This window comes from Pan paniscus, chromosome 15, assembly GCF_029289425.2.
Source record: "Pan paniscus chromosome 15, NHGRI_mPanPan1-v2.0_pri, whole genome shotgun sequence".
Lineage (NCBI taxonomy): Eukaryota > Metazoa > Chordata > Mammalia > Primates > Hominidae > Pan > Pan paniscus.
This window is the reverse complement of record NC_073264.2, coordinates 9,329,882-10,483,314: the sequence shown is the minus strand read 5'-3', so window position 1 is coordinate 10,483,314 and position 1,153,433 is coordinate 9,329,882. Positions and strand designations below refer to the sequence as shown.

The 1,153,433-nt window shown below is 25.3% G+C and overlaps 1 pseudogene; it reads left to right on the top strand.

The window, feature by feature from the left end:
- Positions 1-1,150,925: 1,150,925 nt before the first annotated feature.
- LOC129393823 (double homeobox protein 4C-like) lies at positions 1,150,926-1,152,870 on the top strand (annotated as a pseudogene).
- Positions 1,152,871-1,153,433: the final 563 nt, after the last annotated feature.

Genomic DNA, 1,153,433 nt, shown 5'->3' with positions numbered 1-1,153,433 from the left:
GTATGAACATGTAAATATTTACACAGAATCTGTATGAACATGTAAATATTTACACAGATTCTGTACGAACATGTAGTTATCCACACAGAATGTCTATGAACATGTAAATATCTACTCAGAATCTGTACAAACGTAAATATTTACACTGAATCTGTATAAACATGTAAATATTTACACAGAATCTGTATAAACATGTAAATATTTACACTGAATCCGAATAAACATGTAAATATTTACACAGAATCTGTATAAACATGAAAATATTTACACAGAATCTGTATAAACTTGTAAATATTTACACAGAATCTGTATAAACATGAAAGTACTTACACATAAACTGTTTAAACATGTAAATATCTACACAGAATTTGTATGAACATGTAAATATTTACACAGAATGTGTATAAACATGTAAATATTTACACAGAATCTGTAAAAAGCAGTAAATATTTGCACAGAATATTTAAAAACATGTAAATATTTACACAGAATCTGTATGAACATGGAAATATTTATACAGAATCTGTATGAACATGTAAATATTTACACCGATTGTGTATGAACAAGTAAATATTTACACAGAATCTGTATGAACATGTAATTATTTACACAGAATCTGTATAAACATGTAAATATTTACACACAATCTTTATAAACATGTAAATATTTACACAGAATCTGTATTAACATGTAAATATTTACACAGAATCTGTATAAACATGTAAATATTTACACAGAATCTGTATAAACATGTAAGGATTTACACAGATTCTGTACGAACATGTAGATATCCACACAGAATGTCTATGAACATGTAAATATTTACACAGAATCTGTACAAACGTAAATATTTACACAGAATCCGTATAAACATGTAAATATTTACACAGAATCTGTATAAATATGAAAATATTTACACAGAATCTTTATAAACTTGTAAATATTTACACAGAATCTGTATAAACATGTAAGTAATTACACAGAATCTGTTTAAATATGTAAATATTTACACAGAATGTGTATGAACATGTAACTATTTACACAGAATGTGTATAAACATGTAAATATTTACACAGAATCTGTAAAAACCAGTAAATATTTACACAGAATCTTTAAAAACCTGTAAATATTTACACAGAATCTGTATGAACATGTAAATATTTACAAAGAATCTGTATGAATATGTAAATATTTACACAGAATCTGTATGAATATGTAAATAATTACACAGAATCTGTATGAACATGAAATTATTTACAAATAATCTGTATGAACATGTATATATTTACACAGAATTTGTATAAACATGTAAATATTTACACAGAATCTGTATAAACATATAAATATTTACAAAGAATCTTTAAAACATGTAAATATTTACACAGAATCTGAAAAAACCTGTAAATATTTACACAGAATCTTGAAAAACCAGTAAATATTAACACAAAATCTGTATAAAGCCATAAATTTTTACACAGAATCAATTTAAACCCCTAAATATTTACACAGAATCTGTATATACCTGTAAATATTTACACAGATCTCTACAAACATGTAAATATTTACACAGAATATTTATAAACATGTAAATATTTACACAGAATCTGTATAAAGTTGTAAATATTTACAAAGAATCTGTATAAATATGTAAATATTTACACAGGATCTGTATAAACATGTAAATATTTACACAGAATCTGTATAAACATATAAATATTTACACAGAATCTGTATAAACATGTAAATATTTACACAGAATCCGAATCAACATGTAAATATTTACACAGAATATGTATGAACATGTAAATATTTACACAGAATGCGTATAAACATGTAAATGTTTACACAGAATCTGTATAAACATGTAAATATTTACACAGAATCTGTACGAACATGTAGATATCCACACAGAATGTCTATGAACATGTAAATATTTACACAGAATCTGTACAAACGTAAGTATTTACACAGAATCTGTATAAACATGTAAATGTTTACACAGAATATGTATAAACATGTAAATATTTGCACAGAATATGTACGAACATGTAAATATTTACACAGAATTTCTATGAACATGTAAATATTAACACAGAATCTGTACAAACGTAAATATTTAGACAGAATCTGTAAAAACATGTAAAGATTTACACAGAATCTGTATGAACATGTAAATATTTACATAGAATCTGTATGAATATGTAAATATTTACACAGAATCTGTATGAACATATAAATATTTACACGGTATCTGTATGAACATGTAAATATTTACAAAGAATTTGTATATACAGGTAAATATTTACACAGAAACTGTATAAACATGTAAATATTTACAAAGAATCTTTATAAAAATGTAAATATTTACACAGAATCTGAATAAAGATGTAAATATTTACAAAGAATCTGTATAAACATGTAAAGATTTACACAGAATCTTTATAAACATGTAAATAATTACACAGAATCTGTATAAACATGTAAATATTTAAACAGAATCTGTATAAACATGTAAATATTTACGCAGAATCTGGACGAACATGTAAATACTTACACAGAATTTCTATGAACAAGTAAATATTTACACAGAATCTGTACAAACGTAAATATTTAGGCAGAATCTGTATAAACATGTAAATATTTACACAGAATTTCTATGAACATGTAAATATTTACAGAGAGTCTGAATGAACATGTAAATATTTACACAGAATCTGTATGAACATGTAAATATTTACACAGAATCTGTATGAACATGTAAATATTTACACAGAATCTGTACGAACATGTAAATATTTACACAGAATTTGTATAAACACGTAAATATTTACACAGAATCTGTGTAAACATGTAAATATTTAGAAAGAATCTTTATAAACATGTAAATATTTACACAGAATCTGAATAATGATGTAAATATTCACAAAGAATCTGTATAAACATGTAAAGATTTACACAGAATCTGTATAAACAAGTAAATATTTACACAGAATCAGTATCAACATGTCAATATTTACACAGAATCTGTAAAAACATATAAATATTTACACAGAATTTCTATGAACATGTAAATATTTAAACAGAATCTGTATCAACATGTAAATATTTACACAGAATCTGTATCAACATGTCAATATTTACACTGAATCTGTATCAAAATGTAAATATTGACACAGAAACTGTATCAACATGTACATATTTACACAAAATTTGTATAAACATGTAAATATTTACACAGAATCCGTATAAACCTGCAAATATTTACACTCAATCTTTATAAACATGTAAATATTAACCACAATCTTTATAAACATGTAAATATTTACACACAATCTGCATAAACATGTAAATATTTACACAGAATATGTATGAACATGTAAATATTTACACAGAACATTTATGAACATGTAAATATTTACACAGAACCTGTATGAACATGTAAATATTTACACAGAATCTGTATGAACATGTAAATATTTATACAGAATCTGTATGAATATGTAAATATTTACACAGAATCTGTATGAACATGAAAATATTTACAAAGAATCTGTATGAACATGCAAATATTTACACAGAATTTGTATAAACATGTAAATATTTACACAGAATCTGTATAAACATGTAAATATTTACAAATTATCTTTATAAACATGTAAATATTTACACAGAATCTGAATAAAGATGTAGAAATTTACAAAGAATCTGTATATACATGTAAAGATTTACACAGAATCTGTATAAACATGTATATATTTACACAGAATCTGTATAAACATGAGAATTTTTACACAGAACCTTTTAAAACGTAAATTTTTACACAGAATCTGTACAAACGTAAATATTTAGACAGAATCTGTATAAAAATGTAGATATTTACAAAAAATCCCAATGAACATGTAAATGTTTACACAGAATCAGTATGAACATGTAAATATTTACACAGAATGTGTATGAACATGTAAATATTTACACAGTATCTGTATGAACATGTAAATATTTACACAGAATCTGTATGAACATGTAAATATTTACACAGATTCGGTACGAACATGTAGTTATCCACACAGAATGTCTATGAACATGTAAATATCTACTCAGAATTTGTACAAACGTAAATATTTACACTGAATCTGTATAAACATGTAAATATTTACACAGAATCTGTATAAACATGTAAATATTTACACTGAATCGGAATAAACATGTAAATATTTACACAGAATCTGTATAAACATGAAAATATTTACACAGAATCTGTATAAACATGTAAATATTTACACAGAATCTGTATAAACATGAAAGTACTTACACAGAAACTGTTTAAACATGTAAATATCTACACAGAATTTGTATGAACATGTAAATATTTACACAGAATGTGTATAAACATGTAAATATTTACACAGAATCTATAAAAAGCAGTAAATATTTACACAGAATATTTAAAAACATGTAAATATTTACACAGAATCTGTATGAACATGGAAATATTTATACAGAATCTGTATGAACATGAAAATATTTACACCGATTGTGTATGAACAAGTAAATATTTACACAGAATCTTTATGAACATGTAATTATTTGCACAGAATCTGTATAAACATGTAAATATTTACACACAATCTTTATAAACATGTAAATATTTACACAGAATCTGTATTAACATGTAAATATTTACACAGAATCTGTATAAACATGTAAATATTTACACAGAATCTGTATAAACATGTAAGGATTTACACAGATTCTGTACGAACATGTAGATATCCACACAGAATGTCTATGAACATGTAAATATTTACACAGAATCTGTACAAACGTAAATATTTACACAGAATCCGTATAAACATGTAAATATTTACACAGAATCTGTATAAATATGAAAATATTTACAAGGAATCTGTATAGACTTGTAAATATTTACACAGAATCTGTATAAACATGTAAGTAATTACACAGAATCTGTTTAAATATGTAAATATTTACACAGAATGTGTATGAACATGTAAATATTTACACAGAATGTGTATAAACATGTAAATATTTACACAGAATCTGTAAAAACCAGTAAATATATACACAGAATCTTTAAAAACCTGTAAATATTTACACAGAATCTGTATGAACATGTAAATATTTACAAAGAATCTGTATGAATATGTAAATATTTACACAGAATCTGTATGAATATGTAAATAATTACACAGAATCTGTATGAACATGAAATTATTTACAAATAATCTGTATGAACATGTATATATTTACACAGAATTTGTATAAACATGTAAATATTTACACAGAATCTGTATAAACATATAAATATTTACAAAGAATCTTTATAAACATGTAAATATTTACACAGAATCTGAATAAAGATGTAAATATTTACAAAGAATCTGTATATACATGTAAAGATTTACACTGAATATGTATAAACATGTAAATATTTACACAGAATCTGTATAAACAAGTAAATATTTACACAGAATCTCTATGAACATGTAAATATTTACACAGAATCTGTATCAACATGTCAATATTTACAAAGAATCTGTATCAAAATGTAAAGATTTACAAAGAATCTGTATCAACATGTACATATGTACACAAAATCTGTATAAACATGTAAATATTTACACAGAATCTGTATCAACATGTCAATATTTACACAGAATCTGTATAAACATGTAAGTATTTACACAGAATCTGTATAAACATGTAAATATTTACACAGAATGTATATAAACATGTAAATATTTACACAGAATGTGTAAAAACATGTAAATATTTACACAGAATCTGTAAAAACCTGTAAATATTTACACAGAATCTTTAAAAACCTGTAAATATTTACACAGAATCTGTATGATGCTGTTAATTTTTACACAGAATCTATATAAACCCCTAAATATTTCCACAGAATCTGTATACAACTGTAAATATTTACAAAGAATCTCTATAAACATGTAAATATTTACAGAGAATCTTTATAAACATGCAAATATTTACACGGAATCTGTATGAAGTTGTAAATATTTACACAGAATCAGTATAAACATGTAAATATGTACACAGAATCTGTATAAACATGTAAATATTTACACAGAATCTGTATAAACATGTAAATATTTACGCATAATCTGTATAAACATGTAAATATTTACGCAGAATCAGTATAAAGAGGTAAATATTTACACACAATCTGTATAAACCTGTAAATATTTACACATAATCTGTATAAACATGTACATATGTACACAGAAAGTGTATGAACATGTAAATATTTACACAGGATGTGTATAAACATGTAAATGTTTACACATAATCTGTATAAACATGTAAATATTTACACAGAATCTGCACGAACATGTAAATATTTACACAGAATTTCTATGAACAGGTAAATATTTACACAGAACCTGTACAAACGTAAATATTTAGACAGAATCTGTATAAACATGTAAATATTTACACTGAATTTCTATGAACATGTAAATATTTACACAGAGTCTGTGTGAACATGAAAATATTTACACAGAATCTGTATGAACATGTAAATATTTACACAGAATCTGTATGAACATGTTAATATTTACACAGAATCTGTATGAACATGTAAATATTTACACAGAATCTGTATGAACATGTAAATATTTACACAGAATCTGTATGAACATGTAAATATTTACACAGAATCTGTATGAACATGTAAATATTTACACAGAATCGGTACGAACATGTAAATATTTACAGAGAATTTGTATAAACATGTAGATATTTACACAGAATCTGTATAAACATGTAAATATTTAGAAAGAATCTTTATAAACATGTAAATATTTACACAGAATCTGAATAATGATGTAAATATTTACAAAGAATCTGCATAAACATGTAAATATTTACAGAGAATCTGTATAAACATGTAAATATTTACACAGAATGTGTATGAACATGTAAATATTTACACAGGATGTGTATAAACATGTAAATGTTTACACAGAATCTGTATAAACATGTAAATATTTACACAGAATCTGTACGAACATGTAAATATTTACACAGAATTTCCATGAACAGGTAAATATTTACAAAGAATCTGTTCAAACGTAAATATTTACACAGAATCTGTACAAACGTAAATATTTAGGCAGAATCTGTATAAACATGAAAATATTTACACAGAATTTCTATGAACATGTAAATATTTACAGAGAGTCTGAATGAACATGTAAATATTTACACAGAATCTGTATGAACATGTAAATATTTACACAGAATCTGTATGAACATGTAAATATTTACACAGAATCTGTACGAACATGTAAATATTTACACAGAATTTGTATAAACACGTAAATATTTACACAAAATCTGTGTAAACATGTAAATATTTAGAAAGAATCTTTATAAACATGTAAATATTTACACAGAATCTGAATAATGATGTAAATATTCACAAAGAATCTGTATAAACATGTAAAGATTTACACAGAATCTGTATAAACAAGTAAATATTTACACAGAATCAGTATCAACATGTGAATATTTTCACAGAATCTGTAAAAACATATAAATATTTACACAGTATTTCTATGAACATGTAAATATTTAAACAGAATCTGTATCAACATGTAAATATTTACACAGAATCTGTATCAACATGTCAATATTTACACTGAATCTGTATCAAAATGTAAATATTTACACAGAAACTGTATCAACATGTACATATTTACACAAAATTTGTATAAACATGTAAATATTCACACAGAATCCGTATAAACATGTAAATATTTACACACAATCTTTATAAACATGTAAATATTAAGCACAATCTTTATAAACATGTAAATATTTACACACAATCTGCATAAACATGTAAATATTTACACAGAATCTGTATGAACATGTAAATATTTACACAGAATCTGTATGAACATGTAAATATTTACACAGATTGTGTACGAACATGTAGTTATCCACACAGAATGTCTATGAACATGTAAATATCTACCCAGAATCTGTACAAACGTAAATATTTACACTGAATCTGTATAAACATGTAAATATTTACACAGAATCTGTATAAACATGTAAATATTTACACTGAATCTGAATAAACATGTAAATATTTACACAGAATCTGTATAAACATGAAAATATTTACACAGAATCTGTATAAACTTGTAAATATTTACACAGAATCTGTATAAACATGAAAGTACTTACACAGAAACTGTTTAAACATGTAAATATCTACACAGAATTTGTATGAACATGTAAATATTTACACAGAATGTGTATAAACATGTAAATATTTACACAGAATCTGTAAAAAGCAGTAAATATTTACACAGAATATTTAAAAACATGTAAATATTTACACAGAATCTGTATGAACATGGAAATATTTATACAGAATCTGTATGAACATGTAAATATTTACACCGATTGTGTATGAACAAGGAAATATTTACACAGAATCTGTATGAACATGTAATTATTTACACAGAATCTGTATAAACATGTAAATATTTACACACAATCTTTATAAACATGTAAATATTTACACAGAATCTGTATTAACATGTAAATATTTACACAGAATCTGTATAAACATGTAAATATTTACACAGAATCTGTATAAACATGTAAGGATTTACACAGATTCTGTACGAACATGTAGATATCCACACAGAATGTCTATGAACATGTAAATATTTACACAGAATCTGTACAAACGTAAATATTTACACAGAATCCGTATAAACATGTAAATATTTACACAGAATCTGTATAAATATGAAAATATTTACACAGAATCTGTATAAACTTGTAAATATTTACACAGAATCTGTATAAACATGTAAGTAATTACACAGAATCTGTTTAAATATGTAAATATTTACACAGAATGTGTATGAACATGTAACTATTTACACAGAATGTGTATAAACATGTAAATATTTACACAGAATCTGTAAAAACCAGTAAATATTTACACAGAATCTTTAAAAACCTGTAAATATTTACACAGAATCTGTATGAACATGTAAATATTTACAAAGAATCTGTATGAATATGTAAATATTTACACAGAATCTGTATGAATATGTAAATAATTACACAGAATCTGTATGAACATGAAATTATTTACAAATAATCTGTATGAACATGTATATATTTACACAGAATTTGTATAAACATGTAAATATTTACACAGAATCTGTATAAACATATAAATATTTACAAAGAATCTTTAAAACATGTAAATATTTACACAGAATCTGAAAAAACCTGTAAATATTTACACAGAATCTTGAAAAACCAGTAAATATTAACACAGAATCTGTATAAAGCCGTAAATTTTTACACAGAATCAATTTAAACCCCTAAATATTTACACAGAATCTGTATATACCTGTAAATATTTACACAGATCTCTACAAACATGTAAATATTTACACAGAATATTTATAAACATGTAAATATTTACACAGAATCTGTATAAAGTTGTAAATATTTACAAAGAATCTGTATAAATATGTAAATATTTACACAGGATCTGTATAAACATGTAAATATTTACACAGTATCTGTATAAACATATAAATATTTACACAGAATCTGTATAAACATGTAAATATTTACACAGAATCCGAATCAACATGTAAATATTTACACAGAATATGTATGAACATGTAAATATTTACACAGAATGCGTATAAACATGTAAATGTTTACACAGAATCTGTATAAACATGTAAATATTTACACAGAATCTGTACGAACATGTAGATATCCACACAGAATGTCTATGAACATGTAAATATTTACACAGAATCTGTACAAACGTAAGTATTTACACAGAATCTGTATAAACATGTAAATGTTTACACAGAATATGTATAAACATGTAAATATTTGCACAGAATATGTACGAACATGTAAATATTTACACAGAATTTCTATGAACATGTAAATATTAACACAGAATCTGTACAAACGTAAATATTTAGACAGAATCTGTAAAAACATGTAAAGATTTACACAGAATCTGTATGAACATGTAAATATTTACATAGAATCTGTATGAATATGTAAATATTTACACAGAATCTGTATGAACATATAAATATTTACACGGTATCTGTATGAACATGTAAATATTTACAAAGAATTTGTATATACAGGTAAATATTTACACAGAAACTGTATAAACATGTAAATATTTACAAAGAATCTTTATAAAAATGTAAATATTTACACAGAATCTGAATAAAGATGTAAATATTTACACAGAATCTGTATGAACATGTAAATATTTACACAGAATCTGTATGAACATGTAAATATTTACACAGAATCTGTACGAACATGTAAATATTTACACAGAATTTGTATAAACACGTAAATATTTACACAAAATCTGTGTAAACATGTAAATATTTAGAAAGAATCTTTATAAACATGTAAATATTTACACAGAATCTGAATAATGATGTAAATATTCACAAAGAATCTGTATAAACATGTAAAGATTTACACAGAATCTGTATAAACAAGTAAATATTTACACAGAATCAGTATCAACATGTGAATATTTTCACAGAATCTGTAAAAACATATAAATATTTACACAGTATTTCTATGAACATGTAAATATTTAAACAGAATCTGTATCAACATGTAAATATTTACACAGAATCTGTATCAACATGTCAATATTTACACTGAATCTGTATCAAAATGTAAATATTTACACAGAAACTGTATCAACATGTACATATTTACACAAAATTTGTATAAACATGTAAATATTCACACAGAATCCGTATAAACATGTAAATATTTACACACAATCTTTATAAACATGTAAATATTAAGCACAATCTTTATAAACATGTAAATATTTACACACAATCTGCATAAACATGTAAATATTTACACAGAATCTGTATGAACATGTAAATATTTACACAGAATCTGTATGAACATGTAAATATTTACACAGATTGTGTACGAACATGTAGTTATCCACACAGAATGTCTATGAACATGTAAATATCTACCCAGAATCTGTACAAACGTAAATATTTACACTGAATCTGTATAAACATGTAAATATTTACACAGAATCTGTATAAACATGTAAATATTTACACTGAATCTGAATAAACATGTAAATATTTACACAGAATCTGTATAAACATGAAAATATTTACACAGAATCTGTATAAACTTGTAAATATTTACACAGAATCTGTATAAACATGAAAGTACTTTCACAGAAACTGTTTAAACATGTAAATATCTACACAGAATTTGTATGAACATGTAAATATTTACACAGAATGTGTATAAACATGTAAATATTTACACAGAATCTGTAAAAAGCAGTAAATATTTACACAGAATATTTAAAAACATGTAAATATTTACACAGAATCTGTATGAACATGGAAATATTTATAGAGAATCTGTATGAACATGTAAATATTTACACCGATTGTGTATGAACAAGGAAATATTTACACAGAATCTGTATGAACATGTAATTATTTACACAGAATCTGTATAAACATGTAAATATTTACACACAATCTTTATAAACATGTAAATATTTACACAGAATCTGTATTAACATGTAAATATTTACACAGAATCTGTATAAACATGTAAATATTTACACAGAATCTGTATAAACATGTAAGGATTTACACAGATTCTGTACGAACATGTAGATATCCACACAGAATGTCTATGAACATGTAAATATTTACACAGAATCTGTACAAACGTAAATATTTACACAGAATCCGTATAAACATGTAAATATTTACACAGAATCTGTATAAATATGAAAATATTTACACAGAATCTGTATAAACTTGTAAATATTTACACAGAATCTGTATAAACATGTAAGTAATTACACAGAATCTGTTTAAATATGTAAATATTTACACAGAATGTGTATGAACATGTAACTATTTACACAGAATGTGTATAAACATGTAAATATTTACACAGAATCTGTAAAAACCAGTAAATATTTACACAGAATCTTTAAAAACCTGTAAATATTTACACAGAATCTGTATGAACATGTAAATATTTACAAAGAATCTGTATGAATATGTAAATATTTACACAGAATCTGTATGAATATGTAAATAATTACACAGAATCTGTATGAACATGAAATTATTTACAAATAATCTGTATGAACATGTATATATTTACACAGAATTTGTATAAACATGTAAATATTTACACAGAATCTGTATAAACATATAAATATTTACAAAGAATCTTTAAAACATGTAAATATTTACACAGAATCTGAAAAAACCTGTAAATATTTACACAGAATCTTGAAAAACCAGTAAATATTAACACAGAATCTGTATAAAGCCGTAAATTTTTACACAGAATCAATTTAAACCCCTAAATATTTACACAGAATCTGTATATACCTGTAAATATTTACACAGATCTCTACAAACATGTAAATATTTACACAGAATATTTATAAACATGTAAATATTTACACAGAATCTGTATAAAGTTGTAAATATTTACAAAGAATCTGTATAAATATGTAAATATTTACACAGGATCTGTATAAACATGTAAATATTTACACAGAATCTGTATAAACATATAAATATTTACACAGAATCTGTATAAACATGTAAATATTTACACAGAATCCGAATCAACATGTAAATATTTACACAGAATATGTATGAACATGTAAATATTTACACAGAATGCGTATAAACATGTAAATGTTTACACAGAATGCGTATAAACATGTAAATGTTTACACAGAATCTGTATAAACATGTAAATATTTACACAGAATCTGTACGAACATGTAGATATCCACACAGAATGTCTATGAACATGTAAATATTTACACAGAATCTGTACAAACGTAAGTATTTACACAGAATCTGTATAAACATGTAAATGTTTACACAGAATATGTATAAACATGTAAATATTTGCACAGAATATGTACGAACATGTAAATATTTACACAGAATTTCTATGAACATGTAAATATTAACACAGAATCTGTACAAACGTAAATATTTAGACAGAATCTGTAAAAACATGTAAAGATTTACACAGAATCTGTATGAACATGTAAATATTTACATAGAATCTGTATGAATATGTAAATATTTACACAGAATCTGTATGAACATATAAATATTTACACGGTATCTGTATGAACATGTAAATATTTACAAAGAATTTGTATATACAGGTAAATATTTACACAGAAACTGTATAAACATGTAAATATTTACAAAGAATCTTTATAAAAATGTAAATATTTACACAGAATCTGAATAAAGATGTAAATATTTACAAAGAATCTGTATAAACATGTAAAGGTTTACACAGAATCTTTATAAACATGTAAATATTTACACAGAATCTGTATAAACATGTAAATATTTACACAGAATCTGTATAAACATGTAAATATTTACACAGAATCTGGACGAACATGTAAATACTTACACAGAATTTCTATGAACAAGTAAATATTTACACAGAATCTGTACAAACGTAAATATTTAGGCAGAATCTGTATAAACATGTAAATATTTACACAGAATTTCTATGAACATGTAAATATTTACAGAGAGTTTGAATGAACATGTAAATATTGACACAGAATCTGTATGAACATGTAAATATTTACACAGAATCTGTACGAACATGTAAATATTTACACAGAATTTGTATAAACACGTAAATATTTACACAGAATCTGTGTAAACATGTAAATATTTAGAAAGAATCTTTATAAACATGTAAATATTTACACAGAATCTGAATAATGTAAATATTCACAAAGAATCTGTATAAACATGTAAAGATTTACACAGAATCTGTATAAACAAGTAAATATTTACACAGAATCAGTATCAACATGTCAATATTTACACAGAATCTGTAAAAACATATAAATATTTACACAGAATTTCTATGAACATGTAAATATTTAAACAGAATCTGTATCAACATGTAAATATTTACACAGAATCTGTATCAACATGTCAATATTTACACTGAATCTGTATCAAAATGTAAATATTTACACAGAAACTGTATCAACATGTACATATTTACACAAAATTTGTATAAACATGTAAATATTTACACAGAATCCGTATAAACCTGCAAATATTTACACACAATCTTTATAAACATGTAAATATTAACCACAATCTTTATAAACATGTAAATATTTACACACAATCTGCATAAACATGTAAATATTTACACAGAATATGTATGAACATGTAAATATTTACACAGAACATTTATGAACATGTAAATATTTACACAGAACCTGTATGAACATGTAAATATTTACACAGAATCTGTATGAACATGTAAATATTTATACAGAATCTGTATGAATATGTAAATATTTACACAGAATCTGTATGAACATGAAAATATTTACAAAGAATCTGTATGAACATGTAAATATTTACACAGAATTTGTATAAACATGTAAATATTTACACAGAATCTGTATAAACATGTAAATATTTACAAATTATCTTTATAAACATGTAAATATTTACACAGAATCTGAATAAAGATGTAGAAATTTACAAAGAATCTGTATATACATGTAAAGATTTACACAGAATCTGTATAAACATGTAAATATTTACACAGAATCTGTATAAACATGAGAATTTTTACACAGAACCTTTTAAAACGTAAATTTTTACACAGAATCTGTACAAACGTAAATATTTAGACAGAATCTGTATAAAAATGTAGATATTTACAAAAAATCCCAATGAACATGTAAATGTTTACACAGAATCAGTATGAACATGTAAATATTTACACAGAATGTGTATGAACATGTAAATATTTACACAGTATCTGTATGAACATGTAAATATTTACACAGAATCTGTATGAACATGTAAATATTTACACAGATTCGGTACGAACATGTAGTTATCCACACAGAATGTCTATGAACATGTAAATATCTACTCAGAATCTGTACAAACGTAAATATTTACACTGAATCTGTATAAACATGTAAATATTTACACAGAATCTGTATAAACATGTAAATATTTACACTGAATCGGAATAAACATGTAAATATTTACACAGAATCTGTATAAACATGAAAATATTTACACAGAATCTGTATAAACATGTAAATATTTACACAGAATCTGTATAAACATGAAAGTACTTACACAGAAACTGTTTAAACATGTAAATATCTACACAGAATTTGTATGAACATGTAAATATTTACACAGAATGTGTATAAACATGTAAATATTTACACAGAATCTGTAAAAAGCAGTAAATATTTACACAGAATATTTAAAAACATGTAAATATTTACACAGAATCTGTATGAACATGGAAATATTTATACAGAATCTGTATGAACATGAAAATATTTACACCGATTGTGTATGAACAAGTAAATATTTACACAGAATCTTTATGAACATGTAATTATTTGCACAGAATCTGTATAAACATGTAAATATTTACACACAATCTTTATAAACATGTAAATATTTACACAGAATCTGTATTAACATGTAAATATTTACACAGAATCTGTATAAACATGTAAATATTTACACAGAATCTGTATAAACATGTAAGGATTTACACAGATTCTGTACGAACATGTAGATATCCACACAGAATGTCTATGAACATGTAAATATTTACACAGAATCTGTACAAACGTAAATATTTACACAGAATCCGTATAAACATGTAAATATTTACACAGAATCTGTATAAATATGAAAATATTTACAAGGAATCTGTATAGACTTGTAAATATTTACACAGAATCTGTATAAACATGTAAGTAATTACACAGAATCTGTTTAAATATGTAAATATTTACACAGAATGTGTATGAACATGTAAATATTTACACAGAATGTGTATAAACATGTAAATATTTACACAGAATCTGTAAAAACCAGTAAATATTTACACAGAATCTTTAAAAACCTGTAAATATTTACACAGAATCTGTATGAACATGTAAATATTTACAAAGAATCTGTATGAATATGTAAATATTTACACAGAATCTGTATGAATATGTAAATAATTACACAGAATCTGTATGAACATGAAATTATTTACAAATAATCTGTATGAACATGTATATATTTACACAGAATTTGTATAAACATGTAAATATTTACACAGAATCTGTATAAACATATAAATATTTACAAAGAATCTTTATAAACATGTAAATATTTACACAGAATCTGAATAAAGATGTAAATATTTACAAAGAATCTGTATATACATGTAAAGATTTACACTGAATATGTATAAACATGTAAATATTTACACAGAATCTGTATAAACATGTAAATATTTACACAGAATCTCTATGAACATGTAAATATTTACACAGAATCTGTATCAACATGTCAATATTTACAAAGAATCTGTATCAAAATGTAAAGATTTACAAAGAATCTGTATCAACATGTACATATGTACACAAAATCTGTATAAACATGTAAATATTTACACAGAATCTGTATCAACATGTCAATATTTACACAGAATCTGTATAAACATGTAAGTATTTACACAGAATCTGTATAAACATGTAAATATTTACACAGAATGTATATAAACATGTAAATATTTACACAGAATGTGTAAAAACCTGTAAATATTTACACAGAATCTGTAAAAACCTGTAAATATTTACACAGAATCTTTAAAAACCTGTAAATATTTACACAGAATCTGTATGATGCTGTTAATTTTTACACAGAATCTATATAAACCCCTAAATATTTCCACAGAATCTGTATACAACTGTAAATATTTACAAAGAATCTCTATAAACATGTAAATATTTACAGAGAATCTTTATAAACATGCAAATATTTACACAGAATCTGTATGAAGTTGTAAATATTTACACAGAATCAGTATAAACATGTAAATATGTACACAGAATCTGTATAAACATGTAAATATTTACACAGAATCTGTATAAACATGTAAATATTTACGCATAATCTGTATAAACATGTAAATATTTACGCAGAATCAGTATAAAGAGGTAAATATTTACACACAATCTGTATAAACCTGTAAATATTTACACATAATCTGTATAAACATGTACATATGTACACAGAATGTGTATGAACATGTAAATATTTACACAGGATGTGTATAAACATGTAAATGTTTACACATAATCTGTATAAACATGTAAATATTTACACAGAATCTGCACGAACATGTAAATATTTACACAGAATTTCTATGAACAGGTAAATATTTACACAGAACCTGTACAAACGTAAATATTTAGACAGAATCTGTATAAACATGTAAATATTTACACTGAATTTCTATGAACATGTAAATATTTACACAGAGTCTGTGTGAGCATGAAAATATTTACACAGAATCTGTATGAACATGTAAATATTTACACAGAATCTGTGTGAACATGTTAATATTTACACAGAATCTGTATGAACATATAAATATTTACACAGAATCTGTATGAACATGTAAATATTTACACAGAATCTGTATGAACATGTAAATATTTACACAGAATCGGTACGAACATGTAAATATTTACAGAGAATTTGTATAAACATGTAGATATTTACACAGAATCTGTATAAACATGTAAATATTTAGAAAGAATCTTTATAAACATGTAAATATTTACACAGAATCTGAATAATGATGTAAATATTTACAAAGAATCTGTATAAACATGTAAATATATACACAGAATCTGTATAAACATGTAAATATTTACACAGAATGTGTATGAACATGTAAATATTTACACAGGATGTGTATAAACATGTAAATGTTTACACAGAATCTGTATAAACATGTAAATATTTACACAGAATCTGTACGAACATGTAAATATTTACACAGAATTTCCATGAACAGGTAAATATTTACAAAGAATCTGTTCAAACGTAAATATTTACACAGAATCTGTACAAACGTAAATATTTAGGCAGAATCTGTATAAACATGAAAATATTTACACAGAATTTCTATGAACATGTAAATATTTACAGAGAGTCTGAATGAACATGTAAATATTTACACAGAATCTGTACGAACATGTAAATATTTACACAGAATTTGTATAAACATGTAAATATTTACACTGAATCCGAATAAACATGTAAATATTTACACAGAATCTGTATAAACATGAAAATATTTACACAGAATCTGTATAAACTTGTAAATATTTACACAGAATCTGTATAAACATGAAAGTACTTACACAGAAACTGTTTAAACATGTAAATATCTACACAGAATTTGTATGAACATGTAAATATTTACACAGAATGTGTATAAACATGTAAATATTTACACAGAATCTGTATGAACATGGAAATATTTATACAGAATCTGTATGAACATGTAAATATTTACACCGATTGTGTATGAACAAGTAAATATTTACACAGAATCTGTATGAACATGTAATTATTTACAGAGAATCTGTATAAACATGTAAATATTTACACACAATCTTTATAAACATGTAAATATTTACACAGAATCTGTATTAACATGTAAATATTTACACAGAATCTGTATAAACATGTAAATATTTACACAGAATCTGTATAAACATGTAAGGATTTACACAGATTCTGTACGAACATGTAGATATCCACACAGAATGTCTATGAACATGTAAATATTTACACAGAATCTGTACAAACGTAAATATTTACACAGAATCCGTATAAACATGTAAATATTTACACAGAATCTGTATAAATATGAAAATATTTACACAGAATCTGTATAAACTTGTAAATATTTACACAGAATCTGTATAAACATGTAAGTAATTACACAGAATCTGTTTAAATATGTAAATATTTACATAGAATGTGTATGAATATGTAACTATTTACACAGAATGTGTATAAACATGTAAATATTTACACAGAATCTGTAAAAACCAGTAAATATTTACACAGAATCTTTAAAAACCTGTAAATATTTACACAGAATCTGTATGAACATGTAAATATTTACAAAGAATCTGTATGAATATGTAAATATTTACACAGAATCTGTATGAATATGTAAATAATTACACAGAATCTGTATGAACATGAAATTATTTACAAATAATCTGTATGAACATGTATATATTTACACAGAATTTGTATAAACATGTAAATATTTACACAGAATCTGTATAAACATATAAATATTTACAAAGAATCTTTAAAACATGTAAATATTTACACAGAATCTGAAAAAACCTGTAAATATTTACACAGAATCTTGAAAAACCAGTAAATATTAACACAGAATCTGTATAAAGCCGTAAATTTTTACAAAGAATCAATTTAAACCCCTAAATATTTACACAGAATCTGTATATACCTGTAAATATTTACACAGATCTCTACAAACATGTAAATATTTACACAGAATATTTATAAACATGTAAATATTTACACAGAATCTGTATAAAGTTGTAAATATTTACAAAGAATCTGTATAAATATGTAAATATTTACACAGGATCTGTATAAACATGTAAATATTTACACAGAATCTGTATAAACATATAAATATTTACACAGAATCTGTATAAACATGTAAATATTTACACAGAATCCGAATCAACATGTAAATATTTACACAGAATATGTATGAACATGTAAATATTTACACAGAATGCGTATAAACATGTAAATGTTTACACAGAATCTGTATAAACATGTAAATATTTACTCAGAATCTGTACGAACATGTAGATATCCACACAGAATGTCTATGAACATGTAAATATTTACACAGAATCTGTACAAACGTAAGTATTTACACAGAATCTGTATAAACATGTAAATGTTTACACAGAATATGTATAAACATGTAAATATTTGCACAGAATATGTACGAACATGTAAATATTTACACAGAATTTCTATGAACATGTAAATATTAACACAGAATCTGTACAAACGTAAATATTTAGACAGAATCTGTAAAAACATGTAAAGATTTACACAGAATCTGTATGAACATGTAAATATTTACATAGAATCTGTATGAATATGTAAATATTTACACAGAATCTGTATGAACATACAAATATTTACACGGTATCTGTATGAACATGTAAATATTTACAAAGAATTTGTATATACAGGTAAATATTTACACAGAAACTGTATAAACATGTAAATATTTACCAAGAATCTTTATAAAAATGTAAATATTTACACAGAATCTGAATAAAGATGTAAATATTTACAAAGAATCTGTATAAACATGTAAAGATTTACACAGAATCTTTATAAACATGTAAATATTTACACAAAATCTGTATAAACATGTAAATATTTAAACAGAATCTGTATAAACATGTAAATATTTACACAGAATCTGGACGAACATGTAAATACTTACACAGAATTTCTATGAACAAGTAAATATTTACACAGAATCTGTACAAACGTAAATATTTAGGCAGAATCTGTATAAACATGTAAATATTTACACAGAATTTCTATGAACATGTAAATATTTACAGAGAGTTTGAATGAACATGTAAATATTTACACAGAATCTGTATGAACATGTAAATATTTACACAGAATCTGTATGAACATGTAAATATTTACACAGAATCTGTATGAACATGTAAATATTTACACAGAATTTGTATAAACACGTAAATATTTACACAGAATCTGTGTAAACATGTAAATATTTAGAAAGAATCTTTATAAACATGTAAATATTTACACAGAATCTGAATAATGATGTAAATATTCACAAAGAATCTGTATAAACATGTAAAGATTTACACAGAATCTGTATAAACAAGTAAATATTTACACAGAATCAGTATCAACATGTCAATATTTACACAGAATCTGTAAAAACATATAAATATTTACACAGAATTTCTATGAACATGTAAATATTTAAACAGAATCTGTATCAACATGTAAATATTTACACAGAATCTGTATCAACATGTCAATATTTACACTGAATCTGTATCAAAATGTAAATATTTACACAGAAACTGTATCAACATGTACATATTTACACAAAATTTGTATAAACATGTAAATATTTACACAGAATCCATATAAACCTGCAAATATTTACACACAATCTTTATAAACATGTAAATATTAACCACAATCTTTATAAACATGTAAATATTTACACACAATCTGCATAAACATGTAAATATTTACACAGAATATGTATGAACATGTAAATATTTACACAGAACATTTATGAACATGTAAATATTTACACAGAACCTGTATGAACATGTAAATATTTACACAGAATCTGTATGAACATGTAAATATTTATACAGAATCTGTATGAATATGTAAATATTTACACAGAATCTGTATGAACATGAAAATATTTACAAAGAATCTGTATGAACATGTAAATATTTACACAGAATTTGTATAAACATGTAAATATTTACACAGAATCTGTATAAACATGTAAATATTTACAAATTATCTTTATAAACATGTAAATATTTACACAGAATCTGAATAAAGATGTAGAAATTTACAAAGAATCTGTATATACATGTAAAGATTTACACAGAATCTGTATAAACATGTATATATTTACACAGAATCTGTATAAACATGAGAATTTTTACACAGAACCTTTTAAAACGTAAATTTTTACACAGAATCTGTACAAACGTAAATATTTAGACAGAATCTGTATAAAAATGTAGATATTTACAAAAAATCCCAATGAACATGTAAATGTTTACAAAGAATCAGTATGAACATGTAAATATTTACACAGGATGTGTATGAACATGTAAATATTTACACAGTATCTGTATGAACATGTAAATATTTACACAGAATCTGTATGAACATGTAAATATTTACACAGATTCGGTACGAACATGTAGTTATCCACACAGAATGTCTATGAACATGTAAATATCTACTCAGAATCTGTACAAACGTAAATATTTACACTGAATCTGTATAAACATGTAAATATTTACACAGAATCTGTATAAACATGTAAATATTTACACTGAATCGGAATAAACATGTAAATATTTACACAGAATCTGTATGAACATGAAAATATTTACACAGAATCTGTATAAACATGTAAATATTTACACTGAATCGGAATAAACATGTAAATATTTACACAGAATCTGTATAAACATGTAAATATTTACACAGAATCTGTAAAAAGCAGTAAATATTTACACAGAATATTTAAAAACATGTAAATATTTACACAGAATCTGTATGAACATGGAAATATTCATACAGAATCTGTATGAACATGTATATATTTACACCGATTGTGTATGAACAAGTAAATATTTACACAGAATCTGTATGAACATGTAATTATTTACACAGAATCTGTATAAACATGTAAATATTTACACACAATCTTTATAAACATGTAAATATTTACACAGAATCTGTATTAACATGTAAATATTTACAAAGAATCTGTATAAACATGTAAATATTTACACAGAATCTGTATAAACATGTAAGGATTTACACAGATTCTGTACGAACATGTAGATATCCACACAGAATGTCTATGAACATGTAAATATTTACACAGAATCTGTACAAACGTAAATATTTACACAGAATCCGTATAAACATGTAAATATTTACACAGAATCTGTATAAATATGAAAATATTTACACAGAATCTGTATAAACTTGTAAATATTTACACAGAATCTGTATAAACATGTAAGTAATTACACAGAATCTGTTTAAATATGTAAATATTTACACAGAATGTGTATGAACATGTAACTATTTACACAGAATGTGTATAAACATGTAAATATTTACACAGAATCTGTAAAAACCAGTAAATATTTACACAGAATCTTTAAAAACCTGTAAATATTTACACAGAATCTGTATGAACATGTAAATATTTACAAAGAATCTGTATGAATATGTAAATATTTACACAGAATCTGTATGAATATGTAAATAATTACACAGAATCTGTATGAACATGAAATTATTTACAAATAATCTGTATGAACATGTATATATTTACACAGAATTTGTATAAACATGTAAATATTTACACAGAATCTGTATAAACATATAAATATTTACAAAGAATCTTTATAAACATGTAAATATTTACACAGAATCTGAATAAAGATGTAAATATTTACAAAGAATCTGTATATACATGTAAAGACTTACACTGAATCTGTATAAACATGTAAATATTTACACAGAATCTGTATAAACATGAGAATTTTTACACAGAACCTTTTAAAACGTAAATTTTTACACAGAATCTGTACAAACGTAAATATTTAGACAGAATCTGTATAAAAATGTAGATATTTACAAAAAATCCCAATGAACATGTAAATGTTTACACAGAATCAGTATGAACATGTAAATATTTACACAGAATGTGTATGAACATGTAAATATTTACACAGTATCTGTATGAACATGTAAATATTTACACAGAATCTGTATGAACATGTAAATATTTACACAGATTCGGTACGAACATGTAGTTATCCACACAGAATGTCTATGAACATGTAAATATCTACTCAGAATCTGTACAAACGTAAATATTTACACTGAATCTGTATAAACATGTAAATATTTACACAGAATCTGTATAAACATGTAAATATTTACACTGAATCGGAATAAACATGTAAATATTTACACAGAATCTGTATAAACACGAAAATATTTACACAGAATCTGTATAAACATGTAAATATTTACACAGAATCTGTATAAACATGAAAGTACTTACACAGAAACTGTTTAAACATGTAAATATCTACACAGAATTTGTATGAACATGTAAATATTTACACAGAATGTGTATAAACATGTAAATATTTACACAGAATCTGTAAAAAGCAGTAAATATTTACACAGAATATTTAAAAACATGTAAATATTTACACAGAATCTGTATGAACATGGAAATATTTATACAGAATCTGTATGAACATGAAAATATTTACACCGATTGTGTATGAACAAGTAAATATTTACACAGAATCTTTATGAACATGTAATTATTTGCACAGAATCTGTATAAACATGTAAATATTTACACACAATCTTTATAAACATGTAAATATTTACACAGAATCTGTATTAACATGTAAATATTTACACAGAATCTGTATAAACATGTAAATATTTACACAGAATCTGTATAAACATGTAAGGATTTACACAGATTCTGTACGAACATGTAGATATCCACACAGAATGTCTATGAACATGTAAATATTTACACAGAATCTGTACAAACGTAAATATTTACACAGAATCCGTATAAACATGTAAATATTTACACAGAATCTGTATAAATATGAAAATATTTACAAGGAATCTGTATAGACTTGTAAATATTTACACAGAATCTGTATAAACATGTAAGTAATTACACAGAATCTGTTTAAATATGTAAATATTTACACAGAATGTGTATGAACATGTAAATATTTACACAGAATGTGTATAAACATGTAAATATTTACACAGAATCTGTAAAAACCAGTAAATATTTACACAGAATCTTTAAAAACCTGTAAATATTTACACAGAATCTGTATGAACATGTAAATATTTACAAAGAATCTGTATGAATATGTAAATATTTACACAGAATCTGTATGAATATGTAAATAATTACACAGAATCTGTATGAACATGAAATTATTTACAAATAATCTGTATGAACATGTATATATTTACACAGAATTTGTATAAACATGTAAATATTTACACAGAATCTGTATAAACATATAAATATTTACAAAGAATCTTTATAAACATGTAAATATTTACACAGAATCTGAATAAAGATGTAAATATTTACAAAGAATCTGTATATACATGTAAAGATTTACACTGAATATGTATAAACATGTAAATATTTACACAGAATCTGTATAAACATGTAAATATTTACACAGAATCTCTATGAACATGTAAATATTTACACAGAATCTGTATCAACATGTCAATATTTACAAAGAATCTGTATCAAAATGTAAAGATTTACAAAGAATCTGTATCAACATGTACATATGTACACAAAATCTGTATAAACATGTAAATATTTACACAGAATCTGTATCAACATGTCAATATTTACACAGAATCTGTATAAACATGTAAGTATTTACACAGAATCTGTATAAACATGTAAATATTTACACAGAATGTATATAAACATGTAAATATTTACACAGAATGTGTAAAAACCTGTAAATATTTACACAGAATCTGTAAAAACCTGTAAATATTTACACAGAATCTTTAAAAACCTGTAAATATTTACACAGAATCTGTATGATGCTGTTAATTTTTACACAGAATCTATATAAACCCCTAAATATTTCCACAGAATCTGTATACAACTGTAAATATTTACAAAGAATCTCTATAAACATGTAAATATTTACAGAGAATCTTTATAAACATGCAAATATTTACACAGAATCTGTATGAAGTTGTAAATATTTACACAGAATCAGTATAAACATGTAAATATGTACACAGAATCTGTATAAACATGTAAATATTTACACAGAATCTGTATAAACATGTAAATATTTACGCATAATCTGTATAAACATGTAAATATTTACGCAGAATCAGTATAAAGAGGTAAATATTTACACACAATCTGTATAAACCTGTAAATATTTACACATAATCTGTATAAACATGTACATATGTACACAGAATGTGTATGAACATGTAAATATTTACACAGGATGTGTATAAACATGTAAATGTTTACACATAATCTGTATAAACATGTAAATATTTACACAGAATCTGCACGAACATGTAAATATTTACACAGAATTTCTATGAACAGGTAAATATTTACACAGAACCTGTACAAACGTAAATATTTAGACAGAATCTGTATAAACATGTAAATATTTACACTGAATTTCTATGAACATGTAAATATTTACACAGAGTCTGTGTGAACATGAAAATATTTACACAGAATCTGTATGAACATGTAAATATTTACACAGAATCTGTGTGAACATGTTAATATTTACACAGAATCTGTATGAACATATAAATATTTACACAGAATCTGTATGAACATGTAAATATTTACACAGAATCTGTATGAACATGTAAATATTTACACAGAATCGGTACGAACATGTAAATATTTACAGAGAATTTGTATAAACATGTAGATATTTACACAGAATCTGTATAAACATGTAAATATTTAGAAAGAATCTTTATAAACATGTAAATATTTACACAGAATCTGAATAATGATGTAAATATTTACACAGAATGTGTATGAACATGTAAATATTTACACAGGATGTGTATAAACATGTAAATGTTTACACAGAATCTGTATAAACATGTAAATATTTACACAGAATCTGTACGAACATGTAAATATTTACACAGAATTTCCATGAACAGGTAAATATTTACAAAGAATCTGTTCAAACGTAAATATTTACACAGAATCTGTACAAACGTAAATATTTAGGCAGAATCTGTATAAACATGAAAATATTTACACAGAATTTCTATGAACATGTAAATATTTACAGAGAGTCTGAATGAACATGTAAATATTTACACAGAATCTGTACGAACATGTAAATATTTACACAGAATTTGTATAAACATGTAAATATTTACACTGAATCCGAATAAACATGTAAATATTTACACAGAATCTGTATAAACATGAAAATATTTACACAGAATCTGTATAAACTTGTAAATATTTACACAGAATCTGTATAAACATGAAAGTACTTACACAGAAACTGTTTAAACATGTAAATATCTACACAGAATTTGTATGAACATGTAAATATTTACACAGAATGTGTATAAACATGTAAATATTTACACAGAATCTGTATGAACATGGAAATATTTATACAGAATCTGTATGAACATGTAAATATTTACACCGATTGTGTATGAACAAGTAAATATTTACACAGAATCTGTATGAACATGTAATTATTTACAGAGAATCTGTATAAACATGTAAATATTTACACACAATCTTTATAAACATGTAAATATTTACACAGAATCTGTATTAACATGTAAATATTTACACAGAATCTGTATAAACATGTAAATATTTACACAGAATCTGTATAAACATGTAAGGATTTACACAGATTCTGTACGAACATGTAGATATCCACACAGAATGTCTATGAACATGTAAATATTTACACAGAATCTGTACAAACGTAAATATTTACACAGAATCCGTATAAACATGTAAATATTTACACAGAATCTGTATAAATATGAAAATATTTACACAGAATCTGTATAAACTTGTAAATATTTACACAGAATCTGTATAAACATGTAAGTAATTACACAGAATCTGTTTAAATATGTAAATATTTACATAGAATGTGTATGAATATGTAACTATTTACACAGAATGTGTATAAACATGTAAATATTTACACAGAATCTGTAAAAACCAGTAAATATTTACACAGAATCTTTAAAAACCTGTAAATATTTACACAGAATCTGTATGAACATGTAAATATTTACAAAGAATCTGTATGAATATGTAAATATTTACACAGAATCTGTATGAATATGTAAATAATTACACAGAATCTGTATGAACATGAAATTATTTACAAATAATCTGTATGAACATGTATATATTTACACAGAATTTGTATAAACATGTAAATATTTACACAGAATCTGTATAAACATATAAATATTTACAAAGAATCTTTAAAACATGTAAATATTTACACAGAATCTGAAAAAACCTGTAAATATTTACACAGAATCTTGAAAAACCAGTAAATATTAACACAGAATCTGTATAAAGCCGTAAATTTTTACAAAGAATCAATTTAAACCCCTAAATATTTACACAGAATCTGTATATACCTGTAAATATTTACACAGATCTCTACAAACATGTAAATATTTACACAGAATATTTATAAACATGTAAATATTTACACAGAATCTGTATAAAGTTGTAAATATTTACAAAGAATCTGTATAAATATGTAAATATTTACACAGGATCTGTATAAACATGTAAATATTTACACAGAATCTGTATAAACATATAAATATTTACACAGAATCTGTATAAACATGTAAATATTTACACAGAATCCGAATCAACATGTAAATATTTACACAGAATATGTATGAACATGTAAATATTTACACAGAATGCGTATAAACATGTAAATGTTTACACAGAATCTGTATAAACATGTAAATATTTACTCAGAATCTGTACGAACATGTAGATATCCACACAGAATGTCTATGAACATGTAAATATTTACACAGAATCTGTACAAACGTAAGTATTTACACAGAATCTGTATAAACATGTAAATGTTTACACAGAATATGTATAAACATGTAAATATTTGCACAGAATATGTACGAACATGTAAATATTTACACAGAATTTCTATGAACATGTAAATATTAACACAGAATCTGTACAAACGTAAATATTTAGACAGAATCTGTAAAAACATGTAAAGATTTACACAGAATCTGTATGAACATGTAAATATTTACATAGAATCTGTATGAATATGTAAATATTTACACAGAATCTGTATGAACATACAAATATTTACACGGTATCTGTATGAACATGTAAATATTTACAAAGAATTTGTATATACAGGTAAATATTTACACAGAAACTGTATAAACATGTAAATATTTACCAAGAATCTTTATAAAAATGTAAATATTTACACAGAATCTGAATAAAGATGTAAATATTTACAAAGAATCTGTATAAACATGTAAAGATTTACACAGAATCTTTATAAACATGTAAATATTTACACAAAATCTGTATAAACATGTAAATATTTAAACAGAATCTGTATAAACATGTAAATATTTACACAGAATCTGGACGAACATGTAAATACTTACACAGAATTTCTATGAACAAGTAAATATTTACACAGAATCTGTACAAACGTAAATATTTAGGCAGAATCTGTATAAACATGTAAATATTTACACAGAATTTCTATGAACATGTAAATATTTACAGAGAGTTTGAATGAACATGTAAATATTTACACAGAATCTGTATGAACATGTAAATATTTACACAGAATCTGTATGAACATGTAAATATTTACACAGAATCTGTATGAACATGTAAATATTTACACAGAATTTGTATAAACACGTAAATATTTACACAGAATCTGTGTAAACATGTAAATATTTAGAAAGAATCTTTATAAACATGTAAATATTTACACAGAATCTGAATAATGATGTAAATATTCACAAAGAATCTGTATAAACATGTAAAGATTTACACAGAATCTGTATAAACAAGTAAATATTTACACAGAATCAGTATCAACATGTCAATATTTACACAGAATCTGTAAAAACATATAAATATTTACACAGAATTTCTATGAACATGTAAATATTTAAACAGAATCTGTATCAACATGTAAATATTTACACAGAATCTGTATCAACATGTCAATATTTACACTGAATCTGTATCAAAATGTAAATATTTACACAGAAACTGTATCAACATGTACATATTTACACAAAATTTGTATAAACATGTAAATATTTACACAGAATCCATATAAACCTGCAAATATTTACACACAATCTTTATAAACATGTAAATATTAACCACAATCTTTATAAACATGTAAATATTTACACACAATCTGCATAAACATGTAAATATTTACACAGAATATGTATGAACATGTAAATATTTACACAGAACATTTATGAACATGTAAATATTTACACAGAACCTGTATGAACATGTAAATATTTACACAGAATCTGTATGAACATGTAAATATTTATACAGAATCTGTATGAATATGTAAATATTTACACAGAATCTGTATGAACATGAAAATATTTACAAAGAAACTGTATGAACATGTAAATATTTACACAGAATTTGTATAAACATGTAAATATTTACACAGAATCTGTATAAACATGTAAATATTTACAAATTATCTTTATAAACATGTAAATATTTACACAGAATCTGAATAAAGATGTAGAAATTTACAAAGAATCTGTATATACATGTAAAGATTTACACAGAATCTGTATAAACATGTATATATTTACACAGAATCTGTATAAACATGAGAATTTTTACACAGAACCTTTTAAAACGTAAATTTTTACACAGAATCTGTACAAACGTAAATATTTAGACAGAATCTGTATAAAAATGTAGATATTTACAGAAAATCCCAATGAACATGTAAATGTTTACACAGAATCAGTATGAACATGTAAATATTTACACAGGATGTGTATGAACATGTAAATATTTACACAGTATCTGTATGAACATGTAAATATTTACACAGAATCTGTATGAACATGTAAATATTTACACAGATTCGGTACGAACATGTAGTTATCCACACAGAATGTCTATGAACATGTAAATATCTACTCAGAATCTGTACAAACGTAAATATTTACACTGAATCTGTATAAACATGTAAATATTTACACAGAATCTGTATAAACATGTAAATATTTACACTGAATCGGAATAAACATGTAAATATTTACACAGAATCTGTATGAACATGAAAATATTTACACAGAATCTGTATAAACATGTAAATATTTACACTGAATCGGAATAAACATGTAAATATTTACACAGAATCTGTATAAACATGTAAATATTTACACAGAATCTGTAAAAAGCAGTAAATATTTACACAGAATATTTAAAAACATGTAAATATTTACACAGAATCTGTATGAACATGGAAATATTCATACAGAATCTGTATGAACATGTATATATTTACACCGATTGTGTATGAACAAGTAAATATTTACACAGAATCTGTATGAACATGTAATTATTTACACAGAATCTGTATAAACATGTAAATATTTACACACAATCTTTATAAACATGTAAATATTTACACAGAATCTGTATTAACATGTAAATATTTACAAAGAATCTGTATAAACATGTAAATATTTACACAGAATCTGTATAAACATGTAAGGATTTACACAGATTCTGTACGAACATGTAGATATCCACACAGAATGTCTATGAACATGTAAATATTTACACAGAATCTGTACAAACGTAAATATTTACACAGAATCCGTATAAACATGTAAATATTTACACAGAATCTGTATAAATATGAAAATATTTACACAGAATCTGTATAAACTTGTAAATATTTACACAGAATCTGTATAAACATGTAAGTAATTACACAGAATCTGTTTAAATATGTAAATATTTACACAGAATGTGTATGAACATGTAACTATTTACACAGAATGTGTATAAACATGTAAATATTTACACAGAATCTGTAAAAACCAGTAAATATTTACACAGAATCTTTAAAAACCTGTAAATATTTACACAGAATCTGTATGAACATGTAAATATTTACAAAGAATCTGTATGAATATGTAAATATTTACACAGAATCTGTATGAATATGTAAATAATTACACAGAATCTGTATGAACATGAAATTATTTACAAATAATCTGTATGAACATGTATATATTTACACAGAATTTGTATAAACATGTAAATATTTACACAGAATCTGTATAAACATATAAATATTTACAAAGAATCTTTATAAACATGTAAATATTTACACAGAATCTGAATAAAGATGTAAATATTTACAAAGAATCTGTATATACATGTAAAGACTTACACTGAATCTGTATAAACATGTAAATATTTACACAGAATCTGTATAAACATGAGAATTTTTACACAGAACCTTTTAAAACGTAAATTTTTACACAGAATCTGTACAAACGTAAATATTTAGACAGAATCTGTATAAAAATGTAGATATTTACAAAAAATCCCAATGAACATGTAAATGTTTACACAGAATCAGTATGAACATGTAAATATTTACACAGAATGTGTATGAACATGTAAATATTTACACAGTATCTGTATGAACATGTAAATATTTACACAGAATCTGTATGAACATGTAAATATTTACACAGATTCGGTACGAACATGTAGTTATCCACACAGAATGTCTATGAACATGTAAATATCTACTCAGAATCTGTACAAACGTAAATATTTACACTGAATCTGTATAAACATGTAAATATTTACACAGAATCTGTATAAACATGTAAATATTTACACTGAATCGGAATAAACATGTAAATATTTACACAGAATCTGTATAAACACGAAAATATTTACACAGAATCTGTATAAACATGTAAATATTTACACAGAATCTGTATAAACATGAAAGTAGTTACACAGAAACTGTTTAAACATGTAAATATCTACACAGAATTTGTATGAACATGTAAATATTTACACAGAATGTGTATAAACATGTAAATATTTACACAGAATCTGTAAAAAGCAGTAAATATTTACACAGAATATTTAAAAACATGTAAATATTTACACAGAATCTGTATGAACATGGAAATATTTATACAGAATCTGTATGAACATGAAAATATTTACACCGATTGTGTATGAACAAGTAAATATTTACACAGAATCTTTATGAACATGTAATTATTTGCACAGAATCTGTATAAACATGTAAATATTTACACACAATCTTTATAAACATGTAAATATTTACACAGAATCTGTATTAACATGTAAATATTTACACAGAATCTGTATAAACATGTAAATATTTACACAGAATCTGTATAAACATGTAAGGATTTACACAGATTCTGTACGAACATGTAGATATCCACACAGAATGTCTATGAACATGTAAATATTTACACAGAATCTGTACAAACGTAAATATTTACACAGAATCCGTATAAACATGTAAATATTTACACAGAATCTGTATAAATATGAAAATATTTACAAGGAATCTGTATAGACTTGTAAATATTTACACAGAATCTGTATAAACATGTAAGTAATTACACAGAATCTGTTTAAATATGTAAATATTTACACAGAATGTGTATGAACATGTAAATATTTACACAGAATGTGTATAAACATGTAAATATTTACACAGAATCTGTAAAAACCAGTAAATATTTACACAGAATCTTTAAAAACCTGTAAATATTTACACAGAATCTGTATGAACATGTAAATATTTACAAAGAATCTGTATGAATATGTAAATATTTACACAGAATCTGTATGAATATGTAAATAATTACACAGAATCTGTATGAACATGAAATTATTTACAAATAATCTGTATGAACATGTATATATTTACACAGAATTTGTATAAACATGTAAATATTTACACAGAATCTGTATAAACATATAAATATTTACAAAGAATCTTTATAAACATGTAAATATTTACACAGAATCTGAATAAAGATGTAAATATTTACAAAGAATCTGTATATACATGTAAAGATTTACACTGAATATGTATAAACATGTAAATATTTACACAGAATCTGTATAAACATGTAAATATTTACACAGAATCTCTATGAACATGTAAATATTTACACAGAATCTGTATCAACATGTCAATATTTACAAAGAATCTGTATCAAAATGTAAAGATTTACAAAGAATCTGTATCAACATGTACATATGTACACAAAATCTGTATAAACATGTAAATATTTACACAGAATCTGTATCAACATGTCAATATTTACACAGAATCTGTATAAACATGTAAGTATTTACACAGAATCTGTATAAACATGTAAATATTTACACAGAATGTATATAAACATGTAAATATTTACACAGAATGTGTAAAAACCTGTAAATATTTACACAGAATCTGTAAAAACCTGTAAATATTTACACAGAATCTTTAAAAACCTGTAAATATTTACACAGAATCTGTATGATGCTGTTAATTTTTACACAGAATCTATATAAACCCCTAAATATTTCCACAGAATCTGTATACAACTGTAAATATTTACAAAGAATCTCTATAAACATGTAAATATTTACAGAGAATCTTTATAAACATGCAAATATTTACACAGAATCTGTATGAAGTTGTAAATATTTACACAGAATCAGTATAAACATGTAAATATGTACACAGAATCTGTATAAACATGTAAATATTTACACAGAATCTGTATAAACATGTAAATATTTACGCATAATCTGTATAAACATGTAAATATTTACGCAGAATCAGTATAAAGAGGTAAATATTTACACACAATCTGTATAAACCTGTAAATATTTACACATAATCTGTATAAACATGTACATATGTACACAGAATGTGTATGAACATGTAAATATTTACACAGGATGTGTATAAACATGTAAATGTTTACACATAATCTGTATAAACATGTAAATATTTACACAGAATCTGCACGAACATGTAAATATTTACACAGAATTTCTATGAACAGGTAAATATTTACACAGAACCTGTACAAACGTAAATATTTAGACAGAATCTGTATAAACATGTAAATATTTACACTGAATTTCTATGAACATGTAAATATTTACACAGAGTCTGTGTGAACATGAAAATATTTACACAGAATCTGTATGAACATGTAAATATTTACACAGAATCTGTGTGAACATGTTAATATTTACACAGAATCTGTATGAACATATAAATATTTACACAGAATCTGTATGAACATGTAAATATTTACACAGAATCTGTATGAACATGTAAATATTTACACAGAATCGGTACGAACATGTAAATATTTACAGAGAATTTGTATAAACATGTAGATATTTACACAGAATCTGTATAAACATGTAAATATTTAGAAAGAATCTTTATAAACATGTAAATATTTACACAGAATCTGAATAATGATGTAAATATTTACAAAGAATCTGTATAAACATGTAAATATATACACAGAATCTGTATAAACATGTAAATATTTACACAGAATGTGTATGAACATGTAAATATTTACACAGGATGTGTATAAACATGTAAATGTTTACACAGAATCTGTATAAACATGTAAATATTTACACAGAATCTGTACGAACATGTAAATATTTACACAGAATTTCCATGAACAGGTAAATATTTACAAAGAATCTGTTCAAACGTAAATATTTACACAGAATCTGTACAAACGTAAATATTTAGGCAGAATCTGTATAAACATGAAAATATTTACACAGAATTTCTATGAACATGTAAATATTTACAGAGAGTCTGAATGAACATGTAAATATTTACACAGAATCTGTACGAACATGTAAATATTTACACAGAATTTGTATAAACATGTAAATATTTACACTGAATCCGAATAAACATGTAAATATTTACACAGAATCTGTATAAACATGAAAATATTTACACAGAATCTGTATAAACTTGTAAATATTTACACAGAATCTGTATAAACATGAAAGTACTTACACAGAAACTGTTTAAACATGTAAATATCTACACAGAATTTGTATGAACATGTAAATATTTACACAGAATGTGTATAAACATGTAAATATTTACACAGAATCTGTATGAACATGGAAATATTTATACAGAATCTGTATGAACATGTAAATATTTACACCGATTGTGTATGAACAAGTAAATATTTACACAGAATCTGTATGAACATGTAATTATTTACAGAGAATCTGTATAAACATGTAAATATTTACACACAATCTTTATAAACATGTAAATATTTACACAGAATCTGTATTAACATGTAAATATTTACACAGAATCTGTATAAACATGTAAATATTTACACAGAATCTGTATAAACATGTAAGGATTTACACAGATTCTGTACGAACATGTAGATATCCACACAGAATGTCTATGAACATGTAAATATTTACACAGAATCTGTACAAACGTAAATATTTACACAGAATCCGTATAAACATGTAAATATTTACACAGAATCTGTATAAATATGAAAATATTTACACAGAATCTGTATAAACTTGTAAATATTTACACAGAATCTGTATAAACATGTAAGTAATTACACAGAATCTGTTTAAATATGTAAATATTTACATAGAATGTGTATGAATATGTAACTATTTACACAGAATGTGTATAAACATGTAAATATTTACACAGAATCTGTAAAAACCAGTAAATATTTACACAGAATCTTTAAAAACCTGTAAATATTTACACAGAATCTGTATGAACATGTAAATATTTACAAAGAATCTGTATGAATATGTAAATATTTACACAGAATCTGTATGAATATGTAAATAATTACACAGAATCTGTATGAACATGAAATTATTTACAAATAATCTGTATGAACATGTATATATTTACACAGAATTTGTATAAACATGTAAATATTTACACAGAATCTGTATAAACATATAAATATTTACAAAGAATCTTTAAAACATGTAAATATTTACACAGAATCTGAAAAAACCTGTAAATATTTACACAGAATCTTGAAAAACCAGTAAATATTAACACAGAATCTGTATAAAGCCGTAAATTTTTACAAAGAATCAATTTAAACCCCTAAATATTTACACAGAATCTGTATATACCTGTAAATATTTACACAGATCTCTACAAACATGTAAATATTTACACAGAATATTTATAAACATGTAAATATTTACACAGAATCTGTATAAAGTTGTAAATATTTACAAAGAATCTGTATAAATATGTAAATATTTACACAGGATCTGTATAAACATGTAAATATTTACACAGAATCTGTATAAACATATAAATATTTACACAGAATCTGTATAAACATGTAAATATTTACACAGAATCCGAATCAACATGTAAATATTTACACAGAATATGTATGAACATGTAAATATTTACACAGAATGCGTATAAACATGTAAATGTTTACACAGAATCTGTATAAACATGTAAATATTTACTCAGAATCTGTACGAACATGTAGATATCCACACAGAATGTCTATGAACATGTAAATATTTACACAGAATCTGTACAAACGTAAGTATTTACACAGAATCTGTATAAACATGTAAATGTTTACACAGAATATGTATAAACATGTAAATATTTGCACAGAATATGTACGAACATGTAAATATTTACACAGAATTTCTATGAACATGTAAATATTAACACAGAATCTGTACAAACGTAAATATTTAGACAGAATCTGTAAAAACATGTAAAGATTTACACAGAATCTGTATGAACATGTAAATATTTACATAGAATCTGTATGAATATGTAAATATTTACACAGAATCTGTATGAACATACAAATATTTACACGGTATCTGTATGAACATGTAAATATTTACAAAGAATTTGTATATACAGGTAAATATTTACACAGAAACTGTATAAACATGTAAATATTTACCAAGAATCTTTATAAAAATGTAAATATTTACACAGAATCTGAATAAAGATGTAAATATTTACAAAGAATCTGTATAAACATGTAAAGATTTACACAGAATCTTTATAAACATGTAAATATTTACACAAAATCTGTATAAACATGTAAATATTTAAACAGAATCTGTATAAACATGTAAATATTTACACAGAATCTGGACGAACATGTAAATACTTACACAGAATTTCTATGAACAAGTAAATATTTACACAGAATCTGTACAAACGTAAATATTTAGGCAGAATCTGTATAAACATGTAAATATTTACACAGAATTTCTATGAACATGTAAATATTTACAGAGAGTTTGAATGAACATGTAAATATTTACACAGAATCTGTATGAACATGTAAATATTTACACAGAATCTGTATGAACATGTAAATATTTACACAGAATCTGTATGAACATGTAAATATTTACACAGAATTTGTATAAACACGTAAATATTTACACAGAATCTGTGTAAACATGTAAATATTTAGAAAGAATCTTTATAAACATGTAAATATTTACACAGAATCTGAATAATGATGTAAATATTCACAAAGAATCTGTATAAACATGTAAAGATTTACACAGAATCTGTATAAACAAGTAAATATTTACACAGAATCAGTATCAACATGTCAATATTTACACAGAATCTGTAAAAACATATAAATATTTACACAGAATTTCTATGAACATGTAAATATTTAAACAGAATCTGTATCAACATGTAAATATTTACACAGAATCTGTATCAACATGTCAATATTTACACTGAATCTGTATCAAAATGTAAATATTTACACAGAAACTGTATCAACATGTACATATTTACACAAAATTTGTATAAACATGTAAATATTTACACAGAATCCATATAAACCTGCAAATATTTACACACAATCTTTATAAACATGTAAATATTAACCACAATCTTTATAAACATGTAAATATTTACACACAATCTGCATAAACATGTAAATATTTACACAGAATATGTATGAACATGTAAATATTTACACAGAACATTTATGAACATGTAAATATTTACACAGAACCTGTATGAACATGTAAATATTTACACAGAATCTGTATGAACATGTAAATATTTATACAGAATCTGTATGAATATGTAAATATTTACACAGAATCTGTATGAACATGAAAATATTTACAAAGAATCTGTATGAACATGCAAATATTTACACAGAATTTGTATAAACATGTAAATATTTACACAGAATCTGTATAAACATGTAAATATTTACAAATTATCTTTATAAACATGTAAATATTTACACAGAATCTGAATAAAGATGTAGAAATTTACAAAGAATCTGTATATACATGTAAAGATTTACACAGAATCTGTATAAACATGTATATATTTACACAGAATCTGTATAAACATGAGAATTTTTACACAGAACCTTTTAAAACGTAAATTTTTACACAGAATCTGTACAAACGTAAATATTTAGACAGAATCTGTATAAAAATGTAGATATTTACAAACAATCCCAATGAACATGTAAATGTTTACACAGAATCAGTATGAACATGTAAATATTTACACAGGATGTGTATGAACATGTAAATATTTACACAGTATCTGTATGAACATGTAAATATTTACACAGAATCTGTATGAACATGTAAATATTTACACAGATTCGGTACGAACATGTAGTTATCCACACAGAATGTCTATGAACATGTAAATATCTACTCAGAATCTGTACAAACGTAAATATTTACACTGAATCTGTATAAACATGTAAATATTTACACAGAATCTGTATAAACATGTAAATATTTACACTGAATCGGAATAAACATGTAAATATTTACACAGAATCTGTATAAACATGAAAATATTTACACAGAATCTGTATAAACATGTAAATATTTACACTGAATCGGAATAAACATGTAAATATTTACACAGAATCTGTATAAACATGTAAATATTTACACAGAATCTGTAAAAAGCAGTAAATATTTACACAGAATATTTAAAAACATGTAAATATTTACACAGAATCTGTATGAACATGGAAATATTCATACAGAATCTGTATGAACATGTATATATTTACACCGATTGTGTATGAACAAGTAAATATTTACACAGAATCTGTATGAACATGTAATTATTTACACAGAATCTGTATAAACATGTAAATATTTACACACAATCTTTATAAACATGTAAATATTTACACAGAATCTGTATTAACATGTAAATATTTACAAAGAATCTGTATAAACATGTAAATATTTACACAGAATCTGTATAAACATGTAAGGATTTACACAGATTCTGTACGAACATGTAGATATCCACACAGAATGTCTATGAACATGTAAATATTTACACAGAATCTGTACAAACGTAAATATTTACACAGAATCCGTATAAACATGTAAATATTTACACAGAATCTGTATAAATATGAAAATATTTACACAGAATCTGTATAAACTTGTAAATATTTACACAGAATCTGTATAAACATGTAAGTAATTACACAGAATCTGTTTAAATATGTAAATATTTACACAGAATGTGTATGAACATGTAACTATTTACACAGAATGTGTATAAACATGTAAATATTTACACAGAATCTGTAAAAACCAGTAAATATTTACACAGAATCTTTAAAAACCTGTAAATATTTACACAGAATCTGTATGAACATGTAAATATTTACAAAGAATCTGTATGAATATGTAAATATTTACACAGAATCTGTATGAATATGTAAATAATTACACAGAATCTGTATGAACATGAAATTATTTACAAATAATCTGTATGAACATGTATATATTTACACAGAATTTGTATAAACATGTAAATATTTACACAGAATCTGTATAAACATATAAATATTTACAAAGAATCTTTATAAACATGTAAATATTTACACAGAATCTGAATAAAGATGTAAATATTTACAAAGAATCTGTATATACATGTAAAGACTTACACTGAATCTGTATAAACATGTAAATATTTACACAGAATCTGTATAAACATGTAAATATTTACACAGAATCTCTATGAACATGTAAATATTTACACAGAATCTGTATCAACATGTCAATATTTACAAAGAATCTGTATCAAAATGTAAATATTTACAAAGAATCTGTATCAACATGTACATATGTACACAAAATCTGTATAAACATGTAAATATTTACACAGAATCTGTATCAACATGTCAATATTTACACAGAATCTGTATAAACATGTAAGTATTTACACAGAATCCGTATAAACATGTAAATATTTACACAGAATGTATATAAACATGTAAATATTTACACAGAATGTGTAAAAACATGTAAATATTTACACAGAATCTGTAAAAACCTGTAAATATTTACACAGAATCTTTAAAAACCTGTAAATATTTACACAGAATCTGTATAATGCTGTTAATTTTTACACAGAATCTATATAAACCCCTAAATATTTCCACAGAATCTGTATACAACTGTAAATATTTACAAAGAATCTCTATAAACATGTAAATATTTACAGAGAATCTTTATAAACATGCAAATATTTACACGGAATCTGTATGAAGTTGTAAATATTTACACAGAATCAGTATAAACATGTAAATATGTACACAGAATCTGTATAAACATGTAAATATTTACACAGAATCTGTATAAACATGTAAATATTTACGCATAATCTGTATAAACATGTAAATATTTACGCAGAATCAGTATAAAGAGGTAAATATTTACACACAATCTGTATAAACCTGTAAATATTTACACATAATCTGTATAAACATGTACATATGTACACAGAATGTGTATGAACATGTAAATATTTACACAGGATGTGTATAAACATGTAAATGTTTACACATAATCTGTATAAACATGTAAATATTTACACAGAATCTGCACGAACATGTAAATATTTACACAGAATTTCTATGAACAGGTAAATATTTACACAGAACCTGTACAAACGTAAATATTTAGACAGAATCTGTATAAATATGTAAATATTTACACTGAATTTCTATGAACATGTAAATATTTACACAGAGTCTGTGTGAACATGAAAATATTTACACAGAATCTGTATGAACATGTAAATATTTACACAGAATCTGTATGAACATGTTAATATTTACACAGAATCTGTATGAACATGTAAATATTTACACAGAATCTGTATGAACATGTAAATATTTACACAGAATCTGTATGAACATGTAAATATTTACACAGAATCTGTATGAACATGTAAATATTTACACAGAATCGGTACGAACATGTAAATATTTACACAGAATTTGTATAAACATGTAAATATTTACACAGAATCTGTATAAACATGTAAATATTTAGAAAGAATCTTTATAAACATGTAAATATTTACACAGAATCTGAATAATGATGTAAATATTTACACAGAATCTGTATAAACATGTAAATATTTACACAGAATGTGTATGAACATGTAAATATTTACACAGGATGTGTATAAACATGTAAATGTTTCCACAGAATCTGTATAAACATGTAAATATTTACACAGAATCTGTACGAACATGTAAATATTTACACAGAATTTCCATGAACAGGTAAATATTTACAAAGAATCAGTTCAAACGTAAATATTTACACAGAATCTGTATAAACATGTAAATATTTACACAGAATTTCTATGAACATGTAAATATTTACACAGAGTCTGTATGAACATGTAAATATTTACACAGAATCTGTATGAACATGTAAATATTTACACAGAATCTGTATGAACATGTATATATTTACACAGAATCTGTATGAACATGTAAATATTTACACAGAATCTGTTGGAACATGTAAATATTTACACAGAATCTGTATGAACAGGTAAATATTTACACAGAATCTGTACGAACATGTTAATATTTACACAGAATCTGTATAAACATGTAAATATTTACACAGAATCTGTATAAACATGTAAATATTTAGAAAGAATCTTTATAAACATGTAAATATTTACACAGAATCTGAATAATGATGTAAATGTTTACAAAGAATCTGTATAAACATGTAAAGATTTACACAGAATCTGTATAAACAAGTAAATATTTACACAGAATCTGTATCAACATGTCAATATTTACACAGAATCTGTATAAACATATAAATATTTACACAGAATCTCTATGAACATGTAAATATTTACACAGAATCTGTATAAACATGTAAATATTTACACAGAATCTGTACGAACATGTAGATATCCACACAGAATGTCTATGAACATGTAAATATTTACACAGAATCTGTACAAACGTAAATATTTACACAGAGTCTGTATAAATATGTAAATGTTTACACAGAATATGTATAAACATGTAAATATTTACACAGAATCTGAATAATGATGTAAATATTTACAAAGAATCTGTATAAACATGAAAAGATTTACACAGAATCCGTATAAACAAGTAAATATTTACACAGAATCTGTATCAACATGTCAATATTTACACAGAATCTGTATAAACATATAAATATTTACACAGAATCTCTATGAACATGTAAATATTTACACAGAATCTGTATAAACATGTAAATATTTACACAGAATCTGTACGAACATGTAGATATCCACACAGAATGTCTATGAACATGTAAATATTTACACAGAATCTGTACAAACGTAAATATTTACACAGAGTCTGTATAAATATGTAAATGTTTACACAGAATATGTATAAACATGTAAATATTTGCACAGAATATGTACGAACATGTAAATATTTACACAGAATTTCTATGAACCTGTAAATATTTACACATAATCTGTACAAACGTAAATATTTAGACAGAAGCTGTAAAAACATGTAAAGATTTACACAGAATCTGTATGAACATGGAAATATTTACACAGAATCTGTATGAACATGTAAATATTTACACAGTATCTGTATGAACATGTAAATATTTACACAGAATCTGTTTGAACATGTAAATATTTACAAAGAATTTGTATATACAGGTAAATATTTACACAGAATCTGTATAAACATGTAAATATTTACAAAGAATCTTTATAAATATGTAAATATTTACACAGAATCTGAAAAAAGACGTAAATATTTACAAAGAATCTGTATAAACATGTAAAGATTTACACAGAATCTTTATAAACATGTAAATATTTACACAGAATCTGTATGAACACGTAAATATTTACACAGAATCTGTATAAACATGTAAATATTTACACAGAATCTGAAGGAACATGTAAATATTTACACAGAATTTCTATGAAGAGGTAAATATTTACACAGAATCTGTACAAACGTCAATATTTAGACAGAATCTTTATAAACATGTAAATATTTACACAAAATTTCTATGAACATGTAAATATTTACACAGAGTCTGTATGAACATGTAAATATTTACACAGAATCTGTATGAACATGTAAATATTTACACAGAATCTGTATGAACATGTAAATATTTACACAGAATTTGTACGAACATGTAAATATTTACACAGAATCTGTATGAACATGTAAATATTTACACAGAATCTGTACGAACAAGTAAATATTTACACAGAATTTGTATAAACATGTAAATATTTAGAAACAATCTTTATAAACATGTAAATATTTACACAGAATCTGAATAATGATGTAAATATTCACAAAGAATCTGTATAAACATGTAAAGATTTACACAGAATCTGTATACACAAGTAAATATTTACACAGAATCAGTATCAACATGTCAATATTTACACAGAATCTGTATAAACATATAAATATTTACACAGAATTTCTATGAACATGTAAATATTTACACAGAATCTGTATAAACATGTAAATATTTACACAGAATGTGTATAAACATGTAAATATTTACACAGAATGTGTAAAAACATGTAAATATTTACACAGAATCTGTAAAAACCAGTAAATATTTACACAGAATCTTTAAAAACCTGTAAATATTTACACACAATCTGTATAATGCTGTTAATTTTTACATAGAATCTATATAAACCCCTAAATATTTACACAGAATCTGTATAAACATGTAAATATTTACACAGAATCTGTATAAACATATAAGTATTTACGCATAAACTGTATAAACATGTAAATATTTACACAGAATCAGTATAAAGAGGTAAATATTAACACAGAATCTCTATAAACCTGTAAATATTTACACGGAATCTGTAAAAAGCTGTAAATATTTACACAGAATCTGTTTAAACATGTAAATATTTACACCGAATCTATATAAACATGTAATTATTTACACAGAATCTGTATAAACATGTAAATATTTACACAGAATCTGTATAAACGTGAAAATATTTACACAGAATCTGTATAAACATGTAAATATTTACACAGAATCTGTATAAACATGTAAGTATTTGCACAGAATCTGTAAAAACATGTAAATATTTACTCAGAATCTGGATAAACATGTAAATATTTACACAGAATATGTAGAAACATGTAAATATTAACACAGAATGTGTATAAACATGTGAATATTTACACAGAATCTGTAAAAACCAGTAAATATTTACACAGAATCTTTAAAAAGCTGTAAATATTTACACAGAATCTGTATAATGCTGTTAATTTTTACACAGAATCTATATAAACCCCTAAATTTTTACACAGAATCTGTATATACCTGTAAATATTTACACAGAATCTCTATAAACATGTAAATATTTACAGAGAATCTTTAAAAACATGCAAATATTTACAGAGAATCTGTATAAAGTTGTAAATATTTACACATAATCAGTATAAACATGTAAATATTTACACAGAATCTTTATATACATGTAAATATTTACAGAGAATCTGAATAGAGTTGTAAATATTTACACAAAATCAGTATAAACATGTAAATATTTACACAGAATCTGTATAAACATGTAAATATTTACACAGAATCTGTGTAAACATGTAAATATTTACACAGAATCTGTATAAACTTGTAAATATTTACACAGAATGTGTATGAACATGTAAATATTTACACAGGATGTGTATAAACATGTAAATGTTTACACAGAATCTGTATAAACATGTAAATATTTACACAGAATATGTACGAACATGTAAATATTTACACAGAATTTCTATGAACAGGTAAATATTTACACAGAATCTGTTCAAACGTAAATATTTACACAGAATCTGTATAAACATGTAAATATTTACACAGAATTTCTATGAAAATGTAAATATTTACACAGAGTCTGTATGAACATGTAAATATTTACACAGAATCTGTATGAACATGTAAATATTTACACAGAATCTGTATGAACATGTAAATATTTACACAGAATCTGTATGAACATGTAAATATTTACACAGAATCTGTAGGAACATGTAAATATTTACACAGAATCTCTATGAACTGGTAAATATTTACACAGAATGTGTACGAATATGTTAATATTTACACAGAATCTGTTAAAAATGTAAATATTTACACAGAATCTGTATAAACATGTAAATATTTAGAAAGAATCTTTATAAACATGTAAATATTTACACAGAATCTGAATAATGATGTAAATATTTACAAAGTATCTGTATAAACATGTAAAGATTTACACAGAATCTGTATCAACATGTCAATATTTACACAGAATCTGTATCAAAATGTATATATTTACACAGAAACTGTATCAACATGTACATATTTACACAAAATCTGTATATACATTTTAATATTTAGGCAGAATCTATATAAACTTGTAAATATTTATGCATAATCTGTATAAACATGTAAATATTTACACAGAATCTGTATAAAGATGTAAATGTTTACAAAGAATCTGTATAAACATGTAAATATTTATACAGAATCTCTATGAACATGTATATATTTACACTGAATCTGCATAAACATGTAAATATTTACGCAGAGTGTGTATGAACATGTAAATAATTACACAGAATGTGTATAAACATGTAAATGTTTACACAGAATCTGTATAAACATGTAAATATTTACACAGAATCTGTACGAACATGTAGGTATCCACACAGAATGTCTATGAACATGTAAATATTTACTCAGAATCTGTACAAACGTAAATATTTACACAGAATCTCTATAAAGATGTAAATATTTACACAGAATCTGTATAAACATGTAAATATTTACACAGAAACTGTGTAAACATGTAAATATTTACACAGAATCTGAAAAAACCTGTAAATATTTACACAGAATCTTGAAAAACCAGTAAATATTAACACAGAATCTGTATAAAGCCGTAAATTTTTACACAGAATCAATTTGAACCCCTAAATATTTACACAGAATCTGTATATACCTGTAAATATTTACACAGATCTCTACAAACATGTAAATATTTACACAGAATATTTATAAACATGTAAATATTTACACAGAATCTGTATAAAGTTGTAAATATTTACAAAGAATCTGTATAAATATGTAAATATTTACACAGGATCTGTATAAACATGTAAATATTTACACAGAATCTGTATAAACATATAAATATTTACACAGAATCCGTATAAACATGTAAATATTTACACAGAATCCGAATCAACATGTAAATATTTACACAGAATATGTATGAACATGTAAATATTTACACAGAATGCGTATAAACATGTAAATGTTTACACAGAATCTGTATAAACATGTAAATATTTACACAGAATCTGTACGAACATGTAGATATCCACACAGAATGTCTATGAACATGTAAATATTTACACAGAATCTGTACAAACGTAAATATTTACACAGAATCTGTATAAACATGTAAATGTTTACACAGAATATGTATAAACATGTAAATATTTGCACAGAATATGTACGAACATGTAAATATTTACACAGAATTTCTATGAACATGTAAATATTTACACAGAATCTGTACAAACGTAAATATTTAGACAGAATCTGTAAAAACATGTAAAGATTTACACAGAATCTGTATGAACATGTAAATATTTACATAGAATCTGTATGAATATGTAAATATTTACACAGAATCTGTATGAACATGTAAATATTTACACAGTATCTGTATGAACATGTAAATATTTACAAAGAATTTGTATATACAGGTAAATATTTACACAGAAACTGTATAAACATGTAAATATTTACAAAGAATCTTTATAAACATGTAAATATTTACACAGAATCTGAATAAAGATGTAAATATTTACAAAGAATCTGTATAAACATGTAAAGATTTACACAGAATCTTTATAAACATGTAAATATTTACACAGAATCTGTATAAACATGTAAATATTTAAACAGAATCTGTATAAACATGTAAATATTTACACAGAATCTGGACGAACATGTAAATACTTACACAGAATTTCTATGAACAAGTAAATATTTACACAGAATCTGTACAAACGTAAATATTTAGGCAGAATCTGTATAAACATGTAAATATTTACACAGAATTTCTATGAACATGTAAATATTTACAGAGAGTCTGAATGAACATGTAAATATTTACACAGAATCTGTATGAACATGTAAATATTTACACAGAATCTGTATGAACATGTAAATATTTACACAGAATCTGTACGAACATGTAAATATTTACACAGAATTTGTATAAACACGTAAATATTTACACAGAATCTGTGTAAACATGTAAATATTTAGAAAGAATCTTTATAAACATGTAAATATTTACACAGAATCTGAATAATGATGTAAATATTCACAAAGAATCTGTATAAACATGTAAAGATTTACACAGAATCTGTATAAACAAGTAAATATTTACACAGAATCAGTATCAACATGTCAATATTTACACAGAATCTGTAAAAACATATAAATATTTACACAGAATTTCTATGAACATGTAAATATTTAAACAGAATCTGTATCAACATGTAAATATTTACACAGAATCTGTATCAACATGTCAATATTTACACTGAATCTGTATCAAAATGTAAATATTGACACAGAAACTGTATCAACATGTACATATTTACACAAAATTTGTATAAACATGTAAATATTTACACAGAATCCGTATAAACCTGTAAATATTTACACACAATCTTTATAAACATGTAAATATTAACCACAATCTTTATAAACATGTAAATATTTACACACAATCTGCATAAACATGTAAATATTTACACAGAATATGTATGAACATGTAAATATTTACACAGAACATTTATGAACATGTAAATATTTACACAGAACCTGTATGAACATGTAAATATTTACACTGAATCTGTATGAACATGTAAATATTTATACAGAATCTGTATGAATATGTAAATATTTACACAGAATCTGTATGAACATGAAAATATTTACAAAGAATCTGTATGAACATGTAAATATTTACACAGAATTTGTATAAACATTTAAATATTTACACAGAATCTGTATAAACATGTAAATATTTACAAATTATCTTTATAAACATGTAAATATTTACACAGAATCTGAATAAAGATGTAGAAATTTACAAAGAATCTGTATATACATGTAAAGATTTACACAGAATCTGTATAAACATGTAAATATTTACACAGAATCTGTATAAACATGAGAATATTTACACAGAACCTTTTAAAACATGTAAATTTTTACACAGAATCTGTACAAACGTAAATATTTCGACAGAATCTGTATGAAAATGTAGATATTTACAAAAAATCCCTATGAACATGTAAATGTTTACACAGAATCAGTATGAACATGTAAATATTTACACAGAATGTGTATGAACATGTAAATATTTACACAGTATCTGTATGAACATGTAAATACTTACACAGAATCTGTATGAACATGTAAATATTTACACAGATTCGGTACGAACATATAGTTATCCACACAGAATGTCTATGAACATGTAAATATCTACTCAGAATCTGTACAAACGTAAACATTTACACTGAATCTGTATAAACATGTAAATATTTACACAGAATCTGTATAAACATGTAAATATTTACACTGAATCGGAATAAACATGTAAATATTTACACAGAATCTGTATAAACATGAAAATATTTACACAGAATCTGTATAAACATGTAAATATTTACACAGAATCTGTATAAACATGAAAGTACTTACACAGAAACTGTTTAAACATGTAAATATCTACACAGAATTTGTATGAACATGTAAATATTTACACAGAATCTGTAAAAAGCAGTAAATATTTACACAGAATATTTAAAAACATGTAAATATTTACACAGAATCTGTATGAACATGGAAATATTTATACAGAATCTGTATGAACATGTAAATATTTACACCGATTGTGTATGAACAAGTAAATATTTACACAGAATCTTTATGAACATGTAATTATTTGCACAGAATCTGTATAAACATGTAAATATTTACACACAATCTTTATAAACATGTAAATATTTACACAGAATCTGTATTAACATGTAAATATTTACACAGAATCTGTATAAACATGTAAATATTTACACAGAATCTGTATAAACATGTAAGGATTTACACAGATTCTGTACGAACATGTAGATATCCACACAGAATGTCTATGAACATGTAAATATTTACACAGAATCTGTACAAACGTAAATATTTACACAGAATCCGTATAAACATGTAAATATTTACACAGAATCTGTATAAATATGAAAATATTTACAAGGAATCTGTATAAACTTGTAAATATTTACACAGAATCTGTATAAACATGTAAGTAATTACACAGAATCTGTTTAAATATGTAAATATTTACACAGAATGTATATGAACATGTAAATATTTACACAGAATGTGTATAAACATGTAAATATTTACACAGAATCTGTAAAAACCAGTAAATATTTACACAGAATCTTTAAAAACCTGTAAATATTTACACAGAATCTGTATGAACATGTAAATATTTACACAGAATCTGCATGAATATGTAAATATTTACACAGAATCTGTATGAATATGTAAATAATTACACAGAATCTGTATGAACATGAATATATTTACAAATAATCTGTATGAACATGTATATATTTACACAGAATTTGTATAAACATGTAAATATTTACAAAGAATCTGTATAAACATATAAATATTTACAAAGAATCTTTATAAACATGTAAATATTTACACAGAATCTGAATAAAGATGTAAATATTTACAAAGAATATGTATATACATGTAAAGATTTACACTGAATCTGTATAAACATGTAAATATTTACACAGAATCTGTATAAACATGTAAATATTTACACAGAATCTCTATGAACATGTATATATTTACACAGAATCTGTATCAACATGTCAAAATTTACAAAGAATCTGTGTCAAAATGTAAAGATTTACAAAGAATCTGTATCAACATATACATATGTACACAAAATCTGTATAAACCTGTAAATATTTACACAGAATCTGTATCAACATGTCAATATTTACACAGAATCTGAATAAACATGTAAGTATTTACACAGAATCTGTATAAACATGTAAATATTTACACAGAATGTATATAAACATGTAAATATTTACAAAGAATGTGTAAAAACATGTAAATATTTACACAGAATCTGTAAAAACCTGTAAATATTTACACAGAATCTGTATAATGCTGTTAATTTTTACACAGAATCTATATAAACCCCTAAATATTTCCACAGAATCTGTATACACCTGTAAATATTTACAAAGAATCTCTATAAACATGTAAATATTTACAGAGAATCTTTATAAACATGCAAATATTTACACGGAATCTGTATGAAGTTGTAAATATTTACACAGAATCAGTATAAACATGTAAATATGTACACAGAATCTGTATAAACATGTAAATATTTACACAGAATCTGTATAAACATGTAAATATTTACGCATAATCTGTATAAACATGTAAATATTTACGCAGAATCAGTATCAAGAGGTAAATATTTACACACAATCTGTATAAACCTGTAAATATTTACACATAATCTGTATAAACATGTAAATATTTACACAGAATCTGCACGAACATGTAAATATTTACACAGAATTTCTATGAACAGGTAAATATTTACACAGAACCTGTACAAACGTAAATATTTAGACAGAAACTGTATAAACATGTAAATATTTACACTGAATTTCTATGAACATGTAAATATTTACACAGAGTCTGTGTGAACATGAAAATATTTACACAGAATCTGTATGAACATGTAAATATTTACACAGAATCTGTATGAACATGTTAATATTTACACAGAATCTGTATGAACATGTAAATATTTACACAGAATCTGTATGAACATGTAAATATTTACACAGAATCTGTATGAACATGTAAATATTTACACAGAATCAGTATGAACATGTAAATATTTACACAGAATCGGTACGAACATGTAAATATTTACACAGAATTTGTATAAACATGTAAATATTTACACAGAATCTGTATAAACATGTAAATATTTAGAAAGAATCTTTATAAACATGTAAATATTTACACAGAATCTGAATAATGATGTAAATATTTACACAGAATCTGTATAAACATGTAAATATTTACACAGAATCTGTACGAACATGTAAATATTTACACAGAATTTCCATGAACAGGTAAATATTTACAAAGAATCAGTTCAAACGTAAATATTTACACAGAATCTGTATAAACATGTAAATATTTACACAGAATTTCTATGAACATGTAAATATTTACACAGAGTCTGTATGAACATGTAAATATTTACACAGAATCTGTATGAACATGTAAATATTTACACAGAATCTGTATGAACATGTATATATTTACACAGAATCTGTATGAACATGTAAATATTTACACAGAATCTGTTGGAACATGTAAATATTTACACAGAATCTGTATGAACAGGTAAATATTTACACAGAATCTGTACGAACATGTTAATATTTACACAGAATCTGTATAAACATGTAAATATTTACACAGAATCTGTATAAACATGTAAATATTTAGAAAGAATCTTTATAAACATGTAAATATTTACACAGAATCTGAATAATGATGTAAAGGTTTACAAAGAATCTGTATAAACATGTAAAGATTTACACAGAATCTGTATAAACAAGTAAATATTTACACAGAATCTGTATCAACATGTCAATATTTACACAGAATCTGTATAAACATATAAATATTTACACAGAATCTCTATGAACATGTAAATATTTACACAGAATCTGTATAAACATGTAAATATTTACACAGAATCTGTACGAACATGTAGATATCCACACAGAATGTCTATGAACATGTAAATATTTACACAGAATCTGTACAAACGTAAATATTTACACAGAGTCTGTATAAATATGTAAATGTTTACACAGAATATGTATAAACATGTAAATATTTACACAGAATCTGAATAATGATGTAAATATTTACAAAGAATCTGTATAAACATGTAAAGATTTACACAGAATCCGTATAAACAAGTAAATATTTACACAGAATCTGTATCAACATGTCAATATTTACACAGAATCTGTATAAACATATAAATATTTACACAGAATCTCTATGAACATGTAAATATTTACACAGAATCTGTATAAACATGTAAATATTTACACAGAATCTGTACGAACATGTAGATATCCACACAGAATGTCTATGAACATGTAAATATTTACACAGAATCTGTACAAACGTAAATATTTACACAGAGTCTGTATAAATATGTAAATGTTTACACAGAATATGTATAAACATGTAAATATTTGCACAGAATATGTACGAACATGTAAATATTTACACAGAATTTCTATGAACCTGTAAATATTTACACATAATCTGTACAAACGTAAATATTTAGACAGAAGCTGTAAAAACATGAAAAGATTTACACAGAATCTGTATGAACATGGAAATATTTACACAGAATCTGTATGAACATGTAAATATTTACACAGTATCTGTATGAACATGTAAATATTTACACAGAATCTGTTTGAACATGTAAATATTTACAAAGAATTTGTATATACAGGTAAATATTTACACAGAATCTGTATAAACATGTAAATATTTACAAAGAATCTTTATAAACATGTAAATATTTACACAGAATCTGAAAAAAGACGTAAATATTTACAAAGAATCTGTATAAACATGTAAAGATTTACACAGAATCTTTATAAACATGTAAATATTTACACAGAATCTGTATGAACACGTAAATATTTACACAGAATCTGTATAAACATGTAAACATTTACACAGAATCTGAAGGAACATGTAAATATTTACACAGAATTTCTATGAAGAGGTAAATATTTACACAGAATCTGTACAAACGTAAATATTTAGACAGAATCTTTAGAAACATGTAAATATTTACACAAAATTTCTATGAACATGTAAATATTTACACAGAGTCTGTATGAACATGTAAATATTTACACAGAATCTGTATGAACATGTAAATATTTACACAGAATCTGTATGAACATGTAAATATTTACACAGAATCTGTACGAACATGTAAATATTTACACAGAATCTGTATGAACATGTAAATATTTACACAGAATCTGTACGAACAAGTAAATATTTACACAGAATTTGTATAAACATGTAAATATTTAGAAACAATCTTTATAAACATGTAAATATTTACACAGAATCTGAATAATGATGTAAATATTCACAAAGAATCTGTATAAACATGTAAAGGTTTACACAGAGTCTGTATACACAAGTAAATATTTACACAGAATCAGTATCAACATTTCAATATTTACACAGAATCTGTATAAACATATAAATATTTACACAGAATTTCTATGAACATGTAAATATTTACACAGAATCTGTATAAACATGTAAATATTTACACAGAATGTGTATAAACATGTAAATATTTACACAGAATGTGTAAAAACATGTAAAGATTTACACAGAATCTGTAAAAACCAGTAAATATTTACACAGAATCTTTAAAAACCTGTAAATACTTACACACAATCTGTATAATGCTGTTAATTTTTACATAGAATCTATATAAACCCCTAAATATTTACACAGAATCTGTATAAACATGTAAATATTTACACAGAATCTGTATAAACATATAGGTATTTACGCATAAACTGTATAAACATGTAAATATTTACACAGAATCAGTATAAAGAGGTAAATATTAACACAGAATCTCTATAAACCTGTAAATATTTACACGGAATCTGTAAAAAGCTGTAAATATTTACACAGAATCTGTTTAAACATGTAAATATTTACACCGAATCTATATAAACATGTAATTATTTACACAGAATCTGTATAAACATGTAAATATTTACACAGAATCTGTATAAACGTGAAAATATTTACACAGAATCTGTATAAACATGTAAATATTTACACAGAATCTGTATAAACATGTAAGTATTTGCACAGAATCTGTAAAAACATGTAAATATTTACTCAGAATCTGGATAAACATGTAAATATTTACACAGAATATGTAGAAACATGTAAATATTAACACAGAATGTGTATAAACATGTGAATATTTACACAGAATCTGTAAAAACCAGTAAATATTTACACAGAATCTTTAAAAAGCTGTAAATATTTACACAGAATCTGTATAATGCTGTTAATTTTTACACAGAATCTATATAAACCCCTAAATTTTTACACAGAATCTGTATATACCTGTAAATATTTACACAGAATCTCTATAAACATGTAAATATTTACAGAGAATCTTTAAAAACATGCAAATATTTACACAGAATCTGTATAAAGTTGTAAATATTTACACATAATCAGTATAAACATGTAAATATTTACACAGAATCTTTATATACATGTAAATATTTACAGAGAATCTGAATAGAGTTGTAAATATTTACACAAAATCAGTATAAACATGTAAATATTTACACAGAATCTGTATAAACATGTAAATATTTACACAGAATCTGTGTAAACATGTAAATATTTACACAGAATCTGTATAAACTTGTAAATATTTACACAGAATGTGTATGAACATGTAAATATTTACACAGGATGTGTATAAACATGTAAATGTTTACACAGAATCTGTATAAACATGTAAATATTTACACAGAATATGTACGAACATGTAAATATTTACACAGAATTTCTATGAACAGGTATATATTTACACAGAATCTGTTCAAACGTAAATATTTACACAGAATCTGTATAAACATGTAAATATTTACACAGAATTTCTATGAAAATGTAAATATTTACACAGAGTCTGTATGAACATGTAAATATTTACACAGAATCTGTATGAACATGTAAATATTTACACAGAATCTGTATGAACATGTAAATATTTACACAGAATCTGTATGAACATGTAAATATTTACACAGAATCTGTAGGAACATGTAAATATTTACACAGAATCTCTATGAACAGGTAAATATTTACACAGAATGTGTACGAATATGTTAATATTTACACAGAATCTGTTAAAAATGTAAATATTTACACAGAATCTGTATAAACATGTAAATATTTAGAAAGAATCTTTATAAACATGTAAATATTTACACAGAATCTGAATAATGATGTAAATATTTACAAAGAATCTGTATAAACATGTAAAGATTTACACAGAATCTGTATCAACATGTCAATATTTACACAGAATCTGTATCAAAATGTATATATTTACACAGAAACTGTATCAACATGTACATATTTACACAAAATCTGTATATACATTTTAATATTTAGGCAGAATCTATATAAACTTGTAAATATTTATGCATAATCTGTATAAACATGTAAATATTTACACAGAATCTGTATAAAGATGTAAATGTTTACAAAGAATCTGTATAAACATGTAAATATTTATACAGAATCTCTATGAACATGTATATATTTACACTGAATCTGCATAAACATGTAAATATTTACGCAGAGTGTGTATGAACATGTAAATAATTACACAGAATGTGTATAAACATGTAAATGTTTACACAGAATCTGTATAAACATGTAAATATTTACACAGAATCTGTACGAACATGTAGGTATCCACACAGAATGTCTATGAACATGTAAATATTTACTCAGAATCTGTACAAACGTAAATATTTACACAGAATCTCTATAAAGATGTAAATATTTACACAGAATCTGTATAAACATGTAAATATTTACACAGAAACTGTGTAAACATGTAAATATTTACACAGAATCTGAAAAAACCTGTAAATATTTACACAGAATCTTGAAAAACCAGTAAATATTAACACAGAATCTGTATAAAGCCGTAAATTTTTACACAGAATCAATTTAAACCCCTAAATATTTACACAGAATCTGTATATACCTGTAAATATTTACACAGATCTCTACAAACATGTAAATATTTACACAGAATATTTATAAACATGTAAATATTTACACAGAATCTGTATAAAGTTGTAAATATTTACAAAGAATCTGTATAAATATGTAAATATTTACACAGGATCTGTATAAACATGTAAATATTTACACAGAATCTGTATAAACATATAAATATTTACACAGAATCTGTATAAACATGTAAATATTTACACAGAATCCGAATCAACATGTAAATATTTACACAGAATATGTATGAACATGTAAATATTTACACAGAATGCGTATAAACATGTAAATGTTTACACAGAATATGTATAAACATGTAAATATTTGCACAGAATATGTACGAACATGTAAATATTTACACAGAATTTCTATGAACATGTAAATATTTACACAGAATCTGTACAAACGTAAATATTTAGACAGAATCTGTAAAAACATGTAAAGATTTACACAGAATCTGTCTGAACATGTAAATATTTACATAGAATCTGTATGAATATGTAAATATTTACACAGAATCTGTATGAACATGTAAATATTTACACAGTATCTGTATGAACATGTAAATATTTACAAAGAATTTGTATATACAGGTAAATATTTACACAGAAACTGTATAAACATGTAAATATTTACAAAGAATCTTTATAAACATGTAAATATTTACACAGAATCTGAATAAAGATGTAAATATTTACAAAGAATCTGTATAAACATGTAAAGATTTACACAGAATCTTTATAAACATGTAAATATTTACACAGAATCTGTATAAACATGTAAATATTTAAACAGAATCTGTATAAACATGTAAATATTTACACAGAATCTGGACGAACATGTAAATACTTACACAGAATTTCTATGAACAAGTAAATATTTACACAGAATCTGTACAAACGTAAATATTTAGGCAGAATCTGTATAAACATGTAAATATTTACACAGAATTTCTATGAACATGTAAATATTTACAGAGAGTCTGAATGAACATGTAAATATTTACACAGAATCTGTATGAACATGTAAATATTTACACAGAATCTGTATGAACATGTAAATATTTACACAGAATCTGTACGAACATGTAAATATTTACACAGAATTTGTATAAACACGTAAATATTTACACAGAATCTGTGTAAACATGTAAATATTTAGAAAGAATCTTTATAAACATGTAAATATTTACACAGAATCTGAATAATGATGTAAATATTCACAAAGAATCTGTATAAACATGTAAAGATTTACACAGAATCTGTATAAACAAGTAAATATTTACACAGAATCAGTATCAACATGTCAATATTTACACAGAATCTGTAAAAACATATAAATATTTACACAGAATTTCTATGAACATGTAAATATTTAAACAGAATCTGTATCAACATGTAAATATTTACACAGAATCTGTATCAACATGTCAATATTTACACTGAATCTGTATCAAAATGTAAATATTGACACAGAAACTGTATCAACATGTACATATTTACACAAAATTTGTATAAACATGTAAATATTTACACAGAATCCGTATAAACCTGTAAATATTTACACACAATCTTTATAAACATGTAAATATTAACCACAATCTTTATAAACATGTAAATATTTACACACAATCTGCATAAACATGTAAATATTTACACAGAATATGTATGAACATGTAAATATTTACACAGAACATTTATGAACATGTATATATTTACACAGAACCTGTATGAACATGTAAATATTTACACTGAATCTGTATGAACATGTAAATATTTAAACAGAATCTGTATGAATATGTAAATATTTACACAGAATCTGTATGAACATGAAAATATTTACAAAGAATCTGTATGAACATGTAAATATTTACACAGAATTTGTATAAACATGTAAATATTTACACAGAATCTGTATAAACATGTAAATATTTACAAATTATCTTTATAAACATGTAAATATTTACACAGAATCTGAATAAAGATGTAGAAATTTACAAAGAATCTGTATATACATGTAAAGATTTACACAGAATCTGTATAAACATGTAAATATTTACACAGAATCTGTATAAACATGAGAATATTTACACAGAACCTTTTAAAACATGTAAATTTTTACACAGAATCTGTACAAACGTAAATATTTCGACAGAATCTGTATAAAAATGTAGATATTTACAAAAAATCCCTATGAACATGTAAATGTTTACACAGAATCAGTATGAACATGTAAATATTTACACAGAATGTGTATGAACATGTAAATATTTACACAGTATCTGTATGAACATGTAAATATTTACACAGAATCTGTATGAACATGTAAATATTTACACAGATTCGGTACGAACATATAGTTATCCACACAGAATGTCTATGAACATGTAAATATCTACTCAGAATCTGTACAAACGTAAATATTTACACTGAATCTGTATAAACATGTAAATATTTACACAGAATCTGTATAAACATGTAAATATTTACACTGAATCGGAATAAACATGTAAATATTTACACAGAATCTGTATAAACATGAAAATATTTACACAGAATCTGTATAAACATGTAAATATTTACACAGAATCTGTATAAACATGAAAGTACTTACACAGAAACTGTTTAAACATGTAAATATCTACACAGAATTTGTATGAACATGTAAATATTTACACAGAATGTGTATAAACATGTAAATATTTACACAGAATCTGTAAAAAGCAGTAAATATTTACACAGAATATTTAAAAACATGTAAATATTTACACAGAATCTGTATGAACATGGAAATATTTATACAGAATCTGTATGAACATGTAAATATTTACACCGATTGTGTATGAACAAGTAAATATTTACACAGAATCTTTATGAACATGTAATTATTTGCACAGAATCTGTATAAACATGTAAATATTTACACACAATCTTTATAAACATGTAAATATTTACACAGAATCTGTATTAACATGTAAATATTTACACAGAATCTGTATAAACATGTAAATATTTACACAGAATCTGTATAAACATGTAAGGATTTACACAGATTCTATACGAACATGTAGATATCCACACAGAATGTCTATGAACATGTAAATATTTACACAGAATCTGTACAAACGTAAATATTTACACAGAATCCGTATAAACATGTAAATATTTACACAGAATCTGTATAAATATGAAAATATTTACAAGGAATCTGTATAAACTTGTAAATATTTACACAGAATCTGTATAAACATGTAAGTAATTACACAGAATCTGTTTAAATATGTAAATATTTACACAGAATGTGTATGAACATGTAAATATTTACACAGAATGTGTATAAACATGTAAATATTTACACAGAATCTGTAAAAACCAGTAAATATTTACACAGAATCTTTAAAAACCTGTAAATATTTACACAGAATCTGTATGAACATGTAAATATTTACACAGAATCTGTATGAATATGTAAATATTTACACAGAATCTGTATGAATATGTAAATAATTACACAGAATCTGTATGAACATGAATATATTTACAAATAATCTGTATGAACATGTATATATTTACACAGAATTTGTATAAACATGTAAATATTTACACAGAATCTGTATAAACATATAAATATTTACAAAGAATCTTTATAAACATGTAAATATTTACACAGAATCTGAATAAAGATGTAAATATTTACAAAGAATATGTATATACATGTAAAGATTTACACTGAATCTGTATAAACATGTAAATATTTACACAGAATCTGTATAAACATGTAAATATTTACACAGAATCTCTATGAACATGTATATATTTACAAAGAATCTGTATCAACATGTCAAAATTTACAAAGAATCTGTATCAAAATGTAAAGATTTACAAAGAATCTGTATCAACATATACATATGTACACAAAATCTGTATAAACCTGTAAATATTTACACAGAATCTGTATCAACATGTCAATATTTACACAGAATCTGAATAAACATGTAAGTATTTACACAGAATCTGTATAAACATGTAAATATTTACACAGAATGTATATAAACATGTAAATATTTACAAAGAATGTGTAAAAACATGTAAATATTTACACAGAATCTGTAAAAACCTGTAAATATTTACACAGAATCTGTATAATGCTGTTAATTTTTACACAGAATCTATATAAACCCCTAAATATTTCCACAGAATCTGTATACACCTGTAAATATTTACAAAGAATCTCTATAAACATGTAAATATTTACAGAGAATCTTTATAAACATGCAAATATTTACACGGAATCTGTATGAAGTTGTAAATATTTACACAGAATCAGTATAAACATGTAAATATGTACACAGAATCTGTATAAACATGTAAATATTTACACAGAATCTGTATAAACATGTAAATATTTACGCATAATCTGTATAAACATGTAAATATTTACGCAGAATCAGTATAAAGAGGTAAATATTTACACACAATCTGTATAAACCTGTAAATATTTACACATAATCTGTATAAACATGTAAATATTTACACAGAATCTGCACGAACATGTAAATATTTACACAGAATTTCTATAAACAGGTTAATATTTACACAGAACCTGTACAAACGTAAATATTTAGACAGAATCTGTATAAACATGTAAATATTTACACTGAATTTCTATGAACATGTAAATATTTACACAGAGTCTGTGTGAACATGAAAATATTTACACAGAATCTGTATGAACATGTAAATATTTACACAGAATCTGTATGAACATGTTAATATTTACACAGAATCTGTATGAACATGTAAATATTTACACAGAATCTGTATTAACATGTAAATATTTACACAGAATCTGTATGAACATGTAAATATTTACACAGAATCTGTATGAACATGTAAATATTTACACAGAATCAGTACGAACATGTAAATATTTACACAGAATTTGTATAAACATGTAAATATTTACACAGAATCTGTATAAACATGTAAATATTTAGAAAGAATCTTTATAAACATGTAAATATTTACATAGAATCTGAATAATGATGTAAATATTTACAAAGAATCTGTATAAACATGTAAAGATTTACACAGAATCTGTATAAACAAGTAAATATTTACACAGAATCTGTATTAACATATCAATATTTACACAGAATCTGTATAAACATGTAAATATTTACACAGAATCTGTACGAACATTTAAATATTTACACAGAATTTCCATGAACAGGTAAATATTTACACAGAATCTGTACAAACGTAAATATTTAGACAGAATCTGTATAAACATGTAAATATTTACACAGAATTTCTATGAACATGTAAATATTTACACAGAGTCTGTATGAACATGTAAATATTTACACAGAATCTGTATGAACATGTAAATATTTACACAGAATCTGTATGAACATGTAAATATTTACACAGAATCTGTACGAACATGTAAATATTTACACAGAATTTGTATAAACACGTAAATATTTACACAGAATCTGTATAAACATGTAAATATTTAGAAAGAATCTTTACATACATGTAAATATTTACACAGAATCTGAATAATGGTGTAAATATTTACACAGAATCTGTATCAACATGTCAATATTTACACAGAATCTGTATAAACATATAAATATTTACACAGAATCTCTATGAACATGTAAATATTTACACAGAATCTGTATAAACATGTAAATATTTACACAGTATCTGTATCAACATGTAAATATTTACACAGAATCTGTATCAAAATGTAAATATTTACACAGAAACTGTATCAACATGTACATATTTACACAAAATTTGTATAAACATGTAAATATTTACACAGAATCCGTATAAACATGTAAATATTTACACACAATCTTTATAAACATGTAAATATTAACCACAATCTTTATAAACATGTAAATATTTACACACAATCTTTATAAACATGTAAATATTAACCACAACCCTTATAAACATGTAAATATTTACACAGAATCTGTATAAACATGCAAATATTTACACAGAATCAGAAAAATCCTGTAAATATTTACACAGAATCTGAATAAAGATGTAAATATTTACAAAGAATCTGTATATACATGTAAACATTTACACAGAATCTGTATAAACATGTAAATATTTACACAGAATTTCTATGAACATGTAAATATTTTCACAGAGTCTGTATGAACATGTAAATATTTACACAGAATCTGTATGAACATGTAAATATTTACACAGAATCTGTATGAACAGGTAAATATTTACACAGTATCTGTACGATCATGTTAATATTTACACAGAATTTGTATAAACATGTAAATATTAACACAGAATCTGTATAAACATGTAAATATTTAGAAAGAATCTTTATAAACATGTAAATATTTACACAGAATCTGAATAATGATGTAAATATTTACAAAGAATCTGTATAAACGTGTAAAGATTTACATAGAATCTGTATAAACAAGTAAATATTTACACAGAATCTGTATCAACATGTCAATACTTACACAGAATCTGCATAAACATATAAATATTTACACAGAATCTCTATGAACATGTAAATATTTACACAGAATCTGTATAAACATGTAAATATTTACACAGAATGTGTATCAACATGTCAATATTTACACAGAATCTGTATCAAAATGTAAATATTTACACAGGAACTGTATCAACATGTACATATTTACAAAAAATCTGTATAAACATTTAAATATTTACACAGAATCCGTATAAACCTGTAAATATTTACACACAATCTTTATAAACATGTAAATATTAACCACAATCTTTCTAAACATGTAAATATTGACACACAATCTGCATAAACATGTAAATATTTACACAGAATCTGTAAAAACATGTAAGTATTTACACAGAATCTGAAAAAACCTGTAAATATTTACACAGAATCTTTAAAAACCTGTAAATATTTACACAGAATCTGTATAAACGGGTAAATGTTTACTCGGAATCTATATAAACCCCTAAATATTTACACAGAATCTGTATAAACCTGTAAATATTTACACAGAATCCGTATAAACATGTAAATATTCACAGAGAATCTGTATAAACATGAAAATATTTACGGATAATCTGTATAAACATTTAAATATTTACACAGAATCAGTATAAAGATGTAAATATTTACACAGAATCTGTATAAACCTGTAAATATTTACACGGAATCTGTATAAAAATGTAAATATTTACACAGAATCTATATAAACTTGTAAATATTTATGCATAATTTGTATAAACATGTAAATATTTACACAGAATCTGTATAAAGATGTAAATGTTTACAAAGAATCTGTATAAACATGTAAATATTTATACAGAATCTCTATGAACATGTATATATTTAAACTGAATCTGCATAAACATGTAAATATTTACGCAGAGTGTGTATGAACATGTAAATAATTACACAGAATGTGTATAAACATGTAAATGTTTACACAGAATCTGTATAAACATGTAAATATTTACACAGAATCTGTACGAACATGTAGATATCCACACAGAATGTCTATGAACATGTAAATATTTACTCAGAATATGTACAAACGTAAATATTTACACAGAATCTGAATAAAGATGTAGAAATTTACAAAGAATCTGTATATACATGTAAAGATTTACACAGAAACTGTGTAAACATGTAAATATTTACACAGAATCTGTATAAACATGAGAATATTTACACAGAACATTTTAAAACATGTAAATTTTTACACAGAATCTGTACAAACGTAAATATTTCGACAGAATCTGTATAAAAATGTAGATATTTACAAAAAATCCCTATGAACATGTAAATGTTTACACAGAATAAGTATGCACATGTAAATATTTACACAGAATGTGTATGAACATGTAAATATTTACACAGTATCTGTATGAACATGTAAATATTTACACAGAATCTGTATGAACATGTAAATATTTACACAGATTCGGTACGAACATGTAGTTATCCACACAGAATGTCTATGAACATGTAAATATCTACTCAGAATCTGTACAAACGTAAATATTTACACTGAATCTGTATAAACATGTAAATATTTACACAGAATCTGTATAAACATGTAAATATTTACACTGAATCGGAATAAACATGTAAATATTTACACAGAATCTGTATAAACATGAAAATATTTACACAGAATCTTTATAAACATGTAAATATTTACACAGAATCTGTATAAACATGAAAGTACTTACACAGAAACTGTTTAAACATGTAAATATCTACACAGAATTTGTATGAACATGTAAATATTTACACAGAATGTGTATAAACATGTAAATATTTACACAGAATCTGTAAAAAGCAGTAAATATTTACACAGAATATTTAAAAACATGTAAATATTTACACAGAATCTGTATGAACATGGAAATATTCATACAGAATCTGTATGAACATGTAAATATTTACACCGATTGTGTATGAACAAGTAAATATTTACACAGAATCTTTATGAACATGTAATTATTTGCACAGAATCTGTATAAACATGTAAATATTTACACACAATCTTTATAAACATGTAAATATTTACACAGAATTTGTATTAACATGTAAATATTTACACAGAATCTGTATAAACATGTAAATATTTACACAGAATCTGTATAAACATGTAAGGATTTACACAGATTCTGTACGAACATGTAGATATCCACACAGAATGTCTATGAACATGTAAATATTTACACAGAATCTGTACAAACGTAAATATTTACACAGAATCCGTATAAACATGTAAATATTTACACAGAATCTGTTTAAATATGTAAATATTTACACAGAATGTGTATGAATATGTAAATATTTACACAGAATGTGTATAAACATGTAAATATTTACACAGAATCTGTAAAAACCAGTAAATATTTACACAGAATCTTTAAAAACCTGTAAATATTTACACAGAATCTGTATGAACATGTAAATATTTACACAGAATCTGTATGAATATGTAAATATTTACACAGAATCTGTATGAATATGTAAATAATTACACAGAATCTGTATGAACATGAATATATTTACAAATAATCTGTATGAACATGTATATATTTACACAGAATTTGTATAAACATGTAAATATTTACACAGAATCTGTATAAACATATAAATATTTACAAAGAATCTTTATAAACATGTAAATATTTACACAGAATCTGAATAAAGATGTAAATATTTACAAAGAATATGTATATACATGTAAAGATTTACACTGAATCTGTATAAACATGTAAATATTTACACAGAATCTGTATAAACATGTAAATATTTACACAGAATCTCTATGATCATGTATATATTTACACAGAATCTGTATCAACATGTCAAAATTTACAAAGAATCTGTATCAAAATGTAAAGATTTACAAAGAATCTGTATCAACATGTACATATGTACACAAAATCTGTATAAACCTGTAAATATTTACACAGAATCTGTATCAACATGTCAATATTTACACAGAATCTGTATAAACATGTAAGTATTTACACAGAACCTGTATAAACATGTAAATATTTACACAGAATGTATATAAACATGTAAATATTTACACAGAATGTGTAAAAACATGTAAATATTTACACAGAATCTGTAAAAACCTGTAAATATTTACACAGAATCTTTAAAAACCTGTAAATATTTACAGAGAATCTGTATAATGCTGTTAATTTTTACACAGAATCTATAGAAACCCCTAAATATTTCCACAGAATCTGTATACACCTGTAAATATTTACAAAGAATCTCTATAAACATGTAAATATTTACAGAGAATCTTTATAAACATGCAAATATTTACACGGAATCTGTATGAAGTTGTAAATATTTACACAGAATCAGTATAAACATGTAAATATGTACACAGAATCTGTATAAACATGTAAATATTTACACAGAATCTGTATAAACATGTAAATATTTACACATAATCTGTATAAACATGTAAATATTTACGCAGTATCAGTATAAAGAGGTAAATATTTACACACAATCTGTATAAACCTGTAAATATTTACACATAATCTGTATAAACATGTACATATGTACGCAGAATGTGTATGAACATGTAAATATTTACACAGGATGTGTATAAACATGTAAATGTTTACACATAATCTGTATAAACATGTAAATATTTACACAGAATCTGCACGAACATGTAAATATTTACACAGAATTTCTATGAACAGGTAAATATTTACACAGAACCTGTACAAACGTAAATATTTAGACAGAATCTGTATAAACATGTAAATATTTACACTGAATATCTATGAACATGTAAATATTTACACAGAGTCTGTGTGAACATGAAAATATTTACACAGAATCTGTATGAACATGTAAATATTTACACAGAATCTGTATGAACATATTAATATTTACACAGAATCTGTATGAACATGTAAATATTTACACAGAATCTGTATGAACATGTAAATATTTACACAGAATCTGTATGAAAATGTAAATATTTACACAGAATCTGTATGAACATATAAATATTTACACAGAATCGGTACGAACATGTAAATATTTACACAGAATTTGTATAAACATGTAAATATTTACACAGAATCTGTATAAACATGTAAATATTTAGAAAGAATCTTTATAAACATGTAAATATTTATATAGAATCTGAATAATGATGTAACTATTTACAAAGAATCTGTATAAACATGTAAAGATTTACACAGAATCTGTATAAACATGTAAATATTTACACAGAATCTGTACGAACATTTAAATATTTACACAGAATTTCTATGAACAGGTAAATATTTACACAGAATCTGTACAAACGTAAATATTTAGACAGAATCTGTATAAACATGTAAATATTTACACAGAATTTCTATGAACATGTAAATATTTACACAGAGTCTGTATGAACATGTAAATATTTACACAGAATCTGTATGAACATGTAAATATTTACACAGAATCTGTATGAACATGAAATATTTACACAGAATCTGTACGAACATGTAAATATTTACACAGAATTTGTATAAACACGTAAATATTTACACAGAATCTGTATAAACATGTAAATATTTAGAAAGAATCTTTATAAACATGTAAATATTTACACAGAATCTGAATAATGGTGTAAATATTTACACAGAATCTGTATGAACATGTAAATATTTACACAGAATCTGTATGAACAGGTAAATATTTACACAGTATCTGTACGATCATGTTAATATTTACACAGAATTTGTATAAACATGTAAATATTAACACAGAATCTGTATAAACATGTAAATATTTAGAAAGAATCTTTATAAACATGTAAATATTTACACAGAATCTGAATAATGATGTAAATATTTACAAAGAATCTGTATAAACATGTAAAGATTTACATAGAATCTGTATAAACAAGTAAATATTTACACAGAATCTGTATCAACATGTCAATACTTACACAGAATCTGCATAAACATATAAATATTTACACAGAATCTCTATGAACATGTAAATATTTACACAGAATCTGTATAAACATGTAAATATTTACACAGAATCTGTATCAACATGTCAATATTTACACAGAATCTGTATCAAAATGTAAATATTTACACAAAAACTGTATCAACATGTACATATTTACAAAAAATCTGTAAAAACATTTAAATATTTACACAGAATCCGTATAAACATGTAAATATTTACACACAATCTTTATAAACATGTAAATATTAACCACAATCTTTCTAAACATGTAAATATTGACACACAATCTGCATAAACATGTAAATATTTACAGAGAATCTGTAAAAACATGTAAATATTTACACAGAATCTGAAAAAACCTGTAAATATTTACACAGAATCTTTAAAAACCTGTAAATATTTACACAGAATCTGTATAAACGGGTAAATGTTTACTCGGAGTCTATATAAACCCCTAAATATTTACACAGAATCTGTATAAACCTGTAAATATTTACACAGAATCCGTATAAACATGTAAATATTCACAGAGAATCTGTATAAACATGAAAATATTTACGGATAATCTGTATAAACATTTAAATATTTAAACAGAATCAGTATAAAGATGTAAATATTTACACAGAATCTGTATAAACCTGTAAATATTTACACGGAATCTGTATAAAAATGTAAATATTTACACAGAATCTATATAAACTTGTAAATATTTATGCATAATCTGTATAAACATGTAAATATTTACACAGAATCTGTATAAAGATGTAAATGTTTACAAAGAATCTGTATAAACATGTAAATATTTATACAGAATCTCTATGAACATGTATATATTTAAACTGAATCTGCATGAACATGTAAATATTTACGCAGAGTGTGTATGAACATGTAAATAATTACACAGAATGTGTATAAACATGTAAATGTTTACACAGAATCTGTATAAACATGTAAATATTTACACAGAATCTGTACGAACATGTAGATATCCACAAAGAATGTCTATGAACATGTAAATATTTACTCAGAATATGTACAAACGTAAATATTTACACAGAATCTGTATAAAGATGTAAATATTTACACAGAATCTGTATAAACATGTAAATATTTACACAGAAACTGTGTAAACATGTAAATATTTACACAGAATCTGAAAAAACCTGTAAATATTTACACAGAATCTTTAAAAACCTGTAAATATTTACACAGAATCTGTATAAAGCCGCAAATTTTTACACAGAATCAATTTAATCACCTAAATATTTACACAGAATCTGTATATACCTGTAAATATTTACACAGATCTCTACAAACCTGAATATTTACACAGAATCTTTATAAACATGTAAATATTTACACAGAATCTGTATAAAGTTGTAAATATTTACAAAGAATCTGTATAAACATGTAAATATTTACACAGAATCTGTATAAACATGTAAATATTTTCACAGAATCTGTATAAACATATAAATATTTACACAGAATCTGTATAAACATGTAAATATTTACACAGAATCCGTATCAACATGTAAATATTTACACAGAATATGTATGAACATGTAAATATTTACACAGAATGCGTATAAACATGTAAATGTTTACACAGAATCTGTATAAACATGTAAATATTTACACAGAATATGTACGAACATGTAGATATCCACACAGAATGTCTATGAACATGTAAATATTTACACAGAATCTGTACAAACGTAAATATTTACACAGAGTCTGTATAAATATGTAAATGTTTACACAGAATATGTATAAACATGTAAATATTTGCACAGAATATGTACGAACATGTAAATATTTACACAGAATTTCTATGAACATGTAAATATTTACACATAATCTGTACAAACGTAAATATTTAGACAGAATCTGTAAAAACATGTAAAGATTTACACAGAATCTGTATGAACATGTAAATATTTACACAGAATCTGTATGAATATGTAAATATTTACACAGAATCTGTATGAACATGTAAATATTTACACAGTATCTGTATGAACATGTAAATATTTACACAGAATCTGTATGAACATGTAAATATTTACAAAGAATTTGTATATACAGGTAAATATTTACACAGAATCTGTAGAAACATGTAAATATTTACAAAGAATCTTTATAAACAAGTAAATATTTACACAGAATCTGAAAAAAGATGTAAATATTTACAAGGAATCTGTATAAACATGTAAAGATTTACACAGAATCTTTATAAACATGTAAATATTTACACAGAATCTGTATGAACATGTAAATATTTACACAGAATCTGTATAAACATGTAAATATTTACACAGAATCTGTACAAACATGTAAATATTTACACAGAATTTCTATGAACAGGTAAATATTTACACAGAATCTGTACAAACGTAAATATTTAGACAGAATCTGTATAAACATGTAAATATTTACACAGAATTTCTATGAACATGTAAATATTTACACAGAGTCTCTATGAACATGTAAATATTTACACAGAATCTGTATGAACATGTAAATATTTACACAGAATCTGTATGAACATGTGAATATTTACACAGAATCTGTACGAACATGTAAATATTTACACAGAATTTGTATAAACATGTAAATATTTACACAGAATCTGTATAAACATGTAAATGTTTAGAAACAATCTTTATAAACATGTAAATATTTACACAGAATCTGAATAATGATGTAAATATTCACAAAGAATCTGTATAAACATGTAAAGATTTACACAGAATCTGTATAAACAAGTAAATATTTACACAGAATCAGTATCAACATGTTAATATTTACACAGAATCTGTATAAACATATAAATATTTACCCAGAATTTCTATGAACATGTAAATATTTACGCAGAATCTGTATAAACATGTAAATATTTACACAGAATGTGTATAAACATGTAAATATTTACACAGAATGTGTAAAAACATGTAAATATTTACACAGAATCTGTAAAAACCAGTAAATATTTACACAGAATCTTTAAAAACCTGTAAATATTTACACACAATCTGTATAATGCTGTTAATTTTTACACAGAATCTATATAAACCCCTAAATATTTACACAGAATCTGTATAAACATGTAAATATTTACACAGAATCCGTATAAACATATAAATATTTACGCGTAATCTGTATAAACATGTAAATATTTACACAGAATCAGTATAAAGAGGTAAATATTAACACAGAATCTGTATAAAACTGTAAATATTGACACGGAATCTGTAAAAACCTGTAAATATTTACACAGAATCTATATAAACATGTAAATATTTACACAGAAACTGTGTAAACATGTAAATATTTACACAGAATCTGAAAAAACCTGTAAATATTTACACAGAATTTTTAAAAACCTGTAAATATTTACACAGAATCTGTATAAAGCCGTAAATTTTTACACAGAATCAATTTAAACCCCTAAATATTTACACAGAATCTCTATATACCTGTAAATATTTACACAGATATCTACAAACATGTAAATATTTACACAGAATCTTTATAAACATGTAAATATTTACACAGAATCTGTATATAGTTGTAAATATTTACAAAGAATCTGTATAAATATATAAATATTTACAAAGAATCTGTATAAATGTGTAAATATTTACACAGAATCTGTATAAACATGTAAATATTTACACAGAATCTGTATAAACATATAAATATTTACACAGAATCTGTATAAACATGTAAATATTTACACAGAATCCGTATCAACATGTAAATATTTACACAGAATATGTATGAACATGTAAATATTTACACAGAATGCGTATAAACATGTAAATGTTTACACAGAATCTGTATAAACATGTAAATATTTACAAAGAATCTGTACGAACACGTAGATATCCACACAGAATGTCTATAAACATGTAAATATTTACACAGAATTTGTACAAACGTAAATATTTACACAGAGTCTGTATAAACATGTAAATGTTTACACAGAATATGTATAAACATGTAAATATTTGCACAGAATATGTACGAACATGTAAATATTTACACAGAATTTCTATGAACATGTAAATATTTACACAGAATATGTACAAACGTAAATATTTAGACAGAATCTGTAAAAACATGAAAAGAGTTACACAGAATCTGTATGAACATGTAAGTATTTACACAGAATCTGTATGAATATGTAAATATTTACACAGAATCTGTATGAACATGTAAATATTTACACAGTATCTGTATGAACATGTAAATATTTACACAGAATCTGTATGAACATGTAAATATTTACAAAGAATTTGCATATACAGGTAAATATTTACACAGAATCTGTATAAACATGTAAATATTTACAAAGAATCTTTATAAACATGTAAATATTTACACAGAATCTGAATAAAGATGTAAATATTTACAAAGAATCTGTATAAACATGTAAAGATTTACACAGAATCTTTATAAACATGTAAATATTTTCACAGAATCTGTATCAACATGACAATATTTACACAGAATCTGTATAAACATGTAAATATTTACACAGAATCTGTACGAACATGTAAATATTTACACAGAATTTCTATGAACAGGTAAATATTTACACAGAATCTGTACAAACGTAAATATTTAGACAGAATCTGTATAAACGTGTAAATATTTACACAGAATTTCTATGAACATGTAAATATTTACACAGAGTCTGTATGAACATGTAAATATTTACACAGAATCTGTATCAACATGTAAATATTTACACAGAATCTGTATGAACATGTAAATATTTACACAGAATCTGTACGAACATGTAAATATTTACACAGAATTTGTATAAACACGTAAATATTTACACAGAATCTGTATAAACATGTAAATATTTAGAAAGAATCTTTATAAACATGTAAATATTTACACAGAATCTGAATAATGGTGTAAATATTCACAAAGAATCCGTATAAACATGTAAATATTTACACACAATCTTTATAAACATGTAAATATTAACCACAATTTTTATAAACATGTAAATATTTACTCACAATCTGCATAAACATGTAAATATTTACACAGAATCTGTATAAACATGCAAATATTTACATAGAATCTGAAAAATCCTGTAAATATTTACACAGAATCTGAATAAAGATGTAAATATTTACAAAGAATCTGTATATACATGTAAAGATTTACACAGAATCTGTATAAACATGTAAATATTTACACAGAATTTCTATGAACATGTAAATATTTTCACACAGTCTGTATGAACATGTAAATATTTACACAGAATCTGTATGAACATGTAAATATTTACACAGAATCTGTATGAACAGGTAAATATTTACACAGAATCTGTACGATCATGTTAATATTTACACAGAATTTGTATAAACATGTAAATATTTACACAGAATCTGTATAAACATGTAAATATTTAGAAAGAATCTTTATAAACATGTAAATATTTACACAGAATCTGAATAATGATGTAAATATTTACAAAGAATCTGTATAAACATGTAAAGATTTACATAGAAACTGTATAAACAAGTAAATATTTACACAGAATCTGTATCAACATGGCAATATTTACACAGAATCTACATAAACATATAAATATTTACACAGAATCTCTATGAACATGTAAATATTTACACAGAATCTGTATAAACATGTAAATATTTACACAGAATCTGTATCAACATGTCAATATTTAAACAGAATCTGTATCAAAATGTAAATATTTACACAGAAACTGTATCAACATGTACATATTTACAAAAAATCTGTATAAACATTTAAATATTTACACAGAATCCGTATAAACATGTAAATATTTACACACAATCTTTATAAACATGTAAATATTAACCACAATCTTTCTAAACATGTAAATATTGACACACAATCTGCATAAACATGTAAATATTTACACAGAATCTGTAAAAACATGTAAATATTTACACAGAATCTGAAAAAACCTGCAAATATTTACACAGAATCTTTAAAAACCTGTAAATATTTACACAGAATCTGTATAAACGGGTAAATGTTTCCTCGGAATCTATATAAACCCCTAAATATTTACACAGAATCTGTATAAACCTGTAAATATTTACACAGAATCCGTATAAACATGTAAATATTCACAGAGAATCTGTATAAACATGTAAATATTTACGGATAATCTGTATAAACATTTAAATATTTACACAGAATCAGTATAAAGATGTAGATATTTACACAGAATCTGTATAAACCTGTAAATATTTACACGGAATCTGTATAAACATGTAAATATTTACACAGAATCTATATAAACTTGTAAATATTTATGCATAATCTGTATAAACATGTAAATATTTACACAGAACCTGTATAAAGATGTAAATGTTTACAAAGAATCTGTATAAACATGTAAATATTTATACAGAATCTCTATGAACATGTATATATTTAAACTGAATCTGCATCAACATGTAAATATTTACGCAGAGTGTGTATGAACATGTAAATAATTACACAGAATGTGTATAAACATGTAAATGTTTACACAGAATCTGTATAAACGTGTAAATATTTACACAGAATCTCTACGAACATGTAGATATCCACACAGAATGTCTATGAACATGTAAATATTTACTCAGAATCTGTACAAACGTAAATATTTACACAGAATCTGTATAAAGATGTAAATATTTACACAGAATCTGTATAAACATGTAAATATTTACACAGAAACTGCGTAAACATGTAAATATTTACACAGAATCTGAAAAAACCTGTAAATATTTACACAGAATCTTTAAAAACCTGTAAATATTTACACAGAATCTGTATAAAGCTGTAAATTTTTACACAGAATCAATTTAAACCCCTAAATATTTACACAGAATCTGTATATACCTGTAAATATTTACACAGATCTCTACAAACTTGTGAATATTTACACAGAATCTTTATAAACATGTAAATATTTACACAGAATCTGAATAAAGTTGTAAATATTTACAAAGAATCTGTATAAACATGTAAATATTTACAAAGAATCTGTATAAACATGTAAATATTTTCACAGAATCTGTATAAGCATATAAATATTTACACAGAATCTGTATAAACATGTAAATATTTACACATAATCCGTATCAACATGTAAATATTTACACAGAATATGTATGAACATGTAAATATTTACACAGAATGCGTATAAACATGTAAATGTTTACACAGAATCTGTATAAACATGTAAATATTTACACAGAATCTGTACGAACATGTAGATATCCACACAGAATGTCTATGAACATGTAAATATTTACACAGAATCTGTACAAACGTAAATATTTACACAGAGTCTGTATAAATATGTAAATGTTTACACAGAATATGTATAAACATGTAAATATTTGCACAGAATATGTACGAACATGTAAATATTTACACAGAATTTCTATGAACATGTAAATATTTACACATAATCTGTACAAACGTAAATATTTAGACAGAATCTGTAAAAACATGTAAAGATTTACACAGAATCTGTATGAACATGTAAATATTTACACAGAATCTGTATGAATATGTAAATATTTACACAGAATCTGTATGAACATGTAAATATTTACACAGTATCTGTATGAACATGTAAATATTTACACAGAATCTGTATGAACATGTAAATATTTACAAAGAATTTGTATATACAGGTAAATATTTACACAGAATCTGTAGAAACATGTAAATATTTACAAAGAATCTTTATAAACAAGTAAATATTTACACAGAATCTGAAAAAAGATGTAAATATTTACAAGGAATCTGTATAAACATGTAAAGATTTACACAGAATCTTTATAAACATGTAAATATTTACACAGAATCTGTATGAACATGTAAATATTTACACAGAATCTGTATAAACATGTAAATATTTACACAGAATCTGTACAAACATGTAAATATTTACACAGAATTTCTATGAACAGGTAAATATTTACACAGAATCTGTACAAACGTAAATATTTAGACAGAATCTGTATAAACATGTAAATATTTACACAGAATTTCTATGAACATGTAAATATTTACACAGAGTCTCTATGAACATGTAAATATTTACACAGAATCTGTATGAACATGTAAATATTTACACAGAATCTGTATGAACATGTGAATATTTACACAGAATCTGTACGAACATGTAAATATTTACACAGAATTTGTATAAACATGTAAATATTTACACAGAATCTGTATAAACATGTAAATATTTAGAAACAATCTTTATAAACATGTAAATATTTACACAGAATCTGAATAATGATGTAAATATTCACAAAGAATCTGTATAAACATGTAAAGATTCACACAGAATCTGTATAAACAAGTAAATATTTACACAGAATCAGTATCAACATGTTAATATTTACACAGAATCTGTATAAACATATAAATATTTACCCAGAATTTCTATGAACATGTAAATATTTACACAGAATCTGTATAAACATGTAAATATTTACACAGAATGTGTATAAACATGTAAATATTTACACAGAATGTGTAAAAACATGTAAATATTTACACAGAATCTGTAAAAACCAGTAAATATTTACACAGAATCTTAAAAAACCTGTAAATATTTACACACAATCTGTATAATGCTGTTAATTTTTACACAGAATCTATATAAACCCCTAAATATTTACACAGAATCTGTATAAACACATAAATATTTACACGGAATCCGTATAAACATATAAATATTTACGCATAATCTGTATAAACATGTAAATATTTACACAGAATCAGTATAAAGAGGTAAATATTAACACAGAATCTGTATAAACCTGTAAATATTTACACGGAATCTGTAAAAACCTGTAAATATTTACAAAGAATCTGTATAAACATGTAAATATTTACACAGAATCTGTATCAACATGTAATTATTTACACAGAATCTCTATAAACATGTATATATTTACACAGAATCTATATAAACATGTAAATATTTACACAGAATCTGTATAAACATGTAAATATTTACACAGAATCTCTATAAACGTTTAAATATTTACACAGAATCTGTATAAACATGTAAATATTTACACAGAATCTGCATAAACATGTAAGTATTTGCAAAGAATCTGTAAAAACATGTAAATATTTACTCAGAATCTGGATAAACATATAAATATTTACACAGAATATGTAGAAACATGTAAATATTAACACAATGTGTATAAACATGTGAATATTTACACAGAATCTGTAAAAACCTGTAAATATTTACACAGAATCTGTATAATGCTGTTAATTTTTACACAGAATCTATACAAACCCCTAAATTTTTACGCAGAATCTGTATATACCTGTAAATATTTACACAGAATCTCTATAAACATGTAAATATTTACAGAGAATCTATATAAACATGCAAATATTTACACAGAATCTGTATAAAGTTGTAAATATTTACACAGAATCAGTAATAACATGTAAATATTTACATAGAATCTTTAAAAACATGTAAATATTTACAGAGAATCTGAATAGAGTTGTAAATATTTACACAAAATCAGTGTAAACATGTAAATATTTACACAGAATCTGTATAAACATGTAAATATTTACACAGAATCTGTGTAAACATGTAAATATTTACACAGAATCTGTATAAACATGTAAATATTTACACAGAATCTGTATGAATATGTAAATATTTACACAGAATCTGTATGAATATGTAAATAATTACACAGAATCTGTATGAACATGAATATATTTACAAATAATCTGTATGAACATGTATATATTTACACAGAATTTGTATAAACATGTAAATATTTACACAGAATCTGTATAAACATATAAATATTTACAAAGGATCTTTATAAACATGTAAATATTTACACAGAATCTGAATAAAGATGTAAATATTTACAAAGAATATGTATATACATGTAAAGATTTACACTGAATCTGTATAAACATGTAAATATTTACACAGAATATGTATAAACATGTAAATATTTACACAGAATCTCTATGAACATGTATATATTTACACAGAATCTGTATCAACATGTCAAAATTTACAAAGAATCTGTATCAAAATGTAAAGATTTACAAAGAATCTGTATCAACATGTACATATGTACACAAAATCTGTATAAACCTGTAAATATTTACACGGAATCTGTAAAAACCTGTAAATATTTACACAGAATCTGTATAAATATGTAAATATTTACACAGAATCAGTATAAACATGTAAATATTTACACAGAATCTCGATAAAAATGTAAATATTTACACAGAATCTGTATAAACATGTAAATATTTACACAGAATCTGTACAAACGTAAATATTTACACAGAATCTGTATAAAGTTGTAAATATTTACAAAGAATCTGTATAAATATGTAAATATTTACACAAAATCTGTATAAACATGTAAATATTTACACAGAATCTCAATAAACATGTAAATATTTACACAGAGTCTTTATAAACATGTAAATATTTACACAGAATCTGTATAAACATGTAAATATTTACCCAGAATGTGTATGAACATGTAAATATTTACACAGAATCTGTGTAAACATGTAAATGTTTACACAGAATCTGTATAAACATGTAAATATTTACACAGAATCTGTACGAACATGTAAATATTTACACAGTATTTCTATGAACACGTTAATATTTACCCAGAAACTGTACAAACGAAAACATTTAGACAGAATCTGTATAAATATGTAAATATTAACACAGAATCTCTATGAACAAGTAAATATTTACACAGAATCTGTATGAACATATAAATATTTACACAGAATCTGTATGAACATGTAAATATTTACAAAGATTGTGTATGAACATGTAAATATTTACACAGAATCTGTATGAACATGTAAATATTTACACAGAATCTGTATGAACATGTAAATATTTACAGAGAATCTGTATGAACATGTAAATATTTACACAGAATCTGTATAAACATGTAAATATTTACACAGAATCTGTATAAACATGTAAATATTTACACAGATTCTGTACGAACATGTAGATATCGACACAGAATGTCTATGAACATGTAAATATTTACACTGAATCTGTACAAACGTAAAAATTTACACAGAATCTGTATAAACATGTAAATATTTACAAAGAATCTGTATAAACATGAAAATATTTACACAGAATCGGTATAAACATGTAAATATTTACACAGAATCTGTATAAACATGAAAATATTTACACAGAATCTGTATAAACTTGTAAATATTTACACAGAATCTGTATAAACATGTAAGTATTTACACAGAATCTGTTTAAACATGTAAATATTTACACAGAATGTGTATAAACATGTAAATATTAACACACAATCTCTACTTACATGTAAATATATGCAAAGAATCTGTATACACATGTAAATATTTACACAGAATCAGTATAAACATGTAAATATTTACACAGAATCAGTATAAACATGTAAATATTTACACAGAGTGTGTATAAACATGTCAATATTTACACAGAATCTATATAAACATGAAAATATTTACACAGAATCTGTATAAACATGTCAATATTTACACAGAATCTATATAAACATGTCAATATTTACACAGAATCTGTATAAACATGTCAATATTAACACAGTATCTGTATTAACATGTCAATATTTACACAGAATCTATATAAACATGTAAATATTTACACAGAATCTGTATAAACATGTAAATATTTACACAGAATCTGTAAAAACCGGTAAATATTTAAAAAGTTTCTTAAAAAACCTGTAAATATTTACACAGAATCTGTATAAACATGTAAATATTTACACAGAATCTATATAAACCCCTAAATATTTACTGAGAATCTGAATAAACCTGTAAATATTTACACACAATCTGTATAAATATGTAAATATTTACACAGAATCTGTATAAAGATGTAAATATTTACAAAAAATCTGTATAAACATGAAAATATTTACACAGAATCTGTATAAAAATGTCAATATTTACCCAGAATCTGTATAAACATGTCAATACTTACACAGAATCTGTATAAACATGTCAATATTAACAGAGTATCTGTATAAACATGTCAATATTTCCACAGAATCTGTATAAACATGTCAATATTTAAACAGAATCTGTAAAAACCTGTAAATATTTAAAAAGATTCTTTAAAAACCTGTAAATATTTACACAGAATCTGTATAAACATGTAAATATTTACACAGAATCTGTATAAACCCTAAATATTTACTTGGAATCTGTATAAACCTGTAAATATTTACACACAATCTGTATAAACATGTAAATATTTACACAGAATCTCTATAAACATGTAAATATTTACACAGAATCTGTATAAACATGTAAATATTTACACATAATATGTATGAACATGTAAATATTTACACAGAATCTGTATGAACTTGTAAATATTTACACAGAATCTGTATGAACATGTAAACATAGACACAGAATCTGTATGAACATGTAAATATTTACACAGAATCTGTATGAACATGTTAATATTTACACAGAATCTGTATGAACATGTAAATATTTACACAGAATCTGTATGAACATGTAAATATTGACACAGAATCTGTATAAACATGTAAATATTTACACAGAATCTGTATATACATGTGAATATTTACACAGAATCTTTATAAACATGAAAATATTTACACAGAATCTGTATAAACATGTCAATATTTACACAGAATCTGTATAAACATGTCAATATTTACGCAGAATCTGTATAAACATATACATATTAACACAGAATCTGTATAAACATGTCATCATTTACACAGAATCTGTATAAACCTGTCGATATTTACACAGAATCTTTATAAACATGTCCATATTAACACAGAATCTGTACAAACATGTAAATTTTTCCACAGAATATGTATGAACATGTAAATTTTTACACAGAATCTGTATACACATGTAGATATTTACACAGAATCTGTATAAACATGTAAATATTTACACACAATCTTTATAAACATGTAAATATTTACACAGTATCTCTGTAAACATGTAAATATTTACACAGAATCTAAGAAAACCTGTAAATATTTACACAGAATCTTTAAAAAACTGTAAATATTTACACAGAATCTGTTTAAACATGTAAATATTTACACAGAATCTGTATAAACATGTAAATATTTACACAGAATCTGTATAAAGATGTAAATGTTTACAAAGAATCTGTATAAACCTGAAAATATTTACACAGAATGTGTATAAACATGTAAATATTTGCTCAGAATCTTTATAAACATGTAAATATTTACACAGAATGTGAATGAACATGTAAATATTTACAGAGACTCTGTATAAACATTTAAATGTTTACACAGAATCCGTATAAACATGTAAATATTTACACAGAATCTGTACGAACATGTAGATATCCACACAGAATGTCTATGAACATGTAAATATTTACACAGAATCTGTACAAACGTAAATATTTACACAGAATCTGTATAAACATGTAAATATTAACACAGAATCTCTATGAACATGTAAATATTTACACAGAATCTGTATGAACATGTAAATATTTACACAGAATCTGTATGAACATGAAAATATTTACACAGATTGTGTAAGTACATGTAAATATTTACACAGAATGTGTATAAACATGTAAATGTTTACACAGAATCTGTATAAACATGTAAATATTTACACAGAATCTGTACGAACATGTAGATATCCACACAGAATGTCTATGAACACGTAAATATTTACACAGAATCTGTACAAACGTAAATATTTACACAGAATCTGTATAAACATGTAAATATTTACACAGAATCTCTATGAACATGTAAATATTTACACAGAATCTGTATGAACATGTAAATATTTACACAGAATCTGTATGAACATGAAAATATTTAGACAGATTGTGTAAGTACATGTAAATATTTACACAGAATGTGTATAAACATGTAAATGTTTACACAGAATCTGTATAAACATGTAAATATTTACACAGAATCTGTACAAACATGTAGATATCCACACAGAATGTCTTTGAATATATAAATATTTACACAGTATCTGTACAAACGTAAACATTCACACAGAATCTGTATAAAGATGTAAATATTTACACAGAATCTGTATAAACATGTAAATATTTACAGAGAATCTGAAAAAACCTGTAAATATTTACAGAGAATCTTCAAAAACCCGAAAATATTTACACAGAATCTGTAAAAACCCGTTAATTTTTACACAGAATCTATATAAACCCCTAAATATTTACACAGAATCTGTATATACCATTAAATATTCACCCTGAATCTCTATAAACCTGTAAATATTTACACAGAATCTGTATAAATATGTAAATATTTACAGAGAACGTGTATGAACATGTAAATATTTACACAGAATGTGTATAAACATGTATATGTTTACACAGAATCTGTATAAACATGTATATGTTTACACAGAATCTGTATAAACATGTAAATATTTGCACAGAATCTGTATAACCATATAAATATTTACACAGAATCTGTATAAACATGTAAATATTTACACAGAATCTGTATAAACATGTAAATATTTACACAGAATATGTATGAACATGTAAATATTTACACAGAATGTGTATAAACATGTAAATGTTTACACAGAATCTGTATATACATGTAAATATTTACACAGTATCTGTACGAACATGTAAATATTTACACAGAATTTCTATGAACATGTAAATATTTACACAGAATTTGTACAAACGTAAATATTTAGACAGAATCTGTAAAAACATGTAAATATTTACCCAGAATCTCTATGAACATGTAAATATTGACACAGTATCTGTATGAACATGTAAATATTTACACAGAATCTGTATAAACATGTAAATATTTACACAGAATCTGTGTAAACATGTAAATATTTAAACAGAATCTGTATGAAAATGTAAATATTTACACAGAATCTGTATCAGCATATATATATTTACGCAAAATCTGTATAAACATGTAAATATTTACACAGAATCTGTATAAACCTGTAAATATTTACACACAATGTTTATAAACATGTAAATATTTACACAGGATCTTTATAAACATGAAAATATTTACACAGAATCTGTATAAACATGTAAATATTTACACAGAATCTGTATAAACATGTAAATATTTACACAAAATCTGAAAAAACCTGTAAATATTTACACAGAATGTTTAAAAACCTGTAAATATTTACACAGAATCTGTATAAACTGGTAAATATTTACTCAGAATCTATATAAACCCCTAAATATTTACACAGAATCTTTATAAACCTGTAAATATTTACACGGAATCTGTATAAACATTTAAATATTTACACAGAATCTGTATAAACATGTAAATATTTACGAATAATCTGTATAAACATGTAAATATTTACACAGATTCTGCACGAACATGTAGATATCCACACAGAATATCTATGAACATGTAATTATTTACACAGAACCTATACAAAAGTAAATATTTACACAGAATCTGTATAAACATGTAAATATTTACACAGAATCTGTATAAACTTGTAAATATTTACACAGAATCTGTATAAACATGTAAATATTTACACAGAATCTCTATAAACATGTAAATAGTTCCACAGAATCTGTATAAACATGTAAATATTTACACAGTATCTGTAAAAACATGAAAATATTTACACAGAATCTGTATAAACATGTAAATATTTACACAGAATCTGTATAAACATGTAAGTATTTACACAGAATCTGTATAAATATGTAAATATTTACGCAGAATGTGTATAAACATGTAAATATTTACACAGAATCTGTAAAAACCAGTAAATATTTACACAGAATCTGTATAAACATGTAAATATTTACACAGAATATTTATAAACTTGAAAATATTTATACAGAATCTGTATAAACATGTCAATATTTACACAGAATCTGTATAAACATGTCAATATTTACGCAGAATCTGTATAAACATGTACATGTTAACACAGAATCTGTATAAACATGTCATCATTTACACAGAATCTGTATAAACATGTCGAGATTTACACAGAATCTTTTAAACATGTCCATATTAACACAGAATCTGTATAAACATGTAAATATTTACACAGAATCTGTATAAACATGAAAATATTTACACAGAATCTGTATAAACATGTGAATATTTACACAGAATCTGTATAAACATGTAAGTATTTACACAGAATCTGTATAAACATGTAAATATTTACACAGAATGTGTATAAACATGTAAATATTTACACAGAATGTGTATAAACATGTAAATATTTACACAGAACCTGTAAAAACCAGTAAATATTTACACAGAATCTTTAAAAACCTGTAAATATTTACACAGAATCTGTATAATGCTGTTAATTTTTACACAGAATCTATATAAACTCCTAAATATTTACACAGAATCTGTATATACCTGTAAATATTTACACAGAATCTCTATAAACATGTAAAGATTTACAGAGAATCTTTATAAACATGCAAATATTTACACAGAATCTGTATAAAGTTGTAAATATTTACACAGAATCAGTATAAACATGTAAATATTTACACAGAATCTTTATTAACATGTAAATATTTACAGAGAATCTGTATAGAGTTGTAAATATTTACTCAGAATCAGTATAAACATGTAAATATTTACACAGAAACTGTATAAACATGTAAATATTTACACAGAATCTGTGTAAACATGTAAATATTTAAACAGAATCTGTATGAAAATGTAAATATTTACACAGAATCTGTATCAACATATATATATTTACGCAAAATCTGTATAAACATGTAAATATTTACACAGAATCTGTATAAACCTGTAAATATTTACACACAATGTTTATAAACATGTAAATATTTACACAGGATCTTTATAAACATGTAAATATTTACACAGAATCTGTATAAACATGTAAATATTTACACAGAATCTGTATAAACATGTAAATATTTACACAAAATCTGAAAAAACCTGTAAATATTTACACAGAATTTTTAAAAACCTGTAAATATTTACACAGAATCTGTATAAACTGGTAAATATTTACTCCTAATCTATATAAACCCCTAAATATTTACACAGAATCTTTATAAACCTGTAAATATTTACACGGAATCTGAATAAACATTTAAATATTTACACAGAATCTGTATAAACATGTAAATATTTACGCATAATCTGTATAAACATGTAAATATTTACACAGATTCTGCACGAACATGTAGATATCCACACAGAATGTCTATGAACATGTAATTATTTACAGAGAACCTGTACAAAAGTAAATATTTACACAGAATCTGTATAAACATGTAAATATTTACACAGAATCTGTTTAAACATGTAAATATTTACACAGAATGTGTATAAACATGTAAATATTAACACACAATCTCTACTTACATGTAAATATATGCAAAGAATCTGTATACACATGTAAATATTTACACAGAATCAGTATAAACATGTAAATATTTACACAGAATCAGTATAAACATGTAAATATTTACACAGAGTGTGTATAAACATGTCAATATTTACACAGAATCTATATAAACATGAAAATATTTACACAGAATCTGTATAAACATGTCAATATTTACACAGAATCTATATAAACATGTCAATATTTACACAGAATCTGTATAAACATGTCAATATTAACACAGTATCTGTATTAACATGTCAATATTTACACAGAATCTATATAAACATGTAAATATTTACACAGAATCTGTATAAACATGTAAATATTTACACAGAATCTGTAAAAACCGGTAAATATTTAAAAAGTTTCTTAAAAAACCTGTAAATATTTACACAGAATCTGTATAAACATGTAAATATTTACACAGAATCTATATAAACCCCTAAATATTTACTGAGAATCTGTATAAACCTGTATATATTTACACACAATCTGTATAAATATGTAAATATTTACACAGAATCTGTATAAAGATGTAAATATTTACAAAAAATCTGTATAAACATGAAAATATTTACACAGAATCTGTATAAAAATGTCAATATTTACCCAGAATCTGTATAAACATGTCAATACTTACACAGAATCTGTATAAACATGTCAATATTAACAGAGTATCTGTATAAACATGTCAATATTTCCACAGAATCTGTATAAACATGTCAATATTTAAACAGAATCTGTAAAAACCTGTAAATATTTAAAAAGATTCTTTAAAAACCTGTAAATATTTACACAGAATCTGTATAAACATGTAAATATTTACACAGAATCTGTATAAACCCTAAATATTTACTCGGAATCTGTATAAACCTGTAAATATTTACACACAATCTGTATAAACATGTAAATATTTACACAGAATCTCTATAAACATGTAAATATTTACACAGAATCTGTATAAACATGTAAATATTTACACATAATATGTATGAACATGTAAATATTTACACAGAATCTGTATGAACTTGTAAATATTTACACAGAATCTGTATGAACATGTAAACATAGACACAGAATCTGTATGAACATGTAAATATTTACACAGAATCTGTATGAACATGTTAATATTTACACAGAATCTGTATGAACATGTAAATATTTACACAGAATCTGTATGAACATGTAAATATTGACACAGAATCTGTATAAACATGTAAATATTTACACAGAATCTGTATATACATGTGAATATTTACACAGAATCTTTATAAACATGAAAATATTTACACACAATCTGTATAAACATGTCAATATTTACACAGAATCTGTATAAACATGTCAATATTTACGCAGAATCTGTATAAAAATATACATGTTAACACAGAATCTGTATAAACATGTCATCATTTACACAAAATCTGTATAAACCTGTCGATATTTACACAGAATCTTTATAAACATGTCCATATTAACACAGAATCTGTACAAACATGTAAATTTTTCCACAGAATATGTATGAACATGTAAATTTTTACACAGAATCTGTATACACATGTAGATATTTACACAGAATCTGTATAAACATGTAAATATTTACACACAATCTTTATAAACATGTAAATATTTACACAGTATCTCTGTAAACATGTAAATATTTACACAGAATCTAAGAAAACCTGTAAATATTTACACAGAATCTTTAAAAAACTGTAAATATTTACACAGAATCTGTATAAACATGTAAATATTTACACAGAATCTGTATAAACATGTAAATATTTACACAGAATCTGTATAAAGATGTAAATGTTTACAAAGAATCTGTATAAACCTGAAAATATTTACACAGAATGTGTATAAACATGTAAATATTTGCTCAGAGTCTTTATAAACATGTAAATATTTACACAGAATGTGAATGAACATGTAAATATTTACAGAGACTCTGTATAAACATTTAAATGTTTACACAGAATCCGTATAAACATGTAAATATTTACACAGAATCTGTACGAACATGTAGATATCCACACAGAATGTCTATGAACATGTAAATATTTACACAGAATCTGTACAAACGTAAATATTTACACAGAATCTGTATAAACATGTAAATATTAACACAGAATCTCTATGAACATGTAAATATTTACACAGAATCTGTATGAACATGTAAATATTTACACAGAATCTGTATGAACATGAAAATATTTACACAGATTGTGTAAGTACATGTAAATATTTACACAGAATGTGTATAAACATGTAAATGTTTACACAGAATCTGTATAAACATGTAAATATTTACACAGAATCTGTACGAACATGTAGATATCCACACAGAATGTCTATGAACACGTAAATATTTACACAGAATCTGTACAAACGTAAATATTTACACAGAATCTGTATAAACATGTAAATATTTACACAGAATCTCTATGAACATGTAAATATTTACACAGAATCTGTATGAACATGTAAATATTTACACAGAATCTGTATGAACATGAAAATATTTAGACAGATTGTGTAAGTACATGTAAATATTTACACAGAATGTGTATAAACATGTAAATGTTTACACAGAATCTGTATAAACATGTAAATATTTACACAGAATCTGTACAAACATGTAGATATCCACACAGAATGTCTTTCAATATGTAAATATTTACACAGTATCTGTACAAACCTAAACATTCACACAGAATCTGTATAAAGATGTAAATATTTACACAGAATCTGTATAAACATGTAAATATTTACAGAGAATCTGAAAAAACCTGTAAATATTTACAGAGAATCTTCAAAAACCCGAAAATATTTACACAGAATCTGTAAAAACCCGCTAATTTTTACACAGAATCTATATAAACCCCTAAATATTTACACAGAATCTGTATATACCATTAAATATTCACCCTGAATCTCTATAAACCTGTAAATATTTACACAGAATCTGTATAAATATGTAAATATTTACAGAGAACGTGTATGAACATGTAAATATTTACACAGAATGTGTATAAACATGTATATGTTTACACAGAATCTGTATAAACATGTATATGTTTACACAGAATCTGTATAAACATGTAAATATTTGCACAGAATCTGTATAACCATATAAATATTTACACAGAATCTGTATAAACATGTAAATATTTACACAGAATCTGTATAAACATGTAAATATTTACACAGAATATGTATGAACATGTAAATATTTACACAGAATGTGTATAAACATGTAAATGTTTACACAGAATCTGTATATACATGTAAATATTTACACAGTATCTGTACGAACATGTAAATATTTACACAGAATTTCTATGAACATGTAAATATTTACACAGAATTTGTACAAACGTAAATATTTAGACAGAATCTGTAAAAACATGTAAATATTTACCCAGAATCTCTATGAACATGTAAATATTGACACAGAATCTGTATGAACATGTAAATATTTACACAGAATCTGTATAAACATGTAAATATTTACACAGAATCTGTGTAAACATGTAAATATTTAAACAGAATCTGTATGAAAATGTAAATATTTACACAGAATCTGTATCAACATATATATATTTACGCAAAATCTGTATAAACATGTAAATATTTACACAGAATCTGTATAAACCTGTAAATATTTACACACAATGTTTATAAACATGTAAATATTTACACAGGATCTTTATAAACATGAAAATATTTACACAGAATCTGTATAAACATGTAAGTATTTACACAGAATCTGTATAAATATGTAAATATTTACGCAGAATGTGTATAAACATGTAAATATTTACACAGAATCTGTAAAAACCAGTAAATATTTACACAGAATCTGTATAAACATGTAAATATTTACACAGAATATTTATAAACTTGAAAATATTTATACAGAATCTGTATAAACATGTCAATATTTACACAGAATCTGTATAAACATGTCAATATTTACGCAGAATCTGTATAAACATGTACATGTTAACACAGAATCTGTATAAACATGTCATCATTTACACAGAATCTGTATAAACATGTCGAGATTTACACAGAATCTTTTAAACATGTCCATATTAACACAGAATCTGTATAAACATGTAAATATTTACACAGAATCTGTATAAACATGAAAATATTTACACAGAATCTGTATAAACATGTGAATATTTACACAGAATCTGTATAAACATGTAAGTATTTACACAGAATCTGTATAAACATGTAAATATTTACACCGAATGTGTATAAACATGTAAATATTTACACAGAATGTGTATAAACATGTAAATATTTACACAGAACCTGTAAAAACCAGTATATATTTACACAGAATCTTTAAAAACCTGTAAATATTTACACAGAATCTGTATAATGCTGTTAATTTTTACACAGAATCTATATAAACCCCTAAATATTTACACAGAATCTGTATATACCTGTAAATATTTACACAGAATCTCTATAAACATGTAAAGATTTACAGAGAATCTTTATAAACATGCAAATATTTACACAGAATCTGTATAAAGTTGTAAATATTTACACAGAATCAGTATAAACATGTAAATATTTACACAGAATCTTTATTAACATGTAAATATTTACAGAGAATCTATATAGAGTTGTAAATATTTACTCAGAATCAGTATAAACTTGTAAATATTTACACAGAATCTGTATAAACATGTAAATATTTACACAGAATCTGTGTAAACATGTAAATATTTAAACAGAATCTGTATGAAAATGTAAATATTTACACAGAATCTGTATCAACATATATATATTTACGCAAAATCTGTATAAACATGTAAATATTTACACAGAATCTGTATAAACCTGTAAATATTTACACACAATGTTTATAAACATGTAAATATTTACACAGGATCTTTATAAACATGTAAATATTTACACAGAATCTGTATAAACATGTAAATATTTACACAGAATCTGTATAAACATGTAAATATTTACACAAAATCTGAAAAAACCTGTAAATATTTACACAGAATGTTTAAAAACCTGTAAATATTTACACAGAATCTGTATAAACTGGTAAATATTTACTCAGAATCTATATAAACCCCTAAATATTTACACAGAATCTTTATAAACCTGTAAATATTTACACGGAATCTGAATAAACATTTAAATATTTACACAGAATCTGTATAAACATGTAAATATTTACGCATAATCTGTATAAACATGTAAATATTTACACAGATTCTGCACGAACATGTAGATATCCACACAGAATGTCTATGAACATGTAATTATTTACACAGAACCTGTACAAAAGTAAATATTTACACAGAATCTGTATAAACATGTAAATATTTACACAGAATCTGTATAAACTTGTAAATATTTACACAGAATCTGTATAAACATGTAAATATTTACACAGAATCTCTATAAACATGTAAATAGTTCCACAGAATCTGTATAAACATGTAAATATTTACACAGTATCTGTAAAAACATGAAAATATTTACACAGAATCTGTATAAACATGTAAATATTTACACAGAATCTGTATAAACATGTAAGTATTTACCCAGAATCTGTATAAATATGTAAATATTTACGCAGAATGTGTATAAACATGTAAATATTTACACAGAATCTGTAAAAACCAGTAAATATTTACACAGAATCTGTATAAACATGTAAATATTTACACAGAATATTTATAAACTTGAAAATATTTATACAGAATCTGTATAAACAGGTCAATATTTACACAGAATCTGTATAAACATGTCAATATTTACGCAGAATCTGTATAAACATTTACATGTTAACACAGAATCTGTATAAACATGTCATCATTTACACAGAATCTGTATAAACATGTCGAGATTTACACAGAATCTTTTAAACATGTCCATATTAACACAGAATCTGTATAAACATGTAAATATTTACACAGAATCTGTATAAACATGAAAATATTTACACAGAATCTGTATAAACATGTGAATATTCACACAGAATCTGTATAAACATGTAAGTATTTACACAGAATCTGTATAAACATGGAAATATTTACACAGAATGTGTATAAACATGTAAATATTTACACAGAATTTGTATAAACATGTAAATATTTACACAGAATCTGTAAAAACCAGTAAATATTTACACAGAATTTTTAAAAACCTGTAAATATTTACACAGAATCTGTATAATGCTGTTAATTTTTACACAGAATCTATATAAACCCCTAAATATTTACACAGAATCTGTATATACCTGTAAATATTTACACAGAATTTCTATAAACATGTAAATATTTACAGAGAATCTTTATAAACATGCAAATATTTACACAGAATCTGTATAAAGTTGTAAATATTTACAAAGAATCAGTATAAACATGTAAATATTTACACAGAATCTTTATAAACATGTAAATATTTACAGAGAATCTGTATAGAGTTGTAAATATTTACACAGAATCAGTATAAACATGTAAATATTTACACAGAATCTGTATAAACATGTAAATATTAACACAGAATGTGTATAAACATGTGAATATTTACACAGAATCTGTAAAAACCGGTAAATATTTACACAGAATCTTTAAAAACCTGTAAATATTTACACAGAATCTGTATAATGCTGTTAATTTTTACACAGAATCTATATAAACCCCTAAATATTTACACAGAATCTGTATATACCTGTAAATATTTACACAGAATCTCTATAAACATGTAAATATTTACAGAGAATCTTTATAAACATGCAAATATTTACACAGAATGTGTATAAAATTGTAAATATTTTCACAGAATCAGTATAAACATGTAAATATTTACACAGAATCTTTATAAACATGTAAATATTTACAGAGAATCTGAATAGAGTTGTAAATATTTACACAAAATCAGTAAAAACATGCAAATATTTACACAGAATCTGTATAAACATGTAAATATTTACACAGAATCTGTATAAACATGTAAATATTTAGAAAGAATCTTTATAAACATGTAAGTATTTACACAGAATCTGAATAATGATGTAAATATTTACAAAGAATCTGTATAAACATGTAAAGATTTACACAGAATCTGTATAAACAAGTAAATATTTACACAGAATCAGTATCAACATGTCAATATTTACACAGAATCTGTATAAACATATAAATATTTACACAGAATCTCTATGAACATGTAAATATTTACACAGAATCTGTATAAACATGTAAATATTTACACAGAATCTGTATCAACATGTCAATATTTACACAGAATCTGTATCAAAATGTAAATATTTACACAGAAACTGTATCAACATGTACATATTTACAAAAAATCTGTATAAACATTGAAATATTTACACAGAATCCGTATAAACATGTAAATATTTACACACAATCATTATAAACATGTAAATATTAACCACAATCTCTCTAAACATGTAAATATTGACACACAATCTGCATAAACATGTAAATATTTACACAGAATCTGTATAAACATGTAAATATTTACACAGAATCTGAAAAAACCTGTAAATATTTACACAGAATCTTTAAAAACCTGTAAATATTTACACAGAATCTGTATAAACGGGTAAATGTTTACTCGGAATCTATATAAACCTCTAAATATTTACACAGAATCTGTATAAACATGTAAATATTCACAGAGAATCTGTATAAACATGTAAATATTTACGCATAATCTGTATAAACATTTAAATATTTACACCGAATCAGTATAAAGATGTAAATATTTACACAGAATCTATATAAACCTGTAAATATTTACACGGAATCTGTATAAACATGTAAATATTTACACAGAATCTATATAAACTTGTAAATATTTATGCATAATCTGTATAAACATGTAAATATTTACACAGAATCTGTATAAAGATGTAAATGTTTACAAAGAGTCTGTATAAACATGTAAATATTTATACCGAATCTCTATGAACATGTATATATTTACAATGAATCTGCATAAACATGTAAATATTTACGCACAGTGTGTATGAACATGTAAAGAATTACACAGAATCTGTATAAACATGTCAATATTTACACAGAATTTGTACGAACATTTAGATATCCACACAGAATGTCTATGAACATGTAAATATTTACTCAGAATCTGTACAAACGTAAATATTTACACAGAATCTGTGTAAACATGTAAATATTTACACAGAATCTGAAAAAACCTGTAAATATTTACACACAATCTGTATAAAGCCGTAAATTTTTACACAGAATCAATTTAAACCCCTAAATATTTACGCAGAATCTGTATATACCTGTTAATATTTACACAGATCTCTACAAACATTTAAATATTTACACAGAATCTTTATAAAGATGTAAATATTTATGCATAATCTTTATAAACATTTAAATATTTACACAGAATCTGTATAAAGATGTAAATGTTTACAAAGAATCTCTATAAACATGTAAATATTTACACAGAATCTGTATCAACATGTAAATATTTACACAGAATATGTATGAACATGTAAATATTTACACAGAATCTGTATGAACTTGTAAATATTTACACAGAATCTGTATGAACATGTAAATGTAGACACAGAATCTGTATGAGCATGTAAATATTTACACAGAATCTGTATGAACATGTTAATATTTACACAGAATCTGTATGAACATATAAATATTTACACAGAATCTGTATGAACATGTAAATATTGACACAGAATCTGTATAAACATGTAAATATTTACACAGAATCTGTACAAACGTAAATATTTACACAGAATCAGTATAAAGTTGTAAATATTTATAAAGAATCTGTATAAATATGTAAATATTTACACAAAATCTGTATAAACATGTAAATATTTACACAGAATCTCTATAAACATGTAAATATTTACACAGAATCTTTATAAACATGTAAAGATTTACACAGAATCTGTATAAACATGTAAATATTTACACAGTATGTGTATGAACATGTAAATGTTTACACAGAATGTGTATAAACATGTAAATATTTACACAGAATCTGTACGAACATGTAAATATTTACACAGAATCTGTATGAACATGTTAATATTTACACAGTATCTGTATGAACATGTAAATATTTACAGAGAATCTGTATGAACATGTAAATATTGACACAGAATCTGTATATACATGTAAATATTTACACAGAATCTGTATATACATGTAAATATTTACACAGAATCTGCATAAACATGAAAATATTTACACAGAGTCTGTATAAACATGTCAATATTTACACAGAATCTATATAAACATGTCAATCTTTACACAGAATCTGTATAAACATGTCAATATAAACACAGTATCTGTATAAACATGTCAATATTTACACAGAATCTATATAAACATGTCAATATTTACACAGAATCTGAATAAACATGTAAATATTTACACAGAATCTGTATAAACATGTAAATATTTACACAGAATCTGTAAAAACCTGTAAATATTTAAAAACATTCTTTAAAAACCTGTAAATATTTACAAAGAATCTGTATAAACATGAAAATATTTACACAGAATCTATATAAACCACTAAGTATTTACTCAGAATCTGTATAAACCTGTAAATATTTACACACAATCTGTATAAACATGTAAATATTTACATAGAATCTGTATAAAGATGTAAATATTTACAAAGAATCTGTATAAAGATGTAAATGTCTACACAGAATCTGTATAAAGATGTAAATATTTACAAAGAATCTTTATAAACATGTAAATATTTACACAGAATCTGTATAAACATGTAAATATTTACACAGAATATGTATGAACATGTAAATATTTACACAGAATCTGTATGAACTTGTAAATAATTACACAGAATCTGTATGAACATGTAAATATAGACACAGAATCTGTATGAACATGTAAATATTTACACAGAATCTGTATGAACATGTTAATATTTACACAGAATCTGTATGAACATGGAAATATTTACACAGAATCTGTATGAACATGTAAATAATGACACAGAATCTGTAGAAACACGTAAATATTTACACAGAATCTGTATATACATGTGAATATTTACACAGAATCTTTATAAACATGAAAATATTTACACAGTATCTCTATAAACATGTCAATATTTACACAGAATCTGTATAAACATGTCAATATTTACGCAGAATCTGTATAAACATGTACATATTAACTCAGAATCTGTATAAACATGTCATCATTTACACAGAATCTGTATAAACATGTAAATATTTACAAAATATCTTTGTAAACATGTGAATATTTACAAATTATCTTTGTAAACATGTAAATATTTACACAGAATCTGAATAAAGATGTAAATATTTACAAAGAATCTGTATATACATGTAAAGATTTACACAGAATCTGTATAAACATGTAAATATTTACACAGAATCTGTATAAACATGTAAATATTTACAAAGTATCTTTGTAAACATTTGAATATTTACAAATTATCTTTGTAAACATGTAAATATTTACACAGAATCTGAATAAAGATATAAATATTTACAAAGAATCTGTATATACATGTAAAGATTTACACAGAATCTGTATAAACATGTAAATATTTACACAGAATCTGTATAAACATGTAAATATTTACACAGAATCTGTATAAACATATAAATTTTTACACAGAATCTCTATGAACATGTAAATATTTACACAGATTCTGTATAAACATGGAAATATTTACAGAGAATCTGTATAAACATGTAAATATTTACACAGAATCTGAATCAACATGTCAATATTTACACAGAATCTGTATCAAAATATAATTATTTACAAAGAATCTGTATCAACATGTACATATTTACACAAAATCTGTATAAAATTGTAAATATTTTCACAGACTCTGTATAAACATGTAAATATTTACACACAATCTTTTTAAACATGTAAATATTTACACACAATCTTTATAAACATGTAAATATTTACACAGAATCTGTATAAATATGTAAATATTTCCACAGAATCTGTATAAACATGTAAATATTTACACAGAATCTGTATAAACATGAAAATATTTACACAGAATCTTTAAAAACATGTAAATATTTACACAGAATCTGTACAAACGTAAATATTTAGACAGAATCTGTATAAAAATGTCAATATTTACACAGAATCCCTATGAACATGTAAATGTTTTCACAGAATCAGTATGAACATGTAAATATTTACACAGAATGTGTGTGAACATGTAAATATTTACACAGTATCTGTATGAACATGTAAATATTTACACAGAATCTGTATGAACATGTAAATATTTACACAGAATCTGTATAAACATGTAAATATTTACACAGAATCTGTGTAAACATGTAAATATTTACACAGAATCTGAGAAAACCTGTAAATATTTACACATAATCTTTAAAAACCTGTAAATATTTACACAGAATGTGTATAAACATGTAAATATTTACTCAGAATCTATATAAACCCCTAAATATTTACACAGAATCTGTATAAACATGTAAATATTGACACAGAATCTGTACAAACATGTAAATATTTACGCATAATCTGTATAAACATGTAAATATTTACACAGAATCAGTATAAAGAGGTAAATATTTACACAGAATCTGTATAAACCTGTAAATATTTACACGGAATCTGTAAAAACCTGTAAATATTTACATAGAATCTGTATAAATATGTAAATATTTACACAGAATCAGTATAAACATGTAAATATTTACACAGAATCTCCATAAAAATGTAAATATTTACACAGAATCTGTATAAACATGTAAATATTTAAACAGAATGTGTACAAACGTAAATATTTACACAGAATCTGTATAAAGTTGTAAATATTTACAAAGAATCTGTATGAATATGTAAATATTTACACAAAATCTGTATAAACATGTAAATATTTACACAGAATCTCTATAAACATGTAAATATTTACACAGTATCTTTATAAACATGTAAATATTTACACAGAATCTGAATGAACATGTTAATATTTACACAGAATCTGTATGAACATGTAAATATTTACACAGAATCTGTATGAACATGTAAATATTGACACAGAATCTGTATGAACATGTAAATATTTACACAGAATCTGTATATACATGTGATTATTTACACAGAATCTTTATAAACATGAAAATATTTACACAGAATCTGTATAAACAGGTCAATATTTACACAGAATCTGTATAAATATGTCAATATTTACGCAGAATCTGTATAAACATGTACATATTAACACAGAATCTGTATAAACATGTCATCATTTACACAGAATCTGTATAAACATGTAGATATTTACAAAGTATCTTTGTAAACATGTAAATATTTACAAATTATCTTTGTAAACATGTAAATATTTACACAGAATCTGAATAAAGATGTAAATATTTACAAAGAATCTGTATATACATGTAAAGATTTACACAGAATCTGTATAAACATGTAAATATTTACACAGAATCTGTATAAACATGTAAATATTTACACAGAATCTGTATAAACATATAAATTTTTACACAGAATCTCTAAGACCATGTAAATATTTACACAGAATCTGTATAAACATGGAAATATTTACAGAGAATCTGTATAAACATGTAAATATTTACACAGAATCTGTATCAACATGTCAATATTTACACAGAATCTGTATCAAAATGTAATTATTTACAAAGAATCTGTATCAACATGTACATATTTACACAAAATCTGTATAAACATGTAAATATTTACACAGAATCTGTATAAACATGTAAATTTTTACACACAATCTTTATAAACATGTAAATATTTACACACAATCTTTATAAACATGTAAATATTTACACAGAATCTGTATAAACATGTAAATATTTCCACAGAATCTGTATAAACATGTATATATTTACACATAATCTGTATAAACATGAAAACATTTACACAGAATCTTTAAAAACATGTAAATATTTACACAGAATCTATACAAACGTAAATATTTAGACAGAATCTGTATAAAAATGTCAATATTTACACAGAATCCCTATGAACATGTAAATGTTTACACAGAATCAGTATGAACATGTAAATATTTACACAGAATGTGTATGAACATGTAAATATTTACACAGTATCTGTATGAACATGTAAATATTTACACAGAATCTGTATGAACATGTAAATATTTGCACAGAATCTGTATAAACATGTAAATATTTACACAGAATCTGCGTAAACATGTAAATATTTACACAGAATCTGAGAAAACCTGTAAATATTTACACAGAATCTTTAAAAACCTGTAAATATTTACACAGAATGTGTATAAACATGTAAATATTTACTCAGAATCTATATAAACCCCTAAATATTTACACAGAATCTGTATAAACATGTAAATATTTACACAGAATCTTTATAAACATGTAAATATTTACGCATAATCTGTATAAACATGTAAATATTTACACAGAATCAGTATAAAGAGGTAAATATTTACACAGAATCTGCATAAACCTGTAAATATTTACACGGAATCTGTAAAAACCTGTAAATATTTACACAGAATCTGTATAAATATGTAAATATTTACACAGAATCTGTATAAACATGTAAATATTTACACAGAATCTGTACAAATGTAAATATTTACACAGAATCTGTGTAAAGTTGTAAATATTTACAAAGAATCTGTATAAATATGTAAATATTTACACAAAATCTGTATAAACATGTAAATATTTACACAGAATCTCTATAAAAATGTAAATATTTACACAGAATCTTTATATACATGTAAATATTTACAAAGAATCTGTATAAACATGTAAATATTTACACAGAATGTGTATGAACATGTAAATATTTACACAGAATGTGTATAAACATGTAAATGTTTACACAGAATCTGTATACACATGTAAATATTTACACAGAATCTGTACGAACATGTAAATATTTACACAGTATTTCTATGAACATATAAATATTTACCCAGAAACTGTACAAACGTAAACATTTAGACAGAATCTGTATAAACATGTAAATATTTACACAGAATCTCTATGAACAAGTAAATATTTACACAGAATCTGTATGAACATGTAAATATTTACACAGAATCTGTATGAACATGTGAATATTTACACAGATTGTGTATGAACATGTAAATATTTACACAGAATCTGTATGAACATGGAAATATTTACACAGAATCTGTATGAACATGTAAATATTTACACAGAATCTGTATGAACATGTAAATATTTACACAGAAACTGTATAAACATGTAAATATTTACACAGAATCTGTATAAACATGTAAATATTTACACAGATTTTGTACGAACATGTAGATATCCACACAGAATGTCTATGAACATGTAAATATTTACACTGAATCTGTACAAACGTAAATATTTACACAGAATCTGTATAAACATGTAAATATTTACACAGAATCTGTATAAACATGAAAATATTTACACAGAATCGGTATAAACATGTAAATATTTAAACAGAATCTGTACAAACGTAAATATTTACACAGAATCTGTATAAAGTTGTAAATATTTACAAAGAATCTGTATGAATATGTAAATATTTACACAAAATCTGTATAAACATGTAAATATTTACACAGAATCTCTATAAACATGTAAATATTTACACAGAATCTTTATAAACATGTAAATATTTACACAGAATCTGTATGAACATGTTAATATTTACACAGAATCTGTATGAACATGTAAATATTTACACAGAATCTGTATGAACATGTAAATATTGACACAGAATCTGTATAAACATGTAAATATTTACACAGAATCTGTATATACATGTGATTATTTACACAGAATCTTTATAAACATGAAAATATTTACACAGAATCTGTATAAACAGGTCAATATTTACACAGAATCTGTATAAATATGTCAATATTTACGCAGAATCTGTATAAACATGTACATATTAACACAGAATCTGTATAAACATGTCATCATTTACACAGAATCTGTATAAACATGTAGATATTTACAAAGTATCTTTGTAAACATGTAAATATTTACAAATTATCTTTGTAAACATGTAAATATTTACACAGAATCTGAATAAAGATGTAAATATTTACAAAGAATCTGTATATACATGTAAAGATTTACACAGAATCTGTATAAACATGTAAATATTTACACAGAATCTGTATAAACATGTAAATGTTTACAAAGTATCTTTGTAAACATGTGAATATTTACAAATTATCTTTGTAAACATGTAAATATTTACACAGAATCTGAATAAAGATATAAATATTTACAAAGAATCTGTATATACATGTAAAGATTTACACAGAATCTGTATAAACATGTAAATATTTACACAGAATCTGTATAAACATGTAAATATTTACACAGAATCTGTATAAACATATAAATTTTTACACAGAATCTCTATGAACATGTAAATATTTACACAGAATCTGTATAAACATGGAAATATTTACAGAGAATCTGTATAAACATGTAAATATTTACACAGAATCTGAATCAACATGTCAATATTTACACAGAATCTGTATCAAAATATAATTATTTACAAAGAATCTGTATCAACATGTACATATTTACACAAAATCTGTATAAAATTGTAAATATTTTCACAGACTCTGTATAAACATGTAAATATTTACACACAATCTTTTTAAACATGTAAATATTTACACACAATCTTTATAAACATGTAAATATTTACACAGAATCTGTATAAATATGTAAATATTTCCACAGAATCTGTATAAACATGTAAATATTTACACAGAATCTGTATAAACATGAAAATATTTACACAGAATCTTTAAAAACATGTAAATATTTACACAGAATCTGTACAAACGTAAATATTTAGACAGAATCTGTATAAAAATGTCAATATTTACACAGAATCCCTATGAACATGTAAATGTTTTCACAGAATCAGTATGAACATGTAAATATTTACACAGAATGTGTGTGAACATGTAAATATTTACACAGTATCTGTATGAACATGTAAATATTTACACAGAATCTGTATGAACATGTAAATATTTACACAGAATCTGTATAAACATGTAAATATTTACACAGAATCTGTGTAAACATGTAAATATTTACACAGAATCTGAGAAAACCTGTAAATATTTACACATAATCTTTAAAAACCTGTAAATATTTACACAGAATGTGTATAAACATGTAAATATTTACTCAGAATCTATATAAACCCCTAAATATTTACACAGAATCTGTATAAACATGTAAATATTGACACAGAATCTGTACAAACATGTAAATATTTACGCATAATCTGTATAAACATGTAAATATTTACACAGAATCAGTATAAAGAGGTAAATATTTACACAGAATCTGTATAAACCTGTAAATATTTACACGGAATCTGTAAAAACCTGTAAATATTTACATAGAATCTGTATAAATATGTAAATATTTACACAGAATCAGTATAAACATGTAAATATTTACACAGAATCTCCATAAAAATGTAAATATTTACACAGAATCTGTATAAACATGTAAATATTTAAACAGAATCTGTACAAACGTAAATATTTACACAGAATCTGTATAAAGTTGTAAATATTTACAAAGAATCTGTATGAATATGTAAATATTTACACAAAATCTGTATAAACATGTAAATATTTACACAGAATCTCTATAAACATGTAAATATTTACACAGTATCTTTATAAACATGTAAATATTTACACAGAATCTGTATGAACATGTTAATATTTACACAGAATCTGTATGAACATGTAAATATTTACACAGAATCTGTATGAACATGTAAATATTGACACAGAATCTGTATGAACATGTAAATATTTACACAGAATCTGTATATACATGTGATTATTTACACAGAATCTTTATAAACATGAAAATATTTACACAGAATCTGTATAAACAGGTCAATATTTACACAGAATCTGTATAAATATGTCAATATTTACGCAGAATCTGTATAAACATGTACATATTAACACAGAATCTGTATAAACATGTCATCATTTACACAGAATCTGTATAAACATGTAGATATTTACAAAGTATCTTTGTAAACATGTAAATATTTACAAATTATCTTTGTAAACATGTAAATATTTACACAGAATCTGAATAAAGATGTAAATATTTACAAAGAATCTGTATATACATGTAAAGATTTACACAGAATCTGTATAAACATGTAAATATTTACACAGAATCTGTATAAACATGTAAATATTTACCCAGAATCTGTATAAACATATAAATTTTTACACAGAATCTCTAAGAACATGTAAATATTTACACAGAATCTGTATAAACATGGAAATATTTACAGAGAATCTGTATAAACATGTAAATATTTACACAGAATCTGTATCAACATGTCAATATTTACACAGAATCTGTATCAAAATGTAATTATTTACAAAGAATCTGTATCAACATGTACATATTTACACAAAATCTGTATAAACATGTAAATATTTACACAGAATCTGTATAAACATGTAAATTTTTACACACAATCTTTATAAACATGTAAATATTTACACACAATCTTTATAAACATGTAAATATTTACACAGAATCTGTATAAACATGTAAATATTTCCACAGAATCTGTATAAACATGTATATATTTACACATAATCTGTATAAACATGAAAACATTTACACAGAATCTTTAAAAACATGTAAATATTTACACAGAATCTATACAAACGTAAATATTTAGACAGAATCTGTATAAAAATGTCAATATTTACACAGAATCCCTATGAACATGTAAATGTTTACACAGAATCAGTATGAACATGTAAATATTTACACAGAATGTGTATGAACATGTAAATATTTACACAGTATCTGTATGAACATGTAAATATTTACACAAAATCTGTATGAACATGTAAATATTTGCACAGAATCTGTATAAACATGTAAATATTTACACAGAATCTGCGTAAACATGTAAATATTTACACAGAATCTGAGAAAACCTGTAAATATTTACACAGAATCTTTAAAAACCTGTAAATATTTACACAGAATGTGTATAAACATGTAAATATTTACTCAGAATCTATATAAACCCCTAAATATTTACACAGAATCTGTATAAACATGTAAATATTTACACAGAATCTTTATAAACATGTAAATATTTACGCATAATCTGTATAAACATGTAAATATTTACACAGAATCAGTATAAAGAGGTAAATATTTACACAGAATCTGCATAAACCTGTAAATATTTACACGGAATCTGTAAAAACCTGTAAATATTTACACAGAATCTGTATAAATATGTAAATATTTACACAGAATCTGTATAAACATGTAAATATTTACACAGAATCTGTACAAATGTAAATATTTACACAGAATCTGTATAAAGTTGTAAATATTTACAAAGAATCTGTATAAATATGTAAATATTTACACAAAATCTGTATAAACATGTAAATATTTACACAGAATCTCTATAAAAATGTAAATATTTACACAGAATCTTTATATACATGTAAATATTTACAAAGAATCTGTATAAACATGTAAATATTTACACAGAATGTGTATGAACATGTAAATATTTACACAGAATGTGTATAAACATGTAAATGTTTACACAGAATCTGTATACACATGTAAATATTTACACAGAATCTGTACGAACATGTAAATATTTACACAGTATTTCTATGAACATATAAATATTTACCCAGAAACTGTACAAACGTAAACATTTAGACAGAATCTGTATAAACATGTAAATATTTACACAGAATTTCTATGAACAAGTAAATATTTACACAGAATCTGTATGAACATGTAAATATTTACACAGAATCTGTATGAACATGTGAATATTTACACAGATTGTGTATGAACATGTAAATATTTACACAGAATCTGTATGAACATGGAAATATTTACACAGAATCTGTATGAACATGTAAATATTTACACAGAATCTGTATGAACATGTAAATATTTACACAGAAACTGTATAAACATGTAAATATTTACACAGAATCTGTATAAACATGTAAATATTTACACAGATTTTGTACGAACATGTAGATATCCACACAGAATGTCTATGAACATGTAAATATTTACACTGAATCTGTACAAACGTAAATATTTACACAGAATCTGTATAAACATGTAAATATTTACACAGAATGTGTATAAACATGAAAATATTTACACAGAATCGGTATAAACATGTAAATATTTACACAGAATCTGTATAAACATGAAAATATTTACATAGAATCTGTATAAACTTGTAAATATTTACACAGAATCTGTATAAACAAGTAAATATTTACACAGAATCTGTATAAACATGTAAATATTTACACAGATTTTGTACGAACATGTAGATATCCACACAGAATGTCTATGAACATGTAAATATTTACACAGAATCTGTATAAACTTGTAAATATTTACACAGAATCTGTATAAACATGTAAGTATTTACACAGAATCTGTATAAACATGAAAACATTTACACAGAATCGGTATAAACATGAATATATTTACACAGAATCTGTATAAACATGTCAATATTTACACAGTATCTGTATAAACATGTCAATATTTACACAGAATCTATATAAACATGTAAATATTTACACAGAATCTGTATAAACATGTAAATATTGACACAGAATCTGTAAAAACCTGTAAATATTTAAAAAGTTTCTTTAAAAACCTGTAAATATTTACACAGAATATGTATAAACATGTTAATATTTACACAGAATCTATATAAACCCTAAATATTTACTCAGAATCTGTATAAACCTGTAAATATTTACACACAATCTGTATAAACATGTAAATATTTACACAGAATCTCTATAAACATGTAAATATTTACACAGAATCTGTATAAACATGTAAATATTTACACAGAATATGTATGAACATGTAAATATTTACACAGAATCTGTATGAACTTGTAAATATTTACACAGAATCTGTATGAACATGTAAATATAGACACAGAATCTGTATGAACATGTAAATACTTACACAGAATCTGTATGAACATGTTAATATTTACACAGAATCTGTATGAACATGTAAATATTTACACAGAATCTGTATGAACATGTAAATATTGACACAGAATCTGTATAAACATGTAAATATTTACACAGAATCTGTATATACATGTGAATATTTACACAGAATCTTTATAAACATGAAAATATTTACACAGAATCTGTATAAACATGTCAATATTTACACAGAATCTGTATAAACATGTCAATATTTACGCAGAATCCGTATAAACATGTACATATTAACACAGAATCTGTATAAACTTGTCATCATTTACACAGAATCTGTATAAACATGTCGATATTTACACAGAATCTTTATAAACATGTCCATATTAACACAGAATCTGTACAAACATGTAAATTTTTCCACAGAGTCTGTATGAACATGTAAATTTTTACACAGAATCTGTATACACATGTAGATATTTACACAGAATCTGTATAAAGATGTAAATATTTACACACAATCTTTATAAACATATAAATATTTACACAGAATCTCTGTAAACATGTAAATATTTACACAGAATCTAAGAAAACCTGTATATATTTACACAGAATCTTTAAAAACCTGTAAATATTTACACAGGATCTGTATAAACATGTAAATATTTACACAGAATCTGTATAAACATGTAAATATTTATACAGAATCTGTATAAAGATGTAAATGTTTACAAAGAATCTGTATAAACATGAAAATATTTACACAGAATCTGTATAAACATGTAAATATTTGCACAGAATCTGTATTAACATGTAAATATTTACACAGAATGTGAATGAACATGTAAATATTTACAGAGAATCTGTATAAACATGAAAATGTTTACACACAATCAGTATAAACATGTAAATATTTACACAGAATCTCTACGAACATGTAGATATCCACACAGAATGTCTATGAACATGTAAATATTTACACAGAATCTGTACAAATGTAAATATTTACACAGAATCTATATGAACATGTAAATATTTACACAGAATCTATATAAACATGTAAATATTTACACAGAATTTGAAAAAACCTGTAAATATTTACACAGAATCTTTAAAAACTTGTAAATATTTACACAGAATCTGTAAAAGGCCGTTAATTTTTACACAGAATCTATATAAACCCCTAAATATTTACACAGAATCAGTATATACCTGTAAATATTCACACAGAATCTCTATAAACATGTAAATATTTACACAGAATCTGTATAAATATGTAAATATTTACACAGAATGTGTATGAACATGTAAATATTTACACAGAATCTGTATGAACATGTAAATATTTACACAGAATCTGTATGAACATGTAAATATTTACACAGAATCTATATGAACATGTAAATATTTACACAGAATCTGTATAAACATGTAAATATTTACACAGAATCTGTATAAACATGTAAATATTTACACAGATTCTGTACGAATATGTAGATATCCACACAGAATGTCTATGAACATGTAAATATTTACACAGAATCTGTAAAAACCAGTAAATATTTACACAGAATCTTTAAAAACCTGTAAATATTTACACAGAATCTGTATAAAGCCGTAAATTTTTACACAGAATCTATATAAACCCCTAAATATTTACACAGAATCTGTATATGCCTGTAAATATTTACACAGAATCTCTATAAACATGTATATATTTACACAGAATCTTTATAAACATGTAAATTTTTACACAGAATCTGTGTAAAGTTGTAAATATTTACAAAGAATCTGTATAAATATGTAAATATTTACACAGAATCTGTATAAACATGTAAATATTTACACAGAATCTCTATAAAATTGTAAATATTTACACAGAATCTGTATAAACATGTAAATATTTACACAGAATCTGTATAAACATGTAAATATTTACACAGAATGTGTATGAACATGTAAATATTTACACAGAATATGTATAAACATGTAAATGTTTACACAGAATCAGTATAAAGATGTAAATATTTACACAGAATCAGTACGAACATGTAAATATTTACACAGAATTTCTATGAACATGGAAATATTTACACAGAAACTGTAGAAACGTAAACATTTAGACCGAATCTGTATAAATATGTAAATATTTACACAGAATCTCTATGAACAAGTAAATATTTACACAGAATCTGTATAAACATGTAAGTATTTACACAGAATCTGTTTAAACATGTAAATATTTACACAGAATGTGTATAAACATGTAAATATTAACACACAATCTCTACTTACATCTAAATATATGCAAAGAATCTGTATACACATGTAAATATTTACACAGAATCAGTATAAACATGTAAATATTTACACAGATTCAGTATAAACCTGTGAATATTTACACAGAGTGTGTATAAACATGTAAATATTTACACAGAATCTGTATAAACATGAAAATATTAACACAGAGTCTGTATAAACATGTCAATATTTACACAGAATCTGTATAAACATGTCAATACTTACAAAAAATCTGTATAAACATGAAAATATTTACACAGAATCTGTATAAACATGTCAATATTTACACAGAATCTGTATAAACATGTCAATACTTACACAGAATCTGTATAAACATGTCAATATTAACAGAGTATCTGAATAAACATGTCAATATTTCCACAGAATCTGTATAAACATGTAAATATTTACACAGAAACTGTAAAAACCTGTAAATATTTAAAAAGATTCTTTAAAAACCTGTAAATATTTACACAGAATCTGTATAAACATGTAAATATTTACACAGAATCTATGTAAACCCCTAAATATTTACTGAGAATCTGTATAAACCTGTAAATATTTACACACAATCTGTATAAACATGTAAATATTTACACAGAATCTGTATAAACATGTAAATATTTAGAAAGAATCTTTATAAACATGTAAATATTTACACAGAATCTGAGAAAACCTGTAAATATTTACACAGAATTTTTAAAAACCTGTAAATATTTACACAGAATGTGTATAAACATGTAAATATTTACTCAGAATCTATATAAACCCCTAAATATTTACACAGAATCTGTATAAACATGTAAATATTTACACAGAATCTGTATAAACATGTAAAAATTTACGCATAATCTGTATAAACATGTAAATATTTATACAGAAATAGTATAAAGAGGTAAATATTTACACAGAATATGTATAAATCTGTAAAGATTTACACGGAATCTGTAAAAACCTGTAAATATTTACACAGAATATGTATAAATATGTATATATTTACACAGAATCAGTATAAACATGTAAATATTTACACAGAATCTCCATAAAAATGTAAATATTTACACAGAATCTGTATAAACATGTAAATATTTACACAGAATCTGTACAAACGTAAATATTTACACAGAATCTGTATATAGTTGTAAATATTTACAAAGAATCTGTATAAATATGTAAATATTTACACAAAATCTGTATAAACATGTAAATATTTACACAGAATCTCTATGAACATGTAAATATTTACACAGAATCTGTATAAACATGTAAATATTTACCCAGAATCTGTATAAACATGTAAATATTTACACAGATTCTGTACGAACATGTAGATATCCACACAGAATGTCTATGAACATGTAAATATTTACAAAGAATCTGTACAAACGTAAATATTTACACAGAATCTGTATAAACATGTACATATTTACACAGAATCTGTATAAACATGAAAATATTTACACAGAATCGGTATAAACATGTAAATATTTACACAGAATCTGTATAAACATGAAAATATTTACACAGAATCTGTATAAACATGTAAGTATTTACACAGAATCTGTTTAAACATGTAAATATTTACACAGAATGTGTATAAACATGTAAATATTAACACACAATCTCTACTTACATGTAAATATATGCAAAGAATCTGTATACACATGTAAATATTTACACAGAATCAGTATAAACATGTAAATATTTACACAGAATCAGTATAAACCTGTGAATATTTACACAGAGTGTGTATAAACATGTAAATATTTACACAGAATCTGTATAAACATGAAAATATTAACACAGAGTCTGTATTAAAATGTCAATATTTACACAGAATCTGTATAAACATGTCAATACTTACAAAAAATCTGTATAAACATGAAAATATTTACACAGAATCTGTATAAACATGTCAATATTTACACAGAATCTGTATAAACATGTCAATACTTACACAGAATCTGTATAAACATGTCAATATTAACAGAGTATCTGAATAAACATGTCAATATTTCCACAGAATCTGTATAAACATGTAAATATTTACACAGAAACTGTAAAAACCTGTAAATATTTAAAAAGATTCTTTAAAAACCTGTAAATATTTACACAGAATCTGTATAAACATGTAAATATTTACACAGAATCTATGTAAACCCCTAAATATTTACTGAGAATCTGTATAAACCTGTAAATATTTACACACAATCTGTATAAACATGTAAATATTTACACAGAATCTGTATAAAGATGTAAATATTTACAAAGAATCTGTATAAAGATGTAAATATTTACACAGAATCTGTATAAAGATGTAAATGTTTACAAAGAATCTCTATAAACATGAAAATATTTACACAGAATCTGTATAAGCATGTAAATATTTACACAGAATAGGTATAAACATGTAAATATTTACACAGAATCTGTTTAAACATTTAAATATTTACACAGAATGTGTATGAACATGTAAATATTTACGCAGAATGTGTATGAACATGTAAATATTTACACAGTATCTGAATGAACATGTAAATATTTACACATAATCTGTATGAACATGTAAATGTTTACCCAGAATCTGTATAAACATGTAAATATTTACACAGAATCTGAGAAAACCTGTAAATATTTACACAGAATCTTTAAAAACCGGTAAATATTTACACAGAATGTGTATAAACATGTAAATATTTACTCAGAATCTATATAAACCCCTAAATATTTACACAGAATCTGCATAAACATGTAAATATTTACACAGAATCTGCATAAACATGTAAATATTTACGCATAATCTGTATAAACATGTAAATCTTTACACAGAATCAGTATAAAGAGGTAAATATTTACACAGAATCTGTATAAACCTGTAAATAGTTACACGGAATCTGTAAAAACCTGTAAATATTTACACAGAATCTGTATAAATATGTAAATATTTACACAGAATCAGTATAAACATGTAAATATTTACACAGAAATTCCATAAAAATGTAAATATTTACACAGAATCTGTATAAACATGTAAATATTTACACAGAATCTGTACAAACGTAAATATTTACACAGAATCTTTATAAACATGTAAATATTTACACAGAATCTGTATAGACGTAAATATTTACACAGAATGTGTATGAACATGTAAATATTTACAGAGAATGTGTATAAACATGTAAATGTTTACACAGAATGTGTATAAACATGTAAATATTTACACAGAATCTGTACGAACATGTAAATATTTACACAGAATCTGTATGAACATGTTAATATTTACACAGAATCTGTATGAACATGTAAATATTTACACAGAATCTGTATGAACATGTAAATATTGACACAGAATCTGTATAAACATGTAAATATTTACACAGAATCTGTATATACATGTGAATATTTACACAGAATCTTTATAAACATGAAAATATTTACACAGAATCTGTATAAACATGTCAATATTTACACAGAATCTGTATAAACATGTCAATATTTACGCAGAATCTGTATAAACATGTACATATTAACACAGAATCTGTATAAACATCACATCATTTACACAGAATCTGTATAAACATGTAAATATTTAAAAAGTATCTTTGTAAACATGTAAATATTTACAAATTATCTTTGTAAACATGTAAATATTTACAAAAAATCTGAATAAAGATGTAAATATTTACAAAGAATCTGTATATACATGTAAAGATTTACAGAGAATCTGTATAAACATGGAAATATTTACAGAGAATCTGTATAAACATGTAAATATTTACACATAATCTGTATAAACATGTAAATATTTCCAAAGAATCTTTATAAACATGTATATATTTACACAGAATCTGAATAAACATGAAAATATTTACACAGAATCTTTAAAAACATGTAAATATTTACACAGAATCTGTACAAACGTAAATATTTAGACAGAATCTGTATAAAAATGTCAATATTTACACAGAATCCCTATGAACATGTAAATGTTTACACAGAATCAGTATGAACATGTAAATATTTACACAGAATGTGTATGAACATGTAAATATTTACACAGTATCTGTATGAACATGTAAATATTTACACAGAATCTGTATGAACATGTAAATATTTACACAGAATCTGTATAAACATGTAAATATTTACACAGAATCTTTGTAAACATGTAAATATTTACACAGAATCTGAGAAAACCCGTAAATATTTACACAGAATCTTTAAAAACCTGTAAATATTTACACAGAATGTGTATAAACATGTAAATATTTACTCAGAATCTATATAAACCCCTAAATATTTACACAGAATCTGTATAAACATGTAAATGTTTACACAGAATCTGTATAAACTTATAAATATTTACGCATAATCTGTATAAACCTGTAAATATTTACAGAGAATCAGTATAAAGAGGTAAATATTTACACAGAATCTGTATAAACCTGTAAATATTTACACGGAATCTGTAAAAACCTGTAAATATTTACACAGAATCTGTATAAACATGTAAATATTTACACAGAATCTGTACAAACGTAAATATTTACACAGAATCTGTATAAAGTTGTAAATATTTACAAAGAATCTGTATAAATATGTAAATATTTACACAAAATCTGTATAAACATGTAAATATTTACACAGAATCTCTATAAACATGTAAATATTTACACAGAATCTTTATAAACATGTAAATATTTACACAGAATCTGTAAAAACATGTAAATATTTACACAGAATGTGTATGAACATGTAAATATTTACACAGAATCTGTATAAACATGTAAATGTTTACACAGAATCTGTATAAACATGTAAATGTTTACACAGAATCTGTATAAACATGTAAATATTTACACAGAATGTGTACGAACAAGTAAATATTTACACAGTATTTCTATGAACACGTTAATATTTACCCAAAAACTGTACAAACGTAAACATTTAGACAGAATCTGTATAAATATGTAAATATTAACACAGAATCTCTATGAACAAGTAAATATTTACACAGAATCTGTATGAACGTGTAAATATTTACACAGAATCTGTATGAACATGTAAATATTTACACAGATTGTGTATGAACATGTAAATATTTACACAGAATCTGTATGAACATGTAAATATTTACAGAGAATCTGTATGAACATGTAAATATTAACACAGAATCTGTATAAACATGTAAATATTTACACAGAATCTGTATAAACATGTAAATATTTACACAGATTCTGTACGAACATGTAGATATCGACACAGAATGTCTATGAACATGTAAATATTTACACTGAATCTGTACAAACGTAAATATTTACACAGAATCTGTATAAACATGTAAATATTTACACAGAATCTGTATAAACATGAAAATATTTACACAGAATCGGTATAAACATGTAAATATTAACACAGAAACTGTATAAACATGTAAGTATTTACACAGAATCTGTTTAAACATGTAAATATTTACACAGAATGTGTATAAACATGTAAATATTAACACACAATCTCTACTTACATGTAAATATATGCAAAGAATCTGTATAAACATGTAAATATTTACACAGAATCAGTATAAACATGTAAATATTTACACAGAATCAGTATAAACATGTAAATATTTACACAGAATCAGTATAAACATGTAAATATTTACACAGAGTGTGTATAAAGATGTCAATATTTACACAGAATCTGTATAAACATGAAAATATTTACACAGAATCTGTATAAACATGTCAATATTTACACAGAATCTATATAAACATGTCAATATTTACACAGAATCTGTATAAACATGTCAATATTAACACAGTATCTGTATTAACATGTCAATATTTACACAGAATCTATATAAACATGTAAATATTTACACACAATCTGTATAAACATGTAAATATTTACACAGAATCTGTAAAAACCTGTAAATATTTAAAAAGGTTCTTAAAAAACCTGTAAATATTTACACAGAATCTGTATAAACATGTAAATATTTACACAGAATCTATATAAACCCCTAAATATTTACTGAGAATCTGTATAAACCTGTAAATATTTACACACAATCTGTATAAATATGTAAATATTTACACAGAATCTGTATAAAGATGTAATTATTTACAAAAAATCTGTATAAACATGAAAATATTTACACAGAATCTGTATAAACATTTCAATATTTACCCAGAATCTGTATTAACATGTCAATACTTACACAGAATCTGTATAAACATGTCAATATTAACAGAGTATCTGTATAAACATGTCAATATTTCCACAGAATCTGTATAAACATGTAAATATTTAAACAGAATCTGTAAAAACCTGTAAATATTTAAAAAGATTCTTTAAAAACCTGTAAATATTTACACAGAATCTGTATAAACATGTAAATATTTACACACAATCTGTATAAACCCTAAATATTTACTCAGAATCTGTATAAACCTGTAAATATTTACACACAATCTGTATAAACATGTAAATATTTACACAGAATCTCTATCAACATGTAAATATTTACACAGAATCTGTATAAACATGTAAATATTTACACAGAATATGTATGAACATGTAAATATTTACACAGAATCTGTATGAACTTGTAAATATTAACACAGAATCTGTATGAACATGTAAATATAGACACAGAATCTGTATGAACATGTAAATATTTACACAGAATCTGTATGAACATGTTAATATTTACACAGAATCTGTATGAACATGTAAATATTTACACAGAATCTGTATGAACATGTAAATATTTACACAGAATCTGTATGAACATGTAAATATTGACACAGAATCTGTATAAACATGTAAATATTTACACAGAATCTGTATATACATGTGAATATTTACACAGAATCTTTATAAACATGAAAATATTTACACAGAATCTGTATAAACATGTCAATATTTACACAGAATCTGTATAAACATGTCAATATTTACGCAGAATCTGTATAAACATTTACATATTAACACAGAATCTGTATGAACATGTCATCATTTACACAGAATCTGTATAAACATGTCAATATTTACACAGAATCTTTATAAACATGTCCATATTAACACAGAATCTGTACAAACATGTAAATTTTTCCACAGAATCTGTATGAACATGTAAATTTTTACACAAAATCTGTATACACATGTCGATATTTACACAGAATCTGTATAAACATGTAAATATTTACACACAATCTTTATAAACATGTAAATACTTACACAAAATCTCTGTAAACATGTAAATATTTACACAGAATCTAAGAAAACCTGTAAATATTTACACAGAATCTTTAAAAACCTGTAAATATTTACACAAAATCTGTATAAAAATGTAAATATTTACACAGAATCTGTATAAACATGTAAATATTTACACAGAATCTGTATAAAGATGTAAATGTTTACAAAGAATCTGTATAAACATGAAAATATTTACAGAGAATCTGTATACACATGTAAATATTTGCACAGAATTTTTATAAACAAGTAAATATTTACACAGAATGTGAATGAACATGTAAATATTTACAGAGAATCTGTATAAACATGTAAATGTTTACACAGAATCTGTATAAACATGTAAATATTTACACAGAATCTGAACGAACATGTAGATATCCACACAGAATGTCTATGAACATGTAAATATTTACACAGAATCTGTACAAACGTAAATATTTACACAGAATCTGTATGAACATGTAAATATTTACAGAGAATCTCTATGAACATGTAAATATTTACACAGAATCTGTATGAACATGTAAATATTTACACAGAATCTGTATGAACATGAAAATATTTGCACAGATTGTGTAAGTACATGTAAATATTTACACAGAATGTGTATAAACATGTAAATGTTTACACAGAATCTGTATAAACATGTAAATATTTACACAGAATCTGTACGAACATGTAGATATCCACACAGAATGTCTATGAACACGTAAATATTTACACAGAATCTGTACAAACGTAAATATTTATACAGAATCTGTATAAACATGTAAATATTTACACAGAATCTCTATGAACATGTAAATATTTACACAGAATCTGTATGAACATGTAAATATTTACACAGAATCTGTATGAACATGAAAATATTTAGACAGATTGTGTAAGTACATGTAAATATTTACACAGAATGTGTATAAACCTGTAAATGTTTACACAGAATCTGTATAAACATGTAAATATTTACACAGAATCTGTACGAACATGTAGATATCCACACAGAATGTCTTTGAATATGTAAATATTTACACAGTATCTGTACAAACGTAAATATTCACACAGAATCTGTATAAAGATGTATATATTTACGCAGAATCTGTATAAACATGTAAATATTTACAAAGAATCTGAAAAAACCTGTAAATATTTACAGAGAATCTTTAAAAACCCGTAAATATTTACACAGAATCTGTAAAAACCCGTTAATTTTAACACAGAATCTATATAAACCCCTAAATATTTACACAGAATCTGTATATACCAGTAAATATTCACCCTGAATCTCTATAAACATGTAAATATTTACACAGAATCTGTATAAATATGTAAATATCTACACAGAACGTGTATGAACATGTAAATATTTACACAGAATGTGTATAAACATGTATATGTTTACACAGAATCTGTATAAACATGTAAATATTTACACAGAATCTGCATAAACATGTAAATATTTACACAGAATATGTATGAACATGTAAATATTTACACAGAATGTGTATAAACATGTAAATGTTTACACAGAATCTGTATATACATGTAAATATTTACACAGAATCTGTACAAACATGTAAATATTTACACAGAATTTCTATGAACTTGTAAATATTTACACACAATTTGTACAAACGTAAATATTTAGACAGAATCTGTAAAAACATGTAAATATTTACCCAGAATCTCTATGAACATGTAAATATTGACACAGAATCTGTATGAACATGTAAATATTTACACAGAATCTGTATAAACATGTAAATATTTACACAGAATCTGTGTAAACATGTAAATATTTAAACAGAATCTGTATGAAAATGTAAATATTTACACAGAATCTGTATCAACATATATATATTTACGCAAAATCTGTATAAACATGTAAATATTTACACAGAATCTGTATAAACCTGTAAATATTTACACACAATGTTTATAAACATGTAAATATTTACACAGGATCTTTATAAACATGTAAATATTTACACAGAATCTGTATAAACATGTAAATATTTACACAGAATCTGTGTAAACATGTAAATATTTACACAGAATCAGAGAAAACCTGTAAATATTTACACAGAATCTTTAAAAACCTGTAAATATTTAGACAGAATGTGTATAAACATGTAAATATTTACTCAGAATCTATATAAACCCCTTAATATTTACACAGAATCTGTATAAACATGTAAATATTTACACAGAATCTGTATAAACATGTAAATATTTACACAAAATCTGAAAAAACCTGTAAATATTTACACAGAATCTTTAACAACCTGTAAATATTTACACAGAATCTGTATAAACTGGTAAATATTTACTCAGAATCTATATAAACCCCTCAATATTTACACAGAATCTGTATAAACCTGTAAATATTTACAGGGAATCCGTATAAACATTTAAATATTTACACAGAATCTGTATAAACATGTAAATATTTACGCATAATCTGTATAAACATGTAAATATTTACACAGATTCTGCACGAACATGTAGATATCCAGACAGAATGTCTAGGAACATGTAATTATTTACACAGAACCTGTACAAAAGTAAATATTTACACAGAGTCTGTATAAACATGTAAATATTTACACGGAATCTGTATAAACTTGTAAATATTTACACAGAATCTGTATAAACATGTAAATATTTACACAGAATCTCTATAAACATGTAAATAGTTCCACAGAATCTGTATAAACATGTAAATATTTACACAGAATCTGTATAAACATGTAAATATTTACACAGAATCTGTAAAAACCTGTAAATATTTAAAAAGATTCTTAAAAAACCTGTAAATATTTACACAGAATCTGTATAAACATGTAAATATTTACACAGAATCTATATAAACCCCTAAATATTTACTGAGAATCTGTATAAACCTGTAAATATTTACACACAATCTGTATAAATATGTAAATATTTACACACAATCTGTATAAAGATGTAAATATTTACAAAAAATCCGTATAAACATGAAAATATTTACACAGAATCTGTATAAACATGTCAATATTTACACAGAATCTGTATAAACATGTCAATACTTACACAGAATCTGTATAAACATGTCAATATTAACAGAGTATCTGAATAAACATGTCAATATTTCCACAGAATCTGTATAAACATGTAAATATTTACAAAGAATCTGTAAAAACCTGTAAATATTTAAAAAGATTCTTTAAAAACCTGTAAATATTTACACAGAATCTGTATAAACATGTAAATATTTTCACAGAATCTATATAAACACCTAAATATTTACTCAGAATCTGTATAAACCTGTAAATATTTACACACAATCTGTATAAATATGTAAATATTTACACAGAATCTGTATAAAGATGTAAATATTTACAAAGAATCTGTATAAAGATGTAAATGTTTACACAGAATCTGTATAAAGATGTAAATGTTTACAAAGAATCTCTATAAACATGTAAATATTTACACAGAATCTGTATAAGCATGTAAATATTTACACAGAATATGTATAAACATGTAAATATTTACACAGAATCTGTTTAAACATTTAAATATTTACACAGAATGTGTATGAACATGTAAATATTTACACAGAATGTGTATGAACATGTAAATATTTACACAGTATCTGTATGAACATGTAAATATTTACACAGATTGTGTATGAACATGTAAATATTTACACAGAATCTGTATGAACATGTAAATATTTACAGAGAATCTGTATGAACATGTAAATATTAACACAGAATCTGTATAAACATGTAAATATTTACACAGAATCTGTATAAACATGTAAATATTTACACAGATTCTGTACGAACATGTAGATATCGACACAGAATGTCTATGAACATGTAAATATTTACACTGAATCTGTACAAACGTAAATATTTACACAGAATCTGTATAAACATGTAAATATTTACACAGAATCTGTATAAACATGAAAATATTTACACAGAATCGGTATAAACATGTAAATATTAACACAGAAACTGTATAAACATGTAAGTATTTACACAGAATCTGTTTAAACATGTAAATATTTACACAGAATGTGTATAAACATGTAAATATTAACACACAATCTCTACTTACATGTAAATATATGCAAAGAATCTGTATAAACATGTAAATATTTACACAGAATCAGTATAAACATGTAAATATTTACACAGAATCAGTATAAACATGTAAATATTTACACAGAATCAGTATAAACATGTAAATATTTACACAGAGTGTGTATAAAGATGTCAATATTTACACAGAATCTGTATAAACATGAAAATATTTACACAGAATCTGTATAAACATGTCAATATTTACACAGAATCTATATAAACATGTCAATATTTACACAGAATCTGTATAAACATGTCAATATTAACACAGTATCTGTATTAACATGTCAATATTTACACAGAATCTATATAAACATGTAAATATTTACACACAATCTGTATAAACATGTAAATATTTACACAGAATCTGTAAAAACCTGTAAATATTTAAAAAGGTTCTTAAAAAACCTGTAAATATTTACACAGAATCTGTATAAACATGTAAATATTTACACAGAATCTATATAAACCCCTAAATATTTACTGAGAATCTGTATAAACCTGTAAATATTTACACACAATCTGTATAAATATGTAAATATTTACACAGAATCTGTATAAAGATGTAATTATTTACAAAAAATCTGTATAAACATGAAAATATTTACACAGAATCTGTATAAACATTTCAATATTTACCCAGAATCTGTATTAACATGTCAATACTTACACAGAATCTGTATAAACATGTCAATATTAACAGAGTATCTGTATAAACATGTCAATATTTCCACAGAATCTGTATAAACATGTAAATATTTAAACAGAATCTGTAAAAACCTGTAAATATTTAAAAAGATTCTTTAAAAACCTGTAAATATTTACACAGAATCTGTATAAACATGTAAATATTTACACACAATCTGTATAAACCCTAAATATTTACTCAGAATCTGTATAAACCTGTAAATATTTACACACAATCTGTATAAACATGTAAATATTTACACAGAATCTCTATCAACATGTAAATATTTACACAGAATCTGTATAAACATGTAAATATTTACACAGAATATGTATGAACATGTAAATATTTACACAGAATCTGTATGAACTTGTAAATATTAACACAGAATCTGTATGAACATGTAAATATAGACACAGAATCTGTATGAACATGTAAATATTTACACAGAATCTGTATGAACATGTTAATATTTACACAGAATCTGTATGAACATGTAAATATTTACACAGAATCTGTATGAACATGTAAATATTTACACAGAATCTGTATGAACATGTAAATATTGACACAGAATCTGTATAAACATGTAAATATTTACACAGAATCTGTATATACATGTGAATATTTACACAGAATCTTTATAAACATGAAAATATTTACACAGAATCTGTATAAACATGTCAATATTTACACAGAATCTGTATAAACATGTCAATATTTACGCAGAATCTGTATAAACATTTACATATTAACACAGAATCTGTATGAACATGTCATCATTTACACAGAATCTGTATAAACATGTCAATATTTACACAGAATCTTTATAAACATGTCCATATTAACACAGAATCTGTACAAACATGTAAATTTTTCCACAGAATCTGTATGAACATGTAAATTTTTACACAAAATCTGTATACACATGTAGATATTTACACAGAATCTGTATAAACATGTAAATATTTACACACAATCTTTATAAACATGTAAATACTTACACAAAATCTCTGTAAACATGTAAATATTTACACAGAATCTAAGAAAACCTGTAAATATTTACACAGAATCTTTAAAAACCTGTAAATATTTACACAAAATCTGTATAAAAATGTAAATATTTACACAGAATCTGTATAAACATGTAAATATTTACACAGAATCTGTATAAAGATGTAAATGTTTACAAAGAATCTGTATAAACATGAAAATATTTACAGAGAATCTGTATACACATGTAAATATTTGCACAGAATTTTTATAAACAAGTAAATATTTACACAGAATGTGAATGAACATGTAAATATTTACAGAGAATCTGTATAAACATGTAAATGTTTACACAGAATCTGTATAAACATGTAAATATTTACACAGAATCTGAACGAACATGTAGATATCCACACAGAATGTCTATGAACATGTAAATATTTACACAGAATCTGTACAAACGTAAATATTTACACAGAATCTGTATGAACATGTAAATATTTACAGAGAATCTCTATGAACATGTAAATATTTACACAGAATCTGTATGAACATGTAAATATTTACACAGAATCTGTATGAACATGAAAATATTTGCACAGATTGTGTAAGTACATGTAAATATTTACACAGAATGTGTATAAACATGTAAATGTTTACACAGAATCTGTATAAACATGTAAATATTTACACAGAATCTGTACGAACATGTAGATATCCACACAGAATGTCTATGAACACGTAAATATTTACACAGAATCTGTACAAACGTAAATATTTATACAGAATCTGTATAAACATGTAAATATTTACACAGAATCTCTATGAACATGTAAATATTTACACAGAATCTGTATGAACATGTAAATATTTACACAGAATCTGTATGAACATGAAAATATTTAGACAGATTGTGTAAGTACATGTAAATATTTACACAGAATGTGTATAAACCTGTAAATGTTTACACAGAATCTGTATAAACATGTAAATATTTACACAGAATCTGTACGAACATGTAGATATCCACACAGAATGTCTTTGAATATGTAAATATTTACACAGTATCTGTACAAACGTAAATATTCACACAGAATCTGTATAAAGATGTATATATTTACGCAGAATCTGTATAAACATGTAAATATTTACAAAGAATCTGAAAAAACCTGTAAATATTTACAGAGAATCTTTAAAAACCCGTAAATATTTACACAGAATCTGTAAAAACCCGTTAATTTTAACACAGAATCTATATAAACCCCTAAATATTTACACAGAATCTGTATATACCAGTAAATATTCACCCTGAATCTCTATAAACATGTAAATATTTACACAGAATCTGTATAAATATGTAAATATCTACACAGAACGTGTATGAACATGTAAATATTTACACAGAATGTGTATAAACATGTATATGTTTACACAGAATCTGTATAAACATGTAAATATTTACACAGAATCTGCATAAACATGTAAATATTTACACAGAATATGTATGAACATGTAAATATTTACACAGAATGTGTATAAACATGTAAATGTTTACACAGAATCTGTATATACATGTAAATATTTACACAGAATCTGTACAAACATGTAAATATTTACACAGAATTTCTATGAACTTGTAAATATTTACACACAATTTGTACAAACGTAAATATTTAGACAGAATCTGTAAAAACATGTAAATATTTACCCAGAATCTCTATGAACATGTAAATATTGACACAGAATCTGTATGAACATGTAAATATTTACACAGAATCTGTATAAACATGTAAATATTTACACAGAATCTGTGTAAACATGTAAATATTTAAACAGAATCTGTATGAAAATGTAAATATTTACACAGAATCTGTATCAACATATATATATTTACGCAAAATCTGTATAAACATGTAAATATTTACACAGAATCTGTATAAACCTGTAAATATTTACACACAATGTTTATAAACATGTAAATATTTACACAGGATCTTTATAAACATGTAAATATTTACACAGAATCTGTATAAACATGTAAATATTTACACAGAATCTGTGTAAACATGTAAATATTTACACAGAATCAGAGAAAACCTGTAAATATTTACACAGAATCTTTAAAAACCTGTAAATATTTAGACAGAATGTGTATAAACATGTAAATATTTACTCAGAATCTATATAAACCCCTTAATATTTACACAGAATCTGTATAAACATGTAAATATTTACACAGAATCTGTATAAACATGTAAATATTTACACAAAATCTGAAAAAACCTGTAAATATTTACACAGAATCTTTAACAACCTGTAAATATTTACACAGAATCTGTATAAACTGGTAAATATTTACTCAGAATCTATATAAACCCCTCAATATTTACACAGAATCTGTATAAACCTGTAAATATTTACAGGGAATCCGTATAAACATTTAAATATTTACACAGAATCTGTATAAACATGTAAATATTTACGCATAATCTGTATAAACATGTAAATATTTACACAGATTCTGCACGAACATGTAGATATCCAGACAGAATGTCTAGGAACATGTAATTATTTACACAGAACCTGTACAAAAGTAAATATTTACACAGAGTCTGTATAAACATGTAAATATTTACACGGAATCTGTATAAACTTGTAAATATTTACACAGAATCTGTATAAACATGTAAATATTTACACAGAATCTCTATAAACATGTAAATAGTTCCACAGAATCTGTATAAACATGTAAATATTTACACAGAATCTGTATAAACATGTAAATATTTACACAGAATCTGTAAAAACCTGTAAATATTTAAAAAGATTCTTAAAAAACCTGTAAATATTTACACAGAATCTGTATAAACATGTAAATATTTACACAGAATCTATATAAACCCCTAAATATTTACTGAGAATCTGTATAAACCTGTAAATATTTACACACAATCTGTATAAATATGTAAATATTTACACACAATCTGTATAAAGATGTAAATATTTACAAAAAATCCGTATAAACATGAAAATATTTACACAGAATCTGTATAAACATGTCAATATTTACACAGAATCTGTATAAACATGTCAATACTTACACAGAATCTGTATAAACATGTCAATATTAACAGAGTATCTGAATAAACATGTCAATATTTCCACAGAATCTGTATAAACATGTAAATATTTACAAAGAATCTGTAAAAACCTGTAAATATTTAAAAAGATTCTTTAAAAACCTGTAAATATTTACACAGAATCTGTATAAACATGTAAATATTTTCACAGAATCTATATAAACACCTAAATATTTACTCAGAATCTGTATAAACCTGTAAATATTTACACACAATCTGTATAAATATGTAAATATTTACACAGAATCTGTATAAAGATGTAAATATTTACAAAGAATCTGTATAAAGATGTAAATGTTTACACAGAATCTGTATAAAGATGTAAATGTTTACAAAGAATCTCTATAAACATGTAAATATTTACACAGAATCTGTATAAGCATGTAAATATTTACACAGAATATGTATAAACATGTAAATATTTACACAGAATCTGTTTAAACATTTAAATATTTACACAGAATGTGTATGAACATGTAAATATTTACACAGAATGTGTATGAACATGTAAATATTTACACAGTATCTGTATGAACATGTAAATATTTACACAGATTGTGTATGAACATGTAAATATTTACACAGAATCTGTATGAACATGTAAATATTTACAGAGAATCTGTATGAACATGTAAATATTAACACAGAATCTGTATAAACATGTAAATATTTACACAGAATCTGTATAAACATGTAAATATTTACACAGATTCTGTACGAACATGTAGATATCGACACAGAATGTCTATGAACATGTAAATATTTACACTGAATCTGTACAAACGTAAATATTTACACAGAATCTGTATAAACATGTAAATATTTACACAGAATCTGTATAAACATGAAAATATTTACACAGAATCGGTATAAACATGTAAATATTAACACAGAAACTGTATAAACATGTAAGTATTTACACAGAATCTGTTTAAACATGTAAATATTTACACAGAATGTGTATAAACATGTAAATATTAACACACAATCTCTACTTACATGTAAATATATGCAAAGAATCTGTATAAACATGTAAATATTTACACAGAATCAGTATAAACATGTAAATATTTACACAGAATCAGTATAAACATGTAAATATTTACACAGAATCAGTATAAACATGTAAATATTTACACAGAGTGTGTATAAAGATGTCAATATTTACACAGAATCTGTATAAACATGAAAATATTTACACAGAATCTGTATAAACATGTCAATATTTACACAGAATCTATATAAACATGTCAATATTTACACAGAATCTGTATAAACATGTCAATATTAACACAGTATCTGTATTAACATGTCAATATTTACACAGAATCTATATAAACATGTAAATATTTACACACAATCTGTATAAACATGTAAATATTTACACAGAATCTGTAAAAACCTGTAAATATTTAAAAAGGTTCTTAAAAAACCTGTAAATATTTACACAGAATCTGTATAAACATGTAAATATTTACACAGAATCTATATAAACCCCTAAATATTTACTGAGAATCTGTATAAACCTGTAAATATTTACACACAATCTGTATAAATATGTAAATATTTACACAGAATCTGTATAAAGATGTAATTATTTACAAAAAATCTGTATAAACATGAAAATATTTACACAGAATCTGTATAAACATTTCAATATTTACCCAGAATCTGTATTAACATGTCAATACTTACACAGAATCTGTATAAACATGTCAATATTAACAGAGTATCTGTATAAACATGTCAATATTTCCACAGAATCTGTATAAACATGTAAATATTTAAACAGAATCTGTAAAAACCTGTAAATATTTAAAAAGATTCTTTAAAAACCTGTAAATATTTACACAGAATCTGTATAAACATGTAAATATTTACACACAATCTGTATAAACCCTAAATATTTACTCAGAATCTGTATAAACCTGTAAATATTTACACACAATCTGTATAAACATGTAAATATTTACACAGAATCTCTATCAACATGTAAATATTTACACAGAATCTGTATAAACATGTAAATATTTACACAGAATATGTATGAACATGTAAATATTTACACAGAATCTGTATGAACTTGTAAATATTAACACAGAATCTGTATGAACATGTAAATATAGACACAGAATCTGTATGAACATGTAAATATTTACACAGAATCTGTATGAACATGTTAATATTTACACAGAATCTGTATGAACATGTAAATATTTACACAGAATCTGTATGAACATGTAAATATTTACACAGAATCTGTATGAACATGTAAATATTGACACAGAATCTGTATAAACATGTAAATATTTACACAGAATCTGTATATACATGTGAATATTTACACAGAATCTTTATAAACATGAAAATATTTACACAGAATCTGTATAAACATGTCAATATTTACACAGAATCTGTATAAACATGTCAATATTTACGCAGAATCTGTATAAACATTTACATATTAACACAGAATCTGTATGAACATGTCATCATTTACACAGAATCTGTATAAACATGTCAATATTTACACAGAATCTTTATAAACATGTCCATATTAACACAGAATCTGTACAAACATGTAAATTTTTCCACAGAATCTGTATGAACATGTAAATTTTTACACAAAATCTGTATACACATGTAGATATTTACACAGAATCTGTATAAACATGTAAATATTTACACACAATCTTTATAAACATGTAAATACTTACACAAAATCTCTGTAAACATGTAAATATTTACACAGAATCTAAGAAAACCTGTAAATATTTACACAGAATCTTTAAAAACCTGTAAATATTTACACAAAATCTGTATAAAAATGTAAATATTTACACAGAATCTGTATAAACATGTAAATATTTACACAGAATCTGTATAAAGATGTAAATGTTTACAAAGAATCTGTATAAACATGAAAATATTTACAGAGAATCTGTATACACATGTAAATATTTGCACAGAATTTTTATAAACAAGTAAATATTTACACAGAATGTGAATGAACATGTAAATATTTACAGAGAATCTGTATAAACATGTAAATGTTTACACAGAATCTGTATAAACATGTAAATATTTACACAGAATCTGAACGAACATGTAGATATCCACACAGAATGTCTATGAACATGTAAATATTTACACAGAATCTGTACAAACGTAAATATTTACACAGAATCTGTATGAACATGTAAATATTTACAGAGAATCTCTATGAACATGTAAATATTTACACAGAATCTGTATGAACATGTAAATATTTACACAGAATCTGTATGAACATGAAAATATTTGCACAGATTGTGTAAGTACATGTAAATATTTACACAGAATGTGTATAAACATGTAAATGTTTACACAGAATCTGTATAAACATGTAAATATTTACACAGAATCTGTACGAACATGTAGATATCCACACAGAATGTCTATGAACACGTAAATATTTACACAGAATCTGTACAAACGTAAATATTTATACAGAATCTGTATAAACATGTAAATATTTACACAGAATCTCTATGAACATGTAAATATTTACACAGAATCTGTATGAACATGTAAATATTTACACAGAATCTGTATGAACATGAAAATATTTAGACAGATTGTGTAAGTACATGTAAATATTTACACAGAATGTGTATAAACCTGTAAATGTTTACACAGAATCTGTATAAACATGTAAATATTTACACAGAATCTGTACGAACATGTAGATATCCACACAGAATGTCTTTGAATATGTAAATATTTACACAGTATCTGTACAAACGTAAATATTCACACAGAATCTGTATAAAGATGTATATATTTACGCAGAATCTGTATAAACATGTAAATATTTACAAAGAATCTGAAAAAACCTGTAAATATTTACAGAGAATCTTTAAAAACCCGTAAATATTTACACAGAATCTGTAAAAACCCGTTAATTTTAACACAGAATCTATATAAACCCCTAAATATTTACACAGAATCTGTATATACCAGTAAATATTCACCCTGAATCTCTATAAACATGTAAATATTTACACAGAATCTGTATAAATATGTAAATATCTACACAGAACGTGTATGAACATGTAAATATTTACACAGAATGTGTATAAACATGTATATGTTTACACAGAATCTGTATAAACATGTAAATATTTACACAGAATCTGCATAAACATGTAAATATTTACACAGAATATGTATGAACATGTAAATATTTACACAGAATGTGTATAAACATGTAAATGTTTACACAGAATCTGTATATACATGTAAATATTTACACAGAATCTGTACAAACATGTAAATATTTACACAGAATTTCTATGAACTTGTAAATATTTACACACAATTTGTACAAACGTAAATATTTAGACAGAATCTGTAAAAACATGTAAATATTTACCCAGAATCTCTATGAACATGTAAATATTGACACAGAATCTGTATGAACATGTAAATATTTACACAGAATCTGTATAAACATGTAAATATTTACACAGAATCTGTGTAAACATGTAAATATTTAAACAGAATCTGTATGAAAATGTAAATATTTACACAGAATCTGTATCAACATATATATATTTACGCAAAATCTGTATAAACATGTAAATATTTACACAGAATCTGTATAAACCTGTAAATATTTACACACAATGTTTATAAACATGTAAATATTTACACAGGATCTTTATAAACATGTAAATATTTACACAGAATCTGTATAAACATGTAAATATTTACACAGAATCTGTGTAAACATGTAAATATTTACACAGAATCAGAGAAAACCTGTAAATATTTACACAGAATCTTTAAAAACCTGTAAATATTTAGACAGAATGTGTATAAACATGTAAATATTTACTCAGAATCTATATAAACCCCTTAATATTTACACAGAATCTGTATAAACATGTAAATATTTACACAGAATCTGTATAAACATGTAAATATTTACACAAAATCTGAAAAAACCTGTAAATATTTACACAGAATCTTTAACAACCTGTAAATATTTACACAGAATCTGTATAAACTGGTAAATATTTACTCAGAATCTATATAAACCCCTCAATATTTACACAGAATCTGTATAAACCTGTAAATATTTACAGGGAATCCGTATAAACATTTAAATATTTACACAGAATCTGTATAAACATGTAAATATTTACGCATAATCTGTATAAACATGTAAATATTTACACAGATTCTGCACGAACATGTAGATATCCAGACAGAATGTCTATGAACATGTAATTATTTACACAGAACCTGTACAAAAGTAAATATTTACACAGAGTCTGTATAAACATGTAAATATTTACACGGAATCTGTATAAACTTGTAAATATTTACACAGAATCTGTATAAACATGTAAATATTTACACAGAATCTCTATAAACATGTAAATAGTTCCACAGAATCTGTATAAACATGTAAATATTTACACAGAATCTGTATAAACATGTAAATATTTACACAGAATCTGTAAAAACCTGTAAATATTTAAAAAGATTCTTAAAAAACCTGTAAATATTTACACAGAATCTGTATAAACATGTAAATATTTACACAGAATCTATATAAACCCCTAAATATTTACTGAGAATCTGTATAAACCTGTAAATATTTACACACAATCTGTATAAATATGTAAATATTTACACACAATCTGTATAAAGATGTAAATATTTACAAAAAATCCGTATAAACATGAAAATATTTACACAGAATCTGTATAAACATGTCAATATTTACACAGAATCTGTATAAACATGTCAATACTTACACAGAATCTGTATAAACATGTCAATATTAACAGAGTATCTGAATAAACATGTCAATATTTCCACAGAATCTGTATAAACATGTAAATATTTACAAAGAATCTGTAAAAACCTGTAAATATTTAAAAAGATTCTTTAAAAACCTGTAAATATTTACACAGAATCTGTATAAACATGTAAATATTTTCACAGAATCTATATAAACACCTAAATATTTACTCAGAATCTGTATAAACCTGTAAATATTTACACACAATCTGTATAAATATGTAAATATTTACACAGAATCTGTATAAAGATGTAAATATTTACAAAGAATCTGTATAAAGATGTAAATGTTTACACAGAATCTGTATAAAGATGTAAATGTTTACAAAGAATCTCTATAAACATGTAAATATTTACACAGAATCTGTATAAGCATGTAAATATTTACACAGAATATGTATAAACATGTAAATATTTACACAGAATCTGTTTAAACATTTAAATATTTACACAGAATGTGTATGAACATGTAAATATTTACACAGAATGTGTATGAACATGTAAATATTTACACAGTATCTGTATGAACATGTAAATATTTACACAGAATCTGTATGAACATGTAAATGTTTACACAGAATCTGTATAAACATGTAAATATTTACACAGAATCTGTGTAAACATGTAAATATTTACACAGAATCAGAGAAAACCTGTAAATATTTACACAGAATCTTTAAAAACCTGTAAATATTTAGACAGAATGTGTATAAACATGTAAATATTTACTCAGAATCTATATAAACCCCTAAATATTTACACAGAATCTGTATAAACATGTAAATATTTACACAGAATCTGCATAAACATGTAAATATTTACGCATAATCTGTATAAACATGTAAATCTTTACACAGAATCAGTATAAAGAGGTAAATATTTACACAGAATCTGTATAAACCTGTAAATATTTACACGGAATCTGTAAAAACCTGTAAATATTTAGACAGAATCTGTATAAATATGTAAATATTTACACAGAATCAGTATAAACATGTAAATATTTACACAGAAATTCCATAAAAATGTAAATATTTACACAGAATCTGTATAAACATGTAAATATTTACACAGAATCTGTACAAACGTAAATATTTACACAGAATCATTATAAACATGTAAGTATTTACACAGAATCTGTATAAACATGTAAATATTTACACAGAATGTGTATGAACATGTAAATATTTACAGAGAATGTGTATAAACATGTAAATGTTTACACAGAATGTGTATAAACATGTAAATATTTACACAGAATCTGTACGAACATGTAAATATTTACACAGAATCTGTATGAACGTGTTAATATTTACACAGAATCTGTATGAACATGTAAATATTTACACAGAATCTGTATGAACATGTAAATATTGACACAGAATCTGTATAAACATGTAAATATTTACACAGAATCTGTATATACATGTGAATATTTACACAGAGTCTTTATAAACATGAAAATATTTACACAGAATCTGTATAAACATGTCAATATTTACACAGAATCTGTATAAACATGTCAATATTTACGCAGAATCTGTATAAACATGTACATATTAACACAGAATCTGTATAAACATCTCATCATTCACAGAATCTGTATAAACATGTAAATATTTACACAGAATCTGTGTAAACATGTAAATATTTACACAGAATCTGAGAAATCCTGTAAATATTTACACAGAATCTTTAAAAACCTGTAAATATTTACACAGAATGTGTACAAACATGTAAATATTTACTCAGAATCTATATAAACCCCTAAATATTTACACAGAATCTGTATAAACATGTAAATATTTACACAGAATCTGTATAAACATGTAAATATTTACGCATAATCTGTATAAACATGTAAATATTTACACAGAATCAGTATAAAGAGGTAAATATTTACACAAAATCTGTATAAACCTGTAAATATGTACACGGAATCTGTAAAAACCTGTAAATATTTACACAGAATCTGTATAAATATGTAAATATTTACACAGAATCAGTATAAACGTAAATATTTACACAGAATCTCGATAAAAATGTAAATATTTACACAGAATCTGTATAAACATGTAAATATTTACACAGAATCTGTACAAACGTAAATATTTACACAGAATCTGTATAAAGTTGTAAATATTTACAAAGAATCTGTATAAATATGTAAATATTTACACAAAATCTGTATAAACATGTAAATATTTACACAGAATCTCTATAAACATGTAAATATTTACACAGAATCTTTATATACATGTAAATATTTACACAGAATCTGTATAAACATGTAAATATTTACACAGAATGTGTATGAACATGTAAATATTTACACAGAATCTGTGTAAACATGTAAATGTTTACACAGAATCTGTATAAACATGTAAATATTTACACAGAATCTGTACGAACATGTAAATATTTACACAGTATTTCTATGAACACGTTAATATTTACCCAAAAACTGTACAAACGTAAACATTTAGACAGAATCTGTATAAATATGTAAATATTAACACAGAATCTCTATGAACAAGTAAATATTTACACAGAATCTGTATGAAAATGTAAATATTTACACAGAATCTGTATGAACATGTAAATATTTACACAGATTGTGTATGAACATATAAATATTTACACAGAATCTGTATGAACATGTAAATATTTACACAGAATCTGTATGAACATGTAAATATTTACAGAGAATCTGTATGAACATGTAAATATTTACACAGAATCTGTATAAACATGTAAATATTTACACAGAATCTGTATAAACATGTAAATATTTACACAGATTCTGTACGAACATGTAGATATCGACACAGAATGTCTATGAACATGTAGATATTTACACTGAATGTGTACAAACGTAAATATTTACACAGAATCTGTATAAACATGTAAATATTTACAAAGAATCTGTATAAACATGAAAATATTTACACAGAATCTGTATAAACATGTAAATATTTACACAGAATCTGTATAAACATGAAAATATTTACACAGAATCTGTATAAACTTGTAAATATTTACACAGAATCTGTATAAACATGTAAGTATTTACACAGAATCTGTTTAAACATGTAAATATTTACACAGAATGTGTATAAACATGTAAATATTAACACACAATCTCTATTTACATGTAAATATATGCAAAGAATCTGTATAAACATGTAAATATTTACACAGAATCAGTATAAACATGTAAATATTTACACAGAATCAGTATAAACATGTAAATATTTACACAGAATCAGTATAAACATGTAAATATTTACACAGAGTGTGTATAAAGATGTCAATATTTACACAGAATCTGTATAAACATGAAAATATTTACACAGAATCTGTATAAACATGTCAATATTTACACAGAATCTATATAAACATGTCAATATTTACACAGAATCTGTATAAACATGTCAATATTAACACAGTATCTGTATTAACATGTCAATATTTACACAGAATCTATATAAACATGTAAATATTTACACACAATCTGTATAAACATGTAAATATTTACACAGAATCTGTAAAAACCTGTAAATATTTAAAAAGGTTCTTAAAAAACCTGTAAATATTTACACAGAATCTGTATAAACATGTAAATATTTACACAGAATCTATATAAACCCCTAAATATTTACTGAGAATCTGTATAAACCTGTAAATATTTACACACAATCTGTATAAATATGTAAATATTTACACAGAATCTGTATAAAGATGTAATTATTTACAAAAAATCTGTATAAACATGAAAATATTTACACAGAATCTGTATAAACATTTCAATATTTACCCAGAATCTGTATTAACATGTCAATACTTACACAGAATCTGTATAAACATGTCAATATTAACAGAGTATCTGTATAAACATGTCAATATTTCCACAGAATCTGTATAAACATGTAAATATTTAAACAGAATCTGTAAAAACCTGTAAATATTTAAAAAGATTCTTTAAAAACCTGTAAATATTTACACAGAATCTGTATAAACATGTAAATATTTACACACAATCTGTATAAACCCTAAATATTTACTCAGAATCTGTATAAACCTGTAAATATTTACACACAATCTGTATAAACATGTAAATATTTACACAGAATCTCTATCAACATGTAAATATTTACACAGAATCTGTATAAACATGTAAATATTTACACAGAATATGTATGAACATGTAAATATTTACACAGAATCTGTATGAACTTGTAAATATTAACACAGAATCTGTATGAACATGTAAATATAGACACAGAATCTGTATGAACATGTAAATATTTACACAGAATCTGTATGAACATGTTAATATTTACACAGAATCTGTATGAACATGTAAATATTTACACAGAATCTGTATGAACATGTAAATATTTACACAGAATCTGTATGAACATGTAAATATTGACACAGAATCTGTATAAACATGTAAATATTTACACAGAATCTGTATATACATGTGAATATTTACACAGAATCTTTATAAACATGAAAATATTTACACAGAATCTGTATAAACATGTCAATATTTACACAGAATCTGTATAAACATGTCAATATTTACGCAGAATCTGTATAAACATTTACATATTAACACAGAATCTGTATGAACATGTCATCATTTACACAGAATCTGTATAAACATGTCAATATTTACACAGAATCTTTATAAACATGTCCATATTAACACAGAATCTGTACAAACATGTAAATTTTTCCACAGAATCTGTATGAACATGTAAATTTTTACACAAAATCTGTATACACATGTAGATATTTACACAGAATCTGTATAAACATGTAAATATTTACACACAATCTTTATAAACATGTAAATACTTACACAAAATCTCTGTAAACATGTAAATATTTACACAGAATCTAAGAAAACCTGTAAATATTTACACAGAATCTTTAAAAACCTGTAAATATTTACACAAAATCTGTATAAAAATGTAAATATTTACACAGAATCTGTATAAACATGTAAATATTTACACAGAATCTGTATAAAGATGTAAATGTTTACAAAGAATCTGTATAAACATGAAAATATTTACAGAGAATCTGTATACACATGTAAATATTTGCACAGAATTTTTATAAACAAGTAAATATTTACACAGAATGTGAATGAACATGTAAATATTTACAGAGAATCTGTATAAACATGTAAATGTTTACACAGAATCTGTATAAACATGTAAATATTTACACAGAATCTGAACGAACATGTAGATATCCACACAGAATGTCTATGAACATGTAAATATTTACACAGAATCTGTACAAACGTAAATATTTACACAGAATCTGTATGAACATGTAAATATTTACAGAGAATCTCTATGAACATGTAAATATTTACACAGAATCTGTATGAACATGTAAATATTTACACAGAATCTGTATGAACATGAAAATATTTGCACAGATTGTGTAAGTACATGTAAATATTTACACAGAATGTGTATAAACATGTAAATGTTTACACAGAATCTGTATAAACATGTAAATATTTACACAGAATCTGTACGAACATGTAGATATCCACACAGAATGTCTATGAACACGTAAATATTTACACAGAATCTGTACAAACGTAAATATTTATACAGAATCTGTATAAACATGTAAATATTTACACAGAATCTCTATGAACATGTAAATATTTACACAGAATCTGTATGAACATGTAAATATTTACACAGAATCTGTATGAACATGAAAATATTTAGACAGATTGTGTAAGTACATGTAAATATTTACACAGAATGTGTATAAACCTGTAAATGTTTACACAGAATCTGTATAAACATGTAAATATTTACACAGAATCTGTACGAACATGTAGATATCCACACAGAATGTCTTTGAATATGTAAATATTTACACAGTATCTGTACAAACGTAAATATTCACACAGAATCTGTATAAAGATGTATATATTTACGCAGAATCTGTATAAACATGTAAATATTTACAAAGAATCTGAAAAAACCTGTAAATATTTACAGAGAATCTTTAAAAACCCGTAAATATTTACACAGAATCTGTAAAAACCCGTTAATTTTAACACAGAATCTATATAAACCCCTAAATATTTACACAGAATCTGTATATACCAGTAAATATTCACCCTGAATCTCTATAAACATGTAAATATTTACACAGAATCTGTATAAATATGTAAATATCTACACAGAACGTGTATGAACATGTAAATATTTACACAGAATGTGTATAAACATGTATATGTTTACACAGAATCTGTATAAACATGTAAATATTTACACAGAATCTGCATAAACATGTAAATATTTACACAGAATATGTATGAACATGTAAATATTTACACAGAATGTGTATAAACATGTAAATGTTTACACAGAATCTGTATATACATGTAAATATTTACACAGAATCTGTACAAACATGTAAATATTTACACAGAATTTCTATGAACTTGTAAATATTTACACACAATTTGTACAAACGTAAATATTTAGACAGAATCTGTAAAAACATGTAAATATTTACCCAGAATCTCTATGAACATGTAAATATTGACACAGAATCTGTATGAACATGTAAATATTTACACAGAATCTGTATAAACATGTAAATATTTACACAGAATCTGTGTAAACATGTAAATATTTAAACAGAATCTGTATGAAAATGTAAATATTTACACAGAATCTGTATCAACATATATATATTTACGCAAAATCTGTATAAACATGTAAATATTTACACAGAATCTGTATAAACCTGTAAATATTTACACACAATGTTTATAAACATGTAAATATTTACACAGGATCTTTATAAACATGTAAATATTTACACAGAATCTGTATAAACATGTAAATATTTACACAGAATCTGTGTAAACATGTAAATATTTACACAGAATCAGAGAAAACCTGTAAATATTTACACAGAATCTTTAAAAACCTGTAAATATTTAGACAGAATGTGTATAAACATGTAAATATTTACTCAGAATCTATATAAACCCCTTAATATTTACACAGAATCTGTATAAACATGTAAATATTTACACAGAATCTGTATAAACATGTAAATATTTACACAAAATCTGAAAAAACCTGTAAATATTTACACAGAATCTTTAACAACCTGTAAATATTTACACAGAATCTGTATAAACTGGTAAATATTTACTCAGAATCTATATAAACCCCTCAATATTTACACAGAATCTGTATAAACCTGTAAATATTTACAGGGAATCCGTATAAACATTTAAATATTTACACAGAATCTGTATAAACATGTAAATATTTACGCATAATCTGTATAAACATGTAAATATTTACACAGATTCTGCACGAACATGTAGATATCCAGACAGAATGTCTATGAACATGTAATTATTTACACAGAACCTGTACAAAAGTAAATATTTACACAGAGTCTGTATAAACATGTAAATATTTACACGGAATCTGTATAAACTTGTAAATATTTACACAGAATCTGTATAAACATGTAAATATTTACACAGAATCTCTATAAACATGTAAATAGTTCCACAGAATCTGTATAAACATGTAAATATTTACACAGAATCTGTATAAACATGTAAATATTTACACAGAATCTGTAAAAACCTGTAAATATTTAAAAAGATTCTTAAAAAACCTGTAAATATTTACACAGAATCTGTATAAACATGTAAATATTTACACAGAATCTATATAAACCCCTAAATATTTACTGAGAATCTGTATAAACCTGTAAATATTTACACACAATCTGTATAAATATGTAAATATTTACACACAATCTGTATAAAGATGTAAATATTTACAAAAAATCCGTATAAACATGAAAATATTTACACAGAATCTGTATAAACATGTCAATATTTACACAGAATCTGTATAAACATGTCAATACTTACACAGAATCTGTATAAACATGTCAATATTAACAGAGTATCTGAATAAACATGTCAATATTTCCACAGAATCTGTATAAACATGTAAATATTTACAAAGAATCTGTAAAAACCTGTAAATATTTAAAAAGATTCTTTAAAAACCTGTAAATATTTACACAGAATCTGTATAAACATGTAAATATTTTCACAGAATCTATATAAACACCTAAATATTTACTCAGAATCTGTATAAACCTGTAAATATTTACACACAATCTGTATAAATATGTAAATATTTACACAGAATCTGTATAAAGATGTAAATATTTACAAAGAATCTGTATAAAGATGTAAATGTTTACACAGAATCTGTATAAAGATGTAAATGTTTACAAAGAATCTCTATAAACATGTAAATATTTACACAGAATCTGTATAAGCATGTAAATATTTACACAGAATATGTATAAACATGTAAATATTTACACAGAATCTGTTTAAACATTTAAATATTTACACAGAATGTGTATGAACATGTAAATATTTACACAGAATGTGTATGAACATGTAAATATTTACACAGTATCTGTATGAACATGTAAATATTTACACAGAATCTGTATGAACATGTAAATGTTTACACAGAATCTGTATAAACATGTAAATATTTACACAGAATCTGTGTAAACATGTAAATATTTACACAGAATCAGAGAAAACCTGTAAATATTTACACAGAATCTTTAAAAACCTGTAAATATTTAGACAGAATGTGTATAAACATGTAAATATTTACTCAGAATCTATATAAACCCCTAAATATTTACACAGAATCTGTATAAACATGTAAATATTTACACAGAATCTGCATAAACATGTAAATATTTACGCATAATCTGTATAAACATGTAAATCTTTACACAGAATCAGTATAAAGAGGTAAATATTTACACAGAATCTGTATAAACCTGTAAATATTTACACGGAATCTGTAAAAACCTGTAAATATTTAGACAGAATCTGTATAAATATGTAAATATTTACACAGAATCAGTATAAACATGTAAATATTTACACAGAAATTCCATAAAAATGTAAATATTTACACAGAATCTGTATAAACATGTAAATATTTACACAGAATCTGTACAAACGTAAATATTTACACAGAATCATTATAAACATGTAAGTATTTACACAGAATCTGTATAAACATGTAAATATTTACACAGAATGTGTATGAACATGTAAATATTTACAGAGAATGTGTATAAACATGTAAATGTTTACACAGAATGTGTATAAACATGTAAATATTTACACAGAATCTGTACGAACATGTAAATATTTACACAGAATCTGTATGAACGTGTTAATATTTACACAGAATCTGTATGAACATGTAAATATTTACACAGAATCTGTATGAACATGTAAATATTGACACAGAATCTGTATAAACATGTAAATATTTACACAGAATCTGTATATACATGTGAATATTTACACAGAGTCTTTATAAACATGAAAATATTTACACAGAATCTGTATAAACATGTCAATATTTACACAGAATCTGTATAAACATGTCAATATTTACGCAGAATCTGTATAAACATGTACATATTAACACAGAATCTGTATAAACATCTCATCATTCACAGAATCTGTATAAACATGTAAATATTTACACAGAATCTGTGTAAACATGTAAATATTTACACAGAATCTGAGAAATCCTGTAAATATTTACACAGAATCTTTAAAAACCTGTAAATATTTACACAGAATGTGTACAAACATGTAAATATTTACTCAGAATCTATATAAACCCCTAAATATTTACACAGAATCTGTATAAACATGTAAATATTTACACAGAATCTGTATAAACATGTAAATATTTACGCATAATCTGTATAAACATGTAAATATTTACACAGAATCAGTATAAAGAGGTAAATATTTACACAAAATCTGTATAAACCTGTAAATATGTACACGGAATCTGTAAAAACCTGTAAATATTTACACAGAATCTGTATAAATATGTAAATATTTACACAGAATCAGTATAAACGTAAATATTTACACAGAATCTCGATAAAAATGTAAATATTTACACAGAATCTGTATAAACATGTAAATATTTACACAGAATCTGTACAAACGTAAATATTTACACAGAATCTGTATAAAGTTGTAAATATTTACAAAGAATCTGTATAAATATGTAAATATTTACACAAAATCTGTATAAACATGTAAATATTTACACAGAATCTCTATAAACATGTAAATATTTACACAGAATCTTTATATACATGTAAATATTTACACAGAATCTGTATAAACATGTAAATATTTACACAGAATGTGTATGAACATGTAAATATTTACACAGAATCTGTGTAAACATGTAAATGTTTACACAGAATCTGTATAAACATGTAAATATTTACACAGAATCTGTACGAACATGTAAATATTTACACAGTATTTCTATGAACACGTTAATATTTACCCAAAAACTGTACAAACGTAAACATTTAGACAGAATCTGTATAAATATGTAAATATTAACACAGAATCTCTATGAACAAGTAAATATTTACACAGAATCTGTATGAAAATGTAAATATTTACACAGAATCTGTATGAACATGTAAATATTTACACAGATTGTGTATGAACATATAAATATTTACACAGAATCTGTATGAACATGTAAATATTTACACAGAATCTGTATGAACATGTAAATATTTACAGAGAATCTGTATGAACATGTAAATATTTACACAGAATCTGTATAAACATGTAAATATTTACACAGAATCTGTATAAACATGTAAATATTTACACAGATTCTGTACGAACATGTAGATATCGACACAGAATGTCTATGAACATGTAGATATTTACACTGAATGTGTACAAACGTAAATATTTACACAGAATCTGTATAAACATGTAAATATTTACAAAGAATCTGTATAAACATGAAAATATTTACACAGAATCTGTATAAACATGTAAATATTTACACAGAATCTGTATAAACATGAAAATATTTACACAGAATCTGTATAAACTTGTAAATATTTACACAGAATCTGTATAAACATGTAAGTATTTACACAGAATCTGTTTAAACATGTAAATATTTACACAGAATGTGTATAAACATGTAAATATTAACACACAATCTCTATTTACATGTAAATATATGCAAAGAATCTGTATAAACATGTAAATATTTACACAGAATCAGTATAAACATGTAAATATTTACACAGAATCAGTATAAACATGTAAATATTTACACAGAGTGTGTATAAACATGTCAATATTTACACAGAATCTGTATAAACATGAAAATATTTACACAGAATCTGTATAAACATGTCAATATTTACACAGAATCTATATAAACATGTCAATATTTACACAGAATCCGTATAAACATGTCAATATTAACACAGTATCTGTATTAACATGTCAATATTTACACAGAACCTATATAAACATGTAAATATTTACACAGAATCTGTATAAACATGTAAATATTTACACAGAATCTGTAAAAACCTGTAAATATTTAAAAAGGTTTTTAAAAAACCTGTAAATATTTACACAGAATCTGTATAAACATGTAAATATTTACACAGAATCTATATAAACCCCTAAATATTTACTGAGAATCTGTATAAACCTGTAAATATTTACACACAATCTGTATAAATATGTAAATATTTACACAGAATCTGTATAAAGATGTAAATATTTACAAAAAATCTGTATAAACATGAAAATATTTACACAGAATCTGTATAAAAATGACAATATTTACCCAGAATCTGAATAAACATGTCAATACTTATACAGATTCTGTATAAACATGTCAATATTAACAGAGTATCTGTATAAACATGTCAATATTTCCACAGAATCTGTATAAACATGTAAATATTTAAACAGAATCTGTAAAAACCTGTAAATATTTAAAAAGATTCTTTAAAAACCTGTAAATATTTACACAGAATCTGTATAAACATGTAAATATTTACACAGAATCTGTATGAACCCTAAATATTTACTCAGAATCTGTATAAACCTGTAAATATTTACACACAATCTGTATAAACATGTAAATATTTACACAGAATCTCTATAAACATGTAAATATTTACACAGAATCTGTATAAACATGTAAATATTTACACATAATATGTATGAACATGTAAATATTTACACAGAATGTGTATGAACTTGTAAATATTTACACAGAATCTGTATGAACATGTAAATATAGACACAGAATCTGTATGAACATGTAAATATTTACACAGAATCTGTATGAACATGTTAATATTTACACAGAATCTGTATGAACATGTAAATATTTACACAGAATCTGTATGAACATGTAAATATTGACACAGAATCTGTATAAACATGTAAATATTTACACAGAATCTGTATATACATGTGAATATGTACACAGAATCTTTATAAACATGAAAATATTTACACAGAATCTGTATAAACATGTCAATATTTACACAGAATCTGTATAAACATGTCAATATTTACGCAGAATCTGTATAAACATATACATATTAACACAGAATCTGTATAAACATGTCATCATTTACACAGAATCGGTATAAACCTGTCGATATTTACACAGAATCTTTATAAACATGTCCATATTAACACAGAATCTGTACAAACATGTAAATTTTTCCACAGAATATGTATGAACATGTAAATTTTTACACAGAATCTGTATACACATGTAGATATTTACACAGAATCTGTATAAACATGTAAATATTTACACACAATCTTTATAAACATGTAAATATTTACACAGTATCTCTGTAAACATGTAAGTATTTACACAGTATCTAAGAAAACCTGTAAATATTTACACAGAATCTTTAAACAACTGTAAATATTTACACAGAATCTGTATAAACATGTAAATATTTACACAGAATCTGTATAAACATGTAAATATTTAGACAGAATCTGTATAAAGATGTAAATGTTTACAAAGAATCTGTATAAACATGAAAATATTTACACAGAATCTGTATAAACATGTAAATATTTGCTCAGAATCTTTATAAACATGTAAATATTTACACAGAATGTGAATGAACATGTAAATATTTACAGAGAATCTGTATAAACATGTAAATGTTTACACAGAATCCGTATAAACATGTAAATATTTACACAGAATCTGTACGAACATGTAGATATCCACACAGAATGTCTATGAACATGTAAATATTTACACAGAATCTGTACAAACGTAAATATTTACACAGAATCTGTATAAACATGTAAATATTTACACAGAATCTCTATGAACATGTAAATATTTACACAGAATCTGTATGAACATGTAAATATTTACACAGAATCTGTATGAACATGAAAATATTTACACAGATTGTGTAAGTACATGTAAATATTTACACAGAATGTGTATAAACATGTAAATGTTTACACAGAATCTGTATAAACATGTAAATATTTACACAGAATCTGTACGAACATGTAGATATCCACACAGAATGTCTATGAACACGTAAATATTTACACCGAATCTGTACAAACGTAAATATTTACACAGAATCTGTATAAACATGTAAATATTTACACAGAATCTCTATGAACATGTAAATATTTACACAGAATCTGTATGAACATGTAAATATTTACACAGAATCTGTATGAACATGAAAATATTTAGAAAGATTGTGTAAGTACATGTAAATATTTACACAGAATGTGTATAAACATGTAAATGTTTACACAGAATCTGTATAAACATGTAAATATTTACACAGAATCTGTACAAACATGTAGATATCCACACAGAATGTCTTTGAATATGTAAATATTTACACAGTATCTGTACAAACGTAAATATTCACACAGAATCTGTATAACGATGTAAATATTTACACAGAATCTGTATAAACATGTAAATATTTACAAAGAATCTGAAAAAACCTGTAAATATTTACAGAGAATCTTTAAAAACCCGTAAATATTTACACAGAATCTGTAAAAACCTGTTAATTTTTACACAGAATCTATATAAACCCCTAAATATTTACACAGAATCTGTATATACCAGTAAATATTCACCCTGAATCTCTATAAACATGTAAATATTTACACAGAATCTGTATAAATATGTAAATATTTACAGAGAACGTGTATGAACATGTAAATATTTACACAGAATGTGTATAAACATGTATATGTTTACACAGAATCTGTATAAACATGTATATGTTTACACAGAATCTGTATAAACATTTAAATATTTGCACAGAATCTGTATAACCATATAAATATTTACACAGAATCTGTATCAACATGTAAATATTTACACAGAATCTGTATAAACATGTAAATATTTACACAGAATATATATGAACATGTAAATATTTACACAGAATGTGTATAAACATGTAAATGTTTACACAGAATCTGTATATACATGTAAATATTTACACAGAATCTGTACGAACATGTAAATATTTACACAGAATTTCTATGAACATGTAAATATTTACACAGAATTTGTACAAACGTAAATATTTAGACAGAATCTGTAAAAACATGTAAATATTTACCCAGAATCTGTATGAACATGTAAATATTGACACAGAATCTGTATGAACATGTAAATATTTACACAGAATCTGTATAAACATGTAAATATTTACACAGAATCTGTGTAAACATGTAAATATTTAAACAGAATCTGTATGAAAATGTAAATATTTACACAGAATCTGTATCAACATATATATATTTACGCAAAATCTTTATAAACATGTAAATATTTACACAGAATCTGTATAAACCTGTAAATATTTACACACAATGTTTATAAACATGTAAATATTTACGCAGGATCTTTATAAACATGTAAATATTTACACAGAATCTGTATAAACATGTAAATATTTACACAGAATCTGTATAAACATGTAAATATTTACACAAAATCTGAAAAAACCTGTAAATATTTACACAGAATGTTTAAAAACCTGTAAATATTTACACAGAATCTGTATAAACTGGTAAATATTTACTCAGAATCAATATAAACCCCTAAATATTTACACAGAAACTTTATAAACCTGTAAATATTTACACGGAATCTGTATAAACATTTAAATATTTACACAGAATCTGTATAAACATGTAAATATTTACGCATAATCTGTATAAACATGTAAATATTTACACAGATTCTGCACGAACATGTAGATATCCACACAGAATGTCTATGAACATGTAATTATTTACACAGAACCTGTACAAAAGTAAATATTTACACAGAATCTGTATAAACATGTAAATATTTACACAGAATCTGTATAAACTTGTAAATATTTACACTTAATCTGTATAAACATGTAAATATTTACACAGAATCTCTATAAACATGTAAATAGTTCCACAGAATCTGTATAAACATGTAAATATTTACACAGTATCTGTAAAAACATGAAAATATTTACACAGAATCTGTATAAACATGTAAATATTTACACAGAATCTGTATAAACATGTAAGTATTTACACAGAATCTGTATAAATATGTAAATATTTACGCAGAATGTGTATAAACATGTAAATATTTACACAGAATCTGTAAAAACCAGTAAATATTTACACAGAATCTGTATAAACATGTAAATATTTACACAGAATATTTATAAACTTGAAAATATTTATACAGAATCTGTATAAACATGTCAATATTTACACAGAATCTGTATAAACATGTCAATATTTACGCAGAATCTGTATAAACATGTACATGTTAACACAGAATCTGTATAAACATGTAAATATTTACACAGAATCTGTATAAACATGAAAATATTTACACAGAATCTGTATAAATATGTGAATATTTACACAGAATCTGTATAAACATGTAATTATTTACACAGAATCTGTATAAACATGTAAATATTTACACAGAATGTGTATAAACATGTAAATATTTACACAGAATCTGTAAAAACCAGTAAATATTTACACAGAATCTTTAAAAACCTGTAAATATTTACACAGAATCTGTATAATGCTGTTAATTTTTACACAGAATCAATATAAACCCCTAAATATTTACACAGAATCTGTATATACCTGTAAATATTTACACAGAATCTCTATAAACATGTAAATATTTAGAGATAATCTTTATAAACATGCAAATATTTACACAGAATCTGTATAGAGTTGTAAATATTTACACAGAATCAGTATAAACATGTAAATATTTACACAGAATCTGTATAAACATGTAAATATTTACACAGAATCTGTATAAAGATGTAAATGTTTACAAAAAATCTGTATAAACATGAAAATATTTACACAGAATCTGTATAAACATTTAAATATTTACACAGAATCTGTATAAACATGGAAATATTTACACAGAATGTGTATGAACATGTAAATATTAACACAGAATGTGTATAAACATGTAAATGTTTACACAGAATCTGTATAAACATGTAAATATTTACACACAATCGCTATGAACATGTAAATATTTACACAGAATCTGTATGAACATGTAAATATTTACACAGAATCTCTATAAACATGTAAATATTTACACAGAATCTTTATAAAATTGTAAACATTTACACAGAATCTGCATAAAGTTGTAAATATTTACAAAGAATCTGTATAAATATGTAAATGTTTACAAAGAATCTGTATAAACATGAAAATATTTACACAGAATCTGTATAAAGATGTAAATATTTGCACAGAATCTGCATAAACATGTAAATATTTACACAGAATGTGAATAAACATGTAAATATTTACACAGAATGTGTATAAACATGTAAATGTTTACACAGAATCTCTATAAACATGTAAATATTTACACAGAATCTGTACGAACATGTAGATATCCACACAGAATGTCTATGAACATGTAAATATTTACACAGAATCTGTAGAAACGTAAATATTTACACAGAATCTGTATGAACATGTAAATATTTACACAGAATCTGTAAAAACATGTAAATATTTACACAGATTGTGTAAGTACATGTAAATATTTACACAGAATGTGTATAAACACGTAAATGTTTACACAGAATCTGTATAAACATGTAAATATATTCACAGAACCTGTACGAACATGTAGATATCCACACAGAATGTCTTTGAACATGTAAATATTTACACAGAATCTGTACAAACGTAAATATTCACACAGAATCTGTATAAAGATGTAAATATTTACACAGAATCTGTATAAACATGTAAATATTGACACAGAATCTGAAAAAACCTGTAAATATTTACACAGAATCTTTAAAAACCTGTAAATATTTACACAGAATCTGTAAAAGGCCGTTAATTTTTACACAGAATCTATATAAACCCCTAAATATTTACACAGAATCAGTATATACCTGTAAATATTCGCACAGAATCTCTATAAACATGTAAATATTTACACAGAATCTGTATAAATAAGTAAATATTTACACAGAATGTGTATGAACATGTAAATATTTACACAGAATGTGTATAAACATGTAAATGTTTACACAGAATGTGTATAAACATGTAAATGTTTACACAGAATCTGTATAAACTTGTAAATATTTGTACAGAATCTGTATAAACATATAAATATTTACACAGAGTCTGTATAAACATGTAAATATTTAAACAGGATCTGTATAAACATGTAAATATTTACACAGATTCTGTACGAACATGTAGATATCCACACAGAATGTCTATGAACATGTAAATATTTACACAGAATCTGTAAAAACCAGTAAATATTTACACAGAATCTTTAAAAACCTGTAAATATTTACACAGAATCTGTATAAAGCCGTAATTTTTTACACAGAATCTATATAAACCCCTAAATATTTACACAGAATCTGTATATGCCTGTAAATATTTACACAGAATCTCTATAAACATGTATATATTTACACAGAATCTTTATAAACATGTAAATATTTACACAGAATCTGTGTAAAGTTGTAAATATTTACAAAGAATCTGTATAAATATGTAAATATTTACACAGAATCTGTATAAACATGTAAATATTTACAAAGAATCTCTATAAACTTGTAAATATTTACACAGAATGTGTATAAACATGTAAATATTTACACAGAATCTGTATAAACATGTAAATATTTACACAGAATGTGTATGAACATGTAAATATTTACACAGAATGTGTATAAACATGTAAATGTTTACACAGAATCTGTATAAACATGTAAATATTTACACAGAATCTGTACGAACATGTAAATATTTACACAGAATTTCTATGAACAGGTAAATATTTACACAGAATCTGTTCAAACGTAAATATTTACACAGAATCTGTATAAACATGTAAATATTTACACAGAATTTCTATGAACATGTAAATATTTACACAGAGTCTGTATGAACATGTAAATATTTACACAGAATCTGTAAGAAGATGTTAATATTTACACGGAATTTGAATAAACCTGTAAATATTTACACGGAATCTGTATAAACATGTAAATATTTAGAAAGAAATTTATAAACATGTAAATATTTTCACAGAATCTGAATAATGATGTAAATATTTACAAAGAATCTGTATAAACATGTAAATATTTACACAGAATCTGTATAAACATGTAAATATTTACACAGAATCTGTATCAACATGTCAATATTTACACAGAATCTGTATCAAAATGTAAATATTTACACAGAAACTGTATCAACATGTACATATTTACACAAAATCTGTATAAACATTTAAATATTTACACAGAAACCGTATAAACATGTAAATATTTACACACAATCTTTATAAACATGTAAATATTAACCACAATCTTTCTAAACATGTAAATATTTACACACAATCTGCATAAACATATAAATATTTACACAGAATCTGTATAAACATGTAAATATTTACACAGAATGTGTATAAACATGTAAATATTAACACAGAATGTGTATAAACATGTGAATATTTACACAGAATCTGTAAAAACCGGTAAATATTTACACAGAATCTTTAAAAACCTGTAAATATTTACACAGAATCTGTATAATGCTGTTAATTTTTACACAGAATCTATATAAACCCCTAAATATTTACACAGAATCTGTATATACCTGTAAATATTTACACAGAATCTCTATAAACATGTAAATATTTACAGAGAATCTTTATAAACATGCAAATATTTACACAGAATCTGTATAAAATTGTAAATATTTACACAGAATCAGTATAAACATGTAAATATTTACACAGAATCTTTATAAACATGTAAATATTTACAGAGACTCAGAATAGAGTTGTAAATATTTACACAAAATCAGTAAAAACATGTATATATTTACACAGAATCTGTATAAACATGTAAATATTTACACAGAATCTGTATAAACATGTAAATATTTACGCATAATCTGTATAAACATGTAAATATTTACACAGATTCTGCACGAACATGTAGATATCCACACAGAATGTCTATGAACATGTAATTATTTACACAGAACCTGTACAAAAGTAAATATTTACACAGAATCTGTATAAACATGTAAATATTTACACAGAATCTGTATAAACTTGTAAATATTTACACTTAATCTGTATAAACATGTAAATATTTACACAGAATCTCTATAAACATGTAAATAGTTCCACAGAATCTGTATAAACATGTAAATATTTACACAGTATCTGTAAAAACATGAAAATATTTACACAGAATCTGTATAAACATGTAAATATTTACACAGAATCTGTATAAACATGTAAGTATTTACACAGAATCTGTATAAATATGTAAATATTTACGCAGAATGTGTATAAACATGTAAATATTTACACAGAATCTGTAAAAACCAGTAAATATTTACACAGAATCTGTATAAACATGTAAATATTTACACAGAATATTTATAAACTTGAAAATATTTATACAGAATCTGTATAAACATGTCAATATTTACACAGAATCTGTATAAACATGTCAATATTTACGCAGAATCTGTATAAACATGTACATGTTAACACAGAATCTGTATAAACATGTAAATATTTACACAGAATCTGTATAAACATGAAAATATTTACACAGAATCTGTATAAACATGTGAATATTTACACAGAATCTGTATAAACATGTAATTATTTACACAGAATCTGTATAAACATGTAAATATTTACACAGAATGTGTATAAACATGTAAATATTTACACAGAATGTGTATAAACATGTAAATATTTACACAGAATCTGTAAAAACCAGTAAATATTTACACAGAATCTTTAAAAACCTGTAAATATTTACACAGAATCTGTATAATGCTGTTAATTTTTACACAGAATCTATATAAACCCCTAAATATTTACACAGAATCTGTATATACCTGTAAATATTTACACAGAATCTCTATAAACATGTAAATATTTACAGAGAATCTTTATAAACATGCAAATATTTACACAGAATCTGTATAGAGTTGTAAATATTTACACAGAATCAGTATAAACATGTAAATATTTACACAGAATCTGTATAAACATGTAAATATTTACACAGAATCTGTATAAAGATGTAAATGTTTACAAAAAATCTGTATAAACATGAAAATATTTACACAGAATCTGTATAAACATTTAAATATTTACACAGAATCTGTATAAACATGGAAATATTTACACAGAATGTGTATGAACATGTAAATATTTACACAGAATGTGTATAAACATGTAAATGTTTACACAGAATCTGTATAAACATGTAAATATTTACACACAATCGCTATGAACATGTAAATATTTACACAGAATCTGTATGAACATGTAAATATTTACACAGAATCTCTATAAACATGTAAATATTTACACAGAATCTTTATAAAATTGTAAACATTTACACAGAATCTGTATAAAGTTGTAAATATTTACAAAGAATCTGTATAAATATGTAAATGTTTACAAAGAATCTGTATAAACATGAAAAGATTTACACAGAATCTGTATAAAGATGTAAATATTTGCACAGAATCTGCATAAACATGTAAATATTTACACAGAATGTGAATAAACATGTAAATATTTACACAGAATGTGTATAAACATGTAAATGTTTACACAGAATCTGTATAAACATGTAAATATTTACACAGAATCTGTACGAACATGTAGATATCCACACAGAATGTCTATGAACATGTAAATATTTACACAGAATCTGTAGAAACGTAAATATTTACACAGAATCTGTATAAACATGTAAATATTTACACAGAATCTCTATGAACATGTAAATATTTACACAGCATCTGTATGAACATGTAAATATTTACACAGAATCTGTAAAAACATGTAAATATTTACACAGATTGTGTAAGTACATGTAAATATTTACACAGAATGTGTATAAACACGTAAATGTTTACACAGAATCTGTATAAACATGTAAATATATTCACAGAACCTGTACGAACATGTAGATATCCACAAAGAATGTCTTTGAACATGTAAATATTTACACAGAATCTGTACAAACGTAAATATTCACACAGAATCTGTATAAAGATGTAAATATTTACTCAGAATCTGTATAAACATGTAAATATTGACACAGAATCTGAAAAAACCTGTAAATATTTACACAGAATCTTTAAAAACCTGTAAATATTTACACAGAATCTGTAAAAGGCCGTTAATTTTTACACAGAATCTATATAAACCCCTAAATATTTACACAGAATCAGTATATACCTGTAAATATTCGCACAGAATCTCTATAAACATGTAAATATTTACACAGAATCTGTATAAATAAGTAAATATTTACACAGAATGTGTATGAACATGTAAATATTTACACAGAATGTGTATAAACATGTAAATGTTTACACAGAATGTGTATAAACATGTAAATGTTTACACAGAATGTGTATAAACATGTAAATGTTTGCACAGAATCTGTATAAACTTGTAAATATTTGTACAGAATCTGTATAAACATATAAATATTTACACAGAGTCTGTATAAACATGTAAATATTTAAACAGGATCTGTATAAACATGTAAATATTTACACAGATTCTGTACGAACATGTAGATATCCACACAGAATGTCTATGAACATGTAAATATTTACACAGAATCTGTAAAAACCAGTAAATATTTACACAGAATCTTTAAAAACCTGTAAATATTTACACAGAATCTGTATAAAGCCGTAATTTTTTACACAGAATCTATATAAACCCCTAAATATTTACACAGAATCTGTATATGCCTGTAAATATTTACACAGAATCTCTATAAACATGTATATATTTACACAGAATCTTTATAAACATGTAAATATTTACACAGAATCTGTGTAAAGTTGTAAATATTTACAAAGAATCTGTATAAATATGTAAATATTTACACAGAATCTGTATAAACATGTAAATATTTACAAAGAATCTCTATAAACTTGTAAATATTTACACAGAATGTGTATAAACATGTAAATATTTACACAGAATCTGTATAAACATGTAAATATTTACACAGAATGTGTATGAACATGTAAATATTTACACAGAATGTGTATAAACATGTAAATGTTTACACAGAATCTGTACAAACATGTAAATATTTACACAGAATCTGTACGAACATGTAAATATTTACACAGAATTTCTATGAACAGGTAAATATTTACACAGAATCTGTTCAAACGTAAATATTTACACAGAATCTGTATAAACATGTAAATATTTACACAGAATTTCTATGAACATGTAAATATTTACACAGAGTCTGTATGAACATGTAAATATTTACACAGAATCTGTAAGAACATGTTAATATTTACACGGAATTTGAATAAACCTGTAAATATTTACACGGAATCTGTATAAACATGTAAATATTTAGAAAGAAATTTATAAACATGTAAATATTTTCACAGAATCTGAATAATGATGTAAATATTTACAAAGAATCTGTATAAACATGTAAATATTTACACAGAATCTGTATAAACATGTAAATATTTACACAGAATCTGTATCAACATGTCAATATTTACACAGAATCTGTATCAAAATGTAAATATTTACACAGAAACTGTATCAACATGTACATATTTTCACAAAATCTGTATAAACATTTAAATATTTACACAGAAACCGTATAAACATGTAAATATTTACACACAATCTTTATAAACATGTAAATATTAACCACAATCTTTCTAAACATGTAAATATTTACACACAATCTGCATAAACATATAAATATTTACACAGAATCTGTATAAACATGTAAATATTTACACAGAATGTGTATAAACATGTAAATATTAACACAGAATGTGTATAAACATGTGAATATTTACACAGAATCTGTAAAAACCGGTAAATATTTACACAGAATCTTTAAAAACCTGTAAATATTTACACAGAATCTGTATAATGCTGTTAATTTTTACACAGAATCTATATAAACCCCTAAATATTTACACAGAATCTGTATATACCTGTAAATATTTACACAGAATCTCTATAAACATGTAAATATTTACAGAGAATCTTTATAAACATGCAAATATTTACACAGAATCTGTATAAAATTGTAAATATTTACACAGAATCAGTATAAACATGTAAATATTTACACAGAATCTTTATAAACATGTAAATATTTACAGAGAATCGGAATAGAGTTGTAAATATTTACACAAAATCAGTAAAAACATGTATATATTTACACAGAATCTGTATAAACATGTAAATATTTACACAGAATCTGTATAAACATGTAAATATTTAGAAAGAATCTTTATAAACATGTAAATATTTACAGAGAATCTGAATAATGATGTAAATATTTACAAAGAATCTCTATAAACATGTAAAGATTTACACAGAATCTGTATAAACAAGTAAATATTTACACAGAATCTGTATCAACATGTCAATATTTACACAGAATCTGTATAAACATATAAATATTTACACAGAATCTCTATGAACATGTAAATATTTACACAGAATCTGTATAAACATGTAAATATTTACACAGAATCTGTATAAACATGTAAATATTTACACAGAATCTGAAAAAACCTGTAAATATTTACACAGAATCTTTAAAAACCTGTAAATATTTACACAGAATCTGTATAAACGGGTAAATGTTTACTCGGAATCTATATAAACCCCTAAATATTTACACAGAATCTGTATAAACATGTAAATATTCACAGAGAATCTGTATAAACATGTATATATTTACGCATAATCTGTATAAACATTTAAATATTTACACCGAATCAGTATAAAGATGTAAATATTTACACAGAATCTATATAAACCTGTAAATATTTACACGGAATCTGTATAAATATGTAAATATTTACACAGAATCTATATAAACTTGTAAATATTTATGCATAATCTGTATAAACATGTAAATATTTACACAGAATCTGTATAAAGATGTAAATGTTTACAAAGAGTCTGTATAAACATGTAAATATTTATACCGAATCTCTATGAACATGTATATATTTACAATGAATCTGCATAAACATGTAAATATTTACGCACAGTGTGTATGAACATGTAAAGAATTACACAGAATGTGTATAAACATGTAAATGTTTACACAGAATCTGTATAAACATGTCAATATTTACACAGAATTTGTACGAACATTTAGATATCCACACAGAATGTCTATGAACATGTAAATATTTACTCAGAATCTGTACAAACGTAAATATTTACACAGAATCTGTATAAACATGTAAATATTTACACAGAATCTGTGTAAACATGTAAATATTTACACAGAATCTGAAAAAAGCTGTAAGTATTTACACACAATCTGTATAAAGCCGTAAATTTTTACACAGAATCAATTTAAACCCCTAAATATTTACACAGAATCTGTATATACCTGTTAATATTTACACAGATCTCTACAAACATTTAAATATTTACACAGAATCTTTATAAAGATGTAAATATTTACGTATAATCTTTATAAACATTTAAATATTTACACAGAATCTGTATAAAGATGTAAATGTTTACAAAGAATCTCTATAAACATGTAAATATTTACACAGAATCTGTATAAACATGTAAATATTTACACAGAATATGTATGAACATGTAAATATTTACACAGAATCTGTATGAACTTGTAAATATTTACACAGAATCTGTATGAACATGTAAATGTAGACACAGAATCTGTATGAACATGTAAATATTTACACAGAATCTGTATGAACATGTTAATATTTACACAGAATCTGTATGAACATATAAATATTTACACAGAATCTGTATGAACATGTAAATATTGACACAGAATCTGTATAAACCTGTAAATAATTACACAGAATCTGTTCAAACGTAAATATTTACACAGAATCTGTATAAAGTTGTAAATATTTATAAAGAATCTGTATAAATATGTAAATATTTACACAAAATCTGTATAAACATGTAAATATTTACACATAATGTGTATAAACATGTAAATGTTTACACAGAATGTGTATAAACATGTAAATATTTACACAGAATCTGTACGAACATGTAAATATTTACACAGAATGTGTATGAACATGTTAATATTTACACAGAATCTGTATGAACATGTAAATATTTACAGAGAATTTGTATGAACATGTAAATATTGACACAGAATCTGTATAAACATGAAAATATTTACACAGAGTCTGTATAAACATGTCAATATTTACACAGAATCTATATAAACATGTCAATATTTACACAGAATCTGTATAAACATGTCAATATTAACACAGTATCTGTATAAACATGTCAATATTTACACAGAATCTATATAAACATGTCAATATTTACACAGAATCTGTATAAACATGTAAATATTTACACAGAATCTGTATAAACATGTAAATATTTACACAGAATCTGTAAAAACCTGTAAATATTTGAAAACATTCTTTAAAAACCTGTAAATATTTACAAAGAATCTGTATAAACATGAAAATATTTACACAGAATCTATATAAACCACTAAATATTTACTCAGAATCTGTATAAAGCTGTAAATATTTACACACAATCTGTACAAACATGTAAATATTTACATAGAATCTGTATAAAGATGTAAATATTTACAAAGAATCTGTATGAACTTGTAAATAATTACACAGAATCTGTATGAACATGTAAATATAGACACAGAATCTGTATGAACATGTAAATATTTACACAGAATCTGTATGAACTTGTAAATAATTACACAGAATCTGTATGAACATGTAAATATAGACACAGAATCTGTATGAACATGTAAATATTTACACAGAATCTGTATAAACATGAAAATATTTACACAGAATCTTTAAAAACATGTAAATATTTACACAGAATCTGTACAAACGTAAATATTTAGACAGAATCTGTATAAAAATGTCAATATTTACACAGAATCCCTATGAACATGTAAATGTTTTCACAGAATCAGTATGAACATGTAAATATTTACACAGAATGTGTGTGAACATGTAAATATTTACACAGTATCTGTATGAACATGTAAATATTTACACAGAATCTGTATGAACATGTAAAAATTTACACAGAATCTGTATAAACATGTAAATATTTACACAGAATCTGTGTAAACATGTAAATATTTACACAGAATCTGAGAAAACCTGTAAATATTTACACAGAATCTTTAAAAACCTGTAAATATTTACACAGAATATGTATAAATATGTAAATATTTACTCAGAATCTATATAAATCCCTAAATATTTACACAGAATCTGTATAAACATGTAAATATTTACACAGAATCTGTACAAACATGTAAATATTTACGCATAATCTGTATAAACATGTAAATATTTACACAGAATCAGTATAAAGAGGTAAATATTTACACAGAATCTGTATAAACCTGTAAATATTTACACGGAATCTGTAAAAACCTGTAAATATTTACATAGAATCTGTATAAATATGTAAATATTTACACAGAATCTGTATATACATGTGATTATTTACACAGAATCTTTATAAACATGAAAATATTTACACAGAATCTGTATAAACAGGTCAATATTTACACAGAATCTGTATAAACATGTCAATATTTACGCAGAATCTGTATAAACATGTACATATTAACACAGAATCTGTATAAACATGTCATCATTTACACAGAATCTGTATAAACATGTAGATATTTACAAAGTATCCTTGTAAACATGTAAATATTTACAAATTATCTTTGTAAACATGTAAATATTTACACAGAATCTGAATAAAGATGTAAATATTTACAAAGAATCTGTATATACATGTAAAGATTTACACAGAATCTGTATAAACATGTAAATATTTACACAGAATCTGTATAAACATGTAAATATTTACACAGAATCTGTATAAACATATAAATTTTTACACAGAATCTCTAAGAACATGTAAATATTTACACAGAATCTGTATAAACATGGAAATATTTACAGAGAATCTGTATAAACATGTAAATATTTACACAGAATCTGTATCAACATGTCAATATTTACACAGAATCTGTATCAAAATGTAATTATTTACAAAGAATCTGTATCAACATGTACATATTTACACCAAATCTGTATAAACATGTAAATATTTACACAGAATCTGTATAAACATGTAAATATTTACACACAATCTTTATAAACATGTAAATATTTACACACAATCTTTATAAACATGTAAATATTTACACAGAATCTGTATAAACATGTAAATATTTCCACAGAATCTGTATAAACATGTAAATATTTACACAGAATCTGTATAAACATGAAAACATTTACACAGAATCTTTAAAAACATGTAAATATTTACACAGAATCTGTACAAACGTAAATATTTAGACAGAATCTGTATAAAAATGTCAATATTTACACAGAATCCCTATGAACATGTAAATGTTTACACAGAATCAGTATGAACATGTAAATATTTACACAGAATGTGTATGAACATGTAAATATTTACACAGTATCTGTATGAACATGTAAATGTTTACACAAAATCTGTATGAACATGTAAATATTTACACAGAATCTGTATAAACATGTAAATATTTACACAGAATCTGCGTAAACATGTAAATATTTACACAGAATCTGAGAAAATCTGTAAATATTTACACAGAATCTTTGAAAACCTGTAAATATTTACACAGAATGTGTATAAACATGTAAATATTTCCTCAGAATCTATATAAACCCCGAAATATTTAAACAGAATCTGTATAAACATGTAAATATTTACACAGAATCTTTATAAACATGTAAATATTTACGCATAATCTGTATAAACATGTAAATATTTACACAGAATCAGTATAAAGAGGTAAATATTTACACAGAATCTGCATAAACCTGTAAATATTTACACGGAATCTGTAAAAACCTGTAAATATTTACACAGAATCTGTGTAAATATGTAAATATTTACACAGAATCTGTATAAACATGTAAATATTTACACAGAATCTGTACAAACGTAAATATTTACACAGAATCTGTATAAAGTTGTAAATATTTACAAAGAATCTGTATAAATATGTAAATATTTACACAAAATCTGTATAAACATGTAAATATTTACACAGAATCTCTATAAAAATGTAAATATTTACACAGAATCTTTATATACATGTAAATATTTACAAAGAATCTGTATAAACATGTAAATATTTACACAGAATGTGTATGAACATGTAAATATTCACACAGAATGTGTATAAACATGTAAATGTTTACACAGAATCTGTATACACATGTAAATATTTACACAGAATCTGTACGAACATGTAAATACTTACACAGTATTTCTATGAACATATAAATATTTACCCAGAAACTGTACAAACGTAAACATTTAGACAGAATCTGTATAAACATGTAAATATTTACACAGAATCTGTACGAACATGTAGATATCCACACAGAATGTCTATGAACAAGTAAATATTTACACAGAAACTGTACAAATGTAAATATTTACACAGAATCTGTATAAACATGTAAATTTTTACACAGAATCTCTATGAACATGTAAATATTTACACAGAATCTGTATGAACATGTAAATATTAACACAGAATCTCTATGAACATGTAAATATTTACACAGAATCTGTATGAACATGAAAATATTTACACAGATTGTGTAAGTATATGTAAATATTTACACAGAATGTGTATAAACATGTAAATGTTTACACAGAATCTGTATAAACATGTAAATATTTACACAGAATCTGTACGAACATGTAGATATCCACACAGAATGTCTATGAACACGTAAATATTTACACAGAATCTGTACAAACGTAAATATTTACACAGAATCTGTATAAACATGTAAATATTGACACAGAATCTCTATGAACTTGTAAATATTTACACAGAATCTGTATGAACATGTAAATATTTACACAGAATCTGTATGAACATGAAAATATTTACACAGATTTTGTAAGTACATGTAAATATTTACACAGAATGTGTATAAACATGTAAATGTTTACACAGAATCTGTATAAAGATGTAAATATTTACACAGAATCTGTATAAACATGTAAATATTTACACAGAATCTGAAAAAACCTGTAAATATTTACACAGAATCTTTAAAAACCCGTAAATATTTACACAGAATCTGTAAAAACCCGTTAATTTTTACACAGAATCTATATAAACCCCTAAATATTTACACAGAATCTGTATATACCTGTAAATATTCACCCTGAATCTCTATAAACATGTAAATATTTACACAGAATCTGTATAAATATGTAAATATTTACACAGAACGTGTATGAACATGTAAATATTTACACAGATTGTGTAAGTACATGTAAATATTTACACAGAATGTGTATAAACATGTAAATATTTACGCATAATCTGTATAAACATGTAAATATTTACACAGATTCTGCCCGAACATGTAGATATCCACACAGAATGTCTATGAACATGTAATTATTTACACAGAACCTGTAGAAAAGTAAATATTTACACAGAATCTGTATAAACATGTAAATATTTACACAGAATCTGTATAAACATGTAAATATTTACACAGAATCTCTATAAACATGTAAATAGTTCCACAGAATCTGTATAAACATGTAAATATTTACACAGTATCTGTAAGAACATGAAAATATTTACACAGAATCTGTATACACATGTAAATATTTACACAGAATCTGTATAAACATGTAAGTATTTACACAGAATCTGTATAAACATGTAAATATTTACACAGAATGTGTATGAACATGTAAATATTTACGCAGAATGTGTATAAACATGTAAATATTTACACAGAATCTGTAAAAACCAGTAAATGTTTACACAGAATCTGTATAAACATGTCAATATTTACACAGAATCTGTATAAACATGTCAATATTTACGCACAATCTGTATAAACATGTACATATTAACACAGAATCTGTATAAACATGTCATCATTTACACAGAATCTGTATAAACATGTCGAGATTTACACAGAATCTTTATAAACATGTCCATATTAACACAGAATCTGTATAAACATGTAAATATTTACACAGAATCTGTAAAAACCAATAAATATTTACACAGAATCTTTAAAAACCTGTAAATATTTACACAGAATCTGTATAATGCTGTTAATTTTTACACAGAATTTATATAAACCCCTAAATGTTTACACAGAATCTGTATATACCTGTAAATATTTACACAGAATCTCTATAAACATGTAAATATTTACAGAGAATCTTTATAAACATGCAAATATTTACACAGAATCTGTATAAAGTTGTAAATATTTACACAGAATCAGTATAAACATGTAAATATTTACACAGAATCTGTATAAACATGTAAATATTTACACAGAATCTGTATAAAGATGTAAATGATTACAAAAAATCTGTATAAACATGAAAATATTTACACAGAATCTGTATAAACATTTAAATATTTACACAGAATCTGTATAAACATGCAAATATTTACACAGAATGTGTATGAACATGTAAATATTTACACAGAATGTGTATAAACATGTAAATGTTTACACAGAATCTGTATAAACACGTAAATATTTACACACAATCGCTATGAACATGTAAATATTTACACAGAATCTGTATGAACATGTAAATATTTACACAGAATCTCTATCAACATGTAAATATTTACACAGAATCTGTATAAACATGTAAATATTTACACAGATTCTGTACGAACATGTAGATATCCACACAGAATGTCTATGAACATGTAAATATTTACACAGAATCTGTACAAACGTAAATATTTACACAGAATCTGTATAAACATGTAAATATTTACACAGAATCTGTATAAACATGTAAATATTTACACAGAATCGGTATAAACATGTAAATATTTACACAGAATCTGTATAAACATGAAAATATTTACACAGAATCTTTATAAACTTGTAAATATTTACACAGAATCTGTATAAACATGTAAGTATTTACACAGAATCTGTTTAAACATGAAAATATTTACACAGAATGTGTATGAACATGTAAATATTTACACAGAATGTGTATAAACATGCAAATATTTACACAGAATCTGTAAAAACCAGTAAATATTTACACAGAATCTTTAAAAACCTGTAAATATTTACACGGAATCTGTATAAAGCCATAAATTTTTACACAGAATCTATATAAACCCCTAAATATTTAAACAGAATCTGTATATGCCAGTAAATATTTACACAGAATCTCTATAAACATGTAAATATTTACACAGAATCTTTATAAAATTGTAAATATTTACACAGAATCTGTATAAAGTTGTAAATATTTACAAAGAATCTGTATAAATATGTAAATGTTTACAAAGAATCTGTATAAACATGAAAATATTTACACAGAATCTTTATAAACATGTAAATATTTGCACAGAATCCGCATAAACAGGTAAATATTTACACAGAATGTGAATGAACATGTAAATATTTACACAGAATGTGTATAAACATGTAAATGTTTACACAGAATCTGTATAAACATGTAAATATTTACACAGAATCTGTACGAACATGTAGATATCCACACAGAATGTCTATGAACATGTAAATATTTACACAGAATCTGTACAAACGTAAATATTTACACAGAATCTGTATAAACATGTAAATATTTACACAGAATCTATATGAACGTGTAAATATTTACACAGAATCTGTATAAACATGTAAATATTTACACAGAATTTGAAAAAACCTGTAAATATTTACACAGAATCTTTAAAAACTTGTAAATATTTACACAGAATCTGTAAAAGGCCGTTAATTTTTACACAGAATCTATATAAACCCCTAAATATTTACACAGAATCAGTATATACCTGTAAATATTCACACAGAATCTCTATAAACATGTAAATATTTTCACAGAATCTGTATAAATATGTAAATATTTACACAGAATGTGTATGAACATGTAAATATTTACACAGAATCTGTATGAACATGGAAATATTTACACAGAATCTGTATGAACATGTAAATATTTACACAGAATCTGTATGAACATGTAAATATTTACACAGAATCTGTATAAACATGTAAATATTTACACAGAATCTGTATAAACATGTAAATATTTACACAGATTCTGTACGAACATGTAGATATCCACACAGAATGTCTATGAACATGTAAATATTTACACAGAATCTGTAAAAACCAGTAAATATTTACACAGAATCTTTAAAAACCTGTAAATATTTACACAGAATCTGTATAAAGCCGTAAATTTTTACACAGATTCTATATAAACCCCTAAATATTTACACAGAATCTGTGTATGCCTGTAAATATTTACACAGAATCTCTATAAACATGTATATATTTACACAGAATCTTTATAAACATGTAAATTTTTACACAGAATCTGTGTAAAGTTGTAAATATTTACAAAGAATCTGTATAAATATGTAAATATTTACACAGAATCTGTATAAACATGTAAATATTTACACAGAATCTGTATAAACATGTAAATATTTACACAGAATGTGTATGAACATGTAAATATTTACACAGAATATGTATAAACATGTAAATGTTTACACAGAATCAGTATAAACATGTAAATATTTACACAGAATCAGTACGAACATGTAAATATTTACACAGAATTTCTATGAACATGTAAATATTTACACAGAAACTGTAGAAACGTAAACATTTAGACCGAATCTGTATAAATATGTAAATATTTACACAGAATCTCTATGAACAAGTAAATATTTACACAGAATCTGTATGAACATGTAAATATTTACACAGAATCTGTATTAACATGTAAATATTTACACAGAATCTGTATGGACATGTAAATATTTACACAGAATCTGTATGAACATGTAAATATTTACACAGAATCTGTATGGACATGTAAATATTTACACACAATCTTTATAAACATGTAAATATTTACACAGAATCTCTGTAAACATGTAAATATTTACACAGAATCTAAGAAAACCTGTAAATATTTACACAGAATCTTTAAAAACCTGTAAATATTTACACAGGATCTGTATAAACATGTAAATATTTACACAGAATCTGTATAAACATGTAAATATTTACACAGAATCTGTATAAAGATGTAAATGTTTACAAAGAATCTGTATGAACATGAAAATATTTACACAGAATCTGTATAAACATGTAAATATTTGCACAGAATCTGTATAAACATGTAAATATTTACACAGAATGTGATGGAACATGTAAATATTTACAGAGAATCTGTATAAACATGAAAATGTTTACACAGAATCTGTATAAACATGTAAATATTTACACAGAATCTCTACAAACATGTAGATATCCACACAGAATGTCTTTGAACATGTAAATATTTACACAGAATCTGTACAAATGTAAATATTTACACAGAATCTGTATAAACATGTAAATATTTACACAGAATCTCTATGAACATGTAAATATTTACACAGAATCTGTATGAACATGTAAATATTTACACAGAATCTGTATGAACATGAAAATATTTACACAGATTGTGTAAGTGCATGTAAATATTTACACAGAATCTGTATAAACATGTAAATGTTTACACAGAATCTGTACGAACATGTAGATATCCACACAGAATGTCTATGAACACGTAAATATTTACACAGAATCTGTACAAACGTAAATATTTACACAGAATCTGTATAAACATGTAAATATTTACACAGAATCTCTATGAACTTGTAAATATTTACACAGAATCTGTATGAACATGTAAATATTTACACAGAATCTGTATGAACATGAAAATATTTACACAGATTGTGTAAGTACATGTAAATATTTATACAGAATGTGTATAAACATGTAAATGTTTACACAGAATCTGTATAAACATGTAAATATTTACACAGAATCTGTACAAACGTAAATATTCACACAGAATCTGTATAAAGATGTAAATATTTACACAGAATCTGAAAAAACCTGTAAATATTTACACAGAATCTTTAAAAACCCGTAAATATTTACACAGAATCTGTAAAAACCCGTTAATTTTTACACAGAATCTATATAAACCCCTAAATATTTACAAAGAATCTGTATATACCTGTAAATATTCACCCTGAATCTCTATAAACATGTAAATATTTACACAGAATCTGTATAAATATGTAAATATTTACACAGAACGTGTATGAACATGTAAATATTTACACAGATTGTGTAAGTACATGTAAATATTTACACAGAATGTGTATAAACATGTAAATATTTACGCATAATCTGTATAAACATGTAAATTTTTACACAGATTCTGCACGAACATGTAGATATCCACACAGAATGTCTATGAACTTGTAATTATTTACACAGAACCTGTACAAAAGTAAATATTTACACAGAATCTGTATAAACATGTAAATATTTACACAGAATCTGTACAAACATGTAAATATTTACACAGAATCTGTATAAACATGTAAATATTTACACAGAATCTCTATAAACATGTAAATAGTTCCACAGAATCTGTATAAACATGTAAATATTTACACAGTATCTGTAAAAACATGAAAATATTTACACAGAATCTGTATAAACATGTAAATATTTACACAGAATCTGTATAAACATGTAAGTATTTACACAGAATCTGTATAATCATGTAAATATTTACACAGAATGTGTATGAACATGTAAATATTTACGCAGAATGTGTATAAACATGTAAATATTTACACAGAATCTGTAAAAACCAGTAAATATTTACACAGAATCTGTATAAACATGTCAATATTTACACAGAATCTGTATATACATGTCAATATTTACGCACAATCTGTATAAACATGTACATATTAACACAGAATCTGTATAAACATGTCATCATTTACACAGAATCTGTATAAACATGTCGAGATTTACACAGAATCTTTATAAACATGTCCATATTAACACAGAATCTGTATAAACATGTAAATATTTACACAGAATCTGTAAAAACCAATAAATATTTACACAGAATCTTTAAAACCTGTAAATATTTACACAAAATCTGTATAATGCTGTTAATTTTTACACAGAATCTATATAAACCCCTGAATATTTACACAGAATATGTATATACCTGTAAATATTTACACAGAATCTCTATAAACATGTAAACATTTACAGAGAATCTTTATAAACATGCAAATATTTACACAGAATCTGTATAAAGTTGTAAATATTTACACAGAATCAGTATAAACATGTAAATATTTACACAGAATCTCTATAAACTTGTAAATATTTACACAGAATGTGTATGAACATGTAAATATTTACACAGAATATGTATAAACATGTAAATGTTTCCACAGAATCAGTATAAACATGTAAATATTTACACAGAATCAGTACGAACATGTAAATATTTACACAGAATTTCTATGAACATGTAAATATTTACACAGAAACTGTACAAACGTAAACATTTAGACCGAATCTGTATAAATATGTAAATATTTACACAGAATCTCTATGAACAAGTAAATATTTACACAGAATCTGTATGAACATGTAAATATTTACACAGAATCTGTATTAACATGTAAATATCTACACAGAATCTGTATGAACATGTAAATATTTACACAGAATCTGTATGAAAATGTAAATATTTACACAGAATCTGTATGGACATGTAAATATTTACACAGAATCTGTATGAACATGTAAATATTTACACAGAATCTGTATATGTAAATATTTACACAGAATCTGTATGAACATGAAAATATTTACAAAGAATCTGTATGAACATGTAAATATTTATACAGAATTTGTATAAACATGTAAATATTTATACAGAATCTGTATAAACATGTTAATATTTACAAAGTATCTTTGTAAACATGTAAATATTTACACAAAATCTGAATAAAGATGTAAATATTTACAAAGAATCTGTATATACATGTAAAGATTTACACAGAATCTGTATAAACATGTAAATATTTACACAGAATCTGTATAAACATGTAAATATTTACACAGAATCTGTATAAACATATAAATTTTTACACAGAATCTCAATGAACAAGTAAATATTTACACAGAATCTGTATAAACATGTAAATATTTACACACAATCTTTATAAACATGTAAATATTTACACACAATCTTTATAAACACGTAAATATTTACACAGAATCTGTATAAACATGTAAATATTTCCACAGAATCTGTATAAACATGTAAATATTTACACAGAATCTGTATAAACATGAAAATATTTACACAGAATCTTTAAAAACATGTAAATATTTACAAAGAATCTGTACAAACGTAAATATTTAGACAGAATCTGTATAAAAATGTAAATATTTACACAGAATCCCTATGAACATGTAAATGTTTACACAGCATCAGTATGAACATGTAAATATTTACACAGAATCTGAGAAAACCTGTAAATATTTACACAGAATCTTTAAAAACCTGTAAATATTTACACAGAATGTGTATAAACATGTAAATATTTACACAGAATCTGTATAAACATGTAAATATTTACGCATAATCTGTATAAACATGTAAATATTTACACAGAATCAGTATAAAGAGGTAAATATTTACACAGAATCTGTATAAACCTGTAAATATTTACACGGAATCTGTAAAAACCTGTAAATATTTACACAGAATCTGTATAAATATGTAAATATTTACACAGAATCAGTATAAACATGTAAATATTTACACAGAATCTCCATACAAATGTAAATATTTACAGAGAATCTGTATAAACATGTAAATATTTACACACAATCTGTACAAACGTAAATATTTACACAGAATCTGTATAAAGTTGTAAATATTTACAAAGAATCTGTATAAATATGTAAATACTTACACAGAATCTGTATAAATATGTAAATACTTACACAGAATCTGTATAAACATGTAAATATTTACACAGAATCTCTATAAACTTGTAAATATTTACACAGAATCTGTATAAACATGTAAATATTTACACAGAATCTTTATGAACATGTAAATATTTACACAGAATGTGTATGAACATGTAAATATTTACACAGAATGTGTATAAAGATGTAAATGTTTACACAGAATCTGTATAAACATGTAAATATTTACACAGAATCTGTATGAACATGTAAATATTTAAACAGAATTTCTATGAACATGTAAATATTTACACAGAAACTGTACAAACGTAAACATTTAGACAGAATCTGTATAAACATGTAAATATTTACACAGAATCTCTATGAACAAGTAAATATTTACACAGAATCTGTATGAACATGTAAATATTTACACAGAATCTGTATTAACATGTAAATATTTACACAGAATCTGTATGAACATATAAATATTTACACAGAATCTGTATGAACATGTAAATGTTTACACAGAATCTGAATGAACATGTAAATATTTACACAGAATCTGTATATGTAAATATTTACACAGAATCTGTATGAACATGAAAATATTTACAAAGAATCTGCATGAACATGTAAATATTTACACAGAATTTGTATAAACATGTAAATATTTACACAGAATCTCTATAAACATGTTAATACTTACAAAGTATCTTTGTAAATATGTAAATATTTACACAGAACCTGAATAAAGATGTAAATATTTACAAAGAATCTGTATATACATGTAAAGATTTACACAGAATCTGTATAAACATGTAAATATTTACACTGAATCTGTATAAACATGTGAATATTTACACAGAATCTGTATAAACATATAAATTTTTACACAGAATCTCTATGAACATTTAAATATTTACACAGAATCTGTATAAACATGGAAATATTTACAGAGAATCTGTATAAACATGTAAATATTTACACAGAATCTGTATCAACATGTCAATATTTACACAGAATGTGTATCAAAATCTAATTATTTACAAAGAATCTGTATCAACATGTACATATTTACACAAAATCTGTATAAACATGTAAATATTTACACAGAATCTGTATAAACATGGAAATATTTACAGAGAATCTGTATAAACATGTAAATATTTACACAGAATCTGTATCAACATGTCAATATTTACACAGAATGTCTATCAAAATCTAATTATTTACAAAGAATCTGTATCAACATGTACATATTTACACAAAATCTTTATAAACATGTAAATATTTACGCAGAATCTGTATAAACATGTAAATATTTACACACAATCTTTGTAAACATGTAAATATTTACCCACAATCTTTATAAACACGTAAATATTTACACAGAATCTGTATAAACATGAAAATATTCACACAGAATCTGTATAAACATGTAAATATTTACACACAATCTTTATAAACATGTAAATATTTCCACAGAATCTGTATAAACATGTAAATATTTACAAAGAATCTGTATAAACATGAAAATATTTACACAGAATCTTTAAAAACATGTAAATATTTACAAAGAATCTGTACAAACGTAAATATTTAGACAGAATCTGTATAAAAATGTAAATATTTACACAGAATCCCTATGAACATGTAAATGTTTACACAGAATCAGTATGAACATGTAAATATTTACACAGAATCTGAGAAAACCTGTAAATATTTACACAGAATCTTTAAAAACTTGTAAATATTTACACAGAATGTGTATAAACATGTAAATATTTACTCAGAATCTATATAAACCCCTAAATATTTACACAGAATCTGTATAAACATGTAAATATTTACACAGAATCTGTATAAACATGTAAATATTTACGCATAATCTGTATAAACATGTAAATATTTACACAGAATCAGTATAAAGAGGTAAATATTTACACAGAATCTGTATAAACCTGTAAATATTTACACGGAATCTGTTAAAACCTGTAAATATTTACACAGAATCTGTATAAATATGTAAATATTAACACAGAATCAGTATAAACATGTTAATATTTACACAGAATCTCCATAGAAATGTAAATATTTACACAGAATCTGTATAAACATGTAAATATTTACACAGAATATATACAAACGTAAATATTTACACAGAATCTGTATAAAGTTCTAAATATTTACAAAGAATCTGTATAAATATGAAAATATTTACACAGAATCTGTATAAACATTTAAATATTTACACAGAATCTGTATAAACATGAAAATATTTACACAGAATCTGTATAAACATGTAAATATTTACACAGAATCTGTATAAACATGTAAATATTTACGCATAATCTGTATAAACATGTAAATATTTCCACAGATTCTGTACGAACATGTAGATATCCACACAGAATGTCTATGAACATGTAATTATTTACACAGAACCTGTAAAAACGTAAATATTTACACAGAATCTCTATAAACATGTAAATATTTACACAGAATCTGTATAAACATGTAAATAGTTCTACAGAATCTGTATAAACATGTAAATATTTACACAGAATCTGTAAAAACATGAAAATATTTACACAGAATCTGTATAAACATGTAAATATTTACACAGAATCTGTATAAACATGTAAGTATTTACACAGAATCTGTATAAACATGTAAATATTTACACAGAATGTGTATGAACATGTAAATATTTACGCAGAGTGTGTATAAACATGTAAATATTTACACAGAATCTACAAAATCCAGTAAATATTTACACAGAATCCTTAAAAACCTGTAAATATTTACACAGAATCTCTATAAAGCCGTTAATTTTTACACAGAATCTATATAAACCCCTAAATATTTACACAGAATCTTTATAAACATGAAAATATTTACACAGAATCTGTATAAACATGTCAATATTTACACAGAATCTGTATAAAAATGTCAATATTTACGCAGAATCTGTATAAACATGTACATATTAACACAGAATCTGTATAAACATGTCATCATTTACACAGAATCTGTATAAACATGTCGATATTTACACAGAATCTTTATAAACATGTCCATATTAACACAGAATCTGTACAAACATGTAAATATTTCCACAGAATCTGTATGAACATGTAAATTTTTACACAGAATCTGTATACACATGTAGATATTTACACAGAATCTGTGTAAAAATGTAAATATTTACACACAATCTTTATAAACATGTAAATATTTACACAGAATCTCTGTAAACATGTAAATATTTACACACAATCTAAGAAAACCTGTAAATATTTACACAGAATCTTTAAAAACCTGAAAATATTTACACAGAATGTGTATAAACATGTAAATATTCACACAGAATCTGTATAAACATGTAAATATTTACACCGAATATGTATAAAGATGTAAATGTTTACAAAGAATCTGTATAAACATGAAAATATTTACACAGAATCTTTAAAAACCTGTAAATATTTACACAGAATCTGTATAAACATGTAAATATTTACACAGAATGTGAATGAACATGTAAATATTTACTCAGAATCTGTATAAACATGTATATATTTACACAGAATATGTACGAACATGTAGATATCCATACAGAATATCTATGAACACGTAAATATTTACACAGAATCTGTACAAACGTAAATATTTACACAGAATCTGTATAAACATGTAAATATTTACACAGAATCTCTATGAACATGTAAATATTTACACAGAATCTGTATGAACATGTAAATATTTACAAAGAATCTGTATGAACATGTAAATATTTACACAGATTGTGTAAGTACATGTAAATATTTACACAGAATGTGTATAAACATGTAAATGTTTACACAGAATCTGTATAAACATGTAAATATTTACACAGAATCTATACGAACATGTAGATATCCACACAGAATGTCTTTGAACATGTAAATATTTACACAGAATCTGTACAAACGTAAATATTCACACAGAATCTGTATAAAGATGTAAATATTTACACAGAATCTTTAAAAACCTGTAAATATTTACACAGAATCTGAAAAAACCCGTTAATTTTTACACAGAATCTCTATAAACCCCTAAATATTTACACAGAATCTGTATATACCTGTAAATATTCACCCTGAATCTCTATAAACATGTAAATACTTACACAGAATCTGTATAAATATGTAAATATTTACACAGAATGTGTATGAACATGTAAATATTTACACAGAATGTGTATGAACATGTAAATGTTTACAAAGAATCTGTATAAACATGTAAATATTTGCACAGAATATGTATAAACATGTAAATATTTACACAGAATCTGTATAAACATGTAAATATTTACACAGAATCTGTATAAACATGTAAATATTTACACAGAATATGTATGAACATGTAAATATTTACACAGAATGTGTATAAACATGTAAATGTTTACACAGAATCTGTATAAACATGTAAATATTTACACAGAATCTGTACGAACATGTAAATATTTACACAGAAGTTCTATAAACATGTAAATATTTACACAGAATTTGTGCAAACGTAAATATTTTGACAGAATCTGTAAAAACATGTAAATATTTACCCAGAATCTCTATGAACATGTAAATATTTACACAGAATCTCTATGAACATGTAAATATTTACACAGAATCTATATAAACATGTAAATATTTACACATAATCTGTCTAAACATGTAAATATTTACACAGAATCTGTATAAAGATGTAAATGTTTACAAATTATATGTATAAACATGTAAATATTTATACAGAATCTCTATGAACATGTATATATTTACACTGAATCTGCATAAACATGTAAATATTTACACAGAATGTGTATGAACATGTAAATAATTACAGAGAATGTGTATAAACATGTAAATGTTTACACAGAATCTGTATAAACATGTAAATATTTACACAGAATCTGTACGAACATGTAGATATCCACACAGAATGTCTATGAACATGTAAATATTTACACAGAATCTGTACAAACGTAAATATTTACACAGAATCTGTATAAAGATGTAAATATTTACACAGAATCTGTATAAACATGTAAATATTTACACAGAAACTGTGTAAACATGTAAATATTTACACAGAAACTGTGTAAACATGTAAATATTTACACAGAATCTGAAAAAACCTGTAAATATTTACACAGAATATTTAAAAACCTGTAAATATTTACACAGAGTCTGTAGAAAGCCGTAAATTTTTACACAGAATCTACGTAAACCCCTAATTATTTACACAGAATCTGTATATACCTGTTAATATTTACACAGAATCTCTATAAACATGTAAATATTTACACAGAATTTGTATAAACCTGTAAATATTTACACAGAATCTGTACAAAGCCGTAAATTTTTACACAGAATCTATGTAAACCCCTAAATATTTACACAGAATCTGTATATGCCTGTAAATATTTACACAGAATCTCTATATACATGTAAATATTTACACAGAATCTTTATAAACATGTAAATATTTACACAGAATCTGTATAAAGTTGTAAATATTTACAAAGGATCTGTAAAAACATGTAAATATTTACACAGAATCGGTATAAACATGTAAATATTTACACAGAATCTCCATAAACTTGTAAATATTTACACAGAATCTGTATAAACATGTAAATATTTACACAGAATCTGTATAAACATGTAAATATTTACACAGAATGTGTATGAACATGTAAATATTTACACAGAATGTGTAAAAACATGTAAATGTTTACACAGAATGTGTATAAACATGTAAATATTTACACAGAATCTGTATATGCCTGTAAATATTTACACAAAATTTCTATGAACATGTAAATATTTACACAGAAACCGTACAAACGTAAATATTTAGACAGAATCTGTATAAACATGTAAATATTTACACAGAATCTCTATGAACAAGTAAATATTTACACAGAATCTGTATGAACATGTAAATATTTACACAGAATCTGTATGAACATGTAAATATTTACACAGAATCTGTATGAACATGTAAATATTTACACAGAATCTGTATGAACATGTAAATATTTACACAGAAACTTATGAACATGTAAATATTTACACAGAATCTGTATGAACATGTAAATATTTACACAGAATGTGTATGAATATGTAAATATTTACACAGAATCTGTATGAACATGAAAATATTTACAAAGTATCACTATGAACATGTAAATATTTACACAGAATTTGTATAAACATGTAAATATTTACACAGAATCTGTATAAACATGTAAATGTTTACAAGGAATATGTATAAACATGTAAATATTTAAAAGAATCTCTATGAACATGTATATATTTACACTGAATCTGCATAAACATGTAAATATTTACAAAGAATGTGTATGAACATGTAAATACTTACAGAGAATGTGTATAAACATGTAAATGTTTACACAGAATCTGCATAAACATGTAAATATTTACACAGAATCTGTACGAACATGTAGTTATCCACACAGAATGTCTATGAACATGTAAATATTTACACAGAATCTGTACAAACGTAAATATTTACACAGAATCTGTATAAAGATGTAAATATTTACACAGAATCTGTATAAACATATAAATATTTACACAGAAACTGTGTAAACATGTAAATATTTACACAGCATCTGAAAAAACCTGTAAATATTTACACAGAATATTTAAAAACCTGTAAATATTTACACAGAGTCTGTATAAAGCCGTAAATTTTTACACAGAATCTACATAAACCCCTAAATGTTTACACAAAATCTGTATAAACATGTAAATATTTACACAGAATCTGTATAAACATGTAAATATTTACACAGAATCTGTATGAACATGTAAATATGTACACAGAATGTGTAAAAACATGTAAATGTTTACACAGAATGTGTATAAACATGTAAATATTTACACAGAATCTGTACGAACATGTAAATATTTACACAGAATTTCTATGAACATGTAAATATTTACACAGAAACTGTACAAACGTAAATATTTAGACAGAATCTGTATAAACATGTAAATATTTACACAGAATCTCTATGAACAAGTAAATATTTACACAGAATCTGTATGAACATGTAAATATTTACACAGAATCTGTATGAACATGTAAATATTTACACAGAAAATGTATGAACATGTAAATATTTACACAGAATCTGTATGAACATGTAAATATTTACACAGAATCTGTATGAATATGTAAATATTTACACAGAATCTGTATAAACTTGTATATATTTACACAGAATCTGTATAAACATGTAAATATTTACACAGAATCTGTATAAACATGTAAATATTTACACAGAATGTGTATGAACATGTAAATATTTACACAGAATGTGTAAAAACATGTAAATGTTTACACAGAATGTGTATAAACATGTAAATATTTACACAGAATCTGTACGAACATGTAAATATTTACACAGAATTTCTATGAACATGTAAATATTTACACAGAAACTGTACAAGCGTAAATATTTAGACAGAATCTTTATAAACATGTAAATATTTACACAGAATCAGTACGAACATGTAGATATCCACAAAGAATGTCTATGAACATGTAAATATTTACTCAGAATCTGTACAAACGTAAATATTTACACAGAATCTGTATAAAGATGTAAATATTTACACAGAATCCGTATAAACATGTAAATATTTACACAGAAACTGTGTAAACATGTAAATATTTACACAGAATCTGAAAAAACTTGTAAATATTTACACAGAATCTTTAAAAACCTGTAAATTCTTACACAGAATCTGTATAAAGCCATAAATTTTTACACAGAATCAATTTAAACCCCTAAATATTTACACAGAATCTGTATATACCTTTAAATATTTACACAGATCTCTATAAACATGTAAATATTTACACAGAATCTTTATAAACATGTAAATATTTACACAGAATCTGTATAAAGTTGTAAATATTTACAAAGAATCTGTATAAATATGTAAATATTTACACAGAATCTGTATAAACATGTAAATATTTACACAGAATCTCTATAAACTTGTAAATATTTACACAGAATCTGTATAAACATGTAAATATTTACACAGAATCCGTATAAACATGTAAATATTTACACAGAATGTGTATGAACATGTAAATATTTACACAGAATGTGTATAAACATGTAAACGTTTACACAGATTGTGTATAAACATGTAAATATTTACACAGAATCTCTACGAATATGTAAATATTTACACAGAATTTCTATGAACATGTAAATATTTACACAGAAACTGTACAAACGTAAATATTTAGACAGAATCTGTATAAACATGTAAATATTTACACAGAATCTCTATGAACAAGTAAATATTTACACAGAATCTGTATGAACATGTAAATATTTGCACAGAATCTGTACGAACATGAAAATATTTACACAGAATTTCCATGAACATGTAAATATTTACACAGAATCTGTACAAAAGTAAATATTTAGACAGAATCTGTATAAACATGTAAATATTTACACAGAATCTGTATTAACATGTAAATATTTACACAGAATATTTAGGAACATGTAAATATTTACACAGAATCTGTACAAACGTAAATATTTATACAGAATCTGTATAAAGATGTAAATATTTACACAGAATCTGTATAAACATGTAAATATTTACACAGAATCTGAAAAAACCTGTAAATATTTACACAGAATCTTTAAAAACCTGTAAATATTTACACAGAGTCTGTATAAAGCCGTAAATTTTTACACAGAATCTACATAACCCCCTAAATATTTACACAGAATGTGTATAAACCTGTAAATATTTACACAGAACCTGTGAAAATCCGTAAATTTTTACACAGAATCTATATAAACCCCTAAATATTTACACAGAATCTGTATATGACTGTAAATATTTACACAGAATCTCTATAAACATGTAAATATTTACACAGAATCTTTATAAACATGTAAATATATACACAGAATGTGTAAAAACATGTAAATGTTTACACAGAATGTGTATAAACATGTAAATATTTACACAGAATCTGTACGAACATGTAAATATTAACACAGAATTTCTATGAACATGTAAATATTTACAAAGAAACTGTACAAACGTAAATATTTAGACAGAATCTGTATAAACATGTAAATATTTACACAGAATCTCTATGAACAAGTAAATATTTACACAGAATCTGTATGAACATGTAAATATTTACACAGAATCTGTATGAACATGTAAATATTTACACAGAATCTGTATGAACATGTAAATATTTACACAGAATCTGTATGAACATGTAAATATTTACACAGAAACTGTATGAACATGTAAATATTTACACAGAATCAGTATGAACATGTAAATATTTACACAGAATCTGTATGAACATGTAAATATTTACACAGATTCTTTACGATCATGTAGATATCCACCCAGAATGTCTATGAACATGTAAATATCTACTCAGAATCTGTACAAACGTAAATATTTACACTGAATCCGTATAAACATGTAAATATTTACACAGAATTTGTATAAACATGTAAATATTTACACAGAATCTGTATAAACATGTAAATATTTACACAGAATCGGAATAAACATGTAAATATTTTCACAGAATCTGTATAAACATGAAAATATTTACACAGAATCTGTATAAACTTGTAAATATTTACAAAGAATCTGTATAAACATGTAAGTATTTACACAGAATCTGTTTAAACATGTAAATATTTACACAGAATCTGTATAAACATGTAAATATTTACACAGAATGTGTATGAACATGTAAATATTTACACAGAATGTGTATAAACATGTAAATGTTTACACAGAATTTGTATAAACATGTAAATATTTACACAGAATCTGTACGAACATGTAGATATCCACACAGAATGTCTATGAACATGTAAATATTTACACAGAATCTGTACAAACGTAAATATTTACACAGAATCTGTATAAACATGTAAATATTTACACAGAATCTCTATGAACATGTAAATATTTACACAGAATCTTTGTGAACATGTAAATATTTACACAGAATCTGTATGAACATGTAAATATTTACACAGTATCTGTATGAACATGTAAATATTTACACAGAACCTGAAGAATCCTGTAAATATTTACACAGAATCTTTAAAAACCTGTAAATATTTACACAGTATGTGTATAAACATGTAAATATTTACTCAGAATCTATATAAACCCCTAAATATTTACACAGAATCTGTATAAACATGTAAATGTTTACACAGAATCTGTATAAACATGTAAATATTTAGAAAGAATCTTTATAAACATGTAAATATTTACACAGAATCTGAATAATGATGTAAATATTTACAAAGAATCTGTATAAACATGTAAAGATTTACACAGAATCTGTATAAACAAGTAAATATTTACACAGAATCTGTATCAACATGTCGATATTTACACAGAATCTGTATAAACATATAAATATTTACACAGAATCTCTATGAACATGTAAATATTTACACAGAATCTGTATAAACATGTAAATATTTACACAGAATCTGAATCAACATGTCAATATTTACAGAGAATCTGTATCAAAATGTAAATATTTACACAGAAACTGTATCAACATGTACATATTTACACAAAATCTGTATAAATATGTAAATATTTACACAGAATCCGTATAAACATGTAAATATTTACACACAATCTTTACAAAAATGTAAATATTAACCACAATCCTTATAAACATGTAAATATGTACACACAATCTGCATAAACATGTAAATATTTACACAGAATCTGTATAAACATGTAAATATTTACACAGAATGTGAAAAAAACTGTAAATATTTACACAGAATCTTTAAAAACCTGTAAATATTTACACAGAATATGTATAAACCGGTAAATGTTTACTCGGAATCTATATAAACCCCTAAATATTTACACAGGATCTGTATAAACCTGTAAATATTTACACAGAATCCGTATAAACATGTAAATATTTACAGAGAATCTGTATAAACATGTTAATATTTACGCATAATCTGTATAAACATTTAAATATTTACACAGAATCAGTATAAAGATGTAAATATTTACACAGAATCTGTATAAACCTGTAAATATTTACACGGAATCTGTATAAACATGTAAATATTTACACAGAATCTATATAAACATGTAAATATTTACACATAATCTGTATAAACATGTAAATATTTACACAGAATCTGTAAAAAGATGTAAATGTTTACAAAGAATATGTATAAACATGTAAATATTTATACAGAATCTCTATGAACATGTATATATTTACACTGAATCTGCATAAACGTAAATATTTACAAAGAATGTGTATGAACATGTAAATAATTACAGAGAATGTGTATAAACATGTAAATGTTTACACAGAATCTGTATAAACATGTAAATATTTACACAGAATCTGTACGAATATGTAGATATCCACACAGAATGTCTATGAACATGTAAATATTTACACAGAATCTGTACAAACGTAGATATTTACACAGAATGGGTATAAAGATGTAAATATTTACACAGAATATGTCTAAACATGAGAATATTTACACAGAATCTGTATAAACATGAGAATATTTACACAGAACCTTTAAAAACATGTAAATATTTACACAGAATCTGTACAAAATAAATATTTAGACAGAATCTGTATAAACATGTAAATATTTACACAGAATCTGTATTAACATGTAAATATTTACACAGAATCTGTATGAACATGTAAATATTTACACAGAATCTGTATGAACATGTAAATATTTACACAGAATCTGTATGAACATGTAAATATTTACAAAGAATTTGTATATACAGGTAAATATTTACACAGAATCTGTATAAACATGTAAATATTTACAAAGAATCTTTATAAACAGGTAAATATTTACATAGAATCTGAATAAAGATGTAAATATTTACAAAGAATCTGTTTAAACATGTAAAGATTTACACAGAATCTTTATAAACATGTAAATATTTACACAGTATCTGTATACACATGTAAATATTTACACAGAATCTGTATAAACATAGAAATATTTACACAGAATCTCTATGAACATGTAAATATTTACACAGAATCTGTATAAACACGTAAGTATTTACACAGAATCTGTATAAACCTGTAAATATTACACACAATCTTTATAAACATGTAAATATTTTCACAGAATCTTTATAAACATGTAAATATTTACACAGAATCTGTATCAACATGTAAATATTTACACAGAATCTGTATCAACATGTAAATATTTACACAGAATCTGAAAAAACCTGTAAATATTTACACAGAATTTTTAAAAACCTGTAAATATTTACACAGAATCTGTATAATCCGGTAAATATTTACTCAGAATCTATATAAACCCCTAAATATTTGCACAGAATCTGTATAAACCTGTAAATATTTACACGGAATCCGTATATACATTTAAATATTTACACAGAATCTGTATAAACATGTAAATATTTACGCATAATCTGTATAAACATGTAAATATTTACACAGATTCTGTACGAACATGTAGATATCCACACAGAATGTTTATGAACATGTAAATATTTACACAGAATCTGTACAAACGTAAATATTTACACAGAATCTGTATAAACATGTAAATATTTACACAGAATCAGTATAAACATGTAAATATTTACACAGAATCTGTATAAACATGTAAATAGTTCCACAGAATCTGTATAAACATGTAAATATTTACACAGAATCTGTAAAAACATGAAAATATTTACACAGAATCTGTACAAACACGTAAATATTTACACAGAATCTGTAAAAACATGTAAGTATTTACACAGAATCTGTATAAACATGTAAGTACTTACACAGAATGAGTATGAACATGTAAATATTTACACAGAATGTGTATGAACATGTAAATATTTACACAGAATCTGTAAAAACCAGTAAATATTTACACAGAATATTTAAAAACCTGTAAATATTTACACAGAATCTCTATAAAGCCGTAAATTTTTACACAGAATCTATATAAACCCCTAAATATTTACACAGAATCTGTATATACCTGTAAATATTTACACAGAATCTGTATGAACATGTAAATATTTACACAGAATCTGTATGAACATGTAAATATTTACACAGAATCTGTATGAACCTGTAAATATTTACACAGAATCTGTATGAACATGTAAACATTTACACAGAAACTGTACAAACGTAAATATTTAGACAGAATCTGTATAAACATGTAAATATTTACACAGAATCTCTATGAACAAGTAAATATTTACACAGAATCTGTATGAACATGTAAATATTTACACAGAATCTGTATGAACATGTAAATATTTACACAGAATCTGTATGAACATGTAAATATTTACACAGAATCTGTATGAACATGTAAATATTTACACAGAATCTGTAAAAACCAGTAAATATTTACACAGAATCTTTAAAAACCTGTAAATATTTACACAGAATCTGCAAAAGCCGTAAATTTTACACAGAATCTATATAAACCCCTAAATATTTACACAGAATCTCTATAAACTTGTAAATATTTACACAGAATCTCTATAAACATGTAAATATTTACACAGAATCTGTATAAACATGTAAATATTTACACAGAATCTGTATAAACATGTAAATATTTAAACAGAATCTGTATAAAGATGTAAATGTTTACAAAGAATCTGTATAAACATGAAAATATTTACACAGAATCTGTATAAACATGTAAATATTTACACAGAATCTGTATAAACATGTAAATATTTACACAGAATCTGTATAAACATGTAAATATTTACACAGATTCTGTACGAACATGTAGATATCCACACAGAATGTCTATGAACATGTAAATATTTACACAAAATCTGTACAAACGTAAATATTTACAAAGAATCTGTATAAACATGTAAATATTTACACAGAATCTGTATAAACATGCAAATATTTACACAGAATCTGTATAAACTTGTAAATATTTACACAGAATCTGTATAAACATGTAAGTATTTACACAGAATCTATTTAAACATTGAAATATTTACACAGAATGTGTATGAACATGTAAATATTTACACAGAATGTGTATAAACATGTAAATATTTACACAGAATCTGTAAAAACCAGTAATTATTTACACAGAATCTTTAAAAACCTGTAAATATTTACACAGAGTCTGTATAAAGCCGTAAATTTTTACACAGAATCTACATAAACCCCTAAATATTTACACAGAATCTGTATATACCTGTAAATATTAACACAGAATCTCTATAAACATGTAAATATTTACACAGAATGTGTACAAACCTGTAAATATTTATTCAGAATCTGTATAAAGCCGTAAATTTTTAAACAGAATCTATATAAACCCCTAAATATTTACACAGAATCTGTATATGCCTGTAAATATTTACACAGAATCTCTATAAACATGTAAATATTTACACAGAATCTTTATAAACATGTAAATATTTACACAGAATCTGTATAAAGTTGTAAATATTTACAAAGAATCTGTAAAAATATGTAAATATTTACACAGAATCTGTATAAACATGTAAATATTTACACAGAATCTCTATAAACTTGTAAATATTTACACAGAATCTGTATAAACATGTAAATATTTACACAGAATCTGTATAAACATGTAAATATTTACACAGAATGTGTATGAACATGTAAATATTTGCACAGAATCTCTATGAACAAGTAAATATTTACACAGAATCTGTATGAACATGTAAATATTTACACAGAATGTGTATAAACATGTAAATGTTTACACAGAATGTGTATAAACATGTAAATATTTACACAGAATCTCTACGAACATGTAAATATTTACACAGAATTTCTATGAACATGTAAATATTTACACAGAAACTGTACAAACGTAAATATTTACACAGAATCTGTATAAACATGTAAATATTTACACAGAATCTCTTTGAACAAGTAAATATTTACACAGAATCTGTATGAACATGTAAATATTTACACAGAATCTGTATGAACATGTAAATATTTACACAGAACCTGTATGAACATGTAAATATATACACAGAATCGGTATGAACATGTAAATATTTACACAGAATCTGTATGAATATGTAAATATTTACACAGAATCTGTATGAACATGAAAATATTTACAAAGAATCTGCATGAACATGTAAATATTTACACACAATTTGAATAAACATGTAAATATTTACACAGAATCTGTATAAACATGTAAATATTTACAAAGAATCTTTATAAACATGTAAATATTTACACAGAATCTGAATAAAGATGTAGAAATTTACAAAGAATCTGTATATACATGTAAAGATTTACACAGAATCTGTATAAACATGTAAATATTTACAGAGAATCTGTATAAACATGTAAATATTTACACAGAATCTGTATAAACATGAGAATATTTACACAGAACCTTTAAAAACATGTAAATATTTACACAGAATCTGTACAAACGTAAATATTTAGACAGAATCTGTATAAAAATGTAAATATTTACAAAGAATCCCTATGAACATGTAAATGTTTACACAGAATCAGTATGAACATGTAAATATTTACACAGAATCTGTATAAACATGTAAATATTTACACACAATCTTTATAAACATGTAAATAATAACTCAGAATCTGTATAAACATGTAAATATTTACACAGAATCTGTATAAACATGTAAATATTTACACAGAATCTGTATAAACATGTATATATTTACACATTTTCTGTACGAACATGTAGATATCCCCACAAAATGTCTGTGAACATGTAAATATTTACACAGAATCTGTACAAACGTAAATATTTACACAGAATCTGTATAAACATGTAAATGTTTACACAGAATCTGTATAAACATGTAAATATTTACACAGAATCCGTATAAACATGTAAATATTTACACAGAATCTGTATAAACATGAAAATATTTACACAGAATCTGTATAAATTTGTAAATATTTACACAGAATCTGTATAAACATGTAAGTATTTACACAGAATCTGTTTAAGTATATAAATATTTAAAGAGAATGTGTATGAACATGTAAATATTTACACAGAATGTGTATAAACATGTAAATATTTACACAGAATCTATAAAAACCAGTAAATATTTACACAGAATCTTTAAAACCTGTAAATATTTACACAGAATTTGTATGAACATGTAAATATTTACACAGAATCTGTATGAACATGTAAATATTTACACAGAATGTGTATAAACATGTAAATATTTACACAGAATCTGTATAAACATGTAAATATTTACACAGATTCTGTACGAACATGTAGATATCCACACAGAATGTCTATGAACATGTAAATATTTACACAAAATCTGTACAAACGTAAATATTTACACAGAATCTGTATAAACCTGTAAATATTTACACAGAATCTGTATAAACATGAAAATATTTACACAGAATCTGTATAAACTTGTAAATATTTACACAGAATCTGTATAAACATGTAAGTATTTACACAGAATCTGTTTAAAGATTGAAATATTTACACAGAATGTGTATAAACATGTAAATATTTACACAGAATGTGTATAAACATGTAAATATTTACACAGAATCTGTAAAAACCAGTAAATATTTACACAGAAACTTTAAAAACCTGTAAATATTTACACATAGTCTGTATAAAGCCGTAAATTTTTACACAGAATCTACATCAACCCCTAAATATTTACACAGAATCTGTTTATACCTGTAAATATTTACACAGAATCTCTAAAAACATGTAAATATTTACACAGAATCTGAATAAAGATGTAAATATTTACACAGAATCTGTATATACATATAAATATTTACACAGAATCTCTATGAACATGTAAATATTTACACAGAATCAGTATAAACATTTAAACATTTACACAGAATCTGTATAAACATGTAAATATTTACACAGCATCTGTATATACATATAAATATTTACACAGAATCTCTATGAACATGTAAATATTTACACAGAATCTGTATAAACATGTAAATATTTACAGAGAATCTGTATAAACATGTAAATATTTACACAGAATCTGTATCAACATGTCAATATATACACAGAATGTGTATCAAAATGTAAATATTTACAAAGAATCTGTATCAACATGTACATATGTACACAAAATCTGTATAAACATGTAAATATTTACACAGAATCTGTATAAAATGTAAATATTTACACACAATCTGTATAAACATGTAAATATTTACACAGAATCTCCATAAAAATGTAAATATTTACATAGAATCTGAATAAACATGTAAATATTTACACAGAATCTGTATAAACATGTAAATATTTACACAGAATCTGTATAAACATGTAAATATTTACACAGAATCTGTATAAAGATGAAAATATTTACACAGAATCTGTATAAACATGTAAATATTTACACAGAATCTTTATAAACATGTAAGTATTTACACAGAATCTGTATAAACATGTAAATATTTACACAGAATGTGTATAAACATGTAAATATTTACACAGAACGTGTAATAAAATGTAAATATTTACACAGAATCTGTAAAAACCAGTAAATATTTACACAGAATCTATAAAAACCTGTCAATATTTACACAGAATCTGTATAATGCTATTAATTTTTACACAGAATCTATATAAACCCCTAAATATTTACACAGAATCTGTATATACCTGTATATATTTACACAGAATCTCTATAAACATGTAAATATTTACAGAGAATCTTTATAAACATGCAAATATTTACACAGAATCTGTATAAAGTTGTAAATATTTACACAGAATCAGTATAAACATGTAAATATGTACACAGAATCTGTATAAACATGTAAATATTTACACAGAATCTGTATAAACATGTAAATATTTATGCATAATCTGTATAAACATGTAAATATTTACACCGAATCAGTATAAAGAGGTAAATATTTACACAGAATGTGTATAAACCTGTAAATATTTACACGAAATCTGTAAAAACCTGTAAATATTTACACAGAATCTATATAAACATGTAAATATTTACACAGAATCAGTATTAACATGTAAGTATTTACACAGAATCTCCATAAAAATGTAAATATTTACACAGAATCTGTATAAACATGTAAATATTTACACAGAATCTGTAGAAACGTAAATATTTACACAGAATCTGTATAAACATGTAAATATTTACACAGAATCTGTATAAACATGTAAATATTTAAACAGAAACTGTATAAACATGTAAATATTTACACAGAATCTGTATAAACATATAAATATTTACACAGAATCTGTATAAACATGAAAATATTTACACAGAATGTGTATAAACATGTAAATATGTACACAGAATCTGTATAAACAAGTAAGAATTTACACAGAATCTGTATAAAGATGTAAATATTTTCACAGAATGTGTATAAACATGTAAATATTTACACAGAATGTGTATAAACTTGTAAATATTTACACAGAATCTGTAAAAACAAGTAAATATTTACACAGAATCTTTAAAAACCTGTAAATATTTACACAGAATCAGTATAATGCTGTTAATTTTTACACAGAATCTGTATAAACCCCTAAATATTTACACAGAATGTGTATATACCGGTAAATATTTACACAGAATCTCTATAAACATGTAAATATTTACAGAGAATCTTTATAAACATGCAAATATTTACACAGAATCTGTATAAGGTTGTAAATATTTACACAGAATCAGTATAGACATGTAAATATTTACACCGAATCTTTATACACATGTAAATATTTACAGAGTATCTGTATAGAGTAGTAAATATTTACACAGAATCAGTATAAACATGTAAATATTTACCCAGAATCTGTATAAACATGTAAATATTTACACAGAATCTGTATAAACATGTAAATATGTACACAGAATCTGTATGAACATGTAAATATTTACAGAGAATCTGTATAAACATGTAAATATTTACACAGAATCTCTATGAACATGTAAATATTTACACAGAATCTGTATAAACATGTAAATATTTACAGAGAATCTGTATAAACATGTAAATATTTACACAGAATCTGTATCAACATGTCAATATTTAAACAGAATGTGTATCAAAATGTAAATATTTACAAAGAATCTGTATCAACATGTACATATCTACACAAAATCTGTATAAACATGTAAATATTTACACAGAATCTGTATAAAATGTAAATGTTTACACACAATCTGTATAAACGTGTAAATATTTACACAGAATCTCCATAAAAATGTAAATATTTACATAGAATCTGAATAAACATGTAAATATTTACACAGAATCTGTATAAACATGTAAATATTTACACAGATTCTGTATAAACATGTAAATATTTACACAGAATCTGTATAAAGAGGAAAATATTTACACAGAATCTGTATAAACATGTAAATATTTACACAGAATCTGAATAAACATGTAAGTATTTACACAGAATCTGTATAAACATGTAAATATTTACACAGAATGTGTATAAACATGTAAATATTTACACAGAATGTGTAATAAAATGTAAATATTTACACAGAATCTGTAAAAACCAGTAAATATTTACACAGAATCTATAAAAACCTGTCAATATTTACACAGAATCTGTATAATGCTGTTAATTTTTACACAGAATCTATATAAACCCCTAAATATTTACACAGAATCTGTATATACCTGTATATATTTACACAGAATCTCTATAAACATGTAAATATTTACAGAGAATCTTTATAAACATGCAAATATTTACACAGAATCTGTATAAAGTTGTAAATATTTACACAGAATCAGTATAAACATGTAAATATATAGACAGAATCTGTATAAACATGTAAATATTTACACAGAATCTGTATAAACATGTAAATATTTATGCATAATCTGTATGAACATGTAGATATTTACACCGAATCAGTATAAAGAGGTAAATATTTACACAGAATCTGTATAAACCTGTAAATATTTACACGGAATCTGTAAAAACCTGTAAATATTTACACAGAATCTATATAAACATGTAAATATTTACACAGAATCAGTATAAACATGTAAGTATTTACACAGAATCTGCATAAAAATGTAAATATTTACACAGAATCTGTATAAACATGTAAATATTTACACAGAATCTGTAGAAACGTAAATATTTACACAGAATCTGTATAAACATGTAAATATTTACACAGAATCTGTATAAACATGTAAATATTTAAACAGAAACTGTATAAACATGTAAATATTTACACAGAATCTGTATAAACATATAAATATTTACACAGAATCTGTATAAACATGAAAATATTTACACAGAATGTGTATAAACATGTAAATATGTACACAGAATCTGTATAAACAAGTAAGAATTTACACAGAATCTGTATAAAGATGTAAATATTTTCACAGAATGTGTATAAACATGTAAATCTTTACACAGAATGTGTATAAACTGGTAAATATTTACACAGAATCTGTAAAAACAAGTAAATATTTACACAGAATCTTTAAAAACCTGTATATATTTACACAGAATCAGTATAATGCTGTTAATTTTTACACAGAATCTGTATAAACCCCTAAATATTTACACAGAATCTGTATATACCTGTAAATATTTACACAGAATCTCTATAAACATGTAAATATTTAGAGATAATCTTTATAAACATGCAAATATTTACACAGAATCTGTATAAGGTTGTAAATATTTACACAGAATCAGTATAGACATGTAAATATTTACACCGAATCTTTATAAACATGTAAATATTTACAGAGTATCTGTATAGAGTAGTAAATATTTACACAGAATCAGCATAAACATGTAAATATTTACCCAGAATCTGTATAAACTTGTAAATATTTACACAGAATCTGTATAAACATGTAAATATTTACACAGAATCTGTATAAACATGTAAATATGTACTCAGAATGTGTATGAACATGTAAATATTTACACAGGATGTGTATAAACATGTAAATGTTTACACAGAATCTGTATAAATATGTAAATATTTACACAGAATCTGTACGAACATGTAAATATTTACACAGAATTTCTATGAACAGGTAAATATTTACACAGAATCTGAACAAACGTAAATATTTAGACAGAATCAGTATAAACAAGTAAATATTTACACAGAATTTCTATGAACATGTAAATATTTACACAGAGTATGTATGAAGATGAAAATATTTACACAGAATCTGTATGAACATGTAAATATTTACACAGAATCTGTATGAACACGTACATATTTACGCAGAATCTGTATGAACATGTAAATATTTACACAGAATCTGTATGAACATGTAAATATTTACACAGAATCTGTATGAACATGTAAATATTTACACAGAATCGGTACAAACATGTAAATATTTACACAGAATTTGTATAAACATGTAAATATTAACACAGAATCTGTATAAACATGTAAATATTTAGAAAGAATCTTTATAAACATGTAAATATTTACACAGAATATGAATAATGATGTAAATATTTACAAAGAATCTGTATCAACATGTCAATATTTACACAGAATCTGTATAAACATATAAATATTTACACAGAATCTCTATGAACATGTAAATATTTACACAGAATCTGTATAAACATGTAAATATTTTTGCAGAATCTGTATCAACATGTCAATATTGACACAGAATCTGTATCAAAATGTATATATTTACACGGAAACTCTATCAACATGTACATATTTACACAAAATCTGTATAAACATGTAAATATTTACACAGAATCCGTATAAACATGTAAATATTAACACACAATCTTTATAAACATGTAAATATTAACCACAATCTCTATAAACATGCAAATATTTACACACAATCGGCATAAACATGTAAATATTTACACAGAATCTGTATAAACATGTAAATATTTACAGAGAAACTGTATAAACATGTAAATATTTACACAGAATCTGTATAAACATGTAAATAGTTCCACAGAATTTGTATAAACCTGTAAATATTTACACAGAATCTGTATAAACCGGTAAATGTTTACTCGGAATCTATATAAACCCGTAAATATTTACACAGAATCTGTATAAACCTGTAAATATTTACACAGAATCTGTACGAACATGTACATATCCACAAAGAATGTCTATGAACATGTAAATATTTACTCAGAATCTGTACAAACGTAAATATTTACACAGAATCTGTATAAAGATGTAAATATTTACACAGAATCTGTATAAACAAGTAAATATTTACACAGAAACTGTGTAAACATGTAAATATTTACACAGAATCTGAAAAAACCTGTAAATATTTACACAGAATCTTCAAAAACCTGTAAATATTTACACAGAATCTGTATAAAGCCGTAAATTTTTAGACAGAATCAATTTAAACCCCTAAATATTTACACAGAATCTGTATATACCTGTAAATATTTACACAGATCTCTATAAACATGTAAATATTTACACAGAATCTTTATAAACATGTAAATATTTACACAGAATCTGTATAAAGCTGTAAATATTTACACAGAATCTGTATAAATATGTAAATATTTACAGAGAATCTGTATAAACATGTAAATATTTACACAGAATCTGTATAAACATGTAAATATTTACACAGAATCTGTATAAACATGTAAATATTTACACAGAATACGTATCAACATGTAAATATTCACACAGAATGTGTATGAACATGTAAATATTTACACAGAATGCGTATAAACATGTAAATGTTTACACAGAATCTGTATAAACATGTAAATATTTACACAGAATCTGTACGAACATGTAGATATCCACACAGAATGTCGATGAACATGTAAATATTTACACAGAATCTGTACAAACGTAAATATTTAGACAGAATCTGTATAAACATGTAAATATTTACACAGAATCTCTATGAACAAGTAAATATTTACACAGAATTTGTATGAACACGCAAATATTTTCACAGAATCTGTAGGAACATGTAAATGTTTACATAGTATCTGTACAAACGTAAATATTTAGACAGAATCTGTATAAACATGTAAATATTTAAACAGAATCTCTATGAATATGTAAATATTTACACAGAATCTGTATGAACATGTAAATATTTACACAGAATCTGTATGAACATGTAAATATTTACACAGAATCTGTATTAAGGCGTTTATTTTTACACAGAATCTATATAAACCCCGAAATATTTACACAGAATATTTAAAAACCTGTAAATATTTACACAGAATCTGTATAAACCGGTAAATATTTACTCAGAATCTATATAAACCCCTAAATATTTACACAGAATCTCAATAAACCTGTAAATATTTAAACAGTATCCGTATAAACATGTAAATATTTATAAAGAATCTGTATAAACATGTAAATATTTACGAATAATCTGTGTAAACATATAAATATTTACACAGAATCTGTATAACCCCGTAAATATTTACACGGAATCTGTAAAAACCTGTAAATATTTACACAGAATCTCTATAAAGCCGTTAATTTTTACACAGAGTCTATATAAACCCATAAATATTTACGCAGAATCTGTATATACCTGTAAATATTTACACAGAAATTCTATCAACATGTAAATATTTACACCGAATCTTTATAAACATGTAAATATTTACATAGAATCTGTATAAAGTTGTAAATATTTACAAAGAATCTGTATAAATATGTAAATATTTACACAGAATCTGTATAAACATATAAATATTTACACAGAACCTGTATAAACATGTAAATATTTACACAGAATCTGTATAAACATGTAAATATTTACACAGAATCTGCATAAACATGTAAATTTTTACACAGAATGTGTATGAACATGTAAATATTTACACAGAATGTGTATAAACATGTAAATGTTTACATAGAATCTGTATAAATATGTAAATATTTACACAGAATCTTTGCGAACATGTAAATATTTACACAGAATTTGTACAAACGTAAATATTTAGACAGAATGTGTATAAACATATAAAGGTTTACCCAGAATCTCTATGAACATGTAAATATTTACACAGAATCTTTAAAAACCTGTAAATATTGACACAGAATCTGTGTAATCCGGTAAATATTTACTCAGAATCTATATAAACCCCTAAATATTTACACAGAATCTGTATAAACCTGTAAATATTTACACGGAATCCGTATAAACATGTAAATATTTACACAGAATCTGTATAAACATGTAAATATTTACACAGAATCTTTATAAACATGTAAATAGTTCCACAGAATCTGTATAAACATGTAAATATTTACACAGAATCTGTAATAACATGAAAATATTTACACAGAATCTGTATAAACATGTAAATATTTACAAAGAATCTGTATAAACGTGTAAGTATTTACACAGAATCTGTATAAACAAGTAAGTACTTACACAGAATGTGTATGAACATGTAAATATTTACACAGAATGTGTGTAAACATGTAAATATTTAAAAGAATCAGTAAAAACCAGTAAATATTTACACAGAATCTTTAAAAACCTGTAAATATTTCCACAGAAATATTTACACAGAATATTAATTATTACACAGAATCAATATAAACCCCTAAATATTAACACAGAATCTGTGTATACCTCTAAATATTTACACAGAATCTCTATAAACATGTAAATATTTACACAGAATCTGTATGAACATGTAAATATTTAAACAGAATGTGTATGAACATGTAAATATTTACTCAGAATGTGTATAAACATGTAAATGATTACATAGAATATGTATATACATGTAAGTATTTTCACAGAATCTGTACAAACATGTAAATACTTACACAGAATTTCTATGAACATGTAAATATTTACACTTAATCTGTAGAAACGTAAATATTTAGACAGAATCTACATAAACATGTAAATATTTACACAGAATCTGTATGAACATGTAAATATTTACACAGAATCAGTATAAACATGTATTTACACAGAATGTGTATGAACATGTAAATATTTACACAGAATGTGTAGAAACATGTAAATATTTACACAGAATCTGTAAAAACCAGTAAATATTTACACAGAATCTTTAAAAACCTGTAAATATTTACACAGAATCTCTATAAAGCCCTTAATTTTTACACAGAATCTATATAAACCCCTAAATATTTACACAGAATCTGTATATACCTGTAAATATTTACACAGAATCTCTATAAACATGTAAATATTTACACAGAATCTTTATAAACATGTAAATATTTACATAGAACCTGTATAAACTTGTAAATATTTACAAAGAAACTGTATAAATATGTAAATATTTACACAGAACCTGTATAAACATGTAAATATTTACACAGAATCGGTATAAACATGTAAATATTTACACAGAAGCAGTTTAAACATATAAATATTTACAGAGAATCTGTATAAACTTGTAAATATATACACAGAATCTGTATAAACATGTAAGTATTTACACAGAATCTGTATAAACATGTAAATATTTACACAGAATGTGTGTGAACATGTAAATATTTACACAGAATTTGTATAAACTTGTAAATATTTACACAGAATTTGTAAAAACCAGTAAATATTTACACAGAATCCTTAAAAGCCTCTAAAGATTTACACAGAATCTGTTTAAAGCCATAAATTTTTACACAGAATCTATATAAACCCCTAAATATTTACACAGAATCTGTATATACCTGTAAATATTTACACAGAATGTGTATAAACATGTAAATATTTACACAGAATCTTTATAAACTTGTAAATATTTACACAGAATCTGTATAAAGTTGTCAATATTTACAAAGAATCTGTATAAATATGTAAATATTTACATAGAATCTGTATAAACATGTAAATATTTACACAGTATCTGTAAAAACCAGAAAATATTTACACAGAATTTTTAAAAACCTCTAAAGATTTACACAGAATCTGTATAAAGCTGTAAATTTTTACACAGAATCTATATAAACCCCTAAATATTTACACAGAATCTGTATATACCTGTAAATATTTACACAGAATCTCTATAAACATGTAAATATTTACACAGAATCTTTATAAACATGTAAATATTTACACAGAATCAGTATAAAGTTGTAAATATTTACAAAGACTGTGTATAAATATGTAAATATTTACATAGAATCTGTATAAACATGTAAATATTTACACAGAATCTGTATAAACATGTAAATATTTACACAGAATGTGTATGAACATGTAAATATTCACACAGAATGTGTATAAACATGTAAATGTTTACACAGAATCTGTATAAACATGTAAATATTTACACAGAATCTGTAGGAACATGTAAATATTTACACAAAATTTCTATGGACATGTAAATATTTTCACAGAATCAGTACAAACGTAAATATTTAGACAGAATCTGTATAAACATGTAAATATTTACACAGAATCTCTATGAACAAGTAAATATTTACACAGAATCTGTATGGACATGTAAATATTTACACAGAGTCTGTATAAACATGTAATTATTTACAGAGAATCTGTATAAACATGTAAATATTTACATAGAATGTGTATGAACATGTAAATATTTACACAGAATGTGTATCAACATGTAAATGTTTACACAGAATCTGTATGAACATGTAAATATTTACACAGAATCTGTATGAACATGTAAATATTTACACAGAATATAAACATATAAATATTTACACAGAATCTGTATAAACATGTAAATATTTACACAGAATCTCTATGAACAAATAAATATTTACACAGAGTCTGTATGAACATGTAAATATTTACACAGAATATGTATGAACATGTAAATATTTACACAGAATCTGTATGAACATGTAAATATTTACACAGAATCTGTATGAACATGTAAATATTTACACAGAGTCAGTATGAACATGTAAATATTTACACAGAATCTGTATGAACATGTAAATATTTACACAGATTCTGTATGAACATGTAAATATTTACACAGAATCTGTAGGAACATGTAAATATTTACGCAGAATTTCTATGAACATGTAAATATTTACACAGAATCTGTATGAACATGTAAATATTTACACAGAATCTGTATAAACATGTATTTACACAGAATGTGTATGAACATGTAAATATTTACACAGAATGTGTAGAAACATGTAAATATTTACACAGAATCTGTAAAAACCAGTAAATATTTACACAGAATCTTTAAAAACCTGTAAATATTTACACAGAATCTCTATAAAGCCCTTAATTTTTACACAGAATCTATATAAACCCCTAAATATTGACACAGAATCTGTATATACCTGTAAATATTTACACAGAATCTCTATAAACATGTAAATATTTACACAGAATCTTTATAAACATGTAAATATTTACATAGAACCTGTATAAACTTGTAAATATTTACAAAGAAACTGTATAAATATGTAAATATTTACACAGAACCTGTATAAACATGTAAATATTTACACAGAATCGGTATAAACATGTAAATATTTACACAGAAGCAGTTTAAACATATAAATATTTACAGAGAATCTGTATAAACTTGTAAATATATACACAGAATCTGTATAAACATGTAAGTATTTACACAGAATCTGTATAAACATGTAAATATTTACACAGAATGTGTGTGAACATGTAAATACTTACACAGAATTTGTATAAACATGTAAATATTTACACAGAATTTGTAAAAACCAGTAAATATTTACACAGAATCCTTAAAAACCTCTAAAGATTTACACAGAATCTGTTTAAAGCCGTAAATTTTTACACAGAATCTATATAAACCCCTAAATATTTACACAGAATCTGTATATACCTGTAAATATTTACACAGAATGTCTATAAACATGTAAATATTTACACAGAATCTTTATAAACTTGTAAAAATTTACACAGAATCTGTATAAAGTTGTCAATGTTTACAAAGAATCTGTATAAATATGTAAGTATTTACATAGAATCTGTATAAACATGTAAATATTTACACAGAATCTGTAAAAACCAGTAAATATTTACACAGAATTTTTAAAAACCTCTAAAGATTTACACAGAATCTGTATAAAGCTGTAAATTTTTACACAGAATCTATATAAACCTCTAAATATTTACACAGAATCTGTATATACCTGTAAATATTTACACAGAATCTCTATAAACATGTAAATATTTACACAGAATCTTTATAAACATGTAAATATTTACACAGAATCTGTATAAAGTTGTAAATATTTACAAAGACTGTGTATAAATATGTAAATATTTACATAGAATCTGTATAAACATGTAAATATTTACACAGAATCTGTATAAACATGTAAATATTTACACAGAATGTGTATGAACATGTAAATATTTACACAGAATGTGTATGAACATGTAAATGTTTACACAGAATCTGTATAAACATGTAAATATTTACACAGAATCTGTATAGACATGTAAATATTTACACAGAATCTGTAGGAACTTGTAAATATTTACACAAAATTTCTATGGACATGTAAATATTTTCACAGAATCAGTACAAACGTAAATATTTAGGCAGAATCTGTATAAACATGTAAATATTTACACAGAATCTCTATGAACAAGTAAATATTTACACAGAATCTGTATGAACATGTAATTATTTACACAGAATCTGTATGAACATGTAAATATTTACACAGAATCTCTATAAACATGTAAATATTTACACAGAATCTGTATAAACATGTAAATATTTACACAGAATGTGTATGAACATGTAAATATTTACACAGAATGTGTATCAACATGTAAATGTTTACACAGAATCTGCATGAACATGTATTTACACAGAATGTGTATGAACATGTAAATATTTACACAGAATGTGTAGAAACATGTAAATATTTACACAGAATTTGTATGAACATGTAAATATTTACACAGAATCTGTATAAACATGTATTTACACAGAATGTGTATGAACATGTAAATATTTACACAGAATGTGTAGAAATATGTAAATATTTACACAGAATCTGTAAAAACCAGTAAATATTTACACAGAATCTTTAAAAACCTGTAAATATTTACACAGAATCTCTATAAAGCCCTTAATTTTTACACAGAATCTATATAAACCCCTAAATATTTACACAGAATCTGTATATAGCTGTAAATATTTACACAGAATCTCTATAAACATGTAAATATTTACACAGAATCTTTATAAACATGTAAATATTTACATAGAACCTCTATAAACTTGTAAATATTTACAAAGAAACTGTATAAATATGTAAATATTTACACAGAACCTGTATAAACATGTAAATATTTACACAGAATCGGTATAAACATGTAAATATTTACAGAGAAGCAGTTTAAACATATAAATATTTACAGAGAATCTGTATAAACTTGTAAATATATACACAGAATCTGTATAAACATGTAAGTATTTACACAGAATCTGTATAAACATGTAAATATTTACACAGAATGTGTGTGAACATGTAAATATTTACACAGAATTTGTATAAACATGTAAATATTTACACAGAATTTGTAAAAACCAGTAAATATTTACACAGAATCCTTAAAAGCCTCTAAAGATTTACACAGAATCTGTTTAAAGCCATAAATTTTTACACAGAATCTATATAAACCCCTAAATATTTACACAGAATCTGTATATACCTGTAAATATTTACACAGAATGTGTATAAACATGTAAATATTTACACAGAATCTTTATAAACTTGTAAATATTTACACAGAATCTGTATAAAGTTGTCAATATTTACAAAGAATCTGTATAAATATGTAAATATTTACATAGAATCTGTATAAACATGTAAATATTTACACAGAATCTGTAAAAACCAGTAAATATTTACACAGAATTTTTAAAAACCTCTAAAGATTTACACAGAATCTGTATAAAGCTGTAAATTTTTACACAGAATCTATATAAACCCCTAAATATTTACACAGAATCTGTATATACCTGTAAATATTTACACAGAATCTCTATAAACATGTAAATATTTACACAGAATCTTTATAAACATGTAAATATTTACACAGTATCTGTATAAAGTTGTAAATATTTACAAAGACTGTGTATAAATATGTAAATATTTACATAGAATTTGTATAAACATGTAAATATTTACACAGAATCTGTATAAACATGTAAATATTTACACAGAATGTGTATGAACATGTAAATATTTACACAGAATGTGTATAAACATGTAAATGTTTACACAGAATCTGTATAAACATGTAAATATTTACACAGAATCTGTATAAACATGTAAATATTTACACAGAATCTGTATAAACATGTAAATATTTACACAAAATTTCTATGGACATGTAAATATTTTCACAGAATCAGTACAAACGTAAATATTTAGACAGAATCTGTATAAACATGTAAATATTTACACAGAATCTCTATGAACAAGTAAATATTTACACAGAATCTGTATGAACATGTAAATATTTACACAGAATCTGTATGGACATGTATATATTTACACAGAATCTGTATAAATATGTAAATATTTACACAGAATCTGTATAAACATGTAAATATTTACACAGAATGTGTATGAACATGTAAATATTTACAAAGAATGTGTCTCAACATGTAAATGTTTACACAGAATCTGTATGAACATGTAAATATTTACACAGAATATGTAGGAACATGTAAATATTTACACAGAGTCAGTATGAACATGTAAATATTTACACAGAATCTGTATGAACATGTAAATATTTACACAGAATCTGTATAAACATGTAAATATTTACACAGAATATAAACATATAAATATTTACACAGAATCTTTATAAACATGTAAATATTTACACAGAATCTCTATAAACATGTCAATATTTACACAGAATGTGTATAAACATGTAAATATTTACACAGAATGTGTACAAACATGTAAATGTTTACACAGAATCTGTATGAACATGTAAATATTTACACAGAATCAGTACAAACGTAAATATTGAGATAGAATCTGTATAAACATGTAAATATTTACACAGAATCTCTATGAACAAATAAATATTTACACAGAGTCTGTATGAACATGTAAATATTTACACAGAATATGTATGAACATGTAAATATTTACACAGAATCTGTATGAACATGTAAATATTTACACAGAATCTGTATGAACATGTAAATATTTACACAGAGTCAGTATGAACATGTAAATATTTACACAGAATCTGTATGAACATGTAAATATTTACACAGATTCTGTATGAACATGTAAATATTTACACAGAATCTGTAGGAACATGTAAATATTTACGCAGAATTTCTATTAACATGTAAATATTTACACAGAATCTGTATGAACATGTAAATATTTACACAGAATCTGTATAAAGATGTATTTACACAGAATGTGTATGAACATGTAAATATTTACACAGAATGTGTAGAAACATGTAAATATTTACACATAATCTGTAAAAACCAGTAAATATTTACACAGAATCTTCAAAAACCTGTAAATATTTACACAGAATCTCTATAAAGCCCTTAATTTTTACACAGAATCTATATAAACCCCTAAATATTTACACAGAATCTGTATATACCTGTAAATATTTACACAGAATCTCTATAAACATGTAAATATTTACACAGAATCTTTATAAACATGTAAATATTTACATAGAACCTGTATAAACTTGTAAATATTTACAAAGAAACTGTATAAATATGTAAATATTTACACAGAACCTGTATAAACATGTAAATATTTACACAGAATCGGTATAAACATGTAAATATTTACACAGAAGCAGTTTAAACATATAAATATTTACAGAGAATCTGTATAAACTTGTAAATATATACACAGAATCTGTATAAACATGTAAGTATTTACACAGAATCTGTATAAACATGTAAATATTTACACAGAATGCGTGTGAACATGTAAATATTTACACAGAATTTGTATAAACATGTAAATATTTACACAGAATTTGTAAAAACCAGTAAATATTTACACAGAATCCATAAAAAACCTCTAAAGATTTACACAGAATCTGTTTAAAGCCGTAAATTTTTACACAGAATCTATATAAACCCCTAAATATTTACACAGAATCTGTATATACCTGTAAATATTTACACAGAATGTCTATAAACATGTAAATATTTACACAGAATCTTTATAAACTTGTAAAAATTTACACAGAATCTGTGTAAAGTTGTCAATATTTACAAAGAATCTGTATAAATATGTAAATATTTACATAGAATCTGTATAAACATGTAAATATTTACACAGAATCTGTAAAAACCAGTAAATATTTACACAGAATTTTTAAAAACCTCTAAAGATTTACACAGAATCTGTATAAAGCTGTAAATTTTTACACAGAATCTATATAAACCCCTAAATATATACACAGAATCTATATATACCTGTAAATATTTACACAGAATCTCTATAAACATGTAAATATTTACGCAGAATCTTTATAAACATGTAAATATTTACACAGAATCTGTATAAAGTTGTAAATATTTACAAAGACTGTGTATAAATATGTAAATATTTACATAGAATCTGTATAAACATGTAAATATTTACACAGAATCTGTATAAACATGTAAATATTTACACAGAATGTGTATGAACATGTAAATATTTACACAGAATGTGTATGAACATGTAAATGTTTACACAGAATCTGTATAAACATGTAAATATTTACACAGAATCTGTATAAACATGTAAATATTTACACAAAATTTCTATGGACATGTAAATATTTTCACAGAATCAGTACAAACGTAAATATTTAGGCAGAATCTGTATAAACATGTAAATATTTACACAGAATCTCTATGAACAAGTAAATATTTACACAGAATCTGTATGAACATGTAAATATTTACACAGAATCTGTATGGACATGTAAATATTTACACAGAATCTGTATAAACATGTAAATATTTACACAGAATGTGTATAAACATGTAAATATTTACACAGAATGTGTATAAACATGTAAATGTTTACACAGAATCTGTATGAACATGTAAATATTTACACAGAATCTGTAGGAACATGTAAATATTTACACAGAATTTCTATGAACATGTAAATATTTACACAGAATCAGTACAAACGTAAATATTGAGATAGAATCTGTATAAACATGTAAATATTTACACAGAATCTCTATGAACAAATAAATATTTACACAGAGTCTGTATGAACATGTAAATATTTACACAGAATATGTATGAACATGTAAATATTTACAAAGAATCTGTATGAACATGTAAATATTTACACAGAATCTGTATGAACATGTAAATATTTACACAGAGTCAGTATGAACATGTAAATATTTACACAGAATCTGTATGAACATGTAAATATTTACACAAATTCCGTATGAACATGTAAATATTTACACAGAATCTGTAGGAACATGTAAATATTTACGCAGAATTTCTATGAACATGTAAATATTTACACAGAATCTGTATGAACATGTAAATATTTACACAGAATCTGTATAAACATGTATTTACACAGAATGTGTATGAACATGTAAATATTTACACAGAATGTGTAGAAACATGTAAATATTTACACAGAATCTGTAAAAACCAGTAAATATTTACACAGAATCTTTAAAAACCTGTAAATATTTACACAGAATCTCTATAAAGCCCTTAATTTTTACACAGAATCTATATAAACCCCTAAATATTTACACAGAATCTGTATATACCTGTAAATATTTACACAGAATCTCTATAAACATGTAAATATTTACACAGAAACTTTATAAACATGTAAATATTTACATAGAACCTGTATAAACTTGTAAATATTTACAAAGAAACTGTATAAATATGTAAATATTTACACAGAACCTGTATAAACATGTAAATATTTACACAGAATCGGTATAAACATGTAAATATTTACACAGAAGCAGTTTAAACATATAAATATTTACAGAGAATCTGTATAAACTTGTAAATATATACACAGAATCTGTATAAACATGTAAGTATTTACACAGAATCTGTATAAACATGTAAATATTTACACAGAATGCGTGTGAACATGTAAATATTTACACAGAATTTGTATAAACATGTAAATATTTACACAGAATTTGTAAAAACCAGTAAATATTTACACACAATCCTTAAAAACCTCTAAAGATTTACACAGAATCTGTTTAAAGCCGTAAATTTTTACACAGAATCTATATAAACCCCTAAATATTTACACAGAATCTGTATATACCTGTAAATATTTACACAGAATGTCTATAAACATGTAAATATTTACACAGAATCTTTATAAACTTGTAAAAATTTACACAGAATCTGTATAAAGTTGTCAATATTTACAAAGAATCTGTATAAATATGTAAATATTTACATAGAATCTGTATAAACATGTAAATATTTACACAGAATCTGTAAAAACCACTAAATATTTACACAGAATTTTTAAAAACCTCTAAAGATTTACACAGAATCTGTATAAAGCTGTAAATTTTTACACAGAATCTATATAAACCCCTAAATATTTACACAGAATCTGTATATACCTGTAAATATTTACACAGAATCTCTATAAACATGTAAATATTTACACAGAATCTTTATAAACATGTAAATATTTACACAGAATCTGTATAAAGTTGTAAATATTTACAAAGACTGTGTATAAATATGTAAATATTTACATAGAATCTGTATAAACATGTAAATATTTACACAGAATCTGTATAAACATGTAAATATTTACACAGAATGTGTATGAACATGTAAATATTTACACAGAATGTGTATGAACATGTAAATGTTTACACAGAATCTGTATAAACATGTAAATATTTACACAGAATCTGTATAAACATGTAAATATTTACACAGAATCTGTAGGAACTTGTAAATATTTACACAAAATTTCTATGGACATGTAAATATTTTCACAGAATCAGTACAAACGTAAATATTTAGGCAGAATCTGTATAAACATGTAAATATTTACACAGAATCTCTATGAACAAGTAAATATTTACACAGAATCTGTATGAACATGTAAATATTTACACAGAATCTGTATGGACATGTAAATATTTACACAGAATCTGTATAAACATGTAAATATTTACACAGAATCTGTATAAACATGTAAATATTTACACAGAATGTGTATGAACATGTAAATATTTACACAGAATGTGTATCAACATGTAAATGTTTACACAGAATCTGTATGAACATGTATTTACACAGAATGTGTATGAACATGTAAATATTTACACAGAATGTGTAGAAACATGTAAATATTTACACAGAATCTGTAAAAACCAGTAAATATTTACACAGAATCTTTAAAAACCTGTAAATATTTACACAGAATCTCTATAAAGCCCTTAATTTTTACACAGAATCTATATAAACCCCTAAATATTTACACAGAATCTGTATATACCTGTAAATATTTACACAGAATCTCTATAAACATGTAAATATTTACACAGAATCTTTATAAACATGTAAATATTTACATAGAACCTGTATAAACTTGTAAATATTTACAAAGAAACTGTATAAATATGTAAATATTTACACAGAACCTGTATAAACATGTAAATATTTACACAGAATCGGTATAAACATGTAAATATTTACACAGAAGCAGTTTAAACATATAAATATTTACAGAGAATCTGTATAAACTTGTAAATATATACACAGAATCTGTATAAACATGTAAGTATTTACACAGAATCTGTATAAACATGTAAATATTTACACAGAATGTGTGTGAACATGTAAATATTTACACAGAATCTGTATAAACATGTAAATATTTACACAGAATATAAACATATAAATATTTACACAGAATCTTTATAAACATGTAAATATTTACACAGAATCTCTATAAACATGTCAATATTTACACAGAATGTGTATAAACATGTAAATATTTACACAGAATGTGTATAAACATGTAAATGTTTACACAGAATCTGTATGAACATGTAAATATTTACACAGAATCAGTACAAACGTAAATATTGAGATAGAATCTGTATAAACATGTAAATATTTACACAGAATCTCTATGAACAAATAAATATTTACACAGAGTCTGTATGAACATGTAAATATTTACACAGAATATGTATGTACATGTAAATATTTACACAGAATCTGTATGAACATGTAAATATTTACACAGAATCTGTATGAACATGTAAATATTTACACAGAGTCAGTATGAACATGTAAATATTTACACAGAATCTGTATGAACATGTAAATATTTACACAGATTCTGTATGAACATGTAAATATTTACACAGAATCTGTAGGAACATGTAAATATTTACGCAGAATTTCTATGAACATGTAAATATTTACACAGAATCTGTATGAACATGTAAATATTTACACAGAATCTGTATAAACATGTATTTACACAGAATGTGTATGAACATGTAAATATTTACACAGAATGTGTAGAAACATGTAAATATTTACACAGAATCTGTAAAAACCAGTAAATATTTACACAGAATCTTCAAAAACCTGTAAATATTTACACAGAATCTCTATAAAGCCCTTAATTTTTACACAGAATCTATATAAACCCCTAAATATTTACACAGTATCTGTATATACCTGTAAATATTTACACAGAATCTCTATAAACATGTAAATATTTAAACAGAATCTTTATAAACATGTAAATATTTACATAGAACCTGTATAAACTTGTAAATATTTACAAAGAAACTGTATAAATATGTAAATATTTACACAGAACCTGTATAAACATGTAAATATTTACACAGAATCGGTATAAACATGTAAATATTTACACAGAAGCAGTTTAAACATATAAATATTTACAGAGAATCTGTATAAACTTGTAAATATATACACAGAATCTGTATAAACATGTAAGTATTTACACAGAATCTGTATAAACATGTAAATATTTACACAGAATTTGTATAAACATGTAAATATTTACACAGAATTTGTAAAAACCAGTAAATATTTACACAGAATCCATAAAAAACCTCTAAAGATTTACACAGAATCTGTTTAAAGCCGTAAATTTTTACAAAGAATCTATATAAACCCCTAAATATTTACACAGAATCTGTATATACCTGTAAATGTTTACACAGAATGTCTATAAACATGTAAATATTTACACAGAATCTTTATAAACTTGTAAAAATTTACACAGAATCTGTATAAAGTTGTCAATATTTACAAAGAATCTGTATAAATATGTAAATATTTACATAGAATCTGTATAAACATGTAAATATTTACACAGAATCTGTAAAAACCAGTAAATATTTACACAGAATTTTTAAAAACCTCTAAAGATTTACACAGAATCTGTATAAAGCTGTAAATTTTTACACAGAATCTATATAAACCCCTAAATATTTACACAGAATCTATATATACCTGTAAATATTTACACAGAATCTCTATAAACATGTAAATATTTACACAGAATCTTTATAAACATGTAAATATTTACACAGAATCTGTATAAAGTTGTAAATATTTACAAAGACTGTGTATAAATATGTAAATATTTACATAGAATCTGTATAAACATGTAAATATTTACACAGAATCTGTATAAACATGTAAATATTTACACAGAATGTGTATGAACATGTAAATATTTACACAGAATGTGTATGAACATGTAAATGTTTACACTGAATCTGTATGAACATGTAAATGTTTACACAGAATCTGTATAAACATGTAAATATTTACACAGAATCTGTAGGAACATGTAAATATTTACACAAAATTTCTATGGACATGTAAATATTTTCACAGAATCAGTACAAACGTAAATATTTAGGCAGAATCTGTATAAACATGTAAATATTTACACAGAATCTCTATGAACAAGTAAATATTTACACAGAATCTGTATGAGCATGTAAATATTTACACAGAATCTGTATGGACATGTAAATATTTACACAGAATCTGTATAAACATGTAAATATTTACACAGAATCTGTATAAACATGTAAATATTTACACAGAATGTGTATAAACATGTAAATATTTACACAGAATGTGTATAAACATGTAAATGTTTACACAGAATCTGTATGAACATGTAAATATTTACACAGAATCTGTAGGAACATGTAAATATTTACACAGAATTTCTATGAACATGTAAATATTTACACAGAATCAGTACAAACGTAAATATTGAGATAGAATCTGTATAAACATGTAAATATTTACACAGAATCTCTATGAACAAATAAATATTTACACAGAGTCTGTATGAACATGTAAATATTTACACAGAATATGTATGAACATGTAAATATTTACACAGAATCTGTATGAACATGTAAATATTTACACAGAGTCAGTATGAACATGTAAATATTTACACAGAATCTGTATGAACATGTAAATATTTACACAGATTCTGTATGAACATGTAAATATTTACACAGAATCTGTAGGAACATGTAAATATTTACGTAGAATTTCTATGAACATGTAAATATTTACACAGAATCTGTATGAACATGTAAATATTTACACAGAATCTGTATAAACATGTATTTACACAGAATGTGTATGAACATGTAAATATTTACACAGAATGTGTAGAAACATGTAAATATTTACACAGAATCTGTAAAAACCAGTAAATATTTACACAGAATCTTTAAAAACCTGTAAATATTTACACAGAATCTCTATAAAGCCCTTAATTTTTACACAGAATCTATATAAACCCCTAAATATTTACACAGAATCTGTATATACCTGTAAATATTTACACAGAATCTCTATAAACATGTAAATATTTACACAGAATCTTTATAAACATGTAAATATTTACATAGAACCTGTATAAACTTGTAAATATTTACAAAGAAACTGTATAAATATGTAAATATTTACACAGAACCTGTATAAACATGTAAATATTTACACAGAATCGGTATAAACATGTAAATATTTACACAGAAGCAGTTTAAACATATAAATATTTACAGAGAATCTGTATAAACTTGTAAATATATACACAGAATCTGTATAAACATGTAAGTATTTACACAGAATCTGTATAAACATGTAAATATTTACACAGAATGTGTGTGAACATGTAAATATTTACACAGAATTTGTATAAACATGTAAATATTTACACAGAATTTGTAAAAACCAGTAAATATTTACACAGAATCCTTAAAAAGCTCTAAAGATTTACACAGAATCTGTTTAAAGCCGTAAATTTTTACACAGAATCTATATAAACCCCTAAATATTTACACAGAATCTGTATATACCTGTAAATATTTACACAGAATGTCTGTAAACATGTAAATATTTACACAGAATCTTTATAAACATGTAAATATTTACACAGAATCTGTATAAAGTTGTAAATATTTACAAAGACTGTGTATAAATATGTAAATATTTACATAGAATCTGTATAAACATGTAAATATTTACACAGAATCTGTATAAACATGTAAATATTTACACAGAATGTGTATGAACATGTAAATATTTACACAGAATGTGTATGAACATGTAAATGTTTACACAGAATCTGTATGAACATGTAAATGTTTACACAGAATCTGTATAAACATGTAAATATTTACACAGAATCTGTAGGAACATGTAAATATTTACACAAAATTTCTATGGACATGTAAATATTTTCACAGAATCAGTACAAACGTAAATATTTAGGCAGAATCTGTATAAACATGTAAATATTTACACAGAATCTCTATGAACAAGTAAATATTTACACAGAATCTGTATGAGCATGTAAATATTTACACAGAATCTGTATGGACATGTAAATATTTACACAGAATCTGTATAAACATGTAAATATTTACACAGAATCTGTATAAACATGTAAATATTTACACAGAATGTGTATAAACATGTAAATATTTACACAGAATGTGTATAAACATGTAAATGTTTACACAGAATCTGTATGAACATGTAAATATTTACACAGAATCTGTAGGAACATGTAAATATTTACACAGAATTTCTATGAACATGTAAATATTTACACAGAATCAGTACAAACGTAAATATTGAGATAGAATCTGTATAAACATGTAAATATTTACACAGAATCTCTATGAACAAATAAATATTTACACAGAGTCTGTATGAACATGTAAATATTTACACAGAATATGTATGAACATGTAAATATTTACACAGAATCTGTATGAACATGTAAATATTTACACAGAGTCAGTATGAACATGTAAATATTTACACAGAATCTGTATGAACATGTAAATATTTACACAGATTCTGTATGAACATGTAAATATTTACACAGAATCTGTAGGAACATGTAAATATTTACGTAGAATTTCTATGAACATGTAAATATTTACACAGAATCTGTATGAACATGTAAATATTTACACAGAATCTGTATAAACATGTATTTACATAGAATGTGTATGAACATGTAAATATTTACACAGAATGTGTAGAAACATGTAAATATTTACACAGAATCTGTAAAAACCAGTAAATATTTACACAGAATCTTTAAAAACCTGTAAATATTTACACAGAATCTCTATAAAGCCCTTAATTTTTACACAGAATCTATATAAACCCCTAAATATTTACACAGAATCTGTATATACCTGTAAATATTTACACAGAATCTCTATAAACATGTAAATATTTACACAGAATCTTTATAAACATGTAAATATTTACATAGAACCTGTATAAACTTGTAAATATTTACAAAGAAACTGTATAAATATGTAAATATTTACACAGAACCTGTATAAACATGTAAATATTTACACAGAATCGGTATAAACATGTAAATATTTACACAGAAGCAGTTTAAACATATAAATATTTACAGAGAATCTGTATAAACTTGTAAATATATACACAGAATCTGTATAAACATGTAAGTATTTACACAGAATCTGTATAAACATGTAAATATTTACACAGAATGTGTGTGAACATGTAAATATTTACACAGAATTTGTATAAACATGTAAATATTTACACAGAATTTGTAAAAACCAGTAAATATTTACACAGAATCCTTAAAAAGCTCTAAAGATTTACACAGAATCTGTTTAAAGCCGTAAATTTTTACACAGAATCTATATAAACCCCTAAATATTTACACAGAATCTGTATATACCTGTAAATATTTACACAGAATGTCTGTAAACATGTAAATATTTACACAGAATCTTTATAAACTTGTAAAAATTTACACAGAATCTGTATAAAGTTGTCAATATTTACAAAGAATCTGTATAAATATGTAAATATTTACATAGAATCTGTATAAACATGTAAATATTTACACAGAATCTGTAAAAACCAGTAAATATTTACACAGAATTTTTAAAAACCTCTAAAGATTTACACAGAATCTGTATAAAGCTGTAAATTTTTACACAGAATCTATATAAACCCCTAAATATTTACACAGAATCTGTATATACCTGTAAATATTTACACAGAATCTCTATAAACATGTAAATATTTACACAGAATCTTTATAAACATGTAAATATTTACACAGAATCTGTATAAATTTGTAAATATTTACAAAGACTGTGTATAAATATGTAAATATTTACATAGAATCTGTATAAACATGTAAATATTTACACAGAATCTGTATAAACATGTAAATATTTACACAGAATGTGTATGAACATGTAAATATTTACACAGAATGTGTATGAACATGTAAATGTTTACACAGAATCTGTATAAACATGTAAATATTTACACAGAATCTGTAGGAACATGTAAATATTTACACAAAATTTCTATGGACATGTAAATATTTTCACAGAATCAGTACAAACGTAAATATTTAGGCAGAATCTGTATAAACATGTAAATATTTACACAGAATATAAACATATAAATATTTACACAGAATCTTTATAAACATGTAAATATTTACACAGAATCTCTATAAACATGTCAATATTTACACAGAATGTGTATAAACATGTAAATATTTACACAGATTCTGTATGAACATGTAAATATTTACACAGAATCTGTATAAAGACGTAAATATTTACACAGAATCTGTATAAACATGTAAATAGTTCCACAGAATCCATATAAACATGTAAATACTTACCCAGAATGTGTATAAACATGTAAATATTTACAAAGAATCTGTAAAAACCAGCAAATATTTACACAGAATCTTTAAAAACCTGTAAATATTTACACAGAATCTGTATAAAGCTGTTAATTTTTACACAGAATCTATATAAACCCCTAAATATTTACACAAAATTTGTATATACCTGTAAATATTTACACAGAATCTCTATAAACATGTAAATATTTACACAGAATCTTTATAAACATTTAAATATTTACATAGAATCTGTATAAAGTTGTAAATATTTACAAAGTATCTGTATAATTATGTAAATATTTACACTATATCTGTATAAACTTGTAAATATTTACACAGAATCTGTATAAACATGTAAGTATTTACACAGAATCTGTATAAACATGTAAAGATTTACACAGAATCTGTATGAACATGTAAATATTTACACAGAATCTGTATGAACATGTAAATATTTACACAGAATGTGTATAAACATGTAAATGTTTACACAGAATCTGTATAAACATGTAAATATTTACACACAATCTGTACGAACTTGTAAATATTTACACAGAATTTCTATGAACATGTAAATATTTACACAGAATCTGTACAAACGTAAATATTTAGACAGAATCTGTATCAACATGTAAATATTTACACAGAATCTCTATGAACAAGTAAATATTTACACAGAGTCTGTATGAAAATGTAAATATTTACACAGAATCTGTATAAACATGTAAATAGTTACACAGAATCTGTATCAACATGTAAATATTTACACAGAATCTGTATGAACATGTAAATATTTACACAGAATCTGCATAAACATGTAAATAGTTACACAGAATCTGTATAAACATGTAAATATTTACACAGAAACTGTATAAACATGAAAATATTTACACAGAATCTGTATAAACATGTAAGTATTTACACATAATCTTTATAAACATGTAAATATTTACACACAATCTTTATCAACATTTAAATATTTACACACAGTCTGTATAAACATGTAAATGTTTACACAGAATCTGTAAAAACCAGTAAATATTTACACAGAATCTTTAAAAACCTGTAAATATTTACACAGAATCTGTATAAAGCGGTAAATATTTTCTCAGAATCTATATAAACACCTAAATATTTACACAGAATCTGTATAAACCTGTAAATATTTACACAGAATCTGTATAAATATGTAAATATTTACACAGAATCTGTATAAATATGTACATATTTACACAGAATCTGTATAAACATGTACATATTTACACAGAATCGGTATAAACATGTAAATATTTACACAGAATCAGTATAAACATGAAAATATTTACACAGAATCTGTATAAACTTGTGAATATTTACATAGAATCTGTATAAACATGAAAGTATTTACACAGAATCTGTATAAACATGTAAATATTTACACAGAATGTGTATGAACATGTAAATATTTACACAGTATGTGTATAAACATCTAAATATTTACACAGAATCTGTAAAAACCAGTAAATATTTACACAGAATCTTTAAAAACCTCTAAAGATTTACACAGAATCTGTATAAACCCGTAAATTTTTACACAGAATCTATAAAAAGCCCTAAATTTTTACACAGAATCTGTATATACCTGTAAATATTTACACAGAATCTCTATAAACATGTAAATATTTACACAGAATCTTTATAAACATGTAAATATTTACACAGAATCTGTATAAAGTTGTAAATATTTACAAAGAGTCTGTATAAATATGTAAATGTTTACACAGAATCTGTATAAACATGTAAATATTTACACAGAATCTGTATAAACATATAGATATTTACACCGAATCTCTATAAACATGTAAATATTTACACAGAATCTGTATAAACATGTTTATATTTACACAGAATGTGTATGAACATGTAAATATGTACACAGAATGTGTATAAATATGTAAATGTTTACACAGAATCTGTATGAACATGTAAATATTTACACAGAATCTGTAGGAACATGTAAATATTTACACAGAATTTCTATGAACATGTAAATATTTACACAGAATCTGTACAAACGTAAATATTTAGACAGAATCTGTATCAACATGTAAATATTTACACAGAATCTCTATGAACAAGTAAATATTTACACAGAGTCTGTATGAAAATGTAAATATTTACACAGAATCTGTATGAACATGTAAATATTTACACAGAATATGTATGAACATGTAAATATTTACACAGAATCGGTATGAACATGTAAATATTTACATAGAGTCAGTATGAACATGTAAATATTGACACATAATCTGTATAAACATGTAAATAGTTACACAGAATCTGTATAAACATGTAAATATTTACACAGAATCTGTATAAACATGAAAATATTTACACAGAATCTGTATAAACATGTAATTATTTACACATAATCTTTATAAACATGTAAATATTTACACACAATCTTTATAAACATGTAAATATTTACAGACAGTCTGTATAAACTTGTAAATGTTTACACAGAATCTGTAAAAACAGTAAATATTTACACAGAATCTTTAAAAACCTGTAAATATTTACACAGAATCTGCATAAACCGGTAAATATTTATTCAGAATCTACATAAACCCCTACTTATTTACACAGAATCTGTATAAACCTGTAAATATTTACACAGAATCTGTATAAACATGTAAATATTTACACAGAATCTCTATAAACATGTACATATTTACACAGAATCGGTATAAACATGTAAATATTTACACTGAATCTGTATAAACTTGTTAATATTTACACAGAATCTGTATAAACATGAAAGTATTCACCCAGAATCTGTATAAACATGTAAATATTTACACAGAATGTGTATGAACATGTAAATATTTACACAGAATGTGTATAAACATGTAAATATTTACACAGAATCTGTAGAAACCAGTAGATATTTACACAGAATCTTTAAAAACCTCTGAAGATTTACACAGAATCTGTAGAAACCCGTCAATTTTTACACAGAATCTGTATAAACCGGTAAATATTTTCTCAGAATCTATATAAACCCCTAATTATTTACACAGAATCTGTATAAACCTGTAAATATTTACACAGAATCTGTATAAACATGAAAGTATTCACCCAGAATCTGTATAAACATGTAAATATTTACACAGAATGTGTATAAACATGTAAATGTTTACACAGAATCTGTATGAACATGTAAATATTTACACAGAATCTGTAGGAACATGTAAATATTTACACAGAATTTCTATGAACATGTAAATATTTACACAGAATCTGTACAAACGTAAATATTTAGACAGAATCTGTATCAACATGTAAATATTTACACAGAATCTCTATGAACAAGTAAATATTTACACAGAGTCTGTATGAACATGTAAATATTTACACAGAATCTGTATGAACATGTAAATATTTACACAGAATCTGTATGAACATGTAAATATTTACACAGAATCTGTATGAACATGTAAATATTTACACAGAGTCAGTATGAACATGTAAATATTTACACAAAATCTGTATAAACATGTAAATAGTTACACAGAATCTGTATAAACATGTAAATATTTACACAGAATCTGTATAAACATGAAAATATTTACACAGAATCTGTATAAACATGTAATTATTTACACATAATCTTTATAAACATGTAAATATTTACACACAATCTTTACAAACATGTAAATATTTACACACAGTCTGTATAAACGTGTAAATGTTTACACAGAATCTGTAAAAACCAGTAAATATTTACACAGAACCTTTAAAAACCTGTAAATATTAACACAGAATCTGTATAAACTGGTAAATATTTTCTCAGAATCTATATAAACCCCTAATTATTTACACAGAATCTGTAGAAACCTGTAAATATTTACACAGAATCTGTATAAACATGTAAATATTTACACAGAAACTGTATAAACATGTACATATTTACACAGAATCGGTATAAACATGTAAATATTTACACAGAATCAGTATAAACATGAAAATATTTACTCTGAATCTGTATAAACTTGTTAATATTTACACAAAATCTGTATAAACATTTAAATATTTACACAGAATCTGTATAAACATGTAAATATTTACACACAATCTTATAAACATGTAAATATTTACACAGAATGTGTATAAACATGTAAATATTTACACAGAATCTGTATAAAGACGTAAATATTTACACAGAATCTGTATAAACAAGTAAATATTTCCACAGAATCCGTATAAAAATGTAAATGTTTACACACAATCTGTATAAACATGTAAATATTTACACAGAATGTGTATGAACATGTAAATACTTACCCGGAATGTGTATAAACATGTAAATATTTACACAGAATCTGTAAAAACCAGCAAATATTTCCACAGAATCTTTAAAAACCTGTGAATATTTACACAGAATCTGTATAAAGCTGGTAATTTTTACACAGAATCTATATAAACCCCTAAATATTTACACAGAAGCTGTATATACCTGTAAATATTTACACAGAATCTCTGTAAACTTGTAAATATTTACACACAATCTGTATGAACATGTAAATATTTACACAGAATCTGTATAAACATGTAAATAGTTACACAGAATCTGTATAAACATGTAAATATTTACACAGAATCTGTATAAACATGAAAATATTTACACAGAATCTGTATAAACATGTAAGTATTTACACATTATCTTTGTAAGCATGTAAATATTTACACACAATCTTTAAACATGTAAATATTTACACACAGTCTGTATAAACATGTAAATGTTTACACAGAATCTGTAAAAACCAGTAAATATTTACACAGAATCTTTAAAAACCTGTAAATATTTACACAGAATCTATATAAACCGGTAAATATTTTTTCAGAATCTATATAAACACCTAAATATTTACACAGAATCTGTATAAACCTGTAAATATTTACACAGAATCTGTATAAATATGTAAATATTTACACAGAATCTGTATAAACACGTAAATATTTACACAGAATCTGTATAAACATGTAAATAGTTCCAAAGAATCTGTATAAACATGTAAATATTTACACAGAATGTGTATGAACATGTAAATATTTACACAGAGTGTGTATAAACATGTAAATATTTACACAGAATCTGTAAAAACCAGTAAATCTTTACACAGAATCTTTAAAAACCTCTAAAGGTTTACACAGAATCTGTATAAACCCGTAAATTTTTACACAAAATCTATATAAAGCCCTAAATATTTACACAGAATCTGTATATACCTGTAAATATTTACACAAAATTTCTATAAACATGTAAATATTTACAGAGAATCTTTATAAACATGTAAATATTTACACAGAATCTGTATAAAGTCGTAAATATTTAAAAGAATCTGTATAAATATGGAAATATTTACATAGAATCTGTATAAACATGTAAATATTTACACAGAATCTGTATAAACATATAAATATTTACACAGAATCTCTATAAACATGTAAATATTTACACAGAATCTGTAAAAACCAGTAAATATTTTCACAGAATCTTTAAAAACCTGTAAATATTTACTAAGAATCTGTATAAAACTGTAAATTTTTACACAGAATTTATATAAACCCCTAAATATTTACACAGAATCTGTATATACCCATAAATATTTACACAGAATCTGTATAAACCTGAAATATTTACACAGAATCTGTATAAACATGTATATATTTACACAGAATATGTATGAACATGTAAATATTTACACAGAATGTGTATAAACATGTAAATGTTTACACAGAATCTGTATGAACATGTAAATATTTACACAGAATCTGTAGGAACATGTAAATATTTACACATAATTTCTATGAACATGTAAATATTTACACAGAATCTGTACAAACGTAAATATTTAGACAGAATCTGTATCAACATGTAAATATTTACACAGAATCTCTATGAACAAGTAAATATTTACACAGAGTCTGTATGAACATGTAAATATTTACGCAGAATCTGTATGAACATGTAAATATTTACACAGAATCTGTATGAACATGTAAATACACAGAATCTGTATGAACATGTAAATATTTACACAGAGTCAGTAAGAACATGTAAATATTTACACAAAATCTGTATAAACATGTAAATAGTTACACAGAATCTGTATAAACATGTAAATATTTACACACAATCTTATAAACATGTAAATATTTACACAGGATCTGTATGAACATGTAAATATTTACACAGAATCTGTATAAAGACGTAAATATTTACACAGAATCTGTATAAACATGTAAAGAGTTCCACAGAATCCCTATAAACATGTAAATATTTACACACAATCTGTATAAACATGTAAATATTTACACAGAATGTGTATCAACATGTAAATACTTACCTGGAATGTGTATAAACATGTAAATATTTACACAGAATCTGTAAAAACCAGCAAATATTTACACAGAATCTTTAAAAACCTGTAAATATTTACACAGAATCTGTATAAAGCTGTTAATTTTTACACAGAACCTATATAAACCCCTAAATATTTACACAGAATCTGTATATACCTGTAAATATTTACACAGAATCTCTATAAGCATGTAAATATTTACACAGAATCTTTATAAACATGTAAATATCTACATAGAATCTGTATAAAGTTGTAAATATTTACAAAGTATCTGTATAATTATGTAAATATTTACACTGTATCCGTATAAACTTGTAAATATTTACACAGAAACTGTATAAACATGTAAGTATTTACACAGAATCTGTATAAACATGTAAATATTTACACAGAATCTGTATGAACATGTAAATATTTACACAGAATCTGTATGAACATGTAAATATTTACACAGAATGTGTATTAACATGTAAATGTTTACACAGAATCTGTATAAACATGTAAATATTTACACAGAATCTGTACGAACATGTAAATATTTACACAGAATTTCTATGAACATGTAAATATTTACACAGAATCTGCACAAACGTAAATATTTAGACAGAATCTGTATAAACATGTAAATATTTACACAGAATCTCTATGAACATGTAAATATTTACACTGAATCTGTATGAACATGTAAATATTTACACAGAATCTGTAAGAACATGTAAATATTTACACAGAATCTGTATAAACATGTAAATATTTACACAGAATCTGTATAAACATGAAAATAGTTACAAAGAATCTTTATAAACATGTAAATATTTACCCAGAATCTGTATGAACATGTAAATATTTACAAAGCATCTGTATAAACATGTAAATATTTACACAGAATCTGTACAAACATGTAAATATTTACGCATAATCTTTATAAACATTTAAATATTTACACAGAATCAGTATAAAGATGTAAATATTTACACAGAATCTGTATAAATCTGTAAATATTTACACGGAATCTGTAAAAACCTGAAAATATTTACACAGAATACGTATAAATATGTAAATATTTACACAGAATCAGTATAAACATGTAAATATTTACACAGAATCTCCATAAAATTGTAAATATTTACTCAGAATCTGTATAAACATGTAACTATTTACACAGAACCTGTATAAACATGTAAATATTTACACAGAATCTGTATAAACATGAAAATATTTACAAAGAATCTTTATAAACATGTAAATATCTACACAGAATCTGTATAAAGATGTAAATATTTACCAAGCATCTGTGTAAACATGTAAATATTTACACAGAATCTGTACAAACAGGTAAATATTTATGCATAATCTTTATAAACATTTAAGTATTTATACAGAATCAGTATAAGGATGTAAATATTTACACAGAATCTGTATAAATCTGTAAATATTTACACGGAATCTGTAAAAACCTGAAAATATTTACACAGAATACGTATAAATATGTAAATATTTACACAGAATCAGTATAAACATGTAAATATTTACACAGAATCTCCATAAAATAGTAAATATTTACACAGAATCTGTATAAACATGTAAATATTTACACAGAATCTGTATGGACATGTAAATATTTACACAGTATATGTAGGAACATGTAAATATTTACACAGAATTTCTATGAACATGTAAATATTTACACAGTATCTGTACAAACGTAAATATTTAGACAGAATCTGTATAAACATGTAAATATTTACACAGAATCTCTATGAACAAGTTAATATTTACACACTATCTGTATGAACATGTAAATATTTACACAGAATCTGTATGAACATATAAATATTTACACAAAATCTGTATAGACATGTAAATATTTACACAGAATCTGTATAAACATGTAAATATTTACACACAATCTCATAAACATGTAAATATTTACACAGGATCTGTATGAACATGTAAATATTTACACAGAATCTGTATAAAGACGCAAAAATTTACACAGAATCTGTATAAACATGTAAAGAGTTCCACAGAATCCGTATAAACATGTAAATATTTACACACAATCTGTATAAACATGTAAATATTTACACAGAATGTGTATCAACATGTAAATACTTACCCGGAATGTGTATAAACATGTAAATATTTACACAGAATCTGTAAAAACCAGCAAATATTTACACAGAATCTTTAAAAACCTGTAAATATTTACACAGAATCTGTATAAAGCTGTTAATTTCTACACAGAATCTATATAAACCCCTAAATATTTGCACAGAATCTGTATATACCTGTAAATATTTACACAGAATCTCTATAAACATGTAAATATTTACACAGAATCTTTATAAACATGTAAATATTTACATAGAATCTGTATAAAGTTGTAAATATTTACAAAGTATCTGTATAATTATGTAAATATTTACACTGTATCTGTATAAACTTATAAATATTTACACAGAATCTGTATAAACATGTAAGTATTTACACAGAATCTGTATAAACATGTAAATATTTACACAGAATCTGTATGAACATGTAAATATTTACACAGAATCTGTATGAACATGTAAATATTTACACAGAATGTGTATTAACATGTAAATGTTTACACAGAATCTGTATAAACATGTAAATATTTACACAGAATCTGTACGAACATGTAAATATTTACACAGAATTTCTATGAACATGTAAATATTTACACAGAATCTGCACAAACGTAAATATTTAGACAGAATCTGTATAAACATGTAAATATTTACACAGAATCTCTATGAACATGTAAATATTTACACTGAATCTGTATGAACATGTAAATATTTACACAGAATCTCTATGAACATGTAAATATTTACACAGAATCTGTATAAACATGTAAATATTTACACAGAATCTGTATAAACATGAAAATAGTTACAAAGAATCTTTATAAACTTGTAAATATTTACCCAGAATCTGTATGAACATGTAAATATTTACAAAGCATCTGTATAAACATGTAAATATTTACACAGAATCTGTACAAACATGTAAATATTTACGCATAATCTTTATAAACATTTAAATATTTACACAGAATCAGTATAAAGACGTAAATATTTACACAGAATCTGTATAAATCTGTAAATATTTACACGGAATCTGTAAAAACCTGAAAATATTTACACAGAATACGTATAAATATGTAAATATTTACACAGAATCAGTATAAACATGTAAATATTTACACAGAATCTCCATAAAATTGTAAATATTTACTCAGAATCTGTATAAACATGTAACTATTTACACAGAACCTGTATAAACATGTAAATATTTACACAGAATCTGTATAAACATGAAAATATTTACAAAGAATCTTTATAAACATGTAAATATCTACACAGTATCTGTATAAAGATGTAAATATTTACCAAGCATCTGTGTAAACATGTAAATATTTACACAGAATCTGTACAAACATGTAAATATTTATGCATAATCTTTATAAACATTTAAGTATTTATACAGAATCAGTATAAGGATGTAAATATTTACACAGAATCTGTATAAATCTGTAAATATTTACACGGAATCTGTAAAAACCTGAAAATATTTACACAGAATACGTATAAATATGTAAATATTTACACAGAATCAGTATAAACATGTAAATATTTACACAGAATCTCCATAAAATTGTAAATATTTACACAGAATCTGTATAAACATGTAAATATTTACACAGAATCTGTATGGACATGTAAATATTTACACAGTATATGTAGGAACATGTAAATATTTACACAGAATTTCTATGAACATGTAAATATTTACACAGTATCTGTACAAACGTAAATATTTAGACAGAATCTGTATAAACATGTAAATATTTACACAGAATCTCTATGAACAAGTTAATATTTACACACTATCTGTATGAACATGTAAATATTTACACAGAATCTGTATGAACATATAAATATTTACACAAAATCTGTATAGACATGTAAATATTTACACAGAATCTGTATAAACATGTAAATATTTACACACAATCTCATAAACATGTAAATATTTACACAGGATCTGTATGAACATGTAAATATTTACACAGAATCTGTATAAAGACGCAAAAATTTACACAGAATCTGTATAAACATGTAAAGAGTTCCACAGAATCCGTATAAACATGTAAATATTTACACACAATCTGTATAAACATGTAAATATTTACACAGAATGTGTATCAACATGTAAATACTTACCCGGAATGTGTATAAACATGTAAATATTTACACAGAATCTGTAAAAACCAGCAAATATTTACACAGAATCTTTAAAAACCTGTAAATATTTACACAGAATCTGTATAAAGCTGTTAATTTCTACACAGAATCTATATAAACCCCTAAATATTTGCACAGAATCTGTATATACCTGTAAATATTTACACAGAATCTCTATAAACATGTAAATATTTACACAGAATCTTTATAAACATGTAAATATTTACATAGAATCTGTATAAAGTTGTAAATATTTACAAAGTATCTGTATAATTATGTAAATATTTACACTGTATCTGTATAAACTTATAAATATTTACACAGAATCTGTATAAACATGTAAGTATTTACACAGAATCTGTATAAACATGTAAATATTTACACAGAATCTGTATGAACATGTAAATATTTACACAGAATCTGTATGAACATGTAAATATTTACACAGAATGTGTATAAACATGTAAATGTTTACACAGAATCTGTATAAACATGTAAATATTTACACAGAATCTGTACGAACATGTAAATATTTACACAGAATCGGTATAAACATGTAAATATTTACACAGAATCAGTATAAACATGAAAATATTTACAAAGGATCTGTATAAACTTGTGAATATTTACACAGAATCTCTATGAACTTGTAAATATTTACACAGAATCTGTATGAACATGTAAATATTTACACAGAATCTGTATGAACATGTAAATATTTACACAGAATCCGTATAAACATGTAAATAGTTACACAGAATCTGTATAAACATGTAAATATTTACACAGAATCTGTATAAACATGAAAATATTTACACAAAATCTGTATAAACATGTAAGTATTTACACATAATCTTTATAAACATGTAAATATTTACACACAATCTTTATAAACATGTAAATATTTACACACAGTCTGTATAAACATGTAAATGTTTACACAGAATCTGTAAAAACAAGTAAATATTTACACAGAATCTTTAAAAACCTCTAAATATTTACACAGAATCTGTATAAACCGGTAAATATTTTCTCAGAATCTATATAAACACCTAAATATTTACACAGAATCAGTATAAACCTGTAAATATTTACACAGAATCTGTATAAATATGTAAATATTTACACAGAATCTGTATAAACATGTACATATTTACACAGAATCGGTATAAACATGTAAATATTTACACAGAATCAGTATAAACATGAAAATATTTACAAAGGATCTGTATAAACTTGTGAATATTTACACAGAATCTGTATAAACATGAAAGTATTTACACAGAATATGTTTAAACATGTAAATATTTACACAGAATGTGTATGAACATGTAAATATTTACACAGAATCTGTATGAACATGTAAATATTTACACAGAATCTGTATAAACATGTAAATATTTACACAGAATCTGTATAAACATGAAAATATTTACAAAGAATCTTTATAAACATGTAAATATTTACACAGAATCTGTATAAAGATGTAAATATTTACAAAGCATCTGTATAAACATGTAAATATTTACACAGAATCTGTACAAACATGTAAATATTTACGCATACTCTTTATAAACATTTAAATATTTATACAGAATCAGTATAAAGATGTAAATATTTACACAGAATCTGTATAAATCTGTAAATATTTACACGGAATCTGTAAAAATCTGAAAATATTTACACAGAATATGTATAAATATGTAAATATTTACACAGAATCAGTATAAACATGTAAATATTTACACAGAATCTGTATGAACATGTAAATATTTACACAGAATCTGTATGAACATGTAAATATTTACACAGAATCTGTATAAACATGTAAATATTTACACAGAATCTGTATAAACATGAAAATATTTACAAAGAATCTTTATAAACATGTAAATATCTACACAGAATCTGTATAAAGATGTAAATATTTACCAAGCATCTGTGTAAACATGTAAATATTTACACAGAATCTGTACAAACATGTAAATATTTATGCATAATCTTTATAAACATTTAAATATTTATACAGAATCAGTATAAGGATGTAAATATTTACACAGAATCTGTATAAATCTGTAAATATTTACACGGAATCTGTAAAAACCTGAAAATATTTACACAGAATACGTATAAATATGTAAATATTTACACAGAATCAGTATAAACATGTAAATATTTACACAGAATCTCCATAAAATTGTAAATATTTACACAGAATCTGTATAAACATGTAAATATTTACACAGAATCTGTATGGACATGTAAATATTTACACAGTATATGTAGGAACATGTAAATATTTACACAGAATTTCTATGAACATGTAAATATTTACACAGAATCTTTATAAACATGTAAATATCTACATAGAATCTGTATAAAGTTGTAAATATTTACAAAGTATCTGTATAATTATGTAAATATTTACACTGTATCTGTATAAACTTGTAAATATTTACACAGAAACTGTATAAACATGTAAGTATTTACACAGAATCTGTATAAACATGTAAATATTTACACAGAATCTCCATAAAATTGTAAATATTTACTCAGAATCTGTATAAACATGTAACTATTTACACAGAACCTGTATAAACATTTAAATATTTACACAGAATCTGTATAAACATGAAAATATTTACAAAGAATCTTTATAAACATGTAAATATCTACACAGAATCTGTATAAAGATGTAAATATTTACCAAGCATCTGTGTAAACATGTAAATATTTACACAGAATCTGTACAAACATGTAAATATTTATGCATAATCTTTATAAACATTTAAGTATTTATACAGAATCAGTATAAGGATGTAAATATTTACACAGAATCTGTATAAATCTGTAAATATTTACACGGAATCTGTAAAAACCTGAAAATATTTACACAGAATACGTATAAATATGTAAATATTTACACAGAATCAGTATAAACATGTAAATATTTACACAGAATCTCCATAAAATTGTAAATATTTACACAGAATCTGTATAAACATGTAAATATTTACACAGAATCTGTATGGACATGTAAATATTTACACAGTATATGTAGGAACATGTAAATATTTACACAGAATTTCTATGAACATGTAAATATTTACACAGAATCTGTACAAACGTAAATATTTAGACAGAATCTGTATAAACATGTAAATATTTACACAGAATCTCTATGAACAAGTTCATATTTACACACAATCTGTATGAACATGTAAATATTTACACAGAAGCTGTATGAACATGTAAATATTTACACAAAATCTGTATAAACATGTAAATATTTACACAGAATCTGTATAAACATGTAAATATTTACACACAATCTTATAAACATGTAAATATTTACACAGGATCTGTATGAACATGTAAATATTTACACAGAATCTGTATAAAGACGTAAATATTTACACAGAATCTGTATAAACATGTAAAGAGTTCCACAGAATCCGTATAAACATGTAAATATTTACACACAATCTGTATAAACATGTAAATATTTACACAGAATGTGTATCAACATGTAAATACTTACCCGGAATGTGTATAAACATGTAAATATTTACACAGAATCTGTAAAAACCAGCAAATATTTACACAGAATCTTTAAAAACCTGTAAATATTTACACAGAATCTGTATAAAGCTGTTAATTTTTACACAGAACCTATATAAACCCCTAAATATTTACACAGAATCTGTATGTACCTATAAATATTTACACAGAATCTCTATAAACATGTAAATATTTACACAGAATCTTTATAAACCTGTAAATATCTACATAGAATCTGTATAAAGTTGTAAATATTTACAAAGTATCTGTATAATTATGTAAATATATACACTGTATCTGTATAAACTTGTAAATATTTACACAGAATCTGTATAAACATGTAAGTATTTACACAGAATCTGTATAAACATGTAAATATTTACACAGAATCTGTATGAACATGTAAATATTTACACAGAATCTGTATGAACATGTAAATATTTACACAGAATGTGTATAAACATGTAAATGTTTACACAGAATCTGTATAAACTTGTAAATATTTACACAGAATCTGTACGAACATGTAAATATTTACACAGAATTTCTATGAACATGTAAATATTTACACAGAATCTGCACAAACGTAAATATTTAGACAGAATCTGTATAAACATGTAAATATTTACACAGAATCTCTATGAACATGTAAATATTTACACTGAATCTATATGAACTTGTAAATATTTACACAGAATCTGTATGAACATGTAAATATTTACACAGAATCTGTATAAACATGTAAATATTTACACAGAATCTCTATAAACATGAAAATATTTACAAAGAATCTTTATAAACATGTAAATATTTACCCAGAATCTGTATAAAGATGTAAATATTTACAAAGCATCTGTATAAACATGTAAATGTTTACACAGAATCTGTACAAACATGTAAATATTTACGCATAATCTTTATAAACATTTAAATATTTATACAGAATCAGTATAAAGATGTAAATATTTACACAGAATCTGTATAAATCTGTAAATATTTACACGGAATCTGTAAAAACCTGAAAATATTTACACAGAATACGTATAAATATGTAAATATTTACACAGAATCAGTATAATCATGTAAATATTTACACAGAATCTCCATAAAATTGTAAATATTTACTCAGAATCTGTATAAACATGTAACTATTTACACAGAATCTGTACAAACGTAAATATTTACACAGAATCTGTATAAATATGTAAATATTTACACAGAATCTGTATAAACATGTAAATATTTACACAGAATCTGTATAAACATGTACATATTTACACAGAATCGGTATAAACATGTAAATATTTACACAGAAGCAGTTTAAACATATAAATATTTACACAGAATCTGTATAAACTTGTAAATATTTACACAGAATCTGTATAAACATGTAAATATTTACACAGAGTCTGTATAAACATGTAAGTATTTACACAGAATCTGTATAAACATGTAAATATTTACACAGAATGTGTATGAACATGTAAATATTTACACAGAATGTGTATAAACATGTAAATGTTTACACAGAATCTGTATGAACATGTAAATATTTACACAGATCCTGTAGTAACATGTAAATATTTACACAGAATTTCTATGAACATGTAAATATTTACACAGTATCTGTACAAACGTAAATATTTAGACAGAATCTGTTTAAACATGTAAATATTTACACAGAATCTCTATGAACAAGTTAATATTTACACACTATCTGTATGAACATGTAAATATTTACACAGAATCTGTATGAACATATAAATATTTACACAAAATCTGTATAGACATGTAAATATTTACACAGAATCTGTATAAACATGTAAATATTTACACACAATCTCATAAACATGTAAATATTTACACAGGATCTGTATGAACATGTAAATATTTACACAGAATCTGTATAAAGACGTAAAAATTTACACAGAATCTGTATAAACATGTAAAGAGTTCCACAGAATCCGTATAAACATGTAAATATTTACACACAATCTGTATAAACATGTAAATATTTACACAGAATGTGTATCAACATGTAAATACTTACCCGGAATGTGTATAAACATGTAAATATTTACACAGAATCTGTAAAAACCAGCAAATATTTACACAGAATCTTTAAAAACTTGTAAATATTTACACAGAATCTGTATAAAGCTGTTAATTTCTACACAGAATCTATATAAACCCCTAAATATTTGCACAGAATCTGTATATACCTGTAAATATTTACACAGAATCTCTATAAACATGTAAATATTTACACAGAATCTTTATAAACATGTAAATATTTACATAGAATCTGTATAAAGTTGTAAATATTTACAAATTATCTGTATAATTATGTAAATATTTACACTGTATCTGTATAAACTTATAAATATTTACACAGAATCTGTATAAACATGTAAGTATTTACACAGAATCTGTATAAACATGTAAATATTTACACAGAATCTGTATGAACATGTAAATATTTACACAGAATCTGTATGAACATGTAAATATTTACACAGAATGTGTATAAACATGTAAATGTTTACACAGAATCTGTATAAACATGTAAATATTTACACAGAATGTGTATGAACATGTAAATATTTACACAGAATGTGTATAAACATGTAAATGTTTACACAGAATCTGTATGAACATGTAAATATTTACACAGAACCTGTAGGAACATGTAAATATTTACACAGAATTTCTATGAACATGTAAATATTTACACAGTATCTGTACAAACGTAAATATTTAGACAGAATCTGTATAAACATGTAAATATTTACACAGAATCTCTATGAACAAGTTAATATTTACACACTATCTGTATGAATATGTAAATATTTACACAGAATCTGTATGAACATATAAATATTTACACAAAATCTGTATAGACATGTAAATATTTACACAGAATCTGTATAAACATGTAAATATTTACACACAATCTCATAAACATGTAAATATTTACACAGGATCTGTATGAACATGTAAATATTTACACAGAATCTGTATAAAGACGTAAAAATTTACACAGAATCTGTATAAACATGTAAAGAGTTCCACAGAATCCGTATAAACATGTAAATATTTACACACAATCTGTATAAACATGTAAATATTTACACAGAATGTGTATCAACATGTAAATACTTACCCGGAATGTGTATAAACATGTAAATATTTACACAGAATCTGTAAAAACCAGCAAATATTTACACAGAATCTTTAAAAACTTGTAAATATTTACACAGAATCTGTATAAAGCTGTTAATTTCTACACAGAATCTATATAAACCCCTAAATATTTGCACAGAATCTGTATATACCTGTAAATATTTACACAGAATCTCTATAAACATGTAAATATTTACACAGAATCTTTATAAACATGTAAATATTTACATAGAATCTGTATAAAGTTGTAAATATTTACAAAGTATCTGTATAATTATGTAAATATTTACACTGTATCTGTATAAACTTATAAATATTTACAAAGAATCTGTATAAACATGTAAGTATTTACACAGAATCTGTATAAACATGTAAATATTTACACAGAATCTGTATAAAGTTGTAAATATTTACAAACAATCTATATAAATATGTAAATGTTTACACAGAATCTGTATAAACATGTAAATATTCACACAGAATCTGTAAAAACATATAAATATTTACACAGAATCTGTTTAAACATGTAAATATTTACACAGAATCTGTATAAACATGTATATATTTACACAGAATCGGTATAAACATGTAAATATTTACACAGAATCAGTACAAACGTAAATATTTAGACAGAATCTGTATAAACATGTAAATATTTTCACAGAATCTCTATGAACTTGCAAATATTTACACAGAATCTGTATGAACATGTAAATATTTACACAGAATCTGTATGAACATGTAAATATTTACACAGAATCCGTATAAACATGTAAATAGTTACACAGAATCTGTATAAACATGTAAATATTTACACAGAATCTGTATAAACATGAAAATATTTACACAAAATCTGTATAAACAGGTAAGTATTTACACATAATCTTTATAAACATGTAAATATTTACACACAATCTTTATAAACATGTAAATATTTACACACAGTCTGTATAAACATGTAAATGTTTACACAGAATCTGTAAAAACAAGTAAATATTTACACAGAATCTTTAAAAACCTCTAAATATTTACACAGAATCTGTATAAACCGGTAAATATTTTCTCAGAATCTATATAAACACCTAAATATTTACACAGAATCAGTATAAACCTGTAAATATTTACACAGAATCTGTATAAATATGTAAATATTTACACAGAATCTGTATAAACTTGTACATATTTACACAGAATCGGTATAAACATGTAAATATTTACACAGAATCAGTATAAACATGAAAATATTTACAAAGAATCTGTATAAACTTGTGAATATTTACACAGAATCTCTATAAACATGAAAGTATTTACACAGAATATGTTTAAACATGTAAATATTTACACAGAATGTGTATGAACATGTAAATATTTACTCAGAATGTGCATAAACATGTAGATATTTACACAGAATCTGTAAAAACCAGTAAATATTTACACAGAATCTTTGAAAACCTCTAAAGATTTACACAGAATCTGTATAAACCCGTAAATTTTTACACAGAATCTATATAAAGCCCTAAATATTTACACAGAAGCTGTATATACCTGTAAATATTTACACAGAATCTCTATAAACATGTAAATGTTTACACAGAATCTTTATAAACATGTAAATATTTACACAGAATCTGTATAAAGTTGTAAATATTTACAAACAATCTATATAAATATGTAAATGTTTACACAGAATCTGTATAAACATGTAAATATTCACACAGAATCTGTAAAAACATATAAATATTTACACAGAATCTGTTTAAACATGTAAATATTTACACAGAATCTGTATAAACATGTATATATTTACACAGAATGTGTATGAACATGTAAATATTTACACAGAATGTGTATAAACATGTAAATGTTTACACAGAATCTGTATGAACATGTAAATATTTACACAGAGTCTGTAGGAACATGTAAATATTTACACAGAATTTCTATGAACATGTAAATATTTACACAGAATCTGTACAAACGTAAATATTTAGACAGAATCTGTATCAACATGTAAATATTTACACAGAAACTCTATGAACAAGTAAATATTTACACAGAATCTGTATGAACATGTAAATATTTACACAGAATCTGTATGAACATGTAAATATTTACACAGAATCTGTATGAACATGTAAATATTTACACAGAATCTGTATGAACATGTAAATATTTACACAGAGTCAGTATGAACACGTAAATATTTACACAAAATCTGTATAAACATGTAAATAGTTACACAGAATCTGTATAAACATGTAAATATTTACACAGAATCTGTATAAACATGAAAATATTTACACAGAATCTGTATAAACATGTAATTATTTACACACAATCTTTATAAACATGTAAATATTTACACACAATTTTTATAAACATGTAAATATTTACACACAGTCTGTATAAACGTGTAAATGTTTACACAGAATCTGTAAAAACCAGTAAATATTTGCACAGAATCTTTAAAAACCTGTAAATATTTACACAGAATCTGTATAAACCGGGAAATATTTTCTCAGAATCTATATAAACCCCTAAATATTTACACAGAATCTGTATAAACCTGTAAATATTTACACAGAATCTGTATAAACATGTAAATATTTACACAGAATCTCTATAAACATGTACATATTTACACAGAATCGGTATAAACATGTAAATATTTACACAGAATCAGTATAAACATGAAAATATTTACACTGAATCTGTATAAACTTGTAAATATTTACACAGAATCTGTATAAACATGAAAGTATTCACCCAGAATCTGTATAAACATGTAAATATTTAAACAGAATGTGTATGAACATGTAAATATTTACACAGAATGTGTATAAACATGTAAATATTTACACAGAATCTGTAAAAACCAGTAAATATTTACACAGAATCTTTAAAAACCTCTAAAGATTTACACAGAATCTGTAGAAACCCGTAAATTTTTACACAGAATCTATATAAAGCCCTAAATATTTACACAGAATCTGTATATACCTGTAAATATTTACACAGAATCTCTACAAACATGTAAATATTTACACAGAAGCTTTATAAACATGTAAATATTTACACAGAATCTGTATAAATTTGTAAATATTTACAAAGAATCTGTATAATTATGTAAATATTTACACAGTATCTGTATAAACTTGTACATATTTACAGAGAATCTGTATAAACATGTAAGTATTTACACAGAATCTGTATAAACATGTAAATATTTACACAGAACCTGTAAGATCATGTATATATTTACACAGAATCTGTATGAACATGTAAATATTTACACAGAATGTGTATAAACATGTAAATGTTTACACAGAGTCTGTATAAACATGTAAATATTTACACAGAATCTGTACGAACATGTAAATATTTACACAGAATTTCTATGAACATGTGAATATTTACACAGAATCTGTACAAACGTAAATATTTAGACAGAATCTGTATAAACATGTAAATATTTACACAGAATCTCTATGAACAAGTTAATATTTACACACAATGTGTATGAACATGTAAATATTTACACAGAATCTGTATGAACATGTAAATATTTACACAAAATCTGTATAAACATGTAAATATTTACACAGAATCTGTATAAACATGTAAATATTTACACACAATCTCATAAACATGTAAATATTTACACAGGATCTGTATGAACATGTAAATATTTACACAGAATCTGTATAAAGACGTAAATATTTACACAGAATCTGTATAAACATGTAAAGAGTTCCACAGAATCCGTATAAACATGTAAATATTTACACACAATCTGTATAAACATGTAAATATTTACACAGAATGTGTATCAACATGTAAATACTTACCCGGAATGTGTATAAACATGTAAATATTTACACAGAATCTGTAAAAACCAGCAAATATTTACACAGAATCTTTAAAAACTTGTAAATATTTACACAGAATCTGTATAAAGCTGTTAATTTCTACACAGAATCTATATAAACCCCTAAATATTTGCACAGAATCTGTATATACCTGTAAATATTTACACAGAATCTCTATAAACATGTAAATATTTACACAGAATCTTTATAAACATGTAAATATTTACATAGAATCTGTATAAAGTTGTAAATATTTACAAAGTATCTGTATAATTATGTAAATATTTACACTGTATCTGTATAAACTTATAAATATTTACACAGAATCTGTATAAACATGTAAGTATTTACACAGAATCTGTATAAACATGTAAATATTTACACAGAATCTGTATGAACATGTAAATATTTACACAGAATCTGTATGAACATTTATATATTTACACAGAATGTGTATAAACATGTAAATGTTTACACAGAGTCTGTATAAACATGTAAATATTTACACAGAATCTGTACGAACATGTAAATATTTACACAGAATTTCTATGAACATGTAAATATTTCCACAGAATCTGTACAAACGTAAATATTTAGACAGAATCTGTATAAACATGTAAATATTTTCACAGAATCTCTATGAACTTGTAAATATTTACACAGAATCTGTATGAACGTGTAAATATTTACACAGAATCTGTATGAACATGTAAATATTTACACAGAATCCGTATAAACATGTAAATAGTTACACAGAATCTGTATAAACATGTAAATATTTACACAGAATCTGTATAAACATGAAAATATTTACACAAAATCTGTATAAACATGTAAGTATTTACACATAATCTTTATAAACATGTAAATATTTACACACAATCTTTATAAACATGTAAATATTTACACACAGTCTGTATAAACATGTAAATGTTTACACAGAATCTGTAAAAACAAGTAAATGTTTACACAGAATCTTTAAAAACCTCTAAATATTTACACAGAATCTGTATAAACCGGTAAATATTTTCTCAGAATCTATATAAACACCTAAATATTTACACAGAATCAGTATAAACCTGTAAATATTTACACAGAATCTGTATAAATATGTAAATATTTATACAGAATCTGTATAAACATGTACATATTTACACAGAATCGGTATAAACATGTAAATATTTACACAGAATCAGTATAAACATGAAAATATTTACAAAGAATCTGTATAAACTTGTGAATATTTACACAGAATCTGTATAAACATGAAAGTATTTACACAGAATATGTTTAAACATGTAAATATTTACACAGAATGTGTATGAACATGTAAATATTTACTCAGAATGTGTATAAACATGTAGATATTTACACAGAATCTGTAAAAACCAGTAAATATTTACACAGAACCTTTGAAAACCTCTAAAGATTTACACAGAATCTGTATAAACCCGTAAATTTTTACACAGAATCTATATAAAGCCCTAAATATTTACACAGAAGCTGTATATTCCTGTAAATATTTACACAGAATCTCTATAAACTTGTAAATGTTTACACAGAATCTTTATAAACATGTAAATATTTACACAGAATCTGTATAAAGTTGTAAATATTTACAAACAATCTATATAAATATGTAAATGTTTACACAGAATCTGTATAAACATGTAAATATTCACACAGAATCTGTAAAAACATATCAATATTTACACAGAATCTGTTTAAACATGTAAATATTTACACAGAATCTGTATAAACATGTATATATTTACACAGAATGTGTATGAACATGTAAATATTTACACAGAATGTGTATAAACATGTAAATGTTTACACAGAATCTGTATGAACATGTAAATATATACACAGAGTCTGTAGGAACATGTAAATATTTACACAGAATTTCTATGAACATGTAAATATTTACACAGAATCTGTACAAAAGTAAATATTTAGACAGAATCTGTATCAACATGTAAATATTTACACAGAAACTCTATGAACAAGTAAATATTTACACAGAATCTGTATGAACATGTAAATATTTACACAGAATCTGTATGAACATGTAAATATTTACACAGAATCTGTATGAACATGTAAATATTTACACAGAATCTGTATGAACATGTAAATATTTACACAGAGTCAGTATGAACATGTAAATATTTACACAAAATCTGTATAAACATGTAAATAGTTACACAGAATCTGTATAAACATGTAAATATTTACCCAGAATCTGTATAAACATGAAAATATTTACACAGAATCTGTATAAACATGTAATTATTTACACATAATCTTTATAAACATGTAAATATTTACACACAATTTTTATAAACATGTAAATATTTACACACAGTCTGTATAAACGTGTAAATGTTTACACAGAATCTGTAAAAACCAGTAAATATTTACACAGAATCTTTAAAAACCTTTAAATATTAACACAGAATCTGTATAAACCGGGAAATATTTTCTCAGAATCTATATAAACCCCTAAATATTTACACAGAATCTGTATAAACCTGTAAATATTTACACAGAATCTGTATAAACATGTAAATATTTACACAGAATCTCTATAAACATGTACATATTTACACAGAATCGGTATAAACATGTAAATATTTACACAGAATCAGTATAAACATGAAAATATTTACACTGAATCTGTATAAACTAGTAAATATTTACACAGAATCTGTATAAACATGAAAGTATTCACCCAGAATCTGTATAAACATGTAAATATTTAAACAGAATGTGTATGAACATGTAAATATTTACACAGAATGTGTATAAACATGTAAATATTTACACAGAATCTGTAAAAACCAGTAAATATTTACACAGAATCTTTAAAAACCTCTGAAGATTTACACAGAATCTGTAGAAACCCGTAAATTTTTACACAGAATCTATATAAAGCCCTAAATATTTACACAGAATCTGTATATACCTGTAAATATTTACACAGAATCTCTACAAACATGTAAATATTTACACAGAAGCTTTATAAACATGTAAATATTTACACAGAATCTGCATAAATTTGTAAATATTTACAAAGAATCTGTATAATTATGTAAATATTTACACAGTATCTGTATAAACTTGTACATATTTACAGAGAATCTGTATAAACATGTAAGTATTTACACAGAATCTGTATAAACATGTAAATATTTACACAGAACCTGTAAGAACATGTATATATTTACACAGAATCTGTATGAACATGTAAATATTTACACAGAATGTGTATAAACATGTAAATGTTTACACAGAGTCTGTATAAACATGTAAATATTTACACAGAATCTGTACGAACATGTAAATATTTACACAGAATTTCTATGAACATGTGAATATTTACACAGAATCTGTACAAACGTAAATATTTAGACAGAATCTGTATAAACATGTAAATATTTACACAGAATCTCTATGAACAAGTTAATATTTACACACAATCTGTATGAACATGTAAATATTTACACAGAATCTGTATGAACATGTAAATATTTACACAAAATCTGTATAAACATGTAAATATTTACACAGAATCTGTATAAACATGTAAATATTTACTCACAATCTTATAAACATGTAAATATTTACACAGAATCTGTATGAACATGTAAATATTTACACAGAATCTGTATAAAGACGTAAATATTTACACAGAATCTGTATGAACATGTAAATAGTTCCACAGAATCCGTATAAAAATGGAAATATTTACACACAATCTGTATAAACATGTAAATATTTACACAGAATGTGTATGAACATGTAAATACTTACCCGGAATGTGTATAAACATGTAAATATTTACACAGAATCTGTAAAAACCAGCAAATATTTACACAGAATCTTTAAAAACCTGTGAATATTTACACAGAATCTGTATAAAGCTGTTAATTTTTACACAGAATCTATATAAATCCTTAAATATTTACACAGAATCTGTATATACCTGTAAATATTTACACAGAATCTGTATAAACATGTAAATATTTACACAGAATCTGTATAAACATGTAAATATTTACACAGACTGTGTATGAACATGTAAATATTTACACAGAATGTGTATAAACATGTAAATGTTTACACAGAGTCTGTATGAACATGTAAATATTTACACAGAATCTGTACGAACATGTAAATATTTACACAGAATTTCTATGAACATGTAAATATTTACACAGAATCTGTACAAACGTAAATATTTAGACAGAATCTGTATAAACATGTAAATATTTACACAGAATCTCTATGAACAAGTTAATATTTACACACAATCTGTATGAACATGTACACAGAATCTTTAAAAACCTCTAAAGATTTACACAGAATCTGTATAAAGCCGTAAATTTTTACACAGAACCTATATAAACCCCTAAATATTTACACAGAATCTGTATATACCTGTAAATATTTACACAGAATGTCTATAAACATGTAAATATTTACACAGAATCTTTATAAACATGTAAATATTTACACAGAATCTGTATAAAGTTGTCAAGATTTACAAAGAATCTGCATAAATATGTAAATATTTACATAGAATCTGTATAAACATGTAAATATTTACACAGAATCTGTAAAAACCAGTAAATATTTACAAAGAATTTTTAAAAACCTCTAAAGATTTACACAGAATCTGTATAAAGCCGTAAATTTTTACACAGAATCTCTATAAACCCTTAAATATTTACACAGAATCTGTATATACCTGTAAATATTTACACAGAATCTCTATAAACATGTAAATATTTACACAGAATCTTTATAAACATGTAAATATTTACACAGAATCTGTATAAAGTTGTAAATATTTACAAAGAATGTGTATAAATATGTAAATATTTACATAGAATCTGTATAAACATGTAAATATTTACACAGAATCTGTATAAACATATAAATATTTACACAGAATCTGTATAAACATGTAAATATTTACACAGAATCTGTATAAACATGTAAATATTTACACAGAATGTGTATGAACATGTAAATATTTACACAGAATGTGTATAAACATGTAAATGTTTACACAGAATCTGTATGAACATGTAAATATTTACACAGAATATGTAGGAACATGTAAATATTTACACAGAATTTCTATGAACATGTAAATATTTACACAAAATCAGTACAAACGTAAATATTTAGACAGAATGTGTATAAACATGTAAATATTTACACAGAATCTCTATGAACAAGTAAATATTTACACAGAATCTGTATGAACATGTAAATATTTACACAGAATCTGTATGGACATGTAAATATTTACACAGAATTTGTATAAACATGAAAATATTTAAACAGAATCTGTATAAACATGTAAATATTTACACAGAATGTATATGAACATGTAAATATTTACACAGAATCTGTAGGAAAATGTAAATATTTACACAGAGTCAGTATGAACATGTAAATATTTACACAGAATCTGTATGAACATGTAAATATTTACACAGAATGTGTATAAACTTGTAAACATTTACACAGAATATAAACATATAAATATTTACACAGAATCTTTATAAACATGTAAATATTTACACAGAATCTGTATCAACATGTAAATGTTTACAGAGAATCTGTATGAACATGTAAATATTTACACAGAATCTGTAGGAACATGTAAATATTTACACAGAGTCAGTATGAACATGTAAATATTTACACAGAATCTGTATGAACATGTAAATATTTACACAGAATCTGTATAAACATGTAAATATTTACACAGAATGTAAACATATAAATATTTACACACAATCTTTATAAACATGTAAATATTTACACAGAATATGTATATACATGTCAATATTTACACAGAATCTGTATAAACATGTAAATATTTACACAGAATGTGTATGAACATGTAAATATTTACACAGAATGCGTATAAACATGTAAATATTTACACAGAATCTGTAAAAACCAGTAAATATTTACACAGAATCTTTAACAACCTCTAAAAATTTACACAGAATCTGTAGAAACCCGTAAATTTTTACACAGAATCTATATAAAGCCCTAAATATTTACACAGAATCTGTATATACCTGTAAATATTTACACAGAATCTCTATAAACATGTAAATATTTACACAGAATCTTTATAAACATGTAAATATTTACACAGAATCTGTATAAAGTTGTAAATATTTACAAAGAATCTGTATAAATATGTAAATATTTACATAGAATCTGTATTAACATGTAAATATTTACACAAAATGTGTATAAATATATAAATATTTACACAGAATCTGTATAAACATGTAAATATTTACACAGAATCTGTGTAAACATGTAAACATTTACACAGAATGTGTATGAACATGTAAATATTTACACAGAATGTGTATAAACATGTAAATGTTTACACAGAATCTGTACGAACATGTAAATATTTACACAGAATTTCTATGAACATGTAAATATTTACACAGAATCTGTACAAACATAAATATTTAGACAGAATCTGTATAAACATGTAAATATTTACACAGAATCTGTATGAACAAGTTAATATTTACACACAATCTGTATGAACATGTAAATATTTACACAGAATCTGTATGAACATATAAATATTTACACAAAATCTGTATAAACATGTAAATATTTACACAGAATCTGTATAAACATGTAAATATTTACACACAATCTTATAAACATGTAAATATTTACACAGGATCTTTATGAACATGTAAATATTTACACAGAATCTGTATAAAGACGTAAATATTTACACAGAATCTGTATAAACATGTAAAGAGTTCCACAGAATCCGTATAAACATGTAAATATTTACACACAATCTGTATAAACATGTAAATATTTACACAGAATGTGTATCAACATGTAAATACTTACCCGGAATGTGTATAAACATGTAAATATTTACACAGAATCTGTAAAAATCAGCAAATATTTACACAGAATCTTTAAAAACCTGTAAATATTTACACAGAATCTGTATAAAGCTGTTAATTTCTACACAGAATCTATATAAACCCCTAAATATTTACACAGAATCTGTATATACCTGTAAATATTTACACAGAATCTCTATAAACATGTAAATATTTACACAGAATCTGTATCAACATGTAAATATTTACACAGAATATGAAAAAACCTGTAAATATTTACACAGAATCTTTAAACACCTGTAAATATTTACACAGAATCTGTATAATCCGGTAAATATTTACTCAGAATCTATATAAACCCCTAAATATTTACACAGAATCTGTATAACCCTGTAAATATTTACACGGAATCTGTATAAACATGTAAATATTTACACAGAATCTGTATAAACATGTAAATATTTACGCATAATCTGTATAAACATGTAAATATTTACACAGATTCTGTACGAACATGTAGATATCCACACAGAATGTCTATGAACATGTAAATATTTACACAGAATTTGTACAAACGTAAATATTTACATTGAATCCGTATAAACATGTAAATATTTACAGAGAATCTGTATAAACATGTAAATATTTACGCTTAATCTGTATAAACATTTAAATACTTACACAGAATCAGTATAAAGATATAAATATTTACACAGAATCTGTATCAACCTGTAAATATTTACACGGAATCTGTATAAACATGTAAATATTTACACAGAATCTATATAAACATGTAAATATTTACGCATAATCTGTATAAACATGTAAATATTTACACAGAGTCTGTATAAAGATGTATATGTTTACAAAGAATCTGTATAAACATGTAAATATTTATACAGAATCTCTATGAACATGTATATATTTACACTGAATCTGCATAAACATGTAAATATTTACGCAGAATGTGTATGAACATGTAAATAATTACACAGAATGTGTATAAATATGTAAATGTTTACACAGAATCTGTATAAACATGTAAATATTTACACAGAATCTGTATAAACATGTAAATAGTTCCACAGAATCTGTATAAACATGTAAATATTTACACAGAATCTGTAAAAACATGAAAATATTTACACTGAATCTGTATAAACAAGTAAATATTAACACAAAATCTGCATAAACATGTAAGTATTTACACAGAATCTGTATAAACATGTATGTACTTACACAGAATGTGTATGAACATGTAAATATTTACACAGAATGTATATGAACATGTAAATATTTACACTGAATCTGTATAAACATGTAAATATTTACAAAGAATCTTTATGAACATGTAAATATTTACACAGAATCTGAATAAAGATGTAAATATTTACAAATAATCTGTATAAACATGTAAAGATTTACACAGAATCTGTATGAATATGTAAATATTTACACAGTATCTGTATGAACATGTAAATATTTACACAGAATCCGTGTCAACATGTAAATATTTACACAGAATGTGTATGAACATGCAAATATTTACAGAGAATGTGTATAAACATGTAAATGTTTACACAGAATCTGTATAAACATGTAAATATTTACACAGAATCTGTACGAACACGTAGATATCCACACACAATGTCTATGAACATGTAAATATTTACACAGAATCTGTATATACCTGTAAATATTTACACAGAATGTCTATAAACATGTAAATATTTACACAGAATCTTTATAAACATGTAAATATTTACACAGAATCTGTATAAAGTTGTCAAGATTTACAAAGAATCTGTATAAATATGTAAATATTTACATAGAATCTGTATAAACATGTAAATATTTACACAGAATCTGTAAAAACCAGTAAATATTTACACAGAATTTTTAAAAACCTCTAAAGTTTTACACAGAATCTGTATAAAGCCGTAAATTTTTACACAGAATCTCTATAAACCCCTAAATATTTACACAGAATCTGTATATACCTGTAAATATTTACACAGAATCTCTATAAACATGTAAATATTTACACAGAATATTTATAAACATGTAAATATTTACACAGAATCTGTATAAAGTTGTAAATATTTACAAAAAATGTGTATAAATATGTAAATATTTACATAGAATCTGTATAAACATGTAAATATTTACACAGAATCTGTATAAACATACAAATATTTACACAGAATCTGTATAAACATGTAAATATTTACACAGAATCTGTATAAACATGTAAATATTTACACAGAATGTGTATGAACATGTATATATTTACACAGAATGTATTTAAACATGTAAATGTTTACACAGAATCTGTATGAACATGTAAATATTTACACAGAATATGTAGGAACATGTAAATATTTACACAGAATTTCTATGAACATGTAAATATTTAAACAAAATCAGTACAAACGTAAATATTTAGACAGAATGTGTATAAACATGTAAATATTTACACAGAATCTCTATGAACAAGTAAATATTTACACAGAATCTGTATGAACATGTAAATATTTACACAGAATCTGTATGGACATGTAAATATTTACACAGAATTTGTATAAAGATGAAAATATTTACACAGAATCTGTATAAACATGTAAATATTTACACAGAATGTGTATGAACATGTAAATATTTACACAGAATCTGTAGGAAAATGTAAATATTTACACAGAGTCAGTATGAACATGTAAATATTTACACAGAATCTGTATGAACATGTAAATATTTACACAGAATGTGTATAAACATGTAAACATTTACACAGAATATAAACATATAAATATTTACACAGAATCTTTATAAACATGTAAATATTTACACAGAATCTGTAGGAATATGTAAATATTTACACAGAGTCAGTATGAACATGTAAATATTTACACAGAATCTGTATGAACATGTAAATATTTACACAGGATCTGTATAAACATGTAAATATTTACACAGAATGTAAACATATAAATATTTACACAGAATCTTTATAAACATGTAAATATTTACACAGAATCTGTATAAACATGTCAATATTTACACAGAATCTGTATAAACATGTAAATATTTACACAGAATGTGTATGAACATGTAAATATTTACACAGAATGTGTATAAACATGTAAATATTTACACAGAATCTGTAAAAACCAGTAAATATTTACACAGAATCTTTAACAACCTCTAAAGATTTACACAGAATCTGTAGAAACCCGTAAATTTTTACACAGAATCTATATAAAGCCCTAAATATTTACACAGAATCTGTATATACCTGTAAATATTTACACAGAATCTCTATAAACATGTAAATATTTACACAGAATCTTTATAAACATGTAAATATTTACACAGAATCTGTATAAAGTTGTAAATATTTACAAAGAATCTGTATAAATATGTAAATATTTACATAGAATCTGTATTAACATGTAAATATTTACACAGAATGTGTATAAATATATAAATATTTACACAGAATCTGTATAAACATGTAAATATTTACACAGAATCTGTGTAAACATGTAAATATTTACACAGAATGTGTATGAACATGTAAATATTCACACAGAATGTGTATAAACATGTAAATGTTTACACAGAATCTGTATGAACATGTAAATATTTACACAGAATCTGTACGAACATGTAAATATTTACACAGAATTTCTATGAACATGTAAATATTTACACAGAATCTGTACAAACGTAAATATTTAGACAGAATCTGTATAAACATGTAAATATTTACACAGAATCTGTATGAACAAGTTAATATTTACACACAATCTGTATGAACATGTAAATATTTACACAGAATCTGTATGAACATATAAATATTTACACAAAATCTGTATAAACATGTAAATATTTACACAGAATCTGTATAAACATGTAAATATTTACACACAATCTTATAAACATGTAAATATTTACACAGGATCTGTATGAACATGTAAATATTTACACAGAATCTGTATAAAGACGTAAATATTTACACAGAATCTGTATAAACATGTAAAGAGTTCCACAGAATCCGTATAAACATGTAAATATTTACACACAATCTGTATAAACATGTAAATATTTACACAGAATGTGTATCAACATGTAAATACTTACCCGGAATGTGTATAAACATGTAAATATTTACAAAGAATCTGTAAAAATCAGCAAATATTTACACAGAATCTTTAAAAACCTGTAAATATTTACACAGAATCTGTATAAAGCTGTTAATTTCTACACAGAATCTATATAAACCCCTAAATATTTGCACAGAATCTGTATATACCTGTAAATATTTACACAGAATCTCTATAAACATGTAAATATTTACACAGAATCTGTATCAACATGTAAATATTTACACAGAATATGAAAAAACCTGTAAATATTTACACAGAATCTTTAAACACCTGTAAATATTTACACAGAATCTGTATAATCCGGTAAATATTTACTCAGAATCTATATAAACCCCTAAATATTTACACAGAATCTGTATAACCCTGTAAATATTTACACGGAATCTGTATAAACATGTAAATATTTACACAGAATCTGTATAAACATGTAAATATTTACGCATAATCTGTATAAACATGTAAATATTTACAGAGATTCTGTACGAACATGTAGATATCCACACAGAATGTCTATGAACATGTAAATATTTACACAGAATCTGTACAAACGTAAATATTTACATTGAATCCGTATAAACATGTAAATATTTACAGAGAATCTGTATAAACATGTAAATATTTACGCTTAATCTGTATAAACATTTAAATACTTACACAGAATCAGTATAAAGATGTAAATATTTACACAGAATCTGTATCAACCTGTAAATATTTACACGGAATCTGTATAAACATGTAAATATTTACACAGAATCTATATAAACATGTAAATATTTACGCATAATCTGTATGAACATGTAAATATTTACACAGAATCCGTATCAACATGTAAATATTTACACAGAATGTGTATGAACATGTAAATATTTACAGAGAATGTGTATAAACATGTAAATGTTTACACAGAATCTTTATAAACATGTAAATATTTACACAGAATCTGTATGAACATGTAAATATTTACACAGAATCTGTATGAACATGTAAATATTTACACAGAATCTGTATGAACATGTAAATATTTACACAGAATCTGTATGAACATGTAAATATTTACACAGGGTCAGTATGAACATGTGAATATTTACACAAAATCTGTATAAACATGTAAATAGTTACACAGAATCTGTATAAACATGTAAATATTTACACAGAATCTGTATAAAGTTGTCAGCATTTTCAGAGAATCTGTATAAATATGTAAATATTTACATAGAATCTGTATAAACATGTAAATATTTACACAGAATCTGTAAAAACCAGTAAATATTTACACAGAATTTTTAAAAACCTCTAAAGATTTACACAGAATCTGTATAAAGCCGTAAATTTTTACACAGAATCTGTATAAACCCCTAAATATTTACACAGAATCTGTATATACCTGTAAATATATACACAGAATCTCTATAAACATATAAATATTTACACAGTATCTTTATAAACATGTAAATATTTACATAGAATCTGTATAAAGTTGTAAATATTTACAAAGTATCTGTATAATTATGTAAATATTTACACAGTATCTGTATAAACCTGTAAATATTTACACAGAATCTGTATAAACATGTAAGTATTTACACAGAATCTGTATAAACATGTAAATATTTACACAGAATCTGTATGAACATGTATATATTTACACAGAATCTGAATGAACATGTAAATATTTACACAGAATGTGTGTAAACATGTATATGTTTACACAGAGTCTGTATGAACATGTAAATATTTACACAGAATCTGTACGAACATGTAAATATTTACACAGAATTTCTATGAACGTAAATACTTACACAGAATCTGTACAAACGTAAATATTTAGACAGAATCTGTATAAACATGTAAATATTTACACAGAATCTCTATGAACAAGTTAATATTTACACACAATCTGTATGAACATGTAAATATTTGCACAGAATCTTTATGAACATGTAAATATTTACAAAAAATCTGTATAAACATGTAAATATTTACACAGAATCTGTATGAACATGTAAATATTTACACAGAATCTGTATAAAGACGTAAATATTTACACAGAATCTGTATAAACATGTAAATAGTTCCACAGAATCCGTATAAAAATGTAAATATTTACACACAATCTGTATAAACATGTAAATATTTACACAGAATCTGTATGAACATGTAAATATTTACACAGAATCTGTATAAACATGTAAATATTTACACAGAATCTGTATAAACATGAAAATATTTACAAAAAATCTTTATAAACATGTAAACATCTACACAGAATCTGTATAAAGATGTAAATATTTACCAAGCATCTGTGTAAACATGTAAATATTTACACAGAATCTGTACAAACATGTAAATATTTACACATAATCTTTATAAACATTTAAATATTTATACAGAATCAGTATAAGGATGTAAATATTTACAGAGAATCTGTATAAATCTGTAAATATTTACACGGAATCTGTAAAAACCTGAAAATATTTACACAGAATACGTATAAATATGTAAATATTTACACAGAATCAGTATAAACATGTAAATATTTACACAGAATCTCCATAAAATTGTAAATATTTACACAGAATCTGTATAAACATGTAAATATTTACACAGAATCTGTATGGACATGTAAATATTTACACAGAATCTGTACGAACATGTAAATATTTACACAGAATTTCTATGAACATGTAAATATTTACACAGAATGTGTACAAACGTAAATATTTAGACAGAATCTGTATAAACATGTAAATATTTTCACAGAATCTCTATGAACATGTAGATATTTACGCAGAATCTGTATGAACATGTAAATATTTACACAGAATCTGTATGAACATGTAAATATTTACACAGAATCTGTATAAACATGTAAATAGTTACACAGAATCTGTATAAACATGTAAATACTTACACAGAATCTGTATAAACATGAAAATATTTACACAGAATCTGTATAAACATGTAAGTATTTACACATAATCTTTATAAACATGTAAATATTTACACACAATCTTTATAAACATGTAAATATTTACAGACAGTCTGTATAAACATGTAAATGTTTACACAGAATCTGTAAAAACCAGTAAATATTTACACAGAATCTTTAAAAACCTGTAAATATTTACACAGAATCTGTATAAACCGGTAAATATTTTCTCAGAATCTATATAAACACCTAAATATTTACACAGAATCTGTATAAACCTCTAAATATTTACACAGAATCTGTATAAATATGTAAATATTTACACAGAATCTGTATAAAAATGTACATATTTACACAGAATCGGTATAAACATGTAAATATTTACACAGAATCAGTATAAACATGAAAATATTTACACAGAATCTGTATAAACTTGTGAATATTTACACAGAATCTGTATAAACATGAAAGTATTTACACAGAATCTGTATAAACATTTAAATATTTACACAGAATGTGTATGAACATGTAAATATTTACTCAGAATGTGTATAAACATGTAAATATTTACACAGAATCTGTAAAAACCAGTAAATATTTACACAGAATCTTTAAAAACCTCTAAAGATTTACACAGAATCTGTATAAACCCGTAAATTTTTACACAGAATCAATATAAAGCCCTAAATATTTACACAGAATCTGTATATACCTGTAAATATTTACACAGAATCTCTATAAACATGTAAATATTTACACAGAATCTTTCTAAACATGTAAATATTTACACTGAATCTGTATAAAGTTGTAAATATTTACAAAGAATCTGTATAAATATGTAAATGTTTACACAGAATCTGTATAAACATGTAAATATTTACACAGAATCTGTATAAACATATAAATATTTACACAGAATCTGTATAAACATGTAAATATTTACACAGAATCTGTATAAACATGTATATATTTACACAGAATGTGTATGAACATGTAAATATTTACACAGAATGTGTATAAACATGTAAATGTTTACACAGAATCTGTATGAACATGTAAATATTTACACAGAATCTGTAGGAACATGTAAATATTTACACAGAATTTCTATGAACATGTAAATATTTACACAGAATCTGTACAAACGTAAATATTTACAGAGAATCTGTATCAACATGTAAATATTTACACAGAATTTCTAAGAACAAGTAAATATTTACACAGAGTCTGTATGAACATGTAACTATTTACACAGAATCTGTATGAACATGTAAATATTTACACAGAATCTGTATGAACATGTAAATATTTACACAGAATCTGTATGAACATGTACATATTTACACAGGGTCAGTATGAACATGTAAATATTTACACAAAATCTGTATAAACATGTAAATAGTTACACAGAATCTGTATAAACATGTAAATATTTACACAGAATCTGTATAAAGTTGTCAGCATTTTCAGAGAATCTGTATAAATATGTAAATATTTACATAGAATCTGTATAAACATGTAAATATTTACACAGAATCTGAATAAAGATGTAAATATTTACAAATAATCTGTATAAACATGTAAAGATTTACACAGAATCTGTATGAATATGTAAATATTTACACAGTATCTGTATGAACATGTAAATATTTACACAGAATCCGTATCAACATGTAAATATTTACACAGAATGTGTATGAACATGCAAATATTTACAGAGAATGTGTATAAACATGTAAATGTTTACACAGAATCTGTATAAACATGTAAATATTTACACAGAATCTGTACGAACACGTAGATATCCACACACAATGTCTATGAACATGTAAATATTTACACAGAATCTGTATATACCTGTAAATATTTACACAGAATGTCTATAAACATGTAAATATTTACACAGAATCTTTATAAACATGTAAATATTTACACAGAATCTGTATAAAGTTGGCAAGATTTACAAAGAATCTGTATAAATATGTAAATATTTACATAGAATCTGTATAAACATGTAAATATTTACACAGAATCTGTAAAAACCAGTAAATATTTACACAGAATTTTTAAAAACCTCTAAAGTTTTACACAGAATCTGTATAAAGCCGTAAATTTTTACACAGAATCTCTATAAACCCCTAAATATTTACACAGAATCTGTATATACCTGTAAATATTTACACAGAATCTCTATAAACATGTAAATATTTACACAGAATATTTATAAACATGTAAATATTTACACAGAATCTGTATAAAGTTGTAAATATTTACAAAAAATGTGTATAAATATGTAAATATTTACATAGAATCTGTATAAACATGTAAATATTTACACAGAATCTGTATAAACATACAAATATTTACACAGAATCTGTATAAACATGTAAATATTTACACAGAATCTGTATAAACATGTAAATATTTACACAGAATGTGTATGAACATGTATATATTTACACAGAATGTGTTTAAACATGTAAATGTTTACACAGAATCTGTATGAACATGTAAATATTTACACAGAATATGTAGGAACATGTAAATATTTACACAGAATTTCTATGAACATGTAAATATTTAAACAAAATCAGTACAAACGTAAATATTTAGACAGAATGTGTATAAACATGTAAATATTTACACAGAATCTCTATGAACAAGTAAATATTTACACAGAATCTGTATGAACATGTAAATATTTACACAGAATCTGTATGGACATGTAAATATTTACACAGAATTTGTATAAAGATGAAAATATTTACACAGAATCTGTATAAACATGTAAATATTTACACAGAATGTGTATGAACATGTAAATATTTACACAGAATCTGTAGGAAAATGTAAATATTTACACAGAGTCAGTATGAACATGTAAATATTTACACAGAATCTGTATGAACATGTAAATATTTACACAGAATGTGTATAAACATGTAAACATTTACACAGAATATAAACATATAAATATTTACACAGAATCTTTATAAACATGTAAATATTTACACAGAATCTGTAGGAACATGTAAATATTTACACAGAGTCAGTATGAACATGTAAATATTTACACAGAATCTGTATGAACATGTAAATATTTACACAGGATCTGTATAAACATGTAAATATTTACACAGAATGTAAACATATAAATATTTACACAGAATCTTTATAAACATGTAAATATTTACACAGAATCTGTATAAACATGTCAATATTTACACAGAATCTGTATAAACATGTAAATATTTACACAGAATGTGTATGAACATGTAAATATTTACACAGAATGTGTATAAACATGTAAATATTTACACAGAATCTGTAAAAACCAGTAAATATTTACACAGAATCTTTAACAACCTCTAAAGATTTACACAGAATCTGTAGAAACCCGTAAATTTTTACACAGAATCTATATAAAGCCCTAAATATTTACACAGAATCTGTATATACCTGTAAATATTTACACAGAATCTCTATAAACATGTAAATATTTACACAGAATCTTTATAAACATGTAAATATTTACACAGAATCTGTATAAAGTTGTAAATATTTACAAAGAATCTGTATAAATATGTAAATATTTACATAGAATCTGTATTAACATGTAAATATTTACACAGAATGTGTATAAATATATAAATATTTACACAGAATCTGTATAAACATGTAAATATTTACACAGAATCTGTGTAAACATGTAAATATTTACACAGAATGTGTATGAACATGTAAATATTCACACAGAATGTGTATAAACATGTAAATGTTTACACAGAATCTGTATGAACATGTAAATATTTACACAGAATCTGTACGAACATGTAAATATTTACACAGAATTTCTATGAACATGTAAATATTTACACAGAATCTGTACAAACGTAAATATTTAGACAGAATCTGTATAAACATGTAAATATTTACACAGAATCTGTATGAACAAGTTAATATTTACACACAATCTGTATGAACATGTAAATAATTACACAGAATCTGTATGAACATATAAATATTTACACAAAATCTGTATAAACATGTAAATATTTACACAGAATCTGTATAAACATGTAAATATTTACACACAATCTTATAAACATGTAAATATTTACACAGGATCTGTATGAACATGTAAATATTTACACAGAATCTGTATAAAGACGTAAATATTTACACAGAATCTGTATAAACATGTAAAGAGTTCCACAGAATCCGTATAAACATGTAAATATTTACACACAATCTGTATAAACATGTAAATATTTACACAGAATGTGTATCAACATGTAAATACTTACCCGGAATGTGTATAAACATGTAAATATTTACAAAGAATCTGTAAAAATCAGCAAATATTTACACAGAATCTTTAAAAACCTGTAAATATTTACACAGAATCTGTATAAAGCTGTTAATTTCTACACAGAATCTATATAAACCCCTAAATATTTGCACAGAATCTGTATATACCTGTAAATATTTACACAGAATCTCTATAAACATGTAAATATTTACACAGAATCTGTATCAACATGTAAATATTTACACAGAATATGAAAAAACCTGTAAATATTTACACAGAATCTTTAAACACCTGTAAATATTTACACAGAATCTGTATAATCCGGTAAATATTTACTCAGAATCTATATAAACCCCTAAATATTTACACAGAATCTGTATAACCCTGTAAATATTTACACGGAATCTGTATAAACATGTAAATATTTACACAGAATCTGTATAAACATGTAAATATTTACGCATAATCTGTATAAACATGTAAATATTTACAGAGATTCTGTACGAACATGTAGATATCCACACAGAATGTCTATGAACATGTAAATATTTACACAGAATCTGTACAAACGTAAATATTTACATTGAATCCGTATAAACATGTAAATATTTACAGAGAATCTGTATAAACATGTAAATATTTACGCTTAATCTGTATAAACATTTAAATACTTACACAGAATCAGTATAAAGATGTAAATATTTACACAGAATCTGTATCAACCTGTAAATATTTACACGGAATCTGTATAAACATGTAAATATTTACACAGAATCTATATAAACATGTAAATATTTACGCATAATCTGTATGAACATGTAAATATTTACACAGAATCCGTATCAACATGTAAATATTTACACAGAATGTGTATGAACATGTAAATATTTACAGAGAATGTGTATAAACATGTAAATGTTTACACAGAATCTTTATAAACATGTAAATATTTACACAGAATCTGTATGAACATGTAAATATTTACACAGAATCTGTATGAACATGTAAATATTTACACAGAATCTGTATGAACATGTAAATATTTACACAGAATCTGTATGAACATGTAAATATTTACACAGGGTCAGTATGAACATGTGAATATTTACACAAAATCTGTATAAACATGTAAATAGTTACACAGAATCTGTATAAACATGTAAATATTTACACAGAATCTGTATAAAGTTGTCAGCATTTTCAGAGAATCTGTATAAATATGTAAATATTTACATAGAATCTGTATAAACATGTAAATATTTACACAGAATCTGTAAAAACCAGTAAATATTTACACAGAATTTTTAAAAACCTCTAAAGATTTACACAGAATCTGTATAAAGCCGTAAATTTTTACACAGAATCTGTATAAACCCCTAAATATTTACACAGAATCTGTATATACCTGTAAATATATACACAGAATCTCTATAAACATATAAATATTTACACAGTATCTTTATAAACATGTAAATATTTACATAGAATCTGTATAAAGTTGTAAATATTTACAAAGTATCTGTATAATTATGTAAATATTTACACAGTATCTGTATAAACCTGTAAATATTTACACAGAATCTGTATAAACATGTAAGTATTTACACAGAATCTGTATAAACATGTAAATATTTACACAGAATCTGTATGAACATGTATATATTTACACAGAATCTGAATGAACATGTAAATATTTACACAGAATGTGTGTAAACATGTATATGTTTACACAGAGTCTGTATGAACATGTAAATATTTACACAGAATCTGTACGAACATGTAAATATTTACACAGAATTTCTATGAACGTAAATACTTACACAGAATCTGTACAAACGTAAATATTTAGACAGAATCTGTATAAACATGTAAATATTTACACAGAATCTCTATGAACAAGTTAATATTTACACACAATCTGTATGAACATGTAAATATTTGCACAGAATCTTTATGAACATGTAAATATTTACAAAAAATCTGTATAAACATGTAAATATTTACACAGAATCTGTATGAACATGTAAATATTTACACAGAATCTGTATAAAGACGTAAATATTTACACAGAATCTGTATAAACATGTAAATAGTTCCACAGAATCCGTATAAAAATGTAAATATTTACACACAATCTGTATAAACATGTAAATATTTACACAGAATCTGTATGAACATGTAAATATTTACACAGAATCTGTATAAACATGTAAATATTTACACAGAATCTGTATAAACATGAAAATATTTACAAAAAATCTTTATAAACATGTAAACATCTACACAGAATCTGTATAAAGATGTAAATATTTACCAAGCATCTGTGTAAACATGTAAATATTTACACAGAATCTGTACAAACATGTAAATATTTACGCATAATCTTTATAAACATTTAAATATTTATACAGAATCAGTATAAGGATGTAAATATTTACAGAGAATCTGTATAAATCTGTAAATATTTACACGGAATCTGTAAAAACCTGAAAATATTTACACAGAATACGTATAAATATGTAAATATTTACACAGAATCAGTATAAACATGTAAATATTTACACAGAATCTCCATAAAATTGTAAATATTTACACAGAATCTGTATAAACATGTAAATATTTACACAGAATCTGTATGGACATGTAAATATTTACACAGAATCTGTACGAACATGTAAATATTTACACAGAATTTCTATGAACATGTAAATATTTACACAGAATGTGTACAAACGTAAATATTTAGACAGAATCTGTATAAACATGTAAATATTTTCACAGAATCTCTATGAACATGTAGATATTTACACAGAATCTGTATGAACATGTAAATATTTACACAGAATCTGTATGAACATGTAAATATTTACACAGAATCTGTATAAACATGTAAATAGTTACACAGAATCTGTATAAACATGTAAATACTTACACAGAATCTGTATAAACATGAAAATATTTACACAGAATCTGTATAAACATGTAAGTATTTACACATAATCTTTATAAACATGTAAATATTTACACACAATCTTTATAAACATGTAAATATTTACAGACAGTCTGTATAAACATGTAAATGTTTACACAGAATCTGTAAAAACCAGTAAATATTTACACAGAATCTTTAAAAACCTGTAAATATTTACACAGAATCTGTATAAACCGGTAAATATTTTCTCAGAATCTATATAAACACCTAAATATTTACACAGAATCTGTATAAACCTCTAAATATTTACACAGAATCTGTATAAATATGTAAATATTTACACAGAATCTGTATAAAAATGTACATATTTACACAGAATCGGTATAAACATGTAAATCTTTACACAGAATCAGTATAAACATGAAAATATTTACACAGAATCTGTATAAACTTGTGAATATTTACACAGAATCTGTATAAACATGAAAGTATTTACACAGAATCTGTATAAACATTTAAATATTTACACAGAATGTGTATGAACATGTAAATATTTACTCAGAATGTGTATAAACATGTAAATATTTACACAGAATCTGTAAAAACCAGTAAATATTTACACAGAATCTTTAAAAACCTCTAAAGATTTACACAGAATCTGTATAAACCCGTAAATTTTTACACAGAATCAATATAAAGCCCTAAATATTTACACAGAATCTGTATATACCTGTAAATATTTACACAGAATCTCTATAAACATGTAAATATTTACACAGAATCTTTCTAAACATGTAAATATTTACACTGAATCTGTATAAAGTTGTAAATATTTACAAAGAATCTGTATAAATATGTAAATGTTTACACAGAATCTGTATAAACATGTAAATATTTACACAGAATCTGTATAAACATATAAATATTTACACAGAATCTGTATAAACATGTAAATATTTACACAGAATCTGTATAAACATGTATATATTTACACAGAATGTGTATGAACATGTAAATATTTACACAGAATGTGTATAAACATGTAAATGTTTACACAGAATCTGTATGAACATGTAAATATTTACACAGAATCTGTAGGAACATGTAAATATTTACACAGAATTTCTATGAACATGTAAATATTTACACAGAATCTGTACAAACGTAAATATTTACAGAGAATCTGTATCAACATGTAAATATTTACACAGAATTTCTAAGAACAAGTAAATATTTACACAGAGTCTGTATGAACATGTAACTATTTACACAGAATCTGTATGAACATGTAAATATTTACACAGAATCTGTATGAACATGTAAATATTTACACAGAATCTGTATGAACATGTACATATTTACACAGGGTCAGTATGAACATGTAAATATTTACACAAAATCTGTATAAACATGTAAATAGTTACACAGAATCTGTATAAACATGTAAATATTTACACAGAATCTGTATAAAGTTGTCAGCATTTTCAGAGAATCTGTATAAATATGTAAATATTTACATAGAATCTGTATAAACATGTAAATATTTACACAGAATCTGTAAAAACCAGTAAATATTTACACAGAATTTTTAAAAACCTCTAAAGATTTACACAGAATCTGTATAAAGCCGTAAATTTTTACACAGAATCTGTATAAACCCCTAAATATTTACACAGAATCTGTATATACCTGTAAATATATACACAGAATCTCTATAAACATATAAATATTTACACAGTATCTTTATAAACATGTAAATATTTACATAGAATCTGTATAAAGTTGTAAATATTTACAAAGTATCTGTATAATTATGTAAATATTTACACAGTATCTGTATAAACCTGTAAATATTTACACAGAATCTGTATGAACATGTATATATTTACACAGAATCTGAATGAACATGTAAATATTTACACAGAATGTGTGTAAACATGTATATGTTTACACAGAGTCTGTATGAACATGTAAATATTTACACAGAATCTGTACGAACATGTAAATATTTACACAGAATTTCTATGAACGTAAATATTTACACAGAATCTGTACAAACGTAAATATTTAGACAGAATCTGTATAAACATGTAAATATTTACACAGAATCTCTATGAACAAGTTAATATTTACACACAATCTGTATGAACATGTAAATATTTACACAGAATCTTTATGAACATGTAAATATTTACAAAAAATCTTTATAAACATGTAAATATTTACACAGAATCTGTATAAACATGTAAATATTTACACACAATCTTATAAACATGTAAATATTTACACAGAATCTGTATGAACATGTAAATATTTACACAGAATCTGTATAAAGACGTAAATATTTACACAGAATCTGTATAAACATGTAAATAGTTCCACAGAATCCGTATAAAAATGTAAATATTTACACACAATCTGTATAAACATGTAAATATTTACACAGAATGTGTATGAACATGTAAATACTTACCCGGAATGTGTATAAACATGTAAATATTTACACAGAATCTGTAAAAACCAGCAAATATTTACACAGAATCTTTAAAAACCTGTAAATATTTACACAGAATCTCTATAAACATGTAAATATTTACACAGAATCTTTCTAAACATGTAAATATTTACACTGAATCTGTATAAAGTTGTAAATATTTACAAAGAATCTGTATAAATATGTAAATGTTTACACAGAATCTGTATAAACATGTAAATATTTACACAGAATCTGTATAAACATATAAATATTTACACAGAATCTGTATAAACATGTAAATATTTACACAGAATCTGTATAAACATGTATATATTTACACAGAATGTGTATGAACATGTAAATATTTACACAGAATGTGTATAAACATGTAAATGTTTACACAGAATCTGTATGAACATGTAAATATTTACACAGAATCTGTAGGAACATGTAAATATTTACACAGAATTTCTATGAACATGTAAATATTTACACAGAATCTGTACAAACGTAAATATTTACAGAGAATCTGTATCAACATGTAAATATTTACACAGAATTTCTAAGAACAAGTAAATATTTACACAGAGTCTGTATGAACATGTAACTATTTACACAGAATCTGTATGAACATGTAAATATTTACACAGAATCTGTATGAACATGTAAATATTTACACAGAATCTGTATGAACATGTACATATTTACACAGGGTCAGTATGAACATGTAAATATTTACACAAAATCTGTATAAACATGTAAATAGTTACACAGAATCTGTATAAACATGTAAATATTTACACAGAATCTGTATAAAGTTGTCAGCATTTTCAGAGAATCTGTATAAATATGTAAATATTTACATATAATCTGTATAAACATGTAAATATTTACACAGAATCTGTAAAAACCAGTAAATATTTACACAGAATTTTTAAAAACCTCTAAAGATTTACACAGAATCTGTATAAAGCCGTAAATTTTTACACAGAATCTGTATAAACCCCTAAATATTTACACAGAATCTGTATATACCTGTAAATATATACACAGAATCTCTATAAACATATAAATATTTACACAGTATCTTTATAAACATGTAAATATTTACATAGAATCTGTATAAAGTTGTAAATATTTACAAAGTATCTGTATAATTATGTAAATATTTACACAGTATCTGTATAAACCTGTAAATATTTACACAGAATCTGTATGAACATGTATATATTTACACAGAATCTGAATGAACATGTAAATATTTACACAGAATGTGTGTAAACATGTATATGTTTACACAGAGTCTGTATGAACATGTAAATATTTACACAGAATCTGTACGAACATGTAAATATTTACACAGAATTTCTATGAACGTAAATATTTACACAGAATCTGTACAAACGTAAATATTTAGACAGAATCTGTATAAACATGTAAATATTTACACAGAATCTCTATGAACAAGTTAATATTTACACACAATCTGTATGAACATGTAAATATTTACACAGAATCTTTATGAACATGTAAATATTTACAAAAAATCTTTATAAACATGTAAATATTTACACAGAATCTGTATAAACATGTAAATATTTACACACAATCTTATAAACATGTAAATATTTACACAGAATCTGTATGAACATGTAAATATTTACACAGAAACTGTATAAAGACGTAAATATTTACACAGAATCTGTATAAACATGTAAATAGTTCCACAGAATCCGTATAAAAATGTAAATATTTACACACAATCTGTATAAACATGTAAATATTTACACAGAATGTGTATGAACATGTAAATACTTACCCGGAATGTGTATAAACATGTAAATATTTACACAGAATCTGTAAAAACCAGCAAATATTTACACAGAATCTTTAAAAACCTGTGAATATTTACACAGAATCTGTATAAAGCTGTTAATTTTTACACAGAATCTATATAAACCCCTAAATATTTACACAGAATCTGTATATACCTGTAAATATTTACACAGAATCTCTATAAACATGTAAATATTTACACAGAATCTTTATAAACATGTAAATATTTACATAGAATCTGTATAAAGTTGTAAATATTTACAAAGTATCTGTATAATTATGTAAATATTTACACTGTATATGTATAAACTTGTAAATATTTACACAGAATCTGTATAAACATGTAAGTATTTACACAGAATCTGTATAAACATGTAAATATTTACACAGAATCTGTATGAACATGTAAATATTTACACAGAATCTGTATGAACTTGTAAATATTTACACAGAATGTGTATAAACATGTAAATGTTTACACAGAATCTGTATAAACCTGTAAATATTTACACAGAATCTGTACGAACATGTAAATATTTACACAGAATTTCCATGAACATGTAAATATTTACACAGAATCTGTACAAACGTAAATATTTAGACAGAATCTGTATAAACATGTAAATATTTACACAGAATCTCTATGAACATGTAAATATTTACACAGAATCTGTATGAACATGTAAATATTTACACAGAATCTGTAAGAACATGTAAATATTTGCACAGAATCTGTATAAACATGTAAATATTTACACAGAATCTGTATAAACATGAAAATATTTACAAAGAATCTTTATAAACATGTAAATATCTACACAGAATCTGTATAAAGATGTAAATATTTACCAAGCATCTGTGTAAACATGTAAATATTTACACAGAATCTGTACAAACATGTAAATATTTACGCATAATCTTTATAAACATTTAAATATTTATACAGAATCAGTATAAAGATGTAAATATTTACACAGAATCTGTATAAATCTGTAAATATTTACACGGAATCTGTAAAAACCTGAAAATATTTACACAGAATACGTATAAATATGTAAATATTTACACAGAATCAGTATAAACATGTAAATATTTACACAGAATCTGTATGAACATGTAAATATTTACACAGAATCTGTATGAACATGTAAATATTTACACAGAATCTGTATGAACATGTAAATATTTACACAGAATCTGTATGAACATGTAAATATTTACACAGGGTCAGTATGAACATGTGAATATTTACACAAAATCTGTATAAACATGTAAATAGTTACACAGAATCTGTATAAACATGTAAATATTTACACAGAATCTGTATAAAGTTGTCAGCATTTTCAGAGAATCTGTATAAATATGTAAATATTTACATAGAATCTGTATAAACATGTAAATATTTACACAGAATCTGTAAAAACCAGTAAATATTTACACAGAATTTTTAAAAACCTCTAAAGATTTACACAGAATCTGTATAAAGCCGTAAATTTTTACACAGAATCTGTATAAACCCCTAAATATTTACACAGAATCTGTATATACCTGTAAATATATACACAGAATCTCTATAAACATATAAATATTTACACAGTATCTTTATAAACATGTAAATATTTACATAGAATCTGTATAAAGCTGTAAATATTTACAAAGTATCTGTATAATTATGTAAATATTTACACAGTATCTGTATAAACCTGTAAATATTTACACAGAATCTGTATAAACATGTAAGTATTTACACAGAATCTGTATAAACATGTAAATATTTACACAGAATCTGTATGAACATGTATATATTTACACAGAATCTGAATGAACATGTAAATATTTACACAGAATGTGTGTAAACATGTATATGTTTACACAGAGTCTGTATGAACATGTAAATCTTTACACAGAATCTGTACGAACATGTAAATATTTACACAGAATTTCTATGAACGTAAATACTTACACAGAATCTGTACAAACGTAAATATTTAGACAGAATCTGTATAAACATGTAAATATTTACACAGAATCTCTATGAACAAGTTAATATTTACACACAATCTGTATGAACATGTAAATATTTGCACAGAATCTTTATGAACATGTAAATATTTACAAAAAATCTGTATAAACATGTAAATATTTACACAGAATCTGTATGAACATGTAAATATTTACACAGAATCTGTATAAAGACGTAAATATTTACACAGAATCTGTATAAACATGTAAATAGTTCCACAGAATCCGTATAAAAATGTAAATATTTACACACAATCTGTATAAACATGTAAAAATTTACACAGAATCTGTATGAACATGTAAATATTTACACAGAATCTGTATAAACATGTAAATATTTACACAGAATCTGTATAAACATGAAAATATTTACAAAAAATCTTTATAAACATGTAAACATCTACACAGAATCTGTATAAAGATGTAAATATTTACCAAGCATCTGTGTAAACATGTAAATGTTTACACAGAATCTGTACAAACATGTAAATATTTACGCATAATCTTTATAAACATTTAAATATTTATACAGAATCAGTATAAGGATGTAAATATTTACAGAGAATCTGTATAAATCTGTAAATATTTACACGGAATCTGTAAAAACCTGAAAATATTTACACAGAATACGTATAAATATGTAAATATTTACACAGAATCAGTATAAACATGTAAATATTTACACAGAATCTCCATAAAATTGTAAATATTTACACAGAATCTGTATAAACATGTAAATATTTACACAGAATCTGTATGGACATGTAAATATTTACACAGAATCTGTACGAACATGTAAATATTTACACAGAATTTCTATGAACATGTAAATATTTACACAGAATGTGTACAAACGTAAATATTTAGACAGAATCTGTATAAACATGTAAATATTTTCACAGAATCTCTATGAACATGTAAATATTTACACAGAATCTGTATGAACATGTAAATATTTACACAGAATCTGTATGAACATGTAAATATTTACACAGAATCTGTATAAACATGTAAATAGTTACACAGAATCTGTATAAACATGTAAATACTTACACAGAATCTGTATAAACATGAAAATATTTACACAGAATCTGTATAAACATGTAAGTATTTACACATAATCTTTATAAACATGTAAATATTTACACACAATCTTTATAAACATGTAAATATTTACAGACAGTCTGTATAAACATGTAAATGTTTACACAGAATCTGTAAAAACCAGTAAATATTTACACAGAATCTTTAAAAACCTGTAAATATTTACACAGAATCTGTATAAACCGGTAAATATTTTCTCAGAATCTATATAAACACCTAAATATTTACACAGAATCTGTATAAACCTCTAAATATTTACACAGAATCTGTATAAATATGTAAATATTTACACAGAATCTGTATAAACATGTACATATTTACACAGAATCGGTATAAACATGTAAATATTTACACAGAATCAGTATAAACATGAAAATATTTACAAAGAATCTGTATAAACTTGTGAATATTTACACAGAATCTGTATAAACATGAAAGTATTTACACAGAATCTGTTTAAACATGTAAATATTTACACAGAATGTGTATGAACATGTAAATATTTACTCAGAATGTGTATAAACATGTAGATATTTACACAGAATCTGTAAAAACCAGTAAATATTTACACAGAATCTTTGAAAACCTCTAAAGATTTACACAGAATCTGTAGAAACCCGTAAATTTTTACACAGAATCTATATAAAGCCCTAAATATTTACACAGAAGCTGTATATACCTGTAAATATTTACACAGAATCTCTATAAACATGTAAATGTTTACACAGAATCTTTATAAACATGTAAATATTTACACAGAATCTGTATAAAGTTGTAAATATTTACAAACAATCTGTATAAATATGTAAATGTTTACACAGAATCTGTATAAGCATGTAAATATTTACACAGAATCTGTATAAACATATAAATATTTACACAGAATCTGTTAAAACATGTAAATATTTACACAGAATCTGTATAAACATGTATATATTTACACAGAATGTGTATGAACATGTAAATATTTACACAGAATGTGTATAAACATGTAAATGTTTACACAGAATCTGTATGAACATGCAAATATTTACACAGAGTCTGTAGGAACATGTAAATATTTACACAGAATTTCTATGAACATGTAAATATTTACACAGAATCTGTACAAACGTAAATATTTAGACAGAATCTGTATCAACATGTAAATATTTACACAGAATCTCTATGAACAAGTAAATATTTACACAGAATCTGTATGAACATGTAAATATTTACACAGAATCTGTATGAACATGTAAATATTTACACAGAATCTGTATGAACATGTAATTATTTACACAGAATCTGTATGAACATGTAAATATTTACACAGAGTCAGTATGAACATGTAAATATTTACACAAAATCTGTATAAACATGTAAATAGTTACACAGAATCTGTATAAACATGTAAATATTTACACAGAATCTGTATAAACATGAAATTATTTACACAGAATCTGTATAAACATGTAATTATTTACACATAATCTTTATAAACATGTAAATATTTACACACAATTCTTATGAACATGTAAATATTTACACACAGTCTGTATAAACGTGTAAATGTTTACACAGAATCTGTAAAAACCACTAAATATTTACACAGAATCTTTAAAAACCTGTAAATATTTACGCAGAATCTGTATAAACCGGGAAATATTTTCTCAGAATCTATATAAACCCCTAAATATTTACAAAGAATCTGTATAAACCTGTAAATATTTACAGAGAATCTGTATAAACATGTAAATATTTACACAGAATCTCTATAAACATGTACATATTTACACAGAATCGGAATAAACATGTAAATATTTACACAGAATCAGTATAAACATGAAAATATTTACACTGAATCTGTATAAACTTGTAAATATTTACACAGAATCTGTATAAACATGAAAGTATTCACCCAGAATCTGTATAAACATATAAATATTTACACAAAATGTGTATGATCATGTAAATATTTACACAGAATGTGTATGAACATGTAAATATTTACACAGAATCTGTAAAAACTAGTAAATATTAACACAGAATCTTTAGAAACCTCTAAAGATTTACACAGAATCTGTAGAAACCCGTAAATTTTTACACAGAATCTATATAAAGCCCTAAATATTTACACAGAATCTGTATATACCTGTAAATATTTACACAGAATCTCTACAAACATGTAAATATTTACACAGAATCTGTATAAACATGTAAATATTTACACAGAATCTGTATAAACATGTACATATTTACACAGAATCGGTATAAACATGTAAATATTTAAACAGAAGCAGTTTAAACATATAAATATTTACACAGAATCTGTATAAACACGTAAATATTTACACAGAATCTGTATAAACATGTAAGTATTTACACAGAATCTGTATAAACATGTAAATATTTACACAGAATGTGTATGAACATGGAAATATTTACACAGAATGTGTATAAACATGTAAATGCTTACACAGAATCTGTATGAACATGTAAATATTTACACAGAATCTGTAGGAACATGTAAATATTTACACAGAATTTCTATGAACATGTAAATATTTACACAAAATCTGTACAAACGTAAATATTTAGACAGAATCTGTATCAACATGTAAATATTTACACAGAATCTCTATGAACAAGTAAATATTTACACAGAGTCTGTATGAGCATGTAAATATTTACACAGAATCTGTATGAACATGTAAATATTTACACAGAATCTGTATTAACATGTAAATATTTACACAGAATCTGTATGAACATGAAAATATTTACACAGAATCAGTGGGAACATGTAAATATTTACACAGTATGTGTATAAACATGTAAATATTTACACAGAATCTGTATAAACATGTAAATATTTACACATAATCTGTACCAACATGTCATTATTTACACAGAATCTGTATCAAAATGTAAATATTTACAAAGAATCTGTATCAACATGTACATATTTACACAAAATCTGTATAAACATGTAAATATTTACACAGAATCTGTATAAACATGTAAATATTTACACACAATCTTTATAAACATGTAAATATTTACACAGAATCTGTATAAACATGTAAATATTTACACAGAATCTGTATAAAGACGTAAATATTTACACAGAATCAGTATAAACATGTAAACAGTTCCACAGAATCCGTATAAACATGTAAATATTTACACACAATCTGTATAAACATGTAAATATTTACACAGAATGTGTATGAACATGTAAATACTTACCCAGAATGTGTATAAACATGTAAATATTTACACAGAATCTCTATGAACATGTAAATATTTACACAGAATCTGTATGAACATGTAAATATTTACACAGAATCTGTAAGAACATGTAAATATTTGCACAGAATCTGTATAAACATGTAAATATTTACACAGAATCTGTATAAACATGAAAATATTTACAAAGAATCTTTATAAACATGTAAATATCTACACAGAATCTGTATAAAGATGTAAATATTTACCAAGCATCTGTGTAAACATGTAAATATTTACACAGAATCTGTACAAACATGTAAATATTTACGCATAATCTTTATAAACATTTAAATATTTATACAGAATCAGTATAAAGATGTAAATATTTACACAGAATCTGTATAAATCTGTAAATATTTACACGGAATCTGTAAAAACCTGAAAATATTTACACAGAATACGTATAAATATGTAAATATTTACACAGAATCAGTATAAACATGTAAATATTTACACAGAATCTGTATGAACATGTAAATATTTACACAGAATCTGTATGAACATGTAAATATTTACACAGAATCTGTATGAACATGTAAATATTTACACAGAATCTGTATGAACATGTAAATATTTACACAGGGTCAGTATGAACATGTGAATATTTACACAAAATCTGTATAAACATGTAAATAGTTACACAGAATCTGTATAAACATGTAAATATTTACACAGAATCTGTATAAAGTTGTCAGCATTTTCAGAGAATCTGTATAAATATGTAAATATTTACATAGAATCTGTATAAACATGTAAATATTTACACAGAATCTGTAAAAACCAGTAAATATTTACACAGAATTTTTAAAAACCTCTAAAGATTTACACAGAATCTGTATAAAGCCGTAAATTTTTACACAGAATCTGTATAAACCCCTAAATATTTACACAGAATCTGTATATACCTGTAAATATATACACAGAATCTCTATAAACATATAAATATTTACACAGTATCTTTATAAACATGTAAATATTTACATAGAATCTGTATAAAGCTGTAAATATTTACAAAGTATCTGTATAAACCTGTAAATATTTACACAGAATCTGTATAAACATGTAAGTATTTACACAGAATCTGTATAAACATGTAAATATTTACACAGAATCTGTATGAACATGTATATATTTACACAGAATCTGAATGAACATGTAAATATTTACACAGAATGTGTGTAAACATGTATATGTTTACACAGAGTCTGTATGAACATGTAAATCTTTACACAGAATCTGTACGAACATGTAAATATTTACACAGAATTTCTATGAACGTAAATACTTACACAGAATCTGTACAAACGTAAATATTTAGACAGAATCTGTATAAACATGTAAATATTTACACAGAATCTCTATGAACAAGTTAATATTTACACACAATCTGTATGAACATGTAAATATTTGCACAGAATCTTTATGAACATGTAAATATTTACAAAAAATCTGTATAAACATGTAAATATTTACACAGAATCTGTATGAACATGTAAATATTTACACAGAATCTGTATAAAGACGTAAATATTTACACAGAATCTGTATAAACATGTAAATAGTTCCACAGAATCCGTATAAAAATGTAAATATTTACACACAATCTGTATAAACATGTAAAAATTTACACAGAATCTGTATGAACATGTAAATATTTACACAGAATCTGTATAAACATGTAAATATTTACACAGAATCTGTATAAACATGAAAATATTTACAAAAAATCTTTATAAACATGTAAACATCTACACAGAATCTGTATAAAGATGTAAATATTTACCAAGCATCTGTGTAAACATGTAAATATTTACACAGAATCTGTACAAACATGTAAATATTTACGCATAATCTTTATAAACATTTAAATATTTATACAGAATCAGTATAAGGATGTAAATATTTACAGAGAATCTGTATAAATCTGTAAATATTTACACGGAATCTGTAAAAACCTGAAAATATTTACACAGAATACGTATAAATATGTAAATATTTACACAGAATCAGTATAAACATGTAAATATTTACACAGAATCTCCATAAAATTGTAAATATTTACACAGAATCTGTATAAACATGTAAATATTTACACAGAATCTGTATGGACATGTAAATATTTACACAGAATCTGTACGAACATGTAAATATTTACACAGAATTTCTATGAACATGTAAATATTTACACAGAATGTGTACAAACGTAAATATTTAGACAGAATCTGTATAAACATGTAAATATTTTCACAGAATCTCTATGAACATGTAAATATTTACACAGAATCTGTATGAACATGTAAATATTTACACAGAATCTGTATGAACATGTAAATATTTACACAGAATCTGTATAAACATGTAAATAGTTACACAGAATCTGTATAAACATGTAAATACTTACACAGAATCTGTATAAACATGAAAATATTTACACAGAATCTGTATAAACATGTAAGTATTTACACATAATCTTTATAAACATGTAAATATTTACACACAATCTTTATAAACATGTAAATATTTACAGACAGTCTGTATAAACATGTAAATGTTTACACAGAATCTGTAAAAACCAGTAAATATTTACACAGAATCTTTAAAAACCTGTAAATATTTACACAGAATCTGTATAAACCGGTAAATATTTTCTCAGAATCTATATAAACACCTAAATATTTACACAGAATCTGTATAAACCTCTAAATATTTACACAGAATCTGTATAAATATGTAAATATTTACACAGAATCTGTATAAACATGTACATATTTACACAGAATCGGTATAAACATGTAAATATTTACACAGAATCAGTATAAACATGAAAATATTTACAAAGAATCTGTATAAACTTGTGAATATTTACACAGAATCTGTATAAACATGAAAGTATTTACACAGAATCTGTTTAAACATGTAAATATTTACACAGAATGTGTATGAACATGTAAATATTTACTCAGAATGTGTATAAACATGTAGATATTTACACAGAATCTGTAAAAACCAGTAAATATTTACACAGAATCTTTGAAAACCTCTAAAGATTTACACAGAATCTGTAGAAACCCGTAAATTTTTACACAGAATCTATATAAAGCCCTAAATATTTACACAGAAGCTGTATATACCTGTAAATATTTACACAGAATCTCTATAAACATGTAAATGTTTACACAGAATCTTTATAAACATGTAAATATTTACACAGAATCTGTATAAAGTTGTAAATATTTACAAACAATCTGTATAAATATGTAAATGTTTACACAGAATCTGTATAAGCATGTAAATATTTACACAGAATCTGTATAAACATATAAATATTTACACAGAATCTGTTAAAACATGTAAATATTTACACAGAATCTGTATAAACATGTATATATTTACACAGAATGTGTATGAACATGTAAATATTTACACAGAATGTGTATAAACATGTAAATGTTTACACAGAATCTGTATGAACATGCAAATATTTACACAGAGTCTGTAGGAACATGTAAATATTTACACAGAATTTCTATGAACATGTAAATATTTACACAGAATCTGTACAAACGTAAATATTTAGACAGAATCTGTATCAACATGTAAATATTTACACAGAATCTCTATGAACAAGTAAATATTTACACAGAATCTGTATGAACATGTAAATATTTACACAGAATCTGTATGAACATGTAAATATTTACACAGAATCTGTATGAACATGTAATTATTTACACAGAATCTGTATGAACATGTAAATATTTACACAGAGTCAGTATGAACATGTAAATATTTACACAAAATCTGTATAAACATGTAAATAGTTACACAGAATCTGTATAAACATGTAAATATTTACACAGAATCTGTATAAACATGAAATTATTTACACAGAATCTGTATAAACATGTAATTATTTACACATAATCTTTATAAACATGTAAATATTTACACACAATTCTTATGAACATGTAAATATTTACACACAGTCTGTATAAACGTGTAAATGTTTACACAGAATCTGTAAAAACCACTAAATATTTACACAGAATCTTTAAAAACCTGTAAATATTTACGCAGAATCTGTATAAACCGGGAAATATTTTCTCAGAATCTATATAAACCCCTAAATATTTACAAAGAATCTGTATAAACCTGTAAATATTTACAGAGAATCTGTATAAACATGTAAATATTTACACAGAATCTCTATAAACATGTACATATTTACACAGAATCGGAATAAACATGTAAATATTTACACAGAATCAGTATAAACATGAAAATATTTACACTGAATCTGTATAAACTTGTAAATATTTACACAGAATCTGTATAAACATGAAAGTATTCACCCAGAATCTGTATAAACATATAAATATTTACACAAAATGTGTATGATCATGTAAATATTTACACAGAATGTGTATGAACATGTAAATATTTACACAGAATCTGTAAAAACTAGTAAATATTAACACAGAATCTTTAGAAACCTCTAAAGATTTACACAGAATCTGTAGAAACCCGTAAATTTTTACACAGAATCTATATAAAGCCCTAAATATTTACACAGAATCTGTATATACCTGTAAATATTTACACAGAATCTCTACAAACATGTAAATATTTACACAGAATCTGTATAAACATGTAAATATTTACACAGAATCTGTATAAACATGTACATATTTACACAGAATCGGTATAAACATGTAAATATTTAAACAGAAGCAGTTTAAACATATAAATATTTACACAGAATCTGTATAAACACGTAAATATTTACACAGAATCTGTATAAACATGTAAGTATTTACACAGAATCTGTATAAACATGTAAATATTTACACAGAATGTGTATGAACATGGAAATATTTACACAGAATGTGTATAAACATGTAAATGCTTACACAGAATCTGTATGAACATGTAAATATTTACACAGAATCTGTAGGAACATGTAAATATTTACACAGAATTTCTATGAACATGTAAATATTTACACAAAATCTGTACAAACGTAAATATTTAGACAGAATCTGTATCAACATGTAAATATTTACACAGAATCTCTATGAACAAGTAAATATTTACACAGAGTCTGTATGAGCATGTAAATATTTACACAGAATCTGTATGAACATGTAAATATTTACACAGAATCTGTATTAACATGTAAATATTTACACAGAATCTGTATGAACATGAAAATATTTACACAGAATCAGTGGGAACATGTAAATATTTACACAGTATGTGTATAAACATGTAAATATTTACACAGAATCTGTATAAACATGTAAATATTTACACATAATCTGTACCAACATGTCATTATTTACACAGAATCTGTATCAAAATGTAAATATTTACAAAGAATCTGTATCAACATGTACATATTTACACAAAATCTGTATAAACATGTAAATATTTACACAGAATCTGTATAAACATGTAAATATTTACACACAATCTTTATAAACATGTAAATATTTACACAGAATCTGTATAAACATGTAAATATTTACACAGAATCTGTATAAAGACGTAAATATTTACACAGAATCAGTATAAACATGTAAACACTTCCACAGAATCCGTATAAACATGTAAATATTTACACACAATCTGTATAAACATGTAAATATTTACACAGAATGTGTATGAACATGTAAATACTTACCCAGAATGTGTATAAACATGTAAATATTTACACAGAATCTGTAAAAACCAGCAAATATTTACACAGAATCTTTAAAAACCTGTAAATATTTACACAGAATCTGTATAAAGCTGTTAATTTTTACACAGAATCTATATAAACCCTTAAATATTTACACAGAATCTGCATATACCTGTAAATATTTACACAGAATCTCTAAAAACCTGTAAATATTTACACAGAATCTTTATAAACATGTAAATATTTACATAGAATCTGTATAAAGTTGTAAATATTTACAAAGTATCTGTATAATTATGTAAATATTTACACTGTATCTGTATAAACTTGTAAATATTTACACAGAATCTGTATAAACATGTAAGTATTTACACAGAATCTGTATAAACATGTAAATATTTACACAGAATCTGTATGAACATGTAAATATTTACACAGAATCTGTATGAACATGTAAATATTTACACAGAGTGTGTATAAACATGTAAATGTTTACACAGAATCTGTATAAACATGTAAATATTTACACAGAATCTGTACGAACATGTAAATATTTACACAGAATTTCTATGAACATGTAAATATTTACACAGAATGTGTACAAACGTAAATATTTAGACAGAATCTGTATAAACATGTAAATATTTTCACAGAATCTCTATGAACATGTAAATATTTTCACAGAATCTGTATGAACATGTAAATATTTACACAGAATCTGTATGAACATGTAAATATTTACACAGAATCTGTATAAACATGTAAATATTTACACAGAATCTGTATAAACATGAAAATATTTACACAGAATCTGTATAAACATGTAAGTATTTACACATAATCTTTATAAACATGTAAATATTTACACACAATCTTTATAAACATGTAAATATTTACACACAGTCTGTATAAACATGTAAATGTTTACACAGAATCTGTAAAAACCAGTAAATATTTACACAGAATCTTTAAAAACCTGTAAAAATTTACACAGAATCTGTATAAACCGGTAAATATTTTCTCAGAATCTATATAAACACCTAAATATTTACACAGAATCTGTATAAACCTGTAAATATTTACACAGAATCTGTATAAATATGTAAATATTTACACAGAATCTGTATAAACATGTACATATTTACACAGAATCGGTATAAACATGTAAATATTTACACAGAATCAGTATAAACATGAAAATATTTACACAGAATCTGTATAAACTTGTGAATATTTACACAGAATCTGTATAAACATGAAAGTATTTACGCAGAATCTGTATAAACATGTAAATATTTACACAGAATGTGTATGAACATGTAAATATTTACACAGAATGTGTATAAACATGTAAATATTTACACAGAATCTGTAAAAACCAGTAAATATTTACACAGAATCTTTAAAAACCTCTAAAGATTTACACAGAATCTGTATCAACCTCTAAATTTTTACACAGAATCTATATAAACCTATAAATATTTACACAGAATCTCTATAAACATGTAAATATTTACACAGAATCTCTATAAACATGTAAATATTTACACAGAATCTGTATAAAGTTGTAAATATTTACAAAGAATCTGTATAAATATGTAAATGTTTACACAGAATCTGTATAAACATGTAAATATTTACACAGAATCTGTATAAACATATAAATATTTACACAGAATCTGTATAAACATGTAAATATTTACACAGAATCTGTATAAACATGTATATATTTACACAGAATGTGTAAGAACATGTAAATATTTACACAGAATGTGTATAAACATGGAAATGTTTACACAGAATCTCTATGAACATGTAAATATTTACACAGAATCTGTAGGAACATGTAAATATTTACACAGAATTTCTATGAATATGTAAATATTTACACAGAATCTGTATAAACACGTAAATATTTACACAGAATCTGTATAAACATGTAAGTATTTACACAGAATCTGTATAAACATGTAAATATTTACACAGAATCTGTATAAACATGTAAGTATTTACACAGAATGTGTATAAACATGTAAATGTTTACACAGAATCTGTATGAACATGTAAATATTTACACAGAATCTGTAGGAACATGTAAATATTTACACAGAATTTCTGTGAACATGTAAATATTTACACAGAATCTGTACAAACGTAAATATTTAGACAGAGTCTGTATCAACATGTAAATATTTACACAGAATCTCTATGAACAAGTAAATATTTACACAGAGTCTGTATGAACATGTAAATATTTACACAGAATCTGTATGAACATGTAAATATTTACACAGAATCTGTATTAACATGTAAATATTTACAAAGAATCTGTATGAACATGAAAATATTTACACAGAATCAGTGGGAACATGTAAATATTTACACAGTATGTGTATAAACATGTAAATATTTACACAGAGTCTGTATAAACATGTAAATATTTACACATAATCTGTATCAACATGTCAATATTTACACAGAATCTGTATCAAAATGTAAATATTTACGAAGAATCTGTATCAACATGTACATATTTACACAAAATCTGTATAAACATGTAAATATTTACACAGAATCTGTATAAACATGTAAATATTTACACACAATCTTTACAAACATGTAAATATTTACACAGAATCTGTATAAACATGTAAATATTTACACAGAATCTGTATAAAGACGTAAATATTTACACAGAATCTGTATAAACATGTAAATAGTTCCACAGAATCCGTATAAACATGTAAATATTTACACACAATCTGTATAAACATGTAAATATTTACACAGAATGTGTATGAACATGTAAATACTTACCCAGAATGTGTATAAACATGTAAATATATACACAGAATCTGTAAAAACCAGCAAATATTTACACAGAATCTTTAAAAACCTGTAAATATTTACACAGAATCTGTATAAAGCTGTTAATTTTTACACAGAATCTATATAATCCTCTAAATGTTTACCCAGAATCTGTATATACCTGTAAATATTTACACAGAATCTCTATAAACATGTAAATATTTACACAGAATCTTTATAAACATGTAAATATTTACATAGAATCTGTACAAAGTTGTAAATATTTACAAAGTATCTCTATAATTATGTAAATATTTACACTGTATCTGTATAAACTTGTAAATATTTACACAGAATCTGTATAAACATGTAAGTATTTACACAGAATCTGTATAAACATGTAAATATTTACACAGAATCTGTACGAATATGTAGATATCCACACAGAATGTCTATGTACATGTAAATATTTACACAGAATCTGTACAAACGTAAATATTTACACAGAATCTGTATAAACATGTAAATATTTACACAGAATCTGTATAAACATGTAAATGTTTACACAGAATCTGTATAAACATGAAAATATTTACACAGAATCTGTACGAACATGTAAATATTTACACAGAATTTCTATGAACATGTAAATATTTACACAGAATCTGTACAAACGTAAATATTTAGACAGAATCTGTATAAACATGTAAATATTTACACAGAATCCCTGTGAACATGTAAATATTTACACAGAATCTGTATGAACATGTAAATATTTACACAGAGTCTGTATGAACATGTAAATATTTACACAGAATCTGTAAAAACATGTAAATATTTACACAGAATCTGTATAAACATGAAAATATTTACAAAGAATCTTTATAAACATGTAAATATTTACACAGAATCTGTATAAAGATGTAAATATTTACAAAGCATCTGTATAAACATGTAAATATTTACACAGAATCTGTACAAACATGTAAATATTTACGCATAATCTTTATAAACATTTAAATATTTATACAGAATCAGTATAAAGATGTAAATATTTACACAGAATCTGTATAAATCTGTAAATATTTACACGGAATCTGTAAAAACCTGAAAATATTTACACAGAATACGTATAAATATGTAAATATTTACACAGAATCAGTATAAACATGTAAATATTTACACAGAATATCCATAAAATTGTAAATATTTACACAGAATCTGTATAAACATGTAACTATTTACACAGAATCTGTACAAACGTAAATATTTACACAGAATCTGTATAAACATGTAAATATTTACACAGAATCTGTATAAACATGTAAATATTTACACAGAATCTGTATAAACATGTACATATTTACACAGAATCGGTATAAACATGTAAATATTTAAACAGAAGCAGTTTAAACATATAAATATTTACACAGAATCTGTATAAACACGTAAATATTTACACAGAATCTGTATAAACATGTAAGTATTTACACAGAATCTGTATAAACATGTAAATATTTACACAGAATGTGTATGAACATGTAAATATTTACACAGAATGTGTATAAACATGTTAATGCTTACACAGAATCTGTATGAACATGTAAATATTTACACAGAATCTGTAGGAACATGTAAATATTTACACAGAATTTCTATGAACATGTAAATATTTACACAAAATCTGTACAAACGTAAATATTTAGACACAATCTGTATCAACATGTAAATATTTTCACAGAATCTCTATGAACAAGTAAATATTTACACAGAGTCTGTATGAGCATGTAAATATTTACACAGAATCTCTATGAACATGTAAATATTTACACAGAATCTGTATGAACATGTAAATATTTACACAGAATCTGTATGAACATGTAAATATTTACACAGAATCTGTATAAACATGTAAATATTTACACAGAATCTGTATAAACATGAAAATATTTACAAAGAATCTTTATAAACATGTAAATATTTACACAGAATCTGTATAAAGATGTAAATATTTACAAAGCATCTGTATAAACATATAAATATTTACACAGAATCTGTACAAACATGTAAATATTTACGCATAATCTTTATAAACATTTAAATATTTATAAAGAATCAGTATAAACCTGTAAATATTTACACAGAATCTGTATAAATATGTAAATATTTACACAGAATCTGTATAAACATGTACATATTTACACAGAATCGGTATAAACATGTAAATATTTACACAGAATCAGTATAAACATGAAAATATTTACAAAGAATCTGTATAAACTTGTGAATATTTATACAGAATCTCTATAAACATGAAAGTATTTACACAGAATCTGTTTAAACATGTAAATATTTACACAGAATGTGTATGAACATGTAAATATTTACTCAGAATGTGTATAAACATGTAGATATTTACACAGAATCTGTAAAAACCAGTAAATATTTACACAGAATCTTTGAAAACCTCTAAAGATTTACACAGAATCTGTAGAAACCCGTAAATTTTTACACAGAATCTATATAAAGCCCTAAATATTTACACAGAAGCTGTATATACCTGTAAATATTTACACAGAATCTCTATAAACATGTAAATGTTTACACAGAATCTTTATAAACATGTAAATATTTACACAGAATCTGTATAAAGTTGTAAATATTTACAAACAATCTGTATAAATATGTAAATGTTTACACAGAATCTGTATAAACATGTAAATATTTACACAGAATCTGTATAAACATATGAATATTTACACAGAATCTGTTTAAACATGTAAATATTTACACAGAATCTGTATAAACATGTATATATTTACACAGAATGTGTATGAACATGTAAATATTTACACAGAATGTGTATAAACATGTAAATGTTTACACAGAATCTGTATGAACATGCAAATATTTACACAGAGTCTGCAGGAACATGTAAATATTTACACAGAATTTCTATGAACATGTAAATATTTACACAGAATCTGTACAAACGTAAATATTTAGACAGAATCTGTATCAACATGTAAATATTTACACAGAATCTCTATGAACAAGTAAATATTTACACAGAATCTGTATGAACATGTAAATATTTACACAGAATCTGTATGAACATGTAAATATTTACACAGAATCTGTATGAACATGTAATTATTTACACAGAATCTGTATGAACATGTAAATATTTACACAGAGTCAGTATGAACATGTAAATATTTACACAAAATCTGTATAAACATGTAAATAGTTACACAGAATCTGTATAAACATGTAAATATTTACACAGAATCTGTATAAACATGAAAATATTTACACAGAATCTGTATAAACATGTAATTATTTACACATAATCTTTATAAACATGTAAATATTTACACACAATTTTTATAAACATGTAAATATTTACACAGTCTGTATAAACGTGTAACTGTTTACACAGAATCTGTAAAAACCAGTAAATATTTACACAGAATCTTTAAAAACCTGTAAATATTTACGCAGAATCTGTATAAACCGTGAAATATTTTCTCAGAATCTATATAAACCCCTAAATATTTACACAGAATCTGTATAAACCTGTAAATATTTACACAGAATCTGTATAAACATGTAAATATTTACACAGAATCTCTATAAACATGTACATATTTACACAGAATCGGTATAAACATGTAAATATTTACACAGAATCAGTATAAACATGAAAATATTTACACTGAATCTGTATAAACTTGTAAATATTTACACAGAATCTGTATAAACATGAAAGTATTCACCCAGAATCTGTATAAACATGTAAATATTTACACAGAATCTGTATAAACATGTAAATATTTAGAAAGAATCTTTATAAACATGTAAATATTTACACAGAATCTGAATAATGATGTAAATATTTACACAGAATCTGTATCAACATGTCAATATTTACACAGAATCTGTATAAACATATAAATATTTACACAGAATCTCTATGAACATGTAAATATTTACACAGAATCTGTATAAACATGTAAATATTTATGCAGAATCTGTATCAACATGTCAATATTGACACAGAATCTGTATCAAAATGTAAATATTTACACAGAAACTGTATCAACATGTACATATTTACACAAAATCTGTATAAACATGTAAATATTTACACAGAATCCGCATAAACATGTAAATATTTACACACAATCTTTATAAACATGTAAATATTAACCACAATGTTTATAAATATGTAAATATTTACACACAATCTGCATAAACATGTAAATATTTACACAAAATCTGTATAAACATGTAAATATTTACAGAGAAACTGTATAAACATGTAAATATTTACACAGAATCTGTATAAACATGTAAATAGTTCCACAGAATCTGTATAGACCTGTAAATATTTACACAGAATCTGTATAAACCGGTAAATGTTTACTCGGAATCTATATAAACCCCTAATTATTTACAAAGAATCTGTGTAAACCTGTAAATATTTACACGGAATCTGTATAAACATGTAAATATTTACAGAGAACCTATATGAACATGTAAATATTTACGCATAAACTGTATAAACATGTAAATATTTACACAGAATCTGTATAAAGATGTAAATGTTTACAAAGAATCTGTATAAACATGTAAATATTTATACAGAATCTCTATGAACATGTATATATTTACACTGAATCTGCATAAACATGTAAATATTTACGCAGAATGTGTATGAACATGTAAATAATTACACAGAATGTGTATAAACATGTAAATGTTTACACAGAATCTGTATAAACATGTAAATATTTACACAGAATCTGTACGAACATGTAGATATCCACACAGAATGTCTATGAACATGTAAATATTTACACAGAGTCTGTAGGAACATGTAAATATTTTCACAGAATTTCTATGAACATGTAAATATTTACACAGAATCTGTACAAACGTAAATATTTAGACAGAATCTGTATCAACATGTAAATATTTACACAGAATCTCTATGAACAAGTAAATATTTACACAGAATCTGTAAACATGTAAATATTTACACAGAATCTGTATGAACATGTAAATATTTACACAGAATCTGTATGAACATGTAAATATTTACACAGAATCTGTATGAACATGTAAATATTTACACAGAGTCAGTATGAACAGGTAAATATTTACACAAAATCTGTATAAACATGTAAATAGTTACACAGAATCTGTATAAACATGTAATTATTTACACAGAATCTGTATAAACATGAAAATATTTACACAGAATCTGTATAAACATGTAATTATTTACACATAATCTTTATAAACATGTAAATATTTACACACAATTCTTATGAACATGTAAATATTTACACACAGTCTGTATAAACGTGTAAATGTTTACACAGAATCTGTAAAAACCACTAAATATTTACACAGAATCTTTAAAAACCTGTAAATATTTACGCAGAATCTGTTTAAACCGGGAAATATTTTCTCAGAATCTATATAAACCCCTAAATATTTACAAAGAATCTGTATAAACCTGTAAATATTTACAGAGAATCTGTATAAACATGTAAATATTTACACAGAATCTCTATAAACATGTACATATTTACACAGAATCGGAATAAACATGTAAATATTTACACAGAATCAGTATAAACATGAAAATATTTACACTGAATCTGTATAAACTTGTAAATATTTACACAGAATCTGTATAAACATGAAAGTATTCACCCAGAATCTGTATAAACATATAAATATTTACACAGAATGTGTATGAACATGTAAATATTTACACAGAATGTGTATAAACATGTAAATATTTACACAGAATCTGTAAAAACTAGTAAATATTAACACAGAATCTTTAGAAACCTCTAAAGATTTACACAAAATCTGTAGAAACCCGTAAATTTTTACACAGAATCTATATAAAGCCCTAAATATTTACACAGAATCTGTATATACCTGTAAATATTTACACAGAATCTCTACAAACATGTAAATATTTACACAGAAGCTTTATAAACATGTAAATATTTACACAGAATATGTATAAATTTGTAAATATTTACAAAGAATCTGTATAATCATGTAAATATTTACACAGTATCTGTATAAACTTGTACATATTTACACAGAATCTGTATAAACATGTAAGTATTTACACAGAATCTGTATAAACATGTAAATATTTACACAGAACCTGTATGAACATGTATATATTTACACAGAATCTGTATGAACATGTAAATATTTACACAGAATGTGTATAAACATGTAAATGTTTACACAGAGTCTGTATAAACATGTAAATATTTACACAGAATCTGTACGAACATGTAAATATTTGCACAGAATTTCTATGAACATGTAAATATTTACACAGAATCTGTACAAACGTAAATATTTAGACAGAATCTGTATAAACATGTAAATATTTTCACAGAATCTCTATGAACAAGTTAATATTTACACACAATCTGTATGAACATGTAAATATTTACACAGAATCTCTATGAACATGTAAATATTTACACAAAATCTGTATAAACATGTAAATATTTACACAGAATCTGTATAAACATGTAAATATTTACACACAATCTTATAAACATGTAAATATTTACACAGAATCTGTATGAACATGTGAATATTTACACAGAATCTGTATAAAGACGTAAATATTTACACAGAATCTGTATGAACATGTAAATAGTTCCACAGAATCCGTATAAAAATGGAAATATTTACACACAATCTGTATAAACATGTAAATATTTACACAGAATGTGTATGAACATGTAAATACTCACCCGGAATGTGTATAAACATGTAAATATTTACACAGAATCTGTAAAAACCAGCAAATATTTACACAGAATCTTTAAAAACCTGTGAATATTTACACAGAATCTGTATAAAGCTGTTAATTTTTACACAGAATCTATATAAACCCCTAAATATTTACACAGAATCTGTATATACCTGTAAATATTTACACAGAATCTCTATAAACATGTAAATATTTACACAGTATCTTTATAAACATGTAAATATTTACATAGAATCTGTATAAAGTTGTAAATATTTACAAAGTATCTGTATAATTATGTAAATATTTACACAGAATGTGTATAAACATGTAAATATTTACACAGAATCTGTATAAACATATAAGTATTTACACAGAATCTGTATAAACATGTAAATATTTACACAGGATCTGTATGAACATGTATATATTTACACCGAATATGTATCAATATGTAAATATTTACACAGAACGTGTATAAACATGTAAATGTTTACACAGAGTCTCTATAAACATGTAAATATTTACACAGAATCTGTACGAACAAGTAAATATTAAAACAGAATTTCTATGAACATGTAAATATTTACACAGAATCTGTATATACCTGTAAATATTTACACAGAATGTCTATAAACATGTAAATATTTACACAGAATCTTTATAAACATGTAAATATTTACACAGAATCTGTATAAAGTTGTCAATATTTACAAAGAATCTGTATAAATATGTAAATATTTACATAGAATCTGTATAAACATGTAAATATTTACACAGAATCTGTGAAAACCAGTAAATATTTACACAGAATTTTTAAAAACCTCTAAAGATTTACACAGAATCTGTATAAAGCCGTAAATTTTTACACAGAATCTCTATAAACCCCTAAATATTTACACAGAATCTGTATATACCTGTAAATATTTACACAGAATCTCTATAAACATGTAAATATTTACACAGAATCTTTATAAACATGTAAATATTTACACAAAATCTCTATAAAGTTGTAAATATTTACAAAGAATGTGTATAAATATGTAAATATTTACATGGAATCCGTATAAACATGTAAATATTTACACAGAATCTGTATAAACATATAAATATTTACACAGAATCTGTATAAACATGTAAATATTTACACAGAACCTGTATAAACATGTAAATATTTACACAGAATGTGTATGAACATGTAAATATTTACACAGAATGTGTATAAACATGTAAATGTTTACACAGAATCTGTATGAACATGTAAATATTTACAAAGAATATGTAGGAACATGTAAATATTTACACAGAATTTCTATGAACATGTAAATATTTACACGGAATCTGTAAAAACCTGAAAATATTTACACAGAATACGTATAAATATGTAAATATTTACACAGAATCAGTATAAACATGTAAATATTTACACAGAATCTCCATAAAATTGTAAATATTTACACAGAATCTGTATGGACATGTAAATATTTACACAGAATCTGTATAAACATGTAAATATTTACACAGAATCTGTATAAACATGTAAATATTTACACAGAATGTGTATGAACATGTAAATATTTACACAGAATGTGTATCAACATGTAAATGTTTACACAGAATCTGTATGAACATGTAAATATTTACACAGAATCTGTAGGAACATGTAAATACTTACACAGAGTCAGTATGAACATGTAAATATTTACACAGAATCTGTATGAACATGTAAATATTTACACAGAATCTGTACAAACATGTAAATATTTACACAGAATATAAACATATAAATATTTACACAGAATCTTTATAAACATGTAAATATTTACACAGAATCTGTATAAACATGTCAATATTTACACAGAATCTGTATAAACATGTAAATATTTACACAGAATGTGTATGAACATGTAAATATTTACACAGAATGTGTATAAACATGTAAATATTTACACAGAATTTGTAAAAACAAGTAAATATTTACACAGAATCTTTAAAAACCTCTAAAGATTTACACAGAATCTGTAGAAACCCGTAAATTTTTACACAGAATCTATATAAAGCCCTAAATATTTACACAGAATCTGTATATACCTGTAAATATTTACACAGAATCTCTATAAACATGTAAATATTTACACAGAATCTTTATAAACATGTAAATATTTACACAGAATCTGTATAAAGTTGTAAATATTTACAAAGAATCTGTATAAATATGTAAATATTTTCATAGAATCTGTATTAACATGTAAATATTTACACAGAATCTGTATAAACATATAAATATTTACACAGAATCTGTATAAACATGTAAATATTTACACAGAATCTCCATAAAATTGTAAATATTTACACAGAATCTGTATAAACATGTAACTATTTACACAGAATCTGTACAAACGTAAATATTTACACAGAATCTGTATAAACATGTAAATATTTACACAGAATCTGTATGAATATGTAAATATTTACACAGAATGTGTATGAACATGTAAATATTTACACAGAATGTGTATAAACATGTAAATGTTTACACAGAATCTGTATGAACATGTAAATATTTACACAGAATCTGTACGAACATGTAAATATTTACACAGAATTTCTATGAACATGTAAATATTTACACAGAATCTGTACAAACGTAAATATTTAGACAGAATCTGTATAAACATGTAAATATTTACACAGAATCTCTATGAACAAGTTAATATTTACACACAATCTGTATGAACATGTAAATATTTACACAGAATCTGTATGAACATGTAAATATTTACACACAATCTTATAAACATGTAAATATTTACACAGGATCTGAATGAACATGTAAATATTTACACAGAATCTGTATAAAGACGTAAATATTTACACAGAATCTGTATAAACATGAAAATATTTACAAAGAATATTTATAAACATGTAAATATTTACACAGAATCTGTATAAAGATATAAATATTAACAAAGCATCTGTATAAACATGTAAATATTTACACGGAATCTGTAAAAACCTGAAAATATTTACACAGAATACGTATAAATATGTAAATATTTACACAGAATCAGTATAAACATGTAAATATTTACACAGAATCTCCATAAAATTGTAAATATTCACACAGAATCTGTATAAACATGTAACTATTTACACAGAATCTGTACAAACGTAAATATTTACACAGAATCTGTATAAACATGTAAATATTTACACAGAATCTGTATAAACATGTAAATATTTACACAGAATCTGTATAAACATGTACATATTTACACAGAACCGGTATAAACATGTAAATATTTACACAGACGCAGTTTAAACATATAAATATTTACACAGAATCTGTATAAAGTTGTAAATATTTACACAGAATCTGTATAAACATGTAAGTATTTGCACAGAATCTGTATAAACATGTAAATATTTACACAGAATGTGTATGAACATGTAAATATTTACACAGAATGTGTATAAACATGCAAATGTTTACACAGAATCTGTATGAACATGTAAATATTTACACAGAATCTGTAGGAACATGTAAATATTTACACAGAATTTCTATGAACATGTAAATATTTACACAGAATCTGTACAAACGTAAATATTTAGACAGAGTCTGTATCAACATGTAAATATTTACACAGAATCTCTATGAACAAGTAAATATTTACACAGAGTCTGTATGAACATGTAAATATTTACACAGAATCTGTATGAACATGTAAATATTTACACAGAATCTGTATGAACACGAAAATATTCACACAGAATCAGTGGGAACATGTAAATATTTACACAGTATGTGTATAAACATGTAAATATTTACACAGAATCTGTATAAGCATGTAAATATTTACACATAATCTGTATCAACATGTCAATATTTACACAGAATCTGTATCAAAATGTAAATATTTACAAAGAATCTGTATCAACATGTACATATTTACACAAAATCTGTATAAACATGTAAATATTTACACAGAATCTGTATAAACATGTAAATATTTACACACAATCTTTATAAACATGTAAATATTTACACAGAATCTGTATAAACATGTAAATATTTAAACAGAATCTGTATAAAGACGTAAATATTTACACAGAATCTGTATAAACATGTAAATAGTTCCACAGAATCCGTATAAACATGTAAATATTTACACACAATCTGTATAAACATGTAAATATTTACACAGAATGTGTATGAACATGTAAATACTTACCAAGAATGTGTATAAACATGCAAATATTTACACAGAATCTGTAAAAACCAGCAAATATTTACACAGAATCTTTAAAAACCTGTAAATATTTACACAGAATCTGTATAAAGCTGTTAATTTTTACACAGAATCTATATAAACCCCTAAATATTTACCCAGAATCTGTATATACCTGTAAATATTTACACAGAATCTCTATAAACATGTAAATATTTACACAGAATCTTTATAAACATGTAAATATTTACATAGAATCTGTACAAAGTTGTAAATATTTACAAAGTATCTCTATAATTATGTAAATATTTACACTGTATCTGTATAAACTTGTAAATATTTACACAGAATCTGTATAAACATGTAAGTATTTACACAGAATCTGTATAAACATGTAAATATTTACACAGAATCTGTATGAACATGTAAATATTTACACAGAATCTCTATGAACATGTAAATATTTACACAGAATGTGTATAAACATGTAAATGTTTACACAGAATCTGTATAAACATGTAAATATTTACACAGAATCTGTACGAACATGTAAATATTTACACAGAATTTCTATGAACATGTAAATATTTACACAGAATCTGTACAAACGTAAATATTTAGACAGAATCTGTATAAACATGTTAATATTTACACAGAATCTGTATGAACATGTAAATATTTACACAGAATCTGTATGAACATGTAAATATTTACACAGAATCTGTATGAACATGTAAATATTTACACAGAATCTGTATAAACATGTAAATATTTACACAGAATCTGTATAAACATGAAAATATTTACAAAGAATCTTTATAAACATGTAAATATTTACACAGAATCTGTATAAAGATGTAAATATTTACAAAGCATCTGTATAAACATGTAAATATTTACACAGAATCTGTACAAACATGTAAATATTTACGCATAATCTTTATAAACATTTACATATTCATACAGAATCACTATAAAGATGTAAATATTTACACAGAATCTGTATAAATCTGTAAATATTTACACGGAATCTGTAAAAACCTGAAAATATTTACACAGAATACGTATAAATATGTAAATATTTGCACAGAATCAGTATAAACATGTAAATATTTACACAGAATCTCCATAAAATTGTAAATATTTACACAGAATCTGTATAAACATGTAACTATTTACACAGAATCTGTACAAACGTAAATATTTACACAGAATCTGTATAAACATGTAAATATTTACACAGAATCTGTATAAACATGTAAATATTTACACAGAATCTGTATAAACATGTACATATTTAGACAGAATCGGTATAAACATGTAAATATTTAAACAGAAGCAGTTTAAACATATAAATATTTACACAGAATCTGTATAAACACGTAAATATTTACACAGAATCTGTATAAACATGTAAGTATTTACACAGAATCTGTATAAACATGTAAATATTTACACAGAATGTGTATGAACATGGAAATATTTACACAGAATGTGTATAAACATGTAAATGCTTACACAGAATCTGTATGAACATGTAAATATTTACACAGAATCTGTAGGAACATGTAAATATTTACACAGAATTTCTATGAACATGTAAATATTTACACAAAATCTGTACAAACGTAAATATTTAGACAGAATCTGTATCAACATGTAAATATTTACACAGAATCTCTATGAACAAGTAAATATTTACACGGAGTCTGTATGAACATGTAAATATTTACACAGAATCTGTATGAACATGTAAATATTTACACAGAATATGTATTAACATGTAAATATTTACACAGAATCTGTATGAACATGAAAATATTTACACATAATCTGTATCAACATGTCAATATTTACACAGAATCTGTATCAAAATGTAAATATTTGCAAAGAATCTGTATCAACATGTACATATTTACACAAAATCTGTATAAACATGTAAATATTTACACAGAATCTGTATAAACATGTAAATATTTACACACAATCTTTATAAACATGTAAATATTTACACAGAATCTGTATAAACATGTAAATATTTACACAGAATCTGTATAAAGACGTAAATATTTACACAGAATCAGTATAAACATGTAAATAGTTCCACAGAATCCGTATAAACATGTAAATATTTACACACAATCTGTATAAACATGTAAATATTTACACAGAATGTGTATGAACATGTAAATACTTACCCAGAATGTGTATAAACATGTAAATATTTACAAAGAATCTGTAAAAACCAGCAAATATTTACACAGAATCTTTAAAAACCTGTAAATATTTACACAGAATCTGTATAAAGCTGTTAATTTTTACACAGAATCTATATAAACCCTTAAATATTTACACAGAATCTGCATATACCTGTAAATATTTACACAGAATCTCTAAAAACATGTAAATATTTACACAGAATCTTTATAAACATGTAAATATTTACATAGAATCTGTATAAAGTTGTAAATATTTACAAAGTATCTGTATAATTATGTAAATATTTACACTGTATCTGTATAAACTTGTAAATATTTACACAGAATCTGTATAAACATGTAAGTATTTACACAGAATCTGTATAAACATGTAAATATTTACACAGAATCTGTATGAACATGTAAATATTTACACAGAATCTGTATGAACATGTAAATATTTACACAGAATGTGTATAAACATGTAAATGTTTACACAGAATCTGTATAAACATGTAAATATTTACACAGAATCTGTATAAAGACGTAAATATTTACACAGAATCTGTATAAACATGTAAATAGTTCCACAGAATCCGTATAAACATGTAAATATTTACACACAATCTGTATAAACATGTAAATATTTACACAGAATGTGTATGAACATGTAAATACTTACCAAGAATGTGTATAAACATGCAAATATTTACACAGAATCTGTAAAAACCAGCAAATATTTACACAGAATCTTTAAAAACCTGTAAATATTTACACAGAATCTGTATAAAGCTGTTAATTTTTACACAGAATCTATATAAACCCCTAAATATTTACCCAGAATCTGTATATACCTGTAAATATTTACACAGAATCTCTATAAACATGTAAATATTTACACAGAATCTTTATAAACATGTAAATATTTACATAGAATCTGTACAAAGTTGTAAATATTTACAAAGTATCTCTATAATTATGTAAATATTTACACTGTATCTGTATAAACTTGTAAATATTTACACAGAATCTGTATAAACATGTAAGTATTTACACAGAATCTGTATAAACATGTAAATATTTACACAGAATCTGTATGAACATGTAAATATTTACACAGAATCTCTATGAACATGTAAATATTTACACAGAATGTGTATAAACATGTAAATGTTTACACAGAATCTGTATAAACATGTAAATATTTACACAGAATCTGTACGAACATGTAAATATTTACACAGAATTTCTATGAACATGTAAATATTTACACAGAATCTGTACAAACGTAAATATTTAGACAGAATCTGTATAAACATGTTAATATTTACACAGAATCTGTATGAACATGTAAATATTTACACAGAATCTGTATGAACATGTAAATATTTACACAGAATCTGTATGAACATGTAAATATTTACACAGAATCTGTATAAACATGTAAATATTTACACAGAATCTGTATAAACATGAAAATATTTACAAAGAATCTTTATAAACATGTAAATATTTACACAGAATCTGTATAAAGATGTAAATATTTACAAAGCATCTGTATAAACATGTAAATATTTACACAGAATCTGTACAAACATGTAAATATTTACGCATAATCTTTATAAACATTTACATATTCATACAGAATCACTATAAAGATGTAAATATTTACACAGAATCTGTATAAATCTGTAAATATTTACACGGAATCTGTAAAAACCTGAAAATATTTACACAGAATACGTATAAATATGTAAATATTTGCACAGAATCAGTATAAACATGTAAATATTTACACAGAATCTCCATAAAATTGTAAATATTTACACAGAATCTGTATAAACATGTAACTATTTACACAGAATCTGTACAAACGTAAATATTTACACAGAATCTGTATAAACATGTAAATATTTACACAGAATCTGTATAAACATGTAAATATTTACACAGAATCTGTATAAACATGTACATATTTAGACAGAATCGGTATAAACATGTAAATATTTAAACAGAAGCAGTTTAAACATATAAATATTTACACAGAATCTGTATAAACACGTAAATATTTACACAGAATCTGTATAAACATGTAAGTATTTACACAGAATCTGTATAAACATGTAAATATTTACACAGAATGTGTATGAACATGGAAATATTTACACAGAATGTGTATAAACATGTAAATGCTTACACAGAATCTGTATGAACATGTAAATATTTACACAGAATCTGTAGGAACATGTAAATATTTACACAGAATTTCTATGAACATGTAAATATTTACACAAAATCTGTACAAACGTAAATATTTAGACAGAATCTGTATCAACATGTAAATATTTACACAGAATCTCTATGAACAAGTAAATATTTACACGGAGTCTGTATGAACATGTAAATATTTACACAGAATCTGTATGAACATGTAAATATTTACACAGAATATGTATTAACATGTAAATATTTACACAGAATCTGTATGAACATGAAAATATTTACACATAATCTGTATCAACATGTCAATATTTACACAGAATCTGTATCAAAATGTAAATATTTGCAAAGAATCTGTATCAACATGTACATATTTACACAAAATCTGTATAAACATGTAAATATTTACACAGAATCTGTATAAACATGTAAATATTTACACACAATCTTTATAAACATGTAAATATTTACACAGAATCTGTATAAACATGTAAATATTTACACAGAATCTGTATAAAGACGTAAATATTTACACAGAATCAGTATAAACATGTAAATAGTTCCACAGAATCCGTATAAACATGTAAATATTTACACACAATCTGTATAAACATGTAAATATTTACACAGAATGTGTATGAACATGTAAATACTTACCCAGAATGTGTATAAACATGTAAATATTTACAAAGAATCTGTAAAAACCAGCAAATATTTACACAGAATCTTTAAAAACCTGTAAATATTTACACAGAATCTGTATAAAGCTGTTAATTTTTACACAGAATCTATATAAACCCTTAAATATTTACACAGAATCTGCATATACCTGTAAATATTTACACAGAATCTCTAAAAACATGTAAATATTTACACAGAATCTTTATAAACATGTAAATATTTACATAGAATCTGTATAAAGTTGTAAATATTTACAAAGTATCTGTATAATTATGTAAATATTTACACTGTATCTGTATAAACTTGTAAATATTTACACAGAATCTGTATAAACATGTAAGTATTTACACAGAATCTGTATAAACATGTAAATATTTACACAGAATCTGTATGAACATGTAAATATTTACACAGAATCTGTATGAACATGTAAATATTTACACAGAATGTGTATAAACATGTAAATGTTTACACAGAATCTGTATAAACATGTAAATATTTACACAGAATCTGTATAAAGACGTAAATATTTACACAGAATCTGTATAAACATGTAAATAGTTCCACAGAATCCGTATAAACATGTAAATATTTACACACAATCTGTATAAACATGTAAATATTTACACAGAATGTGTATGAACATGTAAATACTTACCAAGAATGTGTATAAACATGCAAATATTTACACAGAATCTGTAAAAACCAGCAAATATTTACACAGAATCTTTAAAAACCTGTAAATATTTACACAGAATCTGTATAAAGCTGTTAATTTTTACACAGAATCTATATAAACCCCTAAATATTTACCCAGAATCTGTATATACCTGTAAATATTTACACAGAATCTCTATAAACATGTAAATATTTACACAGAATCTTTATAAACATGTAAATATTTACATAGAATCTGTACAAAGTTGTAAATATTTACAAAGTATCTCTATAATTGTGTAAATATTTACACTGTATCTGTATAAACTTGTAAATATTTACACAGAATCTGTATAAACATGTAAGTATTTACACAGAATCTGTATAAACATGTAAATATTTACACAGAATCTGTATGAACATGTAAATATTTACACAGAATCTCTATGAACATGTAAATATTTACACAGAATGTGTATAAACATGTAAATGTTTACACAGAATCTGTATAAACATGTAAATATTTACACAGAATCTGTACGAACATGTAAATATTTACACAGAATTTCTATGAACATGTAAATATTTACACCGAATCTGTACAAACGTAAATATTTAGACAGAATCTGTATAAACATGTTAATATTTACACAGAATCTCTATGAACATGTAAATATTTACACAGAATCTGTATGAACATGTAAATATTTACACAGAATCTGTATGAACATGTAAATATTTACACAGAATCTGTATAAACATGTAAATATTTACACAGAATCTGTATAAACATGAAAATATTTACAAAGAATCTTTATAAACATGTAAATATTTACACAGAATCTGTATAAAGATGTAAATATTTACAAAGCATCTGTATAAACATGTAAATATTTACACAGAATCTGTACAAACATGTAAATATTTACGCATAATCTTTATAAACATTTACATATTCATACAGAATCACTATAAAGATGTAAATATTTACACAGAATCTGTATAAATCTGTAAATATTTACACGGAATCTGTAAAAACCTGAAAATATTTACACAGAATACGTATAAATATGTAAATATTTGCACAGAATCAGTATAAACATGTAAATATTTACACAGAATCTCCATAAAATTGTAAATATTTACACAGAATCTGTATAAACATGTAACTATTTACACAGAATCTGTACAAACGTAAATATTTACACAGAATCTGTATAAACATGTAAATATTTACACAGAATCTGTATAAACATCTAAATATTTACACAGAATCTGTATAAACATGTACATATTTAGACAGAATCGGTATAAACATGTAAATATTTAAACAGAAGCAGTTTAAACATATAAATATTTACACAGAATCTGTATAAACACGTAAATATTTACACAGAATCTGTATAAACATGTAAATATTTACACAGAATGTGTATGAACATGGAAATATTTACACAGAATGTGTATAAACATGTAAATGCTTACACAGAATCTGTATGAACATGTAAATATTTACACAGAATCTGTAGGAACATGTAAATATTTACACAGAATTTCTATGAACATGTAAATATTTACACAAAATCTGTACAAACGTAAATATTTAGACAGAATCTGTATCAACATGTAAATAATTACACAGAATCTCTATGAACAAGTAAATATTTACACGGAGTCTGTATGAACATGTAAATATTTACACAGAATCTGTATGAACATGTAAATATTTACACAGAATCTGTATTAACATGTAAATATTTACACAGAATCTGTATGAACATGAAAATATTTACACAGAATCAGTGGGAACATGTAAATATTTACACAGTATGTGTATAAACATGTAAATATTTACACAGAATCTGTATAAACATGTAAATATTTACACATAATCTGTATCAACATGTCAATATTTACACAGAATCTGTATCAAAATGTAAATATTTGCAAAGAATCTGTATCAACATGTACATATTTACACAAAATCTGTATAAACATGTAAATATTTACACAGAATCTGTATAAACATGTAAATATTTACACACAATCTTTATAAACATGTAAATATTTACACAGAATCTGTATAAACATGTAAATATTTACACAGAATCTGTATAAAGACGTAAATATTTACACAGAATCAGTATAAACATGTAAACAGTTCCACAGAATCCGTATAAACATGTAAATATTTACACACAATCTGTATAAACATGTAAATATTTACACAGAATGTGTATGAACATGTAAATACTTACCCAGAATGTGTATAAACATGTAAATATTTACACAGAATCTGTAAAAACCAGCAAATATTTACACAGAATCTTTAAAAACCTGTAAATATTTACACAGAATCTGTATAAAGCTGTTAATTTTTACACAGAATCTATATAAACCCTTAAATATTTACACAGAATCTGCATATACCTGTAAATATTTACACAGAATCACTAAAAACATGTAAATATTTACACAGAATCTTTATAAACATGTAAATATTTACATAGAATCTGTATAAAGTTGTAAATATTTACAAAGTATCTGTATAATTATGTAAATATTTACACTGTATCTGTATAAACTTGTAAATATTTACACAGAATCTGTATAAACATGTAAGTATTTACACAGAATCTGTATAAACATGAAAATATTTACACAGAATCTGTATGAACATGTAAATATTTACACAGAATCTGTATAAACATGTACATATTTACACAGAATCGGTATAAACATGTAAATATTTAAACAGAAGCAGTTTAAACATATAAATATTTACACAGAATCTGTATAAACACGTAAATATTTACACAGAATCTGTATAAACATGTAAGTATTTACACAGAATCTCTGTAAACATGTAAATATTTACACAGAATGTGTATGAACATGTAAATATTTACACAGAATGTGTATAAACATGTAAATGCTTACACAGAATCTGTATGAACATGTAAATATTTACACAGAATCTGTAGGAACATGTAAATATTTACACAGAATTTCTATGAACATGTAAATATTTACACAAAATCTGTACAAACGTAAATATTTAGACAGAATCTGTATCAACATGTAAATATTTACACAGAATCTCTATGAACAAGTAAATATTTACACGGAGTCTGTATGAACATGTAAATATTTACACAGAATCTGTATGAACATGTAAATATTTACACAGAATCTGTATTAACATGTAAATATTTACACAGAATCTGTATGAACATGAAAATATTTACACAGAATCAGTGGGAACATGTAAATATTTACACAGTATGTGTATAAACATGTAAATATTTACACAGAATCTGTATAAACATGTAAACATTTACACATAATCTGTATCAACATGTCAATATTTACACAGAATCTGTATCTAAATGTAAATATTTACAAAGAATCTGTATCAACATGTACATATTTACACAAAATCTGTATAAACATGTAAATATTTACACAGAATCTGTATAAACATGTAAATATTTACACACAATCTTTATAAACATGTAAATATTTACACAGAATCTGTATAAACATGTAAATATTTACACAGAATCTGTATAAAGACGTAAATATTTACACAGAATCAGTATAAACATGTAAACAGTTCCACAGAATCCGTATAAACATGTAAATATTTACACACAATCTGTATAAACATGTAAATATTTACACAGAATGTGTATGAACATGTAAATACTTACCCAGAATGTGTATAAACATGTAAATATTTACACAGAATCTGTAAAAACCAGCAAATATTTACACAGAATCTTTAAAAACCTGTAAATATTTACACAGAATCTGTATAAAGCTGTTACTTTTTACACAGAATCTATATAAACCCTTAAATATTTACACAGAATCTGCATATACCTGTAAATATTTACACAGAATCTCTAAAAACATGTAAATATTTACACAGAATCTTTATAAACATGTAAATATTTACATAGAATCTGTATAAAGTTGTAAATATTTACAAAGTATCTGTATAATTATGTAAATATTTACACTGTATCTGTATAAACTTGTAAATATTTACACAGAATCTGTATAAACATGTAAGTATTTACACAGAATCTGTATAAACATGTAAATATTTACACAGAATCTGTATGAACATGTAAATATTTACACAGAATCTGTATGAACATGTAAATATTTACACAGAATGTGTATAAACATGTAAATGTTTACACAGAATCTGTATAAACATGTAAATATTTACACAGAATCTGTACGAACATGTAAATATTTACACAGAATTTCTATGAACATGTAAATATTTACACAGAATCTGTACAAACGTAAATATTTAGACAGAATCTGTATAAACATGTAAATATTTTCACAGAATCTCTATGAACATGTAAATATTTTCACAGAATCTGTATGAACATGTAAATATTTTCACAGAATCTGTATGAACATGTAAATATTTACACAGAATCTGTATGAACATGTAAATATTTACACAGTATCTGTATAAACATGTAAATAGTTACACAGAATCTGTATAAACATGTAAATATTTACACAGAATCTGTATAAACATGAAAATATTTACACACAATCTGTATAAACATGTAAGTATTTACACATAATCTTTATAAACATGTAAATATTTACACACAATCTTTATAAACATGTAAATATTTACACACAGTCTGTATAAACATGTAAATGTTTACACATAATCTGTATAAACATGTAAATATTTACACAGAATCTGTATAAAGACGTAAATATTTACACAGAATCTGTATAAACATGTAAATAGTTCCACAGAATCCGTATAAACATGTAAATATTTACACACAATCTGTATAAACATGTAAATATTTACACAGAATGTGTATGAACATGTAAATACTTACCAAGAATGTGTATAAACAAGCAAATATTTACACAGAATCTGTAAAAACCAGCAAATATTTACACAGAATCTTTAAAAACCTGTAAATATTTACACAGAATCTGTATAAAGCTGTTAATTTTTACACAGAATCTATATAAACCCCTAAATATTTACCCAGAATCTGTATATACCTGTAAATATTTACACAGAATCTCTATAAACATGTAAATATTTACACAGAATCTTTATAAACATGTAAATATTTACATAGAATCTGTACAAAGTTGTAAATATTTACAAAGTATCTCTATAATTATGTAAATATTTACACTGTATCTGTATAAACTTGTAAATATTTACACAGAATCTGTATAAACATGTAAGTATTTACACAGAATCTGTATAAACATGTAAATATTTACACAGAATCTGTATGAACATGTAAATATTTACACAGAATCTCTATGAACATGTAAATATTTACACAGAATGTGTATAAACATGTAAATGTTTACACAGAATCTGTATAAACATGTAAATATTTACACAGAATCTGTACGAACATGGAAATATTTACACAGAATTTCTATGAACATGTAAATATTTACACAGAATCTGTACAAACGTAAATATTTAGACAGAATCTGTATAAACATGTTAATATTTACACAGAATCTCTATGAACATGTAAATATTTACACAGAATCTGTATGAACATGTAAATATTTACACAGAATCTGTATGAACATGTAAATATTTACACAGAATCTGTATAAACATGTAAATATTTACACAGAATCTGTATAAACATGAAAATATTTACAAAGAATCTTTATAAACATGTAAATATTTACACAGAATCTGTATAAAGATGTAAATATTTACAAAGCATCTGTATAAACATGTAAATATTTACACAGAATCTGTACAAACATGTAAATATTTATGCATAATCTTTATAAACATTTACATATTCATACAGAATCACTATAAAGATGTAAATATTTACACAGAATCTGTATAAATCTGTAAATATTTACACGGAATCTGTAAAAACCTGAAAATATTTACACAGAATACGTATAAATATGTAAATATTTGCACAGAATCAGTATAAACATGTAAATATTTACACAGAATCTCCATAAAATTGTAAATATTTACACAGAATCTGTATAAACATGTAACTATTTACACAGAATCTGTACAAACGTAAATATTTACACAGAATCTGTATAAACATGTAAATATTTACACAGAATCTGTATAAACATGTAAATATTTACACAGAATCTGTATAAACATGTACATATTTAGACAGAATCGGTATAAACATGTAAATATTTAAACAGAAGCAGTTTAAACATATAAATATTTACACAGAATCTGTATAAACACGTAAATATTTACACAGAATCTGTATAAACATGTAAGTATTTACACAGAATCTGTATAAACATGTAAATATTTACACAGAATGTGTATGAACATGGAAATATTTACACAGAATGTGTATAAACATGTAAATGCTTACACAGAATCTGTATGAACATGTAAATATTTACACAGAATCTGTAGGAACATGTAAATATTTACACAGAATTTCTATGAACATGTAAATATTTACACAAAATCTGTACAAACGTAAATATTTAGACAGAATCTGTATCAACATGTAAATATTTACACAGAATCTCTATGAACAAGTAAATATTTACACGGAGTCTGTATGAACATGTAAATATTTACACAGAATCTGTATGAACATGTAAATATTTACACAGAATCTGTATTAACATGTAAATATTTACACAGAATCTGTATGAACATGAAAATATTTACACAGAATCAGTGGGAACATGTAAATATTTACACAGTATGTGTATAAACATGTAAATATTTACACAGAATCTGTATCAAAATGTAAATATTTGCAAAGAATCTGTATCAACATGTACATATTTACACAAAATCTGTATAAACATGTAAATATTTACACAGAATCTGTATAAACATGTAAATATTTACACACAATCTTAATAAACATGTAAATATTTACACAGAATCTGTATAAACATGTAAATATTTACACAGAATCTGTATAAAGACGTAAATATTTACACAGAATCAGTATAAACATGTAAACAGTTCCACAGAATCCGTATAAACATGTAAATATTTACACACAATCTGTATAAACATGTAAATATTTACACAGAATGTGTATGAACATGTAAATACTTACCCAGAATGTGTATAAACATGTAAATATTTACACAGAATCTGTAAAAACCAGCAAATATTTACACAGAATCTTTAAAAACCTGTAAATATTTACACAGAATCTGTATAAAGCTGTTAATTTTTACACAGAATCTATATAAACCCTTAAATATTTACACAGAATCTGCATATACCTGTAAATATTTACACAGAATCTCTAAAAACATGTAAATATTTACACAGAATCTTTATAAACATGTAAATATTTACATAGAATCTGTATAAAGTTGTAAATATTTACAAAGTATCTGTATAATTATGTAAATATTTACACTGTATCTGTATAAACTTGTAAATATTTACACAGAATCTGTATAAACATGTAAGTATTTACACAGAATCTGTATAAACATGAAAATATTTACACAGAATCTGTATAAACATGTACATATTTACACAGAATCGGTATAAACATGTAAATATTTAAACAGAAGCAGTTTAAACATATAAATATTTATACAGAATCTGTATAAACACGTAAATATTTACACAGAATCTGTACAAACATGTAAGTATTTACACAGAATCTCTGTAAACATGTAAATATTTACACAGAATGTGTATGAACATGTAAATATTTACACAGAATGTGTATAAACATGTAAATGCTTACACAGAATCTGTATGAACATGTAAATATTTACACAGAATCTGTAGGAACATGTAAATATTTACACAGAATTTCTATGAACATGTAAATATTTACACAAAATCTGTACAAACGTAAATATTTAGACAGAATCTGTATCAACATGTAAATATTTACACAGAATCTCTATGAACAAGTAAATATTTACACGGAGTCTGTATGAACATGTAAATATTTACACAGAATCTGTATGAACATGTAAATATTTACACAGAATCTGTATTAACATGTAAATATTTACACAGAATCTGTATGAACATGAAAATATTTACACAGAATCAGTGGGAACATGTAAATATTTACACAGTATGTGTATAAACATGTAAATATTTACACAGAATCTGTATAAACATGTAAATATTTACACATAATCTGTATCAACATGTCAATATTTACACAGAATCTGTATCAAAATGTAAATATTTACAAAGAATCTGTATCAACATGTACATATTTACACAAAATCTGTATAAACATGTAAATATTTACACAGAATCTGTATAAACATGTAAATATTTACACACAATCTTTATAAACATGTAAATATTTACACAGAATCTGTATAAACATGTAAATATTTACACAGAATCTGTATAAAGACGTAAATATTTACACAGAATCAGTATAAACATGTAAACAGTTCCACAGAATCCGTATAAACATGTAAATATTTACACACAATCTGTATAAACATGTAAATATTTACACAGAATGTGTATGAACATGTAAATACTTACCCAGAATGTGTATAAACATGTAAATATTTACACAGAATCTGTAAAAACCAGCAAATATTTACACAGAATCTTTAAAAACCTGTAAATATTTACACAGAATCTGTATAAAGCTGTTACTTTTTACACAGAATCTATATAAACCCTTAAATATTTACACAGAATCTGCATATACCTGTAAATATTTACACAGTATCTCTAAAAACATGTAAATATTTACACAGAATCTTTATAAACATGTAAATATTTACATAGAATCTGTATAAAGTTGTAAATATTTACAAATTATCTGTATAATTATGTAAATATTTACACTGTATCTGTATAAACTTGTAAATATTTACACAGAATCTGTATAAACATGTAAGTATTTACACAGAATCTGTATAAACATGTAAATATTTACACAGAATCTGTATGAACATGTAAATATTTACACAGAATCTGTATGAACATGTAAATATTTACACAGAATGTGTATAAACATGTAAATGTTTACACAGAATCTGTATAAACATGTAAATATTTACACAGAATCTGTACGAACATGTAAATATTTACACAGAATTTCTATGAACATGTAAATATTTACACAGAATCTGTACAAACGTAAATATTTAGACAGAATCTGTATAAACATGTAAATATTTTCACAGAATCTCTATGAACATGTAAATATTTTCACAGAATCTGTATGAACATGTAAATATTTACACAGAATCTGTATGAACATGTAAATATTTACACAGTATCTGTATAAACATGTAAATAGTTACACAGAATCTGTATAAACATGTAAATATTTACACAGAATCTGTATAAACATGAAAATATTTACACACAATCGGTATAAACATGTAAGTATTTACACAGAATCTGTATAAACATGTAAATATTTACACAGAATCTGTATAAACATGTAAATATTTACACAGAATCTGTATAAACATGTACATATTTAGACAGAATCGGTATAAACATGTAAATATTTAAACAGAAGCAGTTTAAACATATAAATATTTACACAGAATCTGTATAAACACGTAAATATTTACACAGAATCTGTATAAACATGTAAGTATTTACACAGAATCTGTATAAACATGTAAATATTTACACAGAATGTGTATGAACATGGAAATATTTACACAGAATGTGTATAAACATGTAAATGCTTACACAGAATCTGTATGAACATGTAAATATTTACACAGAATCTGTAGGAACATGTAAATATTTACACAGAATTTCTATGAACATGTAAATATTTACACAAAATCTGTACAAACGTAAATATTTAGACAGAATCTGTATCAACATGTAAATATTTACACAGAATCTCTATGAACAAGTAAATATTTACACGGAGTCTGTATGAACATGTAAATATTTACACAGAATCTGTATGAACATGTAAATATTTACACAGAATCTGTATTAACATGTAAATATTTACACAGAATCTGTATGAACATGAAAATATTTACACAGAATCAGTGGGAACATGTAAATATTTACACAGTATGTGTATAAACATGTAAATATTTACACAGAATCTGTATCAAAATGTAAATATTTGCAAAGAATCTGTATCAACATGTACATATTTACACAAAATCTGTATAAACATGTAAATATTTACACAGAATCTGTATAAACATGTAAATATTTACACACAATCTTAATAAACATGTAAATATTTACACAGAATCTGTATAAACATGTAAATATTTACACAGAATCTGTATAAAGACGTAAATATTTACACAGAATCAGTATAAACATGTAAACAGTTCCACAGAATCCGTATAAACATGTAAATATTTACACACAATCTGTATAAACATGTAAATATTTACACAGAATGTGTATGAACATGTAAATACTTACCCAGAATGTGTATAAACATGTAAATATTTACACAGAATCTGTAAAAACCAGCAAATATTTACACAGAATCTTTAAAAACCTGTAAATATTTACACAGAATCTGTATAAAGCTGTTAATTTTTACACAGAATCTATATAAACCCTTAAATATTTACACAGAATCTGCATATACCTGTAAATATTTACACAGAATCTCTAAAAACATGTAAATATTTACACAGAATCTTTATAAACATGTAAATATTTACATAGAATCTGTATAAAGTTGTAAATATTTACAAAGTATCTGTATAATTATGTAAATATTTACACTGTATCTGTATAAACTTGTAAATATTTACACAGAATCTGTATAAACATGTAAGTATTTACACAGAATCTGTATAAACATGAAAATATTTACACAGAATCTGTATAAACATGTACATATTTACACAGAATCGGTATAAACATGTAAATATTTAAACAGAAGCAGTTTAAACATATAAATATTTATACAGAATCTGTATAAACACGTAAATATTTACACAGAATCTGTACAAACATGTAAGTATTTACACAGAATCTCTGTAAACATGTAAATATTTACACAGAATGTGTATGAACATGTAAATATTTACACAGAATGTGTATAAACATGTAAATGCTTACACAGAATCTGTATGAACATGTAAATATTTACACAGAATCTGTAGGAACATGTAAATATTTACACAGAATTTCTATGAACATGTAAATATTTACACAAAATCTGTACAAACGTAAATATTTAGACAGAATCTGTATCAACATGTAAATATTTACACAGAATCTCTATGAACAAGTAAATATTTACACGGAGTCTGTATGAACATGTAAATATTTACACAGAATCTGTATGAACATGTAAATATTTACACAGAATCTGTATTAACATGTAAATATTTACACAGAATCTGTATGAACATGAAAATATTTACACAGAATCAGTGGGAACATGTAAATATTTACACAGTATGTGTATAAACATGTAAATATTTACACAGAATCTGTATAAACATGTAAATATTTACACATAATCTGTATCAACATGTCAATATTTACACAGAATCTGTATCAAAATGTAAATATTTACAAAGAATCTGTATCAACATGTACATATTTACACAAAATCTGTATAAACATGTAAATATTTACACAGAATCTGTATAAACATGTAAATATTTACACACAATCTTTATAAACATGTAAATATTTACACAGAATCTGTATAAACATGTAAATATTTACACAGAATCTGTATAAAGACGTAAATATTTACACAGAATCAGTATAAACATGTAAACAGTTCCACAGAATCCGTATAAACATGTAAATATTTACACACAATCTGTATAAACATGTAAATATTTACACAGAATGTGTATGAACATGTAAATACTTACCCAGAATGTGTATAAACATGTAAATATTTACACAGAATCTGTAAAAACCAGCAAATATTTACACAGAATCTTTAAAAACCTGTAAATATTTACACAGAATCTGTATAAAGCTGTTACTTTTTACACAGAATCTATATAAACCCTTAAATATTTACACAGAATCTGCATATACCTGTAAATATTTACACAGTATCTCTAAAAACATGTAAATATTTACACAGAATCTTTATAAACATGTAAATATTTACATAGAATCTGTATAAAGTTGTAAATATTTACAAATTATCTGTATAATTATGTAAATATTTACACTGTATCTGTATAAACTTGTAAATATTTACACAGAATCTGTATAAACATGTAAGTATTTACACAGAATCTGTATAAACATGTAAATATTTACACAGAATCTGTATGAACATGTAAATATTTACACAGAATCTGTATGAACATGTAAATATTTACACAGAATGTGTATAAACATGTAAATGTTTACACAGAATCTGTATAAACATGTAAATATTTACACAGAATCTGTACGAACATGTAAATATTTACACAGAATTTCTATGAACATGTAAATATTTACACAGAATCTGTACAAACGTAAATATTTAGACAGAATCTGTATAAACATGTAAATATTTTCACAGAATCTCTATGAACATGTAAATATTTTCACAGAATCTGTATGAACATGTAAATATTTACACAGAATCTGTATGAACATGTAAATATTTACACAGTATCTGTATAAACATGTAAATAGTTACACAGAATCTGTATAAACATGTAAATATTTACACAGAATCTGTATAAACATGAAAATATTTACACACAATCGGTATAAACATGTAAGTATTTACACAGAATCTGTATAAACATGTAAATATTTACACAGAATCTGTATAAACATGTAAATATTTACACAGAATCTGTATAAACATGTACATATTTAGACAGAATCGGTATAAACATGTAAATATTTAAACAGAAGCAGTTTAAACATATAAATATTTACACAGAATCTGTATAAACACGTAAATATTTACACAGAATCTGTATAAACATGTAAGTATTTACACAGAATCTGTATAAACATGTAAATATTTACACAGAATGTGTATGAACATGGAAATATTTACACAGAATGTGTATAAACATGTAAATGCTTACACAGAATCTGTATGAACATGTAAATATTTACACAGAATCTGTAGGAACATGTAAATATTTACACAGAATTTCTATGAACATGTAAATATTTACACAAAATCTGTACAAACGTAAATATTTAGACAGAATCTGTATCAACATGTAAATATTTACACAGAATCTCTATGAACAAGTAAATATTTACACGGAGTCTGTATGAACATGTAAATATTTACACAGAATCTGTATGAACATGTAAATATTTACACAGAATCTGTATTAACATGTAAATATTTACACAGAATCTGTATGAACATGAAAATATTTACACAGAATCAGTGGGAACATGTAAATATTTACACAGTATGTGTATAAACATGTAAATATTTACACAGAATCTGTATCAAAATGTAAATATTTGCAAAGAATCTGTATCAACATGTACATATTTACACAAAATCTGTATAAACATGTAAATATTTACACAGAATCTGTATAAACATGTAAATATTTACACACAATCTTAATAAACATGTAAATATTTACACAGAATCTGTATAAACATGTAAATATTTACACAGAATCTGTATAAAGACGTAAATATTTACACAGAATCAGTATAAACATGTAAACAGTTCCACAGAATCCGTATAAACATGTAAATATTTACACACAATCTGTATAAACATGTAAATATTTACACAGAATGTGTATGAACATGTAAATACTTACCCAGAATGTGTATAAACATGTAAATATTTACACAGAATCTGTAAAAACCAGCAAATATTTACACAGAATCTTTAAAAACCTGTAAATATTTACACAGAATCTGTATAAAGCTGTTAATTTTTACACAGAATCTATATAAACCCTTAAATATTTACACAGAATCTGCATATACCTGTAAATATTTACACAGAATCTCTAAAAACATGTAAATATTTACACAGAATCTTTATAAACATGTAAATATTTACATAGAATCTGTATAAAGTTGTAAATATTTACAAAGTATCTGTATAATTATGTAAATATTTACACTGTATCTGTATAAACTTGTAAATATTTACACAGAATCTGTATAAACATGTAAGTATTTACACAGAATCTGTATAAACATGAAAATATTTACACAGAATCTGTATAAACATGTACATATTTACACAGAATCGGTATAAACATGTAAATATTTAAACAGAAGCAGTTTAAACATATAAATATTTATACAGAATCTGTATAAACACGTAAATATTTACACAGAATCTGTATAAACATGTAAGTATTTACACAGAATCTCTGTAAACATGTAAATATTTACACAGAATGTGTATGAACATGTAAATATTTACACAGAATGTGTATAAACATGTAAATGCTTACACAGAATCTGTATGAACATGTAAATATTTACACAGAATCTGTAGGAACATGTAAATATTTACACAGAATTTCTATGAACATGTAAATATTTACACAAAATCTGTACAAACGTAAATATTTAGACAGAATCTGTATCAACATGTAAATATTTACACAGAATCTCTATGAACAAGTAAATATTTACACGGAGTCTGTATGAACATGTAAATATTTACACAGAATCTGTATGAACATGTAAATATTTACACAGAATCTGTATTAACATGTAAATATTTACACAGAATCTGTATGAACATGAAAATATTTACACAGAATCAGTGGGAACATGTAAATATTTACACAGTATGTGTATAAACATGTAAATATTTACACAGAATCTGTATAAACATGTAAATATTTACACATAATCTGTATCAACATGTCAATATTTACACAGAATCTGTATCAAAATGTAAATATTTACAAAGAATCTGTATCAACATGTACATATTTACACAAAATCTGTATAAACATGTAAATATTTACACAGAATCTGTATAAACATGTAAATATTTACACACAATCTTTATAAACATGTAAATATTTACACAGAATCTGTATAAACATGTAAATATTTACACAGAATCTGTATAAAGACGTAAATATTTACACAGAATCAGTATAAACATGTAAACAGTTCCACAGAATCCGTATAAACATGTAAATATTTACACACAATCTGTATAAACATGTAAATATTTACACAGAATGTGTATGAACATGTAAATACTTACCCAGAATGTGTATAAACATGTAAATATTTACACAGAATCTGTAAAAACCAGCAAATATTTACACAGAATCTTTAAAAACCTGTAAATATTTACACAGAATCTGTATAAAGCTGTTACTTTTTACACAGAATCTATATAAACCCTTAAATATTTACACAGAATCTGCATATACCTGTAAATATTTACACAGTATCTCTAAAAACATGTAAATATTTACACAGAATCTTTATAAACATGTAAATATTTACATAGAATCTGTATAAAGTTGTAAATATTTACAAATTATCTGTATAATTATGTAAATATTTACACTGTATCTGTATAAACTTGTAAATATTTACACAGAATCTGTATAAACATGTAAGTATTTACACAGAATCTGTATAAACATGTAAATATTTACACAGAATCTGTATGAACATGTAAATATTTACACAGAATCTGTATGAACATGTAAATATTTACACAGAATGTGTATAAACATGTAAATGTTTACACAGAATCTGTATAAACATGTAAATATTTACACAGAATCTGTACGAACATGTAAATATTTACACAGAATTTCTATGAACATGTAAATATTTACACAGAATCTGTACAAACGTAAATATTTAGACAGAATCTGTATAAACATGTAAATATTTTCACAGAATCTCTATGAACATGTAAATATTTTCACAGAATCTGTATGAACATGTAAATATTTACACAGAATCTGTATGAACATGTAAATATTTACACAGTATCTGTATAAACATGTAAATAGTTACACAGAATCTGTATAAACATGTAAATATTTACACAGAATCTGTATAAACATGAAAATATTTACACACAATCGGTATAAACATGTAAGTATTTACACAGAATCTGTATAAACATGTAAATATTTACACACAATCTTTATAAACATGTAAATATTTACACACAGTCTGTATAAACATGTAAATGTTTACACAGAATCTGTATAAACATGTAAATATTTACACAGAATCTGTATAAAGACGTAAATATTTACACAGAATCTGTCTAAACATGTAAATAGTTCCACAGAATCCGTATAAACATGTAAATATTTACACACAATCTGTATAAACATGTAAATATTTACACAGAATGTGTATGAACATGTAAATACTTACCAAGAATGTGTATAAACATGCAAATATTTACACAGAATCTGTAAAAACCAGCAAATATTTACACAGAATCTTTAAAAACCTGTAAATATTTACACAGAATCTGTATAAAGCTGTTAATTTTTACACAGAATCTATATAAACCCCTAAATATTTACCCAGAATCTGTATATACCTGTAAATATTTACACAGAATCTCTATAAACATGTAAATATTTACACAGAATCTTTATAAACATGTAAATATTTACATAGAATCTGTACAAAGTTGTAAATATTTACAAAGTATCTCTATAATTATGTAAATATTTACACTGTATCTGTATAAACTTGTAAATATTTACACAGAATCTGTATAAACATGTAAGTATTTACACAGAATCTGTATAAACATGTAAATATTTACACAGAATCTGTATGAACATGTAAATATTTACACAGAATCTCTATGAACATGTAAATATTTACACAGAATGTGTATAAACATGTAAATGTTTACACAGAATCTGTATAAACATGTAAATATTTACACAGAATCTGTACGAACATGTAAATATTTACACAGAATTTCTATGAACATGTAAATATTTACACCGAATCTGTACAAACGTAAATATTTAGACAGAATCTGTATAAACATGTTAATATTTACACAGAATCTCTATGAACATGTAAATATTTACACAGAATCTGTATGAACATGTAAATATTTACACAGAATCTGTATGAACATGTAAATATTTACACAGAATCTGTATCAACATGTCAATATTTACACAGAATCTGTATAAACATGAAAATATTTACAAAGAATCTTTATAAACATGTAAATATTTACACAGAATCTGTATAAAGATGTAAATATTTACAAAGCATCTGTATAAACATGTAAATATTTACACAGAATCTGTACAAACATGTAAATATTTACGCATAATCTTTATAAACATTTACATATTCATACAGAATCACTATAAAGATGTAAATATTTACACAGAATCTGTATAAATCTGTAAATATTTACACGGAATCTGTAAAAACCTGAAAATATTTACACAGAATACGTATAAATATGTAAATATTTGCACAGAATCAGTATAAACATGTAAATATTTACACAGAATCTCCATAAAATTGTAAATATTTACACAGAATCTGTATAAACATGTAACTATTTACACAGAATCTGTACAAACGTAAATATTTACACAGAATCTGTATAAACATGTAAATATTTACACAGAATCTGTATAAACATCTAAATATTTACACAGAATCTGTATAAACATGTACATATTTAGACAGAATCGGTATAAACATGTAAATATTTAAACAGAAGCAGTTTAAACATATAAATATTTACACAGAATCTGTATAAACACGTAAATATTTACACAGAATCTGTATAAACATGTAAATATTTACACAGAATGTGTATGAACATGGAAATATTTACACAGAATGTGTATAAACATGTAAATGCTTACACAGAATCTGTATGAACATGTAAATATTTACACAGAATCTGTAGGAACATGTAAATATTTACACAGAATTTCTATGAACATGTAAATATTTACACAAAATCTGTACAAACGTAAATATTTAGACAGAATCTGTATCAACATGTAAATAATTACACAGAATCTCTATGAACAAGTAAATATTTACACGGAGTCTGTATGAACATGTAAATATTTACACAGAATCTGTATGAACATGTAAATATTTACACAGAATCTGTATTAACATGTAAATATTTACACAGAATCTGTATGAACATGAAAATATTTACACAGAATCAGTGGGAACATGTAAATATTTACACAGTATGTGTATAAACATGTAAATATTTACACAGAATCTGTATAAACATGTAAATATTTACACATAATCTGTATCAACATGTCAATATTTACACAGAATCTGTATCAAAATGTAAATATTTGCAAAGAATCTGTATCAACATGTACATATTTACACAAAATCTGTATAAACATGTAAATATTTACACAGAATCTGTATAAACATGTAAATATTTACACACAATCTTTATAAACATGTAAATATTTACACAGAATCTGTATAAACATGTAAATATTTACACAGAATCTGTATAAAGACGTAAATATTTACACAGAATCAGTATAAACATGTAAACAGTTCCACAGAATCCGTATAAACATGTAAATATTTACACACAATCTGTATAAACATGTAAATATTTACACAGAATGTGTATGAACATGTAAATACTTACCCAGAATGTGTATAAACATGTAAATATTTACACAGAATCTGTAAAAACCAGCAAATATTTACACAGAATCTTTAAAAACCTGTAAATATTTACACAGAATCTGTATAAAGCTGTTAATTTTTACACAGAATCTATATAAACCCTTAAATATTTACACAGAATCTGCATATACCTGTAAATATTTACACAGAATCACTAAAAACATGTAAATATTTACACAGAATCTTTATAAACATGTAAATATTTACATAGAATCTGTATAAAGTTGTAAATATTTACAAAGTATCTGTATAATTATGTAAATATTTACACTGTATCTGTATAAACTTGTAAATATTTACACAGAATCTGTATAAACATGTAAGTATTTACACAGAATCTGTATAAACATGAAAATATTTACACAGAATCTGTATGAACATGTAAATATTTACACAGAATCTGTATAAACATGTACATATTTACACAGAATCGGTATAAACATGTAAATATTTAAACAGAAGCAGTTTAAACATATAAATATTTACACAGAATCTGTATAAACACGTAAATATTTACACAGAATCTGTATAAACATGTAAGTATTTACACAGAATCTCTGTAAACATGTAAATATTTACACAGAATGTGTATGAACATGTAAATATTTACACAGAATGTGTATAAACATGTAAATGCTTACACAGAATCTGTATGAACATGTAAATATTTACACAGAATCTGTAGGAACATGTAAATATTTACACAGAATTTCTATGAACATGTAAATATTTACACAAAATCTGTACAAACGTAAATATTTAGACAGAATCTGTATCAACATGTAAATATTTACACAGAATCTCTATGAACAAGTAAATATTTACACGGAGTCTGTATGAACATGTAAATATTTACACAGAATCTGTATGAACATGTAAATATTTACACAGAATCTGTATTAACATGTAAATATTTACACAGAATCTGTATGAACATGAAAATATTTACACAGAATCAGTGGGAACATGTAAATATTTACACAGTATGTGTATAAACATGTAAATATTTACACAGAATCTGTATAAACATGTAAACATTTACACATAATCTGTATCAACATGTCAATATTTACACAGAATCTGTATCTAAATGTAAATATTTACAAAGAATCTGTATCAACATGTACATATTTACACAAAATCTGTATAAACATGTAAATATTTACACAGAATCTGTATAAACATGTAAATATTTACACACAATCTTTATAAACATGTAAATATTTACACAGAATCTGTATAAACATGTAAATATTTACACAGAATCTGTATAAAGACGTAAATATTTACACAGAATCAGTATAAACATGTAAACAGTTCCACAGAATCCGTATAAACATGTAAATATTTACACACAATCTGTATAAACATGTAAATATTTACACAGAATGTGTATGAACATGTAAATACTTACCCAGAATGTGTATAAACATGTAAATATTTACACAGAATCTGTAAAAACCAGCAAATATTTACACAGAATCTTTAAAAACCTGTAAATATTTACACAGAATCTGTATAAAGCTGTTACTTTTTACACAGAATCTATATAAACCCTTAAATATTTACACAGAATCTGCATATACCTGTAAATATTTACACAGAATCTCTAAAAACATGTAAATATTTACACAGAATCTTTATAAACATGTAAATATTTACATAGAATCTGTATAAAGTTGTAAATATTTACAAAGTATCTGTATAATTATGTAAATATTTACACTGTATCTGTATAAACTTGTAAATATTTACACAGAATCTGTATAAACATGTAAGTATTTACACAGAATCTGTATAAACATGTAAATATTTACACAGAATCTGTATGAACATGTAAATATTTACACAGAATCTGTATGAACATGTAAATATTTACACAGAATGTGTATAAACATGTAAATGTTTACACAGAATCTGTATAAACATGTAAATATTTACACAGAATCTGTACGAACATGTAAATATTTACACAGAATTTCTATGAACATGTAAATATTTACACAGAATCTGTACAAACGTAAATATTTAGACAGAATCTGTATAAACATGTAAATATTTTCACAGAATCTCTATGAACATGTAAATATTTTCACAGAATCTGTATGAACATGTAAATATTTTCACAGAATCTGTATGAACATGTAAATATTTACACAGAATCTGTATGAACATGTAAATATTTACACAGTATCTGTATAAACATGTAAATAGTTACACAGAATCTGTATAAACATGTAAATATTTACACAGAATCTGTATAAACATGAAAATATTTACACACAATCTGTATAAACATGTAAGTATTTACACATAATCTTTATAAACATGTAAATATTTACACACAATCTTTATAAACATGTAAATATTTACACACAGTCTGTATAAACATGTAAATGTTTACACATAATCTGTATAAACATGTAAATATTTACACAGAATCTGTATAAAGACGTAAATATTTACACAGAATCTGTATAAACATGTAAATAGTTCCACAGAATCCGTATAAACATGTAAATATTTACACACAATCTGTATAAACATGTAAATATTTACACAGAATGTGTATGAACATGTAAATACTTACCAAGAATGTGTATAAACAAGCAAATATTTACACAGAATCTGTAAAAACCAGCAAATATTTACACAGAATCTTTAAAAACCTGTAAATATTTACACAGAATCTGTATAAAGCTGTTAATTTTTACACAGAATCTATATAAACCCCTAAATATTTACCCAGAATCTGTATATACCTGTAAATATTTACACAGAATCTCTATAAACATGTAAATATTTACACAGAATCTTTATAAACATGTAAATATTTACATAGAATCTGTACAAAGTTGTAAATATTTACAAAGTATCTCTATAATTATGTAAATATTTACACTGTATCTGTATAAACTTGTAAATATTTACACAGAATCTGTATAAACATGTAAGTATTTACACAGAATCTGTATAAACATGTAAATATTTACACAGAATCTGTATGAACATGTAAATATTTACACAGAATCTCTATGAACATGTAAATATTTACACAGAATGTGTATAAACATGTAAATGTTTACACAGAATCTGTATAAACATGTAAATATTTACACAGAATCTGTACGAACATGGAAATATTTACACAGAATTTCTATGAACATGTAAATATTTACACAGAATCTGTACAAACGTAAATATTTAGACAGAATCTGTATAAACATGTTAATATTTACACAGAATCTCTATGAACATGTAAATATTTACACAGAATCTGTATGAACATGTAAATATTTACACAGAATCTGTATGAACATGTAAATATTTACACAGAATCTGTATAAACATGTAAATATTTACACAGAATCTGTATAAACATGAAAATATTTACAAAGAATCTTTATAAACATGTAAATATTTACACAGAATCTGTATAAAGATGTAAATATTTACAAAGCATCTGTATAAACATGTAAATATTTACACAGAATCTGTACAAACATGTAAATATTTATGCATAATCTTTATAAACATTTACATATTCATACAGAATCACTATAAAGATGTAAATATTTACACAGAATCTGTATAAATCTGTAAATATTTACACGGAATCTGTAAAAACCTGAAAATATTTACACAGAATACGTATAAATATGTAAATATTTGCACAGAATCAGTATAAACATGTAAATATTTACACAGAATCTCCATAAAATTGTAAATATTTACACAGAATCTGTATAAACATGTAACTATTTACACAGAATCTGTACAAACGTAAATATTTACACAGAATCTGTATAAACATGTAAATATTTACACAGAATCTGTATAAACATGTAAATATTTACACAGAATCTGTATAAACATGTACATATTTAGACAGAATCGGTATAAACATGTAAATATTTAAACAGAAGCAGTTTAAACATATAAATATTTACACAGAATCTGTATAAACACGTAAATATTTACACAGAATCTGTATAAACATGTAAGTATTTACACAGAATCTGTATAAACATGTAAATATTTACACAGAATGTGTATGAACATGGAAATATTTACACAGAATGTGTATAAACATGTAAATGCTTACACAGAATCTGTATGAACATGTAAATATTTACACAGAATCTGTAGGAACATGTAAATATTTACACAGAATTTCTATGAACATGTAAATATTTACACAAAATCTGTACAAACGTAAATATTTAGACAGAATCTGTATCAACATGTAAATATTTACACAGAATCTCTATGAACAAGTAAATATTTACACGGAGTCTGTATGAACATGTAAATATTTACACAGAATCTGTATGAACATGTAAATATTTACACAGAATCTGTATTAACATGTAAATATTTACACAGAATCTGTATGAACATGAAAATATTTACACAGAATCAGTGGGAACATGTAAATATTTACACAGTATGTGTATAAACATGTAAATATTTACACAGAATCTGTATCAAAATGTAAATATTTGCAAAGAATCTGTATCAACATGTACATATTTACACAAAATCTGTATAAACATGTAAATATTTACACAGAATCTGTATAAACATGTAAATATTTACACACAATCTTAATAAACATGTAAATATTTACACAGAATCTGTATAAACATGTAAATATTTACACAGAATCTGTATAAAGACGTAAATATTTACACAGAATCAGTATAAACATGTAAACAGTTCCACAGAATCCGTATAAACATGTAAATATTTACACACAATCTGTATAAACATGTAAATATTTACACAGAATGTGTATGAACATGTAAATACTTACCCAGAATGTGTATAAACATGTAAATATTTACACAGAATCTGTAAAAACCAGCAAATATTTACACAGAATCTTTAAAAACCTGTAAATATTTACACAGAATCTGTATAAAGCTGTTAATTTTTACACAGAATCTATATAAACCCTTAAATATTTACACAGAATCTGCATATACCTGTAAATATTTACACAGAATCTCTAAAAACATGTAAATATTTACACAGAATCTTTATAAACATGTAAATATTTACATAGAATCTGTATAAAGTTGTAAATATTTACAAAGTATCTGTATAATTATGTAAATATTTACACTGTATCTGTATAAACTTGTAAATATTTACACAGAATCTGTATAAACATGTAAGTATTTACACAGAATCTGTATAAACATGAAAATATTTACACAGAATCTGTATAAACATGTACATATTTACACAGAATCGGTATAAACATGTAAATATTTAAACAGAAGCAGTTTAAACATATAAATATTTATACAGAATCTGTATAAACACGTAAATATTTACACAGAATCTGTACAAACATGTAAGTATTTACACAGAATCTCTGTAAACATGTAAATATTTACACAGAATGTGTATGAACATGTAAATATTTACACAGAATGTGTATAAACATGTAAATGCTTACACAGAATCTGTATGAACATGTAAATATTTACACAGAATCTGTAGGAACATGTAAATATTTACACAGAATTTCTATGAACATGTAAATATTTACACAAAATCTGTACAAACGTAAATATTTAGACAGAATCTGTATCAACATGTAAATATTTACACAGAATCTCTATGAACAAGTAAATATTTACACGGAGTCTGTATGAACATGTAAATATTTACACAGAATCTGTATGAACATGTAAATATTTACACAGAATCTGTATTAACATGTAAATATTTACACAGAATCTGTATGAACATGAAAATATTTACACAGAATCAGTGGGAACATGTAAATATTTACACAGTATGTGTATAAACATGTAAATATTTACACAGAATCTGTATAAACATGTAAATATTTACACATAATCTGTATCAACATGTCAATATTTACACAGAATCTGTATCAAAATGTAAATATTTACAAAGAATCTGTATCAACATGTACATATTTACACAAAATCTGTATAAACATGTAAATATTTACACAGAATCTGTATAAACATGTAAATATTTACACACAATCTTTATAAACATGTAAATATTTACACAGAATCTGTATAAACATGTAAATATTTACACAGAATCTGTATAAAGACGTAAATATTTACACAGAATCAGTATAAACATGTAAACAGTTCCACAGAATCCGTATAAACATGTAAATATTTACACACAATCTGTATAAACATGTAAATATTTACACAGAATGTGTATGAACATGTAAATACTTACCCAGAATGTGTATAAACATGTAAATATTTACACAGAATCTGTAAAAACCAGCAAATATTTACACAGAATCTTTAAAAACCTGTAAATATTTACACAGAATCTGTATAAAGCTGTTACTTTTTACACAGAATCTATATAAACCCTTAAATATTTACACAGAATCTGCATATACCTGTAAATATTTACACAGTATCTCTAAAAACATGTAAATATTTACACAGAATCTTTATAAACATGTAAATATTTACATAGAATCTGTATAAAGTTGTAAATATTTACAAATTATCTGTATAATTATGTAAATATTTACACTGTATCTGTATAAACTTGTAAATATTTACACAGAATCTGTATAAACATGTAAGTATTTACACAGAATCTGTATAAACATGTAAATATTTACACAGAATCTGTATGAACATGTAAATATTTACACAGAATCTGTATGAACATGTAAATATTTACACAGAATGTGTATAAACATGTAAATGTTTACACAGAATCTGTATAAACATGTAAATATTTACACAGAATCTGTACGAACATGTAAATATTTACACAGAATTTCTATGAACATGTAAATATTTACACAGAATCTGTACAAACGTAAATATTTAGACAGAATCTGTATAAACATGTAAATATTTTCACAGAATCTCTATGAACATGTAAATATTTTCACAGAATCTGTATGAACATGTAAATATTTACACAGAATCTGTATGAACATGTAAATATTTACACAGTATCTGTATAAACATGTAAATAGTTACACAGAATCTGTATAAACATGTAAATATTTACACAGAATCTGTATAAACATGAAAATATTTACACACAATCGGTATAAACATGTAAGTATTTACACAGAATCTGTATAAACATGTAAATATTTACACAGAATCTGTATAAACATGTAAATATTTACACAGAATCTGTATAAACATGTACATATTTAGACAGAATCGGTATAAACATGTAAATATTTAAACAGAAGCAGTTTAAACATATAAATATTTACACAGAATCTGTATAAACACGTAAATATTTACACAGAATCTGTATAAACATGTAAGTATTTACACAGAATCTGTATAAACATGTAAATATTTACACAGAATGTGTATGAACATGGAAATATTTACACAGAATGTGTATAAACATGTAAATGCTTACACAGAATCTGTATGAACATGTAAATATTTACACAGAATCTGTAGGAACATGTAAATATTTACACAGAATTTCTATGAACATGTAAATATTTACACAAAATCTGTACAAACGTAAATATTTAGACAGAATCTGTATCAACATGTAAATATTTACACAGAATCTCTATGAACAAGTAAATATTTACACGGAGTCTGTATGAACATGTAAATATTTACACAGAATCTGTATGAACATGTAAATATTTACACAGAATCTGTATTAACATGTAAATATTTACACAGAATCTGTATGAACATGAAAATATTTACACAGAATCAGTGGGAACATGTAAATATTTACACAGTATGTGTATAAACATGTAAATATTTACACAGAATCTGTATCAAAATGTAAATATTTGCAAAGAATCTGTATCAACATGTACATATTTACACAAAATCTGTATAAACATGTAAATATTTACACAGAATCTGTATAAACATGTAAATATTTACACACAATCTTAATAAACATGTAAATATTTACACAGAATCTGTATAAACATGTAAATATTTACACAGAATCTGTATAAAGACGTAAATATTTACACAGAATCAGTATAAACATGTAAACAGTTCCACAGAATCCGTATAAACATGTAAATATTTACACACAATCTGTATAAACATGTAAATATTTACACAGAATGTGTATGAACATGTAAATACTTACCCAGAATGTGTATAAACATGTAAATATTTACACAGAATCTGTAAAAACCAGCAAATATTTACACAGAATCTTTAAAAACCTGTAAATATTTACACAGAATCTGTATAAAGCTGTTAATTTTTACACAGAATCTATATAAACCCTTAAATATTTACACAGAATCTGCATATACCTGTAAATATTTACACAGAATCTCTAAAAACATGTAAATATTTACACAGAATCTTTATAAACATGTAAATATTTACATAGAATCTGTATAAAGTTGTAAATATTTACAAAGTATCTGTATAATTATGTAAATATTTACACTGTATCTGTATAAACTTGTAAATATTTACACAGAATCTGTATAAACATGTAAGTATTTACACAGAATCTGTATAAACATGAAAATATTTACACAGAATCTGTATAAACATGTACATATTTACACAGAATCGGTATAAACATGTAAATATTTAAACAGAAGCAGTTTAAACATATAAATATTTATACAGAATCTGTATAAACACGTAAATATTTACACAGAATCTGTACAAACATGTAAGTATTTACACAGAATCTCTGTAAACATGTAAATATTTACACAGAATGTGTATGAACATGTAAATATTTACACAGAATGTGTATAAACATGTAAATGCTTACACAGAATCTGTATGAACATGTAAATATTTACACAGAATCTGTAGGAACATGTAAATATTTACACAGAATTTCTATGAACATGTAAATATTTACACAAAATCTGTACAAACGTAAATATTTAGACAGAATCTGTATCAACATGTAAATATTTACACAGAATCTCTATAAACAAGTAAATATTTACACGGAGTCTGTATGAACATGTAAATATTTACACAGAATCTGTATGAACATGTAAATATTTACACAGAATCTGTATTAACATGTAAATATTTACACAGAATCTGTATGAACATGAAAATATTTACACAGAATCAGTGGGAACATGTAAATATTTACACAGTATGTGTATAAACATGTAAATATTTACACAGAATCTGTATAAACATGTAAATATTTACACATAATCTGTATCAACATGTCAATATTTACACAGAATCTGTATCAAAATGTAAATATTTACAAAGAATCTGTATCAACATGTACATATTTACACAAAATCTGTATAAACATGTAAATATTTACACAGAATCTGTATAAACATGTAAATATTTACACACAATCTTTATAAACATGTAAATATTTACACAGAATCTGTATAAACATGTAAATATTTACACAGAATCTGTATAAAGACGTAAATATTTACACAGAATCAGTATAAACATGTAAACAGTTCCACAGAATCCGTAAACATGTAAATATTTACACACAATCTGTATAAACATGTAAATATTTACACAGAATGTGTATGAACATGTAAATACTTACCCAGAATGTGTATAAACATGTAAATATTTACACAGAATCTGTAAAAACCAGCAAATATTTACACAGAATCTTTAAAAACCTGTAAATATTTACACAGAATCTGTATAAAGCTGTTACTTTTTACACAGAATCTATATAAACCCTTAAATATTTACACAGAATCTGCATATACCTGTAAATATTTACACAGTATCTCTAAAAACATGTAAATATTTACACAGAATCTTTATAAACATGTAAATATTTACATAGAATCTGTATAAAGTTGTAAATATTTACAAATTATCTGTATAATTATGTAAATATTTACACTGTATCTGTATAAACTTGTAAATATTTACACAGAATCTGTATAAACATGTAAGTATTTACACAGAATCTGTATAAACATGTAAATATTTACACAGAATCTGTATGAACATGTAAATATTTACACAGAATCTGTATGAACATGTAAATATTTACACAGAATGTGTATAAACATGTAAATGTTTACACAGAATCTGTATAAACATGTAAATATTTACACAGAATCTGTACGAACATGTAAATATTTACACAGAATTTCTATGAACATGTAAATATTTACACAGAATCTGTACAAACGTAAATATTTAGACAGAATCTGTATAAACATGTAAATATTTTCACAGAATCTCTATGAACATGTAAATATTTTCACAGAATCTGTATGAACATGTAAATATTTACACAGAATCTGTATGAACATGTAAATATTTACACAGTATCTGTATAAACATGTAAATAGTTACACAGAATCTGTATAAACATGTAAATATTTACACAGAATCTGTATAAACATGAAAATATTTACACACAATCGGTATAAACATGTAAGTATTTACACAGAATCTGTATAAACATGTAAATATTTACACAGAATCTGTATAAACATGTAAATATTTACACAGAATCTGTATAAACATGTACATATTTAGACAGAATCGGTATAAACATGTAAATATTTAAACAGAAGCAGTTTAAACATATAAATATTTACACAGAATCTGTATAAACACGTAAATATTTACACAGAATCTGTATAAACATGTAAGTATTTACACAGAATCTGTATAAACATGTAAATATTTACACAGAATGTGTATGAACATGGAAATATTTACACAGAATGTGTATAAACATGTAAATGCTTACACAGAATCTGTATGAACATGTAAATATTTACACAGAATCTGTAGGAACATGTAAATATTTACACAGAATTTCTATGAACATGTAAATATTTACACAAAATCTGTACAAACGTAAATATTTAGACAGAATCTGTATCAACATGTAAATATTTACACAGAATCTCTATGAACAAGTAAATATTTACACGGAGTCTGTATGAACATGTAAATATTTACACAGAATCTGTATGAACATGTAAATATTTACACAGAATCTGTATTAACATGTAAATATTTACACAGAATCTGTATGAACATGAAAATATTTACACAGAATCAGTGGGAACATGTAAATATTTACACAGTATGTGTATAAACATGTAAATATTTACACAGAATCTGTATCAAAATGTAAATATTTGCAAAGAATCTGTATCAACATGTACATATTTACACAAAATCTGTATAAACATGTAAATATTTACACAGAATCTGTATAAACATGTAAATATTTACACACAATCTTAATAAACATGTAAATATTTACACAGAATCTGTATAAACATGTAAATATTTACACAGAATCTGTATAAAGACGTAAATATTTACACAGAATCAGTATAAACATGTAAACAGTTCCACAGAATCCGTATAAACATGTAAATATTTACACACAATCTGTATAAACATGTAAATATTTACACAGAATGTGTATGAACATGTAAATACTTACCCAGAATGTGTATAAACATGTAAATATTTACACAGAATCTGTAAAAACCAGCAAATATTTACACAGAATCTTTAAAAACCTGTAAATATTTACACAGAATCTGTATAAAGCTGTTAATTTTTACACAGAATCTATATAAACCCTTAAATATTTACACAGAATCTGCATATACCTGTAAATATTTACACAGAATCTCTAAAAACATGTAAATATTTACACAGAATCTTTATAAACATGTAAATATTTACATAGAATCTGTATAAAGTTGTAAATATTTACAAAGTATCTGTATAATTATGTAAATATTTACACTGTATCTGTATAAACTTGTAAATATTTACACAGAATCTGTATAAACATGTAAGTATTTACACAGAATCTGTATAAACATGAAAATATTTACACAGAATCTGTATAAACATGTACATATTTACACAGAATCGGTATAAACATGTAAATATTTAAACAGAAGCAGTTTAAACATATAAATATTTATACAGAATCTGTATAAACACGTAAATATTTACACAGAATCTGTATAAACATGTAAGTATTTACACAGAATCTCTGTAAACATGTAAATATTTACACAGAATGTGTATGAACATGTAAATATTTACACAGAATGTGTATAAACATGTAAATGCTTACACAGAATCTGTATGAACATGTAAATATTTACACAGAATCTGTAGGAACATGTAAATATTTACACAGAATTTCTATGAACATGTAAATATTTACACAAAATCTGTACAAACGTAAATATTTAGACAGAATCTGTATCAACATGTAAATATTTACACAGAATCTCTATGAACAAGTAAATATTTACACGGAGTCTGTATGAACATGTAAATATTTACACAGAATCTGTATGAACATGTAAATATTTACACAGAATCTGTATTAACATGTAAATATTTACACAGAATCTGTATGAACATGAAAATATTTACACAGAATCAGTGGGAACATGTAAATATTTACACAGTATGTGTATAAACATGTAAATATTTACACAGAATCTGTATAAACATGTAAATATTTACACATAATCTGTATCAACATGTCAATATTTACACAGAATCTGTATCAAAATGTAAATATTTACAAAGAATCTGTATCAACATGTACATATTTACACAAAATCTGTATAAACATGTAAATATTTACACAGAATCTGTATAAACATGTAAATATTTACACACAATCTTTATAAACATGTAAATATTTACACAGAATCTGTATAAACATGTAAATATTTACACAGAATCTGTATAAAGACGTAAATATTTACACAGAATCAGTATAAACATGTAAACAGTTCCACAGAATCCGTATAAACATGTAAATATTTACACACAATCTGTATAAACATGTAAATATTTACACAGAATGTGTATGAACATGTAAATACTTACCCAGAATGTGTATAAACATGTAAATATTTACACAGAATCTGTAAAAACCAGCAAATATTTACACAGAATCTTTAAAAACCTGTAAATATTTACACAGAATCTGTATAAAGCTGTTACTTTTTACACAGAATCTATATAAACCCTTAAATATTTACACAGAATCTGCATATACCTGTAAATATTTACACAGTATCTCTAAAAACATGTAAATATTTACACAGAATCTTTATAAACATGTAAATATTTACATAGAATCTGTATAAAGTTGTAAATATTTACAAATTATCTGTATAATTATGTAAATATTTACACTGTATCTGTATAAACTTGTAAATATTTACACAGAATCTGTATAAACATGTAAGTATTTACACAGAATCTGTATAAACATGTAAATATTTACACAGAATCTGTATGAACATGTAAATATTTACACAGAATCTGTATGAACATGTAAATATTTACACAGAATGTGTATAAACATGTAAATGTTTACACAGAATCTGTATAAACATGTAAATATTTACACAGAATCTGTACGAACATGTAAATATTTACACAGAATTTCTATGAACATGTAAATATTTACACAGAATCTGTACTAACGTAAATATTTAGACAGAATCTGTATAAACATGTAAATATTTTCACAGAATCTCTATGAACATGTAAATATTTTCACAGAATCTGTATGAACATGTAAATATTTACACAGAATCTGTATGAACATGTAAATATTTACACAGTATCTGTATAAACATGTAAATAGTTACACAGAATCTGTATAAACATGTAAATATTTACACAGAATCTGTATAAACATGAAAATATTTACACACAATCGGTATAAACATGTAAGTATTTACACAGAATCTGTATAAACATGTAAATATTTACACACAATCTTTATAAACATGTAAATATTTACACACAGTCTGTATAAACATGTAAATGTTTACACAGAATCTGTATAAACATGTAAATATTTACACAGAATCTGTATAAAGACGTAAATATTTACACAGAATCTGTCTAAACATGTAAATAGTTCCACAGAATCCGTATAAACATGTAAATATTTACACACAATCTGTATAAACATGTAAATATTTACACAGAATGTGTATGAACATGTAAATACTTACCAAGAATGTGTATAAACATGCAAATATTTACACAGAATCTGTAAAAACCAGCAAATATTTACACAGAATCTTTAAAAACCTGTAAATATTTACACAGAATCTGTATAAAGCTGTTAATTTTTACACAGAATCTATATAAACCCCTAAATATTTACCCAGAATCTGTATATACCTGTAAATATTTACACAGAATCTCTATAAACATGTAAATATTTACACAGAATCTTTATAAACATGTAAATATTTACATAGAATCTGTACAAAGTTGTAAATATTTACAAAGTATCTCTATAATTATGTAAATATTTACACTGTATCTGTATAAACTTGTAAATATTTACACAGAATCTGTATAAACATGTAAGTATTTACACAGAATCTGTATAAACATGTAAATATTTACACAGAATCTGTATGAACATGTAAATATTTACACAGAATCTCTATGAACATGTAAATATTTACACAGAATGTGTATAAACATGTAAATGTTTACACAGAATCTGTATAAACATGTAAATATTTACACAGAATCTGTACGAACATGTAAATATTTACACAGAATTTCTATGAACATGTAAATATTTACACAGAATCTGTACAAACGTAAATATTTAGACAGAATCTGTATAAACATGTTAATATTTACACAGAATCTCTATGAACATGTAAATATTTACACAGAATCTGTATGAACATGTAAATATTTACACAGAATCTGTATGAACATGTAAATATTTACACAGAATCTGTATCAACATGTCAATATTTACACAGAATCTGTATAAACATGAAAATATTTACAAAGAATCTTTATAAACATGTAAATATTTACACAGAATCTGTATAAAGATGTAAATATTTACAAAGCATCTGTATAAACATGTAAATATTTACACAGAATCTGTACAAACATGTAAATATTTACGCATAATCTTTATAAACATTTACATATTCATACAGAATCACTATAAAGATGTAAATATTTACACAGAATCTGTAGAAATCTGTAAATATTTACACGGAATCTGTAAAAACCTGAAAATATTTACACAGAATACGTATAAATATGTAAATATTTGCACAGAATCAGTATAAACATGTAAATATTTACACAGAATCTCCATAAAATTGTAAATATTTACACAGAATCTGTATAAACATGTAACTATTTACACAGAATCTGTACAAACGTAAATATTTACACAGAATCTGTATAAACATGTAAATATTTACACAGAATCTGTATAAACATGTAAATATTTACACAGAATCTGTATAAACATGTACATATTTAGACAGAATCAGTATAAACATGTATATATTTAAACAGAAGCAGTTTAAACATATAAATATTTACACAGAATCTGTATAAACACGTAAATATTTACACAGAATCTGTATAAACATGTAAGTATTTACACAGAATCTGTATAAACATGTAAATATTTACACAGAATGTGTATGAACATGGAAATATTTACACAGAATGTGTATAAACATGTAAATGCTTACACAGAATCTGTATGAACATGTAAATATTTACACAGAATCTGTAGGAACATGTAAATATTTACACAGAATTTCTATGAACATGTAAATATTTACACAAAATCTGTACAAACGTAAATATTTAGACAGAATCTGTATCAACATGTAAATATTTACACAGAATCTCTATGAACAAGTAAATATTTACACGGAGTCTGTATGAACATGTAAATATTTACACAGAATCTGTATGAACATGTAAATATTTACACAGAATCTGTATTAACATGTAAATATTTACACAGAATCTGTATGAACATGAAAATATTTACACAGAATCAGTGGGAACATGTAAATATTTACACAGTATGTGTATAAACATGTAAATATTTACACAGAATCTGTATAAACATGTAAATATTTACACATAATCTGTATCAACATGTCAATATTTACACAGAATCTGTATCAAAATGTAAATATTTGCAAAGAATCTGTATCAACATGTACATATTTACACAAAATCTGTATAAACATGTAAATATTTACACAGAATCTGTATAAACATGTAAATATTTACACACAATCTTTATAAACATGTAAATATTTACACAGAATCTGTATAAACATGTAAATATTTACACAGAATCTGTATAAAGACGTAAATATTTACACAGAATCAGTATAAACATGTAAACAGTTCCACAGAATCCGTATAAACATGTAAATATTTACACACAATCTGTATAAACATGTAAATATTTACACAGAATGTGTATGAACATGTAAATACTTACCCAGAATGTGTATAAACATGTAAATATTTACACAGAATCTGTAAAAACCAGCAAATATTTACACAGAATCTTTAAAAACCTGTAAATATTTACACAGAATCTGCATAAAGCTGTTAATTTTTACACAGAATCTATATAAACCCTTAAATATTTACACAGAATCTGCATATACCTGTAAATATTTACACAGAATCTCTAAAAACATGTAAATATTTACACAGAATCTTTATAAACATGTAAATATTTACATAGAATCTGTATAAAGTTGTAAATATTTACAAAGTATCTGTATAATTATGTAAATATTTACACTGTATCTGTATAAACTTGTAAATATTTACACAGAATCTGTATAAACATGTAAGTATTTACACAGAATCTGTATAAACATGAAAATATTTACACAGAATCTGTATGAACATGTAAATATTTACACAGAATCTGTATAAACATGTACATATTTACACAGAATCGGTATAAACATGTAAATATTTAAACAGAAGCAGTTTAAACATATAAATATTTACACAGAATCTGTATAAACACGTAAATATTTACACAGAATCTGTATAAACATGTAAGTATTTACACAGAATCTCTGTAAACATGTAAATATTTACACAGAATGTGTATGAACATGTAAATATTTACACAGAATGTGTATAAACATGTAAATGCTTACACAGAATCTGTATGAACATGTAAATATTTACACAGAATCTGTAGGAACATGTAAATATTTACACAGAATTTCTATGAACATGTAAATATTTACACAAAATCTGTACAAACGTAAATATTTAGACAGAATCTGTATCAACATGTAAATATTTACATAGAATCTCTATGAACAAGTAAATATTTACACGGAGTCTGTATGAACATGAAAATATTTACACAGAATCAGTGGGAACATGTAAATATTTACACAGTATGTGTATAAACATGTAAATATTTACACAGAATCTGTATAAACATGTAAATATTTACACATAATATGTATCAACATGTCAATATTTACACAGAATCTGTATCAAAATGTAAATATTTACAAAGAATCTGTATCAACATGTACATATTTACACAAAATCTGTATAAACATGTAAATATTTACACAGAATCTGTATAAACATGTAATTATTTACACAGAATCTGTATAAACATGAAAATATTTACACAGAATCTGTATAAACATGTAATTATTTACACATAATCTTTATAAACATGTAAATATTTACACACAATTCTTATGAACATGTAAATATTTACACACAGTCTGTATAAACGTGTAAATGTTTACACAGAATCTGTAAAAACCACTAAATATTTACACAGAATCTTTAAAAACCTGTAAATATTTACGCAGAATCTGTTTAAACCGGGAAATATTTTCTCAGAATCTATATAAACCCCTAAATATTTACAAAGAATCTGTATAAACCTGTAAATATTTACAGAGAATCTGTATAAACATGTAAATATTTACACAGAATCTCTATAAACATGTACATATTTACACAGAATCGGAATAAACATGTAAATATTTACACAGAATCAGTATAAACATGAAAATATTTACACTGAATCTGTATAAACTTGTAAATATTTACACAGAATCTGTATAAACATGAAAGTATTCACCCAGAATCTGTATAAACATATAAATATTTACACAGAATGTGTATGAACATGTAAATATTTACACAGAATGTGTATAAACATGTAAATATTTACACAGAATCTGTAAAAACTAGTAAATATTAACACAGAATCTTTAGAAACCTCTAAAGATTTACACAGAATCTGTAGAAACCCGTAAATTTTTACACAGAATCTATATAAAGCCCTAAATATTTACACAGAATCCGTATATACCTGTAAATATTTACACAGAATCTCTACAAACATGTAAAAATTTACACAGAAGCTTTATAAACATGTAAATATTTACACAGAATATGTATAAATTTGTAAATATTTACAAAGAATCTGTATAATCATGTAAATATTTACACAGTATCTGTATAAACTTGTACATATTTACACAGAATCTGTATAAACATGTAAGTATTTACACAGAATCTGTATAAACATGTAAATATTTACACAGAACCTGTATGAACATGTATATATTTACACAGAATCTGTATGAACATGTAAATATTTACACAGAATGTGTATAAACATGTAAATGTTTACACAGAGTCTGTATAAACATGTAAATATTTACACAGAATCTGTACGAACATGTAAATATTTGCACAGAATTTCTATGAACATGTAAATATTTACACAGAATCTGTACAAACGTAAATATTTAGACAGAATCTGTATAAACATGTAAATATTTTCACAGAATCTCTATGAACAAGTTAATATTTACACACAATCTGTATGAACATGTAAATATTTACACAGAATCTCTATGAACATGTAAATATTTACACAAAATCTGTATAAACATGTAAATATTTACACAGAATCTGTATAAACATGTAAATATTTACACACAATCTTATAAACATGTAAATATTTACACAGAATCTGTATGAACATGTGAATATTTACACAGAATCTGTATAAAGACGTAAATATTTACACAGAATCTGTATGAACATGTAAATAGTTCCACAGAATCCGTATAAAAATGGAAATATTTACACACAATCTGTATAAACATGTAAATATTTACACAGAATGTGTATGAACATGTAAATACTCACCCGGAATGTGTATAAACATGTAAATATTTACACAGAATCTGTAAAAACCAGCAAATATTTACACAGAATCTTTAAAAACCTGTGAATATTTACACAGAATCTGTATAAAGCTGTTAATTTTTACACAGAATCTATATAAACCCCTAAATATTTACACAGAATCTGTATATACCTGTAAATATTTACACAGAATCTCTATAAACATGTAAATATTTACACAGTATCTTTATAAACCTGTAAATATTTACATAGAATCTGTATAAAGTTGTAAATATTTACAAAGTATCTGTATAATTATGTAAATATTTACACAGAATGTGTATAAACATGTAAATATTTACACAGAATCTGTATAAACATATAAGTATTTACACAGAATCTGTATAAACATGTAAATATTTACACAGGATCTGTATGAACATGTATATATTTACACCGAATATGTATGAACATGTAAATATTTACACAGAACGTGTATAAACATGTAAATGTTTACACAGAGTCTGTATAAACATGTAAATATTTACACAGAATCTGTACGAACCAGTAAATATTAAAACAGAATTTCTATGAACATGTAAATATTTACACAGAATCTGTATATACCTGTAAATATTTACACAGAATGTCTATAAACATGTAAATATTTACACAGAATCTTTATAAACATGTAAATATTTACACAGAATCTGTATAAAGTTGTCAATATTTACAAAGAATCTGTATAAATATGTAAATATTTACATAGAATCTGTATAAACATGTAAATATTTACACAGAATCTGTGAAAACCAGTAAATATTTACACAGAATTTTTAAAAACCTCTAAAGATTTACACAGAATCTGTATAAAGCCGTAAATTTTTACACAGAATCTCTATAAACCCCTAAATATTTACACAGAATCTGTATATACCTGTAAATATTTACACAGAATCACTATAAACATGTAAATATTTACACAGAATCTTTATAAACATGTAAATATTTACACAGAATCTCTATAAAGTTGTAAATATTTACAAAGAATGTGTATAAATATGTAAATATTTACATAGAATCTGTATAAACATGTAAATATTTACACAGAATCTGTATAAACATATAAATATTTACACAGAATCTGTATAAACATGTAAATATTTACACAGAATCTGTATAAACATGTAAATATTTACACAGAATGTGTATGAACATGTAAATATTTACACAGAATGTGTATAAACATGTAAATGTTTACACAGAATCTGTATGAACATGTAAATATTTACACAGAATATGTAGGAACATGTAAATATTTACACAGAATTTCTATGAACATGTAAATATTTACACGGAATCTGTAAAAACCTGAAAATATTTACACAGAATACGTATAAATATGTAAATATTTACACAGAATCAGTATAAACATGTAAATATTTACACAGAATCTCCATAAAATTGTAAATATTTACACAGAATCTGTATGGACATGTAAATATTTACACAGAATCTGTATAAACATGTAAATATTTACACAGAATCTGTATAAACATGTAAATATTTACACAGAATGTGTATGAACATGTAAATATTTACACAGAATGTGTATCAACATGTAAATGTTTACACAGAATCTGTATGAACATGTAAATATTTACACAGAATCTGTAGGAACATGTAAATACTTACACAGAGTCAGTATGAACATGTAAATATTTACACAGAATCTGTATGAACATGTAAATATTTACACAGAATCTGTACAAACATGTAAATATTTACACAGAATATAAACATATAAATATTTACACAGAATCTTTATAAACATGTAAATATTTACACAGAATCTGTATAAACATGTCAATATTTACACAGAATCTGTATAAACATGTAAATATTTACACAGAATGTGTATGAACATGTAAATATTTACACAGAATGTGTATAAACATGTAAATATTTACACAGAATTTGTAAAAACAAGTAAATATTTACACAGAATCTTTAAAAACCTCTAAAGATTTACACAGAATCTGTAGAAACCCGTAAATTTTTACACAGAATCTATATAAAGCCCTAAATATTTACACAGAATCTGTATATACCTGTAAATATTTACACAGAATCTCTATAAACATGTAAATATTTACACAGAATCTTTATAAACATGTAAATATTTACACAGAATCTGTATAAAGTTGTAAATATTTACAAAGAATCTGTATAAATATGTAAATATTTTCATAGAATCTGTATTAACATGTAAATATTTACACAGAATCTGTATAAACATATAAATATTTACACAGAATCTGTATAAACATGTAAATATTTACACAGAATCTCCATAAAATTGTAAATATTTACACAGAATCTGTATAAACATGTAACTATTTACACAGAATCTGTACAAACGTAAATATTTAGACAGAATCTGTATAAACATGTAAATATTTACACAGAATCTCTATGAACAAGTTAATATTTACACACAATCTGTATGAACATGTAAATATTTACACAGAATCTGTATGAACATGTAAATATTTACACACAATCTTATAAACATGTAAATATTTACACAGGATCTGTATGAACATGTAAATATTTACACAGAATCTGTATAAAGACGTAAATATTTACACAGAATCTGTATAAACATGAAAATATTTACAAAGAATATTTATAAACATGCAAATATTTACACAGAATCTGTATAAAGATGTAAATATTAACAAAGCATCTGTATAAACATGTAAATATTTACACAGAATCTGTACAAACATGTAAATATTTACGCATAATCTTTATAAACATTTAAATATTTATACAGAATCAGTATAAAGATGTAAATATTTACAAAGAATCTGTATAAATCTGTAAATATTTACACGGAATCTGTAAAAACCTGAAAATATTTACACAGAATACGTATAAATATGTAAATATTTACACAGAATCAGTATAAACATGTAAATATTTACACAGAATCTCCATAAAATTGTAAATATTCACACAGAATCTGTATAAACATGTAACTATTTACACAGAATCTGTACAAACGTAAATATTTACACAGAATCTGTATAAACATGTAAATATTTACACAGAATCTGTATAAACATGTAAATATTTACACAGAATCTGTATAAACATGTACATATTTACACAGAACCGGTATAAACATGTAAATATTTACACAGACGCAGTTTAAACATATAAATATTTACACAGAATCTGTATAAAGTTGTAAATATTTACACAGAATCTGTATAAACATGTAAGTATTTGCACAGAATCTGTATAAACATGTAAATATTTACACAGAATGTGTATGAACATGTAAATATTTACACAGAATGTGTATAAACATGCAAATGTTTACACAGAATCTGTATGAACATGTAAATATTTACACAGAATCTGTAGGAACATGTAAATATTTACACAGAATTTCTATGAACATGTAAATATTTACACAGAATCTGTACAAACGTAAATATTTAGACAGAGTCTGTATCAACATGTAAATATTTACACAGAATCTCTATGAACAAGTAAATATTTACACAGAGTCTGTATGAACATGTAAATATTTACACAGAATCTGTATGAACATGTAAATATTTACACAGAATCTGTATGAACACGAAAATATTTACACAGAATCAGTGGGAACATGTAAATATTTACACAGTATGTGTATAAACATGTAAATATTTACACAGAATCTGTATAAACATGTAAATATTTACACATAATCTGTATCAACATGTCAATATTTACACAGAATCTGTATCAAAATGTAAATATTTACAAAGAATCTGTATCAACATGTACATATTTACACAAAATCTGTATAAACATGTAAATATTTACACAGAATCTGTATAAACATGTAAATATTTACACACAATCTTTATAAACATGTAAATATTTACACAGAATCTGTATAAACATGTAAATATTTACACAGAATCTGTATAAAGACGTAAATATTTACACAGAATCTGTATAAACATGTAAATAGTTCCACAGAATCCGTATAAACATGTAAATATTTACACACAATCTGTATAAACATGTAAATATTTACACAGAATGTGTATGAACATGTAAATACTTACCAAGAATCTGTATAAACATGCAAATATTTACACAGAATCTGTAAAAACCAGCAAATATTTACACAGAATCTTTAAAAACCTGTAAATATTTACACAGAATCTGTATAAAGCTGTTAATTTTTACACAGAATCTATATAAACCCCTAAATATTTACCCAGAATCTGTATATACCTGTAAATATTTACACAGAATCTCTATAAACATGTAAATATTTACACAGAATCTTTATAAACATGTAAATATTTACATAGAATCTGTACAAAGTTGTAAATATTTACAAAGTATCTCTATAATTATGTAAATATTTACACTGTATCTGTATAAACTTGTAAATATTTACACAGAATCTGTATAAACATGTAAGTATTTACACAGAATCTGTATAAACATGTAAATATTTACACAGAATCTGTATGAACATGTAAATATTTACACAGAATCTCTATGAACATGTAAATATTTACACAGAATGTGTATAAACATGTAAATGTTTACACAGAATCTGTATAAACATGTAAATATTTACACAGAATCTGTACGAACATGTAAATATTTACACAGAATTTCTATGAACATGTAAATATTTACACAGAATCTGTACAAACGTAAATATTTAGACAGAATCTGTATAAACATGTTAATATTTACACAGAATCTGTATGAACATGTAAATATTTACACAGAATCTGTATGAACATGTAAATATTTACACAGAATCTGTATGAACATGTAAATATTTACACAGAATCTGTATAAACATGTAAATATTTACACAGAATCTGTATAAACATGAAAATATTTACAAAGAATCTTTATAAACATGTAAATATTTACACAGAATCTGTATAAAGATGTAAATATTTACAAAGCATCTGTATAAACATGTAAATATTTACACAGAATCTGTACAAACATGTAAATATTTACGCATAATCTTTATAAACATTTACATATTCATACAGAATCAGTATAAAGATGTAAATATTTACACAGAATCTGTATAAATCTGTAAATATTTACACGGAATCTGTAAAAACCTGAAAATATTTACACAGAATACGTATAAATATGTAAATATTTGCACAGAATCAGTATAAACATGTAAATATTTACACAGAATCTCCATAAAATTGTAAATATTTACACAGAATCTGTATAAACATGTAACTATTTACACAGAATCTGTACAAACGTAAATATTTACACAGAATCTGTATAAACATGTAAATATTTACACAGAATCTGTATAAACATGTAAATATTTACACAGAATCTGTATAAACATGTACATATTTAGACAGAATCGGTATAAACATGTAAATATTTAAACAGAAGCAGTTTAAACATATAAATATTTACACAGAATCTGTATAAACACGTAAATATTTACACAGAATCTGTATAAACATGTAAGTATTTACACAGAATCTGTATAAACATGTAAATATTTACACAGAATGTGTATGAACATGGAAATATTTACACAGAATGTGTATAAACATGTAAATGCTTACACAGAATCTGTATGAACATGTAAATATTTACACAGAATCTGTAGGAACATGTAAATATTTACACAGAATTTCTATGAACATGTAAATATTTACACAAAATCTGTACAAACGTAAATATTTAGACAGAATCTGTATCAACATGTAAATATTTACACAGAATCTCTATGAACAAGTAAATATTTACACGGAGTCTGTATGAACATGTAAATATTTACACAGAATCTGTATGAACATGTAAATATTTACACAGAATCTGTATTAACATGTAAATATTTACACAGAATCTGTATGAACATGAAAATATTTACACAGAATCAGTGGGAACATGTAAATATTTACACAGTATGTGTATAAACATGTAAATATTTACACAGAATCTGTATAAACATGTAAATATTTACACATAATCTGTATCAACATGTCAATATTTACACAGAATCTGTATCAAAATGTAAATATTTGCAAAGAATCTGTATCAACATGTACATATTTACACAAAATCTGTATAAACATGTAAATATTTACACAGAATCTGTATAAACATGTAAATATTTACACACAATCTTTATAAACATGTAAATATTTACACAGAATCTGTATAAACATGTAAATATTTACACAGAATCTGTATAAAGACGTAAATATTTACACAGAATCAGTATAAACATGTAAACACTTCCACAGAATCCGTATAAACATGTAAATATTTACACACAATCTGTATAAACATGTAAATATTTACACAGAATGTGTATGAACATGTAAATACTTACCCAGAATGTGTATAAACATGTAAATATTTACACAGAATCTGTAAAAACCAGCAAATATTTACACAGAATCTTTAAAAACCTGTAAATATTTACACAGAATCTGTATAAAGCTGTTAATTTTTACACAGAATCTATATAAACCCTTAAATATTTACACAGAATCTGCATATACCTGTAAATATTTACACAGAATCTCTAAAAACATGTAAATATTTACACAGAATCTTTATAAACATGTAAATATTTACATAGAATCTGTATAAAGTTGTAAATATTTACAAAGTATCTGTATAATTATGTAAATATTTACACTGTATCTGTATAAACTTGTAAATATTTACACAGAATCTGTATAAACATGTAAGTATTTACACAGAATGTGTATAAACATGTAAATATTTACACAGAATCTGTATGAACATGTAAATATTTACACAGAATCTGTATGAACATGTAAATATTTACACAGAATGTGTATAAACATGTAAATGTTTACACAGAATCTGTATAAACATGTAAATATTTACACAGAATCTGTATAAACATGTACATATTTAGACAGAATCGGTATAAACATGTGAATATTTAAACAGAAGCAGTTTAAACATATAAATATTTACACAGAATCTGTATAAACATGTAAATATTTACACAGAATCTGTATAAACATGTAAGTATTTACACAGAATCTGTATAAACATGTAAATATTTACACAGAATGTGTATGAACATGGAAATATTTACACAGAATGTGTATAAACATGTAAATGCTTACACAGAATCTGTATGAACATGTAAATATTTACACAGAATCTGTAGGAACATGTAAATATTTACACAGAATTTCTATGAACATGTAAATATTTACACAAAATCTGTACAAACGTAAATATTTAGACAGAATCTGTATCAACATGTAAATATTTACACAGAATCTCTATGAACAAGTAAATATTTACACGGAGTCTGTATGAACATGTAAATATTTACACAGAATCTGTATGAACATGTAAATATTTACACAGAATCTGTATTAACATGTAAATATTTACACAGAATCTGTATGAACATGAAAATATTTACACAGAATCAGTGGGAACATGTAAATATTTACACAGTATGTGTATAAACATGTAAATATTTACACAGAATCTGTATCAAAATGTAAATATTTGCAAAGAATCTGTATCAACATGTACATATTTACACAAAATCTGTATAAACATGTAAATATTTACACAGAATCTGTATAAACATGTAAATATTTACACACAATCTTTATAAACATGTAAATATTTACACAGAATCTGTATAAACATGTAAATATTTACACAGAATCTGTATAAAGACGTAAATATTTACACAGAATCAGTATAAACATGTAAACAGTTCCACAGAATCCGTATAAACATGTAAATATTTACACACAATCTGTATAAACATGTAAATATTTACACAGAATGTGTATGAACATGTAAATACTTACCCAGAATGTGTATAAACATGTAAATATTTACACAGAATCTGTAAAAACCAGCAAATATTTACACAGAATCTTTAAAAACCTGTAAATATTTACACAGAATCTGTATAAAGCTGTTAATTTTTACACAGAATCTATATAAACCCTTAAATATTTACACAGAATCTGCATATACCTGTAAATATTTACACAGAATCTCTAAAAACATGTAAATATTTACACAGAATCTTTATAAACATGTAAATATTTACATAGAATCTGTATAAAGTTGTAAATATTTACAAAGTATCTGTATAATTATGTAAATATTTACACTGTATCTGTATAAACTTGTAAATATTTACACAGAATCTGTATAAACATGTAAGTATTTACACAGAATCTGTATAAACATGAAAATATTTACACAGAATCTATATGAACATGTAAATATTTACACAGAATCTGTATAAACATGTACATATTTACACAGAATCGGTATAAACATGTAAATATTTAAACAGAAGCAGTTTAAACATATAAATATTTACACAGAATCTGTATAAACACGTAAATATTTACACAGAATCTGTATAAACATGTAAGTATTTACACAGAATCTCTGTAAACATGTAAATATTTACACAGAATGTGTATGAACATGTAAATATTTACACAGAATGTGTATAAACATGTAAATGCTTACACAGAATCTGTATGAACATGTAAATATTTACACAGAATCTGTAGGAACATGTAAATGTTTACACAGAATTTCTATGAACATGTAAATATTTACACAAAATCTGTACAAACGTAAATATTTAGACAGAATCTGTATCAACATGTAAATATTTACACAGAATCTCTATGAACAAGTAAATATTTACACGGAGTCTGTATGAACATGTAAATATTTACACAGAATCTGTATTAACATGTAAATATTTACACAGAATCTGTATGAACATGAAAATATTTACACAGAATCAGTGGGAACATGTAAATATTTACACAGTATGTGTATAAACATGTAAATATTTACACAGAATCTGTATAAACATGTAAATATTTACACATAATCTGTATCAACATGTCAATATTTACACAGAATCTGTATCAAAATGTAAATATTTACAAAGAATCTGTATCAACATGTACATATTTACACAAAATCTGTATAAACATGTAAATATTTACACAGAATCTGTATAAACATGTAAATATTTACACACAATCTTTATAAACATGTAAATATTTACACAGAATCTGTATAAACATGTAAATATTTACACAGAATCTGTATAAAGACGTAAATATTTACCCAGAATCAGTATAAACATGTAAACAGTTCCACAGAATCCGTATAAACATGTAAATATTTACACACAATCTGTATAAACATGTAAATATTTACACAGAATGTGTATGAACATGTAAATACTTACCCAGAATGTGTATAAACATGTAAATATTTACACAGAATCTGTAAAAACCAGCAAATATTTACACAGAATCTTTAAAAACCTGTAAATATTTACACAGAATCTGTATAAAGCTGTTACTTTTTACACAGAATCTATATAAACCCTTAAATATTTACACAGAATCTGCATATACCTGTAAATATTTACACAGTATCTCTAAAAACATGTAAATATTTACACAGAATCTTTATAAACATGTAAATATTTACATAGAATCTGTATAAAGTTGTAAATATTTACAAAGTATCTGTATAATTATGTAAATATTTACACTGTATCTGTATAAACTTGTAAATATTTACACAGAATCTGTATAAACATGTAAGTATTTACACAGAATCTGTATAAACATGTAAATATTTACACAGAATCTGTATGAACATGTAAATATTTACACAGAATCTGTATGAACATGTAAATATTTACACAGAATGTGTATAAACATGTAAATGTTTACACAGAATCTGTATAAACATGTAAATATTTACACAGAATCTGTACGAACATGTAAATATTTACACAGAATTTCTATGAACATGTAAATATTTACACAGAATCTGTACAAACGTAAATATTTAGACAGAATCTGTATAAACATGTAAATATTTTCACAGAATCTCTATGAACATGTAAATATTTTCACAGAATCTGTATGAACATGTAAATATTTACACAGAATCTGTATGAACATGTAAATATTTACACAGTATCTGTATAAACATGTAAATAGTTACACAGAATCTGTATAAACATGTAAATATTTACACAGAATCTGTATAAACATGAAAATATTTACACAGAATCTGTATAAACATGTAAGTATTTACACATAATCTTTATAAACATGTAAATATTTACACACAATCTTTATAAACATGTAAGTATTTACACATAATCTTTATAAACATGTAAATATTTACACACAATCTTTATAAACATGTAAATATTTACACAGAATCTGTATAAAGACGTAAATATTTACACAGAATCTGTATAAACATGTAAATAGTTCCACAGAATCCGTATAAACATGTAAATATTTACACACAATCTGTATAAACATGTAAATATTTACACAGAATGTGTATGAACATGTAAATACTTACCAAGAATGTGTATAAACATGCAAATATTTACACAGAATCTGTAAAAACCAGCAAATATTTACACAGAATCTTTAAAAACCTGTAAATATTTACACAGAATCTGTATAAAGCTGTTAATTTTTACACAGAATCTATATAAACCCCTAAATATTTACCCAGAATCTGTATATACCTGTAAATATTTACACAGAATCTCTATAAACATGTAAATATTTACACAGAATCTTTATAAACATGTAAATATTTACATAGAATCTGTACAAAGTTGTAAATATTTACAAAGTATCTCTATAATTATGTAAATATTTACACTGTATCTGTATAAACTTGTAAATATTTACACAGAATCTGTATAAACATGTAAGTATTTACACAGAATCTGTATAAACATGTAAATATTTACACAGAATCTGTATGAACATGTAAATATTTACACAGAATCTCTATGAACATGTAAATATTTACACAGAATGTGTATAAACATGTAAATGTTTACACAGAATCTGTATAAACATGTAAATATTTACACAGAATCTGTACGAACATGTAAATATTTACACAGAATTTCTATGAACATGTAAATATTTACACAGAATCTGTACAAACGTAAATATTTAGACAGAATCTGTATAAACATGTTACTATTTACACAGAATCTCTATGAACATGTAAATATTTACACAGAATCTGTATGAACATGTAAATATTTACACAGAATCTGTATGAACATGTAAATATTTACACAGAATCTGTATAAACATGTAAATATTTACACAGAATCTGTACAAACATGAAAATATTTACAAAGAATCTTTATAAACATGTAAATATTTACACAGAATCTGTATAAAGATGTAAATATTTACAAAGCATCTGTATAAACATGTAAATATTTACACAGAATCTGTACAAACATGTAAATATTTACGCATAATCTTTATAAACATTTACATATTCATACAGAATCACTATAAAGATGTAAATATTTACACAGAATCTGTATAAATCTGTAAATATTTACACGGAATCTGTAAAAACCTGAAAATATTTACACAGAATACGTATAAATATGTAAATATTTGCACAGAATCAGTATAAACATGTAAATATTTACACAGAATCTCCATAAAATTGTAAATATTTACACAGAATCTGTATAAACATGTAACTATTTACACAGAATCTGTACAAACGTAAATATTTACACAGAATCTGTATAAACATGTAAATATTTACACAGAATCTGTATAAACATGTAAATATTTACACAGAATCTGTATAAACATGTACATATTTAGACAGAATCGGTATAAACATGTAAATATTTAAACAGAAGCAGTTTAAACATATAAATATTTACACAGAATCTGTATAAACACGTAAATATTTACACAGAATCTGTATAAACATGTAAGTATTTACACAGAATCTGTATAAACATGTAAATATTTACACAGAATGTGTATGAACATGGAAATATTTACACAGAATGTGTATAAACATGTAAATGCTTACACAGAATCTGTATGAACATGTAAATATTTACACAGAATCTGTAGGAACATGTAAATATTTACACAGAATTTCTATGAACATGTAAATATTTACACAAAATCTGTACAAACGTAAATATTTAGACAGAATCTGTATCAACATGTAAATATTTACACAGAATCTCTATGAACAAGTAAATATTTACACGGAGTCTGTATGAACATGTAAATATTTACACAGAATCTGTATGAACATGTAAATATTTACACAGAATCTGTATTAACATGTAAATATTTACACAGAATCTGTATGAACATGAAAATATTTACACAGAATCAGTGGGAACATGTAAATATTTACACAGTATGTGTATAAACATGTAAATATTTACACAGAATCTGTATAAACATGTAAATATTTACACATAATCTGTATCAACATGTCAATATTTACACAGAATCTGTATCAAAATGTAAATATTTGCAAAGAATCTGTATCAACATGTACATACTTACACAAAATCTGTATAAACATGTAAATATTTACACAGAATCTGTATAAACATGTAAATATTTACACACAATCTTTATAAACATGTAAATATTTACACAGAATCTGTATAAACATGTAAATATTTACACAGAATCTGTATAAAGACGTAAATATTTACACAGAATCAGTATAAACATGTAAACAGTTCCACAGAATCCGTATAAACATGTAAATATTTACACACAATCTGTATAAACATGTAAATATTTACACAGAATGTGTATGAACATGTAAATACTTACCCAGAATGTGTATAAACATGTAAATATTTACACAGAATCTGTAAAAACCAGCAAATATTTACACAGAATCTTTAAAAACCTGTAAATATTTACACAGAATCTGTATAAAGCTGTTAATTTTTACACAGAATCTATATAAACCCTTAAATATTTACACAGAATCTGCATATACCTGTAAATATTTACACAGAATCACTAAAAACATGTAAATATTTACACAGAATCTTTATAAACATGTAAATATTTACATAGAATCTGTATAAAGTTGTAAATATTTACAAAGTATCTGTATAATTATGTAAATATTTACACTGTATCTGTATAAACTTGTAAATATTTACACAGAATCTGTATAAACATGTAAGTATTTACACAGAATCTGTATAAACATGAAAATATTTACACAGAATCTGTATGAACATGTAAATATTTACACAGAATCTGTATAAACATGTACATATTTACACAGAATCGGTATAAACATGTAAATATTTAAACAGAAGCAGTTAAAACATATAAATATTTACACAGAATCTGTATAAACACGTAAATATTTACACAGAATCTGTATAAACATGTAAGTATTTACACAGAATGTCTGTAAACATGTAAATATTTACACAGAATGTGTATGAACATGTAAATATTTACACAGAATGTGTATAAACATGTAAATGCTTACACAGAATCTGTATGAACATGTAAATATTTACACAGAATCTGTAGGAACATGTAAATATTTACACAGAATTTCTATGAACATGTAAATATTTACACAAAATCTGTACAAACGTAAATATTTAGACAGAATCTGTATCAACATGTAAATATTTACACAGAATCTCTATGAACAAGTAAATATTTACACGGAGTCTGTATGAACATGTAAATATTTACACAGAATCTGTATGAACATGTAAATATTTACACAGAATCTGTATTAACATGTAAATATTTACACAGAATCTGTATGAACATGAAAATATTTACACAGAATCAGTGGGAACATGTAAATATTTACACAGTATGTGTATAAACATGTAAATATTTACACAGAATCTGTATAAACATGTAAATATTTACACATAATCTGTATCAACATGTCAATATTTACACAGAATCTGTATCAAAATGTAAATATTTACAAAGAATCTGTATCAACATGTACATATTTACACAAAATCTGTATAAACATGTAAATATTTACAAAGTATCTGTATAAACATGTAAATATTTACACTGTATCTGTATAAACATGTAAATATTTACACAGAATCTGTATAAACATGTAAATATTTACACAGAATCTGTATAAAGACGTAAATATTTACACAGAATCAGTATAAACATGTAAACAGTTCCACAGAATCCGTATAAACATGTAAATATTTACACACAATCTGTATAAACATGTAAATATTTACACAGAATGTGTATGAACATGTAAATACTTACCCAGAATGTGTATAAACATGTAAATATTTACACAGAATCTGTAAAAACCAGCAAATATTTACACAGAATCTTTAAAAACCTGTAAATATTTACAGAGAATCTGTATAAAGCTGTTACTTTTTACACAGAATCTATATAAACCCTTAAATATTTACACAGAATCTGCATATACCTGTAAATATTTACACAGAATCTCTAAAAACATGTAAATATTTACACAGAATCTTTATAAACATGTAAATATTTACATAGAATCTGTATAAAGTTGTAAATATTTACAAAGTATCTGTATAATTATGTAAATATTTACACTGTATCTGTATAAACTTGTAAATATTTACACAGAATCTGTATAAACATGTAAATATTTACACAGAATCTGTATAAAGACGTAAATATTTACACAGAATCAGTATAAACATGTAAACAGTTCCACAGAATCCGTATAAACATGTAAATATTTACACACAATCTGTATAAACATGTAAATATTTACACAGAATGTGTATGAACATGTAAATACTTACCCAGAATGTGTATAAACATGTAAATATTTACACAGAATCTGTAAAAACCAGCAAATATTTACACAGAATCTTTAAAAACCTGTAAATATTTACACAGAATCTGTATAAAGCTGTTACTTTTTACACAGAATCTATATAAACCCTTAAATATTTACACAGAATCTGCATATACCTGTAAATATTTACACAGAATCTCTAAAAACATGTAAATATTTACACAGAATCTTTATAAACATGTAAATATTTACATAGAATCTGTATAAAGTTGTAAATATTTACAAAGTATCTGTATAATTATGTAAATATTTACACTGTATCTGTATAAACTTGTAAATATTTACACAGAATCTGTATAAACATGTAAGTATTTACACAGAATCTGTATAAACATGTAAATATTTACACAGAATCTGTATGAACATGTAAATATTTACACAGAATCTGTATGAACATGTAAATATTTACACAGAATGTGTATAAACATGTAAATGTTTACACAGAATCTGTATAAACATGTAAATATTTACACAGAATCTGTACGAACATGTAAATATTTACACAGAATTTCTATGAACATGTAAATATTTACACAGAATCTGTACAAACGTAAATATTTAGACAGAATCTGTATAAACATGTAAATATTTTCACAGAATCTCTATGAACATGTAAATATTTTCACAGAATCTGTATGAACATGTAAATATTTACACAGAATCTGTATGAACATGTAAATATTTACACAGTATCTGTATAAACATGTAAATAGTTACACAGAATCTGTATAAACATGTAAATATTTACACAGAATCTGTATGAACATGAAAATATTTACACAGAATCTGTATAAACATGTAAGTATTTACACATAATCTTTATAAACATGTAAATATTTACACACAATCTTTATAAACATGTAAATATTTACACACAATCTGTATAAACATGTAAATGTTTACACAGAATCTGTATAAACATGTAAATATTTACACAGAATATGTATAAAGACGTAAATATTTACACAGAATCTGTATAAACATGTAAATAGTTCCACAGAATCCGTATAAACATGTAAATATGTACACACAATCTGTATAAACATGTAAATATTTACACAGAATCTGTAAAAACCAGCAAATATTTACACAGAATCTTTAAAAACCTGTAAATATTTACACAGAATCTGTATAAAGCTGTTAATTTTTACACAGAATCTATATAAACCCCTAAATATTTACCCAGAATCTGTATATACCTGTAAATATTTACACAGAATCTCTATAAACATGTAAATATTTACACAGAATCTTTATGAACATGTAAATATTTACATAGAATCTGTACAAAGTTGTAAATATTTACAAAGTATCTCTATAATTATGTAAATATTTACACTGTATCTGTATAAACTTGTAAATATTTACACAGAATCTGTATAAACATGTAAGTATTTACACAGAATCTGTATAAACATGTAAATATTTACACAGAATCTGTATGAACATGTAAATATTTACACAGAATCTCTATGAACATGTAAATATTTACACAGAATGTGTATAAACATGTAAATGTTTACACAGAATCTGTATAAACATGTAAATATTTACACAGAATCTGTACGAACATGTAAATATTTACACAGAATTTCTATGAACATGTAAATATTTACACAGAATCTGTACAAACGTAAATATTTAGACAGAATCTGTATAAACATGTTAATATTTACACAGAATCTCTATGAACATGTAAATATTTACACAGAATCTGTATGAACATGTAAATATTTACACAGAATCTGTATGAACATGTAAATATTTACACAGAATCTGTATAAACATGTAAATATTTACACAGCATCTGTATAAACATGAAAATATTTACAAAGAATCTTTATAAACATGTAAATATTTACACAGAATCTGTATAAAGATGTAAATATTTACAAAGCATCTGTATAAACATGTAAATATTTACACAGAATCTGTACAAACATGTAAATATTTACGCATAATCTTTATAAACATTTACATATTCATACAGAATCACTATAAAGATGTAAATATTTACACAGAATCTGTATAAATCTGTAAATATTTACACGGAATCTGTAAAAACCTGAAAATATTTACACAGAATACGTATAAATATGTAAATATTTGCACAGAATCAGTATAAACATGTAAATATTTACACAGAATCTCCATAAAATTGTAAATATTTACACAGAATCTGTATAAACATGTAACTATTTACACAGAATCTGTACAAACGTAAATATTTACACAGAATCTGTATAAACATGTAAATATTTACACAGAATCTGTATAAACATGTAAATATTTACACAGAATCTGTATAAACATGTACATATTTAGACAGAATCGGTATAAACATGTAAATATTTAAACAGAAGCAGTTTAAACATATAAATATTTACACAGAATCTGTATAAACACGTAAATATTTACACAGAATCTGTATAAACATGTAAGTATTTACACAGAATCTGTATAAACATGTAAATATTTACACAGAATGTGTATGAACATGGAAATATTTACACAGAATGTGTATAAACATGTAAATGCTTACACAGAATCTGTATGAACATGTAAATATTTACACAGAATCTGTAGGAACATGTAAATATTTACACAGAATTTCTATGAACATGTAAATATTTACACAAAATCTGTACAAACGTAAATATTTAGACAGAATCTGTATCAACATGTAAATATTTACACAGAATCTCTATGAACAAGTAAATATTTACACGGAGTCTGTATGAACATGTAAATATTTACACAGAATCTGTATGAACATGTAAATATTTACACAGAATCTGTATTAACATGTAAATATTTACACAGAATCTGTATGAACATGAAAATATTTACACAGAATCAGTGGGAACATGTAAATATTTACACAGTATGTGTATAAACATGTAAATATTTACACAGAATCTGTATAAACATGTAAATATTTACACATAATCTGTATCAACATGTCAATATTTACACAGAATCTGTATCAAAATGTAAATATTTGCAAAGAATCTGTATCAACATGTACATATTTACACAAAATCTGTATAAACATGTAAATATTTACACAGAATCTGTATAAACATGTAAATATTTACACACAATCTTTATAAACATGTAAATATTTACACAGAATCTGTATAAACATGTAAATATTTACACAGAATCTGTATAAAGACGTAAATATTTACACAGAATCAGTATAAACATGTAAACAGTTCCACAGAATCCGTATAAACATGTAAATATTTACACACAATCTGTATAAACATGTAAATATTTACACAGAATGTGTATGAACATGTAAATACTTACCCAGAATGTGTATAAACATGTAAATATTTACACAGAATCTGTAAAAACCAGCAAATATTTACACAGAATCTTTAAAAACCTGTAAATATTTACACAGAACCTGTATAAAGCTGTTAATTTTTACACAGAATCTATATAAACCCTTAAATATTTACACAGAATCTGCATATACCTGTAAATATTTACACAGAATCTCTAAAAACATGTAAATATTTACACAGAATCTTTATAAACATGTAAATATTTACATAGAATCTGTATAAAGTTGTAAATATTTACAAAGTATCTGTATAATTATGTAAATATTTACACTGTATCTGTATAAACTTGTAAATATTTACACAGAATCTGTATAAACATGTAAGTATTTACACAGAATCTGTATAAACATGAAAATATTTACACAGAATCTGTATGAACATGTAAATATTTACACAGAATCTGTATAAACATGTACATATTTACACAGAATCGGTATAAACATGTAAATATTTAAACAGAAGCAGTTTAAACATATAAATATTTACACAGAATCTGTATAAACACGTAAATATTTACACAGAATCTGTATAAACATGTAAGTATTTACACAGAATCTCTGTAAACATGTAAATATTTACACAGAATGTGTATGAACATGTAAATATTTACACAGAATGTGTATAAACATGTAAATGCTTACACAGAATCTGTATGAACATGTAAATATTTACACAGAATCTGTAGGAACATGTAAATATTTACACAGAATTTCTATGAACATGTAAATATTTACACAAAATCTGTACAAACGTAAATATTTAGACAGAATCTGTATCAACATGTAAATATTTACACAGAATCTCTATGAACAAGTAAATATTTACACGGAGTCTGTATGAACATGGAAATATTTACACAGAATCTGTATGAACATGTAAATATTTACACAGAATCTATATTAACATGTAAATATTTACACAGAATCTGTATGAACATGAAAATATTTACACAGAATCAGTGGGAACATGTAAATATTTACACAGTATGTGTATAAACATGTAAATATTTACACAGAATCTGTATAAACGTGTAAATATTTACACATAATCTGTATCAACATGTCAATATTTACACAGAATCTGTATCAAAATGTAAATATTTACAAAGAATCTGTATCAACATGTACATATTTACACAAAATCTGTATAAACATGTAAATATTTACACAGAATCTGTATAAACATGTAAATATTTACACACAATCTTTATAAACATGTAAATATTTACACAGAATCTGTATAAACATGTAAATATTTACACAGAATCTGTATAAAGACGTAAATATTTACACAGAATCAGTATAAACATGTAAAGAGTTCCACAGAATCCGTATAAACATGTAAATATTTACACACAATCTGTATAAACATGTAAATATTTACACAGAATGTGTATGAACATGTAAATACTTACCCAGAATGTGTATAAACATGTAAATATTTACACAGAATCTGTAAAAACCAGCAAATATTTACACAGAATCTTTAAAAACCTGTAAATATTTACACAGAATCTGTATAAAGCTGTTACTTTTTACACAGAATCTATATAAACCCTTAAATATTTACACAGAATCTGCATATACCTGTAAATATTTACACAGAATCTCTAAAAACATGTAAATATTTACACAGAATCTTTATAAACATGTAAATATTTACATAGAATATGTATAAAGTTGTAAATATTTACAAAGTATCTGTATAATTATGTAAATACTTACACTGTATCTGTATAAACTTGTAAATATTTACACAGAATCTGTATAAACATGTAAGTATTTACACAGAATCTGTATAAACATGTAAATATTTACACAGAATCTGTATGAACATGTAAATATTTACACAGAATCTGTATGAACATGTAAATATTTACACAGAATGTGTATAAACATGTAAATGTTTACACAGAATCTGTATAAACATGTAAATATTTACACAGAATCTGTACGAACATGTAAATATTTACACAGAATTTCTATGAACATGTAAATATTTACACAGAATCTGTACAAACGTAAATATTTAGACAGAATCTGTATAAACATGTAAATATTTTCACAGAATCTCTATGAACATGTAAATATTTTCACAGAATCTGTATGAACATGTAAATATTTACACAGAATCTGTATGAACATGTAAATATTTACACAGTATCTGTATAAACATGTAAATAGTTACACAGAATCTGTATAAACATGTAAATATTTACACAGAATCTGTATAAACATGAAAATATTTACACAGAATCTGTATAAACATGTAAGTATTTACCCATAATCTTTATAAACATGTAAATATTTACACACAATCTTTATAAACATGTAAATATTTACACACAGTCTGTATAAACATGTAAATGTTTACACAGAATCTGTATAAACATGTAAATATTTACACAGAATCTGTATAAAGACGTAAATATTTACACAGAATCTGTATAAACATGTAAATAGTTCCACAGAATCCGTATAAACATGTAAATATTTACACACAATCTGTATAAACATGTAAATATTTACACAGAATGTGTATGAACATGTAAATACTTACCAAGAATGTGTATAAACATGCAAATATTTACACAGAATCTGTAAAAACCAGCAAATATTTACACAGAATCTTTAAAAACCTGTAAATATTTACACAGAATCTGTATAAAGCTGTTAATTTTTACACAGAATCTATATAAACCCCTAAATATTTACCCAGAATCTGTATATACCTGTAAATATTTACACAGAATCTCTATAAACATGTAAATATTTACACAGAATCTTTATAAACATGTAAATATTTACATAGAATCTGTACAAAGTTGTAAATATTTACAAAGTATCTCTATAATTATGTAAATATTTACACTGTATCTGTATAAACTTGTAAATATTTACACAGAATCTGTATAAACATGTAAGTATTTACACAGAATCTGTATAAACATGTAAATATTTACACAGAATCTGTATGAACATGTAAATATTTACACAGAATCTCTATGAACATGTAAATATTTACACAGAATGTGTATAAACATGTAAATGTTTACACAGAATCTGTATAAACATGTAAATATTTACACAGAATCTGTACGAACATGTAAATATTTACACAGAATTTCTATGAACATGTAAATATTTACACAGAATCTGTACAAACGTAAATATTTAGACAGAATCTGTATAAACATGTTAATATTTACACAGAATCTCTATGAACATGTAAATATTTACACAGAATCTGTATGAACATGTAAATATTTACACAGAATCTGTATGAACATGTAAATATTTACACAGAATCTGTATAAACATGTAAATATTTACACAGAATCTGTATAAACATGAAAATATTTACACAGAATCTGTATAAACATGTACATATTTAGACAGAATCGGTATAAACATGTAAATATTTAAACAGAAGCAGTTTAAACATATAAATATTTACACAGAATCTGTATAAACACGTAAATATTTACACAGAATCTGTATAAACATGTAAGTATTTACACAGAATCTGTATAAACATGTAAATATTTACACAGAATGTGTATGAACATGGAAATATTTACACAGAATGTGTATAAACATGTAAATGCTTACACAGAATCTGTATGAACATGTAAATATTTACACAGAATCTGTAGGAACATGTAAATATTTACACAGAATTTCTATGAACATGTAAATATTTACACAAAATCTGTACAAACGTAAATATTTAGACAGAATCTGTATCAACATGTAAATATTTACACAGAATCTCTATGAACAAGTAAATATTTACACGGAGTCTGTATGAACATGTAAATATTTACACAGAATCTGTATGAACATGTAAATATTTACACAGAATCTGTATTAACATGTAAATATTTACACAGAATCTGTATGAACATGAAAATATTTACACAGAATCAGTGGGAACATGTAAATATTTACACAGTATGTGTATAAACATGTAAATATTTACACAGAATCTGTATAAACATGTAAATATTTACACATAATCTGTATCAACATGTCAATATTTACACAGAATCTGTATCAAAATGTAAATATTTGCAAAGAATCTGTATCAACATGTACATATTTACACAAAATCTGTATAAACATGTAAATATTTACACAGAATCTGTATAAACATGTAAATATTTACACACAATCTTTATAAACATGTAAATATTTACACAGAATCTGTATAAACATGTAAATATTTACACAGAATCTGTATAAAGACGTAAATATTTACACAGAATCAGTATAAACATGTAAACAGTTCCACAGAATCCGTATAAACATGTAAATATTTACACACAATCTGTATAAACATGTAAATATTTACACAGAATGTGTATGAACATGTAAATACTTACCCAGAATGTGTATAAACATGTAAATATTTACACAGAATCTGTAAAAACCAGCAAATATTTACACAGAATCTTTAAAAACCTGTAAATATTTACACAGAACCTGTATAAAGCTGTTAATTTTTACACAGAATCTATATAAACCCTTAAATATTTACACAGAATCTGCATATACCTGTAAATATTTACACAGAATCTCTAAAAACATGTAAATATTTACACAGAATCTTTATAAACATGTAAATATTTACATAGAATCTGTATAAAGTTGTAAATATTTACAAAGTATCTGTATAATTATGTAAATATTTACACTGTATCTGTATAAACTTGTAAATATTTACACAGAATCTGTATAAACATGTAAGTATTTACACAGAATCTGTATAAACATGAAAATATTTACACAGAATCTGTATGAACATGTAAATATTTACACAGAATCTGTATAAACATGTACATATTTACACAGAATCGGTATAAACATGTAAATATTTAAACAGAAGCAGTTTAAACATATAAATATTTACACAGAATCTGTATAAACACGTAAATATTTACACAGAATCTGTATAAACATGTAAGTATTTACACAGAATCTCTGTAAACATGTAAATATTTACACAGAATGTGTATGAACATGTAAATATTTACACAGAATGTGTATAAACATGTAAATGCTTACACAGAATCTGTATGAACATGTAAATATTTACACAGAATCTGTAGGAACATGTAAATATTTACACAGAATTTCTATGAACATGTAAATATTTACACAAAATCTGTACAAACGTAAATATTTAGACAGAATCTGTATCAACATGTAAATATTTACACAGAATCTCTATGAACAAGTAAATATTTACACGGAGTCTGTATGAACATGGAAATATTTACACAGAATCTGTATGAACATGTAAATATTTACACAGAATCTATATTAACATGTAAATATTTACACAGAATCTGTATGAACATGAAAATATTTACACAGAATCAGTGGGAACATGTAAATATTTACACAGTATGTGTATAAACATGTAAATATTTACACAGAATCTGTATAAACGTGTAAATATTTACACATAATCTGTATCAACATGTCAATATTTACACAGAATCTGTATCAAAATGTAAATATTTACAAAGAATCTGTATCAACATGTACATATTTACACAAAATCTGTATAAACATGTAAATATTTACACAGAATCTGTATAAACATGTAAATATTTACACACAATCTTTATAAACATGTAAATATTTACACAGAATCTGTATAAACATGTAAATATTTACACAGAATCTGTATAAAGACGTAAATATTTACACAGAATCAGTATAAACATGTAAAGAGTTCCACAGAATCCGTATAAACATGTAAATATTTACACACAATCTGTATAAACATGTAAATATTTACACAGAATGTGTATGAACATGTAAATACTTACCCAGAATGTGTATAAACATGTAAATATTTACACAGAATCTGTAAAAACCAGCAAATATTTACACAGAATCTTTAAAAACCTGTAAATATTTACACAGAATCTGTATAAAGCTGTTACTTTTTACACAGAATCTATATAAACCCTTAAATATTTACACAGAATCTGCATATACCTGTAAATATTTACACAGAATCTCTAAAAACATGTAAATATTTACACAGAATCTTTATAAACATGTAAATATTTACATAGAATATGTATAAAGTTGTAAATATTTACAAAGTATCTGTATAATTATGTAAATACTTACACTGTATCTGTATAAACTTGTAAATATTTACACAGAATCTGTATAAACATGTAAGTATTTACACAGAATCTGTATAAACATGTAAATATTTACACAGAATCTGTATGAACATGTAAATATTTACACAGAATCTGTATGAACATGTAAATATTTACACAGAATGTGTATAAACATGTAAATGTTTACACAGAATCTGTATAAACATGTAAATATTTACACAGAATCTGTACGAACATGTAAATATTTACACAGAATTTCTATGAACATGTAAATATTTACACAGAATCTGTACAAACGTAAATATTTAGACAGAATCTGTATAAACATGTAAATATTTTCACAGAATCTCTATGAACATGTAAATATTTTCACAGAATCTGTATGAACATGTAAATATTTACACAGAATCTGTATGAACATGTAAATATTTACACAGTATCTGTATAAACATGTAAATAGTTACACAGAATCTGTATAAACATGTAAATATTTACACAGAATCTGTATAAACATGAAAATATTTACACAGAATCTGTATAAACATGTAAGTATTTACCCATAATCTTTATAAACATGTAAATATTTACACACAATCTTTATAAACATGTAAATATTTACACACAGTCTGTATAAACATGTAAATGTTTACACAGAATCTGTATAAACATGTAAATATTTACACAGAATCTGTATAAAGACGTAAATATTTACACAGAATCTGTATAAACATGTAAATAGTTCCACAGAATCCGTATAAACATGTAAATATTTACACACAATCTGTATAAACATGTAAATATTTACACAGAATGTGTATGAACATGTAAATACTTACCAAGAATGTGTATAAACATGCAAATATTTACACAGAATCTGTAAAAACCAGCAAATATTTACACAGAATCTTTAAAAACCTGTAAATATTTACACAGAATCTGTATAAAGCTGTTAATTTTTACACAGAATCTATATAAACCCCTAAATATTTACCCAGAATCTGTATATACCTGTAAATATTTACACAGAATCTCTATAAACATGTAAATATTTACACAGAATCTTTATAAACATGTAAATATTTACATAGAATCTGTACAAAGTTGTAAATATTTACAAAGTATCTCTATAATTATGTAAATATTTACACTGTATCTGTATAAACTTGTAAATATTTACACAGAATCTGTATAAACATGTAAGTATTTACACAGAATCTGTATAAACATGTAAATATTTACACAGAATCTGTATGAACATGTAAATATTTACACAGAATCTCTATGAACATGTAAATATTTACACAGAATGTGTATCAACATGTAAATGTTTACACAGAATCTGTATAAACATGTAAATATTTACACAGAATCTGTACGAACATGTAAATATTTACACAGAATTTCTATGAACATGTAAATATTTACACAGAATCTGTACAAACGTAAATATTTAGACAGAATCTGTATAAACATGTTAATATTTACACAGAATCTCTATGAACATGTAAATATTTACACAGAATCTGTATGAACATGTAAATATTTACACAGAATCTGTATGAACATGTAAATATTTACACAGAATCTGTATAAACATGTAAATATTTACACAGAATCTGTATAAACATGAAAATATTTACAAAGAATCTTTATAAACATGTAAATATTTACACAGAATCTGTATAAAGATGTAAATATTTACAAAGCATCTGTATAAACATGTAAATATTTACACAGAATCTGTACAAACAAGTAAATATTTACGCATAATCTTTATAAACATTTACATATTCATACAGAATCACTATAAAGATGTAAATATTTACACAGAATCTGTATAAATCTGTAAATATTTACACGGAATCTGTAAAAACCTGAAAATATTTACACAGAATACGTATAAATATGTAAATATTTGCACAGAATCAGTATAAACATGTAAATATTTACACAGAATCTCCATAAAATTGTAAATATTTACACAGAATCTGTATAAACATGTAACTATTTACACAGAATCTGTACAAACGTAAATATTTACACAGAATCTGTATAAACATGTAAATATTTACACAGAATCTGTATAAACATGTAAATATTTACACAGAATCTGTATAAACATGTACATATTTAGACAGAATCGGTATAAACATGTAAATATTTAAACAGAAGCAGTTTAAACATATAAATATTTACACAGAATCTGTATAAACACGTAAATATTTACACAGAATCTGTATAAACATGTAAGTATTTACACAGAATCTGTATAAACATGTAAATATTTACACAGAATGTGTATGAACATGGAAATATTTACACAGAATGTGTATAAACATGTAAATGCTTACACAGAATCTGTATGAACATGTAAATATTTACACAGAATCTGTAGGAACATGTAAATATTTACACAGAATTTCTATGAACATGTAAATATTTACACAAAATCTGTACAAACGTAAATATTTAGACAGAATCTGTATCAACATGTAAATATTTACACAGAATCTCTATGAACAAGTAAATATTTACACGGAGTCTGTATGAGCATGTAAATATTTACACAGAATCTGTATGAACATGTAAATATTTACACAGAATCTGTATTAACATGTAAATATTTACACAGAATCTGTATGAACATGAAAATATTTACACAGAATCAGTGGCAACATGTAAATATTTACACAGTATGTGTATAAACATGTAAATATTTACACAGAATCTGTATAAACATGTAAATATTTACACATAATCTGTATCAACATGTCAATATTTACACAGAATCTGTATCAAAATGTAAATATTTGCAAAGAATCTGTATCAACATGTACATATTTACACAAAATCTGTATAAACATGTAAATATTTACACAAAATCTGTATAAACATGTAAATATTTACACACAATCTTTATAAACATGTAAATATTTACACAGAATCTGTATAAACATGTAAATATTTACACAGAATCTGTATAAAGACGTAAATATTTACACAGAATCAGTATAAACATGTAAACAGTTCCACAGAATCCGTATAAACATGTAAATATTTACACACAATCTGTATAAACATGTAAATATTTACACAGAATGTGTATGAACATGTAAATACTTACCCAGAATGTGTATAAACATGTAAATATTTACACAGAATCTGTAAAAACCAGCAAATATTTACACAGAATCTTTAAAAACCTGTAAATATTTACACAGAATCTGTATAAAGCTGTTAATTTTTACACAGAATCTATATAAACCCTTAAATATTTACACAGAATCTGCATATACCTGTAAATATTTACACAGAATCTCTAAAAACATGTAAATATTTACACAGAATCTTTATAAACATGTAAATATTTACATAGAATCTGTATAAAGTTGTAAATATTTACAAAGTATCTGTATAGTTATGTAAATATTTACACTGTATCTGTATAAACTTGTAAATATTTACACAGAATCTGTATAAACATGTAAGTATTTACACAGAATCTGTATAAACATGAAAATATTTACACAGAATCTGTATGAACATGTAAATATTTACACAGAATCTGTATAAACATGTACATATTTACACAGAATCGGTATAAACATGTAAATATTTAAACAGAAGCAGTTTAAACATATAAATATTTACACAGAATCTGTATAAACACGTAAATATTTACACAGAATCTGTATAAACATGTAAGTATTTACACAGAATCTCTGTAAACATGTAAATATTTACACAGAATGTGTATGAACATGTAAATATTTACACAGAATGTGTATAAACATGTAAATGCTTACACAGAATCTGTATGAACATGTAAATATTTACACAGAATCTGTAGGAACATGTAAATATTTACACAGAATTTCTATGAACATGTAAATATTTACACAAAATCTGTACAAACGTAAATATTTAGACAGAATCTGTATCAACATGTAAATATTTACACAGAATCTCTATGAACAAGTAAATATTTACACGGAGTCTGTATGAACATGTAAATATTTACACAGAATCTGTATGAACATGTAAATATTTACACAGAATCTGTATTAACATGTAAATATTTACACAGAATCTGTATGAACATGAAAATATTTACACAGAATCAGTGGGAACATGTAAATATTTACACAGTATGTGTATAAACATGTAAATATTTACACAGAATCTGTATAAACATGTAAATATTTACACATAATCTGTATCAACATGTCAATATTTACACAGAATCTGTATCAAAATGTAAATATTTACAAAGTATCTGTATCAACATGTACATATTTACACAAAATCTGTATAAACATGTAAATATTTACACAGAATCTGTATAAACATGTAAATATTTACACACAATCTTTATAAACATGTAAATATTTACACAGAATCTGTATAAACATGTAAATATTTACACAGAATCTGTATAAAGACGTAAATATTTACACAGAATCAGTATAAACATGTAAACAGTTCCACAGAATCCGTATAAACATGTAAATATTTACACACAATCTGTATAAACATGTAAATATTTACACAGAAAGTGTATGAACATGTAAATACTTACCCAGAATGTGTATAAACATGTAAATATTTACACAGAATCTGTAAAAACCAGCAAATATTTACACAGAATGTTTAAAAACCTGTAAATATTTACACAGAATCTGTATAAAGCTGTTAATTTTTACACAGAATCTATATAAACCCTTAAATATTTACACAGAATCTGCATATACCTGTAAATATTTACACAGAATCTCTAAAAACATGTAAATATTTACACAGAATCTTTATAAACATGTAAATATTTACATAGAATCTGTATAAAGTTGTAAATATTTACAAAGTATCTGTATAATTATGTAAATATTTACACTGTATCTGTATAAACTTGTAAATATTTACACAGAATCTGTATAAACATGTAAGTATTTACACAGAATCTGTATAAACATGTAAATATTTACACAGAATCTGTATGAACATGTAAATATTTACACAGAATCTGTATGAACATGTAAATATTTACACAGAATGTGTATAAACATGTAAATGTTTACACAGAATCTGTATAAACATGTAAATATTTACACAGAATCTGTACGAATATGTAAATATTTACACAGAATTTCTATGAACATGTAAATATTTACACAGAATCTGTACAAACGTAAATATTTAGACAGAATCTGTATAAACATGTAAATATTTTCACAGAATCTCTATGAACATGTAAATATTTTCACAGAATCTGTATGAACATGTAAATATTTACACAGAATCTGTATGAACATGTAAATATTTACACAGTATCTGTATAAACATGTAAATAGTTACACAGAATCTGTATAAACATGTAAATATTTACACAGAATCTGTATAAACATGAAAATATTTACACAGAATCTGTATAAACATGTAAGTATTTACACATAATCTTTATAAACATGTAAATATTTACACACAATCTTTATAAACATGTAAATATTTACACACAGTCTGTATAAACATGTAAATGTTTACACAGAATCTGTAAAAACCAGTAAATATTTACACAGAATCTTTAAAAACCTGTAAAAATTTACACAGAATCTGTATAAACCGGTAAATATTTTCTCAGAATCTATATAAACACCTAAATATTTACAAAGAATCTGTATAAACCTGTAAATATTTACACAGAATCTGTATAAATATGTAAATATTTACACAGAATCTGTATAAACATGTACATATTTACACAGAATCGGTATAAACATGTAAATATTTACACAGAATCAGTATAAACATGAAAATATTTACACAGAATCTGTATAAACTTGTGAATATTTACACAGAATCTTTTAAACATGAAAGTATTTACGCAGAATCTGTATAAACATGTAAATATTTACACAGAATGTGTATGAACATGTAAATATTTACACAGAATGTGTATAAACATGTAAATATTTACACAGAATCTGTAAAAACCAGTAAATATTTACACAGAATCTTTAAAAACCTCTAAAGATTTACACAGAATCTGTATCAACCTGTAAATTTTTACACAGAATCTATATAAAGCCCTAAATATTTACACAGAATCTGTATAAACCTATAAATATTTACACAGAATCTCTATAAACATGTAAATATTTACACAGAATCTTTATAAACATGTAAATATTTACACAGAATCTGTATAAAGTTGTAAATATTTACAAAGAATCTGTATAAATATGTAAATGTTTACACAGAATCTGTATAAACATGTAAATATTTACACAGAATCTGTATAAACATATAAATATTTACACAGAATCTGTATAAACATGTAAATATTTACACAGAATCTGTATAAACATGTATATATTTACACAGAATGTGTATGAACATGTAAATATTTACACAGAATGTGTATAAACATGGAAATGTTTACACAGAATCTGTATGAACTTGTAAATATTTACACAGAATCTGTAGGAACATGTAAATATTTACACAGAATTTTTATGAATATGTAAATATTTACACAGAATCTGTATGAGCATGTAAATATTTACACAGAATCTCTATGAACATGTAAATATTTACACAGACTCTGTATGAACATGTAAATATTTACACAGAATCTGTATGAACATGTAAATATTTACACAGAATCTGTATAAACATGTAAATATTTACACAGAATCTGTATAAACATGAAAATATTTACAAAGAATCTTTATAAACATGTAAATATTTACACAGAATCTGTATAAAGATGTAAATATTTACAAAGCATCATAATAAACATGTAAATATTTACACAGTATCTGTACAAACATGTAAATATTTATGCATAATCTTTATAAACATTTAAATATTTATACAGAATCAGTGTAAAGATGTAAATATTTACACAGAATCTGTATAAATCTGTAAATATTTACACGGAATCTGTAAAAACCTGAAAATATTTACACAGAATACGTATAAATATGTAAATATTTACACAGAATCAGTATAAACATGTAAATATTTACAAAGAATCTCCATAAAATTGTAAATATTTACACAGAATCTGTATAAACATGTAACTATTTACCCAGAATCTGTATAAACATGAAAATATTTACACAGAATCTGTATAAACATGTACATATTTACACAGAATCGGTATAAACATGTAAATATTTAAACAGAAGCAGTTTAAACGTATAAATATTTACACAGAATCTGTATAAACATGTAAATATTTACACAGAATGTGTATGAACATGTAAATATTTACACAGAATGTGTATAAACATGTAAATGCTTACACAGAATCTGTATGAACATGTAAATATTTACACATAATCTGTAGGAACATGTAAATATTTACACAGAATTTCTATGAACATGTAAATATTTACTCAAAATCTGTACAAACGTAAATATTTAGACAGAATCTGTATCAACATGTAAATATTTAAACAGAATCTCTATGAACAAGTAAATATTTACACAGAGTCTGTATGAGCATGTAAATATTTACACAGATTCTGTATGAACATGTAAATATTTACACAGAATCTGTATTAACATGTAAATATTTACACAGAATCTGTATGAACATGAAAATATTTACACAGAATCAGTGGGAACATGTAAATATTTACACAGTATGTGTATAAACATGTAAATATTTACACAGAATCTGTATAAACATGTAAATATTTACACATAATCTGTATCAACATGTCAATATTTACACAGAATCTGTATCAAAATGTAAATATTTACAAAGAATCTGTATCAACATGTACATATTTACACAAAATCTGTATAAACATGTAAATATTTACACAGAATCTGTATAAACATGTAAATATTTACACACAATATTTATAAACATGTAAATATTTACACAGAATCTGTATAAACATGTAAATATTTACACAGAATCTGTATAAAGACGTAAATATTTACACAGAATCAGTATAAACATGTAAACAGTTCCACAGAATCCGTATAAACATGTAAATATTTACACACAATCTGTATAAACATGTAAATATTTACACAGAATGTGTATGAACATGTAAATACTTACCCAGAATGTGTACAAACATGTAAATATTTACACAGAATCTGTAAAAACCAGCAAATATTTACACAGAATCTTTAAAAACCTGTAAATATTTACACAGAATCTGTATAAAGCTGTTAATTTTTACACAGAATCTATATAAACCCTTAAATATTTATACAGAATCTGCATATACCTGTAAATATTTACACAGAATCTCTAAAAACATGTAAATATTTACACAGAATCTTTATAAACATGTAAATATTTACATAGAATCTGTAAAAAGTTGTAAATATTTACAAAGTATCTGTAAAATTATGTAAATATTTACACTGTATCTGTATAAACTTGTAAATATTTACACAGAATCTGTATAAACACGTAAGTATTTATACAGAATCTGTATAAACATGTAAATATTTACACAGAATCTGTATGAACATGTAAATATTTACACAGAATCTGTATGAACATGTAAATATTTACACAGAATGTGTATAAACATGTAAATGTTTAAACAGATTCTGTATAAACATGTAAATATTTACACAGAATCTGTACGAACATGTAAATATTTACACAGAATTTCTATGAACATGTAAATATTTACACAGAATCTGTACAAACGTAAATATTTAGACAGAATCTGTATAAACATGTAAATATTTTCACAGAATCTCTATGAACATGTAAATATTTACACAGAATCTGTATGAACATGTAAATATTTACACAGAATCTGTATGAACATGTAAATATTTACACAGTATCTGTATAAACATGTAAATAGTTACACAGAATCTGTATAAACATGTAAATATTTACACAGAATCTGTATAAACATGAAAATATTTACACAGAATCTGTATAAACATGTAAGTATTTACACATAATCTTTATAAACATGTAAATATTTACACACAATCTTTATAAACATGTAAATATTTACACACAGTCTGTATAAACATGTAAATGTTTACACAGAATCTGTAAAAACCAGTAAATATTTACACAGAATCTTTAAAAACCTGTAAAAATTTACACAGAATCTATACAAACCGGTAAATATTTTCTCAGAATCTATATAAACACCTAAATATTTACACAGAATCTGTATAAACCTGTAAATATTTACACAGAATCTGTATAAATATGTAAATATTTACACAGAATCTGTATAAACATGTACATATTTACACAGAATCAGTATAAACATGTAAATATTTACACAGAATCAGTATAAACATGAAAATATTTACACAGAATCTGTATAAACTTGTGAATATTGACACAGAATCTGTATAAACATGAAAGTATTTACGCAGAATCTGTATAAACATGTAAATATTTACACAGAATGTGTATGAACATGTAAATATTTACACAGAATGTGTATAAACATGTAAATATTTACACAGAATCTGTAAAAACCAGTAAATATTTACACAGAATCTTTAAAAACCTCTAAAGGTTTACACAGAATCTGTATCAACCCTTAAATTTTTACACAGAATCTATATAAAGCCCTAAATATTTACACAGAACCTGTATATACCTATAAATATTTACACAGAATCTCTATAAACATGTAAATATTTACACAGAATCTTTATAAACATGTAAATATTTACACAGAATCTGTATAAAGTTGTAAATATTTACAAAGAATCTGTATAAATATGTAAATGTTTACACAGAATCTGTATAAACATGTAAATATTTACACAGAATCTGTATAAACATATAAATATTTACACAGAATCTGTATAAACATGTAAATATTTACACAGAATCTGTATAAACATGTATATATTTACACAGAATGTGTATGAACATGTAAATATTTACACAGAATGTGTATAAACATGGAAATGTTTACACAGAATCTGTATGAACTTGTAAATATTTACACAGAATCTGTAGGAACATGTAAATATTTACACAGAATTTTTATGAATATGTAAATATTTACACAGAATCTGTATGAGCATGTAAATATTTACACAGAATCTCTATGAACATGTAAATATTTACACAGACTCTGTATGAACATGTAAATATTTACACAGAATCTGTATGAACATGTAAATATTTACACAGAATCTGTATAAACATGTAAATATTTACACAGAATCTGTATAAACATGAAAATATTTACAAAGAATCTTTATAAACATGTAAATATTTACACAGAATCTGTATAAAGATGTAAATATTTACAAAGCATCATAATAAACATGTAAATATTTACACAGTATCTGTACAAACATGTAAATATTTATGCATAATCTTTATAAACATTTAAATATTTATACAGAATCAGTGTAAAGATGTAAATATTTACACAGAATCTGTATAAATCTGTAAATATTTACACGGAATCTGTAAAAACCTGAAAATATTTACACAGAATACGTATAAATATGTAAATATTTACACAGAATCAGTATAAACATGTAAATATTTACAAAGAATCTCCATAAAATTGTAAATATTTACACAGAATCTGTATAAACATGTAACTATTTACCCAGAATCTGTATAAACATGAAAATATTTACACAGAATCTGTATAAACATGTACATATTTACACAGAATCGGTATAAACATGTAAATATTTAAACAGAAGCAGTTTAAACGTATAAATATTTACACAGAATCTGTATAAACATGTAAATATTTACACAGAATGTGTATGAACATGTAAATATTTACACAGAATGTGTATAAACATGTAAATGCTTACACAGAATCTGTATGAACATGTAAATATTTACACATAATCTGTAGGAACATGTAAATATTTACACAGAATTTCTATGAACATGTAAATATTTACTCAAAATCTGTACAAACGTAAATATTTAGACAGAATCTGTATCAACATGTAAATATTTAAACAGAATCTCTATGAACAAGTAAATATTTACACAGAGTCTGTATGAGCATGTAAATATTTACACAGATTCTGTATGAACATGTAAATATTTACACAGAATCTGTATTAACATGTAAATATTTACACAGAATCTGTATGAACATGAAAATATTTACACAGAATCAGTGGGAACATGTAAATATTTACACAGTATGTGTATAAACATGTAAATATTTACACAGAATCTGTATAAACATGTAAATATTTACACATAATCTGTATCAACATGTCAATATTTACACAGAATCTGTATCAAAATGTAAATATTTACAAAGAATCTGTATCAACATGTACATATTTACACAAAATCTGTATAAACATGTAAATATTTACACAGAATCTGTATAAACATGTAAATATTTACACACAATATTTATAAACATGTAAATATTTACACAGAATCTGTATAAACATGTAAATATTTACACAGAATCTGTATAAAGACGTAAATATTTACACAGAATCAGTATAAACATGTAAACAGTTCCACAGAATCCGTATAAACATGTAAATATTTACACACAATCTGTATAAACATGTAAATATTTACACAGAATGTGTATGAACATGTAAATACTTACCCAGAATGTGTACAAACATGTAAATATTTACACAGAATCTGTAAAAACCAGCAAATATTTACACAGAATCTTTAAAAACCTGTAAATATTTACACAGAATCTGTATAAAGCTGTTAATTTTTACACAGAATCTATATAAACCCTTAAATATTTATACAGAATCTGCATATACCTGTAAATATTTACACAGAATCTCTAAAAACATGTAAATATTTACACAGAATCTTTATAAACATGTAAATATTTACATAGAATCTGTAAAAAGTTGTAAATATTTACAAAGTATCTGTAAAATTATGTAAATATTTACACTGTATCTGTATAAACTTGTAAATATTTACACAGAATCTGTATAAACACGTAAGTATTTATACAGAATCTGTATAAACATGTAAATATTTACACAGAATCTGTATGAACATGTAAATATTTACACAGAATCTGTATGAACATGTAAATATTTACACAGAATGTGTATAAACATGTAAATGTTTAAACAGATTCTGTATAAACATGTAAATATTTACACAGAATCTGTACGAACATGTAAATATTTACACAGAATTTCTATGAACATGTAAATATTTACACAGAATCTGTACAAACGTAAATATTTAGACAGAATCTGTATAAACATGTAAATATTTTCACAGAATCTCTATGAACATGTAAATATTTACACAGAATCTGTATGAACATGTAAATATTTACACAGAATCTGTATGAACATGTAAATATTTACACAGTATCTGTATAAACATGTAAATAGTTACACAGAATCTGTATAAACATGTAAATATTTACACAGAATCTGTATAAACATGAAAATATTTACACAGAATCTGTATAAACATGTAAGTATTTACACATAATCTTTATAAACATGTAAATATTTACACACAATCTTTATAAACATGTAAATATTTACACACAGTCTGTATAAACATGTAAATGTTTACACAGAATCTGTAAAAACCAGTAAATATTTACACAGAATCTTTAAAAACCTGTAAAAATTTACACAGAATCTATACAAACCGGTAAATATTTTCTCAGAATCTATATAAACACCTAAATATTTACACAGAATCTGTATAAACCTGTAAATATTTACACAGAATCTGTATAAATATGTAAATATTTACACAGAATCTGTATAAACATGTACATATTTACACAGAATCAGTATAAACATGTAAATATTTACACAGAATCAGTATAAACATGAAAATATTTACACAGAATCTGTATAAACTTGTGAATATTGACACAGAATCTGTATAAACATGAAAGTATTTACGCAGAATCTGTATAAACATGTAAATATTTACACAGAATGTGTATGAACATGTAAATATTTACACAGAATGTGTATAAACATGTAAATATTTACACAGAATCTGTAAAAACCAGTAAATATTTACACAGAATCTTTAAAAACCTCTAAAGGTTTACACAGAATCTGTATCAACCCTTAAATTTTTACACAGAATCTATATAAAGCCCTAAATATTTACACAGAACCTGTATATACCTATAAATATTTACACAGAATCTCTATAAACATGTAAATATTTACACAGAATCTTTATAAACATGTAAATATTTACACAGAATCTGTATAAAGTTGTAAATCTTTACAAAGAATCTGTATAAATATGTAAATGTTTACACAGAATCTGTTTAAACATGTAAATATTTATACAGAATCTGTATAAACATATAAATATTTACACAGAATCTGTATAAACACGTAAATATTTACACAGAATCTGTATAAACATGTAAGTATTTACACAGAATCTCTATAAACATGTAAATATTTATACAGCATCTGTATAAACATATAAATATTTACACAGAATCTGTATAAACACGTAAATATTTACACAGAATCTGTATAAACATGTAAGTATTTACACAGAATCTGTATAAACATGTAAATATTTACACAGAATGTGTATGAACATGTAAATATTTACACAGAATGTGTATAAACATGTAAATGTTTACACAGAATCTGTATGAACATGTAAATATTTACACAGAATCTGTAAAAACCAGCAAATATTTACACAGAATCTTTAAAAACCAGTAAATATTTACACAGAATCTGTATAAAGCTGTTAATTTTTACACAGAATCTATATAAACCCCTAAATATTTACACAGAATCTGTATATACCTGTAAATATTTACACAGAATCTCTATAAACATGTAAATATTTACACAGAATCTTTATAAACATGTAAATATTTACATAGAATCTGTATAAAGTTGTAAATATTTTAAAGGTATCTCTATAATTATGTAAATATTTACACTGTATCTGTATAAACTTGTAAATATTTACACAGAATCTGTATGAACATATAAATATTTACGCAGAATCTGTATGAACTTGTAAATATTTACACAGAATGTGTATAAACATGTAAATGTTTACACAGAATCTGTATAAACATGTAAATATTTACAGAGAATCTGTACGAACATGTAAATATTTACACAGAATTTCTATGAACATGTAAATATTTACTCAGAATCTGTACAAACGTAAATATTTAGACAGAATCTGCATAAACATGTAAATATTTTCACAGAATCTCTATGAACATGTAAATATTTACACAGAATCTGTATAAACATGTAGTTACACAGAATGTGTATAAACATGTAAATATTTACACAGAATCTGTATAAACATGAAAATATTTACACAGAATCTGTATAAACATGTATTTACACATAATCTTTATAAACATGTAAATATTTACACACAATCTTTATAAACATGTAAATATTTACACACAGTCTGTATAAACATGTAAATGTTTACACAGAATCTGTAAAAACCAGTAAATATTTACACAGAATCTTTAAAAACCTGTAAAAATTTACACAGAATCTGTACAAACCGGTAAATATTTTCTCAGAATCTATATAAACACCTAAATATTTACACAGAATCTGTATATACCTGTAAATATTTACACAGAATCTGTATATATATGTAAATATTTACACAGAATCTGTATAAACATGTACATATTTACACAGAATCGGGATAAACATGTAAATATTTACACAGAATCAGTATAAACATGAAAATATTTACACAGAATCTGTATAAACTTGTGAATATTTACACAGAATCTGATAAACATGAAAGTATTTACGCAGAATCTGTATAAACATGTAAATATTTACACAGAATATGTATAAACATGTAAATATTTACACAGAATGTGTATAAACATGTAAATATTTATACAGAATCTGTAAAAACCAGTAAATATTTACACAGAATCTTTAAAAACCTCTAAAGATTTACACAGAATCTGTATCAACCCGTAAATTTTTACACAGAATCTATATAAAGCCCTAAATATTTACACAGAATCTGTATATACCTATAAATATTTACACAGAATCTCTATAAACATGTAAATATTTACACAGAATCTTTATAAACATGTAAATATTTACACAGAATCTGTATAAAGTTGTAAATCTTTACAAAGAATCTGTATAAATATGTAAATGTTTACACAGAATCTGTATAAACATGTAAATATTTATACAGAATCTGTATAAACATATAAATATTTACACAGAATCTGTATAAACACGTAAATATTTACACAGAATCTGTATAAACATGTAAGTATTTACACAGAATCTGTAAAAACATGTAAATATTTACACAGAATGTGTATGAACATGTAAATATTTACACAGAATGTGTATAAACATGTAAATGTTTACACAGAATCTGTATGAACATGTAAATATTTACACAGAATCTGTAAAAACCAGCAAATATTTACACAGAATCTTTAAAAACCTGTAAATATTTACACAGAATCTGTATAAAGCTGTTAATTTTTACACAGAATCTATATAAACCCCTAAATATTTACACAGAATCTGTATATACCTGTAAATATTTACACAGAATCTCTATAAACATGTAAATATTTACACAGAATCTTTATAAACATGTAAATATTTACATAGAATCTGTATAAAGTTGTAAATATTTTCAAAGTATCTCTATAATTATGTAAATATTTACACTGTATCTGTATAAACTTGTAAATATTTACACAGAATCTGTATGAACATGTAAATATTTACACAGAATCTGTATGAACTTGTAAATATTTACACAGAATGTGTATAAACATGTAAATGTTTACACAGAATCTGTATAAACATGTAAATATTTACAGAGAATCTGTACGAACATGTAAATATTTACACAGAATTTCTATGAACATGTAAATATTTACTCAGAATCTCTACAAACGTAAATATTTAGACAGAATCTGCATAAACATGTAAATATTTTCACAGAATCTCTATGAACATGTAAATATTTACAGATAATCTGTATGAACATGTAAATATTTACACAGAATCTATATAAACATGTAAATAGTTACACAGAATGTGTATAAACATGTAAATATTTACACAGAATCTGTATAAACATGAAAATATTTACACAGAATCTGTATAAACATGTATTTACACATAATCTTTATAAACATGTAAATATTTACACACAATCTTTATAAACATGTAAATATTTACACACAGTCTGTATAAACATGTAAATGTTTACACAGAATCTGTAAAAACCAGTAAATATTTCCACAGAATCTTTAAAAACCTGTAAATATTTACACAGAATATGTATAAACCGGTAAATATTTTCTCAGAATCTACATAAACACCTAAATATTTACACAGAATCTGTATAAACCTGTAAATATTTACACAGAATCTGTATAAATATGTAAATATTTACACTGAATCTGTAAACATGTACATATTTACACAGAATCGGTATAAACATGTAAATATTTACACAGAATCAGTATAAACATGAAAATATTTACACAGAATCTGTATAAACTTGTGAATATTTACACAGAATCTGTATAAACATGAAAGTATTTACACAGAATCTGTATAAACATGTAAATATTTACACAGAATGTGTATGAACATGTAAATATTTACACAGAATGTGTATAAACATGTAAATATTTACACAGAATCTGTATAAACCAGTAAATATTTACACAGAATCTTTAAAAACCTCTAAAGATTTACACAGAATCTGTATAAACCCGTAAATTTTTACACAGAATCTATATAAAGCCCTAAATATTTACACAGAATCTGTATATACCTATAAATATTTACACAGAATCTCTATAAACATGTAAATATTTACACAGAATCTTTATAAACATGTAAATATTTACACAGAATCTGTATAAAGTAGTAAATATTTGAAAGAATCTGTATAAATATGTGAATGTTTACACAGAATCTGAATAAACAAGTAAATATTTACACAGAATCTGTATAAACATATAACTATTTACACAGAATCTGTGTAAACATGTAAATATTTACACAGAATCTGTATAAACATGTATATATTTACACAGAATGTGTATGAACATGTAAATATTTACACAGAATGTGTATAAACATGTAAATGTTTACACAGAATCTGTATGAACATGAAAATATTTACACAGAATCTGTAGGAACATGTAAATATTTACACAGAATCTGTATAAACATGTAAATATTTAAGCATAATCTCTATAAACTTGTAAATATTTACACAGAATCAGTATAAAGAGGTAAACATTTACACAGAATCTGTATAAACCTGTAAATATTTCCGTGGAATCTGTAAATACCTGTAAATATTTACAAAGAATCTGTATAAATATGTAAATATTTACACAGAATCAGTATAAACATGTAAATATTTACACAGAATCTCTGTAAACTTGTAAATATTTACACAGAATCTCTATAAACATGAAAATATTTACACAGAATTTGTATAAACATGTAAATATTTACACAGAATCTGTATAAACATGTAAATATTTACACAGAATGTGTATGAACATGTAAATATTTACACAGAATGTGTATAAACATGTAAATGTTTTCACAGAATCTGTATAAACATGTAAATATTTACCCAGAATCTGTACGAATATGTAGATATCCACACAGAATGTCTATGAACATGTAAATATTTACACAGAATCTGTACAAACGTAAATATTTACACAGAATCTGTATAAACATGTAAATATTTACACAGAATCTGTATAAACATGTAAATATTTACACAGAATCTGTATAAACATGAAAATATTTACACAGAATCTGTACGAACATGTAAATATTTACACAGAATTTCTATGAACATGTAAATATTTACACAGAATCTGTACAAACGTAAATATTTAGACAGAATCTGTATAAACATGTAAATATTTACACAGAATCCCTATGAACATGTAAATATTTACACAGAATCTGTATGAACATGTAAATATTTACACAGAGTCTGTATGAACATGTAAATATTTACACAGAATCTGTAAAAACATGTAAATATTTACACAGAATCTGTATAAACATGAAAATATTTACAAAGAATCTTTATAAACATGTAAATATTTACACAGAATCTGTATAAAGATGTAAATATTTACAAAGCATCTGTATAAACATGTAAATATTTACACATAATCTGTACAAACATGTAAATATTTACGCATAATCTTTATAAACATTTAAATATTTATACAGAATCAGTATAAAGATGTAAATATTTACACAGAATCTGTATAAATCTGTAAATATTTACACGGAATCTGTAAAAACCTGAAAATATTTACACAGAATACGTATAAATATGTAAATATTTACACAGAATCAGTATAAACATGTAAATATTTACACAGAATCTCCATAAAATTGTAAATATTTACACAGAATCTGTACAAACATGTAACTATTTACACAGAATCTGTACAAACGTAAATATTTACACAGAATCTGTATAAACATGTAAATATTTACACAGAATCTGTATAAACATGTAAATATTTACACAGAATCTGTATAAACATGTACATATTTACACAGAATCGGTATAAACATGTAAATATTTAAACAGAAGCAGTTTAAACATATAAATATTTACACAGAATCTGTATAAACACGTAAATATTTACACAGAATCTGTATAAACATGTAAGTATTTACACAGAATCTGTATAAACATGTAAATATTTACACAGAATGTGTATGAACATGTAAATATTTACACAGAATGTGTATAAACATGTTAATGCTTACACAGAATCTGTATGAACATGTAAATATTTACACAGAATCTGTAGGAACATGTAAATATTTACACAGAATTTCTATGAACATGTAAATATTTACACAAAATCTGTACAAACGTAAATATTTAGACACAATCTGTATCAACATGTAAATATTTTCACAGAATCTCTATGAACAAGTAAATATTTACACAGAGTCTGTATGAGCATGTAAATATTTACACAGAATCTGTATGAACATGTAAATATTTACACAGAATCTGTATTAACATGTAAATATTTACACAGAATCTGTATGAACATGAAAATATTTACACAGAATCAGTGGGAACATGTAAATATTTACACAGTATGTGTATAAACATGTAAATATTTACACAGAATCTGTATAAACATTAAATATTTACACATAATCTGTATCAACATGTCATTATTTACACAGAATCTGTATCAAAATGTAAATATTTACAAAGAATCTGTATCAACATGTACATATTTACACAAAATCTGTATAAACATGTAAATATTTACACAGAATCTGTATAAACATGTAAATATTTACACACAATCTTTATAAACATGTAAATATTTACACAGAATCTGTATAAACATGTAAATATTTACACAGAATCTGTATAAAGACGTAAATATTTACACAGAATCAGTATAAACATGTAAACAGTTCCACAGAATCCGTATAAACATGTAAATATTTACACACAATCTGTATAAACATGTAAATATTTACACAGAATGTGTATGAACATGTAAATACTTACCCAGAATGTGTATAAACATGTAAATATTTACACAGAATCTGTAAAAACCAGCAAATATTTACACAGAATCTTTAAAAACCTGTAAATATTTACACAGAATCTGTATAAAGCTGTTAATTTTTACACAGAATCTATATAAACCCTTAAATATTTACACAGAATCTGCATATACCTGTAAATATTTACACAGAATCTCTAAAAACATGTAAATATTTACACAGAATCTTTATAAACATGTAAATATTTACATAGAATCTGTATAAAGTTGTAAATATTTACAAAGTATCTGTAAAATTATGTAAATATTTACACTGTATCTGTATAAACTTGTAAATATTTACACAGAATCTGTATAAACATGTAAGTATTTACACAGAATCTGTATAAACATGTAAATATTTACACAGAATCTGTATGAACATGTAAATATTTACACAGAATCTGTATGAACATGTAAATATTTACACAGAATGTGTATAAACATGTAAATGTTTACACAGAATCTTTATAAACATGTAAATATTTACACAGAATCTGTACGAACATGTAAATATTTACACAGAATTTCTATGAACATGTAAATATTTACACAGAATCTGTACAAACGTAAATATTTAGACAGAATCTGTATAAACATGTAAATATTTTCACAGAATCTCTATGAACATGTAAATATTTACACAGAATCTGTATGAACATGTAAATATTTACACAGAATCTGTATGAACATGTAAATATTTACACAGTATCTGTATAAGCATGTAAATAGTTACACAGAATCTGTATAAACATGTAAATATTTACACAGAATCTGTATAAACATGAAAATATTTACGCAGAATCTGTATAAACATGTAAGTATTTACACATAATCTTTATAAACATGTAAATATTTACACACAATCTTTATAAACATGTAAATATTTACACACAGTCTGTATAAACATGTAAATGTTTACACAGAATCTGTAAAAACCAGTAAATATTTACACAGAATCTTTAAAAACCTGTAAAAATTTACACAGAATCTGTACAAACCGGTAAATATTTTCTCAGAATCTATATAAACACCTAAATATTTACACAGAATCTGTATAAACCTGTAAATATTTACACAGAATCTGTATAAATATGTAAATATTTACACAGAATCTGTATAAACATGTACATATTTACACAGAATCGGTATAAACATGTAAATATTTACACAGAATCAGTATAAACATGAAAATATTTACACAGAATCTGTATAAACTTGTGAATATTTACACAGAATCTGTATAAACATGAAAGTATTTACGCAGAATCTGTATAAACATGTAAATATTTACACAGAATGTGTATGAACATGGAAATATTTACACAGAATGTGTATAAACATGTAAATATTTACACAGAATCTGTAAAAACCAGTAAATATTTACACAGAATCTTTAAAAACCTCTAAAGGTTTACACAGAATCTGTATCAACCCGTAAATATTTACACAGAATCTATATAAAGCCCTAAATATTTACACAGAATCTGTATATACCTATAAATATTTACACAGAATCTCTATAAACATGTAAATATTTACACAGAATCTTTATAAACATGTAAATATTTACACAGAATCTGTATAAAGTTGTAAATCTTTACAAAGAATCTGTATAAATATGTAAATGTTTACACAGAATCTGTATAAACATGTAAATATTTATACAGAATCTGTATAAACATATAAATATTTACACAGAATCTGTATAAACACGTAAATATTTACACAGAATCTGTATAAACATGTAAGTATTTACACAGAATCTGTATAAACATGTAAATAATTACACAGAATGTGTATGAACATGTAAATATTTACACAGAATGTGTATAAACATGTAAATGTTTACACAGAATCTGTATGAACATGTAAATATTTACACAGAATCTGTAAAAACCAGCAAATATTTACACAGAATCTTTAAAAACCTGTAAATATTTACACAGAATCTGTATAAAGCTGTTAATTTTTACACAGAATCTATATAAACCCCTAAATATTTACACAGAATCTGTATATAACTGTAAATATTTACACAGAATCTCTGTAAACATGTAAATATTTACACAGAATCTTTATAAACATGTAAATATTTACATAGAATCTGTATAAAGTTGTAAATATTTTCAAAGTATCTCTATAATTATGTAAATATTTACACTGTATCTGTATAAACTTGTAAATATTTACACAGAATCTGTATGAACATGTAAATATTTACACAGAATCTATATGAACTTGTAAATATTTACACAGAATGTGTATAAACATGTAAATGTTTACACACAATCTGTATAAACATGTAAATATTTACAGAGAATCTGTACGAACATGTAAATATTTACAAAGAATTTCTATGAACATGTAAATATTTACACAGAATTTCTATGAACATGTAAATATTTACACAGAATCTGTACAAACGTAAATATTTAGACAGAATCTGCATAAACATGTAAATATTTTCACAGAATCTCTATGAACATGTAAATATTTACAGAGAATCTGTATGAACATGTAAATATTTACACAGAATCTGTATAAACATGTAAATAGTTACACAGAATGTGTATAAACATGTAAATATTTACACAGAATCTGTATAAACATGAAAATATTTACACAGAATCTGTATAAACATGTATTTACACATAATCTTTATAAACATGTAAATATTTACACACAATCTTTATAAACATGTAAATATTTACACACAGTCTGTATAAACATGTAAATGTTTACACAGAATCTGTAAAAACCAGTAAATATTTACACAGAATCTTTAAAAACCTGTAAATATTTACACAGAATATGTATAAACCGGTAAATATTTTCTCAGAATCTATATAAACACCTAAATATTTACACAGAATCTGTATAAACCTGTAAATATTTACACAGAATCTGTATAAATATGTAAATATTTACACTGAATCTGTAAACATGTACATATTTACACAGAATCGGTATAAACATGTAAATATTTACACAGAATCAGTATAAACATGAAAATATTTACACAGAATCTGTATAAACTTGTGAATATTTACACAGAATCTGTATAAACATGAAAGTATTTACACAGAATCTGTATAAACATGTAAATATTTACACAGAATGTGTATGAACATGTAAATATTTACACAGAATGTGTATAAACATGTTAATGCTTACACAGAATCTGTATGAACATGTAAATATTTACACAGAATCTTTAAAAACCTCTAAAGATTTACACAGAATCTGTATAAACCCGTAAATTTTTACACAGAATCTATATAAAGCCCTAAATATTTACACAGAATCTGTATATACCTATAAATATTTACACAGAATCTCTATAAACATGTAAATATTTACACAGAATCTTTATAAACATGTAAATATTTACACAGAATCTGTATAAAGTTGTAAATATTTACAAAGAATCTGTATAATTATGTAAATGTTTACACAGAATCTGAATAAACAAGTAAATATTTACACAGAATCTGTATAAACATATAACTATTTACACAGAATCTGTGTAAACATGTAAATATTTACACAGAATCTGTATAAACATGTATATATTTACACAGAATGTGTATGAACATGTAAATATTTACACAGAATGTGTATAAACACGTAAAAGTTTACACAGAATCTGTATCAACATGAAAATATTTACACAGAATCTGTAGGAACATGTAAATATTTACACAGAATCTGTATAAACATGTAAATATTTAAGCATAATCTCTATAAACATGTAAATATTTACACAGAATCAGTATAAAGAGGTAAACATTTACACAGAATCTGTATAAACCTGTAAATATTTCCGCGGAATCTGTAAATACCTGTAAATATTTACAAAGAATCTGTATAAATATGTAAATATTTACACAGAATCAGTATAAACTTGTAAATATTTACACAGAATCTCTGTAAACTTGTAAATATTTACACAGAATCTCTATAAACATGAAAATATTTACACAGAATTTGTATAAACATGTAAATATTTACACAGAATCTGTATAAACATGTAAATATTTACACAGAATGTGTATGAACATGTAAATATTTACACAGAATGTGTATAAACATGTAAATGTTTTCACAGAATCTGTATAAACATGTAAATATTTACACAGAATCTGTACGAATATGTAGATATCCACACAGAATGTTTATGAACATGTAAATATTTACACAGAATCTGTACAAACGTAAATATTTACACAGAATCTGTATAAACATGTAAATATTTACACAGAATCTGTATAAACATGTAAATATTTACACAGAATATGTACGAAAATGTAAATATTTACACAGAATTTATTGAATATGTAAATATTTACACAGAATCTGTACAAACGTAAATATTTAGACAGAATCTGTATAAACATGTAAATATTTACACAGAATCTCTATGGACATGTAAATATTTACACAGAATCTGTATGAACATGTAAATATTTACACAGAATCTGTATGAACATGTAAATATTTACGCAGAATCTATATGAACATGTAAATATTTACACAGAATCTGTATAAACATGTAAATATTTACAAAGAATCTTTATAAACTTGTAAATATTTACACAGAATCTGAATACAGATGTAAATATTTACAAAGAACCTGTAAACATGTAAAGATTTACACAGAATCTGTATAAACATGTAAATATTTATAAACAATCGGTATAAACATGTAAATATTTACAAAGAATCTGTATAAACATATAAATATTTACACAGGTCTCAATGAACATGTAAATATTTACACAGAATCCATAAAAACATGTAAATATTTACACAGAATCTGTATCAACATGTAAATATTTACACATAATCTGTATGAACATGTAAATATTTACACAGAATCTGTATGGAAATGTAAACATTTACACAAAACCTGTATGAACATGTAAATAATTACACAGAACATGTAGAAACATGTAAATATTGACACACAATCTTTATAAACATGTAAATATTTACACACAATCTTCATAAGCATGTAAGTATTTACAGAGAATCTGTATAAACAGGTAAATATTTACACAGAATCTGTATAAACCGGTAAATATTTACTCTGAATCTATATAAACCCCTAAATATTTACACAGAATCTGAATAAACCTGTAAATATTTAGACAGTATCTGTATAAACATGTAAATATTTACAAAGAATCTGTATAAACATGTAAATATTTAAACAGAATCTGAATAAAGATGTAAATATTTACAAAGTATCTGTACAAACATGTAAAGATTTACACAGAACCTGTATAAACATGTAAATATTTACACAGAATCTGTATAAACATGTAAATATTTACACAGAATCTGTATAAACATATAAATATTTACACAGAATCTCTATGAACATGTAAATATTTACACAGAATCTGTATAAACATGTAAATATTTACACAGAATCTGTATAAACATGTAAATATTTACAGAGAATCTGTATCAACATGTCAATATTTACACAGAATCTGTGTCAAAATGTAAATAATTACACAGAATCTGTTTCAACATGTACATATTTACACAAAATCTGTATAAACATGTAAATATTTACTCAGAATCTGTATAAATATGTAAATATTTACACACAATCTTTATAAACATGTAAATATTTACACACAATCTTTATAAACATGTAAATATTTACACAGAATCTGTATAAACATGTAAATATTTCCACAGAATCTGTATAAACATGTAAATATTTACACAGAATCTGCATAAACATGTAAATACTTCCACAGAATCTGTATAAACATGTAAATATTTACACAGAATCTGTATAAACATGAAAATATTTACACAGAATCTGTATAAACATGTAAATATATACACAGAATGTGTATGAACATGTAAATATTTACACAGAATGTGTATAAACATGTAAATATTTACAAAGAATCTGTAAAAAACAGGAAATATTTACACAGAATCTTTAAAAACCTGTCAATATTTACACAGAATCTGTATAAAGCTGTTAATTTTTACACAGAATATATATAAACCCCTAAATATTTACACAGAATCTGTATATACCTGTAAATATTTACACAGAATTTCTATAAACATGTAAATATTTACACAGAATCTTTATAAACATGTAAATATTTACACAGAATCTGTATAAACATGTAAATATTTACACAGAAACTGTGTAAACATGTAAATATTTACACAGAATCTGAAAAAACCTGTAAATATTTACACAGAATCTTTAAAAACCTGTAAATATTTACACAGAATCTGTATAAAGCCGTAAATATTTACACAGAATCAATTTAAACCCCTAAATATTTACACAGAATCTGTATATACCTGTAAATATTTACACAGATCTCTACAAACATGTGAATATTTACACAGAATCTTTATAAACATGTAAATATTTACACAGAATCTGAATAAAGTTGTAAATATTTACAAAGAATCTGTATAAACATGTAAATATTTACACAGAATCTGTATAAACATGTAAATATTTTCACAGAATCTGTATAAACATATAAATATTTACACAGAATCTGTATAAACATGTAAATATTTACACATAATCCGTATCAACATGTAAATATTTACACAGAATATGTATGAACATGTAAATATTTACACAGAATGCGTATAAACATGTAAATGTTTACACAGAATCAGTATAAACATGTAAATATTTACACAGAATCTGTACGAACATGTAGATATCCACACAGAATGTCTATGAACATGTAAATATTTACACAGAATCTGTTCAAACGTAAATATTTACACAGAGTCTGTATAAACATGTAAATGTTTACACAGAATATGTATAAACATGTAAATATTTGCACAGAATATGTACGAACATGTAAATATTTACACAGAATTTCTATGAACAGGTAAATATTTACACAGAATCTGTACAAACGTAAATATTTAGACAGAATCTGTATAAACATGTAAATATTTACACAGAATTTCCATGAACATGTAAATATTTACACAGAGTCTGTATGAACATGTAAATATTTACACAGAATCTGTATGAACATGTAAATATTTACAGAGAATCTGTATGAACATGTAAATATTTACACAGAATCTGTACGAACATGTAAATATTTACACAGAATTTGTATATACATGTAAATATTTACACAGAATCTGTATAAACATGTAAATATTTAGAAACAATCTTTATAAACATGTAAATATTTACACAGAATCTGAATAATGATGTAAATATTCACAAAGAATCTGTATAAACATGTAAAGATTTACACAGAATCTGCATAAACAAGTAAATATTTACACAGAATCAGTATCAACATGTTAATATTTACACAGAATCTGTATAAACATATAAATATTTACCCAGAATTTCTATGAACATGTAAATATTTACACAGAATCTGTATAAACATGTAAATATTTACACAGAATGTGTATAAACATGTAAATATTTACACAGAATGTGTAAAAACATGTAAATATTTACACAGAATCTGTAAAAACCAGTAAATATTTACACAGAATCTTTAAAAACCTGTAAATATTTACACAGAATCTGTATAATGCTGTTAATTTTTACACAGAATCTTTATAAACCCCTAAATTTTTACACAGAATCTGTATATACCTGTAAATATTTACACAGAATCTCTATAAACATGTAAATATTTACAGAGAATCTTTATAAACATGCAAATATTTACACAGAATCTGTATAAAGTTGTAAATATTTACACAGAATCAGTATAAACATGTAAATATTTACACAGAATCTTTATAAACATGTAAATGTTTACACAGAATATGTATAAACATGTAAATATTTGCACAGAATATGTACGAACATGTAAATATTTACACAGAATTTCTATGAACATGTAAATATTTACACAGAATCTGTACAAACGTAAATATTTAGACAGAATCTGTAAAAACATGAAAAGATTTACACAGAAACTGTATGAACATGTAAATATTTACACAGAATCTGTATGAATATGTAAACATTTACACAGAATCTGTATGAACATGTAAATATTTACACAGTATCTGTATGAACATATAAATATTTACACAGAATCTGAATGAACATGTAAATATTTACAAAGAATTTGTATATACAGGTAAATATTTACACAGAATCTGTATAAACATGTAAATATTTACAAAGAATCTTTATAAACATGTAAATATTTACACAGAATCTGAATAAAGATGTAAATATTTACACACAATCTTTATAAACATGTAAATATTAACCACAATCTTTATAAACATGTAAATATTTACACACAATCTGCATAAACATGTAAATATTTACACAGAATCTGTATAAACAAGTAAATATTTACACAGAATCTGAAAAAACCTGTAAATATTTACTCAGAACCTGAATAAAGATGTAAATATTTACAAAGAATCTGTATATACATGTAAAGATTTACACAGAATCTGTATAAACATGTAAATATTTACACAGAATCTGTATAAACATGTAAATATTTACACAGAATCTGTACGAACATGTAGATATCCACACAGAATGTCTATGAACATGTAAATATTTACACAGAATCTGTACAAACGTAAACATTTACACAGAGTCTGTATAAACATGTAAATGTTTACACAGAATATGTATAAACATGTAAATATTTGCACAGAATATGTACGAACATGTAAATATTTACACAGAATTTCTATGAACATGTAAATATTTACACAGAATCTGTACAAACGTAAATATTTAGACAGAATCTGTAAAAACATGAAAAGATTTACACAGAATCTGTATGAACATGTAAATATTTACACAGAATCTGTATGAATATGTAAATATTTACACAGAATCTGTATGAACATGTAAATATTTACACAGTATCTGTATGAACATGTAAATATTTACACAGAATCTGTATGAACATGTAAATATTTACAAAGAATTTGTATATACAGGTAAATATTTGCACAGAATCTGTATAAGCATGTAAATATTTACAAAGAATCTTTATAAACATGTAAATATTTACACAGAATCTGAATAAAGATGCAAATATTTACAAAGAATCTGTATAAACATGTAAAGATTTACACAGAATTTTATAAACATGTAAATATTTACACAGAATCTGTATAAACATGTAAATATTTACAGAGAATCTGTATAAACATGTAAATATTTACACAGAATCTGTACGAACATGTAAATATTTACACAGAATTTCTATGAACAGGTAAATATTTACACAGAATCTGTACAAACGTAAATATTTAGACAGAATCTGTATAAACATGTAAATATTTACACAGAATTTCTATGAACATGTAAATATTTACACAGAGTCTGTATGAACGTGTAAATATTTACACAGAATCTGTATGAACATGTAAATATTTACACAGAATCTGTATGAACATGTAAATATTTACACAGAATCTGTACGAACATGTAAATATTTACACAGAATTTGTATAAACACGTAAATATTTACACCGAATCTGTATAAACATGTAAATATTTAGAAAGAATCATTATAAACATGTAAATATTTACACAGAATCTGAAAAATGATGTAAATATTCACAAAGAATCTATATAAACATGTAAAGATTTACACAGAATCTGTATAAACAAGTAAATATTTACGCAGAATCAGTATCAACATGTCAATATTTACACAGAATCTGTATAAACATATAAATATTTACACAGAATTTCTATGAACATGTAAATATTTACACAGAATCTGTATAAACATGTAAATATTTAAACAGAATCTGTATCAACATGTCAATATTTACACAGAATCTGTATCAAAATGTTAATATTTACACAGAAACTGTATCAACATGTACATATTTACACAAAATTTGTATAAACATGTAAATATTTACACAGAATACGTATAAACGTGTAAATATTTACACACAATCTTTATAAACATGTAAATATTAACCACAATCTTTATAAACATGAAAATAATTACGCACAATCTGCATAAACATGTAAATATTTACACAGAATCTGTATAAACATGTAAATATTTACACAGAATCTGAAAAAACTTCTAAATATTTACTCAGAATCTGAATAAAGATGTAAATATTTACAAAGAATCTGTATATACATGTAAAGATTTACACAGAATCTGTATAAACATGTAAATATTTACACAGAATCTGTATAAACATGTAAATATTTACACAGAATCTGTATAAACATATAAATATTTACACAGAATCTCTATGAACATGTAAATATTTACACAGAATCTGTATAAACATGTAAATATTTACAGAGAATCTGTATAAACATGTAAATATTTACACAGAATCTGTATCAACATGTCAATATTTACACAGAATCTGTATCAAAATGTAAATATTTACAAAGAATCTGTATCAACATGTACATATTTACAGAAAATCTGTATAAACATGTAAATATTTACACAGAATGTGTATAAACATGTAAATATTTACAAAGAATCTGTATAAACATGTAAATATTTAAACAGAATCTGTATAAAGATGTAAATGTTTACAAAGAATCTGTATAAACATGAAAATGTTTACACAGAATCTGTATAAACATGTAAGTATTGACACAGAATCTGCATAAACATGTAAATATTTACACAGAATGTGTATGAACATGCAAATATTTACACAGAATGTGTATAAACTTGTAAATATTTACACAGAATCTGTATAAACATGTAAATATTTACACAGATTCTCTACGAACATGTAGATATCCACACAGAATGTCTATGAGCATGTAAATATTTACACAGAATCTGTACAAACGTATATATTTACACAGAATCTGTATAAACATGTAAGTATTTACACAGAATCTGTTTAAACATTGAAATATTTACACAGAATCTGTAAAAACCAGTATATATTTACACAGAATATTTGAATCCTGTAAATATTTACACAGAGTCTGTATAAAGCCGTAAATTTTTACACAGAGTCTACATAAACCCCTAAATATTTACACAGAATCTGTATATACCTGTAAATATTTACATAGAATGTGTATAAACATATAAATGTTTACACAGAATGTGTATAAACATGTAAATATTTACACAGAATCTATACGAACATGTAAATATTTACACAGAATTTCTATGAACATGTAAATATTTACACAGAACCTGTACAAACGTGAATATTTAGATAGAATCTGTATAAACATATAAATATTTACACAGAATCTCTATGAACAAGTAAATATTTACTCAGAATCTGTATGAACATGTAAATATTGACACAGAATCCGTATGAACATGTAAATATTTACACAGAATCTGTATGAACATGTAAATATTTACACAGAACCTGTATGAACATGTAAATATTTACACAGAACCTTTATGAACTTGTAAATATTTACACAGAATCTGTATGAACATGTATATATTTACACAGAATCTGTATGAATATGTAAATATTTACACAGAATCTGTATGAACATGAAAATATTTACAAAGAATCTGTATGAACATGTAAATATTTACACAGAATTTGTATAAACATGTAAACATTTACGCAGAATCTGTATAAACATGTAAATATTTACAAAGAATCTTTATAAACATGTAAATATTTACACAGAATCTCAATAAAGATGTAGAAATTTACAAAGAATCTGTACATACATGTAAAGATTTACACAGAATCTGTATAAACATATAAATATTTACACAGAATCTGTATAAACATGTAAATATTTACACAGAATCTGTAAAAACATGAGAATATTTACACAGAACCTTTTAAAACATGTAAATATTTACACAGAATCTGTACAAACGTAAATATTTAGACAGAATATATATAAAAATGTAGATATTTACAAAGAAGCCCTATGAACATGTAAATGTTTACACAGAATCAGTATGAACATGTAAATATTTACACAGAATGTGTATGAACATGTAAATATTTACACAGTATCTGTATGAACATGTAAATATTTACACAGAATCTGTATGAACATGTAAATATTTACACAGATTCTGTACGAACATGTACATATCCACACAGAATGTCTATGAACATGTAAATATCTACTCAGAATCTGTACAAACGTAAATATTTACACTGAATCTGTATAAACATGTAAATATTTACACAGAATCTGTATAAACATGTAAATATTTACACTGAATCGGAATAAACAGGTAAATATTTACACAGAATCTGTATAAACATGAAAATATTTACACAGAATCTCTATGAACATGTAAATATTTACACAGAATCTGTATAAACATGTAAATATTTATAGAGAATCTGTATAAACATGTAAATATTTACACAGAATCTGTATCAACATGTCAATATTTACACAGAATCTGTATCAAAATGTAAATATTTACAAAGAATGTGTATCAACATGGACATATTTACACAAAATCTGTATAAACATGTAAATATTTACACAGAATCTGTATAAACATGTAAATATTTACACAGAATCTGTACGAACATGTAAATATTTACACAGAATTTCTATGAACAGGTAAATATTTACACAGGATCTGTACAGACGTAAATATTTAGACAGAATCTGTATAAACATGTAAATATTTACACAGAATTTCTATGAACATGTAAATATTTACAAAGAGTCTGAATGAACATGTAAATATTTACACAGAATCTGTATGAACACGTAAATATTTACACAGAATCTGTATGAACATGTAAATATTTACACAGAATCTGTACGAACATGTAAATATTTACACAGAATTTGTATAAACACGAAAATATTTACACAGAATCTGTATAAACATGTAAATATTTAGAAAGAATCTTTATAAACATGTAAATATTTACACAGAATCTGAATAATGATGTAAATATTCACAAAGAATCTGTATAAACATGTAAAGATTTACACACAATCTCTATAAACAAGTAAATATTTACACAGAATCAGTATCAACATGTAAATATTTACAAAGAATCTGTATAAACATATAAATATTTACACAGAATTTCTATGAACATGTAAATATTTACACAGAATCTGCATAAACATGTAAATATAAACACAGAATCTGTATCAACATGTCAATATTTACACAGAATCTGTATCAAAATGTAAATATTTACACAGAAACTGTATCAACATGTACATATTTACACAAAATTTGTATAAACATGTAAATATTTACACAGGATCCGTATAAACCTGTAAATATTTACACACAATCTTTATAAACATGTAAATATTAACCACAATCTTTATAAACATGTAAATATTTACACACAATCTGCATAAACATGTAAATATTTACACAGAATCTGTATAAACAAGTAAATATTTACACAGAATCTGAAAAAACCTGTAAATATTTACTCAGAACCTGAATAAAGATGTAAATATTTACAAAGAATCTGTATATACATGTAAAGATTTACACAGAATCTGTATAAACATGTAAATATTTACACAGAATCTGTATAAACATGTAAATATTTACACAGAATCTGTATAAACATATAAATATTTACACAGAATCTCTATGAACATGTAAATATTTACACAGAATCTGTATAAACATGTAAATATTTACAGAGAATCTGTATAAACATGTAAATATTTACACAGAATCTGTATAAACATGTAAATATTTTCACAGAATCTGTATAAACATGAAAATATTTACACAGAATCTGTATAAACATGTAAATATATACACAGAATGTGTATGAACATGTAAATATTTACACAGAATGTGTATAAACATGTAAATATTTACAAAGAATCTGTAAAAAACAGGAAATATTTACACAGAATCTTTAAAAACCTGTCAATATTTACACAGAATCTGTATAAAGCTGTTAATTTTTACACAGAATATATATAAACCCCTAAATATTTACACAGAATCTGTATATACCTGTAAATATTTACACAGAATTTCTATAAACATGTAAATATTTACACAGAATCTTTATAAACATGTAAATATTTACACAGAATCTGTATAAACATGTAAATATTTACACAGAAACTGTGTAAACATGTAAATATTTACACAGAATCTGAAAAAACCTGTAAATATTTACACAGAATCTTTAAAAACCTGTAAATATTTACACAGAATCTGTATAAAGCCGTAAATATTTACACAGAATCAATTTAAACCCCTAAATATTTACACAGAATCTGTATATACCTGTAAATATTTACACAGATCTCTACAAACATGTGAATATTTACACAGAATCTTTATAAACATGTAAATATTTACACAGAATCTGAATAAAGTTGTAAATATTTACAAAGAATCTGTATAAACATGTAAATATTTACACAGAATCTGTATAAACATGTAAATATTTTCACAGAATCTGTATAAACATATAAATATTTACACAGAATCTGTATAAACATGTAAATATTTACACATAATCCGTATCAACATGTAAATATTTACACAGAATATGTATGAACATGTAAATATTTACACAGAATGCGTATAAACATGTAAATGTTTACACAGAATCAGTATAAACATGTAAATATTTACACAGAATCTGTACGAACATGTAGATATCCACACAGAATGTCTATGAACATGTAAATATTTACACAGAATCTGTACAAACGTAAATATTTACACAGAGTCTGTATAAACATGTAAATGTTTACACAGAATATGTATAAACATGTAAATATTTGCACAGAATATGTACGAACATGTAAATATTTACACAGAATTTCTATGAACAGGTAAATATTTACACAGAATCTGTACAAACGTAAATATTTAGACAGAATCTGTATAAACATGTAAATATTTACACAGAATTTCCATGAACATGTAAATATTTACACAGAGTCTGTATGAACATGTAAATATTTACACAGAATCTGTATGAACATGTAAATATTTACAGAGAATCTGTATGAACATGTAAATATTTACACAGAATCTGTACGAACATGTAAATATTTACACAGAATTTGTATATACATGTAAATATTTACACAGAATCTGTATAAACATGTAAATATTTAGAAACAATCTTTATAAACATGTAAATATTTACACAGAATCTGAATAATGATGTAAATATTCACAAAGAATCTGTATAAACATGTAAAGATTTACACAGAATCTGCATAAACAAGTAAATATTTACACAGAATCAGTATCAACATGTTAATATTTACACAGAATCTGTATAAACATATAAATATTTACCCAGAATTTCTATGAACATGTAAATATTTACACAGAATCTGTATAAACATGTAAATATTTACACAGAATGTGTATAAACATGTAAATATTTACACAGAATGTGTAAAAACATGTAAATATTTACACAGAATCTGTAAAAACCAGTAAATATTTACACAGAATCTTTAAAAACCTGTAAATATTTACACAGAATCTGTATAATGCTGTTAATTTTTACACAGAATCTTTATAAACCCCTAAATTTTTACACAGAATCTGTATATACCTGTAAATATTTACACAGAATCTCTATAAACATGTAAATATTTACAGAGAATCTTTATAAACATGCAAATATTTACACAGAATCTGTATAAAGTTGTAAATATTTACACAGAATCAGTATAAACATGTAAATATTTACACAGAATCTTTATAAACATGTAAATGTTTACACAGAATATGTATAAACATGTAAATATTTGCACAGAATATGTACGAACATGTAAATATTTACACAGAATTTCTATGAACATGTAAATATTTACACAGAATCTGTACAAACGTAAATATTTAGACAGAATCTGTAAAAACATGAAAAGATTTACACAGAAACTGTATGAACATGTAAATATTTACACAGAATCTGTATGAATATGTAAACATTTACACAGAATCTGTATGAACATGTAAATATTTACACAGTATCTGTATGAACATATAAATATTTACACAGAATCTGAATGAACATGTAAATATTTACAAAGAATTTGTATATACAGGTAAATATTTACACAGAATCTGTATAAACATGTAAATATTTACAAAGAATCTTTATAAACATGTAAATATTTACACAGAATCTGAATAAAGATGTAAATATTTACACACAATCTTTATAAACATGTAAATATTAACCACAATCTTTATAAACATGTAAATATTTACACACAATCTGCATAAACATGTAAATATTTACACAGAATCTGTATAAACAAGTAAATATTTACACAGAATCTGAAAAAACCTGTAAATATTTACTCAGAACCTGAATAAAGATGTAAATATTTACAAAGAATCTGTATATACATGTAAAGATTTACACAGAATCTGTATAAACATGTAAATATTTACACAGAATCTGTATAAACATGTAAATATTTACACAGAATCTGTACGAACATGTAGATATCCACACAGAATGTCTATGAACATGTAAATATTTACACAGAATCTGTACAAACGTAAACATTTACACAGAGTCTGTATAAACATGTAAATGTTTACACAGAATATGTATAAACATGTAAATATTTGCACAGAATATGTACGAACATGTAAATATTTACACAGAATTTCTATGAACATGTAAATATTTACACAGAATCTGTACAAACGTAAATATTTAGACAGAATCTGTAAAAACATGAAAAGATTTACACAGAATCTGTATGAACATGTAAATATTTACACAGAATCTGTATGAATATGTAAATATTTACACAGAATCTGTATGAACATGTAAATATTTACACAGTATCTGTATGAACATGTAAATATTTACACAGAATCTGTATGAACATGTAAATATTTACAAAGAATTTGTATATACAGGTAAATATTTGCACAGAATCTGTATAAGCATGTAAATATTTACAAAGAATCTTTATAAACATGTAAATATTTACACAGAATCTGAATAAAGATGCAAATATTTACAAAGAATCTGTATAAACATGTAAAGATTTACACAGAATTTTATAAACATGTAAATATTTACACAGAATCTGTATAAACATGTAAATATTTACAGAGAATCTGTATAAACATGTAAATATTTACACAGAATCTGTACGAACATGTAAATATTTACACAGAATTTCTATGAACAGGTAAATATTTACACAGAATCTGTACAAACGTAAATATTTAGACAGAATCTGTATAAACATGTAAATATTTACACAGAATTTCTATGAACATGTAAATATTTACACAGAGTCTGTATGAACGTGTAAATATTTACACAGAATCTGTATGAACATGTAAATATTTACACAGAATCTGTATGAACATGTAAATATTTACACAGAATCTGTACGAACATGTAAATATTTACACAGAATTTGTATAAACACGTAAATATTTACACCGAATCTGTATAAACATGTAAATATTTAGAAAGAATCATTATAAACATGTAAATATTTACACAGAATCTGAAAAATGATGTAAATATTCACAAAGAATCTATATAAACATGTAAAGATTTACACAGAATCTGTATAAACAAGTAAATATTTACGCAGAATCAGTATCAACATGTCAATATTTACACAGAATCTGTATAAACATATAAATATTTACACAGAATTTCTATGAACATGTAAATATTTACACAGAATCTGTATAAACATGTAAATATTTAAACAGAATCTGTATCAACATGTCAATATTTACACAGAATCTGTATCAAAATGTTAATATTTACACAGAAACTGTATCAACATGTACATATTTACACAAAATTTGTATAAACATGTAAATATTTACACAGAATACGTATAAACGTGTAAATATTTACACACAATCTTTATAAACATGTAAATATTAACCACAATCTTTATAAACATGAAAATAATTACGCACAATCTGCATAAACATGTAAATATTTACACAGAATCTGTATAAACATGTAAATATTTACACAGAATCTGAAAAAACTTCTAAATATTTACTCAGAATCTGAATAAAGATGTAAATATTTACAAAGAATCTGTATATACATGTAAAGATTTACACAGAATCTGTATAAACATGTAAATATTTACACAGAATCTGTATAAACATGTAAATATTTACACAGAATCTGTATAAACATATAAATATTTACACAGAATCTCTATGAACATGTAAATATTTACACAGAATCTGTATAAACATGTAAATATTTACAGAGAATCTGTATAAACATGTAAATATTTACACAGAATCTGTATCAACATGTCAATATTTACACAGAATCTGTATCAAAATGTAAATATTTACAAAGAATCTGTATCAACATGTACATATTTACAGAAAATCTGTATAAACATGTAAATATTTACACAGAATGTGTATAAACATGTAAATATTTACAAAGAATCTGTATAAACATGTAAATATTTAAACAGAATCTGTATAAAGATGTAAATGTTTACAAAGAATCTGTATAAACATGAAAATGTTTACACAGAATCTGTATAAACATGTAAGTATTGACACAGAATCCGCATAAACATGTAAATATTTACACAGAATGTGTATGAACATGCAAATATTTACACAGAATGTGTATAAACTTGTAAATATTTACACAGAATCTGTATAAACATGTAAATATTTACACAGATTCTCTACGAACATGTAGATATCCACACAGAATGTCTATGAGCATGTAAATATTTACACAGAATCTGTACAAACGTATATATTTACACAGAATCTGTATAAACATGTAAGTATTTACACAGAATCTGTTTAAACATTGAAATATTTACACAGAATCTGTAAAAACCAGTATATATTTACACAGAATATTTGAATCCTGTAAATATTTACACAGAGTCTGTATAAAGCCGTAAATTTTTACACAGAGTCTACATAAACCCCTAAATATTTACACAGAATCTGTATATACCTGTAAATATTTACATAGAATGTGTATAAACATATAAATGTTTACACAGAATGTGTATAAACATGTAAATATTTACACAGAATCTATACGAACATGTAAATATTTACACAGAATTTCTATGAACATGTAAATATTTACACAGAACCTGTACAAACGTGAATATTTAGATAGAATCTGTATAAACATATAAATATTTACACAGAATCTCTATGAACAAGTAAATATTTACTCAGAATCTGTATGAACATGTAAATATTGACACAGAATCCGTATGAACATGTAAATATTTACACAGAATCTGTATGAACATGTAAATATTTACACAGAACCTGTATGAACATGTAAATATTTACACAGAACCTTTATGAACTTGTAAATATTTACACAGAATCTGTATGAACATGTATATATTTACACAGAATCTGTATGAATATGTAAATATTTACACAGAATCTGTATGAACATGAAAATATTTACAAAGAATCTGTATGAACATGTAAATATTTACACAGAATTTGTATAAACATGTAAACATTTACGCAGAATCTGTATAAACATGTAAATATTTACAAAGAATCTTTATAAACATGTAAATATTTACACAGAATCTCAATAAAGATGTAGAAATTTACAAAGAATCTGTACATACATGTAAAGATTTACACAGAATCTGTATAAACATATAAATATTTACACAGAATCTGTATAAACATGTAAATATTTACACAGAATCTGTAAAAACATGAGAATATTTACACAGAACCTTTTAAAACATGTAAATATTTACACAGAATCTGTACAAACGTAAATATTTAGACAGAATATATATAAAAATGTAGATATTTACAAAGAAGCCCTATGAACATGTAAATGTTTACACAGAATCAGTATGAACATGTAAATATTTACACAGAATGTGTATGAACATGTAAATATTTACACAGTATCTGTATGAACATGTAAATATTTACACAGAATCTGTATGAACATGTAAATATTTACACAGATTCTGTACGAACATGTACATATCCACACAGAATGTCTATGAACATGTAAATATCTACTCAGAATCTGTACAAACGTAAATATTTACACTGAATCTGTATAAACATGTAAATATTTACACAGAATCTGTATAAACATGTAAATATTTACACTGAATCGGAATAAACAGGTAAATATTTACACAGAATCTGTATAAACATGAAAATATTTACACAGAATCTCTATGAACATGTAAATATTTACACAGAATCTGTATAAACATGTAAATATTTATAGAGAATCTGTATAAACATGTAAATATTTACACAGAATCTGTATCAACATGTCAATATTTACACAGAATCTGTATCAAAATGTAAATATTTACAAAGAATGTGTATCAACATGGACATATTTACACAAAATCTGTATAAACATGTAAATATTTACACAGAATCTGTATAAACATGTAAATATTTACACAGAATCTGTACGAACATGTAAATATTTACACAGAATTTCTATGAACAGGTAAATATTTACACAGGATCTGTACAGACGTAAATATTTAGACAGAATCTGTATAAACATGTAAATATTTACACAGAATTTCTATGAACATGTAAATATTTACAAAGAGTCTGAATGAACATGTAAATATTTACACAGAATCTGTATGAACACGTAAATATTTACACAGAATCTGTATGAACATGTAAATATTTACACAGAATCTGTACGAACATGTAAATATTTACACAGAATTTGTATAAACACGAAAATATTTACACAGAATCTGTATAAACATGTAAATATTTAGAAAGAATCTTTATAAACATGTAAATATTTACACAGAATCTGAATAATGATGTAAATATTCACAAAGAATCTGTATAAACATGTAAAGATTTACACACAATCTCTATAAACAAGTAAATATTTACACAGAATCAGTATCAACATGTAAATATTTACAAAGAATCTGTATAAACATATAAATATTTACACAGAATTTCTATGAACATGTAAATATTTACACAGAATCTGCATAAACATGTAAATATAAACACAGAATCTGTATCAACATGTCAATATTTACACAGAATCTGTATCAAAATGTAAATATTTACACAGAAACTGTATCAACATGTACATATTTACACAAAATTTGTATAAACATGTAAATATTTACACAGGATCCGTATAAACCTGTAAATATTTACACACAATCTTTATAAACATGTAAATATTAACCACAATCTTTATAAACATGTAAATATTTACACACAATCTGCATAAACATGTAAATATTTACACAGAATCTGTATAAACAAGTAAATATTTACACAGAATCTGAAAAAACCTGTAAATATTTACTCAGAACCTGAATAAAGATGTAAATATTTACAAAGAATCTGTATATACATGTAAAGATTTACACAGAATCTGTATAAACATGTAAATATTTACACAGAATCTGTATAAACATGTAAATATTTACACAGAATCTGTATAAACATATAAATATTTACACAGAATCTCTATGAACATGTAAATATTTACACAGAATCTGTATAAACATGTAAATATTTACAGAGAATCTGTATAAACATGTAAATATTTACACAGAATCTGTATCAACATGTCAATATTTACACAGAATCTGTATCAAAATGTAAATATTTACAAAGAATCTGTATCAACATGTACATATTTACACAAAATCTGTATAAACATGTAAATATTTACACAGAATGTGTATAAACATGTAAATATTTACAAAGAATCTGTATAAACATGTAAATATTTAAACAGAATCTGTATAAAGATGTAAATGTTTACAAAGAATCTGTATAAACATGAAAATATTTACACAGAATCTGTATAAACATGTAAGTATTGACACAGAATCTGCATAAACATGTAAATATTTACACAGAATGTGTATGAACATGCAAATATTTACACAGAATGTGTATAAACATGTAAATATTTACACAGAATCTGTATAAACATGTAAATATTTACACAGATTCTCTACGAACATGTAGATATCCACACAGAATGTCTATGAGCATGTAAATATTTACACAGAATCTGTACAAACGTATATATTTACACAGAATCTGTATAAACATATAAGTATTTACACAGAATCTGTTTAAACATTGAAATATTTACACAGAATCTGTAAAAACCAGTAAATATTTACACAGAATATTTAAATCCAGTAAATATTTACACAGAGTCTGTATAAAGCCGTAAATTTTTACACAGAGTCTACATAAACCCCTAAATATTTACACAGAATCTGTATATACCTGTAAATATTTACATAGAATGTGTATAAACGTGTAAATGTTTACACAGAATGTGTATAAACATGTAAATATTTACACAGAATCTATACGAACATGTAAATATTTACACAGAATTTCTATGAACATGTAAATATTTACACAGAAACTGTACAAACGTAAATATTTAGACAGAATCTGTATAAACATATAAATATTTACACAGAATCTCTATGAACAAGTAAATATTTACTCAGAATCTGTATAAACATGTAAATATTTACACAGAATCCGAATCAACATGTAAATATTTACACAGAATATGTATGAACATGTAAATATCTACACAGAATGCGTATAAACATGTAAATGTTTACACAGAATCTGTATAAACATGTAAATATTTACACAGAATCTGTACGAACATGTAGATATCCACACAGAATGTCTATGAACATGTAAATATTTACACAGAATATGTACAAACGTAAATATTTACACAGAATCTGTATAAACATGTAAATGTTTACACAGAATATGTATAAACATGTAAATATTTGCACAGAATATGTACGAACATGTAAATATTTACACAGAATTTCTATGAACATGTAAATATTTACACAGAATCTGTACAAACGTAAATATTTAGACAGAATCGGTAAAAACATGTAAAGATTTACACAGAATCTGTATGAACATGTAAATATTTACAAAGAATCTTTATAAACATGTAAATATTTACACAGAATCTGAATAAAGATGTAAATATTTACAAAGAATCTGTATAAACATGTGAATATTTACACAGAATCTTTATAAACATGTAAATATTTACACAGAATCTGTATAAACATGTAAATATTTACACAGAATCTGTATAAACATGTAAATATTTACACAGAATCTGTACGAATATGTAAATATTTACACAGAATTTGTATAAACACGTAAATATTTACACAGAATCTATGTACGCATGTAAATATTTAGAAAGAATCTTTATAAACATGTAAATATTTACACAGAATCTGAATAATGATGTAAATATTCACAAAGAATCTGTATAAACATGTAAAGATTTACACAGAATCTGTATAAACAAGTAAATATTTACACAGAATCAGTATCAACATGTCAATATTTACACAGAATCTGTATAAACATATAAATATTTACACAGAATTTCTATGAACATGTAAATATTTAAACAGAATCTGTATAAACATGTAAATATTTACACAGAATCTGTATCAACATGTCAATATTTACACAGAATCTGTATCAAAATGTAAATGTTTACATAGAATATGTATCAACATGTACATATTTTCACAAAATCTGTATAAACATGTAAATATTTACACAGAATCTGTATAAACATGTAAATATTTACACAGAATCTGTATGAACATGTAAATATTTACACAGAATCTGTATGAACATATAAATATTTACACAGAACCTGTATGAACATGTAAATATTTACACAGAACCTGTATGAACATGTAAATATTTACACAGACTCTGTATGAACATGTAAATATTTACACAGAATCTGTATGAATATGTAAATATTTACACAGAATCTGTATGAACATGAAAATATTTACAAATAATCTGAATGAACATGTAAATATTTACACAGAATTTGTATAAACATGTAAATATTTACACAGAATCTTTATAAACATGTAAATATTTACAAAGAATCTTTATAAACATGTAAATATTTACACAGAATCTGAATAAAGATGTAGAAATTTACAAAGAATGTGTATAAACATGTAAATATTTACACAGAATCTGTATAAACATGTAAATATTTACACAGAATCTGTATAAACTTGAGAATATTTACACAGAACCTTTTAAAACATGTAAATTTTTACACAGAATCTGTACAAACGTAAATATTTAGACAGAATCTGTATAAAAATGTAGATATTTACAAAGAATCCCTATGAACATGTAAATGTTTACACAGAATCAGTATGAACATGTAAATATTTACACAGAATGTGTATGAACATGTAAATATTTACACAGTATCTGTATGAACATGTAAATATTTACACAGAATCTGTATGAACATGTAAATATTTACACAGATTCTGTACGAACATGTAGATATCCACACAGAATGTCTACGAACATGTAAATATCTACTCAGAATCTGTACAAACGTAAATATTTACACTGAATCTGTATAAACATGTAAATATTTACACAGAATCTGTATAAACATGTAAATGTTTACACTGAATCGGAATAAACATGTAAATATTTACACAGAATCTGTATAAACATGAAAATATTTACACAGAATGTGTATAATCTTGTAAAGATTTACACAGAATCTGTATAAACATGAAAGTATTTACACAGAAACTGTTTAAACATGTAAATATTTACACAGAATTTGTATGAACATGTAAATATTTACACAGAATGTGTATAAACATGTAAATATTTACACAGAATCTGTAAAAAGCAGTAAATATTTACACAGAATATTTAAAAACCTGTAAATATTTACACAGAATCTGTAGGAACATGTAAATATTTATACAGAATCTGTATGAACATGTAAATATTTACACCGATTGTGTATGAACATGTAAATATTTACACAGAATCTGTATGAACATGTAAATCTTTACACAGAATCTGTATAAACATGTAAATATTTACACACAATCTTTATAAATATGTAAATATTTACACAGAATCTGTATAAACATGAAAATATTTACACAGAATCTGTATAAAAATGTAAATATTTACACAGAATCTGTATAAACATGTAAATATTTACACAGATTCTGTACGAACATGTAGATATCCACACAGAATATCTATGAACATGTAAATATTTACACAGAATCTGTACAAACGTAAATATTTACACAGAATCTGTATAAACATGTAAAAGTTTACACAGAATCTGTATAAACATGTAAATATTTACACTGAATCCGTATAAACATGTAAATATTTACACAGAATCTGTATAAACATGAAAATATTAACACAGAATCTGTATAAACTTGTAAATATTTACACAGAATCTGTATAAACATGTAAGTATTTACACAGAATCTGTTTAAATATGTAAATATTTACACAGAATGTGTATGAACATGTAAATATTTACACAGAATGTGTATAAACATGTAAATATTTACAAAGAATCTGTAAAAACCAGTAAATATTTACACAGAATCTTTAAAAACCTGTAAATATTTACACAGAATCTGTATAATGCTGTTAACTTTTACACAGAATCTATATAAACCACTAAATATTTCCACATAATCTGTATACACCTGTACATATTTACAAAGAATCTCTATAAACATGTAAATATTTACAGAGAATCTTTATAATCATGCAAATATTTACACGGAATCTGTATGAAGTTGTAAATATTTATACAGAATCAGTATAAACATGTAAATATGTACACAGAATCTGTATAAACATGTAAATATTTACGCATAATCTGTATAAACATGTAAATATTTACGCAGAATCAGTATAAAGAGGTAAATATTTACACACAATCGGTATCAACATGTAAATATTTACACAGAATCTGTACGAACATGTAAATATTTACACAGAATTTTTATGAACAGGTAAATATTTACACAGAATCTGTACAAACGTAAATATTTAGACAGAATCTGTATAAACATGTAAATATTTACACAGAATTTCTATGAACATGTAAATATTTACACAGAGTCTGTATGAACATGTAAATATTTACACAGAATCTGTATGAACATGTAAATATTTACACAGAATCTGTATGAACATGTAAATATTTACACAGAATCTGTACGAACATGTAAATATTTACACAGAATTTGTATAAACACGTAAATATTTACACAGAATATGTATAAACATGTAAATATTTAGAAAGAATCTTTATAAACATGTAAATATTTACACAGAATCTGAAGAATGGTGTAAATATTCACAAAGAATCTGTATAAACATGTAATGATTTACACAGAATCTGTATAAACATGTAAATATTTACACAGAATCTGTATCAACATGTCAATATTTACACAGAATCTGTATAAACATATAAATATTTACACAGAATCTCTATGAACATGTAAAGATTTACACAGAATCTTTATAAACATGTAAATATTTACAAAGAATTTCTATGAACATGTAAATATTTTCACAGAGTCTGTATGAACATGTAAAAATTTACACAGAATCTGTATGAACATGTAAATATTTACACAGAATCTGTATGAACAGGTAAATATTTACACAGAATCTCTACGATCATGTTAATATTTACACAGAATTTGTATAAACATGTAAATATTTACACAGAATCTGTATAAACATGTAAATATTTAGAAAGAATCTCTATAAACATGTAAATATTTACACAGAATCTGAATAATGATGTAAATATTTACAAAGAATCTGTATAAACATGTAAAGATTTACATAGAATCTGTATAAACAAGTAAATATTTACACAGAATCTGTATCAACATGTCAATATTTACACAGAATCTGCATAAACATATAAATATTTACACAGAATCTCTATGAACATGTAAATATTTACACAGAATCTGTATAAACATGTAAATATTTACACAGAATCTGTATCAACATGTCAATATTTACACAGAATCTGTATCAAAATGTAAATATTTACACAGAAACTGTATCAACATGTACAAATTTACAAAAAATCTGTATAAACATTTAAATATTTACACAGAATCCGTATAAACTTGTAAATATTTACACACAATCTTTATAAACATGTAAATATTAACCACAATCTTTCTAAACATGTAAATATTGACACGCAATCTGCATAAACATGTAAATATTTACACAGAATCTGTAAAAACATGTAAATATTTACACAGAATCTGAAAAAACCTGTAAATATTTACACAGAATCTTTAAAAACCTGTAAATATTTACACAGTATCTGTATAAACGGGTAAATATTTCCTCGGAATCTATATAAACCCCTAAATATTTACACAGAATCTGTATAAACCTGTAAATATTTACACAGAATCCGTATAAACATGTAAATATTCACAGAGAATCTGTATTAACATGTAAATATTTACGGATAATCTGTATAAACATTTAAATATTTACACAGAATCAGTATAAAGATGTAAATATTTACACAGAATCTGTATAAAGATGTAAATGTTTACAAAGAATCTGTATAAACTTGTAAATATTTATACAGAATCTCTATGAACATGTATATATTTAAACTGAATCTGCATAAACATGTAAATATTTACGCAGAGTGTGTATGAACATGTAAATAATTACACAGAATGTGTATAAACATGTAAATGTTTACACAGAATCTGTATAAACATGTAAATATTTACACAGAATCTGTACGAACATGTAGATATCCACACAGAATGTCTATGAACATGTAAATATTTACTCAGAATCTGTACAAACGTAAATATTTACACAGAATCTGTATAAAGATGTAAATCTTTACACAGAATCTGTATAAACATGTAAATATTTACACACAATCTTTATAAATATGTAAATATTTACACAGAATCTGTATAAACATGTAAATATTTACACAGAAACTGTGTAAACATGTAAATATTTACACAGAATCTTTAAAAACCTGTAAATACTTACACAGAATCTGTATAAAGCCATAAATTTTTACACAGAATCAATTTAAACCCCTAAATATTTACACAGAATTTGTATATACCTGTAAATATTTACACAGGTCTCAGTAAACATGTAAATATTTACACAGAATCTTTATAAACATGTAAATATTTACACAGAATCTGTATAAAGTTGTAAATATTTACAAAGAATCTGTTTAAATATGTAAATATTTACACAGAATCTGTATAAAAATGTAAATATTTACACAGCATCTGTATAAACATATAAATATTTACACAGAATCTGTATAAACATGTAAATATTTACACAGAATCCGTATCAACATGTAAATATTTACACAGAATGTGTATGAACATGTAAATATTTACACAGAATGCATATAAACATGTAAATGTTTACACAGAATCTGTATAAACATGTAAATATTTACACAGAATCTGTACGTACACGTAGATATCCACACAGAATGTCTATGAACATGTAAATATTTACACAGAATCTGTACAAACGTAAATATTTAGACAGAATCTGTATAAACATGTAAATATTTACAAAGAATCTGTATAAATATGTAAATATTTACACAGAATCACTATAAACATGTAAATATTTACACAGAATCTCTATAAACTTGTAAATATTTACACAGAATCTCAATAAACATGTAAATATTTACACAGAATCTGTATAAACATGTAAATATTTACACAGAATGTGTATGAACATGTAAATATTTACACAGAATCTGTATAAAGATGTAAATGTTTACAAAGAATCTATATAAACATGAAAATCTTTACACAGAATCTGTAAAAACATGTAAATATTTACACAGAATCTGTATAAACATGTAAATATTTACAAAGAATCTGTACGAACATGTAGATATCCACACAGAATGTCTATGAACATGTAAATATTTACACAGAATCTGTACAAACGTAAATATTTACACAGAATCTGTATAAACATGTAAATATTTACACAGAATCTCTATGAACATTTAAATATTTACACAGAATCTGTATGAACATGTAAATATTTACACAGAATCTGTATGAACATGTAAATATTTACACAGAATCTGTATGAACATGTAAATATTTACACAGAATCGGTAAACATGTAAATATTTACACAGAATCTGTATAAACATGTAAATATTTACACAGATTCTGTACGAACATGTAGATATCCACACAGAATGTCTATGAACATGTAAATATTTACACAGAATCGGTACAAACGTAAATATTTACACAGAATATGTATAAACATGTAAATATTTACACAGAATCTGTATAAACATGTAAGTATTTACACAGAATCTGTTTAAATATGTAAATATTTACACAGAATGAGTATGCACATGTAGATATTTACACAGAATGTGTATAAACATGTAAATATTTACACAGAATCTGTAAAAACCAGTAAATATTTACACAGAATCTTTAAAAACCTGTACATATTTACACAGTATCTGTATAAAGCCGTAAATTTTTACACAGAATCTATATAAACCCTGAAATATTTACACAGAATCTGTATATGCCTGTAAATATTTACACAGAATCTCTATAAACATGTAAATATTTACACAGAATCTTTATAAACATGTAAATATTTACACAGAATCTGTATAAAGTTGTAAATATTTACAAGGGATCTGTATAAATATGTAAATATTTACACAGAATCTGTATAAACATGTAAATATTTACACAGAATCTCTATAAACTTGTAAATATTTACACAGAATTTATATGAACATGTAAATATTTACACAGAATCTGTATAAACATGTAAATATTTACACAGAATGTGTATGAACATGTAAATATTTACACAGAATGTGTATAAACATGTAAATATTTACACAGAATGTGTATGAACATGTAAATATTTACACAGAATGTGTATAAACATGTAAATGTTTACACAGAATCTGTATAAACATGTAAATATTTACACTGAATCTGTACGAATATGTAAATATTTACACAGAATTTCTATGAACATGTAAATATTTACACAGAAACTGTACAAACGTAAATATTTAGACAGAATCTGTATAAACATGTAAATATTTCCACAGAATCTCTATGAACAAGTAAATATTTACACAGAATCTGTATGAACATGTGAATATTTACACAGAATATGTATGAACATGTCAATATTTACACAGAACCTGTATGAACATGTAAATATTTGCACAGAATCTGTAAGAACATGTAAATATTTACACAGAATCTGTATGAATAAGTAAATATTTACACAGAATCTGTATGAACATGAAAATATTTATACAGAATCTGTATGAACATGTAAATATTTACACCGATTGTGTATGAACATGGAAATATTTACACAGAATCTGTATGAACATGTAAATATTTACACAGAATCTGAATGAACATGTAAATATTTACACACAATCTTTATAAACATGAAAATATTTACACAGAATCTGTATAAACATCTAAGTATTTACACAGAATCTGTTTAAATGTGTAAATATTTACACAGAATGCGTATGAACATGTAAATATTTACACAGAATGTGCATAAACATGGACATATTTACACAGAATCTGTAAAAACCAGTAAATATTTACACAGAATCTTTAAAAACCTGTAAATATTTACACAGAATCTGTATAAAGCCGTAAATTTTTACACAGAATCTATATAAACCCCTAAATATTTACACAGAATCTGTATATGCCAGTAAATATTTACACAGAATCTCTATAAACATGTATATATTTAAACAGAATCTTTATAAACATGTAAATATTTACACAGAATCTGTATAAAGTTGTAAATATTTACAAAGAATCTGTATAAATATGTAAATATTTACACAGAATCTGTATAAACATGTAAATATTTACACATAATCTCTATAAACTTGTAAATATTTACACAGAATCTGTATAAACATGTAAATATTTACACAGAATCTGTATAAACATGTAAACATTTACACAGAATGTGTATGAACATGTAAATATTTACACAGAATGTGTATGAACATGTAAATGTTTACACACAATCTGTATGAACATGTAAATATTTACACAGAATCCGTATAAACATGTAAATATTTACACAGAATCTGTATAAACATGAAAATGTTTACACAGAATCTGTATAAACTTGTATATATTTACACAGAATCTGTATAAACATGTAAGTATTTACACAGAATCTGTTTAAATATGTAAATATTTACACAGAATGTGTATGAACATGTAAATATTTACACAGAATGTGTATAAACATGTAAATATTTACACAGAATCTGTGAAAACCAGTAAATATTTACACAAAATCTTTAAAAACCTGTAAATATTTACACAGAATCTGTATGAACATGTAAATATTTACACAGAATCTGTATGAATATGTAAATATTTACACAGAATCTGTATGAATATGTAAATATTTACACAGAATCTGTATGAACATGAAAATATTTACAAATTATCTCTATGAACATGTAAATATTTACACAGAATTTGTATAAACATGTAAATATTTACACAGAATCTGTATAAACATACAAATATTTACAAAGAATCTTTATAAACATGTAAATATTTACACAGAATCTGAATAAAGATGTAAATATTTACAAAGAATCTGTATATACATGTAAAGATTTAAACAGAATCTGTATAAACATGTAAATATTTACACTGAATCTGTATAAACATGTAAATATTTACACAGAATCTGTATAAACATGTAAATATTTACAGAGAATCTGTACGAACATGTAAATATTTACACAAAATTTCTATGAACAGGTAAATATTTACACAGAATCTGTAGAAACGTAAATATTTAGACAGAATCTGTATAAACATGTATATATTTACACAGAATTTCTATGAACATGTAAATATTTACAAAGAGTCTGTATGAACATGTAAATATTTACACAGAATCTGTATGAACATGTAAATATTTAGACAGAATCTGTATGAACATGTAAATATTTACACAGAATCTGTATCAACATGTCAATATTTACACAGAATCTGTATCAAAATGTAAATATTTACACAGAAACTGTATCAACATGTACATATTTACACAAAATCAGTATAAACATGTAAATATTTACACAGAATCCGTATAAACCTGTAAATATTTACACACAATCTTTATAAACATGTAAATATTAACCACAATCTTTATAAACATGTAAATATTTACACACAATCTGCATAAACATGTAAATATTTACAAAGAATCTGTATAAACATGTAAATATTTACACAGAATCTGAAAAAAGCTGTAAATATTTACACAGAATCTTTAAAAACCTGTAAATATTTACACAGAATCTGTATAAACCGGTAAATGTTTACTCAGAATCTATATAAACCCCTATATATTTACACAGAATCTGTATAAACCTGTAAATATTTACACAGAATCCGTATAAACATGTAAATATTTACAGAGAATCTGTATCAACATGTAAATATTTACGCATAATCTATATAAACATTTAAATATTTACACAGAATCAGTATAAAGATGTAAATATTTACACAGAATCTGTATAAACCTGTAAATATTTACACGGAATCTGTATAAACATGTAAATATTTACACAGAATCTATGTAAACATGTAAATATTTATGCATAATCTCTATAAACATGTAGATATTTACACAGAATCTGTATAAAGATGTAAATGTATACAAAGAATCTGTATAAACATGTAAATATTTATACAGAATCTCTATGAAAATGTATATATTTACATTGAATCTGCATAAACATGTAAATATTTACACAGAATGTGTATGAACATGTAAATAATTACACAGAATGTGTATAAACATGTAAATGTTTACACAGAATCTGTATAAACATGTAAATATTTACACAGAATCTGTACGAACATGTAGATATCCACACAGAATGTCTATGAACATGTAAATATTTACTCAGAATCTGTAAAAACGTAAATATTTACACAGAATCTGTATAAACACGTAAATATTTACACAGAAACTGAGTAAACATGTAAATATTTACACAGAATCTGAAAAAACTAGTAAATATTTACACAGAATCTTTAAAAACCTGTAAATACTTACAAAGAATCTGTATAAAGTCGTAAATTTTTACACAGAATCAATTTAAACCCCTAAATATTTACACAGAATCTGTATATACCTGTAAATATTTACACAGATCTCTATGAACATGTAAATATTTACACAGAATCTGTATAAACATGTAAATATTTACACAGAATCTGTATAAACATGAAAATATTTACACAGAATCTGTATAAACATGTATATATTTACACAGAATCTGTATAAACATGTAAATATTTACACAGAATCTGTATAAACATGTAAATATTTACACAGAATGTGTATAAACATGTAAATATTTACACAGAATGTGTAAAAACCTGTAAATATTTACACAGAATCTGTAAAAACCTGTAAATATTTACACAGAATCTTTAAAAACCTGTAAATATTTACACAGAATCTGTATAATGCTGTTAATTTTTACAGAGAATCTATATAAACCCCTAAATATTTACACAGAATCTGTATATACCTGTAAATATTTACACAGAATCTCTATAAACATGTAAATATTTACAGAGAATCTTTATAAACATGCAAATATTTACACAGAATCTGTATAAAGTTGGAAATATTTACACAGAATCAGTATAAACATGTAAATATTTACACAGAATCTGTATAAACATGTAAATATTTACACAGAATCTGTATAAACATGTAAATATTTACGAACAATCTGTATAAACATGTAAATATTTACACAGAATCAGTATAAAGAGGTAAATATTTACACAGAATCTGTATAAACCTGTATATATATTTACACGGAATCTGTAAAAACCTGTAAATATTTAAACAGAATCTGCATAAACATGTAAATATTTACACAGAATCTGTGTCAACATGTAAATATTTACACAGAATCTCCATAAAAATGTAAATATTTACACAGAATCTGTACAAACGTAAATATTTACACAGAATCTGTATAAACATGTATATATTTACACAGAATCTATATAAACATGTAAATATTTACACAGAATCTGTATAAACATGTAAATATTTACGCAGAATCTGTATAAACATGTAAATATTTACACAGAATATGTAGAAACATGTAAATATTAACACAGAATGTGAATAAACATGTGAATATTTACACTGAATCTGTAAAAACCAGTAAATATTTACACAGAATCTTTAAAAACCTGTAAATATTTACACATAATCTGTATAATGCTGTTAATTTTTACACAGAATCTCTATAAACCCCTAAATATTTACACAGAATCTGTATATACCTGTAAATATTTACACAGAATCTCTATAAACTTGTAAATATTTACAGAGAATCTTAATAAACATGCAAATATTTACACAGAATCTGTATAAAGTTGTAAATATTTACACAGAATCAGTGTAAACATGTAAATAATTACACAGAATCTTTTTAAACATGTAAATATTTACAGAGAATCTGAATAGAGTTGTAAATATTTACACAAAATCAGTATAAACATGTAAATTTTTACACAGAATCTGTATAAACATGTAAATATTTACACAGAATCTGTATAAACATGTAAATATTTACACAGAATCTGTATAAACATGTAAATACTTACACAGAATGTGTATGAACATGTAAATATTTACACTGGATGTGTATAAACATGTAAATGTTTACACAGAATCTGTATAAACATGTAAATATTTACACAGAATCTGTACGAACATGTAAATATTTACACAGAATTTCTATGAACAGGTAAATATTTACACAGAATCTGTTCAAACGTAAATATTTACACAGAATCTGTATAAACATGTAAATATTTACACAGAATTTCTATGAACATGTAAATATTTACACAGAGTCTGTATGAACATGTAAATATTTACACAGAATCTGTATGAACATGTAAATATTTACACAGAATCTGTATGAACATGTAAATATTTACACAGAATCTGTATGAACATGTAAATATTTACACAGAATCTGTATGAACATGTAAATATTTACACAGAATCTGTATGAACAGGTAAATATTTACACAGAATCTGTAAGAACATGTTAATATTTACACAGAATTTGTATAAACATGTAAATATTTACACAGAATCTGTATAAACATGTAAATATTTAGAAAGAATCTTTATAAACATGTAAATATTTTCACAGAATCTGAATAATGATGTAAATATTTACAAAGTATCTGTATAAACATGTAAATATTTACACAGAATCTGTATAAGCATGTAAATATTTACACAGAATCTGTATCAACATGTCAATTTTTACACAGAATCTGTATCAAAATGTAAATATTTACACAGAAACTGTATCAACATGTACATATTTACACAAAATCTGTATAAACATTTAAATATTTACACAGAATCCGTATAAATATGTAAATATTTACACACAATCTTTATAAACATGTAAATATTAACCACAATCTTTCTAAACATGTAAATATTTACACACAATCTGCATAAACATGTAAATATTTACACAGAATCTGTATAAACATGTAAATATTTACACAGAATCTGTAAAACCAGTAAATATTTACACAGAATCTTTAAAAACCTGTAAATATTTACACAGAATCTGTATAATGCTGTTAATTTTTACACAGAATCTATATAAACCCCTAAATATTTACACAGAATTTGTATATACCTGTAAATATTTACACAGAATCTCTATAAACATGTAAATATTTACAGAGAATCTTTATAAACATGTAAATATTTACGCATAATCTGTATAAACATTTAAATATTTACACAGAATCAGTATAAAGATGTAAATATTTACACAGAATCTGTATAAACCTGTAAATATTTACACGGAATCTGTATAAACATGTAAATAGTTCCACAGAATCTGTATAAACCTGTAAATATTTACACAGAATCTGTATAAACCGGTAAATGTTTACTCGGAATCTATATAAACCCCTAAATATTTACACAGAATCTGTATAAACCTGTAAATATTTACACAGAATCCGTATAAACATGTAAATATTTACAGAGAATCTGTATGAACATGTAAATATTTACACAGAATCTGTATGAATATGTAAATATTTACACAGAATCTGTATGAACATGAAAATATTTACAAAGAATCTGTATGAACGTGTAAATATTTACACAGAATTTGTATAAACATGTAAATATTTACACAGAATCTGTATAAACATGTAAATATTTACAAAGAATCTTTATAAACATGTAAATATTTACACAGAATCTCAATAAAGTTGTAGAAATTTACAAAGAATCTGTATATACATGTAAAGATTTACACAGAATCTGTATAAACATATAAATATTTACACAGAATCTGTGTAAACATGTAAATATTTACACAGAATCTGTATAAACATGAGAATATTTACACAGAACCTTTTAAAACATGTAAATATTTACACAGAATCTGTACAAACGTAAATATTTAGACAGAATCTGTATAAAAATGTAGATATTTACAAAGAATCCCTATGAACATGTAAATGTTTACACAGAATCAGTATGAACATGTAAATATTTACACAGAATGTGTATGAACATGTAGATATTTACACAGTATCTGTATTAACATGTAAATATTTACACAGAATCTGTATGAACATGTAAATATTTACACCGATTCTGTACGAACATGTAGATATCCACACAGAATGTCTATGAACATGTAAATATCTACTCAGAATCTGTACAAACGTAAATATTTACACTGAATCTGTATAAACATGTAAATATTTACACAGAATCTGTATAAACATGTAAATATTTACACTGAATCGGAATAAATATGTAAATATTTACACAGAATCTGTATAAACTTGAAAATATTTACACAGAATCTGAATAAACTTGTAAATATTTGCACAGAATCTGTATAAACATGAAAGTATTTACACAGAATCTGTTTAAACATGTAAATATTTACACAGAATTTGTATGAACATGTAAATATTTACACAGAATGTGTATAAACATGTAAATGTTTACACAGAATCTGTACGAACATGTAGATATCCACACAGAATGTCTATGAACATGTAAATATATACTCAGAATCTGTACAAACGTATATATTTACACAGAATCTGTATAAAGATGTAAATATTTACACAGAATCTGTATAAACATGTAAATATTTACACAGAAACTGTGTAAACATGTAAATATTTACACAGAATCTTTAAAAACCTGTAAATACTTACACAGAATCTGTATAAAGCCATAAATTTTTATACAGAATCAATTTAAACCCCTAAATATTTACACAGAATTTGTATATACCTGTAAATATTTACACAGATCTCAGTAAACATGTAAATATTTACACAGAATCTTTATAAACATGTAAATATTTACACAGAATCTGTATAAAGTTGTAAATATTTACAAAGAATCTGTTTAAATATGTAAATATTTACACAGAATCTGTATAAAAATGTAAATATTTACACAGCATCTGTATAAACATATAAATATTTACACAGAATCTGTATAAACATGTAAATATTTACACAGAATCCGTATCAACATGTAAATATTTACACAGAATGTGTATGAACATGTAAATATTTACACAGAATGCATATAAACATGTAAATGTTTACACAGAATCTGTGAAAACCAGTAAATATTTACACAGAATCTGTATAAACATGTAAATATTTACACAGAATCTGTATAAACATGTAAATATTTACGAACAATCTGTATAAACATGTAAATATTTACACAGAATCAGTATAAAGAGGTAAATATTTACACAGAATTTGTATAAACCTGTATATATATTTACACGGAATCTGTAAAAACCTGTAAATATTTAAACAGAATCTGCATAAACATGTAAATATTTACACAGAATCTGTGTCAACATGTAAATATTTACACAGAATCTCCAAAAAAATGTAAATATTTACACAGAATCTGTACAAACGTAAATATTTACACAGAATCTGTATAAACATGTATATATTTACACAGAATCTATATAAACATGTAAATATTTACACAGAATCTGTATAAACATGTAAATATTTACACAGAATCTGTATAAACATGTAAATATTTACACAGAATATGTAGAAACATGTAAATATTAACACAGAATGTGTATAAACATGTGAATATTTACACTGAATCTGTAAAAACCAGTAAATATTTACACAGAATCTTTAAAAACCTGTAAATATTTACACATAATCTGTATAATGCTGTTAATTTTTACACAGAATCTCTATAAACCCCTAAATATTTACACAGAATCTGTATATACCAGTAAATATTTACACAGAATCTCTATAAACTTGTAAATATTTACAGAGAATCTTAATAAACATGCAAATATTTACACAGAATCTGTATAAAGTTGTAAATATTTACACAGAATCAGTGTAAACATGTAAATATTTACACAGAATCTTTTTAAACATGTAAATATTTACAGAGAATCTGAATAGAGTTGTAAATATTTACACAAAATCAGTATAAACATGTAAATATTTACACAGAATCTGTATAAACATGTAAATATTTACACAGAATCTGTATAAACATGTAAATATTTACACAGAATCTGTATAAACATGTAAATACTTACACAGAATGTGTATGAACATGTAAATATTTACACTGGATGTGTATAAACATGTAAATGTTTACACAGAATCTGTATAAACATGTAAATATTTACACAGAATCTGTACGAACATGTAAATATTTACACAGAATTTCTATGAACAGGTAAATATTTACACAGAATCTGTTCAAACGTAAATATTTACACAGAATCTGTATAAACATGTAAATATTTACACAGAATTTCTATGAACATGTAAATATTTACACAGAGTCTGTATGAACATGTAAATATTTACACAGAATCTGTATGAACATGTAAATATTTACACAGAATCTGTATGAACATGTAAATATTTACACAGAATCTGTATGAACATGTAAATATTTACACAGAATCTGTATGAACATGTAAATATTTACACAGAATCTGTATGAACAGGTAAATATTTACACAGAATCTGTAAGAACATGTTAATATTTACACAGAATTTGTATAAACATGTAAATATTTACACAGAATCTGTATAAACATGTTAATATTTAGAAAGAATCTTTATAAACATGTAAATATTTTCACAGAATCTGAATAATGACGTAAATATTTACAAAGTATCTGTATAAACATGTAAATATTTACACAGAATCTGTATAAACATGTAAATATTTACACAGAATCTGTATCAACATGTCAATTTTTACACAGAATCTGTATCAAAATGTAAATATTTACACAGAAACTGTATCAACATGTACATATTTACACAAAATCTGTATAAACATTTAAATATTTACACAGAATCCGTATAAATATGTAAATATTTACACACAATCTTTATAAACATGTAAATATTAACCACTATCTTTCTAAACATGTAAATATTTACACACAATCTGCATAAACATGTAAATATTTACACAGAATCTGTATGAATATGTAAATATTTACACAGAATCTGTATGAACATGAAAATATTTATACAGAATCTGTATGAACATGTAAATATTTACACCGATTGTGTATGAACATGGAAATATTTACACAGAATCTGTATGAACATGTAAATATTTACACAGAATCTGAATGAACATGTAAATATTTACACACAATCTTTATAAACATGAAAATATTTACACAGAATCTGTATAAACTTGTAAATATTTACACAGAATCTGTATAAACATCTAAGTATTTACACAGAATCTGTTTAAATGTGTAAATATTTACACAGAATGCGTATGAACATGTAAATATTTACACAGAATGTGCATAAACATGGACATATTTACACAGAATCTGTAAAAACCAGTAAATATTTACACAGAATCTTTAAAAACCTGTAAATATTTACACAGAATCTGTATAAAGCCGTAAATTTTTACACAGAATCTATATAAACCCCTAAATATTTACACAGAATCTGTATATGCCAGTAAATATTTACACAGAATCTCTATAAACATGTATATATTTACACAGAATCTTTATAAACATGTAAATATTTACACAGAATCTGTATAAAGTTGTAAATATTTACAAAGAATCTGTATAAATATGTAAATATTTACACAGAATCTGTATAAACATGTAAATATTTACACATAATCTCTATAAACTTGTAAATATTTACACAGAATCTGTATAAACATGTAAATATTTAAACAGAATCTGTATAAACATGTAAACATTTACACAGAATGTGTATGAACATGTAAATATTTACACAGAATGTGTATGAACATGTAAATGTTTACACACAATCTGTATGAACATGTAAATATTTACACAGAATCCGTATAAACATGTAAATATTTACACAGAATCTGTATAAACATGAAAATATTTACACAGAATCTGTATAAACTTGTATATATTTACACAGAATCTGTATAAACATGTAAGTATTTACACAGAATCTGTTTAAATATGTAAATATTTACACAGAATGTGTATGAACATGTAAATATTTACACAGAATGTGTATAAACATGTAAATATTTACACAGAATCTGTGAAAACCAGTAAATATTTACACAAAATCTTTAAAAACCTGTAAATATTTACACAGAATCTGTATGAACATGTAAATATTTACACTGAATCTGTATAAACATGTAAATATTTACACAGAATCTGTATGAACATGAAAATATTTACAAATTATCTCTATGAACATGTAAATATTTACACAGAATTTGTATAAACATGTAAATATTTACACAGAATCTGTATAAACATACAAATATTTACAAAGAATCTTTATAAACATGTAAATATTTACACAGAATCTGAATAAAGATGTAAATATTTACAAAGAATCTGTATATACATGTAAAGATTTACACAGAATCTGTATAAACATGTAAATATTTACACTGAATCTGTATAAACATGTAAATATTTACACAGAATCTGTATAAACATGTAAATATTTACAGAGAATCTGTACGAACATGTAAATATTTACACAAAATTTCTATGAACAGGTAAATATTTACACAGAATCTGTAGAAACGTAAATATTTAGACAGAATCTGTATAAACATATATATATTTACACAGAATTTCTATGAACATGTAAATATTTACAAAGAGTCTGTATGAACATGTAAATATTTACACAGAATCTGTATGAACATGTAAATATTTAGACAGAATCTGTATGAACATGTAAATATTTACACAGAATCTGTATCAACATGTCAATATTTACACAGAATCTGTATCAAAATGTAAATATTTACACAGAAACTGTATCAACATGTACATATTTACACAAAATCAGTATAAACATGTAAATATTTACACAGAATCCGTATAAACCTGTAAATATTTACACACAATCTTTATAAACATGTAAATATTAACCACAATCTTTATAAACATGTAAATATTTACACACAATCTGCATAAACATGTAAATATTTACAAAGAATCTGTATAAACATGTAAATATTTACACAGAATCTGAAAAAAGCTGTAAATATTTACACAGAATCTTTAAAAACCTGTAAATATTTACACAGAATCTGTATAAACCGGTAAATGTTTACTCAGAATCTATATAAACCCCTATATATTTACACAGAATCTGTATAAACCTGTAAATATTTACACAGAATCCGTATAAACATGTAAATATTTACAGAGAATCTGTATAAACATGTAAATATTTACGCATAATCTATATAAACATTTAAATATTTACACAGAATCTGTAAAACCAGTAAATATTTACACAGAATCTTTAAAAACCTGTAAATATTTACACAGAATCTGTATAATGCTGTTAATTTTTACACAGAATCTATATAAACCCCTAAATATTTACACAGAATTTGTATATACCTGTAAATATTTACACAGAATCTCTATAAACATGTAAATATTTACAGAGAATCTTTATAAACATGTAAATATTTACGCATAATCTGTATAAACATTTAAATATTTACACAGAATCAGTATAAAGATGTAAATATTTACACAGAATCTGTATAAACCTGTAAATATTTACACGGAATCTGTATAAACATGTAAATATTTACACAGAATCTATATAAACTTGTAAATATTTATGAATAATCTGTATAAACATGCAAATATTTACACAGAATCTCTATGAACATGTATATATTTACACTGAATCTGCATAAACATGTAAATATTTACGCAGAGTGTGTATGAACATGTAAAGAATTACACAGAATGTGTATAAACATGTAAATGTTTACACAGAATCTGTATAAACATGGAAATATTTACACAGAATGTGTACGAACATGTAGATATCCACACAGAATGTCTATGAACATGTAAATATTTACTCAGAATCTGTACAAACGTAAATATTTACACAGAATCTGTATAAACATGTAAATATTTACACAGAAACTGTGTAAACATGTAAATATTTACACAGAATCTGTAAAAACCTGTAAATATTTACACAGAATCTGTATAAAGCCGTAAATTTTTACACAGAATCAATTTAAACCCCTAAATATTTACACAGAATCTGTATATACCTGTTAATATTTACACAGATCTCTACAAACATGTAAATATTTACACAGAATCTTTATAAACGTAAATATTTACACAGAATCTGTATAAAGTTGTAAATATTTACAAAAATCTGTATAAATATGTAAATATTTACATAGAAACTCTATAAACATGTAAATATTTACACAGAATCCGTATAAACATGTAAATATTTACACAGAATGTGTATGAACATGTAAATATTTACACAGAATGCGTATAAACATGTAAATGTTTACACAGAATCTGTATAAACATGTAAATATTTACACAGAATCTGTACGAACATGTAGATATCCACACAGAATGTCTATGAACATGTAAATATTTACACAGAATCTGTACAAACGTAAATATTTACACAGAGTCTGTATAAACATGTAAATGTTTACACAGAATATGAATAAACATGTAAATATTTGCACAGAATATGTACGAACATGTAAATATTTACACAGAATTTCTATGAACATGTAAATATTTACACAGAATCTGTACAAACGTAAATATTTAGACAGAATCTGTAAAAACATGTAACGATTTACACAGAATCTGTATGAACATGTAAATATTTACACAGAATCTGTATGAATATGTAATTATTTACACAGAATCTGTATGAAAATGTAAATATTTACACAGTATCTGTATGAACATGTAAATATTTACACAGAATCTGTATGAACATGTAAATATTTACAAAGAATTTGTATATACAGGTAAATATTTACACAGAATCTGTATGAACATGTAAATATTTACAAAGAATTTGTATAAACATGTAAATATTTACACAGAATCTGTATAAACATGCAAATATTTACACAGAATCTGTATAAACATGTAAATACTTACACAGAATGTGTATGAACATGTAAATATTTACACTGGATGTGTATAAACATGTAAATGTTTACACAGAATCTGTATAAACATGTAAATATTTACACAGAATCTGTACGAACATGTAAATATTTACACAGAATTTCTATGAACAGGTAAATATTTACACAGAATCTGTTCAAACGTAAATATTTACACAGAATCTGTATAAACATGTAAATATTTACACAGAATTTCTATGAACATGTAAATATTTACACAGAGTCTGTATGAACATGTAAATATTTACACAGAATCTGTATGAACATGTAAATATTTACACAGAATCTGTATGAACATGTAAATATTTACACAGAATCTGTATGAACATGTAAATATTTACACAGAATCTGTATGAACATGTAAATATTTACACAGAATCTGTATGAACAGGTAAATATTTACACAGAATCTGTAAGAACATGTTAATATTTACACAGAATTTGTATAAACATGTAAATATTTACACAGAATCTGTATAAACATGTTAATATTTAGAAAGAATCTTTATAAACATGTAAATATTTTCACAGAATCTGAATAATGACGTAAATATTTACAAAGTATCTGTATAAACATGTAAATATTTACACAGAATCTGTATAAACATGTAAATATTTACACAGAATCTGTATCAACATGTCAATTTTTACACAGAATCTGTATCAAAATGTAAATATTTACACAGAAACTGTATCAACATGTACATATTTACACAAAATCTGTATAAACATTTAAATATTTACACAGAATCCGTATAAATATGTAAATATTTACACACAATCTTTATAAACATGTAAATATTAACCACTATCTTTCTAAACATGTAAATATTTACACACAATCTGCATAAACATGTAAATATTTACACAGAATCTGTATGAATATGTAAATATTTACACAGATTCTGTATGAACATGAAAATATTTATACAGAATCTGTATGAACATGTAAATATTTACACCGATTGTGTATGAACATGGAAATATTTACACAGAATCTGTATGAACATGTAAATATTTACACAGAATCTGAATGAACATGTAAATATTTACACACAATCTTTATAAACATGAAAATATTTACACAGAATCTGTATAAACTTGTAAATATTTACACAGAATCTGAATAAACATCTAAGTATTTACACAGAATCTGTTTAAATGTGTAAATATTTACACAGAATGCGTATGAACATGTAAATATTTACACAGAATGTGCATAAACATGGACATATTTACACAGAATCTGTAAAAACCAGTAAATATTTACACAGAATCTTTAAAAACCTGTAAATATTTACACAGAATCTGTATAAAGCCGTAAATTTTTACACAGAATCTATATAAACCCCTAAATATTTACACAGAATCTGTATATGCCAGTAAAGATTTACACAGAATCTCTATAAACATGTATATATTTACACAGAATCTTTATAAACATGTAAATATTTACACAGAATGTGTATAAAGTTGTAAATATTTACAAAGAATCTGTATAAATATGTAAATATTTACACAGAATCTGTATAAACATGTAAATATTTACACATAATCTCTATAAACTTGTAAATATTTACACAGAATCTGTATAAACATGTAAATATTTACACAGAATCTGTATAAACATGTAAACATTTACACAGAATGTGTATGAACATGTAAATGTTTACACAGAATGTGTATGAACATGTAAATGTTTACACACAATCTGTATGAACATGTAAATATTTACACAGAATCCGAATAAACATGTAAATATTTACACAGAATCTGTATAAACATGAAAATATTTACACAGAATCTGTATAAACTTGTATATATTTACACAGAATCTGTATAAACATGTAAGTATTTACACAGAATCTGTTTAAATATGTAAATATTTACACAGAATGTGTATGAACATGTAAATATTTACACAGAATGTGTATAAACATGTAAATATTTACACAGAATCTGTGAAAACCAGTAAATATTTACACAAAATCTTTAAAAACCTGTAAATATTTACACAGAATCTGTATGAACATGTAAATATTTACACTGAATCTGTATAAACATGTAAATATTTACACAGAATCTGTATGAACATGAAAATATTTACAAATTATCTCTATGAACATGTAAATATTTACACAGAATTTGTATAAACATGTAAATATTTACACAGAATCTGTATAAACATACAAATATTTACAAAGAATCTTTATAAACATGTAAATATTTACACAGAATCTGAATAAAGATGTAAATATTTACAAAGAATCTGTATATACATGTAAAGATTTACACAGAATCTGTATAAACATGTAAATATTTACACTGAATCTGTATAAACATGTAAATATTTACACAGAATCTGTATAAACATGTAAATATTTACAGAGAATCTGTACGAACATGTAAATATTTACACAAAATTTCTATGAACAGGTAAATATTTACACAGAATCTGTAGAAACGTAAATATTTAGACAGAATCTGTATAAACATATATATATTTACACAGAATTTCTATGAACATGTAAATATTTACAAAGAGTCTGTATGAACATGTAAATATTTACACAGAATCTGTATGAACATGTAAATATTTAGACAGAATCTGTATGAACATGTAAATATTTACACAGAATCTGTATCAACATGTCAATATTTACACAGAATCTGTATCAAAATGTAAATATTTACACAGAAACTGTATCAACATGTACATATTTACACAAAATCAGTATAAACATGTAAATATTTACACAGAATCCGTATAAACCTGTAAATATTTACACACAATCTTTATAAACATGTAAATATTAACCACAATCTTTATAAACATGTAAATATTTACACACAATCTGCATAAACATGTAAATATTTACAAAGAATCTGTATAAACATGTAAATATTTACACAGAATCTGAAAAAAGCTGTAAATATTTACACAGAATCTTTAAAAACCTGTAAATATTTACACAGAATCTGTATAAACCGGTAAATGTTTACTCAGAATCTATATAAACCCCTATATATTTACACAGAATCTGTATAAACCTGTAAATATTTACACAGAATCCGTATAAACATGTAAATATTTACAGAGAATCTGTATAAACATGTAAATATTTACGCATAATCTATATAAACATTTAAATATTTACACAGAATCTGTAAAACCAGTAAATATTTACACAGAATCTTTAAAAACCTGTAAATATTTACACAGAATCTGTATAATGCTGTTAATTTTTACACAGAATCTATATAAACCCCTAATATTTACACAGAATTTGTATATACCTGTAAATATTTACACAGAATCTCTATAAACATGTAAATATTTACAGAGAATCTTTATAAACATGTAAATATTTACGCATAATCTGTATAAACATTTAAATATTTACACAGAATCAGTATAAAGATGTAAATATTTACACAGAATCTGTATAAACCTGTAAATATTTACACGGAATCTGTATAAACATGTAAATATTTACACAGAATCTATATAAACTTGTAAATATTTATGAATAATCTGTATAAACATGCAAATATTTACACAGAATCTCTATGAACATGTATATATTTACACTGAATCTGCATAAACATGTAAATATTTACGCAGAGTGTGTATGAACATGTAAAGAATTACACAGAATGTGTATAAACATGTAAATGTTTACACAGAATCTGTATAAACATGGAAATATTTACACAGAATGTGTACGAACATGTAGATATCCACACAGAATGTCTATGAACATGTAAATATTTACTCAGAATCTGTACAAACGTAAATATTTACACAGAATCTGTATAAACATGTAAATATTTACACAGAAACTGTGTAAACATGTAAATATTTACACAGAATCTGAAAAAACCTGTAAATATTTACACAGAATCTGTATAAAGCCGTAAATTTTTACACAGAATCAATTTAAACCCCTAAATATTTACACAGAATCTGTATATACCTGTTAATATTTACACAGATCTCTACAAACATGTAAATATTTACACAGAATCTTTATAAACGTAAATATTTACACAGAATCTGTATAAAGTTGTAAATATTTACAAAAATCTGTATAAATATGTAAATATTTACACAGAAACTCTATAAACATGTAAATATTTACACAGAATCTGTATAAACATATAAATATTTACACAGCATCCGTATAAACATGTAAATATTTACACAGAATCCGTATAAACATGTAAATATTTACACAGAATGTGTATGAACATGTAAATATTTACACAGAATGCGTATAAACATGTAAATGTTTACACAGAATCTGTATAAACATGTAAATATTTACACAGAATCTGTACGAACATGTAGATATCCACACAGAATGTCTATGAACATGTAAATATTTATACAGAATCTGTACAAACGTAAATATTTACACAGAGTCTGTATAAACATGTAAATGTTTACACAGAATATGAATAAACATGTAAATATTTGCACAGAATATGTACGAACATGTAAATATTTACACAGAATTTCTATGAACATGTAAATATTTACACAGAATCTGTACAAACGTAAATATTTAGACAGAATCTGTAAAAACATGTAACGATTTACACAGAATCTGTATGAACATGTAAATATTTACACAGAATCTGTATGAATATGTAATTATTTACACAGAATCTGTATGAAAATGTAAATATTTACACAGTATCTGTATGAACATGTAAATATTTACACAGAATCTGTATGAACATGTAAATATTTACAAAGAATTTGTATATACAGGTAAATATTTACACAGAATCTGTATAAACATGTAAATATTTACAAAGAATCTTTATAAACATGTACATATTTACACAGAATCTGAATAAAGAAGTAAATAATTACAAAGAATCTGTATAAACATGTAAAGATTTACACAGAATCTTTATAAACATGTAAATATTTACACAGAATCTGTATAAACATGTAAATATTTACACAGAATCTGTACGAACATGTAAATATTTACACAGAATTTCTATGAACAGGTAAATATTTACACAGAATCTGTACAAACGTAAATATTTAGACAGAATCTGTATAAACATGTAAATATTTACACAGAATTTCTATGAACATGTAAATATTTACACAGAGTCTGTATGAACATGACAATATTTACACAGAATGTGTATAAACATATAAATATTTACACAGAATCTCTATGAACATGTAAATATTTACACAGAATCTGTATAAACATGTAAATATTTACACAGAATCTGTATCAACATGTCAATATTTACACAGAATCTGTATCAAAATGTAAATATTTACACAGAAACTGTATCAACATGTACATATTTACACAAAATCTGTATAAACATGTAAATATTTACACAGAATCCGTATAAACATGTAAATATTTACACACAATCTTTATAAACATGTAAATATTAACCACAATCTTTATAAACATGTACATATTTACAAACAATCTGCATAAACATGTAAATATTTACACAGAATCTGTATAAACATGTAAAGATTTACACAGAATCTGTATAAACATATAAATATTTACAAAGGATCTGTATAAACATGTAAATATTTACACAGAATCCGTAACAACATGTAAATATTTACACAGAATGTGTATGAACATGTAAATATTTACACAGAATGCGTATACACATGTAAATGTTTACACAGAATCTGTATAAACATGTAAATATTTACACAGAATCTGTATGAACATGTTAATATTTACACAGAATTTGTATAAACATGTAGATATTTACACAGAATCTGTATAAACATGTAAATATTTAGAAAGAATCTTTATAAACATGTAAATATTTACACAGAATCTGAGAAAACCTGTAAATATTTACACAGAATCTTTAAAAACCTGTAAATATTTACACAGAATGTGTATAAACATGTAAATATTTACTCAGAATCTATATAAACCCCTAAATATTTACATAGAATCTGTATAAACATGTAAATATTTACACAGAATCTGTATAAACATGTAAATATTTACGAATAATCTGTATAAACATGTAAATATTTATACAGAATCAGTATAAAGGGGTAAATATTTACACAGAATATGTATAAACCTGTAAAGATTTACACGGAATCTGTAAAAACCTGTAAATATTTACACAGAATCTGTATAAATATGTAAATATTTACACAGAATCAGTATAAACATGTAAATATTTACACAGAATCTCCATAAAAATGTAAATATTTACACAGAATCTGTATAAACATGTAAATATTTACACAGAATCTGTACAAACGTAAATATTTACACAGTATCTGTATAAAGTTGTAAATATTTACAAAGAATCTGTATAAATACGTAAATATTTACACAAAATCTGTATAAACATGTAAATATTTACACAGAACCTCTATAAACATGTAAATATTTACACAGAATCTTTATAAACATGTAAATATTTACACAGAATCTGTATAAACATGTAAATATTTACACAGAATGTGTATGAACATGTAAATATTTACACAGAATCTGTATAAACATGTAAATGTTTACACAGAATCTGTATAAACATGTAAATATTTACACAGAATCTGTACGAACATGTAAACATTTACACAGTATTTCTATGAACATGTTAATATTTACCCAAAAACTGTACAAACGTAAACATTTAAACAGAATCTGTATAAACATGTACATATTTACACAGAATCTGTATGAACCTGTAAATATTTACACAGATTGTGTATGAACATGTAAATATTTACACAGAATCTGTATGAACATGTAAATATTTACACAGAATCTGTATGAACATGTAAATATTGACACAGAATCTGTATAAACATGTAAATATTTACACAGAATCTGTATATACATGTGAATATTTACACAGATTCTTTAAAAACATGAAAATATTTACACAGAATCTGTATAAACATGTCAATATTTACACAGAATCTGTATAAACATGTCAATATTTACGCAGAATCTTTATAAACATGTACATATTAACACAGAATCTGTATAAACATCTCATCATTTACACAGAATCTGTATAAACATGTAAATATTTAAAAAGTATCTTTGTAAACATGTAAATATTTACAAATTATCTTTGTAAACATGTAAATATTTACACAAAATCTGAATAAAGATGTAAATATTTACAAAGAAACTGTATATACATGTAAAGATTTACACAGAATCTGTATAAACATGTAAATATTAACACAGAATCTGTATAAACATGTAAATATTTACACAGAATCTGAATAAACATATAAATTTTTAAACAGAATCTCTAAGAACATGTAAATATTTACACAGAATCTGTATAATCATGGAAATATTTACAGAGAATCTGTATAAACATGTAAATATTTACACAGAATCTGTATAAACATGTAAATATTTCCAAAGAATCTTTATAAACATGTATATATTTACACAGAATCTGAATAAACATGAAAATATTTACACAGAATCTTTAAAAACATGTAAATATTTACACAGAATCTGTACAAACGTAAATATTTAGACAGAATCTGTATAAAAATGTCAATATTTACACAGAATCCCTATGAACATGTAAATGTTTACACAGAATCAGTATGAACATGTAAATATTTACACAGAATGTGTATGAACATGTAAATATTTACACAGTATCTGTATGAACATGTAAATATTTACACAGAATCTGTATGAACATGTAAATATTTACACAGAATCTGTGTAAACATGTAAATATTTACACAGAATCTGAGAAAACCTGTAAATATTTACACAGAATATTTAAAAACCTGTAAATATTTACACAGAATGTGTATAAACATGTAAATATTTACTCACAATCTGTATAAACCCCTAAATATTTACACAGAATCTGTATAAACATGTAAATATTTACACAGAATCTGTATAAACATGTAAATATTTACGCATAATCTGTATAAACATGTAAATATTTACACAGAATCAGTATAAAGAGGTAAATATTTACACAGAATCTGTATAAACCTGTAAATATTTACACGGAATCTGTAAAAACCTGTAAATATTTACACAGAATCTGTATAAATATGTAAATATTTACACAGAATCAGTATAAACATGTAAATACATACACAGAATCTCGATAAAAATGTAAATATTTACACAGAATCTGTATAAACATGTAAATATTTACACAGAATCTGTACAAACGTAAATATTTACACAGAATCTGTATAAAGTTTTAAATATTTACAAAGAATCTGTATAAATATGTAAATATTTACACAAAATCTGTATAAACATGTAAATATTTACACAGAATCTCTATAAACATGTACATATTTACACAGAATCAGTATAAACATGTAAATATTTACACAGAGTGTGTATAAACATGTCAATATTTACACAGAATCTGTATAAACATGAAAATATTTACACAGAATCTGTATAAACATGTCAATATTTACACAGAATCTATATAAACATGTCAATATTTACACAGAATCTGTATAAACATGTCAATATTAACACATTATCTGTATTAACATGTCAATATTTACACAGAATCTATATAAACATGTAAATATTACACAGAATCTGTATAAACATGTAAATATTTACACAGAATCTGTAAAAACCTGTAAATATTTAAAAAGGTTCTTAAAAATCCTGTAAATATTTACACAGAATCTGTATAAACATGTAAATATTTACACAGAATCTATATAAACCCCTAAATATCTACTGAGAATCTGTATAAACCTGTAAATATTTACACACAATCTGTATAAATATGTAAATATTTACACAGAATCTGTATAAAGATGTAAATATTTACACAGAATCTGTATAAAGATGAAAATATTTACAAAAAATCTGTATAAACATGAAAATATTTACACAGAATCTGTATAAACATGTCAATATTTACCCAGAATCTGTATAAACATGTCAATACTTACACAGAATCTGTATAAACATGTCAATATTAACAGAGTATCTGTATAAACATGTCAATATTTCCACAGAATCTGTATAAACATGTAAATATTTAAACAGATTCTGTAAAAACCTGTAAATATTTAAAAAGATGCTTTAAAAACCTGTAAATATTTACACAGAATCTGTATAAACATGTAAATATTTACACAGAATCTGTATAAACCCTAAATATTTACTCAGAATCTGTATAAACCTGTAAATATTTACACACAATCTGTATAAACATGTAAATATTTACACAGAATCTCTATAAACATGTAAATATTTACACAGAATCTGTATAAACATGTAAATATTTACACAGAATATGTATGAACATGTAAATATTTACACAGAATCTGTATGAACTTGTAAATATTTACACAGAATCTGTATGAACATGTAAATATAGACACAGAATCTGTATGAACATGTAAATATTTACACAGAATCTGTATGAACATGTAAATATTTACACAGAATCTGTATGAACATGTAAATATTTACACAGAATCTGTATAAACATGTAAATATTTACACAGAATCTGTGTAAACATGTAAATATTTACACAGAATCTGAGAAAACCTGTAAATATTTACACAGAATCTTTAAAAACCTGTAAATATTTACACAGAATGTGTATAAACATGTAAATATTTACTCACAATCTATATAAACCCCTAAATATTTACACAGAATCTGTATAAACATGTAAATATTTACACAGAATCTGTATAAACATGTAAATATTTACGCATAATCTGTATAAACATGTAAATATTTACACAGAATCAGTATAAAGAGGTAAATATTTACACAGAATCTGTATAAACCTGTAAATATTTACACGGAATCTGTAAAAACCTGTAAATATTTACACAGAATCTGTATAAATATGTAAATATTTACACAGAATCAGTATAAACATGTAAATACATACACAGAATCTCGATAAAAATGTAAATATTTACACAGAATCTGTATAAACATGTAAATATTTACACACAATCTGTACAAACGTAAATATTTACACAGAATCTGTATAAAGTTTTAAATATTTACAAAGAATCTGTATAAATATGTAAATATTTACACAAAATCTGTATAAACATGTAAATATTTACACAGAATCTCTATAAACATGTACATATTTACACAGAATCAGTATAAACATGTAAATATTTACACAGAGTGTGTATAAACATGTCAATATTTACACAGAATCTGTATAAACATGAAAATATTTACACAGAATCTGTATAAACATGTCAATATTTACACAGAATCTATATAAACATGTCAATATTTACACAGAATCTGTATAAACATGTCAATATTAACACAGTATCTGTATTAACATGTCAATATTTACACAGAATCTATATAAACATGTAAATATTACACAGAATCTGTATAAACATGTAAATATTTACACAGAATCTGTAAAAACCTGTAAATATTTAAAAAGGTTCTTAAAAATCCTGTAAATATTTACACAGAATCTGTATAAACATGTAAATATTTACACAGAATCTATATAAACCCCTAAATATCTACTGAGAATCTGTATAAACCTGTAAATATTTACACACAATCTGTATAAATATGTAAATATTTACACAGAATCTGTATAAAGATGTAAATATTTACACAGAATCTGTATAAAGATGAAAATATTTACAAAAAATCTGTATAAACATGAAAATATTTACACAGAATCTGTATAAACATGTCAATATTTACCCAGAATCTGTATAAACATGTCAATACTTACACAGAATCTGTATAAACATGTCAATATTAACAGAGTATCTGTATAAACATGTCAATATTTCCACAGAATCTGTATAAACATGTAAATATTTAAACAGACTCTGTAAAAACCTGTAAATATTTTAAAAGATTCTTTAAAAACCTGTAAATATTTACACAGAATCTGTATAAACATGTAAATATTTACACAGAATCTGTATAAACCCTAAATATTTACTCAGAATCTGTATAAACCTGTAAATATTTACACACAATCTCTATAAACATGTAAATATTTACACAGAATCTCTATAAACATGTAAATATTTACACAGAATCTGTATAAACATGTAAATATTTACACAGAATATGTATGAACATGTAAATATTTACACAGAATCTGTATGAACTTGTAAATATTTACACAGAATCTGTATGAACATGTAAATATAGACACAGAATCTGTATGAACATGTAAATATTTACACAGAATCTGTATGAACATGTAAATATTTACACAGAATCTGTATGAACAGGTAAATATTTACACAGAATCTGTAAGAACATGTTAATATTTACACAGAATTTGTATAAACATGTAAATATTTACACAGAATCTGTATAAACATGTAAATATTTAGAAAGAATCTTTATAAACATGTAAATATTTTCACAGAATCTGAATAATGATGTAAATATTTACAAAGAATCTGTATAAACATGTAAATATTTACACAGAATCTGTATAAACATGTAAATATTTACACAGAATCTGTATCGACATGTCAATATTTACACAGAATCTGTATCAAAATGTAAATATTTACACAGAAACTGTATCAACATGTACATATTTACACAAAATCTGTATAAACATTTAAATATTTACACAGAATCCGTATAAACATGTAAATATTTACACACAATCTTTATAAACATGTAAATATTAACCACAATCTTTCTAAACATGTAAATATTTACACACAGTCTGCATAAACATGTAAATATTTACACAGAATCTGTATAAACATGTAAATATTTACACAGAATCTGAAAAAACCTGTAAATATTTACACAGAATCTGAATAAATATGTAAATATTTACAAAGAATCTGTATATACATGTAAAGATTTACACAGAATCTGTATAAACATGTAAATATTTACTCAGAATCTATATAAACCCCTAAATATTTACACAGAATCTGTATAAACATGTAAATATTTACACAGAATCTGTATAAACATGTAAATATTTACGAATAATCTGTATAAACATGTAAATATTTATACAGAATCAGTATAAAGAGGTAAATATTTACACAGAATAGGTATAAACCTGTAAAGATTTACACGGAATCTGTAAAAACCTGTAAATATTTACACAGAATCTGTATAAATATGTAAATATTTACACAGAATCAGTATAAACATGTAAATATTTACACAGAATCTCCATAAAAATGTAAATATTTACACAGAATCTGTATAAACATGTAAATATTTACACAGAATCTGTACAAACGTAAATATTTACACAGTATCTGTATAAAGTTGTAAATATTTACAAAGAATCTGTATAAATACGTAAATATTTACACAAAATCTGTATAAACATGTAAATATTTACACAGAATCTCTATAAACATGTAAATATTTACACAGAATCTTTATAAACATGTAAATATTTACACAGAATCTGTATAAACATGTAAATATTTACACAGAATGTGTATGAACATGTAAATATTTACACAGAATCTGTATAAACATGTAAATGTTTACACAGAATCTGTATAAACATGTAAATATTTACACAGAATCTGTACGAACATGTAAATATTTACACAGTATTTCTATGAACATGTTAATATTTACCCAAAAACTGTACAAACGTAAACATTTAAACAGAATCTGTATAAAGATGTAAATATTTACACAGAATCTGTATGAACCTGTAAATATTTACACAGATTGTGTATGAACATGTAAATATTTACACAGAATCTGTATGAACATGTAAATATTTACACAGAATCTGTATGAACATGTAAATATTTACACAGAATCTGTATGAACATGTAAATATTTACACAGAATCTGTATGAACATGTAAATATTTACACAGAATCTGTATGAACAGGTAAATATTTACACAGAATCTGTAAGAACATGTTAATATTTACACAGAATTTGTATAAACATGTAAATATTTACACAGAATCTGTATAAACATGTAAATATTTAGAAAGAATCTTTATAAACATGTAAATATTTTCACAGAATCTGAATAATGATGTAAATATTTACAAAGAATCTGTATAAACATGTAAATATTTACACAGAATCTGTATAAACATGTAAATATTTACACAGAAACTGTGTAAACATGTAAATATTTACACAGAATCTGAAAAAACCTGTAAATATTTACACAGAATCTGTATAAAGCCGTAAATTTTTACACAGAATCAATTTAAACCCCTAAATATTTACACAGAATCTGTATATACCTGTTAATGTTTACACAGATCTCTACAAACATGTAAATATTTACACAGAATCTTTATAAACATGTAAATATTTATACAGAATCTGTATAAAGTTGTAAATATTTACAAAGAATCTGTATAAACATGTAAATATTTACACAGAATCTGTACGAACATGTAGATATCCACACAGAATGTCTATGAACATGTAAATATTTACACAGAATCTGTACAAACGTAAATATTTACACAGAGTCTGTATAAACATGTAAATGTTTACACAGAATATGTATAAACATGTAAATATTTGCACAGAATATGTACGAACATGTAAATATTTACACAGAATTTCTATGAACATGTAAATATTTACACAGACTCTGTACAAACGTAAATATTTAGACAGAATCTGTAAAAACATGTAAAGATTTACACAGAATCTGTATGAACATGTAAATATTTACACAGAATCTGTATGAATATGTATTTATTTACACAGAATCTGTATGAACATGTAAATATTTACACAGTATCTGTATGAACATGTAAATATTTACACAGAATTTGTATAAATACGTAAATATTTACACAGAATCTGTATAATCATGTAAATATTTAGAAAGAATCTTTATAAACACGTAAATATTTACACAGAATCTGAATAATGATGTAAATATTCACAAAGAATCTGTATAAACATGTAAAGATTTACACAGAATCTGTATAAACAAGTAAATATTTACACAGAATCTGTATCAACATGACAATATTTACACAGAATCTGTATAAACATATAAATATTTACACAGAATCTCTATGAACATGTAAATATTTACACAGAATCTGTATAAACATGTAAATATTTACACAGAATATGTATCAACATGTCAATATTTACACAGAATCTGTATCAAAATGTAAATATTTACACAGAAACTGTATCAACATGTACACATTTTCACAAAATTTGTGTAAACATGTAAATATTTACACAGAATCCGTATAAATATGTAAATATTTACACACAATCTTTATAAACATGTAAATATTAACCACAATCTTTATAAACATGTACATATTTACACACAATCTGCATAAACATGTAAATATTTACACAGAATCTGTATAAACATGTAAATATTTACACAGAATCTGAAAAAACCTGTAAATATTTACACAGAATCTGAATAAAGATGTAAATATTTACAAAGAATCTGTATATACATGTAAAGATTTACACAGAATCTGTATAAACATATAAATATTTACAAAGAATCTGTATAAACATGTAAATATTTACACAGAATCCGTATCAACATGTAAATATTTACACAGAATGTATATGAACATGTAAATATTTACACAGAATGCGTATAAACATGTAAATGTTTACACAGAATCTGTATAAACATGTAAATATTTACACAGAATCTGTACGAACATGTAGATATCCACACAGAATCTGTATGAACAGGTAAATCTTTACACAGAATCTGTATGAACATGTTAATATTTACACAGAATTTGTATAAACATGTAGATATTTACACAGAATCTGTATAAACATGTAAATATTTAGAAAGAATCTTTATAAACATGTAAATATTTACACAGAATCTGAGAAAACCTGTAAATATTTACACAGAATCTTTAAAAACCTGTAAATATTTACACAGAATCTGTATAAACATGTAAATATTTACTCAGAATCTATATAAACCCCTAAATATTTACACAGAATCTGTATAAACATGTAAATATTTACACAGAATCTGTATAAACATGTAAATATTTACGCATAATCTGTATAAACATGTAAATATTTATACAGAATCAGTATAAAGAGGTAAATATTTACACAGAATATGTATAAACCTGTAAAGATTTACACGGAATCTGTAAAAACCTGTAAATATTTACACAGAATCTGTATAAATATGTAAATATTTACACAGAATCAGTATAAACATGTAAATATTTACACAGAATCTCCATAAAAATGTAAATATTTACACAGAATCTGTATAAACATGTAAATATTTACACAGAATCTGTACAAACGTAAATATTTACACAGAATCTGTATAAAGTTGTAAATATTTACAAAGAATCTGTATAAATATGTAAATATTTACACAAAATCTGTATAAACATGTAAATATTTACACAGAATGTGTATGAACATGTAAATATTTACACAGAATCTGTATAAACATGTAAATGTTTACACAGAATCTGTATAAACATGTAAATATTTACACAGAATCTGTACGAACATGTAAATATTTACACAGTATTTCTATGAACATGTTAATATTTACCCAAAAACTGTACAAACGTAAACATTTAGATAGAATCTGTATAAACATGTAAATATTTACACAGAATCTGTATGAACATGTAAATATTTACACAGATTGTGTATGAACATGTAAATATTTACACAGAATCTGTATGAACTTGTAAATATTTACACAGAAACTCTATGAACATGTAAATATTTACACAGAATCTGTATGAACATGTAAATATTTACACGGAATCTATATAAACATGTATATATTTACACAGATTCTGTACGAACATGTAGATATCCACACAGAATGTCTATGAACATGTAAATATTTACACAGAATCTGTACAAACGTAAATATTTACACAGAATCTGTATAAACATGTAAATATTTACACAGAATCTGTATAAACATGAAAATATTTACACAGAATCGGTATAAACATGTAAATATTTACACAGAATCTGTATAAACATGAAAATATTTACACAGAATCTGTATAAACATGTAAGTATTTACACAGAATCTGTTTAAACATGTAAATATTTACACAGAATGTGTATAAACATGTAAATATTAACACACAATCTCTACTTACATGTAAATATATGCAAAGAATCTGTATACACATGTAAATATTTACACAGAATCAGTATAAACATGTAAATATTTACACAGAATCAGTATAAACATGTGAATATTTACACAGAGTGTGTATAAACATGTAAATATTTACACAGAATCTGTATAAACATGAAAATATTAACACAGAGTCTGTATAAACATGTCAATATTTACACAGAATCTATATAAACATGTCAATATTTACACAGAATCTGTATAAACATGTCAATATTAACACAGTATCTGTATAAACATGTCAATATTTACACAGAATCTATATAAACATGTAAATATTTACACAGAATCTGTATAAACATGTAAATATTTACACAGAATCTGTAAAAACCTGTAAATATTTAAAAAGATACTTAAAAAACCTGTAAATATTTACACAGAATCTGTATAAACATGTAAATATTTAAACAGAATCTATATAAACCCCTATATATTTACTGAGAATCTGTATAAACCTGTAAATATTTACACACAATCTGTATAAATATGTAAATATTTACACAGAATCTGTATAAAGATGTAAATATTTACAAAAAATCTGTATAAACATGAAAATATTTACACAGAATCTGTATAAACATGTCAATATTTACACAGAATCTGTATAAACATATCAATACTTACACAGAATCTGTATAAACATGTGAATATTAACAGAGTATCTGAATAAACATGTCAATATTTCCACAGAATCTGTATAAACATGTAAATATTTACACAGAATCTGTAAAAACCTGTAAATATTTAAAAAGATTCTTTAAAAACCTGTAAATATTTACACAGAATCTGTATAAACATGTAAAGATTTACACAGAATCTATATAAACCCCTAAATATTTACTCAGAATCTGTATAAACCTGTAAATATTTACACACAGTCTGTATAAACATGTAAATATTTACACAGAATCTGTATAAAGATGTAAATATTTACAAAGAATCTGTATAAACATGTAAATATTTACACAGAATCTGTATAAGCATGTAAATATTTACACAGAATATGTATAAACATGTAAATATTTACACAGAATCTGTTTAAACATTTAAATATTTACACAGAATGTGTATGAACATGTAAATATTTACACAGAATGTGTATGAACATGTAAATATTTACACAGTATCTGTATGAACATGTAAATATTTACACAGAATCTGTATGAACATGTAAATGTTTACACAGAATCTGTATAAACATGTAAATATTTACACAGAATCTGTGTAAACGTGTAAATATTTACACAGAATCTGAGAAAACCTGTAAATATTTACACAGAATCTTTAAACACCTGTAAATATTTACACAGAATGTGTATAAACATGTAAATATTTACTCAGAATCTATATAAACCCCTAAATATTTACACAGAATCTGCATAAACATGTAAATATTTACACAGAATCTGCATAAACATGTAAATATTTACGCATAATCTGTATAAACATGTAAATCTTTACACAGAATCAGTATAAAGAGGTAAATATTTACACAGAATCTGTATAAACCTGCAAATATTTACACGGAATCTGTAAAAACCTGTAAATATTTACACAGAATCTGTATAAATATGTAAATATTTACACAGAATCAGTATAAACATGTAAATATTTACACAGAAATTCCATAAAAATGTAAATATTTACACAGAATCTGTATAAACATGTAAATATTTACACAGAATCTGTACAAACGTAAATATTTACACAGAATCTTTATAAACATGTAAATATTTACACAGAATCTGTATAAACATGTAAATATTTACACAGAATGTGTATGAACTTGTAAATATTTACAGAGAATGTGTATAAACATGTAAATGTTTACACAGAATGTGTATAAACATGTAAATATTTACACAGAATCTGTACGAACATGTAAATATTTACACAGAATCTCTATGAACATGTTAATATTTACACAGAATCTGTATGAACATGTAAATATTTACACAGAATCTGTATGAACATGTAAATATTGACACAGAATCTGTATAAACATGTAAATATTTACACAGAATCTGTATATACATGTGAATATTTACACAGATTCTTTAAAAACATGAAAATATTTACACAGAATCTGTATAAACATGTCAATATTTACACAGAATCTGTATAAACATGTCAATATTTACGCAGAATCTGTATAAACATGCACATATTAACACAGAATCTGTATAAACATCTCATCATTTACACAGAATCTGTATAAACATGTAAATATTTAGAAAGTATCTTTGTAAACATGTAAATATTTACAAATTATCTTTGTAAACATGTAAATATTTACACAAAATCTGAATAAAGATGTAAATATTTACAAAGAATCTGTATATACATGTAAAGATTTACACAGAATCTGTACAAACGTAAATATTTAGACAGAATCTGTATAAAAATGTCAATATTTACACAGAATCCCTATGAACATGTAAATGTTTACACAGAATCAGTATGAACATGTAAATATTTACACAGAATGTGTATGAACATGTAAATATTTACACAGTATCTGTATGAACATGTAAATATTTACACAGAATCTGTATGAACATGTAAATATTTACACAGAATCTGTATAAACATGTAAATATTTACACAGAATCTGTGTAAACATGTAAATATTTACACAGAATCTGAGAAAACCTGTAAATATTTACACAGAATCTTTAAAAACCTGTAAATATTTACACAGAATGTGTATAAACATGTAAATATTTACTCACAATCTATATAAACCCCTAAATATTTACACAGAATCTGTATAAACATGTAAATATTTACACAGAATCTGTATAAACATGTAAATATTTACGCATAATCTGTATAAACATGTAAATATTTACTCAGAATCAGTATAAAGAGGTAAATATTTACACAGAATCTGTATAAACCTGTAAATATTTACTCGGAATCTGTAAAAACCTGTAAATATTTACACAGAATCTGTATAAATATGTAAATATTTACACAGAATCAGTATAAACATGTAAATATATACACAGAATCTCGATAAAAATGTAAATATTTACACAGAATCTGTATAAACATGTAAATATTTACACAGAATCTGTACAAACGTAAATATTTACACAGAATCTGTATAAAGTTGTAAATATTTACAAAGAATCTGTATAAATATGTAAATATTTACACAAAATCTGTATAAACATGTAAATATTTACACAGAATCTCTATAAACATGTACATATTTACACAGAATCAGTATAAACATGTAAATATTTACACAGAGTGTGTATAAACATGTCAATATTTACACAGAATCTGTATAAACATGAAAATATTTACACAGAATCTGTATAAACATGTCAATATTTACACAGAATCTATATAAACATGTCAATATTTACACAGAATCTGTATAAACATGTCAATATTAACACAGTATCTGTATTAACATGTCAATATTTACACAGAATCTATATAAACATGTATATATTACACAGAATCTGTATAAACATGTAAATATTTACACAGAATCTGTAAAAACCTGTAAATATTTAAAAAGGTTCTTAAAAATCCTGTAAATATTTACACAGAATCTGTATAAACATGTAAATATTTACAGAGAATCTATATAAACCCCTAAATATTTACTGAGAATCTGTATAAACCTGTAAATATTTACACACAATCTGTATAAATATGTAAATATTTACACAGAATCTGTATAAAGATGTAAATATTTACACAGAATCTGTATAAAGATGAAAATATTTACAAAAAATCTGTATAAACATGAAAATATTAACACAGAATCTGTTTAAACATGTCAATATTTACCCAGAATCTGTACAAACATGTCAATACTTACACAGAATCTGTATAAACATGTCAATATTAACAGAGTATCTGTATAAACATGTCAATATTTCCACAGAATCTGTATAAACATGTAAATATTTAAACAGATTCTGTAAAAACCTGTAAATATTTAAAAAGATTCTTTAAAAACCTGTAAATATTTACACAGAATCTGTATAAACATGTAAATATTTACACAGAATCTGTATAAACCCTAAATATTTACTCAGAATCTGTATAAACCTGTAAATATTTACACACAATCTGTATAAACATGTAAATATTTACACAGAATCTCTATAAACATCTAAATATTTACACAGAATATGTATAAACATGTAAATATTTACACAGAATATGTATGAACATGTAAATATTTACACAGAATCTGTATGAACTTGTAAATATTTACACAGAATCTGTATGAACATGTAAATATAGACACAGAATCTGTATGAGCATGTAAATATTTACACAGAGTCTGTATGAACATGTTAATATTTACACAGAATCTGTATGAACATGTAAATATTTACACAGAATCTGTATGAACATGTAAATATTGACACAGAATCTGTATAAACATGTAAATATTTACACAGAATCTGTATATACATGTGAATATTTACACAGAATCTTTATAAACATGAAAATATTTACACAGTATCTGTATAAACATGTCAATATTTACACAGAATCTGTATAAACATGTCAATATTTACGCAGAATATGTATAAACATATACATATTAACACAGAATCTGTATAAACATGTCATCATTTACAAAGAATCTGTATAAACATGTCGATATTTACACAGAATCTTTATAAACATGTCCATATTAACACAGAATCTGTACAAACATGTAAATTTTTCCACAGAATCTGTATGAACATGTAAATTTTTACACAGAATCTGTATACACATGTAGATATTTACACAGAATCTGTATAAACATGTAAATATTTACACACAATCTTTATAAACATGTAAATATTTACACAGAATCTCTGTAAACATGTAAATATTTACACAGAATCTAAGAAAACCTGTAAATATTTACACAGAATTTTTAAAAACCTGTAAATATTTACACAGAATCTGTATAAACATGTAAATATTTACACAGAATCTGTATAAACATGTAAATATTTACACAGAATCTGTATAAAGATGTAAATGTTTACAAAGAATCTGTATAAACATGAAAATATTTACACAGAATCTGTATAAACATGTAAATATTTGCACAGAATCTTTATAAACATGAAAATATTTACACAGATTGTGTAAGTACATGTAAATATTTACACAGAATGTGTATAAACATGTAAATGTTTACACAGAATCTGTATAAACATGTAAATATTTACACAGAATCTGTACGAACATGTAGATATCCACACAGAATGTCTATGAACACGTAAATATTTACACAGAATCTGTACAAACGTAAATATTTACACAGAATCTGTATAAACATGTAAATATTTACACAGAATCTCTATGAACATGTAAATATTGACACAGAATCTGTATGAACATGTAATTATTTACACAGAATCTGTATAAACATGTAAATATTTACACAGAATCTGTGTAAACATGTAAATATTTAAACAGAATCTGTATGAAAATGTAAATATTTTCACAGAATCTGTATCAACATATATATATTTACGCAAAATCTGTATAAACATGTAAATATTTACACAGAATCTGTATAAACCTGTAAATATTTACACACAATGTTTATAAACATGTAAATATTTACACAGGATCTTTATAAACATGTAAATATTTACACAGAATCTGTATAAACATGTAAATATTTACACAGAATCTGTATAAACATGTAAATATTTACACAAAATCTGAAAAAACCTGTAAATATTTACACAGAAACTTTAAAAACCTGTAAATATTTACACAGAATCTGTATAAACTGGTAAATATTTACTCAGAATCTATATAAACCCCTGAATATTTACACAGTATCTGTATAAACCTGTAAATATTTACACATAATCTGTATAAACATGTAAATATTTACACAGATTCTGCACGAACATGTAGATATCCACACAGAATGTCTATGAACATGTAATTATTTACACAGAACCTGTACAAAAGTAAATATTTACACAGAATCTGTATAAACATGTAAATATTAACACAGAATCTTTATAAACTTGTAAATATTTACACAGAATCTGTATAAACATGTAAATATTTACACAGAATCTCTATAAACATGTAAATAGTTCCACAGAATCTGTATAAACATGTAAATATTTACACAGTATCTGTAAAAACATGAAAATATTTACACAGAATCTGTATAAACATGTAAGTATTTACACAGAATCTGTATAAATATGCAAATATTTACACAGAATGTGTATGAACATGTAAATATTTACGCAGAATGTGTATAAACATGTAAATATTTACACAGAATCTGTAAAAACCAGTAAATATTTACACAGAATCTGTATAAACATGTAAATATTTACACAGAATATTTATAAACTTGAAAATATTTACACAGAATCTGTATAAACATGTCAATATTTACACAGAATCTGTATAAACATGTCAATATTTACGCAGAATCTGTATAAACATGTACATATTAACACAGAATCTGTATAAACATGTCATCATTTACACAGAATCTGTATAAACATGTCGAGATTTACACAGAATCTTTATAAACATGTCCATATTAACACAGAATCTGTATAAACATGTAAGTATTTACACAGAATCTGTATAAACATGAAAATATTTACACAGAATCTGTATAAACATGTAAATATTTACACAGAATCTGTATAAACATGTAAATATTTACACAGAATCTGTATAAACATGTAAGTATTTACACAGAATCTGTATAAACATGTAAATATTTACACAGAATGTGTATAAACATGTAAATATTTACACAGAATGTGTATAAACATGTAAATATTTGCACAGAATCTGTAAAAACCAGTAAATATTTACACAGAATCTCTATAAACATGTAAATATTTACAGAGAATCTTTATAAACATGCAAATATTTACACAGAATCTGTATAAAGTAGTAAATATTTACACAGTATCAGTATAAACATGTAAATATTTACACAGAATCTTTATAAACATGTAAATATTTACAGAGAATCTGTATAGAGTTGTAAATATTTACACAGAATCAGTATAAACATGTAAATATTTACACAGAATCTGTATAAACATGTAAATATTTACACAGAATCTGTATAAAGATGTAAATGTTTACAAAAAATCTGTATAAACATGAAAATATTTACACAGAATCTGTATAAACATTTAAATATTTACACAGAATCTGTGTAAACATGGAAATATTTACACAGAATGCGTATGAACATGTAAATATTTACACAGAATGTGTATAAACATGTAAATGTTTACACAGACTCTGTATAAACATGTAAATATTTACACACAATCTGTATAAACATGTAAATATTTACACAGAATCTCTATAAACATCTAAATATTTACACAGAATATGTATAAACATGTAAATATTTACACAGAATATGTATGAACATGTAAATATTTACACAGAATCTGTATGAACTTGTAAATATTTACACAGAATCTGTATGAACATGTAAATATAGACACAGAATCTGTATGAACATGTAAATATTTACACAGAGTCTGTATGAACATGTTAATATTTACACAGAATCTGTATGAACATGTAAATATTTACACAGAATCTGTATGAACATGTAAATATTGACACAGAATCTGTATAAACATGTAAATATTTACACAGAATCTGTATATACATGTGAATATTTACACAGAATCTTTATAAACATGAAAATATTTACACAGTATCTGTATAAACATGTCAATATTTACACAGAATCTGTATAAACATGTCAATATTTACGCAGAATATGTATAAACATATACATATTAACACAGAATCTGTATAAACATGTCATCATTTACAAAGAATCTGTATAAACATGTCGATATTTACACAGAATCTTTATAAACATGTCCATATTAACACAGAATCTGTACAAACATGTAAATTTTTCCACAGAATCTGTATGAACATGTAAATTTTTACACAGAATCTGTATACACATGTAGATATTTACACAGAATCTGTATAAACATGTAAATATTTACACACAATCTTTATAAACATGTAAATATTTACACAGAATCTCTGTAAACATGTAAATATTTACACAGAATCTAAGAAAACCTGTAAATATTTACACAGAATTTTTAAAAACCTGTAAATATTTACACAGAATCTGTATAAACATGTAAATATTTACACAGAATCTGTATAAACATGTAAATATTTACACAGAATCTGTATAAAGATGTAAATGTTTACAAAGAATCTGTATAAACATGAAAATATTTACACAGAATCTGTATAAACATGTAAATATTTGCACAGAATCTTTATAAACATGAAAATATTTACACAGATTGTGTAAGTACATGTAAATATTTACACAGAATGTGTATAAACATGTAAATGTTTACACAGAATCTGTATAAACATGTAAATATTTACACAGAATCTGTACGAACATGTAGATATCCACACAGAATGTCTATGAACACGTAAATATTTACACAGAATCTGTACAAACGTAAATATTTACACAGAATCTGTATAAACATGTAAATATTTACACAGAATCTCTATGAACATGTAAATATTGACACAGAATCTGTATGAACATGTAATTATTTACACAGAATCTGTATAAACATGTAAATATTTACACAGAATCTGTGTAAACATGTAAATATTTAAACAGAATCTGTATGAAAATGTAAATATTTTCACAGAATCTGTATCAACATATATATATTTACGCAAAATCTGTATAAACATGTAAATATTTACACAGAATCTGTATAAACCTGTAAATATTTACACACAATGTTTATAAACATGTAAATATTTACACAGGATCTTTATAAACATGTAAATATTTACACAGAATCTGTATAAACATGTAAATATTTACACAGAATCTGTATAAACATGTAAATATTTACACAAAATCTGAAAAAACCTGTAAATATTTACACAGAAACTTTAAAAACCTGTAAATATTTACACAGAATCTGTATAAACTGGTAAATATTTACTCAGAATCTATATAAACCCCTGAATATTTACACAGTATCTGTATAAACCTGTAAATATTTACACATAATCTGTATAAACATGTAAATATTTACACAGATTCTGCACGAACATGTAGATATCCACACAGAATGTCTATGAACATGTAATTATTTACACAGAACCTGTACAAAAGTAAATATTTACACAGAATCTGTATAAACATGTAAATATTAACACAGAATCTTTATAAACTTGTAAATATTTACACAGAATCTGTATAAACATGTAAATATTTACACAGAATCTCTATAAACATGTAAATAGTTCCACAGAATCTGTATAAACATGTAAATATTTACACAGTATCTGTAAAAACATGAAAATATTTACACAGAATCTGTATAAACATGTAAGTATTTACACAGAATCTGTATAAATATGCAAATATTTACACAGAATGTGTATGAACATGTAAATATTTACGCAGAATGTGTATAAACATGTAAATATTTACACAGAATCTGTAAAAACCAGTAAATATTTACACAGAATCTGTATAAACATGTAAATATTTACACAGAATATTTATAAACTTGAAAATATTTACACAGAATCTGTATAAACATGTCAATATTTACACAGAATCTGTATAAACATGTCAATATTTACGCAGAATCTGTATAAACATGTACATATTAACACAGAATCTGTATAAACATGTCATCATTTACACAGAATCTGTATAAACATGTCGAGATTTACACAGAATCTTTATAAACATGTCCATATTAACACAGAATCTGTATAAACATGTAAGTATTTACACAGAATCTGTATAAACATGAAAATATTTACACAGAATCTGTATAAACATGTAAATATTTACACAGAATCTGTATAAACATGTAAATATTTACACAGAATCTGTATAAACATGTAAGTATTTACACAGAATCTGTATAAACATGTAAATATTTACACAGAATGTGTATAAACATGTAAATATTTACACAGAATGTGTATAAACATGTAAATATTTGCACAGAATCTGTAAAAACCAGTAAATATTTACACAGAATCTCTATAAACATGTAAATATTTACAGAGAATCTTTATAAAAATGCAAATATTTACACAGAATCTGTATAAAGTAGTAAATATTTACACAGTATCAGTATAAACATGTAAATATTTACACAGAATCTTTATAAACATGTAAATATTTACAGAGAATCTGTATAGAGTTGTAAATATTTACACAGAATCAGTATAAACATGTAAATATTTACACAGAATCTGTATAAACATGTAAATATTTACACAGAATCTGTATAAAGATGTAAATGTTTACAAAAAATCTGTATAAACATGAAAATATTTACACAGAATCTGTATAAACATTTAAATATTTACACAGAATCTGTGTAAACATGGAAATATTTACACAGAATGCGTATGAACATGTAAATATTTACACAGAATGTGTATAAACATGTAAATGTTTACACAGACTCTGTATAAACATGTAAATATTTACACACAATCTGTATAAACATGTAAATATTTACACAGAATCTCTATAAACATCTAAATATTTACACAGAATATGTATAAACATGTAAATATTTACACAGAATATGTATGAACATGTAAATATTTACACAGAATCTGTATGAACTTGTAAATATTTACACAGAATCTGTATGAACATGTAAATATAGACACAGAATCTGTATGAACATGTAAATATTTACACAGAGTCTGTATGAACATGTTAATATTTACACAGAATCTGTATGAACATGTAAATATTTACACAGAATCTGTATGAACATGTAAATATTGACACAGAATCTGTATAAACATGTAAATATTTACACAGAATCTGTATATACATGTGAATATTTACACAGAATCTTTATAAACATGAAAATATTTACACAGTATCTGTATAAACATGTCAATATTTACACAGAATCTGTATAAACATGTCAATATTTACGCAGAATATGTATAAACATATACATATTAACACAGAATCTGTATAAACATGTCATCATTTACAAAGAATCTGTATAAACATGTCGATATTTACACAGAATCTTTATAAACATGTCCATATTAACACAGAATCTGTACAAACATGTAAATTTTTCCACAGAATCTGTATGAACATGTAAATTTTTACACAGAATCTGTATACACATGTAGATATTTACACAGAATCTGTATAAACATGTAAATATTTACACACAATCTTTATAAACATGTAAATATTTACACAGAATCTCTGTAAACATGTAAATATTTACACAGAATCTAAGAAAACCTGTAAATATTTACACAGAATTTTTAAAAACCTGTAAATATTTACACAGAATCTGTATAAACATGTAAATATTTACACAGAATCTGTATAAACATGTAAATATTTACACAGAATCTGTATAAAGATGTAAATGTTTACAAAGAATCTGTATAAACATGAAAATATTTACACAGAATCTGTATAAACATGTAAATATTTGCACAGAATCTTTATAAACATGAAAATATTTACACAGATTGTGTAAGTACATGTAAATATTTACACAGAATGTGTATAAACATGTAAATGTTTACACAGAATCTGTATAAACATGTAAATATTTACACAGAATCTGTACGAACATGTAGATATCCACACAGAATGTCTATGAACACGTAAATATTTACACAGAATCTGTACAAACGTAAATATTTACACAGAATCTGTATAAACATGTAAATATTTACACAGAATCTCTATGAACATGTAAATATTGACACAGAATCTGTATGAACATGTAATTATTTACACAGAATCTGTATAAACATGTAAATATTTACACAGAATCTGTGTAAACATGTAAATATTTAAACAGAATCTGTATGAAAATGTAAATATTTTCACAGAATCTGTATCAACATATATATATTTACGCAAAATCTGTATAAACATGTAAATATTTACACAGAAGCTGTATAAACCTGTAAATATTTACACACAATGTTTATAAACATGTAAATATTTACACAGGATCTTTATAAACATGTAAATATTTACACAGAATCTGTATAAACATGTAAATATTTACACAGAATCTGTATAAACATGTAAATATTTACACAAAATCTGAAAAAACCTGTAAATATTTACACAGAAACTTTAAAAACCTGTAAATATTTACACAGAATCTGTATAAACTGGTAAATATTTACTCAGAATCTATATAAACCCCTGAATATTTACACAGTATCTGTATAAACCTGTAAATATTTACACATAATCTGTATAAACATGTAAATATTTACACAGATTCTGCACGAACATGTAGATATCCACACAGAATGTCTATGAACATGTAATTATTTACACAGAACCTGTACAAAAGTAAATATTTACACAGAATCTGTATAAACATGTAAATATTAACACAGAATCTTTATAAACTTGTAAATATTTACACAGAATCTGTATAAACATGTAAATATTTACACAGAATCTCTATAAACATGTAAATAGTTCCACAGAATCTGTATAAACATGTAAATATTTACACAGTATCTGTAAAAACATGAAAATATTTACACAGAATCTGTATAAACATGTAAGTATTTACACAGAATCTGTATAAATATGCAAATATTTACACAGAATGTGTATGAACATGTAAATATTTACGCAGAATGTGTATAAACATGTAAATATTTACACAGAATCTGTAAAAACCAGTAAATATTTACACAGAATCTGTATAAACATGTAAATATTTACACAGAATATTTATAAACTTGAAAATATTTACACAGAATCTGTATAAACATGTCAATATTTACACAGAATCTGTATAAACATGTCAATATTTACGCAGAATCTGTATAAACATGTACATATTAACACAGAATCTGTATAAACATGTCATCATTTACACAGAATCTGTATAAACATGTCGAGATTTACACAGAATCTTTATAAACATGTCCATATTAACACAGAATCTGTATAAACATGTAAGTATTTACACAGAATCTGTATAAACATGAAAATATTTACACAGAATCTGTATAAACATGTAAATATTTACACAGAATCTGTATAAACATGTAAATATTTACACAGAATCTGTATAAACATGTAAGTATTTACACAGAATCTGTATAAACATGTAAATATTTACACAGAATGTGTATAAACATGTAAATATTTACACAGAATGTGTATAAACATGTAAATATTTGCACAGAATCTGTAAAAACCAGTAAATATTTACACAGAATCTCTATAAACATGTAAATATTTACAGAGAATCTTTATAAACATGCAAATATTTACACAGAATCTGTATAAAGTAGTAAATATTTACACAGTATCAGTATAAACATGTAAATATTTACACAGAATCTTTATAAACATGTAAATATTTACAGAGAATCTGTATAGAGTTGTAAATATTTACACAGAATCAGTATAAACATGTAAATATTTACACAGAATCTGTATAAACATGTAAATATTTACACAGAATCTGTATAAAGATGTAAATGTTTACAAAAAATCTGTATAAACATGAAAATATTTACACAGAATCTGTATAAACATTTAAATATTTACACAGAATCTGTGTAAACATGGAAATATTTACACAGAATGCGTATGAACATGTAAATATTTACACAGAATGTGTATAAACATGTAAATGTTTACACAGACTCTGTATAAACATGTAAATATTTACACACAATCGCTATGAACATGTAAATATTTACACAGAATCTGTATGAACATGTAAATATTTACACAGAATCTCTATAAACATGTAAATATTTACACAGAATCTGTATAAACATGTAAATATTTACACAGATTCTGTACGAACATGTAGATATCCACACAGAATGTCTATGAACATATAAATATTTACACAGAATCAGCACAAACGTAAATATTTACACAGAATCTGTATAAACATGTAAATATTTACACAGAATCTGTATGAACATGTAAATATTTACACAGAATCGGTATAAACATGTAAATATTTACACAGAATCTGTATAAACATGTAAATATTTACACAGAATCTGTATCAACATGTCAATATTTACACAGAATCTGTATCAAAATGTAAATATTTACACAGAAACTGTATCAACATGTACATATTTACACAAAATCTGTATAAACATTTAAATATTTACACAGAATCCGTATAAACATGTAAATATTTACACACAATCTTTATAAACATGTAAATATTAACCACAATCTTTCTAAACATGTAAATATTTACACACAATCTGCATAAACATATAAATATTTACACAGAATCTGTATAAACATGTAAATATTTACACAGAATGTGTATAAACATGTAAATGTTTACACAGAATGTGTATAAACATGTGAATATTTACACAGAATCTGTAAAAACCGGTAAATATTTCCACAGAATCTTTAAAAACCTGTAAATATTTACACAGAATCTGTATAATGCTGTTAATTTTTACACAGAATCTATATAAACCCCTAAATATTTACACAGAATCTGTATATACCTGTAAATATTTACACAGAATCTCTATAAACATGTAAATATTTACAGAGAATCTTTATAAACATGCAAATATTTACACAGAATCTGTATAAAATTGTAAATATTTACATAGAATCAGTATAAACATGTAAATATTTACACAGAATCTTTATAAACATGTAAATATTTACAGAGAATCTGAATAGAGTTGTAAATATTTACACAAAATCAGTAAAAACATGTAAATATTTACACAGAATCTGTATAAACATGTAAATATTTACACAGAATCTGTATAAACATGTAAATATTTAGAAAGAATCTTTATAAACATGTAAATATTTACACAGAATCTGAATAATGATGTAAATATTTACAAAGAATCTGTATAAACATGTAAAGATTTACACAGAATCTGTATAAACAAGTAAATATTTACACAGAATCTGTATCAACATGTCAATATTTACACAGAATATGTATAAACATATATATATTTACACAGAATCTCTATGAACATGTAAATATTTACACAGAATCTGTATAAACATGTAAATATTTACACAGAATCTGTATAAACATGTAAATATTTACACAGAATCTGTATCAACATGTCAATATTTACACAGAATCTGTATCAAAATGTAAATATTCACACAGAAACTGTATCAACATGTACATATTTACAAAAAATCTGTATAAACATTGAAATATTTACACAGAATCCGTATAAACATGTAAATATTTACACCCAATCTTTATAAATATGTAAATATTAACCACAATCTTTCTAAACATGTAAATATTGACACACAATCTGCATAAACATGTAAATATTTACACAGAATCTGTATAAACATGTAAATATTTACACAGAATCTGAAAAAACCTGTAAATATTTACACAGAATCTTTAAAAACCTGTAAATATTTACACAGAATCTGTATAAACGGGTAAATGTTTACTCGGAATCTATATAAACCCCTAAATATTTACACAGAATCTGTATAAACATGTAAATATTCACAGAGAATCTGTATAAACATGTAAATATTTACGCATAATCTGTATAAACATTTAAATATTTACACAGAATCAGTATAAAGATGTAAATATTTACACAGAATCTATATAAACCTGTAAATATTTACACGGAATCTGTATAAACATGTAAATATTTACACAGAATCTATATAAACTTGTAAATATTTATGCATAATCTGTATAAACATGTAAATATTTACACAGAATCTGTATAAAGATGTAAATGTTTACAAAGAGTCTGTATAAACATGTAAATATTTATACAGAATCTCTATGAACATGTATATATTTACAATGAATCTGCATAAACATGTAAATATTTACTCAGAATCTGTACAAACGTAAATATTTACACAGAATCTGTATAAACATGTAAATATTTACACAGAATCTGTGTAAACATGTAAATATTTACACAGAATCTGTGTAAACATGTAAATATTTACACAGAATCTGAAAAAACCTGTAAATATTTACACAGAATCTGTATAAAGCCATAAATTTTTACACAGAATCAATTTAAACCCCTAAATATTTACACAGAATCTGTATATACCTGTAAATATTTACACAGATCTCTACAAACATGTAAATATTTACACAGAATCTTTATAAACATGTAAATATTTACACAGAATCTGTATAAAGTTGTAAGTATTTACAAAGAATCTGTATAAATATGTAAATATTTACACAGAATCTGTATAAACATGTAAATATTTACACAGAATCTGTATAAACATAAAAATATTTACACAGAATCCGTATAAACATGTAAATATTTACACAGAATCCGTACAAACATGTAAATATTTACACAGAATGTGTATGAACATGTAAATAGTTACACAGAATGCGTATAAACATGTAAATGTTTACACAGAATCTGTATAAACATGTAAATATTTACACAGAATCTGTACGAACATGTAGATATCCACACAGAATGTCTATGAACATGTAAATATTTACACAGAATCTGTACAAACGTAAATATTTACACAGAGTCTGTATAAACATGTAAATGTTTACACAGAATATGTATAAACATGTAAATATTTGCACAGAATATGTACGAACATGTAAATATTTACACAGAATTTCTATGAACATGTAAATATTTACACAGAATCTGTACAAACGTAAATATTTAGACAGAATCTGTAAAAACATGTAAAGATTTACACAGAATCTGTATGAACATGTAAATATTTGCAAAGAATCTTTATAAACATGTAAATATTTACACAGAATCTGAATAAAGATGTAAATATTTACAAAGAATCTGTATAAACATGTAAATATTTACACAGAATTTCTATGAACATGTAAATATTTACACAGAGTCTGTATGAACATGTAAATATTTACACAGAATCTGTATGAACATGTAAATATTTACACAGAATCTGCATGAACATGTAAATATTTACACAGAATGTGTATAAACATGTAAATGTTTACACAGAATCTGTACGAACATGTAGATATCCACACAGAATGTCTATGAACATGTAAATATATACTCAGAATCTGTACAAACGTATATATTTACACAGAATCTGTATAAAGATGTAAATATTTACACAGAATCTGTATAAACATGTAAATATTTACACAGAAACTGTGTAAACATGTAAATATTTACACAGAATCTTTAAAAACCTGTAAATACTTACACAGAATCTGTATAAAGCCATAAATTTTTACACAGAATCAATTTAAACCCCTAAATATTTACACAGAATTTGTATATACCTGTAAATATTTACACAGATCTCAGTAAACATGTAAATATTTACACAGAATCTTTATAAACATGTAAATATTTACACAGAATCTGTATAAAGTTGTAAATATTTACAAAGAATCTGTTTAAATATGTAAATATTTACACAGAATCTGTATAAAAATGTAAATATTTACACAGCATCTGTATAAACATATAAATATTTACACAGAATCTGTATAAACATGTAAATATTTACACAGAATCCGTATCAACATGTAAATATTTACACAGAATGTGTATGAACATGTAAATATTTACACAGAATGCATATAAACATGTAAATGTTTACACAGAATCTGTGAAAACCAGTAAATATTTACACAGAATCTGTATAAACATGTAAATATTTACACAGAATCTGTATAAACATGTAAATATTTACGAACAATCTGTATAAACATGTAAATATTTACACAGAATCAGTATAAAGAGGTAAATATTTACACAGAATTTGTATAAACCTGTATATATATTTACACGGAATCTGTAAAAACCTGTAAATATTTAAACAGAATCTGCATAAACATGTAAATATTTACACAGAATCTGTGTCAACATGTAAATATTTACACAGAATCTCCAAAAAAATGTAAATATTTACACAGAATCTGTACAAACGTAAATATTTACACAGAATCTGTATAAACATGTATATATTTACACAGAATCTATATAAACATGTAAATATTTACACAGAATCTGTATAAACATGTAAATATTTACACAGAATCTGTATAAACATGTAAATATTTACACAGAATATGTAGAAACATGTAAATATTAACACAGAATGTGTATAAACATGTGAATATTTACACTGAATCTGTAAAAACCAGTAAATATTTACACAGAATCTTTAAAAACCTGTAAATATTTACACATAATCTGTATAATGCTGTTAATTTTTACACAGAATCTCTATAAACCCCTAAATATTTACACAGAATCTGTATATACCAGTAAATATTTACACAGAATCTCTATAAACTTGTAAATATTTACAGAGAATCTTAATAAACATGCAAATATTTACACAGAATCTGTATAAAGTTGTAAATATTTACACAGAATCAGTGTAAACATGTAAATATTTACACAGAATCTTTTTAAACATGTAAATATTTACAGAGAATCTGAATAGAGTTGTAAATATTTACACAAAATCAGTATAAACATGTAAATATTTACACAGAATCTGTATAAACATGTAAATATTTACACAGAATCTGTATAAACATGTAAATATTTACACAGAATCTGTATAAACATGTAAATACTTACACAGAATGTGTATGAACATGTAAATATTTACACTGGATGTGTATAAACATGTAAATGTTTACACAGAATCTGTATAAACATGTAAATATTTACACAGAATCTGTACGAACATGTAAATATTTACACAGAATTTCTATGAACAGGTAAATATTTACACAGAATCTGTTCAAACGTAAATATTTACACAGAATCTGTATAAACATGTAAATATTTACACAGAATTTCTATGAACATGTAAATATTTACACAGAGTCTGTATGAACATGTAAATATTTACACAGAATCTGTATGAACATGTAAATATTTACACAGAATCTGTATGAACATGTAAATATTTACACAGAATCTGTATGAACATGTAAATATTTACACAGAATCTGTATGAACATGTAAATATTTACACAGAATCTGTATGAACAGGTAAATATTTACACAGAATCTGTAAGAACATGTTAATATTTACACAGAATTTGTATAAACATGTAAATATTTACACAGAATCTGTATAAACATGTTAATATTTAGAAAGAATCTTCATAAACATGTAAATATTTTCACAGAATCTGAATAATGACGTAAATATTTACAAAGTATCTGTATAAACATGTAAATATTTACACAGAATCTGTATAAACATGTAAATATTTACACAGAATCTGTATCAACATGTCAATTTTTACACAGAATCTGTATCAAAATGTAAATATTTACACAGAAACTGTATCAACATGTACATATTTACACAAAATCTGTATAAACATTTAAATATTTACACAGAATCCGTATAAATATGTAAATATTTACACACAATCTTTATAAACATGTAAATATTAACCACTATCTTTCTAAACATGTAAATATTTACACACAATCTGCATAAACATGTAAATATTTACACAGAATCTGTATGAATATGTAAATATTTACACAGAATCTGTATGAACATGAAAATATTTATACAGAATCTGTATGAACATGTAAATATTTACACCGATTGTGTATGAACATGGAAATATTTACACAGAATCTGTATGAACATGTAAATATTTACACAGAATCTGAATGAACATGTAAATATTTACACACAATCTTTATAAACATGAAAATATTTACACAGAATCTGTATAAACTTGTAAATATTTACACAGAATCTGTATAAACATCTAAGTATTTACACAGAATCTGTTTAAATGTGTAAATATTTACACAGAATGCGTATGAACATGTAAATATTTACACAGAATGTGCATAAACATGGACATATTTACACAGAATCTGTAAAAACCAGTAAATATTTACACAGAATCTTTAAAAACCTGTAAATATTTACACAGAATCTGTATAAAGCCGTAAATTTTTACACAGAATCTATATAAACCCCTAAATATTTACACAGAATCTGTATATGCCAGTAAATATTTACACAGAATCTCTATAAACATGTATATATTTACACAGAATCTTTATAAACATGTAAATATTTACACAGAATCTGTATAAAGTTGTAAATATTTACAAAGAATCTGTATAAATATGTAAATATTTACACAGAATCTGTATAAACATGTAAATATTTACACATAATCTCTATAAACTTGTAAATATTTACACAGAATCTGTATAAACATGTAAATATTTAAACAGAATCTGTATAAACATGTAAACATTTACACAGAATGTGTATGAACATGTAAATATTTACACAGAATGTGTATGAACATGTAAATGTTTACACACAATCTGTATGAACATGTAAATATTTACACAGAATCCGTATAAACATGTAAATATTTACACAGAATCTGTATAAACATGAAAATATTTACACAGAATCTGTATAAACTTGTATATATTTACACAGAATCTGTATAAACATGTAAGTATTTACACAGAATCTGTTTAAATATGTAAATATTTACACAGAATGTGTATGAACATGTAAATATTTACACAGAATGTGTATAAACATGTAAATATTTACACAGAATCTGTGAAAACCAGTAAATATTTACACAAAATCTTTAAAAACCTGTAAATATTTACACAGAATCTGTATGAACATGTAAATATTTACACTGAATCTGTATAAACATGTAAATATTTACACAGAATCTGTATGAACATGAAAATATTTACAAATTATCTCTATGAACATGTAAATATTTACACAGAATTTGTATAAACATGTAAATATTTACACAGAATCTGTATAAACATACAAATATTTACAAAGAATCTTTATAAACATGTAAATATTTACACAGAATCTGAATAAAGATGTAAATATTTACAAAGAATCTGTATATACATGTAAAGATTTACACAGAATCTGTATAAACATGTAAATATTTACACTGAATCTGTATAAACATGTAAATATTTACACAGAATCTGTATAAACATGTAAATATTTACAGAGAATCTGTACGAACATGTAAATATTTACACAAAATTTCTATGAACAGGTAAATATTTACACAGAATCTGTAGAAACGTAAATATTTAGACAGAATCTGTATAAACATATATATATTTACACAGAATTTCTATGAACATGTAAATATTTACAAAGAGTCTGTATGAACATGTAAATATTTACACAGAATCTGTATGAACATGTAAATATTTAGACAGAATCTGTATGAACATGTAAATATTTACACAGAATCTGTATCAACATGTCAATATTTACACAGAATCTGTATCAAAATGTAAATATTTACACAGAAACTGTATCAACATGTACATATTTACACAAAATCAGTATAAACATGTAAATATTTACACAGAATCCGTATAAACCTGTAAATATTTACACACAATCTTTATAAACATGTAAATATTAACCACAATCTTTATAAACATGTAAATATTTACACACAATCTGCATAAACATGTAAATATTTACAAAGAATCTGTATAAACATGTAAATATTTACACAGAATCTGAAAAAAGCTGTAAATATTTACACAGAATCTTTAAAAACCTGTAAATATTTACACAGAATCTGTATAAACCGGTAAATGTTTACTCAGAATCTATATAAACCCCTATATATTTACACAGAATCTGTATAAACCTGTAAATATTTACACAGAATCCGTATAAACATGTAAATATTTACAGAGAATCTGTATAAACATGTAAATATTTACGCATAATCTATATAAACATTTAAATATTTACACAGAATCTGTAAAACCAGTAAATATTTACACAGAATCTTTAAAAACCTGTAAATATTTACACAGAATCTGTATAATGCTGTTAATTTTTACACAGAATCTATATAAACCCCTAAATATTTACACAGAATTTGTATATACCTGTAAATATTTACACAGAATCTCTATAAACATGTAAATATTTACAGAGAATCTTTATAAACATGTAAATATTTACGCATAATCTGTATAAACATTTAAATATTTACACAGAATCAGTATAAAGATGTAAATATTTACACAGAATCTGTATAAACCTGTAAATATTTACACGGAATCTGTATAAACATGTAAATATTTACACAGAATCTATATAAACTTGTAAATATTTATGAATAATCTGTATAAACATGCAAATATTTACACAGAATCTCTATGAACATGTATATATTTACACTGAATCTGCATAAACATGTAAATATTTACGCAGAGTGTGTATGAACATGTAAAGAATTACACAGAATGTGTATAAACATGTAAATGTTTACACAGAATCTGTATAAACATGGAAATATTTACACAGAATGTGTACGAACATGTAGATATCCACACAGAATGTCTATGAACATGTAAATATTTACTCAGAATCTGTACAAACGTAAATATTTACACAGAATCTGTATAAACATGTAAATATTTACACAGAAACTGTGTAAACATGTAAATATTTACACAGAATCTGTAAAAACCTGTAAATATTTACACAGAATCTGTATAAAGCCGTAAATTTTTACACAGAATCAATTTAAACCCCTAAATATTTACACAGAATCTGTATATACCTGTTAATATTTACACAGATCTCTACAAACATGTAAATATTTACACAGAATCTTTATAAACGTAAATATTTACACAGAATCTGTATAAAGTTGTAAATATTTACAAAAATCTGTATAAATATGTAAATATTTACATAGAAACTCTATAAACATGTAAATATTTACACAGAATCCGTATAAACATGTAAATATTTACACAGAATGTGTATGAACATGTAAATATTTACACAGAATGCGTATAAACATGTAAATGTTTACACAGAATCTGTATAAACATGTAAATATTTACACAGAATCTGTACGAACATGTAGATATCCACACAGAATGTCTATGAACATGTAAATATTTACACAGAATCTGTACAAACGTAAATAATTACACAGAGTCTGTATAAACATGTAAATGTTTACACAGAATATGAATAAACATGTAAATATTTGCACAGAATATGTACGAACATGTAAATATTTACACAGAATTTCTATGAACATGTAAATATTTACACAGAATCTGTACAAACGTAAATATTTAGACAGAATCTGTAAAAACATGTAACGATTTACACAGAATCTGTATGAACATGTAAATATTTACACAGAATCTGTATGAATATGTAATTATTTACACAGAATCTGTATGAAAATGTAAATATTTACACAGTATCTGTATGAACATGTAAATATTTACACAGAATCTGTATGAACATGTAAATATTTACAAAGAATTTGTATATACAGGTAAATATTTACACAGAATCTGTATGAACATGTAAATATTTACAAAGAATTTGTATAAACATGTAAATATTTACACAGAATCTGTATAAACATGCAAATATTTACACAGAATCTGTATAAACATGTAAATACTTACACAGAATGTGTATGAACATGTAAATATTTACACTGGATGTGTATAAACATGTAAATGTTTACACAGAATCTGTATAAACATGTAAATATTTACACAGAATCTGTACGAACATGTAAATATTTACACAGAATTTCTATGAACAGGTAAATATTTACACAGAATCTGTTCAAACGTAAATATTTACACAGAATCTGTATAAACATGTAAATATTTACACAGAATTTCTATGAACATGTAAATATTTACACAGAGTCTGTATGAACATGTAAATATTTACACAGAATCTGTATGAACATGTAAATATTTACACAGAATCTGTATGAACATGTAAATATTTACACAGAATCTGTATGAACATGTAAATATTTACACAGAATCTGTATGAACATGTAAATATTTACACAGAATCTGTATGAACAGGTAAATATTTACACAGAATCTGTAAGAACATGTTAATATTTACACAGAATTTGTATAAACATGTAAATATTTACACAGAATCTGTATAAACATGTTAATATTTAGAAAGAATCTTTATAAACATGTAAATATTTTCACAGAATCTGAATAATGACGTAAATATTTACAAAGTATCTGTATAAACATGTAAATATTTACACAGAATCTGTATAAACATGTAAATATTTACACAGAATCTGTATCAACATGTCAATTTTTACACAGAATCTGTATCAAAATGTAAATATTTACACAGAAACTGTATCAACATGTACATATTTACACAAAATCTGTATAAACATTTAAATATTTACACAGAATCCGTATAAATATGTAAATATTTACACACAATCTTTATAAACATGTAAATATTAACCACTATCTTTCTAAACATGTAAATATTTACACACAATCTGCATAAACATGTAAATATTTACACAGAATCTGTATGAATATGTAAATATTTACACAGATTCTGTATGAACATGAAAATATTTATACAGAATCTGTATGAACATGTAAATATTTACACCGATTGTGTATGAACATGGAAATATTTACACAGAATCTGTATGAACATGTAAATATTTACACAGAATCTGAATGAACATGTAAATATTTACACACAATCTTTATAAACATGAAAATATTTACACAGAATCTGTATAAACTTGTAAATATTTACACAGAATCTGAATAAACATCTAAGTATTTACACAGAATCTGTTTAAATGTGTAAATATTTACACAGAATGCGTATGAACATGTAAATATTTACACAGAATGTGCATAAACATGGACATATTTACACAGAATCTGTAAAAACCAGTAAATATTTACACAGAATCTTTAAAAACCTGTAAATATTTACACAGAATCTGTATAAAGCCGTAAATTTTTACACAGAATCTATATAAACCCCTAAATATTTACACAGAATCTGTATATGCCAGTAAAGATTTACACAGAATCTCTATAAACATGTATATATTTACACAGAATCTTTATAAACATGTAAATATTTACACAGAATGTGTATAAAGTTGTAAATATTTACAAAGAATCTGTATAAATATGTAAATATTTACACAGAATCTGTATAAACATGTAAATATTTACACATAATCTCTATAAACTTGTAAATATTTACACAGAATCTGTATAAACATGTAAATATTTACACAGAATCTGTATAAACATGTAAACATTTACACAGAATGTGTATGAACATGTAAATGTTTACACAGAATGTGTATGAACATGTAAATGTTTACACACAATCTGTATGAACATGTAAATATTTACACAGAATCCGAATAAACATGTAAATATTTACACAGAATCTGTATAAACATGAAAATATTTACACAGAATCTGTATAAACTTGTATATATTTACACAGAATCTGTATAAACATGTAAGTATTTACACAGAATCTGTTTAAATATGTAAATATTTACACAGAATGTGTATGAACATGTAAATATTTACACAGAATGTGTATAAACATGTAAATATTTACACAGAATCTGTGAAAACCAGTAAATATTTACACAAAATCTTTAAAAACCTGTAAATATTTACACAGAATCTGTATGAACATGTAAATATTTACACTGAATCTGTATAAACATGTAAATATTTACACAGAATCTGTATGAACATGAAAATATTTACAAATTATCTCTATGAACATGTAAATATTTACACAGAATTTGTATAAACATGTAAATATTTACACAGAATCTGTATAAACATACAAATATTTACAAAGAATCTTTATAAACATGTAAATATTTACACAGAATCTGAATAAAGATGTAAATATTTACAAAGAATCTGTATATACATGTAAAGATTTACACAGAATCTGTATAAACATGTAAATATTTACACTGAATCTGTATAAACATGTAAATATTTACACAGAATCTGTATAAACATGTAAATATTTACAGAGAATCTGTACGAACATGTAAATATTTACACAAAATTTCTATGAACAGGTAAATATTTACACAGAATCTGTAGAAACGTAAATATTTAGACAGAATCTGTATAAACATATATATATTTACACAGAATTTCTATGAACATGTAAATATTTACAAAGAGTCTGTATGAACATGTAAATATTTACACAGAATCTGTATGAACATGTAAATATTTAGACAGAATCTGTATGAACATGTAAATATTTACACAGAATCTGTATCAACATGTCAATATTTACACAGAATCTGTATCAAAATGTAAATATTTACACAGAAACTGTATCAACATGTACATATTTACACAAAATCAGTATAAACATGTAAATATTTACACAGAATCCGTATAAACCTGTAAATATTTACACACAATCTTTATAAACATGTAAATATTAACCACAATCTTTATAAACATGTAAATATTTACACACAATCTGCATAAACATGTAAATATTTACAAAGAATCTGTATAAACATGTAAATATTTACACAGAATCTGAAAAAAGCTGTAAATATTTACACAGAATCTTTAAAAACCTGTAAATATTTACACAGAATCTGTATAAACCGGTAAATGTTTACTCAGAATCTATATAAACCCCTATATATTTACACAGAATCTGTATAAACCTGTAAATATTTACACAGAATCCGTATAAACATGTAAATATTTACAGAGAATCTGTATAAACATGTAAATATTTACGCATAATCTATATAAACATTTAAATATTTACACAGAATCTGTAAAACCAGTAAATATTTACACAGAATCTTTAAAAACCTGTAAATATTTACACAGAATCTGTATAATGCTGTTAATTTTTACACAGAATCTATATAAACCCCTAATATTTACACAGAATTTGTATATACCTGTAAATATTTACACAGAATCTCTATAAACATGTAAATATTTACAGAGAATCTTTATAAACATGTAAATATTTACGCATAATCTGTATAAACATTTAAATATTTACACAGAATCAGTATAAAGATGTAAATATTTACACAGAATCTGTATAAACCTGTAAATATTTACACGGAATCTGTATAAACATGTAAATATTTACACAGAATCTATATAAACTTGTAAATATTTATGAATAATCTGTATAAACATGCAAATATTTACACAGAATCTCTATGAACATGTATATATTTACACTGAATCTGCATAAACATGTAAATATTTACGCAGAGTGTGTATGAACATGTAAAGAATTACACAGAATGTGTATAAACATGTAAATGTTTACACAGAATCTGTATAAACATGGAAATATTTACACAGAATGTGTACGAACATGTAGATATCCACACAGAATGTCTATGAACATGTAAATATTTACTCAGAATCTGTACAAACGTAAATATTTACACAGAATCTGTATAAACATGTAAATATTTACACAGAAACTGTGTAAACATGTAAATATTTACACAGAATCTGAAAAAACCTGTAAATATTTACACAGAATCTGTATAAAGCCGTAAATTTTTACACAGAATCAATTTAAACCCCTAAATATTTACACAGAATCTGTATATACCTGTTAATATTTACACAGATCTCTACAAACATGTAAATATTTACACAGAATCTTTATAAACGTAAATATTTACACAGAATCTGTATAAAGTTGTAAATATTTACAAAAATCTGTATAAATATGTAAATATTTACACAGAAACTCTATAAACATGTAAATATTTACACAGAATCTGTATAAACATATAAATATTTACACAGCATCCGTATAAACATGTAAATATTTACACAGAATCCGTATAAACATGTAAATATTTACACAGAATGTGTATGAACATGTAAATATTTACACAGAATGCGTATAAACATGTAAATGTTTACACAGAATCTGTATAAACATGTAAATATTTACACAGAATCTGTACGAACATGTAGATATCCACACAGAATGTCTATGAACATGTAAATATTTATACAGAATCTGTACAAACGTAAATATTTACACAGAGTCTGTATAAACATGTAAATGTTTACACAGAATATGAATAAACATGTAAATATTTGCACAGAATATGTACGAACATGTAAATATTTACACAGAATTTCTATGAACATGTAAATATTTACACAGAATCTGTACAAACGTAAATATTTAGACAGAATCTGTAAAAACATGTAACGATTTACACAGAATCTGTATGAACATGTAAATATTTACACAGAATCTGTATGAATATGTAATTATTTACACAGAATCTGTATGAAAATGTAAATATTTACACAGTATCTGTATGAACATGTAAATATTTACACAGAATCTGTATGAACATGTAAATATTTACAAAGAATTTGTATATACAGGTAAATATTTACACAGAATCTGTATAAACATGTAAATATTTACAAAGAATCTTTATAAACATGTACATATTTACACAGAATCTGAATAAAGAAGTAAATAATTACAAAGAATCTGTATAAACATGTAAAGATTTACACAGAATCTTTATAAACATGTAAATATTTACACAGAATCTGTATAAACATGTAAATATTTACACAGAATCTGTACGAACATGTAAATATTTACACAGAATTTCTATGAACAGGTAAATATTTACACAGAATCTGTACAAACGTAAATATTTAGACAGAATCTGTATAAACATGTAAATATTTACACAGAATTTCTATGAACATGTAAATATTTACACAGAGTCTGTATGAACATGACAATATTTACACAGAATGTGTATAAACATATAAATATTTACACAGAATCTCTATGAACATGTAAATATTTACACAGAATCTGTATAAACATGTAAATATTTACACAGAATCTGTATCAACATGTCAATATTTACACAGAATCTGTATCAAAATGTAAATATTTACACAGAAACTGTATCAACATGTACATATTTACACAAAATCTGTATAAACATGTAAATATTTACACAGAATCCGTATAAACATGTAAATATTTACACACAATCTTTATAAACATGTAAATATTAACCACAATCTTTATAAACATGTACATATTTACAAACAATCTGCATAAACATGTAAATATTTACACAGAATCTGTATAAACATGTAAAGATTTACACAGAATCTGTATAAACATATAAATATTTACAAAGGATCTGTATAAACATGTAAATATTTACACAGAATCCGTAACAACATGTAAATATTTACACAGAATGTGTATGAACATGTAAATATTTACACAGAATGCGTATACACATGTAAATGTTTACACAGAATCTGTATAAACATGTAAATATTTACACAGAATCTGTATGAACATGTTAATATTTACACAGAATTTGTATAAACATGTAGATATTTACACAGAATCTGTATAAACATGTAAATATTTAGAAAGAATCTTTATAAACATGTAAATATTTACACAGAATCTGAGAAAACCTGTAAATATTTACACAGAATCTTTAAAAACCTGTAAATATTTACACAGAATGTGTATAAACATGTAAATATTTACTCAGAATCTATATAAACCCCTAAATATTTACATAGAATCTGTATAAACATGTAAATATTTACACAGAATCTGTATAAACATGTAAATATTTACGAATAATCTGTATAAACATGTAAATATTTATACAGAATCAGTATAAAGGGGTAAATATTTACACAGAATATGTATAAACCTGTAAAGATTTACACGGAATCTGTAAAAACCTGTAAATATTTACACAGAATCTGTATAAATATGTAAATATTTACACAGAATCAGTATAAACATGTAAATATTTACACAGAATCTCCATAAAAATGTAAATATTTACACAGAATCTGTATAAACATGTAAATATTTACACAGAATCTGTACAAACGTAAATATTTACACAGTATCTGTATAAAGTTGTAAATATTTACAAAGAATCTGTATAAATACGTAAATATTTACACAAAATCTGTATAAACATGTAAATATTTACACAGAACCTCTATAAACATGTAAATATTTACACAGAATCTTTATAAACATGTAAATATTTACACAGAATCTGTATAAACATGTAAATATTTACACAGAATGTGTATGAACATGTAAATATTTACACAGAATCTGTATAAACATGTAAATGTTTACACAGAATCTGTATAAACATGTAAATATTTACACAGAATCTGTACGAACATGTAAACATTTACACAGTATTTCTATGAACATGTTAATATTTACCCAAAAACTGTACAAACGTAAACATTTAAACAGAATCTGTATAAACATGTACATATTTACACAGAATCTGTATGAACCTGTAAATATTTACACAGATTGTGTATGAACATGTAAATATTTACACAGAATCTGTATGAACATGTAAATATTTACACAGAATCTGTATGAACATGTAAATATTGACACAGAATCTGTATAAACATGTAAATATTTACACAGAATCTGTATATACATGTGAATATTTACACAGATTCTTTAAAAACATGAAAATATTTACACAGAATCTGTATAAACATGTCAATATTTACACAGAATCTGTATAAACATGTCAATATTTACGCAGAATCTTTATAAACATGTACATATTAACACAGAATCTGTATAAACATCTCATCATTTACACAGAATCTGTATAAACATGTAAATATTTAAAAAGTATCTTTGTAAACATGTAAATATTTACAAATTATCTTTGTAAACATGTAAATATTTACACAAAATCTGAATAAAGATGTAAATATTTACAAAGAAACTGTATATACATGTAAAGATTTACACAGAATCTGTATAAACATGTAAATATTAACACAGAATCTGTATAAACATGTAAATATTTACACAGAATCTGAATAAACATATAAATTTTTAAACAGAATCTCTAAGAACATGTAAATATTTACACAGAATCTGTATAATCATGGAAATATTTACAGAGAATCTGTATAAACATGTAAATATTTACACAGAATCTGTATAAACATGTAAATATTTCCAAAGAATCTTTATAAACATGTATATATTTACACAGAATCTGAATAAACATGAAAATATTTACACAGAATCTTTAAAAACATGTAAATATTTACACAGAATCTGTACAAACGTAAATATTTAGACAGAATCTGTATAAAAATGTCAATATTTACACAGAATCCCTATGAACATGTAAATGTTTACACAGAATCAGTATGAACATGTAAATATTTACACAGAATGTGTATGAACATGTAAATATTTACACAGTATCTGTATGAACATGTAAATATTTACACAGAATCTGTATGAACATGTAAATATTTACACAGAATCTGTGTAAACATGTAAATATTTACACAGAATCTGAGAAAACCTGTAAATATTTACACAGAATATTTAAAAACCTGTAAATATTTACACAGAATGTGTATAAACATGTAAATATTTACTCACAATCTGTATAAACCCCTAAATATTTACACAGAATCTGTATAAACATGTAAATATTTACACAGAATCTGTATAAACATGTAAATATTTACGCATAATCTGTATAAACATGTAAATATTTACACAGAATCAGTATAAAGAGGTAAATATTTACACAGAATCTGTATAAACCTGTAAATATTTACACGGAATCTGTAAAAACCTGTAAATATTTACACAGAATCTGTATAAATATGTAAATATTTACACAGAATCAGTATAAACATGTAAATACATACACAGAATCTCGATAAAAATGTAAATATTTACACAGAATCTGTATAAACATGTAAATATTTACACAGAATCTGTACAAACGTAAATATTTACACAGAATCTGTATAAAGTTTTAAATATTTACAAAGAATCTGTATAAATATGTAAATATTTACACAAAATCTGTATAAACATGTAAATATTTACACAGAATCTCTATAAACATGTACATATTTACACAGAATCAGTATAAACATGTAAATATTTACACAGAGTGTGTATAAACATGTCAATATTTACACAGAATCTGTATAAACATGAAAATATTTACACAGAATCTGTATAAACATGTCAATATTTACACAGAATCTATATAAACATGTCAATATTTACACAGAATCTGTATAAACATGTCAATATTAACACATTATCTGTATTAACATGTCAATATTTACACAGAATCTATATAAACATGTAAATATTACACAGAATCTGTATAAACATGTAAATATTTACACAGAATCTGTAAAAACCTGTAAATATTTAAAAAGGTTCTTAAAAATCCTGTAAATATTTACACAGAATCTGTATAAACATGTAAATATTTACACAGAATCTATATAAACCCCTAAATATCTACTGAGAATCTGTATAAACCTGTAAATATTTACACACAATCTGTATAAATATGTAAATATTTACACAGAATCTGTATAAAGATGTAAATATTTACACAGAATCTGTATAAAGATGAAAATATTTACAAAAAATCTGTATAAACATGAAAATATTTACACAGAATCTGTATAAACATGTCAATATTTACCCAGAATCTGTATAAACATGTCAATACTTACACAGAATCTGTATAAACATGTCAATATTAACAGAGTATCTGTATAAACATGTCAATATTTCCACAGAATCTGTATAAACATGTAAATATTTAAACAGATTCTGTAAAAACCTGTAAATATTTAAAAAGATGCTTTAAAAACCTGTAAATATTTACACAGAATCTGTATAAACATGTAAATATTTACACAGAATCTGTATAAACCCTAAATATTTACTCAGAATCTGTATAAACCTGTAAATATTTACACACAATCTGTATAAACATGTAAATATTTACACAGAATCTCTATAAACATGTAAATATTTACACAGAATCTGTATAAACATGTAAATATTTACACAGAATATGTATGAACATGTAAATATTTACACAGAATCTGTATGAACTTGTAAATATTTACACAGAATCTGTATGAACATGTAAATATAGACACAGAATCTGTATGAACATGTAAATATTTACACAGAATCTGTATGAACATGTAAATATTTACACAGAATCTGTATGAACATGTAAATATTTACACAGAATCTGTATAAACATGTAAATATTTACACAGAATCTGTGTAAACATGTAAATATTTACACAGAATCTGAGAAAACCTGTAAATATTTACACAGAATCTTTAAAAACCTGTAAATATTTACACAGAATGTGTATAAACATGTAAATATTTACTCACAATCTATATAAACCCCTAAATATTTACACAGAATCTGTATAAACATGTAAATATTTACACAGAATCTGTATAAACATGTAAATATTTACGCATAATCTGTATAAACATGTAAATATTTACACAGAATCAGTATAAAGAGGTAAATATTTACACAGAATCTGTATAAACCTGTAAATATTTACACGGAATCTGTAAAAACCTGTAAATATTTACACAGAATCTGTATAAATATGTAAATATTTACACAGAATCAGTATAAACATGTAAATACATACACAGAATCTCGATAAAAATGTAAATATTTACACAGAATCTGTATAAACATGTAAATATTTACACACAATCTGTACAAACGTAAATATTTACACAGAATCTGTATAAAGTTTTAAATATTTACAAAGAATCTGTATAAATATGTAAATATTTACACAAAATCTGTATAAACATGTAAATATTTACACAGAATCTCTATAAACATGTACATATTTACACAGAATCAGTATAAACATGTAAATATTTACACAGAGTGTGTATAAACATGTCAATATTTACACAGAATCTGTATAAACATGAAAATATTTACACAGAATCTGTATAAACATGTCAATATTTACACAGAATCTATATAAACATGTCAATATTTACACAGAATCTGTATAAACATGTCAATATTAACACAGTATCTGTATTAACATGTCAATATTTACACAGAATCTATATAAACATGTAAATATTACACAGAATCTGTATAAACATGTAAATATTTACACAGAATCTGTAAAAACCTGTAAATATTTAAAAAGGTTCTTAAAAATCCTGTAAATATTTACACAGAATCTGTATAAACATGTAAATATTTACACAGAATCTATATAAACCCCTAAATATCTACTGAGAATCTGTATAAACCTGTAAATATTTACACACAATCTGTATAAATATGTAAATATTTACACAGAATCTGTATAAAGATGTAAATATTTACACAGAATCTGTATAAAGATGAAAATATTTACAAAAAATCTGTATAAACATGAAAATATTTACACAGAATCTGTATAAACATGTCAATATTTACCCAGAATCTGTATAAACATGTCAATACTTACACAGAATCTGTATAAACATGTCAATATTAACAGAGTATCTGTATAAACATGTCAATATTTCCACAGAATCTGTATAAACATGTAAATATTTAAACAGACTCTGTAAAAACCTGTAAATATTTTAAAAGATTCTTTAAAAACCTGTAAATATTTACACAGAATCTGTATAAACATGTAAATATTTACACAGAATCTGTATAAACCCTAAATATTTACTCAGAATCTGTATAAACCTGTAAATATTTACACACAATCTGTATAAACATGTAAATATTTACACAGAATCTCTATAAACATGTAAATATTTACACAGAATCTGTATAAACATGTAAATATTTACACAGAATATGTATGAACATGTAAATATTTACACAGAATCTGTATGAACTTGTAAATATTTACACAGAATCTGTATGAACATGTAAATATAGACACAGAATCTGTATGAACATGTAAATATTTACACAGAATCTGTATGAACATGTAAATATTTACACAGAATCTGTATAAACATGTAAATAGTTCCAGAGAATCTTTATAAACATGTAAATATTTACACAGAATCTGTAAAAACATGAAAATATTTCCACAGAATCTGTATAAACATGTAAATATTTACACAGAAACTGTATAAACATGTAAGTATTTACACAGAATCTGTATGAAGATGTAAATATTTACACAGAATCTGTATGAACATCTAAATATTTACAAAGAATTTGTATATACAGGTAAATATTTACACAGAATCTGTATATACATGTAAATATTTACAAAGAATCTTTATAATCATGTAAATATTTACACAGAATCTGAATAAAGATGTAAATATTTACAAAGAATCTGTATAAACCTGTAAAGATTTACACAGAATCATTATAAACATGTAAATATTTACACAGAATCTGTATAAACATGTAAATATTTACACAGAATCTGTATAAACATATGAATATTTACACAGAATCTGTATAAACATGTAAATATTTACACAGAATCTGTATAAACATGTAAATATTTACACAGAATCTGTATGAACATGTAAATATTTACACAGAATGTGTATAAACATGTAAATGTTTACACAGAATCTGTATGAACATGTAAATATTTACACAGAATATGTAGGAACATGTAAATATTTACACAGAATTTCTATGAACATGTAAATATTTACACAAAATCAGTACAAACGTAAATATTTAGACAGAATGTGTATAAACATGTAAATATTTACACAGAATCTCTATGAACAAGTAAATATTTACACAGAATCTGTATGAACATGTAAATATTTTCACAGAATCTGTATGGACATGTAAATATTTACACAGAATTTGTATAAACATGAAAATATTTACACAGAATCTGTATAAACATGTAAATATTTACACAGAATGTGTATGAACATGTAAATATTTACACAGAATCTGTAGGAACATGTAAATATTTACACAGAGTCAGTATGAACATGTAAATATTTACACAGAATCTGTATGAACATGTAAATATTTACACAGAATGTGTATAAACATGTAAATATTTACACAGAATATAAACAAATAAATATTTACACAGAATCTTTATAAACATGTAAATATTTACACAGAATCTGTATCAATATGTAAATATTTTCACAGAATCTGTATGAACATGTAAATATTTACACAGAATCTGTAGGAACATGTAAATATTTACACAGAGTCAGTATGAACATGTAAATATTTACACAGAATCTATATGAACATGTAAATATTTACACAGAATCTGTATAAACATGTAAATATTTACACAGAATATAAACATATAAATATTTACACAGAATCTTTATAAACATGTAAATATTTACACAGAATCTGTATAAACATGTCAATATTTACACAGAATCTGTAGAAACATGTAAATATTTACACAGAATGTGTATGAACATGTAAATATTTACACAGAATGTGTATAAACATGTAAATATTTACACAAAATCAGTACAAACGTAAATATTTAGACAGAATGTGTATAAACATGTAAATATTTACACAGAATCTCTATGAACAAGTAAATATTTACACAGAATCTGTATGAACATGTAAATATTTACACAGAATTTGTATGGACATGTAAATATTTACACAGAATCTCTATAAACATGTAAATATTTACACAGAATCTTTATAAACATGTAAATATTTACACAGAATCTGTATAAAGTTGTAAATATTTACAAAGAATCTGTATAAATATGTAAATATTTACATAGAATCTGAATAAACATGTAAATATTTACACAGAATCTGTATAAACATGTAAATATTTACACAGGATCTGTATAAACATGTAAATATTTACACAGAATCGGTATGAACATGTAAATATTTACACAGAATATGTATAAACATGTAAATATTTACACAGAATCTGTACGAACATGTAAATATTTACACAGAATTTCTATGAACATGTAAATATTTACACAGAATCTGTACAAACGTAAATATTTAGACAGAATCTGTATAAACATGTAAATATTTACACAGAATCTCTATGAACAAGTTAATGTTTACACACAATCTGTATGAACATGTAAATATTTACACAGAATCTGTATGAACATGAAAATATTTACACAAAATCTGTATAAACATGTAAATATTTACACAGAATCTGTATAAACATGTAAATATTTACACACAATCTTATAAACCTGTAAATATTTACACAGAATCTGTATGAACATGTAAATATTTACACAGAATCTGTATAAAGACGTAAATATTTACACAGAATCTGTATAAACATATAAATATTTACACAGAATGTGTATGAACATGTAAATACTTACCCGAAATGTGTATAAACATGTAAATATTTACACAGAATCTGTAAAAACCAGCCAATTTTTACACAGAATCTTTAAAAACCTGTGAATATTTACACAGAATCTGTATAAAGCTGTTAATTTTTACACAGAATCTATATAAATCCCTAAATATTTACACAGAATCTGTATATACCTGTAAATATTTACACAGAATCTCTATAAACATATAAATATTTACACAGTATCTTTATAAACTTGTAGATATTTACATAGAATCTGTATAAAGTTGTAAATATTTACAAAGTGTCTGTATAATTATGTAAATATTTACACAGTATCTGTATAAACCTGTATATATTTACACAGAATCTGTATAAACATGTAAGTATTTACACAGAATCTGTATAAACATGTAAATATTTACACAGAATCTGTATGAACATGTATATATTTACACAGAGTCTGTATGAACATGTAAATATTTACACAGAATGTGTATAAACATGTAAATGTTTACACAGAGTCTGTATGAACATGTAAATATTTACACAGAATCTGAACGAACATGTAAATATTTACACAGAGTTTCTATGAACATGTAAATATTTACACAGAATCTGTACAAACGTAAATATTTAGAGAGAATCTGTATAAACATGTAAATATTTACACAGAATCTCTATGAAGAAGTTAATATTTACACACAATCTGTATGAACATGTAAATATTTACACAGAATCTGTATGAACATGTAAATATTTACAAAAAATCTGTATAAACATGTAAATATTTACACAGAATCTGTATAAACATGTAAATATTTACACACAATCTTATAAACATGTAAATATTTATACAGAATCTGTATGAACATGTAAATATTTACACAGAATCTGTATAAAGACGTATATATTTACACAGAATCTGTATAAACATGTAAATAGTTCTACAGAATCCGTATAAAAATGTAAATATTTACACACAATCTGTATAAACATGTAAATATTTACACAGAATGTGTATGAACATGTAAATACTTACCCGGAATGTGTATAAACATGTAAATATTTACACAGAATCTGTAAAAACCAGCAAATATTTACACAGAATCTTTAAAAACCTGTGAATATTTACACAGAATCTGTATAAAGCTGTTAATTTTTACACAGAATCTATATAAACCCTAAATATTTACACAGAATCTGTATATACCTGTAAATATTTACACAGAATCTCTATAAACATGTAAATATTTACACAGAATCTTTATAAACATGTAAATATTTACATAGAATCTGTATAAAGTTGTAAATATTTACAAAGTATCTGTATAATTATGTAAATATTTACACTGTATCTGTATAAACTTGTAAATATTTACACAGAATCTGTATAAACATGTAAGTATTTACACAGAATCTGTATAAACCTGTAAATATTTACACAGAATCTGTATGAACATGTAAATATTTACACAGAATCTGTATGAACATGTAAATATTTACACAGAATGTGTATAAACATGTAAATGTTTACACAGAATCTGTATAAACCTGTAAATATTTACACAGAATCTGTACGAACATGTAAATATTTACACAGAATTTCCATGAACATGTAAATATTTACACAGAATCTGTACAAACGAAAATATTTAGACAGAATCTGTATAAACATGTAGATATTTACACAGAATCTCTATGAACATGTAAATATTTACACAGAATCTCTATGAACATGTAAATATTTACACAGAATCTGTATGAACATGTAAATATTTACAAAGAATCTGTATAATCATGTAAATATTTACACAGAATCTGTATATACATGAAAATATTTACAAAGAATCTTTATAAACATGTAAATATCTACACAGAATCTGTATAAAGATGTAAATATTTACAAAGCATATGTGTAAACATGTAAATATTTACAGAGAATCTCTACAAACATGTAAATATTTACGCATAATCTTTATAAACATTTAAATATTTATACAGAATCAGTATAAAGATGTAAATATTTACACAGAATCTGTATAAATCTGTAAATATTTACACGGAATCTGTAAAATCCTGAAAATATTTACACAGAATACGTATAAATATGTAAATATTTACACAGAATCAGTATAAACATGTAAATATTTACACAGAATCTCCATAAAATTGTAAATATTTACACAGAATCTGTATAAACATGTAAATATTTACACAGAATCTGTATGGACATGTAAATATTTACACAGTATATGTAGGAACATGTAAATATTTACACAGAATTTCTATGAACATGTAAATATTTACACAGAATCTGTACAAACGTAAATATTTAGACAGAATCTGCATAAACAAGTAAATATTTACACAGAATCTCTATGAACAAGTTAATATTTACACACAATCTGTATGAATATGTAAATATTTACACAGAAGCTGTATGAACATGTAAATATTTACACAAAATCTGTATAAACATGTAAATATTTACACAGAATCTGTATAAACATGTAAATATTTACACACAATCTTATAAACATGTAAATATTTACACACTATCTGTATGAACATGTAAATATTTACACAGAATCTGTATAAAGACGTAAATATTTACACAGAATCTGTATAAACATGTAAAGAGTTCCACAGAATCCGTATAAACATGTAAATATTTACACACAATCTGTATAAACATGTAAATATTTACACAGAATGTGTATCAACATGTAAATACTTACCCGGAATGTGTATAAACATGTAAATAGTTACACAGAATCTGTAAAAACCAGCAAATATTTACACAGAATCTTTAAAAACCTGTAAATATTTACACAGAATCTGTATAAAGCTGTTAATTTTTACACAGAACCTATATAAACCCCTAAATATTTACACAGAATCTGTATATACCTGTAAATATTTACACAGAATCTCTATAAACATGTAAATATTTACACAGAATCTTTATAAACATGTAAATATCTACATAGAATCTGTATAAAGTTGTAAATATTTACAAAGTATCTGAATAATTATGTAAATATTTACACAGTATCTGTATAAACTTGTAAATATTTACACAGAATCTGTATAAACATGTAAGTATTTACACAGAATCTGTATAAACATGTAAATATTTACACAGAATCTGTATGAACATGTATATATTTACACAGAATCTGTATGAACATGTAAATATTTACACATAATGTGTATAAACATGTAAATGTTTACACAGAGTCTGAATAAACATGTAAATATTTACACAGAATCTGTACGAACATGTAAATATATACACAGAATTTCTATGAACATGTACATATTTACACAGAATGTGTATAAACATGTAAATATTTACACAGAATCTGTAAAAACCAGTAAATATTTACACAGAATCTTTAAAAACCTCTAAAGATTTACACAGAATCTGTATAAAGCCGTAAATTTTTACACAGAATCTATATAAACCCCTAAATATTTACACAGAATCTGTATATACCTGTAAATATTTACACAGAATGTCTATGAACATGTAAATATTTACACAGAATCTTTATAAACATGTAAATATTTACACAGAATCTGTATAAAGTTGTCAGCATTTTCAGAGAATCTGTATAAATATGTAAATATTTACATAGAATCTGTATAAACATGTAAATATTTACACAGAATCTGTAAAAACCAGTGAATATTTACACAGAATTTTTAAAAACCTCTAAAGATTTACACAGAATGTGTATAAAGCCGTAAATTTTTACACAGAATCTGTATAAACCCCTAAATATTTACACAGAATCTGTATATACCTGTAAATATATACACAGAATCTCTATAAACATATAAATATTTACACAGTATCTTTATAAACATGTAAATATTTACATAGAATCTGTATAATGTTGTAAATATTTACAAAGTATCTGAATAATTATGTAAATATTTACACAGTATCTGTATAAACTTGTAAATATTTACACAGAATCTTTATAAACATGTAAGTATTTACACAGAATCTGTATAAACATGTAAATATTTACACAGAATCTGTATGAACATGTATATATTTACACAGAATCTGTATGAACATGTAAATATTTACACAGAATGTGTATAAACATGTATATGTTTACACAGAGTCTGTATGAACATGTAAATATTTACACAGAATCTGTACGAACATGTAAATATTTACACAGGATTTCTATGAACGTAAATATTTTCACAGAATATGTACAAACGTAAATATTTAGACAGAATCTGTATAAACATGTAAATATTTACACAGAATCTCTATGAACAAGTTAATATTTACACACAATCTGTATGAACATGTAAATATTTACACAGAATCTGTATGAACATGTAAATATTTACAAAAAATCTGTATAAACATGTAAATATTTACACAGAATCTGTATAAACATGTAAATATTTGCACACAATGTTATAAACATGTAAATATTTACACAGAATCTGTAGGAACATGTAAATATTTACACAGAATCTGTATAAAGACGTAAATATTTACACAGAATCTGTATAAACATGTAAATAGTTCCACAGAATCCGTATAAAAATGTAAATATTTACACACAATCTGTATAAACATGTAAATATTTACACAGAATGTGTATGAACATGTAAATACTTACCCGAAATGTGTATAAACATGTAAATATTTACACAGAATCTGTAAAAACCAGCCAATTTTTACACAGAATCTTTAAAAACCTGTGAATATTTACACAGAATCTGTATAAAGCTGTTAATTTTTACACAGAATCTATATAAATCCCTAAATATTTACACAGAATCTGTATATACCTGTAAATATTTACACAGAATCTCTATAAACATATAAATATTTACACAGTATCTTTATAAACTTGTAGATATTTACATAGAATCTGTATAAAGTTGTAAATATTTACAAAGTGTCTGTATAATTATGTAAATATTTACACAGTATCTGTATAAACCTGTATATATTTACACAGAATCTGTATAAACATGTAAGTATTTACACAGAATCTGTATAAACATGTAAATATTTACACAGAATCTGTATGAACATGTATATATTTACACAGAGTCTGTATGAACATGTAAACATTTACACAGAATGTGTATAAACATGTAAATGTTTACACAGAGTCTGTATGAACATGTAAATATTTACACAGAATCTGAACGAACATGTAAATATTTACACAGAGTTTCTATGAACATGTAAATATTTACACAGAATCTGTAGAAACGTAAATATTTAGACAGAATCTGTATAAACATGTAAATATTTACACAGAATCTCTATGAAGAAGTTAATATTTACACACAATCTGTATGAACATGTAAATATTTACACAGAATCTGTATGAACATGTAAATATTTACAAAAAATCTGTATAAACATGTAAATATTTACACAGAATCTGTATAAACATGTAAATATTTACACACAATCTTATAAACATGTAAATATTTGTACAGAATCTGTATGAACATGTAAATATTTACACAGAATCTGTATAAAGACGTATATATTTACACAGAATCTGTATAAACATGTAAATAGTTCTACAGAATCCGTATAAAAATGTAAATATTTACACACAATCTGTATAAACATGTAAATATTTACACAGAATGTGTATGAACATGTAAATACTTACCCGGAATGTGTATAAACATGTAAATATTTACACAGAATCTGTAAAAACCAGCAAATATTTACACAGAATCTTTAAAAACCTGTGAATATTTACACAGAATCTGTATAAAGCTGTTAAATTTTACACAGAATCTATATAAACCCTAAATATTTACACAGAATCTGTATATACCTGTAAATATTTACACAGAATCTCTATAAACATGTAAATATTTACACAGAATCTTTATAAACATGTAAATATTTACATAGAATCTGTATAAAGTTGTAAATATTTACAAAGTATCTGTATAATTATGTAAATATTTACACTGTATCTGTATAAACTTGTAAATATTTACACAGAATCTGTATAAACATGTAAGTATTTACACAGAATCTGTATAAACCTGTAAATATTTACACAGAATCTGTATGAACATGTAAATATTTACACAGAATCTGTATGAACATGTAAATATTTACACAGAATGTGTATAAACATGTAAATGTTTACACAGAATCTGTATAAACCTGTAAATATTTACACAGAATCTGTACGAACATGTAAATATTTACACAGAATTTCCATGAACATGTAAATATTTACACAGAATCTGTACAAACGTAAATATTTAGACAGAATCTGTATAAACATGTAAATATTTACACAGAATCTCTATGAACATGTAAATATTTACACAGAATCTCTATGAACATGTAAATATTTACACAGAATCTGTATGAACATGTAAATATTTACACAGAATCTGTATAATCATGTAAATATTTACACAGAATCTGTATAAACATGAAAATATTTACAAAGAATCTTTATAAACATGTAAATATCTACACAGAATCTGTATAAAGATGTAAATATTTACAAAGCATATGTGTAAACATGTAAATATTTACACAGAATCTGTACAAACATGTAAATATTTACGCATAATCTTTATAAACATTTAAATATTTATACAGAATCAGTATAAAGATGTAAATATTTACACAGAATCTGTATAAATCTGTAAATATTTACACGGAATCTGTAAAATCCTGAAAATATTTACACAGAATACGTATAAATATGTAAATATTTACACAGAATCAGTATAAACATGTAAATATTTACACAGAATCTCCATAAAATTGTAAATATTTACACAGAATCTGTATAAACATGTAAATATTTACACAGAATCTGTATGGACATGTAAATATTTACACAGTATATGTAGGAACATGTAAATATTTACACAGAATTTGTATGAACATGTAAATATTTACACAGAATCTGTACAAACGTAAATATTTAGACAGAATCTGCATAAACACGTAAATATTTACACAGAATCTCTATGAACAAGTTAATATTTACACACAATCTGTATGAACATGTAAATATTTACACAGAAGATGTATGAACATGTAAATATTTACACAAAATCTGTATAAACATGTAAATATTTACACAGAATCTGTATAAACATGTAAATATTTACACACAATCTTATAAACATGTAAATATTTACACAGGATCTGTATGAACATGTAAATATTTACACAGAATCTGTATAAAGACGTAAATATTTACACAGAATCTGTATAAACATGTAAAGAGTTCCACAGAATCCGTATAAACATGTAAATATTTACACACAATCTGTATAAACATGTAAATATTTACACAGAATGTGTATCAACATGTAAATACTTACCCGGAATGTGTATAAACATGTAAATAGTTACACAGAATCTGTAAAAACCAGCAAATATTTACACAGAATCTTTAAAAACCTGTAAATATTTACACAGAATCTGTATAAAGCTGTTAATTTTTACACAGAACCTATATAAACCCCTAAATATTTACACAGAATCTGTATATACCTGTAAATATTTACACAGAATCTCTATAAACATGTAAATATTTACACAGAATCTTTATAAACATGTAAGTATTTACACAGAATCTGTATAAACCTGTAAATATTTACACAGAATCTGTATGAACATGTAAATATTTACACAGAATCTGTATGAACATGTAAATATTTACACAGAATGTGTATAAACATGTAAATGTTTACACAGAATCTGTATAAACCTGTAAATATTTACACAGAATCTGTACGAACATGTAAATATTTACACAGAATTTCCATGAACATGTAAATATTTACACAGAATCTGTACAAACGTAAATATTTAGACAGAATCTGTATAAACATGTAAATATTTACACAGAATCTCTATGAACATGTAAATATTTACACAGAATCTCTATGAACATGTAAATATTTACACAGAATCTGTATGAACATGTAAATATTTACACAGAATCTGTATAATCATGTAAATATTTACACAGAATCTGTATAAACATGAAAATATTTACAAAGAATCTTTATAAACATGTAAATATCTACACAGAATCTGTATAAAGATGTAAATATTTACAAAGCATATGTGTAAACATGTAAATATTTACACAGAATCTGTACAAACATGTAAATATTTACGCATAATCTTTATAAACATTTAAATATTTATACAGAATCAGTATAAAGATGTAAATATTTACACAGAATCTGTATAAATCTGTAAATATTTACACGGAATCTGTAAAATCCTGAAAATATTTACACAGAATACGTATAAATATGTAAATATTTACACAGAATCAGTATAAACATGTAAATATTTACACAGAATCTCCATAAAATTGTAAATATTTACACAGAATCTGTATAAACATGTAAATATTTACACAGAATCTCTATGGACATGTAAATATTTACACAGTATATGTAGGAACATGTAAATATTTACACAGAATTTGTATGAACATGTAAATATTTACACAGAATCTGTACAAACGTAAATATTTAGACAGAATCTGCATAAACACGTAAATATTTACACAGAATCTCTATGAACAAGTTAATATTTACACACAATCTGTATGAACATGTAAATATTTACACAGAAGATGTATGAACATGTAAATATTTACACAAAATCTGTATAAACATGTAAATATTTACACAGAATCTGTATAAACATGTAAATATTTACACACAATCTTATAAACATGTAAATATTTACACAGGATCTGTATGAACATGTAAATATTTACACAGAATCTGTATAAAGACGTAAATATTTACACAGAATCTGTATAAACATGTAAAGAGTTCCACAGAATCCGTATAAACATGTAAATATTTACACACAATCTGTATAAACATGTAAATATTTACACAGAATGTGTATCAACATGTAAATACTTACCCGGAATGTGTATAAACATGTAAATAGTTACACAGAATCTGTAAAAACCAGCAAATATTTACACAGAATCTTTAAAAACCTGTAAATATTTACACAGAATCTGTATAAAGCTGTTAATTTTTACACAGAACCTATATAAACCCCTAAATATTTACACAGAATCTGTATATACCTGTAAATATTTACACAGAATCTCTATGAACTTGTAAATATTTACACAGAATCTGTACAAACGTAAATATTTACACAGAATCTGTATAAATATGTAAATATTTACACAGAATCTGTATAAACATGTAAATATTTACACAGAATCTGTATAAACATGTACATATTTACACAGAATCGGTATAAACATGTAAATATTTACACAGAAGCAGTTTAAACATGTAAATATTTACACAGAATCTGTATAAACTTGTAAATATTTACACAGAATCTGTATAAACATGTAAGTATTTACACAGAATCTGTATAAACATGTAAATATTTACACAGAATGTGTATGAACATGTAAATATTTGCACAGAATGTGTATAAACATGTAAATATTTACACAGAATCTGTAAAAACCAGTAAATATTTACACAGAATCTTTAAAAACCTCTAAAGATTTACACAGAATCTGTATAAAGCCGTAAATTTTTACACAGAACCTATATAAACCCCTAAATATTTACACAGAATTTGTATATACCTGTAAATATTTACAAAGAATGTCTATAAACATGTAAATATTTACACAGAATCTTTATAAACATGTAAATATTTACAAAGAATCTGTATAAACTAGTCAATATTTACAAAGAATCTGTATAAATATGTAAATATTTACATAGTATCTGTATAAACATGTAAATATTTACACAGAATCTGTAAAAACCAGTAAATATTTACACAGAATTTATAAAAACCTCTAAAGATTTACACAGAATCTGTATAAAGCCGTAAATTTTTACACAGAATCTCTATAAACCCCTAAATATTTACACAGAATCTGTATATACCTGTAAATATTTACACAGAATCTCTATAAACATGTAAATATTTACACACAATCTTTATAAACATGTAAATATTTACACAGAATCTGTATAAAGTTGTAAATATTTACAAAGAATGTGTATAAATATGTAAATATTTACATAGAATCTGTATGAACATGTAAATATTTACACAGAATCTGTATAAACATATGAATATTTACACAGAATCTGTATAAACATGTAAATATTTACACAGAATCTGTATAAACATGTAAATGTTTACACAGTATGTGTATGAACATGTAAATATTTACACAGAATGTGTATAAACATGTAAATGTTTACACAGAATCTGTATGAACATGTAAATATTTACACAGAATATGTAGGAACATGTAAATATTTACACATAATTTCTATGAACATGTAAATATTTACACAAAATCAGTACAAACGTAAATATTTAGACAGAATGTGTATAAACATGTAAATATTTACACAGAATCTCTATGAACAAGTAAATATTTACACAGAATCTGTATGAACATGTAAATATTTACACAGAATCTGTATGGACATGTAAATATTTACACAGAATTTGTATAAACATGAAAATATTTACACAGAATCTGTATAAACATGTAAATATTTACACAGAATGTGTATGAACATGTAAATATTTACACAGAATCTGTAGGAACATGTAAATATTTACACAGAGTCAGTATGAACATGTAAATATTTACACAGAATCTGTATGAACATGTAAATATTTACACAGAATGTGTATAAACATGTAAATATTTACACAGAATATAAACATATAAATATATACACAGAATCTTTATAAACATGTAAATATTTACACAGAATCTGTATCAACATGTAAATGTTTACACAGAATCTGTATGAACATGTAAATATTTACACAGAATCTGTAGGAACATGTAAATATTTACACAGAGTCAGTATGAACATGTAAATATTTACACAGAATCTGTATGAACATGTAAATATTTACACAGAATCTGTATAAACATGTAAATATTTACACAGAATATAAACATATAAATATTTACACAGAATCTTTATAAACATGTAAATATTTACACAGAATGTGTATAAACATGTAAATAGTTACACAGAATCTGTAAAAACCAGTAAATATTTACACAGAATCTTTAAAAACCTCTAAAGGTTTACACAGAATCTGTAGAAACCCGTAAATTTTTACACAGAATCTATATAAAGCCCTAAATATTTACACAGAATCTGTATATACCTGTAAATATTTACACAGAATCTCTATAAACATGTAAATATTTACACAGAATCTTTATAAACATGTAAATATTTTCACAGAATCTGTATAAAGTTGTAAATATTTACAAAGAATCTGTATAAATATGTAAATATTTACATAGAATCTGTATTAACATGTAAATATTTACACAGAATGTGTATAAATATATAAATATTTACACAGAATCTGTATAAACATGTAAGTATTTACACAGAATCTGTATAAACATGTAAATATTTACACAGAATGTGTATGAACATGTAAATATTTACACAGAATGTGTATAAACATGTAAATGTTTACACAGAATCTGTATGAACATGTAAATATTTACACAGAATCTGTACGAACATGTAAATATTTACACAGAATTTCTATGAACATGTAAATATTTACACAGAATCTGAACAAACGTAAATATTTAGACAGAATCTGTATAAACATGTAAATATTTACACTGAATCTGTATGAACATGTAAATATTTACACAGTATCTGTATGAACATGTAAATATTTACACGGAATCTGTATAAACATGTAAATATTTACACAGAATCTGTATAAACATGAAAATATTTACAAAGAATCTTTATAAACATGTACATATTTACACAGAATCTGTATAAAGATGTAAATATTTACAAAGCATCTGTATAAACATGTAAATATTTACACAGAATCTGTACAAACATGTAAATATTTACGCATAATCTTTATAAACATTTAAATATTTATACAGAATCAGTATAAAGATGTAAATATTTACACAGAATCTGTATAAATCTGTAAATATTTACACGGAATCTGTAAAAACCTGAAAATATTTACACAGAATACGTATAAATATGTAAATATTTACACAGAATCAGTATAAACATGTAAATATTTACACAGAATCTCCATAAAATGTAAATATTTACTCACAATCTGTATAAACATGTAACTATTTACACAGAATCTGTACAAACGTAAATATTTACACAGAATCTGTATAAAGTTGTAAATATTTACAAAGAATCTGTATAAATATGTAAATATTTACATAGAATCTGTATTAACATGTAAATATTTACACAGAATGTGTATAAATATATAAATATTTACACAGAATCTGTATAAACATGTAAATATTTACACAGAATCTGTATAAACATGTAAATATTTACACAGAATGTGTATGAACATGTAAATATTTACACAGAATGTGTATAAACATGTAAATGTTTACACAGAATCTGTATGAACATGTAAATATTTACACAGAATCTGTAGGAACATGTAAATATTTACACAGAATTTCTATGAATATGTAAATATTTCACAGAATCTGTACAAACGTAAATATTTAGACAGAATCTGTATAAACATGTAAATATTTACACAGAATCTCTATGAACAAGTTAATATTTACACACAATCTGTATGAACATGTAAATATTTACACAGAATCTGTATGAACATATAAATATTTACACAAAGTCTGTATAGACATGTAAATATTTACACAGAATCTGTATAAACATGTAAATATTTGCACACAATCTTATAAACATGTAAATATTTACACAGGATCTGTATGAACATGTAAATATTTACACAGAATCTGTATAAAGACGTAAATATTTACACAGAATCTGTATAAACATGTAAAGTGTACCACAGAATCCGTATAAACATGTAAATATTTACACACAATCTGTATAAACATGTAAATATTTACACAGAATGTGTATCAACATGTAAATACTTACCCGGAATGTGTATAAACATGTAAATATTTACACAGAATCTGTAAAAACCAGCAAATATTTACACAGAATCTTTAAAAACCTGTAAATATTTACACAGAATCTGTATAAAGCTGTTAATTTTTACTCAGAACCTATATAAACCCCTAAATATTTACACAGAATCTGTATATACCTGTAAATATTTACACAGAATCTCTATAAACATGTAAATATTTACACAGAATCTTTATAAACATGTAAATATCTACATAGAATCTGTATAAAGTTGTAAATATTTACAAAGTATCTGTATAATTATGTATATATTTACACTGTATCTGTATAAACTTGTAAATATTTACACAGAATCTGTATAAACATGTAAGTATTTACACAGAATCTGTATAAACATGTAAATATTTACACAGAATCTGTATGAACATGTAAATATTTACACAGAATCTGTATGAACATGTAAATATTTACACAGAATGTGTATAAACATGTAAATGTTTACACAAAATCTGTATAAACATGTAAATATTTACACAGAATCTGTTACGAACATGTAAATATTTACACAGAATTTCTATGAACATGTAAATTTTTACACAGAATCTGAACAAACGTAAATATTTAGACAGAATCTGTATAAACATGTAAATATTTACACTGAATCTGTATGAACATGTAAATATTTACACAGAATCTGTATGAACATGTAAATATTTACACAGAATCTGTATAAACATGTAAATATTTACACAGAATCTGTATAAACATGAAAATATTTACAAAGAATATTTATAAATATGTAAATATTTACACAGAATCTGTATAAAGATGTAAATATTTACAAAGCATCTGTATAAACATGTAAATATTTACACAGAATCTGTACAAACATGTAAATATTTACGCATAGTCTTTATAAACATTTAAATATTTATACAGAATCAGTATAAAGATGTAAATATTTACACAGAATCTGTATAAATCTGTAAATATTTACACGGAATCTGTAAAAACCTGAAAATATTTACAGAGAATACGTATAAATATGTAAATATTTACACAGAATCAGTATAAACATGTAAATATTTACACAGAATCTCCATAAAATTGTAAGTATTTACTCACAATCTGTATAAACATGTAACTATTTACACAGAATCTGTACAAACGTAAATATTTACACAGAATCTGTATAAATATGTACATATTTACACAGAATCTGTATAAACATGTAAATATTTACACAGAATCTGTATAAAAATGTACATATTTACACAGAATCGGTATAAACAGGTAAATATTTACACAGAAGCAGTTTAAACATATAAATATTTACACAGAATCTGTATAAACTTGTAAATATTTACACAGAATCTGTATAAACATGTAAGTATTTACACAGAATCTGTATAAACATGTAAATATTTACACAGAATGTGTATGAACATGTAAATATTTGCACAGAATGTGTATAAACATGTAAATATTTACACAGAATCTGTAAAAACCAGTAAATATTTACACAGAATCTTTAAAAACCTCTAAAGATTTACACAGAATCTGTATAAAGCCGTAAATTTTTACACAGAACCTATATAAACCCCTAAATATTTACACAGAATCTGTATATACCTGTAAATATTTACAAAGAATGTCTATAAACATGTAAATATTTACACAGAATCTTTATAAACATGTAAATATTTACACAGAATCTGTATAAACTTGTCAATATTTACAAAGAATCTGTATAAATATGTAAATATTTACATAGTATCTGTATAAACATGTAAATATTTACACAGAATCTGTAAAAACCAGTAAATATTTACACAGAATTTATAAAAACCTCTAAAGATTTACACAGAATCTGTATAAAGCCGTAAATTTTTACACAGAATCTCTATAAACCCCTAAATATTTACACAGAATCTGTATATACCTGTAAATATTTACACAGAATCTCTATAAACATGTAAATATTTACACAGAATCTTTATAAACATGTAAATATTTACACAGAATCTGTATAAAGTTGTAAATATTTACAAAGAATGTGTATAAATATGTAAATATTTACATAGAATCTGTATAAACTTGTAAATATTTACACAGAATCTGTATAAACATATGAATATTTACACAGAATCTGTATAAACATGTAAATATTTACACAGAATCTGTATAAACATGTAAATGTTTACACAGAATGTGTATGAACATGTAAATATTTACACAGAATGTGTATAAACATGTAAATGTTTACAAAGAATCTGTATGAACATGTAAATATTTACACAGAATATGTAGGAACATGTAAATATTTACACATAATTTCTATGAACATGTAAATATTTACACAAAATCAGTACAAACGTAAATATTTAGACAGAATGTGTATAAACATGTAAATATTTACACAGAATCTCTATGAACAAGTAAATATTTACACAGAATCTGTATGAACATGTAAATATTTACACAGAATCTGTATGGACATGTAAATATTTACACAGAATTTGTATAAACATGAAAATATTTACACAGAATCTGTATAAACATGTAAATATTTACACAGAATGTGTATGAACATGTAAATATTTACACAGAATCTGTAGGAACATGTAAATATTTACACAGAGTCAGTATGAACATGTAAATATTTACACAGAATCTGTATGAACATGTAAATATTTACACAGAATGTGTATAAACATGTAAATATTTACACAGAATATAAACATATAAATATATACACAGAATCTTTATAAACATGTAAATATTTACACAGAATCTGTATCAACATGTAAATGTTTACACAGAATCTGTATGAACATGTAAATATTTACACAGAATCTGTAGGAACATGTAAATATTTACACAGAGTCAGTATGAACATGTAAATATTTACACAGAATCTGTATGAACATGTAAATATTTACACAGAATCTGTATAAACATGTAAATATTTACACAGAATATAAACATATAAATATTTACAGAGAATCTTTATAAACATGTAAATATTTACACAGAATGTGTATAAACATGTAAATAGTTACACAGAATCTGTAAAAACCAGTAAATATTTACACAGAATCTTTAAAAACCTCTAAAGGTTTACACAGAATCTGTAGAAACCCGTAAATTTTTACACAGAATCTATATAAAGCCCTAAATATTTACACAGAAACTGTATATACCTGTAAATATTTACACAGAATCTCTATAAACATGTAAATATTTACACAGAATCTTTATAAACATGTAAATATTTTCACAGAATCTGTATAAAGTTGTAAATATTTACAAAGAATCTGTATAAATATGTATATATTTACATAGAATCTGTATTAACATGTAAATATTTACACAGAATGTGTATAAATATATAAATATTTACACAGAATCTGTATAAACATGTAAATATTTACACAGAATCTGTATAAACATGTAAATATTTACACAGAATCTGTATGAACATGTAAATATTTACACAGAATGTGTATGAACATGTAAATATTTACACAGAATGTGTATAAACATGTAAATGTTTACACAGAATCTGTATGAACATGTAAATATTTACACAGAATCTGTAGGAACATGTAAATATTTACACAGAATTTCTATGAATATGTAAATATTTACACAGAATCTGTACAAACGTAAATATTTAGACAGAATCTGTATAAACATGTAAATATTTACACAGAATCTCTATGAACAAGTTAATATTTACACACAATCTGTATGAACATGTAAATATTTACACAGAATCTGTATGAACATATAAATATTTACACAAAATCTGTATAGACATGTAAATATTTACACAGAATCTGTATAAACATGTAAATATTTACACACAATCTTATAAACATGTAAATATTTACACAGGATCTGTATGAACATGTAAATATTTACACAGAATCTGTATAAAGACGTAAATATTTACACAGAATCTGTATAAACATGTAAAGTGTACCACAGAATCCGTATAAACATGTAAATATTTACACACAATCTGTATAAACATGTAAATATTTACACAGAATGTGTATCAACATGTAAATACTTACCCGGAATGTGTATAAACATGTAAATAGTTACACAGAATCTGTAAAAACCAGCAAATATTTACACAGAATCTTTAAAAACCTGTAAATATTTACACAGAATCTGTATAAAGCTGTTAATTTTTACTCAGAACCTATATAAACCCCTAAATATTTACACAGAATCTGTATATACCTGTAAATATTTACACAGAATCTCTATAAACATGTAAATATTTACACAGAATCTTTATAAACATGTAAATATCTACATAGAATCTGTATAAAGTTGTAAATATTTACAAAGTATCTGTATAATTATGTAAATATTTACACTGTATCTGTATAAACTTGTAAATATTTACACAGAATCTGTATAAACATGTAAGTATTTACACAGAATCTGTATAAACATGTAAATATTTACACAGAATCTGTATGAACATGTAAATATTTACACAGAATCTGTATGAACATGTAAATATTTACACAGAATGTGTATAAACATGTAAATGTTTACACAAAATCTGTATAAACATGTAAATATTTACACAGAATCTGTACGAACATGTAAATATTTACACAGAATTTCTATGAACATGTAAATTTTTACACAGAATCTGAACAAACGTAAATATTTAGACAGAATCTGTATAAACATGTAAATATTTACACTGAATCTGTATGAACATGTAAATATTTACACAGAATCTGTATGAACATGTAAATATTTACACAGAATCTGTATAAACATGTAAATATTTACACAGAATCTGTATAAACATGAAAATATTTACAAAGAATCTTTATAAATATGTAAATATTTACACAGAATCTGTATAAAGATGTAAATATTTACAAAGCATCTGTATAAACATGTAAATATTTACACAGAATCTGTACAAACATGTAAATATTTACGCATAATCTTTATAAACATTTAAATATTTATACAGAATCAGTATAAAGATGTAAATATTTACACAGAATCTGTATAAATCTGTAAATATTTACACGGAATCTGTAAAAACCTGAAAATATTTACACAGAATACGTATAAATATGTAAATATTTACACAGAATCAGTATAAACATGTAAATATTTACACAGAATCTCCATAAAATTGTAAGTATTTACTCACAATCTGTATAAACATGTAACTATTTACACAGAATCTGTACAAACGTAAATATTTACACAGAATCTGTATAAATATGTACATATTTACACAGAATCTGTATAAACATGTAAATATTTACACAGAATCTGTATAAACATGTACATATTTACACAGAATCGGTATAAACAGGTAAATATTTACACAGAAGCAGTTTAAACATATAAATATTTACACAGAATCTGTATAAACTTGTAAATATTTACACAGAATCTGTATAAACATGTAAGTATTTACACAGAATCTGTATAAACATGTAAATATTTACACAGAATGTGTATGAACATGTAAATATTTGCACAGAATGTGTATAAACATGTAAATATTTACACAGAATCTGTAAAAACCAGTAAATATTTACACAGAATCTTTAAAAACCTCTAAAGATTTACACAGAATCTGTATAAAGCCGTAAATTTTTACACAGAACCTATATAAACCCCTAAATATTTACACAGAATCTGTATATACCTGTAAATATTTACAAAGAATGTCTATAAACATGTAAATATTTACACAGAATCTTTATAAACATGTAAATATTTACACAGAATCTGTATAAACTTGTCAATATTTACAAAGAATCTGTATAAATATGTAAATATTTACATAGTATCTGTATAAACATGTAAATATTTACACAGAATCTGTAAAAACCAGTAAATATTTACACAGAATTTATAAAAACCTCTAAAGATTTACACAGAATCTGTATAAAGCCGTAAATTTTTACACAGAATCTCTATAAACCCCTAAATATTTACACAGAATCTGTATATACCTGTAAATATTTACACAGAATCTCTATAAACATGTAAATATTTACACAGAATCTTTATAAACATGTAAATATTTACACAGAATCTGTATAAAGTTGTAAATATTTACAAAGAATGTGTATAAATATGTAAATATTTACATAGAATCTGTATAAACATGTAAATATTTACACAGAATCTGTATAAACATATGAATATTTACACAGAATCTGTATAAACATGTAAATATTTACACAGAATCTGTATAAACATGTAAATGTTTACACAGAATGTGTATGAACATGTAAATATTTACACAGAATGTGTATAAACATGTAAATGTTTACACAGAATCTGTATGAACATGTAAATATTTACAGAGAATATGTAGGAACATGTAAATATTTACACATAATTTCTATGAACATGTAAATATTTACACAAAATCAGTACAAACGTAAATATTTAGACAGAATGTGTATAAACATGTAAATATTTACACAGAATCTCTATGAACAAGTAAATATTTACACAGAATCTGTATGAACATGTAAATATTTACACAGAATCTGTATGGACATGTAAATATTTACACAGAATTTGTATAAACATGAAAATATTTACACAGAATCTGTATAAACATGTAAATATTTACACAGAATGTGTATGAACATGTAAATATTTACACAGAATCTGTAGGAACATGTAAATATTTACACAGAGTCAGTATGAACATGTAAATATTTACACAGAATCTGTATGAACATGTAAATATTTACACAGAATGTGTATAAACATGTAAATATTTACAAAGAATCTTTATAAACATGTAAATATTTACACAGAATGTGTATGAACATGTAAATATTTACACAGAATGTGTATAAACATGTAAATGTTTACACAGAATCTGTATGAACATGTAAATATTTACACAGAATCTGTAGGAACATGTAAATATTTACACAGAAGTTCTATGAATATGTAAATATTTACACAGAATCTGTACAAACGTAAATATTTAGACAGAATCTGTATAAACATGTAAATATTTACACATAATCTCTATGAACAAGTTAATATTTACACACAATCTGTATGAACATGTAAATATTTACACAGAATCTGTATGAACATATAAATATTTACACAAAATCTGTATAGACATGTAAATATTTACACAGAATCTGTATAAACATGTAAATATTTACACACAATCTTATAAACATGTAAATATTTACACAGGATCTGTATGAACATGTAAATATTTACACAGAATCTGTATAAAGACGTAAATATTTACACAGAATCTGTATAAACATGTAAAGTGTACCACAGAATCCGTATAAACATGTAAATATTTACACACAATCTGTATAAACATGTAAATATTTACACAGAATGTGTATCAACATGTAAATACTTACCCGGAATGTGTATAAACATGTAAATATTTACACAGAATCTGTAAAAACCAGCAAATATTTACACAGAATCTTTAAAAACCTGTAAATATTTACACAGAATCTGTATAAAGCTGTTAATTTTTACTCAGAACCTATATAAACCCCTAAATATTTACACAGAATCTGTATATACCTGTAAATATTTACACAGAATCTCTATAAACATGTAAATATTTACACAGAATCTTTATAAACATGTAAATATCTACATAGAATCTGTATAAAGTTGTAAATATTTACAAAGTATCTGTATAATTATGTAAATATTTACACTGTATCTGTATAAACTTGTAAATATTTACACAGAATCTGTATAAACATGTAAGTATTTACACAGAATCTGTATAAACATGTAAATATTTACACAGAATCTGTATGAACATGTAAATATTTACACAGAATCTGTATGAACATGTAAATATTTACACAGAATGTGTATAAACATGTAAATGTTTACACAAAATCTGTATAAACATGTAAATATTTACACAGAATCTGTACGAACATGTAAATATTTACACAGAATTTCTATGAACATGTAAATTTTTACACAGAATCTGAACAAACATAAATATTTAGACAGAATCTGTATAAACATGTAAATATTTACACTGAATCTGTATGAACATGTAAATATTTACACAGAATCTGTATGAACATGTAAATATTTACACAGAATCTGTATAAACATGTAAATATTTACACAGAATCTGTATAAACATGAAAATATTTACAAAGAATCTTTATAAATATGTAAATATTTACACAGAATCTGTATAAAGATGTAAATATTTACAAAGCATCTGTATAAACATGTAAATATTTACACAGAATCTGTACAAACATGTAAATATTTACGCATAATCTTTATAAACATTTAAATATTTATACAGAATCAGTATAAAGATGTAAATATTTACACAGAATCTGTATAAATCTGTAAATATTTACACGGAATCTGTAAAAACCTGAAAATATTTACACAGAATACGTATAAATATGTAAATATTTACACAGAATCAGTATAAACATGTAAATATTTACACAGAATCTCCATAAAATTGTAAGTATTTACTCACAATCTGTATAAACATGTAACTATTTACACAGAATCTGTACAAACGTAAATATTTACACAGAATCTGTATAAATATGTACATATTTACACAGAATCTGTATAAACATGTAAATATTTACACAGAATCTGTATAAACATGTACATATTTACACAGAATCGGTATAAACAGGTAAATATTTACACAGAAGCAGTTTAAACATATAAATATTTACACAGAATCTGTATAAACTTGTAAATATTTACACAGAATCTGTATAAACATGTAAGTATTTACACAGAATCTGTATAAACATGTAAATATTTACACAGAATGTGTATGAACATGTAAATATTTGCACAGAATGTGTATAAACATGTAAATATTTACACAGAATCTGTAAAAACCAGTAAATATTTACACAGAATCTTTAAAAACCTCTAAAGATTTACACAGAATCTGTATAAAGCCGTAAATTTTTACACAGAACCTATATAAACCCCTAAATATTTACACAGAATCTGTATATACCTGTAAATATTTACAAAGAATGTCTATAAACATGTAAATATTTACACAGAATCTTTATAAACATGTAAATATTTACACAGAATCTGTATAAACTTGTCAATATTTACAAAGAATCTGTATAAATATGTAAATATTTACATAGAATCTGTATAAACATGTAAATATTTACACAGAATCTGTATAAACATATGAATATTTACACAGAATCTGTATAAACATGTAAATATTTACACAGAATCTGTATAAACATGTAAATGTTTACACAGAATGTGTATGAACATGTAAATATTTACACAGAATGTGTATAAACATGTAAATGTTTACACAGAATCTGTATGAACATGTAAATATTTACACATAATATGTAGGAACATGTAAATATTTACACAGAATTTCTATGAACATGTAAATATTTACACAAAATCAGTACAAACGTAAATATTTAGACAGAATGTGTATAAACATGTAAATATTTACACAGAATCTCTATGAACAAGTAAATATTTACACAGAATCTGTATGAACATGTAAATATTTACACAGAATCTGTATGGACATGTAAATATTTACACAGAATTTGTATAAACATGAAAATATTTACACAGAATCTGTATAAACATGTAAATATTTACACAGAATGTGTATGAACATGTAAATATTTACACAGAATCTGTAGGAACATGTAAATATTTACACAGAGTCAGTATGAACATGTAAATATTTACACAGAATCTGTATGAACATGTAAATATTTACACAGAATGTGTATAAACATGTAAATATTTACAAAGAATCTTTATAAACATGTAAATATTTACACAGAATGTGTATGAACATGTAAATATTTACACAGAATGTGTATAAACATGTAAATGTTTACACAGAATCTGTATGAACATGTAAATATTTACACAGAATCTGTAGGAACATGTAAATATTTACACAGAAGTTCTATGAATATGTAAATATTTACACAGAATCTGTACAAACGTAAATATTTAGACAGAATATGTATAAACATGTAAATATTTACACAGAATCTCTATGAACAAGTTAATATTTACACACAATCTGTATGAACATGTAAATATTTACACAGAATCTGTATGAACATATAAATATTTACACAAAATCTGTATAGACATGTAAATATTTACACAGAATCTGTATAAACATGTAAATATTTACACACAATCTTATAAACATGTAAATATTTACACAGGATCTGTATGAACATGTAAATATTTACACAGAATCTGTATAAAGACGTAAATATTTACACAGAATCTGTATAAACATGTAAAGTGTACCACAGAATCCGTATAAACATGTAAATATTTACACACAATCTGTATAAACATGTAAATATTTACACAGAATGTGTATCAACATGTAAATACTTACCCGGAATGTGTATAAACATGTAAATATTTACACAGAATCTGTAAAAACCAGCAAATATTTACACAGAATCTTTAAAAACCTGTAAATATTTACACAGAATCTGTATAAAGCTGTTAATTTTTACTCAGAACCTATATAAACCCCTAAATATTTACACAGAATCTGTATATACCTGTAAATATTTACACAGAATCTCTATAAACATGTAAATATTTACACAGAATCTTTATAAACATGTAAATATCTACATAGAATCTGTATAAAGTTGTAAATATTTACAAAGTATCTGTATAATTATGTAAATATTTACACTGTATCTGTATAAACTTGTAAATATTTACACAGAATCTGTATAAACATGTAAGTATTTACACAGAATCTGTATAAACATGTAAATATTTACACAGAATCTGTATGAACATGTAAATATTTACACAGAATCTGTATGAACATGTAAATATTTACACAGAATGTGTATAAACATGTAAATGTTTACACAAAATCTGTATAAACATGTAAATATTTACACAGAATCTGTACGAACATGTAAATATTTACACAGAATTTCTATGAACATGTAAATTTTTACACAGAATCTGAACAAACGTAAATATTTAGACAGAATTTGTATAAACATGTAAATATTTACACTGAATCTGTATGAACATGTAAATATTTACACAGAATCTGTATGAACATGTAAATATTTACACAGAATCTGTATAAACATGTAAATATTTACACAGAATCTGTATAAACATGAAAATATTTACAAAGAATCTTTATAAATATGTAAATATTTACACAGAATCTGTATAAAGATGTAAATATTTACAAAGCATCTGTATAAACATGTAAATATTTACACAGAATCTGTACAAACATGTAAATATTTACGCATAGTCTTTATAAACATTTAAATATTTATACAGAATCAGTATAAAGATGTAAATATTTACACAGAATCTGTATAAATCTGTAAATATTTACACGGAATCTGTAAAAACCTGAAAATATTTACACAGAATACGTATAAATATGTAAATATTTACACAGAATCAGTATAAACATGTAAATATTTACACAGAATCTCCATAAAATTGTAAGTATTTACTCACAATCTGTATAAACATGTAACTATTTACACAGAATCTGTACAAACGTAAATATTTACACAGAATCTGTATAAATATGTACATATTTACACAGAATCTGTATAAACATGTAAATATTTACACAGAATCTGTATAAACATGTACATATTTACACAGAATCGGTATAAACAGGTAAATATTTACACAGAAGCAGTTTAAACATATAAATATTTACACAGAATCTGTATAAACTTGTAAATATTTACACAGAATCTGTATAAACATGTAAGTATTTACACAGAATCTGTATAAACATGTAAATATTTACACAGAATGTGTATGAACATGTAAATATTTGCACAGAATGTGTATAAACATGTAAATATTTACACAGAATCTGTAAAAACCAGTAAATATTTACACAGAATCTTTAAAAACCTCTAAAGATTTACACAGAATCTGTATAAAGCCGTAAATTTTTACACAGAACCTATATAAACCCCTAAATATTTACACAGAATCTGTATATACCTGTAAATATTTACAAAGAATGTCTATAAACATGTAAATATTTACACAGAATATTTATAAACATGTAAATATTTACACAGAATCTGTATAAACTTGTCAATATTTACAAAGAATCTGTATAAATATGTAAATATTTACATAGTATCTGTATAAACATGTAAATATTTACACAGAATCTGTAAAAACCAGTAAATATTTACACAGAATTTATAAAAACCTCTAAAGATTTACACAGAATCTGTATAAAGCCGTAAATTTTTACACAGAATCTCTATAAACCCCTAAATATTTACACAGAATCTGTATATACCTGTAAATATTTACACAGAATCTCTATAAACATGTAAATATTTACACAGAATCTTTATAAACGTAAATATTTACACAGAATCTGTATAAAGTTGTAAATATTTACAAAGAATGTGTATAAATATGTAAATATTTACATAGAATCTGTATAAACTTGTAAATATTTACACAGAATCTGTATAAACATATGAATATTTACACAGAATCTGTATAAACATGTAAATATTTACACAGAATCTGTATAAACATGTAAATGTTTACACAGAATGTGTATGAACATGTAAATATTTACACAGAATGTGTATAAACATGTAAATGTTTACAAAGAATCTGTATGAACATGTAAATATTTACACAGAATATGTAGGAACATGTAAATATTTACACATAATTTCTATGAACATGTAAATATTTACACAAAATCAGTACAAACGTAAATATTTAGACAGAATGTGTATAAACATGTAAATATTTACACAGAATCTCTATGAACAAGTAAATATTTACACAGAATCTGTATGAACATGTAAATATTTACACAGAATCTGTATGGACATGTAAATATTTACACAGAATTTGTATAAACATGAAAATATTTACACAGAATCTGTATAAACATGTAAATATTTACACAGAATGTGTATGAACATGTAAATATTTACACAGAATCTGTAGGAACATGTAAATATTTACACAGAGTCAGTATGAACATGTAAATATTTACACAGAATCTGTATGAACATGTAAATATTTACACAGAATGTGTATAAACATGTAAATATTTACACAGAATATAAACATATAAATATATACACAGAATCTTTATAAACATGTAAATATTTACACAGAATCTGTATCAACATGTAAATGTTTACACAGAATCTGTATGAACATGTAAATATTTACACAGAATCTGTAGGAACATGTAAATATTTACACAGAGTCAGTATGAACATGTAAATATTTACACAGAATCTGTATGAACATGTAAATATTTACACAGAATCTGTATAAACATGTAAATATTTACACAGAATATAAACATATAAATATTTACACAGAATCTTTATAAACATGTAAATATTTACACAGAATGTGTATAAACATGTAAATAGTTACACAGAATCTGTAAAAACCAGTAAATATTTACACAGAATCTTTAAAAACCCAGAGGTTTACACAGAATCTGTAGAAACCCGTAAATTTTTACACAGAATCTATATAAAGCCCTAAATATTTACACAGAAACTGTATATACCTGTAAATATTTACACAGAATCTCTATAAACATGTAAATATTTACACAGAATCTTTATAAACATGTAAATATTTTCACAGAATCTGTATAAAGTTGTAAATATTTACAAAGAATCTGTATAAATATGTATATATTTACATAGAATCTGTATTAACATGTAAATATTTACACAGAATGTGTATAAATATATAAATATTTACACAGAATCTGTATAAACATGTAAATATTTACACAGAATCTGTATAAACATGTAAATATTTACACAGAATCTGTATGAACATGTAAATATTTACACAGAATGTGTATGAACATGTAAATATTTACACAGAATGTGTATAAACATGTAAATGTTTACACAGAATCTGTATGAACATGTAAATATTTACACAGAATCTGTAGGAACATGTAAATATTTACACAGAATTTCTATGAATATGTAAATATTTACACAGAATCTGTACAAACGTAAATATTTAGACAGAATCTGTATAAACATGTAAATATTTACACAGAATCTCTATGAACAAGTTAATATTTACACACAATCTGTATGAACATGTAAATATTTACACAGAATCTGTATGAACATATAAATATTTACACAAAATCTGTATAGACATGTAAATATTTACACAGAATCTGTATAAACATGTAAATATTTACACACAATCTTATAAACATGTAAATATTTACACAGGATCTGTATGAACATGTAAATATTTACACAGAATCTGTATAAAGACGTAAATATTTACACAGAATCTGTATAAACATGTAAAGTGTACCACAGAATCCGTATAAACATGTAAATATTTACACACAATCTGTATAAACATGTAAATATTTACACAGAATGTGTATCAACATGTAAATACTTACCCGGAATGTGTATAAACATGTAAATATTTACACAGAATCTGTAAAAACCAGCAAATATTTACACAGAATCTTTAAAAACCTGTAAATATTTACACAGAATCTGTATAAAGCTGTTAATTTTTACTCAGAACCTATATAAACCCCTAAATATTTACACAGAATCTGTATATACCTGTAAATATTTACACAGAATCTCTATAAACATGTAAATATTTACACAGAATCTTTATAAACATGTAAATATCTACATAGAATCTGTATAAAGTTGTAAATATTTACAAAGTATCTGTATAATTATGTAAATATTTACACTGTATCTGTATAAACTTGTAAATATTTACACAGAATCTGTATAAACATGTAAGTATTTACACAGAATCTGTATAAACATGTAAATATTTACACAGAATCTGTATGAACATGTAAATATTTACACAGAATCTGTATGAACATGTAAATATTTACACAGAATGTGTATAAACATGTAAATGTTTACACAAAATCTGTATAAACATGTAAATATTTACACAGAATCTGTACGAACATGTAAATATTTACACAGAATTTCTATGAACATGTAAATTTTTACACAGAATCTGAACAAACGTAAATATTTAGACAGAATCTGTATAAACATGTAAATATTTACACTGAATCTGTATGAACATGTAAATATTTACACAGAATCTGTATGAACATGTAAATATTTACACAGAATCTGTATAAACATGTAAATATTTACACAGAATCTGTATAAACATGAAAATATTTACAAAGAATCTTTATAAATATGTAAATATTTACACAGAATCTGTATAAAGATGTAAATATTTACAAAGCATCTGTATGAACATGTAAATATTTACACAGAATCTGTACAAACATGTAAATATTTACGCATAATCTTTATAAACATTTAAATATTTATACAGAATCAGTATAAAGATGTAAATATTTACACAGAATCTGTATAAATCTGTAAATATTTACACGGAATCTGTAAAAACCTGAAAATATTTACACAGAATACGTATAAATATGTAAATATTTACACAGAATCAGTATAAACATGTAAATATTTACACAGAATCTCCATAAAATTGTAAGTATTTACTCACAATCTGTATAAACATGTAACTATTTACACAGAATCTGTACAAACGTAAATATTTACACAGAATCTGTATAAATATGTACATATTTACACAGAATCTGTATAAACATGTAAATATTTACACAGAATCTGTATAAACATGTACATATTTACACAGAATCGGTATAAACAGGTAAATATTTACACAGAAGCAGTTTAAACATATAAATATTTACACAGAATCTGTATAAACTTGTAAATATTTACACAGAATCTGTATAAACATGTAAGTATTTACACAGAATCTGTATAAACATGTAAATATTTACACAGAATGTGTATGAACATGTAAATATTTGCACAGAATGTGTATAAACATGTAAATATTTACACAGAATCTGTAAAAACCAGTAAATATTTACACAGAATCTTTAAAAACCTCTAAAGATTTACACAGAATCTGTATAAAGCCGTAAATTTTTACACAGAACCTATATAAACCCCTAAATATTTACACAGAATCTGTATATACCTGTAAATATTTACAAAGAATGTCTATAAACATGTAAATATTTACACAGAATCTTTATAAACATGTAAATATTTACACAGAATCTGTATAAACTTGTCAATATTTACAAAGAATCTATATAAATATGTAAATATTTACATAGTATCTGTATAAACATGTAAATATTTACACAGAATCTGTAAAAACCAGTAAATATTTACACAGAATTTATAAAAACCTCTAAAGATTTACACAGAATCTGTATAAAGCCGTAAATTTTTACACAGAATCTCTATAAACCCCTAAATATTTACACAGAATCTGTATATACCTGTAAATATTTACACAGAATCTCTATAAACATGTAAATATTTACACAGAATCTTTATAAACATGTAAATATTTACACAGAATCTGTATAAAGTTGTAAATATTTACAAAGAATGTGTATAAATATGTAAATATTTACATAGAATCTGTATAAACTTGTAAATATATACACAGAATCTGTATAAACATATGAATATTTACACAGAATCTGTATAAACATGTAAATATTTACACAGAATCTGTATAAACATGTAAATGTTTACACAGAATGTGTATGAACATGTAAATATTTACACAGAATGTGTATAAACATGTAAATGTTTACAAAGAATCTGTATGAACATGTAAATATTTACACAGAATATGTAGGAACATGTAAATATTTACACATAATTTCTATGAACATGTAAATATTTACACAAAATCAGTACAAACGTAAATATTTAGACAGAATGTGTATAAACATGTAAATATTTACACAGAATCTCTATGAACAAGTAAATATTTACACAGAATCTGTATGAACATGTAAATATTTACACAGAATCTGTATGGACATGTAAATATTTACACAGAATTTGTATAAACATGAAAATATTTACACAGAATCTGTATAAACATGTAAATATTTACACAGAATGTGTATGAACATGTAAATATTTACACAGAATCTGTAGGAACATGTAAATATTTACACAGAGTCAGTATGAACATGTAAATATTTACACAGAATCTGTATGAACATGTAAATATTTACACAGAATGTGTATAAACATGTAAATATTTACACAGAATATAAACATATAAATATATACACAGAATCTTTATAAACATGTAAATATTTACACAGAATCTGTATCAACATGTAAATGTTTACACAGAATCTGTATGAACATGTAAATATTTACACAGAATCTGTAGGAACATGTAAATATTTACACAGAGTCAGTATGAACATGTAAATATTTACACAGAATCTGTATGAACATGTAAATATTTACACAGAATCTGTATAAACATGTAAATATTTACACAGAATATAAACATATAAATATTTACACAGAATCTTTATAAACATGTAAATATTTACACAGAATGTGTATAAACATGTAAATAGTTACACAGAATCTGTAAAAACCAGTAAATATTTACACAGAATCTTTAAAAACCTCTAAAGGTTTACACAGAATCTGTAGAAACCCGTAAATTTTTACACAGAATCTATATAAAGCCCTAAATATTTACACAGAAACTGTATATACCTGTAAATATTTACACAGAATCTCTATAAACATGTAAATATTTACACAGAATCTTTATAAACATGTAAATATTTTCACAGAATCTGTATAAAGTTGTAAATATTTACAAAGAATCTGTATAAATATGTATATATTTACATAGAATCTGTATTAACATGTAAATATTTACACAGAATGTGTATAAATATATAAATATTTACACAGAATCTGTATAAACATGTAAGTATTTACACAGAATCTGTATAAACATGTAAATATTTACACAGAATGTGTATGAACATGTAAATATTTACACAGAATGTGTATAAACATGTAAATGTTAACACAGAATCTGTATGAACATGTAAATATTTACACAGAATCTGTACGAACATGTAAATATTTACACAGAATTTCTATGAACATGTAAATATTTACACAGAATCTGAACAAACGTAAATATTTAGACAGAATCTGTATAAACATGTAAATATTTACACTGAATCTGTATGAACATGTAAATATTTACACAGTATCTGTATGAACATGTAAATATTTACACAGAATCTGTATAAACATGTAAATATTTACACAGAATCTGTATAAACATGAAAATATTTACAAAGAATCTTTATAAACATGTAAATATTTACACAGAATCTGTATAAAGATGTAAATATTTACAAAGCATCTGTATAAACATGTAAATATTTACACAGAATCTGTACAAACATGTAAATATTTACGCATAATCTTTATAAACATTTAAATATTTATACAGAATCAGTATAAAGATGTAAATATTTACACAGAATCTGTATAAATCTGTAAATATTTACACGGAATCTGTAAAAACCTGAAAATATTTACACAGAATACGTATAAATATGTAAATATTTACACAGAATCAGTATAAACATGTAAATATTTACACAGAATCTCCATAAAATTGTAAATATTTACTCACAATCTGTATAAACATGTAACTATTTACACAGAATCTGTACAAACGTAAATATTTACACAGAATCTGTATAAATATGTACATATTTACACAGAATCTGTATAAACATGTAAATATTTACACAGAATCTGTATAAACATGTACATATTTACACAGAATCGGTATAAACAGGTAAATTTTTACACAGAAGCAGTTTAAACATATAAATATTTACACAGAATCTGTATAAACTTGTAAATATTTACACAGAATCTGTATAAACATGTAAGTATTTACACAGAATCTGTATAAACATGTAAATATTTACACAGAATGTGTATGAACATGTAAATATTTACACAGAATGTGTATAAACATGTAAATATTTACACAGAATCTGTAAAAACCAGTAAATATTTACACAGAATCTTTAAAAACCTCTAAAGATTTACACAGAATCTGTATAAAGCCGTAAATTTTTACACAGAACCTATATAAACCCCTAAATATTTACACAGAATCTGTATATACCTGTAAATATTTACAAAGAATGTCTACAAACATGTAAATATTTACACAGAATCTTTATAAACATGTAAATATTTACACAGAATCTGTATAAAGTTGTCAATATTTACAAAGAATCTGTATAAATATGTAAATATTTACATAGAATCTGTATAAACATGTAAATATTTACACAGAATCTGTAAAAACCAGTAAATATTTACACAGAATTTATAAAAACCTCTAAAGATTTACACAGAATCTGTATAAAGCCGTAAATTTTTACACAGAATCTCTATGAACCCCTAAATATTTACACAGAATCTGTATATACCTGTAAATATTTACACAGAATCTCTATAAACATGTAAATATTTACACAGAATCTTTATAAACATGTAAATATTTACACAGAATCTGTATAAAGTTGTAAATATTTACAAAGAATGTGTATAAATATGTAAATATTTACATAGAATCTGTATAAACATGTAAATATTTACACAGAATCTGTATAAACATATGAATATTTACACAGAATCTGTATAAACATGTAAATATTTACACAGAATCTGTATAAACATGTAAATATTTACACAGAATGTGTATGAACATGTAAATATTTACACAGAATGTGTATAAACATGTAAATGTTTACACAGAATCTATATGTACATGTAAATATTTACACAGAATATGTAGGAACATGTAAATATTTACACAGAATTTCTATGAACATGTAAATATTTACACAAAATCAGTACAAACGTAAATATTTAGACAGAATGTGTATAAACATGTAAATATTTACACAGAATCTCTATGAACAAGTAAATATTTACACAGAATCTGTATGAACATGTAAATATTTACACAGAATCTGGAAGGACATGTAAATATTTATACAGAATTTGTATAAACATGAAAATATTTACACAGAATCTGTATAAACATGTAAATATTTACACAGAATGTGTATGAACATGTAAATATTTACACAGAATCTGTAGGAACATGTAAATATTTACACAGAGTCAGTATGAACATGTAAATATTTACACAGAATCTGTATGAACATGTAAATATTTACACAGAATGTGTATAAACATGTAAATATTTACACAGAATATAAACATATCAATATATACACAGAATCTTTATAAACATGTAAATATTTACACAGAATCTGTATCAACATGTAAATGTTTACACAGAATCTGTATGAACATGTAAATATTTACACAGAATCTGTAGGAACATGTAAATATTTACACAGAGTCAGTATGAACATGTAAATATTTACACAGAATCTGTATGAACATGTAAATATTTACACAGAATCTGTATAAACATGTAAATATTTACACAGAATATAAACATATAAATATTTACACAGAATCTTTATAAACATGTAAATATTTACACAGAATGTGTATAAACATGTAAATAGTTACACAGAATCTGTAAAAACCAGTAAATATTTACACAGAATCTTTAAAAACCTCTAAAGGTTTACACAGAATCTGTAGAAACCCGTAAATTTTTACACAGAATCTATATAAAGCCCTAAATATTTACACAGAATCTGTATATACCTGTAAATATTTACACAGAATCTCTATAAACATGTAAATATTTACACAGAATCTTTATAAACATGTAAATATTTTCACAGAATCTGTATAAAGTTGTAAATATTTACAAGGAATCTGTATAAATATGTAAATATTTACATAGAATCTGCATTAACATGTAAATATTTACACAGAATGTGTATAAATATATAAATATTTACACAGAATCTGTATAAACATGTAAGTATTTACACAGAATCTGTATAAACATGTAAATATTAACACAGAATGTGTATGAACATGTAAATATTTACACAGAATGTGTATAAACATGTAAATGTTTACACAGAATCTGTATGAACATGTAAATATTTACACAGAATCTGTACGAACATGTAAATATTTACACAGAATTTCTATGAACATGTAAATATTTACACAGAATCTGAACAAACGTAAATATTTAGACAGAATCTGTATAAACATGTAAATATTTACACTGAATCTGTATGAACATGTAAATATTTACACAGTATCTGCATGAACATGTAAATATTTACACAGAATCTGTATAAACATGTAAATATTTACACAGAATCTGTATAAACATGAAAATATTTACAAAGAATCTTTATAAACATGTAAATATTTACACAGAATCTGTATAAAGATGTAAATATTTACAAAGCATCTGTATAAACATGTAAATATTTACACAGAATCTGTACAAACATGTAAATATTTATGCATAATCTTTATAAACATTTAAATATTTATACAGAATCAGTATAAAGATGTAAATATTTACACAGAATCTGTATAAATCTGTAAATATTTACACGGAATCTGTAAAAACCTGAAAATATTTACACAGAATACGTATAAATATGTAAATATTTACACAGAATCAGTATAAACATGTAAATATTTACACAGAATCTCCATAAAATTGTAAATATTTACTCACAATCTGTATAAACATGTAACTATTTACACAGAATCTGTACAAACGTAAATATTTACACAGAATCTGTATAAATATGTAAATATTTACACAGAATCTGTATAAACATGTAAATATTTACACAGAATCTGTATAAACATGTACATATTTACACAGAATCGGTATAAACAGGTAAATTTTTACACAGAAGCAGTTTAAACATATAAATATTTACACAGAATCTGTATAAACTTGTAAATATTTACACAGAATCTGTATAAACATGTAAGTATTTACACAGAATCTGTATAAACATGTAAATATTTACACAGAATGTGTATGAACATGTAAATATTTACACAGAATGTGTATAAACATGTAAATATTTACACAGAATCTGTAAAAACCAGTAAATATTTACACAGAATCTTTAAAAACCTCTAAAGATTTACACAGAATCTGTATAAAGCCGTAAATTTTTACACAGAACCTATATAAACCCCTAAATATTTACACAGAATCTGTATATACCTGTAAATATTTACAAAGAATGTCTACAAACATGTAAATATTTACACAGAATCTTTATAAACATGTAAATATTTACACAGAATCTGTATAAAGTTGTCAATATTTACAAAGAATCTGTATAAATATGTAAATATTTACATAGAATCTGTATAAACATGTAAATATTTACACAGAATCTGTAAAAACCAGTAAATATTTACACAGAATTTATAAAAACCTCTAAAGATTTACACAGAATCTGTATAAAGCCGTAAATTTTTACACAGAATCTCTATGAACCCCTAAATATTTACACAGAATCTGTATATACCTGTAAATATTTACACAGAATCTCTATAAACATGTAAATATTTACACAGAATCTTTATAAACATGTAAATATTTTCACAGAATCTGTATAAAGTTGTAAATATTTACAAAGAATGTGTATAAATATGTAAATATTTACATAGAATCTGTATAAACATGTAAATATTTACACAGAATCTGTATAAACATATGAATATTTACACAGAATCTGTATAAACATGTAAATATTTACACAGAATCTGTATAAACATGTAAATATTTACACAGAATGTGTATGAACATGTAAATATTTACACAGAATGTGTATAAACATGTAAATGTTTACACAGAATCTGTATGTACATGTAAATATTTACACAGAATATGTAGGAACATGTAAATATTTACACAGAATTTCTATGAACATGTAAATATTAACACAAAATCAGTACAAACGTAAATATTTAGACAGAATGTGTATAAACATGTAAATATTTACACAGAATCTCTATGAACAAGTAAATATTTACACAGAATCTGTATGAACATGTAAATATTTACACAGAATCTGGAAGGACATGTAAATATTTATACAGAATTTGTATAAACATGAAAATATTTACACAGAATCTGTATAAACATGTAAATATTTACACAGAATGTGTATGAACATGTAAATATTTACACAGAATCTGTAGGAACATGTAAATATTTACACAGAGTCAGTATGAACATGTAAATATTTACACAGAATCTGTATGAACATGTAAATATTTACACAGAATGTGTATAAACATGTAAATATTTACACAGAATATAAACATATAAATATATACACAGAATCTTTATAAACATGTAAATATTTACACAGAATCTGTATCAACATGTAAATGTTTACACAGAATCTGTATGAACATGTAAATATTCACACAGAATCTGTAGGAACATGTAAATATTTACACAGAGTCAGTATGAACATGTAAATATTTACACAGAATCTGTATGAACATGTAAATATTTACACAGAATCTGTATAAACATGTAAATATTTACACAGAATATAAACATATAAATATTTACACAGAATCTTTATAAACATGTAAATATTTACACAGAATGTGTATAAACATGTAAATAGTTACACAGAATCTGTAAAAACCAGTAAATATTTACACAGAATCTTTAAAAACCTCTAAAGGTTTACACAGAATCTGTAGAAACCCGTAAATTTTTACACAGAATCTATATAAAGCCCTAAATATTTACACAGAAACTGTATATACCTGTAAATATTTACACAGAATCTCCATAAACATGTAAATATTTACACAGAATCTTTATAAACATGTAAATATTTTCACAGAATCTGTATAAAGTTGTAAATATTTACAAAGAATCTGTATAAATATGTATATATTTACATAGAATCTGTATTAACATGTAAATATTTGCACAGAATGTGTATAAATATATAAATATTTACACAGAATCTGTATAAACATGTAAGTATTTACACAGAATCTGTATAAACATGTAAATATTTACACAGAATGTGTATGAACATGTAAATATTTACACAGAATGTGTATAAACATGTAAATGTTAACACAGAATCTGTATGAACATGTAAATATTTACACAGAATCTGTACGAACATGTAAATATTTACACAGAATTTCTATGAACATGTAAATATTTACACAGAATCTGAACAAACGTAAATATTTAGACAGAATCTGTATAAACATGTAAATATTTACACTGAATCTGTATGAACATGTAAATACTTACACAGTATCTGTATGAACATGTAAATATTTACACAGAATCTGTATAAACATGTAAATATTTACACAGAATCTGTATAAACATGAAAATATTTACAAAGAATCTTTATAAACATGTAAATATTTACACAGAATCTGTATAAAGATGTAAATATTTACAAAGCATCTGTATAAACATGTAAATATTTACACAGAATCTGTACAAACATGTAAATATTTACGCATAATCTTTATAAACATTTAAATATTTATACAGAATCAGTATAAAGATGTAAATATTTACACAGAATCTGTATAAATCTGTAAATATTTACACGGAATCTGTAAAAACCTGAAAATATTTACACAGAATACGTATAAATATGTAAATATTTACACAGAATCAGTATAAACATGTAAATATTTACACAGAATCTCCATAAAATTGTAAATATTTACTCACAATCTGTATAAACATGTAACTATTTACACAGAATCTGTACAAACGTAAATATTTACACAGAATCTGTATAAATATGTAAATATTTACACAGAATCTGTATAATCATGTAAATATTTACACAGAATCTGTATAAACATGTACATATTTACACAGAATCGGTATAAACAGGTAAATTTTTACACAGAAGCAGTTTAAACATATAAATATTTACACAGAATCTGTATAAACTTGTAAATATTTACACAGAATCTGTATAAACATGTAAGTATTTACACAGAATCTGTATAAACATGTAAATATTTACACAGAATGTGTATGAACATGTAAATATTTACACAGAATGTGTATAAACATGTAAATATTTACACAGAATCTGTAAAAACCAGTAAATATTTACACAGAATCTTTAAAAACCTCTAAAGATTTACACAGAATCTGTATAAAGCCGTAAATTTTTACACAGAACCTATATAAACCCCTAAATATTTACACAGAATCTGTATATACCTGTAAATATTTACAAAGAATGTCTACAAACATGTAAATATTTACACAGAATCTTTATAAACATGTAAATATTTACACAGAATCTGTATAAAGTTGTCAATATTTACAAAGAATCTGTATAAATATGTAAATATTTACATAGAATCTGTATAAACATGTAAATATTTACACAGAATCTGTAAAAACCAGTAAATATTTACACAGAATTTATAAAAACCTCTAAAGATTTACACAGAATCTGTATAAAGCCGTAAATTTTTACAAAGAATCTCTATGAACCCCTAAATATTTACACAGAATCTGTATATACCTGTAAATATTTACACAGAATCTCTATAAACATGTAAATATTTACACAGAATCTTTATAAACATGTAAATATTTACACAGAATCTGTATAAAGTTGTAAATATTTACAAAGAATGTGTATAAATATGTAAATATTTACATAGAATCTGTATAAACATGTAAATATTTACACAGAATCTGTATAAACATATGAATATTTACACAGAATCTGTATAAACATGTAAATATTTACACAGAATCTGTATAAACATGTAAATATTTACACAGAATGTGTATGAACATGTAAATATTTACACAGAATGTGTATAAACATGTAAATGTTTACACAGAATCTGTATGAACATGTAAATATTTACACAGAATATGTAGGAACATGTAAATATTTACACAGAATTTCTATGAACATGTAAATATTTACACAAAATCAGTACAAACGTAAATATTTAGACAGAATGTGTATAAACATGTAAATATTTACACAGAATCTCTATGAACAAGTAAATATTTACACAGAATCTGTATGAACATGTAAATATTTACACAGAATCTGGAAGGACATGTAAATATTTATACAGAATTTGTATAAACATGAAAATATTTACACAGAATCTGTATAAACATGTAAATATTTACACAGAATGTGTATGAACATGTAAATATTTACACAGAATCTGTAGGAACATGTAAATATTTACACAGAGTCAGTATGAACATGTAAATATTTACACAGAATCTGTATGAACATGTAAATATTTACACAGAATGTGTATAAACATGTAAATATTTACACAGAATATAAACATATAAATATATACACAGAATCTTTATAAACATGTAAATATTTACACAGAATCTGTATCAACATGTAAATGTTTACACAGAATCTGTATGAACATGTAAATATTTACACAGAATCTGTAGGAACATGTAAATATTTACACAGAGTCAGTATGAACATGTAAATATTTACACAGAATCTGTATGAACATGTAAATATTTACACAGAATCTGTATAAACATGTAAATATTTACACAGAATATAAACATATAAATATTTACACAGAATCTTTATAAACATGTAAATATTTACACAGAATGTGTATAAACATGTAAATAGTTACACAGAATCTGTAAAAACCAGTAAATATTTACACAGAATCTTTAAAAACCTCTAAAGGTTTACACAGAATCTGTAGAAACCCGTAAATTTTTACACAGAATCTATATAAAGCCCTAAATATTTACACAGAATCTGTATATACCTGTAAATATTTACACAGAATCTCTATAAACATGTAAATATTTACACAGAATCTTTATAAACATGTAAATATTTTCACAGAATCTGTATAAAGTTGTAAATATTTACAAAGAATCTGTATAAATATGTAAATATTTACATAGAATCTGTATTAACATGTAAATATTTACACAGAATGTGTATAAATATATAAATATTTACACAGAATCTGTATAAACATGTAAGTATTTACACAGAATCTGTATAAACATGTAAATATTTACACAGAATGTGTATGAACATGTAAATATTTACACAGAATGTGTATAAACATGTAAATGTTTACACAGAATCTGTATGAACATGTAAATATTTACACAGAATCTGTATGAACATGTAAATATTTACACAGAATTTCTATGAACATGTAAATATTTACACAGAATCTGAACAAACGTAAATATTTAGACAGAATATGTATAAACATGTAAATATTTACACTGAATCTGTATGAACATGTAAATATTTACACAGTATCTGTATGAACATGTAAATATTTACACAGAATCTGTATAAACATGTAAATATTTACACAGAATCTGTATAAACATGAAAATATTTACAAAGAATCTTTATAAACATGTAAATATTTACACAGAATCTGTATAAAGATGTAAATATTTACAAAGCATCTGTATAAACATGTAAATATTTACACAGAATCTGTACAAACATGTAAATATTTACGCATAATCTTTATAAACATTTAAATATTTATACAGAATCAGTATAAAGATGTAAATATTTACACAGAATCTGTATAAATCTGTAAATATTTACACGGAATCTGTAAAAACCTGAAAATATTTACACAGAATACGTATAAATATGTAAATATTTACACAGAATCAGTATAAACATGTAAATATTTACACAGAATCTCCATAAAATTGTAAGTATTTACTCACAATCTGTATAAACATGTAACTATTTACACAGAATCTGTACAAACGTAAATATTTACACAGAATCTGTATAAATATGTAAATATTTACACAGAATCTGTATAAACATGTAAATATTTACACAGAATCTGTATAAACATGTACATATTTACACAGAATCGGTATAAACAGGTAAATATTTACACAGAAGCAGTTTAAACATATAAATATTTACACAGAATCTGTATAAACTTGTAAATATTTACACAGAATCTGTATAAACATGTAAGTATTTACACAGAATCTGTATAAACATGTAAATATTTACACAGAATGTGTATGAACATGTAAATATTTACACAGAATGTGTATAAACATGTAAATATTTACACAGAATCTGTAAAAACCAGTAAATATTTACACAGAATCTTTAAAAACCTCTAAAGATTTACACAGAATCTGTATAAAGCCGTAAATTTTTACACAGAACCTATATAAACCCCTAAATATTTACACAGAATCTGTATATACCTGTAAATATTTACAAAGAATGTCTACAAACATGTAAATATTTACACAGAATCTTTATAAACATGTAAATATTTACACAGAATCTGTATAAAGTTGTCAATATTTACAAAGAATCTGTATAAATATGTAAATATTTACATAGAATCTGTATAAACATGTAAATATTTACACAGAATCTGTAAAAACCAGTAAATATTTACACAGAATTTATAAAAACCTCTAAAGATTTACACAGAATCTGTATAAAGCCGTAAATTTTTACACAGAATCTCTATAAACCCCTAAATATTTACACAGAATCTGTATATACCTGTAAATATTTACACAGAATCTCTATAAACATGTAAATATTTACACAGAATCTTTATAAACATGTAAATATTTACACAGAATCTGTATAAAGTTGTAAATATTTACAAAGAATGTGTATAAATATGTAAATATTTACATAGAATCTGTATAAACATGTAAATATTTACACAGAATCTGTATAAACATATGAATATTTACACAGAATCTGTATAAACATGTAAATATTTACACAGAATCTGAATAAACATATAAATATTTACACAGAATGTGTATGAACATGTAAATATTTACACAGAATGTGTATAAACATGTAAATGTTTACACAGAATCTGTATGAACATGTAAATATTTACACAGAATATGTAGGAACATGTAAATATTTACACAGAATTTCTATGAACATGTAAATATTTACACAAAATCAGTACAAACGTAAATATTTAGACAGAATGTGTATAAACATGTAAATATTTACACAGAATCTCTATGAACAAGTAAATATTTACACAGAATCTGTATGAACATGTAAATATTTACACAGAATCTGTATGGACATGTAAATATTTATACAGAATTTGTATAAACATGAAAATATTTACACAGAATCTGTATAAACATGTAAATATTTACACAGAATGTGTATGAACATGTAAATATTTACACAGAATCTGTAGGAACATGTAAATATTTACACAGAGTCAGTATGAATATGTAAATATTTACACAGAATCTGTATGAACATGTAAATATTTACACAGAATGTGTATAAACATGTAAATATTTACACAGAATATAAACATATAAATATATACACAGAATCTTTATAAACATGTAAATATTTACACAGAATCTGTATCAACATGTAAATGTTTACACAGAATCTGTATGAACATGTAAATATTTACACAGAATCTGTAGGAACATGTAAATATTTACACAGAGTCAGTATGAACATGTAAATATTTACACAGAATCTGTATGAACATGTAAATATTTACACAGAATCTGTATAAACATGTAAATATTTACACAGAATATAAACATATAAATATTTACACAGAATCTTTATAAACATGTAAATATTTACACAGAATGTGTATAAATATGTAAATATTTACACAGAATCTGTAAAAACCAGTAAATATTTACACAGAATCTTTAAAAACCTCTAAAGGTTTACACAGAATCTGTAGAAACCCGTAAATTTTTACACAGAATCTATATAATGCCCTAAATATTTACACAGAATCTGTATATACCTGTAAATATTTACACAGAATCTCTATAAACATGTAAATATTTACACAGAATCTTTATAAACATGTAAATATTTACACAGAATCTGTATAAAGTTGTAAATATTTACAAAGAATCTGTATAAATATGTAAATATTTACATAGAATCTGTATTAACATGTAAATATTTACACAGAATGTGTATAAATATATAAATATTTACACAGAATCTGTATAAACATGTAAATATTTACACAGAATCTGTATAAACATGTAAATATTTACACAGAATGTGTATGAACATGTAAATATTTACACAGAATGTGTATAAACATGTAAATGTTTACACAGAATCTGTATGAACATGTAAATATTTACACAGAATCTGTAGGAACATGTAAATATTTACACAGAATTTCTATGAATATGTAAATATTTACACAGAATCTGTACAAACGTAAATATTTAGACAGAATCTGTATAAACATGTAAATATTTACACAGAATCTCTATGAACAAGTTAATATTTACACACAATCTGTATGAACATGTAAATATTTACACAGAATCTGTATGAACATATAAATATTTAGACAGAATCTGTATAGACATGTAAATATTTACACAGAATCTGTATAAACATGTAAATATTTACACACAATCTTATAAACATGTAAATATTTACACAGGATCTGTATGAACATGTAAATATTTACACAGAATCTGTATAAAGACGTAAATATTTACACAGAATCTGTATAAACATGTAAAGTGTACCACAGAATCCGTATAAACATGTAAATATTTACACACAATCTGTATAAACATGTAAATATTTACACAGAATGTGTATCAACATGTAAATACTTACCCGGAATGTGTATAAACATGTAAATATTTACACAGAATCTGTAAAAACCAGCAAATATTTACACAGAATCTTTAAAAACCTGTAAATATTTACACAGAATCTGTATAAAGCTGTTAATTTTTACACAGAACCTATATAAACCCCTAAATATTTACACAGAATCTGTATATACCTGTAAATATTTACACAGAATCTCTATAAACATATAAATATTTACACAGAATCTTTATAAACATGTAAATATCTACATAGAATCTGTATAAAGTTGTAAATATTTACAAAGTATCTATAATTATGTAAATATTTACACTGTATCTGTATAAACTTGTAAATATTTACACAGAATCTGTATAAACATGTAAGTATTTACACAGAATCTGTATAAACATGTAAATATTTACACAGAATCTGTATGAACATGTAAATATTTACACAGAATCTGTATGAACATGTAAATATTTACACAGAATGTGTATAAACATGTAAATGTTTACACAGAATCTGTATAAACATGTAAATATTTACACAGAATCTGTACGAACATGTAAATATTTACACAGAATTTCTATGAACATGTAAATATTTACACAGAATCTGAACAAACGTAAATATTTAGACAGAATCTGTATGAACATGTAAATATTTACACTGAATCTGTATGAACATGTAAATATTTACACAGAATCTGTATGAACATGTAAATATTTACACAGAATCTGTATAAACATGTAAATATTTACAAAGAATCTTTATAAATATGTAAATATTTACACAGAATCTGTATAAAGATGTAAATATTTAAAAAGCATCTGTATAAACATGTAAATATTTACACAGAATCTGTACAAACATGTAAATATTTACGCATAATCTTTATAAACATTTAAATATTTATACAGAATCAGTATAAAGATGTAAATATTTACACAGAATCTGTATAAATCTGTAAATATTTACACGGAATCTGTAAAAACCTGAAAATATTTACACAGAATACGTATAAATATGTAAATATTCACACAGAATCAGTATAAACATGTAAATATTTACACAGAATCTCCATAAAATTGTAAATATTTACTCACAATCTGTATAAACATGTAACTATTTACACAGAATCTGTACAAACGTAAATATTTACACAGAATCTGTATAAATATGTACATATTTACACAGAATCTGTATAAACATGTAAATATTTACACAGAATCTGTATAAACATGTACATATTTACACAGAATCGGTATAAACAGGTAAATATTTACACAGAAGCAGTTTAAACATATAAATATTTACACAGAATCTGTATAAACTTGTAAATATTTACACAGAATCTGTATAAACATGTAAGTATTTACACAGAATCTGTATAAACATGTAAATATTTACACAGAATGTGTATGAACATGTAAATATTTGCACAGAATGTGTATAAACATGTAAATATTTACACAGAATCTGTAAAAACCAGTAAATATTTACACAGAATCTTTAAAAACCTCTAAAGATTTACACAGAATCTGTATAAAGCCGTAAATTTTTACACAGAACCTATATAAACCCCTAAATATTTACACAGAATCTGTATATACCTGTAAATATTTAAAAAGGATGTCTATAAACATGTAAATATTTACACAGAATCTTTATAAACATGTAAATATTTACACAGAATCTGTATAAAGTTGTCAATATTTACAAAGAATCTGTATAAATATGTAAATATTTACATAGAATCTGTATAAACATGTAAATATTTACCCAGAATCTGTAAAAACCAGTAAATATTTACACAGAATTTATAAAAACCTCTAAAGATTTACACAGAATCTGTATAAAGCCGTAAATTTTTACACAGAATCTCTATGAACCCCTAAATATTTACACAGAATCTGTATATACCTGTAAATATTTACACAGAATCTCTATAAACATGTAAATATTTACACAGAATCTTTATAAACATGTAAATATTTACACAGAATCTGTATAAAGTTGTAAATATTTACAAAGAATGTGTATAAATATGTAAATATTTACATAGAATCTGTATAAACATGTAAATATTTACACAGAATCTGTATAAACATATGAATATTTACACAGAATCTGTATAAACATGTAAATATTTACACAGAATCTGTATAAACATGTAAATATTTACACAGAATGTGTATGAACATGTAAATATTTACACAGAATGTGTATAAACATGTAAATGTTTACACAGAATCTGTATGAACATGTAAATATTTACACAGAATATGTAGGAACATGTAAATATTTACACAGAATTTCTATGAACATGTAAATATTTACACAAAATCAGTACAAACGTAAATATTTAGACAGAATGTGTATAAACATGTAAATATTTACACAGAATCTCTATGAACAAGTAAATATTTACACAGAATCTGTATGAACATGTAAATATTTACACAGAATCTGGAAGGACATGTAAATATTTATACAGAATTTGTATAAACATGAAAATATTTACACAGAATCTGTATAAACATGTAAATATTTACACAGAATGTGTATGAACATGTAAATATTTACACAGAATCTGTAGGAACATGTAAATATTTACACAGAGTCAGTATGAACATGTAAATATTTACACAGAATCTGTATGAACATGTAAATATTTACACAGAATGTGTATAAACATGTAAATATTTACACAGAATATAAACATATAAATATATACACAGAATCTTTATAAACATGTAAATATTTACACAGAATCTGTATCAACATGTAAATGTTTACACAGAATCTGTATGAACATGTAAATATTTACACAGAATCTGTAGGAACATGTAAATATTTACACAGAGTCAGTATGAACATGTAAATATTTACACAGAATCTGTATGAACATGTAAATATTTACACAGAATCTGTATAAACATGTAAATATTTACACAGAATATAAACATATAAATATTTACACAGAATCTTTATAAACATGTAAATATTTACACAGAATGTGTATAAACATGTAAATAGTTACACAGAATCTGTAAAAACCAGTAAATATTTACACAGAATCTTTAAAAACCTCTAAAGGTTTACACAGAATCTGTAGAAACCCGTAAATTTTTACACAGAATCTATATAAAGCCCTAAATATTTACACAGAATCTGTATATACCTGTAAATATTTACACAGAATCTCTATAAACATGTAAATATTTACACAGAATCTTTATAAACATGTAAATATTTTCACAGAATCTGTATAAAGTTGTAAATATTTACAAAGAATCTGTATAAATATGTAAATATTTACATAGAATCTGTATTAACATGTAAATATTTACACAGAATGTGTATAAATATATAAATATTTACACAGAATCTGTATAAACATGTAAGTATTTACACAGAATCTGTATAAACATGTAAATATTTACACAGAATGTGTATGAACATGTAAATATTTACACAGAATGTGTATAAACATGTAAATGTTTACACAGAATCTGTATGAACATGTAAATATTTACACAGAATCTGTACGAACATGTAAATATTTACACAGAATTTCTATGAACATGTAAATATTTACACAGAATCTGAACAAACGTAAATATTTAGACAGAATATGTATAAACATGTAAATATTTACACTGAATCTGTATGAACATGTAAATATTTACACAGTATCTGTATGAACATGTAAATATTTACACAGAATCTGTATAAACATGTAAATATTTACACAGAATCTGTATAAACATGAAAATATTTACAAAGAATCTTTATAAACATGTAAATATTTACACAGAATCTGTATAAAGATGTAAATATTTACAAAGCATCTGTATAAACATGTAAATATTTACACAGAATCTGTACAAACATGTAAATATTTACGCATAATCTTTATAAACATTTAAATATTTATACAGAATCAGTATAAAGATGTAAATATTTACACAGAATCTGTATAAATCTGTAAATATTTACACGGAATCTGTAAAAACCTGAAAATATTTACACAGAATACGTATAAATATGTAAATATTTACACAGAATCAGTATAAACATGTAAATATTTACACAGAATCTCCATAAAATTGTAAGTATTTACTCACAATCTGTATAAACATGTAACTATTTACACAGAATCTGTACAAACGTAAATATTTACACAGAATCTGTATAAATATGTAAATATTTACACAGAATCTGTATAAACATGTAAATATTTACACAGAATCTGTATAAACATGTACATATTTACACAGAATCGGTATAAACAGGTAAATATTTACACAGAAGCAGTTTAAACATATAAATATTTACACAGAATCTGTATAAACTTGTAAATATTTACACAGAATCTGTATAAACATGTAAGTATTTACACAGAATCTGTATAAACATGTAAATATTTACACAGAATGTGTATGAACATGTAAATATTTACACAGAATGTGTATAAACATGTAAATATTTATACAGAATCTGTAAAAACCAGTAAATATTTACACAGAATCTTTAAAAACCTCTAAAGATTTACACAGAATCTGTATAAAGCCGTAAATTTTTACACAGAACCTATATAAACCCCTAAATATTTACACAGAATCTGTATATACCTGTAAATATTTACAAAGAATGTCTACAAACATGTAAATATTTACACAGAATCTTTATAAACATGTAAATATTTACACAGAATCTGTATAAAGTTGTCAATATTTACAAAGAATCTGTATAAATATGTAAATATTTACATAGAATCTGTATAAACATGTAAATATTTACACAGAATCTGTAAAAACCAGTAAATATTTACACAGAATTTATAAAAACCTCTAAAGATTTACACAGAATCTGTATAAAGCCGTAAATTTTTACACAGAATCTCTATAAACCCCTAAATATTTACACAGAATCTGTATATACCTGTAAATATTTACACAGAATCTCTATAAACATGTAAATATTTACACAGAATCTTTATAAACATGTAAATATTTACACAGAATCTGTATAAAGTTGTAAATATTTACAAAGAATGTGTATAAATATGTAAATATTTACATAGAATCTGTATAAACATGTAAATATTTACACAGAATCTGTATAAACATATGAATATTTACACAGAATCTGTATAAACATGTAAATATTTACACAGAATCTGAATAAACATATAAATATTTACACAGAATGTGTATGAACATGTAAATATTTACACAGAATGTGTATAAACATGTAAATGTTTACACAGAATCTGTATGAACATGTAAATATTTACACAGAATATGTAGGAACATGTAAATATTTACACAGAATTTCTATGAACATGTAAATATTTACACAAAATCAGTACAAACGTAAATATTTAGACAGAATGTGTATAAACATGTAAATATTTACACAGAATCTCTATGAACAAGTAAATATTTACACAGAATCTGTATGAACATGTAAATATTTACACAGAATCTGTATGGACATGTAAATATTTATACAGAATTTGTATAAACATGAAAATATTTACACAGAATCTGTATAAACATGTAAATATTTACACAGAATGTGTATGAACATGTAAATATTTACACAGAATCTGTAGGAACATGTAAATATTTACACAGAGTCAGTATGAATATGTAAATATTTACACAGAATCTGTATGAACATGTAAATATTTACACAGAATGTGTATAAACATGTAAATATTTACACAGAATATAAACATATAAATATATACACAGAATCTTTATAAACATGTAAATATTTACACAGAATCTGTATCAACATGTAAATGTTTACACAGAATCTGTATGAACATGTAAATATTTACACAGAATCTGTAGGAACATGTAAATATTTACACAGAGTCAGTATGAACATGTAAATATTTACACAGAATCTGTATGAACATGTAAATATTTACACAGAATCTGTATAAACATGTAAATATTTACACAGAATATAAACATATAAATATTTACACAGAATCTTTATAAACATGTAAATATTTACACAGAATGTGTATAAATATGTAAATATTTACACAGAATCTGTAAAAACCAGTAAATATTTACACAGAATCTTTAAAAACCTCTAAAGGTTTACACAGAATCTGTAGAAACCCGTAAATTTTTACACAGAATCTATATAAAGCCCTAAATATTTACACAGAATCTGTATATACCTGTAAATATTTACACAGAATCTCTATAAACATGTAAATATTTACACAGAATCTTTATAAACATGTAAATATTTACACAGAATCTGTATAAAGTTGTAAATATTTACAAAGAATCTGTATAAATATGTAAATATTTACATAGAATCTGTATTAACATGTAAATATTTACACAGAATGTGTATAAATATATAAATATTTACACAGAATCTGTATAAACATGTAAATATTTACACAGAATCTGTATAAACATGTAAATATTTACACAGAATGTGTATGAACATGTAAATATTTACACAGAATGTGTATAAACATGTAAATGTTTACACAGAATCTGTATGAACATGTAAATATTTACACAGAATCTGTAGGAACATGTAAATATTTACACAGAATTTCTATGAATATGTAAATATTTACACAGAATCTGTACAAACGCAAATATTTAGACAGAATCTGTATAAACATGTAAATATTTACACAGAATCTCTATGAACAAGTTAATATTTACACACAATCTGTATGAACATGTAAATATTTACACAGAATCTGTATGAACATATAAATATTTACACAAAATCTGTATAGACATGTAAATATTTACACAGAATCTGTATAAACATGTAAATATTTACACACAATCTTATAAACATGTAAATATTTACACAGGATCTGTATGAACATGTAAATATTTACACAGAATCGGTATAAAGACGTAAATATTTACACAGAATCTGTATAAACATGTAAAGTGTACCACAGAATCCGTATAAACATGTAAATATTTACACACAATCTGTATAAACATGTAAATATTTACACAGAATGTGTATCAACATGTAAATACTTACCCGGAATGTGTATAAACATGTAAATATTTACACAGAATCTGTAAAAACCAGCAAATATTTACACAGAATCTTTAAAAACCTGTAAATATTTACACAGAATCTGTATAAAGCTGTTAATTTTTACACAGAACCTATATAAACCCCTAAATATTTACACAGAATCTGTATATACCTGTAAATATTTACACAGAATCTCTATAAACATGTAAATATTTACACAGAATCTTTATAAACATGTAAATATCTACATAGAATCTGTATAAAGTTGTAAATATTTACAAAGTATCTGTATAATTATGTAAATATTTACACTGTATCTGTATAAACTTGTAAATATTTACACAGAATCTGTATAAACATGTAAGTATTTACACAGAATCTGTATAAACATGTAAATATTTACACAGAATCTGTATGAACATGTAAATATTTACACAGAATCTGTATGAACATGTAAATATTTACACAGAATGTGTATAAACACGTAAATGTTTACACAGAATCTGTATAAACATGTAAATATTTACACAGAATCTGTACGAACATGTAAATATTTACACAGAATTTCTATGAACATGTAAATATTTACACAGAATCTGAACAAACGTAAATATTTAGACAGAATCTGTATGAACATGTAAATATTTACACTGAATCTGTATGAACATGTAAATATTTACACAGAATCTGTATGAACATGTAAATATTTACACAGAATCTGTATAAACATGTAAATATTTACAAAGAATCTTTATAAATATGTAAATATTTACACAGAATCTGTATAAAGATGTAAATATTTAAAAAGCATCTGTATAAACATGTAAATATTTACACAGAATCTGTACAAACATGTAAATATTTACGCATAATCTTTATAAACATTTAAATATTTATACAGAATCAGTATAAAGATGTAAATATTTACACAGAATCTGTATAAATCTGTAAATATTTACACGGAATCTGTAAAAACCTGAAAATATTTACACAGAATACGTATAAATATGTAAATATTTACACAGAATCAGTATAAACATGTAAATATTTACACAGAATCTCCATAAAATTGTAAATATTTACTCACAATCTGTATAAACATGTAACTATTTACACAGAATCTGTACAAACGTAAATATTTACACAGAATCTGTATAAATATGTACATATTTACACAGAATCTGTATAAACATGTAAATATTTACACAGAATCTGTATAAACATGTACATATTTACACAGAATCGGTATAAACAGGTAAATATTTACACAGAAGCAGTTTAAACATATAAATATTTACACAGAATCTGTATAAACTTGTAAATATTTACACAGAATCTGTATAAACATGTAAGTATTTACACAGAATCTGTATAAACATGTAAATATTTACACAGAATGTGTATGAACATGTAAATATTTGCACAGAATGTGTATAAACATGTAAATATTTACACAGAATCTGTAAAAACCAGTAAATATTTACACAGAATCTTTAAAAACCTCTAAAGATTTACACAGAATCTGTATAAAGCCGTAAATTTTTACACAGAACCTATATAAACCCCTAAATATTTACACAGAATCTGTATATACCTGTAAATATTTACAAAGGATGTCTATAAACATGTAAATATTTACACAGAATCTTTATAAACATGTAAATATTTACACAGAATCTGTATAAACTTGTCAATATTTACAAAGAATCTGTATAAATATGTAAATATTTACATAGTATCTGTATAAACATGTAAATATTTACACAGAATCTGTAAAAACCAGTAAATATTTACACAGAATTTATAAAAACCTCTAAAGATTTACACAGAATCTATATAAAGCCGTAAATTTTTACACAGAATCTCTATAAACCCCTAAATATTTACACAGAATCTGTATATACCTGTAAATATTTACACAGAATCTCTATAAACATGTAAATATTTACACAGAATCTTTATAAACATGTAAATATTTACACAGAATCTGTATAAAGTTGTAAATATTTACAAAGTATCTGTATAATTATGTAAATATTTACACTGTATCTGTATAAACTTGTAAATATTTACACAGAATCTGTATAAACATGTAAGTATTTACACAGAATCTGTATAAACATGTAAATATTTACACAGAATCTGTATGAACATGTAAATATTTACACAGAATCTGTATGAACATGTAAATATTTACACAGAATGTGTATAAACATGTAAATGTTTACACAGAATCTGTATAAACATGTAAATATTTACACAGAATCTGTACGAACATGTAAATATTTACACAGAATTTCTAGGAACATGTAAATATTTCCACAGAATCTGTACAAACGTAAATATTTAGACAGAATCTGTATAAACATGTAAATATTTTCACAGAATCTCTATGAACTTGTAAATATTTACACAGAATCTGTATGAAAATGTAAATATTTACACAGAATCTGTATGAACATGTAAATATTTACACAGAATCCGTATAAACATGTAAATAGTTACACAGAATCTGTATAAATATGTAAATATTTACACAGAATCTGTATAAACATGAAAATATTTACACAAAATCTGTATAAACATGTAAGTATTTACACATAATCTTTATAAACATGTAAATATTTACACACAATTTTTATAAACATGTAAATATTTACACACAGTCTGTATAAACATGTAAATGTCTACACAGAATCTGTAAAAACAAGTAAATATTTACACAGAATCTTTAAAAACCTGTAAATATTTACACAGAATCTGTATAAACCGGTAAATATTTTCTCAGAATCTATATAAAAACCTAAATATTTACACAGAATCTGTATAAACCTGTAAATATTTACACAGAATCTGTATAAATATGTAAATATTTACACAGAATCTGTATAAACATGTACATATTTACACAGAATCGGTATAAACATGTAAATATTTACACAGAATCAGTATAAACATGAAAATATTTACAAAGAATCTGTATAAACTTGTGAATATTTACACAGAATCTGTATAAACATGAAAGTATTTACACAGAATCTATTTAAACATGTAAATATTTACACATAATGTGTATGAACATGTAAATATTTACTCAGAATGTGTATAAACATGTAGATATTTACACAGAATCTGTAAAAACCAGTAAATATTTACACAGAATCTTTGAAAACCTCTAAAGATTTACACAGAATCTTTATAAACCCGTAAATTTTTACACAGAATCTATATAAAGCCCTAAATATTTACACAGAAGCTGTATATACCTGTAAATATTTACACAGAATCTCTATAAACATGTAAATGTTTACACAGAATCTTTATGAACATGTAAATATTTACACAGAATCTGTATAAAGTTGTAAATATTTACAAACAATCTGTATAAATATGTAAATGTTTACACAGAATCTGTATAAACATGTAAATATTTACACAGAATCTGTATAAACATATAAATATTTACACAGAATCTGTTTAAACATGTAAATATTTACACAGAATCTGTATAAACATGTATATATTTACACAGAATGTGTATGAACATGTAAATATTTACACAGAATGTGTGTAAACATGTAAATGTTTACACAGAATCTGTATGAACATGTAAATATTTACACAGAGTCTGTAGGAACATGTAAATATTTACACAGAATTTTTATGAACATGTAAATATTTACACAGAATCTGTACAAACGTAAATATTTAGACAGAATCTGTATCAACATGTATATATTTACACAGAATCTCTATGAACAAGTAAATATTTACACAGAATCTGTATGAACATGTAAATATTTACACAGAATCTGTATGAACATGTAAATAATTACACAGAATCTGTATGGACATGTAAATATTTACACAGAAGCTGTATGAACATGTAAATATTTACACAAAATCTGTATAAACATGTAAATATTTACACAGAATCTGTATAAACATGTAAATATTTACACACAATCTTATAAACATGTAAATATTTACCAGGATCTGTATGAACATGTAAATATTTACACAGAATCTGTATAAAGACGTAAATATTTACACAGAATCTGTATAAACATGTAAAGAGTTCCACAGAATCCGTATAAACATGTAAATGTTTACACAGAATCTGTATAAAGACGTAAATATTTACACAGAATCTGTATAAACATGTAAAGAGTTCCACAGAATCTGTATAAACATGTAAATATTTACACAGAATCTGTATAAAGACGTAAATATTTACACAGAATCTGTATAAACATGTAAAGAGTTCCACAGAATCCGTATAAACATGTAAATATTTACACACAATCTGTATAAACATGTAAATATTTACACAGAATGTGTATCAACATGTAAATACTTACCCGGAATGTGTATAAACATGTAAATATTTACACAGAATCTGTAAAAACCAGCAAATATTTACACAGAATCTTTAAAAACCTGTAAATATTTACACAGAATCTGTATAAAGCTGTTAATTTTTACACAGAACCTATATAAACCCCTAAATATTTACACAGAATCTGTATATACCTGTAAATATTTACAAAGAATGTCTATAAACATGTAAATATTTACACAGAATCTTTATAAACATGTAAATATTTACACAGAATCTGTATAAAGTTGTCAATATTTACAAAGAATCTGTATAAATATGTAAATATTTACATAGAATCTGTATAAACATGTAAATATTTACACAGAATCTGTAAAAACCTGTAAATATTTACACAGAATTTATAAAAACCTCTAAAGATTTACACAGAATCTGTATAAAGCCGTAAATTTTTACACAGAATCTCTATAAACCCCTAAATATTTACACAGAATCTGTATATACCTGTAAATATTTACACAGAATCTCTATAAACATGTAAATATTTACACAGAATCTTTATAAACATGTAAATATTTGCACAGAATCCGTATAAAGTTGTAAATATTTACAAAGAATGTGTATAAATATGTAAATATTTACATAGAATCTGTATAAACATGTAAATATTTACACAGAATCTGTATAAACATATGAATATTTACACAGAATCTGTATAAACATGTAAATATTTACACAGAATCTGTATAAACATGTAAATATTTACACAGAATGTGTATGAACATGTAAATATTTACACAGAATGTGTATAAACATGTAAATGTTTACACAGAATCTGTATGAACATGTAAATATTTACACAGAATATGTAGGAACATGTAAATATTTACACAGAATTTCTATGAACATGTAAATATTTACACAAAATCAGTACAAACGTAAATATTTAGACAGAATGTGTATAAACATGTAAACATTTACACAGAATCTCTATGAACAAGTAAATATTTACACAGAATCTGTATGAACATGTAAATATTTACACAGAATCTGTATGGACATGTAAATATTTATACAGAATTTGTATAAACATGAAAATATTTACACAGAATCTGTATAAACATGTAAATATTTACACAGAATGTGTATGAACATGTAAATATTTACACAGAATCTGTAGGAACATGTAAATATTTACACAGACTCAGTATTAACATGTAAATATTTACACAGAATCTGTATGAACATGTAAATATTTACACAGAATGTGTATAAACATGTAAATATTTACACAGAATATAAACATATAAATATATACACAGAATCTTTATAAACATGTAAATATTTACACAGAATCTGTATCAACATGTAAATGTTTACACAGAATCTGTATGAACATGTAAATATTTACACAGAATCTGTAGGAACATGTAAATATTTACACAGAGTCAGTATGAACATGTAAATATTTACACAGAATCAGTATGAACATGTAAATATTTACACAGAATCTGTATAAACATGTAAATATTTACACAGAATATAAACATATAAATATTTACACAGAATCTTTATAAACATGTAAATATTTACACAGAATGTGTATAAACATGTAAATATTTACACAGAATCTGTAAAAACCAGTAAATATTTACACAGAATCTTTAAAAACCTCTAAAGGTTTACACAGAATCTGTAGAAACCCGTAAATTTTTACACAGAATCTATATAAAGCCCTAAATATTTACACAGAATCTGTATATACCTGTAAATATTTACACAGAATCTCTATAAACATGTAAATATTTACACAGAATCTTTATAAACATGTAAATATTTACACAGAATCTGTATAAAGTTGTAAATATTTACAAAGGATCTGTATAAATATGTAAATATTTGCATAGAATCTGTATTAACATGTAAATATTTACACAGAATGTGTATAAATATATAAATATTTACACAGAATCTGTATAAACATGTAAATATTTACACAGAATCTGTATAAACATGTAAATATTTACACAGAATGTGTATGAACATGTAAATATTTACACAGAATGTGTATAAACATGTAAATGTTTACACAGAATCTGTATGAACATGTAAATATTTACACAGAATCTGTAGGAACATGTAAATATTTACACAGAATTTCTATGAATATGTAAATATTTACACAGAATCTGTACAAACGTAAATATTTAGACAGAATCTGTATAAACATGTAAATATTTACACAGAATCTCTATGAACAAGTTAATATTTACACACAATCTGTATGAACATGTAAATATTTACACAGAATCTTTTTGAACATATAAATATTTACACAAAATCTGTATAGACATGTAAATATTTACACAGAATCTGTATAAACATGTAAATATTTACACACAATCTTATAAACATGTAAATATTTACACAGGATCTGTATGAGCATGTAAATATTTACACAGAATCTGTATAAAGACGTAAATATTTACACAGAATCTGTATAAACATGTAAAGTGTTCCACAGAATCCGTATAAACATGTAAATATTTACACACAATCTGTATAAATATGTAAATATTTACACAGAATATGTATCAACATGTAAATACTTACCGGGAATGTGTATAAACATGTAAATATTTACACAGAATCTCCATAAAATTGTAAATATTTACTCAAAATCTCTATAAACATGTATCTATTTACACAGAATCTGTACAAACGTAAATATTTACACAGATTCTGTATAAATATGTAAATATTTATACAGAATCTGTATAAACATGTAAATATTTACACAGAATCTGTATAAACATGTACATATTTACACAGAATCGGTATAAACAGGTAAATATTTACACAGAAGCAGTTTAAACATATAAATATTTACACAGAATCTGTATAAACTTGTAAATATTTACACAGAATCTGTATAAACATGTAAGTATTTGCACAGAATCTGTAAAAACATGTAAATATTTACACAGAATGTGTATGAACATGTAAATATTTACACAGAATCTGTAAAAACCAGTAAATATTTACACAGAATTTTTAAAAACCTCTAAAGATTTACACAGAATCTGTATAAAGCCGTAAATTTTTACACAGAATCTCTATAAACCCCTAAATATTTACACAGAATCTGTATATACCTGTAAATATTTACACAGAATCTCTATAAACATGTAAATATTTACACAGAATCTTTATAAACATGTAAATATTTACACAGAATCTGTATAAAGTTGTAAATATTTTCAAAGAATGTGTATAAATATGTAAATATTTACATAGAATCTGTATAAACATGTAAATATTTACACAGAATCTGTATAAACATATGAATATTTACACAGAATCTGTATAAACATGTAAATATTTACACAGAATCTGTATAAACATGCAAATATTTACACAGAATGTGTATGAACATGTAAATATTTACACAGAATGTGTATAAACATGTAAATGTTTACACAGAATCTGTATGAACATGTAAATATTTACACAGAATATGTAGGAACATGTAAATATTTACACAGATTTTCTATGAACATGTAAATATTTACACAAAATCAGTACAAACGTAAATATTTAGACAGAATGTGTATAAACATGTAAATATTTACACAGAATCTCTATGAACAAGTAAATATTTACACAGCATCTGTATGAACATGTAAATATTTACACAGAATCTGTATGGACTTGTAAATATTTACACAGAATTTGTATAAACATGAAAATATTTACACAGAATCTGTATAAACATGTAAATATTTACACAGAATGTGTATGAACATGTAAATATTTACACAGAATCTGTAGGAACATGTAAATATTTACACAGAGTCAGTATGAACATGTAAATATTTACACAGAATCTGTATGAACATGTAAATATTTACACAGAATGTGTATAAACATGTAAATATTTACACAGAATATAAACATATAAATATATACACAGAATCTTTATAAACATGTAAATATTTACACAGAATCTGTATCAACATGTAAATGTTTACACAGAATCTGTATGAACATGTAAATATTTACACAGAATCTGTAGGAACATGTAAATATTTACACAGAGTCAGTATGAACATGTAAATATTTACACAGAATCTGTATGAACATGTAAATATTTACACAGAATCTGTATAAACATGTAAATATTTACACAGAATATAAACATATAAATATTTACACAGAATCTTTATAAACATGTAAATATTTACACAGAATGTGTATAAACATGCAAATATTTACACAGAATCTGTAAAAACCAGTAAATATTTACACAGAATCTTCAAAAACCTCTAAAGGTTTACACAGAATCTGTAGAAACCCGTATATTTTTACACAGAATCTATATAAAGCCCTAAATATTTACACAGAATCTGTATATACCTCTAAATATTTACACAGAATCTCTATAAACATGTAAATATTTACACAGAATCTTTATAAACATGTAAATATTTACACAGAATCTGTATAAAGTTGTAAATATTTACAAAGGATCTGTATAAATATGTAAATATTTACATAGAATCTGTATTAACATGTAAATATTTACACAGAATGTGTATAAATATATAAATATTTACACATAATCTGTATAAACATGTAAATATTTACACAGAATCTGTATAAACATGTAAATATTTACACAGAATGTGTATGAACATGTAAATATTTACACAGAATGTGTATAAACATGTAAATGTTTACACAGAATCTGTATGAACATGTAAATATTTACACAGAATATGTAGGAACATGTAAATATTTACACAGAATTTCTATGAACATGTAAATATTTACACAAAATCAGTACAAACGTAAATATTTAGACAGAATGTGTATAAACATGTAAACATTTACACAGAATCTCTATGAACAAGTAAATATTTACACAGAATCTGTATGAACATGTAAATATTTACACAGAATCTGTATGGACATGTAAATATTTATACAGAATTTGTATAAACATGAAAATATTTACACAGAATCTGTATAAACATGTAAATATTTACACAGAATGTGTATGAACATGTAAATATTTACACAGAATCTGTAGGAACATGTAAATATTTACACAGAGTCAGTATGAACATGTAAATATTTACACAGAATCTGTATGAACATGTAAATATTTACACAGAATGTGTATAAACATGTAAATATTTACACAGAATATAGACATATAAATATATACACAGAATCTTTATAAACATGTAAATATTTACACAGAATCTGTATCAACATGTAAATGTTTACACAGAATCTGTATGAACATGTAAATATTTACACAGAATCTGTAGGAACATGTAAATATTTACACAGAGTCAGTATGAACATGTAAATATTTACACAGAATCTGTATGAACATGTAAATATTTACACAGAATCTGTATAAACATGTAAATATTTACACAGAATATAAACATATAAATATTTACACAGAATCTTTATAAACATGTAAATATTTACACAGAATGTGTATAAACATGTAAATATTTACACAGAATCTGTAAAAACCAGTAAATATTTACACAGAATCTTTAAAAACCTCTAAAGGTTTACACAGAATCTGTAGAAACCCGTAAATTTTTACACAGAATCTATATAAAGCCCTAAATATTTACACAGAATCTGTATATACCTGTAAATATTTACACAGAATCTCTATAAACATGTAAATATTTACACAGAATCTTTATAAACATGTAAATATTTACACAGAATCTGTATAAAGTTGTAAATATTTACAAAGAATCTGTATAAATATGTAAATATTTACATAGAATCTGTATTAACATGTAAATATTTACACAGAATGTGTATAAATATATAAATATTTACACAGAATCTGTATAAACATGTAAATATTTACACAGAATCTGTATAAACATGTAAATATTTACACAGAATGTGTATGAACATGTAAATATTTACACAGAATGTGTATAAACATGTAAATGTTTACACAGAATCTGTATGAACATGTAAATATTTACACAGAATCTGTAGGAACATGTAAATATTTACACAGAATTTCTATGAATATGTAAATATTTACACAGAATCTGTACAAACGTAAATATTTAGACAGAATCTGTATAAACATGTAAATATTTACACAGAATCTCTATGAACAAGTTAATATTTACACACAATCTGTATGAACATGTAAATATTTACACAGAATCTTTTTGAACATATAAATATTTACACAAAATCTGTATAGACATGTAAATATTTACACAGAATCTGTACAAACATGTAAATATTTACGCATAATCTTTATAAACATTTAAATATTTATACAGAATCAGTATAAAGATGTAAATATTTACACAGAATCTGTATAAATCTGTAAATATTTACACGGAATCTGTAAAAACCTGAAAATATTTACACAGAATACGTATAAATATGTAAATATTTACACAGAATCAGTATAAACATGTAAATATTTACACAGAATCTCCATAAAATTGTAAATATTTACTCACAATCTGTATAAACATGTAACTATTTACACAGAATCTGTACAAACGTAAATATTTACACAGAATCTGTATAAATATGTAAATATTTACACAGAATCTGTATATACATGTAAATATTTACACAGAATCTGTATAAACATGTACATATTTACACAGAATCGGTATAAACAGGTAAATATTTACACAGAAGCAGTTTAAACATATAAATATTTACACAGAATCTGTATAAACTTGTAAATATTTACACAGAATCTGTATAAACATGTAAGTATTTACACAGAATCTGTATAAACATGTAAATATTTACACAGAATGTGTATGAACATGTAAATATTTACACAGAATGTGTATAAACATGTAAATATTTACACAGAATCTGTAAAAACCAGTAAATATTTACACAGAATCTTTAAAAACCTCTAAAGATTTACACAGAATCTGTATAAAGCCGTAAATTTTTACACAGAACCTATATAAACCCCTAAATATTTACACAGAATCTGTATATACCTGTAAATATTTACAAAGAATGTCTATAAACATGTAAATATTTACACAGAATCTTTATAAACATGTAAATATTTACACAGAATCTGTATAAAGTTGTCAATATTTACAAAGAATCTGTATAAATATGTAAATATTTACATAGAATCTGTATAAACATGTAAATATTTACACAGAATCTGTAAAAACCAGTAAATATTTACACAGAATTTATAAAAACCTCTAAAGATTTACACAGAATCTGTATAAAGCCGTAAATTTTTACACAGAATCTCTATAAACCCCTAAATATTTACACAGAATCTGTATATACCTGTAAATATTTACACAGAATCTCTATAAACATGTAAATATTTACACAGAATCTTTATAAACATGTAAATATTTGCACAGAATCCGTATAAAGTTGTAAATATTTACAAAGAATGTGTATAAATATGTAAATATTTACATAGAATCTGTATAAACATGTAAATATTTACACAGAATCTGTATAAACATATGAATATTTACACAGAATCTGTATAAACATGTAAATATTTACACAGAATCTGTATAAACATGTAAATATTTACACAGAATGTGTATGAACATGTAAATATTTACACAGAATGTGTATAAACATGTAAAAGTTTACACAGAATCTGTATGAACATGTAAATATTTACACAGAATATGTAGGAACATGTAAATATTTACACAGAATATAAACATATAAATATTTACACAGAATCTTTATAAACATGTAAATATTTACACAGAATGTGTATAAACATGTAAATATTTACACAGAATCTGTAAAAACCAGTAAATATTTACACAGAATCTTTAAAAACCTCTAAAGATTTACACAGAATCTGTAGAAACCCGTAAATTTTTACACAGAATCTATATAAAGCCCTAAATATTTACACAGAATCTGCATATACCTGTAAATATTTACACAGAATCTCTATAAACATGTAAATATTTACACAGAATCTTTATAAACATGTAAATATTTACACAGAATCTGTATAAAGTTGTAAATATTTACAAAGAATCTGTATAAATATGTTCATACACAGAATGTGTATGAACATGTAAATATTTACACAGAATGTGTATAAACATGTAAATGTTTACACAGAATCTGTATGAACATGTAAATATTTACACAGAATCTGTAGGAACATGTAAATATTTACACAGAATTTCTATGAATATGTAAATATTTACACAGAATCTGTACAAACGTAAATATTTAGACAGAATCTGTATAAACATGTAAATATTTACACAGAATCTCTATGAACAAGTTAATATTTACACACAATCTGTATGAACATGTAAATATTTACACAGAATCTTTTTGAACATATAAATATTTACACAAAATCTGTATAGACATGTAAATATTTACACAGAATCTGTACAAACATGTAAATATTTACGCATAATCTTTATAAACATTTAAATATTTATACAGAATCAGTATAAAGATGTAAATATTTACACAGAATCTGTATAAATCTGTAAATATTTACACGGAATCTGTAAAAACCTGAAAATATTTACACAGAATACGTATAAATATGTAAATATTTACACAGAATCAGTATAAACATGTAAATATTTACACAGAATCTCCATAAAATTGTAAATATTTACTCAGAATCTGTATAAACATGTAACTTTTTACACAGAATCTGTACAAACGTAAATATTTACACAGATTCTGTATAAATATGTAAATATTTATACAGAATCTGTATAAACATGTAAATATTTACACAGAATCTGTATAAAGTTGTAAATATTTACAAAGAATCTGTATAAATATGTTCATACACAGAATGTGTATGAACATGTAAATATTTACACAGAATGTGTATAAACATGTAAATGTTTACACAGAATCTGTATGAACATGTAAATATTTACACAGAATCTGTAGGAACATGTAAATATTTACACAGAATTTCTATGAATATGTAAATATTTACACAGAATCTGTACAAACGTAAATATTTAGACAGAATCTGTATAAACATGTAAATATTTACACAGAATCTCTATGAACAAGTTAATATTTACACACAATCTGTATGAACATGTAAATATTTACACAGAATCTTTTTGAACATATAAATATTTACACAAAATCTGTATAGACATGTAAATATTTACACAGAATCTGTACAAACATGTAAATATTTACGCATAATCTTTATAAACATTTAAATATTTATACAGAATCAGTATAAAGATGTAAATATTTACACAGAATCTGTATAAATCTGTAAATATTTACACGGAATCTGTAAAAACCTGAAAATATTTACACAGAATACGTATAAATATGTAAATATTTACACAGAATCAGTATAAACATGTAAATATTTACACAGAATCTCCATAAAATTGTAAATATTTACTCAGAATCTGTATAAACATGTAACTTTTTACACAGAATCTGTACAAACGTAAATATTTACACAGATTCTGTATAAATATGTAAATATTTATACAGAATCTGTATAAACATGTAAATATTTACACAGAATCTGTATAAACATGTACATATTTACACAGAATCGGTATAAACAGGTAAATATTTACACAGAAGCAGTTTAAACATATAAATATTTACACAGAATCTGTATAAACTTGTAAATATTTACACAGAATCTGTATAAACATGTAAGTATTTACACAGAATCTGTATAAACATGTAAATATTTACACAGAATGTGTATGAACATGTAAATATTAACACAGAATGTGTATGAACATGTAAATATTTACACAGAATCTGTAAAAACCAGTAAATATTTACACAGAATCTTTAAAAACCTCTAAAGATTTACACAGAATCTGTATAAAGCCGTAAATTTTTACACAGAACCTATATAAACCCCTAAATATTTACACAGAATCTGTATATACCTGTAAATATTTACAAAGAATGTCTATAAACATGTAAATATTTACACAGAATCTTTATAAACATGTAAATATTTACACAGAATCTGTATAAAGTTGTCAATATTTACAAAGAATCTGTATAAATATGTAAATATTTACATAGAATCTGTATAAACATGTAAATATTTACACAGAATCTGTAAAAACCAGTAAATTTTTACCCAGAATTTTTAAAAACCTCTAAAGATTTACACAGAATCTGTATAAAGCTGTAAATTTTTACACAGAATCTCTATAAACCCCTAAATATTTACACAGAATCTGTATATACCTGTAAATATTTACACAGAATCTCTATAAACATGTAAATATTTACACAGAATCTTTATAAACATGTAAATATTTACACAGAATCTGTATAAAGTTGTAAATATTTTCAAAGAATGTGTATAAATATGTAAATATTTACATAGAATCTGTATAAACATGTAAATATTTACACAGAATCTGTATAAACATATGAATATTTACACAGAATCTGTATAAACATGTAAATATTTACACAGAATCTGTATAAACATGTAAATATTTACACAGAATGTGTATGAACATGTAAATATTTACACAGAATGTGTATAAACATGTAAATGTTTACACAGAATCTGTATGAACATGTAAATATTTACACAGAATATGTAGGAACATGTAAATATTTACACAGATTTTCTATGAACATGTAAATATTTACACAAAATCAGTACAAACGTAAATATTTAGACAGAATGTGTATAAACATGTAAATATTTACACAGAATCTCTATGAACAAGTAAATATTTACACAGCATCTGTATGAACATGTAAATATTTACACAGAATCTGTATGGACTTGTAAATATTTACACAGAATTTGTATAAACATGAAAATATTTACACAGAATCTGTATAAACATGTAAATATTTACACAGAATGTGTATGAACATGTAAATATTTACACAGAATCTGTAGGAACATGTACATATTTACACAGAGTCAGTATGAACATGTAAATATTTACACAGAATCTGTATGAACATGTAAATATTTACACAGAATGTGTATAAACATGTAAATATTTACACAGAATATAAACATATAAATATATACACAGAATCTTTATAAACATGTAAATATTTACACAGAATCTGTATCAACATGTAAATGTTTACACAGAATCTGTATGAACATGTAAATATTTACACAGAATCTGTAGGAACATGTAAATATTTACACAGAGTCAGTATGAACATGTAAATATTTACACAGAATCTGTATGAACATGTAAATATTTACACAGAATCTGTATAAACATGTAAATATTTACACAGAATATAAACATATAAATATTTACACAGAATCTTTATAAACATGTGAATATTTACACAGAATGTGTATAAACGTGTAAATATTTACACAGAATCTGTAAAAACCAGTAAATATTTACACAGAATCTTCAAAAACCTCTAAAGGTTTACACAGAATCTGTAGAAACCCGTATATTTTTACACAGAATCTATATAAAGCCCTAAATATTTACACAGAATCTGTATATACCTCTAAATATTTACACAGAATCTCTATAAACATGTAAATATTTACACAGAATCTTTATAAACATGTAAATATTTACACAGAATCTTTATAAACATGTAAATATTTACACAGAATCTTTATAAAGTTGTAAATATTTACAAAGGATCTGTATAAATATGTAAATATTTACATAGAATCTGTATTAACATGTAAATATTTACACAGAATGTGTATAAATATATAAATATTTACACAGAATCTGTATAAACATGTAAATATTTACACAGAATCTGTATAAACATGTAAATATTTACACAGAATGTGTATGAACATGTAAATATTTACACAGAATGTGTATAAACATGTAAATGTTTACACAGAATCTGTATGAACATGTAAATATTTACACAGAATATGTAGGAACATGTAAATATTTACACAGAATTTCTATGAACATGTAAATATTTACACAAAATCAGTACAAACGTAAATATTTAGACAGAATGTGTATAAACATGTAAACATTTACACAGAATCTCTATGAACAAGTAAATATTTACACAGAATCTGTATGAACATGTAAATATTTACACAGAATCTGTATGGACATGTAAATATTTACACAGAATTTGTATAAACATGAAAATACTTACACAGAATCTGTATAAACATGTAAATATTTACACAGAATGTGTATGAACATGTAAATATTTACACAGAATCTGTAGGAACATGTAAATATTTACACAGAGTCAGTATGAACATGTAAATATTTACACAGAATCTGTATGAACATGTAAATATTTACACAGAATGTGTATAAACATGTAAATATTTACACAGAATATAAACATATAAATATATACACAGAATCTTTATAAACATGTAAATATTTACACAGAATCTGTATCAACATGTAAATGTTTACACAGAATCTGTATGAACATGTAAATATTTACACAGAATCTGTAGGAACATGTAAATATTTACACAGAGTCAGTATGAACATGTAAATATTTACACAGAATCTGTATGAACATGTAAATATTTACACAGAATCTGTATAAACATGTAAATATTTACACAGAATATAAACATATAAATATTTACACAGAATCTTTATAAACATGTAAATATTTACACAGAATGTGTATAAACATGTAAATATTTACACAGAATCTGTAAAAACCAGTAAATATTTACACAGAATCTTTAAAAACCTCTAAAGGTTTACACAGAATCTGTAGAAACCCGTAAATTTTTACACAGAATCTATATAAAGCCCTAAATATTTACACAGAATCTGTATATACCTGTAAATATTTACACAGAATCTCTATAAACATGTAAATATTTACACAGAATCTTTATAAACATGTAAATATTTACACAGAATCTGTATAAAGTTGTAAATATTTACAAAGAATCTGTATAAATATGTAAATATTTACATAGAATCTGTATTAACATGTAAATATTTACACAGAATGTGTATAAATATATAAATATTTACACAGAATCTGTATAAACATGTAAATATTTACACAGAATCTGTATAAACATGTAAATATTTACACACAATGTGTATGAACATGTAAATATTTACACAGAATGTGTATAAACATGTAAATGTTTACACAGAATCTGTATGAACATGTAAATATTTACACAGAATCTGTAGGAACATGTAAATATTTACACAGAATTTCTATGAATATGTAAATATTTACACAGAATCTGTACAAATGTAAATATTTAGACAGAATCTGTATAAACATGTAAATATTTACACAGAATCTCTATGAACAAGTTAATATTTACACACAATCTGTATGAACATGTAAATATTTACACAGAATCTTTTTGAACATATAAATATTTACGCAAAATCTGTATAGACATGTAAATATTTACACAGAATCTGTACAAACATGTAAATATTTACGCATAATCTTTATAAACATTTAAATATTTATACAGAATCAGTATAAAGATGTAAATATTTACACAGAATCTGTATAAATCTGTAAATATTTACACGGAATCTGTAAAAACCTGAAAATATTTACACAGAATACGTATAAATATGTAAATATTTACACAGAATCAGTATAAACATGTAAATATTTACACAGAATCTCCATAAAATTGTAAATATTTACTCAGAATCTGTATAAACATGTAACTATTTACACAGAATCTGTACAAACGTAAATATTTACACAGATTCTGTATAAATATGTAAATATTTATACAGAATCTGTATAAACATGTAAATATTTACACAGAAACTGTATAAACATGTACATATTTACACAGAATCGGTATAAACAGGTAAATATTTACACAGAAGCAGTTTAAACATATAAATATTTACACAGAATCTGTATAAACTTGTAAATATTTACACAGAATCTGTATAAACATGTAAGTATTTACACAGAATCTGTATAAACATGTAAATATTTACACAGAATGTGTATGAACATGTAAATATTTACACAGAATCTGTAAAAACCAGTAAATATTTACACAGAATCTTTAAAAACCTCTAAAGATTTACACAGAATCTGTATAAAGCCGTAAATTTTTACACAGAACCTATATAAACCCCTAAATATTTACACAGAATCTGTATATACCTGTAAATATTTACAAAGAATGTCTATAAACATGTAAATATTTACACAGAATCTTTATAAACATGTAAATATTTACACAGAATCTGTATAAAGTTGTCAATATTTACAAAGAATCTGTATAAATATGTAAATATTTACATAGAATCTGTATAAACATGTAAATATTTACACAGAATCTGTAAAAACCAGTAAATATTTACACAGAATTTTTAAAAACCTCTAAAGATTTACACAGAATCTGTATAAAGCCGTAAATTTTTACACAGAATCTCTATAAACCCCTAAATATTTACACAGAATCTGTATATACCTGTAAATATTTACACAGAATCTCTATAAACATGTAAATATTTACACAGAATCTTTATAAACATGTAAATATTTACACAGAATCTGTATAAAGTTGTAAATATTTTCAAAGAATGTGTATAAATATGTAAATATTTACATAGAATCTGTATAAACATGTAAATATTTACACAGAATCTGTATAAACATATGAATATTTACACAGAATCTGTATAAACATGTAAATATTTACACAGAATCTGTATAAACATGTAAATATTTACACAGAATGTGTATGAACATGTAAATATTTACACAGAATGTGTATAAACATGTAAATGTTTACACAGAATCTGTATGAACATGTAAATATTTACACAGAATATGTAGGAACATGTAAATATTTCCACAGATTTTCTATGAACATGTAAATATTTACACAAAATCAGTACAAACGTAAATATTTAGACAGAATGTGTATAAACATGTAAATATTTACACAGAATCCCTATGAACAAGTAAATATTTACACAGCATCTGTATGAACATGTAAATATTTACACAGAATCTGTATGGACTTGTAAATATTTACACAGAATTTGTATAAACATGAAAATATTTACACAGAATCTGTATAAACATGTAAATATTTACACAGAATGTGTATGAACATGTAAATATTTACACAGAATCTGTAGGAACATGTAAATATTTACACAGAGTCAGTATGAACATGTAAATATTTACACAGAATCTGTATGAACATGTAAATATTTACACAGAATGTGTATAAACATGTAAATATTTACACAGAATATAAACATATAAATATATACACAGAATCTTTATAAACATGTAAATATTTACACAGAATCTGTATCAACATGTAAATGTTTACACAGAATCTGTATGAACATGTAAATATTTACACAGAATCTGTAGGAACATGTAAATATTTACACAGAGTCAGTATGAACATGTAAATATTTACACAGAATCTGTATGAACATGTAAATATTTACACAGAATCTGTATAAACATGTAAATATTTACACAGAATATAAACATATAAATATTTACACAGAATCTTTATAAACATGTAAATATTTACACAGAATGTGTATAAACATGTAAATATTTACACAGAATCTGTAAAAACCAGTAAATATTTACACAGAATCTTCAAAAACCTCTAAAGGTTTACACAGAATCTGTAGAAACCCGTATATTTTTACACAGAATCTATATAAAGCCCTAAATATTTACACAGAATCTGTATATACCTCTAAATATTTACACAGAATCTCTATAAACATGTAAATATTTACACAGAATCTTTATAAACATGTAAATATTTACACAGAATCTGTATAAAGTTGTAAATATTTACAAAGGATCTGTATAAATATGTAAATATTTACATAGAATCTGTATTAACATGTAAATATTTACACAGAATGTGTATAAATATATAAATATTTACACAGAATCTGTATAAACATGTAAATATTTACACAGAATCTGTATAAACATGTAAATATTTACACAGAATGTGTATGAACATGTAAATATTTACACAGAATGTGTATAAACATGTAAATGTTTACACAGAATCTGTATGAACATGTAAATATTTACACAAAATATATACGAACATGTAAATATTTACACAGAATTTCTATGAACATGTAAATATTTACACAGAATCTGTACAAACGTAAATATTTAGACAGAATCTGTATAAACATGTAAATATTTACACAGAATCTCTATGAACAAGTTAATATTTACACACAATCTGTATGAACATGTAAATATTTACACAGAATCTGTATGAACATATAAATATTTACACAAAATCTGTATAGACATGTAAATATTTACACAGAATCTGTATAAACATGTAAATATTTACACACAATCTTATAAACATGTAAATATTTACACAGGATCTGTATGAACATGTAAATATTTACACAGAATCTGTATAAAGACGTAAATATTTACACAGAATATGTATAAACATGTAAAGAGTTCCACAGAATCCGTATAAACATGTAAATATTTACACACAATCTGTATAAACATGTAAATATTTACACAGAATGTGTATCAACATGTAAATACTTACCCGGAATGTGTATAAACATGTAAATATTTACACAGAATCTGTAAAAACCAGCAAATATTTACACAGAATCTTTAAAAACCTGTAAATATTTACACAGAATCTGTATAAAGCTGTTAATTTCTACACAGAATCTATATAAACCCCTAAATATTTGCACAGAATCTGTATATACCTGTAAATATTTACACAGAATCTCTATAAACATGTAAATATTTACACAGAATCTTTATAAACATGTAAATATTTACATAGGATCTGTATAAAGTTGTAAATATTTACAAAGTATCTGTATAATTATGTAAATATTTACACTGTATCTGTATAAACTTGTAAATATTTACACAGAATCTGTATAAACATGTAAGTATTTACACAGAATCTGTATAAACATGTAGATATTTACACAGAATCTGTATGAACATGTAAATATTTACACAGAATCTGTATGAACACGTAAATATTTACACAGAATGTGTATAAACATGTAAATGTTTACACAGAATCTGTATAAACATGTAAATATTTACACAGAATCTGTACGAACATGTAAATATTTACACAGAATTTCTAGGAACATGTAAATATTTCCACAGAATCTGTACAAACGTAAATATTTATACAGAATCTGTATAAACATGTAAATATTTTCACAGAATCTCTATGAACTTGTAAATATTTACACAGAATCTGCATGAAAATGTAAATATTTACACAGAATCTGTATGAACATGTAAATATTTACACAGAATCCGAACAAACATGTAAATAGTTACACAGAATCTGTATAAATATGTAAATATTTACACAGAATCTGTATAAACATGAAAATATTTACACAAAATCTGTATAAACATGTAAGTATTTACACATAATCTTTATAAACATGTAAATATTTACACACAATCTTTATAAACATGTAAATATTTACACACAGTCTGTATAAACATGTAAATGTCTACACAGAATCTGTAAAAACAAGTAAATATTTACACAGAATCTTTAAAAACCTGTAAATATTTACACAGAATCTGTATAAACCGGTAAATATTTACACAGAATCTGTATAAATATGTAAATATTTACACAGAATCTGTATAAACATGTACATATTTACACAGAATCGGTATAAACATGTAAATATTTACACAGAATCAGTAGAAACATGAAAATATTTACAAAGAATCTGTATAAACTTGTGAATATTTACACAGAAACTGTATAAACATGAAAGTATTTACACAGAATCTGTTTAAACATGTAAATATTTACACAGAATGTGTATGAACATGTAAATATTTACACAGAATGTGTATAAACATGTAGATATTTACACAGAATCTGTAAAAACCAGTAAATATTTACACAGAATCTTTGAAAACCTCTAAAGATTTACACAGAATCTGTATAAACCCGTAAATTTTTACACAGAATCTATATAAAGCCCTAAATATTTACACAGAAGCTGTATATACCTGTAAATATTTACACAGAATCTCTATAAACATGTAAATGTTTACACAGAATCTTTATGAACATGTAAATATTTACACAGAATCTGTATAAAGTTGTAAATATTTACAAACAATCTGTATAAATATGTAAATGTTTACACAGAATCTTTATAAACATGTAAATATTTACACAGAATCTGTATAAACATATAAATATTTACACAGAATCTGTTTAAACATGTAAATATTTACACAGAATCTGTATAAACATGTATATATTTACACAGAATGTGTATGAACATGTAAATATTTACACAGAATGTGTGTAAACATGTAAATGTTTACACAGAATCTGTATGAACATGTAAATATTTACACAGAGTCTGTAGGAACATGTAAATATTTACACAGAATTTTTATGAACATGTAAATATTTACACAGAATCTGTACAAACGTAAATATTTAGACAGAATCTGTATCAACATGTAAATATTTACACAGAATCTCTATGAACAAGTAAATATTTACACAGAATCTGTATGAACATGTAAATATTTACACAGAATCTGTATGAACATGTAAATATTTACACAGAATCTGTATGGACATGTAAATATTTACACAGAAGCTGTATGAACATGTAAATATTTACACAAAATCTGTATAAACATGTAAATATTTACACAGAATCTGTATAAACATGTAAATATTTACACACAATCTTATAAACATGTAAATATTTACACAGGATCTGTATGAACATGTAAATATTTACACAGAATCTGTATAAAGACGTAAATATTTACACAGAATCTGTATAAACATGTAAAGAGTTCCACAGAATCCGTATAAACATGTAAATATTTACACACAATCTGTATAAACATGTAAATATTTACACAGAATGTGTATCAACATGTAAATACATACCCGGAATGTGTATAAACATGTAAATATTTACACAGAATCTGTAAAAACCAGCAAATATTTACACAGAATCTTTAAAAACCTGTAAATATTTACACAGAATCTGTATAAAGCTGTTAATTTTTACACAGAACCTATATAAACCCCTAAATATTTACACAGAATCTGTATATACCTGTAAATATTTACACAGAATCTCTTTAAACATGTAAATATTTACACAGAATCTTTATAAACATGTAAATATCTACATAGAATCTGTATAAAGTTGTAAATATTTACAAAGTATCTGTATAATTATGTAAATATTTACACTGTATCTGTATAAACTTGTAAATATTTACACAGAATCTGTATAAACATGTAAGTATTTACACAGAATCTGTATGAACATGTAAATATTTACACAGAATCTGTATGAACATGTAAATATTTACACAGAATCTGTATGAACATGTAAATGTTTACACAGAATGTGTATAAACATATAAATGTTTACACAGAATCTGTATAAACATGTAAATATTTACACAGAATCTGTACGAACATGTAAATATTTACACAGAATTTCTATGAACATGTAAATATTTACACAGAATCTGAACAAACGTAAATATTTAGACAGAATCTGTATAAACATGTAAATATTTACACTGAATCTGTATGAACATGTAAATATTTACACAGAATCTGTATGAACATGTAAATATTTACACAGAATCTGTATAAACATGTAAATATTTACACAGAATCTGTATAAACATGAAAATATTTACAAAGAATCTTTATAAACGTAAATATTTACACAGAATCTGTGCAAACATGTAAATATTTATGCATAATCTTTATAAACATTTAAATATTTATACAGAATCAGTATAAAGATGTAAATGTTTACACAGAATCTGTATAAATCTGTAAATATTTACACGGAATCTGTAAAAACCTGAAAATATTTACACAGAATACTTATAAATATGTAAATATTTACACAGAATCAGTATAAACATGTAAATATTTACACAGAATCTCCATAAAATTGTAAATATTTACTCACAATCTGTATAAACATGTAACTATTTACACAGAATCTGTAGAAACGTAAATATTTACACAGAATCTGTATAAATATGTAAATATTTACACAGAATCTGTATAAACATGTAAATATTTACACACAATCTTATAAACATGTAAATATTTACACAGGATCTGTATGAACATGTAAATATTTACACAGAATCTGTATAAAGATGTAAATACTTACACAGAATCTGTATAAACATGTAAAGAGTTCCACAGAATCCGTATAAACATGTAAATATTTACACACAATCTGTATAAACATGTAAATATTTACACAGAATGTGTATCAACATGTAAATACATACCCGGAATGTGTATAAACATGTAAATATTTACACAGAATCTGTAAAAACCAGCAAATATTTACACAGAATCTTTAAAAACCTGTAAATATTTACACAGAATCTGTATAAAGCTGTTAATTTTTACGCAGAACTTATATAAACCCCTAAATATTTACACAGAATCTGTATATACCTGTAAATATTTACACAGAATCTCTTTAAACATGTAAATATTTACACAGAATCTTTATAAACATGTAAATATCTACATAGAATCTGTATAAAGTTGTAAATATTTACAAAGTATCTGTATAATTATGTAAATATTTACACTGTATCTGTATAAACTTGTAAATATTTACACAGAATCTGTATAAACATGTAAGTATTTACACAGAATCTGTATGAACATGTAAATATTTACACAGAATCTGTATGAACATGTAAATATTTACACAGAATCTGTATGAACATGTAAATGTTTACACAGAATGTGTATAAACATGTAAATGTTTACACAGAATCTGTATAAACATGTAAATATTTACACAGAATCTGTACGAACATGTAAATATTTACACAGAATTTCTATGAACATGTAAATATTTACACAGAATCTGAACAAACGTAAATATTTAGACAGAATCTGTATAAACATGTAAATATTTACACTGAATCTGTATGAACATGTAAATATTTACACAGAATCTGTATGAACATGTAAATATTTACACAGAATCTGTATAAACATGTAAATATTTACACAGAATCTGTATAAACATGAAAATATTTACAAAGTATCTTTATAAACATGTAAATATTTACACAGAATCTTTGCAAACATGTAAATATTTACGCATAATCTTTATAAACATTTAAATATTTATACAGAATCAGTATAAAGATGTAAATATTTACACAGAATCTGTGTAAATCTGTAAATATTTACACGGAATCTGTAAAAACCTGAAAATATTTACACAGAATACGTATAAATATGTAAATATTTACACAGAATCAGTATAAACATGTAAATATTTACACAGAATCTCCATAAAATTGTAAATATTTACTCACAATCTGTATAAACATGTAACTATTTACACAGAATCTGTACAAACGTAAATATTTACACAGAATCTGTATAAATATGTAAATATTTACACAGAATCTGTATAAACATGTAAATATTTACACAGAATCTGTATAAACATGTACATATTTACACAGAATCGGTATAAACAGGTAAATATTTACACAGAAGCAGTTTAAACATATAAATATTTACACAGAATCTGTATAAACTTGTAAATATTTACACAGAATCTTTAAAAACCTGTAAATATTTACACAGAATCTGTATAAAGCTGTTAATTTCTACACAGAATCTATATAAACCCCTAAATATTTGCACAGAATCTGTATATACCTGTAAATATTTACACAGAATCTCTATAAACATGTAAATATTTACACAGAATCTTTATAAACATGTAGATATTTACATAGAATCTGTATAAAGTTGTAAATATTTACAAAGTATCTGTATACTTATGTAAATATTTACACTGTATCTGTATAAACTTGTAAACATTTACACAGAATCTGTATAAACATGTAAGTATTTACACAGAATCTGTATAAACATGTAAATATTTACACAGAATCTGTATGAACATGTAAATATTTACACAGAATCTGTATGAACATGTAAATATTTACACAGAATGTGTATAAACATGTAAATGTTTACACAGAATCTGTATAAACATGTAAATATTTACACAGAATCTCTACGAACATGTAAATATTTACACAGAATTTCTATGAACATGTAAATATTTCCACAGAAACTGTACAAACGTAAATATTTAGACAGAATCTGTATAAACATGTAAATATTTTCACAGAATCTCTATGAACTTGTAAATATTTACACAGAATCTGTATGAACATGTAAATATTTACACAGAATCTGTATGAACATGTAAATATTTACACAGAATCCGTATAAACATGTAAATAGTTACACAGAATCTGTATAAATATGTAAATATTTACACAGAATCTGTATAAACATGAAAATATTTACACAAAATCTGAATAAACATGTAAATATTTACACATAATCTGTATAATCAGGGAAATATTTACAGAGAATCTGGATAAACATGTAAATATTTACACAGAATCTGTATAAACATGTAAATATTTCCAAAGAATCTTTATAAATATGTACATATTTACACAGAATCTGAATAAACATGAAAATATTTACACAGAATCTTTAAAAACATGTAAATATTTACACAGAATCTGTACAAACGTAAATATTTAGACAGAATCTGTATAAAAATGTCAATATTTACACAGAATCCCTATGAACATGTAAATGTTTACACAGAATCAGTATGAACATGTAAATATTTACACAGAATGTGTATGAACATGTAAATATTTACACAGTATCTGTATGAACATGTAAATATTTACACAGAATCTGTATGAACATGTAAATATTTACACAGAATCTGTATAAACATGTAAATATTTACACAGAATCTGTGTAAACATGTAAATATTTACACAGAATCTGAGAAAACCTGTAAATATTTACACAGAATCTTTAAAAACCTGTAAATATTTACACAGAATGTGTATAAACATGTAAATATTTACTCACAATCTATATAAACCCCTAAATATTTACACAGAATCTGTATAAACATGTAAATATTTACACAGAATCTGTATAAACATGTAAATATTTACGCATAATCTGTATAAACATGTAAATATTTACACAGAATCAGTATAAAGAGGTAAATATTTACACAGAATCTGTATAAACCTGTAAATATTTACTCGGAATCTGTAAAAACCTGTAAATATTTACACAGAATCTGTATAAATATGTAAATATTTACACAGAATCAGTATAAACATGTAAATATATACACAGAATCTCGATAAAAATGTAAATATTTACACAGAATCTGTATAAACATGTAAATATTTACACAGAATCTGTACAAACGTAAATATTTACACAGAATCTGTATAAAGTTGTAAATATTTACGAAGAATCTGTATAAATATGTAAATATTTACACAAAATCTGTATAAACATGTAAATATTTACACAGAATCTCTATAAACATGTACATATTTACACAGAATCAGTATAAACATGTAAATAATTACACAGAGTGTGTATAAACATGTCAATATTTACACAGAATCTGTATAAACATGAAAATATTTACACAGAATCTGTATAAACATGTCAATATTTACACAGAATCTATATAAACATGTCAATATTTACACAGAATCTGTATAAACATGTCAATATTAACACAGTATCTGTATTAACATGTCAATATTTACACAGAATCTATATAAACATGTATATATTACACAGAATCTGTATAAACATGTAAATATTTACACAGAATCTGTAAAAACCTGTAAATATTTAAAAAGGTTCTTAAAAATCCTGTAAATATTTACACAGAATCTGTATAAACATGTAAATATTTACAGAGAATCTATATAAACCCCTAAATATTTACTGAGAATCTGTATAAACCTGTAAATATTTACACACAATCTGTATAAATATGTAAATATTTACACAGAATCTGTATAAAGATGTAAATATTTACACAGAATCTGTATAAAGATGAAAATATTTACAAAAAATCTGTATAAACATGAAAATATTAACACAGAATCTGTTTAAACATGTCAATATTTACCCAGAATCTGTATAAACATGTCAATACTTACACAGAATCTGTATAAACATGTCAATATTAACAGAGTATCTGTATAAACATGTCAATATTTCCACAGAATCTGTATAAACATGTAAATATTTAAACAGATTCTGTAAAAACCTGTAAATATTTAAAAAGATTCTTTAAAAACCTGTAAATATTTACACAGAATCTGTATAAACATGTAAATATTTACACAGAATCTGTATAAACCCTAAATATTTACTCAGAATCTGAATAAACCTGTAAATATTTACACACAATCTGTATAAACATGTAAATATTTACACAGAATCTGTATAAACATCTAAATATTTACACAGAATATGTATAAACATGTAAATATTTACACAGAATATGTATGAACATGTAAATATTTACACAGAATCTGTATGAACTTGTAAATATTTACACAGAATCTGTATGAACATGTAAATATAGACACAGAATCTGTATGAACATGTAAATATTTACACAGAATCTGTATGAACATGTTAATATTTACACAGAATCTGTATGAACATGTAAATATTTACACAGAATCTGTATGAACATGTAAATATTGACACAGAATCTGTATAAACATGTAAATATTTACACAGAATCTGTATATACATGTGAATATTTACACAGAATCTTTATAAACATGAAAATATTTACACAGTATCTGTATAAACATGTCAATATTTACACAGAATCTGTATAAACATGTCAATATTTACGCAGAATCTGTATAAACATATACATATTAACACAGAATCTGTATAAACATGTCATCATTTACAAAGAATCTGTATAAACATGTCGATATTTACACAGAATCTTTATAAACATGTCCATATTAACACAGAATCTGTACAAACATGTAAATTTTTCCACAGAATCTGTATGAACATGTAAATTTTTACACAGAATCTGTATACACATGTAGATATTTACACAGAATCTGTATAAACATGTAAATATTTACACACAATCTTTATAAACATGTAAATATTTACACAGAATCTCTGTAAACATGTAAATATTTACACAGAATCTAAGAAAACCTGTAAATATTTACACAGAATTTTTAAAAACCTGTAAATATTTACACAGAATCTGTATAAACATGTAAATATTTACACAGAATCTGTATAAACATGTAAATATTTACACAGAATCTGTATAAAGATGTAAATGTTTACAAAGAATCTGTATAAACATGAAAATATTTACACAGAATCTGTATAAACATGTAAATATTTGCACAGAATCTTTATAAACATGAAAATATTTACACAGATTGTGTAAGTACATGTAAATATTTACACAGAATGTGTATAAACATGTAAATGTTTACACAGAATCTGTATAAACATGTAAATATTTACACAGAATCTGTACGAACATGTAGATATCCACACAGAATGTCTATGAACACGTAAATATTTACACAGAATCTGTACAAACGTAAATATTTACACAGAATCTGTATAAACATGTAAATATTTACACAGAATCTCTATGAACATGTAAATATTGACACAGAATCTGTATGAACATGTAATTATTTACACAGAATCTGTATAAACATGTAAATATTTACACAGAATCTGTGTAAACATGTAAATATTTAAACAGAATCTGTATGAAAATGTAAATATTTTCACAGAATCTGTATCAACATATATATATTTACGCAAAATCTGTATAAACATGTAAATATTTACACAGAATCTGTATAAACCTGTAAATATTTACACACAATGTTTATAAACATGTAAATATTTACACAGGATCTTTATAAACATGTAAATATTTACACAGAATCTGTATAAACATGTAAATATTTACACAGAATCTGTATAAACATGTAAATATTTACACAAAATCTGAAAAAACCTGTAAATATTTACACAGAAACTTTAAAAACCTGTAAATATTTACACAGAATCTGTATAAACTGGTAAATATTTACTCAGAATCTATATAAACCCCTGAATATTTACACAGTATCTGTATAAACCTGTAAATATTTACACATAATCTGTATAAACATGTAAATATTTACACAGATTCTGCACGAACATGTAGATATCCACACAGAATGTCTATGAACATGTAATTATTTACACAGAACCTGTACAAAAGTAAATATTTACACAGAATCTGTATAAACATGTAAATATTAACACAGAATCTTTATAAACTTGTAAATATTTACACAGAATCTGTATAAACATGTAAATATTTACACAGAATCTCTATAAACATGTAAATAGTTCCACAGAATCTGTATAAACATGTAAATATTTACACAGTATCTGTAAAAACATGAAAATATTTACACAGAATCTGTATAAACATGTAAGTATTTACACAGAATCTGTATAAATATGCAAATATTTACACAGAATGTGTATGAACATGTAAATATTTACGCAGAATGTGTATAAACATGTAAATATTTACACAGAATCTGTAAAAACCAGTAAATATTTACACAGAATCTGTATAAACATGTAAATATTTACACAGAATATTTATAAACTTGAAAATATTTACACAGAATCTGTATAAACATGTCAATATTTACACAGAATCTGTATAAACATGTCAATATTTACGCAGAATCTGTATAAACATGTACATATTAACACAGAATCTGTATAAACATGTCATCATTTACACAGAATCTGTATAAACATGTCGAGATTTACACAGAATCTTTATAAACATGTCCATATTAACACAGAATCTGTATAAACATGTAAGTATTTACACAGAATCTGTATAAACATGAAAATATTTACACAGAATCTGTATAAACATGTAAATATTTACACAGAATCTGTATAAACATGTAAATATTTACACAGAATCTGTATAAACATGTAAGTATTTACACAGAATCTGTATAAACATGTAAATATTTACACAGAATGTGTATAAACATGTAAATATTTACACAGAATGTGTATAAACATGTAAATATTTGCACAGAATCTGTAAAAACCAGTAAATATTTACACAGAATCTCTATAAACATGTAAATATTTACAGAGAATCTTTATAAACATGCAAATATTTACACAGAATCTGTATAAAGTAGTAAATATTTACACAGTATCAGTATAAACATGTAAATATTTACACAGAATCTTTATAAACATGTAAATATTTACAGAGAATCTGTATAGAGTTGTAAATATTTACACAGAATCAGTATAAACATGTAAATATTTACACAGAATCTGTATAAACATGTAAATATTTACACAGAATCTGTATAAAGATGTAAATGTTTACAAAAAATCTGTATAAACATGAAAATATTTACACAGAATCTGTATAAACATTTAAATATTTACACAGAATCTGTGTAAACATGGAAATATTTACACAGAATGCGTATGAACATGTAAATATTTACACAGAATGTGTATAAACATGTAAATGTTTACACAGACTCTGTATAAACATGTAAATATTTACACACAATCGCTATGAACATGTAAATATTTACACAGAATCTGTATGAACATGTAAATATTTACACAGAATCTCTATAAACATGTAAATATTTACACAGAATCTGTATAAACATGTAAATATTTACACAGATTCTGTACGAACATGTAGATATCCACACAGAATGTCTATGAACATATAAATATTTACACAGAATCAGTACAAACGTAAATATTTACACAGAATCTGTATAAACATGTAAATATTTACACAGAATCTGTATGAACATGTAAATATTTACACAGAATCGGTATAAACATGTAAATATTTACACAGAATCTGTATAAACGTGAAAATATTTACACAGAATCTTTATAAACTTGTAAGTATTTACACAGAATCTGTTTAAACATGTAAATATTTACACAGAATGTGTATGAACATGTAAATATTTACACAGAATGTGTATAAACATGTAAATAATTACACAGAATCTGTAAAAACCAGTAAATATTTACACAGAATCTTTAAAAACCTGTAAATATTTACACCGAATCTGTATAAAGCCATAAATTTTCACACAGAATCTATATAAACCCCTAAATATTTAAACAGAATCTGTATATGCCAGTAAATATTTACACAGAATCTCTATAAACATGTAAATATTTACACAGAATCTTTATAAAATTGTAAATATTTACACAGAATCTGTATAAAGTTGTAAATATTTACAAAGAATCTGTATAAATATGTAAATGTTTACAAAGAATCTGTATAAACATGAAAATATTTACACAGAATCTGTATAAAGATGTAAATATTTGCACAGAATCTGCATAAACATGTAAATATTTACACAGAATGTGAATGAACATGTAAATATTTACACAGAATGTGTATAAACATGTAAATGTTTACACAGAATCTGTATAAACATGTAAATATTTACACAGAATCTGTACGAACATGTAGATATCCACACAGAATGTCTATGAACATGTAAATATTTACACAGAATCTGTACAAACGTAAATATTTACACAGAATCTGTATAAACATGTAAATATTTACACAGAATCTCTATGAACATGTAAATATTTACACAGAATCTGTATGAACATGTAAATATTTACACAGAATCTGTAAAACCATGTAAATATTTACACAGATTGTGTAAGTACATGTAAATATTTACACAGAATGTGTATAAACATGTAAATGTTTTCACAGAATCTGTATAAACATGTAAATATTTTCACAGAACCTGTACGAACAGGTAGATATCCACACAGAATGTCTTTGAACATGTAAATATTTACACAGAATCTGTACAAACGTAAATATTCACAAAGAATCTGTATAAAGATGTAAATATTTACACAGAATCTGTATAAACATGTAAATGTTTACACAGAATCTGAAAAAACCTGTAAATATTTACACAGAATCTTTAAAAACCTGTAAATATTTACACAGAATCTGTAAAAGGCCGTTAATTTTTACACAGAATCTATATAAACCCCTAAATATTTACAGAATCAGTATATACCTGTAAATATTCGCACAGAATCTCTATAAACATGTAAATATTTACACAGAATCTGTATAAATATGTAAATATTTTCACAGAATGTGTATGAACATGTAAATATTTACACAGAATGTGTATAAACATGTAAATGTTTACACAGAATGTGTATAAACATGTAAATGTTTACACAGAATCTGTATAAACATGTAAATATTTGTACAGAATCTGTATAAACATATAAATATTTACACAGAATCTGTATAAATATGTAAATATTTAAACAGGATCTGTATAAACATGTAAATATTTACACAGAATGTGAATGAACATGTAAATATTTACACAGAATGTGTATAAACATGTAAATGTTTACACAGAATCTGTATAAACATGTAAATATCTGTGCAGAATCTGTACGAACATGTAAATATTTACACAGAATTTCTATGAATATGTAAATATTTACACAGAATTTGTACAAACGTAAATATTTAGACAGAGTCTGTAAAAACATGTAAGTATTTACCCAGAATCTCTATGAACATGTAAATATTTACACAGAATCTGTATGAACATGTAAATATTTACCCAGAATCTGTATAAACATGTAAATATTTACACAGAATCTGTGTAAACATGTAAATATGTAAACAGAATCTGTATCAAAATGTAAATACTTACACAGAATCTGTATCAACATGTACATATTTACGCAAAATCTGTATAAACATGTAAATATTTACACAGAATCTGTATAAACCTGTAAATATTTACACACAATCTTTATAAACAGGTAAATATTAACACAGAATCTTTATAAACATATAAATATTTACACAGAATCTGAAAAAACCTGTAAATATTTACACAGAATCTTTAAAAACCTGTATATATTTACACAGAATCTGTATAAACCGGTAAATATTTACACAGAATCTATATAAACCCCTAAATATTTACACAGAATCTGTACGAACATGTAGATATCCACACAGAATGTCTTTGAATACGTAAATATTGACACATAATCTGTACAAACGTAAATATTTACACAGAATCTGTATAAACATGCAAATATTTACACAGAATGTGTATGAACATGTAAATGTTTACACAGAATCTGTATAAACATGTAAATATTTACACAGAATCTCTATGAACATGTAAATATTTACACAGAATCTGTATGAACATGTAAATCTTTACACAGAATCTGTATGAACACGTAAATATTTACACAGATTGTGTATGAACATGTAAATATTTACACAGAATCTTTATGAACATGTAAATATTTCCACAGAATCTGTATGAACATGTAAATATTTACACAGAATCTGTATGTACATGTAAATATTTACACAGAATCTGTAGAAACATGTAAATATTTACACAGAATCTGTAGAAACATGTAAATATTTACACAGATTCTGTACGAACATGTAGATATCCACACAGAATGTCTATGAACATGTAAATATTTACACAGAATCTGTAAAAACCAGTAAATATTTACACAGAATCTTTAAAAACCTGTAAATATTTACACAGAATCTGTATAAAGCCGTAAATTTTTTCACAGAATTTATATAAACCCCTAAATATTTACACAGAATCTGTATATGCCTGTAAATATTTACACAGAATCTCTATAAACATGTATATATTTACACAGAATCTTTATAAACATGTAAATATTTATACAGAATATGTGTAAAGTTGTAAATATTTACAAAGAATCTGTATAAATATGTAAATATTTACACAGAATCTGTATAAACATGTAAATATTTACACAGAATCTCTATAAACTTGTAAATATTTACACAGAATGTGTATAAACATGTGAATATTTACACAGAATCTGTACGAACATGTAAATATTTACACAGAATTTCTATGAACAGGTAAATATTTACACAGAATCTGTTCAAACGTAAATATTTACACAGAATCTGTATAAACATGTAAATATTGACACAGAATTTCTATGAACATGTAAATATTTACACAGAGTCTGTATGAACACGTTAATATTTACACAGAATCTGTAAGAACATGTTAATATTTACACGGAATTTGAATAAACATGTAAATATTTACACAGAATCTGCATAAACATGTAAATATTTAGAAAGAATCTTTATAAACATGTAAATATTTTCACAGAATCTGAATAATGATGTAAATATTTACAAAGAATCTGTATAAACATGTAAATATTTACACAGAATCTGTATAAACATGTAAATATTTACACAGAATCTGTATAAACATGTAAATATTTACACAGAATCTGTATCAACATGTCAATATTTACACAGAATCTGTATCAAAATGTAAATATTTACACAGAAACTGTATCAACATGTACATATTTACACAAAATCTGTATAAACATTTAAATATTTACACAGAATCCGTATAAACATGTAAATATTTACACACAATCTTTATAAACATGTAAATATTAACCACAATCTTTCTAAACATGTAAATATTTACACACAATCTGCATAAACATATAAATATTTACACAGAATCTGTATAAACATGTAAATATTTACACAGAATGTGTATAAACATGTAAATGTTTACACAGAATGTGTATAAACATGTGAATATTTACACAGAATCTGTAAAAACCGGTAAATATTTCCACAGAATCTTTAAAAACCTGTAAATATTTACACAGAATCTGTATAATGCTGTTAATTTTTACACAGAATCTATATAAACCCCTAAATATTTACACAGAATCTGTATATACCTGTAAATATTTACACAGAATCTCTATAAACATGTAAATATTTACAGAGAATCTTTATAAACATGCAAATATTTACACAGAATCTGTATAAAATTGTAAATATTTACATAGAATCAGTATAAACATGTAAATATTTACACAGAATCTTTATAAACATGTAAATATTTACAGAGAATCTGAATAGAGTTGTAAATATTTACACAAAATCAGTAAAAACATGTAAATATTTACACAGAATCTGTATAAACATGTAAATATTTACACAGAATCTGTATAAACATGTAAATATTTAGAAAGAATCTTTATAAACATGTAAATATTTACACAGAATCTGAATAATGATGTAAATATTTACAAAGAATCTGTATAAACATGTAAAGATTTACACAGAATCTGTATAAACAAGTAAATATTTACACAGAATCTGTATCAACATGTCAATATTTACACAGAATATGTATAAACATATATATATTTACACAGAATCTCTATGAACATGTGAATATTTACACAGAATCTGTATAAACATGTAAATATTTACACAGAATCTGTATAAACATGTAAATATTTACACAGAATCTGTATCAACATGTCAATATTTACACAGAATCTGTATCAAAATGTAAATATTCACACAGAAACTGTATCAACATGTACATATTTACAAAAAATCTGTATAAACATTGAAATATTTACACAGAATCCGTATAAACATGTAAATATTTACACCCAATCTTTATAAATATGTAAATATTAACCACAATCTTTCTAAACATGTAAATATTGACACACAATCTGCATAAACATGTAAATATTTACACAGAATCTGTATAAACATGTAAATATTTACACAGAATCTGAAAAAACCTGTAAATATTTACACAGAATCTTTAAAAACCTGTAAATATTTACACAGAATCTGTATAAACGGGTAAATGTTTACTCGGAATCTATATAAACCCCTAAATATTTACACAGAATCTGTATAAACATGTAAATATTCACAGAGAATCTGTATAAACATGTAAATATTTACGCATAATCTGTATAAACATTTAAATATTTACACAGAATCAGTATAAAGATGTAAATATTTACACAGAATCTATATAAACCTGTAAATATTTACACGGAATCTGTATAAACATGTAAATATTTACACAGAATCTATATAAACTTGTAAATATTTATGCATAATCTGTATAAACATGTAAATATTTACACAGAATCTGTATAAAGATGTAAATGTTTACAAAGAGTCTGTATAAACATGTAAATATTTATACAGAATCTCTATGAACATGTATATATTTACAATGAATCTGCATAAACATGTAAATATTTACTCAGAATCTGTACAAACGTAAATATTTACACAGAATCTGTATAAACATGTAAATATTTACACAGAATCTGTGTAAACATGTAAATATTTACACAGAATCTGTGTAAACATGTAAATATTTACACAGAATCTGAAAAAACCTGTAAATATTTACACAGAATCTGTATAAAGCCGTAAATTTTTACACAGAATCAATTTAAACCCCTAAATATTTACACAGAATCTGTATATACCTGTAAATATTTACACAGATCTCTACAAACATGTAAATATTTACACAGAATCTTTATAAACATGTAAATATTTACACAGAATCTGTATAAAGTTGTAAGTATTTACAAAGAATCTGTATAAATATGTAAATATTTACACAGAATCTGTATAAACATGTAAATATTTACACAGAATCTGTATAAACATAAAAATATTTACACAGAATCCGTATAAACATGTAAATATTTACACAGAATCCGTACAAACATGTAAATATTTACACAGAATGTGTATGAACATGTAAATAGTTACACAGAATGCGTATAAACATGTAAATGTTTACACAGAATCTGTATAAACATGTAAATATTTACACAGAATCTGTACGAACATGTAGATATCCACACAGAATGTCTATGAACATGTAAATATTTACACAGAATCTGTTCAAACGTAAATATTTACACAGAGTCTGTATAAACATGTAAATGTTTACACAGAATATGTATAAACATGTAAATATTTGCACAGAATATGTACGAACATGTAAATATTTACACAGAATTTCTATGAACATGTAAATATTTACACAGAATCTGTACAAACGTAAATATTTAGACAGAATCTGTAAAAACATGCAAAGATTTACACAGAATCTGCGTGAACATGTAAATATTTACACAGAATCTGTATGAATATGTAAATATTTACACAGAATCTGTATGAACATGTAAATATTTACACAGTATCTGTATGAACATGTAAATATTTACACAGAATCTGTATTAACATGTAAATATTTACAAAGAATTTGTATATACAGGTAAATATTTACACAGAATCTGTATAAACATGTAAATATTTACCAAGAATCTTTATAAACATGTAAATATATACACAGAATCTGAATAAATATGTAAATATTCACGCAGAATCTGTATAAACATGTAAAGATTTACACAGAATCTTTATAAACATGTAAATATTTACACAGAATCTGTATAAACATGTAATTATTTACACAGAATCTGTATAAACATGTAAATATTTACACAGAATCTGTATGAACATGTAAATATTTACACAGAATTTCTATGAACAGGTAAATATTTACACAGAATCTGTACAAACGTAAATATTTGGACAGAATCTGTATAAACATGTAAATATTTACACAGAATTTCTATGAACATGTAAATATTTACACAGATTCTGTATGAACACGTAAATATTTACACAGAATCTGTATGAACATGTAAATATTTAGAAAGAATATTTATAAACACGTAAATATTTATACAGAATCTGAATAATGATGTAAATATTCACAAAGAATCTGTATAAACATGTAAAGATTTACACAGAATCTGTATAAACAAGTAAATATTTACACAGAATCTGTATCAACATGTCAATATTTACACAGAATCTGTATAAACATATAAATATTTACACAGAATCTCTTTGAACATGTAAATATTTACACAGAATCTGTATAAACATGTAAATATTTACACAGAATCTGTATCAACATGTCAATATTTACACAGAATCTGTATCAAAATGTAAATATTTACACAGAAACTGTATCAACATGTACATATTTACACAAAATTTGTATAAACATGTAAATATTTACACAGAATCCGTATAAACATGTAAATATTTACACACAATCTTTATAAACATGTAAATATTTACACACAATCTGCATAAACATGTAAATATTTATACAGAATCTGTATAAACATGTAAATATTTACACAGAATCTGAAAAAACCTGTAAATATTTACACAGAATCTGAATAAAGATGTAAATATTTACAAAGAATCTGTATATACATGTAAAGATTTACACAGAATCTGTATAAACATCCTAATTATTTACACAGAATCTGTATAAACATGTAAATATTTACACAGAATCTGTATAAACATGTAAATATTTACGCATAATCTGTATAAACATGTAAATATTTACACAGAATCTGTATAAACATGTAAATATTTACACACAATCTTTATAAACATGTAAATATTTACACACAATCTTTATAAACATGTAAATATTTACACAGAATCTGTATAAACATGTAAATATTTCCACAGAATCTGTATAAACATGTAAATATTTACACAGAATCTGTATAAACATGAAAATATTTACACAGAATCTTTAAAAACATGTAAATATTTACACAGAATCTGTACAAACGTAAATATTTAGACAGAATCTGTATAAAAATGTCAATATTTACACAGAATCCCTATGAACATGTAAATGTTTACACAGAATCAGTATGAACATGTAAATACTTACACAGAATGTGTATGAACATGTAAATATTTACAAAGTATCTGTATGAACATGTAAATATTTACACAGAATCTGTATGAACATGTAAATATTTACACAGAATCTGTATAAACATGTATTTACACAGAATCTGTGTAAACATGTAAATATTTACACAGAATCTGAGAAAAGCTGTAAATATTTACAGAGAATCTTTAAAAACCTGTAAATATTTACACAGAATGTGTATAAACATGTAAATATTTACTCAGAATCTATATAAACCCCTAAATATTTACACAGAATCTGTATAAACATGTAAATATTTACACAGAATCTGTATAAACATGTAAATATTTACGCATAATCTGTATAAACATGTAAATATTTACACAGAATCAGTATAAAGAGGTAAATATTTACACAGAATCTGTATAAACCTGTAAATATTTACACGGAATCTGTAAAAACCTGTAAATATTTACACAGAATCTGTATAAATATGTAAATATTTACACAGAATCAGTATAAACATGTAAATATTTACACAGAATCTCCATAAAAATGTAAATATTGACACAGAATCTGTATAAACATGTAAATATTTACACAGAATCTGGACAAACGTAAATATTTACACAGAATTTGTATAAAGTTGTAAATATTTACAAAGAATCTGTATAAATATGTAAATCTTTACACAAAATCTGTATAAACATGTAAATATTTACACAGAATCTCTATAAACATGTAAATATTTACACAGAATCTTTATAAACATGTAAATATTTACACAGAATCTGTATAAATATGTAAATATTTACACAGAATCTGTATAAACATGTAAATATTTACACAGATTCTGTACGAACATGTAGATATCCACACAGAGTGTCTGTGAACATGTATATATTTACACAGAATCTGTAAAAACCAGTAAATATTTACACAGAGTCTTTAAAAACCTGTAAATATTTACACAGAATCTGTATAAAGCCGTAAATTTTTACACAGAATCTATATAAACCCCTAAATATTTACACAGAATCTGTATATGCCTGTAAATATTTACACAGAATCTCTATAAACATGTAAATATTTACACAGAATCTCTATGAACTTGTAAATATTTACACAGAATCTGTATAAACATGTAAATATTTAGAAAGAATCTTTATAAACATGTAAATATTTACACAGAATCTGAGAAAACCTGTAAATATTTACACAGAATCTGTATAAACCTGTAAAGATTTACACGGAATCTGTAAAAACCTGTAAATATTTACAAAGAATCTGTATAAATATGTAAATATTTACACAGAATCAGTATAAACATGTAAATATTTACACAGAATCTCCATAAAAATGTAAATATTTACACAGAATCTGTACAAACGTAAATATTTACACAGAATCTGTATAAAGTTGTAAATATTTACAAAGAATCTGTATAAATATGTAAATATTTACACCGAATCTGTATAAACATTTAAATATTTACACAGAATCTGTATAAACATGAAAATATTTACACAGAATCTGTACAAACATGTAAATATTTACACAGAATATGTATAAACATGTAAATCTTTACGCATAATCTGTATAAACATGTAAATATTTACACACATTCTCTACGAACATGTAGCTATCCACACAGAATGTCTATGAACATGTAATTATTTACACAGAACCTGTACAAACGTAAATATTTACACAGAATCTCTATAAACATGTAAATATTTACACAGAATCTGTATAAACATGTAAATATTTACACAAAATCTGTATAAACATGAAAATATTTACACAGAATCTGTATAAACATGTAAATATTTACACAGAATCTGTATAAAAATGTAAGTATTTACACAGAATCTGTATAAACATGTAAATATTTACACAGAATGTGTATGAACATGTAAATATTTACGCAGAGTGTGTATAAACATGTAAATATTTACACAGAATCTGTAAAAACCAGTAAATATTTACACAGAATCCTTAAAAACCTGTAAATATTTACACAGAATCTCTATAAAGCGGTTAATTTTTACACAGAATCTATATAAACCCCTAAATATTTACACAGAATCTTTATAAACATGAAAATATTTACACAGAATCTGTATAAACATGTCAATATTTACACAGAATCTGTATAAACATGTCAATATTTACGCAGAATCTGTATAAACATGTACATATTAACACAGAATCTGTACAAACATGTAAATATTTCCACAGAATCTGTATGAACATGTAAATTTTTACACAGAATCTGTATACACATGTAGATATTTACACAGAATCTGTGTAAAAATGTAAATATTTACATACAGTCTTTATAAACATGTAAATATTTACACAGAATCTCTGTAAACATGTAAATATTTACACAGAATCTAAGAAAACCTGTAAATATTTACACAGAATCTGTAAAAACCTGTAAATATTTACACAGAATGTGTATAAACATGTAAATATTCACACAGAATCTGTATATACATGTAAATATTTACACAGAATATGTATAAAGAAGTAAATGTTTACAAAGAATCTGTATAAACATGAAAATATTTACACAGAATCTGTATAAACATGGAAATATTTGCACAGAATCTGTATAAACATGTAAATATTTACACAGAATGTGAATGAACATGTAAATATTTACTCAGAATCTGTATAAACATGTATATGTTTATACAGAATCTGTATAAACATGTCAATATTTACACAGAATCTGTACGAACATGTAGATATCCATACAGAATGTCTATGAACCTGTAAATATTTACACAGAATCTGTACAAACGTAAATATTCACACAGAATCTGTATAAACATGTAAATATTTACACAGAATCTGTATAAACATATAAATTTTTACACTGAATCTCTATGAACATGTAAATATTTACACAGAATCTGTATAAACATGGAAATATTTACAGAGAATCTGTATAAATATGTAAATATTTACACAGAATCTGTATCAACATGTCAATATTTACACAGAATCTGTATCAAAATGTAATTATTTACAAAGAATCTGTATCAACATGTACATATTTACACAAAATCTGTATAAACATGTAAATATTTACACAGAATCTGTATAAACATGTAAATATTTACACACAATCTTTATAAACATGTAAATATTTACACACAATCTTTATAAACATGTAAATATTTACACAGAATCTGTATAAACATGTAAATATTTCCACAGAATCTGTATAAACATGTAAATATTTACACAGAATCTGTATAAACATGAAAATATTTACACAGAATCTTTAAAAACATGTAAATATTTACACAGAATCTGTACAAACGTAAATATTTAGACAGAATCTGTATAAAAATGTCAATATTTACACAGAATCCCTATGAACATGTAAATGTTTACACAGAATCAGTATGAACATGTAAATACTTACACAGAATGTGTATGAACATGTAAATATTTACACAGTATCTGTATGAACATGTAAATATTTACACAGAATCTGTATAAACATGTAAATATTTACACACAATCTGAAAAAGCCTGTAAATATTTACACAGAATCTGAATAAAGATGTAAATATTTACAAAGAATCTGTATATACATGTAAAGATTTACACAGAATCTGTATAAACATATAAATATTTACACAGAATATCTATGAACATGTAAATATTTACACAGAGTCTGTATGAACATGTAAATATTTACACAGAATCTGTATGAACATGTAAATATTTACAGAGAATCTTTATGAACATGTAAATATTTACACAGAATCTGTATGAACATGTAAATATTTACACAGAATCTGTATGAACATGTAAATATTTACACAGAATCTCTATGAACAGGTAAATATTTACACAGAATCTCTATGAACATGTTAATATTTACACAGAATTTGTATAAACATGTAGATATTTACACAGAATCTGTATAAACATGTAAATATTTAGAAAGAATCTTTATAAACATGTAAATATTTACACAGAATCTGAGAAAACCTGTAAATATTTACACAGAATCTGTATAAACCTGTAAAGATTTACACGGAATCTGTAAAAACCTGTAAATATTTACAAAGAATCTGTATAAATATGTAAATATTTACACAGAATCAGTATAAACATGTAAATATTTACACAGAATCTCCATAAAAATGTAAATATTTACACAGAATCTGTACAAACGTAAATATTTACACAGAATCTGTATAAAGTTGTAAATATTTACAAAGAATCTGTATAAATATGTAAATATTTACACCGAATCTGTATAAACATTTAAATATTTACACCGAATCTGTATAAACATGAAAATATTTACACAGAATCTGTACAAACATGTAAATATTTACACAGAATATGTATAAACATGTAAATCTTTACGCATAATCTGTATAAACATGTAAATATTTACACACATTCTCTACGAACATGTAGCTATCCACACAGAATGTCTATGAACATGTAATTATTTACACAGAACCTGTACAAACGTAAATATTTACACAGAATCTCTATAAACATGTAAATACTTACACAGAATCTGTATAAACATGTAAATATTTACACAGAATCTGTATAAACATGTAAATAGTTCCACAGAATCTGTATAAAGATGTAAATATTTACACAGAATCTGTATAAACATGAAAATATTTACACAGAATCTGTATAAACATGTAAATATTTACACAGAATCTGTATAAAAATGTAAGTATTTACACAGAATCTGTATAAACATGTAAATATTTACACAGAATGTGTATGAACATGTAAATATTTACGCAGAGTGTGTATAAACATGTAAATATTTACACAGAATCTGTAAAAACCAGTAAATATTTACACAGAATCCTTAAAAACCTGTAAATATTTACACAGAATCTCTATAAAGCGGTTAATTTTTACACAGAATCTATATAAACCCCTAAATATTTACACAGAATCTTTATAAACATGAAAATATTTACACAGAATCTGTATAAACATGTCAATATTTACACAGAATCTGTATAAACATGTCAATATTTACGCAGAATCTGTATAAACATGTACATATTAACACAGAATCTGTACAAACATGTAAATATTTCCACAGAATCTGTATGAACATGTAAATTTTTACACAGAATCTGTATACACATGTAGATATTTACACAGAATCTGTGTAAAAATGTAAATATTTACATACAGTCTTTATAAACATGTAAATATTTACACAGAATCTCTGTAAACATGTAAATATTTACACAGAATCTAAGAAAACCTGTAAATATTTACACAGAATCTGTAAAAACCTGTAAATATTTACACAGAATGTGTATAAACATGTAAATATTCACACAGAATCTGTATATACATGTAAATATTTACACAGAATATGTATAAAGAAGTAAATGTTTACAAAGAATCTGTATAAACATGAAAATATTTACACAGAATCTGTATAAACATGGAAATATTTGCACAGAATCTGTATAAACATGTAAATATTTACACAGAATGTGAATGAACATGTAAATATTTACTCAGAATCTGTATAAACATGTATATGTTTATACAGAATCTGTATAAACATGTCAATATTTACACAGAATCTGTACGAACATGTAGATATCCATACAGAATGTCTATGAACTTGTAAATATTTACACAGAATCTGTACAAACGTAAATATTCACACAGAATCTGTATAAACATGTAAATATTTACACAGAATCTGTATAAACATATAAATTTTTACACTGAATCTCTATGAACATGTAAATATTTACACAGAATCTGTATAAACATGGAAATATTTACAGAGAATCTGTATAAATATGTAAATATTTACACAGAATCTGTATCAACATGTCAATATTTACACAGAATCTGTATCAAAATGAAATTATTTACAAAGAATCTGTATCAACATGTACATATTTACACAAAATCTGTATAAACATGTAAATATTTACACAGAATCTGTATAAACATGTAAATATTTACACACAATCTTTATAAACATGTAAATATTTACACACAATCTTTATAAACATGTAAATATTTACACAGAATCTGTATAAACATGTAAATATTTCCACAGAATCTGTATAAACATGTAAATATTTACACATAATCTGTATAAACATGAAAATATTTACACAGAATCTTTAAAAACATGTAAATATTTACACAGAATCTGTACAAACGTAAATATTTAGACAGAATCTGTATAAAAATGTCAATATTTACACAGAATCCCTATGAACATGTAAATGTTTACACAGAATCAGTATGAACATGTAAATACTTACACAGAATGTGTATGAACATGTAAATATTTACAAAGTATCTGTATGAACATGTAAATATTTACACAGAATCTGTATGAACATGTAAATATTTACACAGAATCTGTATAAACATGTATTTACACAGAATCTGTGTAAACATGTAAATATTTACACAGAATCTGAGAAAAGCTGAAAATATTTACAGAGAATCTTTAAAAACCTGTAAATATTTACACAGAATGTGTATAAACATGTAAATATTTACTCAGAATCTATATAAACCCCTAAATATTTACACAGAATCTGTATAAACATGTAAATATTTACACAGAATCTGTATAAACATGTAAATATTTACGCATGATCTGTATAAACATGTAAATATTTACACAGAATCAGTATAAAGAGGTAAATATTTACACAGAATCTGTATAAACCTGTAAATATTTACACGGAATCTGTAAAAACCTGTAAATATTTACACAGAATCTGTATAAATATGTAAATATTTACACAGAATCAGTATAAACATGTAAATATTTACACAGAGTCTCCATAAAAATGTAAATATTGACACAGAATCTGTATAAACATGTAAATATTTACACAGAATCTGGACAAACGTAAATATTTACACAGAATTTGTATAAAGTTGTAAATATTTACAAAGAATCTGTATAAATATGTAAATCTTTACACAAAATCTGTATAAACATGTAAATATTTACACAGAATCTCTATAAACATGTAAATATTTACACAGAATCTTTATAAACATGTAAATATTTACACAGAATCTGTATAAATATGTAAATATTTACACAGAATCTGTATAAACATGTAAATATTTACACAGATTCTGTACGAACATGTAGATATCCACACAGAGTGTCTATGAACATGTATATATTTACACAGAATCTGTAAAAACCAGTAAATATTTACACAGAATGTTTAAAAACCTGTAAATATTTACACAGAATCTGTATAAAGCCGTAAATTTTTACACAGAATCTATATAAACCCCTAAATATTTACACAGAATCTGTATATGCCTGTAAATATTTACACAGAATCTCTATAAACATGTAAATATTTACACAGAATCTCTATGAACTTGTAAATATTTACACAGAATCTGTATAAACATGTAAATATTTAGAAAGAATCTTTATAAACATGTAAATATTTACACAGAATCTGAGAAAACCTGTAAATATTTACACAGAATCTGTATAAACCTGTAAAGATTTACACGGAATCTGTAAAAACCTGTAAATATTTACAAAGAATCTGTATAAATATGTAAATATTTACACAGAATCAGTATAAACATGTAAGTATTTACACAGAATCTCCATAAAAATGTAAATATTTACACAGAATCTGTACAAACGTAAATATTTACACAGAATCTGTATAAAGTTGTAAATATTTACAAAGAATCTGTATATATATGTAAATATTTACACCGAATCTGTATAAACATTTAAATATTTACACAGAATCTGTATAAACATGAAAATATTTACACAGAATCTGTACAAACATGTAAATATTTACACAGAATATGTATAAACATGTAAATCTTTACGCATAATCTGTATAAACATGTAAATATTTACACACATTCTCTACGAACATGTAGCTATCCACACAGAATGTCTATGAACATGTAATTATTTACACAGAACCTGTACAAACGTAAATATTTACACAGAATCTCTATAAACATGTAAATATTTACACAGAATTTGTATAAACATGTAAATATTTACACAGAATCTGTATAAACATGTAAATAGTTCCACAGAATCTGTATAAAGATGTAAATATTTACACAGAATCTGTATAAACATGAAAATATTTACACAGAATCTGTATAAACATGTAAATATTTACACAGAATCTGTATAAAAATGTAAGTATTTACACAGAATCTGTATAAACATGTAAATATTTACACAGAATGTGTATGAACATGTAAATATTTACGCAGAGTGTGTATAAACATGTAAATATTTACACAGAATCTGTAAAAACCAGTAAATATTTACACAGAATCCTTAAAAACCTGTAAATATTTACACAGAATCTCTATAAAGCGGTTAATTTTTACACAGAATCTATATAAACCCCTAAATATTTACACAGAATCTTTATAAACATGAAAATATTTACACAGAATCTGTATAAACATGTCAATATTTACACAGAATCTGTATAAACATGTCAATATTTACGCAGAATCTGTATAAACATGTACATATTAACACAGAATCTGTACAAACATGTAAATATTTCCACAGAATCTGTATGAACATGTAAATTTTTACACAGAATCTGTATACACATGTAGATATTTACACAGAATCTGTGTAAAAATGTAAATATTTACATACAGTCTTTATAAACATGTAAATATTTACACAGAATCTCTGTAAACATGTAAATATTTACACAGAATCTAAGAAAACCTGTAAATATTTACACAGAATCTGTAAAAACCTGTAAATATTTACACAGAATGTGTATAAACATGTAAATATTCACACAGAATCTGTATATACATGTAAATATTTACACAGAATATGTATAAAGAAGTAAATGTTTACAAAGAATCTGTATAAACATGGAAATATTTGCACAGAATCTGTATAAACATGTAAATATTTACACAGAATGTGAATGAACATGTAAATATTTACTCAGAATCTGTATAAACATGTATATGTTTATACAGAATCTGTATAAACATGTCAATATTTACACAGAATCTGTACGAACATGTAGATATCCATACAGAATGTCTATGAACCTGTAAATATTTACACAGAATCTGTACAAACGTAAATATTCACACAGAATCTGTATAAACATGTAAATATTTACACAGAATCTGTATAAACATATAAATTTTTACACTGAATCTCTATGAACATGTAAATATTTCCACAGAATCTGTATAAACATGGAAATATTTACAGAGAATCTGTATAAATATGTAAATATTTACACAGAATCTGTATCAACATGTCAATATTTACACAGAATCTGTATCAAAATGTAATTATTTACAAAGAATCTGTATCAACATGTACATATTTACACAAAATCTGTATAAACATGTAAATATTTACACAGAATCTGTATAAACATGTAAATATTTACACACAATCTTTATAAACATGTAAATATTTACACACAATCTTTATAAACATGTAAATATTTACACAGAATCTGTATAAACATGTAAATATTTCCACAGAATCTGTATAAACATGTAAATATTTACACAGAATCTGTATAAACATGAAAATATTTACACAGAATCTTTAAAAACATGTAAATATTTACACAGAATCTGTACAAACGTAAATATTTAGACAGAATCTGTATAAAAATGTCAATATTTACACAGAATCCCTATGAACATGTAAATGTTTACACAGAATCAGTATGAACATGTAAATACTTACACAGAATGTGTATGAACATGTAAATATTTACAAAGTATCTGTATGAACATGTAAATATTTACACAGAATCTGTATGAACATGTAAATATTTACACAGAATCTGTATAAACATGTATTTACACAGAATCTGTGTAAACATGTAAATATTTACACAGAATCTGAGAAAAGCTGTAAATATTTACAGAGAATCTTTAAAAACCTGTAAATATTTACACAGAATGTGTATAAACATGTAAATATTTACTCAGAATCTATATAAACCCCTAAATATTTACACAGAATCTGTATAAACATGTAAATATTTACACAGAATCTGTATAAACATGTAAATATTTACGCATAATCTGTATAAACATGTAAATATTTACACAGAATCAGTATAAAGAGGTAAATATTTACACAGAATCTGTATAAACCTGTAAATATTTACACGGAATCTGTAAAAACCTGTAAATATTTACACAGAATCTGTATAAATATGTAAATATTTACACAGAATCAGTATAAACATGTAAATATTTACACAGAATCTCCATAAAAATGTAAATATTGACACAGAATCTGTATAAACATGTAAATATTTACACAGAATCTGGACAAACGTAAATATTTACACAGAATTTGTATAAAGTTGTAAATATTTACAAAGAATCTGTATAAATATGTAAATCTTTACACAAAATCTGTATAAACATGTAAATATTTACACAGAATCTCTATAAACATGTAAATATTTACACAGAATCTTTATAAACATGTAAATATTTACACAGAATCTGTATAAATATGTAAATATTTACACAGAATCTGTATAAACATGAAAATATTTACACAGAATCTTTAAAAACATGTAAATATTTACACAGAATGTGTACAAACGTAAATATTTAGACAGAATCTGTATAAAAATGTCAATATTTACACAGAATCCCTATGAACATGTAAATGTTTACACAGAATCAGTATGAACATGTAAATACTTACACAGAATGTGTATGAACATGTAAATATTTACAAAGTATCTGTATGAACATGTAAATATTTACACAGAATCTGTATGAACATGTAAATATTTACACAGAATCTGTATAAACATGTATTTACACAGAATCTGTGTAAACATGTAAATATTTACACAGAATCTGAGAAAAGCTGTAAATATTTACAGAGAATCTTTAAAAACCTGTAAATATTTACACAGAATGTGTATAAACATGTAAATATTTACTCAGAATCTATATAAACCCCTAAATATTTACACAGAATCTGTATAAACATGTAAATATTTACACAGAATCTGTATAAACATGTAAATATTTACGCATAATCTGTATAAACATGTAATTATTTACACAGAATCAGTATAAAGAGGTAAATATTTACACAGAATCTGTATAAACCTGTAAATATTTACACGGAATCTGTAAAAACCTGTAAATATTTACACAGAATCTGTATAAATATGTAAATATTTACACAGAATCAGTATAAACATGTAAATATTTACACAGAGTCTCCATAAAAATGTAAATATTGACACAGAATCTGTATAAACATGTAAATATTTACACAGAATCTGGACAAACGTAAATATTTACACAGAATTTGTATAAAGTTGTAAATATTTACAAAGAATCTGTATAAATATGTAAATCTTTACACAAAATCTGTATAAACATGTAAATATTTACACAGAATCTCTATAAACATGTAAATATTTACACAGAATCTTTATAAACATGTAAATATTTACACAGAATCTGTATAAATATGTAAATATTTACACAGAATCTGTATAAACATGTAAATATTTACACAGATTCTGTACGAACATGTAGATATCCACACAGAGTGTCTATGAACATGTATATATTTACACAGAATCTGTAAAAACCAGTAAATATTTACACAGAATCTTTAAAAACCTGTAAATATTTACACAGAATCTGTATAAAGCCGTAAATTTTTACACAGAATCTATATAAACCCCTAAATATTTACACAGAATCTGTATATGCCTGTAAATATTTACACAGAATCTCTATAAACATGTAAATATTTACACAGAATCTCTATGAACTTGTAAATATTTACACAGAATCTGTATAAACATGTAAATATTTAGAAAGAATCTTTATAAACATGTAAATATTTACACAGAATCTGAGAAAACCTGTAAATATTTACACAGAATCTGTATAAACCTGTAAAGATTTACACGGAATCTGTAAAAACCTGTAAATATTTACAAAGAATCTGTATAAATATGTAAATATTTACACAGAATCAGTATAAACATGTAAATATTTACACAGAATCTCCATAAAAATGTAAATATTTACACAGAATCTGTACAAACGTAAATATTTACACAGAATCTGTATAAAGTTGTAAATATTTACAAAGAATCTGTATAAATATGTAAATATTTACACCGAATCTGTATAAACATTTAAATATTTACACAGAATCTGTATAAACATGAAAATATTTACACAGAATCTGTACAAACATGTAAATATTTACACAGAATATGTATAAACATGTAAATCTTTACGCATAATCTGTATAAACATGTAAATATTTACACACATTCTCTACGAACATGTAGCTATCCACACAGAATGTCTATGAACATGTAATTATTTACACAGAACCTGTACAAACGTAAATATTTACACAGAATCTCTATAAACATGTAAATATTTACACAGAATTTGTATAAACATGTAAATATTTACACAGAATCTGTATAAACATGTAAATAGTTCCACAGAATCTGTATAAAGATGTAAATATTTACACAGAATCTGTATAAACATGAAAATATTTACACAGAATCTGTATAAACATGTAAATATTTACACAGAATCTGTATAAAAATGTAAGTATTTACACAGAATCTGTATAAACATGTAAATATTTACACAGAATGTGTATGAACATGTAAATATTTACGCAGAGTGTGTATAAACATGTAAATATTTACACAGAATCTGTAAAAACCAGTAAATATTTACACAGAATCCTTAAAAACCTGTAAATATTTACACAGAATCTCTATAAAGCGGTTAATTTTTACACAGAATCTATATAAACCCCTAAATATTTACACAGAATCTTTATAAACATGAAAATATTTACACAGAATCTGTATAAACATGTCAATATTTACACAGAATCTGTATAAACATGTCAATATTTACGCAGAATCTGTATAAACATGTACATATTAACACAGAATCTGTACAAACATGTAAATATTTCCACAGAATCTGTATGAACATGTAAATTTTTACACAGAATCTGTATACACATGTAGATATTTACACAGAATCTGTGTAAAAATGTAAATATTTACATACAGTCTTTATAAACATGTAAATATTTACACAGAATCTCTGTAAACATGTAAATATTTACACAGAATCTAAGAAAACCTGTAAATATTTACACAGAATCTGTAAAAACCTGTAAATATTTACACAGAATGTGTATAAACATGTAAATATTCACACAGAATCTGTATATACATGTAAATATTTACACAGAATATGTATAAAGAAGTAAATGTTTACAAAGAATCTGTATAAACATGAAAATATTTACACAGAATCTGTATAAACATGGAAATATTTGCACAGAATCTGTATAAACATGTAAATATTTACACAGAATGTGAATGAACATGTAAATATTTACTCAGAATCTGTATAAACATGTATATGTTTATACAGAATCTGTATAAACATGTCAATATTTACACAGAATCTGTACGAACATGTAGATATCCATACAGAATGTCTATGAACCTGTAAATATTTACACAGAATCTGTACAAACGTAAATATTCACACAGAATCTGTATAAACATGTAAATATTTACACAGAATCTGTATAAACATATAAATTTTTACACTGAATCTCTATGAACATGTAAATATTTACACAGAATCTGTATAAACATGGAAATATTTACAGAGAATCTGTATAAATATGTAAATATTTACACAGAATCTGTATCAACATGTCAATATTTACACAGAATCTGTATCAAAATGTAATTATTTACAAAGAATCTGTATCAACATGTACATATTTACACAAAATCTGTATAAACATGTAAATATTTACACAGAATCTGTATAAACATGTAAATATTTACACACAATCTTTATAAACATGTAAATATTTACACACAATCTTTATAAACATGTAAATATTTACACAGAATCTGTATAAACATGTAAATATTTCCACAGAATCTGTATAAACATGTAAATATTTACACAGAATCTGTATAAACATGAAAATATTTACACAGAATCTTTAAAAACATGTAAATATTTACACAGAATCTGTACAAACGTAAATATTTAGACAGAATCTGTATAAAAATGTCAATATTTACACAGAATCCCTATGAACATGTAAATGTTTACACAGAATCAGTATGAACATGTAAATACTTACACAGAATGTGTATGAACATGTAAATATTTACAAAGTATCTGTATGAACATGTAAATATTTACACAGAATCTGTATGAACATGTAAATATTTACACAGAATCTGTATAAACATGTATTTACACAGAATCTGTGTAAACATGTAAATATTTACACAGAATGTGAGAAAAGCTGTAAATATTTACAGAGAATCTTTAAAAACCTGTAAATATTTACACAGAATGTGTATAAACATGTAAATATTTACTCAGAATCTATATAAACCCCTAAATATTTACACAGAATCTGTATAAACATGTAAATATTTACACAGAATCTGTATAAACATGTAAATATTTACGCATAATCTGTATAAACATGTAAATATTTACACAGAATCAGTATAAAGAGGTAAATATTTACACAGAATCTGTATAAACCTGTAAATATTTACACGGAATCTGTAAAAACCTGTAAATATTTACACAGAATCTGTATAAATATGTAAATATTTACACAGAATCAGTATAAACATGTAAATATTTACACAGAATCTCCATAAAAATGTAAATATTGACACAGAATCTGTATAAACATGTAAATATTTACACAGAATCTGGACAAACGTAAATATTTACACAGAATTTGTATAAAGTTGTAAATATTTACAAAGAATCTGTATAAATATGTAAATCTTTACACAAAATCTGTATAAACATGTAAATATTTACACAGAATCTCTATAAACATGTAAATATTTACACAGAATCTTTATAAACATGTAAATATTTACACAGAATCTGTATAAATATGTAAATATTTACACAGAATCTGTATAAACATGTAAATATTTACACAGATTCTGTACGAACATGTAGATATCCACACAGAGTGTCTATGAACATGTATATATTTACACAGAATCTGTAAAAACCAGTAAATATTTACACAGAATCTTTAAAAACCTGTAAATATTTACACAGAATCTGTATAAAGCCGTAAATTTTTACACAGAATCTATATAAACCCCTAAATATTTACACAGAATCTGTATATGCCTGTAAATATTTACACAGAATCTCTATAAACATGTAAATATTTACACAGAATCTCTATGAACTTGTAAATATTTACACAGAATCTGTATAAACATGTAAATATTTAGAAAGAATCTTTATAAACATGTAAATATTTACACAGAATCTGAGAAAACCTGTAAATATTTACAAAGAATCTGTATAAACCTGTAAAGATTTACACGGAATCTGTAAAAACCTGTAAATATTTACAAAGAATCTGTATAAATATGTAAATATTTACACAGAATCAGTATAAACATGTAAATATTTACACAGAATCTCCATAAAAATGTAAATATTTACACAGAATCTGTACAAACGTAAATATTTACACAGAATCTGTATAAAGTTGTAAATATTTACAAAGAATCTGTATAAATATGTAAATATTTACACCGAATCTGTATAAACATTTAAATATTTACACAGAATCTGTATAAACATGAAAATATTTACACAGAATCTGTACAAACATGTAAATATTTACACAGAATATGTATAAACATGTAAATCTTTACGCATAATCTGTATAAACATGTAAATATTTACACACATTCTCTACGAACATGTAGCTATCCACACAGAATGTCTATGAACATGTAATTATTTACACAGAACCTGTACAAACGTAAATATTTACACAGAATCTCTATAAACATGTAAATACTTACACAGAATCTGTATAAACATGTAAATATTTACACAGAATCTGTATAAACATGTAAATAGTTCCACAGAATCTGTATAAAGATGTAAATATTTACACAGAATCTGTATAAACATGAAAATATTTACACAGAATCTGTATAAACATGTAAATATTTACACAGAATCTGTATAAAAATGTAAGTATTTACACAGAATCTGTATAAACATGTAAATATTTACACAGAATGTGTATGAACATGTAAATATTTACGCAGAGTGTGTATAAACATGTAAATATTTACACAGAATCTGTAAAAACCAGTAAATATTTACACAGAATCCTTAAAAACCTGTAAATATTTACACAGAATCTCTATAAAGCGGTTAATTTTTACACAGAATCTATATAAACCCCTAAATATTTACACAGAATCTTTATAAACATGAAAATATTTACACAGAATCTGTATAAACATGTCAATATTTACACAGAATCTGTATAAACATGTCAATATTTACGCAGAATCTGTATAAACATGTACATATTAACACAGAATCTGTACAAACATGTAAATATTTCCACAGAATCTGTATGAACATGTAAATTTTTACACAGAATCTGTATACACATGTAGATATTTACACAGAATCTGTGTAAAAATGTAAATATTTACATACAGTCTTTATAAACATGTAAATATTTACACAGAATCTCTGTAAACATGTAAATATTTACACAGAATCTAAGAAAACCTGTAAATATTTACACAGAATCTGTAAAAACCTGTAAATATTTACACAGAATGTGTATAAACATGTAAATATTCACACAGAATCTGTATATACATGTAAATATTTACACAGAATATGTATAAAGAAGTAAATGTTTACAAAGAATCTGTATAAACATGAAAATATTTACACAGAATCTGTATAAACATGGAAATATTTGCACAGAATCTGTATAAACATGTGAATATTTACACAGAATGTGAATGAACATGTAAATATTTACTCAGAATCTGTATAAACATGTATATGTTTATACAGAATCTGTATAAACATGTCAATATTTACACAGAATCTGTACGAACATGTAGATATCCATACAGAATGTCTATGAACCTGTAAATATTTACACAGAATCTGTACAAACGTAAATATTCACACAGAATCTGTATAAACATGTAAATATTTACACAGAATCTGTATAAACATATAAATTTTTACACTGAATCTCTATGAACATGTAAATATTTACACAGAATCTGTATAAACATGGAAATATTTACAGAGAATCTGTATAAATATGTAAATATTTACACAGAATCTGTATCAACATGTCAATATTTACACAGAATCTGTATCAAAATGTAATTATTTACAAAGAATCTGTATCAACATGTACATATTTACACAAAATCTGTATAAACATGTAAATATTTACACAGAATCTGTATAAACATGTAAATATTTACACACAATCTTTATAAACATGTAAATATTTACACACAATCTTTATAAACATGTAAATATTTACACAGAATCTGTATAAACATGTAAATATTTCCACAGAATCTGTATAAACATGTAAATATTTACACAGAATCTGTATAAACATGAAAATATTTACACAGAATCTTTAAAAACATGTAAATATTTACACAGAATCTGTACAAACGTAAATATTTAGACAGAATCTGTATAAAAATGTCAATATTTACACAGAATCCCTATGAACATGTAAATGTTTACACAGAATCAGTATGAACATGTAAATACTTACACAGAATGTGTATGAACATGTAAATATTTACAAAGTATCTGTATGAACATGTAAATATTTACACAGAATCTGTATGAACATGTAAATATTTACACAGAATCTGTATAAACATGTATTTACACAGAATCTGTGTAAACATGTAAATATTTACACAGAATCTGAGAAAAGCTGTAAATATTTACAGAGAATCTTTAAAAACCTGTAAATATTTACACAGAATGTGTATAAACATGTAAATATTTACTCAGAATCTATATAAACCCCTAAATATTTACACAGAATCTGTATAAACATGTAAATATTTACACAGAATCTGTATAAACATGTAAATATTTACGCATAATCTGTATAAACATGTAAATATTTACACAGAATCAGTATAAAGAGGTAAATATTTACACAGAATCTGTATAAACCTGTAAATATTTACACGGAATCTGTAAAAACCTGTAAATATTTACACAGAATCTGTATAAATATGTAAATATTTACACAGAATCAGTATAAACATGTAAATATTTACACAGAATCTCCATAAAAATGTAAATATTGACACAGAATCTGTATAAACATGTAAATATTTACACAGAATCTGTACAAACGTAAATATTTACACAGAATTTGTATAAAGTTGTAAATATTTACAAAGAATCTGTATAAATATGTAAATCTTTACACGAAATCTGTATAAACATGTAAATATTTACACAGAATCTCTATAAACATGTAAATATTTACACAGAATCTTTATAAACATGTAAATATTTACACAGAATCTGTATAAATATGTAAATATTTACACAGAATCTGTATAAACGTAAATATTTACACAGATTCTGTACGAACATGTAGATATCCACACAGAGTGTCTATGAACATGTATATATTTACACAGAATCTGTAAAAACCAGTAAATATTTACACAGAATCTTTAAAAACCTGTAAATATTTACACAGAATCTGTATAAAGCCGTAAATTTTTACACAGAATCTATATAAACCCCTAAATATTTACACAGAATCTGTATATGCCTGTAAATATTTACACAGAATCTCTATAAACATGTAAATATTTACACAGAATCTCTATGAACTTGTAAATATTTACACAGAATCTGTATAAACATGTAAATATTTACACAGAATCTGTATAAACATGTAAATATTTACACAGAATGTGTATGAACATGTAAATATTTACACAGAATGTGTATAAACATGTAAATGTTTACACAGAATCAGTATAAACATGTAAATATTTACACAGAATCAGTACGAACATGTAAATATTTACACAGAATTTCTATGAACATGTAAATATTTACACAGAAACTGTACAAACGTAAACATTTAGACCGAATCTGTATAAATATGTAAATATTTACACAGAATCTCTATGAACAAGTAAATATTTACACAGAATCTGTATGAACATGTAAATATTTACACAGAATCTGTATGAACATGTAAATATTTACACAGAATCTGTATGAACATGTAAATATTTACACAGAATCTGTATGAACATGTAAATATTTACACAGAATCTGTATGAACATGTAAATATTTACACAGAATCTGTATGAACATGTAAATATTTACACAGAATCTGAAAAAACCTGTAAATATTTACACAGAATCTTTAAAAACCCGTAAATATTTACACAGAATCTGTAAAAACCCGTTAATTTTTACACAGAATCTATATAAACACCTAAATATTTACACAGAATCTGTATATACCAGTAAATATTCACCCTGAATCTCTATAAACATGAAAATATTTACACAGAATCTGTATAAACATGTAAATATTTACACAGAATCTGTATAAAAATGTAAGTATTTACACAGAATCTGTATAAACATGTAAATATTTACACAGAATGTGTATGAACATGTAAATATTTACGCAGAGTGTGTATAAACATGTAAATATTTACACAGAATCTGTAAAAACCTGTAAATATTTACACAGAATCCTTAAAAACCTGTAAATATTTACACAGAATCTCTATAAAGCGGTTAATTTTTACACAGAATCTATATAAACCCCTAAATATTTACACAGAATCTTTATAAACATGAAAATATTTACACAGAATCTGTATAAACATGTCAATATTTACACAGAATCTGTATAAACATGTCAATATTTACGCAGAATCTGTATAAACATGTACATATTAACACAGAATCTGTACAAACATGTAAATATTTCCACAGAATCTGTATGAACATGTAAATTTTTACACAGAATCTGTATACACATGTAGATATTTACACAGAATCTGTGTAAAAATGTAAATATTTACATACAGTCTTTATAAACATGTAAATATTTACACAGAATCTCTGTAAACATGTAAATATTTACACAGAATCTAAGAAAACCTGTAAATATTTACACAGAATCTGTAAAAACCTGTAAATATTTACACAGAATGTGTATAAACATGTAAATATTCACACAGAATCTGTATATACATGTAAATATTTACACAGAATATGTATAAAGAAGTAAATGTTTACAAAGAATCTGTATAAACATGAAAATATTTACACAGAATCTGTATAAACATGGAAATATTTGCACAGAATCTGTATAAACATGTAAATATTTACACAGAATGTGAATGAACATGTAAATATTTACTCAGAATCTGTATAAACATGTATATGTTTATACAGAATCTGTATAAACATGTCAATATTTACACAGAATCTGTACGAACATGTAGATATCCATACAGAATGTCTATGAACCTGTAAATATTTACACAGAATCTGTACAAACGTAAATATTCACACAGAATCTGTATAAACATGTAAATATTTACACAGAATCTGTATAAACATATAAATTTTTACACTGAATCTCTATGAACATGTAAATATTTACACAGAATCTGTATAAACATGGAAATATTTACAGAGAATCTGTATAAATATGTAAATATTTACACAGAATCTGTATCAACATGTCAATATTTACACAGAATCTGTATCAAAATGTAATTATTTACAAAGAATCTGTATCAACATGTACATATTTACACAAAATCTGTATAAACATGTAAATATTTACACAGAATCTGTATAAACATGTAAATATTTACACACAATCTTTATAAACATGTAAATATTTACACACAATCTTTATAAACATGTAAATATTTACACAGAATCTGTATAAACATGTAAATATTTCCACAGAATCTGTATAAACATGTAAATATTTACACAGAATCTGTATAAACATGAAAATATTTACACAGAATCTTTAAAAACATGTAAATATTTACACAGAATCTGTACAAACGTAAATATTTAGACAGAATCTGTATAAAAATGTCAATATTTACACAGAATCCCTATGAACATGTAAATGTTTACACAGAATCAGTATGAACATGTAAATACTTACACAGAATGTGTATGAACATGTAAATATTTACAAAGTATCTGTATGAACATGTAAATATTTACACAGAATCTGTATGAACATGTAAATATTTACACAGAATCTGTATAAACATGTATTTACACAGAATCTGTGTAAACATGTAAATATTTACACAGAATCTGAGAAAAGCTGTAAATATTTACAGAGAATCTTTAAAAACCTGTAAATATTTACACAGAATGTGTATAAACATGTAAATATTTACTCAGAATCTATATAAACCCCTAAATATTTACACAGAATCTGTATAAACATGTAAATATTTACACAGAATCTGTATAAACATGTAAATATTTACGCATAATCTGTATAAACATGTAAATATTTACACAGAATCAGTATAAAGAGGTAAATATTTACACAGAATCTGTATAAACCTGTAAATATTTACACGGAATCTGTAAAAACCTGTAAATATTTACACAGAATCTGTATAAATATGTAAATATTTACACAGAATCAGTATAAACATGTAAATATTTACACAGAATCTCCATAAAAATGTAAATATTGACACAGAATCTGTATAAACCTGTAAATATTTACACAGAATCTGTACAAACGTAAATATTTACACAGAATTTGTATAAAGTTGTAAATATTTACAAAGAATCTGTATAAATATGTAAATCTTTACACAAAATCTGTATAAACATGTAAATATTTACACAGAATCTCTATAAACATGTAAATATTTACACAGAATCTTTATAAACATGTAAATATTTACACAGAATCTGTATAAATATGTAAATATTTACACAGAATCTGTATAAACATGTAAATATTTACACAGATTCTGTACGAACATGTAGATATCCACACAGAGTGTCTATGAACATGTATATATTTACACAGAATCTGTAAAAACCAGTAAATATTTACACAGAATCTTTAAAAACCTGTAAATATTTACACAGAATCTGTATAAAGCCGTAAATTTTTACACAGAATCTATATAAACCCCTAAATATTTACACAGAATCTGTATATGCCTGTAAATATTTACACAGAATCTCTATAAACATGTAAATATTTACACAGAATCTCTATGAACTTGTAAATATTTACACAGAATCTGTATAAACATGTAAATATTTACACAGAATCTGTATAAACATGTAAATATTTACACAGAATGTGTATGAACATGTAAATATTTACACAGAATGTGTATAAACATGTAAATGTTTACACAGAATCAGTATAAACATGTAAATATTTACACAGAATCAGTACGAACATGTAAATATTTACACAGAATTTCTATGAACATGTAAATATTTACACAGAAACTGTACAAACGTAAACATTTAGACCGAATCTGTATAAATATGTAAATATTTACACAGAATCTCTATGAACAAGTAAATATTTACACAGAATCTGTATGAACATGTAAATATTTACACAGAATCTGTATGAACATGTAAATATTTACACAGAATCTGTATGAACATGTAAATATTTACACAGAATCTGTATGAACATGTAAATATTTACACAGAATCTGAAAAAACCTGTAAATATTTACACAGAATCTGTATGAACATGTAAATATTTACACAGAATCTGAAAAAACCTGTAAATATTTACACAGAATCTTTAAAAACCCGTAAATATTTACACAGAATCTGTAAAAACCCGTTAATTTTTACACAGAATCTATATAAACCCCTAAATATTTACACAGAATCTGTATATACCAGTAAATATTCACCCTGAATCTCTATAAACATGTAAATATTTACACAGAATCTGTATAAATATGTAAATATTTACAGAGAACGTGTATGAACATGTAAATATTTACACAGATTGTGTAAGTACATGTAAATATTTACACAGAATGTGTATAAACATGTAAATATTTACGCATAATCTGTATAAACATGTAAATATTTACACAGATTCTGCGCGAACATGTAGATATCCACACAGAATGTCTATGAACATGTAATTATTTACACAGAACCTGTACAAAAGTAAATATTTACACAGAATCTGTATAAACATGTAAATATTTACACAGATTCTCCATGAACATGTAGATATCCACACAGAATGTCTATGAACATGTAATTATTTACACAGAACCTGTACAAAAGTAAATATTTACACAGAATCTGTATAAACATGTAAATATTTACACAGAATCTGTATAAACATGTAAATATTTACACAGAATCTGTATAAACATGTAAATATTTACACAGAATCTCTATAAACATGTAAATAGTTCCACAGAATATGTATAAACATGTAAATATTTACACAGTATCTGTAAAAACATGAAAATATTTACACAGAATCTGTATAATCATGTAAATATTTACACAGAATCTGTATAAACATGTAAGTATTTACACAGAATCTGTATAAACATGTAAATATTTACACAGAATGTGTATGAACATGTAAATATTTACGCAGAATGTGTATAAACATGTAAATATTTACACAGAATCTGTAAAAACCAGTAAATATTTACACAGAATCTGTATAAACATGTCAATATTTACACAGAATCTGTATAAACATGTCAATATTTACGCACAATCTGTATAAACATGTACATATTAACACAGAATCTGTATAAACATGTCATCATTTACACAGAATCTGTATAAACATGTCGAGATTTACACAGAATCTTTATAAACATGTCCATATTAACACAGAATCTGTATAAACATGTAAATATTTACACAGAATCTGTAAAAACCAATAAATATTTACACAGAATCTTTAAAAACCTGTAAATATTTACACAGAATCTGTATAATGCTGTTAATTTTTACACAGAATCTATATAAACCCCTAAATATTTACACAGAATCTGTATATACCTGTAAATATTTACACAGAATCTCTATAAACATGTAAATATTTACAGAGAATCTTTATAAACTTGCAAATATTTGCAGAGAATCTGTATAGAGTTGTAAATATTTACTCAGAATCAGTATAAACATGTAAATATTTACACAGAATCTGTATAAACATGTAAATATTTACACAGAATCTGTATAAACATTTAAATATTTACACAGAATCTGTATAAACATGCAAATATTTACACAGAATGTGTATGAACATGTAAATATTTACACACAATCGCTATGAACATGTAAATATTTACACAGAATCTGTATGAACATGTAAATATTTACACAGAATCTCTATAAACATGTAAATATTTACACAGAATCTGTATAAACATGTAAATATTTACACAGATTCTGTACGAACATGTAGATATCCACACAGAATGTCTATGAACATGTAAATATTTACACAGAATCTGTACAAACGTAAATATTTACACAGAATCTGTATAAACATGTAAATATTTACACAGAATCTGTATAAACATGTAAATATTTACACAGAATCGGTATAAACATGTAAATATTTACACAGAATCTGTATAAACATGAAAATATTTACACAGAATCTTTATAAACTTGTAAATATTTACACAGAATCTGTATAAACATGTAAGTATTTACACAGAATCTGTTTAAACATGTAAATATTTACACAGAATGTGTATGAACATGTAAATATTTACACAGAATGTATATAAACATGTAAATATTTACACAGAATCTGTAAAAACCAGTAAATATTTACACAGAATCTTTAAAAACATGTAAATATTTACACAGAATGTGTACAAACATGAAAATGTTTACACAGAATCAGTATAAACATGTAAATATTTACACAGAATCAGTACGAACATGTAAATATTTACACAGAATTTCTATGAACATGTAAATATTTACACAGAAACTGTACAAACGTAAACATTTAGACCGAATCTGTATAAATATGTAAATATTTACACAGAATCTCTATGAACAAGTAAATATTTACACAGAATCTGTATGAACATGTAAATATTTACACAGAATCTGTATGAACATGTAAATATTTACACAGAATCTGTATTAACATGTAAATATTTACACAGAATCTGTATGAACATGTAAATATTTACACAGAATCTGTATGAACATGTAAATATTTACACAGAATCTGTATGAACATGTAAATATTTACACAGAATCTGAAAAAACCTGTAAATATTTACACAGAATCTTTAAAAACCCGTAAATATTTACACAGAATCTGTAAAAACCCGTTAATTTTTACACAGAATCTACATAAACCCCTAAATATTTACACAGAATCTGTATATACCAGTAAATATTCACCCTGAATCTCTATAAACATGTAAATATTTACACAGAATCTTTATAAATATGTAAATATTTACACAGAACGTGTATGAACATGTAAATATTTACACAGATTGTGTAAGTACATGTAAATATTTACACAGAATGTGTATAAACATGTAAATATTTACGCATAATCTGTATAAACATGTAAATATTTACACAGATTCTGCACGAACATGTAGATATCCACACAGAATGTCTATGAACATGTAATTATTTACACAGAACCTGTACAAAAGTAAATATTTACACAGAATCTGTATAAACATGTAAATATTTACACAGAATCTGTATAAACATGTAAATATTTACACAGAATCTGTATAAACATGTAAATATTTACACAGAATCTCTATAAACATGTAAATAGTTCCACAGAATCTGTATAAACATGTAAATATTTACACAGTATCTGTAAAAACATAAAAATATTTACACAGAATCTGTATAATCATGTAAATATTTACACAGAATCTGTATAAACATGTAAGTATTTACACAGAATCTGTATAAACATGTAAATATTTACACAGAATGTGTATGAACATGTAAATATTTACGCAGAATGTGTATAAACATGTAAATATTTACACAGAATCTGTAAAAACCAGTAAATATTTACACAGAATCTGTATAAACATGTCAATATTTACACAGAATCTGTATAAACATGTCAATATTTACGCACAATCTCTATAAACATGTACATATTAACACAGAATCTGTATAAACATGTCATCATTTACACAGAATCTGTATAAACATGTCGAGATTTACACAGAATCTTTATAAACATGTCCATATTAACACAGAATCTGTATAAACATGTAAATATTTACACAGAATCTGTAAAAACCAATAAATATTTACACAGAATCTTTAAAAACCTGTAAATATTTACACAGAATCTGTATAATGCTGTTAATTTTTACACAGAATCTATATAAACCCCTAAATATTTACACAGAATCTGCATATACCTGTAAATATTTACACAGAATCTCTATAAACATGTAAATATTTACAGAGAATCTTTATAAACATGCAAATATTTACACAGAATCTGTATAAAGTTGTAAATATTTACACAGAATCAGTATAAACATGTAAATATTTACACAGAATTTTATAAACATGTAAATATTTACAGAGGATCTGTATAGAGTTGTAAATATTTACACAGAATCAGTATAAACATGTAAATATTTACACAGAATCTGTATAAACATGTAAATATTTACACAGAATCTGTATAAAGATGTAAATGATTACAAAAAATCTGTATAAACATGAAAATATTTACACAGAATCTGTATAAACATTTAAATATTTACACAGAATCTGTATAAACATGCAAATATTTACACAGAATGTGTATGAACATGTAAATATTTACACAGAATGTGTATAAACATATAAATGTTTACACAGAATCTGTATAAACATGTAAATATTTACACACAATCGCTATGAACTTGTAAATATTTACACAGAATCTGTATGAACATGTAAATATTTACACAGAATCTCTATAAACATGTAAATATTTACACAGAATCTGTATAAACATGTAAATATTTACACAGATTCTGTACGAACATGTAGATATCCACACAGAATGTCTATGAACATGTAAATATTTACACAGAATCTGTACAAACGTAAATATTTACACAGAATCTGTATAAACATGTAAATATTTACACAGAATCTGCATAAACATGTAAATATTTACACAGAATCGGTATAAACATGTAATTATTTACACAGAATCTGTATAAACATGAAAATATTTACACAGAATCTTTATAAACTTGTAAATATTTACACAGAATCTGTATAAACATGTAAATATTTACACAGAATCTGTAAAAACCAGTAAATATTTACACAGAATCTTTAAAAACCTGTAAATATTTACACAGAATCTGTATAAAGCCATAAATTTTTACACAGAATCTATATAAACCACTAAATATTTAAACAGAATCTGTATATGCCAGTAAATATTTACACAGAATCTCTATAAACATGTAAATATTTACACAGAATCTTTATAAAATTGTAAATATTTACACAGAATCTGTATAAAGTTGTAAATATTTACAAAGAATCTGTATAAATATGTAAATGTTTACAAAGAATCTGTATAAACATGAAAATATTTACACAGAATCTTTATAAACATGTAAATATTTGCACAGAATCTGCATAAACATGTAAATATTTACACAGAATGTGTATGAACATGTAAATATTTACACAGAATGTGTATAAACATGTAAATGTTTACACAGAATCTGTATAAACATGTAAATATTTACACAGAATCTGTACGAACCTGTAGATATCCACACAGAATGTCTATGAACATGTAAATATTTACACAGAATCTGTAGAAACGTAAATATTTACACAGAATCTGTATAAACATGTAAATATTTACACAGAATCTATATGAACATGTAAATATTTACACAGAATCTGTATAAACATGTAAATATTTACACAGAATCTGAAAAAACCTGTAAATATTTACACAGAATCTTTAAAAACCTGTAAATATTTACACAGAATCTGTAAAAGGCCGTTAATTTTTACACAGAATCTATATAAACCCCTAAATATTTACACAGAATCAGTATATACCTGTAAATATTCACACAGAATCTCTATAAACATGTAAATATTTACACAGAATCTGTATAAATATGTAAATATTTACACAGAATGTGTATGAACATGTAAATATTTACACAGAATCTGTATGAACATGTAAATATTTACACAGAATCTGTATGAACATGTAAATATTTACACAGAATCTGTATGAACATGTAAATATTTACACAGAATCTGTATAAACATGTAAATATTTACACAGAATCTGTATAAACATGTAAATATTTACACAGATTCTGTACGAACATGTAGATATCCACACAGAATGTCTATGAACATGTAAATATTTACACAGAATCTGTAAAAACCAGTAAATATTTACACAGAATCTTTAAAAACCTGTAAATCTTTACACAGAATCTGTATAAAGCCGTAAATTTTTACACATAATCTATATAAACCCCTAAATATTTACACAGAATCTGTATATACCTGTAAATATTTACACAGAATCTCTATAAACATGTATATATTTACACAGAATCTTTATAAACATGTAAATATTTACACAGAATCTGTGTAAAGTTGTAAATATTTACAAAGTATCTGTATAAATATGTAAATATTTACACAGAATCTGTATAAACATGTAAATATTTACACAGAATCTCTATAAACTTGTAAATATTTACACAGAATCTGTATAAACATGTAAATATTTACACAGAATCTGTATAAACATGTAAATATTTACACAGAATGTGTATGAACATGTAAATATTTACACAGAATGTGTATAAACATGTAAATGTTTACACAGAATCAGTATAAACATGTAAATATTTACACAGAATCAGTACGAACATGTAAATATTTACACAGAATTTCTATGAACATGTAAATATTTACACAGAAACTGTACAAACGTAAACATTTAGACCGAATCTGTATAAATATGTAAATATTTACACAGAATCTCTATGAACAAGTAAATATTTACACAGAATCTGTATGAACATGTAAATATTTACACAGAATCTGTATTAACATGTAAATATTTACACAGAATCTGTATGAACATGTAAATATTTACACAGAATCTGTATGAACATGTAAATATTTACACAGAATCTGTATGAACATGTAAATATTTACACAGAATCTGTATGAACATGTAAATATTTACACAGAATCTGTATATGTAAATATTTACACAGAATCTGTATGAACATGAAAATATTTACAAAGAATCTGTATGAACATGTAAATATTTATACAGAATTTGTATAAACATGTAAATATTTACACAGAATCTGTATAAACATGTTAATATTTACAAAGTATCTTTGTAAACATGTAAATATTTACACAGAATCTGAATAAAGATGTAAATATTTACAAAGAATCTGTATATACATGTAAAGATTTACACAGAATCTGTATAAACATGTAAATATTTACACAGAATCTGTATAAACATGTAAATATTTACACAGAATCTGTATAAACATATAAATTTTTACACAGAATCTCTATGAACAAGTAAATATTTACACAGAATCTGTATAAACATGGAAATATTTACAGAGAATCTGTATAAACATGTAAATATTTACACAGAATCTGTATCAACATGTCAATATTTACACAGAATGCGTATCAAAATGTAATTATTTACAAAGAATCTGTATCAACATGTACATATTTGCACAAAATCTGTATAAACATGTAAATATTTACACAGAATCTGTAGAAACATGTAAATATTTACACACAATCTTTATAAACATGTAAATATTTACACACAATCTTTATAAACACGTAAATATTTACACAGAATCTGTATAAACATGTAAATATTTCCACAGAATCTGTATAAACATGTAAATATTTACACAGAATCTGTATAAACATGAAAATATTTACACAGAATCGTTAAAAACATGTAAATATTTACAAAGAATCTGTACAAACGTAAATATTTAGACAGAATCTGTATAAAAATGTAAATATTTACACAGAATCCCTATGAACATGTAAATGTTTACACAGAATCAGTATGAACATGTAAATATTTACACAGAATCTGAGAAAACCTGTAAATATTTACACAGAATCTTTAAAAACCTGTAAATAGTTACACAGAATGTGTATAAACATGTAAATATTTACACAGAATCTGTATAAACATGTAAATATTTACGCATAATCTGTATAAACATGTAAATATTTACACAGAATCAGTATAAAGAGGTAAATATTTACACAGAATCTGTAAAAACCTGTAAATATTTACACAGAATCTGTATGAACATGTAAATATTTACACAGAATCTGAAAAAACCTGTAAATATTTACACAGAATCTTTAAAAACCCGTAAATATTTACACAGAATCTGTAAAAACCCGTTAATTTTTACACAGAATCTATATAAACCCCTAAATATTTACACAGAATCTGTATATACCAGTAAATATTCACCCTGAATCTCTATAAACATGTAAATATTTACACAGAATCTGTATAAATATGTAAATATTTACAGAGAACGTGTATGAACATGTAAATATTTACACAGATTGTGTAAGTACATGTAAATATTTACACAGAATGTGTATAAACATGTAAATATTTACGCATAATCTGTATAAACATGTAAATATTTACACAGATTCTGCGCGAACATGTAGATATCCACACAGAATGTCTATGAACATGTAATTATTTACACAGAACCTGTACAAAAGTAAATATTTACACAGAATCTGTATAAACATGTAAATATTTACACAGATTCTCCATGAACATGTAGATATCCACACAGAATGTCTATGAACATGTAATTATTTACACAGAACCTGTACAAAAGTAAATATTTACACAGAATCTGTATAAACATGTAAATATTTACACAGAATCTGTATAAACATGTAAATATTTACACAGAATCTGTATAAACATGTAAATATTTACACAGAATCTCTATAAACATGTAAATAGTTCCACAGAATATGTATAAACATGTAAATATTTACACAGTATCTGTAAAAACATGAAAATATTTACACAGAATCTGTATAATCATGTAAATATTTACACAGAATCTGTATAAACATGTAAGTATTTACACAGAATCTGTATAAACATGTAAATATTTACACAGAATGTGTATGAACATGTAAATATTTACGCAGAATGTGTATAAACATGTAAATATTTACACAGAATCTGTAAAAACCAGTAAATATTTACACAGAATCTGTATAAACATGTCAATATTTACACAGAATCTGTATAAACATGTCAATATTTACGCACAATCTGTATAAACATGTACATATTAACACAGAATCTGTATAAACATGTCATCATTTACACAGAATCTGTATAAACATGTCGAGATTTACACAGAATCTTTATAAACATGTCCATATTAACACAGAATCTGTATAAACATGTAAATATTTACACAGAATCTGTAAAAACCAATAAATATTTACACAGAATCTTTAAAAACCTGTAAATATTTACACAGAATCTGTATAATGCTGTTAATTTTTACACAGAATCTATATAAACCCCTAAATATTTACACAGAATCTGTATATACCTGTAAATATTTACACAGAATCTCTATAAACATGTAAATATTTACAGAGAATCTTTATAAACTTGCAAATATTTGCAGAGAATCTGTATAGAGTTGTAAATATTTACTCAGAATCAGTATAAACATGTAAATATTTACACAGAATCTGTATAAACATGTAAATATTTACACAGAATCTGTATAAACATTTAAATATTTACACAGAATCTGTATAAACATGCAAATATTTACACAGAATGTGTATGAACATGTAAATATTTACACACAATCGCTATGAACATGTAAATATTTACACAGAATCTGTATGAACATGTAAATATTTACACAGAATCTCTATAAACATGTAAATATTTACACAGAATCTGTATAAACATGTAAATATTTACACAGATTCTGTACGAACATGTAGATATCCACACAGAATGTCTATGAACATGTAAATATTTACACAGAATCTGTACAAACGTAAATATTTACACAGAATCTGTATAAACATGTAAATATTTACACAGAATCTGTATAAACATGTAAATATTTACACAGAATCGGTATAAACATGTAAATATTTACACAGAATCTGTATAAACATGAAAATATTTACACAGAATCTTTATAAACTTGTAAATATTTACACAGAATCTGTATAAACATGTAAGTATTTACACAGAATCTGTTTAAACATGTAAATATTTACACAGAATGTGTATGAACATGTAAATATTTACACAGAATGTATATAAACATGTAAATATTTACACAGAATCTGTAAAAACCAGTAAATATTTACACAGAATCTTTAAAAACATGTAAATATTTACACAGAATGTGTACAAACATGAAAATGTTTACACAGAATCAGTATAAACATGTAAATATTTACACAGAATCAGTACGAACATGTAAATATTTACACAGAATTTCTATGAACATGTAAATATTTACACAGAAACTGTACAAACGTAAACATTTAGACCGAATCTGTATAAATATGTAAATATTTACACAGAATCTCTATGAACAAGTAAATATTTACACAGAATCTGTATGAACATGTAAATATTTACACAGAATCTGTATGAACATGTAAATATTTACACAGAATCTGTATTAACATGTAAATATTTACACAGAATCTGTATGAACATGTAAATATTTACACAGAATCTGTATGAACATGTAAATATTTACACAGAATCTGTATGAACATGTAAATATTTACACAGAATCTGAAAAAACCTGTAAATATTTACACAGAATCTTTAAAAACCCGTAAATATTTACACAGAATCTGTAAAAACCCGTTAATTTTTACACAGAATCTACATAAACCCCTAAATATTTACACAGAATCTGTATATACCAGTAAATATTCACCCTGAATCTCTATAAACATGTAAATATTTACACAGAATCTTTATAAATATGTAAATATTTACACAGAACGTGTATGAACATGTAAATATTTACACAGATTGTGTAAGTACATGTAAATATTTACACAGAATGTGTAGAAACATGTAAATATTTACGCATAATCTGTATAAACATGTAAATATTTACACAGATTCTGCACGAACATGTAGATATCCACACAGAATGTCTATGAACATGTAATTATTTACACAGAACCTGTACAAAAGTAAATATTTACACAGAATCTGTATAAACATGTAAATATTTACACAGAATCTGTATAAACATGTAAATATTTACACAGAATCTGTATAAACATGTAAATATTTACACAGAATCTCTATAAACATGTAAATAGTTCCACAGAATCTGTATAAACATGTAAATATTTACACAGTATCTGTAAAAACATAAAAATATTTACACAGAATCTGTATAATCATGTAAATATTTACACAGAATCTGTATAAACATGTAAGTATTTACACAGAATCTGTATAAACATGTAAATATTTACACAGAATGTGTATGAACATGTAAATATTTACGCAGAATGTGTATAAACATGTAAATATTTACACAGAATCTGTAAAAACCAGTAAATATTTACACAGAATCTGTATAAACATGTCAATATTTACACAGAATCTGTATAAACATGTCAATATTTACGCACAATCTCTATAAACATGTACATATTAACACAGAATCTGTATAAACATGTCATCATTTACACAGAATCTGTATAAACATGTCGAGATTTACACAGAATCTTTATAAACATGTCCATATTAACACAGAATCTGTATAAACATGTAAATATTTACACAGAATCTGTAAAAACCAATAAATATTTACACAGAATCTTTAAAAACCTGTAAATATTTACACAGAATCTGTATAATGCTGTTAATTTTTACACAGAATCTATATAAACCCCTAAATATTTACACAGAATCTGCATATACCTGTAAATATTTACACAGAATCTCTATAAACATGTAAATATTTACAGAGAATCTTTATAAACATGCAAATATTTACACAGAATCTGTATAAAGTTGTAAATATTTACACAGAATCAGTATAAACATGTAAATATTTACACAGAATCTTTATAAACATGTAAATATTTACAGAGGATCTGTATAGAGTTGTAAATATTTACACAGAATCAGTATAAACATGTAAATATTTACACAGAATCTGTATAAACATGTAAATATTTACACAGAATCTGTATAAAGATGTAAATGATTACAAAAAATCTGTATAAACATGAAAATATTTACACAGAATCTGTATAAACATTTAAATATTTACACAGAATCTGTATAAACATGCAAATATTTACACAGAATGTGTATGAACATGTAAATATTTACACAGAATGTGTATAAACATATAAATGTTTACACAGAATCTGTATAAACATGTAAATATTTACACACAATCGCTATGAACTTGTAAATATTTACACAGAATCTGTATGAACATGTAAATATTTACACAGAATCTCTATAAACATGTAAATATTTACACAGAATCTGTATAAACATGTAAATATTTACACAGATTCTGTACGAACATGTAGATATCCACACAGAATGTCTATGAACATGTAAATATTTACACAGAATCTGTACAAACGTAAATATTTACACAGAATCTGTATAAACATGTAAATATTTACACAGAATCTGCATAAACATGTAAATATTTACACAGAATCGGTATAAACATGTAATTATTTACACAGAATCTGTATAAACATGAAAATATTTACACAGAATCTTTATAAACTTGTAAATATTTACACAGAATCTGTATAAACATGTAAATATTTACACAGAATCTGTAAAAACCAGTAAATATTTACACAGAATCTTTAAAAACCTGTAAATATTTACACAGAATCTGTATAAAGCCATAAATTTTTACACAGAATCTATATAAACCACTAAATATTTAAACAGAATCTGTATATGCCAGTAAATATTTACACAGAATCTCTATAAACATGTAAATATTTACACAGAATCTTTATAAAATTGTAAATATTTACACAGAATCTGTATAAAGTTGTAAATATTTACAAAGAATCTGTATAAATATGTAAATGTTTACAAAGAATCTGTATAAACATGAAAATATTTACACAGAATCTTTATAAACATGTAAATATTTGCACAGAATCTGCATAAACATGTAAATATTTACACAGAATGTGTATGAACATGTAAATATTTACACAGAATGTGTATAAACATGTAAATGTTTACACAGAATCTGTATAAACATGTAAATATTTACACAGAATCTGTACGAACCTGTAGATATCCACACAGAATGTCTATGAACATGTAAATATTTACACAGAATCTGTAGAAACGTAAATATTTACACAGAATCTGTATAAACATGTAAATATTTACACAGAATCTATATGAACATGTAAATATTTACACAGAATCTGTATAAACATGTAAATATTTACACAGAATCTGAAAAAACCTGTAAATATTTACACAGAATCTTTAAAAACCTGTAAATATTTACACAGAATCTGTAAAAGTCCGTTAATTTTTACACAGAATCTATATAAACCCCTAAATATTTACACAGAATCAGTATATACCTGTAAATATTCACACAGAATCTCTATAAACATGTAAATATTTACACAGAATCTGTATAAATATGTAAATATTTACACAGAATGTGTATGAACATGTAAATATTTACACAGAATCTGTATGAACATGTAAATATTTACACAGAATCTGTATGAACATGTAAATATTTACACAGAATCTGTATGAACATGTAAATATTTACACAGAATCTGTATAAACATGTAAATATTTACACAGAATCTGTATAAACATGTAAATATTTACACAGATTCTGTACGAACATGTAGATATCCACACAGAATGTCTATGAACATGTAAATATTTACACAGAATCTGTAAAAACCAGTAAATATTTACACAGAATCTTTAAAAACCTGTAAATCTTTACACAGAATCTGTATAAAGCCGTAAATTTTTACACATAATCTATATAAACCCCTAAATATTTACACAGAATCTGTATATACCTGTAAATATTTACACAGAATCTCTATAAACATGTATATATTTACACAGAATCTTTATAAACATGTAAATATTTACACAGAATCTGTGTAAAGTTGTAAATATTTACAAAGTATCTGTATAAATATGTAAATATTTACACAGAATCTGTATAAACATGTAAATATTTACACAGAATCTCTATAAACTTGTAAATATTTACACAGAATCTGTATAAACATGTAAATATTTACACAGAATCTGTATAAACATGTAAATATTTACACAGAATGTGTATGAACATGTAAATATTTACACAGAATGTGTATAAACATGTAAATGTTTACACAGAATCAGTATAAACATGTAAATATTTACACAGAATCAGTACGAACATGTAAATATTTACACAGAATTTCTATGAACATGTAAATATTTACACAGAAACTGTACAAACGTAAACATTTAGACCGAATCTGTATAAATATGTAAATATTTACACAGAATCTCTATGAACAAGTAAATATTTACACAGAATCTGTATGAACATGTAAATATTTACACAGAATCTGTATTAACATGTAAATATTTACACAGAATCTGTATGAACATGTAAATATTTACACAGAATCTGTATGAACATGTAAATATTTACACAGAATCTGTATGAACATGTAAATATTTACACAGAATCTGTATGAACATGTAAATATTTACACAGAATCTGTATATGTAAATATTTACACAGAATCTGTATGAACATGAAAATATTTACAAAGAATCTGTATGAACATGTAAATATTTATACAGAATTTGTATAAACATGTAAATATTTACACAGAATCTGTATAAACATGTTAATATTTACAAAGTATCTTTGTAAACATGTAAATATTTACACAGAATCTGAATAAAGATGTAAATATTTACAAAGAATCTGTATATACATGTAAAGATTTACACAGAATCTGTATAAACATGTAAATATTTACACAGAATCTGTATAAACATGTAAATATTTACACAGAATCTGTATAAACATATAAATTTTTACACAGAATCTCTATGAACAAGTAAATATTTACACAGAATCTGTATAAACATGGAAATATTTACAGAGAATCTGTATAAACATGTAAATATTTACACAGAATCTGTATCAACATGTCAATATTTACACAGAATGCGTATCAAAATGTAATTATTTACAAAGAATCTGTATCAACATGTACATATTTGCACAAAATCTGTATAAACATGTAAATATTTACACAGAATCTGTAGAAACATGTAAATATTTACACACAATCTTTATAAACATGTAAATATTTACACACAATCTTTATAAACACGTAAATATTTACACAGAATCTGTATAAACATGTAAATATTTCCACAGAATCTGTATAAACATGTAAATATTTACACAGAATCTGTATAAACATGAAAATATTTACACAGAATCGTTAAAAACATGTAAATATTTACAAAGAATCTGTACAAACGTAAATATTTAGACAGAATCTGTATAAAAATGTAAATATTTACACAGAATCCCTATGAACATGTAAATGTTTACACAGAATCAGTATGAACATGTAAATATTTACACAGAATCTGAGAAAACCTGTAAATATTTACACAGAATCTTTAAAAACCTGTAAATAGTTACACAGAATGTGTATAAACATGTAAATATTTACACAGAATCTGTATAAACATGTAAATATTTACGCATAATCTGTATAAACATGTAAATATTTACACAGAATCAGTATAAAGAGGTAAATATTTACACAGAATCTGTAAAAACCTGTAAATATTTACACGGAATCTGTAAAAACCTGTAAATATTTACACAGAATCTGTATGAACATGTAAATATTTACACCGAATTTCTATGAACATGTAAATATTTACACAGAAACTGTACAAACGTAAACATTTAGACAGAATCTGTATAAACATGTAAATATTTACACAGAATCTCTATGAACAAGTAAATATTTACACAGAATCTCTATGAACAAGTAAATATTTACACAGAATCTGTATGAACATGTAAATATTTACACCGAATCTGTATGAACATGTAAATATTTACACAGAATCTGTATATGTAAATATTTACACAGAATCTGTACGAACATGAAAATATTTACAAAGAATCTGTATGAACATGTAAATATTTACACAGAATTTGTATAAACATGTAAATATTTACACAGAATCTGTATAAACGTGTTAATATTTACAAAGTATCTTTGTAAACATGTAAATATTTACACAGAATCTGAATAAAGATGTAAATATTTACAAAGAATCTGTATATACATGTAAAGATTTACACAGAATCTGTATAAACATGTAAATATTTACACAGAATCTGTATAAACATGTGAATATTTACACAGAATCTGTATAAACATATAAATTTTTACACAGAATCTCTATGAACATGTAAATATTTACACAGAATCTGTATAAACATGGAAATATTTACAGAGAATCTGTATAAACATGTAAATATTTACACAGAATCTGTATCAACATGTCAATATTAACACAGAATGTGTATCAAAATCTAATTATTTACAAAGAATCTGTATCAACATGTACATATTTACACAAAATCTGTATAAACATGTAAATATTTAAACAGAATCTGTATAAACATGTAAATATTTACACACAATCTTTGTAAACATGTAAATATTTACCCACAATCTTTATAAACACGTAAATATTTACACAGAATCTGTATAAACATGAAAATATTAACACAGAATCTGTATAAACATGTAAATATTTACACAGAATCTGTATAAACATGTAAATATTTCCACAGAATCTGTATAAACATGTAAATATTTACACAGAATCTGTATAAACATGAAAATATTTACACAGAATCTTTAAAAACATGTAAATATTTACAAAGAATCTGTACAAACGTAAATATTTAGACAGAATCTGTATAAAAATGTAAATATTTACACCGAATCCCTATGAACATGTAAATGTTTACACAGAATCAGTATCAACATGTAAATATTTACACAGAATCTGAGAAAACCTGTAAATATTTACACAGAATCTTTAAAAACCTGTAAATATTTACACAGAATCTGTATAAACATGTCAATATTTACACAGAATCTGTATAAACATGAAAATATTTACACAGAATCTGTATAAACATGTAAATATTTACACAGAATCTGTATAAAAATGTACGTATTTACACAGAATCTGTATAAACATGTAAATAGTTACACAGAATGTGTATAAACATGTAAATATTTACACAGAATCCGTACAAACATGTAAATATTTACACAGAATGTGTATGAACATGTAAATAGTTACACAGAATGCGTATAAACATGTAAATGTTTACACAGAATCTGTATAAACATGTAAATATTTACACAGAATCTGTACGAACATGTAGATATCCACACAGAATGTCTATGAACATGTAAATATTTACACAGAATCTGTACAAACGTAAATATTTACACAGAGTCTGTATAAACATGTAAATGTTTACACAGAATATGTATAAACATGTAAATATTTGCACAGAATATGTACGAACATGTAAATATTTACACAGAATTTCTATGAACATGTAAATATTTACACAGAATCTGTACAAACGTAAATATTTAGACAGAATCTGTAAAAACATGCAAAGATTTACACAGAATCTGCGTGAACATGTAAATATTTACACAGAATCTGTATGAATATGTAAATATTTACACAGAATCTGTATGAACATGTAAATATTTACACACTATCTGTATGAACATGTAAATATTTACACAGAATCTGTATTAACATGTAAATATTTACAAAGAATTTGTATATACAGGTAAATATTTACACAGAATCTGTATAAACATGTAAATATTTACCAAGAATCTTTATAAACATGTAAATATATACACAGAATCTGAATAAAGACGTAAATATTCACGCAGAATCTGTATAGACATGTAAAGATTTACACCGAATCTTTATAAACATGTAAATATTTACACAGAATCTGTATAAACATGTAAATATTTACACAGAATCTGTATAAACATGTAAATATTTACACAGAATCTGTATGAACATGTAAATATTTACACAGAATTTCTATGAACAGGTAAATATTTACACAGAATCTGTACAAACGTAAATATTTGGACAGAATCTGTATAAACATGTAAATATTTACACAGAATTTCTATGAACATGTAAATATTTACACAGATTCTGTATGAACACGTAAATATTTACACAGAATCTGTATGAACATGTAAATATTTACTCAGAATCTGTATGAACATGTAAATATTTACACAGAATCTGTACGAACATGTAAATATTTACACAGAATTTGTATAAACACGTAAATATTTACACATAACCTGTATAGACATGTAAATATTTAGAAAGAATATTTATAAACACGTAAATATTTATACAGAATCTGAATAATGATGTAAATATTCACAAATAATCTGTATAAACATGTAAAGATTTACACAGAATCTGTATAAACAAGTAAATATTTACACAGAATCTGTATCAACATGTCAATATTTACACAGAATCTGTATAAACATATAAATATTTACACAGAATCTCTTTGAACATGTAAATATTTACACAGAATCTGTATAAACATGTAAATATTTACACAGAATCTGTATCAAAATGTCAATATTTACACAGAATCTGTATCAAAATGTAAATATTTACACAGAAACTGTATCAACATGTACATATTTACACAAAATTTGTATAAACATGTAAATATTTACACAGAATCCGTATAAACATGTAAATATTTACACACAATCTTTATAAACATGTAAATATTTACACACAATCTGCATAAACATGTAAATATTTATACAGAATCTGTATAAACATGTAAATATTTACACAGAATCTGAAAAAACCTGTAAATATTTACACAGAATCTGAATAAAGATGTAAATATTTACAAAGAATCTGTATATACATGTAAAGATTTACACAGAATCTGTATAAACATATAAATATTTACACAGAATATCTATGAACATGTAAATATTTACACAGAGTATGTATGAACATGTAAATATTTACACAGAATCTGTATGAACATGTAAATATTTACAGAGAATCTTTATGAACATGTAAATATTTACACAGAATCTGTATGAACATGTAAATATTTACACAGAATCTGTATGAACATGTAAGTATTTACACAGAATCTCTATGAACAGGTAAATATTTACACAGAATCTCTATGAACATGTTAATATTTACACAGAATTTGTATAAACATGTAGATATTTACACAGAATCTGTATAAACATGTAAATATTTAGAAAGAATCTTTATAAACATGTAAATATTTACACAGAATCTGAGAAAACCTGTAAATATTTACACAGAATCTGTATAAACCTGTAAAGATTTACACGGAATCTGTAAAAACCTGTAAATATTTACACAGAATCTGTATAAATATGTAAATATTTACACAGAATCAGTATAAACATGTAAATATTTACACAGAATCTCCATAAAAATGTAAATATTTACACAGAATCTCTACCAACGTAAATATTTACGCAGAATCTGTATAAAGTTGTAAATATTTACAAAGAATCTGTATAAATATGTAAATATTTACACCGAATCTGTATAAACATTTAAATATTTACACAGAATCTGTATAAACATGAAAATATTTACACAGAATCTGTACAAACATGTAAATATTTACACAGAATATGTATAAACATGTAAATCTTTACGCATAATCTGTATAAACATGTAAATATTTACACACATTCTCTACGAACATGTAGCTATCCACACAGAATGTCAATGAACATGTAATTATTTACACAGAACCTGTACAAACGTAAATATTTACACAGAATCTCTATAAACATGTAAATATTTACACAGAATCTGTATAAACATGTAAATATTTACACAGAATCTGTATAAACATGTAAATAGTTCCACAGAATCTGTATAAAGATGTAAATATTTACACAGAATCTGTATAAACATGAAAATATTTACACAGAATCTGTATAAACATGTAAATATTTACACAGAATCTGTATAAAAATGTAAGTATTTACACAGAATCTGTATAAACATGTAAATATTTACACAGAATGTGTATGAACATGTAAATATTTACGCAGAGTGTGTATAAACATGTAAATATTTACACAGAATCTGTAAAAACCAGTAAATATTTACACAGAATCCTTAAAAACCTGTAAATATTTACACAGAATCTCTATAAAGCGGTTAATTTTTACACAGAATCTATATAAACCCCTAAATATTTACACAGAATCTTTATAAACATGAAAATATTTACACAGAATCTGTATAAACATGTCAATATTTACACAGAATCTGTATAAACATGTCAATATTTACGCAGAATCTGTATAAACATGTACATATTAACACAGAATCTGTATAAACATGTCATCATTTACACAGAATCTGTATAAACATGTCGATATTTACACAGAATCTTTATAAACATGTCCATATTAACACAGAATCTGTACAAACATGTAAATATTTCCACAGAGTCTGTATGAACATGTAAATTTTTACACAGAATCTGTATACACATGTAGATATTTACACAGAATCTGTGTAAAAATGTAAATATTTACATACAGTCTTTATAAACATGTAAATATTTACACAGAATCTCTGTAAACATGTAAATACTTACACAGAATCTAAGAAAACCTGTAAATATTTACACAGAATCTTTAAAAACCTGTAAATATTTACACAGAATGTGTATAAACATGTAAATATTCACACAGAATCTGTATAAACATGTAAATATTTACACAGAATATGTATAAAGAAGTAAATGTTTACAAAGAATCTGTATAAACATGAAAATATTTACACAGAATCTGTATAAACATGGAAATATTTGCACAGAATCTGTATAAACATGTAAATATTTACACAGAATGTGAATGAACATGTAAATATTTACTCAGAATCTGTATAAACATGTATATGTTTATACAGAATCTGTATAAACATGTCAATATTTACACAGAATCTGTACGAACATGTAGATATCCATACAGAATGTCTATGAACATGTAAATATTTACACAGAATCTGTACAAACGTAAATATTCACACAGAATCTGTATAAACATGTAAATATTTACACAGAATCTGTATAAACATATAAATTTTTACACAGAATCTCTATGAACATGTAAATATTTACACAGAATCTGTATAAACATGGAAATATTTACAGAGAATCTGTATAAATATGTAAATATTTACACAGAATCTGTATCAACATGTCAATATTTACACAGAATCTGTATCAAAATGTAATTATTTACAAAGAATCTGTATCAACATGTACATATTTACACAAAATCTGTATAAACATGTAAATATTTACACAGAATCTGTATAAACATGTAAATATTTACACACAATCTTTATAAACATGTAAATATTTACACACAATCTTTATAAACATGTAAATATTTACACAGAATCTGTATAAACATGTAAATATTTCCACAGAATCTGTATAAACATGTAAATATTTACACATAATCTGTATAAACATGAAAATATTTACACAGAATCTTTAAAAACATGTAAATATTTACACAGAATCTGTACAAACGTAAATATTTAGACAGAATCTGTATAAAAATGTCAATATTTACACAGAATCCCTATGAACATGTAAATGTTTACACAGAATCAGTATGAACATGTAAATACTTACACAGAATGTGTATGAACATGTAAATATTTACAAAGTATCTGTATGAACATGTAAATATTTACACAGAATCTGTATGAACATGTAAATATTTACACAGAATCTGTATAAACATGTATTTACACAGAATCTGTGTAAACATGTAAATATTTACACAGAATCTGAGAAAAGCTGTAAATATTTACACAGAATCTGTATAAACCTGTAAAGATTTACACGGAATCTGTAAAAACCTGTAAATATTTACAAAGAATCTGTATAAATATGTAAATATTTACACAGAATCAGTATAAACATGTAAATATTTACACAGAATCTCCATAAAAATGTAAATATTTACACAGAATCTGTACAAACGTAAATATTTACACAGAATCTGTATAAAGTTGTAAATATTTACAAAGAATCTGTATAAATATGTAAATATTTACACCGAATCTGTATAAACATTTAAATATTTACACAGAATCTGTATAAACATGAAAATATTTACACAGAATCTGTACAAACATGTAAATATTTACACAGAATATGTATAAACATGTAAATCTTTACGCATAATCTGTATAAACATGTAAATATTTACACACATTCTCTACGAACATGTAGCTATCCACACAGAATGTCTATGAACATGTAATTATTTACACAGAACCTGTACAAACGTAAATATTTACACAGAATCTCTATAAACATGTAAATATTTACACAGAATCTGTATAAACATGTAAATATTTACACAGAATCTGTATAAACATGTAAATAGTTCCACAGAATCTGTATAAAGATGTAAATATTTACACAGAATCTGTATAAACATGAAAATATTTACACAGAATCTGTATAAACATGTAAATATTTACACAGAATCTGTATAAAAATGTAAGTATTTACACAGAATCTGTATAAACATGTAAATATTTACACAGAATGTGTATGAACATGTAAATATTTACGCAGAGTGTGTATAAACATGTAAATATTTACACAGAATCTGTAAAAACCAGTAAATATTTACACAGAATCCTTAAAAACCTGTAAATATTTACACAGAATCTCTATAAAGCGGTTAATTTTTACACAGAATCTATATAAACCCCTAAATATTTACACAGAATCTTTATAAACATGAAAATATTTACACAGAATCTGTATAAACATGTCAATATTTACACAGAATCTGTATAAACATGTCAATATTTACGCAGAATCTGTATAAACATGTACATATTAACACAGAATCTGTATAAACATGTCATCATTTACACAGAATCTGTATAAACATGTCGATATTTACACAGAATCTTTATAAACATGTCCATATTAACACAGAATCTGTACAAACATGTAAATATTTCCACAGAGTCTGTATGAACATGTAAATTTTTACACAGAATCTGTATACACATGTAGATATTTACACAGAATCTGTGTAAAAATGTAAATATTTACATACAGTCTTTATAAACATGTAAATATTTACACAGAATCTCTGTAAACATGTAAATACTTACACAGAATCTAAGAAAACCTGTAAATATTTACACAGAATCTTTAAAAACCTGTAAATATTTACACAGAATGTGTATAAACATGTAAATATTCACACAGAATCTGTATAAACATGTAAATATTTACACAGAATATGTATAAAGAAGTAAATGTTTACAAAGAATCTGTATAAACATGAAAATATTTACACAGAATCTGTATAAACATGGAAATATTTGCACAGAATCTGTATAAACATGTAAATATTTACACAGAATGTGAATGAACATGTAAATATTTACTCAGAATCTGTATAAACATGTATATGTTTATACAGAATCTGTATAAACATGTCAATATTTACACAGAATCTGTACGAACATGTAGATATCCATACAGAATGTCTATGAACATGTAAATATTTACACAGAATCTGTACAAACGTAAATATTCACACAGAATCTGTATAAACATGTAAATATTTACACAGAATCTGTATAAACATATAAATTTTTACACAGAATCTCTATGAACATGTAAATATTTACACAGAATCTGTATAAACATGGAAATATTTACAGAGAATCTGTATAAATATGTAAATATTTACACAGAATCTGTATCAACATGTCAATATTTACACAGAATCTGTATCAAAATGTAATTATTTACAAAGAATCTGTATCAACATGTACATATTTACACAAAATCTGTATAAACATGTAAATATTTACACAGAATCTGTATAAACATGTAAATATTTACACACAATCTTTATAAACATGTAAATATTTACACACAATCTTTATAAACATGTAAATATTTACACAGAATCTGTATAAACATGTAAATATTTCCACAGAATCTGTATAAACATGTAAATATTTACACATAATCTGTATAAACATGAAAATATTTACACAGAATCTTTAAAAACATGTAAATATTTACACAGAATCTGTACAAACGTAAATATTTAGACAGAATCTGTATAAAAATGTCAATATTTACACAGAATCCCTATGAACATGTAAATGTTTACACAGAATCAGTATGAACATGTAAATACTTACACAGAATGTGTATGAACATGTAAATATTTACAAAGTATCTGTATGAACATGTAAATATTTACACAGAATCTGTATGAACATGTAAATATTTACACAGAATCTGTATAAACATGTATTTACACAGAATCTGTGTAAACATGTAAATATTTACACAGAATCTGAGAAAAGCTGTAAATATTTACACAGAATCTGTATAAACCTGTAAAGATTTACACGGAATCTGTAAAAACCTGTAAATATTTACAAAGAATCTGTATAAATATGTAAATATTTACACAGAATCAGTATAAACATGTAAATATTTACACAGAATCTCCATAAAAATGTAAATATTTACACAGAATCTGTACAAACGTAAATATTTACACAGAATCTGTATAAAGTTGTAAATATTTACAAAGAATCTGTATAAATATGTAAATATTTACACCGAATCTGTATAAACATTTAAATATTTACACAGAATCTGTATAAACATGAAAATATTTACACAGAATCTGTACAAACATGTAAATATTTACACAGAATATGTATAAACATGTAAATCTTTACGCATAATCTGTATAAACATGTAAATATTTACACACATTCTCTACGAACATGTAGCTATCCACACAGAATGTCTATGAACATGTAATTATTTACACAGAACCTGTACAAACGTAAATATTTACACAGAATCTCTATAAACATGTAAATATTTACACAGAATCTGTATAAACATGTAAATATTTACACAGAATCTGTATAAACATGTAAATAGTTCCACAGAATCTGTATAAAGATGTAAATATTTACACAGAATCTGTATAAACATGAAAATATTTACACAGAATCTGTATAAACATGTAAATATTTACACAGAATCTGTATAAAAATGTAAGTATTTACACAGAATCTGTATAAACATGTAAATATTTACACAGAATGTGTATGAACATGTAAATATTTACGCAGAGTGTGTATAAACATGTAAATATTTACACAGAATCTGTAAAAACCAGTAAATATTTACACAGAATCCTTAAAAACCTGTAAATATTTACACAGAATCTCTATAAAGCGGTTAATTTTTACACAGAATCTATATAAACCCCTAAATATTTACACAGAATCTTTATAAACATGAAAATATTTACACAGAATCTGTATAAACATGTCAATATTTACACAGAATCCCTATGAACATGTAAATGTTTACACAGAATCAGTATGAACATGTAAATACTTACACAGAATGTGTATGAACATGTACATATTTACAAAGTATCTGTATGAACATGTAAATATTTACACAGAATCTGTATGAACATGTAAATATTTACACAGAATCTGTATAAACATGTATTTACACAGAATCTGTGTAAACATGTAAATATTTACACAGAATCTGAGAAAAGCTGTAAATATTTACACAGAATCTTTAAAAACCTGTAAATATTTACACAGAATGTGTATAAACATGTAAATATTTACTCAGAATCTATATAAACCCCTAAATATTTACACAGAATCTGTATAAACAAGTAAATATTTACACAGAATCTGTATAAACATGTAAATATTTACGCATAATCTGTATAAACATGTAAATATTTACACAGAATCAGTATAAAGAGGTAAATATTTACACAGAATCTGTATAAACCTGTAAATATTTACACGGAATCTGTAAAAACCTGTAAATATTTACACAGAATCTGTATAAATATGTAAATATTTACACAGAATCAGTATAAACATGTAAATATTTACACAGAATCTCCATAAAAATGTAAATATTGACACAGAATCTGTATAAACATGTAAATATTTACACAGAATCTGGACAAACGTAAATATTTACACAGAATTTGTATAAAGTTGTAAATATTTACAAAGAATCTGTATAAATATGTAAATCTTTACACAAAATCTGTATAAACATGTAAATATTTACACAGAATCTCTATAAACATGTAAATATTTCCACAGAATCTTTATAAACATGTAAATATTTACACAGAATCTGTATAAATATGTAAATATTTACACAGAATCTGTATAAACATGTAAATATTTACACAGATTCCGTACGAACATGTAGATATCCACACAGAGTGTCTATGAACATGTATATATTTACACAGAATCTGTAAAAACCAGTAAATATTTACACAGAATCTTTAAAAACCTGTAAATATTTACACAGAATCTGTATAAAGCCATAAATTTTTACACAGAATCTATATAAACCCCTAAATATTTACACAGAATCTGTATATGCCTGTAAATATTTACACAGAATCTCTATAAACATGTAAATATTTACACAGAATCTCTATGAACTTGTAAATATTTACACAGAATCTGTATAAACATGTAAATATTTACACAGAATCTGTATAAACATGTAAATATTTACACAGAATGTGTATGAACATGTAAATATTTACACAGAATCTGTATAAACATGTAAATGTTTACACAGAATCAGTATAAACTTGTAAATATTTACACAGAATCAGTACGAACATGTAAATATTTACACAGAATTTCTATGAACATGTAAATATTTACACAGAAACTGTACAAACGTAAACATTTAGACCGAATCTGTATAAATATGTAAATATTTACACAGAATCTCTATGAACAAGTAAATATTTACACAGAATCTGTATGAACATGTAAATATTTACACAGAATCTGTATGAACATGTAAATATTTACACAGAATCTGTATGAACATGTAAATATTTACACAGAATCTGTATGAACATGTAAATATTTACACAGAATCTGTATGAACATGTAAATATTTACACAGAATCTGTATGAACATGTAAATATTTACACAGAATCTGAAAAAACCTGTAAATATTTACACAGAATCTTTAAAAACCCGTAAATATTTACACAGAATCTGTAAAAACCCGTTAATTTTTACACAGAATCTATATAAACCCCTAAATATTTACACAGAATCTGTATATACCAGTAAATATTCACCCTGAATCTCTATAAACATGTAAATATTTACACAGAATCTGTATAAATATGTAAATATTTACAGAGAACGTGTATGAACATGTAAATATTTACACAGATTGTGTAAGTACATGTAAATATTTACACAGAATGTGTATAAACATGTAAATATTTACGCATAATCTGTATAAACATGTAAATATTTACACAGATTCTGCACGAACATGTAGATATCCACACAGAATGTCTATGAACATGTAATTATTTACACAGAACGTGTACAAAAGTAAATATTTACACAGAATCTGTATAAACATGTAAATATTTACACAGAATCTGTATAAACATGTAAATATTTACACAGAATCTGTATAAACATGTAAATATTTACACAGAATCTCTATAAACATGTAAATAGTTCCACAGAATCTGTATAAACATGTAAATATTTACACAGTATCTGTAAAAACATGAAAATATTTACACAGAATCTGTATAATCATGTAAATATTTACACAGAATCTGTATAAACATGTAAGTATTTACACAGAATCTGTATAAACATGTAAATATTTACACAGAATGTGTATGAACATGTAAATATTTACGCAGAATGTGTATAAACATGTAAATATTTACACAGAATCTGTAAAAACCAGTAAATATTTACACAGAATCTGTATAAACATGTCAATATTTACACAGAATCTTTATAAACATGTCAATATTTACGCACAATCTGTATAAACATGTACATATTAACACAGAATCTGTATAAACATGTCATCATTTACACAGAATCTGTATAAACATGTCGAGATTTACACAGAATCTTTATAAACATGTCCATATTAACACAGAATCTGTATAAACATGTAAATATTTACACAGAATCTGTAAAAACCAATAAATATTTACACAGAATCTTTAAAAACCTGTAAATATTTACACAGAATCTGTATAATGCTGTTAATTTTTACACAGAATCTATATAAACCCCTAAATATTTACACAGAATCTGTATATACCTGTAAATATTTACACAGAATCTCTATAAACATGTAAATATTTACAGAGAATCTTTATAAACATGCAAATATTTACACAGAATCTGTATAAAGTTGTAAATATTTACACAGAATCAGTATAAACATGTAAATATTTACACAGAATCTTTATAAACATGTAAATATTTACAGAGAATCTGTATAGAGTTGTAAATATTTACTCAGAATCAGTATAAACATGTAAATATTTACACAGAATCTGTATAAACATGTAAATATTTACACAGAATCTGTATAAACATTTAAATATTTACACAGAATCTGTATAAACATGCAAATATTTACACAGAATGTGTATGAACATGTAAATATTTACACACAATCGCTATGAACATGTAAATCTTTACACAGAATCTGTATGATCATGTAAATATTTACACAGAATCTCTATAAACATGTAAATATTTACACAGAATCTGTATAAACTTGTAAATATTTACACAGATTCTGTACGAACATGTAGATATCCACACAGAATGTCTATGAACATGTAAATATTTACACAGAATCTGTACAAACGTAAATATTTACACAGAATCTGTATAAACATGTAAATATTTACACAGAATCTGTATAAACATGTAAATATTTACACAGAATCCGTATAAACATGTAAATATTTACACAGAATCTGTATAAACATGAAAATATTTACACAGAATCTTTATAAACTTGTAAATATTTACACAAAATCTGTATAAACATGTAAGTATTTACACAGAATCTGTTTAAACATGTAAATATTTACACAGAATGTGTATGAACATGTAAATATTTACACAGAATGTGTATAAACATGTAAATATTTACACAGAATCTGTAAAAACCAGTAAATATTTACACAGAATCTTTAAAAACCTGTAAATATTTACACAGAATCTGTATAAAGCCATAAATTTTTACACAGAATCTATATAAACCCCTAAATATTTAAACAGAATCTGTATATGCCAGTAAATATTTACACAGAATCTCTATAAACATGTAAATATTTACACAGAATCTTTATAAAATTGTAAATATTTACACAGAATCTGTATAAAGTTGTAAATATTTACAAAGAATCTGTATAAATATGTAAATGTTTACAAAGAATCTGTATAAACATGAAAATATTTACACAGAATCTTTATAAACATGTAAATATTTGCACAGAATCTGCATAAACATGTAAATATTTACACAGAATGTGAATGAACATGTAAATATTTACACAGAATGTGTATAAACATGTAAATGTTTAAACAGAATCTGTATAAACATGTAAATATTTACACAGAATCTGTACGAACCTGTAGATATCCACACAGAATGTCTATGAACATGTAAATATTTACACAGAATCTGTACAAACGTAAATATTTACACAGAATCTGTATAAACATGTAAATATTTACACAGAATCTATATGAACATGTAAATATTTACACAGAATCTGTATAAACATGTAAATATTTACACAGAATCTGAAAAAACCTGTAAATATTTACACAGAATCTTTAAAAACCTGTAAATATTTACACAGAATCTGTAAAAGGCCGTTAATTTTTACACAGAATCTATATAAACCCCTAAATATTTACACAGAATCAGTATATACCTGTAAATATTCACACAGGATCTCTATAAACGTAAATATTTACACAGAATCTGTATAAATATGTAAATATTTACACAGAATGTGTATGAACATGTAAATATTTACACAGAATCTGTATGAACATGTAAATATTTACACACAATCTGTATGAACATGTAAATATTTACACAGAATCTGTATGAACATGTAAATATTTACACAGAATCTGTATAAACATGTAAATATTTACACAGAATCTGTATAAACATGTAAATATTTACACAGATTCTGTACGAACATGTAGATATCCACACAGAATGTCTATGAACATGTAAATATTTACACAGAATCTGTAAAAACCAGTAAATATTTACACAGAATCTTTAAAAACCTGTAAATATTTACACAGAATCTGTATAAAGCCATAAATTTTTACACAGAATCTATATAAACCCCTAAATATTTAAACAGAATCTGTATATGCCAGTAAATATTTACACAGAATCTCTATAAACATGTAAATATTTACACAGAATCTTTATAAAATTGTAAATATTTACACAGAATCTGTATAAAGTTGTAAATATTTACAAAGAATCTGTATAAATATGTAAATGTTTACAAAGAATCTGTATAAACATGAAAATATTTACACAGAATCTTTATAAACATGTAAATATTTGCACAGAATCTGCATAAACATGTGAATATTTACACAGAATGTGAATGAACATGTAAATATTTACACAGAATGTGTATAAACATGTAAATGTTTACACAGAATCTGTATAAACTTGTAAATATTTACACAGAATCTGTACGAACCTGTAGATATCCACACAGAATGTCTATGAACATGTAAATATTTACACAGAATCTGTACAAACGTAAATATTTACACAGAATCTGTATAAACATGTAAATATTTACACAGAATCTATATGAACATGTAAATATTTACACAGAATCTGTATAAACTTGTAAATATTTACACAGAATCTGAAAAAACCTGTAAATATTTACACAGAATCTTTAAAAACCTGTAAATATTTACACAGAATCTGTAAAAGGCCGTTAATTTTTACACAGAATCTATATAAACCCCTAAATATTTACACAGAATCAGTATATACCTGTAAATATTCACACAGGATCTCTATAAACCTAAATATTTACACAGAATCTGTATAAATATGTAAATATTTACACAGAATGTGTATGAACATGTAAATATTTACACAGAATCTGTATGAACATGTAAATATTTACACACAATCTGTATGAACATGTAAATATTTACACACAATCTGTATGAACATGTAAATATTTACACAGAATCTGTATAAACATGTAAATATTTACACAGAATCTGTATAAACATGTAAATATTTACACAGATTCTGTACGAACATGTAGATATCCACACAGAATGTCTATGAACATGTAAATATTTACACAGAATCTGTAAAAACCAGTAAATATTTACACAGAATCTTTAAAAACCTGTAAATATTTACACAGAATCTGTATAAAGCCGTAAATTTTTACACAGAATCTATATAAACCCCTAAATATTTACACAGAATCTGTATATGCCTGTAAATATTTACACAGAATCTCTATAAACATGTATATATTTACACAGAATCTTTATAAACATGTAAATATTTACACAGAATCTGTGTAAAGTTGTAAATATTTACAAAGTATCTGTATAAATATGTAAATATTTACACAGAATCTGTATAAACATGTAAATATTTACACAGAATCTCTATAAACTTGTAAATATTGACACAGAATCTGTATAAACATGTAAATATTTACACAGAATGTGTATGAACATGTAAATATTTAAACAGAATGTGTATAAACATGTAAATGTTTACACAGAATCAGTATAAACATGTAAATATTTACGCAGAATCAGTACGAACATGTAAATATTTACACAGAATCTGTATAAACATGTAAATATTTACACAGAATCTGTATAAACATATAAATTTTTACACAGAATCTCTATGAACAAGTAAATATTTACACAGAATCTGTATAAACATGGAAATATTTACAGAGAATCTGTATAAACATGTAAATATTTACACAGAATCTGTATCAACATGTCAATATTTACACAGAATGCGTATCAAAATGTAATTATTTACAAAGAATCTGTATCAACATGTACATATTTGCACAAAATCTGTATAAACATGTAAATATTTACACAGAATCTGTATAAACATGTAAATATTTACACACAATCTTTATAAACATGTAAATATTTACACACAATCTTTATAAACACGTAAATATTTACACAGAATCTGTATAAACATGTAAATATTTCCACAGAATCTGTGTAAACATGTAAATATTTACACAGAATCTGTATAAACATGAAAATATTTACACAGAATCGTTAAAAACATGTAAATATTTACAAAGAATCTGTACAAACGTAAATATTTAGACAGAATCTGTATAAAAATGTAAATATTTACACAGAATCCCTATGAACATGTAAATGTTTACACAGAATCAGTATGAACATGTAAATATTTACACAGAATCTGAGAAAACCTGTAAATATTTACACAGAATCTTTAAAAACCTGTAAATAGTTACACAGAATGTGTATAAACATGTAAATATTTACACAGAATCTGTATAAACATGTAAATATTTACGCATAATCTGTATAAACATGTAAATATTTACACAGAATCAGTATAAAGAGGTAAATATTTACACAGAATCTGTATAAACCTGTAAATATTTACACGGAATCTGTAAAAACCTGTAAATATTTACACAGAATCTGTATGAACATGTAAATATTTACACAGAATTTCTATGAACATGTAAATATTTACACAGAAACTGTACAAATGTAAACATTTAGACAGAATCTGTATAAACATGTAAATATTTACACAGAATCTCTATGAACAAGTAAATATTTACAAAGAATCTGTATGAACATGTAAATATTTACACAGAATCTGTATGAACATGTAAATATTTACACAGAATCTGTATATGTAAATATTTACACAGAATCTGTACGAACATGAAAATATTTACAAAGAATCTGTATGAACATGTAAATATTTACACAGAATTTGTATAAACATGTAAATATTTACACAGAATCTGTATAAACATGTTAATATTTACAAAGTATCTTTGTAAACATGTAAATATTTACACAGAATCTGAATAAAGATGTAAATATTTACAAAGAATCTGTATATACATGTAAAGATTTACACAGAATCTGTATAAACATGTAAATATTTACACAGAATCTGTATAAACATGTGAATATTTACACAGAATCTGTATAAACATATAAATTTTTACACAGAATCTCTATGAACATGTAAATATTTACACAGAATCTGTATAAACATGGAAATATTTACAGAGAATCTGTATAAACATGTAAATATTTACACACAATCTTTGTAAACATGTAAATATTTACCCACAATCTTTATAAACACGTAAATATTTACACAGAATCTGTATAAACATGAAAATATTAACACAGAATCTGTATAAACATGTAAATATTTACACAGAATCTGTATAAACATGTAAATATTTACACAGTATCTGTATAAACATGTAAATATTTACACAGAATCTGTATAAACATGAAAATATTTACACAGAATCTTTAAAAACATGTAAATATTTACAAAGAATCTGTACAAACGTAAATATTTAGACAGAATCTGTATAAAAATGTAAATATTTACACAGAATCCCTATGAACATGTAAATGTTTACACAGAATCAGTATGAACATGTAAATATTTACACAGAATCTGAGAAAACCTGTAAATATTTACACAGAATCTTTAAAAACCTGTAAATATTTACACAGAATGTGTATAAACATGAAACTATTTACTCAGAATCTATATAAACCCCTAAATATTTACACAGAATCCGTATAAACATGTAAATATTTACACAGAATCTGTATAAACATGTAAATATTTACACATAATCTGTATAAACATGTAAATATTTACAAAGAATCAGTATAAAGAGGTAAATATTTAAACAGAATCTGTATAAACCTGTAAATATTTACACGGAATCTGTAAAAACCTGTAAATATTTACACAGAATCTGTATAAATATGTAAATATTTACACAGAATCAGTATAAACATGTAAATATTTACACAGAATCTCCATAAAAATGTAAATATTGACACAGAATCTGTATAAACATGTAAATATTTACACAGAATCTGTACAAACGTAAATATTTACACAGAATCTGTATAAAGTTCTAAATATTTACAAAGAATCTGTATAAATATGTAAATATTTACACAGAATCTGTGTAAACATTTAAATATTTACACAGAATCTGTATAAACATGTAAATATTTACACAGAATCTGTATAAACATGTAAATATTTACGCATAATCTGTATAAACATGTAAATATTTCCACAGATTCTGTACGAACATGTAGATATCCACACAGAATGTCTATGAACATGTAATTATTTACACAGAACCTGTACAAACGTAAATATTTACACAGAATCTCTATAAACATGTAAATATTTACACAGAATCTGTATAAACATGTAAATATTTACACAGAATCTGTATAAACATGTAAATAGTTCCACAGAATCTGTATAAACATGTAAATATTTACACAGAATCTGTAAAAACATGAAAATATTTACACAGAATCTGTATAAACATGTAAATATTTACACAGAATCTGTATAAACATGTAAGTATTTACACAGAATCTGTATAAACATGTAAATATTTACACAGAATGTGTATGAACATGTAAATATTTACGCAGAGTGTGTATAAACATGTAAATATCTACACAGAATCTGCAAAAACCAGTAAATATTTACAAAGAATCCTTAAAAACCTGTAAATATTTACACAGAATCTCTATAAAGCCGTTAATTTTTACACAGAATCTATATAAACCCCTAAATATTCACACAGAATCTTTATAAACATGAAAATATTTACACAGAATCTGTATAAACATGTCAATATTTACACAGAATCTGTATAAACATGTCAATATTTACGCAGAATCTGTATAAACATGTACATATTAACACAGAATCTGTATAAACATGTCATCATTTACACAGAATCTGTATAAACATGTCGATATTTACACAGAATCTTTATAAACATGTCCATATTAACACAGAATCTGTACAAACATGTAAATATTTCCACAGAATCTGTATGAATATGTAAATTTTTACACAGAATCTGTATACACATGTAGATATTTACACAGAATCTGTGTAAAAATGTAAATATTTACACACTATCTTTATAAACATGTAAATATTTACACAGAATCTCTGTAAACATGTAAATATTTACACAGAATCTAAGAAAACCTGTAAATATTTACACAGAATCTTTAAAAACCTGTAAATGTTTACACAGAATGTGTATAAACATGTAAATATTCACACAGAATCTGTATAAACATGTAAATATTTACACAGAATATGTATAAAGATGTAAATGTTTACAAAGAATCTGTATAAACATGAAAATATTTACACAGAATCTGTATAAACATGTAAATATTTGCACAGAATCTGTATAAACATGTAAATATTTACACAGAATGTGAATGAACATGTAAATATTTACTCAGAATCTGTATAAACATGTATATATTTACACAGAATCTGTACGAACATGTAGATATCCATACAGAATGTCTATGAACATGTAAATATTTACACAGAATCTGTAGAAACGTAAATATTTACACAGAATCTGTATAAACATGTAAATATTTACACAGAATCTCTATGAACATGTAAATATTTACACAGAATCTGTATGAACATGTAAGTATTTACAAAGTATCTGTATGAACATGTAAATATTTACACAGATTGTGTAAGTACATGTAAATATTAACACAGAATGTGTATAAACATGTAAATGTTTACACAGAATCTGTATAAACATGTAAATATTTACACAGAATCTGTACGAACATGTAGATATCCACACAGAATGTCTTTGAACATGTAAATATTTACACAGAATCTGTAGAAACGTAAATATTCACACAGAATCTGTATAAAGATGTAAATATTTACACAGAATCTTTAAAAACCTGTAAATATTTACACAGAATCTGTAAAAACCCGTTAATTTTTACACAGAATCTCTATAAACCCCTAAATATTTACACAGAATCTGTATATACCTGTAAATATTCACCCTGAATCTCTATAAACATGTAAATATTTACACAGAATCTGTATAAATATGTAAATATTTACACAGAATGTGTATGAACATGTAAATATTTACACAGAATGTGTATGAACATGTAAATGTTTACAAAGAATCTGTATAAACATGTAAATATTTGCACAGAATCTGTATAAACATGTAAATATTTACACAGAATCTGTATAAACATGTAAATATTTACACAGAATCTGTATAAACATGTAAATATTTACACAGAATATGTATGAACATGTAAATATTTACACAGAATGTGTATAAACATGTAAATGTTTACACAGAATCTGTATAAACATGTAAATATTTACACAGAATCTGTACGAACATGTAAATATTTACACAGAATTTCTATGAACATGTAAATATTTACACAGAATTTGTACAAACGTAAATATTTAGACAGAATCTGTAAAAACATGTAAATATTTACCCAGAATCTCTATGAACATGTAAATATTTACACAGAATCTGCACAAACGTAAATATTTACACAGAATCTGTATAAACATGTAAATATTTACACAGAATCTGTATAAACATGTAAATATTTACACAGAATCGGTATAAACATGTAAATATTTACACAGAATCTGTATAAACATGAAAATATTTACACAGAATCTTTATAAACTTGTAAATATTTACACAGAATCTGTATAAACATGTAAGTATTTACACAGAATCTGTTTAAACATGTAAATATTTACACAGAATGTGTATGAACATGTAAATATTTACACAGAATGTGTATAAACATGTAAATATTTACACAGAATCTGTATAAACATGTAAATATTTCCACAGAATCTGTATAAACATGTAAATATTTACACAGAATCTGTATAAACATGAAAATATTTACACAGAATCTTTAAAAACATGTAAATATTTACAAAGAATCTGTACAAACGTAAATATTTAGACAGAATCTGTATAAAAATGTCAATATTTACACAGAATCCCTATGAACATGTAAATGTTTACACAGAATCAGTATGAACATGTAAATATTTACAGAGAATCTGAGAAAACCTGTAAATATTTACACAGAATCTTTAAAAACTTGTAAATATTTCCACAGAATGTGTATAAACATGTAAATATTTACTCAGAATCTATATAAACGCCTATATATGTACACAGAATCTGTATAAACATGTAAATATTTACACAGAATGTGTATGAACATGTAAATATTTACACAGAATGTGTATAAACATGTAAATATTTACGCAGAATCTGTATAAACATGTAAATATTTACACAGAATCTGTACAAACATGTAGATATCCACACAGAAAGTCTTTGAATATGTAAATATTTACACAGAATCTGTACAAACGTAAATATTTACACTGAATCTGTATAAATATGAAAATATTTACACGGAATCTGTATAAACATGTAAATATTTACACAGAATCGTTATAAACATGTAAGTATTTACACAGAATCTGTTTAAACACGTAAATATTTACACAGAATGTGTATGAACATGTAAATATTTACACAGAATTTGTATAAACATGTAAATATTTACACAGAATCTTTAAAAACCAGTAAATATTTACACAGAATCTTTTTAAACCTGTAAACATTTACACAGAATCTGTATAAAGCCATAAATTTTTACACACAATTTATATAAACCCCTAAATATTTACACAGAATCTGTATATACCTTTAAATATTTACACAGAATCTCTATAAACACGTAAGTATTTACACAGAATATTTAAAAACATGTACATATTTACACAGAATCTGTAAAAAGTTGTAAATATTTACAAAGAATCTGTATAAATTTGTAAATATTTACACAGAATCTGTATCAACATGTAAATATTTACACAGAATCCCTATAAACTTGTAAATATTTACACAGAATCTGTATAAACATATAAATATTTACAGAGAATCTGTATAAACATGTAAATATTTACACAGAATCTGTATAAACATGTAAATTTTTACACAGAATGTGTATGAAAATGTAAATATTTACACAGAATGTGTATAAACATGTAAATGTTTACACAGAATATGTATAAACATGTAAATATTTGCAAAGAATCTGTACGAATATGTAAATATTTACACAGAATTTCTATTAACATGAAAATATTTACACAGAATCTGTATAAACTTGTAAATATTTACACAGAGTCTGTATAAACATGTAAGTATTTACACAGAATCTGTTTAAACATGTAAATATTTACTCATAATGTGTATGAACATGTAAATATTTACACAGAATGTGTATAAACATGTAAATATTTACACAGAATCTGTAAAAACCAGTAAATATTTACACAGAATCTTTAAAAACCTGTAAATATTTACACAGAATCTGTATAAAGCCGTAAATATTTACACAGAATCTGTATATACCTGTAAATATTTACACAGAATCTCTATAAACATGTAAATATTTACACAGAATCAGTATGAACATGTAAATATTTACACAGGATCTGTATAAAGTTGTAAATATTTACAAAGAATCTGTATAAATATGTAAATATTTACACAGAATCTGTATAAACATGTAAATATTTACACAGAATCTCTATAAACTTGTAGATATTTACACAGAATCTGTATAAACATGTAAATATTTACACAGAATCTGTATAAACATGTAAATATTTACACAGAATGTGTATGAACATGTAAATATTTACACAGAATGTGTATAAACATGTAAATGTTTACACAGAATCTGTATAAACATGTAAATATTTACACAGAATCTGTACGAACATGTGAATATTTACACAGAATTTCTATGAACATGTAAATATTTACACAGAAACTGTACAAACGTAAACATTTAGACAGAATCTGTATAAACATGTAAATATTTACACAGAATCTCTATGAACATGTATATATTTACACTGAATCTGCATAAACATGTAAATATTTACGCAGAGTGTGTATGAACATGTAAAGAATTACACAGAATGTGTATAAACATGTAAATGTTTACACAGAATCTGTATAAACATGTAAATATTTACACAGAATGTGTACGAACATGTAGATATCCACACAGAATGTCTATGAACATGTAAATATTTACTCAGAATCTGTACAAACGTAAATATTTACACAGAATCTGTATAAACATGTAAATATTTACACAGAAACTGTGTAAACATGTAAATATTTACACAGAATCTGAAAAACCTGTAAATATTTACACAGAATCTGTATAAAGCCGTAAATTTTTACACAGAATCAATTTAAACCCCTAAATATTTACACAGAATCTGTATATACCTGTTAATATTTACACAGTTCTCTACAAACATGTAAACATTTACACAGAATCTTTATAAACATGTAAATATTTACACAGAATCTGTATAAAGTTGTAAATATTTACAAAGAATCTGTATAAATATGTAAATATTTACACAGAATCTGTATAAACATGTAAATATTTAGAAAGAATCTTTATAAACATGTAAATATTTGCACAAAATCTGAATAATGATGTAAATATTTGCAAAGAATCTGTATAAACATGTAAAGATTTACCCAGAATCTGTATAAACAAGTAAATATTTACACAAAATCTGTATCAACATGTCAATATTTACACAGAATCTGTATAAACATCTAAATATTTACACAGAATCTCTATGAACATGTAAATATTTACACAGAATCTGTATAAACATTTAAATATTAAACAGAATATGTATCAACATGTACATATTTACACAGAATCTGTATCAAAATGTAAATATTTACACAGAAACTGTATCAACATGTACATATTTACACAAAATCTTTATAAACATGTAAATATTAACCACAATCTTTATAAACATGTAAATATTTACACACAATCTGAATAAACATGTAAATATTTACACAGAATCTGTATAAACATGTAAATATTTACACAGAATCTGAAAAAACCTGTAAATATTTACACAGAAACTTTAAAAACCTGTAAATATTTACACAGAATCTGTATAAACCGGTAAATGTTTACTCGGAATCTATATAAACCCCTAAATATTTACACAGAATCTGTATAAACCTGTAAATATTTACAAAGAATCCGTATAAGCATGTAAATATTTACAGAGAATCTGTATAAACAGGTAAATATTTACGCATAATCTGTATAAACATGTAAATATTTACACAGATTCTATATAAACATGTAAATATTTATACAGAATCTCTATGAACATGTATATATTTACACCTAATCTGCATAAACATGTAAAGATTTACACAGAACGTGTATGAACATGTAAATAATAACACTGAATGTGTATAAACATGTAAATGTTTACACAGAATCTGTATAAACATGTAAATATTTACACAGAATATGTACGAACATGTAGATATCCACACAGAATGTCTATGAACATGTAAATATTTACACAGAATCTGTACAAACGTAAATATTTACACAGAATCTGTATAAATATGTAAATATTTACAAAGAATCTGTATAAACATGTAACTATTTACACAGAAAATGTGTAAACATGTAAATATTTACACAGAATCTGAAAAAACCTGTAAATATTTACACAGAATCTTTAAAAACCTGTAAATATTTACACAGAATCGGTTTAAAGCCGTAAATTTTTAGACAGAATCAATTTAAACCCCTAAATATTTACACAGAATCTGTATATACCTGTAAATATTTACACAGATCTCTATGAACATGTAAATATTTACACAGAATCTTTATAAACATGTAAATATTTACACAGAATCTGTATAAAGTTGTAAATATTTACAGAGAATCTGTATAAATATGTAAATATTTACACAGAATCTTTTTAAACATGTAAATATTTACACAGAATCTGTATAAACATATAAATATTTACACAGAATCTGTATAAACATGTAAATATTTACACAGAATCCGTATCAACATGTAAATATTTACACAGAATGTGTATGAACATGTAAATATTTACACAGAATGTGTATAAACATGTAAATATTTACACAGAATCTGTATAAACATGTAAATATTTACACAGAATCTGTACGAACATGCAGATATCCACACACAATGTCTATGAACATGTAAATGTTTACACAGAATCTGTACAAACGTGAATATTTACACAGAATGTGTATAAACATAAAAATGTTTACACAGAATATGTATAAATATGTAAATATTTGCACAGAATCTGTACGAACATGTAAATATTTACAAAGAATTTCTATGAACATGTAAATATTTACACAGAATCTGTACAAACGTAAATATTTAGACAGAATTGTATAAACATGTAAATATTTACACAGAATCTCTATGAACATGTAAATATTTACACAGAATCTGTATAAATATGTAAATATTTACACAGAATTTGTTTGAACATGTAAATATTTACACAGAATCTGAATAAACATATAAATATTTACACAGAATCTCTATGAACATGTAAATATTTACACAGAATCTGTATAAACATGTAAATATTTACACAGAATCTGTGTAAACATGTAAATATTTAAACAGAATCTGTATCAAAATGTAAATATTTACACATAAGCTGTATGAACATGTACATATTTACACAAAATCTGTATAAACATGTAAATATTTACACAGAATCTGTATAAACCTGTAAATATTTACACACAATCTTTATAAACATGTAAATATTTACACAGAATCTTTATAAACATGTAAATATTTACACAGAATCTGTATAAACATGTAAATATTTACGCATAATCTGTATAAACATGTAAATATTTACACAGATTCTGTACGAACATGTAGATATCCACACAGAATGTCTATGAACATGTAAATATTTACACAGAATCTGTACAAACGTAAATATTTACATTGAATCCGTATAAACATGTAAATATTTACAGAGAATCTGTATAAACATGTAAATATTTACGCTTAATCTGTATAAACATTTAAATACTTACACAGAATCAGTATAAAGATGTAAATATTTACACAGAATCTGTATCAACCTGTAAATATTTACACGGAATCTGTATAAACATGTAAATATTTACACAGAATCTATATAAACATGTAAATATTTACGCATAATCTGTATAAACATGTAAATACTTACACAGAATCTGTATAAAGATGTATATGTTTACAAAGAATCTGTATAAACATGTAAATATTTATACAGAATCTCTATGAACATGTATATATTTACACTGAATCTGCATAAACATGTAAATATTTACGCAGAATGTGTATGAACATGTAAATAATTACACAGAATGTGTATAAATATGTAAATGTTTACACAGAATCTGTATAAACATGTAAATATTTACACAGAATCTGTATAAACATGTAAATAGTTCCACAGAATCTGTATAAACATGTAAATATTTACACAGAATCTGTAAAAACATGAAAATATTTACACAGAATCTGTATAAACAAGTAAATATTTACACAAAATCTGCATAAACATGTAAGTATTTACACAGAATCTGTATAAACATGTATGTACTTACACAGAATGTGTATGAACATGTAAATATTTACACAGAATGTATATGAACATGTAAATATTTACACTGAATCTTTATAAACATGTAAATATTTACAAAGAATCTTTACGAACATGTAAATATTTACACAGAATCTGAATAAAGATGTAAATATTTACAAAGAATCTGTATAAACAGGTAAAGATTTACACAGAATCTGTATGAATATGTAAATATTTACAAAGTATCTGTATGAACATGTAAATATTTACACAGAATCCGTATCAACATGTAAATATTTACACAGAATGTGTATGAACATGTAAATATTTACAGAGAATGTGTATAAACATGTAAATGTTTACACAGAATCTGTATAAACATGTAAATATTTACACAGAATCTGTACGAACATGAAGATATCCACACACAATGTCTATGAACATGTAAATATTTACACAGAATCTGTATAAACATATAAATATTTACACAGAATCTCTATGAACATGTAAATATTTACTGAGAATCTGTATAAACATGTAAATATTTACACAGAATCTGTGTAAACATGTAAATATTTAAACAGAATCTGTATCAAAATGTAAATATTTACACATAATCTGTATCTACATGTACATATTTACACAAAATCTGTATAAACATGGTAATATTTACACAGAATCTGTATAAACCTGTAAATATTTACACACAATCTTTATAAACATGTAAATATTTACACAGAATCTTTTAAACATGTAAATATTTACACAGAATCTGTATAAACATGTAAATATTTACACAGAATCTGTTTCAACATGTAAATATTTACACAGAATATGAAAAAACCTGTAAATATTTACACAGAATCTTTAAAAACAAGTAAATATTTACACAGAATCTGTATAATCCGGTAAATATTTACTCAGAATCTATATAAACCCCTAAATATTTAGACAGAATCTGTATAACCCTGTAAATATTTACACGGAATCCATATAAACATGTAATTATTTACACAGAATCTGTATAAACATGTAAATATTTACACAGATTCTGTACGAACATGTAGATATCCACACAGAATGTCTATGAACATGTAAATATTTACACAGAATCTGTACAAACGTAAATATTTACATTGAATCCCTATAAACATGTAAATGTTTACAGAGAATCTGTATAAACATGTAAATATTTATGCTTAATCTGTATAAACTTTAAATATTTACACAGAATCAGTATAAAGATGTAAATATTTACACAGAATCTGTATAAACCTGTAAATATTTACACGGAATCTGTATAAACATGTAAATATTTACACAGAATCTATATAAACATTTAAATATTTACGCATAATCTGTATAAACATGTAAATATTTACACAGTATCTGTATAAAGATGTAAATGTTTACAAAGAATCTGTATAAGCATGTAAATATTTATACAGAATCTCTATCAACATGTATATGTTTACACTTAATCTGCATAAACATGTAAATATTTACGCAGAATGTGTATGAACATGTAAATATTTACACAGAATCTGCATAAACATGTAAGTATTTACAAAGAATCTGTATAAACATGTATGTACTTACACAGAATGTGTATGAACATGTATATATTTACACAGAATGCATATGAACATGTAAATATTTACACAGAATTTCTATGAACATGTAAATATTTACAGAGAATTTGTACAAACATAAATATTTAGACAGAATCTGTATAAACATGTAAATATTTACCCAGTATCTCTATGAACATGTAAATATTTACCCAGAATCTGTATGACCATGTAAATATTTACACAGAATCTGTATGAACATGTAAATATTTACACAGAATCTGTATGAACATGTAAATATTTACACAGAATCTGTATGAACATGTAAATATTTACAAAGAATCTGTATGAACATGTAAATATTTACACAGAATTTGTATGAATACGTAAATATTTACACAGAATCTGTATAAACATGTAAATATTTACACAGAATTTGTATAAACACGTAAATATTTACACTGAATCTGAATAAAGATGTAAATACTTACAAAGAATCTGTATAAACATGTAAAGATTTACACAGAATCTGTATAAACATGTAAATATTTACACAGTATCTGTATAAACATGTAAATATTGACACAGAATCTGTATAAACATATAAATATTTACACAGAATCTCTATGAACATGTAAATATTTACACAGAATCTGTATAAACATGTAAATATTTACACAGAATCTGTATAAACATGTAAATAGTTCCACAGAATCTGTATAAAGATGTAAATATTTACACAGAATCTGTAAAAACATGAAAATATTTACACAGAATCTGTATAAACATGTAAGTATTTACACAGAATCTGTATAAACATGTAAGTACTTACACACAATGTGTATGAATATGTAAATATTTACACAGAATATGTAAAAACCAGTAAATATTTACAGAGAATATTTAAAAACCTGTAAATATTTACACAGAATCTCTATAAAGCCGTTAATTTGCACACAGAATCTATATAAACCCCTAAATATTTACACAGAATCTGTACATACCTGTAAATATTTACACAGAATCTCTATAAACATGTAGATATTTACACAGAATCTTTATAAAAATGTAAATATTTACATAGAATCTGTATAAAGTTGTAAATATTTACAAAGAATCTGTATAAATATGTAAATATTTACACAGAATGTGTATAAACATGTAAATATTTACTCAGAATCTGTATAAACATATAAATATTTACACAGAATCTGTATAAACCTGCAAATATTTACACAGAATCTGTATAAACATGTAAATATTTACACAGAATGTGAATGAACATGTAAATATTTACTCAGAATCTGTACAAACGTAAATATTTAGACAGAATCTGCATAAACACGTAAATATTTACACAGAATCTCTATGAACAAGTTAATATTTACACACAATCTGTATGAACATGTAAATATTTACACAGAAGCTGTATGAACATGTAAATATTTACACAAAATCTGTATAAACATGTAAATATTTACACAGAATCTGTATAAACATGTAAATATTTACACACAATCTTATAAACATGTAAATATTTACACAGGATCTGTATGAACATGTAAATATTTACACAGAATCTGTATAAAGACGTAAATATTTACACAGAATCTGTATAAACATGTAAAGAGTTCCACAGAATCCGTATAAACATGTAAATATTTACACACAATCTGTATAAACATGTAAATATTTACACAGAATGTGTATCAACATGTAAATACTTACCCGGAATGTGTATAAACATGTAAATAGTTACACAGAATCTGTAAAAACCAGCAAATATTTACACAGAATCTTTAAAAACCTGTAAATATTTACACAGAATCTGTATAAAGCTGTTAATTTTTACACAGAACCTATATAAACCCCTAAATATTTACACAGAATCTGTATATACCTGTAAATATTTACACAGAATCTCTATAAACATGTAAATATTTACACAGAATCTTTATAAACATGTAAATATCTACATAGAATCTGTATAAAGTTGTAAATATTTACAAAGTATCTGTATAATTATGTAAATATTTACACTGTATCTGTATAAACTTGTAAATATTTACACAGAATCTGTATAAACATGTAAGTATTTACACAGAATCTGTATAAACATGTAAATATTTACACAGAATCTGTATGAACATGTAAATATTTACACAGAATCCGTATGAACATGTAAATATTTACACAGAATGTGTATAAACATGTAAATGTTTACACAGAATCTGTATAATCATGTAAATATTTACACAGAATCTGTACGAACATGTAAATATTTACACAGAATTTCTATGAACATGTAAATATTTACACAGAATCTGAACAAACGTAAATATTTAGACAGAATCTGTATAAACATGTAAATATTTACACAGAATCTCTATGAACATGTAAATATTTACACTGAATCTGTATGAACATGTAAATATTTACACAGAATCTGTATAAACATGTAAATATTTACACAGAATGTGTATCAACATGTAAATACTTACCCGGAATGTGTATAAACATGTAAATATTTACACAGAATCTGTAAAAACCAGCAAATATTTACACAGAATCTTTAAAAACCTGTAAATATTTACACAGAATCTGTATAAAGCTGTTAATTTTTACACAGAACCTATATAAACCCCTAAATATTTACACAGAATCTGTATATACCTGTAAATATTTACACAGAATCTCTATAAACATGTAAATATTTACACAGAATCTTTATAAACATGTAAATATCTACATAGAATCTGTATAAATTTGTAAATATTTACAAAGTATCTGTATAATTATGTAAATATTTACACTGTATCTGTATAAACTTGTAAATATTTACAGAGAATCTGTATAAACATGTAAGTATTTACACACAATCTGTATAAACATGTAAATATTTACACAGAATCTGTATGAACATGTAAATATTTACACAGAATCTGTATGAACATGTAAATATTTACACAGAATGTGTATAAACATGTAAATGTTTACACAGAATCTGTATAAACATGTAAATATTTACACAGAATCTGTACGAACATGTAAATATTTACACAGAATTTCTATGAACATGTAAATTTTTACACAGAATCTGAACAAACGTAAATATTTAGACAGAATCTGTATAAACATGTAAATATTTACATTGAATCTGTATGAACATGTAAATATTTACACAGAATCTGTATGAACATGTAAATATTTACACAGAATCTGTATAAACCTGTAAATATTTACACAGAATCTGTATAAACATGAAAATATTTACAAAGAATCTTTATAAATATGTAAATATTTACACAGAATCTGTATAAAGATGTAAATATTTACAAAGCATCTGTATAAACATGTAAATATTTACACAGAATCTGTACAAACATGTAAATATTTACGCATAATCTTTATAAACATTTAAATATTTATACAGAATCAGTATAAAGATGTAAATATTTACACAGAATCTGTATAAATCTGTAAATATTTACACGGAATCTGTAAAAACCTGAAAATATTTACACAGAATACGTATAAATATGTAAATATTTACACAGAATCAGTATAAACATGTAAATATTTACACAGAATCTCCATAAAATTGTAAGTATTTACTCACAATCTGTATAAACATGTAACTATTTACACAGAATCTGTACAAACGTAAATATTTACACAGAATCTGTATAAATATGTACATATTTACACAGAATCTGTATAAACATGTAAATATTTACACAGAATCTGTATAAACATGTACATATTTACACAGAATCGGTATAAACAGGTAAATATTTACACAGAAGCAGTTTAAACATGTAAATATTTACACAGAATCTGTATAAACTTGTAAATATTTACACAGAATCTGTATAAACATGTAAGTATTTACACAGAATCTGTATAAACATGTAAATATTTACACAGAATGTGTATGAACATGTAAATATTTGCACAGAATGTGTATAAACATGTAAATATTTACACAGAATCTGTAAAAACCAGTAAATATTTACACAGAATCTTTAAAAACCTCTAAAGATTTACACAGAATCTGTATAAAGCCGTAAATTTTTACACAGAACCTATATAAACCCCTAAATATTTACACAGAATCTGTATATACCTGTAAATATTTACAAAGAATGTCTATAAACATGTAAATATTTACACAGAATCTTTATAAACATGTAAATATTTACACAGAATCTGTATAAACTTGTCAATATTTACAAAGAATCTGTATAAATATGTAAATATTTACATAGTATCTGTATAAACATGTAAATATTTACACAGAATCTGTAAAAACCAGTAAATATTTACACAGAATTTATAAAAACCTCTAAAGATTTACACAGAATCTGTATAAAGCCGTAAATTTTTACACAGAATCTCTATAAACCCCTAAATATTTACACAGAATCTGTATATACCTGTAAATATTTACACAGAATCTCTATAAACATGTAAATATTTACACAGAATCTTTATAAACATGTAAATATTTACACAGAATCTGTATAAAGTTGTAAATATTTACAAAGAATGTGTATAAATATGTAAATATTTACATAGAATCTGTATAAACATGTAAATATTTACACAGAATCTGTATAAACATATGAATATTTACACAGAATCTGTATAAACATGTAAATATTTACACAGAATCTGTATAAACATGTAAATGTTTACACAGAATGTGTATGAACATGTAAATATTTACACAGAATGTGTATAAACATGTAAATGTTTACACAGAATCTGTATGAACATGTAAATATTTACAGAGAATATGTAGGAACATGTAAATGTTTACACATAATTTCTATGAACATGTAAATATTTACACAAAATCAGTACAAACGTAAATATTTAGACAGAATGTGTATAAACATGTAAATATTTACACAGAATCTCTATGAACAAGTAAATATTTACACAGAATCTGTATGAACATGTAAATATTTACACAGAATCTGTATGGACATGTAAATATTTACACAGAATTTGTATAAACATGAAAATATTTACACAGAATCTGTATAAACATGTAAATATTTACACAGAATGTGTATGAACATGTAAATATTTACACAGAATCTGTAGGAACATGTAAATATTTACACAGAGTCAGTATGAACATGTAAATATTTACACAGAATCTGTATGAACATGTAAATATTTACACAGAATGTGTATAAACATGTAAATATTTACACAGAATATAAACATATAAATATATACACAGAATCTTTATAAACATGTAAATATTTACACAGAATCTGTATCAACATGTAAATGTTTACACAGAATCTGTATGAACATGTAAATATTTACACAGAATCTGTAGGAACATGTAAATATTTACACAGAGTCAGTATGAACATGTAAATATTTACACAGAATCTGTATGAACATGTAAATATTTACACAGAATCTGTATAAACATGTAAATATTTACACAGAATATAAACATATAAATATTTACACAGAATCTTTATAAACATGTAAATATTTACACAGAATGTGTATAAACATGTCAATAGTTACACAGAATCTGTAAAAACCAGTAAATATTTACACAGAATCTTTAAAAACCTCTAAAGGTTTACACAGAATCTGTAGAAACCCGTAAATTTTTACACAGAATCTATATAAAGCCCTAAATATTTACACAGAAACTGTATATACCTGTAAATATTTACACAGAATCTCTATAAACATGTAAATATTTACACAGAATCTTTATAAACATGTAAATATTTTCACAGAATCTGTATAAAGTTGTAAATATTTACAAAGAATCTGTATAAATATGTATATATTTACATAGAATCTGTATTAACATGTAAATATTTACACAGAATGTGTATAAATATATAAATATTTACACAGAATCTGTATAACCATGTAAATATTTACACAGAATCTGTATAAACATGTAAATATTTACACAGAATCTGTATGAACATGTAAATATTTACACAGAATGTGTATGAACATGTAAATATTTACACAGAATGTGTATAAACATGTAAATGTTTACACAGAATCTGTATGAACATGTAAATATTTACACAGAATCTGTAGGAACATGTAAATATTTACACAGAATTTCTATGAATATGTAAATATTTACACAGAATCTGTACAAACGTAAATATTTAGACAGAATCTGTATAAACATGTAAATATTTACACAGAATCTCTATGAACAAGTTAATATTTACACACAATCTGTATGAACATGTAAATATTTACACAGAATCTGTATGAACATATAAATATTTACACAAAATCTGTATAGACATGTAAATATTTACACAGAATCTGTATAAACATGTAAATATTTACACACAATCTTATAAACATGTAAATATTTACACAGGATCTGTATGAACATGTAAATATTTACACAGAATCTGTATAAAGACGTAAATATTTACACAGAATCTGTATAAACATGTAAAGTGTACCACAGAATCCGTATAAACATGTAAATATTTACACACAATCTGTATAAACATGTAAATATTTACACAGAATGTGTATCAACATGTAAATACTTACCCGGAATGTGTATAAACATGTAAATATTTACACAGAATCTGTAAAAACCAGCAAATATTTACACAGAATCTTTAAAAACCTGTAAATATTTACACAGAATCTGTATAAAGCTGTTAATTTTTACTCAGAACCTATATAAACCCCTAAATATTTACACAGAATCTGTATATACCTGTAAATATTTACACAGAATCTCTATAAACATGTAAATATTTACACAGAATCTTTATAAACATGTAAATATCTACATAGAATCTGTATAAAGTTGTAAATATTTACAAAGTATCTGTATAATTATGTAAATATTTACACTGTATCTGTATAAACTTGTAAATATTTACACAGAATCTGTATAAACATGTAAGTATTTACACAGAATCTGTATAAACATGTAAATATTTACACAGAATCTGTATGAACATGTAAATATTTACACAGAATCTGTATGAACATGTAAATATTTACACAGAATGTGTATAAACATGTAAATGTTTACACAAAATCTGTATAAACATGTAAATATTTACACAGAATCTGTACGAACATGTAAATATTTACACAGAATTTCTATGAACATGTAAATTTTTACACAGAATCTGAACAAACGTAAATATTTAGACAGAATCTGTATAAACATGTAAATATTTACACTGAATCTGTATGAACATGTAAATATTTACACAGAATCTGTATGAACATGTAAATATTTACACAGAATCTGTATAAACATGTAAATATTTACACAGAATCTGTATAAACATGAAAATATTTACAAAGAATCTTTATAAATATGTAAATATTTACACAGAATCTGTATAAAGATGTAAATATTTACAAAGCATCTGTATGAACATGTAAATATTTACACAGAATCTGTACAAACATGTAAATATTTACGCATAAGCTTTATAAACATTTAAATATTTATACAGAATCAGTATAAAGATGTAAATATTTACACAGAATCTGTATAAATCTGTAAATATTTACACGGAATCTGTAAAAACCTGAAAATATTTACACAGAATACGTATAAATATGTAAATATTTACACAGAATCAGTATAAACATGTAAATATTTACACAGAATCTCCATAAAATTGTAAGTATTTACTCACAATCTGTATAAACATGTAACTATTTACACAGAATCTGTACAAACGTAAATATTTACACAGAATCTGTATAAATATGTACATATTTACACAGAATCTGTATAAACATGTAAATATTTACACAGAATCTGTATAAACATGTACATATTTACACAGAATCGGTATAAACAGGTAAATATTTACACAGAAGCAGTTTAAACATATAAATATTTACACAGAATCTGTATAAACTTGTAAATATTTACACAGAATCTGTATAAACATGTAAGTATTTACACAGAATCTGTATAAACATGTAAATATTTACACAGAATGTGTATGAACATGTAAATATTTGCACAGAATGTGTATAAACATGTAAATATTTACACAGAATCTGTAAAAACCAGTAAATATTTACACAGAATCTTTAAAAACCTCTAAAGATTTACACAGAATCTGTATAAAGCCGTAAATTTTTACACAGAACCTATATAAACCCCTAAATATTTACACAGAATCTGTATATACCTGTAAATATTTACAAAGAATGTCTATAAACATGTAAATATTTACACAGAATCTTTATAAACATGTAAATATTTACACAGAATCTGTATAAACTTGTCAATATTTACAAAGAATCTGTATAAATATGTAAATATTTACATAGTATCTGTATAAACATGTAAATATTTACAAAGAATCTGTAAAAACCAGTAAATATTTACACAGAATTTATAAAAACCTCTAAAGATTTACACAGAATCTGTATAAAGCCGTAAATTTTTACACAGAATCTCTATAAACCCCTAAATATTTACACAGAATCTGTATATACCTGTAAATATTTACACAGAATCTCTATAAACATGTAAATATTTACACAGAGTCTTTATAAACATGTAAATATTTACACAGAATCTGTATAAAGTTGTAAATATTTACAAAGAATGTGTATAAATATGTAAATATTTACATAGAATCTGTATAAACATGTAAATATTTACACAGAATCTGTATAAACATATGAATATTTACACAGAATCTGTATAAACATGTAAATATTTACACAGAATCTGTATAAACATGTAAATGTTTACACAGAATGTGTATGAACATGTAAATATTTACACAGAATGTGTATAAACATGTAAATGTTTACACAGAATCTGTATGAACATGTAAATATTTACACAGAATATGTAGGAACATGTAAATATTTACACATAATTTCTATGAACATGTAAATATTTACACAAAATCAGTACAAACGTAAATATTTAGACAGAATGTGTATAAACATGTAAATATTTACACAGAATCTCTATGAACAAGTAAATATTTACACAGAATCTGTATGAACATGTAAATATTTACACAGAATCTGTATGGACATGTAAATATTTACACAGAATTTGTATAAACATGAAAATATTTACACAGAATCTGTATAAACATGTAAATATTTACACAGAATGTGTATGAACATGTAAATATTTACACAGAATCTGTAGGAACATGTAAATATTTACACAGAGTCAGTATGAACATGTAAATATTTACACAGAATCTGTATGAACATGTAAATATTTACACAGAATGTGTATAAACATGTACATATTTACACAGAATATAAACATATAAATATATACACAGAATCTTTATAAACATGTAAATATTTACACAGAATCTGTATCCACATGTAAATGTTTACACAGAATCTGTATGAACATGTAAATATTTACACAGAATCTGTAGGAACATGTAAATATTTACACAGAGTCAGTATGAACATGTAAATATTTACACAGAATCTGTATGAACATGTAAATATTTACACAGAATCTGTATAAACATGTAAATATTTACACAGAATATGAACATATAAATATTTACACAGAATCTTTATAAACATGTAAATATTTACACAGAATGTGTATAAACATGTAAATAGTTACACAGAATCTGTAAAAACCAGTAAATATTTACACAGAATCTTTAAAAACCTCTAAAGGTTTACACAGAATCTGTAGAAACCCGTAAATTTTTACACAGAATCTATATAAAGCCCTAAATATTTACACAGAAACTGTATATACCTGTAAATATTTACACAGAATCTCTATAAACATGTAAATATTTACACAGAATCTTTATAAACATGTAAATATTTTCACAGAATCTGTATAAAGTTGTAAATATTTACAAAGAATCTGTATAAATATGTAAATATTTACATAGAATCTGGATTAACATGTAAATATTTACACAGAATGTGTATAAATATATAAATATTTACACAGAATCTGTATAAACATGTAAGTATTTACACAGAATCTGTATAAACATGTAAATATTTACACAGAATGTGTATGAACATGTAAATATTTACACAGAATGTGTATAAACATGTAAATGTTAACACAGAATCTGTATGAACATGTAAATATTTACACAGAATCTGTACGAACATGTAAATATTTACACAGAATTTCTATGAACATGTAAATATTTACACAGAATCTGAACAAACGTAAATATTTAGACAGAATCTGTATAAACATGTAAATATTTACACTGAATCTGTATGAACATGTAAATATTTACACAGTATCTGTATGAACATGTAAATATTTACACAGAATCTGTATAAACATGTAAATATTTACACAGAATCTGTATAAACATGAAAATATTTACAAAGAATCTTTATAAACATGTAAATATTTACACAGAATCTGTATAAAGATGTAAATATTTACAAAGCATCTGTATAAACATGTAAATATTTACACAGAATCTGTACAAACAGGTAAATATTTACGCATAATCTTTATAAACATTTAAATATTTATACAGAATCAGTATAAAGATGTAAATATTTACACAGAATCTGTATAAATCTGTAAATATTTACACGGAATCTGTAAAAACCTGAAAATATTTACACAGAATACGTATAAATATGTAAATATTTACACAGAATCAGTATAAACATGTAAATATTTACACAGAATCTCCATAAAATTGTAAATATTTACTCACAATCTGTATAAACATGTAACTATTTACACAGAATCTGTACAAACGTAAATATTTACACAGAATCTGTATAAATATGTAAATATTTACACAGAATCTGTATAAACATGTAAATATTTACACAGAATCTGTATAAACATGTACATATTTACACAGAATCGGTATAAACAGGTAAATTTTTACACAGAAGCAGTTTAAACATATAAATATTTACACAGAATCTGTATAAACTTGTAAATATTTACACAGAATCTGTATAAACATGTAAGTATTTACACAGAATCTGTATAAACATGTAAATATTTACACAGAATGTGTATGAACATGTAAATATTTACACAGAATGTGTATAAACATGTAAATATTTACACAGAATCTGTAAAAACCAGTAAATATTTACACAGAATCTTTAAAAACCTCTAAAGATTTACACAGAATCTGTATAAAGCCGTAAATTTTTACACAGAACCTATATAAACCCCTAAATATTTACACAGAATCTGTATATACCTGTAAATATTTACAAAGAATGTCTACAAACATGTAAATATTTACACAGAATCTTTATAAACATGTAAATATTTACACAGAATCTGTATAAAGTTGTCAATATTTACAAAAAATCTGTATAAATATGTAAATATTTACATAGAATCTGTATAAACATGTAAATATTTACACAGAATCTGTAAAAACCAGTAAATATTTACACAGAATTTATAAAAACCTCTAAAGATTTACACAGAATCTGTATAAAGCCGTAAATTTTTACACAGAATCTCTATGAACCCCTAAATATTTACACAGAATCTGTATATACCTGTAAATATTTACACAGAATCTCTATAAACATGTAAATATTTACACAGAATCTTTATAAACATGTAAATATTTACACAGAATCTGTATAAAGTTGTAAATATTTACAAAGAATGTGTATAAATATGTAAATATTTACATAGAATCTGTATAAACATGTAAATATTTACACAGAATCTGTATAAACATATGAATATTTACACAGAATCTGTATAAACATGTAAATATTTACACAGAATCTGTATAAACATGTAAATATTTACACAGAATGTGTATGAACATGTAAATATTTACACAGAATGTGTATAAACATGTAAATGTTTACACAGAATCTGTATGAACATGTAAATATTTACACAGAATATGTAGGAACATGTAAATATTTACACAGAATTTCTATGAACATGTAAATATTTACACAAAATCAGTACAAACGTAAATATTTAGACAGAATGTGTATAAACATGTAAATATTTACACAGAATCTCTATGAACAAGTAAATATTTACACAGAATCTGTATGAACATGTAAATATTTACACAGAATCTGGAAGGACATGTAAATATTTATACAGAATTTGTATAAACATGAAAATATTTACACAGAATCTGTATAAACATGTAAATATTTACACAGACTGTGTATGAACATATAAATATTTACACAGAATCTGTAGGAACATGTAAATATTTACACAGAGTCAGTATGAACATGTAAATATTTACACAGAATCTGTATGAACATGTAAATATTTACACAGAATGTGTATAAACATGTAAATATTTACACAGAATATAAACATATAAATATATACACAGAATCTTTATAAACATGTAAATATTTACACAGAATCTGTATCAACATGTAAATGTTTACACAGAATCTGTATGAACATGTAAATATTTACACAGAATCTGTATAAACATGTAAATATTTACACAGGATATAAACATATAAATATTTACACAGAATCTTTATAAACATGTAAATATTTACACAGAATGTGTATAAACATGTAAATAGTTACACAGAATCTGTAAAAACCAGTAAATATTTACACAGAATCTTTAAAAACCTCTAAAGGTTTACACAGAATCTGTAGAAACCCGTAAATTTTTACACAGAATCTATATAAAGCCCTAAATATTTACACAGAATCTGTATATACCTGTAAATATTTACACAGAATCTCTATAAACATGTAAATATTTACACAGAATCTTTATAAACATGTAAATATTTTCACAGAATCTGTATAAAGTTGTAAATATTTACAAAGAATCTGTATAAATATGTAAATATTTACATAGAATCTGTATTAACATGTAAATATTTACACAGAATGTGTATAAATATATAAATATTTACACAGAATCTGTATAAACATGTAAGTATTTACACAGAATCTGTATAAACATGTAAATATTTACACAGAATGTGTATGAACATGTAAATATTTACACAGAATGTGTATAAACATGTAAATGTTTACACAGAATCTGTATGAACATGTAAATATTTACACAGAATCTGTACGAACATGTAAATATTTACACAGAATTTCTATGAACATGTAAATATTTACACAGAATCTGAACAAACGTAAATATTTAGACAGAATCTGTATAAACATGTAAATATTTACACTGAATCTGTATGAACATGTAAATATTTACACAGTATCTGTATGAACATGTAAATATTTACACAGAATCTGTATAAACATGTAAATATTTACACAGAATCTGTATAAACATGAAAATATTTACAAAGAATCTTTATAAACATGTACATATTTACACAGAATCTGTATAAAGATGTAAATATTTACAAAGCATCTGTATAAACATGTAAATATTTACACAGAATCTGTACAAACATGTAAATATTTACGCATAATCTTTATAAACATTTAAATATTTATACAGAATCAGTATAAAGATGTAAATATTTACACAGAATCTGTATAAATCTGTAAATATTTACACGGAATCTGTAAAAACCTGAAAATATTTACACAGAATACGTATAAATATGTAAATATTTACACAGAATCACTGTAAACATGTAAATATTTACACAGAATCTCCATAAAATTGTAAATATTTACTCACAATCTGTATAAACATGTAACTATTTACACAGAATCTGTACAAACGTAAATATTTACACAGAATCTGTATAAAGTTGTAAATATTTACAAAGAATCTGTATAAATATGTAAATATTTACATAGAATCTGTATTAACATGTAAATATTTACACAGAATGTGTATAAATATATAAATATTTACACAGAATCTGTATAAACATGTAAATATTTACACAGAATCTGTATAAACATGTAAATATTTACACAGAATGTGTATGAACATGTAAATATTTACACAGAATGTGTATAAACATGTAAATGTTTACACAGAATCTGTATGAACATGTAAATATTTACTCAGAATCTGTAGGAACATGTAAATATTTACACAGAATTTCTATGAATATGTAAATATTTACACAGAATCTGTACAAACGTAAATATTTAGACAGAATCTGTATAAACATGTAAATATTTACACAGAATCTCTATGAACAAGTTAATATTTACACACAATCTGTATGAACATGTAAATATTTACACAGAATCTGTATGAACATATAAATATTTACACAAAATCTGTATAGACATGTAAATATTTACACAGAATCTGTATAAACATGTAAATATTTATACACAATCTTATAAACATGTAAATATTTACACAGGATCTGTATGAACATGTAAATATTTACACAGAATCTGTATAAAGACGTAAATATTTACACAGAATCTGTATAAACATGTAAAGTGTACCACAGAATCCGTATAAACATGTAAATATTTACACACAATCTGTATAAACATGTAAATATTTACACAGAATGTGTATCAACATGTAAATACTTACCCGGAATGTGTATAAACATGTAAATATTTACACAGAATCTGTAAAAACCAGCAAATATTTACACAGAATCTTTAAAAACCTGTAAATATTTACACAGAATCTGTATAAAGCTGTTAATTTTTACTCAGAACCTATATAAACCCCTAAATATTTACACAGAATCTGTATATACCTGTAAATATTTACACAGAATCTCTATAAACATGTAAATATTTACACAGAATCTTTATAAACATGTAAATATCTACATAGAATCTGTATAAAGTTGTAAATATTTACAAAGTATCTGTATAATTATGTAAATATTTACACTGTATCTGTATAAACTTGTAAATATTTACACAGAATCTGTATAAACATGTAAGTATTTACACAGAATCTGTATAAACATGTAAATATTTACACAGAATCTGTATGAACATGTAAATATTTACACAGAATCTGTATGAACATGTAAATATTTACACAGAATGTGTATAAACATGTAAATGTTTACACAAAATCTGTATAAACATGTAAATATTTACACAGAATCTGTACGAACATGTAAATATTTACACAGAATTTCTATGAACATGTAAATTTTTCCACAGAATCTGAACAAACGTAAATATTTAGACAGAATCTGTATAAACATGTAAATATTTACACTGAATCTGTATGAACATGTAAATATTTACACAGAATCTGTATGAACATGTAAATATTTACACAGAATCTGTATAAACATGTAAATATTTACACAGAATCTGTATAAACATGAAAATATTTACAAAGAATCTTTATAAATATGTAAATATTTACACAGAATCTGTATAAAGATGTAAATATTTACAAAGCATCTGCATAAACATGTAAATATTTACACAGAATCTGTACAAACATGTAAATATTTACGCATAATCTTTATAAACATTTAAATATTTATACAGAATCAGTATAAAGATGTAAATATTTACACAGAATCTGTATAAATCTGTAAATATTTACACGGAATCTGTAAAAACCTGAAAATATTTACACAGAATACGTATAAATATGTAAATATTTACACAGAATCAGTATAAACATGTAAATATTTACACAGAATCTCCATAAAATTGTAAGTATTTACTCACAATCTGTATAAACATGTAACTATTTACACAGAATCTGTACAAACGTAAATATTTACACAGAATCTGTATAAATATGTACATATTTACACAGAATCTGTATAAACATGTAAATATTTACACAGAATCTGTATAAACATGTACATATTTACACAGAATCGGTATAAACAGGTAAATATTTACACAGAAGCAGTTTAAACATATAAATATTTACACAGAATCTGTATAAACTTGTAAATATTTACACAGAATCTGTATAAACATGTAAGTATTTACACAGAATCTGTATAAACATGTAAATATTTACACAGAATGTGTATGAACATGTAAATATTTGCACAGAATGTGTATAAACATGTAAATATTTACACAGAATCTGTAAAAACCAGTAAATATTTACACAGAATCTTTAAAAACCTCTAAAGATTTACACAGAATCTGTATAAAGCCGTAAATTTTTACACAGAACCTATATAAACCCCTAAATATTTACACAGAATCTGTATATACCTGTAAATATTTACAAAGAATGTCTATAAACATGTAAATATTTACACAGAATCTTTATAAACATGTAAATATTTACACAGAATCTGTATAAACTTGTCAATATTTACAAAGAATCTATATAAATATGTAAATATTTACATAGTATCTGTATAAACATGTAAATATTTACACAGAATCTGTAAAAACCAGTAAATATTTACACAGAATTTATAAAAACCTCTAAAGATTTACACAGAATCTGTATAAAGCCGTAAATTTTTACACAGAATCTCTATAAACCCCTAAATATTTACACAGAATCTGTATATACCTGTAAATATTTACACAGAATCTCTATAAACATGTAAATATTTACACAGAATCTTTATAAACATGTAAATATTTACACAGAATCTGTATAAAGTTGTAAATATTTACAAAGAATGTGTATAAATATGTAAATATTTACATAGAATCTGTATAAACTTGTAAATATATACACAGAATCTGTATAAACATATGAATATTTACACAGAATCTGTATAAACATGTAAATATTTACACAGAATCTGTATAAACATGTAAATGTTTACACAGAATGTGTATGAACATGTAAATATTTACACAGAATGTGTATAAACATGTAAATGTTTACAAAGAATCTGTATGAACATGTAAATATTTACACAGAATATGTAGGAACATGTAAATATTTACACATAATTTCTATGAACATGTAAATATTTACACAAAATCAGTACAAACGTAAATATTTAGACAGAACGTGTATAAACATGTAAATATTTACACAGAATCTCTATGAACAAGTAAATATTTACACAGAATCTGTATGAACATGTAAATATTTACACAGAATCTGTATGGACATGTAAATATTTACACAGAATTTGTATAAACATGAAAATATTTACACAGAATCTGTATAAACATGTAAATATTTACACAGAATGTGTATGAACATGTAAATATTTACACAGAATCTGTAGGAACATGTAAATATTTACACAGAGTCAGTATGAACATGTAAATATTTACACAGAATCTGTATGAACATGTAAATATTTACACAGAATGTGTATAAACATGTAAATATTTACACAGAATATAAACATATAAATATATACACAGAATCTTTATAAACATGTAAATATTTACACAGAATCTGTATCAACATGTAAATGTTTACACAGAATCTGTATGAACATGTAAATATTTACACAGAATCTGTAGGAACATGTAAATATTTACACAGAGTCAGTATGAACATGTAAATATTTACACAGAATCTGTATGAACATGTAAATATTTACACAGAATCTGTATAAACATGTAAATATTTACACAGAATATAAACATATAAATATTTATACAGAATCTTTATAAACATGTAAATATTTACACAGAATGTGTATAAACATGTAAATAGTTACACAGAATCTGTAAAAACCAGTAAATATTTACACAGAATCTTTAAAAACCTCTAAAGGTTTACACAGAATCTGTAGAAACCCGTAAATTTTTACACAGAATCTATATAAAGCCTTAAATATTTACACAGAAACTGTATATACCTGTAAATATTTACACAGAATCTCTATAAACATGTAAATATTTACACAGAATCTTTATAAACATGTAAATATTTTCACAGAATCTGTATAAAGTTGTAAATATTTACAAAGAATCTGTATAAATATGTATATATTTACATAGAATCTGTATTAACATGTAAATATTTACACAGAATGTGTATAAATATATAAATATTTACACAGAATCTGTATAAACATGTAAGTATTTACACAGAATCTGTATAAACATGTAAATATTTACACAGAATGTGTATGAACATGTAAATATTTACACAGAATGTGTATAAACATGTAAATGTTAACACAGAATCTGTATGAACATGTAAATATTTACACAGAATCTGTACGAACATGTAAATATTTACACAGAATTTCTATGAACATGTAAATATTTACACAGAATCTGAACAAACGTAAATATTTAGACAGAATCTGTATAAACATGTAAATATTTACACTGAATCTGTATGAACATGTAAATATTTACACAGTATCTGTATGAACATGTAAATATTTACACAGAATCTGTATAAACATGTAAATATTTACACAGAATCTGTATAAACATGAAAATATTTACAAAGAATCTTTATAAACATGTAAATATTTACACAGAATCTGTATAAAGATGTAAATATTTACAAAGCATCTGTATAAACATGTAAATATTTACACAGAATCTGTACAAACATGTAAATATTTACGCATAATCTTTATAAACATTTAAATATTTATACAGAATCAGTATAAAGATGTAAATATTTACACAGAATCTGTATAAATCTGTAAATATTTACACGGAATCTGTAAAAACCTGAAAATATTTACACAGAATACGTATAAATATGTAAATATTTACACAGAATCAGTATAAACATGTAAATATTTACACAGAATCTCCATAAAATTGTAAATATTTACTCACAATCTGTATAAACATGTAACTATTTACACAGAATCTGTACAAACGTAAATATTTACACAGAATCTGTATAAATATGTAAATATTTACACAGAATCTGTATAAACATGTAAATATTTACACAGAATCTGTATAAACATGTACATATTTACACAGAATCGGTATAAACAGGTAAATTTTTACACAGAAGCAGTTTAAACATATAAATATTTACACAGAATCTGTATAAACTTGTAAATATTTACACAGAATCTGTATAAACATGTAAGTATTTACACAGAATCTGTATAAACATGTAAATATTTACACAGAATGTGTATGAACATGTAAATATTTACACAGAATGTGTATAAACATGTAAATATTTACACAGAATCTGTAAAAACCAGTAAATATTTACACAGAATCTTTAAAAACCTCTAAAGATTTACACAGAATCTGTATAAAGCCGTAAATTTTTACACAGAACCTATATAAACCCCTAAATATTTACACAGAATCTGTATATACCTGTAAATATTTACAAAGAATGTCTACAAACATGTAAATATTTACACAGAATCTTTATAAACATGTAAATATTTACACAGAATCTGTATAAAGTTGTCAATATTTACAAAGAATCTGTATAAATATGTAAATATTTACATAGAATCTGTATAAACATGTAAATATTTACACAGAATCTGTAAAAACCAGTAAATATTTACACAGAATTTATAAAAACCTCTAAAGATTTACACAGAATCTGTATAAAGCCGTAAATTTTTACACAGAATCTCTATGAACCCCTAAATATTTACACAGAATCTGTATATACCTGTAAATATTTACACAGAATCTCTATAAACATGTAAATATTTACACAGAATCTTTATAAACATGTAAATATTTACACAGAATCTGTATAAAGTTGTAAATATTTACAAAGAATGTGTATAAATATGTAAATATTTACATAGAATCTGTATAAACATGTAAATATTTACACAGAATCTGTATAAACATATGAATATTTACACAGAATCTGTATAAACATGTAAATATTTACACAGAATCTGTATAAACATGTAAATATTTACACAGAATGTGTATGAACATGTAAATATTTACACAGAATGTGTATAAACATGTAAATGTTTACACAGAATCTATATGTACATGTAAATATTTACACAGAATATGTAGGAACATGTAAATATTTACACAGAATTTCTATGAACATGTAAATATTTACACAAAATCAGTACAAACGTAAATATTTAGACAGAATGTGTATAAACATGTAAATATTTACACAGAATCTCTATGAACAAGTAAATATTTACACAGAATCTGTATGAACATGTAAATATTTACACAGAATCTGGAAGGACATGTAAATATTTATACAGAATTTGTATAAACATGAAAATATTTACACAGAATCTGTATAAACATGTAAATATTTACACAGAATGTGTATGAACATGTAAATATTTACACAGAATCTGTAGGAACATGTAAATATTTACACAGAGTCAGTATGAACATGTAAATATTTACACAGAATCTGTATGAACATGTAAATATTTACACAGAATGTGTATAAACATGTAAATATTTACACAGAATATAAACATATCAATATATACACAGAATCTTTATAAACATGTAAATATTTACACAGAATCTGTATCAACATGTAAATGTTTACACAGAATCTGTATGAACATGTAAATATTTACACAGAATCTGTAGGAACATGTAAATATTTACACAGAGTCAGTATGAACATGTAAATATTTACACAGAATCTGTATGAACATGTAAATATTTACACAGAATCTGTATAAACATGTAAATATTTACACAGAATATAAACATATAAATATTTACACAGAATCTTTATAAACATGTAAATATTTACACAGAATGTGTATAAACATGTAAATAGTTACACAGAATCTGTAAAAACCAGTAAATATTTACACAGAATCTTTAAAAACCTCTAAAGGTTTACACAGAATCTGTAGAAACCCGTAAATTTTTACACAGAATCTATATAAAGCCCTAAATATTTACACAGAATCTGTATATACCTGTAAATATTTACACAGAATCTCTATAAACATGTAAATATTTACACAGAATCTTTATAAACATGTAAATATTTTCACAGAATCTGTATAAAGTTGTAAATATTTACAAAGAATCTGTATAAATATGTAAATATTTACATAGAATCTGCATTAACATGTAAATATTTACACAGAATGTGTATAAATATATAAATATTTACACAGAATCTGTATAAACATGTAAGTATTTACACAGAATCTGTATAAACATGTAAATATTTACACAGAATGTGTATGAACATGTAAATATTTACACAGAATGTGTATAAACATGTAAATGTTTACACAGAATCTGTATGAACATGTAAATATTTACACAGAATCTGTACGAACATGTAAATATTTACACAGAATTTCTATGAACATGTAAATATTTACACAGAATCTGAACAAACGTAAATATTTAGACAGAATCTGTATAAACATGTAAATATTTACACTGAATCTGTATGAACATGTAAATATTTACACAGTATCTGTATGAACATGTAAATATTTACACAGAATCTGTATAAACATGTAAATATTTACACAGAATCTGTATAAACATGAAAATATTTACAAAGAATCTTTATAAACATGTAAATATTTACACAGAATCTGTATAAAGATGTAAATATTTACAAAGCATATGTATAAACATGTAAATATTTACACAGAATCTGTACAAACATGTAAATATTTACGCATAATCTTTATAAACATTTAAATATTTATACAGAATCAGTATAAAGATGTAAATATTTACACAGAATCTGTATAAATCTGTAAATATTTACACGGAATCTGTAAAAACCTGAAAATATTTACACAGAATACGTATAAATATGTAAATATTTACACAGAATCAGTATAAACATGTAAATATTTACACAGAATCTCCATAAAATTGTAAGTATTTACTCACAATCTGTATAAACATGTAACTATTTACACAGAATCTGTACAAACGTAAATATTTACACAGAATCTGTATAAATATGTAAATATTTACACAGAATCTGTATAAACATGTAAATATTTACACAGAATCTGTATAAACATGTACATATTTACACAGAATCGGTATAAACAGGTAAATATTTACACAGAAGCAGTTTAAACATATAAATATTTACACAGAATCTGTATAAACTTGTAAATATTTACACAGAATCTGTATAAACATGTAAGTATTTACACAGAATCTGTATAAACATGTAAATATTTACACAGAATGTGTATGAACATGTAAATATTTACACAGAATGTGTATAAACATGTAAATATTTACACAGAATCTGTAAAAACCAGTAAATATTTACACAGAATCTTTAAAAACCTCTAAAGATTTACACAGAATCTGTATAAAGCCGTAAATTTTTACACAGAACCTATATAAACCCCTAAATATTTACACAGAATCTGTATATACCTGTAAATATTTACAAAGAATGTCTACAAACATGTAAATATTTACACAGAATCTTTATAAACATGTAAATATTTACACAGAATCTGTATAAAGTTGTCAATATTTACAAAGAATCTGTATAAATATGTAAATATTTACATAGAATCTGTATAAACATGTAAATATTTACACAGAATCTGTAAAAACCAGTAAATATTTACACAGAATTTATAAAAACCTCTAAAGATTTACACAGAATCTGTATAAAGCCGTAAATTTTTACACAGAATCTCTATAAACCCCTAAATATTTACACAGAATCTGTATATACCTGTAAATATTTACACAGAATCTCTATAAACATGTAAATATTTACACAGAATCTTTATAAACATGTAAATATTTACACAGAATCTGTATAAAGTTGTAAATATTTACAAAGAATGTGTATAAATATGTAAATATTTACATAGAATCTGTATAAACATGTAAATATTTACACAGAATCTGTATAAACATATGAATATTTACACAGAATCTGTATAAACATGTAAATATTTACACAGAATCTGAATAAACATATAAATATTTACACAGAATGTGTATGAACAAGTAAATATTTACACAGAATGTGTATAAACATGTAAATGTTTACACAGAATCTGTATGAACATGTAAATATTTACACAGAATATGTAGGAACATGTAAATATTTACACAGAATTTCTATGAACATGTAAATATTTACACAAAATCAGTACAAACGTAAATATTTAGACAGAATGTGTATAAACATGTAAATATTTACACAGAATCTCTATGAACAAGTAAATATTTACACAGAATCTGTATGAACATGTAAATATTTACACAGAATCTGTATGGACATGTAAATATTTATACAGAATTTGTATAAACATGAAAATATTTACACAGAATCTGTATAAACATGTAAATATTTACACAGAATGTGTATGAACATGTAAATATTTACACAGAATCTGTAGGAACATGTAAATATTTACACAGAGTCAGTATGAACATGTAAATATTTACACAGAATCTGTATGAACATGTAAATATTTACACAGAATGTGTATAAACATGTAAATATTTACACAGAATATAAACATATAAATATATACACAGAATCTTTATAAACATGTAAATATTTACACAGAATCTGTATCAACATGTAAATGTTTACACAGAATCTGTATGAACATGTAAATATTTACACAGAATCTGTAGGAACATGTAAATATTTACACAGAGTCAGTATGAACATGTAAATATTTACACAGAATCTGTATGAACATGTAAATATTTACACAGAATCTGTATAAACATGTAAATATTTACACAGAATATAAACATATAAATATTTACACAGAATCTTTATAAACATGTAAATATTTACACAGAATGTGTATAAATATGTAAATATTTACACAGAATCTGTAAAAACCAGTAAATATTTACACAGAATCTTTAAAAACCTCTAAAGGTTTACACAGAATCTGTAGAAACCCGTAAATTTTTACACAGAATCTATATAAAGCCCTAAATATTTACACAGAATCTGTATATACCTGTAAATATTTACACAGAATCTCTATAAACATGTAAATATTTACACAGAATCTTTATAAACATGTAAATATTTACACAGAATCTGTATAAAGTTGTAAATATTTACAAAGAATCTGTATAAATATGTAAATATTTACATAGAATCTGTATTAACATGTAAATATTTACACAGAATGTGTATAAATATATAAATATTTACACAGAATCTGTATAAACATGTAAATATTTACACAGAATCTGTATAAACATGTAAATATTTACACAGAATGTGTATGAACATGTAAATATTTACACAGAATGTGTATAAACATGTAAATGTTTACACAGAATCTGTATGAACATGTAAATATTTACACAGAATCTGTAGGAACATGTAAATATTTACACAGAATTTCTATGAATATGTAAATATTTACACAGAATCTGTACAAACGTAAATATTTAGACAGAATCTGTATAAACATGTAAATATTTACACAGAATCTCTATGAACAAGTTAATATTTACACACAATCTGTATGAACATGTAAATATTTACACAGAATCTGTATGAACATATAAATATTTACACAAAATCTGTATAGACATGTAAATATTTACACAGAATCTGTATAAACATGTAAATATTTACACACAATCTTATAAACATGTAAATATTTACACAGGATCTGTATGAACATGTAAATATTTACACAGAATCTGTATAAAGACGTAAATATTTACACAGAATCTGTATAAACATGTAAAGTGTACCACAGAATCCGTATAAACATGTAAATATTTACACACAATCTGTATAAACATGTAAATATTTACACAGAATGTGTATCAACATGTAAATACTTACCCGGAATGTGTATAAACATGTAAATATTTACACAGAATCTGTAAAAACCAGCAAATATTTACACAGAATCTTTAAAAACCTGTAAATATTTACACAGAATCTGTATAAAGCTGTTAATTTTTACACAGAACCTATATAAACCCCTAAATATTTACACAGAATCTGTATATACCTGTAAATATTTACACAGAATCTCTATAAACATGTAAATATTTACACAGAATCTTTATAAACATGTAAATATCTACATAGAATCTGTATAAAGTTGTAAATATTTACAAAGTATCTGTATAATTATGTAAATATTTACACTGTATCTGTATAAACTTGTAAATATTTACACAGAATCTGTATAAACATGTAAGTATTTACACAGAATCTGTATAAACATGTAAATATTTACACAGAATCTGTATGAACATGTAAATATTTACACAGAATCTGTATGAACATGTAAATATTTACACAGAATGTGTATAAACATGTAAATGTTTACACAGAATCTGTATAAACATGTAAATATTTACACAGAATCTGTACGAACATGTAAATATTTACACAGAATTTCTATGAACATGTAAATATTTACACAGAATCTGAACAAACGTAAATATTTAGACAGAATCTGTATGAACATGTAAATATTTACACTGAATCTGTATGAACATGTAAATATTTACACAGAATCTGTATGAACATGTAAATATTTACACAGAATCTGTATAAACATGTAAATATTTACAAAGAATCTTTATAAATATGTAAATATTTACACAGAATCTGTATAAAGATGTAAATATTTACAAAGCATCTGTATAAACATGTAAATATTTACACAGAATCTGTACAAACATGTAAATATTTACGCATAATCTTTATAAACATTTAAATATTTATACAGAATCAGTATAAAGATGTAAATATTTACACAGAATCTGTATAAATCTGTAAATATTTACACGGAATCTGTAAAAACCTGAAAATATTTACACAGAATACGTATAAATATGTAAATATTTACACAGAATCAGTATAAACATGTAAATATTTACACAGAATCTCCATAAAATTCTAAGTATTTACTCACAATCTGTATAAACATGTAACTATTTACACAGAATCTGTACAAACGTAAATATTTACACAGAATCTGTATAAATATGTACATATTTACACAGAATCTGTATAAACATGTAAATATTTACACAGAATCTGTATAAACATGTACATATTTACACAGAATCGGTATAAACAGGTAAATATTTACACAGAAGCAGTTTAAACATATAAATATTTACACAGAATCTGTATAAACTTGTAAATATTTACACAGAATCTGTATAAACATGTAAGTATTTACACAGAATCTGTATAAACATGTAAATATTTACACAGAATGTGTATGAACATGTAAATATTTGCACAGAATGTGTATAAACATGTAAATATTTACACAGAATCTGTAAAAACCAGTAAATATTTACACAGAATCTTTAAAAACCTCTAAAGATTTACACAGAATCTGTATAAAGCCGTAAATTTTTACACAGAACCTATATAAACCCCTAAATATTTACACAGAATCTGTATATACCTGTAAATATTTACAAAGAATGTCTATAAACATGTAAATATTTACACAGAATCTTTATAAACATGTAAATATTTACACAGAATCTGTATAAACTTGTCAATATTTACAAAGAATCTGTATAAATATGTAAATATTTACATAGTATCTGTATAAACATGTAAATATTTACACAGAATCTGTAAAAACCAGTAAATATTTACACAGAATTTATAAAAACCTCTAAAGATTTACACAGAATCTGTATAAAGCCGTAAATTTTTACACAGAATCTCTATAAACCCCTAAATATTTACACAGAATCTGTATATACCTGTAAATATTTACACAGAATCTCTATAAACATGTAAATATTTACACAGAATCTTTATAAACATGTAAATATTTACACAGAATCTGTATAAAGTTGTAAATATTTACAAAGAATGTGTATAAATATGTAAATATTTACACAGAATCTGTATAAACTTGTAAATATTTACACAGAATCTGTATAAACATATGAATATTTACACAGAATCTGTATAAACATGTAAATATTTACACAGAATCTGTATAAACATGTAAATGTTTACACAGAATGTGTATGAACATGTAAATATTTACACAGAATGTGTATAAACATGTAAATGTTTACAAAGAATCTGTATGAACATGTAAATATTTACACAGAATATGTAGGAACATGTAAATATTTACACATAATTTCTATGAACATGTAAATATTTACACAAAATCAGTACAAACGTAAATATTTAGACAGAATGTGTATAAACATGTAAATATTTACACAGAATCTCTATGAACAAGTAAATATTTACACAGAATCTGTATGAACATGTAAATATTTACACAGAATCTGTATGGACATGTAAATATTTACACAGAATTTGTATAAACATGAAAATATTTACACAGAATCTGTATAAACATGTAAATATTTACACAGAATGTGTATGAACATGTAAATATTTACACAGAATCTGTAGGAACATGTACATATTTACACAGAGTCAGTATGAACATGTAAATATTTACACAGAATCTGTATGAACATGTAAATATTTACACAGAATGTGTATAAACATGTAAATATTTACACAGAATATAAACATATAAATATATACACAGAATCTTTATAAACATGTAAATATTTACACAGAATCTGTATCAACATGTAAATGTTTACACAGAATCTGTATGAACATGTAAATATTTACACAGAATCTGTAGGAACATGTAAATATTTACACAGAGTCAGTATGAACATGTAAATATTTACACAGAATCTGTATGAACATGTAAATATTTACACAGAATCTGTATAAACATGTAAATATTTACACAGAATATAAACATATAAATATTTACACAGAATCTTTATAAACATGTAAATATTTACACAGAATGTGTATAAACATGTAAATAGTTACACAGAATCTGTAAAAACCAGTAAATATTTACACAGAATCTTTAAAAACCTCTAAAGGTTTACACAGAATCTGTAGAAACCCGTAAATTTTTACACAGAATCTATATAAAGCCCTAAATATTTACACAGAAACTGTATATACCTGTAAATATTTACACAGAATCTCTATAAACATGTAAATATTTACACAGAATCTTTATAAACATGTAAATATTTTCACAGAATCTGTATAAAGTTGTAAATATTTACAAAGAATCTGTATAAATATGTATATATTTACATAGAATCTGTATTAACATGTAAATATTTACACAGAATGTGTATAAATATATAAATATTTACACAGAATCTGTATAAACATGTAAGTATTTACACAGAATCTGTATAAACATGTAAATATTTACACAGAATGTGTATGAACATGTAAATATTTACACAGAATGTGTATAAACATGTAAATGTTAACACAGAATCTGTATGAACATGTAAATATTTACACAGAATCTGTACGAACATGTAAATATTTACACAGAATTTCTATGAACATGTAAATATTTACACAGAATCTGAACAAACGTAAATATTTAGACAGAATCTGTATAAACATGTAAATATTTACACTGAATCTGTATGAACATGTAAATATTTACACAGTATCTGCATGAACATGTAAATATTTACACAGAATCTGTATAAACATGTAAATATTTACACAGAATCTGTATAAACATGAAAATATTTACAAAGAATCTTTATGAACATGTAAATATTTACACAGAATCTGTATAAACATGTAAATATTTATGCATAATCTTTATAAACATTTAAATATTTATACAGAATCAGTATAAAGATGTAAATATTTACACAGAATCTGTATAAATCTGTAAATATTTACACGGAATCTGTAAAAACCTGAAAATATTTACACAGAATACGTATAAATATGTAAATATTTACACAGAATCAGTATAAACATGTAAATATTTACACAGAATCTCCATAAAATTGTAAATATTTACTCACAATCTGTATAAACATGTAACTATTTACACAGAATCTGTACAAACGTAAATATTTACACAGAATCTGTATAAATATGTAAATATTTACACAGAATCTGTATAAACATGTAAATATTTACACAGAATCTGTATAAACATGTACATATTTACACAGAATCGGTATAAACAGGTAAATTTTTACACAGAAGCAGTTTAAACATATAAATATTTACACAGAATCTGTATAAACTTGTAAATATTTACACAGAATCTGTATAAACATGTAAGTATTTACACAGAATCTGTATAAACATGTAAATATTTACACAGAATGTGTATGAACATGTAAATATTTACACAGAATGTGTATAAACATGTAAATATTTACACAGAATCTGTAAAAACCAGTAAATATTTACACAGAATCTTTAAAAACCTCTAAAGATTTACACAGAATCTGTATAAAGCCGTAAATTTTTACACAGAACCTATATAAACCCCTAAATATTTACACAGAATCTGTATATACCTGTAAATATTTACAAAGAATGTCTACAAACATGTAAATATTTACACAGAATCTTTATAAACATGTAAATATTTACACAGAATCTGTATAAAGTTGTCAATATTTACAAAGAATCTGTATAAATATGTAAATATTTACATAGAATCTGTATAAACATGTAAATATTTACACAGAATCTGTAAAAACCAGTAAATATTTACACAGAATTTATAAAAACCTCTAAAGATTTACACAGAATCTGTATAAAGCCGTAAATTTTTACACAGAATCTCTATGAACCCCTAAATATTTACACAGAATCTGTATATACCTGTAAATATTTACACAGAATCTCTATAAACATGTAAATATTTACACAGAATCTTTATAAACATGTAAATATTTACACAGAATCTGTATAAAGTTGTAAATATTTACAAAGAATGTGTATAAATATGTAAATATTTACATAGAATCTGTATAAACATGTAAATATTTACACAGAATCTGTATAAACATATGAATATTTACACAGAATCTGTATAAACATGTAAATATTTACACAGAATCTGTATAAACATGTAAATATTTACACAGAATGTGTATGAACATGTAAATATTTACACAGAATGTGTATAAACATGTAAATGTTTACACAGAATCTGTATGTACATGTAAATATTTACACAGAATATGTAGGAACATGTAAATATTTACACAGAATTTCTATGAACATGTAAATATTTACACAAAATCAGTACAAACGTAAATATTTAGACAGAATGTGTATAAACATGTAAATATTTACACAGAATCTCTATGAACAAGTAAATATTTACACAGAATCTGTATGAACATGTAAATATTTACACAGAATCTGGAAGGACATGTAAATATTTATACAGAATTTGTATAAACATGAAAATATTTACACAGAATCTGTATAAACATGTAAATATTTACACAGAATGTGTATGAACATGTAAATATTTACACAGAATCTGTAGGAACATGTAAATATTTACACAGAGTCAGTATGAACATGTAAATATTTACACAGAATCTGTATGAACATGTAAATATTTACACAGAATGTGTATAAACATGTAAATATTTACACAGAATATAAACATATAAATATATACACAGAATCTTTATAAACATGTAAATATTTACACAGAATCTGTATCAACATGTAAATGTTTACACAGAATCTGTATGAACATGTAAATATTCACACAGAATCTGTAGGAACATGTAAATATTTACACAGAGTCAGTATGAACATGTAAATATTTACACAGAATCTGTATGAACATGTAAATATTTACACAGAATCTGTATAAACATGTAAATATTTACACAGAATATAAACATATAAATATTTACACAGAATCTTTATAAACATGTAAATATTTACACAGAATGTGTATAAACATGTAAATAGTTACACAGAATCTGTAAAAACCAGTAAATATTTACACAGAATCTTTAAAAACCTCTAAAGGTTTACACAGAATCTGTAGAAACCCGTAAATTTTTACACAGAATCTATATAAAGCCCTAAATATTTACACAGAAACTGTATATACCTGTAAATATTTACACAGAATCTCTATAAACATGTAAATATTTACACAGAATCTTTATAAACATGTAAATATTTTCACAGAATCTGTATAAAGTTGTAAATATTTACAAAGAATCTGTATAAATATGTATACATTTACATAGAATCTGTATTAACATGTAAATATTTACACAGAATGTGTATAAATATATAAATATTTACACAGAATCTGTATAAACATGTAAGTATTTACACAGAATCTGTATAAACATGTAAATATTTACACAGAATGTGTATGAACATGTAAATATTTACACAGAATGTGTATAAACATGTAAATGTTAACACAGAATCTGTATGAACATGTAAATATTTACACAGAATCTGTACGAACATGTAAATATTTACACAGAATTTCTATGAACATGTAAATATTTACACAGAATCTGAACAAACGTAAATATTTAGACAGAATCTGTATAAACATGTAAATATTTACACTGAATCTGTATGAACATGTAAATATTTACACAGTATCTGTATGAACATGTAAATATTTACACAGAATCTGTATAAACATGTAAATATTTACACAGAATCTGTATAAACATGAAAATATTTACAAAGAATCTTTATAAACATGTAAATATTTACACAGAATCTGTATAAAGATGTAAATATTTACAAAGCATCTGTATAAACATGTAAATATTTACACAGAATCTGTACAAACATGTAAATATTTACGCATAATCTTTATAAACATTTAAATATTTATACAGAATCAGTATAAAGATGTAAATATTTACACAGAATCTGTATAAATCAGTAAATATTTACACGGAATCTGTAAAAACCTGTAAATATTTACACAAAATACGTATAAATATGTAAATATTTACACAGAATCAGTATAAACATGTAAATATTTACACAGAATCTCCATAAAATTGTAAATATTTACTCACAATCTGTATAAACATGTAACTATTTACACAGAATCTGTACAAACGTAAATATTTACACAGAATCTGTATAAATATGTAAATATTTACACAGAATCTGTATAAACATGTAAATATTTACACAGAATCTGTATAAACATGTACATATTTACACAGAATCGGTATAAACAGGTAAATTTTTACACAGAAGCAGTTTAAACATATAAATATTTACACAGAATCTGTATAAACTTGTAAATATTTACACAGAATCTGTATAAACATGTAAGTATTTACACAGAATCTGTATAAACATGTAAATATTTACACAGAATGTGTATGAACATGTAAATATTTACACAGAATGTGTATAAACATGTAAATATTTACACAGAATCTGTAAAAACCAGTAAATATTTACACAGAATCTTTAAAAACCTCTAAAGATTTACACAGAATCTGTATAAAGCCGTAAATTTTTACACAGAACCTATATAAACCCCTAAATATTTACACAGAATCTGTATATACCTGTAAATATTTACAAAGAATGTCTATAAACATGTAAATATTTACACAGAATCTTTATAAACATGTAAATATTTACACAGAATCTGTATAAAGTTGTCAATATTTACAAAGAATCTGTATAAATATGTAAATATTTACATAGAATCTGTATAAACATGTAAATATTTACACAGAATCTGTAAAAACCAGTAAATATTTACACAGAATTTATAAAAACCTCTAAAGATTTACACAGAATCTGTATAAAGCCGTAAATTTTTACACAGAATCTCTATGAACCCCTAAATATTTACACAGAATCTGTATATACCTGTAAATATTTACACAGAATCTCTATAAACATGTAAATATTTACACAGAATCTTTATAAACATGTAAATATTTACACAGAATCTGTATAAAGTTGTAAATATTTACAAAGAATGTGTATAAATATGTAAATATTTACATAGAATCTGTATAAACATGTAAATATTTACACAGAATCTGTATAAACATATGAATATTTACACAGAATCTGTATAAACATGTAAATATTTACACAGAATCTGTATAAACATGTAAATATTTACACAGAATGTGTATGAACATGTAAATATTTACACAGAATGTGTATAAACATGTAAATGTTTACACAGAATCTGTATGAACATGTAAATATTTACACAGAATATGTAGGAACATGTAAATATTTACACAGAATTTCTATGAACATGTAAATATTTACACAAAATCAGTACAAACGTAAATATTTAGACAGAATGTGTATAAACATGTAAATATTTACACAGAATCTCTATGAACAAGTAAATATTTACACAGAATCTGTATGAACATGTAAATATTTACACAGAATCTGGAAGGACATGTAAATATTTATACAGAATTTGTATAAACATGAAAATATTTACACAGAATCTGTATAAACATGTAAATATTTACACAGAATGTGTATGAACATGTAAATATTTACACAGAATCTGTAGGAACATGTAAATATTTACACAGAGTCAGTATGAACATGTAAATATTTACACAGAATCTGTATGAACATGTAAATATTTACACAGAATGTGTATAAACATGTAAATATTTACACAGAATATAAACATGTAAATATATACACAGAATCTTTATAAACATGTAAATATTTACACAGAATCTGTATCAACATGTAAATGTTTACACAGAATCTGTATGAACATGTAAATATTTACACAGAATCTGTAGGAACATGTAAATATTTACACAGAGTCAGTATGAACATGTAAATATTTACACAGAATCTGTATGAACATGTAAATATTTACACAGAATCTGTATAAACATGTAAATATTTACACAGAATATAAACATATAAATATTTACACAGAATCTTTATAAACATGTAAATATTTACACAGAATGTGTATAAACATGTAAATAGTTACACAGAATCTGTAAAAACCAGTAAATATTTACACAGAATCTTTAAAAACCTCTAAAGGTTTACACAGAATCTGTAGAAACCCGTAAATTTTTACACAGAATCTATATAAAGCCCTAAATATTTACACAGAATCTGTATATACCTGTAAATATTTACACAGAATCTCTATAAACATGTAAATATTTACACAGAATCTTTATAAACATGTAAATATTTTCACAGAATCTGTATAAAGTTGTAAATATTTACAAAGAATCTGTATAAATATGTAAATATTTACATAGAATCTGTATTAACATGTAAATATTTACACAGAATGTGTATAAATATATAAATATTTACACAGAATCTGTATAAACATGTAAGTATTTACACAGAATCTGTATAAACATGTAAATATTTACACAGAATGTGTATGAACATGTAAATATTTACACAGAATGTGTATAAACATGTAAATGTTTACACAGAATCTGTATGAACATGTAAATATTTACACAGAATCTGTACGAACATGTAAATATTTACACAGAATTTCTATGAACATGTAAATATTTACACAGAATCTGAACAAACGTAAATATTTAGACAGAATATGTATAAACATGTAAATATTTACACTGAATCTGTATGAACATGTAAATATTTACACAGTATCTGTATGAACATGTAAATATTTACACAGAATCTGTATAAACATGTAAATATTTACACAGAATCTGTATAAACATGAATATATTTACAAAGAATCTTTATAAACATGTAAATATTTACACAGAATCTGTATAAAGATGTAAATATTTACAAAGCATCTGTATAAACATGTAAATATTTACACAGAATCTGTACAAACATGTAAATATTTACGCATAATCTTTATAAACATTTAAATATTTATACAGAATCAGTATAAAGATGTAAATATTTACACAGAATCTGTATAAATCTGTAAATATTTACACGGAATCTGTAAAAACCTGAAAATATTTACACAGAATACGTATAAATATGTAAATATTTACACAGAATCAGTATAAACATGTAAATATTTACACAGAATCTCCATAAAATTGTAAGTATTTACTCACAATCTGTATAAACATGTAACTATTTACACAGAATCTGTACAAACGTAAATATTTACACAGAATCTGTATAAATATGTAAATATTTACACAGAATCTGTATAAACATGTAAATATTTACACAGAATCTGTATAAACATGTACATATTTACACAGAATCGGTATAAACAGGTAAATATTTACACAGAAGCAGTTTAAACATATAAATATTTACACAGAATCTGTATAAACTTGTAAATATTTACACAGAATCTGTATAAACATGTAAGTATTTACACAGAATCTGTATAAACATGTAAATATTTACACAGAATGTGTATGAACATGTAAATATTTACACAGAATGTGTATAAACATGTAAATATTTACACAGAATCTGTAAAAACCAGTAAATATTTACACAGAATCTTTAAAAACCTCTAAAGATTTACACAGAATCTGTATAAAGCCGTAAATTTTTACACAGAACCTATATAAACCCCTAAATATTTACACAGAATCTGTATATACCTGTAAATATTTACAAAGAATGTCTACAAACATGTAAATATTTACACAGAATCTTTATAAACATGTAAATATTTACACAGAATCTGTATAAAGTTGTCAATATTTACAAAGAATCTGTATAAATATGTAAATATTTACATAGAATCTGTATAAACATGTAAATATTTACACAGAATCTGTAAAAACCAGTAAATATTTACACAGAATTTATAAAAACCTCTAAAGATTTACACAGAATCTGTATAAAGCCGTAAATTTTTACACAGAATCTCTATAAACCCCTAAATATTTACACAGAATCTGTATATACCTGTAAATATTTACACAGAATCTCTATAAACATGTAAATATTTACACAGAATCTTTATAAACATGTAAATATTTACACAGAATCTGTATAAAGTTGTAAATATTTACAAAGAATGTGTATAAATATGTAAATATTTACATAGAATCTGTATAAACATGTAAATATTTACACAGAATCTGTATAAACATATGAATATTTACACAGAATCTGTATAAACATGTAAATATTTACACAGAATCTGAATAAACATATAAATATTTACACAGAATGTGTATGAACATGTAAATATTTACACAGAATGTGTATAAACATGTAAATATTTACACAGAATCTCTATGAACAAGTAAATATTTACACAGAATCTGTATGAACATGTAAATATTTACACAGAATCTGTATGGACATGTAAATATTTATACAGAATTTGTATAAACATGAAAATATTTACACAGAATCTGTATAAACATGTAAATATTTACACAGAATGTGTATGAACATGTAAATATTTACACAGAATCTGTAGGAACATGTAAATATTTACACAGAGTCAGTATGAATATGTAAATATTTACACAGAATCTGTATGAACATGTAAATATTTACACAGAATGTGTATAAACATGTAAATATTTACACAGAATATAAACATATAAATATATACACAGAATCTTTATAAACATGTAAATATTTACACAGAATCTGTATCAACATGTAAATGTTTACACAGAATCTGTATGAACATGTAAATATTTACACAGAATCTGTAGGAACATGTAAATATTTACACAGAGTCAGTATGAACATGTAAATATTTACACAGAATCAGTATGAACATGTAAATATTTACACAGAATCTGTATAAACATGTAAATATTTACACAGAATATAAACATATAAATATTTACACAGAATCTTTATAAACATGTAAATATTTACACAGAATGTGTATAAATATGTAAATATTTACACAGAATCTGTAAAAACCAGTAAATATTTACACAGAATCTTTAAAAACCTCTAAAGGTTTACACAGAATCTGTAGAAACCCGTAAATTTTTACACAGAATCTATATAATGCCCTAAATATTTACACAGAATCTGTATATACCTGTAAATATTTACACAGAATCTCTATAAACATGTAAATATTTACACAGAATCTTTATAAACATGTAAATATTTACACAGAATCTGTATAAAGTTGTAAATATTTACAAAGAATCTGTATAAATATGTAAATATTTACATAGAATCTGTATTAACATGTAAATATTTACACAGAATGTGTATAAATATATAAATATTTACACAGAATCTGTATAAACATGTAAATATTTACACAGAATCTGTATAAACATGTAAATATTTACACAGAATGTGTATGAACATGTAAATATTTACACAGAATGTGTATAAACATGTAAATGTTTACACAGAATCTGTATGAACATGTAAATATTTACACAGAATCTGTAGGAACATGTAAATATTTACACAGAATTTCTATGAATATGTAAATATTTACACAGAATCTGTACAAACGTAAATATTTAGACAGAATCTGTATAAACATGTAAATATTTACACAGAATCTCTATGAACAAGTTAATATTTACACACAATCTGTATGAACATGTAAATATTTACACAGAATCTGTATGAACATATAAATATTTACACAAAATCTGTATAGACATGTAAATATTTACACAGAATCTGTATAAACATGTAAATATTTACACACAATCTTATAAACATGTAAATATTTACACAGGATCTGTATGAACATGTAAATATTTACACAGAATCTGTATAAAGACGTAAATATTTACACAGAATCTGTATAAACATGTAAAGTGTACCACAGAATCCGTATAAACATGTAAATATTTACACACAATCTGTATAAACATGTAAATATTTACACAGAATGTGTATCAACATGTAAATACTTACCCGGAATGTGTATAAACATGTAAATATTTACACAGAATCTGTAAAAACCAGCAAATATTTACACAGAATCTTTAAAAACCTGTAAATATTTACACAGAATCTGTATAAAGCTGTTAATTTTTACACAGAACCTATATAAACCCCTAAATATTTACACAGAATCTGTATATACCTGTAAATATTTACACAGAATCTCTATAAACATGTAAATATTTACACAGAATCTTTATAAACATGTAAATATCTACATAGAATCTGTATAAAGTTGTAAATATTTACAAAGTATCTGTATAATTATGTAAATATTTACACTGTATCTGTATAAACTTGTAAATATTTACACAGAATCTGTATAAACATGTAAGTATTTACACAGAATCTGTATAAACATGTAAATATTTACACAGAATCTGTATGAACATGTAAATATTTACACAGAATCTGTATGAACATGTAAATATTTACACAGAATGTGTATAAACATGTAAATGTTTACACAGAATCTGTATAAACATGTAAATATTTACACAGAATCTGTACGAACATGTAAATATTTACACAGAATTTCTATGAACATGTAAATATTTACACAGAATCTGAACAAACGTAAATATTTAGACAGAATCTGTATGAACATGTAAATATTTACACTGAATCTGTATGAACATGTAAATATTTACACAGAATCTGTATGAACATGTAAATATTTACACAGAATCTGTATAAACATGTAAATATTTACAAAGAATCTTTATAAATATGTAAATATTTACACAGAATCTGTATAAAGATGTAAATATTTAAAAAGCATCTGTATAAACATGTAAATATTTACACAGAATCTGTACAAACATGTAAATATTTACGCATAATCTTTATAAACATTTAAATATTTATACAGAATCAGTATAAAGATGTAAATATTTACACAGAATCTGTATAAATCTGTAAATATTTACACGGAATCTGTAAAAACCTGAAAATATTTACACAGAATACGTATAAATATGTAAATATTTACACAGAATCAGTATAAACATGTAAATATTTACACAGAATCTCCATAAAATTGTAAATATTTACTCACAATCTGTATAAACATGTAACTATTTACACAGAATCTGTACAAACGTAAATATTTACACAGAATCTGTATAAATATGTACATATTTACACAGAATCTGTATAAACATGTAAATATTTACACAGAATCTGTATAAACATGTACATATTTACACAGAATCGGTATAAACAGGTAAATATTTACACAGAAGCAGTTTAAACATATAAATATTTACACAGAATCTGTATAAACTTGTAAATATTTACACAGAATCTGTATAAACATGTAAGTATTTACACAGAATCTGTATAAACATGTAAATATTTACACAGAATGTGTATGAACATGTAAATATTTGCACAGAATGTGTATAAACATGTAAATATTTACACAGAATCTGTAAAAACCAGTAAATATTTACACAGAATCTTTAAAAACCTCTAAAGATTTACACAGAATCTGTATAAAGCCGTAAATTTTTACACAGAACCTATATAAACCCCTAAATATTTACACAGAATCTGTATATACCTGTAAATATTTACAAAGGATGTCTATAAACATGTAAATATTTACACAGAATCTTTATAAACATGTAAATATTTACACAGAATCTGTATAAACTTGTCAATATTTACAAAGAATCTGTATAAATATGTAAATATTTACATAGTATCTGTATAAACATGTAAATATTTACACAGAATCTGTAAAAACCAGTAAATATTTACACAGAATTTATAAAAACCTCTAAAGATTTACACAGAATCTGTATAAAGCCGTAAATTTTTACACAGAATCTCTATAAACCCCTAAATATTTACACAGAATCTGTATATACCTGTAAATATTTACACAGAATCTCTATAAACATGTAAATATTTACACGGAATCTTTATAAACATGTAAATATTTACACAGAATCTGTATAAAGTTGTAAATATTTACAAAGAATGTGTATAAATATGTAAATATTTACATAGAATCTGTATAAACATGTAAATATTTACACAGAATCTGTATAAACATATGAATATTTACACAGAATCTGTATAAACATGTAAATATTTACACAGAATCTGTATAAACATGTAAATGTTTACACAGAATGTGTATGAACATGTAAATATTTACACAGAATGTGTAGAAACATGTAAATGTTTACACAGAATCTGTATGAACATGTAAATATTTACACAGAATATGTAGGAACATGTAAATATTTACACATAATTTCTATGAACATGTAAATATTTACACAAAATCAGTACAAACGTAAATATTTAGACAGAATGTGTATAAACATGTAAATATTTACACAGAATCTCTATGAACAAGTAAATATTTACACAGAATCTGTATGAACATGTAAATATTTACACAGAATCTGTATGGACATGTAAATATTTACACAGAATTTGTATAAACATGAAAATATTTACACAGAATCTGTATAAACATGTAAATATTTACACAGAATGTGTATGAACATGTAAATATTTACACAGAATCTGTAGGAACATGTAAATATTTACACAGAGTCAGTATGAACATGTAAATATTTACACAGAATCTGTATGAACATGTAAATATTTACACAGAATGTGTATAAACATGTAAATATTTACACAGAATATAAACATATAAATATATACACAGAATCTTTATAAACATGTAAATATTTACACAGAATCTGTATCAACATGTAAATGTTTACACAGAATCTGTATGAACATGTAAATATTTACACAGAATCTGTAGGAACATGTAAATATTTACACAGAGTCAGTATGAACATGTAAATATTTACACAGAATCTGTATGAACATGTAAATATTTACACAGAATCTGTATAAACATGTAAATATTTACACAGAATATAAACATATAAATATTTACACAGAATCTTTATAAACATGTAAATATTTACACAGAATGTGTATAAACATGTAAATAGTTACACAGAATCTGTAAAAACCAGTAAATATTTACACAGAATCTTTAAAAACCTCTAAAGGTTTACACAGAATCTGTAGAAACCCGTAAATTTTTACACAGAATCTATATAAAGCCCTAAATATTTACACAGAATCTGTATATACCTGTAAATATTTACACAGAATCTCTATAAACATGTAAATATTTACACAGAATCTTTATAAACATGTAAATATTTTCACAGAATCTGTATAAAGTTGTAAATATTTACAAAGAATCTGTATAAATATGTAAATATTTACATAGAATCTGTATTAACATGTAAATATTTACACAGAATGTGTATAAATATATAAATATTTACACAGAATCTGTATAAACATGTAAGTATTTACACAGAATCTGTATAAACATGTAAATATTTACACAGAATGTGTATGAACATGTAAATATTTACACAGAATGTGTATAAACATGTAAATGTTAACACAGAATCTGTATGAACATGTAAATATTTACACAGAATCTGTACGAACATGTAAATATTTACACAGAATTTCTATGAACATGTAAATATTTACACAGAATCTGAACAAACGTAAATATTTAGACAGAATCTGTATAAACATGTAAATATTTACACTGAATCTGTATGAACATGTAAATATTTACACAGTATCTGTATGAACATGTAAATATTTACACAGAATCTGTATAAACATGTAAATATTTACACAGAATCTGTATAAACATGAAAATATTTACAAAGAATCTTTATAAACATGTAAATATTTACACAGAATCTGTATAAAGATGTAAATATTTACAAAGCATCTGTATAAACATGTAAATATTTACACAGAATCTGTACAAACATGTAAATATTTACGCATAATCTTTATAAACATTTAAATATTTATACAGAATCAGTATAAAGATGTAAATATTTACACAGAATCTGTATAAATCTGTAAATATTTACACGGAATCTGTAAAAACCTGAAAATATTTACACAGAATACGTATAAATATGTAAATATTTACACAGAATCAGTATAAACATGTAAATATTTACACAGAATCTCCATAAAATTGTAAATATTTACTCACAATCTGTATAAACATGTAACTATTTACACAGAATCTGTACAAACGTAAATATTTACACAGAATCTGTATAAATATGTAAATATTTACACAGAATCTGTATAAACATGTAAATATTTACACAGAATCTGTATAAACATGTACATATTTACACAGAATCGGTATAAACAGGTAAATTTTTACACAGAAGCAGTTTAAACATATAAATATTTACACAGAATCTGTATAAACTTGTAAATATTTACACAGAATCTGTATAAACATGTAAGTATTTACACAGAATCTGTATAAACATGTAAATATTTACACAGAATGTGTATGAACATGTAAATATTTACACAGAATGTGTATAAACATGTAAATATTTACACAGAATCTGTAAAAACCAGTAAATATTTACACAGAATCTTTAAAAACCTCTAAAGATTTACACAGAATCTGTATAAAGCCGTAAATTTTTACACAGAACCTATATAAACCCCTAAATATTTACACAGAATCTGTATATACCTGTAAATATTTACAAAGAATGTCTACAAACATGTAAATATTTACACAGAATCTTTATAAACATGTAAATATTTACACAGAATCTGTATAAAGTTGTCAATATTTACAAAGAATCTGTATAAATATGTAAATATTTACATAGAATCTGTATAAACATGTAAATATTTACACAGAATCTGTAAAAACCAGTAAATATTTACACAGAATTTATAAAAACCTCTAAAGATTTACACAGAATCTGTATAAAGCCGTAAATTTTTACACAGAATCTCTATAAACCCCTAAATATTTACACAGAATCTGTATATACCTGTAAATATTTACACAGAATCTCTATAAACATGTAAATATTTACACAGAATCTTTATAAACATGTAAATATTTACACAGAATCTGTATAAAGTTGTAAATATTTACAAAGAATGTGTATAAATATGTAAATATTTACATAGAATCTGTATAAACATGTAAATATTTACACAGAATCTGTATAAACATATGAATATTTACACAGAATCTGTATAAACATGTAAATATTTACACAGAATCTGTATAAACATGTAAATATTTACACAGAATGTGTATGAACATGTAAATATTTACACAGAATGTGTATAAACATGTAAATCTTTACACAGAATCTGTATGAACATGTAAATATTTACACAGAATATGTAGGAACATGTAAATATTTACACAGAATTTCTATGAACATGTAAATATTTACACAAAATCAGTACAAACGTAAATATTTAGACAGAATGTGTATAAACATGTAAATATTTACACAGAATCTCTATGAACAAGTAAATATTTACACAGAATCTGTATGAACATGTAAATATTTACACAGAATCTGTATGGACATGTAAATATTTATACAGAATTTGTATAAACATGAAAATATTTACACAGAATCTGTATAAACATGTAAATATTTACACAGAATGTGTATGAACATGTAAATATTTACACAGAATCTGTAGGAACATGTAAATATTTACACAGAGTCAGTATGAACATGTAAATATTTACACAGAATGTGTATAAACATGTAAATATTTACACAGATTATAAACATATAAATATATACACAGAATCTTTATAAACATGTAAATATTTACACAGAATCTGTATCAACATGTAAATGTTTACACAGAATCTATATGAACATGTAAATATTTACACAGAATCTGTAGGAACATGTAAATATTTACACAGAGTCAGTATGAACATGTAAATATTTACACAGAATCTGTATGAACATGTAAATATTTACACAGAATCTGTATAAACATGTAAATATTTACACAGAATATAAACATATAAATATTTACACAGAATCTTTATAAACATGTAAATATTTACACAGAATGTGTATAAACATGTAAATATTTACACAGAATCTGTAAAAACCAGTAAATATTTACACAGAATCTTTAAAAACCTCTAAAGGTTTACACAGAATCTGTAGAAACCCGTAAATTTTTACACAGAATCTATATAAAGCCCTAAATATTTACACAGAATCTGTATATACCTGTAAATATTTACACAGAATCTCTATAAACATGTAAATATTTACACAGAATCTTTATAAACATGTAAATATTTACACAGAATCTGTATAAAGTTGTAAATATTTACAAAGAATCTGTATAAATATGTAAATATTTACATAGAATCTGTATTAACATGTAAATATTTACACAGAATGTGTATAAATATATAAATATTTACACAGAATCTGTATAAACATGTAAATATTTACACAGAATCTGTATAAACATGTAAATATTTACACAGAATGTGTATGAACATGTAAATATTTACACAGAATGTGTATAAACATGTAAATGTTTACACAGAATCTGTATGAACATGTAAATATTTACACAGAATCTGTAGGAACATGTAAATATTTACACAGAATTTCTATGAATATGTAAATATTTACACAGAATCTGTACAAACGTAAATATTTAGACAGAATCTGTATAAACATGTAAATATTTACACAGAATCTCTATGAACAAGTTAATATTTACACACAATCTGTATGAACATGTAAATATTTACACAGAATCTGTATGAACATATAAATATTTACACAAAATCTGTATAGACATGTAAATATTTACACAGAATCTGTATAAACATGTAAATATTTACACACAATCTTATAAACATGTAAATATTTACACAGGATCTGTATGAACATGTAAATATTTACACAGAATCTGTATAAAGACGTAAATATTTACACAGAATCTGTATAAACATGTAAAGTGTACCACAGAATCCGTATAAACATGTAAATATTTACACACAATCTGTATAAACATGTAAATATTTACACAGAATGTGTATCAACATGTAAATACTTACCAGGAATGTGTATAAACATGTAAATATTTACACAGAATCTGTAAAAACCAGCAAATATTTACACAGAATCTTTAAAAACCTGTAAATATTTACACATAATCTGTATAAAGCTGTTAATTTTTACACAGAACCTATATAAACCCCTAAATATTTACACAGAATCTGTATATACCTGTAAATATTTACACAGAATCTCTATAAACATGTAAATATTTACACAGAATCTTTATAAACATGTAAATATCTAAATAGAATCTGTATAAAGTTGTAAATATTTACAAAGTATCTGTATAATTATGTAAATATTTACACTGTATCTGTATAAACTTGTAAATATTTACACAGAATCTGTATAAACATGTAAGTATTTACACAGAATCTGTATAAACATGTAAATATTTACACAGAATCTGTATGAACATGTAAATATTTACACAGAATCTGTATGAACATGTAAATATTTACACAGAATGTGTATAAACATGTAAATGTTTACACAGAATCTGTATAAACATGTAAATATTTACACAGAATCTGTACGAACATGTAAATACTTACACAGAATTTCTATGAACATGTAAATTTTTACACAGAATCTGAACAAACGTAAATATTTAGACAGAATCTGTATAAATATGTAAATATTTACACTGAATCTGTATGAACATGTAAATATTTACACAGAATCTGTATGAACATGTAAATATTTACACAGAATCTGTATAAACATGTAAATATTTACACAGAATCTGTATAAACATGAAAATATTTACAAAGAATCTTTATAAATATGTAAATATTTACACAGAATCTGTATAAAGATGTAAATATTTACAAAGCATCTGTATAAACATGTAAATATTTACACAGAATCTGTACAAACATGTAAATATTTACGCATAATCTTTTTAAACATTTAAATATTTATACAGAATCAGTATAAAGATGTAAATATTTACACAGAATCTGTATAAATCTGTAAATATTTACACGGAATCTGTAAAAACCTGAAAATATTTACACAGAATACGTATAAATATGTAAATATTTACACAGAATCAGTATAAACATGTAAATATTTACACAGAATCTCCATAAAATTGTAAATATTTACTCACAATCTGTATAAACATGTAACTATTTACACAGAATCTGTACAAACGTAAATATTTACACAGAATCTGTATAAATATGTAAATATTTATACAGAATCTGTATAAACATGTAAATATTTACACAGAATCTGTATAAACATGTACATATTTACACAGAATCGGTATAAACAGGTAAATATTTACACAGAAGCAGTTTAAACATATAAATATTTACACAGAATCTGTATAAACTTGTAAATATTTACACAGAATCTGTATAAACATGTAAGTATTTACACAGAATCTGTATAAACATGTAAATATTTACACAGAATGTGTATGAACATGTAAATATTTGCACAGAATGTGTATAAACATGTAAATATTTACACAGTATCTGTAAAAACCAGTAAATATTTACACAGAATCTTTAAAAACCTCTAAAGATTTACACAGAATCTGTATAAAGCCGTAAATTTTTACACAGAACCTATATAAACCCCTAAATATTTACACAGAATCTGTATATACCTGTAAATATTTACAAAGAATGTCTATAAACATGTAAATATTTACACAGAATCTTTATAAACATGTAAATATTTACACAGAATCTGTATAAACTTGTCAATATTTACAAAGAATCTGTATAAATATGTAAATATTTACATAGTATCTGTATAAACATGTAAATATTTACACAGAATCTGTAAAAACCAGTAAATATTTACACAGAATTTATAAAAACCTCTAAAGATTTACACAGAATCTGTATAAAGCCGTAAATTTTTACACAGAATCTCTATAAACCCCTAAATATTTACACAGAATCTGTATATACCTGTAAATATTTACACAGAATCTCTATAAACATGTAAATATTTACACAGAATCTTTATAAACATGTAAATATTTACACAGAATCTGTATAAAGTTGTAAATATTTACAAAGAATGTGTATAAATATGTAAATATTTACATAGAATCTGTATAAACTTGTAAATATTTACACAGAATCTGTATAAACATATGAATATTTACACAGAATCTGTATAAACATGTAAATATTTACACAGAATCTGTATAAACATGTAAATGTTTACACAGAATGTGTATGAACATGTAAATATTTACACAGAATGTGTATAAACATGTAAATGTTTACACAGAATCTGTATGAACATGTAAATATTTACACAGAATATGTAGGAACATGTAAATATTTACACATAATTTCTATGAACATGTAAATATTTACACAAAATCAGTACAAATGTAAATATTTAGACAGAATGTGTATAAACATGTAAATATTTACACAGAATCTCTATGAACAAGTAAATATTTACACAGAATCTGTATGAACATGTAAATATTTACACAGAATCTGTATGGACATGTAAATATTTACACAGAATTTGTATAAACATGAAAATATTTACACAGAATCTGTATAAACATGTAAATATTTACACAGAATGTGTATGAACATGTAAATATTTACACAGAATCTCTATGAACAAGTAAATATTTACACAGAATCTGTATGAACATGTAAATATTTACACAGAATCTGTATGGACATGTAAATATTTACACAGAATTTGTATAAACATGAAAATATTTACACAGAATCTGTATAAACATGTAAATATTTACACAGAATGTGTATGAACATGTAAATATTTACACAGAATCTGTAGGAACATGTAAATATTTACACAGAGTCAGTATGAACATGTAAATATTTACACAGAATCTGTATGAACATGTAAATATTTACACAGAATGTGTATAAACATGTAAATATTTGCACAGAATATAAACATATAAATATATACACAGAATCTTTATAAACATGTAAATATTTACACAGAATCTGTATCAACATGTAAATGTTTACACAGAATCTGTATGAACATGTAAATATTTACACAGAATCTGTAGGAACATGTAAATATTTACACAGAGTCAGTATGAACATGTAAATATTTACACAGAATCTGTATGAACATGTAAATATTTACACAGAATCTGTATAAACATGTAAATATTTACACAGAATATAAACATATAAATATTTACACAGAATCTTTATAAACATGTAAATATTTACACAGAATGTGTATAAACATGTAAATAGTTACACAGAATCTGTAAAAACCAGTAAATATTTACACAGAATCTTTAAAAACCTCTAAAGGTTTACACAGAATCTGTAGAAACCCGTAAATTTTTACACAGAATCTATATAAAGCCCTAAATATTTACACAGAATCTGTATATACCTGTAAATATTTACACAGAATCTCTATAAACATGTAAATATTTACACAGAATCTTTATAAACATGTAAATATTTTCACAGAATCTGTATAAAGTTGTAAATATTTACAAAGAATCTGTATAAATATGTAAATATTTACATAGAATCTGTATTAACATGTAAATATTTACACAGAATGTGTATAAATATATAAATATTTACACAGAATCTGTATAAACATGTAAGTATTTACACAGAATCTGTATAAACATGTAAATATTTACACAGAATGTGTATGAACATGTAAATATTTACACAGAATGTGTATAAACATGTAAATGTTTACACAGAATCTGTATGAACATGTAAATATTTACACAGAATCTGTACGAACATGTAAATATTTACACAGAATTTCTATGAACATGTAAATATTTACACAGAATCTGTACAAACGTAAATATTTAGACAGAATCTGTATAAACATGTAAATATTTACACAGAATCTCTATGAACAAGTTAATATTTACACACAATCTGTATGAACATGTAAATATTTACACAGAATCTGTATGAACATATAAATATTTACACAAAATCTGTATAGACATGTAAATATTTACACAGAATCTGTATAAACATGTAAATATTTACACACAATCTTATAAACATGTAAATATTTACACAGGATCTGTATGAACATGTAAATATTTACACAGAATCTGTATAAAGACGTAAATATTTACACAGAATCTGTATAAACATGTAAAGAGTTCCACAGAATCCGTATAAACATGTAAATATTTACACACAATCTCTATAAACATGTAAATATTTACACAGAATGTGTATCAACATGTAAATACTTACCCGGAATGTGTATAAACCTGTAAATATTTACACAGAATCTGTAAAAACCAGCAAATATTTACACAGAATCTTTAAAAACCTGTAAATATTTACACAGAATCTGTATAAAGCTGTTAATTTCTACACAGAATCTATATAAACCCCTAAATATTTGCACAGAATCTGTATATACCTGTAAATATTTACACAGAATCTCTATAAACATGTAAATATTTACACAGAATATTTATAAACATGTAAATATTTACATAGAATCTGTATAAAGTTGTAAATATTTACAAAGTATCTGTATAATTATGTAAATATTTACACTGTATCTGTATAAACTTGTAAATATTTACACAGAATCTGTATAAACATGTAAGTATTTACACAGAATCTGTATAAACATGTAAATATTTACACAGAATCTGTATGAACATGTAAATATTTACACAGAATCTGTATGAACATGTAAATATTTACACAGAATGTGTATAAACATGTAAATGTTTACACAGAATCTGTATAAACATGTAAATATTTACACAGAATCTGTACGAACATGTAAATATTTACACAGAATTTCTAGGAACATGTAAATATTTCCACAGAATCTGTACAAACGTAAATATTTAGACAGAATCTGTATAAACATGTAAATATTTTCACAGAATCTCTATGAACTTGTAAATATTTACACAGAATCTGTATGAAAATGTAAATATTTACACAGAATCTGTATGAACATGTAAATATTTACACAGAATCCGTATAAACATGTAAATAGTTACACAGAATCTGTATAAATATGTAAATATTTACACAGAATCTGTATAAACATGAAAATATTTACACAAAATCTGTATAAACATGTAAGTATTTACACATAATCTTTATAAACATGTAAATATTTACACACAATTTTTATAAACATGTAAATATTTACACACAGTCTGTATAAACATGTAAATGTCTACACAGAATCTGTAAAAACAAGTAAATATTTACACAGAATCTTTAAAAACCTGTAAATATTTACACAGAATCTGTATAAACCGGTAAATATTTTCTCAGAATCTATATAAAAACCTAAATATTTACACAGAATCTGTATAAACCTGTAAATATTTACACAGAATCTGTATAAATATGTAAATATTTACACAGAATCTGTATAAACATGTACATATTTACACAGAATCGGTATAAACATGTAAATATTTACACAGAATCAGTATAAACATGAAAATATTTACAAAGAATCTGTATAAACTTGTGAATATTTACACAGAATCTGTATAAACATGAAAGTATTTACACAGAATCTATTTAAACATGTAAATATTTACACATAATGTGTATGAACATGTAAATATTTACTCAGAATGTGTATAAACATGTAGATATTTACACAGAATCTGTAAAAACCAGTAAATATTTACACAGAATCTTTGAAAACCTCTAAAGATTTACACAGAATCTTTATAAACCCGTAAATTTTTACACAGAATCTATATAAAGCCCTAAATATTTACACAGAAGCTGTATATACCTGTAAATATTTACACAGAATCTCTATAAACATGTAAATGTTTACACAGAATCTTTATGAACATGTAAATATTTACACAGAATCTGTATAAAGTTGTAAATATTTACAAACAATCTGTATAAATATGTAAATGTTTACACAGAATCTGTATAAACATGTAAATATTTACACAGAATCTGTATAAACATGTAAATATTTACAAAGAATCTTTATAAATATGTAAATATTTACACAGAATCTGTATAAAGATGTAAATATTTAAAAAGCATCTGTATAAACATGTAAATATTTACACAGAATCTGTACAAACATGTAAATATTTACGCATAATCTTTATAAACATTTAAATATTTATACAGAATCAGTATAAAGATGTAAATATTTACACAGAATCTGTATAAATCTGTAAATATTTACACGGAATCTGTAAAAACCTGAAAATATTTACACAGAATACGTATAAATATGTAAATATTTACACAGAATCAGTATAAACATGTAAATATTTACACAGAATCTCCATAAAATTGTAAATATTTACTCACAATCTGTATAAACATGTAACTATTTACACAGAATCTGTACAAACGTAAATATTTACACAGAATCTGTATAAATATGTACATATTTACACAGAATCTGTATAAACATGTAAATATTTACACAGAATCTGTATAAACATGTACATATTTACACAGAATCGGTATAAACAGGTAAATATTTACACAGAAGCAGTTTAAACATATAAATATTTACACAGAATCTGTATAAACTTGTAAATATTTACACAGAATCTGTATAAACATGTAAGTATTTACACAGAATCTGTATAAACATGTAAATATTTACACAGAATGTGTATGAACATGTAAATATTTGCACAGAATGTGTATAAACATGTAAATATTTACACAGAATCTGTAAAAACCAGTAAATATTTACACAGAATCTTTAAAAACCTCTAAAGATTTACACAGAATCTGTATAAAGCCGTAAATTTTTACACAGAACCTATATAAACCCCTAAATATTTACACAGAATCTGTATATACCTGTAAATATTTACAAAGGATGTCTATAAACATGTAAATATTTACACAGAATCTTTATAAACATGTAAATATTTACACAGAATCTGTATAAACTTGTCAATATTTACAAAGAATCTGTATAAATATGTAAATATTTACATAGTATCTGTATAAACATGTAAATATTTACACAGAATCTGTAAAAACCAGTAAATATTTACACAGAATTTATAAAAACCTCTAAAGATTTACACAGAATCTGTATAAAGCCGTAAATTTTTACACAGAATCTCTATAAACCCCTAAATATTTACACAGAATCTGTATATACCTGTAAATATTTACACAGAATCTCTATAAACATGTAAATATTTACACGGAATCTTTATAAACATGTAAATATTTACACAGAATCTGTATAAAGTTGTAAATATTTACAAAGAATGTGTATAAATATGTAAATATTTACATAGAATCTGTATAAACATGTAAATATTTACACAGAATCTGTATAAACATATGAATATTTACACAGAATCTGTATAAACATGTAAATATTTACACAGAATCTGTATAAACATGTAAATGTTTACACAGAATGTGTATGAACATGTAAATATTTACACAGAATGTGTAGAAACATGTAAATGTTTACACAGAATCTGTATGAACATGTAAATATTTACACAGAATATGTAGGAACATGTAAATATTTACACATAATTTCTATGAACATGTAAATATTTACACAAAATCAGTACAAACGTAAATATTTAGACAGAATGTGTATAAACATGTAAATATTTACACAGAATCTCTATGAACAAGTAAATATTTACACAGAATCTGTATGAACATGTAAATATTTACACAGAATCTGTATGAACATGTAAATATTTACACAGAATGTGTATAAACATGTAAATATTTACACAGAATATAAACATATATATATATACACAGAATCTTTATAAACATGTAAATATTTACACAGAATCTGTATCAACATGTAAATGTTTACACAGAATCTGTATGAACATGTAAATATTTACACAGAATCTGTAGGAACATGTAAATATTTACACAGAGTCAGTATGAACATGTAAATATTTACGCAGAATCTGTATGAACATGTAAATATTTACACAGAATCTGTATAAACATGTAAATATTTACACAGAATATAAACATATAAATATTTACACAGAATCTTTATAAACATGTAAATATTTACACAGAATGTGTATAAACATGTAAATAGTTACACAGAATCTGTAAAAACCAGTAAATATTTACACAGAATCTTTAAAAACCTCTAAAGGTTTACACAGAATCTGTAGAAACCCGTAAATTTTTACACAGAATCTATATAAAGCCCTAAATATTTACACAGAATCTGTATATACCTGTAAATATTTACACAGAATCTCTATAAACATGTAAATATTTACACAGAATCTTTATAAACATGTAAATATTTTCACAGAATCTGTATAAAGTTGTAAATATTTACAAAGAATCTGTATAAATATGTAAATATTTACATAGAATCTGTATTAACATGTAAATATTTACACAGAATGTGTATAAATATATAAATATTTACACAGAATCTGTATAAACATGTAAGTATTTACACAGAATCTGTATAAACATGTAAATATTTACACAGAATGTGTATGAACATGTAAATATTTACACAGAATGTGTATAAACATGTAAATGTTAACACAGAATCTGTATGAACATGTAAATATTTACACAGAATCTGTACGAACATGTAAATATTTACACAGAATTTCTATGAACATGTAAATATTTACACAGAATCTGAACAAACGTAAATATTTAGACAGAATCTGTATAAACATGTAAATATTTACACTGAATCTGTATGAACATGTAAATATTTACACAGTATCTGTATGAACATGTAAATATTTACACAGAATCTGTATAAACATGTAAATATTTACACAGAATCTGTATAAACATGAAAATATTTACAAAGAATCTTTATAAACATGTAAATATTTACACAGAATCTGTATAAAGATGTAAATATTTACAAAGCATCTGTATAAACATGTAAATATTTACACAGAATCTGTACAAACATGTAAATATTTACGCATAATCTTTATAAACATTTAAATATTTATACAGAATCAGTATAAAGATGTAAATATTTACACAGAATCTGTATAAATCTGTAAATATTTACACGGAATCTGTAAAAACCTGAAAATATTTACACAGAATACGTATAAATATGTAAATATTTACACAGAATCAGTATAAACATGTAAATATTTACACAGAATCTCCATAAAATTGTAAATATTTACTCACAATCTGTATAAACATGTAACTATTTACACAGAATCTGTACAAACGTAAATATTTACACAGAATCTGTATAAATATGTAAATATTTACACAGAATCTGTATAAACATGTAAGTATTTACACAGAATCTGTATAAACATGTACATATTTACACAGAATCGGTATAAACAGGTAAATTTTTACACAGAAGCAGTTTAAACATATAAATATTTACACAGAATCTGTATAAACTTGTAAATATTTACACAGAATCTGTATAAACATGTAAGTATTTACACAGAATCTGTATAAACATGTAAATATTTACACAGAATGTGTATGAACATGTAAATATTTACACAGAATGTGTATAAACATGTAAATATTTACACAGAATCTGTAAAAACCAGTAAATATTTACACAGAATCTTTAAAAACCTCTAAAGATTTACACAGAATCTGTAAAAAGCCGTAAATTTTTACACAGAACCTATATAAACCCCTAAATATTTACACAGAATCTGTATATACCTGTAAATATTTACAAAGAATGTCTACAAACATGTAAATATTTACACAGAATCTTTATAAACATGTAAATATTTACACAGAATCTGTATAAAGTTGTAAATATTTACAAAGAATGTGTATAAATATGTAAATATTTACATAGAATCTGTATAAACATGTAAATATTTACACAGAATCTGTATAAACATATGAATATTTACACAGAATCTGTATAAACATGTAAATATTTACACAGAATCTGTATAAACATGTAAATATTTACACAGAATGTGTATGAACATGTAAATATTTACACAGAATGTGTATAAACATGTAAATCTTTACACAGAATCTGTATGAACATGTAAATATTTACACAGAATATGTAGGAACATGTAAATATTTACACAGAATTTCTATGAACATATAAATATTTACACAAAATCAGTACAAACGTAAATATTTAGACAGAATGTGTATAAACATGTAAATATTTACACAGAATCTCTATGAACAAGTAAATATTTACACAGAATCTGTATGAACATGTAAATATTTACACAGAATCTGTATGGACATGTAAATATTTATACAGAATTTGTATAAACATGAAAATATTTACACAGAATCTGTATAAACATGTAAATATTTACACAGAATGTGTATGAACATGTAAATATTTACACAGAATCTGTAGGAACATGTAAATATTTACACAGAGTCAGTATGAACATGTAAATATTTACACAGAATGTGTATAAACATGTAAATATTTACACAGATTATAAACATATAAATATATACACAGAATCTTTATAAACATGTAAATATTTACACAGAATCTGTATCAACATGTAAATGTTTACACAGAATCTATATGAACATGTAAATATTTACACAGAATCTGTAGGAACATGTAAATATTTACACAGAGTCAGTATGAACATGTAAATATTTACACAGAATCTGTATGAACATGTAAATATTTACACAGAATCTGTATAAACATGTAAATATTTACACAGAATATAAACATATAAATATTTACACAGAATCTTTATAAACATGTAAATATTTACACAGAATGTGTATAAACATGTAAATATTTACACAGAATCTGTAAAAACCAGTAAATATTTACACAGAATCTTTAAAAACCTCTAAAGGTTTACACAGAATCTGTAGAAACCCGTAAATTTTTACACAGAATCTATATAAAGCCCTAAATATTTACACAGAATCTGTATATACCTGTAAATATTTACACAGAATCTCTATAAACATGTAAATATTTACACAGAATCTTTATAAACATGTAAATATTTACACAGAATCTGTATAAAGTTGTAAATATTTACAAAGAATCTGTATAAATATGTAAATATTTACATAGAATCTGTATTAACATGTAAATATTTACACAGAATGTGTATAAATATATAAATATTTACACAGAATCTGTATAAACATGTAAATATTTACACAGAATCTGTATAAACATGTAAATATTTACACAGAATGTGTATGAACATGTAAATATTTACACAGAATGTGTATAAACATGTAAATGTTTACACAGAATCTGTATGAACATGTAAATATTTACACAGAATCTGTAGGAACATGTAAATATTTACACAGAATTTCTATGAATATGTAAATATTTACACAGAATCTGTACAAACGTAAATATTTAGACAGAATCTGTATAAACATGTAAATATTTACACAGAATCTCTATGAACAAGTTAATATTTACACACAATCTGTATGAACATGTAAATATTTACACAGAATCTGTATGAACATATAAATATTTACACAAAATCTGTATAGACATGTAAATATTTACACAGAATCTGTATAAACATGTAAATATTTACACACAATCTTATAAACATGTAAATATTTACACAGGATCTGTATGAACATGTAAATATTTACACAGAATCTGTATAAAGACGTAAATATTTACACAGAATCTGTATAAACATGTAAAGTGTACCACAGAATCCGTATAAACATGTAAATATTTACACACAATCTGTATAAACATGTAAATATTTACACAGAATGTGTATCAACATGTAAATACTTACCAGGAATGTGTATAAACATGTAAATATTTACACAGAATCTGTAAAAACCAGCAAATATTTACACAGAATCTTTAAAAACCTGTAAATATTTACACATAATCTGTATAAAGCTGTTAATTTTTACACAGAACCTATATAAACCCCTAAATATTTACACAGAATCTGTATATACCTGTAAATATTTACACAGAATCTCTATAAACATGTAAATATTTACACAGAATCTTTATAAACATGTAAATATCTAAATAGAATCTGTATAAAGTTGTAAATATTTACAAAGTATCTGTATAATTATGTAAATATTTACACTGTATCTGTATAAACTTGTAAATATTTACACAGAATCTGTATAAACATGTAAGTATTTACACAGAATCTGTATAAACATGTAAATATTTACACAGAATCTGTATGAACATGTAAATATTTACACAGAATCTGTATGAACATGTAAATATTTACACAGAATGTGTATAAACATGTAAATGTTTACACAGAATCTGTATAAACATGTAAATATTTACACAGAATCTGTACGAACATGTAAATACTTACACAGAATTTCTATGAACATGTAAATTTTTACACAGAATCTGAACAAACGTAAATATTTAGACAGAATCTGTATAAATATGTAAATATTTACACTGAATCTGTATGAACATGTAAATATTTACACAGAATCTGTATGAACATGTAAATATTTACACAGAATCTGTATAAACATGTAAATATTTACACAGAATCTGTATAAACATGAAAATATTTACAAAGAATCTTTATAAATATGTAAATATTTACACAGAATCTGTATAAAGATGTAAATATTTACAAAGCATCTGTATAAACATGTAAATATTTACACAGAATCTGTACAAACATGTAAATATTTACGCATAATCTTTTTAAACATTTAAATATTTATACAGAATCAGTATAAAGATGTAAATATTTACACAGAATCTGTATAAATCTGTAAATATTTACACGGAATCTGTAAAAACCTGAAAATATTTACACAGAATACGTATAAATATGTAAATATTTACACAGAATCAGTATAAACATGTAAATATTTACACAGAATCTCCATAAAATTGTAAATATTTACTCACAATCTGTATAAACATGTAACTATTTACACAGAATCTGTACAAACGTAAATATTTACACAGAATCTGTATAAATATGTAAATATTTATACAGAATCTGTATAAACATGTAAATATTTACACAGAATCTGTATAAACATGTACATATTTACACAGAATCGGTATAAACAGGTAAATATTTACACAGAAGCAGTTTAAACATATAAATATTTACACAGAATCTGTATAAACTTGTAAATATTTACACAGAATCTGTATAAACATGTAAGTATTTACACAGAATCTGTATAAACATGTAAATATTTACACAGAATGTGTATGAACATGTAAATATTTGCACAGAATGTGTATAAACATGTAAATATTTACACAGTATCTGTAAAAACCAGTAAATATTTACACAGAATCTTTAAAAACCTCTAAAGATTTACACAGAATCTGTATAAAGCCGTAAATTTTTACACAGAACCTATATAAACCCCTAAATATTTACACAGAATCTGTATATACCTGTAAATATTTACAAAGAATGTCTATAAACATGTAAATATTTACACAGAATCTTTATAAACATGTAAATATTTACACAGAATCTGTATAAACTTGTCAATATTTACAAAGAATCTGTATAAATATGTAAATATTTACATAGTATCTGTATAAACATGTAAATATTTACACAGAATCTGTAAAAACCAGTAAATATTTACACAGAATTTATAAAAACCTCTAAAGATTTACACAGAATCTGTATAAAGCCGTAAATTTTTACACAGAATCTCTATAAACCCCTAAATATTTACACAGAATCTGTATATACCTGTAAATATTTACACAGAATCTCTATAAACATGTAAATATTTACACAGAATCTTTATAAACATGTAAATATTTACACAGAATCTGTATAAAGTTGTAAATATTTACAAAGAATGTGTATAAATATGTAAATATTTACATAGAATCTGTATAAACTTGTAAATATTTACACAGAATCTGTATAAACATATGAATATTTACACAGAATCTGTATAAACATGTAAATATTTACACAGAATCTGTATAAACATGTAAATGTTTACACAGAATGTGTATGAACATGTAAATATTTACACAGAATGTGTATAAACATGTAAATGTTTACACAGAATCTGTATGAACATGTAAATATTTACACAGAATATGTAGGAACATGTAAATATTTACACATAATTTCTATGAACATGTAAATATTTACACAAAATCAGTACAAACGTAAATATTTAGACAGAATGTGTATAAACATGTAAATATTTACACAGAATCTCTATGAACAAGTAAATATTTACACAGAATCTGTATGAACATGTAAATATTTACACAGAATCTGTATGGACATGTAAATATTTACACAGAATTTGTATAAACATGAAAATATTTACACAGAATCTGTATAAACATGTAAATATTTACACAGAATGTGTATGAACATGTAAATATTTACACAGAATCTCTATGAACAAGTAAATATTTACACAGAATCTGTATGAACATGTAAATATTTACACAGAATCTGTATGGACATGTAAATATTTACACAGAATTTGTATAAACATGAAAATATTTACACAGAATCTGTATAAACATGTAAATATTTACACAGAATGTGTATGAACATGTAAATATTTACACAGAATCTGTAGGAACATGTAAATATTTACACAGAGTCAGTATGAACATGTAAATATTTACACAGAATCTGTATGAACATGTAAATATTTACACAGAATGTGTATAAACATGTAAATATTTGCACAGAATATAAACATATAAATATATACACAGAATCTTTATAAACATGTAAATATTTACACAGAATCTGTATCAACATGTAAATGTTTACACAGAATCTGTATGAACATGTAAATATTTACACAGAATCTGTAGGAACATGTAAATATTTACACAGAGTCAGTATGAACATGTAAATATTTACACAGAATCTGTATGAACATGTAAATATTTACACAGAATCTGTATAAACATGTAAATATTTACACAGAATATAAACATATAAATATTTACACAGAATCTTTATAAACATGTAAATATTTACACAGAATGTGTATAAACATGTAAATAGTTACACAGAATCTGTAAAAACCAGTAAATATTTACACAGAATCTTTAAAAACCTCTAAAGGTTTACACAGAATCTGTAGAAACCCGTAAATTTTTACACAGAATCTATATAAAGCCCTAAATATTTACACAGAATCTGTATATACCTGTAAATATTTACACAGAATCTCTATAAACATGTAAATATTTACACAGAATCTTTATAAACATGTAAATATTTTCACAGAATCTGTATAAAGTTGTAAATATTTACAAAGAATCTGTATAAATATGTAAATATTTACATAGAATCTGTATTAACATGTAAATATTTACACAGAATGTGTATAAATATATAAATATTTACACAGAATCTGTATAAACATGTAAGTATTTACACAGAATCTGTATAAACATGTAAATATTTACACAGAATGTGTATGAACATGTAAATATTTACACAGAATGTGTATAAACATGTAAATGTTTACACAGAATCTGTATGAACATGTAAATATTTACACAGAATCTGTACGAACATGTAAATATTTACACAGAATTTCTATGAACATGTAAATATTTACACAGAATCTGTACAAACGTAAATATTTAGACAGAATCTGTATAAACATGTAAATATTTACACAGAATCTCTATGAACAAGTTAATATTTACACACAATCTGTATGAACATGTAAATATTTACACAGAATCTGTATGAACATATAAATATTTACACAAAATCTGTATAGACATGTAAATATTTACACAGAATCTGTATAAACATGTAAATATTTACACACAATCTTATAAACATGTAAATATTTACACAGGATCTGTATGAACATGTAAATATTTACACAGAATCTGTATAAAGACGTAAATATTTACACAGAATCTGTATAAACATGTAAAGAGTTCCACAGAATCCGTATAAACATGTAAATATTTACACACAATCTCTATAAACATGTAAATATTTACACAGAATGTGTATCAACATGTAAATACTTACCCGGAATGTGTATAAACCTGTAAATATTTACACAGAATCTGTAAAAACCAGCAAATATTTACACAGAATCTTTAAAAACCTGTAAATATTTACACAGAATCTGTATAAAGCTGTTAATTTCTACACAGAATCTATATAAACCCCTAAATATTTGCACAGAATCTGTATATACCTGTAAATATTTACACAGAATCTCTATAAACATGTAAATATTTACACAGAATATTTATAAACATGTAAATATTTACATAGAATCTGTATAAAGTTGTAAATATTTACAAATATCTGTATAATTATGTAAATATTTACACTGTATCTGTATAAACTTGTAAATATTTACACAGAATCTGTATAAACATGTAAGTATTTACACAGAATCTGTATAAACATGTAAATATTTACACAGAATCTGTATGAACATGTAAATATTTACACAGAATCTGTATGAACATGTAAATATTTACACAGAATGTGTATAAACATGTAAATGTTTACACAGAATCTGTATAAACATGTAAATATTTACACAGAATCTGTACGAACATGTAAATATTTACACAGAATTTCTAGGAACATGTAAATATTTCCACAGAATCTGTACAAACGTAAATATTTAGACAGAATCTGTATAAACATGTAAATATTTTCACAGAATCTCTATGAACTTGTAAATATTTACACAGAATCTGTATGAAAATGTAAATATTTACACAGAATCTGTATGAACATGTAAATATTTACACAGAATCCGTATAAACATGTAAATAGTTACACAGAATCTGTATAAATATGTAAATATTTACACAGAATCTGTATAAACATGAAAATATTTACACAAAATCTGTATAAACATGTAAGTATTTACACATAATCTTTATAAACATGTAAATATTTACACACAATTTTTATAAACATGTAAATATTTACACACAGTCTGTATAAACATGTAAATGTCTACACAGAATCTGTAAAAACAAGTAAATATTTACACAGAATCTTTAAAAACCTGTAAATATTTACACAGAATCTGTATAAACCGGTAAATATTTTCTCAGAATCTATATAAAAACCTAAATATTTACACAGAATCTGTATAAACCTGTAAATATTTACACAGAATCTGTATAAATATGTAAATATTTACACAGAATCTGTATAAACATGTACATATTTACACAGAATCGGTATAAACATGTAAATATTTACACAGAATCAGTATAAACATGAAAATATTTACAAAGAATCTGTATAAACTTGTGAATATTTACACAGAATCTGTATAAACATGAAAGTATTTACACAGAATCTATTTAAACATGTAAATATTTACACATAATGTGTATGAACATGTAAATATTTACTCAGAATGTGTATAAACATGTAGATATTTACACAGAATCTGTAAAAACCAGTAAATATTTACACAGAATCTTTGAAAACCTCTAAAGATTTACACAGAATCTTTATAAACCCGTAAATTTTTACACAGAATCTATATAAAGCCCTAAATATTTACACAGAAGCTGTATATACCTGTAAATATTTACACAGAATCTCTATAAACATGTAAATGTTTACACAGAATCTTTATGAACATGTAAATATTTACACAGAATCTGTATAAAGTTGTAAATATTTACAAACAATCTGTATAAATATGTAAATGTTTACACAGAATCTGTATAAACATGTAAATATTTACACAGAATCTGTATAAACATATAAATATTTACACAGAATCTGTTTAAACATGTAAATATTTACACAGAATCTGTATAAACATGTATATATTTACACAGAATGTGTATGAACATGTAAATATTTACACAGAATGTGTGTAAACATGTAAATGTTTACACAGAATCTGTATGAACATGTAAATATTTACACAGAGTCTGTAGGAACATGTAAATATTTACACAGAATTTTTATGAACATGTAAATATTTACACAGAATCTGTACAAACGTAAATATTTAGACAGAATCTGTATCAACATGTATATATTTACACAGAATCTCTATGAACAAGTAAATATTTACACAGAATCTGTATGAACATGTAAATATTTACACAGAATCTGTATGAACATGTAAATAATTACACAGAATCTGTATGGACATGTAAATATTTACACAGAAGCTGTATGAACATGTAAATATTTACACAAAATCTGTATAAACATGTAAATATTTACACAGAATCTGTATAAACATGTAAATATTTACACACAATCTTATAAACATGTAAATATTTACCAGGATCTGTATGAACATGTAAATATTTACACAGAATCTGTATAAAGACGTAAATATTTACACAGAATCTGTATAAACATGTAAAGAGTTCCACAGAATCCGTATAAACATGTAAATGTTTACACAGAATCTGTATAAAGACGTAAATATTTACACAGAATCTGTATAAACATGTAAAGAGTTCCACAGAATCTGTATAAACATGTAAATATTTACACAGAATCTGTATAAAGACGTAAATATTTACACAGAATCTGTATAAACATGTAAAGAGTTCCACAGAATCCGTATAAACATGTAAATATTTACACACAATCTGTATAAACATGTAAATATTTACACAGAATGTGTATCAACATGTAAATACTTACCCGGAATGTGTATAAACATGTAAATATTTACACAGAATCTGTAAAAACCAGCAAATATTTACACAGAATCTTTAAAAACCTGTAAATATTTACACAGAATCTGTATAAAGCTGTTAATTTTTACACAGAACCTATATAAACCCCTAAATATTTACACAGAATCTGTATATACCTGTAAATATTTACAAAGAATGTCTATAAACATGTAAATATTTACACAGAATCTTTATAAACATGTAAATATTTACACAGAATCTGTATAAAGTTGTCAATATTTACAAAGAATCTGTATAAATATGTAAATATTTACATAGAATCTGTATAAACATGTAAATATTTACACAGAATCTGTAAAAACCTGTAAATATTTACACAGAATTTATAAAAACCTCTAAAGATTTACACAGAATCTGTATAAAGCCGTAAATTTTTACACAGAATCTCTATAAACCCCTAAATATTTACACAGAATCTGTATATACCTGTAAATATTTACACAGAATCTCTATAAACATGTAAATATTTACACAGAATCTTTATAAACATGTAAATATTTGCACAGAATCCGTATAAAGTTGTAAATATTTACAAAGAATGTGTATAAATATGTAAATATTTACATAGAATCTGTATAAACATGTAAATATTTACACAGAATCTGTATAAACATATGAATATTTACACAGAATCTGTATAAACATGTAAATATTTACACAGAATCTGTATAAACATGTAAATATTTACACAGAATGTGTATGAACATGTAAATATTTACACAGAATGTGTATAAACATGTAAATGTTTACACAGAATCTGTATGAACATGTAAATATTTACACAGAATATGTAGGAACATGTAAATATTTACACAGAATTTCTATGAACATGTAAATATTTACACAAAATCAGTACAAACGTAAATATTTAGACAGAATGTGTATAAACATGTAAATATTTACACAGAATCTCTATGAACAAGTAAATATTTACACAGAATCTGTATGAACATGTAAATATTTACACAGAATCTGTATGGACATGTAAATATTTATACAGAATTTGTATAAACATGAAAATATTTACACAGAATCTGTATAAACATGTAAATATTTACACAGAATGTGTATGAACATGTAAATATTTACACAGAATCTGTAGGAACATGTAAATATTTACACAGACTCAGTATTAACATGTAAATATTTACACAGAATCTGTATGAACATGTAAATATTTACACAGAATGTGTATAAACATGTAAATATTTACACAGAATATAAACATATAAATATATACACAGAATCTTTATAAACATGTAAATATTTACACAGAATCTGTATCAACATGTAAATGTTTACACAGAATCTGTATGAACATGTAAATATTTACACAGAATCTGTAGGAACATGTAAATATTTACACAGAGTCAGTATGAACATGTAAATATTTACACAGAATCAGTATGAACATGTAAATATTTACACAGAATCTGTATAAACATGTAAATATTTACACAGAATATAAACATATAAATATTTACACAGAATCTTTATAAACATGTAAATATTTACACAGAATGTGTATAAACATGTAAATATTTACACAGAATCTGTAAAAACCAGTAAATATTTACACAGAATCTTTAAAAACCTCTAAAGGTTTACACAGAATCTGTAGAAACCCGTAAATTTTTACACAGAATCTATATAAAGCCCTAAATATTTACACAGAATCTGTATATACCTGTAAATATTTACACAGAATCTCTATAAACATGTAAATATTTACACAGAATCTTTATAAACATGTAAATATTTACACAGAATCTGTATAAAGTTGTAAATATTTACAAAGGATCTGTATAAATATGTAAATATTTGCATAGAATCTGTATTAACATGTAAATATTTACACAGAATGTGTATAAATATATAAATATTTACACAGAATCTGTATAAACATGTAAATATTTACACAGAATCTGTATAAACATGTAAATATTTACACAGAATGTGTATGAACATGTAAATATTTACACAGAATGTGTATAAACATGTAAATGTTTACACAGAATCTGTATGAACATGTAAATATTTACACAGAATCTGTAGGAACATGTAAATATTTACACAGAATTTCTATGAATATGTAAATATTTACACAGAATCTGTACAAACGTAAATATTTAGACAGAATCTGTATAAACATGTAAATATTTACACAGAATCTCTATGAACAAGTTAATATTTACACACAATCTGTATGAACATGTAAATATTTACACAGAATCTTTTTGAACATATAAATATTTACACAAAATCTGTATAGACATGTAAATATTTACACAGAATCTGTATAAACATGTAAATATTTACACACAATCTTATAAACATGTAAATATTTACACAGGATCTGTATGAGCATGTAAATATTTACACAGAATCTGTATAAAGACGTAAATATTTACACAGAATCTGTATAAACATGTAAAGTGTTCCACAGAATCCGTATAAACATGTAAATATTTACACACAATCTGTATAAATATGTAAATATTTACACAGAATATGTATCAACATGTAAATACTTACCGGGAATGTGTATAAACATGTAAATATTTACACAGAATCTCCATAAAATTGTAAATATTTACTCAAAATCTCTATAAACATGTATCTATTTACACAGAATCTGTACAAACGTAAATATTTACACAGATTCTGTATAAATATGTAAATATTTATACAGAATCTGTATAAACATGTAAATATTTACACAGAATCTGTATAAACATGTACATATTTACACAGAATCGGTATAAACAGGTAAATATTTACACAGAAGCAGTTTAAACATATAAATATTTACACAGAATCTGTATAAACTTGTAAATATTTACACAGAATCTGTATAAACATGTAAGTATTTACACAGAATCTGTATAAACATGTAAATATTTACACAGAATGTGTATGAACATGTAAATATTTACACAGAATCTGTAAAAACCAGTAAATATTTACACAGAATTTTTAAAAACCTCTAAAGATTTACACAGAATCTGTATAAAGCCGTAAATTTTTACACAGAATCTCTATAAACCCCTAAATATTTACACAGAATCTGTATATACCTGTAAATATTTACACAGAATCTCTATAAACATGTAAATATTTACACAGAATCTTTATAAACATGTAAATATTTACACAGAATCTGTATAAAGTTGTAAATATTTACAAAGAATGTGTATAAATATGTAAATATTTACATAGAATCTGTATAAACATGTAAATATTTACACAGAATCTGTATAAACATATGAATATTTACACAGAATCTGTATAAACATGTAAATATTTACACAGAATCTGTATAAACATGCAAATATTTACACAGAATGTGTATGAACATGTAAATATTTACACAGAATGTGTATAAACATGTAAATGTTTACACAGAATCTGTATGAACATGTAAATATTTACACAGAATATGTAGGAACATGTAAATATTTACACAGATTTTCTATGAACATGTAAATATTTACACAAAATCAGTACAAACGTAAATATTTAGACAGAATGTGTATAAACATGTAAATATTTACACAGAATCTCTATGAACAAGTAAATATTTACACAGCATCTGTATGAACATGTAAATATTTACACAGAATCTGTATGGACTTGTAAATATTTACACAGAATTTGTATAAACATGAAAATATTTACACAGAATCTGTATAAACATGTAAATATTTACACAGAATGTGTATGAACATGTAAATATTTACACAGAATCTGTAGGAACATGTAAATATTTACACAGAGTCAGTATGAACATGTAAATATTTACACAGAATCTGTATGAACATGTAAATATTTACACAGAATGTGTATAAACATGTAAATATTTACACAGAATATAAACATATAAATATATACACAGAATCTTTATAAACATGTAAATATTTACACAGAATCTGTATCAACATGTAAATGTTTACACAGAATCTGTATGAACATGTAAATATTTACACAGAATCTGTAGGAACATGTAAATATTTACACAGAGTCAGTATGAACATGTAAATATTTACACAGAATCTGTATGAACATGTAAATATTTACACAGAATCTGTATAAACATGTAAATATTTACACAGAATATAAACATATAAATATTTACACAGAATCTTTATAAACATGTAAATATTTACACAGAATGTGTATAAACATGCAAATATTTACACAGAATCTGTAAAAACCAGTAAATATTTACACAGAATCTTCAAAAACCTCTAAAGGTTTACACAGAATCTGTAGAAACCCGTATATTTTTACACAGAATCTATATAAAGCCCTAAATATTTACACAGAATCTGTATATACCTCTAAATATTTACACAGAATCTCTATAAACATGTAAATATTTACACAGAATCTTTATAAACATGTAAATATTTACACAGAATCTGTATAAAGTTGTAAATATTTACAAAGGATCTGTATAAATATGTAAATATTTACATAGAATCTGTATTAACATGTAAATATTTACACAGAATGTGTATAAATATATAAATATTTACACATAATCTGTATAAACATGTAAATATTTACACAGAATCTGTATAAACATGTAAATATTTACACAGAATGTGTATGAACATGTAAATATTTACACAGAATGTGTATAAACATGTAAATGTTTACACAGAATCTGTATGAACATGTAAATATTTACACAGAATATGTAGGAACATGTAAATATTTACACAGAATTTCTATGAACATGTAAATATTTACACAAAATCAGTACAAACGTAAATATTTAGACAGAATGTGTATAAACATGTAAACATTTACACAGAATCTCTATGAACAAGTAAATATTTACACAGAATCTGTATGAACATGTAAATATTTACACAGAATCTGTATGGACATGTAAATATTTATACAGAATTTGTATAAACATGAAAATATTTACACAGAATCTGTATAAACATGTAAATATTTACACAGAATGTGTATGAACATGTAAATATTTACACAGAATCTGTAGGAACATGTAAATATTTACACAGAGTCAGTATGAACATGTAAATATTTACACAGAATCTGTATGAACATGTAAATATTTACACAGAATGTGTATAAACATGTAAATATTTACACAGAATATAGACATATAAATATATACACAGAATCTTTATAAACATGTAAATATTTACACAGAATCTGTATCAACATGTAAATGTTTACACAGAATCTGTATGAACATGTAAATATTTACACAGAATCTGTAGGAACATGTAAATATTTACACAGAGTCAGTATGAACATGTAAATATTTACACAGAATCTGTATGAACATGTAAATATTTACACAGAATCTGTATAAACATGTAAATATTTACACAGAATATAAACATATAAATATTTACACAGAATCTTTATAAACATGTAAATATTTACACAGAATGTGTATAAACATGTAAATATTTACACAAAATCTGTAAAAACCAGTAAATATTTACACAGAATCTTTAAAAACCTCTAAAGGTTTACACAGAATCTGTAGAAACCCGTAAATTTTTACACAGAATCTATATAAAGCCCTAAATATTTACACAGAATCTGTATATACCTGTAAATATTTACACAGAATCTCTATAAACATGTAAATATTTACACAGAATCTTTATAAACATGTAAATATTTACACAGAATCTGTATAAAGTTGTAAATATTTACAAAGAATCTGTATAAATATGTAAATATTTACATAGAATCTGTATTAACATGTAAATATTTACACAGAATGTGTATAAATATATAAATATTTACACAGAATCTGTATAAACATGTAAATATTTACACAGAATCTGTATAAACATGTAAATATTTACACAGAATGTGTATGAACATGTAAATATTTACACAGAATGTGTATAAACATGTAAATGTTTACACAGAATCTGTATGAACATGTAAATATTTACACAGAATCTGTAGGAACATGTAAATATTTACACAGAATTTCTATGAATATGTAAATATTTACACAGAATCTGTACAAACGTAAATATTTAGACAGAATCTGTATAAACATGTAAATATTTACACAGAATCTCTATGAACAAGTTAATATTTACACACAATCTGTATGAACATGTAAATATTTACACAGAATTTTTTGAACATATAAATATTTACACAAAATCTGTATAGACATGTAAATATTTACACAGAATCTGTACAAACATGTAAATATTTACGCATAATCTTTATAAACATTTAAATATTTATACAGAATCAGTATAAAGATGTAAATATTTACACAGAATCTGTATAAATCTGTAAATATTTACACGGAATCTGTAAAAACCTGAAAATATTTACACAGAATACGTATAAATATGTAAATATTTACACAGAATCAGTATAAACATGTAAATATTTACACAGAATCTCCATAAAATTGTAAATATTTACTCACAATCTGTATAAACATGTAACTATTTACACAGAATCTGTACAAACGTAAATATTTACACAGAATCTGTATAAATATGTAAATATTTACACAGAATCTGTATATACATGTAAATATTTACACAGAATCTGTATAAACATGTACATATTTACACAGAATCGGTATAAACAGGTAAATATTTACACAGAAGCAGTTTAAACATATAAATATTTACACAGAATCTGTATAAACTTGTAAATATTTACACAGAATCTGTATAAACATGTAAGTATTTACACAGAATCTGTATAAACATGTAAATATTTACACAGAATGTGTATGAACATGTAAATATTTACACAGAATGTGTATAAACATGTAAATATTTACACAGAATCTGTAAAAACCAGTAAATATTTACACAGAATCTTTAAAAACCTCTAAAGATTTACACAGAATCTGTATAAAGCCGTAAATTTTTACACAGAACCTATATAAACCCCTAAATATTTACACAGAATCTGTATATACCTGTAAATATTTACAAAGAATGTCTATAAACATGTAAATATTTACACAGAATCTTTATAAACATGTAAATATTTACACAGAATCTGTATAAAGTTGTCAATATTTACAAAGAATCTGTATAAATATGTAAATATTTACATAGAATCTGTATAAACATGTAAATATTTACACAGAATCTGTAAAAACCAGTAAATATTTACACAGAATTTATAAAAACCTCTAAAGATTTACACAGAATCTGTATAAAGCCGTAAATTTTTACACAGAATCTCTATAAACCCCTAAATATTTACACAGAATCTGTATATACCTGTAAATATTTACACAGAATCTCTATAAACATGTAAATATTTACACAGAATCTTTATAAACATGTAAATATTTGCACAGAATCCGTATAAAGTTGTAAATATTTACAAAGAATGTGTATAAATATGTAAATATTTACATAGAATCTGTATAAACATGTAAATATTTACACAGAATCTGTATAAACATATGAATATTTACACAGAATCTGTATAAACATGTAAATATTTACACAGAATCTGTATAAACATGTAAATATTTACACAGAATGTGTATGAACATGTAAATATTTACACAGAATGTGTATAAACATGTAAAAGTTTACACAGAATCTGTATGAACATGTAAATATTTACACAGAATATGTAGGAACATGTAAATATTTACACAGAATATAAACATATAAATATTTACACAGAATCTTTATAAACATGTAAATATTTACACAGAATGTGTATAAACATGTAAATATTTACACAGAATCTGTAAAAACCAGTAAATATTTACACAGAATCTTTAAAAACCTCTAAAGGTTTACACAGAATCTGTAGAAACCCGTAAATTTTTACACAGAATCTATATAAAGCCCTAAATATTTACACAGAATCTGCATATACCTGTAAATATTTACACAGAATCTCTATAAACATGTAAATATTTACACAGAATCTTTATAAACATGTAAATATTTACACAGAATCTGTATAAAGTTGTAAATATTTACAAAGAATCTGTATAAATATGTTCATACACAGAATGTGTATGAACATGTAAATATTTACACAGAATGTGTATAAACATGTAAATGTTTACACAGAATCTGTATGAACATGTAAATATTTACACAGAATCTGTAGGAACATGTAAATATTTACACAGAATTTCTATGAATATGTAAATATTTACACAGAATCTGTACAAACGTAAATATTTAGACAGAATCTGTATAAACATGTAAATATTTACACAGAATCTCTATGAACAAGTTAATATTTACACACAATCTGTATGAACATGTAAATATTTACACAGAATCTTTTTGAACATATAAATATTTACACAAAATCTGTATAGACATGTAAATATTTACACAGAATCTGTACAAACATGTAAATATTTACGCATAATCTTTATAAACATTTAAATATTTATACAGAATCAGTATAAAGATGTAAATATTTACACAGAATCTGTATAAATCTGTAAATATTTACACGGAATCTGTAAAAACCTGAAAATATTTACACAGAATACGTATAAATATGTAAATATTTACACAGAATCAGTATAAACATGTAAATATTTACACAGAATCTCCATAAAATTGTAAATATTTACTCAGAATCTGTATAAACATGTAACTTTTTACACAGAATCTGTACAAACGTAAATATTTACACAGATTCTGTATAAATATGTAAATATTTATACAGAATCTGTATAAACATGTAAATATTTACACAGAATCTGTATAAACATGTACATATTTACACAGAATCGGTATAAACAGGTAAATATTTACACAGAAGCAGTTTAAACATATAAATATTTACACAGAATCTGTATAAACTTGTAAATATTTACACAGAATCTGTATAAACATGTAAGTATTTACACAGAATCTGTATAAACATGTAAATATTTACACAGAATGTGTATGAACATGTAAATATTAACACAGAATGTGTATGAACATGTAAATATTTACACAGAATCTGTAAAAACCAGTAAATATTTACACAGAATCTTTAAAAACCTCTAAAGATTTACACAGAATCTGTATAAAGCCGTAAATTTTTACACAGAACCTATATAAACCCCTAAATATTTACACAGAATCTGTATATACCTGTAAATATTTACAAAGAATGTCTATAAACATGTAAATATTTACACAGAATCTTTATAAACATGTAAATATTTACACAGAATCTGTATAAAGTTGTCAATATTTACAAAGAATCTGTATAAATATGTAAATATTTACATAGAATCTGTATAAACATGTAAATATTTACACAGAATCTGTAAAAACCAGTAAATTTTTACACAGAATTTTTAAAAACCTCTAAAGATTTACACAGAATCTGTATAAAGCTGTAAATTTTTACACAGAATCTCTATAAACACCTAAATATTTACACAGAATCTGTATATACCTGTAAATATTTACACAGAATCTCTATAAACATGTAAATATTTACACAGAATCTTTATAAACATGTAAATATTTACACAGAATCTGTATAAAGTTGTAAATATTTTCAAAGAATGTGTATAAATATGTAAATATTTACATAGAATCTGTATAAACATGTAAATATTTACACAGAATCTGTATAAACATATGAATATTTACACAGAATCTGTATAAACATGTAAATATTTACACAGAATCTGTATAAACATGTAAATATTTACACAGAATGTGTATGAACATGTAAATATTTACACAGAATGTGTATAAACATGTAAATGTTTACACAGAATCTGTATGAACATGTAAATATTTACACAGAATATGTAGGAACATGTAAATATTTACACAGATTTTCTATGAACATGTAAATATTTACACAAAATCAGTACAAACGTAAATATTTAGACAGAATGTGTATAAACATGTAAATATTTACACAGAATCTCTATGAACAAGTAAATATTTACACAGCATCTGTATGAACATGTAAATATTTACACAGAATCTGTATGGACTTGTAAATATTTACACAGAATTTGTATAAACATGAAAATATTTACACAGAATCTGTATAAACATGTAAATATTTACACAGAATGTGTATGAACATGTAAATATTTACACAGAATCTGTAGGAACATGTACATATTTACACAGAGTCAGTATGAACATGTAAATATTTACACAGAATCTGTATGAACATGTAAATATTTACACAGAATGTGTATAAACATGTAAATATTTACACAGAATATAAACATATAAATATATACACAGAATCTTTATAAACATGTAAATATTTACACAGAATCTGTATCAACATGTAAATGTTTACACAGAATCTGTATGAACATGTAAATATTTACACAGAATCTGTAGGAACATGTAAATATTTACACAGAGTCAGTATGAACATGTAAATATTTACACAGAATCTGTATGAACATGTAAATATTTACACAGAATCTGTATAAACATGTAAATATTTACACAGAATATAAACATATAAATATTTACACAGAATCTTTATAAACATGTAAATATTTACACAGAATGTGTATAAACATGTAAATATTTACACAGAATCTGTAAAAACCAGTAAATATTTACACAGAATCTTTAAAAACCTCTAAAGGTTTACACAGAATCTGTAGAAACCCGTAAATTTTTACACAGAATCTATATAAAGCCCTAAATATTTACACAGAATCTGTATATACCTGTAAATATTTACACAGAATCTCTATAAACATGTAAATATTTACACAGAATCTTTATAAACATGTAAATATTTACACAGAATCTGTATAAAGTTGTAAATATTTACAAAGAATCTGTATAAATATGTAAATATTTACATAGAATCTGTATTAACATGTAAATATTTACACAGAATGTGTATAAATATATAAATATTTACACAGAATCTGTATAAACATGTAAATATTTACACAGAATCTGTATAAACATGTAAATATTTACACAGAATGTGTATGAACATGTAAATATTTACACAGAATGTGTATAAACATGTAAATGTTTACACAGAATCTGTATGAACATGTAAATATTTACACAGAATCTGTAGGAACATGTAAATATTTACACAGAATTTCTATGAATATGTAAATATTTACACAGAATCTGTACAAACGTAAATATTTAGACAGAATCTGTATAAACATGTAAATATTTACACAGAATCTCTATGAACAAGTTAATATTTACACACAATCTGTATGAACATGTAAATATTTACACAGAATCTTTTTGAACATATAAATATTTACACAAAATCTGTATAGACATGTAAATATTTACACAGAATCTGTACAAACATGTAAATATTTACGCATAATCTTTATAAACATTTAAATATTTATACAGAATCAGTATAAAGATGTAAATATTTACACAGAATCTGTATAAATCTGTAAATATTTACACGGAATCTGTAAAAACCTGAAAATATTTACACAGAATACGTATAAATATGTAAATATTTACACAGAATCAGTATAAACATGTAAATATTTACACAGAATCTCCATAAAATTGTAAATATTTACTCACAATCTGTATAAACATGTAACTATTTACACAGAATCTGTACAAACGTAAATATTTACACAGAATCTGTATAAATATGTAAATATTTACACAGAATCTGTATATACATGTAAATATTTACACAGAATCTGTATAAACATGTACATATTTACACAGAATCGGTATAAACAGGTAAATATTTACACAGAAGCAGTTTAAACATATAAATATTTACACAGAATCTGTATAAACTTGTAAATATTTACACAGAATCTGTATAAACATGTAAGTATTTACACAGAATCTGTATAAACATGTAAATATTTACACAGAATGTGTATGAACATGTAAATATTTACACAGAATGTGTATAAACATGTAAATATTTACACAGAATCTGTAAAAACCAGTAAATATTTACACAGAATCTTTAAAAACCTCTAAAGATTTACACAGAATCTGTATAAAGCCGTAAATTTTTACACAGAACCTATATAAACCCCTAAATATTTACACAGAATCTGTATATACCTGTAAATATTTACAAAGAATGTCTATAAACATGTAAATATTTACACAGAATCTTTATAAACATGTAAATATTTACACAGAATCTGTATAAAGTTGTCAATATTTACAAAGAATCTGTATAAATATGTAAATATTTACATAGAATCTGTATAAACATGTAAATATTTACACAGAATCTGTAAAAACCAGTAAATATTTACACAGAATTTTTAAAAACCTCTAAAGATTTACACAGAATCTGTATAAAGCCGTAAATTTTTACACAGAATCTCTATAAACCCCTAAATATTTACACAGAATCTGTATATACCTGTAAATATTTACACAGAATCTCTATAAACATGTAAATATTTACACAGAATCTTTATAAACATGTAAATATTTACACAGAATCTGTATAAAGTTGTAAATATTTTCAAAGAATGTGTATAAATATGTAAATATTTACATAGAATCTGTATAAACATGTAACTATTTACACAGAATCTGTATAAACATATGAATATTTACACAGAATCTGTATAAACATGTAAATATTTACACAGAATCTGTATAAACATGTAAATATTTACACAGAATGTGTATGAACATGTAAATATTTACACAGAATGTGTATAAACATGTAAATGTTTACACAGAATCTGTATGAACATGTAAATATTTACACAGAATATGTAGGAACATGTAAATATTTACACAGATTTTCTATGAACATGTAAATATTTACACAAAATCAGTACAAACGTAAATATTTAGACAGAATGTGTATAAACATGTAAATATTTACACAGAATCTCTATGAACAAGTAAATATTTACACAGCATCTGTATGAACATGTAAATATTTACACAGAATCTGTATGGACTTGTAAATATTTACACAGAATTTGTATAAACATGAAAATATTTACACAGAATCTGTATAAACATGTAAATATTTACACAGAATGTGTATGAACATGTAAATATTTACACAGAATCTGTAGGAACATGTAAATATTTACACAGAGTCAGTATGAACATGTAAATATTTACACAGAATCTGTATGAACATGTAAATATTTACACAGAATGTGTATAAACATGTAAATATTTACACAGAATATAAACATATAAATATATACACAGAATCTTTGTAAACATGTAAATATTTCCACAGAATCTGTATCAACATGTAAATGTTTACACAGAATCTGTATGAACATGTAAATATTTACACAGAATCTGTAGGAACATGTAAATATTTACACAGAGTCAGTATGAACATGTAAATATTTACACAGAATCTGTATGAACATGTAAATGTTTACACAGAATCTGTATAAACATGTAAATATTTACACAGAATATAAACATATAAATATTTACACAGAATCTTTATAAACATGTAAATATTTACACAGAATGTGTATAAACATGTAAATATTTACACAGAATCTGTAAAAACCTGTAAATATTTACACAGAATCTTCAAAAACCTCTAAAGGTTTACACAGAATCTGTAGAAACCCGTATATTTTTACACAGAATCTATATAAAGCCCTAAATATTTACACAGAATCTGTATATACCTCTAAATATTTACACAGAATCTCTATAAACATGTAAATATTTACACAGAATCTTTATAAACATGTAAATATTTAAACAGAATCTGTATAAAGTTGTAAATATTTACAAAGGATCTGTATAAATATGTAAATATTTACATAGAATCTGTATTAACATGTAAATATTTACACAGAATGTGTATAAATATATAAATATTTACACAGAATCTGTATAAACATGTAAATATTTACACAGAATCTGTATAAACATGTAAATATTTACACAGAATGTGTATGAACATGTAAATATTTACACAGAATGTGTATAAACATGTAAATGTTTACACAGAATCTGTATGAACATGTAAATATTTACACAGAATATGTAGGAACATGTAAATATTTACACAGAATTTCTATGAACATGTAAATATTTACACAAAATCAGTACAAACGTAAATATTTAGACAGAATGTGTATAAACATGTAAACATTTACACAGAATCTCTATGAACAAGTAAATATTTACACAGAATCTGTATGAACATGTAAATATTTACACAGAATCTGTATGGACATGTAAATATTTATACAGAATTTGTATAAACATGAAAATACTTACACAGAATCTGTATAAACATGTAAATATTTACACAGAATGTGTATGAACATGTAAATATTTACACAGAATCTGTAGGAACATGTAAATATTTACACAGAGTCAGTATGAACATGTAAATATTTACACAGAATCTGTATGAACATGTAAATATTTACACAGAATGTGTATAAACATCTAAATATTTACACAGAATATAAACATATAAATATATACACAGAATCTTTATAAACATGTAAATATTTACACAGAATCTGTATCAACATGTAAATGTTTACACAGAATCTGTATGAACATGTAAATATTTACACAGAATCTGTAGGAACATGTAAATATTTACACAGAGTCAGTATGAACATGTAAATATTTACACAGAATCTGTATGAACATGTAAATATTTACACAGAATCTGTATAAACATGTAAATATTTACACAGAATATAAACATATAAATATTTACACAGAATTTTATAAACATGTAAATATTTACACCGAATGTGTATAAACATGTAAATATTTACAAAGAATCTGTAAAAACCAGTAAATATTTACACAGAATCTTTAAAAACCTCTAAAGGTTTACACAGAATCTGTAGAAACCCGTAAATTTTTACACAGAATCTATATAAAGCCCTAAATATTTACACAGAATCTGTATATACCTGTAAATATTTACACAGAATCTCTATAAACATGTAAATATTTACACAGAATCTTTATAAACATGTAAATATTTACACAGAATCTGTATAAAGTTGTAAATATTTACAAAGAATCTGTATAAATATGTAAATATTTACATAGAATCTGTATTAACATGTAAATATTTACACAGAATGTGTATAAATATATAAATATTTACACAGAATCTGTATAAACATGTAAATATTTACACAGAATCTGTATAAACATGTAAATATTTACACAGAATGTGTATGAACATGTAAATATTTACACAGAATGTGTATAAACATGTAAATGTTTACACAGTATCTGTATGAACATGTAAATATTTACACAGAATCTGTAGGAACATGTAAATATTTACACAGAATCTGAACAAACGTAAATATTTAGACAGAATCTGTATAAACATGTAAATATTTACACTGAATCTGTATGAACATGTAAATATTTACACAGAATCTGTATGAACATGTAAATATTTACACAGAATCTGTATAAACATGTAAATATTTACACAGAATCTGTATAGACATGAAAATATTTACAAAGAATCTTTATAAACATGTAAATATTTACACAGAATCTGTATAAAGATGTAAATATTTACAAAGCATCTGTATAAACATGTAAATATTTACACAGAATCTGTACAAACATGTAAATATTTACGCATAATCTTTATAAACATTTAAATATTTATACAGAATCAGTATAAAGATGTAAATATTTACACAGAATCTGTATAAATCTGTAAATATTTACACGGAATCTGTAAAAACCTGAAAATATTTACACAGAATACGTATAAATATGTAAATATTTACACAGAATCAGTATAAACATGTAAATATTTACACAGAATCTCCATAAAATTGTAAATATTTACTCAGAATCTGTATAAACATGTAACTATTTACACAGAATCTGTACAAACGTAAATATTTACACAGATTCTGTATAAATATGTAAATATTTATACAGAATCTGTATAAACATGTAAATATTTACACAGAAACTGTATAAACATGTACATATTTACACAGAATCGGTATAAACAGGTAAATATTTACACAGAAGCAGTTTAAACATATAAATATTTACACAGAATCTGTATAAACTTGTAAATATTTACACAGAATCTGTATAAACATGTAAGTATTTACACAGAATCTGTATAAACATGTAAATATTTACACAGAATGTGTATGAACATGTAAATATTTACACAGAATCTGTAAAAACCAGTAAATATTTACACAGAATCTTTAAAAACCTCTAAAGATTTACACAGAATCTGTATAAAGCCGTAAATTTTTACACAGAACCTATATAAACCCCTAAATATTTACACAGAATCTGTATATACCTGTAAATATTTACAAAGAATGTCTATAAACATGTAAATATTTACACAGAATCTTTATAAACATGTAAATATTTACACAGAATCTGTATAAAGTTGTCAATATTTACAAAGAATCTGTATAAATATGTAAATATTTACATAGAATCTGTATAAACATGTAAATATTTACACAGAATCTGTAAAAACCAGTAAATATTTACACAGAATTTTTAAAAACCTCTAAAGATTTACACAGAATCTGTATAAAGCCGTAAATTTTTACACAGAATCTCTATAAACCCCTAAATATTTACACAGAATCTGTATATACCTGTAAATATTTACACAGAATCTCTATAAACATGTAAATATTTACACAGAATCTTTATAAACATGTAAATATTTACACAGAATCTGTATAAAGTTGTAAATATTTACAAAGAATGTGTATAAATATGTAAATATTTACATAGAATCTGTATAAACATGTAAATATTTACACAGAATCTGTATAAACATATGAATATTTACACAGAATCTGTATAAACATGTAAATATTTACACAGAATCTGTATAAACATGTAAATATTTACACAGAATGTGTATGAACATGTAAATATTTACACAGAATGTGTATAAACATGTAAATGTTTACACAGAATCTGTATGAACATGTAAATATTTACACAGAATATGTAGGAACATGTAAATATTTACACAGATTTTCTATGAACATGTAAATATTTACACAAAATCAGTACAAACGTAAATATTTAGACAGAATGTGTATAAACATGTAAATATTTACACAGAATCCCTATGAACAAGTAAATATTTACACAGCATCTGTATGAACATGTAAATATTTACACAGAATCTGTATGGACTTGTAAATATTTACACAGAATTTGTATAAACATGAAAATATTTACACAGAATCTGTATAAACATGTAAATATTTACACAGAATGTGTATGAACATGTAAATATTTACACAGAATCTGTAGGAACATGTAAATATTTACACAGAGTCAGTATGAACATGTAAATATTTACACAGAATCTGTATGAACATGTAAATATTTACACAGAATGTGTATAAACATGTAAATATTTACACAGAATATAAACATATAAATATATACACAGAATCTTTATAAACATGTAAATATTTACACAGAATCTGTATCAACATGTAAATGTTTACACAGAATCTGTATGAACATGTAAATATTTACACAGAATCTGTAGGAACATGTAAATATTTACACAGAGTCAGTATGAACATGTAAATATTTACACAGAATCTGTATGAACATGTAAATATTTACACAGAATCTGTATAAACATGTAAATATTTACACAGAATATAAACATATAAATATTTACACAGAATCTTTATAAACATGTAAATATTTACACAGAATGTGTATAAACATGTAAATATTTACACAGAATCTGTAAAAACCAGTAAATATTTACACAGAATCTTCAAAAACCTCTAAAGGTTTACACAGAATCTGTAGAAACCCGTATATTTTTACACAGAATCTATATAAAGCCCTAAATATTTACACAGAATCTGTATATACCTCTAAATATTTACACAGAATCTCTATAAACATGTAAATATTTACAGAGAATCTTTATAAACATGTAAATATTTACACAGAATCTGTATAAAGTTGTAAATATTTACAAAGGATCTGTATAAATATGTAAATATTTACATAGAATCTGTATTAACATGTAAATATTTACACAGAATGTGTATAAATATATAAATATTTACACAGAATCTGTATAAACATGTAAATATTTACACAGAATCTGTATAAACATGTAAATATTTACACAGAATGTGTATGAACATGTAAATATTTACACAGAATGTGTATAAACATGTAAATGTTTACACAGAATCTGTATGAACATGTAAATATTTACACAAAATATATACGAACATGTAAATATTTACACAGAATTTCTATGAACATGTAAATATTTACACAGAATCTGTACAAACGTAAATATTTAGACAGAATCTGTATAAACATGTAAATATTTACACAGAATCTCTATGAACAAGTTAATATTTACACACAATCTGTATGAACATGTAAATATTTACACAGAATCTGTATGAACATATAAATATTTACACAAAATCTGTATAGACATGTAAATATTTACACAGAATCTGTATAAACATGTAAATATTTACACACAATCTTATAAACATGTAAATATTTACACAGGATCTGTATGAACATGTAAATATTTACACAGAATCTGTATAAAGACGTAAATATTTACACAGAATAGGTATAAACATGTAAAGAGTTCCACAGAATCCGTATAAACATGTAAATATTTACACACAATCTGTATAAACATGTAAATATTTACACAGAATGTGTATCAACATGTAAATACTTACCCGGAATGTGTATAAACATGTAAATATTTACACAGAATCTGTAAAAACCAGCAAATATTTACACAGAATCTTTAAAAACCTGTAAATATTTACACAGAATCTGTATAAAGCTGTTAATTTCTACACAGAATCTATATAAACCCCTAAATATTTGCACAGAATCTGTATATACCTGTAAATATTTACACAGAATCTCTATAAACATGTAAATATTTACACAGAATCTTTATAAACATGTAAATATTTACATAGAATCTGTATAAAGTTGTAAATATTTACAAAGTATCTGTATAATTATGTAAATATTTACACTGTATCTGTATAAACTTGTAAATATTTACACAGAATCTGTATAAACATGTAAGTATTTACACAGAATCTGTATAAACATGTAGATATTTACACAGAATCTGTATGAACATGTAAATATTTACACAGAATCTGTATGAACACGTAAATATTTACACAGAATGTGTATAAACATGTAAATGTTTACACAGAATCTGTATAAACATGTAAATATTTACACAGAATCTGTACGAACATGTAAATATTTACACAGAATTTCTAGGAACATGTAAATATTTCCACAGAATCTGTACAAACGTAAATATTTAGACAGAATCTGTATAAACATGTAAATATTTTCACAGAATCTCTATGAACTTGTAAATATTTACACAGAATCTGCATGAAAATGTAAATATTTACACAGAATCTGTATGAACATGTAAATATTTACACAGAATCCGTATAAACATGTAAATAGTTACACAGAATCTGTATAAATATGTAAATATTTACACAGAATCTGTATAAACATGAAAATATTTACACAAAATCTGTATAAACATGTAAGTATTTACACATAATCTTTATAAACATGTAAATATTTACACACAATCTTTATAAACATGTAAATATTTACACACAGTCTGTATAAACATGTAAATGTCTACACAGAATCTGTAAAAACAAGTAAATATTTACACAGAATCTTTAAAAACCTGTAAATATTTACACAGAATCTGTATAAACCGGTAAATATTTACACAGAATCTGTATAAATATGTAAATATTTACACAGAATCTGTATAAACATGTACATATTTACACAGAATCGGTATAAACATGTAAATATTTACACAGAATCAGTAGAAACATGAAAATATTTACAAAGAATCTGTATAAACTTGTGAATATTTACACAGAAACTGTATAAACATGAAAGTATTTACACAGAATCTGTTTAAACATGTAAATATTTACACAGAATGTGTATGAACATGTAAATATTTACTCAGAATGTGTATAAACATGTAGATATTTACACAGAATCTGTAAAAACCAGTAAATATTTACACAGAATCTTTGAAAACCTCTAAAGATTTACACAGAATCTGTATAAACCCGTAAATTTTTACACAGAATCTATATAAAGCCCTAAATATTTACACAGAAGCTGTATATACCTGTAAATATTTACACAGAATCTCTATAAACATGTAAATGTTTACACAGAATCTTTATGAACATGTAAATATTTACACAGAATCTGTATAAAGTTGTAAATATTTACAAACAATCTGTATAAATATGTAAATGTTTACACAGAATCTTTATAAACATGTAAATATTTACACAGAATCTGTATAAACATATAAATATTTACACAGAATCTGTTTAAACATGTAAATATTTACACAGAATCTGTATAAACATGTATATATTTACACAGAATGTGTATGAACATGTAAATATTTACACAGAATGTGTGTAAACATGTAAATGTTTACACAGAATCTGTATGAACATGTAAATATTTACACAGAGTCTGTAGGAACATGTAAATATTTACACAGAATTTTTATGAACATGTAAATATTTACACAGAATCTGTACAAATGTAAATATTTAGACAGAATCTGTATCAACATGTAAATATTTACACAGAATCTCTATGAACAAGTAAATATTTACACAGAATCTGTATGAACATGTAAATATTTACACAGAATCTGTATGAACATGTAAATATTTACACAGAATCTGTATGGACATGTAAATATTTACACAGAAGCTGTATGAACATGTAAATATTTACACAAAATCTGTATAAACATGTAAATATTTACACAGAATCTGTATAAACATGTAAATATTTACACACAATCTTATAAACATGTAAATATTTACACAGGATCTGTATGAACATGTAAATATTTACACAGAATCTGTATAAAGACGTAAATATTTACACAGAATCTGTATAAACATGTAAAGAGTTCCACAGAATCCGTATAAACATGTAAATATTTACACACAATCTGTATAAACATGTAAATATTTACACAGAATGTGTATCAACATGTAAATACATACCCGGAATGTGTATAAACATGTAAATATTTACACAGAATCTGTAAAAACCAGCAAATATTTACACAGAATCTTTAAAAACCTGTAAATATTTACACAGAATCTGTATAAAGCTGTTAATTTTTACACAGAACCTATATAAACCCCTAAATATTTACACAGAATCTGTATATACCTGTAAATATTTACACAGAATCTCTTTAAACATGTAAATATTTACACAGAATCTTTATAAACATGTAAATATCTACATAGAATCTGTATAAAGTTGTAAATATTTACAAAGTATCTGTATAATTATGTAAATATTTACACTGTATCTGTATAAACTTGTAAATATTTACACAGAATCTGTATAAACATGTAAGTATTTACACAGAATCTGTATGAACATGTAAATATTTACACAGAATCTGTATGAACATGTAAATATTTACACAGAATCTGTATGAACATGTAAATGTTTACACAGAATGTGTATAAACATGTAAATGTTTACACAGAATCTGTATAAACATGTAAATATTTACACAGAATCTGTACGAACATGTAAATATTTACACAGAATTTCTATGAACATGTAAATATTTACACAGAATCTGAACAAACGTAAATATTTAGACAGAATCTGTATAAACATGTAAATATTTACACTGAATCTGTATGAACATGTAAATATTTACACAGAATCTGTATGAACATGTAAATATTTACACAGAATCTGTATAAACATGTAAATATTTACACAGAATCTGTATAAACATGAAAATATTTACAAAGAATCTTTATAAACGTAAATATTTACACAGAATCTGTGCAAACATGTAAATATTTATGCATAATCTTTATAAACATTTAAATATTTATACAGAATCAGTATAAAGATGTAAATGTTTACACAGAATCTGTATAAATCTGTAAATATTTACACGGAATCTGTAAAAACCTGAAAATATTTACACAGAATACTTATAAATATGTAAATATTTACACAGAATCAGTATAAACATGTAAATATTTACACAGAATCTCCATAAAATTGTAAATATTTACTCACAATCTGTATAAACATGTAACTATTTACACAGAATCTGTAGAAACGTAAATATTTACACAGAATCTGTATAAATATGTAAATATTTACACAGAATCTGTATAAACATGTAAATATTTACACACAATCTTATAAACATGTAAATATTTACACAGGATCTGTATGAACATGTAAATATTTACACAGAATCTGTATAAAGATGTAAATACTTACACAGAATCTGTATAAACATGTAAAGAGTTCCACAGAATCCGTATAAACATGTAAATATTTACACACAATCTGTATAAACATGTAAATATTTACACAGAATGTGTATCAACATGTAAATACATACCCGGAATGTGTATAAACATGTAAATATTTACACAGAATCTGTAAAAACCAGCAAATATTTACACAGAATCTTTAAAAACCTGTAAATATTTACACAGAATCTGTATAAAGCTGTTAATTTTTACGCAGAACTTATATAAACCCCTAAATATTTACACAGAATCTGTATATACATGTAAATATTTACACAGAATCTCTTTAAACATGTAAATATTTACACAGAATCTTTATAAACATGTAAATATCTACATAGAATCTGTATAAAGTTGTAAATATTTACAAAGTATCTGTATAATTATGTAAATATTTACACTGTATCTGTATAAACTTGTAAATATTTACACAGAATCTGTATAAACATGTAAGTATTTACACAGAATCTGTATGAACATGTAAATATTTACACAGAATCTGTATGAACATGTAAATATTTACACAGAATCTGTATGAACATGTAAATGTTTACACAGAATGTGTATAAACATGTAAATGTTTACACAGAATCTGTATAAACATGTAAATATTTACACAGAATCTGTACGAACATGTAAATATTTACACAGAATTTCTATGAACATGTAAATATTTACACAGAATCTGAACAAACGTAAATATTTAGACAGAATCTGTATAAACATGTAAATATTTACACTGAATCTGTATGAACATGTAAATATTTACACAGAATCTGTATGAACATGTAAATATTTACACAGAATCTGTATAAACATGTAAATATTTACACAGAATCTGTATAAACATGAAAATATTTACAAAGTATCTTTATAAACATGTAAATATTTACACAGAATCTTTGCAAACATGTAAATATTTACGCATAATCTTTATAAACATTTAAATATTTATACAGAATCAGTATAAAGATGTAAATATTTACACAGAATCTGTGTAAATCTGTAAATATTTACACGGAATCTGTAAAAACCTGAAAATATTTACACAGAATACGTATAAATATGTAAATATTTACACAGAATCAGTATAAACATGTAAATATTTACACAGAATCTCCATAAAATTGTAAATATTTACTCACAATCTGTATAAACATGTAACTATTTACACAGAATCTGTACAAACGTAAATATTTACACAGAATCTGTATAAATATGTAAATATTTACACAGAATCTGTATAAACATGTAAATATTTACACAGAATCTGTATAAACATGTACATATTTACACAGAATCGGTATAAACAGGTAAATATTTACACAGAAGCAGTTTAAACATATAAATATTTACACAGAATCTGTATAAACTTGTAAATATTTACACAGAATCTGTATAAACATGTAAGTATTTACACAGAATCTGTATAAACATGTAAATATTTACACAGAATGTGTATAAACATGTAAATATTTACACAGAATCTGTAAAAACCAGTAAATATTTACACAGAATCTTTAAAAACTTCTAAAGATTTACACAGAATCTGTATAAAGCCGTAAATTTTTACACAGAACCTATATAAACCCCTAAATATTTACACAGAATCTGTATATACCTGTAAATATTTACAAAGAATGTTTATAAACATGTAAATATTTACACAGAATCTTTATAAACATGTAAATATTTACACAGAATCTGTATAAAGTTGTCAATATTTACAAAGAATCTGTATAAATATGTAAATATTTACATAGAATCTGTATAAACATGTAAATATTTACACAGAATCTGTAAAAACCAGTAAATATTTACACAGAATTTATAAAAACCTCTAAAGATTTACACAGAATCCTTATAAAGCCGTAAATTTTTACACAGAATCTCTATAAACCCCTAAATATTTACACAGAATCTGTATATACCTGTAAATATTTACACAGAATCTCTATAAACATGTAAATATTTACACAGAATCTTTATAAACATGTAAATATTTACACAGAATCTGTATAAAGTTGTAAATATTTACAAAGAATGTGTATAAATATGTAAATATTTACATAGAATCTGTATAAACATGTAAATATTTACACAGAATCTGTATAAACATATGAATATTTACACAGAATCTGTATAAACATGTAAATATTTACACAGAATCTGTATAAACATGTAAATATTTACACAGAATGTGTATGAACATGTAAATATTTACACAGAATGTGTATAAACATGTAAATGTTTACACAGAATCGGTATGAACATGTAAATATTTACACAGAATATGTAGGAACATGTAAATATTTACACAGATTTTCTATGAACATGTAAATATTTACACAAAATCAGTACAAACATAAATATTTAGACAGAATGTGTATAAACATGTAAATATTTACACAGAATCTCTATGAACAAGTAAATATTTACACAGAATCTGTATGAACATGTAAATATTTACACAGAATCTGTATGGGCTTGTAAATATTTACACAGAATTTGTATAAACATGAAAATATTTACACAGAATCTGTATAAACATGTAAATATTTACACAGAATGTGTATGAACATGAAAATATTTACACAGAATCTGTAGGAACATGTAAATATTTACACAGAGTCAGTATGAACATGTAAATATTTACACAGAATCTGTATGAACATGTAAATATTTACACAGAATGTGTATAAACATGTAAATATTTACACAGAATATAAACATATAAATATATACACAGAATCTTTATAAACATGTAAATATTTACACAGAATCTGTATCAACATGTAAATGTTTACACAGAATCTGTATGAACATGTAAATATTTACACAGAATCTGTAGGAACGTGTAAATATTTACACAGAGTCAGTATGAACATGTAAATATTTACACAGAATCTGTATGAACATGTAAATATTTACACAGAATCTGTATAAACATGTAAATATTTACACAGAATATAAACATATAAATATTTACACAGAATCTTTATAAACATGTAAATATTTACACAGAATGTGTATAAACATGTAAATATTTACACAGAATCTGTAAAAACCAGTAAATATTTACACAGAATCTTCAAAAACCTCTAAAGGTTTACACAGAATCTGTAGAAACCCGTAAATTTTTACACAGAATCTATATAAAGCCCTAAATATTTACACAGAATCTGTATATACCTCTAAATATTTACACAGAATCTCTATAAACATGTAAATATTTACACAGAATCTTTATAAACATGTAAATATTTACACAGAATCTGTATAAAGTTGTAAATATTTACAAAGGATCTGTATAAATATGTAAATATTTACATAGAATCTGTATTAACATGTAAATATTTACACAGAATGTGTATAAATATATAAATATTTACACAGAATCTGTATAAACATGTAAATATTTACACAGAATCTGTATAAACATGTAAATATTTACACAGAATGTGTATGAACATGTAAATATTTACACAGAATGTGTATAAACATGTAAATGTTTACACAGAATCTGTATGAACATGTAAATATTTACACAGAATCTGTACGAACATGTAAATATTTACACAGAATTTCTATGAACATGTAAATATTTACACAGAATCTGTACAAACGTAAATATTTAGACAGAATCTGTATAAACATGTAAATATTTACACAGAATCTCTATGAACAAGTTAATATTTACACACAATCTGTATGAACATGTAAATATTTACACAGAATCTGTATGAACATATATATATTTACACAAAATCTGTATAGACATGTAAATATTTACACAGAATCTGTATAAACATGTAAATATTTACACACAATCTTATAAACATGTAAATATTTACACAGGATCTGTATGAACATGTAAATATTTACACAGAATCTGTATAAAGACGTAAATATTTACACAGAATCTGTATAAACATGTAAAGCGTTCCACAGAATCCGTATAAACATGTAAATATTTACACACAATCTGTATAAACATGTAAATATTTACACAGAATGTGTATCAACATGTAAATACTTACCCGGAATGTGTATAAACATGTAAATGTTTACACAGAATCTGTAAAAACCAGCAAATATTTACACAGAATCTTTAAAAACCTGTAAATATTTACACAGAATCTGTATAAAGCTGTTAATTTCTACACAGAATCTATATAAACCCCTAAATATTTGCACAGAATCTGTATATACCTGTAAATATTTACACAGAATCTCTATAAACATGTAAATATTTACACAGAATCTTTATAAACATGTAGATATTTACATAGAATCTGTATAAAGTTGTAAATATTTACAAAGTATCTGTATACTTATGTAAATATTTACACTGTATCTGTATAAACTTGTAAATATTTACACAGAATCTGTATAAACATGTAAGTATTTACACAGAATCTGTATAAACATGTAAATATTTACACAGAATCTGTATGAACATGTAAATATTTACACAGAATCTGTATGAACATGTAAATATTTACACAGAATGTGTATAAACATGTAAATGTTTACACAGAATCTGTATAAACATGTAAATATTTACACAGAATCTCTACGAACATGTAAATATTTACACAGAATTTCTATGAACATGTAAATATTTCCACAGAAACTGTACAAACGTAAATATTTAGACAGAATCTGTATAAACATGTAAATATTTTCACAGAATCTCTATGAACTTGTAAATATTTACACAGAATCTGTATGAACATGTAAATATTTACACAGAATCTGTATGAACATGTAAATATTTACACAGAATCCGTATAAACATGTAAATAGTTACACAGAATCTGTATAAATATGTAAATATTTACACAGAATCTGTATAAACATGAAAATATTTACACAAAATCTGAATAAACATGAAAGTATTTACACATAATCTTTATAAACATGTAAATATTTACACACAATCTTTATAAACATGTAAATATTTACACACAGTCTGTATAAACATGTAAATGTCTACACAGAATCTGTAAAAACAAGTAAATATTTACACAGAATCTTTAAAAACCTGTAAATATTTACACAGAGTCTGTATAAACCGGTAAATATTTTCTCAGAATCTATATAAACACCTAAATATTTACACAGAATCTGTATAAACCTGTAAATATTTACACAGAATCTGTATAAATATGTAAATATTTACACAGAATCTGTATAAACATGTACATATTTACACAGAATCGGTATAAACATGTAAATATTTACACAGAATCAGTATAAACATGAATATATTTACAAAGAATCTGTATAAACTTGTGAATATTTACACAGAATCTGTATAAACATGAAAGTATTTACACAGAATCTGTTTAAACATGTAAATATTTACACAGAATGTGTATGAACATGTAAATATTTACTCAGAATGTGTATAAACATGTAGATATTTACACAGAATCTGTAAAAACCAGTAAATATTTACACAGAATCTTTGAAAACCTCTAAAGATTTACACAGAATCCTTATAAAGCCGTAAATTTTTACACAGAATCTCTATAAACCCCTAAATATTTACACAGAATCTGTATATACCTGTAAATATTTACACAGAATCTCTATAAACATGTAAATATTTACACAGAATCTTTATAAACATGTAAATATTTACACAGAATCTGTATAAAGTTGTAAATATTTACAAAGAATGTGTATAAATATGTAAATATTTACATAGAATCTGTATAAACATGTAAATATTTACACAGAATCTGTATAAACATATGAATATTTACACAGAATCTGTATAAACATGTAAATATTTACACAGAATCTGTATAAACATGTAAATATTTACACAGAATGTGTATGAACATGTAAATATTTACACAGAATGTGTATAAACATGTAAATGTTTACACAGAATTGGTATGAACATGTAAATATTTACACAGAATATGTAGGAACATGTAAATATTTACACAGATTTTCTATGAACATGTAAATATTTACACAAAATCAGTACAAACGTAAATATTTAGACAGAATGTGTATAAACATGTAAATATTTACACAGAATCTCTATGAACAAGTAAATATTTACACAGAATCTGTATGAACATGTAAATATTTACACAGAATCTGTATGGACTTGTAAATATTTACACAGAATTTGTATAAACATGAAAATATTTACACAGAATCTGTATAAACATGTAAATATTTACACAGAATGTGTATGAACATGAAAATATTTACACAGAATCTGTAGGAACATGTAAATATTTACACAGAGTCAGTATGAACATGTAAATATTTACACAGAATCTGTATGAACATGTAAATATTTACACAGAATGTGTATAAACATGTAAATATTTACACAGAATATAAACATATAAATATATACACAGAATCTTTATAAACATGTAAATATTTACACAGAATCTGTATCAACATGTAAATGTTTACACAGAATCTGTATGAACATGTAAATATTTACACAGAATCTGTAGGAACATGTAAATATTTACACAGAGTCAGTATGAACATGTAAATATTTACACAGAATCTGTATGAACATGTAAATATTTACCCAGAATCTGTATAAACATGTAAATATTTACACAGAATATAAACATATAAATATTTACACAGAATCTTTATAAACATGTAAATATTTACACAGAATGTGTATAAACATGTAAATATTTACACAGAATCTGTAAAAACCAGTAAATATTTACACAGAATCTTCAAAAACCTGTAAAGGTTTACACAGAATCTGTAGAAACCCGTAAATTTTTACACAGAATCTATATAAAGCCCTAAATATTTACACAGAATCTGTATATACCTCTAAATATTTACACAGAATCTCTATAAACATGTAAATATTTACACAGAATCTTTATAAACATGTAAATGTTTACACAGAATCTGTATAAAGTTGTAAATATTTACAAAGGATCTGTATAAATATGTAAATATTTACATAGAATCTGTATTAACATGTAAATATTTACACAGAATGTGTATAAATATATAAATATTTACACAGAATCTGTATAAACATGTAAATATTTACACAGAATCTGTATAAACATGTAAATATTTACACAGAATGTGTATGAACATGTAAATATTTACACAGAATGTGTATAAACATGTAAATGTTTACACAGAATCTGTATGAACATGTAAATATTTACACAGAATCTGTACGAACATGTAAATATTTACACAGAATTTCTATGAACATGTAAATATTTACACAGAATCTGTACAAACGTAAATATTTAGACAGAATCTGTATAAACATGTAAATATTTACACAGAATCTCTATGAACAAGTTAATATTTACACACAATCTGTATGAACATGTAAATATTTACACAGAATCTGTATGAACATATAAATATTTACACAAAATCTGTATAGACATGTAAATATTTACACAGAATCTGTATAAACATGTAAATATTTACACACAATCTTATAAACATGTAAATATTTACACAGGATCTGTATGAACATGTAAATATTTACACAGAATCTGTATAAAGACGTAAATATTTACACAGAATCTGTATAAACATGTAAAGAGTTCCACAGAATCCGTATAAACATGTAAATATTTACACACAATCTGTATAAACATGTAAATATTTACACAGAATGTGTATCAACATGTAAATACTTACCCGGAATGTGTATAAACATGTAAATGTTTACACAGAATCTGTAAAAACCAGCAAATATTTACACAGAATCTTTAAAAACCTGTAAATATTTACACAGAATCTGTATAAAGCTGTTAATTTCTACACAGAATCTATATAAACCCCTAAATATTTGCACAGAATCTGTATATACCTGTAAATATTTACACAGAATCTCTATAAACATGTAAATATTTACACAGAATCTTTATAAACATGTAGATATTTACATAGAATCTGTATAAAGTTGTAAATATTTACAAAGTATCTGTATACTTATGTAAATATTTACACTGTATCTGTATAAACTTGTAAATATTTACACAGAATCTGTATAAACATGTAAGTATTTACACAGAATCTGTATAAACATGTAAATATTTACACAGAATCTGTATGCACATGTAAATATTTACATAGAATCTGTATGAACATGTAAATATTTACACAGAATGTGTATAAACATGTAAATGTTTACACAGAATCTGTATAAACATGTAAATATTTACACAGAATCTGTACGAACATGTAAATATTTACACACAATCTTATAAACATGTAAATATTTACACAGGATCTGTATGAACATGTAAATATTTACACAGAATCTGTATAAAGACGTAAATATTTACACAGAATCTGTATAAACATGTAAAGAGTTCCACAGAATCCGTATAAACATGTAAATATTTACACACAATCTGTATAAACATGTAAATATTTACACAGAATGTGTATCAACATGTAAATACATACCCGGAATGTGTATAAACATGTAAATATTTACACAGAATCTGTAAAAACCAGCAAATATTTACACAGAATCTTAAAAACCTGTAAATATTTACACAGAATCTGTATAAAGCTGTTAATTTTTACACAGAACCTATATAAACCCCTAAATATTTACACAGAATCTGTATATACCTGTAAATATTTACACAGAATCTCTTTAAACATGTAAATATTTACACAGAATCTTTATAAACATGTAAATATCTACATAGAATCTGTATAAAGTTGTAAATATTTACAAAGTATCTGTATAATTATGTAAATATTTACACTGTATCTGTATAAACTTGTAAATATTTACACAGAATCTGTATAAACATGTAAGTATTTACACAGAATCTGTATGAACATGTAAATATTTACACAGAATCTGTATGAACATGTAAATATTTACACGGAATCTGTATGAACATGTAAATGTTTACACAGAATGTGTATAAACATGTAAATGTTTACACAGAATCTGTATAAACATGTAAATATTTACACAGAATCTGTACGAACATGTAAATATTTACACAGAATTTCTATGAACATGTAAATATTTACACAGAATCTGAACAAACGTAAATATTTAGACAGAATCTGTATAAACATGTAAATATTTACACTGAATCTGTATGAACATGTAAATATTTACACAGAATCTGTATGAACATGTAAATATTTACACAGAATCTGTATAAACATGTAAATATTTACACAGAATCTGTATAAACATGAAAATATTTACAAAGAATCTTTATAAACGTAAATATTTACACAGAATCTGTGCAAACATGTAAATATTTACGCATAATCTTTATAAACATTTAAATATTTATACAGAATCAGTATAAAGATGTAAATATTTACACAGAATCTGTATAAATCTGTAAATATTTACACGGAATCTGTAAAAACCTGAAAATATTTACACAGAATACGTATAAATATGTAAATATTTACACAGAATTAGTATAAACCTGTAAATATTTACACAGAATCTCCATAAAATTGTAAATATTTACTCACAATCTGTATAAACATGTAACTATTTACACAGAATCTGTACAAACGTAAATATTTACACAGAATCTGTATAAATATGTAAATATTTACACAGAATCTGTATAAACATGTAAATATTTACACACAATCTTATAAACATGTAAATATTTACACAGGATCTGTATGAACATGTAAATATTTACACAGAATCTGTATAAAGACGTAAATATTTACACAGAATCTGTATAAACATGTAAAGAGTTCCACAGAATCCGTATAAACATGTAAATATTTACACACAATCTGTATAAACATGTAAATATTTACACAGAATGTGTATCAACATGTAAATACATACCCGGAATGTGTATAAACATGTAAATATTTACACAGAATCTGTAAAAACCAGCAAATATTTACACAGAATCTTTAAAAACCTGTAAATATTTACACAGAATCTGTATAAAGCTGTTAATTTTTACACAGAACCTATATAAACCCCTAAATATTTACACAGAATCTGTATATACCTGTAAATATTTACACAGAAACTCTTTAAACATGTAAATATTTACACAGAATCTTTATAAACATGTAAATATCTACATAGAATCTGTATAAAGTTGTAAATATTTACAAAGTATCTGTATAATTATGTAAATATTTACACTGTATCTGTATAAACTTGTAAATATTTACACAGAATCTGTATAAACATGTAAGTATTTACACAGAATCTGTATGAACATGTAAATATTTACACAGAATCTGTATGAACATGTAAATATTTACACAGAATCTGTATGAACATGTAAATGTTTACACAGAATGTGTATAAACATGTAAATGTTTACACAGAATCTGTATAAACATGTAAATATTTACACAGAATCTGTACGAACATGTAAATATTTACACAGAATTTCTATGAACATGTAAATATTTACACAGAAACTGAACAAACGTAAATATTTAGACAGAATCTGTATAAACATGTAAATATTTACACTGAATCTGTATGAACATGTAAATATTTACACAGAATCTGTATGAACATGTAAATATTTACACAGAATCTGTATGAACATGTAAATATTTACACAGAATCTGTATAAACATGTAAATATTTACACAGAATCTGTATAAACATGAAAATATTTACAAAGAATCTTTATAAACATGTAAATATTTACACAGAATCTGTATGAACATGTAAATATTTACACAGAATCTGTATAAATATGTAAATATTTACACAGAATCTGTATAAACATGAAAATATTTACAAAGAATCTTTATAAACATGTAAATATTTACACAGAATCTGTGCAAACATGTAAATATTTACGCATAATCTTTATAAACATTTAAATATTTATACAGAATCTGTATAAAGATGTAAATATTTACACAGAATCTGTATAAATCTGTAAATATTTATACGGAATCTGTAAAAACCTGAAAATATTTACACAGAATACGTATAAATATGTAAATATTTACACAGAATCAGTATAAACATGTAAATATTTACACAGAATCTCCATAAAATTGTAAATATTTACTCACAATCTGTATAAACATGTAACTATTTACACAGAATCTGTACAAACGTAAATATTTACACAGAATCTGTATAAATATGTAAATATTTACACAGAATCTGTATAAACATGTAAATATTTACACAGAATCTGTATAAACATGTACATATTTACACAGAATCGGTATAAACAGGTAAATATTTACACAGAAGCAGTTTAAACATATAAATATTTACACAGAATCTGTATAAACTTGTAAATATTTACACAGAATCTGTATAAACATGTAAGTATTTACACAGAATCTGTATAAACATGTAAATATTTACACAGAATGTGTATAAACATGTAAATATTTACACAGAATCTGTAAAAACCAGTAAATATTTACACAGAATCTTTAAAAACTTCTAAAGATTTACACAGAATCTGTATAAAGCCGTAAATTTTTACACAGAACCTATATAAACCCCTAAATATTTACACAGAATCTGTATATACCTGTAAATATTTACAAAGAATGTCTATAAACATGTAAATATTTACACAGAATCTTTATAAACATGTAAATATTTACACAGAATCTGTATAAAGTTGTCAATATTTACAAAGAATCTGTATAAATATGTAAATATTTACATAGAATCTGTATAAACATGTAAATATTTACACAGAATCTGTAAAAACCAGTAAATATTTACACAGAATCTTTGAAAACCTCTAAAGATTTACACAGAATCCTTATAAAGCCGTAAATTTTTACACAGAATCTCTATAAACCCCTAAATATTTACACAGAATCTGTATATACCTGTAAATATTTACACAGAATCTCTATAAACATGTAAATATTTACACAGAATCTTTATAAACATGTAAATATTTACACAGAATCTGTATAAAGTTGTAAATATTTACAAAGAATGTGTATAAATATGTAAATATTTACATAGAATCTGTATAAACATGTAAATATTTACACAGAATCTGTATAAACATATGAATATTTACACAGAATCTGTATAAACATGTAAATATTTACACAGAATCTGTATAAACATGTAAATATTTACACAGAATGTGTATGAACATGTAAATATTTACACAGAATGTGTATAAACATGTAAATGTTTACACAGAATCGGTATGAACATGTAAATATTTACACAGAATATGTAGGAACATGTAAATATTTACACAGATTTTCTATGAACATGTAAATATTTACACAAAATCAGTACAAACGTAAATATTTAGACAGAATGTGTATAAACATGTAAATATTTACACAGAATCTCTATGAACAAGTAAATATTTACACAGAATCTGTATGAACATGTAAATATTTACACAGAATCTGTATGGACTTGTAAATATTTACACAGAATTTGTATAAACATGAAAATATTTACACAGAATCTGTATAAACATGTAAATATTTACACAGAATGTGTATGAACATGAAAATATTTACACAGAATCTGTAGGAACATGTAAATATTTACACAGAGTCAGTATGAACATGTAAATATTTACACAGAATCTGTATGAACATGTAAATATTTACACAGAATGTGTATAAACATGTAAATATTTACACAGAATATAAACATATAAATATATACACAGAATCTTTATAAACATGTAAATATTTACACAGAATCTGTATCAACATGTAAATGTTTACACAGAATCTGTATGAACATGTAAATATTTACACAGAATCTGTAGGAACATGTAAATATTTACACAGAGTCAGTATGAACATGTAAATATTTACACAGAATCTGTATGAACATGTAAATATTTACACAGAATCTGTATAAACATGTAAATATTTACACAGAATATAAACATATAAATATTTACACAGAATCTTTATAAACATGTAAATATTTACACAGAATGTGTATAAACATGTAAATATTTACACAGAATCTGTAAAAACCAGTAAATATTTACACAGAATCTTCAAAAACCTCTAAAGGTTTACACAGAATCTGTAGAAACCCGTAAATTTTTACACAGAATCTATATAAAGCCCTAAATATTTACACAGAATCTGTATATACCTCTAAATATTTACACAGTATCTCTATAAACATGTAAATATTTACACAGAATCTTTATAAACATGTAAATGTTTACACAGAATCTGTATAAAGTTGTAAATATTTACAAAGGATCTGTATAAATATGTAAATATTTACATAGAATCTGTATTAACATGTAAATATTTACACAGAATGTGTATAAATATATAAATATTTACACAGAATCTGTATAAACATGTAAATATTTACACAGAATTTCTAGGAACATGTAAATATTTCCACAGAATCTGTACAAACGTAAATATTTAGACAGAATCTGTATAAACATGTAAATATTTTCACAGAATCTCTATGAACTTGTAAATATTTACACAGAATCTGCATGAAAATGTAAATATTTACACAGAATCTGTATGAACATGTAAATATTTACACAGAATCCGTATAAACATGTAAATAGTTACACAGAATCTGTATAAATATGTAAATATTTACACAGAATCTGTATAAACATGAAAATATTTACACAAAATCTGTATAAACATGTAAGTATTTACACATAATCTTTATAAACATGTAAATATTTACACACAATCTTTATAAACATGTAAATATTTACACACAGTCTGTATAAACATGTAAATGTCTACACAGAATCTGTAAAAACAAGTAAATATTTACACAGAATCTTTAAAAACCTGTAAATATTTACACAGAATCTGTATAAACCGGTAAATATTTACACAGAATCTGTATAAATATGTAAATATTTACACAGAATCTGTATAAACATGTACATATTTACACAGAATCGGTATAAACATGTAAATATTTACACAGAATCAGTAGAAACATGAAAATATTTACAAAGAATCTGTATAAACTTGTGAATATTTACACAGAAACTGTATAAACATGAAAGTATTTACACAGAATCTGTTTAAACATGTAAATATTTACACAGAATGTGTATGAACATGTAAATATTTACACAGAATGTGTATAAACATGTAGATATTTACACAGAATCTGTAAAAACCAGTAAATATTTACACAGAATCTTTGAAAACCTCTAAAGATTTACACAGAATCTGTATAAACCCGTAAATTTTTACACAGAATCTATATAAAGCCCTAAATATTTACACAGAAGCTGTATATACCTGTAAATATTTACACAGAATCTCTATAAACATGTAAATGTTTACACAGAATCTTTATGAACATGTAAATATTTACACAGAATCTGTATAAAGTTGTAAATATTTACAAACAATCTGTATAAATATGTAAATGTTTACACAGAATCTTTATAAACATGTAAATATTTACACAGAATCTGTATAAACATATAAATATTTACACAGAATCTGTTTAAACATGTAAATATTTACACAGAATCTGTATAAACATGTATATATTTACACAGAATGTGTATGAACATGTAAATATTTACACAGAATGTGTGTAAACATGTAAATGTTTACACAGAATCTGTATGAACATGTAAATATTTACACAGAGTCTGTAGGAACATGTAAATATTTACACAGAATTTTTATGAACATGTAAATATTTACACAGAATCTGTACAAACGTAAATATTTAGACAGAATCTGTATCAACATGTAAATATTTACACAGAATCTCTATGAACAAGTAAATATTTACACAGAATCTGTATGAACATGTAAATATTTACACAGAATCTGTATAAACATGTAAATATTTACACACAATCTTATAAACATGTAAATATTTACACAGGATCTGTATGAACATGTAAATATTTACACAGAATCTGTATAAAGACGTAAATATTTACACAGAATCTGTATGAACATGTAAAGTGTTCCACAGAATCCGTATAAACATGTAAACATTTACACACAATCTGTATAAACATGTAAATATTTACACAGAATGTGTATCAACATGTAAATACTTACCCGGAATGTGTATAAACATGTAAATATTTACACAGAATCGGTAAAAACCAGCAAATATTTACACAGAATCTTTAAAAACCTGTAAATATTTACACAGAATCTGTATAAAGCTGTTAATTTTTACACAGAACCTATATAAACCCCTAAATATTTACACAGAATCTGTATATACCTGTAAATATTTACACAGAATCTCTATAAACATGTAAATATTTACACAGAATCTTTATAAACATGTAAATATCTACATAGAATCTGTATAAAGTTGTAAATATTTACAAAGTATCTGTATAATTATGTAAATATTTACACTGTATCTGTATAAACTTGTAAATATTTACACAGAATCTGTATAAACATGTAAGTATTTACACAGAATCTGTATAAACATGTAAATATTTACACAGAATCTGTATGAACATGTAAATATTTACACAGAATCTGTATGAACATGTAAATATTTACACAGAATGTGTATAAACATGTAAATGTTTACACAGAATCTGTATAAACATGTAAATATTTACACAGAATCTGTACGAACATGTAAATATTTACACAGAATTTCTATGAACATGTAAATATTTACACAGAATCTGAACAAACGTAAATATTTAGACAGAATCTGTATAAACATGTAAATATTTACACTGAATCTGTATGAACATGTAAATATTTACACAGAATCTGTATGAACATGTAAATATTTACACAGAATCTGTATAAACATGTAAATATTTACACAGAATCTGTATAGACATGAAAATATTTACAAAGAATCTTTATAAACATGTAAATATTTACACAGAATCTGTATAAAGATGTAAATATTTACAAAGCATCTGTATAAACATGTAAATATTTACACAGAATCTGTACAAACATGTAAATATTTACGCATAATCTTTATAAACATTTAAATATTTATACAGAATCAGTATAAAGATGTAAATATTTACACAGAATCTGTATAAATCTGTAAATATTTACACGGAATCTGTAAAAACCTGAAAATATTTACACAGAATACGTATAAATATGTAAATATTTACACAGAATCAGTATAAACATGTAAATATTTACACAGAATCTCCATAAAATTGTAAATATTTACTCAGAATCTGTATAAACATGTAACTATTTACACAGAATCTGTACAAACGTAAATATTTACACAGATTCTGTATAAATATGTAAATATTTATACAGAATCTGTATAAACATGTAAATATTTACACAGAAACTGTATAAACATGTACATATTTACACAGAATCGGTATAAACAGGTAAATATTTACACAGAAGCAGTTTAAACATATAAATATTTACACAGAATCTGTATAAACTTGTAAATATTTACACAGAATCTGTATAAACATGTAAGTATTTACACAGAATCTGTATAAACATGTAAATATTTACACAGAATGTGTATGAACATGTAAATATTTACACAGAATCTGTAAAAACCAGTAAATATTTACACAGAATCTTTAAAAACCTCTAAAGATTTACACAGAATCTGTATAAAGCCGTAAATTTTTACACAGAACCTATATAAACCCCTAAATATTTACACAGAATCTGTATATACCTGTAAATATTTACAAAGAATGTCTATAAACATGTAAATATTTACACAGAATCTTTATAAACATGTAAATATTTACACAGAATCTGTATAAAGTTGTCAATATTTACAAAGAATCTGTATAAATATGTAAATATTTACATAGAATCTGTATAAACATGTAAATATTTACACAGAATCTGTAAAAACCAGTAAATATTTACACAGAATTTTTAAAAACCTCTAAAGATTTACACAGAATCTGTATAAAGCCGTAAATTTTTACACAGAATCTCTATAAACCCATAAATATTTACACAGAATCTGTATATACCTGTAAATATTTACACAGAATCTCTATAAACATGTAAATATTTACACAGAATCTTTATAAACATGTAAATATTTACACAGAATCTGTATAAAGTTGTAAATATTTTCAAAGAATGTGTATAAATATGTAAATATTTACATAGAATCTGTATAAACATGTAAATATTTACACAGAATCTGTATAAACATATGAATATTTACACAGAATCTGTATAAACATGTAAATATTTACACAGAATCTGTATAAACATGTAAATATTTACACAGAATGTGTATGAACATGTAAATATTTACACAGAATGTGTATAAACATGTAAATGTTTACACAGAATCGGTATGAACATGTAAATATTTACACAGAATATGTAGGAACATGTAAATATTTACACAGATTTTCTATGAACATGTAAATATTTACACAAAATCAGTACAAACGTAAATATTTAGACAGAATGTGTATAAACATGTAAATATTTACACAGAATCCCTATGAACAAGTAAATATTTACACAGCATCTGTATGAACATGTAAATATTTACACAGAATCTGTATGGACTTGTAAATATTTACACAGAATTTGTATAAACATGAAAATATTTACACAGAATCTGTATAAACATGTAAATATTTACACAGAATGTGTATGAACATGTAAATATTTACACAGAATCTGTAGGAACATGTAAATATTTACACAGAGTCAGTATGAACATGTAAATATTTACACAGAATCTGTATGAACATGTAAATATTTACACAGAATGTGTATAAACATGTAAATATTTACACAGAATATAAACATATAAATATATACACAGAATCTTTATAAACATGTAAATATTTACACAGAATCTGTATCAACATGTAAATGTTTACACAGAATCTGTATGAACATGTAAATATTTACACAGAATCTGTAGGAACATGTAAATATTTACACAGAGTCAGTATGAACATGTAAATATTTACACAGAATCTGTATGAACATGTAAATATTTACACAGAATCTGTATAAACATGTAAATATTTACACAGAATATAAACATATAAATATTTACACAGAATCTTTATAAACATGTAAATATTTACACAGAATGTGTATAAACATGTAAATATTTACACAGAATCTGTAAAAACCAGTAAATATTTACACAGAATCTTCAAAAACCTCTAAAGGTTTACACAGAATCTGTAGAAACCCGTATATTTTTACACAGAATCTATATAAAGCCCTAAATATTTACACAGAATCTGTATATACCTCTAAATATTTACACAGAATCTCTATAAACATGTAAATATTTACAGAGAATCTTTATAAACATGTAAATATTTACACAGAATCTGTATAAAGTTGTAAATATTTACAAAGGATCTGTATAAATATGTAAATATTTACATAGAATCTGTATTAACATGTAAATATTTACACAGAATGTGTATAAATATATAAATATTTACACAGAATCTGTATAAACATGTAAATATTTACACAGAATCTGTATAAACATGTAAATATTTACACAGAATGTGTATGAACATGTAAATATTTACACAGAATGTGTATAAACATGTAAATGTTTACACAGAATCTGTATGAACATGTAAATATTTACACAAAATATATACGAACATGTAAATATTTACACAGAATTTCTATGAACATGTAAATATTTACACAGAATCTGTACAAACGTAAATATTTAGACAGAATCTGTATAAACATGTAAATATTTACACAGAATCTCTATGAACAAGTTAATATTTACACACAATCTGTATGAACATGTAAATATTTACACAGAATCTGTATGAACATATAAATATTTACACAAAATCTGTATAGACATGTAAATATTTACACAGAATCTGTATAAACATGTAAATATTTACACACAATCTTATAAACATGTAAATATTTACACAGGATCTGTATGAACATGTAAATATTTACACAGAATCTGTATAAAGACGTAAATATTTACACAGAATATGTATAAACATGTAAAGAGTTCCACAGAATCCGTATAAACATGTAAATATTTACACACAATCTGTATAAACATGTAAATATTTACACAGAATGTGTATCAACATGTAAATACTTACCCGGAATGTGTATAAACATGTAAATATTTACACAGAATCTGTAAAAACCAGCAAATATTTACACAGAATCTTTAAAAACCTGTAAATATTTACACAGAATCTGTATAAAGCTGTTAATTTCTACACAGAATCTATATAAACCCCTAAATATTTGCACAGAATCTGTATATACCTGTAAATATTTACACAGAATCTCTATAAACATGTAAATATTTACACAGAATCTTTATAAACATGTAAATATTTACATAGAATCTGTATAAAGTTGTAAATATTTACAAAGTATCTGTATAATTATGTAAATATTTACACTGTATCTGTATAAACTTGTAAATATTTACACAGAATCTGTATAAACATGTAAGTATTTACACAGAATCTGTATAAACATGTAGATATTTACACAGAATCTGTATGAACATGTAAATATTTACACAGAATCTGTATGAACACGTAAATATTTACACAGAATGTGTATAAACATGTAAATGTTTACACAGAATCTGTATAAACATGTAAATATTTACACAGAATCTGTACGAACATGTAAATATTTACACAGAATTTCTAGGAACATGTAAATATTTCCACAGAATCTGTACAAACGTAAATATTTAGACAGAATCTGTATAAACATGTAAATATTTTCACAGAATCTCTATGAACTTGTAAATATTTACACAGAATCTGCATGAAAATGTAAATATTTACACAGAATCTGTATGAACATGTAAATATTTACACAGAATCCGTATAAACATGTAAATAGTTACACAGAATCTGTATAAATATGTAAATATTTACACAGAATCTGTATAAACATGAAAATATTTACACAAAATCTGTATAAACATGTAAGTATTTACACATAATCTTTATAAACATGTAAATATTTACACACAATCTTTATAAACATGTAAATATTTACACACAGTCTGTATAAACATGTAAATGTCTACACAGAATCTGTAAAAACAAGTAAATATTTACACAGAATCTTTAAAAACCTGTAAATATTTACACAGAATCTGTATAAACCGGTAAATATTTACACAGAATCTGTATAAATATGTAAATATTTACACAGAATCTGTATAAACATGTACATATTTACACAGAATCGGTATAAACATGTAAATATTTACACAGAATCAGTAGAAACATGAAAATATTTACAAAGAATCTGTATAAACTTGTGAATATTTACACAGAAACTGTATAAACATGAAAGTATTTACACAGAATCTGTTTAAACATGTAAATATTTACACAGAATGTGTATGAACATGTAAATATTTACTCAGAATGTGTATAAACATGTAGATATTTACACAGAATCTGTAAAAACCAGTAAATATTTACACAGAATCTTTGAAAACCTCTAAAGATTTACACAGAATCTGTATAAACCCGTAAATTTTTACACAGAATCTATATAAAGCCCTAAATATTTACACAGAAGCTGTATATACCTGTAAATATTTACACAGAATCTCTATAAACATGTAAATGTTTACACAGAATCTTTATGAACATGTAAATATTTACACAGAATCTGTATAAAGTTGTAAATATTTACAAACAATCTGTATAAATATGTAAATGTTTACACAGAATCTTTATAAACATGTAAATATTTACACAGAATCTGTATAAACATATAAATATTTACACAGAATCTGTTTAAACATGTAAATATTTACACAGAATCTGTATAAACATGTATATATTTACACAGAATGTGTATGAACATGTAAATATTTACACAGAATGTGTGTAAACATGTAAATGTTTACACAGAATCTGTATGAACATGTAAATATTTACACAGAGTCTGTAGGAACATGTAAATATTTACACAGAATTTTTATGAACATGTAAATATTTACACAGAATCTGTACAAATGTAAATATTTAGACAGAATCTGTATCAACATGTAAATATTTACACAGAATCTCTATGAACAAGTAAATATTTACACAGAATCTGTATGAACATGTAAATATTTACACAGAATCTGTATGAACATGTAAATATTTACACAGAATCTGTATGGACATGTAAATATTTACACAGAAGCTGTATGAACATGTAAATATTTACACAAAATCTGTATAAACATGTAAATATTTACACAGAATCTGTATAAACATGTAAATATTTACACACAATCTTATAAACATGTAAATATTTACACAGGATCTGTATGAACATGTAAATATTTACACAGAATCTGTATAAAGACGTAAATATTTACACAGAATCTGTATAAACATGTAAAGAGTTCCACAGAATCCGTATAAACATGTAAATATTTACACACAATCTGTATAAACATGTAAATATTTACACAGAATGTGTATCAACATGTAAATACATACCCGGAATGTGTATAAACATGTAAATATTTACACAGAATCTGTAAAAACCAGCAAATATTTACACAGAATCTTTAAAAACCTGTAAATATTTACACAGAATCTGTATAAAGCTGTTAATTTTTACACAGAACCTATATAAACCCCTAAATATTTACACAGAATCTGTATATACCTGTAAATATTTACACAGAATCTCTTTAAACATGTAAATATTTACACAGAATCTTTATAAACATGTAAATATCTACATAGAATCTGTATAAAGTTGTAAATATTTACAAAGTATCTGTATAATTATGTAAATATTTACACTGTATCTGTATAAACTTGTAAATATTTACACAGAATCTGTATAAACATGTAAGTATTTACACAGAATCTGTATGAACATGTAAATATTTACACAGAATCTGTATGAACATGTAAATATTTACACAGAATCTGTATGAACATGTAAATGTTTACACAGAATGTGTATAAACATGTAAATGTTTACACAGAATCTGTATAAACATGTAAATATTTACACAGAATCTGTACGAACATGTAAATATTTACACAGAATTTCTATGAACATGTAAATATTTACACAGAATCTGAACAAACGTAAATATTTAGACAGAATCTGTATAAACATGTAAATATTTACACTGAATCTGTATGAACATGTAAATATTTACACAGAATCTGTATGAACATGTAAATATTTACACAGAATCTGTATAAACATGTAAATATTTACACAGAATCTGTATAAACATGAAAATATTTACAAAGAATCTTTATAAACGTAAATATTTACACAGAATCTGTGCAAACATGTAAATATTTATGCATAATCTTTATAAACATTTAAATATTTATACAGAATCAGTATAAAGATGTAAATGTTTACACAGAATCTGTATAAATCTGTAAATATTTACACGGAATCTGTAAAAACCTGAAAATATTTACACAGAATACTTATAAATATGTAAATATTTACACAGAATCAGTATAAACATGTAAATATTTACACAGAATCTCCATAAAATTGTAAATATTTACTCACAATCTGTATAAACATGTAACTATTTACACAGAATCTGTAGAAACGTAAATATTTACACAGAATCTGTATAAATATGTAAATATTTACACAGAATCTGTATAAACATGTAAATATTTACACACAATCTTATAAACATGTAAATATTTACACAGGATCTGTATGAACATGTAAATATTTACACAGAATCTGTATAAAGATGTAAATACTTACACAGAATCTGTATAAACATGTAAAGAGTTCCACAGAATCCGTATAAACATGTAAATATTTACACACAATCTGTATAAACATGTAAATATTTACACAGAATGTGTATCAACATGTAAATACATACCCGGAATGTGTATAAACATGTAAATATTTACACAGAATCTGTAAAAACCAGCAAATATTTACACAGAATCTTTAAAAACCTGTAAATATTTACACAGAATCTGTATAAAGCTGTTAATTTTTACGCAGAACTTATATAAACCCCTAAATATTTACACAGAATCTGTATATACCTGTAAATATTTACACAGAATCTCTTTAAACATGTAAATATTTACACAGAATCTTTATAAACATGTAAATATCTACATAGAATCTGTATAAAGTTGTAAATATTTACAAAGTATCTGTATAATTATGTAAATATTTACACTGTATCTGTATAAACTTGTAAATATTTACACAGAATCTGTATAAACATGTAAGTATTTACACAGAATCTGTATGAACATGTAAATATTTACACAGAATCTGTATGAACATGTAAATATTTACACAGAATCTGTATGAACATGTAAATGTTTACACAGAATGTGTATAAACATGTAAATGTTTACACAGAATCTGTATAAACATGTAAATATTTACACAGAATCTGTACGAACATGTAAATATTTACACAGAATTTCTATGAACATGTAAATATTTACACAGAATCTGAACAAACGTAAATATTTAGACAGAATCTGTATAAACATGTAAATATTTACACTGAATCTGTATGAACATGTAAATATTTACACAGAATCTGTATGAACATGTAAATATTTACACAGAATCTGTATAAACATGTAAATATTTACACAGAATCTGTATAAACATGAAAATATTTACAAAGTATCTTTATAAACATGTAAATATTTACACAGAATCTTTGCAAACATGTAAATATTTACGCATAATCTTTATAAACATTTAAATATTTATACAGAATCAGTATAAAGATGTAAATATTTACACAGAATCTGTGTAAATCTGTAAATATTTACACGGAATCTGTAAAAACCTGAAAATATTTACACAGAATACGTATAAATATGTAAATATTTACACAGAATCAGTATAAACATGTAAATATTTACACAGAATCTCCATAAAATTGTAAATATTTACTCACAATCTGTATAAACATGTAACTATTTACACAGAATCTGTACAAACGTAAATATTTACACAGAATCTGTATAAATATGTAAATATTTACACAGAATCTGTATAAACATGTAAATATTTACACAGAATCTGTATAAACATGTACATATTTACACAGAATCGGTATAAACAGGTAAATATTTACACAGAAGCAGTTTAAACATATAAATATTTACACAGAATCTGTATAAACTTGTAAATATTTACACAGAATCTGTATAAACATGTAAGTATTTACACAGAATCTGTATAAACATGTAAATATTTACACAGAATGTGTATAAACATGTAAATATTTACACAGAATCTGTAAAAACCAGTAAATATTTACACAGAATCTTTAAAAACTTCTAAAGATTTACACAGAATCTGTATAAAGCCGTAAATTTTTACACAGAACCTATATAAACCCCTAAATATTTACACAGAATCTGTATATACCTGTAAATATTTACAAAGAATGTTTATAAACATGTAAATATTTACACAGAATCTTTATAAACATGTAAATATTTACACAGAATCTGTATAAAGTTGTCAATATTTACAAAGAATCTGTATAAATATGTAAATATTTACATAGAATCTGTATAAACATGTAAATATTTACACAGAATCTGTAAAAACCAGTAAATATTTACACAGAATTTATAAAAACCTCTAAAGATTTACACAGAATCCTTATAAAGCCGTAAATTTTTACACAGAATCTCTATAAACCCCTAAATATTTACACAGAATCTGTATATACCTGTAAATATTTACACAGAATCTCTATAAACATGTAAATATTTACACAGAATCTTTATAAACATGTAAATATTTACACAGAATCTGTATAAAGTTGTAAATATTTACAAAGAATGTGTATAAATATGTAAATATTTACATAGAATCTGTATAAACATGTAAATATTTACACAGAATCTGTATAAACATATGAATATTTACACAGAATCTGTATAAACATGTAAATATTTACACAGAATCTGTATAAACATGTAAATATTTACACAGAATGTGTATGAACATGTAAATATTTACACAGAATGTGTATAAACATGTAAATGTTTACACAGAATCGGTATGAACATGTAAATATTTACACAGAATATGTAGGAACATGTAAATATTTACACAGATTTTCTATGAACATGTAAATATTTACACAAAATCAGTACAAACATAAATATTTAGACAGAATGTGTATAAACATGTAAATATTTACACAGAATCTCTATGAACAAGTAAATATTTACACAGAATCTGTATGAACATGTAAATATTTACACAGAATCTGTATGGGCTTGTAAATATTTACACAGAATTTGTATAAACATGAAAATATTTACACAGAATCTGTATAAACATGTAAATATTTACACAGAATGTGTATGAACATGAAAATATTTACACAGAATCTGTAGGAACGTGTAAATATTTACACAGAGTCAGTATGAACATGTAAATATTTACACAGAATCTGTATGAACATGTAAATATTTACACAGAATGTGTATAAACATGTAAATATTTACACAGAATATAAACATATAAATATATACACAGAATCTTTATAAACATGTAAATATTTACACAGAATCTGTATCAACATGTAAATGTTTACACAGAATCTGTATGAACATGTAAATATTTACACAGAATCTGTAGGAACGTGTAAATATTTACACAGAGTCAGTATGAACATGTAAATATTTACACAGAATCTGTATGAACATGTAAATATTTACACAGAATCTGTATAAACATGTAAATATTTACACAGAATATAAACATATAAATATTTACACAGAATCTTTATAAACATGTAAATATTTACACAGAATGTGTATAAACATGTAAATATTTACACAGAATCTGTAAAAACCAGTAAATATTTACACAGAATCTTCAAAAACCTCTAAAGATTTACACAGAATCTGTAGAAACCCGTAAATTTTTACACAGAATCTATATAAAGCCCTAAATATTTACACAGAATCTGTATATACCTCTAAATATTTACACAGAATCTCTATAAACATGTAAATATTTCCACAGAATCTTTATAAACATGTAAATATTTACACAGAATCTGTATAAAGTTGTAAATATTTACAAAGGATCTGTATAAATATGTAAATATTTACATAGAATCTGTATTAACATGTAAATATTTACACAGAATGTGTATAAATATATAAATATTTACACAGAATCTGTATAAACATGTAAATATTTACACAGAATCTGTATAAACATGTAAATATTTACACAGAATGTGTATGAACATGTAAATATTTACACAGAATGTGTATAAACATGTAAATGTTTACACAGAATCTGTATGAACATGTAAATATTTACACAGAATCTGTACGAACATGTAAATATTTACACAGAATTTCTATGAACATGTAAATATTTACACAGAATCTGTACAAACGTAAATATTTAGACAGAATCTGTATAAACATGTAAATATTTACACAGAATCTCTATGAACAAGTTAATATTTACACACAATCTGTATGAACATGTAAATATTTACACAGAATCTGTATGAACATATATATATTTACACAAAATCTGTATAGACATGTAAATATTTACACAGAATCTGTATAAACATGTAAATATTTACACACAATCTTATAAACATGTAAATATTTACACAGGATCTGTATGAACATGTAAATATTTACACAGAATCTGTATAAAGACGTAAATATTTACACAGAATCTGTATAAACATGTAAAGAGTTCCACAGAATCCGTATAAACATGTAAATATTTACACACAATCTGTATAAACATGTAAATATTTACACAGAATGTGTATCAACATGTAAATACTTACCCGGAATGTGTATAAACATGTAAATGTTTACACAGAATCTGTAAAAACCAGCAAATATTTACACAGAATCTTTAAAAACCTGTAAATATTTACACAGAATCTGTATAAAGCTGTTAATTTCTACACAGAATCTATATAAACCCCTAAATATTTGCACAGAATCTGTATATACCTGTAAATATTTACACAGAATCTCTATAAACATGTAAATATTTACACAGAATCTTTATAAACATGTAGATATTTACATAGAATCTGTATAAAGTTGTAAATATTTACAAAGTATCTGTATACTTATGTAAATATTTACACTGTATCTGTATAAACTTGTAAATATTTACACAGAATCTGTATAAACATGTAAGTATTTACACAGAATCTGTATAAACATGTAAATATTTACACAGAATCTGTATGAACATGTAAATATTTACACAGAATCTGTATGAACATGTAAATATTTACACAGAATGTGTATAAACATGTAAATGTTTACACAGAATCTGTATAAACATGTAAATATTTACACAGAATCTCTACGAACATGTAAATATTTACACAGAATTTCTATGAACATGTAAATATTTCCACAGAAACTGTACAAACGTAAATATTTAGACAGAATCTGTATAAACATGTAAATATTTTCACAGAATCTCTATGAACTTGTAAATATTTACACAGAATCTGTATGAACATGTAAATATTTACACAGAATCTGTATGAACATGTAAATATTTACACAGAATCCGTATAAACATGTAAATAGTTACACAGAATCTGTATAAATATGTAAATATTTACACAGAATCTGTATAAACATGAAAATATTTACACAAAATCTGAATAAACATGAAAGTATTTACACATAATCTTTATAAACATGTAAATATTTACACACAATCTTTATAAACATGTAAATATTTACACACAGTCTGTATAAACATGTAAATGTCTACACAGAATCTGTAAAAACAAGTAAATATTTACACAGAATCTTTAAAAACCTGTAAATATTTACACAGAGTCTGTATAAACCGGTAAATATTTTCTCAGAATCTATATAAACACCTAAATATTTACACAGAATCTGTATAAACCTGTAAATATTTACACAGAATCTGTATAAATATGTAAATATTTACACAGAATCTGTATAAACATGTACATATTTACACAGAATCGGTATAAACATGTAAATATTTACACAGAATCAGTATAAACATGAATATATTTACAAAGAATCTGTATAAACTTGTGAATATTTACACAGAATCTGTATAAACATGAAAGTATTTACACAGAATCTGTTTAAACATGTAAATATTTACACAGAATGTGTATGAACATGTAAATATTTACTCAGAATGTGTATAAACATGTAGATATTTACACAGAATCTGTAAAAACCAGTAAATATTTACACAGAATCTTTGAAAACCTCTAAAGATTTACACAGAATCCTTATAAAGCCGTAAATTTTTACACAGAATCTCTATAAACCCCTAAATATTTACACAGAATCTGTATATACCTGTAAATATTTACACAGAATCTCTATAAACATGTAAATATTTACACAGAATCTTTATAAACATGTAAATATTTACACAGAATCTGTATAAAGTTGTAAATATTTACAAAGAATGTGTATAAATATGTAAATATTTACATAGAATCTGTATAAACATGTAAATATTTACACAGAATCTGTATAAACATATGAATATTTACACAGAATCTGTATAAACATGTAAATATTTACACAGAATCTGTATAAACATGTAAATATTTACACAGAATGTGTATGAACATGTAAATATTTACACAGAATGTGTATAAACATGTAAATGTTTACACAGAATTGGTATGAACATGTAAATACTTACACAGAATATGTAGGAACATGTAAATATTTACACAGATTTTCTATGAACATGTAAATATTTACACAAAATCAGTACAAACGTAAATATTTAGACAGAATGTGTATAAACATGTAAATATTTACACAGAATCTCTATGAACAAGTAAATATTTACACAGAATCTGTATGAACATGTAAATATTTACACAGAATCTGTATGGACTTGTAAATATTTACACAGAATTTGTATAAACATGAAAATATTTACACAGAATCTGTATAAACATGTAAATATTTACACAGAATGTGTATGAACATGAAAATATTTACACAGAATCTGTAGGAACATGTAAATATTTACACAGAGTCAGTATGAACATGTAAATATTTACACAGAATCTGTATGAACATGTAAATATTTACACAGAATGTGTATAAACATGTAAATATTTACACAGAATATAAACATATAAATATATACACAGAATCTTTATAAACATGTAAATATTTACACAGAATCTGTATCAACATGTAAATGTTTACACAGAATCTGTATGAACATGTAAATATTTACACAGAATCTGTAGGAACATGTAAATATTTACACAGAGTCAGTATGAACATGTAAATATTTACACAGAATCTGTATGAACATGTAAATATTTACCCAGAATCTGTATAAACATGTAAATATTTACACAGAATATAAACATATAAATATTTACACAGAATCTTTATAAACATGTAAATATTTACACAGAATGTGTATAAACATGTAAATATTTACACAGAATCTGTAAAAACCAGTAAATATTTACACAGAATCTTCAAAAACCTCTAAAGGTTTACACAGAATCTGTAGAAACCCGTAAATTTTTACACAGAATCTATATAAAGCCCTAAATATTTACACAGAATCTGTATATACCTCTAAATATTTACACAGAATCTCTATAAACATGTAAATATTTACACAGAATCTTTATAAACATGTAAATGTTTACACAGAATCTGTATAAAGTTGTAAATATTTACAAAGGATCTGTATAAATATGTAAATATTTACATAGAATCTGTATTAACATGTAAATATTTACACAGAATGTGTATAAATATATAAATATTTACACAGAATCTGTATAAACATGTAAATATTTACACAGAATCTGTATAAACATGTAAATATTTACACAGAATGTGTATGAACATGTAAATATTTACACAGAATGTGTATAAACATGTAAATGTTTACACAGAATCTGTATGAACATGTAAATATTTACACAGAATCTGTACGAACATGTAAATATTTACACAGAATTTCTATGAACATGTAAATATTTACACAGAATCTGTACAAACGTAAATATTTAGACAGAATCTGTATAAACATGTAAATATTTACACAGAATCTCTATGAACAAGTTAATATTTACACACAATCTGTATGAACATGTAAATATTTACACAGAATCTGTATGAACATATAAATATTTACACAAAATCTGTATAGACATGTAAATATTTACACAGAATCTGTATAAACATGTAAATATTTACACACAATCTTATAAACATGTAAATATTTACACAGGATCTGTATGAACATGTAAATATTTACACAGAATCTGTATAAAGACGTAAATATTTACACAGAATCTGTATAAACATGTAAAGAGTTCCACAGAATCCGTATAAACATGTAAATATTTACACACAATCTGTATAAACATGTAAATATTTACACAGAATGTGTATCAACATGTAAATACTTACCCGGAATGTGTATAAACATGTAAATGTTTACACAGAATCTGTAAAAACCAGCAAATATTTACACAGAATCTTTAAAAACCTGTAAATATTTACACAGAATCTGTATAAAGCTGTTAATTTCTACACAGAATCTATATAAACCCCTAAATATTTGCACAGAATCTGTATATACCTGTAAATATTTACACAGAATCTCTATAAACATGTAAATATTTACACAGAATCTTTATAAACATGTAGATATTTACATAGAATCTGTATAAAGTTGTAAATATTTACAAAGTATCTGTATACTTATGTAAATATTTACACTGTATCTGTATAAACTTGTAAATATTTACACAGAATCTGTATAAACATGTAAGTATTTACACAGAATCTGTATAAACATGTAAATATTTACACAGAATCTGTATGCACATGTAAATATTTACATAGAATCTGTATGAACATGTAAATGTTTACACAGAATGTGTATAAACATGTAAATGTTTACACAGAATCTGTATAAACATGTAAATATTTACACAGAATCTGTACGAACATGTAAATATTTACACACAATCTTATAAACATGTAAATATTTACACAGGATCTGTATGAACATGTAAATATTTACACAGAATCTGTATAAAGACGTAAATATTTACACAGAATCTGTATAAACATGTAAAGAGTTCCACAGAATCCGTATAAACATGTAAATATTTACACACAATCTGTATAAACATGTAAATATTTACACAGAATGTGTATCAACATGTAAATACATACCCGGAATGTGTATAAACATGTAAATATTTACACAGAATCTGTAAAAACCAGCAAATATTTACACAGAATCTTAAAAACCTGTAAATATTTACACAGAATCTGTATAAAGCTGTTAATTTTTACACAGAACCTATATAAACCCCTAAATATTTACACAGAATCTGTATATACCTGTAAATATTTACACAGAATCTCTTTAAACATGTAAATATTTACACAGAATCTTTATAAACATGTAAATATCTACATAGAATCTGTATAAAGTTGTAAATATTTACAAAGTATCTGTATAATTATGTAAATATTTACACTGTATCTGTATAAACTTGTAAATATTTACACAGAATCTGTATAAACATGTAAGTATTTACACAGAATCTGTATGAACATGTAAATATTTACACAGAATCTGTATGAACATGTAAATATTTACACGGAATCTGTATGAACATGTAAATGTTTACACAGAATGTGTATAAACATGTAAATGTTTACACAGAATCTGTATAAACATGTAAATATTTACACAGAATCTGTACGAACATGTAAATATTTACACAGAATTTCTATGAACATGTAAATATTTACACAGAATCTGAACAAACGTAAATATTTAGACAGAATCTGTATAAACATGTAAATATTTACACTGAATCTGTATGAACATGTAAATATTTACACAGAATCTGTATGAACATGTAAATATTTACACAGAATCTGTATAAACATGTAAATATTTACACAGAATCTGTATAAACATGAAAATATTTACAAAGAATCTTTATAAACGTAAATATTTACACAGAATCTGTGCAAACATGTAAATATTTACGCATAATCTTTATAAACATTTAAATATTTATACAGAATCAGTATAAAGATGTAAATATTTACACAGAATCTGTATAAATCTGTAAATATTTACACGGAATCTGTAAAAACCTGAAAATATTTACACAGAATACGTATAAATATGTAAATATTTACACAGAATTAGTATAAACATGTAAATATTTACACAGAATCTCCATAAAATTGTAAATATTTACTCACAATCTGTATAAACATGTAACTATTTACACAGAATCTGTACAAACGTAAATATTTACACAGAATCTGTATAAATATGTAAATATTTACACAGAATCTGTATAAACATGTAAATATTTACACACAATCTTATAAACATGTAAATATTTACACAGGATCTGTATGAACATGTAAATATTTACACAGAATCTGTATAAAGACGTAAATATTTACACAGAATCTGTATAAACATGTAAAGAGTTCCACAGAATCCGTATAAACATGTAAATATTTACACACAATCTGTATAAACATGTAAATATTTACACAGAATGTGTATCAACATGTAAATACATACCCGGAATGTGTATAAACATGTAAATATTTACACAGAATCTGTAAAAACCAGCAAATATTTACACAGAATCTTTAAAAACCTGTAAATATTTACACAGAATCTGTATAAAGCTGTTAATTTTTACACAGAACCTATATAAACCCCTAAATATTTACACAGAATCTGTATATACCTGTAAATATTTACACAGAAACTCTTTAAACATGTAAATATTTACACAGAATCTTTATAAACATGTAAATATCTACATAGAATCTGTATAAAGTTGTAAATATTTACAAAGTATCTGTATAATTATGTAAATATTTACACTGTATCTGTATAAACTTGTAAATATTTACACAGAATCTGTATAAACATGTAAGTATTTACACAGAATCTGTATGAACATGTAAATATTTACACAGAATCTGTATGAACATGTAAATATTTACACAGAATCTGTATGAACATGTAAATGTTTACACAGAATGTGTATAAACATGTAAATGTTTACACAGAATCTGTATAAACATGTAAATATTTACACAGAATCTGTACGAACATGTAAATATTTACACAGAATTTCTATGAACATGTAAATATTTACACAGAAACTGAACAAACGTAAATATTTAGACAGAATCTGTATAAACATGTAAATATTTACACTGAATCTGTATGAACATGTAAATATTTACACAGAATCTGTATGAACATGTAAATATTTACACAGAATCAGTATGAACATGTAAATATTTACACAGAATCTGTATAAACATGTAAATATTTACACAGAATCTGTATAAACATGAAAATATTTACAAAGAATCTTTATAAACATGTAAATATTTACACAGAATCTGTATGAACATGTAAATGTTTACACAGAATCTGTATAAATATGTAAATATTTACACAGAATCTGTATAAACATGAAAATATTTACAAAGAATCTTTATAAACATGTAAATATTTACACAGAATCTGTGCAAACATGTAAATATTTACGCATAATCTTTATAAACATTTAAATATTTATACAGAATCTGTATAAAGATGTAAATATTTACACAGAATCTGTATAAATCTGTAAATATTTATACGGAATCTGTAAAAACCTGAAAATATTTACACAGAATACGTATAAATATGTAAATATTTACACAGAATCAGTATAAACATGTAAATATTTACACAGAATCTCCATAAAATTGTAAATATTTACTCACAATCTGTATAAACATGTAACTATTTACACAGAATCTGTACAAACGTAAATATTTACACAGAATCTGTATAAATATGTAAATATTTACACAGAATCTGTATAAACATGTAAATATTTACACAGAATCTGTATAAACATGTACATATTTACACAGAATCGGTATAAACAGGTAAATATTTACACAGAAGCAGTTTAAACATATAAATATTTACACAGAATCTGTATAAACTTGTAAATATTTACACAGAATCTGTATAAACATGTAAGTATTTACACAGAATCTGTATAAACATGTAAATATTTACACAGAATGTGTATAAACATGTAAATATTTACACAGAATCTGTAAAAACCAGTAAATATTTACACAGAATCTTTAAAAACTTCTAAAGATTTACACAGAATCTGTATAAAGCCGTAAATTTTTACACAGAACCTATATAAACCCCTAAATATTTACACAGAATCTGTATATACCTGTAAATATTTACAAAGAATGTCTATAAACATGTAAATATTTACACAGAATCTTTATAAACATGTAAATATTTACACAGAATCTGTATAAAGTTGTCAATATTTACAAAGAATCTGTATAAATATGTAAATATTTACATAGAATCTGTATAAACATGTAAATATTTACACAGAATCTGTAAAAACCAGTAAATATTTACACAGAATCTTTGAAAACCTCTAAAGATTTACACAGAATCCTTATAAAGCCGTAAATTTTTACACAGAATCTCTATAAACCCCTAAATATTTACACAGAATCTGTATATACCTGTAAATATTTACACAGAATCTCTATAAACATGTAAATATTTACACAGAATCTTTATAAACATGTAAATATTTACACAGAATCTGTATAAAGTTGTAAATATTTACAAAGAATGTGTATAAATATGTAAATATTTACATAGAATCTGTATAAACATGTAAATATTTACACAGAATCTGTATAAACATATGAATATTTACACAGAATCTGTATAAACATGTAAATATTTACACAGAATCTGTATAAACATGTAAGTATTTACACAGAATGTGTATGAACATGTAAATATTTACACAGAATGTGTATAAACATGTAAATGTTTACACAGAATCGGTATGAACATGTAAATATTTACACAGAATATGTAGGAACATGTAAATATTTACACAGATTTTCTATGAACATGTAAATATTTACACAAAATCAGTACAAACGTAAATATTTAGACAGAATGTGTATAAACATGTAAATATTTACACAGAATCTCTATGAACAAGTAAATATTTACACAGAATCTGTATGAACATGTAAATATTTACACAGAATCTGTATGGACTTGTAAATATTTACACAGAATTTGTATAAACATGAAAATATTTACACAGAATCTGTATAAACATGTAAATATTTACACAGAATGTGTATGAACATGAAAATATTTACACAGAATCTGTAGGAACATGTAAATATTTACACAGAGTCAGTATGAACATGTAAATATTTACACAGAATCTGTATGAACATGTAAATATTTACACAGAGTGTGTATAAACATGTAAATATTTACACAGAATATAAACATATAAATATATACACAGAATCTTTATAAACATGTAAATATTTACACAGAATCTGTATCAACATGTAAATGTTTACACAGAATCTGTATGAACATGTAAATATTTACACAGAATCTGTAGGAACATGTAAATATTTACACAGAGTCAGTATGAACATGTAAATATTTACACAGAATCTGTATGAACATGTAAATATTTACACAGAATCTGTATAAACATGTAAATATTTACACAGAATATAAACATATAAATATTTACACAGAATCTTTATAAACATGTAAATATTTACACAGAATGTGTATAAACATGTAAATATTTACACAGAATCTGTAAAAACCAGTAAATATTTACACAGAATCTTCAAAAACCTCTAAAGGTTTACACAGAATCTGTAGAAACCCGTAAATTTTTACACAGAATCTATATAAAGCCCTAAATATTTACACAGAATCTGTATATACCTCTAAATATTTACACAGTATCTCTATAAACATGTAAATATTTACACAGAATCTTTATAAACATGTAAATGTTTACACAGAATCTGTATAAAGTTGTAAATATTTACAAAGGATCTGTATAAATATGTAAATATTTACATAGAATCTGTATTAACATGTAAATATTTACACAGAATGTGTATAAATATATAAATATTTACACAGAATCTGTATAAACATGTAAATATTTACACAGAATCTGTATAAACATGTAAATATTTACACAGAATGTGTATGAACATGTAAATATTTACACAGAATGTGTATAAACATGTAAATGTTTACACAGAAATTGTATGAACATGTAAATATTTACACAGAATCTGTACAAACATGTAAATATTTACACAGAATTTCTATGAACATGTAAATATTTACACAGAATCTGTACAAACGTAAATATTTAGACAGAATCTGTATAAACATGTAAATATTTACACAGAATCTCTATGAACAAGTTAATATTTACACACAATCTGTATGAACATGTAAATATTTACACAGAATCTGTGTGAACATATAAATATTTACACAAAATCTGTATAGACATGTAAATATTTACACAGAATCTGTATAAAGACGTAAATATTTACACAGAATCTGTATAAACATGTAAAGAGTTCCACAGAATCCGTATAAACATGTAAATATTTACACACAATCTGTATAAACATGTAAATATTTACACAGAATGTGTATCAACATGTAAATACTTACCCGGAATGTGTATAAACATGTAAATGCTTACACAGAATCTGTAAAAACCAGCAAATATTTACACAGAATCTTTAAAAACCTGTAAATATTTACACAGAATCTGTATAAAGCTGTTAATTTCTACACAGAATCTATATAAACCCCTAAATATTTGCACAGAATCTGTATATACCTGTAAATATTTACACAGAATCTCTATAAACATGTAAATATTTACACAGAATCTTTATAAACATGTAGATATTTACATAGAATCTGTATAAAGTTGTAAATATTTACAAAGTATCTGTATACTTATGTAAATATTTACACTGTATCTGTATAAACTTGTAAATATTTACAAAGAATCTGTATAAACATGTAAGTATTTACACAGAATCTGTATAAACATGTAAATATTTACACAGAATCTGTATGAACATGTAAATATTTACATAGAATCTGTATGAACATGTAAATATTTAGACAGAATCTGTATAAACATGTAAATATTTTCACAGAATCTCTATGAACTTGTAAATATTTACACAGAATCTGTATGAACATGTAAATATTTACACAGAATCTGTATGAACGTGTAAATATTTACACAGAATCCGTATAAACATGTAAATAGTTACACAGAATCTGTATAAATATGTAAATATTTACACAGAATCTGTATAAACAGGAAAATATTTACACAAAATCTGAATAAACATGTAAGTATTTACACATAATCTTTATAAACATGTATATATTTACACACAATCTTTATAAACATGTAAATATTTACACACAGTCTGTATAAACATGTAAATGTCTACACAGAATCTGTAAAAACAAGTAAATATTTACACAGAATCTTTAAAAACTTGTAAATATTTACACAGAGTCTGTATAAACCGGTAAATATTTTCTCAGAATCTATATAAACACCTAAATATTTACACAGAATCTGTATAAACCTGTAAATATTTACACAGAATCTGTATAAATATGTAAATATTTACACAGAATCTGTATAAACATGTACATATTTACACAGAATCGGTATAAACATGTAAATATTTACACAGAATCAGTAGAAACATGAAAATATTTACAAAGAATCTGTATAAACTTGTGAATATTTACACAGAATCTGTATAAACATGAAAGTATTTACACAGAATCTGTTTAAACATGTAAATATTTACACAGAATGTGTATGAACATGTAAATATTTACTCAGAATGTGTATAAACATGTAGATATTTACACAGAATCTGTAAAAACCAGTAAATATTTACACAGAATCTTTGAAAACCTCTAAAGATTTACACAGAATCTGTATAAACCCGTAAATTTTTACACAGAATCTATATAAAGCCCTAAATATTTACACAGAAGCTGTATATACCTGTAAATATTTACACAGAATCTCTATAAACATGTAAATGTTTACACAGAATCTTTATGAACATGTAAATATTTACACAGAATCTGTATAAAGTTGTAAATATTTACAAACAATCTGTATAAATATGTAAATGTTTACACAGAATCTGTATAAACATGTAAATATTTACACAGAATCTGTATAAACATATAAATATTTACACAGAATCTGTTTAAACATGTAAATATTTACACAGAGTCTGTATAAACATGTATATATTTACACAGAATGTGTATGAACATGTAAATATTTACACAGAATGTGTGTAAACATGTAAATGTTTACACAGAATCTGTATGAACATGTAAATATTTACACAGAGTCTGTAGGAACATGTAAATATTTACACAGAATTTTTATGAACATGTAAATATTTACACAGAATCTGTACAAACGTAAATATTTAGACAGAAACTGTATCAACATGTAAATATTTACACAGAATCTCTATGAACAAGTAAATATTTACACAGAATCGGTATAAACATGTAAATATTTACTCAGAATCTGTATGAACATGTAAATATTTACACAGAATCTGTATGGACATGTAAATATTTACACAGAAGCTGTATGAACATGTAAATATTTACACAAAATCTGTATAAACATGTAAATCTTTACACAGAATCTGTATAAACATGTAAATATTTACACACAATCTTATAAACATGTAAATATTTACACAGGATCTGTATGAACATGTAAATATTTACACAGAATCTGTATAAAGACGTAAATATTTACACAGAATCTGTATAAACATGTAAAGAGTTCCACAGAATCCGTATAAACATGTAAATATTTACACACAATCTGTATAAACATGTAAATATTTACACAGAATGTGTATCAAAATGTAAATACATACCCGGAATGTGTATAAACATGTAAATATTTACACAGAATCTGTAAAAACCAGCAAATATTTACACAGAATCTTAAAAACCTGTAAATATTTACACAGAATCTGTATAAAGCTGTTAATTTTTACACAGAACCTATATAAACCCCTAAATATTTACACAGAATCTGTATATACCTGTAAATATTTACACAGAATCTCTTTAAACATGTAAATATTTACACAGAATCTTTATAAACATGTAAATATCTACATAGAATCTGTATAAAGTTGTAAATATTTACAAAGTATCTGTATAATTATGTAAATATTTACACTGTATCTGTATAAACTTGTAAATATTTACACAGAATCTGTATAAACATGTAAGTATTTACACAGAATCTGTATGAACATGTAAATATTTACACAGAATCTGTATGAACATGTAAATATTTACACAGAATCTGTATGAACATGTAAATGTTTACACAGAATGTGTATAAACATGTAAATGTTTACACAGAATCTGTATAAACATGTAAATATTTACACAGAATCTGTACGAACATGTAAATATTTACACAGAATTTCTATGAACATGTAAATATTTACACAGAATCTGAACAAACGTAAATATTTAGACAGAATCTGTATAAACATGTAAATATTTACACTGAATCTGTATGAACATGTAAATATTTACACAGAATCTGTATGAACATGTAAATATTTACAAAGAATCTGTATAAACATGTAAATATTTACACAGAATCTGTATAAACATGAAAATATTTACAAAGAATCTTTATAAACGTAAATATTTACACAGAATCTGTGCAAACATGTAAATATTTACGCATAATCTTTATAAACATTTAAATATTTATACAGAATCAGTATAAAGATGTAAATATTTACACAGAATCTGTATAAATCTGTAAATATTTACACGGAATCTGTAAAAACCTGAAAATATTTACACAGAATACGTATAAATATGTAAATATTTACACAGAATCAGTATAAACATGTAAATATTTACACAGAATCTCCATAAAATTGTAAATATTTACTCACAATCTGTATAAACATGTAACTATTTACACAGAATCTGTACAAACGTAAATATTTACACAGAATCTGTATAAATATGTAAATATTTACACAGAATCTGTATAAACATGTAAATATTTACACACAATCTTATAAACATGTAAATATTTACACAGGATCTGTATGAACATGTAAATATTTACACAGAATCTGTATAAAGACGTAAATATTTACACAGAATCTGTATAAACATGTAAAGAGTTCCACAGAATCCGTATAAACATGTAAATATTTACACACAATCTGTATAAACATGTAAATATTTACACAGAATGTGTATCAACATGTAAATACATACCCGGAATGTGTATAAACATGTAAATATTTACACAGAATCTGTAAAAACCAGCAAATATTTACACAGAATCTTTAAAAACCTGTAAATATTTACACAGAATCTGTATAAAGCTGTTAATTTTTACACAGAACCTATATAAACCCCTAAATATTTACACAGAATCTGTATATACCTGTAAATATTTACACAGAAACTCTTTAAACATGTAAATATTTACACAGAATCTTTATAAACATGTAAATATCTACATAGAATCTGTATAAAGTTGTAAATATTTACAAAGTATCTGTATAATTATGTAAATACTTACACTGTATCTGTAGAAACTTGTAAATATTTACACAGAATCTGTATAAACATGTAAGTATTTACACAGAATCTGTATGAACATGTAAATATTTACACAGAATCTGTATGAACATGTAAATATTTACACAGTATCTGTATGAACATGTAAATGTTTACACAGAATGTGTATAAACATGTAAATGTTTACACAGAATCTGTATAAACATGTAAATATTTACACAGAATCTGTACGAACATGTAAATATTTCCACAGAATTTCTATGAACATGTAAATATTTACACAGAATCTGAACAAACGTAAATATTTAGACAGAATCTGTATAAACATGTAAATATTTACACTGAATCTGTATGAACATGTAAATATTTACACAGAATCTGTATGAACATGTAAATATTTACACAGAATCTGTATAAACATGTAAATATTTACACAGAATCTGTATAAACATGAAAATATTTACAAAGAATCTTTATAAACATGTAAATATTTACACAGAATCTGTGCAAACATGTAAATATTTACGCATAATCTTTATAAACATTTAAATATTTATACAGAATCAGTATAAAGATGTAAATATTTACACAGAATCTGTATAAATCTGTAAATATTTATACGGAATCTGTAAAAACCTGAAAATATTTACACAGAATACGTATAAATATGTAAATATTTACACAGAATCAGTATAAACATGTAAATATTTACACAGAATCTCCATAAAATTGTAAATATTTACTCACAATCTGTATAAACATGTAACTATTTACACAGAATCTGTACAAACGTAAATATTTACACAGAATCTGTATAAATATGTAAATATTTACACAGAATCTGTATAAACATGTAAATATTTACACAGAATCTGTATAAACATGTACATATTTACACAGAATCGGTATAAACAGGTAAATATTTACACAGAAGCAGTTTAAACATATAAATATTTACACAGAATCTGTATAAACTTGTAAATATTTACACAGAATCTGTATAAACATGTAAGTATTTACACAGAATCTGTATAAACATGTAAATATTTACACAGAATGTGTATAAACATGTAAATATTTACACAGAATCTGTAAAAACCAGTAAATATTTACACAGAATCTTTAAAAACTTCTAAAGATTTACACAGAATCTGTATAAAGCCGTAAATTTTTACACAGAACCTATATAAACCCGTAAATATTTATACAGAATCTGTATATACCTGTAAATATTTACAAAGAATGTCTATAAACATGTAAATATTTACACAGAATCTTTATAAACATGTAAATATTTACACAGAATCTGTATAAAGTTGTCAATATTTACAAAGAATCTGTATAAATATGTAAATATTTACATAGAATCTGTATAAACATGTAAATATTTACACAGAATCTGTAAAAACCAGTAAATATTTACACAGAATCTTTGAAAACCTCTAAAGATTTACACAGAATCCTTATAAAGCCGTAAATTTTTACACAGAATCTCTATAAACCCCTAAATATTTACACAGAATCTGTATATACCTGTAAATATTTACACAGAATCTCTATAAACATGTAAATATTTACACAGAATCTTTATAAACATGTAAATATTTACACAGAATCTGTATAAAGTTGTAAATATTTACAAAGAATGTGTATAAATATGTAAATATTTACATAGAATCTGTATAAACATGTAAATATTTACACAGAATCTGTATAAACATATGAATATTTACACAGAATCTGTATAAACATGTAAGTATTTACACAGAATCTGTATAAACATGTAAATATTTACACAGAATCTGTATGAACATGTAAATATTTACACAGAATCTGTATGAACATGTAAATATTTACACAGAATGTGTATAAACATGTAAATGTTTACACAGAATCTGTATAAACATGTAAATATTTACACAGAATCTCTACGAACATGTAAATATTTACACAGAATTTCTATGAACATGTAAATATTTCCACAGAAACTGTACAAACGTAAATATTTAGACAGAATCTGTATAAACATGTAAATATTTTCACAGAATCTCTATGAACTTGTAAATATTTACACAGAATCTGTATGAACATGTAAATATTTACACAGAATCTGTATGAACATGTAAATATTTACACAGAATCCGTATAAACATGTAAATAGTTACACAGAATCTGTATAAATATGTAAATATTTACACAGAATCTGTATAAACATGAAAATATTTACACAAAATCTGAATAAACATGAAAGTATTTACACATAATCTTTATAAACATGTAAATATTTACACACAATCTTTATAAACATGTAAATATTTACACACAGTCTGTATAAACATGTAAATGTCTACACAGAATCTGTAAAAACAAGTAAATATTTACACAGAATCTTTAAAAACCTGTAAATATTTACACAGAGTCTGTATAAACCGGTAAATATTTTCTCAGAATCTATATAAACACCTAAATATTTACACAGAATCTGTATAAACCTGTAAATATTTACACAGAATCTGTATAAATATGTAAATATTTACACAGAATCTGTATAAACATGTACATATTTACACAGAATCGGTATAAACATGTAAATATTTACACAGAATCAGTATAAACATGAATATATTTACAAAGAATCTGTATAAACTTGTGAATATTTACACAGAATCTGTATAAACATGAAAGTATTTACACAGAATCTGTTTAAACATGTAAATATTTACACAGAATGTGTATGAACATGTAAATATTTACTCAGAATGTGTATAAACATGTAGATATTTACAAAGAATCTGTAAAAACCAGTAAATATTTACACAGAATCTTTGAAAACCTCTAAAGATTTACACAGAATCCTTATAAAGCCGTAAATTTTTACACAGAATCTCTATAAACCCCTAAATATTTACACAGAATCTGTATATACCTGTAAATATTTACACAGAATCTCTATAAACATGTAAATATTTACACAGAATCTTTATAAACATGTAAATATTTACACAGAATCTGTATAAAGTTGTAAATATTTACAAAGAATGTGTATAAATATGTAAATATTTACATAGAATCTGTATAAACATGTAAATATTTACACAGAATCTGTATAAACATATGAATATTTACACAGAATCTGTATAAACATGTAAATATTTACACAGAATCTGTATAAACATGTAAATATTTACACAGAATGTGTATGAACATGTAAATATTTACACAGAATGTGTATAAACATGTAAATGTTTACACAGAATTGGTATGAACATGTAAATATTTACACAGAATATGTAGGAACATGTAAATATTTACACAGATTTTCTATGAACATGTAAATATTTACACAAAATCAGTACAAACGTAAATATTTAGACAGAATGTGTATAAACATGTAAATATTTACACAGAATCTCTATGAACAAGTAAATATTTACACAGAATCTGTATGAACATGTAAATATTTACACAGAATCTGTATGGACTTGTAAATATTTACACAGAATTTGTATAAACATGAAAATATTTACACAGAATCTGTATAAACATGTAAATATTTACACAGAATGTGTATGAACATGAAAATATTTACACAGAATCTGTAGGAACATGTAAATATTTACACAGAGTCAGTATGAACATGTAAATATTTACACAGAATCTGTATGAACATGTAAATATTTACACAGAATGTGTATAAACATGTAAATATTTACACAGAATATAAACATATAAATATATACACAGAATCTTTATAAACATGTAAATATTTACACAGAATCTGTATCAACATGTAAATGTTTACACAGAATCTGTATGAACATGTAAATATTTACACAGAATCTGTAGGAACATGTAAATATTTACACAGAGTCAGTATGAACATGTAAATATTTACACAGAATCTGTATGAACATGTAAATATTTACCCAGAATCTGTATAAACATGTAAATATTTACACAGAATATAAACATATAAATATTTACACAGAATCTTTATAAACATGTAAATATTTACACAGAATGTGTATAAACATGTAAATATTTACACAGAATCTGTAAAAACCAGTAAATATTTACACAGAATCTTCAAAAACCTCTAAAGGTTTACACAGAATCTGTAGAAACCCGTAAATTTTTACACAGAATCTATATAAAGCCCTAAATATTTACACAGAATCTGTATATACCTCTAAATATTTACACAGAATCTCTATAAACATGTAAATATTTACACAGAATCTTTATAAACATGTAAATGTTTACACAGAATCTGTATAAAGTTGTAAATATTTACAAAGGATCTGTATAAATATGTAAATATTTACATAGAATCTGTATTAACATGTAAATATTTACACAGAATGTGTATAAATATATAAATATTTACACAGAATCTGTATAAACATGTAAATATTTACACAGAATCTGTATAAACATGTAAATATTTACACAGAATGTGTATGAACATGTAAATATTTACACAGAATGTGTATAAACATGTAAATGTTTACACAGAATCTGTATGAACATGTAAATATTTACACAGAATCTGTACGAACATGTAAATATTTACACAGAATTTCTATGAACATGTAAATATTTACACAGAATCTGTACAAACGTAAATATTTAGACAGAATCTGTATAAACATGTAAATATTTACACAGAATCTCTATGAACAAGTTAATATTTACACACAATCTGTATGAACATGTAAATATTTACACAGAATCTGTATGAACATATAAATATTTACACAAAATCTGTATAGACATGTAAATATTTACACAGAATCTGTATAAACATGTAAATATTTACACACAATCTTATAAACATGTAAATATTTACACAGGATCTGTATGAACATGTAAATATTTACACAGAATCTGTATAAAGACGTAAATATTTACACAGAATCTGTATAAACATGTAAAGAGTTCCACAGAATCCGTATAAACATGTAAATATTTACACACAATCTGTATAAACATGTAAATATTTACACAGAATGTGTATCAACATGTAAATACTTACCCGGAATGTGTATAAACATGTAAATGTTTACACAGAATCTGTAAAAACCAGCAAATATTTACACAGAATCTTTAAAAACCTGTAAATATTTACACAGAATCTGTATAAAGCTGTTAATTTCTACACAGAATCTATATAAACCCCTAAATATTTGCACAGAATCTGTATATACCTGTAAATATTTACACAGAATCTCTATAAACATGTAAATATTTACACAGAATCTTTATAAACATGTAGATATTTACATAGAATCTGTATAAAGTTGTAAATATTTACAAAGTATCTGTATACTTATGTAAATATTTACACTGTATCTGTATAAACTTGTAAATATTTACACAGAATCTGTATAAACATGTAAGTATTTACACAGAATCTGTATAAACATGTAAATATTTACACAGAATCTGTATGCACATGTAAATATTTACATAGAATCTGTATGAACATGTAAATATTTACACAGAATGTGTATAAACATGTAAATGTTTACACAGAATCTGTATAAACATGTAAATATTTACACAGAATCTGTACGAACATGTAAATATTTACACACAATCTTATAAACATGTAAATATTTACACAGGATCTGTATGAACATGTAAATATTTACACAGAATCTGTATAAAGACGTAAATATTTACACAGAATCTGTATAAACATGTAAAGAGTTCCACAGAATCCGTATAAACATGTAAATATTTACACACAATCTGTATAAACATGTAAATATTTACACAGAATGTGTATCAACATGTAAATACATACCCGGAATGTGTATAAACATGTAAATATTTACACAGAATCTGTAAAAACCAGCAAATATTTACACAGAATCTTAAAAACCTGTAAATATTTACACAGAATCTGTATAAAGCTGTTAATTTTTACACAGAACCTATATAAACCCCTAAATATTTACACAGAATCTGTATATACCTGTAAATATTTACACAGAATCTCTTTAAACATGTAAATATTTACACAGAATCTTTATAAACATGTAAATATCTACATAGAATCTGTATAAAGTTGTAAATATTTACAAAGTATCTGTATAATTATGTAAATATTTACACTGTATCTGTATAAACTTGTAAATATTTACACAGAATCTGTATAAACATGTAAGTATTTACACAGAATCTGTATGAACATGTAAATATTTACACAGAATCTGTATGAACATGTAAATATTTACACGGAATCTGTATGAACATGTAAATGTTTACACAGAATGTGTATAAACATGTAAATGTTTACACAGAATCTGTATAAACATGTAAATATTTACACAGAATCTGTACGAACATGTAAATATTTACACAGAATTTCTATGAACATGTAAATATTTACACAGAATCTGAACAAACGTAAATATTTAGACAGAATCTGTATAAACATGTAAATATTTACACTGAATCTGTATGAACATGTAAATATTTACACAGAATCTGTATGAACATGTAAATATTTACACAGAATCTGTATAAACATGTAAATATTTACACAGAATCTGTATAAACATGAAAATATTTACAAAGAATCTTTATAAACGTAAATATTTACACAGAATCTGTGCAAACATGTAAATATTTACGCATAATCTTTATAAACATTTAAATATTTATACAGAATCAGTATAAAGATGTAAATATTTACACAGAATCTGTATAAATCTGTAAATATTTACACGGAATCTGTAAAAACCTGAAAATATTTACACAGAATACGTATAAATATGTAAATATTTACACAGAATTAGTATAAACATGTAAATATTTACACAGAATCTCCATAAAATTGTAAATATTTACTCACAATCTGTATAAACATGTAACTATTTACACAGAATCTGTACAAACGTAAATATTTACACAGAATCTGTATAAATATGTAAATATTTACACAGAATCTGTATAAACATGTAAATATTTACACACAATCTTATAAACATGTAAATATTTACACAGGATCTGTATGAACATGTAAATATTTACACAGAATCTGTATAAAGACGTAAATATTTACACAGAATCTGTATAAACATGTAAAGAGTTCCACAGAATCCGTATAAACATGTAAATATTTACACACAATCTGTATAAACATGTAAATATTTACACAGAATGTGTATCAACATGTAAATACATACCCGGAATGTGTATAAACATGTAAATATTTACACAGAATCTGTAAAAACCAGCAAATATTTACACAGAATCTTTAAAAACCTGTAAATATTTACACAGAATCTGTATAAAGCTGTTAATTTTTACACAGAACCTATATAAACCCCTAAATATTTACACAGAATCTGTATATACCTGTAAATATTTACACAGAAACTCTTTAAACATGTAAATATTTACACAGAATCTTTATAAACATGTAAATATCTACATAGAATCTGTATAAAGTTGTAAATATTTACAAAGTATCTGTATAATTATGTAAATATTTACACTGTATCTGTATAAACTTGTAAATATTTACACAGAATCTGTATAAACATGTAAGTATTTACACAGAATCTGTATGAACATGTAAATATTTACACAGAATCTGTATGAACATGTAAATATTTACACAGAATCTGTATGAACATGTAAATGTTTACACAGAATGTGTATAAACATGTAAATGTTTACACAGAATCTGTATAAACATGTAAATATTTACACAGAATCTGTACGAACATGTAAATATTTACACAGAATTTCTATGAACATGTAAATATTTACACAGAAACTGAACAAACGTAAATATTTAGACAGAATCTGTATAAACATGTAAATATTTACACTGAATCTGTATGAACATGTAAATATTTACACAGAATCTGTATGAACATGTAAATATTTACACAGAATCTGTATGAACATGTAAATATTTACACAGAATCTGTATAAACATGTAAATATTTACACAGAATCTGTATAAACATGAAAATATTTACAAAGAATCTTTATAAACATGTAAATATTTACACAGAATCTGTATGAACATGTAAATATTTACACAGAATCTGTATAAATATGTAAATATTTACACAGAATCTGTATAAACATGAAAATATTTACAAAGAATCTTTATAAACATGTAAATATTTACACAGAATCTGTGCAAACATGTAAATATTTACGCATAATCTTTATAAACATTTATATATTTATACAGAATCTGTATAAAGATGTAAATATTTACACAGAATCTGTATAAATCTGTAAATATTTATACGGAATCTGTAAAAACCTGAAAATATTTACACAGAATACGTATAAATATGTAAATATTTACACAGAATCAGTATAAACATGTAAATATTTACACAGAATCTCCATAAAATTGTAAATATTTACTCACAATCTGTATAAACATGTAACTATTTACACAGAATCTGTACAAACGTAAATATTTACACAGAATCTGTATAAATATGTAAATATTTACACAGAATCTGTATAAACATGTAAATATTTACACAGAATCTGTATAAACATGTACATATTTACACAGAATCGGTATAAACAGGTAAATATTTACACAGAAGCAGTTTAAACATATAAATATTTACACAGAATCTGTATAAACTTGTAAATATTTACACAGAATCTGTATAAACATGTAAGTATTTACACAGAATCTGTATAAACATGTAAATATTTACACAGAATGTGTATAAACATGTAAATATTTACACAGAATCTGTAAAAACCAGTAAATATTTACACAGAATCTTTAAAAACTTCTAAAGATTTACACAGAATCTGTATAAAGCCGTAAATTTTTACACAGAACCTATATAAACCCCTAAATATTTACACAGAATCTGTATATACCTGTAAATATTTACAAAGAATGTCTATAAACATGTAAATATTTACACAGAATCTTTATAAACATGTAAATATTTACACAGAATCTGTATAAAGTTGTCAATATTTACAAAGAATCTGTATAAATATGTAAATATTTACATAGAATCTGTATAAACATGTAAATATTTACACAGAATCTGTAAAAACCAGTAAATATTTACACAGAATCTTTGAAAACCTCTAAAGATTTACACAGAATCCTTATAAAGCCGTAAATTTTTACACAGAATCTCTATAAACCCCTAAATATTTACACAGAATCTGTATATACCTGTAAATATTTACACAGAATCTCTATAAACATGTAAATATTTACACAGAATCTTTATAAACATGTAAATATTTACACAGAATCTGTATAAAGTTGTAAATATTTACAAAGAATGTGTATAAATATGTAAATATTTACATAGAATCTGTATAAACATGTAAATATTTACACAGAATCTGTATAAACATATGAATATTTACACAGAATCTGTATAAACATGTAAATATTTACACAGAATCTGTATAAACATGTAAATATTTACACAGAATGTGTATGAACATGTAAATATTTACACAGAATGTGTATAAACATGTAAATGTTTACACAGAATCGGTATGAACATGTAAATATTTACACAGAATATGTAGGAACATGTAAATATTTACACAGATTTTCTATGAACATGTAAATATTTACACAAAATCAGTACAAACGTAAATATTTAGACAGAATGTGTATAAACATGTAAATATTTACACAGAATCTCTATGAACAAGTAAATATTTACACAGAATCTGTATGAACATGTAAATATTTACACAGAATCTGTATGGACTTGTAAATATTTACACAGAATTTGTATAAACATGAAAATATTTACACAGAATCTGTATAAACATGTAAATATTTACACAGAATGTGTATGAACATGAAAATATTTACACAGAATCTGTAGGAACATGTAAATATTTACACAGAGTCAGTATGAACATGTAAATATTTACACAGAATCTGTATGAACATGTAAATATTTACACAGAATGTGTATAAACATGTAAATATTTACACAGAATATAAACATATAAATATATACACAGAATCTTTATAAACATGTAAATATTTACACAGAATCTGTATCAACATGTAAATGTTTACACAGAATCTGTATGAACATGTAAATATTTACACAGAATCTGTAGGAACATGTAAATATTTACACAGAGTCAGTATGAACATGTAAATATTTACACAGAATCTGTATGAACATGTAAATATTTACACAGAATCTGTATAAACATGTAAATATTTACACAGAATATAAACATATAAATATTTACACAGAATCTTTATAAACATGTAAATATTTACACAGAATGTGTATAAACATGTAAATATTTACACAGAATCTGTAAAAACCAGTAAATATTTACACAGAATCTTCAAAAACCTCTAAAGGTTTACACAGAATCTGTAGAAACCCGTAAATTTTTACACAGAATCTATATAAAGCCCTAAATATTTACACAGAATCTGTATATACCTCTAAATATTTACACAGTATCTCTATAAACATGTAAATATTTACACAGAATCTTTATAAACATGTAAATGTTTACACAGAATCTGTATAAAGTTGTAAATATTTACAAAGGATCTGTATAAATATGTAAATATTTACATAGAATCTGTATTAACATGTAAATATTTACACAGAATGTGTATAAATATATAAATATTTACACAGAATCTGTATAAACATGTAAATATTTACACAGAATCTGTATAAACATGTAAATATTTACACAGAATGTGTATGAACATGTAAATATTTACACAGAATGTGTATAAACATGTAAATGTTTACACAGAAATTGTATGAACATGTAAATATTTACACAGAATCTGTACGAACATGTAAATATTTACACAGAATTTCTATGAACATGTAAATATTTACACAGAATCTGTACAAACGTAAATATTTAGACAGAATCTGTATAAACATGTAAATATTTACACAGAATCTCTATGAACAAGTTAATATTTACACACAATCTGTATGAACATGTAAATATTTACACAGAATCTGTGTGAACATATAAATATTTACACAAAATCTGTATAGACATGTAAATATTTACACAGAATCTGTATAAACATGTAAATATTTACACACAATCTTATAAACATGTAAATATTTACACAGGATCTGTATGAACATGTAAATATTTACACAGAATCTGTATAAAGACGTAAATATTTACACAGAATCTGTATAAACATGTAAAGAGTTCCACAGAATCCGTATAAACATGTAAATATTTACACACAATCTGTATAAACATGTAAATATTTACACAGAATGTGTATCAACATGTAAATACTTACCCGGAATGTGTATAAACATGTAAATGTTTACACAGAATCTGTAAAAACCAGCAAATATTTACACAGAATCTTTAAAAACCTGTAAATATTTACACAGAATCTGTATAAAGCTGTTAATTTCTACACAGAATCTATATAAACCCCTAAATATTTGCACAGAATCTGTATATACCTGTAAATATTTACACAGAATCTCTATAAACATGTAAATATTTACACAGAATCTTTATAAACATGTAGATATTTACATAGAATCTGTATAAAGTTGTAAATATTTACAAAGTATCTGTATACTTATGTAAATATTTACACTGTATCTGTATAAACTTGTAAATATTTACAAAGAATCTGTATAAACATGTAAGTATTTACACAGAATCTGTATAAACATGTAAATATTTACACAGAATCTGTATGAACATGTAAATATTTACATAGAATCTGTATGAACATGTAAATATTTAGACAGAATCTGTATAAACATGTAAATATTTTCACAGAATCTCTATGAACTTGTAAATATTTACACAGAATCTGTATGAACATGTAAATATTTACACAGAATCTGTATGAACGTGTAAATATTTACACAGAATCCGTATAAACATGTAAATAGTTACACAGAATCTGTATAAATATGTAAATATTTACACAGAATCTGTATAAACAGGAAAATATTTACACAAAATCTGAATAAACATGTAAGTATTTACACATAATCTTTATAAACATGTATATATTTACACACAATCTTTATAAACATGTAAATATTTACACACAGTCTGTATAAACATGTAAATGTCTACACAGAATCTGTAAAAACAAGTAAATATTTACACAGAATCTTTAAAAACTTGTAAATATTTACACAGAGTCTGTATAAACCGGTAAATATTTTCTCAGAATCTATATAAACACCTAAATATTTACACAGAATCTGTATAAACCTGTAAATATTTACACAGAATCTGTATAAATATGTAAATATTTACACAGAATCTGTATAAACATGTACATATTTACACAGAATCGGTATAAACATGTAAATATTTACACAGAATCAGTAGAAACATGAAAATATTTACAAAGAATCTGTATAAACTTGTGAATATTTACACAGAATCTGTATAAACATGAAAGTATTTACACAGAATCTGTTTAAACATGTAAATATTTACACAGAATGTGTATGAACATGTAAATATTTACTCAGAATGTGTATAAACATGTAGATATTTACACAGAATCTGTAAAAACCAGTAAATATTTACACAGAATCTTTGAAAACCTCTAAAGATTTACACAGAATCTGTATAAACCCGTAAATTTTTACACAGAATCTATATAAAGCCCTAAATATTTACACAGAAGCTGTATATACCTGTAAATATTTACACAGAATCTCTATAAACATGTAAATGTTTACACAGAATCTTTATGAACATGTAAATATTTACACAGAATCTGTATAAAGTTGTAAATATTTACAAACAATCTGTATAAATATGTAAATGTTTACACAGAATCTGTATAAACATGTAAATATTTACACAGAATCTGTATAAACATATAAATATTTACACAGAATCTGTTTAAACATGTAAATATTTACACAGAGTCTGTATAAACATGTATATATTTACACAGAATGTGTATGAACATGTAAATATTTACACAGAATGTGTGTAAACATGTAAATGTTTACACAGAATCTGTATGAACATGTAAATATTTACACAGAGTCTGTAGGAACATGTAAATATTTACACAGAATTTTTATGAACATGTAAATATTTACACAGAATCTGTACAAACGTAAATATTTAGACAGAAACTGTATCAACATGTAAATATTTACACAGAATCTCTATGAACAAGTAAATATTTACACAGAATCGGTATAAACATGTAAATATTTACTCAGAATCTGTATGAACATGTAAATATTTACACAGAATCTGTATGGACATGTAAATATTTACACAGAAGCTGTATGAACATGTAAATATTTACACAAAATCTGTATAAACATGTAAATCTTTACACAGAATCTGTATAAACATGTAAATATTTACACACAATCTTATAAACATGTAAATATTTACACAGGATCTGTATGAACATGTAAATATTTACACAGAATCTGTATAAAGACGTAAATATTTACACAGAATCTGTATAAACATGTAAAGAGTTCCACAGAATCCGTATAAACATGTAAATATTTACACACAATCTGTATAAACATGTAAATATTTACACAGAATGTGTATCAACATGTAAATACATACCCGGAATGTGTATAAACATGTAAATATTTACACAGAATCTGTAAAAACCAGCAAATATTTACACAGAATCTTAAAAACCTGTAAATATTTACACAGAATCTGTATAAAGCTGTTAATTTTTACACAGAACCTATATAAACCCCTAAATATTTACACAGAATCTGTATATACCTGTAAATATTTACACAGAATCTCTTTAAACATGTAAATATTTACACAGAATCTTTATAAACATGTAAATATCTACATAGAATCTGTATAAAGTTGTAAATATTTACAAAGTATCTGTATAATTATGTAAATATTTACACTGTATCTGTATAAACTTGTAAATATTTACACAGAATCTGTATAAACATGTAAGTATTTACACAGAATCTGTATGAACATGTAAATATTTACACAGAATCTGTATGAACATGTAAATATTTACACAGAATCTGTATGAACATGTAAATGTTTACACAGAATGTGTATAAACATGTAAATGTTTACACAGAATCTGTATAAACATGTAAATATTTACACAGAATCTGTACGAACATGTAAATATTTACACAGAATTTCTATGAACATGTAAATATTTACACAGAATCTGAACAAACGTAAATATTTAGACAGAATCTGTATAAACATGTAAATATTTACACTGAATCTGTATGAACATGTAAATATTTACACAGAATCTGTATGAACATGTAAATATTTACAAAGAATCTGTATAAACATGTAAATATTTACACAGAATCTGTATAAACATGAAAATATTTACAAAGAATCTTTATAAACGTAAATATTTACACAGAATCTGTGCAAACATGTAAATATTTACGCATAATCTTTATAAACATTTAAATATTTATACAGAATCAGTATAAAGATGTAAATATTTACACAGAATCTGTATAAATCTGTAAATATTTACACGGAATCTGTAAAAACCTGAAAATATTTACACAGAATACGTATAAATATGTAAATATTTACACAGAATCAGTATAAACATGTAAATATTTACACAGAATCTCCATAAAATTGTAAATATTTACTCACAATCTGTATAAACATGTAACTATTTACACAGAATCTGTACAAACGTAAATATTTACACAGAATCTGTATAAATATGTAAATATTTACACAGAATCTGTATAAACATGTAAATATTTACACACAATCTTATAAACATGTAAATATTTACACAGGATCTGTATGAACATGTAAATATTTACACAGAATCTGTATAAAGACGTAAATATTTACACAGAATCTGTATAAACATGTAAAGAGTTCCACAGAATCCGTATAAACATGTAAATATTTACACACAATCTGTATAAACATGTAAATATTTACACAGAATGTGTATCAACATGTAAATACATACCCGGAATGTGTATAAACATGTAAATATTTACACAGAATCTGTAAAAACCAGCAAATATTTACACAGAATCTTTAAAAACCTGTAAATATTTACACAGAATCTGTATAAAGCTGTTAATTTTTACACAGAACCTATATAAACCCCTAAATATTTACACAGAATCTGTATATACCTGTAAATATTTACACAGAAACTCTTTAAACATGTAAATATTTACACAGAATCTTTATAAACATGTAAATATCTACATAGAATCTGTATAAAGTTGTAAATATTTACAAAGTATCTGTATAATTATGTAAATATTTACACTGTATCTGTAGAAACTTGTAAATATTTACACAGAATCTGTATAAACATGTAAGTATTTACACAGAATCTGTATGAACATGTAAATATTTACACAGAATCTGTATGAACATGTAAATATTTACACAGTATCTGTATGAACATGTAAATGTTTACACAGAATGTGTATAAACATGTAAATGTTTACACAGAATCTGTATAAACATGTAAATATTTACACAGAATCTGTACGAACATGTAAATATTTCCACAGAATTTCTATGAACATGTAAATATTTACACAGAATCTGAACAAACGTAAATATTTAGACAGAATCTGTATAAACATGTAAATATTTACACTGAATCTGTATGAACATGTAAATATTTACACAGAATCTGTATGAACATGTAAATATTTACACAGAATCTGTATAAACATGTAAATATTTACACAGAATCTGTATAAACATGAAAATATTTACAAAGAATCTTTATAAACATGTAAATATTTACACAGAATCTGTGCAAACATGTAAATATTTACGCATAATCTTTATAAACATTTAAATATTTATACAGAATCAGTATAAAGATGTAAATATTTACACAGAATCTGTATAAATCTGTAAATATTTATACGGAATCTGTAAAAACCTGAAAATATTTACACAGAATACGTATAAATATGTAAATATTTACACAGAATCAGTATAAACATGTAAATATTTACACAGAATCTCCATAAAATTGTAAATATTTACTCACAATCTGTATAAACATGTAACTATTTACACAGAATCTGTACAAACGTAAATATTTACACAGAATCTGTATAAATATGTAAATATTTACACAGAATCTGTATAAACATGTAAATATTTACACAGAATCTGTATAAACATGTACATATTTACACAGAATCGGTATAAACAGGTAAATATTTACACAGAAGCAGTTTAAACATATAAATATTTACACAGAATCTGTATAAACTTGTAAATATTTACACAGAATCTGTATAAACATGTAAGTATTTACACAGAATCTGTATAAACATGTAAATATTTACACAGAATGTGTATAAACATGTAAATATTTACACAGAATCTGTAAAAACCAGTAAATATTTACACAGAATCTTTAAAAACTTCTAAAGATTTACACAGAATCTGTATAAAGCCGTAAATTTTTACACAGAACCTATATAAACCCGTAAATATTTATACAGAATCTGTATATACCTGTAAATATTTACAAAGAATGTCTATAAACATGTAAATATTTACACAGAATCTTTATAAACATGTAAATATTTACACAGAATCTGTATAAAGTTGTCAATATTTACAAAGAATCTGTATAAATATGTAAATATTTACATAGAATCTGTATAAACATGTAAATATTTACACAGAATCTGTAAAAACCAGTAAATATTTACACAGAATCTTTGAAAACCTCTAAAGATTTACACAGAATCCTTATAAAGCCGTAAATTTTTACACAGAATCTCTATAAACCCCTAAATATTTACACAGAATCTGTATATACCTGTAAATATTTACACAGAATCTCTATAAACATGTAAATATTTACACAGAATCTTTATAAACATGTAAATATTTACACAGAATCTGTATAAAGTTGTAAATATTTACAAAGAATGTGTATAAATATGTAAATATTTACATAGAATCTGTATAAACATGTAAATATTTACACAGAATCTGTATAAACATATGAATATTTACACAGAATCTGTATAAACATGTAAATATTTACACAGAATCTGTATAAACATGTAAATATTTACACAGAATGTGTATGAACATGTAAATATTTACACAGAATGTGTATAAACATGTAAATGTTTACACAGAATCGGTATGAACATGTAAATATTTACACAGAATATGTAGGAACATGTAAATATTTACACAGATTTTCTATGAACATGTAAATATTTACACAAAATCAGTACAAACGTAAATATTTAGACAGAATGTGTATAAACATGTAAATATTTACACAGAATCTCTATGAACAAGTAAATATTTACACAGAATCTGTATGAACATGTAAATATTTACACAGAATCTGTATGGACTTGTAAATATTTACACAGAATTTGTATAAACATGAAAATATTTACACAGAATCTGTATAAACATGTAAATATTTACACAGAATGTGTATGAACATGAAAATATTTACACAGAATCTGTAGGAACATGTAAATATTTACACAGAGTCAGTATGAACATGTAAATATTTACACAGAATCTGTATGAACATGTAAATATTTACACAGAATGTGTATAAATATGTAAATATTTACACAGAATATAAACATATAAATATATACACAGAATCTTTATAAACATGTAAATATTTACACAGAATCTGTATCAACATGTAAATGTTTACACAGAATCTGTATGAACATGTAAATATTTACACAGAATCTGTAGGAACATGTAAATATTTACACAGTGTCAGTATGAACATGTAAATATTTACACAGAATCTGTATGAACATGTAAATATTTACACAGAATCTGTATAAACATGTAAATATTTACACAGAATATAAACATATAAATATTTACACAGAATCTTTATAAACATGTAAATATTTACACAGAATGTGTATAAACATGTAAATATTTACACAGAACCTGTAAAAACCAGTAAATATTTACACAGAATCTTCAAAAACCTCTAAAGGTTTACACAGAATCTGTAGAAACCCGTAAATTTTTACACAGAATCTATATAAAGCCCTAAATATTTACACAGAATCTGTATATACCTCTAAATATTTACACAGAATCTCTATAAACATGTAAATATTTACACAGAATCTTTATAAACATGTAAATGTTTACACAGAATCTGTATAAAGTTGTAAATATTTACAAAGGATCTGTATAAATATGTAAATATTTACATAGAATCTGTATTAACATGTAAATATTTACACAGAATGTGTATAAATATATAAATATTTACACAGAATCTGTATAAACATGTAAATATTTACACAGAATCTGTATAAACATGTAAATATTTACACAGAATGTGTATGAACATGTAAATATTTACACAGAATGTGTATAAACATGTAAATGTTTACACAGAATCTGTATGAACATGTAAATATTTACACAGAATCTGTACGAACATGTAAATATTTACACAGAATTTCTATGAACATGTAAATATTTACACAGAATCTGTACAAACGTAAATATTTAGACAGAATCTGTATAAACATGTAAATATTTACACAGAATCTCTATGAACAAGTTAATATTTACACACAATCTGTATGAACATGTAAATATTTACACAGAATCTGTGTGAACATATAAATATTTACACAAAATCTGTATAGACATGTAAATATTTACACAGAATCTGTATAAACATGTAAATATTTACACACAATCTTATAAACATGTAAATATTTACACAGGATCTGTATGAACATGTAAATATTTACACAGAATCTGTATAAAGACGTAAATATTTACACAGAATCTGTATAAACATGTAAAGAGTTCCACAGAATCCGTATAAACATGTAAATATTTACACACAATCTGTATAAACATGTAAATATTTACACAGAATGTGTATCAACATGTAAATACTTACCCGGAATGTGTATAAACATGTAAATGTTTACACAGAATCTGTAAAAACCAGCAAATATTTACACAGAATCTTTAAAAACCTGTAAATATTTACACAGAATCTGTATAAAGCTGTTAATTTCTACACAGAATCTATATAAACCCCTAAATATTTGCACAGAATCTGTATATACCTGTAAATATTTACACAGAATCTCTATAAACATGTAAATATTTACACAGAATCTTTATAAACATGTAGATATTTACATAGAATCTGTATAAAGTTGTAAATATTTACAAAGTATCTGTATACTTATGTAAATATTTACACTGTATCTGTATAAACTTGTAAATATTTACAAAGTATCTGTATAAACATGTAAGTATTTACACAGAATCTGTATAAACATGTAAATATTTACACAGAATCTGTATGAACATGTAAATATTTACATAGAATCTGTATGAACATGTAAATATTTACACAGAATGTGTATAAACATGTAAATGTTTACACAGAATCTGTATAAACATGTAAATATTTACACAGAATCTGTACGAACATGTAAATATTTACACAGAATTTCTATGAACATGTAAATATTTCCACAGAAACTGTACAAACGTAAATATTTAGACAGAATCTGTATAAACATGTAAATACTTTCACAGAATCTCTATGAACTTGTAAATATTTACACAGAATCTGTATGAACATGTAAATATTTACACAGAATCTGTATGAACATGTAAATATTTACACAGAATCCGTATAAACATGTAAATAGTTACACAGAATCTGTATAAATATGTAAATATTTACACAGAATCTGTATAAACAGGAAAATATTTACACAAAATCTGAATAAACATGTAAGTATTTACACATAATCTTTATAAACATGTATATATTTACACACAATCTTTATAAACATGTAAATATTTACACACAGTCTGTATAAACATGTAAATGTCTACACAGAATCTGTAAAAACAAGTAAATATTTACACAGAATCTTTAAAAACCTGTAAATATTTACACAGAGTCTGTATAAACCGGTAAATATTTTCTCAGAATCTATATAAACACCTAAATATTTACACAGAATCTGTATAAACCTGTAAATATTTACACAGAATCTGTATAAATATGTAAATATTTACACAGAATCTGTATAAACATGTACATATTTACACAGAATCGGTATAAACATGTAAATATTTACACAGAATCAGTAGAAACATGAAAATATTTACAAAGGATCTGTATAAACTTGTGAATATTTACACAGAATCTGTATAAACATGAAAGTATTTACACAGAATCTGTTTAAACATGTAAATATTTACACAGAATGTGTATGAACATGTAAATATTTACTCAGAATGTGTATAAACATGTAGATATTTACACAGAATCTGTAAAAACCAGTAAATATTTACACAGAATCTTTGAAAACCTCTAAAGATTTACACAGAATCTGTATAAACCCGTAAATTTTTACACAGAATCTATATAAAGCCCTAAATATTTACACAGAAGCTGTATATACCTGTAAATATTTACACAGAATCTCTATAAACATGTAAATGTTTACACAGAATCTTTATGAACATGTAAATATTTACACAGAATCTGTATAAAGTTGTAAATATTTACAAACAATCTGTATAAATATGTAAATGTTTACACAGAATCTGTATAAACATGTAAATATCTACACAGAATCTGTATAAACATATAAATATTTACACAGAATCTGTTTAAACATGTAAATATTTACACAGAGTCTGTATAAACATGTATATATTTACACAGAATGTGTATGAACATGTAAATATTTACACAGAATGTGTGTAAACATGTAAATGTTTACACAGAATCTGTATGAACATGTAAATATTTACACAGAGTCTGTAGGAACATGTAAATATTTACACAGAATTTTTATGAACATGTAAATATTTACACAGAATCTGTACAAACGTAAATATTTAGACAGAAACTGTATCAACATGTAAATATTTACACAGAATCTCTATGAACAAGTAAATATTTACACAGAATCGGCATAAACATGTAAATATTTACTCAGAATCTGTATGAACATGTAAATATTTACACAGAATCTGTATGGACATGTAAATATTTACACAGAAGCTGTATGAACATGTAAATATTTACACAAAATCTGTATAAACATGTAAATATTTACACAGAATCTGTATAAACATGTAAATATTTACACACAATCTTATAAACATGTAAATATTTACACAGGATCTGTATGAACATGTAAATATTTACACAGAATCTGTATAAAGACGTAAATATTTACACAGAATCTGTATAAACATGTAAAGAGTTCCACAGAATCCGTATAAACATGTAAATATTTACACACAATCTGTATAAACATGTAAATATTTACACAGAATGTGTATCAACATGTAAATACATACCCGGAATGTGTATAAACATGTAAATATTTACACAGAATCTGTAAAAACCAGCAAATATTTACACAGAATCTTAAAAACCTGTAAATATTTACACAGAATCTGTATAAAGCTGTTAATTTTTACACAGAACCTATATAAACCCCTAAATATTTACACAGAATCTGTATATACCTGTAAATATTTACACAGAATCTCTTTAAACATGTAAATATTTACACAGAATCTTTATAAACATGTAAATATCTACATAGAATCTGTATAAAGTTGTAAATATTTACAAAGTATCTGTATAATTATGTAAATATTTACACTGTATCTGTAGAAACTTGTAAATATTTACACAGAATCTGTATAAACATGTAAGTATTTACACAGAATCTGTATGAACATGTAAATATTTACACAGAATCTGTATGAACATGTAAATATTTACACAGAATCTGTATGAACATGTAAATGTTTACACAGAATGTGTATAAACATGTAAATGTTTACACAGAATCTGTATAAACATGTAAATATTTACACAGAATCTGTACGAACATGTAAATATTTACACAGAATTTCTATGAACATGTAAATATTTACACAGAATCTGAACAAACGTAAATATTTAGACAGAATCTGTATAAACATGTAAATATTTACACTGAATCTGTATGAACATGTAAATATTTACACAGAATCTGTATGAACATGTAAATATTTACACAGAATCTGTATAAACATGTAAATATTTACACAGAATCTGTATAAACATGAAAATATTTACAAAGAATCTTTATAAACGTAAATATTTACACAGAATCTGTGCAAACATGTAAATATTTACGCATAATCTTTATAAACATTTAAATATTTATACAGAATCAGTATAAAGATGTAAATATTTACACAGAATCTGTATAAATCTGTAAATATTTACACGGAATCTGTAAAAACCTGAAAATATTTACACAGAATACGTATAAATATGTAAATATTTACACAGAATCAGTATAAACATGTAAATATTTACACAGAATCTCCATAAAATTGTAAATATTTACTCACAATCTGTATAAACATGTAACTATTTACACAGAATCTGTACAAACGTAAATATTTACACAGAATCTGTATAAATATGTAAATATTTACACAGAATCTGTATAAACATGTAAATATTTACACACAATCTTATAAACATGTAAATATTTACACAGGATCTGTATGAACATGTAAATATTTACACAGAATCTGTATAAAGACGTAAATATTTACACAGAATCTGTATAAACATGTAAAGAGTTCCACAGAATCCGTATAAACATGTAAATATTTACACACAATCTGTATAAACATGTAAATATTTACACAGAATGTGTATCAACATGTAAATACATACCCGGAATGTGTATAAACATGTAAATATTTACACAGAATCTGTAAAAACCAGCAAATATTTACACAGAATCTTTAAAAACCTGTAAATATTTACACAGAATCTGTATAAAGCTGTTAATTTTTACACAGAACCTATATAAACCCCTAAATATTTACACAGAATCTGTATATACCTGTAAATATTTACACAGAAACTCTTTAAACATGTAAATGTTTACACAGAATCTTTATAAACATGTAAATATCTACATAGAATCTGTATAAAGTTGTAAATATTTACAAAGTATCTGTATAATTATGTAAATATTTACACTGTATCTGTAGAAACTTGTAAATATTTACACAGAATCTGTATAAACATGTAAGTATTTACACAGAATCTGTATGAACATGTAAATATTTACACAGAATCTGTATGAACATGTAAATATTTACACAGAATCTGTATGAACATGTAAATGTTTACACAGAATGTGTATAAACATGTAAATGTTTACACAGAATCTGTATAAACATGTAAATATTTACACAGAATCTGTACGAACATGTAAATATTTACACAGAATTTCTATGAACATGTAAATATTTACACAGAAACTGAACAAACGTAAATATTTAGACAGAATCTGTATAAACATGTAAATATTTACACTGAATCTGTATGAACATGTAAATATTTACACAGAATCTGTATGAACATGTAAATATTTACACAGAATCTGTATGAACATGTAAATATTTACACAGAATCTGTATAAACATGTAAATATTTACACAGAATCTGTATAAACATGAAAATATTTACAAAGAATCTTTATAAACATGTAAATATTTACACAGAATCTGTATGAACATGTAAATATTTACACAGAATCTGTATAAATATGTAAATATTTACACAGAATCTGTATAAATCTGTAAATATTTACACGGAATCTGTAAAAACCTGAAAATATTTACACAGAATACGTATAAATATGTAAATATTTACACAGAATCAGTATAAACATGTAAATATTTACACAGAATCTTTATAAACATTTAAATATTTATACAGAATCAGTATAAAGATGTAAATATTTACACAGAATCTGTATAAATCTGTAAATATTTACACGGAATCTGTAAAAACCTGAAAATATTTACACAGAATACGTATAAATATGTAAATATTTACACAGAATCAGTATAAACATGTAAATATTTACACAGAATCTCCATAAAATTGTAAATATTTACTCACAATCTGTATAAACATGTAACTATTTACACAGAATCTGTACAAACGTAAATATTTACACAGAATCTGTATAAATATGTAAATATTTACACAGAATCTGTATAAACATGTAAATATTTACACACAATCTTATAAACATGTAAATATTTACACAGGATCTGTATGAACATGTAAATATTTACACAGAATCTGTATAAAGACGTAAATATTTACACAGAATCTGTATAAACATGTAAAGAGTTCCACAGAATCCGTATAAACATGTAAATATTTACACACAATCTGTATAAACATGTAAATATTTACACAGAATGTGTATCAACATGTAAATACATACCCGGAATGTGTATAAACATGTAAATATTTACACAGAATCTGTAAAAACCAGCAAATATTTACACAGAATCTTTAAAAACCTGTAAATATTTACACAGAATCTGTATAAAGCTGTTAATTTTTACACAGAACCTATATAAACCCCTAAATATTTACACAGAATCTGTATATACCTGTAAATATTTACACAGAAACTCTTTAAACATGTAAATATTTACACAGAATCTTTATAAACATGTAAATATCTACATAGAATCTGTATAAAGTTGTAAATATTTACAAAGTATCTGTATAATTATGTAAATATTTACACTGTATCTGTAGAAACTTGTAAATATTTACACAGAATCTGTATAAACATGTAAGTATTTACACAGAATCTGTATGAACATGTAAATATTTACACAGAATCTGTATGAACATGTAAATATTTACACAGTATCTGTATGAACATGTAAATGTTTACACAGAATGTGTATAAACATGTAAATGTTTACACAGAATCTGTATAAACATGTAAATATTTACACAGAATCTGTACGAACATGTAAATATTTACACAGAATTTCTATGAACATGTAAATATTTACACAGAATCTGAACAAACGTAAATATTTAGACAGAATCTGTATAAACATGTAAATATTTACACTGAATCTGTATGAACATGTAAATATTTACACAGAATCTGTATGAACATGTAAATATTTACACAGAATCTGTATAAACATGTAAATATTTACACAGAATCTGTATAAACATGAAAATATTTACAAAGAATCTTTATAAACATGTAAATATTTACACAGAATCTGTGCAAACATGTAAATATTTACGCATAATCTTTATAAACATTTAAATATTTATACAGAATCAGTATAAAGATGTAAATATTTACACAGAATCTGTATAAATCTGTAAATATTTATACGGAATCTGTAAAAACCTGAAAATATTTACACAGAATACGTATAAATATGTAAATATTTACACAGAATCAGTATAAACATGTAAATATTTACACAGAATCTCCATAAAATTGTAAATATTTACTCACAATCTGTATAAACATGTAACTATTTACACAGAATCTGTACAAACGTAAATATTTACACAGAATCTGTATAAATATGTAAATATTTACACAGAATCTGTATAAACATGTAAATATTTACACAGAATCTGTATAAACATGTACATATTTACACAGAATCGGTATAAACAGGTAAATATTTACACAGAAGCAGTTTAAACATATAAATATTTACACAGAATCTGTATAAACTTGTAAATATTTACACAGAATCTGTATAAACATGTAAGTATTTACACAGAATCTGTATAAACATGTAAATATTTACACAGAATGTGTATAAACATGTAAATATTTACACAGAATCTGTAAAAACCAGTAAATATTTACACAGAATCTTTAAAAACTTCTAAAGATTTACACAGAATCTGTATAAAGCCGTAAATTTTTACACAGAACCTATATAAACCCGTAAATATTTATACAGAATCTGTATATACCTGTAAATATTTACAAAGAATGTCTATAAACATGTAAATATTTACACAGAATCTTTATAAACATGTAAATATTTACACAGAATCTGTATAAAGTTGTCAATATTTACAAAGAATCTGTATAAATATGTAAATATTTACATAGAATCTGTATAAACATGTAAATATTTACACAGAATCTGTAAAAACCAGTAAATATTTACACAGAATTTATAAAAACCTCTAAAGATTTACACAGAATCTGTATAAAGCCGTAAATTTTTACACAGAATCTCTATAAACCCCTAAATATTTACACAGAATCTGTAAAAACCAGTAAATATTTACACAGAATCTTCAAAAACCTCTAAAGGTTTACACAGAATCTGTAGAAACCCGTAAATTTTTACACAGAATCTATATAAAGCCCTAAATATTTACACAGAATCTGTATATACCTCTAAATATTTACACAGAATCTCTATAAACATGTAAATATTTACACAGAATCTTTATAAACATGTAAATGTTTACACAGAATCTGTATAAAGTTGTAAATATTTACAAAGGATCTGTATAAATATGTAAATATTTACATAGAATCTGTATTAACATGTAAATATTTACACAGAATGTGTATAAATATATAAATATTTACACAGAATCTGTATAAACATGTAAATATTTACACAGAATCTGTATAAACATGTAAATATTTACACAGAATGTGTATGAACATGTAAATATTTACACAGAATGTGTATAAACATGTAAATGTTTACACAGAATCTGTATGAACATGTAAATATTTACACAGAATCTGTACGAACATGTAAATATTTACACAGAATTTCTATGAACATGTAAATATTTACACAGAATCTGTACAAACGTAAATATTTAGACAGAATCTGTATAAACATGTAAATATTTACACAGAATCTCTATGAACAAGTTAATATTTACACACAATCTGTATGAACATGTAAATATTTACACAGAATCTGTGTGAACATATAAATATTTACACAAAATCTGTATAGACATGTAAATATTTACACAGAATCTGTATAAACATGTAAATATTTACACACAATCTTATAAACATGTAAATATTTACACAGGATCTGTATGAACATGTAAATATTTACACAGAATCTGTATAAAGACGTAAATATTTACACAGAATCTGTATAAACATGTAAAGAGTTCCACAGAATCCGTATAAACATGTAAATATTTACACACAATCTGTATAAACATGTAAATATTTACACAGAATGTGTATCAACATGTAAATACTTACCCGGAATGTGTATAAACATGTAAATGTTTACACAGAATCTGTAAAAACCAGCAAATATTTACACAGAATCTTTAAAAACCTGTAAATATTTACACAGAATCTGTATAAAGCTGTTAATTTCTACACAGAATCTATATAAACCCCTAAATATTTGCACAGAATCTGTATATACCTGTAAATATTTACACAGAATCTCTATAAACATGTAAATATTTACACAGAATCTTTATAAACATGTAGATATTTACATAGAATCTGTATAAAGTTGTAAATATTTACAAAGTATCTGTATACTTATGTAAATATTTACACTGTATCTGTATAAACTTGTAAATATTTACAAAGAATCTGTATAAACATGTAAGTATTTACACAGAATCTGTATAAACATGTAAATATTTACACAGAATCTGTATGAACATGTAAATATTTACATAGAATCTGTATGAACATGTAAATATTTACACAGAATGTGTATAAACATGTAAATGTTTACACAGAATCTGTATAAACATGTAAATATTTACACAGAATCTGTACGAACATGTAAATATTTACACAGAATTTCTATGAACATGTAAATATTTCCACAGAAACTGTACAAACGTAAATATTTAGACAGAATCTGTATAAACATGTAAATACTTTCACAGAATCTCTATGAACTTGTAAATATTTACACAGAATCTGTATGAACATGTAAATATTTACACAGAATCTGTATGAACATGTAAATATTTACACAGAATCCGTATAAACATGTAAATAGTTACACAGAATCTGTATAAATATGTAAATATTTACACAGAATCTGTATAAACAGGAAAATATTTACACAAAATCTGAATAAACATGTAAGTATTTACACATAATCTTTATAAACATGTATATATTTACACACAATCTTTATAAACATGTAAATATTTACACACAGTCTGTATAAACATGTAAATGTCTACACAGAATCTGTAAAAACAAGTAAATATTTACACAGAATCTTTAAAAACCTGTAAATATTTACACAGAGTCTGTATAAACCGGTAAATATTTTCTCAGAATCTATATAAACACCTAAATATTTACACAGAATCTGTATAAACCTGTAAATATTTACACAGAATCTGTATAAATATGTAAATATTTACACAGAATCTGTATAAACATGTACATATTTACACAGAATCGGTATAAACATGTAAATATTTACACAGAATCAGTAGAAACATGAAAATATTTACAAAGAATCTGCATAAACTTGTGAATATTTACACAGAATCTGTATAAACATGAAAGTATTTACACAGAATCTGTTTAAACATGTAAATATTTACACAGAATGTGTATGAACATGTAAATATTTACTCAGAATGTGTATAAACATGTAGATATTTACACAGAATCTGTAAAAACCAGTAAATATTTACACAGAATCTTTGAAAACCTCTAAAGATTTACACAGAATCTGTATAAACCCGTAAATTTTTACACAGAATCTATATAAAGCCCTAAATATTTACACAGAAGCTGTATATACCTGTAAATATTTACACAGAATCTCTATAAACATGTAAATGTTTACACAGAATCTTTATGAACATGTAAATATTTACACAGAATCTGTATAAAGTTGTAAATATTTACAAACAATCTGTATAAATATGTAAATGTTTACACAGAATCTGTATAAACATGTAAATATTTACACAGAATCTGTATAAACATATAAATATTTACACAGAATCTGTTTAAACATGTAAATATTTACACAGAGTCTGTATAAACATGTATATATTTACACAGAATGTGTATGAACATGTAAATATTTACACAGAATGTGTGTAAACATGTAAATGTTTACACAGAATTTGTATGAACATGTAAATATTTACACAGAGTCTGTAGGAACATGTAAATATTTACACAGAATTTTTATGAACATGTAAATATTTACACAGAATCTGTACAAACGTAAATATTTAGACAGAAACTGTATCAACATGTAAATATTTACACAGAATCTCTATGAACAAGTAAATATTTACACAGAATCGGCATAAACATGTAAATATTTACTCAGAATCTGTATGAACATGTAAATATTTACACAGAATCTGTATGGACATGTAAATATTTACACAGAAGCTGTATGAACATGTAAATATTTACACAAAATCTGTATAAACATGTAAATATTTACACAGAATCTGTATAAACATGTAAATATTTACACACAATCTTATAAACATGAAAATATTTACACAGGATCTGTATGAACATGTAAATATTTACACAGAATCTGTATAAAGACGTAAATATTTACACAGAATCTGTATAAACATGTAAAGAGTTCCACAGAATCCGTATAAACATGTAAATATTTACACACAATCTGTATAAACATGTAAATATTTACACAGAATGTGTATCAACATGTAAATACATACCCGGAATGTGTATAAACATGTAAATATTTACACAGAATCTGTAAAAACCAGCAAATATTTACACAGAATCTTAAAAACCTGTAAATATTTACACAGAATCTGTATAAAGCTGTTAATTTTTACACAGAACCTATATAAACCCCTAAATATTTACACAGAATCTGTATATACCTGTAAATATTTACACAGAATCTCTTTAAACATGTAAATATTTACACAGAATCTTTATAAACATGTAAATATCTACATAGAATCTGTATAAAGTTGTAAATATTTACAAAGTATCTGTATAATTATGTAAATATTTACACTGTATCTGTATAAACTTGTAAATATTTACACAGAATCTGTATAAACATGTAAGTATTTACACAGAATCTGTATGAACATGTAAATATTTACACAGAATCTGTATGAACATGTAAATATTTACACAGAATCTGTATGAACATGTAAATGTTTACACAGAATGTGTATAAACATGTAAATGTTTACACAGAATCTGTATAAACATGTAAATATTTACACAGAATCTGTACGAACATGTAAATATTTACACAGAATTTCTATGAACATGTAAATATTTACACAGAATCTGAACAAACGTAAATATTTAGACAGAATCTGTATAAACATGTAAATATTTACACTGAATCTGTATGAACATGTAAATATTTACACAGAATCTGTATGAACATGTAAATATTTACACAGAATCTGTATAAACATGTAAATATTTACACAGAATCTGTATAAACATGAAAATATTTACAAAGAATCTTTATAAACGTAAATATTTACACAGAATCTGTGCAAACATGTAAATATTTACGCATAATCTTTATAAACATTTAAATATTTATACAGAATCAGTATAAAGATGTAAATATTTACACAGAATCTGTATAAATCTGTAAATATTTACACGGAATCTGTAAAAACCTGAAAATATTTACACAGAATACGTATAAATATGTAAATATTTACACAGAATCAGTATAAACATGTAAATATTTACACAGAATCTCCATAAAATTGTAAATATTTACTCACAATCTGTATAAACATGTAACTATTTACACAGAATCTGTACAAACGTAAATATTTACACAGAATCTGTATAAATATGTAAATATTTACACAGAATCTGTATAAACATGTAAATATTTACACACAATCTTATAAACATGTAAATATTTACACAGGATCTGTATGAACATGTAAATATTTACACAGAATCTGTATAAAGACGTAAATATTTACACAGAATCTGTATAAACATGTAAAGAGTTCCACAGAATCCGTATAAACATGTAAATATTTACACACAATCTGTATAAACATGTAAATATTTACACAGAATGTGTATCAACATGTAAATACATACCCGGAATGTGTATAAACATGTAAATATTTACACAGAATCTGTAAAAACCAGCAAATATTTACACAGAATCTTTAAAAACCTGTAAATATTTACACAGAATCTGTATAAAGCTGTTAATTTTTACACAGAACCTATATAAACCCCTAAATATTTACACAGAATCTGTATATACCTGTAAATATTTACACAGAAACTCTTTAAACATGTAAATATTTACACAGAATCTTTATAAACATGTAAATATCTACATAGAATCTGTATAAAGTTGTAAATATTTACAAAGTATCTGTATAATTATGTAAATATTTACACTGTATCTGTAGAAACTTGTAAATATTTACACAGAATCTGTATAAACATGTAAGTATTTACACAGAATCTGTATGAACATGTAAATATTTACACAGAATCTGTATGAACATGTAAATATTTACACAGTATCTGTATGAACATGTAAATGTTTACACAGAATGTGTATAAACATGTAAATGTTTACACAGAATCTGTATAAACATGTAAATATTTACACAGAATCTGTACGAACATGTAAATATTTACACAGAATTTCTATGAACATGTAAATATTTACACAGAATCTGAACAAACGTAAATATTTAGACAGAATCTGTATAAACATGTAAATATTTACACTGAATCTGTATGAACATGTAAATATTTACACAGAATCTGTATGAACATGTAAATATTTACACAGAATCTGTATAAACATGTAAATATTTACACAGAATCTGTATAAACATGAAAATATTTACAAAGAATCTTTATAAACATGTAAATATTTACACAGAATCTGTGCAAACATGTAAATATTTACGCATAATCTTTATAAACATTTAAATATTTATACAGAATCAGTATAAAGATGTAAATATTTACACAGAATCTGTATAAATCTGTAAATATTTATACGGAATCTGTAAAAACCTGAAAATATTTACACAGAATACGTATAAATATGTAAATATTTACACAGAATCAGTATAAACATGTAAATATTTACACAGAATCTCCATAAAATTGTAAATATTTACTCACAATCTGTATAAACATGTAACTATTTACACAGAATCTGTACAAACGTAAATATTTACACAGAATCTGTATAAATATGTAAATATTTACACAGAATCTGTATAAACATGTAAATATTTACACAGAATCTGTATAAACATGTACATATTTACACAGAATCGGTATAAACAGGTAAATATTTACACAGAAGCAGTTTAAACATATAAATATTTACACAGAATCTGTATAAACTTGTAAATATTTACACAGAATCTGTATAAACATGTAAGTATTTACACAGAATCTGTATAAACATGTAAATATTTACACAGAATGTGTATAAACATGTAAATATTTACACAGAATCTGTAAAAACCAGTAAATATTTACACAGAATCTTTAAAAACTTCTAAAGATTTACACAGAATCTGTATAAAGCCGTAAATTTTTACACAGAACCTATATAAACCCGTAAATATTTATACAGAATCTGTATATACCTGTAAATATTTACAAAGAATGTCTATAAACATGTAAATATTTACACAGAATCTTTATAAACATGTAAATATTTACACAGAATCTGTATAAAGTTGTCAATATTTACAAAGAATCTGTATAAATATGTAAATATTTACATAGAATCTGTATAAACATGTAAATATTTACACAGAATCTGTAAAAACCAGTAAATATTTACACAGAATTTATAAAAACCTCTAAAGATTTACACAGAATCTGTATAAAGCCGTAAATTTTTACACAGAATCTCTATAAACCCCTAAATATTTACACAGAATCTGTATAAACCTGTAAATATTTACACAGAATCTCTATAAACATGTAAATATTTACACAGAATCTTTATAAACATGTAAATATTTACACAGAATCTGTATAAAGTTGTAAATATTTACAAAGAATGTGTATAAATATGTAAATATTTACATAGAATCTGTATAAACATGTAAATATTTACACAGAATCTGTATAAACATATGAATATTTACACAGAATCTGTATAAACATGTAAATATTTGCACAGAATCTGTATAAACATGTAAATATTTACACAGAATGTGTATGAACATGTAAATATTTACACAGAATGTGTATAAACATGTAAATGTTTACACAGAATCGGTATGAACATGTAAATATTTACACAGAATATGTAGGAACATGTAAATATTTACACAGATTTTCTATGAACATGTAAATATTTACACAAAATCAGTACAAACGTAAATATTTAGACAGAATGTGTATAAACATGTAAATATTTACACAGAATCTCTATGAACAAGTAAATATTTACACAGAATCTGTATGAACATGTAAATATTTACACAGAATCTGTATGGACTTGTAAATATTTACACAGAATTTGTATAAACATGAAAATATTTACACAGAATCTGTATAAACATGTAAATATTTACACAGAATGTGTATGAACATGAAAATATTTACACAGAATCTGTAGGAACATGTAAATATTTACACAGAGTCAGTATGAACATGTAAATATTTACACAGAATCTGTATGAACATGTAAATATTTACACAGAATGTGTATAAACATGTAAATATTTACACAGAATATAAACATATAAATATATACACAGAATCTTTATAAACATGTAAATATTTACACAGAATCTGTATCAACATGTAAATGTTTACACAGAATCTGTATGAACATGTAAATATTTACACAGAATCTGTAGGAACATGTAAATATTTACACAGAGTCAGTATGAACATGTAAATATTTACACAGAATCTGTATGAACATGTAAATATTTACACAGAATCTGTATAAACATGTAAATATTTACACAGAATATAAACATATAAATATTTACACAGAATCTTTATAAACATGTAAATATTTACACAGAATGTGTATAAACATGTAAATATTTACACAGAATCTGTAAAAACCAGTAAATATTTACACAGAATCTTCAAAAACCTCTAAAGGTTTACACAGAATCTGTAGAAACCCGTAAATTTTTACACAGAATCTATATAAAGCCCTAAATATTTACACAGAATCTGTATATACCTCTAAATATTTACACAGAATCTCTATAAACATGTAAATATTTACACAGAATCTTTATAAACATGTAAATATTTACACAGAATCTGTATAAAGTTGTAAATATTTACAAAGGATCTGTATAAATATGTAAATATTTACATAGAATCTGTATTAACATGTAAATATTTACACAGAATGTGTATAAATATATAAATATTTACACAGAATCTGTATAAACATGTAAATATTTACACAGAATCTGTATAAACATGTAAATATTTACACAGAATGTGTATGAACATGTAAATATTTACACAGAATGTGTATAAACATGTAAATGTTTACACAGAATCTGTATGAACATGTAAATATTTACACAGAATCTGTACGAACATGTAAATATTTACACAGAATTTCTATGAACATGTAAATATTTACACAGAATCTGTACAAACGTAAATATTTAGACAGAATCTGTATAAACATGTAAATATTTACACAGAATCTCTATGAACAAGTTAATATTTACACACAATCTGTATGAACATGTAAATATTTACACAGAATCTGTGTGAACATATAAATATTTACACAAAATCTGTATAGACATGTAAATATTTACACAGAATCTGTATAAACATGTAAATATTTACACACAATCTTATAAACATGTAAATATTTACACAGGATCTGTATGAACATGTAAATATTTACACAGAATCTGTATAAAGACGTAAATATTTACACAGAATCTGTATAAACATGTAAAGAGTTCCACAGAATCCGTATAAACATGTAAATATTTACACACAATCTGTATAAACATGTAAATATTTACACAGAATGTGTATCAACATGTAAATACTTACCCGGAATGTGTATAAACATGTAAATGTTTACACAGAATCTGTAAAAACCAGCAAATATTTACACAGAATCTTTAAAAACCTGTAAATATTTACACAGAATCTGTATAAAGCTGTTAATTTCTACACAGAATCTATATAAACCCCTAAATATTTGCACAGAATCTGTATATACCTGTAAATATTTACACAGAATCTCTATAAACATGTAAATATTTACACAGAATCTTTATAAACATGTAGATATTTACATAGAATCTGTATAAAGTTGTAAATATTTACAAAGTATCTGTATAATTATGTAAATATTTACACTGTATCTGTATAAACTTGTAAATATTTACACAGAATCTGTATAAACATGTAAGTATTTACACAGAATCTGTATAAACATGTAAATATTTACACAGAATCTGTATGAACATGTAAATATTTACACAGAATCTGAATAAACATGTAAATATTTACACAGAATCTGTATAAACATGAAAATATTTACAAAGAATCTTTATAAACATGTAAATATTTACACAGAATCTGTGCAAACATGTAAATATTTACGCATAATCTTTATAAACATTTAAATATTTATACAGAATCAGTATAAAGATGTAAATATTTACACAGAATCTGTATAAATCTGTAAATATTTATACGGAATCTGTAAAAACCTGAAAATATTTACACAGAATACGTATAAATATGTAAATATTTACACAGAATCAGTATAAACATGTAAATATTTACACAGAATCTCCAGAAAATTGTAAATATTTACTCACAATCTGTATAAACATGTAACTATTTACACAGAATCTGTACAAACGTAAATATTTACACAGAATCTGTATAAACATGTAAATATTTACACAGAATCTGTATAAACATGTACATATTTACACAGAATCGGTATAAACAGGTAAATATTTACACAGAAGCAGTTTAAACATATAAATATTTACACAGAATCTGTATAAACTTGTAAATATTTACACAGAATCTGTATAAACATGTAAGTATTTACACAGAATCTGTATAAACATGTAAATATTTACACAGAATGTGTATAAACATGTAAATATTTACACAGAATCTGTAAAAACCAGTAAATATTTACACAGAATCTTTAAAAACTTCTAAAGATTTACACAGAATCTGTATAAAGCCGTAAATTTTTACACAGAACCTATATAAACCCCTAAATATTGACACAGAATCTGTATATACCTGTAAATATTTACAAAGAATGTCTATAAACATGTAAATATTTACACAGAATCTTTATAAACATGTAAATATTTACACAGAATCTGTATAAAGTTGTCAATATTTACAAAGAATCTGTATAAATATGTAAATATTTACATAGAATCTGTATAAACATGTAAATATTTACACAGAATCTGTAAAAACCAGTAAATATTTACACAGAATTTATAAAAACCTCTAAAGATTTACACAGAATCTGTATAAAGCCGTAAATTTTTACACAGAATCTCTATAAACCCCTAAATATTTACACAGAATCTGTATATACCTGTAAATATTTACACAGAATCTCTATAAACATGTAAATATTTACACAGAATCTTTATAAACATGTAAATATTTACACAGAATCTGTATAAAGTTGTAAATATTTACAAAGAATGTGTATAAATATGTAAATATTTACATAGAATCTGTATAAACATGTAAATATTTACACAGAATCTGTATAAACATATGAATATTTACACAGAATCTGTATAAACATGTAAATATTTACACAGAATCTGTATAAACATGTAAATATTTACACAGAATGTGTATGAACATGTAAATATTTACACAGAATGTGTATAAACATGTAAATGTTTACACAGAATCGGTATGAACATGTAAATATTTACACAGAATATGTAGGAACATGTAAATATTTACACAGATTTTCTACGAACATGTAAATATTTACACAAAATCAGTACAAACGTAAATATTTAGACAGAATGTGTATAAACATGTAAATATTTACACAGAATCTCTATGAACAAGTAAATATTTACACAGAATCTGTATGAACATGTAAATATTTACACAGAATCTGTATGGACTTGTAAATAGTTACACAGAATTTGTATAAACATGAAAATATTTACACAGAATCTGTATAAACATGTAAATATTTACACAGAATGTGTATGAACATGAAAATATTTACACAGAATCTGTAGGTACATGTAAATATTTACACAGAGTCAGTATGAACATGTAAATATTTACACAGAATCTGTATGAACATGTAAATATTTACACAGAATGTGTATAAACATGTAAATATTTACACAGAATATAAACATATAAATATATACACAGAATCTTTATAAACATGTAAATATTTACACAGAATCTGTATCAACATGTAAATGTTTACACAGAATCTGTATGAACATGTAAATATTTACACAGAATCTGTAGGAACATGTAAATATTTACACAGAGTCAGTATGAACATGTAAATATTTACACAGAATCTGTATGAACATGTAAATATTTACACAGAATCTGTATAAACATGTAAATATTTACACAGAATATAAACATATAAATATTTACACAGAATCTTTATAAACATGTAAATATTTACACAGAATCTGTAAAAACCAGTAAATATTTACACAGAATCTTCAAAAACCTCTAAAGGTTTACACAGAATCTGTAGAATCCGTAAATTTTTACACAGAATCTATATAAAGCCCTAAATATTTACAAAGAATCTTTATATACCTCTAAATATTTACACAGAAACTCTATAAACATGTAAATATTTACACAAAATCTTTATAAACATGTAAATGTTTACACAGAATCTGTATAAAGTTGTAAATATTTACAAAGGATCTGTATAAATATGTAAATATTTACATAGAATCTGTATTAACATGTAAATATTTACACAGAATGTGTATAAATATATAAATATTTACACAGAATCTGTATAAACATGTAAATATTTACACAGAATCTGTATAAACATGTAAATATTTACACAGAATGTGTATGAACATGTAAATATTTACACAGAATGTGTATAAACATGTAAATGTTTACACAGAATCTGTATGAACATGTAAATATTTACACAGAATCTGTACGAACATGTAAATATTTACACAGAATTTCTATGAACATGTAAATATTTACACAGAATCTGTACAAACGTAAATATTTAGACAGAATCTGTATAAACATGTAAATATTTACACAGAATCTCTATGAACAAGTTAATATTTACACACAATCTGTATGAACATGTAAATATTTACACAGAATCTGTGTGAACATATAAATATTTACACAAAATCTGTATAGACATGTAAATATTTACACAGAATCTGTATAAACATGTAAATATTTACACACAATCTTATAAACATGTAAATATTTACACAGGATCTGTATGAACATGTAAATATTTACACAGAATCTGTATAAAGACGTAAATATTTACACAGAATCTGTATAAACATGTAAAGAGTTCCACAGAATCCGTATAAACATGTAAATATTTACACACAATCTGTATAAACATGTAAATATTTACACAGAATGTGTATCAACATGTAAATACTTACCCGGAATGTGTATAAACATGTAAATGTTTACACAGAATCTGTAAAAACCAGCAAATATTTACACAGAATCTTTAAAAACCTGTAAATATTTACACAGAATCTGTATAAAGCTGTTAATTTCTACACAGAATCTATATAAACCCCTAAATATTTGCACAGAATCTGTATATACCTGTAAATATTTACACAGAATCTCTATAAACATGTAAATATTTACACAGAATCTTTATAAACATGTAGATATTTACATAGAATCTGTATAAAGTTGTAAATATTTACAAAGTATCTGTATAATTATGTAAATATTTACACTGTATCTGTATAAACTTGTAAATATTTACACAGAATCTGTATAAACATGTAAGTATTTACACAGAATCTGTATAAACATGTAAATATTTACACAGAATCTGTATGAACATGTAAATATTTACACAGAATCTGTATGAACATGTAAATATTTACACAGAATGTGTATAAACATGTAAATGTTTACACAGAATCTGTATAAACATGTAAATATTTACACAGAATCTGTACGAACATGTAAATATTTACACAGAATTTCTATGAACATGTAAATATTTCCACAGAAACTGTACAAACGTAAATATTTAGACAGAATCTGTATAAACATGTAAATATTTTCACAGAATCTCTATGAACTTGTAAATATTTACACAGAATCTGTATGAACATGTAAATATTTACACAGAATCTGTATGAACGTGTAAATATTTACACAGAATCCGTATAAACATGTAAATAGTTACACAGAATCTGTATAAATATGTAAATATTTACACAGAATCTGTATAAACAGGAAAATATTTACACAAAATCTGAATAAACATGTAAGTATTTACACATAATCTTTATAAACATGTAAATATTTACACACAATCTTTATAAACATGTAAATATTTACACACAGTCTGTATAAACATGTAAATGTCTACACAGAATCTGTAAAAACAAGTAAATATTTACACAGAATCTTTAAAAACCTGCAAATATTTACACAGAGTCTGTATAAACCGGTAAATATTTTCTCAGAATCTATATAAACACCTAAATATTTACACAGAATCTGTATAAACCTGTAAATATTTACACAGAATCTGTATAAATATGTAAATATTTACACAGAATCTGTATAAACATGTACATATTTACACAGAATCGGTATAAACATGTAAATATTTACACAGAATCAGTAGAAACATGAAAATATTTACAAAGAATCTGTATAAACTTGTGAATATTTACACAGAATCTGTATAAACATGAAAGTATTTACACAGAATCTGTTTAAACATGTAAATATTTACACAGAATGTATATGAACATGTAAATATTTACTCAGAATGTGTATAAACATGTAGATATTTACACAGAATCTGTAAAAACCAGTAAATATTTACACAGAATCTTTGAAAACCTCTAAAGATTTACACAGAATCTGTATAAACCCGTAAATTTTTACACAGAATCTATATAAAGCCCTAAATATTTACACAGAAGCTGTATATACCTGTAAATATTTACACAGAATCTCTATAAACATGTAAATGTTTACACAGAATCTTTATGAACATGTAAATATTTACACAGAATCTGTATAAAGTTGTAAATATTTACAAACAATCTGTATAAATATGTAAATGTTTACACAGAATCTGTATAAACATGTAAATATTTACACAGAATCTGTATAAACATATAAATATTTACACAGAATCTGTTTAAACATGTAAATATTTACACAGAATCTGTATAAACATGTATATATTTACACAGAATGTGTATGAACATGTAAATATTTACACAGAATGTGTGTAAACATGTAAATGTTTACACAGAATGTGTGTAAACATGTAAATGTTTACACAGAATCTGTATGAACATGTAAATATTTACACAGAGTCTGTAGGAACATGTAAATATTTACACAGAATTTTTATGAACATGTAAATATTTACACAGAATCTGTACAAACGTAAATATTTAGACAGAAACTGTATCAACATGTAAATATTTACACAGAATCTCTATGAACAAGTAAATATTTACACAGAATCTGTATGAACATGTAAATATTTACACAGAATCTGTATGAACATGTAAATATTTACACAGAATCTGTATGGACATGTAAATATTTACACAGAATCTGTATGAACATGTAAATATTTACACAGAGTCAGTATGAACATGTAAATATTTACACAAAATCTGTATAAACATGTAAATAGTTACACAGAATCTGTATAAACATGTAAATATTTACACAGAATCTGTATAAACATGAAAATATTTACACAGAATCTGTATAAACATGTAATTATTTACACATAATCTTTATAAACAAGTAAATATTTACACACAATTCTTATAAACATGTAAATATTTACACACAGTCTGTATAAACGTGTAAATGTTTACGCAGATTCTGTATAAACCGGGAAATATTTTCTCAGAATCTATATTAACCCCTAAATATTTACAAAGAATCTGTGTAAACCTGTAAATATTTACACAGAATCTGTATAAACATGTAAATATTAACACAGAATCTCTATAAACATGTACATATTTACACAGAATCGGTATAAACATGAAAGTATTCACCCAGAATCTGTATAAACATGTAAATATTTACACAGAATGTGTATGAACATGTAAATATTTACACAGAATGTGTATAAACATGTAAATATTTACACAGAATCTGTAAAAACCAGTAAATATTTACACAGAATCTTTAAAAACCTCTAAAGATTTACACAGAATCTGTAGAAACCCGTAAATTTTTACACAGAATCTATATAAAGCCCTAAGTATTTACACAGAATCTCTACAAACATGTAAATATTTACACAGAAGCTTTATAAACATGTAAATATTTACACAGAATCTGTATAAATTTGTAAATATTTACAAAGAATCTGTATAATTATGTAAATATTTACACAGTATCTGTATAAACTTGTACATATTTACACAGAATCTGTAAAAACATGTAAGTATTTACACAGAATCTGTATAAACATGTAAATATTTACACAGAACCTGTATGAACATGTATATATTTACACAGAATCTGTATGAACATGTAAATATTTACACAGAATGTGTATAAACATGTAAATGTTTACACAGAGTCTGTATAAACATGTAAATATTTACACAGAATCTGTACGAACATGTAAATATTTACACAGAATTTCTATGAACATGTAAATATTTACACAGAATCTGTACAAACGTAAATATTTAGACAGAATCTGTATAAACATGTAAATATTTTCACAGAATCTCTATGAACAAGTTAATATTTACACACAATCTGTATGAACATGTAAATATTTACACAGAATCTGTATAAACATTTAAATATTTACACAGAATCTGTATAAACATGTAAATATTTACACACAATCTTATAAACATGTAAATATTTACACAGAATCTGTATGAACATGTAAATATTTACACAGAATCTGTATAAAGACGTAAATATTTACACAGAATCTGTATGAACATGTAAATAGTTCCACAGAATCCTTATAAAAATGGAAATATTTACACACAATCTGTATAAACATGTAAATATTTACACAGAATGTGTATGAACATGTAAATACTTACCCGGAATGTGTATAAACATGTAAATATTTACACAGAATCTGTAAAAACCAGCAAATATTTACACAGAATCTTTAAAAACCTGTGAATATTAACACAGAATCTGTATAAAGCTGTTAATTTTTACACAGAATCTATATAAACCCCTAAATATTTACACAGAATCTGTATATACCTGTATATATTTACACAGAATCTCTATAAACATGTAAATATTTACACAGTATCTTTATAAACCTGTAAATATTTACATAGAATCTGTATAAAGTTGTAAATATTTACAAAGTATCTGTATAATTATGTAAATATTTACACAGAATGTGTATAAACATGTAAATATTTACACAGAATCTGTATAAACATATAAGTTTTTACACAGAATCTGTATAAACATGTAAATATTTACACAGAATCTGTATGAACATGTATATATTTACACCGAATCTGTATGAACATGTAAATATTTACACAGAACCTGTATAAACATGTAAATGTTTACACAGAGTCTGTATAAACATGTAAATATTTACACAGAATCTGTACGAACCAGTAAATATTAACACAGAATTTCTATGAACATGTAAATATTTACACAGAATGTGTATAAACATGTAAATATTTACACAGAATCTGTAAAAACCAGTAAATATTTACACAGAATCTTTAAAAACCTCTAAAGATTTACACAGAATCTGTATAAAGCCGTAAATTTTTACACAGAACCTATATAAACCCCTAAATATTTACACAGAATCTGTATATACCGGTAAATATTTACACAGAATGTCTATAAACATGTAAATATTTACACAGAATCTTTATAAACATGTAAATATTCACACAGAATCTGTATAAAGTTGTCAATATTTACAAAGAATCTGTATAAATATGTAAATATTTACATAGAATCTGTATAAACATGTAAATATTTACACAGAATCTGTGAAAACCAGTAAATATTTACACAGAATTTTTAAAAACCTCTAAAGATTTACACAGTATCTGTATAAAGCCGTAAATTTTTACACAGAATCTCTATAAACCCCTAAATATTTACACAGAATCTGTATATACCTGTAAATATTTACACAGAATCTCTATAAACATGTAAATATTTACACAGAATCTTTATAAACATGTAAATATTTACACAGAATCTCTATAAAGTTGTAAATATTTACAAAGAATGTGTATAAATATGTAAATATTTACATAGAATCTGTATAAACATGTAAATATTTACTCAGAATCTGTATAAACATATAACTATTTACACAGAATCTGTATAAACATGTAAATATTTACACAGAATCTGTATAAACATGTAAATATTTACACAGAATGTGTATGAACATGTAAATATTTACACAGAATGTGTATAAACATGTAAATATTTACACAGAATCTGTATGAACATGTAAATATTTACACAGAATATATAGGAACATGTAAATAGTTACACAGAATTTCTATGAACATGTAAATATTTACACGGAATCTGTAAAAACCTGAAAATATTTACACAGAATACGTATAAATATGTAAATATTTACACAGAATCAGTATAAACATGTAAATATTTACACAGAATCTCCATAAAATTGTAAATATTTACACAGAATCTGTATGGACATGTAAATATTTACACAGAATCTGTATAAACATGTAAATATTTACACAGAATCTGTATAAACATGTAAATATTTACACAGAATGTGTATGAACATGTAAATATTTACACAGAATGTGTATCAACATGTAAATGTTTACACAGAATCTGTATGAACATGTAAATATTTACACAGAATCTGTAGGAACATGTAAATACTTACACAGAGTCAGTATGAACATGTAAATATTTACACAGAATCTGTACAAACATGTAAATATTTACACAGAATATAAACATATAAATATTTACACAGAATCTTTATAAACATGTAAATATTTACACAGAATCTGTATAAACTTGTCAATATTTACACAGAATCTGTATAAACATGTAAATATTTACACAGAATGTGTATGAACATGTAAATATTTACACAGAATGTGTATAAACATGTAAATATTTACACAGAATCTGTAAAAACCAGTAAATATTAACACAGAATCTTTAAAAACCTCTAAAGATTTACACAGAATCTGTAGAAACCCGTAATTTTTTACACAGAATGTATATAAAGCCCTAAATATTTACACAGAATCTGTATATACCTGTAAATATTTACACAGAATCTCTATAAACATGTAAATATTTACACAGAATCTCTATAAACATGTAAATATTTACACAGCATCTGTATAAAGTAGTAAATATTTACAAAGAATCTGTATAAATATGTAAATATTTACATAGAATCTGTATTAACATGTAAATATTTACACAGAATCTTTAAAAACCTCTAAAGATTTACACAGAATCTGTAGAAACCCGTAAATTTTTACACAGAATCTATATAAAGCCCTAAGTATTTACACAGAATCTCTACAAACATGTAAATATTTACACAGAAGCTTTATAAACATGTAAATATTTACACAGAATCTGTATAAATTTGTAAATATTTACAAAGAATCTGTATAATTATGTAAATATTTACACAGTATCTGTATAAACTTGTACATATTTACACAGAATCTGTAAAAACATGTAAGTATTTACACAGAATCTGTATAAACATGTAAATATTTACACAGAACCTGTATGAACATGTATATATTTACACAGAATCTGTATGAACATGTAAATATTTACACAGAATGTGTATAAACATGTAAATGTTTACACAGAGTCTGTATAAACATGTAAATATTTACACAGAATCTGTACGAACATGTAAATATTTACACAGAATTTCTATGAACATGTAAATATTTACACAGAATCTGTACAAACGTAAATATTTAGACAGAATCTGTATAAACATGTAAATATTTTCACAGAATCTCTATGAACAAGTTAATATTTACACACAATCTGTATGAACATGTAAATATTTACACAGAATCTGTATAAACATTTAAATATTTACACAGAATCTGTATAAACATGTAAATATTTACACACAATCTTATAAACATGTAAATATTTACACAGAATCTGTATGAACATGTAAATATTTACACAGAATCTGTATAAAGACGTAAATATTTACACAGAATCTGTATGAACATGTAAATAGTTCCACAGAATCCTTATAAAAATGGAAATATTTACACACAATCTGTATAAACATGTAAATATTTACACAGAATGTGTATGAACATGTAAATACTTACCCGGAATGTGTATAAACATGTAAATATTTACACAGAATCTGTAAAAACCAGCAAATATTTACACAGAATCTTTAAAAACCTGTGAATATTAACACAGAATCTGTATAAAGCTGTTAATTTTTACACAGAATCTATATAAACCCCTAAATATTTACACAGAATCTGTATATACCTGTAAATATTTACACAGAATCTCTATAAACATGTAAATATTTACACAGTATCTTTATAAACCTGTAAATATTTACATAGAATCTGTATAAAGTTGTAAATATTTACAAAGTATCTGTATAATTATGTAAATATTTACACAGAATGTGTATAAACATGTAAATATTTACACAGAATCTGTATAAACATATAAGTTTTTACACAGAATCTGTATAAACATGTAAATATTTACACAGAATCTGTATGAACATGTATATATTTACACCGAATCTGTATGAACATGTAAATATTTACACAGAACCTGTATAAACATGTAAATGTTTACACAGAGTCTGTATAAACATGTAAATATTTACACAGAATCTGTACGAACCAGTAAATATTAACACAGAATTTCTATGAACATGTAAATATTTACACAGAATGTGTATAAACATGTAAATATTTACACAGAATCTGTAAAAACCAGTAAATATTTACACAGAATCTTTAAAAACCTCTAAAGATTTACACAGAATCTGTATAAAGCCGTAAATTTTTACACAGAACCTATATAAACCCCTAAATATTTACACAGAATCTGTATATACCGGTAAATATTTACACAGAATGTCTATAAACATGTAAATATTTACACAGAATCTTTATAAACATGTAAATATTCACACAGAATCTGTATAAAGTTGTCAATATTTACAAAGAATCTGTATAAATATGTAAATATTTACATAGAATCTGTATAAACATGTAAATATTTACACAGAATCTGTGAAAACCAGTAAATATTTACACAGAATTTTTAAAAACCTCTAAAGATTTACACAGTATCTGTATAAAGCCGTAAATTTTTACACAGAATCTCTATAAACCCCTAAATATTTACACAGAATCTGTATATACCTGTAAATATTTACACAGAATCTCTATAAACATGTAAATATTTACACAGAATCTTTATAAACATGTAAATATTTACACAGAATCTCTATAAAGTTGTAAATATTTACAAAGAATGTGTATAAATATGTAAATATTTACATAGAATCTGTATAAACATGTAAATATTTACTCAGAATCTGTATAAACATATAACTATTTACACAGAATCTGTATAAACATGTAAATATTTACACAGAATCTGTATAAACATGTAAATATTTACACAGAATGTGTATGAACATGTAAATATTTACACAGAATGTGTATAAACATGTAAATATTTACACAGAATCTGTATGAACATGTAAATATTTACACAGAATATATAGGAACATGTAAATAGTTACACAGAATTTCTATGAACATGTAAATATTTACACGGAATCTGTAAAAACCTGAAAATATTTACACAGAATACGTATAAATATGTAAATATTTACACAGAATCAGTATAAACATGTAAATATTTACACAGAATCTCCATAAAATTGTAAATATTTACACAGAATCTGTATGGACATGTAAATATTTACACAGAATCTGTATAAACATGTAAATATTTACACAGAATCTGTATAAACATGTAAATATTTACACAGAATGTGTATGAACATGTAAATATTTACACAGAATGTGTATCAACATGTAAATGTTTACACAGAATCTGTATGAACATGTAAATATTTACACAGAATCTGTAGGAACATGTAAATACTTACACAGAGTCAGTATGAACATGTAAATATTTACACAGAATCTGTACAAACATGTAAATATTTACACAGAATATAAACATATAAATATTTACACAGAATCTTTATAAACATGTAAATATTTACACAGAATCTGTATAAACTTGTCAATATTTACACAGAATCTGTATAAACATGTAAATATTTACACAGAATGTGTATGAACATGTAAATATTTACACAGAATGTGTATAAACATGTAAATATTTACACAGAATCTGTAAAAACCAGTAAATATTAACACAGAATCTTTAAAAACCTCTAAAGATTTACACAGAATCTGTAGAAACCCGTAATTTTTTACACAGAATGTATATAAAGCCCTAAATATTTACACAGAATCTGTATATACCTGTAAATATTTACACAGAATCTCTATAAACATGTAAATATTTACACAGAATCTCTATAAACATGTAAATATTTACACAGCATCTGTATAAAGTAGTAAATATTTACAAAGAATCTGTATAAATATGTAAATATTTACATAGAATCTGTATTAACATGTAAATATTTACACAGAATCTGTATAAACATATAAATATTTATACAGAATCTGTATAAACATGTAAATATTTACACAGAATCTGTATGAACATGTAAATATTTACACAGAATGTGTATGAACATGTAAATATTTACAGAGAATGTGTATAAACATGTAAATGTTTACACAGAATCTGTATGAACATGTAAATATTTACACAGAATCTGTATGAACATGTAAATATTTACACAGAATCTGTATGAACATGTAAATATTTACACAGAATCTGTATAAACATGTAAATATTTACACAGAATCTGTATAAACATGAAAATATTTACAAAGAATCTTTATAAACATGTAAATATTTACACAGAATCTGTATAAAGATGTAAATATTTACAAAGCATCTGTATAAACATGTAAATATTTACACAGAATCTGTACAAACATGTAAATATTTACGCATAATCTTTATAAACATTTAAATATTTATACAGAATCAGTATAAAGATGTAAATATTTACACAGAATCTGTATAAATCTGTAAATATTTACAGGGAATCTGTAAAAACCTGAAAATATTTACACAGAATACGTATAAATATGTAAATATTTACACAGAATCGGTATAAACATGTAAATATTTACACAGAATCTCCATAAAATTGTAAAGATTTACACAGAATCTGTATAAACATGTAACTATTTACACAGAATCTGTACAAACGTAAATATTTACACAGAATCTGTATAAACATGTAAATATTTACACAGAATCTGTATAAACATGTAAATATTTACACAGAATCTGTATAAACATGTACATATTTACACAGAACCGGTATAAACATGTAAATATTTACACAGAAGTAGTTTAAACATATAAATATTTACACAGAATCTGTATAAAGTTGTAAATATTTACACAGAATCTGTATAAACATGTAAGTATTTGCACAGAATCTGTATAAACATGTAAATATTTACACAGAATGTGTATGAACATGTAAATATTTACACAGAATGTGAATAAACATGTAAATGTTTACACAGAATCTGTATGAACATGTAAATATTTACACAGAATCTGTAGGAACATGTAAATATTTACACAGAATTTCTATGAACATGTAAATATTTACACAGAATCTGTACAAACGTAAATATTTAGACAGAGTCTGTATCAACATGTAAATATTTACACAGAATCTCTATGAACAAGTAAATATTTACACAGAGTCTGTATGAACATGTAAATATTTACACAGAATCTGTATGAACATGTAAATATTTACACAGAATCTGTATGAACATGAAAATATTTACACAGAATCATTGGGAACATGTAAATATTTACACTGTATGTGTATAAATATGTAAATATTTACACAGAATCTGTATAAACATGTAAATATTTACACATAATCTGTATCAACATGTCAATATTTACACAGAATCTGTATCAAAATGTAAATATTTACAAAGAATCTGTATCAACATGTACATATTTACACAAAATCTGTATAAACATGTAAATATTTACACAGAATCTTTATAAACATGTAAATATTTACACACAATCTTTATAAACATGTAAATATTTACACAGAATCTGTATAAACATGTAAATATTTACACAGTATCTGTATAAAGACGTAAATATTTACACAGAATCTGTATAAACATGTAAATAGTTCCACAGAATCCGTATAAACATGTAAATATTTACACACAATCTGTATAAACATGTAAATATTTACACAGAATGTGTATGAACATGTAAATATTTACACAGAATCTGTAAAAACCAGCAAATATTAACACAGAATCTTTAAAAACCTGTAAATATTTACACAGAATCTGTATAAAGCTGTTAATTTTTACACAGAATCTATATAAACCCCTAAATATTTACACAGAATCTGTATATAACTGTAAATATTTACACAGAATCTCTATAAACATGTACATATTTACACAGAATCTTTATAAGCATGTAAATATTTACATAGAATCTGTACAAAGTTGTAAATATTTACAAAGTATCTCTATAATTATGTAAATATTTACACTGTATCTTTATAAACTTGTAAATATTTACACAGAATCTGTATGAACATGTAAGTATTTTCACAGAATCTGTATAAACATGTAAATATTTACACAGAATCTGTATGAACATGTAAATATTTACACAGAATCTGTATGAACATGTAAATATTTACACAGAATGTGTATAAACATGTAAATGTTTACACAGAATCTGTATAAACATGTAAATATTTACACAGAATCTGCACGAACATGTAAATATTTACGCAGAATTTCTATGAACATGTAAATATTTACACAGAATCTGTACAAACGTAAATATTTAGACAGAATCTGTATAAACATGTAAATATTTACACAGAATCTCTATGAACATGTAAATATTTACACAGAATCTGTATGAACATGTAAATATTTACACAGAATATGTCTAAACATGTAAATATTTACACAGAATCTGTATAAACATGAAAATATTTACAAAGAATCTTTATAAACATGTAAATATTTACACAGAATCTGTATAAAGATGTAAATATTTACAAAGCATCTGTATAAACATGTAAATATTTACACAGAATCTGTACAAACATGTAAATATTTACGCATAATCTTTATAAACATTTAAATATTTATACAGAATCAGTATAAAGATGTAAATATTTACACAGAATCTGTATAAATCTGTAAATATTTACACGGAATCTGTAAAAACCTGAATATATTTACAGAGAATACGTATAAATATGTAAATATTTACACAGAATCAGTATAAACATGTAAATATTTACACAGAATCTCCATAAAATGGTAAATATTTACACAGAATCTGTATAGACATGTAACTATTTACACAGAATCTGTACAAACGTAAATATTTACACAGAATCTGTATAAACATGTAAATATTTACACAGAATCTGTATAAACATGTAAATATTTACACACAATCTGTATAAACATGTACATATTTACACAGAATCGGTATAAACATGTAAATATTTAAACAGAAGCAGTTTAAACATATAAATATTTACACAGAATCTGTATAAACACGTAAATATTTACACAGAATCTGTATAAACATGTAAGTATTTACACAGAATCTGTATAAACATGTAAATATTTACACAGAATGTGTATGAACATGTAAATATTTACACAGAATGTGTATAAACATGTAAATGTTTACACAGAATCTGTATGAACATGTAAATATTTACACAGAATCTGTAGGAACATGTAAATATTTACACAGAATTTCTATGAACATGTAAATATTTACACAGAATCTGTACAAACGTAAATATTTAGACAGAGTCTGTATCAACATGTAAATATTTACACAGAATCTCTATGAACAAGTAAATATTTACACAGAGTCTGTATGAACATGTAAATATTTACACAGAATCTGTATGAACATGTAAATACTTACACAGAATCTGTATTAACATGTAAATATTTACACAGAATCTGTATGAACATGAAAATATTTACACAGAATCATTGGGAAGATGTAAATATTTACACAGTATGTGTATAAACATGTAAATATTTACACAGAATCTGTATAAACATGTAAATATTTACACATAATCTGTATCAACATGTCAATATTTACACAGAATCTGTATCAAAATGTAAATATTTACAAAGAATCTGTATCAACATGTACATATTTACACAAAATCTGTATCAACATGTAAATATTTACACAGAATCTGTATAAACATGTAAATATTTACACACAATCTTAATAAACATGTAAATATTTACACAGAATCTGTATAAACATGTAAATATTTACACAGAATCTGTATAAAGACGTAAATATTTACACAGAATCTGTATAAACATGTAAACAGTTCCACAGAATCCGTATAAACATGTAAATATTTACACACAATCTGTATAAACATGTAAATATTTACACAGAATGTGTATGAACACGTAAATACTTACCCAGAATGTGTATAAACATGTAAATATTTACACAGAATCTGTAAAAACCAGCAAATATTTACACAGTATCTTTAAAAACCTGTAAATATTTACACAGAATCTGTATATACCTGTAAATATTTACACAGAATCTCTATAAACATGTAAATATTTAAACAGAATCTTTATAAACATGTAAATATTTACATAGAATCTGTACAAAGTTGTAAATATTTACAAAATATCTCTATAATTATGTAAATATTTACACTGTATCTGTATAAACTTGTAAATATTTACACAGAATCTGTATAAACATGTAAGTATTTACACAGAATCTGTATAAACATGTAAATATTTACACAGAATCTGCATGAACATGTAAATATTTACAAAGAATCTGTATGAACAGGTAAATATTTACACAGAATCTGTATGAACATGTAAATATTTACACAGAATCTGTATGAACATGAAAATATTTACACAGAATCATTGGGAACATGTAAATATTTACACTGTATGTGTATAAATATGTAAATATTTACACAGAATCTGTATAAACATGTAAATATTTACACATAATCTGTATCAACATGTCAATATTTACACAGAATCTGTATTAACATGTAAATATTTACACAGAATCTGTATGAACATGTAAATATTTACAAATAATCTGTATCAACATGTAAATATTTACACAGAATCTGTATGAACAGGTAAATATTTACACAGAATGTGTATAAACATGTAAATGTTTACACAGAATCTGTATGAACATGTAAATATTTACACAGAATCTGTAGGAACATGTAAATATTTACACAGAATTTCTATGAACATGTAAATATTTACACAAAATCTGTACAAACGTAAATATTTAGACAGAATCTGTATCAACATGTAAATATTTACACAGAATCTGTATTAACATGTAAATATTTACACAGAATCTGTATGAACATGTAAATATTTACACATAATCTGTATCAACATGTAAATATTTACACAGAATCTGTATTAACATGTAAATATTTACACAAAATCTGTATAAACATGTAAATATTTACACAGAATCTGTATAAACATGTAAATATTTACACACAATCTTTATAAACATGTAAATATTTACACAGAATCTGTATAAACATGTAAATATTTACACAGAATATGTATAAAGACGTAAATATTTACACAGAATCAGTATAAACATGTAAACAGTTCCACAGAATCCGTATAAACATGTAAATATTTACACACAACCTGTATAAACATGTAAATATTTACACAGAATGTGTATGAACATGTAAATACTTACCCAGAATGTGTATAAACATGTAAATATTTACACAGAATCTGTAAAAACCAGCAAATATTTACACAGAATCTTTAAAAACCTGTAAATATTTACACAGAATCTGTATAAAGCTGTTAATTTTTACACAGAATCTATATAAACCCTTAAACATTTACACAGAATCTGCATATACCTGTAAATATTTACACAGAATCTCTAAAAACATGTAAATATTTACACAGAATATTTATAAACATGTAAATATTTACATGGAATCTGTATAAAGTTGTAAATATTTACAAAGTATCTGTATAATTATGTAAATATTTACACTGTATCAGTATAAACTTGTAAATATTTACACAGAATCTGTATAAACATGTAAGTATTTACACAGAATCTGTATAAACATGTAAATATTTACACAGAATCTGTATGAACATGTAAATATTTACACAGAATCTGTATGAACATGTAAATATTTACACAGAATGTGTATAAACATGTAAATGTTTACCCAGAATCTGTATAAACATGTAAATATTTACACAGAATCTGTACGAACATGTAAATATTTACACAGAATTTCTATGAACATGTAAATATTTACAGAGAATCTGTACAAACGTAAATATTTAGACAGAATCTGTATAAACATGTAAATATTTTCACAGAATCTCTATGAACATGTAAATATTTACACAGAATCTGTATGAACATGTAAATATTTACACAGAATCTGTATGAACATGTAAATATTTACACAGAATCTGTATAAACATGTAAATAGTTACACAGAATCTGTAGAAACATGTAAATATTTACACAGAATCTGTATAAACATGAAAATATTTACACAGAATCTGTATAAACATGTAAGTATTTACACATAATCTTTATAAACATGTAAATATTTACACACAATCTTTATAAACATGTAAATATTTACACACAGTCTGTGTAAACATGTAAATGTTTACACAGAATCTGTGAAAACCAGTAAATATTTACACAGAATCTTTAAAAACCTGTAAATATTTACACAGAATCTGTATAAACCGGTAAATATTTTCTCAGAATCTAAATAAACACCTAAATATTTACACAGAATCTGTATAAACCTGTAAATATTTACACAGAATGTGTATAAATATGTAAATATTTACACAGAATCTGTATAAACATGTACATATTTACACAGAATCGGTATAAACATGTAAATATTTACACAGAATCTGTATAAACTTGTGAATATTTACACAGAATCTGTATAAACATGAAAGTATTTATGCAGAATCTGTATAAACATGTAAATATTTACACAGAATGTGTATGAACATGTAAATATTTACACAGAATGTGTATAAACATGTAAATATTTACACAGAATCTGTAAAAACCAGTAAATATTTACACAGAATCTTTAAAAACCTCTAAAGATTTACACAGAATCTGTATCAACCCGTAAATTTTTACACAGAATCTATATAAAGCCCTAAATATTTACACAGAATCTGTATATACCTCTAAATATTTACACAGAATCTCTATAAACATGTAAATATTTACACAGAATCTTTATAAACATGTAAATATTTACACAGAATCTGTATAAAGTTGTAAATATTTACAAAGAGTCTGTATAAATCTGTAAATGTTTACACAGAATCTGTGTAAACATGTAAATATTTACACAGAATCTGTATAAACATATAAATATTTACACAGAATCTGTATAAACATGTAAATATTTACACAGAATCTGTATAAACATGTAAATATTTACACAGAATCTGTATAAACATGTATATATTTACACAGAATGTGTATGAACATGTAAATATTTACACAGAATGTGTATAAACATGTAAATGCTTACACAGAATCTGTATGAACATGTAAATATTTACACTGAATCTGTAGGAACATGTAAATATTTACACAGAATTTCTATGAATATGTAAATATTTACACAGAATCTGTATAAACACGTAAATATTTACACAGAATCTGTATAAACATGTAAGTATTTACACAGAATCTGTATAAACATGTAAATATTTACACAGAATGTGTATGAACATGTAAATATTTACACAGAATGTGTATAAACATGTAAATGTTTACACAGAATCTGTATGAACATGTAAATATTTACACAGAATCTGTAGGAACATGTAAATATTTTCACAGAATTTCTATGAACATGTAAATATTTACACAGAATCTGTACAAATGTAAATATTTAGAGAGAGTCTGTATCAACATGTAAATATTTACACAGAATCTCTATGAACAAGTAAATATTTACACAGAGTCTGTATGAACATGTAAATATTTACACAGAATCTGTATGAACATGTAAATATTTACACAGAATCTGTATTAACATGTAAATATTTACACAGAATCTGTATGAACATGAAAATATTTCACAGAATCAGTGGGAACATGTAAATATTTACACAGTATGTGTATAAACATGTATATATTTACTCAGAATCTGTATAAACCCCTAAATATTTACACAGAATCTGAATAAACCTGCAAATATTTAGACAGTATCCGTATAAACATGTAATTATTTACAAAGAATCTGTATAAACATGAAAATATTTACGCATAATCTGTATAAACATATAAATATTTACACAGAATCTGTATAAACCTGTAAATATTTACACGTAATCTGTAAAAACCTGTAAATATTTACAGAGAATCTGTAAAAATATCTAAATATTTACACAGAATAAGTATAAATATGTAAATATTTACACAGCATCTGTATAAACTTGTAAATATTTACACAGAATCTCTATAAACATGTAAATATTTACACAGAATCTGTATAAACATGTAAATATTTACACAGAATCTGTGTAAACATGTAAATATTTACACAGAATCCGTATAAAGATGTAAATGTTTACAAAGAATATGTATTAACATGTAAATAATTATACAGAATCTCTATGAACATGTAAATACTTACACAGAATCTGTCTAAACATGTAAATATTTACACAGAATGTGTATAAACATGCAAATATTTACACAGAATCTGTATAAACATGTAAATATTTACACAGAATCTGTATAAACAAGTAAATATTTACACAGAATCTGTATAAAGATGTAAATATTTACACAGAATATGTACGAAATTGTAAATATTTACACAGAATTTTTTTGAATATGTAAATATTTACACAGAAACTGTACAAACGTAAATATTTAGACAGAATCTGTATAAACATGTAAATATTTACACAGAATCTCTATGAACATGTAAATATTTACACAGAATCTGTATGAACATGTAAATAATTACGCAGAATCTATATGAACATGTAAATATTTACACATAATCTGTATAAACATGTAAATATTTACAAAGAATCTTTATAAACTTGTAAATATTTACACAGAATCTGAATACAGATGTAAATATTTACAAAGAACCTGTAAACATGTAAATATTTACACAGAATCTGTATAAACATGTAAATATTTACAAAGAATCGGTATAAACATGTAAATTTTTACAAAGAATCTGTATAAACATATAAATATTTACACAGGATCTCAATGAACATGTAAATATTTACACAGAATCTGTATCAACATGTAAATATTTACACATAATCTGTATGAACATGTAAATATTTACACAGAATCTGTATGGAAATGTAAACATTTACACAAAACCTGTATGAACATGTAAATATTTACACAGAATCTGTATAAACATGTAAATATTGACACACAATCTTTATAAACATGTAAATATTTACACACAATCTTCATAAGCATGTAAGTATTTACACAGAATCTGTATAAACATGAAAATATTTACACAGAATCTGAATAAAGATGTAAATATTTACATAGTATCTGTATAAACATGTAAAGATTTACACAGAATCTGTATAAACATGTAAATGTTTACACAGAATCTGTATAAACATGTAAATATTTACACAGAATCTGTATAAACATATAAATATTTACACAGAATCTCTACGAACATGTAAATATTTACACAGAATCTGTATAAACATGTCAATATTTACACAGAATCTGTATAAACATGTAAATATGTACAGAGAATCTGTATCAACATGTCAATATTTACACAGAATCTGTATCAAAATGTAAATATTTACACAGAATCTGTATCAACATGTACATATTTACACAAAATCTGTATAAACATGTAAATATTTACTCAGAATCTGTATAAATATGTAAATATTTACACACAATCTTTATAAACATGTAAATATTTACACACAATCTTTATAGACATGTAAATATTTACACAGAATCTGTATAGACATGTAAATATTTCCACAGAATCTGTATAAACATGTAAATATTTACACAGAATCTGTATAAACATGTAAATAGTTCCACAGAATCTGTATAAACATGTAAATATTTACACAGAATCTGTATAAACATGAAAATATTTACACAGAATCTGTATAAACATGTAAATATTTACACAGAATCCGTATAAACATGTAAATATTTACACAGAATCTCCATAAAAATGTAAATATTTACACAAAATCAGTATAAACATGTAAATATTTACACAGTATCTCCATAAAAATGTAAATATTAACACAGAATCTGTATAAACATGAAACTATTTACACAGAATCTGTACAAACGTAAATATTTACACAGAATCTGCATAAATTTGTAAATATTTACACTGAATCTGCATAAACAGGTAAATATTTACACAGAATCTGTATAAACATGTAAATATTTACACAGAATCGGTATATGCATGTAAATATTTACACAGAATCTGTATAAACATGAAAATATTTACGCAGAATTTGCATAACCTTGTAAATATTTAAACAGAATCTGTATAAACATGAAAGTATTTACAAAGAATCTGTATAACCATGTAAATATTTACACAGAATGTGTATGTACATGTAAATATTTACACAGAATTTGTATAAACATGTAAATATTAACACAGAATCTGTAAAAACCAGTAAATATTTACACAGAATATTTAAAAACCTGTAAATATTTACACAGAATCTGTATAAAGCCGTAAATTTTTACACAGAATCTATATAAACCCCTAAATATTTATACAGAATCTGTATATACCTGTAAATATTTACACAGAATCTCTAAAAACATGTAAATATTTACACAGAATATTTATAAACATGTAAATATTTACACAGAATCTGTATAAAGTTGCAAATATTTACAAAGAATCTGTATAAATATGTAAATATTTACACAGAATCTGTATAAACATGTAAATATTTCACAGAATTTGTAAAAACATATAAATATTTACACAGAACCAGTCTAAACATGCAAATATTTACACAGAATGTGTATAAACATGTAAATATTTACACAGAATGTGTATGAACATGTAAATATTTACACAGAATGTGAATAAACATGTAAATGTTTACACACAATCTGTATAAACATGTAAATATTTACACAGAATCTGTACGAACATGTAAATATTAACACAGAATGTCTATGAACATGTAAATATTTACACAGAATCTGTACAAACGTAAATATTTAGACAGAAAAATGTATGAACATGTAAATATTTACACAGAATCTCTATGAACAAGTAAATATTTACACAGAATCTGTATGAACATGTAAATATTTACACAGAATATGTATGAACATGTAAATATGTAAACAGAATCTGTATGAACATGTAAATATTTACATAGAATCTGTATGACCATGTAAATATTTACACAGAATCTGTATGAACATGTAAATATTTACACAGAATCTGTATGTACATGTAAATATTTACACAGAATCTGTATGAACATGAATATATTTACCCAGAATCTGTATGAACATGTAAATATTTACACAGAAATTGTATAAACATGTTAATATTTACACAGAATCTGTATAAACATGTAAATGTTTACAAAGAATCTTTATAAACATGTAAATATTTACACAGAATCTGAATAAAGATGTAAATATTTACAAAGAATCTGTATAAACATGTAGAGATTTACACAGAATCTGTATAAACATGTAAATATTTACACAGAATCTGTATAAACATGTAAATATTTACACAGATTCTGCATAAACATATAAATATTTACACAGAATCTGTATAAAAATGTACATATTTACACAGAATCGGTATAAACATGTAAATATTTACACAGAATCAGTATAAACATGAAAATATTTACACAGAATCTGTATAAACATGAAAGTATTTACACAGAATCTGTATAAACATGTAAATATTTACACAGAATGTGTATGAACATCTAAACATTTACACAGAATGTGTATAAACATGCAAATATTTACACAGAATCTGTAAAAACCAGTAAATATTTACACAGAATCTTTAAAAACCTCTAAAGATTTACACAGAATCTGTATAAACCCGTAAATTTTTACACAGAATCTATATAAAGCCCTAAATATTTTCACAGAATCGGTATATACCTGTAAATATTTACACAGAATCTCTAAAAACATGTAAATATTTACACAGAATATTTATAAACATGTAAATATTTACACAGAATCTGTATAAAGTTGTAAATATTTACAAAGTATCTGTATAAATATGTAAATGTTTACACAGAATCTGTATAAACATGTAAATGTTTACACAGAATCTGTATGAACATGTAAATATTTACACAGAATCTGTAGGAACATGTAAATATTTACACAGAATTTCTATGAACATGTAAATATTTACACAGAATCTGTACAAACGTAAATATTTAGACAGAATCTGTATCAACATGTAAATATTTACACAGAATCTGTATAAACATGTAAATATTTACACAGAACCTGTATAAACATGAAAATATTTACACAGAATCTGTATAAACATGTAAATATTTACACAGAATCTGTATAAACATGTAAGTATTTACACAGAATCTGTATAAACATGTAAATGTTTACAAAGAATGTGTATGAACATGTAAATATTTACACAGAACGTGTATAAACATGTAAAAATTTACACAGAATCTGTAAAAACCAGTAAATATTTACACAGAATTTTAAAAACCTGTAAATATTTAAACATAATCTGTATAAAGCCGTTAATTTTTACACAGAATCTATATAAACCCCTAAATATTTACACAGAATCTGTATATACCTGTAAATATTTAGAAAGAATCTCTATAAACATCTACATATTTACACAGAATCTTTATAAACATGTAAATATTTACATAGAATCTGTATAAACATGTAAATATTTACACAGAATGTGTATAAACATGTAAATATTTACACAGAATCTGTATAAACATGTAAATGTTTAAACAGTATCTGTATGAATATGTAAATATTTACACATAATCTCTACGAACATGTAAATATTTACACAGAATTTCCATGAACAGGTAAATATTTACACAGAATCTGTAGAAACATAAATATTTAGACAGAATCAGTATAAACATGTAAATATTTACACAGAATCTGTATGAAGATGTAAATATTTACACAGAATCTGTATGAACATGTAAATATTTGCACAGAATCTGTATAAACGTAAATATTTTCACAGAATCTGTATGAACATGTAAATATTTAAACAGAATCTGTATGAACTTGTAAATATTTACACAGAATCTGTATGAACATGTAAATATTTACACAGAATCTGTATGAACATGTAAATATTTACACAGAATCTGTATGAACATGAAAATATTTACACAGAATCTGTATGAACATGTAAATATTTACACAGAATCTGAATGAACATGTAAATATTTACACAGAATCTGTATGAACATGTAAATAGTTACACAGAATTTGTATAAACATGTAAATATTTACACAGAATCTGTATAAACGTGTAAATATTTACAAAGAATCTTTATAAACTTGTAAATATTTACACAGAATCTGAATAAAGATGTAAATATTTACAAAGTATCTGTATAAACATGTAAAGATTTACACAGAAGTTCTATGAAGAGTTAAATATTTACACAGAATCTGTACAAACGTAAATATTCAGACAGAATCTGTATAAACATGTAAATATTTACACAGAATCTCTATGAACATGTAAATATTTACACCGAATCTGTATGAACATGTAAATATTTAAACAGAATCTGTATGAACATGTAAATATTTACACAGAATCTCTATGAACATGTAAATATTTACAAAGAATCTGTATGAACATGTAAATATTTACACAGAATCTGTGTGAACATGTAAATATTTACACAGAATCTGAATGAACATGTAAATATTTACACAGAATCTGTATGAACATGTAAATATTTACACAGAATTTGTATAACCATGTAAATATTTACACAGAATCTGTATAAACGTGTAAATATTTACAAAAAATCTTGATAAACATGTAAATATTTACAAAGAATCTGAGTAAAGATGTAAATACTTACAAGGAATCTGTATAAACATGTAAAGATTTACTCAGAATCTGTATAAACAAGTATATATTTATACAGAATCTGTATCAACATATTAATATTTACACAGAATCTGTATAAACATATAAATATTTACACAGAATCTCTATGAACATGTAAATATTTACAGAGAATCTGTATAAACATGTAAATATTTACACAGAATCTGTATCAACTTGTCAATATTTACACAGAATCTGTATAAAAATGTAAATATTTACACAGAATCTGTATCAACATGTACATATTTACACAAAATCTGAATAAACATGTAAATGTTTACACAGAATCTGTATAAACATGTAAATATTTACACAGAATGTGTACAAATGTAAATATTTAGACAGAATCTAGATAAACATGTATATATTTTCACAGAATCTCTATGAACAAGTAAATATTTACACAGAATCTGTATGAACATGTGGATATTTACACAGAATCTGTGTGAAAATGTAAATATTTACACAGAATCTGAATGAACATGTATATATTTACACAGAATCTGTATGAACATGTAAATATTTACACAGAATTTGTATAACCATGTAAATATTTACACAGAATCTGTATAAACGTGTAAATATTTACAAAAAATCTTGATAAACATGTAAATATTTACACAGAATCTGAGTAAAGATGTAAATACTTACAAGGAATCTGTATAAACATGTAAAGATTTACTCAGAATCTGTATAAACAAGTATATATTTATACAGAATCTGTATCAACATATTAATATTTACACAGAATCTGTATAAACACATAAATATTTACACAGAATCTCTATGAACATGTAAATATTTACAGAGAATCTGTATAAACTTGTAAATATTTACACAGAATCTGTATCAACTTGTCAATATTTACACAGAATCTGTATAAAAATGTAAATATTTACACAGAATCTGTATCAACATGTACATATTTACACAAAATCTGAATAAACATGTAAATGTTTACACAGAATCTGTATAAACATGTAAATATTTACACAGAATGTGTACAAATGTAAATATTTAGACAGAATCTAGATAAACGTATATATTTTCACAGAATCTCTATGAACAAGTAAATATTTACACAGAATCTGTATGAACATGTGGATATTTACACAGAATCTGTGTGAACATGTAAATATTTACACAGAATCTGCATGAACATGTAAATATTTACACAGAATCTGTATGAACATGTAAATATTTACAAAGAATCTGTATGTACATGTAAATATTTACACAGAATCTGTATGAATATGAATAGATTTACACAGAAACTGTACGAACATGTAAATATTTACAAAGAATTTGTATAAACATGTAAATATTTACACAGAATCTGTATAAACATATAAATATTTACACAGAGTCTCTATGAACATGTAAATATTTACGCAGAATCTGTATAAACAGGTAAATATTTACTCAGAATCTGTATAAACATGTAAAGATTTACACAGAATCTGTATAAACAAGTAAATATTTACACAGAGTCTGTATCAAAATGTCAATATTTACACAGAATCTGTATAAACATATAAATGTTTACAAAGAATCTATATAAACTTGTAAATATTTATACAGAATCTATATGAAAATGTATATAGTTACACTGAATCTGCATAAACATGTAAATATTTACACAGAAAGTGTATGAACATGTAAATATTTACACAGAATGTGTATAAACATGTAAATGTTTACACAGAATCTGTACGAACATGTAGATATCCACACAGAATGTCTATGAACATGTAAATATTTACACAGAATCTGTACAAAGATAAATATTTACACAGAATCTGCATAAAGATATATTTACACAGAATCTGTATAAAGATGTAAATATTTACACAGAATCTGTGTAAACATGTAAATATTTACACAGAATCTGTGTAAACATGTAAATATTTACACAGAATCTGTGTAAACATGTAAATATTTACACAGAATCTGAAAAAAACCTGTAAATATTTAGGAAAAATCTTTAAAATCCTGTAAATATTTACACAGAATGTGTATAAACATGTAAATATTTACTCAGAATCTATATAAACCCCTAAATATTTACACAGAATCTGTATAAACTTGTAAATATTTACACAGAAAATGTATAAACATGTAAATATTTACACAGAATCTGTATATACATGTAAATATTTACACAGAATCAGTATAAAGAGGTAAATCTTTACACAGAATCGGTATAAAGAGGTAAATATTTACACAGAATCTGTATAAACATGTAAATAGTTACACAGAATATGTATAAACATTTAAATATTTACACAGAATCTGTATAAACATGAAAATATTTGCACAGAATCTGTATAAAGATGTAAATATTTACACATAATCTGTATAAACATGTTAATATTTACACAGAATGTGTGTGAACATGTAAATACTTACACAGAATGTGTATAAACATGAAAATATTAACACAGAATCTGAAAAAACCAGTAAATATTTACACAGTATCTTTAAAAACCAGTAAATATTCCCACATAATCTGTATAAAGCCGTTAATTTTTACACAGAATATGTATAAACCCCTAAATATTTACACACAATCTGTATAAACATGTAAATATTTTCACAGAATCTGTAAAAACCAGTAAATATTTACACAGAATCTTTAAAAACCTGTAAATATTTACGCAGAATCTGTATAAAGCCGTAAACTTTTACACAGAATCTATATAAACCCCTAAATATTTACACAGATTCTGTATAAACATGTAAATATTTACACAGAAGGTGAATAAAGATGTAAATGTTTACAAGGATCTGTATAAACATGTAAATATTTACACAGAATCTGTATGAACATGTAAATATTTACAAAGAATCTGTATGAACATGTAAATATTTACACAGAATCTGTATGAACATGTAAATATTTACACAGAATCTGTATGAACATGTAAATACTTACACAGAATCTGTATGAACATGTAAATATTTACACAGAATCTGTTTGAACATGTAAATATTTACATAGAATCTGTATGAACATGTAAATATTTACACAGAATTTGTATAAACATGGAAATATTTACAGAGAATCTGTATAAACGTGTAAATATTTACAAAGAATCTTTATAAACATGTAAATATTTACACAGAATCTGAATACATATGTAAATAATTACAAAGAATCTGTATAAACATGTAAAGATTTACACAGAATCAGTATAAACAAGTAAATATTTACACAGAATATGTATCAACATATCAATATTTACACAGAATCTGTATAAACATATAAATATTTATACAGAATCTTTATGAACATGTAAATATTTACACAGAATCTGTATAAACATCTATATTTTTACACAGAATCTGTATCAACATGTCAATATTTACGCAGAATCTGTATCAAAATGTAAATATTTACACAGAATGTGTATCAACATGTACATATTTAAAAAAATCTCTATAAACATGTAAATATTTACACAGAATCTGTGTAAACATGTAAATATTTACACACAATCTTTATAAACATGTAAATATTTACACACAATCTTCATAAACATGTCAATATTTACACACAGTTTGTATAAACATGTAAATATTTACACAGAATATGAAAAAACCTGTAAATATTTACACAGAATCTTTAAAAACCTGCAAATATTTCCACAGAATCTGTATAAACCGGTAAATATTTACTCAGAATCTATATAAACCCCTAAATATTTACACGGATTCTGTATAAACCTGTAAATATTTACACAGAATCCGTATAAACATGTAAATATTTACACAGAATCTGTATAAACATGTAAATATTTACACAGAATCTGTATAAACATGTAAATATTTACACAGAATCGGTATAAACATGTAAATATTTACACAGAATCTGTATAAACATGATAATATTTACACAGAATCTTTATGAACTTGTAAATATTTACACAGAATCAGAATAAACATGTAAGTATTTACACAGAATCTGTATAAACATGTAAATATTTACACAGAATGAATATGAACATGTAAATATTTACACAGAATGTGTATAAACATGTAAATATTTACACAGAATCTGTAAAAACCAGTAATTATTTACACAGAATCTATAAAAACCTGTAAATATTTACACAGAATCTGTATAAAGCCGTAAACTTTTACACAGAATCTATATAAACCTCTAAATATTTACACAGAATCTGTATATACCTGTAAATATTTACACAGAATCTCTGTAAACTTGTAAATATTTACACAGAATCTGTATAAACATGTAAATATTTACACAGAATCTGTACAAACGTAAATATTTAGACAGAATCTGTGTAAACATGTAAATATTTACACAGAATCTCTATGAACAAGTAAATATTTACACAGAATCTGTATGAACATGTAAATATTTACACAGAATCTGTATGAACATGTGGATATTTACACAGAATCTGTATGAACATGTAAATATTTACACAGAATCTGCATGAACATCTAAATATATACGCAGAATCTGTATGAACATGTAAATACTTACACAGAATATGTATGTACATGTAAATATTTACACAGAATCTGTATGAATATGAATATATTGACACACAATCTGTATGAACATGTAAATATTTACACAGAATTTGTATAAACATGTAAATATTTACACAGAATCTGTATAAACATATAAATATTTACACAGTCTCTATGAACATGTAAATGTTTACACGGAATCTGTATAAACATGTAAATATTTACTCATAATCTGTAAACACATGTAAAGATTTACACAGAATCTGTATAAACAAGTAAATATTTACACAGAATCTGTATCAACATGTCAATATTTACACAGTATCTGTATAAACATATACATATTTGCACAGAATCTCTATGAACATGTAAATATTTACATAGAATCTGTATGAACATGTAAATATTTACACAGAATCTGTATCAACATGTCAATATTTACACAGTATCTGTATAAACATATAAATATTTGCACAGAATTTCTATGAACATGTAAATATTTACACAGAATCTGTATGAACTTGTAAATATTTACACAGAATCTGTATGAACATGTAAAAATTTAAACAGAATCTGTATGAACATGTAAATATTTACACAGAATCTGTATGAACATGAAAATATTTACACAGAATCTGTATGAACATGTAAATATTTACACAGAATCTGAATGAACATGTAAATATTTACACAGAATCTGTATGAACATGTAAATAGTTACACAGAATTTGTATAAACATGTAAATATTTACACAGAATCTGTATAAACGTGTAAATATTTACAAAGAATCTTTATAAACATGTAAATATTTACACAGAATCTGAATAAAGATGTAAATATTTACAAAGAATCTGTATAAACATGTAAAGATTTACACAGAATTTCTATGAACAGGTAAATATTTACACAGAATCTGTACAAACGTAAATATTGAGACAGAATGTGTATAAACATGTAAATATTTACACAGAATCTCTATGAACATGTAAATATTTACACAGAAACTGTATGAACATGTAAATATTTAAACAGAATCTGTATAAACATGTAAATATTTACACAGAATCTCTATGAACAAGTAAATATTTACACAGAATCTGTATGAACATGTAAATATTTACACAGAATCTGTATGAACATGTGGATATTTACACAGAATCTGTAAGAACATGTAAATATTTACACAGAATCTGCATGAACATCTAAATATATACGCAGAATCTGTATGAACATGTAAATATTTACACAGAATATGTATGTACATGTAAATATTTACACAGAATCTGTATGAATATGAATATATTGACACAGAATCTGTATGAACATGTAAATATTTACACAGAATTTGTATAAACATGTAAATATTTACACAGAATCTGTATAAACATATAAATATTTACACAGTCTCTATGAATATGTAAATATTTACACGGAATCTGTATAAACATGTAAATATTTACTCAGAATCTGTAAAAACATGTAAAGATTTACGCAGAATCTGTATAAACAAGTAAATATTTACACAGAATCTGTATCAACATGTCAATATTTACACAGTATCTGTATAAACATGTAAATATTTGCACAGAATCTCTATGAACATGTAAATATTTACACAGAATCTGTATGAACATGTAAATATTTACACAGAATCTGTATCAACATGTCAATATTTACACAGAATCTGTATCAAAATGTAAATATTTACACAGAAAATGAATCAACATGTACAAATTTACACAAAATCTGTATGAACATGTAAATATTTACACAGGATCTGTATAAACGTGTAAATATTTAGACACTATCTTTATAAACATGTAAATATTAACCACAATATTTATAAACATGTAAACATTTACACACAATCAGTATAAACATGTAAATATTTACACAGAATCTGTATAAACATGTAAATATTTACACAGAATCTGAAAAAACCTGTAAATATTTACACAGAATCTGTAAAAATCAGTAAATATTTACACAGTACATGTATAAACCGGTAAACATTTACTCTGAATCTATATAAACCCCTAAATGTTTACACAGAATCTGTATAAACCTGTAAATATTTACAAAGAAACCGTATAAACATGTAAATATTTCCAGAGAATCTGTATAAACATGTAAATATTTACGCATAATCTGAATAAACATTTAAATATTTACACAGAATCAGTATAAAGAAGTAAATATTTACACAGAATCTGTATAAACCTGTAAATATTTACACGGAATCTGTATAAACATGTAAATATTTACACAGAATGTGTATAAACATGTAAATGTTTACACAGAATCTGTATAAACATGTAAATATTTACACAGAATCTGAATAAACATATAAATATTTACACAGAATCTGTGTAAACATGTAAATATTTACACAGAATCTGAAGAATCCTGTAAATATTTACACAGAATCATTAAAAACCTGTAAATATTTACACAGAATGTGTATAAACATGTAAATATTTACTCAGTATCTATATAAACCCCTAAATATTTACAAAGAATCTGTATAAACATGTAAATATTTACACGGAATCTGTATAAACATGTAAATATTTACACATAATATGAATAAACATGTAAATATTTACACAGAATCAGTATAAACATGTAAATATTTACACAGAATCTCTATAAACTTGCAAATATTTACACAAGATCTCTATAAACATGTAAATATTTACACAGAATGTGTATGAACATCTAAACATTTACACAGAATGTGTATAAACATGCAAATATTTACACAGAATCTGTAAAAACCAGTAAATATTTACACAGAATCTTTAAAAACCTCTAAAGATTTACACAGAATCTGTATAAACCCGTAAATTTTTACACAGAATCTATATAAAGCCCTAAATATTTTCACAGAATCTGTATATACCTGTAAATATTTACACAGAATCTCTAAAAACATGTAAATATTTACACAGAATCTTTATAAACATGTAAATATTTACACAGAATCTGTATAAAGTTGTAAATATTTACAAAGTATCTGTATAAATATGTAAATGTTTACACAGAATCTGTATAAACATGTAAATATTTACACAGAATCTGTATAAACATATAAATATTTACACAGAATCTGTATAAACATATAAATATTTACACAGAATCTGTATAAACATGTATATATTTACACAGAATGTGTATGAACATGTAAATATTTACAGAGAATGTGTATAAACATGTAAATGTTTACACAGAATCTGTATGAACATGTAAATATTTACACAGAATCTGTAGGAACATGTAATTGTTTACACAGAATTTCTATGAACATGTAAATATTTACACAGAATCTGTACAAACGTAAATATTTAGACAGAATCTGTATCAACATGTAAATATTTACACAGAATCTGTATAAACATGTAAATATTTACACAGAACCTGTATAAACATGAAAATATTTACACAGAATCTGTATAAACATGTAAATATTTACACAGAATCTGTATAAACATGTAAGTATTTACACAGAATCTGTATAAACATGTAAATGTTTACAAAGAATGTGTATGAACATGTAAATATTTACACAGAACGTGTATAAACATGTAAAAATTTACACAGAATCTGTAAAAACCAGTAAATATTTACACAGAATTTTAAAAACCTGTAAATATTTAAACATAATCTGTATAAAGCCGTTAATTTTTACACAGAATCTATATAAACCCCTAAATATTTACACAGAATCTGTATATACCTGTAAATATTTAGAAAGAATCTCTATAAACATCTACATATTTACACAGAATCTTTATAAACATGTAAATATTTACATAGAATCTGTATAAACATGTAAATATTTACACAGAATGTGTATAAACATGTAAATATTTACACAGAATCTGTATAAACATGTAAATGTTTACACAGTATCTGTATGAATATGTAAATATTTACACATAATCTCTACGAACATGTAAATATTTACACAGAATTTTTATGAACAGGTAAATATTTACACAGAATCTGTAGAAACATAAATATTTAGACAGAATCAGTATAAACATGTAAATATTTACACAGAATCTGTATGAAGATGTAAATATTTACACAGAATCTGTATGAACATGTAAATATTTGCACAGAATCTGTATAAACGTAAATATTTTCACAGAATCTGTATGAACATGTAAATATTTAAACAGAATCTGTATGAACTTGTAAATATTTACACAGAATCTGTATGAACATGTAAATATTTACACAGAATCTGTATGAACATGTAAATATTTACACAGAATCTGTATGAACATGAAAATATTTACACAGAATCTGTATGAACATGTATATATTTACACAGAATCTGAATGAACATGTAAATATTTACACAGAATCTGTATGAACATGTAAATAGTTACACAGAATTTGTATAAACATGTAAATATTTACACAGAATCTGTATAAACGTGTAAATATTTACAAAGAATCTTTATAAACTTGTAAATATTTACACAGAATCTGAATAAAGATGTAAATATTTACAAAGTATCTGTATAAACATGTAAAGATTTACACAGAAGTTCTATGAAGAGTTAAATATTTACACAGAATCTGTACAAACGTAAATATTCAGACAGAATCTGTATAAACATGTAAATATTTACACAGAATCTCTATGAACATGTAAATATTTACACCGAATCTGTATGAACATGTAAATATTTAAACAGAATCTGTATGAACATGTAAATATTTACACAGAATCTCTATGAACATGTAAATATTTACAAAGAATCTGTATGAACATGTAAATATTTACACAGAATCTGTGTGAACATGTAAATATTTACACAGAATCTGAATGAACATGTAAATATTTACACAGAATCTGTATGAACATGTAAATATTTACACAGAATTTGTATAACCATGTAAATATTTACACAGAATCTGTATAAACGTGTAAATATTTACAAAAAATCTTGATAAACATGTAAATATTTACACAGAATCTGAGTAAAGATGTAAATACTTACAAGGAATCTGTATAAACATGTAAAGATTTACTCAGAATCTGTATAAACAAGTATATATTTATACAGAATCTGTATCAACATATTAATATTTACACAGAATCTGTATAAACATATAAATATTTACACAGAATCTCTATGAACATGTAAATATTTACAGAGAATCTGTATAAACTTGTAAATATTTACACAGAATCTGTATCAACTTGTCAATATTTACACAGAATCTGTATAAAAATGTAAATATTTACACAGAATCTGTATCAACATGTACATATTTACACAAAATCTGAATAAACATGTAAATGTTTACACAGAATCTGTATAAACATGTAAATATTTACACAGAATGTGTACAAATGTAAATATTTAGACAGAATCTAGATAAACGTATATATTTTCACAGAATCTCTATGAACAAGTAAATATTTACACAGAATCTGTATGAACATGTGGATATTTACACAGAATCTGTGTGAACATGTAAATATTTACACAGAATCTGCATGAACATGTAAATATTTACACAGAATCTGTATGAACATGTAAATATTTACAAAGAATCTGTATGTACATGTAAATATTTACACAGAATCTGTATGAATATGAATAGATTTACACAGAAACTGTACGAACATGTAAATATTTACAAAGAATTTGTATAAACATGTAAATATTTACACAGAATCTGTATAAACATATAAATATTTACACAGAGTCTCTATGAACATGTAAATATTTACGCAGAATCTGTATAAACAGGTAAATATTTACTCAGAATCTGTATAAACATGTAAAGATTTACACAGAATCTGTATAAACAAGTAAATATTTACACAGAATCTGTATCAAAATGTCAATATTTACACAGAATCTGTATAAACATATAAATGTTTACAAAGAATCTATATAAACATGTAAATATTTATACAGAATCTATATGAAAATGTATATAGTTACACTGAATCTGCATAAACATGTAAATATTTACACAGAAAGTGTATGAACATGTAAATATTTACACAGAATGTGTATAAACATGTAAATGTTTACACAGAATCTGTACGAACATGTAGATATCCACACAGAATGTCTATGAACATGTAAATATTTACACAGAATCTGTACAAAGATAAATATTTACACAGAATCTGCATAAAGATATAAATATTTACACAGAATCTGTATAAAGATGTAAATATTTACACAGAATCTGTGTAAACATGTAAATATTTACACAGAATCTGTGTAAACATGTAAATATTTACACAGAATCTGAAAAAAACCTGTAAATATTTAGGAAAAATATTTAAAATCCTGTAAATATTTACACAGAATGTGTATAAACATGTAAATATTTACTCAGAATCTATATAAACCCCTAAATATTTACACAGAATCTGTATAAACATGTAAATATTTACACAGAAAATGTATAAACATGTAAATATTTACACAGAATCTGTATATACATGTAAATATTTACACAGAATCAGTATAAAGAGGTAAATCTTTACACAGAATCGGTATAAAGAGGTAAATATTTACACAGAATCTGTATAAACATGTAAATAGTTACACAGAATATGTATAAACATTTAAATATTTACACAGAATCTGTATAAACATGAAAATATTTGCACAGAATCTGTATAAAGATGTAAATATTTACACATAATCTGTATAAACATGTTAATATTTACACAGAATGTGTGTGAACATGTAAATACTTACACAGAATGTGTATAAACATGAAAATATTTACACAGAATCTGAAAAAACCAGTAAATATTTACACAGTATCTTTAAAAACCAGTAAATATTCCCACATAATCTGTATAAAGCCGTTAATTTTTACACAGAATATGTATAAACCCCTAAATATTTACACACAATCTGTATAAACATGTAAATATTTTCACAGAATCTGTAAAAACCAGTAAATATTTACAAAGAATTTTTAAAAACCTGTAAATATTTACGCAGAATCTGTATAAAGCCGTAAACTTTTACACAGAATCTATATAAACCCCTAAATATTTACACAGATTCTGTATAAACATGTAAATATTTACACAGAAGGTGAATAAAGATGTAAATGTTTACAAGGATCTGTATAAACATGTAAATATTTACACAGAATCTGTATGAACATGTAAATATTTACAAAGAATCTGTATGAACATGTAAATATTTACACAGAATCTGTATGAACATGTAAATATTTACACAGAATCTGTATGAACATGTAAATACTTACACAGAATCTGTATGAACATGTAAATATTTACACAGAATCTGTTTGAACATGTAAATATTTACATAGAATCTGTATGAACATGTAAATATTTACACAGAATTTGTATAAACATGGAAATATTTACAGAGAATCTGTATAAACGTGTAAATATTTACAAAGAATCTTTATAAACATGTAAATATTTACACAGAATCTGAATACATATGTAAATAATTACAAAGAATCTGTATAAACATGTAAAGATTTACACAGAATCTGTATAAACAAGTAAATATTTACACAGAATATGTATCAACATATCAATATTTACACAGAATCTGTATAAACATATAAATATTTATACAGAATCTTTATGAACATGTAAATATTTACACAGAATCTGTATAAACATCTATATTTTTACACAGAATCTGTATCAACATGTCAATATTTACGCAGAATCTGTATCAAAATGTAAATATTTACACAGAATGTGTATCAACATGTACATATTTAAAAAAATCTCTATAAACATGTAAATATTTACACAGAATCTGTGTAAACATGTAAATATTTACACACAATCTTTATAAACATGTAAATATTTACACACAATCTTTATAAACATGTCAATATTTACACACAGTTTGTATAAACATGTAAATATTTACACAGAATATGAAAAAACCTGTAAATATTTACACAGAATCTTTAAAAACCTGCAAATATTTCCACAGAATCTGTATAAACCGGTAAATATTTACTCAGAATCTATATAAACCCCTAAATATTTACACGGATTCTGTATAAACCTGTAAATATTTACACAGAATCCGTATAAACATGTAAATATTTACACAGAATCTGTATAAACATGTAAATATTTACACAGAATCTGTATAAACATGTAAATATTTACACAGAATCGGTATAAACATGTAAATATTTACACAGAATCTGTATAAACATGAAAATATTTACACAGAATCTTTATGAACTTGTAAATATTTACACAGAATCTGAATAAACATGTAAGTATTTACACAGAATCTGTATAAACATGTAAATATTTACACAGAATGAATATGAACATGTAAATATTTACACAGAATGTGTATAAACATGTAAATATTTACACAGAATCTGTAAAAACCAGTAATTATTTACACAGAATCTATAAAAACCTGTAAATATTTACACAGAATCTGTATAAAGCCGTAAACTTTTACACAGAATCTATATAAACCTCTAAATATTTACACAGAATCTGTATATACCTGTAAATATTTACACAGAATCTCTGTAAACCTGTAAATATTTACACAGAATCTGTATAAACATGTAAATATTTACACAGAATCTGTACAAACGTAAATATTTAGACAGAATCTCTGTAAACATGTAAATATTTACACAGAATCTCTATGAACAAGTAAATATTTACACAGAATCTGTATGAACATGTAAATATTTACACAGAATCTGTATGAACATGTGGATATTTACACAGAATCTGTATGAACATGTAAATATTTACACAGAATCTGCATGAACATCTAAATATATACGCAGAATCTGTATGAACATGTAAATATTTACACAGAATATGTATGTACATGTAAATATTTACACAGAATCTGTATGAATATGAATATATTGACACAGAATCTGTATGAACATGTAAATATTTACACAGAATTTGTATAAACATGTAAATATTTACACAGAATCTGTATAAACATATAAATATTTACACAGTCTCTATGAACATGTAAATGTTTACACGGAATCTGTATAAACATGTAAATATTTACTCATAATCTGTAAACACATGTAAAGATTTACACAGAATCTGTATAAACAAGTAAATATTTACACAGAATCTGTATCAACATGTCAATATTTACACAGTATCTGTAGAAACATATATATATTTGCACAGAATCTCTATGAACATGTAAATATTTACACAGAATCTGTATGAACATGTAAATATTTACACAGAATCTGTATCAACATGTCAATATTTACACAGTATCTGTATAAACATATAAATATTTGCACAGAATTTCTATGAACATGTAAATATTTACACAGAATCTGTATGAACTTGTAAATATTTACACAGAATCTGTATGAACATGTAAAAATTTAAACAGAATCTGTATGAACATGTAAATATTTACACAGAATCTGTATGAACATGAAAATATTTACACAGAATCTGTATGAACATGTAAATATTTACACAGAATCTGAATGAACATGTAAATATTTACACAGAATCTGTATGAACATGTAAATAGTTACACAGAATTTGTATAAACATGTAAATATTTACACAGAATCTGTATAAACGTGTAAATATTTACAAAGAATCTTTATAAACATGTAAATATTTACACAGAATCTGAATAAAGATGTAAATATTTACAAAGAATCTGTATAAACATGTAAAGATTTACACAGAATTTCTATGAACAGGTAAATATTTACACAGAATCTGTACAAACGTAAATATTGAGACAGAATGTGTATAAACATGTAAATATTTACACAGAATCTCTATGAACATGTAAATATTTACACAGAAACTGTATGAACATGTAAATATTTAAACAGAATCTGTATAAACATGTAAATATTTACACAGAATCTCTATGAACAAGTAAATATTTACACAGAATCTGTATGAACATGTAAATATTTACACAGAATCTGTATGAACATGTGGATATTTACACAGAATCTGTATGAACATGTAAATATTTACACAGAATCTGCATGAACATCTAAATATATACGCAGAATCTGTATGAACATGTAAATATTTACACAGAATATGTATGTACATGTAAATATTTACACAGAATCTGTATGAATATGAATATATTGACACAGAATCTGTATGAACATGTAAATATTTACACAGAATTTGTATAAACATGTAAATATTTACACAGAATCTGTATAAACATATAAATATTTACACAGTCTCTATGAATATGTAAATATTTACACGGAATCTGTATAAACATGTAAATATTTACTCAGAATCTGTAAAAACATGTAAAGATTTACGCAGAATCTGTATAAACAAGTAAATATTTACACAGAATCTGTATCAACATGTCAATATTTACACAGTATCTGTATAAACATGTAAATATTTGCACAGAATCTCTATGAACATGTAAATATTTACACAGAATCTGTATGAACATGTAAATATTTACACAGAATCTGTATCAACATGTCGATATTTACACAGAATCTGTATCAAAATGTAAATATTTACACAGAAAATGAATCAACATGTACAAATTTACACAAAATCTGTATGAACATGTAAATATTTACACAGGATCTGTATAAACGTGTAAATATTTAGACACAATCTTTATAAACATGTAAATATTAACCACAATATTTATAAACATGTAAACATTTACACACAATCAGTATAAACATGTAAATATTTACACAGAATCTGTATAAACATGTAAATATTTACACAGAATCTGAAAAAACCTGTAAATATTTACACAGAATCTTTAAAAATCAGTAAATATTTACACAGTACATGTATAAACCGGTAAACATTTACTCTGAATCTATATAAACCCCTAAATGTTTACACAGAATCTGTATAAACCTGTAAATATTTACAAAGAATCCGTATAAACATGTAAATATTTCCAGAGAATCTGTATAAACATGTAAATATTTACGCATAATCTGAATAAACATTTAAATATTTACACAGAATCAGTATAAAGAAGTAAATATTTACACAGAATCTGTATAAACCTGTAAATATTTACACGGAATCTGTATAAACATGTAAATATTTACACAGAATGTGTATAAACATGTAAATGTTTACACAGAATCTGTATAAACATGTAAATATTTACACAGAATCTGAATAAACATATAAATATTTACACAGAATCTGTGTAAACATGTAAATATTTACACAGAATCTGAAGAATCCTGTAAATATTTACACAGAATCATTAAAAACCTGTAAATATTTACACAGAATGTGTATAAACATGTAAATATTTACTCAGTATCTATATAAACCCCTAAATATTTACAAAGAATCTGTATAAACATGTAAATATTTACACGGAATCTGTATAAACATGTAAATATTTACGCATAATATGAATAAACATGTAAATATTTACACAGAATCAGTATAAACATGTAAATATTTACACAGAATCTCTATAAACTTGCAAATATTTACACAAGATCTCTATAAACATGTAAATATTTACACAGAATCTGTATAAACATGTAAATATTTACACAGAATCTGTATAAACATGTAAATATTTACACAGAATCTGTATAAAGATGTAAATGTTTACAAAGAATCTGTATAAACATGTAAATATTTACACAGAATCTGTATAAACATGTAAATATTTACACAGTATCTGTATAAACGTAAATATTTACACAGAATGTGTATGAACATGTAAATATTTACACAGAATGTGTATAAACATGTAAATGTTTACACAGAATCTGTATAAACATGTAAATATTTACACAGAATCTGTACGAACATGTAGATATCCACACAGAATGTCTGTGAACATGGAAATATTTACACAGAATCTTTACAAACGTTAATATTTACACAGAATCTGAATAAAGATGTAAATATTTACACGGAATCTGTATAAACATGTAAATATTTACAGAGAGTCTGTATAAAACTGTAAATAGTTACACAGAATCTGTATAAACATGTAAATATTTACACAGAATCTGTATAAACATGAAAATATTTACACAGAATCTCCATGAACATGTAAATATTTACACAGAATCTCTATGAACATGTAAATCTTTACACAGAATTTGTATGAACATGTATATATTTACACAGAATCTCTATGAACATGTACATATTTACACAAAATCTGTATGAACATGTAAATATTTACACAGAATCTGTATGAACATGTAAATATTTACACAGAATCTGTATGAACATGTAAATATTTACACAGAATCTGTATAAACATGTAAATATTTACAAAGAAACTTTATAAACTTTTAAATATTTACACAGAATCTGAATACAGATGTTAATATTTACAAAGAAACTGTAAACATGTAAAGATTTACACAGAATGTGTATAAACATGTAAATATTTACACTGAATCTGTATAAACATGTAAATATTTACACAGAATCTGTATAAACATATAAATATTTACACAGAATCTCAATGAACAAGTAAATATTTACACAGAATCTGTATGAACATGTAAATATTTACACAGAATCTGTATGGAAATGTAAATATGTCCACAGAATCTGTGTGAACAGGTAAATATTTACACAGAATCTGTATAAACATGGAAATATTTACACAGAATCTGTATAAACTTGTAAATATTTACACAGAATCTGTACAAACATGTAAATATTTACACAGAATCTGTATAAACATGTAAATATTTACACAGAATGTGTATGAACATGTAAATACTTACACAGAATGTGTATAAACATGTAAATATTTACACAGTATCTATCAAAACCAGTAAATATTTACACAGAATCTTTTAAAACCTGTAAATATTCCCACATAATCTGTATAAAGCCGTTTATTTTTACACAGAATCTGTATAAACCCCTAAATATTTAAACAGAATCTGTATAAACATGTAAATATTTACACAGAATCTGTAAAAACCAGTAAAAATTTACACAGAATCTTTAAAAACCTGTAAATATTTACACAGAATCTGTATAAAGCCCGTAAACTTTTACACAGAATCTATATAAACCCCTAAATATTTACACAGAATTCTTGTAAACATGTAAATATTTACACAGAATCTGTAAAAAGATGTAAATATTTACAAAGAATCTGTATATACATGTAAATATTTACACAGAATCTGAATGAACATGTAACTATTTACACAGAATCTGAATGAACATGTAAATATTTACACAGAATCTGTAAGAACATATAAATATTTACACAGAATTTGTATAAACATGTAAATATTTACATAGAATCTGTATAAACGTGTAAATATTTACAAAGAATCTTTATAAACATGTAAATATTTACACAGAATCTGAATAAAGTTGTAAATAATTACAAAGAATCTGTATAAACATGTAAAGATTTACACAGATTCTGTATAAACAAGTAAATATTTACACAGAATCTATATCAACGTATCAATATTTACACAGAATCTGTATAAACATTTAAATATTTACACAGAATATTTATGAACATGTAAATATTTACACAGAATCTGTATAAACATGTAAATTTTTACAGAGAATCTATATCAACATGTGAATATTTACACAGAATCTGTATCAAAATGTAAATATTTACACAGAATCTGTTTCAACATGTACATATTTACACAAAATCTGTATAAACATGTAAATATTTACACAGAATCTGTATAAAGATGTAAATATTTACAAAGAATCTGTATAAACATGTAAATATTTACACAGAATCTGTATGAACATGTAAATATTTACACAGAATCTGTATGAACATGTAAATATTTACACAGAATCTGTATGAACATGTAAATATTTACACAGAATCTGTATGAACATGTAAATATTTACACAGAATCTGTATAAACATATAAATATTTACACAGAATCTTTATGAACATGTAAATATTTACACAGAATCTGTATAAACATGTGAATTTTTACATAGAATCTGTATAAACATGTAAATATTTACACAGAATCTGAATGAACATGTAAATATTTACACAGAATCTGTATGAACATGTAAATATTTACACAGAAATTGTATAAACATGTAAATATTTACACAGAATCTGTATAAACGTGTAAATATTTACAAAATATCTTTATAAACATGTAAATATTTACACAGAATCTGAATAAAGATGTAAATAATTACAAAGAATCTGTATAATCATGTAAAGATTTACACAGAATCTGTATAAACAAGTAAATATTTACACAGAATCTGTATCAACATATCAATATTTACACAGAATCTGTATAAACATATAAATATTTACACAGAATCTTTATGAACATGTAAATATTTACACAGAATCTGTATAAACATGTGAATTTTTACATAGAATCTGTATCAACATGTGAATACTTACACAGAATCTGTATCAAAATGTAAATATTTACACAGAATCTGTATCAACATGTACATATTTACACAAAATCTGTATAAACATGTAAATATTTACACAGAATCTGTATAAACTTGGAAATATTTACACACAATCTTTTTAAACATGTAAATATTTACACACAATCTTTATAAACATGTAAATATTTACACACAGTCTGTGTAAACATGTAAATATTTACACAGAATGTGAAAAAACCTGTAAATATTTACACAGAATCTGTATGAACATGTAAATATTTACACAGAATCTGTATGGAAATGTAAATATGTCCACAGAATCTGTATGAACATGTAAATATTTACACAGAATCTGTATAAACATGGAAATATTTACACAGAATCTGTATAAACATGTAAATATTTACACAGAATCTGTATAAACATGTAAGTATTTACACAGAATCTGTATAAACATGTAAATATTTACACAGAATCTGTATAAACATATAAATATTTACACAGAATCTCAATGAACAAGTAAATATTTACACAGAATCTGTATCAACATGTAAATATTTACACAGAATATGTATAAACATGTAAATATTTACACAGAATCTGTATCAACATGTCAATATTTACACAGAATCTTTATCGAAATGTAAATATTTACACAGAATCTGTATCAACATGTACATATTTACAAAAAATCTGTATGAACACATAAATATTTACACAGAATCTGTATGTACATGTAAATATTTACACAGAATCTGTATGAACATGAATATATTTACACAGAATCTGTATGAACATGTAAATATTTACACAGAAATTGTATAAACATGTAAATATTTACACAGAATCTGTATAAACATGAAATATTTACAAAGAATCTTTATAAACATGTAAATATTGTCACAGAATCTGAATAAAGATGTAAATATTTGCAAAGCATCTGTATAAACATGTAAAGATTTACACAGAATCTGTATAAACATGTAAGTATTTACACATAATCTTTCTAAACATGTAAATATTTACACACAATCTTTATAAACATGTAAATATTTACACACAGTCTGTATAAACATGTAAATGTTTACACAGAATCTGTAAAAACCAGTAAATATTTACACAGAATCTTTAAAAACCTGTAAATGTTTACACAGAATATGTATAAACCGGTAAATATTTTCTCAGAATCTATATAAACACCTAAATATTTACACAGAATTTGTATAAACCTGTAAATATTTACACAGAATCTGTATAAATATGTAAATATTTACACAGAATCTGTATAAACATGTACATATTTACACAGAATCGGTATAAACATGCAAATATTTACACAGAATCAGTATGAACATGAAAATATTTACACAGAATCTGTATAAACTTGTGAATATTTACACAGAATCTGTATAAACATAAAAGTATTTACACAGAATCTGTATAAACATGTAAATATTTACACAGAATGTGTATGAACATGTAAATATTTACACAGAATGTGTATAAACATGTAAATATCTACACAGAATCTGTAAAAACCAGTAAATATTTACACAGAATCTTTAAAAACCTCTAAAGATTTACACAGAATATGTATAAACCCGTAAATTTTTACACAGAATCTATATAAAGCCCTAAATATTTACAAAGAATCTGTATATACCTATAAATATTTACACAGAATCTCTATAAACATGTAAATATTTACACAGAATCTTTATAAACATGTAAATATTTACACAGAATCTGTATAAAGTTGTAAATATTTACAAAGAATCTGTATAAATATGTAAATGTTTACACAGAATCTGTATAAACATGTAAATATTTACACAGAATCTGTATAAACATATAAGTATTTACACAGAATCTGTATAAACATGTAAATATTTATACAGAATCTGTATAAACATGTATATATTTACACAGAATGTGTATGAACATGTAAATATTTACACAGAATATGTATAAACATGTAAATGTTTACACAGAATCTGTATGAACGTGAAAATATTTACACAGAATCTGTAGGAACATGTAAATATTTACACAGAATCTGTATAAACATGTAAATATTTAAGCATAATCTCTATAAACATGTAAATATTTACACAGAATCAGTATAAAGAGGTAAACATTTACACAGAATCTGTATAAACCTGTAAATATTTCCGCGGAATCTGTAAATACCTGTAAATATTTACACAGAATCTGTATAAATATGTAAATATTTACACAGAATCAGTATAAACATGTAAATATTTACACAGAATCTCTGTAAACTTGTAAATATTTACAAAGAATCTCTATAAACATGAAAATATTTACACAGAATTTGTATAAACATGTAAATATTTACACAGAATCTGTATAAACATGTAAATATTTACACAGAATGTGTATGAACATGTAAATATTTACACAGAATGTGTATAAACATGTAAATGTTTTCACAGAATCTGTATCAACATGTAAATATTTACACAGAATCTGTACGAATATGTAGATATCCACACAGAATGTCTATGAACATGTAAATATTTACACAGAATCTGTACAAACGTAAATATTTACACAGAATCTGTATAAACATGTAAATATTTACACAGAATCTGTATAAACATGTAAATATTTACACAGAATCTGTATAAACATGAAAATATTTACACAGAATCTGTATAAACATGTAAATATTTACACAGAATCTGTATAAACATGTAAGTATTTACACAGAATCTGTATAAACATGTAAATGTTTACAAAGAATGTGTATGAACATGTAAATATTTACACAGAACGTGTATAATCATGTAAAAATTTACACAGAATCTGTAAAAACCAGTAAATATTTACACAGAACTTTAAAAACCTGTAAATATTTAAACATAATCTGTATAAAGCCGTTAATTTTTACACAGAATCTATATAAACCCCTAAATATTTACACAGAATCTGTATATACCTGTAAATATTTAGAAAGAATCTCTATAAACATCTACATATTTACACAGAATCTTTATAAACATGTAAATATTTACATGGAATCTGTATAAACATGTAAATATTTACACAGAATGTGTATAAACATGTAAATATTTACACAGAATCTGTATAAACATGCAAATGTTTACACAGTATCTGTATGAATATGTAAATATTTACACATAATCTCTACGAACATGTAAATATTTACACAGAATTTCTATGAACAGGTAAATATTTACACAGAATCTGTAGAAACATAAATATTTAGACAGAATCAGTATAAACATGTAAATATTTACACAGAATCTGTATGAAGATGTAAATATTTACACAGAATCTGTATGAAAATGTAAATATTTGCACAGAATCTGTATAAACGTAAATATTTTCACAGAATCTGTATGAACATGTAAATATTTAAACAGAATCTGTATGAACTTGTAAATATTTACACAGAATCTGTATGAACATGTAAATATTTACACAGAATCTGTATGAACATGTAAATATTTCCACAGAATCTGTATGAACATGAAAATATTTACACAGAATCTGTATGAACATGTAAATATTTACACAGAATCTGAATGAACATGTAAATGTTTACACAGAATCTGTATGAACATGTAAATAGTTACACAGAATTTGTATAAACATGTAAATATTTACAAAGAATCTGTATAAACGTGTAAATATTTACAAAGAATCTTTATAAACTTGTAAATATTTACACAGAATCTGAATAAAGATGTAAATATTTACAAAGTATCTGTATAAACATGTAAAGATTTACACAGAAATTCTATGAACAGTTAAATATTTACACAGAATCTGTACAAACGTAAATATTCAGACAGAATCTGTATAAACATGTAAATATTTACACAGAATCTCTATGAACATGTAAATATTTACACAGAATCTGTATGAACATGTAAATATTTAAACAGAATGTGTATGAACATGTAAATATTTCCACAGAATCTCTATGAACATGTAAATATTTACACAGAATCTGTATGAACATGTAAATATTTACACAGAATCTGTATCAACATGTCAATATTTACACAGAATCTGTATCAAAATGTAAATATTTACACAGAATCTGTATCAACATGTACATATTTACACAAAATCTGAATAAACATGTAAATGTTTACACAGAATCTGTATAAACATGTAAATATTTACACAGAATGTGTACAAACGTAAATATTTAGACAGAATCTGGATAAACATGTATATATTTTCACAGAATCTCTATGAACAAGTAAATATTTACACAGAATCTGTATGAACATGTGGATCTTTACACAGAATCTGTATGAACATGTAAATATTTACACAGAATTTGTATGAACATGTAAATATTTACACAGAATCTGCATGAACATGTAAATATTTACACAGAATCTGTATGAACATGTAAATATTTACAAAGAATCTGTATGTACATGTAAATATTTACACAGGATCTGTATGAATATGAATAGATTTACACAGAAACTGTACGAACATGTAAATATTTACAAAGAATTTGTATAAACATGTAAATATTTACACAGAATCTGTATAAACATATAAATATTTACACAGAGTCTCTATGAACATGTAAATATTTACGCAGAATCTGCATAAACAGGTAAATATTTACTCTGAATCTGTATAAACATGTAAAGATTTACACAGAATCTGTATAAACAAGTAAATATTTACACAGAATCTGTATCAAAATGTCAATATTGACACAGAATCTGTATAAACATATAAATGTTTACAAAGAATCTATATAAACATGTAAATATTTTACTAAATCTATATGAAAATGTATATAGTTACACTGAATCTGCATAAACATGTAAATATTTACACAGAAAGTGTATGAACATGTAAATATTTACACAGAATGTGTATAAACAGAATGTAAATATTTAAACAGAATGTGTATAAACATGTAAATGTTTACACAGAATCTGTACGAACATGTAGATATCCACACAGAATGTCTATGAACATGTAAATATTTACACAGAATCTGTACAAACATAAATATTTACACAGAATCTGTATAAAGATATAAATATTTACACAGAATCTGTATAAACAAGTAAATATTTACACAGAATCTGTGTAAACATGTAAATATTTACACAGAATCTGTGTAAACATGTAAATATTTACACAGAATCTGAAAAAAACCTGTAAATATTTAGAAAGAATCTTTAAAATCCTGTAAATATTTACACAGAATGTGTATAAACATGTAAATATTTACTCAGAATCTATATAAACCCCTAAATATTTACACAGAATCTGTATAAACATGTAAATATTTACACAGAAAATGTATAAACATGTAAATATTTACACAGAATCTGTATATACATGTACATATTTACACAGAATCAGTATAAAGAGGTAAATCTTTACACAGAATCGGTATAAAGAGGTAAATATTTACACAGAATCTGTATAAACATGTAAATAGTTACACAGAATATGTATAAACATTTAAATATTTACACAGAATCTGTATAAACATGAAAATATTTGCACAGAATCTGTATAAAGATGTAAATATTTACACAGAATCTGTATAAACATGTAAATATTTACACAGAATGTGTGTGAACATGTAAATACTTAAACAGAATGTGTATAAACATGAAAATATTTACACAGAATCTGTAAAAACCAGTAAATATTTACACAGAATCTTTAAAAACCAGTAAATATTCCCACATAATCTGTATAAAGCCGTTAATTTTTACACAGAATCTGTATAAACCCCTAAATATTTACACACAATCTGTACAAACATGTAAATATTTTCACAGAATCTGTAAAAACCAGTAAATATTTACACAGAATCTTTAAAAACCTGTAAATATTTACGCAGAATGTGTATAAAGCCGTAAACTTTTACACAGAATCTATATAAACCCCTAAATATTTACACAGAATCTGTATAAACATGTAAATATTTACACAGAAGGTGAATAAAGATGTAAATGTTTACAAGGATCTGTATAAACATGTAAATATTTACACAGAATCTGTATGAACATGTAAATATTTACAAAGAATCTCTATGAACATGTAAATATTTACACAGAATCTGTATGAACATGTAAATATTTACACAGAATCTGTATGAACATGTAAATACTTACACAGAATCTGTATGAACATGTAAATATTTACACAGAATCTGTTTGAACATGTAAATATTTACATAGAATCTGTATGAACATGTAAATATTTACACAGAATTTGTATAAACATGGAAATATTTACAGAGAATCTGTATAAACGTGTAAATATTTACAAAGAATCTTTATAAACATGTAAATATTTACACAGAATCTGAATAAAGATGTAAATAATTACAAAGAATCTGTATAAACATGTAAAGATTTACACAGAATCTGTATAAACAAGTAAATATTTACACAGAATATGTATCAACATATCAATATTTACACAGAATCTGTATAAACATATAAATATTTATACAGAATCTTTATGAACATGTAAATATTTACACAGAATCTGTATAAACATCTATATTTTTACACAGAATCTGTATCAACATGTCAATATTTACGCAGAATCTGTATCAAAATGTAAATATTTACACAGAATCTGTATCAACATGTACATATTTACAAAAAATCTCTATAAACATGTAAATATTTACACAGAATCTGTGTAAACATGTAAATATTTACACACAATCTTTATAAACATGTAAATATTTACACACATTTTGTATAAACATGTAAATATTTACACAGAATATGAAAAAACCTGTAAATATTTACACAGAATCTTTAAAAACCTGCAAATATTTCCACACAATCTGTATAAACCGGTAAATATTTACTCAGAATCTATATAAACCCCGAAATATTTACACGGATTCTGTATAAACCTGTAAATATTTACACAGAATCCGTATAAACATGTAAATATTTACACATAATCTGTATAAACATGTAAATATTTACACAGAATCTGTATAAACATGTAAATATTTACACAGAATCGGTATAAACATGTAAATATTTACACAGAATCTGTATAAACATGAAAATATTTACACAGAATCTTTATGAACTTGTAAATATTTACACAGAATCTGAATAAACATGTAAGTATTTACACAGAATCTGTATAAACATGTAAATATTTACACAGAATGAGTATGAACATGTAAATATTTACACAGAATGTGTATAAACATGTAAATATTTATACAGAATCTGTAAAAACCAGTAATTATTTACACAGAATCTATAAAAACCGGTAAATATTTACACAGAATCTGTATAAAGCCGTAAACTTTTACACAGAATTTATATAAACCTCTAAATATTTACACAGAATCTGTATATACCTGTAAATATTTACACAGAATCTCTGTAAACCTGTAAATATTTACACAGTATCTGTATAAACATGTAAATATTTACACAGAATCTGTACAAACGTAAATATTTAGACAGAATCTGTATAAACATGTAAATATTTACACAGAATCTCTATGAACAAGTAAATATTTACACAGAATCTGTATGAACATGTAAATATTTACACAGAATCTGTATGAACATGTGGATATTTACACAGAATCTGTAAGAACATGTAAATATTTACACAGAATCTGCATGAACATCTAAATATATACGCAGAATCTGTATGAACATGTAAATATTTACACAGAATATGTATGTACATGTATATATTTACACAGAATCTGTATGAATATGAATATATTGACCCAGAATCTGTATGAACATGTAAATATTTACACAGAATTTGTATAAACATGTAAATATTTACACAGAATCTGTATAAACATATAAATATTTACACAGTCTCTATGAACATGTAAATGTTTACACGGAATCTGTATAATCATGTAAATATTTACTCAGAATCTGTAAACACATGTAAAGATTTACACAGAATCTGTATAAACAAGTAAATATTTACACAGAATCTGTATCAACATTTCAATATTTACACAGTATCTGTATAAACATATAAATATTTGCACAGAATCTCTATGAACATGTAAATATTTACACAGAATCTGTATGAACATGTAAATATTTACACAGAATCTGTATCAACATGTCAATATTTACACAGTATCTTTATAAACATATAAATATTTGCACAGAATTTCTATGAACATGTAAATATTTACACAGAATCTGTATGAACTTTTAAATATTTACACAGAATCTGTATGAACATGTAAATATTTAAACAGAATCTGTATGAACATGTAAATATTTACACAGAATCTGTATGAACATGAAAATATTTACACAGAATCTGTATGAACATGTAAATATTTACACAGAATCTCAATGAACATGTAAATATTTACACAGAATCTGTTTGAACATGTAAATAGTTACACAGAATTTGTATAAACATGTAAATATTTACACAGAATCTGTATGAACATGAAAATATTTACACAGAATCTGTATGAACATGTAAATATTTACACAGAATCTGAATGAACATGTAAATATTTACACAGAATCTGTATGAACATGTAAATAGTTACACAGAATCTGTATAAACATGTAAATATTTACTCAGAATCTGTAAACACATGTAAAGATTTACACAGAATCTGTATGAACAAGTAAATATTTACACAGAATCTGTATCAACATGTCAATATTTACACAGTATCTGTATAAACATATAAATATTTGCACAGAATCTCTATGAACATGTAAATATTTACACAGAATCTGTATGAACATGTAAATATTTACACAGAATATGTATCAACATGTCAATATTTACACAGTATCTGTATAAACATATAAATATTTGCACAGAATTTCTATGAACATGTAAATATTTACACAGAATCTGTATGAACTTGTAAATATTTACACAGAATCTGTATGAACATGTAAATATTTAAACAGAATCTGCATGAAAATGTAAATATTTACACAGAATCTGTATGAACATGAAAATATTTACACAGAATCTGTATGAACATGTAAATATTTACACAGAATCTGAATGAACATGTAAATATTTACACAGAATCTGTATGAACATGTAAATAGTTACACAGAATTTGTATAAACATGTAAATATTTACACAGAATCTGTATAAACGTGTAAATATTTACAAAGAATCTTTATAAACATGTAAATATTTACACAGAATCTGAATAAAGATGTAAATATTTACAAAGAATCTGTATAAACATGTAAAGATTTACACAGAATTTCTATGAACAGGTAAATATTTACACAGAATCTGTACAAAGGTAAATATTGAGACAGAATCTGTATAAACATGTAAATATTTACACAGAATCTCTATGAACATGTAAATATTTACACAGAAACTGTATGAACATGTAAATATTTAAACAGAATCTGTATAAACATGTAAATATTTACACAGAATCTCTATGAACAACTAAATATTTACACAGAATCTGTATGAACATGTAAATATTTACACAGAATCTGTATGAACATGTGGATATTTACACAGAATCTGTATGAACATGTAAATATTTACACAGAATCTGCATGAACATCTAAATATATACGCAGAATCTGTATGAACATGTAAATATTTACACAGAATATGTATGTACATGTAAATATTTACACAGAATCTGTATGAATATGAATATATTGACACAGAATCTGTATGAACATGTAAATATTTACACAGAATTTGTATAAACATGTAAATATTTACACAGAATCTGTATAAACATATAAATGTTTACACAGTGTCTATGAACATGTAAATATTTACACGGAATCTGTATAAACATGTAAATATTTACTCAGAATCTGTAAAAACATGTAAAGATTTACGCAGAATCTGTATAACCATATAAATATTTGCACAGAATTTCTATGAACATGTAAATACTTACACAGAATGTGTGTAAACACGTAAATATTTACACAGAATCTGTAAAAACCAGTAAATATTTACACAGAATCTTTTAAAACCTGTAAATATTCCCACATAATCTGTATAAAGCCGTTTATTTTTACACAGAATCTGTATAAACCCCTAAATATTTACACAGAATCTGTATAAACAAGTAAATATTTACACAGAATCTGTATAAACCAGTAAATATTTACACAGAATCTTTAAAAACCTGTAAATATTTACACAGAATCTGTATAAAGCCGTAAACTTTTACACAGAATCCATATAAACCCCTAAATATTTACACAGAATTCTTGTAAACATGTAAATATTTACACAGAATCTGTAAAAAGATGTAATAATTTACAAAGAATCTGTATAAACATGTAAATATTTACACAGAATCTGTATGAACATGTAAATATTTACACAGAATCTGTATGAACATGTAAATATTTACACAGAATCTATATGAACATGTAAATATTTACACAGAATCTGTATGAACATGTAAATATTTACACAGAATCTGTATGAACATGTAAATATTTGCACAGAATCTGAATGAACATGTAAATATTTACACAGAATCTGTATGAACATGTAAATATTTACACAGAATTTGTATAAACATGTAAATATTTACACAGAATCTGTATAAACGTGTAAATATTTACAAAGAATTTTTAAAAACATGTAAATATTTACACAGAATTTGAATAAAGATGTAAATAATTACAAAGAATCTGTATAAACATGTAAAGATTTACACAGATTCTGTATAAACAAGAAAATATTTACACAGAATCTGTATCAACATATCAATATTTACACAGAATCTGTATAAACATATAAATATTTACACAGAATCTTTATGAACATGTAAATATTTACACAGAATCTGTATAAACATGTAAATTTTTACACAGAATCTGTATCAACATGTGAATATTTACACAGAATCTGTATCAAAATGTAAATATTTACACAGAATCTGTTTCAACATGTACATATTTACACAAAATCTGTATAAACATGTAAATATTTACACAGAATCTGTATAAAGATGTAAATGTTTACAAAGAATCTGTATAAACGTGTAAATATATACACAGAATCTTTATGAACATGTAAATATTTACACAGAATCTGTATGAACATGTAAATATTTACACAGAATCTGTATGAACATGTAAATATTTACACAGAATCTGTATGAACATGTAAATATTTACACAGAATCTGTATGAACATGTAAATATTTACACAGAATCTGAATGAACATGTAAATATTTACACAGAATCTGTATGAACATGTAAATATTTACACAGAATTTGTATAAACATGTAAATATTTACACAGAATCTTTATGAACATGTAAATATTTACACACAATCTTTATAAACATGTAAATATTTACACACACTCTGTGTAAACATGTAAATATTTACACAGAATATGAAAAAGCCTGTAAATATTTACACAGAATGTGTATGAACATGTAAATATTTACACAGAATCTGTATGGAAATGTAAGTATGTCCACAGAATCTGTATGAACATGTAAATATTTACACAGAATCTGTATAAACATGGAAATATTTACACAGAATCTGTATAAACTTGTAAATATTTACACAGAATCTGTATATACATGTAAATATTTACACAGAATCTGAATAAACATGTAAATATTTACACAGAATGTGTATGAACATGTAAATACTTACACAGAATGTGTATAAACATGTAAATATTTACACAGAATCTGTAAAAACCAGTAAATATTTACACAGAATCTTTTAAAACCTGTAAATATTCCCACATAATCTGTATAAAGCCGTTTATTTTTACACAGAATCTGTATAAACCCCTAAATATTTACACAGAATCTGTATAAACATGTAAATATTTACACAGAATCTGTAAAAACCAGTAAATATTTACACAGAATCTTTAAAAACCTGTAAATATTTACACAGAATCTGTATCAGCATGCAAATATTTACACAGAATCTGTATGAACATGTAAATATTTACACAGAATATGAAAAAGCCTGTAAATATTTACACAGAATCTGTATGAACATGTAAATATTTACACAGAATCTGTATGGAAATGTAAATATGTCCACAGAATCTGTATGAGCATGTAAATATTTACACAGACTCTGTATAAACATGGAAATATTTACACAGAATCTGTATAAACTTGTAAATATTTACACAGAATCTGTATATACATGTAAATATTTACACAGAATCTGTATAAACATGTAAATATTTACACAGAATGTGTATGAACATGTAAATACTTACACAGAATGTGTATAAACACGTAAATATTTACACAGAATCTGTAAAAACCAGTAAATATTTACACAGAACCTTTTAAAACCTGTAAATATTCCCATATAATCTGTATAAAGCCGTTTATTTTTACACAGAAACTGTATAAACCCCTAAATATTTACACAGAATCTGTATAAACATGTAAATATTTACACAGAATCTGTATAAACATGTAAATATATACACAGAATCTGTAAAAACCAGTAAATATTTACACACAATCTTTAAAAACCTGTAAATATTTACACAGAATCTGTAGCAGCATGCAAATATTTACACAGAATCTGTGTGAACATGTAAATATTTACACAGAATCTGTATGGAAATGTAATTATGTCCACAGAATCTGTATGAACATGTAAATATTTACACAGAATCTGTATAAACATGGAAATATTTACACAGAATCTGTATAAACTTGTAAATATTTACACAGAATCTGTATAAACATGTAAATATTTACACAGAATCTGTATAAACATGTAAATATTTACACAGAATGTGTATGAACATGTAAATACTTACACAGAATGTGTATAAACATGTAAATATTTACACAGAATCTGTAAAAACCAGTAAATATTTACACAGAATCTTTTAAAACCTGTAAATATTCCCACATAATCTGTAAAAAGCCGTAAACTTTTACACAGAATCTATATAACCCCCTAAATATTTACACAGAATTCTTGTAAACATGTAAATATTTACACAGAATCTGTAAAAAGATGTAAATATTTACAAAGAATCTATATAAACATGTAAATATTTACACAGAATCTGTATGAACATTTAAATATTTACATAGAATCTGTATGAACATGTAAATATTTACACAGAATTTGAATAAACATGTAAATATATACACAGAATCTGTATAAACGTGTAAATATTTACAAAGAATCTTTATAAACATTTAAATCTTTACACAGAATCTGAATAAAGATGTAAATAATTACAAAGAATCTGTATAAACATGTAAAGATTTACACAGATTCTGTATTAACAAGTAAATATTTACACAGAATCTGTATCAACATATCAATATTTACACAGAATCTGTATAAACATATAAATATTTACACAGAATCTTTATAAACATGTAAATATTTACACAGAATCTGTATAAACATGTAAATTTTTACACAGAATCTGTATCAACATGTGAATATTTACACAGAATCTGTATCAAAATGTAAATATTTACACCGAATCTGTTTCAACATGTACATATTTACACAGAATCTGTATAAACATGTAAATATTTACACAGAATCTGTATAAAGATGTAAATGTTTACAAAGAGTCTGTATAAACATGTAAATATTTACACAGAATCTGTATGAACATGTAAATATTTACACATAATCTGTATGAACATGTAAATATTTACACAGAATCTGTATGAACATGTAAATATTTACACAGAATCTGTATGAACATGTAAATATTTACACAGAATCTGAATGAACATGTAAATATTTACACAGAATCTGTATGAACATGTAAATATTTACACAGAATTTGTATAAACATGTAAATATTTACACAGAATCTGTATAAACGTGTAAATATTTACAAATAATCTTTACAAACATGTAAATATTTACACAGAATCTGAATAAAGATGTAAATAATTACAAAGAATCTGTATAAACATGTAAAGATTTACACAGAATCTGTATAAACAAGTAAATATTTACACAGAATCTGTATCAACATATCAATATTTACACAGAATCTGTATAAACATATAAATATTTACACAGAATCTTTATGAACATGTACATATTTACACAGAATCTGTATAACCATGAAAATATTTACATAGAATCTGTATCAACATGTGAATACTTACACAGAATCTGTATCAAAATGCAAATATTTACACAGAATCTGTATCAACATGTACATATTTACACAAAATCTGTATAAACATGTAAATATTTACACAGAATCTGTATAAACATGTAAATATTTACACACAATCTTTATAAACATGTAAATATTTACACACAATCTTTATAAACATGTAAATATTTACACACAGTCTGTGTAAACATGTAAATATTTACACAGAATATGAAAAAACCTGTAAATATTTACACAGAATCTGTATGAACATGTAAATATTTACACAGAATCTGTATGGAAATGTAAATATGTCCACAGAATCTGTATGAACATGTAAATATTTACACAGAGTCTGTATAAACATGGAAATATTTACACAGAATCTGTATAAACTTGTATATATTTACACAGGATCTGTATATACATGTAAATATTTACACAGAATCTGTATAAACATGTAAATATTTACACAGAATGTGTATGAACATGTAAATACTTACACAGAATGTGTATAAACATGTAAATATTTACACAGAATCTGTAAAAACCATTAAATATTTAAACAGAATCTTTTAAAACCTGTAAATATTCCCACATAATCTGTATAAAGCCGTTTATTTTCACACAGAATCTGTATAAACCCCTAAATATTTACACAGAATCTGTATAAACATGTAAATATTTACACAGAATCTGTAAAAACCAGTAAATATTTACACAGAATCTTTAAAAACCTGTAAATTTTTACACAGAATCTGTATAAAGCCGTAAACTTTTACACAGAATCTATATAAACCCCTAAATATTTACACAGAATTCTTGTAAACATGTAAGTATTTACACAGAATCTGTATAAGCATGTAAATGTTTACACAGAATCTGTATAAACCGGTAAATATTTACTCAGAATCTATATAAACCCCTAAATATTTACCCAGTATCTGAATAAACCTGCAAATATTTAGACAGTATCCGTATAAACATGTAAATATTTACGAAGAATCTGTATAAAGATGAAAATATTTACGCATAATCTGTATAAACATATAAATATTTACACAGAATCTGTATAAACCTGTAAATATTTACACGTAATCTGTAAAAACCTGTAAATATTTACAATCTGTAAAAATATCTAAATATTTACACAGAATAAGTATAAATATGTAAATATTTACACAGCATCTGTATAAACTTGTAAATATTTACACAGAATCTCTATAAACATGTAAATATTTACACAGAATCTGTATAAACATGTAAATATTTACCCAGAATCTGTCTAAACATGTAAATATTTACACAGAATCTGTATAAAGATGTAAATGTTTACAAAGAATCTGTATAAACATGTAAATATTTTTACAGAATCTCTATGAACATGTAAACATTTACAAAGAATCTGTCTAAACATGTAAATATTTACACAGAATGTGTATAAACATGTAAATGTTTACACAGAATCTGTATAAACATGTAAATATTTACACAGAATCTGTAGGAAAATGAAGATATCCACAGAGAATGTCTGTGAACATGTAAATATTTACACAGAATCTGTACAAAAGTAAATATTTGCACAGAATCTCTATAAACATGTAAATATTTACACAGAATATGTATAAACATGTAAATATTTACACAGAATCTGTATAAACATGTAAATATTTACACAGAATCTGTATAAACATGTAAATATTTACACAGAATCTGTATAAACATGTAAATATTTACACAGAATCTGTATAAACATGTAAATATTTACACAGAATGTGTATGAAAATGTAAATATTTACACAGAATGTGTATAAACATGTAAATATTTACAAAGAATCTGTAAAAACCAGTAAATATTTACACAGAATCTTTAAAAACCTGTAAATATTTACACAGAATCTGTATTAAGCCTTTAATTTTTACACAGAATCTATATAAACCCCTAAATATTTACACTGAATATTTAAAAACCTGTAAATATTTACACAGAATCTGTATAAACCAGTAAATATTTACTCAGAATCTATATAAACCCCTAAATATTGACACAGAATCTGAATAAACCTGTAAATATTTAGACAGTATCCGTATAAACATGTAAATATTTATAAAGAATCTGTATAAACATGTAAATATTTATGCATAATCTGTATAAACATATAAATATTTACACAGAATCTGTATAACCCTGTAAATATTTACACGGAATCTGTAAAAACCTGTAAATATTTACAGACAATTTATATAAATATGTAAATATTTACACAGAATCAGTATAAATATGTAAATATTTACACAGAATCTTTATAAACTTGTAAATATTTACACAGAATCTCTATAAACATGTAAATATTTACACAGAATCTGTATAAACATGTAAATATTTACACAGAATCTGCATAAACATGTAAATATTTACACAGTATCTGTATAAACATATAAATATTTGCACAGAATCTCTATGAACATGTAAATATTTACACAGAATCTGTATGAACATGTAAATATTTACACAGAATCTGTATCAACATGTCAATATTTACACAGAATCTGTATGAACATATAAATATTTACACAGAATCTGTATGGAAATGTAAATATTTACACAAAATCTGTATGAACATGTAAATATTTATACAGAATCTGTATAAACATGTAAATATTTACACACAATCTTTATAAACATGTAAATATTTACACACAATTTCCATAAGCATGTAAGTATTTACACAGAATCTGTATAAGGATGTAAATATTTACACAGAATCTGTATAAACCGGTAAATATTTACTCAGAATCTATATAAACCCCTAAATATTTACACAGAATCTGAATAAACCTGCCAATATTTAGACAGTATCCGTATAAACATGTAAATATTTACAAAGAATCTGTATAAACATGAATATATTTATGCATACTCTGTATAAACATATAAATATTTACACAGAATCTGTATATACCTGTAAATATTTACACATAATCTGTAAAAACCTGTAAATATTTACAGAGAATCTGTAAAAATATCTAAATATTTACACAGAATAAGTATAAATATGTAAATACTTACACAGCATCTGTATAAACTTGTAAATATTTACACAGAATCTCTATAAACATGTAAATATTTACACAGAATCTGTATAAACATGTAAATATTTACACAGAATCTGTCTAAACATATAAATATCTACACAGAATCTGTATAAAGATGTAAATGTTTACAAAGAATCTGTATAAACATGTAAATATTTATACAGAATCTCTATGAACATGTAAATATTTACACAGAATCTGTCTAAACATGTAAATATTTACACAGAATTTGTATAAACATGTAAATGTTTACACAGAATCTGTATAAACATGTAAATATTTACACAGAATCTGTAGGAAAATGAAGATATCCACACAGAATGTCTATGAACATGTAAATATTTACACAGAATCTGTACAAACGTAAATATTTACACAGAATCTCTATAAACATGTAAATATTTACACAGAATCTGTATAAACATGTAAATATTTACACAGAATCTGTATAAACATGTAAATATTTACACAGAATCTGTATAAACATGTAAATATTTACACAGAATCTGTATGAACATGTAAATATTTACACAGAATCTGTATCAACATGTCAATATTTACACAGAATCTGTATGAACATATAAATATTTACACAGAATCTGTATGGAAATGTAAATATTTACACAAAATCTGTATGAACATGTAAATATTTATACAGAATCTGTATAAACATGTAAATATTTACACACAATCTTTATAAACATGTAAATATTTACACACAATCTCCATAAGCATGTAAGTATTTACACAGAATCTGTATAAGGATGTAAATATTTACACAGAATCTGTATAAACCGGTAAATATTTACTCAGAATCTATATAAACCCCTAAATATTTACACAGAATCTGAATAAACCTGCCAATATTTAGACAGTATCCGTATAAACATGTAAATATTTACAAAGAATCTGTATAAACATGAAAATATTTACGCATAATCTGTATAAACATAGAAATATTTACACAGAATCTGTATAAACCTGTAAATATTTACACATAATCTGTAAAAACCTGTAAATATTTACAGAGAATCTGTAAAAATATCTAAATATTTACACAGAATAAGTATAAATATGTAAATACTTACACAGCATCTGTATAAACTTGTAAATATTTACACAGAATCTCTATAAACATGTAAATATTTACACAGAATCTGTATAAACATGTAAATATTTACACAGATTCTGTCTAAACATGTAAATATCTACACAGAATCTGTATAAAGATGTAAATGTTTACAAAGAATCTGTATAAACATGTAAATATTTATACAGAATCTCTATGAACATGTAAATATTTACACAGAATCTGTCTAAACATGTAAATATTTACACAGAATGTGTATAAACATGTAAATGTTTACACAGAATCTGTATAAACATGTAAATATTTACACAGAATCTGTAGGAAAATGAAGATATCCACACAGAATGTCTATGAACATGTAAATATTTACACAGAATCTGTACAAACGTAAATATTTACACAGAATCTCTATAAACATGTAAATATTTACACAGAATCTGTATAAACATGTAAATATTTACACAGAATCTGTATAAACATGTAAATATTTACACAGAATCTGTATAAACATGTAAATATTTACACAGAATGTGTATGGAAATGTAAATATTTACACAGAATGTGTATAAACATGTAAATATTTACAAAGAATCTGTAAAAACCAGTAAATATTTACACAGAATCTTTAAAAACCTGTGAATATTTACACAGAATCTGTATTAAGCCGTTAATTTTTACACAGAATCTATATAAACCCCTAAATATTCACACAGAATCTGTATATGCCTGTAAATATTTACACAGAATTTTTATAAACATGTAAATATTTACACAGAATCTTTATAAACAGGAAAATATTTACATAGAATCTGTATAAAGTTGTAAATATTTACAAAGAATCTGTATAAACATGTAAATATTTACACAGAATCTGTATAAACATGTAAATATTTACACAGAATCTGTATAAACATGTAAATATTTACACAGAATCTGTATAAACATGTAAATATTTACACAGAATATGTACGAAAATGTAAATATTTACACAGAATCTGTATGAACATATAAATATTTACAGAGAATGTGTATAAACATGTAAATGTTTACACAGAATCTGTATACACATGTAAATATTTACACAGAATCTCTATGAACATGTAAATATTTACACAAAATCTGTATGAACATGTAAATATTTACACAGAATCTGTATGAACATGTAAATATTTACGCAGAATCTATATGAACATGTAAATATTTACACAGAATCTGTATAAACATGTAAATATTTACAAAGAATCTTTATAAACTTGTAAATATTTACACAGAATCTGAATACAGATGTAAATATTTACAAAGAACCTGTAAACATGTAAAGATTTACACAGAATCTGTATAAACATGTAAATATTTATAAAGAATCGGTATAAACATGTAAATATTTACAAAGAATATGTATAAACATATAAATATTTACACAGGATCTCAATGAACATGTAAATATTTACACAGAATCCATAAAAACATGTAAAAATTTACACAGAATCTGTTTCAACATGTAAATATTTACACATAATCTGTATGAACATGTAAATATTTACACAGAATCTGTATGGAAATGTAAACATTTACACAAAACCTGTATGAACATGTAAATAATTACACAGAACATGTAGAAACATGTAAATATTGACCCACAATCTCTATAAACATGTAAATATTTACACACAATCTTCATAAGCATGTAAGTATTTACACAGAATCTGTATAAACATGTAAATATTTACACAGAATCTGTATAAACCGGTAAATATTTACTCAGAATCTATATAAACCCCTAAATATTTACACAGAATCTGAATAAACCTGTAAATATTTAGACAGTATCCGTATAAACATGTAAATATTTACAAAGAATCTGTATAAACATGTAAATATTTAAACAGAATCTGAATAAAGATGTAAATATTTACAAATTATCTGTATAAACATGTAAAGATTTACACAGAATCTGTATAAACATGTAAATATTTACACAGAATCTGTATAAACATGTAAATATTTGCACAGAATCTGTATAAACATATAAATATTTACACAGAACCTGTATGAACATGTAAATATTTACACAGAATCTGTATGAACATGTAAATATTTACACAGAATCTGTATAAACACATAGATATTTACACATAATCAGTATAAACATGTAAATATTTACACAGAATCTGTATAAACATGTAAATATTTACACAGAATGTGTATGAACATGTAAATATTTACACAGAATGTGTGTTAAAATGTAAATGTTTACACAGAATCTGTATAAACATGTAAATATTTACAGAGAATCTGTATCAACATGTCAATATTTACACAGAATCTGTGTCAAAATGTAAATATTTACACAGAATCTGTATCAACATGTACATATTTACACAAAATCTGTATAAACATGTAAATATTTACTCAGAATCTGTATAAATATGTAAATATTTACACTCAATCTTTATAAACATGTAAATATTTACACACAATCTTTATAAACATGTAAATATTTACACAGAATCTGTATAAACATGTAAATATTTCCACAGAATCTGTATAAACATGTAAATATTTACACAGAATCTGTATAAACATGTAAATAGTTCCACAGAATCTGTATAAACATGTAAATATTTACACAGAATCTGTATAAACATGAAAATATTTACACAGAATCTGTATAAACATGTAAATATTTACACAGAATGTGTATGAACATGTAAATATTTACACAGAATCTTTATAAACATGTAAATATTTACATAGAATCTGTATAAAGTTGTAAATATTTACAAAGAATCCGTATAAATATGTAAATATTTACAAAGAATCTGTATAAACATGTAAATATTTACACAGAATCTGTATAAACACATAGATATTTACACATAATCAGTATAAACATGTAAATATTTACACAGAATCTGTATAAACATGTAAATATTTACACAGAATGTGTATGAACATGTAAATATTTACACAGAATGTGTGTTAAAATGTAAATGTTTACACAGAATCTGTATAAACATGTAAATTTTTACACCAAATCTGTACGAACATGTAAATATTTACACAGAATTTCTATGAACAGGGAAATATTTACACAGAATCTGTACAAACGTAAATATTTAGACAGAATAATGTATAAACAAGTAAATATTTACACAGAATCTGTATGAACATGTAAATATTTACACAGAATCTGTATGAACATGTAAATATTTACACAGAATCTTTATAAACATATAAATATTTACATAGAATCTGTATAAAGTTGTAAATATTTAAAAAGGTTCTGTATAATTATGTTAATATTTACACAGAATCTGTATAAAAATGTGAATATTTACACAGAATCTGTATAAACATATATATATTTACACAGAATCTGTATAAATATGTAAATATTTACACAGAATCTGTATAAACATGTATATATTTACACAGAATGTGTATGAACATGTAAATATTTACACAAAATGTTTGTAAATATGTAAATGTTTACACAGAATCTGTATAAACATGTAAATGTTTACACAGAATCTGTATAAACATGTAAATATTTACACAGAATCTGTACGAACATCTAAATATTTACACAGAATTTCTATGAACAGGTAAATATTTACACAGAATCTGTACAAACGTAAATATTTAGACAGAATCTCTATAAACATGTAAATATTTACACAGAATCTCTATGAACATGTAAATATTTACACAGAATCTGTATGAACATGTAAATATTTACACAGAATCTGTATAAACATGTAAATATTTACACAGAATCTGAAAAAACCTGTAAATATTTACACAGAATCTTTAAAAACCTGTAAATATTTACACAGAATCGGTATAAACCGGTAAATATTTACTGACAATCTATATAAACCCTAAATATTTACACAGAATCTGTATAAACATGTAAATATTTACACAGAATCTGTATAAACACATAGATATTTACACAGAATCAGTATAAAGATGTAAATATTGACACAGAATCTGTATAAACCTGTAAATATTTACACGGAATCTGAATAAACATGTAAATATTTACAAAGAATCTGTATAAACATGTAAATATTTACACAGAATCTGTATAAACATGTAAATATTTACACAGAATCTGTATAAACATGTAAATATTTACAGAGAATCTGTATCAACATGTCAATATTTACACAGAATCTGTGTCAAAATGTAAATATTTACACAGAATCTGTATCAACATGTACATATTTACACAAAATCTGTATAAACATGTAAATATTTACTCAGAATCTGTATAAATATGTAAATATTTACACTCAATCTTTATAAACATGTAAATATTTACACACAATCTTTATAAACATGTAAATAGTTCCACAGAATCTGTATAAACATGTAAATATTTACACAGAATCTGTATAAACATGAAAATATTTACACAGAATCTGTATAAACATGGAAATATTTACACAGAGTGTGTATGAACATGTAAATATTTACACAGAATGTGTATAAACATGTAAATATTTACAAAGAATCTGTAAAAAACAGGAAATATTTACACAGAATCTTTAAAAACCTGTAAATATTTACACAGAATCTGTATAAAGCCGTTAATTTTTACACAGAATATATATAAACCCCTAAATATTTACACAGAATCTGTATATACCTGTAAATATTTACACAGAATTTCTATAAACATGTAAATATTTACACAGAATCTTTATAAACATGTAAATATTTACATAGAATCTGTATAAAGTTGTAAATATTTACAAAGAATCCGTATAAATATGTAAATATTTACAAAGAATCTGTATAAACATGTAAATATTTACACAGAATGTGTATGAACATGTAAATGTTTATACAGAATGTGCATAAACATGTAAATGTTTACACAGAATCTGTATAAACATGTAAATATTTACACAGAATCTGTACGAACATGTAAATATTTACACGAAATGTGTATGAACATGTAAATATTTACGCAAAATCTGTACAAACGTAAATATTTAGACAGAATAATGTATAAACATGTAAATATTTACAAAGCATCTCTATGAACAAGTAAATATTTACACAGAATCTATATGAACATGTAAATATTTACAGAGAATCTGTCTGAACATGTAAATATTTACACAGAATCTGTATGAACATGTAAATATTTACACAGAATCTGTATGAACTTGTAAATATTCACACAGAATCTGTATGAACATGTAAATATTTACACAGAATCTGTATGTACATGTAAATATTTACACAGAATCTGTAAGAACATGAATATATTTACACAGAATCTGTATGAACATGTAAATATTTACACAGAAATTGTATAAACATGTAAATATTTACACAGAATCTGTATAAACATGTAAATATTTACAAAGAATCTTTATAAACATGTAAATATTTACACAGAATCTGAATAAAGATGTAAATATTTACAAAGGATCTGTATAAACATGTAAAGATTTACACAGAATCTGTTTAAACATGTAAATATTTACACAGAATCTGTATAAACATATCAATACTTACACAGAATCTCTATGAATATGTAAATATTTACACAGAAACTGTATATACATGTAAATATTTACACAGAATATGTATAAACATGTAAATATTTACACAGAATCTGTATCAACATGTCAATATTTACACAGAATCATTATCAATATGTAAATATTTACACAGAATCTGTATAAACATGTAAAGATTTACACAGAATGTGTATAAACATGTAAATATTTACACAGAATCTGTATAAACATGTAAATATTTACACAGAATCTGTATAAACATGTAAATATTTGCACAGAATCTGTATAAACATATAAATATTTCCACAGAATCTCTATGAACATGTAAATATTTACACAGTATCTGTATAAACATGTAAATATTTACACAGAATCTGTATAAACATGTAAATATTTACACAGAATCTGTATCAACATGTCAATATTTACACAGAATCTGTATCAAAATGTACATATTTACACAGAATCTGTATCAACGTGTACATATTTACACAAAATCTGTATAAACATGTAAATATTTACTCAGAATCTGTATAAATATGTAAATATTTACTCACAATCTTTATAAACATGTAAATATTTACACACAATCTTTAAAAACATGTAAATATTTACACAGAATCTGTATAAACATGTAAATATTTCCACAGAATCTGTATAAACATGTAAATATTTCCACAGAATCTGTATAAACATGTAAATATTTACACAGAATCTGTATAAACATGTAAATAGTTCCACAGAATCTGTATAAACATGTAAATATTTACACAGAATCTGTATAAACATGAAAATATTTACACAGAATCAGTATAAACATGTAAATATTTACACAGAATGTGTATGAACATGTAAATATTTACACAGAATGTGTATAAACATGTAAATATTTACAAAGAATCTGTAAAAAACAGGAAATATTTACACAGAATCTTTAAAAACCTGTTAATATTTACACAGAATCTGTATTAAGCCGTTAATTTTTACACAGAATCAATATAAACCCCTAAATATTTACACAGAATCTGTATATGCCTGTAAATATTAACACAGAATTTCTATAAACATGTAAATATTTACACAGAATCTTTATAAACATGAAAATATTTACATAGAATCTGTATAAAGTTGTATATATTTACAAAGAATCTGTATAAACATGTAAATATTTACACAGAATCTGTATAAACATGTAAATATTTACACAGAATCTGTATAAACATGTAAATATTTACACAGAATCTGTATAAACATGTAAATATTTACACAGAATCTGTATAAACATGTAAATATTTACACAGAATATGTACGAAAATGTAAATATTTACACAGAATTTTATTGAATATGTAAATATTTTCACAGAATCTGTACAAACGTAAATATTTAGACAGAATCTGTATAAACATGTAAATATTTACACAGAATCTCTATGAACATGTAAATATTTACACAGAATTTGTATGAACATGTAAATATTTACACAGAATCTGTATGAACATGTAAATATTTACGCAGAATCTATATGAACATGTAAATATTTACACAGAATCTGTATAAACATGTAAATATTTACAAAGAATCTTTATAAACTTGTAAATATTTACACAGATTCTGAATACAGATGTAAATATTTACAAAGAACATGTAAACATGTACAGATTTACACAGAATCTGTATAAACATGTAAATATTTTTAAACAATCGGTATAAACATGTAAATATTTACAAAGAATCTGTTTAAACATATATATATTTACACAGGATGTCAATGAACATGTAAATATTTACAAAGAATCCATAAAAACATGTAAATATTTACACAGAATCTGTTTCAACATGTAAATATTTACACATAATCTGTATCAACATGTAAATATTTACACAGAATCTGTATGGAAATGTAAACATTTACACAAAACCTGTATGAACATGTAAATAATTACAGAGAACATGTAGAAACATGTAAATATTGACACACAATCTTTATAAACATGTAAATATTTACACACAATCTTCATAAGCATGTAAGTATTTACACAGAATCTGTATAAACATGTAAATATTTACACAGAATCTGTATAAACCGGTAAATATTTACTCTGAATCTATATAAACCCCTAAATATTTACACAGAATCTGAATAAACCTGTAAATATTTAGACAGTATCTTTATAAACATGTAAATATTTACAAAGAATCTGTATAAACATGTAAATATTTAAACAGAATCAGAATAAAGATGTAAATATTTACACAGAATCTCTATGAACATGTAAATATTTACACAGAATCTGTATAAACATGTAAATATTTACACAGAATCTGTATAAACATGTAAATATTTACAGAGAATCTGTATCAACATGTCAATATTTACACAGAATCTGTGTCAAAATGTAAATATTTACACAGAATCTGTATCAACATGTACATATTTACACAAAATCTGTATAAACATGTAAATATTTACTCAGAATCTGTATAAATATGTAAATATTTACACTCAATCTTTATAAACATGTAAATATTTACACACAATCTTTATAAACATGTAAATATTTACACAGAATCTGTATAAACATGTAAATATTTCCACAGAATCTGTATAAACATGTAAATATTTACACAGAATCTGTATAAACATGTAAATAGTTCCACAGAATCTGTATAAACATGTAAATATTTACACAGAATCTGTATAAACATGAAAATATTTACACAGAATCTGTATAAACATGTAAATATTTACACAGAATGTGTATGAACATGTAAATATTTACACAGAATGTGTATAAACTTGTAAATATTTACAAAGAATCTGTAAAAAACAGGAAATATTTACACAGAATCTTTAAAAACCTGTAAATATTTACACAGAATCTGTATAAAGCCGTTAATTTTTACACAGAATATATATAAACCCCTAAATATTTACACAGAATCTGTATATACCTGTAAACGTTTACACAGAATTTCTATAAACATGTAAATATTTACACAGAGTCTTTATAAACATGTAAATATTTACATAGAATCTGTATAAAGTTGTAAATATTTACAAAGAATCCGTATAAATATGTAAATATTTACAAAGAATCTGTATAAACATGTAAATATTTACACAGAATCTGTATAAACACATAGATATTTACACAGAATCAGTATAAACATGTAAATATTTACACAGAATCTGTATAAACATGTAAATATTTACACAGAATGTGTATGAACATGCAAATATTTACACAGAATGTGTGTTAACATGTAAATGTTTACACAGAATCTGTATAAACATGTAAATTTTTACACCAAATCTGTACGAACATGTAAATATTTACACAGAATTTCTATGAACAGGTAAATATTTACACAGAATCTGTACAAACGTAAATATTTAGACAGAATAATGTATAAACAAGTAAATATTTACACAGAATCTGTATGAACATGTAAATATTTACACAGAATCTCTATGAACATGTAAATATTTACACAGAATCTTTATAAACATATAAATATTTACATAGAATCTGTATAAAGTTGTAAATATTTAAAAAGTTTCTGTATAATTATGTTAATATTTACACAGAATCTGTATAAACATGTGAATATTTACACAGAATCTGTATAAACATATATATATTTACACAGAATCTGTATAAATATGTAAATATTTACACAGAATCTGTATAAACATGTATATATTTACACAGAATGTGTATGAACATGTAAATATTTACACAAAATGTTTGTAAACATGTAAATGTTTACACAGAATCTGTGTAAACATGTAAATGTTTACACAGAATCTGTGTAAACATGTAAATGTTTACACAGAATCTGTATAAACATGTAAATATTTACACAGAATCTGTACGAACATCTAAATATTTACACAGAATTTCTATGAACAGGTAAATATTTACACAGAATCTGTACAAACGTAAATATTTAGACAGAATCTCTATAAACATGTAAATATTTACACAGAATCTCTATGAACATGTAAATATTTACACAGAATCTGTATGAACATGTAAATATTTACACAGAATCTGTATAAACATGTAAATATTTACACAGAATCTGAAAAAACCTGTAAATATTTACACAGAATCTTTAAAAACCTGTAAATATTTACACAGAATCGGTATAAACCGGTAAATATTTACTGACAATCTATATAAACCCTAAATATTTACACAGAATCTGTATAAACATGTAAATATTTACACAGAATCTGTATAAACACATAGGTATTTACACAGAATCAGTATAAAGATGTAAATATTGACACAGAATCTGTATAAACCTGTAAGTATTTACACGGAATCTGAATAAACATGTAAATATTTACAAAGAATCTGTATAAACATGTAAATATTTAAACAGAATCTGAATAAAGATGTAAATATTTACACAGAATCTCTATGAACATGTAAATATTTATACAGAATCTGTATAAACATGTAAATATTTACACAGAATCTGTATAAACATGTAAATATTTACAGAGAATCTGTATCAACATGTCAATATTTACACAGAATCTGTGTCAAAATGTAAATATTTACACAGAATCTGTATCAACATGTACATATTTACACAAAATCTGTATAAACATGTAAATATTTACTCAGAATCTGTATAAATATGTAAATATTTACACTCAATCTTTATAAACATGTAAATATTTACACACAATCTTTATAAACATGTAAATATTTACACAGAATCTGTATAAACATGTAAATATTTCCACAGAATCTGTATAAACATGTAAATATTTACACAGAATCTGTATAAACATGTAAATAGTTCCACAGAATCTGTATAAACATGTAAATATTTACACAGAATCTGTATAAACATGAAAATATTTCCACAGAATCTGTATAAACATGTAAATATTTACACAGAATCTGTATAAACATGTAAATAGTTCCACAGAATCTGTATAAACATGTAAATATTTACACAGAATCTGTATAAACATGAAAATATTTACACAGAATCAGTATAAACATGTAAATATTTACACAGAATGTGTATGAACATGTAAATATTTACACAGAATGTGTATAAACATGTAAATATTTACAAAGAATCTGTAAAAAACAGGAAATATTTACACAGAATCTTTAAAAACCTGTTAATTTTTACACAGAATCTGTATTAAGCCGTTAATTTTTACACAGAATCAATATAAACCCCTAAATATTTACACAGAATCTGTATATGCCTGTAAATATTAACACAGAATTTCTATAAACATGTAAATATTTACACAGAATCTTTATAAACATGAAAATATTTACATAGAATCTGTATAAAGTTGTATATATTTACAAAGAATCTGTATAAACATGTAAATATTTACACAGAATCTGTATAAACATGTAAATATTTACACAGAATCTGTATAAACATGTAAATATTTACACAGAATCTGTATAAACATGTAAATATTTACACAGAATATGTACGAAAATGTAAATATTTACACAGAATTTTATTGAATATGTAAATATTTTCACAGAATCTGTACAAACGTAAATATTTAGACAGAATCTGTATAAACATGTAAATATTTACACAGAATCTCTATGAACATGTAAATATTTACACAGAATTTGTATGAACATGTAAATATTTACACAGAATCTGTATGAACATGTAAATATTTACGCAGAATCTATATGAACATGTAAATATTTACACAGAATCTGTATAAACATGTAAATATTTACAAAGAATCTTTATAAACTTGTAAATATTTACACAGAATCTGAATACAGATGTAAATATTTACAAAGAACATGTAAACATGTAAAGATTTACACAGAATCTGTATAAACATGTAAATATTTTTAAACAATCGGTATAAACATGTAAATATTTACAAAGAATCTGTTTAAACATATATATATTTACACAGGATGTCAATGAACATGTAAATATTTACAAAGAATCCATAAAAACATGTAAATATTTACACAGAATCTGTTTCAACATGTAAATATTTACACATAATCTGTATCAACATGTAAATATTTACACAGAATCTGTATGGAAATGTAAACATTTACACAAAACCTGTATGAACATGTAAATAATTACACAGAACATGTAGAAACATGTAAATATTGACACACAATCTTTATAAACATGTAAATATTTACACACAATCTTCATAAGCATGTAAGTATTTACACAGAATCTGTATAAACATGTAAATATTTACACAGAATCTGTATAAACCGGTAAATATTTACTCTGAATCTATATAAACCCCTAAATATTTACACAGAATCTGAATAAACCTGTAAATATTTAGACAGTATCTTTATAAACTTGTAAATATTTACAAAGAATCTGTATAAACATGTAAATATTTAAACAGAATCAGAATAAAGATGTAAATATTTACACAGAATCTCTATGAACATGTAAATATTTACACAGAATCTGTATAAACATGTAAATATTTACACAGAATCTGTATAAACATGTAAATATTTACAGAGAATCTGTATCAACATGTCAATATTTACACAGAATCTGTGTCAAAATGTAAATATTTACACAGAATCTGTATCAACATGTACATATTTACACAAAATCTGTATAAACATGTAAATATTTACTCAGAATCTGTATAAATATGTAAATATTTACACTCAATCTTTATAAACATGTAAATATTTACACACAATCTTTATAAACATGTAAATATTTACACAGAATCTGTATAAACATGTAAATATTTCCACAGAATCTGTATAAACATGTAAATATTTACACAGAATCTGTATAAACATGTAAATAGTTCCACAGAATCTGTATAAACATGTAAATATTTACACAGAATCTGTATAAACATGAAAATATTTACACAGAATCTGTATAAACATGTAAATATTTACACAGAATGTGTATGAACATGTAAATATTTACACAGAATGTGTATAAACTTGTAAATATTTACAAAGAATCTGTAAAAAACAGGAAATATTTACACAGAATCTTTAAAAACCTGTAAATATTTACACAGAATCTGTATAAAGCCGTTAATTTTTACACAGAATATATATAAACCCCTAAATATTTACACAGAATCTGTATATACCTGTAAATGTTTACACAGAATTTCTATAAACATGTAAATATTTACACAGAGTCTTTATAAACATGTAAATATTTACATAGAATCTGTATAAAGTTGTAAATATTTACAAAGAATCCGTATAAATATGTAAATATTTACAAAGAATCTGTATAAACATGTAAATATTTACACAGAATCTGTATAAACACATAGATATTTACACAGAATCAGTATAAACATGTAAATATTTACACAGAATCTGTATAAACATGTAAATATTTACACAGAATGTGTATGAACATGTAAATATTTACACAGAATGTGTGTTAACATGTAAATGTTTACACAGAATCTGTATAAACATGTAAATTTTTACACCAAATCTGTACGAACATGTAAATATTTACACAGAATTTCTATGAACAGGTAAATATTTACACAGAATCTGTACAAACGTAAATATTTAGACAGAATAATGTATAAACAAGTAAATATTTACACAGAATCTGTATGAACATGTAAATATTTACACAGAATCTCTATGAACATGTAAATATTTACACAGAATCTTTATAAACATATAAATATTTACATAGAATCTGTATAAAGTTGTAAATATTTAAAAAGTTTCTGTATAATTATGTTAATATTTACACAGAATCTGTATAAACATGTGAATATTTACACAGAATCTGTATAAACATATATATATTTACACAGAATCTGTATAAATATGTAAATATTTACACAGAATCTGTATAAACATGTATATATTTACACAGAATGTGTATGAACATGTAAATATTTACACAAAATGTTTGTAAACATGTAAATGTTTACACAGAATCTGTGTAAACATGTAAATGTTTACACAGAATCTGTGTAAACATGTAAATGTTTACACAGAATCTGTATAAACATGTAAATATTTACACAGAATCTGTACGAACATCTAAATATTTACACAGAATTTCTATGAACAGGTAAATATTTACACAGAATCTGTACAAACGTAAATATTTAGACAGAATCTCTATAAACATGTAAATATTTACACAGAATCTCTATGAACATGTAAATATTTACACAGAATCTGTATGAACATGTAAATATTTACACAGAATCTGTATAAACATGTAAATATTTACACAGAATCTGAAAAAACCTGTAAATATTTACACAGAATCTTTAAAAACCTGTAAATATTTACACAGAATCGGTATAAACCGGTAAATATTTACTGACAATCTATATAAACCCTAAATATTTACACAGAATCTGTATAAACATGTAAATATTTACACAGAATCTGTATAAACACATAGGTATTTACACAGAATCAGTATAAAGATGTAAATATTGACACAGAATCTGTATAAACCTGTAAGTATTTACACGGAATCTGAATAAACATGTAAATATTTACAAAGAATCTGTATAAACATGTAAATATTTAAACAGAATCTGAATAAAGATGTAAATATTTACACAGAATCTCTATGAACATGTAAATATTTATACAGAATCTGTATAAACATGTAAATATTTACACAGAATCTGTATAAACATGTAAATATTTACAGAGAATCTGTATCAACATGTCAATATTTACACAGAATCTGTGTCAAAATGTAAATATTTACACAGAATCTGTATCAACAGGTACATATTTACACAAAATCTGTATAAACATGTAAATATTTACTCAGAATCTGTATAAATATGTAAATATTTACACTCAATCTTTATAAACATGTAAATATTTACACACAATCTTTATAAACATGTAAATATTTACACAGAATCTGTATAAACATGTAAATATTTCCACAGAATCTGTATAAACATGTAAATATTTACACAGAATCTGTATAAACATGTAAATAGTTCCACAGAATCTGTATAAACATGTAAATATTTACACAGAATCTGTATAAACATGAAAATATTTACACAGAATCTGTATAAACATGTAAATATTTACACAGAATGTGTATGAACATGTAAATATTTACACAGAATGTGTATAAACTTGTAAATATTTACAAAGAATCTGTAAAAAACAGGAAATATTTACACAGAATCTTTAAAAACCTGTAAATATTTACACAGAATCTGTATAAAGCCGTTAATTTTTACACAGAATATATATAAACCCCTAAATATTTACACAGAATCTGTATATACCTGTAAATGTTTACACAGAATTTCTATAAACATGTAAATATTTACACAGAATCTTTATAAACATGTAAATATTTACATAGAATCTGTATAAAGTTGTAAATATTTACAAAGAATCCGTATAAATATGTAAATATTTACAAAGAATCTGTATAAACATGTAAATATTTACACAGAATCTGTATAAACACATAGATATTTACACAGAATCAGTATAAACATGTAAATATTTACACAGAATCTGTATAAACATGTAAATATTTACACAGAATGTGTATGAACATGTAAATATTTACACAGAATGTGTGTTAACATGTAAATGTTTACACAGAATCTGTATAAACATGTAAATTTTTACACCAAATCTGTACGAACATGTAAATATTTACACAGAATTTCTATGAACAGGTAAATATTTACACAGAATCTGTACAAACGTAAATATTTAGACAGAATAATGTATAAACAAGTAAATATTTACACAGAATCTGTATGAACATGTAAATATTTACACAGAATCTCTATGAACATGTAAATATTTACACAGAATCTTTATAAACATATAAATATTTACATAGAATCTGTATAAAGTTGTAAATATTTAAAAAGGTTCTGTATAATTATGTTAATATTTACACAGAATCTGTATAAACATGTGAATATTTACACAGAATCTGTATAAACATATATATATTTACACAGAATCTGTATAAATATGTAAATATTTACACAGAATCTGTATAAACATGTATATATTTACACAGAATGTGTATGAACATGTAAATATTTACACAAAATGTTTGTAAACATGTATATGTTTACACAGAATCTGTGTAAACATGTAAATGTTTACACAGAATCTGTGTAAACATGTAAATGTTTACACAGAATCTGTATAAACATGTAAATATTTACACAGAATCTGTACGAACATCTAAATATTTACACAGAATTTCTATGAACAGGTAAATATTTACACAGAATCTGTACAAACGTAAATATTTAGACAGAATAATGTATAAACAAGTAAATATTTACACAGAATCTGTATTAACATGTAAATATTTACACAGAATCTGTATGAACATGTAAATATTTACACAGAATCTTTATAAACATATAAATATTTACATAGAATCTGTATAAAGTTGTAAATATTTAAAAAGGTTCTGTATAATTATGTTAATATTTACACAGAATCAGTATAAACATGTGAATATTTACACAGAATCTGTATAAACATATATATATATACACAGAATCTGTATAAATATGTAAATATTTACACAGAATCTGTATAAACATGTATATATTTACACAGAATGTGTATGAACATGTAAATATTTACACAAAATGTTTGTAAACATGTAAATGTTTACACAGAATCTGTATAAACATGTAAATGTTTACACAGAATCTGTATAAACATGTAAATATTTACACAGAATCTGTACGAACATCTAAATATTTACACAGAATTTCTATGAACAGGTAAATATTTACACAGAATCTGTACAAACGTAAATATTTAGACAGAATCTCTATAAACATGTAAATATTTACACAGAATCTCTATGAACATGTAAATATTTACACAGAATCTGTATGAACATGTAAATATTTACACAGAATCTGTATAAACATGTAAATATTTACACAGAATCTGAAAAAACCTGTAAATATTTACACAGAATCTTTAAAAACCTGTAAATATTTACACAGAATCGGTATAAACTGGTAAATATTTACTGACAATCTATATAAACCCTAAATATTTACACAGAATCTGTATAAACATGTAAATATTTACACAGAATCTGTATAAACACATAGATATTTACACAGAATCAGTATAAAGATGTAAATATTTACACAGAATCTGTATAAACCTGTAAATATTTACACGGAATCTGAATAAACATGTAAATATTTACACAGAATCTGTATAAACATGTAAATATTTATGCATAATCTGTATAATCATGTAAATATTTACACAGAATCTGTATAAAGATGTAAATGTTTACAAAGAATCTGTATGAACATGTAAATATTTACACACAATCTGTATAAACATGTAAATATTTACACAGAATCTGCATAAACACGTAAATATTTACACAGAATCTGAAAAAACCTGTAAATATTTACACAGAATCTTTAAAATCCTGTAAATATTTACACAGAATCTGTATAAACCGGTAAATATTTATTCAGAATCTTCATAAACTCCTCAATATTTACACAAAATCTGAATAAACCTGTAAATATTTACATAGAATCCATATAAACATGTAAATATTTACAAAGAATCTGTATAAACATGTAAATATTTACGCATAATCTGTATAAACATTTAAATATTTATACAGAATCAGTATAAAGATGTAAATATTTACTGAGATTCTGTATAAACCTGTAAATATTTACACGGAATCTGTACAAATCTGTAAATATTTGCACAGAATCTGTATAAATATGTAAATATTTACACAGAATCAGTATAAACATATAAATATTTACACAAAATCAATATAAACATGTAAATATTTACACAGAATCTCCATAAAAATGTAAATATTTACACAGAATCTGTATAAACATTTAACTATTTACACAGAATCTGTACAAACGTAAATATTTACACAGAATCTGCATAATCATGTAAATATTTACACAGAATCTGTAAAAACATGTAAATATTTACACAGAATCTGTATAAACATGTAAATATTTACACAGAATCTCTATAAACTTGTAAATATTTACACAGAATCTGTATAAACATGTAAATATTTACACAGAATCTGTATAAACATGTAAATATTTACAGAGAATCTGTATCAACATGTCAATATTTACACAGAATCTGTGTCAAAATGTAAATATTTACACAGAATCTGTATCAACATGTACATATTTACACAAAATCTGTATAAACATGTAAATATTTACTCAGAATCTGTATAAATATGTAAATATTTACACTCAATCTTTATAAACATGTAAATATTTACACACAATCTTTATAAACATGTAAATATTTACACAGAATCTGTATAAACATGTAAATATTTCCACAGAATCTGTATAAACATGTAAATATTTACACAGAATCTGTATAAACATGTAAATAGTTCCACAGAATCTGTATAAACATGTAAATATATACACAGAATCTGTATAAACATGAAAATATTTACACAGAATCTGTATAAACATGTAAATATTTACACAGAATGTGTATGAACATGTAAATATTTACACAGAATGTGTATAAACTTGTAAATATTTACAAAGAATCTGTAAAAAACAGGAAATATTTACACAGAATCTTTAAAAACCTGTAAATATTTACACAGAATCTGTATAAAGCCGTTAATTTTTACACAGAATATATATAAACCCCTAAATATTTACACAGAATCTGTATATACCTGTAAATGTTTACACAGAATTTCTATAAACATGTAAATATTTACACAGAATCTTTATAAACATGTAAATATTTACATAGAATCTGTATAAAGTTGTAAATATTTACAAAGAATCCGTATATATATGTAAATATTTACAAAGAATCTGTATAAACATGTAAATATTTACACAGAATCTGTATAAACACATAGATATTTACACAGAATCAGTATAAACATGTAAATATTTACACAGAATCTGTATAAACATGTAAATATTTACACAGAATGTGTATGAACATGTAAATATTTACACAGAATGTGTGTTAACATGTAAATGTTTACACAGAATCTGTATAAACATGTAAATTTTTACACCAAATCTGTACGAACATGTAAATATTTACACAGAATTTCTATGAACAGGTAAATATTTACACAGAATCTGTACAAACGTAAATATTTAGACAGAATAATGTATAAACAAGTAAATATTTACACAGAATCTGTATGAACATGTAAATATTTACACAGAATCTCTATGAACATGTAAATATTTACACAGAATCTTTATAAACATATAAATATTTACATAGAATCTGTATAAAGTTGTAAATATTTAAAAAGGTTCTGTATAATTATGTTAATATTTACACAGAATCTGCATAAACATGTGAATATTTACACAGAATCTGTATAAACATATATATATTTACACAGAATCTGTATAAATATGTAAATATTTACACAGAATCTGTATAAACATGTATATATTTACACAGAATGTGTATGAACATGTAAATATTTACACAAAATGTTTGTAAACATGTAAATGTTTACACAGAATCTGTGTAAACATGTAAATGTTTACACAGAATCTGTATAAACATGTAAATATTTACACAGAACCTGTACGAACATCTAAATATTTACACAGAATTTCTATGAACAGGTAAATATTTACACAGAATCTGTACAAACGTAAATATTTAGACAGAATCTCTATAAACATGTAAATATTTACACAGAATCTCTATGAACATGTAAATATTTACACAGAATCTGTATGAACATGTAAATATTTACACAGAATCTGTATAAACATGTAAATATTTACACAGAATCTGAAAAAACCTGTAAATATTTACACAGAATTTTAAAAACCTGTAAATATTTACACAGAATCGGTATAAACCGGTAAATATTTACTGACAATCTATATAAACCCTAAATATTTACACAGAATCTGTATAAACATGTAAATATTTACACAGAATCTGTATAAACACATAAATATTTACACAGAATCAGTATAAAGATGTAAATATTGACACAGAATCTGTATAAACCTGTAAATATTTACACGGAATCTGAATAAACATGTAAATATTTACACAGAATCTGTATAAACATGTAAATATTTATGCATAATCTGTATAATCATGTAAATATTTACACAGAATCTGTATAAAGATGTAAATGTTTACAAAGAATCTGTATGAACATGTAAATATTTACACACAATCTGTATAAACATGTAAATATTTACACAGAATCTGCATAAACACGTAAATATTTACACAGAATCTGAAAAAACCTGTAAATATTTACACAGAATCTTTAAAATCCTGTAAATATTTACACAGAATCTGTATAAACCGGTAAATATTTATTCAGAATCTTCATAAACCCCTCAATATTTACACAAAATCTGAATAAACCTGTAAATATTTACATAGAATCCATATAAACATGTAAATATTTATGCATAATCTGTATAAACATGTAAATATTTATGCATAATCTGTATAAACATTTAAATATTTATACAGAATCAGTATAAAGATGTAAATATTTACAGAGATTCTGTATAAACCTGTAAATATTTACACGGAATCTGTACAAATCTGTAAATATTTACACAGAATCTGTATAAATATGTAAATATTTACACAGAATCAGTATAAACATATAAATATTTACACAAAATCAATATAAACATGTAAATATTTACACAGAATCTCCATAAAAATGTAAATATTTACACAGAATCTGTATAAACATTTAACTATTTACACAGAATCTGTACAAACGTAAATATTTACACAGAATCTGCATAATCATGTAAATATTTACACAGAATCTGTAAAAACATGTAAATATTTACACAGAATCTGTATAAACATGTAAATATTTACACAGAATCGGTATAAACATGTAAATATTTACACAGAATCTGTATAAACATGAAAATATTTACACAGAATCTGTATAAACTTGTAAATATTTACACAGAACCTGTCTAAACATGTAAATATTTACACAGAATCTGTATAAACATGTAAATGTTTACACAGAATGTGTATGAACATGTAAATGTTTACACAGAATGTGCATAAACATGTAAATGTTTACACAGAATCTGTATCAACATGTAAATATTTACACAGAATCTGTACGAACATGTAAATATTTACACGAAATGTGTATGAACATGTAAATATTTACGCAAAATCTGTACAAACGTAAATATTTAGACAGAATAATGTATAAACATGTAAATATTTACAAAGCATCTCTATGAACAAGTAAATATTTACACAGAATCTATATGAACATGTAAATATTTACAGAGAATCTGTCTGAACATGTAAATATTTACACAGAATCTGTATGAACATGTAAATATTTACACAGAATCTGTATGAACTTGTAAATATTCACACAGAATCTGTATGAACATGTAAATATTTACACAGAATCTGTATGTACATGTAAATATTTACACAGAATCTGTAAGAACATGAATATATTTACACAGAATCTGTATGAACATGTAAATATTTACGCAGAAATTGTATAAACATGTAAATATTTACACAGAATCTGTATAAACATGTAAATATTTACATAGAATCTTTATAAACATGTAAATATTTACACAGAATCTGAATAAAGATGTAAATATTTACAAAGGATCTTTATAAACATGTAAAGATTTACAAAGAATCTGTTTAAACATGTAAATATTTACACAGAATCTGTATAAACATATCAATACTTACACAGAATCTGTATGAATATGTAAATATTTACACAGAATCTGTATATACATGTAAATATTTACACAGAATATGTATAAACATGTAAATATTTACACAGAATCTGTATCAACATGTCAATATTTACACAGAATCATTATCAAAATGTAAATATTTACACAGAATCTGTATAAACATGTAAAGATTTACACAGAATGTGTATAAACATGTAAATATTTACACAGAATCTGTATAAACATGTAAACATTTACACAGAATCTGTATAAACATGTAAATATTTGCACAGAATCTGTATAAACATATAAATATTTACACAGAATCTCTATGAACATGTAAATATTTACACAGAATCTGTATAAACATGTAAATATTTACACAGAATCTGTATAAACATGTAAATATTTACACAGAATCTGTATCAACATGTCAATATTTACACAGAATCTGTATCAAAATGTAAATATTTACACAGAATCTGTATCAACATGTACATATTTACACAGTATCTGTATAAACATATAAATATTTGCACAGAATTTCTATGAACATGTAAATATTTACACAGAATCTGTATGAAGTTGTAAATATTTACACAGAATCTGTATGAACATGTAAAAATTTAAACAGAATCTGTATGAACATGTAAATATTTACACAGAATCTGTATGAACATGAAAATATTTACACAGAATCTGTATGAACATGTAAATATTTACACAGAATCTGAATGAACATGTAAATATTTACACAGAATCTGTATGAACATGTAAATAGTTACACAGAATTTGTATAAACATGTAAATATTTACACAGAATCTGTATAAACGTGTAAATATTTACAAAGAATCTTTATAAACATGTAAATATTTACACAGAATCTGAATAAAGATGTAAATATTTACAAAGAATCTGTATAAACATGTAAAGATTTACACAGAATTTCTATGAACAGGTAAATATTTACACAGAATCTGTACAAACGTAAATATTGAGACAGAATGTGTATAAACATGTAAATATTTACACAGAATCTCTATGAACATGTAAATATTTACACAGAAACTGTATGAACATGTAAATATTTAAACAGAATCTGTATAAACATGTAAATATTTACACAGAATCTCTATGAACAAGTAAATATTTACACAGAATCTGTATGAACATGTAAATATTTACACAGAATCTGTATGAACATGTGGATATTTACACAGAATCTGTAAGAACATGTAAATATTTACACAGAATCTGCATGAACATCTAAATATATACGCAGAATCTGTATGAACATGTAAATATTTACACAGAATATGTATGTACATGTAAATAGTTACACAGAATTTGTATAAACATGTAAATATTTACACAGAATCTGTATAAACGTGTAAATATTTACAAAGAATCTTTATAAACATGTAAATATTTACACAGAATCTGAATAAAGATGTAAATAATTACAAAGAATCTGTATAAACATGTAAAGATTTACACAGAATCTGTATAAACAAGTAAATATTTACACAGAATCTGTATCAACATATCAATATTTACACAGAATCTCTATAAACATATAAATATTTACACAGAATCTTTATGAACATGTAAATATTTACACAGAATCTGTATAAACATGTGAATTTTTACATAGAATCTGTATCAACATGTGAATACTTACACAGAATATGTATCAAAATGTAGATATTTACACAGAATCTGTATCAACATGTACATATTTACACAAAATCTGTATAAACATGTAAATATTTACACAGAATCTGTATAAACATGTAAATATTTACACACAATCTTTATAAACATATAAATATTTACACACAATCTTTATAAACATGTATATATTTACACAGAATCTGTATAAACATGTAAATATTTTCACAGAATCTGTATAAACATGTAAATATTTACACTGAATCTGTATAAACATGTAAATAGTTCCACAGAATCTGTAAAAACATGTAAATATTTACACAGAATCTGTATAAACATGAAAATATTAACACAGAATCTGTATAAACATGTAAATATTTACACAGAATCTGTATAAACATGTAAGTATTTACACAGAATCTGTATAAACATGTAAATATTTACACAGAATGTGTATGGAAATGTAAATATTTACACAGAATGTGTATAAACATGTAAATATTTACAAAGAATCTGTAAAAACCAGTAAATATTTACACAGAACCTTTAAAAACCTGTTAATATTTACACAGAATCTGTATTAAGCCGTTAATTTTTACACAGAATCTATTTAAACCCCTAAATATTTACACAGAATCTGTATATGCCTGTAAATATTTACACAGAATTTCTATAAACATGTAAATATTTACACAGAATCTTTATAAACATGAAAATATTTACATAGAATCTGTATAAAGTTGTATATATTTACAAAGAATCTGTATAAACATGTAAATATTTACACAGAATCTGTATAAACATGTAAATATTTACACAGAATCTGTATAAACATGTAAATATTTACACAGAATCTGTATAAACATGTAAATATTTACACAGAATCTGTATAAACATGTAAATATTTACACAGAATATGTACGAAAATGTAAATATTTACACAGAATTTTATTGAATATGTAAATATTTACACAGAATCTGAAGAATCCTGTAAATATTTACACAGAATCTTTAAAAACCTGTAAATATTTACACATTATGTGTATAAACATGTAAATATTTACTCAGAATCTATATAAACCTCTAAATATTTACACAGAATCTGTATAAACCTGTAAATATTTACACGGAATCCGTAAAAACCTGAAAATATTTACACAGAATCTGTATAAATATGTAAATATTTACAAAGAATCAGTATAAACATGTAAATATTTACACAGAATCTCTATAAACTTGTAAATATTTACACAGGATCTCTATAAACATGTAAATATTTGCACAGAATCTGTATAAACATGTAAAGATTTACACAGAATCTGTATAAACATGTAAATATTTACACAGAATCTGTATAAAGATGTAAATGTTTACAAAGAATCTGTATAAACATGTAAATATTTACACTGAATCTGTATAAACATGTAAATATTTACACAGTATCTGTATAAACGTAAATATTTACACAGAATGTGTATGAACATGTAAATATTTACACAGAATGTGTATAAACATGTAAATGTTTACAGAGAATCTGTATAAACATGTAAATATTTACACAGAATCTGTACGAACATGTAGATATCCACACAGAATGTCTATGAACATGGAAATATTTACACAGAATCTTTACAAACGTTAATATTTACAGAGTATCTGAATAAAGATGTAAATATTTACACAGAATCTGTATGAACATGTAAATATTTACAGAGAGTCTGTATAAAACTGTAAATAGTTACACAGAATCTGTATAAACATGTAAATATTTACACAGAATCTGTATAAACATGAAAATATTTACACAGAATCTCCATGAACATGTAAATATTTACACAGAATCTCTATGAACATGTAAATATTTACACAGAATTTGTATGAACATGTAAATATTTACACACAATCTCTATGAACATGTAAATATTTACACAAAATCTGTATGAACATGTAAATATTTACACAGAATCTGTATGAACATGTAAATATTTACACAGAATTTGTATGAACATGTAAATATTTACACAGAATCTGTATAAACATGTAAATATTTAAAAAGAATCTTTATAAACTTGTAAATATTTACACAGAATCAGAATACAGATGTAAATATTTACAAAGAAACTGTAAACATGAAAAGATTTACACAGAAGCTGTATAAACATGTAAATATTTACACTGAATCTGTATAAACATGTAAATATTTACACAGATTCTGTATAAATATATAAATATTTACACAGAATCTCAATGAACATGTAAATATTTACACAGAATCTGTATCAACATGTAAATATTTACACAGAATCTGTATAAACATGTAAATATTTACACAGAATCTGTATCAGCATGCAAATATTTACACATTATCTGTATGGAAATGTAAATATTTACACAGAATCTCTATGGAAATGTAAATATGTCCACAGAATCTGTATGAACATGGAAATATTTACACAGAATCTGTATAAACATGGAAATATTTACACAGAATCTGTATAAACTTGTAAATATTTACACAGAATCTGTATAAACATGTAAATATTTACACATAATCTGTATAAACATGTAAATATTTACACAGAATGTGTATGAACATGTAAATACTTACACAGAATGTGTATAAACATGTAAATATTTACACAGAATCTGTAAAAACCAGTAAATATTTACATAGAATCTTTTAAAACCTGTAAATATTCCCACATAATCTGTATAAAGCCGTTTATTTTTACACAGAATCTGTATAAACCCCTAAATATTTACACAGAATCTGTATAAACATGTAAATATTTACACAGAATCTGTAAAAACCAGTAAATATTTACACAGAATCTTTAAAAACCTGTAAATATTTACACAGAATCTGTATAAAGCCGAAAACTTTTACACAGAATCTATACAAACCCCTAAATATTTACACAGATTTCTTGTAAACATGTAAATATTTACAAAGAATCTGTAAAAAGATGTAAATATTTACAAAGAATCTGTATAAACATGTAAATATTTACACAGAATCTGTATGAACATGTAAATATTTACACAGAATCTGTATGAACATGTAAATATTTACACAGAATCTATATGAACATGTAAATATTTACACAGAATCTGTATGAACATGTAAATATTTACACAGAATCTGTATGAACATGTAAATATTTGCACAGAATCTGAATGAATATGTAAATATTTACACAGAATCTGTATGAACATGTAAATATTTACACAGAATTTGCATAAACATGTAAATATTTACACAGAATCTGTATAAACGTGTAAATATTTACAAAGAATCTTTATAAACAGGTAAATATTTACACAGTATCTGAATAAAGATGTAAATAATTACACAGAATCTGTATAAACATGTAAAGATTTACACAGATTCTGTATAAACAAGTAAATATTTACACAGAATCTGTATCAACATATCAATATTTACACAGAATCTGTATAAACATATAAATATTTACACAGAATGTTTATGAACATGTAAATATTTACAGAGAATCTGTATAAACATGTAAATTTTTACACAGAATCTGTATCAACATGTGAATATTTACACAGAATCTGTATCAATATGTAAATATTTACACAGAATCTGTTTCAACATGTACATATTTACACAAAATCTGTATAAACATGTAAATATTTACACAGTATCTGTATAAACATGTAAATATTGACACAGAATCTGTATAAACATATAAATATTTACACAGAATCTCTATGAACATGTAAATATTTACACAGAATCTGTATAAACATGTAAATATTTACACAGAATCTGTATAAACATGTAAATAGTTCCACAGAATCTGTATAAAGATGTACATATTTACACAGAATCTGTAAAAACATGAAAATATTTACACAGAATCTGTATAAACATGTAAGTATTTACACAGAATCTGTATAAACATGTAAGTACTTACACACAATGTGTATGAACATGTAAATATTTACACAGAATCTGTAAAAATCAGTAAATATTTACAGAGAATATTTAAAAACCTGTAAATATTTACACAGAATCTCTATAAAGCCGTTAATTTTTACACAGAATCTATATAAACCCCTAAATATTTACACAGAATCTGTACATACCTGTAAATATTTACACAGAATCTCTATAAACATGTAAATATTTACACAGAATCTTTATAAAAATGTAAATATTTACATAGCATCTGTATAAAGTGGTAAATATTTACAAAGAATCTGTATAAATATGTAAATATTTACACAGAATGTGTATAAACATGTAAATATTTACTCAGAATCTGTATAAACATATAAATATTTACACAGAATCTGTATAAACCTGCAAATATTTACACAGAATCTGTATAAACATGTAAATATTTACACAGAATGTGTATGAACATGTAAATATTTACACAGAATGTGTATAAACATGTAAATGTTTACAGAGAATCTGTATAAACATGTAAATATTTACACAGAATTTGTACGAACATGTAAATATTTACACAGAATTTCTATGAACATGTAAATATTTACACAGAATTTGTACAAACGTAAATATTTAGACAGAGTCTGTATAAACATGTAAATGTTTACCCTGAATCTCTATGAACATGTAAATATTTACACAGAATCTGTATGAACATGTAAATATTTACACAGAATCAGGATGAACATGTAAATATTTACACAGAATCTGTATGAACATGTAAGTATTTACACAGAATCTGTATGAACATGTAAATATTTACACAGAATCTGTTTAAAAATGTAAATATTTACACAGAATTTATATAAACCTGTAAATATTTACACTGAATCTGTATAAACATGTAAATATTTACAAAGAATCTTTATGAACATGTAAATATTTACACAGAATCTGAAGAAAGATGTAAATATTTACAAAGAATCTGTATAAACGTAAAGATTTACACAGTATCTGTATAAACATGTAAATAGTTCCACACAATATGTATAAACATGTAAATATTTACACAGAATCTGTAAAAACGTGAAAATATTTACACAGTATCTGTATAAACATGTAAATATTTACACAGAATCTGTATAAACATGTAAGTATTTACAGAGAATCAGTATAAACATGTAAGAACTTACACAGAATGTGTATGAGCATGTAAATATTTACACAGAATGTGTATGAACAGGTAAATATTTACACAGAATCTGTAAAAACCAGTAAATATTTACAGAGAATCTTTAAAAACCTGTAAATATTTACACAGAATCTCTATAAAGCCGTTAATTTTTACACAGAATCTATATATACCCCTAAATATTTACACAGAATCTGTACATACCTGTAAATATTTACACAGAATCTCTATAAACATATAAATATTTACACAGAATCTGTATAAACATGTAAATATTTACACAGAATCTGTATAAACATGTAAATAGTTCCAGAGAATTTTTATAAACATGTAAATATTTACACAGAATCTGTAAAAACATGAAAATATTTACACAGAATCTGTATAAACATGTAAATATTTACACAGAAACTGTATAAACATGTAAGTATTTACACAGAATCTGTATATACATGTAAATATTTACAAAGAATCTATATAATCATGTAAATATTTACACAGAATCTGAATAAAAATGTAAATATTTACAAAGAATCTGTATAAACCTGTAAAGATTTACACAGAATCATTATAAACATGTAAATATTTACACAGAATCTGTATAAACATGTAAATATTTACACAGAATGTGTATGAACATGTGAATATTTACACAGAATGTGTATAAACATGTAAATGTTCACATAGAATCTGTATAAATATGTAAATATTTACACAGAATATTTGCGAACATGTAAATATTTACACAGAATATCTATGAACATGTAAATATTTACACAGAATTTGTACAAACGTAAATATTTAGACAGAATGTGTATAAACATATAAATGTTTGCCCAGAATCTCTATGAACATGTAAATATTTACACAGAATCTGTATGAACATGTAAATATTTACACAGAATCTGTATGAACATCTAAATATTTACAAAGAATTTGTATATACAGGTAAATATTTACACAGAATCTGTATGAACATGTAAATATTTACAAAGAATCTTTATAATCATGTAAATATTTACATAGAATCTGAATAAAGATGTAAATATTTACAAAGAATCTGTATAAACATGTAAAGATTTACAAAGAATCTTTATAATCATGTGAATATTTACACAGAATCTGAATAAAGATGTAAATATTTACAAAGAATATGTATAAACATGTAAATATTTACACAGAATCTGTAAAAACATGAAAATATTTACACAGTATCTATATAAACATGTAAATATTTACACAGAATCTGTATAAACATGTAAGTATTTACAGAGAATCAGTATAAATATGTAAGAACTTACACAGAATGTGTATGAGCATGTAAATATTTACACAGAATGTGTATGAACAGGTAAATATTTACACAGAATCTGTATCAACATGTAAATATTTACACAGAATCTGAATAAAGATGTACATATTTACAAAGAATCTGTATAAACATGTAAAGATTTACACAGAATCTTTATAAACATTTAAATATTTACACAGAATCTGTATCAAAATGTAAATATTTACACAGAATCTGTATCAACATGTACATATTTACACAAAATCTGAATAAACATGTAAATATTTACACAGAATCTGTATAAACATGTAAATATTTACACACAATCTTTATAAACATGTAAATATTTACACACAATCTTTATAAACATGTAAATATTTACACACAGTCTGTGTAAACATGTAAATATTTACACAGAATATGAAAAAACCTGTAAATATTTACACAGAATCTGTATGAACATGTAAATATTTAAACAGAATCTGTATGGAAATGTAAGTAAGTCCACAGAATTTGTATGAACATGTAAATATTTACACAGAATCTGTATAAACATGGAAATATTTACACAGAATCTGTATAAACTTGTAAATATTTACACAGGATCTGTATATACATGTAAATATTTACACAGAATCTGTATAAACATGTAAATATTTACAAACAATCTTTATAAACATGTAAATATTTACACACAATCTTTATAAACATGTAAATATTTACACATAGTCTGTGTAAACATGTAAATATTTACACAGAATATGAAAAAACCTGTAAATATTTACACAGAATCTGTATAAACATGTAAATATTTACACAGAATCTGTATAAACATATAAATATTTACACAGAATCTGTATAAACATGTAAATATTTCCACAGAATCTGTATAAACATGTAAATATTTACACAGAATCTGTATAAACATGTAAATATTTACAAAGAATCTGTAAAAAACAGGAAATATTTACACAGAATCTTTAAAAACCTGTAAATATTTACACAGAATTTGTATAAAGCCGTTAATTTTTACACAGAATATATATAAACCCCTAAATATTTACAGAGAATCTGTATGTACCTGTAAATATTTACACAGAATTTCTATAAACATGTAAATATTTACACAGAATCTTTATAAACATGTATATATTTACATAAAATCTGTATAAAGTTGTACATATTTACAAAGAATCTGTAAAAATATGTAAATATTTACAAAGAATCTGTATAAACATGTAAATATTTACACAGAATCTGTATAAACACATAGATATTTACACAGAATCAGTATAAACATGTAAATATTTACACAGTATCTGTATAAACATGTAAATATTTACACAGAATGTGTATGAACATGTAAATATTTACACAGAATGTGTGTTAACATGTAAATATTTACACAGAATCTGTAAAAACCTGTAAATATTTACACAGAAATTGTATAAACATGTAAATATTTACACAGAATCTGTATAAACATGAAATATTTACAAAGAATCTTTATAAACATGTAAATATTGTCACAGAATCTGAATAAAGATGTAAATATTTACAAAGCATCTGTATAAACATGTAAAGATTTACACAGAATCTGTATAAACATGTAAAGATTTACACAGAATCTGTATAAAACTGTAAATATTTACACAGAATCTGTATAAACATATAAATATTTACACAGAATCTCTATGAACATGTAAATATTTACACAGGATCTGTATATACATGTAAATATTTACACAGAATATGTATAAACATGTAAATATTTACACAGAATCCGTATCAACATGTCAATATTTACACAGAATCTTTATCAAAATGTAAATATTTACACAGAATCTGTATCAACATGTACATATTTACACAAAATCTGTATGAACATGTAAATATTTACACAGAATCTGTATGTACATTTAAATATTTACACAGAATCTGTATGAACATGAATATATTTACACAGAATCTGTATGAACATGTAAATATTTACACAGAAATTGTATAAACATGTAAATATTTACACAGAATCTGTATAAACATGAAATATTTACAAAGAATCTTTATAAACATGTAAATATTGTCACAGAATCTGAATAAAGATGTAAATATTTACAAAGCATCTGTATAAACACATAAAGATTTACACAGAATCTGTATAAACATGTAAATATTTACACAGAATCTGTATAAAACTGTAAATATTTACACAGAATCTGTATAAACATATAAATATTTACACAGAATCTCTATGAACATGTAAATATTTACACAGGATCTGTATATACATGCAAATATTTACACAGAATATGTATAAACATGTAAATATTTACACAGAATCTGTATCAACATGTCAATATTTACACAGAATCTTTATCGAAATGTGTATATTTACACAGAATCTGTATCAACATGTACATATTTACACAAAATCTGTATAAACATGTAAATATTTACACAGAATCTGTATAAACATGTAAATATTTACACACAATCTTTATAAACATGTAAATATTTACACACAATCTTTATAAACATGTATATATTTACACAGAATCTGTATAAACATGTAAATATTTACACAGAATCTGTATAAACATGTAAATATTTACACTGAATCTGTATAAACATGTAAATAGTTCCACAGAATCTGTAAAAACATGTAAATATTTACACAGAATCTGTATAAACATGAAAATATTAAGACAGAATCTGTATAAACATGTAAATATTTACACAGAATCTGTATAAACATGTAAATATTTACACAGAATCTGTATAAACATGTAAGTATTTACACAGAATCTGTATAAACATGTAAATATTTACACAGAATGTGTATGGAAATGTAAATATTTACAAAGAATGTGTATAAACATGTAAATATTTACAAAGAATCTGTAAAAACCAGTAAATATTTACACAGAATCTTTAAAAACCTGTTAATATTTACACAGAATCTGTATTAAGCCGTTAAATTTTACACAGAATCTATTTAAACCCCTAAATATTTACACAGAATCTGTATATGCCTGTAAATATTTACACAGAATTTCTATAAACATGTAAATATTTACACAGAATCTTTATAAACATGAAAATATTTACATAGAATCTGTATAAAGTTGTATATATTTACAAAGAATCTGTATAAACATGTAAATATTTACACAGAATCTGTATATACATGTAAATATTTATGCAGAATCTGTATAAACATATAAATATTTACACAGAATCTGTATAAACATGTAAATATTTACACAGAATCTGTATAAACATGTAAATATTTACACAGTATATGTACGAAAATGTAAATATTTACACAGAATTTTATTGAATATGTAAATATTTACACAGAATCTGTACAAACGTAAATATTTAGACAGAATCTGTATGAACATGTAAATATTTACACAGAATCTGTATGAACATGTAAATATTTACGCAGAATCTATATGAACATGTAAATATTTACACAGAATCTGTATAAACATGTAAATATTTACAAAGAATCTTTATAAACTTGTTAATATTTACACAGAATCTGAATACAGATGTAAATATTTACAAAGAACCTGTAAACATGTAAATATTTCCACAGAATCTGTATAAACATGTAAATATTTATAAAGAATCGGTATAAACATGTAAATATTTACAAAGAATCTGTCTAAACATATATATATTTACACAGGATCTCAATGAACATGTAAATATTTACACAGAATCCATAAAAACATGTAAATATTTACACAGAATAAGTATCAACATGTAAATATTTACACATAATCTGTATGAACATGTAAATATTTACATAGAATCTCCATGTACATGTAAATATTTACACAGAATCTGTATAAACATGTGAATTTTTACACAGAATCTGTATCAACATGTGAATATTTACACAGAATCTGTATCAAAATGTAAATATTTACACAGAATCTGTTTCAACATGTACATATTTACACAAAATCTGTATAAACATGTAAATATTTACACAGAATCTGTATAAAGATGTAAATGTTTACAAAGAATCTGTATAAACATGTAAATATTTACACAGAATCTCTATGAACATGTAAATATTTACACAGAATCTGTATGAACATGTAAATATTTACACAGAATCTGTATGAACATGTAAATATTTACACAGAATCTGTATGAACATGTAAATATTTACACAGAATCTGAATGAACATGTAAATATTTACACAGAATCTGTATGAACATGTAAATATTTACACAGAATCTGTATAAACATGTAAATATTTACACACAATCTTTATAAACATGTAAATATTTACACACAATCTTTATAAACATGTAAATATTTACACACAGTCTGTGTAAACATGTAAATATTTACACAGAATATGAAAAAACCTGTAAATATTTACACAGAATCTGTATGAACATGTAAATATTTACACAGAATCTGTATGGAAATGTAAATATGTCCACAGAATCAGTATGAACATGTAAATATTTACACAGAATCTGTATAAACATGGAAATATTTACACAGAATCAGTATAAACTTGTAAATATTTACACAGAATCTGTATATACATGTAAATATTTACACAGAATCTGTATAAACATGTAAATATTTACACAGAATGTGTATGAACATGTAAATACTTACACAGAATGTGTATAAACATGTAAGTATTTACACAGAATCTGTAAAAATCAGTAAATATTTACACAGAATCTTTTAAAACCTGTAAATATTTCCACATAATCTGTATAAAGCCGTTTATTTTTACACAGAATCTGTATAAACCCCTAAATATTTACACAGAATCTGTATAAACATGTAAATATTTACACAGAATCTGTAAAAACCTGTAAATATTTACACAGAATCTTTAAAAACCTCTAAATATTTACACAGAATCTGTATCAGCATGCAAATATTTACACAGAATCTGTATGAACATGTAAATATTTACACAGAATCTGTATGGAAATGTAAATATGTCCACAGAATCTGTATGAACATGTAAATATTTACACAGAATCTGTATAAACATGGAAATATTTACACAGAATCTGTATAAACTTGTAAATGTTTACACAGAATCTGTATAAACATGTAAATATTTACACAGAATCTGTATAAACATGTAAATATTTACACAGAATGTGTATGAACATGTAAATACTTACACAGAATGTGTATAAACATGTAAATATTTACACAGAAACTGTAAAAACCAGTAAATATTTACACAGAATCTTTTAAAACCTGTAAATATTCCCACATAATCTGTATAAAGCCGTTTATTTTTACACAGAATCTGTATAAACCCCTAAATATTTACACAGAATCTGCATAAACATGTAAATATTTACACAGAATCTGTAAAAACCAGTAAATATTTACACAGAATCTTTAAAAACCTGTAAATATTTACACAGAATCTGTATAAAGCCATAAACTTTTACACAGAATCTATATAAACCCCTATATATTTACACAGAATTCTTGTAAACATGTAAATATTTACACAGAATCTGTATGAACATGTAAATATTTACACAGAATCTATATGAACATGTAAATATTTACACAGAATCTGTATGAACATGTAAATATTTACACAGAATCTATATGAACATGTAAATATTTACACAGAATCTGTACGAACATGTAAATATTTACACAGAATCTGTATGAACATGTAAATATTTGCACAGAAGATAAATGAACATGTAAATATTTACACAGAATCTGTATGAACATGTAAATATTTACACAGAATTTGTATAAACATGTAAATATTTACACAGAATCTGTATAAACGTGTAAATATTTACAAAGAATCTTTATAAACATGTAAATATATACACAGAATCTGAATAAAGATGTAAATAATTACTAAGAATCTGTATAAACATGTAAAGATTTACACAGACTCTGTATAAACAAGTAAATATATACACAGAATCTGTATCAACATATCAATATTTACACAGAATCTGTATAAACATATAAATATTTACACAGAATCTTTATGAACATGTAAATATTTACACAGAATCTGTATAAACATGTAAATTTTTACACAGAATCTGTATCAACATGTGAATATTTACACAGAATCTGTATCAAAATGTAAATATTTACACAGAATCTGTTTCAAGATGTACATATTTACACAAAATCTGTATAAACATGTAAATATTTACACAGAATCTGTATAAAGATGTAAATGTTTACAAAGAATCTGTATAAACATGTAAATATTTACACAGAATCTGTATGAACATGTAAATATTTACACAGAATCTGTATGAACATGTAAATATTTACACAGAATCTGTATAAACATGTAAATATTTACACAGAATCTGTATAAACATGTAAGTATTTACACAGAATCTGTATAAACATGTAAATATTTACACAGAATGCGTATGGAAATGTAAATATTTACAAAGAATGTGTATAAACATGTAAATATTTACAAAGAATCTGTAAAAACCAGTAAATATTTACACAGAATCTTTAAAAACCTGTTAATATTTACACAGAATCTGTATTAAGCCGTTAAATTTTACACAGAATCTATTTAAACCCCTAAATATTTACACAGAATCTGTATATGCCTGTAAATATTTACACAGAATTTCTATAAACATGTAAATATTTACACAGAATCTTTATAAACATGAAAATATTTACATAGAATCTGTATAAAGTTGTATATATTTACAAAGAATCTGTATAAACATGTAAATATTTACACAGAATCTGTATATACATGTAAATATTTATGCAGAATCTGTATAAACATATAAATATTTACACAGAATCTGTATAAACATGTAAATATTTACACAGAATCTGTATAAACATGTAAATATTTACACAGTATATGTACGAAAATGTAAATATTTACACAGAATTTTATTGAATATGTAAATATTTACACAGAATCTGTACAAACGTAAATATTTAGACAGAATCTGTATGAACATGTAAATATTTACACAGAATCTGTATGAACATGTAAATATTTACGCAGAATCTATATGAACATGTAAATATTTACACAGAATCTGTATAAACATGTAAATATTTACAAAGAATCTTTATAAACTTGTTAATATTTACACAGAATCTGAATGCAGATGTAAATATTTACAAAGAACCTGTAAACATGTAAATATTTCCACAGAATCTGTATAAACATGTAAATATTTATAAAGAATCCGTATAAACATGTAAATATTTACAAAGAATCTGTCTAAACATATATATATTTACACAGCATCTCAATGAACATGTAAATATTTACACAGAATCCATAAAAACATGTAAATATTTACACAGAATAAGTATCAACATGTAAATATTTACACAAAATCTGTATGAACATGTAAATATTTACATAGAATCTGCATGTACATGTAAATATTTACACAGAATCTGTATAAACATGTGAATTTTTACACAGAATCTGTATCAACATGTGAATATTTACACAGAATCTGTATCAAAATGTAAATATTTACACAGAATCTGTTTCAACATGTACATATTTACACAAAATCTGTATAAACATGTAAATATTTACACAGAATCTGTATAAAGATGTAAATGTTTACAAAGAATCTGTATAAACATGTAAATATTTACACAGAATCTCTATGAACATGTAAATATTTACACAGAATCTGTATGAACATGTAAATATTTACACAGAATCTGTATGAACATGTAAATATTTACACAGAATCTGTATGAACATGTAAATATTTACACAGAATCTGTATGAACATGTAAATATTTACACAGAATCTGAATGAACATGTAAATATTTACACAGAATCTGTATGAACATGTAAATATTTACACAGAATTTGTATAAACATGTAAATATTTACACACAATCTTTATAAACATGTAAATATTTACACACAATCTTTATAAACATGTAAATATTTACACACAGTCTGTGTAAACATGTAAATATTTACACAGAATATGAAAAAACCTGTAAATATTTACACAGAATCTGTATGAACATGTAAATATTTACACAGAATCTGTATGGAAATGTAAATATGTCCACAGAATCAGTATGAACATGTAAATATTTACACAGAATCTGTATAAACATGGAAATATTTACACAGAATCAGTATAAACTTGTAAATATTTACACAGAATCTGTATATACATGTAAATATTTACACAGAATCTGTATAAACATGTAAATATTTACACAGAATGTGTATGAACATGTAAATACTTACACAGAATGTGTATAAACATGTAAGTATTTACACAGAATCTGTAAAAATCAGTAAATATTTACACAGAATCTTTTAAAACCTGTAAATATTTCCACATAATCTGTATAAAGCCGTTTATTTTTACACAGAATCTGTATAAACCCCTAAATATTTACACAGAATCTGTATAAACATGTAAATATTTACACAGAATCTGTAAAAACCTGTAAATATTTACACAGAATCTTTAAAAACCTGTAAATATTTACACAGAATCTGTATCAGCATGCAAATATTTACACAGAATCTGTATGAACATGTAAATATTTACACAGAATCTGTATGGAAATGTAAATATGTCCACAGAATCTGTATGAACATGTAAATATTTACACAGAATCTGTATAAACATGGAAATATTTACACAGAATCTGTATAAACTTGTAAATGTTTACACAGAATCTGTATAAACATGTAAATATTTACACAGAATCTGTATAAACATGTAAATATTTACACAGAATGTGTATGAACATGTAAATACTTACACAGAATGTGTATAAACATGTAAATATTTACACAGAAACTGTAAAAACCAGTAAATATTTACACAGAATCTTTTAAAACCTGTAAATATTCCCACATAATCTGTATAAAGCCGTTTATTTTTACACAGAATCTGTATAAACCCCTAAATATTTACACAGAATCTGCATAAACATGTAAATATTTACACAGAATCTGTAAAAACCAGTAAATATTTACACAGAATCTTTAAAAACCTGTAAATATTTACACAGAATCTGTATAAAGCCATAAACTTTTACACAGAATCTATATAAACCCCTATATATTTACACAGAATTCTTGTAAACATGTAAATATTTACACAGAATCTGTATGAACATGTAAATATTTACACAGAATCTATATGAACATGTAAATATTTACACAGAATCTGTATGAACATGTAAATATTTACACAGAATCTATATGAACATGTAAATATTTACACAGAATCTGTACGAACATGTAAATATTTACACAGAATCTGTATGAACATGTAAATATTTGCACAGAAGATAAATGAACATGTAAATATTTACACAGAATCTGTATGAACATGTAAATATTTACACAGAATTTGTATAAACATGTAAATATTTACACAGAATCTGTATAAACGTGTAAATATTTACAAAGAATCTTTATAAACATGTAAATATATACACAGAATCTGAATAAAGATGTAAATAATTACTAAGAATCTGTATAAACATGTAAAGATTTACACAGACTCTGTATAAACAAGTAAATATATACACAGAATCTGTATCAACATATCAATATTTACACAGAATCTGTATAAACATATAAATATTTACACAGAATCTTTATGAACATGTAAATATTTACACAGAATTTGTATAAACATGTAAATTTTTACACAGAATCTGTATCAACATGTGAATATTTACACAGAATCTGTATCAAAATGTAAATATTTACACAGAATCTGTTTCAAGATGTACATATTTACACAAAATCTGTATAAACATGTAAATATTTACACAGAATCTGTATAAAGATGTAAATGTTTACAAAGAATCTGTATAAACATGTAAATATTTACACAGAATCTGTATGAACATGTAAATATTTACACAGAATCTGTATGAACATGTAAATATTTACACAGTATCTGTATGAACATGTAAATATTTACAAAGAATCTGTATGAACATGTAAATATTTACACAGAATCTGTAAGAACATGTAAATATTTACACAGAATCTGAATAAAGATGTAAATAATTACAAAGAATCTGTATAAACATGTAAAGATTTACACAGAATCTGTATAAACAAGTAAATATTTACACAGAATCTGTATCAACATATCAATATTTACACAGAATCTGTATAAACATTTAAATATTTACACAGAATCTTTATGAACATGTAAATATTTACACAGAATCTGTATAAACATGTGAATTTTTACATAGAATCTGTATCAACATGTGAATACTTACACAGAATCTGTATCAAAATGTAAATATTTACACAGAATCTGTATCAACATGTACATATTTACACAAAATCTGAATAAACATGTAAATATTTACACAGAATCTGTATAAACATGTAAATATTTACACACAATCTTTATAAACATGTAAATATTTACACACAATCTTTATAAACATGTAAATATTTACACACAGTCTGTGTAAACATGTAAATATTTACACAGAATATGAAAAAACCTGTAAATATTTACACAGAATCTGTATGAACATGTAAATATTTACACATAATCTGTATGGAAATGTAAATATGTCCACAGAATCTGTATGAACATGTAAATATTTACACAGAATCTGTATAAACATGGAAATATTTACACAGAATCTGTATAAACTTGTAAATATTTACACAGAATCTGTATATACATGTAAAGATTTACACAGAATCTGTATAAACATGTAAATATTTACACAGAATCTGTATAAACATGTAAATATTTACACAGAATCTGTATAAACATATAAATATTTACACAGAATCTGTATAAACATGTAATATTTCCACAGAATCTGTATAAACATGTAAATATTTACACAGAATCTGTATAAACATGGAAATATTTACACAGAATCAGTATAAACTTGTAAATATTTACACAGAATCTGTATATACATGTAAATATTTACACAGAGTCTGTATAAACATGTAAATATTTACACAGAATGTGTATGAACATGTAAATACTTACACAGAATGTGTATAAACATGTAAGTATTTACACAGAATCTGTAAAAATCAGTAAATATTTACACAGAATCTTTTAAAACCTGTAAATATTTCCACATAATCTGTATAAAGCCGTTTATTTTTACACAGAATCTGTATAAACCCCTAAATATTTACACAGAATCTGTATAAACATGTAAATATTTACACAGAATCTGTAAAAACCTGTAAATATTTACACAGAATCTTTAAAAACCTGTAAATATTTACACAGAATCTGTATCAGCATGCAAATATTTACACAGAATCTGTATGAACATGTAAATATTTACACAGAATCTGTATGGAAATGTAAATATGTCCACAGAATCTGTATGAACATGTAAATATTTACACAGAATCTGTATAAACATGGAAATATTTACACAGAATCTGTATAAACTTGTAAATGTTTACACAGAATCTGTATAAACATGTAAATATTTACACAGAATCTGTATAAACATGTAAATATTTACACAGAATGTGTATGAACATGTAAATACTTACACAGAATGTGTATAAACATGTAAATATTTACACAGAAACTGTAAAAACCAGTAAATATTTACACAGAATCTTTTAAAACCTGTAAATATTCCCACATAATCTGTATAAAGCCGTTTATTTTTACACAGAATCTGTATAAACCCCTAAATATTTACACAGAATCTGCATAAACATGTAAATATTTACACAGAATCTGTAAAAACCAGTAAATATTTACACAGAATCTTTAAAAACCTGTAAATATTTACACAGAATCTGTATAAAGCCATAAACTTTTACACAGAATCTATATAAACCCCTATATATTTACACAGAATTCTTGTAAACATGTAAATATTTACACACAATCTGTATGAACATGTAAATATTTACACAGAATCTATATGAACATGTAAATATTTACACAGAATCTGTATGAACATGTAAATATTTACACAGAATCTATATGAACATGTAAATATTTACACAGAATCTGTACGAACATGTAAATATTTACACAGAATCTGTATGAACATGTAAATATTTGCACAGAAGATAAATGAACATGTAAATATTTACACAGAATCTGTATGAACATGTAAATATTTACACAGAATTTGTATAAACATGTAAATATTTACACAGAATCTGTATAAAAGTGTAAATATTTACAAAGAATCTTTATAAACATGTAAATATATACACAGAATCTGAATAAAGATGTAAATAATTACTAAGAATCTGTATAAACATGTAAAGATTTACACAGACTCTGTATAAACAAGTAAATATATACACAGAATCTGTATCAACATATCAATATTTACACAGAATCTGTATAAACATATAAATATTTACACAGAATCTTTATGAACATGTAAATATTTACACAGAATCTGTATAAACATGTAAATTTTTACACAGAATCTGTATCAACATGTGAATATTTACACAGAATCTGTATCAAAATGTAAATATTTACACAGAATCTGTTTCAAGATGTACATATTTACACAAAATCTGTATAAACATGTAAATATTTACACAGAATCTGTATAAAGATGTAAATGTTTACAAAGAATCTGTATAAACATGTAAATATTTACACAGAATCTGTATGAACATGTAAATATTTACACAGAATCTGTATGAACATGTAAATATTTACACAGTATCTGTATGAACATGTAAATATTTACAAAGAATCTGTATGAACATGTAAATATTTACACAGAATCTGTAAGAACATGTAAATATTTACACAGAATCTCAATGAACATGTAAATATTTACACAGAATCTGTATAAACATGTAAATATTTACACAGAATTTGTATAAACATGTAAATATTTACACAGAATCTGTATAAACGTGTAAATATTTACAAAGAATCTTTATTAACATGTAAATATTTACACAGAATCTGAATAAAGATGTAAATAATTACAAAGAATCTGTATAAACATGTAAAGATTTACACAGAATCTGTATAAACAAGTAAATATTTACACAGAATCTGTATCAACATATCAATATTTACACAGAATCTGTATAAACATATAAATATTTACACAGAATCTTTATGAACATGTAAATATTTACACAGAATCTGTATAAACATGTGAATTTTTACATAGAATCTGTATCAACATGTGAATACTTACACAGAATCTGTATCAAAATGTAAATATTTACACAGAATCTGTATCAACATGTACATATTTACACAAAATCTGAATAAACATGTAAATATTTACACAGAATCTGTATAAACATGTAAATATTTACACACAATCTTTATAAACATGTAAATATTTACACACAATCTTTATAAACATGTAAATATTTACACACAGTCTGTGTAAACATGTAAATATTTACACAGAATATGAAAAAACCTGTAAATATTTACACAGAATCTGTATGAACATGTAAATATTTACACATAATCTGTATGGAAATGTAAATATGTCCACAGAATCTGTATGAACATGTAAATATTTACACAGAATCTGTATAAACATGGAAATATTTACACAGAATCTGTATAAACTTGTAAATATTTACACAGAATCTGTATATACATGTAAAGATTTACACAGAATCTGTATAAACATGTAAATATTTACACAGAATCTGTATAAACATGTAAATATTTACACAGAATCTGTATAAACATATAAATATTTACACAGAATCTGTATAAACATGTAATATTTCCACAGAATCTGTATAAACATGTAAATATTTACACAGAATCTGTATAAACATGGAAATATTTACACAGAATCAGTATAAACTTGTAAATATTTACACAGAATCTGTATATACATGTAAATATTTACACAGAATCTGTATAAACATGTAAATATTTACACAGAATGTGTATGAACATGTAAATACTTACACAGAATGTGTATAAACATGTAAGTATTTACACAGAATCTGTAAAAATCAGTAAATATTTACACAGAATCTTTTAAAACCTGTAAATATTTCCACATAATCTGTATAAAGCCGTTTATTTTTACACAGAATCTGTATAAACCCCTAAATATTTACACAGAATCTGTATAAACATGTAAATATTTAAACAGAATCTGTAAAAACCTGTAAATATTTACACAGAATCTTTAAAAACCTGTAAATATTTACACAGAATCTGTATCAGCATGCAAATATTTACACAGAATCTGTATGAACATGTAAATATTTACACAGAATCTGTATGGAAATGTAAATATGTCCACAGAATCTGTATGAACATGTAAATATTTACACAGAATCTCTATAAACCTGTAAATATTTACACAGAATCTGTATGAACATGTAAATATTTACACAGAATTTGTATAAACATGTAAATATTTACACACAATCTTTATAAACATGTAAATATTGTCACAGAATCTGAATAAAGATGTAAATATTTACAAAGCATCTGTATAAACATGTAAAGATTTACACAGAATCTGTATAAACATGTAAAGATTTACACAGAATATGTATAAAACTGTAAATATTTACACAGAATCTGTATAAACATATAAATATTTACACAGAATCTCTATGAACATGTAAATATTTACACAGGATTTGTATATACATGTAAATATTTACACAGAATATGTATAAACATGTAAATATTTACACAGAATCCGGATCAACATGTCAATATTTACACAGAATCTTTATCGAAATGTAAATATTTACACAGAATCTGTATCAACATGTACATATTTACACAAAATCTGTATGAACATGTAAATATTTACACAGAATCTGTATGTACATGTAAATATTTACACAGAATCTGTATGAACATGAATATATTTACACAGAATCTGTATGAACATGTAAATATTTACACAGAAATTGTATAAACATGTAAATATTTACACAGAATCTGTATAAACATGAAATATTTACAAAGAATCTTTATAAACATGTAAATATTGTCACAGAATCTGAATAAAGATGTAAATATTTACAAAGCATCTGTATAAACACGTAAAGATTTACACAGAATCTGTATAAACATGTAAATATTTACACAGAATCTGTATAAAACTGTAAATATTTACACAGAATCTGTATAAACATATAAATATTTACACAGAATCTCTATGAACATGTAAATATTTACACAGGATCTGTATATACATGCAAATATTTACACAGAATATGTATAAACATGTAAATATTTACACAGAATCTGTATCAACATGTCAATATTTACACAGAATCTTTATCGAAATGTGTATATTTACACAGAATCTGTATCAACATGTACATATTTACACAAAATCTGTATAAACATGTAAATATTTACACAGAATCTGTATAAACATGTAAATATTTACACACAATCTTTATAAACATGTAAATATTTACACACAATCTTTATAAACATGTATATATTTACACAGAATCTGTATAAACATGTAAATATTTACACAGAATCTGTATAAACATGTAAATATTTACACTGAATCTGTATAAACATGTAAATAGTTCCACAGAATCTGTAAAAACATGTAAATATTTACACAGAATCTGTATAAACATGAAAATATTAAGACAGAATCTGTATAAACATGTAAATATTTACACAGAATCTGTATAAACATGTAAATATTTACACAGAATCTGTATAAACATGTAAGTATTTACACAGAATCTGTATAAACATGTAAATATTTACACAGAATGTGTATGGAAATGTAAATATTTACAAAGAATGTGTATAAACATGTAAATATTTACAAAGAATCTGTAAAAACCAGTAAATATTTACACAGAATCTTTAAAAACCTGTTAATATTTACACAGAATCTGTATTAAGCCGTTAAATTTTACACAGAATCTATTTAAACCCCTAAATATTTACACAGAATCTGTATATGCCTGTAAATATTTACACAGAATTTCTATAAACATGTAAATATTTACACAGAATCTTTATAAACATGAAAATATTTACATAGAATCTGTATAAAGTTGTATATATTTACAAAGAATCTGTATAAACATGTAAATATTTACACAGAATCTGTATATACATGTAAATATTTACGCAGAATCTGTATAAACATATAAATATTTACACAGAATCTGTATAAACATGTAAATATTTACACAGAATCTGTATAAACATGTAAATATTTACACAGTATATGTACGAAAATGTAAATATTTACACAGAATTTTATTGAATATGTAAATATTTACACAGAATCTGTACAAACGTAAATATTTAGACAGAATCTTTATAAACATGTAAATATTTACACAGAATCTCTATGAACATGTAAATATTTACACAGAATCTGTATGAACATGTAAATATTTACACAGAATCTGTATGAACATGTAAATATTTACGCAGAATCTATATGAACATGTAAATATTTACACAGAATCTGTATAAACATGTAAATATTTACAAAGAATCTTTATAAACTTGTTAATATTTACACAGAATCTGAATACAGATGTAAATATTTACAAAGAACCTGTAAACATGTAAATGTTTCCACAGAATCTGTATAAACATGTAAATATTTATAAAGAATCGGTATAAACATGTAAATATTTACAAAGAATCTGTCTAAACATATATATATTTACACAGGATCTCAATGAACATGTAAATATTTACACAGAATCCATAAAAACATGTAAATATTTACACAGAATATGTATCAACATGTAAATATTTACACATAATCTGTATGAACATGTAAATATTTACACAGAATCTGCATGTACATGTAAATATTTACACAGAATCTGTATAAACATGTGAATTTTTACACAGAATCTGTATCAACATGTGAATATTTACAGAGAATCTGTATCAAAATGTAAATATTTACACAGAATCTGTTTCAACATGTACATATTTACACAAAATCTGTATAAACATGTAAATATTTACACAGAATCTGTATAAAGATGTAAATGTTTACAAAGAATCTGTATAAACATGTAAATATTTACACAGAATCTCTATGAACATGTAAATATTTACACAGAATCTGTATGAACATGTAAATATTTACACAGAATCTGTATGAACATGTAAATATTTACACAGAATCTGTATGAACATGTAAATATTTACACAGAATCTGAATGAACATGTAAATATTTACACAGAATCTGTATGAACATGTAAATATTTACACAGAATTTGTATAAACATGTAAATATTTACACACAATCTTTATAAACATGTAAATATTTACACACAATCTTTATAAACATGTAAATATTTACACACAGTCTGTGTAAACATGTAAATATTTACACAGAATATGAAAAAACCTGTAAATATTTACACAGAATCTGTATGAACATGTAAATATTTACAGAGAATCTGTATGGAAATGTAAATATGTCCACAGAATCAGTATGAACATGTAAATATTTACACAGAATCTGTATAAACATGGAAATATTTACACAGAATCAGTATAAACTTGTAAATATTTACACAGAATCTGTATATACATGTAAATATTTACACAGAATCTGTATAAACATGTAAATATTTACACAGAATGTGTATGAACATGTAAATACTTACACAGAATGTGTATAAACATGTAAGTATTTACACAGAATCTGTAAAAATCAGTAAATATTTCCACAGAATCTTTTAAAACCTGTAAATATTTCCACATAATCTGTATAAAGCCGTTTATTTTTACACAGAATCTGTATAAACCCCTAAATATTTACACAGAATCTGTATAAACATGTAAATATTTACACAGAATCTGTAAAAACCTGTAAATATTTACACAGAATCTTTAAAAACCTGTAAATATTTACACAGAATCTGTATCAGCATGCAAATATTTACACAGAATCTGTATGAACAGGTAAATATTTACACAGAATCTGTATGGAAATGTAAATATGTCCACAGAATCTGTATGAACATGTAAATATTTACACAGAATCTGTATAAACATGTAAATATTTACACAGAATCTGTATAAACATGTAAATATTTACACACAATCTTTATAAACATGTAAATATTTACACACAATCTTTATAAACATGTAAATATTTACACACAGTCTGTGTAAACATGTAAATATTTACACAGAATATGAAAAAACCTGTAAATATTTACACAGAATCTGTATGAACATGTAAATATTTACACATAATCTGTATGGAAATGTAAATATGTCCACAGAATCTGTATGAACATGTAAATATTTACACAGAATCTGTATAAACATGGAAATATTTACACAGAATCTGTATAAACTTGTAAATATTTACACAGAATCTGTATATACATGTAAAGATTTACACAGAATCTGTATAAACATGTAAATATTTACACAGAATCTGTATAAACATGTAAATATTTACACAGAATCTGTATAAACATATAAATATTTACACAGAATCTGTATAAACATGTAATATTTCCACAGAATCTGTATAAACATGTAAATATTTACACAGAATCTGTATAAACATGGAAATATTTACACAGAATCAGTATAAACTTGTAAATATTTACACAGAATCTGTATATACATGTAAATATTTACACAGAATCTGTATAAACATGTAAATATTTACACAGAATGTGTATGAACATGTAAATACTTACACAGAATGTGTATAAACATGTAAGTATTTACACAGAATCTGTAAAAATCAGTAAATATTTACACAGAATCTTTTAAAACCTGTAAATATTTCCACATAATCTGTATAAAGCCGTTTATTTTTACACAGAATCTGTATAAACCCCTAAATATTTACACAGAATCTGTATAAACATGTAAATATTTAAACAGAATCTGTAAAAACCTGTAAATATTTACACAGAATCTTTAAAAACCTGTAAATATTTACACAGAATCTGTATCAGCATGCAAATATTTACACAGAATCTGTATGAACATGTAAATATTTACACAGAATCTGTATGGAAATGTAAATATGTCCACAGAATCTGTATGAACATGTAAATATTTACACAGAATCTCTATAAACCTGTAAATATTTACACAGAATCTGTATGAACATGTAAATATTTACACAGAATTTGTATAAACATGTAAATATTTACACACAATCTTTATAAACATGTAAATATTGTCACAGAATCTGAATAAAGATGTAAATATTTACAAAGCATCTGTATAAACATGTAAAGATTTACACAGAATCTGTATAAACATGTAAAGATTTACACAGAATATGTATAAAACTGTAAATATTTACACAGAATCTGTATAAACATATAAATATTTACACAGAATCTCTATGAACATGTAAATATTTACACAGGATTTGTATATACATGTAAATATTTACACAGAATATGTATAAACATGTAAATATTTACACAGAATCCGGATCAACATGTCAATATTTACACAGAATCTTTATCGAAATGTAAATATTTACACAGAATCTGTATCAACATGTACATATTTACACAAAATCTGTATGAACATGTAAATATTTACACAGAATCTGTATGTACATGTAAATATTTACACAGAATCTGTATGAACATGAATATATTTACACAGAATCTGTATGAACATGTAAATATTTACACAGAAATTGTATAAACATGTAAATATTTACACAGAATCTGTATAAACATGAAATATTTACAAAGAATCTTTATAAACATGTAAATATTGTCACAGAATCTGAATAAAGATGTAAATATTTACAAAGCATCTGTATAAACACGTAAAGATTTACACAGAATCTGTATAAACATGTAAATATTTACACAGAATCTGTATAAAACTGTAAATATTTACACAGAATCTGTATAAACATATAAATATTTACACAGAATCTCTATGAACATGTAAATATTTACACAGGATCTGTATATACATGCAAATATTTACACAGAATATGTATAAACATGTACATATTTACACAGAATCTGTATCAACATGTCAATATTTACACAGAATCTTTATCGAAATGTGTATATTTACACAGAATCTGTATCAACATGTACATATTTACACAAAATCTGTATAAACATGTAAATATTTACACAGAATCTGTATAAACATGTAAATATTTACACACAATCTTTATAAACATGTAAATATTTACACACAATCTTTATAAACATGTATATATTTACACAGAATCTGTATAAACATGTAAATATTTACACAGAATCTGTATAAACATGTAAATATTTACACTGAATCTGTATAAACATGTAAATAGTTCCACAGAATCTGTAAAAACATGTAAATATTTACACAGAATCTGTATAAACATGAAAATATTAAGACAGAATCTGTATAAACATGTAAATATTTACACAGAATCTGTATAAACATGTAAATATTTACACAGAATCTGTATAAACATGTAAGTATTTACACAGAATCTGTATAAACATGTAAATATTTACACAGAATGTGTATGGAAATGTAAATATTTACAAAGAATGTGTATAAACATGTAAATATTTACAAAGAATCTGTAAAAACCAGTAAATATTTACACAGAATCTTTAAAAACCTGTTAATATTTACACAGAATCTGTATTAAGCCGTTAAATTTTACACAGAATCTATTTAAACCCCTAAATATTTACACAGAATCTGTATATGCCTGTAAATATTTACACAGAATTTCTATAAACATGTAAATATTTACACAGAATCTTTATAAACATGAAAATATTTACATAGAATCTGTATAAAGTTGTATATATTTACAAAGAATCTGTATAAACATGTAAATATTTACACAGAATCTGTATATACATGTAAATATTTACGCAGAATCTGTATAAACATATAAATATTTACACAGAATCTGTATAAACATGTAAATATTTACACAGAATCTGTATAAACATGTAAATATTTACACAGTATATGTACGAAAATGTAAATATTTACACAGAATTTTATTGAATATGTAAATATTTACACAGAATCTGTACAAACGTAAATATTTAGACAGAATCTTTATAAACATGTAAATATTTACACAGAATCTCTATGAACATGTAAATATTTACACAGAATCTGTATGAACATGTAAATATTTACACAGAATCTGTATGAACATGTAAATATTTACGCAGAATCTATATGAACATGTAAATATTTACACAGAATCTGTATAAACATGTAAATATTTACAAAGAATCTTTATAAACTTGTTAATATTTACACAGAATCTGAATACAGATGTAAATATTTACAAAGAACCTGTAAACATGTAAATGTTTCCACAGAATCTGTATAAACATGTAAATATTTATAAAGAATCGGTATAAACATGTAAATATTTACAAAGAATCTGTCTAAACATATATATATTTACACAGGATCTCAATGAACATGTAAATATTTACACAGAATCCATAAAAACATGTAAATATTTACACAGAATATGTATCAACATGTAAATATTTACACATAATCTGTATGAACATGTAAATATTTACACAGAATCTGCATGTACATGTAAATATTTACACAGAATCTGTATAAACATGTGAATTTTTACACAGAATCTGTATCAACATGTGAATATTTACAGAGAATCTGTATCAAAATGTAAATATTTACACAGAATCTGTTTCAACATGTACATATTTACACAAAATCTGTATAAACATGTAAATATTTACACAGAATCTGTATAAAGATGTAAATGTTTACAAAGAATCTGTATAAACATGTAAATATTTACACAGAATCTCTATGAACATGTAAATATTTACACAGAATCTGTATGAACATGTAAATATTTACACAGAATCTGTATGAACATGTAAATATTTACACAGAATCTGTATGAACATGTAAATATTTACACAGAATCTGAATGAACATGTAAATATTTACACAGAATCTGTATGAACATGTAAATATTTACACAGAATTTGTATAAACATGTAAATATTTACACACAATCTTTATAAACATGTAAATATTTACACACAATCTTTATAAACATGTAAATATTTACACACAGTCTGTGTAAACATGTAAATATTTACACAGAATATGAAAAAACCTGTAAATATTTACACAGAATCTGTATGAACATGTAAATATTTACAGAGAATCTGTATGGAAATGTAAATATGTCCACAGAATCAGTATGAACATGTAAATATTTACACAGAATCTGTATAAACATGGAAATATTTACACAGAATCAGTATAAACTTGTAAATATTTACACAGAATCTGTATATACATGTAAATATTTACACAGAATCTGTATAAACATGTAAATATTTACACAGAATGTGTATGAACATGTAAATACTTACACAGAATGTGTATAAACATGTAAGTATTTACACAGAATCTGTAAAAATCAGTAAATATTTCCACAGAATCTTTTAAAACCTGTAAATATTTCCACATAATCTGTATAAAGCCGTTTATTTTTACACAGAATCTGTATAAACCCCTAAATATTTACACAGAATCTGTATAAACATGTAAATATTTACACAGAATCTGTAAAAACCTGTAAATATTTACACAGAATCTTTAAAAACCTGTAAATATTTACACAGAATCTGTATCAGCATGCAAATATTTACACAGAATCTGTATGAACAGGTAAATATTTACACAGAATCTGTATGGAAATGTAAATATGTCCACAGAATCTGTATGAACATGTAAATATTTACACAGAATCTGTATAAACATGGAAATATTTACACAGAATCTGTATAAACTTGTAAATGTTTACACAGAATCTGTATAAACATGTAAATATTTACACAGAATCTGTATAAACATGTAAATATTTACACAGAATGTGTATGAACATGTAAATACTTACACAGAATGTGTATAAACATGTAAATATTTACACAGAAACTGTAAAAACCAGTAAATATTTACACAGAATCTTTTAAAACCTGTAAATATTCCCACATAATCTGTATAAAGCCGTTTATTTTTACACAGAATCTGTATAAACCCCTAAATATTTACACAGAATCTGCATAAACATGTAAATATTTACACAGAATCTGTAAAAACCAGTAAATATTTACACAGAATCTTTAAAAACCTGTAAATATTTACACAGAATCTGTATAAAGCCATAAACTTTTACACAGAATCTATATAAACCCCTATATATTTACACAGAATTCTTGTAAACATGTAAATATTTACACAGAATCTGTATGAACATGTAAATATTTACACAGAATCTATATGAACATGTAAATATTTACACAGAATCTGTATGAACATGTAAATATTTACACAGAATCTATATGAACATGTAAATATTTACACAGAATCTGTACGAACATGTAAATATTTACACAGAATCTGTATGAACATGTAAATATTTGCACAGAATATAAATGAACATGTAAATATTTACACAGAATCTGTATGAACATGTAAATATTTACACATAATTTGTATAAACATGTAAATATTTACACAGAATCTGTATAAACGTGTAAATATTTACAAAGAATCTTTATAAACATGTAAATATATACACAGAATCTGAATAAAGATGTAAATAATTACTAAGAATCTGTATAAACATGTAAAGATTTACACAGACTCTGTATAAACAAGTAAATATATACACAGAATCTGTATCAACATATCAATATTTACACAGAATCTGTATAAACATATAAATATTTACACAGAATCTTTATGAACATGTAAATATTTACACAGAATCTGTATAAACATGTAAATTTTTACACAGAATCTGTATCAACATGTGAATATTTACACAGAATCTGTATCAAAATGTAAATATTTACACAGAATCTGTTTCAAGATGTACATATTTACACAAAATCTGTATAAACATGTAAATATTTACACAGAATCTGTATAAAGATGTAAATGTTTACAAAGAATCTGTATAAACATGTAAATATTTACACAGAATCTGTATGAACATGTAAATATTTACACAGAATCTGTATGAACATGTAAATATTTACACAGTATCTGTATGAACATGTAAATATTTACAAAGAATCTGTATGAACATGTAAATATTTACACAGAATCTGTAAGAACATGTAAATATTTACACAGAATCTGAATGAACATGTAAATATTTACACAGAATCTGTATAAACATGTAAATATTTACACAGAATTTGTATAAACATGTAAATATTTACACAGAATCTGTATAAACGTGTAAATATTTACAAAGAATCTTTATTAACATGTAAATATTTACACAGAATCTGAATAAAGATGTAAATAATTACAAAGAATCTGTATAAACATGTAAAGATTTACACAGAATCTGTATAAACAAGTAAATATTTACACAGAATCTGTATCAACATATCAATATTTACACAGAATCTGTATAAACATATAAATATTTACACAGAATCTTTATGAACATGTAAATATTTACACAGAATCTGTATAAACATGTGAATTTTTACATAGAATCTGTATCAACATGTGAATACTTACACAGAATCTGTATCAAAATGTAAATATTTACACAGAATCTGTATCAACATGTACATATTTACACAAAATCTGAATAAACATGTAAATATTTACACAGAATCTGTATAAACATGTAAATATTTACACACAATCTTTATAAACATGTAAATATTTACACACAATCTTTATAAACATGTAAATATTTACACACAGTCTGTGTAAACATGTAAATATTTACACAGAATATGAAAAAACCTGTAAATATTTACACAGAATCTGTATGAACATGTAAATATTTACACATAATCTGTATGGAAATGTAAATATGTCCACAGAATCTGTATGAACATGTAAATATTTACACAGAATCTGTATAAACATGGAAATATTTACACAGAATCTGTATAAACTTGTAAATATTTACACAGAATCTGTATATACATGTAAAGATTTACACAGAATCTGTATAAACATGTAAATATTTACACAGAATCTGTATAAACATGTAAATATTTACGCAGAATCTGTATAAACATATAAATATTTACACAGAATCTGTATAAACATGTAATATTTCCACAGAATCTGTATAAACATGTAAATATTTACACAGAATCTGTATAAACATGGAAATATTTACACAGAATCTGTATAAACTTGTAAATATTTACACAGAATCTGTATATACATGTAAATATTTACACAGAATCTGTATAAACATGTAAATATTTACACAGAATGTGTATGAACATGTAAATACTTACACAGAATGTGTATAAACATGTAAGTATTTACACAGAATCTGTAAAAATCAGTAAATATTTACACAGAATCTTTTAAAACCTGTAAATATTTCCACTTAATCTGTATAAAGCCGTTTATTTTTACACAGAATCTGTATAAACCCCTAAATATTTACACAGAATCTGTATAAACATGTAAATATTTACACAGAATCTGTAAAAACCTGTAAATATTTACACAGAATCTTTAAAAACCTGTAAATATTTACACAGAATCTGTATCAGCATGCAAATATTTACACAGAATCTGTATGAACATGTAAATATTTACACAGAATCTGTATGGAAATGTATATATGTCCACAGAATCTGTATGAACATGTAAATATTTACACAGAATCTGTATAAACATGGAAATATTTACACAGAATCTGTATAAACTTGTAAATGTTTACACAGAATCTGTATAAACTTGTAAATATTTACACAGAATCTGTATAAACATGTAAATATTTACACAGAATGTGTATGAACATGTAAATACTTACACAGAATGTGTATAAACATGTAAATATTTACACAGAAACTGTAAAAACCAGTAAATATTTACACAGAATCTTTTAAAACCTGTAAATATTCCCACATAATCTGTATAAAGCCGTTTATTTTTACACAGAATCTGTATAAACCCCTAAATATTTACACAGAATCTGCATAAACATGTAAATATTTACACAGAGTCTGTAAAAACCAGTAAATATTTACACAGAATCTTTAAAAACCTGTAAATATTTACACAGAGTCTGTATAAAGCCATAAACTTTTACACAGAATCTACATAAACCCCTATATATTTACACAGAATTCTTGTAAACATGTAAATATTTACACAGAATCTGTATGAACATGTAAATATTTACACAGAATCTATATGAACATGTAAATATTTACACAGAATCCGTATGAACATGTAAATATTTACACAGAATCTATATGAACATGTAAATATTTACACAGAATCTGTACGAACATGTAAATATTTACACAGAATCTGTATGAACATGTAAATATTTGCACAGAAGATAAATGAACATGTAAATATTTACACAGAATCTGTATGAACATGTAAATATTTACACAGAATTTGTATAAACATGTAAATATTTACACAGAATCTGTATAAACGTGTAAATATTTACAAAGAATCTTTATAAACATGTAAATATATACACAGAATCTGAATAAAGATGTAAATAATTACTAAGAATCTGTATAAACATGTAAAGATTTACACAGACTCTGTATAAACAAGTAAATATATACACAGAATCTGTATCAACATATCAATATTTACACAGAATCTGTATAAACATATAAATATTTACACAGAATCTTTATGAACATGTAAATATTTACACAGAATCTGTATAAACATGTAAATTTTTACACAGAATCTGTATCAACATGTGAATATTTACACAGAATCTGTATCAAAATGTAAATATTTACACAGAATCTGTTTCAAGATGTACATATTTACACAAAATCTGTATAAACATGTAAATATTTACACAGAATCTGTATAAAGATGTAAATGTATACAAAGAATCTGTATAAACATGTAAATATTTACACAGAATCTGTATGAACATGTAAATATTTACACAGAATCTGTATGAACATGTAAATATTTACACAGTATCTGTATGAACATGTAAATATTTACACAGAATCTGTATGAACATGTAAATATTTACACAGAATCTGTAAGAACATGTAAATATTTACACAGAATCTGAATGAACATGTAAATATTTACACAGAATCTGTATAAACATGTAAATATTTACACAGAATTTGTATAAACATGTAAATATTTACACAGAATCTGTATAAACGTGTAAATATTTACAAAGAATCTTTATTAACATGTAAATATTTACACAGAATCTGAATAAAGATGTAAATAATTACAAAGAATCTGTATGAACATGTAAAGATTTACACAGAATCTGTATAAACAAGTAAATATTTACACAGAATCTGTATCAACATATCAATATTTACACAGAATCTGTATAAACATATAAATATTTACACAGAATCTTTATGAACATGTAAATATTTACACAGAATCTGTATAAACATGTGAATTTTTACATAGAATCTGTATCAACATGTGAATACTTACACAGAATCTGTATCAAAATGTAAATATTTACACAGAATCTGTATCAACATGTACATATTTACACAAAATCTGAATAAACATGTAAATATTTACACAGAATCTGTATAAACATGTAAATATTTACACACAATCTTTATAAACATGTAAATATTTACACACAGTCTTTATAAACATGTAAATATTTACACACAGTCTGTGTAAACATGTAAATATTTACACAGAATATGAAAAAACCTGTAAATATTTACACAGAATCTGTATGAACATGTAAATATTTACACATAATCTGTATGGAAATGTAAATATGTCCACAGAATCTGTATGAACATGTAAATATTTACACAGAATCTGTATAAACATGGAAATATTTACACAGAATCTGTATAAACTTGTAAATATTTACACAGAATCTGTATATACATGTAAAGATTTACACAGAATCTGTATAAACATGTAAATATTTACACAGAATCTGTATAAACATGTAAATATTTACACAGAATCTGTATAAACATATAAATATTTACACAGAATCTGTATAAACATGTAATATTTCCACAGAATCTGTATAAACATGTAAATATTTACACAGAATCTGTATAAACATGGAAATATTTACACAGAATCAGTATAAACTTGTAAATATTTACACAGAATCTGTATATACATGTAAATATTTACACAGAATCTGTATAAACATGTAAATATTTACACAGAATGTGTATGAACATGTAAATACTTACACAGAATGTGTATAAACATGTAAGTATTTACACAGAATCTGTAAAAATCAGTAAATATTTACACAGAATCTTTTAAAACCTGTAAATATTTCCACATAATCTGTATAAAGCCGTTTATTTTTACACAGAATCTGTATAAACCCCTAAATATTTACACAGAATCTGTATAAACATGTAAATATTTACACAGAATCTGTAAAAACCTGTAAATATTTACACAGAATCTTTAAAAACCTGTAAATATTTACACAGAATCTGTATCAGCATGCAAATATTTACACAGAATCTGTATGAACATGTAAATATTTACACAGAATCTGTATGGAAATGTAAATATGTCCACAGAATCTGTATGAACATGTAAATATTTACACAGAATCTCTATAAACCTGTAAATATTTACACAGAATCTGTATGAACATGTAAATATTTACACAGAATTTGTATAAACATGTAAATATTTACACACAATCTTTATAAACATGTAAATATTGTCACAGAATCTGAATAAAGTTGTAAATATTTACAAAGCATCTGTATAAACATGTAAAGATTTACACAGAATCTGTATAAACATGTAAAGATTTACACAGAATCTGTATAAAACTGTAAATATTTACACAGAATCTGTGTAAACATATAAATATTTACACAGAATCTCTATGAACATGTAAATATTTACACAGGATCTGTATATACATGTAAATATTTACACAGAATATGTATAAACATGTAAATATTTACACAGAATCCGTATCAACATGTCAATATTTACACAGAATCTTTATCGAAATGTAAATATTTACACAAAATCTGTATCAACATGTACATATTTACACAAAATCTGTATGAACATGTAAATATTTACACAGAATCTGTATGTACATGTAAATATTTACACAGAATCTGTATGAACATGAATATATTTACACAGAATCTGTATGAACATGTAAATATTTACACAGAAATTGTATAAACATGTAAATATTTACACAGAATCTGTATAAACATGAAATATTTACAAAGAATCTTTATATACATGTAAATATTGTCACAGAATCTGAATAAAGATGTAAATATTTACAAAGCATCTGTATAAACACGTAAAGATTTACACAGAATCTGTATAAACATGTAAATATTTACACAGAATCTGTATAAAACTGTAAATATTTACACAGAATCTGTATAAACATATAAATATTTACACAGAATCTCTATGAACATGTAAATATTTACACAGGATCTGTATATACATGCAAATATTTACACAGAATATGTATAAACATGTAAATATTTACACAGAATCTGTATCAACATGTCAATATTTACACAGAATCTTTATCGAAATGTGTATATTTACACAGAATCTGTATCAACATGTACATATTTACACAAAATCTGTATAAACATGTAAATATTTACACAGAATCTGTATAAACATGTAAATATTTACACACAATCTTTATAAACATGTAAATATTTACACACAATCTTTATAAACATGTATATATTTACACAGAATCTGTATAAACATGTAAATATTTACACAGAATCTGTATAAACATGTAAATATTTACACTGAATCTGTATAAACATGTAAATAGTTCCACAGAATCTGTAAAAACATGTAAATATTTACACAGAATCTGTATAAACATGAAAATATTAAGACAGAATCTGTATAAACATGTAAATATTTACACAGAATCTGTATAAACATGTAAATATTTACACAGAATCTGTATAAACATGTAAGTATTTACACAGAATCTGTATAAACATGTAAATATTTACACAGAATGTGTATGGAAATGTAAATATTTACAAAGAATGTGTATAAACATGTAAATATTTACAAAGAATCTGTAAAAACCAGTAAATATTTACACAGAATATTTAAAAACCTGTTAATATTTACACAGAATCTGTATTAAGCCGTTAAATTTTACACAGAATCTATTTAAACCCCTAAATATTTACACAGAATCTGTATATTCCTGTAAATATTTACACAGAATTTCTATAAACATGTAAATATTTACACAGAATCTTTATAAACATGAAAATATTTACATAGAATCTGTATAAAGTTGTATATATTTACAAAGAATCTGTATAAACATGTAAATATTTACACAGAATCTGTATATACATGTAAATATTTACGCAGAATCTGTATAAACATATAAATATTTACACAGAATCTGTATAAACATGTAAATATTTACACAGAATCTGTATAAACATGTAAATATTTACACAGTATATGTACAAAAATGTAAATATTTACACAGAATTTTATTGAATATGTAAATATTTACACAGAATCTGTACAAACGTAAATATTTAGACAGAGTCTTTATAAACATGTAAATATTTACACAGAATCTCCATGAACATGTAAATATTTACACAGAATCTGTATGAACATGTAAATATTTACACAGAATCTGTATGAACATGTAAATATTTACGCAGAATCTATATGAACATGTAAATATTTACACAGAATCTGTATAAACATGTAAATATTTACAAAGAATCTTTATAAACTTGTTAATATTTACACAGAATCTGAATACAGATGTAAATATTTACAAAGAACCTGTAAACATGTAAATATTTCCACAGAATCTGTATAAACATGTAAATATTTATAAAGAATCGGTATAAACATGTAAATATTTACAAAGAATCTGTCTAAACATATATATATTTACACAGGATCTCAATGAACATGTAAATATTTACACAGAATCCATAAAAACATGTAAATATTTACACAGAATAAGTATCAACATGTAAATATTTACACATAATCTGTATGAACATGTAAATATTTACACAGAATCTGCATGTACATGTAAATATTTACACAGAATCTGTATAAACATGTGAATTTTTACACAGAATCTGTATCAACATGTGAATATTTACACAGAATCTGTATCAAAATGTAAATATTTACACAGAATCTGTTTCAACATGTACATATTTACACAAAGTCTGTATAAACATGTAAATATTTACACAGAATCTGTATAAAGATGTAAATGTTTACAAAGAATCTGTATAAACATGTAAATATTTACACAGAATCTCTATGAACATGTAAATATTTACACAGAATGTGTATGAACATGTAAATATTTACACAGAATCTGTATGAACATGTAAATATTTACACAGTATCTGTATGAACATGTAAATATTTACACAGAATCTGAATGAACATGTAAATATTTACACAGAATCTGTATGAACATGTAAATATTTACACAGAATTTGTATAAACATGTAAATATTTACACACAATCTTTATAAACATGTAAATATTTACACACAATCTTTATAAACATGTAAATATTTACACACAGTCTGTGTAAACATGTAAATATTTACACAGAATATGAAAAAACCTGTAAATATTTACACAGAATCTGTATGAACATGTAAATATTTACAGAGAATCTGTATGGAAATGTAAATATGTCCACAGAATCAGTATGAACATGTAAATATTTACACAGAATCTGTATAAACATGGAAATATTTACACAGAATCAGTATAAACTTGTAAATATTTACACAGAATCTGTATATACATGTAAATATTTACACAGAATCTGTATAAACATGTAAATATTTACACAGAATGTGTATGAACATGTAAATACTTACACAGAATGTGTATAAACATGTAAGTATTTACACAGAATCTGTAAAAATCAGTAAATATTTCCACAGAATCTTTTAAAACCTGTAAATATTTCCACATAATCTGTATAAAGCCGTTTATTTTTACACAGAATCTGTATAAACCCCTAAATATTTACACAGAATCTGTATAAACATGTAAATATTTACACAGAATCTGTAAAAACCTGTAAATATTTACACAGAATCTTTAAAAACCTGTAAATATTTACACAGAATCTGTATCAGCATGCAAATATTTACACAGAATCTGTATGAACATGTAAATATTTACACAGAATCTGTATGGAAATGTAAATATGTCCACAGAATCTGTATGAACATGTAAATATTTACACAGAATCTGTATAAACATGGAAATATTTACACAGAATCTGTATAAACTTGTAAATGTTTACACAGAATCTGTATAAACATGTAAATATTTACACAGAATCTGTATAAACATGTAAATATTTACACAGAATGTGTATGAACATGTAAATACTTACACAGAATGTGTATAAACATGTAAATATTTACACAGAAACTGTAAAAACCAGTAAATATTTACACAGAATCTTTTAAAACCTGTAAATATTCCCACATAATCTGTATAAAGCCGTTTATTTTTACACAGAATCTGTATAAACCCCTAAATATTTACACAGAATCTGCATAAACATGTAAATATTTACACAGAATCTGTAAAAACCAGTAAATATTAACACAGAATCTTTAAAAACCTGTAAATATTTACACAGAATCTGTATAAAGCCATAAACTTTTACACAGAATCTATATAAACCCCTATATATTTACACAGAATTCTTGTAAACATGTAAATATTTACACAGAATCTGTATGAACATGTAAATATTTACACAGAATCTATATGAACATGTAAATATTTACACAGAATCTGTATGAACATGTAAATATTTACACAGAATCTATATGAACATGTAAATATTTACACAGAATCTGTACGAACATGTAAATATTTACACAGAATCTGTATGAACATGTAAATATTTGCACAGAATATAAATGAACATGTAAATATTTACACAGAATCTGTATGAACATGTAAATATTTACACATAATTTGTATAAACATGTAAATATTTACACAGAATCTGTATAAACGTGTAAATATTTACAAAGAATCTTTATAAACATGTAAATATATACACAGAATCTGAATAAAGATGTAAATAATTACTAAGAATCTGTATAAACATGTAAAGATTTACACAGACTCTGTATAAACAAGTAAATATATACACAGAATCTGTATCAACATATCAATATTTACACAGAATCTGTATAAACATATAAATATTTACACAGAATCTTTATGAACATGTAAATATTTACACAGAATCTGTATAAACATGTAAATTTTTACACAGAATCTGTATCAACATGTGAATATTTACACAGAATCTGTATCAAAATGTAAATATTTACACAGAATCTGTTTCAAGATGTACATATTTACACAAAATCTGTATAAACATGTAAATATTTACACAGAATCTGTATAAAGATGTAAATGTTTACAAAGAATCTGTATAAACATGTAAATATTTACACAGAATCTGTATGAACATGTAAATATTTACACAGAATCTGTATGAACATGTAAATATTTACACAGTATCTGTATGAACATGTAAATATTTACAAAGAATCTGTATGAACATGTAAATATTTACACAGAATCTGTAAGAACATGTAAATATTTACACAGAATCTGAATGAACATGTAAATATTTACACAGAATCTGTATAAACATGTAAATATTTACACAGAATTTGTATAAACATGTAAATATTTACACAGAATCTGTATAAACGTGTAAATATTTACAAAGAATCTTTATTAACATGTAAATATTTACACAGAATCTGAATAAAGATGTAAATAATTACAAAGAATCTGTATAAACATGTAAAGATTTACACAGAATCTGTATAAACAAGTAAATATTTACACAGAATCTGTATCAACATATCAATATTTACACAGAATCTGTATAAACATATAAATATTTACACAGAATCTTTATGAACATGTAAATATTTACACAGAATCTGTATAAACATGTGAATTTTTACATAGAATCTGTATCAACATGTGAATACTTACACAGAATCTGTATCAAAATGTAAATATTTACACAGAATCTGTATCAACATGTACATATTTACACAAAATCTGAATAAACATGTAAATATTTACACAGAATCTGTATAAACATGTAAATATTTACACACAATCTTTATAAACATGTAAATATTTACACACAATCTTTATAAACATGTAAATATTTACACACAGTCTGTGTAAACATGTAAATATTTACACAGAATATGAAAAAACCTGTAAATATTTACACAGAATCTGTATGAACATGTAAATATTTACACATAATCTGTATGGAAATGTAAATATGTCCACAGAATCTGTATGAACATGTAAATATTTACACAGAATCTGTATAAACATGGAAATATTTACACAGAATCTGTATAAACTTGTAAATATTTACACAGAATCTGTATATACATGTAAAGATTTACACAGAATCTGTATAAACATGTAAATATTTACACAGAATCTGTATAAACATGTAAATATTTACACAGAATCTGTATAAACATATAAATATTTACACAGAATCTGTATAAACATGTAATATTTCCACAGAATCTGTATAAACATGTAAATATTTACACAGAATCTGTATAAACATGGAAATATTTACACAGAATCTGTATAAACTTGTAAATATTTACACAGAATCTGTATATACATGTAAATATTTACACAGAATCTGTATAAACATGTAAATATTTACACAGAATGTGTATGAACATGTAAATACTTACACAGAATGTGTATAAACATGTAAGTATTTACACAGAATCTGTAAAAATCAGTAAATATTTACACAGAATCTTTTAAAACCTGTAAATATTTCCACTTAATCTGTATAAAGCCGTTTATTTTTACACAGAATCTGTATAAACCCCTAAATATTTACACAGAATCTGTATAAACATGTAAATATTTACACAGAATCTGTAAAAACCTGTAAATATTTACACAGAATCTTTAAAAACCTGTAAATATTTACACAGAATCTGTATCAGCATGCAAATATTTACACAGAATCTGTATGAACATGTAAATATTTACACAGAATCTGTATGGAAATGTATATATGTCCACAGAATCTGTATGAACATGTAAATATTTACACAGAATCTGTATAAACATGGAAATATTTACACAGAATCTGTATAAACTTGTAAATGTTTACACAGAATCTGTATAAACTTGTAAATATTTACACAGAATCTGTATAAACATGTAAATATTTACACAGAATGTGTATGAACATGTAAATACTTACACAGAATGTGTATAAACATGTAAATATTTACACAGAAACTGTAAAAACCAGTAAATATTTACACAGAATCTTTTAAAACCTGTAAATATTCCCACATAATCTGTATAAAGCCGTTTATTTTTACACAGAATCTGTATAAACCCCTAAATATTTACACAGAATCTGCATAAACATGTAAATATTTACACAGAGTCTGTAAAAACCAGTAAATATTTACACAGAATCTTTAAAAACCTGTAAATATTTACACAGAATCTGTATAAAGCCATAAACTTTTACACAGAATCTACATAAACCCCTATATATTTACACAGAATTCTTGTAAACATGTAAATATTTACACAGAATCTGTATGAACATGTAAATATTTACACAGAATCTATATGAACATGTAAATATTTACACAGAATCCGTATGAACATGTAAATATTTACACAGAATCTATATGAACATGTAAATATTTACACAGAATCTGTACGAACATGTAAATATTTACACAGAATCTGTATGAACATGTAAATATTTGCACAGAAGATAAATGAACATGTAAATATTTACACAGAATCTGTATGAACATGTAAATATTTACACAGAATTTGTATAAACATGTAAATATTTACACAGAATCTGTATAAACGTGTAAATATTTACAAAGAATCTTTATAAACATGTAAATATATACACAGAATCTGAATAAAGATGTAAATAATTACTAAGAATCTGTATAAACATGTAAAGATTTACACAGACTCTGTATAAACAAGTAAATATATACACAGAATCTGTATCAACATATCAATATTTACACAGAATCTGTATAAACATATAAATATTTACACAGAATCTTTATGAACATGTAAATATTTACACAGAATCTGTATAAACATGTAAATTTTTACACAGAATCTGTATCAACATGTGAATATTTACACAGAATCTGTATCAAAATGTAAATATTTACACAGAATCTGTTTCAAGATGTACATATTTACACAAAATCTGTATAAACATGTAAATATTTACACAGAATCTGTATAAAGATGTAAATGTTTACAAAGAATCTGTATAAACATGTAAATATTTACACAGAATCTGTATGAACATGTAAATATTTACACAGAATCTGTATGAACATGTAAATATTTACACAGTATCTGTATGAACATGTAAATATTTACACAGAATCTGTATGAACATGTAAATATTTACACAGAATCTGTAAGAACATGTAAATATTTACACAGAATCTCAATGAACATGTAAATATTTACACAGAATCTGTATAAACATGTAAATATTTACACAGAATTTGTATAAACATGTAAATATTTACACAGAATCTGTATAAACGTGTAAATATTTACAAAGAATCTTTATTAACATGTAAATATTTACACAGAATCTGAATAAAGATGTAAATAATTACAAAGAATCTGTATAAACATGTAAAGATTTACACAGAATCTGTATAAACAAGTAAATATTTACACAGAATCTGTATCAACATATCAATATTTACACAGAATCTGTATAAACATATAAATATTTACACAGAATCTTTATGAACATGTAAATATTTACACAGAATCTGTATAAACATGTGAATTTTTACATAGAATCTGTATCAACATGTGAATACTTACACAGAATCTGTATCAAAATGTAAATATTTACACAGAATCTGTATCAACATGTACATATTTACACAAAATCTGAATAAACATGTAAATATTTACACAGAATCTGTATAAACATGTAAATATTTACACACAATCTTTATAAACATGTAAATATTTACACACAATCTTTATAAACATGTAAATATTTACACACAGTCTGTGTAAACATGTAAATATTTACACAGAATATGAAAAAACCTGTAAATATTTACACAGAATCTGTATGAACATGTAAATATTTACACATAATCTGTATGGAAATGTAAATATGTCCACAGAATCTGTATGAACATGTAAATATTTACACAGAATCTGTATAAACATGGAAATATTTACACAGAATCTGTATAAACTTGTAAATATTTACACAGAATCTGTATATACATGTAAAGATTTACACAGAATCTGTATAAACATGTAAATATTTACACAGAATCTGTATAAACATGTAAATATTTACACAGAATCTGTATAAACATATAAATATTTACACAGAATCTGTATAAACATGTAATATTTCCACAGAATCTGTATAAACATGTAAATATTTACACAGAATCTGTATAAACATGTAAATATTTACAAAGAATCTGTAAAAAACAGGTAATATTTACACAGAATCTTTAAAAACCTGTAAATATTTACACAGAATCTGTATAAAGCCGTTAATTTTTAAACAGAATATATATAAACCCCTAAATATTTACACAGAATCTGTATGTACCTGTAAATATTTACACAGAATTTCTATAAACATGTAAATATTTACACAGAATCTTTATAAACATGTAAATATTTACATAAAATCTGTATAAAGTTGTACATATTTACAAAGAATCTGTATAAATATGTAAATATTTACAAAGAATCTGTATAAACATGTAAATATTTACACAGAATCTGTATAAACACATAGATATTTACACAGAATCAGTATAAACATGTAAATATTTACACAGAATCTGTATAAACATGTAAATATTTACACAGAATGTGTATGAACATGTAAATGTTTACACAGAATGTGTGTTAACATGTAAATGTTTACACAGAATCCGTATAAACATGTAAATTTTTACACCGAATCTGTACGAACATGTAAATATTTACACAGAATTTCTATGAACAGGTAAATATTTACACAGAATCTGTACAAACGTAAATATTTAGACAGAATAATGTATAAACAAGTAAATATTTACACAGAATCTGTATGAAAATGTAAATATTTACACAGAATATGTATGAACATGTAAATATTTACACAGAATCTGTATGAACATGTAAATATTTACACAGAATCTGTATGAACATGTAAATATTTACACAGAATCTGTATGTACATGTAAATATTTACACAGAATCTGTATGAACATGAATATATTTACACAGAATCTGTATGAACATGTAAATATTTACACAGAAATTGTATAAACATGTAAATGTTTACACAGAATCTGTATAAACATGAAATATTTACAAAGAATCTTTATAAACATGTAAATATTGTCACAGAATCTGAATAAAGATGTAAATATTTACAAAGCATCTGTATAAACATGTAAAGATTTACACAGAATCTGTATGAACATGAATATATTTACACAGAATCTGTATGAACATGTAAATATTTACACAGAAATTGTATAAACATGTAAATATTTACACAGAATCTTTATAAACATGAAAATATTTACATAGAATCTGTATAAAGTTGTATATATTTACAAAGAATCTGTATAAACATGTAAATATTTACACAGAATCTGTATATACATGTAAATATTTACGCAGAATCTGTAGAAACATATAAATATTTACACAGAATCTGTATAAACATGTAAATATTTACACAGAATCTGTATAAACATGTAAATATTTACACAGTATATGTACGAAAATGTAAATATTTACACAGAATTTTATTGAATATGTAAATATTTACACAGAATCTGTACAAACGTAAATATTTAGACAGAATCTTTATAAACATGTAAATATTTACACAGAATCTCTATGAACATGTAAATATTTACACAGAATCTGTATGAACATGTAAATATTTACGCAGAATCTATATGAACATGTAAATATTTACACAGAATCTGTATAAACATGTAAATATTTACAAAGAATCTTTATAAACTTGTTAATATTTACACAGAATCTGAATACAGATGTAAATATTTACAAATAACCTGTAAACATGTAAATATTTACACATAATCTGTATAAACATGTAAATATTTATAAAGAATCGGTATAAACATGTAAATATTTACAAAGAATCTGTCTAAACATATATATATTTACACAGGATCTCAATGAACATGTAAATATTTACACAGAATCCATAAAAACATGTAAATATTTACACAGAATATGTATCAACATGTAAATATTTACACAAAATCTGTATGAACATGTAAATATTTACACAGAATCTGCATGTACATGTAAATATTTACACAGAATCTGTATAAACATGTGAATTTTTACACAGAATCTGTATCAACATGTGAATATTTACACAGAATCTGTATCAAAATGTAAATATTTACACAGAATCTGTTTCAACATGTACATATTTACACAAAATCTGTATAAACATGTAAATATTTACACAGAATCTGTATAAAGATGTAAATGTTTACAAAGACTCTCTATGAACATGTAAATATTTACACAGAATCTCTATGAACATGTAAATATTTACACAGAATCTGTATGAACATGTAAATATTTACACAGAATCTGTATGAACATGTAAATATTTACACAGAATCTGTATGAACATGTAAATATTTACACAGAATCTGTATGAACATGTAAATATTTACACAGAATCTGAATGAACATGTAAATATTTACACAGAATCTGTATGAACATGTAAATATTTACACAGAATTTGTATAAACATGTAAATATTTACACACAATCTTTATAAACATGTAAATATTTACACACAATCTTTATAAACATGTAAATATTTACACACAGTCAGTGTAAACATGTAAATATTTACACAGAATATGAAAAAACCTGTAAATATTTACACAGAATCTGTATGAACATGTAAATATTTACACAGAATCTGTATGGAAATGTAAATATGTCCACAGAATCAGTATGAACATGTAAATATTTACACAGAATCTGTATAAACATGGAAATATTTACACAGAATCAGTATAAACTTGTAAATATTTACACAGAATCTGTATATACATGTAAATATTTACACAGAATCTGTATAAACATGTAAATATTTACACAGAATGTGTATGAACATGTAAATACTTACACAGAATGTGTATAAACATGTAAGTATTTACACAGAATCTGTAAAAATCAGTAAATATTTCCACAGAATCTTTTAAAACCTGTAAATATTTCCACATAATCTGTATAAAGCCGTTTATTTTTACACAGAATCTGTATAAACCCCTAAATATTTACACAGAATCTGTATAAACATGTAAATATTTACACAGAATCTGTAAAAACCTGTAAATATTTACACAGAATCTTTAAAAACCTGTAAATATTTACACAGAATCTGTATCAGCATGCAAATATTTACACAGAATCTGTATGAACATGTAAATATTTACACAGAATCTGTATGGAAATGTAAATATGTCCACAGAATCTGTATGAACATGTAAATATTTACACAGAATCTGTATAAACATGGAAATATTTACACAGAATCTGTATAAACTTGTAAATGTTTACACAGAATCTGTATAAACATGTAAATATTTACACAGAATCTGTATAAACATGTAAATATTTACACAGAATGTGTATGAACATGTAAATACTTACACAGAATGTGTATAAACATGTAAATATTTACACAGAAACTGTAAAAACCAGTAAATATTTACACAGAATCTTTTAAAACCTGTAAATATTCCCACATAATCTGTATAAAGCCGTTTATTTTTACACAGAATCTGTATAAACCCCTAAATATTTACACAGAATCTGCATAAACATGTAAATATTTACACAGAATCTGTAAAAACCAGTAAATATTTACACAGAATCTTTAAAAACCTGTAAATATTTACACAGAATCTGTATAAAGCCATAAACTTTTACACAGAATCTATATAAACCCCTATATATTTACACAGAATTCTTGTAAACATGTAAATATTTACACAGAATCTGTATGAACATGTAAATATTTACACAGAATCTATATGAACATGTAAATATTTACACAGAATCTGTATGAACATGTAAATATTTACACAGAATCTATGTGAACATGTAAATATTTACACAGAATCTGTACGAACATGTAAATATTTACACAGAATCTGTATGAACATGTAAATATTTGCACAGAATATAAATGAACATGTAAATATTTACACAGAATCTGTATGAACATGTAAATATTTACACAGAATTTGTATAAACATGTAAATATTTACACAGAATCTGTATAAACGTGTAAATATTTACAAAGAATCTTTATAAACATGTAAATATATACACAGAATCTGAATAAAGATGTAAATAATTACTAAGAATCTGTATAAACATGTAAAGATTTACACAGACTCTGTATAAACAAGTAAATATATACACAGAATCTGTATCAACATATCAATATTTACACAGAATCTGTATAAACATATAAATATTTACACAGAATCTTTATGAACATGTAAATATTTACACAGAATCTGTATAAACATGTAAATTTTTACACAGAATCTGTATCAACATGTGAATATTTACACAGAATCTGTATCAAAATGTAAATATTTACACAGAATCTGTTTCAAGATGTACATATTTACACAAAATCTGTATAAACATGTAAATATTTACACAGAATCTGTATAAAGATGTAAATGTTTACAAAGAATCTGTATAAACATGTAAATATTTACACAGAATCTGTATGAACATGTAAATATTTACACAGAATCTGTATGAACATGTAAATATTTACACAGTATCTGTATGAACATGTAAATATTTACACAGAATCTGTATGAACATGTAAATATTTACACAGAATCTGTAAGAACATGTAAATATTTACACAGAATCTGAATGAACATGTAAATATTTACACAGAATCTGTATAAACATGTAAATATTTACACAGAATTTGTATAAACATGTAAATATTTACACAGAATCTGTATAAACGTGTAAATATTTACAAAGAATCTTTATTAACATGTAAATATTTACACAGAATCTGAATAAAGATGTAAATAATTACAAAGAATCTGTATAAACATGTAAAGATTTACACAGAATCTGTATAAACAAGTAAATATTTACACAGAATCTGTATCAACATATCAATATTTACACAGAATCTGTATAAACATATAAATATTTACACAGAATCTTTATGAACATGTAAATATTTACACAGAATCTGTATAAACATGTGAATTTTTACATAGAATCTGTATCAACATGTGAATACTTACACAGAATCTGTATCAAAATGTAAATATTTACACAGAATCTGTATCAACATGTACATATTTACACAAAATCTGAATAAACATGTAAATATTTACACAGAATCTGTATAAACATGTAAATATTTACACACAATCTTTATAAACATGTAAATATTTACACACAATCTTTGTAAACATGTAAATATTTACACACAGTCTGTGTAAACATGTAAATATTTACACAGAATATGAAAAAACCTGTAAATATTTACACAGAATCTGTACGAACATGTAAATATTTACACAGAATCTGTATGGAAATCTAAATATGTACACAGAATCTGTATGAACATGTAAATATTTACACAGAATCTGTATAAACATGGAAATATTTACACAGAATCTGTATAAACTTGTAAATATTTACACAGAATCTGTATATACATGTAAAGATTTACACAGAATCTGTATAAACATGTAAATATTTACACAGAATCTGTATAAACATGTAAATATTTACACAGAATCTGTATAAACATATAAATATTTACACAGAATCTGTATAAACATGTAATATTTCCACAGAATCTGTATAAACATGTAAATATTTACACAGAATCTGTATAAACATGTAAATATTTACAAAGAATCTGTAAAAAACAGGAAATATTTACACAGAATCTTTAAAAACCTGTAAATATTTACACAGAATCTGTATAAAGCCGTTAATTTTTAAACAGAATATATATAAACCCCTAAATATTTACACAGAATCTGTATGTTCCTGTAAATATTTACACAGAATTTCTATAAACATGTAAATATTTACACAGAATCTTTATAAACATGTAAATATTTACATAAAATCTGTATAAAGTTGTACATATTTACAAAGAATCTGTATAAATATGTAAATATTTACAAAGAATCTGTATAAACATGTAAATATTTACACAGAATCTGTATAAACACATAGATATTTACACAGAATCAGTATAAACATGTAAATATTTACACAGAATCTGTATAAACATGTAAATATTTACACAGAATGTGTATGAACATGTAAATGTTTACACAGAATGTGTGTTAACATGTAAATGTTTACACAGAATCCGTATAAACATGTTAATTTTTACAACGAATCTGTACGAACATGTAAATATTTACACAGAATTTCTATGAACAGGTAAATATTTACACAGAATCTGTACAAACGTAAATATTTAGACAGAATAATGTATAAACAAGTAAATATTTACACAGAATCTGTATGAAAATGTAAATATTTACACAGAATATGTATGAACATGTAAATATTTACACAGAATCTGTATGAACATGTAAATATTTACACAGAATCTGTATGAACATGTAAATATTTACACAGAATCTGTATGTACATGTAAATATTTACACAGAATCTGTATGAACATGAATATATTTACACAGAATCTGTATGAACATGTAAATATTTACACAGAAATTGTATAAACATGTAAATGTTTACACAGAATCTGTATAAACATGAAATATTTACAAAGAATCTTTATAAACATGTAAATATTGTCACAGAATCTGAATAAAGATGTAAATATTTACAAAGCATCTGTATAAACATGTAAAGATTTACACAGAATCTGTATGAACATGAATATATTTACACAGAATCTGTATGAACATGTAAATATTTACACAGAAATTGTATAAACATGTAAATATTTACACAGAATCTTTATAAACATGAAAATATTTTCATAGAATCTGTATAAAGTTGTATATATTTACAAAGAATCTGTATAAACATGTAAATATTTACACAGAATCTGTATATACATGTAAATATTTACGCAGAATCTGTATAAACATATAAATATTTACACAGAATCTGTATAAACATGTAAATATTTACACAGAATCTGTATAAACATGTAAATATTTACACAGTATATGTACGAAAATGTAAATATTTACACAGAATTTTATTGAATATGTAAATATTTACACAGAATCTGTACAAACGTAAATATTTAGACAGAATCTTTATAAACATGTAAATATTTACACAGAATCTCTATGAACATGTAAATATTTACACAGAATCTGTATGAACATGTAAATATTTACACAGAATCTGTATGAACATGTAAATATTTATGCAGAATCTATATGAACATGTAAATATTTACACAGAATCTGTATAAACATGTAAATATTTACAAAGAATCTTTATAAACTTGTTAATATTTACACAGAATCTGAATACAGATGTAAATATTTACAAAGAACCTGTAAACATGTAAATATTTACACAGAATCTGTATAAACATGTAAATATTTACACAGAATCTGTATAAAAGTGTAAATATTTACAAAGAACCTTTATAAACATGTAAATATTTACACAGAATCTGAATAAAGATGTAAATAATTACAAAGAATCTGTATAAACATGTAAATATTTACACAGAATCTGTATAAACAAGTAAATATTTACACAGAATCTGTATCAACATATCAATATTTACACAGAATCTGTATAAACATATAAATATTTACACAGAATCTTTATGAACATGTAAATATTTACACAGAATCTGTATAAACATGTGAATTTTTACATAGAATCTGTATCAACATGTGAATACTTACACAGAATCTGTATCAAAATGTAAATATTTACACAGAATCTGTATCAACATGTACATATTTACACAAAATCTGAATAAACATGTAAATATTTACACAGAATCTGTATAAACATGTAAATATTTACACACAATCTTTATAAACATGTAAATATTTACACACAATCTTTATAAACATGTAAATATTTACACACAGTCTGTGTAAACATGTAAATATTTACACAGAATATGAAAAAACCTGTAAATATTTACACAGAATCTGTATGAACATGTAAATATTTACACAGAATCTGTATGGAAATGTAAATATGTCCACAGAATCTGTATGAACATGTAAATATTTACACAGAATCTGTATAAACATGGAAATATTTACACAGAATCTGTATAAACTTGTAAATATTTACACAGAATCTGTATATACATGTAAAGATTTACACAGAATCTGTATAAACATGTAAATATTTACACAGAATCTGTATAAACATGTAAATATTTACACAGAATCTGTATAAACATATAAATATTTACACAGAATCTGTATAAACATGTAAATATTTCCACAGAATCTGTATAAACATGTAAATATTTACACAGAATCTGTATAAACATGTAAATATTTACAAAGAATCTGTAAAAAACAGGAAATATTTACACAGAATCTTTAAAAACCTGTAAATATTTACACAGAATCAGTATAAAGCCGTTAATTTTTACACAGAATATATATAAACCCCTAAATATTTACACAGAATCTGTATATACCTGTAAATATTTACACAGAATTTCTATAAACATGTGAATATTTACACAAAATCTTTATAAACATGTAAATATTTACATAAAATCTGTATAAAGCTGTACGTATTTACAAAGAATCTGTATAAATATGTAAATATTTACAAAGAATCTGTGTAAACATGTAAATATTTACACAGAATCTGTATAAACACATAGATATTTACACAGAATCAGTATAAACATGTAAATATTTACACAGAATCTGTATAAACATGTAAATATTTACACAGAATCTGTATAAACATGTAAATATTTACACAGAATGTGTATGAACATGTAAATATTCACACAGAATGTGTGTTAACATGTAAATGTTTACACAGAATCTGTATAAACATGTAAATTTTTACACTGAATCTGTACGAACATGTAAATATTTACACAGAATTTCTATGAACAGGTAAATATTTACACAGAATCTGTACAAACGTAAATATTTAGACAGAATAATGTATAAACAAGTAAATATTTACACAGAATCTGTATGAAAATGTAAATATTTACACAGAATCTGTATGAACATGTAAATATTTACACAGAATCTGTATGTACATGTAAATATTTACACAGAATCTGTATGAACATGAATATATTTACACAGTATCTGTATGAACATGTAAATATTTACACAGAAATTGTATAAACATGTAAATATTTACACAGAATCTGTATAAACATGAAATATTTACAAAGAATCTTTATAAACATGTAAATATTGTCACAGAATCTGAATAAAGATGTAAATATTTACAAAGCATCTGTATAAACACGTAAAGATTTACACAGAATCTGTATAAACATGTAAATATTTACACAGAATCTGTATAAAACTGTAAATATTTACACAGAATCTGTATAAACATATAAATATTTACACAGAATCTCTATGAACATGTAAATATTTACACAGGATCTGTATATACATGTAAATATTTACACAGAATATGTATAAAAATGTAAATATTTACACAGAATCCGTATCAACATGTCAATATTTACACAGAATCTTTATCGAAATGTAAATATTTACACAGAATCTGTATCAACATGTACATATTTACACAAAATCTGTATGAACATGTAAATATTTACACAGAATCTGTATGTACATGTAAATATTTACACAGAATCTGTATGAACATGCATATATTTACACAGAATCTGTATGAACATGTAAATATTTACACAGAAATTGTATAAACATGTAAATATTTACACAGAATCTGTATAAACATGAAATATTTACAAAGAATCTTTATAAACATGTAAATATTGTCACAGAATCTGAATAAAGATGTAAATATTTACAAAGCATCTGTATAAACACGTAAAGATTTACACAGAATCTGTATAAACATGTAAATATTTACACAGAATCTGTATAAAACTGTAAATATTTACACAGAATCTGTATAAACATATAAATATTTACACAGAATCTCTATGAACATGTAAATATTTACACAGGATCTGTATATACATGCAAATATTTACACAGAATATGTATAAACATGTAAATATTTACACAGAATCTGTATCAACATGTCAATATTTACACAGAATCTTTATCGAAATGTGTATATTTACACAGAATCTGTATCAACATGTACATATTTACACAAAATCTGTATAAACATGTAAATATTTACACAGAATCTGTATAAACATGTAAATATTTACACACAATCTTTATAAACATGTAAATATTTACACACAATCTTTATAAACATGTATATATTTACACAGAATCTGTATAAACATGTAAATATTTACACAGAATCTGTATAAACATGTAAATATTTACACTGAATCTGTATAAACATGTAAATAGTTCCACAGAATCTGTAAATACATGTAAATATTTACACAGAATCTGTATAAACATGAAAATATTAACACAGAATCTGTATAAACATGTAAATATTTACACAGAATCTGTATAAACATGTAAATATTTACACAGAATCTGTATAAACATGTAAGTATTTACACAGAATCTGTATAAACATGTAAATATTTACACAGAATGTGTATGGAAATGTAAATATTTACACAGAATGTGTATAAACATGTAAATATTTACAAAGAATCTGTAAAAACCAGTAAATATTTACACAGAATCTTTAAAAACCTGTTAATATTTACACAGAATCTGTATTAAGCCGTTAATTTTTACACAGAATCTATTTAAACCCCTAAATATTTACACAGAATCTGTATATGCCTGTAAATATTTACACAGAATTTCTATAAACATGTAAATATTTACACAGAATCTTTATAAACATGAAAATATTTACACAGAATCTGTATAAACATGTAAATATTTACACAGTATATGTACGAAAATGTAAATATTTACACAGAATTTTATTGAATATGTAAATATTTACACAGAATCTGTACAAACGTAAATATTTAGACAGAATCTGTATAAACATGTAAATATTTACACAGAATCTCTATGAACATGTAAATATTTACACAGAATCTGTATGAACATGTAAATATTTACACAGAATCTGTATGAACATGTAAATATTTACGCAGAATCTATATGAACATGTAAATATTTACACAGAATCTGTATAAACATGTAAATATTTACAAAGAATCTTTATAAACTTGTTAATATTTACACAGAATCTGAATACAGATGTAAATATTTACAAAGAACCTGTAAACATGTAAATATTTACACAGAATCTGTATAAACATGTAAATATTTATAAAGAATCGGTATAAACATGTAAATATTTACAAAGAATCTGTCTAAACATATACATATTTACACAGGATCTCAATGAACATGTAAATATTTACACAGAATCCATAAAAACATGTAAATATTTACACAGAATATGTATCAACATGTAAATATTTACACATAATCTGTATGAACATGTAAATATTTACACAGAATCTGCATGTACATGTAAATATTTACACAGAATCTGTATCAAAATGTAAATATTTACACAGAATCTGTTTCAACATGTACATATTTACACAAAATCTGTATAAACATGTAAATATTTACACAGAATCTGTATAAAGATGTAAATGTTTACAAAGAATCTGTATAAACATGTAAATATTTACACAGAATCTCTATGAACATGTAAATATTTACACAGAATCTGTATGAACATGTAAATATTTACACAGAATCTGTATGAACATGTAAATATTTACACAGAATCTGTATGAACATGTAAATATTTACACAGAATCTGAATGAACATGTAAATATTTACACAGAATCTGTATGAACATGTAAATATTTACACAGAATTTGTATAAACATGTAAATATTTACACACAATTTTTATAAACATGTAAATATTTACACACAATCTTTATAAACATGTAAATATTTACACACAGTCTGTGTAAACATGTAAATATTTACACAGTATATGAAAAAACCTGTAAATATTTACACAGAATCTGTATGGAAATGTAAATATGTCCACAGAATCAGTATGAACATGTAAATATTTACACAGAATCTGTATAAACATGGAAATATTTACACAGAATCAGTATGAACTTGTAAATATTTACACAGAATCTGTATATACATGTAAATATTTACACAGAATCTGTACAAACATGTAAATATTTACACAGAATGTGTATGAACATGTAAATACTTACACAGAATGTGTATAAACATGTAAGTATTTACACAGAATCTGTAAAAATCAGTAAATATTTACACAGAATCTTTTAAAACCTGTAAATATTCCCACATAATCTGTATAAAGTCGTTTATTTTTACACAGAATCTGTATAAACCCCTAAATATTTACACAGAATCTGTATAAACATGTAAATATTTAAACAGAATCTGTAAAAACCTGTAAATATTTACACAGAATCTTTAAAAACCTGTAAATATTTACACAGAATCTGTATCAGCATGCAAATATTTACACAGAATCTGTATGAACATGTAAATATTTACACAGAATCTGTATGGAAATGTAAATATGTCCACAGAATCTGTATGAACATGTAAATATTTACACAGAATCTGTATAAACATGGAAATATTTACACAGAATCTGTATAAACTTGTAAATGTTTACACAGAATCTGTATAAACATGTAAATATTTACACAGAATCTGTATAAACATGTAAATATTTACACAGAATGTGTATGAACATGTAAATACTTACACAGAATGTGTATAAACATGTAAATATTTACACAGAAACTGTAAAAACCAGTAAATATTTACACAGAATCTTTTAAAACCTGTAAATATTCCCACATAATCTGTATAAAGCCGTTTATTTTTACACAGAATCTGTATAAACCCCTAAATATTTACACAGAATCTGCATAAACATGTAAATATTTACACAGAATCTGTAAAAACCAGTAAATATTTACACAGAATCTTTAAAAACCTGTAAATATTTACACAGAATCTGTATAAAGCCGTAAACTTTTACACAGAATCTATATAAACCCCTAAATATTTACACAGAATTCTTGTAAACATGTAAATATTTACACAGAATCTGTATGAACATGTAAATATTTACACAGAATCTATATGAACATGTAAATATTTACACAGAATCTGTATAAACATGTAAATTTTTACACAGAATCTGTATCAACACGTGAATATTTACACAGAATCTGTATCAAAATGTAAATATTTACACAGAATCTGTTTCAAGATGTACATATTTACACAAAATCTGTATAAACATGTAAATATTTACACAGAATCTGTATAAAGATGTAAATGTTTACAAAGAATCTGTATAAACATGTAAATATTTACACAGAATCTGTATGAACATGTAAATATTTACACAGAATCTGTATGAACATGTAAATATTTACACAGTATCTGTATGAACATGTAAATATTTACACAGAATCTGTATGAACATGTAAATATTTACACAGAATCTGTAACAACATGTAAATATTTACACAGAATCTGAATGAACATGTAAATATTTACACAGAATCTGTATGAACATGTAAATATTTACACAGAATTTGTATAAACATGTAAATATTTACACAGAATCTGTATAAACGTGTAAATATTTACAAAGAATCTTTATTAACATGTAAATATTTACACAGAATCTGAATAAAGATGTAAATAATTACAAAGAATCTGTATAAACATGTAAAGATTTACACAGAATCTGTATAAACAAGTAAATATTTACACAGAATCTGTATCAACATATCAATATTTACACAGAATCTGTATCAACATGTACATATTTACACAAAATCTGTATAAACATGTAAATATTTACACAGAATCTGTATAAACATGTAAATATTTACACACAATCTTTATAAACATGTAAATATTTACACACAATCTTTATAAACATGTATATATTTACACAGAATCTGTATAAACATGTAAATATTTACACAGAATCTGTATAAACATGTAAATATTTACACTGAATCTGTATAAACATGTAAATAGTTCCACAGAATCTGTAAAAACATGTAAATATTTACACAGAATCTGTATAAACATGAAAATATTAACACAGAATCTGTATATACATGTAAATATTTACACAGAATCTGTATAAACATGTAAATATTTACACAGAATCTGTATAAACATGTAAGTATTTACACAGAATCTGTATAAACATGTAAATATTTACACAGAATGTGTATGGAAATGTAAATATTTACACAGAATGTGTATAAACATGTAAATATTTACAAAGAATCTGTAAAAACCAGTAAATATTTACACAGAATCTTTAAAAACCTGTTAATATTTACACAGAATCTGTATTAAGCCATTAATTTTTACACAGAATCTATTTAAACCCCTAAATATTTACACAGAATCTGTATATGCCTGTAAATATTTACACAGAATTTCTATAAACATGTAAATATTTACACAGAATCTTTATAAACATGAAAATATTTACATAGAATCTGTATAAAGTTGTATATATTTACAAAGAATCTGTATAAACATGTAAATATTTACACAGAATCTGTATATACATGTAAATATTTACCCAGAATCTGTATAAACATATAAATATTTACACAGAATCTGTATAAACATGTAAATATTTACACAGAATCTGTATAAACATGTAAATATTTACACAGTATATGTACGAAAATGTAAATATTTACACAGAATTTTATTGAATATGTAAATATTTACACAGAATCTGTACAAACGTAAATATTTAGACAGAATCTTTATAAACATGTAAATATTTACACAGAATCTCTATGAACATGTAAATATTTACACAGAATCTGTATGAACATGTAAATATTTACACAGAATCTGTATGAACATGTAAATATTTACGCAGAATCTATATGAACATGTAAATATTTACACAGAATCTGTATAAACATGTAAATATTTACAAAGAATCTTTATAAACTTGTTAATATTTACACAGAATCTGAATACAGATGTAAATATTTACAAAGAACCTGTAAACATGTAAAGATTTACACCGAATCTGTATAAACATGTAAATATTTATAAAGAATCGGTATAAACATGTAAATATTTACAAAGAATCTGTATAAACATATATATATTTACACAGGATCTCAATGAACATGTAAATATTTACACAGAATCCATAAAAACATGTAAATATTTACACAGAATATGTATCAACATGTAAATATTTACACATAATCTGTATGAACATGTAAATATTTACACAGAATCTGCATGTACATGTAAATATTTACACAGAATCTGTATAAACATGTAAATTTTTACAGAGAATCTGTATCAACATGTGAATATTTACACAGAATCTGTATCAAAATGTAAATATTTACACAGAATCTGTTTCAACATGTACATATTTACACAAAATCTGTATAAACATGTAAATATTTACACAGAATCTGTATAAAGATGTAAATGTTTACAAAGAATCTGTATAAACATGTAAATATTAACACAGAATCTGTATGAACATGTAAATATTTACACAGAATCTGTATGAACATGTAAATATTTACACAGAATCTGTATGAACATGTAAATATTTACACAGAATCTGTATGAACATGTAAATATTTACACAGAATCTGTATGAACATGTAAATATTTACACAGAATCTGAATGAACATGTAAATATTTACACAGAATCTGTATGAACATGTAAATATTTACACAGAATTTGTATAAACATGTAAATATTTACACACAATCTTTATAAACATGTAAATATTTACACACAATCTTTATAAACATGTAAATATTTACACACAGTCTGTGTAAACATGTAAATATTTACACAGTATATGAAAAAACCTGTAAATATTTACACAGAATCTGTATGAACATGTAAATATTTACACAGAATCTGTATGGAAATGTAAATATGTCCACAGAATCAGTATGAACATGTAAATATTTACACAGAATCTGTATAAACATGGAAATATTTACACAGAATCAGTATAAACTTGTAAATATTTACACAGAATCTGTATATACATGTAAATATTTACACAGAATCTGTATAAACATGTAAATATTTACACAGAATGTGTATGAACATGTAAATACTTACACAGAATGTGTATAAACATGTAAGTATTTACACAGAATCTGTAAAAATCAGTAAATATTTACACAGAATCTTTTAAAACCTGTAAATATTCCCACATAATCTGTATAAAGCCGTTTATTTTTACACATAATCTGTATAAACCCCTAAATATTTACACAGAATCTGTATAAACATGTAAATATTTACACAGAATCTGTAAAAACCTGTAAATATTTACACAGAATCTTTAAAAACCTGTAAATATTTACACAGAATCTGTAACAGCATGCACATATTTACACAGAATCTGTATGAACATGTAAATATTTACACAGAATCTGTATGGAAATGTAAATATGTCCACAGAATCTGTATGAACATGTAAATATTTGCACAGAATCTGTATAAACATGGAAATATATACACAGAATCTGTATAAACTTGTAAATGTTTACACAGAATCTGTATAAACATGTAAATATTTACACAGAATCTGTATAAACATGTAAATATTTACACAGAATGTGAATGAACATGTAAATACTTACACAGAATGTGTATAAACATGTAAATATTTACACAGAAACTGTAAAAACCAGTAAATATTTACACAGAATCTTTTAAAACCTGTAAGTATTCCCACATAATCTGTATAAAGCCGTTTATTTTTACACAGAATCTGTATAAACCCCTAAATATTTACACAGAATCTGCATAAACATGTAAATATTTACACCGAATCTGTAAAAACCATTAAATATTTACACAGAATCTTTAAAAACCTGTAAATATTTACACAGAATCTGTATAAAGCCGTAAACTTTTACACAGAATCTATATAAACCCCTAAATATTTACACAGAATTCTTGTAAACATGTAAATATTTACACAGAATCTGTATGAACATGTAAATATTTACACAGAATCTATATGAACATGTAAATATTTACACAGAATCTGTATAAACATGTAAATTTTTACACAGAATCTGTATCAACATGTGAATATTTACACAGAATCTGTATCAAAATGTAAATATTTACACAGAATCTGTTTCAAGATGTACATATTTACACAAAATCTGTATAAACATGTAAATATTTACACAGAATCTGTATAAAGATGTAAATGTTTACAAAGAATCTGTATAAACATGTAAATATTTACACAGAATCTGTATGAACATGTAAATATTTACACAGAATCTGTATGAACATGTAAATATTTACACAGTATCTGTATGAACATGTAAATATTTACACAGAATCTGTATGAACATGTAAATATTTACACAGAATCTGTAAGAACATGTAAATATTTACACAGAATCTGAATGAACATGTAAATATTTACACAGAATCTGTATGAACATGTAAATATTTACACAGAATTTGTATAAACATGTAAATATTTACACAGAATCTGTATAAACGTGTAAATATTTACAAAGAATCTTTATTAACATGTAAATATTTACACAGAATCTGACTAAAGATGTAAATAATTACAAAGAATCTGTATAAACATGTAAAGATTTACACAGAATCTGTATAAACAAGTAAATATTTACACAGAATCTGTATCAACATATCAATATTTACACAGAATCTGTATAAACATATAAATATTTACACAGAATCTTTATGAACATGTAAATATTTACACAGAATCTGTATAAACATGTGAATTTTTACATAGAATCTGTATCAACATGTGAATACTTACACAGAATCTGTATCAAAATGTAAATATTTACACAGAATCTGTATCAACATGTACATATTTACACAAAATCTGAATAAACATGTAAATATTTACACAGAATCTGTATAAACATGTAAATATTTACACACAATCTTTATAAACATGTAAATATTTACACACAATCTTTATAAACATGTAAATATTTACACACAGTCTGTGTAAACATGTAAATATTTACACAGAATATGAAAAAACCTGTAAATATTTACACAGAATCTGTATGAACATGTAAATATTTACACAGAATCTGTATGGAAATGTAAATATGTCCACAGAATCTGTATGAACATGTAAATATTTACACAGAATCTGTATAAACATGGAAATATGTACACAGAATCTGTATAAACTTGTAAATATTTACACAGAATCTGTATATACATGTAAAGATTTACACAGAATCTGTATAAACATGTAAATATTTACACAGAATCTGTATAAACGTAAATATTTACACAGAATCTGTATAAACATATAAATATTTACACAGAATCTGTATAAACATGTAATATTTCCACAGAATCTGTATAAATATGTAAATATTTACACAGAATCTGTATAAACATGTAAATATTTACAAAGAATCTGTAAAAAACAGGAAATATTTACACAGAATCTTTAAAAACCTGTAAATATTTACACAGAATCTGTATAAAGCCGTTAATTTTTAAACAGAATATATATAAACCCCTAAATATTTACACAGAATTCTTGTAAACATGTAAATATTTACACAGAATCTTTATAAACATGTAAATATTTACATAAAATCTGTATAAAGTTGTACATATTTACAAAGAATCTGTATAAATATGTAAATATTTACAAAGAATCTGTATAAACATGTAAATATTTACACAGAATCTGTATAAACACATAGATATTTACACAGAATCAGTATAAACATGTAAATATTAACACAGAATCTGTATAAACATGTAAATATTTACACAGAATGTGTATGAACATGTAAATGTTTACACAGAATGTGTGTTAACATGTAAATGTTTACACAGAATCCGTATAAACATGTAAATTTTTACACCGAATCTGTACGAACATGTAAATATTTACAGAGAATTTCTATGAACAGGTAAATATTTACACAGAATCTGTACAAACGTAAATATTTAGACAGAATAATGTATAAACAAGTAAATATTTACACAGAATCTGTATGAAAATGTAAATATTTACACAGAATATGTATGAACATGTAAATATTTACACAGAATCTGTATGAACATGTAAATATTTACACAGAATCTGTATGAACATGTAAATATTTACACAGAATCTGTATGTACATGTAAATATTTACACAGAATCTGTATGAACATGAATATATTTACACAGAATCTGTATGAACATGTAAATATTTACACAGAAATTGTATAAACATGTAAATATTTACACAGAATCTGTATAAACATGAAATATTTACAAAGAATCTTTATAAACATGTAAATATTGTCACAGAATCTGAATAAAGATGTAAATATTTACAAAGCATCTGTATAAACATGTAAAGATTTACACGGAATCTGTATAAACATGTAAATATTTACACAGAATCTGTATAAACATATAAATATTTACACAGAATCTCTATGAACATGTAAATATTTACACAGGATCTGTATATACATGTAAATATTTACACAGAATATGTATAAACATGTAAATATTTACACAGAATCTGTATCAACATGTCAATATTTACACAGAATCTTTATCGAAATGTAAATATTTACACAGAATCTGTATCAACATGTACATATTTACACAAAATCTGTAAGAACATGTAAATATTTACACAGAATCTGTATGTACATGTAAATATTTACACAGAATCTGTATGAACATGAATATATTTACACAGAATCTGTATGAACTTGTAAATATTTACACAGAAATTGTATAAACATGTAAATATTTACACAGAATCTGTATAAACATGAAATATTTACAAAGAATCTTTATAAACATGTAAATATTGTCACAGAATCTGAATAAAGATGTAAATATTTACAAAGCATCTGTATAAACACGTAAAGATTTACACAGAATCTGTATAAACATGTAAATATTTACACAGAATCTGTATAAAACTGTAAATATTTACACAGAATCTGTATAAACATATAAATATTTTCACAGAATCTCTATGAACATGTAAATATTTACACAGGATCTGTATATACATGTAAATATTTACACAGAATATGTATAAACATGTAAATATTTACACAGAATCTGTATCAACATGTCAATATTTACACAGAATCTTTATCGAAATGTATATATTTACTCAGAATCTGTATCAACATGTACATATTTACACAAAATCTGTATAAACATGTAAATATTTACACAGAATCTGTATAAACATGTAAATATTTACACACAATCTTTATAAACATGTAAATATTTACACACAATCTTTATAAACATGTATATATTTACACAGAATCTGTATAAACATGTAAATATTTACACAGAATCTGTATAAACATGTAAATATTTACACTGAATCTGTATAAACATGTAAATAGTTCCACAGAATCTGTATAAACATGTAAATATTTACACAGAATCTGTATAAACATGAAAATATTAACACAGAATCAGTATAAACCTGCAAATATTTACACAGAATCTGTATAAACATGTAAACATTTACACAGAATGTGTATGGAAATGTAAATATTTACACAGAATGTGTATAAACATGTAAATATTTACAAAGAATCTGTAAAAACCAGTAAATATTTACACAGAATCTTTAAAAACCTGTTAATATTTACACAGAATCTGTATTAAGCCGTTAATTTTTACACAGAATCTATATAAACCCCTAAATATTTACACAGAATCTGTATATGCCTGTTAATATTTACAAAGAATTTCTATAAACATGTAAATATTTACACAGAATCTTTATAAACATGAAAATATTTACATAGAATCTGTATAAAGTTGTATATATTTACAAAGAATCTGTATAAACATGTAAATATTTACACAGAATCTGTATAAACATGTAAATATTTACACAGAATCTGTATAAACATGTAAATATTTACACAGAATCTGTATAAACATGTAAATATTTACACAGAATCTGTATAAACATGTAAATATTTACACAGAATATGTACGAAAACGTAAATATTTACACAGAATTTTATTGAATATGTAAATATTTACACAGAATCTGAAGAATCCTGTAAATATTTACACAGAATCTTTAAAAACCTGTAAATATTTACACAGTATGTGTAAAAACATGTAAATATTTACTCAGAATCTATATAAACCCCTAAATATTTACACAGAATCTGTATAAACATGTAAATATTTACACGGAATCTGTATAAACCTGTAAATATTTACGCATAATCTGAATAAACATGTAAATATTTCCACAGAATCAGTATATTGAGGTAAATATTTACACAGAATCTGTATAAACCTGTAAATATTTACACGGAATCTGTAAATACCTGTAAATATTTACACAGAATCTGTATAAATATGTAAATATTTACAAAGAATCAGTATAAACATGTAAATATTTACACAGAATCTCTATAAACTTGTAAATATTTACACAGGATCTCTATAAACATGTAAATATTTGCACAGAATCTGTATAAACATGTAAATATTTACACAGAATCTGTATAAACATGTAAATATTTACACAGAATCTGTATAAAGATGTAAATGTTTACAAAGAATCTGTATAAACATGTAAATATTTACACTGAATCTGTATAAACATGTAAATATTTACACAGTATCTGTATAAACGTAAATATTTACACAGAATGTGTACGAACATGTAAATATTTACACAGAATGTGTATAAACATGTAAATGTTTACACAGAATCTGTATAAACATGTAAATATTTACACAGAATCTGTACGAACATGTAGATATACACACAGAATTTCTATGAACATGGAAATATTTACACAGAATCTTTACAAACGTTAATATTTACACAGAATCTGAATAAAGATGTAAATATTTACACAGAATCTGTATAAACATGTAAATATTTACACAGAATCTGTATAAACATGAAAATATTTACACAGAATCTCCATGAACATTTAAATATTTACACAGAATCTCTATGAACATGTAAATATTTACACAGAATTTGTATGAACATGTAAATATTTACACAGAATCTCTATGAACATGTAAATATTTATACAAAATCTGTATGAACATGTAAATATTTACACAGAATCTGTATGAACATGTAAATATTTACACAGAATTTGTATGAACATGTAAATATTTACACAGAATCTGTATAAACATGTAAATATTTAAAAAGAATCTTTATAAATTTGTAAATATTTACACAGAATCTGAATACAGATGTAAATATTTACAATGAAACTGTAAACATGTAAATATTTACACAGAATCTGTATAAACATGTAAATATTTACACTGAATCTGTATAAACATGTAAATATTTACACAGAATCTGTATAAACATATAAATATTTACACAGAATCTCAATGAACATGTAAATATTTACACAGAATCTGTATCAACATGTAAATATTTACACAGAATCTGTATAAACATGTAAATATTTACACAGAATCTGTATCAGCATGCAAACATTTACACATAATCTGTATGGACATGTAAATATTTACACAGAATCTCTATGGAAATGTAAATATGTCCACAGAATCTGTATGAACATGGAAATATTTACACAGAATCTGTATAAACATGGAAATATTTACACAGAATCTGTATAAACTTGTAAATATTTACACAGAATCGGTATAAACATGTAAATATTTACACAGAATCTGTATAAACATGTAAATATTTACACAGAATGTGTATGAACATGTAAATACTTACACAGAATGTGCATAAACATGTAAATATTTACACAGAATCTGTAAAAACCAGTAAATATTTACACAGAATCTTTTAAAACCTGTAAATATTCCCACATAATCTGTATAAAGCCGTTTATTTTTACACAGAATCTGTATAAACCCCTAAATATTTACACAGAATCTGTATAAACATGTAAATATTTACACAGAATCTGTAAAAACCAGTAAATATTTACACAGAATTTTAAAAACCTGTAAATATTTACACAGAATCTGTATAAAGCCGAAAACTTTTACACAGAAACTACACAAACCCCTAAATATTTACACAGAATTCTTGTAAATATGTAAATATTTACACAGAATCTGTAAAAAGATGTAAATATTTACAAAGAATCTGTATAAACATGTAAATATTTACACAGAATCTGTATGAACATGTAAATATTTACACAGAATCTGTATGAACATGTAAATATTTACACAGAATCTATATGAACATGTAAATATTTACACAGAATCTGTATGAACATGTCAATATTTACACAGAATCTGTATGAACATGTAAATATTTGCACAGAATCTGAATGAACATGTAAATATTTACACAGAATCTGTATGAACATGTAAATATTTACACAGAATTTGCATAAACATGTAAATATTTACACAGAATCTGTATAAACGTGTAAATATTTACAAAGAATCTTTATAAACAGGTAAATATTTACACAGAATCTGAATAAAGATGTAAATAATTACACAGAATCTGTATAAACATGTAAAGATTTACACAGATTCTGTATAAACAAGTAAATATTTACACAGAATCTGTATCAACATATCAATATTTACACAGAATCTGTATAAACATATAAATATTTACACAGAATCTTTATGAACATGTAAATATTTACACAGAATCTGTATAAACATGTAAATTTTTACACAGAATCTGTATCAACATGTGAATATTTACACAGAATCTGTATCAAAATGTAAATATTTACACAGAATCTGTTTCAACATGTACATATTTACACAAAATCTATATAAACATGTAAATATTTACACAGAATCTGTATAAAGATGTAAATGTTTACAAAGAATCTGTATAAACATGTAAATATTTACGCAGAATCTGTATGAACATGTAAATATTTACACAGAATCTGTATGAACATGTAAATATTTACACAGAATCTGTATGAACATGTAAATATTTACACAGAATCTGTATGAACATGTAAATATTTACACAGAATCTGTATGAACATGTAAATATTTACACAGAATCTGAATGAACATGTAAATATTTACACAGAATCTGTATGAACATGTAAATATTTACACAGAATTTGTATAAACATGTAAATATTTACACACAATCTTTATAAACATGTAAATGTTTACACACAGTCTGTGTAAACAGGTAAATATTTACACAGAATATGAAAAAACCTGTAAATATTTACACAGAATCTGTATGAACATGTAAATATTTACACAGAATCTGTATGGAAATGTAAATATGTCCACAGAATAAGTATGAACATGTAAATATTTACACAGAATCTGTATAAACATGGAAATATTTACACAGAATCTGTATAAACTTGTAAATATTTACACAGAATCTGTATATACATGTAAATATTTACACAGAATCTGTATAAACATGTATATATTTACACAGAATGTGTATGAACATGTAAATACTTACACAGAATGTGTATAAACATGTAAGTATTTACACAGAATCTGTAAAAACCAGTAAATATTTACACAGAATCTTTTAAAACCTGTAAATATTCCCACATAATCTGTTTAAAGCCATTTATTTTTACACAGAATCTGTATAAACCCCTAAATATTTACACAGAATCTATATAAACATGTAAATATTTACACAGAATCTGTAAAAACCAGTAAATATTTACACAGAATCTTTAAAAACCTGTAAATATTTACACAGAATCTGTATAAAGCCGTAAACTTTTACACAGAATCTATATAAACCCCTAAATATTTACACAGAATTCTTGTAAACATGTAAATATTTACACAGAATCTGTATGAACATGTAAATATTTACACAGAATCTATATGAACATGTAAATATTTACACAGAATCTGTATGAACATGTAAATATTTACACAGAATCTATATGAACATGTAAATATTTACACAGAATCTGTACGAACATGTAAATATTTACACAGAATCTGTATGAACATGTAAATATTTGCACACAATCTAAATGAACATGTAAATATTTACACAGAATCTGTATGAACATGTAAATATTTACACAGAATTTGTATAAACATGTAAATATTTACACAGAATCTGTATAAACGTGTAAATATTTACAAAGAATCTTTATAAACATGTAAATATTTACACAGAATCTGAATAAAGATGTAAATAATTACAAAGAATCTGTATAAACATGTAAAGATTTACACAGAATGTGTATGAACATGTAAATATTTACACAGAATCTGTATCAACAAATAAATATTTACACAGAATCTTTATGAACATGTAAATATTTACACAGAATCTTTATGAACATGTAAATATTTACACAGAATCTGTATAAACATGTAAATTTTTACACAGAATCTGTATCAACATGTGAATATTTACACAGAATCTGTATCAAAATGTAAATATTTACACAGAATCTGTTTCAACATGTACATATTTACACAAAATCTATATAAACATGTAAATATTTACAGAGAATCTGTATAAAGATGTAAATGTTTACAAAGAATCTGTATAAACATGTAAATATTTACGCAGAATCTGTATGAACATGTAAATATTTACACAGAATCTGTATGAACATGTAAATATTTACACAGAATCTGTATGAACATGTAAATATTTACACAGAATCTGTATGAACATGTAAATATTTACACAGAATCTGTATGAACATGTAAATATTTACACAGAATCTGAATGAACATGTAAATATTTACACAGAATCTGTATGAACATGTAAATATTTACACAGAATTTGTATAAACATGTAAATATTTACACACAATCTTTATAAACATGTAAATGTTTACACACAGTCTGTGTAAACAGGTAAATATTTACACAGAATATGAAAAAACCTGTAAATATTTACACAGAATCTGTATGAACATGTAAATATTTACACAGAATCTGTATGGAAATGTAAATATGTCCACAGAATAAGTATGAACATGTAAATATTTACACAGAATCTGTATAAACATGGAAATATTTACACAGAATCTGTATAAACTTGTAAATATTTACACAGAATCTGTATATACATGTAAATATTTACACAGAATCTGTATAAACATGTATATATTTACACAGAATGTGTATGAACATGTAAATACTTACACAGAATGTGTATAAACATGTAAGTATTTACACAGAATCTGTAAAAACCAGTAAATATTTACACAGAATCTTTTAAAACCTGTAAATATTCCCACATAATCTGTTTAAAGCCATTTATTTTTACACAGAATCTGTATAAACCCCTAAATATTTACACAGAATCTATATAAACATGTAAATATTTACACAGAATCTGTAAAAACCAGTAAATATTTACACAGAATCTTTAAAAACCTGTAAATATTTACACAGAATCTGTATAAAGCCGTAAACTTTTACACAGAATCTATATAAACCCCTAAATATTTACACAGAATTCTTGTAAACATGTAAATATTTACACAGAATCTGTATGAACATGTAAATATTTACACAGAATCTATATGAACATGTAAATATTTACACAGAATCTGTATGAACATGTAAATATTTACACAGAATCTATATGAACATGTAAATATTTACACAGAATCTGTACGAACATGTAAATATTTACACAGAATCTGTATGAACATGTAAATATTTGCACACAATCTAAATGAACATGTAAATATTTACACAGAATCTGTATGAACATGTAAATATTTACACAGAATTTGTATAAACATGTAAATATTTACACAGAATCTGTATAAACGTGTAAATATTTACAAAGAATCTTTATAAACATGTAAATTTTTACACAGAATCTGAATAAAGATGTAAATAATTACAAAGAATCTGTATAAACATGTAAAGATTTACACAGAATGTGTATGAACATGTAAATATTTACACAGAATCTGTATCAACATATAAATATTTACACAGAATCTTTATGAACATGTAAATATTTACACAGAATCTGTATAAACATGTGAATTTTTACATAGAATCTGTATCAACATGTGAATAGTTACACAGAATCTGTATCAAAATGTAAATATTTACACAGAATCTGTATCAACATGTACATATTTACACAAAATCTGTATAAACATGTAAATATTTACACAGAATCTGTATAAACATGTAAATATTTACACACAATCTTTATAAACATGTAAATATTTACACACAATCTTAATAAACATGTAAATATTTACACACAGTCTGTGTAAACATGTAAATATTTATACAGAATATGAAAAAACCTGTAAATATTTACACAGAATCTGTATGAACATGTAAACATTTACACAGAATCTGTATGGAAATGTAAATATGTCCACAGAATCTGTATGAACATGTAAATATTTACACAGAATCTGTATAAACATGGAAATATTTACACAGAATCTGTATAAACTTGTAAATATTTACACAGAATCTGTATATACATGTAAAGATTTACATAGAATCTATATAAACATGTAAATATTTACACAGAATCTGTATAAACAAGTAAATATTTACACAGAATCTGTATAAACATATAAATATTTACACAGAATCTGTGTAAACATGTAAATATTTCCACAGAATCTGTGTAAACATGTAAATATTTACACAGAATCTGTATAAACATGTAAATATTTACAAAGAATCTGTAAAAAACAGGAAATATTTACACAGAATCTTTAAAAACCTGTAAATATTTACACAGAATATGTATAAAGCCGTTAATTTTTACACAGAATATATATAAACCCCTAAATATTTACACAGAATCTGTATGTACCTGTAAATATTTACACAGAATTTCTATAAACATGTAAATATTTACACAGAATCTTTATAAACATGTAAATATTTACATAAAATCTGTATAAAGTTGTACATATTTACAAAGAATCTCTATAAATATGTAAATATTTACAAAGAATCTGTATAAACATGTAAATATTTACAGAGAATCTGTATAAACACATAGATATTTACACAGAATCAGTATAAACATGTAAATATTTACACAGAATCGGTATAAACATGTAAATATTTACACAGAATGTGTATGAACATGTAAATATTTGCACAGAATGTGTGTTAACATGTAAATGTTTACACAGAATCTGTATAAACATGTAAATTTTTACACCGAATCTGTACGAACATGTAAATATTTACACAGAATTTCTATGAACAGGTAAATATTTACACAGAATCTGTACAAACGTAAATATTTAGACAAAATAGTGTATAAACAAGTAAATATTTACACAGAATCTGTATGAAAATATAAATATTTACACAGAATCTGTATGAACATGTAAATATTTACACAGAATCTGTATGAACATGTAAATATTTACACAGAATCTGTGTGAACATGTAAATATTTACACAGAATCTGTATGTACATGTAAATATTTACACAGAATCTGTATGAACATGAATATATTTACACAGAATCTGTATGAACATGAAATATTTACAAAGAATCTTTATGAACATGTAAATATTGTCACAGAATCTGAATAAAGATGTAAATATTTACAAAGCATCTGTATATACATGTAAAGGTTTACACAGAATCTGTATAAACATGTAAATATTTACACAGAATCTGTATAAAACTGTAAATATTTACACAGAATCTGTATAAACATATAAATATTTACACAGAATCTCTATGAACATGTAAATATTTACACAGGATCTGTATATACATGTAAATATTTACACAGAATATGTATAAACATGTAAATATTTACACAGAATCTGTATCAACATGTCAATATTTACACAGAATCTTTATCGAAATGTAAATATTTACACAGAATCTGTTTCAAGATGTACATATTTACACAAAATCTGTATAAACATGTAAATATTTACACAGAATCTGTATGTACATGTAAATATTTACACAGAATCTGTATGAAAATGAATATATTTACACAGAATCTGTATGAACTTGTAAATATTTACACAGAAATTGTATAAACATGTAAATATTTACACAGAATCTGTATAAACATGTAAATATTTACACACAATCTGTATAAACATGAAAATATTAACACACAATCTTTATAAACATGTAAATATTTACACACAATCTTTATAGACATGTATATATTTACACAGAATCTGTATAAACATGTAAATATTTACACAGAATCTGTATAAACATGTAAATATTTACACTGAATCTGTATAAACATGTAAATAGTTCCACAGAATCTGTATAAAAATGTAAATATTTACACAGAATCTGTATAAACATGAAAATATTAACACAGAATCTGTATTAACATGTAAATATTTACACAGAATCTGTATAAACATGTAAGTATTTACACAGAATGTGTATAAACATGTAAATATTTACACAGAATGTGTATGGAAATGTAAATATTTACAAAGAATGTGTATAAACATGTAAATATTTACAAAGAATCTGTAAAAACCAGTAAATATTTACACAGAATCTTTAAAAACCTGTTAATATTTACACAGAATCTGTATTAAGCCGTTAATTTTTACACAGAATCTATATAAACCCCTAAATATTTACACAGAATCTGTATATGCCTGTAAATATTTACACAGAATTTCCAAAAACATGTAAATATTTACACAGAATCTTTATAAACATGAAAATATTTACATAGAATCTGTATAAAGTTGTATACATTTACAAAGAATCTGTATAAACATGTAAATATTTACACAGAATCTGTATAAACATGTAAATATTTACACAGAATCTGTATAAACATGTAAATATTTACACAGAATCTGTATAAACATGTAAATATTTACACAGAATCTGTATAAACATGTAAATATTTACACAGAATATGTACGAAAATGTAAATATTTACACAGAATTTTATTGAATATGTAAATATTTACACAGAATCTGTACAAACGTAAATATTTAGACAGAATCTGTATAAACATGCAAATATTTACACAGAATCTCTATGAACATGTAAATATTTACACAGAATCTGTATGAACATGTAAATATTTACACAGAATCTGTATGAACATGTAAATATTTACGCAGAATCTATATGAACATGTAAATATTTACACAGAATCTGTATAAACATGTAAATATATACAAAGTATCTTTATAAACTTGTAAATATTTACACAGTATCTGAATACAGATGTAAATATTTACAAAGAACCTGTAAACATGTAAAGATTTACACAGAATCTGTATAAACATGTAAATATTTATAAAGAATCGGTATAAACATGTAAATATTTACAAAGAATCTGTATAAACATATATATATTTACACAGGATCTCAATGAACATGTAAATATTTACAAAGAATCCATAAAAACATGTAAATATTTACACAGAATCTGTATCAACATGTAAATATTTACACATAATCTGTATGAACATGTAAATATTTACACAGAATCTGTATGGAAATGTAAACATTTACACAAAACCAGTATGAACATGTAAATAATTACACAGAACATGTAGAAACATGTAAATATTGACACACAATCTTTATAAACATGTAAATATTTACACACAATCTTCATAAGCATGTAAGTATTTACACAGAATCTGTATAAACATGTAAATATTTACACAGAATGTGTATAAACCGGTATATATTTACTCTGAATCTATATAAACCCCTAAATATTTACACAGAATCTGTATATGCCTGTAAATATTTACACAGAATTTCTATAAACCTGTAAATATTTACAGAGAATTTATATAAATATGTAAATATTTACACAGAATCAGCATAAATATGTAAATATTTACACAGAATCTGTATAAACTTGTAAATATTTACACAGAATCTCTATAAACATGTAAATATTTACACAGAATCTGTATAAACATGTAAATATTTACACAGAATCTGCATAAACACGTAAATATTTACACAGAATCTGTATAAACAGATAACTATTTACACAGAATCTCAATGAACATGTTAATATTTACACAGAATCTGTATAAACATGTAAATATTTACACAGAATCTGTATCAACATGTAAATATTTACACAGAATCTGTATGAACATGTAAATATTTACACTGAATCTGTATCGACATGAAAAATTTACACAAAATCTGTATGAACATGTAAATATTTACACAGAATCTGTATAAACATGTAAATATTTACACAGAATCTGTATCAACATGTAAATATTTACACAGAATCTGTATAAAGATGTAAATGTTTACAAAGAATCTGTATAAACATGTAAATATTTATACAGAATCTCTATGAACATGTAAATATTTACACAGAATCTGTCTAAACATGTAAATATTTACACAGAATGTGTATAAACATGAAAATGTTTACACAGAATCTGTATAAACATGTAAATATTTACACAGAATCTGTAGGAAAATGAAGATATCCACACAGAATGTCTATGAACATGGAAATATTTACACAGAATCTGTACAAACGTAAATATTTACACAGAATCTCTATAAACATGTAAATATTTACACAGAATCTGTATAAACATGTAAATATTTACACAGAATCTGTATAAACATGTAAATATTTACACAGAATCTGTATAAACATGTAAATATTTACACAGAATCTGTATAAACATGTAAATATTTACACAGAATCTGTATAAACATGTAAATATATAAACATGTAAGTATTTACATAGAATTTGTATAAACATGTAAATATTTACACAGAATGTGTATGAAAATGTAAATATTTACACAGAATGTGTATAAACAAGTAAATATTTACAAAGAATCTGTAAAAACCAGTGAATATTAACAAAGAATCTTTAAAAACCTGTAAATATTTACACAGAATCTGTATTAAGCCTTTAATTTTTACACAGAATCTATATAAACCCCTAAATATTTACACAGAATATTTAAAAACCTGTAAATATTTACACAGAATCTGTATAAACCGGTAAATATTTACACAGAATCTTTATAAACCCCAAAATATTTACACAGAATCTGAATAAACCTGTAAATATTTAGACAGTATCTGTATAAACATGTAAATATTTATAAAGAATCTGTATAAACATGTAAATATTTATGCATAATCTGTATAAACATATAAATATTTACACAGAATCTGTATAACCCTGTAAATATTTACACGGAATCTGTAAAAACCTGTAAATATTTACACAGAATCTGTATGAACATGTAAATATTTACACAGAATCTGTATGAACATGTAAATATTTACACAGAATCTGTATAAACATGGAAATATTTACACAGAATCTGTATAAACTTGTAAATGTTTACACAGAATCTGTATAAACTTGTAAATATTTACACAGAATCTGTATAAACATGTAAATATTTACACAGAATGTGTATGAACATGTAAATACTTACACAGAATGTGTATAAACATGTAAATATTTACACAGAAACTGTAAAAACCAGTAAATATTTACACAGAATCTTTTAAAACCTGTAAATATTCCCACATAATCTGTATAAAGCCGTTTATTTTTACACAGAATCTGTATAAACCCCTAAAAATTTACACAGAATCTGCATAAACATGTAAATATTTACACAGAATCTGTAAAAACCAGTAAATATTTACACAGAATCTTTAAAAACCTGTAAATATTTACACAGAATCTGTATAAAGCCGTAAACTTTTACACAGAATCTATATAAACCCCTAAATATTTACACAGAATTCTTGTAAACATGTAAATATTTACACAGAATCTGTATGAACATGTAAATATTTACACAGAATCTATATGAACATGTAAATATTTACACAGAATCTGTATGAACATGTAAATATTTACACAGAATCTATATGAACATGTAAATATTTACAAAGAATCTGTACGAACATGTAAATATTTACACAGAATCTGTATGAACATGTAAATATTTGCACAGAATATAAATGAACATGTAAATATTTACACAGAATCTGTATGAACATGTAAATATTTACACAGAATTTGTATAAACATGTAAATATTTACACAGAATCTGTATAAACGTGTAAATATTTACAAAGAATCTTTATAAACATGTAAATATATACACAGAATCTGAATAAAGATGTAAATAATTACTAAGAATCTGTATAAACATGTAAAGATTTACACAGACTCTGTATAAACAAGTAAATATATACACAGAATCTGTATCAACATATCAATATTTACACAGAATCTGTATAAACATATAAATATTTACACAGAATCTTTATGAACATGTAAATATTTACACAGAATCTGTATAAACATGTAAATTTTTACACAGAATCTGTATCAACATGTGAATATTTACACAGAATCTGTATCAAAATGTAAATATTTACACAGAATCTGTTTCAAGATGTACATATTTACACAAAATCTGTATAAACATGTAAATATTTACACAGAATCTGTATAAAGATGTAAATGTTTACAAAGAATCTGTATAAACATGTAAATATTTACACAGAATCTGTATGAACATGTAAATATTTACACAGAATCTGTATGAACATGTAAATATTTACACAGTATCTGTATGAACATGTAAATATTTACACAGAATCTGTATGAACATGTAAATATTTACACAGAATTTGTAAGAACATGTAAATATTTACACAGAATCTGAATGAACATGTAAATATTTACACAGAATCTGTATAAACATGTAAATATTTACACAGAATTTGTATAAACATGTAAATATTTACACAGAATCTGTATAAACGTGTAAATATTTACAAAGAATCTTTATTAACATGTAAATATTTACACAGAATCTGAATAAAGATGTAAATAATTACAAAGAATCTGTATAAACATGTAAAGATTTACACAGAATCTGTATAAACAAGTAAATATTTACACAGAATCTGTATCAACATATCAATATTTACACAGAATCTGTATAAACATATAAATATTTACACAGAATCTTTATGAACATGTAAATATTTACACAGAATCTGTATAAACATGTGAATTTTTACATAGAATCTGTATCAACATGTGAATACTTACACAGAATCTGTATCAAAATGTAAATATTTACACAGAATCTGTATCAACATGTACATATTTACACAAAATCTGAATAAACATGTAAATATTTACACAGAATCTGTATAAACATGTAAATATTTACACACAATCTTTATAAACATGTAAATATTTACACACAATCTTTGTAAACATGTAAATATTTACACACAGTCTGTGTAAACATGTAAATATTTACACAGAATATGAAAAAACCTGTAAATATTTACACAGAATCTGTACGAACATGTAAATATTTACACAGAATCTGTATGGAAATCTAAATATGTACACAGAATCTGTATGAACATGTAAATATTTACACAGAATCTGTATGGAAATCTAAATATGTACACAGAATCTGTATGAACATGTAAATATTTACACAGAATCTGTATAAACATGGAAATATTTACACAGAATCTGTATAAACTTGTAAATATTTACACAGAATCTGTATAAACATGTAAATATTTACACAGAATCTGTATAAACATATAAATATTTACACAGAATCTGTATAAACATGTAATATTTCCACAGAATCTGTATAAACATGTAAATATTTACACAGAATCTGTATAAACATGTAAATATTTACAAAGAATCTGTAAAAAACAGGAAATATTTACACAGAATCTTTAAAAACCTGTAAATATTTACACAGAATCTGTATAAAGCCGTTAATTTTTAAACAGAATATATATAAACCCCTAAATATTTACACAGAATCTGTATGTTCCTGTAAATATTTACACAGAATTTCTATAAACATGTAAATATTTACACAGAATCTTTATAAACATGTAAATATTTACATAAAATCTGTATAAAGTTGTACATATTTACAAAGAATCTGTATAAATATGTAAATATTTACAAAGAATCTGTATAAACATGTAAATATTTACACAGAATCTGTATAAACACATAGATATTTACACAGAATCAGTATAAACATGTAAATATTTACACAGAATCTGTATAAACATGTAAATATTTACACAGAATGTGTATGAACATGTAAATGTTTACACAGAATGTGTGTTAACATGTAAATGTTTACACAGAATCCGTATAAACATGTTAATTTTTACAACGAATCTGTACGAACATGTAAATATTTACACAGAATTTCTATGAACAGGTAAATATTTACACAGAATCTGTACAAACGTAAATATTTAGACAGAATAATGTATAAACAAGTAAATATTTACACAGAATCTGTATGAAAATGTAAATATTTACACAGAATATGTATGAACATGTAAATATTTACACAGAATCTGTATGAACATGTAAATATTTACACAGAATCTGTATGAACATGTAAATATTTACACAGAATCTGTATGTACATGTAAATATTTACACAGAATCTGTATGAACATGAATATATTTACACAGAATCTGTATGAACATGTAAATATTTACACAGAAATTGTATAAACATGTAAATGTTTACACAGAATCTGTATAAACATGAAATATTTACAAAGAATCTTTATAAACATGTAAATATTGTCACAGAATCTGAATAAAGATGTAAATATTTACAAAGCATCTGTATAAACATGTAAAGATTTACACAGAATCTGTATGAACATGAATATATTTACACAGAATCTGTATGAACATGTAAATATTTACACAGAAATTGTATAAACATGTAAATATTTACACAGAATCTTTATAAACATGAAAATATTTTCATAGAATCTGTATAAAGTTGTATATATTTACAAAGAATCTGTATAAACATGTAAATATTTACACAGAATCTGTATATACATGTAAATATTTACGCAGAATCTGTATAAACATATAAATATTTACACAGAATCTGTATAAACATGTAAATATTTACACAGAATCTGTATAAACATGTAAATATTTACACAGTATATGTACGAAAATGTAAATATTTACACAGAATTTTATTGAATATGTAAATATTTACACAGAATCTGTACAAACGTAAATATTTAGACAGAATCTTTATAAACATGTAAATATTTACACAGAATCTCTATGAACATGTAAATATTTACACAGAATCTGTATGAACATGTAAATATTTACACAGAATCTGTATGAACATGTAAATATTTATGCAGAATCTATATGAACATGTAAATATTTACACAGAATCTGTATAAACATGTAAATATTTACAAAGAATCTTTATAAACTTGTTAATATTTACACAGAATCTGAATACAGATGTAAATATTTACAAAGAACCTGTAAACATGTAAATATTTACACAGAATCTGTATAAACATGTAAATATTTACACAGAATCTGTATAAAAGTGTAAATATTTACAAAGAACCTTTATAAACATGTAAATATTTACACAGAATCTGAATAAAGATGTAAATAATTACAAAGAATCTGTATAAACATGTAAATATTTACACAGAATCTGTATAAACAAGTAAATATTTACACAGAATCTGTATCAACATATCAATATTTACACAGAATCTGTATAAACATATAAATATTTACACAGAATCTTTATGAACATGTAAATATTTACACAGAATCTGTATAAACATGTGAATTTTTACATAGAATCTGTATCAACATGTGAATACTTACACAGAATCTGTATCAAAATGTAAATATTTACACAGAATCTGTATCAACATGTACATATTTACACAAAATCTGAATAAACATGTAAATATTTACACAGAATCTGTATAAACATGTAAATATTTACACACAATCTTTATAAACATGTAAATATTTACACACAATCTTTATAAACATGTAAATATTTACACACAGTCTGTGTAAACATGTAAATATTTACACAGAATATGAAAAAACCTGTAAATATTTACACAGAATCTGTATGAACATGTAAATATTTACACAGAATCTGTATGGAAATGTAAATATGTCCACAGAATCTGTATGAACATGTAAATATTTACACAGAATCTGTATAAACATGGAAATATTTACACAGAATCTGTATAAACTTGTAAATATTTACACAGAATCTGTATATACATGTAAAGATTTACACAGAATCTGTATAAACATGTAAATATTTACACAGAATCTGTATAAACATGTAAATATTTACACAGAATCTGTATAAACATATAAATATTTACACAGAATCTGTATAAACATATAAATATTTACACAGAATCTGTATAAACATGTAAATATTTCCACAGAATCTGTATAAACATGTAAATATTTACACAGAATCTGTATAAACATGTAAATATTTACAAAGAATCTGTAAAAAACAGGAAATATTTACACAGAATCTTTAAAAACCTGTAAATATTTACACAGAATCAGTATAAAGCTGTTAATTTTTACACAGAATATATATAAACCCCTAAATATTTACACAGAATCTGTATATACCTGTAAATATTTACACAGAATTTCTATAAACATGTGAATATTTACACAAAATCTTTATAAACATGTAAATATTTACATAAAATCTGTATAAAGCTGTACGTATTTACAAAGAATCTGTATAAATATGTAAATATTTACAAAGAATCTGTGTAAACATGTAAATATTTACACAGAATCTGTATAAACACATAGATATTTACACAGAATCAGTATAAACATGTAAATATTTACACAGAATCTGTATAAACATGTAAATATTTACACAGAATCTGTAGAAACATGTAAATATTTACACAGAATGTGTATGAACATGTAAATATTCACACAGAATGTGTGTTAACATGTAAATGTTTACACAGAATCTGTATAAACATGTAAATTTTTACACTGAATCTGTACGAACATGTAAATATTTACACAGAATTTCTATGAACAGGTAAATATTTACACAGAATCTGTACAAACGTAAATATTTAGACAGAATAATGTATAAACAAGTAAATATTTACACAGAATCTGTATGAAAATGTAAATATTTACACAGAATCTGTATGAACATGTAAATATTTACACAGAATCTGTATGTACATGTAAATATTTACACAGAATCTGTATGAACATGAATATATTTACACAGTATCTGTATGAACATGTAAATATTTACACAGAAATTGTATAAACATGTAAATATTTACACAGAATCTGTATAAACATGAAATATTTACAAAGAATCTTTATAAACATGTAAATATTGTCACAGAATCTGAATAAAGATGTAAATATTTACAAAGCATCTGTATAAACACGTAAAGATTTACACAGAATCTGTATAAACATGTAAATATTTACACAGAATCTGTATAAAACTGTAAATATTTACACAGAATCTGTATAAACATATAAATATTTACACAGAATCTCTATGAACATGTAAATATTTACACAGGATCTGTATATACATGTAAATATTTACACAGAATATGTATAAAAATGTAAATATTTACACAGAATCCGTATCAACATGTCAATATTTACACAGAATCTTTATCGAAATGTAAATATTTACACAGAATCTGTATCAACATGTACATATTTACACAAAATCTGTATGAACATGTAAATATTTACACAGAATCTGTATGTACATGTAAATATTTACACAGAATCTGTATGAACATGCATATATTTACACAGAATCTGTATGAACATGTAAATATTTACACAGAAATTGTATAAACATGTAAATATTTACACAGAATCTGTATAAACATGAAATATTTACAAAGAATCTTTATAAACATGTAAATATTGTCACAGAATCTGAATAAAGATGTAAATATTTACAAAGCATCTGTATAAACACGTAAAGATTTACACAGAATCTGTATAAACATGTAAATATTTACACAGAATCTGTATAAAACTGTAAATATTTACACAGAATCTGTATAAACATATAAATATTTACACAGAATCTCTAAGAACATGTAAATATTTACACAGGATCTGTATATACATGCAAATATTTACACAGAATATGTATAAACATGTAAATATTTACACAGAATCTGTATCAACATGTCAATATTTACACAGAATCTTTATCGAAATGTGTATATTTACACAGAATCTGTATCAACATGTACATATTTACACAAAATCTGTATAAACATGTAAATATTTACACAGAATCTGTATAAACATGTAAATATTTACACACAATCTTTATAAACATGTAAATATTTACACACAATCTTTATAAACATGTATATATTTACACAGAATCTGTATAAACATGTAAATATTTACACAGAATCTGTATAAACATGTAAATATTTACACTGAATCTGTATAAACATGTAAATAGTTCCACAGAATCTGTAAAAACATGTAAATATTTACACAGAATCTGTATAAACATGAAAATATTAACACAGAATCTGTATAAACATGTAAATATTTACACAGAATCTGTATAAACATGTAAGTATTTACACAGAATCTGTATAAACATGTAAATATTTACACAGAATGTGTATGGAAATGTAAATATTTACACAGAATGTGTATAAACATGTAAATATTTACAAAGAATCTGTAAAAACCAGTAAATATTTACACAGAATCTTTAAAAACCTGTTAATATTTACACAGAATCTGTATTAAGCCGTTAATTTTTACACAGAATCTATTTAAACCCCTAAATATTTACACAGAATCTGTATATGCCTGTAAATATTTACACAGAATTTCTATAAACATGTAAATATTTACACAGAATCTTTATAAACATGAAAATATTTACATAGAATCTGTATAAAGTTGTATATATTTACAAAGAATCTGTATAAACATGTAAATATTTACACAGAATCTGTATATACATGTAAATATTTACACAGAATCTGTATAACCATGTAAATATTTACACAGAATCTGTATAAACATGTAAATATTTACACAGTATATGTACGAAAATGTAAATATTTACACAGAATTTTATTGAATATGTAAATATTTACACAGAATCTGTACAAACGTAAATATTTAGACAGAATCTGTATAAACATGTAAATATTTACACAGAATCTCTATGAACATGTAAATATTTACACAGAATCTGTATGAACATGTAAATATTTACACAGAATCTGTATGAACATGTAAATATTTACGCAGAATCTATATGAACATGTAAATATTTACACAGAATCTGTATAAACATGTAAATATTTACAAAGATTCTTTATAAACTTGTTAATATTTACACAGAATCTGAATACAGATGTAAATATTTACAAAGAACCTGTAAACATGTAAATATTTACACAGAATCTGTATAAACATGTAAATATTTATAAAGAATCGGTATAAACATGTAAATATTTACAAAGAATCTGTCTAAACATATACATATTTACACAGGATCTCAATGAACATGTAAATATTTACACAGAATCCATAAAAACATGTAAATATTTACACAGAATATGTATCAACATGTAAATATTTACACATAATCTGTATGAACATGTAAATATTTACACAGAATCTGCATGTACATGTAAATATTTACACAGAATCTGTATCAAAATGTAAATATTTACACAGAATCTGTTTCAACATGTACATATTTACACAAAATCTGTATAAACATGTAAATATTTACACAGAATCTGTATAAAGATGTAAATGTTTACAAAGAATCTGTATAAACATGTAAATATTTACACAGAATCTCTATGAACATGTAAATATTTACACAGAATCTGTATGAACATGTAAATATTTACACAGAATCTGTATGAACATGTAAATATTTACACAGAATCTGTATGAACATGTAAATATTTACACAGAATCTGAATGAACATGTAAATATTTACACAGAATCTGTATGAACATGTAAATATTTACACAGAATTTGTATAAACATGTAAATATTTACACACAATTTTTATAAACATGTAAATATTTACACACAATCTTTATAAACATGTAAATATTTACACACAGTCTGTGTAAACATGTAAATATTTACACAGTATATGAAAAAACCTGTAAATATTTACACAGAATCTGTATGAACATGTAAATATTTACACAGAATCTGTATGGAAATGTAAATATGTCCACAGAATCAGTATGAACATGTAAATATTTACACAGAATCTGTATAAACATGGAAATATTTACACAGAATCAGTATGAACTTGTAAATATTTACACAGAATCTGTATATACATGTAAATATTTACACAGAATCTGTACAAACATGTAAATATTTACACAGAATGTGTATGAACATGTAAATACTTACACAGAATGTGTATAAACATGTAAGTATTTACACAGAATCTGTAAAAATCAGTAAATATTTACACAGAATCTTTTAAAACCTGTAAATATTCCCACATAATCTGTATAAAGCCGTTTATTTTTACACAGAATCTGTATAAACCCCTAAATATTTACACAGAATCTGTATAAACATGTAAATATTTAAACAGAATCTGTACAAACCTGTAAATATTTACACAGAATCTTTAAAAACCTGTAAATATTTACACAGAATCTGTATCAGCATGCAAATATTTACACAGAATCTGTATGAACATGTAAATATTTACACAGAATCTGTATGGAAATGTAAATATGTCCACAGAATCTGTATGAACATGTAAATATTTACACAGAATCTGTATAAACATGGAAATATTTACACAGAATCTGTATAAACTTGTAAATGTTTACACAGAATCTGTATAAACATGTATATATTTACACAGAATCTGTATAAACATGTAAATATTTACACAGAATGTGTATGAACATGTAAATACTTACACAGAATGTGTATAAACATGTAAATATTTACACAGAAACTGTAAAAACCAGTAAATATTTACACAGAATCTTTTAAAACCTGTAAATATTCCCACATAATCTGTATAAAGCCGTTTATTTTTACACAGAATCTGTATAAACCCCTAAATATTTACACAGAATCTGCATAAACATGTAAATATTTACACAGAATCTGTAAAAACCAGTAAATATTTACACAGAATCTTTAAAAACCTGTAAATATTTACACAGAATCTGTATAAAGCCGTAAACTTTTACACAGAATCTATATAAACCCCTAAATATTTACACAGAATTCTTGTAAACATGTAAATATTTACACAGAATCTGTATGAACATGTAAATATTTACACAGAATCTATATGAACATGTAAATATTTACACAGAATCTGTATAAACATGTAAATTTTTACACAGAATCTGTATCAACACGTGAATATTTACACAGAATCTGTATCAAAATGTAAATATTTACACAGAATCTGTTTCAAGATGTACATATTTACACAAAATCTGTATAAACATGTAAATATTTACACAGAATCTGTATAAAGATGTAAATGTTTACAAAGAATCTGTATAAACATGTAAATATTTACACAGAATCTGTATGAACATGTAAATATTTACACAGAATCTGTATGAACATGTAAATATTTACACAGTATCTGTATGAACATGTAAATATTTACACAGAATCTGTATGAACATGTAAATATTTACACAGAATCTGTAACATGTAAATATTTACACAGAATCTGAATGAACATGTAAATATTTACACAGAATCTGTATGAACATGTAAATATTTACACAGAATTTGTATAAACATGTAAATATTTACACAGAATCTGTATAAACGTGTAAATATTTACAAAGAATCTTTATTAACATGTAAATATTTACACAGAATCTGAATAAAGATGTAAATAATTACAAAGAATCTGTATAAACATGTAAAGATTTACACAGAATCTGTATAAACAAGTAAATATTTACACAGAATCTGTATCAACATATCAATATTTACACAGAATCTGTATCAACATGTACATATTTACACAAAATCTGTATAAACATGTAAATATTTACACAGAATCTGTATAAACATGTAAATATTTACACACAATCTTTATAAACATGTAAATATTTACACACAATCTTTATAAACATGTATATATTTACACAGAATCTGTATAAACATGTAAATATTTACACAGAATCTGTATAAACATGTAAATATTTACACAGAATCTGTATAAACATGTAAATATATAAACATGTAAGTATTTACATAGAATTTGTATAAACATGTAAATATTTACACAGAATGTGTATGAAAATGTAAATATTTACACAGAATGTGTATAAACAAGTAAATATTTACAAAGAATCTGTAAAAACCAGTGAATATTAACAAAGAATCTTTAAAAACCTGTAAATATTTACACAGAATCTGTATTAAGCCTTTAATTTTTACACAGAATCTATATAAACCCCTAAATATTTACACAGAATATTTAAAAACCTGTAAATATTTACACAGAATCTGTATAAACCGGTAAATATTTACACAGAATCTTTATAAACCCCAAAATATTTACACAGAATCTGAATAAACCTGTAAATATTTAGACAGTATCTGTATAAACATGTAAATATTTATAAAGAATCTGTATAAACATGTAAATATTTATGCATAATCTGTATAAACATATAAATATTTACACAGAATCTGTATAACCCTGTAAATATTTACACGGAATCTGTAAAAACCTGTAAATATTTACACAGAATCTGTATGAACATGTAAATATTTACACAGAATCTGTATGAACATGTAAATATTTACACAGAATCTGTATAAACATGGAAATATTTACACAGAATCTGTATAAACTTGTAAATGTTTACACAGAATCTGTATAAACATGTAAATATTTACACAGAATCTGTATAAACATGTAAATATTTACACAGAATGTGTATGAACATGTAAATACTTACACAGAATGTGTATAAACATGTAAATATTTACACAGAAACTGTAAAAACCAGTAAATATTTACACAGAATCTTTTAAAACCTGTAAATATTCCCACATAATCTGTATAAAGCCGTTTATTTTTACACAGAATCTGTATAAACCCCGAAAAATTTACACAGAATCTGCATAAACATGTAAATATTTACACAGAATCTGTAAAAACCAGTAAATATTTACACAGAATCTTTAAAAACCTGTAAATATTTACACAGAATCTGTATAAAGCCGTAAACTTTTACACAGAATCTATATAAACCCCTAAATATTTACACAGAATTCTTGTAAACATGTAAATATTTACACAGAATCTGTATGAACATGTAAATATTTACACAGAATCTATATGAACATGTAAATATTTACACAGAATCTGTATGAACATGTAAATATTTACACAGAATCTATATGAACATGTAAATATTTACACAGAATCTGTACGAACATGTAAATATTTACACAGAATCTGTATGAACATGTAAATATTTGCACAGAATATAAATGAACATGTAAATATTTACACAGAATCTGTATGAACATGTAAATATTTACACAGAATTTGTATAAACATGTAAATATTTACACAGAATCTGTATAAACGTGTAAATATTTACAAAGAATCTTTATAAACATGTAAATATATACACAGAATCTGAATAAAGATGTAAATAATTACTAAGAATCTGTATAAACATGTAAAGATTTACACAGACTCTGTATAAACAAGTAAATATATACACAGAATCTGTACCAACATATCAATATTTACACAGAATCTGTATAAACATATAAATATTTACACAGAATCTTTATGAACATGTAAATATTTACACAGAATCTGTATAAACATGTAAATTTTTACACAGAATCTGTATCAACATGTGAATATTTACACAGAATCTGTATCAAAATGTAAATATTTACACAGAATCTGTTTCAAGATGTACATATTTACACAAAATCTGTATAAACATGTAAATATTTACACAGAATCTGTATAAAGATGTAAATGTTTACAAAGAATCTGTATAAACATGTAAATATTTACACAGAATCTGTATGAACATGTAAATATTTACACAGAATCTGTATGAACATGTAAATATTTACACAGTATCTGTATGAACATGTAAATATTTACACAGAATCTGTATGAACATGTAAATATTTACACAGAATCTGTAAGAACATGTAAATATTTACACAGAATCTGAATGAACATGTAAATATTTACACAGAATCTGTATAAACATGTAAATATTTACACAGAATTTGTATAAACATGTAAATATTTACACAGAATCTGTATAAACGTGTAAATATTTACAAAGAATCTTTATTAACATGTAAATATTTACACAGAATCTGAATAAAGATGTAAATAATTACAAAGAATCTGTATAAACATGTAAAGATTTACACAGAATCTGTATAAACAAGTAAATATTTACACAGAATCTGTATCAACATATCAATATTTACACAGAATCTGTATAAACATATAAATATTTACACAGAATCTTTATGAACATGTAAATATTTACACAGAATCTGTATAAACATGTGAATTTTTACATAGAATCTGTATCAACATGTGAATACTTACACAGAATCTGTATCAAAATGTAAATATTTACACAGAATCTGTATCAACATGTACATATTTACACAAAATCTGAATAAACATGTAAATATTTACACAGAATCTGTATAAACATGTAAATATTTACACACAATCTTTATAAACATGTAAATATTTACACACAATCTTTGTAAACATGTAAATATTTACACACAGTCTGTGTAAACATGTAAATATTTACACAGAATATGAAAAAACCTGTAAATATTTACACAGAATCTGTACGAACATGTAAATATTTACACAGAATCTGTATGGAAATCTAAATATGTACACAGAATCTGTATGAACATGTAAATATTTACACAGAATCTGTATGGAAATCTAAATATGTACACAGAATCTGTATGAACATGTAAATATTTACACAGAATCTGTATAAACATGGAAATATTTACACAGAATCTGTATAAACTTGTAAATATTTACACAGAATCTGTATAAACATGTAAATATTTACACAGAATCTGTATAAACATATAAATATTTACACAGAATCTGTATAAACATGTAATATTTCCACAGAATCTGTATAAACATGTAAATATTTACACAGAATCTGTATAAACATGTAAATATTTACAAAGAATCTGTAAAAAACAGGAAATATTTACACAGAATCTTTAAAAACCTGTAAATATTTACACAGAATCTGTATAAAGCCGTTAATTTTTAAACAGAATATATATAAACCCCTAAATATTTACACAGAATCTGTATGTTCCTGTAAATATTTACACAGAATTTCTATAAACATGTAAATATTTACACAGAATCTTTATAAACATGTAAATATTTACATAAAATCTGTATAAAGTTGTACATATTTACAAAGAATCTGTATAAATATGTAAATATTTACAAAGAATCTGTATAAACATGTAAATATTTACACAGAATCTGTATAAACACATAGATATTTACACAGAATCAGTATAAACATGTAAATATTTACACAGAATCTGTATAAACATGTAAATATTTACACAGAATGTGTATGAACATGTAAATGTTTACACAGAATGTGTGTTAACATGTAAATGTTTACACAGAATCCGTATAAACATGTTAATTTTTACAACGAATCTGTACGAACATGTAAATATTTACACAGAATTTCTATGAACAGGTAAATATTTACACAGAATCTGTACAAACGTAAATATTTAGACAGAATAATGTATAAACAAGTAAATATTTACACAGAATCTGTATGAAAATGTAAATATTTACACAGAATATGTATGAACATGTAAATATTTACACAGAATCTGTATGAACATGTAAATATTTACACAGAATCTGTATGAACATGTAAATATTTACACAGAATCTGTATGTACATGTAAATATTTACACAGAATCTGTATGAACATGAATATATTTACACAGAATCTGTATGAACATGTAAATATTTACACAGAAATTGTATAAACATGTAAATGTTTACACAGAATCTGTATAAACATGAAATATTTACAAAGAATCTTTATAAACATGTAAATATTGTCACAGAATCTGAATAAAGATGTAAATATTTACAAAGCATCTGTATAAACATGTAAAGATTTACACAGAATCTGTATGAACATGAATATATTTACACAGAATCTGTATGAACATGTAAATATTTACACAGAAATTGTATAAACATGTAAATATTTACACAGAATCTTTATAAACATGAAAATATTTTCATAGAATCTGTATAAAGTTGTATATATTTACAAAGAATCTGTATAAACATGTAAATATTTACACAGAATCTGTATATACATGTAAATATTTACGCAGAATCTGTATAAACATATAAATATTTACACAGAATCTGTATAAACATGTAAATATTTACACAGAATCTGTATAAACATGTAAATATTTACACAGTATATGTACGAAAATGTAAATATTTACACAGAATTTTATTGAATATGTAAATATTTACACAGAATCTGTACAAACGTAAATATTTAGACAGAATCTTTATAAACATGTAAATATTTACACAGAATCTCTATGAACATGTAAATATTTACACAGAATCTGTATGAACATGTAAATATTTACACAGAATCTGTATGAACATGTAAATATTTATGCAGAATCTATATGAACATGTATATATTTACACAGAATCTGTATAAACATGTAAATATTTACAAAGAATCTTTATAAACTTGTTAATATTTACACAGAATCTGAATACAGATGTAAATATTTACAAAGAACCTGTAAACATGTAAATATTTACACAGAATCTGTATAAACATGTAAATATTTACACAGAATCTGTATAAAAGTGTAAATATTTACAAAGAACCTTTATAAACATGTAAATATTTACACAGAATCTGAATAAAGATGTAAATAATTACAAAGAATCTGTATAAACATGTAAAGATTTACACAGAATCTGTATAAACAAGTAAATATTTACACAGAATCTGTATCAACATATCAATATTTACACAGAATCTGTATAAACATATAAATATTTACACAGAATCTTTATGAACATGTAAATATTTACACAGAATCTGTATAAACATGTGAATTTTTACATAGAATCTGTATCAACATGTGAATACTTACACAGAATCTGTATCAAAATGTAAATATTTACACAGAATCTGTATCAACATGTACATATTTACACAAAATCTGAATAAACATGTAAATATTTACACAGAATCTGTATAAACATGTAAATATTTACACACAATCTTTATAAACATGTAAATATTTACACACAATCTTTATAAACATGTAAATATTTACACACAGTGTGTGTAAACATGTAAATATTTACACAGAATATGAAAAAACCTGTAAATATTTACACAGAATCTGTATGAACATGTAAATATTTACACAGAATCTGTATGGAAATGTAAATATGTCCACAGAATCTGTATGAACATGTAAATATTTACACAGAATCTGTATAAACATGGAAATATTTACACAGAATCTGTATAAACTTGTAAATATTTACACAGAATCTGTATATACATGTAAAGATTTACACAGAATCTGTATAAACATGTAAATATTTACACAGAATCTGTATAAACATGTAAATATTTACACAGAATCTGTATAAACATATAAATATTTACACAGAATCTGTATAAACATGTAAATATTTCCACAGAATCTGTATAAACATGTAAATATTTACACAGAATCTGTATAAACATGTAAATATTTACAAAGAATCTGTAAAAAACAGGAAATATTTACACAGAATCTTTAAAAACCTGTAAATATTTACACAGAATCAGTATAAAGCTGTTAATTTTTACACAGAATATATATAAACCCCTAAATATTTACACAGAATCTGTATATACCTGTAAATATTTACACAGAATTTCTATAAACATGTGAATATTTACACAAAATCTTTATAAACATGTAAATATTTACATAAAATCTGTATAAAGCTGTACGTATTTACAAAGAATCTGTATAAATATGTAAATATTTACAAAGAATCTGTGTAAACATGTAAATATTTACACAGAATCTGTATAAACACATAGATATTTACACAGAATCAGTATAAACATGTAAATATTTACACAGAATCTGTATAAACATGTAAATATTTACACAGAATCTGTATAAACATGTAAATATTTACACAGAATGTGTATGAACATGTAAATATTCACACAGAATGTGTGTTAACATGTAAATGTTTACACAGAATCTGTATAAACATGTAAATTTTTACACTGAATCTGTACGAACATGTAAATATTTACACAGAATTTCTATGAACAGGTAAATATTTACACAGAATCTGTACAAACGTAAATATTTAGACAGAATAATGTATAAACAAGTAAATATTTACACAGAATCTGTATGAAAATGTAAATATTTACACAGAATCTGTATGAACATGTAAATATTTACACAGAATCTGTATGTACATGTAAATATTTACACAGAATCTGTATGAACATGAATATATTTACACAGTATCTGTATGAACATGTAAATATTTACACAGAAATTGTATAAACATGTAAATATTTACACAGAATCTGTATAAACATGAAATATTTACAAAGAATCTTTATAAACATGTAAATATTGTCACAGAATCTGAATAAAGATGTAAATATTTACAAAGCATCTGTATAAACACGTAAAGATTTACACAGAATCTGTATAAACATGTAAATATTTACACAGAATCTGTATAAAACTGTAAATATTTACACAGAATCTGTATAAACATATAAATATTTACACAGAATCTCTATGAACATGTAAATATTTACACAGGCTCTGTATATACATGTAAATATTTACACAGAATATGTATAAAAATGTAAATATTTACACAGAATCCGTATCAACATGTCAATATTTACACAGAATCTTTATCGAAATGTAAATATTTACACAGAATCTGTATCAACATGTACATATTTACACAAAATCTGTATGAACATGTAAATATTTACACAGAATCTGTATGTACATGTAAATATTTACACAGAATCTGTATGAACATGCATATATTTACACAGAATCTGTATGAACATGTAAATATTTACACAGAAATTGTATAAACATGTAAATATTTACACAGAATCTGTATAAACATGAAATATTTACAAAGAATCTTTATAAACATGTAAATATTGTCACAGAATCTGAATAAAGATGTAAATATTTACAAAGCATCTGTATAAACACGTAAAGATTTACACAGAATCTGTATAATCATGTAAATATTTACACAGAATCTGTATAAAACTGTAAATATTTACACAGAATCTGTATAAACATATAAATATTTACACAGAATCTCTATGAACATGTAAATATTTACACAGGATCTGTATATACATGCAAATATTTACACAGAATATGTATAAACATGTAAATATTTACACAGAATCTGTATCAACATGTCAATATTTACACAGAATCTTTATCGAAATGTGTATATTTACACAGAATCTGTATCAACATGTACATATTTACACAAAATCTGTATAAACATGTAAATATTTACACAGAATCTGTATAAACATGTAAATATTTACACACAATCTTTATAAACATGTAAATATTTACACACAATCTTTATAAACATGTATATATTTACACAGAATCTGTATAAACATGTAAATATTTACACAGAATCTGTATAAACATGTAAATATTTACACTGAATCTGTATAAACATGTAAATAGTTCCACAGAATCTGTAAAAACATGTAAATATTTACACAGAATCTGTATAAACATGAAAATATTAACACAGAATCTGTATAAACATGTAAATATTTACACAGAATCTGTATAAACATGTAAATATTTACACAGAATCTGTATAAACATGTAAGTATTTACACAGAATCTGTATAAACATGTAAATATTTACACAGAATGTGTATGGAAATGTAAATATTTACACAGAATGTGTATAAACATGTAAATATTTACAAAGAATCTGTAAAAACCAGTAAATATTTACACAGAATCTTTAAAAACCTGTTAATATTTACACAGAATCTGTATTAAGCCGTTAATTTTTACACAGAATCTATTTAAACCCCTAAATATTTACACAGAATCTGTATATGCCTGTAAATATTTACACAGAATTTCTATAAACATGTAAATATTTACACAGAATCTTTATAAACATGAAAATATTTACATAGAATCTGTATAAAGTTGTATATATTTACAAAGAATCTGTATAAACATGTAAATATTTACACAGAATCTGTATATACATGTAAATATTTACACAGAATCTGTATAACCATGTAAATATTTACACAGAATCTGTATAAACATGTAAATATTTACACAGTATATGTACGAAAATGTAAATATTTACACAGAATTTTATTGAATATGTAAATATTTACACAGAATCTGTACAAACGTAAATATTTAGACAGAATCTGTATAAACATGTAAATATTTACACAGAATCTCTATGAACATGTAAATATTTACACAGAATCTGTATGAACATGTAAATATTTACACAGAATCTGTATGAACATGTAAATATTTACGCAGAATCTATATGAACATGTAAATATTTACACAGAATCTGTATAAACATGTAAATATTTACAAAGAATCTTTATAAACTTGTTAATATTTACACAGAATCTGAATACAGATGTAAATATTTACAAAGAACCTGTAAACATGTAAATATTTACACAGAATCTGTATAAACATGTAAATATTTATAAAGAATCGGTATAAACATGTAAATATTTACAAAGAATCTGTCTAAACATATACATATTTACACAGGATCTCAATGAACATGTAAATATTTACACAGAATCCATAAAAACATGTAAATATTTACACAGAATATGTATCAACATGTAAATATTTACACATAATCTGTATGAACATGTAAATATTTACACAGAATCTGCATGTACATGTAAATATTTACACAGAATCTGTATCAAAATGTAAATATTTACACAGAATCTGTTTCAACATGTACATATTTACACAAAATCTGTATAAACATGTAAACATTTACACAGAATCTGTATAAAGATGTAAATGTTTACAAAGAATCTGTATAAACATGTAAATATTTACACAGAATCTCTATGAACATGTAAATATTTACACAGAATCTGTATGAACATGTAAATATTTACACAGAATCTGTATGAACATGTAAATATTTACACAGAATCTGTATGAACATGTAAATATTTACACAGAATCTGAATGAACATGTAAATATTTACACAGAATCTGTATGAACATGTAAATATTTACACAGAATTTGTATAAACATGTAAATATTTACACACAATTTTTATAAACATGTAAATATTTACACACAATCTTTATAAACATGTAAATATTTACACACAGTCTGTGTAAACATGTAAATATTTACACAGTATATGAAAAAACCTGTAAATATTTACACAGAATCTGTATGAACATGTAAATATTTACACAGAATCTGTATGGAAATGTAAATATGTCCACAGAATCAGTATGAACATGTAAATATTTACACAGAATCTGTATAAACATGGAAATATTTACACAGAATCAGTATGAACTTGTAAATATTTACACAGAATCTGTATATACATGTAAATATTTACACAGAATCTGTACAAACATGTAAATATTTACACAGAATGTGTATGAACATGTAAATACTTACACAGAATGTGTATAAACATGTAAGTATTTACACAGAATCTGTAAAAATCAGTAAATATTTACACAGAATCTTTTAAAACCTGTAAATATTCCCACATAATCTGTATAAAGCCGTTTATTTTTACACAGAATCTGTATAAACCCCTAAATATTTACACAGAATCTGTATAAACATGTAAATATTTAAACAGAATCTGTACAAACCTGTAAATATTTACACAGAATCTTTAAAAACCTGTAAATATTTACACAGAATCTGTATCAGCATGCAAATATTTACACAGAATCTGTATGAACATGTAAATATTTACACAGAATCTGTATGGAAATGTAAATATGTCCACAGAATCTGTATGAACATGTAAATATTTACACAGAATCTGTATAAACATGGAAATATTTACACAGAATCTGTATAAACTTGTAAATGTTTACACAGAATCTGTATAAACATGTATATATTTACACAGAATCTGTATAAACATGTAAATATTTACACAGAATGTGTATGAACATGTAAATACTTACACAGACTGTGTATAAACATGTAAATATTTACACAGAAACTGTAAAAACCAGTAAATATTTACACAGAATCTTTTAAAACCTGTAAATATTCCCACATAATCTGTATAAAGCCGTTTATTTTTACACAGAATCTGTATAAACCCCTAAATATTTACACAGAATCTGCATAAACATGTAAATATTTACACAGAATCTGTAAAAACCAGTAAATATTTACACAGAATCTTTAAAAACCTGTAAATATTTACACAGAATCTGTATAAAGCCGTAAACTTTTACACAGAATCTATATAAACCCCTAAATATTTACACAGAATTCTTGTAAACATGTAAATATTTACACAGAATCTGTATGAACATGTAAATATTTACACAGAATCTATATGAACATGTAAATATTTACACAGAATCTGTATAAACATGTAAATTTTTACACAGAATCTGTATCAACACGTGAATATTTACACAGAATCTGTATCAAAATGTAAATATTTACACAGAATCTGTTTCAAGATGTACATATTTACACAAAATCTGTATAAACATGTAAATATTTACACAGAATCTGTATAAAGATGTAAATGTTTACAAAGAATCTGTATAAACATGTAAATATTTACACAGAATCTGTATGAACATGTAAATATTTACACAGAATCTGTATGAACATGTAAATATTTACACAGTATCTGTATGAACATGTAAATATTTACACAGAATCTGTATGAACATGTAAATATTTACACAGAATCTGTAACAACATGTAAATATTTACACAGAATCTGAATGAACATGTAAATATTTACACAGAATCTTTTAAAACCTGTAAATATTCCCACATAATCTGTATAAAGCCGTTTATTTTTACACAGAATCTGTATAAACCCCTAAATATTTACACAGAATCTGTATAAACATGTAAATATTTAAACAGAATCTGTACAAACCTGTAAATATTTACACAGAATCTTTAAAAACCTGTAAATATTTACACAGAATCTGTATCAGCATGCAAATATTTACACAGAATCTGTATGAACATGTAAATATTTACACAGAATCTGTATGGAAATGTAAATATGTCCACAGAATCTGTATGAACATGTAAATATTTACACAGAATCTGTATAAACATGGAAATATTTACACAGAATCTGTATAAACTTGTAAATGTTTACACAGAATCTGTATAAACATGTATATATTTACACAGAATCTGTATAAACATGTAAATATTTACACAGAATGTGTATGAACATGTAAATACTTACACAGAATGTGTATAAACATGTAAATATTTACACAGAAACTGTAAAAACCAGTAAATATTTACACAGAATCTTTTAAAACCTGTAAATATTCCCACATAATCTGTATAAAGCCGTTTATTTTTACACAGAATCTGTATAAACCCCTAAATATTTACACAGAATCTGCATAAACATGTAAATATTTACACAGAATCTGTAAAAACCAGTAAATATTTACACAGAATCTTTAAAAACCTGTAAATATTTACACAGAATCTGTATAAAGCCGTAAACTTTTACACAGAATCTATATAAACCCCTAAATATTTACACAGAATTCTTGTAAACATGTAAATATTTACACAGAATCTGTATGAACATGTAAATATTTACACAGAATCTATATGAACATGTAAATATTTACACAGAATCTGTATAAACATGTAAATTTTTACACAGAATCTGTATCAACACGTGAATATTTACACAGAATCTGTATCAAAATGTAAATATTTACACAGAATCTGTTTCAAGATGTACATATTTACACAAAATCTGTATAAACATGTAAATATTTACACAGAATCTGTATAAAGATGTAAATGTTTACAAAGAATCTGTATAAACATGTAAATATTTACACAGAATCTGTATGAACATGTAAATATTTACACAGAATCTGTATGAACATGTAAATATTTACACAGTATCTGTATGAACATGTAAATATTTACACAGAATCTGTATGAACATGTAAATATTTACACAGAATCTGTAACAACATGTAAATATTTACACAGAATCTGAATGAACATGTAAATATTTACACAGAATCTTTTAAAACCTGTAAATATTCCCACATAATCTGTATAAAGCCGTTTATTTTTACACAGAATCTGTATAAACCCCTAAATATTTACACAGAATCTGTATAAACATGTAAATATTTAAACAGAATCTGTACAAACCTGTAAATATTTACACAGAATCTTTAAAAACCTGTAAATATTTACACAGAATCTGTATCAGCATGCAAATATTTACACAGAATCTGTATGAACATGTAAATATTTACACAGAATCTGTATGGAAATGTAAATATGTCCACAGAATCTGTATGAACATGTAAATATTTACACAGAATCTGTATAAACATGGAAATATTTACACAGAATCTGTATAAACTTGTAAATGTTTACACAGAATCTGTATAAACATGTATATATTTACACAGAATCTGTATAAACATGTAAATATTTACACAGAATGTGTATGAACATGTAAATACTTACACAGAATGTGTATAAACATGTAAATATTTACACAGAAACTGTAAAAACCAGTAAATATTTACACAGAATCTTTTAAAACCTGTAAATATTCCCACATAATCTGTATAAAGCCGTTTATTTTTACACAGAATCTGTATAAACCCCTAAATATTTACACAGAATCTGCATAAACATGTAAATATTTACACAGAATCTGTAAAAACCAGTAAATATTTACACAGAATCTTTAAAAACCTGTAAATATTTACACAGAATCTGTATAAAGCCGTAAACTTTTACACAGAATCTATATAAACCCCTAAATATTTACACAGAATTCTTGTAAACATGTAAATATTTACACAGAATCTGTATGAACATGTAAATATTTACACAGAATCTATATGAACATGTAAATATTTACACAGAATCTGTATAAACATGTAAATTTTTACACAGAATCTGTATCAACACGTGAATATTTACACAGAATCTGTATCAAAATGTAAATATTTACACAGAATCTGTTTCAAGATGTACATATTTACACAAAATCTGTAAAACATGTAAATATTTACACAGAATCTGTATAAAGATGTAAATGTTTACAAAGAATCTGTATAAACATGTAAATATTTACACAGAATCTGTATGAACATGTAAATATTTACACAGAATCTGTATGAACATGTAAATATTTACACAGTATCTGTATGAACATGTAAATATTTACACAGAATCTGTATGAACATGTAAATATTTACACAGAATCTGTAACAACATGTAAATATTTACACAGAATCTGAATGAACATGTAAATATTTACACAGAATCTGTATGAACATGTAAATATTTACACAGAATTTGTATAAACATGTAAATATTTACACAGAATCTGTATAAACGTGTAAATATTTACAAAGAATCTTTATTAACATGTAAATATTTACACAGAATCTGAATAAAGATGTAAATAATTACAAAGAATCTGTATAAACATGTAAAGATTTACACAGAATCTGTATAAACAAGTAAATATTTACACAGAATCTGTATCAACATATCAATATTTACACAGAATCTGTATCAACATGTACATATTTACACAAAATCTGTATAAACATGTAAATATTTACACAGAATCTGTATAAACATGTAAATATTTACACACAATCTTTATAAACATGTAAATATTTACACACAATCTTTATAAACATGTATATATTTACACAGAATCTGTATAAACATGTAAATATTTACACAGAATCTGTATAAACATGTAAATATTTACACTGAATCTGTATAAACATGTAAATAGTTCCACAGAATCTGTAAAAACATGTAAATATTTACACAGAATCTGTATAAACATGAAAATATTAACACAGAATCTGTATATACATGTAAATATTTACACAGAATCTGTATAAACATGTAAATATTTACACAGAATCTGTATAAACATGTAAGTATTTACACAGAATCTGTATAAACATGTAAATATTTACACAGAATGTGTATGGAAATGTAAATATTTACACAGAATGTGTATAAACATGTAAATATTTACAAAGAATCTGTAAAAACCAGTAAATATTTACACAGAATCTTTAAAAACCTGTTAATATTTACACAGAATCTGTATTAAGCCATTAATTTTTACACAGAATCTATTTAAACCCCTAAATATTTACACAGAATCTGTATATGCCTGTAAATATTTACACAGAATTTCTATAAACATGTAAATATTTACACAGAATCTTTATAAACATGAAAATATTTACATAGAATCTGTATAAAGTTGTATATATTTACAAAGAATCTGTATAAACATGTAAATATTTACACAGAATCTGTATATACATGTAAATATTTACGCAGAATCTGTATAAACATATAAATATTTACACAGAATCTGTATAAACATGTAAATATTTACACAGAATCTGTATAAACATGTAAATATTTACACAGTATATGTACGAAAATGTAAATATTTACACAGAATTTTATTGAATATGTAAATATTTACACAGAATCTGTACAAACGTAAATATTTAGACAGAATCTTTATAAACATGTAAATATTTACACAGAATCTCTATGAACATGTAAATATTTACACAGAATCTGTATGAACATGTAAATATTTACACAGAATCTGTATGAACATGTAAATATTTACGCAGAATCTATATGAACATGTAAATATTTACACAGAATCTGTATAAACATGTAAATATTTACAAAGAATCTTTATAAACTTGTTAATATTTACACAGAATCTGAATACAGATGTAAATATTTACAAAGAACCTGTAAACATGTAAAGATTTACACCGAATCTGTATAAACATGTAAATATTTATAAAGAATCGGTATAAACATGTAAATATTTACAAAGAATCTGTATAAACATATATATATTTACACAGGATCTCAATGAACATGTAAATATTTACACAGAATCCATAAAAACATGTAAATATTTACACAGAATATGTATCAACATGTAAATATTTACACATAATCTGTATGAACATGTAAATATTTACACAGAATCTGCATGTACATGTAAATATTTACACAGAATCTGTATAAACATGTAAATATTTACACAGAATCTGAATGAACATGTAAATATTTACACAGAATCTGTATGAACATGTAAATATTTACACAGAATTTGTATAAACATGTAAATATTTACACACAATCTTTATAAACATGTAAATATTTACACACAATCTTTATAAACATGTAAATATTTACACACAGTCTGTGTAAACATGTAAATATTTACACAGTATATGAAAAAACCTGTAAATATTTACACAGAATCTGTATGAACATGTAAATATTTACACAGAATCTGTATGGAAATGTAAATATGTCCACAGAATCAGTATGAACATGTAAATATTTACACAGAATCTGTATAAACATGGAAATATTTACACAGAATCAGTATAAACTTGTAAATATTTACACAGAATCTGTATATACATGTAAATATTTACACAGAATCTGTATAAACATGTAAATATTTACACAGAATGTGTATGAACATGTAAATACTTACACAGAATGTGTATAAACATGTAAGTATTTACACAGAATCTGTAAAAATCAGTAAATATTTACACAGAATCTTTTAAAACCTGTAAATATTCCCACATAATCTGTATAAAGCCGTTTATTTTTACACAGAATCTGTATAAACCCCTAAATATTTACACAGAATCTGTATAAACATGTAAATATTTACACAGAATCTGTAAAAACCTGTAAATATTTACACAGAATCTTTAAAAACCTGTAAATATTTACACAGAATCTGTATCAGCATGCACATATTTACACAGAATCTGTATGAACATGTAAATATTTACACAGAATCTGTATGGAAATGTAAATATGTCCACAGAATCTGTATGAACATGTAAATATTTGCACAGAATCTGTATAAACATGGAAATATATACACAGAATCTGTATAAACTTGTAAATGTTTACACAGAATCTGTATAAACATGTAAATATTTACACAGAATCTGTATAAACATGTAAATATTTACACAGAATGTGTATGAACATGTAAATACTTACACAGAATGTGTATAAACATGTAAATATTTACACAGAAACTGTAAAAACCAGTAAATATTTACACAGAATCTTTTAAAACCTGTAAGTATTCCCACATAATCTGTATAAAGCCGTTTATTTTTACACAGAATCTGTATAAACCCCTAAATATTTACACAGAATCTGCATAAACATGTAAATATTTACACCGAATCTGTAAAAACCATTAAATATTTACACAGAATCTTTAAAAACCTGTAAATATTTACACAGAATCTGTATAAAGCCGTAAACTTTTACACAGAATCTATATAAACCCCTAAATATTTACACAGAATTCTTGTAAACATGTAAATATTTACACAGAATCTGTATGAACATGTAAATATTTACACAGAATCTATATGAACATGTAAATATTTACACAGAATCTGTATAAACATGTAAATTTTTACACAGAATCTGTATCAACATGTGAATATTTACACAGAATCTGTATCAAAATGTAAATATTTACACAGAATCTGTTTCAAGATGTACATATTTACACAAAATCTGTATAAACATGTAAATATTTACACAGAATCTGTATAAAGATGTAAATGTTTACAAAGAATCTGTATAAACATGTAAATATTTACACAGAATCTGTATGAACATGTAAATATTTACACAGAATCTGTATGAACATGTAAATATTTACACAGTATCTGTATGAACCTGTAAATATTTACACAGAATCTGTATGAACATGTAAATATTTACACAGAATCTGTAAGAACATGTAAATATTTACACAGAATCTGAATGAACATGTAAATATTTACACAGAATCTGTATGAACATGTAAATATTTACACAGAATTTGTATAAACATGTAAATATTTACACAGAATCTGTATAAACGTGTAAATATTTACAAAGAATCTTTATTAACATGTAAATATTTACACAGAATCTGACTAAAGATGTAAATAATTACAAAGAATCTGTATAAACATGTAAAGATTTACACAGAATCTGTATAAACAAGTAAATATTTACACAGAATCTGTATCAACATATCAATATTTACACAGAATCTGTATAAACATATAAATATTTACACAGAATCTTTATGAACATGTAAATATTTACACAGAATCTGTATAAACATGTGAATTTTTACATAGAATCTGTATCAACATGTGAATACTTACACAGAATCTGTATCAAAATGTAAATATTTACACAGAATCTGTATCAACATGTACATATTTACACAAAATCTGAATAAACATGTAAATATTTACACAGAATCTGTATAAACATGTAAATATTTACACACAATCTTTATAAACATGTAAATATTTACACACAATCTTTATAAACATGTAAATATTTACACACAGTCTGTGTAAACATGTAAATATTTACACAGAATATGAAAAAACCTGTAAATATTTACACAGAATCTGTATGAACATGTAAATATTTACACAGAATCTGTATGGAAATGTAAATATGTCCACAGAATCTGTATGAACATGTAAATATTTACACAGAATCTGTATAAACATGGAAATATGTACACAGAATCTGTATAAACTTGTAAATATTTACACAGAATCTGTATATACATGTAAAGATTTACACAGAATCTGTATAAACATGTAAATATTTACACAGAATCTGTATAAACGTAAATATTTACACAGAATCTGTATAAACATATAAATATTTACACAAAATCTGTATAAACATGTAATATTTCCACAGAATCTGTATAAACATGTAAATATTTACACAGAATCTGTATAAACATGTAAATATTTACAAAGAATCTGTAAAAAACAGGAAATATTTACACAGAATCTTTAAAAACCTGTAAATATTTACACAGAATCTGTATAAAGCCGTTAATTTTTAAACAGAATATATATAAACCCCTAAATATTTACACAGAATTCTTGTAAACATGTAAATATTTACGCAGAATCTTTATAAACATGTAAATATTTACATAAAATCTGTATAAAGTTGTACATATTTACAAAGAATCTGTATAAATATGTAAATATTTACAAAGAATCTGTATAAACATGTAAATATTTACACAGAATCTGTATAAACACATAGATATTTACACAGAATCAGTATAAACATGTAAATATTTACACAGAATCTGTATAAACATGTAAATATTTACACAGAATGTGTATGAACATGTAAATGTTTACACAGAATGTGTGTTAACATGTAAATGTTTACACAGAATCCGTATAAACATGTAAATTTTTACACCGAATCTGTACGAACATGTAAATATTTACAGAGAATTTCTATGAACAGGTAAATATTTACACAGAATCTGTACAAACGTAAATATTTAGACAGAATAATGTATAAACAAGTAAATATTTACACAGAATCTGTATGAACATGTAAATATTTACACAGAATATGTATGAACATGTAAATATTTACACAGAATCTGTATGAACATGTAAATATTTACACAGAATCTGTATGAACATGTAAATATTTACACAGAATCTGTATGTACATGTAAATATTTACACAGAATCTGTATGAACATGAATATATTTACACAGAATTTGTATGAACATGTAAATATTTACACAGAAATTGTATAAACATGTAAATATTTACACAGAATCTGTATAAACATGAAATATTTACAAAGAATCTTTATAAACATGTAAATATTGTCACAGAATCTGAATAAAGATGTAAATATTTACAAAGCATCTGTATAAACATGTAAAGATTTACACGGAATCTGTATAAACATGTAAATATTAACACAGAATCTGTATGAACATGTAAATATTTACACAGAATCTGTATGAACATGTAAATATTTACACAGAATCTGTATGAACATGTAAATATTTACACAGAATCTGTATGAACATGTAAATATTTACACAGAATCTGTATGAACATGTAAATATTTACACAGAATCTGAATGAACATGTAAATATTTACACAGAATCTGTATGAACATGTAAATATTTACACAGAATTTGTATAAACATGTAAATATTTACACACAATCTTTATAAACATGTAAATATTTACACACAATCTTTATAAACATGTAAATATTTACACACAGTCTGTGTAAACATGTAAATATTTACACAGTATATGAAAAAACCTGTAAATATTTACACAGAATCTGTATGAACATGTAAATATTTACACAGAATCTGTATGGAAATGTAAATATGTCCACAGAATCAGTATGAACATGTAAATATTTACACAGAATCTGTATAAACATGGAAATATTTACACAGAATCAGTATAAACTTGTAAATATTTACACAGAATCTGTATAAACACGTAAATATTTACACAGAATCTGAAAAAACCTGTAAATATTTACACAGAATCTTTAAAATCCTGTAAATGTTTACACAGAATCTGTATAAACCGGTAAATATTTACTCAGAATCTATATAAACCCCTAAATATTTACACAGAATCTGTATAAACCAGTAAATATTTACACAGAATCTGTTTAAACATGTAAATATTTACACAGAATCTGTATAAACATGTAAATATTTACGCATAATCTGTATAAACATTTAAATATTTATACAGAATCAGTATAAAGAAGTAAATATTTACACAGATTCTTTATAAACCTGTAAATATTTACACGGAATCTGTAAAAACCTGTAAATATTTACACAGAATCTGCATAAAAATGTAAATATTTACACAGAATCAGTATAAACACGTAAATATTTACACAGAATCTCCATAAAAATGTAAATATTTACACAGAATCTGTATAAACATGTAAATATTTACATAGAATCTGTATAAACATGTAAATATTTACAAAGAATCTGTATAAACATGTAAATATTTATACAGAATCTGTATCAACATGAAAATATTTACACAGAATCTGTATATGCCCATAAATATTTACACTGAATGTCTATAAACATGTAAATATTTACACAGAATCTTTATAAACATGTAAATATTTACATAGAATCTGTATAAAGTTGTAAATATTTACAGAGAATCTGTATAAATATGTAAATATTTACACAGAATCTGTATAAACATGTAAATATTTACACAGATTCTGTTTAAACATTTAAATATTTACACAGAATCTGTATAAACAAGTAAATATTTACACAGAATGTGTATGAACATGTAAATGTTTACACAGAATATGTATAAACATGTAAATATTTACACAGAATCTGTATAAACATGTAAATATTTACAAAGAATCTGTACGAAAATGTAAATATTTACACAGAATTTCTTTGAACATGTAACTATTTACACAGAATCTGTACAAACGTAAATATTTAGACAGAATCTGTATAAACATGTAAATATTTACACAGAATCTCTATGAACATGTAAATATTTACACAGAATCTGTATGAACATGAAAATATTTACACAGAATCTCTATGAACATGTAAATATTTACACAGAATCTGTATGAACATGTAAATATTTACACAGAATTTGTATAAACATGTAAATATTTACAGAGAATCTGTATAAACATGTAAATATTTACAAAGAATCTTTATAAACATGTAAATATTTACAAAGAATCTGAATAAAGATGTAAATATTTACAAAGAATCTGTATACACATGTAAAGATTTACACAGAATCTGTATGAACAAGTAAATATTTACACAGAATCTGTATCAACATGTCAATATTTACACAGAATCGGTATAAACATATAAATATTTACAGAGAATCTCTATGAACATGTAAATATTTACACAGAATCTGCATAAACATGTACATATTTACACAGAATGTGTATAAACATGTAAATATTTACAAAGTATCTTTATAAATATGTAAATATTTAGACAGAATCTGAATAAAGATGTAAATATTTACAAAGTATCTGTATAAACATGTAAATATTTACACAGAGTCTGCATAAACATGTAAATATTTACACAGAATCTCTATGAACATGTAAATATTTACACAGAATCTGTATAAACATGTAAATATTTACACAGAATCTGTATAAACATGTAAATATTTACACAGAATCTGTATCAACATGTCAATATTTACACAGAATCTGTATCAAAATGTAAATATTTACACAGAATCTGTATCAACATGTACATATTTACACACAATCTGTATAAACATGTAAATATTTACACAGAATCTGTATAAACATGAAAATAATTACACACAATCTGTATAAACATGTAAATATTTACACAGAATCTGAAAAAACCTGTAAATATTTACACAGAGTCTTTAAAATCCTGTAAATGTTTACACAGAATCTGTATAAACAGGTAAATATTTACTCAGAATCTATATAAACCCCTAAATATTTACGCAGAATCTGTATAAACATGTAAATATTTACGCATAATCTTTATAAACATTTAAATATTTATACAGAATCAGAATAAAGAAGTAAATATTTACACAGATTCTTTAGAAACCTGTAAATATTTACACGGAATCTGTAAAAACCTGTAAATATTTACACAGAATCTGCATAAAAATGTAAATATTTACACAGAATCAGTATAAACAAGTAAATATTTACACAGAATCTCCATAAATATGTAAATATTTACACAGAATCTGCATAAACATGTAAATATTTACACAGAATCTGTACAAACGTAAATATTTACACAGAATCTGTACAAACATGTAAATATTTACACAGAATCTGTACAAACATGTAAATATTTACACAGAAACTGTATAAACATGTAAATCTTTACACAGAATCTGTATCAACATGAAAATTTTTACACAGAATCTGTGTAAACATGTAAATATTTACACAGAATCTGTATAAACATGTAAGTATTTACACAGAATCTGTATAAACATTTAAATATTTACACAGAATGTGTATAAACATGTAAATATTTACACAGAATATGTATAAACATGTAAATATTTACACAGAATCTGTATAAACATGTAAATATTTACAAAGAATCTGTACGAAAATGTAAATATTTACACAGAATTTCTTTGAACATGTAAATATTTACACAGAATCTGTACAAACGTAAATATTTAGACAGAATCTGTATAAACATGTAAATATTTACACAGAATCTGCATGAACATGTAAATATTTACACAGAATCTCTATGAACATGTAAATATTTACACAGAATCTGTATAAACATGTAAATATTTACACAGAATCTGTATCAACATGTCAATATTTACACAGAATCTGTATCAAAATGTAAATATTTACACAGAATCTGTATCAACATGTACATATTTACACACAATCTGTATAAACATGTAAATATTTACACAGAATCTGTATAAACTTGTAAATATTTACACACAATCTGTATAAACATGTAAATATTTACACAGAATCTGTATAAACACGTAAATATTTACACAGAATCTGAAAAAACCTGTAAATATTTACACAGAATCTTTAAAATCCTGTAAATGTTTACACAGAATCTGTATAAACCGGTAAATATTTACTCAGAATCTATATAAACCCCTAAATATTTACACAGAATCTGTATAAACCTGTAAATATTTACACAGAATCTGTTTAAACATGTAAATATTTACACAGAATCTGTATAAACATGTAAATATTTACGCATAATCTGTATAAACATTTAAATATTTATACAGAATCAGTATAAAGAAGTAAATATTTACACAGATTCTTTATAAACCTGTAAATATTTACACGGAATCTGTAAAAACCTGTAAATATTTACACAGAATCTGCATAAAAATGTAAATATTTACACAGAATCAGTATAAACACGTAAATATTTACACAGAATCTCCATAAAAATGTAAATATTTACACAGAATCTGTATAAACATGTAAATATTTACACAGAATCTGTATAAACATGTAAATATTTACAAAGAATCTGTATAAACATGTAAATATTTATACAGAATCTGTATCAACATGAAAATATTTACACAGAATCTGTATATGCCCATAAATATTTACACTGAATGTCTATAAACATGTAAATATTTACACATAATCTTTATAAACATGTAAATATTTACATAGAATCTGTATAAAGTTGTAAATATTTACAGAGAATCTGTATAAACATGTAAATATTTACACAGAATCTGTATAAACATGTAAATATTTACACAGAATCTGTTTAAACATTTAATATTTACACAGAATCTGTATAAACAAGTAAATATTTACACAGAATGTGTATGAACATGTAAATGTTTACACAGAATATGTATAAACATGTAAATATTTACACAGAATATGTATAAACATGTAAATATTTACAAAGAATCTGTACGAAAATGTAAATATTTACACAGAATTTCTTTGAACATGTAACTATTTACACAGAATCTGTACAAACGTAAATATTTAGACAGAATCTGTATAAACATGTAAATATTTACACAGAATCTCTATGAACATGTAAATATTTACACAGAATCTGTATGAACATGAAAATATTTACACAGAATCTGTATGAACATGTAAATATTTACACAGAATTTGTATAAACATGTAAATATTTACAGAGAATCTGTATAAACATGTAAATATTTACAAAGAATCTTTATAAACATGTAAATATTTACAAAGAATCTGAATAAAGATGTAAATATTTACAAAGAATCTGTATACACATGTAAAGATTTACACAGAATCTGTATGAACAAGTAAATATTTACACAGAATCTGTATCAACATGTCAATATTTACACAGAATCGGTATAAACATATAAATATTTACAGAGAATCTCTATGAACATGTAAATATTTACACAGAATCTGTATGAACATGTACATATTTACACAGAATGTGTATAAACATGTAAATATTTACAAAGTATCTTTATAAATATGTAAATATTTAGACAGAAACTGAATAAAGATGTAAATATTTACAAAGTATCTGTATAAACATGTAAATATTTACACAGAGTCTGCATAAACATGTAAATATTTACACAGAATCTCTATGAACATGTAAATATTTACACAGAATCTGTATAAACATGTAAATATTTACACAGAATCTGTATAAACATGTAAATATTTACACAGAATCTGTATCAACATGTCAATATTTACACAGAATCTGTATCAAAATGTAAATATTTACACAGAATCTGTATCAACATGTACATATTTACACACAATCTGTATAAACATGTAAATATTTACACAGAATCTGTATAAACATGAAAATAATTACACACAATCTGTATAAACATGTAAATATTTACACAGAATCTGAAAAAACCTGTAAATATTTACACAGAGTCTTTAAAATCCTGTAAATGTTTACACAGAATCCGAAAAACCTGTAAATATTTACACAGAATCTTTAAAATCCTGTAAATGTTTACACAGAATCTGTATAAACAGGTAAATATTTACTCAGAATCTATATAAACCCCTAAATATTTACGCAGAATCTGTATAAACATGTAAATATTTACGCATAATCTTTATAAACATTTAAATATTTATACAGAATCAGAATAAAGAAGTAAATATTTACACAGATTCTTTAGAAACCTGTAAATATTTACACGGAATCTGTAAAAACCTGTAAGTATTTACACAGAATCTGCATAAAAATGTAAATATTTACACAGAATCAGTATAAACAAGTAAATATTTACACAGAATCTCCATAAAAATGTAAATATTTACACAGAATCTGCATAAACATGTAAATATTTACACAGAATCTGTACAAACGTAAATATTTACACAGAAACTGTACAAACATGTAAATATTTACACAGAATCTATACAAACATGTAAATATTTACACAGAAACTGTATAAACATGTAAATCTTTACACAGAATCTGTATCAACATGAAAATTTTTACACAGAATCTGTGTAAACATGTAAATATTTACACAGAATCTGTATAAACATGTAAGTATTTACACAGAATCTGTATAAACATTTAAATATTTACACAGAATGTGTATAAACCTGTAAATATTTACACAGAATATGTATAAACATGTAAATATTTACACAGAATCTGTATAAACATGTAAATATTTACAAAGAATCTGTACGAAAATGTAAATATTTACACAGAATTTCTTTGAACATGTAAATATTTACACAGAATCTGTACAAACGTAAATATTTAGACAGAATCTGTATAAACATGTAAATATTTACACAGAATCTGCATGAACATGTAAATATTTACACAGAATCTCTATGAACATGTAAATATTTACACAGAATCTGTATAAACATGTAAATATTTACACAGAATCTGTATCAACATGTCAATATTTACACAGAATCTGTATCAAAATGTAAATATTTACACAGAATCTGTATCAACATGTACATATTTACACACAATCTGTATAAACATGTAAATATTTACACAGAATCTGTATAAACTTGTAAATATTTACACACAATCTGTATAAACATGTAAATATTTACACAGAATCTGTATAAACACGTAAATATTTACACAGAATCTGAAAAAACCTGTAAATATTTACACAGAATCTTTAAAATCCTGTAAATGTTTACACAGAATCTGTATAAACCGGTAAATATTTACTCAGAATCTATATAAACCCCTAAATATTTACACAGAATCTGTATAAACCAGTAAATATTTACACAGAATCTGTTTAAACATGTAAATATTTACACAGAATCTGTATAAACATGTAAATATTTACGCATAATCTGTATAAACATTTAAATATTTATACAGAATCAGTATAAAGAAGTAAATATTTACACAGATTCTTTATAAACCTGTAAATATTTACACGGAATCTGTAAAAACCTGTAAATATTTACACAGAATCTGCATAAAAATGTAAATATTTACACAGAATCAGTATAAACACGTAAATATTTACACAGAATCTCCATAAAAATGTAAATATTTACACAGAATCTGTGTAAACATGTAAATATTTACACAGAATCTGTACAAACGTAAATATTTACACAGAATCTGTACAAACATGTAAATATTTACACAGAATCTGTATAAACATGTAAATATTTACACAGAATCTGTATAAACATGTAAATATTTACAAAGAATCTGTATAAACATGTAAATATTTATACAGAATCTGTATCAACATGAAAATATTTACACAGAATCTGTGTAAACATGTAAATATTTACACAGCATCTGTGTAAACATGTAAATATTTACACAGAATCTGTATAAACATGCAAGTATTTACACAGAATCTGTATAAACATGTAAATATTTACACAGAATGTGTATGAACATGTAAATATTTATACAGAATGTGTATATACATGTAAATATTTACAAAGAATCTGTAAAAACCAGTAAATATTTACACAGAATCTATAAAAACCTGTAAATATTTACACAGAATATGTATAAAGCCGTTAATTTTTACACAGAATCTATATAAACCCCTAAATATTTACACAAAATCTGTATATGCCCGTAAATATTTACACAGAATCTCTGTAAACATGTAAATATTTACACAGAATCTTTATAAACATGTAAATATTTACATAGAATCTGTACAAAGTTGTAAATATTTACAGAGAATCTGTATAAATATGTAAATATTTACACAGAATCTGTATAAACATGTAAATATTTACACAGAATGTGTATAAACATGTAAATATTTACACAGAATCTGTTTAAACATTTAAATATTTACACAGAATCTGTATAAACATGTAAATATTTACACAGAATATGTATGAACATGTAAATATTTACACAGAATATGTATAAACGTAAATATTTACACAGAATCCGTATGAACATGTAAATATTTACAAAGAATCTTTATAAACATGTAAATATTTACACAGAATCTGAATAAAGATGTAAATATTTACAAAGAATCTGTATACACATGTAAAGATTTACACAGAATCTGTATAAACAAGTAAATATTTACACAGAATCTGTATCAACATGTCAATATTTACACAGAATCTGTATAAACATATAAATATTTACGGAGAATCTCTATGAACATGTAAATATTTACACAGAATCTGTATGAACATGTAAATATTTACACAGAATGTGTATAAACATGTAAATATTTACAAAGTATCTTTATAAACATGTATATATTTACACAGAATCTGAATAAAGATGTAAATATTTACAAAGAATCTGTATAAACATGTAAATATTTACACAGAATCTGCATAAACATGTAAATATTTACACAGAATCTCTATGAACATGTAAATATTTACACAGAATCTGTATAAACATGTCAATATTTACACAGAATCTGTATCAACATGTCAATATTTACACAGAATCTGTATGAAAATGTAAATGTTTACACAGAATCTGTATCAACATGTACATATTTACACACAATCTGTATAAACATGTAAATATTTACACAGAATCTGTATAAACATGTAAATATTTACACACAATCTGTATAGACATGTAAATATTTACACAGAATCTGTATAAACACATAAATATTTACACAGAATCTGAAAAAAACCTGTAAATATTTACACAGAATCTTTAAAATCCTGTAAATGTTTACACAGAATCTGTATAAACCGGTAAATATTTACTCAGAATCTATATAAACCCCTAAATATTTACACAGAATCTGTATAAACCTGTAAATATTTACACAGAATCCGTATAAACATGTAAATATTTACACAGAATCTGTATAAAAATGTAAATATTTACGCATAATCTGTATAAACATTTAAATATTTATTCAGAATCAGTATAAAGAAGTAAATATTTACACAGATTCTTTATAAACCTGTAAATATTTATACGGAATCTGTAAAAACCTGTAAATATTTACACAGAATCTGCATAAAAATGTAAATATTTACACAGAATCAGTATAAACACTTAAATATTTACACAGAATCTCCATAAAAATGTGAATATTTACACAGAATTGGTAAAAACATGTAAATATTTACACAGAATCTGTACAAACGTAAATATTTACACAGAATCTGTACAAACATCTAAATATTTACACAGAATCTGTATAAACATGTAAATATTTACACAGAATCTGTATCAACATGTAAATATTTACACAGAATCTGTATCAACATGTAAATATTTACACAGAATCTGTATCAACATGAAAATATTTACACAGAATCTGTGTAAACATGTAAATATTTACACAGAATCTGTATAAACATGTAAGTATTTACACAGAATCTGTATAAACATGTAAATATTTACACAGAATGTGTATGAACATGTAAATATTTACACAGAATGTGTATAAACATGTAAATATTTACAAAGAATCTGTAAAAACCAGTAAATATTTACACAGAATCTATAAAAACCTGTAAATATTTACACAGAATATGTATGAAGCCGTTAATTTTTACACAGAATCTATATAAACCCCTAAATATTTACACAGAATCTGTATGTGCCCATAAATATTTACACTGAATGTCTATAAACATGTAAATATTTACACAGAATCTCTATAAACATGTAAATATTTACATAGAATCTGTATAAAGTTGTAAATATTTACAGAGAATCTGTATAAATATGTAAATATTTACACAGAATCTGTATAAACATGTAAATATTTACACAGAATCTGTTTAAACATTTAAATATTTACACAGAATCTGTATAAACAAGTAAATATTTACACAGAATGTGTATGAACATGTAAATGTTTACACAGAATATGTATAAACATGTAAATATTTACACAGAATCTGTATAAACATGTAAATATTTACAAAGAATCTGTACGAAAATGTAAATATTTACACAGAATTTCTTTGAACATGTAACTATTTACACAGAATCTGTACAAACGTAAATATTTAGACAGAATCTGTATAAACATGTAAATATTTACACAGAATCTCTATGAACATGTAAATATTTACACAGAATCTGTATGAACATGAAAATATTTACACAGAATCTGTATGAACATGTAAATATTTACACAGAATCTGTATGAACATGTAAATATTTACACAGAATTTGTATAAACATGTAAATATTTACAGAGAATCTGTATAAACATGTAAATATTTACAAAGAATCTTTATAAACATGTAAATATTTACAAAGAATCTGAATAAAGATGTAAATATTTACAAAGAATCTGTATACACACGTAAAGATTTACACAGAATCTGTATGAACAAGTAAATATTTACACAGAATCTGTATCAACATGTCAATATTTACACAGAATCGGTATAAATATATAAATATTTACAGAGAATCTCTATGAACATGTAAATATTTACACAGAATCTGTATGAACATGTACATATTTACACAGAATGTGTATAAACATGTAAATATTTACAAAGTATCTTTATAAATATGTAAATATTTAGACAGAATCTGAATAAAGATGTAAATATTTACAAAGTATCTGTATAAACATGTAAATATTTACACAGAGTCTGCATAAACATGTAAATATTTACACAGAATCTCTATGAACATGTAAATATTTACACAGAATCTGTATAAACATGTAAATATTTACACAGAATCTGTATAAACATGTAAATATTTACACAGAATCTGTATCAACATGTCAATATTTACACAGAATCTGTATCAAAATGTAAATATTTACACAGAATCTGTATCAACATGTACATATTTACACACAATCTGTATAAACATGTAAATATTTACACAGAATCTGTATAAACATGAAAATAATTACACACAATCTGTATAAACATGTAAATATTTACACAGAATCTGAAAAAACCTGTAAATATTTACACAGAGTCTTTAAAATCCTGTAAATGTTTACACAGAATCTGAAAAACCTGTAAATATTTACACAGAATCTTTAAAATCCTGTAAATGTTTACACAGAATCTGTATAAACAGGTAAATATTTACTCAGAATCTATATAAACCCCTAAATATTTACGCAGAATCTGTATAAACATGTAAATATTTACGCATAATCTTTATAAACATTTAAATATTTATACAGAATCAGAATAAAGAAGTAAATATTTACACAGATTCCTTAGAAACCTGTAAATATTTACACGGAATCTGTAAAAACCTGTAAATATTTACACAGAATCTGCATAAAAATGTAAATATTTACACAGAATCAGTATAAACAAGTAAATATTTACACAGAATCTCCATAAAAATGTAAATATTTACACAGAATCTGCATAAACATGTAAATATTTACACAGAATCTGTACAAACGTAAATATTTACACAGAATCTGTACAAACATGTAAATATTTACACAGAATCTGTACAAACATGTAAATATTTACACAGAAACTGTATAAACATGTAAATCTTTACACAGAATCTGTATCAACATGAAAATTTTTACACAGAATCTGTGTAAACATGTAAATATTTACACAGAATCTGTATAAACATGTAAGTATTTACACAGAATCTGTATAAACATTTAAATATTTACACAGAATGTGTATAAACATGTAAATATTTACACAGAATCTGTATAAACATGTAAATATTTACAAAGAATCTGTACGAAAATGTAAATATTTACACAGAATTTCTTTGAACATGTAAATATTTACACAGAATCTGTACAAACGTAAATATTTAGACAGAATCTGTATAAACATGTAAATATTTACACAGAATCTGCATGAACATGTAAATATTTACACAGAATCTCTATGAACATATAAATATTTACACAGAATCTGTATAAACATGTAAATATTTACACAGAATCTGTATCAACATGTCAATATTTACACAGAATCTGTATCAAAATGTAAATATTTACACAGAATCTGTATCAACATGTACATATTTACACACAATCTGTATAAACATGTAAATATTTACACAGAATCTGTATAAACTTGTAAATATTTACACACAATCTGTATAAACATGTAAATATTTACAAAGAATCTGTATAAACACGTAAATATTTACACAGAATCTGAAAAAACCTGTAAATATTTACACAGAATCTTTAAAATCCTGTAAATGTTTACACAGAATCTGTATAAACCGGTAAATATTTACTCAGAATCTATATAAACCCCTAAATATTTACACAGAATCTGTATAAACCTGTAAATATTTACACAGAATCTGTTTAAACATGTAAATATTTACACAGAATCTGTATAAACATGTAAATATTTACGCATAATCTGTATAAACATTTAAATATTTATACAGAATCAGTATAAAGAAGTAAATATTTACACAGATTCTTTATAAACCTGTAAATATTTACACGGAATCTGTAAAAACCTGTAAATATTTACACAGAATCTGCATAAAAATGTAAATATTTACACAGAATCAGTATAAACACGTAAATATTTACACAGAATCTCCATAAAAATGTAAATATTTACACAGAATCTGTATAAACATGTAAATATTTACACAGAATCTGTATAAACATGTAAATATTTACAAAGAATCTGTATAAACATGTAAATATTTATACAGAATCTGTATCAACATGAAAATATTTACACAGAATCTGTATATGCCCATAAATATTTACACTGAATGTCTATAAACATGTAAATATTTACACAGAATCTTTATAAACATGTAAATATTTACATAGAATCTGTATAAAGTTGTAAATATTTACAGAGAATCTGTATAAATATGTAAATATTTACACAGAATCTGTATAAACATGTAAATATTTACACAGATTCTGTTTAAACATTTAAATATTTACACAGAATCTGTATAAACAAGTAAATATTTACACAGAATGTGTATGAACATGTAAATGTTTACACAGAATATGTATAAACATGTAAATATTTACACAGAATCTGTATAAACATGTAAATATTTACAAAGAATCTGTACGAAAATGTAAATATTTACACAGAATTTCTTTGAACATGTAACTATTTACACAGAATCTGTACAAACGTAAATATTTAGACAGAATCTGTATAAACATGTAAATATTTACACAGAATCTCTATGAACATGTAAATATTTACACAGAATCTGTATGAACATGAAAATATTTACACAGAATCTGTATGAACATGTAAATATTTACACAGAATCTGTATGAACATGTAAATATTTACACAGAATTTGTATAAACATGTAAATATTTACAGAGAATCTGTATAAACATGTAAATATTTACAAAGAATCTTTATAAACATGTAAATATTTACAAAGAATCTGAATAAAGATGTAAATATTTACAAAGAATCTGTATACACATGTAAAGTTTTACACAGAATCTGTATGAACAAGTAAATATTTACACAGAATCTGTATCAACATGTCAATATTTACACAGAATCGGTATAAACATATAAATATTTACAGAGAATCTCTATGAACATGTAAATATTTACACAGAATCTGTATGAACATGTACATATTTACACAGAATGTGTATAAACATGTAAATATTTACAAAGTATCTTTATAAATATGTAAATATTTAGACAGAATCTGAATAAAGATGTAAATATTTACAAAGTATCTGTATAAACATGTAAATATTTACACAGAGTCTGCATAAACATGTAAATATTTACACAGAATCTCTATGAACATGTAAATATTTACACAGAATCTGTATAAACATGTAAATATTTACACAGAATCTGTATAAACATGTAAATATTTACACAGAATCTGTATCAACATGTCAATATTTACACAGAATCTGTATCAAAATGTAAATATTTACACAGAATCTGTATCAACATGTACATATTTACACACAATCTGTATAAACATGTAAATATTTACACAGAATCTGTATAAACATGAAAATAATTACACACAATCTGTATAAACATGTAAATATTTACACAGAATCTGAAAAAACCTGTAAATATTTACACAGAGTCTTTAAAATCCTGTAAATGTTTACACAGAATCTGAAAAACCTGTAAATATTTACACAGAATCTTTAAAATCCTGTAAATGTTTACACAGAATCTGTATAAACAGGTAAATATTTACTCAGAATCTATATAAACCCCTAAATATTTACGCAGAATCTGTATAAACATGTAAATATTTACGCATAATCTTTATAAACATTTAAATATTTATACAGAATCAGAATAAAGAAGTAAATATTTACACAGATTCTTTAGAAACCTGTAAATATTTACACGGAATCTGTAAAAACCTGTAAATATTTACACAGAATCTGCATAAAAATGTAAATATTTACACAGAATCAGTATAAACAAGTAAATATTTACACAGAATCTCCATAAAAATGTAAATATTTACACAGAATCTGCATAAACATGTAAATATTCACACAGAATCTGTACAAACGTAAATATTTACACAGAATCTGTACAAACATGTAAATATTTACACAGAATCTGTACAAACATGTAAATATTTACACAGAAACTGTATAAACATGTAAATCTTTACACAGAATCTGTATCAACATGAAAATTTTTACACATAATCTGTGTAAACATGTAAATATTTACACAGAATCTGTATAAACATGTAAGTATTTACACAGAATCTGTATAAACATTTAAATATTTACACAGAATGTGTATAAACATGTAAATATTTACACAGAATATGTATAAACATGTAAATATTTACACAGAATCTGTATAAACATGTAAATATTTACAAAGAATCTGTACGAAAATGTAAATATTTACACAGAATTTCTTTGAACATGTAAATATTTACACAGAATCTGTACAAACGTAAATATTTAGACAGAATCTGTATAAACATGTAAATATTTACACAGAATCTGCATGAACATGTAAATATTTACACAGAATCTCTATGAACATGTAAATATTTACACAGAATCTGTATAAACATGTAAATATTTACACAGAATCTGTATCAACATGTCAATATTTACACAGAATCTGTATCAAAATGTAAATATTTACACAGAATCTGTATCAACATGTACATATTTACACACAATCTGTATAAACATGTAAATATTTACACAGAATCTGTATAAACTTGTAAATATTTACACACAATCTGTATAAACATGTAAATATTTACACAGAATCTGTATAAACACGTAAATATTTACACAGAATCTGAAAAAACCTGTAAATATTTACACAGAATCTTTAAAATCCTGTAAATGTTTACACAGAATCTGTATAAACCGGTAAATATTTACTCAGAATCTATATAAACCCCTAAATATTTACACAGAATCTGTATAAACCTGTAAATATTTACACAGAATCTGTTTAAACATGTAAATATTTACACAGAATCTGTATAAACATGTAAATATTTACGCATAATCTGTATAAACATTTAAATATTTATACAGAATCAGTATAAAGAAGTAAATATTTACACAGATTCTTTATAAACCTGTAAATATTTACACGGAATCTGTAAAAACCTGTAAATATTTACACAGAATCTGCATAAAAATGTAAATATTTACACAGAATCAGTATAAACACGTAAATATTTACACAGAATCTCCATAAAAATGTAAATATTTACACAGAATCTGTATAAACATGTAAATATTTACACAGAATCTGTATAAACATGTAAATATTTACAAAGAATCTGTATAAACATGTAAATATTTATACAGAATCTGTATCAACATGAATATATTTACACAGAATCTGTATATGCCCATAAATATTTACACTGAATGTCTATAAACATGTAAATATTTACACAGAATCTTTATAAACATGTAAATATTTACATAGAATCTGTATAAAGTTGTAAATATTTACAGAGAATCTGTATAAACATGTAAATATTTACACAGAATCTGTATAAACATGTAAATATTTACACAGAATCTGTTTAAACATTTAATATTTACACAGAATCTGTATAAACAAGTAAATATTTACACAGAATGTGTATGAACATGTAAATGTTTACACAGAATATGTATAAACATGTAAATATTTACACAGAATCTGTATAAACATGTAAATATTTACAAAGAATCTGTACGAAAATGTAAATATTTACACAGAATTTCTTTGAACATGTAACTATTTACACAGAATCTGTACAAACGTAAATATTTAGACAGAATCTGTATAAACATGTAAATATTTACACAGAATCTCTATGAACATGTAAATATTTACACAGAATCTGTATGAACATGAAAATATTTACACAGAATCTGTATGAACATGTAAATACTTACACAGAATCTGTATGAACATGTAAATATTTACACAGAATTTGTATAAACATGTAAATATTTACAGAGAATCTGTATAAACATGTAAATATTTACAAACAATCTTTATAAACATGTAAATATTTACACAGAATCTGTATAAACATGTAAATATTTACACAGAATCTGTATAAACATGTAAATATTTACACAGAATCTGTATCAACATGTCAATATTTACACAGAATCTGTATCAAAATGTAAATATTTACACAGAATCTGTATCAACATGTACATATTTACACACAATCTGTATAAACATGTAAATATTTACACAGAATCTGTATAAACATGAAAATAATTACACACAATCTGTATAAACATGTAAATATTTACACAGAATCTGAAAAAACCTGTAAATATTTACACAGAGTCTTTAAAATCCTGTAAATGTTTACACAGAATCTGAAAAACCTGTAAATATTTACACAGAATCTTTAAAATCCTGTAAATGTTTACACAGAATCTGTATAAACAGGTAAATATTTACTCAGAATCTATATAAACCCCTAAATATTTACGCAGAATCTGTATAAACATGTAAATATTTACGCATAATCTTTATAAACATTTAAATATTTATACAGAATCAGAATAAAGAAGTAAATATTTACACAGATTCTTTAGAAACCTGTAAATATTTACACGGAATCTGTAAAAACCTGTAAATATTTACACAGAATCTGCATAAAAATGTAAATATTTACACAGAATCAGTATAAACAAGTAAATATTTACACAGAATCTCCATAAAAATGTAAATATTTACACAGAATCTGCATAAACATGTAAATATTCACACAGAATCTGTACAAACGTAAATATTTACACAGAATCTGTACAAACATGTAAATATTTACACAGAATCTGTACAAACATGTAAATATTTACACAGAAACTGTATAAACATGTAAATCTTTACACAGAATCTGTATCAACATGAAAATTTTTACACATAATCTGTGTAAACATGTAAATATTTACACAGAATCTGTATAAACATGTAAGTATTTACACAGAATCTGTATAAACATTTAAATATTTACACAGAATGTGTATAAACATGTAAATATTTACACAGAATATGTATAAACATGTAAATATTTACACAGAATCTGTATAAACATGTAAATATTTACAAAGAATCTGTACGAAAATGTAAATATTTACACAGAATTTCTTTGAACATGTAAATATTTACACAGAATCTGTACAAACGTAAATATTTAGACAGAATCTGTATAAACATGTAAATATTTACACAGAATCTGCATGAACATGTAAATATTTACACAGAATCTCTATGAACATGTAAATATTTACACAGAATCTGTATAAACATGTAAATATTTACACAGAATCTGTATCAACATGTCAATATTTACACAGAATCTGTATCAAAATGTAAATATTTACACAGAATCTGTATCAACATGTACATATTTACACACAATCTGTATAAACATGTAAATATTTACACAGAATCTGTATAAACTTGTAAATATTTACACACAATCTGTATAAACATGTAAATATTTACACAGAATCTGTATAAACACGTAAATATTTACACAGAATCTGAAAAAACCTGTAAATATTTACACAGAATCTTTAAAATCCTGTAAATGTTTACACAGAATCTGTATAAACCGGTAAATATTTACTCAGAATCTATATAAACCCCTAAATATTTACACAGAATCTGTATAAACCTGTAAATATTTACACAGAATCTGTTTAAACATGTAAATATTTACACAGAATCTGTATAAACATGTAAATATTTACGCATAATCTGTATAAACATTTAAATATTTATACAGAATCAGTATAAAGAAGTAAATATTTACACAGATTCTTTATAAACCTGTAAATATTTACACGGAATCTGTAAAAACCTGTAAATATTTACACAGAATCTGCATAAAAATGTAAATATTTACACAGAATCAGTATAAACACGTAAATATTTACACAGAATCTCCATAAAAATGTAAATATTTACACAGAATCTGTATAAACATGTAAATATTTACACAGAATCTGTATAAACATGTAAATATTTACAAAGAATCTGTATAAACATGTAAATATTTATACAGAATCTGTATCAACATGAAAATATTTACACAGAATCTGTATATGCCCATAAATATTTACACTGAATGTCTATAAACATGTAAATATTTACACAGAATCTTTATAAACATGTAAATATTTACATAGAATCTGTATAAAGTTGTAAATATTTACAGAGAATCTGTATAAATATGTAAATATTTACACAGAATCTGTATAAACATGTAAATATTTACACAGATTCTGTTTAAACATTTAAATATTTACACAGAATCTGTATAAACAAGTAAATATTTACACAGAATGTGTATGAACATGTAAATGTTTACACAGAATATGTATAAACATGTAAATATTTACACAGAATCTGTATAAACATGTAAATATTTACAAAGAATCTGTACGAAAATGTAAATATTTACACAGAATTTCTTTGAACATGTAACTATTTACACAGAATCTGTACAAACGTAAATATTTAGACAGAATCTGTATAAACATGTAAATATTTACACAGAATCTCTATGAACATGTAAATATTTACACAGAATCTGTATGAACATGAAAATATTTACACAGAATCTGTATGAACATGTAAATATTTACACAGAATCTGTATGAACATGTAAATATTTACACAGAATTTGTATAAACATGTAAATATTTACAGAGAATCTGTATAAACATGTAAATATTTACAAAGAATCTTTATAAACATGTAAATATTTACAAAGAATCTGAATAAAGATGTAAATATTTACAAAGAATCTGTATACACATGTAAAGTTTTACACAGAATCTGTATGAACAAGTAAATATTTACACAGAATCTGTATCAACATGTCAATATTTACACAGAATCGGTATAAACATATAAATATTTACAGAGAATCTCTATGAACATGTAAATATTTACACAGAATCTGTATGAACATGTACATATTTACACAGAATGTGTATAAACATGTAAATATTTACAAAGTATCTTTATAAATATGTAAATATTTAGACAGAATCTGAATAAAGATGTAAATATTTACAAAGTATCTGTATAAACATGTAAATATTTACACAGAGTCTGCATAAACATGTAAATATTTACACAGAATCTCTATGAACATGTAAATATTTACACAGAATCTGTATAAACATGTAAATATTTACACAGAATCTGTATAAACATGTAAATATTTACACAGAATCTGTATCAACATGTCAATATTTACACAGAATCTGTATCAAAATGTAAATATTTACACAGAATCTGTATCAACATGTACATATTTACACACAATCTGTATAAACATGTAAATATTTACACAGAATCTGTATAAACATGAAAATAATTACACACAATCTGTATAAACATGTAAATATTTACACAGAATCTGAAAAAACCTGTAAATATTTACACAGAGTCTTTAAAATCCTGTAAATGTTTACACAGAATCTGAAAAACCTGTAAATATTTACACAGAATCTTTAAAATCCTGTAAATGTTTACACAGAATCTGTATAAACAGGTAAATATTTACTCAGAATCTATATAAACCCCTAAATATTTACGCAGAATCTGTATAAACATGTAAATATTTACGCATAATCTTTATAAACATTTAAATATTTATACAGAATCAGAATAAAGAAGTAAATATTTACACAGATTCTTTAGAAACCTGTAAATATTTACACGGAATCTGTAAAAACCTGTAAATATTTACACAGAATCTGCATAAAAATGTAAATATTTACACAGAATCAGTATAAACAAGTAAATATTTACACAGAATCTCCATAAAAATGTAAATATTTACACAGAATCTGCATAAACATGTAAATATTCACACAGAATCTGTACAAACGTAAATATTTACACAGAATCTGTACAAACATGTAAATATTTACACAGAATCTGTACAAACATGTAAATATTTACACAGAAACTGTATAAACATGTAAATCTTTACACAGAATCTGTATCAACATGAAAATTTTTACACATAATCTGTGTAAACATGTAAATATTTACACAGAATCTGTATAAACATGTAAGTATTTACACAGAATCTGTATAAACATTTAAATATTTACACAGAATGTGTATAAACATGTAAATATTTACACAGAATATGTATAAACATGTAAATATTTACACAGAATCTGTATAAACATGTAAATATTTACAAAGAATCTGTACGAAAATGTAAATATTTACACAGAATTTCTTTGAACATGTAAATATTTACACAGAATCTGTACAAACGTAAATATTTAGACAGAATCTGTATAAACATGTAAATATTTACACAGAATCTGCATGAACATGTAAATATTTACACAGAATCTCTATGAACATGTAAATATTTACACAGAATCTGTATAAACATGTAAATATTTACACAGAATCTGTATCAACATGTCAATATTTACACAGAATCTGTATCAAAATGTAAATATTTACACAGAATCTGTATCAACATGTACATATTTACACACAATCTGTATAAACATGTAAATATTTACACAGAATCTGTATAAACTTGTAAATATTTACACACAATCTGTATAAACATGTAAATATTTACACAGAATCTGTATAAACACGTAAATATTTACACAGAATCTGAAAAAACCTGTAAATATTTACACAGAATCTTTAAAATCCTGTAAATGTTTACACAGAATCTGTATAAACCGGTAAATATTTACTCAGAATCTATATAAACCCCTAAATATTTACACAGAATCTGTATAAACCTGTAAATATTTACACAGAATCTGTTTAAACATGTAAATATTTACACAGAATCTGTATAAACATGTAAATATTTACGCATAATCTGTATAAACATTTAAATATTTATACAGAATCAGTATAAAGAAGTAAATATTTACACAGATTCTTTATAAACCTGTAAATATTTACACGGAATCTGTAAAAACCTGTAAATATTTACACAGAATCTGCATAAAAATGTAAATATTTACACAGAATCAGTATAAACACGTAAATATTTACACAGAATCTCCATAAAAATGTAAATATTTACACAGAATCTGTATAAACATGTAAATATTTACACAGAATCTGTATAAACATGTAAATATTTACAAAGAATCTGTATAAACATGTAAATATTTATACAGAATCTGTATCAACATGAATATATTTACACAGAATCTGTATATGCCCATAAATATTTACACTGAATGTCTATAAACATGTAAATATTTACACAGAATCTTTATAAACATGTAAATATTTACATAGAATCTGTATAAAGTTGTAAATATTTACAGAGAATCTGTATAAACATGTAAATATTTACACAGAATCTGTATAAACATGTAAATATTTACACAGAATCTGTTTAAACATTTAATATTTACACAGAATCTGTATAAACAAGTAAATATTTACACAGAATGTGTATGAACATGTAAATGTTTACACAGAATATGTATAAACATGTAAATATTTACACAGAATCTGTATAAACATGTAAATATTTACAAAGAATCTGTACGAAAATGTAAATATTTACACAGAATTTCTTTGAACATGTAACTATTTACACAGAATCTGTACAAACGTAAATATTTAGACAGAATCTGTATAAACATGTAAATATTTACACAGAATCTCTATGAACATGTAAATATTTACACAGAATCTGTATGAACATGAAAATATTTACACAGAATCTGTATGAACATGTAAATACTTACACAGAATCTGTATGAACATGTAAATATTTACACAGAATTTGTATAAACATGTAAATATTTACAGAGAATCTGTATAAACATGTAAATATTTACAAACAATCTTTATAAACATGTAAATATTTACAAAGAATCTGAATAAAGATGTAAATATTTACAGAGAATCTGTATACACATGTAAAGATTTACACAGAATCTGTATGAACAAGTAAATATTTACACAGAATCTGTATCAACATGTCAATATTTACACAGAATCGGTATGAACATATAAATATTTACAGAGAATCTCTATGAACATGTAAATATTTACACAGAATCTGTATGAACATGTACATATTTACACAGAATGTGTATAAACATGTAAATATTTACAAAGTATCTTTATAAATATGTAAATATTTAGACAGAATCTGAATAAAGATGTAAATATTTACAAAGTATCTGTATAAACATGTAAATATTTACACAGAGTCTGCATAAACATGTAAATATTTACACAGAATCTCTATGAACATGTAAATATTTACACAGAATCTGTATAAACATGTAAATATTTACACAGAATCTGTATAAACATGTAAATATTTACACAGAATCTGTATCAACATGTCAATATTTACACAGAATCTGTATCAAAATGTAAATATTTACACAGAATCTGTATCAACATGTACATATTTACACACAATCTGTATAAACATGTAAATATTTACACAGAATCTGTATAAACATGAAAATAATTACACACAATCTGTATAAACATGTAAATATTTACACAGAATCTGAAAAAACCTGTAAATATTTACACAGAGTCTTTAAAATCCTGTAAATGTTTACACAGAATCTGAAAAACCTGTAAATATTTACACAGAATCTTTAAAATCCTGTAAATGTTTACACAGAATCTGTATAAACAGGTAAATATTTACTCAGAATCTATATAAACCCCTAAATATTTACGCAGAATCTGTATAAACATGTAAATATTTACGCATAATCTTTATAAACATTTAAATATTTATACAGAATCAGAATAAAGAAGTAAATATTTACACAGATTCTTTAGAAACCTGTAAATATTTACACGGAATCTGTAAAAACCTGTAAGTATTTACACAGAATCTGCATAAAAATGTAAATATTTACACAGAATCAGTATAAACAAGTAAATATTTACACAGAATCTCCATAAAAATGTAAATATTTACACAGAATCTGCATAAACATGTAAATATTTACACAGAATCTGTACAAACGTAAATATTTACACAGAAACTGTACAAACATGTAAATATTTACACAGAATCTGTACAAACATGTAAATATTTACACAGAAACTGTATAAACATGTAAATCTTTACACAGAATCTGTATCAACATGAAAATTTTTACACAGAATCTGTGTAAACATGTAAATATTTACACAGAATCTGTATAAACATGTAAGTATTTACACAGAATCTGTATAAACATTTAAATATTTACACAGAATGTGTATAAACATGTAAATATTTACACAGAATATGTATAAACATGTAAATATTTACACAGAATCTGTATAAACATGTAAATATTTACAAAGAATCTGTACGAAAATGTAAATATTTACACAGAATTTCTTTGAACATGTAAATATTTACACAGAATCTGTACAAACGTAAATATTTAGACAGAATCTGTATAAACATGTAAATATTTACACAGAATCTGCATGAACATGTAAATATTTACACAGAATCTCTATGAACATGTAAATATTTACACAGAATCTGTATAAACATGTAAATATTTACACAGAATCTGTATCAACATGTCAATATTTACACAGAATCTGTATCAAAATGTAAATATTTACACAGAATCTGTATCAACATGTACATATTTACACACAATCTGTATAAACATGTAAATATTTACACAGAATCTGTATAAACTTGTAAATATTTACACACAATCTGTATAAACATGTAAATATTTACACAGAATCTGTATAAACACGTAAATATTTACACAGAATCTGAAAAAACCTGTAAATATTTACACAGAATCTTTAAAATCCTGTAAATGTTTACACAGAATCTGTATAAACCGGTAAATATTTACTCAGAATCTATATAAACCCCTAAATATTTACACAGAATCTGTATAAACCAGTAAATATTTACACAGAATCTGTTTAAACATGTAAATATTTACACAGAATCTGTATAAACATGTAAATATTTACGCATAATCTGTATAAACATTTAAATATTTATACAGAATCAGTATAAAGAAGTAAATATTTACACAGATTCTTTATAAACCTGTAAATATTTACACGGAATCTGTAAAAACCTGTAAATATTTACACAGAATCTGCATAAAAATGTAAATATTTACACAGAATCAGTATAAACACGTAAATATTTACACAGAATCTCCATAAAAATGTAAATATTTACACAGAATCTGTATAAACATGTAAATATTTACACAGAATCTGTACAAACGTAAATATTTACACAGAATCTGTACAAACATGTAAATATTTACACAGAATCTGTATAAACATGTAAATATTTACACAGAATCTGTATAAACATGTAAATATTTACAAAGAATCTGTATAAACATGTAAATATTTATACAGAATCTGTATCAACATGAAAATATTTACACAGAATCTGTGTAAACATGTAAATATTTACACAGCATCTGTGTAAACATGTAAATATTTACACAGAATCTGTATAAACATGCAAGTATTTACACAGAATCTGTATAAACATGTAAATATTTACACAGAATGTGTATGAACATGTAAATATTTACACAGAATGTGTATATACATGTAAATATTTACAAAGAATCTGTAAAAACCAGTAAATATTTACACAGAATCTATAAAAACCTGTAAATATTTACACAGAATATGTATAAAGCTGTTAATTTTTACACAGAATCTATATAAACCCCTAAATATTTACACAAAATCTGTATATGCCCGTAAATATTTACACAGAATCTCTGTAAACATGTAAATATTTACACAGAATCTTTATAAACATGTAAATATTTACATAGAATCTGTACAAAGTTGTAAATATTTACAGAGAATCTGTATAAATATGTAAATATTTACACAGAATCTGTATAAACATGTAAATATTTACACAGAATGTGTATAAACATGTAAATATTTACACAGAATCTGTTTAAACATTTAAATATTTACACAGAATCTGTATAAACATGTAAATATTTACACAGAATATGTATGAACATGTAAATATTTACACAGAATATGTATAAACGTAAATATTTACACAGAATCTGTATGAACATGTAAATATTTACAAAGAATCTTTATAAACATGTAAATATTTACACAGAATCTGAATAAAGATGTAAATATTTACAAAGAATCTGTATACACATGTAAAGATTTACACAGAATCTGTATAAACAAGTAAATATTTACACAGAATCTGTATCAACATGTCAATATTTACACAGAATCTGTATAAACATATAAATATTTACGGAGAATCTCTATGAACATGTAAATATTTACACAGAATCTGTATGAACATGTAAATATTTACACAGAATGTGTATAAACATGTAAATATTTACAAAGTATCTTTATAAACATGTATATATTTACACAGAATCTGAATAAAGATGTAAATATTTACAAAGAATCTGTATAAACATGTAAATATTTACACAGAATCTGCATAAACATGTAAATATTTACACAGAATCTCTATGAACATGTAAATATTTACACAGAATCTGTATAAACATGTCAATATTTACACAGAATCTGTATCAACATGTCAATATTTACACAGAATCTGTATGAAAATGTAAATGTTTACACAGAATCTGAATCAACATGTACATATTTACACACAATCTGTATAAACATGTAAATATTTACACAGAATCTGTATAAACATGTAAATATTTACACACAATCTGTATAGACATGTAAATATTTACACAGAATCTGTATAAACACATAAATATTTACACAGAATCTGAAAAAAACCTGTAAATATTTACACAGAATCTTTAAAATCCTGTAAATGTTTACACAGAATCTGTATAAACCGGTAAATATTTACTCAGAATCTATATAAACCCCTAAATATTTACACAGAATCTGTATAAACCTGTAAATATTTACACAGAATCCGTATAAACATGTAAATATTTACACAGAATCTGTATAAACATGTAAATATTTACGCATAATCTGTATAAACATTTAAATATTTATTCAGAATCAGTATAAAGAAGTAAATATTTACACAGATTCTTTATAAACCTGTAAATATTTATACGGAATCTGTAAAAACCTGTAAATATTTACACAGAATCTGCATAAAAATGTAAATATTTACACAGAATCAGTATAAACACTTAAATATTTACACAGAATCTCCATAAAAATGTGAATATTTACACAGAATTGGTAAAAACATGTAAATATTTACACAGAATCTGTACAAACGTAAATATTTACACAGAATCTGTACAAACATCTAAATATTTACACAGAATCTGTATAAACATGTAAATATTTACACAGAATCTGTATCAACATGTAAATATTTACACAGAATCTGTATCAACATGTAAATATTTACACAGAATCTGTATCAACATGAAAATATTTACACAGAATCTGTGTAAACATGTAAATATTTACACAGAATCTGTATAAACATGTAAGTATTTACACAGAATCTGTATAAACATGTAAATATTTACACAGAATGTGTATGAACATGTAAATATTTACACAGAATGTGTATAAACATGTAAATATTTACAAAGAATCTGTAAAAACCAGTAAATATTTACACAGAATCTATAAAAACCTGTAAATATTTACACAGAATATGTATGAAGCCGTTAATTTTTACACAGAATCTATATAAACCCCTAAATATTTACACAGAATCTGTATATGCCCATAAATATTTACACTGAATGTCTATAAACATGTAAATATTTACACAGAATCTCTATAAACATGTAAATATTTACATAGAATCTGTATAAAGTTGTAAATATTTACAGAGAATCTGTATAAATATGTAAATATTTACACAGAATCTGTATAAACATGTAAATATTTACACAGAATCTGTTTAAACATTTAAATATTTACACAGAATCTGTATAAACAAGTAAATATTTACACAGAATGTGTATGAACATGTAAATGTTTACACAGAATATGTATAAACATGTAAATATTTACACAGAATCTGTATAAACATGTAAATATTTACAAAGAATCTGTACGAAAATGTAAATATTTACACAGAATTTCTTTGAACATGTAACTATTTACACAGAATCTGTACAAACGTAAATATTTAGACAGAATCTGTATAAACATGTAAATATTTACACAGAATCTCTATGAACATGTAAATATTTACACAGAATCTGTATGAACATGAAAATATTTACACAGAATCTGTATGAACATGTAAATATTTACACAGAATCTGTATGAACATGTAAATATTTACACAGAATTTGTATAAACATGTAAATATTTACAGAGAATCTGTATAAACATGTAAATATTTACAAAGAATCTTTATAAACATGTAAATATTTACAAAGAATCTGAATAAAGATGTAAATATTTACAAAGAATCTGTATACACATGTAAAGATTTACACAGAATCTGTATGAACAAGTAAATATTTACACAGAATCTGTATCAACATGTCAATATTTACACAGAATCGGTATAAACATATAAATATTTACAGAGAATCTCTATGAACATGTAAATATTTACACAGAATCTGTATGAACATGTACATATTTACACAGAATGTGTATAAACATGTAAATATTTACAAAGTATCTTTATAAATATGTAAATATTTAGACAGAATCTGAATAAAGATGTAAATATTTACAAAGTATCTGTATAAACATGTAAATATTTACACAGAGTCTGCATAAACATGTAAATATTTACACAGAATCTCTATGAACATGTAAATATTTACACAGAATCTGTATAAACATGTAAATATTTACACAGAATCTGTATCAACATGTAAATATTTACACAGAATCTGTATCAACATGTCAATATTTACACAGAATCTGTATCAAAATGTAAATATTTACACAGAATCTGTATCAACATGTACATATTTACACACAATCTGTATAAACATGTAAATATTTACACAGAATCTGTATAAACATGAAAATAATTACACACAATCTGTATAAACATGTAAATATTTACACAGAATCTGAAAAAACCTGTAAATATTTACACAGAGTCTTTAAAATCCTGTAAATGTTTACACAGAATCTGAAAAACCTGTAAATATTTACACAGAATCTTTAAAATCCTGTAAATGTTTACACAGAATCTGTATAAACAGGTAAATATTTACTCAGAATCTATATAAACCCCTAAATCTTTACGCAGAATCTGTATAAACATGTAAATATTTACGCATAATCTTTATAAACATTTAAATATTTATACAGAATCAGAATAAAGAAGTAAATATTTACACAGATTCCTTAGAAACCTGTAAATATTTACACGGAATCTGTAAAAACCTGTAAATATTTACACAGAATCTGCATAAAAATGTAAATATTTACACAGAATCAGTATAAACAAGTAAATATTTACACAGAATCTCCATAAAAATGTAAATATTTACACAGAATCTGCATAAACATGTAAATATTTACACAGAATCTGTACAAACGTAAATATTTACACAGAATCTGTACAAACATGTAAATATTTACACAGAATCTGTACAAACATGTAAATATTTACACAGAAACTGTATAAACATGTAAATCTTTACACAGAATCTGTATCAACATGAAAATTTTTACACAGAATCTGTGTAAACATGTAAATATTTACACAGAATCTGTATAAACATGTAAGTATTTACACAGAATCTGTATAAACATTTAAATATTTACACAGAATGTGTATAAACATGTAAATATTTACACAGAATATGTATAAACATGTAAATATTTACACAGAATCTGTATAAACATGTAAATATTTACAAAGAATCTGTACGAAAATGTAAATATTTACACAGAATTTCTTTGAACATGTAAATATTTACACAGAATCTGTACAAACGTAAATATTTAGACAGAATCTGTATAAACATGTAAATATTTACACAGAATCTGCATGAACATGTAAATATTTACACAGAATCTCTATGAACATGTAAATATTTACACAGAATCTGTATAAACATGTAAATATTTACACAGAATCTGTATCAACATGTCAATATTTACACAGAATCTGTATCAAAATGTAAATATTTACACAGAATCTGTATCAACATGTACATATTTACACACAATCTGTATAAACATGTAAATATTTACACAGAATCTGTATAAACTTGTAAATATTTACACACAATCTGTATAAACATGTAAATATTTACACAGAATCTGTATAAACACGTAAATATTTACACAGAATCTGAAAAAACCTGTAAATATTTACACAGAATCTTTAAAATCCTGTAAATGTTTACACAGAATCTGTATAAACCGGTAAATATTTACTCAGAATCTACATAAACCCCTAAATATTTACACAGAATCTGTATAAACCTGTAAATATTTACACAGAATCTGTTTAAACATGTAAATATTTACACAGAATCTGTATAAACATGTAAATATTTACGCATAATCTGTATAAACATTTAAATATTTATACAGAATCAGTATAAAGAAGTAAATATTTACACAGATTCTTTATAAACCTGTAAATATTTACACGGAATCTGTAAAAACCTGTAAATATTTACACAGAATCTGCATAAAAATGTAAATATTTACACAGAATCAGTATAAACACGTAAATATTTACACAGAATCTCCATAAAAATGTAAATATTTACACAGAATCTGTATAAACATGTAAATATTTACACAGAATCTGTATAAACATGTAAATATTTACAAAGAATCTGTATAAACATGTAAATATTTATACAGAATCTGTATCAACATGAAAATATTTACACAGAATCTGTATATGCCCATAAATATTTACACTGAATGTCTATAAACATGTAAATATTTACATAGAATCTGTATAAAGTTGTAAATATTTACAGAGAATCTGTATAAATATGTAAATATTTACACAGAATCTGTATAAACATGTAAATATTTACACAGAATCTGTTTAAACATTTAAATATTTACACAGAATCTGAATAAACAAGTAAATATTTACACAGAATGTGTATGAACATGTAAATGTTTACACAGAATATGTATAAACATGTAAATATTTACACAGAATCTGTATAAACATGTAAATATTTACAAAGAATCTGTACAAAAATGTAAATATTTACACAGAATTTCTTTGAACATGTAACTATTTACACAGAATCTGTACAAACGTAAATATTTAGACAGAATCTGTATAAACATGTAAATATTTACACAGAATCTCTATGAACATGTATATATTTACACAGAATCTGTATGAACATGAAAATATTTACACAGAATCTGTATGAACATGTAAATATTTACACAGAATCTGTATGAACATGTAAATATTTACACAGAATTTGTATAAACATGTAAATATTTACAGAGAATCTGTATAAACATGTAAATATTTACAAAGAATCTTTATAAACATGTAAATATTTACAAAGAATCTGAATAAAGATGTAAATATTTACAAAGAATCTGTATACACATGTAAAGATTTACACAGAATCTGTGTGAACAAGTAAATATTTACACAGAATCTGTATCAACATGTCAATATTTACACAGAATCGGTATAAACATATAAATATTTACAGAGAATCTCTATGAACATGTAAATATTTACACAGAATCTGTATGAACATGTACATATTTACACAGAATGTGTATAAACATGTAAATATTTACAAAGTATCTTTATAAATATGTAAATATTTAGACAGAATCTGAATAAAGATGTAAATATTTACAAAGTATCTGTATAAACATGTAAATATTTACACAGAGTCTGCATAAACATGTAAATATTTACACAGAATCTCTATGAACATGTAAATATTTACACAGAATCTGTATAAACATGTAAATATTTACACAGAATCTGTATAAACATGTAAATATTTACACAGAATCTGTATCAACATGTCAATATTTACACAGAATCTGTATCAAAATGTAAATATTTACACAGAATCTGTATCAACATGTACATATTTACACACAATCTGTATAAACATGTAAATATTTACACAGAATCTGTATAAACATGAAAATAATTACACACAATCTGTATAAACATGTAAATATTTACACAGAATCTGAAAAAACCTGTAAATATTTACACAGAGTCTTTAAAATCCTGTAAATGTTTACACAGAATCTGAAAAACCTGTAAATATTTACACAGAATCTTTAAAATCCTGTAAATGTTTACACAGAATCTGTATAAACAGGTAAATATTTACTCAGAATCTATATAAACCCCTAAATATTTACGCAGAATCTGTATAAACATGTAAATATTTACGCATAATCTTTATAAACATTTAAATATTTATACAGAATCAGAATAAAGAAGTAAATATTTACACAGATTCTTTAGAAACCTGTAAATATTTACACGGAATCTGTAAAAACCTGTAAATATTTACACAGAATCTGGATAAAAATGTAAATATTTACACAGAATCAGTATAAACAAGTAAATATTTACACAGAATCTCCATAAAAATGTAAATATTTACACAGAATCTGCATAAACATGTAAATATTTACACAGAATCTGTACAAACGTAAATATTTACAGAGAAACTGTACAAACATGTAAATATTTACACAGAATCTGTACAAACATGTAAATATTTACACAGAAACTGTATAAACATGTAAATCTTTACACAGAATCTGTATCAACATGAAAATTTTTACACAGAATCTGTGTAAACATGTAAATATTTACACAGAATCTGTATAAACATGTAAGTATTTACACAGAATCTGTATAAACATTTAAATATTTACACAGAATGTGTATAAACATGTAAATATTTACACAGAATATGTATAAACATGTAAATATTTACACAGAATCTGTATAAACATGTAAATATTTACAAAGAATCTGTACGAAAATGTAAATATTTACACAGAATTTCTTTGAACATGTAAATATTTACACAGAATCTGTACAAACGTAAATATTTAGACAGAATCTGTATAAACATGTAAATATTTACACAGAATCTGCATGAACATGTAAATATTTACACAGAATCTCTATGAACATGTAAATATTTACACAGAATCTGTATAAATATGTAAATATTTACACAGAATCTGTATCAACATGTCAATATTTACACAGAATCTGTATCAAAATGTAAATATTTACACAGAATCTGTATCAACATGTACATATTTACACACAATCTGTATAAACATGTAAATATTTACACAGAATCTGTATAAACTTGTAAATATTTACACACAATCTGTATAAACATGTAAATATTTACACAGAATCTGTATAAACACGTAAATATTTACACAGAATCTGAAAAAACCTGTAAATATTTACACAGAATCTTTAAAATCCTGTAAATGTTTACACAGAATCTGTATAAACCGGTAAATATTTACTCAGAATCTATATAAACCCCTAAATATTTACACAGAATCTGTATAAACCTGTAAATATTTACACAGAATCTGTTTAAACATGTAAATATTTACACAGAATCTGTATAAACATGTAAATATTTACGCATAATCTGTATAAACATTTAAATATTTATACAGAATCAGTATAAAGAAGTAAATATTTACACAGATTCTTTATAAACCTGTAAATATTTACACGGAATCTGTAAAAACCTGTAAATATTTACACAGAATCTGCATAAAAATGTAAATATTTACACAGAATCAGTATAAACACGTAAATATTTACACAGAATCTCCATAAAAATGTAAATATTTACACAGAATCTGTATAAACATGTAAATATTTACACAGAATCTGTACAAACGTAAATATTTACACAGAATCTGTACAAACATGTAAATATTTACACAGAATCTGTATAAACATGTAAATATTTACACAGAATCTGTATAAACATGTAAATATTTACAAAGAATCTGTATAAACATGTAAATATTTATACAGAATCTGTATCAACATGAAAATATTTACACAGAATCTGTGTAAACATGTAAATATTTACACAGCATCTGTGTAAACATGTAAATATTTACACAGAATCTGTATAAACATGCAAGTATTTACACAGAATCTGTATAAACATGTAAATATTTACACAGAATGTGTATGAACATGTAAATATTTACACAGAATGTGTATATACATGTAAATATTTACAAAGAATCTGTAAAAACCAGTAAATATTTACACAGAATCTATAAAAACCTGTAAATATTTACACAGAATATGTATAAAGCCGTTAATTTTTACACAGAATCTATATAAACCCCTAAATATTTACACAGAATCTGTATATGCCCGTAAATATTTACACAGAATATCTGTAAACATGTAAATATTTACACAGAATCTTTATAAACATGTAAATATTTACATAGAATCTGTACAAAGTTGTAAATATTTACAGAGAATCTGTATAAATATGTAAATATTTACACAGAATCTGTATAAACATGTAAATATTTACACAGAATGTGTATAAACATGTAAATATTTACACAGAATCTGTTTAAACATTTAAATATTTACACAGAATCTGTATAAACATGTAAATATTTACACAGAATATGTATGAACATGTAAATATTTACACAGAATACGTATAAACGTAAATATTTACACAGAATCTGTATGAACATGTAAATATTTACAAAGAATCTTTATAAACATGTAAATATTTACACAGAATCTGAATAAAGATGTAAATATTTACAAAGAATCTGTATACACATGTAAAGATTTACACAGAATCTGTATAAACAAGTAAATATTTACACAGAATCTGTATCAACATGTCAATATTTACACAGAATCTGTATAAACATATAAATATTTACGGAGAATCTCTATGAACATGTAAATATTTACACAGAATCTGTATGAACATGTAAATATTTACACAGAATGTGTATAAACATGTAAATATTTACAAAGTATCTTTATAAACATGTATATATTTACACAGAATCTGAATAAAGATGTAAATATTTACAAAGAATCTGTATAAACATGTAAATATTTACACAGAATCTGCATAAACATGTAAATATTTACACAGAATCTCTATGAACATGTAAATATTTACACAGAATCTGTATAAACATGTCAATATTTACACAGAATCTGTATCAACATGTCAATATTTACACAGAATCTGTATGAAAATGTAAATGTTTACACAGAATCTGAATCAACATGTACATATTTACACACAATCTGTATAAACATGTAAATATTTACACAGAATCTGTATAAACATGTAAATATTTACACACAATCTGTATAGACATGTAAATATTTACACAGAATCTGTATAAACACATAAATATTTACACAGAATCTGAAAAAAACCTCTAAATATTTACACAGAATCTTTAAAATCCTGTAAATGTTTACACAGAATCTGTATAAACCGGTAAATATTTACTCAGAATCTATATAAACCCCTAAATATTTACACAGAATCTGTATAAACCTGTAAATATTTACACTGAATCCGTATAAACATGTAAATATTTACACAGAATCTGTATAAACATGTAAATATTTACGCATAATCTGTATAAACATTTAAATATTTATTCAGAATCAGTATAAAGAAGTAAATATTTACACAGATTCTTTATAAACCTGTAAATATTTATACGGAATCTGTAAAAACCTGTAAATATTTACACAGAATCTGCATAAAAATGTAAATATTTACACAGAATCAGTATAAACACTTAAATATTTACACAGAATCTCCATAAAAATGTGAATATTTACACAGAATTGGTAAAAACATGTAAATATTTACACAGAATCTGTACAAACGTAAATATTTACACAGAATCTGTACAAACATCTAAATATTTACACAGAATCTGTATAAACATGTAAATATTTACACAGAATCTGTATCAACATGTAAATATTTACACAGAATCTGTATCAACATGTAAATATTTACACAGAATCTGTATCAACATGAAAATATTTACACAGAATCTGTGTAAACATGTAAATATTTACACAGAATCTGTATAAACATGTAAGTATTTACACAGAATCTGTATAAACATGTAAATATTTACACAGAATGTGTATGAACATGTAAATATTTACACAGAATGTGTATAAACATGTAAATATTTACAAAGAATCTGTAAAAACCAGTAAATATTTACACAGAATCTATAAAAACCTGTAAATATTTACACAGAATATGTATGAAGCCGTTAATTTTTACACAGAATCTATATAAACCCCTAAATATTTACACAGAATCTGTATGTGCCCATAAATATTTACACTGAATGTCTATAAACATGTAAATATTTACACAGAATCTCTATAAACATGTAAATATTTACATAGAATCTGTATAAAGTTGTAAATATTTACAGAGAATCTGTATAAATATGTAAATATTTACACAGAATCTGTATAAACATGTAAATATTTACACAGAATCTGTTTAAACATTTAAATATTTACACAGAATCTGTATAAACAAGTAAATATTTACACAGAATGTGTATGAACATGTAAATGTTTACACAGAATATGTATAAACATGTAAATATTTACACAGAATCTGTATAAACATGTAAATATTTACAAAGAATCTGTACGAAAATGTAAATATTTACACAGAATTTCTTTGAACATGTAACTATTTACACAGAATCTGTACAAACGTAAATATTTAGACAGAATCTGTATAAACATGTAAATATTTACACAGAATCTCTATGAACATGTAAATATTTACACAGAATCTGTATGAACATGAAAATATTTACACAGAATCTGTATGAACATGTAAATATTTACACAGAATCTGTATGAACATGTAAATATTTACACAGAATTTGTATAAACATGTAAATATTTACAGAGAATCTGTATAAACATGTAAATATTTACAAAGAATCTTTATAAACATGTAAATATTTACAAAGAATCTGAATAAAGATGTAAATATTTACAAAGAATCTGTATACACATGTAAAGATTTACACAGAATCTGTATGAACAAGTAAATATTTACACAGAATCTGTATCAACATGTCAATATTTACACAGAATCGGTATAAACATATAAATATTTACAGAGAATCTCTATGAACATGTAAATATTTACACAGAATCTGTATGAACATGTACATATTTACACAGAATGTGTATAAACATGTAAATATTTACAAAGTATCTTTATAAATATGTAAATATTTAGACAGAATCTGAATAAAGATGTAAATATTTACAAAGTATCTGTATAAACATGTAAATATTTACACAGAGTCTGCATAAACATGTAAATATTTACACAGAATCTCTATGAACATGTAAATATTTACACAGAATCTGTATAAACATGTAAATATTTACACAGAATCTGTATAAACATGTAAATATTTACACAGAATCTGTATCAACATGTCAATATTTACACAGAATCTGTATCAAAATGTAAATATTTACACAGAATCTGTATCAACATGTACATATTTACACACAATCTGTATAAACATGTAAATATTTACACAGAATCTGTATAAACATGAAAATAATTACACACAATCTGTATAAACATGTAAATATTTACACAGAATCTGAAAAAACCTGTAAATATTTACACAGAGTCTTTAAAATCCTGTAAATGTTTACACAGAATCTGAAAAACCTGTAAATATTTACACAGAATCTTTAAAATCCTGTAAATGTTTACACAGAATCTGTATAAACAGGTAAATATTTACTCAGAATCTATATAAACCCCTAAATATTTACGCAGAATCTGTATAAACATGTAAATATTTACGCATAATCTTTATAAACATTTAAATATTTATACAGAATCAGAATAAAGAAGTAAATATTTACACAGATTCTTTAGAAACCTGTAAATATTTACACGGAATCTGTAAAAACCTGTAAATATTTACACAGAATCTGCATAAAAATGTAAATATTTACACAGAATCAGTATAAACAAGTAAATATTTACACAGAATCTCCATAAAAATGTAAATATTTACACAGAAACTGCATAAACATGTAAATATTTACACAGAATCTGTACAAACGTAAATATTTACACAGAATCTGTACAAACATGTAAATATTTACACAGAATCTGTACAAACATGTAAATATTTACACAGAAACTGTATAAACATGTAAATCTTTACACAGAATCTGTATCAACATGAAAATTTTTACACAGAATCTGTGTAAACATGTAAATATTTACACAGAATCTGTATAAACATGTAAGTATTTACACAGAATCTGTATAAACATTTAAATATTTACACAGAATGTGTATAAACATGTAAATATTTACACAGAATATGTATAAACATGTAAATATTTACACAGAATCTGTATAAACATGTAAATATTTACAAAGAATCTGTACGAAAATGTAAATATTTACACAGAATTTCTTTGAACATGTAAATATTTACACAGAATCTGTACAAACGTAAATATTTAGACAGAATCTGTATAAACATGTAAATATTTACACAGAATCTGCATGAACATGTAAATATTTACACAGAATCTCTATGAACATGTAAATATTTACACAGAATCTGTATAAACATGTAAATATTTACACAGAATCTGTATCAACATGTCAATATTTACACAGAATCTGTATCAAAATGTAAATATTTACACAGAATCTGTATCAACATGTACATATTTACACACAATCTGTATAAACATGTAAATATTTACACAGAATCTGTATAAACATGTAAATATTTACGCATAATCTGTATAAACATTTAAATATTTATACAGAATCAGTATAAAGAAGTAAATATTTACACAGATTCTTTATAAACCTGTAAATATTTACACGGAATCTGTAAAAACCTGTAAATATTTACACAGAATCTGCATAAAAATGTAAATATTTACACAGAATCAGTATAAACACGTAAATATTTACACAGAATCTCCATAAAAATGTAAATATTTACACAGAATCTGTATAAACATGTAAATATTTACACAGAATCTGTACAAACGTAAATATTTACACAGAATCTGTACAAACATGTAAATATTTACACAGAATCTGTATAAACATGTAAATATTTACACAGAATCTGTATAAACATGTAAATATTTACAAAGAATCTGTATAAACATGTAAATATTTATACAGAATCTGTATCAACATGAAAATATTTACACAGAATCTGTGTAAACATGTAAATATTTACACAGCATCTGTGTAAACATGTAAATATTTACACAGAATCTGTATAAACATGCAAGTATTTACACAGAATCTGTATAAACATGTAAATATTTACACAGAATGTGTATGAACATGTAAATATTTACACAGAATGTGTATATACATGTAAATATTTACAAAGAATCTGTAAAAACCAGTAAATATTTACACAGAATCTATAAAAACCTGTAAATATTTACACAGAATATGTATAAAGCCGTTAATTTTTACACAGAATCTATATAAACCCCTAAATATTTACACAGAATCTGTATATGCCCGTAAATATTTACACAGAATCTCTGTAAACATGTAAATATTTACACAGAATCTTTATAAACATGTAAATATTTACATAGAATCTGTACAAAGTTGTAAATATTTACAGAGAATCTGTATAAATATGTAAATATTTACACGGAATCTGTATAAACATGTAAATATTTACACAGAATGTGTATAAACATGTAAATATTTACACAGAATCTGTTTAAACATTTAAATATTTACACAGAATCTGTATAAACATGTAAATATTTACACAGAATATGTATGAACATGTAAATATTTACACAGAATATGTATAAACGTAAATATTTACACAGAATCTGTATGAACATGTAAATATTTACAAAGAATCTTTATAAACATGTAAATATTTACACAGAATCTGAATAAAGATGTAAATATTTACAAAGAATCTGTATACACATGTAAAGATTTACACAGAATCTGTATAAACAAGTAAATATTTACACAGAATCTGTATCAACATGTCAATATTTACACAGAATCTGTATAAACATATAAATATTTACGGAGAATCTCTATGAACATGTAAATATTTACACAGAATCTGTATGAACATGTAAATATTTACACAGAATGTGTATAAACATGTAAATATTTACAAAGTATCTTTATAAACATGTATATATTTACACAGAATCTGAATAAAGATGTAAATATTTACAAAGAATCTGTATAAACATGTAAATATTTACACAGAATCTGCATAAACATGTAAATATTTACACAGAATCTCTATGAACATGTAAATATTTACACAGAATCTGTATAAACATGTCAATATTTACACAGAATCTGTATCAACATGTCAATATTTACACAGAATCTGTATGAAAATGTAAATGTTTACACAGAATCTGAATCAACATGTACATATTTACACACAATCTGTATAAACATGTAAATATTTACACAGAATCTGTATAAACATGTAAATATTTACACACAATCTGTATAGACATGTAAATATTTACACAGAATCTGTATAAACACATAAATATTTACACAGAATCTGAAAAAAACCTCTAAATATTTACACAGAATCTTTAAAATCCTGTAAATGTTTACACAGAATCTGTATAAACCGGTAAATATTTACTCAGAATCTATATAAACCCCTAAATATTTACACAGAATCTGTATAAACCTGTAAATATTTACACTGAATCCGTATAAACATGTAAATATTTACACAGAATCTGTATAAACATGTAAATATTTACGCATAATCTGTATAAACATTTAAATATTTATTCAGAATCAGTATAAAGAAGTAAATATTTACACAGATTCTTTATAAACCTGTAAATATTTATACGGAATCTGTAAAAACCTGTAAATATTTACACAGAATCTGCATAAAAATGTAAATATTTACACAGAATCAGTATAAACACTTAAATATTTACACAGAATCTCCATAAAAATGTGAATATTTACACAGAATTGGTAAAAACATGTAAATATTTACACAGAATCTGTACAAACGTAAATATTTACACAGAATCTGTACAAACATCTAAATATTTACACAGAATCTGTATAAACATGTAAATATTTACACAGAATCTGTATCAACATGTAAATATTTACACAGAATCTGTATCAACATGTAAATATTTACACAGAATCTGTATCAACATGAAAATATTTACACAGAATCTGTGTAAACATGTAAATATTTACACAGAATCTGTATAAACATGTAAGTATTTACACAGAATCTGTATAAACATGTAAATATTTACACAGAATGTGTATGAACATGTAAATATTTACACAGAATGTGTATAAACATGTAAATATTTACAAAGAATCTGTAAAAACCAGTAAATATTTACACAGAATCTATAAAAACCTGTAAATATTTACACAGAATATGTATGAAGCCGTTAATTTTTACACAGAATCTATATAAACCCCTAAATATTTACACAGAATCTGTATGTGCCCATAAATATTTACACTGAATGTCTATAAACATGTAAATATTTACACAGAATCTCTATAAACATGTAAATATTTACATAGAATCTGTATAAAGTTGTAAATATTTACAGAGAATCTGTATAAATATGTAAATATTTACACAGAATCTGTATAAACATGTAAATATTTACACAGAATCTGTTTAAACATTTAAATATTTACACAGAATCTGTATAAACAAGTAAATATTTACACAGAATGTGTATGAACATGTAAATGTTTACACAGAATATGTATAAACATGTAAATATTTACACAGAATCTGTATAAACATGTAAATATTTACAAAGAATCTGTACGAAAATGTAAATATTTACACAGAATTTCTTTGAACATGTAACTATTTACACAGAATCTGTACAAACGTAAATATTTAGACAGAATCTGTATAAACATGTAAATATTTACACAGAATCTCTATGAACATGTAAATATTTACACAGAATCTGTATGAACATGAAAATATTTACACAGAATCTGTATGAACATGTAAATATTTACACAGAATCTGTATGAACATGTAAATATTTACACAGAATTTGTATAAACATGTAAATATTTACAGAGAATCTGTATAAACATGTAAATATTTACAAAGAATCTTTATAAACATGTAAATATTTACAAAGAATCTGAATAAAGATGTAAATATTTACAAAGAATCTGTATACACATGTAAAGATTTACACAGAATCTGTATGAACAAGTAAATATTTACACAGAATCTGTATCAACATGTCAATATTTACACAGAATCGGTATAAACATATAAATATTTACAGAGAATCTCTATGAACATGTAAATATTTACACAGAATCTGTATGAACATGTACATATTTACACAGAATGTGTATAAACATGTAAATATTTACAAAGTATCTTTATAAATATGTAAATATTTAGACAGAATCTGAATAAAGATGTAAATATTTACAAAGTATCTGTATAAACATGTAAATATTTACACAGAGTCTGCATAAACATGTAAATATTTACACAGAATCTCTATGAACATGTAAATATTTACACAGAATCTGTATAAACATGTAAATGTTTATACAGAATCTGTATAAACATGTAAATATTTACACAGAATCTGTATCAACATGTCAATATTTACACAGAATCTGTATCAAAATGTAAATATTTACACAGAATCTGTATCAACATGTACATATTTACACACAATCTGTATAAACATGTAAATATTTACACAGAATCTGTATAAACATGAAAATAATTACACACAATCTGTATAAACATGTAAATATTTACACAGAATCTGAAAAAACCTGTAAATATTTACACAGAGTCTTTAAAATCCTGTAAATGTTTACACAGAATCTGAAAAACCTGTAAATATTTACACAGAATCTTTAAAATCCTGTAAATGTTTACACAGAATCTGTATAAACAGGTAAATATATACTCAGAATCTATATAAACCCCTAAATATTTACGCAGAATCTGTATAAACATGTAAATATTTACGCATAATCTTTATAAACATTTAAATATTTATACAGAATCAGAATAAAGAAGTAAATATTTACACAGATTCTTTAGAAACCTGTAAATATTTACACGGAATCTGTAAAAACCTGTAAATATTTACACAGAATCTGCATAAAAATGTAAATATTTACACAGAATCAGTATAAACAAGTAAATATTTACACAGAATCTCCATAAAAATGTAAATATTTACACAGAAACTGCATAAACAGGTAAATATTTACACAGAATCTGTACAAACGTAAATATTTACACAGAATCTGTACAAACATGTAAATATTTACACAGAATCTGTACAAACATGTAAATATTTACACAGAAACTGTATAAACATGTAAATCTTTACACAGAATCTGTATCAACATGAAAATTTTTACACAGAATCTGTGTAAACATGTAAATATTTACACAGAATCTGTATAAACATGTAAGTATTTACACAGAATCTGTATAAACATTTAAATATTTACACAGAATGTGTATAAACATGTAAATATTTACACAGAATATGTATAAACATGTAAATATTTACACAGAATCTGTATAAACATGTAAATATTTACAAAGAATCTGTACGAAAATGTAAATATTTACACAGAATTTCTTTGAACATGTAAATATTTACACAGAATCTGTACAAACGTAAATATTTAGACAGAATCTGTATAAACATGTAAATATTTACACAGAATCTGCATGAACATGTAAATATTTACACAGAATCTCTATGAACATGTAAATATTTACACAGAATCTGTATAAACATGTAAATATTTACACAGAATCTGTATCAACATGTCAATATTTACACAGAATCTGTATCAAAATGTAAATATTTACACAGAATCTGTATCAACATGTACATATTTACACACAATCTGTATAAACATGTAAATATTTACACAGAATCTGTATAAACATGTAAATATTTACGCATAATCTGTATAAACATTTAAATATTTATACAGAATCAGTATAAAGAAGTAAATATTTACACAGATTCTTTATAAACCTGTAAATATTTACACGGAATCTGTAAAAACCTGTAAATATTTACACAGAATCTGCATAAAAATGTAAATATTTACACAGAATCAGTATAAACACGTAAATATTTACACAGAATCTCCATAAAAATGTAAATATTTACACAGAATCTGTATAAACATGTAAATATTTACACAGAATCTGTACAAACGTAAATATTTACACAGAATCTGTACAAACATGTAAATATTTACACAGAATCTGTATAAACATGTAAATATTTACACAGAATCTGTATAAACATGTAAATATTTACAAAGAATCTGTATAAACATGTAAATATTTATACAGAATCTGTATCAACATGAAAATATTTACACAGAATCTGTGTAAACATGTAAATATTTACACAGCATCTGTGTAAACATGTAAATATTTACACAGAATCTGTATAAACATGCAAGTATTTACACAGAATCTGTATAAACATGTAAATATTTACACAGAATGTGTATGAACATGTAAATATTTACACAGAATGTGTATATACATGTAAATATTTACAAAGAATCTGTAAAAACCAGTAAATATTTACACAGAATCTATAAAAACCTGTAAATATTTACACAGAATATGTATAAAGCCGTTAATTTTTACACAGAATCTATATAAACCCCTAAATATTTACACAGAATCTGTATATGCCCGTAAATATTTACACAGAATCTCTGTAAACATGTAAATATTTACACAGAATCTTTATAAACATGTAAATATTTACATAGAATCTGTACAAAGTTGTAAATATTTACAGAGAATCTGTATAAATATGTAAATATTTACACGGAATCTGTATAAACATGTAAATATTTACACAGAATGTGTATAAACATGTAAATATTTACACAGAATCTGTTTAAACATTTAAATATTTACACAGAATCTGTATAAACATGTAAATATTTACACAGAATATGTATGAACATGTAAATATTTACACAGAATATGTATAAACGTAAATATTTACACAGAATCTGTATGAACATGTAAATATTTACAAAGAATCTTTATAAACATGTAAATATTTACACAGAATCTGAATAAAGATGTAAATATTTACAAAGAATCTGTATACACATGTAAAGATTTACACAGAATCTGTATAAACAAGTAAATATTTACACAGAATCTGTATCAACATGTCAATATTTACACAGAATCTGTATAAACATATAAATATTTACGGAGAATCTCTATGAACATGTAAATATTTACACAGAATCTGTATGAACATGTAAATATTTACACAGAATGTGTATAAACATGTAAATATTTACAAAGTATCTTTATAAACATGTATATATTTACACAGAATCTGAATAAAGATGTAAATATTTACAAAGAATCTGTATAAACATGTAAATATTTACACAGAATCTGCATAAACATGTAAATATTTACACAGAATCTCTATGAACATGTAAATATTTACACAGAATCTGTATAAACATGTCAATATTTACACAGAATCTGTATCAACATGTCAATATTTACACAGAATCTGTATGAAAATGTAAATGTTTACACAGAATCTGAATCAACATGTACATATTTACACACAATCTGTATAAACATGTAAATATTTACACAGAATCTGTATAAACATGTAAATATTTACACACAATCTGTATAGACATGTAAATATTTACACAGAATCTGTATAAACACATAAATATTTACACAGAATCTGAAAAAAACCTCTAAATATTTACACAGAATCTTTAAAATCCTGTAAATGTTTACACAGAATCTGTATAAACCGGTAAATATTTACTCAGAATCTATATAAACCCCTAAATATTTACACAGAATCTGTATAAACCTGTAAATATTTACACTGAATCCGTATAAACATGTAAATATTTACACAGAATCTGTATAAACATGTAAATATTTACGCATAATCTGTATAAACATTTAAATATTTATTCAGAATCAGTATAAAGAAGTAAATATTTACACAGATTCTTTATAAACCTGTAAATATTTATACGGAATCTGTAAAAACCTGTAAATATTTACACAGAATCTGCATAAAAATGTAAATATTTACACAGAATCAGTATAAACACTTAAATATTTACACAGAATCTCCATAAAAATGTGAATATTTACACAGAATTGGTAAAAACATGTAAATATTTACACAGAATCTGTACAAACGTAAATATTTACACAGAATCTGTACAAACATCTAAATATTTACACAGAATCTGTATAAACATGTAAATATTTACACAGAATCTGTATCAACATGTAAATATTTACACAGAATCTGTATCAACATGTAAATATTTACACAGAATCTGTATCAACATGAAAATATTTACACAGAATCTGTGTAAACATGTAAATATTTACACAGAATCTGTATAAACATGTAAGTATTTACACAGAATCTGTATAAACATGTAAATATTTACACAGAATGTGTATGAACATGTAAATATTTACACAGAATGTGTATAAACATGTAAATATTTACAAAGAATCTGTAAAAACCAGTAAATATTTACACAGAATCTATAAAAACCTGTAAATATTTACACAGAATATGTATGAAGCCGTTAATTTTTACACAGAATCTATATAAACCCCTAAATATTTACACAGAATCTGTATGTGCCCATAAATATTTACACTGAATGTCTATAAACATGTAAATATTTACACAGAATCTCTATAAACATGTAAATATTTACATAGAATCTGTATAAAGTTGTAAATATTTACAGAGAATCTGTATAAATATGTAAATATTTACACAGAATCTGTATAAACATGTAAATATTTACACAGAATCTGTTTAAACATTTAAATATTTACACAGAATCTGTATAAACAAGTAAATATTTACACAGAATGTGTATGAACATGTAAATGTTTACACAGAATATGTATAAACATGTAAATATTTACACAGAATCTGTATAAACATGTAAATATTTACAAAGAATCTGTACGAAAATGTAAATATTTACACAGAATTTCTTTGAACATGTAACTATTTACACAGAATCTGTACAAACGTAAATATTTAGACAGAATCTGTATAAACATGTAAATATTTACACAGAATCTCTATGAACATGTAAATATTTACACAGAATCTGTATGAACATGAAAATATTTACACAGAATCTGTATGAACATGTAAATATTTACACAGAATCTGTATGAACATGTAAATATTTACACAGAATTTGTATAAACATGTAAATATTTACAGAGAATCTGTATAAACATGTAAATATTTACAAAGAATCTTTATAAACATGTAAATATTTACAAAGAATCTGAATAAAGATGTAAATATTTACAAAGAATCTGTATACACATGTAAAGATTTACACAGAATCTGTATGAACAAGTAAATATTTACACAGAATCTGTATCAACATGTCAATATTTACACAGAATCGGTATAAACATATAAATATTTACAGAGAATCTCTATGAACATGTAAATATTTACACAGAATCTGTATGAACATGTACATATTTACACAGAATGTGTATAAACATGTAAATATTTACAAAGTATCTTTATAAATATGTAAATATTTAGACAGAATCTGAATAAAGATGTAAATATTTACAAAGTATCTGTATAAACATGTAAATATTTACACAGAGTCTGCATAAACATGTAAATATTTACACAGAATCTCTATGAACATGTAAATATTTACACAGAATCTGTATAAACATGTAAATGTTTACACAGAATCTGTATAAACATGTAAATATTTACACAGAATCTGTATCAACATGTCAATATTTACACAGAATCTGTATCAAAATGTAAATATTTACACAGAATCTGTATCAACATGTACATATTTACACACAATCTGTATAAACATGTAAATATTTACACAGAATCTGTATAAACATGAAAATAATTACACACAATCTGTATAAACATGTAAATATTTACACAGAATCTGAAAAAACCTGTAAATATTTACACAGAGTCTTTAAAATCCTGTAAATGTTTACACAGAATCTGAAAAACCTGTAAATATTTACACAGAATCTTTAAAATTCTGTAAATGTTTACACAGAATCTGTATAAACAGGTAAATATTTACTCAGAATCTATATAAACCCCTAAATATTTACGCAGAATCTGTATAAACATGTAAATATTTACGCATAATCTTTATAAACATTTAAATATTTATACAGAATCAGAATAAAGAAGTAAATATTTACACAGATTCTTTAGAAACCTGTAAATATTTACACGGAATCTGTAAAAACCTGTAAATATTTACACAGAATCTGCATAAAAATGTAAATATTTACACAGAATCAGTATAAACAAGTAAATATTTACACAGAATCTCCATAAAAATGTAAATATTTACACAGAAACTGCATAAACATGTAAATATTTACACAGAATCTGTACAAACGTAAATATTTACACAGAATCTGTACAAACATGTAAATATTTACACAGAATCTGTACAAACATGTAAATATTTACACAGAAACTGTATAAACATGTAAATCTTTACACAGAATCTGTATCAACATGAAAATTTTTACACAGAATCTGTGTAAACATGTAAATATTTACACAGAATCTGTATAAACATGTAAGTATTTACACAGAATCTGTATAAACATTTAAATATTTACACAGAATGTGTATAAACATGTAAATATTTACACAGAATATGTATAAACATGTAAATATTTACACAGAATCTGTATAAACATGTAAATATTTACAAAGAATCTGTACGAAAATGTAAATATTTACACAGAATTTCTTTGAACATGTAAATATTTACACAGAATCTGTACAAACGTAAATATTTAGACAGAATCTGTATAAACATGTAAATATTTACACAGAATCTGCATGAACATGTAAATATTTACACAGAATCTCTATGAACATGTAAATATTTACACAGAATCTGTATAAACATGTAAATATTTACACAGAATCTGTATCAACATGTCAATATTTACACAGAATCTGTATCAAAATGTAAATATTTACACAGAATCTGTATCAACATGTACATATTTACACACAATCTGTATAAACATGTAAATATTTACACAGAATCTGTATAAACTTGTAAATATTTACACACAATCTGTATAAACATGTAAATATTTACACAGAATCTGTATAAACACGTAAATATTTACACAGAATCTGAAAAAACCTGTAAATATTTACACAGAATATTTAAAATCCTGTAAATGTTTACACAGAATCTGTATAAACCGGTAAATATTTACTCAGAATCTATATAAACCCCTAAATATTTACACAGAATCTGTATAAACCTGTAAATATTTACACAGAATCTGTATAAACATGTAAATATTTACACAGAATCTGTATAAACATGTAAATATTTACAAAGAATCTGTATAAACATGTAAATATTTATACAGAATCTGTATCAACATGAAAATATTTACACAGAATCTGTGTAAACATGTAAATATTTACACAGCATCTATGTAAACATGTAAATATTTACACAGAATCTGTATAAACATGCAAGTATTTACACAGAATCTGTATAAACATGTAAATATTTACACAGAATGTGTATGAACATGTAAATATTTACACAGAATGTGTATATACATGTAAATATTTACAAAGAATCTGTAAAAACCAGTAAATATTTACACAGAATCTATAAAAACCTGTAAATATTTACACAGAATATGTATAAAGCCGTTAATTTTTACACAGAATCTATATAAACCCCTAAATATTTACACAGAATCTGTATATGCCCGTAAATATTTACACATAATCTCTGTAAACGTGTAAATATTTACACAGAATCTTTATAAACATGTAAATATTTACATAGAATCTGTACAAAGTTGTAAATATTTACAGAGAATCTGTATAAATATGTAAATATTTACACAGAATCTGTATAAACATGTAAATATTTACACAGAATGTGTATAAACATGTAAATATTTACACAGAATCTGTTTAAACATTTAAATATTTACACAGAATCTGTATAAACATGTAAATATTTACACAGAATATGTATGAACATGTAAATATTTACACAGAATATGTATAAACATGTAAATATTTACACAGAATCTGTATGAACATGTAAATATTTACAAAGAATCTTTATAAACATGTAAATATTTACACAGAATCTGAATAAAGATGTAAATATTTACAAAGAATCTGTATACACATGTAAAGATTTACACAGAATCTGTATGAACAAGTAAATATTTACACAGAATCTGTATCAACATGTCAATATTTACACAGAATCGGTATAAACATATAAATATTTACAGAGAATCTCTATGAACATGTAAATATTTACACAGAATCTGTATGAACATGTACATATTTACACAGAATGTGTATAAACATGTAAATATTTACAAAGTATCTTTATAAATATGTAAATATTTAGACAGAATCTGAATAAAGATGTAAATATTTACAAAGTATCTGTATAAACATGTAAATATTTACACAGAGTCTGCATAAACATGTAAATATTTACACAGAATCTCTATGAACATGTAAATATTTACACAGAATCTGTATAAACATGTAAATATTTACACAGAATCTGTATAAACATGTAAATATTTACACAGAATCTGTATCAACATGTCAATATTTACACAGAATCTGTATCAAAATGTAAATATTTACACAGAATCTGTATCAACATGTACATATTTACACACAATCTGTATAAACATGTAAATATTTACACAGAATCTGTATAAACATGAAAATAATTACACACAATCTGTATAAACATGTAAATATTTACACAGAATCTGAAAAAACCTGTAAATATTTACACAGAGTCTTTAAAATCCTGTAAATGTTTACACAGAATCTGAAAAACCTGTAAATATTTACACAGAATCTTTAAAATCCTGTAAATGTTTACACAGAATCTGTATAAACAGGTAAATATTTACTCAGAATCTATATAAACCCCTAAATATTTACGCAGAATCTGTATAAACATGTAAATATTTATGCATAATCTTTATAAACATTTAAATATTTATACAGAATCAGAATAAAGAAGTAAATATTTACACAGATTCTTTAGAAACCTGTAAATATTTACACGGAATCTGTAAAAACCTGTAAATATTTACACAGAATCTGCATAAAAATGTAAATATTTACACAGAATCAGTATAAACAAGTAAATATTTACACAGAATCTCCATAAAAATGTAAATATTTACACAGAATCTGCATAAACATGTAAATATTTACACAGAATCTGTACAAACGTAAATATTTACACAGAATCTGTACACACATGTAAATATTTACACAGAATCTGTATAAACATGTAAATATTTACACAGAAACTGTATAAACATGTAAATATTTACACAGAATCTGTATCAACATGTAAATATTTACACAGAATCTGTGTAAACATGTAAATATTTACACAGAATCTGTATAAACATGTAAGTATTTACACAGAATCTGTATAAACATTTAAATATTTACACAGAATGTGTATAAACATGTAAATATTTACACAGAATATGTATAAACATGTAAATATTTACACAGAATCTGTATAAACATGTAAATATTTACAAAGAATCTGTACGAAAATGTAAATATTTACACAGAATTTCTTTGAACATGTAAATATTTACACAGAATCTGTACAAACGTAAATATTTAGACAGAATCTGTATAAACATGTAAATATTTACACAGAATCTGCATGAACATGTAAATATTTACACAGAATCTCTATGAACATGTAAATATTTACACAGAATCTGTATAAACATGTAAATATTTACACAGAATCTGTATCAACATGTCAATATTTACACAGAATCTGTATCAAAATGTAAATATTTACACAGAATCTGTATCAACATGTACATATTTACACACAATCTGTATAAACATGTAAATATTTACACAGAATCTGTATAAACTTGTAAATATTTACACACAATCTGTATAAACATGTAAATATTTACACAGAATCTGTATAAACACGTAAATATTTACACAGAATCTGAAAAAAACCTGTAAATATTTACACAGAATCTTTAAAATCCTGTAAATGTTTACACAGAATCTGTATAAACCGGTAAATATTTACTCAGAATCTATATAAACCCCTAAATATTTACACAGAATCGGTATAAACCTGTAAATATTTACACAGAATCTGTTTAAACATGTAAATATTTACACAGAATCTGTATAAACATGTAAATATTTACGCATAATCTGTATAAACATTTAAATATTTATACAGAATCAGTATAAAGAAGTAAATATTTACACAGATTCTTTATAAACCTGTAAATATTTACACGGAATCTGTAAAAACCTGTAAATATTTACACAGAATCTGCATAAAAATGTAAATATTTACACAGAATCAGTATAAACACGTAAATATTTACACAGAATCTCCATAAAAATGTAAATATTTACACAGAATCTGTATAAACATGTAAATATTTACACAGAATCTGTACAAACGTAAATATTTACACAGAATCTGTACAAACATGTAAATATTTACACAGAATCTGTATAAACATGTAAATATTTACACAGAATCTGTATAAACATGTAAATATTTACAAAGAATCTGTATAAACATGTAAATATTTATACAGAATCTGTATCAACATGAAAATATTTACACAGAATCTGTGTAAACATGTAAATATTTACACAGCATCTGTGTAAACATGTAAATATTTACACAGCATCTGTGTAAACATGTAAATATTTACACAGAATCTGTATAAACATGCAAGTATTTACACAGAATCTGTATAAACATGTAAATATTTACACAGAATGTGTATGAACATGTAAATATTTACACAGAATGTGTATATACATGTAAATATTTACAAAGAATCTGCAAAAAACCAGTAAATATTTACACAGAATCTATAAAAACCTGTAAATATTTACACAGAATATGTATAAAGCCGTTAATTTTTACACAGAATCTATATAAACCCCTAAATATTTACACAGAATCTGTATATACCCGTAAATATTTACACAGAATCTCTGTAAACATGTAAATATTTACACAGAATCTTTATGAACATGTAAATATTTACATAGAATCTGTACAAAGTTGTAAATATTTACAGAAAATCTGTATAAATATGTAAATATTTACACAGAATCTGTATAAACATGTAAATATTTACACAGAATGTGTATAAACATGTAAATATTTACACAGAATCTGTTGAAACATTTAAATATTTACACAGAATCTGTATAAACATGTAAATATTTACACAGAATATGTATGAACATGTAAATATTTACACAGAATATGTATAAACGTAAATATTTACACAGAATCTGTATGAACATGTAAATATTTACAAAGAATCTTTATAAACATGTAAATATTTACACAGAATCTGAATAAAGATGTAAATATTTACAAAGAATCTGTATACACATGTAAAGATTTACACAGAATCTGTATAAACAAGTAAATATTTACACAGAATCTGTATCAACATGTCAATATTTACACAGAATCTGTATAAACATATAAATATTTACGGAGAATCTCTATGAACATGTAAATATTTACACAGAATCTGTATGAACATGTAAATATTTACACAGAATGTGTATAAACATGTAAATATTTACAAAGTATCTTTATAAACATGTATATATTTACACAGAATCTGAATAAAGATGTAAATATTTACAAAGAATCTGTATAAACATGTAAATATTTACACAGAATCTGCATAAACATGTAAATATTTACACAGAATCTCTATGAACATGTAAATATTTACACAGAATCTGTATAAACATGTCAATATTTACACAGAATCTGTATCAACATGTCAATATTTACACAGAATCTGTATGAAAATGTAAATGTTTACACAGTATCTGTATCAACATGTACATATTTACACACAATCTGTATAAACATGTAAATATTTACGCAGAATCTGTTTAAACATGTAAATATTTACACACAATCTGTATAGACATGTAAATATTTACACAGAATCTGTATAAACACATAAATATTTACACAGAATCTGAAAAAAACCTGTAAATATTTACACAGAATCTTTAAAATCCTGTAAATGTTTACACAGAATCTGTATAAACCGGTAAATATTTACTCAGAATCTATATAAACCCCTAAATATTTACACAGAATCTGTATAAACCTGTAAATATTTACACAGAATCCGTATAAACATGTAAATATTTACACAGAATCTGTATAAACATGTAAATATTTACGCATAATCTGTATAAACATTTAAATATTTATACAGAATCAGTATAAAGAAGTAAATATTTACACAGATTCTTTATAAACCTGTAAATATTTATACGGAATCTGTAAAAACCTGTAAATATTTACACAGAATCTGCATAAAAATGTAAATATTTACACAGAATCAGTATAAACACTTAAATATTTACACAGAATCTCCATAAAAATGTGAATATTTACACAGAATTGGTATAAACATGTAAATATTTACACAGAATCTGTACAAACGTAAATATTTACACAGAATCTGTACAAACATCTAAATATTTACACAGAATCTGTATAAACATGTAAATATTTACACAGAATCTGTATCAACATGTAAATATTTACACAGAATCTGTATCAACATGTAAATATTTACACAGAATCTGTATCAACATGAAAATATTTACACACAATCTGTGTAAACATGTAAATATTTACACAGAATCTGTATAAACATGTAAGTATTTACACAGAATCTGTATAATCATGTAAATATTTACACAGAATGTGTATGAACATGTAAATATTTACACAGAATGTGTATAAACATGTAAATATTTACAAAGAATCTGTAAAAACCAGTAAATATTTACACAGAATCTATAAAAACCTGTAAATATTTACACAGAATATGTATGAAGCCGTTAATTTTTACACAGAATCTATATAAACCCCTAAATATTTACACAGAATCTGTATATGCCCATAAATATTTACACTGAATGTCTATAAACATGTAAATATTTACACAGAATCTTTATAAACATGTGAATATTTACATAGAATCTGTATAAAGTTGTAAATATTTACAGAGAATCTGTATAAATATGTAAATATTTACACAGAATCTGTATAAACATGTAAATATTTACACAGAATCTGTTTAAACATTTAAATATTTACACAGAATCTGTATAAACAAGTAAATATTTACACAGAATGTGTATGAACATGTAAATGTTTACACAGAATATGTATAAACATGTAAATATTTACACAGAATCTGTATAAACATGTAAATATTTACAAAGAATCTGTACGAAAATGTAAATATTTACACAGAATTTCTTTGAACATGTAACTATTTACACAGAATCTGTACAAACGTAAATATTTAGACAGAATCTGTATAAACATGTAAATATTTACACAGAATCTCTATGAACATGTAAATATTTGCACAGAATCTGTATGAACATGAAAATATTTACACAGAATCTGTATGAACATGTAAATATTTACACAGAATCTGTATGAACATGTAAATATTTACACAGAATTTGTATAAACATGTTAATATTTACAGAGAATCTGTATAAACATGTAAATATTTACAAAGAATCTTTATAAACATGTAAATATTTACAAAGAATCTGAATAAAGATGTAAATATTTACAAAGAATCTGTATACACATGTAAAGATTTACACAGAATCTGTATGAACAAGTAAATATTTACACAGAATCTGTATCAACATGTCAATATTTACACAGAATCGGTATAAACATATAAATATTTACAGAGAATCTCTATGAACATGTAAATATTTACACAGAATCTGTATGAACATGTACATATTTACACAGAATGTGTATAAACATGTAAATATTTACAAAGTATCTTTATAAATATGTAAATATTTAGACAGAATCTGAATAAAGATGTAAATATTTACAAAGTATCTGTATAAACATGTAAATATTTACACAGAGTCTGCATAAACATGTAAATATTTACACAGAATCTCTATGAACATGTAAATATTTACACAGAATCTGTATAAACATGTAAATATTTACACAGAATCTGTATAAACATGTAAATATTTACACAGAATCTGTATCAACATGTCAATATTTACACAGAATCTGTATCAAAATGTAAATATTTACACAGAATCTGTATCAACATGTACATATTTACACACAATCTGTATAAACATGTAAATATTTACACAGAATCTGTATAAACATGAAAATAATTACACACAATCTGTATAAACATGTAAATATTTACACAGAATCTGAAAAAACCTGTAAATATTTACACAGAGTCTTTAAAATCCTGTAAATGTTTACACAGAATCTGAAAAACCTGTAAATATTTACACAGAATCTTTAAAATCCTGTAAATGTTTACACAGAATCTGTATAAACAGGTAAATATTTACTCAGAATCTATATAAACCCCTAAATATTTACGCAGAATCTGTATAAACATGTAAATATTTACGCATAATCTTTATAAACATTTAAATATTTATACAGAATCAGAATAAAGAAGTAAATATTTACACAGATTCTTTAGAAACCTGTAAATATTTACACGGAATCTGTAAAAACCTGTAAATATTTACACAGAATCTGCATAAAAATGTAAATATTTACACAGAATCAGTATAAACAAGTAAATATTTACACAGAATCTCCATAAAAATGTAAATATTTACACAGAATCTGCATAAACATGTAAATATTTACACAGAATCTGTACAAACGTAAACATTTACACAGAAACTGTACAAACATGTAAATATTTACACAGAATCTGTACAAACATGTAAATATTTACACAGAAACTGTATAAACATGTAAATCTTTACACAGAATCTGTATCAACATGAAAATTTTTACACAGAATCTGTGTAAACATGTAAATATTTACACAGAATCTGTATAAACATGTAAGTATTTACACAGAATCTGTATAAACATTTAAATATTTACACAGAATGTGTATAAACATGTAAATATTTACACAGAATATGTATAAACATGTAAATATTTACACAGAATCTGTATAAACATGTAAATATTTACAAAGAATCTGTACGAAAATGTAAATATTTACACAGAATTTCTTTGAACATGTAAATATTTACACAGAATCTGTACAAACGTAAATATTTAGACAGAATCTGTATAAACATGTAAATATTTACACAGAATCTGCATGAACATGTAAATATTTACACAGAATCTCTATGAACATGTAAATATTTACACAGAATCTGTATAAACATGTAAATATTTACACAGAATCTGTATCAACATGTCAATATTTACACAGAATCTGTATCAAAATGTAAATATTTACACAGAATCTGTATCAACATGTACATATTTACACACAATCTGTATAAACATGTAAATATTTACACAGAATCTGTATAAACTTGTAAATATTTACACACAATCTGTATAAACATGTAAATATTTACACAGAATCTGTATAAACACGTAAATATTTACACAGAATCTGAAAAAACCTGTAAATATTTACACAGAATATTTAAAATCCTGTAAATGTTTACACAGAATCTGTATAAACCGGTAAATATTTACTCAGAATCTATATAAACCCCTAAATATTTACACAGAATCTGTATAAACCTGTAAATATTTACACAGAATCTGTATAAACATGTAAATATTTACACAGAATCTGTATAAACATGTAAATATTTACAAAGAATCTGTATAAACATGTAAATATTTATACAGAATCTGTATCAACATGAAAATATTTACACAGAATCTGTGTAAACATGTAAATATTTACACAGCATCTATGTAAACATGTAAATATTTACACAGAATCTGTATAAACATGCAAGTATTTACACAGAATCTGTATAAACATGTAAATATTTACACAGAATGTGTATGAACATGTAAATATTTACACAGAATGTGTATATACATGTAAATATTTACAAAGAATCTGTAAAAACCAGTAAATATTTACACAGAATCTATAAAAACCTGTAAATATTTACACAGAATATGTATAAAGCCGTTAATTTTTACACAGAATCTATATAAACCCCTAAATATTTACACAGAATCTGTATATGCCCGTAAATATTTACACATAATCTCTGTAAACGTGTAAATATTTACACAGAATCTTTATAAACATGTAAATATTTACATAGAATCTGTACAAAGTTGTAAATATTTACAGAGAATCTGTATAAATATGTAAATATTTACACAGAATCTGTATAAACATGTAAATATTTACACAGAATGTGTATAAACATGTAAATATTTACACAGAATCTGTTTAAACATTTAAATATTTACACAGAATCTGTATAAACATGTAAATATTTACACAGAATATGTATGAACATGTAAATATTTACACAGAATATGTATAAACATGTAAATATTTACACAGAATCTGTATGAACATGTAAATATTTACAAAGAATCTTTATAAACATGTAAATATTTACACAGAATCTGAATAAAGATGTAAATATTTACAAAGAATCTGTATACACATGTAAAGATTTACACAGAATCTGTATGAACAAGTAAATATTTACACAGAATCTGTATCAACATGTCAATATTTACACAGAATCGGTATAAACATATAAATATTTACAGAGAATCTCTATGAACATGTAAATATTTACACAGAATCTGTATGAACATGTACATATTTACACAGAATGTGTATAAACATGTAAATATTTACAAAGTATCTTTATAAATATGTAAATATTTAGACAGAATCTGAATAAAGATGTAAATATTTACAAAGTATCTGTATAAACATGTAAATATTTACACAGAGTCTGCATAAACATGTAAATATTTACACAGAATCTCTATGAACATGTAAATATTTACACAGAATCTGTATAAACATGTAAATATTTACACAGAATCTGTATAAACATGTAAATATTTACACAGAATCTGTATCAACATGTCAATATTTACACAGAATCTGTATCAAAATGTAAATATTTACACAGAATCTGTATCAACATGTACATATTTACACACAATCTGTATAAACATGTAAATATTTACACAGAATCTGTATAAACATGAAAATAATTACACACAATCTGTATAAACATGTAAATATTTACACAGAATCTGAAAAAACCTGTAAATATTTACACAGAGTCTTTAAAATCCTGTAAATGTTTACACAGAATCTGAAAAACCTGTAAATATTTACACAGAATCTTTAAAATCCTGTAAATGTTTACACAGAATCTGTATAAACAGGTAAATATTTACTCAGAATCTATATAAACCCCTAAATATTTACGCAGAATCTGTATAAACATGTAAATATTTATGCATAATCTTTATAAACATTTAAATATTTATACAGAATCAGAATAAAGAAGTAAATATTTACACAGATTCTTTAGAAACCTGTAAATATTTACACGGAATCTGTAAAAACCTGTAAATATTTACACAGAATCTGCATAAAAATGTAAATATTTACACAGAATCAGTATAAACAAGTAAATATTTACACAGAATCTCCATAAAAATGTAAATATTTACACAGAATCTGCATAAACATGTAAATATTTACACAGAATCTGTACAAACGTAAATATTTACACAGAATCTGTACACACATGTAAATATTTACACAGAATCTGTACAAACATGTAAATATTTACACAGAAACTGTATAAACATGTAAATCTTTACACAGAATCTGTATCAACATGAAAATTTTTACACAGAATCTGTGTAAACATGTAAATATTTACACAGAATCTGTATAAACATGTAAGTATTTACACAGAATCTGTATAAACATTTAAATATTTACACAGAATGTGTATAAACATGTAAATATTTACACAGAATATGTATAAACATGTAAATATTTACACAGAATCTGTATAAACATGTAAATATTTACAAAGAATCTGTACGAAAATGTAAATATTTACACAGAATTTCTTTGAACATGTAAATATTTACACAGAATCTGTACAAACGTAAATATTTAGACAGAATCTGTATAAACATGTAAATATTTACACAGAATCTGCATGAACATGTAAATATTTACACAGAATCTCTATGAACATGTAAATATTTACACAGAATCTGTATAAACATGTAAATATTTACACAGAATCTGTATCAACATGTCAATAATTACACAGAATCTGTATCAAAATGTAAATATTTACACAGAATCTGTATCAACATGTACATATTTACACACAATCTGTATAAACATGTAAATATTTACACAGAATCTGTATAAACTTGTAAATATTTACACACAATCTGTATAAACATGTAAATATTTACACAGAATCTGTATAAACACGTAAATATTTACACAGAATCTGAAAAAAACCTGTAAATATTTACACAGAATCTTTAAAATCCTGTAAATGTTTACACAGAATCTGTATAAACCGGTAAATATTTACTCAGAATCTATATAAACCCCTAAATATTTACACAGAATCGGTATAAACCTGTAAATATTTACACAGAATCTGTTTAAACATGTAAATATTTACACAGAATCTGTATAAACATGTAAATATTTACGCATAATCTGTATAAACATTTAAATATTTATACAGAATCAGTATAAAGAAGTAAATATTTACACAGATTCTTTATAAACCTGTAAATATTTACACGGAATCTGTAAAAACCTGTAAATATTTACACAGAATCTGCATAAAAATGTAAATATTTACACAGAATCAGTATAAACACGTAAATATTTACACAGAATCTCCATAAAAATGTAAATATTTACACAGAATCTGTATAAACATGTAAATATTTACACAGAATCTGTACAAACGTAAATATTTACACAGAATCTGTACAAACATGTAAATATTTACACAGAATCTGTATAAACATGTAAATATTTACACAGAATCTGTATAAACATGTAAATATTTACAAAGAATCTGTATAAACATGTAAATATTTATACAGAATCTGTATCAACATGAAAATATTTACACAGAATCTGTGTAAACATGTAAATATTTACACAGCATCTGTGTAAACATGTAAATATTTACACAGCATCTGTGTAAACATGTAAATATTTACACAGAATCTGTATAAACATGCAAGTATTTACACAGAATCTGTATAAACATGTAAATATTTACACAGAATGTGTATGAACATGTAAATATTTACACAGAATGTGTATATACATGTAAATATTTACAAAGAATCTGCAAAAAACCAGTAAATATTTACACAGAATCTATAAAAACCTGTAAATATTTACACAGAATATGTATAAAGCCGTTAATTTTTACACAGAATCTATATAAACCCCTAAATATTTACACAAAATCTGTATATACCCGTAAATATTTACACAGAATCTCTGTAAACATGTAAATATTTACACAGAATCTTTATAAACATGTAAATATTTACATAGAATCTGTACAAAGTTGTAAATATTTACAGAAAATCTGTATAAATATGTAAATATTTACACAGAATCTGTATAAACATGTAAATATTTACACAGAATGTGTATAAACATGTAAATATTTACACAGAATCTGTTGAAACATTTAAATATTTACACAGAATCTGTATAAACATGTAAATATTTACACAGAATATGTATGAACATGTAAATATTTACACAGAATATGTATAAACGTAAATATTTACACAGAATCTGTATGAACATGTAAATATTTACAAAGAATCTTTATAAACATGTAAATATTTACACAGAATCTGAATAAAGATGTAAATATTTACAAAGAATCTGTATACACATGTAAAGATTTACACAGAATCTGTATAAACAAGTAAATATTTACACAGAATCTGTATCAACATGTCAATATTTACACAGAATCTGTATAAACATATAAATATTTACGGAGAATCTCTATGAACATGTAAATATTTACACAGAATCTGTATGAACATGTAAATATTTACACAGAATGTGTATAAACATGTAAATATTTACAAAGTATCTTTATAAACATGTATATATTTACACAGAATCTGAATAAAGATGTAAATATTTACAAAGAATCTGTATAAACATGTAAATATTTACACAGAATCTGCATAAACATGTAAATATTTACACAGAATCTCTATGAACATGTAAATATTTACACAGAATCTGTATAAACATGTCAATATTTACACAGAATCTGTATCAACATGTCAATATTTACACAGAATCTGTATGAAAATGTAAATGTTTACACAGTATCTGTATCAACATGTACATATTTACACACAATCTGTATAAACATGTAAATATTTACGCAGAATCTGTTTAAACATGTAAATATTTACACACAATCTGTATAGACATGTAAATATTTACACAGAATCTGTATAAACACATAAATATTTACACAGAATCTGAAAAAAACCTGTAAATATTTACACAGAATCTTTAAAATCCTGTAAATGTTTACACAGAATCTGTATAAACCGGTAAATATTTACTCAGAATCTATATAAACCCCTAAATATTTACACAGAATCTGTATAAACCTGTAAATATTTACACAGAATCCGTATAAACATGTAAATATTTACACAGAATCTGTATAAACATGTAAATATTTACGCATAATCTGTATAAACATTTAAATATTTATACAGAATCAGTATAAAGAAGTAAATATTTACACAGATTCTTTATAAACCTGTAAATATTTATACGGAATCTGTAAAAACCTGTAAATATTTACACAGAATCTGCATAAAAATGTAAATATTTACACAGAATCAGTATAAACACTTAAATATTTACACAGAATCTCCATAAAAATGTGAATATTTACACAGAATTGGTATAAACATGTAAATATTTACACAGAATCTGTACAAACGTAAATATTTACACAGAATCTGTACAAACATCTAAATATTTACACAGAATCTGTATAAACATGTAAATATTTACACAGAATCTGTATCAACATGTAAATATTTACACAGAATCTGTATCAACATGTAAATATTTACACAGAATCTGTATCAACATGAAAATATTTACACACAATCTGTGTAAACATGTAAATATTTACACAGAATCTGTATAAACATGTAAGTATTTACACAGAATCTGTATAAACATGTAAATATTTACACAGAATGTGTATGAACATGTAAATATTTACACAGAATGTGTATAAACATGTAAATATTTACAAAGAATCTGTAAAAACCAGTAAATATTTACACAGAATCTATAAAAACCTGTAAATATTTACACAGAATATGTATGAAGCCGTTAATTTTTACACAGAATCTATATAAACCCCTAAATATTTACACAGAATCTGTATATGCCCATAAATATTTACACTGAATGTCTATAAACATGTAAATATTTACACAGAATCTTTATAAACATGTGAATATTTACATAGAATCTGTATAAAGTTGTAAATATTTACAGAGAATCTGTATAAATATGTAAATATTTACACAGAATCTGTATAAACATGTAAATATTTACACAGAATCTGTTTAAACATTTAAATATTTACACAGAATCTGTATAAACAAGTAAATATTTACACAGAATGTGTATGAACATGTAAATGTTTACACAGAATATGTATAAACATGTAAATATTTACACAGAATCTGTATAAACATGTAAATATTTACAAAGAATCTGTACGAAAATGTAAATATTTACACAGAATTTCTTTGAACATGTAACTATTTACACAGAATCTGTACAAACGTAAATATTTAGACAGAATCTGTATAAACATGTAAATATTTACACAGAATCTCTATGAACATGTAAATATTTACACAGAATCTGTATGAACATGAAAATATTTACACAGAATCTGTATGAACATGTAAATATTTACACAGAATCTGTATGAACATGTAAATATTTACACAGAATTTGTATAAACATGTAAATATTTACAGAGAATCTGTATAAACATGTAAATATTTACAAAGAATCTTTATAAACATGTAAATATTTACAAAGAATCTGAATAAAGATGTAAATATTTACAAAGAATCTGTATACACATGTAAAGATTTACACAGAATCTGTATGAACAAGTAAATATTTACACAGAATCTGTATCAACATGTCAATATTTACACAGAATCGGTATAAACATATAAATATTTACAGAGAATCTCTATGAACATGTAAATATTTACACAGAATCTGTATGAACATGTACATATTTACACAGAATGTGTATAAACATGTAAATATTTACAAAGTATCTTTATAAATATGTAAATATTTAGACAGAATCTGAATAAAGATGTAAATATTTACAAAGTATCTGTATAAACATGTAAATATTTACACAGAGTCTGAATAAACATGTAAATATTTACACAGAATCTCTATGAACATGTAAATATTTACACAGAATCTGTATAAACATGTAAATATTTACACAGAATCTGTATAAACATGTAAATATTTACACAGAATCTGTATCAACATGTCAATATTTACACAGAATCTGTATCAAAATGTAAATATTTACACAGAATCTGTATCAACATGTACATATTTACACACAATCTGTATAAACATGTAAATATTTACACAGAATCTGTATAAACATGAAAATAATTACACACAATCTGTATAAACATGTAAATATTTACACAGAATCTGAAAAAACCTGTAAATATTTACACAGAGTCTTTAAAATCCTGTAAATGTTTACACAGAATCTGAAAAACCTGTAAATATTTACACAGAATCTTTAAAATCCTGTAAATGTTTACACAGAATCTGTATAAACAGGTAAATATTTACTCAGAATCTATATAAACCCCTAAATATTTACGCAGAATCTGTATAAACATGTAAATATTTACGCATAATCTTTATAAACATTTAAATATTTATACAGAATCAGAATAAAGAAGTAAATATTTACACAGATTCTTTAGAAACCTGTAAATATTTACACGGAATCTGTAAAAACCTGTAAATATTTACACAGAATCTGCATAAAAATGTAAATATTTACACAGAATCAGTATAAACAAGTAAATATTTACACAGAATCTCCATAAAAATGTAAATATTTACACAGAATCTGCATAAACATGTAAATATTTACACAGAATCTGTACAAACGTAAACATTTACACAGAAACTGTACAAACATGTAAATATTTACACAGAATCTGTACAAACATGTAAATATTTACACAGAAACTGTATAAACATGTAAATCTTTACACAGAATCTGTATCAACATGAAAATTTTTACACAGAATCTGTGTAAACATGTAAATATTTACACAGAATCTGTATAAACATGTAAGTATTTACACAGAATCTGTATAAACATTTAAATATTTACACAGAATGTGTATAAACATGTAAATATTTACACAGAATATGTATAAACATGTAAATATTTACACAGAATCTGTATAAACATGTAAATATTTACAAAGAATCTGTACGAAAATGTAAATATTTACACAGAATTTCTTTGAACATGTAAATATTTACACAGAATCTGTACAAACGTAAATATTTAGACAGAATCTGTATAAACATGTAAATATTTACACAGAATCTGCATGAACATGTAAATATTTACACAGAATCTCTATGAACATGTAAATATTTACACAGAATCTGTATAAACATGTAAATATTTACACAGAATCTGTATCAACATGTCAATATTTACACAGAATCTGTATCAAAATGTAAATATTTACACAGAATCTGTATCAACATGTACATATTTACACACAATCTGTATAAACATGTAAATATTTACACAGAATCTGTATAAACTTGTAAATATTTACACACAATCTGTATAAACATGTAAATATTTACACAGAATCTGTATAAACACGTAAATATTTACACAGAATCTGAAAAAACCTGTAAATATTTACACAGAATATTTAAAATCCTGTAAATGTTTACACAGAATCTGTATAAACCGGTAAATATTTACTCAGAATCTATATAAACCCCTAAATATTTACACAGAATCTGTATAAACCTGTAAATATTTACACAGAATCTGTTTAAACATGTAAATATTTACACAGAATCTGTATAAACATGTAAATATTTACGCATAATCTGTATAAACATTTAAATATTTATACAGAATCAGTATAAAGAAGTAAATATTTACACAGATTCTTTATAAACCTGTAAATATTTACACGGAATCTGTAAAAACCTGTAAATATTTACACAGAATGTGCATAAAAATGTAAATATTTACACAGAATCAGTATAAACACGTAAATATTTACACAGAATCTCCATAAAAATGTAAATATTTACACAGAATCTGTATAAAAATGTAAATATTTACACAGAATCTGTACAAACGTAAATATTTACACAGAATCTGTACAAACATGTAAATATTTACACAGAATCTGTATAAACATGTAAATATTTACACAGAATCTGTATAAACATGTAAATATTTACAAAGAATCTGTATAAACATGTAAATATTTATACAGAATCTGTATCAACATGAAAATATTTACACAGAATCTGTGTAAACATGTAAATATTTACACAGCATCTATGTAAACATGTAAATATTTACACAGAATCTGTATAAACATGCAAGTATTTACACAGAATCTGTATAAACATGTAAATATTTACACAGAATGTGTATGAACATGTAAATATTTACACAGAATGTGTATATACATGTAAATATTTACAAAGAATCTGTAAAAACCAGTAAATATTTACACAGAATCTATAAAAACCTGTAAATATTTACACAGAATATGTATAAAGCCGTTAATTTTTACACAGAATCTATATAAACCCCTAAATATTTACACAGAATCTGTATATGCCCGTAAATATTTACACATAATCTCTGTAAACGTGTAAATATTTACACAGAATCTTTATAAACATGTAAATATTTACATAGAATCTGTACAAAGTTGTAAATATTTACAGAGAATCTGTATAAATATGTAAATATTTACACAGAATCTGTATAAACATGTAAATATTTACACAGAATGTGTATAAACATGTAAATATTTACACAGAATCTGTTTAAACATTTAAATATTTACACAGAATCTGTATAAACATGTAAATATTTACACAGAATATGTATGAACATGTAAATATTTACACAGAATATGTATAAACATGTAAATATTTACACAGAATCTGTATGAACATGTAAATATTTACAAAGAATCTTTATAAACATGTAAATATTTACACAGAATCTGAATAAAGATGTAAATATTTACAAAGAATCTGTATACACATGTAAAGATTTACACAGAATCTGTATAAACAAGTAAATATTTACACAGAATCTGTATCAACATGTCAATATTTACACAGAATCTGTATAAACATATAAATATTTACGGAGAATCTCTATGAACATGTAAATATTTACACAGAATCTGTATGAACATGTAAATATTTACACAGAATGTGTATAAACATGTAAATATTTACAAAGTATCTTTATAAACATGTATATATTTACACAGAATCTGAATAAAGATGTAAATATTTACAAAGAATCTGTATAAACATGTAAATATTTACACAGAATCTGCATAAACATGTAAATATTTACACAGAATCTCTATGAACATGTAAATATTTACACAGAATCTGTATAAACATGTAAATATTTACACAGAATCTGTATCAACATGTCAATATTTACACAGAATCTGTATGAAAATGTAAATGTTTACACAGAATCTGTATCAACATGTACATATTTACACACAATCTGTATAAACATGTAAATATTTACACAGAATCTGTATAAACATGTAAATATTTACACACAATCTGTATAGACATGTAAATATTTACACAGAATCTGTATAAACACATAAATATTTACACAGAATCTGAAAAAAACCTGTAAATATTTACACAGAATCTTTAAAATTCTGTAAATGTTTACACAGAATCTGTATAAATCGGTAAATATTTCCTCAGAATCTATATAAACCCCTAAATATTTACACAGAATCTGTACAAACCTGTAAATATTTACACAGAATTCGTATAAACATGTAAATATTTACACAGAATCTGTATAAACATGTAAATATTTACGCATAATCTGTATAAACATTTAAATATTTATACAGAATCAGTATAAAGAAGTAAATATTTACACAGATTCTTTATAAACCTGTAAATATTTACACGGAATCTGTAAAAACCTGTAAATATTTACACAGAATCTGCATAAAAATGTAAATATTTACACAGAATCAGTATAAACACTTAAATATTTACACAGAATCTCCATAAAAATATAAATATTTACACAGAATTGGTATAAACATGTAAATATTTACACAGAATCTTTACAAACGTAAATATTTACACAGAATATGTAGAAACATCTAAATATTTACACAGAATCTATATAAACATGTAAATATTTACACAGAATCTGTATCAACATGTAAATATTTACACAGAATCTGTATCAACATGTAAATATTTACACAGAATCTGTATCAACATGAAAATATTTACACAGAATCTGTGTAAACATGTAAATATTTACACAGAATCTGTATAAAAATGTAAGTATTTACACAGAATCTGTATAAACATGTAAATATTTACACAGAATGTGTATGAACATGTAAATATTTACACAGAATGTGTATAAACATGTAAATATTTACAAAGAATCTGTAAAAACCAGTAAATATTTACACAGAATCTATAAAAACCTGTAAATATTTACACAGAATATGTATGAAGCCGTTAATTTTTACACAGAATCTATATAAACCCCTAAATATTTACACAGAAACTGTATATGCCCATAAATATTTACACTGAATGTCTATAAACATGTAAATATTTACACAGAATCTTTATAAACATGTAAATATTTACATAGAATCTGTATAAAGTTGTAAATATTTACAGAGAATCTGTATAAATATGTAAATATTTACACAGAATCTGTATAAACATGTAAATATTTACACAGAATCTGTTTAAACATTTAAATATTTACACAGTATCTGTATAAACAAGTAAATATTTACACAGAATGTGTATGAACATGTAAATGTTTACACAGAATATGTATAAACATGTAAATATTTACACAGAATCTGTATAAACATGTAAATATTTACAAAGAATCTGTACGAAAATGTAAATATTTACACAGAATTTCTTTGAACATGTAACTATTTACACAGAATCTGTACAAACGTAAATATTTAGACAGAATCTGTATAAACATGTAAATATTTACACAGAATCTCTACGAACATGCAAATATTTACACAGAATCTGTATGAACATGAAAATATTTACACAGAATCTGTATGAGCATGTAAATATTTACACAGAATCTGTATGAACATGTAAATATTTACACAGAATTTGTATAAACATGTAAATATTTACAGAGAATTTGTATAAACATGTAAATATTTACAAAGAATCTTTATAAACATGTAAATATTTACAAAGAATCTGAATAAAGATGTAAATATTTACAAAGAATCTGTATACACATGTAAAGATTTACACAGAATCTGTATAAACAAGTAAATATTTACACAGAATCTGTATCAACATGTCAATATTTACACAGAATCTGTATAAACATATAAATATTTACAGAGAATCTCTATGAACATGTAAATATTTACACAGAATCTGTATGAACATGTACATATTTACACAGAATGTGTATAAACATGTAAATATTTACAAAGAATCTGTATAAACATGTAAATATTTACACAGAATCTGCATAAACATGTAAATATTTACACAGAATCTCTATGGACATGTAAATATTTACACAGAATCTGTATAAACATGTAAATATTTACACAGAATCTGTATCAACATGTCAATATTTACACAGAATCTGTATGAAAATGTAAATATTTACACAGAATCTGTATCAACATGTACATATTTACACACAATCTGTATAAACATGTAAATATTTACACAGAATCTGTATAAACATGTAAATATTTACACACAATCTGTATAAACATGTAAATATTTACACAGAATCTGTATAAACACATAAATAGAATCTGAAAAAAACCTGTAAATATTTACACAGAATCTTTAAAATCCTGTAAATGTTTACACAGAATCTGTATAAACCGGTAAATATTTACTCAGAATCTATATAAACCCCTAAATATTTACACAGAATCTGTATAATCCTGTAAATATTTACACAGAATCCGTATAAACATGTAAATATTTACACAGAATCTGTATAAACATGTAAATATTTACGCATAATCTGTATAAACATTTAAATATTTATACAGAATCAGTATAAAGAAGTAAATATTTACACAGATTCTTTATAAACCTGTAAATATTTGCACGGACTCTGTAAAAACCTGTAAATATTTACACAGAATCTGCATAAAAATGTAAATATTTACACAGAATCAGTATAAACACGTAAATATTTACACAGAATCTCCATAAAAATGTAAATATTTACACAGAATTGGTATAAACATGTAAATATTTACACAGAATCTGTACAAACGTAAATATTTACACAGAATCTGTACAAACATCTAAATATTTACACAGAATCTGTATAAACATGTAAATATTTACACAGAATCTGTATCAACATGTAAATATTTACACAGAATCTGTATCAACATGTAAATATTTACACAGAATCTGTATCAACATGAAAATATTTACACAGAATCTGTGTAAACATGTAAATATTTACACAGAATCTGTATAAACATGTAAGTATTTACACAGAATCTGTATAAACATGTAAATATTTACACAGAATGTGTATGAACATGTAAATATTTACACAGAATGTGTATAAACATGTAAATATTTACAAAGAATCTGTAAAAACCAGTAAATATTTACACAGAATCTATAAAAACCTGTAGATATTTACACAGAATATGTATAAAGCCGTTAATTTTTACACAGAATCTATATAAACCCCTAAATATTTACACAGAATCTGTATATGCCTGTAAATATTTACACTGAATGTCTATAAACATGTAAATATTTACACAGAATCTTTATAAACATGTAAATATTTACATAGAATCTGTATAAAGTTGTAAATATTTACAGAGAATCTGTATAAATATGTAAATATTTACACAGAATCTGTATAAACATGTAAATATTTACACAGAATCTGTTTAAACATTTAAATATTTACACAGAATCTGTATAAACAAGTAAATATTTACACAGAATGTGTATGAACATGTAAATGTTTACACAGAATATGTATAAACATGTAAATATTTACAAAGAATCTGTACGAAAATGTAAATGTTTACACAGAATTTCTTTGAACATGTAAATATTTACACAGAATCTGTACAAATGTAAATATTTAGACAGAATCTGTATAAACATGTAAATATTTACACAGAATCTCTATGAACATGTAAATATTTACACAGAATCTGTATCAACATGTCAATATTTACACAGAATCTGTATAAACATATAAATATTTACAAAGAATCTCTATGAACATGTAAATATTTACACAGAATCTGTATGAACATGTAAATATTTACACAGAATGTGTATAAACATGTAAATATTTACAAAGTATCTTTATAAATATGTAAATATTTTCACAGAATCTGAATAAAGATGTAAATATTTACAAAGAATCTGTATAAACATGTAAATATTTACACAGAATCTGCATAAACATGTAAATATTTACACAGAATCTCTATGAACATGAAAATATTTACACAGAATCTGTATGAACAGGCAAATATTTACACAGAATCTGTATGAACATGTAAATATTTACACAGATTATGTATAAACATGTAAATATTTACACAGAATCTGTATCAACATGTCAATATTTACACAGAATCTGTATCAAAATGTAAATATTTACACAGAATCTGTATCAACATGTACATATTTACACACAATCTGTATAAACATGTAAATATTTACACAGAATGTGTATAAACATGTAAATATTTACAAAGAATCTTTATAAACATGTAAATATTTACACAGAATCTGAATAAAGATGTAAATATTTACAAAGAATCTGTATACACATGTAAAGATATACACAGAATTTGTATAAACAAGTAAATATTTACAGAGAATCTGTATCAACATGTCAATATTTACACAGAATATGTATAAACATATAAATATTTACAGAGAATCTCTATGAACATGTAAATATTTACACAGAATCTGTATGAACATGTAAATATTTACACAGAATGTGTATAAACATGTAAATATTTGCAAAGTATCTTAATAAATATGTAAATATTTTCACAGAATCTGAATAAAGATGTACATATTTACAAAGAATCTGTATAAACATGTATATATTTACAAAGAATCTGCATAAACATGTAAATATTTACACAGAATCTCTATGAACATGTAAATATTTACACAGAATCTGTATAAACATGTAAATATTTACACAGGATCTGTATCAACATGTCAATATTTAGACAGAATCTGTATCAAAATGTAAATATTTACACAGAATCTGTATCAACATGTACATATTTACACACTGTCTGTATAAACATGTAAATATTTACACAGAATCTGTATAAACATGTAAATATTTACACACAATCTGTATAAACATGTAAATATTTACACAGATGTGTATGAACATGTAAATATTTACACAGAATATGTATAAACATGTAAATATTTACACAGAATCTTTAAAATCCTGTAAATGTTTACACAGAATCTGTATAAACCGGTAAATATTTACTCAGAATCTATATAAACCCCTAAATATTTTCACAGAATCTGTATAAACCTGTAAATATTTACACAGAATCCGTATAAACATGTAAATATTTACACAGAATCTGTATAAACATGTAAATATTTACGCATAATCTGTATAAACATTTAAATATTTATACAGAATCAGTATAAAGAAGTAAATATTTACACAGATTCTTTATAAACCTGTAAATATTTACACGGAATCTGTAAAAACCTGTAAATATTTACACAGAATCTGCATAAAAATGTAAATATTTACACAGAATCACTATAAACACGTAAATATTTACACAGAATCTCCATAAAAATTTAAATATTTACACAGAATCTGTATAAACATGTAAATATTTACACAGAATCTGTAGAAACGTAAATATTTACACAGAATCTGTACAAACATGTAAATATTTACACAGAATCTGAATAAACATGTAAATATTAACACAGAATCTGTATAAACATGTAAATATTTACACAGAATCTGTATAAACATGTAAATATTTACACAGAATCTGTATCAACATGAAAATATTTACACAGAATCTGTGTAAACATGTAAATATTTACACAGAATCTGTGTAAACACGTAAGTATTTACACAGAATCTGTATAAACATGTAAATATTTACGAATAATCTGTATAAACATTTAAATATTTATACAGAATCAGTATAAAGAAGTAAATATTTACACAGATTCTTTATAAACCTGTAAATATTTACACAAAATCTGTATGAACATGTAAATATTTACACAGAATCTGTATGAACATGTGAGTATTTACACAGAATCTGTATAAACATGTATATATTTACACAGAATGTTTATGAACATGTAAATATTTACACAGAATGTGTATGAACATGTAAATAGTTACAAAGAATCGGTAAAAACCAGTAAATATTTACACAGAATCTATAAAAACCTGTAAATATTTACACAGAATATGTATAAAGCCGTTAATTTTTACACAGAATTTATATAAACCCCGAAATATTTACACAGAATCTGTATATGCCCGTAAATATTTACACAGAATCTCTGTAAACATGTAAATATTTACACAGAATCTTTATAAACATGTAAATATTTACATAGAATCTGTATAAAGTTGTAAATATTTACAGAGAATCAGTATAAATATGTAAATATTTACACAGAATCTGTATAAACATGTAAATATTTACACAGAATCTGTATAAACATGTAAATATTTACACAGAATCTGTTTAAACATTTAAATATTTACTCAGAATCTGAATAAAAATGTAAATATTTACACAGAATGTGTATGAACATGTAAATATTTACACAGAATATGTATAAACATGTAAATATTTACACAGAATCTGTATAAACATGTAAATATTTACAAAGAATTTGTATGAAAATGTAAATATCTGCACAGAATTTCTTTGAACATGTAAATATTTACACAGAATATGTACAAACGTAAATATTTAGACAGAATCTGTTTAAACCTGTAAATATTTACACAGAATCTCTATGAACATATAAATATTTACACAGAATCTGTATGAACATGAAAATATGTACACAGAATCTGTATGAACATGTAAATATTTACACAGAATCTGTATGAACATGTAAATATTTACACAGAATTTGTATAAACATGTAAATATTTACAGAGAATCTGTATAAACATGTAAATATTTACAAAGAATCTTTATAAACATGTAAATATTTACACAGAATCTGAATAAAGATGTAAGTATTTACAAAGAGTCTGTATACACATGTAAAGATTTACACAGAATCTCTATGAACATGTAAATATTTACACAAAACATGTAAATATTTACACAGAATCTGTATGAACATGTAAATATTTACAAAGTATCTGTATACACATGTAAATATTTACACAGAATCTGTATAAACAAGTAAATATTTACACAGAATCTGTATCAACATGTCAATATTTACACAGAATCTGTATAAACATATAAATATTTACAGAGAATCTCTATGAACAAGTAAATATTTACGCAGAATCTGTATGAACATGTAAATATTTGCACAGAATGTGTATAAACATGTAAATATTTACAAAGTAACTTTATAAATATGTAAATATTTACACAGAATCTGAATAAAGATGTAAATATTTACAAAGAATCTGTATAAACATGTAAATATTTACACAGTATCTGCATAAACATGTAAATATTTACACAGAATCTGTATAAACATGTAAATATTTACACAGAATCTGTAACAACATGTCAATATTTACACAGAATCTGTATCAAAATGTAAATATTTACACAGAATCTGTATCAACATGTACATACTTACACACAATCTGTATAAACATGTAAATATTTACACAGAATCTGTATAAACATGTAAATATTTAAACAGAATCTGAAAAAACCTGCAAATATTTACACAGAATCTTTAAAAACCTGTAAATATTTACACAGAATGTGTATAAACACGTAAATATTTCCTCAGAATCTATATAAACCCCTAAATATTTACACAGAATCTGTATAAACATGTAAATATTTACACAGAATCTGTATAAACCTGTAAATATTTACACGGTATCTGTAAAAACCTGTATATATTTACACAGAATCTGTATAAATATGTAAATATTTGCACAGAATCAGTATAAACATGTAAATATTTACAGAGAATCTCTATAAACTTGTAAATATTTACACAGAATCTCTACAAACATGTAAATATTTACACAGAATCTGTATAAACATGTAAATATTTACACAGAATCTGTATAAACATGAAAATATTTACACAGAATCTGTATAAAGATGAAAATGTTTACAAAGAATCTGTATAAACATGTAAATATTTACACAGAATCTGTATAAACATGTAAATGTTTAGACAGAATCTGTATAAACATGTAAATGTTTACACAGAATCTGAATAAACATGTAAATGTTTACACAGAATCTGTATAAACATGTAAATGTTTACACAGAATCTGTATGAACATGTAAATATTTACACAGAATCTGTATGAACATGTAAATATTTTCACAGAATCTGTTTGAACATGTAAATATTTACACAGAATCTATGTAAACATATAAATATTTACACAGTATCTGTATTAACATGTAAATATTTACACAGAATGTGTATGAACATGTAAATATTTACACAGAATGTGTGTAAACATGTAAATATTTATACAGAATCTGGACAAACATGTAAATATTTACACAGAATTTCTATGAACAGGTAAATATTTACACAGAATCTGTACAACCGTAAATATTTAGACAGAATCTGTATAAACCTGTAAATATTTACACAGAATCTCTATGAACATGTAAATATTTACACAGAATCTGTATGAACATGTAAATATTTACACAGAATCTGTATGAACATGTAAATATTTACACAGAATCTGTATGAACATGTAAATATTTACACAGAATCTGTATGAACATGTAAATATTTACACAGAATCTGTATGAACATGTAAATATTTACACAGAATCTGTATGAACATGTATATATTTACAGAGAATTTCTATAAACATGTAAATATTTACACAGAATCTGTATAAACATGTAAATATTTACAAAGAATCTTTATAAACATGTAAATACTTACACGGAATCTGAATAAAGATGTAAATATTTACAAAGAATCTGTATAAACATGTAAAGATTTACCCAGAATCTGTATAAACAAGTAAATATTTACACAGAGTCTGTATCAACATGTCAATATTTACACAGAATCTGTATAAATATATAAATATTTACACAGAATCTCTATGAACATGTAAATATTTACACAGAATCTGTATAAACATGTAAATATTTACACAGAATCTGTATCAACATGTCAATATTTACACAGAATCGGTATCAAAATGTAAATATTTACACAGAATCTGTATAAACATGTGAATTGTTAACACACAATCTTTATAAACATGTAAATATTAAACACAAACTTTATAAACATGTAAATATTTACACACAATCTGAATAAACATGTAAATATTTACACAGAATCAGTATAAACATGTAAATATTTAAACAGAATCTGAAAAAACCTTTAAATATTTACACAGAATCTTTAAAAACCTGTAAATATTTACACAGAATCCTTATAAACATGTAAATATTAACAGAGAATCTGTATAAACATGTAAATATTTACACAGAATCTGTATAAACATTTAAATATTTACACAGAATCTGTATAAAAATGTAAATATTTACACAGAATCTGTATAAACCCGTAAATATTTACACGGAATCTGTATAAACATGTAAATATTTACACAGAATCTGTATAAACATGTAAATATTGATGCATAATCTGTATAAACATGTAAATATATACTCAGAATCTGTATAAAGATGTAAATGTTTTCAAAGAATCTGTATAAACATGTAAATATTTATACAGAATCTCTATGAACATGTATATATTTACATTGAATCTGCATAAACATGTAAATATTTACACAGAATCTGTATAAACATGTAAATATTTACACAGAATCTGTACGAACAGGTAGATATCCACACAGAATGTCTATGAACATGTAAATATTTACACAGAATCTGTACAAACGTAAATATTTACACAGAATCTGTATAAAGATGCAAATATTTACACAGAATCTGTATAAACATGTAAATATTTACACAGAATCTGAGTAAACATGTAAATATTTACACAGAATCTGAAAAAACCTGTAAATATTTACCCAGAATCTGTATAAACCTGTAAATATTTACACAGAATCTGTATAAACAAGTAAATATTTAGACGGAACCTGTATAAACATGTAGATATTTACAAAGAATCTGTATAAAGATGTAAATATTTACAAAGTAACTGTATAAACATGTCAATATTTCCACAGAATCTATATAAGCATGTAAATATTTTCACAAAATCAGTATAAACATGTAAATATTTACACAGAATCTGTATAAACATGTCAATATTTACACAGAATCTGTATAAAAATGAAAATATTTACACAGAATCTGTATAAACATGTAAATATTTACACAGAATCTGAATAAACATGTCAATATATACACAGAATCTGTAAACATGTCAATATTTACACAGACTCTGTATAAACATTACAATATTTACACAGAATCTGTATAAACATGTAAATATTTACACAGAATCTGTATAAACATGTAAATATTTACACAGAATGTGTATGAACATGTAAATATTTACACAGAATTAGTATAAACATATAAATGTTTACACAGAATCTGTATAAACATGTAAATATTTACACAGAATCTGTACGAACATGTATATATTTACACAGAATCTCTATGAACATGTAAATATTCAGACAGAATCTGTACAAAGGTAAATATTTACACAGAATCTGTAGAACCATGAAAATATTTACAGAGAATCTGTATAAACATGTAAATATTTACGCAGAATTTGTATAAACATGTAAATATTTACACAGAATCTCTATAAACATGAAAATATTTACACAGAATCTGTATGAACATGTAAATTTTTACACAGAATCTGTATGAACATGTAAATTTTTACACAGAATCTCTATGAACATGTAAATATTTACACAGAATGTGTATAAACATGTAAATATTTACACAGAATCTGTAAAAACCAGTAAATACTTACATAGAATCTTTAAAAACCTGTAAATATTTACACAGAATGTGTATGAAGCCATAAATATTTACACAGAATCTATATAAACCCCTAAATATTTGCACAGAATCCGTATATACCTGTAAATATTTACTCGGAATCTCTATAAACATGTAAATATTTACAAAGTATCTGTAAAAACATGTAAAGTTTTACACAGAATCTGTATAAACATGTAAATATTTACACTGAATCTGTATAAACATGTAAATATTTACACAGAATCTGTATAAACATGTAAATTTTTACACAGAATCTCTATAAACATGTATATTTTTACACAGAATCTGTATAAACATGTAAATATTTACACAGAATGTGTATAAACATGTAAATATTTACACAGAATCTTTGAAAACCAGTAAATATTCACAAAGAATCTTTAATAACCTGTAAATATTTACACAGAATCAGTATGAAGCCATAAATATTTACACAGAATCTATATAAACCCCTAAATATTTACACAGAATCTCTATATGCCTGTAAATATTTACACGGAATCTCTATAAACATGTAAATATTTTCAAAGAAACTGTATAAACATGTAAAGATTTACACAGAATCTGTATAAACATGTAAATATTTACACAGAATCTGTATAAATATGTAAATGTTTACACAGAATCTGTATAAACATATAAATATTTACACAGAATCTCTATGAACATGTAAATATTTACACAGAATCTGTATCAACATGTAAATATTTACAAAGAATCTGTATCAACATGTAAATATTTAAAAAGAATCTGAAAGAACATGTAAATATTTACTCAGGATTTGTATGAACACGTAAATATTTACACAAAATCTGTATGAACACGTAAATATTTACACAGAATCTGGTTCAATATGTACATATTTACACAGAATCTGCATCAACATGTAAATATTTACAGAGAATCTGTATAAAGAATCATGTAAATATATACACAGAATCTGTATAGACATGTAAATATTTACACAGTATCTGTATAAACATATAACTATTTACTCAGAATCTGTATAAAAATGTAAATATTTACACATAATCTGTATAGACATGTTAATATTTACACAAAAACTGTATAAACAGGCAAATATTAACGCAGAATCTGTATGAACATGTAAATATTTGCGCAGAATCATTATAAACCTGTAAATATTTACACAGAATCGGTATAAACCTGTAAATATTTACCCAGAATCTGTATAAATCTGTAAATATTTGCACAGAATCTGTATGAACATGGAAATATTTACACAGAATCTCTATAAACAGGTAAATATTTACACAGGATGTGCATAAACATGTAAATATTTACACAGAATCTATATAAACATGTAAATATTTACAGTGAATCTGTATAAACCTGTAAATATCTACACAGACTCTGTATAAACCTGTAAATATTTACAAAGAATCTGTATAAACGTGTAAATATTTACGCAGAATCTGTAAAAACCTGTAAATGTTTACGCAGAATCTGTATAAACCTGTAAATGTTTACACAGAATTTGTGTAAACATGTAAACGTTTACACAGAATCTGTATGACCATGTAAAGATTTACACAGATTCTGTATGAACATGTAAATATTTACACAGAATCTGAATGAACATGTAAATTTTTACACAGAATCAGTATGAACGTGTAAATATTTACACAGAATCTGTATGAACATGTAAATATTTACACAGAATCTGTATAAACATGTAAATATTTACACAGAATCTGTATAAACATCTAAATATTTACACAGAAACTGTACAAACAGGCAAATATTAACGCAGAATCTGTATGAACGTGTAAATATTTACACAGAATCTTTATAAACCTCTAAATATTTACACAGAATCTGTGTAAACCTGTAAATATTAACCCAGAATCTGTATAAACCTGTAAATATTTACACAGAATCTGTATAAACATGTAAATATTTAGACGGAACCTGTATAAACATGTAGATATTTACACAGAATGTGTATAAACGTAAATATTTACACAGAATGTGTATGAACATGTAAATATTTACACAGAATGTGTATAAACATGTAAATGTTTACACAGAATCTGCATAAACATGTAAATATTGATACTGAATCTGTATGAACATGTAAATATTTACACAGAATCTCTATTAACATGTAAATATTTACACAGAATCTGTACAAACTTATATATTTACACAGAATCTGTATAAACATGTAAATATTTACACAGAATCAGTAGAAACATGTAAATATTTACACATAATCTGTATAAACATGTAAGTATTTACACTAAATCTGTATAAACATGTAAGTATTTAAAAGGAATCTGTATAAACATGTAAATATTTACAGAGAATCTGTATAAAACTGTAAATTTTTACAAAGAATATGTATAAACATGTAAATATTTACACAGAATCTGTATGAACATGTAAATATTTACACAGAATCTGTATCAACATGTACATATTTACACAGAGTCTGTATCAACATGTAAATATCTACACAGAATGTGTATAAACATATAAATATTTACATAGAATCTGTATAAACCCCTAAATATTTACACAGAATCTGTATAAACATGTAAATATTTACACAGAATCTGTATAAACATGTAAATATTTACACAGAATCTATATAAACCCTTAAATATTTAAACAGAATCTGTATATATCTGTAAATATTTACAAAGAATCTCTATAAACATGTAAATATTTACACAGAATCTTTATAAACATGTAAATATTTACAAAGAATCTGTATAAAGATGTAAATATTTACAATGTATCTGTATAAACATGTCAATATTTCCACAGAATCTATATACAAATGTAAATATTTACACAAAATCAATATAAACATGTAAATATTTACACAGAATCTGTATAAACATGTCAATATTTACACAGAATCTGTATAAAAATGAAAATATTTACACAGAATCTGTATAAACATGTAAATATTTACACAGAATCAGAATAAACATGTCAATATATACACAGAATCTGTAAACATGTCAATATTTACACAGAATCTGTATAAACATTTCAATATTTACACAGAATCTGGATAAACATATAAATATTTACACAGAATCTGTATAAACATGTAAATATTTTCACAGAATCTGTATAAACATGTAAATATTTACACAGCATGTGTATGAACATGAAATATTTACACAGAATTAGTATAAACATATAAATGTTTACACAGAATCTGTATAAACATGTAAATATTTACACAGAATCTGTAAGAACATGTGTATATTTACACAGAATCTCTATGAACATGTAAATATTCACACAGAATCTGTACAAACGTAAATATTTACACAGAATCTGTAGAAACATGTAAATATTTACACAGAATCTGTATAAACTTGAAAATATTTACACAGAATTGTTATAAACATGTAAATATTTACACAGAATCTGTATAAACATGAAAATATTTACACAGAATCTGTATAAACATGTAAATTTTTACACAGAATCTCTATGAACATGTAAATGTTTACACAGAATCTGTATAAACATGTAAATATTTACACAGAATGTGTATAAACATGTAAATATTTACACAGAATCTGTAAAAACCAATAAATATTTAAATAGAATCTTTAAAAACCTCTAAATATTTACACAGAATCTTTATGAAGCCATAAATATTTACACAGAATCTATATAAACCCCTAAATATTTACACAGAATCTGTATATACCTGTAAATATTTACACGGAATCTCTATAAACATGTAAATATTTCCACAGGATTTTTATATTCTGTGGAAATATTTACACAGAATCTGTATAAAGATGTGAATATTTACAAAGAATCTGTATAAATATGTAAATATTTACACAGAATCTGTAAAAACATGTAAATATTAACACAGAATCTGTATAAAGCTGTAAATGTTTACAAAGAATATGTACAAACATGTAAATATTTACACCGAATCTGTATCAACATGTAAATATTTACACAGAATCTGTATCAACAAGTACATATTTACACAGAGTCTGTATCAACTTGTAAATATTTACACAAAATCTGTATGAACATGTAAATATTTACACAGAATCTGTATGAACATGTGAGTATTTACACAGAAACTTTAAGAACATGTAAATATCTACACAGAATGTGTATAAACATATAAATATTTACATAGAATCTGTATAAACCCCTAAATATTTACACAGAATCTGTATAAACATGTAAATATTTACACAGAATCTGTATAAACATGTAAATATTTACACAGAATCTATATAAACCCTTAAATATTTAAACAGAATCTGTATATATCTGTAAATATTTACACAGAACCTCTATAAACATGTAAATATTTACACAGAATCTTTATAAACATGTAAATATTTACAAAGAATCTGTATAAAGATGTAAATATTTACAATGTATCTGTATAAACATGTCAATATTTCCACAGAATCTATATAAACATGTAAATATTTACAAAAAATCAGTATAAACATGTAAATATTTACACAGAATCTGTATAAACATGTCAATATTTACACAGAATCTGTAGAAAAATGAAAATATTTACACAGAATCTGTATAAACATGTAAATATTTACACAGAATCAGAATAAACATGTCAATATATACACAGAATCTGTAAACATGTCAATATTTACACAGAATCTGTATAAACATTTCAATATTTACACAGAATCTGTATAAACATGTAAATATTTACACAGAATCTGTACGAACATGTGTATATTTACACAGAATCTCTATGAACATGTAAATATTCACACAGAATCTGTACAAACGTAAATATTTACACAGAATCTGTAGAAACATGTAAATATTTACACAGAATCTGTATAAACTTGAAAATATTTACACAGAACTGTTATAAACATGTAAATATTTACACAGAATCTGTATAAACATGAAAATATTTACACAGAATCTGTATAAACATGTAAATTTTTACACAGAATCTCTATGAACATGTAAATGTTTACACAGAATCTGTATAAACATGTAAATATTTACACAGAATGTGTATAAACATGTAAATATTTACACAGAATCTGTAAAAACCAATAAATATTTTAATAGAATCTTTAAAAACCTCTAAATATTTACACAGAATCTTTATGAAGCCATAAATATTTACACAGAATCTATATAAACCCCTAAATATTTACACAGAATCTGTATATACCTGTAAATATTTACACGGAATCTCTATAAACATGTAAATATTTCCACAGGATTTTTATATTCTGTGGAAATATTTACACAGAATCTGTATAAAGATGTGAATATTTACAAAGAATCTGTATAAATATGTAAATATTTACACAGAATCTGTAAAAACATGTAAATATTAACACAGAATCTGTATAAAGCTGTAAATGTTTACAAAGAATATGTACAAACATGTAAATATTTACACCGAATCTGTATCAACATGTAAATATTTACACAGAATCTGTATCAACAAGTACATATTTACACAGAGTCTGTATCAACTTGTAAATATTTACACAAAATCTGTATGAACATGTAAATATTTACACAGAATCTGTATGAACATGTGAGTATTTACACAGAAACTTTAAGAACATGTAAATATCTACACAGAATGTGTATAAACATATAAATATTTACATAGAATCTGTATAAACCCCTAAATATTTACACAGAATCTGTATAAACATGTAAATATTTACACAGAATCTGTATAAACATGTAAATATTTACACAGAATCTATATAAACCCTTAAATATTTAAACAGAATCTGTATATATCTGTAAATATTTTCACAGAACCTCTATAAACATGTAAATATTTACACAGAATCTTTATAAACATGTAAATATTTACAAAGAATCTGTTTAAAGATGTAAATATTTACAATGTATCTGTATAAACATGTCAATATTTCCACAGAATCTATATAAACATGTAAATATTTACACAAAATCAGTATAAACATGTAAATATTTACACAGAATCTGTATAAACATGTCAATATTTACACAGAATCTGTATAAAAATGAAAATATTTACACAGAATCTGTATAAACATGTAAATATTTACACAGAATCAGAATAAACATGTCAATATATACACAGAATCTGTAAACATGTCAATATTTACACAGAATCTGTATAAACATTTCAATATTTACACAGAATCTGGATAAACATGTAAATATTTACACAGAATCTGTATAAACATGTAAATATTTACACAGAATCTGTATAAACATGTAAATATTTACACAGCATGTGTATGAACATGTAAATATTTACACAGAATTAGTATAAACATATAAATGTTTACACAGAATCTGTATAAACATGTAAATATTTACACACAATCTGTACGAACATGTGTATATTACACAGAATCTCTATGAACATGTAAATATTCACACAGAATCTGTACAAACGTAAATATTTACACAGAATCTGTAGAAACATGTAAATATTTACACCGAATCTGTATAAACTTGTAAATATTTACACAGAATTGTTATAAACATGTAAATATTTACACAGAATCTGTATAAACATGAATATATTTACACAGAATCTGTATAAGCATGTAAATATTTACACAGAATGTGTATAAACATGTAAATATTTACACAGAATCTGTATAAACATGTAAATGTTTAAATAGAATCTTTAAAAACCTGTAAATATTTACACAGAATCTTTATGAAGCCATAAATATTTACACAGAATCTATATAAACCCCTAAATATTTACACAGAATCTGTATATACCTGTAAATATTTACACGGAATCTCTATAAACATGTAAATATTTCCACAAGATTTTTATATTCTGTGGAAATATTTACACAGAATCTGTATAAAGATGTGAATATTTACAAAGAATCTGTATAAATATGTAAATATTTACACAGAATCTGTAAAAACATGTAAATATTAACACAGAATCTGTATAAAGCTGTAAATGTTTACAAAGAATATGTACAAACATGTAAATATTTACACAGAATCTGTATCAACATGTAAATATTTACACAGAATCTGTATCAACAAGTACATATTTACACAGAGTCTGTATCAACTTGTAAATATTTACACAAAATCTGTATGAACCTGTAAATATTTACACAGAATCTGTATGAACATGTGAGTATTTACACAGAAACTTTAAGAACATGTAAATATTTACACAGAATGTGTATAAACATATATATATTTACATAGAATCTGTATAAACCCCTAAATATTTACACAGAATCTGTATAAACATGTAAATATTTACACAGAATCTGTATAAACATGTAAATATTTACACAGAATCTATATAAACCCCTAAATATTTAAACAGAATCTGTATATATCTGTAAATATTTACACAGAATCTCTATAACCATGTAAAGATTTACACAGAATCTTTATAAACATGTAAATATTTACAAAGAATCTGCATAAAGATGTCAATATTTACATAGAATCTGTATAAACATGTCAATATTTCCATAGAATCTGTATAAACATGTAAATATTTACACAAAATCAGTATAAACATGTAAATATTTACACAGAATCTGTATAAACATGTCAATATTTACACAGATTCTGTATAAAAATGAAAATATTTACACAGAATCAGTATAAACATGTAAATATTTACACAGAATCTGAATAAACATGTCAATATATACACAGAATCTTTATAAACATGTCAATATTTACATGGAATCTGTATAAACATTTCAATATTTACACAGAATCTGGATAAACATGTAAATATTTACACAGAATCTGGATAAACATGTAAATATTTACACAGAATGTGTATAAACATGTAAATATTTACACAGAATCTGTAAAAACCAGTAAATATTTACATAGAATCTTTAAAAACCTGTAAATATTTACACAGAATCTGTATGAAGCCATAAATATTTACACAGAATTTATATAAACCCCTAAATATTTACACAGAATCTGTATATACCTGTAAATATTTACACGGAATCTCTATAAACATGTAAATATTTACAAAGAATCTGTATAAACATGTAAAGATTTCCACAGAATCTGTATAAACATGTAAATATTTACACAGAATCTATATAAACATATAAACATTTACACAGAATCTGTATCAACATGTACATATTTACACAGATTCTGTATCAACATGTAAATATTTACACAGAATCTGTATGAAATTGTAAGAATTTACACAGAATCTGTATGGAAATGTAAATATTTACACAAAATCTGTATAAACAGGTAAATATTTACACAGAATCTGTATAAACCTGTAAACATTTACGCAGAATCAGTAAAAACGTGTGAAGGTTTACACAGAATCTGTATAAACCTGTAAATATTTACACAGTATTTGTATGAACATGTAAATGTTTACACAGGATCTGTATGAACATGTAAATATTTACGCAGATTCTGTATAAACACGTAAATATTTACACAGAATCAGTACGAACATGTAAATATTTACACAGAATCTCTATGAACATGTAAATATTTACACAGAATCTATACAAACGTAAATATTTACACAGAATCTGTATAAACATGTAAATATTTACACAGAATCTGTATAAACATGGAAATATTTTCACAGAATCTGTATGAAAATGAACATATTTACAAAGAATCTGTATAAAGATGTAAATGTTTTCAAAGAATCTGTATAAACATGTAAAGGTTCACACAGAATCTGTATAAACATGGAAATATTTACACAGAATCTGTATAAACATGGAAATATTTACACAGAATCTGTAGGAAACTGTAAATATTTGCACAGAATCTTTACGAACCTGTAAATATTTACACAGAATCGGTACGAACCTGTAAATATTTACACAGAATCTGAATGAACATGTAAATATTTACACAGAATCTGCAGGAACATGCCTACATTTACACAGAATCTGTATAAACCTGTAAATATTTACACAGAATCTGTATAAACATGTAAATATTTACACAGAATCTGTATAAACATGTAAATATTTACACAGAATATGTATAAACCTGTAAATATTTACACAGAATCTTTATAAACATGTAAATATTTACACAGAATCTGTATAAACATGTAACCATTTACACAGAATCTGTATAAACATGGATATATTTACACAGAATCTGTATAAACATGGAAATATTTACACAGAATCTGTAGGAAACTGTAAATATTTACACAGAATCTGTACGAACCTGTAAATATTTACACAGAATCGGTACGAACCTGTAAATATTTGCACAGTATCTGAATGAACATATAAATATTTACACAGAATCTGTAGGAACATGCATACATTTACACAGAATCTGTATAAACCGGTAAATATTTATAGAGAATCTGTATGAACATGTAAATATTTACAAAGAATATGTATGAACATGTAAATATTTATGCAGAATCTGTATCAACACGTAAATATTTACACAGATTCTGTATGAACATGTAAATATTTACACAGAATATGTATGAACATGTAAGTATTTACACAGGATCTGTATGAACATGTAAATATTTATACAGAATCTGTAACAACCTGTAAATATTTACACAGAATCTGTAAAAACCTGTAAATATTTACACAGAATTTGTACAAACATGTAAATATTTACACTGAATCTGTATAAACCTGTAAATATTTACATAGAATCTGTATAAACCTGTAAATATTTATACAGAATCTGTATAAATATGTAAATATGTATGCAGAATCTGTGTAAACATGTCAATATTTACACAGAATCTGTATAAACACGTAAATATTTACACAGAATCTGTATTAACATGTAAATATTTACACAGAATTTTTATGAACATGTAAATATTTACACAGAATCTGTATGAACATGTAAATATTTACACAGTATCTGTATGAACATGTAAATATTTACGCAGAATCTGTATGAACATGTAAATATTTACACAGAATCTCTATGAACTTGTAAATATTTACTCATAATCTGTATAAAGATGTAAATATTTACATGGAATGTGTAAAAACCTTTAAATATTTACACAGAATCTGTAGAAATATGTAAATATTTACACAGAATCTCCATGAACATGTACATATTTACACAGAATCTGTATCAACAAGTAAATATTTACACAGAATCTGCAAAAATCTGTAAATATTTACACAGAAACTTTAAAAACCTGTAAATGTTTACACAGAATCTGTATAACCCTGTATATATTTACACAAAACCTATATAAACCCTAAATATTTACACAGAATCTGTACAAACCTGTAAATATTTACACAGAATCTCTATAAACCCCTAAATATTTACACAGAATCTGAATAAACATGTAAATATTTACACAGATTCAGTATAAACATGTAAATATTTACACAGAATCTTTATGAACATGTAAATATTTACTCAGAATCAGTATAAAGATGTAAATATTTAAACAAAATCTATATAAAGATGTAAATATTTACACGGAATCTGTAAAAACCTGTATATGTTTACACAGAACCTGTGTAAACATGTAAATATTTACACAGAATCTGTATAAACATGTAAATATTTATAAAGAATCTGTATGAACATGTAAATATTTACACAGAATCTGTAGAAACATGTAAATGTTTACATAGAATCTTTATCAACATGTAAATAGTTACACAGAATCTGTGTGAACATGTAAATATATACACAGAATCTGTATGAACATGTAAATATTTACACAGAATCTGTATCAACATGTAAATATTTACACAGAATCTGTATAAAGATGTAAATATTTACAAAGAATCTGTATAAACATGTAAAGATTTACACAGAATCTGTATAAACGTAAATATTTACATACAATCTGTATAAACATGTAAATATTTACACAGAATCTGTATAAACATGTAAATATTAATAGAGAATGTGTATAAACATGTAAATATTTACACAGAATGTGTATGAACATGTAATTATTTACAGAGAATGTGGATAAACATGTAAATATTTACACAGAATCTGTATAAATATGTAAATATTTACATAGAATCTGTATAAACATGTAAATATTTACACAGAATCTTTATAAACATGTAAATATTTACAGAGAATGTGTATAAACAAGTAAATATTTACACAGAATCTGTATAAACATGTAAATATTTACACAGAATTTGTATGAGCATGTAAATATTTACACAGCATGTGTATAACATGTAAATGTTTACACAGAATCTGTATAAACATTTAAATATTTACACAGAATCTCTACGAACATGTAAATATTTACACAGGATCTCTATGAACATGTAAATATTTACAAAGAATCTGTACAAACGTAAATTTTTACACAGAATCTGTAGAAACATGTAAATATTTACACAGAATCTGTATAAACATGTAAATATTTACACAGAATCTGTATAAACATGTAAATATTTACACAGAATCTGTATAAACATGTAAATATTTACACAGAATCTGTATAAACATGAAAATATTTACACAGAATCTGTATAAACATTTAAATTTTTACACAGAATCTGTATAAACATGTAAACATTTACACAGAATCTGTATAAACATGTAAATATTTACACAGAATCTGTATAAAGATGTAAATATTTACAAAGAATCTGTATAAACATGTAAAGATTTACACAGAATATGTATAAACGTAAATATTTACATACAATCTGTGTAAACATGTAAATATTTACACAGAATCTGTATAAACATGTAAATATTAATAGAGAATGTGTATAAACATGTAAATATTTACACAGAATGTGTATGAACATGTAATTATTTACAGAGAATGTGGATAAACATGTAAATATTTACACAGAATCTGTATAAATATGTAAATATTTACATAGAATCTGTATAAACATGTAAATATTTACACAGAATCTTTATAAACATGTAAATATTTACAGAGAATGTGTATAAACAAGTAAATATTTACACAGAATCTGTATAAACATGTAAATATTTACACAGAATTTGTATGAACATGTAAATATTTACACAGCATGTGTATAACATGTAAATGTTTACACAGAATCTGTATAAACATTTAAATATTTACACAGAATCTCTACGAACATGTAAATATTTACACAGGATCTCTATGAACATGTAAATATTTACAAAGAATCTGTACAAACGTAAATTTTTACACAGAATCTGTAGAAACATGTAAATATTTACACAGAATCTGAATAAACATGTAAATATTTACACAGAATCTGTATAAACATGTAAATATTTACACAGAATCTGTATAAACATGTAAATATTTACGCAGAATCTGTATAAACATGAAAATATTTACACAGAATCTGTATAAACATTTAAATTTTTACACAGAATCTGTATAAACATGTAAATATTTACACAGAATCTGTATAAACATGTAAATATTTACACAGAATGTGTATAAACATGTAAATATTTACACAGAATCTGTAAAAACCAGTAAATATTTACGCAGAATCTTTAAAAACCTGTAAATATTTACTCAGAATCTGTATAAACATGTAAATATTTACACAGAATCTGTATAAACATGTAAATATTTACACAGAATGTGTATAAACATGTAAATATTTACACAGAATCTGTAAAAACCAGTAAATATTTATGCAGAATCTTTAAAAACCTGTAAATATTTACTCAGAATCTGTATAAAGCCGTAAATATTTACACAGAATCTATATAAACCCCTAAATATTTTCACAGAATCTGAATATAGCTGTAAATATTTACACGGAATCTCTATAAACATGAAAATATTTACACAGAATATTTATAAACATGTAAATATTTACACAGAATCTGTATAAAGTTGTAAATATTTGAAAAGAATCTGTATAAGTATTTGTATAAACTTATAAATATTTACAAAGAGTCTGTAAAAACATGTAAATATTTTCACATAATCTGTATAAACATGTAAATATTTACACAGAAATTGTATAAACATGTAAATATTTATGCGGACTCTGTATAACCTTGTAAATATTGACACAGAATCTTTATAAAGCTGTGAATATTTACACAGAATCTGTATAAACCTGTAAATATTTACCCAGAATCTGTAAAAACCTATAAATATTCACACAGAATCTGTATAAACCTGTAAATATTTACACAGAATCTGTAAACACCTGTAACCCTTTACAAAGAATCTGTAAAAACGTGTAAATGTTTGCACAGAATCTGTATGAACATGTAAATATTTACACAGAATCTGAATGAACATGTAAATATTTACACAGGATCTGTATGAACACGTAAATATTTACACAAAATCTGTATGAACATGTAAATATTTACACAGAATCTGTATCAACATGTAAATATTTACACAGAATCTGTATCAACATGTAAATATTTACACAGTATCTGTATAAAGAAACCTGTATATATTTACACAGAATCTGTATAAATATGTAAATTTTTAAACAGAATCTGTATAAACAGGTAAATATTTACAGAGAATCTGTATAAACATGTAAATACTTACACAGAATTTTTATAAACATGTAAATATTTACACAGAATCTGTATAAACATGTAAATATTTACACAGAATCTGTATGAACATGTAAATATTTACAAAGAATCTATATAAACCCCTAAATATTTACACAGAATCTGTAGAAACTTGTAAATATTTACACAGAATGTGTATGAACTTGTGAATATTTACACAGGATCTGTATGAACACGTAAATATTTACACAAAACCTGTATGAACATGTATACATTTAAACAGAATCTGTATAAACACGTAAATATTAACACAGAATCTGTATAAACGTGTGAATATTTACACAGAATATGTATGAACTTGTAAATATTTACACAGAATCTGTATAAACATGTAAATATTTACTCAGAATGAGTAAAAACCTGTAAATATTTACACAGAATCTGTATAAACATGTAAACATTTACAGAGAATCTGTATAAACATGTAAATATTTACACAGAATCTCTATGAACATGTAAATATTTACTCAGAATCAGAATAAAGGTGTAAATATTTACACAAAATCAGTATAAAGATGTAAACATTTACACAACCTGTGGAAACATGTAAATATTTAAGCCGAATCTGTAAAAACCTGTAAATATTTACACTGAATCTGTATAAACATGTAAATATTTACACAGAATCTCTATAAACACGTAAATATTTAGACAGGATCTGCATAAACATGTAAATATTTACACAGTATCTGTATAAACATGTAAATATTTACACAGAATCTTTTTAAACATGTAAATATTTGCACAGAATCTGTATAAACTTGTAAATATTTACACAGAATCTGTATAAACCTATAAATATTTACACGGAATCTGAATAAACCTGTAAATATTTACCCAGAATGTGTAAAAACCTGTAAATATTTACAGAGAATCCTTAAACACCTGTAAATATTTACACATAATCTGTGAAAACCTGTAAATATTCAAACAGAATCTGTATAAAGCCGTAGATGTTTCCACGGAATCTGTATAAACAAGTCAAGGTTTTCACAGAATCTGTATAAACCTGTAAATGTTTACACAGAATTTGTATGAACATGTAAATATTTACACAGGATCTGTATGAACATGTAAATATTTACACAGATTCTGTATGAACATGTATATATTTACAAAGAATCTGTATGAACATGTAAATATTTACACAGAATATGTATGAAACTGTAAATATTTACACAGAATCTGTATGAACATGTAAATATTTACACAGAATCTGTAAAAACCTGTAAATATTTACACAGAATCTATAAAAACCCGTAAATATTTTCACAGAATCTGTATTAACATGTAAATATTTACACAGAATCTGCATAAACCTGTAAATATTTACACAGAATCTGTATAAACCTGTAGATATTTACACAGAATCTGTAAACACCTGTAAATGTTTAAACAGATTTTGTAAAACCTGTAAATGTTTACACAGTATCTGTATAAACCAATATATGTTTACACAGCATCTGTATAAACATGTAAATGTTTTCACAGAATCTGTATGAACATGTAAACGTTTACACAGAATCTGTAAGAACATGTAAATATTTACACAGCATCTGTATGAACATGTAAATATTTACACAGCATCTGCATGAACATGCAAATATTTGCACAGCATCTGTATGAACATGTAAGTATTTACACAGAATCTGTATCAACATGTAAATATTTACACAGAATCTATATAAACATGAAAATATTTACACAGCATCTGTATAAACCTGTAGATATTTACACAAAATCTGTAAACACCTGAAAATGTTTACACAGAATCTGTATAAATATGTAAATATTTACACAGAATCGGTAAAAACCTGTAAAGATTTAAAAAGAATATGTATAAAGACATATATATGTACACAGAAACTGTATAAACATGCACATCTTTACACAGAATCTGTAAACATGTAAACATTTACAATTAATCTGTATAAACATGTAAATATTTACACAGAATCTGTATAAACATGTAAATATTTACAGAGAATCTTTATGAACATGGAAATATTTACACAGAATCTGCAAACACCTGTAAATATTTACACAGAATCTGCAAAAACATGTACCTATTTACACAGAATATGTATAAACATGTAAATATTTACACAGAATCTTTATAAACATGTAAATATTTACACAGAATCTGTATGAACATGTAAATATTTACACAGAATCTGTATGAATATGTAAATATTTACACAGAAACAATATAAAGATTTAAATATTTACACAAAGTCAGTATAAAGATTTAAATATTTACACAATCTGTATAAACATGTAAATATTTAAACCGAATCTGTAAAAACCTGTAAATATTTACACAGAATCTGTATAAACATGTAAATATTTACACAGAATCTATATAAACATATAAATATTTACAAAGAAACTGTATAAACTGGTAAATATTTATGCAGAGTCTGTATAAACATGTAAATATTTACACAGAATCTTTATAAACCAGTAAATATTTACACAGAATCTGCATAAACCTGTAAATATTTACCTAGAATCTGTACAAACCTGTAAATATTTACACGGAACTTGTGTAAACAAGTAAATATTTACACAGAATCTGTAAACACCAGTGAATGTTTACACAGAATCTGTGAAAACCTGTAATGTTTACACAGAATCTGTATGAACATGTAAATATTTACACAGATTCTGTATGAACTTGTAAATATTTACACAGGATCTGTATGAACACGTAAATAATTTCACCAAATCTGTATGAACAAGTTAACATTTACACAGAATCTGTGTAAATTCGTAAATATTTACACAGAATCTGTATAAACGTGTAAATATTTACACAGAATCTGTATGAACATGTAAATATTTACACGGAATCTGTATAAACTTGTAAATATTTACACAGAATCTGTAAAAACCTGTAAATATTTACACAGAATCTGTGTGAACATGTAAATATTTACAGAGAATCTGTATAAACATGTAAATATTTACACAGAATCAGAATAAAGGTGTAAATATTTACACAAAATCAGTATAAAGATATAAATATTTACACAATCTGTTGAAACATGTAAATATTTAAACTGAATCTGTAAAAACCTGTTAATATTTACACTGAATCTGTATAAACATGTAAATATTTACACAGAATCTCTATAAACAAGCAAATATTTACACAGGATCTGCATAAACATGTAAATATTTACACAGAATCTGTATAAACATGTAAATATTTACACAGAATCTGTATAAACATGTAAATATTTGCACAGATTCTGCAAAATCCTGTAAATGTTTACACAATATATGTATAAACCTGTAAATATTCACACAGAATCTGTATAAACAAGTAAATGTTTTCACAGAATCTGTATGAACATGTTAATATTTTCGCAAAATCTGTATGAACATGTAAATGTTTACACAGAATCTGTTTGAACACGTAAATGTTTACACAGAATCTTTATGAACATGTAAATATTTACACAGTATCTGTATGAACACGCAAATGTTTACACAAAATCTGTATGAACACGTAAATATTTACACAGAATCTCAATCAATATGTATATATTTACACAGAATCTGTATCAACATGTAAATATTTAAACCAAATCTGTAAAAACCTGTAAATATTTACACAGAATCTGCATAAACACGTAAATATTTACACAGTATATATAAAAACCTGTCAATATTTACACAGAATCCGTAAACACCTGTAAATGTTTACACAGAATCTGTGAAAACCTGTAAATATTTACACATCATCTGTATAAACCTGTAAATGTTTACACAGAATCTGTATAAACATGTAAATGTTTACACAGGATCTCTATGAACATGTAAATATTTACACAGAATCTGTATGAAAATGTAAATATTTACACAGAATCTGTATGAACATGTAAATTTTTACACAGAATCTGTAAAAACCTGTAAATATTTACACAGAATCTGTATAAACCTGTAAAAGTATACAGAGGATCTATATAAACATGTAAATATTTACACAGGATCTGTACAAACATGTAAATATTTCCACAGAATTTGTTTAAACCTGTAAATATTTACACAGAATCTGTAAACACCTGTAAATATTTACACAGAATCTGTAAAATCCTGTAAATGTTTACACAATATATGTATAAACCTGTAAATATTCACACAGAATCTGTATAAACAAGTAAATGTTTTCACAGAATCTGTATGAACATGTAAATATTTACACAAAATCTGTATGAACATGTAAATGTTTACACAGAATCTGTTTGAACACGTAAATGTTTACACAGAATCTGTATGAACATGTAAATATTTACACAGTATCTGTATGAACACGCAAATGTTTACACAAAATCTGTATGAACACGTAAATATTTACACAGAATCTCTATCAATATGTATATATTTACACAGAATCTGTATCAACATGTAAATATTTACACACAATCTGTATCAACATGTAAATATTTACACAGAATCTGTATAAAGAAACATGCAAATATTTACACACAATCTGTATAAACATGTAAATATTTACACAGAATCTGTATAAACATGTAAATATTTACACAGAATATGTAAAAACCTGTAAATATTTACAGAGAATCTGAAAAATCCCATAAATATTTACACAGAATCTGTATAAACATGTAAATATTTACACAGAATCTGTATGAACATGTAAATATTTACACAGAATCTGTATAAACATGTAAATATTTACACAGAATCTGTATGAACATGTAAATATTTACACAGAGTCTGTATGAACATGTAAATATTTACACAGAATCAGTATAAAGTTGTAAATATTTACACAAAGTCAGTATAAAGATTTAAATATTTAAACAATCTTTATAAACATGTAATTATTTAAACCGAATCTGTAAAAACCTGTAAATATTTACACAGAACCTGCATAAACATGTAAATTTTTACACAGAATCTGTATAAACCTGTAAATATTTACACACAATCTATATAAACCTGTAAATATTTACACAGAATCTGTATAAAGCTGTAAATATTTACGCAGAATCTGTAAAAACCTGTAAATATTTACACAGAATCCGTAAATACCTGTAAATGTTTACACATAATCTGTGAAAACCTGTAAATGTTTACACAGAATCTGTATAAAACTGTAAATGTTTACACAGAATCTGTATAAACATGTAAATATTTACACAGAATCTGTATAAACATGTAAATATTTACACAGAATCTCTATGAACATGTAAATATTTACACAGAATCAGTATAAAAGTGTAAATATTTACACAAAATCAGTATAAAGATGTAAATATTTACACAATGTGTTGAAACATGTAAATATTTAAACTGAATCTGTAAATACCTGTAAATATTTACACTGAATCTGTATAAACATGTAAATATTTACACAGAATCTCTATAAACACGTAAATATTTACACAGGATCTGCATAAACACGTAAATATTTACACAGAATATATATAAACATGTAAATATTTTCACAGAATCTCTATAAACCTGTAAATATTTACACAGAATCTGTATAAACCTGTAAATATTTACACAGAATCTGTATAAACCTGTAAATATTTACGCAGAATCTGTAAAAACCTGTAGATATTTACACAGAATCCGTAAACACCTGTAAATGTTTCCACAGAATCTATAAAAACCTGTAAATGTTTACACAGAATCTGTATAAACCTGTAAATGTTTACACAGAATTTGTATGAACATGTAAATGTTTACACAGGATCTGTATGAACATGTAAATATTTACACAGATTCTGTATGAACATGTAAATATTTACACAGGATCTGTATGAACATGTAAATATTTACACAGAATCTATATGAACCTGTAAATATTAGACTTTTTCCAGATCTGAGACTCAATGCTCTTTGTATTTTCGTTTATACTCCAGCTCTTTTGAGGGGCTTTAAAGTCTAGTTACAAAGACAGGAAAAACAAGAACGGACATAGTGGCTCACGCCTGTAATCCCAGCACTTTGGGAGTCTGAGGCCGAGACCAGCCTGGTGAATATAGTGAAACCCCATTATCTACTAAAAATACAAAAATTAGCCCGGTGTGGTGGTGTGTGCCTGTAATCCCAGCTACTCAGGAGGCTGAGGTAGGAGAATTGCTTGAACCTGGGAGGCAGAGGTTGCAGTGAGCTGTGCCACTGCACTCCAGCCTTTGTGCCAGAGACTCCGTGTCAAAAAAAAAAAAAAAAAAAAGGCCGGGCACGCTGTCGCTCATGTCTGTAATCTTATTGCTTTGGGAGGCCGAGGCAGGAAGATTACCTAAGGTCAGGAGTTCGAGACCAGCCTGTTCAACATGGCAAAACCCTGTCTCTACTAAAAATACAAAAATTAGCTAGGCGTGGTGGCAGGCACCATAATCTCAGCTACTCGGGAGGCTGAGGCGGGAGAATGGCTTGCACCCGGGAGGCAGAGGTTGCAGTGAGCTGAGATGGCACCAGTCAGTGCACTTCAGCCTGTGTGACAGAGCGAGACTCTGTCTCAAAAACAAAAAGCAAACAAAAAACAAACAACAACAAAAAACCTAGGAAAAACATACATGCAACAGAATGTTAAAGACGAGATTCTAAGGCTTTTTTTTTTTTTTTTTTTTTTGGAGACAATCTCACTCTGTCGCCCAGGCTGGAGTGCAGTGGTGTGATCTTGGCTCACTGCAGCCTCTGCCTCCCTGGTTCAAGCAATTCTCTGCCTCAGCCTCCCAAGTAGCTGGGATTACAGGCGCCTGCCACCACGCCCGGCTAATTTTTGTAGTTTTAGTAGAGATGGGGTTTCATTATCTTAACCAGGCTGGTCTTGAACTCCTGACCTCGTGATCCATCTGCCTCGGCCTCCCAAAGTGCTGGGATTACAGGCGTGAGCCGCTGTTCCTGGCAGAGATTCTAAGTTTTTTGAGAATAGTGACTGTGTTTCTTGGGTCATGGCTCTATCTTATACATCTGGCACAGTGTGTGTGTGTAGCAGGTGTTTAATATTTGTTAAACACAAGTGTTCCTTAATATCAAACAGCATGGGATTTAAGACATGAACTTGGGTTTGAGTCTCAGCACTTTCACTTCTTAGTTGTATGACCTTGGCCATTTAATCTCTTTGATCTTGAATTTCCTTATCCGAAAATAGGGGACATACTAATTAACATCTATTGTGATGGGTTGTAATGAGAATTAAATGATAATGTGTACAAAATACCTAACTTGATTGGATTTGTGGTACGCAGTAGCTATAATGACCATTTTAACCCCAATACGAGAAGGATTCACTCATCACACTGTTGTATACTTCGTAGCTATTACTTCTTTAATCCCCAAGGGCTTGTTTAACAAAGTGTTCTTCAGTTTCTACTTCCCAGTTCCTTTGTGGAACTGGTAAAAATTTAAAATATCTTAACATAATATTTTATTTCAAATGATAAACAGTAAGGTAAAATGTGGTTTTTCTTGGACAACATATGGTAGAATGATGTCTAGAATATTTAGTTATGTCATTTAATACTTTTTTTTTACCATTTTTTAAAAAAATTATTTTATTTTAGATTCGAGGGTACACATGCAGCTTCGTTACATGGTTAGATTATGTAATGCCAAGGTTTGGCCTGCTAGCGCAGCCATCATCCAAAGTGACCCTAGTACCCAATAGGTAGTTTTCAACCTGTGTACCTCCTCTTCTACCTTCTCTTTTGGAATCTCTAGTCTATTACTTCCATCTTTATGTTCACATGTACTCATTGTTTAGCTCCCACTTAGAAATGAGACCATGTGGTATTTGATTTTCTGGTTCTGAGTTACTTCTTTTAGGATAAAGGATGAAAAAGAATGTAGCCTCCAGCTCCATCCATGTTGCTGCGAAGGACATGATTCCATTCTTTTTTTCGCTGTATATTTTTACCTTTTTTGTGAGGGGGAGAGGATTTAAATATGGACCAGCATAATGAAGAAAATATCTGTAATCCCACTATTCACATAACCCCTGCTAGTTTAAAAAAAGTTCATTTAGGCTGAGCATGGTGGCTCACACCTGTAATCCCAGCACTTTGGGAGTCCAAGGCTGGAGGATCACTTGAGCTTCAGAGTTTAAGACCAGCTTGAGTAACATAGTGAAACCTCATGTCTACAAAAAATAAAAATTAGCCAGGTATGGTGGTGCATGCCTGTAGTCCCAGCTACTTGGGAGGATTGCTTGAGGCCAAGAGTTCGAGGCTGCAGTAAGCTGTGATTGTGCCAATGCACTCCACCAGGCGTTTAAAAAAAAAAGTAAATAATTAGAAAATTTAAATAGTGTAAACTAGAGGCCTCTCCTATTAGTTTGCTAGAGCTACCATAACAAAATACCACAGACTGAGTGACTTAAGTGACACTATTTTTTTTTTTTTTGAGACGCAGTCTCACTCTGTCGCCAGGCTGCATGATCTCGGCTCACTGCAGCCTCGGCCTCCCAGGTTCAAGTGATTCTCCTACCTCGGCCTCCCGAGTAGCTGGGACTTCCAGCCTCCAGAATTGAGAAATTTAATTTCTTTTAATTTTAAAAAATTAAGAGTGACACTTGGCCAGGCGCAGTGGCTCATGCCTATAATCCCAGCACTTTGGGAGGCTGGGGCGGGCAGATCACGAGGCCAGGAGATCGAGACTATCCTGGCTAACACAGTGAAACCCCGTCTCTACTAAAAATACAAAAAGTTGGTCGGGCATGGTGGCTCATGCCTGTAATCCCAGCACTTTGGGAGTCCGAGGTAGGCGGATAACCTGAGGTTGGGTGTTTGAGACCAGTATGACCAACACGGAGAAACCCCATGTCTACTAAAAATACAAAATTAGCTGTGCATGGTGGTGCATGCCTGCAATCCCAGCTACTTGGGAGGCTGAGGCAGGAGAATCGCTTGAACCCGGGAGGCAGAGATTGCAGTAACCCAGATCACGCCATTGCACTCCAGCCTGAGCAACAGGAGCAAAACTCCATCTCAGGGGGGAAAAAAAAGTCTAAGTAGTCCCAAGAACATAAAATTTGAGCCTAAAATAAGAACTGTTTTAAAATTTTAATATATTGTGTTTTTTCACCATATAATCCCAGGTATTCTTCAGGTTAGAACTCAGTTTCACAAAAAAGGGTGTGCTTGAAAAATGTACCAAAATATCCTGATTAGATAATTTTTTCGTTTGTTTCTGTTTTTTTGAGACAGAGTCTCGCTCTGTCGCCCAGGCTGGAGTGCGGTGGCACAATCTCGGCTTACTGCAACCTCGGCCTCCCGGGTTCAAGCGATTCTCCTGCCTCAGCCTCCCGAGTAGCTGGGACTACTGACACACACCACGATGCCCGGCTAATTTTTGTATTTTTAGTAGAGACAGGGTTTCACCATTTCGACCAGGCTAGTCTTGAACTCCTGACCTCAGGTGATTCACCCACCTTGGCCTTCCAAAGTGTTGGGATTACAGGCATGATCCACTGCGCCTGGCCAGAACATACTTATTTAGCAGGTGTGGATATGTGTATTTAAACAGACTTACTTGTAAATAGATGTATAAATGTATACCCATAATGAATGAAATTGATGAAATTATATATATTTATATATTCATTATAAGGGGTTACATTTTTCCCCCAGCCTAGAAAGCTTCACTACATAACATGATTATGTGGGAATTTGAGAGTTGGATCACTTTGCATTACTGTAAATGATAGAGCTTTATTTTAAAGTATTTTTTATTCTAAAGGTATATGTGCTTTTCATAAATTCAAATTCTAACAAAAGGTATACATCACAAGTTCAGTTTTACTCCCCAGAGGTTATCACTGGAAACTTTTTTTGTATATTTTTCCAGATGTTTTTGGCTTGTAGATAAGACCTTTATGTACGTAGAAAAAAAATACAGACATAGGCATATATGTTCTTTGAAAAGAAATGAAATTAGGCCGGGCATGGTGGCTCACACCTGTAATCCCAGCACTTTGGGAGGCCGAGGTGGGTGGATCATGAGGTCAGGAGATCGAGACCATCCTGGCTAACACGGTGAAACCCCGTCTCTACTAAAAAATACAAAAAATTAGCCAGGCATGGAGGTGGGTGCCTGTAGTCCCAGCTACTTGGGAGGCTGAGGCAGGAGAATGGCATGAACCCGGGAGGCAGAGCTTGCAGTGAGCTGAGATGGCACCACTGCACTCCAGCCTGGGCCACAGAGCGAGACTCCGTCTCAAAAAACAACAACAACAAAAAAAAACAAATGGAATTATACTATAAATACTGTTTTGTAACTTACTTTTTTTTTGGCATACTAGTATATGTTATACATCTTTTCATAGGTATATCATGATTAATGTAGGTGCAGTTCAGTAATGATTGAAATGAAGTTTTCATTATATTCTATTTTTGAAAAATTACCAATAACTACATATGTAACTGAAATCACATTATGTAACTGTCAGTATAAAGGAATGGCTCAGGTAAAACCAAATAGAAGTTGTATATTTAATATTTTTAATAATTTTTTTAATTAAAAAGTTAAAACTTGTACTACATGGCTATTTATTAGGGTAAGGAAGTATGATCTCTTTAACGTACATGGTATTTTAAAAATATCTTATTCTGGTGTGTCTTCTTGATTGTAAAACCCCACTTAAAATTTTGGGCTTCTATTTATATCTTTTTACTTTAAAGTAACACTTTTCTGTGGTTATTCTTGTGGCATATTAAACTGATATTTTAAGGAATACTTAACCAAATTCTATATAAAATGTATCTACTCTAAGTTAGACATCTTGGTGCCCTTACTGGTCTTATGATCTTGGAAGTCACTTAAGATCCTGAGCTCTGTATTAAGCCAGTGCTGGTTCAAGTTCTGGATCTACCATTGAATAATTGACCATGACTTCTTTATACTTCAGTTTCCCCAACTGTTGAATAGGAATAATGATTGTTGTGATGAGTCCATAAAAAATACAGTCTTACTGACTTTATGGTGGCCGAAATTTCAAGAGTAACACAGTAACAGTTAAGTCATACTGGGACTCAGGCTAATCTTTTCTCCGTTGCCCTAGGCATTGATGTCCACCTCGCAAATGAGGGTGAGAAGTGGTGAGGGATTGCATGGGAGGTTTGGGGACAAGGCCTGGGAGTAGTAAAGAGGCATCTTTCACTTTTGCCCACATTTCATTGTCCAGACCAGTCACGTGAAAGGGAAGCTGGGAAATGTAGTTTAGCCATATGCCAGGAGGAGAAGGAAACGCTTTGGTAAATAGCCAGTTTTTGCCACCAGTGCTAAGCACAGTTCCTGGAAGATGGTTTTCAAGTCATTAAGCAAGTAAGTTTTCACCTCTCCAGGTCCGTGTTTCTTTCTGTAAAGTGGGAAAGGGGATGATAATGAAAACTTCTATGAAGCACTGTTTTGGGAGAACTATATGTTATAACCATCTTAACTCACTTAATTCTTACAAAAGTCCTCTGAAGTAAAGACTATTATTGTTCTTTTTTTTTTCTTTTTTAACAGCTGAGGAAGCTAAGGCTCAGAGTGAGTCACGGACACAGGATTTGAACCCAGGCAGTCTTTTCGGTAGGGTCTGTGCTTTTATTTATTTTTATTTTTATTAATTTTTTTTTTTGATATGGAGTCTCATTCTGTCGCCCGGGCTGGAGTGCAGTGGTGTGATCTCAGCTCACTGCAACCTCACCTCTCAGGTTCAAGCACTTCTCCTCCCTCAGCCTCCCAAGTAGCTGGGATTATAGGTGAGTGCTACCACGCCAGGCTAATTTTTGTATTTTTAGTAGAGTCGGGGTTTCACTGTGTTGGCCAGGCTGGTCTTGAACTCCTGACCTCAGGTGGTTCACCCGCCTCAGCCTCCCAAAGTGCTGGGATTACAGGCATGAGCCACTGCACCTGGCCTCAGGTATAATGTGATATCATTTATAAATATTAGAGAATGTAGTTCTAAAAAGTGAAGGCTTAAGAAAAACCTAATACCACCATCATAATTAAAATAAATTGACAGTTAAATCCATAATATCATCAAATACTCTATGTTCAGGTAAACATGTCTCAGTTTTTAAAAGTATTTGAATAAGGCTTACATATTGCGATTAAGTCTCTTAATCTGTAGGTTACCACCTTCCTTTTTATTCTCGCAATTTATTTGTTAAAGAAATGGGTTATTTGCTCTGTAGAGTTCCCGTAGTCAGGATCTTGCTGATTCCTGAGATTCAATACCAGGTTTATCCCTAATATTTCTCTGTTTTCTGTATTTCCAAATGAGTAGTTGGAACCAGAGGCTTGGTCAGAGTCAGGTTCAGTCTTCTTTTACAAGACTGCTTCGTAGTTGTGGTGCATTCTTTCATCAGGAGGCACAAAATGTGATTGTCTCTTTTTGTGACACTAGCAACTGTTGGTGACTAATGCCTAGATCCGTTGATTCATTAAGGGTTGTAAAATGATAATATTCTAGTTGTGTTACTCCTTCATTTTATTATCTGGAATACTGTTTTATAAAAAGAAAAGTTTCCATCACCTCTTACTTGGTTGCCCAGTGTAACTGTTCATATGGGAAAAGCAGAATAAATGTTTGCTTGTTTACCTTTCTTTACCAGTTTCCAGTGTAGTCAGTATGTTCACTGTATTTTCCAGCTGTGATTAATAAATTTTTAAAATTATTATTTTTAATGTATCTGTTACTGTATAGGACAGTATCTGGAAATACCCAAAGACAAGATCTCTAAACAAGTCATTGGCTAGTGGTGGATCAGTGCAGTGTGGTGGTGGTGGTAGTGGTGGTGGTGGTGTTGGTGGTGATGATGGTAGTGGTGGTGGTGGTGGTGATGGTGGTGGTGGTGGTGGTAGTGGTAGTGGTGATGGTGGTGGTGGTGGTGGTGGTGGTATTGGTGGTGGTGGTGATTGTGATGGTGGTGGTGGTGGTGGTGATGGTGGTGGTGGTGGTGGTGATGGTGGTGGTGGTGGTGGTGGTAGTGGTGGTGGTGGTGGTGGTGATGGTAGTGGTGGTAGTGGTGATGGTGGTGGTGGTAGTGGTAGTGGTGGTGGTGGTGGTGCTGGTAGTGGTGGTGGTGGTGGTCGTTATTTTAGTGGTGATGGTGGTGGTGGTGGTGGTGCTGGTGGTGGTGGTGGTGGTAGTGGTGGTGGTGGTGGTGGTGGTGATGGTGGTGGTGGTGATGGTGATGGTGGTGGTGGTGATGGTGGTGATGGTGGTGGTGATGGTGATGGTGGTGATGGTGGTGGTGGTGATGGTGTTGTTGGTGGTGATGGTGGTGGTGATGGTAGTGGTACTGGTGGTGGTGCTGGTGGTGGTGGTGGTAGTGGTAGTGGTGGTAGTGGTGGTAGTGGTGATGGTGGTGGTTGTAGTGGTGGTGGTGGTGTTGGTGGTGATGGTGGTGGTGATAGTGGTGGTGGTGGTAGTGGTAGTGGTGATGGTGGTGGTGGTGGTGGTGGTGGTAGTGGTGGTGTTATGCACATGGGGGATAATATAGCAGAGGCATTTAGCTTGAAATCAGGAAAGAGCTCTGGAGTTATCCTTGAGCTGTGTTTTGAAGGTTGAGTAGCAGTTTGCTATTGGAGGAGGTAGAGGTTACTTTTTAGGCAGAGGGAGCAGCATGTGCAAAGGCTCTGAGATGTGAGAGTTTGTTACTGAAGAAATTTAGTAGGGCTGGAAGCTCAGTGAGCTTGGTGCGAGAGAGTCAAGAGATGAGGCTTTATAGGTAGTATGGGTTTTAAGTCATTCCAAGGAATAGTTTTGATTTAACTCTGAAGGCCATGGAGAGACATTGAAAGGTTTTATCCAAGTGAATGATGGAAGGAACAAACTGTGGAACCCTTGGGGCAGCACTGAGAAGAGCGACTCATGATGCCCCTTTTCTGAACTGCTTATTCAGATTTGATTCTCATTCTTGGCATTACTCCTGATTCCTCCTTTGTCTACATGCACACGCACCTACACACACACACAAACACACACAGAGACACACGTCTGCCTCTCGGATCTCTTTCTAGAGTCTTAGTTCTTGTTTTTTTTTCAGAATTTGGGCAAATAACAAGGCTAGAAAGGAGGCCATCTAAAAAAGTGGCGTTGAAAATTTGCTGCTCCCGTCCTAGCAGCACAACTCTTCACATCATAGTAATGGGAGTAATGACGATGATGAGTGTGGACAACTAATGAGCACTTAACTGTAGTACCAGGGACTATTCTCAGAATTCATTAGTGTGACAACCCTCTAAGTTAGAGTCTGTTATCCCCATTATACAGATGTGGCAGAAATGGCAGGGAGAAGTTAAGTGACTTGCTTAAGGTAATAAATGTAGTAAGAAGCAGAGGTGGGATTGAACCTGAACAGTTTGCATCTAGAGTTCATGCTCATAACATTCTATTTATTGCCTTTCTGGTTTTATGACCCCCTTGTTATCTAAGTGTATGCTCTGTGCCTCGCACATACAAACTAGTTCCCATAACATGTGTAATATAATCCCTCCTTTCCCAGGGTTTCCCGGCTTCCTACCCTTCCCCTTAGCTTTCTGTCATCAGTTTTTCCTAGGATTTCTGGTTCAGCCTATGTCAAAGTGAGAGTCACCAACATAGTTGATGATAAATACTGTTTGATTACAGGAATGTAGGAAGATGTGCAAGCATTCTACTAAAAATGCTTTTCCCACAGATAGAGTAAACCAAGTTTGCTTAGGTTTTGTAAGACTGCCATTGAACTATAAATAGGCCTTATGTATGTTTACTAAATCAGAAAAAATTTAATATAGCTAAATTTTAAATAATCAACAACAGAAAATCAAAATATTTTGCCCCACCATCTTAAGGTTACAAAGACTTAGAGGTATATTTTATTTACATGCATGCATACACACACACACACACAAATTACATATAGATGTGCAGAAAATATAGAAAAGTAGAAAAATATATACAAATATTTGAAATACATTATGTGGAATCATGTTTGTATTTTTTTTAGCTTAGGAAAGAAAGCCATTAAAAGAGTTACATGTCAATAACCATGATACTATAGGATTTTAGTAGTTGCAGAGTATTACATTACTTAAATAAATGATTCATGGAATAGTCTTTTTTTATTGGACAAGGAATTTTCCCCTCCCCCTCAATCTTTGAGAGTTAGAAACAATGCAGAGATGAGTGTCTTTATAGTTAAACCTTTGTACATTTTATAATTTACTCATGATAAATTTTCAAGTTGAATTCCTAGGCCAAAGGGTATACAGATTTTAAAGACTTTCAATGTTGGTAGATATCACTGTAGGATAATTATACCAATTTATACTCTTACCAGTAATATATGAGTGTATATATTTACCTATTCCTTGTCAGTTCTGGAAATTGTGAATTTAACAGAATCTTCCAAAAAGCATTGAAAATTGGCCTGGGAATGTAAATATCGTTTTCTTCCCCATTCAGCTTACTAATGAATCTATCATAATCTCAGCTGTCTGAATCTAAAAGAGAACCAGTAAAATTGAGATAACAAGTTTATTGCAAAATAAATGACCTGAAAGCCACAGGCATTGGGTGGGGTAGGAGAAGGGCAGGTAGTGGTGACTGAGGTGACTCTGTGTTTGGGTTTTTGAAAAGATTGTAGATTTGAAGGATAAGGAATTCAGAGAAGTAGAAATGCAAATAGGGGCTGTTATAAATAAGGACAGTGGCATGAGCCAACGGGGTTATCTCTCATATTTGAAGAACATGGCTAGATCTGGTTTCCCTATAAGTTGATTCCTTACTGTTATTCTGAGTTGAATGCATATCTTTTGTCTCAGTGAAGCTTGAATGGCTTTTGATGTCTCTGATCTGGAAAGGTTGTTTGTGTATCTCAGAATAAGTCATTTTGCTAAAAAAAGGCTACTCCTGAGGGAGAGCAGTGGAAAAAAGAGTTGGAAAAGTGGATTGTAGCTAGTTGAAAAAAGGATTTGAATGTCAAGCTTTAGGAATTAGGTTCTCATTTGGTATGTTACAGGCAACCATATGGACTTTTGAGCCGGTGAAAAGTACAGTATTAATGGGTAGGGATAGCTTGGGAGGGAAGGAGACATGGACATTGAGCTTCAGAAAAACCAGTTAGTAAAATGTTTCAGATAATACATTGGTAATAGAAAAAGATCCATTGAAATGTGAGGCATTCACATGGAAAGAACTGGAAGAATGTGGTAATTAACTGCTATAAGGACCCCAAAGTAAAAGGAGTAATCAAACATCACTCAAAGCTTTTAGCACAGTTTTTGAGAACAGTGTCAGAAGGAGAAGACAACTTTGTTCCTAAAAGTTATATTGTAAAATAAATGTAGCTTATAAATTTTTGAAAGTGAAATCTCAGGATTCATGGTATCTTTACTTCTACTTGCCAAATTATTAAAATGGTGTTATATTTCCTGAGATATTTTAAAGCCTCTATTGTAGAACAGAAATAGTAGAAAATGGAACTAATGTTTATTAACAGTTACTATGGAAGAGGGAATAGAAATGTGTTGCTCTTGAACAGGTTTATTCTACTTTGGCACTATTGACATTTTGGGCTAGCTAATTCCTTGTCACGGGCAGTATGTCCTGTGTGTAGGATGTTAAGCAGCATTCCTGGCCTCCACCCACTAGATATAGTAGCACACCTGCGCCCCATCCCTCCTCCCTGCCCCCATGACAACCAAAAATGTCTTTAGACATTGCCAGATGTCCCTTGGGCAGCAAAAATTGCTCCCTCTCCCCAGTTAAGAGCCATTGTTCTAGAGTACAGAATCAGTCCCAATAAATAAATGTTATTGGCGTGTTTAGAACAGTGCCTAGCACATAGCTGGTACTCAAATATTTGTTGAATAAATGAGTAGTCAGATTTTCATTGTGAATTAAAAACAGAACAAAACTTGATGACTGACCTTTGAAGTTGCTTTTGCAAAAGAAATAGGATGTCCATTGAACATCTGTTTTAGATCTGATTTCCCAATCTGGATTATTAAAATGAGGAGGGTATTTTTCCCCAGTATATAAATGATTCTAATACTTTTTGCTGTAAAACTTTTGGAGTCTCTCTGCTAAATTATGTTCCAGTTTCTTAGCTTGGGATTCAAGTCATAAATATACTAGGTCTGTCTTACCTTTCAATGCTTTTATTTGTTCCCTTTTGAACATGGCTGAATTTTACCTTTCTGTCTACCTGCCCACCATTCTTGCTACCCCTCCTTCCTTTTTCCACTCTCATCTTTTTCCCATTTTCCAGTCTGTAAATCCTACCTATCCTTTTATTTTTTAAATTACAATATCTCATTCTGTTACTTAGGGAGGAGTGTGGTGGCACAGTCATAGTTGACTGCAGCTTCGAATTTCTGTGCCCAAATGACCCTCCCATCTCAGCCTCCCAAGTAGCTGGGAATAAAGGTGCACAATACTGTGCCCGGCTAGTTTTTTTTGTTTTTTTTTTTTTTTGTTTCTTTTTTTGAGACAGAGTTTCACTCTTGTTGCCCAGGCTGGAGTGCAATGGTGTGATCTCAGCTCACTGCAACCTCTGCCTCCCGGGTTCAAGCGATTCTCCTGTCTCCGCCTCTCGAGTAGCTGGGATTATAGTCGCATGCCCCCATGCTCAGCTAATTTTTGTGTTTTTAGTAGAGGTGGGGTTTCATCATAGTGGTCAGGTTGGCCTTGAACTCCTGACCTCAGGTGATCTGCCTGCCTCGGTCTCCCAAAGTGCTGGGATTATAGGTGTGAGCCACTGTGCCCAGCTTAGTTTTTTTTTTTTTTTTTGAGATGGAGTCTCGCTCTGTTGCCCAGCCTGGAGTGAAGTGTTGTAGTGGTGTGATCTCAGCTCACTGCAACTTCTGCCTCCTGGGTTCAAGTGATTCTCCTGCCTCAGCCTCCCAAGTAGCTGGGACTACAGGTGCATGCTGCCACCCCTGGCTAAGTTTTTATATTTTAGTAGAGATGGGGTTTCACCTTGTTACCCAGCTGGTCTCGAATTCCTGAGCTCAGGCCATCTGCCTGCCTCGGCCTCCCAAAGTGCTAGGATTACAGGTGTGAGCCACCATGCCCAGCCATTCCCGGCTAGTTTTTGTAGATACTGGGGTCTCGCTGTGTTGCCTAGGCTGGTCTCAAACCCATGGGCTCAAGTGATCCTCCCATTACAGCCTCCCAAAGTGCTGGGATTACAGGCATGGGCCACTGTGCCCTGCCCTGTCTTCCTTTTTGAAGTCTCTCTCTCTCTGTCTTTACTTTTATACTTATTTTTTCTCTCTTGTCATGTCTTTGCCCTTGTCTTTTTTGGAGTCTTACTCTGTCACACAGGCTGGATTGCAGTGGCACAGTTCTAGCTCACTGCAGTCTTGAACTCCTGGGGTCAAGTGATACTCTAGCTCAAGTGATCTTCCTACTTCAGCCTCTGAGTAGCTGGGACTCTATGTGTGCACCACCACACCTGGCTCCTTTGCCCATTTTTGTTTGTTTTTTGGAGACAGAGTCTTACTCTTGTCACCTAGGCTGGAGTGCAGTGGCATGATCTCGGCTCACTGCAACCTCCACTTTCTGGGTTCAGGCGATTGTCCTGCCTCAGCCTCCTGAGTAGCTGAGACTACAGGCGTGCACCACCATGCCTGGCTAATTTTTGTGTTTTTAGTAGAGACGGGATTTTGCCATGTTGGCCAGGCTGGTCTTGAACTCCTGACCTCAGGTGATCCACCCGCCTTGGCCTCCGAAAGTGCTGGAATTATAGATAGGAGCCACCATGGCAGGCCTCCTTTGCCCATTTTGAAATTGAGTTGTTTTCTTTTATTTTTATTAACATGTCCCCCCCACTCCACACACACACTGTCTTGCTTGTTGCCCCAGGCTGGAGTGCAGTGGCGCAATCTTGGCTCACTGCAACCTCCGCCTCCTGGGTTCAAGCAATTCTTCTGCCTCAGCCTCCTGAGTAGCTGGGATTACAGGGGCCTGCCACCATGCCTGGCTTATTTTTGTATATTTAGTAGAGATGAGGTTTCACCATGTTGACCAGGCTGGTCTTGAACTCCAGACCTGTGATCTTCCTGCCTTGGACTCCCACAGTGCTGGCAATACAGGCATGAGCCACTGGACCCTGGCCGTAACTACGTATTTTTTACATCTGCACAGTGTTTTGTAAAAAGTGATTCAACTGAAAGAATGAAAAGTTGGGGGCAGAATTTGCTTTTAAAAAAAAAATTTAAAAAAGGGCATTGAAAAAAGTTTCAGTGGTGTTGGGAGGGCCTTGGAACAAGGAGTGAATGGAAGATGAGGGAGTGGAGGGAAGCCATGTATGGACTCTTTCTACAGACCAGGCTGTTGAAGGAGAGAGGGCTAACAGGAAATCAAGTGCAGGGGGAAGTTTTTTGAAGATGGGAGAAAGAGGACAACTTTTATATATTTCATTTCATTTGATTCCTTATAAATTTGTAAGGAAGATAGAGCTTGTATTATGTCAGTGAAGTTGAAAATAGAGTACAGAAAAATTAAGATACAGCACCCCCAAAACCGAGAACTTCTGACATAATACACTGTTGGAAATATTTATTTCAGAGTGAAGAAAATATTGGAAGTTAGGCTTGTTAATTGGTCTGCATGGTTCATAATTACTCTTTCTTATTAACTGTTTAAGGAACATGAGACCAGGAAGTTAAATACCCAGGTATATGCAGATGTATATCTAGAATTTGTACCAAAGTAAATACAGGCATATCTTGGAGATACTGTAGGTTCCATTATAGACTACCACAATAAAGTGAATATCACCATAAAGCAAGGCACACAAATATTTTGGTTTACCAGTGCATGTAAATATTATGTTTATATTCTACTGCAGTCTATTAAATGTTCAATAGCATTATATTAAAAAAACCCAATGTGCATACTTTAATTTAAAAATACTTTATTGCTAAAAAATGCTACTGATCATCTGAGCTTTCAGTAAATTGTAAGATTTTTTGCTGATAGAGGATGTTGGTGGCTGCTGACTGATCCCAGCAGTGATTGTTGAAGGTTGGGGTGCCTCTGGCAGTTTCTTACAATAAGACAACAATGAAGTTTGCTACATTGATTGCCTCTTTCTTTCATGAAATATTTCTCTGTAGCACTTGATGCTGTTTGATAGCATTTTTTACCCAAAAGTAGAACTTTTTTTCAAAATCAGAGTCAGCTCAAACCGTGCCACTGCTTTAACAACTAAGGTTATATAGTATTCTAAATCCTTTGTTGTCATTCAATAATTTCACAGTCTTTTCACCAGGAGTAGTTTCCATCTTTAAGAAACCACTTTCTTGGGTCAACTGTAAGGAACAACTCCTAATCTGTGCAAGTTTTATCATGAGATTGCAGCAATTCAGTCACATCTTCAGGCTCCACTTCTAATTCTCTTGCTGTTTCCACTACATCTGCAGTGACTTCCTCCACTTGAGTCTTGAACTTCTCAAAGTCATCCATGAGAGTTGGAATCAACTTCTTCCAAACACCTGTTCATGTTGATATTTTGACTTCCTCTCATGAATTATGAATGTTCTTAATGACATCTACAGTGGTGAAGCCTTTCCAGAAGGTTTTCAGTTTATTTTGCCCAAATCTACTACAGGAATCACTTTTTATTTTGAGACGGAGTCTCGCTTTGTCAGCCTGGCTGGAGTGCACAGGTGCAATCTTGGTTTGCTGCAACCTCTGCCTCCCGGTTCAAGCGATTCTCCTGACTCAGCCCCCTGAGTACCTGGGACTACAGGTGCGTGCCACCAAGCCTGGCTAATTTTTGTATTTTTAGTAGAGATGGGGTTTTGCCATGTTGGCCAGGGTGTTCTCGAACTCCCGGCTTCAAGTGATCCTCCTGCCTTGGCGTCCCAGAGTGCTGGGATTACAGGCATGAGCCGCCGTGCCTGGCCGAAATGTATTTCTTAAACAGTAAGACTTAAAAATTGAACTTACTCATTGATGCATGGGCTGCAGGATAGATGCTGTATTGTACTGGCAGGCATGAAAGTAACATTCTTCTTTCTGAACATATCCATCAAAGCCCTCGAATGACCTGGTCCATTGTTAGTGAGTGCTAATATTTTGAAATGAATGTTTTTTCCTTAGCAGTAGGTCTTGACAGTGGACTGAAAATATTCAGTAAGCCAACCTCTAAACAGATGTGCTGTCATCCAGGAGACTGTTGTTCCATATGTAGACAGCAAGCAGATTTGATATAGCATAATTCTTAAGAGCTCTAGGACTTTTTGAGTGGCAAATGAGCATTAGCTTCAACGTCAAGTTACCAGCTGCATTAGCCCCTAAGAAGAGAGTCAGTTATTATTTATTTATTTATTTATTTATTTATTTATTTATTTATTTTTAAAAGAGACAAGAGTCTCGCCTTGTTGTCCAGGCTGGCCTTGAACTCCTGGGCTCAAGTGATTCTCTTACCTTGGCCTCTCAAAGTGCTGGAATAACAGGTGTGGCCCCAGCCTGACCTTTGAATCAAGGCATTGATTTTCCCTCTCTAGCTGTGAAAGTCCTAGATGGTATCTTCTTCTAATGGAAGGCTCTTTTGTCTACCTAAAACACCTTGTTTAGTATAGCCACCTCCAGCAATGATCTTAGATAGATATTCTGGATAACTTGCTACTGCTTCCGTGTCAGCACTTGCTGCTTCACTTTCCACTTTTCTGTTATGACAAGAGCATTTTTCCTCATGAGCCAACCTCTACTTGCTTCCAGTTTTTCTTCTGCAGTTTTCTCACCTCTCTCAGCCTTCATAGAACTGAAGAAGGTTAGAGCCTTGCTGTGGATTAGGCTTTTTGCTTAAGGGAATGTTGTGGCTGGTTTGATCTTCCATATGGACCACTAAAACTTTCTTCATATTAGCAATAAGATTGTTTCATGTTCACTGACACAGTGCTTTTAATTTTATTCAAGAATTTTTCGTTTACATTCATAATTGGCTGAGTGGTACAAGAGGCCTAGCTTTAGGCCTTTCTCACTTTTTGATATTCCTTCCCCACTAAGATTAATAATTTGTAGCTTTTCAGTTAAAATGAGAGGCACGTGACTTTTCCTTTTCCTGAATTGTTTGGGCATTATATATGACTTCTGTTGCACTACAGTGTCAGAGTTGGTTGCTGCAGAGAGCACATATATTTCAAATTGCTGCTCTGCATGCTACGAATCACAATGACATAGTTACTGTTTGTCAGTATGTGTGTGTGTGTGTGTGCGCCACACATATTGCCCTGGCATCTTATTTATTTCTCTCATTACCAGTGCATACCTACCTATCATGTTAAAGAAAGAAAAGGAGAAAAGTGGACTTTATATGTAACACTTTAGAGGCATAGTGGAATGTATATTATTATTAACAAATTAGATAGCAAAGCATTATATTTGTTATGCTAGAAGACTATGGCTGTGCTAAAAGAATATAATATATGTCAACATTGCCAGACTGGGCACGTCTCACAATATTCCCAACCAACAGGAATAAAACTAAAAGGTCAGAAAAAAATAGTAAATGAAAACAAAATTTTATCACAGCAGAATTTCTTCTCAGAAACAAAAAATGGAAATTAGGCTATAATTAAAGTAAGTTTTTCAATGGCTTATTTGTTAGCCAAGCAAGGAAAACCATTACCAACAGTAGTTAATTAAATTATGTTTTATTACGGTAACCAAAGATGTGTCCATAGAAAATAAACTTTAAAAAAGACTATTAGCCTTTCAGTGAGAGTAATTGCTCTAAAAGTTAAGGACATTGGGAGTAATATCAAGTCATTTTGGAAAGAAGGGTGAATGATTTTTCATGGTTTTCTTAGGCTTTTGATGGATGAATAGGTGTTACCGGTACTGTTCAGTTGTTACATATTCCAGAAGTCAGTGCTGAGTTTGAAGTGATTGAAGAATTAGTGTTTATGCATAGTCTATGTGAAACAACTACAAGAGAAAATATTTTCAGAAAAGTTGAGCAAACACTAACTTAGTACAACCTGAAGTGGAATCCGCTAAGATGCGTTACAGTTGATAGTGGCAAAAATAACTGTGGAGCAGAAAGACTTGAGTTGGACAAATTTACAAAGCTTGTTAAATGTCAGGTGTTTAAAGCCTGATTATTTATTGTATTATTTATTAGCAGGTACTTTGCAGAAAATATTTAAATCTGTCATGTTTTAGTGAACTATTATATAATAGTATCAGCAGTGATTTTGACTTGCATTTGTGGACTTCATCATCAAATCCTATGAATTTTTGTTAGATATAGAGGCAGAATACACTGAATTGCTATTCTATATAACAATTTAATGACTTGGCAGTGGTAAAGATTTATTTCAGATTTTTGCACTGAGGAATGAGATTGAAATTTTTCTGAATAATATTGCCCTCAACTGTTAAGTCAAATGCTTAATAGCTTTGAAAGTTGGCTTTTCCTATAGATTTCATAATATTTTGTAACAAATTCACCTAAAATTACAAGGCAGAACAGTGATTATAAGTGAACCTTTTACTGTGGTAAGGTCACTTTTACAAGAATAATGAATCATGAAAATCAAGAGAAAGAACAAATAGTAGGAAAATGTCTTCCAATTCCTTTTGGCCCTTCATATTTCCACCTAAACTCATAAGCTTTTAAAAAGATAATTATTTTTATTTATACTTAAAAAGATAATATAGGATAATATTTTTGTAAAAGAGTTCTTGAGATACAGCACTGAATGTAAAGGAAAATATTGGAGCATTCAACTACATTTGAGAAATAACTTCTGTTTATTAAAAGATACTGTAAGAATGAAAGCACAAGCCCTAATGAATATTCCTGTTTGATACTAAACCAAAGCTTGAGAAGTGGTAGTTTCTCAAGTTTTTCAAGTGGTTTGGTGCAATCTGAAGACTGCAATCCCATCAATGAACTTTATATCTTTACCCTTTAAAATTATAATTTATGGGCTGGGTGCAGTGGTTCACGCCTGTAATCCCAGCACTTTGGGAAGCTGAAGTGGGTGGATCACGAGGTCAGGAGCTCAAGACCAGCCTGGCCAAGATTGTGAAACCCCGTCTCTACTAAAAATACAAAAATTAGCCAGGTATCGTAGCAGGCACCTGCAATCCCACCTACGGGGGAGGCCGAGGCAGAGAATCGCTTGAACCCAGGAGGTGGAGGTTGCAGTGAGCCGAGATTGTGCCACTGCACTCCAGCGTGGGTGACAGAGTGAGACTCCATCTCAGACAAAAAAAAAAATTATATGTATATATATATATATATATATATATATATATACATATAATTTATATATATATATATACATATAATTTATTAGACTACCTTGCAATTTCAGGGGATCTTTTACCCATATATGATTTTATAAGATTACTAAGTGGTCTTTGGAAAATATTGGTTCACTGAGTGATCCAGATATTCCAACTATTGATACAGTTGTTCTTGTTTGTTTGTTTTGTTTTGTTTGTTTGAGACAGAATCTCACTCTGTTGCCCAGGCTGGAATGCAGCAGTGTGATCTCAGCTCACTTCTGTCTCCTGGGTTCAGGTGATGCTCATGCCTCAGCCTCCTGAGTAGCTGGGACTATAGGCATGCACCACCAGGCCCAGCTAATTTTCATAGTTTTAGTAGAGATGGGGTTTCACTATGTTGGCTAGGCTGGTCTTGAACTCCTGACCTCCAGTGATCCCAAAGCACTGGGATTACAAGTGTGAGCCAGCTTACCTAGTCCTACACATTTTTAATAAATAACAAAATTCACATTTGTTATAATCGACTGATCTCATCAGAAAAGTCTTTAAGTATTGGAATTAGTTGAGCTTACATTGTTGGTTGTAAGTTTTTCAAATCTTCTTATTGTCCACTCATGTTCTAAGTTGCTTTCCTTGAAGTGACAGGCTCACTTTATTCATTTTTGAAGAAATATGTCAGATAATCAAGTTTTAATAATTGTGGTTTCTTAGTTGTTCTTACATGTAAAAACAGTATTCCATGAAAAAAGAACTTATTTCAGTTTATAAATCACATGATCACAAATTCTTTCCTCAAGAAAAACTATGGTGTAACAATTATTTTACGCTTTATTTCTCATTTTGTCACATAGATAATTAAAAGATGTGTATTCATGGATCAAGACGTAAAACATTAAGATTTTTGCTGCTTCATCAGTGATATTCTCAACGATACTCTACATTATTTTTACTGTAGTTGTAGTGCCAGTTGAGAATGTGATAACTTCTAATACAGCTTGGTGCCAGCTGCCTTCAGTTTTGGAAATGCATCAACAGTTTTACCCACCATAGCTTTTGCATCATGTAACAATTTTTGCTTCGATTGTTAAACATTTTGGAAACTCAAGGAACAGTAAAGTCTGTTTTATTGCCCATATTTTTACTATTTGTTTGTTCTTTCTTCCTTCAGGATGTTCTGAGAATCCTTCTTTTTATCATTCTCCTTTCTGGTTCAATAACTTTTCTCACTATTCTTTTGGTGTAGTTTTGTCTCATGACTAATTTTTAGTTCTCATTCATCTCACAATTTCTTGATTTCCCTTTCATTACTAATGGATGTTTTTGCTGGATATAGAATTCTTTGTTGTCAGTTCTTTTAGGACTTGCAAAAATGTTATGCTGCTTTGTTCTGGCCTCCATGTTTTCAGGTGAGAAATCTGCTGTCATTTGAGTTGTTTTTCATCTGTAGATAAGGTGTCATTTCTCTTATTTATCTCAAGGTTTTTAAGTTTAGTCATTAGTTTTCAGAAGTTTATGATATATATTAGCATTGATTTATTTGTGTGTATCCTCTTAGGATTTATTCAATTTGTTGAATCTGTGGGTCTTCGAATAGTTGTTCAGCTGCATCATGTTCCTTTTCTGAGATTCCAGTGACAGGAATGTTGCATCATTTATTATAGTCCCACAAATGTCTTTAATGCCTTTTTTTTAAATATATATTTGTTTATTTATTGTCAGAGTTTTGCTCTTTTGCCCAGGCTGGAGTGAAGTGGTATGATCTCAGCTCACTGCAGCCTCTGCCCCTGGGTCTAAGTGATTCTCCTGCCTCAGCCTCCTGAGTAGCTGGAATTATAGGTGTGTGCCACCATGCCCAGTTAATTTTTGTGTTTTTATTAGAGACAGGGTTTTGCCATGTTGGCCAGGCTGGTCTTGAACTCCTCACCTGAGGTGATCCACCCATCTCGGCCTCCCAAAGTGCTAGGATTACAGGCCTGAGCGACTGCACCTGGCCACTTTTTTTTTTAATCAGTTCGTTTTCTTCTCTAGGTTGGGTAATCTCTCCCATTTTGTTGTTCAGCTTAGTTTGTATTTTATTATTGCTAGCATATTTTTTAATTTTCAACTTGGTATTTGTTTCTTTCTTGATTTCTTTGCACAACTTTGTATTGTTTCCTTTGTTTCAAAATTATGTTTGTAATTGCTTTTTTTTTTTTTTTTTTAGAGGCAGACTCTTGCTCTGTTGCCCAGGCTGGAATGCAGTAGAATGATCTCAGCTCACTGCAACCTCTGCTTCCTGGGTTCAAGTGATTCTCATGCCTCAGCCTCCCGAGTAGCTGGAATCACAGGCATGAACCACCTTGCCTGGCTAATTTTTGTATTTTTAGTACAGATGGGGTTTCACGATGTTGGCCAGGCTGGTCTCAAACTCCTGACCTCAAGTGATCCAACCACCTCTGCCTCCCAAAGTGCTGGGATTACAGGCGTGAGCCACTGTGTCCGGCTGTAATTGCTTGTTGAAGCAGTTTTATAATATATAGTTTAAAATCTTTGATAGATAATTATGACATCTATGAATTTTCATTGTTTCCACCTTTTGACTATATTTTCAAATTCCTGTTCAGATTTTCCTGGTTCTTAGTATGGTATGACATGTTATATTTGGTTGAATTCTTTGCATGTTAAGTGTTGTGTTATGAAGCTCTGCATTTTATTTAAATCCCCCCTTTTAGTAGGATTTATCTGAAACTTTGCTTTTGGGGTGGAGGTGGGGCACAGCCTTGTTACTACTCCCAGGTGTATGTGAAGATTCCAGTTTCATAGTAGGCCTTTGTTGACTCATTGATGGAGACGTACACCTAGTAAATGCTGAGTAGGAATGAAAACTCTGGACTTGCATTATACCTTTGTGAATACCACCCTGGCTCAAAAGGTTCCTGCTTTTCACTTGGCCTCCACTGACACTGGGATGGAGGGGTTGTTATCACTGGGCAGTGCTTTGAGTTTGGATTCTCCAGTAGGCCTCTCCTGTCATATCTCTGTAGAGGGAGGGATAGGGATATGTCCTTATCATTGGGTGGGTTTTGAAATCAGGCTCCCCACTTTTTTTCCACCCACACTCTAGAGGGAGGAAGCCGTGTTACTGCTCAGTGGGTATGAGAGTCCTGTGTCCCCACTTGGCCTGCTGTGGTATCATGTTGTCTGTAGGTAGGAGTGGGGAATGGCTGACTATGTCCTCTTTTTAAGTCTTTGCAAAAGGTATATGGCTTGGGGTTTTATTTGTACCCTTTGGCTTAAACTGGTTGGTTGTTGTCTGTCAGGTTTTTTTTCTTGGTAGCCTGCCGCTTCCCTGTTTTTTTGACAAGAGACAGCAGAATTTTCTTGGAGTTTTACGTATGCGTGTGCCTGTTGGTGTTTCTGAGTTGTCTGCTTCTCTAGCAACTTTTCTTGTATATATGAGTCAGAAAGGAAACCTAGGGAATTCATCCTCTTGTGTTTCTTGGCACCTGAAGCCCTAATTGGTCTGCCCTCTCTCTACATTTTGTTGTCTTCCTTTGTTTGTCTTATGTATCATGGCCAAGTGTTTTTAAAGCTGTATTTAGTGGAAAGAACAGGGAAAAGTACATTTTCTGCATTTTGTCTGGAAGTGGAAGTCTGCATTCATTTTTGCCTTTTTTTCCCTGAATATAGAGTTCTGGGATGATTATGTTTTTCTTCTTCAAGCATTTAAAAGATGTTGCATTGTTTCCTGTCTTCCGTGGTTTCTAATGAGAAGTCAGGTGTGGTGTCAGTAGTATCATTATTCCCATGTATATAATAATGTTTTGATATTCTCTGGCTGCTTTCGGATTTTCTCTTTATCTTTGGTTTTCAGCAGTCTGACTATGATGTGCCTAGGTGTTGTTTTCTTTGTATTCATCCTGCTCGGGGGTTGCTGAGCTTCTTGAAAGTGTAAGTTGATATTTTTCACCAAATTTGTGAAAAGCTTGACTTTTATTTCTTATTCTTTTTCTGTCTCATTTTTCTCTCCTCTTCCTCTGTAACTCTAATTACATGAATGTTAGTATATTTGATATTTTGTAGATTACTGAGGGTCTGTTCATTTTCTTCCCAGTGTTTTTACTTTTAGTTCCTCAGAATAGATACACTATTCATGTATTTTCAAGGAGATGGACCAATTTTCTACCAATCTCTTGTTAAGCCCATCCACTAAAATTTTCATTGAAATTAGTATACTTATTAGTTGTAGAATTTTATTTTCTTTTCTTTTGAGACAGGGTCTCTGTCGCCCAGGCTGGAGTGCAATGGTGCGATCTCGGCTCACAGCCACCTCCACCTCCCAGGTTCAAGCGATTCTCGTGCCTCAGCCTCTCAAGTAGCCAGGACTATAAGGTGCCCACCACCACACCCAGCTAATTTTTGTATTTTTAGTAGAGGTGGGGGTTTGCCATGTTGGCTAGGCTGCTCTCAAAATCCTGGCCTTAGGTGGTCCACCTTCCTTGGCCTTCCAGAGTGCTGGGATTACAGGCAGGAGCCATCACGCCCAGACTGAAACTCTATTTAAATATAGATTTTAGCCAATGATATTCCGCTTTTTTTCCAAGGGTAAAATGTCCTCCCATTCCAGCCAGTTTTTGGTTAATTACAGGTAACTTCAATTAGTTAGCTTTTACATTTTCTTCAGATTTGAGACATTTTAGGAAAGTTATTCTGATATTAGTCCCTATGCTGTTACCCAATAAATAAATAAATTTATGCGTGAGTCGTTGTTTTGTTAAGGTATATTTTGCATACACTATAATTCACCCTTTCTAAGGTGTGTATTGAATGTGATTTGGTAAATATGAACAGTCATGTAATTACCATCATAGTCAAGATACAGAATAGACCCTTTACCCATAAATTCACTCATGACCTTTTGAAGTTACTGCCTACCTCCCACTCCAGCTCCTGGCAATCACCGATCTGTTGCTTTCCTATAGTTTTGACTTTTCTAGACTAATATATGAATGGAACCATACAGTATAGAATCTTTTCCGTCTGCCTTTTTTTACTTAGCGTAATGGTTTTGAGATTGGTCCATTCACTAGCTTACAGTTAAGTTTCGTTCAATTTTTGGCCAGTATATAAATCTGCTGTGAGCATTTATGTAACATGCTTTGTTGTAGATGTATCTTTTCATGTTTCTTGGGTAAATACCTAGGACTGGAATTTCTGACTTGTTGGAAATAATATTCTTAACTTTGGAAAACAGTTTCACATTTTCTTAAAAAGTGTCTGTATACTTTTCCATTTCTAGAGATCTGAGAGTTTCATTTGCTGTACATTGTTGCCAGCACAGGATATTGCCACTGTTTCTAAATTTTAGCCATCTGGTTGGCATTTAGTGACAATTTATTGTGGGTTTGATTTTGCATTCTCTGATAATTAATTAGATTGAGCCTCTTTTTATGTCTTTATTTGCCATTTGTGTATCTTTGGTGACATGTCTGTTAAAGTATTTTGTCTCTACCACCATTTTTTTCTAGTTGATTTGCTTGTCATCTTCTTGAGTTGTAAGATTTTTTTATATATTATTTACACAAGTCAGTTATTGGAGATGCATTTTATATTTTTGCCTAATGTGTGACTTGTTTTCATTTATTTAGCAATGTTTATTGAACAGCAGAGGGTTTCATTTTGATGACATTTGTCATTTGTTAATTTTTTGGAAGTTGAAAAAATTATGCTCTTTATGCTTTATTAAAAAATCTTTGCTTGCCACAGTGTTACTTGTAGGTTTAAAAAATCCATTTATGGTTAAATTACACATGATAAGAGAATACGAGATAAGATTCATGTTTCTTTGTTTTCCATATGAATTATTTGGCAGTTCCAGCATCATTCTAAAAGATTATTTATTGCTCTCTTGAATTATCTTGGCCCCTTGGTCAAAAACTAATTGAATACGGGAAAGTTTGCCTATTTCTGTATTTTCTGTTCTTCTGACTTATTTGTCTCTCCTTTTACCAAAACCAAACATAAAAAAGATTTCTTTTTCAAAATCATGAGTTCATATTTATGTTTTCAGTTTAATTCAATAGCACAATTACATATCTTTAAAACAATTTTATAACTGTAGCTAAGCTATAGTTGTATGTTTTCTTTTAATATCATCTTTCCTATAACTGAAAAAGTCATTAAAAGAAGAAAAGATTATTTTTTGTTTCAATTTCAAAGTAATCAAAACTAAGTGTACTAGTATTAAACAGTTAAAGCTAGTAGATCAATAGTGAAATTTAATGTTATTGCTTTTTGCTATCTTTTTTGAGTTTACTACTGATGTAAAAGATTTGAGTTATTTGCTGTGATTATATAAATACTCTTTTGATGCATAATTCAGCTGTTAACGTCATGTTAATTTGTGGCATTAATAATTTTACTGATAGCCCTTCTGTGATTCTGATTTTTGGTAGTGGTTTTTACCTGGTAAGTAACGTTTTGTCAGCTGGCAGGTACTGGAAATCTGCTTTATCATTTCTTTTTTAAGAAAAGTGGAAAACACAAACAGTTTGTTCACCAAAGTTATATTTCAAGGATTCCATTCAACCAGAATCTGGTTCACCTTATTGACTCAACTTGGGAGTATATGTACTAGATTTTTACATACATCTGTTTGGAGAAACTTCTTTTATCTGTGTAATGTTTGTAAGACCAGAAGTTCTTTTACTCTTCTTGAAATAAAACTTTTAAGAAGCTGAGTATTCTTCTGTTAGTTTCAAATATGGACTAAAATTACACCAAGGTTTTGGACTAAAGAGGAAGAAATAATCTGTTGTTATGTTCTTAAAAGACATGATTTAAGTGTATCCAACTAGATTCTTAGTGTGTCTGTGTTTACTCCTACTCAAATGAAAGCTTTTAAAATTTTTTCCACTTTTTGAAGTATTTAACTCTTCTGTAATATGCAGTGTTTTCTTAACTTTAAAGTTGTGTTAAGCAAATATGTTTAAATTAATATTTCAGTTTCAAAAACCCTAATTTGAAACAATAAATTTTATCATTGTATACACTATGAGCTTTTAAGAATAACCAAAAAAATGGGGGTGGATGTTTTATGTGGAAGTTATGTGTATCCCTTTTCTGCTTTTGGCTAAGGACAGATATCTTAGAATTAGCTTTATGGTGCATTCATCTATCTGATTATTTCAGTTAATATCATCTTAATATAATACAGGTTACTTGAGAAGAAAAACTCTTAACCCAGTATTGGAGAGATGCCAGGTAGGATACTAACCTTGATATAGGATTTCATGTGAGAAAGAAAAAGGAAAATATTTTCCATTAAAAGTTGAGTTTTTATCTAAAATTCTCTTAATGTTCTAAAAAAAAATTAATTTTTCTAAAAATATGTTGAAGAATTATATATATAATTCACTTTGCTATATATATAGAGCAAGTGAATAATAGGTACACATTTCTAGGAATAACCCAAATATTAGAACCTACATACTAAAATCACATGAGGAAACAAATAATAGCACCCCAGACATTCCATTCAAGCCTCCTGTTGGTTACGATTCCTAACTCCCCAGAGACATGCACTATCAACTAGTAACAACATAGGTGAGTCTTGCCTATGTTTGTACTTTGCATAATTGGCTTTGTACTTCGTATAATTGAGCTACTAAGTACTGTTTTCTGTCATCTTTCACGTATATATTTGTGAGATAAATCCAAATTGTTCCTTCAAGTTATTTATTTTTCTCATTGATATATAGTATTCTGTTGTTAAGAGTACTATAATTTATTTATTTTACCTTTGGTCATTTTGAGGACTTTCAATTTGAGGTCATTATGAATTGTGTTCTGTGAACATTGCAGTACATTTCTTTTGGTTGACACTGAGAGTATTTTATGGATTCCCACCCCAAAGTGGCTACTTTCTTTTCTTACTTTATTTTTTATTTTTTTGAGACAAAGTCCAGCTCTGTCACCCAGGCTGGAGTGCAGTGGTGCAATCTTGGCTCACTGCAACCTCCACCTCCCAGGTTCAAGCAATTCTCCTGCCTCAGCCTCTCAAGTAGCTAGGATTACAGGCGTGCATCACCACACCTGGCTAATTTTTGTATTTTTTTTGGTAGAAATGGGGTTTTGCCATGTTGGCCAGGTTGGTCTCGAACTCCTGGTCTCAAGTGATCCACCTGCCTTGGCTTCCCAAAGTGCTGAGATTACAGGTACGAGCCAACGTGCCTAGTTATATGTTATTTTCTTACAACCTAAATAAAAACCATTATGTAAACAAGACAAAATACTCAGTACATTTCCATAGTCGATGAATTTGTCTTTATTATTTGTATATAAATAATTATGAACTCCTTGAGTTCAGTTCCTTTTTCATTTCCTGACTCTATGGACTTGAACAAGGAAATTTAACCTCTCTGCTTCATTTGTAAAATGAAAAATAGTGATATCTACCTAAAGTGGTGGTGGTTAGATGGGAATAAAGTAATTTCTTTTTTTTTGTTTTTGAGATGGAGTCTCACTCTGTTGCCCAGGCTGGAGTGCAGTGGCACGATCTCAGCTCACTGCAACTTCTACCTCCTGGGTTCAACTGATTCTCCTGCCTCAGCCTTCCAAGTAGCTGAGATTACAGGCGCCTGCCACCAGGCCCAGCTAATTTTTGAATTTTTAATAGAAACGGGGTCTCACCATGTTGGCCAGGGTGGTCTAAAACTCCTGACCTCAGGTGATCCACCCACCTCTGCCTTCCAAAGTGTTGGGATTACATGCGTGAGCCACTGTGCCTTGCATAGATGGGAATAAAGTAATTCTTATAAAGTACTTGGCTTAGCTGCTGGCAAATAATAATGCTTACTGATTATATGCAAGCATATTACCCATAGTTTATTGGCTAACTTTATGTCTTCCTTAAATTATGAAATTCTATAAAGTATCCTTGTCTATTTTAAAATTATACTCATTTTTATAACTTACATGCTTTATTTGTATATATCCAGGATACTAGATATTTGTAATCCAAATTGGAAGTTATTTTTTGTCATTTGATTTTTTTTCCTGTAATGTGTGTTCTCACCACATAGAAGTTTTTACATTTTTATGTAGTCAGATTTATTCATGTTTTTATTTATGGTTATGTTAAAGATTATAGCTATTAGGGACCTATTTCTTCAGGGTTTATAATTTATGTATGTTGTTACAAATAGAGAAATTACTTTTTCTTTGGCCCAGTAGGTGGAGGGCACTTTTGTGGACTCAGAAAGCTTGCCTCTCCTATTTTATTTTAGGAAAATTTCTGAGATTCTGCCTCCTCATTTCCAAGCCAGAGTTTAAAATATTTACATTTTTACTTCATAGTGTTAAGACATTGTGTAATGTAAGTATAATGTGTAAAAAAAAATCTTAAAAATATAACAGTGATTTGGCAGAGACCAAAGCATGGAGGGCCTTGAAATGCTGCTGCTCTATTTGTTATCTATTATTATAAAGCAATTACCATAAACTTAATATCTTAAAACAGCACCCATTTACTTAGGTCAGAACTCAGGGCAGGCTCAACTGTGCTCTCTGTTTAAGGTCTCACAAGATTCAAATCAAGGTGTTACCTGGGTGGAGGATCCAGGGGTGAATCCTCTTCTGGTGCATTCAGGTGTGGGAGGAATTCAGTTCTATGCAGTTGTAGGGCTGAGCTCGCCATTTTCTTTTTCTTTTTCTTTTTCTTTTTTTTTTTTTTGAGACAGAGTCTTGCTCTGTCGCACAGGCTGGAGTGCAGTGGTGCAGTCTCGGCTCACTGCAACATCTGCCTCCTGGGTTCAAGTGATTCTTGTGCCTCAGCCTCCCAAGTGGCCAGGATTACAGGTGTGTGCCACCATGCTGGCTAATTTATTTTTGTATTTTTAGTAGAAACGGGGTTTTACTGTGTTAGCCAGGGTGGTCTCGATCTCATGACCTCGTGATCCTCCTGCCTTGGCCTCCCAAAGTGCTGGGATTACAAGAATGAGCCACCACACCCTGCTGAGCTCACCATTTTCTTACTGCCTATTGGCTTGGGTCACTCTCAGTTCCTAGAGGCCACTCTTTGGTTTTTGCTCCCGGCTCTTTTTATCTTCAAAGATAGCAACAGTGTATTGAAATGTTCCCTTGCTATGAATTTCCCTTTTGCTACTAGCTGGAGAAAACTCTGCTTTCAAAGAGGTTATTTGATTAGATTAGGCAAATCTCCCTTTTGATTAATTCAAAGGCAGTTGATTGGTGGCTTTAATCACATCTGCAGAATTCCTTTGCCATATAATATATTAATGGCATTATCCTTGCCATGATATTTCATCATATTTACAGCCTCTGTATTAGGGTAGGAAATTTGGTGGGGTTGGTGGTATGCGGGCATTTTAGGATACTACCTACCACACGTTCTGTATTGAGGGGTTTGCGTGTGATTCAGAATATATTTGTATTTCTTTAGAAAGATTGCTGTGGCAGCAGGGAGGAGGATGTAGCAGAAAGGAAAGATACTGGCAGGAGAAAAATCACACTCTTAGCAGTCTCCATTTTGATTTTGTAATGTCCTTTGATGTTATTTTTTTAGCAGATGTTTCAATCAGAAATGTGTGTTTAATAGTATGCCAACTAGAATGATTAGCCTGGACTAGAACAAGAGTTATGAGTCAGTCATTGAAATGTTCATTACTTCAGGTCAATTCATATACAGAATAATTTCATAGATTAGGTTTTATTTCAGTCAGCTTTATTTCACTTTCTAAAGCGAACAGTTGTTTAAACTTCGGATCTCATTAACAGCATTTTAATAAACACAGTATTAGGGTGGGTTTACTTCCCTAGATTGCGAATCTCATGGATTATATGTTGATTCTTATTGGCTTAATTTTTGAATCGGGCATTATTTATTGTAATTCTTTAGTCTTACAGTTTTGCATGTTTGAAGCTATATTTTTTTCCTCTGAATACCACATTTGCCACGTCTCAGAGATTTTTTTGATGTTTCTTAATCACTTAAAAATAATACATGATTTTTCTTCTTGATTGAAACTCTGCCGTTATATAGAAAGGACTTTTAAATTTTGCCAGTGGATAGATTTGGGAGTTTATGCTTATATTGTGAATTTCTAATTTTTATTGTATTAGGTCTAGGGATGCATCTGCTTTTACTGGATATAACCTAGGAAATACCTGCTTTTTAAAATATGTGGACATTTCCTTATGACCATACATGTGAAATTTTTTTGAAAATTCTATGTACATTTGAATAGAATGTTTTCTCTATTTTTGGAATTCAGAGATCTGTGTGTATTTTGTGTTTCTGTTTGAATCAAACCCGATCATTGCTATTATTTATTTCATATCTACTTAATATCCTGATTTGAGAGCTATGTTAAAGTCTAATCTATTCATGTTATTTCTACTCAGCTTTACTTTCTATATGTGACATATATTTATTAGGTGTATAAACTTTAATGACTATGGCTTCTTTTGGAATTTACACAGTAACATAAAACTTATGTTATTATGAATTGTTATCTTTGACTTGTTCACTGCTTTTTAAATTCTGTTTCTTTGCAATTATTGCTATACCTGCATTTTTTGGATAGCGTTTGTGTTTTTCCCCTCAAGTCTGTTTTTGAATTGTGTATGTCACTGTGCATTGCGCATATGTATGAATATATGTGTGTGTATATATATATATATAGCCGCTCCTGTGTTGCTGTAAAGAAATACTTGTCGCTGGGTAATTGATAACAAAAAGAGGTTTAATTGACTCACGATTCTGCAGACAGTACAGGAAGTGTGGTGCTGGCATCTGCTTCTGGTGAGGGCTTCAAGAAGTTTGAAATCATTTAGCCGGGTGCGGTGGCAGGTGCCTGTAATCCCAGCTACTCAGGAGACTGAGGCAGGAGAATCGCTTGAACCTGGGGGGCGGAGGTTGCAGTGAGCCGAGATCGGGCCATTGCACTCCAGCCTGGGCAACAGAGTGAAACTCTGTCTCCAAAAAAAATAATAATAATAAACAATAAATTTTAAAAAAAAGTTTGAAATAATGGTGGAAGGAGAAAGGGGAGCAGGCATCTCACATAGCAAGAACAGGAGCAAAGGAGATGGGTGGAGATGCCATACACTTTTGAACAACCAGATCTTGTGAGAACTCACTCGTTATCGCAAGGACAGCACCAAGCCGTGAGGGATTTGCCCCCATGACCCAAACACCTCCCATAAGGCCCCACCTCCGACATCAGGGATTACATTTCAACATGAAATTTTGGCGGGGACAAATATCCAAAGTATTTCATTCATTTTATATTATATATGTGTACACACACACATACATAAATTAAGTCTGTAGTATAATTACATGTAAAATATGTGTATGTGTTAAGTAGTATATTTTGCATATTTTGAAAGTTGCTGTCTTTTACTAGAGAATTTAACCTATTTACATTTGCTATCCATGGACTTGAATGTTAGCTTAACAGACATTAAAATTTTGGTTTTAAATAATGTTTTATAGACCTAGGAAAATAATGATTTTTTGGTCATTGGTATTTTTGAAGAATAGAGTTCTTCTCGATATACTTGTTTTTTTCTTTTTTCAAACAGAAATTTCCCCATTTTGTTTTTGATAACCCCTTGTAATTAGATGAGAGGCATGCATTATTGGCCAGAATACTGCAAAATGCTGATCCATCCTCAGGGTATCACAACTGGAAGCACACATTATTCCACTTTCCCTCATGAGAATCACCTGGTCAGGCTGTTGCCCAATTTCTATTCCCCCCTCCTTTGTATCTAATAAAGCAGTATATGAGGATACTTTAAGACCATGCAAATATCTTGCTTTTCCTCAGAATTTCCTTCTAGATTTGAAAAACTTACTCCCTTGGCCGGGTGTGGTGGCTCACACCTGTAATCCCAGCACTTTGGGAGGCTGAAGTGGGTGGATCAGTTGAGGTCAGGAGTTTGAGATCAGCCTGGCCAACATGGTGAAACCCTGTCTGTACTAAAAATACAAAAATTAGCCAGGCATGGTAGCGGGTGCCATGTTATCCCAGTTACTCAGGATGCTGAGACCGGAGAATCGCTTGAACCCAGGAGGCGAGGTTGCAGTGAGTTGGACTCATGCTACTACACTCCAGCCTGGGTGACAGAGATAGACTCTGTCTCAAAAAACAGCAACAACAACAACAACAACAGCAACAGCAACAACAAACTTACTGCCTGATGATGCCATTTTAACATGCTTTCTTTTGGTTGCAAATGATGCATTTCCAGCTCTAGCACTCCCACCACATTTACCAGTTAGCCCTCTGCTTTCTTTTGTAAGCAAGAACACTTCTTTCACATGTTAAGCTTACTTACTATTAATATTGACTCATGAACTCCTATTATCTTCAATCATTTACAACTCATTACCTAATTATTTTTTGGCTCAAATAGTCGCATACTTGCTGTCAGTTGCTCCTTCAAGCTGGCACTGGTGTTCTGCCCTCACCGCTTATTTGAACACTTCATAATTTTTGGTGTAACAAGATGTTACAAGCTCATTTTATACCTCCCACGCCCCAGTCCTGGAATAAGTCCATTGTTAAATAAGTAACCCAGATTCCTTTAGTGGGGAATGGGTGCTGGGTGTGTTCATTGCTACTGGAGGGTGTTTGCTTCTTCACCCTTTCAGCAGGTGGTGTCAGGAAATACATGCATGTATATACACTTACAGAAGTTTGTCCAACCCATGGCCCACAGGCTACATGTGGTCCAGGATGGCTTTGAATGTGGCCCAACAGAAATTCGTAAAATTTCTTAAAACATTATGAGGTGTTTTTTTGGGGGGTATGGGGGTGTGTGTGTGTGTGCGTGTAGCTCATCAGCTGTCATTAGTGTTAGTGTATCTTGTGTGTGGCCCAAGACGATTCTTCTTTCAATGTGGTCCAGGAAAGCCAAAAGATTGAACACCCCACCCCTACACGTTATGTATATACACATAAATATTCATATACATATACATAACTTAGAAATAATGAATTTATACCAGCACCTCCAGTTCTTATCCTTCTCCACTGAGTTCTTTGCCTTTTCATTCTTGCATGTCTGTTCTTCTACAATAAAAATTCTGGGTTGTAGAACAGCACATTTATTCAGTTGCTCAATCTAAAAAGCAAGTCTGCTTCAGTTTGCTCTCAGTAATAGATTTTATTCCCCTTTTTCTTAGAGATTTAATTTTTTAAATATAGAAGGTATTAGTATACTTTCAAAATTCAAAACTATATGAAATTTTGCTCAGAATTGTCACTGTCTCTTGTTTATTACTTATACCGCATTTCCCCCAGCCTCTTGGAAGTAACTAACTTCATTGTTTTCTGTTTTAAACCTCCTGTTATTTTTCATCTAAGAATAAGAGGATATATTGCTCTTTCAGTGAAGGTAGCATGTTGTATATGTTCTTTTGAATGTTGCTTTTTTCATGTAATAAAATCTGGAAATCACTTCCAGGCAAGTTAGGCAAGTTCAAGAGATCTCATTCTCCTTTTAAACAGCTGCATAGCACTCCATTGTGTATCTGTGCTATCGGTTACTCAACCAGTGGCCTGTGCTTTGGTATTTCAGTAGTTTATGATATTTTGCATTATAAATTATTTTACACTCCCTGGCTTTGTGCATGTGTGTTTTTGAATTCTCAGGGACAAATCTGTAGGGTAAATTCCTAGGATTATTGCCTCAGGAGTGTACACATATGTAGCTTTGTTAGATACTCTCAAATTCCCTTTTTTGGGGCTTATGGTACTTTGCATTGCCACCAGAGATGTGTGAGAGAACTTTTCCTACGTCTTTGCTAACAGGATGACTTGTTCAGCTTTTGAATGTTTGTCTGTCTTCTGGGTGAAAAGTAGTGTATCAATGTAGTTTTAATTTTTGTTTATCCTAAGAGTGAAGTTGATCGTTTTTTCATGTGTTTAAGGGTCAGTTTTTATTTCTTCTTATGAATTGTCTGTTCATGTGTTTTGCCTGTTATTGAAGATTTTGGCATTTTTCCCTAAATTTAAGAGTTCTTTATAAGTGAGGGATGTAAGCCTTTATATATGTTACATGATGCAGATACTTTCTGCTAGCTTATTTGTTCTTTTTTTTTTTTTTTTTTTTTTTGCTTATTTGTGTGAGACAGTGTCTCACCCTGTGACCCCAGCCATAGTACAGTGGTATGGTCATAGTTCACTGTAGCCTTGACCTGGGCTCAAGCAATCTTCCTGCCTCAGCCTCCCGAGTTAGCTAGGAGTTATGTGTACCACGAATCCCAGCTAATTTTTTACTTTTGTAGAGACAGGGTCTCACCATGTTATCCAGGCTGTATTATGTGTCTTTTGACTTTGTTTTTATTATTTTTTTTGCCATGCAAAAGTTTCTTTTTTATGGAGTTAGATTTATTAATCTTCTTTTGCTTCTGGATTTTTGAGTCATATTCAGAAAGCCTTTCCCTACACTGAGGGTATAGAGGACACAGATAGTCTTCTCATTGCTGGTAAGCAGTATGTTCATATTGTCTAATTTGTTTGAGTTATAAGATAATGTCTTTATCCCAAAGACATTTTTGCAATAGCTGTATGTATATACATTACAGTAACTAAATCTTTTAGTTAAGAGATTCTGGAAAAGAATTGACAATGGATCTAAAGTAGGTTAGTTTCTCTTGAAAGTTTTTTTTTTTTTGGAGAGGGGAGGTCATGATTAAAAATATTTTGTACTATCAGTTCTGTTATTTGGTAGTTTTCTTTTATCCTTACCTGTAGTCTTTCAATAAAGTGGGAAAGAAGATAAGATTTCAGTTTGGTATCAGAACATGTATAGGCCTGGGCAATATAGTGAGACCCTGTCTCTACAAAAATAAAAAAAGAATCTGCTCATGGTGACACATGCCTGCAGTCCCAGCAGTTTGGGAGGCTGAGGTGGGAGGACCACTTGAGCCCAGGAGGTTGAGGTTGCAGTGAGCCATGTTTGTGCTACTGCACTCCAGCTTGGGTCACAGAGTGAGATACTGTTTCAAAAAAAAAAAAAAGAACATAGATAAATAGAAAAATTTTAGTCACTGATTGGTAAATGAGGCTAGCAGTGTCTTTTTACTATAACTTAAAAATTACCTTGATGAGATTGAGTTAAATGTTTAACATACTGGTATCCTGATTTAAAATTTACCAGTGACTATGTTTCTGATATCTAAGTTTATAGATTTCCTGAGATTAGTCTTTTAATTTATAGACAATGATGAAGAGCAAGGATTATATCCAAAGAATATTTTGGCTAGGTTGGCAGGTATGGTTAAGCAAAATAAATGTTGGTGGTTAGCAAATCTTTTCTGTCTGTGCTTTTGAGTCTATAGTAACTTTGTTACATCTGGGTATCTACTATTAGAAAATGCCTACACATTCTAGATCAGTCTTTACTTTTTAACTTAGGTACCTCACATAACGTGATTGATCCTCATTTTCTTAACTAAAAAATGAGTATGAGAACTTTTCCTGTGTAATTTTCAATCCATTTGGAAGTACTTAAATTGTAAAACATGTTTTCATTAGGTTTTCTGGTGTGTGGCTAATTCTAATCCATAAATCCTTGTATACTTTGGCTTTCGTTCACTTAATAATTGTCTGTTTTGATGAATACCTTCTGATTTAAGTTCTAGTGTAGCCAAATGTTTTATATATCTATAGTTAGAAAATTTAAAATTTGTTTGTACATTACCATAACAAATGTTCTGAATTTGGTAGTATCATCACAACATACAGTGAATACCGAATTGGAAAAACAGATTTCTAATGAGGTTGATAGTGAAGAAATGAAAATGTTTTCTGAAGTGAAGAATATTTGTGGCGAAGATCAAATTGAAGATAAAATGGAAGTGACAGAAAACACTGAAGTCGTTACACACCAGATCACTGTGCAGCAAGACAACTGCAGTTGTTAAAGGAACCTAAAACAGTGGTATCCAAAGAAGAATCAGGGCCTCCAAAATTAGTCATTGAATCTGTCACTCTTCCACTAGAAACCTTAGTGTCCCCACATGAGGAAAGCACTTCATTATGTCCTGAGGAACAGTGGGTTATAGAAAGGCTACAAGGAGAAAAGGAGCAGAAAGAAAATTCTGAACTTTCTACTGGATTGATGGACTCTGAAATGACTCCTATAATTGAGGGTTGTGTGAAAGATGTTTCATACCAAGGAGGCAAATCTATAAAGTTATCATCTGAGACAGAGTCATCATTTTCATCATCAGCAGACATAAGCAAGGCAGATGTGTCTTCCTCCCCAACACCTTCTTCAGACTTGCCTTCACATGACATGCTGCATAATTACCCTTCAACTCTTAGTTCCTCTGCTGGAAACATCATGCCAACAACTTACATCTCAGTCACTCCAAAAATTGGCATGGGTAAACCAGCTATTACTAAGAGAAAATTTTCTCCTGGCAGACCTCGGTCCAAACAGGTAGGGTGATTTTAATGATATTGACAGAAAAGATATTGGAACAATTCTATAAAATCAGAAGGTATATGTGTAGTTTTGGTGTGGATGGCAACTTTTTCTGTCTTCAGATAGAACTTCAGTGTAATGTTGATTATGTGTTTCAGGCATTATTTTTTAAATGCTGTTAATCAAGAATGCCATTTATTAAATTTGAAGGGATCTTATTTGGAATTTCAACTCAGTTGGGCCATAAAGATGCAACGTATTGATAATAGTTTCTAATAGAAAGAACTTTAAAAATTCTTTTAGTTCTGTGCTGCAGTAATTATAGAGCCTAAAATACAGTATAGTTTTGGGTATACGTAACTAACATCTATTATTTCCTTCTAATACATTTATTTATTGATATTATTCATTGTATATATTTTTAACTGGATAAACATCAACATTTATGACAGGAATTTTCCATGCTGGGGAATTTCTCATTTTGGTGTTTTTATTAATTGCTAACTCTTGTGGGATTTCTTTTTTCAAGTAGGACTTATTTCAATAGTTTCATGGAAAAAATCTTAGAATTGTACTATTGATTTTCAGTAAGTAAAGATAAATCTTCCTGTGTCTGCTTTAGATCGTGTACATTCTACCCTTTAAAAATGAGTTCTATTTCTTTTTAAGTGAGATTTAACTAAAACTGCATGGCAAAATGAGGACACTATTGGTACGAATTATTTATTGTTTTACAAATTTGCTACTTTCTGAAGTGTTTTTTAAAATTGCAAGATAAATAGTGGAGAAGTGTTAATTCACAATAGTAATTTGGAGTTTTAAGTTTCAAGACTGAAATTGCTTCAAGTTAAGTTTTAAGTTTCATGATTTAAATGGATTAAAGTTTGGCTTTTTATAGGAATAATATCTTGATTTTAATCGTATAATTTTTAAACTGTAAGGCCAGGCTTTTAAGAAAATCATTTTTTAATGTGAAAATTAGTCTCCTCTATATCAAACCCAGATATATTTTATTCTCTAAAGACAAGGTACATGAAAGGGAAAGTAGTTGTCAGATGGGATTTAGCTGTTTCTGCATGGCAAAGACGTGTGCAGTAAAACTAGGCCACTCTTTATATATGCCTTTTTCTAAGTATTTTCCTTGACAGTTATTTCTGCTCTACCATGAAAAGTTTTTCTTCTCAAACCAGTTGTTCTCCTTTCCAGTAAGTTTTTTTTTGTTTTGTTTTGAATAGTTATATAATAATTATGTCGTTCTGACTCTGAAAAGACTTTAGCAATGGAAATTTGAATCTCAAATTTACTTTTGGTTGATATATTTACATTCTTTAAAGATACTGCTTCATATGTATTCCTGTTAAATTTTATGTATCTCTCCTTCCTTGAAGACTTTTGTTTCAATTGAGAAACCAGGTTCAATACATTAGGACTCTCTTTCTGTAGATTCTATGTTCTGAAATATTGGAGAGGGGGGAGTATTTCCAGGCTTATTCCATCTTATATGAGCCATGTCCTAGTATTTTGCTGAGCTGTCTTTGAATTCCCAAATCCGATGATAATCTTTCTATTTTTCTGCCCCTCTTGTTACTACTACGTCATTTGCTGCTAATCTTGTAAGCATTTTGTAGGCTGTGTTTTCCCTCCCTCCAGCTTTTTAGTTTTCCAATTTTGGTTTCGGTTACCTAGCAAACAGCCTTCACTTGATGATGAACCTGCTAGTATAGTGCTGTTATTAGGGAGAGTATGAATTGAATAGTATAAGATAGATCTTCCATTGGTGAGGCACTGGGACTATAACTTGCAGGAAATATTCTACAGTTAGCAGGAATGTGTATATACATGTATTAGAAATACTGAACTTCAGTATTCTGTTACATGAATTTCTTTGATATTAGGCATTTCTGTATTATACTTCTTTTTTTATTTACTGTTGCTTCTACATATTCTTCACACTGGGGACAGGCTGTAAAATAAGCTGCATTTTCCTGGCTGTGATTGTGATGTAAGCAAGATTCTTTGGTTTCCAGCTATTTTTTGTTAACGTCACTGACATTTTCATATCTTGTTGAACATTACCAATTCTTTGGTCTTTACCAGTACAATAAATGCTAACCAAAGAAATGTAGATTTACCTTAAGTTCTGTTTCATGTTGGGCAAATTATTAAGTTGATTTTAATGATTTTCTATAATAGTATTATATGAGCTTTTCTAGGTATTCACTTCAAAATTAAACGAACATTTTAATAGGAAACATCTGAAAGATCTAGTTTGTGATAGCTAGTGATTGGATTATCAGATGTTATCTGGAGGTACAAGCTAGCCAACCAGTAGAACGGTGAGCCAGTGCTGTCTAATAGAAATATGATGCAGACCATATGTGTAATTTTAAATTTTCCAGTAGTTACACTTAAAAAAAAAGGTGAAATAAATTTTAATCTATTTTATTTAACCTGGTATATTCAAAACAATATTTCAGGATTTAGTATAAAAATGAACAAGATGCTTTATACTTAAAACATTAGTTCTGGCTAGCTGCATTAGAAATGCTCAGTGGTCACATATGATGGTGGCTGCCTTATTGCACGATGCAAGACAAAACATTTTGAGAAATACAAAAACAGCAGTTCCAGAATTATTGGTGAAATTAAAATACCAAAAGAATTCAAGATTGACAAACCAAGACTGTGGTTGTGCTTTCACAATTTTTAAGGACTGAAGTAGAACTATTCTTTTTCTGTTGTTCATGGAACACATTTTAATGCAGATAATTGCTAAACCATTTTTTGCAGCAACAAATTATTCACATCTTCAAGTATATTCAGTTTTAAATATATAATCCAAATAACCCAATATTGGAGATTTTCTGAAGGCGAGATGTTAGGACACAGAAAATGGAATTTATATCTCAGGTATTGGACATCCATTATCAAATATCTAATCGTATAGAGTTATTTTTCTTTAAGGAGGTTAGTAATTAAAAGTTTAGCTTTTTGTATTTTTCCTTTCATATGGAATATTTCAGGTGCTATTTAGTGAGAAATATGATGCTTATTTTCTTTATGACATGTTTCAAATATATCTCAAATGTAAGATTTAGAACCTAACTGACTACAGGAATAGTAACACATTTTTCTGTTGACTGTGAATAGAATAAGATTCCTTTTGTTTTTTGTTTTTTTGCCTACTGTAGATGCAGGATTTCACAAAGATGAGAAAAAATTAGACGTAAGGTAGGAGAAGTAACAGACAGCAAATTGGATATTGTTTCATACAAGTTGTCCTAATGACCTAGTTGTATTTTCTCATCTTTTGTTGAAGTTATATATTCATAAATAATTTAGTATTTCATTTTTCAGCATTTAAAAATATTTTTTATTTTTTTATAGAGATGGGGGTCTTTCTGTGTAGACCAGGCTGGTTACAAAGTCCTGACCTCAAGCGATCCTCCAATCTCGGGTCTCCCAGAGTGCTGGGATATATCATATATTATAAATAATATATATCATATGTTATATATAATATATATCATATATTGTATAATATATAGCATATATGATATAATAGTGTATATTATAATATATATCATGTCATATTATATACCATATATCATAAAATATACACCATACATTATATTATATATCATACATTATATATTTCATATATTATATTTATTATATGTGGTATATATTACCTGTAATATTTTATTTACATATCATGTAATATATAATTTATATATTACATAATATATTATATATTATATTTAACGTATATTATATATTATATATATTATATATTTAGTATATTATATATAATATATATTATATATTTAATATATAATACATATATTACATATAATATATATTATATACATGTCATAAAATATATCTATTATAGTTCATTATCTAATATATAATATATTATATAATATATAATATGTAATACAAATGATATATATGTAATATAGATTATGTCATATTATATATAATATATTATATATTATATGTAACATATATAATAAATATAATGTATATTATATATAATAGGACATAATATAAAATATATATTATATATTATGACATTATATATTATATATATTATATATTACTTATATATTATACATATATAATATATATTATATATATAATTTATATATATAATATATATTGTTATACATTATATATATTATATATAATTGTTATATATATATTATATATAATATATATATTATATATAATATATATATTATATATAATATATATATTATATATAATATATATATTATATATAATATATATATTATATATAATATATATATTATATATAATATATATATATAATTGTTTTTAGACAGAGTCTTCTTCTGTTGCACAGGCTGGGGTGCAATGGCGCACTCTTGGCTCACTGCACCCTCTGCCTCACGGGTTCAAGCAATTGTCCTGCCTCAGCCTCCCAGGTAGCTGGGACTACACCACACTGGGACTACACCAGATGCCACCATGCCTGGCTAATATTTTTTAGTTTAAGTAGAGACAGGATTTCACTGTATTGGCCAGGATGGTCTTGATCTCCTCACCTTGTGATCCGCTTGCCTTGTCCTCCCAAAGTGCTGCGATTAGAGGCCTGAGCCAAGATACATATTTTTTAAATGAAGAAAAATTTCAAAGGTACTCTGCTTGGTACAATAATCAAATATATAAATTGATCAATAAAACATAACCATGAAACATATTGATAACTGCATATGGAAAATACAGGATAATTTTTTAAATAACATATTTGGAAAGCACTAACTAGTAATTTGAAGAGTTTGCATTGGACAGGCCAGTAAGAACATACCTTGAATGCAGCAACACAGGTTCCCCAGTAGGAAAATCAAAATCAGGGAAAATGAAACCACACAAGTTCAATCTGCTCTGACCTTTGAAAAACTCAGCACAGACAGTGGCACTTAGGACCAAGGGCAGGAGATCCCTAATCCCATCACCATGGCGATAGGGCATAAACATTCCAGGCTGAAGGCACAATCCACATTGTGAGGTCAAACTGCTGCCAGGCAGTCAGGAGTGCTTTTACATGTACAGGAAGATCATGGAAGGCTCAGTGTTGTGTTCAAAAACTGAATCCCAAGCCCACACATTACTATGCAGTACTTCTTAAAATAAGTTATGAGATGGGAAATAGGGCACCCCCAAATATATGTATAAATATATGTGTGTGTATATATACATAATTATATAAAATGTAATATATATAACAAATATAATATGTATAACATATATAATTTCCTTTTACATCCTACATCCTTATACTGTATATAATATATTCTGTATAATATAAAATATGATATATGCAATATAATACATATAATATATAATTATTCTATATAACATAATATGTAAATATATAGTTATAAAATTATATATAATTATATAAAATATAGTAATATATATTATATATAATATATACTATATGTATAACATATTATATAATATATAATATTTCGTATATAATATAATATATAATGTATTATATATTACATATTATACATAATATATAATATATTAGATATAAAATATATAATATATAATGTATTATATGACATATATTAGATTAAATATATAATATATTACATTATGAATAATAATAATATAATATAATATAGAATATGTTATGATACATAATACATAATATATTATATATTATATATCATATATAATATAATCATATAATAGAACACTGTATAATTATATATAATATATAATATAATATATATCATATCAGATATAATCTATATCATATATTATATATCATAAATAATATGTATATTATATATCATACATTATATATAATATATATCATATATGTTATATATCATAAAATATCAATTACATATCATATATTCCATATAATATGTATCATACATTATATAATATATAGCATATATTATATAATATATATCATACATTATATAATACATAGCAATATATTATATAATATATATCATACATTATATAATACATAGCAATATATTATATAATATATATCATATAATATACCATATATCATATAATATACTTCATACATTTTATTATATATATCATATATTATAGAAGTCATGTTATATGTATTATATATGGTATATATTACCTATAACATATTGTTTAAATATAATATATAATTTATATATTATCTAATATATTATATATTTTCTTTAACATGTTATACATAATATATAATATATTGTATATAATATATATTATATATTTCATATATTATATATTTAATGTATTATATATAATACATTATATATAATACATAATGTATAACATATAATATACATGTCATAAAATATATATTATAGTTCATTATATAATGTACATAATATATAATATATAATATATATTATATATTACATATTATATAAATAATATATAATATGTAATATATGTCATATTATATGCATTATATAGTATATATTATATGTAATGTATATAATACATATAATATATAATATATAATGTCATAATATATATCATAATATATTTTATATATTATGACATATAATATATTATATATTACACATATAATATATTATATATTACACATATAATATATAATATATATTACACATATATAATTGTTTTTAGACAGAGTCTTTTTCTGTTGCACAGGCTGGGGGGCAATGGCGCCATCTTGGCTCACTGCAAACTCTGCCTCACGGGTTCAACTGATTGTCCTGCCTCAGCCTCCCAGAGAGCTGGGACTAAACCACACTGGGACTACACCAGCTGCCACCATTCCTGGCTAATTTTTTTAGTTTTCATAGAGACAGGATTTCATTGTATTGGCCAGTATGTTCTTTATCTCCTCACCTTGTGATCCTCTTGCCTTGGCCTCTGAAGTGGTCGGATTAGAGGCCTGAGCCAAGATACATATTTTTTAAACGAAGAAAAATTTCAAAGGTACTCTGCTTGGTACAATAATCAAATATATAAATTGAGCAATAAAACATAACCATGAAACATATTGATAACTGCATATGGAAAATACAGAGGATAATGTTTTAAATAACATATTTGGAAAGCACTAACTAGTAATTTGAAGAGTTTGCATTTGAGAGGCCTGTATGAACATACCTTGAATGCAGCAACACAGGTTTCCCATAAGAAAAATCAAAATCTGGGAAAATGAAACCACACAGGTTCAATTTGCTCTGAGCTTTGAAAAACTCAGCACAGACAGTGGCACTTAGGACCAAGGGCAGGAGATCCCTAATCGCACCACCATGGCGATAGGGCATAAACATTCCAGGGTGAAGGCACTATCCAGATTTTGAGGTCCAACTGCTGCCAGGCAGACAGTAGTGCTTTTACATGTACAGGAAGGTCATTGAAGGCTCAGTGTTTTGTTTCAAAAACTGAATCCCAAGCCCACACATTACTATGCTGTACTTTTTAAAATAAGTTACGAGATGGGAAACAGGGCACCCACAAATATACATATATATATACATATAAGTGTGTACATGTATATATAATTATATGTAATGTAATACGTATAACATATATAATAGGCATAACATATATAATTTGCTTTTACATCCTGAATCCTTACATTATATATAATATATTATGTATAATGTATAATAATGCGTAATTATGATATACAATATAATACATATAATACATAATTATTATATATAATAATATGTAATTATTTCTATAATTATATGATTATATATATTATATAATTATATGTAATATATCACATAATATATAATATATCATGTATAACATGATATAATATATTATATGTGTATAACATATAATATATAATATAAAATAAATATAATATAAGATGTATTATATATTATATATAACATGTAATATACATAATATATGATATATTAGATATTAGATATCACATATAACATATATCATAACATAATATATTATATATGACATATATTAGATTACATAAATTATAATATATTATGTTTAGTAATAATTTAATATATAATACATTATGATATATTATTTATAGTATATTATGATATAATACTTATATATTAAGATATATATAATATATAATATAATCATAACACAGAATATCATATAATTATATATAATTGATAACATATATGATATATCTTATATATAATATATACCATATATTATATTTCATATATTATATATGTATCATATATTATATGTATCATTATACATAATATATATCATATGTTATATCTCATATATTATCAATATTATATATCATGTTATATATAATATATATCATATTGTATAATATATAGCATGTTATATAATGTATATCATATATTATATAATATATAGCTTATATTATATAATATATAGCATAAATAATATATACCGTATATCATAATATACATCATATATCTTATATATACCATGTTATATAATATATGTCATATATTTATTATATATGGTATATATTACCTATAATACATTATTTACATATCATATATAATTTAAATATTAAATAATATGTTTTGACCTATAATATATAATATATATTATACATTTTACATGATATATTTAATATAGTATATATAATATATAATATACATAATATATAATATATAATATATCTTATATAGATGTCATAAAGTATAATATATATTATAGTTTATTATATAATGTGCATCATATATTATATTATACATAATATATATTATATATATTATATATATTATTTATATTATAAAATATATAATATATATTACTTGTATAATATTTATAATATATATAGATATTATATTATATATTATATATATTATATATTTTCAATAATATATATTTTTTATATTATACATAATATAAATAATATATATCATATGTAATATATATTATGTCATATTATACAAATTATATGTTATATATTATATGTAATATATATAATACATAAAATATATATTATATATAATATGACATAATATATGTATTATATATATTACGAGTTATATATTATATATATTACATAGTACATATATAATATATGATAATATATATAATACATATATATAATTTAGAGTATATATATATGATTTTTTTTAGACAGAGTCTTGTTCTGTGGCACAGACTGGGGTGCAATGGCGCCAACTTGGCTCACTGCAACCTCTGCCTCTCGGGTTGATTGAATTCCATTCTATTCCATTCCATTCCATTCATTCCATTCCATTCCATTCATTCCATTCCATTCCATTCCATTCCATTCATTCCATTCCATTCCATTCATTCCATTCCATTCCATTCCATTCCGTTCTACTCGGGTTGATTCATTTCCATTCAATTCCACTCCATTCCATTCCATTCCATTCCATTCCCTTCCATTCCATTCCATTCCGTTCTTCTCGGGTTTATTCAAATGCATTCTATTCCATTCCATTCCTTTCCGTTCCGTTCCATTCCATTCCGCTGCATTCCGTTCTACTCGGGTTGATTCAATTCCGTTCTATGCCTTTCCATTCCGTTCCGTTCCATTCCGTTCCGTTCCGTTCCATTCTACTGGGGTTGATTTAATTCCATTCTATTCCATTCCATTCCATTCCATTCCTTTCCGTTGCATTGCATTGCATTGCATTCCATTCCATTCCATTCCATTCCACTCCGTTCTATTCGGGTTGATTCAATTCCATTCTATTTCATTCCATTCCATTCCATTCCACTCCACTCCATTCCACTCCACTGCACTCCACTCCACCCCCCTCCACTCCACTCCACCCGGGTTGTTTCAATTCCATTCTATTCCATTCCATTCCATTGCATTCCATTCCTTCTATCCCATTCGATTCCATTCCATTCCATTCCGTTCTACTAGGGTTGATTCAATTCCATTCTATTTCATTCCATTCCATTCCATCACATTCCATTCCAAACCATTCCGTTCCATTCTATTCTATTCCATTCCATTCTTTTCCATTGTACTCTGGTTGATTCAATTCCTTTTTATTCCATTCCACTCCATTCCATTCCATTCCATTCCATTGCATTCCAATGCATTCCATTCCATTCATTCCATTCTATTTCATTCCATCCCATTCGAATCCATTCCATTCCATTCCCTTCCATTCCATTCCATTCCATTCCACTCCATTCCCTTCTACTCGGTCTGATTCAGTTCCGTTGTATTCCATTCCATTCCATTACGTTGCATTCCATTCCGTTCCATTCCGTTCTACTCTGGTTGATTCAATTCCTTTCTATTCCTTTCCATTCCATTTCATTCCATTCCATTCCATTCCATTCCGTTCTACTCGGGTTGATTCAGTTCCATTCTATTCCATTCCATTCCATTCCATTCCACTCCACTCCATTCCACTCCACTGCACTCCACTCCAACCCCCTCCACTCCACTCCACTCGGGTTGATTCATTTCCATTCTATTCCATTCCATTCCATTGCATTCCATTCCTTCTATCCCATTCGATTCCATTCCATTCCATTCCGTTCTACTAGGGTTGATTCAATTCCATTCTATTTCATTCCATTCCATTCCATCACATTCCATTCCAAACCATTCCATTCCATTCCATTCTATTCCATTCCATTATTTTCCATTGTACTCTGGTTGATTCAATTCCTTTTTATTCCATTCCATTCCATTCCATTCCATTTCATTCCATTCTTCTCGGGTTGTTTCAATTCCATTCTATTCTTTTCCATTCCATTCCATTCCATTCCATTCCATTCCGTTCTACTCGGGTTGATTCAATTCCATTCTATTCCATTCCAGTTCATTCCATTCCATTCCATTCTATTCCATTGCATTGCATTGCATTCCATTCCATTCCATTCCATTCCATTCCATTCCATTCCATTCCATTTCGTTCTACTCGGGTTGATTCAATTCCATTCTATTTCATTCCATTCCATTCCATTCCATTCCTTTCTGTTCCATTGCCTTCCATTCCATTCCCTTCCGTTCTAGTCGGGTTGATTCAAATCCATTCTATTCCATTCCGTTCCATTCTGTTCCGTTCCGCTGCGTGCCATTCTAGTCGGGTTGATTCAATTCCGTTCTATTCCATTCCATTCCATTTCGTTCGCATCCGTTCCGTTCTACTCGGGTTGATTTAATTCCATTCTATTCCATTCCATTCCCTTCCATTCTTTTCCATTCCATTCATTCCGTTCCATTCCATTCTGTTCCATTCCATTCAATTCTGTTTTACTCGGGTTGATTCAATTCCATTCCATTCCATTCCATTCAATTCTATTCCATTCCATTCCATTCTATTCCATTCCATTCCATTCCATTCCATTCTACTCGGGTTGATTCAATTCCATTCTATTCTATTCCATTGCATTCTATTCCATTCCTTTCCATTCTACTCGGGTTGATAGAATTCCATTCTATTACATTCCATTCTTTTCCATTCCATTCCATTCATTCCATTCCATCCCATTCCATTCGATTCCTTTCTACTCTGGTTGATTCCATTCCAGTCCATTCCATTCCATTCCAATCCATTCCATTCCATTCCATTCCACTCGGGTTGATTCAATTCCATTCTTTTCCATTCCAATCCATTCCATTCCACTCCTTTACGTTCTACTTGGGTTGATTCAATTGCATTCTATTCCATTCCATTCCATTCTGTTCCATTCCATTCAATCCATTCCATTCCATTATATTCCATTCTGTTCTACTAGGGTTGATTCAATTCCATTCCATTCCATTATATTCCATTCCGTTCTACTAGGGTTGATTCAATTCTATTCCATTCCATTCCATTGCTTTCCATTCTACTAGGGTTGATTGAATTCCATTCTATTCCATTCCATTCCATCCCATCCCATTCCATTCCCTACCATTCCATTCCATTCCATTCCATTCCATTCCATTCCATTCCATTCCATTCCATTCCATTCCATTCTACACGGATTGATTCAATTCCATTCTATTCCATTCCATTCCATTCCTTTCCATTCCATTCCATTCCATTCCGTTCTACTCGGGTTGATTCAATTCCATTCTATTCTTTTACATTCCATTCCATTCCATTCCATTCTATTCCTTTCTACTGTGGTTGATTCAATTCCATTCCATTCCATTCCATTCCTTTCCATTCCTTTCCATTACATTCCATTCTACTCGGGTTGATTCAATTCCATTCTATTCCATTCCATTCCATTCCAATCCATTCCATTCCATTCCGTTCAACTCGGGTTGATTCAATTCCATTCTATTCCATTCCAATCTGTTTCGTTCCGCTCCATTCCGTTCCGTTCCATTCTACTTGGTTTGATTCAATTCCATTCTATTCCATTCTGTTCCGTTCCATTCCATTCCATTCCATTCCATTCCATTCCGTTCTACTCAGGTTGATTCAATTCCATTCTTTTCCAAATCATTCCATTCTGTTCTGTTCCGTTCCGTTCTACTCGGGTTGATCCAATTCCATTATATTCCATTCCATTCCATTGCATTCCATTTCAGTCCATTCCATTCCATTCCGGTCAACTCGGGTTGACTCAATTCCATTCTATTCCATTCGATTCGATTGCATTCCATTCCATTCATTCCATTCCATTCCATTGCATTCCGTTCTAATCTGGGTGATTCCGTTCCGTTCCGTTCCGTTCTGTTCTACTTGTGTTGATTCGCTTCCATTCTATCCCATTCCATTCCATGCCATTCTTTTCCATTCCATTCATTCCATTCCATTCCATGCCATTCCATTCCGTTGGTTCCATTCCATTTTATTCCATTCCATTCCATTGCATTCCATTCAATTCTATTCCGTTCTACTCGGGTTGATTCAATTCCATTCTATTCCATTCCATTCCGTTTGATTCCATTCCGTTCTGTTCCATTCCGTTCAGTTTCATACGGCTCGAGTTGATTCAATTCCATTCTATTCCATTCCATTCCATGCCATTCCTTTCCATTCCATTCCATTCCATTCCGTTCTACTCGGGTTGATTCAGTTCCATTCTATTCCATTCCATTCCATTCCATTCCATTCCATTCCATTCCATTCCATTCCATTCATTCCATTCCTATCCATTCCATTACATTCTGTTCTATTCGGGTTGATTCCATTCCATTCCATTCCATTCCATTCCATTCCATTCCATTCCATTCCATTCCATTCCATTCCAATCTATTCCATTCCATTCTGCTAGGGTTGATTCATTTCCAATCTATTCTATTCCATTCCATTCCATTCATTCCATTCCATTCCATTCCACTCCATTCATTCCATTCCATTTTTCTCGGGTTTATTTAATTCTATTCTATTCTATTCTATTCTATTCCATTCCATTTCATTCCATTCCGTTCCATTCCATTCCATTCCATTCCATTCCGTTTTGCTCTGGTTGATTCAATTAAATTCCATTCTTTTCCATTCCGTTCCATTCCATTCCGTTCCATTCCATTCCATGCCATTCATTCCATTCATATCCATTCCATTACATTCCGTTCTAATCTGGTTGATTCCATTCCATTCCATTCCATTCCATTCCATTCCATTCCATACTGGTTGATTCAATTCCATTCTATTCCAATCCATTCCGTTGCATCCCGTTCCGTTCCGTTCCGCTCTACTCGGGTTGATTCCATTCCATTCCATTCTATTCCATTCCATTCCATTCATTCCATTTCTTTCCATTTCATTCCATTCCTTTCCATTCCTTTCCATTCCATTCCGTTCTACTCAGGTTGATTCAATTCCATTCTATTCCATTCCATTCCATTCCATTCCATTCCATTCCACTCGGGTTGATAAAATTCCATTCTATTCCATTCCATTCAATTCCATTGCATTCCATTCCATTCCGTTCCATTCTTCTCAGGTTGATTCCATTCCATTCTACTATATTCCATTCCATTCCTTTCCATTCCGTTCTACTCGGGTTCTTCCAATTCCATTCTATTCAATTCCATTCCAATCCATTCCATTCCATTCCATTCCATTCTAATCGGGTTGATTCAATTCCATTCTATTCGAATCCATTCCGTTCCGTTCCGTTCTGTTCTACTCGGGTTGATTCAATTCCATTCTATTCCATTCCATTCCATTCCATTCCGTTCCTTTCTACTCAGGTTAATTCGATTGCATTATATTCCATTCCATTCCGCTCCGTTCCATTCCATTCTGTTCTACTCGCGATGATTTAATTCCATTCTCTTCCATTCCGTTCCGTTCCATTCCATTCCATTCTATTCAGTCCCATTCATTCCATTCCATTCTATTCCATTCCATTCCATTCTACTCGGGTTGATTCAATTCCAATCTGTTCCATTCCATTCCATTCCATTCGGTTCTACTCGGGTTGATTCAACTCCATTCTATTCCATTCCATTCCATTCCATACTATTCCATTCATACCATTCCATTCCATTCTGTTCTACTCGGGTTGATTCAATTCCATTCCATTCCATTCATTAAATTCCATTCCACTCCGTTCCATTCCATTTCATTCCTTTCCATTCCGTTTCATTCCATTCCATTTCTTTCCATTCCATTCCGTTCTACTCAGGTTGATTCACTTCCATTCTATTCCATTCTATTCCATTCCGTTCCGTTCCATTCCGTTATGTTTGGTTTTTCTCGGGTTGATTTAACTCTATTGTATTCTATTCCATTCCATTCCATTCCGTTCTGCTCGGGTTGATTCCATTCCATTCCATTCTATTCTATTCCATTCCATTCCATTCCATGCCATTCCATTCTACTCGGGCTGACTCAATTCCATTCTGTTCCATTCCATTCAGTTCCATTCCATTCCATTGCAATCCATTCCATTCCTTTCCGTTCTACTCGGGTTGATTCAATTACATTCTATTCTATACCATTCCATTCCTTTCCATCCCATTCCATTCCATTCCGTTCTACTCAGGTTGATTCAATTCCATTCTATTCCGTTCCATTCTATTCCATTCCATTCCATTCCATTCCATTCCGTTCTACTTGGTTTGATTCAATTCCATTCTATTCCATTCCATTCCATTTCGTTCCGTTGCATTCCATTCCATTACGCTCGGGTTTATTCAATTCCATTCTATTCCTTTCCATGCCGTTCCATTCCATTCCATTCCATTCATTCCATTCCATTCCATTGCATTACATTCCGTTCTACTGGGGTTGATTCAATTCCATTCCATTCCATTCCATTCCATTCCATTGCATTCCATTCCGTTCTACTCTGGTTGATTCCATTCCATTCGATTCCATTCCATTCCATTCCATTCCTTTCCATTCCATTTTACTCGGGTTGATTCAATTCCATTCTATTCCATTCCATTCCATTTCATTCCATTCCATTCTATTCATTTCATTCCATGCTATTCCATTCCATTCTGTTCTACTGGGGTTGATTCAATTGCATTCTATCCATTTCTTTCCATTCCATTCCATTCCATTCCATTCCATTCCATTCCATTCTACTCGGGTTGATTGCATTCCATTCTATTCCATTCCATTCCATTTCATTCCATTCCATTCCATTCCATTCCATTCCATTCCATTGCAATCCATTCCGTTCTACTCTGGTTGATTGAATTCCATTCTGTTCCATTCCATTCCATTCCATTGCATTTCATTCCGTTCTACTCAGGTTCATTTGATTCAATACTCTTCCATTCCATTCCGTTCCCTTCCGTTCTGTTCCGTTCTGTTCTACTAGTGATGATTCAATTCCATTCTATTCCATTCCATTCCATTCCATTCCATTCATTCCATTCCATTCCATTCCATTCCATTCCATTCCATTCCATTCATTCCATTCCATTCCATTCCATTTCTTTCCGTTCTACTCGGGTTGATTCATTTGCATTCAATTCCATTCCATTGCATTCTATTCCATTCCGTTCTACTCTGGTTGATTCAATTCCTTTCTCTTCCGATCCATTCCTTTCCATTCCATTCCATTCCATTATACTCAGATTGATTCAAATCCATTCTATTCCAATCCATTCCCTTCCGTTAAGTTCCGTTACGTTCTACTCGGGTTAATTCAATTCCATTTCTTTTCATTCCATTCCATTCCATTCCATTTCTTTCCATTATATTCCATTACTTTCCACTCATGTTGATTGAATTCCATTTTATTCCAATACATTCCATTCTATTCATTCCACTACATTCCATTCCATTCCATTCTGTTCTACTTGGGTTTGATTCAATTCCTTTCTATTCCATTCCATTACATTCCATTCCATTCCACTCGGGTTGATTCAATTCCATTCTATTCCATTCCATTGCATTCCATTCCATTCCATTCCCTTCCATTCTACTTGGGTTGCTTCAGTTCCATTCTATTCCATTCCATTCCGTTGCATTCCTTTCCGTTCAGTTCCGTTCCGTTCTACTCGGGTTAATTCAATTCCATTCTATTCCATTCCATTCCATTCCATTTCATTTCATTCGATTCCTTTCCGTTCTTCTCAGTTTGATTCAATTCCATAGTATTCCATTCCATTCCATTCCATTCATTCCATTCCATTCCATTCCATTCTACACGGGTTGATTCCATTCCATTCTATTCCTTTCCATTCCATTCCATTCCATTCCATTCTACTCGGGTTGATTCAATTCCATTCTATTCCATTCCATTCAATTCGATTCCGTTCCGGTCTCTTCCATTCCGGTCAGTTCCATACAGCTCGGGTTGATTGAATTCCATTCTGTTCCATTCAATTTCATGTCATTCCATTCCATTCCATTCCATGCCATTCCATTCCATTCCATTCCGTTGTACTCAGGTTGATTCAACTGCTTTCTACTCCATTCCGTTCCGTTCCGTTCCATTCCATTCCATTCCATTCCATTCCATTCCATTCATTCCATTCCTATCCATTCCCTTCCATTCCGTTCTATTTGGGTTGATTCAATTCCATTCTATTCCAATTCATTCTGTTCCGTCCTGTTCTGTTCCTTTCCGTTGTACTCGGGATGATTCCATTGCATTCCATTCCATTCCATTCACTCCATTCCATTCCATTCTATTCCGTTCCGTTCCATTCCATTGCATTGCATTCCATTCCATTCCATTCCGTTCCTTTCTATTCCATTCCATTCTACTCAGGTTGATTCAAATACATTCTATTCTATTCCATCCCATTCCATTCCATTCTATTCCATTCCATTTCATTCTATTCCACTCGGGTTGGTTCATTTCCATTCTATTCCATTCTATTCAATTCCACTGTATTCCATTCCATTCCATTCCATTCCTTTCCGTTCTACTCACGTGGATTCCATTCCATTCTACTCTATCCCATTCCATTCCATTCCATTGAATTCCATTCCTCTCCGTTCTACTCAGGTTGAACCAATTCCATTCTATTGATTTCCATTCCAATCCATTCCATTCCATTCCCTTCCGTTTTATTCGTGTTGATTCAATTCTATTCCATTCCATTCCATTCCGTTCCATTCCATTCCATTCTACTCGGGTTGATTCAATTCCATTCTATTCCATTTCATTCTATTCCATTCCATTCCATTCATTCCACTCCATTCAATTCCATTTCATTCCATTCCATTCCATTCCATTCCATTTCATTTCATTGCATTGCATTCCATTCCGTTCTACTCGTGTTGATTCAATTCCATTCTATTCTAGTCCATTCCATTGTATTCCATTCCATTCCATTTCATTCCGTTCTACTCAGGTTGATTCAATTCCATTCTATTCCTTTCCATTCCATTCCACTCCATTCCATTCCATTGCATTTCATTCCGTTCCGTTCTACTTGGTTTGATTCAATTCCATTCTAATCCATTCCATTCCATTTCGTTCCATTCCGTTCCATTCCATTATACTCGGGTTGATTCAATTCCATTCTATTCCTTTCCGTTCCGTTCCATTCCATTCCATTCAATTTCATTCATTCCATTCCATTCCATTATATTACATTCCATTCTACTCTTGTTGATTGAGTTCAATTCCATTCGATTCCATTCCATTCCATTCCATTCTATTCCATTCCTTTCTATTCTGGTTGATTCCTTTCCATTCTATTCCATTCCATTCCATTCCATTCCGTTCTACTCGGTTTGATTCAATTCCATTCTATTCCATTCCATTCCGTTCTGTTCCGTTCCATTCCGTTCTACTCGGGTTGATTGAATTCCATTCTATTCCATTCCATTCCATTACATTACATTCTATTCATTCCAATTCTTGCTATTCCATTCCATTCTGTTCTACTCGGGTTGATGCAATTCCATTCTATTCATTTCTTTCCATTCCATTCCATTCCATTCTACTCGGGTTGATTCAATTCCACTCTGTTCCATTACATTCGTTCCATTCTGTTCCACTCGGGTTGATTCCATTCCATTCCATTCCATTCCATTCCATTGCATTCTATTCCATTGCATTCCATTCCATTGCATTCCATTCCATTCCATTCCGTTCCATTCCATTCCATTGTATTCCACTCCATTTCATTCCATGCCATTCCACTCCATTCCGTTCCACTCCATTCCATTCCATTCCACTCCATTCCATTCCACTCCATTCCATTCCATTCCATTCTATTCCATTGCGTTCCATTGCATTAAATTCCATTCCGTTCTTCTCGGGTTGATTCAATTCCATTCTGTTCCATTCTGTTCCGTTCTGTTCCATTCCATTCCATTCTACTCGGGTTGATTCAATTCCATTCTATTCAATTCCATGCCGTTTCATTCTGCTGCGTTCCATTCCGTTCTAGTCGGCTTAATTAAATTCCATTCTATTCCATTCCTTTCCATTCCTTTCCATTCCATTACATTCTGTTCTACTCGGGTTCATGCAATTCCATTCTATTCTATTGCATTCCACTCCACTCCATTCCATTCCATTCCATACCATTCATTCCATTCCATTCCATTCCATTCCATTCCATTCTACTCAAGTTGATTCCATTCCAGTCTATTCCATTCCATTCCGTTCTACTCAGGTTGATTCCATTCCATTCCATTCCATTCCATTCCATTCCATTCCATTCCATTCCATTCCTTTCCATTCCATTCCTTTCCATTCCCTTCCATTCCATTCCCTTCCTTTCCATTCCCTTCCATTCCATTCCGTTCTACTTGGGTTGATTCAACTTCATTCTTTAACATTCCATTCCGTTCCATTCCATTCTATTCCATTGCATTCCATTCCATTCCATTCCATTCCATTCCATTCCATTCCATTCCATTCCTTTCTACTCGGGTTGGTTCAATTCCATTCTATTCCATTCCATTCCATTCCATTCCATTCCATTCCATTCCGTTCTAATCGGGTTGATTCAATTCCATTCTATTTTTTTTCATTCCGTTCCATTCCATTCTACTTGGTTTGATTGAATTCCATTCTATTCCTTTCCATTCCATTCGATTTCATTCCATTCCGTTCCATTCCGTTCTACTAGGGTTGATTCAATTCAGTTCTATTCCATTCCATTCAATTCCATGCCATTCCATTGCATTCCATTCCATTCCATTCCATTCCATTCCATTCCATTCCATTCCATTGTACTCAGGTTGATTCAATTCCATTCTATTCCATTCCATTCCATTCCATTGAATTCCATTCCATTCTACTCGGCTTGATTCAATTCCATTCTATTCCAATCCATTCCATTCCGTTCCGTTCTGTTCCGTTCCTTTCCGTTCTACTTGGGTTTATTCAGTTCCATTCTATTCCATTCCAATCCATTCCATTCCACTCCGTTCTACCTGAGTTGATTCCATTCTATAGTATCTCATTCCATTCCATTCCATTCCATTCAGTTCTACTCCCATTGATAGAATTCCGTTCTATTCCATTCCATTCTGTTCCATTCCGTTCCGTTCCATTCCTTTTCATTCTACTTGGGTTGATTCAATTTCTTTCCATTCCATTCCATTCCATTCCATTCCATTCCATTCCGTTCCGTTCTACCAGAGTTGGTTCCATTCCATTCTATTTCATTCCATTCCATTCCATTCCATTCCATTCTATTCTGTTCTAATTGTGTTGATTCATTTCCATTCTATTCTATTCCATTCCGTTCCCTTCCGTTCCGATCCGTTTGACTTGGGTTGATTAAATTCCATTCTATTCCATTCCATTCCGTTCGACTCGGTTTGGTTCAATGCCATTCTATTCCATTCCATTCCAGTCCATTCCTTTCCATTCCACTGCATTCCATTCCGTTCCATTCCATTCCATTCCATTCCGTTCTAATCGGGTTGATTCAATTCCATTCTATTCCATTTCATTCCGTTCCATTCCGTTCTACCTGGTTTGATTAAATTCCATTCTATTTCAATCCATTCCATTCCATTCCATTGCATCCCATTCCATTCCATTCCTTTCCAATGCATTCCTTTCCATTCCATACCATTCCATTCTATGCCATTCCGTTCTACCCTGGTTGATTCCATTCCATTATATACCATTGCATTCCTTTCCATTCTATTCCATTCCATTCCATTCCATTCCATTGCATTCCATTCCATTCCATTCCATTCCTTTCCATTGCATTCCATTCCATTCCATTCCATTCCTTCTCGGGTTGGTTAAATTCCATTCAACTCCATTCCATTCCGTTCCATTGTATTCCATTCCATTCCGTTCCATTCCATTCCGTTCTACTCGGATTGATCCAATTCCATTCTATTCAATTCCATTCCAATCTCTTCCATTCCATTCCATTCAGTTCTACTCGGGTTGATTCAATTCCACTCTATTCCAATCCGTTCCATTCCGTTCCATTGTATTCCATTCCATTCCATTCCATTCCATTCCATTCCATTCCGTTCTACTCGGATTGATCCAATTCCATTCTATTCAATTCCATTCCAATCTATTCCATTCCATTCCATTCAGTTCTACTCGGCTTTATTCAATTCCATTCTATTCCATTCCATTTTTTCCACTCCTTTCGTTCCATTTCATTCCATTCCGTTGTACTGGAGTTGATTGTGTTCCATTCTATTCCATTCCATTCCATTCCATTCCATTCCACTCCATTCCGTTCCGCTCTGGTAGATTCAATTCCATTCTATTCCATTCCATTCTGTTCCGTTCCATTCCATTCCATTCCTTTCCGTTCTACTGAGGTTAATTCCATTTCATTCTATTCCATTCCATTCCATTCCGCTCCGTTCCATTCTATTCCATTCCATTCCGTTCTACACGGGTTGATTCAATTACTTTCTATACCATTCCATTCCATTCTATTCATTCCACTCCATGCCATTCCATTCCATTCCGTTCTACTCGGGTTGAATCAATTCCACACTATCCATTCCATTCCATTCCATTCCATTCCATTCCATTCCATTCCATTCCGTTCTACTAGGGTTGATTCAATTCCATTCTATTCCATTCCATTCCGCTCCGTTCCGTTCCGTTCCTTTCCATTCTTCTCGGGTTGATTCAAATCCTTTCTATTCCATTCCATTCCATTCCATTGATTCTATTCATTCCATTCCATGCCATTCCATTCCATTCCGTTCTACTCGGGTTGATTCAATTCCTTTCTATCCATTCCATTCTGTTCCATTGCATTCTATTCCATTCCATTGCATTCCATTCCATTCTATTGCATTCCATTCCATTTCATTCCGTTCTGCTCGGGTGGATTCAATTCCATTGTATAGCATTCCATTTCATTCCATCCCATTCCATTCCATTCCATTCCAATCATTCCATTCTATTCCATTCCACTCCATTCCATTCCATTCCATTAGATTCCATTCTACTCGTGTTGATTGAATTCCATTCCGTTCCATTGCATTCCATTCCATTCCGTTCCATTCCATTCCATTCCTTTCCATTCCTTTCCATTCTACTCTGATTGATTCAATTCCATTCGATTCCATTCCATTCCATTCTACTCGGGTTGATTCAATTCCATTCTATTCCATTCCATTCCATTCCTTTCCGTTCCGTTCCATTCCGTTCTGCTCGGGTTGATTCAATTCCATTCTATTCCATTCCATACTATTCCATTCATTCCATTCCATTCCATTCCGTTCTACTCGGGTTAATTCAATTCCATTCCATTCCATTCATTAAATTCCATTGCATTCCATTCCATTCCGTTCCATTCCATTGCATTCCATTCCATTCGATTCCATTCCATTTCTTTCCATTCCATTCTGTTCTACTCAGGTTGATTCAATTTCATTCTATTCCATTCCACTACATTCTGTTCCATTGCATTCCATTTCGTTCCGTTTTGCTCGGGTTGATTTAATTCCATTCTATTCTATTCCATTCTTTTCCATTTTATTCCATTCCATTCCATTCCTTTCCATTCCGTTCCATTCCATTCCATTCCATTCCATTCTGCTCGGGTCGATTGAATTCCATTCCATTCTATTCCATTCCATTCCAATCCATTCCATTCCATTCCATGCCATTCCATTCTATTCGGGTTGATTCAATGCCATTCTATTCCATTCCACTCAATTCCATTCCACTGCATTCCATTCCATTCCATTCCATTCCATTCTATTCTGTTCCATTGCATTCCATTCCATTCCGTTCTGCTCGGGTTGATTCAATTCCATTCCATTCTATTCCATTCCATTCCATTCCATTCCATTCCATTCCTTTCCATGCCTATCCATTCTATTCGGGTTGATTGAATTCCATTCTTTTCCATTCCATTCCATTCCATTGCATTCCATTCAATTCCATTCCATTCCGTTATTCTCGGGTTGATTCAATTCTATTCTATTCCATTGCATTTAATTCCATTCCATTGCATTTAATTCCATTCCATTCCAATCCATTCCATTCCATTCCATTGCATTCTGTTCAACTCGGGTTGGCTCAATTCCATTCTATTCCGTTCAGTTCCATTCCGTTCCGTTACGTTCTACTCGGGTTGTTTCAATTCCATTCTATTCCACACCATTCCATTCCATTCCGTTCCATTCCATTCCATTCCATTCCGTTCAACTCGGGTTGTTTCAATTCTATTGTATTCTATTTCATTCTGTTCCATTCTGTTCCGTTCCGTTGCATTCTCCTCAGGTTGATTCAATTCCATTCTATTCCATGCCATTCCGTTCCATTCTATTCCATTCCATTCCATTCCTTTCTTCTCTGATTGATTCAATTCCATTCTATTCCATTCCATTCCATTCCATTTTATTCCATTCCATTCAACTTGGGTTGATTCATTTCCATTCTATTCCATTCCATTCTATTCCATTCCATTCTATTCCATTCCTTTCTCCTCGGGTTGATTCAATTCCATTCTATTCCAATTCATTCCATTTCTTTCCGTTCCGTTCCGTTCTACTTGGTTTGATTCAATTGCATTCTATTCCATTCCATTCCATTCTATTCCATTCCATTCTATTCCATCCCATTTCATTCAATTCCATTCCATTCCGCTCAACTCGGGTTGATTCAATTCCATTCTATTCCATACCGTTATATTCCATTACATTAAAATGCATTCATTCCATTCCATTCCATTCCGTTCTACTCTGATTGATTCCATTCCATTCCATTCCATTCCATTCCATTCCATTCCATTGCATTCCATTCCATTCCATTCCATTCCATTCCACTCGGGTTGATTCGATACCATTCTATTCTATTCCATTCGGTTCCATTCCGTTCCATTCCATTCCATTCCATTCCATTCCATTCCATTCGGGTTGATTCTATTCCATTCCATTCCATTGCATTCCATTCCATTCATTCCATTCCATTCCGTTCTACTCAGGTTGATTCAATTCCAATCTATTCCATTCCATTCCTTTCTGTTCCGTTCCATTCCATTCCTTTCTACTCGGGTTGATTCAATTCCATTCTATTACATTCCATTGCATCCCATACTATTCCATTCATACCATTTCATTCCATTCCATTCATTAAATTCCATTCCATTCCATTCTGTTCCATTCCATTTCATTCCATTCCATTCCATCTCTTTCCATTCCATTCCGTTCTACTCAGGTTGATTCACTTCCATTCTATTCCATTCCATGCAGTTCCGTTCCGTTTCATTCCGTTATGTTCCGTTTTCCTCGGGTTGATTTAATTCTATTCTATTGTATTCCATTCCATCCCATTGCATTCCATTCCATTCCGTTCTGCTCGGGTTGATTCCATTCCATTCCATTCCATTCCATTCCATTCCATTCCATTCCTTTCCATGCCATTCCATTCTATTCGAGTTGATTGAATTCCATTCTTTTCCATTCCATTCCATTCCATTCCATTCCATTCCATTCCATTCCATTCCGTTATTCTCGGGTTGATTCAATTCTATTCTATTTCATTGCATTTAATTCCATTCCATTGCATTTAATTCCATTCCACTCCAATCCATTCCATTTCATTCTGTTCAACTCGTGTTGACTCAATTCCATTCTATTCCGTTCAGTTCCGTTCCATTCCGTTCTACTCGGGTTGTTTCAATTCCATTCTATTCCACTCCATTCCATTCCATTCCGTTCAACTCGGGTTGATTCAATTCTATTGTATTCTATTCCATTCTGTTCCGTTCTGTTCTGTTCCGTTCCGTTCTACTCTGGTTGATTCAATTCCATTCTATTCCATTCCATTCCATTCCATTCCATTCCATTCCATTCCATTTTATTCCATTCCGTTCAACTTGGGTTGATTCATTTCCATTCTATTCCATTCCATTCTATTCCATTCCGTTCTCCTCAGGTTGATTCAATTCCATTCTACTCCAATTCATTCCATTTTTTCCGTTCCGTTCGGTTCTACTCGGTTTGATTCAATTCCATTCTATTCCATTCCATTCCATTCTATTCCATTCCATTCTATTCCATCCCATTTCATTCCATTCCATTCCATTCCGTTCAACTCGGGTTGATTCAATTCCATTCTATTCCATTCAGTTACATTCCATTCCATTCCATTCCATTCATTCCATTCCATTCCATTGCATTACATTCCGTTCTACTCTGATTGATTCCATTCCATTCTATTCCATTCCATTCCATTCCATTCCATTCTGCTCCACTCAGGTTGATTCAATTCCATTCCATTCCATTCCATTCCATTCCGTTCAACTCGGGTTGATTCAATTCTATTGTATTCTATTCCATTCTGTTCCGTTCTGTTCCGTTCCGTTCCGTTCTACTCTGGTTGATTCAATTCCATTCTATTACATTCCATTCCATTCCATTCCATTTTATTCCATTCCGTTCAACTTGGGTTGATTCATTTCCATTCTATTCCATTCCATTCTATTCCATTCCATTTTATTCCATTCTGTTCTCCTCGGGTTGATTCAATTCCATTCTATTCCAATTCATTCCATTTTTTCCGTTCCGTTCCGTTCTACTCGGTTTGATTCAATTCCATTCTATTCCGTTCCATTCCATTCTATTCCATTCCATTCTATTCCATCCCATTTCATTCCATTCCATTCCATTCCGTTCAACTCGGGTTGATTCAATTCCAGTCTATTCCATTCCGTTACATTCCATTCCATTACATTCCATTCATTCCATTCCATTCCATTGCATTACATTCCGTTCTACTCTGATTGATTCCATTCCATTCTATTCCATTCCATTCCATTCCATTCCATTCCATTCCATTCCATTCCATTCTGTTCCACTCAGGTTGATTCAATTCCATTCTATTCCATTCCATTCAATTCCATTCCATTCCATTCTGTTCCACTCAGGTTGATTCAATTCCATTCTATTCCATTCCATTCCATTCCATTCATTCCATTCCATTCCATGCCATGCCATTCCGTTCTACTCAGGTTGATTCTATTCCATTCTATTCCATTCCATTCCATTCCATTCTACTTGGGTTGATTCAATTCTCTACTATTCCATTCCAATCCATTCCGTTCTACTCGGTTTGATTCAATTCCATACTATTTCATTACATTCCTTTCCGTTGCGTTCCGTTCCTTCCCATTCCGTTCCGTTCCATTCTACTCGAGTTGATTCTATTCAAATCTGTTCTATGCCATTCCAATTCTTTCCATTCCATTCCGTTCCATTCCATTCCATTGCATTGCATTCCATTCCATTCCATTCCTTTTCAATCCATTCCATTCCGTTCCATTCCTTTCCATTCCATTCCGTTCTACTGAGGTTGATTCAATTCCATTCTATTCTGTTCCATTCCATTCCATTCCATTCCATTCCACTCGGGTTGATTCTGTTCCATTCTATTCCATTCCATTCCGTTCTGTTCCGTTCTTCTCGGGTTGATACAATTCCATTCTATTCTATTCAATTCCATTCCATTCCATTTCATTCCGATCTACTCGGTTTGATTCATTTCCAATATATTCCATTCCATTCCGTTCAATTCCATTCCATTCTGTTCGTTTCTGCTCAGTTCCGTACGGGTCGGGTTGATTCAATTCCATTCTATTCCATTCAATTCCATGCCATTCCATTTCATTCCATTCCATTCCGTTCCACTCGGGTTGATTCTGTTCCATTCTATTCCATTCCATTCCGTTCCACTTGGGTTGATTCAATTCCATTATATTCCATTCCAATCCATTCCATTCCATTCCATTCCATTCTATTCATACCATTCCTATTCATTCCATTATATTCCGTTCTAATCGGGTTGATTCCATTCCATTCCATTCCATTCCATTCCATTCCATTCTATTACATTCCATTCCATTCTACTCGGGTTGATTCAATTCCATTCTATTCTATTCCATTCCATTCAATTCCATTCATTCCATTCCATTCCATGCCATGCCATTCCGTTCTACTCAGGTTGATTCTATTCCATTCTATTCCATTCCTTTCCATTCCATTCCATTCTGTTCCATTCCATTCCGTTCTACTCGGTTTGATTCAATTCAATTCTATTGCATTCTGTTCTACTCGGTTTGATTCAATTCCATTCTATTCCATTCCATTCCATTCCATTCCATTCCATTCCATTCCATTCCGTTCCACTCGGGTTGATTCAATTCCATTCTATTCCATTCCATTCCATTCCGTTCCACTCGGGTTGATTCAATTCCATTCTATTCCATTCCATTCCATTCCATTCCATTCCATTCCATTCTACTCGGGTTCATTTAATTCCATTTTATTCCATTCCGTTCCGTTCCGTTCCGTTTCGTTCTACTCGGGTTGATTCAATTCCATTCTATTCCATTCCATTCCATTCCATTCTATTCATTCCATTCCATGCTATTCCATTCCATTCCGTTCTACTCGTGTTGACTGAATTCCATTCTGTCCATTCCATTTCATTCCATTCCATTCCATTCCATTCTACTCGGGGTGATTCAATTCCATTCTATTCAATTCTATTCCATTCCATTCCATTCCATTCCATTCCATTCCAATCCGTTTCAATCCATTCCATTCCAATCCATTCCATTCTACTCTGGTTGACTCAATTCCATTCTATTCCATTCCATTCCAGTCATTAAATTCCATTCCATTCCATTCCATTCCATTCCGTTCCATTCCATTTCATTACTTTCAATTCCATTCCATTCCATTTCTTTCCATTCCATTCTGTTCCACTCAGGTTGATTCACTTCCGTTCTCTTCCATTCCCATCCTTTCCGTTCTGTTCCATTCCGTTATGTTCCGTTTTTCTCGGGTTGATTTAATTCTCTTCTATTCTATTCCATTCCATTCCGTTCCGTTCCGTTCCATTCCATTCCATTCCATTCCGTTTTACTCAGGTGGAATCAATTCCATACTATTCCATTCCATTCCATTCCTTTCTACTCGGGTTGATTCAATTCCATACTATTCCTTTACATTCCTTTCCGTTCCGTTCTGTTCCTTTCCATCCCATTCCTTTCCGTTCCGTTCTACTCGGATTGATTCAATTCCATTCTATTCCATTCCATTCCATTCATTCAATTCCATTCCATTCCATTCCATTGCATTCCGTTCCATTCCATTGCATTCCATTCCATTGCACTCGGGTTGATTCAGTTCCATTCTATTCCATTCCATTCCGTTCCGTTCCGTTCCGTTCTTCTCGGGTTGATACAATTCCATTCTATTCTATTCCATTCCATTCCATTCCATTCCATTCCGTTCTCCTCGGGTTGATTCAATTCCAATCTATTCCATTACATTCCATTCGATTCCATTCCGTTCTGCTCCATTCCGCTCAGTTCTGTACGGCTCGGTTTCATTCAATTCCATTCTATTCCATTCAATTCCATGCCATTCCATTCCATTCCGTTCTACTCATGTTGTTTCAACTCCATTCTATTCCATTCCATTCCGTTCCGTTCCATTCCATTCCATTCCTTTCCTTTCCATTCATTCTATTCCTATCCATTCCATTACATTCCGTTCTAATCGGGTTGATTTCATTCCATTCCATTCCATTCCATTCCATTCCATTCCATTCCGTTCTACTCGGGTTGATACAGTTCCATTCTATTCCATTCCATTCCATTCCATTCCATTCCATTCCATTCCATTCATTCCATTCCATTCCATTCCATGCCAAGCCATTCCTTTCTACTCGGGTTGATTCTATTCCTTTCTATTCCATTCCATTCTATTCCACTCCATTCCATTCCATTCCATTGCATTCCAAAGCATTCCGTTACATTGCATTGCATTCTTCTCCGGTTGATTCAATTCCTTTCTATTCCATTCCATTCCTTTCCATTCCATTCAATTCCATTCCATTCTGTTCTACTCGGGTTGATTCAATTCTCTACTATTCCATTCCAATCCATTCCGTTCTACTCAGTTTGATTCAATTCCATACTATTTCATTACATTCCTTTCCGTTCCGTTCCGTTCCTTCCCATTCCGTTCCGTTCCATTCTACTCGAGTTGATTCAATTCAAATCTGTTCTATGCCATTCCAATTCTTTCCATTCCATTCCGTTCCATTCCATTCCATTGCATTGCATTCCATTCCATTCCTTTTCAATCCATTCCATTCCGTTCCATTCCTTTCCATTCCATTCCATTCTACTGAGGTTGATTCAATTCCATTCTATTCTGTTCCATTCCATTCCATTCCATTCCATTCCACTCGGGTTGATTCTGTTCCATTCTATTCCATTCCATTCCGTTCTGTTCCGTTCTTCTCGGGTTGATACAATTCCATTCTATTCTATTCAATTCCATTCCATTCCATTGCATTCCGATCTACTCGGTTTGATTCATTTCCAATATATTCCATTCCATTCCGTTCGATTCCATTCCATTCTGTTCGTTTCTGCTCAGTTCCGTACGGGTCGGGTTGATTCAATTCCATTCTATTCCATTCAATTCCATGCCATTCCATTCCATTCCATTCCATTCCGTTCCACTCGGGTTGATTCAATTCCATTATATTCCATTCCAATCCATTCCATTCCATTCCATTCCATTCTATTCATACCATTCCTATTCATTCCATTATATTCCATTCTAATCGGGTTGATTCCATTCCATTCCATTCCATTCCATTCCATTCCATTCCATTCCATTCTATTACATTCCATTCCATTCTACTCGGGTTGATTCAATTCCATTCTATTCTATTCCATTCCATTCAATTCCATTCATTCCATTCCATTCCATGCCATGCCATTCCGTTCTACTCAGGTTGATTCTATTCCATTCTATTCCATTCCTTTCCATTCCATTCCATTCTGTTCCATTCCATTCCGTTCTACTCGGTTTGATTCAATTCAATTCTATTGCATTCCGTTCTACTCGGTTTGATTCAATTCCATTCTATTCCATTCCATTCCATTCCATTCTGTTCCACTCGGGTTGATTCAATTCCATTCTATTCCATTCCATTCCATTCCATTCCATTCCGTTCCACTCGGGTTGATTCAATTCCATTCTATTCCATTCCATTCCATTCCATTCCATTCCATTCCATTCCATTGCATTCTACTCGGGTTCATTTAATTCCATTTTATTCCATTCCGTTCCGTTCCGTTTCGTTCTACTCGGGTTGATTCAATTCCATTCTATTCCATTCCTTTCCTTTCCATTCCATTCTATTCATTCCATTCCATGCTATTCCATTCCATTCCGTTCTACTCGTGTTGACTGAATTCCATTCTGTCCATTCCATTTCATTCCATTCCTTTCCATTCCATTCTTCTCGGGGTGATTCAATTCCATTCTATTCAATTCTATTCCATTCCATTCCATTCCATTCCATTCCATTCCATTCCATTCCATTCCATTCCATTCCAATCCATTTCAATCCATTCCATTCCAATCCATTCCATTCTACTCTGGTTGACTCAATTCCATTCTATTCCATTCCATTCCAGTCATTAAATTCCATTCCATTCCATTCCATTCCGTTCCATTCCATTTCATTACTTTCAATTCCATTCCATTCCATTTCTTTCCATTCCATTCTGTTCCACTCAGGTTGATTCACTTCCGTTCTCTTCCATTCCCATCCTTTCCGTTCTGTTCCATTCCGTTATGTTCCGTTTTTCTCGGGTTGATTTAATTCTCTTCTATTCTATTCCATTCCATTCCGTTCCGTTCCGTTCCATTCCATTCCATTCCATTCCGTTTTACTCAGGTGGAATCAATTCCATACTATTCCATTCCATTCCATTCCTTTCTACTCGGGTTGATTCAATTCCATACTATTCCTTTACATTCCTTTCCGTTCCGTTCTGTTCCTTTCCGTCCCATTCCTTTCCGTTCCGTTCTACTCGGATTGATTCAATTCCATTCTATTCCATTCCATTCCATTCCATTCATTCAATTCCATTCCATTCCATTGCATTCCGTTCCATTCCATTGCATTCCATTCCATTCCATTCCATTGCACTCGGGTTGATTCAGTTCCATTCTATTCCATTCCATTCCGTTCCGTTCCGTTCCATTCTTCTCGGGTTGATACAATTCCATTCTATTCTATTCAATTCCATTCCATTCCATTCCATTCCATTCCGTTCTCCTCGGGTTGATTCAATTCCAATCTATTCCATTACATTCCGTTTGATTCCATTCCGTTCTGCTCCATTCCGCTCAGTTCTGTACGGCTCAGTTTCATTCAATTCCATTCTATTCCATTCAATTCCATGCCATTCCATTCCATTCCGTTCTACTCATGTTGTTTCAACTCCATTCTATTCCATTCCATTCCGTTCCGTTCCATTCCATTCCATTCCTTTCCTTTCCATTCATTCTATTCCTATCCATTCCATTACATTCCGTTCTAATTGGGTTGATTTCATTCCATTCCATTCCATTCCATTCCATTCCGTTCTACTCGGGTTGATACAGTTCCATTCTATTCCATTCCATTCCATTCCATTCCATTCCATTCCATTCATTCCATTCCATTCCATTCCATGCCAAGCCATTCCTTTCTACTCGGGTTGATTCTATTCCTTTCTATTCCATTCCATTCTATTCCACTCCATTCCATTCCATTCCATTGCATTCCAAAGCATTCCGTTACATTGCATTGCATTCTTCTCCGGTTGATTCAATTCCTTTCTATTCCATTCCATTCCTTTCCATTCCATTCCATTCCATTCCATTCCATTCCATTCTGTTCTACTCGGGTTGATTCAATTCCATACTATTCCATTCCATTCCATTCTGTTATACTCGGGTTGATTCAATTCCATACTAATCCTTTCCTTTCCTTTCCGTTCCGTTCCTTTCCGTCCCATTCCATTCCAATCCTTTCTAGGCGGGTTGATTCAATTCCATTTTATTCCATTCTATTCCGTTCCATTCCATTCGTTTCCATTCCGTTCCGTTCTACTCAGGTTGATTCAATTCCATTCTATTCTATTCCATTCCCTTCCATTTCATTCCATTCCACTCGGGTTGATTCAGTTCCATTCTATTCCATTCCATTCCGTTCCGTTCCGTTCTGTTTCATTCCCTTCTTCTCGGGTAGATACAATTCCATTCTATTCTATTCCATTCCATTCCTTTCCATTCCATTCCATTCCGTTCTACTCGGGTTGATTCAATTCCATTGTATTCCATTCCATTCCATTCGATTCCATTCCGCTCTGTTCCATACCGTTGTGTTCCGTATGGCTCGGGTTGATTCAATACCATTCTATTCCATTCCATTCCATGCCATTCCATTCCATTCCATTCCATTCCGTTCTACTCGAGTTAATTCAATTCCATTCTACTCCATTCCATTCCGTTGCATTCCATTCCGTTTCTTTCCATTCCATTCCATTCATTCCATTCCTATTCATTCCATCACATTCCGTTCTAATCGGGTTGATTCCATTCCACTCCCTTCCATTCCATTCCATTCCATTCCATTCCATTCTACTGGGGTTGATTCCATTCCACTCCATTCCATTCCATTCCATTCCATTCCATTCCATTCCATTCCATTCTACTCGGGTTGATTCAATTCCATTCTATTCCTATCCATTCCGTTCCGTCCCGTTCCGTTCCGCTCAACTCAGCTTGATTCCATTCCATTCCATTCCATTCCATTCCATTCCATTCCATTCCATTCATTCCATTCCATTCCATTCCGTTCCATTGCATTGCTTTCCATTCCATTCCATTGCATTCCATTTCTTTCCATTCCATTCCGTTCTTCTCAGGTTGATTGAATTCCATTCTATTCCATTCCATTCCATTCCATTCCACTTCATTCCATTCCATTCGGGTTGATTCAATTCCATTCTATTCCATTCTATTCAATTCCATTGCATTCCATTCCATTCCATTCCATTCCGTTCTTCTCGGGTTGATTCCATTCCATTCTACTCTATTCCATTGCATTTCATTCCATTCCATTCCATTCCATTACGTTCTACTTGGGTTCATCCAATTCCATTCTATTCAATTCCATTCCAATCCATTCCATTCCATTCCATTCCGTTTTACTCGGGTTGATTCAATTCCATTGTATTCCAATCCATTCTGTTCCGTTGCGTTCGTTTCTACTCGGGTTGATTCAATTCCATTCTATTCAATTCCATTCCATTCCATTCCATTCATTCCATTCCATTTTATTCCATTCCGTTCTACTCGGGTTGATTCCATTCCATTCTATTCCGTTCCTTTCCGTTCTATTCCACTCCATTCCGTTCTACTCTGGTTGATTCAATTCCAATCTATTCCATATCTTTCTGATCCATTCCATTCCATTCCATTCCTTTCCGTTCTACTCAGGTTAATTCGATTGCATTCTATTCCATTCCATTCCGTTCTGTTCCGTTCCATTCCATTCTACTCGTGATGATTCAATTCCCTTCTATTTCATTCCATTCCGTTCCATTCCATTCGATTCCATTCCATTCCATTCCGTTCTATTCCATTTCGTTCTACTCGGATTGATTCAATTCCAATCTAATGCATTCCATTCCTCTCTGTTCCATTCCGTTCTACTCGGGTTGATTCAATTCCGTTCTATTCCATTCCAGTCCCTACTATTCCATTCATTCCATTCCATTCCATTCCATTCCATTCCATTCCACTCCATTCCGTTCTACTCGGGTTGATTCAATTCCATTCTTTCCATTCCATTCCATTCATTAAATTCCATTCCATTTTATTCCATTCCGTTCCATTCTATTTCATTCCTTTCCATTCCATTCCATTCCATTTCTTTCCATTCCATTCCGTTCTACTCAGGTTGATTCACTTCTATTCTATTCCTTTCCATGCCGTTCTGTTCTGTTCCATTCCGTTACGTTCCGTTTTCCTTGGGTTGATTTAATTCTATTCTATTCTATTCCATTCCATTCCTTTCCATTCCATTCCGTTCCATTCCATTCCATTCCATTCCATTCCGTTCTGCTCGGGTTGATTCAATTCCATTCCGTTCTACTCCATTCCATTCCATTCCATTCCATTCCTTGCCATTCCATTCTATTCGTGTTGATTCAATTCCATTCTATTCCATTCCATTCAGTTCCATTCCATTCCATTGCCTGCCATTCCATTCCGTTCTACTCGGGTTGATTCAATTCCATTCTATTCCGTAGTATTCAATTCCATTCCATTCCATTCCATTCAATTCCATTCCGTTCTACTCGTGTTGATTCAATTCCATTCTATTCTACTCCATTCTATTTCATTCCGTTCTACTCAGGGTTATTCAATTCCATTCTATTCCATTCCATTCCATTCAATTCCATTCTACTTGGCTTGATTCAATTCCATTCTATTCCATTCCATTCCATTCCATTCCATTGCATTCCATTCCGTTCTACTCGTGTTGATTCAATTTCATTCTATTCTATTCCATTCTATTCCATTCCATTCCATTTCATTCTGTTCTTCTCAGGTTGATTCAATTCCATTCTATTCCATTCCATTCCATTCCATTTGGTTCCATTCCGTTCCATTTCATTACACTCGGGTTGATTCAATTCCATTCTATTCCATTCCATTCCGTTCCATTCCATTCCATTCCATTCCATTCCATTCCTTCCATTCCATTCCATTCCATTACGTTCCGTTCTACTCGGGTTGATTCAATTCCATTCCATTCCATTCTGTTCCATTCCGTTCTACTCTTGTTGATTCCATTCCATTCGATTCCATTACATTCCATTTCATTCCATTCCATTCCATTCCATTCTACTCGGGTTGATGGAATTCCATTGTATTCCATTCGGTTCCGTACCATTCCATTCTGTTTCGTTCTACTAGGGTTGATTCAATTCCATTCTATTCAATTTCATTCTATTCATTCCATTCCATGCTATTCCATTCCATTCCGTTCTACTTGGATTGATTCAATTCCATTCTGTCCATTCCATTCCATTCCATTCCATTCCATTCCATTCCATTCCACTCAGGGTGATTCAATTCCATTCTATTCCATTCCATTCCATTCCAATCCATGCCATTCCAATCCATTCCATTCTACTCTGGTTGACTCAATTCCATTCTATTCCATTCCATTCCATTCATTAAATTCCATTCCATTCCATTCTATTCCATTCCATTCCATTTCATTCTTTCAATTCCATTCCATTCCTTTCAATTCCATTCCATTCCATTTCGTTCCATTCCATTCTGTTCCACTCAGGTTGATTCAGTTCCATTCTCTTCCATTCCATTCCTTTCCATTCTGTTCCATTCCGTTATGTTCCGTTTTTCTTGGGTTGATTTAATTCTATTCTATTCTATTCTATTCCATTCCATTCCATTCCGTTCCATTCCGTTCCATTCCATTCCATTCCATTCCGTTCTTCTCGGGTTGATTCCATTCCATTCTACTCTATTCCATTCCATTCCATTTCATTCCATTGAATTCGGGTTGATTCAATTCCATTCTGTTCCATTCCATTCAATTCCATTGCATTCCATTCCATTCCGTTCTACTCGGGTTGATGGAATTCCATTGTATTCCATTCCGTTCCGTACCGTTCCATTCTGTTTCGTTCTACTCGGGTTGATTCAATTCCATTCTATTCTATTCCATTCCATTCCATTCCATTCTATTCATTCCATTCCATGCTATTCCATTCCATTCCGTTCTACTCGGATTGATTCAATTCCATTCCGTCCATTCCATTCCATTCCATTCCATTCTACTCGGGGTGATTCAATTCCATTCTATTCCGAGACTAGACAAGAGATACATCTCCTGGGTGATCAGTGCAAAGATATGTCACAAAGCCCCCTGTAGACAAATCACAGAAAATTGTTACATCACCTTGGTGATCAGTGGAGATATCTGTCACAATTCCCCTTTAGGCGCAGCTTAGACAAGCGTTACATCACATGAGTGATCAGTGCAGAGATATGTCACTATGCCCCCATAGGAAGATCCAAGTCGAGTCCATCACCTGGGTGATCAGTGCAGAAATATGCCACAATGCCACCAGTAGGCAGATACAGACAAGAGTTACATCACCGGCGTGATCACTGCAGAGACATGCCACAATGACCCTGTAGGCAGAACCTAGACAACTGTTCCGTCACCTGGATGATCAGTGCAGATTTATGTCACAATGACCCCTTTTGGCAGAGCCTAGAAAAGGGTTACATCACCTGGGTGATCAGTGCAGAGATGTGTCACAAGCCCCTGTAGCCATAGCCCAGACAAGTGTTACATCAGCAGTGGGATCAGTACAGTGACATGTCACAATGTCCCTGTAGCCATATCCTTGACAAAAGTGACATCACCTGGGTGATCAGTGCGGAGATATGTCACAATTTCTCCAGTAGGGAGAGCCTAGCCAAGAGTTACATAACCTGGGTCATCAGGGCAGAGATATGTCACAATGCCCCCTGTAAGCAGATCCCAGACAAGAGATGCATCACCTCAGTGGTCAGTGCAGAGATATGTCTCAATGCCTCATGTCGGCGAAGCCTATACAAGAGATACATCATCTCTGTGATCAGTGCAGTGATATGTTATAATGCCCATGTAGGCAGAGCCCAGACTAGAATTACATCACCTGGGTTATCAGTGCAGAGATATCTCACAATACCCGCTGTAAGCAGAGCCTAGACAAGAGTTACATCACCTGGGTGATCAGTGCAGAGATATCTCACAATACCCCCTGTAAGCAGAGCCTAGACAAGAGTTACATCACCTGGGTGATCAGTGCAGAGATATGTCATAAATCCCACTGTAGGCAAAGACTAGACAAATTCTACATCACCTAAGTGATCAGTGCAGAGATACGTCCCAATGTCCCTCTAGGCAGAGCTTAGACAAGTGTCACAACTCCTGGGAAACAAGTGCAGAGATAAATCACAATGCCCCCATAGGCAGAGTCTAGACAAGGGTTACATAACCCGGGTGATCCGTGCAGAGTGATGTCACAGCGCCCTATGTAGGCAGAGACTAGAAAAGAGTTACATCACCTGGGTGATCAGTGCAGAGATATGTCCCAATGCCCCATGTAGGCAGAGCAGAGAGAAGAGTAGCATCACCTGGGTGATCAGTGCAGAGATATGTAACAATGTCCCGTGTATTCAGAGCATAGAGAAGAGTTGCATCACCTGGGTGATCAGTGCAGAGATATGTCACAATATCCCCTGTAGGCAAAGCCTAGTAAAGATTTACATCACCTTTGTCATCAGTTCAGGGATATGTGAAAACGCACCTGTAGGCAGAGCCTAGACAAGAGTTACACCACCTAGTTGATCAGTGCAGAGATATTTCACAATAACCCCTATAGGCATATACTAGACAAGAGTTGAATCACCTGGGCGATCAGTGCAGAGATATTTCACAATGTCCCCTTTGGGCAGAGGGTAGACAAGAGTTACATCACCTAGGTGATCAGTGCAGAGATTTGTCAAAATTCCCTGTACAGAGTGCTTACAAAAGTGTTACATCACCTAAGTGATCAGTGCAGAGATATGTCACAAAGCTCCTGTACGCAGAACTTAGATGAGTTACGTCACCGGGGTGGTCAGTGCAAACGTATGTCACAAAGCCCCGTGTAGGCAAAGCCTGGACAATAGTTACATCACTTCGGGGATCAGTGGCGAGATCTCTCACAATTCCCCTGTAGGCAGAGCTTATACAACAGTTACATCACCTGGGTGATCAGTGCAGGGATATGTCACAATGCCACCATAGGCAGATCCAAGAGAAGAGTCCGTCATCTGGGTGATCAGTCCGGAAATATGCCACAATGCCCCCTTAGGCAGAGCCTAGACCAAATACCCATCACCTGGATGATCAGTGCAGAGTTATGTCACAAAGTCCCTTTAGGCAGATTCTAGACAAGTGTTACATCACTTGGATGATCAGTGCAGAGATATGTCTCAATGCCACCGTAGGCAGAGCCTAGACAAGAGTTACATGACCTATGTGATCAGTTCAGAGATACATCACAATGCCCCTGTAGGCAGAGCCTTGGCAAGTGGTATATCGCCTGGGTGATCATTGCAGGGATATGTCCCAAAGCACCCTGTAGGCAGATCCTAGAGAAGAGTTATATCACCTGGGTGATCAGTGCAGAGATATGTCAAAAGCCCCCTGTAGGCAAAGCCTAGACAAGGGTTATATCACCTGGGTGATCAGTGCAGTGATATGTCACAAAGCCGTGTAGCCAGAGCGTAGACTAAAGTTACAGCACCTGGGTGATCAGTGCAGAGATATGTCACAATGTCCCCAGTAGGCAGAGACCAGGCATGAGTTTGATCACCTCGGGATCAGTGCAGATATATTTCTCAATCCCCCTGTGGGCACAGTCTAGACAAGAGTTACATCACCTTGTTTAACAGTGCAGAGATATGTCAAAATGCCCCTGTAGGCAGAGCCTACACAAGTGTTACGTCACTTAGGTGATCATTGCAGAGATATGTCACAATACCCCCTGTAAGCAGAGCCTAGACTAGAGTTACATCACCTCGGTGATCAGTGAAGAGATATGTCACAATGCCCCCATACGCAAATCCAAGACGAGAGTCCGTCACCTGAGTGATCAGTGCAGAAATATGTGACAATGCCCCCAGTAGGAAGAGCCTAGAGAAAAGTCCCATCACCTGGGTGATCAGTGCACAGGTATTTCACAATGCCCCTGCAGGCAGAGCGTAAGCAAGAGTTACATCACCTAGATGATCAGTGCAGAGATATGTCACAAGGCCGCTATAGTCAGAGCCTGGACAAGAGTTACATCACTTCGGTGATCAATGCAGTGATATGTCACTATGCCCTGTAGGCAGAACGTAGTCACGCATTACATCACCTGGGTGAGCAGTGCAGATATATGTTACAAAGCCCCCATAACAGAGCCTAGACAAGAGTCCCATCACCTGGGTGATCAGTGCAGAAATATGTCACTATGCCCCCATGGGCAGATCCAACACAAGTGTTACTTCACCTGGGTGATCAGTGTAGAGATATGTCACAATGCCCCCATAGGCAGAGCCTAGACAAAGTCCCATCACCTGGCTGATCAGTGCAGAGATATGTCACAAAGCCCCTGTAGGCAGAGCTTAGACAAGTGGTACATCACTTTATTGGTCAGTTCAGAGATGTGTCTTGCTGACTGTTTGCTCCCGGAGCTCTGCGGGCACCCGGAAACATGCAGGGAATGGTGGAAGACCAGCATGGTGCCTTCGCTCTCCTTGCCAGTTTCCAAACCGGCCACACTGCAGAATCCCCATGTTGCAGCACACGGGAATCCATCATCAGGCCATCAGGCCGGGGAGGCATCCTCTCTGGGGTCTCGCTCTGGTCTCCTACATGGATATGAACGAGAGCCACACGCCTCCGTGTGTGAGACTGTTGCGGCAACGGCGACACCCACAGGCACTGCCTCCTTCACGGAGAGAGGGCCTGGAACACTCCAGACTCCCACGGGGGTTCAGTTCCACACTCCCCTCCACACTCCCAGGCCGGTTTCTCCCTGCTGAAGATGCGTGGGAGCCCAGAGAGCCTCTTCCCGTTCCCACAGGAATCCTGGAGGGGTCCGGAGAGCCAGCCCCAGAAATGCGCCGCCCTCACCACTTCCCCCTCACCCCTTCCTCTTCGTCTCTCCGGCCCCATCTCCACCATCACCATGCCCTACCCCCCAACACCAGCACACCCCCGGCCGCAGGCCTCCATGCCCTGGGACCATTCTGTGGTGGGGTGGGCTGTCCCAGGGCTCACCGCCATTCAGGAAGTGGTGGAGCCTGCCTGCCTGCAGGCCTTTATAAGAGCCGCTGGCTGGCTCTGCGGGCAGGCCTCCTGCTTGCTCCTTCTGCAGTGCACAGGCCGGCTGAGGTGCACGGTAGCCTCTGGCCTCTCTCTGCCCGTGTCCTTCCGTGAAATTCTGACCGGGGCTCCCAGTGATGGCCCTCCCGACACCTTCAGATGGCACCCTCCCCCAGGAAGCCCAGGGACGGGGACGGCGAAGGAGACTCTTTTGGACCCCGAGCCAAAGCGAGGCCCTGCGAGCCTTTTAGTGGAACCTGTACCCGGGCATCACCACCAGAGAACGGCTAGCCCAGGCCATCAGCATTCCAGAGCCCTGGGTCCAGATTTGGTTTCAGAATGAGAGATCACGCCAGCTGAGGCAGCACCAGTAGGTATCTCGGCCCTGGCCCAGGAGACGCGGCCCGCAAGAAGGCAGGCAAAAGCTGACCGCCGTCACCAGATCACAGACCGCCCTGCTCCTCCAAGCCTTTGAGAAGGATCGCTTTCCAGGCATTGTCGCTAGGGAAGAGCTGGCCAGAGAGACGGGCCTCCCGGAGTCCAGGATTCAGATCTCGTTTCAGAGTCAAAGCGCCAGGCATCCGGGACAGGCTGGCAGGGCGCCTGCGTAGGCAGGCGGCCTGTGCAATGCGGACCCTGGCGGGTGTCACCCAGCTCCCTCGTGGGTTGCCTTTGCCCACACCGGCGCGTCGGGAACGGGGCTTCCCGCTCCCCACGTGCCCTGTGCACCTGGGGCTCTCCCACAGGGGCCTTTCGTGAGCCAGGGAACGAGGGCCATCCCCGTGCTCTAGCCCAGCCCCACCGCACCGGCAGAGGGGATCTCCGCACCTGCCCCGGCACGCGGAGATTTTGCGTACACCACCCCGGCTCCTCCAGAAGGGGCGCTCTCCCACCCTCAGGCTCCTCGGTCGCCTCCACACCAGGGCAAAAGCCGGGAGGACCTGGACCCGCAGCACAACGAACTGCCGGGCCTTTGCGCAGTGGGACAGCCTGGGCCCGCACAAGCGGGGCCACAGGGCCAAGTTGTGTTCACGCCACTCGCGTCCCAAGCGAGTCCGTGGTGGAGTTAGGGCCGGGGTCTCAGGTCGCCAGGGCGGCGTGGGAACCCCAAGCCGGGGCAGCTCCACCTAGCCAGCCCGAGCCCACGGAGGCCTCCTTGCGGCAGGGGCAGATGCAAGGCTTTCCGGGGCCTTCCTAGGCGCTCCAGGAGCAGGGGTGCTCCTCTGCACTCCCCTCCGGCCTGCTGCTGGATGAGCTCCTGGCGAGCCCGGAGTTTCTGCAGCAGGCACAACATTTCGTAGAAACGGAGGCCCCAGGGGAGCTGCAGGCCTTGGAAGAGGCCGCCTTGCTGGAAGCACCCCTAAGCGAGGAAGTATACGGGGCTCTGCTGGAGGAGATTTAGGACGCGGGGTTGGGACGGGGTCGGGTCGGGGCAGGGAGGTGTCCTCTCTTTCGCGGGGAACACCTGACTGGCTAAGAAGGTGCGTGTCTTCCGCCCGCCCTTTCCACAGGTCTGACCGGCCTAGGATTCCTGCCTTCTAGGTCTAGGCCCAGTGAGAGACTCCACAGAGCAGTGCAGAGATGTGTCACAAAGTCCCTGTAGGCAGAGCCTAGACAAGTGTTTCATCACTTGGTTAATCAGTTCAGAGATGTGTCACAATGTCCATGTAGGCAGATCTAAGAAGAGTGTCCATCACCTGGGTGATCAATGAAGAGATATGTACCAATGTCTCTTGTAGGCAGTGTCTAGACAGGAGTTGCATCACCTCAGAGGTCAGTGCATAGATATGTCACAGACTTCTGTAGGTGAAGCCCATACAAGGCTTACATCACCTAGGTGATCAGTGCAGAGATATGTCACAAA